The sequence below is a fragment of the Phyllostomus discolor genome, chromosome 5 (assembly GCF_004126475.2).
Source record: "Phyllostomus discolor isolate MPI-MPIP mPhyDis1 chromosome 5, mPhyDis1.pri.v3, whole genome shotgun sequence".
NCBI lineage: Eukaryota > Metazoa > Chordata > Mammalia > Chiroptera > Phyllostomidae > Phyllostomus > Phyllostomus discolor.
This window is the reverse complement of record NC_040907.2, coordinates 86,650,173-87,777,718: the sequence shown is the minus strand read 5'-3', so window position 1 is coordinate 87,777,718 and position 1,127,546 is coordinate 86,650,173. Positions and strand designations below refer to the sequence as shown.

General features: G+C 40.4%; 4 protein-coding genes, 2 long non-coding RNA genes and 7 pseudogenes across 8 annotated transcripts; 6 read left to right on the top strand and 7 right to left on the bottom strand.

Moving 5' to 3' along the window:
- The first annotated feature begins 110,876 nt into the window (after positions 1–110,876).
- NRN1 (neuritin 1) lies at positions 110,877–119,781 on the top strand. Its single transcript, XM_028512879.2, has 3 exons — positions 110,877–111,158; positions 115,375–115,519; positions 118,603–119,781. The coding sequence occupies exons 1-3, from the start codon at positions 111,104–111,106 to the stop codon at positions 118,829–118,831; spliced, it is 429 nt and encodes a 142-aa protein (XP_028368680.1). The 5' UTR covers positions 110,877–111,103; the 3' UTR covers positions 118,832–119,781.
- A 185,294-nt stretch (positions 119,782–305,075) lies between these two features.
- On the top strand, positions 305,076–305,980 carry LOC114496810 (annotated as a pseudogene).
- A 23,572-nt stretch (positions 305,981–329,552) lies between these two features.
- Positions 329,553–885,267, bottom strand: FARS2 (phenylalanyl-tRNA synthetase 2, mitochondrial). Of its 2 annotated transcripts, XM_028513542.2 has the most exons (8): positions 885,189–885,267; positions 840,044–840,130; positions 756,176–756,808; positions 723,029–723,188; positions 699,921–700,052; positions 559,059–559,219; positions 494,138–494,289; positions 329,574–329,870 (listed from the first exon to the last, which is right to left on the bottom strand). In XM_028513542.2, the coding sequence occupies exons 3-8, from the start codon at positions 756,785–756,787 to the stop codon at positions 329,732–329,734; spliced, it is 1,356 nt and encodes a 451-aa protein (XP_028369343.1). In that variant the 5' UTR covers positions 756,788–756,808; positions 840,044–840,130; positions 885,189–885,267; the 3' UTR covers positions 329,574–329,731. The 2 variants fall into 2 exon arrangements, with proteins under 2 accessions (XP_035882412.1, XP_028369343.1); XM_036026519.1 differs by lacking the exon at positions 494,138–494,289 and having other exon boundaries at positions 329,553–329,870.
- Positions 371,844–390,796, bottom strand: LOC118500738. Its single transcript, XR_004903324.1, has 3 exons — positions 390,555–390,796; positions 381,612–381,614; positions 371,844–371,855 (listed from the first exon to the last, which is right to left on the bottom strand). It is a non-coding gene; the product is annotated as an uncharacterized LOC118500738 (long non-coding RNA).
- On the bottom strand, positions 387,102–389,290 carry LOC118500739. Its single transcript, XR_004903325.1, has 2 exons — positions 388,999–389,290; positions 387,102–388,284 (listed from the first exon to the last, which is right to left on the bottom strand). It is a non-coding gene; the product is annotated as an uncharacterized LOC118500739 (long non-coding RNA).
- On the top strand, positions 726,473–728,006 carry LOC118500737 (annotated as a pseudogene).
- Positions 819,122–821,419, bottom strand: LOC114496809 (annotated as a pseudogene).
- Positions 885,268–885,709: 442 nt separating the features above from the next.
- On the top strand, positions 885,710–1,052,596 carry LYRM4 (LYR motif containing 4). Of its 2 annotated transcripts, XM_036026520.1 has the most exons (4): positions 885,710–886,097; positions 934,481–934,601; positions 964,118–964,189; positions 1,051,434–1,052,596. In XM_036026520.1, exons 1-4 carry the CDS (start codon positions 886,012–886,014, stop codon positions 1,051,500–1,051,502), a joined length of 348 nt encoding a protein of 115 aa, XP_035882413.1. In that variant the 5' UTR covers positions 885,710–886,011; the 3' UTR covers positions 1,051,503–1,052,596. The 2 variants fall into 2 exon arrangements, with proteins under 2 accessions (XP_035882413.1, XP_028369800.1); XM_028513999.2 differs by lacking the exon at positions 964,118–964,189.
- Positions 908,426–909,246, bottom strand: LOC114497981 (annotated as a pseudogene).
- Positions 1,052,597–1,066,635: 14,039 nt separating the features above from the next.
- On the bottom strand, positions 1,066,636–1,068,952 carry PPP1R3G (protein phosphatase 1 regulatory subunit 3G). Its single transcript, XM_028514145.2, has one exon. It carries the CDS (start codon positions 1,068,334–1,068,336, stop codon positions 1,067,272–1,067,274), a length of 1,065 nt encoding a protein of 354 aa, XP_028369946.1. The 5' UTR covers positions 1,068,337–1,068,952; the 3' UTR covers positions 1,066,636–1,067,271.
- Positions 1,068,953–1,080,718: 11,766 nt separating this feature from the next.
- LOC114496808 lies at positions 1,080,719–1,090,942 on the top strand (annotated as a pseudogene).
- LOC114498258 lies at positions 1,082,124–1,082,238 on the bottom strand (annotated as a pseudogene).
- A 7,763-nt stretch (positions 1,090,943–1,098,705) lies between the features above and the next one.
- Positions 1,098,706–1,098,852, top strand: LOC114498366 (annotated as a pseudogene).
- Positions 1,098,853–1,127,546: the final 28,694 nt, after the last annotated feature.

Here is a 1,127,546-nt window from a genome sequence, read left to right as displayed (position 1 = left end):
AAAAGGATTCTAGATTTGGATATTAAGGAAGCTTAAGATAGAGACAATAGTCCTCTAAATACGCAGTCACTCATAGCAGGACCTAATTTCATTAACTTTTATGATAATTTCCCTTTAACTCTGTTACAATTAGTTATTAATTATATATAAAGAGAAAGGAAAGACATGAAAAAGATGAGTAAAAAGCTATTTAGAAGTTAAATAATAAAGATACACTTTTTGATCATCTCTAATGGTCATCTACTCTTTAGACCAACAATGATGATCTCATTCCCTGTTAGTTGTTGGAAGGCAATATCATTTTAGTCTTATAAGGCTAATTCATTATCTACCCTTTGGTAAGTGTTCATCTCAAGAAGGTAGCCACTAGATACTAGGGCTTACAAGTGCAAAGTTACAATCCTTGATTTGCAAAATAAAGTATATTTCTTATTGAATCAGCTAAGCCAGGTTCAATAAACCATTTTAAAGCCATCCAAGTAGATTAGCTAATTCATATAATTCTTCTAACATCTGTGTTGTACACATCATCTATACAATGCTTTACATATAGTACATTCTAAATTTATATAACTTGAATTTGACTTTATCTTTTTTTTTAATTTATCTACATGGGAAAAGACCATTTAAACTTTCCTCTTTTATAATAAACTGAAAACATGTCTTTTTAGGTCTTACTATTTTTCTGTATTCCTCTCATGGACTTAATGAGAATGAAAACTTAAGGTCAACTTCTCACGACATCACAAAATGACCAAGCCCTGGATAGAAGACAAAAGTTGAAGACGCTCCGAGGTTCCAATAATAAATACGGAACAGAGACCCCACTGCAGCCCCAGACCAGGCAGATCAACCTGGGAGCTGACAGAAGCTACAGAGCCCCTCACTTGCCCAGAGCCCTTCCAAAGCCCTGGGGGATGGGTCTTGGCATTGTTTTCCCACTGTCATAAGCATTTCTGAAACTTTCAAAAGGAAGATATTTTAACCATAATCAGCTAAATTAGCAGTTTTCTCTGTCACATGTCCTTTTGTGTCAGGTAATATTAGAATACCTGCAGGCATTTTGAGAATCTAGATAGAAAGGATGAATTAAAGATAGATTCATTTTGTATTTACTTGCATACACTTATGTGGTTTATTGTATTGTATGTAGTGAAGTTATTGCTTGTTGCCTCGATGTAAGAACAGTTTCCAGGAATACTGCCATCTCTTACTCACAAAGGTGAAGAAAACAGAACTCAGCCCTGGCATAGATGTGACTTAAGTGCTCCTCACTAGAAATATGTGGGAGAAACTGGGTTTAAAATGTAGAGAGCTGGAAGCTACCCCATGTAACTTCATAAACTATGGATTCAGTTCCTATCAACACCAAGTCAAAGTGAAAGAGCTCTTCTGTCAGCTATACACTAAAAACTACAGCATGTATAATTCTAAACATGCCATATGTCTGTTTTTTATGGGAATGATGTAAAATAGAATTGTGAAAATTCTTGAGTTTATAGCACATAAGCAATTACATCAGCCTCTGTACTCACATGTTTTGTGCCTCCCAAAGTAACAGATCACTTCTTAGCAGATTTGATGCACCAAATCCTAATGAAGCCTGGTAGCTCCAGATGAAATAGCATAAAAATCCTTACTAGTGCAATGAAACAGGCTGAAGAAAGAAGTGTTGCAGTGAAAAACTGCTATATAAATTCATCAATAGGTCAAAGGTACACCATATAGTAATCTGACTACATGATTATACAACTAGGTATAACATTACAATAATTTTAAAATGCATTCAAATTGCTCTTACTACCAGATAAATTTTGAGATATTTTTAGAATTCCAGATCCTATTAAAATTCATAGGTGACTGGAAGGAAGAATCCTAATAGGAGCCAAAATGTAAACTAAAAGAAAGACTTGTAGAAACTTTTAAGTCAACAGAGTATTATGAAAGTCAGTGGCAGCTTCATTTGATGAATTGGTTGATAGCAATTTGTACTGTGATCTTTCCAAATGAACTGTTATAATAAAAATAATTTTATTAGACATCCTTTAGTATAAGACCATCTAATTTTGTAAATCAGGTATACCAAAAATTTTAACATAAAATAGAACACCAAAGGAATTTTAAAAGGTTTTCAGTAATAAAAGTCCAAATTTCAAAATATTCTGAGAACTTGAGTAGCCTATTACACAACTGGAAGTTTTGTTATTGTTTTATTAACTTTGTTGGAAAACAGTTTTCAGCAAAACATTATTTAGGTCAGATGGATTTGCAGACTTGGATAAACATATTAAAATCTCTCAAAAGTCACAAAGATTTCATAAAGTACAACAAGGATCTGTTCGTTTGGATTACAAAATTGAAATATGTGGAACAAATATAGTAAAAAAACAGATAAGAAAGAACATTGTTTTGAGGTGCTGTGAAAGTAGTTGTAGCTACTACATTTTTTACATAAAAGAGGCCTGGTCTTTACATGCTGTGAAATAGCATTCCTCAAATAGTAGAACTGCCATTGAAATTGTCAAGCCAATTGCTCATTTCGTTTACTTTTCATGACCACTGAAAAGATGTGAATAAGTAAAAACAAAGTGACTAATTTATCCAAAATATATCACAAGGAATCAATAGAAATAATGGGGAAATGTGTACAAAATTAAGTCATGAATTAAAACTACTGTTATTGTAGTCTGCAATATATGTGACAAATGTTGAATATCTGGATATTATTTTGTGTACATATTCTAATGTAATGTTCTATAAATGACCCTTAATATTTTTGCTAACTGAAACTCATCTGTAAATTAATTAAATAAACTTAAACAAGATCTTCATAATTATAATTTGCAGTTAAACAACACTTGTGATCTATCAACAATAAAGCTATAGTGAATGGTGAGAACAAAGGACTGCAGGGGATTTTTTTAATGTTAGTAAAGGACTTCACTTCTGATCATTGGAAGAGTGGTGCCAATGTAGTTCTTCATCCAGACCAAGTTTTGGAAACCAGCAGTTCAAAATGTTGAATACCAAGCAGTGCAGAACTGTGACACTTGAGAGAAGGGAAATGGCAAAAAAGAGCCCTGTTATCACTCCAAATTTCTGCCTGAAATTCCTTTTTAGGTTTTAGTGCAGGGAAGTTTAGCCCAAATAAAACACAACAGTCCTGCTGAGTTGAGGGTACAAAGACTCAAATTTAAGGCTGCTGAGATGTCAGAATTTTATGAACCGAGGTGTCAGATTGAAAGGAGCTGTAAAGAGATGAGGCTGCAGACATCAGCATGGGGATCCTCATGGGTCCTTGTTTGAAGAGTAAGGGAGCTGCATATGCACAGGCTTAGACTCCACAAAGTCAAAGAAAACAACCAGGTAAAGAATTACTGGGACCTGGAAACTACTGAGGTCAATTACCAGAGCTCTCCCAGCACTAAAAGATAGCTGAAAATAAACAGCCTTCAGTAGAGATACCAGAAAAGCAATGCCTTAGAAATAGGGCTAATCTAGTCCTGCAGTAAAGATTACCCTTGACTCCCCTTAACCTAACTTAAAAATTAGTTTTAGGAGATTGAAGTTGATACTCAAAGAAAACAGCTGCCTATAAGAACAAATACTAATACTCTATTAACTGAGACAATAAAATACAGAAACCAAAAAATATAGCTTCTATAAAAGTGTAGGAGCCATAATACAATTAAAATATACTAGACATTCAAGGGGGCAGGAAAATGTTACCCATAACCAGAAGAATAAGTCAATATAAACAAACACAGAATGACAGACATGATTATAAAAGTCAACAAATAAAAACAATACCATTATACCAGTTAATATAACTATGGGAAAGGAACTCTAGAAAAGCATACACCTAATAAGAGAACAAATAGGGAATCTTAATAGAGAATTTAAAAATATTTAAAAATAACTAAATGGAAATTCTAGAACAAAAAAAATCTATAATGACAAAGAAATAAAAATTAACTGTATTTGTTTGACAGTAAGTTAAATAATTGAAGAGAGGGCAATAGAAACTGTTCAAAAATAGTACACAAAGAAAAATGGCTACAGAATGAACAGACTTATTAATATATGAAACAATGTCAAATTGCCTAAAAGATATACAATTTGAGTACCAGAAAAAGAGCAAGGAGTCCAGGGAAGAGAGAATGCAGAAAATGTATTTGAAATAGTAATGATTTAAAATTTTAATATTTTTTTTTAAATGAGTCCCTGTGGGCTTTAAAGCTGCTCAAAAAATCTCAAGCAAGTTAAACTAAGAAACTCACACCAAGGCACATTATAGTCATCTAGCAAATACCCATGACAAAAAATAGAAATAAAAAGCAGTTAAGAACAGCCAATGAGAAAAGGCACATTAATACAAATGGATTTTTTAACACAACAAAGCAACAGTGAAAGGAACTTCCCCCAACCTGATAAAATTTACAATGAACCTAATACTTTATGGTAAAACACTGAACTCTCCCTTGCTGTGATTAGGAAAAATGTAAGTATATTCTCTCACACTACTTCTAATCAATATTGTAAATGCAGGTCCTATTCAAGGCAATAAGAGTAATAATACCAGACATAAGAATTAGAAAAAATCAGTAAAGATGCCTTTATTCACATAGGACATGACTTCTACCTACAAAATACCAAGGAATCTGTATCAAAAACTATTAGACCTAAAAAGTAAATTTAACAACATCATGGGATACAAGGTTATCTAAATACTAGCAGGAAAAAAATAGAAAATTAAATCTTTTAAAATTCTATTTACAGTCCCTTTTAAACTAGAAAGTAACTACAGATGCATTTAATAAAAATATTGCAAAACCCCTATACTAAAGCTATTATTGAGAAAATAAAGCTATTATACTAAATTTGAGACATTTGAGATATATACAATGTTTATGTTTTAAAGTCTCAATATTGTGATGTGAAATGTCAATTCTCCTCAAATTGATCTATAGATTCCATTTAATTCCAATAAAAATACCAGAGGGTATTATTGTAGAAATTGACAAACTGATTCTAAAATTTATATGACAATAGCCCTTGCTGGTGTGGCTCAGTTAGTTGGGCACCCTCCTACAAACCAAAAGGTCATTGGATCGATTCCCAGTCAGGGCACATGCCTGGGTTGCAGGTCCTGTCCCCAGTCCTGGGGAGTACCAAAGGCAACCAATTGGTGTTTCTCATTCACATTGCTGTTTTTGTCCCTCTCTCACTCCCTTCCCCTCTCTCTAAAATCAAAAATAAAATAAAATTTATACGACAATATAAAACACTTAAAATACCCCAAACAATCTTGAAGAAAAGAATAAAGTTGGAATATACATCTATAAAACTAGATTTTAAAACTTACTATATAACTACAATAAGCAAGATATTGGAATAAAGACAGTCATGTGGATGAATAGAAATAAGAGGATCCAGAAATAGATTCACATTTTACATGGCAAATTGATTTCTGACCAACCAAAGCAATTCAGTGAAGAAAGAAAATCTTTTCAGTAAATGGTGCTGGAACCACTGAATATACAAATCAGGGGGTGTGGTGGGGAGGAAGAATCTTCACTCATACCTATTGATACACACAAAATTAATGTAAAATGGATCATTCGTAGACCTAAATGGAAAAGATAAAACTATAAATCATCTAGAAAAAATAAAATATAAAAGAATATGTGGACATTTCTCTTAAATATGTGTGTGTGTATCCTATGAACCAGCAATTTCACTTTTAAGTATTTACCCAAGAGAAATTAAAAAATATATAAACATTAAACGAGTTGTACATGAATGTCAATAGCAGCCATCTTTACAACAGTATAAAAACTGGGGGAAAGGGACCAAGGAAAGGGAAGTGTCTACAACAGAAGTATAAATAAATTGTGATTAAATATTTATAAATAATATTCCTCAGCAAAAAAGGAACAAATTACAAATATATTCAATCACGTGGCTGAATCTTAAAATCATTTTGCTGAGCAAGAGAATCCAGACGGAGTACATGATGCCATTTAAGTGAAATTCTAGCATAAGCAAAGCTAATCTGTATTAATAGAAATCAGGAAAAGGATTGCTTCTTATGCATACAGGTGTAGGCAAGGATTGGCTTTAAAGGGGTTTGAAGGATTTGCTAAAATGAGGAAATATTTTACATCTTGATAGGGGTGAGGATTATGCAGGTATACAACAAGATCTGTCTAGAAAGTACCCATCCATACAATATGAAACAGAGACATTTATTGAAGAAGATACAAGAAGCACTGTAGACAAGACAATGACTCCACAGTCTCATTCAAAGTAGACACCCGGGGACCTCACGTAATTCACTGATCTTTGTTGATTGGATCCTGTATACATTCAGCATTCTCAGGTGTTCTGTTTGTTGCAGGCCTTTCAGAGCATGGGTCACTTTCAACTGATTCCTGATCATCTTTGGAGCATTTGTGCTATACTTTTATTGGTGCTACATTCATTGTATTGTCTCTGAAAGCCTTCTGAATCATCCAAATAGTTAATGTTCAAGCTTAATGCAAAATTTGATGCATATTTATTATTCTACTCAGTCATTTTGAATATGATGGCCACAGGGCACACATGTTCACTCAACAGTGTCTACCCACCCCCACTACTAGTTGAGTGAAGTCATCATTGTTCATGCATGTGCATTCCAGTCCACTGTCCTTGGCTGCCAGGTTACATCAATGTTGCACAAACCAGTCTTGTTATATTAATAATGGCTGGACTTTTTCTGGACAGACCTCATATGGTTTTCTCTGATCTCTGGTAGTTTACTAACAAGCACGCACGAACCAGTTATCTGCAAAACACTGAAAAACAACATTGTTGAGTAGGACAAAGCTGAAGAAATGGCTTACATATTTTTGAGCTAACCTGTCAAAAACAAACAAGACAAAAAGTTTATGTTTATTTTATACAATTTGGAAGAAAAGAATGAAAACCATTATGCAATATTCAATAAGAATAGCAGGTCTAACACAAATACAGTATTTTCTCCTGATCCAAATGTGCTAGGATAAAAGAATCTAGAATTAAAAATCAAGTTTCAAAGTTCTTGCCAAGATGGAGGCATAGGTAGAAATCCTTCACTTTCTCACACAACCAAAAGGAGGTGACAAGCAATCTAAAATCCATAAGCAACCAGAAATGCCAGAAAATCAAACTACATAGAACTCCAACATCCAAGGAATTAAAGAAATTGTCAACCAGAACAACTAGACCAGTGAGACAGGCAGACAGAAAGAACTTGCAGCAAGGTGGGGGACCCTGTAGGTGGGGTTGTCTGAATGGGAAACTGAGATGCAGAGCTGACTATGGACTATGGCAGGGGTTGCTGCAGTGGAAGAAACTCCCAGTCTCACACAAGAGTTCATTGGGAAGTGGGGCTAGAGCCAAGCAGGCCAGCCACATTGTTCCCTCTCTGGCCCCTCCCCATAGGAAGTGCCACAGCACAGCAAGGAGGGTTGCCCTGTCCTGGTGAATACCTAAGGCCCTACCCCCTTATAACATAACAGGTGCACCGAGACAAAGTAATAGGGCCCAAATGAAAGAACAGAGCAAAACTCCAGAAAGAGAGCTAAGTGATGAAAAGATGGCCAACCTATCTGATGGAGAATTTAAATCAGAATATTCACACAACTGATTGAGCTTGGTTGAAAAATGAAAGACCAAATGAACAATACCCAAAGTAAAATAAAGCAAAATATTCAAGGAACCAACACTGACAGGAAGGAAACCAGGACTGAAATCAATGATTTGTAACAAAAGGAAGAAATAAACACCCAACCAGAAGAGAATGAAAAAATAAGAATTCAAAAAAATGAAGAGAGGCTGAGGAACCTCTGGGACAAATTTAAATGTTCCAATACTCGAGTCATAGGAGTGGCAGAAGGAGAATGAGAGCAAGAAATTGAAAACTTATTGGAACAAATAATGAAGGAAAACTTCCCCAGTCTGACAAAGGAAATAGACTTCCAGGAAGTCCAGGAGCCCAGAGAGTCCCAAAGAAGTTGCACCCAAAGAGGAACACACCAAGGCACATCATCATTAAGTTACCCAAGATTAAAGATAAGGAGAGAATCTTAAAAGCAGCAAAAGGAAAGGAGACAGTTACCTACAAAGGAGTTCCCATTAGACTATCAGCTGATTTCTCAAAAGAAACCATGTAGGGGCTGGAAAGAAGTATTCGAAGTCATGAAAGGCAAGGACCTACATCCAAGATTAATCTATCCAGCGAAGTTTTCATTTAGAATGGAAGGGCAGCTAAAGTGCTTCCCAGATAAGGTCAAGTTAAAGGAGTTCATCATCACCAAGCCATTATTATATGGAATGTTAAAGGGACTTATCTAAGGAAAAGAAGACAAAAAATATGAACAGGGTTTATAGGAACAAGTATAAAGGACACATGGACAAAAACTAGGGGTGTGGAAATGGGAGGGAGGTGGGGAGCGTTGGGGGGTGGGCTGGGATGGGAGTAAAAGACAGAAAACTATATTTGAACAACAAAATAAAAAAAATTAAAAATGACAACAAACTCACAACTACCAACAAATGAACCTTAAAAAAAGAAAAACAATGAAAACAAAAGCTAAGCAAATGACTAGAACAGAAACAGAATCAGAGAAATGGACATCACATGGAGAGTGGGGAGGGGGAGGGAAGGAATAGGGGGTTAAGGTACAGAGAAGAACAAGCATAATTGGTAGGCATAAAATAGACAGAGAGAGGACAAAAATGGTATAGGAAACAGAGAATTTAAAGAACTTATATGTACAACCCATGGACAGGGGTTGGTTGGGGTAAAGCTAGAGGGTTGGAGGGTGCAGAGCAAAGGACGGATAAAGGGAGAAAATTTGGGAAAGCTTTAATAGCATAATCAATAAACTATACTTAAAAAATCAAGTTTCATCTCTTAGCAGGCCCTAATAATGTATCAGATGAAAATATTTAAAATATACCCAGAGGTGTCTGATTTCAGACCTTGTTGGAGAATGACTCAATTAGCTTCATAAGTGGCATACCTAAACAGAGGTCTCAGCAGGCACCAGAACCACCTGGGGCAAATTCCACTTCATGGGTAAGCCCTGGCACAGCACCTCATGCACTCCGATTGGTGTCAGTCCTCATTGTTGGCCAACCTGAGGGTCAACCCCACACACAGATGAGCCAACAGCAATCAAGACTCAACTACAACAGGAGGGATCACATAACTCACAGGGACACTCCTGGGCACCCAGCTCAGGAGACCAGGGATACTATACCACTGAGCCCCAAAGTACACCTATTATATAAAGCCACCCTACCAAGGGTGGGTGGGAGTAGATCTACCTAATACACAGACACAAGTATAGAGAGGCATCCAAAATAAGGTGACAAAGAAACATTCCCCAAATGAAGGAAAAGGAGAAATCTCCTGAAAAAGAACTAAATGAAATAGAGACAAACAATCAATCAGATACAGAGTTCAGAACAATAGAAATAAGGATGCTCAAAGACTTTAGGGATAGAATGGGTGAAATCAGTGAGAACATCAACAAAGAGATAGTAAGCATAAGAAATGACATAGAAACCATAAAAAACTAGTCAGAAATAAAGAATACAATATCTGAAATAAAGAAGACACTATAAGAAATCAATAGAAGATTAGATGAAACAGAGGATCAAATAAGCAATTTGGAATACAAGGTAACAGAAAATACCCAACTAAAGAAGAAAAAATAATTTTAATTAAGATAGTTTAAGTGACATTTGGGACAACACATTCATCATAGGGATACTAGAAGGAAAATATAGACAAAGCAAGGGATTGAGAACATATTTGAAGAAATAATGACTGAGAATGTTTCTCACTTGGTGAAGGAAAAAGGCACAGAAGTCCAAGAAGCATAGAAAGTCCCCCCAAAAAAATGAACCCAAAGAGGCCCACACCACATCATAATTAAAATGGCAAAGGTTAAGGATAAAGAGAGAATCTTAAAAGAAGCAAGAGAAAGAAAGTTATCTGCAAGGGAGCCCCCATAAGACTCTCAGCTGATTTCTCAACAAAAACCATTTTATGCCAGAAGGAACTGATAGAATATATCCAAAGTGATAAAAAAGCAAGGACATATAACCAAGACTACTTTACTCAGCAAAACTATCATTTGAAAATTGAGGAAGATGAGATAAGAGTGGCTGAGCAGTTGGAAGCTGAAACCACTTGCTCATGCCCCCAGCACAGATTTTCAGCCAATCTTCCAACAAGTGACCTGAACAATCAACAGAATCTCAGCTGATAGGAATTTTTGAAGCCAAGGAGTACAGAGGATGCTTTGCACCATACAGTAAGAGATTTTATAAGTTGAGAGAGAAATGTTCTGGATGAGGCATCTACAGCAGAGGAGAGATCAGGCAGAAAACACAACTTAGTGGCCCCCTCACCCCACACAGGGACCCCCAACCCTAATCAGGAAAGACTGGGAAGGATACATGGAGTCTGAGAGACTCAAGCTGCATACACACAGTGAGCAGCACATCCATACCTGCAGCACCAGTCAGGAGAGTTTCAGAGAGAAACTCTCTCCTAAAACTGTCAGAGGCACTGGCAGGCTTTGGACAGCCCTGACCGAGAAAGGCCTTTGCTTTCAGAGATGTGGAGTGTATGGAGAGCCAGTCCATGGCTCTGTGCTGCAGTGTGGGTGCCACAAAGAGACTTTTGAAATGGGAAGCCGAGGCAGGGCTGGGTGGGGACCCCATGCAAGTACAAAGTGGCTCTGCCAACTAAGAAACCAGAATGAAAGTGCAGTTTATTCCTACTGAGTTCAGCTGCACAGGAAGAACAAAAAGAGGCCCAGCAATGGGATTGTGTGGGATCCCATTCAGCATAGCTGGTGAGTATGGGACTGTGCAAAGCGGAAAGTTCAGGTCTGAGTCTCCTAAGAGAGTGGCAGGTTGGGACCTGGAGGGCCAGGAAACAGAGCATTTGAGAATCTTTGCAGCCAGCAAGTCCCCTCACAGGCAGGTGTTCCCACCCCCGACCTGGGGGATTGCAGGCTCTGCAGAACAGTGAGGCCAAGCTCAGGAGCTCCCTGCCAGGCACATATCCACAGGGAAAGAAAGTCTAAAAGGATATTTTCTGAACTTTTATCAGACATTACTAGCTGTGCTGGTTCCTTGAGCCTTGATTTGCTGAAACCAACAGAGCAGAAAGATTACAGACAGGCATAGCAAGGGGTGTTCCAGCCTCAGCTCTTATACAAAGCTTCCATCAGCACCAAACAAGAAACAGCTGGCCCTTTTACACATATTGGCCCCTCACAGGAAATAAACAATTAATTCATCAGAAACTGTACATTTTGGGAAATAATCTGGGATAGACTAAGATATGTGGTGGGGGAGTGGGGAAACACACTCACCATCTTCCCTGAAGACTGAAAAGCACCTCTGAGAGATGATCCAGAGATTCTACCTTCCCAATTGTACCAAAGGCCCCCTCTGGAGGCTGGTGGAGGTGGTAACTGCAGTGCTCTGGGACATTAGATGGACCATTCCTGGGCCTGTGCTGATGGAAAGCCATAAGGGCAGAACAGCAAAGACCAGCCAGGCTTGATGCAGACAGCCACAGACTGTGGATGACTTGTAGCCTCAAACAGGCTGCCTAGGGCTAGACTGGGACACCATCTGACATTACCAGGAGTGGATCCAGAAAGAGAAGACAAGTGGTAAATTCTAGACTTTAAATGAGACAAATTCCACCTCAGTTATTTCCATTATTTTTGTTATTTTTTTCTCCTTCATAGCTTTTTAACATTTTTTCTCTTTCTTCAACTTTGTTTCTATTATTTCACCATTTTTTATTTTAGTTTCATTTCAAATATGAAATTTTATTCCTCCCTTCTCTTACACCATTTTGCCTTTTATCTTCCTCTTTTTATTTTAAGTTTTATTTTTCCCTTTCTACACCATGTTTCTATTCCTCACTCTTACTATTTTTCTTCCTTCCAGCCTCTCAAAATCATTTTTCTTTCCATTGGTCATCTCACATTTTTTTTCTTTCATATAATATTCTTATTTTCTCTCCACCTATATTAATCTTGGCTCATTTGTCATTGATATGATACTTGTTGTTGCATTTCTACAATTTTATTCCTAAATATTTACTATTTTTTATTTCAAATCTCAAATTTTACTGTTCCCATCCCCTGTGTCATTTTGCCTTCCTCCTGCCCTTTCTTATTTTCATTTTAAATTATGTTTTTTCCCACTCTTAGCCTGGTTTTTATTATGAGTCTGATTACTTCTTCTCCCTCTATCCTCTCAAAATTATTTTTCTTCCCTTTAGACATCTTATAATCTTTTTTCTTTCCTTTTCCCCTCTTCTAATATTCTTATTGTCTTTCCACCTTAATAATCTTTGATCATTTGTCATTGAGATTGCTGTGGTGGTTGTTTATCTTCAATTTTGTTCCTATTTTTCACTATTTTTAAATTTTTAAACCTTATAGTATACTTTTCCTGTTTCTTACTCTATTTTTCCTTCTTCCTTCCCTTTTTTATTTACATTGTAAATTTTGTTTTCTTTCCTTCTTTGACTTGTTTCTATTCCCTACCCTCTAACCTCTCTAAATCATTTTTCTTTTTGTCATCTCATATTAGTTTTCCCTTTCTTATAATATTCTTATTCACTTTCCACCTTTATTACTATTTTCTCATTTATTATTGATATTGTGGTTGTGGTTGGTGGCATTTTTGCTGGTGTGGATTTTGTTTCCTAGGTTGTTTTGTTTTCTTCTGGCACTGCCTGTACAACAGCATACAAGTCATGGGGGGGAGGGGTGGTATGACTCTCAGTCAGTGAGCTGGAGGGAAGAATCCAACAAAGAATGACCCAATAACAACCAAAACTCAATTACAAGAGAGCCACATAAATGGCATAAAGGGCATCCAAAGAGCATCCAGCTCAGGAGATCAAGGAGACAGCAGTACAAGTCCCACAGTTCTCCTACCATAGAAGATCACCCCACAAAGACAATGAGTTGAAGCAGACCAATCCAATATGCTGAAACAAACAAAAAGGGCCACTTAAAATAGGGAGACAAAGAAAAAACCCAATTGAAAGGAAAGGAGAAATACCCAGAGGAAAAAAACTAAATGAAATTGAGGCAAACAATCTATCAGATATAGAGCACAAAATAATGGTTATAAGGATGCTCAAGGACCTCAGTGACAACTACAAAGAAATTTATGGGAACTACAAGAAACTTTGTGGGAACTACATCATCATGTAAAAAGACATAGAAACTATGAATAAAAGCCAGAAGGAAATGAATAATACAATACCTAAAATGAAGATATAATAGAAGGAATTAAAAGCAGGCTAGATGAAGCAGAAGATTAAATAGGCAAGTTGGAAGACATGGTAGAAAACAAACACCCAGTCAGAACAACAAAATGAAAAAAAAACCCTCAAAAAGAACAAAGACAATTTAAGGGAGCTGTAGGACAACATAAGACATAATAATATTTACACAATGGGAATACCGGAAGTAGAAGAAAAGGAGCAAGGGATAGAAAAATCTGTTCAAAAACTAATGTCATCCCCCCACCCAACAAGAATCTTACCTCTTTTCCACCCTTTCTAAAAAGTGGCTACTTGGGTGAAATATCACGGTTCACACTATACATATCCAAAGAATTTCCTATCTCTTCTGTATGGGTTGGTACTTTAAATACCATAGAATACATTCCCACTGTATTAAACCATTTTGCCTTCCTTCTCCAATTGAACACAAACAATGGGAAGACAAAGAAACAATTCCCAAATGAAAGGAAAGGAGGAAGCCTCAGAAAGAATACTAAATGAAATAGATGCAAGTCAACTATCAGATATTGAGTTCAAAGCAATGGTTATTAGGAAGCTCAATGAGCTCACAAAGAATTACCAAAAACTACAGGGAAACTACAATGAACTCACTGCAAACTATATCAACATGAAAAAGAAAATAGAGGAGTCTGGCCAAGATGGAGGTGTAGGTAGACAAACTGTGCCTCCTCACACAACCAAAAGAAGGACAAGAACAATTTAAAAACAAAAAACAACCAGAACTTACAGAAAACCGAACTGTATGGAAGTTTGACAATCAAGGAGTTAAAGAAGAAACACCCATCCAGACTGGTAGGAAGGGCAGAAACAGGCAGCCGGGCAGAGAGGACTCGCAGCAAGGCAGCAGCTGGCTGGCAAAGGCAGCAGCTGGTGGCCCCAGCAAGGCAGTGGCTCATGGAGCAGGCAGTTCCACATCCACATGCAGATAAACTTGGAGGAACAGCTGGGGAGTGAAACAGACCTCAAAACCTACGGTCCCAGTGCAAGGAAATAGAGCCTCAAACCACCAATTGAAAGCACCTGTGGGGGTTGAGGCAGAAGTGGCAGAAACTCCCAGCCTCACAGGACAGTTCATTTGAGAGACCCACAGGGTGTTAGAATGAACACAAGCCCACCCACCTGGAGAATCAGCACCAGAAGGGCCCACTTTGCTTGTGGGTAGCAGGGGAAGTGACTGAAATCCTGCAGAGAGCAAAGCAAGAACCATTGTTCCCTCTTGACCCCTCTCCCACATACAGCTTCACAAAGCAGTGACACAGGTTGCCCTGCCCTGGTGAACACCTAAGGCTCCACCCCTTATATTTAGTAGGCATGCAGAGACAAAAAAAAAATGACCCAAATGAAAGAACAGATCAAAGGTCCAGAAAAAATACAACTAAGCAACAAAGAGATAGCCAACCTATCACATGCACAGTTGAAAACACTGGTAATCAGGATGCTCAAAGGATTGGTTGAATTTGGTCACAAATTAGATGGAAAATATAAAGGCAATCCTAAATGAAATAAAGGAAAATGTACAGGGAACCAACAGTAACTGGAAGAAAACCGGAACTCAAATCAACGGTGTAGACCAGAAGTAAGAAATAAACATCCAACCAGAAAAGAATGAAGAAACAAGAATCCCCAAAAATGAGGAGAGGCTTAGGAACCTCCAGGACAACTTTAAATGTTCCAACGTCTGAATTATAGGGGTACTAGAAGGAGAAGAGGAAGAGCAACAAATTGAAAAGTTATTTGAACAAAAAATAAAGAAGAACTTCCCCAACCTGGCAAAGGAAATAGATTCTCAGGAAGTTCAGGAAGCTCAGAGAAACCCAGAGAACTTGGACCCAAGGAGGAACACACCAAGGCACATCATAATTACATTACCCAAGATTAAAAATAGAGAGAGAATCTTAGAAGCAGCAAGAGAAGAAAAGACAGTTACCTACAAATGAGTTCCCATAAGACTGTCAGCTGATTTCTCAAAAAAGACCTTACAGGTAATAAGCGGCTAGAAAGAAGTATTCCAAGTCATGAAAGACAAGGACATACATCCACAATTGCTCTATCCAGCAAAGCTTTCATTTAGAATGGAAGGGCAGATAAAGTGCTTCTCAGATAAGGTCAAGTTAAAGGAGTTCATCATCACCAAGTCCTTATTATATGAACTGTTAAAGGGATTTATCTAAGAAAAAAAAGATAAAAATTATCAACAGTAAAATGACAGCAAACTCACAATTATTAACAATCACACCTAAAACAAAAACAAGAGCAAACTAAGCAAACAACTAGAACAGGAATAGAACCACAGAAATGAAGATTACAGGGAGGGTTGTCAACAGGGGAGTGGGAGGGAGAGAGATGGGGAAAAGATACAGAGAATAAGCAGTATGAATGGTATGTAGAAAATAGACAGGGGAGGTTAAGAATAGTGTAGGAAATGTAGAAGCCGAAGAATTTATATGTATGACCCATGGACTTGAACTAAAGGTGGGGAATGTGTGTGGGAGGGGGTGTGCAGGGCACAAGGGAATAAAGGGGGGAAATGGGACAACTGTAATAGTATAATCAATAAAATGTATTTTAAAAAGAAGAGGAAGAAGCTCTCAGGAAAGACACATGTACAGACACTCAGGGAAGGACATTTAAAAACCCAGGAAGAAGACAATCATTTGCAAGCCAAAGCAAGGGGTCTCAGAAGGTATCAGCCCTGCCAACAACTTAACCTTGGACTTTTATCCTCCATAACTGGGAGGAAATAAATTTCTGTCATTTAAGCCACCCCATCTGTGCTACTTTATTAGGATAACCCCAGAAAACCAACACTGATATTAATTTATTCAGTAACATTTGTTAAGAAATAAAGTTTCTCCACTAAAAAAAAAGAAAATAAAATAGAAACTATCAACAAGGGCCAAGAGGAAATGAAGAATACAATTTCTGAATTGAAGAACACAGTAGAAGGAATCAAAAGCAGGCTAGATGAAGCAGAGAATAAGATCAGGGAACTGGAGGACAAGGTAGAAAGAAACACCCAGAAAGAGCAAGAAAAGGAAAAGAGACTCAAAAAGAGCAAAGGGGGGTTAAGAGAAGTGCAGGACAACATGAAATGTAATAATATCCATATAATAGGGATACCAAAAGGAGAGAAGAAGAGCAAGGGATAGAAAACCTGTTTGAAAAAGTAATGATGGAAAACTTCCCTAATTTAATGAGACAAAAATTCACACAAAACCAGGAAACACAGAGTCCCAATCAAGAGGAACCCAAAGAGACCCACTTCAAGACACATCATAATTAAAATGGCAAAATTCCAAGACAAACAGAGAATCCTAAAGGCAGCAAGGGAAAAACAAGAAGTAACATACAAGGGAGCCCCAACAAGACTAGCAGCTGACTTCTCAATGGAAATGTTCTAAGCCAGAAGGGAATGGCAAGATTTATTCCAAGTACCAGATTTATTCCAAGGACCAGAGGCCTGCAACCAAGACTACTTTACACAGCAAGGCTCTCAATTGAAATAGAAGGTCAAATAAGAAGCTTCCCAGACAAAAGAAGCCTCAAAGAATGTATCTCCTACAAACCAGCTGCACAAGAGATGCTAAAGGGTCTGCTCTAAGAACAAGAAGAAAAACAGCAACAGAGAGAGGAACACAGGAACAAAAAAATTCCAGTGAATAAGGACCTATAATATCATTAAACATAATGGATTAAGTGCCCCAATCAAAAGAAATAGAACAGCATAATGGATAAGAAAGCATGACCCACACATATGCTGCCCACAAGAGACCCACCTCAGAACAAAAGACCTACACAGACTAAAAGTGAAGGGCTAGAAACAAATATCCCAAGCAAATGGACAGAAAAGAAAAGCCAGGGTAGCAATACTCATACCAGACAAAATAGACTAAAAAAAAAAGAGCCATTAAAAGAGACCCAGAAGATCACTTCATAATACTCAAGGAAGAATCCACTAAAAAGACATAAACATTGTAGATATATATGCGCCCAACATAGGAGCACCCAAATACATAAAGAAAATCTTGGAGGACTTCAAGAAAGATATTGATAGCAACACAATAATAGTAGGGAATTTTAACACCCTATTGTCAAAAATGGATGGATCTTGCAAACAAAATATCAAAAAAGATATTGTGGCATTGAACAATGCCTTAAACAAATGGACTTAACTGATATATATAGAACTTTTCATCCCAAAGAAGCAAAATATACATTCTTTTCAAATGCACATGGAAAATTTTCAAAGATAGACCACATGATAGGACACAAATCAACCTTCAAAAAAATTTAAGAAAATTAAAATAATATCAAGCATTTTCTCTGACCACAACAGACTGGCATTAGAAACCAACCTCAGTGAAAAAAAAACCCAAAATATGCAAGCTCATGGAGATTGAATAGCATGCTATTAAACAATGAATGGGTCAAGAATGAGATAAGGAAGAAATCCAAAAGTTTCTGGAAACAAATGAAAATGAACTCACAACAGTCCAAAACTTATGGGACACAGTGAAGGCAGTCCTGAGAGGAAAGTTCATAGCAATACAGGCCTATCTAAAAAAGATAAAAACATTTCAAATAAACAACCTAACCTTATGCCTGTAAGAACTTGAGGAACAACAACAAAGACAGCCCAGAGCAAGTAGAAGGCAGAAAATAACCAAGATCAGAGCAGAATTAAATGACAAAAGCAAAATTCTAAGTATCAATAAATCCAGGAGTTGGTTCCTTGAAAAGATAAAACCAACAATCCTTTAAGCAGACTCATCAACAAAAAAAGAGAGACAACTCAAATAAGCACAATCAGAAATTAGAGGACAGATTACAACTGATACTTCAGAAATACAAAAGATTGTAAGAAATTACTGCAAAGAACTATATGCCAAGAAATTTGAAAACCTAGGTGAAATGGACACATTTCTAGAAAAATATAATCTTCCAAAACTGAATGAATAAGAAGCAAAAAATCTGAACAGACCAATAACAGCTGATGAAATTGAAGCAGTAATCAAAAAGCTTCCAACACACAAAAGCCCTGGACCAGATGGTTTCACAAGAAAATTTTACAAAGCATTTAAGGGAAAGCAAACCCCTATCCTTCACAGATTATTCCAAAAAATTCAAGAAGATGGAAGACTCCCAAACTCTTTTTATGATGCCAGCATCGTCCTAATCCCAAAACCAGACAAAGACATAACAAAGAAAGAAAACTTCAGGCCAATATCTCTGATGAACACAGACACTAAAATCCTCAACAAAATATTGGCAAACTGCATCCAGCAATGTATTAAAAAGATCATACACCATGACCAAGTGGGATTAATCCCAGGGATGCAAGGATGGTACAATATTTGCAAATCAATAAACATAATACATCACATAAACAAAAGCAAAGACAAAAATCACATGATCATATCCATAGATGCAGGAAAAGCATTTGATAAGGTACAGCACCCATTTATGATAAAAACACTCACCAAAGTGGGAATGGAGGGAACATTCCTCAACATAATAAAGGCCATATATAAGAGACCTACAGCCAACATCATACTCAATGGGAAAAAACTTAAAGCCTTCCCACTAAGGTCAGGAACAAGACAAGGATGCCCACTTCCACCACTCCTATTCAACATAGTACTGGAAGTCCTAGCCACAGCAATCAGACAAGAAAAATAAATAAAAGGCATCCAAACAGCAAAGGAGGAAGCAAAACTGTCATTGTCTGCAGATGACATGATCGTGTAAATAGAAAATCCTATAGACTCCACCAAAAAACTACTCAACCTAATATGTGAATTTGGCAAAACAGCAAGATACAAAGTTCATATTCAGAATCAAAAGCTTTTGTGTACACCAACAATGAAATATCAGAAACAAAAATCAAGAAAAAAATCTTATTTGATATAGCAACAAGAAAAATAAAGTACCTAGGAATAACCTAACCAAGAAGGTAGAAGACCTGTACTCAGAAAACGACACAACATTGAACAAAGAAATTAAGGAAAACACAAACAAATAGAAGCAGGTACCATGCTCATGGATTGGAAGAATTAACATAATCAAAATGTCCATACTACCCAAAGAAATTTATAGATTCCATGCAATCCCTATTAAAGTACCAATGCCATATTTAACAGATATAGAACAAACATTTCAGAAATTTATATGGAACCATAAATGACTCCAAATAGCCACAGCAAATTTGAGAAAGAAGAACAAAGTAGGAGGGACCACAGTACCTGACATCAAACAATATTACAAGGCCAAGGTAATCAAAACAGTCCGGTACTGGTATAAGAACAGACACAAAGACCAATGGAACAGAATAGAGAGCCCAGAAATAAACCTAAGTCTCTATGGTCAATTACTATTTGACAAAGGGGGAAGAAGCATAAAATAGAGTGAAAATAGACTCTTCAACAAATGGTGTTGGGAGAACTGGACAGCTGCTTTCAAAGAAATGAAACTCGATCACCAACTTACACCATACATACAAATAAATTCAAGGTAGATAAAAGGCTTAAACCTATGTTGTAACACCATAAAAGTCCTAGAGGAAAACATCAGCAAGAAAATCTCACACATTCCACACAGCAACATCTTCAATGATATCTCCCCTAAAGCAAGGGACACAAAGGAAAGAATAAACAAATGGGACCTAAAATTAAAAAGCTTCTGTGTGGCTAAAGAAAACAGCATTAAATTGAAAAGAGAACCAACTATATGGGAAAACATATTTGCCAATGATACCTCGGACAAGGGTTTGATCTCCAAAATATGTAAAGAACTCACACAACTCCACTCCAGGAAGACAAAAACCCAATTAAAAAATGGGCAAAATACTTGAACAGACGCTTCTCCAAGGAAGACATACAGAGGGCCCAGAGACATGTGAAAAGATGCTCAGCATCACTAGCCATCAGAGAGATGCAAATTAAAACTACAATGAGATATCATTTCATACCAGTCAGGATAGCCATCATAAACAAATCAACAAACAAGTGTTGGAGAGGACGTGGAGGAAAAGGAACCCTACTGCACTGTTGGTGGGAATTCAGATTGGTGCAGCCACTATGGAAAACAGTATGGAATTTCCTCAGGAAACTAAAAATGGAACTGACTTTTGAGCCAGCAATTCCACTGCTAGGATTATATCCTAAGAACCCTGAAACACCAATCCAAAAGAACCTATGCACACTAATGTTCATAGCAGCACAGTTTACAATAGCCAAATGCTGGAAGCAACCTAAGTGCCCACCAGTAAATAAGTGGATCAAAAAACTATGGTACACTTACACAATGGAATTATATGCAGCAGAAAGAAAGAAGGAGCTCCTACCCTTTGCAACATCATAGATGGAGCTGGAAAGCATTATGCTAAGTGAAACAAGCCAGGCAGTGAAAGACAAATACTATATGATCTCACCTTTAAAAGGAACCTAATCAACAAAACAAAAAAAACAAGCAAAATATAACTAAAGACACTGAAATGGGGGGAAGACTGACAGTGACCAGAGGGGAGAGAAGAAGGAATTTCAGGGGAGAATGGGAAGGGTTTACAGGAACAAATTTAAAGGACACATGGACAAAAGCTAGGGGGAGAGTGGTAATGGGAGGGAAGTAGGGAGGGTTGGGGGGTGGGCTGGAATGGGAGTAAAAGAGAGAAAACTGTACTTGAACAATGATTAAAATAAAATTTAAAAAAAAGAAATAGCTTCTAGTTTCAAGTTTGTTTTACAATTGTAAGAACAGAGCATAACTCATTGAATTCCTTAAGTAGAAAGAAACTCTAATGTACAAATGCTGCAATGAATTGTTTCATGTAAAAAGTACAGGGGAGTGAAGACATTTGTGTACTGAGTGGTACACACTGGCAGAAGATGGTTTTGTCAATATGAAAGAGAATATGAATGTAAACACACATTTTCTGTAAAATGTGCATTTCTCTCAGAATGAACACTAATAAACTCTTTGAACTGTAGAACTTCACACTGAAATGTGAATCCCTTGAAGAAAACAGGTTGAATTAAACATGTTGCACAGAGTTCAAAAAAAAAAAAAAAACTATGGTACACTTACACAATGGAATACTACACAGCAGAAAGAAAAAAAGGGGCTCCTATCCTTTGCAACAGCATGGATGGAACTGGAGAAAATTATGCTAAGTTAAATAAGCCAGGCAGTGAGGGACAAATACCATATGATCTCACCTTTAACTGGAACCTAATCAACAAAGGAAAAAAGGAAGCAAAATATAACCAGAGACATAGAAATTAAGAACAATTTGACAGTAACCAGAGGGGAGGTGGGAGGGGATAACAAGGGGAAGGATTTTCAGGAACTACTATGAGGGACACATGCACAAAACCTGGGGGGAGGAGGGAAGCAAGACGGGGATGTAGGTTTGGCTGGGGTTGGGGGAGTGGTTGAGGGGGGAAAAGTAACATCAGAAAACTTCCTTAACTTGGTGAGGAAAAAAGTCACACAAGTCCTGGAACACGGAGGGTCCCAAGCACAATGAGCCTAAAGAGGCTCACTCTAAGATGCATTACAATCAAAATGGCAAAATTTAAATATAATGAGAGACTCTTACAGGCAGCAAGGGAGAAACAACTAGTAGCATACAAGGGAGCTCCAATAAGGCTATTAGCTGATTTCTCAACAGAAACAGTACAAGCCAGGAGGGAATGACATAAAATATTCCAGGTAATGAAAAACAAGTAACTGCAACCAAGACTACTCTATCCAGCACGGCCTTCATTTAAAAATGGGAGGTGAAATAAAGAGCTTCCCAGACACACACCAAAAAAGGGCTAAAAGATACATCTCCACCAAACCAGCATTACAAGAGATGCTAAAGTGTCGGCTTTAAGAAGAAGAAGGTGGCGGGACACAGGTACAATGGAAAAAATGGCAGTGAATAAGTACCTAACAGTAATAACCTTAAATACAAATTGATTAAATGCTGCAATCAAAAGACATAAGGTAGGTGAATGGATAAAAAAACATGACCCACATATATGCTGCATAAAAAAGACCCACCTCGAAACAAAAGGTATCTACAGATTAAAAGTGAAGTGATAGGAAATATATTCCATGCAAATGGACATGGAAAAAAAGTTGGGTAGCAATACTTATATCAGACAAAATAGACTTCAAAACAAAAGCACTAACAAGAGGTAAAGAAGGTCACTACATAATACTTAAAGCAGTCCAACAAGAGTATATATCTGTTGTAAACACAGATTCACCCAAATAGAAGCATCTAAATATATCAAGAGAGACAGCAAATACAGTCATTGTAGGGGATTTTAACACCCCACTGTCAACAATGGGTAGATCTTCCAAACAAAAAAATCAACAAATATATTGTGGCATTGAACAACACTCTAAATCTAATTGAGTTACTTGATATTTACAGAACATTTCACCCCAAAGAAAGAAAATATATGTTCCTCTCAAATGCACATGGATCATTTTCAAAGACAGACCATGTGGTAGGACACAACACAAGCCTTAACAAATTCAAGAAAATTGAAATCATATCAAGCATCTTCTCTGATCACAATGGCTTGAAACTTGAAATGAAGCTCAAGAAAATAATTCAAACATTCAAATACATGGAGGCTGAAAATATGTTATTTAATAATGAATGGGTTAACAATGAGATCAAGGAAGAAATCAAAAAGTACCTAGAAACAAATGAAAATGAACACACAACAACCCAAAACCTATGGGAAACAGTGAAGATAGCCCTGAAAGGAAAGTTCATAGCAATACAGGCCTACCTAAAGAAGACAGAAAAATCTCAAATAAACAACCTTACCCTACTTCTACAAGAACTAGAGGAAAACAACAAACAAAGCCCAGAGTGAGTAGAAGGAAGGAAATAATCAAGATCAGAGGAGAATTAAATAACATAGAGACTAAAAAAATAATTCAGAGAATAAATGAATCCAGGAGTTGGTTCTTCAAAAAGATAAACAAAATTGAAAAACCTTTAACCAGGTTCATTAAAAGAGAGAGAGAGACAGAGAAGACCCCAATGAATAAAATCAGAAATGCAAGAGGAAAAGTAATAACCAATACCACAGAAATACAAAAGATTGTAAGAAGTTACTATGAACAAGTATATGCCAAGAAATTGGACAACCTGGGAAAAAAGTATACATTTCTAGAAACATACAACCTTCTAAAGTGAATCAGGAAGAAATAGAAAACCTAAATAGACCAATAACAACAAGTGAAATTGAAGCAGTAATCAAAAAATTACTGGCATATAAAATCCCTAGACTAGATGACTTCACAGGCAAATTTTACCAAACATTCAAAGAAGAGCTAACACCTATCCTTTTCAAACTATTCCAAAATATTCAAGAAGAGGGAAGACTCCCAAATCTTTGTTATGAGGCCAGTATTATCCTAATTCCAACCAGGCAAAGGCACAACAAAAAAAAACCACGAAAATTATAGACCAATATCTCTGATGAACACAGATGTCCTCAATAAAATATTAGCAAACCAGATCCAGCAATATATTAAAAAGTTCAATACACCATGATCAAGTGGGATTTATTTCACAGATGCAAGGATGGTACAATATTCACAGATCAATGAAGAGAATACACCACATAAACAAGATGAAGGACAAAAATCACATGATCATAACAATAGATGCTGAACAAGCATTTGATAAAATCCAACATCCCTTTATGACAAAAACGCTCAGCCAAGTGGAAATCGAGGGAGCACATTTCATCATAATGAAGGCCATATACAAAAAACCTACTGCCAACATAATTTTCAATGAGCTAAAACTAAAAGCATTTTCCTTAAGATCAGAAATAAGACTAGGGTGTTTGCTTTAACCACTCTTATTCAACACAGCACTGGAAGTTCTAGCCACAGCAATCAGACAAGAAGAAGACATCCAAACTGGAAAGGAGGAAGTAAAACTCTCATTATTTGCATATGACATGATAAAGTACACAGAAACCCCTACAGGTTTCACCAAAAAACCACTCAACCTAATAAGTGAACGTGGCAAAATAGCAGAATACAAAGTCAGTATTCAGAAATTGATGACATTTTTGTACACCAACAATGAACTATCAGAAAGAGAAACTAAGAAAAAAAATCCCATTTACCATAACAACAAAAAAATAATAAAGTACCTAGTAATAAATTGAATCAGGGAGTAAAAGACCTGTACTGGGAAAACTATAGAACACTGAAGAAAGAAAGTGAGGAAGATAAAAATAAATAGAAGCATATCATGTTCATGGATTGAAAGAATCAACATCATTAAAATATCCATACTAGCCAAAGCAATCTATAGATTTAATGCTATTCTTATTTAAATACTAATGGCATAGTCTAAAGATCTAGTACAAATACTCTAAAAATTTATGAAACCAAAAAAGACCCTGAATAGCTTCAGCAATCTTGAGAAAGAAGAACAAAGTTGGAGGAATCACAGTACCTAATATCAAACTATAATACAAGGCCACTGTAATCAAAACAGTCTCATACTGACATAAGAACAGACACATTGACCTATGGAACAGAATAGAGAGTCCAGAAATAAACTCATATCTCTGTGGTCAATAATATTTGACAAAGAAGGCATGAGCATACAATGGAGTGAAGATAGTCTCTTCAATAAATGGTGTTGGGAGAACTGGACTGGTACATACAAAAAAAAATGAAACTAGACCACCACTTTACACCATACATCAGAATAAGCTCAAAATGGATAAAAGACTTAAATATAAGTCATGATACCATAAAAATCCTAGCAGAAAACATAGGCAGTAAAATTTCAGCCATCTCACATAGCAATATATTTGCTGGTATATCACCTAAGGCAAGGGAAGTAAAGGAAAAGTAAACAAATGGTACTATATAAAATTAAAAAGCTTCTGCATGGCTAAAGAAACCATCATCAAAATGAAAAGGGAACCAACTGTATAGGAGAACATATTTACTAAAGATACATCTGACAAGATTTTAATCTCCAAAATATATAAAGAACTCATATGACTCAACACCAGGGAGACAAACAATCCAACTGAAAAATGGTCAAAGGACCTGAATAGAAACTTATCCAAGGAGGTCATACAGATGACCCATAGACACATGAAAATAAGCTCAGAATCACTAGCCATTAGAGAAATGAAAATTAAACCACAATGAGATATCACCTCACTCACACCTGTTAGAATAGCCATCATTAATAAATTTTTAAAAAGTGCTGTTGAGGATGTGGTAAAAAGGGAATCCCAGTACACTGTTGGGGGGGAATGCAGACTGGTGGAAAATGGCATAGAATTTCTGCAAAAAACTAAAAATGGAACTACGTTTTGAACCAGTGTTTCCACTGCTGGGAATATCCCTAAGAATACCAAAACACCAATTCAAAAGAATTTATGTACCCCTATGTTCATAGCAGCACTATTTATAATAACCAAGTGCTAGAAACAGCCTAAGTTTCCATAAATGAGTGGATAAAAAAAACTGTGATACATTTATACAATGGAATACTTTGCAGCAGAAAGAAAGAACTCCTACCTTTTTATGACAGTATGGATGGAACTGGAGACTATTATGCTAATCCACATAAGCCAGTTGGTAAAAGACAAATACTATATGGTCTTATTTATAAGAGGAATCTAATGAACAATATAAACTAATGAGCAAACTAGAACCAGAGGCATAACATTATGCAACAGACTGACAGTGGTAAGAGGGGAGGAGGGAGGCCAGAACTGTTCAAAAGAGGATGAAGGGATTAGTCAAAGAACATATATGAAGGACCCATGGGTATGGACAGTGGTGTGGGGATTGACTATGAAATTTGAAGATGGACTCTGTGGAGGGGAGCAAAGGGAAAACAATTGGGACAACTGGAACAGCATAAACAATAAAAAAATATTTAGTAAACCATGTTGTAAATAGATGTGCCATCATTCAGACTTTGTTGTTCAATTTATAGAGCACAAGCAGAGTAAATTTAGCATAATTCTTAAAGGCCCTAGGATTTTTGGAATAGTAAATTAGCATTGGCTTTGACTTAAAGTGACCAGCAGCATTGTTCCCTAATAGAAGAATAAGCCTGTCTTTTGAAACTTTAAAACAGGATATCAACTTCTCCTCTGAAGCTATGAAAGTCATAAAGAGTTCTGCTTCCAATAGAAGGCTGTTTTGTTATCTTATTAGTCATCTTAGCTAGATCTTCTGGATAACTGGCTACAGCTTCTACACCAACACTTGCTGCTTCACCTTGCACTTGTATGTAATAGAAATGACTTCTTTCCTTAAACCTCACAACCAACATTTTCTTGCTTCAGGCTTTTCTTCCGAGGCTTCCTTACCTCTCTTGGCCTTCATAGAATTAGGGCTTTGCTCTGAATTAAGCTTTGTCTTAAGGGAATGTGGTGGCTGCCTTGATCTTCTTTCCAAACCACTAAAACTTTCTGTCAACACTGTTAACCCTGAGGAGGTGGCAGCTGATCTGAGAGATACAAACAGTTTTCTTAAATGTTGTTACATAAATTGTGTGCATAGCTTCAAGGTCATGACTAGCTGTGCATTTGTGCATGACTAATGTTAAGCCATAACGTTTAAGCCATTAGTTTGGTTACATGTATTTTGTAAAGGTGTGTGATGTTCAATGCACGCAGTGTACACTGTATTTTTTTTTACCATGACCTGACCTCTGTGGATTAAGGCTGTTTCACTTTTTTATCATTCATGTGTTCACTGAATAGCACGTTTTAATTTAAGAACTTTTTCCTGTATTCATAGCTTGACTAACTGGCACAACAGGCCTAGCTTTGGGCCTGTCTCAGCTTTCAACATGTCTTTCTCACTAAGCTTAATTATTTTTTATTTTTTATTTGAAGTGAGAGATATGAGATTCTTATTTTCTCTTGAATACCTAGAGGTCATTGTAGAATTATTAACTGACCTAATTTCAGTATTTTGTATCTCAAGGAACAGGGAGGCCAGAGCAGAGGGAAAGAGATGGAGAAATGGCTGCTGGAGGAGCAGTCAGAACACACATGACATTTATTAAGTCTGTCATCTTAAAAGGTTGCATTCATGGTTCATCAAAACAATTAAAATGGTAACATCAAAGATTACCCACCACAAATCACAATAACAAATACAATGGTAGTGATGAAGTTTGAGATGTTGTGAGAATTAGCAAACTGTGATGCAAAGACATGAAGTGAGAACATGCTCACTTCATAATTGGAAATATGAACACACCAATAATTAGTAGATTGAATCAGTAATCAAAAACTTCCCAACAAAAATTTGAAGAACAAGCAGAGAAAGAAAATACTAAGAATCATTTTCCTTCACCATTGTCCTCTCTCTTTGTCACCATGCACATACACATTCACCTAACCTGGTGACAGTTTTGCTTTTAGACATGACTAATGTGAGGTGAAGGAATGATTCAGTGACTTGGGGGGACTCCCACTGGCATTCTATAGATCCCTGAATTAAAAAGAAAAGAAAACTCTCCTAAAAAGGACCAAAGGGAGTCAGGAAAGGTGAGTTGTAAAATGGGAGAGATGTTTCCCAGAAGAATGTAAAAGGGTAAAAGGAAATTCTATGACTCTATTCCATTAGGAAGTCACTGTAGAAAGACTGGGCTTTGTGAGAAGCATTGATCCATCATCTATAAGAAAGGGAGAATACAAAAAATTCTGGAAGGCATTTAACCTCCACATTATGACTATGAAGGGTCCTTCAAGACTTGATGGCATCTGGAAACTTGGGGAATTAAAGCACAATGATACTCTCATAGTTCCATCACTGTGATTTGAAACAAAATGACTAAGGGAAAATGTGGCAGTGGTCTTTAGAAGAGACACTGTTAACTTACCACAGGTAACTCTACCCTCACAGGAGGCAGTGTGTTTATCACTGTAAGATGATCACAATATTTCCTGCAACGTGTGGTGACTGCTCAGTAGAAAAGCTTCTAAGAAATAGTCCCAACACCCTTCTTGCTTTTATTACCCATGGAGTCCGCATCTGTCATTGCTGGGGCTTGAGACAGGACATCCACTCCAGCTACAATTCAAGAATCTAAATTGTAAATAGATTATAGGGATTGGCAAGAAATATGAAGTGGCATTAAGTGTGTTAGATAATGGCATGAGGCCAAGAAGAAAATGCAGAAAATAGTCTCATTCCTGCTTTATTGTTTCACACGGCATGTTCATGGTTTGAGGGAAAAAATGCTCAAATTGGAAGTAAAGATGTTTCTCTTTTCCTGGATTCCACCCAATGACAGGATGGTAGCATTCATTTTGAGTACTCCCAAGCAATGAACCTTGTGACCTGCTGCCTACCATACAAGCTCTTCACACACAGTGGGTGGTCATTTTGTCCTGGGAATTGTTTTACACATTTTTTAGGTGTAGAATAAAAGTCTCTACCCTCAAGGGTAGAAGTGACCTGTGTGCCCTAATGCAGCAAGAACTGGCTGTTTCTATCTTGTCATGGCCTCTCAAGAAGTCTCCATTCAGCCCCCTTTGCCTTTCTTGGCCAAAAAAGTATACTCTGATTTTATCCCTATTCTCTCCCCTCTAGCTGCCATGGGTTGAGACTTTTCCTCTTATAGGTTTACTAAAAGGAAATGCAACCATCTCAATCACCTGAACATTACATTTATTGTTTGTAACCAAGAAGACACTTGTTATCAAAAGCAAACTGGTCACCCAAGGGTCCAGCCTGTGATGGTATTGGTGGGTGGACAGATATAGTCACACTGCCTTCTTACAATAGCTGCACTGTTCTTAAGGGAACTCAGAGAATCATGTTCCCATGGTGAAAGAGCATACTAATCTGTGCTCACTTCTCTCAAAAACCCTAACAGTTTTTTTTCGATGGGGCCAGTTTTATGGTTTCCATAAAATTGGAAAGCTAGCACTCAAGATAACCTCTGGTCATTTATTCATTGGATGGTCCAAGCATAAGACATAAGTTTTCCTCCTATTACTAACAAGCTAGCAGGGGCTGAGAATAAAAACTATTTTCAGTTAGCCCAGAAGTCCCCATAGAGGTCATTGCTCTTCCCAAGTTTACCAGTGTCGTATCTACTGGGGGTAGGTAGAATCAGTTATACTAACATATTGTCCAGAGGCTGAGAGGGTCTGGAGCAGCACTGTCTAGTAGAAATGTAACTCACGCCACATATTTAATTGTAAAATTTCTAGTAGCCACTTTTTTTTTAGATTTTATTTATTTATTTTTAGAGAGGGAAGGGAAGGAGAAAGAGAGAGAGAGAGAAACATCAATGTGCGGTTGCTGGGGGTCATGGCCTGCAACCGAGGCATGTACCCTGACTGGTAATCGAACCTGTGACACTTTGGTTCACAGCCCACGCTCAATCCACTGAGCTACGCCAGCCAGGGCTCTAGTAGCCACTTTAAAAAGAAATAAATAGAAAGAGGTGAAAATAATTTTATTAGTATATCCTATTCAACCCAATTCAAAATATTGCTATTTCAACATGTAAGGCAACAGATTAGTTTTCTATTTTAGCTATAACAAATTATCACAAATTTAGTGATTTATTACAAGACATTTATTACCTAAAATCCAAAATGTGTCTCATTGGGCTAAATCAATGTGTTGAGGATGCTGTTTCTCTCTGGAGGCTCTAGGGGAGAATTTGTATTTTTGTTTTTTCCAGCTTCTAGAGTTTGCCCACATTCCTTGGCTTGTGGTTTTTCTTCCATGTCTGAAGCCAGCAACAGTTGGTTGAGTCTTAGTCACATTGCATTACTCTGATGCTGCCTCTTCTGCCTCTCTCTTCCACATTTAGTGACACTTGTAATGATATTAAGTTTACCCAGAGTAATCCAGGATATTTCTTTACTTATAGTCAGTTCATTGGCAACCTTAATTCCATCTTCAACTTTAATCTCTTTGCCATGTAACAGAACACATTCACGGGTTCTTGTGGGTAGAACATGGACATCTTGGGGGTGGTATCATTCTGCCTACCACTATCAATATAAAATTTACTAATGACGCCCTGGCTGGCGTAGCTCAGTGGATTGAGCATGGGCTGCAAACCAAAGTGTCGCAGGTTCGATTCCCAGTCAGGGCACATGCCTGGGTTGCGGGCCATGGCTCCCAGCAACCTCACACTGATGTTTCTCTCTCTCTCTCTTTCTCCCTCCCTTCCCTCTCTAAAAAATAAATAAATAAAATCTTTAAAAAAATTATTAGTGACACATTACTTCACAGTCTTGTTTTCATACTCTCTTCATAATCTTCAAAATTTGCTGTGTATTTTTCACTTAAAGCACATTTCAATTTTTGACTAGCCACATATCAAGTGTTTGATGGCCACATGCAGCTAGTGACTACTGAAATGGACAGCAGAGGTCTAAAGAAATGGTCCTCTATGTGAGCTGCACAATAAACTCATCTAGGAAGCTCCTTTAAAAATTCTGATTCATAACCCATACCCTGTTCCAAAGAAACCAGAATCTAGACATCAGTATTTTTTAAAGCGTCTGAGATGATTCCAATGTGTAGTCAAGATCAAGAACCTCTGCTGTGGGCAGGAGTAAACCTTGTTCTTCCTATGCTTTCAACACATTTCCCCAGTCCCTCTTTTTCTCAAGACCCAGAGCTATTCCCCTGGTGTCAAAGGCTTGGTGGTTGTGTCATCTTAGGCATTCAAACTGTCAGACATCAAATGAGTGTGTGTGTGTACATTCATGCATGTGTGTATCTAGGCATATAAATGTGTGTGCACTTAGCTTTTGGCATTGAAAATACAACACTCAATTTAACCTCTGAAGCTTTTTATTGACTCTCAGATCCAGTCACACATGTGTATTTGTTCACTTGATATTTACTGAATACCTGCTGTGTATCAGAAAGTATGCCAGTGTATTATAGCACCTCCTACCTATGGTTGATGGGAGAAGCTGTTTTGGAAGAACCATAAGGTAAAAATTTTCATCCCACTATGCCTGTTAGCTCTTCTGGGTACACAGAATGCACACACACACATACACACAAATATATATGTGTGTGCATACACACATAATTTTCATAACATGGCATCAGCACTGCTGAAGTTAGATCTGGGTAAGTCAATTCTATTCCTGAAAAAAAAAAAAGCCCTGGCTGAACTCATCCTCAAACAGAAACTATGAAACCTTAAGGATGATTCTGTCACTAAGTCCAAATGATGAAATTGTCTTTAATCCTTGAAACACCAAACTCCCCAGAAGTTTCCTGAAAACCTTCACCCTCAACTTGTTTGCCTCCTTTTCTGCTCCTCCTTTCTCTTCACTTCTGTATATTTCTGGGACTCCCCTCTTTCTTAGGAAGATGGTCCTACATGATCTTGGCCTGCCTGCCTTGACTCCCCTTTTTGTTGAAGGAGATTAGTCTTTTGTTCTATTTAGTCCTTTAACTGATTGCATGAGGCCCACCCAAATTATGGTAGTCAATCTGCTTTAATAACTACCAACTTAAATATTAATCTCATCTAAAAAACACCATCATAGAAGCATTCAGAATAATATTTGACCACATATCTTGGCACCATAGCCCAGCCCAGTTGACACATAAAGTTAACCATCACCAGCCTCTTTGAGTACCTAGAAAGCAAAGATTATGACTTTTCCTTCACTGAATCCCCATCTTGCTGCCCCACAAGGGCATGCCATGATCACCTACCCATGACAAGCCCTCAGCAAATAGGGGCTGAACTGAGTCCAACCAAAGTACACATATAGGCCCTGACGCTGTACAGTGCTGTCAGCACCTAACAAGCAATCATTCTGTCACCCAGACAAGATTTGTCCTTTGGAAGAACTTCTCTGGCCTTTGATTTGTTCTCCTCTTTTCTCATTGAACTTGCCTGGGCATAGTAAAATATGGGGGGAGGGACCCTTTCAAATAAAAGTACTTACATATGTTTAAAATCTTTAGGTGGCCTCAGGTCAAAACGGAGGCATAGGTAAACACAGCTAGCCTCCTTGCACAGCCTCAGCAAAAAAAATACAATTAGACCACAAAAAAGTGTCACCCAGAATCATCAAAAAGTCAAGCTATATGGAAGTCTGACAACAAAGGAATTAAAGAAACCACATTCATCCAGAAAGGTAGGAGGGGTGATGATGCAGAGATGCATGGAGAGGCACAGAGGAGACGTGGAGAGGCATGGAGAAGTGCAGAAAAGCACAGAGAGGCATGGAGATGTGGAGAGACATGGAGACATGGAACAAGTGGTCCCACACACATGTGGTAGATAAAAATCAGGAGGGATGCCTCAAGAGCAAGGGATCCCAGCCCCACACCAGACCACCCAACCCAGGATTCCAGCACCATAAATCCCCATAAATTCTGGCTGTAAAAACCAGTGGGGGTTGGGGCAGTGGAAGAATCTGCAGGATTCTCAGGAGTCTCCTTTTGAAGGGCCTACAGCAGACTTAGGAGTTACACAGACTCACTCTTTTTAGGCCTTGGCACCAGAGAAACAGCTGGAATGGCACTAGTGGCATATGGGGAGAGATTGAAGTGTCTGGCATCAGGGCAAGCACTGGGGGACAACTTCCTCCCAGACAAAATTCCAAGGCCAAGCAGAATCATTTTTCCTCCTCTGAGCCCTCTCCAATGCAGATTCACAGAGTGATGACATAGGCTGCCCAGCCCTGGCAATTACCTAAGGCTCTACTCCATCCAATTTACCAGTGCTTTTCTACAATAGGCCACCCTTCTAAGACAGGGAGTCAAAGGAGTTCTACCTAATACACAGAAACAAACACAAGAAAGCTGCCAAAACGAGGAGACAAAGAAATATGGCCCAAATGAAAAAACAGAACAAAACTCCAGAAAAAGAACTAAACAAAATGGAGATAAGCAGTCTATCAGATTGCGTATCTTCAAAACACTAGTTATTAGGATGCTCAAGAAACTCACACGGTACTTCAACAGCATAAAAAAGATGCAGGCAGAAATAAAGTTTACACTAAGTGAAATAAAGAAAAATTTACAAGGAATCACCAGTGGAGGCGATGAAGCTGAGAATCAAATAAATGATTTGGAACATAATGAAAAAAAAAAACATTCAATCAGAAAAGCAAGAAGAAAAAACAATCCAAAAAAGAAATGAGGATAGTATAAGCAGCCTCTGGAACATCATCAAATGTACCAACATCCAAATCATAGAGGTGCAGGGAGGAGAAGAGAAAAATTAAGAAATTGAAAACTTTTTTTAAAAAATAATGAAAGAAAACTTTGCTAATTTGGTGAAGGAAATAGACATACAAGTCTAGGAAGCATAGAGTCCCAGACAAGATGGACCCAAAGAGGACCACACCAAGACACATCATAATCAAAATGCTAAAAGTTAAAGATAAAGAGAGAACATTAAAAGCAGCAAGAGGAAAGTAGATTGTTACCTACAAAGGTGTTCCCATAAGACTGACAACTGATTTCTCAAAAGAAACTCTGCAGTCAAGAAGGAACTGGCAAGAAGTATTCAAAGTGATGAAAAGCAAGGACCTAGATTACTCTATCCAGCAAAGCTATCATTTAGAATGAAAGTGCTTCCCAGACAAGGTAAAACTAAAGGAGTTCATTATCACCAATCCACTATTATATGAAATGCTAAAGGTACTTATTTAAGAAAAAGAAGAAGATCAAAATTATGAACATTAAAATGGCAATAAATTCACAACTCTCAACAATTGAATCTAAAAAACCAACTAAGCAAGCAGGCAGAACGGGAACAGAATCATAGATATGGAGATCATTTGGAGGGTTATCAATTGAGGGGGGAGGGGAAGAATAGGGGAAAAGATGCAGGGATTAAGAAGTACAAATTTGTAGATACAAAATAAACAGAGAGATATTAAGAACAGTACAAAAATGCAGTAGCCAAAGAATTTATGTGCATGACCCATGGGCATGAACCAAGGGGAGATTTTTGGAGGGAATTAGGGGTACTGGGTGGAGGGGGCCAAAGGGGAGGAACTTGGGACAACTGTAATAGCATGATCAATAAAACATATCAAAAAATTAAAAATGATAAAAATTTAAATCTCCTTGATACTAATAAGAATGTCAAAACCACAACTTGAGAACATTGTAATGACCAAAATGCCCTTGGCCAAGTAACCCAAGAACATTAAATAGAGAGCTACTAAAATGGGGTCTGGCCCTGGCTGAGTTGCTCAGTTGGTTGGAGCTTCATCCTGTATACCAAAAAGTTGCAGATTCAAACCCCAGTCATGGCACATGGCTAGGTTGTGGATTCTATCCTCAGTCAGGGTGTATACAGGAAGCAACAGATCAATGTTTCTCTCTCACATCAATGTTTCTCTCTCTCTCTCTCTCCCTCCCTCTCTCCCTCCCTTCCTCCATTTTTCTCTCTCTAAAATCAGTAAGAATGACCTCACATGAGGATGAAATCTAAAGGATAAATAAGTAAAATATTAAATAAATAGATAAATAAAATAAAGTCAGATGTGCTAACATGGGAATTCCTACTGGGTTGTGTGCCCTCTCAGGTTCCTAGTACAACAGGCCAAGGCTCAGGAAGGTACACAAATGTACACACACAACTCACAAGATGTAGGTCTCATAACCAAGAATGGAATCAGAAAACAAGGGTCTCAGAGCACCATACTCTGAGATCCTTGGTGTTCAGGGTAGAGCTGAGTAAGCACTTGGCCTGCCTGCTAGCAAGCCCTGGGGGATTGTAGCCAGTGAGAGGCGGAAAAGAAAACACTGCCAGACTTCCCCATCCATGGAACGCCTTACTGGAAGAGATGGAGCTCTGAGAGATTCATTTCCTTTTTTCTCTTCACTAAGACCCCATATGGTTTTATAATAGCATTTTAAGCTAGCTGTTAAAGTGGGTAATGTAGTTTGGGAAAAAGCAAATAGGCCCAATTATAAGAATCAATATAATGTGTGAATGAGGAACAAAAGCCTCTATTAAATATGAAACAGGGCTTCAGTTCCAACCAGAACTAGGCCAACAAGGAAAGCAAAATCATCATGTGAGGTGGATATGACTGCAAGAGAGGAGAGTTTCTCTGAACTGAGTTTCTTTGTTCCTCCTGCTCGGTGGAAATGCCGAATCATGCTGAATTTCTACTGAACAAATTAGATAACCTGGGTAATCCCAGGCCCAGTCAGCACCTGCACAGAGCACACAACAGGCCCTTAATAAATACTTGTTGAATTAATTCAGGAACAAATGAATGAATAAATTAGTTGACAAATAGCTCTGCCCTCCCTTATCTATTTCACTTAAATCAGTACTTTCAAAGTGTGGTCCCCTGATCAGGGGCATCGGCTTCACCTGGGAACTTGTCCAAAAGAAAAGGCTCCCTCCCCAAAACTAACAGACCTACAGTATCAGTTCTCTGGGCCGGGGGCCCAGCAATCTGTGCTTTACCAAACCCTGCAGGTGGTTCTTATGTGTGAACTACCTGTTTGAGAACCTCTCCTCAGGTTTCAATGAGAAAACCTACCACTTAAGAACTATGCATTCTTGGCACTACAGGGGTAAAAAAGTGACTGTGACTTGCCCTCTGCCCTTGGGGAGTCTTTTTCTTCAAACCAGAGGCACTTTGCAGTTCAATTAGAAAACTTGATTACTCTTCCCTCCTATTGTCCCTTTAAAGAGGGTTCAAATCCAGTTGTGGACTGGGGCATTCCTGACCCCACATGAAATCTCCTGCATGTCTCATGATTTCTCCTGTCACACTTAGAGAACAAAAAGATTTTGGCCTATTTTAGTTCTAGAAATAGTCTTATTTCTGTAATACCTAGTTCAATGTCAAAATCACAAACACAGTTCTCTCTTTTCAGCTCTGTCTTGCTTCAAAGATGAAGCAAGCAAGGAAGAGGGTGGGAAGGTGTAGTCACCTTCTCCTTTACTTGCCAGCCAAGTTTTTCTATCATTTCTCCCCCAGTCACCAAGCTGCCTCTGTCCAAAGTAGGCATGGAGCGAGAAGAGAGGTAAGGAGTAAGAGTGGTCTTACTTGACTATGATGGAAGCTATCAGACACCCCATGGAAACCCTCCAAGTTCAACCTTCTATGTGTGAGCACTGCCTAACAACTTGGGACTTTTCACCCAGCCTCTGTTATCCATTAGTGTCCTTCCTATGGAGTCACCCTCACTGTTGCAGGCAATTCTCTTGGGTAGAAATGCACAACTGCCCCCAGGCTCGCATCATGAATCATACTGAGTCCCCAGGCAAAGCTTTCACCTTTGGACCACCATCTTTGAGAGTAATGTTCATGTTCAAACTACCTCTCTTTCTTCATTCCCTAGGTGGACAGGTGGAGTCCAGCACAGCCTTCCTCCTTCCGAGGTAGGAAAAGTCAGCAATCTCTGGGTCCTTCATACTCCAGAAGACAAAGGTCAGCTCTTTGCTCCTCTTGAATTTTTTCAGTATAGAAGTCTTTTTATTTTTTCACACTTATTATGCCATGAATTCACAGGGAATGGGTTCCAACAGCTCAGGCTCCTTTCCATTGTCTCACAAAATGTGCTTCTCTGGGTGGAGCAGGCTGACACTTCCTTCAATTGAACCCAGGTACGTTTCACTTTGGCATCCTTCCTTTTCTGATCATTTTCCTTCACACATTTCAGAAGCTATCTCAACTCTTAGGGGGCTTAATATGAACAATTTGTACATTAATTCTCTTGGCAAGAATCTTGCCCTTAACTTGTTTGTTTACAGCAATGCCCACCACATGCTGGGTGAAACTGTAGACTCTTCCAGTTTTGCCATGGTAACATTTGTAGGGTTTTCCTTTTTGAACAGTGCCCATTCCCTTGATATCTACTGTATCACCTTTCTTGCAGATTCGCATTATGTAGCCAAAGGAACAACTCCATGTTTTCTAAAGTGCCTAGAAAACATATAATGGGTACCTCTCCCCTTTCCCTTTGTGTTAGTCATTTTGGTGAATTACTGGAAGATGGCGGTTCTGGCAGAAAAGCTCTTTGTTCCTCTTGAAGCCCCTCTCATGTAGCTTGAGGGAAAGGAAATGCCACATCTTTCCAACAGTTCTCCCCAAAAGGTTTCTAACCTTTTTCCTAAATTCTTAATTTTCACTTACATAGCCTGGAAGGTGAGTGATGAGTAAACAGACACAAAACTTGTTTTCAGAAATCTGCTTGGACAAATCCACATGGATTTTTTTCATGCCTCACTTTGAAATATGTGCTTGATTGGCATCATGGCCTGTGGGATCTGAGAAATTGAGACTGTTCTATTTTGATATCCTTTTATACTACACATTTAAATAACTAATATTTATATGGTGCTTTTCAGTTAATAAAATGCACCCTGATGCAATAATATATGTAATGGCTTTGTTGAAACCAGTAAGGTATATAAGAAACAAAGAGATAGGTTTAGAGTTTAGAATTTTAAAAGAGAGAAAGATCACTTTCACTTGGGGTGATCAGGTGGCCATTAACAGCTACTCATAACAATGTAAGATTTGTTTATATTCAAAACTCACTTCCCAAACCTTTAACAAATAAGCTTTGAAGATAGCTCACTCAGACTGGTCACTGCTGTTGCACAACTTCCCAGCCCCACCCCTTGCCTCTCCCAACTTCACTGATAACCCTGTTTCCACCTTTTCACTTCTCTTTAATGCTTTTCAAAACTAAGAATTTACCCAAGGCCTTATTTGAGGCCCTCTTAAAATAGACACCAACTGTCTAAACCATCCATTTGGGCAATCTATACTGATAGTTAAGCTGTAGTCTCTTTTGACTATTTTTTTAAATTATTTATGCTATTATAGTTGTCCCAGTTTTTCCCACTTTGTTCCCCTCCCCAATCCCCCTTTCCCAAATCAATCCCCACACTGTTGTTCATGTCCATGGATCATGCATGTATGTTCTTTGACTAATCCCTTCACTTTCTTTCAACCAATCTTAAACTCACCCCTCCTCTCTTACAGCAGTCAGTCTGTTCCTTGTTTCCATGCCCTTAATTCTATTTTGGTCATTAGTTTATCTTGTTCATTAGATCCCAGTTATAAGTGAGTTCATATGGTATTTGTCTTTCATTGTCTGGCTTATTTGACTTAACATATATTCTCCAGGCCCATCCATGCTGTTGCAAAAGGTAAGAATTCCTTCCTTTTCACCACTGCATAGTATTCCATTGTGTAACTGTACTACAGCATTTTTATCCACTCATCAGGTGGACACTTGGGCTGTTTCCAAATCTTGGCTACTTGTTCATAATGCTGTTATGAACATAGGAATGCATATATTCTTTTGAATTGGTGTTTCAGGATTCTTTGACTATATGCCCAGGAGTGAAAGGAGTGGAATCACTGGGTCTATTTTTAATTTTTTTAGGAAACTCTATATTGTTTTCCAGGGTGGTTGTACAAGGGTCCCATTTTCTACACATGCTCACCAGCACTTGTTGCTTATTGATTTATTAATGATGTCCATTCTAGCAAATGTGAGGCAGTATCTCACTGTGGTTTTAATTAACATCTCTCTTACTGTTAGTGATGTTGAGCATATTTTCATATGTCTATGGGCCACCTGTATATATCCTCCTTGGAGAAGTGTCTATTCAGGGCCTTTGGCCATTTTTTAATTGGATTGTTTGTCTTCCTGGTGTTGAGTCATGTGAGTTCTTTATATATATATTTGCCTATGTTTTAATAGTGAAACAGTCTGAGTTTTTACCACCAAGAGTGCAGGAACTTGTCAGCAATGGAGTCATACCATGGTTCTCACCTGGGAGTTGACCGAGCCAAGCCTGAAGGCACTCTGCCACTCTAGCCTTCCTGACCTGGCCAAACCTCAGACCTAGTCAGATCCTACTCCTATGGAACAGACAACCCCTGAAGATTCAAATCTGTTCCCAAGACCTTCCCTTCTTCTTGAGCCTTTCCAGAGAGCATAGCTAATTGCCTGATATTAAGTTCAAGTGAAATTTCTGACTCAACAAGATTGAGGAGAACTAGTTTCTTCTTGACCTGGTTCTATGGACCCTGGAGTTCATCTGCACATCTACATATGAGGTGTCTTCCACATAAACCCATCACTAATGTGCCATGGTTGTGGTTTATTGTCAAGCAGACATTAGTAGAAACTAATGCAGAAGTTCTATACTTAACCAGAGGTTTCAAATATTGATAAAGCTTGCTGCTTACTGCCCAGGCCCTAGCCAGAAAACATTAAGTATTCACAAAAATACATAAAGCTAATTGATAAAGAACACTCTAGAGCTGAGCTCTGCATAAGGGGCCAGTAATGGAGCAGGTGAATAATTTTACTGCACAAATAACATTGCCTGCAATTATACAGGTGAGTCTCAGAGATATTATGGTTTTGTTCCTGACCACTGCAATAAAGTGAGTATCATGATAAAGCAAGTCACACAAATTTTTTGGATGTAATATTTTGAATGTAATTTCTTGTATATAACAGTTATGTTTACACTATGCCGTAGTTTATTAAGTATGTAACAGCATTATGTAAAAATGACACACTTTAGGTAAAAATATTTTATTGCTAAAGATGCTAACCATCATCTGAGCTTTCAGCAAGTCATACTCTTTTTGCTGATGGAATGTTTTGCCTGCAATTTGTTTTAAAAAAAAATGCAATCACTATGAAGCACAATAAACAAAGCACAATAAAGCAAAGTATCCTTGTCCCTGGTCAGTTAGCTCAGTTGATTGGAGCATCATTCCATACACCAAATGGTTGTGGGTTCAATTCCTGGTCAGGGTACATGCCTAGATTGCAGATTCGATCCCCAATCAGAGTGTATACAGAAGGCAATGTATCCATGTTTCTCTCTCACATAGATAATTCATTCTCTCTCTCTCCCTCTCTCCCCCTCCGACCCCATCCTCACTCTCTAAAATCAATAAAAACATATCTTTGGGTGAGTATTAAATAAATAAAAATAAAATAACTGGGTATGCTTGTATAGTTTATGTTCCCTATAATACTTATAAGTGGGTTGGCCACATGTTCTATCTTCCTCCTTTACCACCCATTCATTACTCCCCTATAAGTGTTTTGAATGCCTGGGATGTTCAACACTGACCTCTTAATTCCAAAAGTTTTAATACTTTCCTGGGATTTATGACCCTGAACCACACTTGCTCACCTCACTCCATGCTCAGAAGCTTTCTCCTCTCTTGCTGACTCTTCTCAAGCTTGTCTGATGCCCTTTCTTTCACTCCCACTGCCACCTAAAGACCATTTTCTCCAAATTCAGTTCTCAGCCATCTTCTCTTCCCATTACATCCTACCAGGGGTGTCCAACCCATTGGTGTCTCTGAGCCACACTGGAAAAAGTGTTGTTTTGGGCCACACAGTAAATACACAAACACTAATGAAAACTGATGACCAAAAAAAGGTTATAAGTAAATTTACAAATTTTTGTTGGGCTGCAATCATATCTATCCATAGCCACAGGTGGCCCATGGACCACAGGTTGGACACCCCTGCAGGGGACATCCCTTTCCAGGGCTATATCACCAACCCCATGTTCTCCCCTGAGGTCAAGTCCAAACTTTCTAAAGCCCTGATAGGTACTTATGTTTGAATGCTCTTTTGGCTGCCTGGCATATGCCCCCTGTTCCTACATTGGGAAACTTCCAAGACCTAATGAACTACAGTGGGACACAGAGGCTGCATCCCACTGTAAAGCTGAGAAAGCTACTCACTCTTCCAGCTGCACTTGCAGCTAGGTATGTCCATCTGGCCTATCTTAATTGAATGCACTTGCCTCTTGAATCAGGAGCTCATTGTGTAGGAAAGCAGAGGCTGAGAAGCCTGGGAGCACTGATGCCTGAAGCATTGTCCAAGAGGCTGAGGGAAGCAAAATCCAGTGTCAGCCCCTCTCAGTGGCCTTGGCTCAGAGGCAGTTCCAGGGCTGACCTCTTAGTTAGGGACACTATTCAGGGTGAGAACCTCTCAGCCTGGTTCTATAGATCTCCTAAAGCCTGCAGATTACCCAAGTTCCCTCTACAAAGTTCTTTTGCCACTTAAATTAGAATTGGTTTTGGTTTCTTTCAACTAAGAATCCTAACTGATACAGTTTCTTATCCATCATCTTGAATTCAACTTGTCTAAAATTGAATTCTATTTTTCCCCTAAAACCTGTTATTTATTGTAATTTTCTTTTTCTTTCCAATGACATCTCCCAGTCACCCAGACTGTAACTTCAGAGTTATCTTTTACTTTCCACACTGTTTTTTCCAAACTTCCATTCAATTATCAAGTGATGTTGATTTTTCTGTGATAATGCCTTTCTCATACATCTTTTCTTGTTTTTTGTAGGTCACACCCTTTGCTTCTAATTTAATCTAACTTTATCTGGTGTTATACTAATTCAGCCAACAGTAGTCAAACTGATCTCTCTAATTTCAAGTTTTCCACCTTTCATTTCCAGCTCCTGTCACTGAAAATGCCCATACTGTTTTGGTTGGATCAGTTCTGCTCAAAAACTTATGTAGGACTCCCTAATTGCAGAGTAAGTTCCAAAGAATTCAGTGTAACCCAAAGGCTAACTGACCCCCAACACTTGAGTTCTTCCTTTCACACATGCTGTCTCTGTTTTTGCGCCATATAAAAGCATATTAAGAACTTATTCTTTGGATATACACCCAAAAGAGGAATTGCTAGATCACATGGTAGTTCTATTCTTAATTCTTTGAGGAATCTCCATAATGTTTCTTATAGTGGCTGCACCAGTTTACCATCCCACCAACAGTGAACGAGGGTTTCCTTTTCTGCACACCAACTCCAACACGTATTTCTTGTCTTCTGCTAATAGCTATTCTAACAGGTATGATGTGATATCTCATTGTGGTTTTTATTTGCACTTCCTTAACAATTAGTGATGTTGAACACCTTTTCATGAATATATATATAATGCACACACTCACAAGGTCTGTTCATGAATACACACACACACAAGGTCTATTTGGGAAAAGTCCAACCATTGTTAATATAATAAGAACAGTTTGTTTGACATCAGTGTAATCTGGCAGCCAAAGAGAATGGACTGTAATGATCACGCCTGAAAATGATGACTTCACTGTACTAGTCAGTGGGGGTGGTAGACATCATTGAGTGAGCATGTGTACTATGTGGCCATTATATTCAAAATGACTGAGCAAGGAGAGCAACCAATCTGCATCAAATTCTGTGCTAAGCTTGAACATTGCTTCACAGAAACTGTTTAGATGATTCAGATGGCTGCAGTTAAGGGCAACTGGTGATTGGCAGCTTCATCACAACAATACACCCACTCATGCATCATGGTCTCAAGAGTTTTTTGATGAAACAGTGAATAACCCGGGTGACTCAACCCCACTACAGACCACATTTAATGCCCTGTGACTTCTGGTTTTTCCCAAAACTAAAATCACCTTTGAAAGGAAAGAGATTTGGGAGCATCAATGAGATTTAGGAAAATATAAGAAGACAGCTGATAGCAATTGGGAGAACTCTGTGAGATCCAAGGTGCCTACTCTGAAGAGGACTGAAGCATCATTGTCCTATATAAAATTTCTTGTATCTTGTATCTTCTTCAATAAATGTCTGTTTTTCATATTACATGGCTGGATACCTTTTAGACACATCTCATATGGTTATAGATAGAAGCTAGACTATTGGTGGTGAGAACCCAATAGAGTATGTAGATATAAAATTATAATGCTGTGTACTTGAAGTATATATAACATTATTAACTAATGGTACCTCAAAAGAAGAGCTAACTAGCCCTTCTTTGGGTGTCCCCAAATAAGTCAAACATTCTAAAGCATCAGTGACTCCATAGGACACATAGAAGTTCACATTGCACACCCTGAACAAACACGTTAGAAATCTGTATCAGATGTCTCTGTTTCCTCAGTCTTTTCTTGCGCGTGGACACACATACGCACAATCACTTAACTCTTGATTTTATTTCCCTCTCTGTGTCTGTTTGCTCACTCATAAAATGAAAATAATAATCTACCTCTCTAGGGTCATTGTGAAGATTAAAAAGGTAGATAGATGTGAAGCCCTTAGACTTGTGTCTTGCACTGCACACGTTTATTATTATTGACCATGAACTTCCCAGTTATGTGTGCCAAACTTCCTATCTTTGATGAAGCAAATCTGAGTTGGTTTCCTGTCCTCTTGCCATAAAAGATCTGATCATAAAAACCCACAAATGACCCCAAATAGCTGCTGCAATTTTGAGAAAGAAGAGTAAAGTAGGAGGGATCACAATACCTGACACTAAACTATACTACAAGGCCACTGTAATCAAAACAGCCTGGTACTGGCATAAAAACAGGCACATGGACCAATGGAACAGAACAGAGAGCCCAGAAATAAACCCAAGCCTCTATGGTCAATTAATATTTGACAAAGGGGACAACAACATAAAATGGAGTAAAAATAGCCTCTTCAACAAATGGTGTTGGGAGAACTGGACAGCTACATGCAAAAAAATGAAACTCGAGCACCAACTTACACCTTACACAAAAATAAATTTAAGGTGGATAAAAGACTTAAATATAAACCATGACACCATTAAAGTCCTAGAGAAGAATGTAGGTAGGAAAATCTCAGATATTTCATGCAGAAACTTTTTTTACTGACATGTCCCCTAGAGGAAGGGACATAAAGGAAAGAATAAACAAATGGGACCTCATCAAAATAAAAAGCTTCTGCACAGCTAAAGAAAATAGTATCGAAATAAAAAAGAGAACCAATTGTATGGGAAAACATATTTGCCAATGATACCTCAGACAAGGGTTTAATCTCCAAAATATATAAAGAACTTACATGACTCCACTCTAAGAAGACAAGCAACCCAATTTAAAAATGGGCAAAGGACTTGAACAGACACTTCTCCAAGGAGGACATACAGAGGATCCAGAGACAAATGAAAAGATGCTCAATATGGCTAGCTATCAGAGAGATGCAAATTAAAACCACAGTGAGATACCACTTTACACCAGTCAGAATGACCATTATAAACAAATCAACAAACAAGTGTTGGAGAGGTTGTGGAGAAAAGGGGGCCCTAGTGCACTGTTGGTGGGACTGCAGACTGGTACAACCACTATGGAAAACAGTATGGAACTTCCTCAGAAAACTAAAAATGGAACTGCTTTTTGTCCCAGCAAATCCACTGCTGGGCCTATATCCTAAAAACCCTAAAACACCAGTACAAAGGAGCCTATGCATCCCAATGTTCATAGCTGCACAATTTACAATAGCTAAGTGCTGGCAGCAACCTAGATGCCCACCAGTAAATGAATGGATCAAAAAACTATGGGACATTTACACAATGGAATTCTATGCAGCAGAAAGGAAGAAGGAGCTCCTGCCCTTTGCAACAGCATGGATGGAGCTGGAAAGCATTATGCTAAGCGAAATAAGCCAGGCAGTGAAAGACAAATACCATATGATCTCACCTTTAACAGGAACCTAAACAACAAAACAAAGAAACAAGCAAAATATAGTCTAAGACACTGAAGTAGAAGACAGGCTGACAGTGACCAGAGGGAAGAGAAGAGGGAATTTCAGAGGAGAATGGGAAGTATTTACAGGAACAAATTTAAAGGACACATGGACAAAAACTAGGAGGAGGATGGTAATGGGAGGGAAGTGGGGAGGGATGTGTGGACAAGCTGGAATGGGAGTAAAAGGGAGAAAACTGTACTTGAACAATGATTAAAATAAAATTTTTAAAAAGATCATAAAAACCATAAAAGACATAATCATATGAAATATGTTTTATTTTTCTCATTTTTATAGGGAGTTAGTGATCTCCCTATAAAAATAGTCTTTAGCCATCTAGTATATTCACATTGGGCCTTCAGTGCCATTTTAACCATGGGAAATTGGGAGATGTCTATTTTAGGGTTATCATAAATATTTTGCACCTTAGATTTTCTGCAACTTTCCCCAAAATAGCATAATTTTCCAAACATCTTGTTCATATGTCTTTTCTTAAATAATTTTAACTATGAAATATTTTAAAAACATAGAAAAATGCTAAAAATAACAGATATCGGGTTTATTCCTAAAATGCACAGTCTACTTTTCATGAATGGTATTTAACCCATCAGGAATTTGGTGGAGGTTTCTGTGAAGTAAGGGGTAAAGATATAATTGCACTTTTTCCACATAGATAATCCATTATAGCTTTATCTTTTGCAACAGCATGGATGGAACTGGAGAATGTTATGCTAAGTGAAACAAGCCAGTCAGTGAAAGACAAATACTATATGATCTCACCTATAAAAGGAATCTAATGAACAAAATAAACTAATGAATAAGATGGAACCAAAGTTATGGAAACATGGAACAGACTGAAAGTGACCAGAGGGGAGGAGGGATGGTGGAAAGAAAGGGAAGGGACTAGACAGAGAACGTGTAAGAATGACCCACAGAGTGGACAACAGGGTGGGGATTGACTGTGGGGGCAGAGGGTGGGATGGGTGGACAAGGGCAAAAGGGGAAAAATTGGGACAACTATAACAGAACAGCAATAAAAAATAATTCATATTTTCCACAATAATTTGCACTGCCATTCTTGTCATTTAAGTTAGCAGATATTTGTATGCTAGTTTCTAGGTTCTGTATTTTGATGTATTATTTGTTTATGCTATGCCAACCCCTTTTATTATTGTCCATTTTAATTATTGCATTCAATATATAAGGTATTTTTATCTATTTACCTCCCTTTTCATTTTTCAGCTTCTGTTGCTTCTGCTTTCACTTTTATTGCCCATGGCACTGCTTTCCAATTTTTTTTTGCTGTTCTTGTCCTTTTACTGTTTCATGAATTTTAGGATAATCATATGAGCTCCATAAAAAACCTTATGAGAATGGTATCATTGATGAGTGAGATTTTCATTGGAATTTCATTGAGTTTATGAATGGTTTGGGAAGAATTAAAACAATAACAATATTGTCATCTCATCCAAGAATGTGGTATTATTCAACATTTATTTACATCATCCTTTATGCCATATAGTAAAAATTTTAATTTTAGCCATGAAGGTGTTATATTTTTTTATACCTATATTCCTGATAACCTTACAGTTTGGGGTAATATTATAAATGTTATTTTTTAAAAAATTGCATTGTCAATCATTTGGTACTTCTGTTTAGGAATGTTATTGATTTCCATATATTACTCTCTATATAACAACTTTGCCAAATATTCCTAATACTTCCCACAGTTGACCTGTAGAGTTTCTCACATTTTTCCATATAGATGTTCTTGTCATCTGCAAAATAAATAACAGACTGTTTCTTCCTTTCCAACCCTTTTATGTCATATTGCATTGTCTAGCCATATTGCTCTGGTGAGGGCCTTCAGTCAATACTAAGTGACAGCATAAATTCATATCTTGTCATGGAACTAACTCTAATGTAACCTTCAAATGAAATTACCTTATATTCCTAGTCTATTAAAAGTTTTGTCTATTACTAGTTTATTAAAATGTTTTGTCTTTGATGGCTGTTGAATTTTAATGAATGTTTTTTTCTACATCTTTTGAGATAATTGTATAGTTTCTTCTTTTATCTGTTCATACGGTTTATTATCATTTATTATGATATATCATTAATGTTAGATTATTTGTCCCTTCCTTAATTGAAGTGTTAGTATTTTATTTAAAATACTTTCTTCCATATTGATGAATGAGAATTGCATATAATTTCCCTGTTCATAATGCCTTCGCCCAATTTTTGCAATAAGATTATATGAGCCTACGTTCTTTTTTATTCTCTGGAAAACATTATTAAGAATTATGTTTCTTAACATTTGATAGAAATAACTAATGGAATACTTTGCACTGGTGTATTTAGATGAACATATATTTTACTATCCATTCAACTTTTTAAATGTTATTTGTAATATATATATTTTTAAATTTTTTATTGTTGACATTATTAAAGATGTCCTCTATTTCTCCCTTCTCTCCCCCTCCACCCAGCCCGCAAGCATACCCCCACCTTTCACCACATTGTTGTCTGTGTCCAAGGGCTTTGCATGTATACATATGTTCTTTGGCTAATCTCTTCCACTCCCCTTTGAGATCTGTCAGTCTGTTCCATGAATCCATGCTTCTGGTTTTATTTTGTTCTTTCTTCAGTTTATTTTTTTCATTAGATTCCACATATGAGTGAGGACATAGTATTTGCCTTTCTCTGACTGGCTTATTTTACTTAGCATAATGTTCTCCAGGTCCACCCATAATTGTCACAAAGGGTAAAAGTTCCTTCTTTTTTACAACCATGTAGTATTCCATTGTGTAAATGTACCACAGCATATTTTTATCCTCTCATCTACTGATGGACATTTGAATTGTTTCCAGACCTTGGCTATTGTAAATAATGCTGTTATGAAGATAGGTGTGCATATATTCTTTCTGATAGTGTATTGGGATTCTTAGGATATATTCCCAGAAGTGGGATCACTGGGTCATAAGACAGTTCTATTTTTAACTTTATGAGAAAACTGCATACTGTCTTCCACCATGGCTGCACCAGTCTGCATACTCACCAACAGTGCACTATGGTGCCCTTTTTTCCACATCCTCACCAGCATTTGTTGTTTGTTGATTTATTGATGATAGCCATTCTGGAGGTGTGAGGTAATACCTCATTGTAAAAAGTCATCTATATGTCCTCTTTGGAGAAGTATCTATTCAGGTCCTTTGCCCATTATTTAATTGTATTGTCATCCTGATGTTAAAAGTCATAGGACTTAGACTTTGTGTGTCTCCTTAAGCAGGTTTTAGAGAACTATATTTTTGGGTACTGTCCATAAGTCTATATTGTCACTATAGTTAAAGCTCTTTTATTTCTAATGTCATTTTTGTGTCTTCACAAATCTTAAAACTTTGCATATTTTATTGAGTGTTTCTTTTTCCTTCAAAAAATAATACTCAGCACAGTTGGTTTTCTCTATGGTTAACTTTCTTTTTTAAAAAAATTTCTTCTCTTATCTTTATTATTTTATTTTTTGGATTTATTCTGTTCCCATTTTTCTAACTCCTTGAGTTGTATACATACCTTATAAATTTTTCTATTCTTTCTTTTTAAAATTATGTACATTTAAGAATATGATTTTTTCTTTACATACTACTTAATCTATAACCTCAAAGTTTTGATAGGTAGAGATTATATTGTCATGCACTTCTAAAGATTTTTAAACTTCCTTTCTGACTTCTATTTGGAAAAAAATCATTTAGAAGTGTGGTTTTTACTTTCTGAATGCATACAGTGGTTAGTATCTTTCTTTTACCAATTTCTAATTTTATTGCAATTAAGATGACAGAATATTGTTATCATCAAGTATCTGTATGATATCAATTTCTTAACATTTTAGGCTTATTTTATAGCTTATTAAATATTTGGTTTATTGTAAATGTTTCAAGTGTGCTTTGAAAGAATGTGAGTCCTCTAAATGTTGAATAAAAGTTTTCATGTATGCAATTCAGATCTTTCATACATTTATTCATTGTTTGTGTACTTCACCTGCCAGTTTTGTTTTAAGGATTTTATTTATTTATTTATTCTTAGAGAGAGGGGAAGAGAGGGAGAAAGAGAGAGAAAGAGAGAAACATCAACGTGTGGTTGCCTCTTGATCGCCCCCAACTGGGGACCTGGCCCGCAACCCAGGCATGTACCCTGTCTGGGAATCGAACCTTCAACCCTTTGGTTCACAGGCAGGTACTCAATTCACTAAGCCACACCAGCCAGGGCTTCATCTGCCAGTTTTTAAAAGAGAACATTAGAATATGATTATATTTTAAATTACTTATATCTTCCCACAACTATATAAATGCTTGCTTTATATATTTTGGTGGTACTTGCTAGTTGTATAAAAGTTCAGTATTATTCTGCTTTCTGGTAAATTGTTACTTTTGTCCTTAAATAACAGCTGTTTTATTACAAATAATATTTTTTTACCTGAAAATACACTATGTCTAATAATATTGCTTAATCAACTTTGTTTTGGTTAGCATTTTTGTGAGCTATTTTTCTACCGTTTATTCTTCAACACTTCTTTATCATCAAGATTTATGTGTGTGTATTTTATATATAATACATAACTGAATTTGTTTATATTTTCTTAATCTAAACTAAGAATATCTTGATTTAAGAGATGTTTTATTTTTTAGTTCCAAATTTTTGTAATTATTACTTAGTTTTAACTTATTTCCATTATCTGATTCTGTTTTGTACTTAAACATGCTTTTTTTGCTTATGTTCTCTTCTGTTCTGCCTTTTTATTATAAATTACATTTCTAATTCCCTATTTTCTCCCTCTACCAAGTTGAAAGTTATGTATTTTATTTTTAATACATTAGTGATTTCATTTTAAGTTTGTAATTGTTAAAAAAAGGAATGCTAGAATTAAGCTTTCTACCTTTTACTCAAACAGTGCAAAGATTTTAGAGCATCCTGACTCTGATTATGATTAGTCCATTCTGTTGTCTATAATATTGTTGCTTATAGTTTTAGTTTTACCTTTTTTTTTAGTTATGCTATTGTTGTTTTTGTTATTATTGCCATTGTGGTGGAAATGGTTTATAACCCCAAGTTTTCCAATTTTTTTATGCATCATCATTCTAATATATTACACCTAACTTGGGTATTCAACTTATTTTCATGAATTTGTTCATTTTGTAAGGATTTCTGGTTATAAATCTCTCAATTTTAGTCTTACAAATATATTCATTTTATTCACACCCTTGTTTGGTTCTTTCTTTGGCTACAGAGTTTTGAGTTAAATCTTATTTTCTCTTGGTCCTTTGAACTTATTATTCTATTGACTTTAGGCTTCTATTACTCTCCTTGAAAAGTTTGTTAGCATTCTGCTATTGTTTCTTATTCTTTGTTATTGTTGTTCAAGCACAGTTGTCTCTATTTTTCCCTCACAACTGCCCCCTCACCCCAGCCATCCCCACCTCCCACTGTCAATCCTACCCTCTTTTGGCTTTGTCCATGTGTCCTTCATACATGTTCTTGATAACCCTTCCCTCTTTTCCACCCATTTTCCCCTCCCACTTCCACTCTAGTAAGCATTACTAGCCATCAGAGAGGTATGAGTTAAAACCGCAATGAGATACCACTTCACACCAGTCAGAATGGCCACCATAAACAAATCAACAAAGCAACAAGTGCTGGCAAAGATGTGGGGAAAAGAGAACCCTAATACACTGCTGGTGGGAATGCAGACTGGTACAGCCACTGTGGAAAACAGTATGGAATTTCTTCAGAAAACTAAAAGTGGAACTGCTTTTTGACCCAGCAATTCCACTGCTGCATCTATACCCTAAAAATCCTGAAGCACCAATTCAAAAGAACCTATGCACCCCAGTGTTCATAGCAGCACAATTTACAATAGCCAAGTGCTGGAAGCAACCTAAATGCCCATCAGTAAATGAGTGGATCAAAAAACTGTGGTACATTTACACAATGGAATACCACACAGTAGAAAGAAAGAAAGAGCTCCTACCCTTTGGGAGAACATGGATGGATCTGGAGAGCATTATGCTAAGTGAAATAAGCCAGGTGGTATTGTTCTTTCGTAAGTAACTTTCTCTCTCAGATGGCTTTAAGATGTTCTCCTTGATTTTTGTACCATGCAGTTTTGCTACTGTCTTTATATGTAAAATACGTGGAATCATTTTTATTAATTCTGCACGAGACTCCAAATTTCTTCATTCTGAGGTTTCTTGTTCTTCAATTCTGGAAAAAATTTTACCATTATTATATGCCCCATTCTATTTATTCTTTTCTTCTAAAATTTCTGTTAGACACAGCATACCTTCTTATTTTATTCTCCATGTCTGTGAACTTTGGTTTTATGTACCTTTTTAATTTTTGTATCATTATGAGTAATTTTTTAAATACTATTCATTTTATTTTCTCTTCATAATTGTCATAATTGTTATTTAACATATACAAAGAGTTTTATATTACATGATTATATCTTTCAATTCTAGAACTAAAATTAGTACCTCTTCAAATCTACCTATTTTTCTCAGACTCTGGTTCTTTGCTTAGAACATCAGTTGCTTTTTCATGTCTTTCATTATTTTAAACAAACAGTAGTGCCTTTTAATGTGTGTTTTTGATTCACAGTTTCAGTTACTTGTGGCAAACTGTGGTCTGAAAATACAAATGGAAAATTCTACAAATAAACAACAATTCATAAGTTTTAAATTGCACACCATTCTGAGCTGTGTGATGAAATCTCACAGAGGCTCCCTCCCACCTGGGACATAGGTCATCCTTTTGTCCAGTGTATTCATCTTGTGTACACTACTTAGTAGCCTTCCAGTTATCAGATCAATTGTTGCAGTATTGCATTGTTTGTGTTTGAGTCACCTTATTTTGCCTAATATTGGCCTTAAATGCAAGAGTGGTGATGTTGGCAATTTTGAGAAGCAATAAAGTGAAGGTATTTATAGGAAAAGAACATAGTATATATAGGGTTTAGTACTATCCATGGTTTTAGGCATACTGGTGGATCTTGGAACATATCCCCTGTATTATATGGAGGAACTACTATTTAATTTGTGTTTCCCCTCAGATAATCTATTATCTTAGGTTTGGGTTGGGTTTTTTTTTTTTTGCTTTTCTTTTGTTTTGTTTTGAGAATTCTAAACTCACTGCTGATTCTTGCCCATGGTGAATAATTTTCTAATAAAGTTATTTTTATGTGGACTCAGATTAATTTGGACTTTCTTTTTCTGTTGGGTGCCTTGTTGATGCAGCCTTACAGAGTGATTTGGTTTTTTGCACTGACACAACCATAGGGGTATCAGCATACCAGAGTGAACTTTATACTAATATTTCTTGACTTGGCCAATGGTTCTGACCATACGAGTAATGAAATTTGAACCCCAAACTTGTGTGATGTTTAAACTTGGGTTTTAGAAATTTAATATGAGACCTAGTTTCTCTACTCAGAACTCATTTGATGCAAACAAGCTTTATTTTCCTATTCCGATTCACCATTTAATGGAGAACAGAGGCCTTCCAAAATTCTAGCATTGTGTCAGAGCTGCTCAGTTCCAAATGTCTGTCTCACACAGGTCCAAGTCTTCCTCTTTGTACCCATACAAGTAATGACACCTGTGCGGCTAGATTCACAAAAGCAGTACACATTCCCTACTTGCCCACTGGACATCACAAGCATCTGTTCATGTTGTTATCACCCAGAGTTTTTAGTTTCCTCTCTTTTCTTGCACTGGATTTTTTTTCCTTTTTAAGGTATTTAAAAGACTATTTGTTATATTTTTTACTCACTTCTTCTAGATATTTGTAGCAGAAAGGCTTCAGGTTGCCTTAGTTTATCATATACACAGAAACAGAAGTCCTCCATACATACATCTTCTTAGTATCAACTATTTCTAAAAATAATATCATGGGAAAATTGAAATTAACCCAGAAAAAAATCAATGATAACAAACTTATTACTCATAATGCCCTACCAATCTGTGCTTACTTTCAGTAAAATCACACAGATTTTTATTAGGAAGTAACAGTACATTCTACACTGGTGCCAAATTGATAAAGAGCTTTTAGGCTCCCAGTCATTTGAGACAAACTTACTAGACAAAGTTCCTACACTAGAAGTAAAATGAACAAAAATATCCTTAAGAAAAATTATTTCAACACTAGACATGAATTACTGGTAGAGTAAACCTCTACAAATCTTTTGTAGTAATTTCAATAAAGATACAGTAATGAGAAAGCATGACACGTCACCATGATGGGAGGTATTAGAGATGACTTCCAGTAATTTAGACATTTAAATTCTTGATTTTTAATGTTAAAATACATTCAGCAGGACCACATCTTTTTAAAAAAAATTCTTTAAGCATACACAAAAATAACAGATTTTTCGTAAGAAAAGTAAAACAAAGATAAAAAATATTATACTCCACCCTGTCAGACCATCTAAACTTGAGTTGAATGCTGAGAGAGCCTCAAAGTTATGAGAGGCCCCTTAGGTCAGGCCTGTGTGAAGCTTCTAAACAGCACTGTCAATAAAAATACAATTTGAGCTGTACATGCAAGTTTGAATGTTCCAGTACTCACATTAAAAGAAATAGCTGAAATTAACTTTAACAATATATTTTATTTAACTCAATAGTTCTAAAATATTAACATTTCAATATCTAACCAACAAAATAAGTATTAATGAGATCATTTACATTTCTTTTTTGTGCTAAGTCCTTGAATTACAGTCTGCATTTTATACTAATAGCACATCTCAATTCAGGCTAGCCACATTTCAATTGCTCATCGAGCTCATATGATTAATGGTTATCATATTGGACAGCACAATCTATATTCATTTATAGACATACATTTTTCTAAAAATATATTTTATGCAAGTGCTCTATCATTTTATTAGAATTAATTTTTAGAAATAAAATTTCTGGCAAAAGAGCATACAAATATTATATTTTAGCTTATTGTCAAACTGGCCTCCAGAAAAATGTGTGATTTAATCTTCCACAGCAATAACAGATGGTGTCATTTCTCTAGGACAATGCCCTTTGATTGGGAAACAAAAGCATTTGCAACAAAGTTATCAATGGAAAACAAAGTTGAATAGCCAGGATATATTATTTATATTTAAAAATTAGGTTTTTATTGATAAAATTAATACATTCACAATTCACTGAAAATATTAATAAAGAAGAAATCACTTATGATCCAAAAACCTAGGGATACTGGTTATTAATGTTTGGGTGTCTTCTCCAGATTTGTGTCTTCACTCTCACTTATATATAGATAAAACTGCTGTCATACTGTTAAAACACACAAAATTATAAACAGACACAAAGCACAGGTATGGAGACATTTTTAAAGTATAATCAAACACAATATATAATTCAATGTTTAAAAAATTAAAATCACAACAAAAGATACCATTTTATGATAAAGTGAAAGTTGCCAAAATGATTCATAAAGAGATTGAAACTAGCATAGATTAATAACATTGGAAATATGTCGGGAAAAAAAATATCTCCCCTGAAAGCTCCAGGCTTAGAATGTTTTACAAGTTAGTTTCTCAAACTCATAAGAAATGAAATTCTTAACCTGTATGAGCAATTTCTTAGAACCTAGAAAAGGAAGAAGGAGAGAATCCAAATCCAGGGACCCAAGAAACTATAAAAAAGTAAACTCTGTGGACTCTGTCATGAGTATACCCTCCTGTTGTACACTGATGTGTGTACTTATACAGATTACTCACAAAAACATCACAGATTTACTAAGTCATAATCCTATTTTATCTCTTAGGTTAAGAGGGTTTTTTACAAACATTTTTATTTTTATTGAATTTATTGAGATGATATTAGTTAATAAAAGTATATACGTTTCAGGTATACAATTCTAGATCATCTATACATTGTATTGTGCTCACCACCCCAAGTCAAGTCTCCTTCCATCACTATTTTTCCCCTTTTATCCTCTTCAAACTCTCCCTACCACCCTTTCCTATGAGTTTTTATTTGTTTGTTTGTTTTTATTTTGTTTTTCCTTAATCCCTTTGCCTTTCTTTCTGTAGCTGGGCTCTTGTTTTTTATATAAATCAGATATATACTTAGCCTTCAAAGAGATTCTACCTTTTATAAGTTAATATTGTGTCACAGGCACAATGAAGAAGAAAATTGTTAAATTGCTGTCAGTGAAGAATAAATTAGTTCAAATTTATACTTAGTCAAAAAAAATTTCTGTGGTTTCTCTCCCATGATAGTAGAAATTCAGTGGGTGATTCTTCTTTCTTATTTTTGAAAGTTCTGCTTATCTAGTTAAAATATTATTTCACCTTTCAAGGATGATTGATCAAATGAGTTTTTTCCATTTATTTCTCTTTTTAAAATCAAATTGTCTCAAAAAATTTCCTATGCATTATGTAATGATTCACTTTAGTTATATGACAATTGCCTAAAGAATGGATGTTTGTCTTCTTCCAAGATGTCATTTGTCTAATTTAAATATCATTTACACCTAGTGGGTAAAATATGGCATCAGAACTTCACTACACTAATAATCTTAATATGTCTAGCAGAAGAAATAATTCTATTTTACTTACTTAAAAGTTATTAATGATGCTAGGCAAAAATAAAGTATTTTGTAAAAGGCATATTGTTATAGGGGAAATACTGTTATTAATATTATCTACCCATCAAAAAAACCCTAACAGATTATATTGTTTTTACCTCAAAAAGCACTTTATAAAGTTAACATTCTATTTTGATAATTTAAAATGATTTTACCTTTCATACATATAATAAATGTTTAGTCTTTTATTGCTTCAATGTTATAATATATGCTCTTTGAAATCTAGAGATGAAAGTCATTCAGCTTTCATCTGAAAGTCATTCAGTATTTAAAGCATTATTTTTTACTGTTGTTCAAGTACAGTTGTCTTCATTTTCTTCTCACTACTCCCCCCACCATATTATTTTTTATTATGTTTTGGCATATAATGTTGGTATTAACACTTCTTCTAAAAATGTTCTCAGACATTAACATAAAGTTTCAAAATAAGAATGTGCATTGAAAAACTAAGAAGCTCTTTTTTCTTTGTTTTTGCCACCTAACTATAAATCTTGGAGATCATCCTATGCCAGTACACACAGATCTACTCATAGTTTTAATGATTGCTCAGCATTACTCCATAGCATGGACTGATCATTAATGAACACTTCTAGGTTTTCATGATTACAAATAATGCTGCAATGAACCAAAAAATGCATATATTTTACACATGTAGATATTTCTGCCAAAGAAGTTTCTAGAAGTAGAATGTTATCTCAAAGGACACATAAATTTTTGTTTCAATAGATACTGCCAAATGTTTTACCATAAGGCCAAAGATAAATAATATGAAAGCTTAGTAAAATACAAGCATTAACTTTGTTACTGAGCTAGCATATATATGCATATATATGTATATATATATATATTAAAAAGAGATGAAAGGGCAGAGAAATATTTGAATGAATAATGACCCAGAATTTTCTAAAACTAATGAGATACACTAAACCACAGATCCAAGGAAATCAGAGGGCACCAAGGAGGATGGAGATAGATGATTAGATATAGATATAGATATAGATATAGATAGATATAGATATAGGACCATACAAAAGAAAAAAAGGTAATGTAAAAATGAAAACTTAGGTTAAAAGAGCGTCCAAACTAGCTTTTGTTCTAAAGTTGACCTTCAAACTCTAGTGATTTTGTATCTCCATTTTGAGAGCTATGTGGATCATGGGGAAAAGGCAATAAACTCAGGGTCCCACCAAAGTAAGAATCAGTTAAAAATCTCTACATAAAGCTGAGAGCCTGAAGGGCCTAGAACTTCACTGTAAAGGTGAAGAAGAAATCAATCTTCACCTGGAAACTTTCTCTTCTTTACTCTTCTACTAAATAGAAAGCAAAATAATTGCCTTAAGAATTTGTAACAACTTGTCTTTGTTTAACCCTGGTTAAGAAGGAGTCTCTAGGGAAATTCAAAGACAACAGGGGGCACAAAAGCAAGGACATGAGAGGATATTTTAGCTTCTAATAGCCAAAACACACAATAAATACAGTCTAACTCCTAACAAGATAAACATAAAACTTTATATGAAAGGCTTATTTACCCAATTTACCTCTTACCTGATACATTATGCCCAGCTTTTGACAAAAATCTAAAAGGGCCCTGACTTGTGTGGTTCAGTGGGTTGGGCATTATCCTGAAAACCGAAAGGTCACCCGCCTGACTGCCACTCAGGGCACATGTCTGGGTTGTGGGCCAGGTCCCCATTTGGGGGCATGTGGGAGGCAACTGATCAATGTTTCTGTCCCTCTCTTTCTTCCACCTTTCCCCTCTCTCTAAAAATAAATAAATAAAATCTTTTTAAAAAAACTTATAAGGCATGCTAAAAGGTAAATAACAAAATCTGAAGAACAAAGCAAACATCAGAACCATAATGTCAGTGTGGTAGAAATTTTGAAATTATCAGACTGGGAATTTAAAATAAACTATGATTGATGTTCAGGGCTCTAATGGAAAAAATGGACACAAGAAAGAACAGATTGGCAAGGCAGATGGTAAATGGTAAACCAATAACACAAAGAGATGGAAACTCTAAGAAAGAATCCAAAGGAAATATTAGAAACAAACAAACAAATGAAAAACCTCTGTAAAAGATATGAAGAATGCTTTTGATAGGCTGATCTATAGACTGAAAACAACTGAGGAAAGAATCCATAAGTTTTAAGATATGTTAATTGAAACTTCCCAAACTAAAATGCAAAAAAGAAAAAGAAAGAAAGAAAGAATAGCATATCCAAGAACTGTGGGGCAATTACAAAAGGAATAACATACATGTCATGAAAGTATCAGGAAAACAAAGAGATAAAAGGATAGAGAAATATTTGAAGGAAAAATAGCCCAGAATTTTCTAAAACTAATGAGATACACTAAACCACAGATCCAAGAAAATCAGAGGGCACCAAGGAGTTTAAGTCCAAAAAAAATCAAAACATAGGCATATCATATTTAAACTGCAATAACCTAACACAAAGAGAAAATCTTGAAATAAGACAAACCCCACCCCCAAAAAACCGCCATATAAAGGAACAAGAATAAGATTTCATTATTTTCTGCAGAAACCATACAAATAAGAAAATAGTGGAGAAATGGGAAAAGAGGGATCATACTTCAACATAATAAGGGCCATGTATGACAAACTCAGAGCCAACATCACATTCAATGGGCAAAAACTGAAAGCATTACTCTTAACATCAGGAACAATGCAGAAATGTCCACTTTCACCACTCTTAGTCAACATAGTACCAGAAGTTCTAGCCACAGCAATCAGACAAGAAAAAAAAACAAGGCATCTGAACTGGAAAGGAGGAAGTAAAACTATCATTATTCACAGATGGCATGATATTGTATATAGAAAACCCAAAAGACTACACCCAAAATACTGCTAGCTCTAATAAATGAACTTGGCAAAGTAGCAGGATATAAAATTAATATTCAGAAATCAGTGGCATTTTCATACACCAATAATGAACTATCAAAAAGGGAAATTAATAAAACACCCCCATTTACTATTGCAATAAAAAAATAAGGTACCTAGTAATAAATTTAACCAAGGAGACAAAATAACTCTACTTGGAAAATTATAGGACATTAAAGAAAGAAACTGAAGAAGATATGAATACATTGAAATACATAGTGTGCTCATGGACAGGAAGAATTAACATCATTTACACAATGGAATACTATGCAGCTACAAAAAAGAAGGAAGTCCTACCTTTTGCAACAGCATAAATGGACCTGAAGATTATTATGCCAAGCAAAATAAGCCAGTCAGAGAAAGACAAATACCCTATGATCTTACTTATATGTGGAATCTAATGAATAAAACAAACTGACATGCAAAATAAAAACAGAGACATGGACAAAGGGAATAGACTGACAGCTGTCAGAGGGGTGGAAAGAGGGAGCATTGGATGAAAGAAGGTGAAGAGATTAGACAAAATATATATCCTATATTATATATATGTATAAAACATGTATATATATTAGGTTGCTATATAGACACAGTGTGGTAACAGGCAGAAGGAAAGGGGCATGGGAGTAGGTGGAGGTGAACCAAAGGGGTAGCAATGAGGATGGAAGCAGACTTTGCTTGGGGTGATAGGAGCACGATGCAGTGTGTGTGTGATGTTTTACTCAGTTGTAACTTGAAAATTTTATGGTTTTACAAACCAGTGTGACCACAATAAATTTAATTAAAAAGCACAAAATCAAGTAAACAACTTTATTTCAAATGTAACAATTAACTTATATAAATAGATAAAAAAATGTGCCCTCCCCTAAAAAAGAGTGGAGTAAAATATTTAAAGTTAAGAAAAAAAACACCAACCTAGGATTCTATATCTAGTAAACTTATTACTGAAAAGTGAAGAAAAAATAGAGTTTCTCAAACAAATAGACCCAATGGCTTCACCAGCTTTCCTGGCTTTTTTATGCTTTCTGAGTTTTGTTATGCTGCAGCTTTAACTGACCCCATACAAGTTTTTGCCTTGCTCCCTCCATCAATAATCTAGGGCTTATTGGTGCCACAACTCCATTGTCTGTTGTGAAGGAAGCCAGGAAACATTCCCACTTTCTGTGCTTAATTGGGAAACAGAGGAGAAGGAAAGTAGAGAATATCCCACATGAGGTTTGCTTAAGTCTCAAATTCTTGCAGAGTAAGCAAGCAAGCAAGCTAGCTTTTCAGCTCACACAGGTGGACTCGTTTGTCCCTGCGGCACACACACACAGCACCAATTCTCTCTCAGCTCTCTTCAGTGGCATTGCAGACCTTCCCTTAAATCTCATTTCCATTGCCCTCTGCCATTCTTGTTTAGCTGAAAAGTCTGTCTATGTCTGAACCCCTAAAGAAAATACTACTAAAATATCTATCACCTAACAACCAAATTGTAATGAATGGATCTTGTTTAGACCCTTACCTCTCCCTTCCAAGTAATTTTTTTATTTAAGAATGGAGTATTAAATGTTACCAAAAAATAAGGTTTATAGTGACATTGCAAATATAAGAAAGTTATGTTTTTAGAGACACATACTGAAATATGTAGGGATAAAATGGCATGATCAATGGGATTTGCTTGAAGATATTTCAGCAAAGAAAATAAAGTGATATAAGTAAGTGCAAAATTTTGACACTTGTTAAATCTGAGTGATATGTGTATGGAAGTTTATTCTATGACTCTCTTTTCATGTGTTTGAGAATTTTCACAATAATATTCTTTAATTGTATCCTTGCTGCTTCTTCAGGAACTGTCTCAATTTCCATTTAATCAGATGTTAAATAGATTCCAGAACAGGGCTTGCTCACCTAGTTCAATCTCCATTCATTTCCTAGTCTCCACCTATTACAAAAACAGCATTTCAGTAAATTCACTGGTACCTAAGTCTTTGCTCACGTTTCTTATTAAGAAAAGTTTATTGAATGGTAATTCCAGGGCCACAGTGACTGTTTCAGAAAATTAAAACCAGTTATGTTCCATGCAGTAATGGGCCAAGTGCCCTTTTCACATGGCCTTGCCAATACTGAGTTGTCTTTTTTTTTTTTTTTTTTTGAAACTTTTGTAAATGTGATGTGGAAAGATAAATAGATTTCACTTGGCCCAGGCAAGGGGAAAGAACATTCAAGGTGGCAGAAACAATCTCAGCAAAGGAGTAGAGGTGGGAAACTACCTGATTTCTTTAGTTCTATGTCATCAGAATTCACTCATTTACTACATATTTAAATGCCCAGAGCCTCTTTTTTTAAATGGATATTAAAGCTATTAGCTTTTAAAATATATTAGTAATATTGGTAGCTAGTTGAAGCTTTATTCTTGATAAAGTAAGAAGTGAAAAAAGCCATATTTCTTTTAAAAAGTTAGCTGTTCAATTACACCAATAGCTTCCAACATTTTTTTTAACCTTGCTAACACTTTCTGAAAGTTTCATGGTTTAAAGCCCCTTTCTTTTGCAGCATGGTTTAAAGCCCTTTCACTAATTCCTTTTAAAAGAAGAATTAAAAAGCAATTTCTTCAACAAAGACAGAGACACAGGCATTTCCAGTTGGGCTGAAATTCGGAAGACTGCAATAAGTAAATCCTATTCTCTAGAAGTCACAATGTTTACCCTGAGGAGAAAGGATATTTTCCTTTGGGAATCACTAGAGGTAAATTATCCCTGCGCTGCAAAGCCTCATTGCTCTGTCTTCCCTTTAAAAGCTGAATTCTAACACCCTCTTGGCTGTGTTTAACTCTCTGGTTGCTTTAACTTGCTAGTCAGCCAGCACATTTGAACATGAATGATTGTAAACTGGAATAGTGAGAAAGAACTACCAAGACAATGAGCACGGGAGAGAATATTCTTCCCACTGCAACAGTCTTATTACGATGTTTTCCAAGCGGCAGTTTGAAATGAACGAAATTCTTAGGGAAACCTAAGTAGGACCTCTGCCAGCCAGTCTCACCGCACTGCGCAGAGCCCGGCGCCCCGCGGGCGACACTGCAGCTTCTCATGGCCAGGAACCTCCTGCCCTGGCGCCTCTGCAAGCTGACCTTCAAGGTCCACTCTAGTTTGGGGCTTCTTGGTCAGGCACAACTGAAAATAATTTAGGTCAGCATTCTTTACTTCGGTATTTTAACAATCATAGCCGTTTTCAAGAAATTAGCATTCTTCTCCCTGGAGAAGAAAAAATGCAGTAATCCCTCCCCTGAAAAGCCAGAATCAAGAAGAACAATGTTGCTGAAAAGAAGAAAAGAAAAAGAAAAATCCCTGCTTTTTCTTACTCCACAGTGAATGGAGTAAGTATTATACAACAATGCAGTACATGCTTTGTATTTAAATGCTTTATCATCCATTTTTCATGTTCAAGCCATGTCTCCATACATAAGCAATCTCTCTTCCTTTGGTCAGGAGCAAAGATAAATTCTTAAAGGAAGGTTAAATATACGTATGTGTTCTGCATTGCTTCATGGTAGTATAGTTTGTTGTAATATAAGGCATATTTAATATCGATCTTATAGAATACATATAAATATATAAGAACAGCAATGCAGTGCCCTCTACTGGATTGAATTCAACTTGATTAACATCTCTCTTAACAATAGTTAATTTAACTTGACTTCAAGTGACTATCAACACCTTAATGTTAGGTGATTCTTTAGGTGAGCTGTTACCTCCCTGGCTCACGCTCACAACACGCAAAACGTCCTTGCACATGCTATTTGTCTTGATGCTTGCTTGCCTTGCTCCAATCCTTCATGCTCAAAAGGATTTTTCAAATTTATAAGTGCACTTGTGTTAGTATCTATGGTGTTTGGAGGACAGTACACAACAGAAAGTAAAGGGAAATTTGACTGACTGACTTGAGCAACCTAAACAAATAATGCAGACTCTGTAATTCCCAAACCAAAAATAAATTTTCTTCATAGTGGGCCATTTGAACTAATGAGATGTAATTTTAAGAACCAGAAATATATGGGTTCATGCACAATATCTATTTTCAAAAAGATGGACAAATCAAGAGATTATGCAAATTGCCAACTATTGGTTTAAAATTAACATTACATAGACAACTTAAATAATACAGAAATCATAATTATGAATAATTTGTTCTTAGCAGTACAGAGACACCATGGAAAAAACACATCTGATCCAAAAAATGCTGATAAAATTTCTTATGTAGATTCTTGAAAACTGGGAATAATGGATTTAGAGGTTCACGGGAAATAATTAAAATATTATAAAAATATTATAAAATATTATTCTTGTTTTAAAATAAGGATAGTTTCAAAACTGCACACACTACAATTTAGCACATATGCAACATTGAGGGACAGCTGGAAAGCAGAAAGATTCTTAAAATATTGGTGTTACAAGCCCTGGCTGGCGTAGCTTAGTGGATTGAGCACGGGCTGTGAACCAAAGCATTGCAGGTTTGATTCCCAGTCAGGGCACATGCCTGGGTTGCAGGCCACAGCCCTCAGCAACAGCACATTGATGTTTCTCTCTCTCTCTCTCTTTCTCCCTCCCTTCCCTCTCTAAAAATAAATAAATAAAATCTTTAAAAAGATTGGTGTTACCATTGCCTGTAAAAGCCTTGTTACTGTAACACTGAAAATGTCAATGTTTCTTTTTCCCAAGGGGACTTTTTCCTGACCTGGATCTCATCTCCTGGCTACCAAGTGCAAAGAACCTTCCACAGATTACCAGAAGCTGGACAGAGCTCATTATGGAAGTTCACAACCCAGGCAACAGTAAGCCAGCTGGAAAATCAGACACCCATGATGCGGGAAATTTAAAGAGAAGACGTCAGGCTGATTGCAATCTCATCCCAACCTCTGCTGCAAAGAAACATGGAAGAGAAATTTTCTAGTGCCTTTCAGCCATCCCTGTCAGTAGCATGGAGGAGAACCTTGTGGACTGGCCCCAAAGAAGAAGCATGGCTGCAGGTGAGGTTTTCCCCCTGCCCAGATTTCCCAGGAGGGCTCAGGGAGCTGTATGGGGTATTTGAGCTCTACAATTCAACCATCACATGGAAGTGTTGACTCTCCTAAGAAGCTAGCTCTCATCCAAGGTCAAAGATGGTGAGAAAAGCCCAGAAACTTCTCCCTAGGCAGTGGTTCTCACCCTACTGTAATTACAGGGACCCCCTGGTAAGCCTTTGGAAAATCTGGAGTCCATAGCTGCTTCTGGAGATACTGGTTCAGTGGGTCTGGAGGAAGGCCCCAAGAATCTGCATTTTAACAAGCAGCCAAGGTGACTCTAGTACATGTGGTCCTTGGACCATACTTAAGAAACACTGTCTGAGGATGTGAAGAAACATCTATTAGCCAAGTGCACTGACATCTAAAGTCCTCCTCTTTATGAGCATTCATGTTCTAATGAGATCCTCATGGAATAAAAACTTGCTTGTACTCATTTTTGTCCTTACATAAATAGTATTATAATAAATGTAGCTATTACTTCAACCATATGACAGTATACATGACAGTGTAAACACCCCTGAGATACTCTTTAGTCCCAGACTAGCCCCCTATCATGCTTTTTATTTTATGCACCAGCTGCAGAAATTGGTTTTTTGCTCCCTTCTTAATATTGTTTTCAGCTATTCTCTCTGACCAGAGTTTTCTCCCTGCAGCACTGCAGAGAAAGCAATCTTGTTGTCTCTTAAAAAGGACACAAGACAGAAGTTTTACTACATCAACAGTGAGGAAAAGACAAAGGGAAAATAAATATGGACATAGATCTGGAGAGATATCTCACAGTCTTACAGAAAAGTTACTCCCAAAATTTGGTGTTTCTTGTTAACAGTGGTTGACTCTAAACAACAATATTTATTTTATCCCTTTCCTCCTGTCTATTCTGTTTATTTATTTTTCCTTCTTTTGTTCTTCCTTCCTTCTTCTGTCTCTTCCTTGGACAAATGTGTAGAGTGCGCATGTGTTACACACCCTGAGCTTGATGGCACAATCTACACATAACTCAACAAATGCACCAAAGTGCTATGAAAGTACCAAGGAATGGACATTTCTAAGTGAGGCAGCACTGAGGGATAATATGAGAAAAGTCTCAAAGAAAGAATTGACTGAACAAATTGTGGGGGAAGTAAATTCCCTTCAGCAGAGATAACAACCCCATACAAAGTCACAGAGAAATCAACTACCTGAGAACCCAGTAGTTTAGTAGAGCTGGAAAACAGGGAAAGTCTTGTAAATTACAGTGCTGGAACTTGGACTAGAATGGTAGGTGGTGTCAATCATGAAAGGATCACAATAGTGAATGGGAGCTGATCTTATAAAACATGTACAAATTATCTAAAGAACAAAATTAACAAACAAGCAGAACAGAAACACCAGATTCATAGATACAAAGGACAGTTTGACATTGTCAGGTGGGACTAGGTGCAGGGGGCTGGGTGAAAAAGGTGAAGGGATTAAGAAATACAAACTGATTACTGTCAGTTTGTTCTTAATTTCAATGTCTCTGGTTATATTTTGCTTGCTTATTTCTTTTGTTGATTAGGTTCCACTTATAGGTGAGATCATATGATATTTGTCTTTTACCACCTGGCTTATTTCACTCAGCATAATGCTCACCAGGGCTCACCAGTATGAGGGGCTAATGGGGGTAAAAGGGAGGAGGATCATCAAGGAACATGTATAATGGACACATGGAAAAAGCCAAAGGCGGGTAGGATTTACTGTGGGAGGTGGGGATGTCTGGGGTTGGAGAGAGGTGTGGGGAGAAATGGAGACAACTGTATTTGAACAACAATAAAAAAAGTATTTAAAAAAGCAAAAGAAATACAAATTGGTAGTTACAGAATAGTCACAGAATGTAAAGTACAACATAGGAAATATGGTCGATTTATTGTAATAACTATATATGGTGCCAGGGGACTACTAGATTTATTGGAGGACCATTTTGTAAATTATAGAAATGGACAGCCCACCAGAGCCACAAAGAATAAATTTCTTTTTTGGGACTTCTGGCCAAGATGGAGGCATAGGTGGATGCACCATACCTCCACACACAACCAAGATTGGAACAACAATTTAGAGGCAGAATAACATCCAGAACTGACAGGAAATTTATATGAATGGAAGTCAGACAGCCAAGAAGTTGAAATAGACCCGTTTATCCAGACCACTAGGAGGGGCGGAGATGAGCAGCCAGGCGCAGGTCTCAGCCCTGAGAGTTGGGCGCATAAGGATTCCAGGGGCACTTAAGGTATCTGAAGCATGCAATATCGCAGCAGGTGGACCCTGAGTACACAAGCAGCAGCTGGCAGACCCAGAGAGGCGGCAATTGTGTAGCAGGGCAGAGTGCACAACCCAGGATCGCAGAGAAGGGACTCAGGTCCCAGGGAGAACAGAGCAACTGCTATTGTTCCCCCTCAACCCCGCCCCCACATACAACATCACAATCTAGCTACTGGAGTGCCCAGCCCTGGTGAACACCTAAGGCTCCTCCCCTCACCGTAACGGAGTGACCAGACAAAAAAGAAAAGAGAGAGATGGCTCAAACAGAAGAACAAATAAATGCCCCAGAATTTATTCTTTCAAGCAACCAAGAGATAGCCAACCTATCAGATGCACAGTTCAAAACACTGGTAATCAGGAAGCTCATAGAATTGGTTGATTTTGGTCACAAATTAGATGAAGAAATGCAGGTTACTATAAAAGAAATGAAGGAAAATGCATAGGGAGCCAATAGTGATGGGAAGGAAACTGGGAGCAAACAGAGTTGGGTGCATAAGGATTCCGGGGGCACTTAAGGCTCAAAACAATAGAGTGGGCCAGAAGGAAGAAAAAAAAACAACCAAACAGGAAAGAATGGAGAAATAAGAATTCAAAAAAAACGAGGAGAAGCTTAGGAAACTCCAGGACATCTTTAAACCTTCCAACATCTGAATTATAGGGGTACCAGAAGGGGAAGAGGAAGAGCAACAGATTGAAAACATATTTGAACAAATAATAAAAGAGAACTTCCCCATTCTGGCAAAGGAAATAGACTTCCAGGAAGTCCAGGAAGCTCAGAGAGTCCCAAAGAAGTTGGGCCCAAGAAGAAACATACCAAGGCACATCATAATTACATTAGCCAAGGTAAAAATGAAGGAGAGAATCCTAGAAGCAGCAAGAGATAAGGGGACAGTAACCTACAAAGGAGTTCCCATCAGACTGTCAGCTGATTTCTCAAAAGGGACCTTAAGGCAAGAAGGGGCTGGAAAGAAGTATTCCAAGTCATGAAAGGCAAGGACCTATATCCCAGATTACTCTATCCAGCAAAGCTTTCATTTAGAATGGAAGGGCAGAGAAAGTGCCTCCCAGACAAGGTCAAGTTATAGGAGTTCATCATCACCAAGCCCTTATTGTATAAAATGTTAAAGGGACTTATCTAAGAAAAGAAGATTTAAAAAAATGTATAGTAAAAGGACAGCAAACTCACAATTATTAACAACCACACCTAAAGCAAAACCAAAAGAAACTAAGCAAACAGCTAGAACAAGAACAGAACCACAGAAATGGAGATCACATGGAGGGTTAGCAACAGGGGAGTGGGAGGAGGAGACAGGGGGAAAAGGCACAGAGAATAAGTAGCATAGAATGTAGGTTGAAAATAGATAGGGGGAGGGTAAGAATAGTATGAGAAATGTAGAAGCTAAAGAACTTATAAGTATGACACATGGACATGAACTAAAGGGGGGGAATGTGGGTGGGAGAGGGTGTACATGTACAGGGTGGAGGGGAGTGAAGGGGGGAAATGGGACAACTGTAATAGCATAATCAATAAAATATATTAAATAAATAAATAAATAATAGAAATGTCTAGCCACTATGCTATATACCTGAAGCTAATATAAAATAATATGGAATGTCAATTGCAATTGAAAACAAAACTATTTCAGTGGATTGAGCGCGGGCTGGGAACCAAAGTGTCCCAGGTTCGATTCCCAGCCAGGGTACATTCCTGGGTTGCAGGCCATAACCCCCAGCAACCGCACATTGATGTTTCTCTCTCTCTCTATCTCCCTCCCTTCCCTCTCTGAAAATAAATAAATAAAATATTAAAAAAAAAAAAAAAAGAAAACAAAACTATGGGTTGTTTTTTTTTAAAAAAAAAAGGAAGTCAAAGGTGCCTTCAAAAGTAATATATCTCTTGAAAAAGAAAAGAGCCTCAAGACATTTAAACATTCTCTCACTTTAAAATCATGAAGCAAATGAAAAGTTAGGTTTAAAAAAATAAGGGATTTATTATTTCACTCTTTAGAAAAATGTACAAATGATGATATAATGCAAAGCTGGCAATTTTATAAATCTAATTTAAGGTCCAAACCAAAGTGGGCATAGGGAGGAAAAGGCAGGCCTAATAGTTATCATTCTGGGATAGCAGGCATGAGCCTAAGTCACAGGGGCAACCCCATGGAGACCACAGGGTGTTCTGACTGGGGTGATAAAGTACTCTGATTCATATCTTTCCTTGGTGAGAAAGTCTCCATCTCATGGGCTTCACCCACTTTAGCATCTAAATACCATTAGTAGAACTATCTGAGAGCAAAATCCAAAGGCATCATTGTTTTTAAGTTCCTTTCACAAAGAAAAGCTCCCCTAAGCACTTGCTTGATTTAAAGAACAGTAGCTTTTGAAAGGAAGAGTGGACTATTTCAATACTGTATTGTTGATACTGACCACAGTGTGACTTACTTAATCAATTTTTTAATCCTTTAATAATAAATAATAAGGAAGATTGAGTTACTACATGATCTTAAAGACACAAGGTCTATGATCTCCTAAGTAGAAAGAATTTCTTGAATGTTTTTGAAAAGGTTCTGCATTTTATATAATTAAAGTTTCTGCCATATACTGTCTTGGAGCTCTGATAGCACTCACCTAATATTATCAATACCACTGTGAGAACCAATGAGACAGTCAGTTCCTATATCAGCTGGCTGGGCCATAGGGGCTGTGAGCTATTCTTGGGCTGGAATAGTGCATAGGACCTTCCACCTGCCACATGAGCTCAGTCATTTTTCTACTTGTGAACAACAACAACAAAAAAACACACAAATTAAACAAGAATTTGGTATTGCTCTGGGATTTGGAATGAAATATTTTATCTGAGGGCTAAAGACTGTCAGCAGCAGACATTTTATGATGCTGTTTCCCTTGTGAAGCTCTTAATCCTTTTTACCAGTGAGGCCAGATGTATACTAAGTGAACCCCATTAACCAAATCCCACTCAGGGCCATGTCAATGATTCTGCTCTGGTAATGAGAAAATACAACCTCCTCTGGATTTCTTTACAAAGGTCGCTTCATCTTGTTCTGACAAATAATTTTTTTGCAGCCAATTATTACAGATACTCTAGAACTATGACTCACAAACTGAGGATCTTGTGAATTTGCATTTGATAGGTCTGGGGAGGGACCTCAGACTCTATATTTCCAACAAGCTTCCATGTAATGTCTCTCACTGCAGGCCCACAGACCACACTTTGTGTCCCAAGGGTCTAGAACATAGTGAGAAATTAAAACAGCAGCATTTCTAGATAGTTCATTGGTGACAGAGACATCAAGCCAGAAAAGTTATGTTGACTCATTCCGGAAACTGAGATATGTGGTTGTCTCTTTTTGCAACAGTGTCTCTTAGAAAGACATGTGAGTTACAGATCTTCACAATTTCTTACACAATTGTTCATGCAAATTTTATTTTGGATCCTCACCAAGGCTATTCATAAGCACACTGATAACAAAGGGGGTATCTTTAACATTGTACTTGCTCATATTCCACATGTTTGCCCCATGTCATGGGAGCCATCCTGCTTCCTCTTCATCATCCATTTCTCCCATTCCAACCTCCCACCTTCATCTGAATCAAGTACTTCACAGTCCTGTTTCCCAATCTTCCTCCCCATAAAATATTCTTCAAGAGGAAAATCTGACTAACTCATCCACATGTAAATAACAACAGTTTAATGAGGTGTCAACCTAAGCTGAAAGAATGACTGTCTGGTGGCAGAATTTAGAACATCTCTCAGAGGAGAGGAAACAGCATTTGAGAGCATTAAGGCCTTTCCAGAGTGAACTGGGGCTGACCTGAAAATCCATTTCACCATGCCTGAATCTACTTCTAGACCCTCCTGGGGCGTAGAATCTCTCACACCTACACCAATACAAGCTTCTATTCTCAGAGTGGTCCTAAGCTGGCCTTGGGCTACCATTGTCTATGCAGGCCCCAGGACACCTCAGGATTGGTTTTGTGATGCCTATTAGGTATTATATTCTTTAAATAAATTATCTAAATGAGAACTTTTAATCTCAAATTTATTTACTTATGTTTACAGAGTCAATGAGCAAAGTTAGAAAACCTTCTTAGTGAAATCTAACAGCTCTTGAATATCAGATTTTGCTATGACTAAAAGAAAAAAGCCCTCTATTTATTCTTCATCTTCAGATGCATTATTTTTTATCAAATGTCTGCAAATTGGGGGAAGCAGGGACAAATTACAAACCTGTTTCCTCACTTTCCTTTTCTCTCTGTGTCCTAAAGAGCACTCCCATGTCTTAACTCAGTGGAAAAGTACAATGTTTCCTGCATCACCTGGACCAGGTTTCTTCAGCTAAACCTCTGGCTCTGAGTCACTGGGGCCAAACTAAAAGTGCTCACTGCCATAGGTTACCCAATCTGTCTACCATGTCATTTATGAGGTAAGGAAAATATTGAATTAGGATACAAGAGGGCTATGAATCCAGATGTCCAGCCAATGGAAAGATCAGTAATGAGAAAACAGAACTGACCTCCTTCAGCAAAGCTAGAAAATGGCAGGGGAATGTAAGAAGCAGCTGCTTACTTTTGGCAGCTGCAGGGAAGGGCAATGTTATGGAATGTCAAAAAATGGCATATTTCATTGCAGCTTCACTAGTGCCCTTTAATGATTCAGGAGCAGAGCCATCTTTAATGACACTTGGCATGCTGTCTGGTTCAAAGACAAATAAAATGTTCTCATTTCATCAGCCTTTCCAGAGGAGAAATGGAAAAACTGGAGAGAAAGGGATAAAGGTCAAAATGTGTCCTTCTCATGTACCACTGGAATATCACTTTCTACTAAGGAGGACCACAGGCACACTTCTCTCTGCCAACTTCACCTATGAAACAATTTCCTATTTTGCTTTGATAATATCTACTAAGATATTTTTAGACCCAAATTTTATCACAGAATCTAAATACTCTAAAAATTGTGGATCATAATTTAAGGATATAATACCAAATTAGAGCTGTTATAATTTTCACAGCCAATAGCCCTAACTAAGGCTTTTCTAATTCAACAGTGAAAAAATTTCATTATCATCAATTATAACACATTCATTTTTAAAATGAGCTCTATCCTTAAAATCTCCTCACCAAGTCACTGAATGAGTTATATGAAGATCTTTTCTTGTAGTTTACCTCTGGGTAGATAACATGAATAAAGAGGAGGATCTAGTGAATGTTGTATTTGATCAAACCAAAGTAAACCAACTAATGAGTTTTGTTAGATAAGTCAATAATTTTATTATTGACCAGGTTCAATGAAAGCATCTGAAAGGTTCTTTAATTGACGACATTTATGTCATCATGATAGAAAATATAAAATGTGTTATGGGAAGTACATCATGATTTATGAACTAATTAATTTTCCCCAAACATGCTATGATTTTGAGAAACCTGGCTTATCAATATCAATTCTGAGGTGCATCATAAATAATTTGTCACATTTAATTATTAAAGTATTACTATAACCCATGGATGCTCTTGGATACAGAGAATGAGTTGTTCTTGGTAATGTTGTAAAATGTAAAGACTTCTCATTCTCTGTTCTAGACATTTTTATGATTAATGAGTAAACTATTTTTTGTAAATAAATTTTTTGTGTTAACTTAAAAAAAGTATTAGGTTTTTAAAATAATTTGCCTTTCATATTGGCCACATTTATAAATTGTCATGTGTGTATGTGTGTGTTAAAGCAGATTCAAGCTTATCCCTAGTATGCCATTACTCCCATTCATGTACCCTCGCATTGTTCGAGAGAGAAAGAGAAAGGTGATATTGAAGGAATAACTACTGAGTCAAAACTGAATGTAACCAATGGTAAGTAACCATTGTAAATGCCATCAATAATTATGTTAACAAAAGTAGATGATATGATAGTCCCAAGAATCTCATGTAGGAGCAGGTGGGGATAAACAGGACCACAGATCCAAGTGATATTAGCAACTGTATAGAAGGAAGCAGAGGGAGAGAATAGGGTGTTTGTCAGTCTTAGAATGGAAGAACTCCACCATTGCCAAGCCATTTACTTCAACCAAACTGAATTTCAAACATGAAGCCTGCAGAGAAGCTGTTATAGCATTACATATATAATGAAAAATTAAAACAATCATTCATACATACACATATACAGAAATCAGGGAATGTGTTCCCATGAGCCTTCCTAGAAATCCCCAGGAGAGTTGACCACAGTCAACCAAAATGATTTGAGAGACTTTATCATAAGATTGGAAGGAACACAGGCAACAGAGGAACATAAAAAAAAATTGATATGATTGGATTCAAACAGAAAAAATCAGAATGTGAGGAATTCTACAAAAGGACTTGTCAACAATAATTCCAGCCAAGATGGAGGCATAGGTAGAAACTCTTTGCTTCCTCACACACAACCAAAAGGAGGATAACGACCAATCTAACATCAATAAACAACAAAAAGTGCCAGAAAATCAAACTGCAAGGAACTCCGACATCCAAGGAATTAAAGAAAAAATCAACCAGAACAAACAGACTAGTAAAGTCTGAGCGGACCACCTGGGCTGACTCAGAAAAACCTCCACAACATGGCAGCCTTGGAGTCGGGGCTGGCTGCCTAGCTCAATGTGCTACATGGAACAGTCTGACTTAAGGGGAAAATTGAGACCCAGAGCTGACCGTGGGCTATGGCTGGGGGTACTGCAGTGGGAGAAACTCCCAGTCTCACTCAAGAGTTCTTTGAAAAGTGTGCCAGAGGTGAGCGGGCAAGCTACATTGTTCCCTCTCTGGCCCCTCATCCACAGACAGCGCCACAGGGCAGCAAAGAGGGTTGCCTTGGCTGCCTGAACACCTAAGGCCCCATGGCCTTACAGCTGAACAGGTGTGCCGAGACAAAGAAATATGGCCCAAATGAAAGAGCAGAACAAAGCCTCAGAAAGAGAGCTAAGCAAGGAGGAGATTGCCAACCTATCTGATGGAGAATTTAAAGCCCTGGTAATCAAACTGCTCACAGATCTGATTGAGTTTGATCGACAAATAAAAAAACAAATGAAGAATACCCAAAGTAAAATTAAGCAAAATATTCAGGGAACCAACAGTGACAAGAAGGAAACCAGGACTCAAATCAATGACTTGGAACTAAAGAAGGAAATAAACATCCATCCAAAAGAAAAGGAAGAAGCAAGAATTTTTAAAAAATGAAGAGAGGCTTAGGGACCTTTGGGACAACTTGAAATATTCCAATATCTGAGTTAAAGGGGTGCCAGAAGGAGAACAGCAGCAAGAAAATGAAAACTTATTTGAACAAATAATGAAGGAAAACTTCCCCTCTGGCAAAGGAAATAGACTTCCAGGAAGTCCAGGAAGCCCAAAGAGTCCCAAAGAAGTTGGACTCAAAGAAGTTGGACCCAAGAGGAACACACCAAGGCACACCATCATTAAGTTACCCAAGATTAAAGATAAGGGGAGAATCCTAAAAGAAGTCAGAGAAAAGGGGACCATTACCTACAAAGGAGTTCCCATTAGACTACCAGCTGATTTCTCAAAAGAAACCTTACAGGCAAGAAGGGGCTGGAAATAAGTATTCCAAGTCATGAAAGGTAAGGACGTATAACCAAGATGACTCTATCCAGCAAAGCTTTCATTTAGAATAGAAGGGCAGATAAAGTGCTTCCCACATAAGATCAAGTTAAAGCAGTTCATCATCACCAAGCCATTATTATATGAAATGTTAAAGGGACTTATCTAAGAAAAAGAAGATAAAAAATATGAACAGTAAAATGACAACCAACTCACGACTATCAACAAATGAACCTAAAAGAAAAGAAAAGCAATGAAAACAAAAACTAAGCAAAGAACTAGAACAGGAACAGAATCAGAGAAATGGACATCACATGGAGGGATTTCAGTTGGGAGGGGAAAGGGAGGGATAAGGGAAAAAAGATACAAGGGAGAAGCATAATTAGTAGGCATAAAATAGATGGGGAGAGATAAAAAATAGTATAGGAAACAGAGAACTCAGAGAACTTATATGTACAACCCATGGACATGAACTAAGGGGGGGGATGCTGGTGGATTGGGGGAGCAGGGTGGAGGGGGAATGAAGGGGGAAAAATTGGGAAAACCATAACAGCATAATAAATAAAAAACACTTATAAATAAATAAATAAATACATACATACATACATACATACATAAAGACTTGTCAACACAACAAACAAAGAAGTGGGTGGGGCAAACACATAGATTAAAGATATGTATGCAAAACCAAATAATTACAATATGTTGGAACTATTTATATCCCATTCAAACAAACTTTAAAAAGAATTTAAGGACAACGAGGAAATGTAAACACTGGATATTTAATGATATTAAGAGAATGGTGTTAATATTATTTAGGTGTGTCATAATGGCATTGTGGTTAAATAGCTTTTTTTAGAGTCCAGATCTTTTAGTAACATGTAATGAAACATTCCAATATCTGTGATATCTGGTAATTGCCCCAACACAACCTAGAGTTGGTGTGGATCATGCACGTGACATACGTGGACTGGGATTGTCTGTGGGATGATGACTGTTGGGGATGGGTGTGGGAACAGAAGCATTTATTCTAGGTTGCCTTTTGTTCTGTGTATGTTATGAATTTTTATAATAAAAGCTAAAACAAACAAAAATAGATACATTTATAAAATTCAATGGCAAACTCTCACCCACAAATAGCTACTTAAGTAATATAATGTGAGAGAAAGGCATCCTTCTTAAAAGCAACAAAAATGCATAAAATATTTAGAAATTAACTCAAGAAACATAAAAGAGCTACAGAGGAACAAAGAGAGTACCAAACTTGACTGAAAGACATGAAATAGCTTAATCAATAAGAAGACATTTTATGCTCTAAATGGAAAGGCGAAATTTCAAAATGTAAGTTTTCACAGATTAATCTATAAATGTAATGCAATTCCAATCAATCTTTTAACAAGATATTTTTAACTTGACCAATTAGTTATAACATTTACCCACAAAATAAAAGATTAAAATATAATGAGGATATTTTTTAAAGAATTAAGAGAGGATGTTTGCCTTACCAGTTAACAAACACATAGCAATACTGGAGAAATTAAAACAGTGCAGTGCTGTTCCGGCCCAGACAAATCAATCAGTGAAGCAGGATAGAGATTTGGGAAACAGACACAGGCATTTATAAGAATTTATTATAGGCCAAGAGTGCATTTAAATCAGTAGGAAAAGGAGGGATTATTCATTGTTGAAACAACTGGGTCTCCTATTGAAAAAGAAATAGTTAAATTCAATCATTACAAAATTAATTCCCAGTCATTATGTATATAAATGAAAAATTAAAACAATCAAGATGGAAAAAATATTAAAAAGTATTTCTATAATTTTAAAGAATGGAAGGCCTTTCTTATTGTGACACCCCAGCTCTGAGAGTGAGAAAGCTGTCTGTGGCACACTGAAGCCAGAGGAACTCCAGAAGGAACTGCTGGATCTTAAAAAACCAAGGTCCAAAAGGGTGTGTATAACTTTCTACCTTTTATGTAGACATTGGTATTTGTGTGTAATGAAATAAACTCTGAAAAACACATACAGCACTCATAATATTACAACCTGCCACCACTGGGCAGTATGAGAACTGATGTGAGGAGGGAGAGCACAGTAATGGGAAAATGATTTTTTTCACTCTACAATTTTGTTTTATTTTTTTAATTATGTTAATATTATTCATTTCAAAAGTTAGAGAAATAAATGTAATGAAAAGTTAAAATAGTTTTGTAATATTCTATAAGCAAACCAAATAGACAAATGACAAAGGAGAAAATGTTTGTCTTTTGGATGACAGAGTTCAATGCCTTAATATATATTGAAGCTATTTACTCTAAATAATGGAAAAATAAACACCTAAACAGAAACAAAATATATAAATAAACAATTTACTCCCCCAAAATGCTCAAAGCCTTAGAGAAATGCAAAGTCAACCAACAGTTGTTTAGCCTTTCAAGTCTGCAAGATTGGTAACACTTAAAGCCCGTGAAGATGTGAATAAAACAATACTTCACCCAGATGTTGGTGATGACATAAAATGGTGTGATCCACTCCCACTTGTCCTTAACCCCAGTATCTTTACTTAAGCTGCTCCTGCTAAGGTTGCTAATGACTCCCATGTCACTAAATTCAGGACCACTTTTCCGCATGTGTCCTTGCCACACCTTTCTGTCTTTGGTTTACAAAATACTGTAGTTCCATCCGTTTGTTCATTAAAAATGTATATATATATATTCCAGGAATTATGCTAAACTCTAGAGATAAAAGAGTGACTAAAACTACACTTGGTCCCTAACTGGAAGGAGCCATCTATAGTTTTTCTGCTCTCTCCCTTGTTTCTCTCAGCTTCTTTCATCTGCCTCCTTCTCCAGGCCCAAGCTTTCTCTCATTTAGTGTCTTCACCAGGGGCTCTACTGCCTTAATCTCCATATAGCACCAATGAAACCTAATACTCAAACCACTTCTCTGTACTCCAGACTGACAAATGTTCACTCAGACATTCCACAGGCACTGCAGATTGAACAGTCAAAATGGACTCATGGTTTTTCTGCCTCCCACAACATGATCCTCCAATAGTCCCTCACATAGCAAATGGAACTCTCTTTAGCCAACTGGATGCAAGAAACCTCCAAGAAATTCTCCACACCTGCCTGTTACTCAGACCCATGGCCAATTAAGAGGGTGTTTCTATTTCACCTTTAAATAGATCTTGAATCCATCCGCTTGCTCTCCACCACCACCCTGTTCTAAGGCACCATCACCTAACCTCCCTATAGAAAAAGCAGTAGTCTCGTTCATTCCTTCAAATGTATTCTTGTCCCTTTTTCATCCATTTTTCACACCACAGATTTGGAATGCAGATTTGATCCTCTCACTGCTCTGATTCCTCCAAGGGATTCTCAATGCTCTTAGGATAAAATTTAGGACTATTGCCAGGCTCTGCATTAGCTGGCCCCTGACTGCTTCAGTGGCCTCTCAAACTACTCTGCTTGGCAATGTTTAAAAGGCTGCGTTAGCTCTACATGTACTCACATGGCATGTGGAGACCTATGCATGCTCAGATACACACACACACACACACACACACACACACACACGATTTATACAGATGGTGTTTTATTTGTAAGGTATGCTTATGCAGGAGAAAAGTCAACTTTCTTCATTATATACTTTGTCTCTTGATTATGTAATACCCATGTACTGCTTTTTATCATCAAAACACCAAAACATTTAAGCCCATTTAAAAACTTATTTGGAGCTTATGAATTTTTGTAATGCTTCTGAGTTGTGGTTTTCTGGTTAATCCTGTCTGATTTTGCTGCTGACTTAAGGAAGAATGCAATGTTAGGTAAAGAAACATGACTGATAAGTACATACATATCCTCAGGGCACATGAGTAAGAAGGATGCTATGAACATGCTGTTTAATCAAATGAGAACTGTTATTTCAAAATCAAAAGTAGACAAAAATGATTATACAAGTGAAATTATCAATAATATTACTCATGGTAATAAAGCATGTTGAAAATTGATAAATCTACATGTAATTTTGCACATTTGATTTGTTTTTTTAACAGCACATATTCACTAGCTTGTTAATATTACTCATAAAATATCAATCTAGAAGCATCAAGCCTGTTTTTAGAAGTTCAATTTTTTTTTTCTTTTTTTAATATATTTTATTGATTATGCTATTACAGTTGTCCCATTTCCCCCTTCACTCCCCTCCACCCTGTACCCCCTCTCCCACCCACGTTCCCCCCCTTTAGTCCATGTCCATGTGTCATACTTATGAGTTCTTTAGCTTCTACTTTTCCCATACTATTCTTGCCCTCCCCCTATTTATTTTCAACCTACATTCTATGCTACTTATTCTCTATACCTTTTCCCCCTCTCTCCTCCTCCCACCCCTACTGCTAGCCCCCCATGTGCCCTCCATTTCTGTGGTTCTGTTCCTATTCTAGTTGTTTGCTTAGTTTCTTTCGGTTTTGCTTTAGGTGTGGTTGTTAATAATTGTGAGTTTGCTGTCCTTTTACTATACATGTCTTTTCTTTATCTTCTTTTCTTAGATAAGTCCCTTTAGCATTTCATAAAGTAAGGGCTTGGTGATGATGAACTCCTTTAATCTGATCTTATCTGAAAAGCACTTTATCTTCTCTTCCATTCTAAATGAGAGCTTTGCTGGATAGAGCAATCTGGGATGTAGGTCCTTGTCTTTCATGACTTGGAATATTTCTTTCCAGCCCCTTCTTGCCTGTAAAGTCTCTTTTGAAAAATCAGCTGACAGTCTGATGGGAACTCCTTTGTAGGTGACTGTCCCCTTATCTCTTGCTGCTTCTAGGATTCTCTCCTTCGTTTTTACCTTGGCTAAAGTAATTATGATGTGCCTTGGTGTGTTTCTTTTTGGGTCCAACTTCTTTGGGGCTCTCTGCGCTCCTTGGATTTCTTGGAAGACTGTTCCCTTTGCCAGTTTGGAGAAGTTCTCCTTTATTATTTGTTCAAATAACTTTTCCACTTGTTGGTCTTCCCCTTCTGGTACCCCTATAATTCGGATGTTGGAATGTTTAAAGGTGTCCTCGATGGTCTTAAGCTTTTCTTCAATTTTTTGAATTCTTATTTCATCATGCTTTCCTGCTTGGTTGATTCTATCTTCCTTCTGGTCCACTGTGTTGTTTTGAGACTCAGATTCCTCCCTTTCACTATTGGCTCTCCTCCGTATATCTTCCTGCATCCCTTTTATGGTAATCTGCATTTTTTCATGTAATTTGCATCCAAAATCAACCAGTTCTGTGAGCTTCCTGATCACCAGTGTTTTGAACTGTGCATCTGATAGATTGGCTATTTCTTAGTCACTCAAAAGGATGAGTCCTGGGGGACTCATTTGTTCTGCTGGAAACATATCTTCTGTCTTTCCCTGTCTCTCCTATTATTTTATTTATTTATTTATTCTTTCTCCGGTCTGGTCGCTCTTGTTATGGTAGGGGGCGGAGCCTTAGGTGTTCACTGGGGCTGGGCACCCCAGTCACTAGATTGTGACGTTATATGTGGGGGCGGGGGCGGGAGTGGGGACAGGAGGGATCAATGGCGACCGTTCCGTACTCTTGGAGCCAGACACTTCCCTGGGCTTCTGGGCCGTGAGCTCTGCCCTGGTCCACAATCGCTGCCCCACTGATTCCCCCAGCCGCTGCTTGCGTACTCAGGGATCACCGCTGCGCTCCCGAGCCCCGGATTGCTCTCGCACCAATTTTGCACCAAATTTCCCCCGACCTATGTGTGCCTGCGACCCGTGCCAGCCCCACGCCCGCTCGGCTAGTTGTCCCCTACCAGTCTGGATGTACGGGTCTACTTCAACTTCTTGGCTGTCCGACTTCCATTTAGATAAATCCTCTGACAGTTCTGATATTATGACTGCAAATCATTGTTGTAAATTATTGTTGTTCTGTTCTTGGTTGTGCAAGGAGATACGGTGCATCCACCTATTCCTCCATCTTGCTGGAAGTCCCCAGAAGTTCAATATTTTTTTAAAATTAGATAACCTGCATGTTCTTTGTAAAAGGGCACATTTTGAGATGTCTAAAAAGTTGATTCATTACTCACATGCTTATACAATTTACTTTATGAATTACACAAAATTTATAATACTATTTGCTTTACTTCCCTGAAGCATTGTGTGGGGATTCATCAAAATCCAGAAACACCTACAGCCAAGTGTGGTGCCCCAGAACAGCAGCCATCATGTGTACATGAGCCAGAGACTGGAAGAGGCTTGGAACTGCTGCTGGTCTAACACACAGAGATCAGAGCTGTACATGTGCCATCTTGGCCTTAGTACCCGTTCCATGCTGACTTCCAGAAAGCTGAAATTCTACAGCTCCTTTCCCTCCATCAAAATATGGTGAATAATGCCAACATTGCTACATCAAAATACTTGTTTTGAAGATCCTCAAAAAGAAGGCATGTCAGATAATTACCTGAAGAGAGATAGGAGGGCTGTGCCTAGAGAGGGACTTCTGAAGTGACCTCAGTTAGGAGCCTGGTGGTGGAGCAGCTCATTACAGGTATCAGGGGACAGGCTCCATAGATGTTTCATGGACTCAGATTCTACTTGTCCAACTTTATAAATACCTATAGTGATGACAATGATTGTCCTGATTATGTGTTACCATCAATCCTAAGCAACATGACTTCAGAGTTTAGGAAGGGCACAGAGCCATTTTTTTATCTGTCTACTAGTATTAAACAATAAGCTTATGAAATAAATGTGAATGTTAAGTATTATGTTTTCTCATCGCTGTCTATATTATTTCTCAGCTAACATTCTATTCTTCATGAAAAATGTCATAGGCAATTGTTTTGTTACCAACAGAATCTATTTTCCACCTCCTCTAACTGCTTATAATTCCTAAGAGAGAATGGCACAAGGAGAATATATTTGTTTTGTTTTTTACTTCTCTAGTTGTTGTTTTTTAAAATGAGGCCACTAAAGCAGTGAAGGTGGGGGATTTTGTTTGTTTGCTTGGGGGTTACTTATGCCCTGGATATTGGGTATTCTTTTGCCCTTCCTCTTACCTCTTCGACACACGTGTTGCTCGTATGAGCAGTTAGCCCTCTGTAGCTCTCTCAAATCTACTGATATGTGGACTCCAAGCAGCAGCACCCTGCTAACAAATGCAAATAAGGGAATCCCCAAATTTTGGATTCAGTCTTCAGACAGAACCATACTACACTTCATTTTTATCTTCCACAGTCTTCATTTCCTTGCCGGGGTCAGACCTCTTTTAGTGATCCCTGAACACTCCAAAATATTTTGGTAATTGGCACAGGCAGAGCATGAGCAGGTCGGAGGCAGCCCTTTGTAGTCCACTGCCTGGTACAGTGATGCTCCAGCCCCCTGCTCTGCTCAGGATCCACCCACAGAGTACTGTGAATGCCAGCAAGCTTCAGTCCCCACATCTTTAAGACAGTCTGTGGTGATGTCCATGTGGAGCCACATAAGATATCCAATCTCATTGTACAGGGACCCCTAAAAATCCAAATTCTGAACCTCTTCCACATTCCCTTATCTCTGATGGGCTCCCCTGAAACTAAAAGGCAAAAAGAATCTAAAATCAACACATCTTCCCAGAGGTATTCATGACAAAACCCAAAATAGAAATCTGTCCCTCTACTCCAGACTACTTTCAGTCTGGTTTGGGCCTTATGGAATACTGTTAGCCTCAGGGTTGCCACAGGTAATCCTGGAATATCTAGAAGAAGCACAAAGTCCAGGTATACATGATGGGATGCCATTCCGCTACTGGATCAAGTCACAACTTACTTCCCCTCTCACCTCTTTGGACATGACAATACAAAAAACTTATTCCCTGAAACTGCAGAAGATGGACAAAAGCATGCCTTTCCCCTAACTCCTACATGTTCTGTCCATCCAGCTCATTCATATCCTGATGAGAGCAGGACAACTTGGCAAAGGCCACTTGGAGGGTTTCCAGCTCAAAGGCACAGTGAAATGAACTATTACATGTTTTTAAAACAAGTACAGTGTGTCCTGACTGGGTAGCTCAGTTGGTTGGAGTGTCATCAGACATGCTAAAGTTGCGGTTTTGATTCCCGGTCAGGGCACATACAAGAGTCAACAACAAATGCATAGGTGGAACAATAAATCGATGTCTTGCTCTCTCTCTCTTCCATCTTCCTTCTCTCTGAAATCAATAATTTTTTTAAAAAATTTTGAATGTATAGTTTTGGCCACTCTATTTCCTGAGCAAAAGTTCATGAGTAATCTCATGAACTGCTACACTATGGTTCTGAAGAAGAAAAACAAGGTCATGTGCCAACCTGATATGTCTTATCTGCTGAAAAAGTTTCTTCATATGCAAAATAAAGAGGAGAATTAGAATAAATGGTCTTTGACATCATTTCCAGGACCAATCATATAGAAAGGTTCTGGGTGGAGATACCATGTGAGGTGACAGGACCCATTTCCAGAAACCTACTAGCCATCATGCAAACCAATCAAATCAACCTAGTTTATGCATTGACCCCAAGCTCTCTGTTCTCATATTTTGTAATATGTAACTTGTATTATTATATTTTGCTGTATGTTTCTAATACTAAGTTAACAGATATCCACGATTTCCAAATTGAAGCACTACAAAATCTTGATATTGTCAGAGGGAAAATATGCTCAGTTTAGTTTTGATATATTTGAATACAGTCTTTGCATATTACCAAAATGCTATAATGTAAACATTCTGGAAAACAGATCTAGTTTACCACAAATACATTAACCTGTACTTCTGTTAGTGATATAATTAGAACATTCTGGCACTCTGAACTTGTTCTTAAGACTACATTTTGTTAATATTTTCCTGAATCAAATGTCAAGAATTATTAAACATTCATAAGCTCATTTTGAACCTTTGCCTTGATAAGTCTAATAACCTTCCAATCTGAAATACAAAAACATGCCCCATGTTTTTCCAGATGCGAACAAAGTACAAAAAGCCAGGGCAGGGTAAAGGACCTGCCAAAGGTTACAATGGTCTGAACACTCACCTCAGGGCCTTCTAAGAAAAACTGCAGAAAGGCCTGGATTTTGTCCATATGTATGCATTGATTGAAGGCTCAGACATACAGTCCCAACATTCGTGGCCTCATAATTGACCAGATCCACAATAGTATTAATCTGTTTTTGTTTTAGGATAAGTATGGTCACAAAGGAGCCAAGCTTTTATATCTCTGTGTCAGTCAGTCATTAGCTTCAGCAGGTTGCTTGGCAGAGAATATGGGCATAACCTCCCAACATCTGTGGACAAGGGAGTCCTGTTAATGGAGGGGAAAGCTCCAGAAAAGGCTGCAGCTGTGCATGGTTAGCAGGCAACACAGGTTGGAGGCATACACTCAGTAAAGACAACATGGGCAGAGCATCAAAGTGTCTACTCCACAGATGAAGCCAATGACTACCTAGGTTGCTAGGGGAATAGAGGGATATCTGTCCCCAAGGCCAAATCAAACTGTACTCAGAACCAGGGGAGAGCCTGAACATTTCATAGTTTTAAATTTTTAGAGGAAATTTTTTGAATGTCAGAAGAGAGAATAATAACAATAAATTGTCACCCTTGGAAACTCTTAAACCCTTACATTGTTTTACTGATTCAGAGAACATATGTGCCTAACCTATGCTAAGCTAGACTTTGAAGCTATATAGATGTATAAGCCTTGCCCCTGCCCTTGAGTTGCCCACTGTCTAATGAGAAGACAGGTGTTTGAACAGATAATGATGGTTGAGTTACAGGATGTGTAATGGTAGAGACATAGGAGAACCTACAAAGAATTGCTGCCTCATTTTGTGTTACTCTGTTCCAAGTGCTAGAGATTGCCTGCAGATGTATATGCACTATCTCATTTAATTATCACAGCAACCCTATCAGATGAGCCTTTTTATCCTCCTAAAGCATATAAGGCAAATGGGGCCCAGAGAGATTAGGTAACTTGTCCAAGTTCACAGAGCTACTCTGACTTTTCTACCTCACGATGGACTCCCAAGCCCCTGCTTCTGACTACGCATGTGCTGTCATCACCTATTAAGTCAGGGAGAAGAAGCAGGAAAAGAATCCCTAGTCATTTGACCTACAAACCCCAAATTTGGGGAGTCAACTGGGAAGAGAAAACAGGATAATTTCTGAGATTGAGTACAGTGAAATCATGTGTTTTTTTTTTGCAGTCTTAGCAATTGGCATATTTTATGAGCAATCTCATGAACTGCTACACTATGGTTTTGAAGAAGAAAAATAAGGTCATGTGCCAACCTGATATGTTTTATCTGGTGAAGCAACATAAAATGCTTATGCACATTTTTCCCCTAAAATAAGAGAGATATATTATCACTGCTGCTATCAAAATGCCTGTGAATGCAGAAATGTTCATTATTTATATATCAATGTAAATGTATGTGGCAATTTACCATACATGCCACCTGCTGAACAAACAACTCCCTCCCCCAAAGAACTAAGAAGAGTACAATATAGAAGAATGCAACACAGTAAAAACATACTCTAGGCAAGTAGGAAGTAATTTGTGGTCTTTATCATCAAAAACCTTCATAGAACAGGTATTGTTTAAAGTACAGACAGATCTCATTTTACTGTGCTTCGGATTTTTGCGCTTCTCATAGATGTTGTGTTTTCTTACAAATTGAAGGAAAGACCCTCCACCAGCAAAAAGATTACAACTTGCTTTATCACAATACTCTCTTTACTGCAGTGGTCTGGTACCAAGCTTACAATATCTTTGAGATATTCCTGTCTCTACTCAATGATGAAGCTCTATACATTATATTTATAGGTTATGAATTTACCTGATCAGATCTATCCTTTTTATGTGCTTCAAGAAACCAATGAAACTGTGTTTCCAAATCAGCTCCTTGAGTATTAAAGTTGTAAAAAGGACAGTAATTTAGGAAATGGAGTTGAGAATTGGATAGAAAAGACAAAATGGGATATAAAAATCAACATAGAATTGGTCATGATTTAGAAAGCATTTGCATGAGAGGTTAGAAAAGAGCTGTTTGTCTTATAGAGATGTGTTCTGGATTGGGCAATGGATCAGAACAAGGTCAACATGGCCCTATGTAAGTAACCACAGATTGGGCACAGATTTTATCTGTGGGCACACATTCAATCACATGGTCTACACAAGCAAGTCACGAATGTGTGATGTGAATCATAAAAGCAAATGGGCCACAGTGTGGTTTGAGAAACACATCATCACTACTTCAGCAGGTTATTCCAATTAGCTATTATGATGATGGTGATAATGATGAGTCAAATTAGCTAATACTGGAAAGTTATTTTGAAGCTGATAGCACTATAGTAAATAATTAAATAGTATGAATGTATTATCAAAATACTCTCTGACAATATGGACAAACCATGACTATTTCAGGCAAACATGGCTATATCATCACTCTAACTACTTGTGAGCCATGTACCAAATGAGGAAATGACCATGTTATCAAGAAAAATTCATGAAACCTGACTCCCCTCTATTCCTCTTCTGCCTTCAAGGAAGTCAGTTACCCTCCAGGAAGTACAATAAATACAAGACTGCACTCGCAGAAACCCCTGGATTGTATCCAGAAATAGGTTTCAAAGAAATTTAAGGAGTGAGATTGTCTTTATTGCCTACTGCATTTCTTAACCAGTTTTACTGGCTTCAATGAAACTTTGAAGAAAAAAATAAGGATCTTTAAGATATGTGTGAGAACCAGAGCACAAAGGTCACATTTCACAAAGTTTCTGGCTCATTGCTTAGGGAAATACTAACTGATGAATGTGAGTCAAAGTTTATCCATCCAGTAACTCTGTTCACTCTTCAGCAGAACTCAGTATATTATTAAACTATAGGCCAGCATTTCTCAACCTTGCCACTATCAACATTTTGGGCTGGATACTACTTGTTGAGGAGCTGACATGTGAGCCGTAAGGTGCCTATTAGCATACTTGGCCTCTACCCACTAGATGCTATTAACACCTCCCCCCAGTTTTGACAACCAAAAATGTTTCCAAACATTTCCAAGTGTTCCTAGGGAACAAAAACATCCCCATTTGAGAGCCTCTGATATAGACCCTGACCCTTTTTACCATCCATCTGCTCCCAACTTGGCCCATGCCCTGAAACTCGACACTTGCTTGCATCTTTCAGCTGGAAGGAATCTCAGAAGAAACAAATCCTGTCTTTTACATGTTTGTTAAAGCATCTGTAACATTCTTGGCAGGTGGTCGCCCAGATTCTCCTGACTCTTCTAACATCAGGTGGCTCACTTCCCCATTAGAATTTAATGGTTAGCCCTGGCTGGCGTAGCTCAGTGGATTGAGCGTGGGCTGGGAACCAAAGTGTCCCAGGTTCGATTCCCAGCCAGGGTACATTCTTGGGTTGCAGGCCATAACCCCCAGCAACCGCACACTGATGTTTCTCTCTCCCTCTCTCTCTATCTCCCTCCCTTCCCTCTCTAAAAAATAAATAAATAAAATATTAAAAAAAGAATCTCTCCATTTAAAAAAAAAACCTTTAAAAAAAAAGAATTTAATGGTTAGACATTTTGAACATGAGAACATCCATTAATGCTGAGCTGAAATCAGCTTCCCTGTAATTCCTCCTTAACTTTACCCAAGGGAGCTCTATATAAGGTGTCTCCTCCTTCTTCTACCACATACTCTTCTAATATTTGGAGTCTTCTTTCTTCCAAGAGAAGCTTCTTATTTCCTTCCATAATACAGCACACCAGTTTTCAGCAATCTCATGAACTGCTAAGTCTCTCCCTGTCTCAACATCAAAATTACAATGGGAGTTGAGGGTAATAATGATGCTGGTGGTGGTGGTGGTGGTGATGTTAACTATCATTTATTTGTTACTTTGTGCTATATGCTTATTATCCATTACAGTACGATCCAATGTACTGAGCACACTAACTACACCAAAAGCTGGTGGATTAATTTACTAAAGTTTCATTTCTGCCATGTCACCTCCTACTTCATGGATCAAGCATGGCTCTCTACCACACAGTCTTCTCCAAGGCTTTCAGAGCTCTTCTTGAGCTGTCTCCACCTTTGGAAGCCAATATGATTTTCCACTTTTCCCCTCTAAGAGGCTCTAATGCAGACATTGGCCCGCAGTGTCTGAGTCATTATGGATGAAATGAGACATTCACACGGACTACTGAGTCCGGTGGAGGAAAAAGGACAGCATGGTTTTTCTCTCAAGGGGAACAAAAGCTGCAGCCCCCACCATGACAGGCCTTTATTGGGTTTCTCTGCCCATTACATGATGGTCCTCATTTACTGTGCACAGGTTCACTTTAGGTGGTTACCTTTTACAGAAAACAAAGGAGCCAATGCCACTAATCACATCACAGAAGAGGGATATTTGCAAATGAAAAGGCAAAAGTGGTTGAACCATTTACACTCCTCCTTGGAAGGTTTAGCATTGTTTTTAGGAAGTTGCTTTGCAGTAAATGTCCTCAATTCAGGGTGAGGGAGTTTTAGCAAAAAGCAAGACTCATAGCAGCCTAGGCACATTGCAGGCCTGATTCCCCACAGGAGAACCTATCAGTGGGTGTGGGTCCTGTGCATCTCCGAGTGGGAGCTGGCCCATGCCACTCAGAACGGTCTACTACAAGGCTCCAGTTGCATCTTCCCCTGTCTCCTTATATCCCACCACATACAAGTAAACCCACAACTACACACACCCTTATCCTCCCTTCCTTGGAATTCCCTCTTACAGCCTCTACACCCACCCAAATATTGTTCTCCTTCAAAGCCAGGTAAAAGTCTTCCTTAATTCACTTCACTTCTGAAAACTCACATTTTGGGGTAACTCTTTGAGCCAAGTATTGTGCTGCTCACTGAGATGCTGAACTCACAGCCAGGCTTCCAGATAACTTGTGACACAGACAAGTTTTAGTCATTAGTGGGGCTTGCCAGTCTACCTGCCTCCCACTTCCAGCACACTTGAGACAATTTAGTCTGGCAGGTTCAGGTTCTTTCCCTCCCTCTCCCGCTAAGGAGAGTTCTGCCTTTACCAGACTGGCTTTGGAGGCTTTATAAAGCAGAATTAAGAGAATGGATAGAGAAAAGAGAAGCCACATAGGCAAAAAGAGCTAAGAGAAGCAAGACAGACAAAGTAAAATGTTTGGGTTGAGTGTCAGGAAAGATAGAAGTGTTAGGTTTGAAAGGCAGCCACTGATCCCAGGAACACTTAGGGGAGAAAGGAAGTAGACTTCAGAAGAGTTCCACTGTAGGTTATAACTTAGATCACCTTTCATGTTTTTCTTAAGACATAAGAAATTTTTTAAATTACTTTTAGCTACTAGATTGCTTGTTTAGTTACTAGATTGCTTATTTGACCACAGCAGCATAAAAAAGCCTGAGCTAAACTGATCCTCAGTTTATATTTGAGTTATACTTATAATCTACACTGGGAGCAAATGGGAAAACTATTAATAATTATTCTGGAATAAAAAACATAAACCAGGACTGTGTTGAACAAACTAGGGTGTTCAGTCACCCTGGTTATAACCATCATGAAATGTGGCAAGTGAAGGGATGAGATGGGTCTAGAATATCATTGGGTCCGGAGGATGAGTATCTATTCCCATGAGTGCAGAGAAAAAGGCAAAAGCCTGGAGAAGAAAAGCCATTCCAACTACATGGGCCTATAGCCAACTATCTCTTTTCTGAGTTAAACAGCCTGTATCACCTGTTAAGAACTAAATTACATCCTGTCTCATGTTATTTGCTAAGTTTTTCTCATGCTCATAAAGAATTAAAAAATGAGAAATATCAATCTTTTATATCATCTAAAGAAGAAAAGAAAAAAAACATCATTCTTCTATATCTCTCATAATGTTTAGCAATGTGAGGTACCACAAAGAAGAAGGGGGAAGAGGGGAAGGGGAGAGTACAATAAATGCATGTTGTTTGAGCAATCTTATTCCCCTAGACTAGGGGGGTTGCACTCATGTTTTAATTATCTTGTAATGGCCTTTGAGCAAATGCTCAGTATTGGGCAATGGTGTAACGTCAATAGTTTCAGCCAAGCAGGCAAACATTTCTGTTTCTGATTAAAGGAGAGTAGAGGGAACTGGAGACTCATTTAGAAGGTTTCCCCAGTATCCCAGAATGTCACTTACGCATCCAACACATTTATTCACCTACATTGCCAAGTGGTGGTAAACACTATTTGTCTTCAGCTGTGTAAAAAGATAAATGCTCATTACACTCACCACCACTTTCCTGCCTCCACCCCCAATCTGCTGCTCCAACATTACACTAGATGGCTTCACTAACAAATTTCAAATGCTATTCTTTAACCACTGGGCAAAGTGCAAGAGAAATGGATGATATCACTCATTCAGTTAAACTCAACATGATGCAGAACTTAAGACAGCAGAGAATCCAACCTGTACCCACTGCCTTCACAGCTCACTTTGGACATAAGCAGCTTTCTGACAGAAGGCAGCATTCTGCTGCAAAATCACGTCTTTGGGCCCTCCAGAGTGCACCTTGGTGTCCAAAGTGAGTCTTTTGCTTTAAATGTCAACTTAACATGACTTCTTGCCTATGAGGACAAGAATGTTTTCCCACCTGCCTAACCTGAGGTGGCACTTTCACTGACTGGTCAGCACCACATGCAATTGTTTCTTGGGTACCCAGTTTCATGACATATTGTTTAAGACATATCTGTAGGACACAACCCATTGTTTTTTCCTGATAGCTGTTATTTATTTATTCATCTGTGCTGTGTTTAATAAAATAAAACTCAAGCATTATATTAAAGGAAGGAAGGAATAAAAGATGTTTCCTTATGACCAAGGTCAGGCTCAGACAGTGTCATGAACAATTCATTGGATCCACAGAATGACAGAAACTTGAACAAACTGCTGGACAAATTGTGTCAGTCCTGCCTTCTCTCCACTCAATTCCTCAAGGAACATAAGGGATTCCAATAGGCAGGTCCTATTTTCCAACACCAACACTATTAAGGAGTTCTACTTTAAGCCAAAACTGAAATATATACATTAATAAAACTACCTTCCTACTTTTTCATTAAAATGCAGTGATCACCATCATTTAATGGGGGCTATAAATGTCACCTCAACTTCAAGCTCCATTCAAGGCAGATTGAATCTGTCACAAGACTTTTGATACATTTTACCCTGGTTTTGTAGCAAAACAATAAACAATTAGATCAATGGGTATAGGAAGTTAAAGCTTAATAAAGTTCTAGGAGTCTAAGGAGTAGCCTGTTCTTTTATTTTGCTGCTAATAAATATTTTATTGTTATTAGGAGAACATGTAAGTGGAAACAGCAATTTCCTTTCTGTGATTTCTAGAAATAGTATTTATTTCTTCATGAACAGAAACAAGAATTTCCTTTTAGTTGTTTGCCCGTGAATAAAACCTCACTTAGATATACAACCAGTATGTTTCTAAAAGACTGGGTAAGAGATTATTTCACTTTAGCTTTAGTCATATATCTAAAGAAGTAAATATTAGATTTTGGGAAGCCTTTGCTAAGAAAGCATTGTTCTCATAGTTGAAGCTTTATGTAATTTACAGTTCCTCATGGTTTCATAATTTAGAGATCAGTTCATGGGGAACATATCTAAATCAATTTTCTAAGGCACATATAATTACTGAAATGCCTTGCTTCAAACAATGCTAGGAAACACCATATCTTGTAAAGATCAATTTCCTTGAGCTGGAGTTGAATACAAGCTTTATTTTTTTATGATTTAATCATGTTTGTGAAAATTCCACCAAAATGTATTATGTATTTGCCTGCTTTTTAAAACAAAATATGTGCATAAAGTACTGTCCATAGTTATTTGAAAAGCAGTCATGACTGATTCCAGATAGTTCCAGGGGAACTGACTAAAACCTGAAGAAGAAGCAAGAGACCAATTGAATTTCATACTTGAACACTAAAGTGGAAATCACTCAGACCACTCTTGGATTTGCCATACTCCATCTGATTAAAGTTTATAAAGTCTCTGGAGAGAAAGACATTTAGTCGGAATCCCAGATACTCAAACACCCACCCTCTGCCACACAAACTCACAAGGAAATATGCAGAGGACCACACAAAGACTACTCTGTTTATCATAATTAGGCAGAGGAGCACACACAAGCTCCATGTGGTCCAGACAGGTAAAGTTAAATAAGAGACCTTTGCTGGATGTAGGGAAAATCACTGTTGCACACACCTGAAGAGCAGGTGGTCTGTCTAAAGGGAGGAGCTATTACTCAACTCTAGCTCATTGAGCCAAGCAAGGTTGCAGGCTCCATTGTACTCAGCTCTCCTGACTTTGCAAGAGCAGCTAGGAATCTAGGTTTTTATGTGACTATGTAGAACACACAAAAGTTGTCTCAGATAAAATGTCAACACCTAGTAAAAGGCATTGGACCCAAGCTCTTACGTGGATACTACCTAATTCGGGTGAGTTAAACTGATGAGCTGAGTTAAGCTTTGTGAAAGTCCCTAAAAGTTCATCTAGTACCTCTGGTCCAAAACCTGGATTGGAAATCAATCCATCCAAATCAATCCTGTCAATTCAGTCTCCTAATGCCACAGGAATCCATCTACTTCTTTCAGATCCATGGCCACTCCTGTCCATTTTTACCTGACACCTCAATAGCTTCATATATGGACCCCTGCCTATCCCCCACCCTGCCCCACTCAATCCATATTCCACAGAGCTATCCACTGCTGTGCCCAGATCAGACCAGATCATGTCTCTACCCTCATGTGACATTGCCCTCCTTTAAAATCCTTTAATGGCTTCCCATGGCTCTTAAAACCAAATGCAGACCCCTTAAACTGCTCTGCAAGGCCCTGCCTGATCTGGCTTGGTCAAACTCATCTTGTACCACTGTCCCCTTCACCATACTATACCTTCACTCATCAAGCTCTTTCAGACTCTCACACATGAAAGCTCCTTCCCACCTCAAGTCTCTATAACAAGTTTTATTTTTCCTGGAAAAATAAACCTTTGTTCTTCCCTTGGCTCTTTATCCAGCTGACACTTTTTTGTCTCTGAGATCTCAACTTAAGTATCAACTCCATGGAGAAAATATCCATGATCACTGTAGTGGGTGGAATTGTGTCCCCCCAAAAGGATATGCTGAAGTCTCAACCCCAAATACCTATGAATATGACCTTATTTGGAAATTGGGCCTTTAAAGATGCTATCAAATTAAGTTGAGGTCATGGTGGATTAGGGTGTGCCCAAAATCCAATGTCTGCTGTCTTATAAGGAGAGGAATATTTGAAGACACAGACACATACAGAGAAAATACAACTACATGAAGACAGAGGCAAAAATTAGAGGCAACTGTAAGTGAAGAAATGTCAAGAATAGCCAGGAAACTAGAAGAAAGCAAGAAAATACTCTTCTCTAAAAAATTCAGAGAGAGCATGGCCCTGTAACATCTTCATTTGAGGCTTCTAGCCTCCAGAACCATGAGACAATAAATATGTTATAGCAGTAAACTGGTAAGCAGGAATGGAATACAATTACCCAATGGAAAGTAAGTTCCTCCTGTTAGTTCTTTTTCTCACACTTTGAGGAAGTGTGAGCCCCATCACAATTTGTAATTATTTATTGGTATGCTTACCTATGTCCCTCCCGCTAGACTATAAGAGGCATGAGGTCAGAAAGTAGGTACATTTTGCCCACTTCCACTTACATAGATAACTCCTGTCTTATAGAAGATGCTTACTCAAGGCTCATTTAGTTCTACACATGGCACTTTAATACTTCATACTCTTTTGAGCTCTTTATGTGTGGGGGGGTTAATCCTAAAACTAAATACTCCCAGGTTGCTTGTTGAAACCTACTAGTTCTTCTGTCCTCCCAGAATGGTGAAATTGTAGTGCTGAAAAGAATCTGAGAAATCACTTAGCTCACCACCATTGCCAGGCCCCACTGGTTTTTCAGATGCAAAAATGGTGCCTTCTGCACATGCTATCAGCTGTCAGTAGATTCCTGCTTCTGAGCAGCAGCCCTAGGTTGGCTGTAACTACCTCACTGAGAGTCCGAAGGTGGCTTTCCTTCACATGCAGAGGAAAGAATGTGGCTTGTGGCAGCCAGTCAGTGTTCAGCAGTATTTTTGTTTAATTAAAATAAAAGCAGCTTAAGCCTAGAAGTGTCCTACTCAGATAGCATCTGAGCAATACCATTCCCTCATTTAATGGAGTCTCAGTTGTATACACAATAAAGGTTGTAAGATTTACTGCTGTGAATTATCCAATAACCACTCCCAAAGAGTTCCCCAGATACTTTGGAACCCAGATACATAGGACCACCTCAAATGGGCCAGAAGCAAGCCCCTCAGATTTCCCTGCTCAAACACTCCCCCAGGGACAAGCTGAGTCTCTGGTGGCCCCAGGACCATCTTTGTACTCTTCTGATGCCTTCTGTTGACCTCTCGTCTACTTTACCCTGAATATGGGGCATCATTTCTCACAACAAAGCAGACATGAGCTATAAACTTTTTGTGAAGAAAATAATATAATAATGAAAGACAAGTATAATGCAGAAAACAATATACCACTGTGACCCAATCCACAACTATCCAAGGTTCTGGCTCAATCCAACCTGCCTTCACATGTCAGAGCAGCACCAGGCTTCTACCACTACAGGCTTCCCTATGCCTAAGAGGCTCAGCCCTATGGTTCTCTGGCCACAGGAAAGGCAGGAAGCCCTTCCTTCAGGTAACTCTAATGCTTACTTCATTTCCTGCTCCAAGACAGATTTCTCCCAGGAATTCCATTCCCTTCAGTGAAGCCCCACCCCACCCTCACCAGTGTCATCTGGCCCTGTGGATAGATAGTCTGCTAGGGCTGCCATTAAGAGTGCCACAAACTATGTGGCTTAAAAGACAGAGATTTATCATCTCAAAGTCCTGGGGCTGTAAATCTTAGACCAAGGACTTATAATGGTGTGTAGAGAGGGGTTCAGAGAAAAAGCCTCCACATTCTTGGCTTGGGGGATGGAGAAGTGGAGGACAGCCATTCAGAGTTACTTTGCATTATGATGGCAACTTGGCTAGCTTCATAGTTATGTTAAATAGCTATGTCTGCTGCTCAGGGCCAAGGAGATGAAGATGGGCAAGGCTTTTAACCTATAATATAGCTGGGGGCTTGCAGCATCTGTGGTGAGAACCTGGGGGCAGTTCCCCTGTATCATGGGGAGACACCTGCCTGGCCTGGGAATGGCAGCTGAATGAATGTAAGACACCAGAGGACTGGCAAAATGTGGCAGGTTGAGGAAAGAGTTGGAAATGGGGTTATGGTGGAGGCACCAGGTGAGGAGTTTAAAATAGGCATAGCAGCCAGTTGCTCTCTTAGCCGTGTGGGTTGAAAGGGTACATTTTGATTTAAGAGCTGGAGAACACAGCAACATGGATGACAATGATGCTGGGAATTGTGGAACCTGCCTAGCCAAGCATAGATTACTGGGAGAAGCCAGGAATGCTGAACTGAGACTGGGGGAATGTTAAATCACAGACTTCTGGGGTTTTTTCCCTGAAAGACAATATCTCTGACTGGCATATTCTGAAACTGGCCTGATTTGGCAAAAGGGAGGCATAAGTGTGTGTGTGTGTGTGTGTGTGTGTGTATGCTTGTGGGTATCTTAAAGGGAGCGGGACTTGACGGTAGAATTCCACCATTATTCTGAATCTGTGTAACTTTTTAATAAACAATTCCTTTCCTTTACACCAAACTCTGACATTCTTGGTGGCAGGCAATGGAGCCCACACATTTGTTTTAAAACTGCATAGACTGGGGTTCTATGACAGTCTCAGCTGCAATGTTTTTTTTCTTAGGGCTGTGAGGGAGAATCTGTTTCAAATACCACTGTTCTAGCTTCTGGTGGTTGCTGGCTATCTTTGGTAATCCGTGGTATATAGCTGCGCCAGTCCAATTCTGACTCCATTATTGTTGGTGGTCTTCAAATTAACTTCCTATTCTGCCAGCTCATCTCAGTGTCCAAATTTCCCCTTCTTATAAGGACACAGGTAATATTACATTATGGCCTACCTTGATGATCTCATTTTAACTTGATTACCTCTGTAAGGACCTTATATTTTTGTTTGGATATTGGATTAAAATATTTTATTAAGCCCCAGCTGATATAGCTCAGTGGATTGAGCATGGGCCTATGAACCAAAGGGTCACTGGTTCAATTCTCAGTAGGGGCACATGCCTGGGTTGTGGGCCAGGTCCCCAGTATGGGTCATGTGAGAAGCAACCACACATTGATGTTTCTCTCCCTCTCTTTCTCCCTCCCTTCCCCTCTCTCTAAAAATAAATAAATAAAATCTCTAAAAAATAAAATATTTTATTAAAAGTATTTTTGCTCATTTTTTTCTTTTTTTCTTTTTGTTCAAATACAGTTGTCTCCACTGTCCCCCCACCACCCTCTCCTGCCCCACCTACCCCCACCTCTCACCCTCATCCTAGGTCCCTTGGCTTTGTCCATGTGTCCTTTATACATGTTCCTTGACAACCCTTCCCTTTATTTCATTTGTTATCCCCTGCTCCCTCCCTTCTGGTTACTGTAAGTTCGTTCTTTATTTCAATGTGTCTGCTTATATTTTGCTTGCTTGTTTGTTTTGTTGATTAGGTTCCACTTATAGGTGAAATCATATGGTATTTGTCTTTCACTGACTGGTTTATTTCACTTAGCATAATGCTCTCCAGTTCCGTCCATGCTGTAGTGAAGGGTAGGAGCTCCTTCTTTCTTTCTGCTGTGTAGTATTCCATTATGTAAATGTACCATAGTTTTTTGATCCATTCATTTACTAACGGGCACTTAGGTTGCTTCCAGCACTTGGCTATTGTAAATTGTGCTGCTGTGAACATTGGAATGCATTGGTTCTTTTGAATTGGTGTTTCAGGATTCTTAGTAAGGACTCTATTTCCAAATAAGATCCCACTTTGAGGTTCTATGGTTAGGACTTCAACATGTCTTTTTTGATGGACACAATTCAGCCCATAATACCCTACAATCTCAACAAGACAATCACACCATAGTTTAACATCAATCTGTTTTTCAATGTCCGAGTTACTCATTTTGAAATAGTGCTTCATCAACCACCCAATCCAGATTTTACTGTTTCAAGCTCATTCAGATTTTTTAATCAACTGTCATTCAAACTACCTTATGGTCCAGATTCACCCATGGTTACACATTTTACACACACAAACACACATGCACTTACATGCACAATACATTGAGCAGTGACTGTGTTAATGTATTGAGGATTTGGGATGCTGCTTACCCCTCCCTTTGCCCAAGGTTCTGAACAGAATGCACACATAGACACAAGACTGATGGGAAACAGAAAAGATCATCAATCTGAACAAACACTCAGCACCTCATAGCAAACCTCTAACAGAAACTGTAGTGAAGAAGATGGCTTAATCTTGAGACCTAAGCAGCCCTCCCACTTCCTGCTCCAAATTTAGATCTTGGGATCAATGGGCCATGCCCACCTGCCTCTAGAGGGAGAGAGAGATAAGCAGGCTACAAAGTAGATTCCAAGTTCACATACATAGGACTTTGTTCAGAAGTGGATTATAGGCCAAATTCAGAAGCTTCTGGAAACACAATAAAAGGTCAAAGATCTCCCAACATAAGAACTGTGAATATCACAGTGATCTGACTCACTTGGGAGAATTGGCTGGAAAGAAAAAAACAGCTCAAGGAACTGAGTGGCAGAGAGAAAAAAGTGTTGCACTAATGCTCTATAAGTGAGCGGGGCTGAGAATCTCTGTGGTCTGAAAACTGAAACCTAGAAGACAGGTTTACTCTCTTCTCAATTCCATGACCCACAGTGAGCTTTTTAAATACAACACCATGCTTTCTCTTCTCAACTCTCATATAATAAATATTTTATACCTATTTTATACATAAGGTAAGTGAAGCCTAGAGAAGTAAGTAATCAGACTGTGTCTGTACAGCCACAGACACAGGTTTAGGGAGGAAACCAGAACTCACATCCCATGTCAGTCTGTCTGACTCCAAGCTGCAACCTGAAGTGTGATCATTTCCGTTCTGTGTTAATAAATAATTCATGATGATCAGGAATTTACTGGTTGTAATTGGTGAGGGTGGATTTACTGTTTCACCAGGGCTGGACAGATTGATTTCCGAAAGTTTATTACCAGGAGCCTCTTTATACCCACAAACAGAAATGAAGTCTATCCAAACAGTGTTCACTACATTGTCCTGGAGCCCAGCCTCAACCAGGACAGAGATGGTAGAGAAAGGACACACTCACAGAATGGCTGCGTGCTGCCAGCCAAGCTCACTTTCTAGTGCCTTCAAAAATAATTGATGGTACCGGTGTCCAGCCTGGCCTCCATATCAGGACTGTCTCAGTCTTGGAAAAGCCTATATTCTTTCAAAATTATAGTTAGAAAGATATATAGAATCAGTTAAACTTATTTTTTAAAAAATCACTTTCAAACCAGGAAAGATGACACACTGGAGGTTCTGTTGGGAAAAATGGCTGCTCTTTCCTGTGTGGCCACAGATCCTGATGGGCAGACAATGGTTTTACTCTCTGGTGACAAAGAGTCACTTTTAAACCTTCTTCCAGGCACAAAAAAATTATATAATCAAACTATATTCCATTGAAATAAAAAAGGGAGAGCCGCCACATTTACTAAATTCTCCCAAAACAGTTAATAAGATCATGCAGCTGGTAAAATAACTAGGAAAAATGAGTGTTGACACCTCAGGCTCTCATCTCTACAACTGAGGGGCTGCCTGCAATGTGTGGTCTCAGCAGCCTACAATGTGATGGTGTGAAACACTGAGTGGAGACAGCCACAGTGATGATTTACAAAGTTAAACACCAACTATGCACCAGAAAAATAGCTCAGGACATGGTAGACCAGAGAGTACCATAAAAATAAAGTAAACATGAAAAACTATAGTAAAAATAAAGTTTCATAACCTGACATTTCCTAAATATTTAAAAATGTGTTAAACAATTAATTGAAGGTTAAAAGATAGCCTCTATCTAATTCTAAATCTGTACAAAAGTAATGCAGTATACTTTTGAAACTCCACAAGTAGTGTTGACAACAAGATGTCTGAGAAGCTATGTAGATCAGAGTTTAAGAATTCACCCATTTGCCTTATTTTTAAAAAATCTTATTCCAAATTCTTTTGCTTTAAACCTTATTCCATATATACAAAATAAATAATTCTCATTTAATAAATGCTCACTTTATTACTGCAGTGCTTTCTTTTATTTTTTTAAGTCATCATTAAAAGATTATTCCATGAGTACAACAGTATTTCATGTCTGGAGAGTATAATCACTGAAGTCCAGCTCCATTGGCAGATCCATGGTCCACTAAGAAACTGCAGCCCCTGGTGAATATACCCTGTGAACCTATGCTTATTTTGTGACATGAATGTCACAACTTTCTTTGATCATCAAAATACATTGATTATTGATTTTGAAATGTAGGCATATATTTGTTTCTTCAATACAAGAAAGATTGGATGGGAGAGAAAATAATATCCCTAGCAACTCTGAGATCTCAAGCCAGATATCAAGCAATCTTGCAGCAAGAATTCACACTCCCTGTAATATCGAGGGACCCTCAAGTATACAATTTACTAGAAATGGCCAAGGGTTCATTTTGCCCCAACTGACTGGGAGAAACAACACAAATAAATTCAGAGTAAAGTCACTTTGAACACAACATCAAAGATTTCAAGCATAAAAAATTCAAGTATTAGAATAGGAAGATATGCTCAAACACACCCTATTTTTAGGTACAATGTGTACCTAGAATAAGTCACAAAACAAAATCCTGCCTCTGTGTGAACTGTATCCAGATTCAGATTGCTGTGTCCTCTTCATTGTTCAAACATGATCAGAATCATTGGGGAAAACCATCACACTGACATTTGACCAAGATGGAGGCGTAAGTAGAAACGCTTCACTTACTCGCACAACCAAGAGAAGGATAACAACCAATCTAAAAACAATAAACAACAGTAAGTGTCAGAAAATCAAACTGCATGGAACTCTGACAACCAAAAAGTTAAAGAAACATTCACTCAGATCAGTAGGAGGGGCTGAGACAGGAAACATGCAGCCAAGCAGAGAGGATGGGAGACAAGGTGACAGACCACGTGGGCAAGGCAGGGCTGGCTGAAAGGGAAACTAAAGACTCAAAGCTAGCTGTAAACTACTGTGGGGGTTGCCACAGTGAGAGAAACTCACATGAAAGTTCCTTTGAAAGTGGGGCTAGAGCAGAGCAAGCAGCTGGCACTTTTCCCTCTCTGGCCCCTCCCCCACAGAGAGTGCCACAACACAGTGAAGAGGGTTTCTCTGCCCTGAAGAATACCCAAGGCCCCATCCCCTTATAGCATAACAGGTGCACCAAGACAAAGAAATATGACCCAAATGGAAGAACAGATCAAAGCTCCAGAAAAAGAGCTAAGCTTCAAGAAGACAGCCAAAGTATCAGATGCAGAGTTCAAAACACTGGTAATCAGGATGCTCACATAACTGATAGAGGTTGGTTGAAAAATGAAGGAAGAAATGAAGGCTACTTAAAGTGAAATGAAGCAAAATACACAGGGAAGGAAACTGGGGCTCAAATTGATGATTTGAAACAACAGCAAGAAATAAATATCCAACTGGAACAGAATGAAGAAACAAGAACCCAAAAAAAAATTAGAAGAGGCTTAGGAAACTCTGGGACAAATTTAAATTCCCTAGTAGCAGAATTATAGGGGTGCCAGAAGGAAAAGAACAAGGGCAAGAAATTGAAAACTTATTTGAACAAATAATGAAAGAAAACATCCCCAGTCTGGCAAAGGAAATAGACTTCCAGGAAGTCCAGGAAGCCTGGAGTCCCAAAGAAGTTGGACCCAAAGAGGAACACAGCAAGGCACATCATCATTACGTTACCCAAAATTAAAGATACGGAGAGAATCTTAAACGCAGCAAGAGGAAAGGAGACAGTTACCTACAAAGGAGTTCCTATTAGACTATCAGCTGATTTCTCAAAAGAAACTTTACAGGCAAGAAGGGGCTGGAAAGAAGTATGTGAAGTCATGAAAAGCAAGGACCTACAACCTAGGTTACTCTATCCAGGAAAGCTATCATTCAGAATGGAAGGGCAGTTAAAGTGTTTCCCAGATAAGGTAAAGTTAAAGGAGTTCATCATCATCAAGCCCTTATTTTATGAAATGTTAAAGGGACTTATCTAAAAAATAGAAGATCAAAAACTATGAACAGTGAAATAACAAACTCACAAGTATCAACAAATGAACCTAAAAAAATGAAAACAAAAACTAATCAAACAACTAGAACAGAAACAAAATCACAGAAATGGACATTACATGGAGGGTTATCAGTGAGGAAGGGGTGAAGAAGAATGGGGGGGGAAGATACAGGGAATAAGAAGCATAATTGGTAGGCATAAAATAGATGGGTAGAGGTAAAGAATAGTATAGGAAACAGAGAATTAAAAGAACTTATATGTACAATCCATGGACATGAACTAAGGGGGGAATGCTGGAGGGCTGGGTGTGTATGATGAAGGGGGGATAAAAGAGGAAAAATCAGGAAAACTGTAATAGCATAATCAATAAAATGTACTTTAAAAATAAAATTATAGATATGGGAAAATATTTGAAATATATGTAGAAAACACAAAGTTTACATTGTAAATGCACTTGCCTTAGTGAAGAACCAGTCTACTAGACTTTCCTAGAAAACATAGTCAAGCAGTGAGGTCTCTCACCTCACATAATAAATTCCTTCTAACCTCCTTGAGCCTTCTGATTCCTCCCTCACTACTCTGCCAAGGCAGTTCTGGCATGTCCAACTCTATCCAATAGACTGGCATTGTGTGCAAGCTGCAGGGAACCATCCACTTAGCACATCAGCACTAGTTCTAGGACTCTGTGCTAAGACCTTAAATGCCTAGTCTTGGGAGTTCCCATGGCAGTCAATTTACTCCTTGCCACATTTATACTTCACTTTCATCTATCCACCACCTTCAAGATCCATTTTACCTACGCATTGACAGTTCACATTGATATATATTGCTAGGTCTTGTAATTCCTTGTGTGAGTGCACTCTTTGTCCTAGAGCAAGAACTATATTCCCCAATGAGGCTGTGCTACACCTTGACCCAAATTATTGTTCTGCAGGCAATGAGGCAAGGCAGGTTTAAATGTCAAGAATAATACACCTGCTTTGGATGAGGCTTTTGCAGTCTTTATGGTTTTTAAAGGGAAGCTGCTCTCTTCCTGCATGGGGAAGGAGGATGGATCTGCTGGCCTGGTGAGTTCAGAGTTAATTTCAGGTTAAATATTAGCAGGCTCATTTATCCAAATGTCTCATTTCAGGTGTCAGGGTACCACTCTTTCTCTATCAAGGTCCTAAATTTCACACAGGGACTGGTCAAGCCTATGCATTCATTATACTACCTTTGATACCCTTAAAATTAAATCTTGAGTTTCATTTTCAGCACAGTCTGAAATAAGGCTGTTGAATATAAGGGTCCTTATAAATATTCAACTACCAAATATGGGAGCCAGTAGCTGCATGTATCTAATAAGGACTTGAAATGCAGCTATTCTGAGCTAAGATATGCTAGAAGTATAAAATACATCCTGGATTTTGAAAATTTAGTATAAAAACTATAAAATAGCTTATTAATAAGTTTTTATATTTATTGCCTATTGAAATTATAATATTTTGGATATATTCAGTTAAATAAAATATATTATTAACATTAATTTCACTTTTTTAAAAAAATTGTGACTATAGAAAATGTAAAATTACACATGTGGTTCACATTATTTCCATGAGACAGCACTGCTTTCAATGCTGCCATGGTGGCTGTCAGGTTTCCATGTTGTGCTGCCTTGAGTTAAGGGTTGGCAAAGCAAAACTTACCAGTTTCTTTTCTGAAGGATTCTAAAACAGCATAAAAGTCAATTTCAATTTGCACAAATTGTGAACCTTCCTGTGTACAAAATTTAAAATATGATTTTGGAGTTTGTGGAATCCAGAATAGGATGAAGAATATGACAAGAGTCTAATTGTATTAAAAATCTATGAAACAACCTTACTGAAAGGAGTTGGGTGGGGGATGGGGAGGGATGCTCACCTAAGTGACTTTTAACTGAATGGGGGTCTGTCTGTAAGAATAACAGCAAACTACAGAAGAACAGGTTAACAGTGCCGAAACCACTATCCACATATACCAGAACTGAACAATTAAGAAAATAGATGGCGCCCTGGCTGGTGTGTCTCAGTGGATTGAGTGCCAGCCTGTGAACCAAAGAGTCACCTGGTCAATTCCCGTCAGGACACATGCCTGGGTTGTAGGCCAGGTCCCCAGTTGGGGACACACAAGAGGCAACCACACATTGCTTTTTCTCTCCCTGCTTTTCTCCCTCCCTTCCCCTCTCCAAAAATAAATAAATAAAAATCTTTTTAAAAAGGAAAATAGATAGCAGATGGTGGGAGTCAGGTTTCTCACTGTTGTAGTGGGAGGTTATAAATAAACATGCAAGGGGAGGGGGCTAGGAATGATCCATATAATAACGGATTAGAGTTAAAGATCTTTGTGTAAACTAATGTTTAATTTAATATAAATGTTACAGAACAGACCAGGGAACAGGGGTAGTGAATGATATACTATTGCCAAATGGACCCACCCTTGTGCTCCACGGGTCCCCCACCCAGTCGTAGGTTTATCTTGTCCACTGCCAGGGAAAGACATCTCTTAATGCCAGAGATTGGTGAAAAGGAAGGGGATTATTTATTTAAAGAGTTATACAAACTTAAGAGTAATGACTTAATGTCTTCATTGAGATCCCAAAGTCCTTTAGAATACCCACAAACTCACAGTCCTTCCTTCCCCCTCTGCCCAGTCTGGGATACCATATCTTAGAAAAAGAAATAGAAGTCCGTGGTTCTTCTCTGCCCAAGCAGTGTGGTCCGAAAAAGATGCTGCATGGCTGCCAGCACCAATCTTCCTCTGCCACACCATTTCTGACTTCTCCCACAATTGGCTACAGCTGCCAGCATTCCCATATTTTTCCAGCTTTACTGGGCTGCCATAGTAAGTCCGGGCAGGTGTGGCCCTGTGGTGTGGAGACAATCATCTCCAAGCTCTTACACAGGCTCTGTAACCAGGGGGAGTTGCTTCCCAGTTACATCATGGGTTGAAGTCACTCCCATCCCCCTGGCTCAAAGCATGGCCACAGCTGTTTAACATATCCATGAAACCAGTTAAAGGTTATAGATATGTTAAATGACTGTTCTAGAAGTTAGCTGCAAAACTGTTGCTGTTCAAAAACAACTCTCAATGGCCCTGCTCTGTGCCCCCCATCCCCCAGCTCAGACTTGTGAGGGTGAGGACATCCTATATATATTTTTTTTTCTAATATTTTCTGGACACTGAGTTCTGGATTCCATTACAAATCCCTATTTGCCCCCCCTCCGCCCTTGACTGCACCCTGTTACATAGACTCACATGGTTATATAGCAAAATATTTATAGATGTGTGCATATTCACATATGTTTAACATATATTTCCTTGTGAAATCAGATGAAAGGGCTTAGAAGCAATAACATCTCAGTAGCAACAAGCGCACCTACCACCCAGATCTTAACTACTAATACCATTCTCCAATAAAAAGAAACCAGAGCTCCTTGAAAAAATAGCTGATTCTAAGACTGGGGTGAAAAATACATAAGATGAGCCTGGAGCATTTATAGTAACATAAAGCATAAAGGTGCTCCAATAAAACAGAAAAGGCCCACAGTTCATTTCATTCTGAGGCTTCCTCTCTCAGCTGGTAGGCAGCCACCTTCTTGCTGGGTCCTTGTGTGACCTTTTTTGTGTGCATGTTCACAGGAAAAAGGGGCAAGCCCACTAGTGTCTCTTATTAAGATGCTAATACCATCATGAGAACCTCACCCTCTTAACCTCATCTAACCCCAAAGGTCACATATCAAAATACTATCACATTGGGGGTTAGTGCTTTGACATAGGAATTTGAGGGAAATTAATATTCTATCCGTTGTAGTTGTATTGATAGTAAGCCTTTGATACAATGTGATAAAATGACATTTTACCTCCATGGTCTTATTCCCAAAAGCTCATAACCACAGCCTAGTCATGAGGAAAACATAAGACAAATCCCAGTTGACAGATATCCAAAATACCTAACCAATACTCCTCAAAACTGTCAAGATCATAAAAAACAAGGAAAATCTGAAAAACAACCACAGCCATAAGGATCTTAGACAGATGTGACAACTAAATGAAATGTGGTATCTTAGATGGGATTCTGGAACACATGAAGTGAAAAAGCAAAGGAAATCTGAGTGAAGTATGAACGTTAGTAGTTGTAACAAATACATCATGTTTATTATATAAGATGTTAACAATAGCAGAAACTGGCTATGGGGAATATGGGAACTCTGTATTATTTTCACAGTTTTGCTGTAAATCTGTTCAAAATTAAAACTGTTATAAAAGTTTATTAAAATCAGACACTTCCAAAAAATCATCTACAATTTTCTTCTAGAATAATAACTGAAATTAAAAACTTAATGGATCAGTTTAAAAACAATATAGATAGAGATAAAGAGGGAGTTTATGAAGAAGGAAATATATAGAATAAGACATGGTAAAACAAAAAATAGAAAATATGAAAGAGAGGGTAAGACATACATAAGATACAGTGAGAAATGACTGATGGGTGGGTGAAGACAAGACCAGATTATCTTTTTTGTGTCAGAAAGTAAAAATTCTCAATGCATGATTGGGATACACTGAAAGGACACAAAAAAAATCAACTTGAAAGGGTTGTCCTTGGCTAAATAGGAGATAATTTGTCCATTAAAATAATAAAAAGGGACTCTAGCACATTAAACAAAATAGAAATTCATGAGTTCATACTGACATAAAGGAATGAAGGAAGGGAGGGAGGGAAGGAGGGAGGGAAAAAGGAAGGACAAAGAAGGAAAAAGAAAGCTAGCTCTTGCTTAGAGTAAATTTCAAATAACAAATTTAGAAGAAATATGGAAAATAGAGGTTCACCATTTGGCAACCACCATAAAGGTGGTTGATTCAGTCGTGAGTGATAAATGAATGCTAAGCCATTGTATGGTGGTATGATGAGGACTAGGAAGTTAGTGTAGTCTCATAATACTTCCCCACAAAATACCAAACAGTTACAAGGTGCGGTGGGTGGGACTGGATAAAAGGTGAAAAGATTAACCAAAGAAGTATATGCATAGCCCAGAGACACAAACAGTAGTGTGGTGAAGGCCAGGGGAGGGGGCTGTCTGGGTGGAGGTGGGCAAAGGTGAGAGGGATGGAGAAATCTGTAATAACAGCAAAAATTTTTTTAATTAAAAGATAAAAAGAAAGAAAGAGAAACCATATAGACACCAACAGGATCAGGTAATCCAGGTTCAGATCATTAGTGATGGAGCAGATCAACATGGTGTTACTCCTAATGAGATGCATAGAGGAGAACACAACTTCATTTCTGAAGCTGTGTTTAGTCGTGAAACATCATGATTGTAAGGCATGAGTTGAGTCATGAGAAAACATCAGACACACCAGAGTGCGGCCATCCCAAAATGAAAGGCCTGTGAATTTAAAACCCCCCAGGACATGAAAGATGTGAAGACACTGAGAGTTTTGAATGTTAAGCCAGTTTTGTTTGCATTCCTGGAATAAACCAAATATGCTTTCTCTTTTAGGAAATACCTCTTCATGTCTTCTTCCCAGTTTTATTTTGGGGTATGTTTGTGTGCGCACAAGCACATGCTTTAAAAAAATTGGTTTGAAGAGTTCTTTAGTTCTTGCTATCATTTTTTTTGTGACAGTTTGTAATGTGCTCTTTCATTGTCTTTAAGCTGTTACATTATGAACAAATGTCCTTTATTTATTATGGTCACATTATCAATTTTTTCCAGTTTATGCTTTTTTTAGATTTTATTTATTTATTTTTAGAGAGGGAAGGGAGGGAGAAAGAGAGAGAGAGAGAGAGAAACATCAATGTGCGGCCGCTGGGGGCCATGGCCCGCAACCTAGGCATGTGCCCTGACTGGGAATTGAACCTGCGACACTTTGGTTCACAGCCCACGCTCAATCCACTGAGCCATGCCAGCCAGGGCCAGTTTATGCTTTTTATGCTTAAAGTCTAGAAACATTTATCTATACATTTCACTAAGTATTTTAAAGCTTTGTTTTGGACAATTGAGTAAATTTTTTAAAGTAATTATTTTGAAATAAATTCAAACTTAAGGAAAAATTGCCAGAACAGTGCAAAGAACTCCTGTGCCCTTTCACCCAGAGATTCCCTAACTACAAACATTTTACTGTTTGTTCCATTGTTATCTATTTATTCCCATTATTGTTATTCCATTTCTGAACCTTTTGTGAGCAAGCTGTAGATATATCTCATTCCCCCAAACACTCCAGTGTGTTTGCTCCCCAAGCAAGGACATCCTCCTCTATAAACCAGCATACAACTCTCCAATCAAGAAATCAACACTGGTACAAACTAATGTCTAATACAGACCCCATTCAAATTTTGCTAACTGTCCCAACAATTTCTCCAGCCTTTTGGTTTAGGATCTTATCTGGGAATACAGGTTGCATTTAGTTGCCATGTCTGTTCTGACTATTCAGTGTGAGTAGGACCACATAAATATTCACTTTGTGATAAATCAATAAGCTGTGTATCTTTGCTTTGTACATTGTTCTCTGTGTATATTTCATAATAAAGTGTTAATTTTTAATCAAATATTTATTTTTAAATAGAAAGCTAATCACATTCATACATTTTCAAAGAGAGCACTTACTTCTGGAATTCAAATTTCTTCATTAAAATAAAGTTTATTTAGTCATCTATATATTTAAGGCCTGGAAGTTTCAACTAATTCTGAAGCAGTGATTAAAGAGTAAAAAATGCCCTGGCTGGCATAGCTCAGTGGATTGAGCGCGGGCTGGGAACCAAAGTGTCCCAGGTTCGATTCCCAGCCAGGGTACATTCCTGGGTTGCAGGCCATAACCCCCAGCAACCACACATTGATGTTTCTCTCTCTCTCTCTCCCTCTCTCTCTCCCTCTCTCTCTCTCTCTCTCTCTCTCTCTCTCTCTCTCTCTCCCTCTCCCTCCCTCCTGTCCCTCTCTAAAAATAAAATAAATAAAATTTTTAAAAAAAGAGTGAAAAATTACTTTACCAAGTAACAGATGTAAAGGGAGACCCAGGCCTCTCAATGTGGATATTTATTTGGACCTTTACCAACATAGCTCCACAAAGATTTCATCCCCATCCAAATTTCTATCATTGTTTAAATATGATGTACTTGTTATGATTCTAAATTTTAAAAAGCTATTATATACATTTACTTTCACATTCTAATGAAGGATTTTAGTTGAGGGAATAAAAAATGACAGACTGAATTTATGAAAGAGATGTATTGCTAGACAAATATATTCTAACATAGCAGTGGATTTTTTTTCTGACCAAGAAGACGGAAGTGAAATTTCCTACTGGCCCTGACAACTGCTCTTACAAATAATTTCAAAGGGATGTTTTTGGAGGTAGCAGTTTCTGAAAAGTCCACTTACTATGCACTGGTAGAGAGAGTTGGGGAGTCGACTGGCTCAATGCTTTTGCCCTGTTGCCAAAGCAAGAACGCAGGGCCTGGCACACACCAGGGGAGCACATGTATGTGGAACACAGGCATGCCCACTTGCTGAGACTGGGGCTGTGGCAATGTGAACTGAGAAAGGAAATTGGTGCCACCCTTCAAATTAGAAACAGTCTCTTTCTGGAAGTTTTAGGAATAGGAAGTTTGGCATATTTATATGCCTTAATTATGATGGCCTACTTTCAAGGGTACCTTTTGCTCAAGTTGACATGTGGACCCAAATAGCACTGGAACTGTATTTATTTCTTTAACTTTAAATGTAATTGCTTACCAAAAGGAAATATTCTCTTTGCAAGAAGTTGATGTATAGCAAGAGTTCTTACATAGGCTTTTCTCTTTTCTTTGGGCTGTTCATGCCCCACACCAAGCACAGTATTGTAGGAAAGCTCTGATTCACAAAATTTTGAAGGTGAAACCCACCTTGCAGATCACCTCATAGTCCTATTCCCTCCATTTCTCAGGTTATGGAACTTCAACCACCATGGGGACAAATCAAGGTCATTGCAATACTGATAACTCAGCGTCTACTACAGTGATCCCTCACCTATAGCGGGAGTTACGTTCTGGAGATTCCCGTGATAGATGAAAATACTTGAAGTAGTGGTGTTATATTAATTTTATTATTTATATATATTTAAGGCTTTATAAACCCTTCCCACACTCCTATAAACCTTTCCCACACTCTTATAAACACTTCATATGTTCTTAAACACTTTCTACACTCTCAAACCTACATAATTTTAACAACATATAAAATTCTATATGGGTACTCACCAGTGAAGCATATAGCGGTCCCTTGCTATATTGCGGTCCACTTTTTCGCCGCAATAAGTGGACCGCGATATAGCGAAGGACAAGGGACGACTGTACCTGAGTTTTTTCACTTTCGTTCACTGCTTTTCACCTCAAATATCTGGGGTGGATTTTTCAAATTAAAAGAAGGAAAGAAGAAACGTTCTTCAAGGCCACCTTCATGGATACTGCCCCCAGTGTTCCCAAATAGCGTACGTTAGCAACCATGGATTTCACTGGCCTATAATTATGGTACTAGAAAAAAACAACCTTACGTGGAGACCCCGCTGCAAAACGACTTGTAATTTTTTAAATAAGAATTTAAAAAAAAAAAAACACCATTAGAATCTGCTTTCAGTGATTCGCGCCAATATAATTCATGTACAGTACTAATTCTGCTCTCTCACACCTTTGCTTTCAAAACAACCTAGGCCGAGGAAGGAAAACTGGGACGCAAGAGAAGGAAAATCGAGGAAAAGGCCAGCAGGGGATCCAGGGCTGGAGATGTCCGGCAGCGCGGTGGAGAGACTACCAGGGAGCCAGCTTGAGGGCGCTCTGCTCACGCGCGAGGGTCCAGGGGCGGCTGCTCTCTGCACCCCGCTTCACTCTGCTTTATTTAGCCCTTTAGTGCTGCCTCCTCCCACACCCAACGCTGTGAGTTCGGGACGACTGGAGATGGGATGGGGGAGGCGAAGGGGATCCCAAGGCATTCCCAGAAAACAGCGTTTCGTAAGATCCAGGGTGAGTGACTGAGTGAGCCGGAGGAAGTCACGTACGTTAGGGTAAAAAAAAAAAAAAAAAAAAAAAAAAAAAAAACTTAAACCGCCCTGAGCCCGGGGTTTTGCACGAGTTGAGCCCGCACCACAGCTGCCCGCAGAAAAAGAGAAAGCTGGGCGGGCCCCTTGCCTGGGACCCTGAGGGGCGGGGCCGAGATGTGGGCGGTCCGTATCGCGACCCCGGACGAGGCCCCGCCCGTCGGATAAATCTCCCGCCTTGCTATTGGAGCGTGTCTGGGGCGGGTCTGAGGGACGCCCCCCTCTCGCCACCAATCCCAGCCCCGCCCCTGCCCGCCAGCGTTTTCAGCCTTTCCACGAGCCTCCCGACTGAGAGAAAGGAAACACCCGGGGCTACCACAGAGACCCCAGCGGCTGGAATGGCCAGCCCCACTGCAGCCCCACCCACCGGCACGGTGACGTCACGGGGTGGGGCTACGTGGCTCCACCCCCCAGGCCGGGACCCTGGGGCCCCACCTCCAGGTCTGCGGGACTTGAGGAATAGGTACCCTCTGACCACACACTCAACACCACACTGAGTGCTGCAGTCAGGACCTTTCGCTCCTCCTTAACCCCTTGCTCTCCAAAGCCTGTCCCACCCCCTTATTTTGCACTTTCTATCCTTTTCACTGTCTATGCATCTCCTAAGAAATAAACGAGGAGTGTGGTGACCCGGAGATGGGCGCGCAGGTTGTATACTGCCCGGAGAAATAAATTCGATTCGGTATCTCCTTAATCCATCTGTTTTCTACTGCTTATTTAATATCTTGATGTTTCCTAGTGTATTCTTAGAAGATTTTGGGGGGTCGCTTTTATTTTATTTTTTCTCTTAGCGACCTTAAAGTTGGCCGATGCATCCTTTAGCATTTCATTAAAGAAGCTAGGATTTAGGCTTCTTTTGATGCTGAAGGGAAGGAAACGAAAGCCTAACAAAGGCGTTTGGCGGTGGGGTGGGAAACAGCCCTGTTTGTTTTTCATTCTCAACTCAAGCTGTCTTGGAGAGCACCTAGCACGGAGCACAGACGCAGCTGCAGAAGCACTTCGTTGCAGAGTAGGCTGCGTCTACACAGGGTTTGTGCGTGAGCATCAAAAGACAGTGCAGGTGTGTGAAGCTCTGGGTGTGCGTGTGCGTACGTGATGTACGTGTGTGTGTACGTGTGCTTGCGCCCAACAACCCCAAGAGATGCATCAGAATCAGAAAGAAACCCGCATACTAAAGATTATTTCAGAAATATCCTGATGCTCTGAGAGTTAGTAAATCTCTAGTATCCATAATTGTTTTTGCTGAGGCGCCTTCCTTCGTGCTCTCCCCACCTCCAAAAACAGGTGTCGCTGTGTGTCTTGAAGCGGCCTCTCTTGGGTTCTGGCCTTCTGAGCTGGTGAAATTCACAGAGGGCAAGCAGTGTAGTTTCAGGGCCTGCACAGGTACAGACCAAACCCCCGAACTTGGGCGAGTGAGCTCGATCGTGTGTAGGATGTGAAGACAGACAGGGAAGGTGCTCCGCTAGGCTCCCGGGCGTGCGCGTGTATGTGCTTTAGTGTGTGCTCACGCGCTCCAGGCTGCGCCCAAGCTCAGCTGCTGGGTTGGAGAAAAAGAGAGTAGGCAAGTTCAGGGGGCAGGCTGAGATTCGGGGGCGCGGTGATTCGAATTAATGGAGCTGGTTTAGCTGCTTTTTCCTCTCTTGCTCCTTTAAACCTTAGGGTATCGTAGGGTGGGGGTTGGATTGGCTGTTGAGCTGGAGGAGGAGGGGGAGCAGGTTGAAACAACTGAGTGGGCGAGCCAGGACTCCCCGGTTCCAGGAGGGGAGGGGAAGGGAGCCCCCGTTCTGTGCTGGAAGGGGGCGGGGCTGGAGGTGCAGGGAACAGCAAGGAGGTGGGGGTGGCCGCAAGGGTGAGGGTCACCCCCAAGGCAAGATTTCGTTCGGATCGCACTTTAATTGGATATATCTGATTAATTCCAGCTTCTGATGACTATAAATGGCGATTCTCTACCAAGGTGTCTCTATTTAGAAAAAAAATCATTCCGTGTCATCCCCCACGTCAGGCCTGCTCGTGGGCGTGAGGCTGTACTTCCTCCGCCCCCTCCTAATGGAGTGAACCATTCCCAGCTCTTCCCCCTCTCTCCCTTAGTCAGTCTCTCTCTCTCTCTCTCTCTCTCTCTCTCTCTCTCTCTCTCCCTCTCTCCCTCTCCCTCTCCTTCCCTCTCTCCTCCCTCTGCCTCTGCTGTGCATAAAGTCTCCGTCGCTCCTGGAACTTGTTGGCAATGCCTATTTTTCAGCTTTCCCCCGCGTTCTCTAAACTAACTATTTAAAGGTCTGCGGTCGCAAATGGTTTGACTAAACGTAGGATGGGACTTAAGTTGAACGGCAGATATATTTCACTGATCCTCGCGGTGCAAATAGGTAAGTGGCCGCTCGGCCAGACTTGCTGCGGGCGGCAGGAGGCAGCCGGCGGGGTCGAGGCGCCGAGGGGTCCGACTGGCCCGCAGCCGCTGCAGGATGCGGAGAAGCCCGCAAACCCCCACGGGTGTGGGCATCGGTTCCTAAGGACTCGCGAGTCCCGGGTTGGTTTTTCTAAAGAGAGAGAGACCCCAAACATTATCCAGGAAATGTGAGCGGCCAGCCGATGCAAGAGGGGATTTTTCTCCCATTTTTTCCCCCGAAGCGCACGTCCATTTCTGCTTCCCTGTCTTGGTTAGCCCAGGTTTGGTGCGTTCTGGGGCAATGCATTGGCTACTGCAAGGTATTATTTTTGAAGGATCAAAAGGTGAATGCAGGGAAAAGATGGCTAGGCAGCTATAACTGGAAAGTTTATGTGCAGAAAGCAAAGATATTCCGGGGTTCAGACTGCTGCATTTAGAACTTTGTCATTCTCCCGCCACCCCACCCCCATGCCCTAACTGCAGCGTTTGCACCGGTCACCGCAGACCAGCTAGGGGGCAAATTGAGAATGACAGGGAACCCCAAAGTAGTAATTTAATGTGCTTATCACTGAGGAACTTGAATTCAGCCAGTTATATGTGGATATAACATTTGCCTGTTCCTTTTTACATGGGCATCTGTATTATATATATAGGAAAGGGTTAAGAAGTGTTTGCAATATGTTATGTTGGGGGTTTGTTATTTTTGTTTGTTTGGAGTTGATGACGGGTGTATGTAGTCCTGATTTTGTGTTAAGGAATGTTTAGTCCTAGTTATGCTGTCATTGGATTTTAAAAAGTTCACATTTTCCACCCAGAATGAAAAATTATGGAAGAGAGCACTAGAAAACCCCCTCCTCCCTTGTGGGTCAGAGTATCAATTAAGGTGGCCTAAAAGTGAAAGTGAAGCAGATTATTAATAGAAAGAACAAGAGAAAAATAGAAACTTCTCAAACGGGCTTTCTGGCAACAGAGGGGTTTGTTGCCTTTTATCATCTCAGGCTATAGCTTTCTTTGCAGACAAATCCTTGCAGTATGGTGGGGGGCGCGGTGGGGGGAGTTTTAGGGAATTGGTTTTGGTCAAGAGATAAAATGCATGGTATTTTTCCTCATGAGAAATGTGAAGGAAACAGGGTTTACAGTTATCTATACAATAAAATGTATTCTTTGCAGTGGGTTTTTATGCATTTGTCATAATTTTGAGGATCCGATTTTTTGCTTGGGCATTATACGGAGTTTAGAGTGTGGATGCAAGATGTGGGCATTCTCATTTAATTCTGAGAAATGATGTTTTGAATCTGGTTGCTTTCACTCTTTGACATTAGTTCAGAGAAATGCAATAAATAAAGAACATTTCTACTTGCAATAAATCCGTTAAATATTGCATATAGGTAAATATGTCATTTGCAATTAACCTGTAAATTTTTAGAGGGCAGGAGACAGCAGTTATTTTGATATTGGGGGTTTTAACTCAGAGGACGTTCTGGGCTGTGTTTTCCCGGTGGGACATACTCTTACTGGGGCCGGGAAGACAGCAATTGTGCATGCGGGATACGCTTGGAACACACTAACCTCAGTCCGAAAATGACCGTTTTTTGGCTGTGGAATTGAAAATGAACAAATTTGTTCCCAAATGTCTGCCCTTTCCTGCACCAGAGCCTCTCGATCTTTATTAATTCATGTCTGGGAGCTGTCCCAAATCATTGACATTTGGCAAGAAAAGTGGGGGGGGGGGGGGGGGGAGGAGGGCAGCGGAGGTGGAGAGGGTGATGAGCACAAGTGAAGACAGCTGGAGGAAGTTTGGAATGAATGAGAGGTCAAACGACTGAATGAACGGATGGAAATGACACAAGGTGCAGACACGGGAGAGGACATGGGAGGAGCCCGGGTCGCGTGCCCGAGCATCTCTGAAGTCGGGTCCAGGAACAGCTGCGAGGGTCGCGTGGACTGCGACCTGCACTGATGCATGAGCCTGCAAAATACGTCCGGAGCGCAAGCTCCCGGCCTCCACGACCGCCCGAGCCAACTAGAAACCGAGACAACTAGAGAGAAGGAGCCATAGTTGCAAAATAATAATTAATAATAATAATAATAATAAAGAAAGGAAAAGAAAAGAAAGAAAAATTTTCGCGATTTTCACTTCTTATTTTACACATGCACACACTCACACATGCGCGGTATGGAGGGTCTTCTCCAGCAGCGCCTGGAAAGATAACGTGACAGGAGAGCTTCCCGCCCCCAGCAATCCCCAGATCCCCTTTAAAAATGTTAATACATCTTAGGGGCTACTCTTTCGCCATCGAGTTTTGGGGGTGGAAGTAAGGGGTAAGAAGAGAAGGGAATCTGGGGGAATGGATGGACTATATTTTATTTCGTTTCTTCACTATAAAGTAGCATTTGTGGCATCCATTATAAAGGACAACGGGTAGGATTCGTTTCGTTGTAAACGCATTCCTATTAGAACGAACAGTCGTGTACCACTTGATATTGCAGTCGCACGGGCTTTTAATATTTCACGTGGGAGGGGGGGGGTGCTTGTCAAGGTTTACCTATAGCATGAGCCGAGGCTGAAGTTAACCTTAGTCCCTTCCCCAGAGCTTCCCGTTCCGGATTAGAAAGCGCAAGGACCGCCTTGCTCTTCCTGCAGCAATTGGTGAACGGTGCGTTCTGGGAGGCTGCTGCAGGTTTGGTCACCTTTCTCCTTGCCTGTGTCTAGCAGCGGTTGGGGAAGGGAGGACTCTGGGGTACGGTCCTTCCCGGGGACATCCACACACTAGCCTCGGTGGCGTGAACAGCGCCCAAGAAGGATCGGACGCTCAGGATCGTGGGCATTTTAGGCCAATTTCGACTCTGAGAAGATTTGCCCCTCCCCTTGCCCCAACTGCGAAGATCTGCGCTTCTTGCGCGTCCTCCTGGCGCCCGGAGTGTTTTTGGCCTTTTGCCAGTGAACGTTTATCCCGGTTCTTTGGCCTTGAAATGGAGAGAATGGCAACAGCAGCACATCCGCGGTCTGGAGCAAGTCTCCCTCTCTCTCCCAGGCCCCGAGCCACAGAGTTTGACCAACCAGAGGCTAACAGAGTGGACCTCAGTGCGGCCTGGGTCTCCTCTTCCTTCTGCATCACCACCACCTCCTCCCACTGCCCCAGCTGCTCTTCCCGTCCCACCTCTGGAAGCAGCCCTGAGCCTAGAGGCGGAGAGCCCCGGGCTCCAGCCACCTGGGCCCTCGACTGCAGGACTGACCCTAGAGAGGAAAGGTCCCACCCTGCTACTGGTGGGAGCGGTGGCCGGTTTTTCGGGGGGGGGGGGGCGGGTAAGTGTGTGTGGGGGAAGCTGAGCCGTGAAGGGAAGGAAGCAGGGCACCCGAGGTTCCAGGATTTGGCTTCCTTGGAGGTGACGCAGGGTCGCCGGTATAGACATATTCCTGACCCTGCCGGCTCTGATTGCCCTGGACCACCGCCAGCCCCTGCCCAGTCCCGATGCCTAGGCTGCTCTCTCTCCAGTGGAGCGGGAAAGGTGTGAGAAGAATCTCTTTCAAAGCAAAGACTGCACGGTAGGCAAACGGTTTCATAACGAACCAGTCCATCCTGGTGACTGCTGGTGGCTTGCAGAGACCTGACTAACTTACTCAGGCAGCAGTGTTTGCTGAGCACCCATGAAGGTCTTGGGCGCCGAGTCCAGGCTTTTTCACACAAGATTTGCATTAGATTGAGCTGCATGGCCTTATGCTTTGTTGCCTCCCTATCCCTTCCTCACACACTCTGCTGTGAGACCCCCTCTGTCACCTCAGAAGTGAAAGATTGCATTCTCAGAGCCCTGACCAGGCTTGCTAGGGAAGTGCTGGAAAAGAAGGAAGGAGTGAGTAGAAAGGGAAAAATAAAGGGGGGAAATGTAAGTGAGAAGAGTGGACAGTGGAAACAGAAAAGATATAGATTGAGATGCAGGAGGGAGCTGCAGGGCAGGAATGTACTCTACTGGGGCAACCCACACCCACTCAGACAGCGGCAATCTGCAGAAGATGGTAGTTGGGTATAGGTCGTTCATTCTGGGACCACATCTTTCATTCACCTTTAACTCTGGTTCACCCAAAGGCTGGATAGCACTCCATGCGGGGAAGCCACTAAGAGTTGGCAGGCGGATGCGCCCTGGGGCTGCAGGGTGGGATCCAGGCGTTGCTGACTGGTGTCCCCTCCTCCCTGCAGCATACCTGGTGCAGGCCGTGAGAGCAGCGGGCAAGTGCGATGCAGTCTTTAAGGGCTTTTCGGACTGTTTGCTCAAGCTGGGCGACAGTGTGGCCAACTACCCGCAGGGCCTGGACGACAAAACGAACATCAAGACCGTGTGCACGTAAGTGTCTTCTCTGATTTTCTAGGTACCTTTTCAGGGGGCGCTGTTGAGGTGAGAGATACATGCCACCAGGAATTGGAGCATTTTCACATTTTGGTTCCCACCCTCAGGCCTTGCCTGGGCCTATTCTGCCCAAGGGGACCCTACAGCCTGCAATGGGCAGAAGATTGTTCCCATCTGAGCCCAGTAAAACACAGAGGCACCGGGAACCCAGGGCGAGGAGCAGTGAAAGCTGCCGCCAACTTTCTCTGCTTGGAGCAGTCTACCTCGTTCTTTACTTCATTGTGAATGGCAGGCCTCTGCAGTACTCCCCAAAGAAGTTTGTTTTGGTTTGAGGAGTGTATTAGGTAATAAGCTTGCCTAAAAGAAAAGCTTCTCACATATTTTGTCAATTTCTCCTGATTAAAATTCCCCTCAAGTACACATCAAGAAAGTTGAAGGGCAAGCAAGGGAACACAAGTCCCTCTTCCTCTTTCCAGGAGAGGCTGAAAGAATATTGGGTTTCCTGACAATGACTTTGCCCAAGAAGAGAGTGTCTTGGCAAACTGACTGCTGAGTTTATAGTAATTTCCTAGGTTTAGGGTAGTTACCTTCCTTGCTTTTTCATTTTTCTTTCTTTATCTAAGCATACTTATTTCTTGGTCTACACAGGTAATCAAAGACCAGGGCAGCCAAGGGCCCAAGGAGGGCCATGAGAGTTCATGGCTAGGCCCAGCGACATTTTAGCTGATGCAGACCTTAGAAATACTCCTGTCCTTTGCAATAACACACACTTTATTTTTCAAAAACAGCTGTGACAATCCCCCCTCATAATGGCCCTTTCAATGAAGTCAAGGCAAGATGTCTTCCTTGTACCCCAGAGATTGAAGTGACCATTTGTTGTACCACCTTTTTATACTGTAAAGTCTTTCCTCTCTCTCTGATTCCTGGGGTTGGGGTGGGGTGTTTGTTTAAATTATGAATAAACAGGGGTCAACTTTGCCACACATTTTCCTAAATACTCAGGTATCCACCAGGAGCCACAGCAGCTAAGTAGCTGGTACCTTCCTATCAGGAAAGCAACAGAAGTTTGGGTCTGGCATGCATACTTACCTACTGTAATTCCAAATGTCTGATCATAGGTAAGAATGTATCTATAAAGCACAACAAAAGGTTAAACATAGATCAGATCCCAAATCCTCCATCATTTGCCACAACTTGGTTATTCCAAGTTATTTTAATTTTTTTTAGCAAAATGTGGGTTCTGACAAATGGAAATAAGGAGGGCCCCTCCCAGAGATCACAGGCCACAGGTGGGTTGAAGCTCCCATTGGGTTGGTGCGCTGGTTGCTCAACACACTGCTGAAGCCCACCTCTTTCCATTCCCACCTGGAAGTCTGTCCTTTTCCGCCATGCCTCTCTTCCAGGAGGGTCCTGTTTCCATCTGGGCGTGAAGAAGGAAAGGAAAAATTTAGACATCCTTGGGGAGGTGCAGTTATGCAGAGAGCTGCCCCTCTGCCTCTTAGGTTTCTCTAAAATCTTGCTATTTGTTTCCAATGGAGGACTCTAGAAGCCTTACACCCCTGGACCCCCAGTCCCCATAAATTAGAGACTCCGGAAGGTCATTAGAAAACAGCCAGAGCTTAACACAATCTAATAAGCATTTTAACTTTATTATTAGCCAGATGAGGTGGAAGTGGAAAGAAGGATAAATGAAACATAGTGCCTGCCTTCAACATGCTCACAGTTCAACCTAGTGAGAGGGAGAGATAGGAGACAATACAATCAAACTGCGTGGAGAGTGGTCACTGGTGACCTGGCGCTCAGGGCCCCGGGTGAGGTGGAAGCCAGCGGGAGTTACTGAGACACACCGATCGACCCAGCACCGAAAGGAGACAGCGCCCCAGGAATCGATCACGGGTTGGAATTATATTTAGTCCCAGGATCTATTTTAGGTTTTCAGAAGAAAGGGGGGGGGCAATAAAAAAAGGACAGGTTGGTTGAAGGTTGTGGGGGGCAGGACTAGTAGGTGAGTGGGTGGGGGAGGAAACTGCTGAGGGAGGCTCAGGGAAGAAGAGGTGGGAGGGAAGGATGGGGAACCGGGTGCCACAAGGGTTGGCATCTGTGGGTCCCTCGCCAGCCCTGGAGTCCTGGTCAGGGGGGCTGGGCCCTATCTCCCCACAGCTCTGGGGAGGAGTCCTCAGGGAGTCTCAGCCCACAACGAAGACTGGGGGCGGAGGGAGAAGAGGAGGGACCTTCCGCGCAGAGCCGGGAGCACAAAGGTTTGCAAAAAGCAGGTTTACAAAGCTAGCCCCAGGGGCTCAGACACTGCACTCCTGGACCCCGGAAGGGGCGAGACAAGCAGGAGCCTCCAGACCGAACCTGAGCTAGGAGACTGTGGAAAGCAAGGCTAGGAGCCATGGAGGACCGAAGCAAGCGAGGATGGGGAAGAAGTGAGGAACTGAACAGAGGAAAACCAAGGGGAGGAGAAAGGAGGAAGACAAAGACGGGAGGAGGAAAGAAAGGGAAAATAGGAGTACGGGAAACAAAAGGAAAGGAGGAGGGTGGGAGAGGGCGAAGGCGGGCTAGGAAGTACCGCGGCGCCAGGAGGGAAGGAGGCAGAAGGGGAGAGGGGGAGGAGAAAGTGAGAAGCCCAGTGGGGGGGGCCGCGCTCGGAGCAAGTAACCCATCTTGCAAGCTAAGAGGCATTAATGGGCGGCAGCTTGCAAGGCTTAGCACTGTTTTCCTAGCTTTCCCCGAGGAGGGCAAGCAATCTGTTTGCGCAGGCCGAGGTGCCAGCGCGGCGCAGCCGGTGCGGCCTGGATTCTGGCTGCTGGGTTCCCCGCCGGGCACACGGGGAGAAAAACCAGACAGGGAAGGGGGAGGCCCTCTCCTCCGACCGCAGTTTCCAGGGTGGGCTAGGGTCCGGAGAAGGCTGACCTCGCAGGACCCCGGGACCAGGGCAGTGGAGAGGAGGTAGGGAGGGGGCTCCTGCAAAGGTTAACGACGCTGCGAGGGCGGAGGCGCGCCCAGGCTGCAGGCCCAGGGTCCTCCCCCGCGCCCAAAGTGAATCTGCTTCTTCTGTTTGTTCTGTTCCTCGCCAGATACTGGGAGGATTTCCACAGCTGCACGGTCACAGCCCTTACGGATTGCCAGGAAGGGGCGAAAGATATATGGGATAAACTGAGAAAAGAATCCAAAAACCTCAACATCCAAGGCAGCTTATTCGAACTCTGCGGCAGCGGCAACGGGGCGGCGGGGTACCTGCTCCCGGCGCTCCCTGTGCTCCTGGCGTCTCTCTCGGCAGCTTTAGCAACCTGGCTTTCCTTCTGAGCGCGGGGCCGGCTCCCCCCGCGCGCCCACCCACACTCACTCCATGCTCCCGGAAATCGAGAGGAAGATTCATTCGTTCTTTGGGGACGTTGTGATTCTCTGTGATGCTGAAAACACTCATATAGGATTGTGGGAAATTCTGATTCTTTCTGATTTTGTTTGATCTCTTGTGTTTTTTATTTCCTAAATGTTACCAATCAGTGAGCAAGCAAGCACAGCCAAAATCGGACCTCAGCTTTAGTCCCTCTGCACATACAAATAAGAAAACGGCAAACCCACCCCATTTTTAAAATTTTTATTTTTTGGCAAAAGAATCTCAGGAACGGCCCTGGGCCACCTACTATACTAATCATGTTAATACATGAGAAATGACGGGCTCCTCCTAACAGAAAAGAGGAGAGGAGAAGGCCAGGGGAATGAAGTCAGGATAGACGTCCACAAGGGAAGCTATTGGTGAATAATTCACGCTCACTACTTTCTTCCACAGTATCTTGTTTTGATCATTACCGCTGCACATTTCTCCTCAAGAAAAGTAAAAGGACAGGTTGTTGGCTTTGTGTTTTAAGGACAGGAGGGAGAGAGGAAAAGCGTGGGGGAAATCTTGGGTTCTCTAACCCAAGATTAGGCTGGCAGAAGAAATGCCGCTAAAGTCACTGAGAGGCTCGGCTTTACCTGTTACAGATGCATCTTTCCAAGTCCACTGCCTTCCTTTTCCCTCCTCTCTTGTTTTAGCTGTTACACATACAGTAATACCCGAGTATCCAACGGTGTAGATCACAAGGGGGGATGTTAAATGTTACTCTAAAATATAGTTTAAACAGATTTTGACATAGAGAGCCTTGATTTTAAAAAAAGAGAGAGATGTAATTTAAAAAGTTTATTATAAATTAAATTCAGCAAAAAAGATTTGCTACAAAGTATAGAGAAGTATAAAATAAAAGTTATTGTTTGAAATGGGGGTGTCGTCTGTTTCCTGCCCCAAGCCTGCTTCTTGGCTGAGCTCTCAGAGGTACCTGAAGGGACACACGAAGCCAGATGATAAATTCACCTGTTCACTCGCCACTTGATAATCTATCATCCTCAGGCAGACCTTCCTCAACTAGGACACTGTCATTTCCATGACATTCTGTTTACTCAAAGAAGAGAAAGAGGAAGTTATTTTTAAAAATAACTAAAAAGCAGAGATCCTTTCTGGCTAAGATTTGAAGGAAGTGGGTGTGCGCTCAGCTGAGAAAGCATAGGCCGACCGAAGGCCAGTGGCGGCCCGCGGCCCCCGTTCCAGGCGGGTCGGAGCCCTAACCACGACTCGCCTCTTCCTCTGCGGTGGCCGGTGGCGTCTAGCGAAGGAACCGCCATTAAGGGCTAACAGAGAAGCCGAGCGGCTGTGGTCCCTGGCAGGGATCAGGTGAATCCTTTCATAATTAATAAGACAGCTCAGCCGAAATGGCAAGGAGACGGGGATTTATTGATCAGACCGTGGAGCTGCTTGCACCTCTCCTATTTATAGGCCCCGCATGGGCTCACGGAGAAGTAAACAATGGAGAGTAAAGGGGAGCGGAGGAAACGGCGTCCAGGCCTGCAGGACTGCAGCCGGCCGGGGGCGGGGGAACCGAATGTGTGTGTCTGGGCTCAGTGAAATCGAAATCTGATTTCCTGGAGAACGCGAGGATAGGAGGGAGCTGCGGGGGTCCCCCGCGTGGGGGTGGAGGCAGGCTGCCCCGAGTTCCCGGGCCGCCGGGTCTGCCGGCCGGCGCCCCGAGGGTGCGCGGGGCTCTGAAACGCAATGAGTAAACAACGCTAGTGTAACAGTTCATAAATCAAACCCGCTAGGTCACAGCCCAATCTGCGTTCCCCCCACGGACTGAATTCCAGCAACACATGCGCCCCTGCGCCCGGAGCGCTAAAGGCTGCACGGAGTCTTAGTGGCAGCGTACATCGCCGCGGCCAGCTCACGCACGCGCCGCGCCCGCCCCCCGCCCTCGCGCGTCGACCCCCGATCTCTCAGTCAGAACCCGAGGAGTCCTCACTACCTGCGCGGAGAGGTCCCGCACCCGGAACGCTAGTCGTTTGGATCGTTTCGTTTCAACGGTTATTTTCCGTCTAAGTATAAACAGGACTATTCTAACCCGAGCACAGTCCCTGGTATTCAAATGAAAATGTCTGCGCCTATTTTAAATACGAATCTATTTAATGAGGGAGGCGGAGAACGAACGAGGAGAAAGGGGGAGGCTCTTCATTTTTTTTTTTTTTTTTTTTTTTTTTTTTTTTTTTGCGGGATTGGCACGCCGCCTGCGCTCGCAGGCTTTCCGCAGACCCAGGGAGGGCCCGCGCGCGCAGAACCGGCCCCTCGCTCGACAAAAGAACACGCGCGCGCCGTTCTCCCCAGGCTCCTGGCGTGGGCGGGACGGGGAAGACTCCCGCGACACGCGGAGGATACCCCTTCCCTCTCTGCGCGGGATTCCCACCTAGAAATCAATCTCCTTCCACAACGGGGAGGAGGCGAGGCTGAGGGAGGGGCAGAGGCGAAGAGCGGCGGGGATTGGGAGCGCGGACTCAGCTGTTCTCCCCGCAGGGTTCTTCTCCGGGAACCCCGTCTTCCTGCGGCTCCAATGCGCTCCCAGGTCCTTCCACGCCCCCGCTCTGCCCAGTCCCAGATGGCCCGGGGGCGGGGGGGGGGGGGGGGTCGGCTTGAGAAAGCTTGGCGCAGTGTCTGGGGCTCCCTCGCCCTGTCCTAGCCCAGGGACCACGCTCGAGTGCACCTGGAGAAATCTCCAGGAATGCAGGGCGTCCAGACTCCGAAACGCAATTGAAGAACCTTTTTTTTCTTGTTGTGGTGATTGTTTAAATCATTATCGCGCCGTCTTCAGCTATAATTTACTGTTTAATCATGATGACATCTCCATATGTTAGCTGATGTTATTGTTTTTAAGCAGGCACGCGGTAAGCCCTGTTCTCAGTTCAGGGAAATATTAATCAGGCGAGCATGTCCCATCACTGAGATGGCGCAGGGTGGGGTGCGCATGGGTGTCAGGCACCAAGGAAATCATCTTACCTCTGCCCCATGTCCCCCACGTCGGAGCAGAATCTCCTGCTCTGCCTACCACCCACGCGGCTTTCCACGAGGCCCACTCCCTCCCCGCTTAGGACCGTTAGGGATTGGGGAAGAGCCCTACTCTTACTCCATCTTCTGCTCGAGTGGATTCGAGACAGAAATTCACTTGAATGTAATGTTTAGTTATCCTCCGAAATTCTCCAAGAGGCCAGCTCCAGAGTCCCAGGCTAAGCTGAAGAACTCCAGGTCCCTTGCGAGGGGCATTTACAGGGAAAGAGGAGACAGGGAATGATGGGGACACGGAAAATGGAGGGCGCAAAGAAAAGGGGGAAACAGACCCAGAAATAGAGTTAGTAGAGGGGAGAGAGGGGCCGACCATCCTGAAGACAGAAGGTGATGGGGAAACTTAGAGCTGCACATGATAGAGCTATGGGTGAGAGATGGAGGATGGACATAAAATGGACTTATTTTCATTCAGAACCTTCAGGGAAGCAAATGAGCACTAAGATCACCTTGTAGATTCTCTTTCTGTGCAACCAGAGATCCTTTCCCTCCAGCCTCAGTCTCCAGGGCAGGCCAGGGGAAATCAGATGGACAGGGCGCAGATGGAACCTTCCCTCTGTCTCCCTCCTGAAACTCCCTCAAGTCCCAGCAGAACTGCTTCTGGGGAGGCCTTCAACCGTTCTATCTCCCACTGCCCAGCGAGGGTGGTCCCAGAGGGGTCATTTTCTGGAAGAGTCTACCATGCCCTGTCCCCAGGGACCAAATGAAAGGTTCACTGTCCCATCGCTCCTTCCTCTCCAACACCTACCAAAGGAAACCAAAGCCTCGCTTCTCTTGCTCCCTTCCCCAGTGCAAAATTAGGGCTGCGGATGGAAGGCGGGGAGCAATATGGACACTGGCTGTGTGGTTTCTGCAAAACACTGGGTTCCCACCTTCCATCCATCATCCTGACTGAGGCGGTGGTCATGGAACTTTCTAATGCTGTAGTTTGTGTTTTAATTCCAGGAGAAGAACAGTGTCTTCCAGTGGCCCTTTCTGGATATTGGGGCCCAGCTCCAAACTTGAAGGACTGGAATAAAGCAACTGTGCTCAGTCCAGCTCAGGCAATCTCCCCATTTCAGCCCCACAGGAGGAGGAAGGTAACATTTCCATCCAGACACCACTTTTAGAGTGAGGACTGTGGGGCCAGATGACTTGGGCTACCAGGTGTATAACCATGGATGGGTTATTTAACCCCTGTATACCTCAGTTTCCTGCTCTGTGAAATGGGGTTAATCATACCTGCCTCATTGTGTTGTACTTGCATCAAATGAGATACCACAGATAAAGCACGTTCATACCACATACGTCTTACCTGATATTAGGTATTATTATTTTTTCTTCTTACCTCCATATGGGCTTCATAAGATGGCTCTCACTGAAATCTTCAGAATAACCTCTTCCAGGCTTTGGCCAGGTAGTTCAGTTGCTTAGAGCATCATAAGTTTCCAGTTCAGTTTGATCCTGGTCAGGGCACAACTAATGAATGCATAAATAAGTGGAACAATCCCCGTGTCTCTCTCTCTCTCTCTCTCTCATTTAAAAAAAAAAAAACCCTCTTCCAAACAACCTCAGTAGAGAGCCTCATTATGACCTTTAATACTTTGGGTCAGTTTTTCTGTATAGTCCAGCAGCTTAAATTCCTCTTGGGATAGGCTATACAGTGCTCCATGAATCTCAGGCCTTCTCAGAGGATGCTCTAGATAAGCTTTGAATTAAGTCAGGCTCTGGACAGTACCCAGACCCTGCCCCACCCCATCTGGCGCCAAAGCCTAGGCCAGAGCCCTGGCTTTCATTGACTGCCACCCCAACCTGGAATGACTGGGTTCTCCCAGCACTAATGGATTCCTCTGGGAGCTTCCTCCACAGTTGCTCTCACCCTCCCCACTTCTTGCCATTTATATTATATTCCTCTCCCAAATTAAAAAAGTATGAATTTATTGTAACCAGCAAAGCAATGCAATGATACATAGTGGAGGGGGGTATTAACCCACCCTGCACAAACTAGTTAATAGACTGAACTTGGTCCTTCCATACCCTTCCCATGCTCATAAAAACATATAGAGGGGGGAATTATTTTCATTTTTTCAAGATTACATATTTCCCTTTTACCAAGTCCTTCAAAACTAATAGCTAAACAAATAATTCCTTACTTGTAATAGTTACATAATATTTCTCAGATGGCCATACTACAATTTATTTAATTTTCCACCCATTGATGGACATTTAGGTTTTCCCAGGCTTGTTTGTTTGTTTTTGGTGTCCTACAAATATTGCTGTAATATATATTCCCACTTAAACAATGTTTTATACTAGTATTTTTATTTCTTCCCTAGAATAGATTCCTCAAAGTTGTACTGCTGGAAAGAAAAGTATGTGCGTGTGATTATTTTTAACATGTAGGTGCGCTTTCAAGTTGGAAAAAAATTCTTTCTGAATTTCTTTCCCAAAAATGAAATTTGGGAAGTTTCCTCCCCCCTCCCCCAGCCCCCGCCCGTGGTCCTGCTCCACATACTCTTCAACACTGTCTACTAACAGGTTTTTCTTTCTTTCGTCGTCGTCGTCGTCGTTGTTGTTGTTGTTATTATTATTATTATTTTGGCTTTGTCAAGCCAGTAGGTACTCTGGCGGCTTTCTGAAAGCCTAGCCTTTCTAGGCACGCACACTGTGTTCTCTGGGCCCTTCTCCAGCCGTGATCGCCACCAGAGCCGGTGGGGAGGTCGAGTTAGTTTGACTTCGGGTTCTCTTCCTGGAGCAGCGCTTGCTCTTCGGAGCCCGCAAGCATCGACTTTTATGCAAACGGTGTAATTAGTCCTGGAAAACCCTAACTTTTGCCTCAGAATCTAATCCATATGCCTCCCAGAATGGAGGGCGTGGGTGCTATGGGTCGCTGGGCTAATAATTGTGGTTGGGCGGAGATGGGGCTGAGCCGTGTGTCCCCCACCATTCTAGCCACTTCCATTAGAGTGCTTCCCTGGCCGCCGCAATGGCTGTGGGTCAGTCCCCAGGCTGCACCCCCGGCCTGCAGCAAAGGAAAAGAAAATCGAAACCTCCAAAGCAGGGCAACAGAAAAGGACAGCTGAACTTTTTTTTCCTCTCCTCATTAAGACCAAGAGGCTTCCGCAGCCGGACCGGCCTGGAGACACAGCCACAGGACTGAACCGTCTACGGGGATTCCGTGTGCAGACACGGTTACACGCTGTCTCTTTTGCCTCCCCACCTTTACTCTGCCTAACGTAAAGGGGGAAAAAGTTGCTTTTAGTGAGCACTTACTAAATGTTAGGCATCATTCTGAAGCTTTGTGAACATCTTTCCTATTTTCTGCACTCATTTCTGTAGGAGATTTTATTATCTCCACTTTACAGCTGAGAAATAAGTTTAGAGAGTCAGTAATTTGCGCCGGACCAGCAGGTTCGAGGCAAATTACAGAGCTGATATTTGAGCACTGATCTGTTTCAAGAATCTGTTTCATAACTTCTCTTTGCTTGATCTGTTACCATTGTGAGCCCAAAGAGAGAGAGCACAAGTTAAGAAAACAAAAACAGAAATGTTAGTCCTATGATAGGCAGGAAATAATGGACCTCATTGAGATGTCATGTCCTAATCCCTGGAACCTTGAATGTGTTAGTTGTATGGCAAAGGGGAATTTAGGCTGCAGATGGAATTAGGTTGTTCGTGGGCTGACCTTAAAACAGGGAAGAGTATCCTGATCTCTCTTGGGGGCCCAGTATAACCACAAGGGTCCTTAAAAGCAGAAGGAAAAAAAAGGTAGAAGAGGTCAGAGTGCGGGAATATGACAAGAGCTTCTTATTTGTTTCCTTTCCCTCCAGTAATTTAATAGACATGCAGTGAGTTCCTTGGTTCTGTCCCAGTCACTAGCCTGCTCCGATATGAAGGGTTCATTGTTACAGTGATAGATGGTTTGATGGTACATTCATGAAATGTATCACAAGATAGTTATTCTCTTGATAAATCACAACACCTAATATTAGCTACATACCTTATCACCTGGACAAATCATATGTTGGATTGATCGTTAATGGTGGTGGTATTTGCAACTTGCACATTACCCAGAACACAAAAGGGAATGGGTCTAATCTCCATGGAATACCTGGAATGAATCACTTGCTATGTGTATTGGAGGCAGGGAGAGAGGGAGGGAAGTGGATAAGAGAAACACAAGAAAAAGTCAAACCAGACCTACCACAGAGAGCCACTGCCTTCCATGAAAAGAAAAACTCCTCAATAGTCTAACCCTGGTAAAGAGGAGAAGGGAAAAAAGGACACACTTGTCCATTTGGGTTAATCAAGTCACAAATTGCTTTGTTTACATTGAGATACCACAGTATGAACCTGTTCTTGATTAAGAAAGAAGACTAAGCAAGCAAGCTAGTGGGTGATGGCAGACAGAGGTAATTAGCTTCAGCCTGACTGACAGCCCCAGTCTCCACTGATACAGGAGCCTGTGCTGCCTGGATCTTTCCTTCTCTTCAGAGGGGTCTGCTGAGCTTTGGGGAGTGACTGTGAAGAATGGCTCTGGGACCCTCATAGTTCTCTGGTTGCCTCCTCAAGCTTTCACCTGAAATATGTTGACTGTGTTTTCCCTTAGGCAGGAAAAGAAATCCCAAGTAAAGTGGTTCATTTAACTCTGGCCAAACACAAATTCTTCAAAACAGGCAACTTCAAAGGGCATGAAGAGCATCAAGGCAAGGGGGAGGCATATCTATCAAGGCTGAGCCAGCACAATGACAATCCAGCCTATGCCAGCCAGGCCTCTCAGAGGCTTTGTACTTATTTAGTGCAGGAGAGGGACCATGGGGCTTGTGTCATACACACCTATTGCCTTTCACAGAGCAGCCTTTTGGCAGTGGGTTTTCTCCTGTAGCCATTCTTATGCCCTCCTTTTTGCACTTTTTCCTTCTCTTCTGAACATAATAAGGGGGCAAACTTCATATCCTCAATTGTTTTGTTGATTGAATTTGTCATTCATATTTTTCTCTTTCTGAAGAGCCCTTAGCATTTTTACAGTTAAAAGAAGAAAAAATGGCTATACTTAAATTTTTATTTTCAGGAATTGCTATAAATTCAAATCCAAAATATATTTATTCACGTATACTGACTTATACCGCTATTCATAATTACATAGTCTCTAATTCATACATCCTCTAATTCCTTCACGTTTTCTCTAAGACACATAAAACACACACAGACTCAAACACCCATGCACACGTACTGCCCTTGGGGTCTTGACCTTATTCCTTCTGATTTTCTCTTGGATTTTGCCTCTTATCGACACAATTCTCTTTGCTATTTTGTGTTCATTCTTTAAATGTTCCTTCCCTTTCGCTTACATACAGATTTAAATCTCTTGTAGCCTTAAAGATAACCCCCTTTCTTTGCCTATCCTACTATCCCCTCACTGCTGACCTGTTTCTCCATCAAGCTCCTGGAAGGATGTCCAGCCCAAAGGAGACACATTAAACACTGGAGAACGTATGAAGTTTTCTCCTTCCCTTCTCTGCCACAGCCTTGGCACTGGAGGCCCAGGCTCTTCCCTACCAATTGCAGACACTCCGCTTTCATTGGCCTCCTCCTTTTACCCCATTTCTATTTTACCCTATACAAGTTATTTTATGTATTCTATTTTTAAATTTACCAAGACTCTATAATCACTGTTGGAAAATTAGCAACTGCAGGTAACTCAAAAGGAAAAAATTAAAATAGCCATAATTTCTTCAACCAGCAATATGCATTTTGGTCTTAGTATCTCTTATATCAATTCATTCCTTTCAGCCTGGATATGAATCATTGCTGAGTGATTCAGCCTTCCTGCATGGCACTGAAGACTCAACAAGATGTGATCCCATCTCATCTTGTCAGACTCCACCCACCCACAGCCCTCCACACCCAACTTATCTACTGCAGCCATATAGAATCCCTTGATCTTTCTTAAACTGACACATCCTCTTCCCCTATTTAACACCTTTACTCACTTAAGTTTTTCAGGCTAAAATACATGGGACTTCTAACCACTCACTTCCCTCTACCTGTGGAGATCCTGCTCTTTTTTCAAAACCTGTTCAGGCTCAATCTTTCCTGACTCCTTCTCTGACCCTCTGGTCATAATTATTGGGTTATGCCTCTCTTTGCCCTCATTGTTCCTAATTTTGTATTAGAATTAGCTGTCTGCTGATCTGTTTTGTCTTTAAATCACAAGTTTCTTGAGGTCAAGGACTATGTCCCATTAATTCTTGAATCTACCACAATGCTTAGCACTGTACCTGGCACAGATGTTTATGGAATAAAGAATATTATGCCTCACATACATGTAGTTGTATATTCTAATCAACTCTGTCTGGGCTCTTCCTGATAATACCCTCTCTCTCTCAGAAACTTCTCTCCAGCAGCCTGAGTTTTACCCCTAGGAGAGCAGAGACATAGAGTCACTGGATGCATGCTGTAGAGTACCTTCCAGTGCTTAGAAGCAAAGGAATAAATATACCCCTAGTGATGATTATAAAAGGGAATGAATGCATGATAGCTAAAACAAAATGGTGAAAAGAAAAGAAGCAACCCCCCTTATTATATCCTTTTCATGACTCTCAAAACACTCACTCAACATTTCATTAGCCTGTTATATTTTTCGTAAACTTCAGGGAAACCTGAAAGGCTTGTATCCCTCCCTTTATTCCCTCCTTCTTGTTCAAGGAACTCTTGGAATCAATAAATTTTCTGCTCCCTTTTTGAAGAAGAGAATTGTCCATTCCTCATCTTCACTCAGATTACGCACTTGTTACCTCATGCATACATAATGACTATGCATGAGGTAGCCAGCCTTCAAGTTGGCCTCCAACGGTTCTTGACTCCTGGTCTATATGCCTGTGAATAGTCACTTCACACAATGAACCTCAGCTGGCCCTGTATTACCAATACAATACAAATGAAATAATGATGTGTGACTTCCAAGGCTAGGTCATAAAAGGTATTGTAACCTTTTTCCTTTTTGGTCTCTTGGATTACTTTCTTTGGGGGAAGTCAGTTGCTATCCATGGAGACTCTTAAGGCTCTCTGTGGAAGAGCCAATGCAGAAAATGACTGTGTCCTCCTGCCAACAGACATGCTAGCCACAAGTGAGTCACCTTCAAAAGTAGAACCTCTCACCACAAATTGCAGGTGATACCTGACTGCAACTTCATGGAGCTCCTGAGTCAGGACTGAGATAGAATAGGAGAGAATGTTGACCACCTCATCAGGCAGAAAGGAACGTTGTTCTGATGGAGATATACAAATAAATAATAACCTATTCATAAAACCTAGGGCCAAGAAGGGAAGCTATAAGAATAATAATATCTCTACTAAGTTCTATTCACAGAACCTAAGGCCAAGAGAGGAGAGTGTGAGACCACAGACATCTTGTTTTCAACTTTTCCATGAAGAAGGTAGAGTAAAGCAGAACACCTGCTGAACAAAAATTAACTGAAAGCAGCCTGTCATATATCACCAGGTGCCACATAAAGACAAGAAACCTTTTCTCATAGACCCTAAAGGCTAACAGAAACTCAAACCCCAGCAGAACTGCAGAAACCCTATAAAACTTCTTTTCCTCTCACCTCAGTGTGTCTGTCTGGGTCTGACACCCAGAGTTTCTACCTTCTGCAGAGCTGCAATAAATCTTACTTTTATTATCAGCATCCCTGAACTAAACTCTTTTATTTCACTAGTCAAGAACCCAAGTGGGTCCAGTCCAGTTTGGTATCAGGATCATCCAGCCAAATTCCTTATCCACAGAAACCACCAAAGATAACAAATGATTGTTGTTATTGAAGGAGGACTTGTTATGCAGCAATAGAAAGCTAATAGGCATCTGGTATTTTGTTTTACTTTATTCTTCAGTGTCTGTTCATTTGTCCTTATGTCCACATGAATTTTGATACATTTTGTTTGTGAGACACAAATAAGAAATGACTTTATTTACTTCAAGGGGGAGTTTGAGTATCCCACTACTTTAAACTATGATTACCATGAATTGGTTTGGGACTATACCAATGTGTCCAAATGGGAAAATAGAAAATTGTCTAGGTATTTCAAACAAAAGACCCTTAACACAAAGGATTGGCTATAATGTGTTAGAAAAACTGGAAGAGTAAAAAGAAGTAATTTTGCCAACGATTAGTAGGAAGACACTGCAATGCTTAGGTCTGAAGGAGCAAAAGGGAAAACGGGGTTATCCAGAGCTATGACCTCTGCGACACTGAGGCTGCTGTTGTACAGCTAGAGACACCCCAGAAGCTGGAGGAGAAATGCCTGTTCAACTTTGCTCAACTTTACTCCCACCTTCCAGTCTCTTGCCAGAGCCTCCCATTGACAGAAACCAACAGGAACATTTAACCAAGAAGTCTGGAAAATGTAGTTTGCAAGCTTCCTGTCCTAGTAACAGAGAAAATTTGTAAGGCAACTGAGAACCTGAGAGCTAATCAATATTATTTGTTACTGGGAACAATAACAGAGATAATGCAAATAAAGATGCATACATTTGACAAGGCTCTACTCAAAAATAAAGTACCCAGCCTATGGTAGTGGTTTGTCATTAGAGTAAGTCAGAGAAATGCATGTGCTCCCACATTGATTTTTCAAGACATATTCCAGTAGTTGCAGGTTCAAAACTGTAACCTCTTTGAAAGGGCTGCTATACCCAAGCTCTTTTTATTAACTGTAGAAGAGAACATCTAATAAGAGCTAATACACTGAGCACATAGTATAAGCACTGTCCCAACTGCTTTTCCAGTGTTAACTCATTTACTACCCCCTCCCCTCCCATATCTTCATGAAGTTGGATCTACTGTGATCCATCTACAGGTGAGCAAACTCATTCCCAGAGGAATTATCACAAAAAATCAGAGGAGTCAGGTTTCCAACATGGTAGTCTGGTTTCATAGGCCATATGTTTAAACATGCCACTATATGACCCCCCTTGCTTTCATCACCTCACCTGAAAGACAGGAGCTACTTATTGCTGGTTGTGCTGATGCCCCAAATATTCAGATTAATAACATTCAAAGGAACAAGAGAAGAGATCTGTAAATGAATAAATAAAAAACTTGAGCTATGGGGGTGACTTTTGTGACTTGACTCAGTTTGTCCAAATATTGCCGTGACTATAGAGCAAGTCATTAATTCTTTTAGAATTAGAAAGACAATTATTGAATTTTGGGAGGCTCTTGTTCTGAGTTTTTCTGAAAGACCTTAGCAGTCTGGAAATATCCAACCCAAGCATGGAAGAGGGTTAATAACCAGTAGCCAGGGAGGGCCTATGAATGGGAGAACCATGAGCTGGGGAAGTGAGGAAAGTCCATGCAGAACACTAAACTTGGGGTGCTGTTATCTACCAGCCTATACTTATGCAAAAACCAGAAGCTAATATTTGAAAGAGCTTTCCTCAGTTTTTTCCATTTGATAGAGAGTCAGAGAGGAGGAAGAGATTGGTTCTTCAGAAATTGCATTCCAGAATCCATGATAACTTTAGTTTTTCATATAGTGGGGATTTATCTTGTTATTAAATAGCTGGTGAATTGTACCCTCTTGAAATAATCAGTGACATGCTCATCATACCTTGAAAGAGAGACTAGGTTAAATAGAGAGGAGACCCAGGGGTGAAATGTGTCATGTAATAGCACCCAACCCTTCTGCCAACTACCCTTATGTTATGAAGATGTTGCATCTTGGAGACCACATGCTGGTCCTACCTGTAAGGACCAATTTCTTTTAAAAGGATCAGAAAACAGCAGTGGAATGTATGGATTCCCAAACAATTTTAGGTGATAGACAGCAGGCCATGAGTCCAGCTGAGTCCAGTACCAGGAACACTGGTACTTCTGAATTAATGTAAATAATGAAAAGGCAGGCTCCACTTGACCCAGAAAGCTGCCACCAGGCCCTTTAGAGGATCCTTCGGTGTTGAACTGCACTGCACAAGTAGCCTCAATGAACCCAAATCCTGACCTCTAGGAAGGTCGTCTGAAGCAGACAATATTGAGATGGAAACTTACAAAGGATTACATAGCTGTGACTGTAATGTAAAAGACTAATGTTTCCATGTGGTTTATGGAAAAAAATCTTTATTTTATAGTCATCCCAATCAAGTTCCCCCTTGCCTCACAGCCAGAAGGGAAAAAAGGAGTAAATAAGGAAAAAGAAAAATGGCATATTATTTCGATAGCCATGTGCCTGTGTGTGGTTACAAATGGAGGCATGAAGAAAGAACAACTAATTTTTAAAAAAGGCTTTCTCAAAAAATAGATATACTATTTAAAAGACTATATGTTTCTCTCTTTTTTTTGCAAGTACAGAGCTGCTACACAAAACAACTACCTTTGCTGCTGCTGTGCACCCCAGCAGGAGCGAGCCATCTTCACTTGCTCAAAGGAAATGCAGGGTATAAACTCTTCCCTCCAAACATCTAACTCAGGGAGGTGGTGACTCCAGAGCTCACACTTACATACCCCAGAGTAGCCTTTTTTAGTTCTGTCTCTCTCCCTTTGGAGACTTTTTATAATACAGCTGTGAATATAAAAGAAAGAAGCTGGCACTGGGCTTGTGGGCTCCAAGAGCTCACGAATATGGAAAGTGGTATCTGAGTAGGTGCAACGTTATGAAATGGAGTGAAAAATACCAAGTCACAGATGCACAGCTGCTACAAAACACAAAAGCATGGAGAGGGGAGGATCCATCAGGGTTTGGATCTTCATTCACTATTTCTATAAAAGGTGTGTCTCCGCTTGATCCAACATCTGCCTTGTTCTCTGACCTCACTTCCTATCAGATCTTTCTCTGGGCCAGATGCTCCAAGCTTATCAGCTTTAATGTCTTCATACTCATAATTTCCTCTGCCTTTCCCCAAAATCTTTGCACAGGAAGTCTTTTTCCTGTCATTTAGTTTCAAATACAGTATCACTTCTTCAGAGACACCTTTTCTGACCTTCCACTGCAAAATGATAGCCACCTCCCTTGAAACCCTCCCAAGCAAACTATTACATGGCCTGTTGTGTTTTATTAATAGCACTTAACATTTGCACAATTTAATAAATTCCTGTCTAACACTGATGTATCCTTTAAGCTTTGATGCTCTGGGCAAAGCTGTGCCCGGAGCCTTGGGCATAAAGATAATCTCTGCAGTTTTTTCCCTCTTAAAGGTCCTGCACTTTGCCCCTAGGCCTCCCCTCTGCTCCTATCTCAGTATTTGTAGCTCTACAATTCAACATCCAGATTTTATATCCATCACTCAGCTCACAGCTTAGCTGCTCTTCTTTTTAACAAAAGGCAGGTCTCAGTATAACATGGAATGAATGACAAGTACTGAGCACTCCCTGGAGCAGGGGTCCCCAAACCTCTGGCCTCAGACCTGTACTGGTCCATGGCCTGTTAGGAAACAGACTTCGAGGAAGCTCATCTGAGCTATACCTGCCCCCACCACCATCTTCCATAAAACCAGTCCCTGGTGCCAAAAAGGTTGGGGAACACTGCTCTAGAGAATCAGGTGTGGCCTCCTGGGTAACTGCACCAGTAGTAATTGACTGACAGTGGTGGGCTGGCCTGGTCACTCCTGGGTGAGCTTGGTGTTAGGGGCACAGGTGAGTGTCACCACCATGAGGGTCAGATGACTGCATTCCAACCCCAATCAAAATCCCCAGAAATTGATGGATGATTGTAGTAAAATGGCCCAGACTATGCTAAGCCTAAATTTCCACAGGCCCATACCTATTGTCCAGCCATAATCCACACAGGCACAGAGAGTGTCAAGGAGAAGGCATTATTCATATATTAATAATCACTTTGTGGAAAATCATACTACCTTAGAAATAACACAGGTGATTATTATTTAACAAATATCATTACAATGAGGGATCTCTTTTTAATGCAATGTAACAAACTGCCACTTCCCTAAGTTAAATTAAACCCTGCCCCTGCAAGGTTGGCAGTGGAGGGATAATTTCTGTGTGAAGGAGACCTCATCTACCTGACTTCTGTCCCCAGAGATTCACTCCTCCTGTGAGGGTCTCCAGGAAGTGTTTCAGTCATAACCAGGATGGCCTGGGGTGGTGAGGGAAGCCATCTCCTCTTTGACAACTTGGCCCCGGGGGTGTTCTCAACCTTGGCTACACTTCATAATCCTGTGGGATGTTTTATTTGATTTTTCAGAATACAGATCAGCTTGGCCTAAGTCTTGTCTCAGTACTACTGAATCCATTGCTGGCTGTGGACTTAGCAAATGATTCTGGGCCAGAGCCAGGGCTGAAGCTGGTGAATGCTCAAATGTGGAAATACAGTCCTTTAACTCATTCCTTAGTTTCCATTAAACAACACGGACAAGAAAAGATCATTTTGAAAAGATGGTATGAAAGACCTGGGAAGAAGAAAATGAACACAGAGAGTCACATCCAACTAGGTGAGCAGGAGAACAATTTTCTGCTCTGGGGTCGGTCTCCTACAACACCACTTTGAACAGGCAGTGATTTAGACAGAAGCTCTGTTAAAGTTGAAATAAGAGAGAAGTTTCCATCATCAAATAAGTTTGGGATGTTCACTTCCTTGCTCCCAGTGTTGACGGTCACCATGCACACTGCATTTAGAAGTCTTCTAAAAGTCTTCACTCTAGAAATCCACTGGATTTGTTTAACACAGTTTCCTAAATGTATGCCACTGCTGAAACCCTGCAACCAAAGGAGATATGAAACACTTCTAGATTCAAAGCCCACAACCAAATCTCAGGGAGCAACTTGCTCACTTGTGCTGACCCAGCTGGCCCAGCTAAGAGTTTCTGTTGCCTAAGGAGACTCTTTCTATTTGGGCTGATCTTTCTCTTCTGAGAAAACCCATCCCCTAACACAGGGCCGCTCCACAGGCCACCATTTCAGAATTCAATAAAATAAAACTCAATTCTCTTCAGTAAATATGCACATACACTAACAATAAGGTCTTTGTCTTAAAATATAAAATATAAAATTAGTGCAGTTAATTGTTCATCTAGAAGAGCACAAACTAAGCCATATGAACTGCCTTCTTCATGGCCTGCCCTCATCTCACCAACCCGTGACTGCATGGGAAAGTGACTGAGGGTGGTCCAGATTCTTGGCAAAATGGAGCAAGACGCAAAGTTTCTCTAAGAAAATGCCTCTTAGTTCCCCTCTCCTCCCACCTAAGAGATGACTTGCCCCACTGGAAAGCAGCTTCTCCTCCTGTCCTCTTCCCAGAGGGAGCAGATGGAAAGAGGAAAATGAAATCCCTCATATAGGGCAGGGATTAGAGGAAGACAAAGTATGAACATAGAGGAAAAGAAGCTCCCTGAGACTACTGGGTGAGGGCAATGGGGGAGAAGAGGGTCTGTGTTTCCAGGGTCCCTAGTTGAAATCTGAATCACTTTCCCCAGAGATAAGTGATTCTCAGCCAGGGACAACTTTTCTCCCAGGACACATTTCACAATGTCTGGAATCATTTTTGACTGTCACATCTGGGGAAGGAGTGCTACTGAAATCTAGTGCACAGAGGCCAGTGATGCTGCTAAACATCCTACATTGCCCAGAACAGCCCACAATAAACAATGATCTAACTTAAAATGGCAACAGGGTCAAGGTAGAGAAACTCTGCCATAGACCAATGATGTCATTGGTAATTTGATAGGTAATTTGGTCATTTTGTTTATGGTGGCTTAAATAGGTTTTATAGGTTGACTATATCTTGCTAAAAGTGCCTGTACAAGATAGTGTATTTTAAGCTCCACTTGTGAAATAACAGCAATTACATGCTCACACAAAGTAGGTTCATATTTCTCATGAAGTAAAACCTTTTTAATTTGTTTAATTGTTGACTATTTGGCCCAACTAGGATATAAACTACTAGAAAGTTGCTTGATTTATAGTAGACAAGTGATATTTGCTGAATTAATGAATTCAGACAGTTGGGGACTACCTGTTTTTTTTTTTTATTAGCAAAGGACATCCCTGGCATGTTTCCACGCTTACAGCACCTGGCCAGGATCTCTGCATATAAAAGAGATCCAATACTGATTGCTGAGTGCATGAACAAATGAATGGGAAAACCGTACGTATTAATCTATCTCTGTGTCCTGCTATGAAAAGTGAAAAACCATTTGTGCTTTCTTAGAGGACATTTGCCAGCCCCTGGTGGGTTTGTTGCCCCGTGCTCCAGGCTCTCATTAGAACTTTCTCTCAGGGAGGCAGGAAGTGTGTCGACTGAGTGCTAGAGACACTGGTTCTTAGCAGAACTCCAAGCCCAAACTAAAAAAGTGATTACTTATCTCCCTTCCATACCACTTTCTAAGAATGTTTTGGCTTTCTGCCTTCAAAGGATAAATGCCTCATGTGGTATAAGTTAGTAATACAGGGAATCTGATGACTCAAACCTCTGAGTAGGCAAAAATTTTTTTTAAAAAAGAAAGAAAACAAAAGGCTTTGTAAAACATCCTCTTTCCTATTCTTTCTATGGATAACATGTTGATTTTTTAAATTTTATTTTTCAATTACAGTTGTCATTCAATATTATTTTATATTAGTTTCAGGTGTTCTGCATAGTGGTTAGACAATTATATAATTTACAAAGTTAATAATGTAAATTATAATGTAAGTACCCATCTGGCATCCTACATTGTTATTACAGTATTATTGACTATATTCCTCATGCTGTACTTTACATCCCCATGACTATTTTGTAGCTATCAATTTGTACTTCTTAATTTCTCCATCTTTTTCACCCAGCCCCTCATACCACCTCCCATTTGGCAGTTTTTTCTCTGCATTTATGAGTCTGTTTGTTTCATCTGTCTACTTGTTTTGCTCTTTAAATTTCACATATAAGTGAAATAATATAGCATTTGTCTTTCACTTTCTGCTAATTTCACTTAGTATTATTATACCCTCTAGCTCCATCCATGTGGTTGCAAATGATAAGGTTTCATTCTTTCTTATGTCTGAGTAACACTCCATTATATATATTACATGTACTACCACTTTTTGTCCACTCATTTACTGATGGGCACTTGGTGGCTTCCACATGTTGGCTATTGTAAATAATGCTGCAATAAACATAGAGATGAATATATGTTTCTGAATTAGTGTTTTGGGTTTCTTCAAATGTATACCCAGAAGTGGAACCACTGGGTCAGAAGGAAGTTCCATTTTAAATTTTTTGAGGAATGTCCATACTGTTTTCCACAGTGGCTGTATCAATTTGCATTCTCACCAACAGTTCATGAGGGTTTCCTCTTCTCCCTGCCAACACTTGTTGTTTGTTGATTTATTGATGTTAACCATTCTGACAGGTGCTAGATGATATCTCATTGTGGTTTTAATTTACATTTCTCTAGTGATTAGTTATGTTGATCATTTTTTTCATATGTCTATTGGCCATCTTTGTGTCCTCATTGGGAAAGTGTCTATTCAGTTCCTGTGCCCATTTTTAAGTTGGATTGTTTGTTTTTGGCATTGAGCTGTCTTTATACATTTTGCATATTAACCCTTTTTTGGATATATCATTGGAAAATATTTTCTCCCAATTAAACGAATACTCTTTTCATTTTGTTGATGATTGCTTTTGCTGTGCAAAAATTTTTAGTTTGATGTAGTTTCATTTGTTTATATTTTCTTTTCTTTCTCTTGCCTGGTGAGATATATTAGAAAAAAAGATTGCTAAGAAAAATGTCAAAGAGGTTACTACTTATGTTTTCTTCTTGAAAAGAAGAAATGTCAAAGAGGTTATTACTTATGTTTTCTTCTTAAAAAGAAGACCTTTATGGTCTCAGGTTTTATATTTAAGTCTTTGATCTATTTCAAGTTTATTCTTGTATATGGTGTAAGAATGTGGTCTAGTTTCACTGTTTTGGCATGTATCTGCCCCATTTTCCCAACACAGAACCGATTGTCTTTGCCCCATTTATGTCTGCTTATGTTTGCTTACTTTGTCATATATTAATTGACCATATAGGTGTGGGTTTATTTCTGGGCTCTCTATTCTGTTCCATTGATCTATGTGTCTGTTTTTATGCCAGTACCATGCTGGTCTGATTACTTTAACTTTGTAGTATAGTTTGATATCCAGTAGCATACTTCCAACTTTGTTCTTTCTCAGGATTGCTGTGGCTATTTGGGGTCTTTGTGGTTCAATATAAATCTTTGAGTTATTCTAGTTCAGTGAAGAACACCATTGGTATTTTGATAGGGATTGCATTGAATCTATAGCTTTAAGAAGTATGGACATTTTAATGATTTTTATTCTTTCTGCTATTAGCATGGTAAATGCTTCCATTTATTTGTATCTTCAATTTCTTTCTTCAATATATTATAATTTTCCTAGTACAGGTCTTTTATACCTTCTTGGTTAAATTTATTCATATGTATTTTTATACAATTGTAAATGGGATTGTTTTCTTAATTTCTCCTCCTGATAGTTTATTTTTGATGTATAAAAATGCAGCCAATTTCTGAATATTTCTTTTGTAATTTGCTACTTCACTGAATTGATTTTTCAATTCTAGTAGGGTTTTTTTTTTTTTTGGTGGATTCTAACATGTTGATTTTAAAGAGTTGTTAAGACTTTATAAACTTCCTTTCCAGAGTGCTGGATCAGTGTCAAGCATTATTATCATACCGTAGTTCCCCAACTCCTCTCCTGTGAGCAGTAATTCAGTCTTTTTTTTTCCTCCGTGATAAACCTTTGCACAATTAGCCAAGTCTCTAGTTAGGAATTATAGCTACCTTGGAAGTTCCTGCAAAGAAAAATACAACAGTTTTAGATGAGGACTAAAAACAAGAATGAAACCAGTTTTGTGAATTGTCCCAATAATGTTTCTCAAAGCATTTTCCCCCTAAGCTGTGATGCAACACAAGATCACGCAGTGCATCCAGTCGTCCTATCTCTTTTGTCTCCACTAATCTCAAATGCAACAAGTCTTTGAATAACGTCATGTCATTCAATGTCATTTTGCTTAATGCTGATGAGATGCTGTAGGAACATAACTCTTGTTTATTTCAAGTAGCTTTTGGTATTGGTTTTGTTATACAGCACAACATTTTGCTTAAGGTCACAGAGACTATTGATGTTAAGTGAGGACTTACTATAATTACACTCTCAAGGCACATTAGCTTTGTTAGTTGGAAGTGTCTTAATAATCTTTTTGTACATAAAATTAAGATTTTCCAAAGGAATCATTAATAATTCACTATTTTATTCTTGAAATAACATTTATTTATACATCAACTGACAATGGAATTTCAACATATAAAGCACACAAGAAGACTTTTCACCCTGAGTTACATCCAGAATGCTTATATCTGTATGACTATTTAGTTAGTGACAGGACAGCTACATGGTGTCTAATCTGTCCCACCTGTGTTTCAGGCTGATTACCTGTAATAATCTAGGTACTCACGTGCTTACTGACCATGCACAAGGACAAGGATGTCAGAAATGACATGAAAGTTGGTATTTAATTATTTGGCCTTCTGAAGGTCAAGACCAAAGCCAAGTAACAGATTTTGGTTAAGATGGAAATTGTAGCCAATTTTCGTGCATGTACAATGTGTCTATCAGAGGTGGATTTATTGTGAAGCTAAGAAAGTTTAAGCTGGGACCCTAGCTGGCAGCTCATTGAGAGACCCTTAGCAACAGGTTCACATGGTTTATTCCACTCCTCTCATGCCTGCTTCACATCCCCTCAGCCTGCCTTTTATTCCAGCCATACAGTGGCAATCACCTCTATGCAGGTGTGAGTGGGTAGCACTGCATATCTCTTTCTGGTCTCAGGCTTCTCTGAGTTCAAAGTGAGGGATGTTTTGGAGAACCCACCAGGTCCCTTCCCCAGTACTCTCACACATATATAGTCTGCAAGTGTGAGAAAATGAACTCTCTATGAGCGGAAGATGGAAAACTGGTGAATTAAATATTCCCCTCTACCCTTCCTTGGATGGAGAGTCCTGAGACACTTTCTATACAGTTTCTCAAAAGGTTCCAGCATCATTGAAATGCATTTGCCCTAAGGTGAGAAAATCAAGAACTCATTCTTGCAAAGATCCAGGAAGGGAGCAAAAAAATCAATCTAAAGAAAAATTTGATAGAAAGTCAAAGACATGGAGTCTTCATTCAGGAGCTCATATATTCATGTAACACGAGCTCCAGAAGAGAAGAAAGAAAATGGAAAATCACTGAAGACATAAGAGAAAAAAATTTCCCTAACTGAAGAAAAACCTTGATGGAAAGAACCTTGATTAAAGCCAGATTGAAAGAACCTTTCCAGTGAATTCTCCAAAGAGAAGAAAGCCGGTTACCTACAATAAAAAGAGAAACAAATTAGTATCACATTTTACATGTCAACACTATTGCTACAAGGGAACCTGGCAATATTTTCATCATGTTGCAGGTGAAGTCCTTTAATAGCTACCTTCCTTGTAGAACTGTCTTTCTGATTTTTCTTCCCTGATTGCTGTGGAGGTCTGGAGCCATGTTAGACTCTGCCTTCTACCCTCCCAGCTCTCTACACTAGTCCACCTCTCCTGGGGAGGCATTTCACTTTTTTCAGAGGTGGTTCTCAGCTTTCAACCTCGACTCAAATACACATTTTAGCTACCTAACCCGAGAGATGGTGAGTGCTGCACCATCCTCTCAGTTCTAACGTGTTTATTTGTTGCTCACCCTAAGGACTGGCCCTTGGCTCCTTCTTTCTCCTTTCATTTGTTCTCTCTGAACTTGGAATTTTTTCTGAATTGTTTCTTCTCTTATGGTGATCTGGGCTGTAGTTTTTCTGGTCACAGATGTTATCAATCTGTTTTATCTATTTTCTATTTTCCCCCAGAAATGTCTCAATAATTTTGGTCTTTTGATGATAGCTTCCTTTTGTGTTTTTCTTGGTTGTAAATTTGTGCATTTTAAAATGGACTTTTCTTTATTTATTTTAGACAAAGGGGAAGGGAAGGAGAAAGGGAGGGAGAGAAACATCCATGTGTGGTTGCCTCTCACATGCCCCCAACTGGGGACCTGGCCCACAACCCAGGCATGTGACCTGACTGGGAATTGAACTTGTGACCCTTTGGTTCACAAGCTGGTGCTCAATCCACTGAGCCACACCAGTCAGGGCAAATTTATGCTTTTTAAATGTAGCTTTTTTAATTCAATAGACTCCAGATTGGAGAGAAGGTGAAAAATTCAGTTAATTTTGTCATCTTAACACAGTATACTTTATATATATACACACACACAAATATATGCCTCTTATACTTTTAGTTGTTATATACATAGAAAATTACATTGTGAAATATATATTTTAAAAATCACACTGTATGAGTTATTTTGTATTCTCTTTTTTACTTGGCATTATATTTTAAACACCTCCCTTGACTTTTTCTCAAATGTAAAAATGAGACAACACCATGGGTAAATTTAGAATATGACCAGAAATGAAAACTAAAATTCAGGGTGTATTAATTAGTTAAACTGATAAATGGGACATATATTATTTTTTTCTTTAATGTCACATCTCAAAACACCTGGATATCACACAACCAAATATTGTTTAGATTATTGGTGTATTTCTTAACTCAGCTGTTTTAAAATCCACTTATTTCCATGTCCTAATGGCTGACTTGTATCAATTACATGAATTCAATGAAGGAAAACATATTCTTGGATATTTTTAGAATTCTATGGTTATACTTATAATATGAAGTGAAAATGAAAGGAAATTATATAAACAGTTCTGTTTAAAAATGTTCTTATGGGAAAATTAGGATGCAAATGTTATATAAAAATTCAGAAATGAAATGAAAGGCAAGTGAGAAAACTGTTCCTTTCCCTGGACACTTCTTTCTCCCTTTGGAAAAATAGGGAAAGTTTTTGATCTGGGCCCTCTCCGAAAAACTTAACAGAAGGAAAGTAAATATATACAACAAGGAAAAGCAGCTCACATTATAGTTGACTAAGGCAAAACAGAAAATTCAAAGAATAAAATAATGACATTGAGGTTCTGTGTAAAGCTCTGTGTGCAGGGTAATAATGTTCTTTGAGAGTTCACTAAAATACGAAGTTGTTCTCCAAGAAATGAGAATGCCTAAATCCCTTAAATATCAGAACTGTAATGCTAGAGACTTTATGAGCATAACTTTTTGGTTCACAGAGAAGCCCCCTCAAAGTTCTAAAGAAAATCTCTTTGAGACTCACTAACCTAAATCAAATGAACACTTTTGAGATATGTGAAATAATGAATCCCTAAACATGTTTACCTCCCTGGATATGATATCTTACTTTGCAGATGAGGTTAAGGAACTTGCAGCAGGAAGGATTTAGATTATGCAGGTGGACATTTCCCAGGTACAGTACAAGAGATGAGAGGGGGAAAGAAAGAGGGATTCAAAGCAGAAGAAGGACTCAACCCACCACTGCAGGCTTTAAAGATATAGAAAGTGGTCCATGAGCCAAGGAACACAGTGGCCTCTAGGAACTGGGAATGGCCCTCTGCTGACAGCCAGCAAAGAAACTAGCACCTAGTACAATCTCAAGGAACTGAATTCTGCCAACAATTTAAGTGAACAGGAAGTCGCTCCATGAGCCTCCAGAGAGCAAAGCAGTCTGTAAACACCTAACCCAGTGAGACCCTTTGGTCTTTTGACCTATAGAACTGGGAGATAAATTTCTGTTGTGTTTTGCTATGGAAGCAACAGAAAATGAATACAACCTTTATCAGATATTTTCTCCCAAGCAGGCCCAGATAAAATAAAATATTTGAAATTTGGAATTCTCCCATATAGATGCAAATGTTTTAAAGTAAAAGGCATCATTTAAAACTGGAAATTTCATCATAGGTCAATTGATGCTATTGCATCAATTCTAGGAGTCATGATTCAAAGGCAGAATTTGAGGGTGATGGTAGCCCTGTGTTTGCCTCTGACCAGGCCACAAACAAGAACTTCTTTCTGTTCACGGGGTCTTAGTAATCCTATGTTTGAATGTTCCCGCTTAGATGTCTCTGCATCAGGACTTCTGCACACACAGAGTTTATATTACAGTCCTTTTTTCATGGGAAGTCTAAATTTTTAAATGGGAGCTCTGCTGACAATAGAATCTGATTGGTCTGAAGCTTAGAAGCCTTCAGACTCCCTGAGGACCACTCAACATCTCAGGATGAAGGGTAGAACCATTTTATGCCTTTGAATGAAAGGAAGAACACAGATTCTAGAAAACATAATTTTATTTGTTTTTCATAACTGTTTACCTTTTCTTGTGTACCTGAGTGTTTTGCCTCACCCAAAGTAGGAGATATTAAATTACCTAACTTAAGTACTTGGTAATTGCATTTGTAAACATTCTGGTTAGCTATTCTGTTACACATCACCTGGTTAAACCAGACTTCTAAATTTAGTGTTTCAATTTTTAAAATCAATCTATGGTTAAATTATAGCCATGCTGTGTATGGAGGTCATATTCTGCATGCGCTGGTCAACTGAGCATTGTGGCAACTTGGATTTGCAATCATAGGCAAGTACACAATGAGAAGTTTGGTATGAACAAAATATTTCTGTGTCCTACCAAATTCACCATAGAAAATGAGTTTGGCTGACATCATTAGCTTCTTTCTTCCCACCTGCCTTCCTTATTCCTTTTTTCTTCCTTTTTTTAATCAAATATTTATTGAGTCCCAACTATGTTATATACTATGTTACTGCTTGAAATTCAATAATTAACAAAACATGTATGGATCCTGTCCTATGAGGCTTAGACTGAAGAGGTCAATCAGGATATTAAATAATAACACCAATATATATCAAGACACTAAAATGAAAGTGTTTAAGGAGAGTATATAATACAGACTGTTATGAACTGAACATCTGTGTCCCCCACGAGTTTGCATCTTAAAATTTTCACCACTAATGGGATGGTATTAGGAAGTCGGCCTTTGGGAGAGATTTAGTTCATGACTGGGATTAGTGCAATTATAAAAAGAAACCCAACCCTGGCTGATGTGGTGAATCAAAAGGTCATCGATTTGATTCCCTGTCAGGGCACATGCCTGGGTTGTAGGCCAGGTCCCCAGCTGGGGGCATGAGAGAGGCAACCCAATTGATGCTTCTCTCACACCTCAATGTTACTCTTCCTCCCCTCCCACTCTCTCTGAAAATAAATAAATAAAATATTTAAAAAATAAAATAAAAAGAAGCACAGAAAGATAATTGCTTCCTCTCAGTCATGTGAAGACCCAGTCAGTTGACATCTATAACTAGAAAGTGGGCTCTCACTGGAAAATAGTTTTGTCAGCTCCTGAATCACAGATTTCCAGCCTCCACAATAAATTTCTGTTATTTAAGCCACCCAGTCTGTTGTACTCTGCTATAGCAGCCTGAACTGACTAAGACAGGGGCCTGGGGTTTATCTGGAGGCACAGCGAAAGCTCCCTAAGGAAGTAATCTTAAGCTAGACTATGAAGGATGAATCAGACCAGCTAGGAGAGAACAGCTTGTGAGGGTCCTGAAGTGAGGACCATTTGAGGACCTACAACAGTCCTAGGTAACAGGAAGTGAGGGAAGAAATGGTTACAGTAAAGGCAAGGTGGTGAGTGAATAGGACCCAAGGCTATATTCTTTTTTATTAATTTTTCAAAATATATTTTATTGATTATGCTATTATAGTTGTCCCATTAAACTCCCTTTATTCCCCTCTGTCCTGTACATCCCCTCCTACCCTCACCCTCTCCTGTAGTTCATGTCCATGGGTCGTATACATAAGTTCTTTGGCTTCTATATTTCCTATACTATTTTTTAAGATTTTATTTATTCTTAAAGAGGTCAGGGAGGAAGATAGAGAGAGAGAGAAAAACATCAATGTTAAGTTGCTGGGGGTCATGGCCTGCAACCCAAGCATGTACCCTGACTGGGAATCCAACCTGCGACACTTTGGTTAGCAGCCCGCACTCAATCCACTGAGCTACGCCAGCCAGGGCTAACTATTCCTAACCTCCCCTGTCTATTTTGTGCCTACCATTAATGCTACTTATTCCCTGTGCCTTTTCCCACCATTCTCCCCCTCCCCTGCTAATAACCCTCCATGTGATCTCCATTTCTGTGATTCTGTTCCGATTCTAGTTGTTTGCTCAGGTTGTTTTGTTTTTAGGTTCAGTTGTGGATAGTTGTGAGTTTGTTGTCATTTTACTGTTCATAGTTTTGATCTTCTTCTTTTTCTTAGAGAAGTCCCTTTAGTATTTATATAATAAGGGCTTGGTGAAGATGAACTACTTTAATTTTACCTTATCTGAGAAGCACTTTATCTGCCTTTCCATTCTAAATGAAAGTTTTACTGGATAGAGCAAACTTGGATGTAGGCCCTTGCCATGAAATATTTCATGACTTAAAATATTTCTTTCCAGCCCCTTCTTGCATGCAAGGTTTCTTTTGAGAAATAAGCTGACAGTCTTATGGGAACTCCTTTGTAGGTAACTGTCTCCTTTTCTCTTGCTGCCTTTAAAATTCTCTCCTTATCTTTCACTTTGGGTAATGTAGTTCTCATGTGTCTTGGTGTGTGCTTCCTTGGGTCCATCTTCTTTGGGACTCTCTGAGCTTCCTGGACTTCCTAGAATTCTATTTCCTTTGGCAGATTGGGGAAGTTCTCCTTCATTATGTTTTCAAATGAGGTTTCCATTTCTTGCTCTTCCTCTTCTCCTTCTAGCATGCCTATGATTTGGATGTTGGAATGTTTAAAGTTGTCCCAGAAGTTCCTAAGCCTCTCCTCATTTTTTTTTGAATTCTTGTTTCTGCATTCTGTTCTGGTTGAATGTTTATTTCTTCCTAGTGCTCTGAACCATTCACTTGAGTCCTGGTTTCCTTCCCATCATGGTTGGTTCCTGTACATTTTCCATTATTTCACTCTTCATAGCTTTCACTTTTTCCTCCATTTTGCGACCATACTCAACCATTTCTGTGAGCATCCTGATTACCAGTGTTTTGAACTCTGCATCTGATAGGTAGGCTATCTCTTCATTGCTTCGTTGTATTTTTTTTCTGGAGCTTTGATCTGTTCCTTGATTTGGGACATTTTTTGTTTATTTGTTTCAGCATGCCTGTTACGCAGTAAGGGGTGGAGCCTTAGGTATTTGCCAAGATGGGACAACCCACCCCATAGCTGCCTTTTGGTGCTGTATGCAGGGGAGAGGCCTGAGAGAAATAGTGCCACTTGCTCAGCTCTCTACTGACTTTCAGTCACTTCCACAGCTACCCACAAGCAAATTGAGCCTTTCTGGTGCTGATTCCTGAGTTTGTGGTTTTGTGTACACTCTAGGACCCTGTGGGTCTCTTCAATGAACTCTCTTCTGAGACTGGGAGTTTCTCTGGCCTCCTCAAGCCCCGCAGGTTTTTTTCAGTCAGAGGTTTTGAGGCTTTATTTTCCCACTCTGGAACCCTGGGTTGTTCCAGCTGTGGTCTGTCTTACTGCCCAGTTGTTCCTCTCAGTTTATTTGCTCTCAAATGTGGGACCAGCCACTCTGCCAGCCACCACTTTGCCCAATCCACTGCCATTGCCTTGTCTGTCTTGGGTCTCCAGCCTTGGCCTTGCTGTGAATCCTCTCCAACTGGCTGCCCATCCCCTCCCCACTATTGGTTTGGATGAATGTTTCTTCTTTAACTCTGTGGTTGTCAGACTTCCACACAGTTGGATTTTCTGTCAGTTCTGGTTGTTTTTTGTTTTTCAATTAGTTGTTGTCCTTCTTTTGGTTGTGCAAGGAGGCACAGTGTGTCTACCTATGCATCCATCTTGGCTGGAGGTGTTCCCAAGTCTATATTTTTTACAGGCTATGTCAAAGACTTGAATTTTTATTTAAAGAAAAAAGCCAAAGGAAGCCTTTCCACATTATCCAGAGAGGAAATCATACATCATTGTTCCCCATTCCCACTGTAACTTAAAGAGAAACTTACACAATATCTGGAGCCCTTAATGTTTTGCAAATGAAGGAGGAGGATGTCCTCAGATTTCCTGCAGTAGGATCCAATTTAGGTGGCACCAGCCTTCTCTTCCAAATGGAGTAGTACATCTACAAAAAGCAAAGTGATGGTGCCTACATCACAAATCTGAGAAGCTTCTGCTGGCAGTTCAAGCCACTGTTGCCATTGAAAACCTGATGATGCCAGTGTCATATCCTCTAGGGATCGCTGACCAGAGAGCTGTGCTAAAGGTTGCTGCTGCTACTAGAGCCACTGCTATTGCTGGCTGCTTCACTCCTGGAAGGTTCACTAACTAGATCCAGGCAGCCTGCTGGGAGCTGTGACTTCTAGTGGCTACTGATCCTAGAGCTGACCACTAACTTCTCACAGAGACATCTTATGTTAACCTGCATACAATTGCTCTGTGTCACACAGGCTGTCCTCTGCACTATGTGGACATTACCATTTCTGGCAACAACAAGGAGGCTCATTAAGTGGGTCTGATGTGGTGGATGCTGGCCCAAAGTTCTGTGCATGTATGGCATCATCTCCCATGAACATGAATGAGAGGTCATGCCTGATCTCTACTTCTACAGAGATCCTGAAAAGTTTGTAAAGGAAAAGGAGGAATTTCAGGTGAATGGACTTTACTAGTCACTGAGTTCACTGCTGTTCAACTTGAGGTTGCAGACTGGTCTGAAGGCTCAGGTGACCTCTGAGCCCATTCGGCAGTTTCCTACTGAAGCCTGGAGTACTCAGACTGCCACTGAAGACTGGTTTGCAACCCACTGCTCAGCTCACTGAGTGTGTAAAAACAGCCACTGAGTGGTCCTAAAATGTTCTTCCACAAACTCTTAACATGGAAATAAGGTTGATGGAAAATAAACAGTTTTAAAAAAGAAAACCAGAAACAAACAAGCAAACAAAGACAGTAAAGAATTTCAAATAGAGAAAAAACAGCAATAATTTTTGAGTTTTCAGATTTTTCTGATTGCAGAAAGTTGATTAGGGCAGAACTGGGGAGGCAAAAATGGATTAGGAGAGAGATGGCAGCCTGTTGCAGTAGGAGAAAGTGCAGCATGAGAGGTGGGTAAAGGCCAAGACTCCCTTCCAGGTGTCTGGTCTGGGCATTGGATGGATGCTGAGGAAGAGAAGATGGGAGGCCAAGTCTGGACACAGTAACTTGGAGATATCCAAGTGGAAATGTTGACAGGGTCAATTGCATATGAGTCCCAAGGTCAGTGAAGATATATCTGAGGATCATAAGAAAAGAATATCAATTAAAGCCATCGGCACAGATGAAATCAACTAGAAAGTGTAAAGTGCTTCAAACTGACCTGTGGGAAAAATCATAATTTAAGGGCAGAGTAGAAAAGGATGTGTTCTTGCACAGGAGGCTGTGATGAAGCTGCCTGGAGGCAGGAGGAAAACTGAGATAGCATGGTGACTCAGAAGCCCAGGGCCAGGGTGTTCCCACAAGAGAGTGAGTAGTCTGTTAAGGACTTAGAGCTTAGAAGCTCTAGTGCTTCTAAGTATGAGATCGAGTGTTCAGTCAAATACTGCTAAAATGTCTCATTGGGATAACAACTTAAAAATGCTCATTAGTTCCATCGACCTGAAGGTCACTGGTGACCTTGGTAAGAATCATTTCTGTTCATGATGGAAAAGAAGTTAGATTAGAATGGTTCAGGGAAGGAATTAGAAGTGAGGAGATGGAGACATTGGATAAGAATATGTCCTTTATTGTATCTCCACAGTGCTAAATGCACAGTAGGTGCTAAGTAATAACTTATAAAAACAGCTGCATAAATAATATGTATAAGCCTATAAAATAGAAATAATCCTATAATAATATTTATGGGATTAATTAATGGAGTCCATAAATACTTATTAAATAGCTTCTGTGTGCCACACACTCTTCTAAGTGGTTGGGATACATTATTGAACAAAAGACATACAGTTCTTCTGACTGCCAGGGCGTTTGCATTCTAGAAGGATAGTTAGAGCAGCAGGCAGAAAGATAATAAACAATAAGTAAGTTATGGAGTATACTAGGAGGTGGTAAATTCTGTGCCATGAAAAGAAAGAATAGAGCAGGAAAAGGAATATTGAGCATACTGGAAGAGGAGGGTGGAGATTTCTGATAGCTCAGGATACATACCATCACAAAGATAATACTTGAGTAAATACTTCGAGGAAGTGAGGAAGCTAGTCTGGGGCTTCAATCAGGAAATCATCCAGGCAAAGCCTAGATGGAAGAGTGTGGGGCGGGGGGGGGCACAAGGCCAGTGTGGCCAAAGTGGTTGGATGGAGAGAGTGGGGATAAAGTCAGAGCAGCCCACCACAAAGGCCCCTGTAGCCATTGGTGGGACTCTGGCTTTTATTGGAGGGAAACGGAGAGCACTGTAAAGGGTTTGGACATGATACGATCTGACTTATGTTTTAAAAGTGTCGCTCTGGCTGCTGTATTGAGATGAGGTGAGAAGGAGGTAAACCTGTCTGCATCAAGCTGGTGGGAGGTTGTCACTGCCAGGCCTGGAGGTGGTACATCTCACTTTCCCTTACTTTCTGTTGGCTAGAACTCAAATGGCTGCACCTAACTGCCAGGGTGGATGGAGAATGTCATCTAGATATGTGCCTAGGAAGAAGAGAAAATGAATTCTGTGAACAGCTGGCCTGTCTCTACCACGAAAGGCCTACAGTTACTTGGGCATGAACTGATGATGGGAGGAAGCAGAGTGTTCAAAGTGGAAGTTTTGAGAAGTTGTCAGATTCTGGATGTATTTTCATGGTACGGTCAATAGAATTTCTTGAAAAACTGGATATGAGTTGTGAAAGAAAGAGGAGACTGCACTACTGAGCAACTGTAAAAATGGAATTGCCGTCACCTGAAGATAGGGAAGGTTGCAGGTGGAAAAGGTTTTAGAGGAGCTATGAGACCAGCTTTCCACATGTTGTTTGGAAGGTTCATTAGAGAACCAAGAGAGATGGTGAGATGGTGGTACACAAGTCTGGGATTTCAAGAGATCTGGGCTGGAGTTTAAAGTTGGGAGGATCCATCTATGGGTGGATTTAAAGTCAACAAAATGCCTAAACCAAGGAAAGGATCAAGGACTGAGTCCCAGTGTGCCATGATGTTAAGGAGTTAGAGAGAGGGAAGGAATCAGCAAAGGAGTCTCAGAAGGAGCAACAAGTGAAGTAAGAGGCAATCCTGAGGAATATGGAGGAGTCATGGGAGCCCCGAGAAAATAGCTCAAAAAGGAGGGCATAAAGAACTGCACCACATGCTGCTGGCAGATAAAGGAAGCTAAGTACTGGACTTATCCTTGTATAGAGAAGAAGGGGGTCAGCAAGAATAAAATGGAGGTAGAATGTGTTTAAGAAAAGGTGGGAGGAGAGGAATCAGATACAGCAAGTATACGTAAGCCTTTCAAGGAGTTTTTCTATAAATGGAAGCTAAGAAATTGGGTGGAAGTTGGAGAAGTGGGCTCAAGAAAAGCTATTTTTAGTGAGAAGTAATAAACAGATTTCTATGTTAGTGTTAATGATCCCACAGAGAAAGGAAAATAATAATGTAGCAAGAAAATTTCTAGAATAATGTTCTTGGGTTAGCCAGAGAAGATGCCATTTAGTGTTAAGTGGTGCGTAGGCTCTGATAAGCACATAGCTAAGGTAATCCAAGGTCATGGATAGAAAGGCAGGATGAGTGGGTGCAGATATATGCATAAATGTGGGGGCAATCATTACTTCAGAGAAACCATTACTTGTCTGGCCCGCACTATCACTATAGCTGTACCCTGGGGTAGGATAGAGTTGGAGGGCAGGAATTGGTATTATTGTTTTCCCACCTAGGAAGTCTTCTGAGACGGGCCCAGCGGTGTGTAATGGGGTAAGGGTGTAGGGTGGAGCACAGTCATGAAGGCTCTTATCTCCAAATTTCATTATAATATCGTTACCAGGGAGTGCATTAAAAGGTGCTTAGTGTTAAATTTAAATATTTGAAAAAGACCACAGAATGTGTGTATAACTTTGGCATTTATTTATTTTATGTTACAATTATTTAAGGTCTCAATCGCTGGAACTGGCTTAGGTCTCTCTCACTCTCTGGGAGGCCCCCATCTTAAAATGCTCACTTTATAGTTTTCAAAGCCATTGATGATCATTGCCTAGATTCATTATTTCAATGAGCTGCAAATTGGTGATTTTCTAATTCTATCATTCCTTCGCAATTAATTACTGATTGTGATCTTCTTATAAAGGAATTCATTTCCTCGTCAATTACTTCACTGCCCTAAAAGAATTAGAAAAGTAGGGTAAATGGTTCATTATTTTCCTTCATTTATCAATCTTCAGAATAGAGTTGGGGCCCCAGCATCTTCTAAAAGTAGTTGACCAATGAGCTATATTTTCTGTTTTGTTTCACTTTGTTTTGTTTCTGTTTCTGCTTCTGTTTCTGTTTCTTGGGGGAAGCAGATGGGATGGTACACTGTTTTGAACTCACAGATTTTTATATACTTGGCATGGTTCAATCCTTTTCAGTCACTATTCCTTTTTATTGAAATCTTCCCACCTCTAGCCAGTGGTAAATTCTCAGGCTGATGCCTGTGTCCTTTGACATGACCTCAGTGGTCCTTTGATGTTTGTTCCTTTTCTTTCTGTCTCAGTTTTTGCCTCAGACCTGGAAATGGCCACTTTCCTAAGAATCCCCTTGGTTCTTTTTAGTAATAAACAGTATTTAAACAGCATAATCTGAGCACTTATAGAGCCTTCCAATTTATTTCCTAGGTTCTGTTCACTCCTTCATAGTCCACCATAGGTAGTTTTGCCAGGTGCATCTTCCTGAAACCTGGACAGCACAGGTCCATCTTCTGTTAATGAACTTTTACTGCCTACAGGATACAAGCCATTCAGGGTTTCCTGGAACTCAAGGCCTCCTGCATAAAGCCCTGTTCTCGTCTCTCACCATGTCTTTACATGAACACTAGAATACAGCCAAGCAGCAAACTGGCTCCTGAGAATGTCATGCCCAGCCCCACCTCAGTGTCAGCATTAGGGCTGAGCCAGAAGGCAGGCAGGAGCATGAGTGCTTGGGCAGTCAGTGCCAAGGAGCCAGCGATCAAAGGTGCACAGTGTGCCTTCTGTTTCGGGTGCCAGCACTTGCCCTTCTCTGCTGTTTGCCAGCTGGGTGATTCCAATATGTCATCTCATCTCACCAGCTCCTCACTTATAAAAATAGGTGATACCACCAACCTGACAAGGTCCTTGTGAAAATTAAGACAGAAGACTCATGTAGGCTACCTAATCCAGGACATGCAAAAGACGATAAATAATTCTTACCTGCCCTTCCTTGGATCACATACCATCAGTTATATAATCAGATGGTCCAAAATCTAAAAATTCTGAGTTCTTCCTAAAGTGCTGCTGCTATTTTTACCTGTTCTTTCATAAAGGTTACAGCCTGGTCCTGTGGTGGGGGAGAGGACAACCCTGAGTCACTTCCTCCTCCCTGTGCTGGTCCTGCTGTGCCAAGTTGGATGGGCCCAGGCTGTTCCACGGAGAGCTGCCCGGGCCACGAGGACTCATGCTCACTGACATTCAAGAAGGTGTTTGTAAAACCACGGGCCTTGCGGGAGACTGGGCTGGCCTCCCACTTCCTGAATTGATCATGCATCTTCACTTCCCTGACATCCTCTTTCTGAAATTGATCAATGTTTCTCCCAAAGTGAGCAATGATTAGCAGGTTGTTGATAATAGAATTCAAGTCTGACATATTTGGACTTCAAACAAGTGATAAGACTCCATTTTTTAAAAGACAAGAACGAGTGTGTAGTTGTGATCTGCAACCTTGACTGTATATCAGAATGGCCTGAGGAGCTTAAAAATGCTGATGCCTGAGTCCCACCCCAGGGACTGATATAATTGGTCTGAAGGGTGGCCTGGGCATTGGGTATTTCATGAACTCCTCAGGTGACAGTGCAGTGAAAGGTGAAAACTGATAGAAGGTAAATGCTTAGGTAAATGCAGTTTATCTGCTCCCAAAGAGGTATCTCAACTGCTGGGGAGCCACAAAGTAAAGCTTGCCCTTGTCTGGCTTCCAGAATTCTCCAGTGTGCAGGTGATGCAGGAGATGAAAGGACTGGTCATGGAAGGCCTAGGGGCCATGCCAAGGAGCCATCCTTGCCAGAATCCTTATCAAAGGGTTTCAACATACCAGCAACTTGATCAGGTTTTCATGGTAGGAAATATTGTTTGCACTGGGGAGAATGAATGGGAGTGGATATGGTTGGAGGAGGCAGGAGACTACCCGGTCCCAGTGAGATGATGAGGGCCTTAAACAAGCCATGAGTGAGGCATGGAAAGCAAGAAGGAGGGGCTTCACCTTATCCTTTGGGTGCTGGCCCAGGACTCCTGGATGTTCTATGCAGAGGTCACTCTACCCATTGCCTCTTGGCTGTTGGTACTTTGTGCAGGCTTCAGTGTCTTCTCTGAGTTATCTCTTAGTGACAATAATGACCTACATTTATCATGCTTTTGCTTTGGGATAAGCATGTGGCTAATTTTGTCTTACTTGATCATTAACAAAACTGAGGATTATCAAGGTCAAGTGTCCTGCCTAAGGTCACATAACCAGTAAAAGTAGAGTTAGATAGATGTAAGTTTTTCACTTAAAAACTACCTCTGTCTTCCACTTCCTACCCAGTATGCTCAAATGCCCCTCCTCTTGGCTGAAGCCACCTTTTAAAAAAAATCATTGATTGATTTTAGAAAGAAAGGCAGTGGGGCTGGGGGAGAAAGTGACAGAAACAGCTCTGTTGTTCCACACATCGATGGATCCATCAGTTGACTCGTGTATGCCTCCCGACCAGGGATCAAACCTGCAACCTTGGAGTATCAGGACAATGATCCATCCAACAGAGTTACTGAGCCAGGGCTAAAGTCATTTCTTTCTGGATTAAGTCTCAGAACTTGCTGCACCCACAGGCTTCATCTGATGGTCCATCCTGGTTGTTCCTTGCCAGCCCAGACTTACAGTCTTGGTGGTCCTGCGAATAAGAGAATCCAACTTGTGGTTACATCAGCTAGATTGGCCAACCTCTTGAAATCTTCCTAATTTATATTATTTCAGTTTGCACTTACTCAAAACTAAAAAAGTCCCCTGTCCCTTAAGTTTTCCACATGCTGAAGTGCTGGAGCCCTATAATTTTTTTCTCTTTTTTTGAGAAAAAAATATAAAATAATGTTGGTAATGAACCTAACTGTTGTGAACAGTCATAAGTTCCTATGTAAGACTTTGAGAGCAGCTTCCCAACACACCTAGAGAAATCCAGAAGGCAGGGGCTTATACTTTAAGAACATCTATATCAACAGTGTTGGAAATGCCACCTGATATCATGGCCACAGTAATCAGAACCAACCCCTTCAGGTAATGTCTGTTGCAAACAGTGACCATTTACTGAATCTGTGTTAAGTATTTTGTGGCTAACATTTAGTGAGTACATTTTTTGCAGCAATACTTGGCTAAGCACTTTATATAGATTATCTCTCATTATGACATCCTTATTTTACAGTTGAGAAAACTGAGGCTCAGAGAGGTTAACTTGTAAAAGTTTCCAAGTTGGTGTTTAATCGAAACCTTATTTGAAACTAAATCTGTCTTCTGAATGTAATGCTTGCTTCTAGCAATTATATTATAGAGCCCTCAATAATAAAAAAATATAGGCTGATTTGTATGTTAGTGTACATTACACATTACATCTATTAACATTTTCTCTGAGCTTTGTTTTAAAAATGTGTATGCTGGAGTGGTTTTTCCTATATATTGTATTATAGTATTTCTTTTTTAAGATTTTATTTATTTATTTTTCTTCTTTTAAAATATATTTTATTGATTATGCTATTAAAGTTGTCCCAATTTTTCTCTCCTTTATTCCCCCTCAACCCTGTACCACCTTCCCACCATCATTCCTCCACCTTAGTTCATGTCCATGGGTTGTACATATAAGTTCTTTGGCTTCTCCATTTCCTATACTATTCTTAACCATCCCCTGTCTATTTTGTAGCTACCATTTATGCTTCATATTCCCTGTACCTTTTCCCCATTTCCTCCCCTGACCCCTCCCTACTGATAACCCTCCATGTGATCTCTATTCTATGAATCTGTTCCTGTTCTAGATGTTTTCTTAGGTTGTTTTTGTTTTTGTTTTTATTTTTTAGGTTCAGTTATTGATGGTTGTGAGTTTGTTGTTGTTTTATTGTTCATAGTTTTGATCTTTGTCTTTTTCTTAGAAAAGTCCCTTTAATATTTCATATAATAAGGGCTTGGTGATGATGAACTACTTTAACTTTACCTTATCTGAGAGGCACTTTTATCCACCCTTCCATTTTTAATAATACCTTTGCTGGATAGAATAATCTTGGATATAGGTCTTTGCCTTTCATCACTTTGAATACTTCTTTCGAGCCTCTTTTTGCCTGCAAGATTTCTTTTGAGAAATCAGCTGACAGTCTTATGGGAACTCCTTTGTAGGTAACTGTCTCCTTTTCTCTTGCTGCCTTTAAAATTCTCTCCTTATCTTTCACTTTGGGTAATGTAGTTCTCATGTGTCTTGGTGTGTGCTTCCTTGGGTCTATCTTCTTTGGGACTCTCTGAGCTTCCTGGACTTCCTAGAATTCTATTTCTTTTGGCAGATTGGGGAAGTTCTCCTTCATTATGTTTTCAAATGAGGTTTCCATTTCTTGCTCTTCCTCTTCTCCTTCTGGCACAGCTATGATTCGGATGTTGGAATGTTTAAAGTTGTCCCAGAAGTTCCTAAGCCTCTCCTCATTTTCTTTGAATTCTTGTTTCTGCATTCTGTTCTGGTTGAATGTTTATTTCTTCCTAGTGCTCTGAACCATTCATTTGAGTCCTGGTTTCCTTCCCATCATGGTTGGTTCCTGTACATTTTCCATTATTTCACTCTTCATAGCTTTCACTTTTTCCTCCATTTTGCGACCATACTCAACCATTTCTGTGAGCATCCTGATTACCAGTGTTTTGAACTCTGCATCTGATAGGTTGGCTATCTCTTCATTGCTTCATTGTATTTTTTTCTGGAGCTTTGATCTGTTCCTTGATTTGGGACATTTTTTTGTTTTTCGTTTCAGCATGCCTATTACACAGTAAGGGGTGGAACTTTAGGTATTTGCCAAGGCAGGGCAACCCATGTTGCTGAGTTGTGGTGCTGTGTGTGGGAGAGGGGCCTGAGAGGGAACAATGCCACTTGTTTAGCTCTTGGCCAGCTTTCAGTCACTTCCGTAGCTACCCACAAAGAAATTGGGTCCTTGTGGTGCTGATTAATGGGTGAGTAGTTTTGTGGACCCTGTGAGTCTCTCCAACAAACTCTCCTCTGATGCTGGGAGTTTCTCTGGCCTCCTCAAGCCCCACAGGTTTTTTCAGTCAGAGGTTTCAAGGCTTTATTTCTCTGCACTGGAATCCTGGGTTGCGTGGTCTGTCGAGCTCACCAGTTGTTCCTCCCAGATTATCCACATGTAAATGTGGGACCACCTGTTCCACCAGCTGCTGCCTTGCCCACTGCAGTCTACCAGCTACCACCTTGCTACAAGTCCTCTCTATCCTGGCTGCTCATCTCAGCCCCTCCTACCAGTCTGGATGAATGTTTTGTCTTTAACTCCTTGGTTGTTCGACTTCCATACAGTTCAATTATCTGGCAGTTCTGACTATTTTTTGTTTTTTAATATGTGCGAGGAGGCAAAGTGAATCTACCTATGCCTCCATCTTCATATTGTAGTATTCGAGTTAGCCATCTCATTTGTAAAATGACATCACTAGTATGTTTCAAATAGATTTGCAGTCAGTGATGGCTAAGCAAAGGAGTAATGGCTAGGGAACTGTTTCTTCTCAAGATCTTTGAGGACTGGCTGTGTTTCTCCTTGCCATGTGGTTCTCTAGGGATGTCAGCCATTTGAGCAGCCTGTAACCAGGAGCCCACTCAGACTCCCACTCCCTGGGTGGAATTAGTCAAGTGTTTTCTTCTCCAGGCCTCAGTTTCCTGCTCTAAAATGTAAGGAGTCTTGCAACTCCAACCTTCTGAGTTTTTCTCTGCTCAGCTGCTGGCAGTATATTAGCAACCCTCTAGAGTTCTCTGGCTCTATGATTTTACAGTGCCATTGTTGGATTTAATATTATCCTCTTCTTAAAATGGAAACTCATCCACCTCTTGCAGAATCTAGCCTATGGCATTTATTAATATCAACCTCTTGTGAAAAGGTTGATTCAATAAGATGTTTCTGAAAAAAATAAAATCACCAAAATTCAGATACGTCTATCCCTTGAAAAATAGGAAATCCAGTCACCTGACCACCAGTTTCCCTGAAAACCCAGGCAACTCGGAGGGACACCCAAGCACATTCATTTATGACCAAGGACATTCAGTCATTTAGTTCACCAAACAGCTTTGCTGGAGCCACTTGCTGGCAGTACCATTTGCTCTACAAAAGAGTGTAACCTTAGTTTCCCTAATTAAAAACTCATCAGCAGTGTGAAAGAGCTCTTTGGTGATTCCTTTGGAAAAGGTCAGAATTATTTGGTGGTATGGGAATTTCCTCTAACACAATTTGGAGATGGGAATTTTTGTGAGCTGGATGTTAGGGCAGGAGAGTTCCTCAACCAGACAGGGACCTGAGGGTAGGACCTACATGCAATTTTACCTGTCACAGGGTAAATACTCTTGTGCTTGTTGAATGAATGAGTAAATATATGAGTGGTTACAGTCCAGGATCCAAGAAGATTTAACTCACATTTCTTTTTAAGATTTTATTTATTTATTTTTAGAGAGGGAGAAGAGAAGGAAAAAGAGAGGGAGAGAAATAGCAATGTGTGGTTGTTTTTCACACACCCCCTACTGGGTACCTGACCCAAAACCCAGGCATGTGCCCTGACTAGGAACTGAATTAGTGACCCTTTGGTTCACAGCCTGCACTCAACCCACTAAGTTATACCAGACAGAGCTCAAATTTCTTAACTTTGTAATAATTACTGAATTTCCTTGAAGGCTATATATAATTGTCTCCTTTGTGTTACAAACATATTCTATATGTTTTATAGATTCTTCTTATACCAAAAGGGTGGGATGAGAATCATTGTTTATGGTTGTTAAGATTTTCCAGTTGGATTTATTATTAGAGTGTATGACTTTCTTTAGTATAAAATAATGTGTGAACAAAGCCAAGATGCTATATAGCAGGAAAATAAATGGCAGAAGAATTCTCCTCTTTCATTTAGGTAGGAACCAAGGAAGAGATTTTTCAAGTTTTATCACAAAGAAGATTCTTGTAAAAATTTCAGTGTGATATTCTATTGAGTTTATTTGAAAAAATATAAAACTCCAATAAATTTTAAAATATATAGTATCCATGTAAAACATTCCTTAATTATAAGTATCATTCTTCAGTTTAGGTAAATGAGTGTAGAAATGGGCCTACCAGGGTTCTTCAAGTTCTTGAACTAACATAACTATCTGGATGATTTTTTAAATGCTATGAGCATATTTTTACTGGCATCATAGTGGGCAGAAGCATGGTGTGGTGATGGCCACTTTTGGAAGTTTTAACTATGGGAAAGGGGATGATAGATTTTCTGCACTGTCTCTGTCAACCCAGCATCATCTCTGCCTACTTCTATGTTATTTTTTCATTGTTGGGGAAAAGGCTGCAATTTCTTTGCCATTGTGGTTCAGAGATAAAGTTTTCCAATAACAAATGGAAAGAAATAACTCTGTCAGGCACCTGAGATGATTTGCTGTAGTTCTAGGGAAGAGGGGTGGTCTCTCCAAGAACCAGGCACTGCAGCAGGCAACTGAAATTGCTGACATCAGCTGCTGTTGGCTTTGAGACACCTTCTTGAGAACCACGACTTCAGGGCTCCAGGCAGCTGGAATCTGGGTGGCAGTTTCCCTGTGGCCCCTGCTCCTCCTGACTTCCTGAAAGCAGACTTCCCAAGCTCTGCTCCGAAGCCAGCAGAAATTTCTTTGAAAATGTCTTTTCTTTTTCTGCTTGAAATATTTAGTGTCTACTTTTTCCTGAATGAATCCTATTAGGCCATTTCACCTTACTGGACATTTTAGGGGAAAGTGGGATTTTTAGGTTTGCATTGTCCAATCTTCCTTCCAGGTGACTCTGAGTCCCAGGGTTCTGAGTCTCGAAATGTGGGAGGTGTGGGTGGGGGAGCAGCTGTCCAGCCACAGGGGGATAACAGAGTCCCATCCAAGCAGGCCCAAAGCATGTGGTCCAAGGGAGTGTGGGAGAGCAGGAATGGGATCTGAGGGTTAGGTTGGCACCCAGGGGCAGGGCTGGCAGGTAGAGGCCAGGAAGTTCATCAGGAACAATGGATAGTTCTTTGTTGGAAACTACCAAAGATCTTTTCAGAGATCTCTGGGAGAAAGATCTTTTCAGAGTCTCTGGATGGGGAGGCTGACTGCAGAGGCTGTGGGGTCAGCTTCACAGACACATTTCTCTGGCCATTAGAGGGCAAGTATACCAAAGAAACAGACCCAAAAGCTGCATAAATATGTTGTCTTTAAGGACAGCATCATGTACAGGTTAAACTTGCTCTGACTGGACTAGAACCATGTCTTTTATATAATTAAAAATATTATACCTTAAAGATTTGTGGCAATTTGAATTATTTGTCCTTTCTTCACCCCTAGGTAGTAGTGCTAAACAGCCATATTCAGCCATGGCCTCATGGTGTTTGAAATGTACTTTCCTGAACCTTGATTTGTCCTGGCCATGTAACTTGCTTTTCAAGGAGATTGAGGGGTTGTTCGTTATGCAGTGAATCTGAGGCAATAGCTACCTAATACAGTTGCATACATCATGTCATATATACATTTTTTATGGAATAAAGACTTTTCAAAGATAATTTTGACCACATTCAATTCTCAAAGTCAATACTGACTTTAGACTGAAATTCACATATAAAATGTGAATTTCACTGAAAATCTCATATAAGATGAGATTCCATTCTACCTTGGAGTTGCATATCAATGGAATGACAATTCCATTTCAGTCTTGTTTCATAAGTAAAAGTCGTGCCATTTTATTGGAGTTTATGTTCTAGCTGACTTCTTTACACAATGAACAATGGGCTTACAATATATGTGGACAAAAATATCTGCATTTACTGATCCATAGAAGTCTGTTTTTTCTTCTTATTGGCATTCAAAACCTGTACTTTTAAAGGTAATTTCTAATTTTTTTCATCTTCCATTTTGCTTAGTGAAATTTACAAGGTAGATAACTATCTTTAAGGATGAGCAAACTGAAAAAAAAAAAAGGCAGGAACAAACTGAGAAATATACATGATCATTCATTTGGCACCATCTTCTAAAATTTCACACTTCAGAGATAAACAAAATTAGTGTAATTTGCTTTTTAAATTGCTTACTAGCATTGTAAGTAAGCCGATGCAGGAAGAAGGAAATTATGACTCTCAACAGTCTGTGACAAGGCAAGCCTTCAAGGGCTTTAGTGAACAGTGATGCTGACAGATGCCAAGCTTGCTGACCCCAGCACTGATGGCTCCTGGCAGGAGACCTGAACTGTCTGACCTTCAATCCCACCCCGAGTTCCTGTTGTTACAACTCCACGCCCTGGGTGGTCACGGAGCAGTATTTTAGTCACCAAAATTTTCCACTGGCTTTTTGCTACCCAAGTTGAATGTCAATGGCAGATTATCCTGGCAGTCATTTTTTAAGATAAAACTCTTTTCGTCCTGTCTGGTGTGGTTCAGTGGATTGAACACAGGCCCACGAACCAAAGGGTCACGGGTTCGATTTCTGGTTGGGGCACATGCCTGGGTTCCAGGTCAGGTCCCCAGTTGGGGGTGTGCCAGAGGCAACCAATCAATGTTTCTCTCTCTCTCCTTTCCTTGCCCTCTCTCTAAAAATAATTAAATAAATTTTTCTTTCCTTTCTTTCTGTGAAGTAGAGATTACAGCATATCGCAGTTGCTATGGTTACAGCCCCTTCCTTGAGTTTGGAGAGTCTCCCATGATAGTCAAGAGAACCCTATTTATGTGAGGCCCATACTCCACTCAACCTGGGTTGAGCAGTTTCCCCAGTTGGATTTTACTGTGTGGGTCAAGGACAAACAAGAGGTAGCTGTACATCGGCTTCCCTGGGTAATTCTGTGTCACCTGGCCCTGTTTGACTCCACTTGGTCCTGCTTCCCGTTTTCTCTCCAGCTCTTGTGTAGACAAAGCATCGTGTGGCTGAAGCCACAGGACAGCCTGAGTCTGAGTCCCTACCTCAGTCCTACCTATTCGTGGAGTTAATGTAGGCAGGTTACTTAATGAATTTGGACCTTAATCATTTCATCTGTAAAACAGAGGCAAGAATAGCACCCATCCTGTAAAACTGTTGTGAGAATTAAATCAGATAATCCTATAAAGTACCTAGCATAGTCCCTAGAATGCAGTACATTCTTAGTGAATGTTCCCTGCTGTCACATAAGTGACAGTTACTCTTAGGAAGGGAAGGTATATGAAGCTTTGAGCACAACAACATCAAAGCAGACAGTTCTCTTCTGCCATCTCCCTCTTAGATCAGCCCTCAGACACTCCGTTAAGATGGCCAGCTATTTGAGGATGTGCCACCTGGCATCTTGACCCCCTTCCCAGGGCCCAGTGGACACTTTCACACTCATTAGCACCAGCAGGTCACAGTGCCAAAGGCTCACCCTCTCTCAGCACCTGTGTAGTGGACAGAGGGGAACGCCAGCTGAGGTTCATGTGGTAATGACCCAGCTATTTGCTGGAGGCACAGAATGGTGAGGCAGACGGCATCTCAGGCTTCCAGGCTGGTTTTGATGTCTTATTTCAGCTCTGCTAAAGCTGCCCCACACTCCCCTAGGCTACTCTTTGTTATGGTTTGACACATATGTCTGTCATTATGTACATGCCACTTAAGGACACCATATGACAGGCAGGGCCATGTCACCCGTGAGCCAAGAAGTGACACTTTCTGCAGAATGCACCACTTGGAAAACACACATACAACTCGCCTTTCATTGCTTTGCTGTGTTCAGCACCTGCCTCTCCTTTCTGAGCTCCTGACTTTGGGGTTTGGAAGAGGTACATCTGCTCTACACTTGGCTCCAAAATGTGCTGTTTTGAGGCTTCCTGGTTCCTTTTAAAAAGCACTGAAAGAACACCAAGTCACATGATGAGTAGACAAATCTCTTCAAGCTTTATTTGTGGATTCTCACTGCATGAGCCCTGGTCAACTGGGAAAGACTGGCTTCAACCTTCTCTGACCCTGATCTTCACCTTTTCAAACTGAACTATAAGTTGTGTTTACTCGCTCCTTAATTCAGAGTGGCTTAGCAAGATATTGTGATAAATGTTAGGTCACAAAGTGCTGTTCTGCAGGGACTGACTGTCTGTTGGAGAGCACCAGGAAATGACTAGCTGTAATGTGACATAATAAATATCATGATAAAATAGTAGAATGGGAAAAGGGGAGAGCAGACCAGGAAGTACCTAATTCTTCCTACTGGTGGGGCGAACAGGGGAGGTTGAAAAAAGATTATGCAGGAACTGAGACGTGTAAGAAGGTTCTAGAAAGAATTCCCCATGTGGAGAAAAAAAATGGGCAGGGTGAGGATGGGAGAAAGAACATTTCAACATGAAAGAAAAACATATAAAAGTCTGGGGCCTGAGAGATCAGAACAGCAGACTCCAGAAGGTTCTCCAGAGTGACTGGAATGTAGGGCATGAAGAAGGAATGATATTTAAAAGGCTGGTAGAGCCAAACTAGTGAAACATTTTAAATACTACAGTGATTACTTAGGCAACTTTTGTGAATTATTCCTCTATACAGTATCCTCAAGACACACCTGGAAAACCAGTTAGTTGCCCCAATTTCATATGGCATCAGAGGGAAGAAAGAACAAGAAAAAATATCAAAAATATTCTCTCTTCAAGATTAACCTTTTTGTTGCCCTAGATGAAGGTAAAAAATAAATCAACCTAGGAATTCTTTTTGTAGATTAAATTCTCAATTGCTATTTTTATGGGAGGAAAAAGTGAAGTCAAAAAAGTAAAATGTCTTGCTCAAGTTAATGGTAGAACTTAGATGTGAACATAAGATATCTAATTTCCAGTCCCACCCAACAAATTCATTATTAAAATGTTACAAATAGAAGACAAGCCCAGTTAAGGAGTCTCATTTTATAGCTGAAGATGTTGAGATCCCTTTAGATAAATGAAAGTATAAAGTCTTAAAGTTGCCAATGATAGAGGCGAAACTTGAATTGAGAACTCCCTTTACAGTGTTTAGCAAATTAACTACACAAACTCCCCTACTCCTCATCCAGCAGGACAGCAGATCACATGCTCCTTGGAAGTGGTGGGTAGCACCATGTTAGTTTATAAGAAGAGTGTCATATAGAATCTTAGGTGGAAAGGAGGTTGTCCTGTAAGGATGGCTGCCCCCTGCGGAGGACTCCTTCCAAAGCATTCACTGGAGACCTGGATCTGAGAATGATATCTCTAGAGGGCATTTCCCAGCCTCCTGCCTGGAACTTAGCAGTTTTACATTTATCAAGCACCTGTGTGCCATATTTTTAGCTAGCCAGGGTTAAGGACTCCTCTAAGGAGATTCAAACTCCCAGAATCACCTCCTGGATCTCAAGTTGTCTGACGGGTATGTGTAAGTGGTTTGGAGGCATGAGGTTCTCGAACCTCCCCAGCTAGGTGCTGACAGACATTTTCCTTTGCTTTAGGTGACCCAGATTTCCTTTCTCCACTGCGATTGAATTTATATCTCTATTTCATCTAGTCCCTGTGTGAGTTTGGCTCTCTGCTTTGGTCTCTCAGCATTTTCCACAACGTGACTTTAGTACTGGAGGGGAATGTTTGCTTTCAGGGCATGTATAAGTGACACGGCAGGGCAATGCACCCCGATGCCCAGGGCTGCAGAAGCATTGCTCTGCAGTCCACAGTGGAACCAGTAGGAACCAATGTTAGCTGGCTCTCAAAGAGAAAAAAATGCGAGGGAAGAAAGGATTGAAAATGTGAAGGTGAAGAGAGTTGAGAGAAATATGTACAAAGGAGTAATAAATGGCATATACCAAATGTCACTGTCGGAAACATCAATCAATTCATGTATTATGTATTCTACAAACATGTATTCACAAACATTTACTGACAGCCTACTGCGTGCCAGCACTATGCTCACTGATATGACAAACTGAGCTAGAATTGGTGCCCCCCAATCTGAAACCCTGTAACTGAGGGGAAAGAGGATCCAAAAAGCCAAATCCTTCAAAATGCCAACCCTGAGGAAAACTGACTGGCCAAGCACCTCAGTCAACCTCTCCACACAGTGGCCCATCTGTCCCTTCCCTTTGGCTGTGGGTGCCTCCAGACACCTCACTCCCATCCCTACCAAGAGTGAGTGGGTCGTCTTCATGGACACCTCAAATAGGGAAGCAACCTCCAAAATTATGGCTTTTTAAAAGTATACTTTATTTTAGAATAATCTTAGTTTTTCAAAAAGTTGCAAAGATAGTACCCATAGTTTCTGTATATCTCTTGTCCAGTTCCCAGATGTTAGCACCTTACCATGTAACATCTTAAATTATTATCATGCTATATTGGTACATTATGAAGAACTCAACCCCAGACTTCATTTGGATTTGCCTTTCCCACTAACCAGGCCCTTCTGCTCTAGGACCTTCTCCAGGAAAACACCTTGCATTTACCATAATTTTGTTTTGAGGTCCATGCTCCCTTAGAGGAAATCACTGAAAGTGAACGAGGCCATTGCTAAGTGTTCAGAATTAGGACTAGTAATTGCAAAGGACTGGCCAACATTTCCCCTTTGTCTTGTGTCTATACACACAGCCTAGATAATTAGCAAACAACCATTTCTAAAAGAAGGTTTTAAGACTCTTTTTTTTTTTAATTTGCAAAATGCATGTCTACTCCTGGCTCCCATTTGCTCAGGAACAACAGTAACAAACTTACTGCACACACAGAGATTTCCCCAGGGCCAGAATTCCTGGAGTTCCATTAGTCTAGGTAAGCCTTGGAGGACAGGAAAGTGTTCATTGTCCCCCAAGGGGCATGGTGGAAGTTTCTGTCCTATAGCAAATGTGAGAAATGGGGCCTCCTAAACATTTACACCAAGGTTGTGGGGCTACAGATAAGGCAGATTCCCAGTTAAGAGCTCAACTCTACACTTCTAGAAAGTGTTAGCATTTGTGTAGCATCTCTTCACGAAGAGATTCTGAACTGGGATGGCCAGAAGCAAAGTTCTATGTTAAAATTCTGAGATGGACATATTTGGGGACCCCGATGTTGATGTGTCTAGGGGTCTGGGGCATCTGCCAGACCCATCCTTTGGGCAGACGGTAGGCAAGGGTGTGGGGTTGTCACTTCTCTTCTGATGAAATCTGCTTATGCCCATAAGATTGTGTTCTAGCTGACTCATTTTTTGCCATAAATTCTGCTTTTCCCTCCTTAACTAATATACAATCATACCTTGGTATTCATTAGTTTCAGAATTTGTCAAACTCTGTACTCATCACATCTTGACAAGAAAAAAAATGTGTTTCAGCACTTGCTAGAACTTGTATGAGTCACAACAACGCCTTGCAAGAGAAAATGCTTCACTGTTCAATACTCATCGGTTTGGGCACTGTCCTGAATTCTGGAAGCATTACCAATGAATACCAAGGTACCACTGTATTTGCCTATTTATTTAGCAGAGGAAAGGTTTTTGAAGGTGATAGTAGTGACATTGTCATCATATTATTGCTCAAGTATTCCACACAGAATATGTGCTTAGTAATACTTGTTACTTAATTGATAAGTGTCCAGGATAAATGAAAACAAACTTGAGAGAAGACCAAACTTAAAAGAGCACCTTTGGGGAAGCATTCTGTGTCTTGTTGGCTTGAGCTGGGCATGGAAAATGCAGAAGGCCAAGAAAAGAAGGTGAAGGAGGACATTCATTTCATGTGGATGTCGCTAGACACCCAGAGTCAGGGCACATCTCTTTTTTTCCTGCAACAAGCACTTTCCCCCGCATTGTTTCTGATTCATCAATTCTTTTCTAAGAAAAATATAATCTTTTCTTTAAAATTTTAACATCATTTTATCATATATTTTCTTGGAATATAAAAAGGTCATTTTCAGTTAAAAAATATTTCTATAAATAACTGAAAGTGCATCATGTAATTTTAACTACAACCCTTCAAATACTCTCTTTATATTTAATAAATGACCTGTGCTTTATTCTTGAAATGAATTATGCAATTATTTGTGAACAAATAAACTACGAAATTGTTTGCATTATGTTTTTGAACTACATGTATATACATTGAATCGTAACTATGTTATAAAGTAGAAAAATAGGTTTATTTATGTAATTTTTAGCTTTGTTTCCAAATTATATGAAGAAAGAGGGTTTTTCACCACAAATAATTCATTGCATGGTAAATACTAGATATCTATATAAATAAAGATTGTGTTTTTGTTTTGTCGGCTATTGTATCATATAAAAACAACTAGATATATTTTTACTAAGTATAGAGGGTATGTTTGGGATAACATGACTTAAAATATAAGCTTATGGCATTGACAAAATTCTACTTGAGCATCTAGGCAGCATAAACAGGTTAAGTTAGAGGACCCCAGGGTCACCAGTCAGAAATGACATCTTGTATGTATTAGGATGAACTGCACTGGAAAAATAGAAAAGCAATGATTTCAGCAATTAGCAAAAAAAATTAAAAATCTATAGAACAGAGTCACCCAGTTGCGAAAGTTAATTTGCAGTGGAGCTTTGCAGCAGAGCTATCTGTCACCTGGGTACCCAGGGCTGCTGTTAGGTGATCAGTAGTAGAAATTCATTTATTTCATGAATAATTCTTCTACAGATTCTAATGGAATCTAACTCTTGTGCCAATTTTCTGTGCAATAGGGTAAGCCCAGACAGACCCCAATAAAAGAAAAGCCAAAGTGAATAAGATTATCTTTTAGACATCTCCTGTTTAATATTTGTATTTGGGGTTCTTAGAGACACCTTGATGTATTGCAAAGAATTTTGATCAGACAACTACAACTTCAGACATAGTATAGATTCTCTTGAGGCAAATTTGCAGAATTAATATTATCTTTATGCTCCTCATTAATTCATTGTATTTCTCCATTAGTTTCTTATGCTTTCTGTGTAGCTAGTGGTTCACTGTGTAAAAATTGAATAATATTTGACAAATATACAAACAAAACCATACAGTGGCCAAATATCCAAAAGCAGCTTGATGTTTCAGCTCAGCAATAAACCAACTGCCAGAGTCATCAGTAGGCTCCTCTGATATTCACCAGCCACCACATGTATTCTCTGGATATGCACTCACATTATCACATGGTTCCATTAGAAATGCACATATTTACTTAATTTTTAAAAAACTTAGGTAAACTTTTTTTTATCATTTTTTATTGTTGTCCAAATGCAGTTGTCTCCATTTCCCCACCACAACTTCTCCCACCCCACCAACTCCCACCCTCAATCCTACCACCCTTTGGCTTTGTCCATAGGTCCTTTATACATGTTTCTTGATGACCCTTTCCCTTCTTTACCCTGTTATCTCCCTCCCCACCACCTCTGCTTACTGTCAGATTGTTCTTTATTTCAATGCCTCTGGTTATATTTTGCTTGCTTGTTTGTTTTGTTGATTAGGTTTCACTTATAGGTGAGATCACATGGTATTTGTCTTTCACTACCTGGCTTACTTCATTTAGCATAATGCTGTCATGAAGGGTAGGAGTTCCTTCTTTGTTTCTGCTGCATAGTATTCCATTGTGTAAATCTACCATAGTTTTTTGAGCCACTCATTTACTGATGGACACATAGGTTGCTTCCAGCATCTGGTTATTGTAAATTGTGCCATCCACACTATCATGAAGGGTAGGAGTTCTTTCTTTGTTTCTGCTGCATAGTATTCCATTATGTAAATCTACCATAGTTTTTTGAGCCACTCATTTACTGATGGACACATAGGTTGCTTCCAGCATCTGGCTATTGTAAATTGTGCTGCTATGAACATTGGGGTGCATAGGTTCTTTTGAATTAGTGTTTCAGGATTCTAAGGGCATAATCTAAGTAGTGGAATTGCTAGGTCAAAAGGCAGATCCATTTTAGTTTCCTGAGGAAATTCCATACTGTTTTCCACAGTGGCTGCACCAGTCTGCATTCCCACCAACAATGTACTAGGGTTCCCTTTTCTCCACGACCTCTCCAACACTTGTTGTTTGTTGATTTTGGTTATGATGGCCATTCTGACCAATGTGAAGTGATATCTCACTGGTTTTAATTTGCATCTCTCAGATGGCTAGTGATGCTGAGCATCCTTTCATATGTCTCTTGGCCCTCTGTATGTCGTTCTTAAAGAAGTGTCTGTTCAGGTCCTTTACGCATTTTTTAATTGGATTGTTTGTCTTCCTGGAATGGAGTTGTGTGAGTCTTTATATATTTTGGAGATCAGGCCATTGTCTGAGATATCATTTGCAAATATAGTTTCCCATATAGTTCTTTCCCTTTTCATTTTGCTGATGTTTTCTTTAGTTGTGCAGAAATTTTTTATTTTGGTGAAGTACCATTTGTTTATTCTTTCCTTTATGTCTCTTGGTCTAGGGGACATATTGGTGAAAATATTGCTGAATGTAATATCTGAGATTTTCTTATCTATGCTTTCCTGTAGGACTTTAATGGTATTGTGACTTATATTTAAGTCTTTTATCTATCTTGAGTTTATTTTTGTGTATGGTGTAAATTGGTAGTCGAGTTTCATTTTTTTTGCATATAGCTGTCCAGATCTCCCAGCACATTTGTTGAAGAGGCTATTTTTACTCCATTTTATGTTGCTGTCCCCTTTGTCAAATATTAATTGACCATAAATACTTGGGTTTATTTCTGGGCTCTCTATTCTGTTCCATTGGTCTATGTGTCTGTTCTTACGCCAGTACCAGACTATTTTGATTACCTTGGCCTTGTAATATAGTTTGATGTCAGGTATGGTGATCCCTCCTACTTTGTTCTTTTTTCTCAAATTTGCTGTGGCTATTTGGGGTTGTTTATGGCTCCATATACATTTTTGAAATGTTTGTTCTATATCTGTGAAATATGTCATCAGCACCTTAATAGGGATTTCATTGAATCCATAAATTGCTTTTGGTAGTATGGACATTTTGATTATGTTAATTCTTCCAACCCATGAGCATGGTACATTCTTCCATTTGTTTGTGTCTTCCTTGATTTCTTTCTTTAGCATTGTATAGTTTTCTGAGTACATCCTTGGTTAGATTTATTCCTAGGTACTCTATTTTTCTTGTTGCTACAGAAAATGAGATTTTTTTCTTGATATTTTGTTGGTGGTGTACAAAAATGCCTTTGATTTCTGAATATCAACTCTGTATCCTGCTGCTTTGCCAAATTCACTTATTAGGTCAAGTAGTTTTTTGGTGGAGTCTTTAGGGTTTTCTCTGTATACTATCATTTCATCTGCAGACAATGACAGTTTTACTTCCTCCTTTCCAATTTGTATGCCTTTTATTTCTTCTTCTTGTCTGAGCATTGTGGCTAGGACTTCTAATACTATGTTGAATAGAAGTGATGAAAGTACACATCCTTGTCTTGTTCCTGATCTTAGTGGGAAAGATTTTAGTTTTTGCTTATTGAGTATGATGCTGGCTGTAGGTTTTTCATATATGGACATTATTATATTTAGTTAATTTTAAATAAAAAGTACATTTCACATATTCCAACATTGCAAAATAAAAACCAAGCCATAAAAACTTTCCTTCTGCCCCTATAGTTCAGTTCCCCTCCCCAAAGACAACTTCAATTGCTTAGTCTCCTCCCAGAGATATATTATGCACGTGTAAGAAAATATATACATATATTTATATACAAATATGTATTACATATTATTTATTCATTTTGCTTAACAATATATCTTAAAGATCAATCTGTATCAGTACAAAAAGAAATCTCATTCTTCTTAACATTTGTATTCAATTCACCTATACAGATGTCCCATAATTTATTTAAATTCTTTTCTCTTGATAGATATTTAGGTTGTTTCCAACCTCTTGCTATTTTTAAGTATTTTTATTGATTATACTATTACAGTTTTCCCAATTTTTCCCCTTTATCCCCCCTCTGCCCTGCACTCCCCAACCCTCTAGCATTCCCCACCCTTAGTTCATGTCCATGGGTCATACATATAGGTTCTTTGAGTTCTCTGTTTCCTATATGATTTTTATCTCTCCCCATCTATTTTATGCCTACTAATTATGTTTCTTCTCCCCTGTATCTTTCCCCTTCATTCCTCCCTTCCCCGTTCTCACTGAAATGGACATGTAATGTCCATTTCTCTGATTCTGTTCCTGTTCTAATTCTTTTCTTAGTTTTTGCTTTTGTTGTTTTTTTTTTCTTTTAGGTTCATTTGTTGAGAGTCATGAGTTGATTGTCATTTTATTGTTCATATTTTTATCTTCTTTTTCTTAGATAAGTCCCTTTAACATTTCATATAATGATGGTTTGGTGATGATGATCTCCTTTAACTTGACCTTATCTGGGAAGCACTTTATCTGCCCTTCCATTCTAAATGAAAGCTTTGCTGGGTATATTAACCTTGGATATAGGTCCTTGCCTTTCATCACTTGGAATACTTCTTTCCAGCCCCTTCTTGCCTGCAAGGTTTCTTTTGAGAAATCAGCTGATAGTCTTATGGGAACTGTTGAGGACTGCTTTGCCTGGTCTCAGGAAGCTGTAACCCCCTGTGACTTAGGCTGAGTGAGAGACCTCTGGACCAGGAGTCACTAAGGAGACAAAACTTATTTCCCCGACATGAATGCTGCCTGTTCTGTGCCTGGCCTCCTAGATTTGATCAGTTAGCCAATGACGGGTAAGATTTCCCATGGAGGGAATTGCCTAAGATAGGCATGATCATGAGGAGGCCTCTGGAAAGAGACTCAGGGCTGTGGAAATGAAGGGGTAATGGACATCAACCCCTGCCCCCTCAGCTTTGTCAAAGCCTGAGTCCTTGGTCTAAGTTGTGAGAATTCCAAGTCTCCTGGCTGTCTTTATCTTCTCTGTTGACTCAGGCCTGCAAAAATAAGAGGGGCAGTGCAGCCCAGACCAGAGACAGTGGACCCCCAGGGTAATCAGGCCTGGGACATAGAATATGCAAGATCCTGTGAGATCTGTTTGCTGGAGGATGTTATTGATTTAGAATTTGAAGGCACAGACAGGAAACCAAAACTAGCCCTTTGAGCTGTTAGTCCTTTCAAATATTAAAACTCCAAACTCTGCCCAGAATCACAGTGGGGGTTCTGTCTGCACCTTTGAAAGTCATCTACTTCTTTTGATCTTTTCTGCCAGACTGTGAATCCACAAACTAAGTCTGTATTCTTAATAAAAATCTGCTTGAGAATGGAAATGAGGCGCTCCCCACTAGAGAGAGTGGCCGTTCTGTCCCTACTTCCCCACAGGACCTGGCTGTCTCTGTGTATGTTTTTTCTCGTGTTTCAACGAGCCATCCATAGTGTTCCACGATCACTGCAGGCTGGTGAGCACACGTCAAGGAACTCCTTTGTAGGTAACTGTCTCCTTTTCTCTTGCTGCTTTTAGGATTCTCTCCTTATCTTTAATCTAGGGGAACTTGATGATGATGTGCCTTCATGTGTTCCTTCTTCGATCCAACTTCTTTGGAATTCTTTGAGTTTCCTGGACTTCCTGGAAGTCTATTTCCTTCATCAGATTGGGGATGTTTTCTTTTGTTATTTGTTCAAATAAGTTTTCAATTTCTTGCTGTTGTTCTTCTCCTTCTGGCACCCCTATAATTTGGATATTGGAATGTTTCAGGTTGTCCCAGAGGTTCATAAGTCTCTCTTCACTTTTTTAAATTCTTGTTTCTTTATTCTGTTTCAGTTGAATGTTTATTTTTTCCTTTTGTCCCAAATCATTGCTTTGAGTCCAGGTTTCCTTCCTGTCACTGTTGGTTCCCTGAATACTTTGCTTTATTTCATTTTTGATATCTTTCATTTGTTTTTTCATTTTTCAATCAAGCTCAATCAGATCTGTGAGCATTTTGATTACCAGAGCTTTAAATTCTCCATCAGATAGGTTGGCTATCTCTTCATCACTTAGCTCTCTTTCTGAAATTTTGCTCTGTTTTTTCATTTAGGTCATATTTCTTTTTATCAGTGTACCTGTTAAGTTGTAAGAGTGTGGGACCTTAGGTATTCACTAAGGCAGGGCAACCCTCTTTGCTGCACTATAGCACTGCCTGTTGGGGAGGGGTCAGAGAGGAAACAATGCAGCTCACCTGGTCAGCTCTAGTCCACTTTTCAATAAACTCTCATGTGATACTGGGAGTTTCTCCCACCACAGCAACTTCCATAGTCCACAGTCAAGTCTGAGTCTCAGTTTCACCTTTAGCTAGCCCCGCCTGCATGGTCCGCCACCTCGTCACAGGTTCTTACTGGTCTGGTTGTTCTGGTTGACTTTTTCTTTTAATTTCTTGGCTGTCAGAGTTCCATGCAGTTTGATTTTCTGGCGCTTCTGGATATTTATTGATTTTAGATTGGTTGTTATCCTCCTTTTGGTTGTGCAAGGAAGTGGAGGGTTTCTACCTACACCTCCATCTTGGCCAGAACTCTATCCAACATCTTGCTGTTACAAGCAATGCTCTAATCATGAATAACCTTGCACATTGATAATTTTTCATATTTCCAATTATTTATATGGGATAAACTCCTAGAACTGGGAATTGCTGGCTCAAAGAGTTCATGTATTTGACTCTTGATAAATATTGGTAAATTACATTCATTTGGAGATTGTACAAATTTAAACTATAACCAGAGAGACATGGATCAATTTTAAAGGCTATATATATTCTAATAATTATTTTTTATTTTCTAAAAATAGGGTGGAAGAACAGATATCATGATTACTTTGGACTTCATAAATTCCATTGAGGCAGCCCTGCTGAATGCTGCACAGAAGCCAACCCAGATCTGCCACTAATTAGCAATATAACTTTGGACAAATCTAAGTTTCATGTGGGAATGGACACATAAGCGGGTTTCTGTGCCCTCTGGCTTTCAGTGGGGTTCAGCCATTTAGGAAGTTTATCTGATACTCAGGTGTCAGACCTATAGTGGTGGCCAAGAGCCAGAAGAAAACAGATCAGGCCAAGCATAGAAAGTAACTAAGTCCAGAGAGGCACCAGAAATAATAGAAAGAGCTAACATGTGTGATTCTTTCCATGAGCCAGGAACTGATCCAAGTACTTTTCATACATGAATTAATTTAATTCTTACAACAACACTAAAAGATAGGTACTATAATTAACCCCTTCTTATAGGTGATGAAACTGAGGCTAACAGGATTGCTCAAGTAGAGTGGCAGAGAAAATCTGACTTCAGAGTCTACCATTCTGAGAGGACCAGAGGGACCAAAGGATAAAAACAAACTATCTTAGGCCTGGAAAACATTTGACATGCCAGCTGCTTGGGTTGGGGCCCATCTCAGCACATGGGCAATTAGGAGGTGGGTGCCCATGGCAGGATGAAGCAAAGAGAGGGTAGATTAGCAGACAGATAGATTCAGACATGATAGACTCAGACACAGTCTTCTTTACAGGTTTACATGAACCTGATCTTCAACTTGCAGGCGAGGGGCCTGACCTTGTGGCCTGGAAATTTGTAGTGGTAAAACTCCTATTGTGCATGGAAGAAAACAGCACAAAGTTTCTGTATCTTGTTTCACTTGCCAGCTCTGAGAGGTCAAAAGCCAGAAGAACCACACATTATTTCCCCAGGCAGTGTTGTTGTTACTTAGATAGCTGCTCATGGAAAGACTACTTAAACACCCTGTCCTGCTAGCAACTGTGAAAATTAAGACCCATCTACTTCAGGCCTTTTACAGAATGTTTGCTAATAGGACAAACAATCCAAGATGTTCGAACCCTTTAACTGAAATGAGGAAAACTTAAACACTGTGGGCAAGGAAGAAGTGAGTAACCAAATTATTCTAGAATTGCTTCCTTTTCTAAAATACTATGAGAGCAAATATTTTACTAAACATTTGGTTATTACTACTACTGAATAAGCCAGTTTGTTTGTTTGTTTGTTTGTTTTAAATGAGTTGGTTTAATTCCAGGCAGTACAGAATTTGGGATAGAACAAAGACCGGAGAACACACTTTGACAGGATTCTGGGCTGCATTTACTCTGACCTCACAGCTATGGTTGAAATGGCAGAATAAGAACTAAAGAGAGGAGCCACTGCATCATGATGATGATGATGATGATGATGATTAATTTTTTACAAAGCTTATTCTTAGATGTGCAAGAGGTTCCAAGACAACACTTTGTCTAGCTATAGGTGGCAACAGATGTTATGAAAGGGAATCCAGATGTTAAACAAGAATGGAATTGAAGATCGCCAATGGCCCAGGTACAAGGAACAGCTCACTTTTTGCCAGATTCTTAATTCCACCTGTGGCCAGAGGACCCATCCCCATAGCCTTCACTTTTAGCTGTGAGGAATTCACAATATGCACCCCCAAACAATCAGCATTTTGATGTTTGCTCTACTGAGGGCATTAACTATAATGCCTTTTAAATAAGAGACCCTTGTTCCTTTCCTTATCTCCATCATCTCTAGCCCCATACTGTGGAAAACCCAAAGGGGTGAGAAAGGTGACCCAGAGTCAGACAATTCTGACCCTTCCAGTCTAAAGTGAAACCACAGGCTTTCCCATGCTCCAAAACCTTTATGCTGAGACCCTGCTATTGCTGAGGGAAAGGGAACTGAAATTAGATTTGAGATTGGAGGTTTAAACTAGATAAAGTTTTTGATAAGAGAACTTTTTAAGTAGTTATGGGGTCTTCCCAAATTCTCAATGTAGAGTAGGAAAGACAAACTTAGTTTGTCTTAATTGGTGAAGCAGTGTGGGGGAAATACATTCATGTTTTCAACTTTGTGAGCTCGGATTGCTCCATAAACTTATTGCTAGTGTGAGAACTGAAAAACAGAAAGAGATAAGGGTATCATGCAAGAGGAAGTGTGAACACCCAGAGAGACTGTGGTACCTTTAAGGGGTAGAAAGAAGCTCCATGGACTGAAACTTAGAGGCAGGATGTGAGGGTTGGGGCACATTAGCAATGGATGATGAGTGTTGATAACAGATCCTGAATGACTTTGAATGCTATAATTAGAAGCTGATAGCCTAAAGAAATGGAGCCCTGGCTGGGTGGTTCAGTTGGCTGGAACATCATCCCATACACCAAAAGGCTGCGGGTTTGATCCCTGGTTAGGAAACCTATGGGAGGCAGCCAATGATATTTCTCTCTCACATCAATGTTTCTCTTTCTCTCTCTCCATTCCTCTCTCTCTAAAATAAATAAACATATCCTCAGGTGAGGATTTTTTAAAAAGAAAGAAGCAGGAAGTTATAGAAGTATTTTTAATCTGGTAGAGTGGGGAAGCAAGATGAGACATGGATCAAAAGGAGGCTGTTGTATTAATCTAAGCAAAATATGATAATGAACTGGCCCAGGATTGTTGGCAATGAGAACAAAGAACATTGGAAAGACTTGAGATTTATGTAAGAAGCAGAATCAACAAGATACATATCGAATGGTTGGATGGTGGATAGTAGGCAAGGTGGAGTAGAGGGTTAAAAAGAGGATGATACCCAGGTTCTGCTTTACCTGATCATTAACCAATGGTAGCAGGTGGACCTTAAGTATTCTACCTCAAAGTAGACCCATAGCTGAACTTAGATCTTCTAACTATTGTCCAGCTCTTACAGTCCTCTACTACCCACATTCTAAGTGGAAAGCTTACACTCCAGCTAAGCAAAACAATTGTAGGGATGAATAAAAAGGTATTAATTAGCTAGTGCTAGAATGATGCTGAATAACAACCCCCCCTCCACCAGCCAATTTCAGTTTCTTAAAAAAGCATTCATTTACCTTCCTGGATCTGGAGCTGGCTGGCATAGCTCATGCAGGCTGGGATCCCTTGGGCATATTGTTTTCACTGGGTCTGGTTGGGGAGGCTCTGCTCCATACATGTTCATTCCAGGCTGAAGAGGCAGTAGTTACTCTGAGAAAGCACGCCTCACAGAGATGGCTGAAACAAGAGGACAAGCCCAACCACACAAGTGCTGTTCAAGCTTTTGATCACATCATGTCTGCTAACATTATATTGATTGAAGCAAATCCCAAGGCCAAGCCCAAAGTTAATGGTAGAGTAGGATACTGTAGCCATGAAGGTGAAGGTAGGATGGGAATGAATATTTCTGGACAATAATCTGATCTACCACAAGGATATAATGGAAGTATTTTATTTTATTTTCTTTCCTTTCTTTTTTTTGGGGGGGGGGGGTCCTATTTAACTCTACAGGGTATATCAGTATAACTTGCAGAGATAGATAGGGAAATGAATGTACTACCTCAAGCAAGATTGCTATGAGATGGAGCAATATTCAAACTCAATAGGGTATGGAAATTCCAATCCCACTGAAGATTCCCATTATTTTATAAGTTAGAGGTTGCAAGTCTTGCCCTAAAAGGGCTTATTATTTCTCTCCAGATATTATGTTCAAAATTTCAATAGCTGCCACCTGGTGAGCTGTGGTGCCTGATTTATGATAATGTAGACCAAATGGTTAAGCATGCAAACCACAGAGAGACCAGACATAAAACACATAATTTAGTCATTCATAAATTTTCTACCAGAGTATACCTTTTGATTCAAATAACAGCACAAATATGTAACCCCTTGCTGTGTATAAGTGATTTTGTATTCATATTCAACTGTTACTAATTGCTATTTAATATAACTCTGGTTTTAACTTCCAGACTTGTGGTTAGAAACCTTCTGAGATATATACATTATTTTCAGTGTTTATATCCAACACTGAGACTTTAGAAAAGTTTTCTCATAAAAACTCTTGCCAGTGACTTGCAATTTGCCATTGAATTTCCTTCAAATAATAACACTATTCCTTTCCTCCATTGCCTTAATGAAAACTTTTTACATGTGACTGCAAAGTGCCAATTCTCAAAAAAGTTCTCAGAACAATGTTTTAGTAAGGCTTTAGATGTATTGCTGACCTTTTAAAGTGGGTAAGACTTCAAATCAAAATTCAGTTTTCTGGCTTCTTGAGCTCTGCGGAGATCTGGCTACTCTGGGCCTGCCTTCACGGGTTCTGACAGCTGGCGGGGCTGAGCAGTGCTGCCCCCTGCAGGCTGGAACTGCACTCTCCAGTTGGGCCCCTCCATTTCTCCTTTTAGAGCTGGCTTGGCCCCGGGAAGACACTTAAGTTGTCATCCCTCCTTCCAAGAAGGGTACTCTCTTTGTGTGAATGATGGCCCCTCTCTAATTTTCCTCTGTGCGTAGCTTCCTCTCTGCTAAGAGAAGTGAAAATGATCTGTTACCCTGCCCTCTCTTCTGCAGTTTATCCCATATATCCTCTTGGGTGAGAAGGCTGCTCACCTGAGTCAGCATAAAAGCCTCTCCTGGCTGCTTTTTAATCAGAAAAATATCTCCTGGCCATCACCAGCCATTTTACCACCCACTGTCTTTTGTGACTTCTAAGTCTTAGTTGGAGTTGAGTTATTTTACATAGAATGCCCAAGTTTCTAAAGGTTATTCTCTACTCTAATGCCTCCAGTTTCCATTAAACAAGGTCTTAAATGCTGTGTTTTCTTTAGAAGACATTTAAAAAACCATATTATTTAAGAAAAATTATATAATGACTTTTTCACACCTATTTCACAAGCTTTTTCCCCTTCTGAAAATGTCCAAAGCATTCCCTATTGAATAAAACCTATGATCCCCCTTTGTGGCCCTTTGCAGTTTCTTCAAGCTACAAAAACTTTTAAGTCTTCTTTTAATTAATTTTCCAAAATGTTCCAATTCTCTGCCCAAGGGTTTCAAGGTGGATTCAAGAACAATGATAAATATAAGAGCAATGCACATCAACTGCTAACTAAATGTTCTATTAATTACAAAGTGAAAGCCCAAATCAATATAATTTTTAGGAAGAATAAAATAGATAGTGAAAGGTTAACATTTCTGCTGATAAATGGAGGCAACTGCTATTTTTCTGCATTGCCTGTAAAAGAACGCAATGTGTGGGTGGTCTCAGCCTGCCCATTCCTAGACCACTCAAGAGAGTCCCATGGGCAAACCAAAGAAAATTCCAGAAACCCACCAAATCACACAAACATGGAAACCCCTTGACTTCTCCCAGGCAAAGTCACAATTTAAGCAGAATAGACTTAATCTAGCTGTTTAGACATATCCTGTGATCCTGAAGAATCTATTTCTGGCTCTAGGCTTCATTATAAATGTCAGGACATGATATATAGTTATGGTTAAAAAGGCACTTTCATTAGAAGTCACTCTTCCCAGACACTTGCAGGCTCTTGAATAAATTACCCTTTGGGATGAATTTCTCCCCAGCATAAAGGTAAATTAGTATGGAAAGCATAACAATTCTAGGTTCTACTTTCCTTTTGGCAGGATGTAATACTACTGAACAGGAAATGAAGATTAACTTACATTAGAGTCTCAAGGGTACTCATTGCCAGAGTCAAGGTAGAGGTAGGATCGCCTGTTTGGCTGCTCTTGGTATTTGTAGTCTCACTGTCTATTTTATTGTTAGTGTGGTGCTGACTTAAAAAGAAGGGGGTGTCAAAGAGAAAGAAGAGAAAAAAGAGGGCCTGCCTCTGTTACCCTGGTATATGTAGATATACTGATCTCCCTTCATGAGGGCTGAGGTTGGGCAGCTAAGGTCAAAGGTTGTTTTCTGTAGGATCAGAGTGAAAGCAGTGTATTCTCTCCATATGGCTAGCAAGGGATGCTTAATTTTGAAGGGCTAGCTAAGCAAAAGACTTCTAGAGGAAAAGTCAAAGTTCAAATACCAACTCATGGAGGGGAGAGAAAATAATCAAGATTAGGAGTTTACTGGGGATGAAACTGGAATGAAACCTAGATTGGTAAGGTGCTGATTTGGTGGGAGGGGTGCCTTGGATGGTGCTGTCAGTTTACCAGGAGATATAGAGTTTGCTAATGATTTCTAGAAGGGTCAACTGAAATGAGAGGTATGAAAAAATTGGCCAGTGATTTCAGAGACCATTTCCATGAGCCTACCATGTGAGCTGAGAACTGCGAGTGCTTGGACATCGATGTCATTGATGGGACCTGAACATCTTGTCTGCCCCATGAGTTAAAACTCAGAGTGGATGTTTAGAACAGGTGGCCTTCTGCATAACTACCTAGTTATTGAACTGCTTTATATTTTTTGGGTTTTGGGTGGCAAACAATTAGTAACCATGACTGTCCCCTATAAACCATGATCAGTGCTTTGAATTAAGGTTTTTATTGAGAACTTGAACATTTGAACAATCTGGGGCTGTATCTTATTCCTCCCCACTGAGTGAGTATAGAGAGACGCGGTACAATATCTCTCTCAACATTACTCCAAGCAGCATGTGAAGGGCTTCTTACTGCCAAACGAGAAAAATGCCTCCTTTCACCCTGGAGGCTCTAATTTCTTTTATATTTTATCCTGCCTTCCCTGTATGTGTGGATAAATGATAAGTGCCTTTGACACTTTTGAATAGACTTGTGTTAGAAACGAATGTCTAAGGCTTTGAAAAACCACCCACTGAACAAGTAAAAGTTGTCTTTCTCACCCTGATAGAGAATTTCTAACCTTTTAATAAGATATCAAGGTAGAAAATAGGGTATACTTTGAGTCAACACACTAGTAATGAACAACTGAGGATTTTTCCTTGTCACCTTTACAACCCTCATAGACCTTTTGGATCCCCAAGCATTGTGTAAAAGTTGACTTATTGGATCTTTGCAATCCTTGCAAGTTATGGAAAAAGCAGCCCCAAATGAGCCTCTGCTCCTCCAGGGTCCAAACTACTGTTAGAAGTTCCTGTGGCTGAACTGAACTCAAGCAGTGATAACGGAGCACCTTGCCAAAGGAGCAAAGGAGGGGGTAACCAGGGCATATACTCCCATAATTACAGTAGAAATTCTCTTTAACATCGGGATCATTTGAGCCACATTCTTGTGAGAAACGGGGAAGCGATATTGTTGGAAACACTTGGGGTCTGCTTACTTTACTTTAAAAGCCAGTCTAGAACAATTAGGGTAGAAAATAATTTGTGATTCTTTCCTACAAGTAAGATGTATATTACTTTGAGCATCAAGTTGCTGACGATTTTAAAGCAATGGTGGCCTGCTCTGCTATGGTTATAATGTTCTGTCCCCACAAAATTCGTATGTTGATATTTTATTTATTTATTTATTAATATATTTTATTGATTATACTATTACAGTTGTCCCATTTCCCCCCCTTTATTCCCCTCTGCCCTGCACACACCCCCCCACCCACATTCCCCCACTTTAGTTCATGTCCATGAGTCATACATATAAGTTCTTTGGCTTCTACATTTCCTATACTGTTCTTGCCCTCCACCTATTGATTTTCTACCTACCGTCTATGCTACTTATTCACTGTACCTTCCCCTCCTCCCATTCCCCTGTTGCTAACCCTCCATGTGATCTCCATTTCTGTGGTTCTGTTCCTGCTGTAGTTGTTTGCTTAGTTTCCTTTTCTTTTTGCTTTAGCTGTGGTTGTTAATAACTGTGAGTTTGCTTTCATTTTACTGTTCATATTTTTATCTTCTTTTTCTTAGATAAATCCTTTTAACATTTCAGATAATAAGGACTTGGTGATGATGAACTCCTTTAATTTTACCTTATCTGAGAAGCACTTTATCTGCTCTTCCATTTTAAATGAAAGCTTTGCTGGATGGAGCAATCTTGGATGTAGGTCCTTGCCTTTCATTACTTTGAATACTTCTTTCCAGCCCCTTCTTGCCTGTAAGATCTCTTCTGAGAAATCAGCTGACAGTTGTATGGGAACTCCTTTGTAGGTAACTGTCTCCTTTTCTCTTGCTGCCTTTACGATTCTCTCCTTATCTTTCATCTTGGATAATTCTGATGTGCCTTCATTTGTTTCTCCTTGGGTCCAACTTCTGTGAGACTCTCTAAGCTTCCTGGACTTCCTGAAAGTCTACTTCCTTTGGCAGATTGGGGAAGTTCTCCTTTATTATTTGTTCATATAAGTTTTCAATTTGTTGCTCTTCCTCTTCTCCTTTTGGCACCCCTATAATTTAGATGTTGGAATAGTTAATGATGTCCTGGAGATTCCTAAGCCTCTCTTCATTTTTTTGAATTCTTGTTTCTTCATTCTTTTCTGGTCAAATGTTTCCTTCTTCTTTTTGGTCCACACTGTTGATTAGAGTCCCAGCTTCCTTCCCATCACTGTTGGTTCCCTGTACATTTTCCTCTATTTCACTTAACATTGCCTTCATTTTTTCATCTAATGTGTGACCAAATTCAACCAATCCTGTGAGCATCCTGATTACCAGTGATTTGAACTGTGCATCTGATAGGTTGGCTATCTCTTTGTCACTTAATTGTGTTTTTTCTGGAGCTTTGATCTGTTCTTTCATTTGGGACATTCTTTTTTGTCTCAGTGTGCCTGCTAGGTATAAGGGGCAGAGCTTTAGGTGTTCAACAGGGCAGGCAACCCACATGGCTGCTTTGTATGTGGCACTGTATGTGGGGAAGGGGTCTAAAGGAAACAATAGCGCTTGCTCCACTCTCTGCTGGATTTCAGTCACTTCCTCCACTTCCCACAAGCAAATTGGGCTCTTCTGGTGCTGATTCCTGGGTGGGTTGGCTTGTATACATTCTAGGACCCTGTGGGTCTCTCCAATGAATTCTCCTGTGAGGCTGGGAGTTTCTCCCACTGCCACAGCAACCCCCACAGGTGTTTTCAATTGATGGTTTGAGGATTTATTTCTCGGAACTGGGACCCCAGATAGTGGGGTCTGTCCCACTTCTCAGGTGTTCCTCCCAGTTTATCTGCATGTGAATGTGGGACCACCTGCTCCACTAGCCGCCACCTTACCCACCCCAGTCCTCCACTGCCACTTTGCCACAAGTCCTCTCCACCCAGCTGCCCATCTCCACCCCTCCTACCGGTCTGGATGGATATTTCTTCTTTAATTCCTTGGTTGTTGGACTTCCATACAGTTTGATTTTCTGTCAGTTCCAGTTGTTTTTTGTTTTTAAATTAGTGTTGTCCTTCTTTTGGTTATGCAGGGAGACACTGTGTGTCTACCTATGCCTCCATCTTGGCCAGAAGTCCATATGTTGAGATTCTAATTCCCAAAGATGATGGTATGAGGAGGTGGGGCCTTTGAGAGGCGCTTAGGTCAGGAGAGTAGAATCCTCATGAATGGAATTAGAGAGAGCCCTGTAATAGAAAGCTCCATAGAGACCCCCTAGTCCTTTTCTCCACAGGAGGATGCAAAGAGAAGCCTAAGACCCAGAAAAGACCTCTCATATGACCACACTGGCTCCTGATCTCAGACTCCTAACTTCTGTAATGGTGAGAAATAAATTTCTATTATTTATACCTAGTCTGTGGTATTTTATTATAGTAGCCCAAGTGGACTAAGACATGACCCTGTAGGATATTGTTGTTATTGGGTCATATTAATAATGGTATGTGTTCTCATAACTTTTTCTAGCCATTAGTCAGTACTCAAGCCATAAAATATAGCTCATTCAGGATCAAGGTCCTTTTAGCTACTACCACCCTCACCCCATGGCAAGTCTGATCCAAGTAGCACCAAAATCTCATGCTTTCAGACCAAAGGTGTTGACTTCTAGGACTGTTTTTCCCCTAACTCTTCCACCATAGAATGGCTGCTCCTGTCGTCCCTGTTTCCTCACTGGTCCACATACCAGGCTCATTGACCTGTAAACTCTGCTCAAGCTCCTGGAATACTTGAGCTCTCTGCCAATATGGAGTCAGATTGATTCTTGAAGACTGAGCTTATTCTCTGTCCTCAAGGCTTTCCTGCCCTTATCATTGCCCTATCACTCTAATTATCACTGAGGTTCCACTTTTCTGCTGCCTATGGAATGAATGTTTGATGAATATGAGCTACCCCAACTAGGCTTGGTCTTCTCAAGTGACTGAGCTCACACTTAGGACTGTCTGGGAAGAGGGCATGTGAGGACCCCAACATCCCCCATGGCAATGAGCCTAGAACTGACGATCTGGAGGGAATGGCCTATTCACAGCTTTTCTCTATCCCTCACCACATGGGAGGAGTTCAGGTCTTATTACAGGTTTCCTGATTAGCACTCTAGTTCCCTTGCTAGAATAGTCATGATGCCCTGACCAGCTCTAAAAGGCTCCTGGAGAACAGACCCTGCTTAAGTAAGACCTCAGAGAAAAAGAGCCCTGTACCTGCATTCAAGTTGTTTTTATTCTCTACCTTACTTCAAATAACATAGACACCAGAAAAGCCGAAGTCCTGAGTCTTAATTTTATTCAACAAACTTTTGCTGAGCCTGTATATGTCAGAATCTGCCCATCAATAGTACTTAAACATTGGATGGGTGGGGTATATCGTGAACTTGAGAAAATCACATAAATAGCTAATTGTCATATAAGTCCCATTAATATAATAAACTTGCCATGGGTCATAGGGATGGGAAAAAGACACCCTAATCGAGAGGACTATAAAAAACTTTTTTATATCATTTTGATTGAATGTTAAATATGAACAAATACAGTAGATAGAACTAGAAGTGAAGGAAGTAAAGTAACATGTAGGGCCACAAAAAAAGGCATGTGGGCACCAACAAGGTATCCTTAGGCCTGAAATCTTAGCCGGGTAAAGGGAGAGAACTGGTGAGAAACAAGGTTGGAAAAAAGACTAGAATTGAGAAGTGGAGAATTTTGTTAAGAGACATGGCCCTATGGCTATAAACCAGCCACCCGGTCCTTAGACCCAATGTCCATGGCCTAGGAGTGCCCATCTCCCTTAATAGTTAGAGGCCTAAATCCTGACTTGCAAACCATCTCAGGTTTATACTTTATCTCCCTTATTTATTCTTGATTTCCCTGCTACCTCATCTCCTGCGTTATACAAGAATAAGAGCTACATGCATTTTTACCTGCTCTCCCTGCAATGTTTTTGGACAGTTATATTTTAAAGCAATGAAAAATAATGGGGAAATGGGCTTATTTTACTTCAATTTATTCTATTGACAGCACCCTGTATTTCTTTGGGTAGATCCAAACTGCTGTCTGTTATCATGTTCTTTCTGCCTCAAGAACTTCCTTTAACATTTATTGTAGCTACTATCTTCTGGCAATGAAGTATTTCAGGTTTTGTTTGGTAGAAAAAGTGTTTTTATTGCATTTTTAAAAGATGTTTTCACTAGATATAGAATTCTGGTGTCATTTCATTGCCCCTGGCTTTCATTGTTTCTGTCAAGAAATCTGCTGTAATACTTATTCTCATTCCTCTATCATGTTTTTTCCCTCTATCTGCCCTTAAGATTTTCCCTTTATATTTTATTTTCAGTGGCTTGAATATAATATTCCTAAGTATGTGGGTGTTTCCTGAGATTTATGGACTTGTAGTTTGGTGTCTGTCACTGTTATTGCAAAAACATTGGTTATTATTCCCAATACTTTGAATGTTGGACCTCAGGATAAAATTTGCTTCTTTCTTTATTTATAATATTAGACTATCTCTGGCTCAAGCTGCTCTTGGTAATTTGCTACCTGACATAGTTTCAGTTTTGGCAAAGCCTCTAGTTTTAATCTGCATTGACCTGACCCTTCAAAAGAGAAGCAGATATATGCTAAGTAGCTAGACCTTTATTTTTCTGATGGTATAGGAACTATGTAAAATTTTTGGAAAGAACATCAACTTAACAACAGTAGTTTACAAGAATATTACTAAATGCAGAGAAAGAGGAATGGGCTAAAATTGGTAGAGGCTGAAAGCAGGGACAATAAGTACAGGGCTGGTGCAATGGTCTAGGTAAGAGAAAAATCACAGAGGAAAGGGCAATAGGCACCTCTGGGAGAGAAGCATTCTGGGGTTGCACTCCTAACAGAATTTTCTGAACTAGTCATGGCCTATTGTTATGGAGAATACTAATGGAAATACTGAGAAATATTGTGCCGTTGAGAAATGTAGAACATTCTGCATTTGATGAAGGTAAAGTGGGTTTCTAAATCACAGAATTTCTCAGAGCCTTTAATATGTTGATGTTCTCTGAAAATCTGTAAAAGGGGAACACAATATGCAGTGTTGCTAAATTTATTGACAAAAGAATACAAATACTGTTCTCATAATGCCTCCAATAACATCTCTTGCATTTCATGGAGCATCATTTTAGGAAATTTATCTCAACAAAACTGCAAACATTTGACTATAGTATTAAAGAGGTAGAGGGAAGGGTAAGGGAGAGAGAGGAAGGTGTTAATCACAATCCTGAAATTTTATCCTGAGTGATTAACTGATGGTGATGTCAAAACTGAGACAGCTACATAAGAGGAGTTAAAATCAGAAATTCACCTTGGGACCTGAAAACATAGATACTGAAAAGAATTATTCTTTGATATTTCCTACAGGAGTAATTCATCTGAGCATAAAAATTTCCAACTGACTTAATAAAAAAATAAACCTTATATCTCCTAAGATCATTAACTAGAGCAAAAATCTATCCACAAGTGGAGAGCTGGATTCCAAATACTTGGTTTAAGTCCCCTAAAATGCGCTTCCCCATGGGTGTCTCCATATCAGCCACCATCATGATAGCTTTGGGGAAGGACCCTGCTCACTCTGTAAAAAATCCCTCATTCAAATGAGTAAATATGATGTTCCATTAATACCCAATATCATGGCTGAGATAGAGCTGGAATTTTACTAAAAGCTTTGGCTTCACAAAATGAAAGAAATATAAGTAGTCAGAGGAACCTGATAATCTCTTCTATAAACTACTGCTTCCTCACCTTCCATTTGGGGCCTCCTGAGTTTCCCTTGCTTCTCCTGGGAAGGCCATCACTATCTCCTTCCCTCAAGAGCAGCCTGAAAGACAAGTCTGCCCCCATGCCGAAATCCAAGAATGTGATGTCCAATGTATAACAATGATGACACATGTTATAGGCACTCAGTAAATATTGTTGAATTAAACCAAATCTGACTTAGAGGGAAACAGAGTATCTTTTCCTACTACCAGAGGCTTGCCTTCTACATTCTGGTTTTCTGGACAAGGACCAGCCTTGTCTTCATGTGACTGACAGCATGACAATATATTGGGGTACAAAGCACAACAGAAATTACAAAACACAAGTACATATGCCTCAGCCTTTCTTGGGTGTGCCCAGTGATTACATGTTGGCAGAGGGTAGTTCTATTGTGTGACATGTCGACATACTTGAAGGACTTCAGCCTTGAAAAGAATCTGGTTGTAAACAAGTGAATGGTGTTGAGACAGAAGGGGTGCAAAGATGATTTGAGTGCTGCTGGCAATCTCTAATGTGCATTTGGGACAAAGTTTAATAGGGCCCAGGTACATTAATTAACTTGCCATTTCCTTTAGGTTTCTGCAGTCAAGTTTGTCATGTAACACAAAGGAGTACAAGTGGCATGTGACATCCCTGTTTAGAATGAGGTTTAAGAGAATGAGTCATCAAACAGTGGGGCCTTCTGTGACTGTGTGTGAATCTAAAATCCTGGGTAAGTAACACCTTAGAAGCAGTTGAGAACCACATCTTAAGTCATCTGGAATCCTTTGGAGTATGTCTTGGCCCTGTCCTTCAACCTAGAGCTGCTATCTGGAAGATCATGATTGAATCAAACCCTCAGAGAGTTTTTATGTGGTTGGAAAGGTGTTTGGGGTTTTTTTGTTGTTGTTTAAATTAGTTGTTAAACTTTAATTATCCAAAGAGTTTACACAAACATCTAGATTGCCAACTTTTCATGAAAAATCAAAAGCCATGGCCACTGAAGGCCTGCAATCCATTGTCAGCTAGATCTAAGTCATGGCTGCCGTGGGTAGATAGGCCTGGTGCTCTCCAGTCTACCATAGGCCCTCTCAGCCCACGGTGCTCATATAACTTCTGCCTGGTCCTGGAAAGCACCCAAGTGTGTGACCCCTGGCTTAGACAAGGGCCTATTGGGAGATGTGGGCTACACTAGTGAAATCCACCTGTAGCTTCAGCAGTTAATGGGGAATTCTGCAATGAGCTGGCTATTTCTAGGAATTACTCTCATGGTATTTTAGCAAACCATGTCAGATATACTCATGACTTTCTTATTAGAAAGTAAGCTTTTGCTCTGTTTACTTCTGATTGCCATCTAGGCAACTTCTACAGAAGGCAAACAGCATTTACATATGATTTCATTTAAGACAGCACCTCTGTACCAAGGCATGTGGTTGACCTGTGGTTGGCTTTAGTGTGGTTCCCAGGAATTTAGAAACACAATCTAATGACTCATTTTCAACCTCATCAGCAATGTGAATGAGGGTTGGTAAGGAGACAATGCCAGGCAGAACCACTGGGACCTTTAGGCTGGAGATCTGGGGGCCCCTTTCCCATGGGCTGGGTGAGACAGGGTCTGGGAGGCTGCAGAGAGGAACATGAGGAGTGAGCTCAGAAGTGGTAGGGAGGCAGGGGGAGAGGAGCAGGAAACAGCAAGAGACCTCAAGGGGAAAAGCACAGAAACAGTCTGAGAAGGACCCTTGGGGAAGTCCTTTTGCAATAATATCTCAACAGCAGAAGTTATGAACTGGCCATCCCAGAACTTGGCATACAAGTATGTCATAGCTGGCCTGTACATTGTTTTAAATTTGTGCAAGTAAGGATATTGTATAATTTTTTACCATCCAGTTTTCTAGTTTTTCTTGGGGGAAAAAGATGTTGCTGTACTAGGCAGGCATTCCCACATGGCAGAAAGCTGCTGCAGCTAGGCAGAGGCTACCCCCTTGCAAGGTGTCTGCTCTGTGACTCAACTCAATGCTGCCTGTACACAGTGCAGCGAATGAGGCCCAGCCCCTTCAGGTTACTCCCATTGCCCGGCAAGCAAGCATTTGGGTTGAGACCTCTCTGCTTTATACCATGGAAAAGTCAAAAAAGCACGGGACTGCAAGTCAAACCACCTGAATCTAGTCCTGGCCAAGCTGCCTACTCCTTGTAACCATGAGCATGGTACCTTGACAAACTCTTGCTTCTGTTTCAATGTCTGTACAATGAGGAGATTGTACAGAAAAATCTCTGAGGTCCTTTCCAGCTCTAACAAAGATTATCTGCACATCTGTATATAACCAGGAGGGAAAAAATATTTAAAACCCTAACTAATGCTAGCTGAACCTGCCTTCTAAGGTGAGCAAAGGGTTTAGCAGAGGGTGATGAATCTCAGTGCTCCTTTATTACCCTTGCAGAGACTGTGGGGGGAGGAAAAGGGGCACTCTGAAGTGTTGGGCCCATGTGATAAGTAAAGGGAGGTATGAAGCTGAGAAATGGCTTTATGTGAGTGGGGACGGAGTTGTGGGAAATCGAGAAAAGAGTTGAGATCCTCTGGCTGTCTGGGTCCTTCCTTGTAAAACATGCAATGTAGGAGCTGCTCTTATAGGCAGGAGCAGTTCCTAAATAGAACCAATTCAGGGGTGCAGGAGCAGGGGCCTAGATGGTGATGAGCCCCCTCCATCCTCCCTACCCCTCAATCCAGCAGAGTTTGGGAGGGCACAGGGCTCCCCCACAGGTGGCGTGGATTTGAGCCCAGTCATTGGCATTGCAGGAGTGGGGTCCTACCTGTGGTCTGGGATACCACCCACATGTCTGCTATGCTGAGCCTTCCATGGACTGACATTTCCGACTAAGATTGCTGATGGGGCACAGTTAGTAATCTCTCTTCTCAGATGCAGAAACAGAAAGCAGACAAATAGCCTTCTCCATCTGCTTGGGGGCATCTCGAAGCAGAGGAGACTGTCGGCACTGCCAGAGCGGTGGGCCAGTGGGGCACCTTCCTTCTCAGTGGGGCCTTGGAGCTGACCAGAGGCTAGAGGCATCCCACATCCTGCCCAGCAGCCTTCACAGAGCTGTTGAGCATGGCACAGGGCATTTGTCCTATGGGCGCAATGCTGGAAGTCCTGTATACAGCTTTCCTTCCTTCAAAACATGCCTCTTTAGAAAGATTGTTTAAAGGGAAGAGACTGGTTATGGGATGTGTGTGTATGTGTTCACTTTGTTGGTGTTTGTCCTATTTTTAGTTTCCTGCCACTCTTAGGCCCTAATTCCCAGGTGCAGGAATTGTGTCACATCCAGGCAAATTGTGAGTGTGCACTGAGGTGCAAGCAGGTGTGCTGCAGCTGCTGCAGAGGCGCTGGTTCCACAAGAGGTTTCATTGCTCCTCAGTGGGGCTAACTAAGGCCGAGCATCCCACAGCCCTGTGCCTCCCTGACCTGGTCTGTTTCCAAGCTCCATGACCTAGGAGGTCACAACACATTTGGAACAGCTATTTCTAAGCCACACAAAGGAAGAGAAAACTGTCTTATCTTAATCAGACTTGTTCAACACCTCTCTCTTGAGCAACCTAGTAGCTTCTGGGGAAAGCAGTGGATATGCGTAATGGTTATTTTTCATATTGAGCTTACATTCTTACACATTTTTTAAAAGATTTTATGTATTTATTTACATTTAGACAGACAGAAAGGGAGGGAGAAAGAGAGGGAGAGAAACATCCATGTGTGGTTGCTTCTCACATGCCCCAACCGGGGACCTGGCCCACAACCCAGGCATGTGCCCTGACTGGGAATTGAACCTGTGACCCTTTGGTTCACAGGCCAGCACTCAATCCACTGAACCACACCAGCCAGGGTCATTCTTACATATTTTAAATAACTAATTACACAATTCACCATTTGTTGCAGCTCCTACTGGTGATATAAGGAGGGTCTGGAATGCAAAAGAATATGAAAGGATGGCCTGATTTGGTGTGTTAGTGAAGGCTGCTCTTAGGAACTACCGTGTTTCATTAAATATGAGATGCCACCAGCTATAAGACACACCATTATTCTACGTGCTCTAAGAAAGAAAGATTATGCTTCCAATTAAATATGCCATAAAGCTTCTTATAACTTAGAATATTTATTTTTAATTTGATGTAGACTTTTATTACAAGTCATCTTGTGCATAACTGAGACAGAAAACATAAACAAAACAGGTTCTTACAGAATTCCTGAAATTTCTTAGTGTACCTCTTTCTAATCAGCTTCCAGTAAGAGCAGGTATCTCTGCCTTTCCTTACATTACCATTCCCTGTGCCAGTAAGAGCACTGGTGATGTAATATTTCTTAAAAGAATCTATAAAAGAACTAGAAGCTATTTTTACTGTGCATTTAAGCCAAATTTGCAATAAGGTAGAGCTAACGTATTTTTTACTCCTCCTTGAAGAATGTTGCTAAACAGATATGACCCACTCACACACCATGACCACTGTCTCCCAAGGGTTAAAAAGAGAGCCAAGCCACTAACTCCATCTGTAAGTCTTGATGCCAGCACTTGTGATGTGTGCACACACACAAGCAACAGACAACCATGTCTCACCTGCTGCCAACCAACAGCTAATGCACCCCAATTGGATACACCCCAATTTCAAAGATGTTAAATGCAGAATACAGGTTTTAAAAATAAATGAAGTGTGGTAGTTTCTTAGATGAAATCTTATGGACACACAAGAACTAGCTAAGCAAAGAAGGGAGTGAGGGAGGTGTCCTAAAGAGAGGGGGAACAGGTGTGAAGGCTCAGAAGTGGGAAAAGTGTGCACATTCCCAGAAATTAAAATGCTGGTGTGGCTGATGCCCAAGGCAGAGGAGAGGCAACAGGGATGAAGTTAACTAATAGGTAGGGCTTGTCCTTTCTTACACAAGTGTTTGAAAGTTGTGTTAGGGTTATGGAATTTCAACCTAAGAGAGCAATGAGAAGCCTTTGAAACATCTTCAGCAGAAAGTGAATGCAGGAGGGTGAGTGGGAGAGCATTAGAGGAACTATTTAAAAAGTATTTCTATTTAGAGTCAAGAGAATGGACTGGGTGGGGTCTGAGTGTACAGGAAAGATGAAGCATAGGCCATGACTATAGCCCATGAGAGAGTAAGGTGCCTTTGTGATTGGAGTCTGGGTGGATTCATGATCAACTGGATGCAAGGTGGTGAGAGAGAGGGAGGGGGGAGTCAAGAATGACTCCCAGGCAGCTTCCTGGGAGCAGACACACTCACAAACAGGACAGCAGGACCAGGTTTGGGTGTGGCAATAACACTAGTTATTTTTGGCCAAGTTGCATCTGAGGTACCTCTGAGACATCTAAGTGGAGACCTCAATGCAGGCAGTAGAATATGTGGGTCTAGGGCTTGTAGGCTCGACAGCAAGGCTGAAAGAGTGATTGTGAAAGTCATCAGAATATAGTTGGTAATTGGAGCAATGTGTGTGAATGTGATTGTCTATGGGGAAGATGGAAAGTGAGACATGAAAAGGCCCCAGGACTGCTCTTGAGAAACTGAAAACTCTGAAGTTGGATGGAGGAGGGTAAGCTGTCAAATGAGCCTGAAAGAAGCAGCCAGTGGAAGAAGAGAAACCAGGAGAGTGTATCACAGAAGCCACAGGACAAGCACTGGCTGGGATGTCACCTCCAATGTTTCCTTATGAATTTGGGCATCCATGTACCTCCCTGAAGGGTTGGCTTCCTTCATATTTCCACAGTTTCTTCAACATTTTCCTCCTTTATAAGGTTTTTTGCTCCTGACAAGCTCAATTTTATTTGCCTTACATAGACTATATACCTACTCATAACCTTTCCATTTGGGCAGCTTCAGCCTGGCTCTCAGCAAGCTCATCCAGCTAGATCTTGTCTATGAAACCACTGAGTGCTCCTGAGGAGAGAAAAAGGAGAGGAGGAAAAGATGGGAGAAATCAAAGGAGAAAAAGGAAGGTCATTGTTTATTGAATCCTTACTCTATACTGTTTCTTATGTTTGTTTAATCCTTGCAAAATGGTGAAAATGAGATTATTATCCCCATTTTAAAAGCTCAGAGGGGTTAAATAATTGGAGTAAAGCCACAGAGATAGTATCTTGTGCACACAGAGCCAAATCTCCAACTTATATCTATTTACTGGAAAAATAGCCTTCAAGGGGCAGTCCCTTGTATGAAGCTCACATGTGCTTGAGAATGCAAGCACATTATCTCTGAGGCAAAATGGCTACAGTAAAGGAGGAAGATTCCAGTATGAAAAAGAAATGGTAATAGTTGACAACAGAGGGCTAGACATGACCCTGATGAATGACCTCCATGAATACATTTGTTCCATTTTCCTTGTTTAATGATATTGGTGAATTAAAGTTTGGTAGAAATATCTGTGGTGTGATAGATTTACTGGTGGCAATTATAAATGTGAAGTCTCCTCCACTGGATTGACTTTAATGAGAAGACCATTTGGGGGAGTTTGTGGGGACAAGCCTATTTATTTCTCTGTCTCACTGCTTAGCACCTCTCACCTCACTAGGAAACTACAATCTAGTGAGTATGGCCCAGATTCCTTCAGAATAACTGTGGACTTTAAAATTCTTATAAGATGCCTCTTGGTAGGGCCTGGGCAAGGAGGGGCCTTTTGAGGGCACTGATGAGCTATGACCACCCATCTGGGTTACCCTGAGGAGGTGCTGCTTTGTGCTGAATAGTCTGGAAATTAACAAATAACATATGTTCTTAAAATTAACCTAAAGGTGCTAACTCTTGTCTCTCCAGCCTACCACACAGGGTGGCAAAGTGTGAGAGGAGACTGCTTGTGATCCATGTGGCTACCTCTGAGCAGAACAGGAAATAGCTTTGGCCTCTGTGCAGGGCAGATGGGAATGACAAGGTGGTTGCTTCACTGCATTGCTTGTTGCTGGATCATCACTACTGGTAGTATTGTCTTGACTCTCGAAGATGGCATCAGTGACTGGTAAGCCTAGTTCAAGTGGGCAAAGGTGCTGCCAATTTCCAAATCATAGGTTTATGCTGTGGCTCCTTGACACCACATGATTAAGAGGCTGAAATTGCAAACAGTGGCATATTCAAAGATTCTTGTGTCCATGTTCAACATAGGCTCTTTTGGATGAAACTTTCCGTGAGGGTGTAGAATAAAATAGAAGTGGGAATCACCTGAAAACTGTCCTGTATCTGCCTGGGAACACACATTTCAGGTGATTTTTCTTCTGCCCTTTTTTCATCCTTCTCCCTCCAACAAATCTAGGTGTAAACATCAAGAGTTGTGAGTGACCAAGAGAAGCTGACCCAGTCAGTGGAGTTAGAGCCAAAAAATCACAGTTGGGTTTCCCTTTAGCCACTTTGAAAATCTGAGGAGAGTGCTGAAGTATAGACTGGCTAAATCATTACTATACTGGCTTTCTCTTCCTGGGTGCACAATTATACTATACTTCCCAGACCTATGTGTTAGGTGAAACCAAAACACATGTTTTGCCAGTGGAAAATGAGCAGAAGTGATGTGTCCTGCCAGGCTGAGGCATTTGAGAGCAGGTATGCCTTCTCTGCCTCTCTCTGCATCGGCCCTTGTCTGCTGGGTGATGTCAGAGCTTCCATGAGGTCACATGTTGAAGATGGCTATGCCTCAGCATGAAAGGAGCTTGGCTGTCTGAATGACTGTGTGGAGCAGAACCCACTCACCACATTGAACTGTGACAAAAGCTAGCAAAACACTTTCATTGTGCCATATCACTGAGATATTGAAGTTAATCTGTTACAGCAGTCAGCATTACTTCCTCTAAGTGATACAGCTGCACAGCCCAGGGTCATGGGCTTTTCAGGAAGCCTCCTTCATCCTCTCCTCCTGAAGTCTTTAACAGTTTCACAAAGAGCAGGGTTGGTTTTTTGTCATTTGTTTTTTAGCTTTCAGTAAATTTGTCAGGGGCAAAGCATTTTGTCAAAATAATTATTATTGGTAAATCAACAACAAAGTCCAAACGAATATAGAAAGTTAATAGTTAATCATTCAAAAATGAAAAATTGAACATTCAGGGCCTGATGTGCCATCCAAATGAAATTATGGAGATTGTTTCAAATGGCCATCTAACATTTTAGAGGGAGAAAAGTGTTCTTTGTATTTTCTTCTGTGTTTTTCATTCTTAAACTGTCCGATACCCCTCATCAACTCTGGAATGTGTGTCCCATATGTCCTTTTCTGATGAAATGTCATGAGCTGAACTTCGACATTCAGCATGTCCCAAATTTGGCACCAAAAGATTTGGCCTTTGTTCACTGTAACACAGTTGTATTTTTCCTAAAGTCAGTTTTCCAACTGTCTTCCTCTGAGCCCAGAAAAATGCATTTTTCTCACTACTTCTACCCTGATTTTGAGTTTGCAGGCTTGAAAGTGATGTCATGGGAACAACAAAGGAATTAGAAATCAGAAGAGATAAAAATACACCACCAGTCTCCAATAATTTCTGTTCTGGTAGCTTTACTCAGTTTTTGCTCCTCTTCCTGAAATGTCTTCCTCGTTCTTCTCAGCCTTTTTAAACCTTGCTAATGCTTTAAGGTCCAGTTCATTAATTCCCTTATAAGACTTACAGAATTTCCCATATGGACCCTAAGAAGGTTAAAAGTTCAAGGAGCACAAAGAACACATTTGGTTTTACTCTTCATCATTCCCCAGTATCTAGCGCTGTACCTGACAATTGTCAGACACTTATAATATATATGCTGAGTGAATTGATGGCTTTCAATGAATGAATAAATTTTCAGTCCTTCACCCATCTCAAGTAACTGTAAGTCATGAAAAATAGTGGAAAGGAAGAGAGTTTCATTCTTCTCAAAGTACACATTGTACCACAGAATTTAGCAATTAATGCATTTCATGTTCATTTTGACAGTACACAAAATCAGCAGTATTTTTTTCTATGTCACTTTGGCCATACTTCTAACTCCAATGACTAATTTGAGGGAAATAATCACAAATAACAGTGTCCACCTTGGCTTCCACTCCAAAAAATAAAGTGGATCATCATATTCTTGCATTAATGAGCATTGAAGTATAAGCTCTTCATTTTCTTTCTCTTTTACTTTTTAAAATAGCAACATTTGTTGGTCTATATAACATTTTGATTACATGGCATCCTGTGTAACATGCTGGGTATGGCAGGTAGAAAAATGTCCCCTCCCCCAAAGATGTCCATGTCCTAATCCCCAGAACCTGTGAAGATGTTCTGTTACATGGCAAGGAGGCATTAAGGTTGCAGATGGTATTAAGGTTGCTAACCAGCTGGCTTTAAAATATAGGAAATTACCTTGGATTATTCAGGTGGTCCAATGCAATCACAAAGGCCTTTTAAATGTGGAAGAGGGAAGCAGAAGACTCAGTGTCATGGTGATGGCAGGTGAGAAGGGCTCAACTGACCATTTCTGGCTCTGGATGTGGAAGGAGCCACAAGCCGCAGAATGGGGGCACCCTCCATAGACTGTAAAAGAGAAGAAAATAGATCCTCTCCTAGAACCCCCAGAAGGGACGTAGCCCCACGAAACCTTCATCTTAGCCTGCTAAGACCCATGTTAGTGTTCTGACCCCCAGAACTGTAAGACTATAACTTCGTGCTGCTGTGTGCCACTCTGTTTGTGATCATTTGTTACAGCAGCCAACAGGAACCTCATAAAATAGACAACAGGGGTACAGTACCTTTTACAATTTATTTTGAAAAGATACCATAAAAGCATTTACTTTTCTAATTTTACTCATTTGTGATTTTTTTCTATAGCCATTCCTGATTGGAGAGCCCGCGGCTTAGGCTTTTTCAGGATTTAACACAGAATGATATCACATAAGAGAATGTGGCCAGTAAACAATGACAGGTTAAAAAGCAGATAACAAACATGTTCAATTACTCGGTGAAACTGAACTAAACTGGTATTTTTTGAGGAACTTTTGTGGCATAAAAGGAAAGTCCATGGCTCAAAATAAAATGATAATAATATAAACAGTGCCCTCCTGTCACCTCGTGGTTTGGAGTCACTCAGTCCCGGAGGAGGTGCCCATGTGTCTGTGGCCAGAGGGGCAGACTGAGGTGAAACGCCCTTGACAGGGCATCCCACTCGCTTCCAGCCCCTTGCCCATCCAGTCTGCAGCAGACCTGGTTATGGTACCTGCCTGACGGGTGTGAGTTTCTGCTCCTCTCCTCTGCTGTCTGCAGGGGCCATGTCTGTGAACAGAAAACCATCAGAAGATGGGTTGGCAGGAAGAGGGAAAAGAGGTGATGAGCCTGGGCTGTTTTAAAACTTTGGTAATCGGTGCCCAAATGGTCGAGAATAGGCATGCATTTTATATAATACTCACACATAACAGAGATTATTTTCTAGAGGGAAAAAGAATGATTAGCAAATTTAGAGTTTCAGGAAAATGCAAAAAAGTTTCATTTGTTTTTCCCAAGCATTGGTTTGTGAGCCCAGATTCCTCTTCTACAGCAAAAGCTAGATGCATTTCAGACACAGCTGTGGGCATCTACCTGCTCGTAACTTTAATGTGAGCTGCTACCCGGGTTTGTTGGAGGTTTCACTGAGTTAGTATTTGCAAAGTGTTCAAACGATGCCAGGCATGTGGTAAGCACTGTGTAGGTGTTCCTGATCATTATTGTTAAATCACAGTAAACACCTTCTTTAGAACACTGACACAAAAATAGAACATGGCTTTTTCCATCTCTTTCCATCTGTGCAATGACACACCACAGCTTAAGAAATGATTTGGTAGGTTGAAGTAGACTTTATGCAGCTTCCCAGCCTGAGAGAAGTGAGAGGTGCCAAGTCAGTTGCGTTCCTCATAGAAGTGGGACAGCACCAGTGTTAGAGGCAGTATGTGGTCCTCCGTCCAGAGAGCCTGACCGAGCAACCCAGCTCAGGCACTAGTGAAGTCACATTGGGAAGCCACGTGGCTATGGTGTGACCCTTCACGTGTCTGTTAGAACATTTCGCTCTGGCCCTGATAAATTGTTGACTGAATGAGTGAATGAGCTAAGTGAGTCACACACACACGCATACAGCCTCCATGTCCCATTTTCTAAAATAAAAAGAATGAGTGTTCTCCCTCCTGGGAACACGCCCACACCCTTCTTCCCTCTCAGGCATGCATCTTCTAAACTCTAATGGTCCCCATGAGACTTGCAGCCAAGGGAGCAACGAGCAGCAGCAGCTCGTCTGGGCTAACCCCCTGAGCCTGTCTCCAAGGCCCCCTTTTTCTGACTTTTCATCAGTGAGCCAAAGCAAGGCCACCAGGCTCTCCTGCTGCTTCTTCCATGCTAAGCCCTTCTTTGTTTCACTGTCCCCTGCTTTAATAAATGTGCTCTCAAAATCAAATAATAAAATAAAAAGAATAAGCTTCAATAATTCTGGAGTGCATTCCAGTACCTTATTATTTTTTTAAAGAATCAGTAATCTTTCAGAGAAAATATTATTTTAAAATAATAGAGTGATTTGTGTTTACCTAATGAGCAAAGCAAGGTGACTAGCACTGATTCTCCTCTCAAGTGTCTTTTCCTCAAGCTTTCAGACTTTAGAGGACACACATGGCCATAAGTGACATATTAGAGAAAGCAGTTCTATTTGAGGTCAGGCTCCCTGGGAACAGATTTGAGGTAAGGATTTGCATGTAGGAAGTATGTTGTGGAGTGGTCTCAGGTTCTATGCCCAAGGGGAGTAACTAGAACAGGATAGGAGAGAGGAGGAGCCACCCAGCCTTGCGATCATCACAAAGAGCTCAGACAATCCCTCTCTGTAGAGAAGAGCTCAGGTGGGGTCCTTCAAAGGAGTCCCAGCTTGAGGCAAGCAGGCCATGCCTAACACCTCCCTGCCCCCTGCCTCACAGTCATTGGATCTGGCTGCCTCTGAGAAGGAGGAGGCATGACCCTTAGGGAGGTGGCTCTCTTTGGTTGGGGATGGTTCCCAGAGCTGGACAAAGCCACCTACATCATAGGGGGTGATGAGAACCTCTGCCCTTGTGTTAGTTATCTCTTGCTGAGTAACAAATTACTACTCAATTAACATTTTAAAACAACAAACATTTATTATCTCCCATGGATCAGCAGCCAGGGCCTGGCTTAACTGGATCCTCTGGTCAGGCTCCCACAAGCTGCAGTCAGGACTGATTTGGTTGTGTTTTGCAGCCCCAGTGGGGAGTAACCCACTGCTGAGGACACTTGGGTTGGTGGCAAGCTCATTCCCCTCTGGCTGTGTGCCTGCCGCCTGGTTCTTTGCTGGCTGTTCCAGGGCCACTCTCAGGTCCTACAGGTCACCTATAGTTCCTAGAGATCATCTACTCTCCTTGCCACATGGGCTTTTCCAACAGAGCTGATGACCTCATGATGCCCACAGGAAAGTCTGTCACCTCAGAGGGCGCCCAGCGCCTCTTTCAAGGGCACTCGCCTGATTGCCACAGGCTCACCTTTTTGATTATTCCAAAATCAATTGATTTGGAATCCTAATTATATCTCAAAACTCTTTTACATTTGCTTTATTCTATGGGCTGGAAGCAAGTCATGGGGCCCATCCCCACTCCAGGGGAAGGGATTATATAAGGCATGAGCCTAGGGTGGGGAATCATGGGGGCCACCTTAAGGTCTGTCTGCCACCGTCCTGATGGGGAAATGTGGGTGGTGTGCTATACATCCACTATAATAACTCAGAATATAAAATTTGGTAAACAAGCTTCTCCCAGTGCCAAGTGGGTAAGCTGATCCATTTTGCAGGCATCTTGAACTTGTCAGTATAGCAGAGCAGTACCAAGGTCTCCATTGCAGCAGGGAAAATACTACCTATTTTGTGGCTATCAACAGGAAAGTTACGACTGAGAGGCCACACATGCCTGGTGACTAAAATTCATTGAGATTGAGAACGACATTCACTACAAGGGAGTCCTTAATCTCTCCAATCTGAATCTTCAGCTGAATGTCTGACTGCTCGTAAGCGGCTGTCTAGACTGCCAGGAAAAGTAGTGGCAAAGTTTGAGTGCCTATAGATGTCAATAGGAAGTGTTTCCTTTTCAAGTGAAAATGACTAGGGCGTGCTCAAAAAATCTACCCTGGACTATATAAATTCGCTTTTATTCTTAAAATGCATATGTAGGTTTCATTTAAAACTTCTGTTTCTTAATAGAAACAAAGTAGAGGGAAATATAAAAATTGATCTGAAGATGCAAGACAGACCCTGCAGGAACCCCAAATGACCAGTGAGAGTTATGGGCCCTGGCATTTTGGTGTGGAGCCATCCTAGCCATTGAGCCTGTGTGGCTGATTGACAGGCTGAAATAGAGAACATTGTTTCAAGCAGGAAGGGTACTATTTTCTTAATTCTTTACGTATCTCATTGTCAGTTAATGTTTCAAGGCAGGCACAAAACCTACTTACCTTTATTTCACAGAAGTGGAAACAGTCTTTGCCCTCGTGTGGTTGGGAGGCATACAAGGAGAGGCTGTGCCACATGGTGGGGTCCGTACTCTGAGGGAGAATGTGCAGGAACTACGGGGCAGAGAGGGGGCCCCTCACCTTGGGCAGGGAGGGCTTCCCAGTGAAGAGACTGAGCTGACACTGCGGGATGCATGATGGGAAAAGCAACAGCAAGGGAAGCCTGAGACTTCCACTCTGCAGTTTTGCCTGAGGCCAAACTACTTCAGCTCTTGTAGGTAGAGAAGCTACAAGCTGAAAATCGCTGTATGTTTTATGTGAAAGTATGGCTTTTGGCTAATTCAACTCACATACAGAGAGATGGGAACAGACTAGACAGACAGACAGACTGAAATTAGACATCTCAAAAGAAGCCCTGCTTAGGAACACAAGTTAGCTTCCTTCCTTTTGTTGAGGTAATTTTCCTAAACATGGTTTCTAACAAGTCAGGTTTCTTTGGTGAGTGGAAAATCAGGCCCAAGCCCTGTGAAGCTAAGGCTTACAGGGGTGTCCAACCCATGGCCTGCGAGTCTCATGCCACCCCGCATGGCTATGAATGTGGCCCAACACAAAATCATAACTGTACTTAAAATCTTTTTTTTTTTTGCTCATCAGTTTTCATTAGTGTTTCTGTATTTATTGTGTGGCCCAAGACAACTCTTCTTCCTGTGTGGCCCATTGACACCAAAAGTTTGGACACCCCTGGAGAGGTCCTTTTGCCCTCTCAATTAACTATCTTCATTCCCTCACCTGAAGACCTAGCTTCTCTTAGAGTTAAGACACATAATTCAGGCGACTGTATAATTTATGACCAGAATTGGGACATGTTAAAGAGTGATAGTGGCATGAATAGTAATTACTCCCGGACAACAGGCACAAGCTGCGGCCATCCTGGGAAGACTATCACATGGCCCATGGTGAACTCAGCCCACCTAACACCAGTCAGCTGCAGAGTGGGAACAGAACTTGCCCAGAATTTCCAGAAGCTCCCATCTCTGGGTCACAAAGCAGTGGGTGGGTGGGTGGGTGGGTGAGGGGTTCAGGGGTGGGGGAATATGCTTCATTCCTGTTTGAATTACCTCAGAGTGTCCCACCCTTTTGCCCAAGAAGAATATTGTTACTGAGCAGGACTTCCAACATGCAGTGTGTAAGGGATGTCTGTTCTCCTTTATATGGGAAAGAATGAGACAGGAGCAGATAACAAATATTAAGCTTGTTAAATGCCAAGATTTTAAGCAATTCAGGAATATTTATTTTTAGAAAGCTCACATGTATTTCCAAGAAAAAAAAAAAAAAAGACCTGCCCCACTCCAGAACTGAGGAAAGGTGATTTTATAGAGATGACTTTGTGGCTGCTGAACTCAGTCTGGAGGGAATTCGACTCAAGAACCCCCAAGTCTTGCAGTGAAATGAGTGAAAACTGACCAGTAGTGGATGAGCGTCATCCGTCTGCAGGGAACACACATTCTCACATGTGATTATAAAATGTGCGATTGAGGAGGCCCAGGAAACTTTTAAGCCCAACTGGAGGACCAAGGGATATCTGCTGCATGGAACGGAACTGATGAAACAGAAAGCTCAATTCAACAAGCATACCTGAAGAAGGACTGTCTCAGCAGAAGAAGATAGTTCACAGAGAGTGTAAAAAGGGAGCCAATGACTCTGCAGCTGGTGGGGCCCCTCCAGGAAGGCCCAGCACAGGGGCAGCCTGACTGTCAGGCTGGGATGTCATGGCCGCAAAGGTGGTTTTCTTTGTTAAGAGGCAAGGAAAGCCCCTTAGGTTGTGACATGGCTGGAGTAAAGAGAACCCCTAAAAGCATCCAGACCCCTTCTCAACAACCCACTGCCCTTTCCTCTAACTGTATATTTATCAAGACTTCTGAGTGACCTCACCGCGAGAGAGACATTCTCTAAGCCTATAAATAGACTAATTATTCATCAACAGTGCCCTGTTGGTGGACTTCCTCACCAACAGTTCTATCAGAATCTGGAATTATCCTAAAACATTAAGAAGATTAAAGATGACAATTTTAAGATCTAACATTTTGCATATAAAGTATCACAGAGAAATTCTCACATTAATTTAAATTAGTAGAATTCAGAGATAGTAGACAAACACTGAGAATGTAATGTTATTGGACTTAAAATGTATGGCATTCGATCAAATTTTCTAGTCCTTGGAGAACCAAGAGTAGGGTCTGGGTAATGCCCAACAAATGAGATACAGTTGACCAAGACAAGATTCATAATGCATCAACTCTTTGTGGTTCAAGAACTGACTCCCAGTTTAACAGGCATATAATTTCAGTGTACTGACTTTTTTAAGTTGAACAGACTCAAGAGGCCTTACTCACAGCAGCAAAAATTAGGTGGGGGGGGGGGAACACGTATAAGCCAAGATGATTTTCCATTGTTAAGAAGTGTATTATCTTTCCAGTGACTGGAACCTGAGTCCTGCCCTGTCAGCCTTGTGTGAAGCCGCTCTTTCTATTTTGGGACAATTTCATGCATTATTGCTTCTATCCCCCAGAGAGCTGCAAAGTTTAATCTCTCATCACGATGAGACTTTCATGTTTTTTTGCAACCAGTTCTTGTGTACCTCCTAAGTTGTTTCTTCTCTAAGTTCTAGCCTTTTCTAGATTCACTCCATTTCTCACTGTCTGTCTGTAAATGTGACTCTCAGTAAAGAATAAAGGACAACAGCTGATCTCTTGACTGGTCCAATTAAGGTAGTTTAAATTAACGTAATTAAGAACTGTCAAGTCAACTAAGAATTTCATCTACTTTGGGGTGTTACTGGGTTTTTTTGTTGGAATTCAGGGTTTTTATTCTGAGAAAATTGTAGATTTGCATGCAGTTGTAAGAAATAAGAGTTCCTGTGTAACCTTTACCTAGTTTCCTCCAGTGGCAATTTGTTGCAAACTATATAGCACAGCATCACAACCAGGATATGGACTGATACATTGATGAAAGATGCAGACTTTTCCTTCACCAGGAGGATCCCTCATTTGCCCTTTTATAGCCACACCTGCTTCCCTCCAGCCTCTGCCCTCTCCTTGATCCCTGGTAACCACCAATCTTTTCTCCACTTCAAGAATGTCATATAAATGAAATTATAGAGTAGCTAATCTTTGGGATTGTTTTTTTCTCACTCAGCATAGTTCATTGGAGATTTATCCAGGCTGCTGTGTGCATCAATATCTTGTTTTTATTGTTGAATACTGTTGCTGGTGTGGATATACCATAGTAGTTTAACTGTTCACTTATTGAAGGACATCTGGGTTAGTTCTCATTTGGGGCTATTAGTAATAAAACTGCTATAAACACTCATGTAGAGGTTTCTGTGTAAAGATAAGTCTAAATTTTCTAAGATAAATGCTTAGGAGTATAGATGCTGGGTTGTGTGGTCATTGTGTGTTTAATTTTCAAAGAAACTTCTGAGTTGTTTCCCAGAATCAACTGAGATTTTTTTAGATAATCTCAATTTTATTTTTTGATTTTTAATCACATTTATTGGGGTAACATTGGTTAGTAACATTATATAAGTTTCAGTTTTACAACCTTATAATACAATGTCTATGTATTACATTCTGTGCTCAGCACCTGAAGTCCAGTCTCCTACAGTCACCATGTATTTGACCCCTTTTAGCCCTTCACTCTCTCCCCACTCTCCTCTCCCTCACAGAATGGTAGCCACCATTCTGTGACTTTTTATGTTTGTTTTGTTGGTTGGTTGTTTGGTTGTTGGTTGGTTGCTTGCTTGCTTGCTTTTTGTTTTATATCCCACATGTAGGTGAACCCATTCAACCATTAAAAAAATGAAATACTACCATTTGTGATAACTTTTTATCAAGATCCATAGTCATTGGAAGGTGGGGGGTGGGTAGGGCAGGGGAGAGTAATGGCAGGGGGAATGGGGCAATTATAACTGAACAACACTAAAAGAAAAGAGAAAAAATCCATAGTCAAGCTGGTGTAACCAGTCTGAAACCATACATGCTTTATGTTTTTGTGTGTGCTTGTGTTTGTACATTTTTGTGTTTGCACAAAATAAATGCAAAATATAGTACTTATCACCCTTAAACATTATTTTGTAAGTTTTATCTTAATATTCCATGTCTTAAGATCTTTATATCTAATTTCTCTCATCTAACATATTGACTATCCTTCTTGACTTCATTTTATCAGTACATTTCATAATTATGTTTATTGAAACTTTCTTTGTCTAGAACTTGAGGAAAAAATTAAATAGAACAAAACCCTAAAGCATACCACTGGAGACAAATCTACAACTACAATACCAGCTGACCTAGACTTTTCTTCCTGTCTATAAGGATAATATCAGCAAAACTTCCAAAGGATTTGCGGAATTCAGATTCCAATGCATTTCACATTTCCATTCCTAACAATGTAAGCATTTCATTTTAAGAAAAAAAAATTAAAGTTTCTAGGTCACACTATTTCACTGTGAATACACTTTAGCTCTTACTGATAGACATTTTCTTTTCTCGGTTAATAGGGACTGAAGAATTTAGTAAAATAACTTTCAACATGATGACTTGTTCTTTTAACTAAAAGCTGCATTATTAATGGAACCTTAGGGCATCAAGATTTTGGAAACACGATGATGATGGTGATTGGTGGTGGCAGTGGTGGTGGTGGTGGTAATTATCACTAACAGAGTAGCATGCATCCTTGGTGCCAAACACTTCTGAGAACTATGATATTCTGTGTCATTGTTATAACTGTATCTGTTTTTCAAATAATTCTGTCAGTCATAAGGATTAGCAAATTCTGTGCTCTTTTCAGATACATGGTATAGCTGCCACACCCTATAACTTCAAGGCTTACTTGGGAATGTGTCCGAATTCTTAGTTGAAAAAATTAGGTACTATATAAGTGCCCATCGGTAAATTAATGGATCAAAAAACTATGGGACATTTACACAATGGAATTCTATGCAGCAGAAAGAAAGAAGGAGCTTCTACCCTTTGCAACAGCATGGATGGAGCTGGAAAGCATTATGCTAAGCAAAATAAGCCAGGCGGTGAAAGACAAATACCATATGATCTCACCTTTAACAGGAACCTAATCAACAAAACAAACAAGCAAGCAAAATATAACCAAAGACACTGAAATTGAGAACAGGCTGACGGTGATCAGAGGGGAGAGAGGAGGGAATTTCAGGGGAAAGAGTGAATGGTTTGCAGCAACAAGTATAAAGGACACAGGGACAATAACAGGAGGGGATGGAAACAGAGGAGTGAGTTGGGGAGGGCTGGGTGTTGGGCTGGGGTGGGGAGAAAAGGCAGAAAACTGTACTTGAACAACAACAACAAAAAAAGAAATTCCAAGTAGTTATGAGTAGTGTTAGATTGATGTTATGTGGGTTTGCTTTAATAAAAAAGTAGCTAAATTGATACTGTTAAAAAAATTAGGTACTATAAAAATCAAAGCCACAGACTTCCAGACAAGATAGAGGTATAGGTAGACATACTTTTCTTCCTTGCACAACCAAAAGAAGGACAACAGCCAATTAAAAAAAAATAATAACTAGAACTGCCAGAAAACCAAACTGCATGGAAGTCTGACAACCAAAGAGTTAAAGAAGAAATATTCATTCAGACTGGTAGCAGGGGTGGGGATGGGCAGCCAGGCAGAGAGCACCTATGGCAAGGCAGAAACTGGTGGACTTAGGCAGGTGGGGCAGTGACTGGTGGACTGGGATATCCCACTTTTGTGTGTGGATAAGCTGGGGAGTAACAACTGGGGAGTGAGGCAAATGTGCAACCAAGTGTGGGGAAATAAAGCCTCAGAGCCTCTGACTGTAAAAACCTGTGAAGGTTGCAGTGGCAGGAGTTGTCCCATTTTTTTCTCCCCTTTATGCTTCTCTGCCATGCACCACCCCTCCCACCAGGATTCCCCAACCTTAGTTCATGTCCATGGGTTGTACACATAAGTTCTTTCACTTCTCCATTTCCTGTACTATTTTTAATCTCCCCCTGTATATTTTATACCTACCAATTATGATTCTTATTCCCTGTGCCTTTTCCCCCATTCTTCTTCCCCCATCCCCTCCCCACTGATAACTCTCATGTGATCTCCATTTCTGTGATTCTGTTCCTGTTATAGTTGTTTGCTTAATTTGTTTTTGGTTTTAGGTTCCGGTGTTGGTAGTTGTGAGTTTGTTGTCATTTTACTGTTCATAATTTTGATCTTTTTTCTTAGAGAAGTCCCTTTAACATTTTATATATTAAAGACATGGTGATGATGAACTCCTTTAACTTTACCTAATCTGGGAAGCACTTTATCTGCCCTTCTATTCTAAATGAAAGTTTTGCTGGATAGAGTCATCTTGGATGTAGGTCCTTGCCTTTCATGACTTAGAATACTTCTTTCCACCCCCTTCTTGCCTGCAAGGTCTCTTTTGAGAAATCAGCTGCTAGTCTTATGGGAATTCCTTTGTAGGTAACTGTCTCCTTTTCTCTTGTTGCCTTTAAGATTCTCTCCTTATCTTTAATCTTGGGAATTAAAATTATGATGTGCCTTGGTGTGTGCTTCTTGCTGCCAATTTATTTGGGACTCGCTGAGCTTCCTGGACTTCCTGGAAGTCTATTTCCTTTGCTAGAATGGGGAAGTTCTCCTTTATTAGTTTTTCAAATAAATTTTCAATTTCTTGCTCTTCCTCTTCTCCTTCTGGCACCCCTATGGTTCAGATGTTGGAATGTTTAAAGTTGTCCTGGATGTTCCTAAGCCCCCTCCTCATTTTTTGAATTCTCATGTCTTCATTCTGTTTTGGTTGAATGTTTATTTCTTCCTTCTGGTCCAAAATGATGATTTGAGTTCCACTTCTCTTCCCTTCACTGTTGGTTCCCTGTATATTTTTTTTACTTCACTTTGCATAGCCTTCACTTTTTCCTCCATTTTGCAACCATACTCAACCATTTCTGTGAGCATCTTGATTACCAGTGTTTTGAGCTCTGCATCTGGTAAGTTGGCTGTCTCCTCATTGCTTAGTTCTATTTTTGAGCTTTGATCTGTTCTTTCATTTGGGCCATATTTCTTTATCTTGACATACCTGTTATGTAACAGGGGGCAGACCTTTAAGTATTCGCCAGGGTGAGGCAACTCACATCGCTGTGTTGTGGTGCTGTATGTGAAGGAGGGGTCTGAGAGGGAACAGTGCCTCAGTTCTGTGTTGCTTTACTCTCAACTGGCTTTCAGTCACTTCCACTGCTACCCACAATCAAATTGGGCCCTTCTGGTGCTGATTTCCAGGTAGGTGGTTTTGTGTACAGTTCCAGGACCCTATGGGTCTCTCCAATGAACTCTGCTGTGAGGCTGGAAGTTTCCTCCTGCTGACACAACCCCCACAGGTTTTTACAGTCAGAGGTTTTGAGCCTTTCTTTTCCTGCCCTGGAACACTGGGTTGCGTGGTCTGCCCCACTCCTCGGTTGCTCCTCCTGGTTTATCTGCACACTCATGGGGGACTGCCAGCCTCTGTCTTGCCCACTCAGCCCTCCAGCCGCCACTTCACCACACTTCTCTGCCCTAGCTGCCTGTCTCTGTCCTTCCTACAAATCTGGATGAATGTTTCTTCTTTAACTCCTTGGTGTCAGACTCCATACAGCTTGATTTTCTGGCATATCTAGTTGTTTTTTGTTTTTTAAATTGGTTGTTGTCTTCCTTTTGGTTGTGGGAGGGGACCAAGTGTATTTACCTATGCCTCCATCTTGGCCAGAAGTCTGATATTTAAAATGTTTTATTTATTTTATTATTTATTCATTTCTTTTTCTTCTGATTCTGTTAGTGATAAATGATACAACAAAGAAATATTCAGTTTGAAGAGATAATTATAAAGTGCCAAGAGAGAATAAGATATAATTTGATTCATAATGTTAAGTGAACAGGGGGAAACTGAAGCTACATCATACTTTGAAGATCCATAAAATCAACTGTAGTAATTTAATTGTTTCATTTATAAAAAAGCAAGAAAAGGTAATAGAAACTTTTGAATATAGAAAATCAGTTTGGCCTAAGAATTTTTTGGTACCAATTTAAGCAGCTATAGAGGTGAACACCTGTGCTATATCAGAAGAGAAAAGCAATAAAAAGCAATATTTTCTACTCACATGAAGGCATATAACCTTAGTTATAGACAAGAACTCATTCTGTCTCACACTATAATGATATTCCAGAATCAGATTGAAGAATCAGTTTCAAAATGGGATTTCTTGAAAAACAAATCAGGTTTTGAAGAAAGTCCTGGTTGAAACATTCATTTACTTTGTTAAATCTAAAAAGTATTGGGTTGCAGCTTTCTGGACTAAACCAATTATTACACAGGAAGCATTGCACTCTTTTTTGATATATAACCTCAAAGCAATTGAAGTCAGTAAGTTTGTTTGAGCATAACACTGAGATACTGAGGGAAGGGGAGACTCATGGCTGAGAGCCTAAATGCTGTTAAGATGACAAGGCTCTGCTAGGTGATTTACTATCCCACTGTGGAGCAGTTCCCAGTCATGTGTCTGTGGGTGAGGTCCACTTAGTATCTCTGAGACTCAGCTCACTAAAAAATGGCAAATAAGATAGCTACCTTGGAGTACATATGGAGGAAAGCTACTATTTCAGTGTCTTGTATAGTAAATAAAGTGCAAGTTTAAGTGTACAGTTCTGTGGACTAGTACACTCACATTGTTCTGCAACTGTCACCACCTTTCATCTCCAGACCTTTTTCATCTTCCCAAACTGAAACTCCACCTATTAAATGGTAACTTCTTATTCTCCCCTTCTCCCAGTTCCTGGCAACCACCATTCATTATACTTTCTGTCTCTATGAATTTAACTACTCTAGTTACTGCAGAAGAATGAAACTAAACAGTATTTGGTTTTGTGACTGCCTTATTTCATTTAAGGTAATGACCTGAAGGTTCACCCATGTTGTAGCATATGACAGGATTTCCTTCCTTTTTAAGGCTGAATAATATTCTGTTGTAAATATATACCATAGTTTGTTTACCCATTCATCTACTGTTGGAAAAGTTTTTGATTTTGATAAAGACCAGTTTATGTTTTTCTTCTATTACTTGTGGTTTTGGTGCCATATATAAGAAATCAGTGTGTTACCCCAATCATGAAGATTTACTTCTGAGTTTCCTTCTGAGTGTTTTACCCCTCACATTTAAGTCTATGATCCATTTCAAGTTAATTTTTACATATGGTATGGATATCCTGTTTTACTCGTACCATTTATTGGGGTAAAAAAAAAGCCCTATTCTTTCCCAACTGAATTGTCTTAACACCTTTGTCAAAGATTGTCTTAACATCTAAACGATAAATGTAAGATTTTACTTCTGGACTCTAGATTCTATTTTCATTTACTTATCTTTAAATGAGCAATATGATCTAGATAAACCCACAATTTCCTGCTCAGAATCACTTCTATGCTTATAAGAGTAGAGATTCTCAGATACTTTGCCTGGTGATTCTGATTCAGTAGGCACTGGCTAAGGCTGGAACCTGCCCTTCCTCCAATCTTCCCTGACTTGATTCACAGCAACACATTGCATCTGGTTGCTCAAACCAAAAACTATAAAGTAGCTGTGCTAGTTATTAAGCTATTATCTTCTTCCCAAACTCAGCCTTTTCTACTCTGCTCTGATGCTGGAACTGGGGCTGGGACTCCAAAAACCACATTTCCCCTTTGCAGCTGCTCTATTCTGTCCTGTCCTATTCCACCCATAGGAGGTGTAAGAAGGAGACTGAAAAGCTGAGGGTGAAGAAAGACTGCCCTCCCCACACACACCACTTGATTTCCTGAGGCTTCCTGACTACGTATAACAATTTTGTGAGCATCACAATTCCTTCCCATTACCATCCATTAAATCTAGGTTTTTGTTTTAAAAATATTTGCAGAAACAGCTTTATTTAACTCCCAACAAAGACACCAGCACCAGCCTGCCTACACCCTCTCCTCAGATATCTGAGTTCTAGGCCCAGAGCACACTCCTCTGAGCTCTGAGACACCAACGCAAAGCAAGCGGCACCTCCTCAGTTGGCTAAGTTTAGCTGCACAGACCTCCTCTTCTAAATGTCCAAGTTTTAATATTTTCAGTCTCTTCCCTTTGTTCTATGGACCTAAGTGTTGGCAGCTACTTTCTGTCATTGCTTCCTCTGTAACACTTTAGCATTTGCTTTGCATTCTTCAAGTTACCTATATATAACAATTAGTTAATAATTGTATATATTAAATGCTCTCATTTTGGACTTCCACTGCATGAAGGAGCAATTTACTTTGGAATTGCCTTTTGGGCAAGAAGCAGCCACAAAGCTATGGTCCCTAAGAAAAAGAAAGAAACAAAAGGAACTCCCTCATTTTCCCAGCTTTCTGCCTGTAGGTAAGTTTCACACTGTGACAGGAGAAGAGGAATCCAGGGGAGGTCAGTGCTCTCACTGAGTTGAGGAAACTGAAACACATGCTTCGAGATCCTGAAGCCACTGTAATTTGCAAAGGAGAGTACCAGAGGAGAGGAAGTTACACTGACAAAAAGCTCTATAAATCTTCATCATAGCCTCTTTAGTCTTTGGCTGTATACTAATCTGGGTATATATGGTGAAACTCCATAAGGCCAGGCCAAAAAATAAATAAATAACTGTCAGGAAATAAAGTAAACAGTTTTCAGGGCTGGGAGAGGTTTGAGTACAAACAGCCTGCATGGAGAGAACTAGTGAATGAATACCTGGGCCATTCCACAGAGACCCCAGAAGGGTCACACTTTAAGTTTTAAATTATCTCTAGATTAAATGCTATTCTAGATATACTCTAATAAAGTTTGAAAACAAACCTTGAAATGACCAAGCTGAATATCAAGTAACTCAACTGCTTGCCAAAACAAACTTCAGCACTCTTTTAAAAAAGAACACATTAAGAGAAAAAGTAGTCAATAGAAACCATGTTACTCTAGATTATCCAAGAAGCTGATATCAAAATGAAATTAAATGTGCAAGAATTTTATTAGGAAAAAATATCTGTGTGCAAGAAAATTGGGAAAGAGCCAGATAAGGCCAGTGAGGGTTGGGAAACTGTCAAAACAAAGTAAAATCTGACCTTGAGTGAAGGAAAGAGAGAGAAACTGAAAGCAAATGAACAAAGCCTGTGCGACTTGTGGGATAATATTGAGTGATCTAACATATGTATAACTGGAGTCCCAGAAGGAGGGGAGATAAAGGAGGGTCCAGAACAAATATCAAAAGTCAAGGAACATGTGTAAAGGACCCATGGACAAAGCCAAAGTGGGGAAGGATTGAGGGTGGGGGCTGGGAGTGGGTGGGGCAGGGGAAGGTGGTGGCAACAAAATGGAGACAACTGTACTTGAAGAACAATTAAGAAAACACCCCAATAAATTTAAAAATAAAAAAGAAACAATGGCTGAAATATTTATAAATTTGAGTAAACTACAAATCCACAGACCCAAGAACCACAATAAACTCCAATCTGGAAAACATAAAGAAAATCACACTGAAGCAGATTGGAATCAAATTTCTGAAAGAGAGTGAAAAAGAGATCATTTTAAATGCAGGCAAACAAAAAAGACATTTTATATACATACAGTAACAAAGATAAGAATTAAAACAGACTTTTTTGTCAGAGACCATGCAAATTAGAGGACAATGGAATGGCATCTTTAAAGTTCTGGAGAAAAATCTATCAAACTAAAATTTTATCTAAAGAAAATATACATTTTTAAAGACTGAATGAAGATTTCTCAGGCAAACAAGCAAATAGACTGAGAGACTGTCTGTCACCAGCAGACCTACACTGTAAGAAATGTTAGAGGAAGTTTCACTACAAGACAAGGGAGTTTTTCAGGGTGAAGGAATGATAGCAGATGGAAACTTGAACCTACACAAAGGAAGGAAGAGTACCAAAAATGGAAAATCTGGGTAAATATAAGAAATTACTTTTCTCATTCTTAAGTTTCTGTAAATTCTCTTTGTTCAAATATTTGGTGTGATTTCTGTCTCCTGATTGAGCTCTTACTGATACAGTAGCCTTATTTTCCTTCTCAAATCTGTCCCATCAGCCCAGAGGGCTCTGTGAACCACATCATATCACTCCCTTCTCACCACTTCCCATTATTCTTCATAATTTTGTTTGTTTGTTTGTTTGTTAACCCTCACCCGAGGATATGTTCATTGATTTTAGAGAAAGAGGAGTGGGGAGAGAGGGAGAGACATCAGTGTGAGAGAGAAACATCTATTGGATGCCTCCCACATGTGTGCCAAGCAGGATTCCAGCCCACAACCTAAGAATGAGTCCTGACCAGGGGACAGACTACAACCCTCTGGTACATGGGATGATGCTCCAATCAACTGAGCCACACAGCCAGGGCTTTCATTATTCTTTAAAAACTACAAAACAAATAGAAAACTATGTTTTGTGGACTGCCTACCACCCGCAAGCACTGCTTTTCTCTCAGCATTTTCCTTAAAATCCACTTCCTTACCATCTCTGATCTGACACCGGCAAGCTTCTCCAACTTCAGCTCCTGCCCTTGCCCACTTGCTGTCCTGTAAATCACACCAGCCTTCTGGGTTCCACAAACACACTAAGTTTGTTTTCACACTTGCTAGTCCTTCCCCCAAATGTTCTCCCTCACCCCCCGATATTTACATGGCTCACTCCTTCTTATCAATGGGATTGTTGTTTAAATGCCATGTCTTTTGGAAAGAGTGTCTCAACATCCTGGTCAAAATTAGCAGTCCCACCACCATTACCATCATTCAGTTTCTATCCTGTTACCCTGTTTAATTTTCTTTAAAACATTGTGATTGGAAATTAAATGATTTATTTTTCCATTAGATTTTTGGCTTGGGGTCTCTGGTTAGCTGCATATTGTCTTCCCAAATATGCCCACACTCTAATTCTTATAACCTGTGGATACATGGATGTGATTAAATTAAGGATCTTGAGATGATGATGTTATGCCAATTTACTTAGATGGGACCAATGTAATCACAAGGGTCTTTAAAAGAGGGAGGCAGTAGGATGGCACTCACAGGGGATGTGACCATGGAAGTAGAGGGACAGAAGAAGAGATGTGATGCTGGAAACAGAGTTAGAGTGATGTGTTTTGAAGTCAGAGGAAGGAACCATGACCAAAAATTGCAGGTGGCTCTAAAAGCAAGAAAAAACAAGAAAATGGATTCTCCCTGGAGCCTCCAGAAGAACCCAAATTATGCTTTAATTTTTGCCCAGTGAAACTGATTTTGAACCTCAGATCTCCAGAACTGTATGATAATAAATGTATTGTTTTGTACATTACATTGATGATAATTTGGTACAGCAGCAATAGGAATCTAATAAAGTGACCTACTTTAGAACATAAACTCCATGAAAGGGATCACATCATCTGTCTGTTACACCTTATTTCTAATATCATCAAATCAATCACATCAGCTCTCACTCTGGAATACATCCCAAATAGAACTTCTCAAGACCTCTGACACTAAGACCACAGTCTAAGCTACCAGTTTCTGTTACTGGGAGTATTGCAAGGTCTCTTCAACTGTCTTCTGTCTCTACTCTTAACCTGGATAGCCTGTAGTCCACAGAGCAGCCGGAGGAATCCTCTTTAAATGTAAGTCACACCACAGATCCCCGCTGAGAAGTCCAATGGCTTTTCTTCTCCAAGAAAATTCCAGAGTCATTACTGGGGCCTCAAGGCTGGACATCATCTGGTCTGGGATGCCTCTCTGATCTCACCCCCTGTTATTCTACATCTTCTTCCCCTAATAAGGCATTTCATGAATATTTGATGAATACATAGCAGAATGGAGTTCAGAGGAAATGGAAATCAATGAGGCTGATGGTAATCAGGTTAGGATATGTGGAGGTAAAGAAGTGAGAGGTAACAAATGTTTAATATGTGGATAAAGGAGAAGAGAACGGGGCATTTTAGGTCATGGAAATTACCTGAATAAAGGTGTAATTTCAAGGAAATCAATCCCAGCTTTGTGTGTTCCATTTGGCAGGTCAGTGATGGCCTTTGACTCTTCCCAATCTCCTTTAAGTTGTGGTTGTGCTTTTAAGCTGCAATAGCCCTACGACAACCACCCTACAAGATAGGTACACAGAGAGCTGTATGTAGTACATGTGCTATATCACAGTTTCAAACATTAAACTTATATTAATGTTATACTTTTCTATGTCAACACATATTAAAAATTTTTCTAACAACAGAACTAAATTGTTCTTTCTTGCTCAATAATATGATATTAAAGTTGGTTGTGTAGGTGTCTCCTCTTTCAGACTCCAAGAATGTTGTGTCATATTCATCTTGCTGTCTTCACAATATAGCAGAGTGCAGCATGCAGATGTGAACAGTTTTTGGTTAATGAATGAATAATACATGAATGCTGAGGTTCTGATCCAGTAGAGCCCCTATATTTTTTGCAGTAGTGTCATACAAAACACACTCAACACATATGCACTCAAGTTTAAAGTGTTCAACTATAAAGCATGTAGTATGACAGAGCATGGACAGGACTGAAAATGTGAGTGAGTTGTGTCTAGTGTCCCAGCACTGCTCCAGTAACCAATCAACAGCAACAAAAATAACATTTGTTAGTCAGGAATTGTGCTAAATGCCTTGTATATAATTTACCATATAGTCTACAATAATTTTATCGTAAGGAGGATAGTATTGTCAATCTCATCCTATAGACAAGAAAACAGAAGCTAAAAGAGGATTAGTGACTTAACAGTCACCCAGTTGGTAAGTAGTGCAAGCAGAATTTGAACCCAGGGCTGTGCTCAATATGGCTTCAGCTGACTCGGGTATGATTAGGTGTTCTAACCACATACCAATGAAAGTGTCTCTGTCTCAGGCTTCCACTCTGCTGAGTGCTGTGGGACACAGAGGGCATGCTGGTTAAAGTGTCGATTGCTAGGGCCCTCACCTAAAAATGTCGATTCAGAATCTCTGACATGGAGCCCAGGAATCTGCCATAAATATTTAGGGGCACATTATAGTTTGACAATCCCTGCATTGCTTAATGAATAGAGGGAAAGTTTTTTCTTTGTTATTCAGCTATACAGCTGGAAACAGCACCTTGTAGATGGGCATGAATTTATTTGACTTTGAAAAATCTAAAACCAGAAAGATCAATTTATGTCTGCATATCAGGCTCAGCTGAGCAGCTCTGCAGGAGGCAGTTTTAATTAACTGCATTACTATGGAGAAAGCCTGATAGTTAAGAAAAAAATTACCATGATGTCCTTTATCTATCTAGTGTTTACTACAAGACACTAAAAGAAATCTTGGTTTGCCCAACCTCCTCAAAGCAGAGGCTGGTGCTGGGGATGATGGTAAATGAATTTATCAGTTGAGGTCAGAACAAGTACAGCAATGGCATCAATTGGCATCAACAATTTACTTGGATGATCTAGGTCACTTAATCTCTCAGCCTCTCAGATTTCTCACCTGTAATATCTGAAGAGTGAAAGTGACATACTTAGTTGTTGGCACAATCATGCTTGTCATTACTATCTTGAGGAGTGTAACCTGTCTGAATCAGTCATGGTCCAGTTTCAGGACTAGAAAATTACTGCAGCTATTTTAAAGGAAAGAAAATATAATACATTGGAAGGGCTGGAAGAAATGGCCCCTGGAACTGTTGAGTTCAAGAACACACAACCACTGAGCTGAGATGCAGAGATCAGGAAGCTCTGCTGCCACCAGCAGGAAGCAGGGGACTGGACAGTGCTGAGTTAAGCCACCACAGCCTCTAGAAGGCTTTTCAACCCCCATAAAGACAAGGCTGGATGAGCTGCAGCAAATCCCTCCTTGTTATCCTGCTTGTTAGTGAAAGCTGCTGTGTAAGCAGAACAATGGCTCCCTTGTCATCTCTGCCTTTTAAAACTCTGGGGCCTTTGTCAATAATCACCAGCCTCCAAGGCAGCACCCAATGATCCCTGCCACCTGCTGTTCACATCCTGATGTAGCCCCTCCACCATGGTACCAGGCATGGTCTGTGTGACCAATGGAACACAGCAGAAGCGATCGTGTGTCACTCCCAAGACTGGGTGTTGTAAAAGATACCATGAATTCTATCATCATTTTACATTCTCTTGCTCTCTTTTTCTGTCAGATTTCCTGCTCTAGGGGAAACCAGTTGCCTTGTCTAGAGGACATTCACATGGCCCTGTGCTGAAGTCCATGTGGTGAGGAACTGAGTTCTCCCACCAACTGTGCGAGTGAGCACAGAAGCAACTCCTCCAGCTGCAGAGACAAGAGTCCCAGGGGACATCTAGGCTTCACAAGAAACCCTGAGCCAGAACAGCCCAGCTATACTGCCCCCAGACTGCTGCCCCTCTGAACTAGGAGAGAGAATAAATGTTTCCTATATTAGTGGATAAGCTTTAGAGTAATTTGCTACTTAGCCATAGTAGCTAACACAGCATCTACCTAGCAGGACTTCATTCATCTCCCAAGCCCTAGCTACAGGGAAGATGAAATTAGCCTATGGCCCTGCAGCCGTGCAGTGCAGAAAAACACACAAGGAAGGCAGCTGGATGCTGAAGGATTCAGTCCACACAACATGCCACACCATCCATCTGAGGATGCCGATGTGATAGTATTTGTGAGGAACAAGGGATCAGATAACCAACCTATTTCAGAGAACTTCCATCTTGCCAGAATCCATCTTTATTCACCTCTCACAAATCAAAGCCTCCTTTCATTATAATTATTGTCGTCCACCAACAATTGGCATCAACAATTTACACAGTGATTCTCCTCTCTTTGCCTCAAACACATAGAAAAAACAGAACTCTTGCCACATGGAACTTTTACTAAGAATATTTCATAATTCCCCATAAGTGGAACCCATCCCTCTAAAGGTTTATAGTAAAGTGCAAATACCACAGTGACAAAATAAACCTGTGCAAGTCACCAGGCTAGGGCGTGAAGCCACTTTGGCTATTGCTAGTAAGCTGATGAGCAAACCATCTGAGCCTCACCCAGCACCCCTGCCTGCCTCCTACCTGGTGGAAGAACAGCTAGAGGAAGTCTAGATTACTACCTTAAAGCAGGAGTTGTTTTCCTTGGTGGTTCTCAAAAATGCCTCAAGAAAAATGCCCTAAGTTTTACAAAAGTGAATGAATTGTCTTTGAGGGGCCCCACAGGAAGAAGTAACCTAGGTAGAAGCTAGTTGCAGCAACAGAGACCTTGAGCCTTTGTTTTTCAGACGCCATGAGGGCCAGCTAGCAGAGAAATGGTGTGCTGGGATAGTGATCACTGCTTTGGACACCCAGAAAGGGTCCATGTCACAGGGGTGTCCAACATTTTTGGTGTCTCTGGGCCACACTAGAAGAAGAGTAGTCTTGAGCCCACCATTAAACATCCAAACACTAACAAAAACTGATGAGCAGAAAAAATGTTTTAAGTAAATGTATGATTTTGTGTTGGGCCACATTCATAGCCATCCTGGGCCACAAATATTACCCCTGACAGAGGAAGCAAGGCAGGCAATTCTCACAGGGTGACTGCAAGGATGCAATCATTAATGCCTCTTCTCTGAGAAATTAGAATGAAGCTTAACCAGAAGGAACAGAGACCTTGACAATACCCCAGAGTAGATGCATGAGTGAGAGACCTGAAAACAACTGATTGGTTAAGGGGCTTTGTAGAGTTGGGCTGGGTGGCAAGAGCATTTAATTTTCACTTAGGAATCATATGATTTAATAAGGAGTATTGTGAGAGGGATTTTTTTTATACAGAAGTATTTTTTTTGAAAAGCAAAAAGTAATAAATATATTAATTTCCTAGCTCTCTAGCCATTTTTTTTAAAGCTAAAATTGTCTAACCCCAAAACACATTGAACACAGGTATGGGTTTGCCAAATGGTCCTTGCTCTCTGGCCCTAATCAGTGTTATCTAACTTTATATAATCACATACACCCCGACACTCTAACAACTCATTGTACTGAGAGCTTTAATTTCTGCACATCTGCTAGTGAACAGGAACTCTAAGATGTTGTGTCCTATGGCTTTGCCCACCAGTTCAATTTGTGGAGTGCTGCCCTCTTCAGGCAGTGGCAAGCTTTGGCAGGGGAGAATTGTACTGTACTTGGACCCCATTCTATTCTAAATCTGGTAGAATATGGAAAAATTATAATTACTAGCTCCCAAACAATATACTTAAAGCACAAATGAACATTATTGTACAACTTGAAAGTAGTGAATCTTTAATATCAATCAGACACCAACTATACCTAATCTGGTTGATTCTTTGTTCGATTTTGAAGTATATTGTAGAAGAGTGTTAGAAGACGGTATGTAAAAAGCAAGTGCGGGGTATTTATAATGGTTTGATCTCTGGGAAAGAAGCATCACTGATAGCATTGTTAGACTCTGAGAGAACAGGGACGTGTTAGATGCAAATACTGGGAACCATTATGCAGAGATGCCATTCAGGAGCAGTTTATTCATGGCCATGGAACAAACTGAGCACCCCTGACCCTTTTCAGAGGATTGAAATGTAAAACATCACTGAAATTAATAATTGTGCTTTAGAGGGGACTTCCAAGGATGGTCATCAAGGTGTCCACAACCAACAGACCAGGACATCTTTGTATTGGACCTCCTTTCCTTCCCCCTTCCCTTCCTTCCCCCCCTTCCCTTCCCTTCTTTGCCCCCCTCCTTAAATTTTAAACATTCACTTCTTTAAATACACACTCACAGATATAGACATGGACATACATGAAGACACAGACATACAAAAGACACACATATGTGCACATATACATGTAGTAAAGTGTTCTGCCCACCTCTGTTCCATTCCAGTCACAGAACTTATTTAATTGGTGAAAGTTTAGAAGCTGTTAAATGACAGAAAAGCATAGCTTGTGGGTCAGGATAGGGAAATCACATTGCAAACATGGCCCAGAACAAGGGCCACGTTCTGGCCCTTGTGTCTAAGGTGCAGTTCCTTCTTCTGTTTCCTGGCTCAAAGGAAACTGAATTGACATTCCTAAGATCTGCAAGCATCTGGAAGAGTGCTGGAGAGAACAGATCTTCGAGAAAGAGGCCTTAGAGACTAACACATCCAACTCTGTATCTTCCATTAACTCTTGTCTTCATGATGAAAGGAAAATCAATGTTTTTGGTCTTTGATGCACAAGTTCTTGCTGTGGTAGTTTTGACTAAGGGAAGGATGCTGCACACACACCCATTGACATAGATACACACATAGCTCAGTGCACAAACATGTTCATCATAGCCTATTTACAATGGCCAACAACAGTGAAAGAAGTAAGCAACCTGAGTAAAGTTAAAAAAATTTTTCAGTACAGTTATAGCTAAGAAAATCATGATGCTTATGAATTATTCATGTTATTTTAGGCTCTTTTGGTTCTAAGATTAGCTCAAACCCATGGGGAAGGAAAGTTATATTAAAATGTCACTGGGTGACAGGGGTGACATTACAAGTGAAGAACAGAAGCTGGGGTTTGGCCAGGCCTCCTGAGAACAGCAACTGGTCCAAGGCACTACTAGGGCTTTAGGGGGATGAGTCAAGGATCTTCACTGCACTAGTGTGTCACTCATTAGTTTCAGGTGCTCCCTGCTGCTCTGTTCCATTACCACCTTGCTTAACAAAACCAACCTCCTCATCCATCACCTGGAATCTCTTCTCCAGCTCAGAGCTTCTGCTTTTCTCCATAGTTTCAATTTATTTACACTATTCATAGTGTACTGGCTCCTTGTGACTTTATATTGTCATGACCCATCTTGATGCTGCTGCACTTTTCATTTAAAATTTAACTTCCATGGATTAATGGAAGATTTTATGTTTCTGTCTGATATTTCTAAGAGAAAAGGTGACCACTGAATAGCAGACTCTCCACTAGGGCTGAGCCTCTAGCTGCCAGGCCTTCTCACAGGAGCTGCTAAACCTATAGATTACCTACTTTGTGCTAGTTGTCTCCAGGGGAAGTGGGGTTATTATGTTAGAGAAGCATGGCTATGTAGGCTGCCTCTTCAAAAGAAACTATGGGTAAGCGGTTTTCCTGCTCAGAGACCCCCAGCGTGACCAGACTCTGTAGTTGACATTTCTGGTGTGAGCCTGATATAGTGCTTAGAGAGCACACAGATGCCCCCATGGTGTCTACAGTCACTGCCATGGCGAGCACACTAGTAGAATGTTCTGAGAGGGTAATTGGGCAATATATATCAAATAACTAAGTGTTTATAGACTCTCCTATAAATGTAGCATATAGATGCTACATCTAAGATTTTATACCAAAAGAAATTGGTCAGAGATGAACATAAACATCTACATGTAAGGACCTTCATCAGGGGATTATTTATATTAGAAAAAAGTACTCAAAAGGGTCATTAATTAAGCTATGCTATATACAGGGTGGGGCAAAAGTCGGTTTCTGGTTGTTTGTAGGGAAAATAATACCATAATTAATATATAATAATACAAGAATAAACTCTGTTTTGCATACTCACATACAGTTGTAAACCTATTTTGCCCCACCCTGTGCAGATGCAGTAAAATATTATACAGGTGTTAAAAATAATGGTGCAGGCAATAAGTAATACATAGGAGGGATTTTCAGGATGTGAACTGAGAAAAACAAATTTAAAATAGTATGATAAGAAATTTATCTGGTCTTTGTCTTGGCTAAAACCCTTGGAGTTTCCTCAGTGAGAGGTATGTTGTATTTTGTTGTTCACAGGAGCCCCTTTCTATCATAAACACACCTCAGTTTATGAGAAGAGGCTGGAGAGTAAGCTCTAGAAAACTTGAGTAAGACTCTGAATTGACAAACACATCCATGTGCTGGGAGACTGGTATGCCCCAACTCCACGGGGATACAAGCACCAGCACCCAGACTTCAGCCTGTGTACCTTTTCAGCTAGCTGTTCATTTGTATCCTTTATAATACACTGGTGAACATAAGCGCAGTGCCTTCCTGAACTCTGCAAGCCATTCTAACAAATTATCCAACCTACAGAAGGGGTCCTGGGAACCCCTGGTTTATAGCTGGTTGGTCAGAAGTGTGGGTGGCCTCCCTCAAGCCTTGCAGCTGGCATTTAAAGTGGGGGCAGTCCTGTGGGAATGAATCTTGAAACCTGTGGGGTCTGACACTAGCTCGGTAGATAGTGTCAAAGTTGTGTTGAATTGTAGGACACACAGACGGTGCTGGAGAATTGGTTGTTGGTATTGGAAAACATTCCCCAAACTATAACATTATGTAAACATGCCCTAATTTTATTTACACACACACACACACACACACACACACACACTCAAACAAAAAACTGGAGGTCTCTGCAACAAAAATTTAATTCTGGTTACTTCTAAAGGGAGTTTCTTTTATGAAGAGTTATTTTTACAACCATAAACAACTTACCTTTAAAATCAGTGTTTACATGGAGTTTGTGATAATGCTCATTTTGTAATGTTAAGTGAAAATGAGAATACAAAATTGAATGTTGTACATAGTTACAACTATCTTAAAAATATGGAGCTAAAAGACAGCAAACACATTTCAGGGTAAAGATGTCTATTGCTAGGTGGTGAGCCTACAGACGAATCTTTCTTCTTTATCCCTTGCTTCTCTAAAATGGGTGTATGCTAATTTTAAACTTTCTTTTTCTTTAATCATCACCTGAGGATATGTTTATTGATTTTAGAGAGGAGAAAGGGAGACAGAGAGAGAGAAGAGAAACATAAATGTGAGAGAGAAACACTGATCGGTTGCTTCCTATAGGCACCATGACCAGGGATTGAACCAGCAATTTAGGTATGTGCCCTGATCGGGAATCGAACCTGCATACTTTCAGTGTACGGGGTGATACTCCAACCAACTGAACCACCCAGCCAGGGCTAAACTTTTGTGTTTTTTTACTTAAGGATATACCCTGGTTTCTCTTCAGATCATATAAATCTTTTGCCTTTTTTAAAAGATTTTATTGATTTTTTTAGAGAGGGAAAGGAGGGAGAAAGAGAGAGAGAAAGAAACACCAATGTGCAGTTAGTTGCTGGGGGCCATGGCCTGCAACCTAGGCATGTGCCCTGACTGGGAATCGAACCTGAGATGCCTGGTTCGCAGCCTGCGCTCAATCCACTGAGCTATGACAGCCAGGGCAATCTTTTGCCTTTTAACTTAAGGAAACTTGAAGGTCAGAGAGATTAAAAGGTCTATCCAAGGCCACAGCTGTCAGTAGACCAGCTGGAACTAGAGGCCAGATAAGGGTACAGCAGACACAGTGATATGGTCCCCAGATCCCTTTCAGGAACAACTTATTCCCCCAGCTACTGGAAGTGCTACCACAAGAGACACCTCAAACATCAAAGTGCCTAAGGTGAACAGAGTCACCTTGCCCAAGGTCACATACCCATTCCAGGGTGCTCATACCCAGTGATGGAAGGTTTAAGGACCCCAGTTGGTGCAACTCTACAGGGCATTCCAACTCCTTAGAGGAGTCCTAGCACAGTTTGACGTCTTTCTCTGCCTAATTCTGTATCCTTCCTCTCCCTTCTATGGGTGTGTCTCCTCAGAGCTCTCCCAAATAACATCCTGCACAATAAGCTCCATCTCAGAGTCAGCTTTCCAGGGAACCCAACATGTGACAGTTGGTATCTGGAATAGCTGAAGAAATCAGACACTAAGATGAGGTAGTAGAAGTGGGTCACCTGCCACCAGACTGATAAAAGCCCCATCACTGGTAGCAGGTGGAGTCCAGGCACTCCTGGCACAAGATTGCTAGATTTTTCACCAGTGGTGAAACGAGGTGGCATATCAGTGGTAGGGAATACATTAACTGGTGGGGAATGAGACTCATCCCACACATGAGGAATACAAGGGAAGTCGTTGCTATAAGGACAGCAGAATCTGGTGGCTACTACTGAAGTTGATTGACCTCTAGAAAAGAATAAAAGCTGAGCGTGATTAATTAACAGTTAAAAGGTAGGTTTGAGAGTCAGAGGGCCTTCCTAAAAGTATATAAAGAGGTGTTTGTCTTTTGTGGTAGGAGGGTAGACAAGACTGAAGACAAGGCAAAGAACTTAATCTCCAGAGCAGTGGAGTTTCAGAGAAGGTCACTCTTCCTAACAAGGCAGGCCTGTGTGCCAAGGTCAGGGCCCTGGGTGGGCAAGAATTGGGCCTTGACACATGGGATGAAGACACCTGGGTTGATTCTGCTGAGAATCTTGAAAGTCTAGATTCTGCTGACCCTTCTGGGCCTATAGAAGTGGCCCTTCTCCCCTGGCCCCTTGCTTGAAGATGGTACAGAGACCCCTCCCCAATAAGACATGTGCTGCTCTAAGGCTCCGACCCACCCTCCCTTCTGGCTATAAGTCCTATAATCAGGGTTAAGTCACAACATCATCCAGCCAGGAATGTGATGGGCCTGGGAAGGAGGAAAGGGTCTATACCCCAAAGGAATGGGGCAGGACTCTGAGGGTGCTGGAGTGCAGTGGGGGGAACATGAGGATTGATAAAGGAAATGTTACTGGTCTGGGAGCACTCTCCTGGAATCCAGGTTGGAACATCCAGGCAAGGGCCCAGGAGATGGCACAAACATGTTACTAGAATGGTCTCTAGTAGTGGAGAAAGCAACAGACGCACCAAGTGAGGTAGAAATGCGTATGGTGGAAGAGAAGGTGAGACTGCTCAGAGGAAAGCACATGCTCAAGTGGGTACACTGTACTGAGGAAAACTCTGCAGAGGACTATGCTCCACAGGAAGTCCAGGGGAATCCCTGACCGTGAGCACTAAGGATCATGCTGGAGAACAGACTCCAGCAGTACTCAGGGCTCAGCGGTGGCCCTGAAGGAGGTGATGCCACAGAACTGGGCTCACAGTCAAGAAAGGGAATGAGAGGACTCCAAAAAAACAGTGGCCCCTTCTGGGCATGTCATTGTCAAAAGCCAGATAGGGGCAATTATCACAATGAGTATCGAGGTCAGAGGGGCAGCCAGGGAGCCTGACCTACAGGAAGTTAGGAAAATAGTTCAGAGAACATGGAGCCCTTAGAGGAGGCAAAATAGGGGAGCAGCCAATAAAGACAGTAGTCCATGTGTACAGGCAAAGAAATTAAGTATGAGGAAGCTGGAGGCTGAGGGCGATGACTCAATTTTGCTCAGTTTCTAGACCTGATCCCGATTTTGGACCCAGGGCCCACTGACTGAAGGAGAGCCTGGGTCCCCAAGAAGGAGAGAGAAAGGGAGGGAGGGGTGCAGGCAGACAGGCCAGCCCTGCAATACCATGGCAAGTATTCATGGTAATGATTTCTCAAGTCTTCCCCCCAGGGACCTGTGGTCTTTACTTGGATAACTGTGTACTGAAGAAAGGCAAATACCCAACCATTCTGAGGACTACTGGACAAAGGGTCCAAGTTGACACTCAAGCCATAAAGCAATGTCATGTCCACCTCCCACATTAGGACGGAAGGTTGCCAAGTAATAAATGGAGTCCCAGCTACAGCTGAGCTGACGGTGGGCTCACTCGGTCCACGGGGCCCCAATCCCACAATGGTCTTTTCCTGGTCCTTAAATGTCTCATTGGGATAGATGTACCTGAAAGTGAGAGCAGCACCCATACTTGGTCCCTGGCCTGTGAGTCAAGAGCCATCACAGTGCAGAAAGCCCTGTGGCACCTCTGAAATTCCTGCCCCTCCTCCAGCCGAGCAAGTAAAGAGGGGCTGGCAAACTCTTTATACAAAGGGCTGGGTAGTAAATATTTTAGGTTTTTCCAGCCAAGAAGCAATATCCTCAACTCCTTGAGCAACTGTTTTCCCCAAAATGCTAATAGTCTTTTTTACATTTGACACTTAAAAATGTAAAAGCCATTCTTAGTTCTCAGGCTGTGTAAAAAACAGACAGAAGGCTGGAGACACTATAGTATGGTCTCTGTCAAGTTCACTATTTTTAGAACAGGCCCACGTGGACTGTGAGATCCCTGGGGAGGCACAAGTGAAACACAATTTTCTTTCAGGTCAGATAGTATCTAGGACACTGGATTTGTAACAGTTATTGAAAATTTAAAAGGATGTAATATACTAATCAAGTAATAACTATAGAATAGGTTATACTAACAGACTCATAGAAAAATCATGTATTAAAAGCATTCTCATGTGTAAGTTGTAGATGTCAGCAGTTGCAGCTCCTGCCTGACCAAGGAAGGACCCCCTGACAACAAGAACTGGACAGATGTCAGCAATTCCTATCAAAACCAACAGAAACGCCACCAGCATGCCCTGCTCCTGGACGTCAGCAGCAACACTGGAGATGGAGCAATGGAACACAGAGAAGACACATGCAAGAGACACCAAGACCACCTGGGAGCAGAGCTGAGAAACTGTGTGTCACCAGAACTTCCTTAGCGCCACCCCCTCTCCCCTCAGTTCCCCTATTTAACCTAGCCAAGGTGCCTACCAGGGTGCTTGAGATGCTAAGCCAGTTTTGCAGGCATGAGCCTGCCTTCTTCTCAGGTTGTTGACTCCTGAATAAACCCCTTTCTTTCTCAACAGTGCCTGCCTCACAAGTTTGGCTTTCATGGTGGCAGACAGCTGGACCTGTGGGTCATTTCTGGGTTTCAGATTGTTGAATGTGGACACATCTAAAGTCTATTAACTGTTTTTTTCAAAACAATTTGTCCCCAGCAGAATAAACTTAGATAAAAATATTTAGCCTGGGGCCTATTTTCTCCATTGAGTTACATGCCAAGCTCTGTGTACAGGTGTGTGTTTTTTTCTCTGAGAAGGACGTGCATCACTTTCTTCACTGTGTTCAAAGACTTCGCAAGAACCTCTGGTGTGGTGGCGCCAGGCCTCACCTCAGCTCGGGCCCCTGTCTGGCTTCCCATCAGCAAAATGTCTCTGGGCAGCCACCAGCTTCAGAGGGCTTTGGGTGTCAGATGGATGCAGGGAAAAAGCTGCCCCAGTCGATACACTGAATAGTTCAATAACTCATTTTACTCCCGAGGCAGTAAATAAATAAATAAGAACCTGACTAGAAGTTGAAAACCATCCATGCTCAGTGCTTCTTGGAGGCCGAGTTGATGGGCTATAATAGATTCAGTCGGCACAGGACATAGGCAGACTGTCCCAGCAGCGTGCCCTCTGTTTCCTAGGTAACCGAACTTGAAATAAAATGATGGCTGGAATTGGGTACTAAATCAATTGGTTGGAGGTACAAATGTGGGGAAGGCAAACTTCGTGTAAGACCACAGACTGCAGGGTTCACATTTTACTACTATTTGGCTTGCATGTAACTACACACACTCACCTCCCACCCATCTTAACCATCCCCTTCCTCCCGCCACAGAGCCCTCCCCACCTCCTCAAAAAAGAAAATCACAGATTCTACTTGTGTGTTATAATCAATAGGATGCGTTTTTCCATGCTGTCTGTTAGGGAGGATGAGACAGAAAGAGCCAAAAGCAGATGTCAGGGGCAAAGTGCTTGTGTGTTACAAGCTGGAGCGCTGGGTTCTGCCTGAAACAGGGATTGAGGAGTTGCTGTACATCTGGGTGTGAGGAGACTGTCCCAGAGGTAAGAAAATTCCCAGGTACCCCAGTGGGTGAATCACCTATTCTTCACCTTTGCCTGGCTTCGCTCTCAGGGAATTCATTACACCCATTACTACTTGGGATAGATCAAGGATGAGACAGATACAAGGAAGACCCTTCCCCAGGCAGCTTGTACCACTCCTATACTAACACTTATCACACCACATTGTAACTGCCTGATAATTTCTCAGGGCTATTTATTCAGCTGTAGACTTAGTAAATGGCAACTCACAATGTGTTTGATAAATGAATTAATGACTGAATTTTAATGGATAATGATGAAAAATCCCTCAGTTTATGCAGAGTCCTGAGGTTTTTATTCTCTTGTCTCAGCCCCTTTCCACCCCTGAGTCTTCACTTCACAACTTACAAAGGAAGGGAGCACCTTCTCCCACTCCTGGGCCCAGAAGTCTCCAAGAAGAAAGCATTCTTCCCCAGCCTGACACATGATGGCATTCAGTAATGCTTGCCAGTTCAGCAACAATGATTATCATGCAAAATAAGCTGACATTATTCAAGAATCAGTTTGGGGCTTCCACCTTTTATATCATCAAATTAATAATTCAAAAAGCTTTCACTGAGTGTATCAGTGAAAATAGACAGGCATCAGCTCTTTCCCTAAAGAGCCAAATATTAAATATTTTCTGCTTTTTAGGTCATGTAGTCTCTGTCACAAAAATTCATTACTGTCACTGCAGCATAAAAGCAGCTGTATGTACATGCAATGGATGTAGCTGTATTCCAATAAAACTTTACTTACAAACACAAGGAGAGGGCCAGATTTGGCCCATAGCAGTAATTTGCCAACCCATAAGCTAAGCTAGGCTATGATCAAACACCACCAAAATTTCAGCACCCAAACGTACAGAAAGTTTATTTCCCTCTCACGGGTTTGTGGTGCAAAGCAGGGCTTTGCTCCACAAAGTTATGCTGCACCATCTGACACCACCACCTCTATGCAGGCTTTCAGTGTTCCCCACGGCAGGAGACCTGGGCCAGCAAGTCAAGCTCTGGCAAACAAATATCTTAGCCCAGAAGGGACACATGTCACTTTCACTTTCATGTCTTGGTCAAAAACTCATCACCTGGCCATGCCTGAGTTTGAGGATGTAAGAAATTGTAATCTGAAATTAGAGGAGAGCTGAATGTTAGCGAATCACAGTACTAACTACCACCATCTGTGGGAGACGAAAGCGACTGAAAGGAGGCCTCTGCCGGATGCTAGATGAGACAGATATGCCTGTGCAAGGTGCCAACGCAAGGCACTGTGAAAGCAAGCGTGTCAGCAGGCCCTTTAGCCACAAACCCTATAATCGAGTCTATGTGTGGTAAAAACCTAACACATGGCAAGGGTAGCAGGACGACAGCCAAGCAAAAGGTTCTCCCTGACCATCAGTGCCCCCAGCCTATTTCTGAAGGGAAAAGGAACAGAAGAGAAGAAAGCAAACAGCCTTCCAGCAGGCAAAAGTCACAATGTAAATTTTCAAAGCATTAAAATAATCACCTGGGAAACCATAGGCTACAAAGAACAGAACTTTAGCCCAAGCAAATTTTATACCATGTCAGCAATAGCTACCTACCAGAGAGCTCTCCTTTTGAACACCCCACTATAACTTTGGGAGGGAATCCTAGCCAAATTCATTTTCTAAATAGGGAAAAACCTGGAGTTTGAAAATCCTAGAGTGAGGCTGTCCGTGAAAGGGAAAGGAAAGAAGCAAGCACACAAGACACGTTGTGCCCTAATCCATCCCTGTGTTGGAGCCTTGGGAAGCACAAGGCCCTGCAGCCAGCCAGTGTGAAGACAGCTTAAGAGGCAGGCACAGCTCAGGGCTTAGTGGAATAGTTTACCCTGCTTAACAAAACAATCCATTCTGTCAGTTCCCAGGAATGCTTACCTTTTCCCCAGAGACTTCCAAGAATTAATTAATACTAAATGCTTGTCAGGCCCTTTGCCAATGGTAAGGATTTATTTAATCTGAAAGGTCAGAGTAAGCACCAAATAGAAGACTCTGGCTTTATTTGATAAATACTCCATCTGATGACAAACAAAAATGTCCTTGCCCCATGGAGAACACAAGGGAGAAAGGCCATCCCACTGAAAGAGGAAAAAAGTGCCATCTCCACACCACACACAATACAGGTTACACACTTGCAGGCACAGAGCCAGGCATTTAATATGTCCAATGTATGTTACAATGGTGTATGAACTGTTAGGTGTATAGTTAAAGACAAAAACCTTGTTGTTTCTTTTAAGAAACATCTTTGATACCTGCAACAAGCAACAACAGCATGTGGCTGTTTCTTGACATTACAGTGGAACAACTGACACACAGAATAATTCAAAGCTGTCTGTTGTCTAGAGGAGGCACAGAGGCAGAGGAGTGGCCTAACCTGGAGTTAGTCATGCTGCAAAGTCTGACAGAACAGTTCCTGGGGCTGCCCTTGTTTCTGACACCACCTGCAAGTTCAGGGGGTTTCCAAAACTACCCCCAGTTTGCATAGTTTGTGGGAAGGACTCCCAGAACTCCTGGAAGCTATTATACTCACGACTATTTTATTTATTTATTTATTACAGGGAAAGGATTAGAACCAGCCAAAGGAAGACACACAGAGGATTCCAAACACCAAACTTCTGTTGACCTGAGGGCTAATCATGCTCTCAGTATTGCTGTGTGACAACATGCATGGAGTATTGTCAACCAGGTAACCCACTCAGGCTTTTGAGTCCAGAATCACTGGGGCTTCACTACCTAGGTATGACTGACTGATTGGTTGGTTGCCTACATGGTTGAACTCAGTTGCATCTCCCCAATACTCTGCACCAGGAATTGGGCTTATATCATGGGCCAAAGAGCTCACCTTGAATTACCGCATTACTGCATAAACTTTCAGGTGGAGGGTATAGCTTACCATGAATAACAAAGACTCTCCTGTCACTCAGGGCATTCCCACGGTTTAGAGGTTATCTCCCAGAAGTCAGGGACAAAAGTCAGATCTCCCTTTGGGTAAGACCAAGTTCCTTACTACACAGGTACCAAAGTGGAGGAGGGGGAGAAGGAAACCCCCACAGCTTTGCCTGGAAAGTTTGCTGGGGGCAGAGCAATCTAAACAGCAGGGTCCAGAAGTTTGAGTGGAAAATGATGATGTCCCATGGGGTAAGTCAGTGGATATCTCCTGAGTCCTTTGTAGACTTCATAGTTTCCCAGAACATAATTTCAAAAACTAGAATCTCTTCTCCCCTCTTTTGTTCATTTGAGAATCTCACTTATCCACAGCTCAAGATCCTGTACAAGCTTCACCATTTTTGTGAAATGTGACCACTTCTAAAAAGTGTCTGCATCAGCAGGAAACTGTCATTTATTGCTAGTGGGAATGCAAAATATTGCAGCCACTTTGGAAGAGAGTTTGTCAGTTTCTTACAAAATTAAAAATACTCTTACCCTATGATCCAGCAGTTGTGCTCCTTGGTATATACCCAAAGGAAGTGAAAACTTATGTCTGCACAAATTGGGTTCATCAGTAGTAACAAATGTACCACTCTGGTGGGGGATGATAGTGTGCATGTGTGGCTCAGGGAGTATATAGGAATGCACCTTTGCTATAACCTAAAACTACTCTAAAAATAAAGTTTATTACCAAAAAAAAGCCTGCATATTCATTGACATTCCCTGCATCAAGAGGGAGGAACTTTATATTTCCTCCTGTTAAGTCTGGGTGGACTTGGACTCACCTGACATCCAGAGCTAGGTCAGAAAATTGGGTGCCACTTGAACTTGTTTTGCTGGGACACTCATCTTTAGAGCCTTAACAGTCCTGTGAGATTACTGACTACGTGAAAGCCACCATGCTATGTGAAACGTCAGGCCCCCAAGAGATGCCAACTGTGGGTGTCCCCAGCTGAGGTCCCAGCTGACAGCCAGCATCATTCACTGTACATTTGTAGGAGGGTGCAGCCAGAGGGTCCCCAAAAGAAGGATTTGTATGGGGTCCAGAACTCCAGGTGTCCAGGAAATATTAGAAAGATATATAGGATGTCCTCACCCTCCACCACAGGTGTGAGTTGGGGGAAGGGACACGTGGAGCAGGGCCATTCAGAGCTGTTTTTCATAGGAACTAACCTTTGCAGCTAACCTCTGGCATGGTCGTTTAAGACATCTCTAACCTTTAACTGGTTGCACAGATATGTTAAGTAGCTGTGGCCATGCTCTGAGCCAGGGGGAATGGAGGAACTTCCCCTCAAGATGTAACTGGGAGGCAACTCCCCCTAGTTACATCTTGGAGATGATTGGCTCCACGACGTGGGGCCGCCCCTGCGCAGACTCATGATGGAGCCAGTAAAGCTGGACCAGATATTTAAACCCAGACTCAGCAGCCATTGAAAAGAAGCACGCGGCTGCAGCCATATAAGGCGAACCACACACTTTTGGCATAGGAGGACCCCCTGCCCCCCCACAGCAACTATGAGAAGAATCATCACGCGGCTTTAGCAGAGAACCACCACACGGCTTTAGCTGGAGATCCCAGCAACACAGCTGATGTGCTGAGAACCAAGGGAGGCCTACCAGCTGAGCACGGATTACTGAGAAGAACCAGGAGCTGCCTGAGCCATGGACTTCTATTTCTTTCCCTGAGATATGGTAACCCAGACTGGGCAAAGAGGGGAAGGAAGGACTGTGTGTGTTTGTGGGTGTTTTAAGGAACTTTGGGATTTTGACAAAGACATTAAGTCATTGCTTTTAGTCTGTTTGCTGGGACAATCTTTTCTTTTTCACCAGTCTCTAACATGGAGAGCTATAATCCTCTGGCTTAGGGAAAGGTGAACCTAGTACAGGGGAACCCCAGGAGAAACGGGGGTCAATTCAGTAACATTGTGGGACCCTCTTCCCTGGTGGCCAATCGGGGAGGATAATGGGAGACCACATACACAGTAGCTTTAAAGTAAAACAACTACTTGTACATACTCAGTAAAAGCCCACCAGAACTAGCCAGGAAGGATCTGCCCTATAAGAATAGAGCCCCTCCAGCCCATGAGGTCAATCTCTGCTTGGAGTTGGCCTGCTCCCATGTTCTCTTCTATGAACTCTGGGTATTTGGTTCAATTCTTTGTCCTGATCACTAAGAACCTGGTTACCTGTGCCCACCTGTGACACATTGACTGCAGATGCCTCCAAGTGATTCAACTCCAGCTATGCAAGGTCCCTCCTTGGCATGGCTTCAGCCATGATGAAGCAGCAACAAGCAGTCCACTTAATGTTCTGTCCAAATTCCTGACCCACAGAGTTTATAAGCATAATAAAACAGTTGCTTCATGTTTAATTTTGGAGTGGTTTATCACACTGCAGTGGTAACTTAAGCATGACAGCTGCATGAGGTAGTGATTAGCAGAGCATTCCAGGGCCCACCATGTGACCCCACTACTCACCACCTTTGCACAACTGTGCAAGAGATTTCATCTCTTTGCTTCTTGATTTTCTCTTTTGTAAAATGTAGATGATATCAGTACTTATTTCATGAGGGTTACTGTGAGTATTCAGTGACTTTAAAAGCACTTAGAACACTACATGGCACCCAGTAAAACCCCCACACAGATCATTGTCAGCATCTCCATTCTGTAAGGCCTCCTCTGACCACACCCGCTCACAGAGGTCTCTCTTCTCTTCCATGCTCTCATCTGCTGCTCTTAATCTCTCCCTGTAGCTCACATTGTTTAAGAGTGTTTTCCCTCCCTGACTAGGTTGCTGCTATCTTCCAGGCAGGGACCAGCAGGCATTGAGCATCCCAACAGCACTGAGCACAGAGCTTTGCATCAAAAAGAAGCTCTGCAAGTAGCTGTTGAATAAGAAAAGAAAAATGCAGACAAGCAAATGCATGGCTCTTACTGTCTTACTGTCTCAGTGCTGCCAACAGCAACTGGGGACAGGTGCCATTGCTCCATCCTCATGCAGCGGGCCTGAGCCCATACCTCTTTCTGAAAATGCTCCTCTTCTACTGCCCATCTTGTTTACTCTCTGATGATCTAGGTCTTTGGAAGATTTTGGTTCAGTGAGTTAGTTCCTTTTACCCCAGTGGCAAAAGTACCAAAACCTTTTATTGTATTTCCTGATGAGCTGTTTGGACCAAGGAGTCCACACACATGGGAATTCCTGGTATTACCAAGTTGATGTGGGTGTGGGCAAATGGTCACTGACTTAGACTGCTGCTAATGTGAGGTGTCTACTCTGCACCAGGTACAGCTCTGGAGGTGAGAAAAATGCAGTGAACAAGACACAGAAAACCTGGTTGTGTGGAGCCTGCATGCTGGGTTGGGAGGTAGGAGATAAAGGCTGCAAACACAATACATTTTTTATATAAGTACAATATGTGGTATGTTAGAGGATGATATCAGGCTGTGGAGAAAAATTGAGCTGGGTAGGAAGATAGAAAATGTGTGGGAAGGGTTTGGGGGTACCTAGAAAATATTAAATTGGGCAGTCAAGGAAGGTCTCACTGAGAAGTTGACATTTAAGTGAAAACTTGAAGAAGGCAAGGAAGCAAGTCATGCCTCCCTCAAGGAGGGAGGGGGAGAGAGAGAAAGAGAGAGAGAGAGAGAGAGAGGAATTAGATTGAGTTCTAGAATGCTCTAGAAAGAAGCAGCAGCAAATGCATGGCCCCTAAGGCTGGAGTACCTTTAAGGAACAGCAAGGAAGCCTGTGGCTGCAGTGGAGTGAGCAAGAGGAAAAGAGAGCTAGGTAAGGGGACACAGATCACATAAGGAGTTACTGATCACAGGAAGGACTTCAAGTGGACCCTGTGGAGGAAGGAGCCTGTGAATGGTTGGGGCAGAGGAAACAGCATGATCCAACTCAGGTTTTCAAACAATTGTTCTAACTGTTTGATATATTGAGGTCAGACTTAAGGAAGAAAGGTCAGAAGGAGGAGATCTGTTAGAAAAATATTGCAATATTCTGAGGATGATTTGGACCAGGATCGAAGCAGTGGCAAAATTCTGGATATGTTATGAAGGTAGAGCCAACAGGATCTGCCAACATTTTGGATACTGGCTCAAGAAAAAGACAGAGAGCAAGGACAATCAGTCATTCTGAATCATGTGCAAGAAAAACGCAATGACATGAGAAAGTATTCAGAGTATATTTCTAAGAGATAAAGCATGGTATAAAACAGTGTGTTCAAATGACCCTATTTTTTGGAAAGGGAAATACACATGTATGTGTATAAATGCAATAGGTTTGGGGGATAGCAACTGAACTGTGAGCAGTGGTTGCCTCTGGAGTGGGATTACCAATAATTTTTATTTTCTTCTTTTATCTATTTTTAATTTCTACTCTTTCCAATATGAATACATATTGCTTTTTAACTAAGAAAAATAAAGCAAGTCATTTAAATCTGATCTCCCTCCCCATCCTCCTAACCCTGGGTCTGTCAAAACAGAGCCCTTGTCGAGGTCACTTCATGGATTTCTCTGTTTTCCCTGATGGTAATTGCTTAAGACAATAAAAATGGAGAAATCCTTGTTTTATTTCCCAGAAGGACTCAGGTAGAAGGGGTTCTGGGCCTCATGAATCAGAGTTACCAGATGCTTGGGAAAGTTTAGTGGCAAAATAAAGTACACTAATATTTGAATTTTAAATTTATATCAATTATTTAACACAAATAAAGTGTTGAGGATGGTATCAGGGATGACTGGGGACACCTGTTGGAAGCATGGCTCTACCTTGCAGTTGAGGATCTATTCCATGTTTTGTTAGGAGAGGCAACATGTGTGGAAAAATAAGGAAATAAATTGTGTAGTTCAGACTATTAGCAATACAGGTAGGTGGAGAATACATGGAACACTGTGTTGGAATATTCAGGGGTGGCTGCCTGGAGTCCTAAAGAAAGAAAAGGAAAAGATGAAAATAGGCACAGAAAACAGAACATTCCAGGTTAAATTAAACATTTGTTATTTCTACAGTTATTCAGTAAGTGACAGCTTCTCTAGAGAAACCCACTTAGGGAGGTTCAAGTCTTCTCTGCATGTGAGACCCTATTACTTCTGTCACCTGTTCACCAAATCTCTTTGCATGGAAATGTTCCTGTCTCCCTAGAATGAAACTGTTAGAGCTAGGATAATTTAACTAACCTTTTCTTCTTTTCAATGAATAGTTAAAACTGAAACCTTTAAATTATGTGCTTGATGATATTTATGTGTTTAAGAAATGAATTTCTTTAGCATGATAATTTTAACATCAGCAGTCCCACAGTTAATGACTAAATAAATGACTCCCACTTTTTGCTTTGGTAAATATTTCCTTCTCTATTATCCTTTATTCTCTTATGGGAGCCATAGGCTGCATCTTAAACTCAGCACTGAGAATTGTTTTGAGTTTATTTTATGCAATATTTAGTAGAAACTTTCTATAACATCCATTAGGGAAGATAAAGGATTTCTTTACATTTCTAGAATGTCTGTGTTCCTATGACAGTCATAAAATGAGCATTTGTACACTCTGGACCTGGGTTACCCAGGTTGTTAAATTGTGCAGATTTAGAAATAGGCACGAAGGCAATTCTCTGCCACTCTGTAAATAACCAACCTTTGTTGCTGCCTTCACTGTTGAAGGACAATCTCTGCTGCTGCAAGACTGGGAGACATGGCACTGTTTTAAGTCTGCACTGGCATATGTATCTGGGAGTCAGCAGGTAAACTGAGTCAGTGATCAGTGGCACGTGTGACACAAGCTCACAGGGCATCGAGTTTGAATGTTTTTCCCTCACTAGCAACAGAATCATCAGCAACCACAGCAGACAGAATCCATGGGGTGCCGAGCTGTGTGTCCACATACAGGAGGCATGTCGTTGTGTGCTCCTTAAGGGCACGCTCTGTGCCTCAGGCTCCAAGGTCGAGATGCCCATGGTTGAGAAGGTTGCAACATCCCCATTCCCCAACACTCACATTTTCTCTAGCTTCCTTCCCTCTTCTGGATTTTTATTCCAATATACATGTCACCATCTAACTAACTAAATATTTACTTATTGTATCCTGCGTAACATCTGCTCCCTCCTCTATAATGCAATCTCCATGACTACTTCAGTAGTTCATTTCCCCCAGTTACTAGTACAGGGTGTGACACTCAAAAATATTTTGTGAAGAATGAATGATTGTGCCCCCAGTGCCTATGAGAGCACCTAGACCCCAATAGGTATGCAAAAAATAGTTTCTGAATGCATGAGAGGACCCATGGGATTACACATTCTGTCATTAATCCTACATGCTTGGCATCATTATTCCCGTTTGACAGACAAGGAAACTGAGATGCAATGAGATTCAGCATCTTGCTCAGGGTCATATGAGTGGTTAACAGTGGAGAGAAGATGCAAACTTAATTCTATTTAGTGTCAAAGCTCTTTCAATCATGCTAGACTGAACAGGATGGTTTAACATGAAATTTGATATAGGTCCATTGAGAAAGCTTAGATTTATTGATATACATATGTACATTTAATTACAAATTATTAACACTAGTGGCTTAGAGACAAAAATCTAAGATCTGGCCCAAGTTCTCTCTTATAGTTACTCATGTATTCTCAGATAGCTTCTCAGATTATTACAGTCTTTTAAGCAAATATTTATTGAGTATCTATTATGTGTCACACACTGTTCTATGTGTTATATACATCGGGAAACAGAAAATCAACCTGTCCTCATGAAGTTTATAATTGTGCAGGGGAGAAATATAATAAGCTATAAATATGTACATTATATATTATGTCAGAGTGATAAGTACTATAGAGTGGGGAAAGCTGAGTAAGGTGGGGGAAGCCAAGAGTGCCTGGAAAGTACATGAGATACTGGACCAAACCTTGAAGGGCATGCAGGAATGAGCCAGGCAGAGGAAACAGCCAGGACAAAGGCCTAAGGCAGACAAGTTCCTGGCATGTCTGAGGACAGCAGGAGGCCAGTGTGGCTGCAATGATATGACTGAGGAGACAGTGGAGGGAGACAGAGCCAGGAATATGACAGGGCCAGATGCTGCAGGGAAGGACTTTCTGTGCCTTTATCCTGGGACAAATGGAATGCCACTGGAGGGTTTTGTGAAGAGCAGTGACATGATTAATGTTAGTCTTAAAAGGATACTCTGGTGACTGTTAAGAAAGACTTCAAGGGACAGTGATGATAGCAGGGAGGACTAGGCAGAAGGCTACGCAATAACCCAGACAAGAGAAGATGGTGGCTTGAAGTAGAGGGACAGCAGTGGAGGTGGAAAAAGTCATCCACCCTTTATTATCCAACATACCAATTATTTCTGCCTTTGTCCTTTAGCCATAACTGCTGCTTCCCTGTCTCTCTGTTTTAGCTTTTATTGAAAAGTACATAAATCTTAGGTGTACAGCTTAATAAATATTAATAAGATGAACATACTTACCACCTAGATGAGAATCTCGGAAGTGTCACTTGTGTCTCCCCCTAGTCAGCACTACAGAGACACTTTTGCATCTGGCTTGTTCTTTTTTCTCTCCTGGTAGCTACTGCTACTGCTACCAGGAGAAATCGACTCTTCCCAGCAGAAAGAGGTTTGAATGCCACCCCTCTCTGTCCAGCACTGTGGAGGACATCCCGGCAGAAGCCTATGTAACCTATACATAGACACTAAATGCTCCAGTTAGAGTTAAGTATCATCACAGCTCCCACTGAGATGAATCTGATCCCTCTGGGACAGTAGAAGCAGCCTCTCTCCCTTGCTCAAATAAAGCAGCCTCCCATTACCTGGATACCACAGAAAGTCCTCACCTGAAGGGGCCACTTACAAGATGGTGCTTGTCCTTCATAAGATCCATCCTCACCTCCCCTCATCACCTCCAGATCACTAACCAGGGTCAATTCTCAGCAGAGCCTCAGAGAGAGAAATGCAGGCCATATTCCAGGAGGAATACTTTAGTCACTAAAAAAAGTTGAGTGACCTTATCTGTAGCAGCAGAAACCACAGAAACACATATGGGAGTGAATCTAGAGAGTGTTAGGCCTGAGAGAGAAACACATAAGAGTGAACAGGGAAAAGATTATTGATATTCTCCTATGACTTAATGTCTTCATGGCAATCATGCCAGTTCTAATATGCTGGTTGGAGGTCCCCTGAAGCTTGGATACAATGGTGGCTTACAGTAAATAAGAAAAGGATATCATATTTGCCTTATCAGGGTACTGAGGAAGGGGTCTGAAGGAATCAGAAGTTCCAGAGAAGATTTACTATCCACGATCAGACACCTGACTGTTCCCTGGGAGACCTAGGGCCACAGTCTTATTAAGGAAACAATCAACTCGATGGTAAGGGGGGTCACCAGCATGATCAAGAATATCAATGGTGGTCATCTTCCATGGGAGTGAGCTCCCTAATATTAATAAAGGTAATGTATTGGGGAGTAGCAAAGGCCAGGTAGCAGCGTTAAACCACCAGAGACAAGGTAAAAATGATGACCACGGTGGGCAGAAAGGCCAGAGTGACAACCAGGGTCCTGTCCAAAGGTATCTGTGGCCAAGGCTAGTAGGCCATGCTGCTTCTAGGGGAACGATAGATGAGCAGCCAATAAGGGCATTCCTTGAGTTGGATCATCAGAAAAACATACTGAGGGCAGGTAAGCAGAGGTCTGATACCAGCTGTCAAAAGGAAAAATTATAATCCCTCCCCTGTTTCCCAGGTTTGAGCCAGGTCTCAGAACCAGTGATTGAGGGGAATGTAGGTCCTCTTGAGAAAAGACCCTACAATGTCACAAACCATTCCCCAAAGGGACCTGTGTGACTTTACACTAGGAAAAGGGGAATACTCACGTTTTTCAGATTATACAAAGTCTAAGCTGACACTGAGCACAGTAAAACCCCAAATGTCATGATGCCTGCTGGTTAGAATGATGATTATGGAGGACGGTGGGGTCAAAGGAGTGCTTACCAAGACTGGCCCAAAAGCGGTTCCGAGGGTCTGAAGACCCACACTGGTCATTCCCCTTTGTCCCAGGACACACAGAATGTAGAGAAGCTTACAGAATCCTCACATTGGTTTTCTTGACGTATGGAGTAATAACCAAGAAGACAAGAAAGAACAAGTGGTAACTCCAGAAAGTGCTCTCCCCAACATAGGACAGCAAATTGAGGTAGAATGGCTAAGATTGGTGCCTCTCTCAGGAACTTAATAACTGGAGGAAATGAAGGCCTCTATCATATCCTCGTTCAATTTATTATACAATTCCTGCAAAAATCAGATGGAGTTTCAGGAATTATGGCAGACTACCAAAACCTTATTCGAATAATGGTCCCAATTGTAGCTGCTGAAATTAGATGTAGCATCTTTATTGAAACAGGTCAAAACAGCCTTTGGTACTTGTGTTGTGGCTATCCACCTAGCAAATAAGTTCCCATCAAACTTTCTGAGGAAAGGCCTTGACCAGTGTGGCTCAGTAGGTTGAATGTCATTCAACTAAGCAAAATGTTGCTGGTTCAATTCCAGGTCAGGACACGTGTCTGTGTTGCAGGTTCCGTCCCTGGTCAGGACACATTCGAGAGGCAACTGATCAATGTTCCTCTCCCTGTCTTCCCCTCTCTCTAAAAATAAATAAATGAAATATTTTTTAAAAGGGGAAAACTTCCTCAGGAAAAATGATCAAAAGTAGTTCTGTTTTACACTGAAATGATAAAAGTACATATTCGCTGTCTTTTTCTCATGCTCCCTGTTATCCTGGCAATTCTAGAATATTATGCTGACTCATTATATTATTGACATTATGCTAGTTGGACACAGGAAACAGGAATGGCAAGTGCTTCGGGTGCTAAAGTAAAACACATATGTGTCAACAATGGAACATAGACTCTTTTAAAGTTTCAGTGCTTTGCTATATTGTGAAGGTTCTAAGAGTTCAGTGATCTGGGGCATACCTTCTAAAGTAAAAGTCTATCTCTGTTAAAGAAAAGTACATGATTTGGTAGGCCACCTTGGATCTTGGAGGCAGCATATACTGCATTTGAGATGGTTTCTTTGACCCTTTCTTGGGTGCCAGTTTTTTTTTCTTTTATCCTCACCAAGGATGTGTTTATTGACTTGAGAGAGAGAGAAAGAGAGAAACATTGATGTGAGAGAGAAACCTCATAGGTTGCCTCCCATACATGTGCCAACCGGGGATTAAACCCACAACCCTTTGGTGTACAGAACAATGCTCCAGCCAACTGAGCCACCTGGCCAGGACTTGGGTGCCAGTTTTGAGTGAAGCCCAAAATATAGGTGGGGGCTCTACAGAAACTCTAGGCTTCAATGCAAACCTATCTTGCAAACTGAGGACTATAATTCAGCAGATCCATTAGTCCTAGTAGAAAGGATCCATAGTAGAAACGGATACTTTGACAAGCCCTAATAGGAGATTCGTCGTGCAGAAATGCCTAGGACTCTGGAGCAAAGTCACAGGCACTCCATTTAAAGGACTATGTATTGTATAAGCACTCACTATTTACAAACTAGCTCCTGGTGTGATAATGGGTTAGTAGAGGTCAAGCTAAAAATGAACCATCAGGTAATTTATGTGACTGGAGTACTAATCATGACTGTCCAGCTTGACAGTCCACAGGGCACAGGGTGGCCCAGGTTTCCATGTCACCTCCCTCTGTTGCCCTGACACCTCTCTCACCTTATACCTATACCTATGAGCGGCAGGGGTAGGGGCCTCTGTGATTGAATGATGCAGGAGGAAAAACAGCTACTTTCTGATTTATGGATGAATTGGTTACACAACTATGAACTAACAATGACAACACACCAAAAAACTCAAACATCACCAGGTTACTAAGTTACTCTATCAGTTAAACAACCTAAATCAGCTCAGGTACTACTAATGGTGAGAGAAATCTAGAATGGGTGATAAAGACAGGAGAGGAGGAATATAATTATGGTCTCAGAAGCATATGCACTAATTGGTGCTTCAGCTTGAGATACATAATTTTAAAAGAGCAGAGGCTGCTAGCACCTTGAAGACTTAATAACCGAGTGGACCTAATGTAAGGCAGTGCAAGGGATGGACTGTAGGAAATGTTCTTGCTGCCCTCCATCCCTTTGACCCAGCTCTAATTTCAGCCACAGCTACTGTGGATGTTCCATGCAAAGTCACACTCGAGCTGATGCTTTCTGCCTCAGGGTCTTCTCAGAAGACCTTTGGGTTTACTTAGCCCATACACAAGACAGCCCGGAAGTGGAAAGGTATCACCACACCAAAGGCAATCTCAGCCACAGAAAACAGGAACCAGTGAATAAATACTCCCACTTCCCATCCCTCAGAAGGACAACACTGAAAGACACCGGTACACTTCTCAGAGGTCACCCTATTGCTTACAGTAGCAATCTCAGGAATCACCATTATTTTAGCATCTCATCCTTGCTCTCTTACTCCTGCCTCCCATTTAAGTGGCTGCTCCAAAACCTTTGCCTTAGGCTCTGCTTTCAGAACTTCCCAAAATAAAGCAATAGTTGGAGTTGCAAGAAGAGACTCTTTGTCACTCTGACCAGTGTGGCTCAATTGGTTGGGCATCATCCTGCAAAGTGGTCACTGGTTTGATCCCTATTCAGGGCAATGTCAAGGTTGCAGCCCATCCCCAGTTGGGGCACATGTGAGAACCACCAATAGATATTTCCCTCACACATGGAAGTTTCTCTCCTCTTTCTCCCTTCCCCTCTCTCTAGGAATAAATAAATAAAATGTTAAACAAAAGAGGAAGAGACTCTTTGTTAATACCTGATAGGAGCAAGGAAAGCAAGATTCCTACCCAAAGTCAGAGAGGAATCATCCAGAAGAGTAATTTGGATGTGGGTATGGCAGTGGGAGGGAAGGGAACTATTCTATCATTTCACACCCTACAAAGTGCCAGTTTGTTCAATAAGCCAGTATTATAGGTCTTTAGAGCTGACAACGTGAGGCATAGTATAAAAGCTTAGAAAGGCTTGGGGAGCCATCTGTCCTTTCTCCTGTGCTTTGACAAAGCTTTCATCATCTAGGTATGTATACACACGCACAACACACACACATCAGACTATAAGAAAAGAATTGCTAACGTCCACACAGGAAAACCTGACTTTTGGACCACAAAAATATCATCAGGGCATCACAAGTGAGAGATAGCCTAGTTACACACCAAAGACTCAGAAGAAAAAGCCTCTGTCATAAAAAATATCCTGATGAACCTAAAACATACATGGTAACTGCAGAAACACAGGACAGAATATGTCATTTTTGCATTTATAAAGTGAGGGAATTTGCAAATATTAATCCTTCTGCTGTGGTCACACTTCCGAGAACCACATATATCCTTGTGTGGCTTCAAGGGTTTGTCTGTGAAACATTGTTTGAAAATCTGCATTAGTCCATCCCCCTTCTTCTAGAGTGTCTCCACTTGATCCATCTCTAGCAGGCAGGACCCTCCACTTCACTAAATTATCTCAGAGTAGGAGACCAGTGCAGGATTCCCCATGAAGATGCTGCAGAGCTGCACCATTTTTATACAGACGAACATTGCTTCCCCCCACTGCAGCTGAATCCTCATTCTTCTTGTCCTAATCTCAGTGCAAACAGTAAAAAGTTGTCATTTAATAATATCTTTTTCCATATCTCAAGGTAGTTAATAGTTTTTGTATTGGATAGGGCCTATGATTAATGGGAATCAAAGGATGCTTGAGAATATATTAAGCAATTCTTATTTATAGTGAGTTGTTGATTAAATTTTTACCACCCTGAATAGATATATAGAAATAGGCTTCAGTAATTTTTTCTTGAGGGGCTGCTGGTCAAGATGGCGACATAGGCAGATATGGCTCACCTCTTCCCACAACCACATCAGAATTACAACTAAAGTCTAGAACAACCATCACTCAGGACATCAGAAATCAAGTTGAGCCCTGGCTGGTGTAGCTCAGCCTGGCTAGATTAAGTGCCAGCATGTGAACTGAAAGGTCACTGGTTTGATTGCCAGTCAGGGCACGTGCCTGAATTACAGACAAGATCCCCAGTTAGGGATGTGTAATAAATGTTTCTCTCCCTGTCCTTCTCCCTCACTTCCTCTCTCTCTAAAAATAGATAAATAAAAATCTTAAAAAAAAAAGAAATTCAATGAGTTTAATGGAAGTCTGACAATTACAGAATTGAAGAAACTACATCCACCAGACTGATAGAAGTACAGGCATGGCATTCAGAAGGGGCTGGCCCCACACCCACATGGATAAAAATTCGGGAGGGATATCAAAGGAGGGAGGAGCCTCAGACCTACACCAGGCCCCCCAGCCCAGGATTCTAAGAAGCCTGCCAAGATGCCAAGATGCCAAGATGCCAAGAAGCTAAGTCTCCACAACTTCTGGCTGTGAAAGTCAGTGGGGATTGAGTCAGTGGAGGAGGCTGCTGGAGCCCTAAGCAGTTCCTCTTGGGGAACCCACACACAGACTCACCTACTCAGACTTGCTCTCTCTAAGCTCCAGCACCAATGTGGTAGCTTGAAGGGTACCAGTGGTATACAGGGAGAGACTGAAGTATCCGGCATCATGATGAGCGAAGGCCATTGCCCCTTTGTTGAGCCTTCCCCCCATACAGCCAGTAGGCTAGTGCCATATCTGAGACTCCAACAACCTGGCTAACACTGTGTGACCTACCTTGAAGATCCACAGAAGAGGTTCTGCCCCCATCCAACTCACAGGCCCACCCAAGCTGCTTTCCCATAAAAATGACTGGTCTTGGTTCCTAAATCCTATCAAACAAGCATCAGCTGGCTTCAGTGAGCCCTAGTGGCAGCCAGATTAGAGTCTCAGCTTGGCTTCATCTGGATATCTCCAAACCCAGCACAAGTAGCAACCTTTTCAGATTGCTTCACAGCTCAGGCAGCATCCCCACGCAAAACACAGGTGAGGGCTGACCATGGCCTTCACCCCCTGGAAACCTCAGGGCCAACACACCAAGTGGGAAGCTACAGACCACATCAAAGTACAACCATCCTTACTCTGCACAGCTGACCCTCCACAGAGGGCAGAGGTTGGCAGACAGTGCTCATAGCCACTCGTTGCAGCCTACTGGACTGGGTAAATCCCTCCCATTGATTAGTCAACAGTAACAAAGGCTCAACTACAAGAGGAGGACATACTCAGCCCATGGAAAGGGCACACATCAAGTACCCAGCTTGGGTGATAGGGGAGGCTGTGTCACTGGACCCTACAGAACACCTAGTGTATTAGGCCACACTACAAAGACACGAAGTCATAGTAGCTCTACATAATACATAGAAACAAACATAGGGAGGCTGCCAAAACAAGGAGACAAAGAAATATGGCCCAAATGAAAGAACAGATAAAAGCTCCAGAAAAAGAACTGAACAAAATGGGGCTAAGCAATCTATCAGATGGAGAGTTCAAAACTCTGGTTATAAGAATGCTCAAGGAACTTAGTGAAGTCCTCAGCAGCATAAAAAAGACCCAGTCAAAAACAAAGGATGCACTAATTGAAATAAAGAACAATTTACAGGGAAGCAACAGTAGAGTGGGTGAGGCTGAGAATCAGCTCAATGATTTGGAACATAAGGAACCACAAACCAACCATGTAGAATAAGAAGAAAAAAGAATCCCCCAAAATGAGGATGGTGTAAATAGCTTCTGGGACAACTTCAAGAAGTCCAACATTTGCCTCACAGGGGTGCCAGGAGAAGAGAACGAGCAAGAAACTGGAAATCTATCTGAAAATATAGTGAAAGAAAACTTCCCTAATTTGGTGAAGGAAATAGACATGCAAGACAGGAAGCGCAGAGAGTCCCAATTATGATGGGTGCAAAGAGGCCCACTTCAAGACACATCATTTTTGAAAGGCCAAATGTTAAAGATAAAGAGAGACTCTTAAAAGCAAGAGAAAGGAAGTTAATTACCATACAGTTGCCAGATGGGAGGGGAAGAATGAGTGAAGAGGTGAGGGGATTAAGAAGTACAAATAGGTAGTTACAGAATAGCCATGGGGATGTAAAGTACAGTAGAGGACATGGAATAGCCAAAGAACTTATATGCATGACCCAGGGACATGAACAATGGTGGGGGGATTGCCTGAGGGAGTGGGGGGACACTTGGTGGAGGGGGGAAGGAGGAAAAATCAAGACTACTATAATAGCAAAATCAATAAAATATAATTCAAAAAATAATTTTTCTTCATGATATGGGTTGAATTGTGTACCCCCCACCACCCACAGGTATGTCAAGGGCTTAACCCTCAAGTCCCTCAGATGTAACTTTATTTGGGAAAAGGGTCACTGTAGATGTAATTAGTTAAGATGGTGTGCCCTAATCCAGTATGACCGCTGTCCTTATAAAATGATGCCCACATGGAGAGAAAACATACACACAGATAGGGCCATGTTAAGAAAAAGACAAATTGAAATTCTGCACCTGCAAGCCAAGGAACATAAAGGTTGTAGACAAACCACTAGAGCCAGAAGAAACAAGGAGTGAGTGATTCTCCTACATGCTTCAGAATGAGCAGAACCCTGCTAACAACTTCATTTTGGACTTCCAGCCTCCAGAACAGTGAGACAATAAATTTCTGTTGTTTAAAGCTACCCAGGATGTGGCACTTTGTTATAGCAGCCCCAGGAAACTAGACACTTATTTAAATGGTTTCTCTTTGATCAAGTATCTAACATGTATTGATCAGGATGAAAGTGTGTCTCCACATTTCACCATTTCCTCTGTTTTTGAGAGATTTTAGAAATTCCTGAATTAAGACAGGGTTTTCAGAAATAGTAACACAAGTTTCAATTTTGCATATATTTAATTATAATTAATAAATAGGTAGCACTTCTTCCAAAAAAGATCTAGCCTAAATCAATCTAGAATTTAAAGAGGTATTGAATTAAAACAACTTACTACCTCCACAGTCTGTAGTAGATACAAAATTTTCTCTAAGAATAGCAGAGCATTATTCTAAAATTAAAATAATCACTAAAGCTGGGTGACAGAATGTCTTTATGTGGGCCTCTACAGACCTAGTTATGCCAGATTTAATTAAGGAGTTTTATTTGCATCAATAAGTTATTATCCAAGGTAAAATAAAAGTTATTTGATTTGTTCACACTCGATTTTGTTTAGGTGTACAATTAGTGGTTTAAGTCTGTTGCAAAATAATTCAGCCAAGAAATCAATTTTAGCACCTACAAAAAGCCCAACCAGGCTATAATTACAATCTTCCAAATGCTAATTGCATACAATTTTGGATAGGAAATATACATATATATCATCCTACTGTTTACCACCAAAAAATTATACTTGCATAAAACACGGGAAAATTCTCTACTTTATTTACAAATAAAACCCTTGAAAGGCTGGGATGTCCCTTTTAAAGGCTAGCATTGTTCCATCTATAAATTATTTCTTTCTTTGGCTGTATATGCACCTTTTATTCTTCCTGTGAAGTCAGAGCTACAATGGGTTGAAGCCAAGAACTCATATTTGGAGGAAGCAGGTGCCAGAGATCAAAGCAGAAACTAGGACCTCAGAAGCAGAGCCTGGGTTTCTGGGGGCTTCTGCTTGTCTGTATTGTTCTCATCTATTAGGGAAAAGATCACAAGTTGGAGGATGAGCAACTGATGGAGTCATTGATGAAAAGATGCCCATTTCAAATAGTAAATTAGATATATGTTCCAGTCAAGCCATAAGGTAACCATACTTAATGAAGAAGAGTGAGAAATAAGACAACCTTCAACAGGTTGTTCTGAGAGCTTTACTGGCCCCTAGAGCAGAGCATTCTGCATCTAAAAATTATGGGCAAATCATTTGGAGAAACTTAAGAATGCAAAGGCAATACACATTTGAGTTGTATTTTGTTGTTTTGACACTTGTTATCAGCCAAACTACACTCACTATGACAACAGTATCCCCTGTTTGTAGAGCAGGCCACAATTTACACAGATCCAACATGTGTATCTCTCCCTGGGACATAGATTTGCAAGTGATTGTTACCACCATGCCCTTGTTGACGTTGAAGAGGAAACCAAGTGAACTGAAGAAGACACTGTGGATTGAAGGAGTTGGGTGATTCAGCCAAGACTTCACAGCTACTCTGATAATACATTTTGACATTATGCATATTTGACACTTGCATTTCACAAGCAATGATGAAAGGTACAACAAATGGAAATTCATTGTTTTATGTATTGTAAAGAATTGGTTTGTATATTATTTATAAACCACACAGTACCTTCTTGCCTGAGACTTTGGAGAGGAACTTTTTAATGTCTTGGCACATAAAGAATAGCTCTCCTGAGCACTGGGGCACTTGCCCATTCACACAGTCCATTATTTCTCTGGAGAAATGGATGTATGTTGTTTTGGGTCATCTTTACTCCTAATGACACATATGTCTCTCCCAGGTGCCCAGATTTGAAAGGGAAATGCAAGAATTGATTCAGAGAATGGAGATGGGGAAAAGGGTGGGAATTAGAAGAAATGGGAACAGGAGGATGTCAGCTTCTTGACACTGACCACTGACTGACACACTTGTGAGAATGTCACCTGGCTCTGGCACTGAGTCTGAGGGAAAATGATGACAAATGCAGTGGTGAGAAGTTAGGAAAGAATGCTCATGAAGAGCTGTTGAAGGAACTGAGAAGATTGAGCTGAAATAGAGAGGTCATGAGGAGATATCATACCTGCATTCTTGTAGGGGGAGGACCTGCTTAGAGAGACAAAAAATTTTTTGGTAGAATTAGAGGGCAGAGTGAGACCATTAGAAAAAAAAAAATACCAGGAATGGAAGTCCACCTCAATTTAAGAACAAGCATTTCAACAACTGTGGCAGACAAACAGTGGACAGGCTGTCCTGTTAAATTTTCCATCCATTATTGAAATTAGGCAAACCATGACAGGATACTTATCCAAAGGAGCACTGTTTGGTTCAATCAAATAACCCTGAGGTCTCTTCTAGCTCTAAATGCTGATGACTCTAAGAATAACATCTGCTTTTCTCCCTGGTTTCATTATTCCTTGGTGTTTGCTAGAGACCTCCCTACAGGACAGTAATCTTTTCTAACTTCTACGAACTCAGAGCCATTTAAAAATATTATTTCTCTGGGTGGTTCCTTCTTCTCTTGCTTCTTGACTCTGAATAGTAATGTCAAACCCTGGAGGAATCATGAAATGCTGACATAAAGTCTCTATTAATTGCTGATGTACTTCTTATCCTACTCAGTAGACTTTTCTGTCCTCTCGGTACCTCACAGTTTGTAGGCATTCAAAGAAGTTTTAATAGGTGAATAAATGAATGAGTGAATGAATACATGAGTTTGAATATTAGCGTAGCAGTTAATTATGAAAATAATATTTCAGGATTCAAACAGAAAAAAAGGGGGAGGGTAGAATCCAGAAAATCTTTTGAATACTTTAAAGCAGGTGTAAGTTAGAAATTAATTAGCACGTCTGGTCAAGATGACAGCATAGGTAAACACAGCTCACCTCCTCATACAACCACATCAAAATTACAACTAAAATATAGAGCAACAATCACTCAGAACCATCAAGTTGGATGGAAGTCTGACCACTATAGAATTAAAGAAACCACATACATCCAGACAGGTAGGAGGAGCAGAGATGGGGAACAGGCTGGTCACACAACTACATGTGGTGGATAAAAATTTGGGAGGGGTATCTCAGGAACAAGGAGTCCCAGCCCCACACTAGGATCCCCAATCCAGGGTCCCAGTGCCAGGAATGTAAGTCCCCATAACTACTGGCTGCAAAAATCAGTGGGGATTGAGTCAGTGGAAGAAACTTCTGGAGTTCCAAGCAGTTCCCCTTAAAAAATCCACACATAGACTTACTCAGACTCACTTCCTCTGAACTCCAGCACCAGGATAGCAGCTTGAAAGGCACTAGTGGCATACAGGAAGGAACTGAAGTGTCTGGCATCAAGGCAAGAGCTGGGGAACAGCTTTCGACCAGATAGAACAGCAGGCAGAGGTCATTGTACTTTTTCTGAGCACCCTCCCTCACAGAGTCACAGAGCTGGAAGGCCAATGCCATATTTGAGACTCCATCAACCTGGACCCTACAGGACACATAGTACATTAGGCCATACTAAGAAGACACAGAGTCAAAGCAGCTCTACATAATACATAGAAACAAACACTAGGAGGTTGCCAAAATGAGGAGACAAAGAAACACACCTAGCTGGTGTGGCTCAGTGGATTTAGCACCAGCTTGTGAACCAAAGGGTCACAGGCTCAATTCCCAGTTGGGGCACTTGCCTGCATTGCGGGCCAGGTCCCCAGTAGGGGGCACAGGAGAAGCAACCACACATTGATGTTTCTCTGTCTCTCTTTCTTCCTCCCTTCCCCTCTCTAAAAATAAATAAATAAAATCTTTTTTAAAACTCTAGAAAAAGAGCTAAATAACATAGTGATAAGCAATCAGATGCAAAGGTCAAAACACTGGTTATAAGGATGCTCAAGGAGCTTAGTGAGGACCTCAGCAGCATAAAAAAGATCCAGTCAGAAATGAAGTATACAGTTATTGAAATAGAGAACAATTTGCAGGAAACCAACAGTAGAGTGGATGAAGCCAAGAGTCAAATCAATGATTTGGAACATAAGGAAGCAAAAACAACCAATCAGAAAACAAGAAAAAAATGAGGATAGTGTTAAGCAGCTTCTGGGACAACTTCAAGAGATCCAACATTCATATCATAGGGGTACCAGAAGGAGAATAGAAGAGCAAGAAATTGAAAATCTATTTGAAAAATAATGAAAGAAAGCTCTAATTTGGTGAAGGAAGTAGACATGCAAGTCCAGGAAGCACAGAGAGTCCCAAACAAGATGGACGCAAGAGGCACACACCAAGACACATCACAATTAAAATGCCAAAGATTAAAGATACAGAGAAAAATTTTAAAGCAGTAAAAGAGAAGATGTTAATTACGTACAGGAAAGTTCCATAAGACTGTCAGCTCATTTCTCAAAAGAAACTTTGCAGGCTAGAAGGAATTGGTAAGAAATATTCAAAGTCATGAAAAGCAGGGACCTACAGCCAAGATTGCTCTACCCAGAAAAGCTATCATTTAGAATCAGAGGGCAGATAAAGAGCTTCCCAGACAAGAAAAATTAAAGGAGTTCATCCATCACCAAACCATTATTATATGAAATGTTAAAGGGACTCATTTAAGAAAAAGGAGATCAAAACTATGTATGAATAATAAATGGCAAATACATGTCTATAACAACTAAATCTAAAAAACAAACTAAGCAAAAAAGAATAGAAACAAAATCTTGGATACAGAGAGCATTTTAATGGTGGAGGAATGGGTGAAGAGGTGAGGGAATTAAGAAGTACAAATATGTAGTTACAGAATAGCCATAGGGATGTAAAGTACAGCATAGGAAATGGAGTAACCAAAGAATTTACATGCATGACCCGTGGACATAAACAATGGTGTGGGGATTGCCTGGGGGAGTGGTGGGTACTGGGTGGAGGGGGGCAAAAAAGGAAAAATTGGGACAGCTATAATAATATAATAAATGAAATATAATAAAAATTAAAAAGAAATTAGCAACAATTGTGATTTTTAAAAAATAATCTTAGCAAAATAGTAATATAACATTTTCTTTTAAAAATTTTATTGTATGAAATATATAACATACCATACTAAAAGATGAAACAGTAAACATATTTCCTTTCAAATCAAGGAAGATAGGATGCTTGCCATCAACATTTTCAATGAATAGTTTACTGAAGGTTCTAATTGTACAATAAGGCAAGAAAAAGGAATAAAAGGTATAAGAACAACAGAATAAAAAACAAAGTTGGCAAAATGTCTGGATATGATTGGCTAACCCAGAAAACCCATGTTAACCTGAATTAAGTAAGGTTGCTAGGTATAAAGTCAATATACAAAAATCAATTGCATATCTACACACCAGCAATTAATAGTAAAAATACAGAAATTGCAATTTATAAGGCAGCAAGAATATAAAGTACCTATGAATACATATTACAAAAGAATAAAAAAACTGGTAAATATTTTAAACTCTTCTGATAGAAATGTAAATGCTTATAACCATTTTGGAAATATAACACTGTCTAATAAGTTCAAACATACATATTCTATGACCTACCAATTCCACTCTCAGTAATTTACCTTAGATAAATACTTTTTCACATACGCCAACATATATGTACAGAAATATCACCTGAGTATTTAAAATATTAAAAAATAATACTTATCACCTAATCAGCAATTCTTATGTGCCAGACATTGTTCTTGGCATTCTGCATGTCTTGTCTATTTTAACCCTTCCAACAAATCCCATGAAATCAATTCCTCCACTTTACAGATGATAAAGCTGAAGTGTCAAAATTTTAAATAATTCAAATGGAGTGCCAGGGAACTTGAATCTAGGTAATCTGTTCCAGTCTCAACCATGATTGAACACTGTCTTGGTAAATGTTGATTTCATCAGTGCAAACATAAATTTAAAAATTCACTATTGGCCATGATTAAATCAAACAATAAAAATAGAGTAAAATAAAATTTAGAACCCCTAAAATGATCTCTTCTTAATTTGGCCTTGCTAAACCTGCTTTGTCTCTGCTGTCAGTGGCTAACCAGCATATTAACAAAAGTCTCCTACTCACCAAGTCCCTGTGAACTCGACAGGTTCACAGAGGCTGACAATTTCTTGTTCTGAGCACAGCTAGCTTCTCCTGGGCTCCAGTGCATGCTGAGTGAGCTGCTGCCTCCCATCTTCCATCCTCACAAGGCAGCTGTCTCCCCAAGTTGCCTACGGCATACCTGCTCTTCCCTGTGTTGGATAGTTCTCTTTAATTCCCCTGTTAAGTATTCAACCTGGGGTAAATGTAGGTGATTCACTTAAAACAAGAATGTAAATCAAATTGAGTTTTTTCCCACACCCTATATGTTAAATAATTGAGAACAAAACATACGTTGTGGGGTCAGAACAGGCTTCTCACTAAGAAAGCAGGCATATTGATGGAGCAGTATGTCTGAGAAAGACAGTCATCCGAGAGTTCACTGAGTACTTCTCACATGTTTAACGCAGCAGTCATCAAAAGAAAAGCAGACTGTGGCCCCTGACTGCAATGGCACCTGACAGAGTCAGGCAATGACATCAACTTTTCTCACAGAACAAAAGTAGATAATACAGGCTGAAGAGCTAGATCAAATATTCCCATAAACAGATGGGAAAAATGTAGGCCAGATGACAGAGTGTTGTTGGGTGATTCACACAAAACTGGTGGAACAAACATCCCCAGTGGGGCAGATTAATGAACAAATGTCAGCATATAGTGAGACCTCTTTTGGTTCACCCTCATCCTAGTCTTGTCTAACATTTTTATAAATGATTTGAATATAGAAAAGGGATAGTATTATTGATCAAATCTGTGCAATTGTAAAAGTAGAAGTGATGGTAAATACTTTGAATAATAGAATCAGTGTCCACAGAATCTGCTGTGTTGCTCCAATCTACAAGATAAGTCAGTAGTGTGACATGTCCAGATAGAAGGACGGGAGGCACTTGTCATATCTGGTGCTGTACTTACCACACCCATGGTAGTCCTTCTGGGGCAACACACTCAAACAAGAATTTTAAAATGGAACAGGTTTGAGGAACAGTGACCAGGATAATGTGGCTTGAAACCAGTGTAACTAAGGGGAGATATGCAACATGCATAGGAAATATAGCCTATGATTTCACTATACTCATTTCTGTACATTTAAAAAAAATATATGAGCCCTGGCTAGTGTGGCTCAGTGGATTGAGCACTGGCCTGTAAACCAAAGGGTTGCTGGTTTGATTCCCAGTCAGGGCACATGCCTGGGTTGCAAACCAGGTCGCCAGTTTGGGGTACATGAGAGGCAACCACACATTAATGTTTCTCTCCCTCTCTTTCTCCTTCCCTTCCCCTCTGTCTAAAAATAAATAAATAAAATATTTTTAAAAAATAGAATATGTATGAGACAAAATAATTCAATTTATTTCGTGCCATTTTACAGACGTAGACGTAAACAAAGCCAACTCATCTCTGTGTTCTGGATCTCATTTCATTTTTAACTTTCATGCTATCAATCTTCACCAACCTACTTAGCAAGCATATCAAATCTCTCTAGCTGATGATTATCTGTGTTCCTTAAAATGTTGCCATAAATATTTTTTATTGTTGTTCAAGTACAGTTGTCTCCATTTTCCTGCTACCACTCTCCTTGGACCCACCACATGTCACCCTCAATTGTACCCTCCTTTGGCCTTGTCCATGAGACCTTTATGCATGTTCCTTGATAACTCTTCGCCTCCCTCCTTCCATTATCCCCCTCCCCACACTCCTCTGGTTACTGTCAGTGTGTTCTTTATTTCAGTGTCTCTGGTTGTATTTTGCTGGCTTGTTTGTTTTGCTGATTAGGTTCCAAATATAGGTGAGATCATGTGGTATTTGTTTTTCATTGCCTGATTTATTTCACTTAGCATAATGCTCTGCAGTTCCAACCATGCTGTTTTAAAGGGTAGAAGCTCCTTTCTTTCTGCTGCATAGTATTCCATTGTGTAAATGTACCATAGTGTTTTGATCCACTCATTTACTGATGGGCACTTAGGTTGCTTCCAGCACTTGGCTGTTGTAAATTGTGCTGCTATATACAACCAGAATGGCAAATGGCATGACAACCAAGATAATTATCAAACTGGTAATAGTATTAATTATAAGCAATTATCTGTCACAAGACCACCAAGGGGGCATGTCCCTGGCCTTCCTGTATTCATTGTCCATTTGCCTTGTCAATCATTAGCACCTGAGTTATACTACAAAAACAGTACTCTAACTGGGATCTGACAGCAGAGAATAATCTGTGCAGAGTACTGGGTCATCTTTTCTGGTCTGACCCAACCTTCCCATAAGGGAATTACTCTACAATAGATTTTGTTATACTCTATGGAGTTGCCTGCTTCATTTTTGGGTCTGACGACACCTCATTGAGGTAGCCATTACTCCCACCAGATAACATTTCACAAGGCTGAACTAAGATGAGACAGATTTTGACTTTATAGTACAAGTTGTATAAAGAGAAACAAAAAAAAATGATTATTTAGTATCTATCCAGTGCCAGAAACTGTGTTTACTACTTCATATTGTCCCACCAACAATCAAGTATGTATTAATATCCCATTTCAATATTGTTCTGTTTATTTCTGAATAACAAGCCACTTGAAGAGCTTAGTAGCTAAAAATGACAATTTATTATTCTTATATCTCACCATTCTGTGGGGCAGGAATTAGCCAGGAGGAAGGACAGCTAGTCTCTGCTCCATGATGTCTGGGGCCTCGGCTGGAAGGTCTTGAATGGCTGGAGGCTGTCCAGGCATCTCTCTGCCCCTGCACCTGGCCTCCTCACACACAGGCTTCCCAATTACACAGCAGCATCAGCATAGGAGTTTCTCTCCTGTAGGGCTCAAGGATCCCAAAGAGTATGGCAGACACTGCACTCCTCTTCGGTCTAGACCTGGGCGCAGCAGTGCCTCACTTCGTCTGCACTCCACTGTTGGGACAGTCATAGGGCTGGCCCACATTTGGGGAGAGAAAACAGAAGGAACATTGAAAGGATCTGTAGCCATTTATAATTTATCACACAAGTGACCTAGTACAAGATGGTAGGAAGTGGCAGAGCCAGGACTCAAACCAGCTCTAACCAATTATCACTCATTCCCTCCATTCATCACCCTCAGGCCTTTGGGAGTAGTCTACACCCATGGGTTTAAGGGTGTCCTCCAAGACAACCTCTAACTGTATTTTTCATCCTCAGCCTTGGTTCTAAGCTCCAGACCTTTATCTCCAAATGGAAACAGAATATCTCCATTTGAATTCTGTGGCACCAACTTAGACTCAACAGGAACAGACATGAATTCTGAATGCATCTCAGGGTCTCTCTCCATCCCAAGAGAGGCAGAGTGGCAGCCCCTAGTGCCCACCCAGTCTTGCTGGCTCAGCACCTCCTGATGACTCTGTCCCAGCTCCTCCATCATTTTCTGTGTCTTGTGTCAGTCACCAAGTCTTGTGGACTCATGTGCACCACAGCCTGCAAAGCAGCTCAAGAGTCTGCCCACCTGCATCTCCATCCTCCCTCTTCCAGGTCCCCCAATGCTCCATGCCCCCCCCCCACCCAGCCATATTGCCCTGCTATACCTCCAACATCACCCAGCCTCTCCCTGCCTTCAAGTCTCTGCTCAGATACCATCTCCTCAGAGAGACCACCCCAGAAAAAACAGCAACTTCCATTAGCCCTTCCATCTCTGAACCTTGCTCTGTTCATCACCAGAGCAGGCATCATCACCTGAAATGGCAGTATCTACTTATTTGCTCGTGTATGACTGTCCCTCTCTCCACTTGAACAGTGTTGTCCCATGGAAATACGATGTGAGCCATTTGTGCAACTTTACATTTTATAGCAGCCACATGTTAAAAAGGCCAAGAAACAGGTGAAATTAATTTCAATAATATGCTTTAGCCCACAATATCCAAAATATTATCATTTCGACATGTAACAAATATAAAAAAGTGTTAACGAGATACTGCACATTTCCTGGTATCCAGTTTGGATTCTGGTGTGCATTTCATACCTCCAGCCCTTCCCGTCAAAGCCAGCCACACTGCAAGGGCTTCGCGGCCCCCTGAGCGGCTACATGTGGACAGCACAGTTCTTAAACATCACTGCACAGAGCAGTGGTTTTCTACTCCTCTTCACCTCTCTCTTCTCAGTGCTTGGGACAGAGTCTAGCATTTAACAAGTGTTTGCTGATCACATGTGTGCACGAATACAACAAATTAAATGCATCTTTTGCTTTTTTTTTTTTGACTCCCTGCCTCTCACCATTAATCCTGAGCTCCATAGTGGATTCCCCTTGGGGACATCTACAGGTCTTCAGTGTCATTAGGATAGGGACAGTGACATCCAACCTCATGCTTTTTAAGTGAGGAAACGGTGTCAGAGGCCTGTGTCTACCCTGACCACTGGCTCAGAGGGCCCACCTGCCCCCTGAGGGCCCATATGCCTGCTCGTCTGTCTGCTGTTTCTGGGACAGATTGGTGCCAGCCTGCTGCCCCAGCTCTTGCCCTTGGCTGACAGTTCCAATCCTCTCATCCCTGGGTGGCACATCTTGGTGTGGCACAGAGCTCTCTGCTGGTGTTGAGTTTCTCTTCTACTAATTATCTTTTGATAATAGCTTTATTGAGATACAATTCACACACCACACAACTGACCCCTCTAAAAAGCCCAGCTCAGTGGATTTTGCTGTATTTACATTTTTGCTACATTATGGGCAAACATTACCACAGTCCATTTTAAGTCATTTTCATCACTGTGAAAGAAACCCCATACCTTGTAGTTATCAGCCCCTGCTCCTCTCCCCTGAAGCCTTTGGTAATCAGTAATCTATTCTTGCTCTCTGTAGATTTCCCTCTTCTGGGCACATCGTATGAACGGAATTATACCATATGAGGTCTTTCGTGACCAGCTTCTTTCACATAGCAAAACTCGGCCAAAGTTATCTATCGCACTGTGTTTTGGATCAGTATTCCGTTCTGTTTTACTGCTGAACAGGACTCCAACGTATGGATATACTCATTCACCAGCTGATGGACATTTAGATTGTTTCACCTTTTGGCTATTTATGAATAATGTTGTATGAACAATCACATGCCATCCCCACTAATTCTTTCTGCATCTTGCTGCCAGGTTAACCTTTGGCCAATGTGAGAGAGCCTCCCGTCAGCTGTGGAAGGGACCATGACAGCTCTCAAGAGTGCCCTGCATTGGCACCGAGCTCACACACACCTGTACAGGCTGCTCCCTCTTACTTCTTGGGTATGCTGCAGTGACCCTTCTCACCTGTGAATGGTTATGATACTGGTTCCAGCCTCATAGTGTTCTTGAAAATATGTGCCTAACAGCTTAAACTAGGCCAGAACAAGGAAAGCACTCTGTGTATGTTAGTAATAATTTCTTCAGGAAAACACTTTGCTCTAGGGAGACATCTCTCCTGCCCGGATGCATGCCTGATTCATATCCTGCATCTTGATTCTCCACTTAACCAAGTTCTGGCTGTTTTTATTTGTTTCCTATTGCTGCTGTAACAAAGGACCACAGACTCAAATGTAAGTGGCTTAAAACAACACAAATGTATTATCTTACAAGTTTGGATGTCAGATGGGCAAACATTCCCATGTCAGATGATCCCACTGAGCTGAAATTGAGATGTAAGCAAGACTGTGTTTCTTACGGAAATTCTGGAGGGGAATTCATTCCCTTGCCTGTTGCAGCTGCCTGCATTTCTTGGCTCATGGCCCTTCCCCTATTTTCAAAGCAGCAACAGCTGCTGGAGTCTTTCTCTAATCGCATCAGTCTGACCCTCAGAGTCTTGTCACATCTCTGACTCTCTTGGCTGCCTCTGCCCTTATGATTTCATTGGGCCCACATGGAGAATCCATGATAACCTCTGCATCACAAGTCAGCTCATTAGAAACCTTAATTCCATCTTCAACCAAATATCCCCTTGCCATGTAACCTACATAGCCACAGTTCCGGGCCTCGGGGTATGGGTACCTCTGCGAGCATTATTCTGCCTACTGCACTGTTCTTTAATGTTCAGTTCTGAGCTCCCCTCTGCCATTTGAGTGTTCCCCAAATGACCCAGGCCTTTGGCTCCTTTGCTGAATGCCCATAAAATTTATCATTTATAAACCTTCATTTTACACATCTTTTTTTGTTTGTTTATTTTATTGCATTTTTCCATTACCATTTAGTCCCCTTATACCACCTCTCTCCCCCACAATCTCCACACTGTTGTCTATGTCCATGAGTCCTTTTTCCTTTTTGCTCAGTCCCTCTACCTTCTAACCTCCCGCTACCCTTAGCTGTCATCCTGCTCTGTATCTATGAGCCTGTCTTTTTTTTGTTGCTTATTAGTTCAGTTTGTTCATTAGATTCCACATATGAATGAAATCATGGTATTTGTCTTTCTCTGACTGGCTTATTTCACTTAGCATAATGCCCTGCAGATTCATCCACATCATCACAAAAGATAAAACTTTCTTCTTTTTTATGGCTGAGTAGAATTCCATTGTATAAATGTCCCATAGCTGTTTTATCCACTCAACCACTGATAGACACTTGGGCTGCTTCCATGTCTGATTTGTAAATTGTGATTTACAAATTGTAAATATCGCTGCAATGAACACAGGGGTGCCTATGTTCTTTCAAATTAGTGCTTTGGGTTCCTTCAGATAAATTCCCACAACTGGGACTGCTGGGTCAAAAGGAAGACCCATTTTTAATTTTTTGAGACATCTCCAGACTGCTTTCCACAGTGACTGCACCAGTCTACATTCCTGCCAACAGTACAAAAGGGTTCCCCTTTCTCTACATCCTCACCAGCACTTGTTGTTTGTTGATTTGTTGATGATAGCCATTCTGACAGGTGTGAGATGATATCTCATTGAGGTTTTAATTTGCATGTCTCTGATGATGTTGAGCATCTTTTTCTATGTCTATTGGCCATGTGTATGTCCTCTTTAGAGAAGTGTCTATTCAGGTCCTTTGCCCATTTTTTAATTGGGTGGGGTTTTTTCAGCATTGAGTTTTATAAATTTTTGTAAATTTTGGATATTAACCCCTTATCAGATGTATTAGCAAATATGTTCTCCCATTCTGTAGGTTGTCTTTTTATTGTGTTAATGATTTCTTTTTCTGTGCAAAAACTTTTTAGTTTGATGTAGTCCCATTTGTTTATTTTTCATTTGCTTCCCTTGCCTGGTGGTATTGGGAAAATTGGACAGATACGTACAGAAAAATGAAACTAGACCACCTTCATACACCACACACAAGGATAAATTCAAAAATTGATTAACGAGATTAAAGGCTTAAATGTTAGACCCAAAACCATAAAAATCATAGAAGAAAACATAGGCAGCAAAAGCTCAGACATTGCTCATAGCAATATTTTATCAGATATATCTCCCCAGGCAAGAGATCTATATCTTTTGAATCATCATGTTCTGTTTCCTAAGTGAAATGTAAAGTCAAGAAAAGGTGACCCATGACTCATCCCCTTGGGGGAGAGAACAAGGCAGAGCAGGAAACCTTGGGAAATTCCCTGAACATCTATGACTTTCATTTTTCTCTTTGTGAAGTGGGGTTTATCCATAACTATAGCCCTAGTCATTGTAAGAATCAAAACAAAGCCACATTACAACAAAAACAACTCAATTTAAAAAGTGTGCAAAGGACTTGAATAGACGTTTCTCCAAAGCATATATACAGATTAGCCAAAGAACAAAAATGCATATATGCATAGCCCATGGGCCCAGACAACAATGTGGTGAGAGTTGGGGTGGGGGGGTCTGTGTGGAGGCGGGCAAAAAGGGGGACTTGGGGAACATCTGTTTATAGTGTCAACAATTTTAAAAATGGCCCACAAGCCTGTGGAAACATGCCCAACATCACTAATAATTAGGAAAATGAAAATCAAAAACAATGGGATACCTCTTCACATCCATTAGGACAGCTATTATCAAAAGGCAGAAAATAACAAGTGTTGGTGAAGATGTGGAAAAACTGGCCCCTTGGGCACTGCTGGTGGGAATGTAAATAGTGCCACTGCTCTAAACAATGGTATGAGAGTTCTTCCAAAATTAAACATAAAATTACCATATGAGCTAGCAATCCCACTTCTGGGTAAACACCCTAAAGAAGTGAAAGCAGACACTTGAGCAGATATTTGCATACTGGTGTTCATAACAGCATTATTCACAATTGCCAAAAGGTGGAAGCAACCCAGATCTCCACTAACAGATGAATGGATAAACAAAATGTAGTCTATATAGTCAATGGACTATTAGTTAGTCTTAATAAGGAAGGAAATGCTGTAACATGTGGATGAATTCTGAGGACATTACACTAAGTGAAACAACCTAGTCACACAAAAAAACCCACAATTACTGTATGATTTTATATATGAGTTTCCTACAATAGTCAAGTTCATAGAAACAAACTAGAATAGTGGTTGCCAGGGGCCAGGGGAAGGGAGTTAGTGTTCACTGGGGACAGTCTCAGTTTGGGAACATGGGACATTTCTGTGGATGATGATGGTGATGGTTGCACAACAATGTGAATGTAGTTAATGTCAGAGTTGTACACTTACCAGTGAATGAGATGTTATGTATATTGCACAACAGAAATAAAGCAATGTAAGTAGAAGCTCTGTGTTAGCTATAACATTTACACAAATTTAAGGTGACATGATTCCTCATATTCCATTACCTCTCCCCCTCATCCACTCACCCATGCATGATCCTAATAAATAGTTGCTAAGGCAATGCAGTGAGTCCCCAAGGAAAGATATGCCCCTCTCCTCTTCCTTCCCTGCCCATTCTGCAGACCATCTTACCTGCAGATGTCTTTTCAACCATACCAGCTGAACACTTTTAATGCAACAAAACATGAGAAGTGTTAGAGAAAACAAGTTAAAAGAAAGGTGTGTGTTGTGCATTCACAGATTTGTGTTTATAATCTGGTGATGTCACTTTCAAAGTCTGCTAAAGCTGGTTCCGCCTGCTGTTTCTTTGGTGACCTGAATACATGTGTGCATTTCTCCATCAGCTTTAGAGGCAGTGCACAGGAGCTCTCTTGGTCCCCTACAGGCTTTCTGCAGGGAAGCTGGGAAACAATACACAGCACGTAGGCGAGGGAGCCCAAAATCCCCGCCTGCTGCTAGGGTGTGCAGAGAGCTGAGGGAAGCAATAAGACCTAATAACCTCACCAGTTCTCCTAATTGCTTTCTTCTCCTCACAAAGAACCACACCAGCAGCTCTGGTAGCCCTCAGGGAAATCTCTGCTTGTTATGAGGCCGGTGGGCAATCCTTTCATCACTGTGAAATGCTGGCAGTTTGTGTCAACAAATCCAATTTCAGTCAATCAATAGACAACCCACCTCCTGCTTCCTGGCTAGGTCCTCCCTGCCTGCAAAGCTGAGAGCGGCCTCCTTTCCTTCCCTGGCCCATGGGAGTCCTGCTACTAAGGATGCCTGGGCAGCAGGTCAAGCTGGGTGTGGCACAGAGCCATTGACAAGGACTGACCCACTGCAAAGGGTCATAGCCCACCAGAAAGAGACTGTGCTGTGGAGATGAGAAGTGCCAGTTTTGTGCAGACAGACCTGGGTACAAGTCTGCCACTTTGGGCTATATGACCTTCCCTCTTTGAACCCCAGGTTTCTTATTTGTAAAACAGGATGATAACAGAGCCTGCCTACTGGGCTGTTGGGAAAAATGTATAATGCACACTAAGTACTTAGCCACTCTCTGTCTGATTGTGAGTGAAAAGAGAGAGAGGCACTGCTGATCTGCCAAATCTTACCAGCCAAATCAGGCAACAAATGGGAGCTATTGTGGATTTTATAATCATCATTAGCATCATCATCATTACCATGATCAGCCTGAGGATTGTGTGGGAATCAAGTCAGGGCTCTGCTGATAGGACAGGAAGCAGCCTGTGTGGCTCTACCAATACTGGAGGAGAACCGTAGCCACTAATTCATGAAGGTTAACGAGGCAGAGATGCTCATTGGGTGTCATTGATGTTTGCAAAAAGAAATATCCAAACTGTAGTATCCTCATCAGAACCTGGCACCTGGCCTCAGGAAGGTCAGTCATTTGCAGGTAGACATACATAAGGAGGTTTGCTCTATTGTATGGCCAAATACCAAAGTGGAATAGAGTTCATCCTTAAACACTCCTGGTCCCAAGAATAGGGCACAAGCAGTTGAAAAGTGGCTCCCTGAGACTTCTGCATTTCTACTGGGAAACCAGAGAAAATAAGTCTTCCTCACAAAACAACCCTCTCGCTTGTAGGGGAGATCACAACTTCAAGGACCCTGTGCTGTCCCGCATTGGGGACTAGAAGTCCCTGCTGGAAAATAAAGAGTTAACACAATTTTATTTCTCACCCAGGTCATCACACCTAATAGAGGGGACACCACTCATTAGCATGTGGATTCCCCATGCTGGAGACAGCACTGGAACCCTCCAGAACTGGATGCAGAGGGACAACCTAACCAAGCAGTACAGCGTAGTATACAAGATCCAGGAGCTTCTGATGTGGGAAGGGCATATAAATATAACTAAATGAGGATGCAGACATTTCACTGGCAGGGAATGGTGACAAGTACCTTGGAGTGCATTTTGTGGCTGCTGTTGCTGTTTTGGTAAATTAGAAAGAGAAAGAGAGTACTGAGAGGTGAGGATCCCAGATGCAGATACCCTAATGTTTACTGACTTTCTACCCTGAGGGGTGCCCTGTGAAAGGCCCTTCCATGCCTATTACTTCATTTTATGTGTCACAATAACCATGCCGGGCAGGTATGTTCACCCCTTTTATCAAATGCAGATGCTGAAGCCCAGGTATAACCAGAAAGCTGGGGCCTGGCACAGAGCGGTGTCAGTAGTGACAGAATAGCAGACTTGCCCAGAATCACAGTCAGAAACAGATTCAGATGGAGATTTTAAAGGTCCAGGCCATTCCTTACCCCACCGGTTCTCTCCCTACCTGCTCACTCAGGGCAGGGGACTAGGAGAGCCTTTGTGGGTTTTGGTTCCTGGGAGAAAGTTCCAGATGGGGATGAAACAGATTTTTCTAGGGAACAGGCCCTTAAAAAGCAGCCAGACTTCTCCACAGAGCCCAGGGACACATCCCTCTGATCACTTAAAGTAGTCTCAGATATTTGGGAGGGAAATTCAAAGACTTTGAACCAAAGAGAGAGAGAGAAACCCAAAGCCAGTAAAATGTGAGTTATGTCTGCTATGAAACTGTGCTTTTCTTTCTTGTGGCAGGGGTTCTCAGAGTACCTGTTTCCTCTCTGAAATTCAGTTTATTTTGATGACAATGGAAAAAAAAAAAGAAAGTAAAGTAGGAAAGGTTGCCATGCATGTTTGGGAAACAGGGGACTGAGACTTGCAACTGTGATAGGAAGACTACTGCTCCTAGCAACTTCATTGCTCCACAGAAACCTACATAAAAATCTGAATTTCCCAGCAGACTTCTCCTTGAGCTCCAAACTAGCAAATGAAACTGCTTCCTGAAATCCCTACATGGGTGTCCCACAAGCTAATACAACCCCACACACCTAAAATCAAATGAATTGTTGGCCACTGCATCCACCCACACCCACCACAACAAAGGAGGAAGTCACCTACGTTCTCTACCCAGACTCACAAGATTCTAAGCCAGCCTGATTACAGTCTCTCTACTCCACTCATCAGTGGTTCTAGAGAGATTGCTCTACAACCCAAACTTGACAGAGGCTGCCCCTGCTTATCACCCTCCCTCTCCCACCAGCAATGAAGAATCTAGAGGCCAAACTCTGTAGCACGGAAGAAAACTCACAGGATCCCCAAAGATGAATGGGCTGTGCCTGTCAGGTAAATAAGCACTGCTGGGAAGGTTATTTTTGTGTCAACATGGCTAGGTCAGGTGTAGTAGTGTGCTAGGCTGCCATACAAAATACCACCGATAGAGTGTTTTAAACAGAACTTAATTTCTTTGAAATTGTAGAGGTTGGAAATTCAAGATTAAGGTGACAGCAGGGTTGATTCCTCCTGAAGCCTCTTTGGTTGACAGTCACCCTTTCACTGTCTGCACATGGTCAGCCCTCAGTGTTCCTGCACCCTGAGATCTCTCTGTGCGGCCTCATCTCCTCTATTTAGCAGAACACCAGTCAGACTGGATTAGGGCCCACCCTGACACACTTATTTTAACTTAATTACTTCTTTAAAGGCTTTTTGTCCAAATACAATCACATTCCAAGGTACTGGGGCTTTAGGACTTTAACACATGAATGGGGTGGGAACACAAATCAGTCCATAAATCCACAAAGTCCAATGTCTGCTCAAACTCTAATCTGCTGTTGCTGTGAAGGTATTTTTTAGATGTGATTAACATTTAAATCAGTAGACTTTGAGTAAAGCAGATTACCTTCCATACCTGGGTGGGCCTCGTCCAGTCACTTGAAGGCCTGAGGAGAACAGTCTGAGGTCTCCTGAGGAAGAGGGAATCCTGCCTCCAGATGCCTTCAGGCTCGAGCTGCAACCTCTCTCCTCTTCCCTGGGTTTGCAGACTTTAGAATTGCCAACCCCCCACGCCCACAGGAGCCAGCCTCATAAAACAAATCTCAATACACACACACCATACTGGTTCTGTCTCTCTGGAGAACCCTGATGAACACCACCACATAGCCGAAAAGATGACTGATAACAGTCATCTTCGGCTACATACATATGTATGTTTAGAAGTGGCAGCCCAGGACTACTGTAGTGTTCCATAATTATCAGGGGCCCAGGCTACTTCCATCTTGCTATCCCACAGTTCTTAGTGTGTCACCTCATGGTCCACCCAGGCTGCTTGACCTCCAGATATCCTGTCTCATTCCTGCCAGCAAAGAGAGCAAAAGAGACAAGGGGCACACCCCCTGAGCTTAGGAACACTTTCTGAAGTTGATTGAATATGAATACACTGTTAACCAGAACTTAGCTTATGACAAGGGATGTGGTCTTCATTCCAGAATACCTGTGCCTAGCTTTGTATAACAACAGAAAGGAGAAAGGGATATGGCACTGAACCACAATACAATATTCACCACAAGTACCAAGTGACGGGTGCCAACAAAGAATGAGTTATTTAGAAGTTAAGAGCAGAGAAATGGTGTGGGCAGGCAGAGAGGCCTCCATCATCTAATGGGAATGTGGACTAACTTTGAAGGAAGGGTTAATCTGCTCAAGCAGACGACCATCTCAGCACACTGCCCCAGGCTGAATGAATTTAAACACCACTGTGATAGCGGGGTGACAGTGGGCATTCGCAGTCCAGGATCTGGTTTTGGGAGGCCACGCTAGAAAGCAGGCTTGCTCTGCAACAGGCTGGCACCAACTGCCAGCCAAGGATGGCCACGCTCACAGGATAATGGGGCTCACTGCCAAGGGCATCGCGACCGCTCCAGCACCCCTAGGAGCCTTTCTGAAGCTGGGGGAAGGCGTGGACTTGCAGCAATCTCCTCAGGGCAAACCAGCCAATGGGCAGCCTCGCTGATGCTGTAATATTCAAGCTCAGCATTTCATTGGCCAGCTCTTTTTCCAGGCTCAAACTGTTTATTCATTTTTTTTTTTTAGGAATTGCAATTAGGTGTAAACAAAATACATAGGACAAGACTGAATGTCTGAGCCTAGATAGGGGGAGAACACTCCCTGCGAAGTGCAGTGTGGTCCTGAGACAGAGATGCTGACAGCTTCTGAAGCCTCACACAGGTCCGAAGGAGCCAGGGCTTTCCTGCCCAGACACCTGCTTAACTTCAGGGTCAGTACTGGGATTTCCCCCACTATTTATTTTTTGTCTTTATAGTTTTACAATTCGTGTTTCTTACTGTAGGGTTGCTTGGAGCCTTTAACACACCGAAGTGCACTCTGAAGCTCCACAAGGAATACGTCTGTAAGTAAGGAGCATTTCCCAGACCAGGATGGTTGCAGAACCTTTTCCTTCCAGAGCACAGCAAGGGTCCAGCAGTGTGTCCACAGAGCACACTCTAGAACCATACTCCTTTAAGGGACAGGTCACTACAGAATCCCCAGCGTCAATCCTGCTCCAAAGCCTCCTCACTTGACTGTTCTCTTCCCTTCACCCCTGCTGTGGGGTCCTCCCATATCAGGCTCTGGTTAGCTGGAGGGTTGTGACATACAAAGCAGGAGCAGCTGCCCCTGGTTGCCAGTGGCCCTGACTGGGAGGTGGTAGGTGGGGTTGAGAGATTCAGGGTTGAGGGAGCCTTGCTCTGCCTTCCATCCTCCCCTCTGCACCCAAGTTTGGATCCCAGGTGGTCAGAATCTCAACCAGCCAGCAATAACAGAGGCCCTGCTCAGCACCAGCATCCTTGGGTGCTAGAGACAGATTCCACCCTAGGCTGGGAGGACCAAGAGATAGACTAAGCAAGTCACTGCAATACAGTGTGCTGGGTATAGGAGTAGAAGTCATGCCAGATATGGTGATGACCAAAAAGAAGGACATACGATTACTTTGCCTTGGAGAAAAAGGTGGGAGGAGGTGAGGCACCAGGGAGAAAGGGAACAGGTGATGCTAAGGACAGAGGTCCGTGCTTGAGCTTGTCAAAGGAAACCCACACACAGTCCAGCAGCCTCGCAATTGTTCCCAACCCAGAGAACCAGGTCTGGAATCTGAGAATCAGGTTCCCATTTTCATGGGACAAGTGCCAGAAAAGCACTTGGAGGGTGCACTGAGAGTGGAATGAATGCCCTGTGCCTGTGCAGAAGGGCAGTGAGCCTAGACTGGTACATGCCCTGGGGGCCCCATTCCTGGTCTTCCTATTACAGCCCCCAAAAGCTGCTTGGTGCTGCAGAGGGGCTCTGGTCAGACAATGTCCACATGGTCAGAGGCCAGCAAGACCCTCAGCTTCCTGCAGGGTTAAGCACATTGCATGTTGATGGGTCAGGAGCAAAGGGTTGGTGGTGCAGTGGGTGTCCTTACAGCTGAAGTGGAAAAAAGGCTGGGGACAATTTGGAGCAGAATTAGGGAAAACAGGAGGAAGGGAGAAGACAGAGAGGATGGTTTGGGGCAGTGTTTGTGCGCTGGTGTTAGGAGCTCTGCCTTCCAGCCCCTGCAAACCTTCTGACTGCCTGTGTGATCTTGGCCTGTCATCACTGCTCTGGACCAGCTCCTGCACCTATAAAACGAGGGGGAGGGGAGCTGTAGTCTCTGAAGTTCCCTTCTCCTCAAGGGTCATAGCATCTCTTTTCTGGAAAGTCCCTTACCAACTGCAGCTCTCACCACTGTGAACAGGAATGGGCAGATGGCTGCAGATGACATGGTGGTGCTGATGGGGTGGAGTAGGGGTACTGGCATCCAGGGTGACGCAAAAAGTGGTGCAGCTCACAGCTGGCCTCCCTCTTCCTCTCCACCTCCTGCCTGTCAAACCTTCAGGACCCAGCCACTAATGTAAGTCTCCCAATCGCCCTGTAATGGTCCTGCAGCAGCTACCACAGGCTCCGCCTCCCTCTGCTGACAGTGTCTGTGAGTTCAGAGGGAAAATGAGCTCTCTGCTCTGAGGAAGGTGAAGTCAGGCTCCAGAGTCACCTTAGGACAGGGCCGAGCTGCAGCTTCCTCAGACTCGGGGCCTGTATGCTGCCAAGCTCACTTGTTTCTCTGCCCCACTGAATCCAAGTGGAAGCGCAAAGATCTCTCTCTGCTCCTCATCTGATGTGGTGTTCTCCTGCAGCTGTTTCAAACTGTACTTAGCTAAGAATCCCTTCTTTAAATGCAGTCTTATGTGGAAGTGTAAGCAACACGTTATTCAATAATTATTTCTTGAAATACATACGAGCAGTGTTGAGAACGGTGCACAATGGTGGCCCAGACAGACCTGCTCTTTACCTTCACAGCTTGGCTTAGTGAGTGAGGCTGACCATTAACGAATAAATACTTAATGAACTCTGGTGATCAATGCAATGAAAGGGAAGACTGCCTTTAGGTGGAGTTGTCAGGAAGGATTTCCTGGAAAGGAACACTCCTGCCTCTAGCTGGGATCTGTCAGTAAGAAAGCCAGGGACAGGGCCAGGTAGAGCCCTTCATGGCTGACTACACCCAGGAGGAGCAAGCAGCCCCCGTGTGCTAACAGGACAAGGAGAGACCCTGCCTGCCCTTCTTCACAGTGCAGATCCAGGTGATAGCTCCCACCAGGCCCTGGTGGCCTGCCCAAAACCAAGTGTAGTCTTAATATGGGGAAAATGTGAAATAAACAAATATAAATATATATATATAACATATATAAAATAATTTTATATATACAGTCTGGCACAAATAACACCCCTTTTTATTACAAAAATATAAGCATGTAATTCTGTAACATAACAATATTACACTCAAGCACACCATATGACATTTTAGGTGAAATGTTCAAGATAAAACTATAAATTGTTACACCCATGTTATTACCCTACCAACCACACTCAAGCAGGAATTACATCTGTCGGATGTGTGTGTGTTTGTATATACATGTGTGTGTGTGTGTGTGTGTATTCATATGTTATTAAGTAGCACTGCCTCAATTAGAAAAAAAAGAGAAAAGCAAAACCATTCCTCCTCCATGGAAACCAGCAAATAAAGAATGTATACACACTCATGTGAAGATGACCAACCCCACAAAAGAGCATTAATAAATTTAACAGAAGAAACATAACTAAGGAAACCAAGCTACTAGCATAATCAGAGCAGAAATGTTAAAATCCATATATTTAATGCCTTCAGAAAGAAAAGGGAAGGTATACATATATCTAGAGAAAAGGTGGTTAGGAATCAATAGCTGGCAATTATGAAAAGAACCAAGGAGAGATCTTAGAAATCACTCTGACTATAGTGTGGAGAATGAATTGCAAGAAGCAATATGCATAGGACAAGGTAAGAGATGATTGTGGCTCTGGCCAGGGTGGAGACAGTGCAGAGGAAGAAGAGTAGATTGACTTAAAATAGATTTTGATGAAGCATCTGGAGGGCTAATTTGCTACAGCTTGAATGTGAGGATGGAGAAGAGGGAGCACTCAGTGTATGGAGTGCTCAGAGACTGTAATCCCCTGCCCCTGAATAGACCCCAAAAAGCCCCTTCACCCTCTGTGTGCATCAAAATGAGGCAGCCAAGGCCATTGCACAAGCCTCAAACTGTGCCCGGGGAGGCTTTCTCTTCTCCTTGTCCTTAAGCCAGGGCCTGGAAAACTAAGGGAGAACTGAGTCCAGCACTGAGTGGGGCCACTAGGTTTGTCATCCTTGGTGCCCTCAGGGAGGGTCCTAGAGGCGGAGGGAGAGCAATGTGACTGTTGCAACTTGGGTGCCCCTGACAGCAGGCTCTGAGATGGAGTTTTCATGCAGAATGTTGATTAAGGAGTCAACACCTGTGTAAGGGAGGAGAAGGAAGGAGAAGCAGGCAGAGAAAGAAACTGAGCCAAACCCAGTGACAGCCTTGGTCAAGCCTGTGGTTCCTCTGGGTGGTTCCGTGTTGGTCTGAGATGATCAAACCTTTGTGTGCCCGTGTCCCTCAGTCATTAGATTTGGCAGCACACCCCACTGCCAGGACAGCAAGTTCTTACAGAGGCATCTGGGTGGCACTAGACAATGTTCACCACAGTGATTATGGCCACAGAAGCACCTGAAGTGGCTTGAGCTGCAGCCTTGTATGCACTTCACTATGCTTTGCATGTGCCTTCTCTGAGGTCATGGCTAAATATAGCTCCCAATTTGGGGAAAATCAGGAGTTCTGAGGCAAGGGGAAGCCTAGTTAGAGCCAAAGAGACCACCCATTGGGGTAGAAAGAAAAGGAACAGCTTTATACAGGGTCGACAGCAAGCTGGAATCTCCTCATCTGTGGCAGACTGTATACCTAAGCACAAATCTTGGGAAATCCATATTCTGCAATCCAGAGTCTATCAGCTCACTATAAAATATTCTGTTGAGAAAAGCAAATCTAACTCAATTGATAGAGACTGGTTTAAATTCTGCTTTCAGATGACCTGACTGGCAGTGGGCTGAGCCCCATCTCTCAGATGCTCTGAGGCCTGGACCATGGCCAGTGAGCTGTTATAGAACACCTTTGATTCCCACCTGCACTTGGGGATTCCCCATCGTACCAACGTTGGCCTCTGTGAAACTTTGGGATGTAAAAACTGAGGTAGGAGGCAAGTAATGATGTCCTGAAAACTCCTCTCAGATATTTGGTTCAACAGGGGTTTTTGAAATTCTGACTCTTCAATGTACCCACTGTTTCAGGTTGGCACCCCCAGAAGCTAAGCCTGAGATGAGGACTCATGTGAAAATGACTTATTGGGCAGTGTTCCTGGGATAGGAAGGAGGAAGCGGAGGGAAGGTACAAAGCCTTCACCATAGGCTTTGCACCTTCCCTCGGGTTATGGTGAAGCACTTCTCTGCTCATGGTGTCAGGATTGTCCACCTGGAAGGTCCAGAGAGCCCAGCCCCTCTGCCCACCTGTCATCAGTTAAAGGCCAGCTCAGAGGGATGACCATCTGCAGGTACTTCCTGCTCCCTGTGCACACAGGCAAAGCAACTTCCAGAGCATGAGGGCAGCCCTCTGACAAAGAGGGAGTCTAGTACTGTGAGTGAAGGCAAACTGGGAGCCAAGGGGCATGAAGATGCAAAGGGACCTGAGGTGATGGAGCAGAACACATGAACCATCAGCCAGGAGTAAGTGCCACAGTGACAGAGTCGGCTCCTCGACTCATTGTAATGAAGTTCTGTTGACACCTCAGACCAGGCCCCGAGGTTCATCACCTCCCAGAAACGGCTTCCTGAGGTTATGGCAGTGAACCTCAATGAGCTGTCAGTGGCTATAAGTACACCTGGAAAATGACTGCCTTTCAACATACTGTATTAATAGTAACAGCAGCAATAGTAAAATGTAGCAAGATTAGCTTGATGTTCACCACATCTGTTTTCTTTTCGGGGCATACATCAACGTGTTGTATTCCAGCTCCCTGGGATCAGGTTAGGTTCCAGTTCTCAACAATGAAGTCACTTCCAGGTCAAGGCAATGAAAGCAGGTTGGACTTTCCTTTAGAAAGGTTGCATTTTGAAGATGTGGTACCCCCAAATGGGAAGGTACCATCTTCAAGTCCTTGGGTCACAGGAGAGCCACTTGATCAGAATCATCAGTGTTGGACTCTGTGTTATTGCATAATAAACTTTTATTAAGCTACGGAGATTTTCAAGTTGTTAACAGTTATGTTGCTCTTTATGGTTAATAGTGATAACCACAGTAGCAACATTTTGTAGGTGGGGAAATTGAGGCTCAAATGTTTAAAAAGCTAGCAAGTGGCAGAGCTAGGATTCAAATTCTATTTTTTAATCCTGATCCTGTGCTCATTTTTAAGAAAAGCTTAATGTGAAGTGTTTGATGCTTAGTGTGAAATGGGGCAGAGAGGGAAAATATGAAAGCTCTGGGCCCCATGGGTGGGATTAGAGTGGGAAGGAAGGGTGCAGAAAAGGCTCCAAGTCAGAAGCCCATTTGGGCTCTCCAGTTTTGCTGAGGGCTTCCCCACCTGCTCATACATAGACTGTTCCCAAACAGTCTCACTGCAATAAGGGTGTTTCTTCATTGCATTATGCTCATTTGCTTCATATGATTCTAATGACTACTTGCTACTGAAGAGAAGAAATGAGATGATTCAGAGAAAACCCCAAATCCCCAAAGCTGTGCCCCTCAACTCCAAGCAGAGAACCTCTTGTTTAGTGTGAACATTTTAGTGGCCTTCTGTTCTGCCATCCACCCATTTCCTTATTCATATGATCTGGGTTTGTTCATTCTCTACCAATTTACTAAGTCCTTCACAGAAATCTAGGCAGTTTCCCTAGTTGGGGTGAGAATGTGGTGGAATGATTTCCCCTGCCACACAGTCAGCTTAGGCATGGGCATGGGAGGCAATTTTGGCCAATGGACCTAAGCAGGCAATCTGATTGAGGCTTCTGGGAAGGCTGTCCTTGAAAAAGAAAATAAAAGTAAGAATGTTTGCTTTGGACTTGGGGTCTGTGTACTGTTCCTGAAACCAAAGCAGTCATCTTGAGTCCAACAGGACAGCAGTCTATGAGAATAAGCCAAAACACTTAAGTATAGCAGATTAGAAACATGGAAATAACCTGGGTCTTTGAAACATTGGTGAGCTGGTGAATTAACCAACCCTGGAGCTATCTCTCTGAGCTCCTTATGTGAGATAACAAACTGATTAATTGGTGAAATCATGATGAATTAGTATTTCTATTACTTGCAGCCAAATGCATTCCAACTGATTCAACTGATATTGTGTTAGGTGCTCTATCAAGAAGAACACAGAACAGTGTTACTAACTCCCATGACCCTGGATTTAGTGGCTCAGAGGGCTTTCTAGGTAGATTATTGGCTTACATCCCCTACTCTGAACTCTTTCCCATTTCTCTTACTCAGGATTCCATTCACCTTAGCCTCTTCCTGGTATAACAAGTTTCCACTGAATTACCACACAACAAATCCTCAAGTTTCCCACCTGGTTGCCCAGCCATCCATTCTTATGGTTGCAAGCAGAAGATGTTGCAAACTGTGAGTCCTGACAATGCTTTGTAAAGAGATGATGAATGTTTCCATAGGTGAGTAATAGGAAGGAAAGGAAAAAATCATCTCATTTCTCTAACATTAATTAATTCACACAAGGTCACATTTTACATTATTTTAATTAATTTTCATTGAGTTCATATTCAAAATGGAAAAAAATGATTCATTAAAATAAGTCATGAGTACCCTAGGTATAACAGCATGGGGTATTTAAACAGGATAGAAAATTGGAAACCTTTTTATTTTGCTCTGATGTATGGTGGGGTTTCATGAACTCCTAACTTTTCTCAAACACACCCCCTTTGCAGATGACAGGAGGAGATAGACTTGAAGCCATTAACTCTTTTGGGAAGACTTTCCCAAGACCTCTTGCCCATTTCCCCCTCCCTAGCCAATGGTTAGGCCCCCATCCCTGTCAACACTCTAAAAACCTCTCTCTCACAGCCCCTACATTATCTTGACATTGTTCACTTTTTCATTTCTACCATAATATTGTGAGCATCTGGAGGGCAAAACTTTGTGTGATGTATTTCTTTGTCTTCTAGCAGAATACCTGACAGGCAGTAGCTGCTCAATAGAAGTTTATTGAATGAATGAAAGCCAAGAAAATTTTTTCTGGGTTTTATTTTAATTTAACAAAAGACAGACACGTTTATATTGCACTGTGTGATAGAACACTCAGAGGGCAAATCCTTTTACAGTGGTGTTAAAGGGCTGCAAGGCCTGCTGCACAGGACAAGGTGGCTGGTGGGACACAGCTGGTGGCTGGGCCATTCTCTAAATGTGGATTTAGGAGGAGTACCGGTCGTGTGCTCCTCACTTGGGAATATAGGATCAGAGAGTTAAAACATGGCACTTCCACATTAATCTGGGGCCATCAGAGGGACTTTTGTTCCATGTCGCAACAGTTCAGATTGTCTCCACACTAAGCAAAAGCATTTTCCCAGCTGAGCTGGCACTGATTCTCCAGATACCTGTTCTACTAACTCATCAGCCCTCTACCCTTCTCAATACACTCCCATCAGAGAGAATTTCACCCCGTGATTTCTTGGTGAGCATGTGGATGTGCTCAGTTGTTTAACGAGTCCAAATGGAGGAACAAACCCTCCTGGACTGCCCCTTTTGGTTCCTTCCTACCTGTCCACCAACCACCTCACTCACTGTCCCCCGCATTCCAGCTTCCTTGGAAGTGACCTTGCCTGACCCCACCTGCCAGATCAGAGTGAAATGAACAAGAGGAAAAAGCAATTGTCTTCTTATTTTTCAAAAGGAGACATGTAGAAGGGAAAGTCTGAGGCTAAATTTTACTTCCCTGTTGAAATTCGTAAATACTTACATGACTTGCTTTTAAGAAAACCCAGGATTCAGATCTCTAAATATAAACTCAAACACTATTCACATCACAAACTAATTCTCCTATTTTCAAAAGAATTGTCCTCTTTGAACTCCTACAAATCAATAAGAAGACAGGAGAGGGAAGATGGCAAGGGGATAGGAGGGAGCAGATTCCACTTACCCCTACACATGGGAGAAAAACCTAGCTGATCTATGGAGGAAAAGAGCAAACAGCCAACAGTACCCCAGCATATATGAAAATAAGAGGCCAAAAATTGTAGCAGACACTAAAAAACCAGATGGTAAGGAGAGTGCTTCAAGATAATAAGGTCCCAGGGACCAGCTCGGGAACCAGGGCGGCTGCAGCTCCAGGTCCAGCTCTCACCCCCAGGTCTGCTACAGAGTCCTTGGGAGAGAGCCAGGTCAACTGCTCCCTCCCTCTCTGGCCAATCAAGGTTTAAACAGCACTAGGAAAGACCTGGTTGCATGAAGTGGCAGAGAGAGGAAGGAGGACAGGGTGCCACACACAGGGGCTGTGGTCACCCACAGAGTCTATGGATGCTGGCTGGGGAGAGTTGAGAGTCTGGCAATGATGGGCACTGACCCCGATAGTCACTGGTCTGGCTGGGGAATTGGGCTGTATGGAGCGGCAGGCTTGAGTAGGAGGAATTTCTCAAAAAGAAAAACTATTTGGGGAATACTCCAGCAACAGCCGCTCAACCTCCTCTCCACCCAGGTGGGCAGCGATCCTGAAGTGGCTCAGAAGATGCACAGAAGGCCCTGCGCACCCCCATACCATTAGGAAGGGTGCAAGCCTGAGCCCGAGGGACCAAAGCAGCCTGGCTGAGTGAGCATGTGCTGCACCCCAGCCCGCAGCAGTAACCTCGGGGCAAAGAGCACTCTCAGGAAGACCTGAATCAGACACCCAAGGCACTGGCGAGAGTCATCAGGCTAGCTCCAGAGAGAGTGGGTGCAAGACTGGCTGAGTGCAGATCTGGAAGGGAGAAAAGCCATACCAATACCCCCTCAACCTGCTGTAGCCAGCAAGACCAGAAAAACCAGTTTCACCAGATTGAAACCAACAAGATGTCTTCTTTATGTCTTCTTCCTCTCCTGCTTTTTTTTTTAATACCCACAAGTGAAACCAAAAAAACCTGGAACTGTGAAAAGACCTGAGTTGGACCCAAAGCGGGGGCATCCCAACAGCTGAGACAGTGAGACAAAATCCACTTTGCTATTACAGAGAACCTGCAAGTTATTGCATATTTGTATTTTTTTTTCATTATTCTTACATCTTTTATTTTAATAGTATTTTTGTATTCCTCTTCTTTCTGTATAGTCTTGTTTGCTTGGCTGGTTATATTGTATCAATTGACAGGTTTCCCCTGTTCTCTCTTTCATAGTGTATTGCTAATTTACTGTCCTTCACGCCACTTGTGTTCCTTTAGCACACTACTCAAGGTCCTATACTCCCTATTCTTGTTATCCAGATCACATAGATTCTCATATTGTTACAGGGTGCAGCCAAGGGGGGGACCCCAAATGGGCATTTGAAATGGGGTCCAGAACTCAAGGTGTCCAGGAGATTTTAAGATGTCTTCACCCCTTCCCCCACAGGTGTGAGTTGGGGGAAGGGGCACACAGAGCAAGAACATGCAGGGCAGCTTTGTAGCTAAGCCATGGCATAGTCATTTAACATACCTATAGTTTTTGGCTGGTCACTTGGATATGCTAAATAGCTATGGCCATGCTCTGGGCCAGGGGGATGGAAAGGGACCCCCCCCCAAGGTATGACTAGGGGGCAGGTCCCCCGAGCTACTGTGCCTGCATGGGAGATCGGAGAAGATTGGCTCCATGACATGGGACCGCACCTGTCCAGACCCATGATGGCGACCAGAAAAGCTGGAAAGGACAGCAGATGGAGGGAAAATGTGGCCAAGTGTGGGAGGAGTCGGAAATGGGGCTACAGAGGAAGATTGGTGCACGGATTTAAACCAAGATGCGGCAGCCACTGGGGTGGTGGGGGGGAGAACCATGCAGCTGGATCAGTGGAGAGAGGACCACGTGCCTGTGCCAGAGTGAGGACTCCCACAGCTTTAGAAGGGGGAACCACCACCCAGTTTTAGCAGAGAATCACCACTCAGCTTTGGCAGAGTGGTGACCCGCCCCCCCCCCCGCCCCCCCCCACAGCTTTGTGGAGAGAAACATGTGGTTTTGGCTGAGTGGGGACTCCCATGGCCCTGGGAGAGAGGACCATGCGGCTGGAGCAGAGATCCCGGTGACTCAGCTGAGGGTGCCGGGAACCAAGGGAGGCCTACCAGCCTAGCACGGCTGAGCCATGGACTTCTATTTCCTTTCCTGAGATATGGGACTTAGGACTGGGCAAAAGGGGAAGGAAGGACTGTGTCTGTTTGTGGGTGTTTTAAGGGACTTTAGGATTTTTGATGAAGACATCAAAAGTAGTAGGTCACTACTTTAAGTTTTTATAGCATTAAATAAACATTTCCTTTCCTTTTCACGAATCTCTGGCATTGAGAGATATCTTTCCTAGAGACGGCAGACATAACGGACCTGGTGGTTTCTTTCAGTCATAGTATATCATCCCAGCCATCCCCCCCTTGTTTTTTTCTGTAACAATATCATTGTTGTTCTAATATTATTGTAACTAATAGCTGTTCCATACAATTGCAAATATCTCACAACACCCCTCCTGGATTTTAGCCCACTTCACAGTTTCCTGAACTCTGTACTGTAGTGGTTAACTCTATTCTTTCACACACTGCACCTATTTACTATCCTTTACTCTCACCTTACCTCAGAATCTGACCTCCCACAACCTCACTGCTTTCTAGATCTAACTCACAATTCTTCCCTCCCCAACAAGAGTCTTATCTTCTTTCAATCCTTTCTAAAAAGTGGCTAGTTGGGTGGAAGATCATGGTTAACACTATATATAACCAAAGGATCTCCTATCTCTTCTCTACCAGCTGCTACTGTAAATATCATAGAATACTCTATTGCTGTTTTAAACCATTTTGCCTTCCCCCTCCAAATGATCACAAAAAAGAGTAGATGAACACCAGGTTACCCCTGGAAGAGGAAACCCAACAACATAGGAACCACCAACAAATAACAACAGAAGAAGGTGAAGGAGGGAGTGGAAACCACACAAACCTCAATCCAGGAACTATCTGGAAATACAATTAAATAGTGGAGAAACTACCCAGTATAAACAACTGAACAAGAGCAAGAGAGAATCTTCAAAAGCTTGTACACATGGAAGAACCAGCTTCAACACAACCTGCCTTCACCAGCACAACAAAACACAAGAGGTGGTGGACAGAGTGGCCCTCAGTTAATCAGCTGCTGGGAAGGGCCCACCAAAGAAAGATCCAACAACAATCAAAACCCAAAGACAAAGACAGAGCCAACTTAAATGACAGTCTAAGACCACTGAGCTCGGGAGATCAAGGAGACTGCACCACTGAATCTCACAGGTATTCTACCACAGAAGTTCACACCATAAACCTAGGGAGCCAGAACAGAGCAATTTAAGAAGCTGAAGCTAACAAGAAGAGTCCCACAAACAATGGGAAGACAAAGAAACATTTCCCAAATGAAAGGAAAGGAGGAAGCTCAGGAAGAATGCTATATGAAATAGAGGCAACTCAACTATCAGATATTGAGTTCAAAGCAATGGTTATCAGGAAGCTCAATGAGCTGAGCTCACAATGAGCTACCAGAAACTACAGGGAAGCTACAATGAACTCACTGCAAACTATATCAACATGAAAAAAGAAATAGAAACTATCAACAAGGGCCAAGAGGAAATGAGGAACACAATTTCTGAACTGAAGAACACAGTAGAAGGAATCAAAAGCAGGATTGATGAAGCAGAAGATCAGATCAGTGAGCTAGAGGACCAAGTAGAAAAAAACATCCAGAAAGAGCAATAAAAGGAAAAGAGGCTCAGAAAGAATGAAGAGGGATTAAGAGAAATGCAAGACAATATGAAACATAATAATATCTGTATAATAGGGATACCAGAAGGAGAAGAAGAACTAGGGACAGAAAACTTATTTGAAAAAGTAATGATGCAAAACTTCCCTAATTGGATGAGAGAAAAAGTCACACAAATCCAGGAAACACAGAGAGTCCCAATCAAGAGGAACCCAAAGAGGGTTACTTCAAGACACATCATAATTAAAATGGCAAAATGCCAAGATAAAGAGAGAATCTTAAAGGCAGCAAGGGAGAAACAGGAAGTAACATACAAGGGAGCCCCAATAAAGTTAGCAGCTGACTTCTCAATGGAAATGCTCCAAGCCAGAAGAGAATGCCAAGAAATATTCCAAGTAATGAGAACCACAGGCCTGCAACCAAGACTACTGTACCCAGCAAGGCCCTCAATCAAGATAGAAGGCCAAATAAGAAGCTTCCCAGACAGAAGAAGTCTAAAAGAATACACCTCCACCAAACCAGCTCTGCAAGAGATGCTAAAAGGACTGATCTAAGGAAAAGAAGGAAAAGAGAGAGACAGAGAGGAACACAAGTATGAAAATGGCAATGAATAAGTACCTATTAATAATAACCTTAAATGTAAATGGATTAAATGCTCCAATCAAAAGACATAGAATAGCTGAATGGATAAGAAGGCATGACCCACGTATATGCTGCCTACAAGAGACCCACCTCAGGACAAAAGACCTACACAGACTGAAAGTGAAGGGCTGGAAACAAATTCTCCAAGCAAATGGACAGGGAAAAAAAGCAGGGGTAACAATACTCATATCAGACAAAATAGACGTCAAAGAAAGGGCCATAAAGAGAGACCCAGAAGGTCACTTCATAATACTCAAGGGAAGAATCCACCAACAAGACATAAACATTGTAAATACATATGCACCCAACATAGGAGCACCCAAATACATAAAGAAAATCTTAGAGGATTTCAAGAAAGATATTGACAGCAACACAATTATAGTAGGGGATTTTAACACCTGACTGTCAAAAATGGACAGATCTTCCAAACAAAAAAAAATATCAACAAAGATATTGTGGCATTGAACAATGCCCTAGATGAAATGGACTTAACTATTATATAGAGAGCCCTTCATCCCAAAGAAGCTAAATACACGTTCTTTTTAAATGCACATGGAACATTTTCAAAGATAGACCATGTGATAGGACACAAAACAAGCTTCAACAAATTCAAGAAAATTGAAATCATACCAAGCATTTTCTCTGACCACAAAGGACTGAAACTAGAAACCAACCCCAAAAGAAAAAACCCAAAACACTCAAAATCATGGAGATTCAATAGCATGCTATTAAACAATGAATGGGTCAAGAATGAAATTAGGGAAAAAATTAAAAAGTTTCTGGAAACAAATGAAAATGAACTCACAACAACCCAAAACTTGTGGGACACAGCTAAGGCAGTCCTGAGAGGGAAGTTAATAGAGATACAGCCCTACCTAAAAAAGATAGAAACATTTCAAATAAACAATTCAACCCTACACCTACAAGAACTCAAGGAACAATGGCAAAGACAGCCCAGAGCAAGTAGAAGGAAGGAAATAACCAAGACCAGAGGAGAATTAAATGACATAGAGACTAAAAACACAATTCCAAGGATCAATGAATACAGGAGCTGGTTTTTTGAAAAGATAAGCAAAATTGACAAACCTTTAAGCAGGCTCATCAAGAAAAAAAGAGAGAGGACCCAAATAGACACAATCAGAAATGAAAGAGGAGAGATTACAACTGACACCACAGAAATATAAAGGATTGTAAGAAATTACTATGAAGAACTGTATGCCAAGAAATTTGAAAACCTAGGTGAAATGGACAAATTTCTAGAAAAATATAATCTTCCAAAACTCAATAAAGAAGAAGCAGAAAGCCTGAACAGACCAATAACAGCAGATGAAATTGAAGCAGTAATCAAAAAACTCCCGACACACAAAAGCCCTGGACCAGATGGTTTCACAGGGGAATTCTACAAAGCATTTAAGAAAGAGCTAACCCCTATCCTTCACAGACTTTTCCAAAAAATCCAAAGTGATGGAAGACTTCCAAACTCTTTTTACGAAGCTAACATCATCCTAATCCCAAAACCAGATAACACAACAAAGAAGGAAAACTTCAGGCCAATATCACTGATGAATATAGATGCTAAAATCCTCAATAAAATATTGGCTAACCGCATCCAACAATACATTAAGAAGATCACACACCATGACCAAGTGGGATTCATCCCAGGGATGCAAGGATGGTTCAATATTTGCAAATCAGTAAATGTAATACCTCACATAAACAAAAGCAAAGACAAAAATCACATGATCATATCAATAGATGCAGAAAAAGCATTTTATAAGGTACAGCCCCCATTTATGATAAAAGCACTCAGCAAAGTGGGAACAGAGGGAGAATTCCTCAACATAATAAAGGCCACATATGAGAGACCTACAGCCAACATCACACTCAATGGGCAAAAACTAAAATCTTTTCCACTAAGATCAGGAACAAGACAAGGTTGTCCACTTTCACCACTTCTATTCAATATAGTATTGGAAGTTTTAGCCACAGTGATCAGAGAAGAAAAGGAAATAAAAGGCATCCAAATAGGAAAGGAGAAAACAAAACTGTTACTGTTTGCAGATGACATGATAGTGTACATAGAAAATTCTATAGACTTCACCAAACAACTGCTTGACTTAATAAATGTATTTGGTAAAACAGCAGGATACAAAGTCAATATCCAGGAATCAAAGGCATTTTTGTATACCAACAATGAATAAGCAGAAGCAGAAATCGAGGAAAAAATCCCATTTGATATAGCAAAAAGAAAAATAAAATACCTAGGATGAACCTAACCAAGGAGGTAAAAGACCTATACTCAGAAAACTACACAACACTGAAGAAAGAAATCGAGGAAGACACAAACAAATGGAAACATACACCATGTTCATGGATCAGAAGAATTAACATCATCGACATGTCCATACTACCCAAAGCAATTTACACATTCAATGCAATACCTATTAAAGTACCAATGGCATATTTCACAGACATAGAACAAACACTTCAAAAATTTATATAGAAGCATAAACGATCCCGAATAGCTGCTGCAATTTTGAAAAAGAAGAGCAAAGTAGGAGGGATCACAATACCTGATACCAAACTCTATTACAAGGCCACTGTAATCAAAACAGCCTGGTACTGGCATAAAAACAGGCACATGGACCATTGGAACAGAACAGAGACCAGAAATAAACCCAAGTCTCTACAGTCAATTAATATTTGACAAAGGAGGCAGCAACATAAAATGGAGTAAAAATAGCCTCTTCAACAAATGGTGTTGGGAGAACTGGACAGCTACATGCAAAAAAATGAAACTCGAGCACCAACTTACACCATACAGAAAAATAAATTCAAGGTGGATAGAAGATTTAAATATAAGCTGTGACACCATTAAAGTCCTAGAAGAGAACGTAGGCAGGAAAATCTCAGATATTTCACGCAGCAACATTTTCATTGATATGTCCCCTAGAGCAAGGGACATAAAGGAGAGAATAAACAAATGGGATCTCATAAAAATAAAAAGGTTCTGCATGGCTAAAGAGAACAGTATTAAAATAAAAAGAGAACCAACTGTGTGGGAAAACATATTTGCCAATGATACCTCAGACAAGGGTTTAATCTGAAAAATATACAAAGAACTTACATGACTTCACTCTGAGGAGACAAACAACCCAATTAAAAAATGGGCAAAGGACTTGAACAGACACTTCTCCAAGGAGGACATACAGAGGATCCAGAGACAAATGAAAAGATGCTCAATATGGCTTGCTATCAGAGAGATGCAAATTAAAACCACAGTGAGATACCACTTTACACCAGTCAGAATGACCATTATAAACAAATCAACAAACAATAAGTGTTGAAGAGGTTGTGGAGAAAAGGGGACCCTAGTGCACTGTTGGTGGGACTGCAGACTGGTACAACCACTATGGAAAACAGTATGGAACTTCCTCAGAAAACTAAAAATGGAACTGCTTTTTGACCCAGCAAATCCACTGCTGGGCCTATATCCTAAGAACCCTAAAACACCAGTACAAAGGAACCTATGCACCCCAATGTTCATAGCTGCACAATTTACAATAGCCAAGTGCTGGAAGCAACCTAGATGCCCATCAGTAAGTGAATGGATCAAAAAACTATGGGACATTTACACAATGGAATTCTATGCAGCAGAAAGGAAGAAGGAGCTCCTACCCTTTGCAACAGCTTGGATGGAGCTGGAAAGCATTATGCTAAGCGAAATAAGCCAGGCAGTGAAAGACAAATACCATATGATCTCACCTTTAACAGGAACCTAAACAACAAAACAAAGAAACAAGCAAAATATAGTCTAAGACACTGAAGTAGGAGACAGGCTGACAGTGACCAGAGGGAAGAGAAGAGGGAATTTCAGAGGAGAATGGGAAGTATTTACAGGAACAAATTTAAAGGACACATGGGCAAAAACAAGGGGGTTGGAAATGAGAGGAAAGTGGGGAGCACTGGCGGGATGGGCTGGGATGTAAAAGACAGAAAACTACTTGAATAACAATTAAAATTTTTAAAATGTTAAAAAAAAGAATAAGACAGATAAACAAATCGAAAGATAAATAAAATGTTTAAACAAGCATTTCCTTTCAAAGTTTATTTAAATGGCTGGTAACATAGAAAATCATGCTCAATTTTATCAGTTATGAAGCAAATGCAAATTAAAACCATAATCTAATACCAATAGATACTTATCAGCATGGCTAAATTTTTTTCTAAAAAAAAGAGAATAATAAGTGATATCAAGATTGTAGAGCTACTAAAACTCCCATACACTGCTAGTCAGAGAGGGAATTGGTATAACCACTCTAGAAATCTGTTTGGCAATATTTATAAAACTGAAATACACATAACCTCTGACTTAAAGCTTTCACTGTTAGGTATATACCCCAAAGAAATACATATGTATATCCACCAGTACACACACACTAGAAGGTGTATATCAGCACTATTTGTTGTAGAATTAATCTGGTTAGTATATAAAACATAATCAATGATAGGATGGAGACAAATAAACCGTCATGTATTCACACAATGAAATGTTCTACATCAATGAGAATAAATCCACACTACATGCAACAACAGAAGTGGCATTTACAGATACAATGTTAAGCAAAAAAGATAGACACTAAAGAGGATAAACTATATGAGTCCACTTAAATCAAGAAAAAACTGGCAAAATTAACTATGTCCTTACGAGTCAGGACAGTGGTTATTCTAAGGGGGTAACTATACTTAAAAATGTTTTTCTTAAAGTTTGGCTCAATTTCCAGAATTTCCATGCCACAGGCAACTTTCTAGAAACATATTTGCAATCTGGCATGAAATGTACCACCTATGTTCAATTAGAATGAGTAATTTCCCTCCCACCCTATCTTCACTATGACTAATTCTGTGAGAGTTTAGTGTGCGATTCTGTACACATGGCATTGGGGCATGTGTTTTGGGTATTATTCTCTAATTACACCATGCACTCCAATTGAGACCAAGGACAGGGACCACTGTACTTTCTCTTTCCCCTTCACACTACCCCTTTCTCAATGCCCAGCTGACCAGAGAATTCTTCAGAGGACAGAGTGCTGGGCTGCAGAAGATTATTCCTCTAGCTCAGTCATCAAACTCTGAAGCCTGTCCTTTAAAGGAGTATTTATTGTGACCCAGAATCACCTCAGTTCACCCCCATAACTCCCTAACCCATGCCCATTTTACAAAGGAGGAACTGGAAAACATCACCTGAAAGGCCACTTCCCTGGAATGACCAGCTGGCACCAGGACCCCATGGGCCTCCGTCACCACACCGTGCTGCCTGGTGTTTCCTAGAGAAGCCTTATTCTGTGATTATCATTTCCCGAATGGCTACCTCCCTTCTGCAAGTAACAGCCTGGACTGACTGCCATCAAGGGGAGATTCTGCTGTCATCTCCTCCATCCCAGGGCCTGGGGACAATCTATCAGGACTCATGACCTAGAGATTCTGCCTCTCCCACCCAGGTCTCAATGGGGCCCAGGACAGTATCATCAGACTCTGCACCTGCCTATTCTTTCTCTGCAAGAGAGAGAGGAGGCCCCAGAGCTCTGCCAGCTGCAAGATGCGCCTGTTCAGTAGCTGGGGAGACTGCTCTGCACACAGGTCCTACAGACGCTGTGAGGGCTGCCCTGTTTACAGGCAATGGCTGGCCACCCACATTTCCCCCAGGCAGCCCTATTGCCAGCCTCACATCACAGCCCGGCGGCGCAGAACTCTCTGCTATATTGATCATTCCAGCTTACCACTGCAGACAGAATGCTGTTCTGTAATATTCTGGGAAGGCACAGTGCTACCCGGTGATGTGATTACAGTTCAGCTTTGGAAAATGAGCTGTTGTTCTAAGCTCAGCCCAGCAGCATTTTTTCAACCCCAGGGGAAAATTCCCCAGGGCCTGCTGACCTCTCTCCCCAGTAAAGGCAGCCGTGTAGACAGTGTCTAAACTGGCACATCTTGGGTGAGAGTGTGGACATCCAGGATGTCTGTGTCCAGGGTCCCCAGACTCCATCCAGTCTTTGGCCAGCAACCACATCCTGTGCTTCATGCCTCCCTCCTCCTTAGGAGAAGAACTGCTGCATGATCCCAGTTTCACTTTGGTCAGGACCTTACAAGCCATCTGGTGCTCATTTTACCAATGAGGAGACAAGCCCAGTGAGGTTAAATGACTTGCACAAGGTCATGCAGCTGTGCAGGTGGAAGAGAAGGAAGAGAACCCAGGCCTCCTGATTTGATGACTCCTCACATTCCCAGATTGTTCTTTCAAATGAAGGGACTCTGCTAAGCCTTGAATGGCCCCAGTTTGCAGCTTTAGGAGTGTCCCCAGTTCATCTCTTTCAACTAGAAAGGGTGAAGAGATCTGTGAAGGGACCCAGCAGGGACAAGGACTGGAAAGGACAGCACAATTGGTGCTCATGTCACTTTTAAAAAAGCAGGTAGAAGCCCCGCCTGTGTTCGGGCAGCAGTGGGAAACAGTAGCAGCCTGAAGAGCTGTGCCAAAGTCAGCACTGGTTGCCCTCAGGTGTCAGGACATCCAGGGATCTTCCCAAAAGGGGCAGCACATGCTGGCTCCCCACGGCCACTGACACCAAGCAGTGAGGTTCACACCATTCCTGTGGCTCTGTTATCATTTGAGACGGCACCATGATCTCTCCTGGAGGCTCAGCATGGAGACACCTGAGGCAATAGAGGCAGGCATTGGGTCAGTGAGCAGCCACTGCGCAGACTCTGTGGCCACTTCTATTATTCAAAGATGTCCAGAGAAGGGTCACACACTGGCTGGGTGGCTGATCCTGAGCTGGCATCTGCTGCAATTCCTTTCTCTCTTCCCATCAGCACCAAGCAAGGCCCATAGCCCTCTTCCCTTCAGCTGCCCCCTTTGCTCTGTTTTCTAGAGTTTCTTTATCATGAAGGTCTCTTCTGGGCAAAATGTAGGTTTCTCTTGTACCACAATGTTAGGCTGGGTCTGAAACAAAAATAGAGCCATCCTGTCCTGGCTCCAGTGTGAGGCAGGAACAGAGGCACTCCGGGCATAGCCAAGAGGTCCAGTGTTCTCAGGCAAGTCTCGGTGGCTCCCTCACCGTCTTCCTGCCCCTCCCTCCAGGGCCCTTACCTGCCCCCTTGCAGCTCAGGGCCCTGGACTAGGTCTCTGCTTCTTCTCCTTGCCCTCCCTGCCCCATCCAAATTGTCCAGGCCTGTGTCCCACTCTCTCAGGACCTGTCTTCGAGGAGACTGGCTGGGGAATTGGCCTAATATACAAGGCTGTAATGGTGGTGGGTGATGTTTATAGTTTCCCCGTTCTCAGATAACTCCCCAAAGCGTACATCAAGGCACCATACCCCTAACGGGCTGCTGGCCTCGCTGGATCTTTGTTTCTACATCTGAAGCTCCAGGTCTTTTTACTCAAGAGCCATCAGGCCTCCTACAAGTTCACTGTGGTTGCTTTTTAAAAAAATGTTCTTGCCATAATACATTTGTGCTCTGGATTCAGATGGAATAGACCTGTGCCCGGCTGTGCCCTATCCTCACCACCTATGTGCTCATCCTTAGTGTCCTCATCTGTGTTATGGGGACAGGAGCAACGCCATCCTCGAGGTTGGTTTGAAGGATTGAGTGAGACCATACACAGGCCCTTGGCCCTGTGTTTTCCACAATGAATCTGACAAATACACCTTGTCATACACTTGGAAGCAGGGAGGGCCCGTTTCCAAGTGTATGAAACGGGCCTAGCACCTAAATCCTATGCGCACAAATGGAAGCCCAAGAAGCCTCCTGTCTAGACTCAGAGAAGATGTAGGCCATGTCAGTACAGGAACCGTGGAGACCACCCAGGGCTGCCTCCTCCGAATCCTCGTGTCTGACGTGCTGTGCTCCCCTCTGCTTGGTGGGTTTGCGAGAAGCAGAGTGAGGCCTTCTCGTCACACATGCAGTCCTGACTGCGTACCAGAATCCCAGAATAAAATCTCTGTGTCTGAAGCTCCTCGGAGTTTGCCCTGATGACTTAGCACAAAGGAGAAGATGTTAAGGCCCAGAAAGGCTAAGTGGTATACCTGGAGTCGCACAGCCTGTCCTCCCCACCCCCGTCTCCATGTTTGGGTGTGCTGTCCCTCTTCATGATTCAGGGCTCAGTCTAGATTGTCCTTGGCTTACTTACCCACAGATCCTAAAGAGGGGGCTCAGGGGCCTTGTTGTCCAGAAACCTCCAGGAGCAAGAAACCCCTCATGAGTCTTGCCCGACCTAGCCTCCACCTGCCTTCTCCTGAGTTGACAGCTTTCTCCTGGTCATGCTCTGCCCCTATTTTACACACATCTCCAGTTGTCCAGTGGCTATTTCTCTGCTCAGGCCAGAATGGGTTTTCTGTCAACAATGCTGGGTAGGCCTGGAATTAGGAAAGGTCCCCAGAGAGAGCCATGGGGAGAGCAGGTGGAACCAGGGACTCATGCACCCCTTGAGTGGCACACAGACCAGCAAGAGGCCCTCTAAACCACAGGCAGGATGAGCCCAAGAAGTCGCTTCTGCAGTGAGCAAACTGTGCCCTTCCCCTGCAGTCCCAGCGGCCTGGAACCACAGCCAGCTCCTCTCATCTGCCAGCTGCGTCTGCCGTGCTGACTTCACCCCCACTCCAGCTCTAGGGGTACAAGGGCAGGGCAGAGTGTTCTCGGCATCTGGCTGAATAGATACCATGGAGCACAACTCCTGAAGGAGCAGCTTCAGGTTGGGAGAAGAGTTCATGTTCGAAGGTACTTGAAGTTCACCGTCATTAAACCCAGTCTGGAGTGCTCACTCTCCTGTCCCAGTTCCAGGTGGGCAGCAAACCGTGAGAGGGTTTTCTTCTCAGGAGAAGCCTCAATAAGGAGGAGGTGTTTGGCCTGGCCTTTGACAATGTTGAGGGGATTTAAGGTCCAACTTCAGTTTTTAGGAAGCTAACACAAATACTTCAGGCCCGAATAAAGCAGGATATGTGTTGAGCTCAGAGGAATCCCCACAACAAACTGGGGAATTCAGTCACAATCTTCAAACAGGGGCTCAAAACACTCTGCCCAATATCCGTTCCAGCTCCAACGCCTCCAACCACAACAGTTCCCATCACAGCTCTGTGCCGGCTGCCCAGAATAGAGGACACCCTCACAAACCGGAGCTGCCGTTATTACCACAGTGCCTCCCGAGTCCCAGCAACCCTCTGCATGGGCACAGGAGGAACGGGGACAATGGCTGCTAAGCCAGCGGGAGGTCATGTGGGGCCCAGAGCCTCACTGCCATGCTCAGAGGACAGGGGTCTGACAGGTGCAAGTGGGAGGCCAGCCTAGGCCCCATCTGTGTGTCACTCAGCTGTATCTCAACGCTTGGAGACTGCAGGGTAAGGGGGGCCCTGAGGGGAGAGTCCCTCCTGCCTAGCTTGTCACCATGAGCCCTCAAAGCTCAGATACTTCACATCACCTGAGGGTCACTTCACCACCAAGCATCTGCAGCCCTGAGTCCTCTGTCCTCAGCCCTTACAGCTGCTATATTGTGCTTATTTCAGGTTTTTAATTTTTCTCTTTTTTCTTTCTCCCTCTGAGAGGCAAATGTTCTAAAGAAGATGTGATGCTGGAAGGAGGCATTAATTTCAATAGTCACTTAAAAGCAATTGCCTGGGAAATATCTCATTTTCCCATTAAATGCTGCAGAGCTGAAACCTCAGGTGATTCTCCTTCCTCCCTCTTCCGTCCCCTCCTCCTCTGTCTCCAGCCCCTTCCCCTCTGCAACAACTCATTCCAACCTGCATATTAGTTTCACTTCCTGGCCTAAAATTATGCCCTGGGTAGATGAATGATTCTGTTTGGCTAATAAATAGCCTGTAGACAGCAAATGCCTGACAGGCAACTTTCTCTGAAGAAACCACACCGGAGGGGCTTCCCTGACAGGCGAGGTATCTTCTTGGGAGCACAGAGCAGGTTGCTAATTGTGTTATAGTTTCTCGAACACTCCGTTCTGGGCAGGCACACTAGAGGGGCAGGCTGCCCTCTGAGGTCTTCCTCTGATAATGGGATGGGGCTAAGGTGAAGATAAAGCTCCCCCAAAAAACACACCTTTCCAGGCTCTTCTCTGGCAAGCGTGACCCAGCGGGTCGGAGCCTGATAGCCCAGGTTGGCTTGAAAAATTGATTGTGTGTCTTTCACTCCAGGTTGGGAGGGAAGCAGCTGCTTTCCTTCCTCCCCAGCTGAAGCCTGGGGCCTGTAGAACTGGAGGCAAGAAAAGGGCATTATTGGTCACCCCATCTCCCTCTGCCACCCTCACCAGTCTCCCCATTGCCCCTGACCCCTGCCCTGACCCCCACCCCGCACTTGTCTTCCTACAGTTCTCCTGATTCTGTTACTGCAGGGCCTCCCCCTCAGTTGTCATCTAATCTTCTTCATCAGATACCCACTGTATGCTGCACCCAGGGCTATTCACTTTTTCACTTCCAACTACTATTCCATTCCAATTATAATTATTAAAAATAACAGCTGACTACCACAGAGCCCTTTTGTAGGTGACAGACATCTGTGACTGTGTGTGGGTACCACCAGCCACAGGTTACAGAGGAAGAATGCTTAATGTCATGGCCATACTGTTCCCCTGGCCTTCAGGACTCAAGGAAATTCACCTCCAAGGGGGGTTCTGAGCCCTAGTGGTGGCAGGAAGGAGCTCTGGGGCATGAACCATGACCTTTTCCTGGTTTCTCACCTGCTGGCACCTGTGGCCACTTCACCCCAAATGATTAGAGACCAGGACCCTATAGCCACTGTGGAAAATACTGTGGAACACCCTCAAAAAAACTTAAATTGGAGCTACCATTTGATCCAGCAATCCCACTTCTGTGAAAACATTCAAAGGAAACAAAATCAGTATCTCAAAGAGCTGCCTGCTCTCCTATGTCCACTGTGGCGTTCTTCACAACAGCCATGGCGTAGAAATGACATAAGTGTCCTTCGAGGAAGGAATAGATAAAGAAAAGGTGATGTACACATATCATCAAATGTCATTCAGCCTTAAAAAAGAAGGAAATGCTGCCCTTTGCCACAACATGGATGAACCTGGAGGACATTATGCCAAGTGAAATAAGTCAGACACAGAAAGACAAATACCGTGTGGTACTTTTAGGTATGTGGAATCTAAATAGTCAAACTTATAGAAGCAGAGGGTAGAATGGTGGTTCAAAGGGTGGAGGGAGGGGGAAATTGGAAGATGTTGGCCAGAGGTACAAAGTTTCAGTTATGCAAGATGAGTAAGTTCTAGTCATGTAGTGTATGGCATGGTGACTGTAGTTAACAGTACTGTGCTGTACGATTTAAATTTGCTAAAAGGGTAGATCCTATGTTCTCACCACAAAAGAAGGAAGGAAGGGAAGGAGAGGAGAAGGAAGAAAGAAAGAAAATTAAGTAAGGTGATAGATTTGTTAGTTTAATTGCAGAGATTATTTCACAATGTATATATATATATGAAAATCTCAAGTTGTATACCTTGAATATATATAACTTTTATTTGTCAATTATACCTCAATAAAGCTGGGAAAGGGAGAGTGAGAGCAGGAGCCAGCAGCTTTGCATATCTCTTTCATGAGTCTCAGAACAAATCGATTCCATTTTAGGGGTGAGAAGCCGAGACTTGGTGAGGCTGAATCAAGTGGCAAAGTCACACAGCTTTAAGGTCTCTTCTCTGTCACTAGACAACAAATGGGCTTTATGGCATTGTTCTTCTGCATGCTGTTCCCTGAGGCCTCCTGAGCTGCTCTTCATGGGATTTGATGCAGCCAAGCTCTTGGGTCAGGTTTTGTACAAGTTCAAACTCAGAGAGTAAATGCTGTCATTCTCCCATTCACACACAGGATTATCCTAGCACTGGGGTGTCAAATGGTCAGAGAAAGGGCCATAGGGTCCTGGTCTACCTGGCCACATCTGAAGAAGGCCACATGTGAGGCCTGGACACTGTCCAGGGCTGGGCCACTGCACACAGAGTGTGGCTCAGTCAGCCAGCCTTGTTCCTGCAGCCACACGCACATGGGAAGGCAGCTTTTCATTCAGGAGCAGCCCCACAGCACAGAGGAGCCCCACAGCTGCCAGTCTGCCTGGGGCCAGATGAAGCCTCCAGGGCCCCCTGGCCCAGCTCTAGTCTTTCCTTCAGAGCAGAAATTCAAAGCACACTTAAGAAAATTCCATGAAAGCAATCATTTTTCTCCCTTAAGTTCCTGGAGTTGACTTCTGACAGGACGTTTGGAGGATTGACTTTTATAGTAAAATAATGTGTCTGGCAAAAAGTGACAGTGTCCTCCCTTCCTGCTGCCTGGCCCATGAGTGCCAACCTCAGTAGTGGGGTGGCAAGGCAGAGTGATCGTGCTCCATGATCTAAGGGATCCTAGGCACCTGTGACAGCCAGAGAAAGACACCATTTGGAGAACCCAGTCGTTTGCCTTCCATGGCCTTCTACTCCCAGCACTGCATGGTCTTGAGGTGGACAACACAGCAGCAGTGCCCTGTGGCCCACCTAGGCCCAGGTGGTATGCGGCCAAGCGTTGGAGTCGGAGAGCAACCAGGACAGACAGAAAGAGCTGGCTCTGCTGCTATGCTCCATGCAGTCTCAGGGGAAGATGCTCAGCCTCTCTACACCTCAGTCAGTTGGACACTTAGTTAACCACAATGATGGCAGTTCTGCTACTACCGATGACTGACATTTGCAGAACACTAACTGTGGACTGAGCTCTAGGCTGCGTGGTTCATATTCATTGTCCCATTCAGTCGACCTGAAACTCTCATGAGGTCAGTGTTATCACTACCCTCATTTTATAGATGAGAACCTCAAGACTCAAGAAGGCTAAGTAGGTTACCCAGAACCACTGCGCAAGGGTGCACAGAGTGTACGCAATGAGAAGCAGAAGTGTTGGGTAACCACTGTCCTCTCCTGCCTTTTCCACCTGCTCGCTCAGTTAGTGGTTGTTCTTTTAATAGAGTAAATGTGCCTGTTGTTTCAAAGACCGCTGGCCATTCCTATGCCCACAGCACATTTCATCTATATGTGTGCCATGAAGTATGATAGACATCTTTTCCTTTTCAAAATGAGGAAACAGGCATTGGAGGGTTTAGTCACACACAGCTAGGGAGTGGCAGGGAGTGGAAGGAAACCAGCACTTACCAGCACGTGCTGGATGCCTAGTGCTGCACTCGTTTCAGCTCCTTCTGTCACATGATCTGCCCAGGAGTTTTAGTAGGGGTTGGACTTCCATTGGCTTCCCATAACTAACCTCTAAAGAAGAGTCTGATTACTTAGCTTATTTTACAGGCAAGGAAACTGAGGCCTGGAGCATTTAATTAGACTCCAAAGCCTGTTAACAAGGAAGGAGAGGGTCCCTCTCTGTTTTTAAGGAATGTGTGACAACTCTGGTTCCTGCCTGAGGAGCAGGCAGACGTGAGCTCTGGGTCCATCCCACATACCCACCTCAGCCCACCCCAAATACCACAGACCAGCCAGGCACCGGTTGCCCAGTGAGGGAATTGACTCGAAAAAGGCCATCAGGACTTTTGTGGGTAACCAGAAGGATCTAAACGTAGGTGTTCATTACTCACCCTTCTCTCCCCCCACTTCCCATGCCCCAGTAACGCCCCCTACCCTGGTAGGGTCAAATGCTACTGAGATCAGGAAAACAGCTGCAGACCGTGAATCCTGATCTTTGGTGATGAAGGGGTTTCCTGAACTCTAAGACCAGTAGAAGCAATTTTCCTTTTACAGAAATGCACAGAGCTACTGAGAAGATGGGCATTGAATATGCCTAGATGGACCCAAAGGAGCAAACAAAACAACAGGTGACGATGGCGGCTGCCTGTGGTGGGCCGTCCTCACCAGCCCTGAGAGGACCACTTCCAGTATCAGTAAAATAAGTTAAGGCATGCACCCAACATGGGAGTGTTTATTGATTTATAACTTCTATAAATGTGCTACTGAACTAATGAAAGCCTCACAAAGCAGACACCAACGTTGATGTTTGAAGGGGATAATACAAACCCCTAAGTAGAATTTCTGCTGTTTTCTCCTGCATACCCAGCAGGTCCAGGTGTGGTCCTTCTGGGCTGGAGGCCACTGCCTTTAGCCCTGATGGAGAGCTCTCTGCGGGCCTGTTCTGGGGCCCCAGCTGCAAGAGGCCATTGAGTGAGGTGTTTGGGAGCACAGGCTTTGGGGTCCAACGCAAGTAGATTCTGAGTCCAGCTCCACGTCTGAAGAGCCATGTGGCCTAGGAAGTGACTTTCTTTCTCAGAAAAATGAGGAAGACCACCTTCCAGAGCAGAGCTGATGAGGAAATAGCATGGCATAGCATGTGCGTGGCTCATGGTGCGTGGCACTGGGGCGGCGGGTGAATGGCCTGGGTATCTGAAGGCCAGTCCTGAAGGTGGAGTCTAAATGGGGAGGCCTCATGACCAGCAAAAACGTGCCTAAGGTTCCCTGCTCTCAGTGACCATCACCCTGGGGAGCGGGCGTGCACTGCTGCAGGCAGAACTCCACAAACAGAAACACACTCTGAGAATTCAGATTAAATCCTGCTTTTGTCTTCTTCCCAGATTTACTCACCAATGCTTGTAAGTGCTTTATAAGCAACCTAGAAAGCAGAGTAAGGCCTCTTTACTCTCATAAAAACAATCCTGGAGCACCAGAAATTTATTTTTGGCCTGGAACAGCCCATGATTGTGACAACTGTCCTCTGCCGAGTCCAGGCAGACCCCTCCCCTGTGCCGGTCAGCATGACCCACACCACTCTCACAAGGCTACCACAGAGAGGGGACGGACACCTCCTAAGCCCCACACTGCAGGTCTGGGTGGGAACTGCAGGCGCTCTCTCTGCCAGGAGGCAGCGCCTCCTCCTGAGTCAGCAGCAGGCTCTCTGGTCACTGAGCTGTCAGAGCTATTCATCCTGGAGGGGACACATGCAGCCACTGCTGACCACCCTGCCTGCGCCACAGCAGCTGCGAGGCGCTCCTGTGGCCAGAGACACAGCACTTCGGGGAATGTCAGTCTAGGGCCAGGCAATCACAGGACTCTCCCCTGGAAGAACTGCTTTCATAGGGCCACCAAATTCAAGTCCATCTCAGCAGGGGAGGGAAGTGGAGTGCAAGGGTGGAATATGCAGAGGACTGGCCACAAGCGGAAAGGGCCGCGTCGCTTCTTCTCAGGCACGGGTCTCATCCGGCTCCAGCAGCCATGTTGATAGAGAGCCCAGCCCTCTAGGACATGTGTGGGGAGTGGGTAGGAGGGACTGGATCCCCCTAATTACCTGTGTTCCCCACCAGTTACCTTCAGTGCCATTGCCCTGCTTTTCCCTCAAAGTGGAAGTGCTCCTGGCACCCCTCACTGAGCACTTAGCACAAAGTTACCTAATCTTTCACTTTCCCCAGCCCAACTTGCTGGTCTCTGCTCCAGCCACTGTGAGGACAAGATGAATTCATTTGCTAAGGACAAGCATAAACCCCTGGTGGAAAACAAATGCAATGTACCACAGTAAATGGGAGCAGCTTAAAAAAAAAGCACACAGTCCTTTGGGGACCCTGTTGCCATAGGAACTGGCGTTACAGCTTGCCTCTGATAATTAATGGAGGGTTTTGCTATTACAGTATTCTTGAAACTTCGCTCTCCCTGTGCTGCACTGCAGAATGCAGCATCCTCTCCTCATTCATAAATATTTCATCACCACCGGCTGCTGCGTTTCATCACAGTGGAGAAGGCTTGGCCTAACCCAATCCCTGCCAAACTCCTGTTGTCCTGTCAGAGTGTACCTTCCACTTATCCTGCTTCCCTCTGCAGTCACCATTTACCTGTTCTGAAGTTCCTTACATTCCTTAACTCAGAAGGGTAGCTTTTACTTTGGCTTTCTTTTCAGATCCTGACACCTATTTCCTGTGCCTTGTCTTCTTTTCCTAAAGGTCAGGCTGGCCACCCGAGGTGAGAGCAGGGTCCAGCTCAGGGCCTAAGGTTCTTCATCTTCTGTTTGATGGAGTCCTGGGAAGCTTTCAGACTCTGGTTCTGCAATGTGCTTGCTGAGCTTCTGTCCCCTCATCAATATATGGAGACACTGCAGGGTTTCACAGAGAGGATGAAATGAGACCCAACACTGCAGAGCACCCAGCCCCTCTGGGCCCCAGGGTGTGCTCAGAGGTGGTCTGCTCCCGGCTGGTTAGTTCTCAGTTTTTCTGTTTTTAATCTAGATGATGTAACACCCATATCTTTTTTAACTTTAGAAAAAGAGCTATTCCTCTTGACTGCCCTGGCTTAGGAGCTGCTTCTGGACAGCATTTCGAACTCTGTCATTTCAGGGAGGGCCCTTCGCAGGAGCGCTGGACAGAGACAGCACCTCCCCATCCCCACAGACCAGAGCTGGGACTGTGCTGTCTAAAGGCGACAGGGAGGGGTCAGGAGCTGGAGGGAACAGCAGGACCTAGTCAGTGGCATTAGGCATCAGGTGCAGAAGTAGCCTCAGGCTCACCTCTCGCCTCTCCTGCGACTGTGTTAAGGCTCAGTTAATGAGCATTTGCTCAGGGCTCTGTGCGCCCGGCTCTAAGAACAGGCACTGCTGGTGGGGTGGACCCAGGCCCACTGCTTAGGTGTTAACATTGGGAGAGGATTCTGGAGGCTCAGAAGCTCAAGGGCTACTGGACACTGAACACTGTCCTGGAGGCGGTGGGAAATTCTTCATGGGCTCAGGCTTGTTTTCCTTCTGCCTTCCGCAAGAATATAAGTACTGCCCTGTCTCTCAACAGCATCTGGCACTTTGATAAGACAGTGTGCATCCTCCTGTATGGCTCCACAGCCAGCTCTCTCCGGGTCAGGGTGGCATCCCCTTGGCAAAGCCTTCCTCAGGCTACGGGGAGGTGGGAACAGGTACCTGTGAGGCTGCTCATTGCAGGTGGTCCCAAAGACCCATGCTCCCCAGGTCTGCTTTCCTCCATGCTGCCTTCACAGGGCATTTGGCCTGGGAAGATGCACATGGCCAACGCAGGGGCCAGAGCCCAGGGAGGTGGGGCTGAGGACAGGAAGACCCAGAGGGATCAAAACTGGGGAGATCAAATCCTGACATAAAGTCTCAGGAAAGAACTCAGAGGAAAAGACAGGAGACAAGGCCAAGAGGGTTAGAAATGGTGGGACTTGTGCCTGAAACAGTGAGTGGGAAGCAGAGAGCCAGGTGAGATTAAGCACAGAAGGGTCTGGCCAACAGCAGGTGGGACCAACAGGAGATGTTCCCCAGTGTGGGGCTGGCGTGGGTCACTCTGGGTAAATGTGTAAATGGGGGATAATCTCAGCAACTATGATTCCATTTCTCTCCTCGAAATCCTGCCCTAGTCATAGCTGCAGGCTGGCTGGGTGCTGCTGAGAACCAGAATGCCCTCCCCCAGGACCTTCAGTCAGCAGGCCAGTGGCCACTGCCAGAAATATTCTCCCCTCCCCCCAAGCTCCCCCTTAGGTTCAGGACTCTCTTTTACAGAACTTCCAGCCTTCCAGCCTTAACTGATGAGTGTAGGGACTAGAGTACAGTCTCGTTCTCCAACCCCGGGGACTTTTGCTGGAATCCTGGTCTGCTCTGATCCTGCCAGGCCCCACCTTCAATGGGAGCTCATCCCAGCCTCCAGGGACCAGACCCTCCACACCTAGGCCAGGTCCTGGGGGTAGAACTCTGCGGGGGCCCCACATGGCAGCAACTTTCTGCAGGTTCTCTCTTCTGACCTCCTGCTCTTAACAGTTCAGTGGCATTAAGAACATTCACATTGTCATTCAACTGTCACCTCCATTCAGCTCCACAACTTTTTCATCTTCCCAAACTGAAACTCTGGACCATTAAACACTAACTCCACATCCCCTCCCCAGCCCTCCATTCCCTAGCAACCACCACAGCACTTTCTGTCTATGAATTAGACCAGAGGTGTCAAACTCATTTTCCCCGGGGCCCACATCAGCCTTATGGTTGCCTTCAAAGGGCCGAATGTAATTTCAACTCCTTAGCAGTTAAGGAGTAGTTACATTCATACAGTCCTAAAACTATTTCGACCCTTTGCAGGCAACCGCAAGGCTGATGTGGCCCCCGGTGAAAATGAGGTTATACACCCCTGATTTAGACTATTCTAGGTACCTCAGATGAGTGGAATCATAAGTACTTATCCTTCGGTGACTGGCTTATGTCACTTGCATAATGCCTTCGAGATTCCTCCATGTTGCACCGTCTCTCAGAACTCCTTCCTTGTTAAGACTGGGTAAGACTCCATTGCACGTATAGAGCACATTTTGTTTATTCATTCATCCATCAGTGGATACTTGGGTTGCTTCCACCTTTCATCTGTTGGGAATAATGCAGTTATGCAGATGGGGGTATAAATATCTATTTGACTCCCTGTTTTCACTTATTTTGGATATATAGCCAGAAGTAAAATTGCTGGATCAGATGGTAATTCTATGCTTAATTTTTTTTGAGGAAACACCACAATGTTTTCCATGGTAGCTGAATCATTTTACATCCTCACCAATAGTTAACAAGTGTTCCAATTTTCTACATCCTTGCCAACACTTACTTTTTGTTTTTTTAAATAATAGTCATAGTAATGTGTGTGAAATCATATTTAATTGTGGTTTAGTTCACATTCCCCTAATGATTAGGAATGCTGAAGCATTTTGTATGTGTGGACTTACTAGATATTTGTATATCTTCTTTGGAAAAATAGATCTAAGTCCTTTGCCCATTTTTTAATCAGGATGTTTGCATTTCTGTTACTCAATTGCAGGAGCTCAGCCTCTTCTGGGGTCCTTAGTGGCAGGCACCCGTGCTCTCAATGAGCCCTGTGACCTTGAGCCACACGCCCTTGAGAGCCCTTTCTGAGTCCGGGCCCCACAGTCACATCTCCTCAGTCAGGCCCACTTCAGCCAGCCTTGTGGGACCATCTCAGGGCCTCTTTCTTGGCAGGCAGGAGTCAGAAGCAGAGGCAGCATTTGCAAGTTTGGTCTCACAGTGGCTCCGCTATGGCTGGATGTGTGACGTATTATTTCTGTGACCTTCCCCTTCCTGTTGGTGCCAGGGCCTTGCTGGCCTTGGGTCCTGGGAGCTGTCCACAGAGTTCCTCTATTGCCTTTTTCTTGGTCAGACCACAGCGCTCAGGGCCAAACATCTCATAATCATTATTCCAAAGACCGTGCACCACACGCACTTCAGGGAAGCTTCAGAGCAAGGAGAAAGGAAGTGTGTACTAGCATATTCTTCCCCTTCAATGTTACCTCTGTTATAAGGGTTTAAGTGCTCACCTTTCAGGCCCCACCATGTCTGGGGCTAAAGCATCTGCCAGGAGCTCAGGGAGCCCTGTGCTGGTCCCCGGAGGCCTCCCTGACAGACTTCAGCTCATGCTTGGCAGGTACACAGTGCGACTGGTTAGGCACCCATTATAATTTCTTCTGGGATCAGGTTTGGGTAGGAGAGAGCAGCTCAAGGGAAGGGTGAAGAACGCAGGGCTCAGAAAAGGGGTGCCTCCTCCTCTCCCTCATCCTGCACGATTGTTTCCAGGGCCGGCTCTGTGGGTAAGGCACAATGCTGTAGGCACAACCAGTAGCTGCCCCTGGCTCTCTGCCAGTGTGCAAGAGGTTTGGCATGCCCTGCCCATTACAGCCAAACCCAAGCCAGTGCCCTCCTACTGGAAGAGAAGCTGAGTGTGTGAGCAAGAGTGCCTGTGGCCACCAGCCAACTCCTAGTTCCCCTACACTTCCTGTGAGAGAAGACAAAAACCCATGTAGAAAAATCCACACCATAACCACAGACTCTGTCCCCAGCTCCTCAAAACTGCTTTGGGAGCCTGAGTTCTTGGAGAAACCATGTTCTTTGGGTCTGATATCTACACCTTTCCTGTGTCACTTGTGAACAAGGCTGTGTTATTTCTCAGGTCTGAACCAAACAAATAGGGGCCTCGTGGGTCTGTTTGGTGGCAGGGACCTAAAAGGGAGCGGTGCTCCCAGAGGCTGCAGGCTGACTCCCCATAGGTGTTAATTCCAGGCACAGCCCATCTAAATCCAAGAGCTGCACTCGTACAGCAAATGGGTCAAGCTCTGAGTTAGTCCCAGTCCTGCTCTGGCCCACGTCCTCTGAGAGGTCAGCAGGGGCCTGGGACGCTGCCCCAGCTCATGTGGAAGTGACAGCGCCTCTGGGAAGGAAGCCTATGCTGCTCCTCCTGCAAGGAGACCCTTGAAGTGTGGTGAAAAGACTTCTGGTTTGGAGTCCGTGACCTTCCATTCACAGCTCCCTGGTTTTCTTTCCTTAGACCTCAATTTCTTCTCCTCTGAGCTAGTGGACTGCCTGTAGTGCCTACCAACTCGGAGAGTTGTAAGGACAGATAGGGTGGGAACTTCTTAAAACTCTATAGACCTTTCTGGATAGGAGGGGTCACTGTTTGCTTGATCTGCTGCTGGCCCTTTGAGGGTGCAGAATGGTCAGGGTTCAATTGAGTACAAGTTGCAGAGAAGTGAATGCACAGAGCATTGGTAGTACAGGCCACCTGTGCCCATCTCTCAGGTCACAGTATGTCTTTGGGACGTGCCAGGGGCTTCCACAACAGCTCATCTTTATCTGTTAAATTTAAATTTATATATTTATTTTCTAATTTCTCAGAATTCCCTGGGATAGGAAGGTCATTTTGTGTGTGTGTGTGTGTGTGATTTTTTTTGGTGTTTCCTTTTGCAGAGGCCAATTAATAATAATAATAGTTATACCTAAAAAATAATAACCTGATTCTATGTTCGGACCCACTGTGCTACAATGCCTTGTGTAGCAGGGCCTAAGGAGCTGCCCAAGGCTGCTGCCTTAGGGAAGGAGCCTGCTGCAGAGAAAAGAGGGCCCTGAGGGGTCTGTCCCACATTGCCCTAACAGGCTGAAGTCCCCTTTGCTTCCTTCTGCCCTGTGCATCCTCTTGGCTCCTCCAGAAGGCACACAACAACAACAAGGCGCCTTTATCAACTGTCTCCTCCAACTCGGGGACTTAACAGTCTCAAGAAATCCGTTGGAAGAAACAGCCAGCTTCGCAATTCTGGCAACATTCTAGGACTTTTTTTCCCTTTCCCCATTTTAACTGTAAAAATTCGTCTCCGACGTTGCACACATGAATGAAATCAACAGTCTTATCAGATCCCAAGTCTGTCAGCTGATGTCTACCAGCCTCCTGGAGCCAGAAGCCTCTTAGCACACGTGTGACTGGAGCTGAAACCGGGCTGGGACGGCAGCGCAGGCAGCTTGGTTCTGGCACCCTCATCCCCAAACATTTGCTCTTTTAGAGAGCGGGAAGTCGCGGTGCCTCCGTTTCCTTCTACCTCAGTTCCATGGGCTTCCAGACATGAGCCAAACATCTCCCCGATGCACCTTGGTTTCCTTTCTGCAGGCACCAGGCACCAGCCTGTGGTAGTGGGTCAAGGGGCCAGCCTTGTTCCTCTTTTGCCAACACCCACGAGAGCCCAGGTCTCCTCAGGGTGGGACAAATTGGGGTACTGCAGAGAAGGCCCTGGTGCCTGAGTGGTTGGGCTGGCCCAGGGAGAGGGAGAAGGCAGCCATCCCTGGGGCGGCGTTCGTCCACCCAACCCTGGGCCGAGAGCTTTCAGAGCCTGGGTGCTTTGGGCAGCACGTCCTTGGGCAGCACCTTTGGCAGGACCAGTTTTGAGACTGCTAGACTCTGGACAGATCCCACATGCCTCTCTCCAATACATAACTGTTCCCACCTTATCGTGGATGGATTAACCCCAAACCTTATCCATTAGAAAAACATGTAAGTGTAACAGAATGTACGTGCCCTGAGAACAGGTTTGGGGTTAATCCATCCACGTATTCCCAGCTCTGGCACAGAAGGACCAATCATGATAAAGACAGTTCATGGACATCCGTCATATGTCAAGTACTTTATATACATCATCTTGTGGGTATTAATATATTTTTAAGTAGCTGAGTGGAAAAAGCTATAGAATTAAGGAAACTTCTTGAGGTAGCAAAAGCAGCAAAGTCCCTGAATATTTCCCCTTGCTCTCTTATTATGTTTGAAGACTAAATGCAATAAATGGGTAAAGGAATGAATGAGTGAATGGGTGATGACTGAATCTCTGTTTTCCCATTTATCATTAATCAATCTATGTGTCATTCTGTCTGAAGACAGGCAGAGAACATGACTAAAATGAGGGGTCCAGGTCTGTGTGACAAAGGAAGGGGCCCAGGTAAGAGTCAGGGTATACAAGTGAGGCTGGTGGGCTCAGACTCAGGGGCAGTAGAAGCAGGAGCCCCTCCTTCTCTCCTACAGCCTTCACACCTAAGCCCCCACGCTGCGAGGGTGCACAGCCAGGGTAGAGATGTTTTAGACTCTGCCCCATCCAGAAGGGTGCTGCAGGTCAAAAAGAGCTTGTTTGCATTTGGTCATGACTGTCCACCACCACCAAGCAGAGGAGATGGACTGCTGGTTCCAGCAGCATCTTCCTCTCTGCAGCATCTTTTCCCCAACAAGGTTACCCTTCATGGTGATCTAGATGTGAGATAACCTGCATCAGCTGAGGCAGAGGGTGAGAGGAGGAGTGAGGCCAGTGTGTCTGCCCACCCAGCCTCTCCAGTGGCCCCAATGAGCCCTGCACCCTCTCCCTCCCACCCAGGGGGAGGCATCTTGACATGCTGCCCACTGCTTGCTCCTTAAACAACCCTTCCCACCCTCTTCCTGGGTCTCAGCCTTCTCCTTGTCCCCAACCTTAGTGAGCACAGCCCTGAGGCTGCCTCTGAGAGCAAATGGGTATGTTTGTCACTGCCACTACTGCTGGCATCTCACATCACAGATGGACACACAGAGTGCCCAAAGGCACAGACCAGGAGCTCCCAGAGACAGTGCAGGAGAGCACATTCAGCCACAGTTATTGAGCTCTTACTGCACATCCAGCCCTGGGAAGCTCTGAGAGGGTTTGAGAAGTGGCGGGAGGAATGGACCAGACTGAGTCGCCTGATGAACCTATAAGCAACCAGCACCTATCTGCATTTGAAGAGTTCCAGGATTTGTTGTGGTCAGGTATGATAAGACATATAGACATGAAGGTGACTGTCGTGAGGAACAAACAGGAGGCATGGCACACACAGGGCCACCTGGGGAAGCACCGGGTCGGTCAGGAGGAGGAGGGCGTGAGGAGCTGTGGGCAAGAGCCTTCACTGAGTTTTCTGTGGGGAGGAGCAGGTGAGGCAGGGCACAAAGGCTTAGGGGTGGCCAGGCTGAAGAACTCCAGTGGCTCTGGGGCCAGGGGCTGTTTTGGTTGTCCAGCACCTGGTCCTGGGGTGGCTGCAGCAGGGAAACAATGGCCTGAAGTGTGAGAGCCCCATAGAGGAGGTGGTGGGGTGTGGGCTCTGGGTCATTTGAGTTTTATATGAAAGGTGAACTCAAAGTGGGGCTTGCTGTCCCTAGGAACTGGATCACCCTGGCAGGGATAGTCCTTCTAGGGCCAGCAAGGCCCCAAGATGTCAAAGCATCAGAAAATAAGCAATAAAAGACATAGTTAAGACAACCAACATCCTGAGGACCCACTGGGATAGCAGTCTGCCCTGGACATTGCACATCCACGAAAACAAGGTAATGTTTTAATCCAGAAAAGAAGTTATTCTGGATGTGGTTCATGTTTTAGAGTATAAACCCTATCCAGAAGAGTATGCATAAATAGAGTGTGCTTCTATGACCATCCATGGAGACAGCGCCTTTCATCACTCCCCTGCCATTTCAGGAAGCACATGAAGTGCCAGTGCTACGACAGACCCTATATGGCTAGTCCTACCCCAACTCACCTCTCCAACCACATATCTGGCATCTTCCTCTGTTCCAGTTCCTCCAACATACAAGGCTCTTCCCTGGCCCCTGGCCTTTGCACATGCCCAACCCTCTTCCTGCCTAGCGTTCCACCTTGCCTAGGCAACTCTTACTCTCACTCTTCAGCTCTCAGCCTAAAATCAGACCAGCTTTCCCTGCCCCACCCCCAACGCTGAACAAAGGTGTTTCACAGGGCCACTCTAGACTTCCCTCACATAATTTCTCCTTCATTGGTTCATGCCCCAATGTAGTGCTGATCTGTCTATAGGCTCATTGCCCTGCTCTGGTCCAGAGATCTGCCTGCTGACTCTATCTGTATTAGCAGTCTCGGTTCTCCAGCAGGAGTATAGACAGAGTAATAGAGATAGAAATCATAGAGATAGAAATAGAGACAGATAGAGAGATAGAGAGAGATAGAGACAGACATAGAGATATGGATGTATATATTAAAAATACAGCCCTGCCTGGTGTAGCTCAGTGGATTGAGCGCAGCCTGCGAACCAAAGGGTCGCTGGCTCAATTCCCAGTCAGGGCACATGCCTAGGTTGTGGGACAGGTCCCCAGTAGGGTGCACATGAGAGGCAACCACACATTGATATTTCCCTCCCTCTCTTTCTCCTTCCCTTCCCCTCTCTCTAAAAATAAATAAATAACATCTTTTAAAAAATACATATGGGGTGGGCAAAAGTAGGTTTACAGTTGTAATATAGCCAAATACTACAATAATTAATCAACAATAATACAAAACTAAACTTTTTCATGTACTCACAACTGCAAACTTGCTTTTGCCACCCCTGCATATTGTATATAAAATTGTATGTAATATGTATATATATTTGGTTCACAAAATTATAGAGGCTGAGAAATACCAAGGTCTGCAGCAGCAAGCTGAAGACCCAGGAGAACCGGTGATATGTGCCAGGATGAGGGCAAGAGAAAATCAATGTTAAGCTCCACCAGGCAGGCAGGCAGGTAGTTTTCTCTTACTCTGATTTGTTGGCCTGGTCAGGTCTTCAACTGATGGGATGAGACCCACCCACAGTAGGAAGAACAGTCTGCTTTACTCAGTCTACTGACTCAGATGTTAGCCTCATCTAGAAACACCCTCACAGACACATCTAGAGCTGTGTTTGATCGAGCATCCAGGCACCCTGTGGCCCAGTTGAGCTGCCCCCACATGTAAATGAACCGTAACACTATGCAAATGTCCCATAGACTCCTAGAGCTTAAAATTTCCCCCTCCCCACTGCCACCACCCACTCGTCACCTGAGCCAGAACTGGTTTGCTACACCCCTCACTCTCAGTCCACATCATGCCCTGCAGATTCCACCTCTGGAAACCTCCGCAGACCTGTTCCCACCTCTCACCCCCACTCACCTCCCTTACTTTGGACGCTGTCTCTTGCTGAGTCTCAGCCACTGCCTGTGTGACCTCAGGCCGCCAGCATTTCCCCCCTTCCATCTTATTTTCCACACTGCCAACTGTCTGTCCCTCTGAAACACTAGGCCCTTGCCTGAAATCTGTTGGCGGTCTCCTCCCAGGATAAAATTCTCACCCTGGGCCTGACGAGGAGACCCTGCCTGGTGGAGCTCTGTCTGACCTGCCCCTCCAGGCTCATTTCACTTCTCCACACACCCAGTGTCCATCACAGAAGCCACCTGGATTCTGAACACCTCTTCCCTTTTCTCATCTCCATCCTCACTTTCCTTCCTTTCCCTCTATTTCTCCTCCTTTCTAACTCCAGTCCCACCAAAATGCTTACCGTCATGTGAACTCACCACACACACACCCATGGCTGTTCCTTCTTCCTCTGCTTCATCCCCTTTCAAATGCTACCAGCCTCGTGGTATCACACAGATGTCATTACACGTACCTGTATACATTCAAAGGGCTCCATCCCAGGCCCTGTGTAAAGATGGCTCAGGAGGTTTCCCCATCCTGGATCTGACCTGTGGTATGGCTCACTCCTGGGTGGCAAACATTTTACAAGAGAAACAGCCTGTAGTTCCCCATGCCCAGTCAACTTCACAAGGCTCTGAGGGCAAAGGAAGGCTGGCAGTCAGTCCCATTCAGAGCTGATGTCATTATGAACCTCATAAGCAACACTATTCAGTTGCTGATTTGGTCACTCAACAAACATATTCTGACACAGTATTTCATGTCTAGCACTGTGCTGGACACTGAAGAGATGAAGGAAAATGACAGCTGATCTATAATTAGGGAATCAGGAAGCACCGCATGGAAATGCAACTAGCACAGAGGGGCATGGCCGTGCCTGTGGTTGTCTAGACGCAGGAAGTGCTAAGAAAAGGAGGGAGTAGGAGGAAGGAAGAGGGGAAAGAAGGCAGAGGAAGGGGAGGGGGAATAAGAAAGGGAATTCTTGGTATTTATTCAATGGAGCTAAAAACTTACATCCACACAAAAACTTGCACTCGGATGTTCAGAACAGTTTTATTCATAATCGCCAATACTTGGAAGCAGCCAAGATATCCTTCAGTAAGTGAAAGGATAAAGAAACTGTGATATATCCAGACAACAGACTATTATTCAGGACTAAAAAGAATGAACCATCAAACCAAGAAAAGACATAGAGGAGCCTTGAATGCATATCACCAAGTTAAGAAGCCAATCTGAAACAGACCGCTTACTGCATGATTCCAACACAGGACACTATGGAAAAGGCAAAACCGTAGAGGGAGTAAGAATATCAGTGGTTGCTGGGATTCAAGAGAAGGATAGGGGAGTAGGCAGAGCACAGAGCATTTGGGGCCGTGAAACTGCCCTATGTGATACTATGATGAATACACGTCATTATACATTTGTCCAAATGCACAGAACGTACAAGACCAAGAGTGAACCCTAATGTAAACTACAGACTGTGGACGATAATGTTGCCAATGTAGGTTCACCAGCTGTAACAAATGCTCCACTTTGGCTGCTGGGGTTGTTGATGGTGGGGGAGGCTGTGCAGCATGGAGGAGGGGTAAGTGGGATACCTCTGTAATTTCCCCTCAATTCTACTCTGAATCTAAAACTGCTCTAAAAAATGAAGTCTATTTTAAAAAGGAAGACGAAAAAAAGAAAAGGAGTGAGGGAGGAAGAGTTCTGAAGGGGGTTGACGTCCCATTTTTGAAATCCTTTTTCCCCTTTTTTGAAACACAATGACACTTACTAGCCACCAGCTTCTTAACCACCTCCTGGCCCCCAGTCACTGGGATGACAGCAGCCTGGGATTTGTGCCCTCTGACGCAGTCACCCTCTTGAAAGCATTGAGCTGCTCGCCGCCCCAAACTCTCTCATACGAACTGGGAAGGCCTCCTGAGCTCCCTGCTCCCTGTCCTGCTGGAGTTGCTCCCAGAGCCCGTGGGAAACCAGGTGGCCTCTTGGCCTCCTCGAGCAGGTGCCTGGGGCCTCCCTGTTCCTGTGTGCTCTGCAGACTTGTCTGAGTCTGCAGCATCCCACACGGATCAGCTTCCTCTGGGGTTCAGCTTTCCTCGCTCTCGCCCAACGAGCTCCCACCTCTCTTTTTCTCCTTTTGATTCTGCTCCTGCCTTGTCTCCTGGGAAGGGCCTTGTAGGTCTGAGCTCAGCCCAAAGCCTCCGGGTAGATCAGGACTTCAGGTGACAGAGCCGCCATGTCAGTGGCCTTGGAGGGACTGCGTGTGGGCAGGCTGGCTGACTTTTAATCTCCTTGGACTTGAATATTCAGAATTTAAATTTGATTCTCTATCAATGTGATTTTTATATTATTTTCCCTTTTTAAAGCTTTCCCCCTAAAGTCTAGGGTGTATGTGTATATGCTCAGCCCTATAAATCCTAAAATGACATTTTCCTTTCTACCAAGAATCTTACTGATTCTTCTTCATAAATCAAAAGTTAATCCAGATAGTAGTTCCCCTATTACTTCTTCTTTTTGCTTCTCATTTCATTGCTAATTCAAAATTTCTTTGAGCTGCCACCACCACTGCCACTGCCTCAGCTCAGTGCGGGCAGCAGCCGCTGGAGCCCCTGCGCAGCCAGCATGCCCAGGAGCCTGTTGTTGACACCTACATCCAGCCCTTGCCGAATATATCCCACTGTCCACACATCCAGCATGAGGGGCCCCCGGGTTCAAGGTAGGCACCATGACCGAGAAGTCTGCCACCACTGCAGGGACCCCCTGCAGGGCAAGTAGTGTGTGGAGAAGGAAGGCCGTGCTGCTGCCTGGAGCACTTGGACAAGCTCCACCCCGACTCCTGTGTGGGGAGCAGCACGCCCATCGGCACGGACTTGAAGGGAGTGGGCCTCTGCAGGCACGAGACCTGCCTCTGCTGGGCCAAGGCTTGGCACCCCATGGCAAACAGGACCTCTGTGCCCAACAAAACAAGACCCCATGCAGCAGTGTGAGGGGACTGAACCCCTGGCACTGAGACCACTTTACCTGCAGCAACTGCATGCTGAACATCGGGACTGGAAGCTTCTTCCCCCAAAGGGAGGACTTCTACTGCACGATTTGCCCTGAGGCCAATTTGCCAAGCGTTGAGTGAAGGGCAACAAGGCTGTCACGTCTGGAGGTCTCGCTTACCAGGATCAGCTCTGGCGTGCCCCGTGCTTTATGTGTGTTACACGCTCTAGGAAGCGGGCTGGGCAGCGTTTCACCGCTGTGGAGGACCCGTGTTACTGTGTGGATGGCTGCAAGAACTTCATCGCCAAGAAGTGAGCTGGATGCAAGAACCCCATTGCTAGGTTGGGCAAAGTCTCCAATGTGGTGGCCTATGAAAGACAATCCTGGCACGACTACTGCTTCCACTGCAAAAAAAACACTCCATGAGCCTGGCCAGCAAGCACTTTGTTTTCCATCAGGAGCAAGTGTTTTGCCCCAGCTGTGCAAAAAAAGCTGTGAGTTGACCGGGGCCCCTGTCCTGTAAATGGAGTTGTCTTGTTCTCCTGTCCTCACCCTCCGCCCTGCACCATCCAGAGGGAAAGAGCGGCCTTTCTCTTCTTCAAAGCTGGTCCTTCTGTCTTTTCTCCCATTTTACAGTACTCCTTAAGTAAGGGCACACAAAGATCATATTAGGATTTAACAAAAAGCAACTCCATAGAAAAACTAATTTTGAGATAGATTCAGTTAAAAAACAGATTGATTCTTCTGTATGCTTATTATGGAGCAGAAAAGTGCTAACCATTTAGCTGCTTAGTGATGCAAGCAAGAAGCTAAGAGATGAAGCCCCCACCGAGTGCCCTTTGTGACTCAGTTGGGACCCTCCATCATCACAGGACACACAAGCGTCACAGAGGCTGCTCCTACACGCTGCTCGCCCTGTTCCGCGAGCAGAAAGAGGACTTACCGAAGTGCCTGGTTTAACTTCCTCATCAAAACCTCCCTTCTGTTCTTTTGTGCTTTCGATTGACTACTATGAATTTCTAGAAACTTAACGTTTGAACCTAGCTCTGATTCTAAGCTGACCTTTTCCTCATACTAACATCTGAGTTCCTGTGTGCCGTGTTTTCTGAATGTTCCTACTTTCAGGCATGGAACTCGCAGATGATTTGGAAAGGGCAGCAGATCTGAGAGATCGAGCCTGTTGTAAAGGAACATCATCACCATGCATACTTCAGGAAGCTTAACAAAAATAACCCAGCTGCCATTTTTCTTTTTTAATTAATATTTTGAGGTTTTTAAAAAGATTTTATTTATTTATTATCAGAGAGAGGGGAAGGGAGGATGAAAGAGAGGGAGAGAATCATCAATGTGTGGTTGCTTCTCGTGTGCACCCTACTGGGGACCTGGCTCCCAACCCAGGCATGCGCCCTGACTGGGAATCCAAATGACAACACTTTGGTTTGCAGGCCGGCACTCAATCCACTGAGCCACACCAGCCAGGGCTTAATGAATAATATTTTGTTTTAATTAATAGCAACATAGCTTATGGGTTTGGAGACCTGTATGAAAATATTTTAGCCCCCTCAAACATTCCTACAAAAGTAAGCATAGGACTTCAGAAGGGTAGCTGAGCAGGTGTCAGGACGGTCCTGGACATGGATGTGATATTTCCAAAAAGTGGTGAGTCGAATCCCTTGTAACACAGTAGTTGTTTGCTCTTTGTCTCTGTGTTAAAGAGGCCCACCAACCTCCCTTCTCTCGTGATTCTTATGACCGTTCTTCAGGAGCTCCAGATGGGTCTCCAGGGAGTGGGGAGGCCACCATCGTCACAGGCAGAACTGGATCTCCATGTGTGCTTACCTGACAGGCAGAGTCACCTGCCTACTGTGTTCCAGTGGCACTGTCAGGTTCCACAGTAGAAGGAGATGAGGTCAGGGTGAACATGCAGTGACAATACATAGTGACACCCTCACAGCAGTGGTTAGAAAAGCTGATGCCTCGTCTCTGGTTTTGTCATTAGCTATTATCATCTAATGTTTCAGTGTGTCCTCACAGAAATAAAGCAACATACAAATTAAAAGATGTATTTGAAGAAACTGTGAAATATTTAAGATGTACACACTGTGTATAGAATAATTCAATGAAATATCCCACATCTGCCTCTTGACTAGAAAAATGAAACATCGCCCATACATTTGAAACTCTCGGGGTCCCAGCCCCACAAACAGGCACATACTACTGTAGAGTCAGGCCTCACACCACCATGCTTTTCTTCACTCTCCCACTGCCTGTGTGTGTGCCTCTCCAAGTCTATAATATTGTTTTTCGCATTTTGCATTTATGATAAATGAATCTTGATATATGTGCTATTGTACAACATGTTTTTCTTACTCCACATTGCATTTCTAAAATTCATGTGTGTTAATGTGTATAACACTGGCTCACGTGTTTCCACTGTCACACGGCACTCCCTCGTGTGACTGTATTGCAGTTCATGTAGCCAATGCTCTCTGATGAATGTTCTAAATGATTCCAGTTCTCTTGTAATCCAAAGAACGCTGCTACAAACATTCTAGGGCAGGTCTTTTCTTAATGTGGTGCATCAGCTCAACAGCTTTTCTGATGTTAAGCCATCTTTCGATTCCAGGGTTAAACCAACTTGGTTCTGATGTATTTTTACTTATAAATTTCTGGATTTGGTACGAAACACAAATGTCTGCAGTTGTAGGTGACAGGTGGCCACTCCCAGAGTCAGGAAAATCCTTGAAGGACCTTGTAATTCAGGGGTAGGCAGCAGAACCAATTCCTTTCTGACTGTTCCAGGCCCCAACCCAAACCTCCCACTGCTCTCCCCCTGCTCCAGCCCCTGCCGAGTGTGCACACTTACTGAACAGAGTAAGAGGCCCCAGCCCCACGGGAGGCCCTTCCCCTCCAGCCTGTCTGTGGCCAGGTGGCCTGCCTGCCTCTCCTCCAGTCCCTCAGCTGAGTCTCGGCATTTGCTGCTCAAACCAAAATCCACCAGCATCCATGCTCACTTCAGCCACCCATAGGGCAGCTGGAGAAAATGTCAGCTACACAAGCAGCAGCTGCCCTGCCTGTGGAGGGTGTTTGTACTGCAGAGCTCAGTTTGGGAAAGAGACACAGGCCCCGTCCAACTGAGTGATGATGGCACACTTGGATTTTTTCATGAGGATACAAGAATTTGCAAGGAGGATAATTAGGTAGAGTGCTATTTTGAGATATTAGAAGGGGCGGGGAGAGAGAGAGAGAGAGAGAGAGAGAGAGAGAGGTGGTCTCCCAGGATCTGCCTCTTTTACTGGTAAGGGTTTACACCAGAATGAGTAACACCCCTGGCTTTTTTATTTTGTAGGAAACCCAAAATACTTGGAGAAAGGGAAATCAAAGTACAGAAAACAAAAGAAATAGAAATGAAGAAAGAATCACATAGGCTTAAAAGAAATGCCCCTGCCACTTCCACCACCCTGCAAACCCAGGCATGCCTCTCAGGGAAGAGAGGCCCCAGAAAGGGAAGAGCCACAGGGGTGTCTAGCCCCATAGGCCCACAGGCAGCTGCATGGGGTTTCTCTGCCCTGGGGGTGAAGGGTAGCACTACATACCCTCATGGGCCTCTCAGCAGCAGCCTGGGTGTCTGGATGCCCAGGGCCAGGTGGAAACCCCCACCTCAGCCCATCAGCACTTTTTTAATTAACCCCAGAGGTAGGAAGGGAGGAGCCCTGGGAACAAGCCCGTCACACTTCCTACCCAGCCTGAGTGGAAGTGTTATAGAAAATGTGAAACTGTATGTTTTTCCAGATTCTGTCTGTGGGCTACAAGTTGCATTTGCCACAATCCATTAAGTGGGGAATTCTTTATTGTGTCTCATCGACGCAGAGTTGTAACCAAGGCTGGCACTGGCTGTGGCTGCAAGTGCCGAGGATGCCCTTCGGAAGGGCAGCAACATCCTGTCTTCCAGTCTTGTGACCTCCTTCCCAGTGACTGGCAGCGACCCATCTAGGGGTGCAGCTCTCAGGTTCTATGAGACTGGCTTTCAAGGCCGTGTAAAGCTGGTGGGGAAGAGGGAGGCGGAGGCTTCTGCGCTTTCTGTGAGGAGCCAGGAGCGACGTGTCCCAGGTTTGGAGACCCCCCACAACGACAAGCCTGGCAGCACTGGGTTCCACCGGACATGGGCATTTGAGCCCTTGCTCCCAGTGTCTTCTGGCCACCCTCGTCATCCTGCCCTGCCTCCTCACTTCTCACTGGGGCCTGGGGCACTTGCGTGGCAGGGACATTTGACACACCACAGGCTGTATGTAATTAAACACAATGGAACATGCTGGTGGTTCTGTTTTATTAAAGTAAAATGGAAACAAATTCACTTCAGAGAGAAGATCAAACCGTGAAGTCACACAGAAAAGAGAACAGGCCAGAAGGTTCTCTGCATTGTGCTTGGTGCTGGTTCCTCAGGCTAACAGTTAAATTGTCTTTTAAAGCCCTTTTCTTTTTTCCCCCTGTTTTGAACTAATTCTATCCAACCATCCAACACAGATTCAGAACTGTTAACCTGGAAAAGAGGGGAAATGGGAAGGTCGCCTTGGCAACTAGCACTCTGTGTGGCCAGTGCTGCTGCCTCTGGTGGAGCCCAGGGGGCTTCTGACTTGCCCTGTGGCCCAGCTCTGCATCACTGCGGGAGCCACCCAGGAAGGGAGAGAGGGTCATGCACACCCACCAGAGCACCGGCTATGCCTGGGTGACAAAGCCCCTGCTTCGTGGTCAATGTTTTTAAATTTGCCCTTTAAAAAAAGTTTATTAAATATATTGAGGTGACATTGGTTAGTAAAAGTATGCAGGTTTCAAGTGCACAGTTCTATAATGCATCATCTGCACACTACATTATGTGCTCTTTAGTCTTTGTTGCAAATCTGCCTTTTTCCCATTTTATCCTCAAGTCTCTTTAGATTTCCAGAAACGTTTTCTGAAATGAAATAGTACCCTTTGACCCAGAAATTCCCACCTGGGAATCTAACCAAATGAACTAATCTACAAGACAGAACGCACTGCATGCCTGAAGATGTTTACTGTGCCAATTTTTACACCAGAGACAAACAGACAACAACTTACATATGAATAGTAGGAGGATGATTATGTAACTTGTAGTATTTACAAGAAATATGTAATTATGCAGTCAATAAAATTACAACTAACACTATGTGGCAACAGAGAAAAACATATCTCACAGTCGTAAGTTTTAAAAGAATACATTATACATAGAGCAGGTGCAGAAATATGCACAGGACAGAGGACAAAGGGAATGCAGAAAATGATACTGGTTACTGGGTTAGATGAGGAGATCTAAGCATGACTTCCCACCTGCTTTTATAATTAATAAAGTAAATAATATTCTTAATTTCAAATATAAACCTAAATCATAATTATTTAGAAAGAACTTTTACCAGTTTTTGCTTAAAAAAAAAACAAGTAAACCTATTAGGTATGGGCTGAGTTAAGAAAGATTAAAAGCCGAGCTTTTACAAATTTGGAAAATGACCTCTTTTCACCAGAGCAGAAAACTGCTCTTCTTTCTAACCCCCATTTTATTTCTGTTTCTTTAGATAAAATGCTTACTTTTTTATTACTGATTTATATTATCTAACACTGTCTCCCTTGCACTCCTTGGATCTCTAGGTTACTGCTTTCCAGCCAACCCCCAGGGTCCTTGCTGTGTGGATGGATTGCGGCCCTGCGGTCCCCACTGCGCTCAGACCACAGACAGTGGGGCAGGTCCTGGAGGGGCGCTCCCGGAGCCGCCTCCGCTCTCCAGGTCCCCCAGACTGCCCGCGTGCGGAGGGGCTCAGGCCCAGCGCCTTGTTTTCACTACTTCTCCAATTTACTTGGAGTTGATAATTGCATAATAGCTATGTGCCTAAGGCATTTATACTTAGTTTTATAATTATATATATTTAAGTATCACTACAATAGAAATATTTTCATTCAATGCTGGGGGCGCATGAGAATTTTCTTTTTTAAAAAGGGCCAGTCCTCATTCAGTCTTCAACTATCTTCAAGTGAAAAGGACCCTGAGTCTAAGGAAGGGGAGTGACTAGTCTGCCCCCTGCGAGGGGTCCGGAAGGTGTTGAGACTAGAAACCGTTCGGGGCTCTGCTCTCTGGCGCACAGGGTTTGGATTTCCATCAGACTCCACCTCACGGATCTGCGGCTCAGTAATAGTTGCAGCTTCCCAGCACAGTCTGCATGGTGATGACCAGACCTCCCCTCCAAGCTCCAGGTTTCCGTATTGACTTACACACTTGACACCCCTCCTTAGACCTCTCAGACTGGACACGGCCCAAACAGACCTGCCCTGGCAGACCCCACAGAAAGTGGGGTGGGGGTCCTCAGGGAACTCTTAAAGCTTCAACGCATGGCTTCACCCTCTTTAGATTAAACAGTTTTGAAATGTGGACTTATTAAGCTGGTGACAGGGGAGGGGACAAGTCTGAATAAAGTCCTTGAGTACAGAGGAGGTGAGAGAGAGAGCACAGGTTCATTTGAGTGGACATGTGGACGACTGCCCGCAAAACAGGAGGTGAGGCAGGTGGGGGCTCACAGGGCGACGGGAGCACGAAGAAGCTGTCTTCAGGTGGCTTCCGCGTGCAAGGGAACTGAGGACTGAGGTCAGCTCCTGCGTGTGAGTAGGAGGAGGGAGGGTCTGCTGGAGGTTCATGGATGCAGGAGGTGTGATGTGACTGCCCGGGAGAGGGAGAGGCACGCTGACTGACGAGCGGTATGGGATGGTTTGGCAGCGCCGGGGGCCGCTGAGGTTTGTGGTCACACATTTGGAATGACACCTGTCGGCGCTGGTTGGCCTTTTCCTCCAGGAAGAAGGTTGTGTCTGCAGAGGAGGTGGACAGACACAGACAAACGGGGCTGGGGGGTGTTGCCAAACAAGCATACAGAAGACAGGGTGGGCGACCGGGTTACAGACATCTGTCAGAGACTGAGTAAAATGATAGGATTTGGGGTCTTCTCATCATAAGTTTATTTTGGTGTCATTTGACTAGTTACCATGTCCATAAGTGCTAGTTTTTTTACTTAGAAAAAAAGAGTCAAGTAGATGTTGGTCAAATCAAGAATGAAGTCCAAAGAAATACGTTTTGGAGGAACTGCAAGGCTACCCTCCACACCTGCCGGGTGCTGCTCCGGCCTCCCTCCTCCTGCGGTAGGGGCGTCGCCCCAGCCTGGGGACGGAGGAGCCCGCCCACGAGTCTCCAGGGCCTCTGAATGAATGGGTTTCTGTGTCAGAGCACGTCAAGCTCCCTAGGGCCTGGCTTCCTCTCACGGAGAGAAGGCGGCCCTCTGTAAGCCAAGGAGAGAGGCCCCGGAGGAAGCACCCGCCAGCACCGCGATCGAAACTCCCGGCCTCCAGGCCCTGAGACGCAGGCTCTGTGGTCGGAGCCTGGGTCTGCGGCACTCTGCCGCCACGGCCCTGGGAACTAGCAGACCACCACCCCGAGAAGGTGGACTGTCTTTCTAGAACATAGCTAAACTGTGTCAAACATTTCAAACTGTTTTATAAAATACCAGCTGAAATGTTTCAGCAACGTTTCTTCCGCGTGTTCACGTGTAGGTGAATTGTTGGTCTGTGTAGTCATAGGTGAGCATACGGTATTGGGTTTATTTCGTATGTATTTAGTCTTCCCTGGCTGAATTTTTTGTTGTCATTTATATTAACTTCCAAAAGAGCTTCTTCGTGTAAGTTAAGTTAAGGAGAGACTATTAAATAGTTCCACCAGATAAATAAAGGGTAAGTCAGGGAGGCCAGCTGAAGTTGAAAGTCAGCACGCCGAGGTCAAGTTTGCTCTATTCTGAGTGTTAGGACACATTGTGAAATGGGGCATAAAGGAGCTGTGCCCTAATTGTGAGCATGTGAATAAACTCTGGACTCAGTATTTTTTAAGTAAACAAACCAACCACTCTAAGGCACTGGAGAGTGGATGTGACAGGCAGCACTGGGAAGGGCACTGACTCTGTGGACCAGGCTTCTGCCCGGTTCTCACCTGGACAGTCCCCAGCTGGCTGCTGCATGGCTGGAGCCGAGGCAGAAAGCACAGCCAAAGGTTGGAGGGACACTGCCCAAATGGCGAGGAAATGAAGGAGAAATGCAAGGTGGGGGGAGCCAGGCAGGGGAACCCTAAAATCTCCATGTAAATCCCCCCAGGTCCATGACTGACCTCTGAACTGCACGTGCTGGACCGAGTCCAGAGAAGCTGGAAGGGGGAGGCAGTGGGGTGCTGAGGGAGGGACCATAATATCAGGTGCAGGAAATTTCAAAAGGCTGACCCTCTGACCACATATTCTATGTCCACAGTGCAATTGAACTGGAAAGCAATATGGTGAAACCCCCAAGTAGCTGTAACTGACATCACTGGGACAAGTGATGAACTTTGAACATGGGCTGAGGATTAGGCTGTAATATTGTATCAATGTAAATTTTTCAGATTGTGATCATTATACTGCAGTTATATAAAAGATTGTCCTTGTTCTCAGGAAATGTACGCTGAGGTACTTACAGGTAAATGGAGTGTATGAGAGAGGAAGAAAAGGGGAAAGGCGGAGAGAGAGTGTGCAAGAGGGAATAATAAAGCAAATAGATAAATGTGAAGAAGTGGTGAATCTGAGCAGAGCTCTACTGGAGTTCCAAGTACTATTTTTATAACTTTTCTCAAAGTTTAAAATTACATCAGAATGAAAATACTTTAAGAACCTAACTCTGGTCCTATCCATTTCCTTCTCGAATGGTCTGTATTAGAGATTCGAGGCAGCACTCTCCACAACGTGTCCTGTTTCCTCCCCACCACGGTGTGGAGAAGGGCTAGGCGGGAGCTGCACCCCAGCAGCAGGCAGGAGTGCTATCCCCAGCCTGGAGGGCAGACCTGGTCCCCTGCAGCCCCGGCCCCACTCCTGGGCTCCCTCTCACTGTTAGTTGGCTCCTAGGCAGCCAGGTCCTTGAGTTAATTGCAAAGTGAACACAGAAAGCCCGAGGCAAGGATTAGTGTCCTCTAGACAAATGGCCTGCTTCTGTTGTCTTATTGAAAGGGGAGAAACCTCTGGATGGGGAGAGTGAGAGAGGTGAATTGTGGGGGATGGGGTGATGGGTGTTGAGAAGAGGGTGAAGAGGGAAGGGAAAGGTTGCCTACACCAGGAGCCTTTTGAAGAGCAGCACTGACTGTGACCTGCTTCTGCCTCGCTGCCTCACAGGAGAAGTACATGAGTGTCAGCATTTCCCGCTTATCCACCACGTGCCTGGCTCTTTCTGCCTGGTCTCCTCTGCCCCAGGGGCTGGCATAGCTCCCTGCACTTGGCATCCTAAACCACCTTGCACCTGCTTCCCATGTGAGAGAAATTCCCCTGTGTGTGCAGCGGGCCTGACTCCCACCTGGAATGGAAACTGCCAGAGACTCATCAACCTACCCTGCAGCGCTGGGATAGATGGGAGCCCGCCTCCCTGAGTCAGACCCACGTGGCCGCAGGAGATCTAGGGGCTGGGCCCGCAGGGCAGGTGACTGCGTCTGTGAGGCTGTGGTGCGAGGTCTCAGGGTGAGGTGTGGCTGTGGCTGCCAGCACATCCAGCTATCCTGTGATGAATCTAGCACACTTTTCTCCCATTTTCTCAATGTTGTGCAACCATCACCACTGTCAAGCTGTAAAACTTTTTCATCACCTCAAACAGAAACCCCACAGCCATTAAACAATTACCTTCCACTCCTCACCTACCCCCACCCCTGGCAACAGCTAGCCTGCATCTATCTCTATCGGTTTGCCAGTTCTGGACACCTCATACAAATGGATCCCCCACTACAAGGTCTTTTGTGTCTGGCTGCTTTCACTTGTTACAGTGTTTTCAAGGTCCTTCCCTATTGTACCTCATACCAGAGCCGAATCATACTCCACTGTATGTATATGCCCCACTCTCTTTATCCATTCATCTGTTAATGGCCAGTTGGTTTGTTTCCAAATTTTGGCTATTGTGAATAGAGCTGTTGTAAATATTTGTGTATAAGTTTTTGTTTGAGTACCTATTTTCATTTCTTCTGGGTATACACCTGCAAATGGAATTACTAGGTCATATGCTAAGTCCATGTTTAACTTACTGAGGCAACCAGATTTTCTTCTCCAGCATCCTTTTTCAAAAAAAATATTGATTATGCTATTACATTTGTGCCATTTCCCCCACCTTTATTCCCCTCTGCCCTGCACACCCCCTCTCACCCATATTGCCACCCTTAGTTCATGTGCATGTGTTATACACATAAGTTCTTTGGCTTCTCCATTTCCCATACTATTCTTAACCTCCCCCTGACTATTTTGAATCTACCATTTATGCTTCTTATTCCCCGCACCTTTTCCCCTCTCTCCTCCTCTCCTCTTCATGCTGATAACCCTCCATGTGATCTCCATTTTTTTGTGATTCTGTTCCTGTTCTAGTTGTTTGCTTAGTTCATTTTCATTTTTATTTTTTTTGTTCAGTTGTTGATAGTTGTGAGTCAGTTGTCATTTTATTGTTCATGTTTTTTGTCTTCTTTTTCTTAGATAAGTCCCTTTAACATTTCACATAATAAGGGCTTGGTGATGATGTACTCCTTTAACTTGACCTTATCTGGGAAACACTTTATCTGCCCTTCCATTCTAAATGAAAGCTTTGTTGGATAGAGTCATCTTGGATGTAGGTCCTTGCCTTTCATGACTTGGAATACTTCTTTCCAGACCCTTCTTGCCTGTAAGATCTCTTTTGAGAAATCAGCTGATAGTCTTACGGGAACTCCTTTGTAGATAACTGTCTCCATTTCTCTTGCTGCTTTTAAGATTTTCTCCTTAACTTTAATCTTGGGTAATGTAATTATGATGTGCCTTAGTCTGTGCTTCCTTGGGTCCAACTTCTTTGGGACTCTCTGAGCTTCCTGGACTTCCTGGAAGTCTATTTCCTTTGGCAGATTGGGGAAGTTCTCCTTCATTATGTTTTCAAATAAGTTTTCCATTTATTACTCTTTTTCTTCTCCTCTGGCACCCTTATGATTCAGATGTTGGAACATTTTTTTTTTAATGAAGGGCCCTTCATTTTTTTTAAAGATTTTATTTATTTATTTTTAGAGAGAGAAGGAAGGGAGGGGGGAGAGAGAGAGAGAGAGAGGGAGAGAAACATCAATGTGTGGTTGCTGGGGGTTATGGCCTGCAACCCAGGCATGTACCCTGGCTGGGAATCGAACCTGGGACACTCTGGTTCCCAGCCCGTGCTCAATCTACTGAGCTATGCTAGCCAGGGCTAGATGTTGGAACATTTAAAGTTGTCCCAGAGGTTCCTGAGCTTCTCCTCATGTTTTTGAATTCTTGTTTCTTCATTCTTTTCTGGTTGAATGTTTATTTCTTCCTTTTGGTCCAAACCATTGATTCGAGTCCCTGTTTCTTTTCCTTCACTGTTGGTTCCCTGTATATTTTTCGTTTCATTTTGCATAGCCTTTACTTTTTCCTCTATTTTGCGGCCATACTCAGCCATTTCTGTGAGCATCCTGATCACCAGTGTTTTGAACTATGCATCTGATAGGTTGGCTATCTCTTAGTTGCTTAGTTGTATTTTTTCTGGAGCTTTGATCTGTTCTTTCATTTGGGCCATTTTTGGGGGGGGGTGTCTTAGTGTGCCTGTTATATAGTAAGGGGCAGAGCCTTAGGTGTTTGCTGGTGGGGGGCAACCCATGTCACTGCATTGTGACTCTGTATGTGGGAGAGGGGTCTGAGAGGGAACAATGCCACTTGCTTGGCTCTCAGCCGGCTTTCAGTCACTTCTTCCGCTTCCCACAAGCAAACTGGGCCCTCCTGGTGCTGATTCCTGAGTGGGTGGATTTGTGTACATTCTAGGACCCTGTGGGTCTCTCCAACCAACTCTCCTAGGAGGCTGGGAGTTTCTCCTGCCACCTCAATCTCCACAGGTATTTCAGTCAGAGGCTTTGAGGCTTTATTTCCCTACACTGGAACTCTGGGTTGCACAGTCTGTCTCGCTCCCCAGTTGTTCCTCCCGGTTTATCTGCATGTGAATGTGGGACTGCCCAGTCCCCCAGCTGCCACTTCCCCAGGTCTTATAGCGACTGCCTTGCTGCAAGTCCTCTCAGCCCACTGCCTGTCTCCACCCCTCCTACCAGTCTGTATGAATATTTCTTCTTTAACTCCTTGGTTGTCGGACTTATACACAGTTCAATTTTCTGTCAGTCTGGTTGTTTTTTGTTTTTAAATTTGTTGTTGTCCTTCTTTTGGTTGTGGGAGGCAGTACAGTGTGTCTACCTATGCCTCCATGTTGGCCAAAAGTCATTCCCCAGCACCCTTTGAATGTACTCTTTTCTGCCTTATGTAGTCAGAGTTTGTTTCTGTTGCTTGCAGCTAGGAACCCTGACCCATACCTCATTCCCACATAACTTGGGGAAAGCTGAGGCTCAAGGAGACTGAGAGGTTTGTCTAAGGCTCTGCTGGTAGGAGCTTGATCCTGGCAACCATCCCTTAGCAGCTGAGTGGCAGGACCCTGGGAGAGTGGGATTTCCTTTTCATCTCACTGCCTGCATGACACGGTGCGGTGGTTCCTCCATGAATTAGTGACGGGGGTCTAGGAGCTATTCTGAATATTTCACAAGGCTTAATGGAAAACTTCCACTTTCCCATAATGAGGCCACTCAGGCTATCTAAAACATCAAGTTTCTTTGCTTTTGGCAGGAATTAAATCAACCCACTGTGGTAATAAGGGTTATCTCCTGTTGATCAGAGACCTGGGCTGGCAGTTATGTATATCTTTGATTAATTTAAAAAAATGGGGAAAAGAATGAATTATTGCTTGATAAATGCAGTTGTTTAGTAGATGAAAATCTCTTGAAACATAGAGTCCTGGTGGGGGAGGGGGAATCACAGATGAGTTTCTTGGTGGAAGACAAAAAATATTCATGAGAGTGTTTGCCTGGCTTCTGCTTTCCTTGGCTGGGCACTGGACCCTGGGTCCGGTCTTGGCCCCGCCTCTGACAGCGCAGCTGCAGCCTCCTCCCGGTCACGAGGGTGACTTACTGTGGCGTCCTGTGGTCTGAACCACTGACCAGGGAGGAAGGCAGTGAGGAGCAGGAGAATCTGTTTCCTCTAGGTGGCTGCAGCATGCTTGGGCCTCCCCCAGGGCCTCAGCATGATCAGAGACAAGAGATGCTGCAAACAGAGAAAACCTGAGGACAGAGGTTGCCCAGTCCCTCTCTAGACCCTCATCCTGCTGTGGCCTCTGTCTGCTGGGAGGTGGGGGGTGACGGTGGGGCGCCACTCTCCCACCCAGTCAGTCCTCAGCCCATCTCTCCTTCCAGCCTCTCCTCTGTGTCAGCCCTCTCCACCCCCATGGCGTGTGCCACAGGGGATTCCTCCTCGCAGCTGTGGCCCTGTCACTGTTCTCTGCTGTCCATGCATCACCACCCTTCTTCTGAAACCTGGGTCCAGCCCTGAGAAGATGCACATGGCTCCAGAGGAGCCCAGCTGACCCTGCCTCCAGCCTTTGGGTCAGCCATAGCCGCCTTCTTGACATTTAGCTCAACAGAGTGACAAAGGGCTTTAGCATTTTGATTTTGGTGATAAACAGTGACCCCTGCAACAAATGTGGAGAGCCCCAGGGACTCAGAGTACTGGGTTCTGTGCCCAGTTCTGAACCAGTGCCTCCACCTGTCTGGGCACTGGACACATTCTTCACTGGGAGGCATATATGCCATCTGCCCACCCATGGGCTACCGACACAGACAAGTCAACACTTGTAAAGAGCTTAAAAATAACAGAATGAAAATACTAGGGAACGTGCTTTCTAGAGTCAGCTCCAGAGGGCAATCTTCCATGTCCTGAATACCAATGTCCTTGACTGGCTAATCCACAACCCCCTGCTGGCCACCCACCCTTTGGGACAACACTCTGGCAGAAAGGCTTGAGGGGTGACACAGGCAGAAGCCTCCTGGAGCTCTCTGGTGAGTGCTGCCGGCACACCCAGGCCGACTTCCACGGCCTCACCTGGCCTGCCCGTGAAGCACACTGTGTTCAGTGTGGGCTCCGAGTTGTAATTTAATTGTCCTCTGGCTGAGGACAAGTTTCCCTTCTCCCTGCCCTTCACCACACTCTACTGTTAAGGTCCTGCTCAGAGATGAGGCCGCAAAACAGGAGGAGAGATCTAGAGAAATCTAGAGCCAAGAGAAATGGGCGGTAGGCCCCCAAGGTCCTGGTCAGCAAGGAGCTGAACGATTGGGGGCGAGTCTGGGAGACATGGTTGGTGGCCTAAAAACAGTGATCTCCGCTCCCTTATTTATTTATTTTTTCTGGTAGAGAGCCTTTTTGCTACACCAGGGCTGGAAGTGCTAGGATAATTCTCCCTCTCCCCATTGCCCTGAAGCTGGTGTGTGGCCATGGGAACCAGTCCCAGACAAGGAGACTTGAAAGAAGGCTGAAAAATGTCTTCCTTATGATAAAAGAAAATTGTGGGGAGAAACTAATACCCTGACCACTCCTTCCTGATTTGGAGGTTGTGTGGAGATTTGCAAGTCAGTGCTTTTGCAGTCACATGCAGCCATGAGGAGAAGACATCATCCACAGACCACAAAAGGCAGCAGGGAAGAGGCTGGGGTCCCAGGAACAGGGTTTACTCCCGAGCCAGCCCTGTCTCCTCCACTTCTCTTGTTCTGAGGTAACCACTTAAGTCGGTCTAGATTGGGTGTTGTGCTACTTACACTTGAAATCATCCAGATGACACTGGAAGTCGTTTGACTTCTCTGAGCCCACCGATGCATCTCTAAAATGGGGCCGGTGGGCAGATGAAATTCCTCTGAGTTCAGACTTCAGGACACCTGTGTGTGTCACATTTTTTCCAGACGATTCCCAGAGCCTTCAGTTGGGATTGTGGCCTCTCTGAACCCACAACTAGACTTCCCCTCTCCCTTGCACTGTCTGCTTCCCAGGCTCCGTGCGGGCAGCTCTTGCACGTGCTGTGTCACTGTGTCCTCACAGGAGTTGACGTCCCAGCCTGCAGGTGTGGCTCAGTGAGGCTAAGAAGTGAGGGGTTCAGGGACCCTCACATTTGAACTTGCATCTGCCTGACTCCAAACCCCAGGTTCTCAATCCCTTTTTCAAACTGCCTGTGTTATCTTGGAAACTCGTTTCAGGCAACTCTATTACACAATATTTTCCAAGTCCTGAGGCCCACACACAGGAGTTGATAGACGATGCTGGCTTCAACAGCAGACACCACTGGGAGCCTGTTGGAGGGGCTGGCATGGGAAAGACCAGTCGCGGGGCCCAGGTCCAGCCCACAACAGCCCAGGGCGTGAGGCAGGGTGGTGGCGTGGTTTTGCTGTACTGGGCCAGAGAAGCGCAGTGAGCTGGTTCTCTCTGTGCTGTTAAAAGGCCCTGCTGCTGTGCCCAGCCTGGGCCTGGGGGTGATTAATGCACAGTGACAGGAGAATTGGCTGCTGCCCTCGCGGGCAGTGGTAATCTGCCAGGCACTGTTTCCCTCATCAAAGGTGGTGAGCAGGGGAGCAGGCTCACTGTCTTTCCCTCTGCTGGGACTCTGGCTTCATTCTCCTCATCCAGATCTGAATTAACCCAGGTCAGAGTGGCCCTCTCTCTGTGAGTGGGGTGGGGCAGGTGGATAGGAGAGGGAAAGAAAGAAAGAAGCACAGGGCAAATGAGGAAAGGGTTAGGTGCTACTTGGATACAGCAGGACTTCTTTGCTAGGCAGACGTGGGAAAGCAAAGACTGTGACTGGTTGTAGGGCCCAGTGAACCCCCCTCACAAATCCACACACGCCCACCTGCCAGCAGGGGCTGTCAGAGTCTTGCCCCTCCACTGCTCACTGAGGACAGATTCCTGGGGGATCCAGAAACTGGTCACCTGGAGTACAGAGAGGAACTCACTCTCCCTCTTGTCATGGGTGTCATGGGCAGTCCATGGCCCCCCTGTCTCTTGTGCCCTGCTGGCTTTGGGCACTGTGGTCAGCAGCTGGCAGAACCCACAGTCCTCGCCCTCTCTGAGTGGACAGGCCCTCCTTAGCTGGCTGGCACTCCTGAGGAGGTCAAGTGCAGCCCCTCCTGCCCTGGGGAGAGGCAGAAGGCTGCGAAGTTAACGTGGTAGAGGGGACATCAGAATGCTCCAGCTGAATAGGCAGCAAAAACAGCCTCCCTGTCACAGACGTAGGGCCAGATCTCCTCCAAGCCTTGTGCTGGGGCTCCCGCTGACTTCCCAGTGGCTGAAGGATCGAGGGTGGACTGGGCTGCATTTCGGAGGCGGTGCAACACATCTGCCGACGTCTCCATGTTAGCCCCGCTTCAGCAAAACACCATGTTTTATTTCTCTTGGGAAATACCCTAGGGATGGGATGGCTGGGTCACATGGTAAATGCATGTTGAACATTCCTTCTAACAGCGTTACTGGGATACACGAGCTCAAATACCACGAAGTTCACGCTTTCGAAGCACACAATTCAGTGGACTGCAGCACAGCATGCAGGCGAGCAACAGCCACCACGGTGTGTTCCAGAATATCCTCCCAGCACGGACTTTTAGGAAACAAGCACTAACTCACACGTACAACACATTGTACTAAAAACGAAGGGCATCCTGTGCCTCAGCTCATTTGATCCTCATCGCCCTCCTGGGAGAGTGACCGGTGTCCTCATTTTACCAATGGGAGGCTGAGTTGGGAATGGCTCAAGGTCACCCAGTTGTAAGCGACAGAACCACAGTTCACGTCTGATGCCTGAGGCGTCCAACACCAGCAGGGCCTTCGGCTCCTTCCAGGGTGGCTGGTTGTTGACCTGTCCAGTTCAGACCTGCAATATATGGAGTGAGGGTGCTGCTAGGCATAGTCAGGCCCTGGTTCAAGGGTGGGGGCTGGTGTGCTCACCTCACCCAGTGCAAGGAGGCTGGCGCTGGGCTGGGGGCCTGGGAGCAGGAGGGAGCACATCCTGTGGCCTGATTTCTCACCCAGGCCACACTTCGAACCTCCCCGAGGTGGGAGAGGGCTGTTCTGCTGAGCCAGGACGCCGGGACAGGGGCCCTACTTTCCTGTGGGATCACTGGGTGACTCTGTGGGTGGGTGGGGCCCACAGGACACAGGACGTGCTTTGTCAGAAACTCAGTGCCCCCACCTGGAGCAGGGAGCAGCGTGGCTTATGTCCACCATGCTGCCTGGCTCAAAAGAATTTGGGGACTTTGGAAATAAGCTGCACAAAAAACAGACTCCATCAGCAGTTAGTGGGGCCTCCTGCCTTTCCCCCTTCCTCCAGTGCCATGCCTTCCACTCCAGCCTGTCCCCACATGCTGCTCTCCAGGGCAAAGTGAGCAGTGCCCCAGCTCCGAGGACGCCACTGCAGGGGGAGAGTTGGGGTTGGCAGGGCCCCCTTGTGTCCCTACCTGTGTCCTTTGCTGGCCTGTGCATGCACTCTCGCTCCTCCAGAATCTTCCTGTCTCCCCTCCACCTGCACCACCCCCTGGGGAGAGCTGCACCCTGAGTGCTCTGTGCACTCAAAGACCACCTGTCCCCACAGTCCTCTGGACCACTCTCTGCCCATCTCTGCCGCAATCCCTGCTCCTCAGTGCTGAGCCGCTGTCTCCTCTGTGCAGCTGGAACGCTCACTGGGTTGTGAGATGCGGCACATGCAATTTTTCTTTTTTCTTGTGGTATCATTTACATACAGAGAAAAGCACACATCTTAAAGTATACAATTTGATGATGTTTTGACAAATGCATTCGTCCTTGTAACCCACACTCTTATCAAGATTTAAAACATCTCCATCAGCTAAAATTTCCCCGTGTGCCCCTTTCAGCCAGTCTCCTCCCAGGCCCAGGCTGCCTCTGGTCTGCTTTTTGCCACCAGAGATTAGTTTCATCTTCCCTGTAACTTCACACATGCATTTCCCTGATGAGTAGTAATGTTGAGCATCTTTCTTCTTATTGGTCATTTAGAAATCTTTTTTGTGAAGTGTTTATTCAAGTCTTTGTCCGTTTTTTCCCAAAAGTATTTAAAAAATTATTATTGATTGTAGGAATTCTTTGTATACTCTGGGTAGAAGTTGTCCATCAAACATATACCACAGATATTTTCACCACCTCATGGTTTGCCCATTCATTTTCTTAATGATGTCTCAAAGACTAGAAGTTTTAAGTCTTGAAAAGTTCAATTTATCACCCTTTTCTTTACTAGTTCTTCCTGTGTCCTAAGAAATCCTTGCCTACCCACCTTGCAAAGATAGTCCCTTGTTTTCTTCTTTAAGCCTTGTAATATGTTATTGGCTATTATGTTTAGGTCTCGGCTCCATCTTGAATTAACTTTTGTGCAGAGAGTGAAGTAGGGGTTTAGGGTCCTTTCTCCTCATCTTATATGGATATCCAATGGTTTCAGCACCATTTGCTGAAAAGATTTTCCTTTCTCCATTGAATTGCTTTGACACCTTAGTAATTTATTATTAATAATAAAGTATAGGTGACTGCAAATGATCCACTCTTGGTAAATTGGAAGCTGTTAAAAATAGATTTCAAAGTTTCCTTTATAATAACGTCGTGCTCACACCTTGCGTTTTGAAATCCTTCCTTGACTGGGAGAGAAGGAGCGGCACTGCCTCCCAACAAGCCACACTCTGCACGTAGCGGTGGGCGTGCTGGGCCCTGAACGAGAACTTCCTGCAGCCCATGGGGAGCATGGAGCAGGCGCCGGGATGTGCTGCTCTAGAGTTTGTCACCAACTTCCTCTCCAGCACAATCCTTGTAGCTTAACCAGTCTCAGGGGACTCCTTGGTGCCTGTGGTTTAATTCCTTGTGGCCTGGCCTCCCGTCTGCTGTTTTGATGTACGAGAAAGCCAAGCCCTCTTTAAAGCTTCCATCTGGGACAGACAGACAGACAGACACACACATGCTGGCGCTCATTCTGGGAGAGCAGGGTGCTGTGTATCCCCACTTTACATCTGAGGCTGCAGAGGACAGTGTGCCGTCCTGAGTTGTCCCTCATCTCCCATTAGTGGGGGACACAGGGCACAGTGGGGAGAACATGGGCTTTGGCCTTACAGAGAATGGCCCTAAATTCTAGCTCTGCACCCACTGACGCAAGACCCTGGGCTCACAGCCTTGACTCCCAAGTAAATATACGTATCTTGCTGTGTATAATGCGCACCCACATTTTTGGCCCAAACTTTCAGGGAAAAATCCTTCCTTTTAATTTTTTAATACAATTTTTATTTATTTATATTTAGACACTTGTTTTTATCATAAAGGAATTTCAGCATTTATTTTTGAACATATTATGGTACAAGAAATTTTACATAACAAATAACCATACAACACAAGAACAGAGACGAGGTCCAAGAGTCTGTCTCACCCTGTGGATAACAATACACTGCTCTTCCTTTCACTTCCTTGAATCGCTGGTAGAAACTGTTTTCGTTGCACGTTCAACAAAACCAGTCACCATATTCCAGGGTATTATTATGCACAAGGATATCATTATTGCTTTCTAGAGTTACATTTTTAATGTATAAGCATAAATAAAAGAGTTAAAAACATATATATACATAATGGAATTAGCACCACCCATGTATAATGTGCACCCTTATTTTCCCTCAAAAATTTGAGCAAAAGTGTGCGTTATACAGGGCAAAATACAGTAATGCAGTCAGCTTTCATAAGTTTTTGTGAGGCTAACGTGAGATGCTTGAGAGTTTTACACACGATTTTCTTCCTCGTTACTGAGCCATTCACATTCAGTCCCACTCAAGGCAGGAAAGGCGAGGATCACCACCTTCATTGTAGAGTGAAGGAAATAAACCTCAGGGATTCCAGATGGCTCATCAGTGGCAGAACCGGGTTGAGCCTTGGACCACACTCAGCCTCGGGCTTGGTCTAGGGCTCCACCGGCTGCTGCCCCACTTGCCTCCTGTGGACTTCCCTGGGTTGAGGAGTGGGGAAGAAAAGGGACCAGAGGAGGGCAGTCTGGCCTTTGAACAGGGCACTGGCAATCCTTTGTTTGTGTTGTTTGCTTTTTTTTTTTTTTTTTTGCTTTTAAAGCAATGAGGCATTTCTGGGTATAGGAGCCACACAGAAAACTCAGAACCAACACCATCTTGAGTAACTGAGGTCAGGACACACTTCTGGAACACGGATTACTCTTGCAAGGTCCTAGATTGTTCAGTTTTGAGTTAGAACCTGAAGCAGCAACAGTTGCAAGTGGAAATCTATTGACTACTTTGAGCATCAGATGGTAAAGAAGAGCTTCTGATGGCTGTGGTACAGAGCCCTCACAGCTGGTGTGAAGGGCCCACATCACACGCCTCTGCGCCTTGTTGGGAGGGTCCTGTGGTGTGTCTGTGGCTGCAGCTGCTGCCCTGGGGGCTGGAGCCCCTGCTGGTGATGTCTCTACCACCACGGTGGCCCATCGCCTCTGCCATGGTCCAGAATGAGTTCCTAGCCTTGACTATAGTAGGCCTAGTGTCTGGCCAAGTGTGTGAGGAGGAGCAGGAGACATCATTAGGAGTACAGGTTTGCTTTCCAGTTCCATCCATATGATCTCACCTTTAATGGGAACCTAATCAACAAAACAAACAAGCAAGCAAAATATAGCCAAAGACACTGAGATTGAGAACAGGCTGACAGTGACCAGAGGGGAGAGGGGAGAGGGGTGGGAATTTCAGGGGAATAGGGAAAGGTTTGCAGGAACAAGTATAAAGGACACATGGACAATAACAAGGGGTGGAGGGGCAGAAAGAGGAGGGAAGTGGGAAGGGCTGGGATGGGAGGGAAAGGCAGAAAATTGCACTTGAACAACAATTAAAATAAAAAAATAAGATCAGAAAATAAAATGACAGATTAAAGAAGAAAAAAAGAGCACAGGTTTGGAATCAAAAGGATTTCCTCTAGTTTTGACTTGGAAACATCTCCTTGAGCCGTAATGATGGCACCATCCCCGGGGCAGGTGGAGGATTCAGTGAGATGATGAATGTGAACTCTGCGAGGGCTGCCTTGGTCTGCCTTCTCCCGGCTCCATCTGCTGCTGGTAGAGCAGGGGCCTCCACTCTAAATAGCTGAGTGACTGTATGGGGCTGAGCCTGGGACACCGTGCGCGTCAGCGCCACCATCCCGCACTGGGCTTTGTTGCTCGTTGCAGATACTGACGTTTCACCAGCGTTGATCAAGACCCTCCACCAGCAAAACGGCTGCGATGCTCAGAAGGTGCAGATGATCGGTAGTAGTTTTTAGCAAAAGTATTTTTAAATCGAGGCATACACTTTGCTTTTTTAGACGTATGCTATTATACACTTATTAGACTACAGTATAGTATGAATGTAATTTTTATAGGCACTGGGAAAGCAAATATTCCTGTGAATTACTTTGTTGCTATATTCACTGTATTGTGGTCTGGAGCAGAACCAGAACCTGAAATATCTGTGAGGTCTGCCTGCATGTGACCCGTGGACGGCGAGAGAGTGGATGGCTCTGGCTAGCAGCTGCTAAGTGCAGAGCGATCGTGGTCAGTGTGGACGCTGGAGAACTCCTGGTGTAGGAACAGAGGACCCAAGTGCCCACTGAGGTGTCTGGGTGGGCAAAGCCTGCTGTGTGGGGACTTTGAGGTTGCCACATACTGAGTTCACTCACTGGTTCCGGGTGTTGAAGGGTGTGGTTTCCTTTTCATGTCTTGACTGCTGGACCACCATGGGCCAGTGGGGGGCCACACTGGCCAGTTCTAGGACTGACGAGCTGGAGGGCCAGCACAGGAGCCAGTATGACAGGGTCCATCGGCAGGAAGAGAGGTGGGCAGGGGGCAAGGACACCAATGGCTGTGAAGCCCACAAGGCCCCCCATACCACCCTTGAGGCTACATCTGGTCATAGAATTTATTGCCATGACATCAGAGTAGCCAGTGCCTGCTGACCTCGGTCTGTCTGGCATCGTGACTGGCCTGGTCAAGGGGGCAGGTAACACAAGTGCTGGAAGGATGCTTGGTCCTCAGCTCCAGGACGCAGCTGCAACCTCAGCCTGACCTGTCCTTACCTTACGAGTGAGCAGCCTCTTAGTGGGCCTGAGGCCGACAGACAGGGTGCCTCATTCAGAGTGGGGCTATGAAAAGAGCTCTGCACCCCCCACCCTCCCTCCCCCCACAGCCCCAGCTCTACAGTAATTAGCTGTGTCCTCAGTAAGTCATTTGTCCCTTCGCACTCCAGTGTGCTCGTGTACAGACAAGGAAGGAGGTGCGGCTGCTCTCTCGGACATGTTCCAGGTCTCACATTGCAAGCTCCTGCCTTTCCCCACCTGAATGATAATCAGGGCAGCCATCCCTTACTGCTGGCTCGTTAGGTCCTGGGTTCCCTGCCAAGCGTAGCACATGCGATGTCTCACTCTGTCCTCACGACCGGCCGCCGGGCCAGGCATTGTTCTTACTCCCACTCTACACAGAGGGGACCTCGTGTCCCGCGGGTCACGGTGACGCCGCTGCCATTAGTCACCATGCTCTACTGCAGGTGGGATTGGATGTTCTTAAACTGCAATGTGCTGATTATCTTGTGGATTAAATTACCTTTCTCATTTTTTTCCTTTTCCATTATTTATTCTCCTGTGGGAACAGCACAAAGAAGTCAAGAGCTGGATGTCCCCCAGGCTCCCTGGTCGGCCTGAGTGCCAGCAGCCACAGAGGACCAGGGGTGGGAGACATCTGTGCAAGCCCCCCAGCTAGAGTACGTATGGAAACAGGACAAAGGCCCAAAGGAGCAGAGTGAGGGGCAGACCGTATAGGCAGCCAATGTCCACTTAGATGGAAGTTCTAAATTTGGAGGAAGCAGCCAAGGATGAGGTCCGCCACCTCTTAGTTATGGTCCTGGTCAGATCCCGTGACTTTTGTAGGCTCAGTTATTTCATTTGTAAAATTTAGGTAACAGCTGATTCTACAGCATAGAGTGTTGAGAGGAAGGCTGGAGAAATCCCTCTGCGAACCCTCCTGAATGGCAGCCCTGCCCCTGGCCCTGGTGAGCAGGGCTTGGCACAAGTGTAGTATTTGATGAACATTAGCTGAGAGCAAACGTGGGCCATGGGGTGCTGCCGTGGTTTCTGGGTGCTACCCACCTAGCTCGTTTTGTTAGAGCCTATTAGTGCAAGTCTAAGTGGTCTTAGGGACAAAGGGGTCCCTGGAAATGCAGCCCATGCCTGGAACAGAACTGGTCTGCTGAGCCAGCAAATGCTGCAGAAGAAGAAATTACTAATCACATGTGCATTCCCACTCACACCCCCCACCCCCAACAATGGAGGAATTACGCCCAGTGGGCCCCAAACCCTGGGCAGCAGTTTGGATCCAGGCTTGGGGTACAGCTTCCTTAATTCCCTTGATAACTGAAGGGTAAAGTCCAAATGAACAACACCCTAAAATGACATTAACACTCATTCCTTCCCTTTGGAAGCAGCTCCCCCCTGCCCCCATGCTGCTGGCTGCTAATGGCCGCCCTCATCAAATATTCATCCCAGCACTCGCAGCCTCGTCAGCCTCCAGCACAGGCCAGGGATGGGATCTGATCATCAGAACTGGTCAGGAGTGAGGCGGGCAGACTACAAAGTGCCTGGGACAGAAAGGGGACACATCAAAGCTCCACACTCTTCCTTAAAGGTCGCCTGCAGATGCAGAGGCCTCCTTTTAGGAAACCAAACTCTCAGGGGGGTTCAGGAGCTGGCCTCTGTGTGTCGGCAGGCCCCTGGGGCAGCTGTCTGCGTCCTTTCCTCTCCAGTGGGGCAGAAGGCAGCTAAGCTCGAGCCCCAGGGCCAGAGGCCTGACTCCAAGTGCAGGTTTATGAAAAGCAAGTAAATACCTCACCCCACTCAGGGACGTGACTCCTTCACTTTTGAGGGCAGCCCTGGCATTTCATTAGTGCCCTGTTTGAAGCCTGCCCTTTGCAGAACAGAAAAGGAAGAGAAGGAAGAAAGGAACAGAAGCTGATTCAAAGAAGCTTCCAGAGTCTGTAGTTTCTGATACCCCTTTGTGAGGCTTCCCTCCTTACATGGGTTGGGGAGCCAGGCAAGCAAGAAATTGTGTCTGGTGTTTACATTTTAATGGAACCCAGGGACCAATTAACCACACTGGGCACCAATGGGCCAAGCATCTAAAAGGAAAGGAGGAAACTCTCACATTATTGCTCCCTTTTCATCCCGTTTCCAAAATAAAAGACAAATGCCGTGTCTACAGTTTCTAAAGAGCAATCCTTTATTTTCTCAAAGTCTCAAAACTGACCCTTTTATCAAAAGGTGAGCAATGCCCCAGTCCACCAACAATATCCTTCTTCTTCTTCTTCTTCTTCTTCTTTTTCTTCTTCAACAAATCCAAGAGAAGGGAGGGCCGTGGCCTGGGTGCCGCTTGCCATCAAAACCTGCCCTCGACAGCCAGCAGCTGCACAGCAGCCTCCTGCACAGCCTGGTGGATGCGCCTTACCTCCCTCTGGGACAGGGTCCGCTCCATGTGGCGGTAGGTGATGCGGTAGCAATGGCTGGTCTTGTGTGTCCTAAAGAGTAAAAGAGAAAGGCAGGTGAGTGAGGGACAGATGACTGCCACCTGCAGGAAAAGTACCACCGGCTCTGACTGGATCGCCCAACCCCAGTGGAGAACTGAGGACAAGCCCCAGGGACTGGCAACATGGCATGGCAGAGCCTTGACCCCTGCTAACAGTCTGCTTCTTTTACAGTCATCGGGGGAGGTGGTGGGTAGGGGATCATTGGCTCCCACTGCACCAGATGCATCCAAATCCGCTGGGAAGGAAGCTTGTTACAAATTTGATTTCCCGGACCAAGGCCTGGAGAGTAGGATGCAGCAGGTGGGAGGTGCCCCTGGGCTCCTGGGCTTTTCCAAGGCTCCCCGGGGGATTCTGACAAACAGAGAAGGCTAGGGCCCAACACCAGCACCCCTGAACCTTCCTCATGTCCTAGGAAATAACCATGTTTAGAAGGCACACTGCAGACTCCTTGAGGCCCAAGACTGGCCCCAGGGAGAGTGGCTGCCCCGAAAGCCGAGGCGATAACTCTTTCAGCAGTCCCATGGGCCGTGGGAGGCACACAGACAACTGTGCCGCACAGACCATGTATCATCTCTGTGCCATGCAGACAATCACCTTAATCCTCTGCTTTACCAGGAGGTGGTGAGTTGATTTTCATGAACAGCTGGGTGATTCTGGAACATTTTGACATGACAGCAGCAATGCCTTCTGTTTGCATAACAGTTGTTAAGAAACACTAGTGAGCAAGATCTCATCAGAAAGTACCTGGGGCCTCTCCCAGAGCTGCCTTCCTGGCTGTGTGGTTGGGGCCTGACCCTGCCCTTTCTGGGTGCTTTTGCTTCTGTTCTTCACAGCCACACACATTCCTCTTTTCCAGCCCAGCTGCAGGAGAGTCGGCCCAAGCCCTTCTCACTACAGATGGAGAACTGCAGCAAACGCAGTGGATCTGGGCAGATCCCACTGGATGACACCAGCCAGTTGTTAGCCTGACCATGTTCTCTCTGGCAGGTGAGGCACTGCTGGGTCTTCAGTAATGCCAGACCCTTGAACAAATGGGCTTCTGGAGGGTTCCCTCCTGGGCCCCTCCCATACCTGGAAGACCCACAGGTCCCTATTGTTGCCGCCCAGGGCCAGAACCTTTGCTTCCAGGACTGCTGATACTTCCTAGATTTGCTCTCAGAGGGGCTGCCTCTCCTCTCTCCTGCCTCTGTTTCAGTGCCAAACCCCTTGGCCGAGTAAAATTATACCAGATAAGTGAAGAGTTGCCTCCTGCCCAAGGTTCCCTAATTTGCTCCTTTACCTCCTCTTCCAGAGTTTGCTAGAATGAGGAGCCCAGGCCGTCAATGACCTAGTGACTGTGCGAAGTTGTGAACATGCTCTCCTGCAGGGGCGGGCACTGCCGCACCAAGCTGGCCACACAGAAGCTGTCAGGGGTTCGCAGCAGCCCAGAATTCTACTGCGGGCTCCTCCATTTCCAGGCCATGACACACCTGTTCTGAGTCTCAGTGTCTTCTCTGCTGACAGATAACAGCACATGCCCCATCAGCCTTTCCAAACTGTTGGAGACCTGTTTGGAACCTGACAGTACAAATTATAAAGTGCTATGTGAGTATGAGGTACCATTGCAGCAACTGTTGTATATTTTTTCATTAGTTCACTCTTAGATAAAAGAAGTTGGTAATATGGCCACTGTATGAGATGAGATTTCCAACCAAAGATGAAGGGGGAAAAATTACCTTCCTGTTTCTAGGTGTTTCAAAGAAGGCTTCTGAAAGGATTCTTGGGATTCTAACAGCTTTTACAAAACATTTTGATGAGTTGGGTGTAAATGAATCCATAAACATATGGATTAATTTTATACATTCAGAGAAGAGTATTGGCATAATATTTGGTGACAAATCAGTGGATTCAATTGAAAATCAACCAGGTTTGGCTTTTCTGAACCACTGAAAAGAGAGAAAGACTTTTTAAATTTGTTTTCTAGAAGTTTCTGTTTGTAGCATTCGTATGGTGGGATGTGCTCCTGTCCTTTGCTCGCTGCAGACCTGGAAGGAGTGGCACTGACAGCTGGTCATGGGGGGAGACCCACGCTGGCCCGTTCTGGAGCAGTGGTCCACCCACGAAGACCCCGGGGCCACGGAGTTGAGGCCCACGGTTTATCACTGATACAAAGATGCATTTCTCAAATGAAGGGAATCCCTCAGTGCCCGACCCCAGGTGTTTTGTGATTCTTTTATGTCATCCATGCAGCCTCTTTCAGTCCAAAAACTTCGATCTTTCATCTGCTGTGACCACACTGTCCCTTGATAACAGTGGCAGCAGCAGACGTCACGCAGCTTATTATGTATCAGGCACTGTTCTAAGCCCTTCACATGTGTTAACTCGTTGGGTAGATGGATTATGGTCCCTGTTATACAGATGAGGAAACTGAGGCACAGAGGGCAGGAGTAACCTGCCTAAGGTCGTGCAGCTCATAAGTGGCAGGGTTGGATTCGAAATGAGGCAATCTGGTGGGAAAGTAAAATGACACAGCCGCTGTGGGAAACAGTTTGGTGGTTCCTTAAAAAGTTACACATAGAGCTAGCATGTGACCTTGAGATTCCGCTCCTGGTGTACACCCAAAAACCTGAAAGCAGGAATTCAAGTGAACACCTGTACAAGAATTTTCATAGCGGCACTGTTCACAGCAGCACAAGGCGGACATGTCCGTCAGTGGATGCACAAACAAAACCGGCGCAACCACAGGACCGCTCTGGCGGGGAACGCCTGCAGTCACGGCGAGGAAGGAAGTGCCGGCACTGCTGCAGCGCGGGCAATGCGGGCGGGCCTCCCAATGTGTTGAGTGAAAGGAGCCAGTCAGAACACACCACACGGTGTGTGTGAGACTCCATTTATTTGAAATGTCCAGAATAGGGAAATTCACAGAAACCAAAAGGAAATTGTAGATTTTTAGGGGCTGGGGGAGGGGAGAGAATATAGAAAAACTGTTTAATGAGTATGGGGTTTTCTTCGGAGATGATGGAAATGCTTTGGAACCAGATAGCGGTGGTGACAGCACAATACTGTGAATTCACTAAGTTCCACTGAATTGTACACTTTAAAAATGGTTAATTTTACATTATGTGAACTTCATCTCACTTTAGAAAACCCCTAGGCAATTAGGTTTCAGAGCCCGACTACCAACTGTGACACTGGACCGCGCCACCACGCTCATCTCCTCCCTCCCTCCCTCAGCTCCGATCTCGTCCTTCCTCCCCAACCTCCCCTAGGAAGTGGCGAGGTTTGCCCACTACTGAGGACACAACTTCTTTTCATTGTTCTGTTCAGAAAGAGATGGACCGAGCCCTCTGGCTAATGGAGAGGGCACAGGCTAGAGATGAGGCTTAACTGGGGTACGCAGTGAGAAGCACCTGGAACAGGGCCATTCAATACAGTCTTTCCTGCCCACAGGGCCCTAAAAGGTAGCTGGGCAGCCCAGCAGCTGGCAGGATCGGAGAGGGCTCCTGTCCTCCCCCAGCACACCTGCCAGCCCTTGGGGGCCCAACCTTCAGGGCAAGAAACCTCCCCTGAAGGAGATAACAGCGTGACAATCAGGGGTTTTTAAAGGCAAATAAGTTTTTTAAAATGTATTTCACAGCTTCTATTCATAGGCAAAGTAAATGACAATACTCATACTGAGTATGAGAGGTCACATTTCATTATAATGAGTTTGAAGAGACAGTCTCCTTTTTTTCTGGTGTTAGAATTTCATTACTTTAGGATATTGGCTGAAACAAGTTGGTCACTGACAAAAGCTTGAATTTTTAAAAGAGATTTGAGTGTTTGAGCTTCCATGGCTTCAACTATCACTACTTCCTTTAGTCATTCAATAAACAGCAAGCTCCAGGCACTGAGCTGAACACCCAGAACCAGCCAGCTCACATGTGGGGCTAGAGCAGTGACCGCGCTCCCGGTCGGAGGCCTATCCCCCTCCCGGCAGTTAGGACAAGGTGTGGGCTTGTGCGGCTGCTTGCAGTGGGGTCAGCCAGGCACACTCCAACCTCACGTGCTCCTGAGGTGTGCTCTTTCAGCAAACGCCTTTTCCCTCTGGTGCTTCCCCACAAGCGCTTGTGTGGTGTTACTTGTCTAGCACAGTGCGGGGCACTGCAGAGGCCACAAAAGGGATTCGGCTCACCCTGCCCATGAGGAGCTTACCTCTAGTGAGGAGAAAAACAGGACAAGACAGCCGCTGTTCGCCTGTGAATAGCTGGGTACACTGCTCTGCCCACCCCCACCTCTTCTGCTGTCCTATCAGCTCTCATGAGGAGAGATTCAGCCTGGCTCGTGGAGGTGGATACTTGCTTTGGGCTTCTTCTGAAATCCACTTCCACTTGGATCCTGTTCCCTGTTTGAGTGTAATCGTCAATGTCCACCCGATTGCCACCCTGTGCATGCCCAGCTACTCACGCAGTGACGGACAGCAAGGGCCGGAGAGGCAGCCCATGTGGGCAGAGGGGAGAACTGGGATGGAGGGTGGGCACGGCAGCAGGTAGGGATTCTGTGCTTAATGCCTCCTCCTAGCAAAGCCTGAACTTTAGTCCTAAAGAAAAGGATGCTTAAGTGCTGCATATAGTCAAGTCTGGGTTAGTAAAGCATTGCCAACATTTTAGATGTTACATGGGATCCTGTTCTAGGTCTTTCCTATTCTCTTGAGCAATAATTTTCCTAAGTGATAAAATTAACAACTATCCAGAAATTGCTGCTCTCCAGTTCATAGTGTGCCAATGAGAGACTTTCTGAAGGGACTCAGGACTTTGGAAAGTTTCACTGGAAAGAAGGAGCAATGGGTCACAGTACAGGCAAGGGTTGGGATACTTCTATTATACGACCACTTGGTTCATCCTGGCAACACACAGGCTTTGAAGTAGAAATAAAACCTATCCAGGGGATGCGGCCAAAACCCAGCTCCTGCAACACGCACACTGGTCTGCTTTTCCATCTGTGGCAAGAGCAGCTACTTCATGTTCTTGGACGGTGCACTGGACACCTCCGGGAATAGACCATCTACACCCAGTAGCCACTGCCCATGCCACCTATGCACGCAGGGATTCCTCAATGGGAGAGGAAGTGCTATTGTGGGGTAGGACCCATTCTCAGAGCACTGAAGGTGGGATGCCCTGACTCACTCCTAAACTGTCTCCTGCTTGTAGGATGCAGCTCAGTACGAAGCCTCACAAGGCCAGTGTCCTGAGGGTAAGACCTGCGATGCTTTCACGGGTAGGGTTGCAGTCCAGCAAGGGGAACAAGGTGAAGGAAAAGGATGAGGGAGGGAACCACTTGCTCACAGCCAACTGGAAAATGCAGAAGGAGATGAGGCATGGTGGAGTGGAGGAGCCCCATGCTTTGCAGCTAGTGGGGCTGGGTTTGTTTTCTTTCTTTTTTAAAAAAAAATTCCATTAATTTTAATGAGAAAAATTATGATGCATTCCATCCCCACCTATGATACCCAATTTTCACACTGCTAACTAAAAAATGAGAACAAGTTATATAAACAACAGACAGCAATATTTTAAAGGACATGAATATCATTTATACGTTGAAATATAAAATAAAGATGAATAAATCACCAAATAAGAAAGAAGAGACTTGATAGGGGTGTTGGCGGGGGACTGCTGGGAAGGGACCATTTTTCTGGTGGACAAGCTCTCTATACTCGCTGATATTATGTTCTTGACCAACTTTTTAAACTTTTGGGGATACATGGTTATTATTTTGACTGAAATTAGACTTAGATGCAAGTTAAAACACTGAAAATTACTTTTAGAGTAAAATAAAGGCTAAACCTGCCAGTCCTTAGTAATGTATGGAAAGAGCACCCAGAGATGCTGGGGTCTGGGCTGAACTGCCTCCTCTGGCCCGTGCCCTCCACGCCACCCGGGCCGTCATGTAGCCCTGGGCGGTGATGAGAACACGGGCTTCCCAGGGCCTGTGCTGTTGAGTGAGGGATGTCCGTAGAATGCTCACATGGAACCTGGCCGCCCAGCACGGGTTCTCAATGCCTACCAGTCTGTCTCAAAATTTCTCCTTTTTACTCATGGGGCTTACAGAAAGAGGAATGACACTTTGGGGGAAGGGGCGCTTGTATTTCCTATGAGTTTCTTTTAACTTCCCCTAATGGGCCTGGCATCTGACCTGAGGCCAAGGCAGGACAAGTGTCCCTCCCAGGGAGCATGGACACAGCTTTGGCTGGGAAAGTGAACCGAGCAATGGAAGTCAGGGACAGTGATGGACTGGGCATCAGAACTGGGCATGATTTAAACAAGTGGCCTGGAAACTAAGCAAATCATTCACCCCATTGACCTTCCCTGTATTTGGAAAAAAAAAAAAAGAAAATGGAGGAGAGAATGAAATTCTGACATACCTAGGGTCCAATGACTCTATACCACTTTACATTTAATGCTAACGTAAGGAAATAACAGGCCTGGGAGGCAGGGACTTGGGTCTTTGTCCAAGCCGCAGCAATGTCTGTGTGACTTTGGGCTGGTCATTTAACCTCACCCATGGGAGGGCTGGACTAATGGGGCTCCAAGGCTCCTTCCAGCTCTAACACCCCAAACATCAGCTGAGAGGACAGAAATTCTAAAGTACACGCCCCTCTGCGGGAATGAGCCAGCCAGTCAGCCATCACTTGCAGAGCCTCCATGGATGACAGAGAAGAGAGCTGTGATCTGGGGGAATTTTCAGACAGCCTAAAGCACAGATACAAGATGCATCAGTGATAAAAGAGGGAAGTGAGTAGGGTTAATGCGGGTGGATTACAGCTTGGTGGGGCCCACGAAGGAAGCCATCCAGGAGAAGGCTTGTTCTCAGTTGTGACAGACACCCTGGACACCTTTTAGCTCCTATCCATCAAACTACCTTCATCCCCCATGGCTCTCCCCCAACCCTGGCAAACACATGTTCTCTGAAACTAAGAGGTTTGCCTTCTCATTCTCAGAATGGTCTGTCTTAGGACTGATGTGCCCTGGTGTTGGGGGGTGGGGTGGGGAGGGAATGCCCCCCCATTCACAGAGGGAACATCTGAGTTGCCGCTCACTGTGGCTGCTGTGGCTGCAATTTCTTCCCAGAGGGATTTCTGTTCCTTGGAGTCAGTCACAAGAAACTGAACCAGATGGCTCCCTGACAGTGCCTTGGGAAAGACAACTCCAGTCCAGGCCTTGATGAAGGGAGAGCCAGAGCTGTGGAAAAAGACACTTGCTGGGTGCAGCTCAACAATCTTGCTTTCAAAACTGCTCCCTGCACCAGGCCCAGCTCCCAGTTGCCAGAACACGGGCAACTTCAGAGCCCCTTGGAGACACACGCTTCACATCAAACCCTGGCGGAGTCCTCAGGGAAGTTTCAAAGCACCCTAGGTTCTATTCCCATCAACCCCAGTAACTTTTCCTGGTACTTCTGAGTTGGGGTCTCATGCCAAGCACCTCAGGAGGAAAGGGTTCACGCTCTTGCCTCCTGGAGACTGGGCCCGATGTTCCTGGTCTCTGCATGCACGTGTATATGAAGATAATGGCCCTGGGGAAATCTTCTAACAGGCTCTCTTATGGAGAGGCACTGGGTGCAGCCTCACCCGGCACTGCCCCTTCCCAACCAGGGTGCCGGGCCAGTTCTTGTCCTTTGATTCCCATTCTCATTCTAAGATACAGATAACGAACTCACAGGATTTCTGAAGGGACTGGATGAAAGAAGTGTTAAACATAGTGCAGGCTTACATTTAACAATTGGTACTATTATTTGTATACCTAAAGATTACAGAGCCCCTACTTTGGGCCACACAGAAAGACTTGAATGACCTTCAACAAATTACCTGAACTTCAACTTCCTCAACTGTAAAAATGGATTACCAGTATAATGCTATAACATGGGGAAAACTTGGAGACATTTTAAGTGAAATAGGCCAGATACAAAAGGTCAAACTCTACATAGTTCCACTTACACGAGGTTCCCAGGGCAGTCACAGCCATAGAGACAGCAGGTAGAAGGCAAGTAGCCAGGGGCTGGGGGAGGGGTCAGAGAGTCAGTGTGTAACGGGCACAGAGTGTCAGTGTGGGAAGGTGGAAAAGTCCTGGAGATGGAGGGTGGGGATGGTTGCCCCACAAAGTGAGGGTGCTAAATGCCTCTGAACTGTACACTTAAAATGGTTAAGATGGTAAATTTTGTTATGTATTAACAATAAAAAAATTTGAAGATAGTTGACCCAAAAAACCTAGTTAACTATTACTAGAGTTGAAAGTTGGGAACTCACATTTATAGTAAAAACAGACCAACACAAAAACAGCAACACCTGAACCCCATCAGGTCACCAACATGCGTGGGGCAGGGCTGCCGCAAGGAGGGAAGTGGCCAGTGCCCACCCTCCCCAGACAGCGTGTCTTCTTGGTTCATGACTTAGCAACTATGCTGACCTGCCGTTTGTGCGCCATTCTTAAAACCCCCTCGCTCATAATGCTATATAGCAGGGTCTGACCAAATTTGAAACATCCTTTTCAACTATTCTATCATCTTCCCAACCACCCTCTGACATTTCTAACAGACTTGAAGTATCATGTCTCATTTTGCACAGATTTTCAAAGCTCTGTGCTTTTCAGTTGTGTAAAAAATTTGGAAGACATTTTATCTTTCTCCCTGGCTTAGTGAACCAAGCCAAAGCCGACAGAGCTGATTCTCACGCTGTGCCGCCCGGCAGCACACTGACACTGTGGCAGAGCCGTCAGGCCACAGCAGAAGATTTGTAGTAGGCTAAGTGCTACATTTTCCAGCTCGGTCAATTGATCAGTAATTATTTATTCCGTGCTGAGGTAGACTTTGTGGGAGATGCAAAACAGGGATACGATTTGCTTGATCAATACATAAATATTCATGAAGCGGCCACTCTGTGCACAGCACAGTGGCAGTGTGAAGGGAGCACTATCCCAAAATAACACAAAGAAGGATTAGGGTAGATTACCACCTATATGGGGTTAAGGCACTCATGCAGGAGACAGCTAACAGGACAAAGCTACTAATGCTAAATATTAAACAGATTACAAAGACTGTAAATAACTTATCAGTCAAAAAAGACTGGTAAGGGAGATGAGAATAGTTCTAGATCTTAAAGCGTGAGCAGGATTTCGGCAGGTGAAGGGCATGTAGTGTATTTGAGCTGGCAAAGCGGCGTAAGTGGCACTGGTGGTGGGGGCTTTCATTGTAGTTTTTTTCCTCTTCCATGTCAACAAAGAGTTGCTGAGTGTATGTTCTATAAACAGTCCAGTGAAGGGCTGTCCACAGGATGTGTGATTGGCCGGATGTGTACAGTTACATCAGGAAGTCAGCTCTTGTCATGGTAAGTACAGGAGAGACCCCAACAGTCTCACCGATGTGCCAGTTGAACTGGGGCTGGGAGTATGAGACATAAATTTGGAACCTGGATAAGTGCTAAAGGGGGAAGGTCATTTCTGCACAGGCACAGGCAGATGCTGAGCACACATGGACAGGCTGAAGGACAGGTGAATAGTTCGGAGTGGCTGGTGTGGGTGTCTAAAGGATAGAATACAGAAATGGTGGGCAGAAGGCTGTGGGGTGGGGTGGGCTCACAGAGGAGGGCCTTACACACCTGGTTCTAAGAAGCCTCAACTGAAAATCCATCATTAAGCAATTACCTAAAACAAGAGTCTAGACACCGTCACTGCATCTAGAGGCTAGCCCTCAGTTAACTTTATATCTCATTCCTCCCAACATAACGGAGGGCTACAGAAATATTATGGTACTAATACTGGCACTAACAGCCGCCCAACCAAGAAGTCTGCTGTATCTGCCTTCAAATCCGTTACTCATGAGTAGAACTGCCCATGATGGTGTTATGTTGTACAGCTGCTATTTCTTTAGCGAGTCATGGATGGAATACACTAGTTACTTAAAGAAAGACTCAGTGTCTACTTAATTATGAAGAAAATACATATTATTAAAGAGAAATTTTATATTTCCAATGACATCATTATTTTGCAAATGCTTCTGAGGAGGAACTCTCTGGGTCTAATAGCACTATCCCTTGACGAATAGTGAGAGAGGGAAAGAGAGACAGAGACGGACAGACAAGTAGGAACTGGCGGGATGAGTTTCCTCGATCTCTAACATTCTAGGCTGGGATACTGCTGTGATATCTTGATTAAAGATTCACCACATAAGCAATATATTTTATGGAATCAATAAATCCACAATGAGGGACCCTAAAGATTTTCTGGTCCATGCTTGAGTTATTTCTACAAAGACTTATGTTGGATTACTTCTGGGTCCATTCCAGGCTGGGAAGGAGTTTCCTTTTACACTGAGTGTTTCCTGTGTTTCTCCTTGTTTCACGGCAGTCCTTCTCCCCTATGACAGCCCTTCAAACTCCTCAATTCACTACCAGCAACAAAACAACACGATGGCCTTTGCTGGGCACTCCCAAAACCACTGGTGGTCAGAGTAGGAAGGGACCTTGGAAGTAGCACATGTAATGTTTAAATATCGCTGCCTCTGAGATTAGACAGCCCTCTGTCCATCACACATTCCATTCATTCATTCATTCACTCAACAAACATATACCTGCTATGTATTCTGCTAGGTACTGAAAACCTAATGGTGGAAGAAAACAAAACAAAACAAGACAAAACAAAACAAAGCAAAACAACCTGAATTCATGAAGTTCACAGTCTAGCATAAGAGACAGGCATAAAAGAACTACAAGGTAAACTGCAATTATGCTAAAGAGTTTGAAGAAGTACAAGGAGCCATGAGGGTACACATAAGGGCAATTAACTTAGATGGGCAGGTCAGAGAAGGTTCCCCGTGAAGGTGTCAGTGAGCTGAGACCCACAGGGGGAAGGAATTAGTAACGTAAAAGTTGAGCGAGGTGGTGGGCAGAGTTCCTGGTGGAGGGAATGGCACGGTTCAAGGCCTGTGATCTGAGCTCAAATCCTAATTTTTCCTCCTCTGAGCTATATGATCTTGGTCAAGTTGCTCACCTTCTCTGAGTCTTCATTTCCTCATGTATAACATGGAGAAAACGATTCTGCATGCCATGCAGGTGAAGCCTTTGCAAGCTCATCCTAAGTTAGTTATTATAAACACCATCACTTGAGGGTTTCATGGTTGAAGGGGTGCCCATCCTGTGGCCTGAGGGCCGCATGAGGCCCAGGATGGTTATGAATGAGGCCCAACACATTTACTTAAAACCTATTTTTTGCTCATCAGTTTTTGTTAGTGTTCGTGTATTTAATGTGTAGCCCAAGACAACTCTTGTTCGTCCAGTGTGGACCAGAGATGCCACAATGTTGGACACCTCTGGTAGGTCTTTTTTTTAAACAACAGGTTCCCAATCTCTCTCCCATGTGACACCTTTCACATTTGTTCCCTCTAAGTTGCACAGTATATACAGCACAGCTGAAAGCAAAGCTGCTTTGGCAGAAGAGGGCATGAGGATCCCACCCACTGGCCTTGACTTCCTGCCCATGGCGCCCTTCCCCTAGCAGCTCCTCAGAATATCCAGGCCTCTGAAAAAGGCAATTTAAAAACCACCACAATAGAAAAAAGCAAAGCTCAGAGAAGCAATGGTTTTGTCTATATTCATCTCAGAATTTACAAATCCAAATGAAATTTCCTTCAAATATGGTTGGAGCTCATTTGGAGGAACACATTCATCTAACTAAAGGGAAATCCTTGCTCCCACAGAGTGTAAAGGCAGCAAGATGCAGCAGAAAGCAGGCAGACCGAGGAGATCGGAAACACAGAGTCTTGTCATAGAAATCCCCTTTATAAGGCAAGTGACTCAGGACAGGTCTGTTACTGCTCTGAGCCTCAGTGTTCCTGTTTTACAGAGGGAGTTATAATTGCTTCACAGTGTTATTGAGAATTAGAAGGTTTTCAAAGCACTTTGTAATTACAAATGACTATTTAAATTTATCATGATAAAGAGAGATTTTAATTGTGCAAATGGCCAAACAACATTTCAGGCTAAAATTGGTGAGGAAATGATCTAATTGAATAATATTCCATATTATTACAAGTGTTACAAGCACACATAGCATAAATTAATACAATGCACCTTCTGATGTGGCTTATTGTTGGTCTTTTAAGAAGTCTTAAAAAAATGAGGTCCAAACAGCATTTGAGAAGAAAATGTCACGCAGTGTTCAACTCAGAAGTTGCTGGAATGACTTACTACTTCATAGTCAGACCAGAGTTATGGCTTCTTCCTAATGGATTCACTTTGACCACTCAGAGAGGAACATGACTGATGACCTCTTCCCCTGAAGAGCTAACACGAGGGTCCTGGCTGGGAGGCTCAGCTGGTTAGAGCATTGCCCCAATATGCCAAGGCGATGGGTTCATTCCCTGGTCAGGGCACATATAAGAATCCATCAATGACTATGTAAATAAGAGGAACAACAAATTGATGTTTTTCTCCCTCACTGTATCCAAAATCAATTTAAAAAAAAGAGAGGGAGCTAACATAAGGAAATTGCATTGACAGAAACTTGTCCCAGAACCTTGTGCAACTTATATATGAAAACAACTTTTAAATTCCAAATATTGATAAAATTAAAGAAAGCTCTGGGCCTTGCCATCACACAGTCTTTGTATATACTTTGAAGATACTTTATGAAAACAGCAGTGCCAATAAGGAATTTTAACAGTTATTATAAAGGATGCAGCTTCCCGAGCATGGCACCCACACGATCTCACTGGTTATGCTCCACGTGGCGATCCTGAGAGGCAGACACTGCCACCTCCTTTGGCCGAGTCGGGAACAGACGCAGAAAGATGAAGTGGCTTAGTGAAGGCCACAGCTAGACTATGGCCTGGCTGGGACGCCACTCGCTCCCGTGGCATTAGACGCTGCTGGTCCTGTCCTAGGAGCGCTCTGATCAGCTTACAAAAGTCCACTGCAGCCACTATTGATTGCTTTTAAACAGGGATATCACAGTAAACAATTAGTATTTACCAACTAAATTGCGGATATTTTTAGAAATCATTTATCACAACAAAGGAAAAAAATAAATTCATTAGTAAAAATTACTTAGTAGATAAAGTATAGGAAGTATGAACAAAGTGAAGGTGAAAGGAGAAAGAAAAGATGCTTTAAAGGGAAGGCTTGTGCATTAAATGCTATGTACTTGACAGTACCTCATTTTATCCTCAGCATTAGGAGAACACAGGAAAAAAAAAGCCAGAATAATATAAGGTTGATGAAGACAAGGTTAGACCTGGAAAACAGAACACAGATCTGCAGGTTGTGAGCTGAACTAGTGGGGTCAGAAACATGACTTAGAACTTGCTACCCAAGCGGAAAGAAAGCCCGATGAATTCTATGGCTTGCATCGTTCTTAAGGGAAGCAGAACTTACCCAAATATAATATTTTAAAAGAAAATTCTCAGGTGAGACTTCATACAGGGAACTTTAGATTAATAATGGCTATGAATTATGGGTCACTTACAATGTCACTGAGGTGCTGAACTAAATCTATGTGCATATCTCATTTAATTCCCATTGGAATCCTGTCATAATGGGGTGTCCTTTATTTTGCAGGTGAGAACACCGTAGCTCAGAGAGGTTAAAAGTGACTTGCCAGGTCACTCAAGTGGCAAGTTCCAATTTAGGTATCCAACTGCCTCCAAAGCTATGCTTTTAATCCTGGGCTGGGGATGTTGTCTGCTATTAGTGGCCATATCACTCAACCATATCACTATGTCAAGGCAGCAGCAGGTTTAATAAGGCTGTTCCCCCAATGAAACCTGATGGAATAGCCCTGAAATGTACTTCCATGAGAAAGCAATTTTGTTAGGGGCCAGGGGGATGGGTAGGCGCAAGTACACAGCTCCTTTGCTAGTCTGGCTATCTTTTTTGCTTGGATAAATCTGTTGACCTCTAGTTCTCAATAAAACAGAAGTAATGCTATTTGATCTCAACTAGTTCCTCAGGTAGGAAAAAACTGAAGTCATGTGAGCAAAGCATTGTCAGCAACTTGGAAGAAAGTGCCAATAAGGTAAAAGTCAGATTCAATAAACCATTCAAATACTGTTGAGTTGCACTTGTCCATTTCGAAACTCAGTGAAAAATGTTCTCTTTTTGGCATTTTCCTACTTCATAACAAATATCAAGTTTATATTTCTGGTATACTAGAGAAAATAATCAACTTTCTGAAGTTAAATCCTGTTCAGTATAATGCTTCGGCAAAATTCAATAAGGCTGTCCATTAATTAATTGCAAAGGTAAACAAGATACCTCAGTCACTGGAGTGAGGGGCAATGTGACGCACTGTCATGCCTTGAAGAAACTATAGGTGTGGTCCAGCAGCTTCAGACTCCCTTACTTCATGCTAAATTTTTTACTGGGCAAAGGAATGGCTGCAGAATTGGGCATAGTGTGTGCTTTAGACAGACTGCTGGGACAGGTGATCAAAGAGTATGCCTGTCTCTCTCCCTACTACATCTGTCCCATGCATGACAATTAGCTCAGAACAAGACAGTAGTGAGAATGTTCCACAATGATGGCAGAATAAGATAAGCTGAAGATCCTACTGTTACATACACCCAGATGTGCTGACATACATGTAAGAACATGGGATTTAAGAATAAAAAGTAGATAGCTGAGTAGATAATATGAAAGCAAGGGGAAACCCCAGGTGAAAAAAAATAAAGAAAAAATTGCAACAGTGAGTGCCTCATGCTTTAGCTACCTAGAGTAAGAAGCAGCATCAGTTGCTGTAACCTAGGGTTTATTTTTTTAATGTTTACTTAAGAACAGAAGATAAAGGCTTTGGTCCACATGAAACAAGAACTTGGAACTGAGATTCCTGCATAAAAACAGTGTCCTAAAGGGCTGCATCCTCGATGTAACAGTAGACTAATATATATACATATCACAGAGAAGAGAAAAGGAATCTTATCTCTGCCTGATTCTGAGAACAAAGAAACAAAATCTACCCTGAGAATCAAAATCCCAGGTCTGTGTTGCAAGTGGATTTGGGTTCCAAATGTACAGCACCTCGGACCCTTAAGCTGAGATACCAATGTAAAATTGGTCCTGGAATTGTGCTGGCCCTAGGATACCTAGGATACCTGGCAGAAAAAAAAATTCAGAACAGCTTTGGAGAGAAGACTGGCCACATGGGATCATCCCAGGAAAGACACCATTGAGTAACCTCATGGTCAAAAATTACAGAACACATGAGGAAAGAATCCATTATATGCTAGAGTTATTAGATGTAAAACACAGACGAATTAATATGCCAAGAATTTCAGACACAATAATCATCTAAAAAGTGTCTCAAGTGATTAAATACTAATTTAAACATTTGAACATGTTTAAAATGCTTAAAGATATAACAGAACCATGTGAAATAATAATATAAAAAAAAGAACAGATGTGAAAAAGACCTGCATAAAAAGTACAGAAATAAAGATATAGTATAATTTGAAAATGAATGGAAGGGTGACACAACAGATCAGACACAGACGAATGGAGAATCAGTGAACTGGAAGGTAGATCCAAGGACTGTTTGGAATGCAGAGACAGCTGTACAGAAATGGGAAATACGAGAGGGTGAGAAACACAGGATACAGGAGGAGTACCAAAACAAGAATATAGAAGGAACTGAAAGATGCAGTATCTGAAAATGTAATTACTAAGAAATTTCCAGAATTAATGAAATCCTCAGACTCGGGAAAGCACAGTAAGTTCCAAATGAGATAAAAGGAAAAAAGTCTGCACTAGACACACTGCAGTCAAACTGCAGAACACCTAAGACAAATAGATGACCTTGAAAACAACTAGAAAGGAAAAATGGGTGTTCCTAGGTCTACTTAAAAAGTAAAGTCACCCTGAAGCTGCATTTTGCGATATTGATTTTAGGATGTTTATTAAGAAACGAAGGACTCAGGACCTCTGACCCTCCCCCGCTTTCCTACCCAAGATATTCAAACAGAGAAAAATCTGCTTCAGGAAGAACACAGGATGCTGCCTCAGCCTAGTCTGAATTAAGTACATAGTATATAGTAGTACAAGAGTGCTTCAGGCAGGCGCCTGTTGGCGGGATACCCACTGTGTCCCAGAGTTTCCAAGTTACCTAGGAGGATGGTCCTGCCGTGTGTGTGCTGCTTGTCCTCAGCTACCTGTGAACCACCTGCCCTCACTTCTGAAATCTAATACCACCCCCACCCATTTTTTCCTTCATCCCAAATGTCTTATGTACCAAATACTGACTCACTGTCTGGGAATTTTCATGAATTTATCATGTCCATATGAATTCCCCATGTGCATGTATTAAACTTTTATTTTAATATTGTTAAATAAAAATGTGTCCCTAGATTTACTTAAAAAGAAAAAAATAAACAAGAACATTAATATTACCTGAAAACTTAGTAGGTGCCAGTGCTAAGCACTGTACCCCTCCTACCACTCCCCCTGGTCTGTGAGCACCTCCAAGTGCATGACTGACAGCTAAGTGGGTCCTCCGTCAGCACCACCATGTGCTGGTTCAGTCAGATTGCTGGTTTTCATGAAAACTGTGGGGAAGTGGCTGGTGAGTCAGTCTGTGCAACACTGTGTTGCTCATACTTGATTGAAAATATATCCTGGTTGGTTTTGTTTTTTAAATCACTATTTGCACTTATCTCTGGCCATGGAAAAATTCAAAATAGAGCAGAGAGAAAAGACAGGTCTACTGTTCCTTTTCCACAGAGAGGACAAAGCCACAAAACTTATGGGCATGTTAACATGAGGAAGTCATGGGCGGCAGAAGAAAGACCTGGAGTACTGATGGCTCTGTGCTATAATTAATCACTTTTCAATGGAATTTTTTTACAAAAAACAAAACCTCATTTACCTTAGCTTCTAGGTATAGAGATATAGGTCTATTTCTGTGACAAAAACAGAAAGTCACAAAACACAGGCAAGTGTCCAAGGAGCAAAGCTGCAGAGGGACCTCATATCTTGTTGGCAAACACTGAGCAGAGCTCCATAGCTGGTATGGAGGTATAGGTATACATTCTGATTCCTCAAGAAAAGTGCCAGAGAGGGCACCTTTCCTCTTTATCAACTGAATAAACTGATGTTCACAGAAGGATCCTCTGTGGCCTTCTTTTTTAAGTGTTTGTGGAAGTGACTTTGATTCATGTCTTCATACAACGCATTCTCTCTCTCTCTCTTTCTCTCTCTTTCCCTCCTTTTGCCTCAATGCCCTCAAATCAAGATTGAAGGGACTTATAGGCACTGAGTTTCTACTGTGTTCTGGGTACTTTCATGAAGCTACCTTACATACTTCTCAAAACTCTCTCACATAGTGGTACTCCCATGGTAACAATGAGAAAACTGAGAACCACAGGGGTTGTGTGACTTGCCGAGCTCTCCTGCCCTGCTCTTGGGGGCAGAGACTGCAGGGACCTCTCCAGGACACCCCACTACCTACTTCCTAAGATGTGGCTGCGGGTGAGAGATGCGGGGAGCATAGGGTACGAGGAATATGTGGAGTGTCAGGAGGTTTGGGTTCCTGTGATGTTAGCCTACCTCCTAACCTCTTGGGGAATCGTGAGCAAGCACCCATCATCCCTTATGTGGACTAGATGGTGGCTAAGATATCTGGCTCCTCCATTCTGTGGGTCTCCAAATGCTTCCGTGTCAATCACAGGTAAAGACAGATGAAAAGCTGGGAGCCAGGGGGAAGCATGTTTCCAACTCACCATGGCACCCAGCGTCTGCTCTATTCCACCCTGGCTGTGATAATTGCTGATTACAAGCAGATCATGGGTGGGGAGATCTGGCTGTTTGCAGTGTCTGAAGACAGACTTTACTAGAGCTGTTCTGAGTAGGTAGCTACAAAGCTGCTAATTGAATTCGGCAAGTTGCTGAGTCACTGTCGGGTAAGATCAAGTTGCTGGCACAGATGATGAGACCCGTCCTGTCAGCAGCTGAGAACATGTTCTTTGTGATTAAAAAGAACAGGAATGTGCAAAGATGTGCCCTGGATTAACTTTCACAATTTAAGAGGAGTAATTAAAATCTAACAAACCACAATTAGAAAGCATCCACCACAACCTTATTTTGGCATTTGTCTTTTAATTAAATACGTCTCACAATTCAACTTTAACTCTACACAGATTTCTGATGGGGGCTGGGGAGAATCACAGAGCTGCCGGAGCCCTGATGTATTGGTTATGACACCTTCTTGGAGAAGGAGGTTAGAGAGAAGATGCTCAAGTGTTTCATATAAATCATTGATCTTTCCCTTTTTGAGATCTTTGCACATCACAGCAGAGCTGTTAAGTGAGGCTGGCCTTTCCCCAAACTACCTCTGGGCACAAAAGGGGTTCAGGAGCATCCTGCAAAGAGGAGCCAGGGAAGAGATGGTGGGAAGACTCCCCCCCCCCCCACCCCGTGTTGATAGGGTGATAGTCGGAGAAATGTACCATGATGCCATAAAAAAGAAATGTCTGATAGGGCGCTCTGGCATAAATGGGGAGGGAGAAGTAATTTTTCAATCGAAGAGATTCAGAGAGAGTCCCTTTTTGTGATACCAATGGCTTATCACAAATGAGCAGTAACTCAGTGCTTGGCAGGTCCAAGGTCTCCGCATGGAATCAGCGCCATGGAACAAGGAAGGGCTTCGGGAGGGAGGGTCCTGGGGGTGAAACTATTTTCGTGAGCACAGCCTGGGTGCCTCTCGGGGCCAGCTCAGGCTCCTGCCAGGCTCAGCCCTGGAGCCAGAAACAGGTGAAGGGGAAGCATCTATATAGCTGCCTAGCTCTTTGGAGTTGAGTGTGGGAGATATATTCTACTTTAGAAGTTTCAGAAGGACCATGATGGAATTAGATTTACTGACTCTCATTTAGAGGATTTCTCACTACAATGAATGCTGGTGAGGCAGAGTTGAAGTCAGTTTACATACTGGATCCCTAAGTTTGCTTTGCTCAATAGAAAAAGTTGCCGATTTCTTGTTTGAAACTGCTGCATTTTTATTATGTATCGACCATCAAGTGTCTAGGACAGCAGCACCTGATCCCCAGGCTGGGAGAAGCCATTGGCCCGGCAAACCTGAAAGCTCAGGTCTATTGGCCTGAGTCACTTCATCGGCCACTCTCGGCATACTGCCCTAGGCTGACATACCAAGGAGGCTGAACTTCTACAATTTCCTGAAACAGTTAAAATCACGGAAGGAGGGTACTTTATGAAGTTATGTTCCCAAATACCACGTATAAGACAGTCAATTTGTATCTAGAGTGCATGTCCAACATAGAAGCAACACTGTTTGTGGTATTAGGTATCCAGCCTGGCCTCTCAAAATCTGCCCAACATATCATTTTTATGAAGTTTACCCTAGCATGGAAAAATAAAGCAAAAAGTTCCAGGTTGAGTTAATAGGGTGTCTAGCAAAGGAGTATGCAAATGGTGAAGAAAGACTTATAAATCCAGTAAGAATGGGTTGACCAAGAGAAATGCTCAGAGATGAGTTGGAAAGCTGAAAGAGAGCCTCGTAACTGTCATCTTTTAAATATTCTTGCCTTCCTTCCCTGAAAGAAATAAGGAGTCACGAAGAAACCCCCTCGGTTTCCTGACACCGAATCTACCATGGCTCAGCACCCACACCGGTCCTTCCTCTCTCCACCCTGCCCTTCCCCAGCCATAGGCTGCCCCAGCACAAGGACTCACACTCCTCCGGGAGGACTGTAGCCGGGAGGACCATGGCCACCAGCAATGCTTTCTCTCTGTGTCTGCGACCCTCCTCTCTCTACGGCCTCCCACCCCTCTTTAGACAAGCCTAGGCCCAGTCTGTCTTAAAGAAACTAAAGAAACTCTCTCTCAACTGGGCCCCATCTGGTTATCATTTTATTTCTTGCTTGTCCTTTGCAGACAAACTTCTGAAAATGTCTACCTCCCTGCTCCATGCTCTCCCGCCCCATTCACTTTCTGGCCCACTGCAGTCTTGTCTGATCAAGAGGAAGGGTGTAAGTCCAGCCAACACTGTGCTTACCATGTGCAGGGCCGGTTCTGCATCCCAGGAGAAAGAAGGGCGACTGGCTACCAACTCGTAGGGGCCGCCGAGAGCACTCTTCATCTCCTTCCCTCCGAGTACCCTATCCCACCCAACCTCCCATTTCACTAATTCCCACTCATTCCTCAGGTTTCTGCTTGGTCTCTCATTAGCAACAATCACACCTTCCCAGCCTGGCAATAGCAGCACCTAGGTTATAGCTTTAAGATGAGGAGGATAAATCTCTTTATGGCCACTTTGCTTCATAAACTCTAAATATGCCAGAAGGAAGAAGTCTGCATGCTCGTAAAGAAGCTTGAAGAGAAAACACCTTTCACAGGGGCCTTCGGCTCACAATGCTTAGCACATGGTCTAAGGGCAAGGCAGAGCATGACAGTCTTCTCAAGGCTCTGAAAGAGCCCCAGTCTCCACAAGGAAACCAAGAGCAGGAGACGAGAGCAGAGGACCCTTGCTGGCCTCCACCCTCACCAATAGCTCTCTGTCCTGGCTCCCTGTGTCTGATCCTCCCTCCTCCACCAATTTCTCCCCATTACAGCCCTTGTGATCTTCTAAAAATACAAATCTCACAATGTCACACCCTGCTTACAGTGCTAAATTAGGCTGCCTCCGCCCTTGTGATAAAGTTGAAGAAGTCCCTGCAGGCCAGGCCCGGCTCACTTCTTTGCTCTTACCTGTCCCTTTGCTCTTGCAGTTGGGGTCACATAGCTTTCTTGTTTGGTTTCCCCTCAAGGTGTGCTCCCAGGCTACCGCCTGCTTCAGATGCTCCCACAGAGGAGGGATTAGTCTGAAGGGCAGATAAAGCAGGGCTTGGTCCCCTCGGGGCTCCCCAGTTTGCACCCGCCTTTGTTCTGAATGTATGTCCATTTACAAGGGAGGGAGCAGAGCTGATTTCAGGGAAGGTAAGTTAGGGAGCCCCACTGTGCCTATAAACTGAGCCATATCCTCTCATTGTATCTCATCAATAATAGAACTGTATTTTGAACTTCACCTGTCTGATTCCTATATCTACTCAATTACATCTGAACTCCCAGATGTACTGGGAATTACTACTTCACTCCCAGTGAAGAAGAGGGATGCCATTCATTGGTTCTTCTCCAGACACAAACACCATCTGTTACTGCTTCCAGGCCGACCACATGAAAGTTAACAAACGAAGTAGTCAGGATCCACAGTGTTGACCCACAGATGAATTTGTATTTGCTGAACGGGTGAATGAAAAGTATTCAATATTGGCAGGCAAAGCTGACCTAGCTTATTTCTGGGCTGCTGTTCCAGGCTCTGTCAGTGACTGGTAGTGTGTCTCGTAATAAGTTACTCAACCTCTCTGAGCTCGGTCATGTTCTTTAGACAAAATGACGTGTGGCATGCAAAGAACTCAGCCACTTGTCTGGCACACAGTAACAATCAAGGTTAGCTCTTTTTATGATCAGTTTTACCCTTGCCCTTGATTCCCGCCTGTGCCCACGATGGCTGGTGCAAGACCCCTGTCTGGCCCTCACCATTCCTGGTGAGGAAAAGGCTCCAGTTCTTACAGCACATTAGCCATGAAGGCTGTGACTCCGAAGCTCTGAAGATTAATTTCTCTTTCTGTTTTCTGCATTTAAGCTGGTTGTGCCCTTTGCTCTAAAAGTATCATCCTTTTTACTAGAAATGAGTCCTTGAGACACACTTATTTCTTCCTTTTGCTCAAAATAGGAGGCATTACCTTCCTTGGTCAACTATGGGGGAAAAAGCCTCCAGAATGTCAACAGTAACGGTCTGAGGGGCAGAAGGCCAAAGCTCTGGGAGGACAGACTCTTGCCCCCCACACTAGGAATGAGGATGGGAAGGCAGAAGGCAGGGTAGGCGGAAGGCAGGACAGGTGAGGGAGGCGGAGGAGTTTATTGGGGTGGGGATGGAGATGGCTTCGGGCCGATTTTGAATGAAACTACTTGTTAAAGCCATTTCAGATAAACTCTTGATCTTAAGAAATGGGCCAGAGTAAAGCACAGGATAGCAAAAGGAGAAATGAGCTTAGAAAGGGAGAAAATGGAGTCTTTAGATAAAGATTTTAAGGACAATCTATCTCTAAATTTGATAACTAAAAAAGAGTGGCATATTAGGAATCTAAAATGGGATAATAACTCCAACTATTTCAGTCGCCAATGAGGAAAATCATTCAGCAACAAAGTGAAAGCTGACAGGCGACTGCGGGCCAATCTGTCCTTTGGACTCTTGAGCCTCACTGCAGGGGGACACTGGTGGTGGCCTCTCTAGCACCCTTCCTCCGTCCCACACTGGTCCAGTCTCCAAGATGGCCCCCAACGATCCCTGCACGATCCCTGCAGCCTGCGCTCATCCCTGTGTGATTCCCTCCACCATCACACCAGAGTTGGCCCATGTGACTAAGAGGGTGGCAGCCACTACAGAGTGTCACTTTCATGCCCCACATCTAAACTGTAAGCAAATCCCATAGGCTCTAGCTTCAAAACGTACCCAGCCTTTGACCACTTCTCACCACCTCCTTTACTACAACCTAAATCACCACCCTCTTTTATCTGAATTACTGCAAAAGTCTAACTTGTCTCCTTGCTTCCACCCTTTCCCCTTTAGAATAGCCAAAATAATGCTGTCAAAACCTAATTCACATCATGTCACCTCTGCTGAGAATCTTCTAAAATCTGTCCATTTCATTCAGAATAAAAGCCAATGTGCTTTCAATGACCTACTAGACTCTGTGTGACCCAGGCCCCACCTGTTACTTGATTTAATCTCCTACAACTCTCATCACTCACACTGCTCTAACTGCTGTGGCCTATCTGGGTTGCTGCCCATTGTACCACCGATTCCTCAAACTGGGCACATGCTCCTGCCTTAGAATCTATCTCACTTCCTTGCTTTCTCCCCAGAGCACTTATCACAATCTAAAAACATTGCATATATTATTCATTTTATTATCTGTCTCACTAGAATATAAGCTGAATGTGGACAGTGCTTTCTCCTTCACTATGTTCACTGTTGTAGTCTCTGAGGCTGGTAAACAGCAAGGGATCAATACATACAGGCACACCTTGGAGACATAAAGTGAATCTTACAATAAAGAGAGTCTCACAGATTTTCGTTTCCTAGTGAGTATAAAAGTTATGTTTATATTATCTTGTAGTCTATTAAGTGTGAAATAGCATTACGTCTAAAACAATGTACATACCCTAATTTAAAAAATACGTTAGCCCTGACCGGTGTGGCTCTTGGTTGGCTGGGCACCATCCCACAAAGTGGAAGGTCAGTGGTTTCATTCCAGTCAGGGCGCATGCCTTGGCTGCAGGTTCAGTCCCCAGTTGGGGCGCTTACGAATGGCAACTGATGGATGTTCTGTTTCACAGCATTTCTCTCCCTCCCTTCCCCTCTCTCTAAAATTAAATAAATAAAATTTTTAAAAACATACTTTATTGCTAAAAAATGCTAACCATCATTTGGGCCTACTGGAAAAACGGTGCCAATAGACTTGCTCAACACATGGTTGCTACAAACCTTCAATTTATAAAAAATGCAGCATCTAGCAAACACAATGAAGTGAAGTGCAATAAAATAAGGTCTGCCTGTATTAGCAGGTATTGATATTGATTACAGTCATCCCTCGCTATATTGCAGTTCACTTATTGCGGCTTCACTGTATCACGGGTTCTTTTTTTTTTTTTTTAAGATTTTATTTATTTATTTTTAGAGAGGGAAGGGAAGGAGTGGGGGAGAGAGAGAGAGAGAGAGGGAGAGAGAGAAAGAGAGAGAGAGGGAGAGAGGAACATCAGTGTGCCATTGCTGGGGGCTGTGGCCTGCAACCCAGCATGTGCCCTAGCTGGGAATTGAACCTGTGACACTTTGGTTCACAGTTTGCGCTCAATCCACTGAGCTACGCCAGCCAGGGCGTATAGCGGTTCTTTTAAAAAATATATCTAATTCTGCACTGTGGGGTTTTCGCTATATTGCAGGATTTTGCGGTATATAGGTATTTATATAATACTTATGATTTTAATTATTTTGCCTAAAAATTTAAAACAATATAAAAATATTAAAAATGTTAACTCAAACATATTAAAAGAATATTAAATCAAAATCAAATACAGAATGTATTTCATCAGCGGATGAATACCATACTGTACACAATGGAAATGCAGTATGCCACTACTGCTTGCGCAAGTTTGCCAACAGGAGATTGTACACGGCACACTATTGGCTGATGGAATGGAAGGCGACCAACCACAGCACTGTGTTCTGTATCCTGGGTGCTGATTGGCTCAGTGACCATAGCATCAGTCTGTTTGCTCTCCCGCACTGCCCATATGTTCAACATCTCTCCTTGTCCACTTCACATTGATGACTGATCGCTGCGCATAGTGTTGCTCTGCAGTGTTGTGTTTTTGTGAAATTTTTGTAAAAGTCTGAATTGATTTCAAGCCCTACAATGCCACCCAAACGTTCTACACCTTCTAAGGCTTCTGGCAGTGAACCCAAGCGCCAGAGGAATATGCTTACCATCAAAGTAAAAGTGGAAATTCTCTACATGTTAAAGGAAGGCAAAAGCTACACAGCTGTAGGCTGCCATTACGGGATCAACGAATCTACTGTTTGCTACATAAAGAAAGACGAGATGAATATTAGGCCTATGGCGACAATGACTTTTAACAAGACTGCAAAGAGGGTGGTCACTTTCCGCAATAAGGTTATTGTGAGGATGGAGTCTGCATTGGCCCTGTGGATAAATGACTGCAGGAAGAAGAATATCTCGCTAGATACCAACACCATCCGGACGAAGGCCAAGAAACTTTATAATAGTTTTGCGGAAAGCACTGACCTTCATGACGGTGACGAGAATGAAGACGAGGACGATGACGTAGAAGCAGGACAGTCGAGTGCTACTCCCACCAGACCAACCCCATTCAGTGCCAGCAAGGGCTGGTTTGACAAATTTCAGAGGCACTTGGGACTCAAGAGCATTTCTCTGCATGGAGAAGTGCCTCTGTGGATAAAAAACAGCACCAGCAACTCCCCAGAACTATGTTCATCACTCGACGAAGACATCAGTTACACCCATGCCCTTAGCTGAAATAGAAGTTATGGCCCAGGGAGAAGATACTGCACCACCTGATGAAGCACCTGATGAAGTGGTGCCTTCAGAAGAGCTGTAATGCTCTTCTTGGCTGTGCAGCACACTCATCTCCTCGTCATCACCTTCATCGCCATCAGTACTGCACAGCTACATACTTCATGATCTTCACCCTTCAAGTTGCAGTATACTTCACCGGTGAGTACCCACATAGAATTTTATATGTTGTTAAAATTACGTAGGTTTAAGAGTGTAGAAAGTGTTTAAGAGCATATGAAGTGTTTCTAAGAGTGTGGGAAAAGTTAATAAGAGAGCGGGAAAGGTTTATAGGTGTGTGGGAAGATTTATAAAGCCTTAAAATATATATAAATAATAAAATAAATATAATGCCGCTACTTCTCGGATTTTCACCTATTGCAGGGGGTCTCTGGAATGTAATTCCTGAGATAGGGGAGGGATTACTGTACTACGAAATGACTGGCACTGTGTCAGGCACTGAGGGGACAAGGATGAGTGAGACCTGACCTTGCACTAAGGACACCTCCCCGCACTGGCTATTTGGCCAGCTTCCTCAGTCCAAGCCATCAGTGTTACCAGCCAAATCCAGCTGCCGCCCCGAGGCTGGGCCACTATTCACTGAAGCCCCAGGTCTGAGTAGGTGCTGTGTGCAAAGAACTCTGGTTTGAAAAAATTAACAGCAGTCTGTTACCCTCCTTGGCTGGGGGACTCTGAATAGCAGGAGCTCAATAACAAGGGGCACAAGAAAGCCACTGTTTGGATTATACAGCGTGAGCAAAAAAGCAGGTCTCCAGTTGTTTATGTGGAAAATAATACAATAATGAATAAGTAATAATACAAGAATAAACTGTGTGTTTCCTGGACTCACAACTGTAAACCTACTTTGCCCAACTGTGTACTCAATGTGTAAATCAATATACAGCAAGTGGACAAGAACCTGCCACTGTCAAACACATAAATTAGATACCATTGGTATGGAGGAGGAGTGTGTGTGTGCTCACGTGCCTCCTCTTCCGCGCACCATCTAAGGGCCACTGCCTTTGTTCTCAGGGTAGGCTCGGACTTCTAGAAGAAAGCCTGCTGGGGATGGTCTGGTCTCAGCAGTGTAAAAAGATAATTATTGGCTGGCTGCCTGGGAATGCAGGGTATCCAATAGATTACTTTAGTAATTAAAATAAGAAAGGAGTCATCAGGGCTGGAAGATATCTACTGTCTTTTTAATTGAAGGCTCTAAATAAGGGTCTGAATTGGAGAGGGTCCTCCTGATTAATCCATCTCATAATTAGAGGGCGCGCCAGTTGGAGGTTTGTCTCCTCATTACAGGCTTTTGGGGTTCCTTCCATTGCGAGCTTTCCCCAGTGTTCTCCTCTAACTCTGCACTGGGGTCAGAGGGCTCGCTTTGGTGTAAGAGGTAGCTGTAAAAGCCCATTGATTTATTTATTCTCTTATTTGTAGCAATGGACCTTCTGTACTTTCTTCAAACAGACCTTTTTATTCTATTGTCTTTGAGAAGAGGTAATAAAGACTCAATTAGAAGAGATTTACACAAACAGAAATTGGTATTTATCTATGTGGCATACCTGCTGAAAAGCAAAAAGGGCATTAAACCACAGGCTGCACAGTGAAATGTGTCTACTTGAGATCATCCACCACAAACATGAGCTCGCCCACTCTGAAAGGAACGGCTCAATCCTCCTGGCAGAAGAAAAAGGAGCAAAGAGGAGGCTGTGGGTGGGGACAGTTCCTACTTCTTCCCAAGAACCCTGGAAAACCACTCTATCACTTTGGATTTCCAGGAAATCTCTTTAGAAGCCATTTTTCCTGAGAATTTGGCACCATAAGAGCCAGAGAAGAGAACAGGGCTAGTAATAATTTTATTGCTGCTACAGTCCCAATTCAGAAACTGTTTTATTTTTTAATGGCTCTTTTCTAGGGTACCATTTTGTGGGTATATTTGTGGATGGATGTTAACTATGGCATGAATGTTATTGACTATGGCGTGGACACCATTACTTTTCCTAAAGAGTGCCAAATGCTACAGATAAAGTTCATGTTGTGGTTTGCCTGGGGAGAAGGACCAAGATGACATATCTATTTCCTTTGCCATGAACATTTAATTGCCAAATCCAAATAGATCTTGACTGGGGTATTTTTTTGATGATTGTTCATTATACCATATATATCTTATGCACTTTTCTACATGTGTATCATATTTGGCAATACAAATGTAAAGCAATTTAATGTCCTGCCTATCAAGAGCTCTCTGTGCCTATGGCCTAACAGTACTTCCTGTGCTAAAATCACAGGACTGCTTTGGAGCTCTGAGGGGTGTGCAGAAATCCTTGAGCACTTGCCCTGGGCCCTGGCCTTGATTCAGTGTGGTTCAAAGGCAGAGCAATTGTGGGCTTCCTACTGCCTCCCAGAAAAATGAGGGCCTTCCTGATGGGAATGGATGGAAACCATGGCAAGAGAGCACTGGCCGAGGAAGCAGGTAGAATGGGTGTGCATCCTGGCTCTATTACTTCCTACTCCTGTAGGCTGAGTAAGCTACCTAACCCCCAAAGCCTCTGTTTCCTCGTCTGGAAATAGATACTCTAATAGCACCAATCTCAGAGAACTGTTGTAATGGGTGAATTGCTAACATACTGATTCAGTCAGGATGGTGATGGCTGTGGGTAAAAGAATTCCCAACTGGAACAGGCTCAAATAATTCAGAAGTCTATTGGAACCCCTGCTTTGTTTAGAGTAGGGCAGGTGAGAGGCCTGTCCCACAGCAGGGGCTCTGGCTTGATTTCTCAGCCTTTCTCAGCTCTCCTCTCCTACATGTGCCAGCTTCACCCCCAGACTTGTGGCAACATGTCCAGACTTCTCATCCACACAGGAAAGCAGCCTCCTTGAGTTTGTCCCTTAAGAATGAAGAAATACTCCCAGAAGCCCACAGATATCTCACACTGACCCTTCTTAAATCACTAGTCTCCAGTGGATTATCATCCATCCCTCCACCAATCCCTGTCATGGGGGAAGTACCACGCACTGATTGGCTTAGAACTGGGTGGGAGAAATGAAGTGATCACCATTGGCTGAGATTGGCTAGGGGCCTCCCCAGAGCTGGGGTCATTGCCGCAGACTAGCAGGCTGCTATATAATCTGTAAGGGTAGAAAAATGTTAAGGAGAAATGTATAGTGAGTATCACACAAATGTAAACTGTTCCTAGCGTGCAACTAGGAACAGTTCTCAATGAATGAAAATGATTAGTGTAGTAGTTGTGTCAATAACTGACATTTATTAAATTCCTGTTGACAAAATAGTTTGTGTTTTACTTCCTTAAAGGAGATGGAAACCACTGACTGTAAACTCAGCATGCTTTCAGTGAATATGCTTCCTCAGCCTCCATGCAGCCACTCTTCCCACTCCTCCAAACCAGTGTCCCTACCAATAATGATCTCCCTTAAAAAGCCATCCTAATAAGAAAGCACATTCAGTGCAAGTGTAAGCCTTCAACAGCAGCTCTAGAAACATGGTTTGTTTTAAGCTAGGTTTGTTACTGATCAAATGCTACCATAAAACTTGTGTAAGGTTATTACAGCTCATGGCTTTCACTTTCTAATATTCCAGTTGTTTGTACAGCTACAAGGAGGCAACAAAACTAGCACTGATTAAGTGCTTCTGTAGATCAATACAAATACTGTAGCCTTTTGGCCACTGTAAGAGAGGTAATGTAGGATCTGGGTTGCATCTGTTGCCCCTCAGAGCTTATGATCAACATCCTTACCAGAGGGGTGGTCCCTGTGGCTTTCAGTCTCAGGACTGGGTGCACAAGAGGGTCTCCATGGTCTCCAATGTGACTGATCAGTTTAAAAGATTAAGTTACCATTTTAAGTCTGTCCCACTGAGGGAATTTTAGAGATGAGAAAAGTCGAAGTTTCAAAAGGGAGCATAAGTTGCCACTTAATAAGATACTGGACTCTCTAAAAGACTTTTCTCAAGGTTCTCAGCAGGGCTGAATCAGAGGAGAATTCTCAAATCTCAAATAACTAGACATAGCCTACATTGGTAATGTTACTGATCTGCTGGAATACATACACATTCCCAGCCCCACTCCCACACGAACACACACGCACCTGTAGGCAGCTCACTGGCTATCAGGCAGAAGCATAATTTCCCTTAGAGGCATTGCGAGCCCTTTTCTCAGCACAGCTGTGGACATCTGATTCTTTCCTTCCACATCAAAGTCTATGACTTTTTTTCTGCTTGAAGAAACCCTTATGAATAGGAAGTTTACCTATTTAGAATAATATTATCAGATTCCCTCTCCTTATTGTCAGTACACTCAAACAGAAAAGTTTTTCCTGCAGGCACTCAAAGAGCATGAGGCAAGTAAGGAAGGGCAAGTGGTGGTGGGGACTGTGGGAGGGTAAGGAAAAACGACCAGCCAATCGAACAAGCCAAGAAATGAAACAAAACAAAACAACAAAAGGAAAATTCTGCCAGATAAAAAGAGGAAATTTTGTACAGGCAAAAAAAAAAAAAAAAAAACACTCCAACTTTTCTAAAGGCTTTCCAGCAGTGAAGTTCAAGCTAATGCTGAGAGGTACCATATATAGTGGGAGAAAATAAAATACACCTCATAAAGACAGGCTACTAGGATTTTTGAGATTGTCATCCTGTCCCCATCCATTCTCATCCCTTAGACTGACTGACTTGGTTCTTTTGTAGAAACTATGTTTAGAATTGAAGAACAGGAAATCTGGGAAGAGTAGCAATACAGGAAGAAGGGACAAAATAGAATTAGGATGATGATTAAAAGCAACATTGCGGGAGGGTAAAAACCTGTATCCCAAATTGGACCTGCAGGGAATGAAGCACCAGCAAACTCCCCGCGAGCCCCACTGCAGGGAGCACCTTTGCAACAAACTGTAAGAGAAGATTTGGGAACAAGCAACCTGGAGTTTCACACAAACTCTGGGGAAAAAACCTGGCTCCAACATACTCATTAATCTTAGAATTGAATGAATAGGTCTGTCTTTCTCCAGGTCAAAGCTACACAGAAGCTTTCCATCTAAAGCAGAATTTAAAAAAATGGTGGCCAAGGCTGAGCTCAAACGCAGATCCCCAGCAAATATCCCAGGAGGCTGTTGGTGGTGGAGGCATCTATAACTACTGAGGTTGCTCAGTGGGGCCAGGCCAGAAAGCTATTCTATGGGTCTGGCTGTCAGTGGGCAGCCAGGGTGGCTGTAAACCAACAGCCTGAAGGTGAAGTGTGGGTGCATGAGGGAGTGAGGTCAGCTGGATGGTGTCAGTTAAAGCACAGTTCAGGAACCGAGTGCACCCCAGCGATCCTGGGGAAATGCCCCGCCCCCAGCTGCTGGCATTCTAATCTTATGCATATCATTGAAGAATCAACAGGAAACCCAGGGACAGAAGTAGAACCTGTAAAAGGGTGGGAGCGACTCAACGTCACAGCCCCCAAGCCCTGTCATTATAGTGTCCACATGCCACCAGCACACAGTGTGTGCCTGTAGGGATAGGCCAGTGTATGCAGACAGTTGGAAGCACAAAAGCTGAAAATGGGAATAGGGTCTTATTTGGGTAAACTCTTCCTCTTCAAACTAAAAGTGAACTTTTGTCATAAGAGAGGAATTAGTGCATGAAGGCTCTTGGGCGGCTTTTAAAGCTATGTGTAAAGGTTTGTGTGAAGGGGAAGGCAACTGCTTCCTGAGGAGCCCAGGGGCTCTGCTGTGGCACCCAGGGATGACCACGTTTCAGTGCGAGGGTTGGTAGCTAGTCTATTTTATTTTCAGTGAATCCAGCAGGTCGCTACACATATGCTGCCTCAGTGAGGCTCTTGGTAAGGAGAATGGGGCACTCCGGGCAGAGTGCACAGACACTGAATTTGTCCAAGGGAACCCGTGAATAAAATGCAACACATACCCGGGAGCACCAGGCACCAGTAGCACTGCTCTCCATGGGTTAGAGACTAAAGAGTTGTTTCCCCTCTGATTTCCCAGATCTTTGTCTATCTGCTTGCGGGGGAGGGGGTAAAAGGCAAGTCTCCAAGAGGGTTTCCCTGTCTCAGTTTAGTGTGGTGAGGCTGCTGTTTCTTATTACAGGTAAGCAGCAGGATCCTGGAGGGCAGCATCTGGAAATGTGGGTCCTTGTGGTCCCACAACAATCCTGGCAGCGGGGCAGGTTGTCGGTATCCTCGGTGTGGTTGCTTAAACCCAGCTGAAGCTTTTGCTTTTTCAAAAAAGCAAGTGGTAGGGAATAAAGGAGAAAGAAAGATTTAAAGAAATTTTTAATGCTTTGCCTCATACCAGAGCCACTAATTTTTAAGGGTATAGACCAACTACTTGGTACTTAACCTTTGTTAGAGGCAACCCTGGCACAGACTTCTGCTTCCACAGACTTATGGGAAAAACTGTAATGGCCTCCCAGGCCCCAGGTCTTTGGAAACCATCAAGGCAGGCCCCCATACCGTGAGTCTCCCCACAAATCGTAGTTCTCAGTTTTTTTTTTACCTTTAAGGAACAGCTTTAAATTTTCACATATGTATTTTATCACACCGTAGACAAAAAGGTTTCAAAGGGCCCTAGCCCACAACTTAGGGAGATCTCGAGACTTCTACTGCCACCACCAGAAACGCGTTCTCTACCCGCACACAGGGGCAGATGCTGGTGTATGTAGGGCCTGCCTGCTTCTCACTCGGGACTAAAATAATTTGGTGATTAATAGTGAGGACTCTGGGGTCCTTTAAACCTTACTTCAAGTCCTGGGCTTGCCATTTGACCTTAAGGAGTTAATTTTTCTAAGCCTCAATCGCCTGACCTGTAAAATGGGGTCAGTAACAGTGTCTTATACTGAGAGTTGTTGAGAGGATTAAATAAAATAATGCAGGTGATGCATTTAGCAGAGTGGCTGGGACATCAGAGGTCCCAAGGACAGAGAGACCCAGGTCTGGGTGCAGCTCCCTTGCCTGTGTTCTAAAACACTGTGCAAACACGTGATGGCACGGGGAGCCTCCTGCGTCGGCCCACCATCTGGATAGGGAACTCACCCCTGCCCTCCTGGGTCCAGCGCGAGGACTAGAGAAGACGACCCAGAAGGGAGGTCCTTTTTGACCAGTACTCTAGAATTCTGCTACAAGACATGAAATGATCAATTTTAGCCCAAGAAACACACGTCTGTCTTGTAGATGTTTCATACCGAGCAGGTCCCACCTCCTACACACAAGTTCTCAGGGACCCTGAGGGCCCAAGGCCCCGGTTCTTCCTCCTAAACAATGTTTAATTTACTCTAAATGTAAAAAGTAACTGTTTGGTTTGAAGTGTTGCCTCCAAGGGAGGGATCAAACAACAGGCCAGGCTCCCAATTTTGCCAAAGTTGGAAATGACTGAGTTGAAAGTTAGGATTCTTGTTGTCTTAATACGTACCACAACTTGCAAAGATCTCTTGGGCATTATGCTGAATGAAAAAAGGCAGTCTCAAAAGGTCACATACTGTATGACTCCATTTAAAATGACAAAATTACAGAGATGGAAAACAGATTAGTGGTTAGGAGAGGCCGGGGGGGTGGTGGTGGAAGGTGAGTGGGTGGTGCTAAGGCAGAGGACAGTGGCAGTCACACAGCCCACTGGCGCACACCCATAGCCTCATGCACACGCATGTGCACAGCCTATCTGCTGCTTTGCCTTTCAGGGAGTTACCATACAATTATCTATCATTCAAGCAACAGGCCAGTGGTAGCATCTTCAAAGCTGGAAATTTCTGAGCTGGAGATTATTTTGTTTTTGTTTTTGTTGTTGCTTTTTGTGGGTGGGATGGGGTGAGGCCACCTTTCCTGGTATCTAATACCAAGGCATTACAGTAGTTTAAAACCACACCAAACCAAAGCAGTGCAGAGACAGACACAACTCAATCCAACCCACCACCTGGCACATTAACATTCTGCCAATTTCACGGAGACCAGATTGTAAATGATCACGAATAGATCTGCAGATGGAAATACGTTTCAGCATCACACACACCATGGCCCCCTGCCTCGAGCTTTCCCGAAGGCTGATGTTCAAGACTGCACCAGGCACAACCGCACCTGCGGCTGTGGCCAGCATCTGTCCTGTCGGTGCCCAGGCTGTACTGGTGGTTAAATATTTTGAATATGAGTCCTAAGTCTTATAAGACTTCATTTTGTATTCTAGAGAATGAAAAATCAAAACAAATGCACAACTCTTTGATGAAAGTTTTACACTTTCAGGAGTCTTGAAACTTGCGAAATTTTTTTTTCTAAATGTAGGGTCTGTGATAAGTGTTTTTGAATTTACTGTGGGAAAGAAATCTGTGACTAGCTTCGTGACTTGTAACTAACTCTTCTTGCTGTTACCATATGGTGTTTCCTTTAATAAAAAACACTTTGCAGAAATAATGATAAAAATTACTTCAAGCTTTTATAAAAGTTAGATGTTTCTGGCAATAAAAACACTCCTTATAATTATGTGGATCACTTTGCATCTGGTAAACAGGAAGCACTCCACTGTCCTTTCACTTTACTTCTAAGTAAAAATAGTTGATGCACTGCACTGTCATTCATCCTTAGACAGTTCCTGAATATCCTGCTCATTGGCCTCTTTCTAATGCAGAAATATACATTCAAGGACCCGTTTTATTGATGTATCCTTTAGGATCCCATTTCCTTTGACTATTTGCAACAGAATGATACATTTTCTCTCTTCAGAGCTCTGAGCCACACTGTGCATCAGTTTTGATCAGTTCAGCTACATGCAACAACAACAAAAAAGCTGACCTGGCTTAAGCACATTAAAAAACTTGAGGTGTGCAGACCCAGGCAGCTGTCAATGACAGCACAGCATGAAGGATCTGGAGCCTTTCTTCTTTCTGTTCCACTGTCCTTAGCAAGCAGATGCTGTCTTCGTGTGACTTTCCTCAGGGTTGCGACATGGCTGCTCCATCTCCCAGTCTCACGTCAGCATTGCAGACAGACAGATGGAAGAAGGGTTGAATAGTAAAAGGCAAAAAGCCTTCAGGAAACCTCATCCAGAAATTTCTGCTTATTTTTCAGCCAGAACTGGGTTACACAGTCACTTTTAACCCATGGGTAAGAGAGTTATGGATGAGGATTAGGCCAGCTGACCAGTACTACCTGATACTCACACTATTGCACAAAGGGAGGAAGACCTTGCTTGCCTTCTCATAGGATCTTATTTCTGAATTGAATTCTACTTCTTGCTTCCCCCACTATCTCTTAGGATCCCTCTGAGTGGTTTTAAGTGCGTATAGATGAGGTTTGGGTTTGGGATGCTCCATTTTACCTTTATAAGAGTTAACTGTGTGATCTCCCTTTATGTAAGCTTGACTGTTGCTAATGTATGGAACATATGAAGTTTGATTTCATTTCCTTGCATTAATTCATAGGGCAAAGTAGAAGTAGAGACAGTTAAATCAATGTCCGTACCTAAAATAATCTAGTTTAGTGTGGAGGGACGGTATAGCCTCATGTACTAATGGAAACTGGAGGGATAGAAAAGAGATGAGTGAGATGCAATGCAAATTACTCTCATTGCATTCTACGTTACAGATGTGGAAGCAGTAAATTGGTTTGCTATGCATTCAACCATCAGTCTTGGGTAACTCTTCCCTCTGGATGGAAAAAGGAGTATTCTATACCTATGATGGTTTTAAATTTGTTAAGAGCTGAGTTCATGCTGGTCTATACTTGAGGTTCTGCAGCCATACCTACAATAAATAGCCAAGGATACATATGGTAAAAAGAAAGAAAAATCTCTTGACATTAAACTGGAAATATGTTTCTTGCTTTTGTTGCAAAACTAACATTATCAGTTGGGCTTTTTGCATTTTGCCATAATCTGCAAAATAACCAGGTGACATTTCTTGGAATAAGGCTGCTTCTGAAAGGTTGCTGACTTTATTGTGATGCTCATTTTAGAGGCAACAGTTGTGAGGAGGAGAAGAAACATTATCTATGGATGGCCAGGGTGTACTATGCTATGGATAGATACAATTATCTATCTATCTATTTATCTATCAATCCATCCTCTGTATTCACAGAGAGACACTCCAGGTTCTAATTATTTATCCTTATTTTGTGTCAATTTTGTGAGCATAACATAAATACCTACCACAAAGGGTTACTGTAAAAATTAAATGAGATCATTTGAAGGTCAGTATGTGGCATTTAAAGTATTATCTGGCCATATTAAGTTTTATATGTGTTCATTGCTGCAGTTATTTGTTGTAGCAGTTGTTGTTGTCATCATTATCATCACAACCACCTCCTGGATGTCCGTTTAAGGACAGGGATTCTGACCTGGAGGGGCGGGGTGGGGTCAAATTCCAGGTCACAGCCTGAAGGGATGAGACTGCACTGGCAGAGCTGGTGCTCTGCCTGATGCCCTTCTCGCTTAGATTTCAGTGCAAAGAAGATGAAAACCCAAGGTCTGCTTCCCGCTTCCAAGTACTTGGAAGTCCTAAAGACAGCTCTTTTTCCTGCCTGTCCTGCCTCCTCACATCTCCTGTCCTCCAGCGTAGGACCCTGACATCCGATTTGGGGGGTGAAAGAGGTGCCCTAGGCCTCTGAGACAGGCCTGTTGCTCCAGCCCTGCTTTCTAGAGTTCCAAGGGGAATGATGTCAGACTACATTTCCATGGCTCATAATGTTTTAATCTGCCACTGGAATTTGCTAAGAAGTGATGGCCAGTGTCCACAACAGATTTGATAATCCTAAATCCTTTAGCTATACCAGTTTAGCATTTTTTGAACCCCATAATTATTTCCAACAACAGCAACAAGTGATTATGATAGCTAGTATTTCTTGTGGACTTATTATGCACTTAGACATTCATATATCAATTCATTTAATTCTCAAAACTCTAATGAAGAGGCTATTGCAATCCCTATTCTACATATGTAGGCAAAGAAGCTCAGGAAAGTTACTGATTTCACATGGTTACATGGCAGAAAATAGGCTGGGACCAGGACCTGGGTCTCCCTGACTCCATGGCTGTAGGGCCCCATCAGTGTGTGGCAGCTGTGGGCGCTCTGGCTTGATTTCATCATACTGAGGAAAAATCACATTGGGAGTACAGTGTGGATGCCACTATTTTGACAAGTCAAGCTCCAGGCTACTATTCTCTAAATGTTCTTGGGCAAAGGTGGCTGTATTAAAAATCAGTGTAACTATTAAAATCAAGGCGTGGCAGTGGGGAAACGAGAAAATAAAGCAGATTATGACCCCACTTGGGTCTATGAAATGATTTCGGTGTTTTAGAAAGAGAACCAATGGGTATGATGGAAAGAAAAAAAACCATCTTTTTAGGGTAAAAGGAAGTCTGTTTTTTTAGGCCATGGTACTACAAAGGTTGAAGAAAATGCAGCCATGAGATTCCTTGGTAGAATCTGAAATGATGCAGGACACACCTCACCTAGATGGGGAAATGAACACCACGAGACTGACAGAGCTTCAGTTTCCTCTGCTGAAAACCAAATCCCATTTTCACTGGTAGGTATTTCATTCATCTTTGCTTTTTTAATTACACAGCAGAAAGTGCTACTGTAATTTCCTCTCCGTGTAATGACAGCATTATTCATCAAAACACTTTTAATTCTATACAACAATTGCTTCTCTGAAAAAATTTGATTTCAATCTCTTCAGAGGCAGAAGGGTATGAGTTTTTGACCCTAGGGTTAATTATCTCCAAGTAAGTTAAAATCACAGAGAACCTCATCCTGGGCAAAGGGAACCTGTGCAGGACCCTCCTACTACCTGTCTTACTGTTTGTGGTGGTGCGGGAGGTGAGGTGGGGGGGGCACCCCACACCCTCTGGAGTGCACCGTCTGTCCTGCTAGACTGAGCTCCTGGAGGGAAGGACAGGGCTTTGTCATTTCCAGCTCTATTTTTAAAGCCTAGTGCAGTATCTGGCACATAGGAAAAGCTTGATAAATGTTTGCAGAAGTGATTTGAATTAAAGGGAGAGTGAATGGAGGAATGAGCATTGAAATATTTCCAATTAAAAAACAAGTAAGTGAAGTGTATGAGAAAGTCCTATTTCTGGAGAACGGGAAAGGGAAGCAATGAAGAGACTCACTAGAGGCCATCAAGGGGCCAGTGGCGGGGCTCGCGGACGTGGCCGACCCATGGGAAGAATGTTGGATGTGCCCGGGGGACCAACCTCTTCGTCCCAGACGCACCATGGCACACCGACATCTGCTCTTCTCTAATTCACTCTTGATGGGCCCAATATCCACTTGTGCCTTTGTTTTATTTTAATTAGGAAGCATTTCTGAACACCACGTGTTTGGTCCAATACTGGACCTTTGGGAACTGGGCTGGAGGGGAGCACAGCCACCAAGACAAGAAGGATGATAACTAACATGTGCTGAGTGCCCACCATGTGCCAGGCACAACTGCACACACTTTTTTAAGCATTAACCCACTTACTCCTCATCTCGCTCCTCGGAGAGGGACATGGGGGGGGTCCCTGCCCTTCCAGGGGGCTTGCATGCATCTAAACCATGGCCTCCGAGAAGCACCTGTCTCATTACACTCACATCCTGTTACCAGAGTCATTTATTAACATGTCTGTCACTTGCAAGAATTTTTCATTCACTTTTGCATCCCCAATGCCTAGCGAGGTGGCTGGCACATGACAGGTGCTGAATGATGCCTGCTATATTATTGAAGTGACTTCTGATCCAGTGACGAAAGATGCACATTAAGAGGCAATGCAAAACCGTGTACAGAGAGCTCCAGAGGGCAGCGTGCAGGCAGGGGCTTGACGACTGAGACACACTGGTGCCTTGAGGATGGAGGGGCAGCTCTGGAATCCTGTCTCAGCGACACGCTTGGGTCAGCAAGACCCCATAGGAGGAGAGCAGGGCAAGGAGAGGCAGAGGGTGTGGGGGGACAGGCCTGACCTCCACCCAGAGGGTCTCATGGCACAGGCTACACGAGGGTCTGATATGGCCTGGGTGCAGTGCAGCCCAGACAAAATGTGATGTCATTGACCAATTAGGACGTTCAAAAGGGAAAGTTCCCAGCCATGGCTAACCAATGTTGAAGGACCGAGGGGCCCTATTTTTATGATTGTCCATTTTTTTTAAATGATTTTTTTTTCTCCTCACATGAGGGTATTTTTTTCTTTTCATTGCTTTTAGAGAGAGAGAAAGGGAGAGAGAGACACACATCGATGTGAGGAAGAAACATCAACTGGTTGTCTCCTGTACGCACCTGGGCCAGGGACTGTATGCACCAAGCCCAGGGGTCGAATCCACAACCTGGACATGTGCCCTGACTGGGAGTCAAATCCACAACCTTTCAGTTGTGGGATGACACTCCAACCAACTAAGCCACACTGGTCGGGGCGTATGATCTTCCTTTTTTAAAAAAGATTTTATTTACTTATTTTTAGAGATAGAGGAAGGGAAGAAAAAATGAAGGGAGAGAAACATCAATTCAAGAAAAAAACATCAAGTGGTTGCCTCTCCTACAAGCCCTGATGGGGGACCAAACCCACAACCCAGGCATGTGCTCTGACTGGGAATTGAACCAGCAACATTTAGGTTTGCAGAACAATGCCCAACCAACTGAGCAACACTGGTCAGGGCTTTTCTTCCATTTTTAATGCGAAAAACTATCCGAAAAGATGGACATCAAACAGTGTGCCCAAAACTGAAAGCCCCAGATTTCAGGTGACACTTCACTGCAAGGGGCAGTGAGCTCCAAGTACACAGGATGGCCCACTCCCGCACCCCCATGACACAGCACTGTCCACAAGCACTGCAAAGGGTAGGACAGAGTAAAAAACTGTTCATTAACAATCACACTTTTGTGTGTGAAATGCTCTGTGTGTGCAACATGTGCTTTCAAACCCAGGGGGCAGGAGCCCATGGAATGAGTGCAGAAGGGGGAGCACTGGGAGGATGGGGAGCGAGGGTGCTGAGGTCTAGGGTCACCTGCCTCGTGGGAGGCAGGCTACAGCCCAGCGGAGACAGAGGCGAGTTTTGTGGCTGGATGGGGAGAGTGGAGAACCATAAGGAAGAAGAGGAAGGCAAAGGAGTAGGGAGGAAAAAGGAAAAGGAGGGGGAATGAGGAAGGAAAGGAAAACAGGGAGTTATCTTCCTCTAGGTGGTGGTTCCTAGGGTTTGTCCATACAATGCAGTCTCATATCCCAGTTTCTTTATGCCTTAAAAAACCCAAAACCCAAACCAATCCCCAGATTCTCTTAAATGCCCAAGGTCTGTTACCTGCTCAGATCAGCTGGATTTCCCGAGAACCATCAGCTCATCTGGGTGGTGTGGCGTGCACACTCACATGCCCAGGTTCCAGTGTTTTCTTCAGACAGTGAGAGCAAAGTCTTGGGGCCTGTGCTTGCAAGGCCAGACTGCTCGGGTCTGTATTCGAGCTCTAGCACTTAGGAGCTGTGTGATGTGGGACAAGTTACTTAGCCTTGCTGTGCTTTAGTTTCCTCATCTTTAAACCAACTCATAGGCCTGAGAGAATTAATTGAATTAATCCATGTGAAGCTCTTAGAACATAATAAGCACGTAATAAAATTACTAATTCACAATGAGTAGGGGAGGTGGAATTACTACTAACAAGAGGACCATTTATTAAGAGTGAATAACTGAAAACTTAGCTCATGACCTCTGAAGGACTGCCAACTGTTGTGTAATCTGTCCTTTGTGAAAAATATTTTTGTCACCTACTACTCCCTATCTACCCATCCAGCTCTTTTCGAGTATGTAGCCGTCAACTCAGTCTTCCTCTTTGACACTTTCTCTCAGCCTTCCACCACACTGCATGGTTGGAAATCTTAATAAGCTTTTAACTGTTCCTTCTTGGGCTTGGAATCTGCTCCCTCTTCCGACCTCCTCACCATTCTAGTCTGAATCCCTCCTGGCCGTCTTCCCCCCCCCCCATTCCCATCCAGTCTCCTCTCCAGGAAGCTGGGTCGACCCCCAACCATGCTCTGTCTCTCATGAGAGGGGTGCTGTTATCTCGTCTACAGATGACAAGAGTGACGCTCAAGGAAGTTAGGTCTAAGGTCATGTGGTCTGTAAGAAGCAGAGCCAGCGTTTGCATTCAAGGATGTCTGACTCCAAAAGCACGGGTATTCCATGGTTTGTATAGATGGTGTATTGGCTGCTAAGCTGGGTGGACAGATGGCTGAATCAATGGGTAAACAGGTGAATAAATGAACAAATAACAAACAGTTTAATACTCAGAATGACCTGTCCCGCCATATGGACTGGCATATGTTTAAAATGGGTGGGCAGCCTTGACATGGCCCCTGCGGAGCAGGGGGTCTTAGCAAGGGGTTTGCTCCTTGAGGGACACCTGGCAATGTCTCGAGACAGTTCTGACTGACACAACTGGAAGGGGGGTGCACACTGCTCCTGACATCTAGTGGGGAGAGGCCAGGGATGCTGTAAACATCTTACAAAGCACAGGACAGCCTCCACAATAGAGAATTATTTGGCCCAAAATGTCAATAGTGATGAGGTTGAGAAACTCGCTTTACAATGAATTAGGTCAACCCCATGGTAAACAGGCAGTTTTATTGAGGGTAAGTGAGAGAATTCGGTGAACAGTTTTATATTTGAAAACCTGTGCTTCAAAAACAAGCAAACAGAAAACAAAAACAAAGCAGGAAAGCTTTGTGCTTCAATGAATGAAGGCACAGGCACCTGTGAATGAATGGTAAGCCTTCCCTCACAGGGAAAAAAAGAGAAAGCTGAGGACAGAAGCAGAACCCTGAATTCAGAGGAATACAAAGTATTGTGATGTATCATAAAAATTTCCAAAGAGCAAAAAAAATGAGCACATACTTCATCTTTGAAAAATACATACAGTGGGATCATGTTGCCTTTTCTGAACAACCTTCTCTGCTCTAAAACTGTGTGCCTACCTCTGCTTCCCTTCCCCTGTTTTCCTTGTCAACCCTGCTGCCATCTGCTCACCCCCATACCCTCTGCGAGGTGCGTGCCCACCCCCAGGGCAGACTCAGACAGAGACCCTCTGGCCAGGGTGGAGCTTCGACTTGACACAGCCTCAGGGAGCCTGGCCCAGTCAGTGGGCCCCCGTCGGGCACCACCAGAGGCTGGGGGTCTCTGGGTTCACCTCACCATTAGCAGAAGCTCATCATTTCAGTTATCCTGAGAGGAAGCCGAGTCAACATACACAAACCAACTCCAAATACCAGCTGCACAGGGCCTGGTTCTTTCCTGAAGCACGAAGATTGATTCTGCCCGGGACTAAATGCCTGCTTCACTGAAGTGCCCTTTTCCGTTAAGTTGTGAAAAATGGGAATAATAGCCCGCTGCAGTATGAGTGAGCACCACCGATGCTGAGAGCCACCGGGATTTACCGCCAGCTAGCTTGGTAGCTCCATGTCTTAACAGGCTGCAGGACGGGCCACTGCCCTAAGGGTGCTGGAGACAAAGGACATTTTCCCCTTTGCACCACCTTTCAAAGTTAATGAAGGGAGTGCCAATGAGCCCAGGCTGGGCTTTGGTTGTTTTCCCTTTAACACAGCAGGCTAGGAAACCCTACAACTCAGGGTCCCCAGATGGAGGGGCTGGGGCAGTGACGGAGACTGGAAAGTTTTACTGAAAAGCACAGCTCACACTGGGCAAGCCCCTGGTTACATCCTGAGGAAATCCAGCCAGTCACAGGAGGCTTACGCCTGGGCTGACATCTCTGGTGCTGCCAGCCCTGCCTCCGCTCCCTGGTAGTACAGGCAAGGTGCACACTGGGGCTTCCACTGCGGTTTAAGCCAATTTGCTGCTGGTTATAGCTATCCACACGGTGCAATGTGTTGTTCCTGTCACTTACTACAGGGGGAGAGTCATGTGAGTGTGCTTTCAGCTTTGCTACTGGCAAAAAACATTTTGAAGAAGGCATTGTTTCTAGATGAGTAGAATTATTATTCCCTATACTTCCTCGTCCCCTCCCTGACATGAATAGTGATTTCAGCTTTAGCAAACTTCACTTCAAAAATAGGCAAAGCAAAAGAAACAATAAAGCTCTAATGCTCTACAACCCATGATTCTCCTCCAAATGTCACAATGCGAAAGCACCCGAGACCTTTCTCAGCACATTAGCAGGCAATACAAGGCCATTCCCAGCTATTAGACTATTTTGAAATAAACTCAAATTACTGGGGAGCATGGTAGGCTCCACATAATTCCTCCATTTCAGTTTCTCATGAAACTGTATCCCTGTGATTGGGAACTCCTGCTACCATTCAAAATTAACAAAGGATGCAGACACTGTTGATGAAACATTAATGACCAATTTGTGAATGTTCTAGGACCCCCTTCGTTCACCACGGGCTCATCAATGCAGCATTCTCTGGTCTCTTACTTCATTCTTTCAATTATTTAGCATCCATTAACCCACAGTAATCTGAGCTCCAAGCAACCTTTCACCCACATTCCTCCCCCTCTAGGGATTTCATTCTTTTCATTCACCCTGTGATCCTTCTAACTGCAGTGGTCAGTCAACCTTTGCCTTAAGGCAGGAAGCTCAGTTAGAAATCATGCATGGCAATGACCACTAGATGACAGAAGCTAGAGGACCTTTTCTAGGCTGTCCCATTGCACTGGAGGGAAATGTACCTGAATATGAGATCCAGGGGTACCTCAGTCTGTGAATTCTTCAGACCCACTTTAACTGGGCTTCCTTAATTCAGCCACTTGGTAAATATTTTCTGAGCGCCTACAGTGTTCCCAGCATGATGTCAGTGGGCAGCAGAAGCATAAGCAGATAAAGAGCAACACGGTGTGGTCATAGCTGCAGTGGAGGACTGAGCTCCTTCTGATGACATAAACATGAGGCCGCCTTCCCGTAAGCGAAGTGCGGAGCCATGCAGGAAGGATGACTTGGGGGATATGGAAAGAACACCCCCCTCACTACCTATTACAGACTCAAATGTCCATGGGCAACCAAGACTGAGTCCAGAAGGTGCCCTGAGTGCGCTTTCTTCACAATGTCCTGACACCCACTGGGGTTGCATTTCTGGTCTTAAACAGAAAGCCCCTGACCTGGCCTCTCCTTCATTCTGGCCACTCGGCATCTCTGGAAAATGGTAACACAGTAAATGACACTGCTACTACTGAGAAAGTAGCAGTAGCAGATGGTATGAGATAGGTGCACACAAAATGTTCCAGGAGAGGGCGGGGCGGAGTTCTTGGCAGAGGAATGTTGTCTGACTGTTGTCATTTGAGCTGGCCATTGCATGATGATTCTTTCCAATAAAACTAATAAAGGTAATGACAACCCCTACTCTCACCTTAATAGCAACTACTACTGTTTACTGAGCAATTTTCTGAGTGCCAAGCACTTTACTCATGCTTTTTCTACTAGTAACAGCCCACTGAAAAAGGTGTTAACATCTCATTTAACAGATGGTAAAAGTGAGGCTCAAGGAGGCCAAGGTCAATGGCTGTTTTGCAATAGGGGTCCCTGAGGCACAGGAAGCTGGCTTCATGCTGCCGCCTTCATTTTTTCTACTTTTTACATATTTTTAAAAACAATTTCAGAAACATTAAAGGAGAAACCATTAACATGCTTACACTTTCCCAATCTTAATGCAAATGTTTTATGTGTTGACATGACAACATTTACAGTCCTTGCTCATATGCATCCACATGTTCGCACAGCTACGATGATTTTCTCTGTCCAGATTTAGCTTTCATTTCATCTAACTTTATTGTCTAAATACTTTCCCATGTGCTGTACTCTTCATAATTATCATCTTGATGGTGGGCTCAGGCCATCAAATATGCATGCCCCAAACAGGGACCTGCTGGCTCAGGAGAAAAGCTTGAAATTCCTCCCCCAAATCTTCACAGGAGAAAGCACAGCCCTAAGGGTGCACACATCCATTATATGTTCTGGAGAAGGGTTTCTGGAGTGTGGTTAACCCAGGCAAGGATCCAAAAGATGATTTTAAAAGGAACAAAAGATCAACATTTCCACCACTTGTGTTTCAACTGTAGGAGTGGAGGAAGAGGAAAGAACCTGGGGCAGGCGCCATGTGGGGCTCGGGGACGGGTGATGCACGTGCAGCCTTTCCAAGCCAGGTCTGCAGAGGCTGGTGTGCCCTACTGTGGCAGTCACCTCACGGCTCACACTCACCTACCTTCCTTTCAATGACGTTCCTAAAACAATGATGATGACAATGACGATATAATCATTATACAAGGTAACACTTTCACAGCACTTTACACATGCCAAGCACTATTCCAACAGCTTCACCTGCACCGACTCACTCAATCTTTATAAGTACATATTATTATTATTATTATTCCTGTTTTACAGATGTGGAAACCAAGGCAATGAAGACACACAGCTCCTCCCCACAGCTAGTGGCTAAGTGACCTGGGCAGCTAGGATGAAGAGGCCACACACTGGAACCATTTTATAACATCTGCCCCAAAACTCGTATCTTGTTTTCCTCCATGCTCAAAACTTTTCTACCTCCTATTTATTATCAAATTCAGTTCTAACTCCTTACCCATTTTTCTGCTCTAGGAGCCTCCTCTTCCTGTAGTGTCCATCTCCCACTTCTCCAAACCCTGGAAACAACTTTCTATGATGCCTCCTAACAACGGTGGCATTGAAGTCTCATGGAGGAAAGGAAAAGAGGATTGTAATTCACAGCACACAGCTAACGTAACTCCTCTTCTTATTAGTCTCTCTGCCTATTGTCCTTGAATTTCTACCCCAAAGCCCCCCCCACATTTTTCCCTTCCTTGGAGTTGAAGGTCATCCTATATTTCTGACTGAACCTCAAAGGTCTGGAAGGAGCAGTTTTGGAAGGGCATTCTTTTTGCTTCAGCTTCCTCCTAGGGTCTCTGAGTTTTTGAAGGAATAGTGTGTCGGTTGAGCATTTTTTCTCTTATGTACAGTTTGTTAGATATTGCTATTCTTGTGAGAATTAAAACAAACAGGTACATATTTCTATCATCTTTAGGCCCAGTCAGGCCCTATTTGTCACTAAACCTACCCTATCTCTTGAGCTAGCATGTAATCCAACCTGCAACACAAGAAACAACTCAGGGGCCATCTCTGATCCAACGCAGTGTTCTAAGAAGCCCCCTCTGAGCAGGGACAGGAAAACAGCCTGCCTCCTCCTGAACCCCACTCAGGGCTTTGACCACTTAGGACTTAACCCTAAGAGACTATGGCATGACCTGTACTTTTTACCTGGTATTACTCTCACTTGGAAAAATATCTTAAATTTTCTGTATGATCCTAAGCTTCTTAGAGGATGGCTTAACACTTTCCTTTCCTTTATATTCTCTGTAGTGCCTTGTGTAAAACCTGCCACTTCATAGATTTTCAGTAAATGTTTGATAAATGAATAAATGAGTTTTCCCAACAGGACCAATATGATTAATACATGAAGAATAAATTAACATAAAAATACCCACATTATAACTCTTAGTTCATATAATAAGGCAAAAAATAAAAAGGTGTATGAATTAGAAAGAAATAAAATTCTCTTATTGACAGATGACATGATTTGCCTACAGAGAAAATCCTAAAGAATCTATTAAAAATTGCTACTAAACTTAAAAAGGTAGAAAAAATACAAAGTCAATATTAAAAATCAATTATACTTCTATAAACTGGTGATGAACAATTTATATACATGAAAACTAATGTAATACAAATAGTACCATTTGCAATAGCATCAAAAACATGAAATAGTAGGAATAAGTCTTAGAAAATTAATGCCAGATATATATGCTGAAAAGTGAGAACATTGATAAAATAAGTTAAAGAAGATGTAATTAATGGTGAGAAATACTATAGTCATGATTGAAAGACTCAAAGTATTGATGTCAATTCTTCCCAGACTAATCTATATATTCAACACAGTTCTAATAAAAATCTGAGCAGAAATTTTTGTAGCAATAAACAAGCTGAATTTAAATTTTTATGGAAAAGCAAAGGAACACCCTAAACAACTATTTAAGTTGAAGAGCTCACACTACTTGATTTCAAGATTTATTATGAAGCAATAGCAACAAGCCAGTGTATTAAAGAAATGATATAGATAGATGTAATATGAAGATAGAAAACACACACTATGACATATGTGCCAACTGCTTTCTGAAACAGGTAAAAATGCAATTCTGTGGAGAAAGGACAGTCTGATATTCAACACAGTGCTAGAACAGTTGGATATCCTTAAGCAAAAAGATAAAAAGGAACCTCAATTTGCATCTCTCACCTGTTGCAAAAATTAACTCAAACTGAATTTAAGTGTAAAGCCTGAAACTACAAAACATCTAGAAGAAAATCTCTGTGATTTAGGATAAGGTAAAGATTTCTTAGATACAACACCAAACATACGATCCATAAAAAATGTGATAAATTGGACCCTAAAAACAAGGAAATGAGGGGGTGGGGGGTAGGAGGAGGAGTGCAAAGGGGGGAAATGGGGCATATCTGCAATAGTGTCAATAATAGAAAATAAAACTAAAAACTAAAGTAAATAAACCTATAAAAGATATGAACAAAGTTCAACAATACATATGGCAAATAAGCACATAAAAAGATATTAAATATCACTGGAAATTAGCAACATGGAAATTAAAAGCACAATAACTTATCACTACATCTATTAGACAAGCTAAAAAACAAATGAACAAACCAACAAACATAAAAAAACTGACAATACCAAGTGCTGGTGAGGATGTAGAGCAACTGAAACGATCATACATTGTAGGTGGGAATGTAACATGGCTCCGCCACTCTACAAAACAGCATGGAAGTTTCTTACGAATTTAACGTACATTTATCGACTTCCAGCCAAGAAGGAGGCATAGGTAGACACACTGTGCCTCCTTGCACAACCAAGATAGGGACAGCAACAATTTAGAAACAGAATAGCAACCAGAACTGACAGTAAATTGAACTGTATGGAAGTTGGACAACCAAGAAGTTAAAATAGACATGTTCATCCAGACCGGTAGCAGGGCTGGAATCGGGCAGCCAGGCGCAGGTCACAGTGCAGAGACCAGAGAGAGTTGGGACTGGGCGCATAAGGCATCCAGGGTGCACAAGACCACAGCAGGCAGACCCTGAGCGCAAAAGCAGCAGCTGGCAGACCTCGGCTGAGGGGTAGCAACCAGCAGACCCAGCGAGGTGGCCAGTGTGAAGCAAGGCACTGTGCGCAACCTAGGATCACAGTGCTGGGAAATAGAGCCTTGAGGCACTGAGAGAAAACACCTGTGGAGGTTGAGGCACAGGGAGAGAATCCCAGCCTCACAGGAGAGGTCCTTGGAAAGTCCCACAGTGTGCACAAGCCCACCCACATGGGAATTGGCACCAGAGGGATCCAGTTTGCTCGGGGGAAGCAGTGGAAGGGACTAAGGTTCCACGGTGAGCAGAGCAAGTGCCACTGTTCCCTCTAGGACCCCACCCCCACATACAGTGTCACAACCTAGCAACTGGGTTGCCCCACCCTGGTGAACACCTAAGGCTCCACCCCCATATGTAACAGGCGCAACAAAATTAAAAAAATGGCTCAAACGGAAGAACAAATCAAAGTGCCAGAGCCACTTTTAACTGACCAAGAGATAGCCAACCTATCAGATGCACAGTTCCAAGCACTGGTGATCAGGATGCTCATAGAACTGGTTGATTTTGGTCACAAATTAGATAAACAAATGAAGGCTATAGTAAGTGAAATGAAGAAAAATGCACAGAGAACCAATAGTGATGGAAAGAAGGCTGGATCTCACATCAATGGAGTGGACCAGAAGGAAGAAAAAAACATATAACCAGACAAGAATGAAGAAACAAGAATTCAAAAAACTGAGGAGAGGCTTAGGAACCTCCAGGACATCTTTAAACGATCCAATATCCGAATTATAGGGGTACCAGAAGGGGAAGAGGAAGAGCAACAAGTGGAAAACTTATTTGAACAAATAATAAAGGAGAACTTCCCCAATTTGGCAAAGGAAATAGACTTCCAGGAAATCCAGGAAGCTCAAGAGAGCCCCAAAGAAGTTGGACCCAAGAAGAAACACACCAAGGCACATCATAATTACATTAGCCAAGATTAAAATGAAGGAGAGAATTCTAGAAGCATCAAGAGATAAGGGGACAGTCACCTACAAAGGAGTTCCCATCAGACTGTCAGCTGATTTCTCAAAAGAGACCTTACAGGCAAGAAGGGGCTGGAAAGAAGTATTCCAAGTCATGAAAGGCAAGGACCTACATCCAAGACTGCTCTATCCAGCAAAGCTTTCATTGAGAATGTAAGGGCAGATAAAGTACTACTCAGATAAGGCCAAGTTAAAGGAGTTCATCATCACCAAGCCCTTATTTTATGAAATGTTAAAAGGACTTATCTAAGAAAAAGAAGAAAAACATGTATAGTAAAATGACAGCAAACTCACAATTATTAACAACCACACCTAAAACAAAAACAAAAACAAACTAAGCAAACAACTAGAACAGGAACAGAACCACAGAAAGGGAGATCACATGGAGGGTTAGCAACAGGGGAGTGGGAGGAGGAGAGAGGAGGAAAAGGTATGGAGAATAAGTAGCATAGACAACAGGTAGAAAATAGACTGGGGGAGGGCAAGAGTGGTAAGGGAAATGTAGAAGCTAAAGAACTTACGACACATGGACATGAACTAAAGGGGGAGAATGTGGGTGGGAGAGGGTGTGCAGGGTGGAGGGGAATGAAGGGGGAAATGGGACAACTGTAATAGCATAATCAATAAAATATATTAAAAAATACATTTACCATATGACCCAGCAGTCCCATTCTTGGATATTTACCCCAGTGAAATGAAAATGTGTTCACAGGAACACCTGCCTGTAAATGTTTAGAGCTGCTTTATTTATATTTGTCCCAAACTGAAACAACCCAAATATCCATCACCTGGGAAATAGATGAACAAACTCTGATTCATTGATACAATGGAATATTACTCAGCAATAAAAAAGGAAAAACTACTAATATACAACGACATGGATTAATCTCAAAGGCATCACACTAACTGAAATAGATCAAGTTCAAAAAGTTAAATATCATATGATCCCACTTATTTGGCAGTCTGGTGGAGGCAAAGTTATAGGATGCTGTAAGGCTGAGGGTGGGAGGTAAGGTCGGCCAGGAGAGTACACACAGAAATGGGGGTTTTCTGGCAGATGATCGGACTGTTCTATAACATGGCTGACAATGATTATATGACTGTATATGATTATGAAAACTAATAGAAATGTCCACAAAAGGTCGATTTTTACTGTATGTAAATATACCATACTTTAAAAATACAAAAAAATAAGGTAAAGAAAAGTTTAAGTTTGTTGGATACTTGAAAAACAAGACCACTTTCTGTCTGGCCTTGGTCTACCAGGTAATTTTAGAAAAACATGCTTTTTTTTTTTTTTTAAGTCACCTAAGCTGTACTTTAGCAGCATTTATGGAAAATACCCACAGGAATCCACAGAACTAGTCTCTTCTGTTTGTCTGCTGCACACACTGATAATTTTTCCACACGACTCTCGCTCTTATCTTCCCTTCAGCAGCCCCCAAAACTCCGCCCACAATCACCCCCATTTCTATCCATGGCGGCAGCTAGTGAAGCCACCCTGATCATGCCACTTGATGTGATTACTCCGCCTGTGAATTGCCACTGCACTGTGAGGCCTCCAGCATCCGCATTCTGCCTAATCAGCACCCACGGGCCTATCTCAAGGTCTGTGTTTACTAATGATATTACGATAATATTACTGCTCACTCACATTACTGAAGATCTACCTTGTGCCAAGTGCAGCACAGGCACTTTACATTGGGAGTTCCTCAATCCAACAAGGTGAGTAGGTGGTGTATATTCTACCTTGCAGAATTTATCTGAATAATATCTACCTGGTCTGTCACCTGGCAGAGCAGCACTCCAGGTGCGGACTGAGCTGTGCTCCTGCTGGACATAGTCTAGGGAGATTTCCTGACCCTCCTTCTCCATTAGGCTGTGGCCTCTGTCTCTCTCCCAACTCCTTTCCTTCTTGGCTCAGGCAATAGCCCAGGGACTCAGAGTTCGCCTTCCAAGACACTTCATGTGCTCAGGCAATCCTGAGACTCACAGCATGAAGACATTACTACACCATGCTCATGTATTTTTTTTTTTTCCTGAATGCCACAAAGGGAAGAAATGATGGCTATAGAAGGAGTTCCCATATCACTTACTGCAGGTCAACATTGTGTTTGCTCCTTGTCCCTGGTTATATGCCAGGTCCTGGCAGCTCCTTTTCATCACAGAATCCAGAATCAATCTGCAATTCTTGGACCTGGGGAGGGGCAGCAGTGGCTGCCACCTCAGGTCTCTAATAGCTGACAGGCCTGTGCCAACCTCTTCCTTAGGAAAAGGGTCCACCTGGTGGAAGCTACCTAATCTGGCAGATTCCAAACCCCTGTAAGAGAGAACTGAAATTGTGCAGTGTGGAGAAAAGTGCAGTGGAATTTAAAACACTGGCCTGGTGTGATCTCCCATGTAACCCTCAGGGACAACCCTTCCCTTTGCAGAGTCCACTCTTCCTCTGGCAGGTCCCTGCACAGTGGGCTGTGCAGCACGTGCTCCGTAGGGCGCTTCCGCTGACCTGAGGGAATGTGCCGGTGACCAGCAGGGACCCTCACAACCCAGACCACCTGCTGTAGATGCTTTCAAAAATCATTTCGAGTCACATTTTGGCCCAAGGCCTTTTTTCAAGAGGAAAGCCTAGAGCCTCCCAATTTTATTTTATTTCTTACTTCTTGTTCAAAGAACAATCACATACGATAAAAATATCTTCCTCAGGCAAGGAAAATTTAATTCAAACATTCTTAAGAATAGATTCAACAACTTTTTCCTCACAAACAAAATAAAAAACAAACTTGCTTCATTTTTTGTTTCCCCCAATTACATAAGGAAAGAAAAAAAGGAAACAGGGAGTATTTACATGAAATAGTTTTCACCTGCCCTGTAAACACGACTGAGAAACCTTCTAACAGCTACTTCATAGGCATTATCCTAACAACCTTCTGAGAGGGACGTTGTTGTTACGTCACATTACAGATAGACACTGAGACCTGGAGGGGTCAGTAACGTGTCTGAGGTCGCAGAGTTGTAGTGCACAAGGCAAAGACCTGAATCCACGCAGCCTCACCCCAAGGCCCATGTTCTTAACCTGGTGCATCAGTTGATGTTTGCATAGCTGTGGTCAGAATGAACTGAAGCTGCCTTTTGCAGCTTTGTGAAGAAATTAAAGAGGTGTTAGATTTCTTCTCCACTTTTACTTTCTTTTTATATTAAACCCAAGGTGCACACACTGGATCAGTCATGACCCATGGCTCCCAACACTATCAACTTTCATTTTGGCTCCATCCCCTTCAAGTCCTCACTGACTTTAAAATAAAACCTAGCTTCTTAAACTGGTCCAAAGGTCTAATCCAGTGTGGCCCTTGACTATCTTGCTGACCTACTCTCTCACCAGGTCCTGCTCACTCACTGTGCTTAGCAATCCAGTCTCTCTTTCCATTCCTTGAACATTCTTGTTTTAGAGCCTGAGCTACTGGCTCTAAAGTTTCAGCTTAAATGCTATCTTCTCCAACAGGCCTTTCATGACCATCCAACCTGAAACAGCCCCTCTGCCACACTGCCCTGCTTTATTTCGGTTTATGACTTGTCCTCCCCCTCTACAAGAAGAGTCTTGTGTAGGTCAAGCTGTGTATCTATGCAGCCTACTGTGAACCAGTGATAGCCATTGCTCTTGGCTGACCATACAATCCAGAACTTCTACTAAAGCCCACAGTAAGGTCTTTGTATTGAAGCCTGAGAGAGCATCCACATACAAGGGCACTGACTGTACAGTCATAATTGCTTTGCTTGGCTTTTCCAAAGAAGGCTCTTCTATTTTCAAAATCTCATGTTAGCATGTAAGTGCTTTCCTTCAGCCACAGGGAGCCTTTTCTTCAGACAAGTACAACTGAATCAGTAGGTGGGGGTGGGGAGGTAGGCGGCAAATTTCAGACCCTGACTATGACGTAAACAATGAGTTCTGCACACATTGGAAAAGCTCCATGTGTCATTGGAAATGCTCCTGTGGTCTTCCAGAGGAAGCCTGGGAGACATATATTGGTTTAGAAGAACCAAAGATTCAATGTTAACAGGAAGATTCGAGATAAAATTTCCCTGTTCTTGCAACACACTGAACTTAAATCTAATAAACCAGAATTTAATTAAAACATTTTATTTTCATATCCAAGAAAGGAACCACATTGCTGTGGGCTGAGAGTCAGATTTCACAGGCTGAGCAGGAATAGGCTCAACTTTCATTAACAGTTCAGTTAGGAGAGGAGACCTGGGGCCACAAACTGGGAGCGGTGTGGGGAGGAAAAGGCAAAGTAACATTGGTTCAAAAAGATAAAAGAGGTTTTGGTTAAAAGAAAAAATGCAGGCTGCATTCTGAATGGTCACCCTTGAACTTGATATTCTAAATGTGCCCCGTTGTACTCCCACATATCACAGCCTCTTTCACCTTGTTTATTGTTCAACAGTGGGATCCTCTGAAAACAGGGAAGTCACTAAATTTCTACCTGCAAAAATGTGGCCAACACTGGTGTCACAGGGAATCTTCAGAAGAAGGTACACAATAATGAGCACATGGTATTCACACACTCAGTATCTACTTAGTGAGCTCCTCCCATGGGCCAGGCTGGGGCAGGCGGGCTCTGAGGACCCAGTGGCAAACTACACAGACCTGTCTGGCTCCTGCCCTCAGGAAGTTTCCAGTCTAGCACAAATGAGTTGAGTGAATTATTCACAATTCATATAAAAATAGAATGTTCTCTTAATTATTGATACCTCATTTCCATCCCTTTGTAATATAAGGGAAATAAAATATGGTAGAGAGAGCACTGTTGCACTCTTCGGAGGCATCTGACTAGAGTGTTTAGGAAAGCAAGCCCTCTTGATGAATAATGGCTCTAGGCAATGTTCACCGATGGCAAAAACCACTAGGTAAAAAGCTGACCGAGGAACTGTATCACAGATATATTAAGCTGAAAACCCCCAAATCTACTGACTAGTCTTAAAAGAATAAAGAGAGAGACATAGGGAAGTACAGAACACCACCCATGGAGGAGTTTTGTCTCCCTCCCAAAATCAAATTTAAATCTGAACAAGCCTCTAGGTTCAATACCAGTTGTAGGAAATGCAGAGGACTGCAGAACTGCTGAATGACACCATAGGGATGCAACTGCAAAGTTTTAGAATGTGGGCAACTCCACAGGACAAACAACCCAACTTCTTTAACACCAAGAGTTACCGAAAAGAGGGGACAAGGAAACATAGTTTAAAAGGGACCTAAGTGTCGTATCAACCAAATGCAAACATGGGGCTTGTCTGGACAAGGATTCAATCAAAAGGTGAAAAAAGAAAGTATGAAACAAACAAGGAAAACAGGAAAATCTGCACTGACTGCATATTTGATAATTAAATAATTTTTTTTGGTTGTGATAAAAATATTGTGGTTATTTTTTGAAAAGTGCTTTGGTCAGTTATATGCAAATACATGAGTATTTATGGATGAAATGGGATTAGCTTCAAAAGAACAGGGGAGAAAATAAGTACATAAAATGATGTTCAACATTATTAGCATTATTATTATTCAGCAATAAAAAGAAATGAAGTATTAATACCTGCTACAACATGGGTAAACCTCGAAGGCATTAGGTTAAGTAAAAGAAGCCAGTCACAAAGCACCACATATTATATGGCTCCATGTACATAAAATGTCCAGAACAGGCAAATCTATAGAAATGAGAAGCAGATCAGTGGTTACCTAAGGCTGGAGTGGGGGGAGAGAGACGATATTGGGGGGTGACTGATGGCTAAGAGTTCTTGGGTTTCTTTTAGGGTAAAGCAAATATTCTAAAATTCATTGTGGTGAGAGGTACACAACTCTGTGACTATGCCAAAAGCAACTGAGACTGATATGTAGATTTCCGGCAAAGATGGAGGTGTAGGTAGATATACTTTGCCTCCTTGCACAACCAAAAGAAGGACAATGACAAATTTAAAAACAAAAAACAACCATAACTGACAGAAAGTCAAACTGTATGTAAGTTCAACAACCAAGGAGTTAAAGAAGAAACACTCATTACCACTGGTAGGAGGGGTGGAGAAAGGCAGTTTGGGGGGGGGTGGGCGGTGGAGGACCGGGTGATCCCACATTTGTGTGTACATAAACTGGGAGGAACAACTGGGTAATGAGACAGACCACGCAACCTAGGGTTCCAGCTCGGGGAAATAAAGCCTCAAAACCTGTAACTGAAAAAACCTGGGGGAATTACACAGGAAGAAACTCCCAGTCTCACAGGAGAGTTCATGGAGAGACCCATGGGGTCCGAGAATGTACACAAGCCACCCACCTGGGAATCAGCACCAGAAGGGCCCAATTTGCTTGTGGGTAGCAGGGGAAGTGACTGAAAGCAGGCCGAGAGCCAAGCAAGCAGCATTGGTCCCTCTTGGATGCCTCCTCCACATACAGCACCACAACCCAGTGATGCTGTGGCAAATACCTAAAGCTCTGCCTTATGTAACAGGCACAGAGATGAAAAAATATGGCCCAAACGAAAGAACAGATCAAAGCTCCAAAAACATAACTAAGTGATGAAGAGATAGCCAACCTATCAGATGTACAGTTCAAAACACTGGTAATCATGATGTTCTCAGAAATAGTTGAGTATGATAGCAAAATAGAAGAAAAAGTGAAGGCTATGAAAAGTGAAATAAAGGAAAATGTACAGGGAACCAACAGTGATGGGAAGGAAACTGGGACTCAAATCAACGATTAGGAGCAGAAGGAAGAAATAAACATTTAGCCAGAACAGAATGAACAAACAAGAATTCGACAAAATGAGGAGAGGATTAGGAACCTCCAGGGCAACTTTAAACATTTCAACATCCGAATCATAGGGGTGCCAAAAGAAGAAGTGAAAGAACAAATGGAAAACTTATTTGAAAACATAATGAAGGAGAACTTCCCCAATCTGCCAAAGGAAATAGACTTCCCGGAAGTCCAGGAAGCTCAGAGAGTCCCAAAGAAGTTGGGCCCAAGAGGAACACACCAAGGCACAACATAATTACACTACCCAAGATTAAAGATAAGGAGAGAATCTTAAAAGCAGCAAGAGAAAATGAGCGAGTTACCTACAAAGGAGTTCCCGTAAGACTATCAGCTGAATTTCTCAAAAGAAACTTTGTAGGCAAGAAGGGTCTGGAAAGAAGTATTCCAAATCATGAAAGGCAAGGACCTACATCCAAGATTGCTCTATCCAGCAAAGCTTTCATTTAGAATGGAAGGGCAGATAAAGTGCTTCTTAGATAAGGTCAAGTTAAAGGAGTTCATCATCACTAAGCCCTTGTTATATGAAATGTTAAAGGGACTTATCTAAGAAAAAGAAGATGATCAAACTATGAATAGTAAAATGACAACAAACTCACAACTAACAACAACTGAACTGAAAACAAAAACAAACTAAGCAAACAACTAGAACAGGAACAGAATCACAAAAATGGAGATCACATGGAGGATTGTCAGCGGAGAGAGGGGGAAGAATGGAGGAAAACATACAGGGAATGAGAAGCACACATGGTAGGTACAAAATACACGGGGTAGGTTAAGGATAGTACAGGAAATGGAGAAGGCAAAGAGCTTATATGTACGACCCACGGACATGAACTAAGAGGGGAGAATATGGCTGGGGGTGATGGGCAGAGTGGAATAAAGGGGAGAAAAAATGGGACAATTGTAACAGCTTATTCAGTAAAATATATTAAAAAATAAAAGCAATGAAATTGTGCACTTAAAAGCAAGAATCAGATGAGACTGGGCACACAGGACCAGAGTCATGGAAATAAACGGACACTGATGGAGGCAGGGAGGACAATGGGGGAAAGAAGGGGAACGTATACAGAGGACCCATGGAAAAGGACAATGGGGTGGGGATTGTCTTTGGGAGCCGAGGTTGGATGGGGTAGGGGAGAGAAACGGGTGGGAAAATAGGGAGAACTGTAACTGAAAATAAAAAATACACAATAAAAAAAGAAAAAAAACAAGAATCGTTGTTGGGAGGGAGTGGGTAAGGACATAGGTGAAATATAATAGACCACATGTTGAGGAAGGTTTTGAATGTATAGGTTCCACTGCCAGCCTCTCCAGGTCAATACCTGGCCCTGCCGATTACTAGCTATATGACTTTGGGCAAGATAATTACCTTCTTTTAGTCTTAGTTTCCTTAAATGGAAAATGGGAGTAATCTGTAGGTTTGTACAGACGAAATGAGGCTGACACACATAAAACATGTGCAACAGTGTCTGGCACATGTAAAACACTCAATAAACAGTAACTTTTACTATTTTCAACTACTTTTCTCATACCATTTCCTTTGGAAATATGTTTCTTCAGTATCTGCCTCAGAAATCAGTTATTGTGACTTTTCCTGATGTTTTGCTGCCTTTGTCCTTTTCAGTTGTTATGATTTTCCTCAACAAGGTATTATCCTTCAAAGATTTCATTTACTGTGTGACTTGGTTTGTTTTTGGTTTCAGGCTAAAGATGAGGAGCAGCAAAAAGAGATATAAAAAGTCTGACTGCAGCCATATCAATCAACTCTGCCAGAAGGCCTGACCCCTGACCCCCAAGGGCCACAAATACTGGAACAGCAGAGGCTAACCCCATAGACGACCCCTTCTGACCCCCTTCCTTCAGTGGTGCTTTGGAATCACACTGGTTCAGCGGTGGCAGCACTTCATTCACAGCCTGCCAGTGTCTCCTCTGGATTCCGCCTCAGTTCCACTCGTACCCCAACCAGGGCCTCCTAAATTAGCAAAGTGCTTTGGCTCTTTTTAATAACAAAGGCCCTGCATGAGCCTAAATCAGTAAAACTATGATAAATATTTTATAAATGGCACTCTGAAAGCACAGCTCGGACTAACACCACATACAATGGAATTTCTATGCTCACTTATGCTCACCACACAGAACTGCAGCATTTTTTCCATTCAAGTTTGCTCCAAAACAGATTTAAAAATTGTTTTTATTGTATTATACATATCAACTGCACAAGGCAATCAGCCAAGTAGAAATTTAAACATATGGACTAAATCTCCTGGCTTTGAAAAACATGGCAGAGCAAGACAGCGACATGCTCTCGTGCTCTGCTCTCTGGGACTGCCACCATGGACAGGTGTGTGCCATGCCTGGGTCACCTTCTTCCTGGGGGCCATCAGGTCAAGGAGCCACCCCCATCTTTGCAATGACCTGTTCAAATATGCAAAGGTTCTTGTGAAGCACCATCTTAAAGCAGTGCTACTTAGCATTCTCTCCACCCTGAGAAATGCTCCCTTGCATGTAGGACCTTCCCCACGGGCACACCCAGGACTGCCGAGACAGTCGGCAGAGCTGAGCGTGTGTGGCCGTGTGCATCTGACATGTTACCAGTGTGGGGGGGAGATCCCTGTGGTCCCTGAAAAGCAGATGTAAAGTAAATGTAGTAATCAGATTTGTTTTCCTAAGTGTCGATTTTTCCAGACTTCCATCCCATTTGTAAGGTAAGCAAACAGGACCTACAAAAGAATGACCACAAATAAATTTTATTTTACTGTTTTAATATCTAGACTTTATAAATTTTCGACATTTGCTAAAATGAATAGCATTCTTCCGATTCACTTGCATAATCTCCAGCTTCCTCTGACTTACTAACTGAAACAGAAATGTGTATTGAGTTATTTACTCAGATACAACATTGACTTGATGTTTTGTAAACGAAATGCTGCCACCTCTGAGAACACAATGTACTGTTCTCAGCTACAGTGTATGTCTTGCTTTCTTGTCAAAATGTGTCCATTCCCAGGTAAAGGTAAAAAGAACAAAGGTTAAAAAAAATCACAAGCAGACAGTTCTACTATAATGCCAAATTGCCATGAGCATTTAAGTTCTGTGGTCCTCACTAAAAGCCGGGACAAGACAGGGAGCAGGTTATACACCAAACGTGGCTCTTTCCCTTCCTTCCAGAAAGCTTATTGGAATGGAAGGATCACAATGGTGACGGTGAGAGTTTCATGGGTACGCTTGTCACGTGCTCCTTTTCAGGGAGAGGTACTGGAACACATTCAGGCATGTGAATCTGTGGCCTGAGCTTTGGGACCAAGATGCTCAGTCACAGTTCCCTTGGTGCTCACCTGACAGTGTGCCTGTCTGACCACAGCAGCTGCAGAGCCACAGCTGGGAGGAGTGCAGGCTCTCTCCAGCTCCCATCAACAGGACAGGACTGATGGCAGGTGCTGGGGGCAGGCAGGTGCTGCAGCAGAGACGTTATAGTCAGACATATGCTTCAGTTTGAACTGTGGTGCTGGCAGTTTCTAGCTGTGTGATTGGGATTGTGAATTCACATCTCTGGGCCTCCAAGTTCTCATGGGAACAATAGGACTCTTCTGGATTTCAAAGTTGTTGAGGAGATGGAAAGTGAAGAGCCAGTGCTCAAAGGGGCAGCAGCAAGGGCAGCAACAGAAGCCTGGGTTGAGGAGTAGAGGCCCACACAATCCCCAAGGGACCCCTTGGCAGCGGGACACCCAGCCCTGCTGTCCCCCTCTGGATGATGCCACCCCACGCTGTCACAGCAGACGAGGAGGCTTGCAAACAGCAGGACCCCACAGAGACTGACTTTATCTCAAGGGGTGACTCAGGCTGAAAGCACAGGTTGATCTGATTTGTGTGAATTAAGTGATTCAGAATTAAGTGATTCAGGTTTTAAACATAATTTTTTTTAAACCTAAGTTAATTACACAATTTGAACGCTGTGGAGCCCCTAACATCTCTTGCACTGTCAGGAAGGGCTGTCATAGTAAGCAAAGGAAGGAGGAGAAAAAGGGCCACCTACTTTCACTGTGCTGGACATTTTATTTCAATGCCTTTTTAATATTCAAAACAACCTTGTGAAGTAAAAAAGTTTCAATGTTTTTCTAATATTTATCACCTTTATTTTAAATGTTATTTAGTTGTAAGTTTAATTGTGTTCATAAACTATTTATGTCAGAAGAGTTGTAGAGACACAGAATTGCAAATCTAGTACACAGCTCCCATATATTTGCATACCCAGTCTCCTTATTAACATCTTACATTAGTCTAACTTACATTTGTCACAACTAGTGAACCAATACTGACACATCAATATTAACTAAAGTTCACACTTTAAAAAATTTTTTTAGATATATTTTATTAATTATGCTATTACAGTTGTCCCATTTCCCCCTTCACTCCCCTCCCCCCTGCACACCCCCTCCCACCCACATTCCCCCCCTTTAATTCATGTCCATGTGTCATAAGTTCTTTAGCTTCTACATTTCCCATACTATTCTTGCCCTCCCCCTGTCTATTTTCTACCTACCATCTATGCTACTTATTCTCTGTACCTTTTCCCCCTCTCTCCTCCTCCCACTCCCCTGTTGATAACCCTCCATGTGATCTCCATTTCTGTGGTTCTATTCCTGTTCTAGTTGTTTGCTTAGCTTGTTTTTGTTTTTGTTTTAGGTGTGGTTGTTAATAATTGTGAGTTTGCTGTCATTCTACTATACATGTTTTTTATCTTCTTTTTCTTAGATAAGTCCCTTTAACATTTCATATATTAAGGGCTTGGCGATGATGAGCTCCTTTAAGTTGACCTTATCTAAGAAGCACTTTATCTGCCCTTCCATTCTAAATGAAAGCTTTGCTGGATAGAGCAGTCTTGGATGTAGGTCTTTGCCTTCCATGACTTGGAATACTTCTTTCCAGCCCCTTCTTGCCTGTAAGGTCTCTTTTGAGAAATCAGCTGACAGTCTGATGGGAACTCCTTTGTAGGTGACTATCCCCTTATCTCTTGATGCTTCTAGGATTCTCTCCTTCATTTTAATCTTGGCTAATGTAATTATGATGTGTCTTGGTGTGTGCTTCCTTGGGTCTAACTTCTTTGGGACTCTCTGAGCTTCTTGGACTTCCTGGAAGTCAATTTCCTTTGCCAGATTGGGGAAGTTCTCCTTTATTTTTTGTTCAAATAAGTTTTCCACTTGTTGCTCTTCCTCTTCCCCTTCTGGTACCCCTATAATTCAGATGTTGGAATGTTTAAAGATGTCCTGGAGGTTCCTAAGCCTCTCCTCAGTTTTTTGAATTCTTATTTCTTCATTCTTTTCTGATTGTATGTTTTTTTCTTCCTTCTGGTCCACTACATTGATGTGAGACCCAGCTTTGTTTCCATCACTATTGGTTCTCTGTGCATTTTTCTTCATTTCACTTACTGTAGCCTTCATTTGTTTATCTAATTTGTGACCAAAATCAACCAGTTCTGTGAGCATCCTGATCACCAGTGCTTGGAACTGTGCATCTGATAGGTTGGCTATCTCTTGGTCAGTTAAAAGTGGCTCTGGCACTTTGATTTGTTCTTCTGTTTGAGCCATTTTTGTTAATCTTGTTGCACCTGTTACTTATGAGGGGCGGAGCCTTAGGTGTTCACCAGGGTGGGGCAACCCAGTTGCTGGGTTGGGACACTGTATATGGGGGCAGGGTCCAACAGGGAACAAAGGCGCTTGCTCCACTCTGTTGGATTTCAGTCCCCTTTGCCGCTTCCTACAAGCAAATGGGGCGTCTGGTGCTGGGTCCTGTGTGGGTGGGCTTGTATACTTTCTAGGACCCTGTGGGTCTCTCCAACAAACTCTCTTGTGAGGCTGGGAGTCTTTCCCGGAACCTCAACCTCCACAGGTGTTTTTAATGGGTGCTTTTAGGCTTTATTTCCAAGCGCTGGGGCCCTGGGTTGCGCGGTCTGTCTTGCTCCCCATTTTCGCCTGGTTTGTCTTCATGTGAATGTGTCCAAGGTCAGCCAGCAGCCTTGCATGCCTCACTGTATCTGCTTGTTGCTTCCCCATGCCTGGGGTCTGCCACCAGGGCCTGCTGGCTGCCGCCTGCTCCCTCTGCGCCCAGGTTTGCCAGCCACCACTTTTTCCTGCTTCAACCCCTCTCCACCGGCTGACTCTGCCCCTCTTACTGGTCTGGATGAATGGTTGTTGGGACTTGCATACAGTTTAATTTTCTGTCTGTTCTGGTTGTTTGTTTCTAAATTTTTGCTGTCCTTAATTTTGGTTATGCGAGGAGGCACAATGTATCTACCTACGCCTCCATCTTGGCCAGAAGTCTCTGAAGTCCGCATTTTATTTGAATTTCCTTCTTTTGGCCTGATGTCCTTTTTCTGTCCTGGGATCCCATCCAGGACCCCACATAACATTAGTTGTCATCTTTCTATAGGCTCCCCTAGGCTGTACCCACCTCTCAGGTTTTCCTTGTTTTTGATGACCTTGACTGTTTTGAGTAGTGCTGGTCAAGTATTTGGCATAATGTCCCTCAACTGGGATTTGTCTGAATCTCCCCGCCCGTTGTGATTAGACCAGGATTCTAGCTTTGGAAGGAGGACCACAGGGGTCAAGTGTCATTTTCATCACACTGTAGTATCCAGGGTGCATGCTACCGACATGACATGTCACGGCTGGTGCTGACCTTGACCAGCTGTCTGAGGTGCTGTCTGTCAGGCTTCTCCATGAGAGACTGCTGTTCCCCTCCACTCCCCACAGTACTCTGTGGAAGGAGGACACTATGCATTTTATTCGCCTATGGGGGTTGGGAGTTCTGCTCCTCCTTTCAAGGGTGAGGCATCTATCTATATTATTTGGAATTCTGCTTCATGGGAGATTTTCCTGTTCTTTTTCCATTAATTTGTGTATTCTTGTATTTTATTCAGTCTTTTATTTGTATTAATACAGGCTCATGAATATTTATTTAATACTTGAGGTTAAAATCCAACATTGCTTTATTTATTTTGTTTTTCAAACTGTTCCAACTGCGGCCTTTGGGAGCTCTTTCAGTTGGCTCCTGTGTCCCTTTGACACACCCCACCCCTCCCCAATGCGGTGGGTTTTTAGCACTTCCTTTTCTTCTGGCACTACAAGATCCTTTAGGCTCACCTTATAGATTTCCTGTCCAGTCCTACAGTCAGTCATTTCTCCACGGAGCGCTGGAGACTTACTTTTGAGTTCTGTTGGTCGGGACCAGGGCAGCCTTCAGTCTAGGGCTGTCTGTCCCCAGCACTGAGGTTTTCTCCTTCTGACCGCTGTCCCCAAGGTTTTTCTGCTGTGGCTGCTGGGAACACAAACTACTGCCCTGCATGACCTCAGAGATTGTTCTGCTTATTCCTTTCTGGTGGCTCTTTCCTCAGTCACTGGGATGTTCCCTCCACAGTGAGCTGACAACTGAGGGATCCTCACAGATCTCTGAGCTGGCTTTCTGGGCAGTACAGCCCTCTCAGACTCACCTTGTGAATTCCAGCTGCCTGAGTCTCTCAGATCCCTAATGTTGTCTCCTCAACTTGGAGACTCCTGGGCTCTGTTTGGTCCTGATCTTGTGTCATGGCCTAGGAACTTCTCCAGGCCACGGTGAGCTGGAGAACAGTAGGACTCACCCCATTGTTCCCCCCTCAGGGACTACCATCCTGTGTTATCTATGTTTGATGTCTGAACACCAGTTTCATACATCTTGTTTAGATTTCTAGTTGTCTAAGGTGGGAAGGTAAATTCAGTTCCTGTGATTCTACTCTTGGCCTGAGTAGAAGTTCTGAAATTCACTATATAGAGGGTCTCACTTAGAAATGTGACTGGATTTGCTGGATATAAATAGTACAAGTGAGTGACTCAGCTTTGACCACACAGCACATGGCTAAAATAATGGAGCAGGTTTAATCTGTCTGTACTACAATGAGGTTGCTGGAGGTATAAAATATAAATGGACTGAACTGGGAGGCTCTGAAAGCCCAGATGCCCTTCTGCATCTGCTGCAGGATGAGCAGAGCTGGCGCAGGGGGATGGCACCTCACCAGGTGCACGTACTCTTCTCAGGAGACAAGGCCTAGACCGGACAGCAGTGACATGAAAACAGCCCACATGTGTGATGTGCACACATCGAAGCAGCTTTAAAAACCCACAGGAGGATGATTGGCTTCACAGGATTTTCCCTTGTCCCAGGCAACCTGAGAAGTGCTGGTTAATATGAGTACTCACCAATAGTTTGAAAACTCACTCAGTTAACAAGGGCAAAATGTGGAAGATCATGGGTCAAAATGTCCCCCATGGGGCTTGCTTACTTAGCACCTTCCCTACATCTCAGCTATACCAGAGGGAGTCTAATACATACACACACACACACACACACACACACACACACACACCTCCTTACAGAACATATACAGGGACCCATAATTTTCTTCTAGGTCTCTCAATTTCATTTTCTTCAGGTCTTTGAGATCTTAGCCCCAAAACAGTGAGGCAGACTTTAAAGATCTGCAAACATTTTTAAAATCTAGGAACCTTGTATCAAAGAAAAAAAACACTTTCAGATATAAGAGCCTCAATCATTGTAAGGAATTTTCTTCATGCAGCTCATCATGCATATCAGTGTTCCCGGGATGGCAGATTCACCTGCAACACAGGACCATGAAAACATCTCCAAGCCAGTTACCGCCAGCACATTCTCCACCCTCCTTCAACTACGGTGGGTGGTGACGTCTGGGGTAGAAAAGCTACCAAGATGCAGTGACCTTCCCTGCTCTACTGGAAACCAAGTGCCAGGCCTTGTACGTGTCTGAGCATGGGGCACATGCATGGCATCTCTAGCCTCACTTCCATCTGTTCCACTACACACCTCCTACTACCCACACCATTCAGCCCATCCACAGCAAAAGGGCACTTAAAACCATGAAAACATGTATCCCCATCAAAAAGGAGGAGGCTCCTCATTAAAGAAGAGACTGTAAGAGACCATGAAATTGTTTGCTTCAGACATGGAGTTTCCTCAAGACTTGTTTATTGTGATATGTGGCAAGTTAGGAAGTAGCCTATTAAGGTAGATGGGACTAGCACCCTGGCTTTATTTATTTATTTTTAATATATTTTATTGATTATGCTATTACAGTTGTCCCATTTTCCCCTCGTCACTCACCTCCACCCTGCACACCCAGCTCCCACATACATTCCCCGCCTTTAGTTCATGTCCATAGGTTGTACATATAAATTATTTGGCTTCTACGTTTCCTATACTATTCTTACCCTTCCCCTGTCTATTTTCTACCTACCATCTATGCTACTTATTCTCTGTACCTTTTCCCCTTCTCTCCCCTTCCCACTCCCCTGTTGATAACCCTTCATGTGATCTCCATTTCTGTGCATCTATTCCTGTTCTAGTTGTTTGCTTAGTTTCTTTTTGTTTTAGGTGTCATTAATAATTGTGAGTTTGCTGTCATTTTACTATTCATATTTTTTATCTTATTTTTCTTAGATATGTAAATCCCTTTTACATTTCATGTAATAAGGGCTTGGTGATGATGAACTCCTTTAACATGACCTCATCTGGGAAGCACTTTATCTGCCCTTCCATTCTAAATGATAGCTTTGCTGGATAGAGTATTCTTGGATATAGGTCCTTGCCTTTCATGACTTGGAATACTTCTTTCCAGCCCCTTCTTGCCTACAAGGTTTCTTTTGAGAAATCAGCTGACAGTCTGATGGGAACTCCTTTGTAGGTAACTGTCTCCTTTTCTCTTGCTGCTTCTAGAATTCTCTCCTTCATTTTAATCTTGGATAATGTAATTATGATGTGCCTTGGTGTGTTCCTCCTTTGGTCCAAATTCTTTGGGAATCTCAGAGCTTCCTGGACTTCCTGGAAGTCAATTTCCTTTGCCAGATTGGGGAAGTTCTCCTTTATTATTTGTTCAAATAAGTTTTCCACCTCTTCCTCTTCTTCTTTTTTGGTACCCCTATAAATCAGATGTTGGAACGTTTAAAGATATCCTGGAAGTTCCTGAGCCTCTCCTCATTTTTTGAAATTCTTGTTTCTTCATTCTCTTCTGGTTGAATATTTCTTCCTTCTAGTCCAAACTGTTAATTTGAGTCCCAGTTTCCTTCCCATCATTATTGGTTCCCTATACATTTTCCTTTATTTCACTTAGTGTAGCCTTCATTTTTTTCATCTAACTTGAGACCAAATTCAACCAATTCTGTGAGCATCCTGATTACCAGTGTTTTGAACTGTACATCTGATAGGTTGGCTATCTTTTCATTGTTTAGTTGTATTTTTTCTGGAACTTTGATTTGTTCTTTCATTTGGGCCAGTTTTTTTTGTCTTGATGTACCTGCTATGTAGTTTGCAGCGGAGCCTTAGGTGTTCACCAGGGCAAGGTAACCTATGTTGCTGCATGTGGGAAAGGGGTCGGAGAGGGGACAATGGCACTTGCTCCACTCTCTGATGGCTTTCAGTCACTTCCTCCACTACCCACAATCAAGTTGTGCCCTTCTGGTGCTGATTCCCAGGTGGGTGGGTTTGTGTATGTTCTAGGACCCTGTGAGTCTCTCCAATGAACTCTCCTGTGAGACTGGGAGTTTCTCACTGTTGCCTCAACCCCCACAGGTGTTTGCAATTGGTGGTTTGAGGCTTTATTTCCCCTGTGCTGGAGCTCTGGGTTCCTCCGTCTGTCTCACTCCCCAGTTGTTCCTCCCAGTTTATCTTTGTGCGAATGTGGGACCACCTGCTCCACCAGCCACAGCCTTGCCAGGAGTCCTCTTCACGTGTCGTCTCCACCCCTCTTACCGGGCTGGATGAGTGTGACTTCTTTAACTCCTTGGTTGTTGGACTTCCATACAGTTTGATTTTCTGTCAGTGCTGGTTGTTTTTGTTTTTAAATTGTTGTCCTTCTTTTGGTTGTGCGAGGAGGCACAGTGTAGCTCCTTGGTTTTATAGTTCATTGTTATGCTCATCTTCAAAAGGCAAGTATGTGGGGGCACAAAAGGATGGAGAGGGGTTGTTATGAGCTTAGCTTCCATAGTTGCTTCTCCAGAAGGTTTGCATTCAGTGGACACTCAACAGACAGATCTCTGCTAAATTAAACTGAAGTACTTCCAGTGACTGGCCACCTCCCACCCCTTGACATACAAACACTTTTTACTCCTTCCCCTTCAGGATAGCCACCAGGGCCATAACTGCAAATTCCCACACCTGTAGGAGAAGCTGGAGCCAACTGACCATGTAGAGACCTGCTGATAAATGACCACAGCTGGCCAGTGACAGAGTCCCTTTGATTTCACATCCTGACAGAGAGTAAAATTAGAGAAAAAACAAAACAAAACAAAAAATCAGTCCAAATACAGACTCAGGCTTGAATCACAAGGAAATCCCAGATATTTGGGGTGAATATAAGAGATGAAAGTTTCTAGAAAAATATGATATTTTCTACAATGGCTGTTCCTTGCAAAGCCTGTCTGCCCAGGCATTTTGCCATCACATCAGACTGTTCACTGCTCTATGGACCAACCACAAACTCTAGTCCTATACATTTTCATTCTACTCACCACATCCCTTCCACCTGCCCTACTTGGTAAATTTTTGCTCATTTTTTAATGTTCAGTTCAAAGCTTGCCTTCCCCATGAAGCACATCCTAATATTCTGAAAATAAGGATTTAATAACCAATGCCTTTCTTCCCTTGCTCCCACAGTGCTGAAGGCACCCCTTAATTAGAGCAGTACCCCCTGCACCCCAACTACCTGTTCATTGTTTGCCTTCTGTTTTGGCATGTGAGGTACCTCAGGGCAGGGACTGTGCTTCCTGAGCCTCATGAAGTGCCTGGGACATGGCAGGACCCTGAGCTGTACACTGTGAGGCTGCACACGGGGAAGGAAGCACATAAGCTGCCCTATTCAAGGTGATGTGCTTCAGGGCTCTCCTAGGAGATTTACATACGCACTCAGCTCTGCCTTCCCTACCTTGGGCAGGAAAGGTACTATTATTCACGCTCTACTCTGAAGGAAAAATCTAGTGTTCGGAGAGGTTGAATGTCCAGCTGTCCAACACTGAGTAAAGTCCTGGACTAGACCTAAAGAGATGTAGGTTCCAGTCATGGCTGTTCTACAGAGTATTTTGGGAGACTTCAACAGCTGGGAAAATTATCTAAATTGTCTCTAATCCCACTGTAAACATCTATGCCTCCCCTAAGGCCATGTGCCCATATGTGATGAAGCTTGAACTAACACCAGGTTTTCTGATGCTTATAGGGTTGTTAGAGGTCCTGATGCCATTTCAAACCTCACTGCTGCATTCATTTCATTTTCAGATGCTGAATTTGTTTCTCAAATCCATGCACCACTGGAATAATGGCTGTTCCTCAAATGCCAACGAGAAGCTGCTTTTATGAGTGAAGCCGCAATGCCAGCCCTGCTTGGGGTGGGCCCATGCTGCTAACTGCAGACAGGGCCCACAGGAGACTACACGCACACAGTTGTTTCTTTTGGCAAATATGGCAACAAAGTGATGATATCAAGCAGGTCCTTAATAAAAAAAAGTGGGAAGAGTAACAAAAAGTAAGAACAAGCAAGTGCTTACAGGTCCTGGGCTGACTATGCCTTTTGTTAAAATGAAAACAAGCCACTTTAGTTCATCAAGGCAACTTGGAGAAGGTAAAGCTGTATCTGCTGTCTTTCTCTGCATGGCCGACTGAGATGAAAACAAGGGGAGCTTCGTAAATGGAGGAAAAGATCGCCATTGTCCAAACTGCATCAAAGTTGACAAAAGCTTTATCTAGCTGCTGTTCTGATCATTTCATCCAACACTTAGAAGACTTTAAGGATGGAGAAGTAGAACTAAAATTAACAGAAGAGCAGCAATGGGAGGAGTATGCCAAATGCATTTCTCTGTCATAACAGTGAGGAACAACAGAGAAAGTTAAAGGTGGCCAGCTATCAATAACTGGCTTGCTCAGTTTGGTAGCCAAAGCTCTCATTCAAAGGCAAGCTAAATAGTTTTCCTTGTTGGAAACCCAACAGTTGATGAAGCTTAGGTTTAAAAGCATCTCCTTTGGCTACTTTAGGGGTCAGGCAAGTAGCATGTGTTGGCAGCCATGCCCAGTGACCTGCAAGTCTCTAAGAAGTCAGCACCATCATTCTGAGACAGGGAGTGTATCTGAAGTCATGGGAACACCAATGGTCAAGGTTAATTCAAGCACTGTTGACCGTCAGCCTGCTATGTGCCAGGGGTATGATGGTGACCCAAACACAGACCTACCTCAGTCTTGGCCATCTGGTGGAAGGAAGGAGGAACACAAATATGTCATTGTTGAGTGGAGAAGACTAAGATAACAATTACGAACAAGAAATACATTGTAAAGTGTGGTTGAGGTTCAGAGCGGGAAGTGAGCACAAGAGACTGGGAAATAAGCAGTGGCACTCAGGATGGGCAATGAAGGACATGCAAGAGTTCAAGAAACTAAGAAGGGGAGATGCAGGGCAACAAGTACGAGCACAGGTGAGGGGTGCAATGCATGGAGTTTAAGAAATGAAAACATCCCAAATGGTTTGAGCAAAGACTACGTAAGTAGAGAAACACGTTGATGGTATTAGGGGCTGAATATTTGTGTCTCACCCCCAAATTCGTATGTTGAAACTATAATCTCCAACATGATGGCATTTGGAGGTGGAGCCTTTAGGAAGTAATTGGCTTTAAATGAGTACAGGAGGTAGAGCTCTCACAATAGGATTACTGCCCTTATAAGGGGACAAAGGGGCCAGAGCACTCATTCTCTGCCTTGTAAGGAAGCCAGGGAGAGGGCCCTTAGCGGAACCTGAGTATGCTGGGCATCACATTGTAGACTTCCAGCCTCCAGGACTGTGAGAAATAAATGTCTGTTGTTTAAGCCACGCAGACTGACTAAGAAGATGGGATCAAAAGGGTCTTGAGCACTTGGGTTTTAGTAGGGAGAGTGGAGAATCACTGTGCATTTCTTAGCAGGAAGGTTTTAGCCTCTGTCTCTAGGAGGATTAGTTGGATAGCAACGTTTAGGATGAACTAAGGTAAGAAGGTAGACAAACAGAAGCCGGGAATAGGAAAATAGAGGCCTGCTCTGGCTGGTATGGCTCAGTTGGTTAGAGTGTTGTCCCATACACCAAAAGGTTTGGGGTTCGATTCCCGTCAGGGCACATGCCTAGATTTTGAGTTGGATTCCCAGTTGGGGCACGTATGGGAGGCAACCAACTGATGTTTTTCTCTCATGTAGATGTTTCTCTGTCTTTCTAAAATCAATAAACATGTTTTTTAAAAAAAGAAAGTAGAGGCTTAAACAGAAGGGAATAAGAACTTGCCCTAGGTTGACAATCCAGGTGGAAGAAGAAACAGGTGGGGATGAAAATAAGCAGGGAAGGATGGGAGACAGGAAGGGGAGGGGGGGTTGGGGGGGCAATGCTGAGGCTGTGGCCTAGAGAAGGGTGAAGCCACTTAGATGAATAAGAAGTCACAAAAAGAATGGCAGTAAAAGATAGAAAATTGTACTGCAACAATTTAAATAAAATTTAAAAAATACCATAAAAGAAAGAAGTCACAGGATAAAAATGAGCCCCACTTTATCCATTTGAATCCCTGGCACAGGCAGATTGTCCAAGTCCATGTATCCAGAAAGCGGCTGGCGAGGTGGACCTGAGGTTCTGTAGAAGAGTCAGCTGTAGAAAGAGCCATCAGAAGAAGAGTGGGTAACCAGGAAATGGGGGAGCTTCACATTTAGGGGATGTTGGAGTAAGAGAAGTGGAAACTGGGACAGGCAGGGGAGCCAGCAGAGGGCTGCAGGGGTCTGGCCAGCACACCCACCCAGGGAGGAGAGGCTCTTACAAAAGAGGTCCCCTAAGAGGCAGGTCCATACTCTCCCCCAGGGGGAACCCCCAGGGAGTCCTTTGGTCTATGAACACTGCGATTATGTGAAAATAGGCGGGGGGAGTGGACAAGGAGCGCAGAAGAGGGTAAAAGCGTTTCCTAGTTTTAGTACTAGGAAACTAGGAAGACCTAGTACCTAGTGTACCTAGTACATTTCAGTACTAGGAAAAATGGAAGACCTTTGACACTTCAATTTTAAGTGGAGGCAAACACCTCACATTCTCACTACTCTCCAGGCCCAGTTACATCAATTCTTAACTTCTTGGGCCAGGCCAAGGTTTCTTGACATCCAAAGACCATTTTAAGGGTATCCGTCACATACCCGAACTGATACTACTTGGTGATTTTTAAAAAGTTGAAGAAGCAGTGGATAACAAAATGAAACCATTTTAAAACTGAACATTACTTTTAGCCACTATCAGCAAGAACTCTTTCAGCAAGGGATCTGCATGTGTCAGGGATGGCAAGCGGGCACCCGGATGGGGGTGGAGGTGGGGGTGGAGGCACGACACAGCCACAGGGCCTGGAGTCCTTGGTTGGTGCTGTGCACAGCATAGCTCTGCCACCCCTAAACTGTCCTCACCTGCATTCCTGCAATGTATGCTGGAGACAGCAATCAGACCCACGGGAGCCTTCCAGGAAGGGAAAAATGAGAAGGGCATCTGCCGCAGAAGCCTCAGAAGCATTAACTTTCACCCCCGCAGTTAGTGCTACTTTCCATTTCTACTAGAACAAAGATCCTAAAAAGCAATTACTGTCATTTAGCCAAAGGGCAAGTGTTCAGAGGCTTTGTTAGGTGGTAGTAGTAGGCACAGGGATCAGCCCTCACTGGAAACTCCCTCTGGAATCAGTCAGATCTGAAGTCCACAAGCAGAAAACACTCAACAGCTAAAAGGACAAATACAATGGACTTGGGAGGAAGAAAGCAGTCAGTGACTTCCTAATCTATTCTTTGTCTTTGTTTGCACAAAGTATTTCTTCACATTCTGTAGCAGCATTCAGACGTAGTTAGCAACTCTGACCTTTGATGCACAAGGAGGTGTGGCACCCGCTATCTCTGCGCTGGGCACCGGGAAGGCAGGGCCTGGCAGACCGCTGCTGCCACGGCTGCTGTGTTCAGCACTGGATCAGGGACAGAAGCATCTGGCCAACCCCCTCTACGGACTGCCAAGTGTGTAGCCTGGTGTTTGGGTGCAGTCCTTTCTTCTCACAGAAGCCCCTTCCTGTGGCCAGGTTGTGGTGCTGTCAGTAATGACCCCAGTGCATGCTTTCCATCCACAGTAGGTGTGAACGATCATTACTTAAGCAATGGACATCCTTTTGTGGCTTGGGTTTTGGGGGATAAATACAACAGAAAGTCACACGTACCCCACTGTGCAGAGGCACGCTCTGTGGCTTCAGCAGAATGCAAAGTGGGGTGTCTGCCAGCATGCTCCCGGAGCAGAGCTGCTCCTCATGTGAGCACCACACGGGCAGGCGCCCCCACACCGGCACTCCAGAGGGATCTGCTGGGGGCCCACTCCGCTTCTTCTCTGGTCACGTTAAGTTGAAACACGGATTTTCTAATATTTAATACTTTGGACTTAAAAAGTGGCAATTTCTGTTTTTCAAATATTTGTTTTATGGTTTATTTGGCCAGACTGTAAGTTGTACTAACTTTTGCGACTATGAGTGATGCTGCTACAGTTCCCATCACTTCTCCACCTTTATCACTTCTGAACCGAAAACACTATTTTTTTCCTTTTTTTCTGGAAAACTCAATAACCTTACAGCGATCACTGTGCTGTATGTTAACAATGATACTAATAATGACTAACAATAACACAAATAGCACATAAGTATACATGCAATTCTGTATATATTTATTCTTCACAACAAACCTGAGGTCAGTTCAGTTATTACTCCCATTTAAGGAGGACCATATTTAACAGGGTTCCATAACAAGACTAGAGTTGAATGGCTCCCCAGATGCAAATAAATTCAGGTTTTTCAATATTCATTATCATAGTTCTATTTGTATGTTTCTTTTTTGGCTGCTTTTGAAAAATCATCACTCTTGCAGATGAACAATCCAAAGTCACTTAGACACCTATTAACTATTATCATCTGCATGTTGATTTGAGTTCTAAGATTTACATATAATTGTTCCCTTTTTGGATTTCAATGAGCCATTTTATTTTACTTTTTAAAAATATCTATCTACAGATGGAGGCATAGGTGGACACACCGTACCTCCACGCACAACCAAGATTAGAACAACAACAATTTAGAGGCAGAAAAACACCCAGAACTGACAGAGAATTTATCTGAATGGAAGTCAGACAGCCAAGAAGTTGAAGTAGACCCGTTCTTCCAGACCAGTAGGAGGGGCGGAGAGGAGCAGCCAGGTGCAGGTCGAGGTGCTCGGAGAACAGGGAGAACTGGGCGCATAAGGCAACAGGGAGCGCGTAAGACATCTTGGGTACACAAGATTGCAGTGGGTGGACCCTGAGTACGCAAGTGGCAACTGGCGGACCCAGTGAGGTGGTGATTGTGGACCAGGGCAGAGCATGCAACCCAGGATCCCAGAGAAGTGACCGAGGTCCCAGGAGAATGGAGCTGCCGCCATTGTTCCCTCCCGCCCCCACATACAATGTCACAATCTAGCGACTGGGGTACCCAGCCCCAGTGAACACCTAAGGCTCTGCCCCTCACCGTAACAGGAGCAACCAGACCAAAAAAGAGAGAGAGAGAGAGAGATGTCTCAAACAGAAGAACAGATCAATGCCCCAGGACTCATCCTTTTGAGCGACCAAGAGATAGCCAATCAATCAGATGCACAGTTCGAAACACTGGTGATCAGGAAGCTCACAGAATTGGTTGATTTTGGGTGCAAGTTAGATGAAAAAATGCAGGTTACCATAAAAGAGATGAAGGAAGATGCATGGAGAACCAATAGTGATGGGAAGGAAACTGGGACTCAAAACAATAGAGTGGACCAGAAGGAAGAAAAAAAAAAACAACCAAACAGGAAAGAATGAAGAAATAAGAATTCAAAAAAATGAGAAGAAGCTTAGGAACCTCCAGGACATCTTTAAACATTCCAACATCTGAATTATAGGGGTACCAGAAGGGGAAGAGGAAAAGCAACAGATTGAACATGTATTTGAACAAATAATAAAGGAGAACTTCCCCATTCTGGCAAAGGAAATAGACTTCCAGGAAATCCAGGAAGCTCAGAGAGCCCCAAAGAAGTTGGACCCAAGAAGAAACACACCAAGGCACATCATAATTACATTAGCCAAGATTAAAACGAAGGAGAGAATCCTAGAAGCAACAAGAGATAAGGGGACAGTCACCTACAAAGGAGTTCCCATCAGACTGTCAGCTGATTTCTCAAAAGAGACCTTACAGGCAAGAAGGGGCTGGAAAGAAGTATTCCAAGTCATGAAAGACAAGGACCTATATCCCAGATTGCTCTATCCAGCAAAGCTTTCATTTAGAATGGAAGGGCAGATAAAGTGCTTCTCAGATAAGGTCAAGTTCAAGGAGTTCATCATCACCAAGCCATTATTTTATGAAATGTTAAAGGGACTTATCTAAGAAAAGAAGATTAAAAAAAACATGTATAGTAGAATGACAGCAAACTCACAATTATTAACAACCACACCTAAAGCAACACCAAAAGAAACTAAGCAAACAACTAGAAGAGGAACAGAACCACAGAAATGGAGATCACATGGAGGGTTAGCAACAGGGGAGTGGGAGGAGGAGAGAGGGGGAAAAGGTACAGAGAATAAGTAGCATAGATTGTAGGTTGAAAATAGACAGGGGGAGGACAAGAATAGTATGGGAAATGTAGAAGCTAAAGAACTTATAAGCATGGCACATGGACATGACTAAAGGGGGGGATATGGGTAGGAGAGGGTGTACAGGGTGGAGGAGAGTGAAAGGGGGAAATGGGACAACTGTAATAACATAATCAATAAAATATATTTTTAAAAAATAAAAAAATCTATCTATCTATCTATTTGAGAAAGGGGAAGGGAGGGAGAAAGAGGGAGAGAAACACTGATGTGAGAGAGAAATGCCAATTGGTTTCCTGTTAAACATGCCCTGACCAGGGACCAAAACTTCAACCTAGGCATGTGCCCTGACCAGGAATTGAACCGCCAACGCTTTGCTTTGTGGGACAACACCCAACCAACTGAGCCACATTGGTCAGGACCAACAAGACATTTTAAACCATGGGTCCAACCACTGATGAAAAGGCAAATTTAGCATATGTAAATATTAACATGTAAATGAGACAAAAATACATTTGCCGATAATCATACCCTTTTAATTGAATGTTGGCTGAGAAGTAACCAAGATCGTCCTTTAGCATGTGTTTGATATTAATACTGTTTCTTAATAAGTCACCATGACTTATCAAGAATATCTGACCAGTGTTAAAAAATTTTTTAAACTAATCATCCTCACCACTAAGAATTGTGTTTCTAAAGCCCACCAAACATAGGTGACACAGGATTGCCCAGGGAGGGAGACGGGTGGAAGGGGAGGGGAGGTGCTAAACTGCAGCAGATTCAGAGGCATATACCCAGAAAGCACCAAGAGTTTGGAGGATTCTGAAAGGGGAAGCCAGAAGCTGGAGCCTGCACAGCATGTCCTCACGGTGGCAGGGTCTCTCTGGGAGACTCAGGGATACTGGGTGGACTAGGCAGCAAGAGCTGATGAAAGACCCCTGTGCCCAGCTTTGCACAGAGGCAGAGGACCCGCCTGCCTTTCAGGGACTCCCAGGCTTGGACATGGAGCATATCAGAGATACTACCAGTGTGGTCAGGCTGAGAGCGCTCTTTCCATTTCGCCCAAGCTGATGTGTGAGCATGGTGGGCAGGGGTGGGGCAGGTGAGGTGCGGGTGGAGGGAGAAAGTAGTATGAGTCAGAGTAAACCAAATTTAGAGAAATAAGGCAGGTGCCATTTCTCACACCCAGAGTTGTGAGATAAAATGTATACCACTACAAACCTATCATTAAGAACCCAATAGGATAGTTGCAAAAATCTCAATTGAGCTTATACTTTACACTTCCTCTGAAATCATTAATTGCCTATAGACCCACTAATTGGCCCACCAGAGACCACAAGGGGTCCATAAACCTATCTTACAGAACAATATTCTCAATCTTAAGTCACAGGAGGGCAGGGATCTTCTGGTACCAATCAGATCATAAACACACAACAAAAATGTGTTGAACTGACCTGAACTGACCCGATGCTGTCTGATATAGTTAAGTTTATGCCTTCAGAATCATAACACATTATGAAAACCTCCCATTCCAGGGCTACACCAGAGGCTCACCATTCTCTGGAATCATAACATATAACCCGTAAGACTTGACAGTTATACATACATACTATCGACAATTGTGTGAATTACAGTAAATGAGAATTAAAAAAATAACTTGACCTATGTAACTTCTTTCTTGATGCCTGCTGCCTGCCTCCTCCTGTCCTTCTCTCCCTGCTACCTCACCGCCTTTAAGAAATTTTTGCCTGTTCAAGTTTTCAAGCTCGAGAAGACCTCACTTCACTTTGAAGCAGAAGGATTTCATAAATATCGAAAAGCCAATACCCATAAAACCAAACCAGTACATGTGAAAATTCTGCCCAAGTCCCTCTATGTGAAAGTTTCTGGTGTTCCCAAGGGGTGAGTGTAGAAACAGTGGTGCCCCAGGGGGCGCAGCAGGAGGAAGACCACCGGCCCCCCCTGAACAGCCAGGCCATTGGCCCCCGTCTCCCTGTGTCCACCAGCTCAGGCCTCCCAGCCTCAACTTCTAGCCCCCAATGTCTGGGGCATGGCAGGGCATAGAAAAGAAGAGAAAACCAAAAAAAATTCACCAAAAATCTTAATTAACTAAAATTCAAGTGAGCAGAAAGTCAAGCAAACTTTAATTTTATAATCTTATTTCACTTTTAGATAATGTTAGACTAAGCATTTGTTTTGAACATATAAAACAAAAACTTCCTAAATATGGCTTAGAGACAATCCAACTTTAGAAGTCCTATCAATTCTTTCTTGAGTTTTACAGTAAGAATTGACCCACAGGAATTCATTAAACTAGTGAATGGCCTTTCCACCAAGTTCTAGGAACATTCATAATCACAGCCCATTAGAAAAACATTTCAGCTACCAAAGAGAAACTGAAGCTAAATTTTATGTACTTAACTAAGGCAGAAAGTACACTTATCACTACAGCAAGATAAACAACAGGAACAGAAACTAAGAGGGCTTTCTGAATTAATTCTGATCAATAAAAATACTGAATTCATCAGAACCTATACCTCACAGAATATTCCAATCAGCTGAGGCTGATCAAACTAGCAGCCATTATTTCTGCAGGCAAGGCTGCCCCACCCAAAGTTTATTTATTTTGTTCAACACTAAAGAAAATGCCATTAAAAATCTGGTTGAGTATATAGTTTGCTAAAGGAATACTTTCTGGTATACCAGTTTAAAAGTATAAAGCACTATTTCCAAAAGAGAATCATGTTAGTGATTTTTTGTTGTTCAATTGCTTCTCCTGAATGAAACATTTAAAGAAGATACATACCACTGGCTTTCAAAAGTCCCCAATTTTTGGAAACGTTTTACAAGTTATATAAAAATTCTAATTTTGGGGGACTGTCAAGACAGCAGTGCAAAAACATAGAAATCAGTGAAAGGCTAGAGTGGATCATGGAACAGCAAATATGAATGTGGAGATGAGGTGAGAACACAGAGACACACACTGCTATGTTTTGTGTTTGACAAGTCCCCCATCTCTTTTCCAGCTACATTATTGCTCCCAAGATCTATTTTAATATTTACTGTACATGTTAATAAAAATAAGCAATGAAGAGGATTGTACTCAATCACAAGCCATGAGTAACCCATTAAAGCACAAAATAAACTACTAACAAAACATTCTTATTAGAACACACTGAGAATTTCAATTAGCCTTTCTATTTACTAATATTACCTTAAAGTTGGCAAAGTTAACTGTTCCCTACTTTTAATTTATTTTATTTAATGACTATTTCCATTATTTTTTTAGGGACAAAGTCAGTGGAAATGGAAAACAAAGGTACTGTCAGCACTGTAATGTCAGTTCTTGATATCAGCACTTAAAAAGCTGGGAGACTTTCTGTGCCAATCGCATTCTCACAAACACGGCGAATGTTCCTAAGACCCGCCAGACTTTCAGTAAGAAGTGTGGCTGGCATCAATCCCACAAAGTGACACAGTACAGGAAGGGCAAGGATCCTCTGTATGTGCAGGGACCTTGGCATCATCACAGGAAGTAGAGTGGCTACGGCAGGCAGGCAGCCCATTTTTTGCAAAAAGGCTAAAGCTGCAAAGACGACTGTGCTGAGGCTTGAATGCGTTGAGCGCAACAGCAGGTCTAAGAGAATGCTGGCCGTTAAGACATGCAAGCATTCTGAACTGAGAGGAGATAGGAAGGGCCAAATGATCCAGCTCTAAGCTTCATATTTTGTTTCACTATGTGACGATCAAGACTTAAAGATAAAAAACCAACCACCTATGGGAAAGAAGCTGCTATTCTGGTTTCTGGCATGTCACTGGAGTCCTCTAATCTGCACCTGTCCAAAACAGTTGCTGTGTGTGAAGTCCCCGGTCCCCAAAAGATCCCAGTAGGACGGCCGGGGCACAGGCTTCTAGATTAGTCATAGTTTGTAGTCATATCGAGATAACACAAATTTTTAATGGGCATGTTTCCCTAAGTGACCCGGGCCCCATACCCACAGGCTATGCAGACAGAGCCCCGCCATACAGAGAGCACAGTTCTGAGGGCAATGTACAGGCGGCCTCGAGGGAACAGTGACTTTCAGGGCGGCTCAGGCAGACGGCACTAATCCTGGGTCTTTGCAGAGAGAGGCACACACGGAGCTCTAACTCTCAAAGGGCCAGTAGGGGCAGAGCCCAGGTAATCCCCATGACTTAGCGCAGACCCTGCCTCCCAACACAGGGCCCACAGTGACTGCACACTCGTCACAGTCTGGCAGTCCATTTGTCTGCAGCCACCAAATCCCACTGATCCTCTGAGCCCCTGTGGTCAGCTTTGCAGACCCTGAATCTTACTTAATGTTCACGTGAAAAAGCAACTGCTGCTTGGCTGAGCCCATAGACATCTTGTTGAAAATTAACACCTTGCTCAAACAAAAGCATAACGAAAAGCACATATCCCTCTTATGAGGCAATCTGGGGAGAAAACAACATAGGCACGAGCAAGGTTCAGTGACAGGCGAGGGGTGTGGATGTCTGTGTGTCCGACGTCCTCATCTCATTAGGAAAGGTGGCCAAAAGGCCACACATATATATTTAATATATGTTGCCAAACTCAAGTGTTTTTCAAATATAAGAAGGGAGGACCCCCCCCAACAAAAAAACAAAAACTTGGCATTATCTTCTGGAGGGCAGGCCCCTTGTAGTATAGGCTTCCCCTGCTGGGTGAGTGTTCTAGGAGACCATCTGTGTCAGTGTACCAGCTGGCGTTGTTGTGAGAGGCATTTGGCTTCAGTGAATTTGTCTGAAGGCTCTTTCAATGCGTTTGCCCATTTCATGATGGGTGATTTACCAGTGCACCTGCTCCCATCACCCTGAGTGTTCAGCAGTTTTTGACCAAAAATGGCATGACCCCTGGCCCCACCCTCTGTATTCACCTGATCTAGCCACACGTGACTTTTTTTGTTTCCCTGGATGAAAAAAGTCCTCAAAGGGAAATGTTTTGCCAATGTGGGAGAGATGAAACAAAAATGGCAGAAGCACTAAAAGGCATCAAAATCGACAAATTCAAAAAGTGTTCTGAGCAGTGGAAAAAAGTCTCGATAGCTGTACTGCATCAAATGGAGAGTACTGTGAAGGTGACTGAAGTTTAAACATGTAACAATAAATACACAACTTTTTAAAATAAGTCCCATTTTTATGGGGGTCCCTGTGTATATGTCACCAACCACAAGTTAAATGAGTTAAAGCAGTGGGCACGATTAAAAGCAGATTACCACAGCTATTGCTACATACATTTAAAAAAAGTCCTCTTGGTTTGTAACCCTCAAAGTTAACAAAATGAAATCAAGCACATTCTTCCCATTATCTACTATATATTTTTATTGTTCAATTAAGAATTATACAAAATAGGAAACATGATAACATAGGAAGGGATCTTTATGCTGTTATCTGGGGTAGTCAAGTTTTAAAATTTATTAATCAGTAAAATGATTTAAATGTATAATTTAGTAAATGAATGTTTGGATCTTCATAACTTGTAGTCATGCAAGCATTAAAAAAACATGGATGTAGTGACTTCTGGTAATGGACTAAAAGCTCACTTTCTGTGAGAGCACAGAGAGCACTTGGGGGTCAGAGGTCAGTCTCACATTGTTGGAAAATGGCACTGGGAAGCTTTTGGGGGACCTGAAAGGTGGCTGTGAGTGTCACTTGGGTTCCAGTACAACAGTGGCTCTCAAACTCGGCTGTGCAATAGAATTGCTGGGGAGCTTTAAAAGATCTTGGAGCACAGCCTCACTCCAGGCCCGGAAACTGGGTGGTAGCAAGTTTTAAAGCTCTTCAGGTAATGTGCACGTGCTGCCAACTTGAGAACCAACGCTATGAGTGAGTGCTTTTCAAGTTCTAACCTGCACACAGGCCCCCTGCTCTTGTTGAAGATGCATATTCTGTCAGAGGAGGTTGGGGTGGGGCCCTGAGAGGCTGCATTTTAAGACCCCGCTTATGCTGCTGCTGCCAGCTCACGGATTAGTTCAATAGCAAAACTATAGATAATGGGAAACTACGCCAAATTTCCATGTGAGGGAATCAAAGCTGAGCTTCCCAAAGACAAACAAGCACTGCTGAGCATAAGCAGATTTAAAATGCAGTGGGAGATGAGTCGGGAAGCTACTGAAGGAGACAGAGTGGGGTTTGAGGAGTCTGAAGGAACCTTGGCGGCAGGCTCTCTGAGAAGTAACCCTGTCGTGGTCAATGCCACCCCACAAGGGGCCAGCTGTTGCTATGGGGGCACTTTAAAAAGCCCTAAGAGGATCTAAAAGATCATAGAAAACTATGTTCTACTTTGGTAGATGGTCCTTCCCAGCAGTGTGAGCAATGGATAGCAGAGCATGGGTGACAATGCTGTGCCTTTCCTTCTCCTCATGGAAACAACTTTGTTGCCCCTATCACCTCTCCTCTCCTTCTAGGTACTGGGGGGATTCCAGTGTCTGGAATCCCCTTTCCACTTGTAGTTGAAAGGACCCCATAACTGGCTGTGAGCACATGGGGTGGGCCAGGCCTGCACTTACCAGGGCTCACCCGTCCCTCCTGCCATCTGGCTGCCCAGTGACAACTAAGAGTGCAGAGCCCAGCTCCCATTGTAAGAATGATATTGGCAGTGCGCACCAACAGGTAGATGGGATCAGAAATACACTTTGTTGAGTTAAGAGGCAGAGATTTTCAGGTTATTTGTTACTGGCCCATCCCAATAGGCTGATCAAGTGCCTTCACCCACCGTGGCCAGTCCAAGAAACCTGGCAGAGGTATCTGAGGAGGCTCCTGGCCTGGTAAGTCTGCTGATGAATCGCCCCAATTCCATTCAGGATGAGGGATGTTGCTTAAAGACCCTTGTCTTAATGACTCACGTAACCTAAAGGACCACTGGGAAACTCCACAAGTCCCCTCATCTCAAAAAGGTTTCCCAAGCTCTTGAAGCTTCCTTAGTAAATAGGATATTTCTGAAATAAGTGTTTTTGGCCATTGCATTTTATCTTTCTTCCCTAGCTCCTCATATCATGGCTAGAGAGAATCTGACATTATTTGGCTTTCATCTCTGATCTCTATTTCAAGCCAGCCTTCCTCGAAGCCAGTTTTCCACAGAGTTTTAACTGAAGATCATGACACAAACCTATTGTGAAGAAGATTCAAATAATATTGGATATTTTTAATTAAAAAAACAAGAGTTGCTTTTAAGTTGAAGATTTAGCTTGATAATCTTTTCAGACTTCACACCAGACCAAAGACAGTTCAGAAGGCGCTAATGTCACTCAGCTAAACTTCACCCTGAAATGAGGTATTTGAAGCCTGCAAATGAATGTAAAACAGGTTTTGTGTGAATGCAGTATTAAAATGACCTGAAACTACTTCAAAGACAGCTTATCAATTTTAGTTGTATCTCATGACTTTGCTTTGTTTATTGAAAGCAACAGCTATTTCCCAAGTGAATAATGGGCACTGTCCCAGAAAGATATGTAAGATTTTAATTTTTTTCTTTGAGCATATTGGTATTTTCTTAATTTGACAAGGAATACATTACTTCAGTAAATAGGGGAAAATATACTAAAATACACTGGATAACATCTCAGAAAGTGCCCCCTGCTTTTTTTCGTTATTTCTGTGAGGCTGAAAAATTCATCTAGCCAAAGAGATTCATTCCCAAGAAATTCTAGTTGTTTTTGCTGCCATTTCTATTGCCTGACTGTCTATTAAGTAGCTGATAACTGTTCTCTAGGGCTGGGTGAATTTCTCTATCAACATGGGATGGTCAACTTATATTGGCTGCTTCTTGCAAACTGGGTCCTAATTAATAACTGTTTTCCATACTGGATTTTTAAAAATTATTATTTTATTAAGAAAACACACTCATAATAAAATTTTAAATTGTACAGAATGGAGTATGAACTAAATAGTAGAAGAGATCCCTAATTTCAGTCCCCTGTTGCAGAGATAACAATTATTAACAATTTCTTTTTTTATCTTTTTAGATACTTTCTATATACAAAAAGTCAATGTGTTTATAAAAACAGAAAATGGGTTAATAATTTATTGTTGTACACATTGGTTCTTTCAGTATATCTTGGACATCTTTTCTTATTAGGGTACATAATTGTCTACAATGACTGCTAGTATTCCACAGTATGAACACTCTATAATTTATGTAATCAGTCTTTCATTGAAGAATAGTTTTTGGCATGATATGGAACACTGCAATGGACATACTGGTACACACATCTCTGAATACCTGTATTGAGATATTTGTGGAATAAAAGAGTATGTATATTTTAAATTCTGATATATATCTTGAAACTCCCTTCCTGAAGAAGTGTACCAATCTGTACATCAACAAATAACACAGATGGATAGTATCTGTTATCTCATACATCTGAACATTAACACTGAGTATTATCAACTCGTAAAACCTTTGCCAGTCCAACAGCTGAAAAAGATAACTCGTAGTTACTAATTTGTATTCCTCTAATCATGAGAGCACTGAGCACCCTTTCCTATGTTTACTAGCAGCTGTTATTTCTCACTGATTAATAAAAGTTCTGTTACATAAAGAAAATTGGTCTTTTATAATGGCATGTAAATTCTTCCTCCCCACTCCCCTAATTTGTTAAATGTCCTAGATTCAATATTTTGGTCATTTTGTTGAGCCGAAGCCTTAAATTTTTATGTGGATAAATTCATCACTCTTTTCCTTTATGGCTTCTGAGTTTCCCATTAGGTTTACTTTTCCAAGAAGCGAAGAACTACTTCTAATTTAATCTCTCTAAACTGCTCAAAGTAGTCCGAGAGGCTAGCTCCATTAGTTACACATCGTATGACCGACCTTCCGCAAGTTACTCATTCTCCCAGAATTTCAATTTTCCCATCTGTAACACTGGGATAATAAAAGCCACCTCCAAGAATTGCTGTGAAGACAAATAAAATAATGTAGTTATGACTCAGTGCACAGCACATAGGAAGTGTTCAATAAATGGTAGCTTTTCTTCCTCTAGACTTCAGACATCATCATCACTTAACAGCTCCAGTGAATGAGAAATAGACCTGTGGTGAATGCACATTTCCTGGGAGGATGAGGTGGCCACTGCTCACAGGCCCAGGGACCGGCTGGCGGAGCCACTGCCACAAACGATTATGCTGTTTGTTTAACTTCCCATTGAGCAAGATCAATTCTCAGCTCAGTTCTTAGAGTACTTTGGGATCTAGAAATTTTTTATCATTTTGGGATCGGAGCTCAGGCCCAGGACAAATGCCAGAGAAAACTCCATGGGCACATAGCTTCTGGGTAAGCACAATGTTTTTACTTTAACTCTGAGAGAACAAAAAGAAGAAATTGCTCCAGAGCAAAGACCAGAATTGACACAAGAAAGTAACATCTATGTGCACCTCACTGAAGGCACATGCTGCACATCCAACAGTCACATCAGTCTCTGATCTGACTGTATTTATTATGGGTAAAGAGATCAAGAAAATAAAAAAGAAACATTTCTTCAGAGAACTTAACTATTTTAAAAACATGTTAGTTTAAAAGAGTATGGAGTCAGATCTTAATCAGTTTTTATATGAAGGAATCTACTTTTCCCATGCATTCTAATCATAGTATTATCACCGTTATTCAAGAAAAAAAGGTAGCCTGGATCTAAGGTGTTATGATAAAATTGTTTGGAGCAGCAGTAGCTCTTTTGGTTAAACTTCAATTTTTAAAAATACTCATATTGGTTATCCACTGTTAACTTAGCACTTGGGTCTACCATTCAGATACCAGGCCTAGCATGCCCTGACCTTGGCGTGTGCAAGAAAAACTCAAGGCGTAGTTGTATTCCCACAGATACATTTTCAGATGTGCTATGGCCAGAGCCCAAGTCATCCATCGCCTGTGGAAGTCTCCACATGGAGCGTGGCACAATCTTTTTCTCAAACATGGCAGCAATGACACATTCCTCCCTATATGCTCTTCCTCTGATGTGACCTTGACAATTCTACAGGATCTGTCAGGAGTAATGTCTGCTTGAGTGTAGGTGGTAGGATAATAATTGAGTAGAATAATTTATAGTTTTAATTTGAATAGTTCACCTAAAATCATATGGTATGCTTGAGTGTGATATTGTTATGTTACAGAATTACATGTTTATGATTTTTAATAAAAGATTTTATAATAAAAAGGGTGTTATTTGTGCTGCACCCTTTATTTGAGAGGTGTGGGCAATGTCCTCTCCCCTTGAGAATAGATGGGCTTTTGTATCAGTTCAAGTCACCGCCGCCATCCACTGGCACACTTGGGAGTGAGGATGGCTCACTCCACCCCCACCATCAAGCCACTCCCAGTCTTTGTGTCTTCCCAGACAGGGCCTCAACATCGCAGAACAAAGACAGAGATGATGAGTACAGCCAGTGCTTTATATCACAAAGTTTTGGGGGCAGTTTATTACAAAGAAATAGATAACTAGATTTTTACCTAGGTCTATTTGAAAACAGGGCATCTTGCAACTGCTAAGGATAAATGGTTCCCCAAAGCACTGCAAAACTTCCGCAGGAACAATGTGAACAGATTAGTCACCCTGCCCATTAATATCCTGTTAAACAGCCGCATGCTGGGAAGCAATCGTCCATCTCTTACTCTCTACGTAAAAGCAAAGGATGGATTCCTCATAAATCATCACCTGCTCAAATATTAGTGGCGAAGGAGAAAAATCTGGTGAGGGTTTTCCAAAAAGAAAATAAAATATTTAGATCATCTTGCTCTTCAGATGCCACATTTTTCTTTTTCATCAGCTCCAGCTGGCAATGTTTGACAGATGTCTCTGCGGCTGTTTAAACTGAAAACCATTTATCCTGAGAACATTAAAAATGAATGCCAGGCTGGATTTGCTATATACATAAAAGCAGACTAATAGAATGTTACAGTGTCCAAAGAGTGCAATAACTTATTTTTATTGTTAATATTTATTTTGTAAAACAGATGAAATACAAATTCTCTGATATAAGATCTAACAAAATTCTGGATGGGGACCAGAAAATATAGTATATTTTACTGAATTTACTGGGGTGACACTGGTTAACAAAATTATACGGGTTTCAGGTGTGCAATTTTACAACACATCATCTATACACTGTATTGTGTGTTCACCACCTCAAGTCAAGCTTCTGTCCAGAAAATACAGTGTTAATTAGAATACATAAGGATTCTTATTTCTGGTGGAAAACGCAGGGGAGGGTGGGATAAAGAGCTAGAAGATTACCAGGCCTGGTAATTGTGCTACTGACTTGGCTTTATGACATATTCTATTTCCAGACCAATGTACAGGGTATGAATGTAAAATAACCACACACATATCATATCTCACATGTTCACAAGGCATAATATATTAATGTACATATATCTTGTACAATGTCAGCATCTATTAAAGATTTTCTTGGGTCCATTATAAAAATAATTTACCATCCTTCTGCCTAATGTTGGTTAGCAGTAAATAGATGAAACTTTCTACATGTTAAGCATTAATTTTTTAAGCCTATTAGTTTCTACATGTATATTTTACTTTTTCTAAGTTTTCAAAAATTTCAGTATCAAGGTAAATTCTGAATATTACTTCCCAGTGCCTAGCTTAGGTTGTAGTGCAGAGTTATTGCTTAGCCAATAATTTCTAAAAGAAAAGAGGCCAAAAGTGTTTTCATCGCTTGCCACAGTATATACCAATGGTTAGTTATATTAAAAGCTTAAGTTGAGATGAATTTTAAACAGTATAAAAGGTTCATGGAGGCCTGGTTGGTGTGGCTCAGTGGATTGAGCACTGGACTGCAAACCAAAGGGTTGCCGGTTCGATACCCAGTCAGGGCACATACTGGGTTCTGGCCCAGGTCTCCAGTAGGGGGGTGCACGAGAGGCAACCACACATTGATGTTTCTCTCCCTCTCTTTCTCCCTCCCTTCCTCTCTCTAAAAAGAAATAAAATCTTTTAAAAAATATGTTCTTAAACAATAAAAGATTCATGGAAACATAGACTAGTTATCACCAACAAGATCAAGCCTGCCTGACTTCTGCAGACATCTGAGCACTCACCATGGCCCAGGCGCTATGCTTGGTGATGCAGAAGAAACAGATCAACATCCTCATCCATCACAGTCTTCCTTAGGTGTGCTTCCAGGTGCCGTATATTCAGCCCAGGTGTCATTTTCACCAGTTATATGGGAATCTTGAGGTGTCAGAAAGTGACTTAAATGTCTAACAAGTAGCATTATGGGAACTGTATTTTAAAGTTCTTCGTTCTAAATAATATTCTTTTAAAATTATAGTCTATTCTTCTGGTTAGGCTAAGGAGGGTTATTTTTTTTTTCACCTGAAAGTATGAGAAAATGATGTCAAGACTTTCAAATGGGGAGTAAAAGACCTACTCTGAGCCTCTTCTAGGCAGCCTTTGAGTGTGATCTCACTCTGATCCTGGACATGAACTATAGTCCTAAAATGCCATATAGTATGCTTGAGTGTGATATTATAATGTTACAGAATTATATGCTTATGATTTTGTAATAAGAAGGAGTATTATTTGTGCTGGACCTATACTGAGAGGTATGAGCTATGTCCTCTCCCCTTGCAAATAGATGGGCTTTTATATCTGTGTCAAGTTTTAAAAAATTAATGTTAATGTTTAAAAGTTTAATCTATTTACTGCCAACCAACATTAGGCAGAAGAATGGTAAATTATTTTTATAATGTACCCAAGAAAATATTTAATAGTTGCTAACATGAAAATACATGTATATTAATCTAAAGTAATTATGCATGTGAACATGCGAGATATATGTGTGTGGTTATTTTACATTCATACGTTGTATGTTGGTCCAGATATTTAGAATATATGAAGGGAAGCGGGAGAGCATTCTCCTTTTTTATGTCCAGTCCTTAACAGCCAAAACCTCAGATACTTTACTCACAACAGGTAGAATGTAAAATGCCTTCTCCAGTCCAGGGAGTCTAGCTTAAACTGCTCCCCAAATGAAGTTTCTCCTATTCTCTGTACAGCAGAGTCAGAGAGGCTAGCAGAAATGTCACCAAGGTCCATTATGTTTGGATTAAAGCTAGCTACCCCGTTAAAATAGTGACTTGCCCAATGCTGCCAAGAGGCCTGTTTACCTCCATTGTTACAACTGGAGCTTGTTTTAAGGGCTGGGCAGGACAGTTCTGAAGCCAGCCATTGGCTCTATTAACCCAAAGCAGTTCAATATTTCTGTCTGGGCACAAGAGGGAGAGGGGCACAAGAAACCAAGGGGGAAATCTCAGCTCCTGTACCTGGCTCATGAATAATGAATCTTTTTTGCAAAAGCAATTATACAGAGGAAGAAAAAAATCTTTCCCTGAAATGGCAGAAATTAAGAAACTATTGATTGGCTTTGTCCTCAAACAACAGGCCCACTTCGAGTCTGCTTTCAGCCTGCACTCCGGGTGGATCTGCCTCCGTCCTCGCTGTGAAGTGCCTTCTGGGCGAGCTGCTTCCACGCACATCACGTCTTTTGAGGTGAGCTTCTCCTCACTGTCATGAGCCTTCACAAATGCCATAGGGTTGTGGGTGAAGGACTGAGTGTCTTCAAGAAAACTATAAAAGGAAGTTGTTTGGCTTCACTGAATTTTTTTAAATTGCTATGGGAAAAGACTTACGTATTTTTCTCTAGCTGGTGGGCTGGCAATCTTAATGCCCTCAGAAGTTTAAATTGAGTACTAGGAGTCAAAGAACCCTGTCTTAATAGAGTCCTTTCAGATGTAATAGAAGTAGGCTCCTGTTAGCAAGGAAAACATCTCATGGTTTAGTTTAAATTGTCCTTTCAAAATCCACTCTACTTCTGTATTCAATGTATATCTCCTTTGGGTGATAGCTACTGCGACTTTTCAAGATGGTACTTGAGAGGGCAAAAGAAAAAATATTTCACTGACTAGAACTATTAGGCAGTGCTTGGAGGGGAAAAGTTAGCTTCTTGCTGTGGCTTCTCATTTAAATGGCTGGTTTAATCTAGGGTAAGGCTGATGGAAATGTCCCTCGGAAATACAGCATGTGGTAACACAAGAGGGCAGTAATAATAAAAACAAACCAACCACCTCAGTTGGCAAGAACTCTCAGAGAATGACATGCAAATTTAATTCTCTGGACACTAAGGGATTCATCAGAGTATGCCTTTGTTTCACTCTTGAAGGGGCTCTTGTTAAGCCATTTGTTTTTAGTACTAGTGCACAGTGCTTCCCTGGCATGTGATGGGTGTGTGGCCAGTGCTGGGTGAGGGGCCAGTGAATCAGTGGGTTTTAATAATAGAGCCAGCACATCAGGTGAGATCCTCTGATGGCCCAGCCTTTCACGTATGCTTCAGGTAATGATTCTAAACAGGAATATTCACTCTACAGAAGTGCAGGTAACAATGACGACATCATACCGTTTCTGTATTCAACTTTAAATATTTTATAAAGCTCTGAAAGGCAAACCAGGAAGATATTCAAGAAACTGCAACTCTAAGAGATGAAATAATGTGCCCTGCACCACACTGCTATTTTGTAGCAAGTTTCCTAGCTCCTAGGCTGAAGGTCTCCCCACTGTCCTATGAAATCCTTTCCCTGCCCTGAAGATATAAACATGGAATTCTGGAAATTAGGGACAACTTCCAGACTGACCTAGCACACTCAGGTCAGATGTAGGGTTTTTTGTTTGTTTGTTTGTTTTTTACTGAGAAATAATAAAACCTATTCCTTCCTCTCCCAGGAAAAGTCATCACCATTCACCTGGTGATTCAGTCCCAAACCTAAGACCTGTCCTTGTCTCCCTCATACCCCACCCACATCAGCGAGTCCCTATGTGCTCTTCTTTCAGCAGATCCTGAATCCACACCTACCCTCCCAGGCACCTCTCATCTGGATTGTTGAACCTGTTTCTCCTCCTCTCTGACAGTCCATTCTCTACTGAGAAGTAGGAAACCTGCTCATACTCCTTAAAACTTGTCATAATACTTAGAATAGTTCCTCTATTATGGCTCACATAGCCCTGCATTTCCAGGTCCCTGCCCACTTCTCTGAACTCATTTTCTCTCACAAACCTACCGAACTTGTTCTTGCCTCAGTGCCTTTGCATGCTCTGTTCCCTCTATCTCCCCCAGACTTCCTGTGGTTGCTCCTTCACTTTCCTGGTTTCTTAGTGGGGTTTTCCCTGACTCTCCTTAAAATGAGCTATCGCTTTCCACTTTACTCTCTATCTCTATACTTTATTCTTCACTTCAGGTATCACTACTTGAAATCACACTGCCAATGTACTTGTTTCTTGTTTAGTGTCTGTCCTTCCCAATAGCCCGGAAGCCCAATGAAGTCTCTGGGTATTGCCCACACCTGAATAGGACCTGGCACACAGTGGTGGTGAGTATCTGTTAAGTGCATGAGTGAAAGAGTAACATGCAATGGAGGGGGAGAAAAGCTGAATCTGGGTCACTAAGGATTAAATAGACATATCAGAGTCTGGCAGAATAAATTTTATGTGGGTCTAGTGTATAAAAAGATGGCACAATATATTAAGGGCCTTTTAGATACAGTCACACTTCCCATAGTAACCTCATGAAGGTGTATTCCACCACCCCTACCTTACATTTCTTTAGAATTTAAATTATTATACAACTACATCTTAAATATAAACAAGTAAATGGGCTTAGCACCGTGTCTAGCATATGTGAGTACTCAATATTCATTTATTACTGAGTTCAAAAAATATTTCTATCACTTGCCATCAAATTATTTTCCTTTTTCCATGCTTCTGCTAATACAAGTATATATTTTTACATTGTTGTAAACATATACAGGTATTAATTTGCTTTGTTTTCTTTTACAACACTTTTTGATGTTACATTTTAGTCTTTGTAATTTTTAATGGCCATGTAACATTCCACTGAGGTGATACTCCATAATTTGCAGACCCATTCTTCTCTTTGGGGGCATTTGGGTACTAAAAGCTCACTAAGAGCAAAAACGCCACCTAAACTGGGATCATCAGAGTGTCCTTTCAGTGGAACCGCAACCACATTCTGACCAGGGCAGAGTATGCACTGAGTAGCCTTCATTCCAACTTCTATTTGCATTAGTTTATTAGGGCAAACTCTGGGGTGTTGTTAGAAAACTTGAATAGCTTCATAAATTATTAATAAAAGAATGACTTCAACCACTGACCAAATGTAGCCAGCTTCAGGAAACAGCATGAATGAAGGGAGGGAGGAAGCCGGGGAGGAAGAGGAGAGGAGAAAATGACAGGTGTAAGCCACCTGAAAAGATTTCAATATAAAGGCAGAGTCAGAGCCCGAGTTACTTCTTTCGCCTCCTGAGAACAGTCAGCAGTTTGTTAGCAGGTGGACCAGCCAAAGTCAGAGTGGGGGAGAAAGGGCTTGTATATCTTGTGAATTTTCCCATCTTGCGTTGTTAAAATGCCTGGTAAGCTGCTATAACGGAGTGAACTTTTCTTCTTTTTCTGGTTTATGTAACTTCCCCTGCCCCGTACGTATACAAGTGAAATATTCATTGACAATGATTTAGGAAGTAAGGGAAAAAGTATAAGAAGAAAGTAAAAAATCACTGTAGTCCTATGATAACCATTGTTACCACTGTATTCATTCCACTCTTCCTTATGGAAGCATAGGTAAATGTTTATAAAATTAGAATTAAGCCCTGGCTGGCGTAGCTCAGTGGATTGCGCTCGTGCTGTGAACCAAAGTGTCACAGGTTCGATTCCCAGTCAGGGCACATGCCTGGGTTGCAGGCCATGACCCCCAGCAACCACACATCGATGTTTCTCTCTCTCTCTCTCCCTTCCTCCCCTCTCTAAAAATAAATAAATAAAGTCTTTTTAAAAATTAGAATTAGAGCATGTATTCTTCTCCTTACTCTTTAAAGCTATTGTTTTATTATGACCTGTTTTATTTCAATGTCCATAGCAATTCTTTTAAGAGTTATAAATATATGCAAAATAGTTCATTATTCAGATGAATAAAGCTTATTTTTTTTCTCAATGGGTATCATTTCAGTTGTTTCCAAATGTTCACTTTCATAAATAATAATGCATATGTCTTTAAACTCTTCTCAGATAAATCCCTTAGCACATATTTTTAAAAGTAGAACTACTGGATCAGGGCTATGGACACTTTTAAGTTGATTTACACAACCATTAGACTCTTGGAGCTTTTACACTCACAACAGCCTTGGATGAGAGCAGTTATACCACTACTTTCTCATCAAAGGAGATATTGTTGTTTTTACATTTTAAACTGTGGATGAAAAATGAAATCATTATTTTAAATTGCATTTCTTTAATTACTGGTTAGTGAACTGTTTTCTATTGAACTGCCCATTTTTCTATTAGAAAAAATTTTTTCATTGATTGTTTGAGCCACTATTAATATTACTTTGTAAGTGACAAAAATGATATACATTTTAAATGCAACTTTGCAAAAGAAAATGCATGGAACCAAGATTAGAAGGAAGTACAACAGACAGTAACCACAGTTATGGATTAGGTGGTGGATCTAGGAGTAACTGCTAAATTTTCTAGAGGAAAATAGATCATCTTCCATATAAGCTGCCTATGGTGAATGAAGGCAGGAATGACAGGACACATGTGTGTGAGCCAGAGAGTAGCTGTGTGGAAAAAGCATATTGCTTTTCTTTTTAAATTCTAGTTTATCATAATTTTCATCTAACACTTTCCCTCGTGTGGACACAAGAGAGGCCACACACTAAACCTGCTGGGCTCGGGGGAGGCCTGCACGGCAGCCTCACAAACTCGGAGCCTGAAAGCAACCACACAGGATGGTCTGAACAGAAAAATTCCTAACAAAAAGCAGGTATTGGTGGGTAGTCATGTTCTAGACCCTTGACTAAGGCTGATCTTTAAGTTAACTGAGCCTGGCTATTGTCTTTTTAAAAAATTTTTCCCTCTTTTTTTATTGTTGTTCAAGTACAATCGTCTTTTTGCATCTAAGAGAACATACCTTTGAAATGTCAGACTGATTCCCTTTTCCAGATCCCTCAGGGCACAACCACTGCACCAGAGAGGGAGACCACAGAACCTCTGATTGTTATCTTGTTCCCCTCATACCACCTTCCTGTGCTGTAATGTTAATTATTAACTATCCTGCACCCACGAATGTAGAAGAACTTATGCATCTCTCTGTTTTACTCTTTATCCAATCCTAGAGATTTCCCCACTTTGCTTTCTCCACCTCCCTAGTCTACCACCAATGAATTTCATGCAACCCTCCTTACACCTTCTCCTTTGATTGTAATGTATAAAATAAGGTGCACAACTGCCATTCTCTGGAGCATTTTCTCAATCTGTTGATATTTTGCTTCCTGACATCTGTTGTCAGTTTGGCTCAGATAAACTTCTAAAAAATCTTACAGGTTTGGCCCTGACAGGTGTGGCTCAGTTGGTTGGGTGTCATCCCACAAAGTGAAAGGTCTCTGGTTTGATTCAGTCAGGGCACATGACTGGGTTGTGGGTTTGGTCCTCAGTCAGGGTGCGTTCAAGAGGCAACAGATAGATGTTACTCTCTCTCATCAATCAATGTCTCTCCCCCTCCCTTCTCCTCTGTCTAAAATAAATAAAATCCTAAAAGAAAACCTCTTACAGATTTGGACATTTCTCATGCCCACATTAGGTGCACTCTATCGTTGACAGAGGTACCTGCCAGACATCCTTTTCTATCTGACCCTGTGGATAAACAACAATGGGTGATATCTGGACAAGCCGGAGGAACAGATGACTTTGCACAACCCCTGGTTACTTTTACTATCAGAGTTATGTCTTGTTTTCCTGGTTTTGCATCCCCCCCATTGGAAGGGCACAAGGCCATGGACTGAAATACAACTTTGCCTACATTTACGGGATGTCTAAGCAGAACGCAAGTGCTCTCACCACACAGTGGTTTCTAATGAACTCACAGAGCCTTGGAGCTACACTGAAATGGTGGCCACCAGAGTTTGTTGAAATCAGATTTTTCAACATGTAGCAGAAAGAAAAAATTGCTATTAATCCATATCTGAAATCACCTATTTTACATTGGGTTAGAGGACACATGTCAGCTTTAGAGGGAGAACAACTCTTTAGTTTGCAAAAACACTATAATGAATTTTCTTTTTTATAATGAAAAGTAAGCCCTTCAGGAATAGGAAAGTTGAAACAGAGGAAGCTAAATTGCTCTAAGTAGTTAAGTAAAAAGATATCACAGTAGGAGACTGTCATGAAGAAAACTGACTTGTGGGGGTATCCTTGGGTCAGTCCAAAGAGATGGCAGTTTTGGGAAGAACAGCACCCACGAGAAGCCAGGAGATGATAGAAGGTTTCCCCTAAAGAGACAGCTGCTTCATTCAACACAGAAGCAGACAGGAGATGACCAGTGAATGATTCATTCATTACAATGACAAATCACTGAGAAACTGTCACAACTGTGATACATAAACTCAGCATTAGTTTCCTCTCCATTTCCAACCCTTTTAAAAGTAATAACATTATATTAGTTTCAGGTATATAACACAATGATTCAATATTTATATATATTGCAAAATGATCACCACAGTAAGTCTAGTTAACAGTCACCATATATAGTTACAGAATCTTTTTGTGATGGGAACTTTTAAGATTTATTCTCTTAGTAACCTTCAAATATGCAAAACTACAGCATTATTAATTATAATCACCATGCTGTACATTACATCCTCATGACTTTTTAAAGTTATATTTATATGTTTATGTACATGTTTTGCTGATTTACATAATGTTTTCTCTTGTGAATCCACATAGAAGAGAGATCATATGGTATTTGACTTTCTCTGTCAGACTTATTTCACTTAGCATAATACCCTCTAGGTCCATATATGTTGTCACAAATGACAACATTTCCTTCTTTTATATGGCTAAATAATATTCCATTGTGTGTATGTGTTCTTATCACAATTTTTTTATCCAGTCATCCATTAATGTACACTTATGTTGCTTCCATATCTTGGCTACTATAAATATTGCTCCAAAGCACATGGGGGAGCATAATATATCTTTTCAAGTTAGTGTTTTGGTTCTCTTCAGATAAATATCCCCAAGTGGAATTTCTGGGTCCTAAGGTAGTTACCATTTTTAATTTTTTGAGAAACCTCCATTGTTTCCCAAAATTGTTGCACCAATTGTACATTCCCGCCAACAGTGCACAAGGGTCCCCCTTTTTCCACATTCTTGCCAACACGTTCTTTTCTTCTTGATAACAGCCATTATTACAGGTGTGAGGCGATATCTCATGGTTTTGATCTGCATATCCTAGATGATTAAAGATGCTGAACATCTTTTCATATGCCTGCTGGTCGTCTGTATGTCTTCTTTGGGAAAATGTCTACTCAGATCATCTGTCCATTTTTAAAATCAAATTGCTTGGGTTATTTTTGCTATTGAGTTGTATGAATTCTTTATATATTTTGGATATTAATCTCTTGTAAGATACATGATTTGCAAATATTTTATCCCATTCAGTAGACTGTCTTTTCATATTGTCGATGGCTTCCTTTGCTGTGCATAATCTTTTCAGTATGATGTAGTCTTATTTATTTTTGCTTTTATTGCTTTTGGTCTCAGATTAAAAAAATCATCACTAAGACCAATGGCAAGGAACTTACTGCTTATGTTTTCTTCTAGAAGTTTTATGGTTTCAAGTCTTATGTTCAAGTCTTTAATCCATTTTGAGTTATGGGTAATTTTTGTGTATGATGTAAGATGTTGGTCCAGTTTCATCCTTTTGCATGTGACTATTCTGTTTTCCAAACATTTATTGAAGAGACTGTACAATGAGGTCAACTGCATCCCTCAAAAATTATTTATCTGGAATTAAGAGGTTAATTACACTAGTGGCTTAGGGCACAGAATTTATAACATAGCTTGTAAGTAGAAGTGTGTTTTCTCTGTTGTGAACTTAGTGTCACTGAAGGCACCAAGTTGACCCTTGCTGGCCATTACTCTCTAAAGAATGAACTTCCACTGGGCTGGAAAAGCCTTCTCCTCAAAACATCAGTCTCAGATTTTCTATAACCCTCACTCCCTTTCCTCCTGAGTCTTCAAAGGATGGTGGCCTTCAAGAACTGAGGGAATTGTTCTTTAAAAGATGTACATCTGCTAGTCTATAACACTTTTTTTCCTGCTAAAAGTAATTTACCTAAACAAATATCTCCAGGAAATATGGGTGGGAAGATGTCAGAGGCTAGAAATGGAGGCACATTTTAGAGACTGTTACAGTGAAAAAAGAAATTAAACACACAGTTCTCAACTTTCATTCAATTGGTTTCAAAGTACATTTGTCAACTTCCCTCATGAAACTTCTCTGAGTCCCCTTTTCTACCACTGCTACCAGAGTCCTCCCTTCTGTGCAGCTTAACATCTTCAAGACGTGGACTCCTTGATCCCCCTCTTACTTCTCCTCTAGTTCTCCCTCTCTGTATTTCACATCCATCCATGTATTTGCAGTTTTCAACATCATCATCATCTGAATCCATACTCTCACTGTTGCCATCTGGATTAACAATTGCCTTACAGACTGACTGACTGACTGACTGACTCACTCACTCACTCACTCACTCATTCAACATGTCTCCTTGGTGCCAGGCATGAATATAATTCCTGCCCTCAGGAATTTTACATTCAAGTGAATGAAACAGACATATAAACAAACATTTCAAATAAGTGCAAGGCAAAACTAGAAGTGTTAGAAGCGTAAACACACTCTATTATACAAGCACATGCAGGAAGAAACAATGACTCGGGGCTTTGGCAATAGTCCCTTAGGTGCTCCTCGCTCCTTTCTGTTCTACTCACTGAAGCCAAGTTAATTTCTCAAAGCCCCATGGCCAGGCCACTGTCATTAACAGTGATTTACCCAGCACCTCTAGGGCTTCCTTTCACTCTGGTGACTTGAAGATTGAGGATTGATAGCTGCCTGTGTCTTTGTGCTACACTTCAATTATTACAAAATGTTTGGAACAGACCACATAAATGTTCTTTCTTCAGAAGTCTGGCTAACAGCATTTTATTATGTTGGCTCATTGCCAAGTTCTTAACGGACATTATGATGTGAAGGGGCAAGGCAAAGTAAGATGGGAAGAAAGAATTTGATGAAAAGGAGCTAGGAGAGGAGATGAAAGAAAGCTTAACACAAACATTACCTACCTACAGACCAGTCCTTTTTAATTATGGTTGCTTTGAATCTCAGAATTTCTGTCATGACCACATAAAAAGAAAGCCAGACACATGGTTTGATAAAGAATTTTTGATTCATACATTTACATAAAAATTAATCATTTTTGGTTATGCATTTAAAATGTTTTTAATTAAAAGAATAGCAGTTCATAAAACTAATGGTAAACAATCTTAGATGTGTGGACACTTTAAACACACACATGTCTCTGAATTTGAAATAGATGTTTAAAGAACTATTTTAGTCATTTTTAAAGTAAAGCAGTGCAAAATAATTCTTTCCAACATTGAAAACCATCTCTTGGTTGTTCCAGGAATGACTATACTCTGTGGTTTTCTCAAATGGAATTTTCTTTGTACTAGGTAAATATTGAAACAACATTTAAGTTGGCTCAAGTCTGTCTATATTGACTTCAGGAAGCAGCAAATATCATGGGACAATGCAAAAGTAAGGGAAGAAATCATGTAGTCATTCTCACCAAGGCAAGATGGGGCATACTTTCAAGATCGACTATAGCATTTTCCCTTGCTAATATAGGATAAAAGCAAAGACTAAGTTCTACTAAGTTTGTGAGCATTTAATAAATAAACAAAATGAGACTTTCACAATCAGAAACATGGCTCCATACAGAATTTTTAACTGCTTTGAGAATTTTCTATATAAAATCCTATTTGCAATCATAGTTTGAATATATAGTTATGGGGCACATGGTACACACACTACCTTAATGTGACACTGTAAATGTCCTCATGGCTAGCTCTGCTCTCTGCAGTGGTTTTATCAGCATGTTATTGAGAATTTAAGCAGATCTCAAATTAGGACACCAGAGACATGTGCAATAAAATATATTGTTAGTCTCATGATTTAAAAATGGAAGATTACATAAATGCATATTTCTAAATATGTATCCAGTCTCATATGTGTGATATTATTTGTATTTAATGAATGCAAAATCCAATTGAAGGCATAGAGCCTAATAGGAGAATGGAGGAGAGAAAAGAATAATTAAATCATCAATAATAGACAAGCACAGAAACCCCTCATTCATCTAATGCTCTTTCCATTCAAGTGAGTTTCCTTGATAACTGAAACTGACATCTTTAAGTACCATTAAGAAAATCTTCTTGCACACTTAAATGGACTGTGTAATATTAAATTTTTCTGTACCAACCTGGAGTCAGGTTGTTTTTACTGCTACTTTATTATTTTTGTATGAGCCCAACCAAATTCAATAGTAGTTATCTTTATTTTGATTTATATTTGAAATGCCTCCTTCATTCAATAAAAAAGTGAAATTTCCTTTGGGTGAGAGAAAAAGAATGATTTTTGCCATACTTTCAACATAACATATGCCACAATAATGACCAAGATGTTGCTCAATATGTAGAAGAGGTGATTAAGAAGACATATTCTGGGAACTGGAAAAAAAATGAAATTTAACTTCCCACTGGATATGTTAACTAAAGGAAAACATGAAAACAATGTACCCTCTGTAAGGTGTAGTGAATTAGTACAGGTTTATTTTATTTATATCGGAGCTTATCACTCCATTTTAGTGAAGATTAGCTCTTTGTTTAATGCTTTATAAGTTACTCTTTTAAAATGAAATACAAGAAACTTGGAAATTCAAATATGAAACAAAGATGTATTATATAATGACAATAATGTTCTTACTACACTTGCTCTATGATTATCCTAATTTAACAAGTCTTTTAACACTGTATTTGGTATATGTGGAATGGCTGGTAACATATTTCATGACCAAATAAAGGGTTATTGTAGACAATACAATGAAGTGGTATCAAAACACAGGCAGCCATTCCTCTCGAGTTTCTTCCTTTACAGAGACACATAGACTTGGGATGCACATTAACTAAATTCTCGTGCTGAGAGCACACATGCTATTACCAGCTACATACTACCCAGTACCTAATCTGCCTGCCAACCTACCTGCCTGCCTACCAACTTATATGTGTATGCAAATGTGCTACATTTTTATTTACTTAATAAGTGAACACATGCAGTCATATCAAGTATCTTTGTCACCAAGTATTTTATTGACTACCTGTGTTGTGCCAGGCACTGTGTTTTTTAATGTCTTTTCCCCTAACAAATGCACATCAGAAAACATTGTTTTCTAGTAACTGGAATCCCCCATCATAACTGGGAAACCTCATGTAAAGAGCACTGAAGATCAAAAGTGGTACAAAGAGACCTGGGCTCTGGCCTCAGCCCTGCCTCTACTTCGTGGGACTTTGGGCATTTCCCTCTGACTGGACTTTTTCAACTTTGTCTCAATTTTTTCATGTTTATAATGAAGACCTAGACCAGATAATCTCTTTTAAAAATCCCTTTGAGTATAAAATGCCACAGTTCCAAATAAGGAAGTATTTTATAATACTGGAAAGTGACAAAAATAGTACTTCTCCCAGAAGAACTTAATGATATTGATCTCATTTAGGCTATAGGCATTTCAACATGAAAATGCAAATACTGTGCCCTCTAACTCCTGTTTAAGAATCTGAGCCTAGGCAGAAAGAAATTAGGCGTTCACAGACTGGTGAGGAGAAAACAAATTTGAATGGCATAAATACTTTACATGCCATAAAATACAACTGTCAAGTCATCACTCCTTGTCTATAGGTACTGGGTAAGTGAAGGAGGAAAATGGAAACAAGATTTCCCAACGTCTAGTCTATCACATTGGTGTGTTTCCATATCATCCACGGGCCAACCGGCAGTTCAGTCAATTAGAACTTAATAACTGACCAACAGGTTTTTCTCTTAATATTCCTATCAAACATATCCTTAACAGGAAGTTAACTTTACGAGAATATCTACAAATGGAGAACGTTTGGGCTGTTACCTTTGTTAGGTTTAATGCAAAAAATGGTGTGAATCTATCGACATGCAGCAATTTCTCTGGTTTGTGACATCTGCTTTGCTATTTCTTTTTCCTTTTCTTTTTTTTCCCCAGAAAAGCAGTCCACTGACTGAAAATAGCCATTGTTAAACTGACAAAAAAAAAAAAAAAAAAGAAAAAAGAAAAAAAAAGACATATACTCAGGACAAATGGTTTCCAAGTCAGCATTGGAATATAACACATACATAAATCTTTGCTGCACCACTAAACATTGCTAAGCCTTACTTCACCATTTTTGTTAGTACTTGGTTGACTTAAAAATTGCATGATTAATTCATATAAATGATTTAAAAATAAAAATTAACAACAAAAAATATTAAAGGGTACCATAATCCTACCATCCAGAGATAAGCAGTTACCATCCTGTTGACTATCCGTCTAGTCTTCTGAAATGTATATACACTACATATCCATGTCCATATCCGGATGCTTCTTGATGTTTGGTGGGGTATGACCAGGTAAATGATTATAAATTGAAATTCTGTAAGTCGAATTTGCATTTAATACATCTAACCTACAAAACATCATTGTTTAGGCTAGCTGGTTTCTACTAAATGCATATCTTTTTCATACCATCACAAAGTAAAAAAAATCACTAAGTTAAATCAAAAGTTGGGGACCTGTCTGTGTAACACCCATCCCATACTGCAAATGTTCCGCAAGAGCTCAAGAGCTCAAGTTGGCACACATGCGTGTGTGCACCTGTATATTAAGGTACCCTGTTTGAGAACTCACTCTACATTTCCCATAAGCTTGAGTTTATCTGAAACAAGCAGTATCAGCATCACAGTGAAGCAGCTTCGTTTCTTGGAAAGTCCCCATGCTCCTTATATTTGCCCCTCACTTCCAAAGAGCTGGTACAAGTCCAACTAGTATAAGTTCAGCTGAATTCTCCTCAAATGCAGGGAGCATAGAATTCTTTACTGCCAATTCCCACTTTTAAAATAAAGCTATTGTAATTACATCCTTGCTGACACAGATCTCTTCTTCCTTGCCCAGACACCTGCACCGGGGTGAACAGGCCCAAATGTGTGTCCGAGGAAGGGCATGATGGGATGGAGGGCTGACTGAGACCTGATTACAGAAGGAGGCCAGCAGGTGCTGCAGGCAGTACCAGTTCATTTCTGATTCACAAATATGACTGAGTCCCCTGTTCCCAAATATGTGTCAGGCATTGTGCACAGGACAGGGGTTTTGCCCTCAAGGCACAAGCTGGTTTGAAACAGACACAGATGTGATTAGAATCAACATGGCAAGTACAGGCTTCTGTTTTCATTAGTTAGGTTTCCCCAACCTCCTTTAAGGTAGGGACCACATTTATTCAATTTTTTGCCTCTCCTGTTTAAGAAGCACAGTGTGGGGCACACAGAAGGTGCTGGGTCACTTGCTGGTAGGCTGACTCAATATTATGAGGCAATAGTAGAGGAGGTAAATTTCTTGCACAACTATCTTCCCCATAGGTCTGTAGCTATGCTAATTACATATACTTTCCCCCTAATAAGTGGCTAGGAATTCTGGGCATCATAGCAGAAAGGTCCAGAGGGTACATTTGCTATAGTGGCCCATCTCATCCCATTCTTATCACCACACAAAGGTATTTCTACTGCAAAGGAAAAATATGGTGTCAGCAAACTCCAGGGAAAGAACAGAAAGGAACATATTGTCAGTGGCAACCAAACCTTAGCTTCCGCCATGAACACCTGTGGCCTCATTCTGACAGGTCCAGTTGCAGCCTAGAGCTGGATTACACCAAGCAGTGACTCAATTATGATTAGACGTACGATTCCCCTCCCCACCCTTAAAAAAAAAGGTGCTATTTTTAAGGGTGGGGAAGGGAAGTAGGGGAAGGGAAAAGAAGGTACAGAGAGACTTTAATATATTTATTTCTTTGAATTCAAACACCCTAAGAACTAAATCTTCACTTTGATACCAGAATTCTGGAAAAATTAACCTGCCCCTGAAATTATGTAACCTATATAGATTACTTTTGATAAAACAGCTTGCCCATTAAAATCACAAACCATTTGCATGGCTAAAAGTTGTTTGATCACAATAGAAAAGGAGAGTTTTCAGAAGAATCTGGGCACAAAGGAAGCAACTGTCATGCAGTGGAAAGGACACTAGTGTGAGTCAAGAGCCTTGATTTTGGGAGCTACATCAGCCTGGGACTGAATGGCCAGGATATGACCAGGGTCAGTGAGGCTGGGCCACCTGTGCCAGATGGAGTCACAAGGTGGGCCTCTAGGCACGTGTGGGTGTGCCTACCCTGCTAGCTTTACACTTTGTACTCGGTGAAGGAGACTACACTACTGACCCCAGTGACCCTTCACTGGATTCCACATACTTCAATGCTATCTTCTTATTTTTGTCTTCCCACTGAAGAAGTTTGTTCTGTTTTCTAACCTTCATGTAGCCACTGACTGACTCCTGTGTCCATTCACCTTCTCTTGAGCTATTATAACAGTGCGTGTGTTTCTAAAGCAGATACATGATATTTTTATGGAAAAATAGGACAATGTTTTCCTGAAATCCTTGCTTCTCATGATGATCAGAATTTTGTTTCCTCTCCTGGCATGGCTCCTGTCTTCAGGAGAACCACCTACCTACAGTGAATATTAACTTCTGTTCTTAGACAAAAGCTGATGGCTCATAACACTTTACCTCAGTGCTGGTGTGATTTCTCCTACGGGTATCCCATTTTCATTCAGTAGAAATATATTTCAAAGGTTAAATGAACCTCTGGTTTGGTGATTTGAAGAAGTTCTTCTTTTATACTTTTTCCTAGAGCAAACATTCTTCCAGGCTGGAAGGCCCAGTTAGAAATAATGCCTTTAGCCCTATGATTTTGAGATGAAGGGGGTCATGAAAAAAGGGGGCCTAACAATTCAGAGAGAAATCTGTTTCTCTCACAATGACTCTGGGTTTAAGGGTTTTCTGTAAGGTTTCTGTAAGGGTTTACTGTAAATTCAGTAAGTTCCAAATCAAAACAGAGAATTGATCAGAGGTCCACTTTAACACTGAGCTCTCCTCTTGTTACACCACATTAGCCCAATGTCTGACTCACTCAGTAACCAAACACTTGGAGCTGCAAACCCGTCCAACTCTGGGGACAGGAAGAAGAAAGACAGAGTGGGAGTAGCTCTTACGTCATGTTCCGAAAGCTCAGTCGTGAGCCTCATTTTTCTTTCTGAGGAACTCATGGACATGAAACTTCCTCCTTCTCAGCTGCTGGCCAGGAATAGGCCCTAAATTAGTTAAATTTAACCATAATAAACATGCAGCAAATGAATTATATTTAACTATAACAGCTACCTCAGGGTTTGTCTCGAGACAAAATAATTTTAGCTTATGCCACCGTAAGTCCCCTAACTAAGGCAGAAAGTAATTACCTAAGGATTTACCATAATGAGTTCACTGACACCCATTATTTATTAGTGTGTGTGAACATTCAATTTTTTATATAGTCAGGTGTGGACTGCAGACTGCTGAATATTATTATGGTCTAGGGTGGGCACAATAAGGACACTAAAAATAAAAATTTCCAGGAAAATACAAATTAGTAAAGCCACCTGATTTCAGTCTTCACTAAGAATTGGTAATAACTGTGAAGAGCCCCAGCTGTAACTTTATATTGACAGTAGGACAGGGCCTGCTAAGAAAATGAACACTGTAAATCAGATGATAAGCTTTTTGAGAGAATAAGCTGCATGGAAACACTTAAAAAGTATGTTTGTTTTTAAAAAAGTGTCATGGGGCTTCAGTGCAGTGCATGCTAATGAGAAATCATGTTTATCTATCCATTAAAGCAGGATCTCACCCGGCAGCATTTGGTTAGGGGAACAGTTTGTATTTCTTAAAGTACGTACAAGTAATAACAACTTGTCCAAAATGCCACTCCTTGGCAAATATTTTGTTATTCTACATTTCGTTTATTCTGAATAATCTGCCCATTTAAAAATTCTCATTTGTCCATTTATCCCTTATGCATTTACTATGCATCAGTTGTGGGCCTACCATCAATGTGAAGGACAATGAGGCATGGCCTCTGCTCTCTAGAGAAGCTAAGAGTTGAGTAGGAGACATAGCTCTGTGAATAAATGGTTTTCTGCAGTATCGTATCTACAATGATTAGTGAGGTGCACTGTTTGTTCAATACAAATTAATTGGTCAGTATTGACTTATGTGATTCGAGTGCAGAAATTTAACTATGACTTGACAAATGAGCAAACTGCCTATGGCTGGTCCCAGCCACTGAATTCCTTGTTTGTTTACATGTGCATTTTGGGAATACTCACCCATGTTTAGGTGCATATATCATTAACATGCTACATTTAATTTATATTTTATATATGTACATATGTGTGTATATGCATAAATACATATGTATGTATTTCATCTGAAAGCTTCGTGTTTTTATATCTTGCCTCAGTCTATGAAGGATTTAAGGAGGCTTACAAAAGAAAGTACAAAATTAAAAACTGTTTGAATATGAGTAAAAATTAAGACTCCATGTTATCGACACCTTTCTTGAGCCAGACTCACTTCTGCTTACTCCTTCCCATTCCCCCAGCCCCTTCAAAGACCATAAGCAGTGTGGTAGGCATTAAAAAGATCTGAAGGTTGGGTTTAGAATGAAGTCAGAGTGTGCTTCAGCCAACTTGTCTCTCTTCTCCTTCACCAGTTTTGGAGTGGGGTGCAGTGTCCACCTCTGCTGTTTTACACTCTGCTTGACACTTCAGGAGCACATGATGGACAGGAGTGACTTGCATGGCAGGACTGGGCAACTCCTGAGTTGTAGTTGAAATACCATAAAGCAGCATCAAAACCTCTCTCCCAACACAGAACAATATGGGAAATGTAAGAGTAGAACCACTGAGCAAGCACACCGCACATAGCAAGATGCGAAGGCTTCTGCAAAAACCAGTTGAGCTTCAAACTTGGCCCTGAGCCTCTGTAAAAGGGAAAATGGTGACCAACATGATTCTCAAGATTAAATTCACCTGTATCTCGAGGCAAGCTAAGTTTCTCTTGGTAGTACAGTAGATTTTTAAGACATTTCTCACTAAAGGTTTTATAGAGTGGGTGCTGAGTGATATAATGGAGAAGCTCCTTAACAATTTTCCAATCGCACGTGCAATAACCTGTTCATTATGGCTGTTTCTTACAGGATCCAGTGATAGACGCTGAGGACATACCACTCCAGGACCTGTCAGCGAAGGCAATGGTGTGGGAGGACAGCGTAGCATGGTCTGCTTGGTGCTAGGAAATTACTCCCATTTATCCATCTGGGATTACTCTTTCTTAGGAGGACAGGAATTAACATTTGTTTGCTTTTTAGGTTCTGTGCTAGGTACATCCTATATTTATTATTAAAATATAAAGCTCTTAAAAACACTATGCAGTAGTATTACTACCCCATTTTACAAGTGAAAATATGCTGAAGTGCCAAGACACTAAGTAACTTGTTCAAGGTACACAGAATTAAGAGGTGAAACCAGAATTTAAACTTAGATATGTCTTCAAAGCCATACATTTTTGCTTCAGCTCTTTCTACATAAAAAATAACAGACTGACTTTTTTACATGAATCAAGCACTAACATGTGACAAAAAATAATTTATTTAGTTAAGTTTTAGAAATGATTTTCCCACTGGTTTCTCTGATTTTCTGACTGAAATGACTAATCAACCAGTTATTTCAGTATCATATACACATTTGGAAAATCCTAAAAGTGTGCTGGGTATCTACCAAGCTTTCTCAAAGGCAGTCCCATACTGGAACCCTTACAACATCATCCACATTATTTACACTAGCTGTTGCTATACAACAGTACAAGAGTGAAAGTCAATTAAACATTTCCTTATGTGGTTGCATGGGAAATACATGTAAAACAGAAAATAAAGCTCATGTTGTGTGTAAGTTGTCACCATTTATAAGTGAAGTTCAACATAACTGAAACTACTAAACCTCACATTATCCCTCAGGGGGAAAAGCCAAATTTGAAAACCTCTCATCTATTTTCAGACCTACTATTACTGTCAGTGTGCAGATACTTCTGAGGGAGTCAAGCTGAGGAACAGTAGAGAGAAACTCTCTCAGGCATTGAGAATGTGTTATGAAATAATAAAGCAGGAGATCACGAAAAGGCTTGGCAGCACAGGACACTTGCACATCACAGATATATTTCCTCATCAACAGCAGAAAGTGGCTCTCATGCTCTAACAGCTAGTCATCAGCAGCCAGAATATTTTGAGAAGAGATAGCATCTCTCTTCATCAAACCACTAAAGTGAGGGTGTATTTACCCACTGTAAACAGAGCCAAAGAGAAATGTAAACTAAACTGGGCCAACACCTTTACCTGTCTGTCCTGGGTCTCCATTTCCCCACCTCTACACAAATTGGGACAGATGACTCTAAAGGCTCATCTAGCTCCGACATCCAGTAAGATTTCTATGGGTTCAGTTGCTGGCTCTACAATGGCAGTGATTTTAAGAGGCTATCTTTAATGCCAAATGATACATCTTTTCTTTTTTTTTCCTCCCTAGATTTTGGTTTTGTTGGTGATGATCTTAATGACATTTTCATTATTTTGTTTCTTTGTCTATTTGTGTATCTCCAATGTCTAGCACTGCATATGCCTGGTACATGGCAAATCTGCATTGTGCACTAAATGCTAATTACATTTCTCTCTTTCCTTTTAACTGGCAATTCTCCTGGAGCTCCCAGCACCAGACAGGAGAAGACTCTGTACTGTTATTACATAATCTGGCTGGCTGTTCCCCTGTTTGGAAGAGTCACTCACAGGGCATCTAGGTGGTAGCTTTTTCAACTTAAAGCACATTCTGGATCCTCAGGGTTTACTGAGCACATTACTGTGCCTTGCTCTGTATTTTTTAAAAATATGGTGGCTTTTAGTTGTGTTCCTTTAAAGAACTAAATTTCAAAGTTAATTGAGAGAGTTACTGGATTCTTCTTTGTATAGCTCACCATTCCTATTACAGGTGTTGCATGTAGGAAGCACCCAGTACTTGGGGGTTAATTGAGTTCAGTGAACCAATAAACACCACAGCCTTTGTGACCACAGCACCCTAGACTTCCTGTGGCTATGGACTATCCTTTCTTCCTTTTGGATCTGACCATAGGGCCAGACATACCACCCCTTTTTGGGATACTTCAATGCCAATGTCTCTACACGTATAGCTACCACTTTTCCAAATCCCTCATAACCCTTTGGCACCTCACCAGCTCCTTCCATTCAGCAGAGTGGTACTGCCATAGAGCTGTCATCTGCTGCCAAGATGTCACCTAGTAACTGGCTGATGACTAGCTTTTCATTTACCCACTTGAGTTCTGCCAAAGTCTGTTTTGTTAAAGAATTAAAGGGGGCAATACTATATAGTTAAATCTCAAAGGAAATAGTTCAAAGACAAAGAAGTATAATTTCCATTATCTTTCCAAATGGTTAAATGTATTTCAGCCCCTGATGTTTCCAGAAACTGTGTCATGTATTTTTCTGTGATCCAGGTCACTAAAATGCCCTCCCTGACTACCTACCTGTTTCTGGCTCAGACACCTAATGTGAGGGGAAAATTAACACAATAGAAACATAAAGCTTACAGCCTTACCATTTAGCAGATGGAAATCACACACACCCATGCCTCTGTGTCTCCTTGACATTCTCATCTCAAATTCCCCAGGAGTGTGTGAGTATTACATTTCCAAGAAATTCTTTCCATGCTGAAGACAAGGTGCATCATGGCCCCAGCATGCCAGCCTGGTCATACTTTCCATGCATTCTCACAGCTGTGCCCCAGGGGCTCAAGCACCTTGGTGAACTGCCAGCCCTAGCTCGCCCCTAGAGAGGGCCTAAGGAGCCACAGTCCCGTATTCACCAACTACAGCTCCTCCATTCCTACATGTCAGCTGAGGTTCCAGATGTTCAGGCTGAGAGGGTCCTCCAGGTCAGCCATTAGTCAACAATTTGGCCTTCTGAGTCTTGGGGCAGGCACCCAGTTTTATGATGACTACACAGCTTCTGTTTAAACATATTCAATGATAAGGGACTTGCTCCTTCACAAAAAGCTCCCACTGTTAGAAAGCTCTTTCTGTGGAGCTGAAATCAACCTTTTATAATTTTCTCCATTGGTCTTAGTTCTGCCCCTTAAATAAGAAGTATTCTTCCTTTTCATCATCAGTGGTTTAAAACAATATTAATAAAACAAAATGCCAGCATCATCACATATGGAAGGATACAGAAAACTAGGTGAAAAGAAATAGCAGGATCAAACTGATAAAGAGAAGTGTCTTTGTAAAACCAGTTAAAGAATAGTGAAAATGACAACCTTCCAATCTCGTCTGCACCCACTGCCCTTAACTACTAGGGGGCAAACCCACAGGAATCTCCAGAGGTCACAGTTATAAAGTTCAACACGAGTGTAGTATGTGTGTACTCTGAGGAAGGTTCCATGTTAATGCTAAAGGTAGAGAGATGAGGTTCCCAACCTCAACATCTCATGTTCCAATAAGAGAAGACATGTCTAGAATTAACATAATACAATGTCCTCATATTCAAAGAACTTACAGTCATGGAATTATGGGTTACTCTATGAGTTTGAGATAATGCTTTTATGAACTAATTATTCGTTTAAAACAGAAGTGGAGGAACTCAAGGGATGTGGATATACCAGGGAAATCACTGGTGCAAGACCAAGGAGAAACAGGCAGACTCTTTGGGTCATAAAGCCATGTCCAAGGCTTGGGAGTCAGCTTTCTAGGTGGGAGGTGAAGCCCTTGGCTCCCCTAATGTGGCCTTCAGCACAAGGCTGGCTATCTTGAGGGCCAGGTCAGCTCAGAGGACAATTTCTATGTAGGACAGAATTGAGGGGGTTCATTTGACTCTCAGCCAATCAGACAGTCTTTGATTTCTAGCCTGTTCTCTGCTCTTCCAGTGCAAAAGAGGTCCTATTTTGAGCATTAAATTAGCATAGAGATGAAACCCATTTCATGGGACACATAGTGAACTGACACAAGAGACATTAAATTTTTTAATGAAAGTTTCCCTTTTTCTTTAAGAAACAAAGATTGCCATTTAATTTGTGTTTAGACTGCACTGCCCCTCCTGAGCTGTCAACAGCAGAGCAGTGCTGAGGAAGTCTGAAGGAGGCAGAGGAAGGCAGCAGCTATGGGGGGTGAGTGGAGCCGTGTACTGCGGGGACAGGCAAGTGCCTGCAGGGCATGGCGGTGGGCAGCATGTAGACATCCCATCCTCTGTGCCTCTGGTACACACACTGACAGGGCCCAGGAGCAAACCATAGCACTGAGTAATCTTTTCTTGAGATCTGCAGGGCAGGACCTGATCTACCTTCACTCCGTGTCTGCCTCTGGCCTTCCCTATAACATTTCAAAGACACCTCCATTGTTCTTTAGGACAGGGTTTCTTGTCATCTCTCTTCCCATGGGAAGAAAAACTCTGAGTAGCTGGACTAGGATGAACGACAAATTTGCCAGGCAGCTAGCCCCACGCCTTCATCCACACCAACTTCTGTCTTTTTAAAGGTTTTCTCACATCACTCCTCTTCACTTTTTTTAAGCTCTCAAATTCTCTCTACTTTTTCTTTAGTAGATTGCTTCTGATTTCTTCAGAAAACATTCTGAATCGTTAACAATACAAGACACTAAAGAAAGCTGTCTGGTGGTAGTCCCAAAGCCAATCCCTCGCAATGTCAATGTCAGGGCTTCTCAATTAAGGGAGCACAAAGTGGCTCTGAATAATACTGTGTCTTTACAGCAATAGATGCCATGCAAATGGACTTAGGAAGAATATTTTCTTGAAAGGTAAATCTCCTGAGTCCTCTGCTACATGGTGTAAGAGAGCTGAAAAAGAATGTTTTCATCTGTGTCAAGCTGGCTGAAGATAGTCCCTGTATCTGACAGCCATACAGTACCCCAGGGGAGGGGAAGTTGTTTTTAATGCAAAGGGAATAAATATTACTTATTATATATATGGGAGAAAACAAATCCACCCTCATATAATAGAAAATATCATTACTGTGGCTCATATTAATTCAGACATACAATAACCTACTTCATTGTTTGCAACAAAAACTGTTTCCTAAATGGAACTGCCAACAAGTGGAGGCAATAGAAGAGAACAGACTTCAGAAGCACCATTGTAGTACTGAAAGAACAGAATGTATTAAGTACTTATTATGTACTTAATATGTACAATGCCTGTGCCAGCCATTGTTCTAAAAGCTTTGTATGAATTAACTCTTTTAATCCTTACAATAACCCAATGAGATGGGTACTATTTGCTCGATTTTGTATAAAAGTGAACTGGGGCACAAAGAATTTATAACCTGCCCAAGGTCACACATGGCCAGTAAGTGGCAGGACCAGCATTCAAACCCAGGCAGTCAGACCTAAGGGTCTCTCCAATGAACTCTACACCCACTAATTGTATGTTACTAGCTTCTCTTGAAAGAACCTACAAAATGACTACTTAGCATCATTTTCTTAGATTATTATAATTTTAATTAATAACTGAAAGTAGAATTATGTATCTTTACACACATTTGAATTAATCTAGAGACACCTGTTCCTGAGTTAGTTCAAATGCTAAATGCCAGAGATGGAAGTGGCCACAGTAGGCAACACTTCCCTGTACGGCTTCATCCTAAGAAAGATCAGGGAGGCTCCTTTTAAACACAAGAGGGAACATGAAGCTTTAGAAGCTGACAGTGTGGGTAACTACTTCTACATTGATGTTTGAGGGAGTGTAACATACAGCAGAGAGGTGTTATGAGAATGATTGTCATATTTCATAAGTTACATTTTGCCATTCATAGAGAACTCCCTGCAAAACTAAAGTAATAACATGCATACAGAACAGCAGTAATAACATTGTAAACAATGCATTGTAAGAATGGGGAAATATAATAAATGAAAAGTAGAGTCTGTAATAAAAAAGCTGACAAAGAAGAAACAAAGATTGAAACAAAATTTGTGAATTTAAACGCATGTTGAGGCTGAAAAACCCATGGTAAGAAGTCAATAAAAAGTATAATGGCCTAGATCTATATTGGAGATAAGCCCAAGTAGAAATCTAAGCAAAACAAGAAGAAATATTTTTCCTTTTATTTTTCATTCAATATAAAATATCATTTTGCCTGGTTGAACATATCAACTTCTCAAGAGATTAGTTCAATATAGGTTTCCCAAAGAAGAAAGGAGGCTGGGATCTGTCAGCATGGTGAGCCACTCAGGAAGGATTTGTGCCTGAAGTCAAACCTCAGGCGGACAGTCGCACCCTCGGTCTCTAGCATGCGCCTCACACAGCTTGGCTTCTCTGCTTTGCCTCCTCCCTGCCTATCACACCATTTCAGTTGTTCCCCATTATCTTCAAATTTCCCTGACCTGACCTCCCCTTCATTTATCCTAGGGAAAGTCTATTTTCTACCCATCTCCTTCACAGAGTAAAGAGAAGTCACTCAGGTGGGAGCTCTATTAACTTCCAGTTGATGAATTGAGAAGCCAGTGTTATGTTCACCTAATTCTCTGTTTCTCTTCCTTTCCGAAGTCAACTCCCCAACTCCTTGAGCTCTGAGTCCCACACTGTCCTGTCCTTTCTCAGGAATACTGCACCACTGGGGATCCCTACTCTCTCGTTCTCTTACCTAGACTCTCCTTTTTTTTTCCTTTTCTTTTTTTTTTTACTGGATCCTTCTATTGACTTTTTTAAAAAATAAGTTTTATTTTGTAGACCTGCTTTAGGTTCACATAGAAATTGGGCAGAAGGTATAGAGGTTTCCTACACAGCTCCTCCCCTCATGCATGTATAGGCTTCTTCATTATCAATATCCTTCACTGGAGTGGCACATGAGTTATAAACGATAAACTTAAACTGATACCCCAAATCCATACTTTACATTCAGAGTCGTTCTTGGTGTTCTTCTGTTGACTTTTAAACACACTGAAGTTTACTGTAATTGCACAAAACCTCCCTCCACCTGCACATCCCCTCCAACTACCTTGTCTCTCTCTTTCCCTTGAGTTATCTCTACTCACTAGCTCCATTTCCTCCCCTCCCACTTTATTTCCTCAACCCTTCTAACCTTGCCTCATAAATGATGAACCTCCACATCATTTGGAGTGATCATTTCTCATGAAGTTCACCAATAATCCCTGTGTAACTAAATATAATGGCTCATTGTTAGTTATTAACAAAACCGTTATTCTTTTACTATGTTATAATATATTGGCTTGTATTATTATTATCTTGAACTCTCCATATCCCTTGACTCCAAAACCTCACTTCCCCTGACTCTCCCACATTCCATTCAGCTTTATTACCCTTTACCTGTCCACTAAATGAAGGAGTTCCTCAAGTTACCCAAAGTCCCTTGTTCTTCTCACTCCATAATCAATCTTGTCTGTACCCTCAGTTTCAAAAACATCTTAAATAATGATTATTCACATATTTATATTCCAGTCTCTATGTCTCCTGTATACTCCAGACTGTTTCAAACTGGCTGTGTAACATGTTTACCTGAGCATCTCAGGTAGACCTCAAGGTCAATGGGTTCAAACCTAAATCTCAACAAGGTACATCCTTTTTATCAACAAATGGCAACACAATCCATCCAGTTCTATAAGTCGGACACTTGGCGTCATCCCTTATAACTTCATATTCAATTAAGTAGCAAGTTCTGGAAATTTTATGTTTCATTAATCTTAAAATCCATCTACTTACCTCATTCCCTTAGCCATGACCTCAGTCCCAGTTTCCACCATCTCTGGTGCAGCCACTGCAATAAATGATGAACCTACACACCTACCCTCATGGCTCTACTCTCCCCATCCAATCCTTTCTCCACAGAGCATCCAGAGTAAATCTTTCTGAAAACCAAATGTAATCATTTAACATGTTTTGCTGAAAACATTTCGGGGGCTTCCTGCTGCTGCTGGATGAAGCAAGAGACCCTTATTAGGCCCATGAGGCCCATCACGGTCTGGCCTTACCCACCTCTTCAGCTTCATTACCACATTGCCCCGTTTGTCCAGCCACACTGATCCTCTTACTGGGTCCCTGATGTACCAGGTTGCTCCTGCTGGAGCCTTGCTTGTGCTCCTTGAGCTTTAAATGTTTTTCTCTCCCCCACATCACATTCAATCTTGATTCCCCTGTCTAGATGTTCGTAAAGCACAATGTTGATAACACTTATCCCAGCTGTCATTTCACATTTGTCTCTGTGATTATTTGATTAACATCAGTCTCTCCATGTAATCTAGATGATAAGCTCTTTGAGAGCATCAGCCATGTCTGTTTTTGCTTCCCGTTGAATCTACAGTGCCTGGCACATAGTAGACATTCAGTTAAATGAATGAATGAATGAAGGGAGTAACTAGATCATGAATCAGAGTGCAGGACTGGTGAATGGCATTCTCTTTCTAGAGTGGGGTAAACAGAGAAGGTGACTGCTTCATTCTGGGGCACAGAATTATGTCTGCCAGCAGAACCTTTTTCAGAAATGCCTCATTCTGAACACATTCCCCAACCTAAGAGAAAGGAAAGGGAAAGAGACAGAATAGAAAATCAAGAGGTTTAACCCACTTTAAAATGTACATGTCCTTGAGAAGGTTAATTCCATTAACTATCACATGAAATATCTGTGAAAACCTTGGGTCCAAGGGGTGTCAAACTCATTTTCACCGGGGGCTACATCAGCCTCACAGTTGCCTTCAAAGGGCCGAGTGTAATGTTAGGGCTGTATAAATGTAATGCTCCTTAACAGTTAAGCAAGAGTCTGGCGCTGCCACCAGGTAGAAACAAGGTGCCAAGCTGGATAAAATAAGGTAGAGGGCCAGATTTGGCCCATGGGCCTTGTGTTTGCCACCCGTGCTTGGGAGGATTTAGCAGGATTGAAACTGTGTCTTCAATGTACCTTGATACACACACACACACACACACACACACACACCTCACAGTTCCTTTGATACAGCTTTGTACTTGGTTCTTTATATGCCTGTCACCTTCAACCAGCCTATAAATTACTTGGAGGCCAGGATTGTGATTTTCTTTCCCTTGTATGAGGCATTACAGTGACTCTGGTGTCCAGCATAGCTCAGGCACTGATGAGTGTTTCTGATGAATGACTCAGAGATAGAAAAACACATGACTGAATACATATAAAGACAGGCATGAAAAAGAAAGCTGACTTTACAATTGTACAAATTGTGTAGATGGACCAAAAACCTTTATTTACTAAATAATTACATCACCCTGACAAGGGCAGGAGCACAGGCTGGGGATCTAAAGACAGTTTCCGCAGTTACCTAAACACCTCATTGTCACCTCACTAAACTCTGAACTCTTCAATGGATGGTGAGCCTTTGTGTGGAGTAAATGTGAGTTCTCTTCTCAACCCCCTTCATTTAGTTACCAAATGAATCAAAGTCTAGTGATAGTTCTCAAACTATGTAGCAGGGTTAGTCTTGGCTGGAGAAATTTTGTCTCTCTGGGTTTAACAATCTCAACAGTAAAATGACACAGTAGGACTATATGATATTCAAGATCTTTCTCTCAGCTCTAACCTGTGATGAATTCATAATTAACCATCTGCATAAGCAGAGAAAAGTTAGGGACAGTGAGGCCCTAAGCAATTGTACTAATCACACGCAGTAAGTCTCATCTGACTTAAAAAAAATCCTCTATATTGCTAATCAAACCAGCCATTGCATACAAAGATCATGGTAAAAGAACTACAGTCCAATGTGGGAAATCTGCAGAGTCTCCCAATATATTGTAAATCAATAGAAGGAACAACTACAAAATGGGTGGTCATCATGGCCAAGGAACCTGGCAGTTCAGGAGGCATTTGCTTAAAATAAAAGTGATCCAAATCTGAAATTGGATATGATCATATATAAAATAAATTTTTTATAATCAGTATCCATGAAAAGGATGATTAAGCAATTTGACATGAATTTAAAATTACTTAATAACTTGGTTTTATCTTGGGGGAAAATGCTTAATTTCTCCTAAAATTCATCTCCTTGAAAATTCCTGACGGAAATTCCAGTCGTATATTTTGCTAACAGTGAATCTACCCCATTCTGGAAAGATTTAGTTCTTTAATGGAAAGTTGTTGGCAAGTTCCTGCCAGTTTCCGCAATGTAAATGCCATAATGGCTATACCAACAATGTGCTGTGCCGTACACAGTTCTTACAGAAGCCTCAGAAGTGTACATTTGCAGAGCTCAATGCTTCCTCCCTTGAAGCGTCTACCTGACTTTTTGGTTTTAACTACTAGGGATGAAAATTATTGAAAAATGTGTTCTTGTTTCCAATCTCTTCAGAGTAATAACAACAATAAGTTGGCAACAGTACTAACCACCAATGTCATAGTCCTTACTATGAGCCAGTCACTGTCCAAAGTGCTTTTCTGTGCTAACTTGTACAATCTTCACCACAGCTCTGAGGAAGGCACTGTTTATTATTATTCCCCATCTCACGAATGTGAAAGTTGAGGCATACAGAAGTTAAATAACTTGCCCATGGAAACATATACAGTAAGTGGTAAAGCCAAGACTTGAACCTAGGTGGCCTGTCTGCAAGCCCACACTGAGGCACAACTTGAGTCTGTACCTTCATAAACTATTACCCATAGTGTAAACTTCTATTAAAAAACTCAGAGTTATAATTTTGAACATCAATTTTTGGAAATGACTTGTATTCCATTTCTGTATTCTCTGCTTTTAAAAACATTTAATGCAATTCAGGCTTCATGTAGCTGAGTGCACGCAAATCCCAGTGGAGCACTAACAATCCAAGGCTCTGTGAAGCCAGAACCTCATTTATAAGGGCAGAGGACTCCAGAACAACACAGGTGTAGGACCAGTTTTACTGCTGCTGCCTTCCTGCATCTCAACGGTGAAAACCTCTAGTCCCACAGTAAGCAGAATTCAGTGATCTTCTAACAGGAGGGCAAATACCTAAATGATTTCCCACATCTAATCTTCCATGCTATTTCCTCTTCTAACCTTGATTGGGCAATCTGATCAGTGCAGCAAAGTGAAAAAGATGTCTTCACTGCACCAAGTGATCCTTAATCTGTGTTCAGCCAGAGGAATTTAGCCTCTTAGCCCTCAGACAAAGGCTTCCACTTAAAAAGATACAGGGATCAGTCTTCTACACTGAGGGGAAATTGGTAGCTGAACAATAATAAATGCACTTTTTAAAAAAATTATATAGTCCACAAAAAAGAGAATTCGAAGATAATAATCGAAAAGAATTTTCAAGGTTTTTTACATGTTATATACTTTATATATTACTATATTTGTATTCATTTATAAATAATATAGGTACACATACAATACATATATATAATCTGCATACATGCATATATTAAATAATACATGAAATATATAATATTTTACTATCTGTATCTATGTAATATTAAAGAATGTGTCAAAAGCCAATCAGGTGACACTCACTGGATTATCAAGATGCAGACACCATGGTTGGCCATTTACAGGTTTATTTTTTTTTCACTCTCATGGGGACACACCACATGGATGCTTAAAACAGCTGTATCAGAGAACAAGGTTAAAGGGAGACACGGTCCAAACTGGTCCAGGGTTTGTTTAAAAGTGTCACTGCTCTGGAAGGTGGGCAAGAATTAGAATGAACGAAAAAGTAGGCCATGTACATAGCTCAAGCATACAGTTCACTGAGCTTATTTCCTCTTGTTCAGAAACCTCTCCAACAGCTGGGCTACCCGATTATAAGTGTGTGGCACATGGGAAGCTTGCAGATGGGGTCCAGGTTTCTACAGAAAAGGGCTTTCTACAGGTAAGGCTTTAGCACAGACGACATTTCCAGACTTGGCTATGTGAACGGAAGAACCCACAACAACATGACAACAGCAACGACAAAGGGACTGTCTTCTTTCCTGCCTCACATGTTATTTGGAGACAAAAGAAAAGTGTCCAAGAAAAATGCAGATACTGCTTTTCCTAGAATGTTGCTGATTCCCTCCCTAGGATTATACTCAATACACCTGTAGTTAAATCAAGTTTTCAGAGTGGTAACTCCCAGTTATTACAAAGATAGCTTACTTGTACCAAAACTATTTAAAGAACTCATATAAATTTTCTAAAATTTCTTAATTTATGAAGTTATGCATTTTGAAAAGCTAGTCCATAAATATTTAGGGACAGATAAGGGGAAAAGAAACAACCAGCTGATTTAAAGGTTTTAAAAATTAGCTTCTGCTGTAGTAGGCAAAATTATGGTCCCCCAAAGATGTCTACTACCTAATCCCTGAAACCTGTGAATGCATTACCTTATGTGACAACAGGGACTTCACAACCATGATTAAGTTAAGGATCTTGAGATGGGGGTTATTGGGTGGGTCCAATCTGACCACAAGGGTCCTAATAAGAAGGAGGCAGGAAGGTCAGAGTGAGAAGAGCAGCTGAGGTACAAGAGGCAGAAGCCGGAGGGATATGAAGAAGGGGCCCCAAGACAAGGATTGCCAGTGGCCTCCAGGAGCTGGAAAGGTAAAGGAATGGATTCTCCCCTAGAAGCTCCAGAAGGAACCAGCCCTGCTACCTTCACTGTAGCCCAGTGAAACTGATTTCTGACCTCTGTAAGGTAATAAATCTGTATTGTTTTAAGCCACTAAGTTTGTGTTATTACAGCAATAACAGTAAACTAAAATATCTATATTATAGTGAAAGGTGGATCCTGGACACAGAAATGAATGAAAACAAAATCAAATTAAAAAGAAGTATGACTCTGGTTGTAAGGAAAGAAGACTTTCTTAGATATACTGGAACTCAGACTCTACTGGATTTAAGAAAGACAAAATTTGGCTAGAAAGACACTGAGAGAAAAGCATATGATTAGAAGGAAAGATGCCAAAATATCTCAAGTGAAGTGGAGTAGGGGGCTTCCAACCTACTGAGTAGTACAGGGAATATGTAAATATCTCCTGCAAAGTCTTTTCAAAGGCTGGAATTCCACCCTCATAGTTTCAAGTCTTCAGTTCTCAAGACGTTTGTCTTGTGAATCTCCTTACAAAACCTTCAGTTAATCCTGAGGGGAAGGGCAGGACCCAAGCCCTAGGGACAACTAAGGCAGTCCAACCTATTACTCTCAAAGGATGTACCAGTCTGACAATATCTTTGAAGGATAAATATTTTAAACAGCAACTCCAGGAAAGCATTTTAAAATTCTGATTTAATCTCTCTGAAATGTTCAGCTAACACTGAAGAGGGGGACTGGGAAAGAGCTAGCTGACTCATGCTCTGCCAGGAGGAAACACATGGACAAGGCAGTGGGAAGGTGGAAGACAGTACATCAGGACCTGTCAGAGCTGGGTCATCCGCCCTCCTATGACCCAGCTTGGCTGGGGCAGTGCTGGCTTTCACAGTCAGCCTGCTTCGGCCTCCTGGACGGCCTGAGGGCCCTAATAGGACTCTGGTTCCATGGCCAAAAAGGCAGGGCAGGAGCTTCTGCCTCTGATGGGCATGGTTCATTCCACCAGTGATGTGGAGGCTATCAGAGAACCCAGGGGACCATCGATACTGTGCTTACATACAGCACCCATGTCAGGCAAACCCTGAGACTACCAAGAACTATCCAGATTTGCTGAGGGTTAATGTCCTGTGCACCAGGCAGGAAACATCTCAACAGTCATGAAATGCTAGTTAAAGCCAGAGCAGGGGAGATGCAACCTATCCTTTTCCCACTCTGTCCAAGCAGCTGCTGTGGATGAAAGGCATTCCATCTGGGCCCTGTATCCATGATGGCAGCTTTGCTCTGTTCACTGATGCACCCCCAGTGCCCAGAGGGGCATCTGACACACATTGCGTACTTTACTTTTGTGGAATGAGTAAATGAATTAATACAAGGAGGCTGGAGATGTGCTCATTTTATAATTACAATATGGCAAATTCCTAACTCAACTCATACTCTAACTCTTCCTGATTCCTGATATGAGATCTTTTCCTTCAGAGCCTCAGGAAGGAGCCTGTTTATTCCTCTGATATGCTGTTCTTCTCAGACTTCTGTTGCTGTCACTTAGTTCTCATGAATTTATTCTCCAAAACAAACTGTGAAAAGGCTAAGGGCCTGCCTTATCCATCTTTGTGTCCACTGCAGCCTGCCTAAAGCCTTCCGTGTAGTAAGTGTTCAATGAGTATCAGTATATTTGAATTGGTAAAGCACCTTTTCTCCCAAGTTTTTTTTTTTGAAGAGATAGGGTTTGAATGTAAAGGTCATCTGGATTACTCAGTAGATGATCATAGTAATTCAATATACTTTTAAAAAATTCTTAATTATTCTATGATAGGCAGAACTACTGCAAATGAAGAAGTGATCTTTCAGTAAGATCCAGATTTATCAAGAATCCAAGGTTTTGTTAGAAGTGAAAAACATTTTACAATCATCAATACAAAAAACTTGATATTAATAAAGATATATATGCATATATATAACTAGATTTGCTAATGAATAGACTTTATGTTTGAAGAAGAGTTAAAAATAAAGTGCATACTGCACTGAACAAATGACACATGGCATGATTTATAAATATACACATTTTGTCTCTCTCCCGCACACACACAAACCCCAAACTCTGCCTTTCAAGATACTGTCCTCTTGCCCTAGTCTGAGGTGCCCAAACAGGAACCTGAAGACCTTTGAGGCCATCACTTCCTTATAGACTGTGTACAGGGGGTGGGGTGTGTGTGGGGGGGGTGGCAAGCAGTCAGGAACGCACTGCATGTCTGCTCCTCAGGGAGACACTCTTAGTGCCCCTTCCCACCGAAGCCAGAAGGTTCTCTAAGCACATCAGCAACTCTTCAGACCTGTGTGTTTGCTGTGCCTCAATCTGGTTGCCCAGTAAGGGTCACAGATGCTAACAAGCACTGATCAAAAGTCTCAATCAATAGAATTCCCTACTCTTCTCTGCCAGATGGCAGTGACTAAAAAATAAAAGGCCTGAAGGGTAGCTGGGCAATTTTAACAGAGAAAAGTGGTCAGCTGCATGCCAATCTTTGATTTCTGCATGTGCCTTGAAAGTAAAAGGAAGGAGAAAAACTAACATTTACTAAGTTTCTAGGAAGATAAATACATTTTGTAATGGTACTGCAAGGTATTCCTTTCTAAAATTCAGGATTTTTGCTTTTATCAGAGTTACACTTGCATATATTTGAAGAGTCAAGTAATCCTCAGACTTATTGTGAAAGATAGCAGCCCCCAGCCCCAGTCGTGCCACAGTCGGTTCCCCAGAGGCAACCTTTTTTTCACTCCTCTAGTTGATTCCTTTGGCATTTATCACTGTATCTTTAAAGAAGATACTTTTATAGCTACTTCTTGAGAATTTTTTGTTTGTTTGTTTTCGGCATTACCTATGAACTCTCCATTGTAGAAGAAAAGCACTGAGCTCCCCTTTGTACCTCACTGCCCCGCACCACTGTTCTCTGATGCACTTGCACCACCATCTTCCCAGTGGAGCTATGCTGACATTGTCAGCTCACCACTCACTGGGGATGAGCTAACACTGTGATGTGTGAAGTCATAGACTACACAGACTACTACATAGACTGCTTTTCCTTTTTTGTGCAACGTTTTTTTCTCCCTTGCTGTAATAACTGTGCTGACTTTCCACCTGCGTTGTTTCTAATGTGTGCACTCCCACGCTCTTCTGTTGTGAGGGAAGAGGAAAGTGTGGTATGGTGGCTGCATGTGTGCAATGCCTGGCTTCAAATCTCAGTTTGGCACTTACTACTATGTAACTTTGGACAGATTATTTAAGCACCAAGTGCCTCAATTCCCTCACTTGTACAAGGAAAAATAATTACCTATCTAATAGGGCTACTGTTAGGATTTGTTAATGCATATATGCTCAGAATTATGTCTGACACATAGTGACTTCTCAGTATGTAGAAGTGGTGATGATTGTTATCAGGTATCCAATTGTTTTTATAGCAGAGCCTTCTGATCTGCTCCAGTCTAGGCGATTCCCCTCAGAAAGGCTACACCAGAGCTGGGGCTGGGGTGGCAGTTCTCCATCACCCCAGAGATGCCTTTGCCTGTCTCTTAGGTTGGATCTCCTGCTTGGAGTTCTTGTCTTGGCTAATCTCTCTTTTGGTGAACAGGTCCCTCTAGTAGTTTGAAAGTATCATACTTCTACCCTCAGGTTTGATAGACAGTATGATCGAACATTGGATTCTAGGGTGAAAATTATTTTGTTTAAGCTTTTGAAGGCATTGCTCTCTGGCTTCTAGAACTGCTGTAAGACATGATACCATTCGAAGTCCTGATTCACATTCTGTCTCTCAGCTTTTGGGATCTTCTCTTTTGTCTCCATCATTCTATCAGGCCCTGAGATTCTTGCTGTGGTTCTAGTTTTGGTACTCACACTGGGTACTAGTTGGTGAATCTGGTAAGTCCTTTCAATGTGGAAACATATTTCTTCTGGTTCTGGAAAATTTTCCTTCATTATTTCTTTGAGGAGTTTCTCTCTACTTTTCTTCTGTTTTCTCTTTCTGAAACTTCTTTGGATGTTAGACTTGCTACACTGTGCTCTAATCGTCTTGTGTTTTCTCCAAAATTATTTTTTCTTTTTAGGAGAACTCAACTTTAGTTTTCAACCCTTATAACTTTTACATTTCTGCTATCACATTTCTAATTTTCAAGAATACTTTTTGTTCTCTGAATATTCCATTTTTAATGAGTCTTTTCTTTGCATTTGTTACTAAATACAGTTTCCTTCCTTACTTCTCTGAGAATGTTTAAGGTAAGTTCTTTTATTCACATCTTCTCCCTTCACAGGGAGAAGGGAGAAGAGTAGTTCCTTTAAGCTGAGTTTATTGTTTTTGTTTTCTGCTGTGGTCCTACTTTGTAAATACTTGGTATTCTTGAATGTGTGTTTACATTTCAGAGTGAACTGCTGAAGTCCTGTGTGTTTGTGTGTGCTCAATGCACAAGCATGGGGAAGCCAAGGCTTACTGAATGTGGAGTTCATTGGCAAGTAATCTGTGTGCTCTGTTTCTCGGGGGAACCCCTGGTGTTAATATACAAGCTGTTTTCTCCTAGGATGGTAGGATCCCCAGAGTGGCTACTCCAGTCTCCTACTAGGCAATAGTAAGGGTGATAATCATAGTGGCCAAGGCCCAGGGAGGCAAGTGAAGAAGGTGGGACCTCTCAACATGAAGCTTGTAAAGGTACACTTCAGCCCCCAAACCTGAGATCCTGTGCTTTGTCCTCTCTAATCTTCAGACTTCTACCAAGATAAAGGCTTGTTAGTTATTGGACTCTTGCAGGTATGCAACACAGAATTGGGGAGAAAATCTGGAGTTCTGCTTCCCAGGCACACATTCTACTGTCTTTACCCACTCTCAAGGTGATGGGTCTACCAATTCCTGAATCTACGAAGGATACTGCAGTTTATGTTGAGTTGCTGCTTCACATTCTCCACTGCCACTTAGATCTTAGCTTTTTGGTATCTGCTTAAAGTAGTTTCTGCTTCTCTGCTTTTCAGCTTCCAAAATTATGTAGCTGATGTCTACTATCCCATTGACTCAGTACTTGGTTAACTTATGACTTAAAGAAAAAGCTTTACTGCTACTGTAATAGCCTTTTGAGAGATAACTGAGGTTAATGCTTCTGTTCAATTTGTCGTCTTTAATCACAAGTCTACTTTTCTTACTCCTTAGGTAAGGTAACTGAGGTACCAGGAAAGGGTAAGTAATTTGTTGAAGTTCACAAAACCAGTAAGAAATAAAATCAGAACTTGAACTTGGGTCTGCCTGACACCCCCGGGAGCCGTCGGCGAGAGACAGAGGTCTACTCTGAAGTCTGCACCAGGATAAAGACTATGAGACCCTGAAAATTCATGTGACACCCCAGTATCCTGCTGCTACCACATCTCTTCCACACCTTGTCCTGAATGCCCCCCACTCTTGCTCCAGGAATCCTGCCAAAAGCCCAGGCTTAGCTCTCTCATCTTTGTTTGAAAGAATTCCTAGCAGGGAAGGGAATGGTTCCAACAGTGGGGCCCTTGTCCAATAATAAGAATGTCAACTGCTACCTTTTTTAATGATCAAAATATTTCTGAGAAATCAAAGGCACCCCTTCTCAGAAAATGTCTGGGATTTTTTTAAACCAAAAAGGCAATGAGAGTGGCACTTTTAGGTCTTACTAACAGTCATTGCTTTCATCTCGTGTCAAACTTAGACCCCATGTGACAGATTTCACCTGTGGATCCCCATCAGGATCAAACCATCCTGTATAGCGAACAGTAAGACCACAGGCTCTAGAATCACACAGGCTGGAGTTCAATTCCCAGTTTTGTCACTTAGTACTTGTGTGGACTTTGGACAAGTTACATAAGTTCTCTAAATCTTGATTTTCTCATTTATAAAATGGTAATGGTTATAGCATTCACTTTATAAAGTTGCTATCAGTTCAAATGAGATACTGTATGTTAAGCATTCAGCATGAGAACTAGTGGTGCACATTTAATAAATGCTAGCTGATATTTTATTCTTGTTATTATCACATTCAATAAATATTTATGCACAATAAAAGAATTTGTAACTGTGTGGTGACAGATGGTAACTAGACTTATTGTGGTGATCATTTCACAGTATATACAAATATCAAATCATTTTTTGTACACCTGAAACTAATATCATGTTATATGTCAATTATGCCCCAATAAAATGTTACAAATTCACTTAAGATTTATGAAAACACCTATTATGTGCAGAGAGTTGTGTTATACTTTGTGGAGGATACAAAAATGAACAAAGAAAACCAGCTCTATCTTTAAACGATCTGTGGTGTCCAGGGTGGTGTTACTGTGACTAAATTACCCAGAGGCCAGCATGCACAGCTCCGGGCCTGCAGTGAGCCTTGGGGTCCACTAGAAGCTGGCCTTGTGTATTTTTAGGGTTGCTCCCAACCACTCAGATCTTCCAAACAATATATACCAGAGACAGAAACTTTGGTTATGTAAAAGTTTAAAAAAGTGAATGATGAAAACTACTTGAAAGATACTGGAGATAAATGATCTATTTATATTTTTAAGATGAAGACATAAATAGAAAAAAAACACAGCAAAGAAATGTTCTTTAAAATATATGTACAGTGTGGATGAGAGATATGTGCACAGAACAAACAGATGCTACCTATATACTTTTTCACACCAGCCATAACTCAGCAAGACTCACTGATTCAAGGAGATTAACCAACTACCAATGTCGTTAAAGAATTAACCCTCTGACAAACTAGGCCATGGTATGGTTTGGTGTTTTTAAAAAACATTTTGTAATAAGACTGTTGAACAGAATGAGCAGCCCCTAAACACCAGCCTTGATTGACTATTAACCCACAGATATGGTAAGTATATAGGACAGTGTTGTTTTATATAGCATTTACTCATTCAACAGTCACTGACTGAGAACCTGCTGAGCAAGAGGAATTGACTGGTCCCTGAGGTTACAGCACAAGCAATACAGACAAAGTTCTTGTTTCCATGGAGTGTGTGCTTGCTGGTAGACATGCTAATAAATAATATTTTTATAGATCTAAAAATGCTACAAAGAAAATAAAAATGGGTAGTGGGTTTGAACTATATACTTCAAATAAATGGAGTTGTGTTAAAGAAAAAAAAAAAAGAAATCCAGCCTTAGGATTTGAATTCTTTGGCGGGGGGAGGGAGAACAAGAGAGAGACAGACAAAGATGAAAAAAGAAAGTATCAGAAAGGAGATGGAGGAGTTCTGGTGGTCATGAAATAGAAATCAAGAAGGACACCCACCTAGAGATTCTGGGTCCAAAAGAGCCTCATTTCCTTCTCTCTCCCTTCAACCTGCTGTGAATGGGTCCCTGTGCACAGGAGAGGGAGGTGACCTCTAACTCCTGCTCCAGGCACACAGAGCACCCAGGTGGAGAGAGGGATACGCTGAGCCTGAACAGCTTGGTAGGACTGGCGTTCAGAAGCTCAGAGTAGCACACAGGCGACATGGATTTGGGGGATATCTCATATTCTTGCCGGCAAGTGAGAGCAGGGACCAAGAGTGCCACTTGGAAAGTCAGTCCTGCTTCTGAAGTTTCAGCGAGATTACGACATTAGTGAGTTGGTAAAAGAGGCTGGCCGGCTGCTCAGAGATGTTATGTTTTGCATTTAACTTGGAAAATCTACCTTGGGTCAGGGGATGTGACTTCAGCAAAAGGAATTTCTCTGAAAGTATCCTATGTCTCTCAGACTACTTATAAACCAAACAATAGTATATGTGTTTACAATGAGAAATATAACTTGTTGAGATCAGAAGGCAGTGTGCCTGGCACCTTACATACATTAATTCATTTAATTCTCACAGTACTATGAACATAACTGGAACTATTACCACCTCCATTTTGCATACCAGGAAATGAGGCACAGAAAAATAAAAATAACAGCAAGTAAGTGCTAAGTTGTAATATATCCCAGACAGTCTTGTTCCTCATGCTCTTAATCATTAGGTTATAAGTCAACTGCAGGAGTTGCAAAAAGAAGGAGAATCTAGAACAGGGGTGTCAAACTTATTTTCACTGGGGACCACATCAGCCTTGTGGTTTCCTTCAAAAGGCCAAATGTAATTTTAGGACTGTATAAATGTAACAACCCCTTAACTAGGGGCAAGGAGCTCAGTGCTGCCACCAGGTAAAAACAAGGTGCCAGGCCAGATAAAACAAGATGTAGGGCCAGATTTGGCCCGTGGGCCTTGTGCTTGCCACCTGTGATCTAAAAGGTTGTTTGGATCACAGGATGTGTGGTGATATCATTTGCTGGTAATTCTGAGGAAGTTAAAGCATATGTTTGTATTTTACCTGAATGTAATTCTACTCATTTCACCATCTGTCCCTTTCATAGGAGACATTGTGCTTTACTTTTAAACTATTTCTGTTCTATTGTATTCAAGGTGTGGTACCTGACACATTTCTGGATGAAGAAAGCAGTTATTTGAATAACTTTAACAGAATAAGTTACAAATCTTCCAAGATGTTATAGAAGTCAGACATGGTCAATCCATCACCAAAACTTTTTAGATTATTCTAGTCAACATTTATTCATGCCCAGGATGGGAAATGTGCTATATTTTTCCTAGTTTATTATGTTAATTCTACTTTATTTTGAGGACAAGGTGGATTATGTTAAATTCCAGTTTTAATTCCAAGTATTTCTTCTCATCTTCTTTGCCTTCCTTATGAACCAATGCAGTCAACAAATGTATTTTGATTATTTGCTATGTGCCAAATATTATGCTAAGAGTACAAAGATGAATAAGACGTTGGTCCCCACCAGGAAGGAAAGAAAAGAGGAGGCAAGAGAAGACAGGCCTAATGTTACCCTCCCTGCAGAGAATGGGATAAAAGTGAAAAACCTCCCTAGTCAAAGAATAGCCAGCAGTAGAGAACAACTGTGCCCTCACTAACTGGGTGAGGAACACAGCAAACATAACTAAAACAAAAATAAATCTGGGTCATTGTTTTCATTCTCCTGCTTCAAAATCTCACACTCATCAGCGGGAACAACAAGCAAAGGAGATATCCAGGGTTCAATATCTTCCTGTCCTAGGTATTCTATAATGAAAATATTTCTAAGAACCTCGGAAAACCATCATAGTTCTGGTAAACAGATTGATAATCCAAATACTACTTTGAAAAATCAAGGATTTTGAAATGAGGAAGCTCTTTTCTACAGTAAAGGAGCCACTGGAATCTCAGGCCATGAGACATGAACCACTGAAGGGATATGCTGGAGTGGATGCGGCGACTAGATCACCCCACTCCCTCACTTCACAGGTAGAAAGTTGGTTCTCAGAGATAAGTGATTTGTCCAAGGTCACACAACTACTTAGTGGCAGAGCCACTGCAGCCTAGATATGTTCTTTACTAATCTAATTATCATTGCCTTGATATGAGGGTCATCATTAGTCATACTCTGGAAACAGTGAAAGGTCACTGGAATAAAAACAGCATTAGAAAAAAAAAAAAAGGGACTTCCAGCCAGGATGGAGGCATAGGTAGACACACTGTGCCTCCTCCCACAACCGAAATTAAGGACAACAAAAATTTAGAAACAAAAAAGCAACCAGATCTGACAAAAAATTGAACTGTACGGAAGTCCAACAACCATTCATATAGACCAGTAAGAGGGGCGGAGTCAGCAGCCTGCAGAGAGGGGTTGCAGCAGGAAAAAGTGGTGGTTGGTGGTCCCAGGCATGCAGGCGGTGGCTGGCAGACCCTGGGCATGGGGTGGCAATGGGCAGACCCATTGAGGCACACAGGGTGTCTGGCTGACCACGGACACACATTCGTGCGCAGATAAACCAGGTGAAAACTGGGAGCAAGACAGACTGTGCAACCCAGGGACCCAGTGCGAGGAAATAAAGCCTAAAAGCACCGATTGAAAACACTTGTGGAGATTGAGGGGCTGGGAGAGACTCCCAGCCTCACAGGAGAGTTCGCTGGAGAGACCCACAGGGTCCTAGAATGTACACAAGCTCACCCAGCACCAGAAGGGCCCAATTTGCTTGTGGAAAGCGGCGGATGAGACTGAAATATGAGAGTGGAGCAAGCACCCTTGTTCCCTCTCTGACCCTGCCCCCACATACAGAGTCACAACCCAGAGACTATGTTGCCCTGCCCTGGTGAACACCTAAGGTTCCACCCCTCACTATGTAACAGGTACAACCAGACCACACCCCCTGCCCCTCAAAAAAAAAGGGCTCAAATGGAAGAACAGGTCAAAGTTCCAGAACCAATACATTTAAGCAACCAAGAGATAGCAAACCTATCAGATGCACAGTTCAAAGCACTGGTGATCAGGATGCTCACAGAATTGGTTGATTTTGGTCACAAATTAGATGAACAAATGAAGGCTACGCTAGGTGAAGGAAAATACATAGGGAACCAATAGTGATAGGAAGGAAACTGAGACTCAAATCAATGGAGTGGACCAGAAGAAAGAAAGAAACAAGCAAACAGAAAAGAATGAAGAAACAACAATTCAAACAAATGAGGAGAGGCTTAGGAACCTCTGGGAAAACCTTAAACGTTCCAACATCTGATTTATAGGGGAACCAGAAGAAGAAGAGGAAAAGCAACAAGTGGAAAACTTATTTGAACAAATAATGAAGGAAAACTTCCCCAATCTGCCAAAGGAAATAGACTTCCAGGAAGTCCAGGAAGCTCAGACAGTCCCAAAGAAGTTGGACCCAAGGAGGAACACACCAAGGTACATCATAATTACATTAGCCAAGATTAAAGATAAGGTGAGAATCTTAAAAGCAGCAAGACAAAAGGAGAGAGTTACCTACAAAGGAGTGCCTGTCAGACTGTCAGCTGATTTCTCAAAAGAAACCTTACAGGCAAGAAGGGGCTGGAAAGTAGTATTCCAAGTCATGAAAGGCAGATAATGTGCTTCTCAGATGAGGTCAAGTTAAAGGAGTTCATCATCACTAAGCCCTTATCATATGAAATGTTAAAGGGACTTATCTAAGAAAAAGAAGATAAAAAATATGAACAGCAAAAAGACAGCAAACTCACAGTTATTAACAACCACACCTAAAACAAAAACAAAAACAAAAGAAACTAAGCAAACAACTAGAATAGGAACAGAACCACAGAAATGGAGAACACATGGAGGTTTAACAACAGGAGAGCGGGAGGAGGAGAGAGGGGGCAAAGGTACAGAGAATAAGTAGCATAGATGGTAGGTAGAAAATAGACAGGGGGAGGGCAAGAATAGTATGGGAAATGTAGAAGCTAAAGAACTTATGACACATGGACATGAACTAAAGTGGGGGAATGTGGGTGGGAGGGGGTATACAGGATGGAGGGGAATGAAGGGGGACAATGGGACAACTGTAATAGCATAATCAATAAAACATATTTAAAAAATTTAAAAGGAAAGAAAAAGAAAAGAATGACATTAGACTTCTGGTCAAGATGGTGGAGTACGTAAATGCTCTGCTCGCCTCTTCCCAAAACTACATCAAAATTACAATGAAATAAAAAAACAGCCATCATTAAGAACCACGTGAAGACTAGCTTAACAGAATTCCTATAACTAAGTATATAAAGAAGAAGCCATGTGGAGACTGGTAGAAGGGGTGGCAATGTGGAATGGGCAGGTCCCAAACCCATGGTATAGCAGTTAAATAAACAAGAGGAGTATCTTGGCTTCAGAGGTTCCCCCTGAGGAGTAAGAGGTCCTAGCCCCACATCAGGGTCCCCCACAACATCTGACTGTGAAATCCAGTGGGAATTTTGTCTGAATGAGAAAAAGGGCTGCTAGAGACATAGGTGCTGAAGGTCTTAAAAAGCTTGCACACAGACTCATTCACTCATAAATTCAACTCACTCCAAGCTGCAGTACTGGGGCAGCTGATTGTAAAGCACCAAGGACACCTATGGGGAGTAACTGAATTGACTAGCTTTAGGGCAGCTCTCTCTCGGGGGGCGGGGGGGAGGAGGGGAAGTGCTGGCACACAGTGTTGTTCCTTTATTGAATCCTCCCTATACCCAGCAGGCAGGCACAGGCAGGCACCAGATCTGAGCCAACCATGAACTTGCCTAAGGGCAATCACCTTGCCCTAATGACTCCCTGAGACCCCACCCCACCCAGCTCACTAGCCATGCCGGAACCTTTTCCAGCAGCTTTTCCACACAAGTGGCCTTCTCACACTGCATACTTTCCTAAGATCCCTCCAAGAATCACAAACCCCAAACAAGCAGTGACTGGCCTCAGTGTGCTTTGTATCTCTTGCTAAGCCTGGCACTAGTGGCAGCAGTCTTAGTTGGCAGCCTAGCCTCTCCCAGGTACCTCCAATCTTAGTATAGGTAGCTAACAACTGAGATCACTCTATAACTCCTTCCAGGTGGCCCTGGGATGGACACAAGGAGCTACTTAACTTGTACCAGAGCTCCTCCTGAGGCCTGAGAACTAGCACACTTGGTGGCCAGCATCAGACTACATCAGAACACCACCTAACTAACTCCACAAATGACATACCCAAAGGGTTGACTCAGCAGGCATCAGAGTCCTGCTAAAGTGACTCCCATGCTGTGGGGTCACCCCTACACAACATATTGTCCACTGCAGAAACAATCATTGCTTACAGCTACTCAGCCTAAGGGTAAATACCACCTGATGACATGCTTACATCAATGAAGATTTAATTGCAATAGGAGGGTACATACAACCCATACAAGAGGCACTCCTAGAGGACCCAATTCATGTGACCCATGTGACCATAGAGACTGCACCACTGGGCCCCACAAAACACCTACTATATAAGAACATTCTGCCAAGCCAGGGAGATGTACCAGATCTACCTAATAAATAGAAACAAATGCAGTGAGGCAGCCAAAATGAGAAGACAAAGAAACATGTCCCAAATGAAAGAACAACAAAAAACTCTAAAAAAAGAATTAAACAAAATGGATACAAGCAATCTTCTAGAAGGGGAGTTCAAAACACTCGTTTACAAGGACATTTAATGAAATTAGAAGAACAACTGATGAACTAAGAACTTCAAAAAGAGATAGGAAACATAATAAATGGAGATAAACATAAGAACCAGTCAAAAATGAAGAATCCAATAACCCAAATAAAGAGTACATTACAGGGAATCAACAGTAGATTACATGAACTAGGAGATGTAATCAGCAAACTTAAGGACAAGGTAGCAAAAAACATCCAATCAGAACAGCAAAAAGAAAATGAACTCCAAAAATAACAAGGTTAGTTTAAGGGACCTCTGCAACAACATCAAGCCTACCAAAATTTCCATCATAGCAGTGCCAGAACAAAAGAGAGATCAAGGGATTGAAACACTATTTCAAGAAATAATGACTGAAAACTTGCCTAATTTGGTGAAGGAAATAAACATACAAGTCCAGGAAGCATAGAAAGTCCCAAACCAGATGAGCCCAAGGAAGCCACACCAAGACACATCATAGTTGAAATGCCAAAGTTTAAAGATAAAAAGCGAATCTTAACAGTATCAAGAGAAAAGCAGTAAATTACTTACAAGGGAGTTCCCATAAGACTGTCAGCTGATTTCTCAACAAAAACTTTGCAGACTAGGAGAGACTGGCACAAAATTTCCTAAACAATGAAAGGTGAGTATCTACAACCAAGATTACTCTAGCTATCTAAGCTATCATTTACGATTGAAGGAGAGATAAAGAGCTTCCCAGAAAACAAAAAAACAAAAGGACATCATTACACTAAACCAGTATTATAAAAATCTTAAAGACATTTCTTTAAGAAGATAAGATTGTCCTGACCAGTGTTGCTCAATTGGTTGGGTGTCATCCCAAAAAGTGAGGGGTCACTAGTTGGATTCCTGGCCAGGATGTATGCCCGGGTTGAAAGTTCAGTCCCCAGCAGGGACACGTACAAGAGACAATGGATCAATGTTTCTTTCTCATATCAATGTTTCTCCCCTCTCGTTCTCCCTCCCTTCCCTTCTGTCTAAAAATAAATAAATAGTAGAAAGGATTAAAAATGAATAAAACTATATGAAAGAAAGTATTCTCACTGACAGAAGCAAACACATATTAAAACAGTGGGTCAACCAACTATAAAGCTAGTACAAAGGTTACAAGGCAAAAGTAGGAAGATCATGTGTAATTACAACAATAAATTAAAGGATATACAAAAACACACTCACACAAACATAAACATGGATGGGATAAGTACAAATTGTGGTGATTTCATAATGTGTATGAACTTAAGTGATCATCAATGTAAAATACACTGCTATAAACATAGCTTGGTATATAGGAAGCATATGTTAACTACAAATCAAAAATCTATTGAGATATACAAGAAATGTAAAGGAATTCAAACACAATAATAAAAAGGCATCAGCATAAAAGAGAGCAAGAAAATAAAAAATGAACAGAGAAAAATCTACAAAAACAATAAAAAAACAATGAATAAAATGGTGATAACTACATCCCTATCAATAAGTACTTTAAATGTAAATGGACTAAATGCTCCAATGAAAAGACACAGGATGGGGGAAAGGATTAAAAAAAAAAAACAAGACCCATATACATGCTGCTTGCAAGAGACCCATTTCAGATCAAAAGACACACATAGGGTATGGAAAAAAATATTTCATACAAACAGCAATACAAAAAAATGGGGTAACAAAACTTATATCATACAAAATAGACTTTAAAACAAGGGCTATAACACAAGACAGAGAAGAGCATTTTATAACGATAAATGGATCAATCCAACAAGAGGACATAACTCTTGTAAACATCTATGCACCCAACTTAGGAGCACCTAAATATTTTGTGTTAAGCAAATACCAACAAACAGAAAGACACAGATGAACAGTAATAGACTATTAGTAGGGGATTTTAACACTTCATTGACATCAATGGATAGATCAGCCAGACAGGAAATCAAGAAAGAATAGTGGTCTTAAATGACACATTATATCAAATGGGTTTAATTGATATTTTTAATGACATTTCAACCCAAAGCAGCAAAATATACATTTTTTCAAGTACACATGGAATATTTTCAATGGGTAGAACACATATCAGGCCACAAAACAAGTTTCAGTAAATTAAGAAGATTGAAATAATATTGAGCATCTTTTCTTATCACAATGGTATGAAACTAGAAATCAGCTACAAGAAGAACACTGAAAAAACACAAACAATGGAGGCTAAATAACAGGCTACTAAATAATGAATGGGTTAACAATGAGGTTAAGACAAAAATCAAAAGATACCTTGAGGCAAATGAAAATAATATAATGTACCAAAACCTGCTGGACACAGCAAAGCAATTCTAAGAGCAAAATTTATAGCAATATAGGCTTACCTCAAGAAACGAGAAAAATCTCAACTAAGCAATCTAAACTTTTATACCTAAATGAACAAGAAAAGAAAAAGTCCAAAGTGATTTGAAGGAAGGAAACAATAAATAGAGTGAAAAGAAATAGTCTATAAAAATACTAAAGATTAGTGAAACCAAAAGCTGGTTTTAGAGAGGATAAACAAAATTCATAAACTTTTAACCAGACTCATGAAGAAAAAAGAAAGCCCAAAAAGAAAAATAAATAAAATCAGAAATGAAAAAAAGAGAATTATCAACCAATACCACAGAAATACAAAGGATCATAAGGAAACACTATAACCATTTATATTCCACCAATTGGACAACCTGGAAGAAATGGATAAATCCCTAAAAACATACATTATTCCAAGGCTGAACCAGGAAGAAACAAAAAATCTGAATGGACTAATACCTGCCAAGAAAATCAAATGGTAATAAAAAAAATCCCAACAAGCAAAATCCTTGAACCAGATGGTTTCAGAGGTAAATTTTACTAAACATTCAAAGAAGAATTAGCACCTATATTTCCAAACTATTCCAAAAAAACTGAAGAGGAGGGAAGGCTCCCAAACTCTATGAGACCAGTATTACCCTAAAACCAAAACCAGACAAATACACTATAAAAAATTAAAAGCTAATATTCCTGATTAACATAGATGCAAAAATCCTGAAGAAATTATAAGCAAACTGAATTCAGCAATACATTAAAAAGATCATACACCATGATCAAGTGGAATTTATTCCTGGGTGCAAGACTGATTCAATATCCACTAATCAATTAATGTGATACACCACATAAACACCATGAAAGATAGAAATCATATTAATAGATGCAGAAAAAACATTTGACCATATACAACATCCATTTATGATAAAAACTCTCAGCAAAGTGGGAACAGAGGGAACATAACACAATAAAGGCCATATATGAGGCCTGTCCAGAAAGTAGCCAGCCACATAATGTGAAAAATAGAAACACTTATTGAGGCAAATATAAGATACAAGAAACATTGTACACAGGAAAATGATGCCTCAGTCCCCTTCAAAGTAGGCACCTTGGGACTTCACACAGTTCTCCCAGTTGCCATCAACTGCCCTGCTGTATTTTTCTGAATCTCATTGAAGGTCTGAAATCTCTTCCCTTTCAAAGGTGATTTTAGTTTTGGGGAAAGCCAGAAGTCACGGGGTGCCAAATTTGGGTTGTAGGGGGATTGAGCTACCTGGGTGATTTGAGGTTTCACCAAAAACCTCTGCACGAGATGTGATGCATGAGTGGGTGTGTTGTGATGAAGCTGCCAATCACCAGTTGCCCATAGCTATGGCCTTCTGAATCATATTAATAGTTTCTGTTCAAGCTTAAAGCAAAATTTGATGCAGACTGGTTGCTCTACTCAGTCATTTTGAATGCCATTGCAACACAATATATATGCTCACTCAGTGGCATCACTGTCCCCACTGACTAGTACAGTGAAGTTGTTGTTGTTCCCACATGCACATTCCAGTCCACTCTCCTTGGCTGCCAGGTAACATCAATGTCATGCAAACCATTCTCATTATGTTAACAATGGTTGGACTTTTCCTGGACAGACCGTGTATGACAAATCCACAAATAACATCATACTCAATGATGAAAAGCTAAAAATTTTTTATTTAAGATCAGGAATAAGACAAGAATGTCCACTTTCATCACTTTTATTCAACATAGAATTAGATGTCTTAGCCACAGCAATCAGAGAAGAAAAAGAAATAAAAGACATTCAAATTGGAAAGGAAAAGTAAAACTGTCATTATTTGCAGACACACAATACTATATAGAGCCCTAAAACATCCACCAAAAACCTATTAGAATATATAAATTCAGTAAAATATCAGGATACAAATAAATATTCAGAAATCAGCTTCATTTTTATATACCAACAGCTATCAGAAAAATAAATTAAGGAAATAGTCCTATTCACAATTATAACAAAGAAGTAAAATACCTAGGAATAAGTTTAACCAAGAAGGTAAGGTGTGTACCTAGAAAACTGCAAGATTTTGAAGAAAGAAACTGTAGAAGATACTAATAAAAGGAAGGCTTTACTGTGCTTATGAATAGGAAGAATTAACATTGTTAAAAATGCCCATTCTACCCAAAGCAGTCTGCAGATTCAATACAATCTGTATCAAAATACCAATGACATTTTGCACAGAACAAGAACAAAAATAATCCTGAAATTTATATGGAACCACAAAAGATCCCAAATAGCCAAGCAATCTTGAGAAAGAAGAACAAATTTGGAGGTATCACACAACCTGAAATCAAACTATACTACAAGGCTATAGTAACCAAAACACCATGATACTGGTGTAAAAGCAAACACATAGATCAAAGGTACAGAATAGAGGACCCAGAAGTAAACACACACTATTATGGTCAATCTATGACAAAGGAAGCAAGAATATACAATGGAGCAAAGACAATCTCTTCAATAAATGGTGCTGGGGAAACTGGACACATATATTCAAAGGAATAAAATTAGATCACTTTCTTATACCATATACAAGGATAAACTCAAAATAGATAAATACTTAAATGTAAGACCCAAGAGCATAAAACTCCTAGAAGAAATCATAGTAGGTAAACCCTTTGACAATACCCTTAGCAATACTTTTTTGGATGTGTCTTCTCAGGCAAGGGAAACAAAAGAAAAAGATAAATAAATGAGACTACATCAGACAAAATATTTTTTGCACAGCAAAGAAGACCATCAACAAAACAAAAAGACAACCTACTGAGTAGGAGAACATATTCACCAAAGATATAACTGATAAGGGGTTAACATCCAAAATATATAAGTACCTCATACAACTTACCACCAAAAAGAACAAACAACTCAATTAAGAAAATGGGCATAGGACCTGAACAGACATTTCCCCAAAGAGGACACACAGATGGCCAATAGACATTTGAAAAGATGTTCAACATCACTAATCAGGAGGGAATTGCCAATTTAAGCCACAATATCACCTCACACCTGTCAGAATGGCTATCATCAATAAATCAACAAATAAATGTTGGTAAGATTGTGGAGAAAAGGAAACTCCCCCTCACCATTGGTGAGATTGTAATTTGGTGCAGCCATCATGAAAAATAGTATGGAGGCTCCTCAAAAAATTAAAAATAGAACTGCCATCTGATCCAGCAATTCCACTTCTGGGCACTTATCCAAAGAAATACAAAACACTAATTTGAATGAATATATGCACCCCTATGTTCATTGTAGCATTATTTACAATGTTATTGAAGCAACCTAAGTGTCTATCAGTAGGTGAGTGGATAAAAAGTAGTGGTATATATATACAGTAGACTACTACTTGGCCATAAAACGAGTGAAATCCTGACATTTGCAACAACATGGATGGACCTAGAGGGTATTATGTTAAGTGAAGTAAGTCAGACAGAGAAAGACAAGTGCTATATATGATTTCGCTTATATGTGGAATCTGAAAAACAAAATAAATGTACAAACAAAACAGAAACAAATTCACAGATACAGAGAACAGACTTGTGGTTGCCAGATGGGAGTGGGGTTAAGAGGACGGGTGAAAAATGGGGAAGGGATTAACACATACAAATTGCCAGTTATAACAAGTCACAGGGATGTAAGAGAAAAAAAGACTTGTGACTGAAGTGTTTTGTAAATATAACTAAAAATTTTGACTCTGAAACTTGGGAAAAAAGGAATGACATTAAAAAGTCATAATTAAGAGCAAAAAGAAACCCCCAAGAAAATCTTACCATTTTCATCTCGTGTTTCCCTACTGTTACCTCTCTGTTCTTAGTTCCGCCTTCCTATTCTAGTGGAAAACTCATCTTCCTCATCCCAATCTGCCAAACCATGAAAGAGTTACTTGTAAAAATACTAAGTAAAGCCTACAAACAAAATGGCCTTCCTTGCATCACCCTATTCTTGTACCTCCATTAAACCCTCACTCACAGAATGAAGTGTAAGACAACCAATCACCACAAGGCACTAAAAATGACAAAGCAGAAAAGCTTCTTTGTTGAAATGCATGATTTATCCTACAGCCTAAGGAAACATATGAGGCCTGTGCAATTAATTTTAATATTCTCACACATGTCAATTATTTGAAGCACCAGGTCAATTTAATGCAGCCACCTGTGCTAGACATCACAATTGCCAAGACAGCAGCACGATTTAATTGGACTAAATCCCTGCCCCTGCCCCATTAGGTGCTTTTCTTTATCTTGAAAGCTTCCACACACAACAGCTTTACTTTTGCTGCAGTTCACATTCATGGAGAGAATTTTGGAAGACAGTAAAGCAGGAAAATGACTACAGAGCACTGAACAAAAGGCTCTTCTGCTCTAGCCTTTTCCTTCATAAATGAACCTGTAAAGCCTGGCCTGAGTACAGAGGGAGGGGCCTGGCACTCTTCTTCGGTCCCTCAGGGTCTGTTAATCTGTTTATTTTTCTTCTGAGGTCATATTCAAATCAGCCACACAGCTCACTTTACTTTGCTTGTGACTCTAATTGAATAAATCTAAAATAACAACAGGCATACTGGCCCAGAGCCTTGGCCAAATTTTTCTTTAGATATTTGCAACACATTCTGGCTCTTTTAATTCCTCCTGCAAGCAGGTAGAGGTACTCTGGTGCAGTCCCCGATTTTATTTTATTTTTAAAATTTTTCAATCACAATTGACATTCAATATTGTATTAGCTTCAGGTATACAGCATAGTGGTTAGACATTTACATAACTTACAAAGTGATCCCCCAATAAGTCTAGTACCCACCTAGCACCATACACAATTACCACATTATTGACTATATAGGGTGGGGCAAAAGTAGGTTTACAATTGTGAGTACATGAAACACAAAGTTTATTCTTTAAACTTTTTTTTTTCCTTTTATTGATTCCAGAGAGAGGGGAAGGGAGGGAGAAAGAGAGGGAGAGAAACATTGATTGGTTGCCTCTTGTACATACCCCAACTGGGGACCAAACCTGAAACCCAGGCATGTGTGCCCTTACTGGGAATCAAACCTGTGATCTTTTGGTTTGTGGGATGATACCCAACCAACAGAGCCACACTGGCCAGAGCCAAAGTTTATTCTTGTATTATTACTTATTAATTATTATATTATTTTCCATAGGAACTGTAACCTATTTTTGTCCACCCTGTATTCCCTATGCTGCACTTTCCATCCCCAGGACTATTTTGTAACTGCCAAATCTTATTTCTTAATACCTTCGCCTTTTTCACCTAGCCTCCCAACACCCCTCCCATATGGCCACAATCACTTTGTTCTCTGCATCTATCAGTTTGTTTTGTTTATTTTCTCTCTCTCTCGAGTCCACATATAAGTGAAATCATATGGTATTTGTCTTTCTTGTCAGGCCTTAATATTACACCAGAGGCAGACTGACTGTCATTTACTGTTGTAAAGGTTGCTAATATTTACTGACAGGATAATTTAGGAACAATTTAAGTATCCTTGAAGGTGGGAAGATATCTTACCCAAGTCAGTTTTCAGTGCTAAGATTTTCTTTAAGGTACTATTCTGTGCTTAAATATCACTTCTTCTAAGAATCATAAAGTCTAAGTCAAGTATGGGAGTTTAGTTTATTTTCTAAGTTACATTAAGGTGAATCCTCAATGATCCTGAATTTGTAGCTATTCCCATTTGTAAACATATTCAAAGAACAACCAACATAATAAACCTGTCACTCATTGTAGCTTCTCTCAATCCTTTTTCAAAGGGAGAATTTAAAAAAAAAAACCCACATTATTACCTACTGGGAGTAGGAATGCAGGTTGAAGCCTTAGGAAGACTGTAAGAGAAGCAAGACATTTGTACTGAGTTTAAAACTGGTAGATCACACGCTGGATCTTGCAAGCTTTTCTCTGGGGAGAGTATAACCTCCCAAGAATGCTTTCAAGGGAGGCACGTGGCTAAGCATGCTGAGTGGCTTTTGAAGATCACAGGCATGGGAATGCTGACATTCTTTCAGTGATCTGAAGATAGGCTAAAAGGAACCAATACCATGATTGGCACCTCTCAAGGGAGCAGGCTCAAGGGTGCTTGTACTATGGCTAAATGAATATCCATTGTGGAGGGATCTTCTGTCATACAAAGCATGGTAAGCTTCTCTGTCTGAGCATTGCCCCACAACAGGTGGTCATCATCATAAATATTTCTGCTTCTTGGCAGGCAGGTGTTTTCATTATGTGTTCACTGTATATTCTTAAAGAGTTAGAAACTCTTTTTCAGGGGCTCAGTAAATGCCCCATCAAGCATTTTGGGTCAGGGACATCTTTTCTCCTTAACAGAGTGGTTTTTACCTTCTCAATAATCCCACCAGACACCTGAACCTAGTCTCTTGTGTTTTTCTTTCACTGTTAGAATTATTCCAAGTTTTTTATTCACTTTCCAAGCCACTGTGTCTGATCTTGGACTAATAAAGCCCATTTTCCACTACTGCTTAGGCTAGAGACTGTGTACCAGGAAGTTTATGCTAAAACCTGGCCCTCAACCCCGGGGAAATGGTGAGAAGGTGTAAGTGTAGTAGCCCAAACATCTCCGAGCTCAAGCTTAATGACAGTCAGCTGGTCGTCTTATCTTTGAATATTAAGGGCAGCATGTACCAAGCTACCTAATACCCTGCTGCCCCAAACATCTGGGAGCTGTTTACTGAGTAAGTGAACAGGCATGTCAATGTCACCTGTCAAGGTCACTGCCTGGAGCACACCTTCACACTTATTAAATACTCCATAGACCCACATTTCAGCTCCTATCTGAGATTTCTCCTTCTTGTATTTGTTTCTAATCATAGCTCAGAGTGAAACATGTGTAAGGTAATTAATTACTCCTTTGTGCACTGTGGTAGCTCATTGATTAGAAATCATTTTCAGAGGGAATGTTATAACAAGTAGTTGTGATCAAAGCTAGGTTATTATTTCAGTCTTTGTCTCATCCACATACATTGTGGAAACTCTTTTGTCTTCCTGAAAAAAAATTGTATTTGTGAAGATAGATCATAAGGGAGTTAAGAGTTTTTCTTAGAGTGGAGCTATTTATTTCCTTAATTATGTGTGTGTGTGTGTGTGTGTGTGTGTGTATAAATATATAAAATATTTCATTAAAAGGCTACTAATCAAACTTTTTCCTGAAGCTCAAGCTCCAAGCCCATAATCTGTCTGGGATAAAGCCATATTCATGTCAAGATGCTGTGCACTTCAGGGACAGACCCAACCAGGGACAACAACGAATACACTCATCAAGCCTGCTGGGTGCCAGAGTATCATGAGAACGTGGAGGGATCTTTGAACACATAAACTGGATTGCGGAAGATCTGATGCACCCAGTGAGTTTACTCACGGGTCTCATCTTTTTGTGCCTGTCCTACCAGCACATTGGACTTTGAACTGGTCAGCACCTAACGTAGCACAATGCATTTCAAATGTGTCCTCCAGTTGTTTGTTCACAGCTGTGCAAACGACTCTCCTCTACCCTGAAGAGCAGGCATCCAAGGTCTGTAACAGAAGCTGCAGTGAGGTACACAGGAGGAAGTTCTGTTTTTTTGTATTTTGTGTTTTATACATTTAAAAAATCTTTTTCCAGTCTTCCTCCTGAGGTGCAGGGATGCATTCCACACGCATGGACAAAGACAGGATATGCTATGATATCAATTCTCAACTACTGTTTTAAATGGGAAAAAATATCTTAAGATATTCCAAAAAGTTCTAACTTGAGAATTTTTTTCAGAATAACAGCTTTATCTTAGAGTAAAGCATCCATTGGTCCTTATTCCAAACTCCAAATGCTTAAACAATAGAAAAATTACTTTAAAAAAAGACATCGAAGATTTATATTATTCAGAAGAGCACTATGTATGGATTGTTTTCTACAGTAATGAACTTGTCCCCTCCAAATGATAAGCTACAGGTGTCTAAAATACATATATTATATCTAAAGTATAATGTGTATTATATATAATATATAAATATGCATTATATATATGTAATATAAATATGTATTATATATAATGTGTATTACACATATGTACATGTAATAGTAGCAGTAGCATAAGTTTGGTTAAGGGGAGCTTATTCATTCAGTGAATATTTATTAATTGTCCAATCATTATAGTTAGCCCTGAGGAAAATACATCAGTAAGACAAAATGCCTACTCTTGAGTGTATACTCTAGGGGGAAAGACGAAAATACTAAGTGCACTAAAATGTTAGTGGCTTTTTGATGATATATATACATATAGACATAGTGAACACCAAAGATGAACAGCTCTCCTTGGAAGACAGAGGTATCAAAAAAGGTTTCCTAAGGAAAGTGGTCCTTGAGTTGCATTGTGAAGGTTGCCTGGTGGCCTCCGTATTTGAACTCAGATATCTAGTAACCCAAGCTGGTTTGTGTGGTAACTCATAGATAACCATTTTGGATAAACAAGCATCTCCTATTTTAGTTCCCTGGGCTAAATAATCCTGAGTTTCGCATAAAGGAAATGCAGACTGGGAGTGTGCTGTCCTTAGTACTGCTGACATACAAAATATATGGAACATTTGGCATATAAAGATGCCTGTTAAACAGAATCAGTTGGTATATCCCCTCTCCATGATTGTGTGGTGACACATTACTACAAGAAGAGTACTAAGGGAGATGAATGGTGTTTTGAGAATGAGGACAATCTTCCTAAAAATAATTGTTCATTCTCCTCACAGTGCTCTTCCCAATATGAGAGAAGCTGGCCAGTCTCCAGCCTGTACGGGGAGCAGGGAAGTGGGGGCTCTGTCATGAACCTCTGCTGTTTGCTAGTTATGTGAGCAATCCAGGCCTTGTGTCTACTACACTGACCTGGAAAAATAAAATTCTGATGCTTCGACTGGGGAGGATGGCCAACTCCCAGATTTCATTTGCTTGTTCCACATGACATGAAGCAAAGTAGAGCTGCTGTGACTACTTTAAGTCCTGCCACAACCACTCAATAGCTACGTGACATAAGGCCAGTAAATTAGACTCCTTGAGCCTCAGCCCTACAGAACAGGTACTCAACAGCATGTGTGTTTGCGTACACATACACACACACCCATAAGAAGAAAGCGCACATGGAATTACAGGAAAAAAAGGCTTGAAATAAGACACCCTCATGAAAAAATTAAACACTATCTTACGAATATAACTTAGTCCAATAGTAAAACATATACTAGCAAAATGGAGCATGATTTTTTTCTTTACAGAATTATTTAGAAAACCACCAGATGAGTTCAGAGTTGATTATAGAGACAACTTACCTTAGGATAAGTGGCCCTTGGATACTATAGCTTTGCAGCAAGGGGAAGAAGGCTGGTGACCCTTCAAAGACCTCTGTGTTCTAGCCAGATGCCCAGGACTGAAGCAGCAGGCAGGCAGCACAGATATCCCAATGCAGGGGCCCTGATCACATTTTGAATGGTGAGTGACAGACTGGTTCTGAAGGAGGATGTTGCTCATCACTTAGTGAAATAGTGCAAGTATAACACGCCTTTTCAAGGCCCTAACCTTCAAGAACCACCACTGGCACTGTTCTCAGTGACCCATATGCAAATAAAGAACCAAATATTAATGAACTATAGAAGTGATCCCTGAAAGTATAGTCTTAAACATCAATGTGTGGTTGCTTCTTGAGTGCCCTCCACCAGGGACCTGGCCTGCAATCTGAGCCTGTGCCCTGACTGGGAGTCGAACCAGCGACCCTTTGGTCTACAGTACTGTGTTCAGTCCACTAGAAGAAGATGGGTCTAATTCTCCAATTCCCAACAAAATTCGATCTTTTCAGGTACCACAGAGTTTCCCAAAGGTCACTGATTCAATGTTCCTCTACTCAAGCAAGAACCTACTTCTCATTCCCCCCAAATATTCTGACTGTATCTGACATGATTCCCAGATGAGCTCAAATCTTCAGGAGTTTTTGAAGTGCACCATATAAACATTACAACCTTTTACATGCAAATTTCAAATAACACTGAGACCAACATGGCTTCGGGTTAAATAACTCCCACAACAGGACATGAAATACAAAGGTATAGTAACAGGCACTGGGAACACACTGACAAATAGAAGCCTGAAGAAATGCACATTAAAATTAAAATTCAATCACCTTGCTATAAAATATTTGGATGTACTTTTAAGAACTTCGTCTCATTTTAGGCTTATAATATTGCTTTTAAAGTAGGGTTATTAAACCACTTTTTAAATGATGAACCAGTGGCTCAAAGAGGCCTACTGACTTGTCCAAATTAGAGAAAGTATGGGGTTAGAATTTCTCTAAGATGCATAATTACATATGCATCTTAGAGAAATTTCTTAAGAAGTAGGCTTATCTTTTTATAATGTTATATTTCAATTATAGTTGACATTCAATATTATTTTAGTTTCAGGTATACAGCATAGCAGTTAGACATTTATATACCTTATGAAGTGATCACCCTGATAAATACAGCATCCATCTGACGCTGTACATAGCTATTACAATATTATTGACTACATCCCCTATGCTGTACTTTACATCTTCGCAACTATTTGTAGCTGCTAGTTTGTACTTCTTAATACCTTCACTTTTTTCCAACTGCTTCAACCATTCCTCCTCACCCCACCCTGCCCCAGGCAACCATCAGTCTGTTCTGTGTATCTGTGACATTCTTTCTACTTTGTTTATTTTCTTCTTTAGATTTCACATATAAATGAAATCATATGGTATTTGTCTTAAGAAGAACACTGCTTTTGTAGTGGACAGGCTATCTGAGTTGCCTGACAGTTATGAGTGCCACTAGGGCAGGCGGTAGAGTGCCTGCTGCCCTCACTGCCCCTGCAGAAGTCTCCATGCTCAGGCTACTCAACCCCATTGGCAGGCCTGTGATGACTAGACCAAGACTGGGTGCCGGTCATGCAACAATGAGTGACCTGCACTCTGCCCAACCGAGGCCCCCATGCTGGTGGTGACTCTGTGGACCAATTCAATCCTCTCTCCTGAGGAAGCAGGACATACCACAGACATAAAAAGTCTTTAGAAGCAAGTGGAGAAGGTACCATGATATGTCCATATACCATAATTGTTGAGCCCTGCACAGATGGTGCATAATAAAGGCATGAATGGGACAAGCTCCCTGGGTGCTAGCAAGGCACCTGATCCTGTGAGAGATCAGTTCTCAGTGAGGTCTGCTCTGAGAAGACTAGAGTGGTTTTATGTCTCCCCTGCCATCTTATACATCCTCTCAGGAAGCCTGTGGTTCCTGAACTAACTCTTCGTTGTAACCCAAAAGAGAAAGGCATGTGATAATTTTAGAGTCCTATATTAGAATATTGAATTGGAGAATGATCATGCAGCTCCATCTCCCTGTATATGGCACAGCAAACCCAGGCAGAAGTACTTCTGAAAGGGCTCTCCTTGAGCTCACTGCTCACTTTAGACATCACACTATGACTGACACTGAGAACTACCCATTAAGATTCCTAGAGGAAGCTGTTGTAGGATCAATGTTGAAGTCCTAACCCCTAGTACCTCAGAATTTGGCTGTAATTTGAGACAGGGTTTTTACAAAGGTAATTAAGTAAATAGGTCATATGGGTGGCCCCTAATTCAATATGACTGGTGTCCTTATAAGAGGAGGACATTGCAATATGCCCAGCGGAAAGACCACGTGACTAGACAGGGAGAAGATGGCCATCTGTAAACTAAGGAGAGAGGCCTCAGAAGAAATGAAACCTATTGATACTTTGATTTGAGACTTCCAGCCTCTAGAACCATGAGACAATAAAGTTCTGTTGTTTAAGCCACTCAGTCTGTGGTATTTATTATGGCAGTCCTACCAAACTAATACAGAAGCCTTCAAGTTGGGTTTCTATAAAGACATCAAAGAGACCTGCAAGAGATTAAAGCCATATGGTAGAGGCAATATAGTGATTTGGTGGAACATGTCCTGTGCTCAAACTGTTGGGGGTGAATTCTGGTTCTGTCACTTAGAGGTTGTGTCTCCTTGGAAAAACGCTTTACCTCAGGCACCTCAGGTCTCAAAGGGAGCTCGGAACTCTGAGGGTGAAATGAGGTCAGCGAATAAACACTCAATGTATGCTGGAGCCAAGTGAACAGTGCCCTCAGAAAGGTCCACTTTCATCCCACACAGTTAATCCAGATACCACCAGATGGAACTAGATGTGATACAGGGAGGATGGGATATTAGTATCTCAGTCCTCCAGGAACGGTCGAACAGCAGTGGCCTGACCTGGTCTTCTCATTCTGCTCTGGATCCCTCTCATTCCTCTTCCTCACGAGTTTGCCACACTCTTGGGAGCATCTCACACCACTGAGTGCTGGGGCGATGGCTGTGTGTGTCAAATGTCTTCCTGTGCACTTTTCCTGAAGCTCCCTCTGACAATGTGTATGAAGAATTTCCATAAAGAGGCTTTGATTCTAATCAGTATATTCTATGGAATTCTTGCTATCTGGTGCCTGGAATGGCTTTTCCTGTCTGCGAGGCATTCTGCTTACTACCTGAGCTCTTGGATATGAGAGGCTTGTACCAGTGCACAGGTGAGGAAGAAAAACTCACTGACTGAAGTAGACACTTAGGTTAACAAAGAAAGTGTCAAGTGCCAAAGTACTTAGTCACTAAAGAAAGAGGCTCTCAAAGGACAGCAACAGGACCCCACTGTACTTTCAGAAAGCCTCTGTCAGACTCCTGGGGCAAGCAGAGAAATATGTTCCTGCTGCATTGGTAGGTAAGGGAAACTTGTTTCAGAGGGCCAGGAACAAGCATGCCTTCCAGACCCAGTACAGCATAGGGGTAAGGGACTTGACTGTTGTCTATACTCTACCTTGTCCTCCCATCTTGACTTCCCTCTATATATCTGCTCAGCTCTCTTCTCTGTACACTGCTGTTCTTTGCCTCTCTGCTCCAGGCAAACAGAGATGTGAAAGGTACCTCTGTCAAAATAAAGACTAAATCTGCTTTGGCTGGTGTGGTTCAGTAGATTGAGTACCAGCCTGTGAACCACAGGGTCACCAGTTAGATTCCCAGTCAAGGCACATGCCTGGATGTGCAGGCCATTGCAGGCCAGGTCCCCAATAAAGGTCCTGCAAAAGGCAACCACACAATGATGTTTCTCTCCCTCTCTTTCTCCCTCCCTTCCCTTCTGTCTGAAAATAAAATAAATAAAATCTTTTTAAAAAACCTGAATCTCTGCCATTCCCAATTATAAATTCTCTTCGTGGGTCAACTGTCTGTCTGGGTCCAGTGAACTGGGACTGGGGTTCTGGGGAAGAAAGAGGAGATGTAGAAAGGAAGCCTCACCATACAAAACAGCTGCCATGGCCCACTGCTCTGCTCTGTATTGGGAGACAGGAGTGGTTCACAGAGAAGGAGAAATTGGAGAAATCACTGGGAGCCAAAAAGATACCCGCAAAGGTATCCACTATGTTATCCAGCCTTAGATGTAAAAGCTCAGAGTCCTAGAGTCAAAATCACTTTCAAATGGACTATACACTTCCTCACAGAGATTTTTATGTTTGGTTTTCCTTGTAAGTGTTGCCATTCTTTTAACTACATCCAGTGTTATGATTTCATATACGATTTTGAATTTTGGAATGCTGATTAGATATCTCCAAATAGAAATGCTGATTAAAAATTTTAAAAAAGGCAAATCTATCACATTTTTTAAAACTGAAAAAGAAATGCAATTGCTTTTTATAAATTAGTGAAACAATGCTATTTTAAAATGCATGTCTAATAGTTGATGTGTTTTGGGAATGATTTTACCATGAAAAAGATTTTTAAAACACCAGTACATGATAGGAAAATAGTGTCATCTCCTAAAAATCACTGATATTCCTTGTTTAGTAAACACTGACAACAGCCCTTTGGAATTCACTTACATCATCAAATCAACTATGCATTGAATTCCAAATCAGAATGCAAAGCACTCCCAGCCTAGTGCAGGATCCCTCTGGTATTTAGACTGTGGGCCTAAATCTAAACCTTGAGAAATAAAGGTGCAGGTCCTGTCCAGAATGGAAGTCTCATCAAATATTGTCCTGCAATCAGATGCGCAGGCTGCAAATTCCAATTCCATCATTTCTTACCACATGGCATCCTTCTCATTCCCTCTCCCACACTTTTCTACCAGCAACTGGTACAAGATGTTTTGTTTTAAAACCACCGAAAAGAAAATGCAGACAAAGCACTTGAAGAATAAGGAGAGGAATTAAAAAAATTGAGCATAGAATTACCAAATGACTCAGCAATTCTACTCTTGGGTACATATCCAAAAGAACTGAGAATAGGTACTCAAATAAATACTTTTATACACATGTTTATAGCAGGATTACTCAAGGAAGCCAAATGTCCACTGAGAGATGAATGGGTAAACAGATTGTATATATGCATACAATGGAAAATTATTAAGCCAATAAAGAATGAAGTGTTGATACATGCTAATATGTAAATGAACCTCAAAAACATTAAACTAAGTGAATGAAGCCAGACACAAAAGATCACATATTGTGTGATTCTATTTTATATGAAGTATTCAGAACAGGGAAACAGTATAGAGACAGTGTGCAGTATAGAAATAGTGTAGATGGGTGGTTGCTGGTGCTTTGGGGTGGGGTGGTGGATGGGAAGCAGTATGTAATGGGTATGGGGCTTGGGTGATGAAAACATTTGCCACTAGATAACCAGAGGGAGGTGGTGGTTGCACAATATTGTGAATGTACTGAATGCCATTGCATTACTCACTTGAAAATGGCTGAATTTGTCATGTGAATTTTACCTCATAAAAAAAATAAGGTTAGATCGTCTATGGGGACACCATTTAAATGGAGACCAATTTTAAGTAGACTTACATCCCTGAATTTGAGACACTCTAGGTTCAGAGGTAAAATGTAGTAGAGAAAGTAACACCTGTGGAGAGCATCTGCCATGGGTTATTTGGTTCCACGTTTCCACAGAATCAGCCCATGTGATATTTTAAGTAGATATAATCTCTTTATTTTTATTAAGGAGTGGAGCAGAGAATTGGTTTTAAAAACATAATCTAAAGGACCAACTGATAAACAGATATAAAGTTTCAAAATTATTAATATTAACTTTTTTTCACATTTCTTGATGATAAAGTATTAAAACCACCATCTAACTAAAATTATTAGCCACTCTTGGCAGCATACCAACAAATCATAATAGCTATTTTTCAGTTGTTTAAAAGTGTGTCAGAACAATTGAATATATTTTTAATTAAACAAATTTGCAATTATGAGTATAATTACTGCCTTGTCATTCTTACATTACAGCATGAGCTAGAAGAAAAAAAAATACCCTCCTTGTACTGCCAGCAGGAAACCTAAGTAAAAGTATTAGTTAAAATAGTTAGAGTACAATTATAATACGTAAATGAATAAATATGGTCTTGTGTTATAGGGTCCAATTTCAGGTCTGCACTTCATCCAGCCAGGGACTAGGCAAAGCTGCCCAAGGGGCAGGGCAGTACCCAAGACCCGAGTCCTGTAAAGGGAGGGTGTCAGGACTCCACACAAAGAGGGCACGGAGGTGTGGAGGAGCAGGCTTACCACTGTCTTGGGGTCTCCCAGTTCAAATCTCTAACATATCTGTATTTTGAGAAGCATTTAAAACAGATCTGCTTTGAAGGTTGAAGGGACCTTGAATTTTAGTTTTCCATTAACTATTAGTATGTTTCCATCTTTACTATCTACATTGATCTCCTTTACCTAAACTACACTAAGAATAGCTTCTATTCAGAATAGGCTTCTCAACAATTTGATCTGTTTAATATCAAACAGATATATTCCTGTATCAGATATGATATAACATTTGGGATTAATATTTAAATAAATTTTCTTGCAGTAGAAATCCTGAAATGAAGAAGTTCAATGTATAGGTATTCATCAGTTCAATCCAGGTTTTAAAAAATAACATTCTAAATATAATTAACTCTTCTCTGTTTTCCTTGCAATATGTTCCTCACACCTTCCTTTCCTGGCTTTCCTTCTCTCATTTTGGGGAGGCTATTTTTGGCTTGAGAGGCGAGTGGAGGTTAGGTCTAATTTCAAATATTGTGTGTACTTTGTTTTGTATTGCACTTCTATTCCTTAGGGGTGGATTCATTCTTTGGGAGAGGCAATTCCACACAGACCTAGATTCCCCTGCCATGCAAAACTAACAAGAATTATGTGCAACTTTAAGGAGTATTTTTTCCCCTGTGCCATTTGAAGAAATGCTGATCAAAGTATTGTTCAAATTCCCAAATCCATTCATATTATCAGGTCTTAACGTGCACTCCATATCCTTTTTTAAGTTAAACACAATGAATTTAATGAGGTTTATCTTAAGTGCTGGGAGGTGAACTGATCTCTAATTATCTGCTTCTCAGAGAAGGCCTAGAGATCTTTCAGCTGTCTTACTTCATCCTTTAACTGTACTATATAAGGAGAGAAAATAAAAAATAGATAAAAGACAGAAAAGTGAAAGTTCTCTATAGCACTATTCTGAATGAAAATTACTGGACACACAGCTATGAAGAGGCAGGTCTAGTTACCAGACTTAAGACATTTTGTTTGCTCACTAAAAGAGCAAACCTCTGTATAGATATCCATTGACTCAAGTATTCTCTATTTATTTGTTTGTAGAATAAATATAACTGAAGGCACAGCAGGGGGGAAATGTGAAGAAATATAATTACACAAAGCATTTTCCATCACTGAACTTAACATGAAGATTTCCTAGTGGCCAAATCTATGTGGCCTTGGTGTATCGCCTACTGCTGCTGTAACCTCCCTTCTGCAAGACAGCACCTTCCATGGCTTTCACCCCTGGCCTCTGCTTCTCCGCCTTGACCTCTGGGATCACCCTTCTGAGTTCCTCCCTCACATCCATCCCCTAAATCCTCCCTGGGGTTATTTCCTCTAACTCTTCTCTTGTGCTAGACACTTACTGAGCATCTCAGTCATGCCTGAGCTCCAACTGTCAGGTATACATCTCTCTCTCATGAGCTCCTGTCAACATTCTGTGTCCTACTTAAAACTCAAGGAGTCCGAAAGTAATCAAACAGTCCTCACCAAAGTATTGCTCCCCCTGCTTACTCCCTATCTCAAAGTCAACCACCATCCTCATAGCCACACAAATCAGGACCCTAGGACTTATACTCATTTCTTCATCTCCATGTTCTCCTCCCTCAAATGGGCCCAACTTTCCTATGGATTTTAACTCCCAAATATCTTTTCCACTGGTCAGCTTCTTCCCACAAGGCTCTTCCCTGTCACTGTGTCAGCTCAGACTCTCAACTCTTCTCAGAAACTCAGACCACCCAGATGTGCTTTTACATCTTTCTCTACCACCAACCTATTCCTGGCCAATACTTTCAAGACAGGTCATTGTTTACAAACTGAAAACAGCTAAATTAGCTCAATGGCTCCCAACATGTTCTACCAGGTAAGTCCACATTTTTATAAGGCAATAAAAGTCCTTTAAAATCTGACCCTTCCAAACTCTCCTGCTTCATTTCTTCCCCTTTTTTATGCTTCATATATATTGGTCACACTAAATTCCTCTTATGTCTCTATTGCCCTGTCTTTGTGCATGCTGTCCATTCTGTCTGGAATTTCGTGGTCCTTTCCATATCTGATTCCTAATTTCCGTATCTAACATCAGCTGATTCAGCTGTACCATGATCTGTAAAAGTTTTTCAGCATATAAGGCAAGGTAAGGTGTTAGGTACCCTTCTTTGAAATCATGGTCATGCATGTCTCATCTAAGACACTTTTCACATTGAACTGCAAATATATCTATGTGCACTGACTCACCAGACTGTAAGCTCCTTGAAGATGAGAGCTCATTTTTACAAACCATTTTTATAGCTCTTGACCAACTATCACAAATAGCATAGTGCCTCACCCATGATAAGTGTTCAATACATGTTCATTGGAATGAATGAGTCACAACTTGATATAGCATTAATTTTTTATTTTATTTTTCCCTAGCTAAGAGAAAAATAAACACTTAAAATTCATACTGAAAAGAAACATTAGGAGCCTGAGGACCAAGTCTCATCTCTATGGTGCTCAACAGTTTGCTGAAGTTGATCACTTCAGCCTGTTATCTTTTCCTCCGTGCCCACTTGCAGTGCCAAATGTGTGCAAGTAATTACATGTGTCTTTGAACTCATTTGGTCTCAAGTAATGGAAACCCACATCAAACCATCAGGAGTATTACACTCCTTTATGGAATCTGAGGACAACTGAGCTGTGTGAAGGGCAGGTTGCAGCTGGGCCTCAGAGTAGGGTGGAACCAGAGACTCAGCCACACCAGCATTTTTTTTCTATCTCACATCTCTGTTGCTGTTTCCTTCTCTTTCTCTCTTCCTCTCTCTCTCTCTGCTCACCACATTCTCCTCACTATAGGAAACATGGCCAGAGATGGATCATAGCTCTATCCCTCACACTTTAGGCTCTTTGATTTTTCCTCTAAACATCACACATTTGTCAGGCTGCACCATCCTATTGCTCTAAACAGGTGCAGTGGTTTGGAAACTCCATATCTGAGAGATCTGAAGCTTCTGTCTTTGTCATACAGACAGCTTTTTTCTTCCTCTCATGTTACCTTCTTTCAAACGTTTTCCTTGCTCATCTTGTGGAAAACAAATTATACAGAAACACATTATAGTTTGACTTCTTCAATTTCCATCCAATCCTGTGATTTCCTTTCTTCCAATCAGAAAACAGTTTCTTAGGTAGTAAGCTTGCTTGTGAACACATGTGAAATACACTTTGGAACTTTCAGAAATACATGAGAAGGTTTTCATGAGATAGATTGTGTGAGCTGGTGAGTGACGACATGCTCAGGATATTTAAATACAAGCTCCCTAATTCACTTCCTAGACTGCTTAACTGTCACAAGTGGCCCCCATCAAGTCAGGTTTCCCTTACCTGCACTATACTGCTTTGAGGTATCCTTCTCTTTATGTAAATCATATGGAACATTCCACCTTGCTCTTCCCTCACTAGAAACCTGATTAAATTTCCATCATGATAACACCTTCTCTGTCTTCAAACAACAGTGGAATAATTAGATCACTGTGAACCTATATACTATTGAAACAAAACAAAACAAAAAACCAAACAAGCACATTGAAGCTCCTGTAAAGAACTGTTGGTCTCCTGGATTTTATAACTTACCTGCCCTCCATACCCTGCCACCCACAGGACTTAGATGCAGCCTTGTTCTGGACTTCAAGCCCAATCCTGACTCTGGAGAAGAGACAACCAGGAGCCCTGGCAGCAGACCACCAGCACAGCTTCCAGCAATCCTGCTCATGGGTCTGCTGTGACACAAGGAAAGCAGCATCCACACCCCTCTGTGACTAAGCCTACATCAGTAACTGAATTGCTGCCCCTAAGCCCGGCTTCTCCGTGACTGCTTGTCCGCTCCCCAACACTCCTCCACTGTGCTGTGAGTGCTTGCCCTTCTACCAAAGTCCTTAATAGGATACCTTAGACCTTGGTTGCTGCTTGGACCATCTGTGCACACCACTGGTCCCTCCCCCTGGAGCTGACCTCTCATCTCATACGTTCCTGCCCCTGTCTTCTTTTGTACACCTACATTATGACCAAGGTAGGGAAAATAAGTAGCCTGAGAGACCGATTGGGTTGCTGCTGCATGGCACTGCCCAGCCTATGCACTGTGCAAGTTGTGGCTTTAGGCTGTGTGATGTTGGAGCCCAGAGGGATTGGTAGCAGAAAAGGGCTTATTTCTAGCTCAGAGGACACCAGCAAAGCAAGGCCCAAGTCTGCCATGGCCATCTCTGCTGTTCAGAAATTTTAATTTTTGAAGAGTGACACAAAGAAGTCTCACTTGTAGATCTGTAAGATCTACAAGTCACTGGCCCATTGCCTTACAAATCACTGGCCCATCTTTACAGATTCAACTCTAAAATCTATAATTAGGATAATGTTTGGTCACCCTATGTACAATTCTGAGGTTGAATAGTGGTTTTTATAAATCTTTTTTGGTTACTAGGACACATCATTAATTGTGATGGCCACTGCACATTCAAGGCTAAGATTCTGTGAGTGTAAAGAATAAGGTAGCTGACACAGGAACTGACAGTGGATGTGGGTGGCAGGAGGGCAGACTCTCATTGCTGGCTCTGGACATCAATTCAAAGTGGTAGCCAGTCAAAAGAAGTGACTCTATGAACTGGGTTAGCAAATTTAAAGACCCCAAACAATTTAAGGCCTTATTCATAATTGCCCAGACCCCAGTGGGACTGCCCCTCTCTATCCCATTTATGTTAGCAATTTGTTACTTATTTTCCCCTCACAGGTTACCTTTAGTATGCATTTTAATTTGCTTTAATATAATGAACACTGTTGGGTTTGGGACATGGAAACATCAGGGACACGAGTTACTCTTACCTTACATCTTGGAAAGATAGCATTCAATCTCTCCACTACAAACAAGTACAAAGGATGCCAAGACAAGACAGTATCCAAAGACCGCCTCCCCCCAACCCCCAAAAAAACACTAATGGAAAGATAAAGAGGAAAATGTGGTTTCACTGTGAATTTTCATGAGGGTGTGCTGTAACCCAGCAGCTCACTACAGGTGTGGCTCACTCAGTGCCTGACTCCTTTCCTGTCTAGCTATTGTCAAGCAGTCTCTCTGCTCCTTTCTGCTCTGGGCAGAGATGCTACTCCAAAGGACCCTGCCAGGTCAATGCTGAAGGCAATCCAGAGAGTCCTGCAGCAATTGGTGACATGCTGGGGGACAAGGTACAACGAAGTGCTGAGAAACTGAACTAATTGTGTTTTCATCTAACACTGATGGTAAATAAGGCTGCTCTGTGACAGCGGTAAAATGCAACCCTCGTGGACTGCTTAAAAAAGAAGGTAAGGAGAAACAAATATCCAGGCTAAAAATAGTTTTCTTAGAACTGCTTTCTGCACTGTCTGAACTATAACAATAAAAGTTCTTATAGTTTCAGCACCAGCACTGCAATAAAAATGAAGAAAGAGAAGCAGTCAGGAGAGCTCTAAAGCAGCCCAGCTGCCCTCTAGCCTTCTCCTCAGTAGTGCGTGCTATCAATTTCAAGGGGACATGACTTCTGGCAAGCCTCCCAAGATTAGCTGTGGTTGGCTTTTCATTGCTGACCAATCTTTAAGTTCAGATAACTGCACTTACTTGCCTCTGTCAAAAGAGGAACAAGACCAGGGAGTGATTTGCAAACCAGACATGTCATCCCACCTGCCACTGTCCATTGCACTTTCCCAATGCATAATCCAAAGAACAGCTGCATTGACTACACAGCTCTGCTGACCAGCATCTATGTCAAATGAAGAAGAATTTTTTTTTCTGATTATAATTTTACTCCTTAAGTTGCAGGAAGAACATGGATCATTTCAAAATGACAGTTTTATATAAAGTCTCATTCTGCATATAAAGTCTTATTCTGCATTTCCATTATTACCAGAACATCCCATTCATCTGTATTTTGTGTCAAATCTAAGACTCCCAGCTGTATGGAGGTTATTCTTTATTTTACTAAACAAGAGAGGATGATTGAGAAAGTTAATGCTTTTTACTCTAATAGCTAATTTTTTTTCCTGATTTCTGTGTAGTTTTCAGAGAATTTCACATATATAGGCACATGACATGTTTGCAGCTACTATTTAAGAATGCTATTAGTACTCTTGGTGGTATATGAAAAAACTGAGGCTCAGAAAGTCCCAATACCAGACATCTAAGATGTGAAAAGTCAACATTCCACTTGGGGCTTCTGACTCCAAATTCTGAGCTCTTTCCACTGGAATACATTGCCTCTGCTTCTTACATCATAAAACTACTTCCAGTCCTTGAATGAAGAAGGATCAACTTACCATCCACCAAGCATCATGTGGTAAGCCTCCTTCCACCAATATCAACATTGCGGGAAGATGGAAGCAAGCTACTATACCACAGTTCCGTCTAACTAGTTTCCATCAAGTGAAATAGACTAGGAAAGTTTACATGTAAATAAAGAATAAAACAGATGAATGAGCCAATAATTAGGGGCAGTTACATCGAGTTCTATACATGGAGTAGACTGGTGGGGTAAGAAGAAGACAATACTTGGGTATTTGTTCTGAAAAACTCCCCAGTGAATCTTTCTGGTTGAAAATACCCAGGCTGTGGCTTCCTGTTCTGGAAAGCAGGCTGGACTGTTTTATTAATGGTGCCTAACTAGATCAACAATGGGTTCTTGACCCAATAGTGGTCAACCTACAAACTGCCAGCCATTTCAGGAGGCCTGGTACAAGGGCTTTGCCCAAAGGGCATGATGTTTGTCAGTCAATTAGGTTAGTTCCTTCCAGAATTTGTACTGGGATCATGGAGAGGGCTGTCCAGAAAAGACTTGGGCCAGTGCAGAAAGAGGTAGAAATGTTCACATGGGATAAGCTGAGGGAAGGGAGTGGAGGATGCAGCCACCAACCAGGAGGAGCAAGGATAGGGACAAAGCCAGAAGCAAACAGATGTACAAGGTCTCTGGTCCTTAGACCTGCCTTGGCTCTGAATAGCTTTCCAGTGCTAATTCAGGTGTCTCCTTAAATAAATCCCCTTTTCTTAAAGTGATCACCATAAATGAATCTGTCCTGGCAAAAAAGAACTTAAAATCTCATAGTTCTTTTTATACAAACTCAAGTTTTCTACTAAAGAGATTTACTCACATTAATTAAAATCAGAATTAGGTGCATCCCATTCATAGTATCAGAAGGTTGTCAGACATAGAAGGCTTGTCATCCTGCCTCCATGGTAAATCTTCCCAGACCAATCAATGATCTCTTTCCTCTGAATCTACAGCCCTAGTCATGTGCCTCTTATTTTAAGTCAATGCAAGTTTACTGAGCATCAATTATGTGCAAGAAACTGTACAGGCCATTTATTAGGTTTAACCAACCTTATTGTTACCTTACACTTTTCGTTGCTCTTTTGGTTTTCCTGTGTTACTTGGCTCCATAAAACTGGGATCTTGCCTCAACATTCCCGTGGTACCAATAGCCCACTATTTCCTATAACAGAGAAACTCAAGAATCAATTGCTAAATATATTTATGGCATGCCTTTTTGCATAAAATTCAAGGAAATAAAAAAAAAGATAGTTCCTGAGTCAAAAGTTACTGAGTTCAGGTTAAAAAGAAAACAAAGAAATATCTACATAAACAGTAAACCTACAAACTTGTAAATTAAGGTCAGAAGTCTGTCCAAGATTTCTAGAAAAATTTAATCTCCCAAAACTGAATGAAAAAGCAGTAGAAAGCCTGAACAGACCAATAAAAGCTGATGAAATTGAAGCAGTAATAAAAAAACTCTGGACATGCAAAGGCCCTGGACTGGATGGTTTCACAGAATTTTACAAAACTTTTAAGAAAGAGCTAACCCCTATTCTTCTCAGACTATTCCAAAAAAAAATCCAAGAAGATGGAAGCCTCCAAAACTCTTTTTATGGAGCCAGCATCATCCTAATTCCAAAACCAGGTAAAGACACAACAAAGAAGGAAAACTACAGGTGCATATTGCTGATGAACATAGACACTAAAATCCTCAACAAAATATTGACAAACCGCATCCAGCAATACGTTAAAAAGATCATACACCATGATCAAGTAGGATTCATCCCAGGGATGCAAGGATGGTACAACATTTGCAAATCAATAAACATAATACATCACATAAGCAAAAGGAAACACAAAAATCACATGCTCATATCAAAGGCTGCGGAAAAAGCATTTGATAAGGTACAGCACCCATTTATGATAAAAACGCTCAGCAAAGTGGGAATGGAGGGAGCATTCCTCAACATAATAAGGGCCATATATGAGAAACCTACAGCCAACACCATACTCAATGGGCAAAAACTAAAAGCTTTCCCATTAAGATCAGGAACAAGACAAGGATGTCTGCTTGTGTGCTTTCACCACTTCTATTCAATATAGTATTGGATGTCCTAGCCACAGTAATCAGACAAGAAAAAAAAATAAAAGGCATCCAAGTTGGAAAGGAGGAAGTAAAACTGTCACTGTTTATAGATGAGATGATAGTATACATAGAAAACCCTATAGACTCCATCAAAAAACTACTTGATCTAAGAAGCAAATTTGGCAAAACAGCAGGGGTCAAAGTCAATATTTGGAAATCAAAGGCATTTTTATACACCAACAATGAAAGATCAGAATCAGAAATCAGGAAAAAATCCCATATGCTATAGCAACAAGAAAAATAAAATACCTAGGAATAAACCTAACCAAGGAGGTAAAAGACCTGTACTCAGAAAACTACACAACACTGAAGAAAGAAATTAAGGAAGACACAAATAAATAGAAGCATATACCGTGTTCATGGATTGGAAGAATCAATATCATCAAAATGCCCAAACTACCCAAAAAGCATTTATAGTTTCAGCACAATCCCCATTAAAATATCAATGACATATTTCACAGATACCAAATAAACATTTCAAAAATTTATATACAACTGTAAATGACCTTGAATAGCTGTGGCAATTTTGAGAACGAAGAACAAAGTAGGAGGGATCACAATAACTGATATCAAACTATATTACAAGGCCACTGTAATCAAAAGAATATGGAACTGGCATAAGAACAGACACACAGACCAAAGGAACAGAATAGAGAGCCCAGAAATAGACCCAAGTCTCTATGGTCAATTAATATTTGACAATGGGGGCAGAAGCATAAAATGGAATAAAAGTAGCTTCTTCAACAAATGGTGCTGGAAGATCTGGACAGCTACATGCAAAAAACTGAAACTTGAGTACTAACTTACACCATACACAAAAAGAAATTCAAGGTGGATAAAAGACTTAATTAAGTCACGACGCCACAAAAATCCTAGAGGAGAACATAGGCAGGAAAATCTCTGATAATTCATGCAGCAATATTTTCATTGATATGTCCCCTACAGCAAGGGACATAAAGTAAAGAATAAACAAATGGGACCTCATCAAAAATAAAAAGTTTCTGTACAGCAAAAGAAAACAGCATTAAAATGAAAATAGAATCAACCTTATGGGAAAACATATTTGCAAATGATACCTTGGACAAGGGTCTGATGTCCAAAATATATGAAGAACTCACAGGACTCCACTCTGGGAAGACAAACAATCTAATTAAAAAATGGGCAAAGGACTTAAATGAACAGTTCTCCAAGAAGGTCATACAGAGGGCCCAGAGACATGAAAAGGTGCTCAGCATCACTAGCCATCAGAGAGATGCAAATTAAAATCACAGTGAGATACCACTTCACGCCAGTGAGAATGGTCATCATAAACAAAGCAACAAACAACAAGTGTTGGAGAGGTTGTAGAGAAAAGGGAACCCTAGTGCAGTGCTGGTGGGAATGCAGACTGGTGCAGCCACTATGGAAAACAGTATGGAATTTCCTCAGAAAACTGAAAATGGATCTGCCTTTTGACCCAGCAATTCCACTGCTGGGATTATATCCTAAGAACCCTGAAATACCAATCCAAAAGAATCAATGTACTCCAATGTTCATAGCAGCACAATTTACAATAGCCAAGTGCTGGAAGCAGTTGGATCAAAAAACTGTGGTACATTTACACAATGGAATAGCACACAGAAGAAAGAAAGGAGCTCTTACCCTTTGGGAGAGCATGGATGGATCTGGAGAGAATTATGCTAAGTGAAATAAGCCAGGTGGTAAGAGAGAAATACCATATGATCTCACCTATAAGTGGAACCTAATCAACAAAACAAACAAGCAAGCAAAATACAACCAGAGACACTGAAATAAAGAACAAACTGACAATAATCAGAGAGGAGGGGGAAGAGGGATAATGGAGGATAACAGGGGAAGGGCATCAAGGAACATGTATAAAGGACACATGGACAAAGCCAAAGGAGGTAGGTTGGAGGGTGGGAGGCAGGGGTGGGGGGTTGGGGGTGAAAATGGAGAAAACTGTACTTGAACAACAACAAAAAAATAAAATAAAATAATAACTATATTGAAAAAAAAGAAGTTTGATGACAAGTGCATAATGCATGATTTCATTTAGATGAAACTTTAGAAAATGCAAACTAGTCTATAGTGATAAAAGGCAAATCAGCAAGTGTTTGGTATGGGGAGAGGGGAGAGGCAGGAGAGGAGCTGCAAAGGGGAAAAACAACTTTTGGAAATGATGATTGTTTATTCTCTTGACTGGGATGATAGTTTCCCAGGGGTATCTATATGAGAAAATTTATAAAACTGTGTACCTTAAATATGTGCACTTTACCATACTTCAGACCTCAATAAAGCTGTTTAAAGAATACAAGAAAAAAAGTAGTGTGTTCACTTGACTTATGAGGCTAACTAGACAAGGGCAGGCATATGACTAGAGTGGAACCTGTCCACAGGCTGGCCAGTGATCTTGCATCTAGTGAGAAACGTTGAGTTGGGCCCACTGGTTTGATTTGTCAAGAGTTAGAATTAAGCAAGAGACTCGCAGTTGACACTGAGAGGTGGAACATGATCGTCATTTAGAATTAGCAGCTAGGCAGGGTATTCTCAACTCTGCATGATAGGAAAGAGCAGAAACTATATGGTGGGAAGGTGGGGAGAAATAAAGTGGATGTGAGAAAGTAAAATGGAAAGAGAAGAATAAATTGGTAGACACACCACATAAAGAGGTAATGGAGATAGAGCAAGGTCAGGCCCTGCCTTAGTTCGTACTCTTATGAAGCCTAGTTGGTTTGCCCAGATTTTCCTGTGCTTCATCAAGTGTGTTCCTTGGAACTACAAGGACCCCCACTGAAACACCTCCCCCTTATGAAGTCCTTCTATCCCTTCTCCCTGCTGGTCATAGCATAAAAATAATGAAGAAATCTTTTTTAAAAGAAATTAAACATTTTCTGCTAAATGATAGCTCAGTGGTTCTCAACAGGGCAATTTTGCCTGTCAAAGGATATTTAGTAATGTCTGGAGACATTTTTGATTGTCATAGGGGGTGGGATTGGGTGTGTGCTACTAATATCTAGTGCACAGAGGCCAGAGATGCTAAATATCTTACAATGCACAGGACAGCCCCACAGCAAAGAATTACCTGGCCCAAAATAGTACAGAGGTTGAAAAGCCCTGCCCTAGAACCAGTGGAGTGATAATACAAAGCACATACCATCTTCAGTAGTCAAGGGTCAAATGTCATTTGATGCTCAAGTACGGAACAAGTCAAGATGGGGAAAACATTAAAATGTTGATTGTTAAGAGTGTTGAGATGATGGCTGATCTCTTTTTATTTTCAAAGTTTTGTGTGTTAAGTACTATTTGATATAGCAAAAACACATAAACACATTAAAAAAAAAAGAAAGAAAGAAGAAAAGGAAAGACTGGAAGTAGGGAGGGAGGAAGGAGGAGTCACCTGAACTGCCTCACCCACACCACATCATGAAGAGTTATGACCAGGCAATGTCCATGACTCACACCCACTCAGAAGAGGGCCAGCCACACTGAGAAAGTGACTTTCATGGTGAAGCCCCTCTTCTGAATTCTGTTAAAAATAAAGACAAATGTTCCAGTATACTTATAGGCATATTTTGGAGATACTGTGGGTGTGGTTTCAGGCTGCTGCAATAAAACGAATATTATAATAAAACAAGTCACACTATTTTTTTTGGTTTTCCAATGCTTATAAAGGTTATATTTACACTATACTATAGTCTGTTAAGTGTGCAATAGTAGTATTGCTAAAAAACCCAATGTATATACTTTAATTAAAACCACTTCATTGCTAAAAAACGGTAACTATAATCTGAGCTTTTAGAGAGTTGTAATCTTTTTTGCTGGAGGGTCTTACCTCCATGTAGATGAAAATGAAGTATCTGTAAAGCACAATAAGGTGAACCACAATAAAACAACATCTGCCTGTACTTTTGAAAAATTTTATAAAATATAATTGTGAGAAAGATCAAGTAGGGCTGAGGGGAGCCAAGACTCACCTCTGGTGTCCACAGGTCAGCGTGCTCACCTCTAGTGTCTCAGCCATAACCAGACCCTGACTAACAGTACATGGATTCAGGAAATGTGCACACAACTGTATGAAAAGAATGCAGCAAAGTCAGCAGCCCCAGGAACAAAGTGCAAAGAATTGCTTTGCAGACTTCTCCAGCCAGCCCCTGCTGCAGACACTTGGAACATTTTTCACTACCACCACTTTCTTGTGGTCAAATCAAATAGTACTTCTTTTAAAATCCATAATTCTAACTTTCAAAAAGTTCTGTCCTAAACTCAAAGCAAATCTGTGCTATTCAAGTTTACTTTATAGTCCATCTCCTCAAGTCAAAAGAGACTGGCTTGCTTCCCCAAATGAAGTATCAGCAGTTGAAGACAATGGCTAAGTTTTGTTTTTGCTCTTCTTTGCTCCTTTTTTTGCCCTAGCATAAGAAATATTTCAAGCAACTGTGCTTTATTACACAGTATATGCATATAGTACTATATTCCAAAGGTATCAAAGTATACACAGTAACCCCAGCTCTTTTCTCCAGAGGTAATTAATCTGCATTCTACTTTTTGTTGCATAAAATTTGGAAATACACGGACTCTTCTGCACATTAAGTGGCCTATAGATTACATGGCAAGTGTACTCTGGAAGAAGGTTCTGAATGATGAACTGGAAAAAAAATGTCAGCTTCCTCTAACCTGAACAACTATCTTCCTTCAGGGCACAAACTGTTATTTGAAATCAACAACAAAATAAAATGCCCATTAGTGTAACATTATAAAATTTGGTTCATATTCAACAGTTTATGTCTCTTTATAACATCTTGGGATCTGTTCTTGTCCAAAAAATAATACTTGTCTATTTCAGAGGGTGGCCTTTCACTCAGCACTAGCATTTCTCAGGTTTGGATGTTAAGTAAAGACAGGGTCAGAGTACTTTTGGATTATCTGATAATGTTTAATTGATGTGTTTAGATAATAAATAAAATTTAAAAATCTTGAGGTCAAGGTAGGCATTGATGAGTCAAGGTTAGGTGACATTTCACTGCCACCACGCAAATGAGAAGAGACCAGGAAAGTGCCAGGTGCTCAAGGAAGAATGAGCTTCTTTGGGAGAATTCCAGAATCTATGAGTGGGGGGGGTCTTTTAAAAAATTACATGTGTCTTCTTCCCCTTTAAGAGGGGTCAGCAAACTATGAGCCAAATCTAGCCTACCACTAGTTTTTACAACTAAAGCTTTATTGGAACACAGCCATGATCATTGGATTTTGCTTTTGCTATGGATGCTTTCAAAATGGCAGAGTTGAGTAGATGTGACAGACACTATGTGGCCCACAAAGAAAAAAGCTATTTACTATCTGTTCTTTAACAGCAGAAGTTTGTAACCCCTGCCCTAGATCCTTCCTGAGAATCATTACACATTATAATGAGCCACCATCACTTTATAATATGTTCTTTTCCTCAATGCTATAAGAGCAAGTTTTGTTTGTCCCTACTTTGTCAGTAACAAAAGTTTGGAAAATAGTGGTTTAAACAAGATTCTTCTCTCTCACCTAAAATCCAAGGCTGAACTGTCACAGAGACCCAGGCTCGACTCCACATAGCTCTCACTACCACGGTCACACTGCGGTCCAAAATGGTTGTCAGAGCACCAGCCAGTATGTTCACATCCAGGTCACCGCATTGAAAAAGGACAGCCTCAGCCCAACTTCTAAGGAAAGTTCTGGAAATGCCACTAAACACTTATAAACTATTGGCTAAACTTGCCACATAGATATACTAGCTGAAATGTGGACTTTTCTTTGGCTGGCAAATTGCTTAGATTAAAAAAATATACATCAAGATTATGTTGTTTTTAAAACATGAGATTGGATATTGAGGGGTAATTAGCAATCTCTGCCACAGGAACCTTACCTGAGTGATTAAGCTCTTCATTAATACAGGTACATTCTCTGGACAGGGTAATCATTTGGCATAGCTCTAAATAATATGCCTTAAGTCTTTGCTTAACATTTATTTAAGAGATGGTAAGATCAGTGACTGAGAAGCATATTTTGGCTGGTTGTTTTCAAACTTCCAATCAAAAGTATTGTTTCCTCCAGAAGGAATTGGACATATTCTCCTTTCACCAATCAGTAAGGGCTTGTGTGTATAGAAATGAGTTAACACAGTACTCCTATATAGTCCAGTGATTTTCTTTTCAGTGGACTGTCTGCTTGCCTGGCCTGTCCCTGGGTCCACAGGACCCTGATCCTACCCCACTCACCCTGCAGTCTCTCCAATTAACATGCCCATTCCACTCACCTCATCACTATATCCAGGGCAAAACATCACACAGTAACCTTTGGACTCTGATAACCTCCAACCCAAAACAGGATGCTTGTCTCGCTTTTAACAATGGTGATATAAGCCGTAGAAGTGGATCTAAGGCAATATCAGAAAGCAACAGCTTAAAAAATAAAAAATTAAGAGTGGATTCTGAATCCTTGATTCCAGAAGGTTATCTGCATATTAAACAAGGGAAACACCGCCAAGTCATGTGCTTTTGGCATGTCAGTTAATACTCAGCAGTAAGTCTTATTTCCCTACTTTTCCTCCTTTTCAAAAGTAATTATCCAGGCTTTCAGTATCAACATGTAAACTCCTGGAAACTTCTTTTTTCACACAAAAGTACAAGGCTGAATGGGTACTCTGTCAAGTCAGGAACGCAGGCCACCCTGCAAATTCATTCTATCTTCTCCAAAGTTAGGAGATAGACATCATCTGCAAGTTCCAAAATACATTTAAAAGCTGCCAAAAATAGCTGAAACCAAGTAGAAGCCAAATGGCAGAAAGCAGAGAAGAAACACAGAGCATCATATATCTGAACACATGTTCCCAAATACCAGCAAAAATATACTGCTCATCACTGAGGGTTATAATCTGAAGTGCAAAGGCCACATCACCAATAAGTACCGGAAGTGGAGTTAGCAAAGGTGAATCTTCTGTTTGTAACAAGGGTAGATTTGGGGTGGGAGGCAGACCTACACAAAAACTCAAAGAAATGAATGAGCCATATTTAAAGAAAAAGCTGGTTTCTTCACAGTGGGGAAAAAGAAAGCCTTACAATTGTGAAAACAACTAGGCCTGGATGTCTACGAGCCTCTCCGTGCCACATGAACCCTTAGACCACACCCCTCAACTCAGTGTGAACAGCTGGTTCAGAAGATCCAATGCATTCAAACATGAGTGAGAAAGGCAATCACGTGCAACTCACTGACATATCAATGAAAGAGAGTAAGGAATATGACAGAGAAGTTGTAGAAAAATGTGGCTAATGAATTATATGAAGTATCTAGTCAAATATTTTACAATGAAGTTTAAAAACCAAATGAAGCAATTTCTCAGTGAAGGAAAATCACAAAGCAGAAACAACTCAGAGAAAAGATAGCAAGAAAACAGGAACTGAAATGTTAGCTTCTAGAACTCACAAAAGGGGATAAACAAAGTAGCTGAAGATCGAAACAGAATGTGTGCAGGGAAATGCATCAAGAAGCAAAGTGGATAACACCTAGGATAATATTCAAAATAAAGCGGAAAACATTTAAAACAGAGTTTTAAAACACTGAGAGAAAATGATAGGTAGAAAAGTCAGACAAAGGAGAGCCTCCTCATGCATGACTGGAATCCCTCAGTCATGGATCAGTACAAACCCTTAAATATAATTCAAGAAAAACATTTCTAAAACCAAAGCAGAGTTAAACCTGATTAATCTCTCTCTCTCTCTCTCTCTCTCTCTCTCTCTCTCTCTCTCTCTCTCTCTCTCTCTCTCTCTCTCTCTCTCTCTCTCTCACACACACACACACACACACACACACACACACATATCAGGGAGAACAAATCAACACTGAAATGGGTCCTGATAAACTTATTAAATTTTATCTTAGGATCTAGTATAATTCTTGTTTGTGGTATATGCTTAATAAATTTTTCACCTAGAGACGCACAAAACAGCCTTACCTCTACACACCCCTCTTTCTGTCTCATCCCTTGCGATATGATATGTGACAAAATCACTTCTAAAAGAAATACTGAAAAACTCCAAGAACTTGAAAACATTCTGTTTCATACACTTTCTTTATTAAGGCAGGGAAAATTGAAAATGCATTTTAGAAAGATTTTCAGAAAGGACTGATACAAAAGCCTTTTCTGATAAGCTAACATTCACTGTAAATTGAGAAGATATTTTGTCTCATATGCATTGGGTTGCAGCAAAAGTTTATTGTATGTTTCTATATGCTACCTGTCACATAGAAAAAAAGATAAAATCTGAAAGTTTTTTACTTACTTTGGATGTTCAAACTTGTCTATAAGATCAACTTTTTCCACCAGGTCTCCTCCAATTGTTCGGACTAAGTCATAGAAATCATTTTCTGTGTAATTCTCAGGTGGCAACCAGAAGGAAATGTCATTTATCACTGCAGGGTATTTGCTAAGAGGCTAACAAACAAAACAAGAGAAGAAAATACAGATTGATTTGTGAGTTGGATAAGAATATTTAAATTCGCCCTGGCTGATGTAGCTCAGTAGATTGAGCATGGGCCTGTTAATCAAAGGGTTGCTGGTTCAATTCCCAGTCAGGGCACATGCCTGGGTTGTGGGCCAGGTCCCTAGTCGGGGACACATGAGGGGCAACCACACATTGATGTTTCTCTTTCTTTCTCCTTCCCTCCCCTTCTCTCTAAATGAATAAAATCTTAAAATATTTAAATTCTTCATGGAAAGTTATACTTGGCTAATTAGAAAATGCTAGAAAACACTATTTTAGCACTTGAATTTCCAGGAACAAAATGAACTTAAAAGATAAGTCAACATTCAAAATTTGCAAATTCTATTATGAATGTTAAAGATTCTTATCACATTCATGTGTTACATTACCATTTGTTATATCTATATCACTATCAATGTTCAGTTTGGTAGGAAGCAATTTGAATTTACCACATTCAGTTTTTTCCATTTTAATAGTAGAGAAAAGTTCACATTTAATTAACAAGCGATTCATTACCTTCTTGTGATACTTTCAGGAAGTCATCTTAATGAAGAAATAAAGGCTTGCCAAAATGGATATTTCAATTAATAATGTCATTATCTGTTAGTATTTCTAATTGTTAAAATAAAGAAATGGTCATTTAGGGAGTTATTTTTCAAAGTATGCCTCTAAGGTTGTGATAAACAATGCAGCGATTTCTTCCATTTTCCCCCCAATTTTTCCAGTTTATTAGAGTTTACTAGTTCATTATTATATTGGATAGACATTTAAAATTAAATAGTTTTAGAAGTTACTGCATTTGTTCACATGGTTAACACACATACACATACATATTTGAGCATACTTTGGGTCTATAAGTTACAAAAAATGTTTTATTAAATGTTTCATTAGATAACTATGAAGTCCTAGCAGGGGCGCCCAGCCTTTGGTGTCTCTGGGCCACACTGGAAGAAGAAGAGTTGTCTTGGGCCACACATTAAATACACAAACACTAATGAAAACTAATGAGCAAAAATAGATTTTAAGTATTTAAGTAAATTTACGAATTTGTATTGGGCCGTATTCATAGCCATCCTGGGCCACATGTGGCCCACAGGCCGCAGGTTGGACACCCCCGTGAGAGAATATCTGCTAAAGCAATAAATTTGTTAGAAGGGAAAATTTACAAATTTATTTACATCAAGCCTGATATCACTATAAACCCTTTGGTAAATCCCTGATCAGAAAATGTATAAAAGTTTTTTAAAATGCCAAAAACCTCTGAAAAACCAAAAACTCAAACATAAAGAATTATTCAACTTGAAATAGCAATGGAGTTGTCTAACAAAAGGCATCAGTTTAGAATATACATTTCAAATGAACGTAATTAAGTGACCATCCAGGTGCTCCTGACAAAATACCAGCACTTCTGAAACACATCCATTTTCTCTCTTAAGGTCAAGGCACTGTGATAAATATTCCATGGGTTAATGCAGCAACTGGAGATGATAGGAGTTTGGTAGTTATACAAGTTGCTTTTCCTTTGACAACACCCTTCTGTCACTCAATCGATACGGAAACTTAGAAAGACTAGGTAAAAGGTTGTCATTGCCAAGATTAGCATTAAATCTCCTCTCCACCTGATCAAGCTGAGGGGCCACGCTTGCTGAGACAAGAAATGAGATAAGATGACAGAAAAGGGAGCATCTGCATCAGCAACCCATCGACCTGACTAGAAAGCTGTCAGCCAGAATAGAGGCCCCCAAAACATTAAAAAATATGTATTACAGTACATACAGTTTTTGAAACCATGGAGTAAACCCTACACTATTATACTGCAAACCTAGTTCAAGCTAACAAATTATAACAAGTTTAAAGTAATGGCTTAAATAAAAGAATCAATCACTATACTAATTAGTATGTGTCAGATGTGGGTTACCACCTACACTACTAGGGACTATTGTTTTTTTAGAGGGGGACAATAAAATTTTGTTTTTAAAATAAGAGGATAACTACAGATCTATGGTTCCTAAAATGTAGGCTTTTGATGCTTAATTAAAGGTAGTGTTAAAAACTATCCAGTGATTTCCCATTGCTCTTAGGGTAAAGTCACCAGTTCTTAAAAGGTTGTACCTTTCTGTTACTCTCCAGGCTTGAAACAGCCCAGCTTATGTGGTTTCTTGAACACACACTATTTCCTGCCCTCCCTACCCAACTTCTGGTCTTCTGCTACAACCACTCACTTCTTATCCTCCCAGACCCCATTAGTCCCTTGTTATGTCACCTTATACTTCTTTCATTGTACTATGCATGACTGCAATTGTTTGTGTAGTTACTTATTTAATGCATGTCTTCCCAGTATGTTACAATTTTGAAGGTGGGATGTGTATCTTTCTTCATCTCAGAATCTCTATCATCTTGCATAACCCCTGTGACACTGTAGATATTGAGTAAGAGTGAACTGCAGAGCTGCCTTGTGTGAGCAATGGCTACATCACAATGAATCAACTCAGCCGTTCTTTCTTCTCTAACTGGACCAGCTAATGGACATACCAAGTAAATAAGGCATAGAGACTTGTCTCCACCCCTGGCTACCCTGTGATGAGGAAACAGTGACCAGGGAAAATGACAAAGAGGCAAAGAGGCTATAGGTAGACAGGCCAAGTGACCTGGTAGGGATTTAATATTCCCCAATTATAGAATTAGAATTTTAAAATTGGAAAATAATTGTCAACCTAAATAAACAGGTAGACTGAGGCAAGCTCAAATGACCAGAAATTGAGTTTATTCATGTATAGCCAGGGAATTGCAATTCATGAAACACATGCTGTAAAAAGCTGCAGGCAGGTCTGTTGAAGGTTTGGGGCGGGCTGTATTTATGGGCAAGTGTAAAGAGGGGGATGTCCAGCCAGCATCTAAGCAGTAAGTTCACTGGCTTGCAGATGGGGAGAGATTCTTCCTGGATTTTCAGTGGTAGGAGATCAGTCACGGTCTTCTGGAAATCAGGCATCTACTGGAAATCAGTCTCTCAGTTCTTGAGTTCTGAGGGTCCATGCATGAGGGTCTTCATTTCATATTCTCCAGTTCCATTTTAGATCAGAATCCTTTCACAGACCTCAAAGAGCAATTAATTGTTGCGCGTGGGTCACCGGCCAGCAGTGACCACGGAACGCTGTGGATGGCCCGCCGAAAAACACACGAGAAACAAGCACACATGCACAGAGACAAGCTAGTTTCTGTGGGGAAGTAGGGACGAAATGGCCACCCCCCCTAGTGGGGAGCGCCCTGATTTACTGTCCATACCTGCTTTTATTGGGCTTATTTTGCATAATAATTCAGGTAAAGTACAGTACTCATCAGGGGGAAGTAAGGAACTATAGAAAACAAGGAACTCTGCAGGTCTATTGAGTCCGGGTCAAAGAGCTGTAAGATTTTGAGGAACAAACTTCCTCCTTGGACCCCTCTCATTCAACTGAGAGCATTCTAAACAAAGAAGGTTTCACAGTAATTTACATGTTCTTTCTTAGGCCTGATCACCCAGGGAATCTGCCCTTTTCAGCACAGAGCTGCACCACCCTGTCATTGTTTCAGGCTTAGCACGGAACTAAGGCAATAAGGAGATTTTCTCCCAGACGATGAGAACTCAGGCTATGTCAAAGCCGAGGAGCGAGGGTCTGTCACCCTCTTTTGCTGCAGCCCCCCAAGTCCTTCTTTTGGGGGGCCTCCCAAAGTGATCGTGCCTGGCTTAGGTCATTCCCCCCATGGGGAATCTTACCCGTCTTTGGCTAACTGACCAAGCTTTTGGGGTTCAGTTATGAATAAAGCAGCAGAAGCAGCATTCCTGCCAGGGAGATAAGCTTTTGTCTCCTTGCTGGCTTACGGTTCCAAAGGCGTTCCTTTAGCCTTAGCCTAGGCGGGGGTTTCAGCTTCTGATACCAGTCAGGGCGGTTCCCAACAATTAATATTGTTTGTGTTTTCTCTTTTCCTTTCTTGATCTAGACGGAGGCATGTCTATTTTATTGTGTATGTGATGCATTGTTGAGTCAGCTCTGACTCCTGGTGACTCTATGAATGAGTGACGACCATAACGTCCTGCCCCCAACCACCCTGCTCACAGCTCCTACAGCCTCATGCCTATGGTTCTTTTATGGAGTCAGCCCATCTTGTATTTGGTCTTTCTCTTTTCCTGCTGCCTGTTATTCCCCCCCCCCCCCATTATTGTAGTATTAGCAAATAACCACCTACTGATGAGCTCTTTTAAGATCCTGTCTATAATCCTTATTTGTTTGTTTTTAGAGAACTGAAAAGGGGATCAAAAATTTTAACTGTAGGTATAGTAAAAACTTTCAAAGTCACAAATGAATATTATGACCTACTTAATAATAATAAATTTGATAACTTGGAGTAAATGGGTAATTTTGACTCAAGACAGAAAACAAACCAATGACTGTATCAAACTGAATCATCGGTCAAACTTACAAGAAAAGTGTTCAACTCAGATGATTCATAGCATCCCTTTAGCAAATATTTAAGGTAAAGGTAGTTGCTTTAGTAATATAAATTGTTTCATGAAAACATAAAAGGAGGAAAACCCAACTAATTTCATGAGGCTACTATATAAACTTTAAGCCAAAGCTAGACAAGCATAGAATAATTTATTTAAAAAATTGTAGACCAATTTCACCTTACAAACTACATGAAAAACCTAAATGTAACTTCAGCAAACACAATTCAATAGCCTATTAACAAAATATTACATAGTGACCAAGTAAGGTTTCTCCTTAAAATAATGGGAATGATTTAAAACCAAAACAACCTACTAACTGACAAACAGTATGAAAAAAACATATGATTTTTCATTGACAGGAAGTGTTTGATAAATATATTTATTATAATTTTTTTGGCAAAATATGAATAAAAAGGCAACATTCTTAACCTCACAAAGTATTTAGTAAAAATCTACAGCAAACATATTCAATGCTAAATATTTTTAGGAACATTCCCAATAAGGTTAACAGCAAGATAAGAAATCCACACTCATGCTTGCTCTGACTCATTACAAACCCTAACCAAGGTAACAGAGGAAAAGCTATGAACTAAATGAACTGGAATAAAACACGCAAAAGTTGTGATTCTAAATTTAAATCTTTTTTACTGTTTAATCTCTGCTTTCAGTTTTATCTGAAAATGGAGGTATTATTAGTATCTACCTCATGTAATAATTACTTTTTCATATATATATACACACACACATACACACATACAATGTGTAAGACTTAAAGTGAATGAAATGGAGATGCACATACCACAATGGCCAAAATTCAAAAGCATGTTGACTTTTTTAAAAATGTAAGTTTTAATGATATATGCAGTGTAATATTTATATAAAGTTACAAAACAGGATAACAATCATTTATCTATGTAAATTATATTAAAATAGGTGTCAGAAGGCTACATATACTAGACTTTAGAGCAATAATTACCTCTGGGGAAGGAGGAAAAAGCAGTCAAGAAGGGTATAGAAGAAATTTCAGCTTTATCTTTAAGATATAAAAGAGTTCAGGTTCAACTTTGATTTGTGCAGCTAAGGCACTGAGTGACTTCCGCATGTTGGTGGAGTTGTTGCGTTTGGGTAAAGGCGGGTGGTACTGTACACCCCAGAGAGTAAGGTCAGCCTAACTTACACTTTATTCTCTTTATGCTGATTGAGGGTAAACATCCTTGTAACTCTCCCTTCTTATTGGAGGATAGCAAAATATGCTACTTTGGGATAAGGATTATTTTGAACTAAAGACAACTGAGAAGCTGATATAAGAAAAGCTCTCATCCTTGCCATGATTTGCCTAAAAGCAGGACATAAATTTGCAAAAGTATCCCAACTCCCCTCTCCAACTACCAAGGACAGAGGTTAATCACTAGAGACAACTCTAAACTCTTATGAGCCCAGAGAGAGCACCAGAGGAATCTACATAAGCAACTTTACTAAATAGTTCTTATCTTCAATAAGTTTTATATATTTACCTTTCTACAATTTGCCTCCTCTATAGACTCAAACTACTTTTCCTTTGTCTTATCACTTCTTTAAAAATTTCTTGTTCTTTTTCTAAGTTGCTATATAAGCTCAAGTTCTAACCAAATGTTTGAGTTACTCATCTCTGGATACTCCTATGTGTAAGGAGTCACGTGTATAAAGCACATGTTAATAAACTTGTTTTTCTCTTAATCTATCTTGTTACAGAGCCCCAGCAGAGACCTAGTAGAGGGAAAAAGACTTTCCTCTCCTACATTATCCTTACATTTATTGTATTGTGACTACCTCTAATGGTCTTGGAACAATATTTTGTTTGGTTGGGCTGATCCTAGGGATCTATACATGTATTTCAGTTTGCCCATCTTTGCCTCTCCCCACTTATTGACTATCTCTCCCACTTATTGACACGTCCAACCCAAGAACTGTTTTCTCCCCTGTTGAGGGCTGGGGTAATCCTGGAGTTATGTGCTTCCCTGATCTCAGGCCTACCCCATGCCCCGCAAGTGCACTAAGAGCCCCTTTTAGGCTCATTTCTGTCACTGTGTCCTCCAGGGCCAGCACTGATGTCTAACTCATCCGTGTAGCCCAGCAGCAGCATAGTGCCTGGCTAAAAAACACTAGTTGAAATGCTGTTGAACTGACTACTATAGGGTCTGTGTCCACATTTTCCAAGTTTTCCAGGAAAGCTTGGATTTTTAAAAATAAATAATTATGTTTCTCAAAAGGACAAATCTCCATGTCGTCTAGGTCACATAAATTTGATTTTCAAAGATGTTATTCTTCCCCTTTCCTTTTCATTGAATCCGCTTTGTTCACTAAGTTTTGCTCCCATGTCCCTTTATTCTCGCCCGGTCTTCCCCTCCCTCACTTTGAAAGGCTCACACATCCCTTCAGACCCGTCTCCCAACTTGCAGGTAAGACAGGTGGCAATTTAAGTGCCAGAGTCCAGTTACTTAACAATGTCTTATTTAATTGGTTTTATTCTGTTCTTTTTCCAGATTATTTAGGTAGAAGAATAACTCATTTATTTAGGGTCTTCTAGCTTAAAAAAAAAGCATTTAAGGCTACAAAGTTTCCTTTACCTACCTCTTTAGTACCTCTTTACAAGCTTATTCTTTCCATAAATTTTCTTTACCATATTCTATTGGATTGAGCAATATTTTAAAATATTTTAATATTTTCCCTCTTCAGTTTAAAAAACTCTAAGTTATATTTCTATTCTTTAATACAGACACATTAGATAAATTTTCCTAAAGCCTAAATTTATTTAGAGTCTCTATTCAGCTCCTAAATAAGACAGGAATCTTAGTTTCATTTAACAGACACTATACCCAACAATTAAAGTTTTATCTTTTCTTTTTAAATATATTTTATTGATTATGCTATTACAGTTATCCCATTACTGCCCCTTCATTCCCCTCCACCCTGCACACCCTCTCCCTCCCACATTCCCCCACTTTAGTTCATGTCCATGGATCAGAAGTTCTTTAGCTTCTACATTTCCCATACTACTCTTAACCTCCCCCTGTCTATTTTCTACCTACCATCTATGCTACTTATTCTCTGTACCTTTTCCCCGTCTCTCCTCCTCCCACTCCCCTGTTGATAACCCTCCATGTGATCTCCATTTCTGTGGTTCTGTTCCTGTTCTAGTTCTTTGCTTAGTTTCTTTGTTTTTGTTTTAGGTGTGGTTGTTAATAATTGTGAGTTTGCTCTCATTTTACTGTATATGTCTTTTATCTTCTTTTTCTTAGATAAGTTCCTTTAACATTTCATATAATAAGGGCTTGGTGATGATGAACTCCTTTAACTTGACCTTATCTGAGAAGCACTTTATCTGCCCTTCCATTCTAAATGAAAGCTTTGCTGGATAGAGCAGTCTTGGATGTAGGTCCTTGCCTTTCATGACTTGGAATACTTCTTTCCAGCCCCTTCTTGCCTGCAAGGTCTCTTTTGAGAAATCAGCTGACAGTCTGATGGGAACTCCTTTGTAGGTTATCTTTTAAAAAGTACACACAAAATGATGTTATCTAAGGCAACAGTTAATTTTAAGTTAAAATTGTTTTCTAATTCTATGTTTCTTATTTTTATCCCACCTGTTTATTGGGAGACTATTCTTTATGGAAGGTCTACACAACTTGTACCGGCTTGTATAACAGCCTTTAAAGACAGAGGCAGCCTCTCCCTTGGGGACAGAGAGCAGATTTGTTTCTCCACCAGGATAATAAAGATCATGTCTTCCTCAGGGCTTTCTAACAACCTCTTTAAAAGACTGGTTAAAAAAACAAGCAAACTTACAAATGAACAAACAAAATACTGAAGTGTTCCTAAATTCCAGGGTTTTCAGCTCTGCTCTCAGTCCAGAGTGTGAGCCAGTGTTCACCAGAGCTGCTCCACATCACCCCTATGGGATCTGGGGGGTGAAGAGAACCATCGGAAACAGGAAACTCATGCTGCCTCTGTGTTGTGAGTAGTAAAGTCCTTTGTCTCTGACCTAGGAGTCTCATATCATTCTGCCAGCAGTCATGAATCTGTGGCAGGCCACCTTGTTAACTTGCAAGTATGATGAAATTTTAGACCTCTAACAGGTTCTGACACAGCCTTCCTTCTCAATTTTGTTCTTGCAGATGAATATCCTTTAATAGGTTTTTCAGTGACAGCACGTAGGAGGCAAACCTCTCTCATATTTATATGTCTGAAACCCTCACACAAATAATTTGGCAGGGCACAAAATTGTAGGTTTATAGTTGTCTGCCCCCAGCACTTTAAAAATATTTTTCTGCACCTATTAGTAATGATGGCAAGTCTGGTGCCAGTCACTGCTGTTTCCTCCTAGGGTACCTGTCTTTTCTTCCTAGCAGTTTTAAAGAGTGTTATCTTTATCTTTGAGGCGCTGTGCTTTGATTCTGATTATGCCAGGCCTGTGTTTATCATTCTTTATTGTGCTCAGTATTCAGAGTGTGCTTTCCATCAGAGGGGTCATGTGTTGGCCCAGTTCAGAAAAATTCCAGTCATTACTTCACTGCGATTCCTTTCACTGCAATAATATGTATTGCAAAGCCCCTTGATCCATCTTCCATTTTTCCTAACTGATCTGTTTTAGGTTTTTAATCTGTATGTATTTGTGCTGTATTCTGCATGAATTCTTCAGTAACAGCATCTTATTTACTAATTCTCCCTTTAACTGAGTCTAGTATCATCTGTTTTTTTCTTCATTTCAATAAATCTATTACTCATTTCTAAGATTTCTAAGTTTTCATATCTAATTACATTTCATTCTTGTCTTTGCCCCTTATTCAGAATTTCCCATTCTTGTTTTTTTTTTTTCTTTTAATGGCTATTATTCCTACATCAACATCTTTGAGGGCTTATAAACTTTTTAAATAGAATGGTTTTTAATTTTGCTTTAATCTTCAGTGAATTCAGATTCTGATTGTTGACTTAGTCGTCTGACACTAAGGCCAGAGTTCATCATGGGTTCTGGAATACGTGTATGCAGGCCCACCTGTGTGGGAGGGAACTGCTAATGTTGACTCACTAACCACCCCTCCTTGGTCAGAGTTTTTTGCAGTTCCTCTGCTTGTATTCATAACCCAAGAATCAAGTTGATAGTGTTGCCTGGGTTCCTGCCCGACGGTGATACTGATGATGAAGCAATAGAGGTGATTTATCTCACTTTCTGATAAAGATATCAAGTCTCTGTCACCCTCCTGCTCTCTTCCTAGGATCAAAGCTTCATAAACCTGAGGTCACAGCAGGCAGCAATTTGCAGCAGTTACAACCGCCTGCTTTCTAGAGCAGGGAAGCGCTGCCACCACTAATCCTGATTTTCAAGTAGAGCAAGTGCTCTGCCCCACACATTGTGTAGAGCCCTTTTAGTCCTGACACTCCACCAAGCTAAACCACTGGTTTCTTCTCCCTACTTTTGATTCTGGAGCCCACAGCATCTGTCTGCAGTCTCACTCTATGCTTTGTGTTTGTGTCTTGTCCACAGATATATATATCTTTTTTAGGGACAGAACATGAAGGCATGGTTCTGACTTTTTCATGTTCTCTCTTTAGATTTTTATCTATCACTGCTGTGTGTTTGGAACAGGTAAAGAACAGCTTACAAAGCAACACCAACTTGACTTTCCATATTTCCTTACATACTGGTTCTTAACTTTGTGGGGGAGGGGACACGGTCCTCTCTGAGAATACGATGAAAGATTCAAATCCTTGTTCCAGAAAAGTACATATTCTTACAAACACAAATTTTTACATAGAACTTCTAAGACTCACAAACTCAGTAAAAGTCATTCAAGGAGTCAGAATAAGGATCCCCACCTTTAACCCATATTCAAAATCATGTCATGAGTTCAAATACAGACAATTGAGATTACTGTAATAAGGGAGCTAAAAAATACCGAAATCATTCTTTACTAACATAGGATATATACATGTATGTTTGTATACTTTGCATCCATATTAGAAATGTATACTGGTGTCCTTATAAAAAAGGGAAATTTGGTCAGAGGAATGGTGGTGTGAGAGATCCCCTTGGTCTTGACCCCTGAAATTTCAATGAGTTGATCAGGTATAACTCAGCAAAGGATTCCCTGCTCAACACACTGGCATGCCTGAGAGATTAATGTATTAAAACATTTAAAGAAGGGCAAATGGGAACAAACGGAGGAAGTGAGAAAGGAGGAGGAGAGCTCGAACAGGCCACAGATGCAGCCCCATAGCCCGGAGTTCTCCGTGGGGTCAGCCTGGAGAGGAAGAAGCTGGTTGTAGCTGGTCCTTCCTTCAACTAGCCTGGGGCAGCAGAGTGTCTTGGTGGGCACTCCTGTAGGAAGAGAGAGGTGCAAACTGTGGCTGAGCCAGCTGAGAGGCCCAGGCAAGGACACAGAACAGGGGCTCTGCTACCACTGTTGGCTGTCGGGTGGCTGGTGTTCCAAACAAAGAAATGGGGCCACAGAGCCCTGATACCTTTTAGACTCCTAAAACTCACCTTGTGTAGCCCTTGGTATTGGGTTTTGGAGCACGTTATTGGAAAACCCCTGAACTATTGCGTCAGAATCACTATTTCCCTCTGTGACTGATCCCCAGCTGGTGCATGTGGCTGGGGACCCTGTGGAGATCTGAGCTTGCCATTACTGAGAGGGCAAAACAAACCCCACCCAAACATTACCGCTATATGTGACTATACTGACACTGACAACAGCTGCAGAGGTCAGGTTTGGGATTTCACAGTGCTTAAAACACTGTGGTTCAGCACCATCTACTGGATGATAGTAGCAAGACCTCTTCATAGAAATCTGCTAGTAAAGTACAATTAACACATAGATGCCTAGACCAAGAAGGATCCCATCCAATACCATGAACAACAAAGGGAGTGAGGCAGCTCAGTAAGATAATGAAAATCTCCAGAAAGCAAACAGAAACATATGGAAATATATGATATAAATGACAGAGAATTCAAAATTGCAGTTCTGAAAATACTCAATGAGATGTGAGAAAATATAGAGAGGAAATTTGATGTACCCAGAAAAAAAATTAATGAAGAAAACTTTAGCAAAGAGACTGAAACTTTAAAAAGAATTGAAGAGAAATTCTGGAGATAAAGCATACAATATATAGGAAATCAGGAATGAACTACTGAGCATAGGAAAAAGAGCTAACAAGATGGAGAAAAGAATTAGTGATATCAAAGATTGGAATCTAGAAATGATGCAGAGAGAAGAAGACAGAGGCCTGAGCATTAAAAAAAGAAAAAAATTAAAGACCTTTATGAGAACTGACTCCATCAGAAAAAGCAATATAAAAATTATAGGTATACTGGAAGAAGAGAGGGAGAAGGGAATGGAGAGTCCATTCAAACAAACAGTAGATAAGAACTTCCCAAACTTATGAAAATAACTAGATCTTTGAATCCAAGAAGCAAAGGGAACAACTAGTTACTTTAATCCAAGAAGCTCTCTCCAATGTGCATTGTATTAAAACTGTCAAAAAATTAATGAGAAAGAAAAAATTGTCAAAGCAGCCAGGAAAAAAAAAAAAGAAAATGATCTACAAAGGAAAGCCCATCAGGTTATCATCAGACTTCTCAGCAGAAACTCTACAAGCCAAAAGAGAATAGAACCAAATATTCAATGTACTGAAAGAGAGAAACTACCAGCCAAGAATAATATATCCTTTAAAATATGAAGGAGAAATAAATACCTTTCTAGACATACAGAAGCTTAGGGAATTTATCATTAGAAAATCTCCACTGCAGGGAATACTCAAGAGGTTATTCTACCTGAAACAAAGAGAAAAAGGTCAAAGCACTACAAGTAAAATCATAAAAAAATTTACAGCACAATCTGTGACAACAAAAACAGAAAAGGTGAAGGGGCAAAGGTTTGAACTGGCAAAGGAAGATCAAATTAGATGCACTCAAAAGAAAAAGAAAACTACTGTATATATGGAACTTTCTTTTTCATAATCCTAATAGTAACCACAGACACATACACACACACACACACACACACCCCCCAAAACTGAGACATATAGCTTAAAAAAGAGGAAACAGAGGCAAGAAGCATGGAATACCGCCAAACCAAATCAACAGACAGAAACACCAAGTAAAAGAACAAACGGAGGCAGAGAGCTACCAGAAAACAAAGGGTAAAATGGCTACAGGAAATCTTTATACATCTATAATCACCATAAATGTAAATTCACCAATAAGGAGGCACAGAGCAGCAGACTGGATCAAAAAACAAAACCCAACTATACACTGCCTTCAAGAGACACATCTAAGCTGAAAAGACAAAGGTATATTCAAAGTGAAAGGGTGGAACATGACCATCCAAACAACATCCACAGAAAAGCAGGTGTAGCCATACTTAGATCTGACAAAATAGATTTCAAGACAGCAAAGGTAACAAGAGACAAAGATGGACATTTTATAGTGATAAAGGAGACACTATACCAATAAGACATAATACTTCCTAATATATATTCACCCAATTAGGACGCACTGAAATATATAGAGCAATTACTCACAAAACTAAAGGGAGAAACAGGCTGAAACACAATCATTGTTGGGGACCTTAATACTCCACTGACAACTCTAGATAGATACAAACAGAAAATCAATAAAGAGATATCAACCTTAAATTACACATTAGACCAAATGGACATAAATCACATATACAGAGACTTTCATCAGATTATACCTTCTTTTCCAATGCATGTAAAACATTCAAGGATAGACCACATGCTGAAACCCAATACTAGCCTCAACAAATTCAAGAAGACTGAAATTATACCGAGCATATTCTCTGACCACAATGTCTTGAAATTACAAATCAACTGCAAAAAGGAAGTAAAGAAACCCACAAACATATGGAGGTTAAACAACGTACCACTAAAAAATGACTGGGTCAAAGAAAAAATAAATGGTGAGATCAAAAGATATACAGAAATAAATGAGAATGACTACACACCATATCAAAACTTTTGGGATGCAGTGAAGCAGTAATATATGGGAATTTTATGTTATTATGGGCCTATCTCAAGAAACAAGAGAAATCCCAAGTAAACAACCTAACTTTACATTTTAAAGCTCTAGGAAAAGAATAAAAGCAACCCAAAGTAAGTAGAAGAAATGAAATAATAAAAATTAGAGCAGAATTGAATGAAATAGAGAACAACAGGACTATATAAAAAATTAATACACCATAGATCTGGTTCTTTGAAAAGATTAATAAAATTGACAAACCCCTGGCTAGACTCACTAAGGAAAACAGAGAAAAGACCCATGTAAACAAAATCAGACATGAAAGAGCAGAAGTAGCACCGGCATCACGGAGATACAAAGGATCATACTAGAATACTAAGAAAGACTATATGCTACCAAGTTCAATAACCTAGAATAAACAGATAAGTTCCTAGAAATATATAACCTCCCTAAACTAAACCATGAAGAATTAAACAATCTAAAATAGACCCATCAGCAGTGAGGAAATTGAAGCAACCATCAGAAACCTCCCCAAAACTAAACGTCCAGGACCAGACAACTTCACCAGTGATTTCTACAAAACATTCAAATAAGATTTAAAACCTATCCTTCTCAAATTCTTCAAAAAATTGAAGAGGCAAAACTTCCTAACACATTTTATAAGGGCAATATAACTCTAATACCAAAATTTGGCAAGAATAACACATAAAATAGAAAACTACAGACCAATATTTCTGATAAATACATATGCAAAAATCCTAAACAAAATACTACCAAATCAAATACAATAATACATTAAAAAATACATCATGGTCAAGTGGGGTTTATTCCAGGAGCACAAGGATGATTCAACATATACAAATCAATCAATGCATTATACCACATTAACAAAAGAAAGAATAAAAGTCATATGCTCTTATCAATAGAGATGGGAAAGGCATCTGATGAGATTCAACACCCATTTATGATTAAAACCCTCAATAAAACAGGAATAGAATGAAAGTACCTCAACATAATAAAGTCCATATATGACAAACTCTCAGTCAATATTAACACTCAATGGTGAAAAACTGAAAGCTTTTCCTCTAAAATCAGGAACAAGACAAGGATGCCCACTTTCACCACTGTTATTCAGCAACTCCTAGCCAGAGCAATAAGGCGAGAGAAACAAATAAAAGTCATCCAAATTTGGGAGGAAGAAGTAAAAGTGTCACTCTTTGCACATGACATGATTCTGTACATAGAAAACCCTAAAGGCTCCACCAAAACTATTAGAAACAATAAAATACAGTAAAGTTGCAGGATACAAAATCAATGTACAAAAATCCACTGCTTCTCCTGTATACAACAAAACTTCTGAGAAAGTAAAAAAAAAATCCTTTTGCAATTGCAACCAAAGGAATAAAATACCTAGGAATAAACCTAGCAAAACATGTGAAAGACCTATCTACTGAAAACTACAAAGCATTATTAAAAGAGACTGAAAAAGGTATAATGAAATGGAAAGATATTCCATATTCATAAATTGGAAGAATCAACACAGTTAAAATGGCCATATTACCCAAAGCAATATATACAGATTTAATGCAATTCCCATCAAAATCCCAATGTCATTTTGTAAAGAAACAGAACCCCCCCCCAAAAAAAAATCATTAGATTTACATGAAACCACAAAAGACCCTGAAAAGCCAAAGCAATTCTGGGGGGGGGGCGGGGAGAATGAAACTAAAGGTTTCACACTACCTGACTTCAAATTATCCTACACAGCTATGATAATCAAAACAGCAAGGTTTTGGTAAGAAAACACGCACAGAGATCAATGGAACAGAATGGAGAGCCCAGATATAAGACCACGGGTACATGGACAGACAGTATTTGATAAAGGAGCCAGAAAAACACAATGGAGAAAAGAAAGTCTCTTCAATATATGGTGCTGGGAAACTTGGAAAGCCCCATGCAAAAGAATGAAACTAGATTACAGTTTGTCCCCATATACAAAAATTAATTCAAAATGAACCAAAAACCTAAATATAAGATCTGAAACAATAAATTACATAGAAGAAAACATAGGTACTAAACTTATGGACCTTGGTTGTGGAGAACATTTTATGAATTTGACCCCAAAGGCAAGGGAAGTAAAGGCAAAAATAAATAGATGAATGAGACTGTATCAAATTAAAAAGCTTCTGCACAGCAAAGGAAGCCCACAACAGAACAAAAAGGCAACTGACCAACCTTGCAAACAACAGCTCAAATGAAGGTTTAATACCTAAAATATATAAAGAACTCATAAAACTCAACATCGAACAAACAATCCAGTTGAAAAAATGGGCAAAGCATCTGAACAGACATTCTCCCAAGAAGACATACAAGCAGTGAACAGATATATAAAAAGATGTTCACCTTGACTAGCTATTAGGGAGATGTAAATTAAAACTACCATGAGATCCCACCTCACACCTGTGAGAATGGCTACTATCAATAAGACAAGTAATCACAGGTGTTGAAGTTGTGGAAAAATTGGAACCCTCATTCACTGCTGGCAGAAATGTAAACTGGTGCAGTCACTATGGAAAACAGGATGGAGGTTCCTCAAAAAATTAACAATAGAGTTACCATGCTACCCAGCAATCCCTCTCCTGGGTGTCTACCCAAAAAACGAATTCACAAAGATATATATACCCCTATGTTCATTGCAGCATTATTCACAGTGGCAAGGACATAAAGACAGCCAAAGTGCCCTCCCATAGAGGACTGGATAAAGAAGATGTGGTATATATGTACAATGGAATACTACTCAGACATGAGAAGAGATGAAATTCTGCCATTTGCAACAACATTGATGGACCTTGAGAATATTAAGCTAAGTGAAATGAGTCAGAAAAAGCTAAGAACCATGATTTCACTCATATGCAGGATATAAAACTGTAACTGGTGGACACAGACAGCAATGTGGTGGTTGTCTGAGAGAAGGGATTGGCGGGTGTGGGGAGGATGAAGGGGAGCCTATTATATGGTGATGGAAGATGGTTTGACTGTAGGTGGTGGGTATACAGTGCATTGTACAGATCTAGTATCACAGAAATGTACACTTGAGACCTAAATGATCCTATTAGCCAATGTCACCCCAATAAATTCAATGAAAAATTAATTTTTCAAGAGGGGATTTGGACACAGAAACATACACACAGGGAAGAAAGCCACATGAGGATGCTTCTACAAGAAAAGGAACACTGAGGACTGTCAGCAAACCACCAAAAAGAAATCAACCCTGCTGGCATCTTGATCATGGACTTCCAGCCTCCAGGACTGTGACAAGAGAGTCTATTCAGACCCCAGTCTGTAGTACCTTGTCAGGAAGGCTCCTAGAAACCAGCACAGCCCCTTTTGTTCCTTTCCTGTTGTGTGGGAGGAAGACAATGGGGAGTGGGCACCTGTGGCTACTCTTCTTATGACAGTTTGTATAAGTGACAAACTGTCTACATCTCAAGGAGGTTCACTGTATTTTTTTTTCTCTCTCTCTCTCTTTTTTTTTTCTGTTGTTCAGTTCACTGTATCTTTACCAGCCAAATCAGTCAGGCCTGGGCCACGGCCTTGTCTGGTATGTGCACATGCCTGAGGTACAGTCACTCACCTCACAGCTTCTTCATCTACAACATAGAGATACAGCCTACGTCAGCAAACTGCAGAGAAGATGACATGAAGTAACATTCACAAAGCACATACCATTTTCTAGCCAAAACACTGACTAGAGCAGTTAGACCAATACACAATTTCAGCAGTTGTCCATGACCCAGTTAGAAATCATAAACTTGCCAAAGTGACTGTGGGGAGGGGGGAGGGGGAGGGTGTCCAAAAAGTGAGATTTTGGTTTAACGATATTGTTGCATCCTAACTGGCCTCTTGTTCCAGGCTCACTCCCACCCTCCATATTTAAAATACAAATGTCTCCATGTACCTTCTAAGGTTAAAATCCTCAAAGACTCCCTTCTTATCCTTCTACTATAAAATCAGAATTCTTCACCGCCCCCCGTACCTATTCATAAATATTCAAGGAAGATAACCTTACACTGTTGGTTGGTAATGCAACCCAGTATAATAGTACTTTTATTCCAATAAAGTTTGTTTCTGTGTCAAAACCTTCCTCTTAAACGCTCTTCTCTTTTCTGACGTCACTGGGACAGGATAACAGAGCATCATCCTTCCTAACGCAGGGGTTTTTTTTCCTAGTCAAGTATTATTAAGTCATTCTCTGTTTTCCTCCTTCAGACAAAGCTATTTCATATATTTATACACATATATTTATATATTTATTGGGGGGAGTTAAAAATTATTTTGACAGTCACTGTAATAGAGTTCTGACATTGCCAAGGTGACTTTCATTCAGCTTTTAACCATAGCCAAGTTTAGGGGGATTTTTTTGCACCTCTGGGTATTGTTTCTCTTTCTAGATCAGAACACATGTCCCCTTGGTTTTTATTGTGATTATATTATTAACAGTTACTTTTCATGGGGTGCTAACTATGTGCCAGGACTGTGCTAGGCTCTTTATACATATCAGCTCACTAATGCACAGCAGGATGCTAAAATGAGATGGCCACTATTCCTTCTGTGGCCATAAGGAAACTGTGGGTTACAGCCCAAGGTCAAACAGCCAGTAAGTAGCAGAGCCAATATCAAATGCAGGGCCAGGCTGTGTTCTTAACCCCTATGCATTAAGGCCTCCCATTTAAAACTAAGAGCTCAAAGGAAATCAGTTTCTATCACCTTTTCCAGAAGCAGTCTATCAGCCTAATTAATAATTGTGTAAATAATATGAAATCTAACATTTATCCCTATGGTGCCTCCCATGACATTTCCTTTTCAAATAATTCACTTAGTTTTTAGATTAATTATCTTGATTTATAAGGCACTTCCAGTCAATTTACAGTCCATGTGATGGGTTTCTTATCTAAATTAACTTAAAAATCAGTTTTATCTATAAAAATAGTATGCTCAGTCAGTTACTTTGCTCTATATTCAAATGCTTGATGGCTCTTACTTTAATTGTACCCATCCATTTTATAAGAAAAAAAAAACTGCTTATCAGATTTGGCAGGCAGATTTGCATTTTGCAAAGTCAGGTTGTTCTAACTCATGATTCCATGCTGCCTTGATGTTAGATTTTCTCGTTGTTCCAATGTTTTAATTTTTATGTAATTTCACTGCATGCCAGGAGCACACAGTGTTGGTCAGAGGTGGGCATACTTTTGGTACTTCATTGGGAAACCACGAGAGACCCACCAAGTTCTAAGCATTCTTCTAAACTTTAAGGAAGTTTCCCATATTTGTTCTTAACTTTTGATAGAATTTCAGTTCTGTTCGAACTGAAAGGCACAGGAAACAAAGTATTTCCATAATAAAATCACATGGAACAATCATTTTGTCCACCTTGCACTGAATTACCTTTCTGTGTTTCTATACCATGGCTACCGCAACTATCTACTGAACTCCTTATGAGCAGAAACATAATTTCAAATATTTCTGAATCTTCTCAAATTTACTTTAGAGCTCTGGAACTCTTTATTTAAAACTAATCATATGCCACTACACATCACAACAACACAGCTGCACTCCGCAGGCGGTTAGGCAGAGTCGGCATGGAGAGCACCATCGCCTGCACCCCACATCCTCCATGGGGCCTTCGGGATTGGAGCAAGGGTTAAGGGCCCTGCCTGAATGTAATGGTTTTTAACTTAAGGAAAAAAGGTAAGCCTCAGTAATCTGTGTTCAAAAGAAATGTCTTCTGTGCCTCTAGTTAAAGAAGGCGTTGCATAGAGGGTGGTGGCCTGTAGCTCAGACCACAACCCCAGAGCACTAGCTGAGTGACACAGAATACCAATTCTAAAGATAAAAGAATAATTTTTCAGGGTGATATGATGTTCTAAGATTCATTGTGGAGATGGCTGTACAGATCTGTGAATACACTAAAGATTGCTGAATCACACGATATAAATGGATAAATTGTACAGTATGTGGATTATATCTCAATAAGTTATAAAAACAATAAATTAATAAATAAACTTACTGATGGAAGAAATAAGGTTCTTTAGAAATGGAACACTGCTATTTTCTATTGTCTCTATTTCGTCTTCAGAATTTACCAAAGGCTTCATCTCTTAAATTCATTTATTCAGATTAAATAATTTAGCCTTTTTAAACCATCATTACTTTTGTACTCTGGTTTTTCCTCTCAGACGTAAAATATTTGTAGAAGTTTGCTCAGTCATTTAAATCCTCCATGAAATTTATTGTCTGTATCTTCAAAGCCTTACACAATCCCTGTATTTCATGAGATTACATAATTTATGATAATTTTTCCAGTTAATCATATTTAATAGGAGACACAATTCCCTTACATATGTCTCAAATATGTGAAAGGCGGCCCTTGATTTAAAAATGCATAATGAGAAACTAGGTCTATTAACTCCCAACCAAAAATTTAACCCCCAAATAAAAGGTCCATGTTTAGAGCACGGACTCCATGAGCTGGCTTGTCATTTCTTTTCTCATTCTATGTCATTTTGCAATCTCTACAAGTCCCTCATTCTGTTTGGGACTATAAGTGCTGTGAGGTAAAACTGAGGGCCAGTTTGAGAAAGTAAATTAAACTTGCCTGACTATTCCAGTGTTCAGAAGAAAATGGGCAAGTCAAAAATTAACCTGAAGAACTTAAAACATCTGATTTCCAATGGTTTGTTCACAATTGTAACAAAAATGAAATGTTTGACCCTCACAGACAGGAAGCCTTTCTTCTTCACCCTACCCTCTTCACTCATACCCTTGTCTACTGATCCTTTTAGGCCAGATCCCTTATACCACATTTCAATATGTCTTCCTCACCCTGACAATGCCAAAGAATCAACACGGTTTCAGTTGCTTCTCAGCAAAAGACCCCACTGGACATAAATCCATCCTGTGACTTATGTCTAAAGTTTTGTTCTCCATCCTGTTTGATGACATTAGTGCCCAGGAGAGATGAGTTAGGCTAATCACTTCTGAAAACACTGATTTGATTTCTCTAGACTATAGTTCAATATCAACACCTGGCCATAGGGTAGACATGGGAAACAAGAAGCTAACTGTGACCACCTAAATTTTTAAGACAAAATATCATGGTTGTCTGAGCAAGGAGAGGGAGGATGGGATGAGTTGGGATGGAGAAGGAAACACAGGCGATGCAAAGTACTCATGATAGTCATCCTAGCTGGGTGGTGGCTTCATGGGAATCCGTTCTATTATGTTCATAACTGAAACACATTATTTTTCAAATACCAAAAATTAGATAAAAAGAAAAGTAAAGCAAAAAAGATAGCAATGTTTAGTCATTTACTTAGAAAAATTATGTAGTGGAGGGAAACACTGGCTCCAGTTTGTGCATGCACATTTTAAAAAGAAATTGTTTTTTCTTTATTTAAGATAAAATTCTACCTGTTAATATTAGATTGTATTGAGTTGGCCAAAAAGTCTGTTTAGTTTTTTCCATAAAAATAAGACATATTTTTTATTTTCATGAATAACTTTATTGATTTGGATATTTTCAGTATGTTGGCCATCTCCCGTGCGGTATGATGTTGATTGTTCTCAATATTGTCTTGATTTGATGACCATCAACTTCAACTGGTCTACCTGACTGTGGAGCATCTTCCAGCGAGAAACCTCCAGCACAAACCTTTGCAAACCACTTCTGACACATTCAATCAGTCACAGCACCTTCTCCATACACTGTACAAATCCTTTTTTTTTTTTACATTTCAGTTGCATTTTTATCTCTTGAAATAATAAAGCATAATATGCCAAAAAACTTGGCATATTTTCTTCCATCTTCAATACTGAAATTGCTACAAAAAATTGCCAATTTTGAAGTTTTTTTAAAAATGCACACTGATATGACAGCTATCACAATACAATCTAACAAAATTATTTCAGATGAAGTTAAGGACATCTATATGCTATTAGAGCCATCTTAGGGGAAAAACCATAGAAATTTTTTTGACAACCCAATATTTTAACAAACAAAACAGAGTTCTACTTCCTACATTAAAAAGAAATGTGAAGCATTTTCTTTTGCACTGAATCCAAATGAGTCCAACCAAGTCCACAACAAAGTTCACCGTGGGCAAATGTGATACCTTAATTAAAAGCAAATGAAATGTTGCCCTAGCTGGTGTGGCTCAGTGGATTAAATGTCGGCCTGCGAATCAAAGGGTTGCTGGTTCGATTCCCAGTCCAGGACACATGCCTGGGTTACAGGCTAGGTACCTAGTTAAGGGTGCGTGAGAGGCAACCACACATTGATGTTTTTCTCCCTCTCTTTCTCACTCCCTTCCCCTCTCTAAAAATAAATAAATAAAATCTTTAAAAAACAAAAAATATTATTAAAAAAATAAATAAAATGTGAATATAGGGTTCTGATGGAGAAATCCCCACTCTCCTGAAGCTAGCAGAACTTAAGTGTAATCAGAGCAGAGAATCAGACAGCCAGCATTCCCTAGATGCCTACGATGTATCTCACCACTTACTATGTGTCTTGCCTGTCCTGGTTGTTCTGGCTACTTAAACACCATTCCTGCAACCAAAGAGCTCACCGACTAGAAGGAAGAAGGCCACAAAAAGCAATACATACACAATGTGGTAAGAGGACTGGGGCCAAAGAAAGACCCCCTGTGGTGTGGGAGCAGCCACAGTCATCTTTGTAAATATTGCTAAAAGCCCAAATGAGGTCATTAGTTTACCTTCCCCTTCCCAGAGGAAAACACATCTTCCATCCATTAGGTGAAAGTCTCACTAAGATATCATTAAACCAATAAAACAGGAAGAATATAGGGAAAAGTTTTTGGCCATCTGTCTCATCAAAAGTCAAAACTGACAGGGAGAGAAAGGTGGTAACTGACTTCCTTCTGGAAAAGATGCTTCCATAATGGGGCAGAGGCAGCAGTTCCAGAATTCTGCTTCTAGTCATGGACAAACCGCCAGCTCTTGGGGCCCAAGTTTCCTCACCTGCCAAAGAAGGCCCTTTTAATACTTCACACACTGTTGTCTGATCAAAACTGCCCCACAGGATGTCATCGGGGGTACCTTGAAAAACCTGGCCATGTCAAGTACATCTGAGAAATGCTGGGTTTAACCAAGTTGGGGAAGGGGAACCTGATAAAGATTATCAGTGAGGTTTGCCCATACTAAATTGTCAAACAAAAGACGAAGTGCAACCTGATTTTTTGGTTCCGCTGGCTTCTGGAGCCATGCCACCCTGCCTCTTGGAGCCAGAAGAGAAGAGGCAGAGGCATCCGGTGAGCATGTCCACGCCCTCACTTTCAGGGTGCCTCAGTGTCGCCTTCACTCAGACCACACTTCCTGCCACTCCACATGACCCTGGGTTTCTTCCCAGTTTAAAATGTTAACTATTTAGAGGTAGGAAAACAAGCTTTTCAGAATTCCATCAAATAAACCTTAGGCAATGTTGCTGAGGCTATGAGCAAGCAAAATTTTATCACAGACGAGGTAACATTCCATGTTCAATATTGATTAATTTCCCTTACGCAAAGTAAATCAGAATGTTTTTATACACAGGATCAGCTATGAAACCAACCTTTGGGATTTCTTCTTCAAGAAGTACCATTTATGCTGGTTACCTGTACAGGACATAAGATTTTTCACTTGCTTTAGCCACCCTCACAGTGGCATGAGGCAGTGTTGTCTAGATTGTATAGGTGGGGAAATGGAAGAGCAGAAGCTGCTGTGCCCAAGGATGCCCAGGTAATGGGAGAGGTGGCGTGTGAACACAGGTGCATGTCACTCCCAAATCTCTAACTCACCCATTCTATCATACCACACCTGGTGAAGGGCCCCTCTTCCTCAAGGCCCCCTGAATATGGAGAGCCCACAATGGCTGTGCTGCCCTCCCTAAGTCTCTTAGAACCCCTCTATTCCTAGCCGTGGCCTGTCCCTAATGTCAGTAGACTCCTCTGTAAACAGAAAATATATCCTTACCTCACTGAATTATTATGAAGATTAAATGGGATAATATATATTAAAAACCCCTATAAGTTACAAAACACTATGTAAGGTAAGATATGATTAATTATCCCTTTCTTTTTGTGTTATAAGCTTTAAAAAACATTCATCAGATTAACAGGCACTGGTTACCACTCAGTGCCACCTATGACAGACACTGTTACCCCAGCCAGTCTTCAAATGAAGCCCATGGGGGAGGTCACTCAGCTGGTACGACTCAGCCCTGCCACTAGCTCATTTTTGTGACCAGGAACAGTTCCCCTGTGGCTCAGTTTCCCATCTGCAAAACGCTGCATCATGGTATTGCTGTGGGGATTTGTAAATACCTAAGTGTTTACTGCTTTATTTCTTGCTCCTACCTGGCTAAACCATAACTGAACTCACATCCAGCTGACTCTGCTGTCTCCACAAGCTGTGGCACTTACTGTGGTTCGTAATCTGGGAAGAGTTTACATATCTCTTTGTATTTTCTGATTTAAAATGTCTCCAGGGCCTTGTAATTCAGGTGACACATTTTCTCCCTCTTTATATGAAGTGCAGTGCCTGGCACACAATGGGAATGACCAACATTTGTTGAATTAAATTAGAAAACTTTGTGGCTCTTTTGTGTGATAACTGGTTTCACCAGACTTGGTCTGGCTGCAGGGATGTTTGTTCTCATGGCAGTGAAGCAGCAGTAGGGTGAGAAGGGCCCCCAGGAAAATGCTGAGAGATGACCAAAGCTACTGTGAAGAAGGGGAAATTGGGAGGTAGAGTTGAACCATCATTTTCCCTGGGGGTACAGACATCTGAGGATTAGGGGTAGAGCCCTTTTGGCAGAAGGGGTTGAAGGACTTAGAAACTGGACACATGTTAAGCTGAGGGCTTTTTTTAGACCTTCATTCTGGAGAACTAAACAGTCAAGTGTAGAGCTAGAGAGGAGGAAACAAGAACAGGATGCTCAAGGCTGAATGACCATAAAATCTCCCATTCCCTCTTAGACTAATGAGGCACTTTAACTGACATGTCAGTTACTAAGCTCCTGCCTCCCAGCTCCACGCCCACCTCCACGCACTCTGCTGCGTGAGGCTGAGCTGGCCTCTGCAAACCACATCTCTGCCCTGCCAGATCTCTCCCCTGGAGGGAGACTGCAGGTAGGAGGGCAGAGAAGAAATGGCTCCTCCCTGCAGGCTTCTTGCAGTGAGGGCCTCAGCAACACTGCTTCTGTACCCAGTAATGCCAGTTTGACCAGCAGCGGCTGAATCCACAGTGCAGTTTTTCTAACACCTGCAGAATCAGCCTCAATGTACCCTCCCCAGATGCCCCAACCCCCAGAGTGCCTCTTCTGAGCTCAGGGACACCTGCTCTTCCTCCTCTTCAGGGGTCCTGGTCTTAGCTTTGAGGGAACCCTCCACCATGCCTTTAAGTTTCATGAAATCCAACTTCTTCCTCTGTTTCTTAGCTTAAGAGGGGTAGCTGCATCCTGCAGTGATTCTATCCAAGAAATCTTAGTGTTTTCCTTTTCACTCCTTAGTTGCCTCCCTCAAAAAATAACATTTCTTAGATCAGATACTCATTACTTAAAAACAGACATACAAACAAAAAACTGGTATAGTTTCTGTATCCTGCATGGATCCTGACTGATATACATACCTAGGAAAAATGGGAGGAAGAGATTTACCAAGAGTCAGGTGGTCCCTACACCTGACATCATGCCAGAGTCTCATACCCACAGGAATAAGATCCAGAGTAACCAATTCACAACATAAATCTAAAAAAAGCAATGAAAAAAAAAAGGGTGTTGATAAGTTGCTCAGGGAAAAACAAAATTTTTTAAAGTACAGATCTGCTGATCATTTGGGGAAATTTCCAAAGATCCCACCCAATAAAGTAACACTCCAAGTACTGCACCCTAAAGTACCTCTATCCCTGCAAAGATATTAGACCTATGATCCTTCAAGTTTCTTCCCATTCCTTTATCAAATAAAATCCAGTGGTGTCAGAAGGTGAGACCCAAGCAAGGTGAGGGTTGGGGGAATGAGCATCAGGGGGTGGATCATGCTTCTAGGTTGATGGAACAAGGCTGGAGGGGGACATGCCACTCAAGCCAGCTACATGGCAATGACTCCCTTCCTGGGTCCTTAGCCAGGGATTCAGTCTGTGTGTGCCCACCCACCCGCTACCCTGAGGGACTGTCATTAATTGTGTTCAATAAATAGCAATGAGTCAGAAAACAGCCCCATACTCTCATCAGCATGGATTCTTCCACTGTCCTTCTGTCTGCAGTGCTCTCTTCTGCCCTGCAGTGTCATAGGAAATTCAGCCTTAGCCTGACTGAAATGGAATCAAACGTTTTTCTATAGGTTGTTTTTCAGTGACGTCATCCCCTAAAAACCTGAGGATTCAAATGGTTTGCAATGTTTCCCTGTTATCCTCACTTCACAAGTGATACGGACACCATCTTTGTTCCTACAGAAGGTGTAAAGAACCTTAATTTGACAAACCAGATAGGAGGTAGTTTCATCTTGGCAGAGGTTTCTGAGGTTCTGAATTTCACTCATTGAACTGTTTATTTTTTGGAAAGGGAAGCTGAAAAAGGTGGGGATAAGGGAAGAAGACTGGCTCCTCATTTCAGTTGGAGGATTGTATTTCTTCGTTGTATCTATTCTCTTACCTGTATCCCTGAATTATGCTGATAACTATGTTGCTGGGCATGAGTCCATGGGTTTGGAAAGGTGTTGGCAGAGGCTGAGGAGGGGAGGAGGAGCAGTTTCTGCATGGAGGTGCTATAATGGTGAACCTTCAAGAGAAATGACAGAAGAATGAACTGTAAAACCTTGAATTTCCCTTGAGCTGATACACTTGTTATGGGCTCACTGTCAGGCAGGATTCTGCCTGTGTTGTCTGCCCCTCCTCACTTGTTCTGTGTGCTGCTAATGAACCAGAGCCATGTCAGTGCTCAGGAAGGCTTTGGTTGGCTCACCCCTTCTCAGACTGTGTTAAGGAGATAAGGCAGGAAGAAGAGATGAGAGGAAGGAAAGGGCTAGATGGAGGACTTGACTGCTGAGGCAGAATAGAGACGAGCCCACAGTTGCCTTAAGAGGCTGTGAGCAGTAGCTCAGTGCTGGGCCAGCCTCAAGGATGGTCTCTCATACCATCATTACCTTCATGATGCCCATGTACCTGAAATGTCTGCCCTTCTGGGCTTCTCCCACTGTGGAGCCTGGTGCAGCAGGCAGGGAGTACTGGCTGGTGATGAAGAGGGAAGTGGGGGGAAACACAAAGCGGGATATGTCAGCATCAGAGACACTCTTATCGCCTGTTGATTGTGGATGGGTGAAATATGGGATCCCTTTGGGTGAATGGCAAATGCCCTCTCAGCTCTAAAGCAAAGACACTAGATAAATCCAGTAAACAGAGAGTCTGTGTGGCAGCTGAGTCTATTTTAGGGCTGGCAGGTTGGTGAATTTTCCACTGTTAGCTCTCACTACTGTTTTCAACTGTCTTAAAAAACTATATTACAAGTGATGGTAGAGGTCGGATCTTTTAAAGATTGGAGCCAATCAAAGCAAAAATAGCACATTTTAGAAAGGCTAGAGAAGTGATATAAAAATACAAATGTCTACAAAATGTATTGTCTGCAAACACTTTGGAATCAATGAACCCAACTTTGTGTTTCTTTTTTCTTCATTCTTTCAACAAATATTTTTGAACACTATGTACAAAGAAACACAAAAGGCAAACGAGACATCATGATTAGTAAAATATTCTTTTCCCTAATTTACAAGCTGATAGGGAGATAAGTATGGGCTAATTTAAATATGTAATTTAGAGACTTCCAGTCAAGATGGAGGTATAAGTAACCATGGCTCGCTTCCTTGCAAAATCACAGTGAAACTACAACTAGACTACACAACAAATTCATCCAAAATCATCAGAAAATCAAGCTGTATGGAAGTCCAAAACCCAAGGAATTAAAGAAGTCACATTCATCCAGATGCGTAGGAGGGGTGGAGTCACGGAGATGCACAGACAAGCGTGGAGACTCAGGACTGGAGGTCCCACAACCACATGTGGTAGATAAAAACTGGGAGGAATACTTCAGGCACAAGGGATCCCAGCCCCACACTAGACCATCCGCCCAGGATTCCAGTGCCAGGAACATAAGTCCCCATAACTTCTGGCTGTAAAAGCTGGTGGGGTTGGGGCAGTGGAAGAAACTGAGATTCTCAGGAGTCTCCTCTTAAAGGGCCCACAATGGACTTAGGACTTACACAGACTCACTCCCTCTGGGCTTCAGTAACGAGGCAGCAGCTGGGAGGGTACCAATGGCATATGGGGAGAAATTAAAGTGTCTAGCACCAAGGTGAGCGCAGGGGGACAGCTTTCTACGGGGCAAAACTCCAGAGGCCAGGCAGTGGCACTGCCCCCTTCCTGCACCCTCCCCCTCACAGAGCCACAGAACATGGGTTGCCTCTCTTTAGTGATTACATAAGGCTCCACCCTATTCAACTTACAGGTGTGTATTTCTATAATAGGCCACAATACTAAGACTGGGAATCAAAGTTATTGGACTTTATTTGGAACATAAGGAAGAAAAAAACATTCAATCAGAACAGCAAGAACAAAAAAGAATTAAAAAACAAAACAAAACAAAAAAATGAGGAGAGGCTAAGGAGTCTTTGGGAAAACTTCAAGTGTCCAAATATTTGAATCATAAGGGTGCCAAAAGAAGAAGAGAAAGAGCAAGAAATTGAAAACTTATTTGAAAAAATTATAAAAGAAACTCCCCTAACTTGGTGAAGGAAATAGACATACAGGGAAGTACAGAGAGTCCCAAACAAGATGGACCCAAGGAGGACCATACCAAGACATATCATAATCAAAATGCTAAAGGTTAATTATAAAGAGAGAATCTTACAAGCAGCAAGAGAAAAGAAGATAGTTACCTACAAAGGAGTTCCCGTAAGACTGTCAGCTGATTTCTCAAAAGAAACTTTGCAGGCTAGAAGGGACTGGCAAGAAGTATTCAAAGTGGTGAAAAGCAAGGACCTACAACCTAGCTCTGTCCAGCAAAGCTATCATTTAGAATGGAAGGGCAGATAATGTGCTCCCCAGACAAGGTCAAGTTAAAAGAGTTCATCATCACCAAGAAATTATTATATGAAATGTTAAAGGGACTTATTTAAGAAAAAGACCAAAACTATGAACATTAAAATGGCAATAAATTCAAAATTATCAATAATTGAATCTAAAAAACAAACTAAACAAACAAGCAGAACAAAAACAGAATCATAGATATAGAGATCATTTGGAGGCTTATCATTTGGGGAGGGAAGAGGGAGAATGGGGGAAAAGGTACAGGGAATAAGAAGCACAAATTGGTAGGTACAGAATAGATGGGGGAGGTTAAGAACAGTATAGGAAATGGAGAAGCCAAAGAACTTAAATGCATGACACATAGACATGTACTAAGAGGGGGCTTATCAGAGGGAATTGGGGGGGGGGTACCAGGTGGAGGATGGCAAAGGGGTAAAATTGGGACAACCATAATAGCATAATCAATAAAATATATTAAAATGCATAAATATTTAACTTAAATATCAATTAAATTAGTTCAATGAATGAAGGAAGGGATCACCTTAGCATAATGATTATACAATGTCATGAGTGGGATAGAGGAGGTCCTCGGAGCAAGAAAGTTGTCTTCAGCAAAGACACTGTATCAGCAAAATCTAAAAGATAATAGCTGAGGTTCCTTTAAGTTCCAAATGCTAAGAATAGATGAACTATGTCTGTTAGTATGCTGAATTTGAAACACATTCAGCATATCCAACTGGACATGGCTACTAGGCAACTGGGCTGCCTGTCAGGAGAAGAACGAGTGCTCACAAGCGCAGAAGGCAGGTCTCGTGTCTTTGTGGTCTTCCCCACAGTATCTAACAGAGTGACTACCCAGAGAAGTTCATGTAACTTACACAGACAACATAAGATTTCTTGTCATATTCAGTCAACTCTCTAATATAAAAAATTGATCACCTAGTCTAGGATCACTTGGTTCCTGGGTTAACCCCTTGCCTATTGCTGTTTGGCCTTAGGTCTTAGTGTGACTTTTAGATAACTAAATTTGATTTAAAGATGGCATTCTCCCCAACATCCAGGAAATTAATTTGTATTTGTGTTTAAAAGGACAAAGGGTCAAGGTTTTCTTTATCTGGGTTTCAATGGCATTAATACCAGAGTGTTGCCTCATACATTCCCAAACTTTAATAAATAAATGTAAGTGTAGATTTATTGTGAAAGTATAATGTTTCATTTGTACTTGTTTTCTCAGATCTACATATTTTTTTTTCATACATGGCTGATCTGGATAATTTAATGACCCCAGAATAAATTTTCAAAGCTGATCGTGATGACTGGTTACTACTTTCTCATGGCTAATCCAATTCTCCAGGAATTTCACTCTGCTTACAATGCATGAGGCAGTTGGTAAGAAATTTAAAATGAACAAGATATAGACTCTTCAAAAGGAGCTTAAAATTCAGTGAAAGAAAAAGGACTAGAAATGCTTATAACATGAGACTTTCTAGGCTATGTGCAAAAGTGAAGCAAAATCTTTTTTTTCCCCTTAAAAAAATCAAAATACTGACCAGTCTGGTCCAATTCACAAAGCTATACTTTCACTGACTAATATAAAATCTAAAGGGACAGGTACTACGTACAGGGGGTTTGGTGGTAAAAGAGGAATGTGTCTGCTGAGTTTAGTCCCCTCTCCTACCTAAATCCCTATCAGGGGATTTTATGCTGGGAGTATTTTCTCAGAGGTGGGGATAGAGCTGAATAAATACTAGTACTCCCACCCTGTTCTTCATCAACCTAGGCACATCTCCATGCCAGGTGATGTTAAGGTGCAATCTTCAGTAAGGGCTGCTCAGGTGGACACTGGCCATGACCAAATTATCTGTGGAGTATGGATTCTGGCCCAAGGGTTCTCAATCCAGCTGGCTGGGGGCCCCAGCTCGTAACCAATGGAATGTACACCTCTGCATATAGGGCCTGACATGGGTCCCTTCTGAGGGCTCCCAAGGGAACTAGGATGCGTATAGATCATTAGGAACCACTGCTCTAGTTTAATGCACTCTTCTCTTGCTCTGTAAAAGGACTCTGGTCACCCACACATCACTATTCACTCTTCCATTTGTATACACTGAGACCCAATTCAGTAGGTCTGTCAATTTTAAATGTTATCCAACATTTACTGAGCATTTATTATGTGCCAGTATTTACTAGGTACTAAGCTGAAGACCTTTCACACATTGTGACTTTTAATCTTCAAAAACAGCCTTAGGAAGTACATACCACTGGCTTCCTAGTTTATAGATGAAAAAACTGCAACTTACAGACATTAAGTGATTTACTCAAAGTCACACAGCTATTCAGAGTGGAGACAAGATGTGTACTCTGTGTGCTTGACATCAAAATTTGTGCTTTTAACCACTGAAGTACACCAGCTTATTTATATGTATGATACAGTCAGCTTTTAACGTGTGTTCTGCATCTTTGTACAAAAGACTATTTGATACCTATTTATCCATAAAAACAGAGAAAAACAAAATATATACTTGGAAATGACTTCCAAAAAAGATATATTTTAAGCATCTATGTTCCTAAAACATTTTGCTCATTATGTGTCTGGAACCTTAACAGGATGCCACTACCGCTCCCAGAGACAGCATGTCCAGTGCTTCACCTGACACTTTGGGAGTCACTGCAGTGCAACTGCTGCAGTCCAGCCCATCTGCAGAGGTGACCTCATTCAGCCTGTATATGAATCAAGCAGGCTCTGAAAAACACCACACTGCTGAGCAAAGCTACGGGCAAAGTTTTCAAAATAAAAGAGGGTTCTCATATTGTTCTAGGGAAGATCACTGCCAAAGAAACTAGTGTTCTGAGCTCATTCCTCTGATCAGCACATATTACCCTACAGCCACATGAACGTTAACGCTACTACTAATGAGAGCCAATATTTATGGAACTCCACGTGCCAGATACTGCCCTCTAGCTCTCTGTTGGTCCTCACACCACCCCCTTGGTAGAGATGAGAAGCCTGAGGCACAGAGAGGCTAAGCAACTTGCCCAGGATTATAGTTTTACACTATATTAAAACCATATCGTTTTAGTCAGTGAGCAGCACAGTTGGGGTAGAAACCAAGAAGCTGGCTCCAGTTCCTGGGCTTATTACCACCCCCTTCCCACCACTTTCCATGTATCAGTTACTGTGACGGGCACAGAGATTATAAAAATGAATAAGATACAGGTCTTCAGGAAATGGAGAAACACCCCAATGACAACAGAAATAGAATAGGAGGGCCAGTGTTCCATGTAAGTTTAAAGGGGCAACATGGTAAACACTAACCTAAAACTGTCAAAGAAACTACCAAGAAAGGTTCAATCTGATGGAGTACTAATTTCTGGAAACTGGTCCCCTAAGGTACTGGTCAGCCATGGCGATGATGTGAATATAGAGAAAGGCAGAAAGAAGAGGCAGGTGTGGCCCTTAAAATGCTGCCATGACTCAAGACCTGTGAGGGCCTTACTAGGCCACCACAGGGATCACAGTGTAGACAGCTGGGTTCCCACTAGGAATGACCTGTAAATGGACCTACAGAGCCTGGCATCTAGTGGGCAATCTGTGAATAACTGGTGATTACTGGGTATGAAGGACTCAAAGGAAACTGCCCTACAATGAGAACAGAGAACCTGTCTCCAGGCAGAACCAAGGGAACCCATTAGCTTAAAAAAATGGGTTTCCTTCCTCTTAGCAAGGGGAAAGGGCAGATGTCAGAGAAAAGCTAAAAGGTGGGAAAGATAGTAGGGGAGAGAGAAGGCAACACCCACAATCTCATAAGCAGAGATGTCCACAAGCTTCCTTTTAATGCAGAAATTGTGAAACCAACAACTCGTGAGTCAAATGTTGTGTTGTTTTGTATTTCTAAGTTATCTCATAAAAAGTAGAAGATGTGGCCACACAGGACTCAGACTTCTGTAAGACCACTACCATGGCCCCTACAGAAGAGGCAGGCAAGGCCCCATTGCCCAGAAGCCAGACCACTTCCCCAAGGCCTTTCCACTGGGCCTCTTCTTAACTACATTACATTTCCATGGAGACACATTTGAACTGGTGACCTAAAGTTCAAACACCAAGAATAGGAGGTTAATAAGACTGCTATGGGGAGAAAAATCAAGGCCATGCTTCATACAGTAAGAAGAAAACTTTATGAAGAGACCAGGCTGTGTTCTTAACTGGGGAATAAAAAGCCAGAGCGGACCACCAGCCATGAAGTGCCTCCAGCCTAATCTCTGCTCCTACCACCTCCAAACTCATAGTTTTACATGTCTATAAACCTGTTATCTCATAATTAAAATACAATACCTCATTTAACAATATGTATTAAAGATATACATGATCTTATTTAACAATGCTACAATATTAATATTATTGTCCCCCTTTCAAAAATGAGAATATGAAGCTCAGAGAAATAAGTAATTAACTCAAGATCATATAATTGAAATTTGAACACGGTCAGTCTGCCTCCAGAGCTCATGAACTTGAGGTAGGATGGGGCATTAGACCTAAAGAATGTTAATAGATGCTCTCTTTAACAGGGTTCCATGGTCAAATGAGTTTGGGAAATGCCAGCTTCAGGTTTCTTACTCAGAACCTTTAAAACACTAGAAGGTTTTGTGAATCTCCAAGTAAGGAAAACCATATCCCCAAATTTAGTTATAAAACCTTCTTTTTCAAGAACACAGCATGGAATAGGCTGTGGTGGGAAGGACAGGTTCTGGAGCCACATAAATGAAGTATCATAATTATGGGTTGAGCGATACAGATTTTCTAAAACCAGTCAAACTTACTTTTGAAAATAATGTTTTATTTATAGAAATCTTTTAGCTTATGATCTCACCTTTCCCTCATTAACCTGAAATCTCAATTAAGGTAAATCTTGTTGTTATGATTCTGTTAATCTCAAATTATATTAACTATCACCATAACACATCTGTGATAGGAAAATAATGAAAAATAATCTTACGTATATGAGATATTTTGACACTGTTTTAAATATTCTTCAATGTTACCTTGGTAAAACAGAAATCACTGCATTCCATTTTATTGATGAACAGAAAATGAGCCCACTCTTTCCACAGAAACACATCCTAAATTTCTGCCAAAAGGTACCATGCTGACTAAATACTATTTTCAGTATAATTTTTGTATTAAATGCATTTTGTTTTCTTATTTATCAGTCATTTTACGATTAGTCATGTAGCTTCCAGTTAGTCACACATTTTGATTAATCCCATTCCTCAGCCACAGTGGTTTACAGAGACTATATCATCACAGAACTTCTACATAATTTGGCTTAGTCATATTACGATTACTAGGACTTTAATACATTAAGGAGCCAATCCTGAATATCAATGGCCTTTAAAAAAGAAATATGAAAGGTTTTTATTTTTATTCTACAGAAAGTAAATATTTATTTTCCCCACAAAACTCGACTTTCTTTTTATATATAGTTATTCCTAAAGATCTCTAGCATCCTGTTTTGGTGTGAAAAAGAATATGGGAAGGAGGATATTACAATAATAAAAGTAATGTAGTTTTCTTCCCTCTGCTGCTTCTTGTCATTTAGTTTCCATGTAACCTAATTCTTATTCTGATCAGAGAAAAGGGAACTGAAAACCAGGATTTTATTAACACCATTGATATCTAGCCCCGCTCTGCACCCACTCCCTCCTCAGACATATGCATAAACAGTCCTCTTGCTTCTAATTATGCATTTTTCAGATGAGATTCCCTGGCTGTCCTCCATGAACATGATGAATAAAGTAGCTTTTGTTTTCAGAGATTTATTTCAAAGAACTTTTCATTATATGCTATATGGGGGCAGATACATGTCTATAAAAGGTTAAAAAAAATGCTGATAAAATAACCACCAAGGAAATGTGCCACTGACAAAACCCAAGGTGGTCTACACACACACACACACACACACACACACACACACACACAGGCTTCGAGTATATAAAATTCCTTGGCAGAAAGCAGTAAGCACTTGAACATATAGTTAGAAAATGGATGGCTGCCCGTTTGCTTGTTTTTATAGAGGGGGTTGGAAGGAGGGGGAGATAATGATGTTGCAAAAATTGCCCAATTATTTCCAAGAGTCTAGTGAATTCTGTTATTTCTGTCTTACAGCTTGAATGAATAGGTTTATGAAAGTAAAAGGAAGAGGAGAAAGCAAAATTCTGATAAGGGGGTGGCATCAACAGCCAAAGAGGGGAGAGCTGACCCTGCCTTCTCACCTAGACTGGCAGAACCGCAGGCCTGCTGGTGCCCTCATCTGCATACTCAAGGTGAGTGGGGGGAGGGAGGCTAACGAAGAGGAGAGACTTCACTTTTCCAAAACAGAAATAGAAATGGCTCTTGGAAAAATCCATCTTTCTGCTTTTTAATTCCACCACAAGTTGGCTGAAAAAGCCACTTAACCCTTAGGCAGCCGCAATAATTTCCTTGGGAAGTAAGTGCAAAGTGCCTCACATTTAGGAACACAAAAGAAAACCCACCCACCACAGGCTTCCCCAGTAAAAACAGCCACTTGCTTGTGCTGAGAACAGACGAGACTGCAGGGCTGTCCTGTGTACTCTGTAAGGGTATGAACCAGACTGTCTGCATTCAAAGCTAGTCTGCCAGGTACTGTCTGAGAATGTGGCTGGGAGCCTATTATGTGACCTTTCTGAGTCTCAGTTTCCTCATCTGTGTTATGGGGTTATTACACATATCTGCGTATGAGGTGTTTATGTAAAGTGTTTAGAACATTTCCTGAATGCAGGATATGAGGACCTGTTAAACAAACAAACAAATAAATAACTCTAGTTGTAAATATAGGACAGAGTGAATGAGCTGGTTTCTGCTACTGACCAATATTACTTAATCATAATTTAAATGGCATCCATGTTTCATTGGAAATTTAAGCTGCCAGACAAATGAAATACCTTGAAAGTAGAACTGTGTTCATTCATTTTACAAATGAGGAAACTGGGGCACCAGTTAAGCATGTACAACTCTTCTGCAGGTTCTGCCAAGTGCTTCACATCTGGATATCCCCACAGTAGGTGCTCTATAAACACTGGTAGCCAGGACTGAACTTCCTGTGGCCTGAGACCTAACTGGGAATGTATCTGAGATAAGAATATTCATCACTCTAATTCCATTCCTTTTAAGATTATAATTGCTAAGGAAGAACAGTGATACCTTTGGCATCCTGAACCACTTGGTTTTTACAATGACATTTTTTAAAGCATGAGAATTATGTATTGGGCATGGGAACGCTCATTCATTGGTAAGATGTGTGTTTAAAGAGTGTCACTGGTACAATGATGAATGACTGGGGGCTGGAAAACACCAGACATGACAGGGCCTTTATTACTTAAAGCCCATCAGGCCTTGGCCAAGCACTCCTTTAAAATGCCTAAAACATCTTTAAGTGCATTTCACTGGTTTCCCTGCTTGGAAAAAAACTCAAGCCAGCAAAACTAAACCAACATACTATATCACAGAATCAGCCAAGTTGAGCCCTCTTTTATCAGCAGGGATATCATCAGTTTCATTATTCTGTGTCTCTAACTTTTAACATAAAGGATTATCCTATTTTACTGAAAGACAGTGCAATTTTTTTTTAACTTTGGCAAAGGTCATTTTTTTTTTCAATAGATGAAATCTGATTAAGAGTTAGCCCAGTCATGGAGGTTCTACATCAGTATACACACACAAGCTTAGAGCTATCTGGTAGTGAAGGCTGGGCCACAAATTATCAGATTGAACCAAATGAAATTGATAATTGACTGTTTTGATCTGCCTCAAAAGTAATATCATATGTGCAGATTAAAACCACAATGAGATACCACTTCACACCAGTCAGAATGGCCATCATAAACAAAGCAACAAACAACAAGTGTGGGAGAGATTGTGGAGACAAGGGGTCCCTAGTGCACTGTTGGTGGGACTGCAGACTGGTACAACCACTATGGAAAGCAGTATGGAACTTCCTCAGAAAACTAAAAATGGATCTGCCTTTTGACCCTGCAATTCCACTGCTGGGACTATATCCTAAGAACACTGAAACACCAATACAAAAGAACCTTTGCACCCCGATGTTCATAGCAGCACAATTTACAATAGCTAGGTGCTGGAAGCAACCTAAGTGCCCATCAGTAAATGAATGGATCAAAAAACTACGGTACATTTACACAATGGAATTCTATGCAGCAGAAAGAAAGAAGGAGCTCCTACCCTTTGCAACAGCATGGATGGAGCTGGAAAGCATTATGCTAAGCAAAACAAGCCAGGCAGTGAAAGACAAATACCACATGATCTCACCTTTAACAGGAACCTAAACAACAAAACAAAGAAACAAGCAAAATATAACCAAAGACACTGAAATAGGGGACAGACTGACAGTGACCAGAGGGGAGAGAAGAGGGAATTTCAGGGGGGAATGGGTAGGGTTTACAGGAACAAATTTGGAGGACACATGGACAAAGACTAGGGGTAGGGGGTAGTGGGGGGGAAGAGGGGAGGGTTGGGTGGGTGGGCTGGAATGGGAGTAAGTGGGAGAAAACTGTACTTGAACAATGATTAAAATAAAAAAAATAAAAATAAACAAAATAAAATTTAAAATAAAGTAATATCATATGGTTCAACCTGATAGTTGTGAAAGTTAGAAAAAAATTTCTGAATTCTCTAATTCTCAGTTTCCTCATCTATAAAATAAGGATACTTGGTAGTTTTCTTTATGGCATTATCATAAAGGTTATAGAAAATATAAAAAGTACTTAGCATAAACACTTAAGCAGGTACAGCACATAAGTGCAGGTACAAGCACTTATTAAACACATAAGTGCTTAATAAAGATTGTTTATTATTCATAGTGATAACATTAGCATCTGGTTCCCATGCTGACTTACTGAAGTAAAGCTGTGACCCTGCTAAAAAGTACATGAAGAAATATGACTCCTTGAGAAGAAGCCACCCTGTCCCCCAAGTGCACAGGCAACACACCTAACCATTCCCTTCTTTTCCTTTCTCTCTCTTCAGCATTAGCAGCGGCAGCACTTTCACAAAGCAGCTGTCACCTGGAGGAGGTTCCGAGTGCAGAGCAAATAAGCACGTCCAACATCTCACACACACCTGGCCTGGAAACTGCCCGTGTGTGCTGCTGAGAAACGGCACCCTGTGGGACGCCGTTCAGCAACAAAACGGCTGCTTCTTCAGCAGCAGCACTAGCAGGCTGGACATTTTTTTAAACTGACCTTTTCCTTTTTTACAATAAGAATCTTAATATAAAGGCTTTCTGAAACCCACTGTTCTGCCACTATAGACTACCTTCCTTCCTCCTTGTTATCTATCTAGCTATCTATCTATCTAGCTATCTAGCTAGCTAGCTAGCTAGATAGCTAGCTATCTTAGTTTTGAATCCTTTTGTATTTCCAGTCAAGAGAACACTCACATGTTCTGAAAGTGTTTCTTGTGCATTGGTTGTCTCTCTCCAGCTACACCAAACACTCTCTAAGACAGAAGCAATCTCCATTACTGGGCACACATCAGGCTCTCAAAATATACAGGGTGACTAACTGATGCTGTAAATCCCTTTGTGAGAATGGCTCCTCTCCTCTGTCATTCTGCACATTTTTAGGCTACAGATCTTCAAAATAGCAACCACCTATGTTTTTGGCGTCCTATAAACTCTGCCAGGCTGCTGTGATTCCAAATACTTGACCTTTTTTTTAATTGAAAAGGAAATGAAGTCCACTGCCCTGACTTCTGCCACCCAATACACACAGGTTTCTTCATGGCCACTGCACATACAGTGACAGGCAGGCCAAGTCCTGTTAAGAGGTGTGTCTGACCACAATCCCACCAGTCCAGAGTTCCCTCCCCACCCAGATGGTGGATCGCTGCTGGGTGAGAGAAGTCATTGCCTGAGCTTCCAATGGTGGGTCAGGGTTTAGGGATGCTGTAACCTTGGCTGAGAACTTTCTCTTGGAAACTAGCACCAGAAGTGCTGAGGAAGAAGGAGCTAGGCAGCCACCAGAGGACACAACCACTATTAACTCTTATGTAAATGGAACGGAAGTGTTATCAGATTTCAGGAAACAGCAACTAAGATTAATGGATGCAGGAGGACACTTTGAAAGACATGATGGCAAATTTATTTTTTCTTCCAAAGCTACTGCTAGGTATTAGTATATCCTGCTTTCTGTATCAATCGTTAGCAAAGTCTCCATGGCCTTGCTTCCCTATGAATTTAGTATACAGTTTAGTGGAGTAAGTAAATATAATTCAATCCTTCAGAAAGTATTGTGAAGGGAAAAATAAGATAAAATCACATCAAGTACAGTGACATATTCCAGGCAAATCTCATATTTTTCCTGCTCTAGCCATGGATTTAGTCTTTTTATTGTAAAAGGAGCCCCACTTCCTTTTAGTGGAGAATGGTATTTAGAAACCAAGATCTGGGTTCCAGGTGTGCTCACTGCTACTGCTGTGTCACTGTTTCTAGGTCTTCAAAGTGGACAGAGTTAGGGAGGAGGGAATACACACGTGCACACACACATTTTACTTCCCATCTAAAAAAATCATGAGTTTATATCACTGCCTTGAATTCTAATCGAGCAACCAAGATTTGTTCTTGCCTTTCCTTTTCTCCTATCTATAACTCCTTTCTTCAATAGTGAGAAACCTGACTCCCAATATCCTCAGCATTATCTGCTCCTTTACTGAAGCTAGAATAAATAAACGATAAGTGACCCCATAGACTAGAGTTCAGTATTTTTAATAGTCTTTTTTGGGGGGGTAACTTACTTTCAGTGAAATGCACAAATCATAAATGTGCATTTTTTATGAGTTTTGATATATGTATACATTCTTAGAACCCACCTATCAAGATAAAGAACACTTCCAATCACCCCAGATAATACCAAAGTTGTCTAAGAATCATAGAGACATAGAAGGTACCTTGAAGAGGCGCCTGCTGCCAAACCTGAGAAAATGAGAGGATCGTTAAAAAAAAAAAAAAAGAAAAATGGTAATAGATTTTAACTCACTGAATAAAGTAAATAAACGAGGGAGAAAGGAAAGCACTTCTTACAGTAGAATGTTAATGATAAATATCAACTTCCGTTAATAATCACTAAAACCTGTGAGTGAATTCAGAGTATTGCCCAGTAAATAAATTACTTATTATTTACAAAGGGAAAAAGAGTAGCTTTCCGGTAGAGAAATTTGGCCTAGTGATAAAAGCTATCACCACTAACGTGGGGCAAACTGACATCATGCTCCTCCTGCAATATAATGTATTGAAAAGAAGAAAACATCACTCCTGTGGTATTAATGCAAAGCATGCACAATCCAAATCTAATCATGCGAAACCCACAGACAATTCAAATCGAAGCCTCTTCTAGAAGTTGTTTTTAATTTTCAAAGAATGTCAAAGTCAAGAAACATAAACAAAGGTTGAGAAATTATTCCAGATTAAAAGGACACCAAAGACATAACAACTAAGTGCACACATAAAATTGTATTGGATCCTGGATCAGGAAGAAAATAGCAATAAAGGACATAATTGAGAAGGCTGACAAAATCTGTGTACGAGCTATGGATTAGATGTTGACTCAACATGAAACTTCCTGACTTTATTAACTGTACTGTGATTATGTAAAAAATTTTTCAGAGATGTAGTTTAAAACCACAATAAGATATTAGCACACATCTTTCAGAATGGCTACCATCAATAAATCAACAAAAACAAGCGTTGGTGAGGATGTGAAGAAAGGGGAACCCTTTTGCACTGTTGGTGGGAATGTGGATTAGTGCAGTCCCTGTGGAAAGCAGTATGGAGTTACCTCAAAAAGTCAAAAATGAAACTACTTTTTGACCCAGTGATACTACTTCTGGAAATATATCTGAAGACACCCAAAGCACTAATTCAAAAGAACATATGCACCCCTTTGTTGACTGCAGTGTTATTTACAATATCCAAGATATGGAAGCAGCCCTAGTTTTGATCAGTAGATGAGTGGATAAAAAAAGCGGTGGTACATTTACACAATGGAATACTACTTGGCCATTAAAAAGAAGGAAATCTTAACTTTTGCAACAGTATAGATGGACCTGGAGAGCATTATTCTATGTGAAATAAACCAGTCTGAGAAAGATGATTTCACTCATATGTGGAATCTAATGAAAAAAATTAAATTAACAAACAAAAGAGAAATAGACTCAGAGAATAGACTGACAGCTGTCTGAAGGGAGGGGTGTTCTGGGGGTTGGGTAAAAATGGCTAAGGAGCCCTGGCTGGCATAGCTAAGTAGATTGAGCATGGGCTGGGAACCAAAGTGTCCCAGGTTCGATTCCCAGCCAGGGTACATGCCTGGGTTGCAGGCCATAACCCCCAGCAACCGCACATTGATGCCTCTCTCTCTCTCTCTCTCTCTCTCTCTCTCTCTCTCTCTCTCTCTCTCTCTCTCTCTCTCCCTCTCTCTCTCTCTCTCTCCCTCCCTTCCCTCTCTGAAAATAAATAAATAAAATCTTAAAAAAAGAAAGGTTAAGGAATTAAGCAAAAGAAAAAAATCTCATAGGCACAGACAATAGCTTAATGATTACCAGAGGGAAAGGGCATGGGGGGAGGCAGAAGAGGGTAAAGGGGTATAGATGGTGATGGAAGGAGACTGGACTTGGGGTGCTGAACACACAATACAGCACAGAGATGATGTACCATAGAACTGTATACCCAAAACCTATACAATGTTATTAACCAATGTCACTCCAATAAATTCAATAAAAAGAGAAAGAAAGAAATATATTTAAAAGATTTTTTAAATAATAAGTAAATAAGAAAATACATGCTAAAGCAGGGGTCCCCAATCCCTGGGCTGCAGACTAGTCACCTCCCCTACTCTGTGGAAAAACCATCTTCTATGAAACTGGTCCTTGGTGCCAAAAAGTTGGGGACCACTGTGCTAAAGCATTTAGGAGGAAAGGGCATGTGTGTACCACTTGATCTCAAATGTCTGGAGGGGCTGTATATATGTATACTTATATCACAGAAATACTATATGTAATACTCATTATATACCTTACAAAAGATACTATGTATATATTTGATACACATCATTCACAGATTCCATATTTGGTAATTTGCCTGCTCCTTAAAACATATTTGTAATCCCAAAGTCAATACTCTCAGCATTTTCGCAGTCATTTGAAGAACAGAGTAGCAAAGAATTTGAGTTGAGTTGCTTGACTCTCACATTCTCAACTGAGGCTGTACAAGGTGATGCTCTGCCTTCTTGTTTCAGATCTCCTATTGCAAACAAGTGTCCTTTCCAAAGTCTACTTAGTGCTACACTTTTCCTATCTTTGTGCTTTGTATATTGGTGATTTCAATGTTTAAAATGGTCCCTAAGCACAGTGCTAAAGTGCTATATAGTGTGCCTAAGTTCAAGAAGACTGTGATGAGCCTTATGGAGAAAATATGTATCTTAGATAAGCTTTGATTAGGCACAAGTTACAGTGCTGTTGGTCATGAGTTTGATGTTAATGGATCAAATATTAAACAAGGTGTCTTAAACAGAAATATGCCTAAAATAAGGTATGCACTGATTGGTTGATGAAAATGTAATCAGAGACTGTTAGGAACCTAATCCTGTATTTCTCCTAAGAGCTTCAGTTTAGTATTCAGCATTCAGGGTGAGTTTAGAGACCATACTACTCCAAATATGAGAATCAACTGTGTACACACACACACAACCCCGATCTGCATAAAGGGTATTTGAGTGTTCCTTTCACTGTTCTTTTACCTCTTCTGTAAGTTTTAATTTATATGAAAGTTAAAAATTACTAAAAAATCACAAGTATGAAACAAATAGACAAAAATTTAATACATGCACACAGCAAATAAACCAAATGTTATAAAGGTTTACGATATAAAAATGATGTGTCCCTCTTAACTTAGACCTCTAGCTACCTCCTCCCTGCAGTGCAACCACTGTTGAGAGCTTCTGGTATATTCCTCCAGGGGTTTTCTGTGAATACACAGACAGTCTATATTTTTCTTATTTTCTAAATCCAAGTGGGAGCATGCTATAGCTACTGTTTTTCAATTTACACAGAGCTACCTTATTCTTTTCACTGCAGTAAAACATTTCTTTTACAAGTGGTCCATAACTTATTTGACCAATCTCTCCTAGATACAGGTCTAGGTTATCCTTAATTTTTTATTATTACAAACATCATTGCTCCATACATTAGATCTACTTTTTTTAAGATACTCTCCTAGTGATTTTAATAAAGTAGCTGGGAGGCACATGCAATTAGCATATTCACCATTTAATCACAAATGCCACTATTGAAGTGTCCCTGGGAAAAGTCTGTCAGTCTTGACTGTGCAGCAAGCTGAATATGCTCCTCTTTTCACCATGCTTTTAGTTAGTAAGTACTTATATTCACAGATTACAGGAAATGCTATGCTTTTTCTAACTGAAAATGCTCTGCTTCCTTGATATCATTCATTAACCATTACTGAGTGCTGCCATGACCACTCAGTAATGGATACTGTGCCAGTATCACAAAGAAAACCAGCACTGAGCACTGAAGAGAAATGGAACAAAATTTGATCCACTGCACTTTAGAGTCTTCTAAGCCCAGAGGCAGGAAGAAAATAGGACCAACCACAATAGTACTTGAAAAGGGCTACAAAAAAGCCTAGTGTGGAACAGGCACTTAAATTTTGTCAAATGTTTGTGGAATAAACAAAGTGTTTAGAGGAAACACTAAAATAAAGGAGGGAGAGAAAGGGCGTAGGAATGGGAGGACTATGGAGCAGTCTGACAGTGGCCTTGCGGAGCACAGAGAAGAAAAACGAAAGCCCAGTATCAGGACAGGGCTGCAAATCCAGTGTCCTTGTGTCAGCTCCAGGACTCTACACTGCAAGGGTCTTCACTGTAACAGGGCAGTATCGAGATAACAGCGCCTATACGCCCTAGGGCTGAGACTAACATTACACACAAACTTACATATACACATGCACACTTATATGTGTGCATAGACAGACTTATAGACATGTGTGTATATACACAAACACATCTAGAAGAGAGAAAGTGCGGAGGGAGGGCTGGCTAAAGCACACTGCTTGGCCCAGGGTAAACATTCAATAAAAACAAGCTGTCATTTCCAGCAAGGAAAATGGGGAGACAGGCACCTTTTGGAAAGCAATGGAGCAGAGGCATGACTGTAACCCCAGTGAGAGCAGGGACGATGCCACAGTCACACACCAATGGCAAAGTCCAGAGTCTGGATCACAAAAGACTCAGTAAAATGTTATGAAATCTATGAACCAATAAATAATTAAATTCTGAGAGCAGAAGTTGTATGTGACTGTCAGAAAGAGGACATGAGGGAGGCAAGGGCAGGAGGCAGGCTAGGAATGGGCAATGAGTGAAGAAAAACCTCGGATATCATGCTAAGGAGTTCAAGATTCATTCTTTATGCAACAGGGAACTATTAAAAATGTTAAAATGAGATAGTAAGATCATGATATGAGGATAATGGCTGGAAATAGGAAGAGCACAGAGTTTCTGGAACCACTTAGGTTGTTATTATAACAATGGTTGTTAGAGGTTCTCACATGTTAAGCTACCTAAGCACCACTGGGAACATATTAAGAAGCAGATTTCTAGATCCCATCCCAAAGATTCTGACTGGATAGAACTAGGACAGACAGAAGTATTGAAAAAAAAATTCAGATGTGGAGAAGAAGGAAGATGAGAAATGTCGTGATAGATGGCCTTAGTTTTTCCCAGTGACAAAATGAGGTTATTTGTTCAAGGTTAGAGGTTGGGGAGGCTGTGGCACAAATCTAGAACTCCCAATGAGAAATCATACATTTGTAGAGGAGTCTGCCCTGCCATGCTAGTAAGCATGTTCAAGATGGAAACAACATGTGCAAACAGAAAAAAAGTGAATTTCGGGATCAACACAGGAAAAAGGCTTGCGTAGGTAAGCTGGCAGAAATAAAAGAGAGGGAACTGCGGGTGCTGGTGAGAGAAGAGGGGAAGTCATTAACCGTGGACGGGTCTGGACTTGATGGAGCAAGAAGTGAGGCGGTGCAGGCAGACTCGCAGACTGGCAAGAGACAGAGGGAGAAGAGAAGGCAGAAGAGAGGGCTTGATGGAAATGTGGGAGTTGGAGGGGCAGAACAGAGGACTGTGCTATGAGAGGGGACTTGCGGCAAAAGGACAATAGTTGGATGATCCAAGTGCACCTGTGAAATAAATGTGTGCAGTCAAGTGGAAATGCTTTTTGTCTAATTTATAGAAAACCAAGTAACTGTGGTACCTGGGCATTGCTCCTAGAATGATGGAGAGAAAAATCCAGCCACGTGTCAGAGCTACTAGGTGATGTAGGAAGGTGATCAGATGATAGCAAGAGGGGTGGGAAGACGCTGTTATAACCCGAGGGCTCCTGATTCAAAGTCATCCCAAAAATGCCAAACGTGGGGAATCTTAATCAAGGTCTCATGGTGTCTTCAATTTTGTTGCTTTAAAGGGCAGAACTCTTTAAGCACTACTGTGAGAACTGCTTTTGTATATGATTAACAATCTTTTCCATTAAATTATCTACTATTCTTAAAGCTATGTAAAGATCTAAATCATTTTTAAATGAAGGTATTACACCCCTATGTCACAAAAAAGGTGTGAATTAAGACCAAAATAAAATTGACAGGTGTTTATATTAGTGCAGACTCACCACCCATAGCTTCATATATCCTTTAGGCTCTCCTGTGATGATAATGAAACCAATTAGTCAATGAATACTGTTTGAGGTTCTACCTCATCTGTTCAGCGCCTAACTTCAATTTACATCCTAGTGATTGCATATTTGCCTTTGATATATGTGGTATGTGAAAGTAAGTAAAATGAATAAATATCCATTTAAGTGTAAAGTTACCATGTCTTCATGAGAAATCTGAAAATGAAACAGCCAGTGAATCTACTTATTTCTTCTGTATTAGGAAAATAAGGTTATCACAGGATGAGAGGATTAATGAGAGTTATTTCAGAGAGACATGGTAATGGAGGTGCCTCTTTCATAAGAATACATGCAGAAACAGATGGAAAATAGTTTACTCATTAGGCTTGATCTCTGTTGAAACTGGAAATGCATGCTGCAGTGACAGTGCGGCTGTCCTGCCGGATCCTGGGGACCTGTCAATAACCTTTCTTGTTCCACTTCTAGAATCTATTAAATAATCAGGTCTCCCCTGCAATTATGCTGAGGCTCCACACCCAGAGACTTCCTTTGAGGTTGAATTAGCCCATTAACAAAGTATGCTTTCCATTCTCTTTTTTTCTTTTAAAAAGGTTAAATGGCACAATACAATTTTCTGTGCAGCAGACGTGTAGCTAACAAGGTGATAATTGGGAAACTCTGAGAAGGAAAAAACCCTACAAAACTAGAAATCTGCAGTATCTGGGAAGAGGGCAACTGAATTACCTTTAGAAGATGCAAAGTTATGGTAATAAATGCTAACGATTCAAACTGAAGTCCATAAAAGTGAAGAAAGATTTTACGGCTTTCATCATTCCACTAGAACACAGAGGGCAGACCATAATCAGGATCGTCGAGGTTTTAAACAATAATGCAAGCCAACTTTCAATACCACCCTCTTTTCTCATGTCCTTACATTTCCAACAAAATAAACACATTAGGAAGATCTTCCAAATATTCCAAATGTGAATAGTATTTACCATAATATTTGATTCTAATTTTTTCCTTTCATTTTACAGTCTTTGATCAGAAAAAAAAATATTTTCTAACTAACTTACAGAATCATTCCAGAAGAAGGGATCTCCAAAAGCTTAAAATAACTGTGATCTCTCTCTGTCAATAATTTGACACTAGCCTTCAATGATGATTGGTATTTATGTAACAGTACTTCAGCAAGGTTCAAGAGTCTATAACATCTCCAAGGAGGCACATCAGCTAGTGCATCGAGCTAAGCAGGCACCACAGACTGTATGTCTGACTCTGAAGCCCCACTTTTACAGCCCCCCCCACCCCCGACTTCCATTCATGTAGTCCTCTTGTCTGAAAGAAGCTTCACCTGTATCTTATTTGTTGGCTGCTGCACTCTGCCCTTTTTAGAGCAATTACCAATACCAACACTGGTCCTTACTCACCACATCTCGCTTGGCAATGATATACACACCCCAGACTTAACCTGCCCTGGACCACCCTCTCAGAACTCAGCTTTGACTTGTCCCCCACAAGAAACACCCCTGTTCCAACTTCCAATTTCTACCTTGGCCTGAGATGTCCCTTAGGCACTGCACCGCCTGCAACCACACGCTCTACTGAGGACTTGCCTATGCCATCCAAAACAAAATAACATGACAACAAAGACAACAACAAAATGTAGAGTATGCAAAGGTTATATGGACGAACCTAAGTTTAAATTTTTCCGCTCATGTAAATTCTTCAAATCTGTTTTTTTACTGTTTCCCATTCATCCAGCCCAGAAAGCCAGAAACCTAGGAATTACTCTCCTTCTCACTTATCTTTACCTGAAGTGTTTAAGTATCCTGTTTGCCCAGGTCTGTATGTGTAGCTGCAGTCTGCATGTGTAGCAGCAGCACACCTTTAACTCTCAGAGGGAGCCACATTCAATTTAGATGGTAAACTATATGGTCACCGTACTTCTGCTAACACCAGGCTCCAAGGTCTTTCAATTTTTCGCCTAAAATGTCTTGATCCCAAACCCTATCTTTTAGTTTTGCTTGTTCTGCTTTCTTCCCCAGACACTACGTCAGACCTAGAATGGACTCCTAGCCTCATGGCCCCAACCCACCTTTTCTTATTACCTGCCTAAAACGGAAATTGGATCACAACATTTGTCATGTTGCTAATTGCCTTCCAGATAATATCCAAACTCTAGCCTTCGTATTCTACAATTTCCTCTTGCTACATTTGCCCCTCTGTCTCAGAACATTCCCCTATACACACCCTAAAAACAAAAGCAGAGATATGGCAGGGTCACGCCTCCAAGCCTGTGTCCTTGATTCTCTTTCCCCCCTTGATTGGCTTGTCTCCCACTCAGTACAGACTTCCATGGATCACCTTTATCAAAGCACTTATCCATATTATTATGTTCCCTCCACCAGTGTATGAGCTATCTGTGGGCAAGGAACTATACTCAGTCTGCATCCCCAGTGTCAGGCACAAGACCAGATGTTCACAGTTTTCTGAAAAAATAATTGATAATGTTCTTGTGTTTGGGATAAATCCTGTCACATGTCATACACATCATCTATGGTCTGAATGAACATCGGGTGAAAAGCTCCCTTTGTGGATTTCATGCAGCCCGAGACCATTTCCTCCCTGCTATGCTGACAACCCAACTTGGGTCAGAAGTACATATTAAAAGTGTGACAGAGACAGACTATGAAAAAATGTCACATAGAAAAAGACGGTAAGAGAAACAGAGACATGGAAGGACAGAGACGGACATGAGACAGAAGTAGAGAGGCTTATGTCCTTCACTGTTAGCACAATCAATCATAAGCCAACTAAAAAGAATTCTTCAATATCCAGTCCTTATAGACCACCAGTTATGCCACTGCAGGGACGGCAGCCAGTGCAAACGCCCAGGATGAAGAGCTATCCTTGTTTCTATACCTGCAGAAGGGAGCTGGAAGGAAGGGCCACACTGATGGAGAACTGCTCCTGAGGCTCCTTAATAAACCACAATTCTAAAGGAAATTATTTTAAAACATAAAGATTTGGGTCTCTTTCACTAATGCCATTCATATTACTACCTTCTTTTTATTCCTTTTGGTCGTAGAATTCAAAATCAGTTTTGAGGTATTTCTGCCACTTGGCAGGACTTTTCTGAGGGACAAGGGCCTAGGAACAGACATAATCTCTCTTCATAAGAGAGATTAACCTCTCTTCATATTATTTTCATAAGCAACTAAAAAACAAAAAACACTGGCAAAATTAGGTTAAAATGAATATCAGACATAGCAATGTAATCTGAGGTGTACAGCAGAGAAGATTTAAAGATCTTACTTACTTGCATAGCATGAAGTGACTATGAAATGACCCTGGAGAGTATCCAACTGGACTTACTTCACCCATGCAGAAATTTAGTGATATAATTGATAGGTTAAGTGGCCCAAGGCAAAATAGCTATGAGAACTAATGGTTCTAAGGCCTAAGGCTTCTAAATCATGGCTCAATCCTTTCCCAACACATCACAAATGATGATGGGGGCTGATATGACTGGTATGTAAACTGATTATATTAATAATTTGCGAAGACGGCAAGAAGCAACTCTTTCTCCTCTACTGTCTGAACTTCAGGAACCTTAACATATAAGACCTAAAGTGTATATAGCCTATCACACTAGGCTATACTTAAAAAAAATAGGTGTATATCTAGAAAATTAACAGAGAGATGATAAAAAATAGAGCAAAAAAAGGTGCATGCAAATAATACTAATGACCTTGTAGCCAGTAATGGCCTAAATGTATTGTACAAAGAGTTTTCAAACATGATGCTTGACAATTGTGATCTGTATTGTCAGAAATTTGTTGCTAACATCACAACAGTCAAATTTGCAAATAATTTACTTTTGAAAATATATTTTTAAAATCTCAAACAACCTTATTAAAAAATGAGCAAAGGACTTGCATAGGCATTTATCCAAGGAAATGTACAAGTGGCTAATAAGCACATGAAAATATTCTCAATATCACTAGCTATCAGAGAAATACAAATCAAAATCACCACCAGATACATCTTCATACCCACTAGGTTGGCTACTATTTAAAAAAGCAGAAAGTAAAAACTTTTGGGAAGAATGTATACATTGTTGGTGGGAATTTTAAATGGTGCAGCTACTGTGGAAAACAGAATGATGGTTCATCAAAAAGTTAAAATTAAATTTACAATATAATCCAGCAATTCTACTTTCTGGGTATATACCAAAAAGGACTGGAAACAGGGTCTTGAGAGATAGTTATACACTGATGTTCACAGCAGAATTATTCACAAAGGCCAAAATGTGGAAGGATCCCAAGTATCTACCAACAGATGAAGGGATAAACAAAAATATGTCACAAAAAGACATAATTATATAAGATACCTACAGTAATCAAATTCATAGAGACAGAGAATGAAGTGGTGGTTGCCAGGGGCTGTGGAATAAGGGGTTGAGAAATAGTTATTTCATGATTACCGAGTTTCAGCTTGGGATAATGAAAAAGCTCTGGAGATAAACGGTGGTGATGGTTGTATAATAATGTGAATGTACTTACTACTACCAAACTGTACACTTTAAAATGATTCAATGGTAAACTTTATGTTCTATGTATTTTCAAATTTAAAATATATATATATATACATTGTATATATCATATAATCATTTATATATATTACAGCTTATATATTATATAATAATTTATTATATGATATATACAATATGTTTTATATTTCTACATATATTCAAATCAGAGTGGAGTCAAAGTTATCACTTTAAGAAGATCAAATTGACTCATTTGCATAAAAGTATGCTTTGGTTGTGTGAGAGAAGGGTGGAGTTACTGACAGTTCAGAAGTCTGGGTACACCTGTCGAAATGGGCCATGCCAATCAATGTCAGGGCAGAGAAAAGGCTGACTGTGACACAGACAGATGCCATACAACTTGGCTTCTGGTGAACAAAGACTCATCTAAAAACCTAACTGTTCAGTAAATTAATGCCTCGTGGTCTCATCTTAACTTTCTTCATGATGCTGCTGAGTTCAAGCTTTGAATCACCTCTTCCTTTACAGCAAAAAGCCGCCTAAGGGGAAAAAAGCAATAGATAGAGTCTCTTGAACCAAATTCCCACTAACTTGGTGACTATATAATCAGGAGTTAGGCACTCTAAAATAGCAAAGAAAAAAAAAAGCCAGTTTTCAACTGGGCACCCTGGGGCCAAGTGGAGGCCATACAAGGCCAGTAGACCAGGAAAAGTGAGCAGGCTATTTATGATTTTAAAAATGGAGAAAAATGAGCACATGTTCAAAGTGAGTTTAGAAAACTAGATTTTTGAAACAGTGAAAAATTATAATATGCACAAACTCAGTCAATTACATCAAGGACCAGAAGACACTTCAGAAAAAATTTTAATATTATAGAATAGCTAAACACTTTAAAGTAACACAATAGAGATATTCAAATTGCTAAATAAAGAACAAATAACCATTTTAAAAATCAAAGAATTAGGAAACAAAATCAGGCAGAAACAAAAAAGAAGGTAGAGAAGAAAATAAACAGTGGTCTTAGAAAGAAGTAATAGTTATAAAGTTAAAAAAACTTGAATAAAACTATTAAGTTGGTAGAAAGTACTAAGAAACTGACTAGCACAGGAGCATAAAGAATAGTTAAGATACATGGCTGATAGTTATCAAGCTCCAGTACCTAAGAGTGGACCAAAAAAAAGATGGTGGATGGAATGGAGGACAACCACTATTCAAAGAGAGCTAATAAGGCACATTTTTCTACAGTATTGTCATAAATAAAGATAAATCTATGCCAAGATATATCATGGTAAAATTGGAGGGATTCAAATGTAAAAAGAAAGACATAAACAAGAGAAAGGCATCATTATCTGCAAAGAAATAACAATTCTGTTAACATCAGACTTCTCAAGAACAAAGGTCAGAAGTAGTATATTCAAAGTGCTTTGGGAGAATGACTGCCCTTCTAGAATTTTACACCCCACAAAATTATCATTCAAGAATGAAGGCAACATAAACACATTTTCAGATATATAAAAAAACATAGAGTTTACCACTTATAATCCCTCACATAAAAATATTCAAAGGATATATTTCATTGAGAAAAAATCAAATTGTGAAAAAAAAAGCTTAGGATAAAAAAAGGTGAACACAAAACTTGATAAAATGTTAGTAAATATGCTTAACTACTGACTAATTAAAAAGTTTTTTCAGTGTCAACATCATAAGAGAATATTACAAATATTACAAATAACTTTATGCCAATACATTAGAAAGTTAAATGAAATAGACAAATTCCTAGCAAAAATACAATTTATTAGAACTGACATAAAAAATAAAATCTGTATAGCTTAATAATTAGGAAAAACTTAATTTGTGGTTTAAAATTTCCCACAAAGAAAACTCCAGGGCCACAAGGTTTCAATGGTAAATTTGATTAAAAAGTCAAGGGAAAAAAGGAAAAAAGGTCAATCTTTAAAATATTCTTGCAGACGATAGAAAAAGGAAATACTGGCCCTGGCCAGCATGGCTTCAGTTGGTTGGAGTGTGGTCCCATATACCAAAAGGTTTCAGGTTCAATTCCTGGTTAGGGCACATACCCATGTTGTGGGTAGAATCCCTGGGTATATGGGAGGCAACCGATCAATGTTTCTCACATCTATGTTTCTCTCTTTCTCTCTCCCCTCTTCTCTCTCTAAAGTCAATAAACATATTGAGAAAAAATTAAAAAGAAAAAGGAAATACTTCCAAACTTAGTTTTATATAGATAGCATAATCTTAACATCAAATGCTGGTAAGAAAGACCATAAGAAACACAGAAGGTTACAGACCTATCTCACCCCTGAACACAGATTTAGAAATCCTGCATACCTGCAAATCAATTTTGGAAATATATTAAAAAGGTGTTGTATTTTAAACCAAGTTATGGTTATGCCAAAAACAATCACTATATGTCACTACATTAACAGAATAAAGCCAAAAATAATGAGATCACCTCAAAATATATGGAAGGGCCTGAAATTTTTTAAATCATTTATGATAAAAACTCTTTGCAAACTTAGCAAAGAAGAAAACATCCCTAATTTTTATAAAAGGCTTTACCCAAAAAAAAACCTTACAGCAACCACTTTAAGTAAATACTAATTTCAAAACTTTCAAGATCAGACATTTAATTAAGTTTTAATTTTACATTACCATAGTTCATTTAGTTCAGTCTCTCCAATTAGATTTACTCCAATAAGAATCAAAGAATCATTCATGGTAAAATAGCTTTTTCGAAGTTAGTATAAATTGCCTTTCGCGTTTAGATCTATAAACATCCTGGAATTCTCTGTTGAATAATTACAAATATAGGGTTACTTCATTTTTTCCATATGGATACTCAATTATCCCTCTGCCATTTGCACAAAAGGCTTTCCTCCTGCTTCCCTGTTCCAGAGTGCAGGTGTTATCATAAGTCTAGCATAACATAGAGGTGTTTCTGGGCTTCTTATTGCATCTATGGGCTTATATGTCATGTCTATCTTGTGTCAGTTCCACACTCTCACAGTTATTGTAATTTTTAAAAAGACATCAGGTGAAGCAAATCTTTTAACTTAGTTATTTTCGTATTCCTGGCCCTGTGTATTACCATGCAAATTTTAGAATCTGCTCATTAAATTTTTCATATAATTGCCCTAAATTTCTATTTTTTAACTATTCTGGCTATTTAAGATATATTTTGAAACAATCCTACAAATTGTTTTTGGATATATGCAAATAGCATTACAACAGTAAACATCAATTTGAACTCAGTTGTCACCTGTGGGGAGTAAAGCAGGAAGGAAAATGTTATCAGGGAGGCATAGGTTTGTCAACTACATTTCCTTTTTTTTAACTATGTATTCTTTTTTTTTAGACTTTATTTATTTTTAGAGAGAGGGGAAGGAAGGGAGAAAGAGAGGGAGAGAAACATTAACATGTGGTTGTCTCTCGTGTGCCTCCTACTGGGGACCTGGCCCACAACCCAGGCATGTGCCCTGACTAGGAATCAAACCAGCAACCCTTTGTCAGTTCACAGGCTGGCACTCAACCCACTGAGCCACACCAGCCAGGGCTGTCAACTGCCTTTCTAATGTTTCAGTCCTGAAAAGAATCTGTGGTAAAATCCTACCATATTTGTAGAGGTAGACAGTTAGCTGGAGGGCACACAGTCCTATTTATCAACAAATCAAGTCAAGGAATATAAGTATGTATGTTTAGAATATTTCATCATTTTTTAAATGAATAAAAATAAATATAAAATAGCTATATGGTAGGCCAACACAAACTAATGTGTAGTTCAAACTCTGCCAAATGGACTCTATGAGGGTCATCTATTTATGATTCACTATCCTTGGTAGTGAATTATAGTCAATAGTAGTAATTTATAAATCTCATGGGGAGGCTCTTTAGAAAATACATTCTTCCCTCTTATTGAAAGAAAACATCTGATTCATTACTCAGCTAAGTGACAGAAAGAATAATTAAGCTATCCAGTACATAAATTACTGCTTACTTTACCCATTCTTCATTTGCAAGATCCCAAGATTACACATACAAAATGAAAACGTAAATGTACCATTGGAAAAGCTGTGCAATGATGTCATCACAAAACAATTCTCATTTCTCTACCAAAACACAGTACAACTTTTAAGTCCTAACATTTCATGTGAGTCCAAATCCTCTTCTTATCCTGTGTGTAAAGGAGCAGTGCACACTTGTAATTGAAATAGTGAAGAGACTTGTTTTTCCTGTTGTCCAAGATGAGGTCCATTAAAGACACAGAACAACTACGCTTACCTGTGTTGACTAAGAATTCAGTAAGGTAAATTACTTTATTTAATTTGGTCACTAGAACATCAATATAAACCTTAGATTTTTCCATTTGCATTGGCTCTAATCAATATTTGTTATTTGACAACTTTGAGGATCTCATTTCCAGGGTGAGTGACCTTGAGGTTAGTGTTTCAGCCCTTTTCCCTCGGGCCAACATAGTTAACTTAGTTGGATGTGCCATGAGGACCCTGAGAAAACAATGCCCCATAGCCACATACTACTATCTATGAATTCCATCCATCTGTCCTGTGAAAATAGGCAGAGCCAGTTCTAGGCAAAAGGAGTATTTTACATTTGACTAGGGATCAAAGCATTAAACTAAAGGAAGCAAACTCTAATGGGTGGTTTCAAGCACTAGCCAGCAGAAGGCAAAAGATTTCAGGGTGGAATAGCTTTTCAAATAGTCCCATTATCCCATTTCATAAGTGGCTGTCTATTCATAAAAACAGTGCCATAGTAAGAGATAGTTGCCTACAGGGAGGGCTTAATTGAATACATCTGGCATCGCTGGTGGTGAAATAATGCAAAAGCATAGGTCTTATTTATGATAAGAACTTGGTATAAGTATCAGAAAACAGCAGGCTAACTTTGACTACCTTGAAAACGAGATATGAGGAAAGTCTGCTGAGGATTTCTGGAAAACTCTGCTCCATGTTTAAAAAGGAAACAAGGACACTTTTCTGCATTTGACTCTGTTGTAGGAGTGAGTGGTGCTTGATACCCTTGCTGCCATCTTTCAAGCCCGAGGGAAAAAATGCTCAAATTTTAGAGCCCTGGCATTATTGAAGGTTTCCTGGTATTTTGTTCTTATTTAAGCCATTTTGAGTTTGGTCTTTCTTGGTTGAAGCCAAAATACACCCCTATTGCTCTCTTGTAAGAAATACTTCCCATAGTCACATCTGGAAAAAACCCACTGAGCTGCCTGCCCATCACTGCTTAATTGACATATTCTTTCTTCGTATAGCAAGTCCTTCAAAACCATTTGCTTCTGGTCTTTATTCTGAAGATTTCCTTTTAAAACTATAACATTTTTCTCCACAGCTTTATGGAGGTATAATTGAGAAATCAAAATTGTATCTACTTTATGGGGTAAAACATGATGGTTTCATACAGGCATACATTATGAAATGATTATTAAAACTGTAACTTTCAACTTCATAATCCATCAACTATTAGTATCTGGTTTAGATGATTCTGCAGTTACTAATGTATCTCTTTGATTCTAGAGATAAAAATACCAAAACTTCTTCTAGTTAGATAGATGATTCCTAAAATATATTGCACATATTTTGTCAAATTTTATAGATGTTGGCAAGACCTAAGATTTAATGTATTGTCTATAAATAGAAAGTTCTTGTACATTTCCATAAGGTTAATAGCCAAGAAAATGTAATATGGGTATTGAATGTGTGTATATATAAAGGTCATATAACACATAATCTTTCCAATCTACACTACAAGAAAGCTATTAAAGGAGATGCTGAGGACCTCCTTATTTTTTTTAAAAGTTCCTTAAACAAAGAAGTTTGTGGTAGCAATTCTCTAAATATGTAAAAGTATCACAGAACCACTGCTTTCAGGAAAATAAAGAGCAGTCATAAAGTTGCAGCCCTCTGATGAGAGAAGCTCTAATATGAACATGGGGCTACAATCCACAGGACTCTAAACAGACTATGGGGTCAATGAAATATCCTGGTATCAGAAGGCGTGGTTGACATAACTCCATTGTTAGCAAAGCAAGCTGAGGATGGAACTGTGGGCACAAAGGATCAGGAAAATGATGTCTGCTGTTCTCAGAATCTTACATTTTGTAGTAGTTATGGTGATGGCAGTGATAGTAATAGCAGAGGTGGTGGCAAAAATATGAATAATAGTTAACATGGATGAAATGCTTACTATGTAATAGGCTCTGTTATGAACATTTTACATATAAGCACTATAATGATTCCCAATACAAACTTGTCCGTTCTCTTGCTTATTGCATCTCCTCATTTGGCAGTCAACAAAGATTATGGTGCACATATCAAAGGTTTTATGGTCAGCCATCTTCCCCACTTCTTCCTCTTCCTCTTTCTATTAGTTTTTTTTCTGGGATAAACATATCTTTTCCAGCAAAAGAAAAATACGTGTGAGACTTTTTTGTGTGAGATTGGAAAAATAAACATGGAAATGGTGAAAAAATGTGACATGCATTAATTTCTTGCAACACAAGAAAGTTGATGGGATTCTCATAGCTGAATTTATTTGGGAATAGAATGAGGAAACACTGCATAATCCTGCATTAAGTCTCTATCAGACAACGTTTATGATAATGAAAGCAAAACTAGATCTAGGAACTATTCCAAGTCATGGAGATTAGCAAGTAATCACAGGCTCAAGTCGTAATTCTGGAGAAACATGAAAGGACTTGAAGAATTAACTAGCAAAAAAGAATTTTAAATAAAGAAAATTTTGACCTTCACATGCATTGGTCAGTACCAGCAAAACTCTACTTTCACCTATATATAGCTCCATCATTGTACCTTCCTTTATTTTATAATTACCTCTTGATATATCTAAATTGGAAGGAATCAACCTGAAGTCAGGAATTGTGGATTTCATGTTACTGACTCCAGAAAAGTACATGGTCTAGGCAACAACCTGTAGTACTTCAATTTAGTAGTTTAATATTAGGAGCTCTCTGGAGTGGCTCCAAGCCTCAGTTTCATCATACTGTAAATGTGTTTACAGTACCTATCCCACTGGATTGTGACAAATGGAAGCTATAATATAGTCAAAGTACTTAGTTAAGTGACTTGGACACAGTACTCAACAAATGGCAAGTATTATAAGGTACAAAACAAATTAATGTATACATGTATGGTTCAGTGAACTATGGTTGCCAGAAGGCATAAATAATGAAAAATGGCCAACCCTGGTCTTAAGAAACTCCCAGTCCTCATAGAACACGGCACTCACTGTTGATGCAGAGTACGATAGGGAGAGCAAGAACAAACTCTGCCACAGTTTCCCCAGTGGGGGGATGACTAGGTTGATATAAGACCCTTTTATAGTTACTGACTACCAAATTCTGTGTGCATTCAGTCTTATCTTTCATCATCTCTAGTTCTATTTATTTCTAATTTAAATATTAATACTTTCTCTTCACAAATTACCTAAAGTACACAGACACATCTGTGACTTAGGCATAATGTTTGAAATGTGCATTTAAACAGAATGACTTCATTTCTACAGTCCCTTCACACTGACAAATAGTAAAGAATGAATGAATGAGTGAGCAAAAAAGAAATTAAGACAGGAAGAGCTTAGGCAGTTCATAAAATCAAAAGAATAATAGTATTGCAACTCTGAAATTTATGGTAACAAAACCTAGGACAAGAAGAAAAGACTGCTAAGATTAGTGCAAAATGTATCATAAATTATAGATTTATAGTGATAGTTACGTTAAACTGAAATTTACAGTGCAAAAGAGGAGAAAGTGGATTTAATCACCTGCTCAGACTATTTCATTTTATCATATCATTTGACAGCTAAGCTTTGATACATAATATGAGTCTGTCCATCATTATGTAGATTTGAAGTGTGGTCCATGCACCAACAGCATCAATATCACCAGGGAGTTTGTTAGAAATGCAGAATCTCAGGCCCCATATTGAGCATACTGAATCAGAATCCGAATTTTAACAAGATCTTCATGTGATTCATCAGTATATTAAAGTTTGAGGAGCATTAATATAGGTAGCTTGTTACCAGGAAGTCCATAAATTAGGTAATTTAAACTCAATGCCTTACTTTCTATAAATTATGTTTATCTTCAGATTTGTAAGCAAAATTTAAATCCTTTAGCTCTGAATAATCAACCTATAAATTTTATAAGCAGGATAAAACTTTAGGAAATGGTTCTTTGAATCCCTGAATAAAAAATACACTGTGCTACTTACACAGTGACCACTCAGCTACCATTTCCTCATTTGTAAAACAGAGAGAATAACAGTACCTAAACTCAGAGGGTTATTGAGAGGACCAAATTAAGACATGGAAAGCCCTTAGAATAATACTGAACATAGAGTTAGATTTACATGAGTGTTAATCACTAACTATGATTATTAGGATCTTGAATAGGGTTTGTTATGACAGGTTTGCATATCAACGCCCACCAATTCTCACCTATTTTTGTTGTAGTGAAAAGTATTTGAGATGTTATCCAGGATTAGAGAGAAAAATACTCCATGTCCACAAAAGAGAGAGCCATTAAAAACTCCTTCACTGAGAAGAAATTTAACAATCAACATTGCTGAATTACTTCATCAAGTGTGGACTGACTTTTTGAGCAACTATGGATACACACAGAATAAATAACTTTTAAGTAAAGTATGTGAATAAAATTTACAATATTGATTAATGAAAATTCTTCAGTAACAAGTATTACTCTGTATAGGACTAAATATTGAATTCATAATTCAGGATTGTATAAAGAACACTTAAAGAATGAACAAAAGTTAGATTATTGAGTATCCTACTGAAAGTACTGTAACAGTAAGTTTTACTTTAGGGGTGTTGCCACACTTACACACAGAGGCCCAGAACAAGCCTAGCAGGAGGAGCTGGAGTGGGGACAGAGATCTCTTGCACGGAACAAGACAATGTTCACATGTTAAAGCCACCAGCTTGCTCATCCACTTATATCAAGCACTGATCCAGGTTGGGTAAAGACAGCCACAAAAAACAAGCATTTAACTCAAAACATGCAAAATATGAAACCCAGAATTAAAACCACACTATAACTTGAGTTTCCTACTTATTAGACTTAAACAATAGTTTTCAAGGTATTCAGGAAATAATTGCAGAGATGAGGCTTCAGGGTGATGTAAGTCAGACTTGTTAGCACCTAGAAGAGTGCCATCACAGCCAGATGGATGGATTTATAAGAACACAGAGACTATGCAGAGGACGATGCCAGAGAAGGAGAGACCTAAAGCATAATCAGAGAGAGACTGAAGGAGAAGGGAGAAAGAAGAAAAATTTCTGCTTCCTGCCAGCCCCACACAATACAATTCCCAGATGGCTCCCAGAGTTTCCTGACCAGACAAGCCACAAGCTCTCAGCGGCCAGCAGACCTTTCCCCCAACGTTTCCTCTCATCCCCGCTAGGGAAGAGTCTTGCATAGTATTATAATCATGTAAAATCTTCTTCTTAAGACAGGCCAACAACATTAAGTGACCAAATGAGTCTCTTATTCTTTTCATATACATAACCATGATCACTCTACACAGTTAAAAATTGCCAACACTTGCCAACAATAATATCTGTAGCACTTATACCTAACAAAATCTGCTCTTTTATATCTGAACAGGCAAGCAATTTGCCATGAGGAACATGTAATATATGAAGGTATATGTGATAGGCTGAATTAGGGTCTCCCAAAGGTATCCATGTCCTAATCCCTGGAACCTATGAATATGTGACTTTACAGTCAAGAACAATTTCACAGATGTAATTAAGAGAAGATCTTGAGATGTGGAGATTATCTTGAATTATCTTGGTGGGCTTCATGTAATCACAAGGGTTCTTGTAAAAGGGAGACAGAAATTCAGAGAGAAGATGATGTGACCACAAAGGGAAGAGAAGAAGAAAGGCAATCCAGAACCATGAGCAAGGAACGAGGACAGCCCTAGAAGCTGACAAAGGCAAGGGAACAGATTCTTCCCTAGAGCCTCCCAAAGCACCCAGTCCCATTGACACCTTGACGTTAGCCCCGTCACATGGGTTTTGGATTTCTGAACTCTATAACTATAAAATAATAGACATGTTGTTTTAAGTTGCTAGGTTTGTGGTAATTTGTTATATCAGTAATAAAAAACTAACCAAAAATATAATTAATAGACACTAATTATACTAATTATAAGTGAATAATTAGGAAATAGCTCTCTCTGATCTACAAATTACAAAGTACTTTATAGACACATACTTTTTCAGCAGTCAAATGCTAACTGCCCTATCAGAAGTTCTTAAGTTTATTGCACAAAAGCAATAATGGAAATTACATAACAGTGCAAGTATATATACACTGATTTTCAACTTTGAAGGCAGAAAAAAATTTCTAATGCAAAAAACTCAGTCTATTTCTAGATATCTCTTTGTGTCCAGAGATAAAACAGTTGTGAGTACATTTAAAATTGGACTTGAGCCACTAACTTGTGGTAGCAACTGTGTTACTCATCTGTGCTTGCCCAGCACAGCGTAGGGCACACTGCTTGTACAATGCTGGTTGGGGTTCCATCAATGTTTGGCAATTAAATGAATGACTCAACAAATGAAAAACTAAAGAAGAAAAACTTAGATCCTTAGCCAGATTTTATTATTTATTATTTAGATGGAGATTTATTCCAAATTTACCTAGATCCTGGCAATAGATTAAAAATGAACAGCTTACTTGTTTTTTTAAAAAAATTGAATTTTTTCCCTTTTTTAAAATTGTTGTTCAAGTACAGTTGTCTCCACTCCCCCCTGCCACACTCCCTCACCCCAGCCATCCCTACCTCCCACCCTCAACCCTACCCACCTTTGGCTTTCTCCGTGTGACCGTTAGACATGTTCCTTGATGACTCTTCCTCCTTTTCCCTCCATTATCCTCTCCCACCTCCCCACCTGGTTACTGTCAAATTAGTGCTTAATTTCAGTGTCTCTGATTATATTTTGCTTGCTTGCTTGTTTTGTTGATTAGGTTCCACTTATAGGTGAGATCATATGGTATTTTTCTTTCACCACCTGGCTAATTTCACTCAGCATAATCTCCAGTTCCATCTATACTGTCACAAAGAGTAGGAATTATTTCTTTCTTTCTGCTGCATAGTATTCCATTGTATAAATGTACCATAGTTTTTTTGATCCATTCATTTACTAATGTGCACTTAGGTTGCTTCCAATACTTGGTTATTGTAAATTGTGCTGCTATGAACATTGGGGTACATGGGTTCTTTTGGACTAGTGTTTCAGGATTGTTAGGGTATTATCCCAGCAGTGGAATTGCCTGATCAAAAGTAGTTCCAAGAAAATAGAATTTTTTAAAGGCCATTAAAGATGAAACTAAAAAATTAAGTTAGTAACAGAAAGTTCCAGTTTTAAAACAAATCAGACAGAGAAAGACATATACCATAAGATTTCACTTCTATGTGGAATCTAAGAGACAAAAAGAAAAAAGAATAAACAAAGTAGAAACAGAAACAGATATGTAGAATAAGCTGATGGTTGCCAAAGAAGAGGGGGTGGGAGGGATGAGAATTTTTTAAAAGGCTATTTAAAATGAAATAAAAAGAAACAATGATAAGAGGCCCAGCTTTTGGTTAGGATGCAAAAGGTTGCAAAATAAAGAAATTCAGCCCCACTGTAACAATGAAAAAACAATACATTTAAAAATCTTATCTGGCCCTGGCTGGCATAGCTCAGTGGATTGAGCGCGGACTGCGAACCAGGCATCACAGGTTCGATTCCCAGTCACGGCACATGCCTACGTTGCAGGCCTTGGCCCCCAGCAACCGCACATTGATGTTTCTCTCTCTCTCTCTCTCTCTCCCTCTCTCTCTCTCTCTCTCTCTCTCTCTCTCTCTCTCTCTCTCTCTCTCTCTCTCTCTCTCTCTCCCCCCCCCTTCCCTCTCTAAAAATAAATAAATAAAATCTTTAAAAAAAATCTTATCTGTCATAAAAGATATTGAAGAGATCTGGACAGAAATCTAAATCAATGAAATTCCAGACAGATGAATTCTTCTAGGGTGAACAGACATTGATGGCTGCTTCTACCACGGGTGCCTGAGTAGTCAGAAGTTAGCCTGCTCTTGGTAAAGAAACTGCATTGGAATAAGAAAAATGAGTCAAATTTTTATTAGCCAGTCATCGGCTGGTGTGGCAGACTGGAAAATGGAGAAGCAGTTAGCCCTCACTGTCAGCCAATTCTCCTTCATAATATTTTTGCTTAGCAAGCACTCGTGTGGAAGAAGCTAGCAACTGGGCAGAAGGCAGAGAGAGCGCTTATAATCTCACATACATAGACCCCAAACTACTTCAGGGCCAGATCTCAGCATTCTGAGCAAATCAGATGTAAAATCCAGTTCCTGATTAGAAAGAAGAGATCTGGCTGAATCCCCTTAGTTGTCTGACAGCAGAAAGGGTAAGGCTTTCTGAGGGTAGGTATTATCTATTTCAGCTTCAGCATTCTTTTAAACACAATTTAAAAAGATAAGTGAAAAGCAGGAAAAATGTGACCCATAAGAAGAAAAAAGCATACAAGGGGAATAACAGATAACTAAATGGTTGGAACTAATAGATACAGACTTTAACTTATGAATATGTTAAAGAATTTAAGAAAAATGTACAAAAGGATTAAAAGGTGGAGAATCTCATCAGAATAATAAAAAGTCTTAGAGGAAAAGAAGTAGAAATTGTAGAACTGATAAGTACAATATCTAAAATGATTAATTCATTGGAGGGATTTAATGATTACCTGGACACAATAGAAAAGATTAGTAAACACAGAGATAAATCAATAAAAACTATCCAAAATAAAGCACAGAGAGAAAAAAACAATAATAAAAAACACACCCTGAGCATGAGTTCTATGGCGTAATTCCATATAGTCTGACATATATGAAGTTGCAGTCGAAAGGGAAAAAAAATGGAGTACAATTGTTGGAAGAAATAATAGATGAGAATTTTCAAAGGCAGTTGAAAGACAATCCAACAGAGTGAAACCCCAAGCAGGATAACAGACAGAAAACCATATAGGTCAAACTGCAGAAAACCAAAGTAAAAGGAGAAAGGCAGTGAAATGGTATCTTTAAGAAGCTGAAAAGAAAAAATAAAATATTAAAACTGGCAACCTAGACATCTATATACAAGGAAAATATTCCCAAAAAGGAAAGGTGAAACAAAGATATTTCCAGACAAACCAAAGCTGAAAATTTCATGTTACAATACCAAAAATATTAAAAGAAGTTGTTCAGATTTAAGGGAAATAATCACAGAGAAAAATCAAGATCAACAGAAAGGCATAATCAGTGTGGGGTACATATCAAGGGAAATATAAAACAATATACCATATTTTTCAGACTATAAGACACACATTTTCCCCAAAATTTGGGAGGAAAATGGGGGTGCATCTGATAGTCTGAATATAGCTTTACATTTACATTGGCGAAATAGTATGTTATTTATGTTATTAAATATTTTACCACATTTTTTGCTTAAAAATGTCTTTCCCTATTTTCCTCCTCTAAAACCTAGGTGCATCTTATGGCCCAAAAAATATGGGTAGGTTTAATTTCATTGAAAGACAATTGGCTGTATGAAGTAAATAGAGCAATATACTGTGGGATTATAATATATGGAGAAGTAAAATACGAAATAATACAAAAAACAGGAATAGTAAAAAGAATGACACTATTGTAAGGTGGCTGACTGTTTCCTGAAGCTGTGTAATAGTTACTGATAGTAAAATAAGATGAATTAATTATGCATATTATAATCTAGAATAACTACTTAAATACAAAATGTGAAACTAAATAGCAATAAGGGTGCTAAAATGGAATGTAAAAACAAACAAACAAAAAAGTCCAACAAAACTGCAATTTCCAAATAAAGAATAAAAGGGAGAAATGGGGAAAAAAATAAAAGAATAATAAATTAAGCCCAAGAATATCCCATGTAATTATATTAAATGTAAGATATATTTGACACTCAAATTAAAACTGAGTTTTAAAAAAAGACCCAACTCTATGCTGTTTACAAGAGACATACTTTTTTTTTTTTGAGATTTTATTTATTTATTTTTAGAGAGCAGGGAAGGGAAGGAGAAAGAGAGGGAGAGAAACATTAGTGTGTGGTTGCCTCTCATGCGGCCCCTATTGGGGGCCTGGCCTGTAATCCAGGCATGTGCCCTGACTGGGAATCGAACCTGTGACCCTTTGGTTCACAGGTTAGCACTCAATCCACTGAGCCACAGCAGCCAGGGCAAGAGATATATTTTTAATGTAAAGGTGCAGAGTGACAGTAAAAGACGAAAAAGATGCATTACGAACACTAATCATAAGAAAGGCAATGTCTGTACATTAGTATCCGAAAAACTAAACTTTAGAAGTATCATCAGTTATAAATATTGATATTTCATTACAATAAAATGCCCAAATAATTTTTTAAAAGCCCCAAATTGGTTCTCTGCTTACATTAATAAGCTTGATAAATCTTTTTTCTCCATACAATTTCTGAAGGCTTATAAACTCCCGTGGAGTGTTTATGGACCTTAATATGAAAGAAACCTCTTTTAGAATTCACATTATTTTAAAATTCAATAATTTTCTTTTCAAGTAGATGACCTCCTCAATTCTTAAAAACCATTTTTACTGTTATTTACTTGAGTCTTGCAAGTCACCTTACCTGAAATGTCACCTTCTGGCTGATGTCAGACACGCGGAACTGCTTCAGAAAGCGCTCGTCCTCGCTCCAGAAGAGGCGAATGTCAGGGATGTCGTAGAGGATCATGGCCAGTCTTTCCAACCCCAGGCCAAAGGCCCAGCCAATTCGATCTTGAGCACCAGCTACAATCAGGAAACAACAACAACAAAAGAAACACTGCTTTAAAATTCATGAAGAGTTCACAGGTATATACCACTTCTGAGAACTAACCAATAACACTGGTGAGTGCCTACTAGTGGCAAGGCACTGGGGAGGGGCTGTGGGGACATCCAAGATGATGCCCAATCTCAGATTGCTCCTGTTCCCCATATTCCTTACTTCACTCACTAAGGCACTTTAGAGTCTTACTGTCTCTAATACTGACTTTCATTTCTGATTAAACTGTAGGCTCTTTTAAGCCCTGGGTCCTGCTTCTGATATACGATTTTCCTGTAATCCTTGTTTGCCCTGATTCAAACATAACTATGCTCTGGTTCCAAATGATAGGCAGATGCATTCAAACCCTGCTACGGTAGACCATTGACATTCAGAAAATGTGTGTCAGGCCTTCAAGAACTGTGAATAACATTAAAACACAACTCTTACTCTTAGAAGAGCTACCTCAACAATACATTGAGAGCAAGCAAGCCAAGGTGAAATGTGTATCTAGTACCATTCACTACAAAGGTAAAGTATCTTGTTTAGATTATGGCAAGGCCATGAACACAACGGGTTTATTTCACTTATCCGAGGCAGAGTAATACAGAAGATAATACACTGTTGTATGTAGAAGGTGAGAGCAATTCACATTGCTAGAAAAGCTCCTGAAAAGAGCTCAAGAAAGGAACACAATTTCAAATGCACACTAAAGCAGCAGCAGGATCCTGGGTAGACAAGATGGCCTCAAGATTCCTACTCAGATGTGCGTGCCCTGTATAAATCCCTGCCTTTGAGTGTAGGTGCTACCTGTGAATGGAGTGGATTTCATTCCTGTGTTTATATTACTTTATATGAGTCCATCTTAGCAAACTACATTCTCCTGCTGACTAGGAGAAGTGAGCTGATGATATGAAGTGAGAGGCCATGTGGCTAGGACCTGAGGGAAGCCTCAAAAGGGGCTGAGCAAGGGGCTGAGCAAGGTCCTGGCAGTTGGCAAGGATATAGGAACCTCACTCACACAGTCATAAGGAAATGATTTCTCCCAACAGCCTGAGTGAGCTCAGAAGAGGACCTGGAGCTCCAGCTGAGAACACAGTCCTGCAGACACCTTTGTTTCAATCTGCTGAGACACTGAGAATGGGATCCATTTGATATCTGTGCCCAGACTCCTGATGCAAGGAGACTGTGACATAATAAATTTGTGTTGTTTTAAGCCACTAAACATAGATTAATTTGTTGCCCAGCAAAAGGATATCCAAAATGTGGAGAAAGGAAAAAGAAATTCCAGACTAAAGAAACCTCTTTGATAGTGAAGGTGTGGAGGTGCAGAAAAGAAGGTTTAGGAATTGACTCACAGAGAGAGCAAATTAATTAGTTTACTGTAAATTAATCATTCATAAATTGATCATTTATAAATAAAACAACAAAAACAAACATGATAATAGAAGCCATGGAGAAGTGTGAACCTCACTAAATGATTTATTTAAAAGATAAATGAATAAAAATACTAAATGAGATCACAAAAAGGAAGATTCAGAGACTGGCCCAGAGGTGGGAGGGAAGGTGTCTGAAAAAGAACTGAGTGGTTGGCTAAGTGCAGAGAGCACCTGTGTCCCTGAGTAAGAATGAATGTTCAAGTGAGGAGAAGGCAAGAGTATTTAACCACACAAACAACGGGCCACAAAAATGTATGCACAACTCCTGGCCAACTGATCAGCTGCCTGAGAGAACAGTTGAAGAGCAAAGCAAAATACTGTAAAGTTAATTTACACTGATGCACAAAAACCTTTAAAAAAAAGCTGGTGAATAACTAAAGACACAAAAATTGACAAAATAATGATATACTGTTTTTTATTTATTAATAAAGGTCTATAAAATGCTCACACTCATTATTCTTATGATTCTAGTCAGAAATTTATCCTGAGGAAATAATTCAACAGAGAAAGATAAATGAAAGAAGATGTTTGGAGCAGTATTACTTATAAGACCAAAAATATAAAAACAACCTAAGTGCTTCAAATTAGGGAATGTCTTAAAAAATCATAGTATATTTTAATGTAGATTAAGAATAAGTTATATGAATAAATGTTTATTAAATTTATTAATTATAAAAAGTATTTGAGAAAATGAACTATGATGCTATTTAATAGATACAAATGAAAATTGTACTGTAAAAAATAAAAACAAAATGTGATGTTCAACGATTATAATGAGTAATAGTTTTTTAAAAATTTAAAGCATTTCTTTTTGTAATTGTTAATCTTGTCAAATAAAAAAAGTAATAAAGCCTGGCTGGTGTAGCTCAGTGGATTGAGCGCGGGCTGAGAACCCAAGAGTCGTAGGTTCGGTTCCCAGTCAGGGCACATGCCTGGGTTGCAGGCCACAGCCCCCAGCAACCACACATTGATATTTCTCTCTCTCTCTTTCTCCCTCCCTTCCCTCTCTAAAAATTAATAAATAAAATCTTTTAAAAAAAGTAATAAAGACAGGTGGGAATGTTAATGCTGCTTTGTGAGTAAAGCTTTTTACATTATTATTATTATTATTATTATTAAGGAAATGATAAAATTATTAATTGGTATTAATAATAACAATTAAGGAAATAATAACTATTACTAATAGCTATTAATAATTATTATTATTTCCTTAATAATTATTATTTCCTTAATTATTACGTCTTTTAGATTTTAAAAATCTTTTAGATAAAACCAACCATTTATAGAGTCTAATATCTGTAACTGAATGAGTAGCAGATTTAGGGTATTTGACTTTTTTTAACATTTACCAACTTTTTATTATCTTAGTCCCTCATTCCCAGAACATTTTTCTAAAGCAGGAACAGGAATAACAAAGAGCCTTTGTTATTCTTTTAGGAAATAGATAAGAAAAAGAGGAACAATCTAATTTTTTAAATGGACAAATAATATTAAGACATTCACAGAAAATGAAAGAAAAATTATCCTTAAGCAAATGAAAAGCTTACTTAAGAAAAATGCAAGATAAAAATGTGCCAAGTTATCATTTTTTACTTACCAGATTGGAAAAATAAAAACATTTGGTGACATAACATTTGAGAGCAAAGCCAAGGAAAAACAAGCATTCATACATTGCTGGTAGGTTCATTTGTGGTTTTTAAGCTGTTCACCTACGGAGTACATCAGTAGGTATCAAAATTAAAAATGCATGTACCATCTTGTTACTTTAAGTACTAGAATGTATTCTACTTATGGGAAATTATGAATGTATAAGGCTATTTACTGAAGTATTGTTTATAACAGCAAAGACTGTAAGCAACCCAAATGTCCACCAACAGGGAATTGATTCAATAAACTATTCTCTGTCCATTCAATGGAATATTATTATTATAAAAATTTGTGACAGATTTCAAAAACTAAAAGCACCAGCTGTTTGTTTTGTTTTGTTTTTTTTTACATTTATATGCCTTTTTATATAAAGAGTGACAAATACTTCAGATCACAGAAATGTTGATAGACAAAATATAGTATTTTTGTATATTTTTAAGAGGTTATAAGAAGAAAAAATTATTCTTCTTTTGTCACACTGGTACCAAACTTTCAGGAAAATCACATGATTAGTAAAAATGGATCTGCCTGTCCCCCTTACAGTATGAATTGGTCTCTTTCTTTCTGTAAAAGCTAATATATTTCTAAGCATGCAAATATCATTCATTACCTGTGGAGGTTTCAAAAAAATACCCTTCAAATTCCTTAATATCCTTCCCCTTGAATCTCAGTGGGGGGAAAGTGAGACTTCTCAGGCTATGAGAAAAGACCATGCAACAAACACCTGGTTTCCTTGAAGTACTCTCCAGACACGCCTCTCAGGATTCTCCTTCCAGAACACTCTCTCTTGGAACCCAGCCACTGTGCTCTGAGAAGCTGTAGATGTCATGCTCTCTTGACCTAGAGAGGCCATGCAGGGCACTCCAATGGGCAGTCCCAAGTACAGCCAGCTCTTGAGCCACCTCAGCCTCAACAGCAGGCATCAAGTGAAGCAGGTTCAAGAGGGTGCCCAGCTGAGGCTCCAGGTGTTGCGGATGAGCAGCAAAGCATCTCATTGTGTCCTGTCTAAATCTGTGGCTCTTTATGCCCTTAAGTTTGGAGCCGTTTGTTATTCAGCAAAAGGTAACTAGAATATCACTCTTGTTAAATTATCTGGGCTTTACTTTTTATTACAAATATTCCCCACTATGTAAAATAAGGCTAAACTGTTGCTACAACTTCATATACTCAAAATATAAGAATGATGCAAATAAAGACTAAGCCGAGATTCCGACAGAAGAGTTCTGAAGTTGAAAGCCTAAAACAGGATGAACACACTATATCATAGCACCTCATATATACCATATTATCCATTATGTCATAATACTAAAGGCCATGCCACCCATATTTTGACCACATTGCTCATCCTACAAATAAAACTGTCCTAAGCCCAGGCTACCCAATATCCCTTTTCCAAACTATTACTTTTCATCTTATTTCTCCATCTTGGTGAATGGGGTCATCATTCATCTAGTTACTCAGTGAATTTGAACTCCAAAGGCTACGTCATTTCAAATAGAGACTTGTGAATTATATCTCAGAATTTCTTTCAAAACTTCCTTTCATTCTAGTTCCATTGCTACTGCACACTTGTGCCTCCAACAAACATCTCTCACCTGGGGCACTCCAAGAAACACCTAGTCACAGTCTGTCTCTGTCTCCCTATCCAGTCCATCTGTCATAGTGTCCCCCAATTTTTTTCTAAACCATAAATCTGGCCCTGACCAGGGGCCTCAAGTGGTTGGAGCATCGTCCAGTACACCAAAAAATTGTGGGTTCAATTCCTGGTCATGGCACATACCTAGTTTGTGGGTTTGATCCCCGGTTGGGCATGTACGAGAGGCAATCGATGCTTCTTGCTCACATCGATGTCTCTGTCTCTGTCTCTCTCTCCCCCCGCTTTCAATCTCTAAAGATATTCTCAGGTGAGGATTAAAAAGAAAAATACGTAAATCCTAACACTGTCACCAGTAAGTGTGTGTGAGAGTGGAACAGTGAATAATTCATCTCAAAGAACCATATTTGACACTTTGTTCTTATTTTACACTTACACATTTTCTAAAACATAAAAAAAGCAAAACTTAAAGTTGTTTCACAGATTCCCATCCACTCTAGCTGAACTTAAACACTCATGAAACCAGGAGATTAGGTGTGCAAGGTCCAGCTGGAAAAATGCTTCATTATAAGTTAAATACCAGCACCTTCAGCTATCACATGGTGTCAAATCAATCATAAGGATAAATGGAAACAGAGTATTCAGCTATAAGTTACAGATAGATTAGGAAGAACTGGTCTCTGGTGAAGAACTTTGAAAAATTCCAGTGCATCACAGGCTGGTAATTTTGTCACATATAAAATTATACACAAGACACTGCTCAACAACAGAATTCTTTTCAAGGGCAGATGGGCCATTTGTTAACATAGATCATATTTTGAGACACAAAACACATCTCAAAATATTTTAAAGGACTGAAATTTACAGGAACTGTCCTATGTCTAAAGTAAAAATAAATCAGAAATCCACAATATAAATGTACCTAAAAATCCTCCAAATAAAGATAAATTAAATAACATACTTTTAAATAACCCATGAGTCAGAGAAGAAATCACAAGAAAATTTTAAAACACAATAAATGAATAAAAATTAAGATACAACACATTAGTATGTACATCTAAAGCTGTGATTCAAAAGAAACTTACAGTATTAACTTTTTATACTAGAAAAAAGAAAGGTCTCAAAGATACTACCTTAAGGACCTAGAAAAAGAAAATTAAGAACAAACCAAGAAAAACAAAGGGGGAAAACAGCATTAAATAATAAGATAGAAAACAGAAAAACAATAGAAAAAAATTGATTAAAACAAAAACTGGATTTTTTAAAAGATCAACAAAACAGATAAACTTCTAACCAGACTAATAATAAAGGGAAAAAGATCAAGAGGAGACAAGACACAAATTACCAAAGTCAGGAATAAAAGATAGGGTCTCACTAAAGACAGATCCTAAAGACAAAAGAAGGATAATAACAAACTCCTATAAATAAACCTTATGATAAGCATATCAACAACTATTCAACAATCTACATGAAATGGAAAAATTCCTAAAAAATAACTACCAAAGATTATTAATAAATAGACAACCTATATTAATTAAAGATATTGAATATGTAGTTAAAAATCTTCCCACAAATAAAACTTGAGTCCCAGATGGCTTTACGAGTGAAATCAATCACAATGTTAAAAAAGCAATAGTACTAATTCTAAAAAACTCTTCCAGAAAGAAAAAAATATTATGAGGCTATGTAGGGTAAGTGGAGGCAGTCTGGCTTCCTTACCCAGGTGCCTGGGTAACTAAGGGAAACAGTGTTCCCCACAGCCTTGGAGGGGCCTGATAACTAGTGTTCTTATAGCCTTGAGACTGGGTCCCATAAACTGTTCCCATAACATGAGGTGGGCTCGCATGCACAGAATTATGTTATGTTACATAATTTCTGGCATCTTGCTGGCTTTGTTCCCCTCTAGTACTTAAACAGGTAGGGACTCCCTGCTGGGCAATGATGATGAGAGACACGCAATGGGACAGGTGCCATGATGGGTGCCACAGTGGGGAGAAAGGGCCATGACATGAGACATGCAGACAGACAGGCAGCTTGTGGCATGCATGGCTCACCCACCCGTGAATAAAAGCATGCCAGACATCCCAAGGACTTCGTGAATATTTTCCATCTGCACGAATACCATGAACCTGCCTGGCCTTAAAGGATCGCAACACAGGCGAACATTACTCTTATACCAAAGCCAGATAATGACATTACAAGGTAAGAAAACTTCAATATTTGCCATGAACACAAAAAAGCAAAACAGAGGCTTTCAGCCAAGATGGAGGTGTAGGCAGACACACTGTGCCTCCTCCCACAACCAAAAGAAGGACAGCGACAAATTTAAAAACAAACAAACAAAAAACTGACAGAAAATCAAACTGTATGGAGGTCCAACAACCAAGAAGTTAAAGAAGATATACTCATCCAGACTAGAAGGAGGGGCAGAGTTGGGCAGACAGGGCTGAGAGGGCTCGCGGCAAGGCAGTGGCTGGTGGACTAGGGTGTACAAGGCGGCAGCTGGTGGAACTAGCGAGGCAGCAGACTGTGGAATAGGCAGTCCCACATTGGCGCTCAGATAAACGAGGCGAAACTGGGTAGTGAGACGGACCTCACCATGCAGGATCCCAGCTCCAGGAAATAAAGTCTCAAACCATTGATCAAAAACACGTGTGGGGGTTGAAGCAGCAGCTGAAGAAACTCCCAGTCTCACACAAGAGTTCACTGGAGAGACCCACAGGGTCCTAGAATGTACACAAACCCACCCACCTGGGAATCAGCAACAGAAGGGCCCAACTTGCTTGTGGGAAGTGGGGGAAGTGACAGAAGTCTGGCAGAGAGTGAAGCAAGGGCCACTGTTCTCTCTCAGACCCCTGCCCCACATATAGCATCACAACACAGCGACACGGGTTACCCCACCAGGGTGAATACTCAAGGCTCCGCCCCTCACTACGTAACAGGCACATCAAGACAAAGCTCCAGAAATAATACAACTAAGTGATGAAGAGTTAGCCAACCTATCAGATGCACAGTTCAAACACTGGTAATCAGGATGCTCACAGAATTGGTTGGATTGGTGGCAAATTAGATGAAAAAAATGGAGGCTATGTTAAGTGAAATAAAGGAAAGTGTACAGGGAACCAATAGTGATGGGAAGGAAACTGGAACTCAAATCAATGGTGTAGACCAGAAGGAAGAATGAAACATCCAACCAGAAAAGAATGAAGAAACAAGAATTCAAAAAAAAAAAAAAATGAGGAGAGGCTTAGGAACCTCCAGGACAGCTTTAAACATTCCAACATCTGAATTAGAGGGGTACCAGAAGGGAAAGAGGAAGAACAACAAGTGGAAAGTTATTTGAACAAATAATAAAGGAGAACTTCCCCAATCTGGCAAAGGAAATAGACTTCCAGGAAGTCCAGGAAGCTCAAAGAGTCCCAAAGAAGTTAGACCCAAGGAAACACACACCAAGGCACATCATAATTACATTACCCAAGATTGAAGATAAGGAGAGAATCTTAGAAGCAGCAAGAGAAATGGAGGCAGTTACCTACAAAGGAGTTCCCATAAGAATATCAGCTGATTTCTCAAAAGAGACCTTGCAGGCAAGAAGGGGCTGGAAAGAAGTATTTGAAGTCATGAAAGGCAAGGACCTACATCCAAGATTGCTCTATCCAGCAAAGCTTTCATTTAGAAATGGAAGGGCAGATAAAGTGCTTCTCAGATAAGGTCAAGTTAAAGGAGTTCATCATCACCAAGCTCTTATTATATGAAATGTTAAAGGGGCTTATCTAAGAAAAAAGAAGATAAAAAATATGAACAGCAAAATGACAGCAGACTCACAATTATTAACAACCACACCTAAAACAAAAACAAAAACAAATTAAGCAAAGAACTAGAAAGGAACAGAACTACAGAAATGGAGATCACATGGAGGGTTATAAACAGGGGAGTGGGAGGAGGAGAGACGGGGAAAAGGTACAGAGAATAAGTAGCATAGATGGTAGGTAGAAAATAGACAGGGGGAGGGTAAGAATAGTAGGGGAAATGTAGAAGTCAAAGAACTTACATGTATGACACATGGGCATGAACTAAAGGGGGGGAATGTTGGTGGGAGAGGGTTGCAGGGTGGAGGGGAGTGAAGGGGGGAAAATGGGACAACTGTAATAGCATAATCAAGGAAATATATTTAAAAACAAAAACAAAAAAACCTTTAACAAAATATCAAAAAATTGAACCCAAAAATACAAGAGAAGACACTTTTTCATGACTGGATAAATCCCAGGAATGCAAAGTTTGCTCCACATGTGAAAATCAATCAACCTCATTTATTATATAAGCAGGTTATCAAAGAAAACACATAACCATCTCAGTAGATACAGAAAAAACAAGTGATGAAATTCAACATCCATGCATTATAAAAACTCAGCAAATGAGTAATGTAAAGAATTTCTCCAATGTAATAAGGTACAAAAAAAAAAAAAAAACCCAACAGCTAATGTCATGATGAATGCTGAAAGATTCATGTTTTGCCATCATGGTCAGGTGGAAGACAAGGATGTCCACTCTCATTATTTATTTCTATTTCTATTTCTATTTCTATTTCTATTTCTATTTCTATTTCTATTTCTAGTAACCTGAATTCCAAGCCTTTGAAAAAACAGAAAAGCAAAGGCAAAAACTAAAACAGATTAACAACAGATTGGTAAGGAAAAAGTGAAACTGTCTTTGTAGATGGCATGGTTGTTAATATAAAAATTCTTAACGAATACATTTCAAAGGTAATTAATATGTGAGTTTAGAAAATCACAATATACAAAAATCTATTGTATACTTGACTCAGGGGCCTCAGCCCTACCTGGCTGTCAGGAGAGACAGGCCCAACCAGGAGACTGGCTCTACTTAAGAAACCAATGCTAAGGTCAGTGAAGGGGCCATTCCATCATGCACCTGAAATCTTAGCCGCCTGTACAACAAAGCTCAATAACTACACTGTGATTAGGAACAGGGAGCAGCTGGACTCCAGCTTCCTGCCAGTTTACAATCTTTGATTGTCAAAATCGTTCTTACCAAAAAGTCTTCCTATGACAATCAATTGCCATGGAGGGTTGCAAGAAAGAATGTTGCATCTATTTGCTGAACTGTACCAAATTTTACCTTTGAAACACTTTGGCTTGGTCTCATGTAAAGTGGCTTCTTTTGAATTGCACCCCTGCATTGTGCAGTGTCCTCCTTGTCATGGGTGCTGATCACCACATGACATAATCTTCCCTATGAGGCTCCGGGAAATAAATTGAAATCAGATCTAAGAAAATGTCTAAGAAAGTGGGAACATAAAAAGTTTATCTCTCCCAAGAAAATGGACTTTTTTTTTATTTTAAGGATACTGTGAGTCACATAATTGATCATAATTCACTCCTTACTTTGAGCCCATGGAAGCTTACAGCCAACCATGCAGGTCACCTCTACAACTGTGCAAGTGTTCTGGGTACATTTCTCTGTGTGACTCCTGTCCCAGTTCTATTTCACCCTTATTTCCTCTTTGTCCTGATTATCTCAACTACTTATTTTATCCTCTGGTACATACTTTTATATCACACTTCAAATTCTTTATGAAAGAAAGTGAGCCATAAATAACTAGACGCTTAAAGATAGTGTCAGCCAAGGCAGGTCTAATTTTCAGGTCTTGGGCACTCCTCAGCTGTAATTTGTTGCTAGGTGCTCAAGAGCTGACAGGGCTTTTGGCTGTATTTTTTTCCCCAATCCAATACTAGAGTTCCAGTAAACTAGAGACTGCAAAGGAGAAAACTGACTGTGGAGAATTATCCTAAATTAAACAGAATATTCAGGATGGGTAGAGACTACATATTCTTATTAATGTAATTTTGTACTAAGCTGAGCATCCCATGCAGGAAAAGCTTTTGATGTTTCTTGTTATTGCTAAAAAATCTAAGATTAGCCTATGTAAAAAAGAAAACTAATGTGAGACAAGAGTCCAGGGATGGCAAAGCTTGAAATGAAGAGAAGAGGGGTATGGTGATGGTGGCAATAAAAAAGTGAACAGTAAGAAGTCATTAGTCTGAAAGTGGAGAAACTAAGTTGATTTTAGAGCCTAAAACCATCTAATTTCATGAGTTGTTTTCTGCAGTAATTGGCCCTCTAACTCTGCCTTAACAGCTGCAGAAAGAGAAGCACTAACTATGCATATAGCCTCTGCTCCACATCTCCAAAACAGAGACTCACTGGGCATGGAGCATCTGGGACTAAGAAGGCTAGACTGGGGATGGGATGCGGTGAGGAGCAAACAGCACTGGGGGAAGGACTGAAAATGGCTACTACTGCTCAACACCATACCTTGGAAGACACAGGATACCTGTGTTGTCTCTGAAAAGTAATAGGGGTGGGTTGGGGCAGGGGTGGAGACACTTTCCAAACCTCCATCCCAGCAGTCCTTAGAAAAATCACTGTGCCATAAAGGAAAGGTCACATCACCAAAGTGAGAAAGGGTTGAGAATGGGCAGTTATTGTTATGAAACAGCTCTATACATAAGCAAACAACTATTTAAATTGCACCAAGGCAAGTGAAGCCTGTATGCCTTCATATCAAATGTGTGTTGACCTTGAGCTATAGAGAAAAGGTTATATTACACAATCATACTTTTGTCTGGCAATAAAAGGTGAGAAATTTGGGGAAAATTTAAAAAAGTTCACATGCTGTCTTATGTTTAAGTGATTATTCTTCAACTTCCAAGAAAATGTAACTTCTCCGACAAATCTTACCTGAAAGTTGGAAAACATGAGGTGTTTAAATGAAGTCAGACTTAGCTTCCTATCAATTTAAAGAACCTGCTACAGTGAGGTCACTCCCAGTCTCCCACCTGAAGCCTGGAAAAGAGAGTTATTTCCCTACCTTCGATTATGATTTTTTTCCCAGCCCTCCTCACCTCCCTCCCGATTCCACCCCCTCCTTGTTATTGTCCTTGTGTCCTTTATACTTGTTCCTGCAAACCCTTCCTCTTTTCCCCTGAAATTCCCTCCCATCTCCCCTCTGGTCACTGTCAGCCTGTTCTCTATTTCAGTGTCCTTGGTTATATTTTGCTTCTTTGTTCATTTTGTTGAGTAGGTTCCTGTTAAAGGTGATATCATATGGTATTTGTCTTTCACTGCCTGGCTTATTTCACTTAGCATAATGCTTTCCAGCTTCATCCAAGCTGTTGCAAAGGGTAGGAGCTCCTTCTTTCTTTCTGCTGCATAGAATTCCATTGTGTAAATGTACCCTAGTTGTTTGATGCATTCATTTGCTGATGTGCACTTAGGTTGTTTCCAGCACTTAGCTATTGTAAATTGTGCTGCTATGAACATTGTGGTGCATAGGTTCTTTTGGATTGATGTTTCAAGGTTCTTAGGATATAATTTTAGTGGAATTGCTGGGTCAAAAGGCAGATCCATTTTCAGTTTTCTGAGAAAATTCCATACTGTTTCTGTAGTGGTTGTACCAGTTTGCAGTCCCAACAACAGTGCACTAGGGTTCCCTATTCTCCACAACCTCTCCAACACTTGTTGTTTGTTGCTTTGTTTATGATGGCCATTCTGACTGGTGTGAAGTGGTATCTCATTGTGGTTTTAATTTGCATCTCTCTGATAGCTAGTGATAGTGAATATCTTTTCATGTGTCTCAGGACCCTCTGTTGTCCTCCTTGGAGAAGTGTCTGTTCAAGTCCTTTGCCCATTTTTTAATTGGGTTGCTTGCCTTCATAGAATCGAGTCATGTGAGTTCTTTACATATTTTGAAGATCAAACCCTAGTCCAATTTATCATTGGCATATATGTTTTCTAATATGGTTGGTTCTCTTTTCATTTTAATACTGTTTTCTCTAGCCACGCAGAAGCTTTTTATTTTGATGATATCCCATTTGTTTATTCTTTCCTTTATGTCCCTTGCTCTAAGGGACATATTAGTGAAAATGTTGCTGCGTGAAATATCTGAGATTTTCCTACCTATGTTCTTTGGACTTTAATGGTGTCATGACTTATATTTAAATCTTTTATCCACCTTGAAATTACTTTTTGTGTATGGTGTAAGCTGGTGCTCAAGTTTCACTTTTATGCATGTAGCTGTCCAGCTCTTCCAACACCATTTATTGAAGAGGCTATTTTTACTCCATTTTATGTTGCTGCCCCCTTTGTCAAATATTAATTGACCATAGAGACTTGGGTTTATTTCTGGGCTCTCTGTTCTGTTCCATTGGTCCATGTGCCTGTTTTTATGCCAGTACCAGGCTGTTTTGATTACAGTGGCCTTGTAGTATAGTTTAGTGTCAGGTTTTGTGATCCCTCCTACTTTACTCTTCTTTCTCAAAATTGCAGCAGCTATTCGGGGTCATTTATGGTTCCATGTAAATTTTTGAAGTGTTTGTTCTATGTCTGTGAAATATGCCATTGGTACTTTAATAGGTATTGCATTGAATCTGTAAATTGCTTTGGGTAGTATGAACATGTTGATGATGTTAATTCTTCTGATCTGTGAAAATGGTATATGTTTCCATTTGTTTGTGTCTTCCTTGATTTCTTTCTTCAGCATTGTATAGTTTTCTGAGTACAGGTCTTTTACCTCCTTGGTTAGTTTTATTCCTAGGTATTTTATTTTTCTTGTTGCTATATCAAATGAGATTTTTTTCTTGATTTCTGCCTCTAATGCTTCATTGTTGGTATACAAAAGTGCCTTTCATTCCTGGATATTGACTTTGTATCCCGCTGTTCTGCCGAATTCATTTATTAGGTCAAGCAGGTTTTTGGCCGAGTCTATAGGATTTTCTATGTACACTATCATGTCATCTGCAAAGAGTGACAGTTTTGTTTTCTCCTTTCCTATTTGGATGCCTTTTATTTCCTTCTCTTGTCTGATAGCTGTGCCTAAAACTTACAATACTATTCTATTTGAATAGAAGTGGTGAAAGTGGACAACCTTATCTTGTTTCTGATCTTAGTGGAAAAGATTTTAGTTTTTGCCCATTGAGTGTGATGTTGGCTATAGGTCTCTCATATATGGCCTTTATTATGTTGAGGAATGCTGCCTTTACTCCCATTTTGCTGAATGTGTTTATCATAAACGGATACTGTACTTTACAAATGCTTTTTCTGCATCTATTGATATGATCATGTGATTTTTGTCTTTGCTTTTATTTATGTGATGTATTACATTTATTGATGTGGAAATATTGTATCATCCTTGCATCCCTGGGATGAATCCCACTTGGTCATGGTGTATGATCTTTTTAATGTATTGTTGGATGTGGTTTGCCAGTATTTTATTGAGGATTTTAGTGTCTATGTTCATCAGTGATATTGGCCTGAAGTTTTCTTTCTTTGTTGTGTCTTTATCTGGTTTTGGAATTAGGATGATGCTGGCTTCATAAAAAAAGTTTGGGAATCTTCCATCATTCTGGATTTTTTGGAATAGTCTGTGAAGGATAGGGGTTAGCTCATCCTTAAATGCTTTGTAGAATTCTCCTGTGGAACCATCCAGTCAAGGGGTTTTGTGTGTTGACAGTTTTTTTTATTACTGCTTCAATTTCATATGCTGTCATTGGTCTGTTCAGGCTCTCTGCTTCCTTTTATTGATTTTTGGAAGATTATATTTTTTCTAGCAATTTGTCCATTTCCCCTAGGTTTTCAAATTTCTTGGCATACAATTCTTCATATAATTTCTTACAATCCTTTGTATTTCTGTGGTATCAGTTGTAATCTCTCCTCTTTCATTTCTGATATATTTTTCTAGCAATTTGTCCATTTCCCCTAGGTTTTCAAATTTCTTGGCATACAGTTCTTCATAGTAATTTCTTACAATCCTTTGTATTTCTATGGTGTCAGTTGTAATCTCTCCTCTTTTATTTCTGATTGTGTTTATTTGGGTCCTCTCTCTTTTTTTCTTGTAGAACCTGCTTAAAGGTTTGTCAATTTTGTTTATCTTTTCAAAGAACCAGCTCCTAGATTCATTGATCCTTAGAATTGTGCTTTTAGTCTCTACGTCATTTAATTCTGCTCTGATCTTGGTTATTTCCTTCCTTCTACTTGCTCTGGACTGTCTTCATTGTTGTTCCTCAAGTTCTTGTAGGTGTAGGATTAGGTTGTTTATTTGAAATGTTTCTATCCTTTTTAGGCAGGCTGTATCACTATGTACTTCCCTCTCAGGACTGCCTTTGCTGTGTCCCATAAGTTTTGGGTTGTTGTGAGTTCATTTTCATTTGTTTCCAGAAACTTTTTGATTTCTTCCCTAATTTCATTCTTGATCCATTCATTGTTTAATAGCATGCTATTCAATCTCCATGATTTTGAGTGTTTGGGGTTTTTTTCCTTGGGGTTGGTTTCTAGTTTCAGTCCCTTGTGGTCAGAGAAAACGCTTGATATGATTTCAATTTTCTTGAATTTGTTGAGGCTTGTTTTGTGTCCTATCATGTGGTCTATCTTTGGAAATGTTCCATGTGCATTTAAAAAGAATGTGCATTTAGCTTCTTTGGAATGAAAGGTTCTATATATATCAGTTAAGTCCATTTCCTCTAGGGCACTGTTCAATGCCACAATATCTTTGTTGATATTTTGTTTGGAAGATTTGTCCATTTTTGACAGTGGGGTGTTAAAATCCCCTACTATAATTGTGTTGCTGTGAATATCTTTCTTGAAGTCCTCCAAGATTTTCTTTATGTATTTGTGTGTTCCTATGTTGGGTGCATATATATTTACAACATTTATGTCTTCTTGATAGATTCTTCCCTTGAGTATTATGAAGTGTCCTTCTGGGTCTCTCTTTATGGCCCTTTTTTTGAAGTCTATTTTATCTGATATGAGTATTGCTACCCTGGCTTTTTTTCCCCTGTCTGTTTGCTTGGAAAATTTGTTTCCAGCCCTTCACTTTCAGTCTGTGTAAGTCCTAACTACAACTTTTGATTGGTCATCAAATAGGTCATCACCTATTTAACTTTTTGGAGACTATGAGTAAAATCCTCACTTCAAAATGTTATTTTAAGCTTATGACATATAGAAGCCTAGACACGTCAATTTTTCAGAAGTAAAATACAATGTTTAATTTAATATTTGCTGTTATTGGAGCTATGGATGAGACTGTAAAGGTGTTAGAATATCAACAAATTGCTGTTCTGCTTTCCTAGCATCCTTAGAGTGCCACTTCCCAACATGCACTAAAGTTATAAAAGACAGAATATATTCTTGGCTCACTTACACAAAGGAAAGTAATTCCCAACAAACACTCCTATTTGTTTAGAGGTGGTAACATGAGATTGGAAAAAGAGAAATTAAAACTAAGGATAATAAAATAAAATGTAATTTCAGAGGGGCTCACTAAAAGAAAACAGACCAATACCCCTTATGAATGCAGATACAAAAATTCTCAACTAATTGTTAGCAAATCAAATTCAGTAGCACATTTAAAATATTATACACTATGACCAAGTAGGATGTATCCCAGAAATGCAAGGATGGTTGAAAATACAAAAAACAATCAAAGCACTACACTACATGAATGAATAAAAAAGCAAAACCAATCCTTGTCACCATCCAAATTGATGCAGTGAAAGTATGTGACAAAATGCAAAAGCATTTCATAATAAAAATATTTAGAAAAGTAGAAATAAAAATATTTAGAAAAGTAGAAAAGTAAGGGTATTTCCTCAATATACTGAAGGCTATATAGGAAAAACCCACAGTTAACATTATACTCAGTGGTAAAAGACTGAAAAGGTTTTTCTGTAAGATCAGGAGTAAGATCTACTTTTACCACTTCTATTTAACATAGCATGGGAAGTTCTGGTCAGAGAAATGATGCAAGAAAAATAAATAAATGATATCCAAGCCAGAAAGAAGTAAAATTACCACCATTGCAGATGATATGATCTTCTATGTAGAAAACATTAAAGTAGCCACAAACAGTTTTAACTACTAGAAAAATTAAGCAAAGTTGTATGATACAAATAAACATGCAAAAATCAGCTGCATTTCTACAGTAACAATAAAAAATGTAAGAAAACCATTCCACTTACAATAGAATAAAAATAAATAAATTACTTAGGAATTAATGTAACCAAGAAGGCAAAAGATCTGTAGACTGAAAACTATAAAACATTACTACAAAAACTAAAAATGACACCAATATATAGAATATATCCATGTTAATGGATTAGAACACAGTGTTAAAATGACCATGGTACCCAAAGAGATATACAGATTCAGTGGAATCCCTATCATAGTCCCAATTGCATTTTATGTTGACATAGGAAAATCCATCCTAAAATTAGTATCAAATTTCAAGGAACCCTCAAATAACCAAAACTATATTGAAAGTTGGGGGACTCACACTGCCCAATTTTAAAACTTACTACAAAGCCACAGTAATCAAAAGTGTAGTATTAGCATAAGTATAGACACATATAAAAATGAAATGGAATTGAAAACCGAGAAATAAACTCTTACATCAACGATCAACTAACTTCAGATAAAGGTGTACCAAGACCATTCACAGGAAAAAAAAAAGTCTCTCCCACAAATGGTGCTGGGAAAACAGGATGTCCACATGCAAAGAAAATAAAGTTGGACACTTATCTCAAAGCATGTACAAAATGATTCAAAGTAGATCAAAGGCCTAAATTTATGAGTTAATACTATAAAACTCTTACAAGAAAACTTAGAAGAATATCTTCATGACACCCAAAGTACAGTCAACAAAAGAAAAACCAGATAAATTTGACTTAATCAAAATGTAGAACTTTTGTACATCAAAGGCACTATCAAGCCAGTGAAAAGATACAACACCAAGTGCTGGTGAGGATGTTTATTTATTCCCATCAGCAATAAATAAACTCTCATTTATTGCTGATGGGAATGCAAAATAGTACAGCCACTTTGGAAGCCAGTTTGGTGGTTTCATATGAAACTAAACATACTGGCTTCTGGTCAAGATGGCAGCATAGGCAAACATGGCTTGCCTCTTTGCACAGCCACATCAAAATTACAACTAAAATATAGAACAACCATCACTCAGAAAGATCAGAAATCAAGCTGAACGGAAGTCTGACAGCTATAAAATCAAGTTAATGAAAGTCTGACAACTATGGAATTAAAGAAACCTTATCCATTCAGACTGATAGGAGGGGCATGAATGCAGAAAAGACAGATCCCACACCCACGTGGATAAAAATTCAGGAGAGATATCTTGGGAGTGAGGAGTCCCAGACCCACACCAGGCCCCCCAAGCCCAGGATTCCAGTGTCAGAAAGGTAAGTCCCCACAACTTCTGGCTGCAAAAACCAGTGGGGATTGAGTCATTGGAGGAGGCTGCTAGAACCCTAAATTGTTACTCTTGGGGAAGCCACTGTAGGGTAAGTGGAGGCAGTCTGGCTTCCTTACCCAGGTGCCTGGGTAACTAAGGGAAACAGTGTTCCCCACAGCCTTGGAGGGGCCTGATAACTAGTGTTCTTATAGCCTTGAGACTGGGTCCCATAAACTGTTCCCATAACATGAGGTGGGCTCGCATGCACAGAATTATGTTATGTTACATAATTTCTGGCATCTTGCTGGCTTTGTTCCCCTCTAGCACTTAAACAGGTAGGGACTCCCTGCTGGGGCAATGATGATGAGAGACACACAATGGGACAGGTGCCATGTTGGGTGCCACAGTGGGGAGAAAGGGCCATGACATGAGACATGCAGACAGACAGGCAGCTTGTGGCATGCGTGGCTCACCCACCCGTGAATAAAGGCATGCCAGACATCCCAAGGGCTCCATGAATATTTTCCCCTCTGTTCAAATACCATCAACCTGCCTGGCCTTGAACAATGGCAACACACTACACATGGACTGACCTACTCAGACTTGCCCCCCTCGGAGCTCCAGAACCAGGGTGGCACCTTGAAGGGCACCAGTAGCATACAGGGGAAAACTGAAGTGCCTGGTATCGGGGCGAGCAGAGGTCACTGTCTCTTTGCTGAGCCTTCTCCCCACACAGCCATGGATCTGGCAGGTTGGGTCCGTATTTGAGACACCATCAACCTGGGTAATACTGTTTGACCCATCTTAGAGATCCACAGAGGCTCTACCCCACCCAAATTACGCACCCACCCAAGCTGCTTTTCCATAAGAATGGCTAGTCTTGGCTCCTAAATCCTATGAAACAAGCAACAGTTGGCTTCAGTGACCCCTGTGCAGCTGGATTAGAGTCACAGTTTGGCTTCACCTGGGAATCTCCCAGCCAAGCACAAATAGCAGTCATCTCAGATTGCTTTCCAGCTCAGGCAGGGTACACTGAGCAAAACACAGGTGGGGACTGACCTTGGTCTGCACCACTCAGGAAATGACAGGGCCAAGGCACCCAGTGGACAGCCACAGACCATGTCAGAGTGCCATCACCCTACTGCTGCACAGCTGATCCTCCATGGAGGGCAGCAGTTGGTGGTCAGTGGTCATAGCAAATCCTTACAGCTGACTGGCCTGGGTAAATCCCTCCCACTGATCTGCCAACAGCAATCAAGGCTCAAGTACAAGAGAAGCATATACTCAGCCCACATAAAGGGCACACCTCGAGGACCCAGCTTCTGTGATAGGGGAGGCTATACCACTAGACCATACCAGACACTACATTAGGCCACACTACCAATGTACAGAGTCAAAGCAACTCTATCTAATACATAGAAACAAACACGGGGAGACTGCCAAAACAAGGAAACAAAAAAACATGGCCCAAATGAAAGAACAGATCAAAACTCCAGAAAAAGAGCTAAATAAAATAGAGATAAGCAACCTATCACATGCAGAGTTCAAAACAGTGTTTATAAGGATGCTCAAGGAACTTAGAGAAGACTTCAGCAGCATAAAAAAGACCCAGTCAGAAATAAAGGATACAGTAATTGAAATAAAGAACAATTTACATGGAAACAATAGTAGAATGGATGAAACCAAGAATCAAATCAATGATCTGGAACATAAGAATGCAAAAAATAACCAATCAGAACAACAGGAAGAAAAAAGAATCCAAAAAAAGAGGGTAGTATAAACTGCCTCTGGGACAACTTCAATCTGTCCAACATTCACATCATTGGGATGCCAGAAGAAGAAGAGGAAAAGCAAGAAATTGGAAATCTATCTGAAAAAATAGTGAAAGAAAACTTCCCTAATTTGGTGAAGGAAACAGACATACAAGTCCAGGAAGTCCAGAGAATCCAAATTATGATGGATGCAAAGAGGCACACTCTCAAGACACATCAAGACACAGCCTAAGATTTAAGATAAAAAGATAATCTTAAAAGCAGCCAGGAAAAGTAGTTAGTTACTAGATGGTTGTCAGATGGGATTGGGAAAGGAAGAATGGGTGAGAGGTGAGGGGATAAAGAAGTACAAATATGTAGTTGCAGAGGAGCCCTGTGGATGTAAAGTACAGTGTACGGAATGGAATAGCCAAAACACTTACACACATGACCCATGGACTTGAACAATGGTGGGGGGATTGCCTGAGGGAGTGGAGGATGCTAGGTGGAGAGGGGCAAAGGGGGAAAAACCAGGCAACAGTAATAGCATAATCAATAAAATATCATTAAAAAGTAAAAGTAGGAGACTTCTGGCCAAGATGAAGGCGTAGGTAGACACACTGTGCTTCCTCGCACAACCAAAATAAGGACAGCAACAATTTAGAAACAAAATAATAACCAGAACGGACAGAAGATTGAACTGTATTGAAGTCTGACAACCAAGAAGTTAAAATAGACACATTCATCCAGACCGGTAGGAAAAGTGGACTCAAGCAGCTGAGCAGAGAGGATTGAGGCACAAAAAGCTGTGGCACTGGGTGCATAAGGCATCCCAGGCATGCAAGACTGCAGCAGGTGGACCCTGTTTGAGCAGGTGGCGGCTGGTAGACCCTGGGCACAGGGTGGCAATGGGCAGACCCAGCGAGGTGGCAATTGTGAGGCAGGGCACTGCATGCAAGGCTGACTGGGCTGTCCCACATTTGTAAGCAGATAAACCAGGCAAAATTGGAGAGCAAGACAGACTGCACAGCCCAGGGTCCCAACTCAGGGAAATAGAGTCTTGGGGCACTGATTGAAAACACCTGTGGGGGTTGAGGTGCCGGGAGAGACTCCCAACCTCATAAGAGAGTTCGTTGCAGAGACCCACAGGGCCTCTGCACAGGGTGGCACAGGGCCACCAACACGGGAATTAGCACCAGGAAGGCCCAGTTTGCTTGGTGGAAGTGGTGGAAATGACTGAAATCCAGCAGAGAGTAGAGCAAATGCCATTTTTCCCTCTCAGACCCTGCCCCCACATACAGCATCACAGCACAGCAAATGGGTTGCCCTAGCCAGGTAAACAAACACCTAAGGCTCCACCCCTCATACGTAACAGGTGCATCAAGATAAAAAAAATGGCCCAAAGAAAAGAATAGATCAAAGCTCCAGAAATAATACAACTGAACAACGAAGAGATAGCGAACCTATCAGATGCACAGTTCAAAGCACTAGTGATCAGGATGCTCACAGAATTGGTTGAATTTGGTCGCAAACTAGATGAAAATATGAAAGCTACGCTAAGTGAAATCAAGGTAAATGCACAGGCAACCAATAGTGATGGGAAGGAAACTGGGACTCAAATCAATGATTAGGAGCAGAAGGAAGAAATAAACATTCAGCCAGAACAGAATGAAGAAATAAGAATTCAAAAATAAAAATGAGGAGAGGCTTAGGAACCTCCAGGACAGCTTTAAACATTCCAACATCTGAATTAGAGGGGTACCAGAAGGGGAAGAGGAAGAATAGCAAGTGGAAAAGTTATGTGAACAAATAATAAAGGAGAGCTTCCCCAATCTGGCAAAGGAAATAGATTTCCAGGAAGTCCAGGAAGCTCAGAGAGTCCCAAACAAGTTGGACCCAAGGAAACACACACCAAGGCACATCATAATTACATTACCCAAGATTGAAGATAAGGAGAGAATCTTAGAAGCAGCAAGAGAAATGGAGGCAGTTATCTACAAAGGAGTTCCCATAAGAATATCAGCTGATTTCTCAAAAGAGACCTTGCAGGCAAGAAGGGGCTGGAAAGAAGTATTTGAAGTCATGAAAGGCAAGGACCTACATCCAAGATTGCTCTATTCAGCAAAGCTTTCATTTAGAAATGGAAGGGCAGATAAAGTGCTTCTCAGATAAGGTCAAGTTAAAGGAGTTCATCATCACCAAGCCCTTATTATATGAAATGTTAAAGGAACTTATCTAAGAAAAAGAAGATAAAATGCATGTACAGTAAAATGAGAGCAAACTCACAATTATTAACCACACCTAAAACAAAAACAAAAACAAATTAAGCAAAGAACTAGAACAGGAACAGAACCACAGAAATGGAGATCACATGGAGGGTTAGCAACAGGGGAGTGGGAGGAGGAGAGATGGGGAAAAGGTACAGAGAATAAGTAGCATAGACGGTAGGTAGAAAATAGACAGGGGGAGGGCAAGAATAGTATGGGATATATAGAAGCTAAAGAACTTATATGTATGGACATGAACTAAAGGGGGGGGATGTGAGTGGGAGAGGGTGTGCAGGGTGGAGGGGAGTGAAGAGGGGAAAATGGGACAACTGTAATAGCATAATCAATAAACTATATTTAAAAAACAATGGGAAAATTCATGGACACAGAAAAATTATAGGTTACTAGGGCTGGAGAGAGAATGGGGAGTTACTGCTTAAGGAATCACAGTTCTCTGTTAAAGGTGATGAATATATTTTGGAAATAGTGGTAATGGTGGCACAACATTGTGAATGTTTAAGTGTGGTTAAAATGGCTTATTTCATATAACATATATTTTACCATGTAAAAATAAAGTTTCAAAGGGGCTAAACATTTACACAGTTTGAAGGAAATTTCTATGTTCCTCACTAAAATAAAATCTTTGTTTTTTTTTAAAGATTTTATTTATTTATTTAGAGAGAGAGGAAGGGAGGGAGAAAGAGAGGGAGAGAAACATCAATGTGTGGTGGCCTCTCACATGGCCTATACTGGGGACCTGCTCTGCAACCCAGGCATGTGCCCTGACTGGGAATCAAACTGGAGACCCTTTGGTTCACAGCCCAAGCTCAATCCACTGAGATATACCAGCCAGGGCAAAATCTTTGTTCTTATTACCAAATCCACCTCCAAAAACAATCATTATCTACTGATTGCTCCATTTTGCAGCCAATTATCTCAGTGGGCCTCAACTTTTCCCCCCATAAAATGAAAGAACAGCATTGATAGAGCACTTCAAGTTCCTTATAGCTTTTAATAATCTAGGATTTGGCTCAGTTTAGAATAGTTACCTAAGATTCCACCCTAAATAAACTGTAAATGAAATACAAACCACGACAAAATAATTTTAATATTTAACAGCATAACAAGAGATATCAACCTACTGCTCTCTCCTCTGGCCCCCTGGTTCTGCTGGACCCTTCAGATGTGCAGGAGGGACATTCAACTTCGCACCCTCTGCTTGGACAGGAATGTCCACTGGGGATGGTCTTTGCTATACCTGTTTCAGGTCTCTGTTCAAATGCCACAGTCTCCACGAGGCCTCCTCCAGCATCCACTTTACCACAGTAAACCTCTCACCCATCTAATGCTGCCAATTCCCTCACTCGGCCCTGCCTTCATCAAAGAATATCATCTTCTAAGATAATACAGGTTTCCATATTTATTTTATTATTTATTGTCAGACTCTGCTGCTAGCCTATCATTCATGAGGTTAGGATCTTTGGTGGTTTTCATCACTTGTATATCTCAAAAGGCTAAAGCAGTGTCTGGCATATAAGCAAATGCTCAGATACAGTATTTTTGAGAAAATGAGTGAATGGTATGAAAGGCAAGGTTTACAGATTTTTCCATTTTTTAATTTACTTGCTTTATTTAAATGAGTAGTATTAAGAAGAATTTCATACCTAAAATGAAGTTTTGAATATGGATAGTGACTCTTTAATTTTATATGTGTGAGAGACCTTTTCTCTCACATTATGAGGAGACACTTTAACTGGTGCTGTTAGAGATGGAAATTCTGAAAAGACACCTCAGAAAGGAGAGAACTGGAACACAACAAAGGAACAACAGGAAAGAATGATTACTCTACTCATTCTCTACCTTCATCACTGTTCACTGAGCTTATTCTGTACAGGACAACAGCAGGTACAGGGTCATGACCTCCTTGAGACCTAGGATCTTACTGTTTCTGCTTCCATATTCCCTCTATTTTATTTTCTTTCCCAGTAACTGAACTCTTGAACTGTAAACAGCCTTCTACATCCTGAGGTTTCCCCTCATAGGTTGTTTTGTAGCAAAGCCAGGGTCAAATTAGAACTATTAAAGCTTTATTACATATAAATTTTTAAAAAATTATATTAAGCAAGTTTTTCCTTCCTTGTTAGTAGGGGCTGATTTCTAGGAATTCTTTAATTTAATGAACTGACACTTTCCGAAAATAATTGCTACAAGTAGTGAAACAACCAAGCATTTAACATTCACGTATTATAGAACTTTACTAATTACAAGGCATTTTGTCTATATTATCTAGAGTTTGATTCTCACAATGATCTTACGGGGAATCTCAGACTGGTATTTTTATCTGTTTAAAAAATGAACACCATTTAGGCAAGATCACACAGATACTGGGGTTCAAGTCTATGTTTTTCTTTTTCATTGCAAGCATATATCCAGGAAATGCTCCCCCAGATTCAGGTTCAAACACTAATTTAGAGGGGGCTACATTCAAAGTATTTTATAACATTACAAAGTTTCACTTATGTCTGTTAGCTTTCTATTTTGTAATTGCCAATTGCCTGATCAACTTTATCATTGGTCTATGAAAGCCAGAAAAATGGCTTGCATAAGCAGGTAGTCAAATATGTCAGCAGACTTTTCTGAATGTGGGGTTTTATCGCTCCAAATACGCCTCTCAAACTGGAGTTGATACAGAGTGAACTGATGGGGCTTGTCTCTAGCAGTGGTATTGAACGAAAGCTTCTTATTTCCCTTGATCATTAGTTATGATGACAGCCACACAGGAAGGAAAGCCCTACAGTACCCCAGTGCAACAGTACACATCCAGACACAAACCAAGAAAGGCCAGCACGCATACACAAATTGTGATTTCTTCTCTGTTCGCCACTGACTCAGTCCTTGATCCCTTGCATTCCAGCTACAATTCTTGAACAGTTTCCTGAGAGACCTGCCACTAAATGATTGACTTTTCAAGCTGTGCCCAAAGATCGATCTCTCCTGCCTGAAAAATTTCTATTGTTGTATGTAATCTTGGCCCCACACATTTCTGTCAATAAGTCCTTCACATGATCCAAAGGCGGACCTTTCTTAAAGGAATCTCTCCTTGATAGAACAGACCGTGGATTACCGTATTTTTCAGACCATAAGACACACCTAGGTTTTAGAGGAGGAAAATAGGAAAAAAAATTTGAAGCAAAAAATGTGGTAAAATATTTAACAACATAAATAACAATATTTCACCAATGTAAATATAAACAGAACTCAACAGCAGCATTAACAATGATACTCCTCCCAAATTTGGGGGCAGGAGGAAATAAGTGCATCTTATAGTCTGAAAAATACGGTAGATTCTACAAATCATGAAAACAGTGGTGCTTAACACAGCCTGATTCTAGTCAACTTAAACAACCACCACAATCTCTTTAACACCTATCTTAAAAACCTTACCTTGGACCACCCCCTTTTCTTCTTGAGTCCTACATTTCAGTTTTCTGCAGTTTAGTAAGGACACAGCAGTCTCTGGTGCACACATTAATCAACAGTACATAAAGCAATTCCCAATGGTCCTGTCCACTGAGACTCTTATAGATGTCTCCAGTTTCCCTTAGGGATCTATGTCCTCAGAATTTGCATCCCTCTGCTTCTTGAGCTTTAATCTAGGTGTTGTGGACAGTGTTGGTTGCCTGTGCAGCAGTCATTCTGCCCTATTTGCAGTTTGGATAGCAGTGTGCCTATTCCAAGTGGAGGGGTCCATCCCCATTTTCTAATGACTGGTCTATGGGAAGGCATGGCCAATGAGATGCAAGAGGAAAATCTTCTAGGATGCTCAAGGGTGAGAGTTTCCTCTCAGATAAGGACACTTGGGAACTCTCTCCATCTTCCTTTGTGCATTAAATACTATCACACAAGAATATAATGCCTGGAGCTGTAGCAGCCAACATGTGACCAGGAAGTAACAAGCTGGCAGAAGAAAGCTAATGTGTGAAGGAGAGAGGGGGAGAGTTTAAATAGCCTGCCCTGCAACCTATACATTAGGATTTCTTCTTTTTTTAAATGAACCAAAAAAGTCTGTGCAACTCAAACCACTGCTATCTATGGCTTCTGCTTTCACTGCCACGTTTATAAATCCTGATATACTACAGAATAGGGAAAATATATAGTTCCAATTTAATGCATTAAAATTACTCTTATCTCCCTGGTCTTCTTAAAGCCTTCTCTCAGGACTCCAAACAAATGACACATATAAGCTTTTATGTGGGTCTCAAGTAGCCTTCTCTCCGGTCTAACAATCACGTATGATTGGGAGACGTGTATACTGAGGGTCTATGTCCTGATGGCACCAGACCTGGAAATTAGGATCTTACTAAGATTATGAACACCCTAAAATAACCATGAAAGTGGGTCAAGAATCATATGGGAAATTCCAGAAAAACTAAATCAAAGGATGCTATAGAGATTCATCCCAAAAGCATAGAAAGAAGCATATTAAAAGGTACTACAGACAGACAAGTGTGACTTCAACTCTTATCAGAGGAAGAAAATGACGCTGAAAAGACAGCCATATAACACACTTCAATTATTTCTTCAATAGGTCGAACAAATAGAAAGTTCAGTCATCAGATCTCCATGCAATAATGTAGATGTCTCCACATGCAGAGGTAATATTATGTCTGATAGAAATTAACACAGCTAGGCCTAGAAGTAAACTTCCTTAAGGAAGGCAACTAATGAGCATATGTCTCAGGCCACATGCACAAGAAATCAATGATGTCAACAAGTTAGAGGCATATGATGGTCACCGCAGGTCCCCAATCAACACTCAGAGTACAGGAACTCTAAACATCCAATGGAAACCACCCTACAGGAGAGAACAGCAGCACCCAGTGTCAGTATCTTGATCTCATAGGTTGAGAATTAGTAATGCTGGTTTTGGATTCACTCTTATAAGCTCCAAAAGGCTCACTTTACCTGAGCACACCAAAAGGTACAATCTACAGAAAAGAACACTCCATAACAAACATAGTATCTTATGTATGCATAACACAGTTATAAAATTCATGAAGTTTCATATCAATGACAGCTTAGGGTGGGGGCAAATTCGGGGATGGTGGGGTTGAGCAAAAAAAAGGACTTATGAACATGGACAACAGTTTGGTGATCGCTAAGGGGAGGGAGATATAAGAGGACTAAATGGCAATGGGAAAAAAAACCAAAAAGGATTAAATAAAAAAGATTAAAAGAATAAATCACTATTATAAGGATGAAAACTAAACCCTGTTTAGTTTTGTGGAACAGAAAGAAAAAAAAAGACAAGGCTCCATGATGCCATCCTTGAGTGGCTGTACTGAACATGGAAATGCCCACCTGGAGAATCCTTGTTACAGAAATGAAATGTCTATTATTCAGGCCACTCTTAATAAGATTTTCTATAGCTTGCAGTCAAAGTTTTTCTGGACAGCTATATAATCTTGGAAAAATTAGTTAAACTCTCTAAACTTTGGTTTTGTCATTTACAAAATGGAACTAATAATAATGATCTGACAGAATTGATGTGAGGATTAAATGAGATAATATTTTCTTATTCATGGGGAGTTGATAATTGTTTCTTCCAGCTCCTTCCTTCATCTAGTATTACTTATTTGGAAGAGTATACTGAATGGTTTTGCACAAATATAAGCCACAATGACTATCAGTTGAGTGAATTAAATGATTACCAGAATAAAGTAGTCAAGGGACCTTGCAAGATAAACTACTATAGTGGTTTTCCATGGAATTTTTATTAGCTGAGTAGACAGTGGAGAAGGAAGTTAACTGATAATCAAGGTACAGCTAGGAGAGAAAAGCTTTTGGAAAGTAGCTCTGGGCAGTAAACTAAGTCTTCCAAGGTGGCAGTATGTTCAAAAATAGCCACAAAGTCTAACCTTACCATTAATTCTTTCTTTACTTCTTACATTTAACTTGCCCATATGCCTGTGTGTTTTGGCCAATAAGAATAATAGCAAATATGATGCAAGCAGAAGTTTGAAAACTTTGTACTTTGGAACTTGTCCTCCTAGTGCAATTAGATCCCTACAGCCACAATGAACATGAGTCTGTGCAAGCTTTTTCATGACAGAAAACCAGTCTCCTAGCTGACAGGCAGTCAACACCAGACAAGTGCTTGCCAGCTGACCACAAATGCATTAATAAATCCTGCTGAGAACAGAAAAACTTTTTTCCAAAGCTCAAAGTGCCAACCAATATTGAGCTAAATGAATATTTGTCTTAAATCGAGTTTTGCAGTGGTGTGTTATGCAGCCAGAAATTTCTGACATGAGGGTTGTCTTGGGAACTCCTGGTATGGGGTAGATGGGTGCCACTTGCTCATGTCACTTTTTCATCATCTGAGTTCTAGAACCTGACCTAATCATGAAGAAACATTAGACAATGTCAAACTGAGGAACATTGTGTAAAGTAGTTGGTCAGGATTCTACAAAATGTCAATGTCTTACAAGAGCAAAAAAGGCTAAAGAGTTGCTTCAGATGAAAGGAAATGAAAGAGACATGGTGTCTAAATGCAATATGTAATCTCAACTGGATCCTATACTGGAGGGGAAAAATGATACAAGGGCATTACTGGGACAATGTGCAGCATTTAAATATTAACTACAGATTAGATACAAGTATTAATCCTCCTCTCCATATATAAGTCTGTCCCCATTTTCCTTGTTAGTTCAGTTTGTTCATTAGATTCTACATATGAGTGAAATCATATGGCATTTGTCTTTCTCTGGCTGGCTTATTTCACTTAGTATAATGTTCTCCACGTCCATCCATATTGTTGCGAAGAGTAAAATGAGCAAAGGATCTGAACAAAAACTTCTCCAAAGAGGACATACAAATGGCCAACAGACATATGAAAAGATGCTCAATGTCACTAACCATCAGAGAAATGCAAATTAAAACAACAATGAGATACCATCTCACATCTGTCAGAATGGCTATCATTAATAAATCAAAATACAGTAAGTGCTGGTGAGGATGTGAAGAAGGGGGAACTCTTTTGGTGGGAATGTAGATTGGTTCAGACAATGTGGAAAACAGTATGGAAATACCTCAAAAAATTAAAAATGGATCTGCCTTTTCACCCAGTAATCCCACTTCTGGGAATATACCCAAAGGAACCAAAAAAAAAGAAAAACTAATTTGAAAGAACATAAGCACTTCTTTGTTCATTGCAGTGTTATTTATAATCACCAAGATGTGGAAGCAGCCCAAATGTCCATCAATAGATGTGTGGATAAGATAACTGTGGCACAATGGAATACTACTCGGCTATAAAAAAGAAGAAAATATAGTGATTTCATAACTGCAAAAGGACTTGTCCACCTTTAGTCATTATATTCCAGGCAAGAGGAAGGAAGGAGTGGTTCTAGTGAGCATACTTTCATGTTGCCTTTACAGGGAAACAAAAACTATCCCAAAAACCTTAAACTTCACCTTATGTTTTTGCCCAGAACTATGTTGCCTGACTGCTCCCACTTGCAAGGAAAAGGACTGCCTGCTGTGTGGGTTTCTCAACTGTAGAGTGTTACATGTCAAAACAAAACAAAACAAAACAAAAAAACCCCAACAACAACAAAAAGAAAAAAAAATAGGGCTGGGAATTTCACTGGTTTAGTCTAACAACAACTAATAAGTACCAGATTTAAAACAGGAACGACATGTAGCTTCATAGTTCATGTTCTCAAGGCAAATGTCCTATAAATACATAATGTGACAGGTCCTGTGAGTGACAGAAACTAGGTCCTACAGAACCACAGAGAAAGGGAGGCCACTTTTAGGTAGACCTAAAGAGAATGTTTTAGATGAGTCAGGTGAATATGGTCTACATGACATGTACGGTTTAAAAAGGTAAAGATCTTCCAATAGGGGGAAAAGTAAAAGCAAACACATGGAGGCAGACAAATAAAATGAAGTTATGTTGACCAAACTGACAATACTACAGGGTAATTCAGATCTTTTGAAAATATAAAAGGAATAGTCATGCCTTCCTTACCATTATTAAGAGTTGAAAGCTAAATATATATATACTTGAATATAATGAGACAAGAAGTCACATTCCACCTCTTATATCTCCCTTTGACTAGCCCCTCAAAAACAGTATTTCTATCTTCCTTTTACCTCACATTTCAATATAATATCCTAGACCTCAAGAAAATTAAGTACTATTATGCAATACATTGAAAATAAAAGTTCTCATTCAGCAAAAGTTAGCTTTGCTGACAGTTTACTAGCTTTGAACACTTTCCATTTTTGAACTAGAAATTGCTTTTGTTTGATTATTTATTACATTTTATTTGTTTTTAATTGCTTAAATTGCATACAAAGTTTCAGTAGCAATATATTCCCCAAATTTGCAGGTGAGGCTTTAAAAAAAATGAAATCTTATTTTAAGTTCATTAAAGATGGCCATGATTTCAATAATCACTTTTAACTAAATGTGGATTCTTCATACACCCATTTTCATTAAGGTTAGTTATGCCCACAATAGGTATGTAAGGAAGCTGTCAAATGCTGTACAGAGTTGTTAGTGCTGGAATATGTTTTACAGTATTTACATCAAATGTATCTAAGTTTCCTTATTAACAAGAATTGTCAAAACAGGGCCACAGGCCAAAAATTAACTAGAATTGAGAAGTCTTTCAGGAGGAAAGGAGCAGAAATGGAAAGAGGGCCAGTAAATTCTCTGAGTCAAAATGAGAGGAGCACTGGGGCCTGAGCAGACATGCCTTTAGATGACAGGGTCAACACAGTCCCTCTGACAGAGACCACTGCCCCTCTGCTTCCACACAGCATGAAACTCAGACTTGCAGGGTCAGCTCCAATTCGAGTGAGGCCCTTGGGCCAGCAGCCCCTGGCTGCCAGAGGGAAAGCACCACAGCTATAGGGCTTGACTAAATAAGCACCTGAAAAGAATGTTTTCTTCCTTTCTGAGTGTGGACACCATCAAAAATCACTGATGTAACTTTTAAACATGTTAACCCATGGCTAAAATTCCCAAAGTATTATATTAAGTTAGATAAACTTATTTGTTTCTTTCTGTTACGAAACTTGCCACCTTGTAGCCTGAAAACGTGGTCTTTCATAACTCATTAGGAAAATTGTTTTCCAAAATAAAAGTTAATAGTGCTGTATTTCTTGTCTAAAATTTTTTTAACCTTGAAAGGTTAAAAATTTTTTTAACCTTTTAACCTTAAACTTAATTTAGAGTAAGTAATGCCACTGTCACTTAAATATATGAATAATAAAAGAAATGTCAGCTGGTCTAATGCCTTAATTCCCAAGTAATGACAATTAATGAAACACTCTCTACTAGTGGGAGTTGTGTTAACCAGTAGATAAAGGAGCCAGTGAGCCTTTTAAGATTTACTCATAACCAAATTGCATTTCCCTTCATCCTTACCCAAAATATAACTAAAAGATGACATTTAAGACAAATAAAAAATCAAACTGCATCCTACTTCTAAAAGAGAAGCAGCTACTTTTTACATCACTGAGAGCAGACAGACTCCAAATTTAAGGTTTTGTGCTGTATCTGTCGACCTGGAACACCAATCTCACTGGTCAATACACCAAATGTGGATAATATTATCACTGAGTATTGTTGGACAGATAGCAATTGGCTTGTTTCACTGCTGTGGAAACATTTTTTGAGTTTTCCAAAAAGAAGACAAATCAATAGGAATACCTTGTAAAGACTTCTCTTTTCCTCCTTGGTTTGCTCCAATAGTCTAAAATTTGTGGTCTTTACTGTTTTAGACCATCTACTTTAGCAACTACATATACCAAGAGAAACGGCATCCTTTAGTGTTAGTCCAGATATACAATTCAGTGGCCTATATAACCTCTTGGCTGAAGCCAAGTAAATCATTAAGATAGTAAAAAAAAAAAGCAAAAGTTAAATAGCTTGATCTAATCTATTCCTACATATTTGAAGGACAAATTAAGTAAAACTTTCCTGGCAGGACTTAGCCCACTAACAGAGTTATCTGCTATTAGAGGGCACAGCCCTCATGAAGCCAGAGTCTTCAGGGGTTTATCAGAAGCGTGGCGTCTGTGTTCATGGCATAATTCTTCAGAGCCTGAACCTCTCTGTTGTGTGCAGCTACTCATAACAAAACCTGAAAAAGCATGGATTATAGTCCTAAACCCACTGTTTGCTCACTCTGTAAGGAAATGTATACATGGCCGATAACATTACAAAATATCACCTACTGGTGATATTTCCCACCGTGAGAAAGCCAGGGGTGTAAATAGTTCAATTGTAACAACAATAAGCTTTTAATACAATGGCATGAAAAATACACTGGATGGATATTTTTTCTATAAACATATGACATATACCAATCCAGAAGTTTATAGTGCTAATAAAATGAAATAAAGTCAAAACAACCACTAGCAGGCCCATCCATCTGAAACCCAAGAAGTCAAAAGCAAGTCTGCCAGATGTCCTTCGACAGGTGAATGGCTGAATGAATTATGGGACATCCATACCATGAGAATACTAGCCCTAGCAACACAAAGGAATGGACTACTGATAGATGCAACAATCGGAATGAATCTACGGTGTATTAAGCTCAGTGAAAAACACCAATTTCAAAATGTTATATACTGTATGATTCCCTTTCTATAACATGTTGAAATTCCAAAATTTTAGGAATGGAGAACAGATTAAAGATTACTAGGAGTTAGGGACACACAGGGGTGAATACAGTTGTAAAACGACAGCATGAAGGACTGTTGTAGTGTTGAACTATTTTATGTCTTGACTTTGGTGGTGAATACATAATAAAATTGTATAGAACTAAATGAATTAGAGTAAAACTGGGGAATCTGCATAAGATCAATGGACTGTGTCAATGTCAATAACCTGGTGTGACATGGCACTGGTTTGGCAAAATGGCACTGTTGGGGATGCAGGATAAAGTACACACAAGACCTCTCTGTTCCTATAGCTGCATCTGAATCTAAAATTAGCCCAAAAAATTTCAATTCAAAACAAAAAAGCAACTGTAGCTCTACACATTTGTGAAGGGCCAAATCCTGTTCTCCACGTGGTAGGGTGGTAAAACCCTTCCTAACAAGATTGGCTAGACTTCTTAAAGTCAACAGATGGAGATCCTCCCCAGAACCCAGGACACTCACCCCACAGGGCACACGAGTGCACTAGTCTTTAACTTCTTTGCCATTTCAGTCTTTATCCAGTCTTCCCCTTCCCATTCAACCTATGTGGGTTACATTCAACTCATACTTCTATACCAAAACACATTAATGAATAGGCACTTTTTAATTTGATAAATAGTATTACTGGATCCCCAAATGAAGATATTTTCATGCCCTTTCTCCCCAATGTAAATCTGAGCTCTCTTGGGGAATGTGCTCTTGACTCACTTCTTTCCTTTTTCTAAACATTTCAGAACTTGACAGAAAAGGGGGGACAGGCAGGCAACAGACCCACTTTTGGGTCAGGGCAGTTTCTATGTACAGCGAGTTCTCTTGTGGGGTGGGGGGAGGGTTCTGCTTGGTGAGAAGAATGTAGAAGCTGAGTAGAGATAGATCTCTCAGTAAGCAGAAACCGGGTGTTCCTTTTCTAGAAATTCCCCAGGAGAATGTGCATGCAGAAGATGAAGAAGCCCTGGCTCTTGTTTATTCCACAAAGGCCTGTTCATTGGCCCTGCTCAGGGGCTCCCCACACGCGATCCTGAAATACCTCCTGCTCTTTGGTAGTGCACTGAGATCTCATGCTAGTGTCAGAAAGCTGCTGCTGACTGACAGGGGCTTGTTTTCTTCCTCAGGGGAAAACTGGGCTCTAAATAAGTTGCAGCCTTTTCCTATGCAGTTAGCTTAACCACCCTCTATTAATCTAAAGAACGGACAGGTTGAGAGCACTGACTCTGATTCAGACTATCCTAGCAGGGTAACCTTCAGCAAGTTATTGAACCTCTCTCTGACTTAACTTCCCTAGTATAAAGGGAGGACTATTAATAGTACCTACCTCATGGAGCCACTGTGAGGCTTAAATAAGTTGTTACAGGTAAAGGGCTCAGAAGAGGGCCTTGAACAAAGTAAAGGCTCCACAAAAGCTTATAACAACCATTATACAGTTCTAGGGAGATACAGACAGAAGGGAGAAATGAATATGCTTCAGTTTGAACTTGTGATTTGCCACTGAAGATTTTCTGTGAACAAATAGTTTATATATTAATAAATCATTGCATGTTTGCATAGGTATCATTATTACTTCAATAGAAGTGAGTGTGAAATAGGATATTTCCCTCCTGGTCAAGATGGTAGTATAAGTGAACATGGTTTTCACCACCTTATACAACATCAAAATTACAACTAAACTATAGAAAAAGTGGCTGCAGAGGTCCCCCAGAGGAGCAAGGGGTCCCAGCCCCACATCAGGCCCCCCAGCCCAGGGTTCCAGTGCCAAAGACTGAAGTTCCTATAACTTCTGCCTGTAAAAACCAGCAGGAATTGAGGGTGAAGGAGATAGAAACTTCTGGGGATTCTAAGCAGTTATTCTTAAAGGGCCCATACACAGACTTCCCAGACTCACTCTGAGCCCCAGCATGGGGGAACAGCTTGAAAGGCACCAGAAACATATGAGGGGAGGACCTGAATTGTCTGGCATCGGGGAGAAGGCTGGGGGGCAGCTTTCTCTCATTGTTCCTTTATTGAGCCTTCTCTTCACAGAACCATCAGGTGAGCACCATATCTGAGACTCCACTGACTCTGTAGGGTACCCCTACAGAGAGTACCCCTACAGGGGTACTGTTTACCCCACCCTAGTGATTACCCAAGATCCCATACTACCCAACTTTCAGGCCCAACCAACCTGTTTCTAGTGGCTTTTCCATACAAATGGCCTGGCTTGGTTTATGCTCAGATTTTCCTAAATGCTCTCAAGTAAGCAGTTTCTGGCCTCAGTGAGTTCCATACCTCTTGCTGAGTGGCCCAAGGCCTGGCACTAGCAGCAGCTTGGCCTTCTTTGGGCACCTCCAAACCTAGCATAAGTAGCAGCCACCAGCAGATCACTTTGTAGCTCATGCAAGGGGTCCTCAGACAGAACATAGGCAGTGGCTGATCTTGATCTACAACCTCCCCAGAGGCCCCAGAGACAGCATATCCAGTGGGCAGCTTCAGACTACATTGGGGCACTACCACCCAACCACCTCCATAAGTGATGCACCTAAGAGGTGGACTCAGCATGCAACAGAGCCTCGATAAAGTAAGTCCTACCCTGTGGAGTGAGCCCCTGCACAGCTGATGCTCCACCGTATTCAGAGGTTGGTGATCAGTGGTCACAGCCAGTCCTTGCAGCTGATTGGCCTGTGTAAATCCCACCCACTGATGTGCCAACAGCAATCAAGGCTCAACTACAAGACAGAAGGTATATTTCAGTCCACACAGAGGGCACATCTCGAGTACCCAGCTTGGGTGACAGGGGAGGCTGTGCCACTGGACCCTACAGAGCACCTACTATACTAGGACATTCTACCAAGCTTGGGAGATGTAGCAGCTCTACCTAATACATAGAAACAAGCACAGGGAGGCTGCCAAAATGAGGAGACAAAGAAACATGGCCCAAATGAAAGAACAGAACAAAACTCCAGAAAAGAACTTAACAAAATGGAGACAAACAATCTACTAAATACAGAGTTCAAAACACTGGTTAAAAGGATACTCAATGAACTTAGAACTTCGACAACATAAAAAGAGCCAGTCGGAAATGAAAGATATACTAATTGAAATAAGAATAACTTAGAGAATCAACAGTAGAGTGGATGAAGCTGAGAATCAAATCAGCAATATGCAATATAAGGAAACAAAAAACACCCAATCAGAACAATAGTAAGAGCCCTAGCTGGTGTGGCTCAGTGGACTGAGTGCTGGCCTATGAATCAAAGGGTTGCCAATTCCCAGGCAGGGCACATGCCTGGGTTGTGGACCAGGTCCCCAGTTGGGGGCATACAAGTGACAAACCACCCATTGATGTTTCTCTCCCTCTCTTTCTCCCTTACTTCCCCTCTGTCTGAAAATAAACAAATAAAATAAAAGAATCCTAAAAAAATGAGGACCGTGTAAGGAGCCTCTGAAACAACTTCAAGCATGCCAACTTTTGCATCATGGGGTCACCCAAACAAGGAGAAAAACGCAAGGAACTGAAAACCTATTTGAAAAAAATGACAGAAAACTTCCCTAAGTTGGTGAAGGAAAAAGACATGTAAGTCTAAGAATCACAGAGAGTCCCAAAAAAGAGGCCCACACCAAGACACATCATAATTAAAATGCCACCAGTTAAAGACAAAGATAGAATCTCAAAAGCAGCAAGAGAAAAGCAGTTAGTTTCCTAAGGGAGCTCCCATAAGACTGTTAGCTAATTTCTCAAAAGAAACTTTGCGAGCCAGAAGGGATTGGCAGGAAATATTAGAAATGATGAAAAGCAGGGCCAAGATTACTGTACCCAGCGAAGTTGTCATTTAGAATCAAAGGACAGAGAAAGAGTTTCCCAGGCAAGAAAAAGTTAAAGAAGTTCATCACCACCAAACCAGTATTACATGAAATGTTAGAATCTTCTTTAAGAAGATCAAAAATGTAAACAATAAAATGGCAATAAATACATATCTATTAACAATTCAATCTAAAAAAACAAAATAAACTAATAAGCAGAACAGAAACAGAATCATAGATATAGAGAACGTTTTGATGGTTGCCAAATGGCAGGGGAATCACTGGGGTGTACACCTGCAACTAACATAATAATATATGTCAACTGTAATTGAAAATAAAAAATAATTTAAAAAATGAATAAATAGAATATTTCCCCTTGTCAGTAATAATAGCTAAGGAAGCTAGATGATATATGTTATGAGACAGTGAGATGAATTTGTTCATCAACTCCCTCCATAGTATATAAGGAAAAGCTAAGAATTCACCATGTTCTTGGAGAAATAATCTCTTTGGAGAGTTACATTAGATGGCTGCCTTTCCCTCCAACCTTGTGAAGACAGGGTGTAACTCCTCCACCAAGAAAGTGGGGAGATTTAAACAAGTTGGCATGTGTCTTCTTGGATTTGAGAGGCCTGGGGACTATCCCTCCTCACTCAGACTTAAAAAATTCTAAAGGCTGAATCCTAAATGGAAAAGGCTGTAGTAGTGGGGCAGAAAAACAGGTCTGTGCTGAATAACAGGAGAATTGTGAGTTTTCTGCAGCCTGGATGGGTACTCATCAGAAAGCAGTTGGCTGTGATCCACCTTGAGAGGCTCCCATCTGTAAGTATTCCACAGTGGATGAGCTGACCTCACCAGAAAGTACCTGTAAGTAACACCACTGAATACAGAGACTCTGGGGTAAGACCCAACCATGAGATATGACATCACCCATTCCCGGGGCCATGAGAAAAAAGTTAGCATCTGGATATTGGTCACACCTAGAAGTTACCAATGCCAGATTCCAACTCCATCAGTGAAAGAAATCCTTTGCTGCCCCTTGCTTCATTTCTCTCCTCCCTACCCAACCCTCTGTACCCCTTGTTCCCTGCTCCACCATCACCACACTTTAGGCTTCCAAGACTGTTCCCCTTTCTCAGAGGAGATGATGCTTTGCCTCTAGATTGGACTGTACTTGAAAATGACCTGGAAAGCAATGGGATATGCTTGAAATTTCACTCTGGATGAAGAATGATTAGACAGAATTTGCTGAACGCAGTGGTGCGAAAAATAAAACTGTTAAAAGTTTACCTCTACTGAGTCCTGCTCATCGAACACATTGTTTTACTTTAGCCCTTCCTCTCCCTACCCTTATCCCAAAGGGCCTCATTCAGTTCTCCCTTTGTGCTTCCCACTGTCCCACACCTCCTCTTGCCTCCTCCTTATGCCTCTGTATAACAAATAAATACTTAAAATATTTAAATATTTTATTCCTGACCCAAATTAGAGTAGCACATAATATTAAACCAAGTAGAAATGATGGAGAATAGAAAAAGTCAATAGAAGAATAGGTTAAATGTGATCAATTTCTCCATTCTTACTCTTTTTTTCCCACTATTAAATCTTGCACAAAATTCATTTATTTAGTCAAGAAAACAGCTCACTCTTCCAAGGAAATCCAATGCATTTTTTTTGGTTATAGCTATGGAATAAAAGAGATAAAACAGATGGAGAGGAACTGAAAAGGACATTGGAATAGAGTTGGATAAAAATAAGATATTGGTTGGCAAAGCTTAAAACACAACTCCACAGGTCTAAGCACATGAAACTTCTATAAAATAATGTGTTAATCAGATGGACCAAATTGGTAGAGTTTATCTTAGAACAATGAAACAGATTGTCACTTTCATCAACAAACTTTGTCAGTGCACATCTAGGCCAGTAAGAATAATCTATGTGGGAGAAAATGCTATGTGAAAACCAAACCCTGCTTCATTCTCAGCCTCCTGGTAATGAACGCAAGTATGTGTCCCTACCTTCAATGCAGAGAGACTGGGGGTCATGTGACTGTGCTCTCGTTAACAGAATCTAAGCAGACAGAATGTGAGCCCCTCCCATGTCTGACTCCCAGAGACCCTCCAGCTCCCTCTCTTCACCATTGGCAGGGACCTTGTCAGCCACATGTTCCAGACATTATAACTGTGGGTGGAAGACTCCACACTGGTCTCTGTCCAACTGAGAAATAAACTTTCAACTGATTAAGCCACTGAGCTTGCAGGGAATTTCTCTGTTAGCACAGCATGGCCCTGCCTCTCCTGAATATTAACCAGCCCCAACATTTTGATTTGCTAGGGGAATCTGGACTTGCTTTAGACTAGAGTTACATAACCTCTGACTGGTACCAAACTCTTAGGATCAATACCATTTCTCCTATCTTAAGAAAATAATTTTGCTAACTCATTATAAACATTTCATATAAGCTCTGGGGGAGAAGACCTGTAAAGAGTAGGCCAGTTACAAAATGGTGTTTTCTTAATAATAATTAAGAAAGTCCAAAGTTTCAGTAAGCAAGAATTTGGCTAAAATATATTTTTAAAAATCCTTGAATATCTAAGGGACTAAGCACTAAAACACGATGCCCAGAGAGGCTGTGCAATCATGAATTTCAGAAGTCTCTACAGGTAAGACTAACAATCACCAGTCTCGCCTATACCAGACTTGTAGTCAGTTCTTTGCCTTGCTAGAGAGTCAGGTCTTGGTCAGAAGACTCAGAAAGCTTCTCCAGCTTTATAATTCTTTGGTCAAAAAGGCTTTTGTTACATGAAAAAAAAAATAAAGGAAACTCTGGGGTGCATTCATCCAAGAGCTACTGAGTGAGGACTACCCATGTGCGTGGCATCACACACCAACTATGGCAGAATGAGCACAGGAAGAGATCCTGCCTACACCTTCATAGACTCATAACCCAGTGGCTTTATAAAATATCCCCACATATTTCTGGTAGAACAAGATTAAAATCACATGTTGAACACTGCTTCTCAACTTCAGTGTCAACTGTTATTCCAAATATCAAATGTTATTAAATGCCAGTGAAAAAAAAATTTTCCCATTGCCTGTCATCACCAAAACCTTAGATAAAAGCTGAAAAGTTATCAGGATCTTCTTCAAGCCTCCAGGAACTGATTATTTTAAAATGTTTATTTTAAAAGTAAAAAAAGAAAGAGAGAGAGAAGCAAACAAAACAGAAAACCAAAAATAATCACGAAGGAAAAGAAAGGATTTCTAAGAACTCCTAGGAGTATGAAAACAAAACAAAACAAATACTTCTAAGAACCAGAGCTCACCTTCACGTGATTTTCTCAGGAAGAAAGCAGGTCTGTGGCTATCACTCTTGTTAAATAATACCTGTCAACAGAAAGCCTGCCCCGACTCCCTTGGGGGTAGCAGCCAAATCCATCATTCTAACCAATCAAAATCCAATAGGACATTCAGAATATTTTGATTAACTAACATACATATATGTCCATATTTTCTCATTTTCAATTTTAATAATTTTATCATAAATTTTAATCAATATTTTACTTCCTTTGGGGGCTATATTTCTTCCATGTGTTATCTATTCTTAGGAATGCCAAGGATAATTGAAAAATTTGGCTTCATCATTTTTCACTCATCAAACTAGCAAATAGTTTCAGTCTGGCAATAAAAAATGTTGGCAAGAAGGTGGACAAACAGGACATTCATACACTGCTGCCAGTAGACTTCAGTCATATCTGTGATGTCTTCTTTCGTGAGCCGGTGATATGAAAGGGCATCTATCATATATTATTCTCTATACTTTGTGGAATGCTTGAATATTCCTCAATAATTTTTTAAAATGTGTCTTGCAAGGGCAGGGACAGAACAGGTCACTTTCTCCATACACTGCCAAATACAAAGAAAGAACTGTGTAAGTTTTAGTCTAAGAAAGCAAGAGATACAAGTACTTTTCTAACTGGCAGCTTTGAACTGGAAGTTGTATTCCCAGCAAGATCCAGAACCAAGACAGGAAATCTGGGTATGTGATCACCAGTTGTAGTTATAGTCTCTTCTTAAATGCCTACATTCAGCCCTGACAAATCTAGAAATAAAAACACATTCTTCCAAAACAAAAACAAAAAGGGACTTCTAGCCAAGATGGAGGTGTGGGTAGGCACAGTGTGCCTCTTCGCACAACCAAAAGGACAACAAATTTAAAAATAAAAAACAACCAGAACTGACAGAAAATTGAACTGTATGGAAGTCTGACAACCAAGGAGCTAAAGAAGAAACATTCATACAGACTGGTAGGAGGGGCAGAGTTGAGCGGCCGGGCGAAGAGGACTTACAGCAAGGTTGTGGCTGAAGGATGGGTACTGCAATAACTCAGCTGGTGGACTCAGCGAGGCGGTGGACTGTGGACTAGGTGGTCCTAATTTTGCATGCAGATAAACTGGGAGGAACAACTCTGGAACGAGACAGACAGACTGCACAACCCAGGGTTCCAGAGCAGGGAAATAAATTCTCAAACCTCCGATTAAAAACACCTGTGAGGGTTGAGAAACTCCCAGCCTCACAGGAGAGTTTGTTGGAGAGACCCACAGGGTCCTAGAATGTTCGCAAGCCCACCCACCTGGGAATCAGCAACAGAAGCACCGAGTATGATTGTGGGTAGCAGGAGAAGTAACTGAAATGTAGCAGAGAGCCAAGCAAGCACCACTGTTCCCTCTTGGACCCCCCCTCCCCACATACAGTGTCACAAAGCAGCAACATGGGTTGCCCCACCCTGGTGAATACCCAAGGCTCCGCCCCTTACTATGTAACAGGCACACCAAGACAAAAAAACATAGCCCAAATGAAAGAACAGATCAAAGCTCCAGAAAAAATACAACTAAGCAACTAAGAGATAGCCAACCTGTCAGACGCACAGTTCAAAGCACTGGTGATCAGGATGCTCACAGAAATAGTTGAATATGGTAACAAATTAGAGGAAAAAATGAAGGCTATGAAAAATGAAATAAAGGAAAATGTACAGGGAACCATCAGCAAAGGGAAGGAAACTGGGGCTCAAATCAACAGTGTGGACCAGAAGGAAGAAACATTTAACTAGAAAAGAATGAAGAAACAAAAATTCAAAAAAACGAGGAGAGGCTGAGGAACCTCCAGGACAACCTTAAACATTCCAAAATCCAAATCATAGGGGTTCCAGAAGAACAGGAAGAGTAACAACTAGAAAACTAATTTGAACAAATAAATAATAAAGGAGAACTTCCCCATTCTGACAAAGGAAATAGACTTCCAGGAAGTCCAGGAAGCTCAGAGTGTCCGAAAGAAGTTGGACCCAAGGAAGCACACACTAAGGCAAATCATAATTACATTACCCAAGATTGAAGATAAGGAGAGAATCTTAAAAAAGCAGCAATACACAAGAAGACAGTACCTACAAAGGAGTTCCCATCAGACTATCAGCTGATTTCTCAAAAGAAACCTTGTAAGCAAGAAGGGGCTGGTCAGAAGTATTCAAAGTAACGAAAGGCAAGGACCTACAACCTAGATGACTCTATCCAGCAAAGTTATCATTTAGAATGGGAGGGCAGATAAAGTGCTTCTCAGGTAAGGTGAAGTTACAGGAGTTCATCATCACCAAGCCCTTATTATATGAAATGTTAAAAGAATTTATCTAAGAAAATGAAGAAGATCAAAAATACAAACAGTAAAATGACAACAAACTCACACTTATTTAACAACCACACCTAAAACAAAAACAAATTAAGCAAACAACTAGAGCAGGAACAGAACCACAGAAATGGAGATCATATGGAGGGTTGTCAGCAGGGGAGTGGGAAGAGGAGAGAGGGGGAAAAGGTACAGAGAATAAGTAGCATAAATGGTAGGTAGAAAATAAGGGGAGGTTAAGAATAGTATAGGAAATGTAGAAGCCAAAGAATTTATATATATGACCCATGGACAAGAACTAAAGGGGGGGAATGCAGGTGGGATAGGGTGCAGAGGGGGAAAAACGGGAGGAAGTGGGACAACTGTAATAGCATAATCAATAAAATATATATTTAAAAAAAAACCCAACAACCACTTTAACACAATGTATCATCTTTGAAATAAATTTATGATTCTCAGATCTTGCTCACTATAGGGTGGTGCAGGTCCTGTAACACATGTGTTTTTGGTCAAGTACTGCTGTCCACTTCCCCTAAAAACTGCTAATAGCCTGGCATTGTGGGGAATCAGCTATGACTCTTCCGCAGAGAGACCCCAATCTTAGTCATGCTATTTGATAGAAAGCAAAACGGAACTTTAAGGAAGTCACCTAAAGTTATGCTAACCTGCATATTTCTGAGCTTGAATTATCTCTTTGGATCTTCTTTGCCTATTAAAAGCAACACAAAGTTGTGAATAGACAAATCATCTACTTTTTCAACATAGCTCAACATTAAGACCACACCTGGATCCATGCAGTGAGACATAATGGAATAAACACTGTGAGGGTATCAACAACCAGAGGACTAAACTGGATAGCACAATAGGACCCTTATTTTATTTTATTATTTTTAAAAATTACATAGAAGGCTGGGATCAGAAAGTCAAATTTTCTTTAGGAGTAGACTGAAAACATAAAAAAGGATACTTGGAATACAGAGAAGCTCTTGTACTGGATATTTCTCTATCCTTGATCTTGTGGGAAGTTTTAGATGGATGGAGAAATTAACAGCATTAGAGTAGTTCTCCCTCATCCATGGGGCATACATTCCAACAACCCCAGTGGATGCCTGAAACTGTGGTACCAAACCATATATACATATACTATGTTTTTTTCCCTATACCTACATACCTATGATGAAGTTTAATTGATAAGTGTGGCACAGTAAAAGGTTAACAACTGATAATAAAATACAATTATCACCATATACTGTATAAAGTTATGGAAATATGGTCTCTCACAATATATTGTTATACTGTGCTCACCTTGTGATAATGTGAAACAATAAAATGCTTATGTGATGAGACGAAGTGAAGTGAATGAGATATTATTAAGTAAAATAAAGCTTACTTGAACACAAGCACTGTGATTGTGACAGTCCATGTGATAACTGAGAAAGCTACTAAGTAACTAGTGGGTAGGGAGCATATACAGAGTGGAAACACTGGACAAAGGGAAGATTCTCGTGCTGGGTGGGATGGAGCAAGATGGCGAGAGATTTCATCACACTACTCAGAAGGGTCCTCCATTTAAAACTTATGAATTACTTTTGGAATTTTTTATTTAATATTTTTTCATTTAATATTTTTGAACATTAATATTTTCGATGGTTCATCGAGCATAACTGAAACCATGGGCAGTGAAACCACAGAGAAAGAGAGTACTATGGTATTTTTGTTCAACACCCAAGCCTTGCCCAGCAAATAGTTTCTAAAGGCATGTTCAGCCAGTGAACATGGTTAAAGCTCTTCCATTAAGCCCTTTTTGACCTGCTTCTAGCTTATTTTACTTTTTCCTTTATCTCATTTCTTGCCTTCTGGACAAGCTTCTTAAAAGGGTAGTCTCCACTGTTTCCATTTCTTCAACTCCTATTTATTCCTCAGTACAATTAAGTTAACTGTAATCCAGCTTCGACCACACCATTCCATTAAGATTTCTTTCACAAACACTGATAAGAGGCCTCATCTGCCAAATCCCAACCTGTCTCATACAGCCAATTGTCTTTAGTCAGTTCTGGCTGATACAACAAATACCATAAATTAGGTTGTTTATAAACAACACAATTTATTTCTCACAGTTCTGGAAGCTGCAAAGTCCAAGGTCAAAGCACTGGCAAATTCAGTGCCTGGTGAAGGCTTGCTTCCTGCTTCACAGATTATCTTTTTATTTTATTTTTTTTTAATGTATCCGCACATAACAGTGGCAGGAAATTCTCTGGGGTTACTTTTATTAGAGCACTAATACCATTCATGAAGGCAGAGCCTTCAGGCTGTGTGTTAATCACTTCCCAAAGACCATACCTCCTAATACTATCATATTGGGAATTAGGATTTCAACATATACTTTTGGGGGGCTATAAGCATTTAGTCTGTAACAAAGATCTTATAGCAAATTTGCTACTTCTGACACTGAGGATAACATCCTTCTTTTTGAAGTGCTGAAGGGATATTCATCCCTTGCAGTGGATACTTTCTGAGGTTTTGCTTACACAAGTTATAGTTCATACACCCCATGTGAATGTGCTAGCAAACTTCTTGCTTATTTACAGCCTGGTAACCATGCAGTCATATCTTTTGGAAAAATGTTGCCATGATGCTTTTCATTTGATACAGAATTCTGTGTGTTGTACACTATATCATCTGTTATTATATCAATATTTTACAAGTAAAGGTTGATCTTAAAATAATCATTCTTATTTTGTATAAAAATCGTTCCTTAATAAATTGGAAGTATTGTACCAGTTCACACTAATCTGAGAGTCTTCTAAACACCCAGTAAAATTAAAAGCACTGATATCACAACTGTTACAAATTCTCAGATTTTATTAGGAATTAGTTTTGTTATTAATAATAACAAAGTTAGAAACTAATTTCAATAGGAATTATTAGTTATATAATTATTAAAATTATAAAATAATTATCAAAATATATATTTCCTGCATACCACACTGATATTATTAATATACTTTCAATATTAATTATAATAAATATTAGTGATATATTATAGAGTTAATTATGGCCATACAGCTGGTCTTTGAATAACATCATCTCATATAATACTGAGAAAGAAAATTAATTCCCAGCCAGCACCACTATCTGTGGAGGGCGCACGTTCTCCCTCGTCCGTGTGGGTTTTCTCTAGGTGCTGGGATCTCCTCCTGGAGCCAGAGATGTGCACATCAGGTGAACTGGCACGTCTACACTGTCCCAGTCTGAGTGAGGGTGGCTGGGCGTGTGGTGCACACTGTAACGGGTGTCCTGTGCAGGGTGGGCCTGCTTGCACCTGAGCTACTGGGATAGGTTCCAGCCACCTGCACCCCTGAACTGGAATAAGCAGGTTGAAAAATAATGACCTTACTTATTTTGGCTAATCTTTCTTAAATGTATGTGTAGTAAACATTTATTTCGATGTTTAATGTTAGAAGTGTTTTGGGTCTTTATTTAGAAGTTTGGTGATGTGTTGTGACAGAAATATGCTGTAGGAACTTAGCTCTTGTTTATATCAATGAACCTACTGTAAAACTGGTTTCATTGTATGTTGTTTCATTTGTAATTATAACAGGAATAATTAGTTATATAATTATTTTAAAAATATCAAATAATTGTCAAAACATATATTCTTGCATAATTCCAACACTGATATTACTATTAATAGAAACATACTTTTACTAATTATAATAAAATTAGTGATTTTTAATGAAATCTAATATAGCTATATAGCCAGTGTTTGAATGTCATTTCATATAATGTTGATAGGAAAAAAAATAATCCATTGCTAGTCATAGTTTCCTAGAACCTAATAATGATAGACTCACTGTGTATTTTTATATATTATGAAATTAGTTACAGTCATATCCATTCATATATTTTCCTCTGGCCTATCTTCAAATGTTGGCACTACTCAGGCAACCATTTTTGCAGTCTATGCTTGCCACTCTATATTTTCTGTAAGTAATTACCTTGAATCCCATAGTTTTATCCACCACCACATACTCTCAAATCTATTTCTCTAGCCCTGACCTCTTTCCAGAGCTTCAGATTCATATACCCAAACATCTTTTGAATGTACCAGGACAAAGTCACATTAACATTTCCAAAACTGAACTCATTGTTACCTTCCCCAATGTATATAGCCTACTTCTCCAAAACTCAGAATCACAGTCTGTGACACAACCACCCACCACCAGTCAGACAGCCAAGACAGCAACCAGAATCACCCTTGACCTTTTGTTCCAAGGCTCCAACTCCCAGTCTCCATAGTTATTGCCACTGCTCTTATGCAGCCCTCATTTTTGACCACTTAGATACTGAAACAGCCTTCAGGCCAATATCCCAGCCTCCATTCTACAGTCAAGCACACCATCAGCCACATCACCCACAGCTAACTAGAAATGTAAGCATGACCTGTGATTCCACTATTTAAAGACAAAGCTGCTTAGAGAACAGCGCCTAAGGCTCTTTACATTCTGGTTTCCACCACCCTCTCCAGCATCATCTTCTGCCACATCTCCTTTTAAAAGCTATGCCCTAGAACAGCCCCATCCAACAGACACATTACACAAGCCACATGTGATTTTAAACTTTCTAGTAGCCACACTAAAAAAGGAAAAAAAAAATGCCCTGGCTTGTGTTGCTCACTGACCTGAGCACTGGCCTGAGAACAAAGGGTGGCTGGTTCGATTTCCAGTCTGGGCACATGCCTGGGTTTCAAGACAGGTCCCCAGGAAGCGTGAGGGAGGCAACCACACATTGATGTTTCTTGCCTCTCTTTCTTCCCTTTCCCTCTCTCTAAAAATAAATAAAATCTTAAAAAAAAATAAAAAGGGAAAAATCAGGTGAAGTAAATTATGTTAACATATTTTACTTCAGCTAATATATCTAAAGTACTCATTTTGCCATGCAAGCAATATTTTAAAATGATATAGTTTACACTCCTATTTTGAACTAAGACTTTGAAAAACTTGGAATATATTTTACACTTAAAACAAATCTCAACTGGAACTAGCTACCTTTTAAGAGTGGAATAGCCACATATGGCTTGTGGCTAACATGTTGGACAGTACAGCTCTAGCACTACCAAATGCTTGATATAGCTCCCTATGTACCATGCTCTTTTATGTTTGAAACTTTTTCCAAACTTACTCATATTTTCAGATTCATATCAGACAGCCCTTCTTATCTCCCAAACTGTGACAAGTATAGGCTCATATTCCATGAACTGCTTGTGTATTCCACCGTCACAATACTTCCCAAAGCACATTGAACTCTTCTCTCTACATGTCTGTGTCCAATGCCAGACCACTAGTTCCTCCAAAGCAAAATTCCACCAGATCTACTCATTTTATATCTCAAGCACCTTGCAAAATACTTGTACATTGTAGCAGACAAATCTTCATTGAATTAAAAAAAGAATCAGAGTAGCATGTGCAGCACTGAAATCAGAGTTGTAAGTTTAAATTCTGAGTTCCTGAGTAAACATCTTTTATATGCTTAGTTAACAACAACAACAACAACAACAAAAGCGAAGATATATTGCAAACATACACAATCCTGGTTTTGGTTTTCTTTCATTGCAGAGTTTACTTATGAAAACATTATACCTATGTTATAGCTTGAGTAAAGAAATTTTCATTTTGAGATTATAAGAGATCTTAGATTTGTTCTAGTTATTTTACACATGAAGAAAAAATAGGTGAAAGAGTTTAAATGATTAATACAAATTTACACAACTAGCCGATGCTGAACTACCACCATAACCATGTTCCCAGGTCCCTGTAGTTTTCCATTATACCACTCTGTGTGGTGTGCCAATTATCCACAGTAAACAAATAAGATTTGTAATTAAAATGCATTCAAAATTAGACAAAAAATGTACAGGTGAAAATTTAGTTGTTTGTTATGTTGATGTCAATTCCTTTCAAGATGGCATGTCAGAGAATATACTACTCAACAAATATTCCTTGTGCTTCTCCTTCTGGTCATGCTACAGTTCCACAGGGCCATGTGACTAGATCTAGCCAATGAAACATGTGTGGAAGGGGCACATGTCACCACCAGAGCGTGCAACCTTCACGCCTCTCTCCTGGGAATCTAGAACCAGTGTCGACATGGCACTGTTGCAGGTTGGAAGGGGCCTGCTCTGCTGAGTTGCCAAATGGAGAGGCTGGCCCTGGGCAAGAACAGGAAATAAACTGGTTGTGCTAAGTCACAAAGATTTTCAGGTTGTTTTCCAGTGGCAGCAGCTCATTCTAAATTACCCTAAATAATAACCAACAGAAAACTAAAGTACATATCTAAGGAAATATATCTTGAAATTGAGTACTGTGGCAAATGTAATTAATATTACTCTAAATTACTAAATACAAGTCTACTTTAAAATATTTTCTGCTTTCATTTTAAAATGATGTAATAAGCTATACATTAAATTGCAGATGTTATCAGGTATAAAATCTTGTTAAAGACATAAAATCATCACTATAGGAAACACAGACAAAATCAAATGCTGAATCAGAATTTGAGTACCGATTTCTTTTCTAAAACTGGCAATATTCTCATGAAATGGCTTTACCAGTCTATGTCACTGAGTCTAGGACGTAGAGTTTTCCTTTTACATGGGACATTACTCCATGAGAAATGAGTAGAAACTGTCAACAGAAATTGACAAAATCATCATGGAACTTCAAGTGCCCTTCATTCATCTCCCATGAACAGTATTACTATATTGCCTATTTCTGAAACTACAAAAAAGTTTTTATTGTGACTGTGAGAAGTTACTTCTTTAAATTCTACCACCTGCAATTACTTCCCTATTTATACATATATCACACCATATCTTTAATTAAAAAATACAAGTGCCATTCTGGGGAGAATTAATGACTTTGTATCTCCTGACTGTACATATAGGCATGCCAGTATAAGACTGCATTGGAATGTTTGGCAAGAGTTAGTTAGCATCAATTTTAGAAAATATACTACTCTTCGCCAAGGCAAAGATGTTCACAGTAACAGGTATTTTGCAAACTGAAAGCATGTTTACCTTGTGTTTTAGCCAGAACAGTTTCAGCCAATTGTGGCATGAATTTCTTAATGTCTAAATTTTAAATTCATACTGAAAAACTTTTAGACGTTTAGAAGAGATTTTTATAAGTGCTTAGACTTTTAAATGCTGCCATGCTGTTCTAAATAAAGAGTTAAACTAGGTAGTTCCCAATTATTATTACGGAATAACTATGCAAGGGAAGACTACCCACATCTGAGATGATCGAGATTTTGGTCTTTTTAATCTTCCTCTAAAGTACATTTCCTTCCACTGGAAATGTGTACTTGGTTGGAAAGAATTTCATTATAATTCACACAGATTGCTTTAACTAGATGTTTGGCAGATTACGTGTGCTTCATTTAAGAGTTTGGCTGAATATTTGTAATTTGCAATACACAGAATTTTCTAAAAATCAAAACATACCTGGGACATTCCTAGATTCACTTTATCTTATATTTTCCCTATCTCTCATTTTTATTTTTAATTTTTGTTTGTCTTACTGTATTGTATGTCTTCCTATAAGCATCCTTACACCTTCTGTATAACTTGGGAGAACACAGAATGAAAAAAAGAGAGAAAATATCACATCTGACCCATCCATATTTTAGAAATCTAAAATGTACCTCATAAAGCCCTGACTGGTGAGGCTCTGTGGGTTGGGTGTTGTCCAATAAAACAAAAGGTTGCCAGTTTGATTCCTGGTCAGGGCACATGCCTGGATTACAGGTGTGTGCAAGAGGTAGCCAATCAATGTTTCTCCCACACATCAATGTTTCTCTCCCTCTCTTTCTCCCTCCCTCCCCTCTCTCTCTAGAAATAATTTTTTTTAATCTTTAAATTAAGTAAAATAAAATAAACCTCACAGAATCATTTCTTCTTGACTCTTGGAACTAGTAACAGTTTCTAAGCCTTCTCCATCCTCGGGACCTGCAAGGACCCTCACTGGAGGCTAAGTGACAACTTCAACAGCAGTAGGTCCTAAGGACTCAGTGTTCGTGTTTTATGGCGGAGCACAGCTGAAATAGACTAATACAACAAAATTGTCTAATAAATGGTAGTTACTGTAACAATCATTATTCTTATCATCCTAGTCAACCCATTGCCTCCCTAGACAGACAGAAGAGGCTCCTTCTGTCTGGGAGGGGAGGAGAAGTTCAAGAGTCAAAGTCAGAAGTGGAGATAGGGTTGAGGCAGCACCTGGAACAAAAAGACAGGTGAGTCCTGGATGTAATTTCAGAGTCTCATATAAACATATTACCAAGTTCTTTCCTAGCTAACTCTGCTTTATTCTTCAACCTTAGGCTAAATATTTCTTCAGGAGGCCTTCTAAGACCTTCTGGGATTAAGATGAACTCCCTTTCCAGTACTTCCACAAAGCTTTGTATTATCCTTGTTATATTCAACCATTCACTCAAAAATTATTTACTGAGCCCTTTCTATGTGCCAGGAACTACTCTAGGTAATATGAACACAAGAACATAATTCTGCTGCTTTTCTCAGAGTTCCAGTCTCAGTTAATGATCTCACCATTCACCCAGATGCCCCAAATCTGTGTTGGCTCTGTTCCCTCTCACCATCCTCACATTAAACGAGTCACTAAGCCTTGCTAATTTTGACCTCTGGATTCTCTTTGAATCCAGCTTCTCTCCACCCCAACAACCACAGCCTACCTAGCACAGCTATCTGTCTTCTCCTCTAGAACTATTCCCACAACCCCCAGTCCCCACTGTCTCCAACCCAACCTATACACCTACAGCTGGATCTCCTAGAATGAAAATCAGATCATGATGTTCTCCTGTCAAATATGTCCAGGGTTTCCCCAATGTGTCTGGTGATTTCCCTTGGTTCCCATATTTTCTTACACATACCTTGAATTTCTGCTATACTAAACTACTTGCGGTTCTCCACATATGTTCTACTCTTTAAAGCCTACCAATGACACCTAACATGGTTCCTGGCACCTACTACATGGTTAATATGTGTTGATTCAAAGAGTGAACAAATGAAGATATTCATATTTGTATGCTTACGAGGCCTTCTGCTTAAACTGTTCTTTGTCTCCATTTCTCAATGTCTTCATCACATTTGCATCCTAAATGCCTCTCACAGCATCTATAACCTAGAAGATGCTAAATAGTGTTTGCAGAATAAATAAAGGGACAAATGATTGCTGGAAAAATCATCTACCTTAGCTTAGTGGAATACAAGCAAGTAGCAAGCAATGGTTTTTTCTTTCATGAGGAATCCCAAAAGCCTTTGCTGGTTTCCTTCAGGAACATGAACTATGCAGGTCTTGAGAGGTAAAATCAGAATAACCTATTAGAGCAACTCTGGGAGGAGACAACCCCTTCTTTTTTCATTTTGCTTTTAATTCAGCAGATATTGATTGAGGTAGTATAAAGGTAGCACCACATAATGGAAACAGAATTGCCCTAGGAGTTGGAGGATCCGAAGTAAATTCTAGTACTGACTCTACCTCTAATTAGCTGTGTGACCTGGATCCAACTGTATCAGAAGCTGGTCCACCCCATGGACCTCCTATTTATGTAAGCAACTGAAATCCCTTTTTCTGCTTTAGTTGGTTTTCTGATGCTTGAAACGAGAAGTGCTGACTAATATCCCATTCGTATTGTCTCTTGCGGTTGCATTACTGTGTGGGTAAGCCAAAAAAATGCCATAGGTAAAGCATATTTAGATTATAGCAAAGCATTTGGCTCAAGTCTCTTAAGATATCCTCATAGAGGGCTCAATTGTTCACTTAGATGGATTTGAAATTTGTTGAACCAATATATGCAAAAACATTCTGATTAACAAATACGCACCCATGGAGAGAGGTCGTCTCTCATGTCATTTTACAAGCCCTGAACTGCCCCTGTTCTATTTAAGGTTCTCAGCAGGCACTTGGAGGAATGAGAGGCATCCTTAGCAGACTTCTAGGTCTCCCACAGCTGGAAGAAACAGTTCATCTAATAGATGTATGAGTCAAGATTCAATGCCCTGAAGAGGCCCAAGAGGATGAGTTTAATAAGGAAGACAGAGAAAAGAACCACTTAGGGCCACAGGCCTCTGAAATGACCCTTTCTGCAGTTTTTCCCCAAATACACATGGAAATATTACCTAGCCTAGGAAATGAGACTCTTCTGTTTTTCTTTTTGATTTTTAATGCTTGTAATTAAGTTTCTTGTATATTTCAGCACTTCCATTCTACTCTGTAGATGGGGTATTATTTCTTAATTGTACTGTTGCTACAGTTATTTGAGAAAGTTGCCCATTTATGATTAATTAGTTTTTTATATTTTAAGAGTCTTAAGGCCTTTGGGCATGTGCACCTGAAAATTAAAATTTATTAACCTTAACATAATAAAATCAAAATGGTTTTATGTAACTTCATGATTTATATTTATTTGGCAAGTTACTTAAATATAATTTACAGGGTATTTCTCACCAGCACAACTGCTCATTTTCACCTACAAAAAAATCTCAAGATTTCTTAAATCCTGCTCATGTAAAACATCCTCATCTCGGCATCTATTACAAGAATTCTTTCTTGTTATTGCTAGCCATGAATGAATAGCAGCTCTTTTTCACCTAGATAGTATTTTTTTTTAATTCAGTGAATTTCTGAAAGAACTTGAGGATGGTGGTAGGATTCAAGTACAAATCTCAGAACTCGTTCTACTACAATGTAGTCAAGCTCATTGCATTGTTTCACTATCCACATATTCATTTACTCATTCGGCAAACACTGATTAATGTGCTAGACTCTCTCTACAAGGCACAGGGATTACAGAGATAGGTGAGACATAGGCTCTGCATTCAAACAGCTCAAATTCCTCCTATTCATACTACCAGGTCCTGTATACACTGCTCTGGGGGTACTTTAGAAGGTTAAAGACTAGGAGGAAAGACAGGCTATGCTGTGTTAATAGAAAGGCTCAAAGAAAGTGCTCTCTGAAGTCTGAACAAGGAGAAACTGCTTTAGCTGCAAGGCTCTGAGAAGGGTTCATGGGAAAAAGCTGGACAGGATGGCACCATGCAGGGAGAAAACAAAGGGACCAAGTAAAACCACCCGGAAGTGATTACATATCACATCTGCCATGCCTGAAAACAGAACAATAATATGTCCATCTTTAGAGAACCACAGAATCACTGAATTAAAAAAAAATCAGATGAGACACAATCCAGCCTATCCTTTGCCTCCTGGTTACTGCCCCTCCTTATATCTATCTAGATGAAATCCCTGTGATCCCCCAAACCAACACCTGACAGGCCTCATAAAAAGCTAAAATTACTATTAACAACACCAGACAGAGCTCCACATTAAATAAGAAAACAAAACTGAGAGACTGTATTTTGAGTAAGAGGAAAATAAACCAGAAACTATGTGTATATATAAACACAAGGAGGAATATATATGTGTTATGTGTTCATATATATAGACATTGTATTGTGGATAATGCTCTTCCCAGTAACCTGTTTAAAAAAAAAAAACAGCACTGCAGCAGGTACCCACATAAAGAAACCACCCACTTTCCGAGAACAGTCCTGATGCTCTGCCTACCCTCCTTATGTCCCACTACTTTAGAGCTTCAGCATCAAGCTTGATATATTACCCTCCTGACATCCTTTCCTCACTCATCATCTACTCCCTGGGAAAGTCACTTAGATGTTTTAAGAACCCATTGTCCTATCCTTAAGAACCTACCTTCCATGGACCTATGCCCTTTGAGTCTTTCCCTCATTTTCTGAGCTCCATCTAAATTGTAAAACCCTGGACCAATTTTGTTCTGTCACAATCAGCTCATTTTGCCAATATGCTCACTGAAATTTCTTTGTGACATTTTCATCAGCTACATAATGTAAGCTAGAAACTGTTTATGAAATAAGAGAGGTCCAGCTGAAGCTGTGGGTTATCCTGGAATTCCATGCTAAGCAAGGCTTAAGTAGGTGGAACTGGGCAATGCTGGATATGTGGTATCTCGGAAAGAAAGTGTTGATAACAATGTGGTTGGGTGAAATGAAGTCTTGGTTATAGGGTTACCAATCCATACCAACGTCCATTTCTATTCCATAGGGCTACAATGGTTTTTGTTTGTTTGGTTGGGTTTTGTTTGTTTGTTTGTTTTTTACCCCTTATATCAGGGATTGGTATCTATGGCTGTTGGGCCAAATCTAGCCATACCCATTCACCTATGTATTGTCTGTGGTTGCTCTCACACTACAATGGCCAACTTGGTAGTGACAAAGACCAGTGGGAAACAAGTTCACGAAGCTGAAAATACTTACTATCTGGCCCTTTACAGAAAAGGCTTACTGATTCCTAGCTTATATTATCACTAAATACTGCCACTTGTTCCTCCAAATTACTTCTTAGTATAATAATGTCCCCTCATTTCCAATGATAGCACTACGATTCAAGTTCTCTTTGCTTCTTGGTTTGGGATGTCTTCCCTCTCCCAGTCATTCTGCACATTGCTGCCTGGCTGATCCTCTGATCACTTACTGAGTCTTCTCAAACCCTCCTAAGGACCTCTCTGCTTTTAATTGCCACCAAAGCCAATTTACTAAGCTTTCCATTCAGGGCTCCAAGTGGGATGTATGCCTCACTTCTGCCTCTGCCCCATTCAGTGGTGCTCACACACGCTGCGCTCTCCTCCCCTGAATCACAGGCTTCCCTTCCCATCTCTGCTCCCACTTCCTCCATGGGACCATCTTGTGGTTCAGATTCCCACTGGGCACTCCACATTCTGCCCTTTGTTCAATCCATACTTTCAAATACTCACTCACTCCCAGTTCATTTCTTGCTGAATTATCTGCTCACCTTATAGATTCCAATGGTGATAAAAATAAATTAGGACAAAGACTACAAGAGAGATTCTGCTGAGAGGAATTCATTTGGGGGGGTGATGGCTCTTAAATGTGATTTCCAAAATGATACCACATCTCAACATGTGGACCATCTAAACTCAAGGCAAAAAAGCTCCTATCTCCGTGTACACAGCCCTTATAGTTGATGTCACATATTTACGTGTTGTCAAGTATTTCACATTTTTGCCTTTTAGCTCTTCAAATAGTCTATTAAGTCTCCACTGGGATATGAAATATATATTGCAGTGTTAGATAATAAGTAGAGGAACTAAAAAATTACTGATTGTGAAATACGGACCCTGCTTTAATAAAACCTATTGATTCCTTTACTTCCCATATTGACATATAGAAAACCAGAACTCTTGATTACTTGCTTACCAGATAGTGTGAATTTGGGAGGAAAGAGGCCACTCCACCACTGGGCATAGTCTGGGCATGTCTGTCCAGTCTCAGACACCCATTTGGATGGTGAGGTCTCTAACAGGCTGAATGTTTATAAATATATTGTTCTGAGAACTACTGTATTTTCAACAAAATAACAAATGTTGTTGTAAAATTTCTAAGAAAGAAGGGCTACAAAAATTCCTCCCCTCTTTTGTGCTTCTCTGTTCTGCTGCTGTTTGGTCTTCCCTCCCTGTGCCATCATGATGGGGGAGTGCACCCTCAGAACCTGACCTACTATCACAGACATCACTGATGGCCAGGCTGGGCTACTGGAGAATGAACATAATTTTAAGAGTAAGCTCCAGTTATGATCTCTGCCTTTCTTGAAAGCTATTATCATATTCTATTAAAACCACAGAGAGGTCCCCATCTTCCACTCCAGCCCACCAATTACTCACCCTTGTCTAGGACCTTTCACTTCTAACTGTTTTTCAAACACAAAGTTCTAGAAATTAATAGCCAAAAGAAGGGATGAAATGAAATATGCTTCAAACTCATTTTTAGCCATTGTAGAAGTTAAAAGGAGCACAACATAAGCCTTAAAAAAGTTTCTTATTTATGAATTGGTACAGCATATGTAGGAAATAATCCCTCAAACCTCAAAAGGGTTTTGAACATAAACATTTCAGTTGTGTGTCCAGTTTGTAAGTCAGTGTTGTCGGTGTGACCATACACAACAGGAAAGCTAGTCAGGTATAGCACAGGTAAGTAACTGCTATTGCCAACCACAATGCTAATGTGTTAGGTGCCATCAATTTTTTACTGCCAAGTTTTGAAACCACTGTCTTTGAAAGTCTATGAGCACTGCATTCACAGAGAAGGTAGGTGGCGGAAAAAGGTTGGAGAGGTTAGGTGTCTGTGTGAATAAGTTTTTGAAGGATCTGAAACTCCAAACAGCAGTGCATGTGCACTCAAATGTGCAAAACTGGAAAAAAAAATAATCTTGGGTTGAAAAATCAAAGCCATTTATAGTTAGATACACATGCAGAAAAGAGGGGCAGTCTTTAAATATATAGTTAGCTTCTTAGCCTCTCTCTGTGGAAAGCTCTGAACTGTCAAAAGCAACACCAAAGATTTATTGTTGTAGTCATACTTCTCCTGCTATCTTTTTGTTCACAAACTTTCAGAGCAATTTTTCATCTAGCAGTTCTCACAAGTGCCTACATGATTAACCACTACAACAGAAGGCTTTTCTCACCTGTTGCCACATTTACTAGTTAAATCTGCTCTGAACCCCCCAAAGCAGATAATTTCTCAAGTCCAAAGTATCATTAGTAATGTTATCAATAAGTATTAGTAATTCTATCTGCTTATTTGGAAATGCTAGTTGTAGAATGACACATTAGAAATCTTCAGGCAGTGATGGGAGGTGCTAGAGACAAACACCTTAGGGGAGTGCTCAGAGAACTGTAAAGAGAAAATAGCTGTTAGGGCAGGTGGCACATTAAGGACTGGCTGGATTGGCTGGATTAGCTGGTCCTTAGCCGTACCCCAAGCCCATGCTCTCTACCTGACCATCTGGTTGCTGGCATTCATTAATCTTCAGTGTCTGGGTTCCGGTGTCAGTTCAGACTTGTGGTATGGTGCCCTCCTTCCTGCCAGCCTTGCATTTCCATCCACAGAGAAATTTCCAGTAGAGCAACTTCTAATTTCTTACTCTGCCCATTACCGAACCTTTGCAGAAGGAATGGGTCAGTCCATTGGTTCATATTTCTGGATGGGGTGGAGCTAAACTATTAAAAGACCTCAAACTATATGAATGTGCTTTTTTCCTATGCTTTCACCTCAATCAGATGAGAGACTGGGCCTGTTATGCCAACCCCACCATTCCCTTAGGTGGACTGGAGAGGAGGTGCAGAGGTGGTAGAAAGGAAGTGATAAAACCAGGTTGTCCAATCAGCTTAGAAAAAAATCAATTTGGCACTCTGTTTCCTCCATCTGCTTTGGCATCTTATTCTTAATTTGCTTTAAACTTAGGAGATTAAGAAATGATTCTTCTGGTTGCAATTGATAGCAATTAAACTTGAATTCACAAAAGCAAAAGGTTAATTTACTACAAAAAACATTCAGGTTACTGGTGGAAGCTAACGAGAACCTCAGAAAAACTCTACCCAGGAAACTAACATTATCCTGCCTCTCATTCTGCATATGCTTTCGTCTTCTCTCTGTCTGCTGATTCTCAAGTCCAAAGAACAAAACATATGGCCACTAAAGGCTTCCTGGTTTCACATATTATACCTTCAGGCACTGAAAAGAGACTATAAAATCTGTTGTCTTAAATCCAAAATTCCTGGGCAAAATGTGTTATTGCCCCAGCATGGGCAGGGGCACAATCCTGTCAACTATCTAGGATGGAGTGGAGCTGATCAATTATGGAAGAGGGTAGGGTGAAGCAAACTGCCTAAGCCACAGCTACACTGAGTGTCAGGCTGAGCTGGTGAAGGGACCCCTGATGGAACAAGTTTCTGAGACAGCAAACCCTTTACAACCTCTTCTAAACATTACAAATTCTGCCATGTTTCAATCCTAAAGATCCACCAAAGCTATTTAATAAATAAAATATCCATATAATTTATCATTCAAACCAAGTCAATTTTGAGAGTGAAAATAGCTATGACAAATAGTTAAGCTTATTTTTGAAATAATTACTTCTTGACAAACTAGTTTTCTTAAATTACACCAAAAAACACCTGTGTATATTAAAGCAAACCAGAAGAACTTCTTTCTGTTAATTTTATGAAACCTTAAAAGTAATGTAATCAATGATTGATCTTAGAAAATATTTATAAACTTTGATCAGTTTCATAATTGTACCTTTTCATCTCTAGTATTTTTATAAAAGTATATGCTTTCAATATGATCTCGGTGTCTTATTTTTTGGTCACTTAACTGCCTGCAACCTTCTTTGAAGTTAACTTTTGTGCAAGTTGAGATTGTTGGCACCTTCAATAGACTCTTTTAGAAGACCACCCTAATTTTGATTTTTGCAAAGACCCTCTGAGAATGGGTGGTATACTCAGATCATGTCCCACCAAATGGAAAATTGTCTTAGTTCTATTGTTAAATGGAGCATAAACATTTAAGCCTTAAAGCTTTCAAAAGAACTGTCTTTCTGCTTTGATTCAGAGTATACAAGTCTTTAACAACTATGTGAACAAGACCATGTTCTTCATATCAATTGTCTATGATTCTTTTTGCTAAAATTAATAATGCAATATTATAAACCATCTAAATGTCATTCCATGGTGCTACAACATAAAAATGTTTCCATTTAAATAGAGAAGTTACATCAAAAAATTATTTCCATAGTAGAAGCATTCTAAATCAGAATTACAGAATTTCAAAATTAAATTTTATGTACCATGGGGCCCTCATCACATGAATGTTTCAGTCTCTGTTTTTGTGAGAATATATTAAAATATCTTCTCATTTATAGGACTTATTTTTAATAATTGTAATTCTCTAAAAGCTTCAAATGCTGATGTTTTTGAATTGATCTGAATTGCTTTGATTAAATATTTCAAACTGATTTTTGGAAAAAAAATGCAGGCAGATGTAAAGGAATCATACTTTCAATAAGATTGTTGGATTCTTCTGGCCAAGATGGAGGCATAGGCTGATACACTTTGCCTCCTCACACAAGCAAAATAAGGACAACAACAATATAAAAACAAAAAATAACCAAAACCACCAGAAAATCGAACTGCATAGAGTCCGACAACCAAGGACTTAAAGAAGAAACATTCATCTGGACTGGTAGGAGGGGCAGAGACAGGCAGACAGGTGGAGAGGATGAGTGGCAAGGCAGCGACAGGCAGACCAGGCCAGGCAGCAGCTGGCAGAGCAGGCAGTCCACATTTGCATGCAGACAAACTGGGAGGAAAAACTGGGAAGCAAGACATACCAGGCAACCCAGGGTTCCACTGTGGGGAAATGAAGCCTCAAAACCTTTGACTGAAAAAATCTGTGGGGGTTGAGGCGGCAGAAGAATGTACTCTCTCCCAGAGTTACGGGAAAGTACACTGGAGAAACCCTCAGGGTCCTAGAATGTACACAAAACCACCTCTACACAGGAATCACCACCAGAAGGGCCCAATTTGCTTGTGGGTAGTGGGGGAAGTGAATGAAAGTTTGAAGAGAGCTGAGCAAGCGCCATTGTTCCCTCTTGGACCCCTCCCCCACACACAGTGTCACAAAGCAGCGACGTGGGTTGCCCCACCCTGGTGAACGCCTAAGGCTCTGCCCCTTACTACAAAACAGGCACACTAACATAAAAAACATAGCCCAAATGAAAGAACACATCAAAACTCCTGAAAAAATACAACTAAGCAACTAAAAGATAGCCAACCTATCAGATGCACAGTTCAAAACACTGGTAATCAGGATGTTCACAGAAATGGTTGATTATGGTCACAAAATAGAGGAAAAAATGAAGGCTATGGAAAGTGAAATAAAAGAAAATGTACAGGGAACCATCAGCAAAGGGAAGGAAACCGGGACTCAAATCAACGGTTTGGAGCAAAAGGAAGAAACAAACATTCAACCAGAACAGAATGAAGAAACAAGAATTCAAAAAAAAAAAAAATGAGGAGAGGCTTAGGAACCCCCAGGACAACCTTAAACATTCCAACATCCAAATCATAGAGGTGCCAGAAGGAGAAGAGGGAAGAGCAAGAAATCGAAAACTTACTTGAAAACATAATGAAGGAGAACTTTCCCAATCTGCCAAAGGAAACAGACTTCCAGGAAGTCCAGGAAGCTCAGAGAGTCCCAAAGAAGTTGGACCCAAGGAGGAACACACCAAGGCACATCATAATTACACTACCCAAGATTAAAGATGAGGAGACAATCTTAAAAAAGCAGCAATACACAAGAAGACAGTTACCTACAAAGAAGTTCCCATCAGACTATCAGCTGATTTTTCAAAAGAAACCTTGCAGGCAAGAAGGGGCTGGTCAGAAGTATTCAAAATAATGAAAGAAAGACAAGGACCTACATCCAAGATTGCTCTATTCAGCAAGGCTTTCATTTAGAATGGAAGGGCAGATAAAGTGCTTCCCAGATAACAAGTTAAAGGAGTTCATTATCACCAAACCCTTATTGTATGAAACGTTAAAGGGACTTATCTAAGAAAATGAAGAAGATCAAAAATACACACAGTAAAATGACAACAAACTCACAACTACCAATAGCCCAACCTAAAAAAAACAAAAAGAAAAACAAACTAAGCAAACAACTAGAACAGGAAGAGAATCACAGAAATGGAGATCACATGGAGGGTTATCAGTGGAGAGAGGGAGAGGAGAAGAATAGGAGAAAAGGTACAGGGAATAAGAAGCATAAATGGTAGGTACAAAATAGACAGGGGGAGGTTAAGAATAGACTGGGAAATGGAGAAGCCAAAAAACTTGTATGTACAACCCATGGACATGAAAGAAGGTGGGGGAATGATGGTAGGAAGGGGTGTACAGGGCAGAGGGGTATAAGGGGGAGAAAAAAATGGGACGATTCTAGCAGCACAATCAATAAAATATATTTTTTTAAAAAAGACTGTAAAATAGGGGAGATACAAATTAGTTTTCCAATGTCTGATACATTGCCAAAATTCTGTTGGTGAGAGGTAGCAAACAGCAAGTATTTTCTTGCCAAACTGAGGTAGGTTTTTTGTACTTCAGTTTCTTTGGAAAAATGTTATAGTGAGATATGTGTATATGTCTATATTTTTCATAATCAATTCCAAGTATATTTCTGCTTCACTTTTCTAAATTTAGTAATGAGCGTTGTTTTTATTACAACACTGTACTCCACAAAAATGTTAAGATATCATCGTTGCAAAACTAAATAATTAGTCTAAAACTGTTAAACTTTTGGATTAGATTTACAATCGCAAGTACAATAACATCAAATGTGTTTCCTTCAACAGAATGAACAAGGGGTATCCAACCTTTTGGCATCTCTAGGCCACAATGGAAGAAGAAGAGTTGTCTTGGGCCACACATTAAATATATTGTGACACGTAATCACAAAAAAATCTCGTAACATTTTAAATAAATTTATGATTTTGTATTGGGCTGCATTCATAGCCATCCTCTGCCACAGGTGGACCACAAGCTACAGGTTGGACACTCCTATGACCTACAGCAGGGGCGTCAAACTCATTTCACTGGGGGCCGCATCAGCCTCGAGGTTGCCTTCAAAGTACCGAATGTAATTTCAACTCCTTAACAGTTAAGGAGCAGTTACATTTATACAGTCCTAAAATTATTTTGGCCCTTTGAAGGCAACCGAGAGGCTGATATGGCCCCCCAGTGAAAATGAATTTGACACCCCTGACTAAAGCTTTCCTTTGGTCTCATCAATTGGATGAGAAAAAAAACTGAAAAGTTATTGGAATTAATTTAATTTTCTACTTGCAGTATCTGAGATTATACTGATATAAAACTGGCATTATCATAATTGTTTATAAAGTTCTCTTGCAAATGAAGTTAAGATATTAACAGCTGTAAGTACAATTTTTATGTGTGTTCAAGAAACCTGAACTCCAAAATGAGTAAAATTAACTTAGATCAACAGTTATTTGATCTAAATGAAAAGCCATTCTTCAAAAAACAATATATAAAAATGCTTCAAGTGTTAAACTCTCTTTTTTGGAATTTTTAAAGAGATGCCAATGCTTCTACAACATATTTATTTATTTTGGGTTTTCTTTCGGTCAGTGATATTGCTACAGCCCTCATGTGAATGGTCAATATTGACAGGTGATACATTCAATATCAACTTTCTTGAAAAATAGAAATCTGCTAATTCATTCTTTTCTTAAAAAGGGCAGGTTTTTTTGGGGGGAGGCATAATTGCTACTAAAGGATTTATTAAAAATTTCAGAAAACATCCCTGGCCAGGTCTCAGTTGGCTGATCCTGTACACCCAAAAAAAAAAGGCTGCAGGTTTAATTCCTAGTCAGGGCACATACCTAGGTTGCAGGTTTGATCTCCAGTCAGGGCACATACAGGAGGCAACTGATCAATATTTCTCTCCCATTGACATTTCTGTCTCTCTCTAATATCAATAAACTTATCCTTGGGTGAGGATTAAAACAATTAAAAATTTTTTAAAAATTACTAAGAAGTAAAATAAATGAACAGTTTTAGATTTATACTCTATACAATGTGCCAAACTCCTATAGCAAGTACTACTCTCTGTATCTACAGGTTTGACTGCAGAGCTACTTGCCACTTTCCTGCACATATTTCACCCCATGATTTGTTACAGTTCTCACCGTCCAAGCTGACTGAAGGTCAGTGGCACAGATGCCCTGGAAGCTATGGAATAGGCCCTGGTACAGCTGGCTGGTAGACCTCTGGGCTGGCAGAGGTAGCAGTATTTATACTTCTCTGGACTGGGAGGAGGTACCTGCTCCAGCCAGTAGTAACTCAGTGCCCTCTCTTCCTTTGAGAGTACCCTGCATGCCAATCTCAAAGGGTACTGTTGGATAGTTGGATAAACTGCAGCTGGAAAGGCTAGGGAAAAGACAGGAAGGTTATTGTTGGTCCAATTCAGATTTCACTGAGAACACTGTTCATTGCACACGTATCTCATACACTGCTAGAGGCCACCATGGTAGCCATAACTGGAAATACAAAGCAGAGGCTTACATCAAGCCCATTCTGGCTTATATTTATGCAACCAGTAATAATGATACTTTATTTTTAAAATGAGAAATCCATGACCATGTTAATTTGAAAGATATAAAGGCATAAACTGGGACTGTCCTGAACAAAATATGTGTGTAGGTCACCCCATCAGTTAACGACTCTCCTAAGAAAATGTAATTAACATGGCTAAAAATCACTGAGTGAGCACTTGCTATAAGGCATGTGCTAGGAGCTTTACTGGAATTACCTTTTCTAATACCCCCAGTCAGCATAGCTATGAAATGGGTCTTATCTGTTCAGCAGACTGACCTCCTTCAGTTTTCTTAGTACAAAGCTAAAGTACAAGGCATTACTCAAGTCTTTGAGGTTTTACACAAGATTCAGATAACTAACCTGCTGAGTGGCAGGATTCATTGATATCAAATACATGTGTTGGTTTGGTCTGCCTAACAACCCAAAACCCTTCTTTTGTTGACAGTAGCACTTTTCTTTGGGTGAAATAACTTTGTATATGTTAACCATTATGACCCTCCCTAGCACCCCCCAAAAAGAAAATGTGCAAGGCAAAACCAATCACATCCCTCTAAGGGATTTAGAGCTGAATGAAATATCACAAAAAGAAAAGGTGCTTTCTTTTAAGTCACTCCAGTGGCACCACCTTGGAGAGGCTGCCCTCGATCCCGGTGCTATGCTGGTCCCTATCCTTGATGGCTCACTGTCTGAGCCCTCACTAATTCTATGAATAAATTGCAGACCTGGTCAGTGTCCCTTTAATACATTCTAACCCACCTGCTTTCAATTTAAGTTAGCCAGACTTGGTTTCTGTGGCTTACAACCAAAGCACCCTGACTCCCTCAGAAGTGAAATCTGACTCCAGAGTCTATGTTCTTAACTGTAGTTGCATGGTATCTTCCTTAGCCACCTCCTGGTGCCGGACAGGCCTGCACTTGGCTCTGCTATGATGGCAATACAGTGTAATGAAACAGCACAGAGCTCTCCTTAGAAAGCCTCCACCTGAAGTACCCCGCTTTGCTCCATTCTTGGCTGGTGTGGCTAGGCTTGATTTCCCCTAGGTTGTCTGGGATAGATACTTTTTAATGTGTTATTTTCTTCCTCAAATCTTATTTAGTCTGCAGTCTGCTTCAACAAAATCACAAGCAGCTATAAGCAGCCTTAAGAAAAGCAATATTAATATGAATACTTTCTCAGCCTGTACATCAGCATCTTTCTCAAAGATGAAGAAAATGCAGTACTCAAGTGGCTGGAATTTCTCACTGTACCACACACACTTTCCAAAGTTGGAGAACATAAAGTTTCCTGGAGGAGAGAAGAGAGGGAAGGGGCAGCACAGCTGAATAACAGAACTGGATCACATACTCAACAGGCTTTTTAAAGGATGTCTAGTGGCCCTGGTTGGTGTGGCTCAGTGGATTGAGTGATTTTTACAGTTTTTATGATTACTTCACCCAGTTCAGGTTGAGTAAAACCATTTTTGTCTGAAATGGTTTTGCACCTGGCTGGTATAGCTCAATGGACTGAGCACGGGCCTGCGAACCAAAGAGCCACTGGTTTCATTCCCAGTGAGGGCACATGCCTGGGTTGCAGGCCAGGCCCCCAGTTGGGGGCACAAGAGAGGCAACCACAAATTGATGTTTCCCTCCCTCTTTTTCTCTTTCCCTTCCTCTCTCTAAAAATAAATAAATAAAGTCTAAAACAAAACAAAACATGATGTCAAGTGGCAACTGATACAAAGAATCATGTAAAAATTGTATCTTCATAAAACAACACATTTGTAAAGGATACTGCCCCTAGAACTGCTACCTCAGCTTGGTACAACTAGCACATCCTGCCAAAAACTCAGCTGCACCTTATGATCATTTATGCAGAGGGAGGAGAGAAGGCACTGAGAAAGGAACAATCACACTAAGAAAGCTGAAAACTCACAGAAAGTAAACAGGAAATACTGGTCATTGCTATACCCAAAGTTTAAGTAGTTAGTGGCTACTGTTTGAATCAGACAATTTTTAAAAATAAAACAGCAACATACAATCTCATGAAACATATTCAGGAACACAAAACCAGATAAATGGCTTTGTACCAGTTTGCTAGCACACAATGACATCACCAGGCCAAAGGGAACCAAACTGGGAGGAAATGATCCTGAAGTTTCAACTATAGCTAACACTGAAAACTCTATGGGAACCTCAAGGAAACTGTGAATTTTGTACATGCAAATTTTCTAAATACACAGACTTTAAGAGCTGCAACCACTAGTTATCAATCCATTTACTCACTCATCTTATGCATGAGCGTGTTGAGGCTAAGAGAGATTAAATGCTTGCTCCAAGGTCACAGATCCAATTAGTGGTAGATCTGAGATTAAAAATAGAGCCTTCTAATTCCATTCTCAACCACTCTTTATTTTTTACCATGTTGCCCTAGTCTCAGTCAGGTCTGAAGAATTCTCACGTGTAGTCTTCACCACATGAAGCTGTGACTGTATCTCCCTAACAACACCTCCAAGGATGTACAATACTGTCTGGCTTATTTCACCTTTTTCTAACCCAAGACACTTCATTCCAAAGACAGGTGTTTGCTCCAGCCTCTCAGGTTCCTTGGGGTTCACTATGGCCAGAACCTGGTTAGAGAACCAACAGTGGAAAGTTGGATGCAGCCATAATCAATGCATACATTTTTTTAAATCCTCACCTGAGGATATATTTATCAATTTTAGAGAGAAAGGAAGAGAGGGGGAGAGAGAAAGAGGGGCACAGAGATGAACAGACACTTCCCTTAAGCAATCTCAAGTCTAAGGAAGAAACACAAAAGTCAAAAGATCTCAATGCTTTTATCTTTATCAGAAGTAAAATTCCATCAGACTTGTCAACAGTTAACTTGGCTGATCTGATTTTCACCTTGGCATTTCTTTTCCCCTGCTGGCACCCTTGAGTAATGACTGAAAAATAAAGGTCAAAAGGCTGATGACAAGGACATAAGGAAAAAAATAAAGAGCCTAAAAACTCTATTACTGAACTAAACATGTCTTGTAAGATAATCTAGAAACAACTCTTTTCTTTTCAGAGAAGGTTGTATTCCCAATTTAGAACTCTAAAATATGAAAAAAAAAAAAATCACTTCCTATCCTTTAAGATTTGTCCTAAATCCCATTTAGTGAAACTACAAGTAGTATCAAATTGCCTAACTCAACCAATATTTAAGTCCTGAACACCTGTAGAGAGACTCCATACCCCCTGAAGTCCCCAGCACAGCAGCTAAAGCAGATGTGTTTGACAGAGATGTTATCACTCTTAAAACTAGCTCTAGAGCTGTATAATTAGCAACACAATTCTTAAATTATAACAGTTTGGGGAAAGGGGACTGAAAACTATTTGTTTGTTCTCAGTGAACTATGATGTAAAACACCAAATTGGTTTCAGATGCTGTAGCTCCTATTACAATGAAAGGTTAATGAATTGTTTACTTGGGGTAAAACAAAAATTAAGGAGTCACATTTTTAAAGCAGACATATTCTAAAACTCTACTTAGAATGAAACTGAGAGTAATAAAATTACCCACATTTATAGCTGTCAATCAAAATAACTTTGCGGAAAACATTTAAAATATATTGAGGAAACTGTAAGCAGTTTGAATAATATTATTGGCATTCATTCTCAGTGTTAACATCTTATATACCATGATAATAATTGATATAGGCTTCTTACTGAAGTTGTGAAATAGTGCTTGGTAAAATATTTTGATTTCTATTATTATGAAAAGAATAAAAAGTTCCTTTTACTCATTTTTTCTGACATTTAATCCATGACAGTCAATCATTTAAGATACTGTTTAGTTTGTTCTTCATCTCACACTGAGAATTTCACTCTTGATAGACTTGGCAAAAAGATCCACTCTTTAGACCTGCTCCAAACTCAGCAGAGCTGCAATGATGCTGACTGCTTGCGTCTGTCCCAACATTTTGATTTCCTCCTAGGCAGGCACTAGTTTCTCTAGGATTCTGGGGAAAAGTATTGTAAGGTCAAATTTTTCATCTCTAACATAAATCTGGCCATTTCAAATAACATTATCATTCTTATAATGAAAACTTATATAACAGTGATAATGACACTATCATTCTTATTAGTAGGAATTTGGAGCTTTTAAAATCTTCATATACAAGACTTCATTTAATTCTTGTATATGGGAGGTACCATCGTATAAGGAAGTTATTCTTAATTTCATATTTCCATTAAACTCTATTCACTCATGAAATTAGTTAGAGTTTATTCGCCCCTTGTTATGGGCTGAATTGTATGCTCCCATTCATATATTGAAGTCCTAACCTTCAGCACCTCAAATTTGGCTGTATATGGAGGTGGGGTCTTTAAAGAGATAATTAGGTAAACTGAGGTCATTGAAGTAGACCCAGATCCAATAGGACCAGTGTCCTGATAGGAAAGATGCAGACTCAGACAGGCACAGAGGGAACACTGTAAAGATGCAGGGCGAAGGTGACTAACTCTATAAGCCAAGGAGAGAGGCCTCAGAGAAAACCACCCCTGCACTTGGATTCCAGAACTCTGAGGAAATAAATTTGTTTTTTTTAGCCACCCAGTCTGTGGGACTTAGTTATGGCAGCCCTAGCAAACTAATACATCCCCTTATCTCCTGTAAGCTATACACAGACCTCTAGCTTTTAGGTAGAGCAAATTCACTAGCTTTCCCAAACTCTTCCTACTTTGCTGAAAAATATTCTGAATGCTAAACATCTCATAAGGTCTCACTTTTAACAATCTTAGACTTACTCCTATAATACCGGCACTCAAGTCATCTAACTAAAGTCATCTAAATGACAAATGATCCACTTGAGCAATATGCTGTGCTACACAGCAACCAGAAAAACATGCAATATATTAAAAAATTGAATATTGAGTGGAATTAACAACTCCCCCTCAAAAATGATAAGAAAAGAAATACACAGTTTTATGTGGTGTGGCCAAAGGAAAACAGCAGAGGAATCAGCTGCTAGAGGAGAGGGATCACAGTGGAAAATCAGGTCATAGAATTTGGGGGAGGGGAAAGTTCACTAATGATTTTAATGAAATGAGTTTTCTCCCCTATGTAGAAAGGAGTGTTATGAACTTAAATCAGGACAAGAAATGTTTTGCAAATTTAAGAATAAAACCTTTATTCTTGCAGGATGGTCATGATCTTGAGAGAAACACAGAGTCTTGGTTTTTGTTCTATATCACTGTACTAAATTAAGCAAGTAAACTAGTAACTAAAGGACATATTGTCAATGAAGAAAGCTAACTATTCTGGTAGCTTCTGAATATGCCAGGGGAAGTCCAGTGAATCAACTTTTTCCTTACACGTATTTTCCTATGGTTCCAATTGATATTTCATTAAACAAGACAACTCTTTTCTCTTTCTTTTCTCCCTTGCTGTATTTTTTATGCTATTTTGCCACCATATAGTATCTACTTAAAAGTAGACAGAAAATCAAAACATGAAATTATAGATGAAACATGAAAATGAGAAGAGACTTTAGAGGTCATCTCTGCCAACTGTTTATCTAAAAATCTACCAGTAATTCTTATGAGTTAAAAAGCTACTACAGAATAAGCATGAGACTGCTGGTTACAGATCTATCATTTATTCTTGCTAGCCCTGGTTCCTCCTCCTATAAGTGGCCAGTGGTTTTAGTACTGGATCAATCCTATGCTCAGCCTATCTCAGTATTAAGTTAAAACAAGTACCTAATTTTAGAACTCACTGATTAAAGTCAAAAGAATAAAACCTGAGTGTTTAAAAGGTTCTCATTCATTCATTCATTCATTCATTCATCAAGCACCTACTGAGTGTTTAAAATGTACCAGGCCCAGATCTAGGTGCCAAAGATGCAATAGTTAAAAGAAAGACATGTTCCTTGCCCTTGCAGAGCTTAAAGTCTAATTTGTATAACACAACAGTATAAGAGTTTTTACTGTTAGTAAAAGTAATATCAAAGTTAAGGGCTGGTTAGCTGCTCAGATAGGATCTAGCAATTCTGCAATATGTTAATAGGATCGCCAGTCTAGTCTGTGTAATCCTTCTCAGAGCTTTACTCTGAGCAACCAGTCAATTATTAGGGCTCATACACGAGTTGTAATATATTTAATGTTCATTGCTTAGGCATGAGAATTTAAATGAAATTTCTCTCAGATTCCAAACCTATGTAGGTTTCTGCGCTTGATTACTTCACCTGGGAAGATAATTAGTATGGATCAGGTAGACCATTAGCAACATAAAGAACCACCTCAGTATTGCTGGCTTGATTCTGAATAAAACTTAACAGATGATCTTCTGACCCAAGTAAAACAACAAATTTGGAATAATAACCCAAAGGCCTAAGGGTTTAGTTACATTAGTAACCCTTTACCCTGAATAGCATGCTTCCATTTCCTTTTCCTACCTCCAATTTTTTTTGCACCTTTTTGTGTTTCTGTTAGGCTAGACCCCAGAAGCATCAACAGAACAGAGGCAGTGTTCACATTTTCAATTCACTTTTAATTACGGAAAACATCAAAACCCCATGTACAATTTCTTCTGGTTCCACTAAGAACACAAAGACTTACCAAGAGAGAGAATAACAGAAAAATAATAAAGTTAGAGAATTATGACAATGCAGAAAAGGAAAGAAAAGATGAAACAGGCAAAAAAAATGATGACAAATTTACATCTTCCAGCTGGCATGCTGCCTTGGATCAAAAACTAAAAATGTGCCTTCTGATTTAAGGTGGCTACAATTTTTACTGTGCTTCACCCGAGTCACATTTTTAACCTCTCCAGTTTCTATAGCTGAAAAAAGATTTTATTATTTGAGAGGGTAGGGAATGAAGGTGATAAAAAAATAGGGAGAGAAAACAAGGTTCTCCACTCCTGCCATCCTTTGTCACCAGAATGCATAACCTCCCACAGGTAGTTATTTTAAGAAGTATATTCTACAGAAAAGAGCAATCACTCCTTAAATGGGCCAACATGTTCAATTGTTTAAAAGGGTCAAAAAGAAGGAAAAGATTAATCTGAACTATATTGGAAGCATGTAATATAGTTATTCTCCATTGCTGTTTCCTCACCTAGTTTTCTTTTTGACATTTTAGACCACTGGAATACCTTGAACATTTTAGCTTTAGGGGAAAAGGGGAGAAGGTGAAACAAAAAGAAAAATAACTTAACCTCCTAGTATAGACCACGTTTGAAATTTCATTCATCAAATGTGTGAACTTTGGCAGACAATAGGGCAAAGGAGACAATGAAAAGAAAGAAAGAATAAAATGTAAAAGGTACAGTGGAGGGGGACACTTGAAGTTGAAAGGACTGTAGTGGAGAGAAAAGGATTAGCAGGCATGAACCCAATTAATGGTTGCCCAATGGTTAGAGCAGCAGTCTCCAACCCTTTTGGCACCGGGACCAGTTCTTCCATGGGAGGCAAGGAGGGGGGCCAGGAGGAGAAGCCCAGGCAAGCTTCAGTTGCTCCCTGCTGCTCACCTCCTGCAGTGAAGAGGGGGTGGGGTGCAAGAGTTGGAGCTCAGGCAGGCTTCCCTGCAGCCCAGTTCCTAACAGGCCTCGGACCAGTCTGGGGTTTGGGGACCCCTGCACTAGAGGACCATCCTCCCAAACATGCAATAAGTCTCTATAGAGTGAACCAAACTACTTTGTTCATATTAGTAAAGGGACGACACAAAGGGGGTGAGCGCATGCCAAGGGCGCAGAAATACAGCAGAGGTGTCAGTGCGCGACGCTGCTGAGGGCCAAAGCAGGCAGTGTCCAGTGCCAGAAAACACCCACAGGGGTCCAGTCTTGGGGCCATGCAACCGCTGGCAGGCTTCCTGAACTTTCTGAGCCTTGTCTATAAAATTAAGAAGGGTTGGACTGAATGATCACCAAGGTTTCTTCTGTCTTTTAAAAAATCATGGTTCTAAAATCTAGAATTTTACTTTTTAAAACCAAATCTGATGCAAATAGTGTCACTAACTCCTGAAACTTTGAGTATCCCCAAAGCCATCCTCACAAAGGCAGCTTGATACCACAGATAAAGAATCAAGAAAAACAGAAAACAAGAACTAGAGAATAACAATCAATTCAAATGGGTATATGGGTATGGAAGTGCTACCACCAACAGCCCAAGATCAACTTCTCACACAACTTCCAATAATTACTGCCCATGCCTAGGCATTCCACTCTGTCATTGTTACAGACCACACCACGCACTGTATCTCCAAATTAAAATAGTATTTTCATCATGTAGAGACGTATGTCAGTAATACCATAGACAAATTAAAAGCAAATAATACCAAAATATTTGTATAACACTTTCTACTTTATAAAGTAATCCATCATTACATCTCTAGTGCTGCATAACAAAAATGTTAGTAATTTTTTAAAAATGAGAGATACTCATCCTAAGAGTTTTCTGTTCATTATTTCTTTTAATCCTGAAAAACAACCCCATGAATAAATATATTGTTGCCCACATTTTATAGATGAGGAAATTGTGTCTAAGAGACAGTGAGTGACCTACAAATTTGTAGAGCTAGTTAGCAATGCAGACCCACAAGTCCTGGCTTAAAGATCTGGTAGAGACATAAGGTTAACCACTGAGACTACGTATCCCCTTAAAGGTCTATCTAACACAGGTGTCACACTCTTACTTCATTTAAAAATGTCGTTCTTAAATGTTGTTCTATACCCAGGACATTACTAAGAGGTTTGATGATCCTTACTTTCAAGAATATTAAAATCTTACTGGAGAAATGAGGAACAAATGAAACAAATTAAAATAAAAAGCAACTTATCTAATAGTTAAATAGCAAGAGAATGACATGTACCTCATTTCTACATGACAAATATTGAGAATACACTTTTGTAGGGGAAAACAAACAAACAAACAAACAAAAAAGGAATATGTAGGTGGCTTTGTGAACCACTGAGGCTACGATGATAGGAAGATTAGGGGAAGACATGGTTCCTATTCCACAAAGACACACTTTTAAAGTTGAAACCCTTCAAGCAGTGGGGCCAGGACAGGAGCATGGTTTGCTGAATCTAATGCAATGCCTGCCACCTGGCTATAGTCACTAAGCAAATTATGTAAGTGAAAGGTTGTAGGAAGAAAAAACAAATTGGTTTAGCAATACAAAATTTATCGAGTTAGAATAAAGTATCTCTGTAGGCTATGTTAATTTAGGCTCCAATTATATAACACAAGCATTGAAATAATGAAATTACATAGCCCCAAATGCACTTAATAATCACCACAAAAGAAGCCACAGCAAAAGCACTAATAAAGTTAACATAAATAACCTGGGTCAATGCTGAGATAAAGAAAAGAGTAATGAGTTGCAAAAATAATATAGAACAATATCAGGAAGTACAGTCCTGTCCCTCTAAAATCTGTTAATTTTTTATTCCAACCACACCCTGACTTGCACAGTAAGGATGGAAAATCATACAGAAACTTCCTGTACTTTAGTTTTCAAACACACCTCTGTATATTGTTTTATCCTGAACAGAACACTCTAGAATGTCCTTTCTTTACCCTTGACATTGGGTAAACTCGCACTCGCCCAATGTCACTCCTCTGGAAGCTGTTTCTGGCATCCGCAGGCAGAACTGACCTGGTGCTCCTAGAAGCTGCTTCTGTGCTTTGCATTCTGTGCTTTGCAAGTGCATTTCCTGCTGCACTCAACACTGCCACATGGGGACCACTAGCCCCAGTGTCTACCTCTCTAATTGGGAGCTCCTAAACTGTAAGGTTCTTGACTTAGTCACTTTCATAGATCTACTGCCTAACATTGTGCCCACTGATAAATACTTGAATAGAAAATAAATCATAATTCACAGAAAATATGCCAAGTGCCATTTGACATTTACAGAACTAGTACAATGTTTAACAGATAGCAGATACTCAATAAACATTTGCTATCATTCTATTGCTCATAGAATTTAAAATCTGTGCTTAACACAAAGCTGTGAGGAAACACTCATTTAAATGAGACCAGCAGTAAATAGTAATATTGTATTAATGTTTGCATAATACATTTTACTTTTTCAGAGTCTATCCTTTGGCTCTCCTCTTCAACTAGGAAAGTCAAAATGTACTCTATCTTATCGAATCTTTACAACAACCTCATGAGAATTCTGCTGTTCTGACTGAAAACCACTATCCTACAAGTCCCTTTATGTGTACTTAATTTTGAGGTATTAAAAAATAATATTATTCTAATGACATGTGGAAAGTACAAAAGCAGTGAGTGTTAAAAGGAGTAGTGAGAAAGAATGCACGACCATGGTGGAAACAAAAATTAGGGAAAACTGTAAAATATGAATCAGGTAAGAAAATGATAGATGTTGCGTGTGTGTGGAACGAGGCAGATGACAGAAGAAACTCCAAGGGCCAACAAGGAATCGGGCAATGAGGAAAAGTACTGTGTTTATGCAATTCTCAGTAACTGGCAGGAGACAAGAGAAGTGATTAATGACATGGAAAAGGTTCTGAGTGGTGGCTAGCAAATGAGCTTCAATGGTGCATGGTTATTAACTCAACGTCACTCCAGAAAAAGGAAGGAAGATTGAGAACTTAAGGCCAAGTATGGTTCAAATGCTGCTAAAAAACATTACTGCAAGGCCTACTTAATTCTGCTCAGCAACAATTCCAGAAGCCTTATAGGTAAGGATTGTCATGTCCTGTGGAGACAGTGTAACAGATTTTCAGAGGAAATTTTTTACAAGATGACAAGCCAATTTTTAAAACAGACAAAAATAAGAATATACAGTTCACAAAAGAAGATAAAGCAAATGACAGTTAAAAACATAAATAGATGCTCAACATCACTACTTATCAGAATAATAAAAATTAAGAGCAATGAGACATCACTATACACCTACAGGAATCATTAAATTTAAAAGACTGACAATGTCAAACATTGCCAAAGACATGGGAGGCTAGAACTCTCATTGTATTAGTTATCTACTGCTGTCTAACTAATTATCTCAAAAACTTAGCAGCTTAAAACATCAAACATTGATTCCCTCACACAGTTTCTGGTGGCCAGGAATCCAAGCTGAGCTGTGTGGCTCTGACTGGATCTCCCATAAGGTTGCACTCAAGGTGTCTCCCAGGGCTGCAGTCGTCTGGAGGTGTAACCAGCTGAAACAGGTACCTCCAACCTCACTCACATAGCTGTCAGTAGGAGGTATTGGTTTCTCATTGGCTGTTGGCCAGAGGCCACAATTCTTCATCATATGGGTCTCTGCATAGGGCTGCTCACAACATGGCAGCTGGCTTCTCCTGAAGCGGTGATTCAAGAGAGTAAGCAAACAATCAGGATGAAAGTTGCACTGTATTTTATAACCTAAGCTTGGAAGTAACATACCAGCATTTCTGCTGTATTCGAATGATCATTTAAACTAACCCCGAGAAACATTATAGGAGAACCTCTGAAAGCAGGAATCACTTGGGTTCATCTTGTAGGCTGGCTACCAAGTCATACATTGTTGGTGGAAATACAAAACAGTAAACCACATAGGAAAGAATACATATTATGTACAGTTACCAAATGACCCTTCTTTCACTTGCAGTCTTAATTTACTCAAGAAAAAGGAACAAATGTATCCATACAGTATACGAGGGTTCACTGCAGCATTAGACATGATAGTCCCAAACTGGAAGCAATCCAAATGTCCACTATCAGAAAAATGAACAAAAAAATTTGAGGCTTCTGGCCAAGATGGAGGCATAGGTAGACACACTGTGCCTCTTCACACAAGCAAAAGAAGGACAACAACGATTTAAAAACAAAAAAGAACCAGAACTGACAGAAAATCAAACTGTATGGAAGTCCAACAACCAAGGAGTTAAAGAAGAAACATTCATCCAGACCAGTAGGGTCTGGATGACGGTAGAGTGGAGAGGACTCAGGGCAAGGGGTCGAATGGAGGACTGGGGCAGTCCCACATTCAAGTGCAGATAAACTGGGAGGAAAAACAGGAGCAAGACAGACCGTGCAACCCAGGGTTCCAACGCAGGGAAATAAAGCCTCAAGCCTCTGATTGAAAACACCTGTGGGGGTTGAGGCAGCAGCTGGAGAAACTCCCAGCCTCACACGAGAATTTGTCAGAGAGACCCACAGGGTCCTAGAACGTACACAAAACCACCCATCCAGGAATCAGCTCCAGAAGGGTCCAACTTGATTGTGGGTAGCAGGGGAAGTGACTGAAAACTGGCAGAGAGTGGAGCAAGCACCATTGATCCCTCTCGTACCCCTCCCCCACATACAGAGTCACAATGCAGTGATATGGGTTGCCCCACCACAGTGAACACCTAAGGTTCTTCCCCTTACTACAAAACAGGCAGCCAAGACCAAAAAAAATGGCCCAAATGAAAGAACAGATCAAAGCTCCAGAAAAAATGCAACTAAGCAACTAAGAGATAGCCAACCTATTGGATGCACAGATCAAACCACTGGTAATCAGGATGCTCACAGAATTGGTTGAATATGGTCACAAATTAGATGAAAAAATGAAGGATATGCTAAGTGAAATGAAAGGAAATGCACAGGGAACCAACAGTGATGGAAAAGAAACTGGGTCTCAAATTAATTGAGTGGACCAGAAGGAAGAAAAAAACATACAATCAGAAAAGAATGAAGAAACAAGAACTCAAAAAAATGAGGAGAGGCTTAGGAACCTCCAGGATAACTTTAAACATTCCAACATCTGAATTAGAGGGGTACCAGAAGGAGAAGAGGAAGAGTAACAAGTGGAAAACTTATTTGAACAAATAATAAAGAACTTCCCCAATCTGGCAAAGGAAATAGACTTCCAGGAAGCTCAGAGAATCCCAAAGAGGTTGGACCCAAGGAAGCACACACCAAGGCACATCATAATTAAGTTACTCAAGATTAAAGATAGAGAATCTTAGAAGCAGCAAGAGAAATGGAGACAGTTACCTACAAAGGAGTTCCCATAAGAATGTCAGCTGACTTCTCAAAGAGACCTTACAGACAAGAAGGGGCTGGAAAGAAATATTCCAAGTCATGAAAGGCAAGGACCTACATCCAAGATTGCTCTATCCAGGAAAGCTTTCATTTAGAATGGAAGGGCAGATAAAGTGCTTCTCAGATAAAGTCAAGTTAAAGGAGTTCATCATCACCAAGCCCTTATTATATGAAATGTTAAAGAGACTTATCTAAGAAAAAGAAGATAAAAGACATATACAGTAAAATGACATCAAACTCACAATTATTAACAACCACACCTAAAAGAACAACAAACTAAGGAAACAACTAGAACAGGAACAGAATCACAAAAATGGAGATCACATGGAGGGTTATCAGCAGAGAAGGGGGAGAGAGGGGGTAAAGGTACAGGGAATAAGAAGCATAAATGGTAGGTAGAAAATACACAGGGGGAGGTTAAGAATAGTATAGGAAATGTAGAAACCAAAGAACTTATATGTATGACACATGGACATGAACTAAAGTGGGGGGAGGTGCGTGGGGAAGGGTGTGGAGGGGAGTGAAGGGGGGGAATGGGACAACTTTAATAGCATAATCAATAAAATATATGAAAAATAAAAATAAAATAAATTTTAAAATTTGACATATATCCACTCTGTGGAATACTACTCAGCAATTACAAAGAATAAAATAATAAATTCAACATGACTGAATCTCAAACACTTTGTGAGAGAAAGTGCAGCATATGAGCCTATTTATATGAGATTCTAGGAAAGGCAAACTATTAGTGGCAGAAAGCATAAGGGTAGTTGCTTCAGGCTGGAGTAGGGAGAGAGGACAATGGCAAAGGGCCATGAGGAAGCTTTTTAGTGTGAGGGAACTTAGTATATCTTCACTGTGGTAGTTACATGACTATCTGTACTTACCAAAATTGACAAAACTGCACACTTAAAATGGTTAAGTTTTATTTTATGCAAATAATACCTTAATAAAAAATACTATCATTATATAGATGACATTGCTGTATGCTTCTCAACTCCAAAGAAAACAACGCAAATTCATTAAATGTACAAAACTTTTATAACCTATTTTTCTCAGTTGTAAGTTCAGTATACATAAAATGCAAAAACAATTTCACATGTTATTAAGAAAAAAACAGAAAATCAAATTTAAGAGACTAGTGAATGTTAGGCTTATCTGGAAATGAATGTAACTTACAAGAGGGAATGATAAAGTCCCTAACCAGAAGTAACAGCACCGTGAATGGCAAGAAGCCATATTACACAGGCTGAACTGACTGAATTTGTCAACTGCTTGGAGGTGAAGAAGAATGACAGGAGTTAGTCAAATATGACCATTGGGAGGATTATGATACCATTAAATTATCAAATACCACCTTCCCAGTGAGGCATCTGCTGACTGTGCTATTTTAAACTGAAATACCCTCACCTACTCCTCTAATCAGAACTCCTATGCTCCCCTGTTTATTTTTTACTACATCATTTTATGACCTTATGACACTGCACATTAGTAAATTACATTTAATTTACTCATTCCCTTTGTTGACTGTCTGCCCCCACCAGACCATGAGCTCCACAAGGTATTGTTCTGTTTTATTCACTGCTGTACAGTGCCTAGAAAAGTATCTGCTAGATAATAAGAACCCAATAACTATTTACTAAATGCACTGAATGAAAATATTAAAAGAACTAAGAAAACCATGTAAATAAACAAGTATGTACATATGTGTGAGGAAAGCAGGAAGAAATGATGGGTTTGATTTAGATAAAGTAGAATACGAGTTGTCTGACAGCTAAAGAAGAACTGCACTAAAAGGGTTAGCAATTTTCCTGAAAACAGTAGCTAAAGCTCTACAAAAACATACGTTTTCTAGGAGGCACCTCAAATTCCACAACTAAATTCTCATGCTCCATCAAACTTGTTCTCTTTCAACCAAGGGATCTATGGCAAACAAAAATCTAAAACATTTTCTTCAGCACTATATTTCACTGTGTTGCAAAAGTCTTCATCTCTCTGAATATGGACTGTGTATTGTCAGATATTATTACAGAGTAAATAATCTTGACAATGGCATTAATTTCACCACATGAGGTCAGTAGAAATATTTCGGCAGTGTACTGGTAGCCTTTAAACCTCCTAACTCTTTACTCCCTGATAGACAAGTAAACGCCTGGTATTTAATATACACACAATTAGTGAAAAGGTTCTCCACAAGGAAGTGAAACACAGACTGACTAATGACAGCCTTTTGAATATCATCACAAACGTATTGTTCTTGCAGATCAAACATTTCAACCAGTGTTTTTTCAAGGAAGTTGGGTGTATGTGTGGACTGGATTCAAAGGGAGAGTTAAAGAAAGGTCTGAGCCTACCACAAAAGCTAACAATTAATTCCAGGGCATAGGAAAAAAATACATTTTTCCCAGGACACAACTGACAGAGACATCTACTTCCTAGTGAAGAAGAAAGTCCTAAAGAAATCATCCTCAAGCATGATAAACAGTGCCTTGAGGAGAGACTATTCTCCAGAATAAGCACTACCCCAGGAAGCCCGATTCCATGCCCCACAATCATGGAACGACATGGAGTTTAATTTACTAATTCAGTGTTTATTGGGTCTTCTCAAGTGCCAGACAGCGCATGTGCCCTCATAGAGCTCAACTGATGTAAACCAGTGAAGGTGCTAAGGGGAGACTGATGATTCTAGGACTTAAAAAAATCATAGCCTGTCAATGACCAAAGAACTTTACAACAGTCTAATCAAACCACTCCTGGGTTTGAAAGTGTCTGTGTGTGCGTGTGTGTGTGTGTGTGTGTTTAAATTAACTTTACTGGAGCAACATTTATTAAATAACATCGTGTACATTTCAGGTGCACAACTTTAAGACACCTGTATTGTGTGCCCACCACCCAAAGTCTACTCTCCCTCCATCACCATAAATTTGACCCCCTTTACCCTCTTCATCCTCTCCACACCCAGGGGTGTAAATATTAAAGGAGATAACTGAAGTATATTTTTACCTGGGTACCTGGCACAGCGCTGCTGAGTGAGTGCTCAACACATGTTAGCAACTACAGTGCCAGTTGGTCCCATTACTATCCTGACTTTCTTTTATCCACTGGGTATTAGAGACTGATTCTCACAAACTCTGCTCCAGGATATAGGGCCATCGAGTCTCTGTGTTTAACTCATTTCATGAGCCAGCCTGTCAGTCTAGATTCTAGAAACCATACTTCCTAAAATTTGGCACCACTTAAGTGCCAGTCCCTAACTGCTCAAATACCCTGCATCTGTTGACTTAAATAAAGAGGTAAACTGAGGCAATCCCAAATGAATGAATTTATTTGGGAATAGCAGAGATATTGCCATTTGTGTCCTGCAAACCATAGCAAGCTACAGGCGAGTATCTGCTGAGGGTATGGAGTAGGCTGTATTTATGGACAGGTATTGTAATGATGGGAGAGCTCACTGAGAGTCAGTTAAAATAATAAACAAAAGGAGAGCAGCCTTGAAAATATCCTGAGCAGACAAAAGCAGTCCAGTCTGATCACACAGGCAAAGCTCAATCCAGCCCACTTTGCCAGAACTACCAGACCTTGGCTATCTCCTATTCATGCCTCTGGACAAGTTTTCTAAAGCTGAAATTAAACAATCTTTGACCAACCACCTATCAACCAAGAAAATTCAAACACTATCCAAATTTCTGCAAACTACACATTTACAAGAAATCAATCTATTAGTCCTTAAGTTTTATCTTCCTGCAGGCGTATTAGTGGGACTTCCCACTTCACACACTCTGGTACTACTTTAGATTGAAACATTTTCTGGCTCTCACCCATTCCCAGTCAGCACTGCTCCACCTCCACGCCCCAGGGAAGGTATACCACATGCCCCTGAGGCCAGGAATGGCTGATGGGGCCCTCAGTCCCACCAGCAGCCTGCTAACGGCGAAATGAGCCCATCTACGCGGCAAACACAAAGGCCCTGGCACACAAATAGGACTGACCTCTCAGAGGCAGAACAACAAAACACCTTGAAGTGTAAATTGAAAAACCACCAAAATGTCTTCTCTCTGTAAGCACTGTTATTTCAGCTGAGTACTGCAGTGTCTTTTTATATATACCTCACTTTGTAACTTCTTTGAAATAATCGATGGTATCCGTGGACAGAAATAAGCAACATCCAACCACCTGCATTTCTGTTAATGGTGGGGACCGACATCGGATTCTAACAGTAAGATGTATACAGCGTACACACACAAAACCCAGATGACTGAGTATGTAAATCATACAATTCCACTGATCAACAGTCCATTTGTGATTACTAAAATATTACCATTCTCAGCTGATAAAATTAGCATGAGAAGACCATGATCTCTCTTCAGCAAAGACAAAGGCAGATCACATTGCCTTTGAAAGGCAAAGGGTTGGCTCAGGGTGACCTGTCCACACATTCACATGATGTAAGTATGGCTGACAGCTGCCCACAGAGAAATGAAAGAAAGGAATGCCAACCTTAAGAAGCCCATGACCCCACAAACTGGCCTCCTGACATAACATTTGGTTCATTACAATATATGAAAGAAGTCTTGTTGCTCAGCAACAACAGATAATACACACCAGCACTGAAGGAGAAGCTAATCAATATAGTATTGGCTAGAACTCCTTCATAAGCAAAAGTAAAACAATAATTTACTCTGAAATTCTGATTGCAGAGTATGCCCCCCATGAGCTAACCTTTATCTCTACCCCCACTAAGCTGAACAAATATTTATCATGGATTTTTCATGAAATTACCACAGGGTGAGCACTAACCTACATCAAAATTTAAATTGAAAACAAGTCATAGAAATGACAGACAAGAATGCACCTGTTCTGAGTGGTAACACTGTTCAGGACTTAGAGGAGCACTGTTCTTTCACTGGGCAACTACTAAAACCAAAACCAAACATAATCTCATATTTCACTAATGTCATGCAAAAAAGGGTGATAATCCTTTCCTCCAAATATACATTTTAAAAAGTTAAGATTTGTTAGAATTAATGGTAACAGCAATGTAGGTGCCTCTATCTTATTAGCACTAACATTTACTGAGCATGGCCAGGCCCTGTGCTAACTACTTTATATTCATTAAATCTTTACTGCATCCTTGAGGGGTAATGCTATCATTTCCATTTTACAGTTTCATGAACAGAGGCTCAGAAAGAACAAATAACCAGTCTCAGTCCATCAGTCAGTCCATCAGACCAGGTAGTTGCCAAGTCAGGATTCCACCTCACTCCAGAGCAGGCCGCCTGACAGAACTTCCTGTGTGCTAGGAACACTGTGTATTTGTGCTGACCAATTCAGTAGCCATAGGTACATGGAATATGGCTATTGTGATTGATTAATTATATTTTCAATTTCAATGAATTTAAATTTACCAAGCCACATGCAGCTGGTGGCTACCATATTGGACTGGACGGAGCAGCTCTAGAGCAGTGGTCGCCGACCAACAGGCTGCAGGCAAAATCTGGCCAGGGCCTGTTCTTGTCTGACGAGGAGCTAAGAATGTGTTTTGTACTAATAAACGGTTTTTAGAAAAGCAGCAGCAAAAGAGATAGCCTATGGTCCACAAAGCCTAAAATGTGGCCCTTTACAGAAAAAGCCCCAGAGCTATCCTTTGAACATCTTTTTTTTTTTAAAGATTTTATTTATTTATTTTTAGAGAGGGAAGGGAGGGAGGGAGGGAGGGAGAGAGAGAGAAACATCAATGTGCGGTTGCTGGGGGTTCTGGCCTGCAACCCAGGAATGTACCCTGGCTGGGAATCAAACCTGGGACACTTTGGTTCCCAGCCCATGCTCAATCCACTGAGCTACGCCAGCCAGGGCTCCTCTGAACATCTTAACCACCACAATCACTGCCCCTGAGAGGAGATTTCAAGCCCAGTCTCCCAGTTTAAATCTTAACAGTGTGACAAGGACATTAAAATCATGTCATGGGAGCATTTTCCTATTTTTCATTATGATATTTAAGTCTAAGCAAAGGCAAAAGATGCTGACCAAGATATGCCCTAATCAAGTTAGGTACAGTTAGCCACCAAAATAACATTCCACAGTTACAATCTGCTTTTGCATTCATTGTTTCCTGTTCTATTTAAAACAGCCTCATGAGCAAGAATGCCCATTTTATAAAGGAGAAACCTGAAACAATGGGGCTCAATGCTACATCAAAGAAGTGGCAAGTCCAAGTCCACTGATTTATTTATGAAATGAGATTTCTGTGGAAGCTGAAAAAAAATAAAATTAAGAAGAAACAAATGGTACAAGGATGAGCACCCTATAAATCTGACTGATTCGGGCAGAATAGCTAAGGCCACAGGTTTTCTGTGCCTGTGGGAGAAACAGCCTCTATTCTTCCACCAAGTTAAGTAGATACAGAGGGAGAGGTGGGGACAGGACTCCTCCAGGACCTCCATCAGTTTCTGGAACATGAGCAGTCTCTGAAGGATAGGGTGGGTCCCAAAAATCAAGAAAACAGCTCCCAGGAGTCCCGGCCCCCTCAAAAGTATACCCAGTTTTGCCCCCTTCTACTTGCCCTCAGGTGGATACACACATTAAGAAGGATACCACTCTCATGGCAACAACTGAGAGCCTTTGGAAACTCACTGAGAAGCTAGTATACAATCTTCTCTAAACAGTTAGTATAGGTCTTCCCTCTGATAGTCGTCATACTCGCTGGGATTCCTGGGACCTGTGGAGCCTCTGGGATCTACAGTGTGTGGCAAGCTAACTTTTTTTGCCCTGGGCCCAGTGACTGTCCCCACATTTTCCTGTAGGTTACATTTAAGCCTTAGGTATTTTGCATCCTTTTCTTACGCTCTATGCTTACTGCATTGTCCAATGAGGTAGCCAATTTGGCTACATGTGGCTATTTCAATTTAAGCTAATTAAAACTAATATTAAAAATCTAATTCCTCAGTTGCATTTATGTGCAACTCAAGCTCAGTAGACACATGTGGTTAGTGGCTTCCAGAATGGGCAGCATACTGAACATTTCTGTCATCACCGAAAGTTTCATCAGACTGTGCTACAGTCTAAAACCTGATACTTACATGATTTTAATTACTATGTACAAATACATGAATTAGGAAGATCTTATTTTTCTTCTAACTTCTGACTGGTAACACACCAATGCCATATAACCATGACCAAATTATTTCTATTAGTTACTAATAAAATTCAGTACCATAAGTTCAACTCACTCGTGATTATTTTTGAATACTTTCTCCTACATGTTCTTCCCCTTGGCCCATTTACTAATGTGTTTGCCTGAAAGTTTTACTTGGTGATTTAAATTTCCCAATCTCCTTTCTCACCTGGGTTATTGTTGCCTTCATGGTTTGAATTAAACCTACTGAAATTCCTTATTACCACATAAACCATTAAAGGCTTAGAAATGCATGTGAGTATTCACCTTCTATCGAGTTAGCTCTTGGCTGTTTTGTCTAACAGCCTTCCTTGACTTACTCATCCTCTTCTTCACCTCTTAGGCCCACTTTATTGACCGGTTTTAAAACATATTCTAAATGTTCTCAATACAAGCTTTAAGTAATTACTGTGAAAATCATCTCAGTAGTGAATGTATTTGGGTTGTGCTAAAAGCAGAGCTAAGACAAAGACTTTGTCGCAGGTAGGTTCAGGAGAAGTTGATTCCAGAAAGATGCAAGGACGCAGGGAGAGGGGTAAAAAAGGAAAACTAAAGTAAAGGTATCTTACAAGGTTACCACTGTGAGCAGTGGGATCTCAAAAGCACCACACAGAAGATGTCTAAGAATTGTCAGCCTGGGGCATCTATCCACAAACTCCCACTCCCTTAGCTGAGGACTGCACTTCAAAAGCAGCTCTTGGACAGGGGACTTCAGAGCACCCATAGCTCCAGAGATGTCTATGGGTCAGGAGGTGGAAAGGTGGTACCAGGCAACAGAGGTGAGTCTGAGCTTGCATAATTCTTTCCACCCCAGCTATGGCTAAACCCAGAGTTGAGCAAGGAAGTGGTAAGGCAGAGCTCCTCACCACAAGGTAAGGCAGCCTTCTTTGCAAATGAGAATTAGCACTATTTCCCCTATTGTAATTTCTTAAAAGTGCCAACTGTTAAGTTCCCTTGCTGACCCTTCATCATCCTTTAGGACTCAGCCTGAGTGGTTTCTTTCTTGAAGTTTTTCCTGCTCTCCCCACCCCCAAATGAGCTGGGACTTTTTCTCTGTGCTCTTCCAGGATGCTGCAATGCTCCTCACAAGGACTTCTAAGTGCAAGTTGTACTGGTCTGTATTTCTCCACTAGACTTTGAACTCCCGCAGGGCAAAAACTACCCTTCACCTCTAGGAATCCTGCTCTGAGCACGCTGCCAGGAGCACCGGTACTCACACCTGTCTGTCCAGTGAAGGAATTAAGAAGAGGAAGAAATGAGCATACCCAGACATCCACTAGGAAGTACAGAGTTCAAATCTCTATTCATGTTTATGCTGCCCACTAACGAAGCACAAGATGAAGGGCCCAGTCCCCAAAAAGTGAAACAGACATTCATAGAGCTCAGCATTCCTCATGTTACTTAATTTAGGCCAGCATCAGCCCTGGTAAGTTAAACCATATTTCATCACTGCTTAGAAGATGCTGCATTATTATTACTTATTTGCCATTAGAAAAGAAAATAATACTGCCAAAAAACTGAAGGATGACAATGACTGTTAAGATAAATACTGACTTCAGATATACAAAAATGTATGTGAGTAGGAGACTCTTTACTTCCTAGAATTGTTAAAATGTGGTATTTATTTCCCATCTGATTCCAAAAAAACAAGTTGGCAATCCTATGAGATAAACATTATTATTCTCATTTTACCAATTAAAAAATCGAGAATTCTAAGGAAGACAATCCATGTTTCCTTGGCATTCCTCCCTCTCCATTTCATGAGGCTCAGTCCTCACTCTGGAAAGACCTTCACTGAAAAAAGCCTTTGATGAACTCATTGATGCCAAAAAGGAACTTGCAAGGACAGCCTTCCAGGAACATCCATGGACACTTACACTTTCTTCACTGGGAACAGAGAGAGAAGAAACCATGCTGAGGGCACATCTCCAAGTGGGAAACAAGCACCAGGAAGCAGCCGGGGAGTGTGTACTTATAAGCAGCGCTGTGTTTTCAACAGAGCCTGCCCTTCCAGTCCAGCCTCGGCATCCCTGTCAGAGTATGTACTAACATGGACACTGCACACTCCAAATTCCTAGGGAACAATGGTTGCATAAGCTGAAATAACCTGCAAGAAATTTAAAAGGAACTTCTTGAAAAGCTGTGAGTGGCTAAAGCAGGCAATAAATAGGACTGTGATTCTGAAAAACAGTGGAACTGGTGGTAGGAGATTATGTCATAGTTTAATTTTCTTTTGAAGAGTCAACCTAATGGGTACAGATCCTGGGCTACAGATGACCAATGGTTAGTGACCTTCCCTACTCCCCAAGCCTAAGAACAATGAACTCAGGGGACCCAAAGAAGAGAAAGAGGAAAATAAACTGTGGTAGTAATTAAAACTCCCACTCTCTGTCCAACTGACAGCTTGTAAAATGCTCCATGTCTTTTATTTTCCTTTCATAACACCACAGGCAGCCTTAACCAGCTAATAAACTGGTGACTGTGGCTAAAGGCTCTGTGACACTGCAGCACTTGCCCTCCCCCATGTGGACTCTCCCCTTCTCCCCAGCCTATTAGCAAGTAATCCTGGCACAGTGTCCACATTAACATGTGGCATGCCTGGGCAGGAACTCACGTAGCCCTCCCCTGGGCTTTGGAGGCAGGTGGTACCCATTCTAAACAGAGACGATGAAAAGACGCTCACACCAGAATATTTTTCTTTCCAGAGTGAAGAGAAGAGAATTGAAAGGGAGGTAAGTGTAAGACGTGTATAAAGGACTGACTGCCTTTTCCTGCTGTCAGTAAACACTATGCTGCAGGCTAACTGCAAAAGAGAATTTTTAAAGAATGCTTTCATTTTTAATTTTGCAAAATGGATTCAACCAAGAGACTATCACGTGTGTGCCCACACATAATGCTATTTTCATTTTTCAAGTCCTCTTCAGAGCCTGCAGAAGCCTACTTTACAGAGAATACCATTAAAACACTTTAAATTCACAATGCAGTTAAACCTGGAGAGTGGGATACCAATAAAGAAATAAAGAAGACACCTTTGGGATATATATTTTTTTTTTTAATAAAATATATGTATTTTATCCTGACCTAAGGACATTTTTTTCATGCTGAGGGAGAGAGAGAGAACTTTGGGATACACACAGAAATATATGTATTTAATTGTGACCTGAGGACATTTTTTTCATGGGGAGAGAGACAGCAACAGAAAGAGAAAGAAACATTGATCAGCTGCCTTCTCATACATGCCCCAACTGAAGATTGAACCTGCAACCTGGTGTGTGCCCTGACCAGAAATCAGATCCACATCTTTTCCGTAAACTGGATGACACTCCAACCAATTGAGCCACCCTGACCAGGGTGAAGAGAGCTTTGTTTGGTAACTTTGTTTTAAGTAATAGTGGTAACAAATGTTTTCCTTTCAGAGTGGAGATGGGGTGGCAAAGAGCCAGGAAGGAGATAGCAAAGGTCAGGAGTTTCTCTAGATTTTAAACAATTTCCCAAGATGTGTTTTGAAATAGTCATTTCTCTGTATCAAATAGTTTATCCAAAAGTTATATATCTCACCTTGCAATTAAATATTTTCACTGAATTCATTCAACTAGACATACCACTTAGTAATCTTTCAGGTCTAGGGCACCCCAGGTAAGGGAGGGATTATTCGATACAGCAATGCAGATGTGGTCTGTCAACTTAATGCTTCCCTTGAACTGCACGCTGTGCTTCTAAAATATCATCTACATTTTTCAACTGCCTTATCGTAAGTTAACTCATATTGAATTTGTGACAAATTATATCCTCCACTTCTCCCTACCCTGAAGTTGTACAATTAATTTTTTAAATCTAATTTAAAGACTTTATATTTATCTTTACTATTTTTCACCTTGTTATTTCTGGCATATCACTTCAGATTATCAAGGTTTTCTTGACACAAGATCAAGTCACTAATCACAGTAGCTGTCCCTCCCAGGCTTAGGTCAACTGCCAATTTGATTAGCGTGTCTTCATCCAAGTCATTGATAAAAGCAGTGCACAAGGTAAGTCTGAAGGCAGAGCTCTGCATAGCTCTTCTAGAAATATTCCTGCAGGTTAACATTAAACTGACAACTCACACTGTGGAAAGATCTGTCCAAGTAAATACAAATCTAAGTAAATGCATTATTCTACCCAGTCCACATTGCTCCATGGTACTTACAAGGACCTCTGGGGATATTTTATCAAATGCCTTGTGGATATCCAGATATACAATGTATTATGTGGTCTTCATCCGCTGTTAAGATCCATTTAGGTACTAAGCTCAGTGAAAGGACAGGAGGGAGGGAGGAGTTTTCAGCCAAGTCTTGGCAGCACTATGGCCCTCGCAACCAAGTCACAGCTGCCCAGGCACCCAGTCGCAAGGAAGCAGTTAATAACTATAACCTCCTTTTTACCCAGAACTTCAGCCTCTCTTCATCAAGGAATGTTAATCTAATGGTTTACAACTCCATTTACCAGAGGTTTATGTATTGCTGGACTAAAAACCTAACATTTCATTATCAGAAACAACAGATTATATGCAAGACCTGAAATTAATTTTTAAAAAGATCTGCCTCAAACAGTGACTGCATAAAATACAAGCCCTTGGCAATGCTTTTTTCACCATGTGCTTGAGATGCTATAACAAAAGCAGTACTAAACTGGATCACAGAAGATACATCCCTAGAGCTGTCAGTAGATGCTCTGTGTCCCTGGTCCAGTCATTTATCTTCTAGAATTGTAATCGCCTTATCTGTAGCTAGAGGGAGCTAGTTGCCCTAGGAGTCTCCCAGCTACAGGCCTTCTTCAATTTTACACAAACCACTATGGGCCCTTATTCAGCCTAGTCACTTTAGGTTTAGGAGCTAAGGCCTCAGGGGTGTGCATGTGCATGAATGTGGCATGTGCAGGTCATGAGTCTATGTCCCTGTGTATCTTGGATTGGTGTATGCTTGCTTACTGCTGTGGGGAGGTGGAGGAGCCACTCACACAGATCTGAGAGAACAAGCTACTGGTCCCTAATTCTCTCAATCATCCTTCCCTTCTCCTGTTCCTCAGGAGCAGAGGGCTGTACTGCAACAGGGTACCTCAAGATGGCTAGGTGATATCTTGACCTTGGACTGGTATACTCAGGTGTGGGCTGTGTAGGTTTTGACTTAACTGCTTTAAAGTTGTCAGCCTTTGAAATCAAGCTGTAAGGCAGTCCATACTGTTAGTTCAAACCAGAATGCTTTTTAAAAAATATCTTGGGATTTTATATATACTATATCACCTAAACTGGGTCATTGCACAGGGCTTTGGCAATTATTTCATTATGCAGAAATTTGAGCTATCATAGCATTTGTTATAACAGACTATAACTTTTGTAGACATATTATGGAAAAGTAGAAGTTGGGAATCAGAAAGGTGAACAAATTTAAAAGATAAACAACTACATATCAGAAATGGTTTTCTCCTGCTGAGAGACAAAACTAGATGAGTACCTAGAGACTTTCCTGTTCATGGGTTTTCAAGAAGAGACGGCCCAGCGGTGTGGCACGAAGAACACTAGAGGAAGGCAGAACGCAAGCCCCGGTTCAGACTCCTAAAGCCTGTTCCATGCCTTGCTGCCTCTCTCACTGTGTTATCCACTGGGACAGAAGATAACAGATTTTGAATAGTATGAGTAGATTATGTCAACAAAAAAGAGCAGAAAAACCCAACAAAATTTGTAAGCCACAAACTAAATACAGTTGCCCCAATGAGGACGTCTGACGAATGGATCACAAGTGGAAAGATGTGCATTCAGAGGAGCAAACACACCCCAGAAGCACAGACTTCCTTAGTGTGGGTACAAGGCTTGTCCAAATAAACCCAGGAAATGCAGATTCGCAGTTTAAGTATGACAGAATGCTGGAAAGCCACCATTTTACTATATGACAAATAATTTTAAGTACCTGAATATATTAAAATAAACATGAATATCCAATGGATATCCAATAATATCAATAATTTATATATTTTATAGTAAAGAAAAGACCAGAGACTTCTAAAAATATTTGCATGTGCAACGAGCATTTACTCACCCATGGTCCTAAGCACCCTCTCTGTGGCTGAGAATGGGGAACTCCTGAGAAGCATGGCCACACGGCCACCAACAGAAAATGATCAACCACTAGACATTCACAGTCACTCGGAACAGGTCACGAGACAGCCCAAACCTGCATCAATTCAGGTGATTAGGTGGAAAAGCTACTCCAGATGAACTAATTTACTTACCACCAAAACCAGACATTTTAGTGGTGATGGTTGTTGTTTTCTACTTGCAAGTTGGGAGTCCCCAGTCAACATGAGAGAACTATGGAGGTCTGAACACTTGCATTTGCCTAGGCTTCTGGGTATTTATTCTACTTGGCATTGGTAGCACAGGAAGAGATAACAGGTTCAGCCAGGGGCTAGGAAACAGAAGGCTCACATTCTACTCATGCTTCAGTTATTAATTATCAGAACACTTATCCACTCTATCCCTAAGCTAGCTGTTTCTTAAAATGGGAATAATGGTCCCTACCTATTCCCAAAATAGGCCAGGATCAGAAAGTAAGAAAATAATTTGTAAAAGTACCATTCAAGTGAAGCTATATTATAATCTAGAAAATTATTTCCATCTCTAACATCATCAAATTTTATTTACAATAGGAAAAAGCTACCAGTGGACGGACAGGTTAAATAGAACCTGCTCATAGTCTAATGAAATTATCTGAAGGTTCTGTTGCTGCCACAATGATCTGTGCTTTTGTAATTTGTTCCACACCCATTTTTTTCATGTTTTTCTTTTCATTTATTTTTTCCTTTCCTTTTTCTTTAATGTGGTATAACTGACAAACACAAATTGTACATATTTAAGGTGTACAGCATGATGTTTGATGCACATGCAAATCAAAAAATGGTCACCATAATTAAGCTAATTAACATCCATCATCTCACACAATTACTGTTTTCTTTTTGTGTGCATATGGTGAGAAGACTAAAGATTTACCTTCCTAGCCAATGTCAAGCATGCAATACAGTATTTTAACTATAGGCGTCATGCTATGCTGTAGATTCCCTAAGCTTACTCACTCATATCTGAAACTTTGTGCCCCTTGACCATCACCTTCCTGTTTTCCCCTCCCTTCAGCCCCTGGCAGCTGTCGTTCTACCCTCTGCTTCTATAAGTTTGACTATTTTAAATTCTACAAATAAGTGAAAATGGAATTTTTATATTTTCGTGTCTGGCCTATTTTACTTAACATGTCCTCAAGGTTCATTCATGTTGTTGCAAATGTCAGGATTTATTTCTTTTTAAAGCTGAATATCATTCCATTGTATAGATACATACCATGTTTTCTTTATCATTTGCTGGTGGACATTTAGGTTTCCATATCTGAGCCATTGTGACTAATGCTGCAGTGAACACAGGAGGACAGGGGGTCTCTCTGAGGTACTTCACATATACACCCAGAAGTAAGGTTGCTAGATCATAGGTAGTTTTATTTTTAGCTGTTTGAGGAACCACCATACTGTTTTTTCCATTGTGGCTGAACCAATTTATGTTCCCACCAACAATGTACACATACAAGGCTTTCTGTTCCTCTGCATCCTTGGCATTTTTTTCTTTAATAAAAGCCATTTCTGACAGATATAATTGTGGTTTGATTTGCATTTCCCTGATGGTTAGTGTTGTTGAGCATATACCTGATGGCCAAAAGAAGACATTGTGTGTCTTCTTTTAAGAAATGTCTATTCAGGTCCTTGGCCCATTTTAAAAACTGGGTTGTCTGTCTTCCTTGCCATTGAATTATGTGAGCTCCTTATGTACTTTGGACATTAACCCCTTACCAGGTATGTGACTTGCAAACATGTTCTCCAACTCAGCATGTTGCCTTTACATTTTACTGATTATTTCCTTTGCTGTGCAGAAGATTTTTATTTTGATATAGTCCCACTTGTCTATTTTTTCTTTTGTTGCCTGTGCTTTTGGTATCATATCCAAAAAAATCATTGCCAACACCAATGTCAATGAGCTTTTCCCCTATGTTTTCTTCTAATAGTTTTATGATTTTGGATCTTATGGTTAAGTTTGTAATCCATTTTGAGTTGATTTTTTTATATGGTGGCTCAAGAAGTATGCTTTAGGCGGGTACTGGAAATATTGGGGGGAGCACTTTGTAAAGTATATGGTTCCCTAACCACTGTGCTGTTCACCTGAAATTAATACAAAATAATATTGAATGTAAACTACAACTGAAAAAAAAATAAAGTAAAAGAAGCATGCAGTTACTTTAGTTTGGTATGAAAGATATTTTACGAATGAAGTATTTTCCTAAGATCATATTAATTCCTGGCAGACTGAAGATCTGGTTATTGGAAGGCTGACATGGTAAGCATAAATTTGGCAACAGTGGGATCCTGAGATTCCCGATTCATCCACAGCTACCATTTGTTTCTTGTTTGGTGCTCTAAAAAGTAGCGACATCAGCACTTATGGATGCAAGTTTCTAGGGGTATCTAACAGGGCAACATCTGTGCTGTGCGTTCAAAGCAGTAAGATGTTTGCTTGTGTTGATTATTTTCACTTATTACTATGTTAAAGACACTGAAGCCCACATCACAAACAGATCGTCTATGTGCCCGGTTAAAATGCAAGTAACAAAGATAATCTGCTTTAGTCTGCACATTTAAAAAACTGAGCCTTCTACCAAAATCACTGTAAACAATAGCAACAGAATAGTCCTAAAGAACACTGAGAGAAGAAAAACCATCTATGTATATATAATTCAGTGTTTTCTAAAGCTTTAGATGTCCTCTCATGAGTTAGAAGTGGGGAATTCTTAACTCACACATGCATGCAAGGTATATGAATTATAAAGCATGAAGCTTCACTTACACTAGTTTGTGATACTGCCCCCCCCGCATTATTTAAATACGGTGTTTTGTATGTAAATATGAACAACTCCAAAAATGACATCTAATACAGACACAAAGTAAGAACAGTACATACTGGTTAAACATAATCCCACATATAAACATATCTGTGGACTATAAGCATTACCTTTTTATGCTATAAACATACGTTTACAGACAGTTCATCTAAATATTAACACTGCTTTTCCTTGTGCACAAAATTTTGAATGTGACATGTACTGTGTTTGTGCTCCTCTTACTTAACAAAGTTGCATGTGTGTGTGTATTCTTATTTCTTCCACCCAAATAAAGAAGCAGACTGACATCACAAGGCTTCTTTTTTGCTTAGGCAGAATATTGAGCAAACAAATATTTATTCTGGGTTACTCAGCTGTGACACATAAGGGGATTCATGACATGCTATGCCTGGTGCCTGCTTAGCTTTTACAAGATAATTGCATTTTGGACCACCTCGAACATTGTATTAAATCGAGAGACCTGATTTTAAATTTTTAAAAACATGTGATGGCAGAATTTAATCAGTCATGCCTCCATAAAATTAAGGGAGATACAAATAAATGGGCAATAGAAAGGTGCAATAAAACCAGAATTAATCTAACTGTGATTAATTCAGAATCAGATTAAGACCAATAGTGCCAGCTGTATCAGATCCACTCTTTGGTGTTATTCCCTCCTGCTCCTTTTTGTTATCCCTTTCTTCCCCCTTCTCACTCCCCTTCACACTCACCCCTAGGGCACATTCCTTGGTGGATAAACCTGCAGGAGAGTTAATTGTCACATACATGGATTTAATCACATTGTCCATCACATTGGGGGCCCTGCCTTTAGCGATCCATGACTAATTGTTGTGGTAATTTTTCAATCATTAACAGCAGCGCATATGCTACAGACAAATCCCAAGGTGCCTAACTAAACCCTAGTGACAAGCAGCACAGGCACCAGAAGGGCCGGCACACGCCTTGCCCAGGCTCCCATCCCCAATCCTATTAGTCATGCATCATCATGAATATACATCCATTCCAAGGTTGTCAGGTTGAGATGAGGTTGGACAGGCTTTATAACACAGCTTTGTTTTCAATCTATTCTTTGAAAAAGGAAGAGGAAGAGGAAAGAAAAGGAAATTAAAACTCCACGTGGGACAACTAGCTGAGAGGCTATTTTAAATTCCACTTGTTTCTCATTCATTTTCAGGCAGGCTTCTGGGCTGAGGCAAGTGCCCTTTCTTTGAGTTTCAGCAGTATTAGCGATCTCCATGGCAACCACCAGTGCTCATCTGCTGCACCACACTGCAGCTTCCCTGGGCTCAATTCTCAAGTCGCCCTGGTGTCAGACGGGGCACGCCATGTGCACTGGTGGGACAGGACCTTGCCTTGGGGAATCCTCCAGCTGATTGAAGCCCTGCTCTAATCACCACATAATATGAGCGAACAAGATCACACAAAATACGATCTGCCTGCACGGATTCCAGGAATGCTATTTATTTTTCATTTTCTTTTTTTTAAGGGTCTTTGTTAGTTAAAAGCAAAGAGCCACTAGATCAACTACCTTACAAAAAGGATTAATTTTAAAATAGGTCATACAGTGTTTTGGGTATGTGATTTATTTAAAGCATACATCTCATATACCTTGCAAAAAAGGTACTACTCTGAGGAAATTAAAACTCCTGGGTTTTCTCTTTGGTTTGTCCTAAATGAAGAAATATCTGGGATATTGGTCAGAGTACGGAAAGCAAAAGAATTCCTGGATTATTACTGAAATTCTGACTCTTCTATGAAGTCTTGGGAAATTCCCTCTTATACCCAGTTTCCCTAAGATTAAAATAAGATCCACTTATTTTAGACACTTAGCACTGGATCACTGAACAAGGTCTCGGCAAGACTTAATTAATACGTGCAATTCATTTTTAGCTCCTCAGATGAGATTTTTGGTGCAGGATCCATTGTTACGAAGTGAGGGGCCGAGCGCCCTCTACTGATGCTTCTCAGTCAGTCTCTCAGTGTCTGAAACCCACCAAGATGTTCACTTACTGTTAACAAGTATTGTTATACTCTTGCTTAGAAGTCATTTACTGAAAAGAGCAGGAAGAAAGGTGCAAGGAAAGAGGAAGAGAAAACAGATAATAGACTAGGTGTTATAACAGAATATCTTTGCATGAAGACCATTCAAACATATCTAAGGTTATTTACAAAACAGTGAGAAAGGTCTCAGAAAATTCAGAATGCTTGATTGTGCATCATGAACAAACATTAAAAAGATTTTTTTTTAAAAAAGGAACCTCTTACGTTCTGCTCATGTTCTTCTAAGACAAGGAGGGGGAAAAGCAGGATTCAAATAGGATCTTATTGACTGGTCTTTTTTCTAGAAGACTTGGGTAAAAAAGAAAGCCCCCTTTATCTTAGAATTTTTTACATTCATTGCACTAGTTAGTTCCCAACTTCATTTCTGAGTTTAGTTTGAACAAACCCAGGCCCATCCTCCATAACAGAAGAAATTCACTTTTGAGTCTATATGCACTAGGTAATTATAACAAACAAAAAATTATACAGAGGAGAAAACAATTTGAACATCACTTATATTGTTTTCTCCATTATGTAAATGATAACCCTTAAACAACATTTAAACAACTCCAAATACAAGTTCAGCTTAGAGCTGAAATAGGACAGCATATTGAAGAAATTCTGCTTCCTTATTAACAATTAACTCATTTTGGGAAAGTGTTGGTAATAATAATAGTAATAATAACAAAATAATATATTAAAGTCAAACACTCATTGAACTTTACCTGCGTCAGAAACTTCTAACTGCTCTATGTGCAACATTCTTTAATTTTTATAACTCTTCAAGATCAGTATCAATATTATTCTCATTTTAAGTGGAGGTGAATGAGACAGAGAGAGAATAAGTATCTTGTGGAAGGTCACATTACTGACAAGTGAGAAAACCAGAATTCAAATCCAGGCCATCTAAATTCTAAACTCATCAAGTTAACCATTCATCTATGTTAACCATTAAGAACATTGAGTAGAATCAAATTCTGAAGGGACTGGACTCAAAAAAGCTGTCAATCATGGAATTTAGGTCCTGAAAGAAAACCATAATTATGAAAACTCTTACAATTTTCCTTCTCTAAACCCAAATCTTATATTTGTAGAAGCAAAGACCACATATTTATCCATCACCTTTAAGTTTTTCATGCGATATTATCAGTTCACCCTTGAAGTGACTGTCACTGAGAAACCCAGCTGCAATAAGAACATGAGGACCAATGTTCAGAATATGATACATGCCCTAATCCAGAGCTGGCAGATGGTCTGTGATTTGCCGCAGCAGCAATTAACAGGGAGCTCCTGGATTCTGACATAATGGAGTGGACAGAAGGGTTTTCTCAGGCCTGAGCAGTGGTCTAGGGAGAAAGACAAGAAATTATCCAGTGGCAGGATTAGCCACTTGTGACCTCATCATTGAGTCTTCTCAGCTGATACCAGGTGGACAAAGAGCAGAGGAGTCTGCAGTGAGCTTGGGGATCCGAGACAGGGGGAGGAGGAGTGGTTCTGCTGTGAGCTGGTGCAGCAGAGGGGTTGATGGAGCACAGTTCTGCACAGGAAGGAAGCACAGTGGGCTGGTGGGTAGCGATGGGGCAGGTGGGAAAACAACACAGGTGCAAGGTAGGCAGCTGACCATGGGGCTGCCACTGAATGCTCCCAAGAAACAGTTAGAGTGGAAGCGGCAATGTCTAAAGACAGTTCTGTCAAGACATTTGTGTAAGGGCTTATGTCACTCTCTGGTCCTTTTCAAGGACCCAAATCCCATGAGACTTAAAATAACTATAATCCAACAAATTGAGATTGTCAGAAAGACATACTTTCAAATTTTCCCTTTCACACAATAGCTGGAGATGGGGGTTATGGGATGTCAAGTCAAGTACAAATTCATACTTGTATCTATAGATAAACTTCCAGATACAGAAATCCTTAACTTTCATTATTCAAAAAGGAATATGAACTACACAAGTACATATCCCACACACTACCCTATAAGGACAAATCAAATTATCTTTTCATTCTTATCTCACTATTATTTTCCAATCAGTTTGAATAAGAACAGGGACTTGACTGCAGCATCCTTTCCTTGTGGAAAGTGTGAATACTTTGCTAATGGTTAGGACATAAAATGGTTTACAAATTATGCAGGGAATCTGGACAAAGATGACTTTGGTGCTACATATGTGCAATACTTCACAGCTTAGAGAAAAACTATTTTGCAATGCATTGCAAGATGAGAAATACCACTTAGAAAATCACTGGCTTTGATGTTGCTGACGCTAAGGGTTTTCCACGACACTGCAGCTCTTAAAAGAGTTTATCTTGATGTGTGTAACGTATCACCAGAAACCTTGCATTGAGACCATCACAGACTTTCTACAGAAGATGGAGCCCAGATCCCTCCCAGCCATGATGGCTGATGATTATAGGTTTTTACTACTGGCTTCCATCTCTCCATAAGGAAAATGGATGATAGACATACCAGTATGTATTCTAGTTTACAGAATTCTGAAGTAAATTACATTACTAGAAAACAAATGTTTTAAAAAATAGCTTATCATTCCCTTCTGATGCCTTTCTTAAGGCAATGAACACATAACAGTCAAAGGGTATATCTAGCCCTGGCTGGTGTGGCTCAGTGGATTGAGTGCCAGTCTGCACCGAAAGGTTACCAGTTCAATCCCCAGTCAGGGCACATGCCTGGGTTGCAGGCCAGGTCCCAGGTTGGGGCCTGAGAAAGGCAACTGAACAATGTTTCTCTCCTTCTCTTTCTCCCTCCCTTCTACTCTTTCTAAAAATAAGTGAATAAAAAAAGGGAAATATCTCAAGTCAGAGAGCTCTAAAATGGTAAAGGCATAAGGAATTTTAGAAATAATATCTTAGTGTAATCCCACTTGTTTTTCCAATTAGGACACAGAAAGTCTAAAGAAATATACTAAAACAATACTACTAACTACTAATAATATTATCATTTTCAAACTAACATTCATCAAAAGATAATTGTATGCCAAAATCTATCTTAAGTGTTTTCCATATATACTCTTCTTTAATTTTTTTAAGAACCCTAAGAGATAAACATTAGTAGTATTGTCCCCATTTTATCAAAAAAGGAAACTGAGGCATAATGAGGTTATATAATGTGTCTAAGCATATCCTGACAGCAAGGGCAGAGCAAAAATTAGGACCTAGCAATTTGCCATAGCCCACTCTTAAAACTATGAGATCGCACTTTTCCAAATAAACTGACCAAGTTCTTAGAGCTAAATTCACAGAATTAACTAAGGTAAGACTAACTATATATTTCAGGATTATCCCTGAAAAAAAAATGCCCATATTTTAAGACCTTCTCTATGCCAGGTATTAGAGGTACTGAGAGGATTAAGACACTACCCTCTGAAAGAGGAACTAAGATGAAAGCCATCCAAGGATGAGACAGTTCAGAAAAAGATGCAGACAGTTAAGTACCCACAGTATGGACACTAACTCCAAACTTTGAAGCACTCTCTAAAACACAGACAGAATCTTTGGAAGTCGGACTTCCCATGAGCATCTGGGACTCAAGAGCCACCACAGTTAAAAGCAACTCACCTGTGGACAATCATGGCACGTGCATGTAGGCAGGAAGAACAAAAAGCTGAAACCAATATTTATTTGATAGCTACTATCTTAAATACAATGAAGGTACTTTTTTCCTTCTGGTATTCTATCTCATTGGAAGAGCCCAGAACACCATGTGAATATTCAGAGCCTCCTAAAATAAAAGTACAGGGTTTTTCTCATGCTCATTATCTTACAATGAGAAAACCTAGCCATGACAAGGTTAAGTGATTTGCTAGATGTGTCTACAGGGGAAAGAGGAAGCTACTGAAAAAAGAACAGATAAACTAGATTGCTCAACCACACTCTATGTAAAGTGGGAAGAAATATGAGGTATAAAAAGTAAAGATGTTTATAACATACCACCCCACCTTCTTCTACCGAACACTTATAGATTACTGGTATGATTTCAGAATTAAAGCTGAGAGTACAGAGTTGACTAAGACACAGTTACTGCCTTTAAGAAGCTCAAAATCTAGTGGGGGAAATAGGAAAGAAAGTCAGAAATCACAGAAGTATGGAAATAGCACTGGAAGTGTACACAAAGCATTTTAGAAACACAGTTGACCCCTGAACAATGTGGGGGTTAGGGGCACTGACTCTTACGCATTCAAAAATCCATGCATAACTTTTGATTCCCTCCAAAAAAACATAATTACTAATAGTCTACTGTTGACCAGAGCCTTACCAATAACATAAACAGCTGATTAACACTGCTTTTTGTATTTTATGTGTATTATATCTATTATAATCTTCAAGTAAGCTATAGAAAATGTTATTAAGAAAATCATTAAGAGAAAATACATGCACTGTACTTTATGTACTTACTGAAAAAATCTGCATATAAGTGGACCCACATAGTTCGAACCCACAATGTTCAAGGGTCAACTGTACAAAGGAAGGTCCTGTGTTGGCATGCACTGGGAACAGGACTGGAAGTGGAGGGGGTCAAATAAAAGACCTGTGAAGACTTGGCAAATGAGGCATGAAAGGGAAGGGGGGCTGGGGTTAAATCTTCAAGGATGAGCAGAAATTAAAGGGGGAAAGGGGAAGGGGACTACGGGCAGAACGAATAGCACGTGTAAAGACAAGCAAAGAGAGAAGTAACAATCCGGGAGCTAGACATTATCTATCACCTCTGAAAGGACAGAACTACACAGGAGTGTGCGTAAGAAAGAAGCAGGTACATCCTGCCATGGGTTACTTACCACAGGGTTAATGAGACATGCTAAAAATAACGATCATATTGATTCATCTACAATGGAAGCATTATAAACGTGGGAAGAATATGGACAGGAGTCAATAATATATATTTTTTTAATATGGCTGTGAAGAGGTCTTTATGACATTTGGGTCAAAATTGAAAAAACAAATGCAAATGATGCTTACACTAAAAAACTTCCAATATGAGGAAAAGGCATCTCACGGTGCTTGTCAAATAATTTTCAACAAATGTGAAAGACTAAATAAAGGATGGGTTTTCACTGGAGCACTTATGCTGAAATGGCTATAGAAATTACCAATGAATTGAGAATTAGAGGTGCATCCACCTGTGCCAAGTTAATGGGAATAAAATACGTTAATGGGAAGACTCACCAGGGGTTTTTGAAAAGTCATACATAAGAACAGAAAATCAATTGGGGATGGAGTCTGAAGCTAGCCCAACAACCCTGCTAAAGATGCAAGGTGCTGAGCTGGTTTGGTTTGGGTTTGTGTCAATGAGCAAAATTATAAATGAGCTATAATCTGCAGATGAGACTGAAAGGTTATTCAGACTAAGTTAACTTTAAATGAATGACAGTTAACATTGAACTAATAGAACACTCTCCCTCCCCACAACAATCACCTTTCTAATTCTGTTTTCATAACTGTTCTCATTGCTCCCACTTTTTCAACTGTCAAAGGTTTAACCTGACATAGTCACTGAAGATTAACATATATTCAATTTCTATTCTAACAATGGAAAAAAGGTAAGTAAAATCCAGATCCCCCCTTTTTTGCTTTTAAATAAATAGATTTGAGAGATACTTAGGGCTATAATTGTCTTGTCAGAAGATATTCCAAAAATCTACTCCTTTCAAGAAGGCTATATTTAAAATACTACCAGGAAAAGAAAATCCACTCACTAAATTAAAAAGTTCCTTATCCTCATAGAAACTCAGTTCAGTCTTACCTACCTCCGTAGGCTAGAGCTCTCTATATCTAACCTACAGCCCTCATATAGCAACTTGCATGATTCTTCTATTTGTACCTTGACTCTGGAAAAGACATGTCATCTTTATAAACAGATAGCCATTTTATCATTTTTAGTTCATTCAGGATAAATAATTTAAACACACAATTAAATCACTGACTTCTCTTAAACAAAGTTGTGTTTTTTGTTTTCCTTTTTTTGTGTTATGTATTTTTTAAGATTTTATTTATTTATTTTTAGCCCTGGCTGGCATAGCTCAGTGGATTGAGCGCGGGCTGCGAACCAAAGTGTCGTAGGTTCGATTCCCAGCCAGGGCACATGCCTGGGTTGCAGGACATAACCCCCAGCAACACCACACATTGATGTTTCTTTCCCTCTCTCTCTCTCTCTCTCCTTCCCCCTCCCTCCCTCCCTTTCCTCTCTAAAAATAAATAAATAAAATCTTAAAAAAATAGTCTTTAACAAATACATTGCTTTCCAGTGTTTAACCCTTAAAAAAAAGAATTAAAAAAAATAAAAAAAAAGATTTTATGTATTTCTTTTTAAAGAGAGGGAGAGGAAGAAAGATGGGAGACAAACATCAATGTGTGGTTGCCTCTTGTGCACCCCCTGCCGGGGACCTGGCCCACAACCCAGGCATGTGCCCTAGACTGGGCATCAAACTGGTGACCCTTTGGTTCACAGGCCAGCACTCAATCCACTGAGCCATACCACTCAGGGCTGTGTGTTATTTTTTTTAATTTATGAAAGAAATAATTGTCTCTGACTTAGAGTTGCTTTGCATTTTGAAAACGTGTAAGCACTGTAAAAAGCTAAGAGGTGATGGTACTGCCACTGATTTCATAGTTACTTGAAAATAATACATACTATCCCAGTATTTTAAGACCATAAATTGAAGAAGAAAATAGATATCTAAGTAGGCTAAGAAAAAGTTAAGTAGTAGTAAAAAATCAATGACAATAAAATAATGTGGAGGGAGTGGTTAAACTAGAGAATAAACAAAGTGACAATGCAATCTGTTAGGTACAGCAAAGCCTGACAGAAGAGACTCTTTCTACCCCAATGCACTGCCAATAATAAGGAAGATCTGGGATAAGCTGGAAGACAGTCCAGGATGCCCAATAACTCTACCAGACTTCCCTGATGGACTGGAAGACATGGGCCTGAGAATCGGTCAAGGCCATCAGTAGTAGTCTGGGTGTGAGGGACTTGCACATATGGTGGAACCAGCTGCTGCCAACCCAGCTGCTCTGCTGAGTCAGAGCCCATTTCTCAAGCCTAGTAAGGTGCAGCATAAGAAACTATTTCTCTCTCATTCTAAATGAAATCCTTACTCTTTAATAGGGCTAACTTTTCTTTGCATTTCTCGGAACCAGCACATAGCAGGTGCTCAATAAAGGTTGCTGAATAAATTAATAAGTTGATTAATAAATTAAGGAATGAACAAATACACAATCACTAAAATTAGACTCCAAAAGACATATACAGCCTGGTTTACTATCACACGCCTTCACAGAAAATGGAAAACAGCTACCAGATGTGCCAGATGTGCATTCTTAAGGTCAGAGGCTGAATCTTGGATCACTCCACAGTGTTGGGCAGGAGTTCCCTGCACCTTACAAAACCACCTTTACCTCAATATGACTGCATTACCTTATTAAAACTTGATTAAAGAGTTTTCTATTACCTCACTTTAACAAGGGCTTTACTAATTTGGGGAGGGTAAAGAGTAAATCAGCAATATAAACCAAAAGAAAAATGAAAGCAATCCAATGTCAAAACATGCTGTTAAGGTCATGAAGAATCAGTAAAGCAGTTTTTGTACACAGAAGAAACAGAAAAAATAGCACATGTAATGTGCCTTAATCCAGCATTTTTTTTAGAAAACAAATCTGCTCATAAATAGCACATACCTCAACAACCATACTTTGCAAATGCTATTTATGTATTTATGCCACAGGCAAAAGAAATGAATCTACAGATAATCTGTATTATTAAAGTTTTATCACATCCATTATTGCTGTAAATTTTTCCTGTGATATTTTCAGCAGAGACATAATAACATAACCGTGCTCTTTTGTTTTTCCTTACAAAGGCAGGCAACAAAATAAATCCTCTAAACTCAAGAAAGGAATCCCTCTGTTAGTTTTCTTACCAATGACAGGAAAATCAGCTCAATACAATGGATGTAAGCAGGCCCACACCAACATACATAATATGAAGGTTCAGAAAACAGGGACAAAAAGGAAGCAGGTCCCAGGAATTTACAAAAGCTTCTAGAACCAACAAACAGGTTGGCAATGTAATAGAATACAAGAACAACATATAAAAACCAATCATATTTTATTTACTAACAATGAATAATCTGAAAACGAAATAAAAAACAATTCCATTCACAATATTATCAAGAAGAATAAAATACGTAAAAATAAATTTCATAAAATAAGTATAACACTGTATACCCAGTACTGTAAAAACACTGCTGAGAGAAGTTAAAGATGATCCAACCAGAGGCCCCAGCCTCCTGTTTTTGTAAACGTGCTGTTACTGGAGCATGGCCTCAGCTCACCGTCCACAGCACGTTCCCATTACAACAGCACAGGTAAGTACGACAGGGACTGAGTAGGCCACAAGAATAAAATATCTACTATCAAGCCCTTTCAGGAAAAGTCTGACAATCTCTTATCTAAACAAGTGGAGAGACATTCCATGTTAATCCAATACTGTTAAAATGGCAATTTCCCTCAAAATAATCTTCAAATTAAATGTAATTCCTATAGAAGTCCCAACAGAGTTTCGTTGTAAAATTGACAAGCTGATTCTAAAATTTATATTGAAATGCTGTACAAAGGAACTAGCACAGCCAAAACAATTTTGAAAAAAAGAATAAAGTTTGAGAACTCAAACTACTAAATTTCAAATATGCTATATAGCTACAATAATCAAGACTGTGGGGTACTGTATATATATTTTCAAAAGATATCAAGGCAATTTAATGAGGAAGAAATAGTGATCTCAACAAAAGTTCTGAGACAAATAGGTACCCACATCTAAAGAGACGAATTTAAAAACAATTCCTTATATCATCCACAAAATTTAAATCAAATGGATCACATACAAAGGCATGAAATAAAATAATAAATAAACCCTTAGGAGAAAATAAGAGATCTTCATGACTTGGGTAGTTGAAAAGGTTTTAGGCATGATACACAAAAGAAAATAAAATTTATAAGTTGGATTTCATCAAAATTAAAAACTATTTCACTTTAAAACACACCACTAAGAAAATAAAAAGACAAGCTACACACTAGGAGAAAATACATGTAAACTATCTATAATATATGAAAAAGATCTTACAGTTACAGTATCTAAAGAATTTTATAAACAATAACACAAACAACCCTATTAAAAATGTGCAAGACATCTGAATGAACGTTTCACCAGAGAGGAAATACAAATGGCTAATAAGCATACTAAAAGAGCTAAACATCATTATTCATGAGAAAAATATTAACTAAAACTATAATGAAATTCTCCTACACATCCACTGAAATAACTATTATCAAAAAGACAGACAATAAAGTATTGGTGAGGATGCAAAAAAAAAACTAAAACCCTCATAATGTTGCTGTTGGGGACGTAAAATTGTACAGTTACTTTGGAAAACAGTTTGGCAGTTTCTTCAAAAGTTAATCATAGCTTGCATAAAACCCAGCAATTTGACTCCTGGGTATCTACCAAAAGGAAGTGAAATTATGTGTCCACACAGAAACTTGTGAATGAAAGTTCATAGCAGCATTATTCATAATACCACCAAACTGAAAATAATATAAATACCCATCAACTGGTGAATGGATAAACAAAATGTACATAATACACAAACTACTGTGACATGCAAATAGTATGAACTGCAAAATATTTGGGCTGAGTGAAAGAAGTCACATACAAAGGACCATTTATATAAAATGTCTAGAAAAGACAAATCCATCTGTAGAGCCAGAAAGTGCAAGAGTGGTTGTCTGGGGCTAGGTGTGCAGAACTGATAACTGGCTGCCAATGGACACAAGAAAACTTTTTGTGATAATGGAAATGCTCTGAGAGTATATTGTAGTGATCTATATTTGCAAAATTAATAAATTTACTAAAAAATGCTTGAATTGCACATTATGGAGGATAACTTTTTGTTCTACAAATTATTCCTCAGTAATACTTTACAAAATATTAAGTCCCAAAGTAACTGTACAAGAGGAAAAAATGGTCACAAATATATGATCAGAAATTATGTTTTCAAAATTCTAAATAGGAACACTATAATCTATAAGACAATGTTCAACATCTAAAAGAAAATGATTTTCCCCATTAAAAAACAGGCAAAGGAACTGGACAGACACTTCTTCAAAAAGGTCATACAGATGGCCAACAGACATATGAAAAGATGTCACTAGTCATGAGAGAAATACAAATTAAAACAACGAGATACTATCTCACATCTATCAAAATGGCTATCATCAATAAATCAGCAAATAATAAGTGCTGGCCAGGATGTGGAGATAGGGGAACCCTTTTATACTGTTGGTGGGAATGCAGGTCAGTGCAGCCACTGTGAAAAGTGGTATGAAGACACCTCAGAAAATTAAAAATGAATCTGCCTTTTGACCCAGCAATCCTACTTCTGGGAACATATCTGAAGGAACTGAAAAAACTAATTCTAAAGAACAAAAGCACCCCTGTGTTCACTGCAGCATTATTTACAATCACCAAGACATGGAGACAGCCCAAATGTCCATCAATAGATGAGTACATAAAACAACTATGGGACATTTACACAATGGCATATAACTCAGCTGTAAAAAAAAGAAAATTTTACCCTTTGTGGCAGTTTAGATAGACCTGGAGAACATTATGCCAAGTGAAATAAGCCAGTCAGAGAAAGACAAATACCATATGATTTCACTCATATGTGGAATCTAATGACCAAACTGAACTAACAAGCAAAACACAGACAGACTCATAGGTAGAGACTGGGAGGACAGCTGAGAAGGGAGGGGAAGGGTGGAGGGATTGAGCAAACAGGAAAAAGAACTCATGGACATGGACAACAGTGTGGTGATTGGGATGGGGAGGGGGTATAAGGGAACTAAATAGTAATGGCAACAAATACAATAAACAAAAAGAAAATGATTTTCATAAAAATGTTATGAAATTATTAAACAAACAGGAAGACAGAGTAAATGACTTTCAGACATGCAAGGATTCAAGGAAATTGCTGCCAATGTATGCTTTCTCAGAAAGGCACTGGAGGATAAGGTTCATCAAAACAGTAAACACACACATACACACACAACCAAAGCTTGGTGTGATGTGTAAGGTAGATGGCACTCAGCATTCATATCCACTTCTATGTACCTTTCTTTATGGCAGGGGTTGTAAAGCTAAACCACTACACTTCCTGGTCTTCTTTGCAACTGGGTTCTTTAGGTAAATTAGGTTCCTCCAACTAGATACTCTCCAATAAGATCTAGAATATGGAATTGGAGGTCATCCTTCTGCAGCTTTGGCTTTCTCTGCTAGTCTGCATGGTAGTGGGACTACTGGGTTTTTCTCTAAGTGTTCAGTGTCTAACTGTCATCAGCTTCATGGGTATCAAAAGACACTGGCTTTAACAGGTTCTGATTCTTATACTACAGCTTCAGCAGAAGGTTCTTGAAGTGAGCAATCCCAGTGGTGGTCTCCCAACTCCTTCCAATCCTAATGTGCCAGAGGATGCAATGTCTTTGACAGGTCAGGGCAGCTGTGTGGTTCTGGGGCACTCCTAGAGGCCCAGCCTCAAGTCCACTCCTCCAGGCCTTCCAATAATTTGAAAGGCACCTAATCTCTATTTTAAATCCCTCTCTGTTTAAAATAGCTGGTATAGTTTTTATCTCCTCCCACTAAGTCCCAAAATAATATAATACACAGGGAACAGTATAATCCATACAAATGAGAGGTGAAGGCCATTTCCAAGAGTATGCCAAAGACAGAGAGCAAAATGACTGGCTAGATCAACTGTAAAAATCAACCTGCCCATGAGGCTCTGAGAGAGACATCTCTAAACGATGAAATGGAAGACAAACAGATATATATGAACATATAAAACTAGGCTGTGACAATTTGAAGAATATGGTTTTGAATTAGTAAAAAGTAACAAACAAAACAGGCCAAAAAAAGCTTTATAGGAGAGAAAAGTTAATCATAGTTTACTAAATATTTCACCTGTGGATAGACAGCATTTATAATAGATAGTCACATAACCTAATGCAGACTAATGACCTACCCCAAACTGTACTCTAACTGTACATAAGTTTGGGAGACAAGAAGGGCATCTCTTTTGATGTTAGGGTGAAGAGGAAATGGCTAAATCCTCATATTTTACGTTGCATAGTTCAAACAGAATGTTTTAATTGTAAAAAAATCAAGAAGAAGCAACACAAACAAGCATGTTACTAAAAGATATAGAGTAATTAATGTCCAAGAATCAGCTCTAAGAGTTGTCTCCCAGGAGAATGAGGTAGGAATATGGGGGAGAGGAGTCAAGCAAAGGCACGTCAGGGGGTTGCTGAGGTTTGTCCTAAACCTTGTAGAACTATTTGACTCCTTAAATTATGAGGTGAATAAACTTTAATGAAAAGAAGAATTTCTTAAAAAAAAATAAGGGATGAATAGGAAGTGGCATGGGTGCTCCCTATCATTTGGAGGCTGAGGCACTCTGGGTGCAGATGGATGCCCCTTTGCCCCAGGCACACCAGCGTGGGCAGCAAGCAATTGGGAGCTTTTCCCACTCTTGTCTAGAGAGCTGGGCAGGCCACTGTAATCCAGGAGCTCAAAAGAGGAGAAAACACAAATACTTTTTAAAATAAAATTATACAAGTTTCAGGTATACAACTCTACAGTATATCACCTGTATAGGAAAATACAAATAAAAGTGTAGCTAAAGTGACAGAAGAAGATCAGATACTAAAGCAACAGTTCAGCATAATGGGGGTCAAATAAAACAATCATATATTGGTTTTCAGAGATAAATAAAATACCTGAAATATGTCTGAGATAACCACTAACAACTGTCTTGACCTAAAACAGTTGCACAAATACCAACATTTTGAGACTTCCAGCCAAGATGGAGGTGTAGGTAGACACACTGTGCCTCCTCGAACAACCAAGATAGGGACAACAATTTCAAAACAGAATAACAACCAGAACTGGCAGAAAATTGGACTGTATGCAAGTCAGACAACAAAAGAGTTAAAATAGACACGTTCATCCAGACCTGTAGGAGGGGCAGAGTCGGGGAGTTGGATGGAGAGGAGTCACAGAACAAAGAGCGTTGGGACCAGCTGCACAAGACTGAGGCAGGCAGACCCCAGCTGCGCAAGCAGTGGCTGGCAGACCCCGGCCGAGAGGTGGCTGAGGGGTGGCCAGCAGGCCCAGGAAGGCTGAGATTGTAAAGCAAGGCACTGCACACAAGGCAGCTGGCTGACCAGGCACTCTTAGGGTCCCAGCACCGGGAAATAGAGTCTCGAGGCACTGACTGAAAACACCTGTGGGGGTTGAGGCACAGGGAGAGACTCCCAGCCTCACAGGAGAGGTCACTGGAAAGACCCATGGAGTGCACAAGCCCACCAACACAGGAATTAGCACCAGAAAGGCCCAGTTTGCTTGTGGGAAGCGGCGGAAGGGACTGAAGTCCAACGGAGGGCTGAACAAGTGCCATTGTTCCCTATCAGACCCCGCCCCCACATACAGTGTCACAACCCAGCAACTGGGTTGCCCGCCCTGGTGAACACCTAAGGCTCCGCACCTCAGTATATAACAGATGTGACAAGACAAAAAAAAAAAAAAGGATGGCTCAAACAGAAAAACAAATGAAAGCCTGAGAACCAATACTTTTAAGTAACCGAGAGGTAGCCAACCTATCAAATGCACAGTTCAAAGCACTGGTGATCAGGATGTTCACAGAACTGGTTGAATATGGTCACAAATTAGATAAAAAAATGAAGGCTACAATAAGTGAATTGAAGAAAAGGCACAGGGAACCAATAGTGATGGGAAGAAAGCTGGGTCTCACAACAATGGAGTGGACCAGAAGGAAGAAAAAAACATACAATCAGAAAAGAATGAAGAAATAAGAATTCAAAAAAATGAGAAAAGGCTTAGGAACCTCCAGGACAACTTTAAACGATCCAACATCCAAATTATAGGGGTACCAGAAGGAGAAGAGGAAGAGCAACAAGTGGAAAACTTATTCGAACAAATAATAAAGGAGAACTTCCCCAATCTGGCAAAGCAAATAGACTTCCAGGAAGTCCAGGAAGCTCAGAGAGTCCCAAAGAAGTTGGACCCAAGGAGGAACACACCAAGGCACATCATAATTACATTAGCCAAGGTAAAAATGAAGGAGAGAATCCTAGAAGCAGCAAGAGATAAGGAGACAGTAACCTACAAAGGAATTCCCATCAGACTGTCAGCTGATTTCTCAAAGAGACCTTACAGGTAAGAAGGGGCTGGAAAGAAGTATTCCAAGTCATGAAAGGCAAGGACCTACATCTAAGACTGCTCTATCCAGCAAAGCTTTCATTTAGAATGGAAGGGCAGATAAAGTGCTTCTCAGATAAGGTCAGTTCAAGGAGTTCATCATGACCAAGCCCTTATTATATGAAATGTTAAAGGGACTTTTCTAAGAGAAAAGATAAGAAAAAGAAGATAAAAATCATATATACTAAAATGACAGCAAACTCACAATTATTAACAACCACACCTAAAACAAAAACAGAAACAAACTAAGCAAACAACTAGAACAGGAACAGAACCACAGAAATGGAGATCACATGGAGGGTTAACAACAGGGGAGTAGGAGGTGGAGAGACAGGGAAAAGATACAGAGAATAAGTAGCATAGATGGTAGGTAGAAAATAGATAGGGGGAGGGCAAGAATAGTATGGGAAATGTAGAAGCTAAAGAACTTCTGATCCATGGACATGAACTAAAGTGGGGGAATGTGGGTGGGAGAGGGTGTGCAGGGTGGAGGGGAATGAAGGGGCAGTAATGGGATAACTGTAATAGCATAATCAATAAAATATATTTTAAAAAATACCAACATTTTGAGCTGAAGGTAAAATAGATGGTCTTAATTCAAATTTGCTTCTGAAGTATCCAAGAATCACGAGTTACAGAAATACGTAAAACTAACTTGTTTTTCTTGGAGGTAGTGGGGATATAAGAAACAGACCCATCCACTACTCTGCCAGTCCTATTTCCCTCCTTGCTGTCCACATGGACAACAGTTCCACCAGTTCTATTAAACAGGATGTGTAGTGAGTCAATGCAAAAGCTTACAGAGCAACACGTCCTGCTAAAAGATCCCATGTAGTCAAATCAATGTATTTCATTCTTTAATTTTTAACCTCAGACCTCTGAGACCAAAAGAATAATAAAAACTACCTTCAGCACCTCTGGTAAAAGTCATCTTTAGGGTACAGCTGTACCATTTATACAAGCATGGCTCCTCTCACCACAACAAATAAATTTGCACTTGCCTGACTGAAATTTCATTCTTACTACAATCAAATTGCTACCAGCATGTTGTGAACACTATAAATCTGCCCATGTTGATTCTTGAAATGAAAAATATCAAGGGAAATAAATAATCCTTTACTCCCTACCATTCGTAGGAATAAGAAACAACAGACATGTTGACTAGTGGGAAGAAACAATGAAACTGTCCTCACTGAGCAGGCTTCTGGGTGGAAGTGCCAGCCTCAGCATTATCCACGTGTAGTGGGTGGGTTACATAACTGTCCAGGGCTGATGGGCCTGGTCTCCACATGAAAAACAAAATCCTGACTTTTTTGCTACCAGTAACTCGTTATTATTAGCAGTTATTAGGGATAGACGGGAAATCCAGATCTTCTCCAGCTCTTTCTATTTGTGAATACACGTGCCAATTTAGACTACGGAGGGTCTGGCTGGCCAAGGAGCTGCAGAGTGCTCCCCTTCCTGGAGAGTGGTGCTCTGTAGCCCTGGGCAGGGAGCTGGCTTTGCCACCCAGGCTTCCTGCATTCCTAGCCATGGCAAGGAGTCAGGTGTTTTAGACACAGTGCAGCCAATTCTTGTCCAAACCCCTGCCCCAACAAGCCAAGGCTGCATTTCCAGCTGTGGACACCCTCATTCTAAATGATTACAAAGGACTAAACCTAGACAGACCCTGAAGAACAGAAGGCAGAGCCAGAAGGGAAGAGAGCCAAAAGCACTGGCAGCAGGAGCAGACGCATAAACTGTGCTCTGAAGCTTACCGTGGCCTGCACAGGAAGAGTGATGGGCAAAGGAGCCACGATGGCCATGGGGAAGCCACGCCAGAGTGATCCATGTCCCATCTCCACCTTACAACAGGGACATGGCTAATGGCAAAGCAAACACCTTCAGTGTCAGGAGGTTTTTCAGCAAAGCATAATTTGTATGACAGATCTGAGTGTGAAAGGTAGGAAACACTTCTAAATTAAGGCAGAGATCTGGAAGCTTTTTAAAATTATAATGCTCTTTTACAGCTCAATTTCTGATTTCTCAGCTACATACCCCAATTCTTAGCCCTGGCAGAGGGAATAACTCATGGGTTGTTTCTTCTTTGACTCAGTTTCCCTTTCAACTATTCAAGAATTGAATTCTACTTATTTCAGGTTATTAAATAGTCACTGAGCCAGGATCCAGGTGCTTCAGAGGTTAAAAAGTAAATACATAAAACAAACAAAGGCCTTGCTCTCAAGGAGCTCAGATCTACACTTAAAAAAAAAGATGCTCGAGTAATCATAAACAAAACATAAACTATGGTAAATATCACAGAAGAACATGTCAACGGTCTGCTCGACAATTTCTATGGATCTGGTTTGTGCCCGGCATTGTGTTAGGTGCAAAAGGTAAGATTGACAAAGGTTGGCCAGCCCTTCTCCTCAAGGTGTAGATGGAGAATTGGGGCTTCTGGGCATGTGGGAGGGGGAGGGTTACAGAGGGAGAAACACACCTGATCGAGGTGGTCAAGTGCCTAGTGAGAGGAGTCAAGCAGGCTATGACAGCACTGCCACTCTATAGCATACCTGACTGTGGGGGTGACATTGGCCAGCAGGGGTGGTGAGACCATGCTGTGAGCTGAGCAAACTGCACAGTGGCCTAGAGACAAGACAGCAGGCACCTTCAGTGCTAGGGGGACACTGAGTGCCCACCTGCCCACTGCCAAGGGCATGTGTAGGCAAAGGTGAGGAGGGTGGTTCGAAGTCTTGATGGAAGAATAGGTTTTTACTATGCCTTGCAGACAGTAAAGGCTCACTGAGTGTTTAGAGTCAGTCAATCTTAAATATTTTCTTTAACCTCTCTTCCTTTTACAGATGAGGAAACAAGGGCCAAGAGATGTCAAAGGATTCCCCTCAACTAACAGTCCAGCATGAAGCTGAATCAATTAGTTGGAAAACCACAACTATTAACCAGGTCACCTGACACTGAATATAAAGCTCTTTCCACTGTCCCACATTACGGCTGTTTTTTGGGGGGTGGAGGGTTTTTGTTTTTTTTTTTCATTTTTAGTACCCTATAATTAAGAGCAATGGCATTAGAAAGCAGCAGTTTAGAGATCTCCAAAGAATTTTATCTTGAAAATGTTAAGAATATCCATGACATAGAATATTAACGTAATAAAAACCAATTGGAAACAGAATGGGGGAAACATCCTGATTTCAGGTCAATGATATTAAAGCAACATTCTCTCTGCGCTTTTACATCACTGCTGCTTAGGATTTCTGAGATTGCCACCATTACTCTGCTTTGAAACTGCTCAGTAAACTACATCAGGCCTTACTTGACTAACATTCCCCCAATGTGGCCTTCCCCCACCTCCCTAGAGACTAACACATACCCAAGCTTCAAAAATCTTCCCTTGGCCCTAAAAATGTATATATTTTATAAGGCAACAAATAGAGGCTTGTGTCAGTTTTGAAGTGGCTTTTTGAAACATCCTACAAAGATTTAAAATCAAAAAGGTGCTTGATAACCATCTTCAGGGCAAGAAACGAATCACAACTGAGTGATAATCAAGAATGAAGGCCATTGAAGGGAAACTCACAATGATACTATTGTTCAAAAATAAGTATTTGTGATCATCAGCACTGCTAGATGCTGGCAGTCAGCTGTGAAAGACCAGCAAGGTCCTTGTCCTCATGGCACTTACAGGCTTGGGAGGGGGGCTAGAATCAGAAATACTGAACAAAGACACAGTCACCATGTGTTCATTGCAATGGTGATAAGTGCCCTGAGGAATGGTGCAGGTGCTAAACCAGCCTCTCACAGGTCCTCTGCTCGACCTGGGCAGTCCCAGCAGAAGGAAGGGTATGTGCGAGGCCTGAGTGGGAAGAAGACTGAAAGATCCATGTGCCAGAAATGCCAACTGCCAAGGGGCCTGGTGCCTCGAGAGAGGCAGTCAGGACTAGAGCTAGCAGAGGCACTATCTTGAAGAGCGTATCGACTGTGGGCTTTGGACTTTGCCCTCAGGGCACTGAGAATCCAAAAGGTATAAAGAGGTTATAATGACAAAGACTTATCCCTTAAAAAATAAGAGTTTATTTTTTCAGAACAGTACAAACAGCTTGAAATAAAAGAATATAAATTAAGACATAAAGACTTAGTTCAGCCCTGGCTGGCATAGCTCAGTGGATTGAGCGCGGGCTGCAAACCAAAGTGTTGCAAGTTCGATTCCCAGTCAGGCCACATGCCTGGGTTGCAGGCCACGGCCCCCAGCAACCGCACATTGAAGTTTCTCTCGCTCTCTCTTTCTCCCTCCCTTCCCTCTCTAAAAATAAATAAATAAATAAATTCTTTTTTAAAAAAAATGACTGTCAGTTCAGCCCTTAAGAGTGACAGCTGAAAAGCATGTCCATGGCTCCACGGAATGGAGGACATATTTAGTAACCTGAAATGGCACTCATAAAACAATTAGGCACACTTCTCTGAAGAAAAAAAAGGAACATGATGTTTCCAAAGACAACTAAAATTTAAAATTTGTTTAAAAAATCAAATATTAACTCCATTTCCAATTTGGTATATAAAGTCAATAGTAAAATATACTAAAGCTATCATTTTTTTTTTTAAAAAAAAGCATTCCCGCCCTGACTGGTGTGGCTCAGTGGGTTATGTGTCCTTCTGCAAACCAAAAGGTCACTGGTTCAATTCCCAGTCAGGGCACATGCCTGGCTTGTGGTCCAGGTCCCAAGCTGGTGGAATTCGAGAAGCAACCAATCAATGTTTCTTTCACACATGGGTGTTTCTCGCCCTCCCTCTCTCCCTCCCTTCCCCTCTCTAAAAAATAAATAAATAATTTTTTTAAAAAATCATTCCCCCTTATCAAACCTCCCTTGGCCATGGGTCTCTCCATCTTCTGAATTCACAGACATCGTGTAATGCCTCAGCATGTATATATAGCAGTGGACCATGTACTGCTTTGCTCACTCTCCTAGATAGTCATCTTATTCAACTTTTGTATGTAACACACTTGCCATGTGTCTATACCTAGAATGCCCATTAGGACTGTGAGTTCCTTAAGAAATTCCTATATAACTTTTGTACCATCAAGGCACCTGGCAATATGCCATTCACACAGGAGCTTGCAAGTGTAGACTCATCAAGGAAGCAATCAGTAAAAGACAGAAAACAGGGTTTGGAAATAATCTGTGGATTTGGGTTACAGAGATCTTTCAGAGTTAACTTCATTACATGTTAAACATATAAAGAGCAAATCAAATCCTACCACACTAATAAGAAAACACTAAGAGATGTAAAAAAGACTATTATGAAATTCAATTGTTTTAATGATACCCTGCTTCACAGATGAGGGAAGATGCAAAAAAAAAAAAATGGGTATGTTTTTACCTTGCAGGTACTGTAGACAGTATGTACGTCCCTTTTTCCTTTTAACATTAGGCATCTAAAGCCAAATCTATGTCTTCTTATAGCAACTGAGATAAATGTGCATTTCTTTCTTGCAAACTTAACCCAGCTCTATTTATTTTCCTAATTTTATTTTTCCTTTACCTTTTGCCCCTCGACTTTTGTTTCACCCAGGTATATCTATAACTATAGATGTCACTATCTCATAGCCTGTGTAGAACTGTGTTGTGATTAAACCTAAAAAAAATAAATAATTAAGCAAAGGATGCTTTAGTGCTCCATGATTTACTCTGCTGTGCAACCTTGAATAATAGAGTTTTTCAAACCAAAGCAGTTAACCCACAGTTAAGCTGATAATCAATCAGATCTACAAAGAATGGCTTCCCTATCTCCCAATAAAACATCTCGAGAGTGAGATGGTGAGGTACATTTCATGTGCCCTATCTTTGCTTTCTATAGAAGACTGTTCTACATGGCATGGGCCCAGACAGGACCCACGCCCACAGATAGATTCTCCCATGGGGAATCATGCCTGCATTGTACCTAGGCCACTGTGAGATTTGCTTTTTACTGTAACTCCCTCACCCTGAATTGAGGCAGCAAATGTTTACTGCATATCTTTAAAGTAACTTCCTGAAATCTATGCTAAACCTTCCAAGGATGTGTGTAACCAGTTCAACCACTTTTCACTTTGTATTTGCAAATATCCTTCTTCTGTGATATGATTAGCAGCATCTTCTCCTTTGTTTTCTGTAAAAGATAACTGCCTAAAGTAAACCTGTGCATAGTAAATGAGGACCATCATGTAATGTGCCCAGAAAAGCAATAGAAGCTTGTAAAGGCAAGTGTCAGGGTGCTCTCCTCTTAAGACAGTGGCCATGCCGTCCCTCTTCCTCCACAGGATTCAGTAGTCCATGTGAATTTGTCTCATCTCATCCACCATGCAGTGGACACTGCTTGCCAGTAATGGTGTCACTTTCCTGCTTCCCTTGGCTCTTCATATCACCCATTTTTTCTGTGGTTGGCTGTCAGCTCTACTTCCTTAGGTCTCCAGAATCCATTTCCTCCCTTGAATTTCGACTGCCACAGATATAATTCACTCTCGCAAAAGATGCCTCTCCCAGGCTATTGTATAATGCTCCTAGCCAATCTCACTGCTTCCCATCTCTGTCCCAATCTATCTTTCAGTACAGAACACATTCACCCATCTGCACATTTGATAAAAACCTACTGCATACCTACTGAAGATTAGGCATGTGAAGCACTGGTGACAAAGAAGTGGAACAACCTAATATCTCTTTAATAGCTCATGAATAGTAGGGAGGCAGAGCAATAAATAAACTACAGTACACTTTGACAAGCGAGTGCTATGAAGTCCTAATGCCCTGTCAGAAAACACTGAATACAGCATATGTGGCACATTCCAGAGCTCCTCAGAGCATGGAGTATCTACAGACAAGAGAGGGAGAGGAAACTAGAGGGGCAGGAAAAGGCCAGGTCTGAAAGGACCTATTACGCATGATGATCTAAACATGATTTCTGGATAGAACTTCCAGTGGTTCTCCATTCCCAAACCTTAATATGGCCTTCTGTGCCTCCTGATCTAGGCCCCAATCTACCTTTCCAATTCATTCTCAACTCCTAGCCCTGTGCCACACTCACCTCAACACCTTGTTCCTCAAAGACTCCAAGCAACTAGGCACTCAGCCTGACTCAAATCATTCCCCTGGGCACAGTACACCTCACTCCATCTCTGCCTGCTGAAAACCCTACTCAGCATGTCTTCAGTAATTTTTAATATTGCAACAACTACTGAGTATGAATTAAGTATGGCTCTTACCCTCAAAGAGGTTAGATTTTTGGAGAAGAAAAGGGTAAGTTGAGTAACTATCATATAGATTTCAGATGGATTCTATATATAGTAGAGTACAAAATAAAATATTAATCATGTAGAACACTACATAATTCTAAGAAAAATCTAGCAAGAATAGCTCATATTAGCTCCATACCACTGAGACAGATGTTGTCCATATCCCCAAATATAGGGTCAGGGCTCTAATGATGAAAAGCCTTAGCTAGCCATGTCTCCACAAATTGTAAAAGTAAGGACAAATGTGAGCTCAAAACCCAAAATTCTTGGGACAGTTCAAAAACCATCACACTGACTTACTTGACAATTAAATACTAAGCAGAACATGTTTCCTGAAGACAGGAATAATTGAATTTTCGTGAAACGTAATGCAATGTTCATTCATTCTGTGTAAACATACACAGATTGAGAGTAAGGCTGGATTAATTCCTTCAAAGCACACTAGATTTCCACAAACACAATGAAGCCGTCTATGGTAATAAAATCTTAGAAGTCAACACTTGAACACTTTTTCATTTATTTCTCTTTACCTGAAGTGGCAGGATAAAAATGAGATGAAAATATAAGACTTTTATATGTAAACTAATCCAAAAGTAACTTTTTCAGGAAATATACAGAAAGCTCAGAATTAAACTCTGTATGCTGGAGGTCTTCCCAGAAAGTACCCAGCCATGTAATATGGTGAAATAGAGCCATTTATTGAAGAAGATACAAGAAACACTGTACATAGGACAATGACACCTCAGTCCTCTTACAAAGTAGGCACTTTGGGACCTCACACAGATCTTTGTTAATTGTATCCTGTACATGTTCAACATTCTCAGCTGTTCTGCTTGTTGCAGGCCTTCCAGAATGTGAATTACTTTCAACAAATTCTCAACCATCTTTGAAGCATTTGTGTCACAGTTTTATTTGCACTGTACTCATTGCATCATCCCTGAAAGTCTTCTGAATCATCCAAATAGTTTCCATGGAAGAATGTTCAAGCCTAACACAAAATTTGATGCAGATTCATTGCTCTACTCATTCAGTCATTTTGAATTCAATGGCCACAAAGTACACATGCTCGCTCACTGGAACAGTGAAGTCATCATTGCTCACACATGCTCATTGCAGTCCACTCTCCTTGGCTGCCAGGTTACAGATGTTGCACAAACCATTCTTGTTATAAAGACAATGGATGGACTTTTTCTGGACAGACTTCCATAGGAATCAGCAGTGACCTAGAAAGCCCTAAAGCTTTTATAGCACCTCCAATCATATATAAAATACCATGTTGCTGTCAGTAGAGCAGAATTTTTCCCAAACCTTTCTTAAGGGGGAAGTTGCAGCAAACAAAGCAGACAATGAGGGGAGGATCTCGATCACTTTCATGGAGAATCATGGAAAGTTATTAAGACCACAGCACAGAAATAATGCAAGAGGTGGTTCAAGAATATCTATCTAGTAACTGCATGTAGGATAAACTGGAGACTCTGGGTGGAAGAAGACCAGCTAAGCAACAAATATTACAGAAGCCCCAGTGTGCTTTCTCTTGCTCTTGACCTTTGAACATGCTGTTCCTCTTGCCTAGAACAGAAGTAAGCATACTATAGTCAGCAGGCCAAATCCAGCCCCCACTGCCACTGTTTGTGCACAGTCTGCAGGCTCAGAATGAATTTTGCATGTTTAAATGATTGAGAAATGTCAAAAGAAAAAACTGTTTCATGACACATAAAAATTATATGAAATTTTCAGTGTCCATAAGCATAGTTTTATTGGAACACAGCCACAAGCATCTCATAGAAAAGGAAATAAAAATGTCTCTAAATCGCATAAAAAGAAAATACAATTAAAATAAAGAAAATATAAAATTTGTAAAAATAAGTAATAAGCAATTAATTGATAATAAAGGAAAATATAAAATAAAATAAATACCAATTTCATCTGTCAGATTAGCAAACACCCAAATGCTGGATCACACATTGGCAGCACATAAGCAAACAAGCTCTCTCACACATCACAGGTAGGAATGGTTTTCTACAAGGCCTACCTGATAGCCATGTCTATAAAAATTATGAACACATATAGTCTTTGACCTAGCAATTCCATTTCAAGAAAAAATTCCATGGAGACACTTGCATATAAAATGTGACATGTGTACATAGCTATACACTGAAACATGGTTTTTAATAGCAAAAGATTGTAAATAACAAAAAATGCCTGTCAACTCAGCACTGCTTAAATACATTATGGCTCATACACAGAATGGAAAATCCAGGCACTGTGAATTCAAATGAATATGCTCTTCAATACACAAAGAGCTCTAAAATTCACTGTAGGTGAAAAGAAAAAAAGATACAAAATAATATACTACATTTTTTAAGAAAGAAGAAAAAAAACATGAATTTCTATTAGCATTAAAAACTAAAAGGTTACAAAAAAAATACAAAAAACCCAGAAGCAAAAGCAGAGGATGGGAGGGTACACACACACCCCTACTCCCTCAAGTGAATGAGTTACCTAGAAAATAAATTTACTTGGCAAATAAACAGGCAGCCTTCTTCTACTCTGCCAATCCCTCACCCTCCCCAAAAAACCCCCTACTGGCTGCAATAATCCTAGTATCCCGCCCACGCTCCTCAACTGTGCAAACAACCCCCATCACACTCCAGGCCCCTCTGGATTGGCTACTTCCCCCACCCGCTCCCACACATACATACATACATACATACTACAGCAATCACATCAAAATTTTCTCTCAAACATTCCAGATCTTTTAGAAGTGTTATCTTTGAACATGCTTCCCCTCTGCATAAAAGGTCTTATATCTCCTCTTGGCAAAGACCTAAGCATTCTTCAAAATCAAGATAAAGTAACACATCTTCAGGGTAACGTACTATTGGGGATGTCTTTCCTGACTCCCAGAGATAGCTTTGGTTGCTGAATCTACCTGTTATCTGGTGTGATAACTTATGTTTCTGGGGCTCTATATGTGACTATATCCCTCATTAGGCCATAGTTACTTGAAGGCAGAATCTCTATGTTATTCATCTTCACTTGCCAAGCATCTAACTTTCAAAAAAATGCTACCTGCCTTCATCACCTTTTCCTCAATAAACATTTGATGAATATTTTGCCCTCTTGGGCAATCAGCAACTTCACCTAACAAGTTGCTCTTATCTCCATTAGGTCCTTAAGGCAGGTAGCATTCCTTAAGTCAGGAATTGTTCAGTGCCCCTCAAATCACAGCTGCATTTGTTTCTTTATCACATATACCTAAAACTGCTCCATTAAAAAACTCTAATTCCTCAAATGCAAAGTAAGGATATTAGATTAGATCAGTGGTTCTTAACCTTTTAAAGCCATAGAATCCTTTGAAAATCTAATAAAACTACAATTACTCTCCCTTGTTTGACTGCCTGCTCCCCCATCACCGCCCCAAATGGTCCTACACAAAGAGACGCAACAGTTGATGTGTAACTTTAGGAGGCCAGGAGTTAATAATATCTGAAATTATGTTCTACTTTAATGCTCTCTGAAAGATGGAAAGATTAAAATTAAGGGAGAAAGGATCAAAAAGGATCTTTTTGATCACTCACTGTGCGCCAGACACCACACTAAGCACATTATATGCATTAATTCATTTACTCTTCATCCCAACCAAAATAGGTGTATATTATTATTCTCACTTTATAGATTAGATACTGAGATTCAAAGACATTAAGTGATAAATGTATTTGTCGAGTGAAGGTATATCTTCCTGGCCTGAAGCTCCTGATATTTTTCTGTGGAAACATGTATACCTACTCCATGGTGATCAAGGAAATCAGTCAGCAGTAGCTAGTAAGTACCAGAATAGGCAAGTCCTAGGAGACACTGTCCCTTTCTGTTCCCTAGCTCTTCCATACTCCTACTATTCCAGGCAACACTGATGCAGAATGTAAGTGCAACTAATGAGGCACTCCCATGCCCAGACCCCTCAATGTCTAGCAGAGAAGTAATTAGCCATGGATAAGAAGAATGGCCATAATAAAATGAGTCAACCAAAAAGTCTCACACAGAAAGACAGGGAGCTATACAAAGACCATTTCAGGCTTGCTCAGTAGAAGCATATATGTCTGTGTGTCATGCAAGCAATGTAGAAGACTCATCAACCAGCTACTCTCCAAGCACACACTTGGACTCAGGGCCCAGAGAAAACCTGTCTAAGGAGAGCCAGAACAATGGTCTAGACCCAGGAGTATCCAACTTTTGGCATCTCTGGGTCATGCTGGAAGAAGATGAAGAGCTGTCTTGGGCTATTCATTAAACACACAAACACTAATGAAAACTGATGAGTAAAAACAAAGTTTTAAGTAAATTTACAACTATGTGTAAAGCTGCATCCATAGCCATCCTGAGCCACATGAGGTCCATGGGCCATGGGCTGGACACCCCGGAATTGAGCCATCTTCACCATGTGCATTTCATCCAGGAATGAATCCAGGTTTTGTAGGGCTTGAAGCCTATACAATCCAGAAGGGCTCTTTTTAAAGCAGAAAAAAAAAAGAGTAACTTCTTTTAACCTCGGAGATCTGCTCCCCTACTTTTAAAAATGCCTTCATAATGAGAAAGAAGTTATGGTAGTTATTTATGGTTCAGGCAACTGAAAGTAAAGAAGGTGGGGGAGGTGTAAAATTCATCTCTCATTCTCTGGAGGATGTACAGCGGTGAAGTAGACCCAAAGGTTCTGTGTATCAGTCATGTCTGGGAAAGCTGCAAGGAGAACTATCTGACTGCTATACATATGACATCATCATGCCAAGAACATGGGCCCTGTGCACACAAAGCCTCACTAATTCCTAAGATTAATTCCATTTGGGGTCCTTTACCTCCCTCCTACCAATGCTTCAGCTCCCACTCTCATCAGTTAGTCTACACTGCTCACCTGGACCCTTGTGTTTGAACTGGCACTTCTTCAACTTACTATCCCCATAATGTCACACCTCTCTCCTACTTAAAATCCTTCAATCATGTGCAATTACCAGGAGGATGAGACTTAAGGTCTTTTATTTTGCCTTCTAAACCCTTCCAGAGCTGACCACTACCAAAGAGGTTTCCAGCTTTCTCTACTTGATTCACAGGTCCCCTGGTTTCTCCAGCACTCCACACTAAGTGTTCTTCCCAGAACAAGGAGCACTGCATCCCACTCTATGTCTATTTGCACAAGCTACTCTCTGCCTGGAAAAGATCTCCTTTTCATCCTACCCCCATCATGTAACCTGCTCAATCTTAGTGGCTCAGTTCAAGCATTAAAACCTTACTGAAGCCTTGCCAGTCTCTCAAAGAACCATTTACTGCTTCAAGTGTAATCATGCCACCAAGGACACAGTAGATGACCTGTCAGTCTCTCCCACTGGACCGTAAGTCCCTCAAAGGCAGAAATAATCTCTGTATCTGCAGCTCCTCACATGGTGCCTGCCACATAATACTTAATAAATGTTTGTTGAAGGAATGGACAAAGAGAGTTAAGGCTGACTCTAATAAAATGGAAGTACTAAATAACAAATTTTGAGAGCTTTTTCTTCCTAATGCCTTCAAAGCCCGCAAACCCTCAATTGCCAGGGTTCCACAGACAAATAGCCTAAAGTAAATGTTCTAAATTCTGTATGTTAATATCAGCCGTCTCCCTTCATACTGAAGGCACTCATCAAGGTATAATTTTAAAACAATATCTTACTGTACTAAGTCATTACTTCCCCCAAATACACTTCAATTACCCTCCTAGTTTACTGTCAACCCCACAGCCAATGAACAAGCATTTCCCCAAGAGTCCTTCTTGGGACATACTACACAAAAAGAATTTTTTCATAAACAGTCTCTGATAAAATAAGTGTGGGAGATGTTGCTCACTCTATCCCTTGCACAGTCTTAGTTCTTCCTAGCTCAGAGAAGCTTTCCAATAAAGAGAGCAATAGAATTCCTTTCTATTTTCCACACTAAGCTGAATATCAAATCTTGTTTTCTGTGAAACACCTAATAATATCCAGTGTTCTGTGTTATGTGCTTTGAGAAATATCACACTTGACCCAACTCCTGAATTATGCCAATTAAAAAACACAATTTGAAAATCTGGCATAATTTTGCCTAATGACATGACTTCATTTCATCTGTGGACCTCACAGAATGGCCATTTCATGAAGACATTGCTTCCAGTCTAACATACAGAAACAGACCCTGAAAAAAATTGACACAAGAAAAATAACTTAACAGACTGTGTTTATCCCCACAGTATTATAAATAATTCCTGAACTTCTAAATTGCATTTTTGCAAGGGAGAAAATAAAATTGAGCCATTGAGGAGCATATCACTACCTGCTTGCAAAGCTGCAGTGATCTCATGAAGCACCAGTTTCACAGTTTAAATAAAATTCAATTATATGTGCATCTTTTTTTTTCTTTTTTAAGTCTCTGAGAGTTTCTTTAAGGAGGTGTGAGGAATCAACCTTGCTAACCAACCATATGCACCAAAGTCTTGCTGCTATGCAATTTTCCTTGTGGTGCTATAAAACAAAAAATGTCCCTGTGGGTTTTACGAATATTAAAAACCTTCACAACAACATGGATGGAACTGGAGAGCATTATGCTAAGTGAAATCAGCCAGGCAGTGAAAGACAAATACCATATGAGCTCACCTGTAAGTGGAACCTAATCAACAAAACAAACAAGTGAGCAAAATAGAACCAGAGACATGAAAACAAAGAACAAACTGACAGCGACTAGAAGGGAGGGGTGGGTAATGGGAGAAAGAAAGGGAAGGGTCAAGTCAAGGAACATGTATAAAGGACCCATTGACAAGGACAACACAGGGGCGGGGCAGGGGGGACAACTGACTATGGGAGGCGGGAGCTGGGTAGGGCAGGGGAGAGTAATGGGGGAAAATGGAGACAACTGTAATTGAAAATCAATATAAATAAATAAGTAATCAATCAATCTGTGGTTCAGAAGGCTGAATCATGGGATCTGAAAGCTAAAAGGAAATCTGGAGATTATATCATTTTAGTTTACAGATGAAGAACCTGAGACTGACCCTCCCCTCAAAGGACTCGGGGGCCTGACTATGGGCAGATGGTGACTCCAAGGCCCTTGTGCTTCCCACCACCTCTTCCTGTTAACTTGGGAACTGCAGCTGAGAGCAGAGAGGCCAAGGGCCGGCTTGGGAAACAAGAGGGGGTTTCCCCTCACATTTTACTATTTCAGTGAACCTGGAAAAAGAACAGCAAACATTGGGGTGAAGAAGAAGAGCTCCACCCACTCAGGTACCCATCGTTCATTTTATGATATGGATGATGAGTGCCCGTGATATGATAGGCATTGTTCTAGGAACTCAGAATATGACAGTAAGTGATCAAAACCAGAAAAATTCCTGCTCTTATGGAGATTCTAGTGATTCCAGAGTTATTTACCTGAGACTGACTGAAGTCAGACACCTGGAACTAGAACTTTAAAAAGTTTATGCTGAGAATGCATGCACACCTGCGTGCACACACAACATACCATAGCATTTCAAAAATACAATGCGGACAACTTTCTAGATGAGTCCCACTCCCAATCCCTGCCTGGCTTAGGGAAGTACTCACTACACAAACTAAAATACTGGGAATCTATTTCAAAGAGTTCTCTAGGAAGGGAGAAAAATAGAAAAAGTCAAGCTCTTTCCCTATCATCTTTTTCTCACTAAGCTAGAAAGAGAGGCAGTGAGGAAAAGTTTAAAAGAAATAAATGAATTCTGTGTAATGGTACTGAAGGAGAGAATTGTAAGCACACTGCGTGAGCCGTGGGTAAGATGAGAAAGAATGTGCAAGACAACCATAATGCACATTTTATCAGAGTTATTGTGTATGGACAAACCACTACAAAATCTCAGTGGTGTACAACAACCGAGTGTCTTTGGAGATGGGGCTCAGCTGGTCCAGACTGGGATGGGCTTCAGGCTCCAGGTTTGATGCAAGTCCACACCACATGCTTCTTACTGTTTTAGAACCAGCAGGCTATGCATGTTCATCTCATAACAAAGGTGGAAGCAAAAGAGGACAAAACCGCTGCCAAGTACATTTCAAGTCTCCGTTTATATCACATCTGCTAATACGCCATTAGCCAAAGTAGCCAGGTGGCCAAGCCAAAAAATCAACGCAGCAGAGCAGTATACTGCTCCCACAGTGGAAAGTGCTTCAAAGTAGCAGTCAAAGCACATGGATACAAAGTGGGGGAAAGAACTGGGAAAAATAATGTAGTTTAATGAAAGAAATGACCATTTGCACAATCCAAACTTGCCAAATATCCATGTTCTTCCTAATCCAAATCTCTTATCTGGAAACTTACAAACTACTCTAAGCTTCATGGTGCCAGAAAAAGAAAATACAAGCAGTAAAATCTTAGACATCTCTTGTAGCAATACTTTTGCCAGTTTATTTTCTAGGCCAAAAGAAAAAATAAACAAATGGGACTACATCAAACTAAAAAGCTTCTGCACAGCAAAAGAAAGCATCAACAAAATGAAAAGGGAACCCACTGTATGGGAGAATACGTTTGCAAATGATGCATGTCATAAGGGGTTAATTTCCAAAATCTATACAGAACTTATACAACCCAACACCAAGTAGACAAACAACCCAATTAAAAAATGGGCAAAGGACCTGAATAGACACTGCTCCAAAGAGGACATAATACACATGGCCAATAGACATATAAAAAGATGTTCGGTGTCAGTAATCATCAGAGAGATGCAAATTAAAACCACAATGAGATATCATCTCACACCTGCCAGAATGGCTACCATCCATAAGTCAACAAACAAGTGCTGGCAAGGCTGTGGAGAAAGGGGAACCCTAGTGCACTGTTGGTGGGAATGCAGACTGGTGCAGCCACTGTGGAAAGCAGTATGGAAATACCTCAAAAAATTAAAAATGAAACTTCCTTTAGACCCAGCAATTCCACTTCTGAGACTATATCCTAAGAATCCCAAAACACTGATTCAAAAGAATATACTCATCATATACACCCCTAAGATCATAGCAGCATTATTTAAAATAGCCAAGTGTTGGAAACAGCTCAAGTGCCCATCAGTAAATGAGTAGATAAAATAGTTGTGATACATTTACACAATGGAATGCTATGTGGCTGTGAAGAAGAAACTCTTACCTTTTGCAACAGCATGAACAGGCCTGGAGATTATCATGCTAAGTGAAATAAGCCAGTCAGTGAAAGAAAATACAGTATGATCTCACTTATATGTGGAATCTAATGAACAAAATAATCAAGAATAATATAGAAACAGAGACATAGATACATGGAACACACTGACAGCTGTCAGAGAGGAAGGGAGTGGGGAAGACTGGATGAAAGAAGGTAAAGAAATTAGCCAAAGAACATACAAGGTATCTCCAGAAAAAGTCCAGACATTGCTAATCCAATTAGAATGGTTTGTGCAATATCAATGTAATCTGGAGGCCAAGGAAAGCAGACTGGAATGTCCATGTGTGAACAATGACGACTTCCCTGTACTTAGTCAGTGGGGTGGTAGATGCCATTGAGTGAGCATGTGTTCTGTGTGGCCATCTCATTCAAAATGACTGAGCAAGTAGAGCAACAAATCTGCATCTAAAGTTGCACTAAGCTTGAACATTCCTCCATGGAAACTATTCAGATGATTCAGAAAGCAACAGTTATGGGCAACCGGTGATTAGTAGCTTCATCACAACAATGTGCCCACTCATGCATCACATCTCATGCAGAGTTGTTTTTTTTTTTGGCAAAACATCAAATCAGGTGACTCGGCACTCCTAGAGCACAGATTTGGTGCCCTGTGGCTAAAACTAAAATCACCTTTGAAAGGGAAGAGATTTCAGACAGATTCAGGAAAATATGCCAGGGCAGCTGAGGGCAACTAGAACTGGGTGAGGTCCCACCATTCCTACTTTGAAGAGGACTGAGGCTTCATTGTCCTGTGTACAGGGTTTCTTGTATCTTGTAATCTTCTTCAATAAATGTCTGTTTTCATATTACATGGCTGGATAGCTTCTGGACAGACCGTGTAGATGCATAAGCCACAGACACAGACAACAGTGTGGTGATGGCCAGAGGAAAGGGGAGACAAGGGCTGGGCAAGGTAGTCAAAAGGGGAGGATGGAAACATTTGTAATAATGTAAACCATAAGAAAAAGAAAAAAATTAACAGCTGGTTTGTGTTATCAGGGTTACTGTTTCATGAAAGGGGGACAAAGTAGGAAAAAAGAAAAACAGTTGAAAAACAGGAAAATTCAGTTCACATTGATGGGGGAATGATTGAGGAATTAAATGACAATTGCCTTATATTTGCCAAATATATAAGATCTCAGACATTGAAAATAATAAACAGAATACAATCTCTGCTTTCCAGAAGTTTCCTACATACAGAAATCTGTGAAAACATCAGAAATATATACACATAACATAACTTGAATCAAGCTACAAAAACACTTACTTTGATTGCAATAACAGAAATACTGAGCAGGGTTAGAAAGAACTGAAAATAATACCAGGAAACAAATCAAATTCTGTGCAAACAGTATACCTGGAGTCCCCAAGCAAGCCCCAAGCTACATTTCCTAGTCTAACAAATACCTCCTAGAACACACCTTCCCAATCCAGAGAAACTGTCACAGAGGGTAGGACCCACTCTGACAGAACATTAGGAGAGAAAGGGTAGATATTTGAAAGTCATTAAATATTTAGAATCCCCATGCTGAAAATATGAATGTTCTAGCAATAACATCAGAGACTTAAAAGTACCAGAATCAAGCATGACAAGCAGAAGGGCTATTGTTATGGAACTTGTGAACTTATACCTACTCATGTTCCCTGACAAAGTAACTTTTTTGAAGAATGATGTTATATAAAGAAACCTGAGCCCTGGCTGGTGTAGCTCAGTGGATTGAGTGCGGGCTGCGAACCAAAGTGTCCCAGGTTCGATTCCCAGTCAGGGTACATGCCTGGGTTGCAGGCCATGACCCCCAGCAACCGCACATTGATGTTTCTCTCTCTCTCTCTTTCTCTCTCCCTTCCCTCTCTAAAAATAAATAAATAAAATATTAAAAGAAAAAAGAAACCTAAAGCTACACAAATAAGAAACATATGTCTATTCCATTTATAAAAGAGTAACTTAGGGAGAAAGAAAAAGAAAGCCACAAACCTGGAAAATACAATTGCAGTGCGTGAACATGACAAATGGTTAACACACTACCATGGCCCCCATCTGTGGTCTTCACTTTCCGTGGTTTCAGTCACCCACAGTCAACCATGGTCCAAAAATACTAAATGGAAAATTCCGGAAATACACAATTTACCAGTTTTAAATTGAGCGTCATTCTGAGGAGTGTGATGAAATCTTCCATACGCCACTCCATCACACCAGGACGTGAATCACCCCTCGTCCGGCACGCTGTGCACACTCCCTGCCCCGTTGGTCACTGAGGGGCAGTCTCAGGTGCCAGATCCACTGGCAAGCTATCACAGCTTGCATTCAAGTGACCGTTATTTCACTTATAATCGCCCACAACACAAGAGGAGCCATTCTGGCAATTCAGATATGCAAAAAAAAAAAAAAAAAAAAAAAAGCCCAAAAGTGCTTTCTTCAAGTGCAAAGGGGAAGGTTCTTGACTTGATACGGCATTGTTTTACCTCACATCATCATCAGAAGGGTGAATACAGTGCAATAAGGTATTTTGAGAGAGAAACCACAATCACACAACATTTATTTCAGCATATTGTTACAATGGTCTATTTTATCATTAATTGTTGCTGTCAATCTCTTACTGTGCCTAACATATAAATTAAACCTCATCATAAGTACGTATGTATAGAAAAAGCACTTTACATATGCATACACACAAACAGGGTTCAGTACTAATCCGTGGTTACAGGCATCCACGAGGGATCCTGGAAGGTACCCCCCTATGTATAAGTGGGGACTGCTACATTCAAAATAAATGATGAGTTCCCACTAATCAATTAAAAAAGATAAACAGAAAAATAACCCCCACCTTAAAATGAACAAAAGAAAAACTGTTACATAAATATATAAAAATGTGTTCAACCTTAATAGCAATTAGGTAAAAGGAAATAAAACCAAAGTGAGATACTATTTTAAACTCATCAGATTGGCAAAATAAGTTGAACAAAGTAAAGTGTTGAAGATGTAGAGCATCAAGAACTTTCATGTAGGCTCGAGACAGTAGAAATTGGCCCAACTGCTTTGAAAAATAGTCTAGGGCTGTCCAATAAATCTAAACAGGCTTCAAAGTTAACTTGTTTTTAAAACTACATATTAAAACAATAATAAAAATCAAGGTAATATCACCAAATTCAGAATAGTGATTGCTCACAGGAGGGAGGAAAAGATGGAAGATACTAACAGGAAGGGTACACAGGGGACTTCATTTGCATTATGTCCTGTCTCTTAAGCTGGGTGGTGGGTAATGGATTGATAACTACAGTAACAGATTGGAAGATGATACATAGATAGACAGACAGACAGATAGACAAGTGGATAAAGTATAAGGATAAAGTATTTCAATGAGAAAAACTTAAGGAAACTAGTTTTTCTTTTTTTAATTAGAAAGATTTGAGCATGATAATGGCAAAGATTAAAGAGTAGATAGAAGAACAACAAAGTTGGAGGACTCACACTTCCCAATTTCAAAACTTACTACAAAGCTATGGGAATCTAAACAGCATGGCACTAAGCATGAGGACAGAAATATAGAACAGTGGAATAGAATCAAGAGTCCAGAAATAAACCCATACATTTATGGTTAATTGATTTTCAACAGGAGTGCCAAGATCATTCGATGGGGAAGAAATATTTTCTTCAACAAAAGTGCTGGGACAATAGGATGTGCACATGCAAAAGATTGAAAATGGACCTCTACCTCATCTCACATACACAAGTCACCACAAAATGGATCAAAGACTTAAATATAAGAGCTAAAATCACAAAATCCCTAGAAGAAAACAGGGATAAATCTTCTTGATCTCAGGTCTGACAATGGATTCTTAGATATGAGACCAAAAGCTAGTGCAAGAGAAACAAAAGAATGGAAAATTATACTATATCAAAATTAAAAATGTTCATGCTTCAAAGAACATTATAAACAAAATGAAAAGAAAACATACAGAATTGAATAAAATACTTACAAATCATACATATGATAAGGACCTAGTATCCAGAATACACAGGAACCTGTTAAAACAGAACTACAAAAAGATAAATAATCAAATTTAAAAAATAGGCAAAGGACTTGATCAAACATTTTTCCAAAGAAAATATAGGAATAGCTAACAAGTATATGAAAAGGTGTTTAACGTTATAAGTCATTCAGGAAATGAAAATTAAAACCACATTGAGGTACCACTCCACACCCCCTAGGATGGCTATAAAACAAAACAATACCACACAAAGCAAACAAACAAACAACCAAAAAAAAAAAAAAACTGGCAAGGCTATGGAGAAACTGAACCTTCATATACTGCAGGTTGGCCAGAAAAATGGCTTAGTTGTTGTGTAAGACAGTTTGGTACTTCCTCAAAACGTTAAATATAGTATTATCATATGACTCAGCAGTTCCACTCCTATATATCCAAAAGAACTTAAAAAAAAGGACTAAAAAAAGTGCATGTACAATCACGTTTACAGCAGCACTGTTCACAATAGCCAAAACATAGAAATAGCCTACATGTCCATCAATTGACGAACGGGTAGATAAATAGTGGTATATGCATGCAATGAAATATTATTCACCCATGTAAAGCACTGAAGTACTGATATATGCTAAGATGTGGATATACTTCCAAAACATTATGCCAAGCAAAAGAATTCAGAAACAAAAGGTCACATACTGTAGGAGTCCATTTATATGAAATCATAACAGATAAATCAACAGAGACAAAATACTCAATGTGGCTGCCAAGGGCTGGGGGAAAGAGAACAGAAAGAAACTGCTTAAAGGGTAAAATGTTTCCCTTGGGAATAATGGGAACACAAAAGACTAGGTAGAGGGAGTGATGGCACAACATTATAAATGTACTAGCACACCACTGAATTATTCACTTCAAAATGGTTAATTTGATGTTATATGAATTTCATCTCAATAAATAGTTAAACAAAAATTTCACAAAATCAATTTAAGAGAATATATGCAGCAAGAAAATAAGGATGAGGGATGCAGTCAGATTCTAAGGGAGTGTAGGCATAAAGTCTAGAGCCAGTGTTACCTAGTCTTGGCAAAGAGGAGAAACTGTGTGAAAATATAGGGAAATCCTATGTGGAGAAGAGAAAAATTGAGAGTTCACTTAAGGTGGCTGAGATGTTCTCAGTAAAATAGAAAGTGCACGTGTTAAGAACACAAAAGTATAGCATGAGGTGAGGCAATAAACAGAAAAGACATAGTTGATATCCTAGGACCCTTTCAAGTGCCATCAGGAAACAGACAAAGCTAAAACCTTCTGGAACATGTGCAACTACACTAGTAACCAGAGAAAGGGAAATTAACACAATACCACTACAACATTTTTTCCTCGTAGATGCAAAGAGAAAAGATACTACTAGTGATCAGTGTTGAGGGTGTGGGAAAAGAGGTACTTTCAAATATTGTGCGTTTTCCAGCGTGTATCTGGTAATACATACCATAAACCATGGAGGAGAAAAAGCCAGAATTCCAATTCAATAAACTTATGCCAGGTCAGTACTAGGCAAATGTGCAAGGACACATGTATAAAGATTGTTTGTCAACAACATTTCAATACAAAAATGCCAAAAAGACTCATTGACAATGGCTATGTGGCCATTAACAATGATGACTGAGATAGATATTTGGTAATATAAAAGACACGTCAAATTTCTTGTGAAAATGCATAATACTAAAAAATTCAAAGTGTAATTCTATTTTTATAAAAAATATTTTACATATATAATTAAGTATACCTAATAATTATACATATTCATATTTTTAAGTTTTACCTAAGTGACAACAGAATTACTTTTTCATACTTTAATCTTTCAATGATTGCAGTGTGCTTTTTTATCAGAAAAAAAATCTCGCCATTTTATCCATTTCGAAAAGGGAAAAGGGACAAAGGCTAAGTAAATATTTGAACTGACATCCCTCTTTTGACAGCTTGAAAATTAGTCACTAGTAGAAAATACAAGGTAAAACCTACACATGGGGCTAATGCATGTTTGTTTGCTTTTCTGAAAAAGCACTAAAAGGATCAACAGTGACTTAAAGGAAGAGAAGATAGTTAAGAGAATAAAGAAAAGGATGGGAAAAAGAAAAAGGGGAAGAGAGAAGAAGAAAGGAAAGGAGCCAGAGTTTGCCAGGTCTTAGGTGGTCTCAACTGGTTGTTTTACCTCAAGAATTCACAATGCTTAATACTGATTAATAAAGTCGATGGATTAAATGTGCAGTTGAGCCAATACACCCACACTTTTCTGGTACCACATAGTTATATCATATGATTATTCTTTCACCTGGAGTGTCTTCACAATCCGACCTGGAGTCAGACATAAGCCTAACTCTGATTACACCACAAGTCCCTGGACGAGTAGAAAAAAGAACTAACACAGCACTCTGAAAAGTAAACAGACAAATTGTGATTGAGAGTGAAAACTTGAAGAAGTAAAAACACAGGATGAATTGTACAGGATTTCTTGTTCATTTTCTCACATCCTTTTACCCCAAAGATGGATCCCAGGTGCAGAGCTGCACTACATCAATGAGAAACCTGTTTTTCTGCACACAGGTAAAGGGCTCTGTAAGTTGGAGTAGACAACTGCCCCCCAAAAAGATGCCCCAATTCTATATGCACAAGTATCAACCTAACCCCTGAGCTATACATGCAGAGTGCAGGCTCAAACCAGCACAGCAGACTGAGGAAATTAAACTGACATGTGTAATATTCATGCAAGTTTCAGACTAACCCTTGAAATACATATGTGAGGACAGATACAAATCAGCACGGCAAAGACTTACACTGAGATCTGAAATCTTTGCCCACAGGAAGCAAGTCAGAACCTAAGGCCTAAACCTCACCAGGTTGATTATCTAATAAAAGAAAGTATCAACAGTTACCACAGGATTAGATTAAGATACAGTGTACACAACTTACAATGGACAACTTCCAGCATACGATCTAAAACTAACAAAGAACAAGGGAAATGTGACCAATTCTTTTTTATTAAGATTTTATTTATTTATTTTTAGAGAGGGAAGGGAGGGAGATAGAGAGAGAAACATCAATGTGGAGTTGCTGGGGGTCATGGCCTTCAACCCAGGCATGCACCCTGACTGGGAATCGAACATGAGACACTTTGGTTCGCAGCACGCGCTCAATCTACTGACCTACGCCAGCCAGGGCGACCAATTCTTAATAGCAGTCTATCTTGAGATGACCCAGATATTGGAACTATCAGAGAGTTTAAAGTAACTATTGTAACTATGCCCCATGAGGTTAAAAAAAAATAACCACATGTTTGAGAAAAATGAAAATATAGAAATTGTTATCATAGAAATAGGAACAACAAAAAATAACCAAATATAATTTTTACAACTAAAAGAAATCTAAAATTAAATAAAATGTATTTGATGACCAAGGCAGCAAAGCAGAAAGGAGGAAAGAATCACTGAACATGAAGATGGGCCAAGAGAAATTATCCGATATGAATAACAGAGAAAAAAGATAGAAAAAAGTTGAGCCACATCTTGGAGTGTTTGGCATAAAATTTACAAATCCAGTATGGTTGTAATTTGAGTTCCAGAAGCACAGGAGGAAGAAACTGAAACAGAAAAGTTATCTAAAGAAGTAATGATGAGAAACTTACTAAACTGGTAAAAGACATAAATTTACAGATTCAAGCTCAGTGAACCCCAAAACAGATAAACTCAAAGAAAACCACATTAAACATGTCAAAAACAGACTGACAAAAACAAAGATAATGAAAAAATATAGAAAGTAGCTAGAGAAAGATAAGACATTACATACAGGAGAATAACAAATGAAATGATTATGAGTTTCTCTATAGGAATCATAGAGGCAGAAGACAATGCACCAATATCTCTAAATTGTTTAGAAAAAAGATTTACTGCCCTGGCTGGCATAGCTCAGTGGATTGAGTGCGGACTGCGAACCAAAGTGTCGCAGGTTTGATTCCCAGTCAGGCCACATACCTGGGTTGCAGGCCACAGCCCCCAGCAACCACACATTGATGTTTCTCTCTCTCCCTCTTTCTTCCTCCCTTCCCTCTCTAAAAATAAGTAAATAAAATCTTAAAAAAAAAAAGATTTACTGATCTAGAATTCTATACTCAATAAAAATATCCTTTATAATAAAAGGTAAATAAAGACATTCTAGGACAAAGGAACACTAAGAAACCACCAGCAGACATGTTCTATAAGAATGCTAAGTTTTCCACACTGAAAGAAAAAAACACCAAAAGGAAACATGAATCTTTAGGAATAAAGAAAGAACAAGAAAAATGGTAAATAACCAGATAAATATAAAAGAATAGTTTTCTCTTACGTTCTCTAAAACGCATATGACTATTTAAAGCAAAAAGTTTTAAAAGCCAATGGTGCAGTTCCCAATGTTCACAGAAATAATATATGTAACGTAAACAACATCAAGTAACCAAGGAGGGTGTAGGTAAGGCTAGAATGTGTATTTTAATATAAATACAGACTTCAAGAAGAAGAAAATTACCAGAGCTAAATATGGATATTTCACAGTGATAGTTGTGTTCAGGGCCAAACACAATTCAATTGCATTGATCTATTTGACATTTATAGACCATTCCACCCCTAGGTTTTCTTCTCAAGAGAAATGCAAACATATGTTCACACAAAGACTTTTATACAAATATTCCTAGCAGCTTAATTTGTAATATTTGTAATAGCCCAAAACTGAAAAACAACCTAAATGCGTGAATGGATAAACAAACTGGGGTATATTTATACAATGGAACAATACTCAAAACAAAAAGGAAAGATTTGATACATATAACATTGACAGATACACACAACAATATTAACATCTCAAAATCACTATGCTGAGGAAAATAAATGAAGTATAAAGAATATATACTGTATGATTCATTTATGTAAAACTAGAAAATCCAAAGTCATTTATAATGACAGTTAGATCAGCGATTGCCTGGAGACAGGGGTAGAGAGGTTAGAGAAAGTGTACAAGGGTACATTGGCTTGTGATGAAAGTGCTTATTAACTTGATTATGTGATGGTTTTGCAGGTATGTACATAAGTCAAAAATGGATCAAATTGTACACTTTCAATATGTCTAGTTTATTATACTTTAATTATACCCCAATATTAAGGAAAATAGTCTACCTATCCTAAGACAGAGTTTTGGAGGCATGGTCTGAGCACAGGTCATTCACAAGAATTATCCAAGATTTCTTTAAAATGAACATCTTGGTTCCCATCCCAGACCTACAGAAGCTGATGCTCTGTGAACAGACATTTTACATAACCTACGCAGGTGATTGATTACTAGACACACATCTGACCACCACTGTTTAAGATCCAGTTCAAATGCCACCTCCTCTATGATGCCTCCACTGATTTTACTGAGAGCGTTCCCTCTTCACATCTCCCAATACTCCATCTCAAGAATGGCACTTACACTACCATGCTTTAATTACAGTCTTACCTTCCCTACTACACTTGAGGTTTTATAGAGAGAAATCGCATTTATCGATTTTTGTTCCTTTTTTGTCTGGCACAGTGCCTCACACATACACAAGATGCTAAAAGTAAGAGAATGGCATGCCTGCTTTTAAGTAACACAAAGCTGGTACAGTCTGGATTCATGCCATCTAAAAGTTGACCAACATAGATCATTAACACTGAATCGTATAAATGTATCTAGAGGCTGTAGAGATTGGCTACCAAATAGAGGAATAGACTGGAGATAGATTTACACTTACAAAGGAAAGAAGCATTAGGTATGCCAACTGGGCATCCAAGCAAAGTTAAAGTACACAACCCTTTACAAACAGGAACCTAACTTATTTGGGGTGCACACTCCAAATATCCCTATCAACCATATTCCAACCTGAATGTAGCCAGGACATAGCTTGGTACTTCTTCAATTCGTCACTCCTCCCCTTCTGCCCACTGTCCTCTACTACAAATACCATATGGTGCTGTCATCATTCATTTTTATGCCTGTGTGTGCTGTGCTGTTTTCAAAGTCAAAGTCACTTATTTGCTTTTCTATAGCCTTAGAAGGAATTCAAAAAAAACTTGACAAACAAATGAACAAAATAACAATGGCTGTTCAAAACTCAGAAACTGTTATGTACATATTTACAAGTTTCCCCCCAAAAGAGTCAATTTTTAAATTTGAACGAAGAGGTAAGGAAGGTGATTCCACTTTTTAAGTTATTTTCCACTACAGAGCCTTTCCTACCTCTGCCCCTGGCCTATGTACAATCTTCTAAATTCCATAGAGGCTCAATAAATAAATTCCTTCCTGGCACAATCACGACCCATAATCACCCCTGGTGATGGTTTTAGATGTTCATGCTCCGCATGCTATCTGAACAGACGTTAGCAGCCTGAGTCAACCCAGTTGGAAATAAGTGTGCAATATTCAGGGAACACGACACCTTACTGTCCTCAAAAAAATCTCCTCAAAGAAAAAAAAAGCAATCACATTATGAAAACAGTCACCACCTACCTCATAATAATTAAGTCTAAGAGTCTGAAAGCAATGGTAAAGACACTGCAGCTTAAAGAATTAAAGTAAAATTCTATAAGCTATTGGGAAGAGCCTTATCTTATTTTGTACACCAAAACACATATATGCCATAATCAACTTAATTCTGCAACAAAGTGTTTTCATTGACTATTCAAATAGCAATCAAATCTCATGCACTCTAACACAGGAGATAAAACACATGGCAGCATTGCCCTTCTTCAGGGCAACAAATAATTACAGAACAGAGTCTTGTTTGTTGTTGTTTGTTTCATTTGGTTGCAGTTCTTCATTCTATGTGAGAATATATTTGAAATGAATTTCTAGCCCCTTGCTATTCAGGTAGCACTACATCGTAACTAACTGTGGTCCCAAAGACTTGGGCAAGTCACATTACCACTGTCTAGGTATTTGATCCCGACTGCCTTTCTCAGGCTCTGTAAAACAGGGATAATGACAGCTCTACCTCAGAGCCTTGTTATCAAGATTAAATAAAAGAAAGCACCTAAAGTAGTTAGTGGCATGCTGGCATATAGCACCTCTGTAAGAATTTTAAAGAAGGAGAATCTACAACCATCAACTTTATTGTTTCTTGGACGTTCTATTTAAAAAGGCAGGTGACGGGAGGGGAGAGGAGGGAAGAAAATATAGGAGAATTAAAGGAATGAATTGCACATAATCTCCTCTGGGCCATCGAAACTCAGAAATAAGAAAATAAGCTGCAATTACAAATACTGTTTGGGGTTAGTGACTTCCATGAACACAGTTCAAAGATTTAACTATGTATGTCAAAACACATTAGAGTCTGAGAACACAGAGTACAGCTTTGTCATAATAACTTCAAGTTCAAATATTTCAAGTTCACAGAAAATTTTTCTAAAATCATCTATTCTTCCTTTTCTTTAGTTTCTCTCTCTTACACAAGATATTTAATTTAAATTTTATGTGTATAATTTCCCAGCAACTTAAAGCATATCCTACCAACACTGTGAATCTCTCAAACATATTTTCATCTTAGATGTCTTCTTTTTTTTTTTCTGGTCACTTTGCCATTTCCTTCCAGAATACCTGACGTGCTGATCTAATTATAGAACAGCGATCTCATTAATGTGCACTAATGACTTGGAAACCTGTTTCAGATAACTATACTCAGCAAATTACTGTGTGAATAAACCTCATAAAAACCCATCAATGATACTGGACAATTACTAGGAAGCACAATTCCAAGTGACAACTAATATGTAAGACGCTCATCCCCTGATTTACTTTCTTAGCTCTGGCCCCTGACACCAAGCACTCCTGGGAGAACACCACCAAGGATTCCTTCAAACCTTTCGTCCATAAAACAAAACAGTCCCATTCATTTATTTTTGCTTTTACTTCCCTTGCCTTTGAAGTCAAATTCATCAAGTCCTCTCTAAGACCAACGTCCATAAGTAAGGTCCATACTAAACTTATGGACCTTATTGTTTCAGGTCTTATATTTAGGTCTTTGATCCAACAGATATATAACAAGATACTCCCCTTCACTAGCTATTGGGGAAATGCAAATCAAAACTACAATGAGATACCACCTCATACCTATAGATTGGCTATTGTCAACAAGAAAATTAATAACAAGAGTTGGAAAGACTGTAGAGAAAAAGGAACCCTCGTTCACTGCTGGTGGGAGTGTAAACCGGCACAGCCACTATGGAAAACAGTCTGGCGGTTCCTCAAAAAGTTAAGAATAGAGTTACCGTATGACCCAGCAACCCCCTTTCTGGGTATCGACCCCAAATTTTTAAAAACATTCATTCCTAAAGATTCAGAAATGGGCAAAGCAGATTTGCAGTTGTTTGTATGGAGAAACATATGATACAAAAATAAATAGTAATTCAAGAATAAACTCTGTTTCACTTACAGCTGTAAACCTTCTTTTGCCCACCCCTGTATATGCACCCCTATGTTCATTACAGTATTATTCACAGTGGCCAAGACATGGAAACAACCAAAAATTCCTTCAATAGAAGATTAAATAAAGAAGATGTGGTGTATACACACACACACACACACACACACACACACACACACAATGGAATATTATCCTAAGAAAAGATTGAAATGCTGCTGTTAGTGACAGCATGAGTGGACCTTGAGAAAATTATGTGAAATGAAATAAGTCAGACAGAAGAAGCCAAGAACCATATGATTTTCACTCATATGTGGGAAATAAAACTGAAAGCTACAAACAAACAAGTCAAAAAAACAACAAAATTCATAGACACAGACAATAGTATGGTGCTTACCAGAGGGAAAGTGGGGAGGAGGAGAAATAGTAAAGGGTAAGGGAGGTCAAATATGTGGTGACGAAAGGAGATTTGACTTTGGGTGGTGAGCATACAATGTACTACATAGATGATGTATTACAGAATCATACATTTGAAACCTATATAATTTTATTAACCAATGTCACCCCAATAGATTTAATTTAAAAAATAAAATAAGAATAAAATGAAAGCAAAAATAATAAATAAAATAAAAACAGAAGTATTTTAAGTTAGTTCCTATTCAAGAAGAGATTACTGTGTTTTTCGGACCATAAGATGCACCTAGGTTTTAGAGGAGGAAAATAGGAAAAAAATTTTTGAAGCAAAAAATGTGGTAAAATATTTAATAACATAAATAACATAATATTTCACCAATGTAAATGTAAAGCTACATATGGACTATAAGATGCACCCCTCCTTGCCTCCCAAATTTGGGGAAACGTGTATCTTATAGTCTGAAAAAATGTGATAAATCTTTCATAGTTGCTCCCAGTAGTTTTTGTTTTCTATTAAGACATGCACACATCTGTTAAGCTGATTTTTCATTTCTTAGCACTCCTAAGTTTCCTGTTCCCTCTAAAATCACTCAATCTAGAATCAGAGATACTGAGATGACTAAGATCAGAGCTAATATAGTTCCAATTGGTCAAATATAAATAATCTCTATGATAAGCACAACAACCACTGTTCACATATTTCCTATTAAGGGGACTCCCTGTTGATAAATACCTCTAATCATTTGAAAAAAAATTTTAAATTATCGATTAATTTTTACTGAACATTTACCATGTGCCAGACCCTGTGCTAAGCATGTTATATGTAGCACCTACATTATTCCTAATACTAAAACCTCGAGGGAGTGTTCCCATTTTAACTCCGGAAACATCAAGACTCTCAGAGGTTAAACAACTTGTCTGAAGACACACAGCTGTCAAGTGACAGAACTCAAGCTCAGGCCATAAAACTTTTACTCACAGGCCTTAATTTGCAACCTCTGTGGTCCCTCTTCTCTAATACAGATCAATGAGTATTTGAAAACTATCTCTAAGAAGCATTTGGCAGTTTGCTGGGCTTTCCCCAAAGCCTTCCTAGAAAAAATAGAGAGGAATCTGAGAGCTGATTAAGTCCAAGCTGTGCAGATGGAGGCTACCTAAGAGTAAGAAGGGAAGGCCAGGTCTCTCGTCTCCCAGTCCAAGTAACACAAACTCCCGCACTTTCACTACCACCTCATCTCCTCCGTCTCACCCCACCCTTATTCTCTAACCCCATGGCCTTATCTACAGTCTATGGATAATTCTTAGTCACCAAGGTGGACTACTCCTCTCCATTCACCTGCAGGAAGCCCTGTGACCAACCCTGAACCAGAGTCACTGCCCTCCAACACACAGAACAAATGTCCTTCTATAGGAGCTGGGTGGGAGACAAGGGGGAAAGTGCACTTGGAGAAAGGCATCACTTCCTGCTCCACTGCTCTGCTTACTGCTTGCTTGTGCTATGAGCCGCTACTCAAATGCACAATCTCAAATGACCTCCCACGGAGGATTTATACTCTGAAAAAATGTTAGAGATTCAGATAGTGACTTTTTAAATGTTTTGTTTATTTGTAATATAAAGACTCTTCTAAAGCATTTTAATTAGTGGTTGTTGACAAATGACTTATCACTCTGAAACATTCTTATATTTTTGATATCCAGGTATTTAGGCACTATTCCATCTTACAAAACTCCCTATCTGTACTGATTTTTAGATGACTTCAAATCATCAGAAGTATCATTAGAAGCAGAGCTTAAGATTGGCAAAGGTGAACAGGTAACAATAACTGCCAAATATAGAAGTGGGGATTAGTATACATTTAGATTAAAGAGATATTTTTGCAAGATTTCCAATAAATAAGTTAATTTACATATTTTTTTTTCCTAGTTGACTTAGGAGTTTGGGAGAGGTTCTATTTTTTTTTTTTAATTTAAGTATGAATGACTCTTTTTTAAAAAAGCCCAGAGCTCTGAACTTAAGTTTAGAAATAATCATTTTTAGTAAGCAATGGTCCTGCAGAGAAGAGCTGGAAAGATCTTTCTCAAGTACCTATAGATACAGATAAAAATTTATACAGAGACCCATCTTCTTACTTGTCTTCCATCAGGTGGCACTGCCAACATTGAGGGCCTCAAACAACTAAACATTATTGCCTAAGTATTCTCATATTGCATTTTATTCTATGTATGATATATCTGCAATATGAACGAAAAAGGATTATACATTGGCTTTGTTCTTAAATAGTTCAGAAGACAAATGACACTCATGTGACATGCACCAAAAATCAGTGGGGCAATTAAAAAGCAACACACCAACAAATACGAAACAGCAAAGTACAAATCCATTGACTAAGTGCTACCAAGAAAAATCTCCAAAACAAAGAACCATTACAAAATTAGGTGGGAAAGATTAAGTTCTTCCAGAGTTACTGTGTCAGAGATAAGTCTGGAGGGCACTAAGAGGAAAGATGGTGGGGTTAACCCTATAAAAAGATGCAAATGCATATGTAAATAAGTATGTAGATGAGGTTAAATGAGAGAAAATTGTTTTTTAAGAGAACCTGTAAATAAAAAGTTGGATTCTTTTCTACCTGAATTTACTAATTGTTGCTCCATCACTCCACAGCCAAGGACTTCTAGCCATTCTCCATGGAAGTTGATCTCCATCTCGAAGGAAGGGTGAGTGAATGGGAAGTAGCAGTCTACCCATCTAATGTCCAGATCTGCAAAGATGCCAAATAAAAAGTGTTAAAAGGCACTCTACCCTTTCTTGTAGTCAAATTTATCCTTCAGCTAATGACACCAGTTTCTACACTCTAAGTAAAATAAATAGCAAACAAATAAATTTGCAACATGAAGGCACAGTCAATAAACCTTAAAACTTGTAAAAAACTGGGTATGTCTTTTTCAATATGAAAAGCACTTTGTGCAGTTCCAGGACCCCCTAACACTGAATCAATCACCTGTTAAATCGCTGAAACTACCTGGCAAAAGAAAAACTAGATCAAGATCATGAAGAAGCAAGTAATTCTACTAGTTTCTTTAACTGAAAATGGCATCTTTTCAGAGTTAAAGAAAAAATATGTTATTATATTGTCCTTCAAACTTGCATATCAATAATATGACCAATTTAGGATAATCAACTTTCACGTCTTTAAATACATGTACATATTAATTTTTAAATTAAGTTTGTAAAAGCTAATAAAATATTAAAATAAGGTCAGCTAAATTTAAGTAAAACATGTAAAAGGCTGAAACTTCTCTTTCTACAATGATTGATAAACATACTTTTAAGGAAACAAAGTACATGCTAAATGCTAGGATGAATTTCTCAATAAGCAATCATTAAGTATGGTACTTGTAAACAATGATATTATTATTTAACAAAGGAAAAGACTAATGAACTCAAAACAAAGCCTGCAAAGTGCAGAGGTTACTAAACGCAGAGAACCCAGACAAGACGGTCAATTAGTAACTAGATGACCACTGTGAGGAGCACACAAAACAAAAGTGGGCACGGGGCAAATCACCATGGAAGAGACCCAATGGTCTCTACCCTACATTCCTTTCTCTCCATGAAACAATCTTTCTCCTCTTTGAGGCAACACTCCTGAACGTATTCATCCATGGTGACATGCCCTTTTGTGAATTTAAAATACTGTGTTTCTTCATCAAGAATATTTGCATTTTAAACCTAATGGGGATCAGAATGTGAAAAAAAATAGAAATAATACCAAAAATAGCTTCCATTTATTGAACACTTACTATGCCTCTATCATCTCATTTCACAGATAGGGAGAAAAACTATTAGAAAGACCAAGCGCCCTTCCTAAAGGCACAGCGGTAGCAGGTGACTAAGTTACACCCAGGTCAGCCTGACTCCAAAATTCCTACTCTTGACAATTAAAACATTTCCCTTCCCATCAAACAAGATATTTCAAGAATCCAAAATCAGGTGAGAATGAAATTATGAGACATGGAGACGTTTCCTATGCCCCAAATTATTTTGCAGAAGATAGATTTTCCTTCTGTTGTTCTATTTTAGTTGCATTTATTTTCCCATTTCCCTGTTGTCTAAGGCAAGTGAATAACTAATTTCTGTTTATAATAACAATATAATATTTCCTTTTTACCATGCATGTGGTATAATAGACAAATATTAAACTACACATTTAGTGTAGAATTTAATAAATGTTGACATATGTATACATTCATGAAACTGTCACAATACAACGAATATATTCATCACCCCCCAAAGTTTCCACATGCCCTTCCATAATCCTACCTACCTGCCCATGACCCCTCCCTCTCTCTTCTCCTCATCCTCATCACCCCCAGGCAACCACTGATCTCCTTTCTGTCACTATAGATGAGTGACATTTCCTCATCTATGAGTGATATTTCCTTATCTAGGCATTTCCTAGAATTTATAAAAGTGGAATCACACAGAATGTACTCTTTTTTCATCTGGCTTCTTTCATCCCACTTAATTAAGATTCACCTATATTGTTGTACATATCAACAGTTCATTCCTTTTCATTACTGAGTAGGTTTCGCCACTTTTTTCTAATTGGGAAAAAAAAGCCTGCCCTGTTGCAGGCCAATGGGAGAATGTCTGCAGGCCCCCTGAGTCACCCAGACTTTTCTACACAGATGGCCTAGGTGCAGAGCAATTGCTGATCCACCACTGTAGTCTGGGAAGAAAGTGTCTGTACACCTGTGTGACAGTCCACCTTTGGGACCAACAATCCCCTACCAATGTTCCTATTAAAAATCTCCAGAGACAATCCTGCTGGCAAACAGAAATGTGTGATGCACTGGGATATAGAACTGAGTGCAGAAGGACTGGCACACAACAATTTCCATCATTCTTTCTGGTAACTCTTGGCAGGTAAGTATAAATCATATTCTGGAGACAATTTATAAAAATGAGTTTTGTGTACATAGCTTTTTATACTTAGCTCAAATTTTACCAAAAGCAAGAGGAAGACTCAGGGTTTAACATGATGATTTCGTCATCACGTAATTCAACATCACCTAAGTGCCTGAAACATAGTTAGGTGAGCTCAACAAAAATTAATTTTCTTTATACATCCTTATTTTATTCCTTTGGACAGTCTAAATAAAATAGAATAGTTTATATAGCTTTATCTCACACTTGTAAAACCTTAAGTTTCCCCAGTCAAAGAAAAACAATTTGAGACTTTAATAAGCCCTCAAAATAATCACAAGTGTTGATTACAGTAGTTCTATTATCAGTGTCTATTAAGACCAAACTAAATCCCTACTGCATACTCTGCGGGAGGCTGAACCTCCCTAGAAACAGGACCCATCTGAGCAGCTGGTACATCAAAGCACCAGCACTGAAGTGAAAACTGATGTGACGATCTTGCCCCTGCTCCAGAAACCTTGTTTTACTGAAGGGCTTTTTCTTTACCACTTACAAAACTAGAAAAAATTGTAACTTTGGATTAAAATTTTTCAATATTGAATAAATTCTTAAGATAAATTTCCCAAGTGTTGGTTGCATGAACCCTTGCTCTTCTTTGGGTTAAGGCCTCTGCCACCACGGCCCTTGGTTTCTTCTTCTAGGATCCTACTGGGGGCTCACTTAGTAGCGGTGAAAGGTTCATTGTTCCACCCTGAAAAGTATACCCAGCAAAGCAGGAAAAGGCAGGGAAGTTTTTCAGAATACATGAAGATGGTTAATATTAATGGTTTGTGGAATAGAGCTCATTGATAATATCACAGAAAAAAAGAGAGAACACAGTTTGTCAAAGTTCTGTCTAAGAAAATTGAAAGTTTTTAACCCTTTTCACTTCCTCAGATCTTCTGCTAGAAGTTTCCATTTTAAATCTATATGACCCTGCAATGAATGTCAAATCCATGAACCATCTATTTTCTTTGTTCTACTACATTAAAGATATCTTCAGTTCTTAAATTCTGCTTTTTTCACATAAACAGGCAAAAGCCAAAATTCCATTTTTGGAAGCCTGTATATCCATTTCAAATATAAGTCATAATTATTTCTAAGCCAAGTATGTTAATGTGTAATTTTTGCCAAAGACCAATTCTTTTATACATTCTAACAATTTAAATTTCAGTTACACTGACACATTAACAGCAATTTTTTAAAAAAATCTCTGGTAATGGAATTATTTACTGAATATTTTTATATTACCCCCAAAATATACTTTCATCTTGTTTCCATCCTATAACCTCAATACAGTAAGAATAATTATGTCAGGTTAAAAAACATCTTGATATGCATCTTGTATTAAAAGATATGATACTGAATAATCAGCTCAAAACTCTATTGAGTATGGTTTATTTCACACACAAAGTATCAGGTGTCAGTAAAAAAAATCCACTAAAAATATGTATTTTGTGTCATACATTAACAGAGGGGATTTTTTAAAAACATATCCAACTATGGATTCACTATAAATTAGACTAACCTCTTTTTGAGGTAATAGAGGAAAAATTAAACACACATGTATTATATATAATCTAATAAAAAATAATGTCAAAGTGCTTTCTTTTGTTTTCTTGTTTGCTTGGACATAGAAATTTATTAAACCATATTCACAAATGAAGCTCAGAGCTTTGTAAAAATTGCCTTAGAACCCTGTGAGATTACAACCAAGAACCTAGAGCCAAGTAGAGGGAAAAGACCCTTAGAACAAACCAAACCTAGATTCACATCTCAGATTTCTACCTTTTTTTCCCTGAGCCCCTGTTGCCTCATTCCCCCACTGGGTACAATGACACCTATTCCACCCAGTAGTTCTGAGTAAAGACCCCACAGGAGCCTGCTTTTTCTCAGAGATCCTCTTCAGCATTTGAGGTCCTGTCTGCTTTTCCTCCCGGGTGAAGATGCTGAGTTTGTTCAAGAATGAGGAACGGCCACAAGAAGCATTTCCTCAGTTGGGACCTCAAAAATGATTAGTGAAAATTCCTTCAGGATAGCAATGTGAGCCCAAATTGAAGAGGTGCATAGGAACTCCACTTTGGCAGGATACTACCTGCCCCCACCTGCCACAGAAAATCAGAGGCCAGGAAAGGCAGCACGGCATCTTGTCCACTCCATGTACTAGCCTCTGGACTTCCTGACCCTTGACGAGACCAATCAGGGACATAATGCAGGGGTGTGTCTGAGTGTGTGTGTGTGGTGGGGGCTGCGGGAGTTGAGAGGGCTTTCCCCACCACTCCCTATGCACTGTTGCCATGCCTAAGCACTCTCACACATTATAAATATTAAACAGATGTCATTCCATCTGACCTCCAACTCACCTTCATGATAGGTCTTATATAAACATAATATAACATTTCATTTCCCTGACTCATTGACACATTGAGGGACCCTTCCTGTTTCCCATAACCCTTATATTTAAAGATGGGACTTTGCTATCAGAACCATCTCCCAGAGTTGTGAAAGGTTGATGGTCCAAACTATAGTATACACCCGTAATTTTAGATATTCTACCAAGGATACTCTCCACTGAAGCAGAAAGCTTTAAAAATTGACTATACAAATATACAATTAATCACTGCTGTTGTGCATCCAATTTTTAACAGGTTGTCCCTCCACTGGCACCAGAGAAATAGGTGAATGTGGCGCCTTGATCCCAGTACTGCTACTTGCGCTTTCTGCAAAAGGATACATGTCACTGTATAATGATAGGGCATCAGTGAGAAGCCTCACATCCCTATCTCTGTCCCACCCCTCTCCTCTTGGACCTTTATGGGTAAACTTCTAGAGTTTCCTTTTTATTGACAGATGTAAGCAAATGCAAACATGTAGCTCTGTTTTCTGTCCTTTCAGAGATACAGGGTAGCATACTCTGCATATTATTCTGCACCATGCTTTTATTCACTTAACAACATGTTCTAGAGGCCTCTTCAGCCAAATACATACAGCATCTCTTCATTCACGTTCTCACTCTTTCATGGTGTTCCATAACGTGGCTATGCCATGTTCACAGAAGAAGTCCTTACTGATATATATTTGGACTATATCCAAGTATTTTGCTATGAAAAATGACACTGCAACGAAGTAGTCTCATGGGTCAAAGAGTAAACGCTCTTACAATTTTAATAAACATTGCCAAGTTGTCTTCTATAGGAGTTGTAGAATTTTATACTTCCATCACAAAGGGAGCAAAGGCCACACAACTAATTGGTAAAAAAGTCAAACTAGAGCTCAGGTCCCAGGTGAAGATTCAGTGCTCTGCTGATAAAAGGCCACCCAGCTTCACCTCCACACACAGCTCCCCCTTATGCAGTAACTGAGCACCCATGGACAAGATTCCCAGATTCCTGCTGTCTTCTTCATCCTTGATGTCTTTCTGCATCTCTTGCCTCACCCCTAGCACAGGAAATGAGTGTCTTCTGGATGGAGTACCTGCACAGCTGGCAGTAATGAGGAAGAGGAGGAATATCATAGGCCTGAGACACCCACGTGGGGCTATGAACACTGATTCCATTTCCAAGGCCCACCTCACAAGTAGCACAAAGTCATTCACAACTAACAATTCATTCTCCACCCACAGCCTTACAAACCTGGCAATGTCACCACTGTGACTCTTTAGCACGCCATATATACCCTGCACATCCGCATAGCCACGTACCCTTGAGTCCAGTACTGCAGACTTCTAAGAGGAATGAAATCATTCCAACTACAAAGTTAATGCTAAATACCATATTTTCCCTCTCATAGCAGGAAAGAGGGTAATGGAATCTTCTTGTGTGGGACTTCCATAGCACACGGTAGATGTTAGCACTATTTCAGCCACAATGACTCCCTTTGCTAAGATACACACAAAGTAATTGGGAAAAAGAAAAGGCTAGCAAATTCTCTCGCCATTGGCAATATCGTAACTGATGCCACAATTTAGTCCTCTGATGTGTTAAAGCATTATTTCAGGCTATTGCCCTAGGACTCCCACACACAGGAATCTTTTTGATTAAGGCTTGGATCATAAGATATTATCATGTCTCCACCTCACAATGGGATTAGAAATGGAGTATAGCACAATTTAATAGTCCCTCATTAGAAATCTGGGTATGATGTCCAAGGCACTAAAATATGAAAAGCTGACAATAACAATGCATGATAATTATCACTGTTCCCATCTTACAGATTAAGGAACCATGGCTGAAATAGTTTAGGTATCTAATCTAAGTTTACCTAGCTAGTAAACATCAAGGTCAGAATTCAAAACCAGGTATGTCAGAAAACACAGCCCTAGGCTGCCCTCCACTGGAACAGACAATGAAAAGTAAAAGTCCCAGATGGCACTATCAGTCTTCCTGTTCTAACACATAACAATTCTGATAAAAAAGAGAAAAACAAAAAGGAATAATCTAAGTTCAAAGATTTAAGACAAATACCTCCACAGGCCCAAACAGAAGAGAAACACAAAACAGTGAGACAAGATAGGGCACAGGGTTGCTGGGCTCAAAGTCCAAAACCAGGAAGAGGAGCCAGGGGCTTGCTTGCCTTCCACAGGGCACCATACTGTTTGTTGGCTTTGGATCTGGAGGAGGTTAAAAGGCTGAAGTCATACACTGGGATGAAATAAAGCTCCATGGTGGTAAAAGAAGGATGGCAAAATTTGTCACCATCTCAGCCTGGGTTGTAGCTCTGAAAAACCATAGACTTAGAAATCCATGCCACAGGTATTGGACCTGCCCCAAATAAAAACTGGTCACTACATTTGCCAGATCCCTATAAAACCTTTGTTCTGGATTTCAAGCCTATCGAGCTGGGTGAAACCAACTGCAAATCCACAAAAGGGAGAAATAAGCAAAGGAAGGTAAGACAGGAGGGGAAAAAAACAGAGAAAGGGAGAAAAACAGACAAAAATCTTCTACCAAATATGACTCTGCAAACAAAGATTTCAAAATATATGAATAAATCTCATGCTAAGACAGCCAACGAAACCAACAATTGAACAGGAATTCACTCCAGATGAAATTAATTTTATAAAACCACCTGAGAATTTTAAAATAAGTATGCTTCAGATACCCTAAGAAATACGTGAAAGCACAAATCACTGATTTGTATAAAGAAGAATAGTAAGGCAATCCTTCTATAAACCAGATCTACACAAAGCATCTTTAGGGTTTTATCCATCTCCCAATCAAATTCTGCTTTGAGAAAAGGAACACTAGCTACTAGTTTCAAAGAATTCCTGTCACAAACATTAAGCAGTATCAGAAAAGAAGTCAAAGAAAGTGATGAGAGAGGGATAAGAAAAATAAAAAAAGAAATAAGTTAGAAAACAAAAGGAAGGGATGTAACGGAAAAATGGGGGAGGAAGTATCTAAAAGAAGGGCAGTCAGTATCAAATGAGGAGAGACTTCCATACATGGACAAGATGGAATAACAAACTAGTTTTACTCTTCCACATGAAAAACAAAAATTAAAATAAAAAAAAAGCAGGCAAAATACATGCAACACTGCCAGAGAAGACACCGTACTTTAGGTAACCAAGGTCACGGATCCCTGAGAAGTGTGCCCCTAACACTGCCCCAGGACGGAAGGAGAACACAAGAGCCAGAAGTCTCCCCAAGTTGGGGAGACAGAGCTGGGAGTCTAGACAGGGCAGACTGAAGGGATAGAAGACAGCTGCACAGAGTGAGAGCTCTGAAGATTTACAGAAGATAGCCTTTTAAAATTCAACTGAATACAATCAGTGCACATGTGATGAAGAAACTTCCTAAAACCAGGGAACACATCACAGAAAAGGATCAGAGGAAATAATGCTGAGTGTTCACAAGGACCAAGAACAGTGCCAATTCCCAAAAGCCAAGTGGAAAAACTCATAACTCACTGGTTATCAGTTACTGAAGGGTTTTACATCAGTTATGAGAAAAATTAACCTCAGTCTAAATAAAATACTACACTGGTCCTACCTGATACAGCTTTTAAGAGATTCAAAAGGATGAAAGTATTTCTAACCAACCCTAGAATAAAGTACATGAATATTATCTTAGGAATGCAAAAAATCTAATATATTACAAGGTAAAATTAACAATGCCTGGCATCCTATAGAAAATTATCAGGTATGCAAAGAAACAGAGAAAAATAAGTAGCAATTCACCAGGAAACAACACATGACAGAGCTCATGGAAAAATACATTAACATACACATAATAACGATATCTGATATATTCAAAAAGCTAAAGGAAAGACTGAAAATGTTAAGAAGAGCTATAAAAGATATAAAAAGATACTAATTGAAACAAATAAATGACATGAAAAACCCTAGATGGAATTTAGCAGGTTAGACATTACAGAAAACATGATTGTGAATCTGAAGATTTAGCAATGAAAACTATCCAAAGTGATTACTTTCATATTTACAAAAGGAAAAAAGTAACTGAAAGAAGTAAACAGAGACTAGTGAACTGTAGCAAAGTCTCAAATAGTCAAATATACATGTAATTGGAGTCTCTAAATGAAGGGAGTGACAGAAAAAATATCTGAAGAAATAATTTCCCAAAATTTCTCAAATTTGATGAAAAATATAAACCCATATATCCAAGAAGCTCAACCAAACCGAGGTGCAAGAAATCTGATAAAAACTACACTTATACAAGTCATAATCAAAATTGCTTAAAACCCATGACAAAGAAAATATTTCAAAAATAGTCAAAGAGTAGTGAAACATATGAATAGAAGAATAAAGGCAAATGCAAGGATGACAGCAGATTTCTCATGGGTACAATGCAAGTGAGAAGACAGAATATCTTTAAAGAACAGAAAGAAAAAAAAACTGTCAATATGGAATTACGTACTCAGCAAAAATATCTCAAAAATAAACACAAAACAAAGTCTTTTTTTTTTCAGATATGCCAAAGCTGAAAGAATTCACTGCTAAAAGACCTGTATTACAAGAAATATTAATGACAGTCCTTCAAGAAGGAGAAAAATAACATCAGTTGGAAACCTAGACCAAGAGCTGGAGATGATAATTACCTAGGTAAATATAAGACTTTTTTCTAATTGTGTCTCCTTAAGAGCTAATCAACTGTTAAATAAAAATAACCAAAATGTATTTAGCAGTTGATAACATATATAGAAATGAAATATATGACAACAATGAGCACAAAGGCCTGGAAGACAATATGAAAGTACACTGCTCTAAGGTTCTTATACAATATATGAGTAGTATATCACTTGAAGACAGATTATGACAACTTAAGATGTATACTATAAACAATAAAGCATTCATTACAGTAACACCAAAGAAAGTTACAGCTAATAAGCCAAAGTAGATAAAATTAAATAGTAAAAAAAAAATCCATAATGAATCCAAAGAAAGCAAAGTTAAGAAGAACAAAGAACAAATGTGACAAAAAGAAAATAAACAGCAAAATGATAATTTTAACCCAACCACATCAGTAATCACTTAAATGGAAATAATTCAATTAAAACAACCTAAAAAAGACAGAGTTGAAACACTTTAACTGATTTCAAGACTTACTAGAAAGCTACTGTAAGAAAGTATAATATTACATCAAGATAGACAAAAACTAGATGAATGGAACAGAATAGAGTCCAAAAACAGACCCAAACATATATGACTGATTGATTTTAGACAAAGGTACAAAGACAGTTAAATAGAAAAAGGATGGTCATTTTTAGAAATGGTGAGGGAACAACTTTTTTGTATGCAAAAAAACCTTAATCCATATTTCATACCATATATAAAAATTTTTTAATATACAAAAAGACCTAAATATAAAACTGAAAATTGTAAAACTTCTAGAAGAAAACAGAGTAGAAAAATATCACCTTCAATTAGGAAAGATTTCTCCAAAACTACATCAAAAACAAAATCCCTAACAGAAAAAAATGTTTAATTATACTTCATCAAAATTAACAACATATGTCCTTTGAGAGATCCTGTTAAGAGAATGAAAAGACAGGACACAGACTGGGAGAAAATATTTGCAAATCACATATCTGATAAAAGACATATCCAGAATATATAAAGAAATTTCAAAAATCAATAGGAAAACTGATTTTTTAAATGAGCAAAAATGTGGGCACTTCACCAAAGTAGTATATAGATGGCAAATAAGCACATGATGCTCGGCATCATTAGTTATTAAGGGCACGTAAGTCAAAATCACAACCAGATACCACTATACACCCAGTAGAAGAGCTAAAATTAAAATGACCAGCCACACAGTGCTGGCAAACATGGTGAGCAACTTCTGCTCTCACATACTGCTAGTATAAATGTAAAATGGATCAATCTCAAAATAATCATGCTGAGTGAAAAAAGGCCAGGCCAAAGAAGAATATATACTGTAGGATTCCATTTAAACATACCTAGAAAACACAAACTATAGTGACAGAAAGCTGATCACTGCTTTGTTAGTTTGGCAGGAAGACATGACAAAGGGGCACAAGGAAACTTTTGAGGGTAATAGATCTGTCCATTACCATGATTGTGGTGATTTCATATGTGTGCAAATGCCAAAACTTAAACTGTGTACTTTAAAATGTTTAACTTTTTAAAAAAATAAGCAAACATGCTCAGCCTAATAAGCACTTTTCTCAATTTGTTGGATTTTGTCATAGGGAAGTCAATTGTGGCCTCAGCAGAACAGTTAAAATCAACAGGAGCTGAGTCCAGCAGAAACAGAAAGGAACGTGTAACAAAGCACGGCTGAAAAGGAGAAGAGAGTGAGCTTCCAGAGAAGGAAGGGAAAGAAGGTTCAATAATGGCATTTGTTTGTTTTATTTGGGGATGATAAAGTTTAGAACGCATTTTAAATTAATAATTGAGGAAAATAATGGAAATGGAAATCAAGAAGAATGGGATCAAAGGCCAGATAAACACAAAGTTCACACCCAGTCACTTAAATTTCCTTAATAAAATGGACGAGCTTATCCTCCAACAGAGACCAAAGTGCTGAGGCTGTTCATAAACTGGAATGACTGAGAAAGGGTTTTGTACAGTGAACTGGCCAAAGATAAGAAACAAGATCGTACTGACCCTGGCCTGGCTAAGGTGGCAGATTACTGAATACAAAATCTGAGCAGACAGGAAAAAGCAGGAAAAGTAGATTTGGGTATCAAGTCAAGGTTAGGTCTTTCCAAGGTTAAGTGTTGAACAAATGAGTTTTTCAAGGTTAGGTGTTTAACAGCTGAGGTGGGTAAGTCAAGGGTTCAAAGGACTTAGAGTGATTGATAACAGAATTTAGATAACCTTGCCTCACTATCTAGCCCTTTATAAGGCTAGGGCTACAAGAGGCCAGAAGAGAAATGATGGAATGAATAGAGAAATTGAGTTTTCGATAAACCTAAGAAGAAAAGGAAATTCCTCTCTCTCATAAATCTTAATGTTTTCTGGGTTACCTGTCTCCAGCCACCTGAAACACTAATACAAGCAGAACAGTATGCAATAGGTACAGTTCCTGGCCCATTAACCGTCTTGATACAGTACCCCTAAATTTTTAAACTGTTCATACTCAACACCCAATAATTTTATTTTAACATAAAACTCCAACAATTTCAACTTATTTCTTTAAGCAGGAAACCTATCCGCTATACCTTTCCCAACAGCCATAAAATCATGGACTTCAGGGTTCTTAAATATATTCCAGTTAATTAATTCAACCATTGCTGCCTCAAGCTCTCTCCCAGGAGGTTTCCTTTTACCAACACCTTAGACCAGAGAGATCAACTCTGGAACATTATTTTCTCCACTCACCAGACAGTAAAGAAAAGTGGGTCTTACATCTCTCTTCTGATTCCTAAGGTGATCTCTTATTTCCACTGAGCACCTCTACAAGCAAGCCACTTCCTATCCCCATTTCACAGCTAGCGATCCCAAGGCTCAGAGACTGAGCATGTCAGCCAGCTTTTACCTGACAGTGTAGCCTGCTTACACTACATTCAAGACAGTGCACAGGGGCAGCTCAGCATTGCCTGAACACAACTACTGCTTCGCTGCTTCACTTTCTAGGTATTGTCAGAGAGACAAGCCTCTCCAAATCAGACAACACCAGAGAGCTCAAAAGATCTGATTTTAAAATTATTCAACATGCTGAATTTTTTTAATTTGTCAATTTTAGGAACAAAGTAGAACTGAAGACCATAAACCTTATTATTATTCTCAACCACTTTCACTTCATTTATGTTTTTTATAATTTTTTTATTTTTCAATGATAGTTGACATACAATATTAGTTTTAGGTGTACAATATAGTCATTAGAAATGTATATAACTTATGATGACTTTATTTACATTAACAGGGATTCAAAGATAGAGAAAAATATGAAATGATATGGAAAAACTCCTGACCGGAACAACATTCACAGTACACAGACCAGAAATGTTCTGGTTGAATAGGACCATATGGTCCCTGTGGAGGCTGGGGTGGCAAACAGGTTAATTTGGGGGATTCCACACGTCTGGAAGCAAGAGGGCTACAGCAGATTGGAGCAGAGGGAGAAGACAAGGACCTGCAATCAGGCCCCAAAAACCCTTAACCCTGAGGGCCAGAACTCTGGAGTTGAAACAGCCCATCAGAATTGCCCCTGGATAGGATGATGCAGTGTTAGGCCAAAATCCTGGGCCTTAATGTTCCTGCCACAACCAGTCTTTGGATGTGGGCAACCCTAGCAAGGGCACATCTTTAAGCAAGAAGGCTGCCCACAGGGGAGGCAAATCTCCAAGTGGCTGACAGCTGGAGGCCACCTGCATGCCCACCAGCAGAGTGCTTGGAAGGGACACTGGCAGGTGCATCTCAGTGACCACCACAAGCCTTTTTTGCCTTTTATTTTTTGGATTTTTGCCCATTTTTAAAAGGATTTTATTTATTTACTATTAGAGAGAGGGGAAGGGAGGGTGAAAGAGAGGGAGAGAAACATCAATGTGTGGTTGCCTCTTGCACACCCCCTGCCAGAGACCTGGCTTACAACCCAGGCGTGTGCCCCAACTGGAAATCGAACCAGCGACACTTTGGTTCACAGGCTGGCACTCACTCCACTGAGCTACACCAGCCAGACCTAGCCTTTTTTGCTTTTAAACAAATGGGAAGAGACACGACTTGCTCAGGGTAACATATCTAGTCAACAGCAAAGGATCATGATCCATTTCCCAGGCAGACTAGTTCATGTCAACTATGCTATGAGGCAAATGCTTTATAAAGAGAAATTCCAATGTTTAGTAAACAGACTGTGCCAAAAAAAAAAGGGGGACTGTAAAACCTGAATGACAGAAAGCAACACCAATATGTTAGGAATTCTAAATCCTCACCTTAGTTGCTCTGATAGAAATGATCTGCCAAGTATGGTACAAAATATACAAGAAACAATTTAGAAATGTTAAAAACGACAGCAGATTCTATCAGCATAAAAATAGTCTAAAGGTTATTGTATTTCTTTCTAATTCTAAACTGATAACCTTTCTCATAATAGCCTTAGGTTGCTGGTGCAATGATATGTTAGCAGAAAATTAAATAAACTGCTTTGGAGAGAAGGGAAAAAACACCTGAAACTGAAACAACTGTAATAACAACAAACTGCCACAAGGAAATAGCATGTTCTAATTTTTAATTTTGCTTTTCAAGAACAAGGTAATATAACACTAATAATTTTAAAAAGTGAAAAGCTTAGATAAACTTATAAAAACCAACAAAAGAGTTGTTGAATCATTCTGAGGCCTGCTGAAGCAGTTACTCAGTAACTAATTTAAAAAAGATTAAATTTGAAGTTTTTAAATGATCTCTGGCACCCAGAATGTAATTGAATATGATGAGGTAAATAGGGCTTTACCACAAACAAGTGATAGGGAGTCAGAGTAAGGGGAGAGTCAGAAGGCAACACCCAGGAAGAGGGTCAATTTTTTAACACCATGGTTTTCATAGGCTTCATAGTCTCAGAAATATTGTTAAAATGATTCATCAAAAGAGCTTACCTCTAACATGGGTTCAGGAGTCAGACTGTCTGAGCTGAAACTGCCTCAAACACTTCCCAGCTGTGTGATCTTTACCTGGAAACTTCGTTTCTCTATGTCCAGGTTCCCTCATCTACAAAATGGGGATTACAATAATACCTGCATCGTATGCCCTGGCTGGTGTAGCTCAGGTGGTTGGGCACTGTCTCACACACTGAAAGATCATTTCCCAGTCGGGGCATGTGCCCAGGCTGCGGGTTCCACACCCACACAGTCACGGTGCATGTGAGAGGCGCCTGATCAATGTTTCTCCCTCACACAGGAATTTCTCTCCTCCTCTTTCTCCCTCCCTCCCCCCCCTCTACAATCAATAAAAGAAAATCTTTTTAAATACTACATCATAGATAAAGGTCAAAGCAAAAAAATTTCTTGTAAATGTTTAGCACAAGTGTTTGGCACTGTTCATTGTTATCTCTATTATTGTCATCATCATTAAAAGAGTACTGTTCCTGGTATTATTAAGTATTATTAAGAGAGTATTGTACATGGAGAGTATTTGTACCTAGACAGATTTACCAAGGCATTTTTTTAAACTTTCATTTTATTTTATTTTATTTTAAAGATTTTATTTATTTATTTTTAGAGAGGGGAGGGAGAAAGAGAGAGAGAGAAACATCAATGTGCAGTTGCTGGGAGTCATGGCCTGCAACCCAGGCATGTACCCTGACTGGGAATCGAACCTGAGACACTTTGGTTCGCAGCATGAGCTCAATCCACTGAGCTATGCCAGCCAGGGCAACCAAGGCATTTTTAAAAACTAGCATGCTCCCCACAAAAAAAAAAAAAAAAAACCCTGAAATGACCCTCTGGAATGCATTAAGCAAGTACAAGGCACTTTTCTTCAGAGTAGAAGACACAACCCAACAGTCTTGAGGGAGCTGTTAACATTCAGTGTGGGTGATGGTGCTTCCGACACAGGGCTGGAGTGCAAGTGGGGAAAAGAGGTCAGATTCTGGGTGTACTTTGAAGCAAGATGGAGGAATAGGTGGACGCACCGTACCTCCTCGTACAACCAAGATTAGAAAACCAATAATTTACAACAATAATTTACTATCAGAATAACACCCAGATCCGGCAGAGGATTTATCTGAATGGAAGTCGGGCAGCCAAGAAGTTGAAGTAGACACGTTCATCCGGACTGGTAGGAGAAGACGAGCCGGGCAGGCGCGGGGCTGGCTCGGGTCGGCGGAGCGTGGAGGTCGGGGGAAGGTTTGGCGCGAACTCGGCGCAAAAGCCATCCGGGGGCGCAAGAAGGCAGCGGTGATCCCTGAGTACGCAAGCTGCGGCTGGCAGACCCAGAGGGGCAGCGATTGTGGACCAGGGCAGAACTCGCGGCCCAGAAGCCCAGACAAGGGTCTGAGTCCAGGGGAATGGAACTACCGCCATTGTTTTCTCCCGCCCCGCTCCCGCTCCCACCCGCCCCCACATATAACGTCACAATCTAGCGACCGGGTGCCCAGCCCCGGTGAGCACCTAAGGCTCCGCCCCCCACTGTAACAAGAGCAACCAGACCGGAAAAAAAAAAGGAGAAACAGGGGGGAAAAAAATACCATGTTTTCAACAGAGCAGATCAGTCCCCCAGGACTCATCCTTTTGAGCGACCAAGAATTAGCCAGTCTATCAGATGCGCAGTTCAAAACACTGGTGATCAGAAAGCTCACAGAACTGGTTGATTTTGGACGAAATTTAGATGAAAGAATGCAGATTACCATAAAACAGATGCAGGAAGACATGCGGAGGAGAGCCAATAGTGAAAGGAAGGAATATGAGTCTCAAAACAATACAGTGGACCAGAAGGAAGATAGAATCAACCAAGCAGGAAAGCATGATGAAATAAGAATTCAAAAAATTGAGGAAAAGATTAAGAGCATCCAAGACACCTTTAAATGTTCCAATATCCGAATTATAGGGGTACCAGAATCGGAAGGGGAAAAGCAACAGATTGAGCACGTATTTGAACAAATAATAAAGGAGAACTTCCCCAATCTGGCAAAGGGAACAGTCTTCCAAGAAATCCAAGAAGCTCAGAGAGCCCCAAAGAAGTTGGACCCAAGAAGAAACACACCAAGGCACATCATAATTACATTAGCCAAGGTAAAAACGAAGGAGAGAATCCTAGAAGCAGCAAGAGGTAAGGGGACAGTAACCTACAAAGGAGCTCCCATCAGGCTGTCAGCTGATTTCTCCAAAGAGACTTTACAGGCAAGAAGGGGCTGGAAAGAAATATTCCAAGTCATGAAAGACAAGGACCTACATCCCAGATTGTTCTATCCAGCAAAGCTCTCATTTAGAATGGAAGGGCAGATAAAGTGCTTCTCAGATAAGGTCAAGTTAAAGGAGTTCATCATCACCAAGCCCTTATTTTATGAAATGCTAAAGGGACTTATCTAAGAAAAGAAGATAAAGAAAAGACATGTATAGTAAAAGGACAGCAAACTCACAAATATTAACAACCACACCTAAAGCAAAACCAAAAGAAACTAAGTAAACAATTAGAACAGGAACAGAACCACAGAAATGGAGGGCACATGGAGGGTTAGCAGTAGGGGTGGGAGGAGGAGAGAGGGGGAAAAGGTATAGAGAATGAGTAGCATAGAATGTAGGTTGAAAATAGATAAGGGGAGGGCAAGAATAGTATGGGAAATGTAGAAACTAAAGAACTCATAAGTATGACACATGGGCATGAACTAAAGGGGGAAATGTGGGTGGGAGGGGGGTACAGGGTGGAGGGGAGAGAAGGGGGGAAATGGGACAAATGTAATAGCATAATCAATAAAATATATTTAAAAAAAAAAAAACATTCAGTGTGAAAACTATGAAAGCAAACCGCACCTGTTCTCTGTAATGCATATTCCTCACCCTTACAGTTCATAAAATGGGCCCTTGTTTGAGTCACCTTCCCACCCTGCTTAATATCTTCCCTGAGAAGCATCTTAGCAGATGTTACAAACATGCAGACACACTTGGGATAAGCTTACACACCTCCACCAACAATTGCTTCCTCAGCAATACACACAAAATGCACAGGGGGCTAAGCAAAGAGGCATGGGGACTAGGTAAAGATGCATCTTTAAGGGTTTTCAGGGTGTGTGGCTACTGTGTGAAAAGGGTTAAAAATGACCTCATGGCTGGAAAGAAAAAATAAAAGGCTCTGTTCACAGATAGAGTAGTCATTTGAACAATATAAGTATTCTCCGAACAGGTAGGTTTTTAACTTTAATGCCATTCCACAATAAAGGAAATTTGAAGATTTATAAAATAGCAACTCTGATCTATAATGAAATCCGAAACCAACAGTCTAAGCCAGTAGTATTTAAAAAATAAAGCAAACATTTACCTAAAGCAAAGAAGCTACAACTTCATTGTCATTTCAAGCCAAGATTGCTAATTCTTGGTTTTTTTATAAGGAAAACGGCTATCTGGAAACTTTCACCTCAATGTATGGTTTTAAAAGTTATTCAAACACAAATATTAAAAATAATAATACAAAGAAAAGTCCAGGACGATATTCAGAGAAACATCTATCCTCAAGGCCCCTATAATGTTTTTATATTCACCGTAGGGTGAATAGCACATTGTGTCCTTTTTAAAAACATTTGCTGATGCTTGGAGAGACTGTTAAGGCCATCATCAATACCAATTTGACTGCAGTGCCACAGTCCAATGTAAAGCTACATCTCACTTTGTCACACAAAATTAGAACAAATCAGCCACAACTACTGTTCTTTGGTTGTATTACCATTTCTTCATATGCTCCCTGCTTTTATCATAATTTTCCTTCCCTTCCTTGTTCCTTCATTCTTTCCATATTTATGCATTTGTTTACTATTTTCTTTTTAAAAGGCACCTTAGAAAGTTAGAAAACTGAGGCCTAAAGCACTAAATGACCTGTTCAAGATTTCACAGTAAATGCATGAAAGAGGATTTCAGTTTTTCTGATTCCATATTACTGTTCCTCAGTAGTCATGAGATTTCTCTGTTAACCATTTTTCTTCCTTTCTCCTCTTCCTTTCTTCATTCTTGAAAGCTTTCTGGCAGGAATGTCCAACCTGCAGCCTGCGGGCTGCATGCAGCCCAGGATGGCTGTGAATGCAGCCCAATACAAAGTAGTAAATTTACTTTAAAAATTATGAGATTCTTTTGTGATTATGTGTTACAATGTATTTAATGTGTGGCCAAAGACAACTCTTTTTCCAGTGTGGCCCAGAGACGCCCAAAGGTTGGACACCCCAGCTCTAGGGCTTTTGCTTGCTGTCAATGACAAAGTCGGCTCTGTTGTTTCCTACCCAAGAACCTTTTCTGGAGCACATGCCGGATACTGGAGGAGGCACCTCACCTATCTGTTCCCATAACACACTGTTTCTCTGTGACAGCACTTAAGGTTCATGTCTCCTTGAAGATAAGGATTACATCTAGTTTATTGACTACTGTGATGTCTTCAATGTGGTGGAAATCGAGCAGTGCTTCTTGCTCAGAAAAATAAAAGCCCACCTCCAAAAAGAACTCAGATGACCACAAAAAGGAACCTTCTCCAGGATTCAGCATGAGCTATAGAAACAGGTCCTGGTAAGAGAACTCTGAGCTGGCACTAGAAAACAAGTTAGAATTAGCCAGTGAAGGAGCTGGCAGTACTAAATGGAAGTGTGGTACAGGTTGGGTGGACAGGTACAAGGGGAACAGTGGGGCTGATGAAAAATAAAGAAATAGGAGAAAAAAATTACTAGTCATTAGAGAAAGTAGGCTACCTGTCTATTCAGGACCATTCAGTTATCTAACTATGAGGTAGTTTCTAAACCTCAAACACAGCAAATCATTTGATGACAGAAATGTGTGTAGCAAGACATAAATAAGGAGAGCTCTAGTGAGTCTCTCCATAGATCGACCATTAAAAAATTCGGATAAGCCTGAATCTCTTTGTAAAGCCACTAGAGACAGGATACTATCTCCCTAAAATACTAGAGATCCTTTCTACCAAAACCTGCTTCAAAAATGGCTTGAAAAAACAATCCATCTCCCTGCATTCCAAATTTAACTAGATTATATTACTTCTAAAAATATCATAATTCTTTTCTTTTATCATGAAAGTGAAGAAAAACTCAGTATAATAAAATGTTTACACCAATAATCTCTATCTGAAACCTTCTTCACCATTATATTACACTACTTTAGCATGAAATATTTCAAACCAAGAGACAGAAATAGAAAATAGCAAATATCTATGTACCCACTATCCAGTTTTATCAAATCATAACTGTTTTATATTTAACTTATCTGTTTCATATTTAATGTTTTTAATAAAATACTATGCACACACTTTAAGCCTGGTTTGTACCTCTTTCCTCATGCCACTCTCCATCTCCTAGAAAAGGGAACTAGAGTGAAGCTGATATACTCTTTTAAAAAACATATGTATAAAAAATATATAGGATTATTTAGTGTTTTTTTAAATATTATATTAACTATACATTTAATAATCTGTAAGTATAGATACTCTAACAAATCTTGCTAAAACAGAACATCAGAAACTTAGTAAATTATAAGAATCCTTTTAAATACACATTTGAGTTCCCAGGTAAGCAGGGGAATCTGGATGTGTGAAAAAACAAAGGTGAATCAAGAGTAAGTGAGTAATCACCCTGGCTGGTGTAGCTCAGTGGATTGAGCTTGGGCTGGGAACTGAAAGGTCACAAGTTCGATTCCCAGTCAGGGGACATGCCTGGGTTGCATGCCTGGTCCGAGTGGGGGCCACATGAGAAGCAACCACACTTTAATGTTTCTCTCCCTCTCTTTCTCCCTCCCTTCCCCTTCCTCTAAAAGCAGTAAATGAATAAAAATGTTTCTCTTTGACTCTAGTAATCTAGAAAAAAAAAGAGTAAGTGAGTACTCAAGCTCTAGCTGGGGGTGAGAGATGAGACTCCTATATAGGACCAGGACTTTGTACTCCATGTATTTTTCTATATCTTTGTCAATGCTTACAAATATTAGATTTTTTAAAAGATTTTATTTATTTATTTAGAGAGGGGGAAGGGAAGAAGAAAGAGAGGGAGGGAAACATCAATGTGTGGTTGCCCCTCATGTGTCCCCAACTGGGGACCTGGCCTGCAACCCAGGCACGTGCCCTGACAGGGAATTGAAACAGCAACCCTTCACTGCACAGGACCATGCTCAATCCACTGAGCTACACCAGCCAGGGCCAAATATTAGATTTTCAGAAATATTTCTATATATGAAAAGTGGCAAAGGATAGCTCATAGAGATTTTTATTTGCTTTCCCCCAATTATTAATGAGGGCGAGCATCTTTTCACATGTTCATTAGTCCTCTTAGTACATCATTTGTCACATTCATGTTCACCCATTTCTCTTAAGTTGATTTTAGCTTGTTTATTTGGAGTTTTTTTTATATATGCTGAATGTTTATTTGACATAACACTACACTCCCATTAAAATGGCTAAAATTAGCCCTGGCTGGTGTGGCTCAGTGGCCAGACCAAAAGGTCCCCGATTTGATTCCAGTCAGGATGCATGCCTGGCGTGCAGGCCAGGTACCCAGTTAGGGGTGCGTGAGAGGCAACCAACTGATGTTTCTCTCGCACATCAATGTTTCTCTCTCCCCTCTTTTGTCCCTCCTTTCCCCTCTCTCTAAAAAAATAGAAACTAAAAAAAAAAAGAGAGAGAGACTTTGGAGAATGTAGCAACTTCAGGAAAGGTGAATCAGAACAAATATGTAGAACTTGATGGACAAAATAAACTAACAAACAAAATAGAAATAGACACATAGCTGTCAGAGGAGAGGGGGTACAGGAGAGGGGGTAGATGGGAGAGGTGAAAAAGGTGAAGGAATTAAGCAAAAATAAAATGAAAAATAAAAAAATAAATGGCTAAAATTAAAATGATTGACTATATGTCAACTGTCGTGGGAGATGTAGAGCAACTGGAACCTTCATACACAACTAGAAGGAATGTAAAATTGCTAAACCACTTCAGAAAACAGTTAAGCAGCTACTCAGAAAGTTAAAATACATCCACTATATGATTTAGCAATTCCACTGAGAAATAAAAGCATAAATCCATACAAAAACTTGTGCACAAAATGTGTCTAGAAGCTCTACTTGCAATAGCAAAAGACTACAAATAATCCAAATGTCTATCAGTGGAAGGATGTATAAACAAAATATGGAATGGTATGCTTAGCAATAAAAAGGACTAAGTTATTGATATGTACTACAACATGCATGGATCTCCAAATAATTATGCTAGGTAAAATAAACCAGGCCAAAAAAAATCTGTACACATTACAGAATTCCATTTACATAAATCTAAAAGGTGAAAACTAACTAATAGTGACAGAAAGTCACTGGTTGGCTGGAGTGAGGAGATGCAGAGAAGGACAAGCAGGAGAAAATACCAAGGGACAGGAGGAAATTTTGGGGGGTGATGAACATGTTTATTATCTTGATTCTGCTGGTGGTTTCACAGGTGTATACCTAGGTCAAAACTAATAAAAGTATGTAAATATGTTCAGTTTATTGTATGTCAATTTAGCAGATTGTATACTTTAAGTATGTGTAGTTTATTTTTTGTCAATATACCTCAATAAAGATGTTGTTTTAAAAAGTTCACAAGGATAACAGCTTACTTAGCTTTTAAACATTTTTAAATCATAGATCACAATTAAGAAAAATCTCCCAACCTTCTCTTTACAGCTTTCTAAAAACAAAATATTATCTCAAGGAAGTTGGAAATAATTGGAAGGGGGTACAACACAAACAAAGATTTTCTTAGAGAAATAATCGAGGGCAAGTGACTAAAGTGAGAGTCCAGCTCTTAACAATATTGTTCTTCCAGGTAACTCACTGTTCATATTTTTATTATTGACAGTAGTAATCAATATATAATTATGTAAAATTTTCCACAGGACCCAATCACCTGGTTAAGAATCTTGCCCCACATGGATGGACCTAGAGGGTACTATGCTAAGTGAAATAAGTCAGTGAGAGAAAGACAAATACCATAAGATTTCACTCATATGTGGAGTCTAAAGAATAGAATAAACAAAATTAAAACAAATTCATACATACAGAGAACAGACTGATGGTAGCTAGAGGGGAGAGGTACTGGGGGACTGGGTGGAAAAGGTAAAGAAATTAAGAAGTACACATTGATAGTCACAAAATAGTCATGCAGATGTAAAGTACAGCATATGGAATGTCGTCAATAATATTGTAATAACTCTGTAAGGTGTCAGACAGATACTGAACTTACTGAGGTGATTACTTTGTAAGTTATATAACTGTCTAAACACTATGTTGTGCACCTGAAACTAATATAATATTGAGTGTTAGCTGTAATTGAAAAAAATTTAAGTTAAATAAATAAAATGAAACAAGAAAGAATCTTGCCCCATCATGCAAGTCCCAACACTCATCAATCTATACACTTCTTCACCATTGATGAATGACCTGATCTTAATCCATATCATTCTCATCACAGGATATCATCATTTTTCTTTCCATAATTAATTCTACTTTCATATCCTCCTACTCCTCACATGGAATGAACTAGGAAATCTATTAAGTTCTACATCACGATGGACCTGAACCATTAAGCTACAACTTAGGCCAAAAAATCTAGACACAACTAGCATCAGTGATTTCTGAATGATGGTTAGTAATGAATATTTAAGCCCTCAAAGACAGAGGCATTTGAGAACTTACCATCTCCAAACAGATGTGTCACAAGCCTGGTAAGTGTCTGCTTAAGGTCAAACTCGAGCAGCTTCACAGCCTCCATGGTGTGTGTTTCTTGTTTATGGGCAGAACGAGAACTTTGCTCAAAGAGCTGCAGGCTTTCTCCATCCTTTACACCGGCAAATAACTGTAAACCAAGAGGAATAATATAAATAAATAAAAATTGTATCCTGTCCGTCCATATCAAAAGACATAATGTGGGAATAAAATCCATTGTCTAATAGGCAATGAACATACTAAATTAACATTCATTTAGTACCAACTTCAAACAAAAGCACTATGCTACAGTGTTTAGGGAATGGACAGTGTTTAGGGAATTAAAAGATACTGTTCTGATCTCTGCTCATCTCTCCATTTTACTTTTGTGTTACTTATAGTCATTTCCTCACAAGAGACATTATCCTCAATGCTAGTGTGAATACCAGTGAATCAGGCTTTCCAACTCTAACAGTATATCCTTGACCATCCACAGTACTCTTAGAGTGTGTCCTGAAACTAGGTAGAAAGTATAGTCTAGGAATTAAATCCTGTAAAGTCCATAAAGGCAGGAAGTATGCTGGACTTTTCTAACCCTGTATCTCCAAAGCCCAGGACGGGGGCCACTTACTATCCAAGAAAAGCCCAGCAAGTGATATGGTAGCTAAGCCTCAGGTAATGCTCTGTGAAGTAGGAATAACAACACTAAATTCAGACACATTATAATAATCAAATAAAGTAATGCATGAAAAGAATAGAGTACCTGGCACATTGTAATGGCTAAATAAATTCTCCTCATTATCATCACAATCACAATTACTAACCACAGGTATTATTATTCATAAGCTGCTTTACTGCTAAAATAAAGTGTCCCCATCTTTAACAGCAGAGCAGGTCTTTACCTGCTAGGAGACTGACTCAAGAAGGAGAATGAACAAATGAATCTACCATTTTTCCCACCTGATGTCTCATGAAACATAAAAAAAAAAAACACTTTTTAATAAAATAATAAATTAGCTACTGTTTCTCATGAAATAAGAAAAACCTCATTTTAATAAAAAAACAAATTAGCTATTGTTTCTAGTAATATTAGGCTGGATAATTAGAATAAAATCTCCTCATAAATCTACTAAAAAACACAAAAATTCTTAAAAGCATTGAAGAAGTAACACAATGGGTGGGGGGAGCTCAACACAAAGTCAGACAAATACTGAGAATATGTGCCTATCCAGAGTATCAACTGAAAAACTGAACATTGGTTGTGACAACCTACCACAGCAAGCGAGGCCAAAGTAAAAGTCTGCAGTATCTGACCAAGTTGGGTGTCAGGTAGCCAGCCCTAAAGGACTTATGCTCAAAATAAAAATGAACACAAAAATAAAGCAGTTCTGGTAGACTCCTGCAGTCAGTGTCACATTGCCTGAGCACACAGAGACAGCCTCAGGCTGTGAAAATGAACTGAGGCAACTGCAGGCTAGTAGTTCCTCTAAGTGTCCAGCAAAATCAAACATACAATTTTCTGGGAGTCCACTTTTGCTTTCAGGAGTGATTACTCATCATGGCCAATATACAGGATCTGGGAGAAGTAACGCCTGCTTCAGTGGGTTTGTAGAGTAATAACATGGATGTAATAATTTATAGTTTTAATTTGAACATTTCACCTGAAATGTCACATGGTATGCTTGAGTGTAATATTGCTAAGTTAAAGAATTACATGCTTATGGTTTTGTAATTAAAAAGGGGTGTTATTTGTGCCAACCCTGTAGTTTTAGTAGATCAATCGGAAGCACTGGCATGTCTGTGTAAGTACAGAAAACATACCAAAAATATTAGGACAGGATGAGGATGATTGAAAGAACAAATTCAAAACACACCAATGTTTCCCAAGGAGCAGCACGTATTCCATTAAGATTTAAGGAGGCATAGAGTAAATACTTTATATTAACAATTCTGTATTAATTTGTGTACTAGAAAAATATCCCATATCAAACATATAATTAACATATAGTATAGCTTAAAAGAATGCTAACTAAAAGAAATCAGTCACTTCAAGACTGTTCTTAAAAAACTATTAAGATTTTAGACCACCAACTTATACCATACACAAAAATAAACTCAAGATGGATAAAAGATTTAAATATATGTCACAACACCATGAAAGTCCTAGAGGAGAACACAGGCAGGAAAATCTCAGATATCCCACACAGCAATATTTTCAACAATATGTCCCCTAGAGCAAGGGATATAAAGGAAAGAATAAACAAATGGGACTACATTAAATTAAAAAGCTCCTGCACAGCTAAAGAAAACATCAAAATGAAAAGTGAACTGACTGTATCAGAGGACATATTTGCCAATGATACATTGGACAAGGGTTTGATCTCCAAAATATATGAAGAACTCACATGAATCCACACCAGGAAGACAATCCAATTAAAAAATGGGCAAAGGACCATTCGGGTCCTTCAGACACTTCTCCAAGAAGGACATACAGAGGCCCAGGGACATATTAAAAGACAGTGAACATCACTAACCATCACAGAGATGCAAATTAAAACCACAATGAGATACCACTTCACACCAGTCAGAATGCCTATCATTAATAAATCAACAAACAACAAGTGGTGTAGAGGTTGTGGAGAAAAGGGAACCCTAATGCACTGTTGGTTGGAATGCAGACTGGTACAGCCACTGTGGAAAACAGTATAGAAATTCCTTACAAATCTAAAAATAGAACTGCTTTTAGACCTGGCAATTCCACTGCTGGGATTAACCCTAAGAATACTGAAACATCAATTTAAAAGAACATGTGCACCCCAATGTTCTCAGCAGCACAATTAACAATAGCCAAGTGATGGAAAGAGCTTAAATGCCCATCAGTAAATGAGTGGATCAAAAAACTGTGGTTCATTGCCACAATCGAGTACTATTCAGCAGAAAGAAAGAAGGAACTCCTACTCTTCATGATAGCATGGGTGGACCTGGAGAGCATTATGCTAGGTGAAGTAAGCCAGGCAGTGAAAGACAAATACCATATGATCTCACCTATAAGTAGAACCTAATTAACAAGACAAACAAGCAACCAAAACAGAACCAGAGACATGGAAATAAAGAACAAACTGACAGTAACTAGAGGGGAGTGGGGAGGGGAATAAGGAGGTAAGGAAGGGTAAGAGTTAAGTAAGGAACACCTATAAGGACCCATGGACAAGGACAATGGTGTGTGGGGAGGGGATTGAATGTGGGAGAGTGGGTGTGGGCAGGGCAGGGGAAGGCAATGAGGAAAAATGGGGACAACAGTAACTGAACAATAAAAAAATTAAAAATATACAAATAAATAGACATGCTACAGTAGAAACTTTAAGAAGAAACAAAAATAAATGAAAAAAATAACTATTAAGATCTAATAATATATGCAACACATCTTTATATCCAAAAAAATACCTGAAACATACACTAAAGACAAAAGTTTAGAAAACTCTGAAAGAAGAAAAAGCACTAATTCATTAGGCCATCTGCACAGTACAACACAGAGTAATAAGACCATAAAAACAAGTAAACTATTATGTCTAGAGAAAACATACATTAGAGCTGGGACATAAGCTCTAATGGGAGATCAACTAAGCCAACCCCAAATAAGGAAATGAAATCCAGAGAGGTGAAGATACAGAGAGGCTAAGATAACTTAGCATTTAGCAACCAAACTGGGACTGAAACACATTCCACCTTTGATTCCAGGGACCTTTAAGTGGCTGCCTCTCACTTAGCTTCATCTTTGAGAGACACCCACTGTTGATGAAATTAAATTAGATATCCATTCGTTGACTACAGTAGGCTGTGTCATTTGTTTTTCCACCAGCATTTCTATTTCTCTGACATTTTTTCAAGTGCCATTGCACAAACCCAAATGACCCAAATTCCACCCCTACTGCAACTGCTTACAGGAGCCAGGGCAAGTAGTTCACAGATGAGAAAAAGCAGGTGCAAGAAATCCATTCTACTCAGATTTAAAAATAAACATAGGCCTGAAGATGGCACTGCAAGGTAAATGGTTGTCCTCCGCCCCTGTGAAAATTGTGTTTTTTTAACAGGTGGTATTTATTATGCTATTTCCTGCTAGAATTCTTCATATTTCTGTATAAATGTCTCCTGCTACCATATCCAATAGTCAACCTAGTATTTGATACAGTGATGCTCCTCCTTTACCTTGGAATGTAAGTGACTGAACTATTTGTTGATACAAAGGGAAACCTCTGCCAACAAAAGATGCCACTTGCTGTTAGTGTAGCTTTGACCTTCCCATCTACCCTGATGGCTTCCTATTACATGTTGTTACAGACCTATGTGCTCCAGCTGGAAGCCATCATGAACAGCATCTTGCTCTTCTTTTGTGGTTCAGAGCTGCTGCTTGAGGTGCTCACCCTGGGCGCTTTCTCCAGTATGGACAGGATGTGAAGTACAAAAATTTCAGCCAGCAGCCCTAAGGAGCTAAGACCACACAGACTTCTGGTACTTTGCCCACCCCAGTGAGAAGTGGTGGTTCAAGTGGTCCTAGGGAAAGTTGCAGCTTTTCCTCAACACAGACACTCAGGCAACAAAGCAAGCATAAGACCACTGGGCGTCATCTTCTAAACAGGACCACCAACCTAAGAGACTCTTCCACACTCCAGTATAGGGAGGGGCACAGCTGTCCCCCTCCTGGCCATTCTCAGAACAATTCCCTGCTGATCTCAAGTTCCTCTCTTTGATCATCATGGCCAGAGCACCTCATATGAACTAGACAGGCTCCTTGTGCATCTGGCAGGACCTGAGCCACACTACCTGTATCCTGTAAGTGCTGTGCCACATCTGTCACACATTGAGCATGGAGAGCCTCAGGATGGTGTGCTTGAAGTGACACAGAAGCCTCTTATCCTTACTTTTCAGAAACTGAGCTCCAGAACTTTTCTGGTAGTTCATTGTGTTATTTTTCTATTCTCATCATGAAACAAACACTATTTTATAATAAATACCGTATTTTTGGACCATAAGATGCACCTAGATTTTAGAGTTGGAAAAAAAAATTTGGGTACTTGCGGCCAAGATGGAGGCATAGGTGGATACACTGTGCCTCTTCGCATGACCAAAATTAAGGACAACAAAAATTTAGAAACAAACAAACAAAAAAAACAACCAGAACAGTCAGAAAATTGAACTGTATGGAAGTCCTGACAACCATTTATCCAGACTGGTAAGAGAGACAGAGTCAGCGGCCAACAGAGAGAGGTTGAGACAGGAAAAAGTGGTGGCTGGCAGACCCAGGCATGCAGGGTGCAGGTGGTGGCTAGTAGATCCCGGTGGCAGACCCCGGGTGTGGGCACCGGCACTGGGAGGCAACGAGCAGACCCAGTAAGGCACTCAAGGTAACTGGCTGTCTGCAGTCACACATTCGCATGCAAATAAACCAGTTGAAAACCCGCCGTGGGACAGACCTCACAAACCAGGCCCCAGTGTCGGGAAATAAAGCCTAAAAGCACTGAATGAAAACACTTGTGGAGGTTGAGGTGCCGGAAGAGACTCCCAGCTTCACAGGAGAGTTCCTTAGAAAGACCCACAGGGTCCTAGCACATACATAAGCCCACCCAACTGGGAACCAGCACCACAAGGGCCCAATTTGCTTGTGGGAAGCAGCAGAGGGGACTGAAATCTGACAGAGTGGAGCAAGCACCATTGTTTCATCTCTGACCCTGCCCCCACATACAGTGTCACAACCCAGCAATGAGGGTTACCCCTCCCTGGTGAACACCTAAGGATCTGCCCCTCATTATGTAACAGGTGCGAACAGACCCCCCCCCCAAAAAAATGGCTCAAACAGAAGAAAAAATCAAAGCCACAGAGCCAATACTTTTAAGCAACCAAGAGATAGCCAGCCTATCAGATACAGAGTTCAAAGCACTGGTGATCAGGATGCTCACAGAATTGGTTGATTCTGGTCACAAATTAGATGAAAAAAATGAAGTCTATGCTAAGTGAAATGAAGAAAAATGCACAGGGAACCAATAGTGATGGGAAAAAAACTGGGTCTCACATCAATGGAGTAGACCAAAAGGAAGAAAAAAACATACAATCAGAAAAGAATGAAGAAACAAGAATTCAAAAAAATGAGGAGAGGCTTAGGAACCTCCAGGACATCTTTAAACATTCTAACATACAAATTATAGGGGTACCAGAAGGGGAAGAGGAAGAGCAACAAGTGGAAAAGCTATGTGAACAAATAATAAAGGAGAAATTCCCCAATCTGGCAAAGAAATAGACTTTCAGGAAGTCTGGGAAGCTCAGAAAGTCCCAAAGAGGTTGCACCCAAGGAGGAATACACCAAAGCACATCATAATTATAATACCCAAGATTAAAATGAAGGAGAGAATCCTAGAAGCAGCAAGAGATAAGGGAACGGTTACCTACAAAGGAGTTCCCATCAGACTGTCAGCTGATTTCTCAAAAAAGACCTTGAAGGCAAGAAGGGGCTGGAAAGAAGTATTCCAAGTCATGAAAGGCAAGGACCTACATCCAAGATTGCTCTATCCAGCAAAGCTTTCATTTAGAATGGAAGGGCAGATAAAGTGCTTCTCAGATAAGGTCAAGTTAAAGGAGTTCATCATCACCAAGCCCTTATTTTATGAAGTGTTAAAGGGACTTATCTAAGAAAAAGAAGATAAAAAATATAAACAGTAAAAGGACAGCAAACTCACAGTTATTAACAACCACACCTAAAACAAAAAGCAAACTAAGCAAACAACTAGAATAGGAACAGAACCACCGAAATGGAGATCACATGGAGGAATAGCAACAGGGGAGTGGGAAGAGGAGAGAGAGGAAAAAGGTACAGTGAATAAGTAGCATAAATGGTAGGGAGTAAATAGGCAGGGGGAGGTTAAGAATAGTATGGGAAAAGTACAAGCCAAAGAACTTATAAGTATGACACATGGACAAGAACTAAAGGTTGGAATGTGGGTGGGAGGGGGTGTGCAGGGTGGAGGGGAGTGAAGGGGGTAAAATGGGACAACTATAACAGCATAATCAATAAAATATATTTAAGAAAAACAAAAAACCCCTCAGTAATAGTACCAAACTGACATTTTGGTGTTGATGTGCTTTGTCTTAGAATGAAGCTATGCCTACAGTCATAAACTATTTCTGCAAACTGATATTTTTTAAATGTTTAATTTAGCTGTATGGCTCTATTAGAGAGGATCTAATTCAAGAGATTACCAGCTTTATTAGATGGAAATTTAAAAAAAAACACTAGTCTTGAAAAACAAGTAAAGAGAATTCTTTGGCCATAGGGAGCATGGAGCAGGGGGTGGGGAATGCTGTTGAGGAGACAGCAAGAGAACTCAGAAATGAAAACCTAAAGGTGCCCATAGGACACAAGAGAGTTGTCAAACAGCTTCTTTTGGAAGGGGAGGTGGAGAAAAAAGACAGGCTCATTTAAAATTTTTCAGAATGATTTCACTGCAGATTACATGATACAGATGGTCTCTTCATTTTTACTTACAAAATCATCAGCCAATTCCATATCACTCATAATGGCTTTGTTATGAATGGACTCCTACAGCAAACAAAAGAGGTTCCTAGTTCTGTGTTCTTCTGGGTGGGAAATGGAAGCAGAGTGCACTAGTGAACATGAACATAATGTTAAGCAGAAGAGACTTTTTAATTCCAAATTGCGTAACTCAAAAATGACAGGCCAGTATAAAAGCAGTGCCATCTAGAGGCAAAGAAGATAAAAAGCTTGTGTTACCCCTAGTGATGGTATACAATCTTTTCATCAAAAAACACTCTTTTCATTATTTATTCCTCATGAACCCATTTTTAAAAGATTTTTTTGTCTAACAAACTGTATTTACTAGATAATGATACTTTTTAAAAGACACATAAACCTGACAGCAGGGTTATACTGACATAAAATTCAAGTTGGTATTTCTTGTTGTCTACAGGCTTTCCCACCTCAACTGTATGATTTCTCAAAGAGATAAGAAGTAGGGGTTAGTACAAGACAATTCCGAAGACAATAAGAGAGACTGTTTAAATTGCTGATTCCACTCATGTTTCTGAATTATCAATAGACAAGTGCTCCTCTCACTGCCAAAGATCATTGAAAAGGCCACAGAAAGGCGGTCTGGAAATACAGACAAAAACAAATACAGGTTGGCAAAAAGCCAATACAAAAAGCCAATACATAAAGATTGGCTCACTAATTAGTACACATACTAGTGTAAGATGTCAATAATAGGGAAAACTGAGTGTGGGGTACACGAGAACTCTCTGCACTGTCTTTGCAATTTTTATGTAAACTTAGAACTATTCTAAAGTAAAGTGATAATCCAAAATTGAATATAGGGACCACATACTCTGCTGATTGAGGTCAGCATGGTAAAAAGAGACTAATGGCCAAACAGCAGCATTTGAAACTCTTACTGTAAAAGAAGACACAGTAGAAACTCTACTGTGATTTTTAACCAACTTAGGAGGAACAGGAAAGGTTTCTGTACAACAGGTGTGACCTCAAGCATAAGGAAGGTCATCACAGTGCCTTGACCACAGCAGATCCTCTATTCATTTCTTCTTAATCACTTAATTAATTTAAGACTGCCTCTCTAAGCATGTGCTGAGTCAAGAATCAAATCTCAGAGAAGAAAGTACTAGTTGTTCTCCTCAATTAACTTCAGAGACTATTCTAATCATCTATCTCACTCCTGAAAATGTCTATCCCACCTATACTACTTTCACTAGGGGCAAAATAAAATTGGTTCTTCCTTCTTCCTGAGAAAAGAGAAGTCATCAGGTAAGAGAGTCCCCAACTTCTAGCCTTTCATTCCTATTCATAAATGCATTTGCCTCTGCAGTCATGCTTCAATCCTTCATGCCCATCTTAGTTTAGAAACAACAACAACAACAAAAAAAAGGTATATCTTCCTCTCTAGTCAAGCTCAAGGCATTAGTAACCCTCTCCTAGTGACCTGAATACACCCAAACCCATCATTTTCTGTCTCCTCCGATGTTCTTATTTAGAAATCACTCAGGCCTCCTATACCTTTAATCTCTGACTCTTTCTCCTCAGTAAACATATTCAATTCTTCCCCTTAAACAGACAGTCTACAAAACAAATGAAACTCCCACTAATCCCATTTCATGCTGCAAACTACCCTCCCTCTTCTTCACAGTTAAGTTGGTCATTCTTCACAGCTTCCCCCTCCTTGCTTTCCTGTTGCTAATATTTGTATTCCTCAGGCTTCATTTTCAGCTTTGTACACTTCTAACTCTGCTTCCTCACCCTAGATGAAAGCAGCTAAACTCATGGCTGCAGCTACCATCTGTATGGATCAGAATCTCCACTTCCATCTTTAACAATGGGCCAGCACCCAGACACATATATGTACCTGCCTACTGGACATCTTCACTTGCAAATCCTTCACCTAAACATATCACAAACTCAACTAGCTCTCTTGACCCCTATCCCAAAACACATTTCTCCTTCTGGGATCCCTAGCCTTGGGAATAATACCGATAAAGAAAAGTAAGAGTTATTTTCAAATGCTTTTCCTTTTCCCTGTGCAGCTACCAAGGCCAGTAGATTCAACCTACTAAACACTCTCAAGTCCATCCTTTCCTATCTGTTATCCCTCCATTTCTCTGTCTTACCCTGCAGTGGTTTCTTGGATGATTATAAATAATCTTTAATTAGTTTCATCATCTCCATTCTTTCCCTACATTGCTCTATTCCATCAACTACTCTGCAAAATTCTTTTTCTAAAATGCCAATCTGACTGTATCACTCTTATGCATAAAAAACTTTTAAAGATTTCTCATTATTTTTAAAATAAAGCACAAATTCCATAAGGTTGCCTGGAAGACCCTTCATGAAGCAGTTTATACCCCTGTCTCTAACCATTTCCTATCACTCCCCCCCACCTCCAGCCCCTCCACAATACGCAGTCCAGGAATTCTTCACATTCCTTTGTATCTTCCTGCCTCCAACTCTGCTACTCCCACTATCTGGAACACAGCACACCTTCTCTGCCTGGATCACTTCTAATTTCTCTTTAAGATTCTTTAGTAAGCCTTCTATTATTACCTCCAGAAATAAAGGTTTCCTTCTGTGCCTTGGCCATAACCCTTTTATTATGCTGATTGTGTTGTATAGAGTTTCTAGTTTATCTGTCTCTCTCACTAGGTTCTAAACAAAAGGAACAACACTTAGGAACTTATTTTACAACAATTCTGTTTAGGATGAGGTTTCTAAGAACACATGGTATCTAAACACAAAGCAATCTATATCCAATTCAGTTCAAGCAAAACCTGCCACTAAGCAGATCACCTCTAACCCCCAGGGACAAGCTAGTCTTCTGGAGAATGACAGATAAAGCCTGTAACTCCAATGAATACAGCCTCATATATTTGGCAGACCCACTGTTTATTAATTCTTGGTTCACAGACAGAAAAATAAGTAAGAATCACTTATAAAAATAAGCATGCTCACATATCTAATCACATGAATTCCCAAGCCTTCATTTCCCCTGAATGCAACAAGCAAATTCAATTATGTTGTTTAAATCCAACTAAAGCATTTCAGCAAATATTAGGCATTCAAATCACTTCGGAGGAAGGATTGGATGTCTTATTGAGATGAATAGACAGACACATTAAAGGCAGAGCAGACTTATCCAAGTGTATTTCAGTGGCTAATTTCCACAGTTTTTAATTTCTTTAAACAACTGGCCCTAAGTGAGATTTTCTACTGTTCATCATTTGAGAAGGCTTGTGTTTGAAAGGGCCCAGTTAAATACAACTCTGTCCTAGGGTCTCCATGGGAAGTCTGTTCCTGTTTTAGCTAATTGATATTGAATCAGTTTTGCCATTCCCTGGATTTTTGTAACACACCACATGCCAATTAATCAAGTTACAGAGATTAGCACAGGGGAGGGAATGCATTAAAGCTCTGCACTGCGAAAGCAGACTTTATTTTGTCCTGCTGCTTGTCTTATTTCCTCTCCTTCACCTGAAACTTTGTGCCAGTGAAATAATGGGAAGAGATTTGTAACAGTCAATGTTATATGGTGAAAAATGCTACAAAAATACATTGGTGAGTGAAAGGCAATTTTTGCCACACAGCTGAACAAAATACTGACTATCAAGGATGCTGTACAGGACCAGAAGCTCAAGTCTCACACTGGACCTTCATTTGCAAATTCATACAGGTCCCGCTAGATGAGGGGTGTCAAACTCATTTTCACCGGGGACCACATCAGCCTTGCAATTGCCTTCAAAGGGCCAAATGTAATTTCAACTCCTTAACAGTTAAGGAGTATTACATTTATACAATCCTAAAATTATTTCAGCCCTTTGAAGGCAACCGCAAGGCTGATGTGGCCCCCGGTGAAAAGCTTGGCACCCCTGCACTAGACAATACCCCCCTTACTTAAGCCTCCATGACAGAAACCTCCCGTCCCATTGAATATAGCATAGAAGCTACTGAGCTCCTTGCTTAGTGACAAAAACCCATGTTCTCAAGAAGCCAGGATCAGAAGTACTCAGGACAGCTAGTTGGCACCCACATGACTCTCCATAGCCATTTATTTTCCTGGCAGGTCCAGCTACACTCAGCAGCAATGTCGGTGGAGTGTCAGTGATTTCTGCCTCCTCCCATGCCCCAAAGATACTACCAAAGGCTTCTGGGGATCTCCAAAATCTGGTCAGTTGTTGTGCCTGCTTTTATGAACTCTGATATATTGTGACAAGAATATTTTTCAGTACTTTTCTTCTCCTGGGGTTCTCCTATACAGGTATCAATGAGAGAAAGAAGTAGATTAATATTCTGCCAACATCTAGCCTATATAGAGAAAACATCAGAAACTTCCATTCATCAAAGCAAGGAAGTTACATGAAGCTGTACACAAACAAACTACATGAGAGATTCCCTGTCTGGATGAGTTCAGGAAAAAAGTAACAACGGCAAGAATAAAAAACACCTGTCCAAGTGTGAACTAGTTCTCATGACAATCATCATTTAAAGGAGAAAACTTTACCCATTCTGTTAACTTTAAAATTGTGATATCCTATTATCCTTTTCCTAGGCCATGATGACAGATAAAACAGAGAGAAAGGAACTGCATTTTTTTCTTCAGGTAGCTAAACAGCTAATTCATGGTGTGAGGGGATGAAATATAACAGTACTGAGACCCATCTAAATTCTATCGCCTACTCTAAAGGAAGATGACAGAGTCATATTACTAATCAACAGAAAAGCCAGAGTAGCTTTACAAACACAGATCAAATCTAAAAACAAAGACCCACAAGATATCTGACTCATGTTGATGACGCACAGGTAGATCTACACTAAACGGGAACAGGGCAAACATCTACTTTGGAGATAAATACAGGGTATGGGTAGAGGAGCTAACATTTGCTGAGCAGCTCCCAGTCACAAGGCATCAGGCTAGGTGCTTTAACCACAACTCAAGAGTTATCTCTGTTTTAATAAAGAAAACTGAGACTCCAAGTGGTTAAATAATTTATCTAAGGTCCTTAGAGTATGAAATTCAGAGCCACAGTTTGATTCTCTTCTCACCAGCTCACAAGATGGTGTCATTTCCAGAAAAAGCAGCACCACTACTGAAAACGTTTTCCATACACGGTACCAAGGCTCACAGATCAGCTCCAAGGGCCATCAACCCAAAGTTCAAGTCTTTTGTTCAATCCTGAAGGGCAAAAATATGCATAATTCCTTACTTTAATACTTTTATGTACAAATAAAAGCTACTTACTAGTTATTGGCTAAATGGATTACTAGAAATTTCTAAAACAAGGCATCCATAGGACAAAATTAAGGCGTTATTAGAATTGATGAGGAACTCTCAAAGTTCCACCATAAAGTCTGGCTGCCCAAGAGCAGTGTGATGGTTAATTGTATGTATCCACTTAACCAGTCCATGGGATGCTCAGATATTTGGTTACACATTATTTCTGGATGTGTCTGTGACGGTGCTCCCAGGTGAGGTTAATATTTGAATCAGTAGAGTGAGTAAAGCCGATTGCCCTCCCCAGTGTGAGTGGGCCTCATCCGACCCTTGAAGGCCTGAATAGAATAAAAAACTGAGTAAGAATGCTTCCCTCTGCCTTTTATTTGTTACTTTATTTTATATTACAGTTTATATTAATTTTATATTTTTATTCCCCTCAAGCTGGGACACCAGTCTTCATGCAGACTTGGATCCCTACTGAAATTTCACCACTGGCTCTCCTGCTTCTCAGGCCTTTGGTCTGGGCTTCTCAGCCTCGATAATCACACGAGCGACGTTACAATAAATCTCTTTTTCTAAACCATATGCAGGTGGACACACACATCTTACTTGTTCTGTTTCAGAAGAATCCTAACTAATACAAACAGACAATACCAAAAATCTCCTACTGCCCTAAACACAATTAAAAAGTTGGAATCTCTACAATTCACAAGAAAATTATCAGTCAATCTTCAGTGGTACCCTAAGTTGGCTGTAGATTTCAAATGTTGGCAGAGGCTTTTAACAATAAATCAATGTTGGTTGTATCATTATGAATGAATTTTTGTGGGTTACCTGATAAACACTATATAGTACAATATATATTTATACACGATAGAATCAACATTTAACAATTATATCTTACAATTGTATTTAAGACACTATAGTTCAAATAAGAATCATTTATACCACTATTGTCAAAGCGGAGAGTTAAATATTCTACATGGTCCTTACCCACAAACTTCCCTGAGAAATAATACATCATTGTATCACAGAGTATCACTAAAAAGCAGAAAGAGTTGGGACAACTGAGCTGAAGAGTTATTCACCTTATCTAAGTATCCACATGGTAAAAATATTGAGAAATATCCCCCTGGAGAAGGTAACCCAAACTTCCTTTGAAACAATTTGTCACTTATAATTCTCATGGTGAGAAAGTTATTCTTTCTGCTTGTCTAATGCAAATCCTTCTATGTTTTGGTTTAAGCCCGGGTCATAAACACTAAACAACACGTAGAACAAATCATCTAAACTTCCAACACACAACAGGCCTCCAAGAGTTACCTTTCAGCGTATGTGTGGTAAGATATACTCCCCACAAGATCCATGCCACCCAACTCTGAACCTCAATCCCGTGTCCAGGTAGCTCTGTGCCTATGAGATTTCTAAACACAGAAGAACTATTTCTATTTCTTGAACCGGAATGGTCACTGCTCAGGAATATTCCCTGCCTCCAGACAGAGGCTCTCAGACTTAGGCAGAAAATGTTCCCTTGGCTTTCCCAAACACATTCAATTCACCCTCCTGTTCTCAGACAGCCTCTGACTCTCTGATCCCAACCCTCAAATCACCCCAATAGCTGACATCTGGCCATTTCCAAGTTAGGCAGCATTCTCTGCCTTCTTACAGCTAGCTTAACCCTAAATTCTGCAGCTGTGTATGTAATCCACCCCCATAATCCCAGTTTAGTTCCCAGGTAATCCCAGAGAAGTATTATAAAGGAGAAGACAGAAGAAACAAAATTGCTAAGAGAATAAAGAACAATAGCTTTTCCAATTTACTACAGACTTAGGCTGGGAATTGTTGACATAGAGACTGAACTATCTTTTTTTTTTCTCCTTGACAATGACTTCTAATATAATCTAACACAAGAGCATATAATATTCCTTAAACCACATACAAAATCCTATGTGTGTAGTGGGGGGAGGGGAGCAAACCCCTCAGCAGATTCTCAAATGGTAAAAGAAAGAGGTTAGAAACCATTGCTATGATGAAATGTTATCAATCGTATACAACATTATAGAAAATCTCTATGGACCTGAAAAATATCATAGTGTTTAGATGACACTCAGTTTACAAAAACTCCATTTTATCTTTCAGATTCACTCACATTTGCAATTTACAATTTCACAGACAACTACCCCAGAATGAGTCCAGAGGATGACATTAGAGAGTAAATTCAAGGACAAAGGCTCAGAAAGAAGACACCAAATGTGCCTGTAAAGGTCACACTATCAGCAGAACAGCAGGAGTGCGATCCCTTACATCTAAGAGAAGACCCAGGCATCTAGCATACAATTCAACAGGATGTGCATACAACAGACTGCTAGCTGGTCCTAAGGCTCGCTAGTAAAGAAAGCTCCCTCTGACTACCATCATGCATGCACCTACCAATCTGAAAATGTAAAGTTTGCCACTCCATCCATACAAGTAGCTTTCAGTAATGTGCACCAGGCAAAGAAATGTGGTCTCCAGCAAGATGTTAAGTCTACTGTGAAACAGCATATTATTGTGAAAATATTTTTGCCACTTTCACATTTTACTTCAACTAGTACAAAAATATTGTTCCTGTGATTACATGGATTTTGTGCAACTTAATGAGGCCCTCTGGGCCTCCAACAGCAAATGTTGAATATAAATGGTAATAATTTTCCTGAGATCTTGGAGGAATGAGATATAGAGAATATCCATCTGTTTTTCTCTGGATGCTATATTGGTTCAGGAATGCAAGCTTTTACCCTTCAAAATATCCTCTATCCTCTATGTGTCCAATGTACAAAGAACCAATAACTAGAGAGCATCCATACTACCTAAATTATATTCAGAAATTTTAAATTAGAATCAAGAACAAGTGTTTCTGTCTTCCTAAATCTGACTTTTCCTGGCACCCCCTTTATTGGGTTAATAACAGCATATCTCCCTAAAGAATTACATATATTCAGGAAAGGGAGCAAGCTGATTGTGCCAGGTATCAATGCATTGCCTCTGCACCACAAATCAGTCCATTGACTGCTCTGTGAAAACCAAGTTGGGCTCTAAGTAATTTTCCTGTGGCATCTGACACAATGTTAAGCTCTGCCAGTAGAGGTCACTGGAGAGACATTAGACAAGGATTCTTGCTGCATGGTGCCCTACAATGCAAGCAGCAGCACTCAGTTCCCCAGGTGGTCCCACAGTAGCCAGTTGCTTCCCCAATTACCCCTCTTAGGCAGTTTCATAGAAGATGGCTTCCTGCAAGACTCCTCCCCCAAAACAGCTTTACTGAAACCTGGAGAGCAGATTTCCAGCAAATGCCACAGCGTGGGTATCCAGCAATTCCAGCAGCATTGACACCACTACCACCTGTGGCATTCAGTGAGCACTGGCTAGGAGCAGGGGGAGAGGCTCTTCCTTGGGAGCCCAGTGTCAGTAGCACAGCTGCTCCTTATATCTGCTTGTTCTGCACTCGCTAGAGTTCTCTTCTTACTAACCAATCCCTCAGTACCCCAATTCTCTGCATTATACTTAATAATTCTTCCCTGATAGGGTTACAATATGTTTTCTGTCTTATAACCCAGCCCTGACTGATGATGCAGCTTCTCCTCTGGAAGGCTGGAGCATGAGAAATAGTTGAGAATGCCCAACCAGAAAAGCTAATAGATGAACTATCACACAGTTAACAAGGTTAGCTGCCACCTTGTACAGAGTGGAAGTTGGCAGACTAGAACAAGGAAGACATCCAAATACCACATCTACCAACGGCTACTCTGGGCAGGACCCTGGGTCAGAGAGAGACAGGAGGCACAGAGAAGATCGAGTGACACCCTTAAGGAATTGACTAACCAGCCGGAGATACCATGCCAGATGTACACAGGCCAACAATTCAAGGTAGTACATCCTGAAATTCAGTGAGGGTTGTGAACAATAATGTTACTGGTCGGTGACAAGGTCTCAGATTAATAGGCTATTCATTTCTGCCTTGTTAAAAACAAGAAGTAACTATCTGCAAAAACCCTGTACCACCGAAAACAGAGACCAGCCTCTCTTTACATGGTTCTCCAAACCCTCCTTTGTCCTCAAATAATGGGGTATTACTCAAGTCCAATACATTGTGGACTCCTGGCTGTGACCAGTTGCCTCACTGTCAAGAGATACACTAAAGTAAACATTTAGGTAGAGAAAAAGAATTTTAAAAGTTAAAGCTGTTTCAATTTAAGGATGTCTTTAGCAAGAGGAGTCCCTCCTAAAAGGTTTTAAAGAAGAGATTAGGAAAACATGGTGACTATAATCTATCATGGCCAAATAAAAATGTCTTCAATAAAGCCTCTCTGCATGAGGCTATTAAGGAAACCCAATAACCACATGGTGAAAAATAAAACCCTGTCATTTACGGAAAGACAGGAAAGTGATTTGGGACAGAAAGCAGGAATAAAGAGGCTACCCTTGGCAAAACCACAAGAGTAACAGTGGGGGAGCTTGGAAAAAAGACCCTAAGAACAGGAGGGTTCTAATGAACCATCTGGAAAGTGGGAGAGAATATCAAAGGGAGCAAAAGGGAAATTTTCTAATGATAAATGAGAGTGGCTTTTAAATAAAGATGAATCACAAAAGATTTCAAAGGGGTTGTTCAAAATGAAAGATATCCACTCCACAAAGGGCTGAATCATTACAGGCAAGGAGCTTAAACCACACTCCTACAAGAAGAAATGGTGAATGACGACTACTTTTTTTAAAATAGGGTTGGAGGTAGGATAGAATATGAATGGGACACAAACATCTTGATGAAGTAGTATTTTAGCAATGTGTTGTGGTCAAGATTATATCAAAAGCTTATTTCTCTGCACACTCTCACTCACCTTTTCTATAAAAACATTCCCGTTGTTTCTGAGCAAAGAAAGGCTTATCAAGAATAATCTTAAATTCAGGAGGAAGAACTGCTTATGTATGTGAGCATGTAAGAGAAAGAACCTGGATAAAACTGGCCCAGAGGAAGTGATCAAAGGGGAATGAAGACACACTAAGGAAACAGACTACAGCCAGCAGGAAAGAATAAGCTACAGAGCCCTGGAGTGTATTCCCGGTAAACTTGCACAGAGCAGAGCTGGTGAAACAGGACAAGGCATCACCAGGGACAAATGAAACATATACCTTCTTTAAGCACTGGCCCAGGTATCTACTTTTTCATTAACATTTTAAAATCAGATTAAATAAGTGCATGATTTCTTTGGATTCCCTCTGGTGTGTCTGTCAAACATGAAATTTGCTATTCTTGACAAAATAAATGTCTCAGGAAGTGTTTTCTAAAAATTTAGTTTTGAAGCTACAGAACTATGGTTCTAAAATGTTTTAGTCTCAAAAATCTTTCTATGCTCCAAATAATCATTACATTTTTGAATCATTTGCAAACAATGATGATGCCAGGTACCATTCACCCACTTTATTACCTCAGAGGTGATTGCTGTCTCGACTTTGGTGTTTATCATTCCCATGTAATTTTTTCACCCCTACCTACACATGTATCTAACAAAAAAAATACTGTGCATGTGATTGTGATATCTGCACATGTATTTGTATATGTGGAGAAAGAAAAAGCTAGAACAAGTGAAACACAGAGAGAGAAAGAGAAAGCACGAGCAAGTACACAGGGAGAACATGTGTTGTTGGACATATTTTGAAATACCTAGAAAAAGATATCATTATTTACTGTTACTCTATTTTTCTCTCAATATTGTATTAAAACCTCATCCATGTTGACACAGGTACTTCTAGTTTATTTATGTTGAGTACTATAAAGTATTCAATGTACAGATGTACATAGTTCTTCTGAAATATTTTTTTAAAGAATGCCTGATCACTGAGCACACAATTTTTTGGAAATCGCCAAGTATACAAAGTTGTGACAACTATTAACACTCTACTAGAAGGGGGTAAGATTTCTAGAGAAAAGCCACTTGTTATTATCAAGATTGTTAATGTTTGCTAATCTAATGGGTCTGAAACAACATCCAGCCGTTCCTGTTCACCGATAAAGCTGGCCTTTATTTACTGGCTGACGGAATGTCTCTTCTATCAATTGGCTGTTATTGCTCTTGGTTCATTTTTCTTTCCTTAAAAAAATTACACAATAAATCATACCTAAAAAGTGTACGAGTATATCAAGGTTAAAGAATAATAAAAGTACATACATGTGTGCTCACCACCCATGAACATTTCAGAAAAGAGCACAGCAGCAGAAACCCTGCGGCCCCTTCATGCCCTGACCTGATCAACACAGCCCTGCTGCACCTCGTAGCAGGCGCACTGCTACGCTGCGAGTCATATGACTACACTGCGAGTCATTCCCTTGCTTTCCTTGACTTTTCCACATGTGCATTACAACCCCCGAATGATATAGTATTTTCCCATTTTTTAAATTTTACATAAATCCAACCACACAATGTAAGCTACTGTAACTTTCTTTCTTTGTCTAATAATACTTTCTATATTCACTCTTGTTGATGTATATAGTTTCGATTTACTCATTTTTACAGATATGAAACTCACTATTGTTTAAACATACCACAATTTGTTTATCTTTTCTACTCTTCGTAGAAACATGGGTTGTTCCAATTTTAGGCTAATACTGACAGCACTATAAACATTCTCATCTATCTGCTGATATCAGTACTGAAGAATCTATCCAAAAAGTATATAAGTACACGTGGGACTGGAATTCCAGGTGAGGGTTTTTACGTTCCTCAAGAGCATTCCCATGGCTCCACATATTGGCCAACACTTGGTATTGTCAGAACTTTTCCCTATTGTTTTTTTTTTTTCATACTGAGACCTTTTTTACTTAATCACCTTAATGTTCTGTTAGTTATAGGCAAAGCAAATGTCTCCACACAGCCTGCTGCTTGTCTTTTAACTTAGGCTTTTATTAGGCAGAAGTTTTACCTTCGGGTAGTCAACTTTAATAATTTGTTACATTAGGAATTTTTCTTGTTTAGGGATTCAGTTTAAAATATTATATTCTACTGCCAAGGTGATAATGATTATCTCTGTATTGTCTTCTTTAACTTTTAAAGAATTCCTTTTCACAAATGAATTATGAATCCATCCAGAACTGAATTTTGCATTTGGTATGAGATAGATTATCAATTTTCTTCTCTATAGGTAATTGTCTCAGCAATTCATGTAGACTACATTATCTCTACATTTATTTATTATCACTTCTACTTTATAATAGGATAATAAATTCCCAAATATGAGTAGAGCTGTTTCAGAGTTCTCTACCTGACTAACCTCACACTAATACTAAACCATCTTAATAACTAGAACATTATATTCCTGATGTCTGGGAAGACGTGTCCCCTTACACTGGTGCTCTTCAAAATTGTTCAGGCTGTGCATGAACTTGTCACCCTTCTTATGATTTTGAAGATCAGTCCTTCAACTTGTCCAAAATACCCAGTGGACATTTTTATTAGATGTGCACTTAAATTTGAATTTACAGATTGATTTTAGGCAAACTGCCATATTCATAATATTGTTTTCCTGCCTATGAATGTACAAATATGGTACAGCTCTCCTTTATTTCTTCTCCTTTTATATCTTTTAACAATATCTAATCATTTTATCTATAAATATCTCGAACATCTTCTGCAACAATTAGACTTCAAAGGTTTAGTTGATACTATGAATAAAATCTTTACTATATTTTCTAATTGGTTATTACTTGTGGTTAAGAAACATACCTGTATTTTCTTTGTAACCAACAACTTGGCTAAACTGTCCTATTAGTTCTAATAATCAACCTGGATATTCTATCCAATTTTCTAGGTAGATCATCAAGTCACCTACACATGAAGCAGCTTTATCTCATATTTTCCAATGCTTATAACTTCTATTTCTCTTTCTGGTTTACTGCATAAGCTGGCACTTCCCACACAATGATGAACACACAGTGATCACAAGTAATCCTAAAATGTTTATTTTGATAGAAATGTTTATCACGATTCACCACTAATTAAGATGTTGGTTGTGAGTGCTTGACAAAATAATTTTTAATGTTATGGAAGTTCCCTTCTATTTCCAGTTTGCTGAAAGTTTTTGTCATGAGTAATTAATGTCATCAAATGCTTTTTAATGTCTTAAAACATAAACATCATCAAATTACTTTTCTATGTCTACTGAGGTGATCACATGATTTTTCCCTTTGTATCACTTAATATGGCATAATATAATACATGTATAATAATAATGTGGTAGGCCACAATATATCAAATGAATTAAATTTCTGTGAATATTTAATAATTTTCTATCAGTACATTTTAAGACAACTGATGTTCATTAAAGATGAAGCTTCTAAAATTTATTATCTACTTTGTACTTGAACATGTCTAACCTCACAAATGAGCTTGACGGGTTTCTTTTTCTATTCTCTCACACAGACTGTACAAGTCTTTCGAGTTTGGTAAAAACTCAAATGTAAAATCATTGCAGGCTAATGGAAGAGAGGCTATTAATTCTAGATTTAATTGGTTTCAGCTTTCTATTACATGCAATGTATGCTCTTATACTTATCATTTCCTGCCTCCTGATTTTTTAAAATTGTTTATAGTTGTCTTCTTCAAGAAACCATGAATCATCTCATGAGTATCTGACATCTTCTTACATTCCTGGGCACAGTGCATATTTAGCATGGGTGTGTGGTTTTTTTGGATTGACTGATCCCAGTGTTTTCCTTCAGTCTTTTTCTTTAGCCCTTTATTGGGAAATTTTCAAATAGATGCAAAAATAGAAAGGATAATGATTCCTCATGTATTCAACATCCAAATTCAATAATTAAGAATTCATAACCAATCCTCTTACATTCATCTCCAAACCCTATCCCATATTATTCTGAAGAAAATCCCATACATCTGACCATTTCATCTATATGTATTTCAATATGTATCTCTCACAGAAAATGTCTTTATAAAAATATAATACCATTAGCATACCTTAATAATAAAAATAAGAAATAACCCCTTAAATTGAAATATTCAGTTAGTATTCAATTTCCAATGGTCTCTTTTTTTTCTATAAAGATGTTTTCTCTTGATGGGATCTACTACTATAGTGATTCTGTCCAAACGTTTGTTTTTCTTACAATTTATTTGAAGAAACAGAATTATTATCTTGTAGAGCAATGCTTCTCAAAGTGTCTGACAAAGGGACAGTTTTAGATTTCCAATCAGTCTAACACTGATGCACAGTCCTACTGCATAGAACTACTAAACACCCTGAATGCATGCAACCTACCCAGAGCATTTAAGAACACCTGAACCAGGTTACATTCTATTCAACAAAAGAAGTCCACTAATAATGTGCTTAAATATGCTGGCTTAAATATTTCTAAACACTAATCTTTGCTTACACATTTCTAAGTGCTTACTTTTGATTCTTCTATTTACTTCATTATGTATATCACCTGTTGGGTAGCATTGCTATATGCAGAATTTCCCACAGGCTGGATTTTGCCTAATACATTTCCATAGTGCAGTTTAACATGTTTCTTCGTCCTCTGTACTTCTATAAATTTGGTAGTGAAATCTAGATTTTGATCAGACTGATTCCAAATTTCTAGGCAAGAATTTACAGTTAGTATTGTATTCTTCTATCAGGAGACACATCAAGTCTGGCTACCCCTCTTTTTATGATGTTAACGGTCATCAATGAACACTTTATTACTAGCACTTAATGTCAAAGCCTCTAGTAAATCCGTATGTATAAAGTTTTTTCTCTGATAGACTGTAAGAAAGCTTTCTTCTTTCCAGGCCCATTGCTTTCCTTCACCTCAGTTTCTGACACAGTGCAGATCTCCAGCTGCCCGTTGTGAGTCCCCACCCATTTGTGAAGTTCTTAGGGAGATCTACAGACATGCCTTATAAATGCTGCCTGTGGTTTTGGCATTTGCTATTCCAGTTGTTCTATCTGTTTTATAAGACTTGGGATCATTAAAAACATACAACCCTTGTACTTTTTAGAACAATTCTGCTTGCTTTCAGCATCCCAAATTGAACAAAATTCATTGATTTTAAGAGTTTTTAAAAGTTGTTAAATAAATATATTTAAAACTAAACATACATACTCCAAGTACCTTTTTAACTATATCCCATCAATTTTTCTTTATTAATGTTAACTGTGATCATATAATTTAAATGGGGTCTACCAAGTTTCTACCTAAATAAACATTTTGAGAATAAAGATTAGGTCAGACCTAGAACAAACACTTTAGTTAGGACAAGGAATTAAAATAACACCAACCCTCTCTCCCCTGCACCTTCTTGGAACTGTAGCACTTGGGTCAATGGCAGGTTCTGTTACCAGGCAGGAGCCCCCTTTTCTCTGACTTCCCAGTGAGCTAAGGCAACCCCAGCTTAGGCTCTCCTGTTCCACCTTCTATGCTGAGCCCTTCCTTGTTTCACTGTCCCCAGCTTTAATAAACATACCCTCATAGTCACCTGGACTGGTGTGAAATCTTTCCCACATAAAGTCAAGAGTCCACACACTACAGGCTGGCCCTAGGCAGACCCACTCAGCACCGACCCGTCTGGTAACAGTCCCACTTACAAAGCAGCTCCATGAAAAGCAACAGAATACAGCAGAATGGGCAATGAACTCAGAAAACCCAAGTTAAGTTTTAGCTCTGCCACCAATGAGTCAGGTAACCTTAGGCAAGTCATTAAACCTTCCAGAACTTCAGATTCTTCATGGCTATAGTGGAAATCATCTATCTCACAAGTTGTTTATTAAGAGAAGTAAATGAAACAATGAACATGGAAATTATATTTTCTTAAAATATAACTATAGCTATATACATATATGAGTATGTATTTTCTTAACTATAAGGCAGAATATACAGTAACATCAGATTATATTAGCCATGCCCATTTCCCACTAACTCAGATGAAACACAAAACAAATATAGCACAAGATAAAAATTAATTCCCCATCTCTCTTCCTATTTTCCATGGTCTAAGGTATTCTTCACTGTTCCTCCATTAAAATGCTAGTGTGAGTCTTGCAGCTTCCTGCCACTGTCATAGCATGCAGGTTTACAATTAGTGCATTCGCCTTTTTCATATTTTTAATGAGGTAAGCTGAGCTAAGTACCTGCCCATTGCCATGACCAAGACATCATATTACTGGAATCACATCTCCTCTAGCACACTAATTATAGGTGACATTCTTTCACTTCGTCATATTTCCCAGATTTTTGTCTGTCTTCGTTCACTTCCTAATACATTTATATTCCTACTAATAGTTATTATTCCTAACTTAGGAAATAGTTACTGCAAGCAGTAAGAATGCTCATCTAAGGAGCTTTGAGATTAAGCTTGGATAGTACTCTTGTGTGAAAGTAATCTACCACTGTATTTGCAGAGGTTCACAGGAAAACTGCATGTCCTGAGGCAAACAGTTGTCTCCTACAACATGACATTTACTACAACAAAGTAATGGTCACTTATTAACCTAAGGATCCTATACTCTATACTATTCCTTTTCTTACTAAACAACCCATTTAGCTTGTGTGGCAAGAGGGAGTTTTATAATAATTATTCCTTCTGTTTCAATGAACATGTTTGGAAAAAGTGCTAGTGGAGTAAAGTAAAAATATTTCCTGTGCCTCATTTAATTCCATTTGTTTCCTAATTTAAAAAAGTAATCATTTAAAAATATATGAATAGAATATAGATCAAAGATGGTGGAGGAGTAAGTGGAAGCTACACTAACCTCCTCTCAGGCCCAAACTAAAATTACTAAATTGTAGAGAAATCATCCTGAATGACCACTAACTGAAAACTAACTGGAGAGAAGCATTACAACAATGGGCAGATCGAAGAAACTACTTCACCACAAGGTGACTCATAGGGAATGTAAAGGAGACATGAGAGGGCTGGCAGGGCTCCCACAGGAGGCAGCTGAAGATCCGGAGGGATATTTCAGCACCTGGAGGGGTACCCCTGAGAAGTGTGGGGTCTAAACCCTAGGCTGGGCTTCCTAACCCACAGCACCAGAGCCAGAAAAAGAACCCAGATTATATCCAACAGTGAAAGGCAGCAGGGCTTATCTCTGCCAGGGAGAAACAGCTGCAGACACAGAGAGCCTGGTAAGGCCAACACACAAAATTTCTTTTGCAGCCACACGTCCTAGGCTCCAGCAGAGGGAGGGGAGAGTGGATGAGAGATGCTTGAGGACAGCCTTGAGGTTGGTGGCTCTGGGGAAAAAAGTGAAGGAACAGCTGCAGGGTCCCTGTGCTGAGTCATTGCCTATACTTCAGAAGCCATCTTTATCCAGCAAAGCACTCCTGTCCAAGTGGCATCAGCCCGAAAGGAAACAATAGCCCCATTCACAGGAATTACTCTGCCCCACCCTTTGGTGCTAAAGCCAAGCCAGGCTGCTGATTACAGCTTAAAGCTGTACCATTGATTAGTTTAACAGTTAAGACAGAAAAATACAAAGAAGCAGCCAAAATGGAAAGACAAAAAAAAAAAGACCCCAAAAGAAATAACAAAAGAATTCTCCAGAAGAAGAACTAGATGAAATGGAGGCAAGAAATTTATCAACTGAGTGAAAAAAATCAATAGCAGATAGAGAGTTTAGAGTAATGATTATAAAAATACTCAGCAGCATGAAAAAATATATAGAAACCATAGAGAAGGACCAGTCAGAAAGAAAGAATGCAATATCTGGAATAAATAATACACAAGAAGGAATAAAAAGGCAGTTAGATGAAGCAGAAGATCAAATCAGTGAGCTGGAAGACAAGGTAGAAAAAAAACATGTAGGGAGAGCAGTAAAAAGAAAAAAGAATTTAAAAAATTAGGACAGCCAAGAAACATTTTGGATAACAGGAGGCATAACAATATCTGCATCATGGGAATACCAGAAGAAGAAGATAGAGAGCAAGGAATCAAGAACCTATCTGAAGAAATAATGACTGAAAACTTCCCTAATTTAGTGAAGGAAAAAGACACACAAATCCAGAAAGCTCAGAGAGTCCCAAACAAGTTGGACCCAAAGAGGGCTACCCAAGACACATCATAATTAAAATGACAAGGCTTAAAAACAAGGAGAGAATACTAAAAGCCACAAAAGAAAAGCAGGTAATTACATACAAGGAAGCACCAATTAGACTGTCATCTGATTACTCAAAGGAAACATTTCAGGCCAGAAGGAAGTGGCCTGAAATATTCAAGGTGATGAAAAGCAAGGACCTACACAACCAAGGCTACTTTACTCAGCAAGGCTATCATTTAAGATCAAAGGAAAAATAAGGAGCTTTCTAGATAAGAAAATGCTAAAGAGGTTTGTTAACAACAAAGCAGCACTGCAACAAATGTTAAAGGGTATGCTTTAAGAAGAAGAAAAAGAGAAATAAAAGAAGAAAAGAGTCTAACAATAAAATTTGACTAAGTACATATCTATCAATAATCATATTAAATACAAATGGCTTAAATGCTCCAACCAAAAGACATAGGGTAGCTGAATGGATAAGGAAACAAGACCCATACATATGCTGCCTCCAAAAGACCCATCTCAAATTGAAAGATAAACACACACTAAAAGTAAAAGGACAGAAAAATATATTTCATGCAAATGGAAAAGAAAAAAGCTGGGGTAGCAGTACTTATATCCAACAAAATTGACTTTAAAACCCAGGCTATAGTAAGAAGCAAAGCAGGCCACTACATAATGATAAAGTGAATGTTCCAACAAGAGGATATAACCCTAGTAAACATTTACACACCCAACATAGGAGCACCTAAATATGTGAAGTAAATCTTGATGGACACAAAGAAAGAGACTGATAAAAATACAGTCACAGCTGGGGACTTTAACACCCCATTGACGTCAATGAATAGATCTTCCAGACAGAAAATCAATAAGGAGACAATGGCCTTGAACGACACACTACATCAAATTGACTTAACTGATACCTTTAGAACATTTCAACCCAAAGCAACAGAATATATATACTTTTCAAGTGCACATGGAACGTTTTCTAGGATAAACCACATATCATGACACAAAACAAGTCTCAATAAATTTAAGAAGACTGAAATCATATCAAGCATCTTCTCTGACCATAATGCTATGAAACAAGAATTCAGTCACAAGAAGAATACTGAAAAACACACAAAGACATGGATGCTAAATAACATGTTACTATACAATGAATACTTCAACAAGATCAAGGAAGAAATCAAGACACCTTGAAACAAATGAAAATAGGTCTCCACAATCCAAAATCTGTGGGACACTGAGAAAGCAATCCTAAGAGGGAAATTCATAACATTCCAGTCCAATCTCAAAAAAACATAAATAAATAAAGCTCAAATAAACCATCTAACTTCACGCTAAAAAGGAACTTGAAAAAGAACAACAAAGAAAGCCCAAAGTGAGTCAAAGGAAGGACATAGTAAAGATCAGAGCAGAAATAAACAAAATGGAGTCTAAAAAAATGATACAAAAGATCAGTGAATCCAAGAGTTGGTACTTTGAAAAGATAAACAAGATTTACAAGGCTTTAACCAGACTCATCAAGAAAAAGAGAGCAAGGACGCAAATAAATAAAACCAGAAATAAAAGAAGAGAAATAACAACTGACTCCAAAGAAATACAAAGAATTCTAAGAACATATTATGAACAACCTGGATGAAATGGATAAATTCCTAGAAACATATCCTCTTCCAAACAAAATCAAGAAGAATCAGAGAATCTGAATAGACAGATCACACCTAGTGAAACTGAAGCTATAATCAAAAAACTCCCAACAAACAAAAGTCCTGGACCAGGTAGCTTCACAGATGAATTTTACCAAACATTCTGAGAACTAACACCTCTCCAACTCTATTTCATAAAATTCACAAGGAGGGAAGTCTCCCAAACTCATTTTACAAAGCCAGCATTATCCTAATTCCAAAACCAGATAAAGACACTACAAAAAAAGAAAATTATAGGCCAGTATCCCTGATGAACATAGATGCTAAAATTCTCAACAAAATATCAGCCAACCAAATACAGCAGTGCATCAGAAAGATTATACAGAATGATCAAGTGGGATTTATTCTGGGAATGCAAGATAGTTACGACATTCGCAGATCAATAAATGTGATTCATCACATAAACAAAATGAAGGATAAAAACCACATGATCGTGGGAAGGGGTGGGTGGGTGGGCTGGAATGGGAGTAAAAGGGAAAAAACTGTATTTGAACAATGATTAAAATAAAAAATAAAAAAACACATGATAATACATGCAGAAAATGCTTTTTGATAAAATTGAGCACCATTTATGTTAAAAACTCTCAGCAAAGTGGAATTAGAGGGAACATACCTAAACATAATAAAGGCCATACATGACAAACCCACTGCCAGCATCATGCACAATGGGCAAAAATTACAAATGTGCCCCTTAAGATCGGGAACAAGACAGAGATGTCTGCTTTCACATCTCTTATTCAACATAATGCTGGAAGTTCTAGCCATAGCAATCAGACAAGGAGAAGAAATAAAAGGCATCCAATTGGAAACGAGGAAGTAAAACTCATTATTTGCAGATGATGTGATACTGTACATAGAAAATCCCAAAGATTCTACCAAGAAACTACTACAACTGATAAATGAATTCAGTAAAGTAGCAGGACACAATTTTAATATTCAGAAATCAGTTGTTTTTAATTTTTTTTAAGGGAGGGAAGGGAGGGAGAAAGAGAGAGAGAAACATCAATGTGCGGTTGCTAGGGGTCATAGCCTGCAACCCAGGCATGTGCCCTGACTGGGAATTGAACCTGTGATGCTTTGGTTCACAGCCCGCGCTCAATCCACTGAGCTACGCCAGCCAGGGCATTTTTATATAACAATAACAAACAAACAGAAAGGGAAATTAATGTCATTCATAATTGCTACAAAAGGAATAAAATACCTAGGAATAAACCTAACCAGGATGTAAAAAAGACCTGTGTTGGGAAAATTATAAGACACCAAAGAAAGAAACAGAGTTCCAGCCAAGATGGAGGCACAGGTAAAAACCCTTCGCTTCCTCACACAACCAAAAGGAGGATAACAGCCAATCTAAAATCAATAAACAACCAGAAGCACCAGAAAATCAAACTGCATGGAACTCCGACAACGAAGGAATTAAAGAAAAAATCAATCAGAACAACCAGACTGGTAAGGCAGACCATTTGGGCTGACTCAGAAAAACCACTGCGAGGTGGCTAAGGGCAGGAGGGGGGGGGGGGGGGGGGGCCAGGGTGTGACAGCTGATCTCAGCAGAGCTGTGCAGGAGGGACTGACTTAAAGGGAAAACTAAGACTCAGAGTTGACTATGGGCTACAGCTGGGGTTGCCCCCGTGGGAGATGCTTCCAGTCTGACTCAAGAGTCTTGGACAGTGCACTAAAGACAGCAGATGAGCTGCATTGCTCCATCTCTGGCCCCTCCCCCACAGGCAGCACAGCAAAGAAGGTCACCCTATCTGGGTGAATACCTAAGGCCCCGCCCCTTTCAACCTATCAGGTGGACCAAGACAAAGAAATATGACCCAAATGAAGGAACAGAGCATAACCTCAGAACTAAGCAATGAGGAGATTACCAACCTATCTGATGGAGAATTTAAAGCCTTGGTAATCAAAATGCTCACAGGTCTGACTGAACTTGGTCAAAAAAATGAAAGATACCCAAAAGGAAATAAAGCAAAATATTCAGGGAACCAGCAGTGACAAGAAGGAAACCAGGATTCAAAGCAACAATTTGGAACAAAAGGAAGAAATAAACATCCAAATGGATCAGAATGGAGAAACAAGAATCCAAAAAAATGAAGAGAGGCTGAGGAATCTCTGGGACAACCTGAAATGTTCCTATATCCGAATTATAGGGGTGCCAGAAAGAGAAAAGCAACAGAAAAAAACTGAAAACTTATTTGAACAAATAATGAAGGAAAACTTCTCCAATCTGGTGAAGGAAATTGACTTCCAGGAAGTCCAGGAAACCCAGAGAGTCCCAAAGAAGTTGCACCCAAAGAGGAACACACCAAGGCACATCATCATCAAGTTACCCAAGATTAAAGACAAAGAGAAAATCCTAAAAGCAGCAAGAGATAAGGAGACAGTTACCTACAAAGGAGTTCCCATTAGACTATCAGCTGATTTCTCAAAAGAAACCTTACAGGCAAGAGGAGTCTGGAAAGAAGTATTTAAAGTCATGAAAGGCAAGGGCCTACATCCAAGATTACTCTATTCAGCAAAGCTATCATTTAGAATGGAAGGGCAGATAAAGTGCTTCCCAGATAAGGTCCAGTTAAAGCAGTTCATCATCGCCAAGCCCTTATTATATGAAATGTTAACAGGACTTATCTAGGAAAAAGAAGATCAAAACTATGAACAATAAAATGACAACAAACTCATAACTATTAACAAATGAACCTACAAGAAAAGAAAAACAATGAAAACAAAAACTAAGCAAACAACCACAACAGGAACAGAATTAGAGAAATGGACATCACACAGAGGGAGTTCAGTGGGGATGGGGAAGGGAGGAATAGGGGGCAAAAGGTATAGGGAAGAAGAAGCATAATTAGTAGGCATAAAATAGACAAGGAAAGATTAAAATGGTATAGGAAACAGAGGTCTCAATAAACTTACATGTACAACCCATGGACATGAACTAAGTGTGGGGCGGGGGATGCTGGAGGGTTGGGGGGCAGGATGGAGGGGGATAGAGGGAGAAAAATTGGGAAAACTGTAATAGCATAATCAATAAAAAATACTTAAAATTTAAAAAAAGAAAGAAACAAAAGAAGATACAAATAACTGGAAACACATACCATGTTCATGGACAGGAAGAATTAACATCATTAAAATATCCATAGTACCCAAAGAAATCTATAGATTCAATGCAATTCCTACCAAGATTCCAATGACTTATTTCACAGAACTAGAATGAATATTTCAAAAAGTTATATGGAACCAACAAAAGGCCCCACATAGCAACAGTGAACATGAAAAAGAACAACAAAGCTGGAAGGAATAACACTAATATTACATTATACTATAAGGTCACAGTAATCAAAACAGCATGGTACTGGCATTAAAAACAGACACATAGCTCAAATGAACAGAATAAATAGCCCAGAAGTAAACCCACACATTTATAGTCAATTAATATTTGACAGAGGAAGCAAGCAGATACAAGGAGCTAAAGGTAGTTTATTCAATAAATGATGTTGGGAAAATTGAACAGATACATAAAGAAAAATGAAACTAGATCGCCTTCTTAACACCACACACAAGAATAAATTCAAATGGATCAAAGACTTAAATGTTAGACACAAAACCATAAAAATCCTAAAAGAAAACACAAGCAGCAAAATCTCAGACATTGCTCGCAGCAATATTTTTTTCTGCTATATCTCCCCAGGCAAGGGAAACAAAAGAAAAAATAAACAATGAGACTACATCAAACTAAAAAGTGTTTACAACACAAAGGAAATCATCAACAAAATATACAACCCACAGAATGGGAGAGCATATTCACTGATACATCTGATAAGAGGTTAACATACAAAATTTATGAAGTACTTACAAAACTCAACACCAAAAACAAATAACAACACAAATGAAAAATGAGCAAAGGACCTGAATAAGACATTGCTCCAAAGAGGACATACGCATGGCCAACAGACATATGAAAAGATGCTCAATGTCACTAATCATCAGAGAAATGCAAATTAAAACCACAAAGAGATATCATTTCATACCTATCAAAATGGCTATCATCAACAAATCAACAAACAAGTGCTGTCAAAGGTGTGAACAAAGAGGAATGATTTTGCGCTGTTGGTGGGAACACAGACTAGTACAGCCACTGTGGAAAGCAGTGTGGGGAAACCTCAAAACATCAAAAATGGATCTGCCTTTTGACCCAGCAATCCCACTTCTGGGAATATATACAAAGGAACTCAAAACACTAATTCGAATGAACACAATATCCCTATGTACACTGCAGCATTATTTACAACTGCCAAGATATAGAAGCAACCTAACTGTCCATCAGTAGATGAGTAAAGAAAACAACTACAGGACATTAACACAATGGAATACTACTCAGCTGTAAAAAAAAAGAAGAAGAAAATTTTACCCTTTGTGACAATATAGATGGACCTGGAAACATTATCCTAAGTAAAATAAGCCAATCAGAGAAAGACAAATACATATGATTTCACTTATATTTGGAATCTAATGAACAAATGGAACTAACAAGAAAAATGGGGACAGACTCATAGATGGAGAATAGGATGACAGCTTAGATGGTAGGGGTGGTTGAACAAAAGGGAAAAAGGACCCATGGACATAGACAACAGTGTGGTGATTGCTGGGGGCTGGGGGTATAAGGGGACTAAATGGTAATTGAAAAAAAATGATAAAAAATCAAAAAATATATGAATAAAACACAAGTGGTATTGCAGATTTTTAGGAAATAGACTCAACTTTTAAGGATTTTCATAATTTGCCAAAAAAAAAAAAAGAGGAAAGGGGAAGGGAAGGGGAGGGGAGGGGAGGGGAGGGAAGGGAAAGAGGGAATGAGGGAGAGAGGGTGGAAGGGAGGGAAGGAGAATGAGGGAAAGAGAAAGAAAAGAGAAAATGAGATGCACACAATACTATTAGGATATGGGCTAACAGATTAAATGAGTTGTGTCTTTTGATAAAGACCACAAAACAGACTTCCTAGTCAAAAAGGCTCAGTGCATCGAAATACATACCTCAAGAACAGCAATAATTAAAGACATCTCACAAAGAAAAACATGTAAAGTGTCCACAAACATAAAATAGGGGAGGTTGAGGAAAGAGTTTGGGAACAAGAACACACTTTACAATTTAAACCAATAAATCATCAGTCCTCTCTGCTATAGGATAAGAAAGTCTAACAGCATGAACACATAATTAACTTCTACTCACAGACCTGAAATAAACTTATCAGAGGTTTCAGTGCTTTATGTTTAACTCCCTTGGATTGAGGGTAAATTTGAGCCACTGATTATTCATTCTTAAGAAGAAACCTAGAGAAAGGCAGATGAATATTAGAAGAATAAAGACAGACAAGAGAATACAAAGGCCTACCAACATCTGTAATTACTAACAAAGCAAATCAGTCTAAATATATTGAGTCTCGGCCTAAACAAAGAAAGGGTGTCATCAAGGATGAGTGATTCACAAATGCACAGAACAATGGTTCTGGTTTCACTGAGATAAACTTTAGTGACTGCAACACGAATATCCATGCCTTCAACAATGAAAAATGTCTCAAGACGCACCTCGTGCTTAGAGAAGAGCCGAACGCCCTCCAGCTGGTGGAAAACCGGGTAGTGCTGGGAGTCGATCTGGTCCCGTCGGTAAACATCACCCACCACCAGGAAGGCATCCAGCCCAGCGTGCAGCAGGTCCCACTGGTGTGCAGATGTATGTGCTCGGAGCATGTGAATCTGATTCAGGTAATAGTTGTCTCCTTTCTTCCGGCTTGGGTGGTCAGTTGGGATGAGCAGGCTATCAAAGTTCTGCCAAGTCGTGACCACCGGAGAAAAGTTGTCAAAGACTGAAAACAGGGGAGTCCCAAAGCGGCCCACGTATTGCTTGTAGAAGTGCTCCTTCACCCTCTCCTTGATCAGCCAAAGTGGGTGATACTGCTGGTTGTGCAGATTCCTGCCAACACAGGAGAGTACTTTCCGGGAGAGATTGCTATAGTCATCCTGAGGGTAGGATTGACCCAGCAGCTCCAACACACCACCTGGAGCTCCTCGGGCAGCAAACCCTGAAGCAGCAGGCCGTGAACCCAAGGCTGGATGCTGATGGCCTCTGGAGACACTACTGGCCTTCCTCACCGGGTAGACACACACATGGGCAACTCTCCTGAAAGCTGAAGAAACCATTGTAGATACTTCTTATGGATTCTGGAAAGAGCACAGATGCAAAACACAAGTTAAGGCTCACCCCATGGAAAGTAAATGTGACTTTCATGTCTCCCTCAAGTTTCCCACGTCCTACTGACATCTTTGTTCTCCCACCACCTTTCCCCACCACACACAGAATATCCACTTAAAAAAATCTGCCCTGGCTGGTGTAGTTCAGTGGATTGAGCACAGGCTATGAACCAAAGGGTTGCCAGTTCTATTCCCAGTAAGGGCACATGCCTGGATTGCAGGTTAGGTCCCCAGCGGGGGCCATGTGAGAAGCAACCACACACTGATGCTTCTCTCCCTCTCCTTCCCTTCCCCTCTTTCCAAAATAAATAAATAAATAAATAATTTTTTAAAAAGAAAGAAAATCTGCTGACAAAGGCTTAGTATTCACTCCCTCTCTTTCTCCTTCCCTCCCCCTCTTTCTAAAAATAAATAAATAAAATATTTTTTAAAATAAAAAGAAAGAAAATCTGCTGACAAAGGCTCTAAATCCACAGAATCTTGAGCGTCACTTTTATATTTCTAATCTCTAGCTGGACGTCCTTCCCTTGCCATTTAGATCCTTCGGTTTAAAGAAAATTTCCATTATCACGTCATGTCATGTTCCGACCCATTCATGCTAAACAAAGCTTTCTAAATGTGACAACTTCCTTTTATTTCGACTACATTTTATAACCAAAAAACTTCAAATGGATTATCTAATAGACAGAACTTAGCTGAATTCTGGCACATGATTACACACACACACACACACACACACACACACACACACACGTATATCTAAACTATCAATATATCAAAAGAGATGATACTTTACACAGCCATCCTGCACATGTCTGTCTTTCTTTCTCCCTCATAACTACAAAGTTCTACTTACCTTTGACAAAGCATGACTTTGGGATTATTTCACTATATTAAAAAATGGCATTAATATAATTTTTGACATTGAGATACCACTTTAAATGGTTATTTTTAGTTAATATTTTTAAAAATAAAATATCACACAATGCGATAGACTATACCAATGGATAGCTAAAATTATTTTTATAAATGCAAATCCTTTCTATCCTCACATCTGGTCATGTCAATTAAATGTAATACCATTGCAGCATCCCATCAACTATATTTTTGTTTTGTAAAAGAGCAAGTTTCTACTATGCACACACAATAAGCCAGGAGCAGAACTGAACTTCCTTGGGAAGGGATTCAGAGCAGCCAGAAGATAAGAGTATTGACCAGACCTTTTTTAAAAAATGCCTAGAATTTAATAAGAAGAGCACCATATTTCACATGTGAAAATCACCTCAGCAGTCATCTACTACAGGCCATTCATGTCACAGATGAGGTGACAAAGACCCAGCCAGATACAGCTGACAAACTCTAAGATACAGGGAGAGATAAACAACAATGAAGGATTCTGGACCACGTCACACAGTACTTGTTGCCCACTGTCACAAAGGTAAGTTTTAAATTGACTCAGGGATCTCAGTTATAAAAATCTGTATATGTCATATCCCTATGTCCATAAAAGTTTTACTATAAACTTAAGTCACCCAAATGTATCTTCTACAATTTGGAATTTTTACCTATTGGGCTATTTCAAAGCATACAATTATGTGGTTATTTTACTTCAAGGGTCTTACAATCATACCAAGAAAATACCTAACTTCATGATATGAAGATGCATTAGGAGAGAAGTATATTGCTCCAAGTGACGAACCAAGCACGTCTAATATGGACCTAGGCTTTACAGTTCACCTAATTCAAAAGTGGGACTGAGAATATCTAGCTCCATGTTATATTATCATACACGTGTGACTGATTATTACAAGCTTGTGCATAGCATCTTTGTCTGACACTGCCAGCATGTGAAAAGTTTTCAAAGATACCCAAGAACTCTCTGGATTTATTCATCTATGAAACTATTTTGTCAGAGTTCTTTTGAGAAATGTTTTTTGGCTCAGCTTCAATGGAAATGTGTCTTCCCATCTACAGTGCTCAATGCCTTGTCACTGCAGTAGATATGAATTTTAAATATGTATATGCCACCTTAGGCATCTTAGTGCAAAGTCAGACTGTTAGGTTGTTAACTACCCAACTCAGTGCCCCTGGCAAGACATTAGAAAGTATTTTTTACTTCCAAAGACAAATGCTATTATACAAAATTCAGAATTCTTCTGGAAAAGATGTTTCTGACGCACTATTTATACATTTCTGACTTCCCTTTCCTTCTCAGTTCCTAGCTCCTCACACATACAAATCCACTGCTTGGTTCTGTTCCCATAGAAGGGCCCCATCCTTACATCCCTTTTTTGCTCTCCTCACCTACCTTTTCACTGTTGAAGAAAGTTTCATTTTCTTGTCCTCATTTTCAGAATTTTTATCTATCCCCTCAGCTCCTGGTTGTATTTTCTCTTACAGTCATTTCCCTCCTCCCAAAACAATTGGGTTTTTTTCCTCTATTATAATCTTTTATAGAAGCGTTCCCACTCCCATCTGAAAAGTAAATTCCCTTCCTTTTGCCTTTGTCTGGTTTCTCTATTAGGAACTAAGTTCATCTGGAAATTACAAGAGACCCAAAAAGATAAGAACCAGCACTGACAGCCATTTTTCTATTGGTACAGTGGTCTTCCATGTCATCCTTTCAACTGCTAAGTATTATTCTTACTACTTGACAAAGAAAATAAGGCTCAAATAGATCTTGTAACTTGCAAAAACTCAAACACCTATCCATGGACAAAGTTCAAAACTCTGGGCAATTCAAGTACTTCTGAATGAAAACAGACCTAAGGCTGTTAAATTCAAATTACATCTCTTTAATCACCTATCTTAACTTACCTTATCTGAGCAATGTATTTTATACATCACTACATTTTTAAGTGCATAAAGTAATACATGAATGAATAAATCAATGAGTCTAAACACAATAGCTTAGATGGTGGAAATGAAATACCTTTTAACATAAGACCTGAAGAACAAACTTGCCCATGTCCTGCTTTTGTAAATAAAGCTGTCTTGGAACCCAGCAATGCCCACTTGTTCACACATTGTCTGTAGGGGCTTTTCTACTACCAAGTCAGAGCTGAATAGCTGCCACAGAGGCTGTATGACCCATACACCTAACATACTTAATATCTCGTCCTTCACAGAAAAAGTGTGCTGAGCCCTATTTTACCTTAACTCTAAAAAGTTCTTCTATACTACTAAGCATATCTTACTAGATACAAATGTATGCAGATTATAGAGCCACTAAAATAACAAAAGTACAAATGTGGATATTAAATGTGCTAAGACTGGTTCAATAATGACAGGAATCAATACAACAGATGTGTAAAGAACACACTTAGCAGAAATATCCATGACAATGTGACCCAAAGCTGGCCAGCTAAGCACTGTGTATTATTCTTAGACACATTAATTGACCTTTCTGACCCTCTAGTTTCTCATGTATAAAACACAGAAAATAATACCTACCTCATAGTACAAGGATTAAACTCTATCCTATTCATTATGCACTTAACTTATTGCCCAATTGAGGGATTTAATTTTTTATTTTACTTAATTTTAATTTAAACTGCTACATGTGACTAGGAACTACCATAGTGGACCAGGCAAATCTAGATTCTCATATATGATAAAACTGGGAATTCTATGCCCCAAACAATCAAAACTAATTCCTGAGATTATATCTTAACATACAAACTACATTCTAAAATAGTGTGTAGATTTCAGCTTTTATATAAATTAAAAGAGATATTCAATCTTCAGCATAATATATAAAAAAAGAAAGCTAAAAAGGCCCACTGAGGTCATTTACTCCATAGCTCATATTTTATATATAAAGAAACCAAGTCACAGAGTACCAATGTTCCTAAGGATGTGCAGCCTATTAATGATAGCCAAAGGTGACAATACAACCCAGGGGCCTGATTCCCAGGTAAATGTACTTTCTACCTAAAGTTAAGACCAGTTAGGGTTTCACATGTGAAATCTCAAAAAGTTTAATACATAGAAGCAAAAAAGTAGAAAAGGGGTTACCAAGGATGTGGAGATGGGGGAGAGGGAATTGAAAGATGTTGCTCAAAGGTACAAAGTTGCAGTCTGTACAATGACTAAGTCTAGATACCTAATGTACAGAATGAGGACTACAGTTAATAATATCACAATGAATACTGAAAACTTACTAAGAAAGTAGATTTCAGGTACTATCATTAGACATACAAAAACATGGTAACTATGTGAGGAGATGATATGTTAATTAGCTTGACTGTAGAAATCATTTCACTAGGTATGCTACATATCAAATCACTAAATTATATACTTTAAATAGATATAATTTTTATTTTAAAAATTAAGTTAAATTTAACTAATTAAAATAAAAAGATATCTGAAGCATCTTCTTATATGCTCATGGATTACAGTAGATTCTTTTGTTGTTCAAAAGCCACACTGAGAACACTATAAATGTTCTTCACTGCTATGAATCTACTACAGGGACTAGGACCAGTAAAACAATGAATAAATGTTTGTTGTGAGAATGAATAAATTTTCTAAATATTTAAACAGCCTTTCTTTTCAATCCCCCACAGTCTTGCGTGTAAAGGAGAAACTAAGCCGTGCATGAACTCTACTGGACTGGTGATTTCTCTAAAGTACAATTAGCTTACTGGAAAGGCCCATGAGGAGCAAACATTTCCAACACACAGTCACAGCCACACATAATACCAGGCACACTCCAGATGCAGTACTTAAAAACAGTCTCTACCAAGAAAAATTACACTTCATTCAGTCAACGGTTTACACATTTTGCACAAAATGATGGGGAAATAGCATACATCCATTAATTTTTACTCATAAAAGGGCAAGGCAAGAGGCAGCTCCCTAAGTTACTGACAGGAGTGTTATTGGTACAGCCTTTCTATAAAACAATTCAGCACTATCAAGAGACTTAAAACTGTTCATATCCTTTGACAGGGTAATTACCCTTCTAGGAATTTATTAACAGGAAATAATGTGAATGAAGATAGAAGTTAAACACAAGTAAGTTGCATTACAGTATGATTTGTAATAGAAAAAAATTACAAACAACATAAACATTTCTAACAAGGGAATGATTAAATTATAATAAAGCCATAAAATAAAATATTATGCACTCATAAAAATAATGGTTACAGGACCATACGGCCAAGAAGGAGACATAGGTAGATACTAGGCACACATTCCCTCCTCGCACAACAAAAACAAGGACAACAACAAATTTAAAAACAAAAAATAACCAGAATTGACAAAAAATGGAACTGTATGAAGTCTGACAACCAAGGAATTAAAGAAGAAATGAATGTTTCTTCATTCATTCAGACTGGTAGGAGGGGCGGAGACAGGCAGCTGGTGAAGAAAGGACTAGCAGCAACGCAGAGGCTAGAAGACCAGGCCAGCAATGCAGCAGCTGGCGGACTGTGAAAGGAGGTGGCTGGTGGAGCAAGCAGTACCACATTTGCATGCAGATAAATCCAGAGGAATAACTGGGCAGCAACTAAGACAGACCAAGCAACCCAGGGTTCAAATGCCAGAAAAGAGAGCCTCAAAACATCTAACTGAAAAAATCTGGGGAGTTGAAGTGGCAAGAAAAATGCCCAGCATCACAGAAGAGTTCGTTAGAGAGACACACAGGGTATACAAACCCAGCCATCCAGAAATCAGAACCAGAAGGGCCCAATTTCCTTCTGGGTAGCAGAGGAAATGGTTGAAAGTCAGGCAAGACATGACCTAGTGACACTGTTACCTCTCAGACCCTGCCCCACATACAGCACTACAACTCAGTGATGGGTTGTCCCATGCTGGCAAATACCAACTGATTTGGCCCTTATTACATAACAGGCACACAGAGACCAAAAAAAAAAAAAAAAAAAAATATATATATATATATATATATATGTTCCCAATGAAAGAACAAATCAAAGCTCCAGAAAAAATACAACTAAGCTATGAAGAGATAGCCAACCTATCAGATGCACAATTCAAAGCATTGGTAATCAGGATGCTCACAGAAATAGTTGAGTATAGTCGCAAAATACAGAAAAAAGTGAAGGCTGTGAAAAGTGAAATGAAGAGACATGTACACAGAACCAACCGTGACAGGAAGGAAAGCGGGAGTCAAATCAACGACTTGAAGCAGAAGGAAGAAATAAACATTCAACCACAAAAGAATGGAGAAGCAGGAATGCAAAAAAATGAGGGGAGGCTTAGGAAGTTCCAGGACAACTTTAAACACTCCAACATCTGAATCATAGGGGTGCCAGAAGGAGTAAAGGAAGTGCAAGTAACTGAAAACTTATCTGAACAAATAATGAAGGAGAACTTTCCTAATCTTGCAAAGGAAATAGACTTCTAGGAAGTCCAGGAAGCTCAGAGAATCCCAAAGAAGTTGGACCTAAGGAAGCACACACCAAGGCACTTCATAATTAAGTTACTCAAGATTAAAGATAAGGAGAGAATCTTAAAAGTAGCAAGAGAATAGGAGACCAACAAAGACAGTTACCAACAAAGGAGTTCCCATAAGACTATAGCTGATTTCTCAAAAGAAACCTTGCAGGCAAAAAGGGTCTAGAAAGAAATATTTGAAGTCATGAAAGTCAAGGACCTACATCCAAGATGACTCTATCCAGCAAAGCTATCATTTGGAATGGAAGGGCAGATAAAGTGCTTCCCAGATAAGGTCAAGTTAAAGGAGCTCATCATCACCAAGCCTTTATTATCCCTTATTATAAAAAATGTTAAAGGGATTCATCTAAGAAAAAGAAGATGATCAAAAATACAAACAGTAAATTGACAACAAACTCACAACTATCAACAACCGAACCTAAAAAATAAAAACACAAACTAAGCAAACAGCTAGAACAGTAACAGAATCACAGAAATGGAGATCACATGGAGGGTTACCAGTGGGGAGGGGGTAGGAGAATGGGGGAAAAGTTATAGAGAATTAGAAGCATAAATGGTTGGTGCAAAATAGATGGGGAGGTTAAGAATAGCAGAGAAAACAGAAGCCAAAGAATGCATATGTTTGATCCATGGACATGACACGTGGTAGGAGTGGAATGTTAGAGGTTGGGGACAGCGGTACAGGGAGGAGGGGGAAAAAAGGGAAATAAACTGGGACAACTATAATAGCATAATCAATGAAATATACCTAAAAAAGAAAAAGAAAATTAAAAATATGAACAGTAATATGACAACAAACTCACAACTATCACCAACTGAAACTAACAATAAAAACAAAAAGAAACTAAGCAAACAACTACAACAGGCATAGAATCACAGAAATGGAGCTCACATGGAGGGTTATCAGTGGCAAGGGAGAGTGGGGAGAATGGAGGAAAAGGTATAAGGAATAAGAAGCATAAATAGTAGGTACAAAATAGACAGGGGGAGGTTAAGAATAGTATGGGAAATGGAGAAGCCAAAGAACGTACATGTACCATCTATGGACATGAACTAAGGTGGGAGAATGTTGGTGTGATGGGGGTACAGGGTGGAGGGGAGTAAAGGGGACACAAAAGTGGGACAACTTAATAACATAATCAATAAAATTATTTCTAAAAAATTTGCTAGAGTGGCTCACACAGCTCAGGAAAATATTTTACTTAACTATATTACTAGTTTATTACAAAAAGATATAACTCAAGAACAGCTAGATAGAAGACATGCTTAGAGTAAGGTATCTGCGAAAGCACATGAAGCTTCTATACTCTCTCTGGAGATACCATCCTCCCAGCACTCCAGGTATTCACCAGCCAGGAAGCTCTCTGGTCCAGGTTCTGCTGGGTTTCATAACCTAGGCATGAAAGATGAAATCACTGGCCAACTGACCACATTCAATTTTCAATCCCACTATTCCTCCCCAGAGGTTTGGTTGGTTTCCCCTACAACCAGGTCTCATTGTCAGATTATTTAGGGGAAAGGCCAAAAAGCACCTCATTAACATAAACACAGGTGCGGTAGAAAAGGGCTTGTTATATGAATAAAAAAAGACACTCATTTCACTTCATGGCTCTGCAGTTATTTCAAGAACTGGAAAAAAACTAGATAGTATAATAAAAGATGCCCCTATAAGTTACAATTACAAAGGTGACAATTACAATTAAAAACTACAAGTTGTTTTACCATGCTTGTGCTAGAAACAACAAAGACCAAATATTTACTTCATAATATAAATCACATTATCACGTATACATAATGTCACCATCAACATCATCCCTACTCTCTTCATACTTGTCCAACTTTAATGTCATTTCTGCAATTCCCCCATCATTCAAGGAACATACAGAGGTACAACATTATCAAATTCAGTACTTATTCAACTTATTCACTACTCTGGCTGATCAACTTCCAACAGAAGAAGAGAAGTGTGATACAATCTTTTCATTAGTGACATGAAAACCTTCTGTCTTCTTTGCAGGTTCGCTTTCAACATCACTGTAGCCCTAAGTCAGTGCCAAGCATTTGTTGGTGTTGATTTACCATCCTCATTTCAAGCATTAGCAACTGCATTAATAGCTTTTTTTTCCTGAGTGCTGACTTTCCCAGCCTGTTTCACACAAAAGACAAACTTGATTCTACAGTTGGAAAAAGCACTCAGATGGGAAGAGAAAAGCAACAGACAGACAAAGACACAGAAAAACAGAGACAGATAGGCAGGCTCTTGAGGCAGGAAGCAGAGAAAAAGCGAACTATTCCCCAAACTTACAGGTGAAAATTAGTAGTGACCAAGGAGATACAGGCAGAGCACTGACAGTGTCTGCTAACAGGCGAGTCACTTAACCACTCTGCATGTGGGTTCCTCATCCTTAAATTGGGGAATACAACAGTTCCTACCTCAGAAGGGAAATGAGAGCATTAATGATTTAATATGTCTGCAGTATTTAAGAGTCAAAAAATGCTCATCTTTAATCTTTCTCTATTTTTTGGACCAACTAGCCTAGGAATCATTTTGCCCTTAATTGATATCTTTGCAAATCTTTCTAGGGCTTTCTCCTTTTTCCTAAATGCCATATTCTTCTTTTTCTCACCTATCCCTCCTTTCCCTCCCATTAAGAAAACTATCAGCTTGTTCTCTGTATCTGTGGGTCTGTTTCATTTATTCATTTGTTTTGGGTTTTTTTTAGATTCCACATATAATTGAAATCATTTGTTATTTGTATTTCTCTGTCTGACTTATTTCACTTAGCATGATACCCAATAGGTCCACCCATGTTGTCACATATGGAAAGATTTCATTCTTTTTATTGCCAAATATTCCATGTATATGGAATATACCTTTTTATCTATTTTTTATCTTCTTTATCCATTCATCTATCAATGGATACCTAGGTTGCTTCCATATCTTGGCTATTACAAGTAATACTACCATGAATATAGGGGTACACATGTTTTTTAATTAGTTTCTGTGTCCTTTGGATAAATACCCGGAAATGAAATTACTGGGTCAGATATAAATAGCATTTTTATATTATTTTTAAATATATTTTATTGACTATGCTATTACAGTTGTCCCCTTTTTCTCCCCTTTATTCTCCTCCTCCCTACACCCCACCTCCCACCTGCATTTCATGTCCATGGGTGGGTACATAAAAGTTCTCTGGCTTCACCATTTCCTATACTATTCTTAACTTCCCCCTATTTTGTACCTGCCATTTTTGCTTCTTATTCCCTGTACCTTTACCCCCATTCTCCTACCCCCTCCCCACTGATAACCCTCCAGGTGGTCTCCATTTCTATGATTCTGTTACTGTTCTAGTTGTTTGCTTCGTTTGTTTTGGTTAGGTTCAATTGTTGACAGTTATGGGTTTGTGGTCAATTTACTGTTTGTATTTTTTATCTTCTTCTTTTTCTTAGATGAATCCCTTTAACATTTTTTATAATAAGAGATAACAAAGGTTTGGTGATGATGAACTCCTTTAACTTGACCTTATCTGGGAAGCACTTTATCTGCCCTTCCATTCCAAATGATAGCTTTGCTGGATAGAGTCATCTTGGATGTAGGTCCTTGACTTTCATGACTTCAAATATTTCTTTCTAGACCCTTTTTGCCTGCAAGGTTTCTTTTGAGAAATCAGCTATAGTCTTATGGGAACTCCTTTGTTGGTAACTGTCTTTGTTGGTCTCCTATTCTCTTGCTACTTTTAAGATTCTCTCCTTATCTTTAATCTTGAGTAACTTAATTATGAAGTGCCTTGGTGTGTGCTTCCTTAGGTCCAACTTCTTTGGGATTCTCTGAGCTTCCTGGACTTCCTAGAAGTCTATTTCCTTTGCAAGATTAGGAAAGTTCTCCTTCATTATTTGTTCAGATAAGTTTTCAGTTACTTGCACTTCCTTTACTCCTTCTGGCACCCCTATGATTCAGATGTTGGAGTGTTTAAAGTTGTCCTGGAACTTCCTAAGCCTCCCCTCATTTTTTTGCATTCCTGCTTCTCCATTCTTTTGTGGTTGAATGTTTATTTCTTCCTTCTGCTTCAAGTCGTTGATTTGACTCCCGCTTTCCTTCCTGTCACGGTTGGTTCTGTGTACATGTCTCTTCATTTCACTTTTCACAGCCTTCACTTTTTTCTGTATTTTGCGACTATACTCAACTATTTCTGTGAGTATCCTGATTACCAATGCTTTGAATTGTGCATCTGATAGGTTGGCTATCTCTTCATAGCTTAGTTGTACTTTTTTCTGGAGCTTTGATCTGTTCTTTCATTTGAGACATACTTTTTTTGGTCTTCATGTAGTAAGGGGTGGAGCCTTAGGTATTTGCCAGGGCCAGGAAACCCCCATCTCTGTGTTGTGGTGCTGTATCTGGGGGAGGGGTCTGACAGGGAACAATGCCACTTGCTTAGCTCTCAGCTGGCTTTCAATTATTTCCCCTGCTACCCACAAGCAAATTGGGCCCTTCTGGTGCTGATTCCCAGGTGGGTGTGTTTGTGTATGTTCTATGACCCTATGGTTCTCTCTAATGGACTCTCCTGGGAACCTGGGAGTTTCTTCTGCCTCTGCAACCCTCACAGGATTTTACCGTCAGAGGTTTTGAGACTTTATTTTCCTGTACTGTAAACCTGGGTTGTATGGTCTGCCTTGCTGCCAGTTGTTCTTCCCAGTTATCCACATGGAAATATGGGATCGCCCAGTCTGCCAGCTGCCGCCTGGCCCACTGGGTCCTCCATGTACCACCTTGCCACTACCTCTCCACCCCCACAACCCATCTCTGCCCCTCCTCCCAGTCTGAATGATAATTTCTTCTTCAACTCCTTGGTTGTAGGACTTCCACAGAGTTCAACTTTCTGGCAGTATGGTTGTTTTTTGTTTTTAAATTTTTTGTTGTCCTTTTGGTTGTGCAAGGAGGCACAGTGCATCTACCTACGTCTGCATCTTCTAAATAGCATTTTTTAAGTTTAGTTCTCTCAGAAGGTATTAGAACCTGAGTAATCTATTAACTAAAGCAAGTATACAGTTTTGTTCGATTTTTCAGTATGTATACTTGTTCTTCAGAAGGCATAAAATTCCTTGGTCACCAGGCTCTATTACAGATGTCAAATTGTTGGGAAGGTAAATGTCAAAACACAGACTTTCATAAGAAATAGAAAACAACAAAATTCCACTTTTCTTCCAATACAGCTTATCATTAGTGAATTGTATTAAAGGTACAAAGTAGTAAAGAAGTGGTCAGAAAATATTTCTCTGGTTATCTCTGTTTTCTTATATGAATAATAATTCCTAAGTAAACTGCATGTACCTTTCAAACCTTAAAGTTTTCCCCCATTCTTTTCCAACTTTATCTATTGATACAATGTGCCTAAAACACCAACACAACCAAGAAGAGTTAGCCAGTGGTTAGCATCCTTAAAATCAGTTGGTGATTTCTCATTGGTCATCCTTAATGTTTCTAGAAACCTAGTCCCAGCATAATGCTATTTCATCTACAGTGCAAATCTTTTCTAGACTCAAGTTTTCAATGAATATTAGCAAATTAATCAATATGATTTTTAAACTAGCTTGTGATGAACAAAGCTCTTCATTGCAGGCTTCAGACACTTCACATGAGTGTCCAACCTCTTAGCATCTCTAGGCCCCACTGAAGAAAAAGAATTGTCTTGGGCCACACATTACATACACAAACACTAACAAAAACTGATGAACAAAAAAATGGTTTTAAGTAAATTTACGACTTTGGGTTAAGCTGCACTCAAAGCAATCCTGGGCAGCATGTGGCCTGAGGGCCAAGGTTTGCATACCCCTGCACCATGAAGCTTCTTAAATTTCTGCAGCCAATCTCTGAATATTTATACCTGTCTTTGACAGTTTCTTTATGGTATGTTCTACATATTTCACAACCAATAAATCACACTGTCAATTTTTCAGTGTCCAATCCTATTAATGTAGTCAATATCTGCACTTTTTACACTTCTCCAAGGAAGACATACAGAGGATACAGAGACATGTGAAAAGATGCTCAGTACCCCTAGCTATCAGAGAGATGGAAATTAAAACCACAATGAGATACCACTTCACACTGGTCAGAATGGCCATCATAAACAAAGCAACAAACAATGAGTATTGGAGAGGTTGTGGAGAAAAGGGAACCCTAGTGCACTGTTGGTAGAATTGCAGACTGGTACAACCACTATGGAAAACAGTATGGAATTTTCTCAGAAAACTAAAAATGGATCTGTCTTTTGACCCAGCAATTCCACTGCTCGGATTATATCCCAAGAACACTAAAACACCAATCCAAAAGAACCTATGCACCACAATGTTCATAGCAGCACAATTTACAATAGCCAAGTGTTAGAAGCAACCTCAGTGCCCATCAGTATATGAATGGATCAAAAAACTATGGGACATTTACACAATGGAATTCTATGCAGCAGAAAAAAAGGAGCCCCTACACTTTGCCACAGCTTGGATGGAGCTGGAAAGCACTATGCTAAGTGAAATAAGCCAGGTGATTCCTTAACACGAATACCAGAAGACAAAAGACAAATATTCCAAAAGACAAATACCATATGACCTCACCTTTAACAGGAACCTAATCAACAGAACAAACAAACAAGCAAAATATAACCGAAGACACTGAAATAGAGAACAGGCTGACCATGTCCAGAGGGGAGAGGGCAGAGAATTTCAGGGGAAAAGGGGAAGGGTTTACAGGAACAAGTATGAAGGACACATGGACAAAAACTGGGGGGGTGGGGAGCACTAGGGAGGTGGGCTGGGCTGGGAGTAAAAGACAGAAAATTGTACTTGAACAACAATTAAAATAAAATGTTTTAAAAATCCGTATTTTTTTGGCTATGTATGTTTTCCTAGTTGTCAGTAGTTCTTTTTTTTAATACTTTATTTATTTATTTTTACAGAGAGGGGAAGAGAGGGAGAATGAGAGGAAGAGAAACTGATGTACAAGAGAAACATCAATCAGTTCCTCTCACATACCCCTGACAGGGACCTGGCCTGCAACCCAGGCATGTGCCCTAACTAGAATCAAACCAGCAACTTTTGCGTATGCAGTAGAACACTCAACCCACTGAGTCACACCAATCAGGGCCTTATCACTAGTTCTTGGTCACTGCTGTCCCTATAACAATTCCACCTCTAGCCTTTCAGTTTCTTTAGGTTGTATACAGTGGAGCCCCCACATACATAAAATATTTCACAGATATACTCCACAATCAGGTTTATAATAATTCTATTATAGGTGCCACCGATAATAATAGATGCTTTCAGTTCTTTTTAAAATCTCAGGGCCCAAAGCAGGCCACCCCAAAATGTCCCACAATGGTGTATTGCTTACTTTGCATTAAAGTTACCTGACAAGCAGCTGGGACACAAGGGCACACAGACCCTCCCTTGTCTTCTGGATAGAAGGAAATAAATCTCCCTTGTGAATGGTGCCCCCTTGCTCCAAGGGGAAAAGATACTCTTACAGCTAGGTTAAGGAATCAGGATCAAAAAAACTTGTATAAACAAACTTTGTTACCTCTTTGCTAATTTATTACCCAAGCCCAAACTGTTTTGATTCCTCACTAATGAATACCCCAACCTTGCTCAGATTTCTTATTAATAAGCACTAACTTTTTTCTGCCCTGTTAATTGCAAATTTATTATTTCTTTGTTTAAAGGGTATAAAAAGTTGGCTGTTTCATCATTCCAGAGAGCATCATCTATGATTCTCCTGTACACATGTATTAAATTGGTTTTTCTCCTCTTAATCTGGTCTTATGTCAATTTTATTATTAGCCCAACTATAAGAACTTAAGAAAGCTAGAGGGGAAGAATTCTTTCCCTACTTAATAACAGTTATCCACAGAACTCTCTCTCTTTTTAACATTTCCAAAGTGCATTTGAATTCAGTTACACACAACATTAAGTCTAGGCTACTTTATAACCCAACCACAAACTAACTGCTCTGCCACTTCTTGGCTTCTGTCCCAGGACACACACCATGTTTCAGCTCTCTGACACTTGTGTATTGGGGAATAATCCCAGGATTTTGAGTCCTTCCATAAATAACACTTTCTTTAATTCTGATATATCCACTTAGGTATGTTAATAGGGGTATCAGAATTTTAATTACATGGCAGAACAGTAACAGAGTTCAATTAAAGTAGTTTCATTTCTCCTATCTCATAGGACATATCACACTGAACAGAAGGGAAATGCAATTTAATAAATTGGAGAAATAAAAATATCATGTTATGTTAGTAGAAGAAGCCTGTTCTGAATTCAGGAAAATCTGTGTCAGTATATTTATACATTTTAGAAAAAGTGAGAAGATTAGGCTAGAGAATATTTATATTACCTAAGCCAGTGAAGTTAGAGGAGCCAAGGACATAGGTGAAACTTGGTCAAATAGTACAAATGTCTTACAAATTAAAATAGAACACAAGTGCAGCCCCTGGTCCTGGTGACCCCAGCCAGAGTTCTTTTCAACTGACAGTAAGATTACAATAGAAAAGTCCACTTGCAAATAAAGTTAGTCATCAGAGACAAAGCCACACATTACCTGGCTAGCTCTACCTTGAAGAATAACTAGGGTGGAAGGTTGGTATTCTGGGAGGGATTTTGTGCAATACACAAAGAATAAAATTGCCAAGAGTGCAGAAGAATAGAAGATACTGTCTCTACAAATTCTGGAACTAACTAGGCACCAGGAAACTTATTTCTTGCTCTCTTGTTTGAAATCAACTTAAATAAGCTAGATGTTTAAAATAGAAATATTCATACTTTCATTCCAAATGAACCTAGTAGTAATTATCTGTGGACATGTACATCTCTCCCAGTAGAAAATAATTAATATAAAACCAAATGGACACTCTATTTTGAAATCATAAACTTTCAGCAACATGTAATGCCTGAGAGAACAGTTTAACACACAGTTGTACTAAGAGCATCCCATGCTCGTTCCTTGAGTTTTGTCCACTTAAACACAATTGTTATTTGTCACAGCACCTGGTGTATGTAATTACTAGAAATAATAGTAGACACTGATAACAGCCATGATTTTCTACCTTGAGTACTTTAGCAGTGAATAAATTATTTTCACTAAGAAATCACCAAGGTATGTTTTTCTGATTGATTCTGGAGCATGTAAGTGACAAAAAGAAAGCCCCCAAGGCAGGAACCTGCAGCTCCAGCACATGGGAGAGTCTATGGCTCAGAAATACCAGCAGCCCCTTAGCATTCACAAAAGTTCTTCTCTTGAATGGATAAATGTAAGTAAAGTTTACCTCAAATGACTATTTATCCATCATTGGTTTCAGCAATGTATTTAAGGCATGGCTTAAAGCCACCAGCAAGAAATTGGCATTGAACTTTGCCTGGGGCGCATGGCTTCCCCAAGCTGGCAAAGGCCCAGTGGCAGTATTAATGAGTATGCCATTTGTCAGGACAATTATGCAAGAACTTGGCAGCTGCACATAAAAGGCAAGTCTATCAAGACAGTGCCAGAGTATGCAAGCTCAGAGAGCCTGAGAAATCCCTTGATACTTCAATCTTCCTTTGTAATAGTTAACTGATATATAATATCTTTTATAAAAATTAAGTCTAAAGGGAAAAGAGGAGCAGGGAAAGCAATTCTAAACACAATCATTATTTGACTATACAATGCTATGTTCTCATTCAGAAGAAATGTCTTTTCACCACTATAATCCAGTTGAGAAATAACTACCATAACTATTTGTTGCTAAGAAACATCATATTTTTAAGAATGAATGATTTGAAAAATGTTCTGTCATACTAGAACCTTCTTAATTACCAAAAATAGAGGAATACTCAAGAGAAAGCTATCTTCTGATGGACACAAAAAATAAATGGAAAAATAAAACTTTTTAAAGTTTTTTAAAATTTTACAGATCATTATATCCAGTTGCAAGAGAAATCAGTTTTGCTGTCATAAGTCAAAAGGTTAAAATTTGTATTTAAAAAATGTATGAGAGAATTACTGCAGACCAAAGATACTCAAAAAATAATTTAAAGGTTGACTAACATGTCTAAAAATATCATATTTGGAATTACAGGTGGACTCCCAACCACACTTTCAATACTTTCACTTAAGAAAAGTATCATCAGTTAAAATTAAGTTTATGCTACCAGTATCTATTAGTATCAATGAATACTTCCCTAAAAATGCCAGGGAAAAAATTACTCTCAATGCACATAAAAGTAAAACACACACAGACACACACACATACAATTAAAATACCAAACTCATCCTGTATGCTTTTTAGCATCTCCTCAAAGTCAATTGAAACATCAAAACTGCTAACTTTAACTTAGATCAACCTACTAGTCATCATTTATTTTTGTTTTTAATTAAAGTATTTACTATAGTTCTACATGTTCCATATTTGCAGCCTAACAACCTAATTATCCCCTTTATCAAGCATTTAGAAATAATTGTATGATTGTACTAATATATATGTGCTTAAGAGTCTTAAAATAAAAAAATACTCAGCTAAAGAAAAAAATACTTTTACCCAAAAATAATATAGCAAGCAAGATGACTATGGCAAGTAAAATTACAACTGGTTTTAAATCAAATCACTAGAGTGCATATTAAAAACTACTTTAAGCAATTAAAAATATTATTTTATATAGAAGAAATAGCCTCTAGGTTAAAAATTATTTTCTCCTAAATGTTCTTAATAAACTTATTTTATCTAAGATTCTCCAAATAAAGTCACTGTGCAGAAAATCCTAGAGTCTTGGCTATAGTGGAGGAAAACAGTAAATTACAGTAACCAGTAAATTACAGTAACCAAGGGCTCTGATAGTCCTTAGTTACACAATTATTAAGTAAACGCTAAAAGCCTTAAACATTTCCCTACCTACAAATGGTGATATGACATTACCTCCTCCCTGCTGCCTTTTCTTTATTCTTCTTTTTATAGTGTCTTTCATAAAAACACTGTGAAAGACATAAACTAATCTGCTCAAAGTCATGTCCATTGCCTCAAAGTACTAAATGGCAGCATCAGGATTCAAGGCCAGGCCCTCTGACTCTTGCCTGAGTCCAATTTGCTACAGCCATTTCCACTACTTGCCCTGTGTTGATAAATACCAGCCTGCCATAAGTTCCTTGGAGATTTTTCAAACACATCATCCCACTGACATGATTCATAATTCCTAAAATATTTTATCCCTATGAAACCATATCTTATTTTCCCATACATTCCTAAGACAGAAGTGACCCATCTCCTCTTTCTTCTCAACTGTTTCCTATATATGCAAACTTCACTCATTGGTTAGGATGCTATAGTCAATCTACCAGATATTAAGCTACTTAAAGACAGGAACAATAATTTTGTCATTAAAAGGAAGGTTGTTCCATGTCAAAAGGAGTAAACCCCATTACAAACATATATGCTATATATTTCCACATTACTGTTTCACTGAGAAAAGATACCATTCACTAACTCACAGTGACATTTCCAATGCTCAAGCCTCTCCCCACAGAAAATCAAATCATAAAGTAGTTAAAAACCAAAGCACAGCACTGATGTTCACTTAACAAATCACTTATAAGAATGGAAATCAAACAATAATATTTCATTGTTAATTCAGACAAGGTTGTTATGTGCATGCCGAATCATATTCTTAACATATTGGCAAGATGGCAGAAGAGTGAAATTTAGGCCCAAAAATGAGGGTTCCATCAGCTCCCATCAGTCCCAATCATATTAAAATGCCCTTGTAAAAATTATAGCTCTGCATTTCTCTATAAGCTTTGTTAAATTCTAAGGGTTAGCTAATAAGTGAAAGCATTTCGTTGAAATTGCAAAATAAATAGAAAATGAAAATAACATCCACAGTCAATTCTCATTACTCATGGTAGTTATAATTTATAACATCTCTGAGAGCACTGAATTAGTAATACTAAACCATCACTCCTAAAGGAAATAGAGTTAGTTTTCCTGAGCCTCTGGCCACATTTTTATCAACTAATCAACTAATCAACACATAACCTTGTTTTATATGTGTTTCAGTGTAGACACTCTATTTAATATATAATGCTGATTCATTAACACTGAACTGGACACACAACCAACAGCACTATAACTCATGCCTGAATGAAGCTTATCTAAAATAGGTATTTTCTCCATAAGGCATATCACAGCCCTTTTGCATTTAGGAACACTAGTCGGCACTTCAGCACTACACTTGGGGGCCATTTTGAACAGCAAAATCACCAACAAAAAGCACAAAAATTTAAAACACGCGGCACCAAATAGATGGAAAAAAGACAATGTTTACAGTATGAGAGCTGTAACATGTCCTCAAATGAACTTGAAAGTCCCACAAGTATTGATTTTGAGGTTACAAATAAATTTGAGCAATTAAGTAAATTCTGTGAATAATAAGGATTGCCAAGAAACTGGTAACAGCAGAGGCCTCCCCAGAAGGGAACTGGATTGCTGGTAGACAGAGGTGGGACAGAAACTTATTTTTTCACCTTATAACTTTTTAATCTTTTTAATTTTGTAATGTGTGGGTGTGTGATTGAAAAATGTCATGACCTTTGCTCAGAGAAAACAACATTAAACATATTAATAATCTAAAAAAGTAGTATGAAGATTTGAGTTAAAACAGTAAAAAGACAAAAAATAAAATTAAGAATAAAGAATGATGAACAAATGACAGTAATACTGGCAAGAGAGATAGTAGTCCAGAAGCTACTATCAGAAAGAAATGGGAAAATAGTCCCAGGAGTCTCCAACTGACTGCTGAGAAGAGAGAACGGGAGTGGTGTGGGCTATTGGCATGCATTTCCAGGGGCCAGTGGAATTTCAAAGAGGAAGAAGAGACAATAGCTGGAAGTGGCAATAAGGAAGAAATGGGGCACTTCCTTCCATTCCAGCTCCAGAGAGCTTGGGAGAGAAATAGTCACCACTGATGGATTATCAGAAACAGTATCCTCAGGGTAAAGCCAGGTTTTAGTTAGAACAAAAATCTATGCCATGTTCAGAGAAGAAGCTTACTGATGGCAGACTGGCCTGTACCTGAGTCCTGGTACAGTGTCTTAATACTTCACATTCAAATTATAGTGGAAGTAAGAATGGGGTGATTGTTCCAATATTTTGAGCCTTCATGGTCTTGGCATCTATGGCATCCAGCTCCTCACTCTGCTGAACAGACGAGTGAATAAATGAATGAATGGCTGCCCATGAACTGGCTGACTGCGTGGAACTAAAGGTTAGGACACTAAGACTCACTCAGCTTTGCCAATTTATCTGCACTGAGAAAGGGGAGGAGCCAGTACCTGAGGTGAGGCTGCACCCAGCCACTGCCACCACCTTGCCTCTCAGAGAAGTGCACTGACCCTGGGGATCAGGGGCTTTGCCAGTACCCTGGCTTCATCATTCACGATGGACAGCAAGAAAAGGAACAGGAGAAGGGAAAGGGTGACGCTGTCTCACTGAGGCTCGTGGTGTACCTGCCCCACAGCATTATAAGCGGTGTGAATGCAGCTGCACTAGCTTTAGTGGTTGGGGGGGGGCGGGGGGCACGGGCTACGGCTACAGCTGATCTGAGCATTTAAGCAACACACCCACCCCCTGGCAGACTTTGGTGGCCAGTGTCCGAGCTGGTAACTGCAAATACATTCTCCCTCCCTATTTCTGCCTCCCCACTTCCAGTTTTCCCTTTTCTCACCAATTTCTCAGATTCCAGCTCTGGGGAAAGTACTTTAGAAAAATATAGGAAAAAAGAGCTAGCAGGAGTTTGCCACCTTAACTCTTGATACATCCTCTATCTGGGAGATCTTGGGGGGCTCCCTCCACCTGAATCAGCCTCTATTTTCTCTTTCCTGACATTGTGATGATAACTCCTGCTCTGCCCCTCCCAGCTTGCAAGGCCAAGTCAGATACTGGACTGAATGTTCTTTACTAAGCACTGCATACGTGTGCACAAGCACACACATACACACATGTGCACACAAGGTGCTGCTATTGCTACCAGAATTCTGATCCCTCCAGAGTCCCCACTGTTATGGACTGAATGTTTGTATGCCTCCAATTCACATATTACTGCTCTACTGTCCAAGGTGATGGATAAGGCATTGGGGCCTTTGGGCACTGACTCGGATTAGAGAAGGCCATTATGGTGGGGCCCTGTGAGGGGTTAGAGACCTTACAACATTCATGGCAGTGTTTGCTCCTCAGATCTGCCATGTGAAGATGTAACTAGAAAAGAAGCTGGCAGTTTGCAACTGGAAACAGAGCTCTCACCAGACACGGAATCTGCTGGCACCTTGATCTCAGACTTTCAGCCTCTAGAATTGGGAGAAATAAAATCGTTTATGAGCCACCCAGTGTATGGTGTTCTGTTATACCAGCCTGAGGGGACAAAGACCCCACAAAGGTGATGGAGTGGACAACAATAATATCTACAGTAAGATTTACTACCTGAGAACACATACAGTGTGCCTGACACTTCCCACAGGACACACAGGCCTCACAGTGATCCTATGAGGAACCATCACAAGCCTCATGTTACAGGTGAGGCTGCTGCTACTGGGAAACATAACTGACCTGCCTGAGTCACACAGATGCTGAATGGAGATGTTGGGATTTGGATGCAGGTTTGTCTAACACTGAAGCTGACATTCTTCTCGAGACATGACACCCTAATGCCTTCCTGGGTTGTTGCCAACACGTCCTACCCTGTGGTCCCTCCTATGACGCCCATACTGCTGAGGACCCCAGCCCAGGATTCTAGAGCTCTTCCACCCCAGGACCACCAGTGGCTGGCTGCGGCATGGGAGCTGATCACTCAGAAATGGAAGTCAGTGCCCCAAATTCCCACATGAGAAAAACCGTTACATTTGGTTGTTGAAATACAAACTTTCACACCACTTTCTTCAGAATAGCACCATACAAGATTTGATGTCTTGCTTAAAAAAAAAAAAATTACTTTTTATCCATTGAATCTCAGACAATTCCTTATCTTTTCTACCAACTCATGTTTCTTCACCTACAAAATGGAGAGAATGCTGTAGGCCACAGATGGGTGGGAAAACCTAGTGTAGCCACGTGAGTGAAGGAGACAAGTGTGTAGGAAACACTCAGCAAGTCTTGCCAATGACAGCAGCCATCCACGGAGACTCCAGCTCACTGCTGAAGACAACACCACTGCTTTCTCTGCAGGATTCTCCTACATTCCTCCCTGTCTCCACTCCTCATCAGGGCCTCAATATCTTCCTCTTTTATTAGAGCAATGATTTCCTACCTCATCTCTCCATTTTCAGGTGGAAAATGGTCTCTTTCTATTACTTTTCACTCTAGAACTTTCACTTCTATCCTAAGACTCACAGTCTAATCATAAAACATTCTGGCCATGGAGGTGACCTCTCTGCGTCCACCTTCACCCTTTCTTAACCTGGAGGACATATTAAAGGGCATCCATCTCTGAGGTTAAGTCTTGGGATTCAAAGTATTAGCTGTTCTAGTTTACATATTTGAGGTTCAATTCCCCTAGCTGTTAAATGAGGGCTAATTATTACACTGTCTTAATTAGGTTGTTAGGACAATAAATGAGATAATAAACTAGTAAAAAAAAATAAAAAATGAAAGTAGAAAGAAGTAAATTCAAAAATGGAAAATCACAAATATTTGGAGTTTCTCTACATTGAAGAAACTGAAAACAGACTCTCAAAAAAGGGAACAGCACAGAATTATTTAAAAGCAAAACATTCCCATGATGTTAAGCTCCCAATTCCCACCAAAGGACAGGGCTGTTAGGAGCATGATACAAAATGAAGATATTTTAGAAATAATTACACAGTAAGGAATGAGCTTTGCACATATGTTAATTTTTCCAGAAAATTTAAACTTACTATTTTAAATAACACTTAGAATCATTTCGTACATTGGTTTTCAAAGTGTGGTCCCAGGTCCAGCAACATCAACTTCAATAGAGAAGCTGTTAGAAATACACTCTTGGGCCCCACCCTTGACCCAAGAAATAGGACCTCTGGGGCAGGGGCAGCAGTCTGTGGCTGAGGGAGCCTTGAGGGGAATCCTGATGCCAGCAAGTGTGAGAAGCCCTGGTACAGACATACCTTGAGATGTTACTATACCATTAAATAGAGGCAACAGACCCAATTTCTCATGGATGATAGTCATCCTTTAGAAAAAGCTATTGTCATTCTGTGCAATCATATAGGTTTTTAGTGATTTTAAATTTTTTGCCTCTTTCTTTGATTTCAGTTGACCACCAGATCCCCTGCCACTATTACAATAAGAGTATTAAATCCTCCTCTCAAAATAGGTTTTCACTGTTATAAGCTCTTCTGGAAACAAAATAATTAATTAAGCTCATTAGAGTTGAATCTAAGTATCAATAAAGCTGGGTACAGACCTAAAGAATTAAGTGCCTGGTTTGAGTGCAGGAGGATTGAAATGGCCATTTTTTTTAACTTTTAGAGGTTTTTAATTCCCAGACCTGGGCTGTGTACCAGAAGGATGACATGGGTAGAAAACTATTCCCTAGAAAAGATGGAGATGTTAACATAATGAGATTTGGAAAATATCCATCACTTAGGCTAGAATATGTCTGTGACTGTTGTTATAATAATTCATTTTAGAACAAACAAACAAAGCGGAAAAGCTCAAAGTCTCGTTTCCCCATCTGCTTCAGGCTCTATTCTTTCAAGCACATTCAACATCAGAAAGGACTGCTCTCTCAATGGCTAGCTAAGAAAGCACTATATTTTGCCATGTATAATGTGCATCCTTATTTTTCCCTCAAAAATGTGGGCAAAAGAGGTGTGCATTACACATGGCAAAATACAAACTTAAAATGTAAAATGAAAGGGAACTTGAAGATAAGCTGGACCAACCACTGCATTTAAGAGAGGAGAAAACTGAGGACCAGACACCAGGCCAACTACAGACCAGGCCTTCTATTCTTCAGCCAGCAACCAGTGCTCTTTCCAGGACCCATGGTATCTGCCTTCACACGGAGAAAGCATAAGCACCAACATAGTAGCAAGCAAACACTTGAGCAAACTAAGCATTACATTATTTTATTTAATCATTTTAAACTTTAGATTTTAAAAATTCAATGCTAATCTTCTGAAAAAGGAGCTCTATTTTTTTAAGGTTTCCTCCTTCCCAGAAACCTATGTTACCCTCAAAGACCACCATGGCTGTTGTTGACCTACTATATAAATTGGGAAAGAAAAAAAAGTTGTTTTCAAATTTTCATTGTCAAATCTGTTAGGCAAAGTGTCATTGCATAGAGATTGAAAAAGTGAACTGCTTCTAAATGACTGAATAAAGCAAAACAAGAAACAGTGAGTATTGGAAACAGCTAAGCACTCAACTCGAAGGAGCCTGTGAAATACACATGGTATAATGAAGTAATAGAAGATGACAATTAAAACTATTTTTGACATGAAAGAGGTAAACAACTAAAAAATGATACAAATAAAATGGTACCCTCTTTATTTTGTATGTATATAGGCGTCTCTTATCCTAGAAAAACTACTGGAAAAACATATAAGGAATGGAATTAACTGCAGCTTTTTGGGTTATACCTTTTCCTCTGATTCTCCCACCCTGCTTTTATGCACTGAGCTTTTCTAACAGGGGAGGAGGAGAAATGTACTTTGTTAGGGAGGATCAGTTACCCCCTGTAAATATTTTGACCAAGTACTTCTGAAAAATTTTCATAAGCTATTAAAAGGAATACATCAGAAATGTGTTTTTTCCGGGTTGCTAAATTTCAGGTCTACTAACCAGGAGCTGTTTCATACTATTGTGAAAAGTTATGTTCTTGCATTCTAAAAACATTAATTTTATATCTCCCCATCCAGTTCTTTTGTTTGATCATATAGCATACTGTTCTCATAAAACTAAAGCATATATTTGGAAAGGAGAAAGAGTTTTCTTCAACCCTCTTAAAGCCCCTGGCTGGGTCTGAAAATTAAACTGATAAAACAGATTAACAGAAGAATAACATACTAATTTTAACAAAGTTTTACATGTACATGGAAGCCTTCATAAAAGAATGAAGAAGTTGCCACGGCAAGAAACTTTTATACCTTTTAGACAAACAAACAATAAATCTGTGAAGAATTGACAAAAAGGTTAGATCAAAATTCCCTATAACAGTGATAAGAATGTATTCCTCCTGGTTCAGAGACGATACCTTTCACGTAAGACATTTATCTCCTGCTTTAAGGGGAGAAGGGGGTTGAGGGTCGGGGGTATTCAGAGTGACCATGCTTGTCATAATAATAAGGATGTATTCCTTCAACTTAAGATTTTCAATATGCCAAGGTGCTGTACTTGGGGGCAGAGTGTCCTAAACCCCACCATATTCATGCAACCAATTGAACATCCAGCATTTGCACGAAGTGCCTCATATATCCCAGCTATAAAGGCAGGTCCTTGGAATACAAAGATGAATAACTAATAACCTACACACCTATACCTATAATCTCTCAGTCGGATAGAGACAGCTATGAGGAATTTATACAACAGTGAAACATGTATGATCTTGATGCCCTCTGAAACTTATTATCTTCCTTGGATAATGACCGACCATTTATATGCTCCTGAATCCAAATCATTTATAACCAGACTTGTCCTCACTTTTAGTATTTTCAGCACCTAGTAGTGAACTTCACATAAAGTAGTAGCTTAATAAGTAAATAAATGACTAAATGTAAAATATACAAAGGGATATAAGAAAACCTAGTTCTCCAAAAGAATTAGCTTTTAAAGTGACTTTTAAGTTAAACTTTTAAAAAATATTTTATTTATTTATTTTTTAGAGAGGGAGAAACATTGATGCATGATTGCCTCTTGCACGCCCCCCACCAGAGACCTGAAAAACAGTGGGAAAAACTCCCAGCTTCACAGGAGAGTTTGATGGAGAGACCACAGGGTCCTAGAACATACACAAACCCAACCACCTGAGGAATTAGCACCAGAAGAACCCAATTCACTTTTTGGTAGCAGAGGAAGTGACTGAAAGCTAGTCCAGTGCTGTGCAAGCAGCATTATTCCCTTTCAGACCCCTCCCCAAATACAGTGCCACAAGGCATCCACGCAAGTTGCCCCACCCTGACAAATACCTAAGGCTCTGCCCCTTACTAAGTAACAGGAACAACAAGACAAAAAAAATATGGCTCAAATGAAAGAACAGATCAAGCTCCAGAAAAAATACAACTAAGCTATGAAGAGATAGCCAACCTATCAGATGCACAGTTCAAAACACTGGTGATCAGGATGCTCACAGAATTGGTTGAACTTGGACACAAAATAGAGGAAAAGTGAAGGCTATCCAAAGTGAAATAAAGAAAAACAGACAAAGAAAAACAGTGAAGGGAAGGAAACTGGGACTCAAGTCAACAGTCTGGAGCAGGAGAAAGAAACAAATATTCAACCAGATCAGAATGAAGAAACAAGAATTCAAAAATACGAAGAGAGCCTTAGGAAACTCCGGGACAATTTTAAACATTCCAACATCCAAATCACAGGAGTGCCAGAAGAAGTAAAGGAAGAGCAGGAAATTGTAAACTTATTGGAAAAAGTAATGGAGAAGTTCCCCAATCTGGCAAAGGAAACAGACTTCTAGGAAGTCCAGGAAGCTCAGAGAGTTCCAAAGAAGTTGGACCCAAGGAAACACACACCAAAGCACATCATAATTACATTACTCAAGATTAAAGACAAGGAGAGAATCTTAAAAGTAGCAAGAAAAAAGGAGACAATTACCTACAAAGGAGTTCCCATAAAGCTATCAGCTGATTTCTCGAAAGAAACCTTGCAGGCAAGAAGGGGCTGGAAAGAAGAATTCCAAGTCATGAAAGGCAAGGACCTAAATCCAAGATGACTCTACCCAGCAAAGCTATCATTTAGAATGGAAGGGCAGATAAAGTGCTTCTCAGATAAGGTCAAGTTAAAAGAGTTCATCATCACCAAGCCCTTATTTTATGAAATTTAAAGAGACTTATCTAAGAAGAAGAAGAAGATCAAAAATATGAACAGTAAAATTACAACAAACTCACAATTATCAAAAACTGAACCTAAAACAAAAACAAAAACAAACTAAGCAAACTATGACAGGAACAGAATCACAGCAATGGAGATCACATAGAGGACGATCAACACGGAGGGAGAGGGGTAATGGGCGAAAAGGTACAGGAAATAAGAAGGACAAATGGTAAGTACAAAATAGACAGGGGGAGGTTAAGGATAGTACAGGAAACGGAGAAAGCAAAGAACTTATGTGTACAACCCATGGAATAAACTAAGCGGGGGAATGTAGGTGGGAGGGAGGTACAGGGTAGAGGGGAATAAAGGGGGAAACATGGGACGACTGTAAAGACATAATCAATACAATATACTTTTAAAAAAGAATCAATTTTCAGTAGAGAAAACTGAAAAACACTACCTCATCCAGGTGAGCAAAGTCAACATCTATAGTAATAAGCTGTATTGGTAATATGTGCCCATGATATAATGTATTCATGAAAATATTTACCACTGTCGGTGTTCTCCAAAAACATATCACCCTGGACTAGTCATAAGAAATAAAAGTGGTCTAGAATAAAAACTTTATATTGGGTTGGCCAAAAAGTTCGTTTGGTTTTTTCCATAAGATGGCTCTAGTAGTGCTTAGCTATCTTCAACTTTATTCGAAACAATTTTGTTAGATTGTATTGTGACAGCTGTCTTATCAGTATGCATTAAAGAAAGTCATTAAAGTTGGTGAATTTTTCTGTAGCCATTTTAATATTGAAGATGGAGAAAATATATAACATATTCAGCATATTATGCTTTATTATTTTAAGAAAGGTAAAAATGCAACTGAAACACACAAATAAAAGGGTTGTGTAGTGTGTGGAGAAGGTGCTGTGACTGACTGAACATGTCAAAAGTGGTCTGTTAAGTTTCTTGCTAGAGATTTCTTGCTGGATGATGCTCCACTATTGGGTAGACTAGTTGAACTTGATAGGGATCGAATCCAGACATTAACTGAGAACAATCAATGGTATACCAGAAGGGAGGCAGCCGACATACTCAAAATATCCAAATCAACAAAGTCACTGATGAAAATGCAAAATGTCTTTTATTTTATGGAAAAAACTAAGTGGAGTTTTTGGCCAGCCCAATATGGAGTATATACACATATACACAAAGACACACATGTACATACATATATATATTTCTAAAAACACAAGCGATCAAAGATTTAAATTTAATAAGATTAATAATTTTTACTACTTCATCAAAGATGTTTTCAACTGAAAACAATAATCTTGCTTGGATTTTCACTGCATTAAATGTATACATCAACTGAGGGAGAAGTGACATCCTCAGTATGTGGAGTCCTCCAATCTGTGAGCACAGTCTGTCTCTCCATTTACTTAGATCTTCTTTGATTTCCTTCATCACCATTTTATAATTGTCAGCCTATAGATCCTATACATGTTTTGTTAAATATATTCCTAAGTATTTCATTATCTTGAGAGTAATTAGTGTTTTTGATTTTGGTTCCCACATATTTGTTACTAGTATACAGAAAAGCAATAAATGTTTAGTTACCATCATATCCTGTGACCTTGCAGAACTCGTTTATTAGTTTTAGAAAGGTAGTTCATTTGGGTATATTCTTAGAATTTTCTGAGCAGAAAATTATATCATCTGCAAATAGAAATTCTTTTATTTCTTCCTTTCCAATCGACATGCCTTTGATTTCTTTTTCTTGCCATATTTCAATAGCTATAACTTCCAATTCAATGCCGAGTAAGTGTTAAAACCAGACACTGTTGCCAACTTTCCACTGTTAGAAAACACTGTTTCTTAGTATTAAACATGATGTTGACTAGAAAACTTTACAGATGCCCATTATCAAGTTGAGGAAGTCCCCCTCTATTCTTAGTTTGGTGAGAATTTTTTATCTTGAACAAGTATTGAATTTGGTCAAACACTTTTTCTATATTAGTTGATATGATCAACTAATAATATGATCACATATCAACTGACTACTGGTATGGTGGTGGATTACATTGGCTCTGAAATATTAAATTAAGGTGAATTTTAAAGGATAAATAGGACTTCACAGCTATCAATATAAAACCATTTGTGTTTATTTGCTTAATGTCTACTTATCCCTACTAAACTATCACCTCCATAGATTTATTTTGTTCAAAACCATATGCCCAATACCAAGCCTAATGCCTAGCACACAGTAAGCACTCAATGAACATTTGTGGAAAGAAATGAAGAATAGAACACACAAGTACACTGCCATGGCCAGTCTGCCAGGATAACAGAAGCAGAGATTTTGCTGGGGAGTGGCCAAAAGATAGGGCCCCTGCCTCACAGGGTATACATATATTAATTCAAGATTCTTCAATGGCCTAAACATAAAACTTTTAGAAGAAAATGTATAAGAATATTTTTGTCATTTGGAGTGGACAAAGGTTTCTTAGAGCATAAAAAGCAATAATCATGAAAATAATACTGACAATTTTTTTGAAAATTAAAATCGTCTGTTCTTCAAAAAAAAACCTTTTAAAAAATGAATAGGAAAGCAAAAGACTGATAGAAACATTTGCAAAACATGAATATAATAGCTGTTACATATAAAGAATCCCTACAATTTAATAATAGAAAGAGAAATATCCCAGTTAAAAAACAAACAAAAGATTTCAACGAATACCTCAGAGAAAATAAACAAATGGCTGATAAGCACATTAAAAAGTCCTTGACAGCATTAGTCAGCAGGGGAATAAAAATAAAGCCCAGTAAAATACCACCATTATCATTATTATTACACCAATAGAAAAACTAAAATTAAAGATAACACCAAATGTTAGCAAAGATGTACAACCAGAACTCTCAAACATTTTTTGGTGACAGTGAAAAATGGTATAACCACTTCAGAAAAAAAGAGTCTGGCAATGTTTTATAGAACTAAACATATATCTACCCTATGATCCGACAATTCCAATCCTAAATATTTCACCAAGAGAAAATGTCCACAAGAAGACTTGTATTAAAACATTCATTGTAACTTTATGTGTAACAGCCCCAAACCAGGAATAGCCCAAATGTCCCTCAGCAGAAAATGGGCAAACAAACAGCAGTACAGTCATACAAGGGAATACCATGATATAGACACACACACACCACTACCCACAACAGCATGGTGATGAGTGAAAGGCAGCAGTCACGAAAGAGTGTATATTGTATAATTCCCTTAATGTAAGGTGAAAGAATAAACAAACTACTCTACAGTGGAAAAAAATCAAAACAATGCCTTCTGGAAGATGGGAATGAAGTCTGATTTTTTAAAGCATGAGGGGACTTCTTGTACTAGCAGTAATGTTTTATATCTTGATAGGGAGTTTGAGTTACAAGGTATATACTTTTTTCAGAACTCAATGAATGGTATACTTAAAATCTGTACATTTCGCTGTATGTAAATTTTACCTAATAAAAAGACTTATATTAATTATATGCACTTAGGTAAAATGTGTAAACTACTTTGAAATCTACCCCTCTAAAAAAATTAGATTGGTAAGTGAATAGAGGAAAAAGCATGGCAACATGTTACTTGTAAGAATCCAGGTGGTAGTTACTTGGAGGGTCATTGTAAAAAGTTTTCAAACAGTATTTCATATATTTGAAAATTTTCATTGTAAAGGAATAAGCAAGAGAGAATAGTTTTGGATCACTTTTGAGTATAGATATTGCTCTGGCCAGCATGGCTCAGTTGGCTGGAAATGGTCCAGCAAAGGGAAAGGTCACTGGTTCGATTCCTGGTCAGTTCACATGCCTGGGTTGCAGGCCGGTCCCCAGTTGGGGCATGTGTGAGACAACCAACAGATGTTTCTCTCCCTCTCTTTCTCCCTCCCTTCCCCTTTCTCTAAAAGTAAACAAAATCTTTTCAAAAAGAGTATGGATGCTACCCAGCGTTTCCAGTTTTCAAATCCTAGGGCTCTATGGAAGTGGCTCAGGAAATGCTAGGGAGGTGAAAATTAGATAAGAAAGTGGGACACTGGCCCTAATCACACCACAGCAGCTCTACATTTATGAACTGGCATTTCAGAAAAAATTTTTAAAGACTCCAATGATGTGAACACACACACACACGGACAACCAATTGCTGGAGTTAATAAGGAATGTTATTCACCCAAGTACCAAGGGCCTCAATGATTAACAACATATTGATATAGTTCTCAGGAACGGTTGAGTAAAATATGCAGAGTGGTGCATCCTATGTATTCTCAGAGAAATAGAATACTTGAAAGGGCACTGAAGGTCAACTGGTTTAATATCCCGACTTTCCAGATGAGAAACTTGGGTCCAGCTAAGAAAGAGACAAGTCATCCCGGGCATCAGCGCAAGGTGGACTGGACCCAGGCTTGACAGATACCACCCACCCACTGCTCATTCCTCCTCTGCCACAATCCCCAACACCCCTGAAGAGTCTTTAGTGAGATTTTACGATTATGTTGGTGACAATGTATTTGAAAAATAAGGTCTGTGCTTTATATGACAAAATGCTCCAAAAACAGACAGTGTGTTTTGTTCATAGCTACCTGTGAAAGATTATGGCCTGTTTTCTGATTCTGACATTTATTTGAAATTCAGGTTCTATTGTATAACCTAAAATGAGCTGTGGAGATAATTAATATAAATGTAAAAGTCTCAGGGTGAAGTAAGAGAATGGGAAAAAAGGAACATGCTTAAAGTTCAAGCCACTTTCCTGTGCCACATTACAGCATTAAATTGTCTGCTGTTGTCAAACACAAAATTCAAACACTAAGCTGAAATTAGTCTCCTCTATAAATCTCTGTTACCTGTTCTGAACAAAGAGCATGTGGACCTCTTTTACACATGCGTGTCTGAGAAGCTGTGGGTAAACTCTATTAATGGAGCTCTGGAATTGACCTTTTGATATAGTCGAGATGCCTCTCTTAATTTAATCTATCTGAGGGGAGGTGACACTCTGTCAAACGTACTCTGGTGGGCTACCAGTTTTATAATCTATGCAGTCCTGGGTCTTTCTAATATCTTTTTTTAAATTGTTGTTCTAATTGTTGTCCCAATTTTCCTCTGTTGCTCTCCCCTGTCCCACCCACCTTCTAATACCTTTTAAATATTGAAATACCACCTTACCTTTAAGACTTTTCACCTTTATAGCACAGAAGAAAGAACATCTCTAAAAGCTGCTTATCTTTTTACTAACCCCTCCCGCAGAAGGTCTGGTGAAAGTAGGTCTGGTCAATGAATCATAAAATAACAATATCATTATTGTTTTTGAGTCATTAACTGAGCACTTTACATATATTATCTCATTTAGTCATTATTACAATTCAAAATTGATATTAGTTTATAGAAAAGGAAAATGAGGTTCCACACTTCCACAGCACAAAAAGTGGTAGTGGTAAGAATCAGAAGCCCAGATCTAACTCCAAAGCCCCGAGTTTTTCCACTGAATTGGATTGGTAATGGATAATTTTCAGTTTACCCAGACCAATATCACTCACTGTCATTGCACTGCTTCCAAAAGTTGAGCAGAGTGTATCATTTGGTGCAGCATGGCTTTTAATACAGACAGAGGCTTCTAGGAGATGCACTGCCCACCAGCTCTAACAATACACTGCCTTCTCCCTAACCACTGGCTCAACTGCCAATGCTTAGCTTTTCAGTTCAGCAGAACAGGGAAGTACCGTGTATTCAAGAGGACACCACAGGTTACTCAAGACATAGGAAGGAGGCTAGGCAGCTTACTCTGAGTGTGAAGAGGAGATTTGCTCTCTACCTCAGGTCACTCCTTCGAATCAGTTTGATCTGTTAGAAATCCTTGTTATTTCTTCTCTGGGCTTATGATGTCTCTATGCCCTTTACCACCTCTATTTCCAAGTCTCCCTTCACTTCAGCGAGAGCAGCAAATAGTACCCATGGGAAACCAGGTCCTTGCCCACAACAATAGCCAGTCTCTCTCCACAACCAGCAGCTGCTCAGGCCTTTCAGAATCATTTTAGACTTTGATAAACTTGCCCTGGAGGCCATTTGCTTTGAAGTCACCACACAAAACACAGTGGCTTCTGCAACGTTTGGTGAGCTGAAACCTACTCACCCACCTAGAAACAAAGAGCGACATCTCTGAAAAAGAGGCAGGGAAGGGTGGAGCAGTCACACTGATTGCAGCGAAGAAGGCAGAGGGCACTTCAGGAGAGAGCAATGCTCATTTGCGCATAAGGACCACATTTTAGTTTATCTGAGCTAACAAACTATTTCTTATTCTCTTAAAGAGACTAGGGAGGTGAATTTCATTTTGAAGCTCTTAAAGGGTAAACATAACACCACAGTCTTCAGAGGAGAAGAGTGAGAATTGTGGGGCAGACAAGACACGAAGGCCCTCCTCTCCCACAGAACAATCCCCAGACAGGTTCCATGTAACACTGCCTCTAGCAGAGGTCATTCCTTCCCTCTGTTGGTGACCTCGACTCTCTCTGCTTGCCTACTCCCCTCAGCGTCTGCAGAGTCAAATGGTCAATATATTTGTCATATTTTTGTATGGTTCTTATTTTCCATTTGTTTCTATTTCTCTAATTTGTCCTCTTTCCATTTTGTCATAAACTTACATCCTTGCTGTAAGCTGCCTTCAATTATTTGAGTTAAGAAAAAGGTAAAAAATAAATAATAAATCCCAGTTTCTAATCTGTACCTGGCTGGGGAAAAAAAAAGAGGTAAATACAATAAACTTGTCCAGATAATACCTAAGAAAGAATATTCATTTCTGTGTAAGGATCTGAATATCCCCAATAGAATCACATATCACATTGAAAAAGAATCTTGAGGTCCACAGGACCACTTAATCATCTTGCAGAAGAGGAAACAGACCCAGAAAAGATTCAACTTAACAAAGACCACAACACTGCTATGGGCACTCCACTGCTTCAGAGCATTACTTTCATACAATCAGCACTTTCAAACATTAAAAGGAGACATGTTCAAACCACTTTCTCTGAACCTAATTGAAACGTCCATGCATCAGCTGACAAAAGCAAAGTACTCAACAACTGCACCCGACATTTATTTGTATAATTATTTAAATACTGTGTCCACATGTACTTATATTAGTTACTAAAAATTAGTGTAACTGGAAGAACATAAGTGCTGATATTAATAATATGACTGAGACAAAGAAGGACGTGACTGAGTATATAAAAGTGATGACTCAGGGTCAATTACAGGACATAAGCTGATTGACTCCATGTGCAGAGGTAATAGGGAAAAGTAAAGCTATCCCAAATCCCAAGACTACAACATCTCAAGACTGATGATAAGTGGAAGAGGAAGTGATAAAAAATTTAAGAAGATCACAAAAATATTAAATAAAAACTAGCATCAGAAAGACATACTAGTAACTCAAACACAGAGCGAGTTCATGGGTTTGTTCACGGGTATATATTTTCTATTTATCAAGATGGGGTAGCTAATTCCTTAATTAAAAAAAAAAGAACAAGAAAAAAGCCAAACTCTACATCATGAGTTTCTGCTCTGCCCTTCCAAAACCATCATTGATTAGGCCTTACTTCTAATAGTATTAAAAATATATTTTACTGATTATAGACAGTTCTATTACTGACAAAAGCAAAATTTGAGCTTCAAAATTAATGCTTTGTAAAAATTACCTACATTTCAATTTAACATACTCTTAATGTTGTTTTTAAAATACATGTACATTGCAGGACAGATGAACATAAAATATAGATTCATTTTAGATCTCTGGGAATATATAAACCACACATTTAACTTCTGTATATTAAAGTCTTAAAACCCTTCTCAGGAATGCACTGTGAATAAAAGTGGATGGTAGTCTGTGGTGTGAGAAGAAAGACTAGAGTCCACAACTCTTGGGCAATATATATTTCACAGTTCTTTTCTAGGCTTCACTACCATGAGTAGACTGCATAGGCTATGAGACACCTACTCTGGCTACTCACAAGCTATTGTTAATTGCTCATGGATATTGGCATTAAATTCCAAGATCCATAAAGATACAGATAAATGAAGCACTTACAAATATTCTTCTACTCCACTTTTCACCCATGAAAAAATGTGGTCAAAAGCAATCCACATTTACCTTCAGTTACCTTTTAAAATAAAGTACATCCAAGGAAATTAGTTTTGAATTATAAGCAAAAATTCCTGAAGTAAAAAAGGCAGTAAACCAAACCACAAATAACCACCGCAACTGTTGGCCTTGCTTGTAAGCTCCTAACTACAAGACAGAAGCAAATGAGAAGTGAGAAGATGAAATTTTTCCTTCAAGAAAGGAGACATTAGATTACTGAGATCTGAAAGGTGGCCAGAGCATGACTATCTAGGATTGCCATTCAGCTTTAATGATGTTGTTAAATAAATAAAATAAAAACAGTAATATCACAGAGTCATAATAAGGCTAACAAGTATACAGTAAAAACTACATATTTTCAATGCCCTCTTCCTTATCTTTTAAGGAAAGGTGGCCTAAAAAGCTAGACTTTCCTACGTTTTCTTCCTAATTAACTATTTAGGCTTTATTCACATAGTCATACAAATTACCATATGTATTTTTTTTATCCTCACCCAAGGATTTGTTCGTTGATTTGAGAGAGAGAGGAAAGGAGAGAAAGAAACATTGATGTGAGAGAGAGAGACATGGATCAGTTGCCTCCTGTACGTGACCCAAATGGGAATCAAACCTGCAACCTGGGTATGTGCCCTGACCAGAATCAAACCTGTAACATTTTGTGTATGGGACAATGCTCCAAACAGCTGAGACACTCAACCAAGGTTATTTTTTCTTTTTAAATCCATCTCTTGCCCTGGCTGGTGTAGCTCAGAAGATTGATTGAGCATGGGCCTGCAAACCAACGGGTTGCCAGTTCAATTCCCAGCCAGGGCACATGCCTGGGTTGCAGGCCAGGTTCCTGGTGAGGGGTGCGTGAGAGGCAACCACACACTGATGTTTCTCTCCCTCTCTTTACCCTCTCTCTAAAAATAAATTAATAAAATCTTTTTAAAAAATCCATCTCTTGATCCCATCCCCCGCCTCCAGCTACTACCCTGTTAACCTCCACCTTTTCACCACAAAACACCTCCAAATGGTTATATTTTGGTGTCTCTAATTCCTTTTCCATCCTCTCCAACTCATTCCAATTAGGTGTTTCTTCTACCACAACAATAGCTTCTCTCTAGTTCACCCTAAAAGCATAGGTACTCCATAATATAGTTTGAAAAACATACTATACCAACAACTACATGAGTTTGAGAGAAGAACCGAAGTTCTAGATGAGAATGTAGCCCAACTAGCACCTTAATTTCATCCTTGAAAGATCCTGAAGAAAAATCCCACTTGAGCTGCAGCTAGCCTTCTCACCTATGGAAAATGTGAGACAACAAACAGGTGCTGAATTCAGGCACTAAGTTTGTTTATATTAATTATTGTGTAGCAACAGAGTGTGTGTTCAATAATTACTGTTTAGCAAATGGTTTCCTATTCATTTAGATGTTTTGAATAAAAGCTACAGGTACAACTGAAATTCCTGATTGTCTGACTAAAGGCTATTTTGCCACCAATTCATAAGATTTGATATGCTGAGAAATAAGAAAACAGAAAAAGGGCAAAAACCATTCAATCAAGTAGCATATACTAGTAAAAACCAAATTCCAACAGAAATCAAAAAGAGAATTAAGCACTCTTTAATTTTCCTTTTCTATTGCATTTTCAGTATACTCTAAATAAGTATACTCTAAATAAACAACTGTATTACATAAGTTACAAGCACTGATTTAAAAAAAATGAAACAAAGAAATCAGCATAGACAATTTTGCCATTCTGAAGACATGGTATGATTCTAAATAAGAAGAGAATCATCCCTAATACATTTTTAGAATTTTTAAAAATGAATAGTTTGCTTCTGTTCAAATAATTCTTTCACTATGGAAAACCTAAAATATTGTGCTGATGTTTGAAACAGAAATAAAATCCACCAAAAATAAAAATGAATTTTGGGGTACCAGTGAAGACACCCAAGGCAGAAAAATGAAAATAAAAGGTGGCACCACAACAGCCCCCTTATGGCATGGGAGCCCAACACTAACAGACAGCCAAAATCTACCCACTGTCTCCCAGGAAAAGCCGGCTTCCCTCACAGCTCTCACAGGACACAAAATCTCTCCACATGGCCACACAGCAGTCAAAGGGAGTGAAACTCATGCACATATGAAATTCAGTCCATAAAAACATTTCTCCACCCATTTGTGTATTCCCTCTCAGGCCTTGAAGCTCCTCCTCCACCAGCAACCAATTGATTTACAGCCACAGCAGCGACCCCCAGCCAGAAAGGAAGTGACTCAAAGGTGAGTTTAAACAAAACACAGCTCCTGAGAAAGGGCCCTATGCCCACGACAAGAGAAGCTTAAGGTAGCCCCTGACCTGAGACCCACTTCCATCTTTCTTTCAATGATATGGCTATGTTGTTTTCTAATATTAGGAAATGTGTGATAAAAATAATTTTTAAAAGATGAAATTCCTGACTTTGATTTTTAAGCAGAATGTTTTCAAACTGGGTTCAATTCTCCTCTGAAAAGTGAAAATTCCTATAAAGCATTTTGAGACCTCAGGAATAAAAACACATTGGCAGTAGGATTAACCTTTCACCAACAACAGCCCTTAGTTGGGATTTTATATTTGATCTAATAAAAATAATCACTGAGTTTGGAACACATCTAGGATGCACACATTCATCCACCTGGAACACATGTCATCACCCAAGTCGTGCAGCAAAGCCTGCTTCCTGGACAGTGGAGGTTTGTGACAGGAGCAAGGCCAGTGAAAAACAGCTTTAGGTGGCAAGTTTTACCAGGGCAAAATATTTTATCACAAAATGTGGCCCCCAAACTGACTCAATATGAATTATGGTTTATTGTGATGATTAAATGTAAAAGGTGCATAATTGGAGCTCATTAAGTATTGTTATTTATATTATTAGATATTATTACTCAGTAATCATGATTAAAAACATTATAGTTATATTTGATTGAGCTGGTTAGGAACATTTGACAGGTAAAATTAAATGATTTATTACTGAGATAAAGCCTTCTCGATAAAGTATAATAGTTCCTAAGAGATGACACATTGGCAGTAGAGTGTATCTTTCACTAGACAAGAAAAATATTGAAAGAGAAGTACCCTCATACCACTGGTCACAAAGTACTAGCTTTGGCCACAGTGGTATGTTTACTATCTTTTTTTCTTCTGGTCATTTTGGTATATCTTTAAAGTAATTTATTTAAAATTGTAATGGAAAAACTACTTTAGAAACTCCTTTCATTTCAACTCATTTTTATAATAGCAACACATGAAGCCCCAAAAGAATATATGTGGTATAACTGCATGTGTCATAATCATTGTTGATTTAAGAAAAAAACACATTCAGGGAAGAATAGCAAATAAGCACTTGCCAGGATCATTGTTAAGATAACATTTTTCAGATAATATAGCATATACAGGAAAGAGTAGCAAATCTGGGAACCACATCAGAAAATTGCAACAAGCATGTTCCAGAACACTGAGTACCAAAATACAAGGAGATTCCCACTCATTCATTCAACAAATAGGGCAGTGACACTAGGGATTCATTGCTAACGCAACCTACCCATGAAATACTGTGGCAAACTATAAACACGTCTCAAACACACAGAATGTAAGCAATACAGTGCTAAATACCAAAAAGAATACCACAAAGTGCCCTGGAACTCCAGTAAGTAGTATCTTGAGATAATCAGAGACAGCCCCATCAATAAGGTGAACTTCTGAGGCAAGATAAGGGGCTTGTGGATTGAGGTGGGTGGAAAGGAAAGGAGGCATTTTGGAGCATAAGGAAAGGCAAGCCACTGCTGCAGAAGCACCTATAGGGAACAGATCCTGCCAGTTCTAAATGGACTCTGCAGGACAACTGAAGAGTTATGCAAAAGGTCGCTAAGGAGAAAAGAAAGAAGACACATATCTGCATCCAGGTAAAAGTACAGAAAGGTGGGAAGTAAACAAATCCAGGAGCAAATTTGGTATGTGGTTTCAACTTTCTATTATGGAGGGGACATAATTCATGAACTAGAAAACAGCATACCAGGAAAGCAAACTAATCAGAAAGTTACATGCACAATTTCAAAATAAACTGCTGAATCTAATAATAAAATATAAGCTATTTTTATTTTATTCCATATAACCAATATACCCACTAAAACAATTATACACAAAATTTGGATTTTAGCCCTGGTTGGTATGGTTCAGTGGATTCAGTGCCAGCCTACAGACCACAGAGTCACCAGTTCAACTCCCAGTCTAGGGCACATGCCCTGGTTGCAGGTCACGTCCCCAGTAGGGGGCATGCAAGAGGCAACCACACACTGATGCTTCTCTCCCTTTCTCCCTCCCTCCCCCTCTCTAAAAATAAATGAATAAATAAAAATCTTTTTTTAAAAAAGCTGGATTTTACTCTGAGTTTCTCTTTTCCCATGTCACTAAGTTTCTACCTAAGAAAATAAAAAGGATAAAAATATAGAATTCTCAATTTAAATATCTGCTTTAGTTTTCAAGGCTATGCTTTTAAATAAGTTTTCCCTAAAATTTTAGTTGTTATATCAAAAATATAAACAGATATCAGTGATTCATTATCAAGGAAGTGTGACAATTTCCCTAAAACTTTTTTCATGGTAAAAAATAACCTATAATCTCTAAGTAAGTTGTAAAATCATTTCTAACATTTTTAAAAAAAATTTTTAGGACATTAGCCAATGTAAGAATGTAAAGCAGCAAGTAATGGAACATGACTAACAGAGAAGAAACCAAAGTATTATGGACCACAGTAAAACTGTCTATCTAGAAAGCTCAAATGAATCAACTGATAAATTACTAGGGCAAATAGTATAGTGATGGTTATAAATTTCAAATTTTTAAAAATTTGCCCTGACTGGCATGGCTAGGTTGGTTGAGGCATCATCCTGTATATCAAAAGGTCGAGGGTTCAATTCCCCATCAGGGTATATGCCTGGGTTGTGGGTTTGGCCCCCAGTCAGGATGCGTGGGAGGCTACCAATCAATATTTCCCTCACATCAACATTTCTGTTTCTTTCTCTCTCTCCCTTCCTCTCCTTCTGGAATCATAGATATATCCTTAGATGAGAACTAATAAAATTTTTTTTAATCAACAGTATTTTTCAATAACCAACAGGAAATAAAGTTATAATGAAAAACATATATATGAAGCAGTTTATTTGAAGTAAATTACAAAAATTTACTACCATGAAAGAAGGTCAGAATAAATAGAAAAAACTAACCTCACATAGGAAGATTGAACGGTATAAAATTCCAGCTCTACCCCAATTATTTTAATGTAATTCCCAATGGAAATTTCGATAGTGGTAGGAGGAAGGTTAGGAGAAGAATTTTAAAAATAATCCCCCAGTCCATTTGAAAAATTGAACACATTACAGAAGCTAGGAAATTTTTTTAAAATAATAACAAGAAACAATAATGAAAACTGACACAAGGGCTGTCACAGTAAATAGATTGAGATATTTTAAAACAATATAAATTTTCATAAACTAATGAAGAAATAAATGATATAGAAAGTGTTAAAATTTTTTTATATGTAGGAGAAAAATAAACTGATCTCCACTTCATGCCATGTGCCAAAATAGATCATACAGAGTTGTGTACAGTTGTTATATATTTTTAAAAAACAAAACTATCGGTAATTCTTTAACTGATTTTGGGTTAGGAATGACTGTTCTATAAAAGTATATGAAATAAATGAAAGATATATAAATTGGATCACATGAGAATTTAAGAGTATTGATGTTTACAAACATCAAAAATTTTGAAAGGTTATAGAAGAAACTGGGAATGGTTTCTGAAGTGAATGATGAAGTCGGTGACTATTACCTGAGCTCTGGGGCAAACTATCAGCTCTTTGAAATGCTGATGGCCTTTTCAATATCCTACACTATATAAATAGTTCTTTGCATCATTTTAAATAGAGATCTGGGAAACGCAAGCATACTTTTTTTTCAAGAAAAAAATCTGGGCTTTTGAAATTATTTGCTCAGAGAGATAGCACATGTGTGAAGAAATATGGTTTCTGTGGTTTTAGAAACACTTTGGTAAGAAAACTTCCAATTACATGGGTATTAAATAAAGTCTCTTGAGACTTTAAAAAAACATCAGACTGCCATGTCTTTGTTCTTTAAGAGAAAACGACTCTCATTTTACAACTCTAGAATGATGTTTTTAGAAGTAAGGTTTTTTTCCCTCTACTCTGAGGTCTTTAGTTGAAAAACCTTATCCTTTGGCTTGTTTTAATGCCAAAGGTGACAGTAACTGATAAATAAAAACAGAATAAGAAAACACAGATGAAAATAGTTCAAGTACATTTATGACTGTGATTTTTCATATTAAGTATTACAAGAGGTCTGTGCTGCATAGGTCCATGTTTCTCTGAGTTTGCATGGGAAAGACATTAAGCAAGTGGGGAAGCACCTCTGAGGTTCAGCACAATCGAAACAAAACTTGCCTGTCTCTACTATGTGAAAGGCAAAATACCTGCTGCAAAGGTATAAAAAAGAATGCGGTTAAATGCATTGGTATTCACTATCTACTATACTTATTATACAAACAAGTACTATCACTTACAATGTATAATATGACCAAATAAAATGAGATCTATGTTTGTATATCAAATGCTAAAATTTCTTCATTTTCTATTTTTCTAGGTATTTGATTTTCTTTGTTTACTGGTCACACAATTTCTCCAAAAACATAATTCTCCAGAAGTAATAGTGAAAAACTCATTCATGACATTTTTATACAATGAATCACCCACTATAATTTTGCCTCATCTAAATGCATTGCTAAAATATTAAAAATAATTTACATTATAATTACTACTGATGCTCAGTAACATGTTAATTTTCACCTAAGAATATGTGCTCAGGAGAAACAGAGTTTGAACCCAATTCTATCTGAATATCTGTGCATTTAATTAAATCAATTCTAGATTTCAATTGTTGATAAAAGTACAAGACACAAAGAGTTAAAACATACCTATTTATAGCTTTATGGATACAGTCCATCAAACTGGAAAGCTTCAACACTATCAGCTTTTTGAAATGCTGATGACCCTTTCAATATCCTACACCATATAAATAGTTTTTTGCATCATTTTAAATAGAGATCTGGGAAACACAAGCATACATTTTTATTTCAAGATATAAAGTGCACCTGCTGGTGAACTTTACATAGTTCCCTGTCACTCCATTTGTCATTCTCACTTCCCCCTCCAGCTTTCAGGAGAGCACTTGCTCCTCTTTCAGGCTTAAGTCATCACAAAGGATCAGATGGGGACAGATCTGAAATGGACAAATTTACAAAGAACATTCTTGCACATGGATTTGCATACACATACTAGCATTTTTAGGATACACTTCTGAAAGTTGAATTGCAGTCCTGACTGGTGTGGCTCAGTTGGTTGGGTGTCATAATGCAAAACAAACCATAGCAGTTCTATTCCCAGTCAGGGCACATACGTGGGTTGCAGGTTGGTCCCCTGGTCAGGTCACGTGCCGAGAGGCAACTGATTGTTGTTTCTCTCCCTCTCTTTCTCCCTCCCTTCCTCTGTCTCTAAAAGTAAATAAATAACATTTTAAAAAATAAAATTTTAAAAAGTTGAATTGCAATGTCAAATAATTTATGTATATTTTTAATTACAGAAATTCTATTTTCTTCCTTTTTATTGATTACATTGGGGTGACACTGGTTAACAAAATTATAAAGGTTTCAGGTGTACAATTCCACATCAGTTTTTAAATTTTAAATGCATTTTAAATTTGAATATATACGGCCAAGTGGGATCTCCCAAGCAGGGTGCAATGCACTAGCACTCCACCAACAAATCCCACCAACAATGTATGGGATCACACTCCTAGCACTCTGTAACACCACACATGATCAAGCCACTTTACTTCTCTTCTGCCAGACAGCTTTACTTTAAATAAAGTTATACTACATAATTTGTAAGAAGGCATTTTTACATCCTACTTTGTACAAAATACAGTTGCTTATTCTCCACAATATCAAACAGTTTAACCATATGAAGCCGAAGCATCAGGGTATCCTCAATATAGATGGATAGAAATACATTTATAAAAGAGCAAATGATGAATAGAACAGCCATAAAGTCCCACAAAGGTACAGAAAGAGTAGCAAATGTGAAAATGACTGGGAATGTATTCATGGAAAAGGTGAGGCTCCACCTAGGTACTCAATGATGAATGAAGTCTGGAGAGCCAGAAAGGAATGAGGGAGATACAACAGATGGTGTATATACAAACAAAATGAGCGAAACCTGAGTTCAAAGTTAAAACCCAGATACTTAATGTGATATGTTGCTGGTCTAACACCTGGCTAGGGATTGCTCAAAACACCAACAGGCCAGTCAGACAAGAGAAGCACAGACAACAAATAGCAGTTTCACAAGTAAGAGTTGCCAGAAAGCGTTTCTAAAAATCAATTATACCCAGAGACCAGCAATTCAGAAAGGCCCCCTCCTCTACTATAGGTGATTACATGTATCCTTTAAAAAAAGGCTCAGAACCCAGCCAGGCAGAACTTTTCTTACACATTTTCTAGATTCACTATAGGACTCCTGTGAAAGTAATTACTTAATTGTGGTGCTCAAAATAAGTAAATCAAAACACTACAGCTTTACCATCATGTTTGTTTTAATCCTTAGCCAAGGACATTTTCTTATTGCTTTTAGAGAGAAAGGAAGGGGGGGGGGGTGGAGAGAGAGACAGAGAGAGAGAAATATCACTGTGAGAAACATTTCATTGATCAGTTGCCTCTTGCACACACCCTGAATGGGGATTGAACCTGCAACCTTTTGGTTTGCTGGATGATGCTCCAACCAACTGAGCCACACGGGCGAGGGCATGCTTTATAATCTTGCTGATAACTGCAATTCAGTCATTTCAGGCCAGAAACAGCAACATACTCCAGCAAAAACAAGAGTTTTTTGGGGTTTTTTTTTTTTTGAGGAGGAGAGAGACACTTGGGTTCAAATTCTGACCCTGTCTTAACTACTCCCATTTAAACTCTTGAAACCAGAATTTCTTCATCTGCAAAAATCAAAATGGTTATAAATGCTACACAGAGGAAATGAGATTTATTTCACATATGTTTGTATATATACACACATGGTCTGTCCAAAAGGTAGTCTGCCATGTAATATGAAAAATAGAGTTTTTTGAAGAAAATAACAAGATACAAGAAACATCTTACATAGGACAATGACACCTCAATCCCCTTCAGAGTAGGCACTTTAGGACCTCACACTGTTCTTCCAATAGCCATCAGCTGCCCCACTGTATTTTCCTGAATCTCATTGATGGTCTGAAACCTCTCCCCTTTCAAAGGTGATTTTAGTTTTGGGAAAAGCTAGACGTCGCAGGACGCCAAATCTGGGCTAAAGTGAGGCTAAGTCACCTGGGTGATCTGATGTTTCTCAAAAAAACTCTGCATGAGACTTGATGCATGTGTGGGCTAACCACCAGTTGCCTATTGCTGGTGATTGATTGCCCATAGCTGTGAGGCCTTCTGAATCAGTTGAATAGTTTCCGTGGAAAAATGTTCAAGCTTAACGCAAAATCTGATGATCGTTGCTCTATGTGCTCAGTCATTTGAATGTGATGGCCACACAGTTCACATGCTCACTCAATGGCATCTACTGCTCCCACTGACTGGCACAGTGAAGTCCTCATTGTTCACACATGCAAACATTCCAGTCCACTGCCCGTGGCTGCCACATTACACTGATGTCATGCTAACCACTCTTGTTATATTTGCAATGGCTGGGTTTTTTCCAGACAGACCTCATACACACACATAAATATACATAAAAATGCCTTTATCATCCTTTCCTATTTATTTGAAGTAAAATAAAAAAATACAGTATCACTTAAATATTGATGGCTCCTAAGCACTTCTTTTAATTTTCTCTAATTTCACTAGCATAATTACATCAAAACAGAAAAAAACTACCTGGTGGAAAAAAATGCCTAGCCAATCCAAAATGCAGAATGGTACATTTTAGAAGTTACCAATACAAAAATAAAGTATTTTGGATTAAATTCAAGAAGTCATATAAGAATTAATATAACATTCTTGATTTTGGCAATCAACCTAAGAGCTGGGCAACTAAGAATTATTCACTTTGCTAAGTAAAAGCACATTTGTAATACTGCTCTTCTATGCTCCTTAGTACTGAGCCACTATATTTTTAATATCGCTCATCCCTTGTTGTGACTCTAATCATCTTTCCAAATATGAGCATTTCCCATACTCCCCCTTCACACATTATCATTAGCTGCTCGGGCACAATGTCATAGGCAATGTACTGATAAATGATGCTAAAACCATGTAACAATGCCCTTGTTTGCTTCATTTCCTCTGACTCTAAAACACCCTATGCCCAACATAACACAGGTGTGCACTTTACATGCATTAAAAGTAGGGTTCTCTCAGAGAGCATGGTTTAAATAAAGCAAATTGCATTAATCTGAGTAGCTCAGCTATTTTCAGTTTATCAATCACTAAAACCAGCCAGAAGCTGCTAGACTATCATCTTCAAAACTTCACATAAATAAATACGTAAGTTTCTTAACATTCCATGCTTTCAATTAGCCTTTCTATGTCTCTGCTCACTTCTTTTTTATAACTATATACTTCTTCCTATTGATTCTTGGCATTTCCTATTGGCAGGAAAACATTGCCAACCAAATATAATGTAATGCATTTATGCAGTGCTTTTAATTAAGTCATTTTGGAACCTCCTTAGCATTCCAATGAAGATGATATGGTACTATCTTCCTGAAGGGGAGAGCAGTTTAATTTTTCTTTGTCCTTCCAGTACCCAGCCCAGTGCTGGCTACACAGTAGGTGTTTGGTGTCTGTTACACATTACCAGAATGACACAGTCCTGGGTTTGAATCCCATCACCAGTACTTGCCAAACCTAACCTGGACCCTGAGCAAATCCTGTTACCTCTCAGGACATCAGTTTCCTGTCTGAAAAATGGGGATAAAGAATATCCATTTTACAAAGTTTCTATGAAGACTAAATAATACAGTATTTAAAGTCATTAGCAAAGTAATTCACACATAAGTGCTTAAGAAATTATAGATGATTTTCACCAAACCATGCATATATCTTCACACAAGTTATCTCTGAGATCATGAATTACATAAGTAATGTTGGACAATGGGTTCAGAGTAATACCTCCTTTAAGACCAGTGACTATAAAGGAGTGGGACTAAGCCCTACAAAGCAGCAAGTGTTCTCTGAAATGTGCTTTGATTATTTGGGAATATTACCCACACCTTGTCTCATGGCCCAGTTCTGTCATACTCCCTTTAGAGTTAACCCTACTCCGTTACCATGACCCAGGAACAACTAATGAGAGTCCTAGGCCAACTAATCTCCAGTTCTCCCTTATATATGTCCTTCCTTTAGGTATTCCCTACTGGGCCTATTATTCCAAAGAGAAATGAATGGCAGTAAACTTAACCTTCAGGGTCACTTTATCTGAAGAAAAATCCCAGCCACTAGGAGAACACTATTTTGTGAGCCCTTCTCCGTGGCAAGAAGGGCTCAAACAAGTACAACATGGAAGGCTGTACATGAGGGAAGCATGACATTTAAATACTCCAAGATTTGAAACATGGCTCTGGTTAATCTTTCATTACTAGTTTCTAAATATGAAGCACTTAAAACTACAAATCAATAGTCTAGTAAACACACCTTTAAAAAGGTGACATTAAAATTAAGAATACCATGATTCATTCAACTAAGCAAAATAAGAAAAAAAATTAAAATCTTTTATCAAAAGACCACCTATGAAAACTTCACAGTCCATAAGAAATAACAGTCCAAAAAATATTTGGGAGATTCTCAATCAACAAGTATTGATTTAATGTCTCCTATAATACTACTAACATTTGTACAGTCTTTTTAAAGTTACGAAGTATATTCAAAAGCTTGCATGTTCTTACTACCCAAATTTAACTACCTCATCTGAATAAATGAATAGATCTCCAGGAGAGCCTGGAGGCATAATCCAAAGGGGTCTATTAATGAACATGAAATTCCTTTAATGATACATTCCTGAATTTTCTAATCCATAATACCCCTGTATTGGTTACATAATAAAACGTCCATTTAAAAACTCCTAAACAGCCAGTGAAAGCCCTGGCTGGCATAGCTCAGTGGATTGAGTGCGGGCTGCGAACAAAAGCATCACAGGTTCAATTCCCAGCCAGGGCACATGCCTGGGTTGTAGGCCACAGCCCCCAGCAACCACACATTGATGTTTCTCTCTCTCTCTCTCTCTTTCTCCCTCCCTTCCTCTCTAAAAATAAATAAAATCTTAAAAACAAACCTCCTAAATAATGGGGTTCAGAGAGTATTCACTGGTGAATATACCCAGGTGCTGGGAGGGTGGCATGCCATGAGAGACTCAGCCACCCTGCCCGACCACCTCCCAAAACATCCCCCTGTGCAACTCTTCTGTTCAACTGTTCCTGAGTGGTATCCTTTATATATACATTGGTAATGTGAGAAGTAATGGTGACTAGCATCTAAAGGTGGGAGGAGTCTGGGGAACTAAGTCCTTTACCTGTAGGATGTGGGCTAATGCTGGATAGTTAGTGCAGAATTGAATTGAATTACAGGAAACCCAGTTGGTGTCAGAGAGTTGGAGAATCAGTTAGTAAGTATTTATTTGGTATCAAAAATGTTATGAGTGAAGCCCTAGCCAGGTTGCTCAGTTGGTTGGAGCATCATCCAGTACACCAAAAAGTTGTGGGTTCCATCCCCAGTCCAAGTGCATGGGAGAGGCAACCAATCAGTTTCTCTCTCACACTGATGTCTCCCTCTCTCTCTCTCTCTCTCAGATTAATAAATGCACCCTAGGGTGAGGATTAAAAAAAATTGTTGAGTAAAAAAACAACTCAAGGCACCTCAGCCACAACAGGACAATTATAGTCAATTAAGAGACACTGGTAAATTCATCCAAGATTTCACTCACATTCATAATTTTGACGATCACTCTAATTTTGGGAGAAATTGAATGAAGTAAAGCATGTGACTAATTTTGGAAATCAGTATGCTACAGAAACTTAAAAATATTGTACTAGGAAGTCTACTTCAAGTAACAAGAGAATTACATTCTTCCAACTTGCTTATGAGATGGTTGGCAGCCACTCATTTCTTAAAGAAACAATGTTCACTGGAGTGGTCGGAAATCTATCAGGCCACTGGGTACCTGAAACAGCACTAACCCCAGATTCTACCTACCCAAGAATCTAGCACACCAGAATCCACCTGCCACACAGAACAAGACCATTTTGAAAAGGAATGTTCTGACCTTGCGGCTGGGATGGTAGCACTAGAAACTCTCCCCTCCTCTAGCTTCTCAGACAGGGCACTCCCTCACATCAAGGCCCACAGCAGCTCATTTCACCATAGCTGTCCCCACAGCAAAAGTTGGCTGATGAAGGTTTGTTTATAAGATAATGTCTGGGAGCAGTAGTGGGGGACAGAAGAGCTCTGTAGCACCTAACTGGGTCCATCTGCAGTAATTAAAATTCCCTACTGTTGACATTCAGGTTCACAGAACAAAGTTCAAGCCTTGGAGCTGCAGTGGAAAAGGTAGTCCCAAAAAGAATGGTTTAGAAGTCATTCGTACTACAAAAGGATTTCAAACAACTTCGTGTGATTTTTTCTTTAAATCCTCACCCAAGGATATGCTTATTGATTTCAGAGAGAGAAACATCGATGTGAGAAAGAAACATCAATTGGTTGCCTCCTGTACCTACCCTGACAAGAGATCAAACCTACAGCCTAGGTACTTGCAACATTTTGGTGTACAGGATGACACTCCAACCAACTGAGCCACCTGGCATCACATCATACCTTGAAAGCCAAAAGAAATAAAATATGGAGCACCAAGACACCTAAAACACACTGTCATCAGTTACACTTCAAATTCACAAAGTTAACAATAAAAAGATATAGTATATTTCACAGGTGTGATGCACCAGAGGGACTGCGTTAGGAAATTGAGGCAGCCATTCCCCATGGTCCTATGGGAACTCTGAAGAAGAGAGCTAGGCCAGAACTTGACTCTTAACCAGTTAATTTTTTATAATATGGCATTGTCCATGAGCAGATACAAAGATCCTAATATAAAAATGAAACAGGGGTCCTCCTATCTTCATATCATTCATGCTCAAAACAAAAGGAACAGCAAGACCACACAACTATTCTCTTCTAGACCACAGTCGGGGTAATGGATGGGAGAAGGGAGACTGAGTTGTCTGCTCAGATTAAAATACTTTCCTACCTGACATCAAACTGTATTACAAGGCCACTGCAATCAAAACAGCCTGATACTGGCAATAAAAACAGGCACATGGACCAGTGGAACAGAATGGAGAGCTCAGAAATAAACCCAAGTTTCTACAGTCAATTAATATTTGACAAAGCAGGCAGCAGCATAATATGGAGTAAAAAATGCCTTCAACAAATGGTGCTGGGAAAGCTGGACAGCTACATGCATAAAAATGAAACTCAAGCACCAACTTACACCATACACAAAAGTAAATTCAAGGTGGATAAAAGATTTAAATATAAGCCGTGACACCATTAAAGTCCTAGAGGAGAACATAAGCAGAAAAATCTCAGATATTTCACACAGCAACATTTTTACTGATATGCCCTCTAGAGCCAGAAACATAAAGAACAGAATAAACAAATGGGATGTCCTCAAAATAAAAAGCTTCTGCATGGCTAAAGAAAATAGTATTAAAATGAAAAGAGAACCAACTGTGTGGGAAAACATATTTGCCAATGATAGATTGGACAAGGGTTTGATCTCCAAAATATATAAAGAACTCACACAACTCCGCTCTAAGAAAACAAACAACCCAATTAAAAAATGGGCAAAGGACTTGAACAAACACTTCTCCAAAAAGGACATACAGAAGATCCAAAGACACATGAAACAATGTTCAATATCGCTAGCTATCAGAGAAATGCAAATTAAAACCACAATGAGATACCACTTCACACTGGTCAGAATGGCCATCATAAACAAAGCAACAAACAACAAGTGTTGACAGGTTGTAGAGAAAAGAGAACCCTAGTGCACTGTTGGTGAGATTGCAGACTGGTGCGACCACTATGGAAAACAGTATGCAATTTTCTCAAAAAACTAAAAATGAAACTGCCTTTTGACCCAGCAATTCCACTGCTGGGATCATATCCTAAGAACCCTGAAACACCAATCCAACCTATGCACCCCAATGTTCATAGCAGCACAATTTACAATAGCCAAGTGCTGGAAGCAACCTCAGTGCCCATCAGTAAATGAATGAATCAAAAAGCTTTGGTACATTTACACAATGGAATTCTATGCAGCAGAAAGAAAGAAGGAGCCCCTACCCTTTGCCACAGCATGGATGGAACTAGAGAGCATTATGCTAAGTGAAATAAGCCAGGCAGTGAAAGACAAATACCATATGATCTCACCTTTAACAGGAACCTAATCAACAAAACAAACAAGCAAGCAAAATATAACCAAAGACACTGAAATTGAGAACAGGCTGACAGTGACCAGGCGGAGAGGGGAGGGGATTTCCACGGTAAGGGGTAAAGGGTTTGCAGGAACAATTATAAAGGACACATGGACAATAACGGGGATGCGGGGGGGGGGGGGGGGAAACAGAGGAGGGAGGTGGGGAGAGGTGGGGGGAAAGGCAGAAAACTGTACTTGAACAACAATGAAAAATTAAAAAATAAAAATAAAATAAAAAATCTAATTTCGGATTAAAAACTAAGATCCAGTTAGGCTAAGTTCCTGGAGTAAACATAAGAATTCAATGGCAGAACTTAGACTAAGTGGGAACAAGAAAAAGAGTGATAAGTTTACCTCTATCAATTTGATTTCTTCTCCTAACTCATATTCTACTTTTCCATAGAGTGTTTTGTATGTTCTTTTCTGCCATGACCTAATATTGCCAAAAAAATATAAAAGTTTGAAAGATTAAAAAAATACTTTCCTACATATTTTTTAAAAATCTTGCCCTGGCTGGCATAGCTCAGTGGATTGAGCATGGACTGCGAACCAAAGTGTCGCAGGTTCGATTCCCAGTCAGGGTACATGCCTGGGTTGCAGGCCATGACTCCCAGCACCTGCACATTGATGTTTCTCTCTCTCTCTCTCTGTCTCCCTCCCTTCCCTCTCTGAAAATGAATAAATAAAATCTTTAAAAAAAAAACCTCTTACAGGTAGACTCTTCCCAATTTCTTTTCTTACATTTTGGAGGAAGTCCCTTAATTCTGGCCTGTACTGAAATCTAGTATAAAGGGATGTCTGATTTAACATTAACAAATATAAATGATAAACATTTAGATGTTTTTAAATCTATTAAGTTCAGTATTTTAAGGTAATCTGCAAAAAGTAACATGAATTTCAAGGACTCTCCTACTATTTAAGAACAGGTCTATCCTATCCCATGCCTGATCTCTGAAGAGGATAAAATTTCACAAAATGCTACCAAATGTCAGCTGTATAAACCAGGAGTCAGTATGTTATTTCTTTTTTTTAATAGTATATTTTATTGTATTTTTCCATTCCCATTTATCCCCCTTATACCCTCTTCTTCCTTCATGCACCCCTTCCTCCCCATAATCACCACACTGTTGTCCATGTCCATGAGTCCTTTTTCACTTAATCCCTCCATCCTCCAACCCCTGCCCCCTCAGAACTATCACCCTGGTCTCTATCTATGAGTCTGTGTCTATTTTGCTTGTTACTTCAGTTTGTTCATTAGATTCCACATAGGAGAGAAATCATATGGTATTTGTCTTTCTCCAGCTGACTTATTTCACCTGGCCAGTGAAATAATGTTCTCCAGGTCCATCCATGCTGTTGCAGAGAGTAAAATGGTTTTGTCTTATGGCTGAGTAGTATTACATTGTGTAAATGTACAATAGTTGTTTTATCCACTCATCTACTGATGGACACTTGAGTTGCTTCCAAAACTTGTCTATTGTAAATAACAAAGCCCAGAATAATATCACTGCCCAGAGGGACCCAACACAAGGTGAAAGGCAGTGTGGGTGTAGCTGCCTGCTGCCCCTGACTTTCTATTTTCTCATGTGAGGCAGGTTGTAGCCTCGTCAGTCTCAGGATAAAGGGTCAAAAAGGAGAAAGGGAGGGAAAGGTCAGCTCAGCGCTGTGGCACACAGTGACACAAGATGTAACTGCAGACCCTCTGGGCCATCTTCTCAATCCACAGTGGACCTTTTCTGTGTGTGCTCTTCATCAACTCCCTTGACACACTACCTAGATTTTGGATTAAATAACAGAAAAAAATGTACATTAGTATGTTGCCTACTAAATAATACGCAATAAAGAAATGTTAGTTTCTTTCCTTTTTTTTTTTTTGGTCAGGGAGAGGAAATGATTGGTGAGCGTTACATCAGCTGACTTTTAGGCACAATTTCCTTAGAGAGAGTTAACTGATATACTGCTGGGGAACAAGGAATCAGGGCAAAGGCACAGCTGCATTTGTTTGTGAGCAGCCTGAGCTGACTGACCATTAATTATCATGACTATGTTTTTACAAACCTACTCTATATTTGATGGGTTTAATGCCTTAATACTGATTTTGGCTACAACAATAGTTAGCTGCACTAACTAGCTGAATTCATACAAGAGAATTCAGTTAGTTAAGAGGCTAATATGTAAGTTAATGCAAAGAGCCTATCAGTAGGTCAGTGATACCAAATGCTACCCCCTCAGAAAAAACAATCCTCAGCACAACTGTACTGTATGCTCCCCACACTCACTACTCCAAGCATCTGCTGACACTTGAACATGGAGACATTAATGATTACAGAACACTGTGGCTGTGAGTGAAGGCACACTGAAAGCTCCCATGTCATTGATACACTCCAGGCCCAGGTGTCTAATGGGAATGGAATGACCAGGCTGCTGTTGTCCTGGAACTCAAAGCTTTAACAAAGATGGTAGAGGAGTGGAAAAAAAGGAAGAACCTGGCTGTTTCCTCAGCAGTGCCAGGCCCAGCCAATCTTGTCCCTGCTGGAACCACTCACTCCCTGCTGGTCCTAGATAAGGACCTCCAGGAGGCTCTCAAAGCAGTCATTTGAACCCTGGGGACAGCCGCCATGTGGTCAAGGCTTCACCTGTAGAGCTGCTGGATGATCTTGTGCATGATGTTAATGATTTGACTGAAGAAAATAAAAAAGTGTTGCTCCTGAAATGTCAAGGTCCCTACTCTGGAATCCATACTGCCCAAAATAAATGTCCTTTCAGTCCTCAGCACAGTAACCTGGCTTTTCCTGGGGCTAAACATAAGCCCCAACATGACTGAGTTACACATCAGAGGGGATAGGGACAGAGTAAGCTCTCCAGTGAAGGTCACTTAAAGTAAATAATACCGTACTGAACGATCCTGGATCACCCTCCTTTGGAGTTTCTCCAGTTACATAAGGATAAGATAGGAGGTGACTGTCACGGGAAAAACAAACAAATAAAAAGTGTGTATATGATCTAAATTGTAAAAATATATAGGTAAATAGCCACACAAAAATGTTGTACCTGTGAATGTTCCCCAATAGTAGGTGAGAAGTCACCTCACCAGTTTCTCCCTGACATTGAGTGTTATTGAGTTCTTGTCAATTCTGCCAACTAATGGTTAACAATGTATGTTTATTCATTTGTTTTACTATTTGTAATATTTAAAATGTTTTCATATTTTTATTAAACCTTTGTAATTTTTCCCTTAAACTGGCAATTCTTGATTTTACTGCTAGAGTGACCATTGTTTTCGAACAATTTCATCCATCACATATATTGCATATATCAAAATTATTTGGCCAACTGCATGTCATCCTTTCTTATGATGTGTGATAAGAAAAATAATCATTTAATAAATTTATCACTAAGCAAAATTGTGGCACCTTCCTAAACAGTAGACAATTTTTTCATGGCTACACTGAAAATACATGCAAAATATTTCTGATACTTGTGTTTTAGAAACCTGTTGCTTGAGCTGGAGGAAGATTGTACGCCCTACAAGAAATGCTTGTTGCTCCTGCTCTTCAGCAACTGGGTGATCCCTACATCCCTGAGGCTTGGGAGTCAGACACAGCTGAAACCGGCCCCTGCACAGGGAGGCAGACAAAGCAGCAGAGACCATGGCAGTCTCTGCCTATTGCTGGACAGCAGAGAGGCAGCATTTAGCATACTCATTAGGTGTACTCATTTTGCTCCCTGATGGTAGCAAAAAATTAATAATGCATCACTTTGGCAATTTCCTTAGCTGCGTATTCAAGCTGGAAAAAGATCTGCCTCAAGTGCTATGACATGCAGTATTCAGCAATTTCTCTTCCCTTTGACAGAGGAAAAAAAATTTAAAACATCTACAAAAGCTGCCAACTTACAAAGGGATGAGATATCAAAAAGGATTAATATGCCATGTATCTATGGGGTAACCAAGCAAACAGAAATATTCTTTTTTAATCTAAAAAGACTAAGCAAAATTAAAAGGAACACTTACAAGTGAAAGCCATATTTGATAAAATGTCAAATTTCTTGAATTCTGCACCTGTGAGCTACATAGGAAGCACAAGGAACCAGATGTTTGCCAGCGCTTGCTAACAAACTCCTTCCTGCTGCAAGATAGCATGTCTCTCAACATGACAATCTAAGGAGGCAGGGAAGTGACAAAGGAAACATGTGGTCTGTTCTCCGTGGAAAGCCTATCTGACTCTCCTTCCACAGGACACTGTACTCTTAATGCACATCTTTCTAGAAGAGGGATTACATCTCAGGGGCTCAAGCCAAGCCCAGTAAGGCTAGATTTCATCATTTCATCACAGTATTACAATAAACAACTACAACTTCTCAAACACTTTCTGTACATAGTTAACTATATACCTGTTTTGGGTCCCTGAATGTGTGCTCTTAATACGTTGGTAAATGGAAATTCATTTCACAAAAATAATTCAAGGGCTCCTTTACTGACATGTTCAAAATACAAGAAACAGAAGAACTGAGAAAGGGAAGAGAAGATGGTTCAGAGGTGGTAGGATCCACAGTATCACATAAGAGCAGAAAGAAACTGTAACAAACACTTTGGTAAAAAATGACAGTCTCTTCCCTGCAATTATCCCTAAAAACAGCAGTGATTGGCAGGTAAGGGGGGAAAAAGGTAGAATCAATTATACATTAATTGGTGAAGACAATAAACCCCAGAAGAAAAATGCTAATCAGTTTCAAGCAGGAACTGTGTAAGTTCATTATCCTCACTCCTTTCTGTATATCTGTACAGCCCTGTACAATAGGGGCTGCTATCACTGCAGAACCAGAGTCAGCCGTGGGAAGTCCTTGGTGAGACCAGCTTCCTGCCAGCTATTTCCTCAGGCCCAGCAGTAACAAAACCTTCACCAGTCTGGTCATCCGGCTCTGTCTTCCCAGCTGGCTGACAGGAAACCCTAGTTACAATTCTGGATGACAGCTGTTCTCAATCCTACATATTCATAACATAAGAGTAACTCATAATGAAAAGTCTGTAAGAAAAGCATAACTCACTACTTGTGTAATTCTGGCTGTAGGGAAAGCTGTAGGAAAACTTTTGAGCATCTCATAAATCATGATGTAAACATAACCCTGTCTTTACAAGGCCAACCCTTGGTATCTCTATTGAGCCAAGAAGGGTAGCCCAGGATGCCATGAAAGACATGCAACATTATCCTGTCTGTTAGAATTCTGTCAGTTTAAATGACCCAGTGGGTTTTTAAAATACGTAATAGGACATAGAGAAAGAAAAACTGCCTTGAGAGAAAAAAACATTGCAGATTAGAAGGAAAACTTCTAGAATTTTCACATTTAATGACAAATTACATGCCATATTCTATCCTTGTGGTTATATCATTATACCTCCATAATAAATACTTTTAATTTCCCCCCTGAAAATACACAGATACTTTAATAAAAACAAAAACAAAAAAAGAAATCCCACCCAGAAACAAAATTATTGATGTCATAAGCTAATAAAAATAATAACATTGCAGTGGCTTCCAAGATAAAAGTTTTCAAATAAAACAGTAATTTCTGGTGGGTGTTAGAGAAGATGGAACCCATTGCCTATAAAATAGTAGAAATAATCCACAACAATCCAGACTTTGATTAATAACACAAGAGTTTAGTCAGATGAAGAGGAATACAGACATAAAAATCAAACTCCCATCATTATTATCTCTGGAAGCATTTTTGAAACTTTCCCCTTTGGACATAAGTTTTTCTCCTCAAAAATACCAGACCAAAGACAAAACAAAACAAAAAATGAAACAAAACAAAACAAACAGCAGACAGAGAACAATGAATCCTGTCTGCACAGACACCGAGAGGAACTCAGGGCCCAAGTCGCATCTCCAGGAGCCCCACGGGAGGAGAGCTTTCACCAGGACCACCCTGTCCCGCTCAGCGAGAAGAGCCCTCAGTGATCTGTAGCTTACTTCTCCGCCCCATCAAAACCAAATGAAACAATGATCAGAGAAAGAACACATGGTAAGACTTTAGCTCCTCAATTAAAGCATACAAAGCATCTAACTGTGTACAGTTACACAATGGTATATGATTAAAAAAGAAAACAAATATACTTGCTGCCTGGCAAAACCAGGACTGTTTCACAAGAACATGCTCTATGCTTCAGTCTCATCACCGGGTATAGCTACTGTTCAATGTGTTATGTAACCAACTTCCCTTGCATAGGCAAACATGCATTTGCTTTTATACATTACACTCTATACTTTTATAATAGCTCAATTTTTAAATACCCAATGTCACTGCAATCATTTTACAATTCTTTGAAACAATTTCAAAAACTGTATTACATTAAATGAAAAGAACATGTTATAATTTATTTCACCACTTTCCTACTGAAAATTTAGTAGGAAATGTGAAAATTTCACTTTATAGGTAGATTATATTTATTTGCATCATTATTTGGTGATTCGTCTTGCTCACCAGATTGCAAACCCTGTGTTTGTTTTTGGTCACTTATTCTCATTCCATAACAGTATTGGAACCGTACCAGGTAGACTATGGCATCTGGTGAATGAATGAGGAACCTATCCTTCAATTCTTGGCTCAAATCAGCCTCATCCACAGAATATTCCTGATACATGTGAGCTGTACAGAATGGTCTCTCTTCTGAAATTCCCCTGTAGGTCTACTTTTATAACTTCCTTGCAGGGGGAAAAAAATGCTATTTTCTGAGCACTGTTAGGTGCCGACCACTGTGCTGGTCATATTCAAGAGGAAACTCTAAGCAGAAAAGGGCTGCACCTCAGCCCAAAGGACATGCCAAAAACCTACCACAAAATTTTCAATCAAGGGTCCTTCCAGAGGAAGGAAGGACCCTTGATTGGCCTCTTCAGTGGCCTCACAAGGAGTCTGACTCTGGAAAAAGCTCAGTTCCCACTCTAAATGTCATCTCAGGTCTGAGAAAACATAAGTACACAGCACACTGCAGCTCAGGATATGCCATGGTGCCTGCTCACTGGGCAGGGAGATGTGAGCCAGCAGCTCAGGAGTGGTGCACTAGAGTTCTAAATAGCTGTGATTTTATCAAAGGGGGTGGGGGGAGGGGCGATAGCAGAACTTTGTGACATCACATGCAAAGCAGGGAAAAATGTAAAGGAGAAATCTGTGAATGTAAAGTCATTAGTCCATTCTGGAGAAAGGAGTAGGAAGTAAGATTCTGAGACTTTCTTGACTTGTGATCATACTGTACTTGTTCTCATAGGTACCTTCCCAAAATAAAGACATCATTGTGCTACCACCAACCCCTCAAATTGCAAGCCAGAAAGCAAGGTGTGAATTATCATTCATTCAACTCAACAAAGGCCTCTATTTTCTTCTATCTTAAATGATACTTTGAAAACTAATAAATTACTAAGATTTTTATTTCACATATGAAAACCAGAAAAAAACAGAAAGCTCAATACCATTGTTTATTTAAAAGTACTGTAAGACATTTACTTTCCTGAGAAGCCATGAGAAGATGAATCAAAGTATCCCAGCCAAAAACCAGCACCAAGACACCAGGCAGGTGAGACAAGCCAACCTGGAACTCCCAGCCCAGCCTAGCTGCCGTGTAAAATCAATGCATGAGTAAAGCCAACACTATGCGTAACAGGACTACCCAATCAAGCCACAGAATGATGGGAAATAATAAATTGTTTGAATTCTCCTAAAAGCAAAAGGCATTTACTTTCCTTCACACCATGTACTTTTAGTAGCTGTATTTTTTGTGACGTGATTCACAGCAGCTAAACAAGCATCTCATTATACTGCATTAATGATTACAGGGAAATGCTATAGCACTTCCTACAGTACATGTCTAATGACTTTCTAAAGATAAGTAAGACATTGTGTGTGATGGATTTAGGGAAAGGAGAGGAGAGAGAAGGAAAGGTGGTGACTGGAGGTCCAACATCCAACCAGATTTACTTAGGGTAACTTTCAAAAGTTAAGTCATTTATTTTACTTTTTTTAATTTTATTTTAATCATTGTTCAAGTACTAGTTAAGTCATTTATATGACAGATCTCTATATGGATGAAAAATTATTCTGGAGCATACACTAAACACAGATGACATCTACCTAATGGGGATGAAGTAGATATAACAAAACTTAGCACAAAATTTTGCCCTCTCTGCAATGCTCTCACCTCACCAACCTGGCACTGTCCTAACTTTGTCTCCTTCAAGGCACAGAGGCCAGGGATCCATTATGAGAGGGAAATATAAATACATATGAGACCATTGAACCTCAACACTCCCATACTCCCAGTCCACCTCTACTGTTTCCTTCCCTCTGCTCCTGTCCAAGTCCCACCCTAAAGGCGACTTTTACAAACTGCAAGAACACATCAAGCCCAATGCATGAATCCACATTTTTATACAAGATTTTAAACAAACATGAACACCATGAAAAATGCAAATCACATAGCTTACTGAAATTAACACTAATGTCAGGAGAATAATGGGACAATGGTCGTTTTGTACAAGCAACCCCAGAACAGGAGAAATCTATTACTTTTCCTCCCTTTGGGACCCAAGAGTAGGTCAGATCCTTTCTGTAAGATCACCTCTCACCCATAACTGACATTTCGGATACAGATGAGAGATGACTCCAATGGTAGCTTTCAGTTAAAAAAAAAAAAACAAAATTAACAAACTTCCTTTGACACCAAAAACTTGAACTCTTAAAAAGCACAATTTTCTTTCACCTCCTGGCTTATTTCACTTAGCATAATGCTCTCCAGATGATCTCACCTGTAAGTGGAACCTAATCAACAAAACAAACAAGCAAGTAAAATATAACCAGAGACTCTGAAATTAAGAACAAACTGACAGTAACCAGAGGGGAAGTGGGAGGGGATGGGGGGGGAGGGTTTTCAGGTACAAGTATAAAGGACACATGGACAAAACCAAAGTGGATAGGATCAAGGGTGGGAAGTGGGGATGGCTGAGGTCGGCAGGGAGTGGTAGGAGGAAAATGGAGAAAATTGTACTTAAACAACAATAAATATAAAATAAATAAAACACCGAAACATTTAAAACAAAAAAAAGGCACTATTTTCTCAAGTTTCAAGAGACCCAAATCAATTTCCCAACCTGTCCTATCCCTATAAAGAAGTTTTACTTTCTCTCACCCATTATTCCATCTATTAAAATGGCTCTTAACTTTAATATCTGTGCCAGTCTCTGTACTGCCTTAAGAGGTCAGAAGAAAGCAAAGAAGTAAGAGAAGGAAAGAGCAAAATGCTTTCCAGCCATAGCATAAAGCTGGCACTTGGCAGAGCTAAAAGCTTACAATACTCAGTTCAGGTAATAGCAGCAGTGGGTTAAACTGAAGGTCAGTCAACTGGTCAACTGCTTTCACTCTCCATTTGTGGATCTTTCCATCATCAATGCATCTGCAGCGGCCTTCCTCCAGCCTGCCTCTGGTTGTGCCGAGCTCTGGGATAAAAGCATGTCCAAATCTGCAACACCACAGAGGCCAACTTGCCTATTAGGGGGCCTACAAGACCCCATCCTTTGGGCTAAACGGAGTTCCATATACTCTTAGTAAGTCCAGCACTCTGAAAAGCTTCACTGTTTTTTCATGAATGCCAGGTAAATTTGTACTCAGGATCAGCTGTGCCTGTTTGTGCAGAGAAGACTTAAAGGACTGCAGACAAATTAAATCACAAGAGGCGCTTAAGAGTGGTACACTAAATACTTGGTTGTCTCATCTCTCATATGACTGAATTATCCATTTAAGAGACACAGTAAAATCAATTTCAAAAGGTCACCAAAAAACAGGGTACTAGAGGCCACAGTCTTGGGCCTAGGGAGGCCAGAGAGCATGAATGTTGAATGCACAAGCTTGGGACTCAAGCTCTGCCACTCACCAGGTCCGTGATGTCAACAAGCTATTTAACTTCCCTCAGTATTAATTCCCCAATCTGCTAAATGGTCATTTGTGGCTAAAATACATTGGCGTGGTATAGAAAGTCTCTGGACTATAGTAAATGCTACTGTTATTTGTTGGCGTTACTATCATCATTACACAATCTGCTCAAGGAAGGGATGGTCCTACATTCTCTAAAACAAATATACATTTGAACGATTCAAATTAATAATCCCCTCCCACAATCCATCATTAAAAGCAACTCAAAAAATAAGATATTAAATGCTTTCCCATTAAATTTTTTTCTTTATTTGTATAAGATCAACCTCCCTCCCCATGAACACAGAAGAAAAGAGGCAGAAGAGGAGAGGAGTAGAGAAATGCTCATGGAAAACAGTTCAGTTTCTGAAGTTTCACCAGGTGCAGGTGGAGGGGCTGGCCTCTCCTCTTACTTCCCATGGACTCCTGGCAATCCCATAAGCTCACCCTTCACTTATTTTGGTCATAATGCTTTGAATGCCATGGAGGTACCACAGAGTTTCTCAATTTAAACCCCATGGAAAGAACCCCACAGCAACTTGCACTCCATCCTCCACCAGACAAAGTCCTCTGAGCTGGCCAGGCCTTTCACATAAAGATGAGGGAAGCTGGACCCGCCTGAGGCTCCAGCACCATTGCTGGTACAGTAGGTGCATGGGGAGACTACAGGGCCACAGTGGAGGCCATGCTTGGGTGGTAGTCTTTGTCTCCAGGCCAGGTAGGGGATTTGCAATCACTTTGCTGTCCGGCTGGCCTTCCATCCTGACGTCTGGTCCTCATGCCAATGATCTTCTGTTACAGAACAAAGAAAAGATGGGAATGGCACTATGCCACAACTTGGGCTGATAGAGACCTTAGGCTGAGTCTGACAGGATGGGCAAAGACTGCAAGCTTGGTGGAATTAGTTGTAGGCAAGGACTTCATGGTGATGGTGTAACCCTCCAGAAGGGGTGCTTGTAGCCCTGAAGCCAAAAGGAGGTCATTCGTAATGTCCACACTTCAGGCCATTAAAGAGTCATGGTTCTCTTCTCACTTATAGCCCTTGCACAGGATTGACTCAGTCTGCCGACAGTCCTGGGACTGAGAGAGTGGCTATTTGTAAGGTTTCAGTTCCTTTTCAGGGCCCATGTTTATTCACAGGCCCTTCGTGATTTCCTCTAAAATGCCCTTCTCACTGGGATTGAGGATCAGGAATTTCTTAAGCAGGCTTTCACTCTGTATGGACATGAAGAAAGAAACATTATGCTGAATTTCTCTCCCTTAAAAGGCAGAGATAAAATGACCATCATAGAAAAAGGAAACTCCAAAGTTCCATAAATCCACCAAGGGGCCATCATAATTATGGCTGTGAAAGAGTTCCAGGGTATAATAAGGCAGGCACTGCCACAGAAGGTATTCAGTTTATTGCCAATAGTGAATTCATTCCTGAAGCCAGAGTCTGCAATACTGACATTAAGGTCAACATCAAAAAGTTCTCTGGCTTTGGGGCCCAGTGGACAATACCTTCTGGTGGCAGTACTACAGAACAGACACTATCTGGTAGAATTTTCCACAAGCCTCTTTCTGTCCTGCATGTAATGGAACATCTCTCCTCCACTACTGTACACTATGACCAGGGAGAGTGTTTCCTGGGTCTAGGTCATCTCAAATAGTATCACAATAATAGGTAATTCAAGGCCTCCATCTCTTTATACTTCAAGGAATAGTCTCTGGAAGCTGAAAAAGCTCTACTGACTCTTGTTAATTACCTTCACAGCCACCTTTGTCCCAGTCATAATGTGCCCAAACATCACTTTGGTAAGGCTGCCCTGGCGGATGCTCTTGAGGAGCCAGTAATTGTCAATATGGATCTCATCAGTAAAGATGGTCTTAAGGCCAGCACCATGGTCACCTGCTAACTACACTAACAACACTAATTTTTACAACATTATATGATAAAAAAATAAAGATGAAAAAATTAGGAAAAGAAATAGGAGAAAAGAAAAAAATAAGTCTAAAAATAAAATAGCAAAAAAACCCTCAAGTCACCCAAAAAATGAGAAAAATGAAAAAATAAAAAATAAGAACTAAAAATGATAAATAAAAATAAGAAATAAAAAAGAATAAGCACAAAATAAAAGATTTAAGTAAAAAAAGAAAATTTAAAATAGTAAAAAAGAAAAAAGTAGAGGAAAAAAATAACGAACAAAATACACAAAAAGCCCAACTGTAGTCAAAGTTCTTTAAGCTACCAAAAATCAGTTTCCTATATAACAGAACCAAAAACTCGAGACCCAGCCACAGATTCATCCTGGTGCTTGAAATCCCCATTCCTTATGAGATTATAGCAAGAAATACATCAATCACAGCTAGGGGATTATCCACAGTGGTTTTTCTCACTTTTTAGTTTCAAGAATCCTTTATTTTTTTTAAGAGTGAGGTAATACAAGGAAAGGCTTTTTATTTATGTGTGTAATAGCAAACCATATTTACCTTATTAAAACTTAAAACACAATGGGTGCTTCATTGGTCTTTTCATTTTTAATTTGAATAGCTGTAATAATTTTTGGCTTTTAAAGAGCTCATAATGTCTATACAATATAACCAATTCCTTTTCTTTTTAGCTCTATCTCAAAATGATGCCATAACTTAACCTGGTGGATAATACGATAACAAAAATGTTCTGTTGCATAAGACACAGTAAGATGGCTTTCATCAGATTTTCATTCATTTGCTGTTTTGCCCAGAGATTTTGGAGGAAATTCTTCTCTACCATGCACCAAAGAAGTCATTAGGTCCATATCAGTTATCTTTAAATATAGAGGTTGCATCTGTAGGTTAACAAAGCTACTCTTCCTTTTTTTCATCCAACAACAAGTCATCATACTGTGTCTGTAATGGGAGGGGGCATGGGTGCTAGGTGCTAGACATGGCACCAATAACTTAGGGGAAAAAAAATCCAGAAGTCCATTTATTTCTTATCAGTAGAAAATCTTTTTTCTTATCATAAGCAGAAAGTTTTTATTTCTTTAAAGAACAAATCATTTAAACCAAATCAAAGGCCTCAGCAGACATAAACCAAAGTAACAGTTTAAAGCATTAGATATTGAGGCACATGACATATAATAGCAGAAATGCTTCACTATCTTAAGCTTATAACAAACTTTGCTCCACTAACAGCTAAATTCTGCTAGCACTTGGGTGTGGTTGAAGGTCACAGTGCATCTGCAGAACTGAAGAACAGCTGTGTTCTACAAGTACTAAAGAATTTCAGACTATATTGGTAGGAATATATTTGATACTGAAGGGAGGGGGATGAGGGGAAGGTTAGTCCCCTCCTACAGGGCATTGGACAGCCCTGCAGAGATTCACAGCAGAAAAGCAGACTTCCCCTTGCTCATGCTCAGTGAATTCTCTCCAGTTGGCAATGCCTGCAGTTGTGAGTCCTCTGCATTGGTGCCCTGGTTCACTGGAAAAGGCATTCATCCATCAAGTTCATAGAAGTGGCCATCAACACTGCTGAACAGCATAAATAAAAGTTCACTTTGCCATCTACCTGATACTGGCCTTCCTATGTCACAGTGTCACTGGCTGCCTGCATGGCCTCATTCTTTTGAAGCTTTTTTCTCTGTCTTCAGGGTACAGCTTCTCCATTTCCAAAAACTGTTTCAGGACTGACTCATCCTCTAATTCCAGTTTGTCTTGATTATTAGCCACTGTGTGTATAAATCTGATGGCACCACAGGAGTTCCCAATGGTCTGCTCCATGAAGTACACTTTAAGACTGATTTTTTTTGTCTGTTCGGCTCAATCTGTTTTTTTCCTGAAGTTCTCTTGCTGGACCTCCTCCTGTAGCCCCACCACATCCATGAAGTGCCACTGGCCAGCAACCCCCACACAGGCCACCACTTCATTCAGTATCTGGGGTTAATATCCATCAGTTTTAGGTGTAGCTTCACAAACCACAGAAGAAACTACAACCCAGAGATGATGAAAAATCTCTTCCTCTCCTTATGTGGATCTAAGTTTCTGCTCCATATCATTATCCTTCTCCCTGAAAAACTTTTCAATATTCTTGCCAGGCTGATTGATACACTAGTGACAAATTCCCTCAATTTTTGTGGATCTGAGAAAGTCTTTATTTCTCCTTCACTTTTGAAGAATAATTTTGCCGAATACAAAATTCTAGGTTGTTGTTTTGTTTTGTTTTTCCTTGCTTACATGGTTTCTGAAGAAAAGTCTGATGTAATTCTTATCCTTGTGCCTTCATAGGTATGGTGTTTATTTCCTCTGGCTTTCTTCAAGTTTTTCTCTTTATCTTTGATTTCCTTCAGTTTTAATATCATATATCTATGTTTAGATGTTTTGCAACTTATCTGCAGAGTGTTACCTACCTGGATTTGTGGTTTGATGTCTGCCATCAAAATTCTCGGCCATTACTACTTCAAATATTTCTTTTCCTTTCTCTGTTTCTTCTCCTTTTAGTATTCCCATTACCTATATATGATATCTTTGTAATTGTCCTACAGTTCTTATTCTATTCTGGTTTTGTCACTCTCTTTTCCCTTTGCTTTTCAGTTTGGGAAGTTTCTATTGACATATTTGCAGGCTCACAAAATGTCTCCTTGGCGCAGTCCAGTTTACTGATAAGCCAAAAGGCATTCTTCACTCTGTTGCAGTTTATTTTTTTATTTCTAGCATTCAGTTTTGATTCTTTCCAGAGTTTCCATCCCTCTGCTTGAATCCATCTGTTTTTGTATTTTGTCCACCTTTGACACGAGAGCCCTTAGCCTAACTGTATTTTAATTGCCCAGTCTGGTAATTCAAAGATCCCTACCACATTTGATTCTAGTTCTGATGCTTCATTTGTCTCTTTAAATTGTGTTTTGCCACCCTGGTTGGTATGGCCCAGTGGACTGAGCACTGGCCTAGGAACCGGGGTGGGGAGGGGGGTGGACACCAGTTCTGTTCCCAGTAGAGGACCTGCCTGGGTTGCAGGCCAGGTCTCCAGTTGGGGGCGTGCAGGAGGTGACCAATCAATGTGTCTCTCACACATTTCTCTCCCTCTCTCTCTACCTTCCCTTATCTAAAAATCAATAAAAATATTTTTAATTGTGTTTTGCCTTTTAGCATACCCTGTAATTTTTTTTTGTTGTTGAAAGCCAGACATGATGTACTGTGTAAAGGGAACTTGAACAAGCCTTTAGTGTAAGGTTTTATGTTGATCTAATTATAAGTTAGGCTGTATTTACTGTTTGCTGTAGTTGTGGGTGTCAGAAGCTAAACTTTCCTCTAGTGTCCTTGTTTATATCCTCCCCGTTGCCTTTGGCTCTCCCTTTAACAGGGTCAGAGTCTTGCAGTTCTTTGAGCTGTACTCCCTTGTCATAATCCAGGAGCCTGATTAATATGGTGGTAAGATGTTAGGGGAGATGAAGCCCTCTACAGTGCTACAATTAGGTCCCAGTCTTTTAGTGAGCCTAGGCCCCTGGGCACCTGGACTGTGACTTTCACAGGTGTGTCTTAGCTTTCTTTTTCCTGGTTAGGTGAGACCAAACTCTAAAGGGAGTTTGAACTGGGTATTTCTCATCCCAAGTCAGTTAGATTCTGATAAAACCCAAGTCTGTTAAGCTTTGGTAAATTAAGCTAAGGGAAGGCTTCGTTAAGGAGAACAAAATGCTTTAGATATATTTTGAAATGTTTACTTTTCTCCTCCCACTGTCAGAAAAAGGAGAGGATTTTTCTGAGGCTCTAGAAGGACTACTGTAAGTAAAATTCATGAAAGCATAAAGCTCTTCCAACCCCTCCCCCCATACTGAGCCCTGGTTGTTTTAAATTCTCAAGCTTATGCACACCAAGCCTCCAGGAATTTACCTATTGCAACTTAACTATTCCTACCAATCCTGGTTGTGTATATAGGGGTAGGGGAAGAGGTTCTGCCTGACTTCTGCTTCTGGTAAACCGTGCTTCTTGGTACCTACTTCTCTCGCCATTTCATAGTGAAACAGTTTGCCCTGTGACCTCAGTTCTCTTATGTATCTAATAAGTGACTATCAGTTTGTTGGGCTTATTTTCTTATTGAGAAGACAGAAGTGTAAACTTCCGAGCTCTTTAAATGGTGTCCTGTTAAATACTTTGGTTTATTAATGTAATATTTTGATAGGTTCATAGTCCTATTTATAATGTGCTATCAAGTGTTTTTCTTATAGCATGCAATCTGAAAGAACTACTTAACACACAGGAAAAATACACTCAGCACATACAAATGTTTAGAGAAGTAGCTAATCTGTCCTACAGTGCCACCTACCATAGATAAATCTTGATTGTACCTCTACCTGTTTTGATTACAATGATCTTTTCTTTATAGGTAATTATTAAAACCAGATGTCAGCTGACACAAATATGGCTCCATTAGTCTGTTACAACTGCCAGTTAAGCGTCTGGATAGCCACCAGCACCCCTCTCCACAAGTAAGCTGTAACAAGATGACAAAGTAAGCACCAAACGTATATGCTGCTTTACTTCTCATTCACTACTCATTTGTTGATGCCATGCAAGCTGGCAGGAGGGAAATGACTTCATTTAAATAAAGCAGTCTCCTACATGATCTTTCATCATGGTCATTTACCTCCGAACACGCATTTATAACCAGCCAAGCACAAGTGTGTTCAGTATTCTGGTGCCCTCTGGTGCCCTCTGTTTCCCTCTCCTTCAAAATCACTCTAAGCTTTAGAAATAAAACAAATTCTTTTCAAGACAACACAAAGGACATCCCCTAAAAATGGAATTTATTTATGAAAAATTGTGTATTTACTCTTACATGTTTACCTTCATAGCACTCTTCATTTTCATGCAACATACCTATGGAGACTTTTTTTCACTGCTCAAAAGAGTTTTTCAACTCATCGATTTTGATGCCTTTTTTTATTTCACCTCTTCCACACTGATGAAACACTTCCCTTTGAGTACTTTTTTATCTGGAGAAACAAAAAAAAAGTCACTTTGGAAGAAAGCAGGTGAATAGGGAAGGTGGGGCATGGGCGTCATGCCTTTTCGGTCAAAAACTGAACGCTCAGCAGAGTGTGGGCAGGTGTGTTTATAAATCACACATCATGACACGGGTAAACACATTAAAAGCCTCCTCAAAAAAATTTCATTGAATCTGAATGCAGCCTCTCATAACAATGCCAGCTGGTACACTGATACAGATGGGTTCCTAGAACATTCACCTAGTGGCAGAAGCCTGTACTGCAAGGTACCTACTTCTACCTCCAGAAGATAATTCTGGTTTTGGGGGGGCCTCCCTCATATGTTGCAAACAGTAGATCTTAATGCTTTGGGAAATGCATATTGTTTTTGTTTTTAACTTATTTTTCCCTTTTTTAAATTGTTGTTCAATTACAACTTCCCCCCTTTTCCACCCATTACTCTCCCCTGCCCTACCCACCCCCAAACTCCCACATTCAATCCTCCCTCCACCCCGTTGGCTTTGTCCATGGTCCTTTATACAAGTTCCTTGACAACCCTTCCCCTTTTTGCCCCCATTACCCTCAACCCCCCTCCCCTCTGGTCACTGTCAGTTTGGTCTTTATTTCCATGTCTCTGGTTCTATTTTCTTCGCTTGTTTGGTTACTTAGGTTTGTTGCTGGTATGTCATTCTTTCTTTGAAAAATAGGGGAGAGATATTACTTCTCTGCAAATTATTATTTTTCAGATTATGAGTTGTTTTTTTTTCAGGTTGTATTTGATAATTTCTCTTTTGCTCCTTTAACTCACTATCAAATGAAATTCACATCTACCTCTATGATTTTTGGCTTCAAAACTTAACTCATTTACCTAGATAAATCTATAGTGAATTTCATTACATATAATTTGTGACTCTAGAATCACATTCATGTCCACAGACCAAAACATCACACCCAGGGTTTGATTTCACTAAGCAGGTGTAGAGTGCAAGGAAAGAGATGGGCAGCTATACACAAAAGTTACAATGGGGAATGGTAAGATAGGGCATAATGTAAAAGATTCTCCTTGTCTTACATTATCTAGCATCATGTGAGGGCAAGGGGGTCTTAATACTTACTAATGCTTAAATCCTTGTCCAAGATTAGATACTAGCCACATAGGCTGTTCCTTATTCCAAAAATATTATTCCTGAAATTCAAGTCATTTAAACAAACATGGAAACCTTATATTACAAAAGATTCATAAAGCACATTTTTCACATAGCCAAGAATTCATTATAAAATCATCATCAACCAATTATCTCCACCCAAAATTTTCCTGCTTCGTCCTTTAAGAGTTTTGTATGTTGGATTTTCTTAAAATAGAGTACAACTTTACTTTTGTTACATAGATTGTATTTCTTTCCCCAAAATCTCCAGATTGCTATATAAAATCTGCCTCGCAAATTCTCCAAAGACTTTTCAAATGAAAGTAATATAAACTCTCAATTCAATTAGATGAAAAGTAATGAAAACTGTATTTCCCCAACTACTCCTCCTTCTTGACAAAAGGGAGCTGAAGCTCTTCGGATGCCACTGAGCCACTGGCAAGCCACCAGCCACCAGGACTTCCATGGATCACAAGCATGGGAAGAAACCCCCTAGAGTAGATCTCTTATGCAAATGAGATATACAAGATGATTAATCCTTAGAGGGGAAAAAAACACGCAATTAAACTGAAGAGGAACAAGATACAAGCTCTACCTTAGGAGAAATCAGACTACAGGCAGTTCACCAAATAAGGTCACTGCTTACAAAGTACTGATGAACTTCCTCAGCTATTTCTTAGAAGACCATCAAGACTGGTGATCCTGCTGAAAAATAGAAACAACCCACCCCACCCCTACATCTTCCTTTCTGCCCTGCTTTCACCTACCTAGGTCAGCTGCTCACTCTCCTCCACCCCACACACTCCGCTGCATTCATCACAAGTTCTGTTAAATCCATCTCATCAGTATCTCAGGGATCGATCTATCTGTTTTCCTATGCACCTCTTCCCCCCTTCCATCATACCACCTTTATCTACCATGGCCCCTTAGCTGCTTTCACTGCTCCAATCTTAGCCTTCCAATCGATTTTCTCCCAAACCAGCAAGATCTTCCAAATTTACAGGTCTGATCAAGTCACTCTACTGGTTAAAAATCCTTCAGTGATTCCTCAGTACAAAAGTGTCTCTACAGACAAGACCCATGTTCCTCAGCATAATTAAAAGGCCTTCATAAATTGGCTTGGAGGTTCCCAAATTTTGCTACACCTTGACACCTCAGAAGGTTTACAATTCCCAATACCCCAGCACAATGCATTCCAATTCAGTCACAAAAAGCAAAGTATAATACTACCAGTAATTTAGGAAGTGACTGGGTAAACCAAACTAGCTGATGACAGTCTCTCTTTTTAGCAAAGCTAGAAAGGTCAAATCCTTCTCACAGCTGTCAGCAAACAGGCAATCTGGAACCTGAGTGAAGGACTTTGTGGCATATTCCAGCCAAGGGATTTGTCTGACATATCCCTCCCAGACAAGAGGAAGATGAACTTCCAACATGGGATTTATATCATCCTTTAATAAACCATTATCTGTGTAAATAGCACTGAGGTTTGTTTTTAGGGGAATAGTTGTTTGTATTTCACTGATAAATTTGCTTTGGACTCCCCCCACCTTCCAAATTTTCTCTGTCTCTCAGACTAACCTTCACACTTTCCCACCCAAAATCCTCAAATCTGAGTAAGAGGTCATGCTATGTACTCTCTGGCTACTTGTACTTGCCCTAAGCCAAGGTCTGCCTATGGACCTGATGGCAGGCCCCATTAAACACCAAGTTCTCTAACAGTTGGGACATGACCTCCCTGGTGACCACACATTTCCAACAGGAAGCACCAGTTGAAAGTTCAGAAGAAAGGGCCCATGTCTTCGCTGCTCCACACTGGTTGGTCTCCAGCACTTGCCACACTTGCACATATTAGGCATTCAATCTTTAATTTGAGTCCAGGTTAGACCTCTTAAAATGGATGAGTTGACACTGTGGTCTGAGACATGGGTCTTTAAGAAATAACAGCCCAGGGACTTCCGGCCAAGATGGAGGCACAGGTACTCTCACTGTGCCTCCTCAAGCAACCAAAACTAAGGACGACAAAAATTTACAAACAAAAAACAACCTGAACAGAGAAAAATGAACCGAATGGAAATCTGACTGCCATACATCCAGACTGGTAATGAAGGGCAGAGTCGGAGGCCTATGGAGAGGGGTCGAGGGGTCCAGGCAGGAAAAAGCAGTGGCTGGCAGACACAAGCTCAGGACGAAGACAGCAGTTGGTGGACCCCAGAAGCACAGAGGCAGCTGATGGACCAGTGGCAGACCCTGGGCGTGGGAGGCAACGAGCAGACCCAGTGCAGTGCGTAAGGTAGCTGGCTGTCCCCAGTCACACATTCGCATGCAAACTAAGCAAAAATGGGCAGCGACACAGACCAAACAACCCAGGGACCCAGTGCCGGGAAATAAAGCCAAAGGCACCGACTGAAAACACCTGTGGGAGTTGAGGCCGGGAGATTCTCTCAGCCTCACAGGAGGCTCCTTGGGGAAACCCACAGAATCAGAGAAAGTACACAAGCCCACAAGCCCACCCGCCAGAGAACCAGCACCAGAAAGGCCCAATTTGCTTGTGGGAAGTGGCAAAGTGGACTGAAGTCCAAGGGAGAGGGGAGCAGGCGCCATTGTTCCCTCTCGGACCCCGCCCCCACATACAACTTCACGACCCAGCTACTGAGGTGCCCCACCCTGGTGAACACCTAAGGATCTGCCCCTCATACATAACAAGCTCGACCAGACCAAAGGCAAAAATAAAATAAAAAGATGGCTCAAACAGAGTTAAAAGCCCCAGATCCAGTTTTTTTAAGCGACTGTGAGATAGCCAACCTATCAGATGCACAGTTCAAAGCACTGGTGATCAGGATGCTCACAGAATTGGTTGACTTTGCTCATAAATTAGATGAACAAATGCAGGCTATGATAAGAGAAATGAAGGAAAATGCACAGGGAACCAATAGTGATGGGAAAAAAACTGGGTTTCAAATCAATGGAAGGGACCAGAAAGAGGAAAGGAACAACCAAACAGAAAAGAATGAAGAAACAAGAATTCAAAAAAATGAGGAGAGGCTTAAGGACCTCCAGGACATCTTTAAACATTCCAACATCCGAATTATAGGGGTACCAGAAGGGAAAGAGGAAGAGCAACAAGTGGAAAAGTTATGTGAACAAATAATAAAGAACTTCCCCAATCTGGCAAGGGAAACAGACTTCCAGGAAGTCCAGGAAGCTCAGAGAGTCCCAAAGAGGTTAGATCCAAGAAGGAACACGGCAAGGCACATCATAATTACATTACCCAAGATTAAAATGAAGGAGAGAATTCTAGAAGCAGCAAGAGATAAGGGAACGGTTACCTACAAAGGAGTTCCCATAAGACTGTCAGCTGATTTCTCAAAAGAAACCTTGTAGACAAGAAGGGGCTGACAAGAAGTATTCCAAGTCATGAAAGGCAAGGACCTACATCCAAGATTGCTCTATCCAGCAAAGTTTTCATTTAGAATGGAAGGGGAGATAAAGTGCTTCTCAGATAAGGCCAAGTTAAAGGAGTTCATCATCACCAAGCCCTTATTATATGAAATGTTAAAGGGACTTATCTAAGAAAAGGAAGATAAAAAATATGAACAGTAAAAAAAGACATTAAACTCACAGTTAGTAACAACTATACCTAAAACAAAAGCAAACAACTAGAATAGGAACAGAACCACAGAAATGGAAATCACATGGAGGGTTAGCAACAGGGGAGTGGGAGGAGGAGAGAAGGGGAAAAGGTACAGAGAATAAGTAGTACAGATGGTAGGGAGAAAATAGACAGGGGGAGGGCAAAAATAGTATGGGAAATGTAGAAGCTAAAGAACTTATGACACATGGACATGAACTAAAGTGGGGGCATGTGGGTGAGAAGAAGTGGTCAGGGTGGAGAGGAATGAAGGGGGAAAAATGGGACAACTGTAATAGCATAATCAATAAAATATATTTAAAAAAAAAGAAAAGAAATAACAGCCCAAGCACACAATACAGTGTACAGATGATGTGCTAAGGAACTGTCACCTGCAACCTGTACAGTTTTGTTAACCAGTGTCACCCCAATAAACTCTACTAAAAGGAAAAAAAGAAGAAAAAATTTAACAAAAATAAATAAATAAATATTAGTGGGATAACCAGTAAAATCTGATTAAGATCTGTAGATTACATAATAAATACTGTATCAGTGTTAAAAAATTAAAAGAAGAAATAATAGCCTACAACAGGGGACAAGAAGAAAAAGCCCCACACTTCACAACACAGCCTGGGGATAACCCTACTTTTCAAAACCCTCCTATTTAAGCACATTTCCAGCAGCTACAGAAATGAGCTAAAGCTTTAAGCTTTGTTATTCCCTTGGTTCTTCCTGCTGTCTTACTCTAATATTCTGTACCACTGTCAACATACATTCTAAGTTGGCAATATTTTCCTCAAATGTCAAACAGTAAGTCCTCAGATAATAAAGACAATTCCCAGTCTACTTCCCAGAGCTGTTATGAAGCATAAGTGTGAAGGTATAAACAAAAAGTCTTCTGAAACATGCAAAAAAAAAACTACACAAAAGTAAGCTATGAGACTTATTATAGATTAATAGCAAACAGAGCCCAGTAGAATTTCGTACTGAAATTTTTATACTTTAATTTCTGAGGATAAATGAATGCTATGAATGAAACTGCCATCCTTTTAAATTCAAGGAGGATTCACAATGATTACAGCTTCATTCATAATCTAAACTGCTTCCAGAAGATGGTCCCAAGTTATTTGCTTATTTCTAAATTATCCACAAGTTCCAGGCATTGCACACATCTAAAAAGCTCATTAGAAGTCAAAGAGCTTTATGTACCTAAATTTGGATTGTAGATGAATATGTGTACTACATAAATCCCATAAACATTCAGAAGACTCTATGATGCATGGAAAGTATTTAAACTAACTTTTACCCCCAAACAAATCTACAGCGGGTAAATTCATGATGGGAAGCAGAATTTGCCACCATAAAAATATAACTTTTTGAGATATTATTTAAAGTTGATCATTTTTAAGAAATAAAAGACTCAGGAAGAACTTTTAATCTTCCTCTAACTGCCTAAAAGAATTTAGATAGAGGGCCTGCTCCAGAAAGGGAGCTATCATAAATAATTATCATAGGTAACTAAATTTTAATATGAACTAAGTCTGGCAGACAGAGTCCTAAGAAGTCAACCAGCAAAATCTCTCTTCTGTACATATAGATAATGATGAGAGTTTTATTAGGATCATGAATATGTCAAATACACACTCAACTCATACACCACAACTAACACTGAACATTCTTCCTTTGAAATTAAAAAAAATGTTTTTGTTCAAACTCAGAATAACATAAAGCTGTAACTGTATAGAATTGAATTTGATCCTGCACTATCTCTTAGCACTCAGTACAAATCTCTAGGCCTTTACTGCACTGGCCCCAGTCTCACTATTGCATCAAGGTTATAATCTCCAAAGATATTTCTATGCAGCTACAAGAGAGGAAATACTCAGGCATTTAACCAAAAAAAAAACCCAAAACACAAAAATCTCCAAATACACATCTCTTGAGGGCACGCGAGGATGAGAGTAGCAAAAAACAAAGCACCCCAAATTTCCCCAATACTAGATCAGGAAACCAGAGACCCAATGAGTTCTCCATTATCAGCCACTATCTGTGAGACCTTGGAGAAGACACTCTTAATGGGCTCAGCTTCTTCATCTGTCAAAAAAAAAATCCCATTAAATGATCTGGTAGGTAGCACGTATGAGTCAAGGGTCTTTTCTGGCATTACCTTTCCTGAATTTCTCAGCTGAGATTTCCTTTTTCTTTACCCCTGTGAAATCTGCTGCAGGTTCTACATGAGCATAAGAACTGTGGGATTCCGTTACTTCCTACAGGGCTTTGATAGAAGCCCTGGGACCACAAGGATAAAGTATGACTTTTCCTCATTCATTCATCCATCCAATCAGAAAACACAAAAGGACCACTTACATAACATAGAAAACAACGAGCTAAACACTTTGGGAGACAGGTCTAAAACTTTTTCATTTCATTTTTTTAGGATGGCTATCATCAATAAATCAACAAACAAGTGCTGGGGAGGATGTGGAGAAAGAGGAACTCTTGTACTGTTGGTGGAAATGCAGACTGGTGCAGCCACTGTGAAAAGCAGTACGGACATACCTCAGAAAATTAAAAATGAAACTGCCTTGTGACCCAGCAATTCCACTTCTGGAAATTTATCCAAAGAAATCCAAACACTACTTCAAAAGAACATACGCACCCCTATATTCATTGCAGCACTACTTATAATTGCCAAGATATGGAAGCAGCCCAAGTGTCCATCAGTAGATGAGTGGGAAAGACAACTATGGGACATTTACACAATGGAATACTATTCAGCTATAAAAAGGAATAAGAGTTAACCCTCTGCAACAGCATGGATGGACCAGAACACTATGCTAAGTGAAATAAGTCAGTCAGAGAAAGACAAATACTATATGATTTCACTCATATGTAGAATCTCATGAAGAAACTAAACTAACAAGCAAAATAGAGACAGACTTGATAGAGAGCAGGCTGGCAGCTCCGGGGTGGAGGGAGGTTAGGGGGTAGACAGATGAAACAAAATGGAAAAGGGACTCATGGACATGGACAACAGTGTGGTGATTGTGGGGGTGGGGGATGGAGGTAGAAGGGAGATAAATGGTAATGGGAAAATATAATAAAAATAAATTTTAAAAAAATTTATTCATTTTAAAAGGTACAGCCCCTACTATAAGGCACTTAATATTTACCATCCAATGGGCAATATAAAGAATTGAAGAAAACTGCAATGACAAAGATCTAGAATTGCTGATTAATCACAGTACTGTTTCCACTGAGCATATATGAGACCTCAAAATCCTTCTCAACACAAGCACTCCATTCGGCATCTGAAAGACTAGAGTTACTAGGTGAGGTTATTTTTGCTACAGAGGTTAGGCATGCTCCTAAGCAGATGCCCAAGTTTTTTCAATGCCTGCACCCTGCCTGTCCTATCAAACTCCTTCCTCATGCCCCTCCAAAGTATTAGGTATTCATGAGAAGTAGGGGTCACTAAGAACCACATCACAATGGCTGAATGGTTTTGTCAATTCACATTTACCAACTTTTTAAAAATTTCAAATTCCAGGGAAACAGAAAAACACAAGGCTTGCTTTTTTCCTTTTCTAGCACATTGCTGTATTAAACACTGAAATGGATGAATAGTATATTGGCATTAGTTAATATAGGATATTATTAGTATAATATCCTATAACAAAAATAATGCAAAGTATCATTAAGGCTTAAATCAATAGACATATGAACAAGCAAGTTTTGCAAACACACACACACCCCTCCTCCTCCCCTCATACTGTGAGAAGCTGAATCCCTAACCCTAGCTGGCCATCTGTGAAACAAATTACTCTGTGATAGCATTATAAATTGGTTCCACTCCTCTGGAAAGCAGTCTGGCAGTATGTTTTAGAAGCCATAAAATTATTCATACTCTTTGACTTACTAATGCCACACCTGGGACTCTATCATAAGAAACTAATTCAATATATGGAAATAGCTATATGCACAAAGATATGTTTCCCAGTATTATTTATAACTGTGAAAAGTTGGGAACAATGTACATGTCAATGACAGTTAAATAATTAATAGTAGAGTATCACAACAGAATCTTATGCAACCACTAAAATGGTAATGATGAAGATTATGGAGCAATAAGGTAAAATACAGATATAAAACAACAGGTACAACTATGTAGAAATCATTGAAGAAAAGTTTAAAACCAGGTAATCTTGGTTTTAGGATAGAGAATGGGGTGTTCTTCTCTTCCTATTACCTTTTTGTAATACAGTTGTAATGCTTCTATGAATAATCTTTTTCTATAAATAATCTCCTGTTTAAAAAATTAAGTGCAAGCCTTTGATCATAACGATAAACAGGAAAGGGACTACATCAGGCAGCACAGCCTGGCATCTGAGCCAGGGAAACAGGGGAACAGCAGCATTCTACATTGCATGGGGGGTGGGGGGGATGGGAGCCTGTGCACAGAACAGCTTCATGGAGAGCCACCTGGAGGTGCTGGATACTTGTCGATGATTGCCAGAAAAAAAAAAAAGAGCAGTGCCCATCTGCTAACCCCAGTCAATTCCTTCCTTTATGAGCATCCAGAGAATTCTCCCGACACACCATACATGCTGTCAGCTATCTGTTTAAGAGATTTATATGGGGTCACACAGGACTGTAAGATCCCTTAGTTAAAGTAAATAAGGTCAGATTTTCACATTTGTAACCATGAAAAATGTCTGGCCAAAAATGCAATAATCATAAAGATCGGGGGAAGAAAGCAGAAACCACTTTTCACTTCAGGTAAAGCAAGGAGTTTGGTACCACCGGTGTTGACACACACATGCGTAACTCAGAAACAGGAGTCAAAGTGAGGGCATTTCTGGCCTCTCCTGGGCTGCCTCAGGGATGAAGGATGCACAAGATGAGGAACAGTGTTCAATCCTGACAAACATTAATGATCAGATGGAAACGGATTGAAACTTCGGGCCACTTAACCCTACATGATGTATCAGCTCAGTAGCGACCCCAGGAACAGTCCCACAAACCGAGGTCTTAAAGGGCTCCTGCCCAGTTTTAAACAGCCGGCATTGAGGGAATCTTGCCCCTTCTCTGAACTGCTGCTCTTGTTTTCTCACCTTCATCCCTGTAGCCAAATCTCAATCCCTGTATGGCAAGAATCCCTGTATGGCAGTCTCAATAACCAAGTTCTGATCGCCCCTATTTCTGAATTTCTGCCCCAAGTACATGCCCAGGGGGCAATAGAGCAAAGAAATTCCAGAAACAGTTTCTGAAATCAGACAGCACTAACTTAAATTGCAAATTATGCTAACCTCTTCTCTGCTGACCTTAGGGAAATTACTTAATCTCTCTAATCCTCAATTGCCTTACCTATAAAATTTGAAACTATGTCATAAGATCTTTATAAGGTTTAAATGTAATAACAAATGTAAACCCTAAAATCTGATACCTTGTAATGTTTTAATAAAATTTGCTACACAGGCCCTATTGTTCCTCAGCTACTAGCATCGTGCCTGTCTCTCCTTCCTCCAAATCCTGTCCATGAAACATGAGCAGCCCAGCCCCACTCTCTATTGCTAACTCTCCTTATACTGACCACATACCTGTACTCAGCTTGCCTTCTGTAATCACCCCACTACCCAAACCAAGACACATTCATTTCTGAACCATGATCTGACTCCACTTCCCTACAATGTAACACCTTAGACAGAGGACACCCACAGCAATCCTTTCAAAAAGCTTGAGTATTCAGGCCATACTGCCTGGGTTCAAAGCCCTGCTTTCACTTGTTAGTTAATGTGACTTTGGTCAACCTCCTTAAACTCTCTGTGCCTCAATCTCCCCATCTGTAAAATGGAGATAATAATAGTGCCTACCTCATGAGATTATTGTGAGGATCTGTTACAGGGTGCATCCAAGAGGGGGGCCCCAAATAGGCATTTGAAATGCGGTCCAGAACTTAAGGTGTCCAGGAGATTTTAAGATGTCTCCATCCCCCACCCCAAGGGTGTGGGTTGGGGGAAGGGACAAATGAAGCAGGGCCATTGAGAGCTGTTTTGCATAGCAACAGCCTTGCAGCTAACCTCTGGGTTGGTCATTTAACATATATATATCCTTTGGCTGGTTGCATAGATATGTTAAGTAGCTGTGATCAGCTCTAAGACAGGGGAACAGAAGTAACTTCCCCACCCAGAAGTAACTTCCCCACCTAGATGTAACTGGGCGGGGGGCAGGTCCCCTGAGTTACAGCGCCTGCGTGGGAGCTCAGAGAGGATCACGGCCATTAGAGAGGGAGAACCATGCTGCTTTGAGAAGGAGGGCCATGCGCAGCCCAGAGGAGGAGAACCATGCTGCTTTAGAAAGGAGAACCATGTTGCTTTAGAGGAGAACCATGCTGCTTTAGGAAGGAGAAGTACGCGGACTTGACGGAGTGGAGATTCCTGCAGCCCTGAGAGAGGGAGAACCACGAGGCAGCCCTGAGGGAGAGAACCACACGTCTTTACCAGAGTGGAGACTCCCGCATCCCAGAGAGAGAGAACCACCGGCCTGGCAGAGTGGGGACCCCCGCAGCTTTAGAAGGGGGAACCACCACCTGGTTTTAGCAGAGATCCTGGTGACTCAGCCGAGGGTGCCGGGAACCCAGGGAGGTCTCCCAGTCGAGATCGAGTACTAACTGAGAAGAACCAGAAGACTGCCTAAGCCATGGACTTCTATTTCCTTTCCTGAGATACGGTACTCTGGGCTGGGCAAAGGGGGAAGGAAGGAAGGACTGTGTCTGTTTGTGGGTGTTTTAAGGGACTTTGGGATTTTGGTGAAGACATTAGGTCACTACTTTAAGTTTGTACAGCATTAAATAAACATTTCCTTTCCTTTTCACGAATCTCTGGCATTGAGAGACGTCTTTCCTCTGGCGGCGGACATAGCGGACCTGGGGGCCTTCTTTCAATAATAATATATCGTCCCAGGCCCCCCTTGTTGTGTTCTGTAACAGATCAAGTGTATTAATAAAGCTGAGAGCTGTGTCTAATCTAGCACATAGTAAACAGGTTCATTCACTCACTCATTCATTTGTTCATTCATTCAAATCCTCAACTGAGGATATGTTTGCTGATTTTAGAGAGAGAGGAAGTGGGGGGAGGGAGAGACAGAGAGAGTAAGACACTGATGTGAAAAAACCATCAATCTGTTGCCTCGCACACTCACCCCAACCAGGGATTGAACCTGCAAACTTTCAGTTGTATGGGATGATGCTTCAATCAACTAAGCCACCTGGCTAGGGCATGCAGGTCCTTTTATTTTAACTTTGAATCCCCATGAGAGCATTTAGGCCAGAACTAGTTGGTTAGCTACTCTATGCTATCCCCTATTATCAGAGAAGTCAAACATCTTTGCTACTCTGACAATAGGGGAGATTAAGTACAGGCTCTCTTGAAGAAAGCCTTGATAGTCCCAGTGTGGTCCACAGGCTGGCACTCATGTTACGTAAGAGCCCATCCATTAGAAATGGCATGGAATCAGGTGGAGGAACTGGCAGAACATCCTCTACAAAATAACAGGCTACGTCTTTAAAGAGAATTTGCTGGCACCTTGCTGCCTTTTTCATTTCAAACACATTAAAACTACACTAAAGCAACAGAAAATTAAGTGCCCCACTGCTATAACCCCTGACCTTTTCCTAGTGACATGTGTAACTAATCAGCCCCTGGAGGTCAACACCAAGGAATAAGTGGAAGAAGAAGAAGAAAACAGATGAGAGTAGAGACTACAAAAATCATACCAACTGATCTACAAGCCTCTTAAAACCCTTTCTGGGGAGCACAGCCTTCATTTTCTAAGACATCAGAAATGACCAGATGCCCTTGCCTTTTATCTCAGCAATCGGTTCCTTTCATCTAAGAGTGCTCCTGCTCTACCTCCCACCTCCACACACACCTGTCACCAAGGTAATTTACTAAGGGGAGAAACTGCACAAATGTGAAAAGAGAGCTACGTTCGTTCCCAGTCCAGTCCCCACAACCATCATGAAATTACCTGAATACGAACGCTGTGTCAAACCCAAATGTGCCTGTCCTTGAAAAAACCAAGGAGGATCAATGGCAGATGTCCCTAGGAGAATTTCCTCTACATCATTTTGAATCAGTAGCTATGTATGAATATAAATAGACATAACACTGTTACACTAAATATATTTATATGTGCACATACACACACGTATATATTTCTCTGCTCTGCCTGTATCCGAAAAGGTTTGGAGTGGGTAAGGAAGTCCTTGTCCTCAACTACTAGAGTAGCCCAATCATTTTCTGCCCTTAAGTGAGGTCTCTAAAAGATATACAGAGGGAAAACCACCATGAATCGTACCTCCTTTCTGCTTCAACTGTGGCACGTATGCCCTGCGTTTGGAAAGTTCACAATATGCTACTTTGCCCTTATGAAGGACGTTCATTAGTACCTGTTTTCCCTAACCAAAAGAAATCTAAAGAAAATAAATGTCAGGGGGATGTAATGTACAGCATAGGAATACAGTCAGTAACAGGGGTATAGTTTTCTGTGGTGACAGATGGTAACTAAACATTTCATAATGTATATAAATAATGAATCACTATGATGCACACCTGAATAGGTATAAACAGCATTCGGTATTTGAGATGGTATAGAGGCAGCACGTTCCCCAAGCAGTGAGTCCCACCTCCAAGCTCCTTTCCCAGGAACTGTACTCAGCATCTTTACACCAAGATACGTGACTTTGAACTGTGTCTGTGAGCATCTGTGCTTTATCTTGATTTATTTTATTCATCCATTAGCAAAAATGTGTCCTAAGATATCAAAAAAACCTAAGAGCACTCATAAGTGTTTATGTTATACTTAGCATAAAAATGAAAGTAATTAGGTGTATTTGGTATGATTTGATAGGTCACTTTGGTGTCTGGGAACACTTAAAACTTTTCCATATAAATAAATGGTAATTGCTTCTTTGCTTTACCCCATTTTGTCATAAAAAGATTTCATGGAACGCCCTACTTTCAGAAAACAAAATCAAGGGGGGAACTGCACTACAAACAAGGACAAGGTTTTAAAATTTTAACACTAATTTTAAAAACAAAACCATTTGTTTCCCCAAACTCCAAATCTCACCTCTAAACTCTGATGAACTTTAAGCCAAAAAATCTTAAAGCCACAGTCACACAGGGAGGACAATGCCAGATTCATCACTGTCTCTTTAAACAAACTCCCAAGGCCCAGAAGTGGGTAAGATAAATCATTCCTCTCCACAGTCCCCAACCTTTTTAGCACCAGGGACTAGTTTCATGGAAGACAATTTTTTCATGGACCAGCAGGTGGGGGACGGTTTCAGGATGATTCAAAGGCATTACATTCAACCTCACCTTCTGCTGTGCAGCCTGGTTCCAACTGGCGGGGACCAGTACTGTCTCAGGGCCCAGAGGTTGGGGGCGCCTGCTCCAAACCAAAGAACCCTCAGATTGACTCTGTGGTGTAATCAAAGATATAGCCAGATTTCATGAAGCAATGATCTGGTCAAATGTTTCAATACACAGAAGGCAAGCACTAGAGGTGGTGAGGGTATAAACAAGAAGCCTTCAGAAACCACAGAAACAGCATCTCAAATGTCATCAATCTTCACTTTATAAAATAAAACTGCCATTGAACCCAGCAACTGAGCTGGAGCTTGCACTGAAATCTAGGAGAGGAAATAGTTGCCCTTCCTGTATATCTCTGAATTCAAAGCTCTGCAAAGTAAATGAGATCTGTCCTCTACAGCAACCAGCACTAAATTATATGAATATTAGCATACTCCCTAATAATTTTTTCTATCAAATAAAACAGAAGAGATTCCCTTGGTACAGGAGGAATATATCCCACCAATGCCCCTAATAAAAACATGCTGAGAATAGACATTTCTGTGTCTTCTGAGATAGCAAAACTCTCAACAGCCCAAAGTACTCAAGAGAAACTAGAGCAATGATCCTATACCTTAACACCCTACAATCAGAATTATCTGTGAAGCTATTTAAAAATCCTAATAGCCAGGGCACGCACCAGATCAGTTACATCAGCGGGCCTCTGGCCTCACTATTCTTCAAGCTCCCCAAGTAGACTGCAGTATACATCCAAGTTGGTTCTCAACCACCAAATTAGAGTATATTTTAAGGACACCTTCCAGATCAGTGAGTTTATCTTAGCATAATCGTGGGCCCTTGACACGTTGGGACCAGAAGCCTTTGTCTAAAACTAATACCCAGCTATGTAAGTGTACTGTATAAGCCATTCACCCCAACCCTAGGAAAGGAGCTCAGACTTATGCACACCCAGAAACCCCTCTTTTAAGCAGGGTCAAGGTCCATCAATCTCTGTTTTGAAGGGTACCTCCCTGGAAGATGTAGGCAGCTCTAGAGACAGACTGTAACATGAATCGACACACAGGCCCAGCTGAGCCAGCATTGCCCAGAGACAGCACTATTCTCAGAATGCCAAAAGGCCACCTGATGACGCTTCTTTGAGAGAGAATGCACACCCTCTTAGCAAAATACTCACAGGGATTGAATAATAAAGTACATTTCTTAGCCGTTGTTCCTCTGTTGATAAAGCTGGAAAGTTTACTTTATTTGAATTTAAAAAAAAAAGTCCTCAATGTTTACTATTGATACCCTCAATTTAAATCTGCCTTTAGAAAGTTTTGCTTGCTTTTATTTAAAACTCCAGCAGGGTTAGGTAGGAAAGGTATTAAAAACTCCATAAGAAACAATCTGGATTTAATCAAAACAATTTAAAAGCAAAATTTTACCCAAGAAATTTAAATAAAAAGAAACTCAAACACATCGCACACATTTTTAAATATTTTAAATAACAGAATAGTTAAAAGCATAAATTTAGAAAAGCAGGAACAAACCATATATAAATATTCAAAAATTATTATCTTTCTACATAATATGGCAGTTTTAAAAGAGCACTCTTATACAAGGAAGGAAGGAAGGAAGCAAGCAAGCAAGCAAGCAAGCAAAAAGAAAAGAAGTAGGGATGGAGGGAAGAAAGCCAACTGCCAAATCTAAAGGTGTGTGATAACATGAACTCTGAAGGCAGACTACCTGGGTTTGAATCCAGGTTCCGACACTATATTAGACATAGTGCCCTTAATCGAGTCTTTGTGTCTCACCTTACCTGTATATCTAAGGTTCTGGGGTCAAATTATAGGGTTCCAATTCAGATTTGCACATGTTAACTATGTGAGCTCATTTAACCTCTCTGTACTTCTTTTCCTCCTATGTAACAATGAAATAAGAATTTCATTACCTCCTACCTGGGGAAATTGGAATCCTAGTGCACTGCTGATGGAAATGTACAATGGTGTAGTCACTGTAGAAAACAGTATGGCAGTTCCTAAAAATATTAAACATAGCATTACCATATGATCTAGCAATTCGACGTCTGGGTATACACCCAAAAGAACTGAAATCAGGAACTCAAGTATATCTATACTCCCCATGTTCATAGCAACATATGTATTACCAATTGCCAAAAGGGGAACACAACCAGTGTTCACTGACATATAAATGAATAAAATGTGGCACATTCATACAAAGGAATATTATTCAGCCCTAACAAAGGACAGAAATTCTGACACACGGTACAACATAGATGAAGCTTGAGGACATTATTCCAGTGAAATAAGCCAGTCTCAAAAGGACAAATACTGTATGATTCCACTCTCAGGAGGTACTCAGGGTAGTCAAATTCATACCGACAGAAAGTAAAATAGTGGTTGCCAGGGACTGAAAGGAGGAAGGAATGGGGAATTAGTGTTTAATGAGTACAAAGTTTTAGCTGGGGAAAATGAGAAAGTTCTGAAATGCATGGTGGTGATACTTTATACAACAAAGTGAATGTACTTAAGGTCAGTGAACTACACACTTAAACGTGGTTAAGAGTAATTTTTACGTATTTTACACTTTACCACAATGAAATAAAAATAAATAAGGAAGAACAGTCTCTACCTTCTAGAGTTGTTGTAAGGATTAAACATGTGATGTGTTTAGAGTGGCCAGTACAAAGTAAGATCTCCATTAACATTAGCTACTATCTTATTTTCCTGTCTTTATAACTCCCTTCTTTGTAGCATCTATTTCTAGAGCTATATACCTTCTGCAATGAGACAGGTCCAGCCCTGGGCTCCCTTCTAATATAAATGACAAAAATTCCACTGCAATAGAATAAAGATAAAGAAACCACCTAATTTCTGCAGTTTTCACACATAAAGCTGAAATGATTGCATTAAAACAGCAACAACAAACCTGGTTCTGGCTGGTGTGGCTCAATTGGTTGGAGCATCACTCAATAAACCCAAAGAAAATGGGTTCAATTCCCAGTCAGGGCACATGCCTAGGTTGCAGGTTCAGTCCCTGGTGAGAGCACATACAAGAGGCAACCAATCAATGTTTCTCTCCCGCTCTTCCTCACTCCCTTGACCTCTCTCTAAAATCAATGAGCATGTTTTTGGGTAAGGATTAAAAAACTAACACAAAAAAACTGATTTTATTGTCTTTATTTCCCAAATGATTTGTTAATAATTTTGCCTCAAAACATAGGTTCATAGGCTTATGCTATCATATAGGTCTGAAAGCGGGAGAAAATGAAGTCCCCCTGATATTCATAAATACTCTTCCACTTTTTATCACAACCAAGACTACTTAACTTCTTTGCTTGATCACTTAAAAAAAAAAAAAACCTTTTGTTTTAAAATTTCCAAGCATACACAAAAGTAGAGAGCTCAGCTAGCCTCGAGGTACCCAACTTAAAAACCAACTTTACCTTTCTGACTCTACCTAGTACTCTACCTTCCATACCCCCCAAAATTAAAATAAAGACACCACATTTACCACTGCAGTAATGTTCATCTCTAACAATCATCATGATCACTATTTTTCTTTACTTTTAGAAGTTCTTTTTTGACACCTTCTTACCTTCCTTTCATTTTTTCCTTTGAAACTATAAATAATTTCTATACCAACCTTGCCAAGATTGTGGTAAGGGTATAATAAACATGGAAGTACATAGCTTGTGTGTGGCATGCATTAGATTCCTGAGAAATATTAGTTCTCCATAGACCACCACCTCACCCTAGTCTCCAAGACAACAGACTCCCCCCACACCAACACATGCATACATCCTTCTCCACTCTTTGTCCCTTACTCCTCCCTTCCCTTCCTAAACTTTGGTCCTCGCTTCCCTTCTGCCTCGTCTCTTTCCTAAGCCCGAGATCCCAAACAGAAATGCCAAATCACAGATCTAATCACCTAGAAGACCCCAAATAAGTGAAAACATATAACACATTCATAGATGAGAAGAATTAACATAATTAAAATGCCCACACTACCCAAAGCAATCTGTAGATTCAATGCAATTCCTATCAAGATACCAATGACATATTTCACAGAACTAGAACAAATATTCCAAAAATTTATATGGAACCACAAAAGACCCTGAATAGCAACAGTGATCTTAAGAAAAAAGAACAAAGTTGGAGTAATCACCCTATCTAATCAAACTAGACTATAAGGCCATACTAATCAGAACAGCGTGGCACTGGCATAAAAACAGAGATATAAATCAACGGAACAACATAGAGAGCCCAGTAATAAACCCACACTTTTATACTCAATTAATATTTGACAAAGGAGGCAAAAACATACAATGGGCCAAAGACAGTCTATTCAATAAATGGTGATGAAAAAATTGAACAGATTATGTACAAAAAAAAAAAAAGAAGAAATTGGATCACTTTCTTACACTATACATGAGAATAAACTCAAAATGAATTAAAGACTTAAATGTAAGACTTGAAACCATAAAAATCCTGGAAGAAAACACAAGCAGTAAAATACTGAATGCTGCTCACTGCAATATTTTTTCTTGTATGTTTCCTTGGGCAAGGGGAAAAAAACAAATGGGACAACATTAAACTAAAAAGTTTTTGCACCACAAAGAAAACTATCAATAAAATGAAAAGACAACCTACTGAATGAAGATATTCATCAATGATACACCTGATATGGAGCTGATATACAAAATTTATTAAGAGCTCAGACAAGTGAACACCAAAAACACAAACTATCCAATTAAAAAATGGGCAGAGGACCTGAATAGATACTTCCCCAAAGAGGGCATACAGATAACCAATAGATGAATGAAAGGGTACTCTAATGTCACTAATCATCAGAGAAATGTAAATTAAAACCATAATGAAATACCACCTCATACTTGTCAGAATGACTATTATTCAGTAAATGAACAAACAATAACTGTTGGCAAAGATGTAGAGAAAAGAAAACTCTCATGCACTGTTGGTGGGAATAGAGTCTGGTGCAAATACTATGAAAAACAGTATGGAGGGTTCTCAAAAATTAAAAATGGAACTGCCTTATGACCCAACCAATTCCACTTCTGGGTATATATCCGAAGAAATTCAAAACACTACTTTGAATATATGCACCCCTATGTTCACTGCTGTGTCATTTACAATATCCAAATATATGGAAGCAGCCCGAGTGTCCATTAACAGACAAACTGGATTAAAAAAAAGTTGTGGTCCAAATATACAATGGAATAATACTCAGCCATAAAAAAGTAAATCTTACTATTTGCAACACATGGGTGAACCTCAAGGGTACTATGCTAAGTGAAATAAGTCAGACAGATAGACAAATACCATATGATTTCACTTATATGTGGAACCTAAAAAAAAAGCAAAAAAAAAAATAGCGAGAGCGAGAGAGAGAAACAGACTCATGGAGAACAGACCGATGGTTGACAGGGGATCTAGGGTACTGGATGAAAAAGGTAAAGGGATTAAGGAGTAAAATCGGTAGTTATAAAATAGTCCCAGGGACTATTTTAGTACAGTTACTATTTAGTACTATTAATGTACAGGATAGAGAATATACTCAAAAATATTATAATAACTTTATTAGGTACTAGGTGGGTACTGGAAACATTGGGAAGAACACTTCATCAAATATATGATTGTCTAATAACCATGCTGTACATCTGAAACTAGTATAAAATAATACCAAATATAAACTATAACTGAAAAATAGAATTTATAAAACTCAAACAGTTTTGTTGTTTGTTTGTCTTTTCCCCAAATTTAATAGCCTGTGGTGTTAGAATCAGTCCTTTCAGCCACTATCTGCTCAATTCTCTGGCACCTTTCCTTCAAGAGAGGTGCTTCAAGTGGTGCTGGATTTTGGAACAAAGACTAGATGTCCAACATATTCAAACGAAGCATCCTACTAAAACCGAATGATAAATGAAAGAATCAAGGTTAAGCAGCAGAAGTTCCAGCCAAGATGGAGGCGTAGGTGGACTCATTGTGCCTCCTCACACAACCAAAATTAAGGACAACAAAAATTTAGAAACAAAAAAACAAGCAGAACAGACAAAAAATTGAACTGTATGGAAGGAAGTCTGACGACCATGCATCCAGACTACTAAGAGGGGCCGAGTTGGCGGCCAGTGGAGAGGGGCAGAGGCAGGAAAAAGCGGTGGCTGGCAGACCCTGGAGCGCAAGGGCCAGGTGGCAGTTGGCAGTCCCCGGGTGCACAGGTGGTGGCTAGCAGACCCCGGTGGCAGACCCTGGGCACCGGGAGGCAACCAGCAGACCCAGTGAGGTGCACAGGCAGCTGGCTGCCCGAAGTCACACATTCGCATGCAGATAAACCAGTTGAAAACGGGAAGCAAGATAGAACACGCAACCCAGGGCCCCAGCACCAGGAAATAAAGCCAAAAGCAATGATTGAAAACACTTGTGGGGGTTGAGGTGCCGGGAGAGACTCCCAGCCACACAGGAGAGTTCCTTGGAGAGACCCACAGGGTCCTAGAACATATACAAGCCCACCCGCCAGGGAACCAGCACCAGAAGGGTCCAATTTGTTTGAGGGAAGCAGCAGAGGGGACTGAAGTCCTAGAGAGAGCCAAGCAAGTGCCATTGTCCCCTCTCTGACCCTGCCCCCACATGCAGCGTCACAACCCAGCGATGTGGGTTGCCCCACCCTGGTGAACACGTAAGGTTCCACCCTTCACTACTTAACAGGCATGACCAGTGACCAGACCAAAAAAAAAAGGGTTCAAACAGAAGAACAAATCAAAGCCACAGAGCTAATACTTTTAAGTGACTAAGAGAGCCAACCTATCAGATACACAGTTCAAAGTACTGGTGATCAGGATGCTCACAGAATTGGTTGATTTTGGTCGCAAATTATATGAAAACATGAAGGCTACACTAAGTGAAATGAAGAAAAATGCACAGGGAACCAACAGTGATGGGAAGGAAACTGGTCTCAAATCAATGGAGTGGACCAGAAGGAAGAAAACACATACAATCAGAAAAGAATGAAGAAATAAGAATTCAAAAAAATGAGGAGAGGCTTAGGAACCTCCAGGACATCTTTAAACATTCCAACATCTGAATTATAGGGGTACCTATAAGGGGAAGAGGAAAAACAACAAGTGGAAAAGTTATTTAAACAAGTAATAAAGGAAAACTTCCCCAATCTGGCAAAGGAAATGGACTTCCAGGAAGTCCAAGAAGCTCAAAGAGTCCCAAAGAAGTTGGACCCAAGGAGGAACACAGCAAGGCACATATCATCATTAAGTTACCCAAGATTAAAATTAAGGAGAGAATTCAAGAAGCAGCAAGAGATAAGGGGACAGTCACCTACAAAGGAGTTCCCATCAGACTGTCAGCTGATTTCTCAAAAGAGACCTTATAGGCAAGAAGAGGCTGGAAAGAAGTATTCCAAATCATGAAAGGCAAGGACCTACATCCAAGATTACTCTATCTAGCAAAGCTTTCATTTAGAATGGAAGGGCAGATAAAGTGTTTCTCAGATAAGGTCAAGTTAAAGAAGTCCATTATCATCAAGCCCTTATTATATGAAATGTTAAAGGGACTTTCTAAGAAAAAGAAGATAAAAAATATGAAGAGTAAAAAGACAGCAAACTCACAGTTAGTAAGAACCACACTAAAACAAAAGCAAACAAACAGAACAGGAACAGAACCATAGAAACAGAGATCACATGGAGGGTTAGCACCAAGGGAGTGGGAGGAGGAAGGGAGGAAAAAGGTACAGAGAATAAGTAGTATAGGTGGTAGGGAGAAAATAGACAGGGGGATGGCAAGAATAGTATGGGAAATGTAGAAGCTAAAGAACTTATGACACATGGACATAAACTAAAGGGGGGAATGTGGGTGGGAGGGGGTGTGTGGGGTGGAGGGGAATGAGGGGGAAATGGGACAACTATAATAGCATAATCAATAAAATATATTTTAAAAAAAGGTTAAGCAAAAAAAAAATTAAAAAAAAAAAAAGGTTAAGCAGCAGCTTCTTATGCTGGATAAAACCAAGTTCCTTGTATCAGATTATGTCAACAAGAGCAAACTTACCAAAATAATTAGGCACTTGGCAGGTAAAGAGTAATTACGCCCTTCCCTTGTGATAAATACACCACACCATGAAAGTTTCTACATTTACATCTGAAGTGTATAAAAATGAAACAGATGAAGGTGGAACTTATATATGGTATATGTTCTTAGGAGACATTTTGAAAGAAAGTTTCCACTTAAGACTAACACCTGCTTCCATTCAAGAACTGTTAAACCCACCCTGAGGGGATAAAGGGGATCACTACCAATTATGTTTGATCTCATCAAGTAATCATTGGTCATCAAACAACAGTATGTCAACCTAGAGCTTTTGTAGTACAAGTAGAAAAACTGAACTATATTCTCCATAAGTGCATTCTTTTGAATAACTGTATTATTTAATCTAGGCTGTCTTGCTTACAGACTTCAAAAGTTTAGAAATAAACATACTATGCATTTTAAGTTATCATAAAATAGACATCCATAATACTTTGATGATCTTTTCATCTATGGAATTTGCAACCCCAGTGGTAATTCAATGAGATACTGCATCTTATGTCAACAGAACTGGACAGTGTTCTACCTATCTAGAGAAATTTCTCTTTAAGAAAGCATAAGTTGTCAAATAATATTGCCTGGCCCCGCAACCCACAAATTTGCCGTAATAGTTGGTACAAAGCAGACAAATATGATTTACAAAGTCTCTTATCCTAAGATTTTTGTTGACCAGTCCAGATTCCTAAGTATGAAAATAACAGACCCAAAGTCAACTTTCCTGTCATTTTAAAAAATGTACCAGTAATATGCACTAAGCTACTTCCTAATTATTTTTTAAAAAATAATTTCATCTGTAAAACCACCATTTACTAGCAATCTTAAAAATCTTATAATTTTATAACTAGCTTCTAAAAAGTGCCCAAACATAACAGAATAGCATTACTTCTGTTTTGATATAAGAATTCAAACCAGCACCTGATTTAAGAATTCAAACCAGCACCTGATTATAGGAACTACACAGTAGGTACACCATTTCCAGGCTTTTTGGTAGTGGAAGTAACTACAGAATACTCAACCTTTTAAACATTAAAATTCAAAAGTAAATCCTTCTCCTTCGGCTTAAATCTGGAATGTGATGTGTATTATATATTGTGTCATTAAAATATTTTATTAAAATTTTCTTACATTTTTAAGAATAATTCAGTTAGCACTGTTAAAATAAAGGAACCATTGAAAGCCTCCCGGTTCAGGTGCATGTCAATTGTGAAGAAAATGTAGCCCGTGGGGGAAGCATACTCTTTACAACATTAATACTGAGAGTTAAACATCTCACCAGTTAACTTAAAATAAATGACTTAATGCTTTTGCCAACTTGATGAGATTTAAAATGATATTCATGTGAATGTCAATTGTCATTGTATGCTATCTATATAACTGTCAAAATTTATCCTTGTATATTTGAATATCTGTACGTATTAGTAAAAGTTACTTATTATAATATAAGGGAAGAGCAATGTTATTACGTATGAATACAATATAGATAATTTTAAGTATACAACCTTAAAATAGTAAGTAGCTTCAGATTCTGTGGAAAAACTCAAACATACTGGAGGCTTATTTAAGTCTGTAGTAACAGTCCATGAATCTATCTGAACTCCTCCTACAAGTAGCTCAAAAAACTATAAGTATATATGAGTTACCATAGTCTTCAAAATTTGACCCATTTGATGACTGAGGAAACAGACTCAGTAACTGTGCTGCTTAAAATCAGAGGCAGTGAAGTGATGGCACAGACTAACCAGTAGCTCTTTTCTCTCATTTGTGCATCAAAAAGCCAACAGAGCAGTATTTTTCTTTCTCTGTTTTAAAAGTATGTTCTTAAGCTCCATGAAGGAAAATGTAAGCTGTATAACAGGGACTTTTGTATGAGCCGTGCCCGGCCCCTCCCCAAAACCTGTGGTCTCATTTCTACTCACCCCTAACCTCTGCCTCCAGTGGAGTGAAAAGCTTTACATTTTATTAGCTCTTACACAGAACAGTGCCCCTTACTGTATACTGAAAACCACAGGCTATGACTATGTCTTAGAATGGCTGTCATCAACTTTTGTAGTGTCAGAAAACATAAGTGGTAAGAACTGAGAGCACAGGAGAGAAGGTCAACTGGGCCCTGAATAAGGTGACAATGAGGCATCAGAAGAAGTTGCTCCAAACTACTGACTAGGAACCAAAAGAAGACAGCAAAATCTCAGGACAGATGGTGGGACAAGATATGACAGACAATCACAGGGTTCAGCACAGATGGAAATGCAAGACTCGGAGAACAAAATCTTTGCCACCCAGTCAAAACTGTAACATTGCTGGTGAGCTCTGAAAAAGATCATTGTGGATCGAGTGACAACTCCTTGATAAATCTAAGGAGGGCTCTGGGAACCAGGCAGAATGGGTGGAAGAAAGATGACAAGAAACAGGTAGAAAAAATGAAAATGTCACAGGAGAACCAGACAGATACCCAGAACTGAGAAAGTGAATACTCTAATAAGCACAAGGCTCTGTGGTTTCATTTCTACTCACCCCTATCCTCTGCTTCAGTGGAGTGAACAGCTTTACGCTTTCCAAAAGTATGGCTACAAAGCACCTACTGAAAAGGGGACTGGCACCATAGGAGGCTGGGGTATGAGTGGTGCTCTTCATCTTAAAGAATCTGCCCCCCAACTTGTAATAATGGTATATTTTTTCTGGAATACTTTTCTACCTAACCATTCATACAAACAAAGTTATTCTGATACAGAATATAATTATGCTATACATTAGAGACATAATTATATATAACATAATATATACATAAATATATGTATAAGAATATAGTATATATAATTAGGCATACTCGTATGTTTACACTTAAACACACTCATACAACACACATACATATACTTGTTTTCTGTATACAGAGTAACAGAGGGTAGGACCATGGGTAGGGAAAATCACTTTATACTCTAAAGAGAAGTATTAACTGCTTAACACCTTTATGAAAAGCAGTATAAAATTACTATTAGTGAACAGAGTAAGTCAGATCATAATTCTATGAGTAGTTATGAACAAGGGGAAAAGTAGTAAGTAGTATGCACTCATTTAAAATAATCAATCTAATGTTCTCTTTAAAATTTAGCCTACAGGAATTATAGTATGTCTAGGAAATTATCAAGTGTCTGGAAATCAATTATTTAGTGGGAGAGGAAGAAAAAAACAGTTTATCCTGGGTAAGAAAAGATATAAAAGGGCAGAGCTATCATAGTATCTGAAATGCCATCATGCAAAAAAAAGGGATAGACATATTCCAAGCAGATGGATGACACCACAAATGGGAAGGAGAGAAAAAATGTAGTAACGATAGCTGCATACAATATTTAACAATCAGGGCAAAGAACTGGAGTAAAGAAGCCTTAGGAAGAGGAGCAGCACACTGAGACTGTTAGGAACGCAAGGGAACGCTGGATGTGGGAGGCCTCTATCCGGATGGCTGTGGGAACTGCTCACTGGGGTGCATCACTCACTGCTACCACACAGAGGCACTATCCCTACAAAAGCTACTAGAACATGGTCTAAGTGGTTCGCAACACGGAGAAAAATAGGAATTGCTTCCTACCTGCCCTACCAAACTGCTAACAGAGAGAACGACAAAAAAGCAGTCTTCCGTGAACAGAAAAAAAAAACTTACAATGTAGCCTTACATTCAAAGAATAACTATGAACATATACTAGGTACAAAGATTAGCCCTTGATGGTCCTCCATGCAATCCTGTAGACTAAAGAGTCTATCAAATGTAGTTAAGAACAGGATTTTGCTAATATAAATATAGCACACATTAAGAAAACTTTCAGAGGACTTAAAATATCTATTCTCTTCAAAAACCAAACCCTACCTTTTTCATTAACCCAAGCCTCACATTCTTGTGCCCAGTGTTTCTCCTCTCAAGAGTCTCTCTGGATAGTCCCTTCCTCTCTTCTTCCTGTTACAGGTTCCATCAGGCATCTCCTAGGCGCTGCTTCTGTTAACCTCTTTGATTCTTATACCTGATATTTCTCACCTCTGACTGCTTCCCCACCTTAAATAAATCACACTTCCCTCAACCTCTTTTCGTCTTCACCTCTTCAAACAGTGTTTTTTTCTCTGGCACACCACGTTTCTTGAAAACAGAATTGACATCTGCTGCCTGCCCTCCTTGTTCCCCCTTTTCCTCCTTGCTAACTGGTTTCTCAGGGCCTGCTGTATAGCAGGTGATCAATACATGCTAGAGTCAAGATTATTAAGAAAATGTTAGGTGTTACAATAAACAGAAGCAGGTATGCCAAGTGGAGAAGCTGATTTGGGGTGAGGGTAAAGAATGAGTTTATTTTAGACACAGTGTTTGAGGTGATGGCAGGATATACAGATGGACATGCAAAGCAATGCATGGAGGTCAGTCCACTTAGTGATGTCATACCTGAAAGAAGAAGGTCAAGTAGGGAGGCCCTAGGCAGAGAGACAGAGGCACTATGAGAAGCCACCAAGAAGCTGATGGTTCAACTCGTAGTATGACAGAAGTTTAAAAAGGTGAGCATTTCAAGAAGGCCAGGTGAAAACACTAGTCACAATATAAAATGCCACAGCTAAACAGAAGAGTCAAGACTGTAAATGAGATGAGGGATAATTTAATCAGCAGGAGGATACTAATGATCTTTGAAAAGCTGTATCAGTGATAAGATACTATGAATTATATGCAAAAGCCCCAAACAAAACATTAACGAGCAGAACTCAGAAACCACCAAGGGATTACCGTACCACGCCAGAGTGGGTGATGGGTGGTCAGCATTCATAGAATACAAGAATAAATCAAGGAAAGAAATGTAATCCTCTAATCTACCCTACAATCAAACGAGGAAAATCATATGACAAACCCTAACACTCATTCTTCATTAAAAAAACACTTAATAAAATAGAAATAGAAGACTGTTACCTTAATATGATCCCAATATATAGTCACCAAAACTCCAGAATCATGATTAATGAGAAACCATTAAAACATTCCATGAAAGACCAACTTCTAAATAGACAAATGGGTGTCAGCTGACAAAACATTGCCCAAAAAGGAATTTCAAATGCTCCTGAAAGTTATGAAAAGATGCTCAATCTCACTCAGAGAAATGCAAATTAAAATGACAATGAGATACTTTTTAATGTACAGATTGGGAAACAGCATATTGTTTGATATACTACTAAGAGGATCTAAGAAACAGGCATTGTTGGTAAAAAACTATGCAGGACAATTTGGCAATATCAGCATTTAAAACACATATATCCTTTAATTCAGCAATGTCATGTGTAGTAACTTAAACCTATAGATATACTTGTTTGTATGAAAAATGGTATATAAACAAGGATACTCCCTAAACAATGTGATGTCAGAGCCAAAGACAGGAAGCACATTTCTTTTAACTAGCTAAACGGATTAAGAACAAAGTAGTTCTGCATGTGTTCACGCAGGATATCTCCAAGACAGACTATTAAATGATAACAAGGTACTGATTACTGTGTATGCTGGCTAACATTTTAAACAATACATATGTAGCTTATGCATTTACACACAAATATAACAAAGTGTGTAAGACGTGGTAGAGCTGAGGGACAGAGACAGGAGAAAGGGTTAATTTTCATTTATCCCTTTTGAATTTTGTAAGATATGCATTACAACCTAGTGATTTTATGATCACTCGTGACATTCCCCTATCCCTCATTCCCTACATTCAAACTATAAAGCCTATGAATTCTTTTTCACCCTCTTTTTCACTCTCACCACAACCAACATAATTTAGAGACATTCTGTAACTTCTTCCAAGATAATTAAACAGCTTTTAACCACTTTCCATATAAATAATTACCTTCTCTGATTTACCTTAGCTATGCACCATGCCCAGACTTGCCCTTCTAAAGCACAACTTTACTAAGCTTCAAAGGGCCCAAATTCCACTTGACCTATGAAAGAACTCTCCACAGGCCCATGGCCGTTCTCTCCCTAGGACTACATCCCACACATCTGCTGAACTGAAATGTTCCCAAGGACTAGAACCACAGCTGTTGCCCCCACCCCAACCTATAACCCTGAACTCTGGTGGTCTCCCCATCAGTTTCACCCCATTTCATGTATGTTTCCCTTCCCCACATGTACCAGCTAAAATGGTTTGAGACCTTCAACACCCACTGCTTTACAGGCCACGCACATCAGGAAATTTTCCCTGATGTCCAATCAGAAGGTAACTGCACAACTGTGTGTATCTTTCAGGGCACCCTCACATGCTATGATGCTGTCTTCTAAGCACCTTTGCCCATGGTAAGCCACTCCCTTGGAGCTGCATCTCCTGTTCCATGCCTTAGGCTCCTGAGTGCAGTGATGTACCCATAGCCGACAAAGAGCAAGTCATTTGGTGAAGGTAACACTTCCCTTCAAATTCCCAAAATTCCTTTTGCTCAGTAAATGACTAAAAAGCCATCTTGAATCCATATCTTAGATGTGCTTATTTCTGCATAGTTGACTGGTGTTAACAATGATATACGGGTAAGTTGGAAGGTATTAAAAATATTAAATAACTGTTCCTGATTCTTTTTGCCTTTCTCAGTGGAGACTGGTAAAAAGCTTGGGATACCAAGCACATGACTACACATATTCAACAAAGTCAATTTTACCACCTGTCACTTACAAGTAATTTTCTAGAGTTATTGGTTTTTTTAATGAGAGAGATGACCTTTCTCAGGGTGAACATGTAAGGTTAGTGATAGCTAGGAGCAGTGACTAAATTGGATGGTTTCAGGTCCTTAACAAGAAGTGTCTACCATTTCCCAATATAAGGCAATTATGCATTTAGTTACATGAAGGTCCTTTTAAAAGAGGAAATCCCTGTAGACATTTAGAAATCAGTATTATACTGGTTTGGACAATGACTCTGGAATTACATGGAATGAAAAAATTCATCATCAGACTGATATAAACAGAAAGTAGAAGAGTGGTTACCAAGAGCCGCAGGGAGTGGAGAATGAAGAGTTATTGCTCAGTGGGTGCTGAGTTTGAGATAATGAAAAAGCTCCAGAGAATGAATAGTGATACTGGTAGTACAGCAAAGTAGATGTATTAATATCACTGAGCATACACTTAAAAACGGTTAAAATGGTAAATTTTATAAATATATTTTTCTAGAAAATGTTCTAGAAACTGATTTTAGTGAATTTTTCAACCATGGGTTTGATTCCCAGTGAGGTTACACACCTAGGTTCAATCCCTAGTCAGGGCGTGTAAAGGAAGCAATCAAGCAATGTTTCTCTCTCTCTCTCTCTCTCTTTCCTTCTCCCTCCCTCTCTAAGTCAATAAACATATCCTCGGGTGAGGACTAAAAAAAAATGAAACAACAAAGAAAGCAGTTACGTGACAAGTCTAATCCAATGGGGAATTTAAATAGTCCATATATTATCCTAGCTGTTCTCCTTCTCCCTCTAAATTATCTGCCTTTTTATCATTTCATTTCTTGAAGCACTAACTTCTGAATGGGCAGGTACATAAAGAGCAATTAATTTTGTTACTTCTTAGCAGAGAAAAACTGTGCTTAAGTGAGGTTTCTGAAATACTGTAAACTTTAGCTAGCTGTGTTCTTCCATGCCACTATTAACATGGGTAATCGAGATATGTTCATCATGAGTCGAGCAGTTTCTATTTAAAGGCAAGTGGTCATTATTTCTGCCAAAAGCAACACGTCACACAAACTTCAAACAGCAACTACTGACAACAAATTGGGTAGATCATCCTTTTCCCAGGAAACTGGAGTGGGCACCACTGTCCCTCAGTCACTGCCCCATAGACAGCTCACAGGTCAGGGACTGAAAACACCCCCAGCCTTCACAAAAGACAGGATTGAGGGGAAATTCCAAACAAAGAACTTCTTCAGTGCCTGTGCCGCTCAGAAACTCTGAATGCCTCTGCCCAGCAACTCACCCCATTTACACACCTTGCCAGCTACTGTCTTCTCATCTTCTTCACATAGCCTTTTCAACCCAAGCTGCTATCTAATAGCAGGTCTCTGGCTGTGGCATTACAGCTCATTTCCCCTTTCAAGGAGCTACACAAAGCAACTGCAGGATGCAACCCCAAGACCCCTGAACAGTGAGTGCTGAGGCAGGAGGGCCATGAGCTAGTGCTGGGGCCATTTGTCCTCTGGTACACACATGGCCTCAAAGTGTGACCTCCCCTAAAATTCCTGCCTTTAGAAAACAGATAAAAACCATTAAGGCAAGGGACCCAGTGTGCATTCACACACAGGCATTTTCCCTCTCTCCCCACACCCCACCCCACCCCACCCCCACACACGCACCATGCCTTCTTTCTCAAGTGATTTCTTTCTTCTAAGCTCCAAAGGCCCTTCTTTTGCCTCTGTAACTTGTTCCCTGAGTCCGTGCAGCCCAGCTGGCTCACTGCTTTTACCTCTGTGTCTTTCTAAACAAATTTCCTGCAGTACAGTTCTTGGCTCTGAATTCTTTTTTTTTTTTTCAGATTTTTATTTATTTATTTTTAGAGAGGGAAGGGAGGGAGATAGAGAGAGAGAGAGAAACATCAATGTGCAGTTGCTGGGGGTTATGGCCTGCAACCCAGGCATGTACCCTGGCTGGGAATCGAACCTGGGACACTTTGGTTCCCAGCCCGTGCTCAATCCACTGAGCTACGCCAGCCAGGGCTGAATTCTTTCTTCTTAGTCAAACTCAAGAACTGAGATTTAACACCACCACTAGCCAAAACCCTTACCCTTTTTAAAAACATTATTGCTGGGTCCCATGCCCAGAGTTTATGATTATAACTAGATATTGGTATTTTTCAAAGGTTCTTAGATATAACGAGAGGACCTGCTCCCAAATACGATGAATGTGAATGCTGTGAGGAAGGAGCATGGGGAGCACTGAAAGTGGCTGCTCACAAAACAAGCCCATCATAGGAACTTCAGAATATTTATTGTATCAAGAAAAATGTTCCCAAAGCCAAGAGACACACTAGGGCCAAGTAACCTTCACGAGTTATGCTGGCTCCACCCCCTCCACTCAGTCAGCATTGAAGACCATGTGACTCCCTAGCGAAGTCACACTTCACTAGGAAGATGCCTACATTCCAAGGTCCACACTGCAAGCTGTGAAAGAGAGTATAACAGGCTCCAACCAGCCCTAAGCAGGTGGAAAGGAGACAGTGAGGTGATGTCAGAGCTGGCAAGCATCTTCCTATGCTGGCCTGGCTTGGGAGCCATCCTGGGAGCCCACCCCAGGCAATGGTAGGGTACTGGCAGTGCAAGAAGCAGGAATGCCAGTGGCAGATAGAGGGCAAGCTCCGTGTAATAGAAATGGACCTGGGGAAGCCAGGCTGATTCCTGGGACAGCCTGGCAAGCAAGAGCCCCTGGGCCAAGCTCCTGCAGCAGGGCAAAGGCCACACAGTTCACTTTACCTACCTATGAAGTGGAAACCAAAGGCCCCACGGACCAAAGTGTCAGTTTTGCACAGTCCAGGCCTGAGGTGTCACTGAGGCCCATTGTGCAGTCCAGGACTGCTATGCCGCTGAGGCCCAGAGACCCAGCCAGGGCCGTAATGACACTCAAGGCTGCCCCACCAGTACCCTCAGGTGCTGGGACCTGCAGGGTTCTGGGTGGTGGAGACTTGTGGTGAGCTCATATCACAGGAAGCAGGAATACTTGCCACAAGGGAGGACAGTGGTATTCCTCCTACATCATATTTCCATTTAGTAAGTAATTTTTTTAAGCCAACAAAGGCAGAGATGAGGCTTATAAAAAAGACAGTGGAAGTGATGAAACTGAACCAGCAAATAAACTCAAATAGTAAAAAGTGGTAATGGGGGAAATCAGGCTGCTATATAATGAACATTTACCTGTCCAGGCTGAGACAAAGTTCATGCTGGCAAACCTGATCAACAAATCTAAGGAATAAAGAAGGGAAACTGAAAATCAGTGGAAGAACTATGCACAAGAAAGTGATGAGATCCTATAAAGGAAACAAGAAATAGCCTTCCAGTATGTGACACAAACTTCAGAGCTTAAAACAACACTTAAAGCTGCAATCTGATTTGAAGCAGCAGTTGGAGGCAGTGAAGAGGCAGTTTCACTGATAAAGGAGAAGCAGTACAGGGAATTGGAAACATTACAGGAGGAGCTAAAGCAAGCCTGAGCTAAGACAACTGCAAAGGCCCATGCCTGGTATCTCCAGGAAAAAACATTACTGGAGGAGCAACTGAATAAGCTAGCTGCAAGCATTTTGGGAAAGACAGAAAGGAGCTGAAAAGGAAGGCCCAGGCCTGGGAGGTGGTAGCAGAGAGGCATGCTCCTGAGTTGTACCACCTCCAAACAGAGAGCCAGGAGTTACAGAGTTGGTGCGGCAGTCCTAGCTGTGTGTGTGGAGGAATCTGCCTCCACCATCCCCACCCCAAGCCCTGGCAAGGCTGGTTAAAAATTTAGAAGCAACAGCTGCAGCAGGACCAGTTGTATATGGAGTGCTTATTTCCAGAGAGGTAAGGACTACAACAGGGTGCTCCATAGAACAGAACTTCTTCCCTAACCACTGAATCAATCCACAGTAATTTCTAAACTATCACTGATTCAATAAGGACTGGAGCAACTATTCTTAGCTGCTACATAAACCTGGTTAGCTTTGGGATCTCATTGCTACTGTAAAGCATCCATCATGACGTGTTAGTGTGAAGACTTAGGTGCTTTTTCTTAGCCAAACTGCTAGGTATTTGTGTAACCAGCTTCCCTTAATTAGTTTTTTATTTAATTAGCTCTTTTTAATAAACAAGATGCTCCTCAAACTTCCAGATAATCTAACACCATTTGCCAAACACTCATACATAAAACCAGGTTGAGAAAACCACCTTGAGAAAGAGAAAAGAAGAAAAAGTGATTTGTATGATTTATTTCATCTAGCTGAGTCAGATTTCTTTATAGAAAAAGGACCTTGAAGGCCAGCATCTCAGACTGACTTTATATAGTGCTTTCTGCTCTTCAAATGACCAATATCAGTTTATCCTCATTCCTTTCGACCAACTCAGAACATAACAGCAAAGTGTTTTTAAGCTTTTTTAAAAAAGTTTGTGCCACTGACCAGGTAGCTCCTTCTATACTTTGCTAATAACAGCAAGCTCAATCAAAGCTAGGCAGAATGACCTTTTGTGTGATGCAGCTTTCACAATTTCAGCTTTCATAAATGGAGAAGGGAATGTATATTCCATCAACTCTACTGAAATGTTTTCTGTGAAGTAATATGTCTAGAATTAACAAGATGGCTGAATACTTGTTGTAGAAAAGAATATCAAAAAAGTTTTTAAATATCTGGACGGCTTTTTAAAGAATCTTGCGCCATCTATTTCCTTAGCAACACCCTAAATCCTAAAATGCCATGATTACTTAATGTTAAATATAGTAAGTACCTTAGTTTTAGGTCCTCTATTATATTTTCTTTCTATATGTACATTTAATAGTGCATGTAATGCCTTTTGTAATTAATATGTGCCTTACATTTACATCTATTTAATAGAACTGGGAATAGTATTTTAAATTAGTATAGACTTTTAGGGTAGGTTTTTTTTTGCATTTATAACATACTGATGGTTAGACTAGTGATTTATTTGAATGCTGAAATATAGTACAGGAATATAGCTTCATATTTTAACATTGCTTTTATATGGAAATTGTCAGTAATAAAAAACTTCAAAATAATTTTTTGAATTCTGTTTTGATATGTAAAATGAATTCCTTTAAATTGCATTACAAAAAGGACTTTCCCTCAATGTGCTTTTAACTTCTAGCTTTAAATATGTAGTTTTTTTCAAACAAGCATTCTGTTAATAAGAAAATAAAAGCCTACTTAAACTAAGTAAATATATAAATAGAAATAAAAGTTCTCAGCTGTGTAACGTAAGGCCAGATTAGAGAACCAGTGGGCTAATGAAACCAAAAGGTGATTTCCACCTGTCAGCTAATGTGATCTGGGGACAACTACTGGGATACAAGTTCAGATGAAGAAAGGTCTGATCTCTGAGTCTGCTTAGACAGCTCAAATCCTGGTCTCTCTCCTACTTTGAAGCATGAGGGGAAGATGGCCTGTGAGAGAGGAAAGAGCTTGAGCTTACAGACAGACAAGAGTTCAAATCCCAGTTCCATTAACTAGCTGTGTATCCTTGGACCATTCACGAAAGTTCTTTCATCCTCAGTTGCCCCAGATGAAAAATGGCACTCATTATATTTCATCAGGGTTTTACTAATATTAATTTGAATGAGACATAAAACAGTACAGCTTCGGTTTCATACTATTTGTCAGCAGAGTCCTAGCTTGTGGGGTACCTAGAGTGGGGGTTCCAGATCCCAAACCCAAGATGAAGAACCTGGGACCTTGGGAGGTGAAATGATAAGTTATCCAAGACACAAAGCTAATTAAGTAGCAGAGCTGGGATTGGAACTCAGGTTTCCTGCCTCCCAAATTTCTGATCAGTATTGTTAAAGTGAGTGAATGGAAGCAAACCTCCAGTGACTTCTTAAAGCACATCATTCATTGGATGACCAGTTGTGGTAAAACTAAATTCTAGTGTGGGCTATTGAGGGGTCCTGGTTTGCCTGCATGACTACATTAACATAGCCTTGGAAGAGATGGAAGAATCAGTAAATGAACAACTGAAGAAAAAGTAAGGGGATCCATTTATCTCAGAAAAATTCAACACATTGTATGTACATTAGCACACAGAAGAGAAAGATGTGAAGACATCAAGAATACATTACTTTTTATACTTTGATATATTTATATGAAATTTTTTTGGTTTTTTTGTGATATAAATTTGTCCTAGTTCATAATAGTTGGTGACTTTCCACTGGAATGTAAGATAAATGCATAAATTGTGAATTTAATTGTAAAGAATACTTTCATATTTGTTTCATTTCCTTTCACTTCTATGTCAGTGTGCAGAATACAAAAACAATTTTGTTAAAAAACAAAATCTATTTCTCCCTACACAATTTTTAACTTGTTTCAAGTAATGTCATTTGATTTGATTGCTTTACTTATTCAACTAACTAAAATGATGATGTGATGATAATTAAAACATTTTAGATATGTCCTTCTTCAAATGCATATACATAAATAAATAAAACAACTAATACAGCAGGTATTGAAAAATGAGAGCTGGGTCAACTTCTGAGCAATCCAAATGAGCCACTGGCAAATAAAGAAAAGAAGTATCCTTTACATCTCTTCACATCTGAGACATATTCAATAAATTATTTTCCTAACTTTCACAGCTATAAATACAATCTCTATATTTTTCTGAAGCCAGTACCAAAGATCTCTCATAGCTGGTGGAGATCATAACTTACTTGTTAAACAAAATTGCCAGTAAAACCTAATTCCAAAAAAGATAGAACCAATGAATCTGAATGTCAAAACAAAGAAGAACAATTCAAGAGTCTTATGCTACTTCTAGAGAAGAATGAAATACTTAGCCTAGGGGCAATGAAGAAATCCAAATCCTAGAACAAATATACCCCTAGGGCTTTAGAATCCCATGGCCTTGGGTTCAAATGCTAGCTTCAACTTTTCAGTAAATCACACACTCTTTAAGTTTTAATCTGTTCATCTGTTAGATGGAAATAGTGCCATCTTTCTCAAATATTTCATAAAAACTAAAAGTGGGAATGTACATAAAGTACGTAGAACAAAATGAATTTCATTTCCTTTGCTCTGCCTGTATTTTGATTTCTGATCATGAAGTTTCTAATACATTGTCAGAAATATATTTCCTCAAATGTTTCCTCTTCATGAAGCAAACAACTCTCAAACAACCCAAGAAAAGATACTAGAGAGAGTGCCGTCAAGAGCAGTGTGGTGGCGTGAGCTGACCTCCAGGTCTCTCCCTGTGCAGTTACAAGTTGAATAGCTATAATCAACGGAATCCCTGCTCAACACATAAATCTGAAAGATCCACACATTGAGACATCTGAATGTGGGCATATCAGAGCAAGCCGGGGAGGCAGAACCAAGGAAAGACAGACACAAAAGCCCCAAGAAGTCCATCTCTTGACCACCTCAGTGGATGCAACAGGAGTGAAAGGCTGGTATACAACCCCCACTTGGCAAACTGAAGAGGCAGAGATAGCAATAAAACCAAGGTGGTCAGCACATATCGAGCCTGAGCCCGGGGTCAGTGACAGAAAAGCAATCCAAAAGGTTGCAGCATTTAACAGCCCACCAGCACCAGACAAATGATTCTGCAGACATGGGAAACTGCCCACCCAGTCCCCCTGTAGGCAATCCAGCAGCAGAATCCTCACTCTACAAACAGTGAAAGAGCTGGAAAAATAAAATTAAAAAAAAAAAAACTTTGCAGCCTAAGTGGTTTGTACTCATTATGCCAGAGGAAAGAACTGAACCCTGGAAACATGAACCCTTCCCTCCAGCCCACCCCCCCCACCTATCATAACTGAACGGACCCTGGTAGAGGGGGCTGGGTCAACTCCAACAGAGTGGCTCTGCTGGCAGCTTCTGACTACAGGAAGGCGGTACGGAGAGCACACATGCCAGAAAAACCATAGCCTTGCCACTTACAATCCATGGGAGTGGTGCCCCAAGACCAAAGCCACAAGGGATGCCCACCTCCTCAAGGAATATGGGGTGTTTTCCATGGCCAAGCCAGTATTGCCCCACAGAGACCCTAGAAGCCCCCACAAGTGCAGGTAAAAGAAAATTAAAAACTTGAGCTTCAGCACCACCTATTGGAAATAAAAGGAAAGACATCTATTATCAACCTGTTAAACAGTGAAGAATCAAATACTTAAAAAACACTTTATTTCCACAAATACCCAGGCAGAGAAATAATCCATCAAGCACAATAAATAAATAACCCAGGTAACAAGCAAATTCAAAAAGAAAATTTTAAAATCTTCAGAGAATAAACGTAAAGACATGGAAGACTGAGATTTAAATGACAGAGAATTTAAGACTGTGGTTTTAGGAAAAGTAAAAGAGATACAAGAAAACTCAGAAAACCAATCCAATGAACTCAGAAATAACATCAACGAACAAAATGAGTACTTCACCAAAGAGATTTAAACTTCCGAAAAACCAAACAGAAATTCTGAACCTAGAGATCCAAAAAATGAGATGAAGAATGAACCAGAGAACTTAGGAAACAGAGCAGACCAGATGGAGGAAAGAATTACTGACATCAAAGACTGACATCTAGAAAGGACTCGAGTGGAAGAACAGAGAGAATTGAGAGTAAAAAATAAAACATGAAAGAATATTAGAAGAACTATCTGATTCCTTTATTTTTCATTTTTTTTATTTATTTTTAGAGAGAGGGGAAGCAAGGGAGAAAAAAAGGGAGAGAAAAATCGAAGAATGAGAGAAACATCGATCACCTTCCTCTCTCACACTCCCAACCACGGACCTGGCCTGCAACCCAGACATGTGTGCCAGTCAAACTGGCAGCACACTTTTGGTCTTCAGGATGACACTTAACCCACTGAGCTACACCTTTCAGGGCACTATCTGACTCCTTTAGAAAAAGCAATATAAGCATAGTAGGTATACCAAAAAGAGAACAGAGAGCCAACTTGAACAAATAATCCATGAGAGATCCCAAAGCTATGGAAAGAACTGGATCCTCTAGTCCAGTAAGGTAACAGAACACCTAGTTTTCTCAATCCAAAACGCCTTCTCCAGACACATTATATTAAAACTGTCAAAAATTAATGTCAAAGAAAAATTCTCAAGGCAAACAGGGAAAAAAAAAACATGATAACCTATAAAGGAAACCCCATTAGGTTCTCATGGAATTTTTAAGTAGGAACCCTACAAGCTAGAAGAGAATGCAATCAAATATTCAAATTATTAAAAGAGAAAAATCACCAGCCAAGAATAATATACCCAGCATAGTTATCCTTTAAATATGAATGAGAAATGAAGGCTTTCCCAAACATACAGAAACTGAAGGAATTTACCACCACAATACCTGCATTACAAGAAATACTGAAAGGTGCTCTTCTACCTGAAACAGAAAAGGACACAAAACTGTCAGGTGACTTACAGACAGAAGCAGGAAATTATAATCCTATTCAGAACAGGATATTAAAAACTTAAGTACAACAAAGATTAAAGGATGTAAAAGCTTTAAAAAAAGAAGACAATAGCTACTTCAATCTGTAAATGAACACAGCATAATAAGGAATCACTGTGACAATGAAAACATAAAAGGGGGGAAGGCCTAAACACACACAGGTGAGGAGATACACAATGCAATCAAAAGATAAAAGACTACTGTATATACAAAACTTTCTTTTGCATATCCCTAATGGTAACTACAAAAAAAACAATCTAGAATGAGACACATAAAAAAATCAGAGGGGAAAAAATCATAGAATACCACGAAACTAAAATAACAGAAACACAAAGAAAAAGAAACAATGGAGATACAAAACAACTAGAAAACAAAAGATAAAATGGCTATAGGAAATACCCATGTACAAATAATCACCCTATAGGTATATGGACTGAATTCACCAAATAAAAGGCAGAGAGTAGCAGGATGAATCAAAAAATAAAACCCAACTATATGCTACCTTCAGGAGACACATCTCAGCTATAAAGACAGAGAGTCAAAGTAAAGGGGTGGAAAATGATACTCCAAGCAAATGACATCCAGAGAAAAGCAGATGTAGCCATACCTGTATCAAACAAAATAGATTTCAAGATAAAAAAAGGTAACAAGAGACAAACATGGAAATTTTATCATGATAAAGAGGAAAATACCTCATGACATAACACAATATATATGAACCCAACCTGAACACATCAAACTATATAAAGCAAAAACCAACAGCACTAAAGATAGAAACTGACAAAAACACAATGATAGTAGGGGACCTGAATACTCCATTGACAGCAATGGATGGGACATCTAAACAGAAAATTAATAAGGAAAAATATTGGCCTTACATGACACATTAGACCAAATGGACATGATTGATATTTACAGAGCTTTTCATCCCAGAACACTAGAATATACATTCCTCTTCAGGGTACATGGAACACTCTCAAAGATAGATTGTATGGTGGGGCACAAACTAGCAACAACAAATTTAAGATTGAAACCATACCAAGCATATTCTTCAACTACAATCCTTTAGAATTAGAAATCAACTGCAAAAAGAAAGCTGGAAAACTTCAAATATATAAAGATTAAACAACATGCTAAATAACAACTGGATCAAAGAAGAAATTTAAAAAGAGATCAAGCCCTGGCTGCTGTGGCTCAGTGGACTGAGTGCTGGCCTGCGAACCAAAAGCTCACCAGTTCCCTGTCTGGGTACATGCCTTGGTTGCAGGCCACGTCCCCAGTAGGAAGCACTCAAGGGGCAACCACACATTGATGTTTTTTTCTCCCTCTCTTTCTCCCTCCCTTCCCTTCTCTCTAAAAATGAATAAATCTTTTTAAAGAGAGAAATAAAAAATCCATGAAAGACAAATGAGAATAATAATACAATATGTCAAATTTGAAGGGATACCACAAAAGTCGTAAGAGGGAAGTTTATAGCATTATAGGTCTACCTTAAGAAACTAGAAATATCTCAAATAAACAATCTAACATTTTACCTTAAATAACTGGAAAAAGATGAAGCCCAAAGTCCACAGAAGGAAGGAAATAATAAAATTAGAGTAGAACTAAAAATAGAAAACAAATAACAACACAAAAATTAATGCCACAAAGAGCATATGTTTGAAAAAAATTAAAAAGGTGACAAAGATTTGTCTAGACTAAGAATAACAAAAAAAAGATACAAACAAAATCAGCAATGAAAGATGAAAAGTTACAACAGACACCACAAAAATGCAAAGGACTATACTAGAAAACTATGAAAGGCTTTCTACCACCAAGTTCAATAATCTAGAAAAAAATGGACAAGTTCTTAGAAATATATAACCTTCCTAGACTGAATCATGAAGAATCATAAAAGCTAAAGAGACTAATTAACAGTAAGGAAATTTAAACAGTAACATCAAAAACCTTCGAAAAGTAAAAGTCCAGGACCAAATGCCTTCACTAGTGAATTCTACCAAACATTCAGAAAGAATTAATATTTATCTTTCTCAAATTCTTCCAAAAAACTGAAGGCACAACACTTTCTAATGCATTTTATGAGGTCAACATTATCTTGATACCAAAATCTGGCAAAGACAACACACACACACAAAAATTACAGACTAATATCTCTGATGAATATAGATGCAAAAACCCTAAACTAAATACTAGCAAACTGAATACAATACATTAAAAAGATAACACATCATGGTCAAGAGGGGTTCATTCCAAGGGAACATGGATAGCTCAACTTAAGCAAATCAATAATGTCTCACACCAAAGTAGCATCAACAAAATAAAGAATAAAAGTCATACGATCTCACAACAGATTCAAAAAATCATTTGACAAAATACAACATTCATTTATGATTAAACCACTCAACTCAACAGTATAGAAGGAAACTATCTCAACATAATACAGGTCAGAAATGATAAATCCTCAACTCATATCACACTTGATAGTGAAAAGCTGAAAGCTTTTCCTCTAATACCAGAAACAAGACAAGAATGCTCACTATCACCACTGTTATTCAACACAGTAGTTGAATTCCTAGGAAGAGCAATCAGACAAGACAAAGAAATAAAAAACATCCAAAGTGGGAATAAAAAAGTAAAATTGTCACTTTTCTGAGAAGACAAGATTTTTTATATAGAAAACTCTAAAGATTCCATTTAAAAAAAACTATTAGAAAAAATAAACAAATACAGTAAAGCTGAAGGATAGAAAATCAACATAAAAAAATCTGTTGTATTCCTATATATTAACAATGAAATATCAGAAAAAAGGGATTTAAAAATCCATTTGCAACTGCAACAAAATCATAAAACTAGAAGACATTATTAAAAGAAACTGAAGATGACACAAAGAAATCGAAAGATATTCTGTGTTCATGGATTGGAAGACTCAATATAGCTGAAATGGCCATATTCCCTAAAATAATATTCAGGCTTAATGCAATCCCCTCAAAATACCAATGGCACTTTTCAAAGAAAAACAACAAAAAATTATCAAATTTGTATAGAATCACATAAGACCCCTAATAACCAAAGCAATCCTGGGGCCGGGGGGAGAACAAAGCCAGTGTATTAAAAAAAAAAAAAAAAAAAAACTCCTCTGTTTTCGAATTATACTACTAAGCTATAGTAATCAAAAGAGTATGGTATTGGCAGAAAAAATAGATGCACAGACCAATGGGACAGGGCTGACAACCCAGACATAAAAACACATTTATATGGGCAACTAATTTTCAATTAAGGAGCCAAAAATATACCATGAAGAAAGAAAAACTTCAATAAATGGTGTTGGGAACATTGGAAAGCCACATGAAAAAGAATGAAACTAAACTGCTATTTGATGCCATACACAAAAATTACCTCAAGATGGATTAAAGATTTGAATATAAGACCTAAAACAATAAAATATCTAAAAGAAAACACAGGACTAAACCTATGAACCTTGGTCTCAGACAGGATTTTATGAATTTGACCCAAAGGCAAGGAAAGTAAAATTAAAAAATGAATGAAACACATCAAAATAAAAAGTTTCTGCACAGCAAAATAAACTATTAATGAAGCAGAAAGGCAGCTAACTGAATGGGAGAAGATATTTGCAAATAATACCTCTGAGAAGAGCCTAATATCCAAAATACATAAAGAACTCATACAATTCAACAACATCAACAAAAAAAGGAAAATCAAAAGCAAGCCAATTATAAAATGAGCAGAGGACCTGAACACTTTTCCCAAGAAGACATACAAATGACCAACAGATATATGAAAAGATGCTCAACTTCACTAGCTATAAGGGAAATCAATATCATAACCACAATGAAATACTACCTCACACCTGTTAGGATAGCTAGTATAAGATGAGAAATAACAGCTGTTGGAGAGGATGTGGAGATAAAGAAACCCTCATATACTGCTGGAAATAATGTAAATTGATATAGCCACTTTGGAAAACAGTATGGAAGTTCCCCCCAAAATTAAGAATACAGCTACCATATGACCCTATAATCCCTCTTATGGTTATCTTACCCCTCAAAACTGAAAACATTTATTCATAAGGATATGAACATGGTCACTGCAACATTATACATGATAGCCAAAATGTGGAAACCACCTTTTTGTCCTTCAATAGATGACTGGATAAAGAAGTGTTACAAATATATAATGGAATACTACTTGGCCATAAGAACAGATGAAATACTGCCATCTGGGACAACATACATGGACTTTGAGAGTACTGTGCTAAGTAAATTAAGTCTAATGGAAAAGGACAAGGATCATATGACCTCATTTATACGTGGGATATAAAACAGAAAGCAACAAATGAGCAAAAAAACAGTCATAGACAGTCAACGGAAGAGTGGTTACCAGAAGGAAGTGGGGTAGGAGAGGATGAAGAGGGAAAAGGAGGTCAAACTTATGGTGAGAGAGGGAGGCTAGACTTGGGTGGTGAGTATACAATGCAATATACAGATGATTTATTATAGAATATCATACTTGAAACTTACATGTCATTAACCAATATTACACAAATGAACTTAATTAAAAAAAAAAAACAAGAAAAAGACACTAGGAAGGTATCTTTTGTATGGCAGTTTCGCCTTTGGAAGTGGGGGAACTAAAAAAAGAAGAGGGTAAGATATAGATTGAGATACAGATAATTTATTTCTGCTGAATACTGACTTCAAGTCCTATGCAACATTCCCAAGGTCTAAACCTTAAAACTACTACGAATATATTTAGGAAAAAGAGTAATGACAACAATGGTATAGGCTCTCTTACTGTTTCATGTATAATAAATTATAGTATCCTCTAAAATCTTGGGGCTATTATCATCTGACCAGGTCTCAATGGACGTACTGATCCGATTACTAAGCAGCAAACAAATCATGTTAAATTATGATACTCATATAGAAAATCTGTATCAAATACTTTCACCACTAAATGATATGGAAACTGAGATGTATAATCAATTTACAAACAAATGTCACTGATTAAAAGAAAAAAACCGCCAATTTTCCACCTGATTTATTTATATAACTTTTAACTGAGCAACTTGTGGATAGTTTCATACAACTGTGATGACCATAATAAGGTCTATGTGAAGCAGAGATATACAAAAAAATTAGACTCCTGTATACATCAACTTATTTTTCTCAATAGAAAAGATAGGTCTACAAAGATCCATTTACATGCTCTCATCTGAGACATCACAACCAGTGTCACTGAAACAATGATTTACCCATTCAAAGGCTTACTGAGTATTTGACACTAAGAATTGAACATACCCCTCAAGGAGCTCACAGATTACCAGGGAACCGGAGCGACAGATAGGTAAGTCCCCATCTAAAACTCAAGACCATATGGCTATCGGAGGGTGGTGGAGGAAGTCACCAACTCAACATGGGGAAAGAGCAGAAAAGATTTCATGGAAAGTGAATTTTCAGTGGTTGGTAGCTAACACCATGGGAGATTGTGTGCTTCTCTTTTCTTTTTTTCTTTTTTTTTTTAAAAGATTTTATTTATTTATTTTTAGAAAGAGAAGGGAGGGAGATAGAGAGAGAGACAGAGAAGCTTCAATGTGCGGTTGCTGGGGGTTATAGCCTGCAACCCAGGCATGTACCCTGGCTGGGAATCGAACCTGGGACACTTTGGTTCCCAGCCCGAGCTCCATCCACTGAGCTACGCCAGCCAGGGCGCGTGCTTCTCTTTTCAATTCTGCATTCAGTGGCTTTTCATTGGTACCCTGAAATTCAGTGGAAATACATCCACCATAGCCAAACAATACACCAAACAATACAAATCAGGCACACCTCCCATAAACATCTACCAGCATGCAAGTGATTTTTATGGCAAAGTTCTATGCACTGGAGACTACATGTGCAAAAGAGCAGAAGCATAAAAATTCAAAAAGAAGAAGTAGTTCAGGATGAGCGAGTGGAGTGTATAGAACAAATGAGGGAGTGGTAATGGATAGGGAAAATAAAAGGGAGATTGGGACCCTGATTTGCTGGGGCCTGTAATGTCTAGAACCTATATGTCACTGCCACAGTGAGTTAGGGTTAAAATGGGGGTCAGGGGAGAAGATGAGTCACCAAATTACAAAATACAGAGCTTGTAACATAAACTGCACTGACCTGAATATCCAAAACTACGGAGCTCTCAGATAAAGAAATAACTATACCTGAACTGAAGCCTTCAGAGCTGCTAGTCTTTGACAGAGACAAACTGCTTTGATCCAGAGATGAGTAAATACCAGGAAAAAAAATAACCCACAGAAAGTGCTGAATGAAAAAAAAATCTGAAATGTGAGCAAAACAGAGGAAAAAAATACTCACCAGAAAGAAGCTACCCTAAGAAACAAAGAAGTATTCATACAAATTGTTCTCCAAAATCTAAGGAATTAGAGATAAAGTAAAAACTGGGGGTGGGGGGGGGTCCTTTGGGAAGGTTAAAGATACAGAAAAGATCAAAAAGATTATAAGACAACAGAAGATAAATATTGAGTGGGTACAGCTCAAGACATAAAAGGGAATAATGAAACTAATACAAATGAGTATCATATTAGAGGTAACAAGATGTTAAATAAACATGAAAAAAAAACCCATCAGGACAGGGAGGACAGGTCTGAGAAGCCTTACAAAATGAAATGTAAAAATGACCAGAAAGAAGATGCTAGATATGTAAGACAAAACAGATCTATATTCTCATGTTGGTGCTCCTGAAGAACAAAACACAAACAGAAAAATGCTGAAAAACACCACACAAAAAAGATCTCTCCTAAAATTAAGGCATATTTGAATTTGCAAATCAAGAGCAGACCATGCTCCAAGATAAATTAAAATGTAACAATCAACACTATTAGCCTAATGAAGTTACTCAACTTGAGAGGAAAGGAACTCATCACACAGGCTCTGAAAGGCAGAAGAGTGGCTCAAAGTATGAACTCTGGAACCAGAATCCATGCTAGTAGGCAGAAAAAGCAAGTCACTTAAGGAGAGAGAAAAGTCAGGTTGGTATCAATTTTAAGTCTAGCCAAGGTTTCTTTTAGTAAAAGGTAAGCATATTCCCAAACATACAGGAACTCAAGGATATAACACTGATAAACACTTTCTGAACAACCTTAATAAAAAAAATCTAGCGCCCCCCCCGCCCAAAAAAACACTGGTCAAAATAAATATTCAAGAAATGGAAAAACTGTTAGAAAAGAACTGCTAATAAGCACTGAAACCATTCAAGAGCATGGCTAAAGAACTCACTGAAATTACAGGTAAGAGAACACAAAGTTAAAGACCTTGACAACATAAAATAAGACAAATCAATGAGTAGAACAGGGAGAAAAGATGGAAAGAAGTGCAAATGCATTTCTCTTTTTCATCTTTCAAAGGAACCATATATATCAGCTAAAATCAAAAGTCTGTCAAAAAAGTCATAATGACACAAAAAAAGTGTCCCATGATTGTTCTGAAGTTCAACAATCCCTTCAGTTCTGTAATTTCTTTCTTTGGCTACTTTCAAATAAAATTAAATATATTTTTGAAAAGTAAAAATATCATGTGTTATATGATACTATCTTTATAAAGGACTTTTAAACTATCCATCCATTCTTCCATTCATCTACATGAAAATTCATAGAGAAGTGTTTACAATGGGGATTATCAAATATTAACCACAGTTATCTCTAGATTATAAGACTTGAGTGGCTTAAATGTCCTGCTCCACTTTTCTAATATATTTTGTTTAAATAATGAACATGTATTATTTTTAGAAAAACTGTAAGTCAAGACATTAAACTGAAGTTTTAAATGAGGCAAAACTGACTAAATGACAAATACCAAAATGTATAATTTATTTTAAAAATGAGTGCAAGTTATTCATACCACTCTAGGACTATAATCAGTCCAAACACTCCAAAAGAGTAGAGAAAGAAGAGGTTTTATAAGGATTTCTTAAAAAAAAAAAAAAAAAAAAAAAAAGCTTTGGTGGAGTCTCTGGCCTTACTCCCTCCAACTAAGGGGAAAGGGTGCCAGCCTCTTTAGCTAAAGGGGCAGAAACTTCAAGGAATCCCCTTGAGAGAGAGCTAATGTGTACTCCATGCAGGAAGGGAGACCATGAATTTGCACCCAACTTGTATTAAGAAATGTTAGAAACCTGAAGGCGGGAGTGAGAAAAGTTAGACAGCAAGAGAAGGCTGCGTTAGACATGTCTCATGAGCCACAGGAAGACAGTAGCGGGGACAGCCAGCACTGAGTCACTGTAAGTTTTGCAATATGAACATCTAGAAGGTGAAATGACACCAACAATGAATGTTTCTTCAGTGGCAGGAACCTTAGAAGAACCAGGGACAAAGGGGAGCAGAGCAAGCCCAAGAAGAGTCACCTAACTCATGGAAGCCTAAGTTGGATGGACCCAGTAGGGGATCCTCTGAAGAATTCAGGAAAATACCCAACTAAACAATCAAACCTAGAATACTAAACCACCCCAGCTAATGCACAATCATTGTATCCCTTCACTCTCCTCTACTTACCCCACTCTTCAAACTTGGCAGGGGCCTAAACAGTAGAGAGCTAGCTCAGGAGAAAAGGATAAGTAGAGGAAAAGAAAAAAGCCACACACATTCCACCAACCCTTCGCATTGCAAGGTCCTTTGAAGGGGGAATGGGTGAGGAAATAAGTTCTCGTACAGAGTGTCTGACTTATGTTTCATAGATCACCTAAGTTCAACATATTGGTTACATATGAAATATCACTAAACCACAGACAGACAGACACAATAATGGGTGGCCACATGTACGTATGTCCACAATGTCTCTTCCTTATACTATAAATCACTTCTACCAATAAAAACACATCGACGACGCAGAGAAGGAAAATAACTAGAACTGAGACCTACACTCGTCTGAAGCAGTCCAATTAGAATGATATTAAAAAGCAGCAGACACAAAATCTAGGCTGGGTAAGGAGAGAAGACATGAGAGGGATATGGCACAATGAAAAGGGGAGAAAGCCCAATGGATTCTAGGTCCTGGTGGAGAGTAGCAGTATCAGAAAGAGTAAGGTGAAAGGTGGGTATAGCAAAGTAAAAGAAATGCTTAAATTGAGAGTATGGGAGAGGTTTAGTCAATAAAATGTGTTTAACTCCAAATCTCAGCCGGCCATGTACTATTTATTTATGTTTCCTCGTTCTATACCAGCAATTTTCAACTGGTGTGCTGCAAGATTTTTAAAAATATACAATACCTAACTATTTTAGTCCAGGGCACTGACTTCTTCTCCCTTAGACTATCAATGGAAAAAAAAAAATGACAACAGCCAACACAATGGTAGCCATCAAGTATGAACGAATCAAAATTACACCTATTTTTTGGTCAAATAAGCAAAAAATATAGTTTTGTTTATGCTACAGAATTCTAGTAATTACTTTGTGTATGTCATGAGATTAAAAAGGTTAAAAATCGCTGTTCATACGATTGTTACAAGCATTAGATAAGGAAACACATTAGCCCCAAACCTGGCATAAAATAAGCAAAGAGTAGTCCCTTCAGTGCAAACAGGAGCTAATGAGCTATGAGCCAGGAACGTCCAAGAGTATGAGCAGGAACACCGAGAGGTGAAGGGAAAAAACAACTGAGCTATTATAACAGAGCCATACACATTTTAAAATTCACATTACTTAGCTTCAAATACAAGAGTTCTGTAGCATGAAAGAAATCCAATTTTGAGAGGAAAGAAATAAGAAAACCAAGGAACATTAGTAAATAATGAAACTGCAGCACTAGTAATATATTACACTGAATTATTGACCAGTCATTTGGTAAATATTTATTGAATTTTATGCAAAGCACAATCAATCTAATAATTTATTTCAGCACCTATCTGCTAATAATGTTATATAGCACGTAGACAAATTTAGAGGCAGATCAGAGGTAAAATAGATGGATCGACTTCACTGATTGCTTGTAAATATTTACAAAGAGGGGTGGGAGCCAAGGATGACCCTCTTAGAAGAAGAACAAATGTCCACTGAGTGATGAGAGGACACGCCTCTGCCACACGCAGAGCATATGAATGTATTCTGCAACCTCAGAAGAGACTGAAACATAGCAGTTAACCTGGCAGAAATATCCTAGCATTACTATGATTTAACCAGGAGTCCATAACCTTCAGTCTGCAAATAAATTCTAACTTTGAAAAATTATCTAATCTCCATAAAATCAGACAAAGCTGTAACGTCTGCTGTGCAATTCAAAATTACTTAAAAACATTAGTGAGTCACAGTAGCTTTTGATCAATGCATATTTTTCCAATCACTAAACTACCTGCATATATTTGAAAAATAGGAGGACAAGCATATGACAGAAAGAGGAATTCACAAACCTTTTCTCTCAATGGCTCCTACAGTTGTTTAGCACACAGACTGGAAACCACTGTTCTACCTGATTGAGTTAATTGACAGGACCATGAATCTTTGAAAACTCATGTTCCTCAGCCTTAAACTGCAGAACCTGCAGTATAGCGGTCCTGGGGGAAAACTGATACTGCATTTGAAAAATGTTTGGAGAGATTCTAGCACAATAAAACCAAAGCAAAAGTTTTATCAAATTACTGATCAAATAGCAAATATTCAATGAATACATCTTTATGCATAGTAATGTTCATTCCCTCTAATCATATTCATTTAAGTATTTACACACTAATTATACTTTTTCAAGCACAGGACCAAAGAGAATGCAAAATAACCTAACCCTTGAACAACTAGGGCTTGAAAACAAATGCCTTCCCAGAGGTAAAACAGAGTACACTGTAGGAGGATGTTAAGTATTGAAAATAAGAATTCAATGAAAATTATTTGATTTCTTAAGGCTGCTTTCAGGTTTCATACCACCAACTCAAATATGGCATGATATAATCTGGATAATACAAACATGGAAACAAATAGTCCTCACTTCAAGTTCCTAATCTGCCATAAGAACTGGGGCCACTTCTTGAAATTCTCGAATCCTCAGGGTTTTGTTTTGTTTTGTTTTGTCTTTGGTAAAATTTGGGTAGGGTGCCTACCTCACTCAATTAGTATGAGAACCAAGTAAGAAAGTGTGTCAGATGTCCTTGCAATGCCTACCAATGGTTAGAAAATGTTTGGAAAGGAAGAGGACTCTAGGTATTGTCTGTGACCCTCAGGAAAATCTGGCACATGAAACTCAGGACTACATAACACTGACATGTGATCATTCTTCCTTCTCACGGGGGCAGACTGTTAACAGATTATTACTGTCTTAACCCAGGTAAGGCAGGGCTGCAGATCCTTCCCAAGGACAGGCTGCAAAGCTGCAACCAGTAAGACTAACGGAAAAAGTCTGCAATCTCCTGCTCTGAAATACCTGAATGCTTTATGTTCATATTAGTATTCAGAAGCTTTCTTTCAGAAGCCCAAACAATATAAAATTGTGATTAGATATAACTATGTGCCCACAGTTTCTCTACTGAGTAAAACAATAAAAGTTAGAGCCCCTCCCTCCTTCCCACACCTCAGGACAGCCAACTAGTCATGCAGAGAGATTCGACCCTAAAGCACAAAGAGCCCTTTTGTTGGATCACACTGGCACTGCCACCCCAAATCTCCTATTGTAGATGAAGCCACAGCAGATTAGAGACCCAGAGTCATCTAGACTATTAAACAATCAAAACTCACAAAACAATATACAAATGATGTGTTATAGAACTGTATTCCTGAAACCTATAATTTTATTAACCAATGTCACCCCAATAAATTCAATTAAAAAAAAACCTCTGGGCAGAGGGCTGCAAAGATATAGGGATCCTTAGGGAATAAAGGAGAAGTTAAGTCTTTGATGAGCTCCAGATTCTTGGTTCTTACAGTATCTATCTCTTTACAAACAAGGCAATCTAGTGTCTTGTCAGGAAAGGAAGGCCTCCCTAATTCTGGAAGATCCTAAGACACAAGGGTATACAGATTAACATTGTCATCACAAACTACTGTACCCAAGAGGATGACCATACGCCTCGGTTTCCCTAAGACAGTTCACGTGTGCCTGTGTCCCAGCATCATTACTTACTAGCACCCACTTTCAGTGATCTCAGTGTCTTGACTTAGGAAATAAATTATATAATCACCCAAATGGTAAACAACTTGCCTAAAATGATATAGAAAAGCTTGAGACAGCTGTGAAATGTAACCAAATTGATAACATCCTAGTCAAGTTTTCTCCCTTCCTATCACATACACACAACACTTACAATCATTTCAAAAATGTACAATAAATCTCCCCAGAAACAGTAAAACTATTACCAACAGTCTAGGGTTACAGCCTACCGAAACTAAAAAAACTTATTTAAAAGCATCCCCATTATAAGTCAGTAACTTGAGTCAATAATTCATACAGCCTCTCCTGAGACCAACTACTCTTTTAGAAAGAAAACAGATTCTAAATGCAATTTCAAATAACATGCCTAGTACCCAAGCACAATAACCTGCTAAAATGAGAATCATTTCCATGCTTCCAAGGATATCCAAAACACAAAATAAAAATGTTCACTACCAGGGGCTCTTCATGTCAAATTAGAAAAATAGTGCCAATAAAGCTTGTTTTAACACAGTGCAAAATTGTAGGAGAATAACTCCTAACACAGCAAAAATGCATCCAAAATACTTACCACTTTTCTAAACAAACTTCCAAGATGCTTGTGCAGTTAGTATTCTAAGGATTATGCTACTACCCATTACAAAGTCTAACCTGAAACCATAACCAGGAGGGAACAATATCACCTGAACATATAAAACAAACTCTGCTGTGGCTGAAATCTCATGTCACCTAAAATTGGTGGTAGTGGTAGAACAGGAAGATGGAAGACGCAGGAATCTAAGGATTTCAGTCTTCTTTCATTTAATCATCCAAGAAATGTTTACTCAACACCCACTAGGCACTACAGCTACAATAACAAACTAGTCCCTGCCCCCTTATGCTGGGAGAAACCAACATGAAACCATTAACTTACAGTGGTACAGGTATATAATTTTAAAATATAAAAAGTTAATGTAGCCCTGACCTGTGTGTCTCAGTTGGTTGGAGCATTGTTCCATAAACAAAAAGGTCACAGCTTTGATTCCCAGCCAGGACACATGCCTAGGTTGTGGGTTCAGTCCCCGGTAGGGGCACGTATGAGAGGCAACTGATGGGATGTTTCTCTGCTTCTCTCTCTCCCTCCCTTCTCCTCTCTCTAAAGTCAAGAACATGTCCTTGGATGAGGATTAAAAAAAAAAAGTTACAGTAAAGAATAAAATGCTACAAGAAAAAATAATAAAAAGGAAAGGTGTACTTTAAACTGAGGTTAGGGACCACCTTGCTGAAAATGGGTAAGGTAAGTAGTAAGTAGTAGAAATGAAGAATATGGAAGAAGCTCAATTATAAGAGAGAGGGATCCTCATGTACAAAAGTCCTAAAGTACAAAAAAAGAAACTTATCCTGTGTGTACACATAACCGATTTCTATAAAGAAAATACATGAGAAGATGGAGATGAGAAGATGAAAAACACTTCACTTCCTGGCACAACCAAAAGGATAACCACCAATTTAAAAAAAGAGACCAGGACTGCCAGAAAAACATTTGCATGGAAGTCCAACATGTATCCAGGCAGTGGCTGTCAGACTGCACGGGCAGTCCCACATTCACCACAGACAAGCCCAGAGGAACAACGGGGGAATGAGAGAGACTCTGAAACCCAGGGTATCAGCCAGGGATACTAAAGACTCAAAATCCCAGGCTGTAAAAAAATCTGTGGGGGCAGTAGCAGGAGAAACTCCAGCCTCACAGGAGAGTTTGTTGGAGAGACCCACAGGGTCCTAGAATGTACACAAACCAACCAACCCAGGAATCTGCACCAGAAGGGCCCATTTTGCTTGTGGGTAGCAGGGGAAGGGACTGAAAGTGGGGAGAGAACCAAGCAAACAGCACTGTTCCCTCTCCGGCCCCTCCCCCACATACATTGCCAAAATGCAGTAAATAGGGTAGTCCCATCCTGGCGAATACCTAAAGTTCCACCCCCTTACCACATTAATGGGTGCCCCCAGACAAAGAAATATGACCCAAATGAAAGAAAGAATCAAAACTCCAGAAAAAGAACTAAGTGATGAGGAGATAAGACAACTTACTAGGTGCATCAGGATGCTCACAGAAATGATTGAGCTTGGTCGCAAAATGAAGGGAGAAATGAAGTTTACACAAAGTAAAATAAAGGAAAATGTACAGGGAACCAACAGTGAAGGGAGGAAACTGGGACTCAAATCAACAATTCGTAACAAAAGGAAGAAATAAGCATCCAACCAGAACAGAACGAAGAAACAAGAATTCAAAAAAATGAGGAGAGCTTAGGAACTTCTGAGACAACTTACAATGCTCTAACATCCAAATCATAGGGATGCCAGAAGGAGAAGAGGAAGAACAAGAAATTGAAAGCTTATTTGAACAAATAATGAAGGAGAACTTCCCCAATCTGGCAAAGGAAATAAACTTCCAGGAAGTCCAGTAAGCTCAGAGTCCCAAAGAAACTGGACATAAGGAGGAGCACACCAAGACACAACATAATTAAGTTACCCGATATTAAAAGTAAGGAGAGAATCTTAAAACCAGCAAAGGGAGAGAGTTACCTACAAAGGAGTTCCCATAAGACGATCAGCTGATTTCTCAAATGAAACATTGCAGGCAAGAAGGGGCTGGAAAGAAGTATTTGAAGTTATGAAAGGCAAGGACCTACATCCATGAGTACTCTATCCAGCAAGCCTATTATTTAGAATGGAAGGGCAGATAAAGTGCTTCCCAGATAAGCTCAAGTTAAAGGAGTTCATCATCACCAAGCTCTTATTACATGAACTGTTAAAGGGATTTATCTAAGAAAATGAAGAAGATCAAAAATACGAACAGTAAAATGACAACAAACTCACAACTATCAACAACAGAACCTAAAAACACAAAAACTAAAACAAAAATGAACTAAGCAAACAACTATGACAGGAAAAGAATCACAGAAATAGAGACCACATGGAGGGTTATCATTGGGGAGGAGGAGGGGGAGAATGGGGGAATAGGAAGCATGACTGGTAGGCACAAAATAGAGGAAGGTTAAGAATAGTATAGGAAATGGAGAAGCCAAAGAACTTGTATGTACAACCCGCGGACATGGACTAAGACTGTGGGGGTGGGGGCCGGGCATGGTTAGGGGAACGCTGGAGGGAGGGGAGTGCAGGGAGGAGGGGGATAAAGGAAAGAAAAAACTGGGACAACTGGAATAGTATAATCAATAAAATATACTTCTAAAAAAAAAGAATGTAAAAAAAGAAAAAAAAACACACACAAAAATATCCCAAAGCTTCATAAGGAACATACAGAAAATGACCTTAAATTGGCAAGTGTACTAACGACTTTAGCAAGGCTGAAGCAATGAAACTCTATTTCTGCCACTATGTCAAGATGTACTGAGCTGCATGATAGCCCACATAATCATGGTTAAGACAGAAAGATATTCAATTTTTACTTAACATGAAGTCTGAAGGTACCCAGTTCCAGGGTTCATTCAGCAGATCACAGAAGTCAGGGCCTTCAGTTAGAATCTTCTGTTCTCTTGTCCTGTCTCTCAGGTTTTTTCCCTCAGGACACAAGATGGCTACCGAGCTTCAAGCATGAAAGTCATAAATACTTGGGCACAGGCACTTGTTTCCAGGTGCTCAGAGATTTGAAATAGATAACTATGCCCATACTTCAAAATGACAAGGAGGGAAGAAGGTGTGCTGCCTGGTGAGCTTCTACCTCATGGCCCGTTTTCCCTTTCCCCTGCACTCAGAATTCAATTCTAGGAATTTTCATAAAGATAATCCCCCCAATAAACATATCTTCAGTAAATGAAGCTAACTCTGTATTACTGCCTGCCAATATTACTGTAACCCATTTCATACAAGCCAGGCTATTACTACTCTTAAATATTATTAGTTAACTCAAGCTCACAAGTACACATACAGGACACAGGTTTGCCAAGCTGAATTGCCTCAGTTGTGTTCAACAAATACATTTTTATATTCAAGTTATAAAATACTAAATTATATCAAAGTATTCACCATAATGGTAAATAAAACATGAACTGTTTAGCTTCTGTTGGTAATAACATTCTCCAGTACAGTACTGCAATGGACTGAATGTTTATGTCCCCCCTAAAATTCATGTTAAAAACCAATGGTATGAGGAGACAGAGCTTTCGAGAAATGATCAGATCATGAGGCCTCAGAATGGGATTAGCGGTCTTGTAATAGAGGCCCCAGAAAGACCCCTTGCCCCTTACACCATGTGAGAACACCAAGAAAAGTAGAACTTCTGTGAACCAGGAAGTCCTCACCAGACACTGAATCTGCTGGCACCTGGATATTGTACTTCCCAGCCTCCGGAACTGTGAGAAATAAATTTCTGTTGTTATATGCTACCCAGTTTATGAAACTTTATTATAGTAGCCCAAAGACAAGTATCAAAGACTGTGAGATAACAGAAAATATACGCACACACGTTTCTGACACAGAGCTCCTAAAGCTTGTGTAATTTCCTAAGTGGTAATATCACTGGGAGCATCTCTTGTTCTAATAATTGTCTTTGACTCCGTTCCTAACACAAGGCTCCTAAACCCTTGTCAATTCCTATATAGTAAGAGCACCAGGAGGATGTTTTATTTTCATGAGGTGACTCTGGGCAGGCTCCTGGATGGGGGGCCTGGTCAACTGAAAGAACCATGATTAGAAGCTTGGAACTTTTAACTCAGCTCCCTAACTTCTCTAGTGAGGGAAGACGGGGCTGGAAACTAAGTTAATAACTGATCATGACTACATGAGGAAGCCTCCATAAAATCCCAATAGTATGGGGTTTGGAGAGGGTCCAGGAGGGTGACACATCCACACTGAGAAGACGATGCACCCAAAATCCACAGGGAAAGAAGCTTCTGTGCTTCCCAGACCGCATCCTATGGAACTCTTAATCTGGCTGTTCATGGCATCCTTTATCATATCCTTTAATAAACTGGTAAATGTGTTTCCCTGAATTCTGTCACCCACTCTTACAAATTAATCAAGCCTGAGGGGGTCATGGGAACTTCCAATTTGTAATCAAATCAAACAGCTGTGGGTAACCTGGGGATCTACTACATGCAACTGCCAACTGAACAAGGCAGTCTGGTGAAATCCGATGCTATCTCTGGGTAATGTCAGAATTGAGTTGAATTTTAAGACATCCAGCAGGTATTCCAGTGAATTGCTTGGTGTAAGGGGAAAAAAACTTAAGCATTTGGTGACCAGAAACAAAGGGCTCTGTGTGAATAATAAAGAAGAAACACAGAAAAGAAACACACAGTAAGGAATAACCGTAGGTTTTTCCTTAAAAAAGACAAGATTGTCCTTCCAAGAGATTGGTTAACTTCACAAAACTCAGTATTGTATATCTTGAGACGCTAACAAAGTGTTTTGCCAGTGATTAGCAAAACGCAGGCATTTTATTTCTAAACAAAGAGTCAACATTGAGAATCCTACATGTTTTCTGTAAACAACCAACTGATCTGGACAAACAAGATGGCAGCTATTACTCCCCCTTCAAAGAAGTCAATCAGTACTCCAAATGTACCTTCAGAAGAATTACTGAAATGATATGTTTGTGAAGTCCCCAACAAAGCTTCCAGGAGAGAAAATTAACTCAATAAATAATAGCTATCATTATCACGTGTAGAGCTACTCTGATGAACAAATCATTCTAAAATATCCAGACAATAGAAAAACATTATTCCTAAAATTTATTCCTCCTAACTAGTAAAAAGGAAAAAATGAAGGTAATCTGTAACAAAATATTTCCATGTACCACAGGGTAAAAGACTCCCCATGTTGGTGGGATTTTGTACTAAAAAAAGATGACAAAGAATTTGGAGGTTTTTTAACTTTTACTTACTGAATTTAGAGAGAGAGAGGTGGGGAGAGAGAAAGAGGAAGTAAGAGAGAAAGAAAAAACATCAATTTGCTATTTCACTTATTTATGCATTCATTGGTTGATTCTTGTATGTGCCCTGAACAGGGATCAATCTGGCAACCTTTATACTTGGGGATAACACTCCAATCTACTGATCCACCTAGCCAGGGTTAGAAGGCAAAGAATTAATTTTAAAAAGAAAGATCCTCTAGAAGTGAGTGACACTGGATACACTTTACCAAAAAATCAATTGTCAATCTTATTGTTGCTGCCCACAACTAAGGGAACCCTTAGCCTCCAATCAATTAAGCATTCTTTCTCAGAGAACAGCTTATCTTAAGATTTGAAGAGCTTTCACAGAAATCTGAGTGTCAGAAAATGCCCCCAAGAAGTAATGTCTCTCACACGTACAACCAGACAACCTAAAAAAAGGCACTAAGTCTTTTCAAAGAGATGTTATAGAAAAAATTATGTAAATTTATCTTAAAAGACTAAAGCCTAGCATAAAAATCAACATTTGAGAGTCTCTGGGTATTTATAATAGTTCCTATACAAACCAGTTAGCTTTAGAAGTAAGTGAGAATCCAACTAAATTAAAATTCAAGTATAACTAAAATTCACCCATTTTATTCAAGAAAAAATTAATAAACTTCCGATTCCCGAAGCTGGCACTGAAGACCTTCTATGCAAGTATAGCTTCATAGTTATATCACCTCCTGGGCCAATGTCTACCCTGTGCTGCTTCCTAGCTGTATAACTCCAGCTCAATAATCTAATCTCTCAGTTTTCCTTCCCTTAAATGAAGATAACAGCTTTCCCATCAGGTCTCCAAAGGACTCACTGAGGTCATATAAGAACTCAGCTGCTATCTACCAGGTGTATCTCACTATACTTACCCTCGTGACCATGCCTGCTCTAAATAAATCCTTCCTATGTTTCCCAGGCCAAGATTTTTCCCTAGACCTCACTCAGGCCCTCTCTTCTCTACCCTTTCAAGGGTAAACCTTTCTGCAGTAGCCACCCTACCACCACACCCACACATCCAAGTCCTGTAATTCCCTTCAAGGCCCAGCTCAAACCTAAACTTCTCAAGCTCTACATCAACACTACCTCTTCCATAAAGTCCCCTAATTCTCACAGATCACTGTTTCTCTACCCTGTCTTCATTCAATCCTCTGGGGATTTAAAAAATAAAAGTTCCAGAAGGTCGGGCCTCAGCCATGCTTTGTTGGTCTGAGGTGTGGACCAGAAATCAGCTATGAAGTGACTTCTTCATGCTCTGAAACCTCATAACACTTCACAAGTACGTCCCTTGCAAGACTTTGTACTTTCAACTGCATATTTTAATTACAAACAAAATGTATTTAAACTATAACTCTTGGAAAACGGGATCAGTATTTGATTTTATCCTCAAGTATCCACAAGAACAGTGACTTGAACTACCAGACTAGTCAACTATCATTGAATGGGGAGACAAAGAAAGAATTTTAATACTCATCAAAAATATAATTCAAAAATATGGTTTGAAGCAAAAGCCTACCAAAAAAAGCCTATCACCACCTGAAAAACTAATCGATATTTCAACAGCTCAGATGTTAAGTTCTGCCTGACACATGTGATATAGCCAATGTATAATATAAGGAGAAATGACATATCCCCAAAACAAGAAACATGATTAAAATAAAGCAGGTCCAGGGATAACCATGTCTTGGGTCTCCCCAGACATCCAACTGCTTAAAATTCCCTGAATTGATCATGCTCCCTTATGCCCCAGGCTTTAAATGCACACCACAATCTCTAACACACTACTGTACATTCTTCACCTGGGTCTTACTACTCATTGTGAAAATACCTTCTATGATGGAAAGCTTTCCCGTAGGTCAAAATCCTAGTTTAAGTCCTTGCTCTGCACTCCCTTAATGCTTGATAATACAGGGTCCAGCAGAAGTGAAGCTTGAGTGTGGTTGGGAGGGTATATGAATCTTACACAAGATAAACAGCAATTTGAACATTTCACCTGAAATGTCATATGGTGTGCTTGAGTGTCATATTGTTATGTTACAGAATTACATGCTTATGATTTTGTATTAAAAAAGGGGCATTATTTCATGGACCCTGTGTTATCCCTATTATAGCACCTATCAAAAATTAATTATTACTCCGCTTATCTAGGTCCCTATTGGTTTCTACAAGGAGAGGGAGACTCCCATCACTTGACTCAATCATCTTGTATAAAGAATGGCACTTAGGAAGGTTTCAATAAATGGTAAATGAATAAATGAATGAATGAATGAATAAGGAAAGAACTTTAGTTTGTTTGTCTGCAAAAATGAATGAGTTAATGTCCAAGGTCTCTTCCAGCTTCATATTCTACTAGAATAAAGAATCAATAAAATCAGATAACAATTATGTATAACAAAAACTTGGATCCATCTTTGGAGTTGAATAATATCTAAATCATAGTATAACAAGTTGCTGGTTTATACAAGATTTTCTTTATATATCATTTTAATATTTAAGCCTGAAGACAGCAAATTGTTGTTACATTTATTTTGCTTATTATGGTGAGAGAAATTTCTCTTCAAAAAACATTACATGTTCATTAGCAATCTTAATTTTAACACAGGGTAATACATTTTACATAGGTAGGGGAAAAAACTATAGATATTTCATAACTATGGGTAGGTGAATATTAAGAAAATATTTAGCCCTGGCTGGCATAGCTCAGTGGATTGAGCGCGGGCTGGGAACCAAAGTGTCCCAGGTTCGATTCCCAGCCAGGGTACATTCCTGGGTTGCAGGCCAGAACCCCCAGCAACTGCACATTGATGTTTCTCTCTCTCTCTCATTCTCTCTCTCTCTCTCTCTCTCTCCCCCTCCCTTCTCTCTCTAAAAATAAATAAATAAAATCTTTAAAAAAAAAAAAAAAAAGGAAAATATTTACATTTGAGGCCTAAACAAATGGGTTATTATCCAAGAGAATACTCAGCCCAGAATAAATGACTATTAAAAGTTATATGAGTAAGGTCCACCCAGCTTCTGGCCCAATTCCACTTTCAACCTTGGATAGAGCAATTATTACTGAAAATAGTCATCTCTACAATGAAGATGTATAAAAGAAGAGCCTGGCTTTAGAATTTAATCATTCTTATTAATCTTCCAAGGCAATGATATATAACATATGGTAAATTATTTACAATAAAATGAATGTTATTTTCTGTGAGGACTTAGCTTACAGTCAGCTGGGAAGCTATCACATTCCTAACCTTGTACAAACAGGTGATTAAGCTATCCAAACAAACTAAACTTTACATATTTGTTTGGGAAGTCTTATATGACTACAACAAAGTTAAAGTCACTTACATGCACTAATTTACACATTAATAATTAAATTGCTTGAGTTACACATAAACAATTATTGTATAATTATCCCAACTTCATTTCCTAGATGAAAGCAAAATAGAATACAATCCCCACTATTTTTAAACAAGGCAGAATAATTTTCATTTTTTTTTCTTTGATAATTTTTTCTATTTTTAACTTGCATCAACGTTGAAGTTTTCCCAGATGTTTCGTCTGTAATAACATGTGATTCCCTTGGTCTTAAAGCCTTAAAGTAATGCCAAAGGATAAACTCAAAATATTAAAAGCCTTTTCAACAAAGCATAAGGAAATACCTGCCCCATGACCTGATCAACCTGCAAGAGTGACAGAAGCTCGGCTACCCTGTAAAAAAACTTACTTTAAAACTCACTAATGGTAAGGGACAGAAAACTGTACTTGAACAATGATTAAAATAAAATTAGAAAAAAAAACACAACAAAAAATAAAAGAGAAAAAAACTCACTAATGTATGAGACCTTTAAAAAATCAGATGGGAAGCTTAAAAGGATTTCAGTAAAAGTATTTTCCCTTCCATGCCTTTTTTAAAATGCCACTGCATTCTAACGAGTAACATAACAAGTATACATAGAAAGTGTGGTAAGGTCAAAGAAGTATTTCGTCCCCTTAAATTCCTGAAAATTACGAAGTTGCTTTGATTTTGCAAGTGTCATTTCAAAACCACATGATCTTAAACAGAGGAACAAAACCATAATTCAGTGGTTGGATTAAAAGAGACGTAAGTGCAAATTTGTCTTACCTACAAACTTATCCCTTTCTGTATTTGGGGGCAGAAAACTGTGGCTCTTCCTAACATGGATTACATACAGGAAGATTCCAGACACAAGTGCTTTGCAAATACAGTTAACAAGAACTAAATCAGGCTTCCCTGCGCCCAGTCCTACGTTCAAGGACCAAAACGACCAACTTTATCCACCACTGTAACATGATAGTTCAGAAAACTTTACGTCTTCAGAAAACAGGCACGGGAGAAAAATCAGTCATGAAAAGCTTCAAGAGAAAACTTGCTCAGCGACAGAGGGCTTGAATCCCTGAAGTTTGCCCAATTATTCACCCACGCCTAAAGCCCAGACCACCCCATCTTTTGTACACATTAGATAACAAAACTCTAAACGGCTCATGACTGAAATGCAAAATCCCAAAAACTCAACATATACCCCATAAAGGGAAAAAAACCCATGGCAAAGTAACTCCATAGCACACCAGCCGCCCACGTCGCACCCCAAGCGACAGCCAGACCGGCACTCACCCACCGTTCGCACGGGAGGCCCAGACCTGGGGCTTTTAAAATCTGGAGCGCGGTAGGATCCCTTACTCTCCTGAGAAAGATTCTTATCCCCACCTCAGAGCTCCGTTTAGAGCGTACTGGGCGCTGCCATTTTGACAATAAAGCGGCCCTTGCCCAGAGGCCCCTTACCCAGTAGCCCTGAGCGGAGCCGGAGCGCCAAGGAACCACTGACCCGTAGACTCCGCGCCCCGACGCCGTGGTGCCCGTGTGCAGAGAGTTGCCCCCACTCAGGGTACACCGACAGAGAGCGACCTTAGCAAAAGGACCCCGGAAACCCCAAACGGCCTCTCAGGCAGCGCCGAGGGGACCTCAGCGGGTGGGGCAACTGCAGCCAGTGGAAGGGTGTCCGAAGGCAAGCATTCAGTTACCCGGACAACGGGGCCTCACGCCCAGCGGGGATGCCACGGGGTGCTGTGCTTAGAAACTCAAAGGTCTTCGCCGTGACGCGGTACGGTTCCGACGAAGGAATCCTTTGACCCGCTGCACGTCCTCAGTACTCCTGTGCTCAACTCTCTAACCTCCTCCTTTCCGGAGGAGCGTTGCGCGGTGCACAAGCAAGCCCCCAGGTCCCACGCCCATTGCCTAGCTCTGTCCCCTCTGGACCCCTACTGTTTCCCACCCTCAGCCCGTCCCCAGGCCTGCTACAATCCAGAGACTCCTTGGGAAAACGCGAGCGCGACCGCCTTCCTCGTGGGCGCCTCCCCCTTAGCTGCCCGAAGCCCGCCTGCGCCCGCCTGAGCCCGCCTCCCCAAGCCGCGAGCGAGGCGGGTCTCCGTCTGCAGCGGCCCGAGGCGCGGCGGCAGCTGACCCAGGCTGAGGCCTGACCTGCTAGCGAGAGGAAACTCTGCTACATTTTGTTTCGTTCGTGGTTTTGCATAGCCTGAAACTTTGTGATTGGGTTAATCGCGGGACCTCCGCGAAAAGGACCCATTTATTTATTTTTTTTTCCAAAATGGCAGCCTCCAGCCGCGCGCAAGTGTTAGATCTGTACCGGGCGATGCTGAGAGAGAGCAAGCATTTCAGCGCCTACAATTACAGGTGACCCGTCGGGCGGCGGGGGCCGGGAGGTCCGGGGTGCTGGCTGCCTGGGAATGTCTCCGAGTGCGGAGAGTCCATGTCTTACGCCTGCGATCTTGGATAAGTGGACTCCAGCGGGCGAGCGTGGTCCTCTGGAACTTCTCGGGGAAGGGCCGGGGACTTGCACTTCATTGTGGCAAAGATGAATGTTGTGCGCCCCCTCCCCAAGTTGGATACCGCGGTTTGAGCTCTGGTAGTGTGGTTATTGGTGTGTTTCTGCCATAGGAAGGATGGACGTGGAAGCTGCAAGCATTTAAGTTAGCACCAGTTCGTTGTATACGTAGAACTTCCTACAGAATTGGTAGAGTTGACAGAAGTGTCCAGTCAGTAGCACAGGTCCACAAGCTAAAGGCTCGGTTACTCTTCCCACTCCTTTAATTCCCTACATGTGTTAGCCATTCATTACATGTGTTGCAAGAATCAAATCCGTCTACTTGGGATAATTGGTGGAAGCAGGAGTGAGAGAATTGGAAGGAGGAGGCACAAGTAGCAATAAAGTTATAAAGGTCTCACGAAAACATTGGTGGAAGCAGGAGTGGGAGAATTGGAAGGAGGAGGCACAAGTAGCAATAAAGTTATAAAGGTCTCACGAAAACCTCAGGCTCTGAAACGTTTATCGTGGCCTCACCAGGTGGGGAGCCAGCTACTAGGATCTTAGCAGCAGGAAAATGACAGTGTAAACTCTTAGCATCCTTAATATAGCGCACAACTTCTCTTCCTGCCCCATTCTCCTATTTGCTGAGTCCCTTATTTTAATTTTTTACTCTCTGTATCGTTTGTGCACTTTGGAGTCTCAGCTTTACTTGTGGACTTTTTTCTCTGCATTCTTTCAGATTTGGTGTCTTCTATTAACAACCTGATTCTCTCTGCATTTAAAACATATTCCCAAAGCAAGAGTCTGATGAGACCAGCTCATTTCATTATACCAGGTCTCACTTTTGGTGATTAGCCAGCCTGTGGATTGGGTTTCCAATGAACAAGGCCTACCCTTAGAACAGACCTGGTTAAGTAGTGCCCCACTCCCTTCCGTATGAGCTCGCAGCCCCTTCGATGGGTAGACTACTACAACCTCAGCTGGCCAACAGAGCACTAAACCTCTCAAGCAGTGACTGTCTAATTTTTAGATACCTGCAAGGAAAAGGAACATATGTTAACATCTAAATCATACTGATGAGATTATATCCACCTGGTCAGTTAGTTAAGCATTTCATGGGAGTGCATGGTTTTATTTAATGACTTTGGCTTTGGAAGGTAATGTTTGTAAATAGTAGTAAAATTAACCAAGTAGCACCAAGAAGTTAACCAAGTTTGTTGAAGGAATCCACAAAATATGCACATTAACATTTGGAAATCAATAATTTTCACCAGTTTGAAAGAAGATATTGTGTCATTTAAATTTGCTGAGAATAAACAGGAACTGGGGATCAGCAGACAGGTCACACACTGGAAAGACAGCAGAGGGAAGATCTGGGAGCACATGGTAGAAAAGTCAAGTAGAAGCCCTCAGAATATAGAAACTTAGACAGGTCCCTCAACCTCAATGTTGTCATTTTCTTGCTTCTAAAATTAGCCTGATGTAGTAGATAGTCTCTAAGGACTCTTCCATTTCTAAAATTCCATTTGGAAATTACTTATGAGCCAGGTAGTGAAATAGACATTTAAGACCAGGTATTTCTAAAGTGAATAAATGCCAAGTCAACAGCAGTAAACTAGAGAAAGTCATTCAAGGCTGTACCTGGTAGGCAGAAAATTGAAAATGAGTTTCAGTGTGAACTACTATATAAGTCAATATACATTTAGAGAATAATTGTTCAAATTATACTTTCAGTAATGCTTTTGAGCTAAATTTATTATCCTCATATAAATATATTATCCAGAGGAATCTGGTAATCATTTTGTACTGTTTCCTGAACTCATGGACCTAAACCCTGAGATTCCCACTAATATTATCTCCTAAGATAAATTTTTTAAAAACCTTGTTATAAAATATACCCTTCTTTTGTATTAAGGCTATGTCTCATGACTTTCAAAGACAGCCCTTCACACCTGTCCTCTTCTATCTGGAATGGCTTTTAATCATCCTTGTCTTGAGTTTATCCCCTTCCTTTGAGATTCAGTTCATTCATGACCTTGGAACACAGGTTTCCCTGATTCTTCTCATTCCACATCTCCCAACACCATCTAAATGGGTTTTGTTTCTATGTATTCTTTTACTTCAGTGCTTTCAAAACAATCTGAAGAATTCTTTGTGCAGTGCCATAGCAGACCCTGAAGATAGAAAGATGAGAGTTTGGATTCAGCAAGGCACCTACCATCAATGGCTTTTTTTTTAACAAACCTCTGTGGAACACACTTATAGAAATCATTTTCACAAACTGTGGTAAGTGCTATGACAGGCATGCACAGATTATAGTATCAAGAATGCTTCCCAGAACATGACACTGGATCAAAGGCATGAAGTGGCACAGTATGCTCAGATAATGACAAACAATAGACTAATGCTAGAGAGTAAAGTATGACTCAAGGGGTAACAAAAAACAAGACTGAGATTGGAAAGGGTCACATTTTCAAGGGCCAAGAGGCCATGCTAAGGAACCTGGAATCTGTTCTTCAGTAACAGTCAATAAAGAGCTTTAAGTTGTAAAGTGACATGGCCACATTTGAACATTTGGTAGATCATTCCAGCAGCAATATGGAAGGTATTTTGAGGACTAAATACAAGGATACCAAATGGGAATTGGTTATGATTACAATAGTGCTAAGGAAAGATTAGGGCCCTGATGAGGGCAGGAATAGTGGAAGATGGAGAAAAAAGAAATATTTGATTAATTAGAAAGTGAAATTGTTAGGACTTGAATGATTGGATCCAGGAATAAAGAAGAGAATCCAAGGAGAGTCTAGGATGACATCCAGGTTACCAGTTAAGCTGAGGCACAGAGAGGTTCATGGTGAGTACAGAAGGATGTCATAGAGTGGTGAGCCTTAAATGAGTTAATTCTTGTCAGACAGTTAGAATTGTGCCCGACACCAAGTATGCAGTTTGGAATGTTATAAACAGAATTAAAATCTTACTAGGTGAAATTTCCAGGAACAGTATTTAGAGCAGTAGTTCTCAACCAGAAAAGTTTTATTTGACAATGCCTGGAGACATTTTTGATTGTCACAACTGGGGTAAGAGGATACTTCTGTCATCTAATAGTAGTGGCCAAGGATACTCCTAAGCACAGGACAGTCCTCACAACAAAGAATAATCTGACCCAAAATGTCAATCATGCCAAGATTAAGAAATCCCAGATTAAGATGAGAAGATTGGTTGACTTGGTATGCTGTTTTCAAAAACATCAAATTTTAAAGTGTTAGTCAAAGAAGAACCCCTCATGGAGTCCAAGAACAGACAATCTAAGAATGAGGTCCTCAGACTTCCTGGTCTTGTTACCAGCAATGTTGGCCCTTGATTCTTGAGTTTAGCAAAGAAGGAATTCAGAACCAAGAACTCTAGCACAAGAGGCAGTTTATTTAGCATGAAAGTGAAAGTACACTTGAAGAGAAGATTCTAGTGGGCTGCTCAGAGAGTTGCCTTGGCCTTTTAGAAAATCACAGATACAGAAGAAGTGAGCCAGCTGGGCTGTGTGGACTCAGGAAACAAGTTACAGAGGCAAAAGAAGGGCCTTTGGGGACAGGTTCAGGGGGTTAACTGGGGGCAAGCTGCCACTGCTTGCTGCTCCCCTGGTTGCAAGTCTTGTGTGGGCCCTTAGAGCTTACGAAAGAGAAAGCATAGATATACACCTGAAGAAAGAAGGCAGATGTGTGCTCTAGAGAGACAGTGTGAGCACTGGGCCCTTTGTCTTGAGGGTTTTTATCTGTTCTAAAGGCAGTAATTTTATGGGAGAATACTCATCAACTTTCTATGTGTATTCTTTAATATGCTGATTCATCAAAATGACCATATAGGGTCAGGATCTCTACTGATTCATCAGTGCTAGGGTAAGGGGTCACATGTGATTGCATCTGGTCCTGATGTCAGCCGTGATTTAGCTTAATCTGGGTCTGCTGCTTTTCTGGGCCTGGAGCTAAAACACAATTGAGGCTAGATGTCATCCCTAGTTTAACAAAAACTCTTTGTCTCTGTGGTCAATAGACCCAACGCTTTGTTCCTAAGATTATTTGATGCTGATCAGACCTTATGAGAGCCTGATTCTTAAGGGAATGAGTGGGTCATGCAAGGGAGAAAGAGGCAGGTGAATCAGGGTGCTGGATCAGGCCAGTTTAAATGAGCTGTCTCAGTTTCCCCATTCCACATGGCAAGGAATTCCTAATTTCTTACTATCCTATCTCAGTCTCAGGATTCTTTTACATTGTTGAATGTTACTGGGTGCCCCAAAAAGCTTTCTTTATGTGACATAGTTATCAATATTTATGACATTAGAAATAAAAACTAAAACTCTTACAAACACCTGTTTTTTAAATATAGTTTATTCATTATGCTGTTACAGTTGTCCCATGTTTTTCTCCTCTTTATTCCCCTCCACCTTGTACCCTACCTCCCACCATCAATCCCGCACCTTAATTCATGCCCATGAGTCATACATACAAGTTCTTTGGCTTCTCCATTTACCATGCTATTCTTAACCTCCCTTCGTCTATTTTGTACCTACCATTTATGCCTCTTATTCCCTGTACCTTTTCCCCCATTCTCACAACTCCCATCCCAGCTGATAACCCTCCATGTGATCGCTAGTTCTGTGATTCCGTTCCTGTTCTAGTTGTTTGCTTACTTTTTGTTTTTTGCTTTTTTAGGTTTGGTTGTTGATAGTTGTGAGTTTGTTGTCATTTTACTGTTCGTATTTTTGATATACACTTTTTCTTAGATGAGTCCCTTTAATATTTCATATTATAAGGGGTTGGTTATGATGAACTCCTTTAACTTGACCTTATCTGGGAAACACTTCATCTGCCCTTCCATTCTAAATGATAGCTTTGCTGGAGAGAGTCATCTTGTATGTAGGTCCTTGCTTTTCATGACTTTGAACTTCTTTCCAGCCCCTTCTTGCCTGCAAGGTTTCTTTTGAGAAATCAGATGATAGTCTTATGGGAACTCCTTTATAGGTAACTCTCTCCTTTTCTCTTGCTACTTTTAAAATTCTCTCCTTATCTTTAATCTTGAGTGATGTAATTATGATGTGCCTTGGTGTGTGCTTCCTTGGGACCACCTTCTCCAGGACTCTAAGCTTTCTGGACTTCCTGGAAGTCTATTTCCTTTGGCAGATTGGGGAAGTTCTTCATTATTTGTCCAAATAAGTTTTTAATTTCTTACCCTTCCTCTTCTCCTCCTGGCACCCCTATGATTTGGATGTTGGAATGTTTTAAGTTGTCCTGGATATTCCTAAGCCTCTCCTCATTTTTTTGCATTCTTGTTTCTTCATTTTGTTCTGGTTGAATGTTTATTTCTTCCTTCTGCTCCAAACCATTTATGTGAGTCCCAGTTTCCTTCCCTTCACTCTTAGTTCCCTGTACATTTTCCTTTATTTCACTTTTCACAGCCTTCCCTTTTTCCTCTATTTTTCAACCGTACTCAACCATTTCTGTGAACATCCTGATTACCAGCGTTTTTGAACTGTGCATCTTTTAGGTTGGCTATCTCTTCATCGCTTAGTTATATTTTTTCTGGAGCTTTGATTAGTTCTTTCATTTGGGCCATATTTTTTTTGTCTCATTGCACCTATTACATAGTAAGGTGCAGAGCCTTAGTTATTCACCAGGGAGGGGCAACCCAGGTCACTGTGTTATGTTACTCTATGTTGGGAAGGTGTCTAAGAGGGAACAATGTCACTTGCTCAGCTCTTGGCCAGCTTTCAGTCACTTCCTCCACTACCCACAAGCAAGTTGTGCCCTTCTGGTGCTGATTCCCAGGTAGGTGGGTTTGTGTACATTTTAGGACCCTGTGGGTCTCTCTAATGAACTCTCCCATGAGGCCAGGAGTTTCTCCCACTGCTACAACCCCCAGAGGTTTTTTTTTCAGTCAGAGGTTTTGAGGCTTTATTTCCCAGCACTGGAACCCTGGGTTACACTGTCTGTCTTGCTCCCCTGTTGTTCCTCCTGATTTACCTGCACACAAATGTGGGATTGCCCACTCAGCCAGCTGCTGTCTTTCCCATCCCCGTCCTCTGGCTGCCTCTTTGCCTCGAGTCCTCTCCACCCCAGCTGCCTATCTCCACCCCTCCTACCAGTCTGGATGAATATTTCTTTAACTCCTTGGTTGTGGAACTTCCATGCAGTTGAATTTTCTGGCAGGTCTGGTTATTTTTTGTTTTTAAGTTTGTTGTTGTCCTTCTTTTGGTTGTGTTTGGAGGCAAAGTGTATCTACCTATGCCTCCATCTTGGCCGGAAGTCCAGCTTAAAAAAAAAAAAAAAACAATTTTTAAATGAATTAATAAACCCATTGCTTATTAACATAAGTAACATTTTTATAAAGAATAATCATTTTTCTTCTTTCAAAAAACATCAATGACAAGAGTGGCATTGAAATTGTTTTAGTTCTCTAGTACTCATTTCCACATCAGTTTTTTATTTTTAATATGTTTTTAAAGATTTTATTTACTTACTTTTAGAGAGAGGGGAAGGGAGAAAGAAATAGAGAGGGAAACATCAATGTGTGGTTGCCTCTTGTATGGCCCCCTCCACTGGGGACCTGTCCTGTAACCCAGGCATGTGCTCTGGCTGGGAATCGAACCTGTGACCTTTCGGTTCTCAGGCTGGTGCTCAATCCACTGAGCCACACTATTCAGGGCTAATCTCTACATTAGTTTTAACTTTATACATCTCCTCTCATTTAGTAACTTAAAATCCTCAAATATGTTCTTCACTTTAATAAATGTAACTTCAAACTCCTCGCTGAGAAAGTCTTCACTTCATTCTGAAACTAAAACCTGCCTTAACGAGAAGTTATGGATGTGTTGAAATTCCCATCTTCACGTTCTTTTCCATCTTTTATACCTTGACTCAATTTAAGCTACATATCACCTGGGACAGCTATAGGTTGCTGAGCATAAAATGTTGCATTTTGTTCCCAGGTATTGTTAACAAGATGATTAGGCATTTCCCACTCCCACAACCAGTAAAAACTTCTCCCCCTTTTTAAGCCTTGAAATGCCTGCATATGTTATAAGGAATCAAAGAAGCCATAAAATTCTGTTATTGGCAGCCAAATAAGAGTTTTGCTCACCATAAAACGTTGAACAGATCGTACCTCTCCGTGAAAACTGCTTTTCTTTAACTTTGTTATTGCAGGCTATACAAGAACACAAAGAAGAAGAGGAATATAAGAGAAAAAGACTACTGTTAATTTTCTAAGTTCTTCTCAAATTGTGTCTTAAGTTTTTCTGAATTTACTCTACTGAGCTTATATATAGCCTGTGGCACTCTTAGAACTGCTGTCACCTGGTCCCTTCCTACCTAGTCCCACAGCAACTAGAAGCAATTTGTGTCAAAGGAAAACAGTTGCTCAGACTTTTGAAAGATGGATTATTCATTATCAGTAAATATGCTCAAAATTTCAAAAAATTGGTTACTAACTTGTCATATTGAAAAATAATGGTTTTGAAAAATAAGTAAAAAATGTAGAGTTAACTTAGAGAAGAAAACATTTAAGATATTCAGCATTGTAAATTTGTTGGGTGGAAATAACATTTTTTACCCTTGACAATAGAGGGAAGTGTTAAATAATTAGAGCCCTGGCCAAGTGGCTCAGTTGTTCGGAGTTTGGTTCCATGCACCAAAAGGTTGCAGATTTCATCCCCAGTCAGGGCACATACCTGGTTGCAGGTTCTATCCCCAGTCTGGGAGTCTATGAAAGGCAACCAGTCAATGTTTCCCTCTCGGAAAGATGTTTCTCTCTCTCTCCCGCTCTGCCTCCTTTTCTCTCTAAAATCAATGAGCATATCCTCAGGTGAGGATTTAAAGTAATAATAATTATTATTATTAAAGCAGTGTGTCTTTGCTGATTTATTGAGTTTATTTTCTCTGAATTTTCAATTTGCCCTTACTCTATTTATTTATATTTTACCTTGGTCCCTAAGGCATTTTAAAAACTTACAAGAATACATAAAATAAAATACAATAAAATGAAATAATTGTTATAATTAAAAAATAAGCCCTAACTGGTGTGGCTCAGTGGATTGAGTGCCAGCCTGCAAACTAAAGGGGCGCCGGTTCGATTCCCAGTCAGGGCACATGCCTGGGTTGCTGAAATGAGAGAATCAGAGCAAAGAGAAAATAAATGCAGCGAATATAAGAAAGTGGAGAGTAAAGTTACTACCAAATTCAGTTATAAGTATATTGGTCTTTCTTAAAGTATCTTTAAATTATTCCATGTTGCAGTAGGGTAACTATTTTCCTCTTAATGCACAGTGCACTTACAGAACATTCTATTTGAAAATTACTGTAATGAGCATCATAGAAAATTGACTGCCTCTTGATGACTCACGACAGTAGTCATACGCATGCTTTGTTATGTTAAGTCGTATCCTATTACTGCTCTTTTGTGAACCCCTTCCTGACCCTGAATCCTACTATCTGTCAGGAAAGGGGTCAAGTATTATATTTTTACATGTCTTAGCATTTATTTTATCAGTTAACTGATGCCTAGCCAATTTAGGAAAATTCTGACCTTCAGAAATCAAATTAAGTAATAAAACTGGATACATTTAATTACTAAATAAAACCAAGCTGTGAATGTCTAGATTTAGCAAGATTCAGCTAAATTAACCCAGTGGGTTCTCCTGGCTTTTGTCTGGGTTTGTAAATACAATGCCTTCTTTAGTTGGTCTCTACCACCCCTGCTTTAAGAAGCAGATTTAAAATTGTCAGTTTTGACTTAATAATGTATCATCATGACATCTTGATTATCTGTGTGGCTTCATAACCACTCTTTATTGGAATTGTATTTGAAAGTATAATAGTTTTTTAACTCAGATTTTTTTTTTTAAAAAGCTGCCCTGCCCTGGCTGGTGTGGCCCAGTGGATTGAGTGCTGGCCTGTGAACCAAAGGGTTGCCAGTTGGATTCCCAGTCAGGGCACAGGCCTGGGTTACAGACCAGTCCTCCGGGGTGTGGGGGGTGGGCAACCACACACTGATGTTTCTCTCCCTCTCTTTCTCCCTCCCTTCCCCTGTCTAAAAATAAATAAATAAAATCTTTTTAAATTTTTATTTTAAAAAAGCTCACAGAAATTATCTTTTATGACCAAGTCTCAGTGACGTCATGCTAAAACATCCTCCTTTTTCCCCCCTTATTTCTATTGTTTTCAGTATTATGAATGAGAATCATGAGAAAGATAATCATGATTTAGAAAGATCTCTGGCATTTTAATTAAGAAACCTTAGTTCAGGCCCTGGCCGGGGTGGCTCGGTTGATTAAAGCGTCATCCCATAAACTGAAAGGTCTTGTGTTGGATTCCTGGTCAGGGCACATACCCAGATTGTGGGTCTGGTCCCCAGTTTGGGCACGTTCAAGATGCAACCAATCAATGTTTCTCACATCGATGTTTTTCTCCCTTTCTCCCTCCCTCCCTTCACTCTCTAAAAATCAATAAGCATGTCCTCAGGTAAGGGTAAAAATAATAAAAATTTTTTTAAAGAAACCTTAGTTCAGATTTGAAGTTAACTAGCTACTGGCTCTGTAACCTAGGTATAAATCATTTACTCCCCGGTATGTCATCTATAGATTGACAATTCTAAAGTTACAGAACTTTCTGGTAGAATATTTGGCACACAGTAGATACTCCAAAATTACTTCTGTATTTCAGTTGATACAAGTAAATTAGTAGCTACATAGTTATCTAATACCAGTTAGTCCAACTGCCAAATTTTTTAAATTAGCGGTAGCTAGCAGTCATTTAACCAACTCAGTTAAACTTGTCAAACCACATTCTATGCCAAGTATTAGCAATCCAAAGAACACTATCACTGTAATATATATTTTTGATATGATGAGGTTGGTATCCGCTCTTATTGAGCACATTGTTGAGTACCTGCCATGTGCCAAACACTTCACTCCATGCTAGAAATACAGAGATAAGTAGAATATGACCTTTGCCCAAGAGGGGTTTCCAGTTCAGTGCATAAAGTAATACACTCACTGAGAAATACATAAATATCGAATAAATAAGTATTTTGTAACACTGTGGTGGCAATGTACTGACAGAATTGAACAGCACATTGTAGGAACAAATAGAAAGGGTAACAGATCTTACCCTGGAAGGGGATTGAGTCCAAGAAAGCAATGGTGGCTGGCCTGAGCTATAAAGAATCAGAGTTTTGCTACTGAAGGAAGGCAGAAGCAGAGGGAACAGATAAAAAAAAAAAAAAAACAGTAGTTGTTGTAGTTGTTGGGTATAAGGAACTGCCAGCAGTTTTGGTAGTTTGGTGTCTATGGTGACAGATAGTGGCAGAAGATAAGAGTACAGAGATGACAGAGAGCTTTGTATGCCATGCCAAGATGCTGGCACATGTTCCTAGGCAGTGCAGAGCCATTCAGGGTGCTCTAGCTTTTAGTTAGATCACCCCCCCCTCCAAAAAAAGAAAGACACTCAAGACTGGAGGCCAGTCAAGAGATAATTGCATTAGTTTAGTTCAGTCAAAAGATGATGAAGTCCTGACTGAAGTAATGGTGATAGTAATGGAGAACTAAATTGAGAAATAGAATTAGCTGGTCTTGGTGATCGATTGAATATGCTGGAGTAGAGAGAATGGCTCAAATTTAGCAGAATATAATTAGAAAGGGTGCAGGGGAGTGTTCCAAATGAAAAATCACATATCAGGGACAGTGCCAACTTAGTACAAAGACATTTTCTTTATTATTTTTTAAGATTTTATTTATTTATTTTTAGAGAGAGGCAAAGGGAGGGGAAAATAAAGGGAAAAAAAAACATCAATGTATGAGAGAAACCGATCTGTTGCCTCTTACACGTGGCCCAACCAGGGACTGAACCCACAACCAAGGCATGTGCCCTGACCTGACCAGGAATAAAACTGGTGACCTTTCACTTTGTGGGACAACGCCCAGCTAACTGAGCTACACAGGTCAGGGCCAAAGAAGACATTTTCTGTGAGCACCTCTGTGTGCAGTGATGTAGCCTCAGAAGAGCATCTGAACATTTCAGGCACAATTTTAGAGCACTCTTTGGCCCTAGGGGTTAATATAATCTGCAGTAGTCTTCATATGCTTATCTCACGTTTCTTTCTCTAGTTATGTACCTTTCTTATATTAATGTTAATTTGCTAGTTAGTGTTCATAAGTGTTCAGTTAATTGAACGTGTCTATTCTCAGAGTAATTGTTTTAATAGATGGCTGCAACCCCCATTAGTAGTCAGTAATGCATCTGTTCACCTTAGACGTATTCTTTTGTGCCTAGGGCAATTTTAAAAGTAGGTGTAGTATTTCTCCTTGACCTAGTTTATTTAAAATTACTCATCAATTCATTATAATTACAAATATTACTCTATAACACAATTATTCATTTAATGTCTTCACACATTTCTTTCTGCCTGCCCACATTTTGAGAATAAATATAAATATTTTCCCTATATAATTATCCCTTTTCAATTTTCATCCCTAAGAATGATATTGTTTTAACCAGAAATCATTTCTATGAGCAGAAGCATCTCTTATCTAAAATTCCCCTTTCCTGCTACTAAACACAAAGCTAAATTAATTGAGGAAATTATTCACTGCATCCAGACTGGCGTCAGAAAAAGCCATTGATCCTTTATCCTGGTTCACTTGTCTCATATTCATTCATTCGACATAGTCTCTATTGAGCACTCACTGTGTACTAGAGGTTAGCATTCTTCTCCTATCCTTATTAGACTAAGGATGGAAAGATCCCACCACCGCAGTAGACCGCTAAACTTGTGAAGATTTTGAAGTAATAAGCACAGCTTAAGTTGGCAATTTAATGCTTTAGCCTGAAACTTGAAACTCTAATGAAAGGAATTTCATGATGGGTATATGACTATATTAGAGCAGACTCTGGTCAGGCAGCCTTCTGGAAGGGATGTTGCTCACAGGCTCTGCCCACTCTAGGCCCCAGAATCCTGACTGCAGTGTTCGGTCTGGTTTAGGCAGGTCTCCTCCCCTGCCTCTGAAAGAGAGACTATAACAGTATACCTAAAGGTATATCCATAATCCCCAGGTTTCTGTGGGTGGTCCTTCCTCTTTTCCCTCTTTGTAATTTCCTTGTAATTTTATTACAATCCATGGGTTCTTTTTTTTTAATATATTTTATTGATTATGCTATCTATTTACAGTTGTCCTGATTTTCCCCCTTTGCCTTCCTCTGCCCAGCACCCCCCACTCCCTCATGCAGTACCCCCACCATTATTTATGTTCATGGGTCATGCATGTAAGTTCTTTAGCTACTCCATTTCCTATACTGTACTTTACATCCCCCTGGCTGTTCTGTAATTACTTATTTGTACTTCTTAATCCTCTCATCTCTTCACCCATGTCCCCCACACCCCTCCCAGACCACTGATACCCCTCTCCCAGGTAGTTGTTTCTGAGATCTCCTGCCAGTCCTCTCCATACCATGTTCTCACCATAAAGCTTCTAAAATGCAGGTAGCTGACTTACTAAACTGCGCACTGGGCTAAGTGTGGGTGATTTCTGTGGAGAAGTACAATTCGAAATCTTTGTATGGAACAGAGCCAATACTTGACCCCAAGACTTTGACATCACAATGTGTGTGCTCTCACCCAGCCACTCTGCTCCCCTTGCTTAAATGCATCAGAGACTCACCTTGGCCGGTGCAGCTCAATTGGTTGGAGCTTCATCCCATTCACCTAAAGGTTGCAGGTTCTGTTCCTGGTCAGGGCACAGACCTAGGTTGTAGGTTCAGTGACTGGTCAGGGAGCCTATGAGAGACAACCAAAGTCTGTCTGTCTCTCTTTCTCTCTCTTTCTTTCTCTCTCCCCTTGCCCCCACCCCTTCTTCTCTTTCTAAAAGCAGAGGGGAAAAAATGTCATCCTGTGAGGATTAGAAAAAATACATGAGAGGCTCTCCATGGCTTTTGAAATAAAATTCCTTCTTAGCTTCCATGCCATTGTTCTTGTTATGCCTCTTCTCTTCCCATCTATCTTTCACTTCAGCCAGATCAACCTCCCATTTTCCAATGGTGCCACATGGTTTTAGGCCTTCATGTGGTCACATATTAATTCCTTTGTCTGAAACACACTTTCCTCCCTTTATACAGCAAATTCCTAATTGTCTTTCAAAATTCAACTAATAAACCAACTCCACTAATCTGACTGGAGGCTCTATGAGGTCAAGAATGGTGTGTGTTTTTATACACCACGATCACCCTAGCACCAAGCCAGGCAAGAGTGGGTGCACCAGCATGGGGTAAATTTATGGATTATATTTATTGTGGCCCTTCCCTTGTTTTCCAGGTGCCCTGTGTATTGTCCTGCCATGTCAATTCTCCCATCACTCTTGCCCCTTTTTTACTAGATTGTCATCCCCAGTCAGTAGGCACCATGTTTGAACCAATTTTGTTCTGTCAGTGATAATACACTATAAAAGCATAAGAAATGTTGCATGAGTGAGTGCTCTGTATATTGGTAACCACTTATTAACAAGTGTAAGTGAAAAGCTTTTGGTATAATACCAGGGGTGACCATGTTTAGGGACTGTCTGGGCCCTAATTTTTCTTTCTTCCTTTTCACATATTTCTTTTACTGAAAAGAATTTTCAGATGTCAGAAGAAGTAGTGCATAAGGTAATGTAGAGAAAAATAAGCCTCTTTCCGTTAATTAATTAAAAATAAGCAAAATGCAAAAAACACTACTATTTTTATAACTGGTACTACTAACATGTACAATCATCTACTGGAAATAGTATTATTTCCATAGTAATTAACTTAATCCACAGTCACTTGAAAAACTTAATACATTTCAGGCATGTAATTACCCCAGGGGATTGTTTCCCTGCATCCTTCTAACCTTGGGGAATAGGAGGGAATACAATGTTTACTTTTACTGTGTCCTCCACATTTCTCTTTTTTCAGAATGGAGGAAAGAGTTATTACCTTTCAGTGTAGCCTGTTTTCGTTTTGTAGTTCCTTGGTATTTTCACTTGCCAGCCTGAAGACACGATTGTTCAGAATATTGGAACCTAAGAAAAAAGAATCTGGTTGATTTCTTTTCTGTTCCCTAAGTCTATAACACATACAAGAGAATGAGAACTGTGGACAGTGGAGGAGAAACCAGCATTCTGCATAGTCACACAGATCTCTGGTCCTGAATGTCTGCCTCAGTGTCCCAGTGACCAGGTGTCCCACAGTAGTCAAGTGTGGGCAGATCAGATAGACAGACAAACTAAGCCAAGTTTTCCCTTGAAGGGTTTGCTGGTCCCTACTATATTATGAGTATTTTAAGAATAGAAATCCTGTCATATTCATGTTTTTTAATCACCCACTGGCTTTATCTATAGTAGGGACAAGCAAGCCAGAAAATTTTTTAAGGAGAGAATTTGCATGTAATTGCTTTGTAATCTGTAATGCTCTTATAAATTAGGATAGTGGGAATATGGTTGGGAGTATTTGTGTTTGTTTTATTTGAAGTTAAATAACCTTATTTTATGACTTTGCTAAAGATGAAGGGCTCTATTAGAATCTCCAATATAGGTATCCCCTGCTTCTCGAAAGTTCACATTATGCCACTTTGCTGTTACTAAAGAACTACATTGGTACCTGTTTTCACTGGCCAGAGAAATTGAAGAGAATTTTCACTTTACAAAAAGAAAAGGGGGGAAGCAAAAATAGTGTTCAGCATTTGTGTTAGAACAGCCTTTAGAAAGGCAGTGTGGATCCTGAACAGTGGGAGTGGCACCTCCAGAGCTTTGAACTGTGTCTCTGAGCATCTGGGTTTTATCTCAATTAACTTTGTGCATCTGTTAGCAAGGTGTGTCCTAAGGTATCAGAAAACCCTGAAATCTTGTAAGGGTGTTACACTTAGGATAAAGCTGGATGTAATTAAGCATTTCAAACATGATAAATGAAATAAAGACCTTGAGCATACTTTGAACTTTGGGTCTGGGAATGCTCAAGATCTTTTCCCCATAAGTTTATAATAATTACTTATTTGCTTTATGACATTTCAGCTTATGAGAGGTTTCATAGGAATGCTCCACACTTGAATAGCAGGGGAAACCTGTATCCCAAGTCAGACCAGTGTCATACACCATTATTCTATAGTGTGTCCGTTGCCACCACCAATATAATGGCTGCCAGTTGTCTCCAGTGCCTATTTCCTCTCTTTGATCCTGTAGACAGTGACTTTTTGACAAAGACATTGATATATAACATATGCCTGTGAGCCATATTCAGTTGACAGATATTTATTGGGCTATATACCAGGCACTGTGCTAGGCCCTGATGTACAAATTTATCAGAGTTTCATTTATGGAGTTTTCCTTCTAGTAAGATTGTGTTACAACAAAAGTCTTCTAATACTTTTTATTACTAAATCCACTGGAGGTAGTGGTCTCACAGATACCTTTGTTATAATAAATTCTGCACTCTGCTGAGTCTAAATTACTTTCATTCCAGGCATCAAAAATATTGGAGAATTGGCTTCATTCAAATTGTGATGAAAACTATCATAATGTTAATAAAATCTGTCCTTGACACAGAGGCTGTTTACTGCTTTAGGGATATGTGTTCCACACTCACAAAGATCCCCCCGTGTTTGGGGGAGAGAGAAGAAAGGGAGGCTCTGGAGTAAATTAACATTGGTCACATGCTGTTTATGAACAACTATATATTATATACTTTAATATACAATACCTAATTTAAGATAAATCACTACGAAATAGGTATTAAGACTCCATTTAACAAATAACAGTAATAATAATAATCGCTTTTTTTTTTTTACTTTAGCATCTCCCATAGGCCAGATATGTTAGGACTTTTCCTTTCATTGGCTCATTTAATCATAAAAACTCTGTGAAGCAGGTACTTTTAATCTCCCCCATTTTGCAAATGAGGAAGCTACTGCTCTTGGAATTAAAGTAGCAAACCTAAAACCATGTAGCTGGTGTGGAGCAACGTTGACACCAAAGTCCTCCAACACCAGCACTTCCCCTCATATTCTGTGTTGACTGAAGGCAGGTAGCCCTCTCCGCCTCCACCTGCCTCCACAGGAAGATGCAGCTCTGTATCTTTGGGAGGGCTTTTGTACACAAGAAAGACTAGCAAGTTCTGGTGTCCTGTCATGTGTGTGCAAGTCAGCTGTTTATGAAAACCCCTCTATGGAGCCATTGCTGCATCACGTGGGATCTCCTATACTCCCTGCCCCTCAGCTGCAAAGTGCAGGTCAGAGTTTGGACTCAGCAGTTTTAATTCCCAGATCATTATTTTTGTTTTCCTGAAAGTTCTTCCTTTCCCTAGCCTTGCTCACATAGCTAAAGCCCACATTGAATACCACTACTGTGGGCATACAGTCATGGCTATGGAGGGGTAGAAGCTCCTGAATTCTTTCCCCAGGATGTCTTGACTTCGGAACTCATCTCCCCAGGTTGTTAATCCCTTTGTGTGTTCACCTTTTTTTTAAGACAGAGGAAAAAACAGGTAGTTAAAACTGTCATTTCACAGGTATATTTTAATAGATATTGCTCCCAACTGATATTTTGTTTTAGGTTTCATAAGCAAATATTTTGTATTGTGTATTTATATCCTAAGGCAATATTATCTCAAAGGGTTCAGTCTTATAAATTGGAAATAAATTATCTTGGATACTTGCCATTTTCCAAAATGTCAGCAGAGGAGCAAGATTGGTGTTAGTGAACAATAATATATCTGCAAAGTAGTAAGGGAAGAGAAAGGAAAGATGGGAAAAATATTCAGAAGATGAACAGAAAGCCTGGGAAAGGTCACTGTGTCCTAATAAAAGGTTTACAGCAGTAGAATACAGGTAAGGCTAGCTTTGACAGAGCTGAGTTGACTACCTAAAGGTGATTCAGAGGAATAGTTTTTCTAAATCCCAAATCTGATTGTGCCACTCTTGGAAGTCAGGCATTTAAAAGTAGCACGGTAGGGAAGGGGCAGAGGGAGGAGAGAAGAGTATGGGGGGAAAAATGGTGATGAAAGGAGACTTGACTTGGGATGGTGAACACGCAATACAGTGTATAGATGATGTGTTGTGGAATTGTGCACCTGAAGCCTGTATAATTTTGTTAACTACTATCACTGCAATAAATTTAATAAAAAAGAAAAAAATTGAAAATAGCACAAAGGGTTAACTAAGGGAAATTTTTCTTTTAGAAGCATTGTCAAGCAAATTTGAGTAGGTAGAATTGAAAAGAATAAATGCTGAATAAGAGTCCAATAAATATAACACATAGTCTGGGACTGTGAATAACTATTGTGAACAACTATGTCCAAGATATTATTAAGTTTACATATGAAATTTGTTAATTTGCTTGTAATTTAAGTATTCAAATAGATTAGTTTTCTGCTGCTAGAAATATTAAGAATTGACCCTGAGCCAAAATTTGCATTTATATTTTATTGTTCTTCAAAGATCTCTATTCACTTTGCTACTCTGAATTAAATTAGTTATTTGTTTATATAAGGACAGGGAAAAGAGCAAATCAATTTGACTGAATAAAATACAGATTATTCTCTTACTCAAATTCATGAATTTAGTATCTTATGCCTATATGAGTTTGGGTAATCAATAATGTCTTTTGACACACAAATCCTCAAATAAGGTAAATTTCTTTTTTAAATGAATATAGAATTGCCCTACAAAATTTGTCTAGAATGACAGTAACTTCTCTTTAACACTATCATTTTGCTTTATTGCAATTAAATTAAATTTTCTTGACCTGGCCTGAGAACCTTACTATCTTTTAGCACTATTGTTCCAAATTCTCAATTAATGAATAAGAAATTTTAGAACCCCATGCTTTCTCAAACCAACTGAAAACAAGCTACATTTAATTTTATTCTTAACCTATTTTAATGTTTTTAACCAGTGAATCAGGATTATGTATTTTTTTAAGTGAGAAAATCAGGAAAATAAGGATAGAAAAAGCAAAATGAGACCTGTAATGAGGTTAGCAAGCAAACTGAATACTTAGAAGACATGACCCTGGCCAGGTAGCTCAGTTGGTTCATCATAATACGCCAAGGTTGTAGAACAGCAAATTCTCATATTCTCTCTCTCTCTCTCTCTCTCTGTCTCTCTCACTCTGTCTCTGTCTCTCTCTCTCATTGATGATTCTGTCTTCTCCCCCTCTCTAAAATCAATCAATGAATTTTTTTTAAAAGAGAAGACATTTGGCACTAACAGCCTCAGGTCTAGGGTTGAGTTTCCCAGTAGTTTATGCAGAGAGAGGACATGACTAGTTGTATGAGTCACAGTATCCATAATATAAAAGCATCCAGTTGCTCAGAAGCACAACATGGTACTAAAACCCAAGGAAGTTCTTCTGTGGCTCTTTGTATGAAGGGCAATATCCTTGGCGTAAATACAACCAGTCTCAAAGTGCAATTTCTCCTGGAATCTCACAATGTTGTCTAAGACAATAACAAGCCAGGTGAATTAAGCAGTTCTACAAGAGACCAAGATTGCAGGTCCCTGGTGCAACCCACAAACAGGATTTAGAGAATTCAGAGGAATAGTCAGAAATCTTGCCTTTTAGTCAGTCCTCCATAAGTAGTACTTAATTTCACTCAAAGTTTTGATACATTTGAATAGACTAGATGTAAAGTTATGTTCCCAGATCAGATCTAGCCTGAGTAGAAGGCAAAAGCTTCACCCTTAGAGGTTAACATGGAAAGACTGACCCTTAAGGACCTTGGATCCACTCCAGTTTGAAGCTTTCCAGTTCTGTACCTTAGAGACTTTTTTAAAGGGGCTATTACGGCAGACTGTTTTAAACAAAATAACATTCAGATGAGACATTCAAATAAATTGCTTTTGAAATGAACCCCTGTGTAACTAAATCGGCTTATCTTCTAGGGTTAGTTTGAGCTATGAGCCACTTAACGTGTGCCAAAAATTAAGACTTTAGTTTCAGAAAATTTTATCTAAAGTTAACTTTTAAAATAATATTTTGAACTCAGAGACATTATCTATTAAGACCACTCTTATTTGTTAAAACCTCAATATCTGTATACTGGAAGTTGGCTTTCCTTCTGTACTGAGGGAGAAAGAGATTTTGACTACACTTCAAGTAGACATTCTTTTCAAGTAGATACTGTTTTGTTGACATAGTTGCCCTCAGAAAGGTGAAATTTAGTATTTACATAGTGATAATATTTTATACAAGCCAATAGATTTCATTTGTAAATAATATCAAAAGTACTGAGAACATTTCATATTACCAAAATTTTTCTGTGACAATAAGTTTCTGATTAATCTACTTTGTAAACACTTAACACAACCAGATTATTTTTCTGTCTAACATATTCAGAAGTAACTTCCCTCTACATACTTAATGTTGTTGCAGGAGTAGATCAATTGTGTTCAAATACCTTATATACCTAACATAGCAAATGTTGAAATATAATGTTAGTAATTGCTGATAGATGTAAATTATTTCCAGAACTAATAATAATTTGCTATAATGACTATTAAATGAATACTGAAGAAAAGATATAAACACGTAGTTAGTAAGTGAAAAATAAAAATATCTGAAATTGCTTGGTAGTTAAAAAATCAGTTACTTAACTGGACTTATCGGGGGGAATCACTTCATAAATTATTTAAATGTCTAGCCACTGTACTGTCCACCTGAAATTGCTATAGTATTGGCTGTCAACTGTGATTGAAAAAATAACAAATTAATGACTATCAGTTTAGTCTATTGATGTATATAATTCTTCCGGTGAAATTAATTGAATTTTTATTCCTGTTGCAATAGAAATCTTACATTTGCCATTGGGTCCCTGGTCATTATGGGAGTTTTTGTTCCCTTGTTTTCTAATGAAATAAAAGATTTCAGTTCAGCAGTAGTAACACAAGTACCTACTATGTTCAAAGTGTACTATGGTCTGTGGGGAAGTAAAGATGATCAGGGGCCAGGTTCTTGTCTTGGAAAGAGGAAGAACCTAGAAGACCTGTATATAAATTATAGCATACAAGACAGTACGAAGGGGATGAGCAGAAATGCTAGAAATAAAGTGCCATAGGAGCCTAGAGAGTGGAAGGTGGCCTGGGGGTGGGGCCATCATGGAGTGCTGGGGCCCAGGAGTTGGATGTGTTCATTGGTGAGGACTAAATTTTGCTTATGAGATATAATACTGAAAGCACATCTTCAGTGTTAAAATATTTTCTTTCTCCCCTAATCTAGCAATTAAATATTACCAGAGAATTATATCCCATGTTGAGATCTTCATATTAAAAAAAAAGTAGTTGATCTTTATTATTTCCTTCCTTTTACTCACTTAGTTCTTTCTTTATTGTTCTTTTTCAAGTACCTTTAAGTGTAAACTTGGATTGTTTACTTGAGCTTTTTCTTATTTCTTGAGACAGGCTTGTAATGCTATGAATTTTCCTCCTACAACTGCCTTTCCTGTGTCCCACAAATTTTGGGGTAGTTGTGCTCTCATTTTTCAGTTATCTCAAGGTATCTTTTGATTTCTTACTTGATCTCATGGTTTACCAATTCTTTCTTTAACAACATATTATTTAGCTTCCATGTCTTTGTATATTTTAAGCTTTCTTCCTGTGAGTGATTTAGTTTCATAGCATTGTGGGCAAAGATGCCTAATATGATTTCAGTCTTCTTAAATTTATTGAGATTTGGTTTTTGTCCTAATATGTGGTCTAGCCTAGAAAACATTTTATGTGCACTTCAAAATAACGTATATTCTGATGCTTTGAGGTGAAATGCTCTGAAAATATCAATTAAACCCTTTTACTCTAGTGTGTCACTTAAGACCACTCCTTGTTGATTTTTAGTCTGAAAGAGCCACCTATTTTAGTTAGTGGGGTTAAAATCCCCTATTATGACTGTATTTCTGTCAGTCTCTCCTTTTATGTTTATCAGGGTTTGCTTTACATATTTAGATGCTCCTATATGGGGTGCATAAATGTTTACTAGGATTATATACTCTTGTTGGGTTGTTCCCTTTATCATTATTTAGTATTCTTGTTTGTCTCTTACTATTTATAGCCTTGGATTTTTCTATTTTTAAGCATATTTTATTGATTATGCTGTTACAATTATCCCAGTTTTTTTTTTTTTCCCTTTGCTGCCATCTGCCCAGTATCCCCCGCTTCTCCAACAATCCCCTCCTGTAGTTCATGGGTCATGCATTTAAATTCTTCTGCTTCTTCCTTTCCTATACTGTTCTTAACATCTCCCTATTTTGTTTTCTACCAATTATGCTTCTCGGTCCCTGCACCATTTTCCCCTGTCTCCCCTCACCCCCACCTCCCAGCTGATAACCCTCCAAATGATCCTTATGCCTATGATTGTGTTCCTGTTCTGGTTGTTTGCTTAGTTTGTTTCTGTTTTTATTTTTTAGATTCAGTTGTTGATAGTTGTGAGTTTGTTGTCATTTTACTGTTCAGAGTTTTGATCTTCATTTTCTTAAATAAGTCCCTTTAACATTTCATGTAATAAGGGCTTGGTAATGATGAATTCCTTAGCTTTAACTTATCTGGGAAGCACTTTATCTGCCCTCCCATTCTAAATAATGGTTTTGCTGGATAGAGTAATCTTGGTTGTAGGTCCTTGCTTTTCATCTCTTTCAATATGTTTGGCCAGTCCATTCTTGCCTGCAAAGTTTCTTTTGAGAAATCAGCTGATAGTCTCACAGGAACTCCTTTGTAGGTAACTCTCTGCTTTTCTCTTGCTGCTGGGAAGATTCTCTTTATCTGTAACTTTTGGCATTTTAATGATGATGTGTCTTGGTGTGGTCCTCTTTAGGTCCAACTTTGTTGGGACTCTGTGCTTCCTGGACTTGCATATCTATTTCCTTTGCCAAATTAGGGAAGTTTCCTTTCATTATTTTTTCAAAAAGATTTCCAACTTTCTGCTCTTTCTCTCTTCCTTCTGGCACCTCTATGAGGCAAATGTTGGACCTCCTGAAGTTGTCCCAGAAGCTGCTTTTTCTACCCCTCATTTTTTTGTATTCCTTTTTCTTCATATTTTTCTGATTGGTTGTTTTGCTTTCTTATGTTCCAGTTCCTTGATTTGAGTTTTGGCTTCATCTACTCTACTGTTGTTTCCCTGTAAATTGTTCTTTATTTCAATAAATCCTTCATTTCTTTTTTTTTCCAGTTTTAAAGCAGTTCCTGTTTATTAACTGACCAGATTACAAAAATGACCATGGCAGGTATCTTAGTTCATCCTTCTAATAAGCTTGTTGATCTGGTCCTCCCTGTTACCAGCATCTCCACCTTCTACAAAATGGGTGGTCTTTTTCTTCATTCCACCTCATAGAGAAGATAATTTGAAGGGCCACAGGAAGTTGCTTGCTTCTTTGAAGCATTTTCCAACAGTGTAGATCTCATGAATCAGATCCTTCATGCAGATGATGCCATATTTACCAAGAGATTGAGCAATCAATGTGTTATCTGTCAGGACAATTCATTTTTTGTTGATTTTCCCATAACCACACTTGTAGATCAATTCATTTACTGACTTCAGGTTAGGGTACCCCCATGCAATATATGGTTCCACAATCCTCAGCATGTTAATCAAAGCCTTGTTGAGTTGACGAAGGTACCATTGAAGATCTGGCAAAGGAGCTACAGCACCTTTTGGACCTTTGGGCTCAAGCCATTGATACCTCTGATCCTGATGACAAATGCCAATTTGGGTTCTGCAAGTACATAGAAGTTGCCAGCTTTTCTTGCCATTCTAGCCATTCGAATCTCAGTTCTGTGCATCTGTTTATATTCCTTGTGATAGCACTTAGCTTTTCACAGATAAGCTTCCTCCTTGCCTTTTGAAGCATCTTTTGGGCAAACTTCTTTCTCAGGCACTTGATTTTCAGCTCTGCAAAATTCTTTCGCTTTTTCTTAAAGGTTTCTGGCACAGCAGGAACCTTCTTCTTCTTCTTCTCTCCTGCAGCCTCCATGGTCCCATCCAGAAAAAAAGAGTGAATCCTTCTTTTCTGACCAGATCTTTTTTATGCTACTAAGGTCCTCACTAAGTTCCTTGAGCATCCTTATAACCAGTGTTTTGAACTCTGCATATGATAGATTGCATATTTCCATCTCATTTAGTTCTTTTTCTGGATTTTTGATCTCTTCTTTCATTTGGGCCATGTTTCTTTGACTCTTCATTTTGGCAGTTTCCCTGTGTTTATTTCTATGTATTAGGTAGAGCTGACTCTGTATCTTGGTAGTGTGGCTTAGTATACTAGGTGTCTCTAGGGTCCAGTGGAACAGCTTCCCCTATCACCCAAGCCCGGACCTCAAGGTGTGCCCTTCATGTGGGCTGAGTACACCTTTCTCTTATACTTGAGCCTTTGTAGCTATTGGCAGATAAATGGGAAGGATTTCCCATGTAGGCCAGTCACCTGCATGGATTTGCTGTAACCACTGATCACCAACATTCACCCTCCATGGACGATCAGCTGTGCAGGGGTGGTGCTCCGAAGTAGTCTGTAGCTGTCCACTGGGTGCTCTGGCCCTGAGATTTCCTGGATGGTGCTGGCCAAGGTCAGCCCCCACTTGAGTTTTCCCCGGGGCCGCCCTTCCTGAGCTATAAGGCAATCTGAAAGGCTGCTGCTTGTGCTGGCCTTGGGAATTCCCAGGCAAAGCCAAGATGTGAAACTGATCTGGCTGGTGTTAATGCAGGGCCTAGAGCTCACTAAGGCTAACTGTTGCTTGTTTGAGAGGATTTAGGAAGTCTGAAGCAGGAGCCAAGACCAGTCATTCATGTGGGAAAGCAGCTTGGATAGGCCTGTAAGTTGTGCGGTGCAAAGTCTCGGGATCTCCAAGGCAGGTTAAACAATGTTAATCAGGTTGATGGAGTCTCAGATATGGCCACAGCCTCCTGGCTCCATGGCTCTGAGTGGGAAGGGCTCAGAAAAGGAACAATGGTCTCTGCTCACCCCAATGCCAGACACTTCGGCCTCTCCCACTATGCCAGTAGTGCCCTTCAAGCCTCTACCTTGGCTCTCAAGCCCAAAGAGAGTGAGTCTGAGTAGGTGAGTCTGTGTGTGGGTTCTTCAAGAAGAATTGCTTGGGGCTCCTATAGTCACTTCCACTGATTCAATCCCCACTGGTTTTTGCAGCCAGAATATGAGGGGACTTACCTTCCTAGCACTGGAACAATGGGCTGGGGAGCCTGGTATGGAGCTGGGCCTGCTCGCTCCTGAGATCCCTCCCAAATTTTTATCCACCACATGTGTGTGCAGGACCAGTCCATTCCACATCTGCACTCTTCCTACCAGTCTCAGATGTGGTTTCTTAAATTCCGTAGTTGTCAAACTTTCATTCAACCGATTTCTGATGGTTGTGTTGCGCGTGGGTCACCGGCCAGCAGTGACCACGGAACGCTGTGGATGGCTCGCCGAAAAACACGCGAGAAACAAACACATGCACAGAGACAAACTAGTTTCTGTGGGGAAGTAGGGACAAAATGGCCACCCCCCTAGTGGGGAGCGCCCTGATTTACTGTCCATACCTGCTTTTATTGGGCTCATTTTGCATAATAATTCAGGTAAAGTACAGTACTTATTAGGGGGAAGTAAGGAACTATAGAAAACAAGGAACTCTGCCAGTCTATTGAGTCGGGGTCAAAGAGCTGTAAGACTTTGAGGAACAAACTAACTTCCTCCTTGGACCCCTCTCATTCAACCGAGAGCATTCTAAACAAAGAAGGTTTCACAGTAATTTACATATCCTTTCTTAGGCCTGATCACCCGGGGAATCCACCCTTTTCAGCACAGAGCTGCACCACCCTGTCATTGTTTCAGGCTTAGCACGGGAACTAAGGCAATAAGGAGATTTTCTCCCAGACGATGAGAATTCAGGCTATGTCAAAGCCGAGGAGTGAGGGTCCATCACCCCCTTTTGCTGCAGCCCCCCAAATCCTTCTTTTGGGGGGCCTCCCAAAGTGATTGTGCCTGTCTTAGGTCGTTCCCCCCATGGGGAATCTTACCTGTCTTTGGCTAACCGACCAAGATTTTTGGGGTTCAGTTATGAATAAAGCAGCAGAGGCAGCATTCCTGCCAGGGAGATAAGCTTTTGTCTCCTTGCTGGCTTATGGTTCCAAGGGCGTTCCCTCAGCCCTAGCCCCAGGCGGGGGTTTCAGCTTCTGATACCAGTCAGGGCGGTTCCCAACAAGTTGTCATTTTGATTTGGTTGTTTGAGGAAGCCAGCCATGTCTACCTACGGCACCATCTTGACCAGAAGCTCCAGCCTTGGTTTTAAAGTCTGTTTTGTCATATGTAAGTATTGTTACCATACTCTTTTTTTCTTTCTATATGCATGAAATACCTTTTTCCATCCTTTTGCTTTTCCTTTGTGTGTATCTTTTGTTCTTAGGTGGGTCTCCTGGACACAGAAGGTGTATGAGTCTTGTTTTCTTATCCAGTCAGCTACCCTGTGTCTTTTGATTCAACTGTTTATAATCCATTTATATTTAAAGTCATTATTGATAGATATGTATTTATTGCTGTTTTATATTTAACTGTTTTCCTCTGTTGTTTTCTTTTTCTTTTTAAAGTAAGCCTTTTAATATCTGTTGCAATGCTTGTTTGGTTTTCAGAAACTCCTTTATGTCTTTCCTGTCTGGGAAGCTCTTTATTTCTCTTTCATCTTTAAATGATAGCCTTGCTGAGTAGAATAGCCTTGGTTGTAGGTTTTAGCTTTTCATCACCTTGAATATTTCAAACAAATCCCTTCTGGCCTGAAATGTTTCTGTTGAGAAATCAGGTGATAGTCTAATGGGAGCTCCCTTGTAGGTAACTCACTGCTTTTCTCTTGCAGCTTTTAAGAATTTTCTCCTTGTCTTTAACCTTTGCCATGTTAATTAGGATGTATCTTGGTGTGGGCCTCTTGGGGTCCATCTTATTTGGGACTCTCTGTACTTTCTGGACTTGTATGTCTTTGTCCTTCACCAGGTTAGGGAAGTTTTCAGTCATTTTTTCTTCATATAGGTTTTCTATATACCTTGCTTACCCCCTTCCTCTCTGGTATCCCCATAATGTGAATGTTATTACATGTATGTTTTCTGAAAAGTCCCTTAAACACTCCTCTTTTTTTTTTAATTCTTTTTTCTTTTTGCTGCTCCAGTTGGGTATTTTATTCTACCTTGTGTTCCAAATTGCTGATTCAGTCCACTACTTCATCCAACCTACTATTTGTTCCTCCAGTGTATTATTTATTTCAAATATTGCATTCTTTATTTTTTTTAAGATTTTATTTATTTTCAGAGAGAGGGAAAGGAAAGGAGAAAGATGGGGAGAGAAACATCAGTGTGTGGTTGCCTCTCATGCACCCCCTACTGGGGACCTGGCCTGCAACCCAGGCATGTGCCCTGACTGGGAATCAAACTGGAGACCCTTTGCTTCAAAGGTCGGCACACAGTCCACTGAGCCACACTAGCCAGGGCTGAGTTCTTTATTTCTGGCTGGTACTTCTATATGGTTTCTATGTCTTTTTTCATGCTGTTGAGTATCCTTATGATCATTATTTTATACTCTGTACCTGTTAAATTGCTTGCCTTCATTTTATTTAGCTCTTCTTCTGGAAAATTCTCATGTTCTTTCATTTGGGGCCTGTTTCTTGGTCTTCCCTTTTTTGGCTGCCTCTTTATGTTGTTTTCTATGTATTAGGTAGCTCTGCAATGACTCTGGTTCAAACCTATGTCAGACTACCTGTGACTGGCCCTGGGCAACCTGTTTGAAGCTACCAAGGATCCACAGCTTGTAGCTCCTTCTGCCGGGCCTGGGTGTGTGCAGAAAAAAACTACAAGCTGCATGCCAGAGCTGGCTTTTACCAGCACCTGGCCAGGGTGAGAGTGAGCCAAAGTCAAAGCTTCCAGAGATTCGCCATTTGCAGCCTTTCTGTTAGATTTAATCACTGAAAGTGCTTCCAGCTATAACCTTCAGCATTTGGGTTGAAGCTCCATAGTGTAGGGCTATTGCATTCCCTCAGGCTGATGCAGCATGGAAGGGAGTACTCTGCCCCAGAATGGTGGTTTCTACAGTATGGGGAATGACTGAGCACAGGGATCCTGGCAGCTAACCCTTCAGCTCTCTCCCGAGAGCTACCAACCCCAGACTCTCTTTATGTGGCTCTAATCTGTTCTGCTATCCCTCTGCGGGAGCCCAGGGTAAGTAGCTACCAACAAAATTTTGTGTGTTGGCCCTATAAGAGGTTCTCTGCATCTCTAGTCATCTCTCTCTAGCAGACAGAAAACACACTACTTTTCACAGTCAGATGTTTTTTGGGTTCCTTTCCTGGTTTGGGTGCTCTGGGCTGGGGAGCCTGGCTTAGGGTTTAGACCCCACACTTTTCAGGTCTCAGCCACTGAAGTAGCTCTCCAGAACTTCAGCTGCTGCCAGTAGGAGTCCAGCCAACCCTCTTGCACCTCCACACTTCCTACCAGCCTTACTGTGGCGATGTGGTTTCTTCCATAAGTCCTTAGTTATAAGACTTCTCTCCATCTGGTGTTCAGTTGGTTTTTCAGGATGATTTTTTAATAATTTAGTTGTAATTTCATTTCGGTTCAGGGAGGAGGTTAACATAGCTTCTACCTACTCCGCCACCATCTTGGATCTCTCCCTACACCTGGTTTTTAGGCAAAAAATAGCAGGGCAGAGAGCCCCTACTGCATCTACTATTTCTCAATTGCTCTCAGTTCAAAATACCAAATGCCAAAGTGGCATATTTGGGGGTAGTATATTCTGATCCCCTTTGTTACTATGATCTGACTTTGGACTTGGCTATGGGACCGGTATGGTAGGGGACCATTAACAAAAGGGTATGGAGAATACATTGAAGATCTATGCTATAACTAACGGGAGTTCATGTATCCAATAACAATTAACACATGTCTTAGGCTATTGCTAGAGGGTTAAAGGAGGTAAAAGTAAGAAGTTAAGTTGTGCCTCATGTGTAGTAAGTGTGTGCATCAGTTAGCTGTTGTTGTGAGAAGAGGGTTTGAGTTTGCTTACAATGCTCTGGAATTTGCCTTTAATGATGAGTAGAACTTCCTGTAGGAACTGTTGCCACCAGACCCAGGACCTGCACATTCAGCCTGCGGCCTCTGAGCAATGATAGAGCTGCGTGAGTAGAAGACCAGCATTTCCCAAAATGTAAAGGGTGTTATTTGGAGTGGACAGAGGTTCAGAATGAATTTAGGTGTCTAACTTTGTCTTCTCACATTTTAGGGTTTCTTCACTACCAGTATTATTTGTAATTCTTCCCAAGGGAATGCTAGTATTTTCACATTACACGTGCTGGTAAATGCTAGTCCCTGTGTCAAATTAAATTTTCACCTGCTTTAAGCTATTGAAAGCACAGCTAAGCATTTGGAAGGTCCTCCACACATCTGCCCAATCACCCATTTTCTGCAGGCCGTGTTGATCATACACATGAGACCTCCCTATTTCTACGAAACGTGTGTTTGCGAACAAATGCAGTAAGGAGAGCTTCCTGACTAAACCTCAGTGTATGCAACGTGGGCTAAGAGGATGGAGCTTCTCTTTTGTGTTAATTCATTTTGGTAAATACAATTTATCACACTTATGTGCCTTTTAACGCAAGGGGGACAACTTTAAAATTTCAGTAGATTGTTAAAGAAAAAGGAATTCTTTTAACTTAGCCTGCCCTACATTAAAATGATTGTTAAATACCTACTGTGAATGTGCCAGTTGTTGATCCTGAGAAGGGCTTTTTGGATGGTGGAATTACAAACAATACTGAGGCCAAATACCTTTTGCTCTGAGCATTTATGTATATACAAAAATCCACCTTGGATTTAGGCCAAGTAATAAAAGTTTCATGCAACTCAAAATGAAAGTGTATTGCAGATTTCTGATCCCTGAAGGTTTTTGTGCTGAAGTATGTGGTGATGAGTAAAGACCATTGTATTTTACCATGTTACACAGTTATTGTCATTATCCAAAGAGCAGCAGTTGCTGGGACCATGGACCTAAGTGGTTAGAAGAATATCAAATTTCAAAAGAAAAAAGGTAGTGAGATGTAGTGAAGAATTTAATTAGCAATTCAGTGCATTTCACTTCTGTTAAGCAAACCGATTTCTTGTCAATGAAATGATACTCAATTGCCTGTCTTTCCATGTCTTCTTACCAAGGTATGCTCTCAAATGTGCCACCAAGAGTGGTGTGGACAGCACTTTGAGAACCCTCTCTGCCCAAGAGAATTTCCAAGAGCTAGGCTGTTCAGTAAAGCAGGCAGTTTTGGCACAGGAGCTCTTTGTAGTGACCACAGACATGGAAGATTACAGGGACAGCCCGTGGCCAGTTCCTTCAGCTACTACAGTGTGCCTAAATGGGAGAGGTGTGGTGTGCTCGCAGGTGAAGATTCCTGTTGCCAGTCCTAGGGCAGAATGAGGAATGTTAGGTTGATATTATCACTCTTTCTTTAAAGGCTGCATTTTTTATTTGCCCCTACCACATATACAGTTGTTGTTGCTTTTGACAGATAAATGCAAAGTATTGTTCTAAGGTTAATTAGTATTAATGCGGCAAAGTAATATGGTAAACAGTAATGCAAATATTTGCTCAATTTTCTTGGGCTTTAAAGTCTTCAAGTTCTTTAATATAAAATTAAATCTAAACAACCAAACATTTAAATGATTCACAGAGATGTTATGGAAATAAGTTACATAATGCATGGAAATATTTTGACCCATTTGGAAAAAAGATGCAATAACAAGTTATTTGTATTTTAAATGGCCAAGCAAATGAACTTTTAAGGCAATACAGCACTAAGATCAAAATAACCATCCATTTATTATAGTGCCTGGTACTGCAAGCCCCGTCCTGCTTCTGACATCCCAGGAGATGCAGAGGTTAATTGCATTTTTAAATTCATAGAATTTTAGACTTCACAAGACTTTAGAGATGCCTCTTCTCCATGAAAGGCAAAATTAAAGCTCTCCTAAGGGGTAAAGGCCTACCAGATTTTGTCAGTAAATCCAGGGATGTGATTAATGTGTTCATTTGCATAAATTTACATGTTGGGTTCAGAATCCTTTAACTCCAAGTTAGCAAAGTAAAGTTAGCTAATGGGCTCCCTTCCCCTGGATGCAATCCAGTTGTCAGGGATTGAGTGAATGAGTCCCAGCCTGTCCTTTCCTGTCCTTTCAATGCCAGGATGGATACTCAAGGGAAGTGCTGCATTTTACTGGTAGTATTTTTTATATACTACTTTTCTTAGATAAGTGTCTTTAACATTTCATATAATAAGAGCGTGGTGATGATGAACTCCTTTAACTTGACCTTATCTGGGAAGCACTTTATCTGCCCTTCCATTTTAAATGATAGCTTTGCTGAATAGAGTAATCTTGGATATGGGTCCTTGTCTTTTATGACTTTGAACTTCTTCCCAGCCCCTTCTGGCCTGCAAGGTTTCTTTTGAAAAATCAGCTGATAGTCTTATGGGCACTCCTTTGTAGGTAACTGTCTCCTTTTCTCTTGCTGATTTTAAGATTCTCTCCTTATCTTTTAATTTTGAGTAATGTGATTATGACGTGACAAGGCTTCCTTGATGTGTGTGCTTCCTTGGGTCCAACTTTTTTGGGACTCTCTGAACTTCCTGGACTTCCTAGAAATCTATTTCCTTTGGCAGATTGGAGAAGTTCTTCTTCATTATTTTTTCAAATAAGTTTTCAATTTCTACCTTCTCCTTTTCTCCTTCTGGCACCCCTATAATTTGAATGTTGGAATGTTTAAAGTTGTCCCAGAGGTACCTAAGCCTCCCCTCATTTTTTTTGCATTCTTGTTTCTTCATTTTGTTCTGGTTGAATGTTTGTTTATTCCTTCTGCTCTAAATTGTTGATTTGAGTCCCAGTTTCCTTCCCGTCACTATTGGTTCCCTATACATTTTTCTTTATTTCACTTTTCATAGCCTTTACCTTTTCCTCTATTTTTCGACCATACTCAGCCAATTCTGTGAGCATCCTGATTACCACCAGTTTTTTAAACTGTGCATCTGATAGGTTGGCTATCTCTTCATCGCTTAGTTGTATTTTTTGTGGAACTTTGATCTGTTCTTTCATTTGGACCTTTTGTGTGTGTGTGTCTCGGCTCCCCTGTTAAGTAGTAAGGGGCAGAGCATTAGGTATTCACCAGGGCAGGGCAACCTAGGTTACTACTGCAGCCTTTTTTATTTACTTCCTGATTTATAGTTTTGTGGGTGAGTAAGATTGCTATATATCTGAAATATTTTTATGTAGACTTTTTCCTTCTGAATAACTTGGCAATACCTTCCTATTCACACATTTGAGGGAAGCAGAAGGAAAATTGATATGCATAATTTTTATGTGAATTATCCTTAAAAATAATGTTGATCACAAGCTAGGCCATTTACCTATGTCTCCTATCCTCTTTCCTTTGTTGCTCATTTATTTTTGATGGTTACTAATGGCAGGAGGAAAAAATAAAAGGTATTTTTTGGCTCTTTTTCAGCAGCACTAATATGAAATTTTAATGAAGAAATTTGAGTTTAATGACCAAGAGGAATTTCCATTGTTCATGCTTTATTTTCTCCCATAAATTGGAAATCCACAGTTAATTGAATATTCCATCATAGATAGTTACTCTCCATAAATTTTAAATCGTTTGAAGGTCATGTTTTATATTGACTAGTGAACACAATAATTTTAAACTAAAATTTTAAAAATTACATTCTTTTACCTAAATTTTAACCCTTGCTACATGATGAAAGCTTTGACTTGCTTTTTGTATACTAGGACAAGCTTATTTCTTATAAGTGGGAGGGGGAGGGGAAGTCAGAAAATTCCATCTGTGGACACATAGCCTTTATTATGTCACAGTGATACTTTTAATAGAAATATAACCAATCCATAAGAAAAGGCTGTGTGGATGTGAGGACAGTTAATTAGTTGAGTATGATCTTTGTTTTTCCCCTCACAAATGAAGGACGTGTTCATCTTCTAGTCTGGGAATATGTGAGGAGAGGACTGTGAATTTTAGCCATAGCCACCAACTCTCAGGCTCCAGCTTGCAGCATACTGCACTGTCTGAATACCGAAGCCTAAAACCAAATGAAAGAGAAGCCCAGATCTCACCATGGCGAGATCCCTATGCCCTACTGCAAAAGAACCAGATGGTGTTTTATATGTGGCCTTGACTTTGATAAATTGGTTTACACTTTGAAAAGTCTGACTGCAACAAAATGTCAGTGGTTATGAGGACAGATCCAAGTCCTAATTAGAGCCTTAATTTTGATGAATTATGGGTTAAAGACCTTAAATGTTTTTAAGCACCAAAAAGAAATCCTGGACAGAAATGCTCCTGAACTTTTCCTGTAGGGCATAAGGGGAGCATCTACTACAGGATACTTGCATCTTTCTTTCTGTTACTTTTTTAGTTGTGTGTGTTTTTTTCTGTACAAAGCTATTACATTTTTTTTAATCCCCTTAGAACCTTACCAAAAAACTGTAGTTATATAAGGTTGTTTTTGGGTCCTAATGTTTTGAATATACTTTTTCTTGTTTGTATATAATTTTTGTAAGTATTTAAGTAGATTAGTCCATTAATTTACCATCATTTCTTTGACTTTATTATTGGACATTTAGACTAGGACTTGACTCCTACAAAGGGGGGGCATATGTAGGGATAGCCTGAGTTCTGTGAACTGAGATTTTCAGAAGTTCCTTACCATGGGGGAAGAAATTCCTAGTGCTGCCACCTTTCAGCCCTGGAAAGCTTTTTCTTTCTCTTTGCCCTTATATTACACTCATCCATCAAAACTGCAACTGTGGATTTACTCAGACATCTCTTTTCCATAACTCCACCTAATAAACAGCTGGAGAAAAGTCACCCAGTTTGGCAAATTGGTATTACCATCCTGGATATTACCATCCTCAACTGACTCTTCTCATCGCTAGACAAGTGCTGGAGTCTGCTCATTCTCTCAGTCTCTGAAAATATTTGTTGTTTTATTTTTTTTTAATTTAAGTTAGTTTATTGTTCAGTTACAGTTGTCTGTATTTTCTCTCCACCCCTCCCCCCAACCATCTCACCTTTAACTGGAACATAATCAACAGAAGAAAAGGAAACAAAATATAACCGGAGTCATTGAAATACTCGTTTTAAACCCCTCTTTCCCAAACATCCAATCCTCTCACTCTTTGTTTTCCTCATAATGCACCCCAGAAGCTATAACATAAAAAAAACAAACTCAATTGTCTTAGCTGATTCCACTTTCTTTTAATTTTTAATTTTTGTACATATTTTAAATACCTTGCTTCCTATAATCTCTTGAGATGTTATTTTGCCATTCTAAAATGTTAGGAAATGTTCCTAATTAAAGTCTGCTTTTATTTCATCACTAATAAGGCTAAGTAGGTCACTAATTTTCATCTAAGTATGACTTTGACTACATTCCAAACATTTTATGTGTTATCATTTTCATTATTTTTAAAATATTTTCTTATTATGTAGTGAACTTTTTTCTTAGGCCCAATTATTATTTGAGTTTACTTTAAAAAAATAAGTTTTTTTCTTCATACATTTACTACATTGTAGTCAGTAAGTATATGCTGATGTTGTCCTTGCTAAAGTCACTAACGACATCCTGACTGCTAAATTCAACGGGGCTCTTTTCAACCTTTGTATTGTCCTTTCTAGGACTCGCACAGTCTTATCTGCTACTCTGCCTATAAAGTTTGCCGACTTGTCTCGTCTTTCCTGCCTCTGATCTTAAATATTGGTATTATTTTCTATGGCTCTGCCCAAGGCTAGCTTTTCTTTTCATTTTACGGCTTGCCTTGGAACAAACTCATCTATCCCCACAATTTTGCTTCACTCTTCCTTGTTAAGGATTTATAAGTTTATTACCAGCCTGCACCTTCTCACCTGAGAGACACATTCAAAACATTTCTGGTAGCCCACTGGACATACCTACTTTTGTTGTCTTATTGTTGTTTCAGAATAACCTGTCTGAAAAACTTTTAGAGCATTTTTTTTTTCAGTCTTCACCTGAGGATATGTTTATTGATTTTAGAGAGAAAGAGGAAGAGAGACATCAATTGAGAGAGAAACATCGATTGGTTGCTTCTCGTTTGATACCAACAGGGGATCAAACCTGCAACCTAGGTATGGTCTCTGACCAGGAATCTGAACTTTTGGTGTACAGGATGCTTCCACCAACTTAACCACCCGATCCAGGCTAGATCCTATTGTTTTTATCTACTAAAAAGTTCTTGAACCTTTTCTTCATTCCCATAACACTGCTTTCATTTAATTTCCTATCATATACCTCACTGGGCTATATATATTTACCTAAGTATGTATTTTTCCCTATCTTTTCTTACATATATTGAACCTTCTCTATTGTTCATATTCTTTATTGTGGTATGTTATTGATTTTATTATATCACTAGGAATTTAAAAATTATTAAGAAATAATTATAATAATTTAGAAAGCATAAACTTCAGTAGTCAAAAGAATTATTAACATGGCATATTTTATTGTAGTTTTCTGTACCTATATTTTCTGTGTTTGAGATCATACTAAATACAAAGTTATATCCTTAACTTAAAAATTCTTAACATTAGGCCCTGGCTGGCGTAGCTCAGCGGATTGAGCGCGGGCTGCGAACCAAAGTGTAGCAGGTTCGATTCCCAGCCAGGATACATGCCTGGGTTGCAGGCCATGGCCCCCAGCAACCATACACTGATGTTTCCCTCTCTCTCTATCTCCTCCCTTTCCTCTCTAAAAATAAATAAATAAAATTTTTTTTAAAATCTTAACATTAGAGAATAAAATTTAATTCAGACTCAGTACCTTTTACTAAAATAAATTCCAGAAAGAGCAAAGAATTAAACATAAAAAGATAAACCATAAAAGTTTTCAAGAATACATAGGTGAGTGTTTTTGTGATCTCACAGTACAGAAATCTTTTGTACATATGATGTATAACCCAGAAGCCATAACATAAAAATTGATATATGTGACTACATAAAAACTGAACATTTCTTCATGACAAAAATATTCATACCATAAACAATGTCAAATGACAAACTAGAGAGAATATTGCAACTCTTCACAAAGGGCTTGCTTCTTAAACACCTTCTTATTACTTAAGTCTTACAGAGAAGTCAAAAGGGCAAATTACTGAATTATGTATGAAAAGGTAAAGGATACAAACAGAAATACATGTGTCTTTAAATTTGTTAAAAGGTGATGAGTAGCAAAGATCAGAAAGTTTGACAGCACATTGTGTTGGCAAAGGTGTTGGGAAACAGGCACGCTTACAGATTGCTGGTGGAAGCATAGGTTGGTCCCTCTACGGAGAATTTTGGCAATATTTTATTAAACCTACAAACATACATATCCTTTTCTACCAACTTCATTTCTAGGAATTGATCCTACAGACACAATACTAGAGTAAATAAAGATATTGATTACCACATTGCTTGCAACAGTAAGATTGGAAACAACCCAAACATTAATAAAGGGCTGGCTAAATAATTTATAATTCTACCATACAGTGGAATACCATACAACCATTTTGAGTCAGTTTCATTTGTATTGATATGAAATGATCACTAAGATGCATTTTAATTGAAAAATTAAATGTGCACAGTATGTTTAGAATGCTACCACTTGTGAAGTTAAGATGTATGCAAAGAACATGTACATATGTACACAAAGAGCTCCTGTAATATGAATCTAATATCTTCATAAGAAACTGCCAGTGATCGTGTATCTAGAGAGAAGAACTAAAGAACGGGAATGGGTTGTGTGAGGGACAGGAAGAGAGGGAGACTGCTATTTCTCCTTACATCTCTGTATCTTTGGCTTTTGAACCTGTGACTTTAATTTTTTTAAACATCTATTTTAAAAACTGCACAATGTCATAATTTATGTAGCTACCTCTCTATTGTTGAACATTTAGGTTGTTTCTATTTTTAATGCTTATGGATAATTCTAAAATAACTATCTTCTGTATGTATCCCTGTACATATTTGAGATTATTTCTATAGGATCACCAATAGTAGAATTGCTAGGTAAAAAATTTTATGCTATTTTCCCAAAATAAGTACCAGTTCATACTCCCACCAATAGGATGTACACGCCCTTTGCTTTTTAAAAAGAATTCTGCTAATTTCATGGACAGAAAATTTTACCTTGTTTGAAAGTACATTTTCTTTGATTATGACTAAGGCTGAACATTTCATATATTAAGATTAGTGTATTTCAACCTTTTTCATCTCATAACACACATAAACCAATTACTAAAATTCTGTGGCACACCAAAAAACACACCTTTTGCCAATCTGACAGCCATTGTTGTGTTGGTTGTTGTCTTTTTTTTTTTTTTTTGGACAGTCTAAAGGGAAAGAGATCATTGCCCCTGGTTAAATAGTCAGGTGTTGCATGTTTTAAAAATTCTTGCAGCGTATCAGTTCAAAATTGCTGATCTAGCTCCATCTACTTCATTCTTTTTTAATTGAAAAGAGTAGTCCCTCTTTATGCTCACTTACAAGGTATTGTTTCATGCCTCTTACCCATTTGTTGTTTCTGGTTTTAGTGTCTTTCTACTAGATTTATATATGCTAAGGATATTAGTCTTTTGCCATATTTGCTTCTAACTGGGTTAGGTCTTTTGGGTAAGAATTAGCCAAAAGAATCAAGCTGGAGAAGAATACTCCATATATGGAGATGGAGGCCTAATGGACAGAGAGCAAACGAAGTCTTCTCAAATGGCTGGAGTGGGTGATTTGTGTGGGAGTGGTGCTTGATGGATTGGGATTGATAAATAGGAGCATACTGTTCTTGCGAATGTATTTTACCCTTATCCTGAGAATACTGGAAAACCATTAGGGAATTTCAAACATCTGCCCCAAAGCAGTTTTGGTCTCCACAGTGGGTTTCCTGAAAGTAACTTCACCTCCTCACTACACAGCCCTTCTCACTGGTCACTGTCCTCTTTTTTAAAACAAGCTCAATTGCTTCACTTGCTCTTACTGCTTATGTTGATAGCTCTTTCCCTCATAAAGAGCTCAGCCACTTAAGACATTCGTGGCTCTTGAACTATTTGTAGAAACACTTGAAGCAGTTTTTGAGAGATAAGGTAATTTTTTTAAGCTTTGTGATACCAGAGACAGTTTTTTAAATATTTTTAAATGTATAACAAGTTGGCTTATACCAAGTATTTATCAAAGATTGAATAGAGTTTATCGACCTCTGGAGGAAGCACATAGCCTAGAGTTGAAAATCAAAGACTCTGTGGTCAGCTGGGTTCAGAACCTAGCTCTACCATTGAACATGTGACTTGTCCTAAATATTTTAAATATCTCTGGCTAATAGTTTGTGAGGATTAAATGAAATAAGGTATATCCAGTACTTCACACAACACCCTTTACTTGCTACCTGTGCTGTAAGTCATAGATATTGTTATCACTTTGACTCTCAAAACAACACTACAAATGATTCAATTTTGAAAACAGAAATCTGAGGATATACTTACTCATATTTCATTCAGTATTATCTGGTTAAAGTTCTTTCTTTGTCCTTTCTTAAAGTACTTTTTCTCTGACCCTGGAGTTTAGGGTTTTATAAGTAAACATATTGGGATCATCCTCTGGTTGTTAAATCTCAGTGAGCCTTCTCAATTTTTTTATAATCACTTCTGGGACATTTTCTTCCATTATAATTTTAATTACCTATTCAGTTCAGTTTGTTCACATTTATTATTCATAGGCTATATATCTTTGCTTGTTCTGAAGGTTAATTTTTTAACATATTACTCATGAATTCATTTAATTTTTTTGTGTTTTAGATTTGATTTTCTACCTTGCACTCTATTATGATTTCTATAAAGCAGTGTTAATTTTTACTTCCTTCAGCTATATGCATAATTATTCTCTAGGATTGCAGTCTTTGTTTTGTGGGGATTTTTTCCTCCTCTTTTGTTTTTCTTAAATGGGCAAATATAACTCCTGTTTAATTTACTTTAAAAGTCAACCTATTGAATAATAATTGACATAAAATAAATGCATCCATTTTAGGTGTACCATTTAATATTTTGACAGACATATAGGCCTGTGAAACCACCACCCTAGTCAAGATAAGAACTGTTACATTATCCCCATTACATTAACTGTTACTTAGCCCCTTTGTGTCCACTTTGAATGGCTTCTGTTTCCTCTTACATCTCTTTATACGCAGACTTCATCCCCACTGAGGTCTGCAGTCAATAACCTTGTTGATCTCCACTATATCCCCAGCACCTCACATAGTGCTTACATAATAGGCATTCAAAACCTATTTCTTCAATAATGTCTCATGGCAAATTTTTTAATTGTTACCTTTCAGAGGTTATTTCGGTCTGTGCTACAAAACCTTTTCATTTTTTCAGTTTCTTATTCTTTGTTATGTTTTTCTTATTTATTATTGTCATTTGTCTTGAATGTCTTTTTTATATTGCCTGTGATATTTTGATAAGTTCATTTGTTCAGTAAATATTTTTTGAGCACCATCTCTGAACCAGGTACCTTAGATGCAATGGTAAACAAGAAAGATAAAATGTTCCTACTGTATGGAGCTTACATCCTAGCAAGAACTCTCATAACAAGGAAGATTTTCTCTCTCTTCCTCACTGTTATCTACCCGAAGTACTTCTGATCTTGAAATCATTCTTGAGCTTTCTCTCTGTTGGTGTTACTATCCATTTTATTATATACCACACATATACATACATACCATAATCCCAAGGCTGTGGCGTGAGAAATAAGAGCCTGAACCAAGATACAGACTGATGATTTGGGGAAGTGGAAGGTGACTCAGGGATGTAGAAGGCTGAATCAGTAAGATTGTGTGATTGAATGAATATAAGAAATTAAGGGAAAAGAAGGAATTTAGGATGAATCCCCAAATGTCTAACTTGGACAGTTGGTTGTATGAAGACACTCCTACCTAGTAGGAAGGGAATATTGACCACTGTGGGCAAGAGGAAAGGAAAATGGTGACTTCCATTTTGCAAGTGGTCAGTGGGAGAAGCTGTAGTGGATATAGTGGGTACCTTTTGTTGGCAAGTCCAAAAGGCAGTTGAATCATATGTATGTAGAACTCAGAAAGGAGGTGTGGGGGCGAGAAATATTTGTTATCCAGTGGCATGTAGTACGTGATAGTTGGGTGCAAATGCAATTACTGGAGGAGATTTTATTAAAAAGAAAAGAGATACATTACAGAGCCCTAGAGAATACAATGTATAATGCAGCATTATAATGTACAATGCAGCAGAATAAGATTAGCCCACAAAGAAAACTAAGAAGAAACAGTAGAACGAAAGAACAAGAAGAGAAACCGACCAGCTATGGAACTCTCCATTCAGTGAAGCAAATATATTTATAGATATTTAGGTAAAAGACTGCAAACGATGTCATCTAACTCATAATAAAAATTATTGACTTTAAGAGGTACTATTTTTACTAAAAATTACAACTTAAGTTGCCTAAAATTGGTGGCTTATGTATATACTGAGTATTGTCTGCCTGTTAAGGCTTGATGACATTTTGGCAGTTGACCTCAAAAAGTGAGCAGACAGCAGTGTCATGGAGACATACAACATGCCTGCATTAGGTAACATGGCCCCAAAGATGTATAAGAGTGAACAGAAGATCCAAAAGCAGCAGCAGATTCCAGAAACACATTGATACTGTCATCTTAGCACTGTGGAATCTAGAGGCATGGCAGAATTAAGCAGCTTCCTCTTCGTGCCTATAAAAGAAGCATTGTCTTCAGGGGCAAGGCATGAGTGAGTAATTGAGAGTACGTGGAAGGTATTTCCTTTCAAGCAATTGAAGGAGTTTGCCCCAAAGAGACCAACAGAAAGAGTTGCGTTGTTACTGAGATACTTGACTTGGGATTGGGGAAAGGAGGAAAAAGCACAGATGTTTCTACAGGATGGATAAGCAGAGAAAGCAACATTGGGGTGGTTGTGAAGGATGACGGAAATGAGGGGTAATACATCAACTGGTCTTCCAAGTGCACCTTTTGGATGTGAAAGCTAATGTGAGCTTCCACATGCCGAGGAGGCTGTGATTATTATCGCCTGTGTTTGGCCGACAGTGGTTCTGGGAGAAAGGGAAGTAGAACCTCATACTACAGAGCTTTCATTACCACCTGCTGTACTGCTTTGCAGCTGGAAAATTGGAATGATGAATCTCATAAAGTTTGATCCTTGCTGTGGTAAAAGGACAGCAAGTAGAAAGATCAGTGGACACTTGGAGGCACACAGGTGGACAAAGGCTGGGGTGGTGATGAAAAGCCAAATGGGAATCAACTGCACAAACAAGTGCCAAGAAACTGAAAGACTCAGGAGGAGAGGGAGAGCATTGATTTGTGTGAGAAGCATAGCCTTACTTTACTGGTCTGTGGATGCCGTCTGCTTGCTCACAGTTGGTACCTGTTGCTTTATGTGTTCATTTTTCATGTCTTGTTTCAAAGAGCATTTGACTCATAGTAAGATCATCCTAATGCAAGGCACTGTGTAGCAGCTGACATTTTCATTGCAGCATCTGCACATTTCTCTTTGAAATGTTCTTGCTCAGTGATGTACTCTAGAGGCTGATAGACAAAATGGTTTACTTCAGTAACAGTGAAAAAATTGCAAATGATAAAAATCAGGGTAGGAGCAAGATGGAAATAATAATTGGTGGTTGGCCCTTTCTTACAAAATTTGAAAATTCAGCTAGATTTATGACTACCTACACAAAATGATCATTTGAAATAAGAATTCATACAACTGAAAAATTGTTCATGAAATAGTTTTATCATTCTAAACCAATGCAATGCCTACTCTTTAGTAGACATTGCATGGGAAAAGGAAACTCCTTAGGTGTTAGATCTGGAGAAGGAAGAAGAGCAAGAAAGAGAGGAGGCAAGCAACTATTATATCATTCATGTCAAACCCACATCCAAAATTTAAACAACTTTTGATTGCTGTAGACACATTTAATTTGGAGATCTAGATTTATTCCTTTAGGTATGAACTTTGGAGATTTGGGGAGACAACAAGAATACACAGCAAAATATTTATATAAAATGCTGGACCTTGAGCTCAATTGATAATAAATTGTTGAGGGTTGTCGGCTATTATTTTATATCTTGCTATAGTTTAAATTTGTGTTTTTCTTATGAGTGAGGCTAGATATATTTTCATGTTTATAAGCTATTTGATTAAACTAACAATTCTCAGAAAATGATATATAGTCTTTTCTCACTCTTCTATTGGATTATTGATAGTTTTCTTATAATTTCTTTGAGCTCTTTACTGTTTTTACATTATTTTATTTTTTGGTAATTGACCTTTTTTTACCATCTCACATTATACTTAGCTGTATTGTGCAATATGTATCATCAGAGGTTTTGCAGTGAACCCAAATGATATTAAGTGTTAAGAGAATTAACATTTGTGATATGATTTTCTTCTTTTTTAAGATTTTATTTATTTAATTTTAGAGAGGGAAGGGAGGGAGAAAAAGAGGGAGACAAACATAAATGTGTGGTTGCCCCTCGCACGCCCTCTGCTAGGGACCTGGCCCGCAACCCAGGCATGTGCCCTGACTGAGAATCAACCAGCGACCTTTTGGTTCACAGGCCAGAACTCAATCCACTGAGCCATCCAACCAGGGCTGTGATATGATTTTCAAAAATATATATTTTCCTACTTACTGGTTTTACTGTCTGTGTATAATGTGGGTGTGTTATTGTTTTTGTTTTCAATTACAGTTTACATTCAATATTATATTACTTTCAGGTATATGGTATAATGGTTAGACATTATATAACTTACAAAGTGATCCCCTCTATTAGTCTGTTAACCACCTGGCACCATACATAGTTATTACAGTATTATTGACTATATTCCCTATGCTGTACTTTATATCCCCATGACTGTTTTGTAACTGCCAGTTTTTACTTATTAATCCCTTCCCTTTTTTCATCCAGCCCTCGAAACACCCTCCCATCTGTCTACCATCAGTCTATTCTGTGTAGGAGTTTATGTTTTGAGTGTTCATTTATTTTGTCTTTTAAATTCCACATATAAGTGAAATCATATGGCATTTGTCTTTCTGTCTGACTTACTTCACTTAGCATAATACCCTCTAGGTCCATCTATGTTGTTGCAAATGGTAAGATTTTATTCTTTTTTATGGTTGAGTAAATATTCCATTGAATATATGTGCCATGTCTTCTTTATCTGATCATCAGTTGATGGACACTTAGGTTGCTTCTATACCTTGGATATTATGTATGAAATGTCCTTTTTTGTCTCTATGATATAGCCTTCATTTTAAAGTCTGTTTTGTCTGATATAAGTATTGCTACCCAACATTTTTTGTTGCCATTTGCATAAAATAATCCTTTTTTATTCTTTTACTTTTAGTCTGCACACGTCTTTCCTCTGAAGTAGGTCTCTTATAGCTGTCTTTTTCCCCCCTAGATTCAGCCACCCTATGTCTTTTGATTGGTGCATTTAATCCATTTACATTTAAAGTAATTATCCATAGTTGCGTAGTTATTGCCATTTTGTTATTCATATTTTTATTTGTTTTTCTTCTTTTTCTTAAAGAGTTCCCTTTAACATTTCCTTTTTTTTTTTTTTTTAAGATTTTATTTATTTATTTTTAGAGAGGGAAGGGAAGGAGAGAGAGAGACAGAGACAGAGACATCGATGTGCAGTTGCTGGGGGTCATGGCCTGCAACCTAGGCATGTGCCCTGACTGGGAATCGAACCTGTGATGCCCGGTTCGCAGCCTGCACTCAATCCACTGAGCTACGCCAGCCAGGGCCAACATTTCTTATAATACTGATTTGGTGCTGATGAACTCTTTCTTAAGCTATTTTCTAATTCCCTTAAGCTTTGGAAGAACTTAGGTCTTTATATTGTAAGCCATACTCCCTTTTTTCTAGCTACTCTTGGCTACTCACTAGCTTTTAGAGAAATCCATTTAATAATGACTACTATTGCCAATTTAATTTTTCCAAACAGCCCATGCAGCATCCTGAATAAAGAATCAAACCAATGGATGATTCTCTGAGGTTAATTTCTATTATAAAATCAATCTTCATATTAAATAAAATATTCAATTTAAATTATGTTGTCCCCACTCTGTCCCCATCACCCCCCAAAAAGAAACTGTTTTGGAGTACTATGTGGGTATGAGGAAGACTGATTTTGTGTCTTATAAACAATCATTATGCTGTGCAAGAAAGTAAGCCAGAAATTGCTTTTACCTTGCTGTCTAAAATCTTTTTAGATTAGTAACTGTATGTGAAGAAAATTATGTGTAATATAAGTCTGTTAGTAAAGTCCTCCCATATGCCTTCATGAGTGAATGAGTCCCAGTTATAAAGCGTCTGCTAGTACAAGGATTCCATTTCCAGTTATTGTTGCCCTGAGAGAAGCTTATCTACAACTACTCCAGTTGGTTCATGTGGGATTAAGATGAAAGTCTTGGGTAGTGGTTTACTTCCTAAAAATGCAAGTTCCTAAACTGACTTCTACTTTATGGTTGTTAAAGTTACAAGATACCTTTTTAATCTTGCTTTTAAATGCAAATGGACCTGATATTTAAATGATTCATTTAAAGTTTATTTTTACTTTAGAAATGTTTATCTAAAACAAATAGGCCCTTACACATAACAGGTTTGCTGAGAAAAAGAACTGTCACCCAATTGAAAGAACAGATCAAAGCTCGAGAAAAAATACAACTAAGCGATGAAGAGATAGCCAACCTATCAGATGCAAAGTTCAAAACATTGGTGATCAAAATGCTCACAGAATTGGTTGAGTATGGTTGCAAAATAGAGGAAATAGTGAAGGCTATGAAAGGTGAAATAAAAATATACAGGCACTTCTAGCCAAGATGGAGGTGTACATAGACACACTGTACCTCCTCGTACAACCTAAAGAAGGACAACAATTTAGAAAGAAAAAACAACCAGTAAACAGAAAATTGAACTGTATTGAAGTCCAGCAACCAAGGAGTTAAAGTAGATACATTCATCCAGACCAGTAGGAGGGGCAGAGTACAGCGGTCAGGTGGAGAGAGGTCACACCAAAGTTGTGGCTGGCAGACCCCGGGAGCATAAGGCGGCAGCAGGCAGACCCAGCGAAGTATTGGATTATGGAGGGGCACAGTGCACAAGGTGGCTGGTGGATGGGGTGGTCCCACATTCACGCACAGATAAACCAGGTGAAACTGGGGAGGGAGACTGACCACACAACCCAGGGAAATAAAGCCTCAAAACACCAATGGAAAACACCTGTAGGGGTTGAAGTGCCAGGAAAAACACCCAGCCTCACAGGAGGGTTCAGTGGAGGAGACCCACAGGGTCCTAGAACATACACAAACCCACCCAAATGGGAATCAACACCAGAAGGGCCCAATTTGCTTGGAGGAAGTAGGGGAGGTGACCGAATCTGGCAGAGAGCAGAGCAAGCGTCATTTTTCCCTCTCGGACCCCTGCCCCACATACAGTGTCACAGCCCAACCACTGGGTTGCCCTGCCCTGTGAACACCTAAGGCTCCACCTCTCACTATGTAACAGGTGCATCAAGACAAAAAAAAATGGCCCAAATGAAAGAACAGATCAAAACTCCAGAAAAAATGCAACTAGACAATGAAGAAATAGCCAGCCTATCAGATGCACAGTTCAAAACACTGGTAATCAGGATGCTCACAGAATTGGTTGAATTTTGTCAGAAATTAGATGAAAAAATGAAGGCTATGCTAATTGAAATAAAGGAAAATGTACAGGGAACCAATAGTGATGGGAAGGAAACTGGGACTCAGATCAATGGAGTGGACCAGAAGGAAGAAAGAAACATTCAATCAGAAAAGAGTGAAGAAACAAGAATTTAAAAAAATGAAAAGAGGCTTAGGAACCTCCAGGACATCTTTAAATGTTCCAACATCTGAATTATAGGGGTACCAGAAGAAGAGGAAGAGCAACAAGTGGAAAAGTTATTTGAACAAATAATAAAGGAGAACTTCCCGAATCTGGCCAAGGAAACAGACTTCCAGGAAGTCCAGGAAGCTCAGAGAATCCCAAAGAAGTTGGACCCAGGGAGGAACACACCAAGGCACATCATAACTACATTACCCAAGATTAAAGATGAGGAGAGAACCTTAAAAGCAGCAAGAGAAAAAGAGACAGTTCCCTACAAAAGAGTGCCTATAAGACTGTCAGCTGATTTTTCAAAAGAGACTTTACAGGCAAAAAGGGGCTGGAAAGAAGTATTCCAAGTCATGAAAGGCAAAGACCTACATCCAAGATTACTCTATTCAGCAAAGCTTTCATTTAGAATGGAAGGGCAGATAAAGTGCTTCCCATATAAGGTCAAGTTAAAGGAGTTCATCATCACCAAGCCCTTATGATATGAAATGTTAAAGGGACTTATCTAGGAAAAAGAAGATAAAAAACATGTATAGTAAAATGACAGCAAACTCACAATTATTAACAACCACACCTAAACAAAAAGAAACTAAGCAAACAACTAGAACAGGAACAGAATCACAGAAATGGAGATCACATGGAGGGTTATCAACAGGGGAATGGGAGGAGGAGAGAGGGGGAAAAGGTACAGGGAATAAGTAGCATAAATGGTAGATAGAAAATAAGGGGAAGGTAAGAATAGTATGGGAAATGTAGAAGTCAAAGAACTTATAAGTGTGACCCATGGACATGAACCAAAGGGGAGAATGTGGGTGAGAGGGGGTGTGCAGGGTGGAGGGGAGTGAAGGGGGGAAATAGGACAGCTGTAATAGCATAATCAATAAAATATATTTAAAATATATATATACAGGGAACCAACAGTGGCAGAAAGGAAAATGGGAATCAAATCGACAATTTAGAGCAGAAGGAAGTAATAAACATTCAATCAGAACAGAATGATAAAGCAAAAATTCAAAAAGAAAACAGGCTTAGGAACCTCCAAGGCAATTTAAACATTCCAACATCCGAATCATAGGGGTGCCAGGAGAAGAAGAACAAGAAATTGAAAACTTATTTGAACAAAAATGGAAGGAGAACTTCCCTAATCTGGCAAAGGAAACAGACTTCCAGGAAGTCCAGGAATCTCAGAGAATCCCAAAGAAGTTGGACCCAAGGAGGAACACACCAAGCCACATCATAATTACATTACCCAAGATTAAAGATGAGGAGAGAATCTTAAAAGCAGCAAGAGAAAAAGAGACAGTTCCCTACAAAGGAGATCCCATAAAACTATCAGCTGATTTCTCCAAAGAAACCTTGCATGCAAGAAGGGGCTGGAAAGAAGTATTCCAAGTCATGGAAGGCAAGGGCCTAGATACATATAAGAGTACTCTATTCAGCAAAGCTATCATTTAGAATGGAAGTTAGATAAAGTGCTTCCCATATAAGGTGAAGTTAAAGGAGTTCATCATCACCAAGCCCTTTTCATATGAAATGTTAAAGGGACTTATCTATGAAAAGATCAAAACTATGAACAGTAAAATGACAACAGACTCACAATTATCAACAACTGAACCAGAAAACAAAAACAAAAAAGTAAAAACTAAGCAAATAGCTAGAAAAAGAGCAGAATCACAAATGGAGATCACAAGGAGGGATATTAGCCGGGATGAAAGGTGTGAGAATGAGATCAAGGTGCAGGAAATAAGCTTAAATGGTAGGTACAAAATAGACTGGGGGAAGTTAAGAATAGTATGGTAAATGGAGAAGCCAACGAACTTACATGTCTGACCCGTGAACATGAACTAAGAGGGGGCAGAATGCTGGTGGGAGGAGGGGTGCAGGGCAGAGGGGAATAAAGGAGATAAAAAATGGGACAACTTTAATATCATAATCAATAAAATATACTTTAAAATTGAATAAGGTTCCCTAGTAAGTTTTATCCTCCTCCCAATATCCACCTACCCCAGCTCCCTGGGGAATGATATTCTTCTCCTATTTCTTTGTCTCTATTTCTATTCTTCTGTTTCTAAACATTGCTAATAGTTTCACATGCATTATATAGCAGGTGTTCAAAGTTAAGAGCCAGGCAATCTGAGATGATGCAAAGACTAGTGGAAATTGTCTAATATGTTTGACTTGGGCTGCTTCTCCTTAGTGCCTTGTCTTTAATATGGTGCAGACAGGTGGGCCTGGGGATCAAGACCATGACTCTCAGAGTGTGGGAGTTTATCAGGTTAAGGACTCTTGACTCTTCTGTTATGGCTAATTATCCAGATCAACTACCCTCTAGGAATGCAATGCGGTTTGAAAGTGATGTGAGGAGAGGAAAATACTAACTGCAGTAGGGAATAGCAAGAAGAAGTGGAATAGTTTTCATTTATTGAGTCTTCTTTTTATACCAGATTCTGTGCCAGATTCCAGACATTCATTGTAAAGCTTAACACTCCCAGCATTCCTGGGAGGTAGACAGGATTGTGCCTATCTGACAGACAGAAAACCTGGGTTAAGAAGCTTGCCCAAGTTCACACAAGCAGTAGAAGCTAGAGCAAGAATTCAAATCCAAGCCTGTCTGATTTGAAAGCATTGTACTTGAACCTCTATTCTTGTACTGCATATAATTTATATGGGGGAGGAGGTGCTAGGCATGTGCATGTTTGTGCTCATGTGTGTACTTTTAAGCATTTTGGTGTAATCTCCACTCTGGACTGAGGTAGGATCCTGATGTGGATCCTAACATTAAGTTACACAAGAGGAAGAAATAGCCAAAATATGGGACAAGATTGAAGGGTTGCCCCAAGTCCAGCTTAGATAAGTGTCTTCATGCATGTGTATGTGGTGCATCATTTCCTTTCAGTTCTTGCTTTGTCTCTGTACGTTAAAGGTTCAATTAGCCATGTAAATGGAAGGAAACCAGATGTGAATAACTCTATAAAGAACAGCAATCTAAGGAACATTTCAGTAACAGTTTGCCATTTATATGTGACTCATTTGAGGTAGATTTATGTCCCTAAATATGTTTGCTTAGTCATCCCAGAATTGTAACAGATGGGCCTGTCCCAAGAGCAGATATCGAAGTGATTATCCATAGGAGAATATCAGACAATGACTCCTAAGGAAAAACTTTTAAATTCATTTAAAAGCATAACTTCAGAGATGCTGACACCTTTTCTCTTTCCCCCCCCACCCTGAATTTGTTTAGAACTTATGCTATCAGAAGGATAAGAGATGCCTTCAGAGAAAATAAGAATGTAAAAGATCCTGTAGAAATTCAGACTCTAGTGAATAAAGCCAAAAGAGACCTGGGAATGATTCGTCGACAGGTAAGACAGTTCAGTGATATACTGTTTCTCATTAAGAGCTTAAAGTTTTGACATATCCCCTTGATTAGACATCACTGCTTTTGGTATTTATGATTTACACAGAATCATAAAACTATCTTCCTTGTACTCATATAGACATAGAAAGATGACCTATTATATTTTTGAATTCAAGGAGAACATAAAGGAAAGTATCAGCTGTTCAGAATTTCCAGGGAATGCATTCTTTTGGAAGCTGGATTCTTATATGTAACTAAAAATTGATGCCTTAAATATGGGAAACTTCAAAAAAGGTTGTCCTTTTTTAACATATATTACACATTTATATATGGACATGTGTCAAAGAGTATACATGTATTCTACTTTTCTTAATATTGTAATATCGTAGTTCAAGATAAGATTGCCTGTTTCTTGAAGACATGGTTGTTGGTGATGAACCTAATTTTGTTGCCACATGGAAGGTATATCTGCAGGTCCAAGTGGTGTAAACTGCTGCTTTGGGATGGACTCCACAAAGGAGTCCTGAAAGGTGTTTCTGTTTTCATCTTGTAGAAGGGCCAGGGCTCACCTTGATTTGTGTGTGCCTTTCTATTGCTTTTGAGATAGAGCAAAGCATCTGCAACAGCACCATCTCTGGGTAGTGTGACATGTTCATCTTTGTGCAAAATTCATTGGAAAGCCAAAGGCTAAAGTCACTTGCTATCAATCGATTTTTTCACTCTCTAACAAAATTATGCTCTTCATTATTTTTCTTGGATTTAGCAACAATCACACCATAAGCTTCATTTCTGCTTCTATTCATTTTTCTCTCTTGTGGTAAATTTGTTTATAAAATGTGGAAGGGAAGCCCCTTACCATTTTTCTAATTTCTGCTTGTATTTTGGAAAGAACTTATTTGACATCATCAGAAGGTACCAGCTTGACTGATATTATATTGTATCATAATATATTAACATACAATCTTTATGCTTAACTCTAAACAGAATTCAAAAAAGAAGCAGTATTTAAAACTGTAGTTTTCATTTTATGTTAAAATTAAAGGTTTTATTTTATTGCTTACATAATGAAACAATCCCTTCTAGAGTAACATTTCAGAATCTGATTACCCTCCTTGAGTTCTGTAGTTACCTAGCAATAGAATAACTTTGCCACACTCAGACAAGCCTAGGAAATGATGTTTAACTGCGGGAATGAAAATATAATAGGGTAGCCATGAAAAGAAATTGATCTGCACATTTGCATATACTTTGATGGTGGCAGATAAATAAGAGTTGCATTTTGAAAATTCTAGAATTATTCCATTTTCCAGGCATTAGTGGTTGAATTTTATGGGATCCTTTAGCACTGGAACTTGGAAAAACAGCCAGCCTAACTCCTTATTTTTCGTAAACTCAGAAAGATTTAATTCTTTGGCACTTTCCTTTGTAAAAGTTGGCAAGCATCTCCAAAACAGGCTTGGTTTTATCTGTTAGTATAAAGTTACTCAAAGTAGAAAAGGCTTAGAAAAGGCTCCTGTAAGTAATCTGTTCCACCATTTCGGCTGTATCTTCATTTGAAGTGCTAAAACTACCCTCTCAAAAAAAAAAAAAAATGACTAGACTGGCTGTCATCAAACATCCCCAGTGAATGCACTAAAAGCAAACTCAAAACACTGGAGCCTCTGTGCCCTCACCAGCACAGCCCAACAAATGCCCAGGGCTTCCATGTTAACTAGCTGAGCAGCTGGGATTGATTATGAGACCTTGAAGACCCTGCCCAGAGAGTCCCTGACATTTTCATTCCAGAGAACTAGTTAGCCAGTTGTACGTCAACAACCAGGAGATTTGCGTTCACTTCCCTTTCACATCCAGACTGTTCCAGAACTCAAGAATAACATTTACCATAGTTAGCTTCTGAGATGTAGACTTCCAGAGCCACCTTACTCTAAGCTGGAATAAGTTGCCCTTGGTGAAAATGCCTTAAATAAAGTAGCATCTGTATTTTCTTCTCACTGACCACTCTGATAGCCTTCTAACTTGCCTCCCAAATTGCCTCCTCCCCAAATGTACTGTTCTTCATACTGATCTTCTTTATGAAGAAAACCAGAGCAGGTTACACCAATGGTCAAAACCCTACAAGAGCTTTGTAGCACCCTGACAATAAAATCTGAGGTCTTTATAATGTCCTCAAAGGCTCCATCGCTCTTGTCTCCCTCATGCTGTATCAGTACCTTCTTCATGTCCCTAGTACATCTGTAGCTTATTTCCATCTCAGAGTCTTTGTACTTTCTGCCTGGAATAATCTCATCAGACCTTCCAGTTGTCCGATTCCCCTTTTTACTCAGACTTTTACTCAGACTTCACCTATCACAGAGGGCTTCCCTGACCACACATCCAAAATAGCCTGCTTTCCTCTGGCATTCTATCCCCTTACTCTGCTTTAGTTTTCATTACAGCACTTATCAAACAGAAAATAACATTACTTTTCCCTTGTCTGTGTTCTCCTTTTCTGTGAGGACATGGATCTTACCTGTGATGGTCACTGCTATCTGATATGCAAGAGCATGGGCTCTGGAGCCAGTCTGCCTGTGTTCAAATCCTGACTCCACCTACTATGACCTTGAACCAGATACCTAGCCTCTCAGTGCCTCATACGAAGTGCAGATAATGGCAGGCCCAACTTCATGGGTTATAATGAGGATCAAATAAGCTAACATACGTAAAACCCTTAAAAGGATGCTGACACATATTAAATACTTGCTATTGTTATCCAGAGTATATAGAACAGCACCATAGAGTTGGTTCTTAATAATTATTTGTGGATTTAATGATTATATAAAGAGTTTGGCCCCCAGGATCACAGCCCACAGTCAAGAGGTCTATGCCAGCAAAATCATGATATCTTGCTGGCTACCCAAAACCTCTCTTTAGAAAAAAATGGACTTTGAAAGTGGAAATCCAATGAGGATCTTGAGACATTACCCGCATGAGTTATGCTGTCATATCAAGTCCCTCCTTCACTTTAGTACTCGGACCCAGAGACCATCCACCAGGATGCACATCCATCTCAGCGTCACTTTCCCACAGAAGAGAAAGCTGACAGCCTCCTTTTCAGCTGCCAGATAGGCACATCCATAAGGCAGCACTCAAACTGAAATCCTCCATCAGACTTTGTCCTCTCTCAATGCTGTCTCTACTCCCCTGCTTTCTAGTTAGTCTTTAAAATGTATCTTCTTCCTAATTCTTCAGTCACTTTAGTCAATTGTGATGCTGATGATAAAACTTGTAAGTGTGGTAAGATTTTGCATGTCTTAAAGAAGTCTCTGTGCAAATATTTTCTTCTTTCTGGGCGAGTAGAGAAACCAAAGTTCAGGAAAGCTGGATACCTTGTCCACAGCCACATGACCAGATCTGAGCTCAGGTCTTCTAATGCCTTAGAGCAAACTCAGAAGTTCAAGGATGTGAGCACCTGAGTAGACACTGAAGGATAAACATATTCCCCCAGTGTTATTCCAAAGACACGTAAGGACCACATCAACCTAGGTCCCTCTCATTAGAGTCATTCTTCCTTTACATCCTCAGTGCACAGAGATATTTAGTCTTCATTGTGGCAACCTGAAGGATTCTAGAGAAGCATCGGCATTTCTTATTACCGTTTCACACCACACCTAAGGATTGTTCTGCTTTGTAAAATGGCAGATTGATTTTCCCCATTAGGAGCAAGTCAGACTCCTTTTGCTCCTTCTTCATAATTATGACCCACTGAATAAAAGCCTGACATATACATGTTCTTTCTTTGACATTTTTGGACCAACTCTCTCCCTGAAAATTATAATTCAGTCTGGCAATCTCTAATTTCTTTCCAGCTACATGCATCATCTTATATCTATCTCAGAACTAGCAGAACATTCTTCTACCTTTCTATAAACCCCCATTGTTTCCATATAAAACGGTTCTATGAAGACAGATTGACCCCAGCAACTTGTAGGAGTTCTTCCTCTCTCCTGAAAGCAAGTTCTGGACTAGCGCCCACTAAACAAAGCTTTCCTATTTGCTTCCCAAGTGGGAGCACAAAAATTTGTGAAGCTTTTGTGTACATGCCTGATGGTGCCAGAAAGGATACACAGAAGCTGGGCTGTGTATATCTAGGGTTGGGCAAACAGCTCTCACAAAATCTAGGCAGCAGAGAAGTCCCTAATGACTTTCTACCTCAAATAATGAACAAGGCTCCTTTGGTATTTTATATCAGAAAAAGAAGCAAGAAAGTCAACAGGACTCTCCTTTCATCTTTGTTCTTTTTTTCATCTTGTCATTCTGAAGATACTTCTCCTAATTCCTATGTATAAAGCATTAATTAGAACAACTTTCAGTTAATCACTCCACTTGTTATAGCTCTGCAGTGTGCTGTGCCCCTTTGCACAGTAAGCAGCCATAGCTGCCTTGTTCTGTGTCAGCACGTCTGAGCACTGTAGCCTTGAGGCTCCAAGTGTCCTCTGACGCCTGCAGCTTCAGCAGCCTTCCCATGTGTAGTTCACAGAGATTTTGCGTACATCAAAGAGACCACATTTTCCAAGCATTTTGAAATGGAGTTGTAATCTTTGTTACATACCTAGTGTACTGGCCGCATGTCTGTGAGTGAGAGAAGAAACAGAAGACACTGCTGGAAATGGGAGCCTCTAGACAGCTAGCTATGGCAATGGGGTTGTTACCAGACCTATATTTCTATACTGTGATGAGATTTCCTTAAATGTGTGATTTAAGAGTTAAGATTGTAAGTTCAGGAATCTTCAGCTGATTTCTAAGTGTGTAGCAACTTTTTCTTCAAATCTGGTGAAAGTTAATATATCTGCAAAGTTGGAGTTTATTTATAGCTATGTGATGCTATCAGTGTTCATTAGCATGCATCCCAGGAAGGCAAAAATCTTCAGTTCTCCCAGGTTCTCATAATATACCAGCAAACCTGGATAACAGGAGTTGTTTATTTCTCTGTGGGTGCGTGTGTGTGTGTAAAAATGTTTTTAAGACACTTTTCATAGGAAGTCAGGGTAAAACCTTGATCTCTAGGAAAGAAACAACTATTCCTCATTGAGGGTTTCCCAACCACTGACTTACGTAGGCTCATGGATTTAGCACCAAATTTAGATCCAAATAATGTTTGATTACCCTGCCAGTGATGGGTTATACATGTATCAAGGTAAGGACTGAATCTAGGAAAACAGGGGTTATCTGTAACAGTCAAACCTCGGTTCTCGAACATCTCCCATCTCAAACAATTTGGTTCTGGACCAAGTTGTTGACAAAAAAAAAATATCTCAGTTTTTGGACAGAACTTTGGATCTTGACCGGACACCCTTTTGTGATGATACCTGTATAATCAGTCACCTGTAATTTGGTTTTTAAATAAATTGCTTCTCTAACAGCCTTCTGGAACAAATAAAGTTTTGAGAACTGAGGTTCTACTGTAATTGCTTGGAGATATAATGCATGTAATTGTACAGTGTGAAGATAAACTGGATGTTTTGTAATTCTGGAAGATGACATGGTTTTAGAGTCATACCAGTTTTGCCATAAGCTTTTCAGTGATAACACTTCTATACCACATTGGGTATTCTTAAGCTAATGGTTTGTTGTTGTTGTTCTTGTTCTTGTTGTTGTTTTAGTGAAGCAATTCAAATAGTGGGTGTAGCAACCCAGAATTATGAACCTGCAGTTGTAAGAAATTAGAACAGATATTATGTACAGCCATTAAAGATAGTAGGCAAGGGGTTGATATTTCAGGTAGCACACATCTTTGTTAACCTAATTGTGTGTATACGTGAGGTGAAGCGTTTTGAGCGTTTCTTGGTTTATACTTAATCATCATTTTTGTAGGTCCCTAGAAGCAAAATAACGTGCCTAATTTATTCACATTTTGGGTGGTAGTAGATAAATCTCTGAAACTTTAGTCTTTAAATGACTGTTCAAGAGAAATGTGCACCAGTAACTTTTTGAATGTGCCTGTTGAGAAATCAGAGGCTGGTGCACAATGACTGTCTACTCTCGTATCAGTAACTGCAGTGTCCACTCCAGTGCCCTTAGTACTGGTTAAAACTTGAGTTAGAAGTGGTATCTCACTCACAGTTCTCATCTTTTACAACAGCCTGTGAAGAGGTAAAAATGTTTTAGGGCCTCTTGGGGAAAAGTAATAGTATATTCCATCTTTCCTCATATATATTTTAGCTTAAGTACCATTTTGATTGTTTGGGGGAATCTCTAAAACTTACTTGGCAGCTATTTTCATAGAGTAAATGAAAGTCAGCCCCTACATTAGTAGCACTTAAATTGCATGAAGAGAATTATACACTATCCACAATAGCCAAGGTGGAAGCTACCCAGATTTCCACTGATAGATGAATCGATAAAGAAAATATCGTGTGTGTATACAGTGGAATATTATTCAGCCTTAAAAAAAAAAAAGGGAAGTTCTCACACATGCTACAGTGTGGATGGACTTTAAGGATGTTATGCTAATGCAAATAAGCCACTTACATTAGGTATCTAGAACAGTAAAATTCACACGGACAGAAAGTAGTGTGATGGTAGTCAGAGGCTGGGAGAAGTAAGGAAGGTGGAGTTAACAGGTACAGTTTCAGTTTTGCAGGTTGAAAGAGCTCTAGAGATTTGTTTTGAAACAATGTTAATTCACTTAGTACTAATACTATACACTCAAAAATGGTTAAGATGATAAATTTTATGGGTTTTTTTTTCACAACTACAAAAACAAAAATCTCTCCCTCTGTTGCCTGCCCCTCAAAAAGAATTAATTGCTTCAGACACTGGTATTTGAGTGTGGGAGGTTTAAGTCATTTGAAGCTTGAACAAGTGGATTTATATGTGTGAGTCTTAGTTTCTTATCAGTAAAATGTAAGGATCGCTATGATTTCTAAGGCTACTTGCAGTTCTAAGTTTCTATGGTTCAACATTTCACATAATTATCTGCCCCCTTCTTCTTTACTTGCAAAAACTTACTGATACATGTTAGAGTAAATTGTTCTATGCTCAGCTTTCCTTGACCATTTTTCACAAAGATCTTAACTCTGTAGTTTAGGCTGCAAAGGAGCAGAGTTGTAGCCAGCTATGTACAGAGTATGGCAAAAGTAGGGTTGTAGTTGTTCGTATGGAAAGTAATAGAATAATTAATAAATAATAATACAAGAATAAACTCTATGTTTCACAACTGTAAACCTACTTTTGCTACACCCTATATTTTGACTGTCATGAATTCCAGAAACTTGTCTTCATCCTAACCTTTCTGCTACAAGGAAAGTCAGAATATTGCTTTTATTAATGTTGCTGACACCTCTGCTGTGCACTTCCTTCCTTTCTGATAGGTGATTATATCACCAGTACTAGCACCTATCTCTGAGCAGAACATTTTCTTTCAAAGAAAATGAAATAGCAGTTGACAAGCAATAATGCATTAAGTAATAGGCAAGAGAAAGATTAAAACGCTTTCCTCAAGTCCCACCTTAATATTAATGATAGTGTCTTGCTAATTTGACTTCTTCCTGCTCCTTGACTGGCTTCTTCACACATTAAACACAATCTGCTCAATAAATCAAATGCACTATATATATTGCTATTCTGTACCCACAGTTTCTTCCCTAGATATTTATTCAGCACCCACTCTATGCCGTATAATTACGAATTGACCTTATAATATTTTGAAGGCAAAGTTGGCATGCAATTATGAGCCCCATCAGAACCTTGTAGAAATTCTTTCTCACTTTGACTCTTTGGAGACAAACTTCTTGTCTACATTCTAGATCCATCTATTATTCATTAATTTAATAGAATAGAAATATAGAGAGTTTAAAAGTGTATCCCAGTAGTACTTTGTGCTCTACCTATATAGATCAACTAAATTTATATCCAAGGGCCCTGATTGGCATGGCTCAGTTGGTTGGGCATCATCTCACAAAGCAAAAGGTCACCAGTTCAATTCCCTGTCAGGGCACATGCCTGGGTTGTGGGTCTGGTCCCTAGTCAGAGCATGTATGAGAGGCAACTGGTTCATGTTTCTCTCTCACATCAGTTTCTCTGTCTCCATTTCCCTCTGTCTAAAATAAGTAAATAAAATCTTTAAAAATGTTTTAAATTAAATTAAAGGGTTAATCTACATATTTAAAAATAATAAGGCAATCAAAAGCAAGGGAGATGTATGTACTCTGTCTTAGACTTTAATAAAAATCCTCAGGAAATCAACATTCTGAATTTATATACAGTGACCAGATTGCCCCCTAAGTGAACCCTATATCCTTTAATATATGAATTCTTTCAAAAGTAATGAAACATTCCTCAGACCCTATCAAAGTTTAAGAAAGCAGAGCAATAAGAAGGATTGTTTAGTTTTATAGCTTGGCCTACCTAAAACATTCATTTTTTTCAGTCTGTTCACTATATGGTTCCTCTGCAGCTATAAAAAGACTTCCTCATACAAGAATTTATCTAATTTCCTCCCTCTCTGCTTTTTCTATAAATTCTAGTAAATCCTCAAGTCTTGAACAATAATATTCCTATAATTAGCATTCTTGTAGAAGGAATGCCTCTCAGTTGAAGATTTCCCATTGAATTGATTTGATTCCTCCAAGGTTGATATGCACAAAATAAGATTCCACTTCACTTCTAGACAAAGCCTTTCTCACCACTGTATTTTTCATATCTAATAAATAGGTCTTTTGCATATTTCCATGTTCTGAAGAGCTCATGAAGAAGGCACTAGTAATGCTGTCCATAGAAAGCTTTTGCACGAGTTTCATTTGAGAATGCTTTAGCTGTTCGCTCTTGAATTCCTTGAGCTTTTTGTTGCTGAAGCATCAAAGTAGATATCAACTCTGGAGCAGAAAGTACATTAATCTCACAGGCAAGAGATGGAAGTTCTAATCTCACTTCTGACAGGAATTTACTGTGTGATCATGGGCAAATTGTTTATTTGCCTTATTTACCATATCTATAAAGAGATTATTTTGTTGATGAAGGTGATGGTGGTAGTGGGGGTGATGTGCTTATTGTCAGTGTCCTCTCTATGTACTGACAATCTGTACCAAACACTTTGAATGTGTTGTCTCAGTTTGTCCTGACAACAGCCTTATAAGAAACATACTACTGTCCTTGGGTTAGATGAGGAAATTTAGACTTGACAATAGTTTGAATAGGTTTGAATAGTTTTCTGAAGACACACAATTAGACGAATGATGAGCCCATATTCATTCTTACTGTTTAGCCAGTTCTTAGAAGAGGGATCTCACTCTGGGTGGCCTTATCTTGACAGAAAGTAAATGAGACTTTGGAGATGAGAGAAAGTGACAAGATTTTTATTTCTTTTTCTAATGATTCATTTAGAACTCTTATTAGAAACTAATAGTTTACCTTCTGTCATTTTATGAGTAGTTTATCCCAGGAACTGGTCTCCTTTATCATGTCTGAAAAAAAACATTTCACTCTCCCTGCCTTCAAAGAATACAAAGAATACAGAAAATACAAAGAATAAAAAAATACAAAAACCACCATCTGAAAATGTTAAAGTTCAGCCACCTCATTTAAGAAGTGTTTGCTCAGAATTTCCCCGTAGATCTGAAGGTTGCAGCTCCAATTGTGCTTTTTCTGACAAGCTGTTGCTGAAGTGCTCTTCAGTGGAAACTGTTTGATGCCTTACTGCTTGGCTCATCCTTTCACACAATCAAAGTTAATTCAAGTCAGGCTTGTGCTGAAGATCTCTCCCAAGATGACAAAGGAACAAACAATGTTATCTCTTCTAAGAAGGGCAATAGAAGGGGCACACCCTGTTCATGTTAATTTGTGTTTTCTGTACCCTATCCTCTGAGATGCAGGGAGATATTGACTGGCCCCCACCCAATGTCCAGTGTGTGTATATGAGAGCATATACTCATTTCCTGAACATTTGATATCTGCAGCTGGATATTTTCAAATTTGATGAGTTTCATCTGTGTATATACAGACTAGGATATACAAGCATATATAAGTAAAAGGATATTTTTATTGGTGCTATTGGAAAGATTTCTCCTAATTATATATACATGCGTCATCCTAAAAAACTGTTGTTGTTTTAATCAGAAACACAGTAAGAATAGTTGGTAAGAGAAGTTTTAAACAAGATACACCTAAATTTAAATTCTAACACAAGGATAGTAGGTCTCTATCCTTGGTTGGAATATTTAATCTCTCTTAAAACATTATCATCAATTTTTCTACCAAAGACAAAAGAATACCATTCTTAAGTTAATGTTAGTTTTGTACTTGCTGTGTTTTTAAAATAACAGAGCCAAATGATGTGTGTCAGAAATTTTATCTCTATCTGGTAATTAGGGCTGCCATTTTAGGGATTGGTCAATTATAAATAGTAAAAAAAAATTCTCTAAGATGTGGTACTATAATAATCTTAGCTTTATTAAATAATGCTAGTACATAATCAAATCAGTATTTTAAATATTTTCCTTTTTCTTCAAACGTCTCCATTTCATACAGTACTTTTCACCCATCTCACTTCCATAATGTACTGAAAATAGCACCAACCTCAAGGTCGTATGGATTCCACTTCAAAGTCTATTATAAATTAGTGATTGCATCTCCAGAAAGTCCATGGGTGCATCAGTTTCAAAAACCTCTAGTAGCGCAAGAATTTTTTTTTATGAATCTGCTGTATTTATAACAAATCTAAGTGTAACTGCCTTGTTGACATTGGACTGACTATGGGGGTTTTCAACAGGTTATTCCTGAATTTCACTGAATAAGTAAGTGTATTCAAGAACTGCCTGCACAAAGGGAGATTTGCTGTCAGAGCCCAATAAATACTCAATCACCATATGGTGGCTTTCCCAGGAGCCAGCAGAAGTGGGTGCTGCTCCTCACCCCCTCCTTGGCAGCTGGCAGGCAGTCCTCATATGCCGGGTCCTTCTGTAGGTAAGGAGAGGGCTGTGCCATGGCTCTTTAAGATCCCTTTCATGCCTGACATTTTCTGATTGTGAAAATAACTGAAAATGACCATTAGGTCCCAGAAACATACCTGTGAAGATTAGATTTTGACTAAGGGTGAGTTATGTCACTGACCTTCTCTATTTACTAAATTGACTTTAAAAAGAAAGCCCGATTGCCCAGCTCTCACAGGTACCATGTTTTGTTGAGCGTGGGGGAGTAACTGGGTTGCATAATGCTGAGTTATGTAATATTCGTCCTTCATAGTCAGCCTCAGCAGGGAATCAATTTGAGAAAAGCCTTTGGCAATTTTTCATAAAGCTTTTAACACTCAGTGATGGCAGGAATGTTACGTGGGTCATAGTGAGGAACAGAAGCTGCCCTTTTGTACAGGTGACAGATTTTAGATACCTCATTTACGAATGAGGTTTTGTTCAGTAGGACTCAACAAACCTGAGGAAGAATGGGATGGGGCAGGGGAGACCATAGAAAGAAAAATAAATAAATTCTCTTGCTTTGAACTGGGTTTTATCTTAACAGTGCCAAACTTGGTGTTTTGCATTTTTCAACAACTCTCAGCTGTTATTTAAAGTTTGCAGCGGTTTGCGGCTGTCTTTCTAGCTATAGTTTTCATGATATTAAAGTATTTTTCTTATGGAAATGTTTTTTAAACTGAGCTCATTTTCTCCTATAAGATGTTGACCACTTTAGGGAACCATTAGGGACAAGCTTTCTCCTACCTTTTTCTGTACCACGTGGAGCCTGTCCTATAGGCAGTCACACTTTATGCCCTGCCTTTGCAGCTTTGCAGTTGCTTTGTGACTGGCCACACCGGAGTCAGCTGGATTGCAGGATCCTTGATGTCTGGGCCTTCTGTGTCTCTTGGACCAGCATAGCACCTATACCCAGGGAACTCCTTTCTGCCTCAACCAGCTCCTGAGGGAAGGCCTCAATGCCCTCCTTTCACCTTCCTTGCCTCCTGAAATTTCATTGTCTTCTGGGCACCAAAACACTGAAGTGTGACTGCAGCATTGATTACATGGGTTTGCAGAGGCATGTTACGAGGCCATAATAGTCAAAACAACATGGTACCAGCATAAAAACAGACACATAGATCAATAGAACAGAATAGAGAACCCAGAAATAAACCCCTAAGCCTCTGACCTTTCAGAGGGACAGGATGGTTTTCTTGTTCACCATGGTATTTCCAATGCCTTATAGATGTAGTAAGCACCCCATTAATGCTTAATAAAGACAAGGTGATTTGGCAGAACAACACAGAAGAAAGAATTTTAAACTCAGAAACACTGGTTCTAGCCTCGGCTCTTGGCTAGACTCATGGCATAAGCCACAGCCTTTTTGATCTCCAGTGAGTCTTTTTCTTAAGAATTTTAAATTTTATTTTTCAAATACAGTTTGTATTCAATATTATTTTGTATTACTTTCAGGTGTACAGTATAATGGTTAGACAATCATCTTTACAAAGTGGTCCCCTTGAGATTTCAAGTACCCACCTGGCACTGTACATAGTTATTACAATATTATTTACTATATTCCCTGTGCTGTCCTTTCCATCCCCATGACTATTTTGTAACTACCAGTATGTACTTCTTAATCCCTTCTCCTTTTTCACTTGATTCCCTAACCTTCCTCCCCTCTGGCAACCATTAGTGTGATTTGTGTATCTATTTGTTCATTTCTATTTTGTCTGTTTATTTTGCTGTTTCGGTTCCACATATAAGTGAATAATATGGTATTTATCTTTCTCTGTCTGAATTATTTCTCTTAGCATAATACCCTTAGGTCCATTCCTGCTATCAGAAATGATAACATTTCATTCTTACTTATGGCCAAGTAATATTCTATTGCATGTAGGTACCACCTCTTCTTTATCCTTTCACCTATTGATAGACACTTAGATAGGTTCCATATCTTGGCTATTATAAATAGTGCTTCAGTGAACATAGAGGTGCATATAGTCTTTTGAATTAGTATTATCACTTTCTTAAGATATGTACCCAAAGCCCTGGCTGGCGTAGCTCAGTGGATTGAGCACGGGCTGGGAACCAAAGTGTCCCAGGTTCGATTCCCAGTTGGGGTACATGCCTGGGTTGCAGGCCATGACCCCAGCAACCACACATTGATGTTTCTCTCTCTCTCTCTCTCTATCTCCCTCCCTTCCCTCTCTAAAAATAAATAAATAAAATCTTTAAAAAAAAAGATATGTACCCAGAAATGGAATCACTGCGTCATAAGGTGTCATTTTTAAGTTGAGAACTTCATACCAATTGTCATCACAATTGCACAAACCTGCATTCCCACTGACATTGCTGGAAGGTTCCCTTTACATCCACAACAACATTTGGTCATTTATTGATGATGGCCATTCTGACAGGTGTGAAGTGAAATCTAATTGTTTTAATTTGCATCTCTGTGATTAGTGATGTTGAGCATCTTTTCACATGCCTATTGGCTATCTCGGTGTCCTCCTTAGAGAAGTGTCTATTCAGGTTCTCTGTCCATTTTTTAATTGGATTGTTTGGTTTCTTGGCGTTGAATTGTAGCATTCTTTATAGATTTGCATGTGAACCCCTTATGCAATGTGTCATTGGTGAATAGCTTTTTTCATTCAATGTGTCATTTTATTGATGGTTCCCTTTGCTATGCAAAGGAAAAAACTTTTTAGTTTGATGTAGTCCCATTTATTTATTTTTTCTTTTGTTTCCCTTTCCTGAGGAGATATATCATAAAAAATATTGCTAAGAGGAAATGTCAGCAATTTTACTATACCTATGTTTTCTTTTAGTAGTGTTATGTCTTGGAGTCTTACATTTAAGTCTAATCCATATTGAATTTATTCTTCTTTGTTCTAAAGCAGGTGGCCTAGTTTTATTTTTTTACATGTACCAGTCCAGTGTTCCCAACATTGTTTATTGAATGGACTGCTTTTACCCCATTATATGTTCTTGTCTCCTTTCTCATATATTAATTGGCTATAGAGGCTTATTTCTGGGCTTAATTCTGGGTTCTCTATTCTGTTCCACTGATCTGTGTGTCTGCTTTTGTGCCAGTACCATGTTGTTTTGACTACTATGGCCTTGTAACATAATTTGATATCAGAGAGTGTGATACCTCCAATTTTGTTCCTCTTTTTCAAGATTGCTGTGCCCATTGAGGGCTTTTGTTATTCCATATAAATTTTTGGATTATTTGTTCTACTTCTATAAAAAACGCTATTGGTATTTTGGTAAGAATTGTATTTTAATGAAATGAATTTTATAAAAAGTTTATTTAGATATGCTTTTGTATCCTTGAAAACTCCTTTCAACCAAGAGGCAATAAGTGCTCAAAGTCAAGGAGTTAGTCTCTGGGGAAGGAACCCACAGCCCTATGACTTCTAAATTCCTTGCTCTGGGTCCTCGGGTGCACACAGCGAGAAATGACGTGCAGTGACCCCCAGCCGTCAGAGCTCTTAGCCCTTTACTGCTGTGTGGGTATGAAAGACAGAGTACTCCCTCCACAGGCAGCAAACATTAGCTAAGGATGTGAGCCAGGAGGGCAGACCCAGAGCTGAGAAGAAGGTTGAAAAAAGTATTAAGCCTTACCAGTGAAATGACTCACTCAAAGAAAAGGAATACTCACAGTCCCTCACCCCCTCAGTTGATGGCCACTGTCAGGGATCTGAGGTTTTGGGCTAGACAGGGAAGAGCGTGTATGCCTGTGCACATACTTGTGCACCTAGGACCCCTTAAGCATACAGTACCAAGGTCTGCCTGATTGCTTGTACCCCTTCCTTGACAGTAAGACTTGTGCATTCTATATCATAGCTCCATATTTACCCATTTACTCACCTTGGACCCTTTAAATCATACATGAGTGAAGTTTTCCATTTTCTAAGCACTTTGTAATCTTTCAAAGAAAAACTAACCAATCTGAAAACAACTGCGATATTTTCCCAAGAAAATGAAATTTTTAATCTTTTTTAAATCCTCACCTGAGGATATGTTTATCGATTTTAGAGAGAGAAGAAAAGACAGAGGGAGAGAAGGAGTGACAGAGAGAGGGAGAGAGAGAAACATCGATGTGAGAGAGAAGCATCGATCGGTTGCCTCCTGTACAAATCTCAACCAGCAGTCGAACTCACAACCTAGCTATGTGTCCTGACCAGCGATTGAACCTGCAGTCCTTCAGTGTATAGGACAATGCTTTAATGTGAACATGTTTTCTGCCAATATGTTGTGGTAGACTTGGAATTTAGTTCAATTCAACTTTCTATTTTAAATTTTATTACTGGGGGACCAAAGCTACATGGCCTTTAATGGGATCTTCAAAGAGGACTTTTCATCTCATTCTGGTGGCGCTTTCAGCCTTGTGCACATTAAGAATCACCTGGGATGCTTTTATAAATCCCATGACCAGGCCACTCCAGACCAATGGAATTAGGGTTTCTGGGTAGGACTGAAGCATCAGTATTTTTTTTTAAGATTTTATTTATTTATTTTTTAGAGAGGGAAGGGAGGGAGAGAGAGAGAGGGGGAGAGAGAGAGAGAGAGAGGGAGAGGGAGAGAGGGAGAGAGAGAGGGGGAGAGAGAGGAGAGGAGAGAGAGGAGAGGAGAGAGAGAGGAGAGAGAGAGAGAAACATCAATGTGCGGTTGCTGGGGGTTATGGCCTGCAACCCAGTCATGTACCCTGGCTGGGAATCGAACCTGGGACACTATCAGTATTTTTAAAGATCCCCAGGTGATTATAACATGTCACTGAGGCTGAGAACCAGTGCTTTATACTAAACACCAGAGGGCCCCTGAGTGGGCATTCCCACCTGCCATCCTGAACAGAGTGCATGTTCTTCAGGAGGCTGGTCATGTGGGCAAGGTGTCTTTGATTTCTGTGATTACTGATCTCTGGGTCTCCTAATTAAACCTCTGTTCTTGGAATGATTTTTATTCTATTGTACTTCTACAGAGAATCAGATTCTACATACTTTCATATATTAAACAATGAAACTCTCATATTACAACTGAAAATCTCATTTGCTTACATCAAGAAAGATACAGTACGTGCTTTCAAGTTTATTGGGGTTTGGACTGGCACTGCAAGACAATGTCCTTGGCAGCAAAGTAGAATAACTAGGCCTAGTGTCAGATGCATGGCAGACATCTCAGGAGTGCAATTCTCATCTCAGGGAGTAATGCTTTAACATTGTTTTGGGGGTATTGTTTTTTGTTTTTGTTTTTGTCTTTTTGTTCACCTGAGGGTTTGCTACTCATATAAATTGTATTTCACCCATCCTACTCTTCAGTTGTCACATAAACCCTGGCAAAAAGAATACCTACAGTGTCCTGTGTCTTCATAGCAGTCATTTTCCCAAGTCAGATTACAAGTGCAGTAAAGTTATTCAGGAAGTCATACACTTACTCCTTTCAGGGCAAATATATGGAAAACAAAGGAGACTAATGTATCCATAAACCAAGAAAAATACTTCTAAAATGCGTTTAGCCATTCAAGAGAGTTGATAGGAATATGCTGTCACTTTGGTCTGTTTGTCCTGGACTGGTAGTACTCAATACCTACTCTTAGATCACCTTGGGAGCAGCCAGGAGACCAGGGCAATAGTTTTTGGGAGCTGGCCCAGTGACAAATATACATCACTGGGCCAAATGTTCTAACACTCAAAGGAACTGGCTATTAGGACTTAAATTGAGCCAGACTAATGCATCAAATTTTTCTCAAGCAGTTGTCTGGAAATCTAGTCTGATTTTTCTGAAGTCCAGAACCACTCAAGGCTCAGCCCACTGATGAAACTGAGACAGTTTCAGTCTAGCAGTCAGGTCCCTTCTTCCCTAGGAAAGGTCGATACTGCGTAGATTTTACTAGATCATGTGTTTCTCAACTTTCTAGAACTTTCAGTGTATGCCTTTTTTTCTTTAACATCTTTATTGAGATGTAATTATGCCACAAAAGTCACCCTGTAAAAGTGTACAACTTTTAGTATATTCCCAGAGTTCTTCAACTATAATCATTTTAGAACCTCCATCACCCAAAAAAGAAGCACCACACCATTAGCAGTGACCTCACTTACCCTTGATCTCCTCTCCCCTAGCCCTTGACAACCACCAAACAACTTTCTGTCTCTATGGATTTACTTGTTCTGGACATTTCATATAAATAGAATTTGTATTTGTGACTGGCTTTTTTCACTTACCATGACATTTGCTAGGTTCATCCATGTTATAGTACATACTGAGACTTCATCCTTTTTAACATCAAATAACATTTCATTGTATGAACATACCACATTTTATTTATCCATTAATTAGTTGATGAAAATTTGGGTTTCTTCCACTTTTTTGCTATTATGAATAATACTATGAACATTCATGTACAAATTTTTTGTGTGAGCATATATATTTTCATCTCTCATGGGCGTATACATACGAGTGGAATTGCTGGGTCATATGGTAACTCGATTTAACTTTTCTAGGGACTACCAGATTGTTTTCTAAAGTGGTTGCTCAATTGTACATTATCATCAGCAGTGTATAAAAGCTCTAATTTTGCCATACTATTGCAAACACCTATTATTATATGTTGTTTTGACTGTAGCCATAGCAGTATAAGGAAGTGGTACAGTATACATGTTTTGTACATAAAAACAACCAGATTTATATTGGAAGGCAAACTTTGACCTAATTGCTCTAAGGAAGATTAAGAGTTTTTAAAATTTTTACCTATTTTCTCCACATAAGCTTCAGACTGGTCCTTCTCTATATCTAAACTCCATTCTCTGTAGGATGAGAACCAGTTTAAGCCCTTGCTGATTACATAGTGCTTATAAGAGATGGATATGGTTTGGCAATGTGACTTGGGTAGCCAGGGATTGATTCAGGTGATCTGAAGCTCTGGATAAGAATCCCTTTCTTTCCTTGTTCTGTATGACCCTCCCTAATCATTGACTGAAAAGAAATAGCTTCCCAGATGGACAAGCATAATGTACTTGACCTTTCACAGTGTCTCATAAAGTTCTTTCACACAGTAGCTATTAGTTGACTTTTTTTTTAACTCTAGGTCCTTCCCTACAAAAATTCAACTGCCATTGCAAAAGCATAAACTTCATTATCACTAAGTCATTCAGGTTGTTTAATGTCCTTACTCTTCTTTATAGATCTAATATAGTTTATCCCTTGAAAAGTCATCTTTGGTCTTCTCTTTTCGTGCCAACTGTTGGCTTCTATGTCCATTAGATGTTTGCACTTGCGTGTTTTACCAACACTTGAAACCCATCATGACCAAAATTTAGTTATCTCTTTTCCTTCCTTTTAAAGCAGTTATTCTTCACAAATTCCCAATGCCTCCACTCTCTTAGTAACCCAGGCTCAAATCTACCCTATCCTCTATACATAGAGAACAGAGCCTTGATTGTTCATATCATCCATTCAGAATACATCTAAGACTCTTTTTAGGTCCTCCAAAATAGGGTACCTAGGAATATTAAAATATATTCTTTTTAGTTATTTTTTTCAATTACAGTTGACATACCATATTGTGTTAGTTTCAGGTGTATACCCCAGTGATTAGATATTATATTACTTACAAAGTTATCATCTGATAAATCATACCTATCTGATACCATACATAGTTATTAGAATATTATTGACTTCATTTTCATACATAGTTATTAGAATATTATTGACTTCATTCCCTATGTTGTACTTTAGATCCCATAACTATTCTGTAACAACCAATTTGTACTTCTTAATCCCTTCACCTTATTCACCCATTCACCAACCCCTCCTCCCATCTGGTAACCCTCACAACATTCTCTGTATCTATGAGTCTGTTTCTGTCCTGTTTGTGTATTTTGTTTTATAGATTCCATTGATGATAGATATGTATTCATTGCCATTTTATTCTTCATATTTTTCTCTGTTTTCTTCTCCTTCTTCTTCTTCCTCTTCCTCCTCTTCCTCTTCTTCTTCTCCCTCTTCTTCTTAAAGAAGACCCTCTAACATTTCATGCAATAGTGTGGTGTGGTGGGGATAAACTCTGTTAGCTTTTTCCTTTCTGGGAAGCTCTGTATATGTCCTTTGATTCTAAATGATAGCTTTGCTTGGAACAGTAATCTTGGTTTTATGTACTTGCTTTTCATCACTTTCAGTATTTCTTGCAAATTCCTTCTGGCCTACAAAGTTTCTGTTGAGAAATGTGCTGACAGTCTTATGGGATCTCCCTTATAGGTAACTAACTGCTTTTCTCTTGCTGCTTTTAAGATCCTCTTTGTCTTTAACCTTTTGCATTTTAAGGATGATGTGTCTTGGTGTGGACTTCCTTGAGTTCATCTTGTTTGAGACTCTGTGCTTCCTGGACTTGTATGTCTACTTCCTTCACTGGGTTAGGGAAGTTTTCTGTCATATTTTTAAAATAGTTTTCAATTTCTCTCTCTCTCCACTCCTTCCTGCACTCACATGATACAAATGTTGGTTTGCTTGAAGTTTTCCCAGAGGCTTCTTAAAATGTCCTAATTTCTTTTATTCTTTTTTTTTAACCTCCCTGCCTCATCCTGGGTAAATTCCCTTGCTGCCCAATTTCTATGTGAAATGGAGATTCCAATGGTTTAAGCCACTACTATTTTCTCTGTGCCTTCCTGAGAAAGTCTGACACATAGAGATTATTTTTGAGATAATTAGATAGATACATAATTGCTTAATAAGAGGTCTTCTAGTTGTCATGAGTTCGGGGCACTATGTTGATAAGTCACTTTGCTTTTATTTCTTCAAGAGCCACCTATTTATACATGGCTCTGGGGGCCTGAACAGCCAGGGCCCTGGGTCAGGAGACCCACCCTTCTGTCTAGGCTTAGCTTCCCCAGGTCTAGTGACCTTCTGCAAATGACAGTATTCATTTCCTCTCTTGTTAGAAGAGGCATTATATTTTATGTCTCTTTCAAGCTCTAAGACTCAGCAATCATAAATTGAAAATCTCAGCTCCCAGGGGGGTTTCCTTTTTTTAAGTATTTTTTATTGATTATGCTATTACAGTTTTCCCAATTTTTCCCCTTTACCCCCTTCCACCCTGCCCTTGCAACTCTCCAGCTTCCCCCCACCCTTAGTTCATGTCCATGGGTTATACATATAAGTTCTTTGAGTCCTCTGTTTCCTATACCATTTTTATCTTTCCCTATTTTATGCCTACTAATTATGCTTCTTCTTCCCTGTACCTTTTCCCTCCTATTTCTCCCTTCCCCCTCCCCACTGAACTCCCTTTGTGTGATGTCCATTTCTCTGATTCTGTTCCTGTTCTGGTTCTTTGCTTAGTTTTTGTTTTCATTGTTTCTCTTTTCTTTTAGGTTCATTTGTTAATAGTTGTGAGTTTGTTGTCATTTTATTGTTCATATTTTTTATCTTCTTTTTCTTAGGTAAGTCCCTATTATATGAAATGTTAAATTTCATTTCATATAATTATATGAAATGTTAAATTTCATATAATAAGGGCTTGGTGATGATGAACTGCTTTAACTTGAACTTATCTGGGAAGCACTTTATCTGCCCTTCCATTCTAAGTGAAAGCTTTGCTGAATAGAGTAATCTTGGATGTAGGCCCTTGCCTTTCATGACTTTAAATTTCTTTCCAGCCCATTCTTGCCTGTAAGGTCTCTTTTGAGAAATCGGCTGATAGCCTTATGGGAATTCCTTTGTAAGTAACTGTCTCCTTTTTTCTTGCTGCTTTTAGGATTTTCTTTTTGTCTTTAATCTTGGGTAACTTAATGATGATGTGCCTTGGTGCGTTCCTCTTTGGGTGCAACTTCTTTGGGACTCTCTGGGCTTCCTGGGCCTTCTGGAAGTCTATTTCCTTCACCAAATTTGGGAAGTTTTCCTTTATTATTTGTTCAAATAAGTTTTCAATTTCCTGCTGCTGTTCTTCTCCTTCTGGTACCCCTATAATTCAGATATTGGAACATTTCAGGTTGTCCCAGAGAATTGACAGCCTCTCTTCCTTTTTTTTTTTTTTTTTTTTTTTTGGATTCTTGTGTCTCCGTTCTAATTCAGTTGGATGTTTATTTCTTCCTTTTGTTCCAAATCGTTGCTTTGAGTCCTGGTTTCCTTCTTGTCACTGTGGGTTCCCTGAATATTTTGCTTTATTTTATTTTGGGTATCTTTCATTTGTTCTTTCATTTTTTTACCAAGCTCAATCAGTTCTGTGAGCATTTTGATTGCCAGGGCTTTAAATTCTCCATCAGATAGGTTGGCTATCTCCTCATTGCTTAGTTCTGAGATTTTGCTCTGTTCTTTCATTTGGGCCATATTTCTTTGTCTTGGTGCACCTGATAAGTTATAAGGGGCAGGGCCTTAGCTTTTCACCCAGGCAGGGCAATCTTCTTTGCTGTGGTGCCTGTGGGGGAGGGGCCAGAGAGGGAACAATGCAGCTGGACTGCTGTCTCTAGTGCACTGTCCAACAGACTCCCGAGTCAGACTGGAAGCATCTCCAATGGGGGCAACCCCAGCTGTAGCCCACAGTCAACTCTGAGTCTCAGTTTTCCCCTTAAGTCAGTCCCTCCCTCGCAGCTCTGCGGAACTCAGCAGTCAGTCCCGCCCCTCAGCCACCTCGCCACTGTTTTTCTGAGTTGGCCTGCGCGGTCCGCCCATCTGGTCCGGTTGTTCTGGTTGATTTTTTCTTTAATTCTTTGGTTGTTGGACTTCCATGCAATTTGATTTTCTGGCACTTCTGGTTGTTTATTGATTTTAGATTGGTTGTTTTCCTCCTTTTGCTTATGCGAGGAAGCAAAGGGTTTCTACCTACATCTCCATCTTAGCCAGAACTCCCCCTTTTATTCTTTTTGCTGTTCTGATTGGGTGCTTTTTGCTTCCTCCTATTCTAAATTAGTGTTTTGACTTTCAGCTTCATCTACTCTATTGTTGATTCCCTCTAAATTATTCTTCATTTTAGTTAGTGTATCCCTTATTTCTCACTGGTTCTTTTTTATGGTTTCCGTGTTCTTTTTTATGCTGTTGAAACTCTATTTCAGTTCATCTATTCTTCCCCTACATTCATTGAACATTCTTATAACCAGTGTTTTGAACTCTGCATCTAGTAGATTGCTTGTCTCCATTTTTTTTAGTTCCTTTTCTGGAGTTTTGTTGTGTTCTTTCATGCTTTTTTATCTCCTCATTTTGGCAGCTTTCGTGTGTTTGTTTCTATGTATTAGGTAGAGCTGTTACATCTCCTGTGTTTGGTAGAATGTCCTAATGTACTAGGTGTCCTGTAGAGTCCAGTGGTATAGCCTCTCCATTCACCTGAGGTGGCTACTGCAGGTGTACCCCCCTCCTATGTAGACTGCGTACACCCTCCTATTGTAATTGAGCCTTGATTGCTGTTGGCACATTAGTGAGAGGGATTTACCCCAAGGCCTATCAGCTGCAAGGACTGGCTGCAACCACCATGGAAGATCAGCTGTGCAGGGTCCTGACCCACACAGCTAGACTTACTTCAGCAGGGCTCTGGTGCATGCTAAGTCTGCCCCTTAAGTGTATTGCTTGTGGAGGTGGTTGGGTGGTGCTTTGAGGTAGTCTGAAGCCATCCATTGGGTGCACTGGCTCTGGAGCCTTCCAGGAGGTGCAGGCCAAGGTCAGCCACCATCTGTGTTCTGCCCAAGGCCTCCCGGCATGAGCTATAAAGCAGCCTACAGATGGCTGCTACTTATGCTGGGCTTGGTGCTCAGGAGAGGCCTAAATGTGAACTAAGGCCAGCCACTGCTAGTGCCAGGTCTGGGACTACTTAGCAATAGGTACAGGACACGCTGAGGCCAGATGCTGCTTGTTTGGGAGATTTTAGGAAAGTCTGAAGCATGAGCCAAGACAGGCCATTTGTATGGAAAAGCCACTGAAAACAGCTTGGGTGGGGATGCAAGTTATCGGGTCCTCAGGGAATCAACAGTGTAGAGCAAAGAGTGTAAGATAGGTTGATGGAATCTCAGATATGGCACCCACCTGCCAGTTCTGTGCGGGAAAGGCTGGGAAAGAAACAATGGCCTCTGCCAGCACTTCTGTCTGTGAGAAAGTTGCCTCTCCACCTCTCGCCCTTGATGCCAGACACTTCAGTTTCTCCCTGTATGTCCCTGGAGCCTTTCTAACTGCTGCCTCAGCACTGGAGCTCAGAGGGAGTGAGTCTGAGTAAGTTCATGCATGGGCCCTTTAAGAGGAACTGCCTGGGACTCCAGAAGCCCTTTGTTTCCCTTTACCACAATCCCTACTGGTTTTTACAGCCAGAAGTTATGGGGACTTCTTTTCCCAACACTGGAACCCTATGCTGGGAACCCTGGTGTGGGGCTGGGACCCCTGCTTTACAGAGACACCTCCACAGCAACCGAGATAGCTCTCCTAATTTTTATCTGCCAGATGGGACTGGCCTGTTCCACATTTCTGCCCCTCCTACCAGTCTCAATGTGGCTTCTTCTTTAAATCCTTAGTTGTAGGACTTCTGTTCTGTTAGATTTTAGGCAATTCTGAATGATAGTTGTCCTTTAGTTTAGCTCTGTTTTTGATGTGGTTGTGGGAGGAGGCCAGTACCACATTTGCAAAATACATTCTAATATACTACCCTAAAAACTGCCATTTTATTAAGGCTCTAGCTTGGTGTACACTCTTCATTTTTACTGCATAATCAGGTCCAACCAACTCAGGCACTTGGGCCGCCCTTTAGCCAAGTCAGTGTGTCATGCTCTTTGTCTCTTCTTAAATATTTTCCTTGTTTATCTTATCATGAGTTACTAGTAAACATTCTGGGTTTTTTTTCTGTAGCAATTTAGTTGATATTCTGTTAGATATTCCTGTTGAGTAGATGCTTATCTTTTAAAATAATCTTACTTTAATGTAAAGCACCCTTTGTTTCCTGGCAGCCTAATTTTCTTCAGCATTTATAGAGGTTAGATGTGTATTGATGAGCATTACTCTCTAACTGCCCGTGTCAAAGCACTGTGAGGGGCTCATCAATCTTGTGCCTTCTTAATTGACATCAATAATGTGTTTGCATTTATCAATATTTCCTAATTGTTAAGTTATAACACAGGAACTTCTGTAATAAATCATGCCCACAGGTATATTCAAACATTAGGGCTTAAGATTTCTATCAATATTTTGATGTATTATAAACTATTGTTATGAAGATTCTCCTATGAGAAAGGAGGAAATGTGCAGCAAGAGACAAAGAATTCAGTCAGTTTCACCATATGAAATTAAGTTAAAGAGTCAAATCATTCCAATGAAGATAAAAGAAAGGTATTTCCCAAGCCAGTGCAATCCATTCCCATAAAGTTCAGTGTCACCATCCAAACGAATGCTAGCGCTTCTCCCCTGAGAGTGATGTGCTGTGCCAAGGTTCTTCCTGAGAAGAAATTTGGATGGAAAGACAGTAAGGACTCCTATAAAGAAGGAACTGTTCTCAACTCATTTTTCAGAAAAGGAAACTGAGGTTTTGTGAGCTAAGTTACTTTCCCAGAGTCAGTCAGACTTTGCAAGGCTGGGACTCAAACCCAGGACTGTTGGAGTCCATGGCTAGATTCTTTGCCTTCTGGGGACAAACTTGACCAAACCCAAACAAGAGTGAGACCCAAGTGTCAAAGGACTGAATCCACATCATCTGTTAAGTAGTTGAAGGTTTTAGAACATTTTTGCTTTTTTTTTAAAGAGGTAAATGTGAAAGACCCAGGAGGTCTGTCCACCTATACCAGGAAGACCATCACATGCAGGAGGATTAGACATTGTCTTCTATGCATCCAGACAGTGAAAGTGGAGTCAGTCCTCTGACCTGGTGAGAAGCAGTGCCGTAGGGTAGGTAAGAGTGTGGATCCAGAAGCCACAGTTTTCCCAGCAAATCCCATCTCAGCCACTCACCATTCTACAGATTCAGACACTAACTTTAATTCTAGTAAGTAGGTGCAGACCTCAGAGATAATCCTGGTTCAATGTCAGACCACTGTAATAAAGCAAATCACATGAACTTTTTGATTTCACAGTACATGTAAATTTATCTTTACACCATACTGTAGTCTATAAAGTATGCAATAGCATAATGTATAAAAATGTGCACACCTTAATTTTAAAATACTCTATTGATAAAAATACTAATCTGAGCTTTAAGTGAGTCTTAATCTTTTTTCTGGTGGTGGGTCTTGTCTTGATGTTGATGAAAACGCAATAGCTATGAAGCACAGTGAAGTGAAGTGCAAGGTCTGCCTGTAGCTGTAAAACTATGAGATGCTTTCCCAGTATTTGTTGATAAGAAATATTTATGATAGCATCTCAGATATTCATTTCTCAGTAGAGTTGGAATCTTTTTATAGGCATAATCAGTTCCTACAGCTTCTCTTGTAATCCTCCGTACACAGTGACTGCTTCACCTCATAAGTGATAACTCACATGCTTATGCTTCATAACTAAAATGCTGGTAAAGGTCGGTTATGGCGGTTTTTATTGTAGAATGGCACTTAGGGTTTGAGTTTTTCCTAACCAGAGTTACATCAGTTCAGGTGTTCTAATTCAACTTATTTAAAATTAGGAAAACTGACTTTAAAATCTTAGATTGATGAATCCACAGCACTGATATACCTTTCTCATTTAAGAGTTTAGATTTTGACTCTTGGAACTCCAACTGAAAAACATCCCCACAGTGGGAATTGCAACCCAGACATTTTTTAATCTTTATTTTTCCTGGGATGGAACATAATGGCAGTGAATTCTCAGCATTCTTTACTGAGGAAAAGATTGGGCTTTTGAGCTCACTTAACAGCTGACCTTCCATCTTGCCTTTAAAACACAGGAACTTTAATTTACACTGTCTGCATCATTTCCTCCAAGTCTTCATTTTTGGACAACTGAGACATGCCACAGAGATTTCTAACTGCATTATGTCACAGGAAAGTCTGGCCCAAGAAAAAGCTTCCAAATATGTCAGAGGAAGATGACTGACCTAAAATAATGTTTTCTGGAATTAGATGTTTTTAATCACATGAGACATGGTCATGTATCATACCGTGCATGTGTATATGTATGTATATTTACATATCTATATTTCAGAGGAGATGATTTTAATTAAATAAATAACATTCTATTAAATTTTCTTTTTTTTGTTTAAGATTTTTTTTATTTATTTATTTTTAGAGAGGGAAGGGAGGGAGGGAGGGAGAGAGACAGACAGACAGACAGACAGACAGACATCAATGTGCGGTTGCTGGGGGTTTTGGCCTGCAACCCAGGAATGTACCCTGGCTGGGAATCGAACCTGGGACACTTTAGTTCCCAGCCCGCACTCAATCCACTGAGCTACGCCAGCCAGGGCTACATTCTATTAAATTTTCGATGTCAAAGCCCATTAGAGCCATCACATTCAGAATTCACTGCTCTTTGATATAGTTCAGATATGGTGCTACTAAAGAATACCAAATGAATTTTCTTCTAAGTGGATTTTTCCTAAGCAGAGTTACACCATGCTAAAATACATCTACATAGAAGGAGAGCATTTATAAGTCATAACTATTTAAAAGTGCTGAGCATTCTCAGTTTGAACCAAACTATTAACAAGTAGAGGAACTCAAGGAAATAATTACTTTGAGTCTCTTAAGGAATTTACTGTGATTCCTGTACTATCTGCTCTGGGTTCTTAGTGTAATACTTTATTATTCCAAAGTGATTCCAGGAAAATCCTATGAAAAATTAAATTGAGGAAGGGTGCAATCCCTCTGTGTGAAATTTGAAGTAGATTAGAAAGCAGAAGACTGAACTCAGTTCTGGTTCTGCCATTAAGTCTCTGAAGGACCTAAGAAAAATTATGTAAATTCTCTTTGCTTCTACCTACTAGGTGAAGACACCAATATCAGTCTACTTTTCTAGCCCAGGTAATGCATTCTTTGTGTCAGATCAACTTTCCTTATTTAAAAAATTATTGAACACAGTAGTACTCTACTGAAAATGCCTAGATTTGGGGGCTGCAGTGACATTTACATTGATCTCAGCTTCTTGTCTTTATGAGCAGTGCAGTAGAGACATCCTGCACCTGTGTCTTTGTGTAAGCTAAAGCCTAGAGGTAAAAGAGCTGAGTCAAGGGCATGGGCATTGAATATGTAGAGCAGCATTACCACATGGCCAGCAGTTTACTATCCCAGCGACTCTATCTTCACCCTCACTCTTCAGCCCTGAGAATATTAAATGTTTGCATCACTTATCAATCCAGTTCATAAATTGTGGTATTTCTTTAGTTATGGGTTGAGTTAAAGATAATTTACATATATTAGCCTTCTGTGTTTCTTCTTTTTTGAATTTTTTATTGTTTGTTTTTGTTTTAGGTTCAGTGGTTCATAGTTGTGAGTTTGTTGTCATTTTACTGTTCATAGTTTTGATCATCTCCTTTTTCTTAGATAAGTACCTTTAACACTTCATATAATAAGGGGTTGGTGATGATGAACTCCTTTAACTTGACCTTGTCTGGAAGCACTTTATCTGCCCTTCCATTCTAAGTGATAGTTTTGTTGGATAGAGCAATCTTGGATGTAGGTCCTTGCTTTTCATGACTTTGGATACTTCTTTCCAGCCCCTTCTTGCCTATAAGGTTTCTTTTGAGAAATCAGCTAATAGTCTTATGGGGACTCCTTTGTAGGTGACTGTCTCCTTTCGCTGCTTTTAAGATTTGTTCTTATCTTTAATCTTGGGTAACTTAATTATGATCTGTCTTGGTGTGTTTCTCCTTGGGTCCAACTTCTTTGGGACTCTCTGAGCTTCCTGGACTTGCATGTCTATATCCTTCACCAGATTGGGGAAGTTCTTCATTGTTTTTTTCAAATAATTTTTCATTTTTTGCTCTTCCTCTTCTCCTTCTGGCACTCCTATGATTCAGATGTTGGAACGTTTAAAGTTGTCCCAAAGATTCCTAAGCCTCCCCTCATTTTTTTGAATTCTTGTTTTCATTCTGTTCTGATCGAATGTTCATTTCTTCCTTCTGCTCCAAACCATTTATTTGACTCCAGTTTCTTTCCCTTCACTGTTGGTTCCCTGTATATTTTTTCTTTATTTCACTTTTCATAGCCTTCACTTCTTCCTCTATTTTGCAACCACACTCAACTATTTCTGTGAGCATCCTGATTACTAGTGTTTTGAACTCTGTATCTAATAGGTTGACTATCTCTTTGTCATTTACTTATTTTCTGGAGCTTTGATCTGTTCTTTCATTCGGGCCATATATCTTTGTCTCAGCGTACCTGTTTATGTTGTGTAAGGGGCAGAGCCTTAGGTAGTTGCCAGGCCAGGGCATTCCACTTTGCTGCATTGTGGCACTTTATTTGGGGGACGGCTCAGAGAGGGAACAATGCCAGTTGCTTGACTCTCGCCCCACTTTCAGCCACTTCCCCCGCTACCCATAAGCAGGGCCCTTTTGGGTGGTGATTCCTGGGTGGGTGGGCCCCTCTAATGGCCTCAGCTGTGAGTCTGGGAGTTTCTGCTGCTTCTGCAATCCCCACAGGGGATTTTTAGCCAGAGGTTTTGAGGCATTAGTTTCCCACACTGGAACCCTGGGTTCCCCAGTCTGTCTTGCTCCCTAGTTGATCTTCCCGGCTTATCCACACACAAATGTGGAATATCCTGGTCTGCCAGTCTCTGCCTCACCCATCTCAGTCTGCCAGCTACTACCTTGGTCCTCTCCACCCCAGCTGCCCATCTCTGCTCCTCCTGCCAGTCTGGATGAATGTTTCTTTAACTCCTTGGTTGTTGGACTTCCATACAGTTCGAGTTTCTGATAGTTCTGGGTTTTTGTTTTTAAATTGGTTGTTATCCTTCTTTTGGTTATGCGGCGAAGCAAAATATGTCTACCTATGTCTCCATCTTGGCCAGAAGTGTCCCAGGCACTCCTATTTCTTTTCCATATTTATTTATAGTCTCACTGTTTCTTGTCTTATTTATCACAAATATATTTTCCCCATTTGTCATTTATCTTTTGGCCTTGTTTACTATATTTTTTTCATATGGAATATTATAATTTTATATAATTACATTTTACTTTACTGCCTTTGAATTTTTCATCCAGCTAAATTCCTGCTCCAAGATTACCAAAATGTTCTTGTTTTTTCTTCTAGTGCTTTCATAAACACTTTTAGGTTTAATTTTTGATGTACTTAGAATTTATTTTGGTATAAGAATGGAGGTAGGGGTTCAGCCTAACTTTTTCAAAACTGATAACTAGTGGTCCAGTACCATTCATTGAATTGGTAGACATTTTTGTCTTAATCAAACTTACCAGGGCAGAAAATCTTCATTTTCCTCCTTTTTACCTCATAAAGAAACCACCATCAGTTTTACCAAAGTTATTTGTTCTGCTTTGCTCTTGGTGAACTCTTAACCTGTTTCCTCCTGTGGAACCCTACTAATCCTGCTTCCTTAGTCATCTGCTCTCCTAGACCCTCATACTCTCCCTCTCCACCAACTCCACTGAATTCTCCTTAGAGCACATTCACTTCTCCCACAGCCAGAAGTATTTCAGCTTCTTTGCTTCCAGGTCCATCTTCTGACCAGCTTCTTTTCCCTTTCATTTCTGCAGGGTCACTTGCAATCACGAGCTCCACTTCCATGCCACCTGTATCCCAGCTGTACTGAAACAGCTCTTGCTAAGGTAATAGGTTCCTGATTGCAGCTGACATGTGTGCCCTTATCCAGTTAGGCATCTCATCTAGATGCTCAGACTGGTCCCACTCCTAGAGAACCTCTGAGCTGTTGGTGTCTTACTCCTCACTCCTGCCTGCCCCTCCTGCCAGTCGTGTTCCTTTGCTGGCCACCCTCTTCTGTCCCTCTAAAACATAGGCATGCCTGCAGGTTTCATCAGCAGCCACTCTTCCTGAGATTATATCCACCACCATGACACATCTGTTCCCTTGATAGCTCTCAAGTCTGTCTCCAGTCATTCATCTCACCTGAGCACAGACAGGGAGACCAAATGAGCCTGTGTTTAGATCTCAGCCCTGCGACTTACCAGCCATGTGATCCTTAGGAAGCCACTTACTGTCTGTGTGTCAGCCTTCATGTAGGTCTGGTCTGTTCTCTTACTAGACCCTGGGTTTCTCATGGGCAGAAAGTGGATGGTACTGTTTTGTATTATGTTTTATATTATAAGTTTTGCCTTATTGAGGGCCTGCTTTGTCTCAGGTACTGTAATGTAGACTTTATATAGCTCATCTCTGACAAACTAGGTGTGTGTTTGTATTCACTTTTTATTTCAACTCAGAGATGCTTAAGGCCAAAACCCATCTCTCCCCAGTGTCTGTTGGTATGTGTCTAGACCCTTAGACTCTATCAGAAGGGGGCAGTCTTTGTCCTCCTGGGAAAATCCCCTTCCCAACCATTTTAAATGCCTTCTTTTTCCCTCCACCCAGCCACCTCTGGCTCAGTCAGCTTTCTATCCCTGCCTGCCTTACAGACATTCAGTCATTGTTTAGTCACACATACACACACACACACACACACACAGCTTTCCTCATTCCTTCACTCAGTCACTCAATCATTGAACAAGTATTTATCCTTTGTGCCACATTTCCACCCAGGCATTAGAAATTCAGTGGTGTTAAGACACAGACTCAGCTCTTAGAATGGGAAGTGAGGAGGGAGGGACAGTTTGACATAAGGTTTCCAGAAGCACTAGCCAAGGAGCAAGTAGGAGTTAGCCAAGTGAAGGCAAGGGCACTAGTGATGAGAAGCAGGGCTTATAGAGATAAGCTTCAAAGATAGGCAGGAGCCAGAGACCTGTGGGATCTTGCGCCCTGTACTTGAACTTTATCCTGAGGGAGGAACCCTTCAAGGTTTAACTGAAACTGTGACTTTCTTACTTTCACCTCCCTCTTTTCCTGCTGATCTCTGCACAGATCGTCCATTTACTTATTGCCCTCTGGAAGTACCGTAAGAGCAAAGACTTTTCTTTAACTCTAGAACCTAGAATAGTGCCTGACCCACAGTAGGTCCTCAGCAGGGTTCGATGGGTGAATGAATGAATGAGTTAATGCATTTTAGTATTTTAGAATGCAGGGTATATGATCAAAAAGGACTCCTTTTCCTTTAAAAAAGGCACAAAAATTATCCCATGGACTCAAGAGTTATTTATATCTTATTTATTTTCTTTGGAGAACCAGATCTATCTTCTAAAGACCAGATGGCTTAAATTAGTTTATTAAAATGTTAATAAGGTTGCTGTTTATAAAATATAAGCAATTCATTTTTGTTTTCATAGAATTTAGCAACTCCACAGAGTAATATCAAGCCTTAATAGAAGTGTGAACACCAGGTTGTTTACTATCTATTGCCTTTTAAAGAGAAAAAAAAAGTATAATTTTTTTCTTTTAAAGAAAGAGCTCTTTTGAAGAAGGGAAGAATATCTAGTTATAATTTTGAATCCATTTATTATGCAATTTTATGCCACTGACCATTTGTATCATGCTTTAGATTTTTGGAATTTGTTGATTTTAAATACACAGCACCTACAATGTGGACATATAAGAATACATACGGAAGACCATTTGTCTTCAATGCAGGCAAGTGTGAAGACAAGAAAATGGAATATGTTATCCTTAATCTCTTCCATAAAAGCTGTTGAGACAGAAGAAAAGAAAATAAGACATTTGATTCTTATTAATCTTAACAACTCAAGCAGGTCCTTAAATAAGATCCAGGCTTTCTTATTGAGTTGTCACATTCTTTTTTCCTGCCTATTTTGTGTATTTATAGTTGCACAGCCAAAAGATGAAAAATGACCACTTCTATACCACATACTTGATTTAGTGGATCTGAAGGCGGAAGAGAGGGGAGTAGAGAGAAATGAGGTCTGATGTGAAACTCCAAATAGGAAATTGTATAGGCTAAGCAGAATTACTCAGTAGTACGCTTATTTTCCAGAAATATTTTAACAGTTGGAATCTCTTAAAATTATGTTGATATACGTATGATCCCTTTGGATGGAAAACCTTTGCTTCACTAAATAATAGTCCCAATATAATCAGAACAAGAATAATAATAGTAGTAGTACCTACCATTTATCGTGTTTCTTATATGCCAGATATCATATAACCAGTTTTCACTGACTAAGATTAAAAAGGAATGATGCCTGCCACGCAAAGCTGCAGACTCCCACAGTTACATGTTTACGATTACTGCCCCAGCAGCAGATGGACAATGCTATACAGAGTGGAAAGCACAGGGAGCCTTTCCTTTATACATCATGGGAAAGGACAGGTATTACACAGCAGCATGTTTTATTTTCTCTTTCCTGTAGCCATTTACCCATATGCTCTGGATTAGCCAACAACAGACCTGACTCCTAAATGCCTTTCTGAATAAAGGCACATTAGGCGCACTAACACATAGTCTCCATGTGGGGAAGTGTTAACCATGGAGACTCCCCTTTAGGGGAGGAAAGGCAGACAGTAAGAGAAGCCTTTAATAATAAAATAATGTTTATGCCAGGTATTTGCACTTAGAATCTAAGATTTATGCTTTCATTATAGTCTCTACAACTGTATATGGCAACTACTAGATTATAAAAATAAAACAAACATGCAGACTCAATCTTTATACAATAAAAATCTCTAACACAAAGTATTCTCTGTTCTTATGTTATGGCTTCCTTGAAAATTGGTGCATTTCAGCTAGACGTAGAATGTCCACTGATTGTCAAACAAGTGAGGTTTCACTTGTTTGACAGTGTTGAAAGTGTTGTAATGAAAGTGTTACGTGCCTCAGAACCACCTCTTTGAAATATACATTCTCAGGCTGGTAGTTGCCAGTACCTGGGCTTCCTAGCTATAGCCATGGCTCTAAACCACTGAACAGACATGTCTAGCATACCTCTCAAGTATCTGCTGCCTTTTAACATCCAGGGGCCTTATGACCATGGATAATATTCTCATTTTAATGATCTATTTATTATTCTTACATATCCAACAATTGAAACTTTAAAATGGATCTTTGCTGAACATTTAGGCATTGAACAAAAGCTAAACTGTATTTCCTCAACCAATTTAAAAACCAGTCACTGGTCTAATATAGCTTCTTCCTTTCAACTTTACAAACACCTTAAAGAGTAGCTAAAAATTGAAAGTAGTCACTACAAAACCAATGACTACACTTATACTTCAGCCTAAAATACCAGCACTCTTCATTTAATTCAGGTATTCATTATGTCTACACAGCATCCTAGGGTTTCAGAAATGTCACATTAATTAATACCTAACTTACTTTTAATAGAAAAGAACAAGAATAACTGTGTTTTTCAGGACCTAGAGTAGATACTATCTGATTCCTGATCAGTACCCTAGTCACCAATCTGAGCTGCCTTTGTATGGGTAAAGGTTACCTTTTACATCAGTGCAACTTTCTGTGTGTGTTGCTCTGATCAATGGAAATGCCATTAGCGATAGGGAACAAAGAGGACCCATGTGAAGAAAGGAAATGTTCTCTTGAAGACACACCAAATCTAAGATGTCAGCATTATAGCTTCTAGTTAAGCCAGCAAACAGTTGAAAATGTAGACTTAGAGCTCAGAAGCCAACTAGGGCAGGAAACCCAAGTTTGGAAATCATCTGATAAGAGGTGAAACCTTGAGACTGGGCTGCATTACCTGGAGAGAGCAGGCAAAGAAAAGAGGCCACAAAGGGCACTCAAAGAGTTTTAAGGCACAATGTTAGCCTGTGTCCATTATTTATAGAGCCTCAGCAGAAAGCCTTCCAGGGAGAGGCAATCAAGGGGACATTTGTAATTCCAAGAGCAACTTCAATGGGAGAGAACAGAATGCACAGAACAAGCTAATAAGCCCAGAGGCAGAGGCGTGAAATGTGGAAGAGAAATTTGGTAGCAAAGAGTAGGAGAGAAGAGAACAACTGTTGGAGAATCTGGGAAATGGGTAGAAGGGTCTATCCAGGTTTTCTTGGCTTTTTTTAAGGATGTCAAGATTTCATTATGTTTTTTGACTAAGAGGAAGAAGAAATCATCAATAACACAATAAAGAATAGAAAAGACTTAATAGAGCAAGGTACATGAGCAACCAGGGGAAAGTGTGTTTTCTTAGAGGAATTTCAAATACTGTCCGAGAAGGGAAGGAGAATAGAATAGGTAAAAAAAGACATGTAGGGTAATTCTGAGGCAAAGAAGGAGAAATTGAAGAACCTCACATTTTCTTCCTCCTAATTTGTCGTCCATCTTCCAACCTAGTTTGTGTTTTGGTCTGTAAAAATCTTGTAATTATGTAATCAAATCTATTAACAAGTTTTTGTGCCTGTTTTTTGACATGAAAAATCATGCAGCCCTGGTTGATGTGGCTTAATGGATTGAGTGCTGGCTTGCGAACTGAAAGGTCGCTGGTTCTATTCCTGGTCAGGGCACATGCCTGGGTTGCAGGCCAGGCCCCCAGTTAGGGGCATTGAAGAGGCAACCAATGGATGTATCTCTCACATGTCAGATGTTTCTCTCCTTCTCTTTCTCCCTCTTTTCCCCTCTCTCTAAAAATAAATAAATAAATGAAATCTTTTTCAAGAAAAGGGAAAGAAAATTCATGCATTTTTACCTGGTCCCAGTTAAAATGTAAAAAGCAAAACTCTCCATATAAAGTTTGGGTTATGAGATAGATATGTATTTCTTGAGGAGAGAAAAGTGAAGAATTTGTTACTGTAGATTTAGAGAAAGTGATGAGAGTCCATTAAGAATGGGAACAAGGATAACCGTGCCACAGGGATGACAAAGTTAAAGGCTAATCAGCAAGACCAGTAAGTCCTGTTTTGCAATATTCAGGAGCAAATAGGGAGAGAGTTTGGTTGAGTCTTCCCCAGGCTGAGATTGGCAAGGAGAATATAGCAGAAGTCTGGTGAGGCAGGGTTACCCAGGCAAGCATCACTGCAGTGACCAGTCTCCAGGCCCAAGCTGGGAGGGACCAGTCAACTGGAAGACACATCAAAGAGGAAGAGCAGGCTGGGAAATGACAGACTGCCACAGACCTTCATTGAATTTCCCATAATGCTGGGAGCATTGTGAATGTATGTAATGCTACAGAACTGTACACTTAAAAACAGTTTCAATGATAAATTTTATGTATAATTAACAATAATTTTATTTTTTACATGTAAACATTTTAGAATAAATTGTTTAAATGATAGATTTTGTTATATGTGTTTTACCACAATAACAACAACAAAAAAAACAGATTAAACTCTAACATTCTTTGAGTTATTGAGGGGTGTTTGCTCCATTTTGGGGTTTTTTTGTTTGTTTGTTTGTTTGTTTGTAATTGTGTGTTTAATGTTCAGTGATAAGAAAATCAGTAATGTGATCTGTGAAACACCTTCTAGTCTTACAAGGACGTGTAACCATGCGTGCTGGTGTGTACACACCTGCAAATGTATACTTTATTTATCTATGAAACAGCAAATTTGAACAGCCAGTAAACCCCTTCCTTAAAAGGAAATCATTTTATTTTAACCATTTGTAACAGGAAAGTAAAAATCAGAGAAAACTCTTTCAACTCCACTCAATTTGTTCATTTCTTCTGGGTTTTTTTTCTGGGTTAGAAAAGATAATGTTAAAAGTTTTTCAAAATCATTATGTTCTCTGTAAATGTAAGGCACCAAAATGATGGGTAACACTGTCTTCCAGCCTCCCCACTGGAACGCATAATGCCCTTCCAGACAGGCGGAGCAAGACTGGGACAGGGTCAGCAGCCTCATCTTTTCTCCTATTTACAAAAAAAAAAAATTTTTTTTTTGAAAAGGTGTAATCTTTATTTGAAATAACACCTTTATTCACTTTGATAATCTTTTCTCTTTTCCCTGCTCTGTATTTTAGACTTCCGCTTACAGCCTGGGTCAGAGCTTCATCCTAGGCCAACCCTGGGAACAAGGCTGTGGTATGGTCACATCATGTTTGTGCAGCATAGGGACAGCCATTTTCCCCTTTGGGCTATAAAGTACGCATGATGGGCTAGGTAATCTAGGGCTTCCGTGTATCACCAAAAGTTACCTGATTCCCCAGCCTGGCCTGGGCTCACAGTCCCTTCCATAGCCTCTGCTCCTCTGTTCATCTTAGCCACATTGCCTGGATGACAGCAGTACATCTTTTTATTTTATGTTTTACTCAGCATTCCAGGGAAAGATGAGGGAAGTAGTTGTGGTGTGCACGTTAGCTAAGTCTTCACTTAGTTGAAGTATTATCCTCAGCAAGCCACAGCTCTTTTGTAAATGAGATTGCCAGAGATTGATAGGGGGTGCTAGTAGATCTCATAAATTCTTATTTTCTTTTTTAAATATATTTTATTGATTGTGCTATTACAGTTGTCCCATTTTCCCCCCTTCACTCCCCTCCACCCTTCATACCCCCTCCCACCCACATTCCCCCCCTTTAGTTCATGTCCATGTGTCATAAGTTCTTTTTTTTTTTTTAATATTTTTTTAAGATTTTTATTTATTTATTTTTTTTTTAGGGAGGGAAGGGAGGGAGATAGAGAGAGAGAGAAACATCAATGTGCGGTTGCTGGGGGTTATGGCCTGCAACCCACATAAGTTCTTTAGCTTCTACATTTCCCCTACTATTCTTACCCTCCCCCTGTCTATTCTACCTACCATCTATACTATTTATTCTCTGTACCTTTTCCCCCTCTCTCCTCCTCCCACTCCCCTGTTGCTAACCCTCTATGTGTTCTCCATTTCTATGCTTCTGTTCCTGTTCTAGTTGTCTGCTTAGTTTTTGTTTTAGGTGTGGTTGTTAATTACTGTGAGTTTGCTGTCATTTTATTGTATAAATTTTTTATCTTCTTTTTTCCTAGATAAGTCCCTTTAACATTTTATATAATAAGGGTTTGGTGATGATGAACTCCTTGAACTTGACCTTATCTGAGAAGCACTTTATCTGCCCTTCCATTCTAAGTGATAGCTTTGCTGGATAGAGCAATCTTGGATGTAGGTGCTTGCCTTTCATGACTTGGAATATTTCTTTCCAGCCCCTTCTTGCCTGTAAGGTCTCTTTTGAGAAATCAGCTGACAGTCTGATAGGAACTCCTTTGTAGGTAACTGTCTCCTTATCTTCTGCTGCTTCTAGGATTCTCTCCTTCATTTTACTCTTGGGTAATGTAATTATGATGTGCCTTGGTGTGTGCTTCCTTGGGTCCAACTTCTTTGGGACTCTCTGAGCTTCCTGGACTTCCTGGAAGTCTGTTTCCTTCACCAGATTGGGGGAGTTCTCCATTATGTTTTCAAATAAGTTTTCCATTTCTTGGTCTTCCTCTTCTTCTTCTGGCACCCCTATAATTTGGATGTTGGAACATTTAAAGATGTCTTGGATGTTTCTAAGCCTCTCCTCATTTTTTTAAATTCTTGTTTCTTCATTTTTTTCTGATTGGATGTTTCTTTCTTCCCTCTGGTCCACACCACTGATTTGAGTCCCAGTTTCCTTCCCATCACTATTGGTTCCCTGTACATTTTCCTTTATTTCACTTAGTGTAGCCTTCATTTTTTCACCTAATTTGTGTCTAAATTCAACCAATTCTGTGAGCATCCTGATTACCAGTGTTTTGAACTGTGCATCTGATAGGCTGGCTATTTCTTCATTGTCTAGTTGCATTTTTCCTGGAGCTTTGATCTGTTCTTTCATTTGGGCCATTTTTTTTTTGTCTTGATGTGCCTGTTACATAGTGAGGGGCAGAGCCTTAAGTGTTCACCAGGGCAGGGCAACCCACGTGGCTGTGTTGTGACGCTGTATATGGGGCAGGGGTCCGAGAGGGAACAATGGCACTTGCTGCACTCTCTGCTGGATTTCAGTTACTTCCCCTGCTTCCCCCAAGCAAATTGGGCCCTTCTAGTGCTGATTCCCAGGAGGGTGGGTTTGTGTACATTCTGGGACCCTGTGCGTCTCTCCAACAAACTCTCCTGTGAGGCTGGGAGTTTCTCCCCGCACCTCAACCCCCACAGGTGTTTTCAGTTGGTGTCTTGAGGCTTTATTTCCCCAAGCTGGGACCCTGGGTTGCATGGTCTGTCTCGCTCCCCAGTTTCGCCTCATTTATCTGCACACAAATATGGGACCGCCTGGTCTTCCAGCCGCCCTGCCACGAGCCCACTCCCTCCCAGCTGCCCAACTCTGCCCCTCCTACCAGTCTAGATGAATGTGTCTACTTTAACTCCTTGGCTGTCAGACTTCCATACAATTCGATTTTCTGTAAGTACTGGTTGCTTTTTGTTTTTAAATTGTCATTGTCCTTCTTTTGGTTGTGCAAGGACGTACAGTGTGTCTACATAAGCCTCCGTCTTGGCCGGAAGTCCAGATCTCATAAATTCTTAAATGACATTATGTTTTGGGATGTTTGGAGTGTCAGTGTGTGAGGGGGGGTGAGGAAGGGGAAGAGTTACCTGACAGTCCCTGTTTTCAAAAGCATGGAGTCCGTGTGGACACAAAGACAAGCTTTTGTGTATATCTGTGTACACGTATCCTAACTGAGGACGTGCTGGTGCCTTTGTTTTCAAGGGGACTAAGTACCTATTATCAATGGAGGCCCACAGAGCAGGATACAGAACCACAGAAAGCATTGGACAGGCAGAGTGCTAAAAAGTAAGATGTGAAAAGGTGACTCCAAAAGAAAGTTTGAATAGAATTTCTGAGCACAAATAATGTCTGTGACACTTTGGTGTCACAGGATTAGACATTGGATTGGATTACTGATGAATTGTCTCTATGTTAGTTAAAAAATGGTACTCTATGTCTGTTATGGACCAAATATTTGTGTGTCCCTCAAAACTCATACATGAAAACCCTAAGCCCTGGTGTGGTGATATTAGAAGGTGGGGTCTTTCGGAGGTAATTAGGATTAGTGAGATCAGGAGGGGAGAGCCCTCATGAATGAGATTAGTGCTCTTACAAGAGTCCAAGAGAGTTTGCTTCCTCTCTCTGCTAAATTAGCTTGCAGCTTGCTTTGAGGTTGGCTCAGTGTGGATTTTCCTGTTTCTGTCATTTTACAGGAACTACATAATCTCCTTTGTACATGATCTTTACAGAAAACAAACTTTTTTCTGATTTCCACATTTTTTTTATTTTACTGACAAGTTGGAGGATTAAATTTGTTCAGATTTTTTTCTTCTTGTTATTGAAGTGGTTAATATTAATGCTAAAAGTGATGTCATTGACTTCTCCCTTCTGGAATTTATCAGAGAAGGGAATTACTTGCTTTCAGCCATTAGGAAGATACGTTTGAGTCACTAATTGTGTGTGTCTGCTTTACTATATGTCTTACACCAGTTTTTTAAAAGAGAAGAAATTCTAAATCATTCACATTTACAAAGTGCTTTCATTTGGATTAAAAGTTGGCATTTAAATAAATTAAGTATTCAATAAAGAATGCAGGATATAGAGGGAGGCCAAGGTCAGCACTTAATCATGTTAATGGTTTATCACCTAGGACCTAGGACATCTGATTCTAGCAAATTCACAGGGATGCTCATCCTCAGCATCTCTTACTTCCAGCCTTACCGTTGGCATCGCTTTCCTCTTATTTGATCCAGGTTGTCTTTAACTCGGTCCCCATTATTACATATCTCCACAGTCCTGAATTCTGTAGGCAGCAGACAGCATTAGGGAAAGGGTCAGTTACACCATTGCACATAATTACTGCCACAGGAAGATGGGAGCCAGGGAAGAAAACAGGCTGTCTCTTTTTAGTTCTGCCTATGCTGGTGCTTTGGTTCAGGCTACAATGTAGAGAAACAGGAAGGACATGGAACAGGAAGCCAAGACAGGAAGGCTAAATGTTTGCCAGTCCCTTTTACAACATCACAGATTGCCAAAATATGAAGCCTATCTATATTTAAATGTCCATTTAAGAAACATTGGTATAAATGATTTTGTATTTTTTATTCCCATATACACACACTTCTGCAGAAAACGGTTTAGTTTTAGAAGCTTTATTTTTCAGAAGAGTTATGCTTAGGAATCTGAACAATGACTTTTAAGAGCCATATAAGAATGTCTATATCCAAGTGTTAGTCTTCAAATCATTCACCTTGAGGGCCTGCCTGTTAACTACAATAAACTTCCTTTTCAAAATCGCCCTCAGTTTTAGTTTCCTGTGCACATAAGAAAATTGAGTAGTATCTTGGCTCATTTCTTTATACTTGACTCAATCACTTTTAACTGTTTCTAAAAGGTAAATCTACCCTCAAAGGATGAAACTTTGCCAACACAGACAGTGTGCAAAAGAATATGAGTTATTCATTCAATAAATATTGAGTACCTCATATGTCACAACTGTTCTTCTGGACACCAGGGATATTAGATGAATAGACCATTTGAGTTCTTGCTATTAAGCTGCTGGCAGTCTTAGAGTAAGACAGAGATTCTCACAAACAATTAAATACATAGTGACATCATATGTGTGTATAGCGGGAGCCCCTGGGGAGGAGCGAGTGGCTTTCTGGAGTTTTTAAAACAAAAGACATCATCCCTGGAATGCATTATCTCCACAAATGACAGTCTTAAGGGAGGTGTGAGGTCTAGTATGCTTCTTGAAAACTATCTTCATTTCCTAATAATCACTTCTCATCTCTCCATTAATTTCATTTGACCTGACTTCTTTGCAATTATAGGAAAAGTCCCTGCCACAGTGTGATAATTTATTCTTGAGCCCCTCAAACTGTTTTGAAAAGGTAAGTTAGAGTATATGACTCTAGTCGAATTTTATATTTTTGCTAGTGAATGAAATAACCTGGTTTCATAAGGACATATGTGCTGTGGCTAGAAAGATAGAAGGAAAGACTTAAGTATTCCCTAAACCAGAGCAGTAGGAAAGAAACATGTCCCAGCAGGACCAACATGGGAGTTTGAGTCTGGTGCTAAATTAAACAAGGAACCTCCACTCAGATGATAATCCTATTGGCACCAGTGATCTTGTATATCACTGAATTGGCGATTTAAAATAAGTCATCCGAAAGAACAGGCAGTGTTTCCTGGTCAGGTAATGATTGTTCCTATCACTGCAACAGAAAACATCTTTCTGAGATCCTTAAGAATATGTCAACTATGCAGTTTAAGGAAAGAAGATACAATAACTAGCAGAAAAATGCTAAGTTGCGAAATTTCCAACATCATGTGTGATTTTTGCTGCTGCTAAAACGAACACTTCATAGTGGTCCAACCTGTCAAGAGCACAGCTGTCTTAAACACATGAAGAAATGAGAGATCTGGTAGTTCTCCTTCCGTTATGGATGATGCAGTTGTGGTATCACTTTTCTACATTTTCCCTTCATGCTGCTGTTCTCATGTTTCACACACATTTAAGACATTTACTCAGTAGGAGATCTTTGAGATATTTTCAAAGAGCCAACAACCCTAAGCAAAATCAGTACTTAGGAACTATTTCATTTAGATCATTAAAGAAGCATATTCCTGTGTTCAAAACTGCTCCTGTGTGATTATGTAATGAGCAACTTGGGAAAACAGGTTTCAGAATACCTCTCTGCCTCCACGCCAGCACAGATAAAATTCTATTTACCCACTTTTAGAAATCTGGCATTCATATTCACTAAAACTTTAAACCACTGTGAAATAGGTAATCAGCTGACATTATTCCTTTTTTCAACACGAAGATGGAAACTTCATTTTCAAAGGCACATTTGTCAGATCATAACATTAGCAAACTTTTGGTGCTTTAGCCCTCAACTACGAACAGCCAAGAAGTATTTATAAACCACACCACTTAACAGAGTGAAACCTATGAAAGCCTCATTCCCATTGGCTTCTGAGGAGTTGAAGAACAGACAGCAGACTATTGAATTGTCAATATGAAAACTTTGGATAGGGCTTAGAAACCAGCAGAGGCTAGCAGATAGTATCATTTATAGCATTAAAAAAGCCATTTCAGATATTTTCTTAGTATTCCACAGGCCCTGTTCCAACGATCTATCACTACCACCAGAACTTAACAGTGGAAAACAACCACCATTTTTATTATACTCACAGATGGATCAGGAATTCTGATGGTACACAGAGGGAATGGCTCATCTCTGATCCATAATGTAAGCCTCAATTGGGAATACTGCAGTGCTGGGGATAAGACAAGACACCACTACATGACCTTTTATGACCTAGCATGGAAGTCGCATGGCGTCACTTCTGCCATATTCTATTAGTCAAAGCAGTCACAGGCTCAGATTCCAGGGATGGGGACAAAGGACTCCCTCCTCCCCTAATTCTCAATGGTAGGAGTGTCACAAAATTTGTGGCCATATTGTAAAACATTCACAGCATAGGGAGTATAGTCAATAATATTGTAATAACTATATATGGTGTCAGGTAGGTATGACACTTGGCGGGAGGGATCATCACTTTGTAAGTTATATAAATATCTAATCACTGTGTTACATACCTGAAACTAATGCAACACTGTAGGTCAACTGTAACTGAAAAAATTTAAATGAAAATTTTTTGTAAATTGCAGGTCTCTTCTTAGTATTACAACAGCCCTGTTTCCTAGAGTCCTCAGAAAAACTATAATTATCTTACTATATTCTAATTATATTCTCTTGCATTTTTCCCCCAACAGTCATTTAAGAACAGCCTAGGAGCTTCACCTGCATTCTACTACTTAAATCACTAGGTCAGGCAGAAAAGAGAAGGGTGAAAAAACATAAGATATTCAACTGGGAGGAGCTGTAGCTTCCTGGAAAGCTTTCATACATTTTGAGGGATAGCTGTTAGTTCCAGCTGAAAATAGGAATGAAGTTATTGTATTTCCAGAATATCCTGGCAGCATATAAGTTTTTACTCCTAGATCTTCCATGGGGTCCAGGTTTATGCTATTATCTGTACACTGAATCAGAACCCCTCTCCAAAGGTCCAAAACTGAAAGCAAGGCAGTAGTTAAGATCACCATACACAGAAATCTCCACAATGGTGTCTGGAGTGCATCTCCATTAAATACTGCTTACCTTAATATTTTCAAAGCCTCTAGCCCAGAATCTCAATTCTCAGTAAGTGGAAGGCATTCTTCCCCCATCTGTAATTAGCATGTGAATTACACCATTTTAGTTCATTAATTATGTGTATGATGTCTTCGAGCCCAATTAGCTAAGAAGCAGAGCTTTAATAATTAGCTATAAAATTGAAGAAGTGTTGGCTTGTATTTTAAATTCTCAACTTGTATCAATTTTTATTTATTTTTAGAATTTAAGCTTGTCCTAAGCACATTACCTATTTAAAAGAGAGGGACGAAAATATATATTTATATATTCACTTCAGTTTAACATTTGGGACCTTAAAATTACCAACTATAACTATAACTGTAAAGACAGGATAAAAATTATAAGAAGACAGACAGAAGACTAAGAAATAATTTGAGAAAGCTAAAGCTTTATTTTCTTTTCTGTCCTCCTTGAACTAATCATTAACTAAGTTTATAAGTAACCCCCTCCTTCTGAGAAGAAATGTCCCAGTGATACCAAACAGGATGGAGCACATTGAATGATCTTCATTTTCATTTTTCAAATATGAAAAATTAAAAGTTGAAACATTTTCAAGTTTCAGGAACTTGAGTCTTTGTGAAAATTTCCCTGAGCAATATATGTCCCTTGGGTTCTGTTCATTATCGCCTCTGGACGAAGCGAGGCGTAGGGAGATGGATATGTTTGTCATTTTAACCACAATCACTGACTTGAAAGGTGATGCTCTCCTTAGTACAGTACTATGGTTGATGCCCTGGAGGTGTGAAATTATTGGCTTTTCTCTTAATGGAGGTGAAATCTTGATGATATTTAAATACTCTAGAGCTTTCGTTGCTCCCTCTACAGATGCATTGTTAAGATCTAAACACAGGGAGCTGCTAGTGAGAGACTCTTAATTTCTCCTTTACCCTAACTTACAAAAAAAAAGGAGAAGAAGCCAGGAATATTTCCAAAGATTATACTGTGGAAAATATCAGATCTGACAATAAAGAACTGAAGAGAGAAGGCAGCTTTCTCTAGTTTGCCTCTGGGATCACAGTTCTCACAGAACCTGGGGCTGAGGACCAGAGGTGACGTTAATGGTCACCAGGACCTTCCTGCTTGGATCCTAGTTTACCCCAGACCTTGGAATAAGCTATAGGCCCTTCAGTCTATAGCTTCCAGTATCACTTCACAGATCTCCTTATTCCACAGCAGTCAGTAATGCCAGGAATCTGCCCCTTGACTCTAAGATAACTTCCTATTGAACTCTAAAAGCAAGTTTTGAAAGGTGCTTCATTGCTATAAGATATACTTCTTTATCAGATTAATTTCCTTTTTTTATGAGCCCTACACCCAGAAAAATTGACCATGGAAGGTGACTATCCTCTAACAGACACTCAGTAAATAAGAAATTTGTAAATTAAAAAAAGCTTAAACTATGACATGATGTATTATTGATCACTGTTGTATTTATTAATTGCTCTCTTTAATAACAATTTAGTAGAATTTCAAACATGTTAATATAGTTATTGTTAATATAATATGAAAAGGTTGCAGTTTTAAACATTATGCTTAAAGTATGACATCTTTAATGCTGTTAGTTGTTCTTGTTCTAGGGCCGATTAGAACTCATGTTTCACTGACCCTACACATCTTGGGTACATGTCTGAAAGTACTGCTACAAGTTAAAACCTTGGGTCAGCTCAAGGAGTAGCTTTGAAGAAACTTTCAGACAGAAGGTTCCAGTTTCCTAAACCATACCCAAAGCATAGCTCATGTACAACATGGGTGAGTGTTGATATGTTTAATTGCTGTTTGGTATTAACAAATGTGTAATGGCACAAAGCACAAGAAATTTCATTACATATCTGGCAAATTCATATTGAAAGAAAGAAGGACAGATGGTTGAAAACAGCCATAAAGTAGTCTATTACATGTCAGCAAAAATCATTAGACAGTAGTTAAAGGGATGTTATTAATGGATCATATTCACTTGGGGAGTCATGTTTCTAGAATGCACATTAAAGGAAAGATACTTCTGGTATTTTTAATGTAATCAGGGCCAAAGACAAATATGTCTTCCTGTGTAATTGGAAAATAGATTTATTGACAGTAAAGAAGCTGCTGTGCAGCCTGGCTCTACATCATTGGGTAAGTTACTGTTTTTATTGTCTAACACCAAGGAGTAAAATACAGCTGTTGGGTACGAGCCCTGGAGGTCATTGAAATAATACGTTATTGTTTTGTTGTATATTCTGGAGATGGGGAAAGGGTGAAATTATTATTTCTGAAAATCATCAAGAGCCCATTTTTAAAAAGCCATGGACAACTAACCAATTTGTAAACTATGAACGAATAGCTTTAATTTCCCAAGTGCTTTAACATGTCCTTTGAGAATTAATGCAAACATCAGCATTTTTATTTTGCAAGCATGAGAATGATGTTGGTGTACGTCTGTGTGACAAAAACATTTTTGCAAGATGTTGGAGAGCCCTTTAGGCTAACTTGGTGTGATCTGCCCTCTGCAGAGCAGAACTTGCAGCCCTGCAGGTCCAAAATGTTACTATCATTTTCTCCTTAGGACCTCTTCCCACTGCCAAACAAGATCAGGAGCCACTGAATGGAGGTGTTCATGAAACTGGAGTCACAATCCGGGGCTTCCTTGCACACAGAGTGTTTGGGAATGCTCTTTTTCTCAGAGACTTTCTTTTTCTGAGCTTTCTAAAAATTGCTGCTTTTCAAGTAGTGCTCCCCACACAGAAGCAGCCCATGTTTCAGCATGCTTTCCCAACACACCAGAGTGCATGGGTTTGCAGCACGTTTTCACTTGTTGCCTATAAGATTGGCTGCCAATCTGTGGCTTCCAGGTAGGCCATAATCACATAGTTAGTATAACCATAGCCCATTTTGGACACTGGCAAGAGTTTCTTTATGCAGCCCAAGGTACTCATTTGTGTGGACTCAGGAGTGCCTTTTCTGAAAAACGAGACCTGGAGCGACCTGCAAATACAGACAGCAGTCCTGTCAACGTCCCTGCATGGCTGTGTGGGTGTCACTGTAGGTTTGTGGGCTCTGTTCCGATGGAGTGGTGATTTACAGTGTCTGTACTAGAAACTGATTACCTCTGAGTAGATTTCCCCCATTCATAACTGTTCCCTATCCCTTCAACCAAAAAATAATAATAATAAACAGTTTAAACATGCTATTTAAATCTGCCGTGTTTGATAAAAGCAGGGGGGGAATCTCAGCACCTACCGTGTGAGTGGCATAAAATCTACACTATTTCCTCTGAGTTTCCAGCACAGAAAGAGGTGCTTTGTCATCACTTTGTACTCTTAAAATGTTTATATAGTTGGTTAATAAGCATCAGCTATTGATTCTTATATTATGGCTGTAGAAAGTTTAAAGTTTTAGATTTATTCCTAGTTATCAAAATAAGGTAGGCTCTCTTTCAACATTCATTTTCACCCTCCCACCACTATCATCCATTTTTGACATTGTGTGTCTTTCTCAGGGAAGAGGTATAAACCTTGAGCTGGAGTAAGTCTTCAAGTGCTAGATGCCCAACGGCTTTAGTGCTTCATGCTTGTAAATGCAGGAACTGAAGGAATGGAAGACGCTTATGAAACAATGTTTTAGTGTTTTGCCTTACTAAGAGTTAGAAATAGATAGAATGTTGATGAATGATGAGAGATTTTGTTTGTATTGGGAGGTTGGGTCAAGATAAGTATTGCTTTTTTTATTATATGTATAATCCATAGTTATAATAATATTTCAGAGACAAAAAATTGTTCATAATCCTTCTATCATGAAATACTATTATTTTCATGTGTATCCTTCTAGAAGGTTACTTCTACAAATAGATATATATGAACATACATTTTTTCATTAATTGGAATCCTGCTAATCATTCATAACTTAATTTATGATCTCCTAGTTAAAACTAACATTTTTCAAGTCAGTAAAAACATGCATGCATTATCATTTTTAAGTACATGTAGAGGGTGCATAACCATCATCTGTTTGCCAGCCCCTATTTTTGGACCTTTAGATCACTACCAGCATTTGCTACTTTAAACAGTGCTCTAATGAACATCCTTATAATAAATCTTTGCTCACTTATGTAGCTGTTCACTTAGCATAGATTACTAGAAATAACCCTGATAGGTTAAAATATATACCCAACATAAGATTTTTACATGCCCATCAGGGAAGAGAGGGGACATGTTTGTTTTTAGTATTCTACTACTGTGATAACCCTGTGCTGTGAGATTAGATGAAACCATGTTCTTCATATAGCCATATTTCAAAGGAATAAAATGAGAAAAGCTGTTTTCTTTAATCCTAACCCTGGGACAGACTTACTAATTTTAGAAGAGTGGAAGAGAGGGAGAGAAACATCAGTGTGAGAGGGAAACACTGATTGGTCGCATCTCTCACATGCCTCAACTGGGATCAGAGCCACAACCCAGTTATGTCCCATGACTAGGAATTGAACCTGCAACCTTTCAGTTTATAGGACACTGCTCCAAACAATTGAGCCACACCAGCCAGGGCAAGGAAAGCTGTTTTATACCTAATTGCTTTTGGGGTGACAGACCATTTATGAATCTAAGCTTTGGATACTCCCCTTAAAAAAATGCCTGTATGTATTATATATATATAATGCGAAGGGGTTCATCAACTCTGAAACCTAATCAGTGGCCTTCAGTTAAGGCTTTAACTTAAACTTACACCTACTTCCTAGTTTTTTGTTTTTGTTTGTATATAATTACTATCAATTTTATACCACTTAAGAACAAAGTTTATTTTTTTCTGTTTAGGTCTAGTAAATATATTAATATCCCTTCATACAGTAAGTATATTTATATCCTTTCATATGTAGGCTATTTTATATAAGACTTTTATTTTTTATTGAAACTGAGAATGAAAGTAAACTTCCAAAAAGACTGCCACTACTACTCTAGGCTTAAATTTGGCAATGAATTACCGAAGATTTCTTTGAGCCATTTGGGCAAGACCCAATTTTAAATACATAGGATGTGATGTTCACATACTTCACTTTATCCCATCTGTTCATACATTTTTCCTCCTTACAGGAATTATCTAGTTGAATATCCTACTTGACCATGCTCATAATTTTTCTCTCAAAACATGCTCCACCTCCTTGTATCCAAACATCTGTTAATTGTACCACTCATGGTTGAAACTCTAGATTCAACTTGAATCTTCTCTTGTCTAATGTATTAATCAGGGTTCCCCACAGAAACAGAACCAATAGGAAAGGGGTGGGGGTGGGGGAGGAGGAGGGAAGAGAGAGAGATTGATTGAGATATTTGTTATAAGAATTGGATAACACAATAATGGAGGCTGGCAAGTACCAAGTTCTGCCCATGGTTTAGCTGCAGTCCAAGGCTGAAGGCCTGAAAACCAAGAGAGCCAGTGGTTCAATTCTAGCCCAAAGGCCAGCAGGGTCAAGACCCATGAAGAGCCTTTGTGTCAGTTCGAGTTCAAAGCAGGTAAAAAAAAGGGGGGGCTGATGTTCCTTTTAAGGTCATAGGCAAGAGGAATACTCTTCCTTAAGGGAGGGTAAGGCTTTTTGGTTTATCCAGTTCTTCAACTGAGTAGATGAAGCCCTCTCACATCATGGAAGGCAATCTGCTTTACTCAGTCTACCAATTTAAATAACATCATCCAAAAACACCTTAAAGGAACACCCAGAAAAATATTTGACCCAAAATCCGGACACCATGTGGCCCAATCAAGTAGACACATAAAATTAACCATCACACCCAACATTTCTACTTATTAATTTGGTCCCCATCTCCTGCCCATTCTTCCTGTCTGGTGCTTCTTTGTATCTCTCTTATTCTTTTCATCTCTAACTCTACCAGCTTAGTTCAGGATCTTGGTGTAACCGAAGATTATTGCAGTAATCTCTGAAGTGGTATTCTTGCTTTTTTTTCAAATGGTTCTCAAAAGCTTTGTGCCCCCAGTACCCATTTTACTATTTTCCCCTGTGAATCCTAGGTTCCGAGAGAATTTTGTTGATCGTGCTTGCTATTTTGCCATTTTTAGTAATCAGAAACATTTATAGTTGTCAATAATAATAAGTAGCATTTATTGAGTATTCACCATATTACCAGGCACTGTTCTGGCTTTAATATAATTTACATTATTTATATAGATTACCACTCTATAAAGCAGACACCATGCCATTCATACTTTATGATAAGGAAACTTAAGCTTAGGGGCTATATAAATAGCCCGATATAGCACAGCTAATAGTAGGGCAGAGGCAGGATTTCAGCCCAGGTACTATGAATGCAGAGCCTCTGGCCTGCACCCCACAGCTACGCTGATTCCAATTCAGTTCTGGAAATAATGTGAGGTCGTTTGTATGTCATCATCACAGGTTTGTAGGATTCCAACTAAAATCAAGAAGGTCAATAGTTGAATTCAGTTGTACCATGTTATTGTGGATCGGTATGTTATTTCCATTAGGCTTTTTGGAGAAGCAGTGGAAACTCTTGCTTTCAAATAAAGCAGATATGATGTTGGCCTTTACCTTGCCCCTTACTGAGATCCAGAACCTTTGGCAAGTAAAGGTTCTAGGTGAGAATCCTATACTCTTCTCCAACCTGCACTGTGTATATCACAACCAATGACCCTTCTCTTCTAAGGTTCTGCTTTATCACCATTGTTGAATCTCTTAAAGTTCAGCTCCTTCAGTTTGCCCAGTTGCTTATTGACATTACTCCCAGCCATGACCCAGGGCCATGGTGGTGTTTGTCTCTTTCCCTGAATATGCTCCTCCACAGCACCATGCTGGCCATTCCTTAAAACCTTACCTCTCTCAAAGCTACAGGGTATTCTGGATCTTGGAACTTTCTCACTTGAGTCATCTCTTCGTCCTCCAAACCTAGTAGAAGTCACACAACAAATGCAGAGTGCAAGGTGACAGGATGAAGCAGAACTGGGCCTTTTCCTGTGGGGCTTTCAGAATAGTGAGCAAAGAAGTTGATAAAAAGGCAAGCAAATAAATTGGCATATAATTATAATTACATGAATTGCAGCCCTAGACAGGAAGCGCTTTCAACATTGAAAAAAGGGTTTTAATTGACAGGAGAATGTATGATGTGTAGGTATGAAAATAGGTATGTATTTCATACACAGTTGATCCTCACTATTTGCAGAGTCCATATTTGTGAATTTACCTACCCAGCACTCACAGCACTTTCACCTGGTATAGTTATCTGCTTAGTTCCATTTATTTATTTATACTGACGTCTCAGTGAAATTCCCTAATTTAAAAGGGATACCTGCTAGAGGATGGTCTCATGCGCCCTGACAAGTTTTGCTCATGCCTTTTGCTGTTTGTGTCACTTGGTTCCTTATATTCTTATGAAAAACTCACCAACTTTATCTCTCCTTTGAATCCCAAAGTGATCAGATCTGACTGCTGTCATATAAGTGAAAGATGTGGTGGTCAAGCAAGAGAGAGCCAAAACGTAACTGATAAAACACCATGGTAATAACCCATGTCCCCTTCACCCTGTTAATACTGGCCACATTTGCTCCCGCTCGCTCATCTACACTCCCTCTTGCTCTCCTCCCTGTCTTTCTTTATGACTATCACTGTCACACTCACTGTATATTTTTTCCTGAACCATTTGAATGTAAGTTGCACACATGATGACATTTTACCCCTAAATTGTTCAGCATGTATCTCCTAAGAACAAGCACATTGTCCTACATATCCACAATACCAGTATTACATCCAACACAGTTATCAGTGATGCAATAATATCATCCATTGCTGTAAAGTAAAATCTCATACAAATTAATCCATACTACCCCTTCATACTCCTCTCTCTTCCTCCTCTCATTTCCACTCCAAACCCAGTGGCTGTCAGTTTCTTTTGTCTCCTTAAAGCTGGACCACCACCCCTGTCTGCCACCCCCTCCTGCCTTTAATCTTCTGTGACATTTCTGTTTTGTAGAGCCCAAGCCAATAGTCTTGGATAATGTCCTGCAATCTGTACTTGTCTCCTTGTCCTCATGCTTAGGTTCAGGTGAGGCATCTCTGGCAAGAATACTACATGATGAGGGATGTCAGGAGACACATGCTGTAAGTTTGTCCCATTATTGGGGGTGCTCAATTTGGTCATTTATGTGAGTTTTCCTTTTCTCCTTGTAATTAGTAAGTGATGTTTGAGACCTGTAAATGTCCTCTTCTGCAGCACCTTTCTGTCCAGGCTTTAGTATTTATTGGGGATGACCCTATTAGTACATGGGTGGTTGCAGAAGGGGTTTCTAACTGGCATTTTGTTAATATAAAGAAGAGCTTTCTCTTTTCTCCTCCCTTCTTCCTTCTTCTCTCCCTATTTTTTAGAGTATCGTCATAGACATACATTCTTTGTTATTCAAAGTGATGTCATCTGTTACCATCATTTTTCCTTTTGGTGCTCACATTGTCCCACAAGCCCTTGTACCCAGTTTCTGTGTCCCTTTGACTGGCCCCATTAGCATTTGAGTATTCCTTGCTTTCTGACACAAAGTGTTTTTCTTCTAATATGATAAAAGATATGATTATTATTTTCGATCCATAGTTATATTTTATCAGGAAAACCAACTATTTTTAAAAACAAATATAATACATTTTATTCACAGCTAAAAATAAAATACAGTATATTTCTTCAGACACTGCTTTCTGGATCAGAGCCCAGCTAGAAATAACCCAGATAGACAGGTACTTCCTATCAGTGAAGAGGAGGCCATTAAGAAATATCCGACTCAGCATTGTGTATGTGTGAAAATGCTCTTCCTAGAGAGTAGGAAAAGAAAAGTGAATTGTACTTACAATTCAGAACGTCAAAACATTATTAGACAGGTGTTTATATACTTTACATTGTGCACTCTGCACTGTGCTAAGTGCTATTATAGATATAAAAGGAGATAAAATTAGTTGAAAAACAGAAACAAGCCAATGCATAACAGTGTACTTAATATTGTTACAGGAGTAAATAGGGGGAGAGAATTCATCTGTGAAGGAACTTAAAGCAAAGATGAACTTTGAATTAACAGCTTTGTTTCTGTGTACTAGTGTAGGTATAGAACAAGACATTTTTTTCATGTTATTCCCTTTTGTGCATATATTATTCTTACAGTCAAAGACAAAATTAAGGTTTTTCTCATTAAAAATATTTGAATTGGTGGGGAAAGGGGTTCTATGCCAACTGCATAAAACACGTCAAGCCCTAGCACACGTTGGGTTTGGTAGTGAGAGTTGCATTAGAATTGATTTTTCAAATTAAAGATGGACTGTCAGAAGGTGGTGGTGAAAGTAGACATGGTTTAGAAAGATTAACCTAGTGGAGAAATAATTTGTACACATTAAAAAGTTGTCTTGCCTTGTTTATTTAAGAGTCACCCTATGGCTTTTCTTTTCCTTTTTTTTTCATGTCTTTATTTCATTAGTGGTTTTTGTTGTTGTTGTTGTTGTTGTTGTTTAGGTATATTTTATTGATTATGCTATTACAGTTGTCCCAATTTTTTCCCACTTGTCCCCCTCTGCCTAGTACCCCCCTTCCCTCCAGCAGTACCCCCCACCTTAGTTCAGATCCATGGGCCATGCATATAAGTTCTTTGGCTTCTCCATTTCCTATACTATTCTTAACCCTCCTTCCCCCGATCTATCCCATCTATTTTGTACCTACCAATTATGCTTCTTAACTCCCTGTACCTTCCCCTTTATTCTACCTCTTCCCCCTCCCTACTGATAACCCTCCAAATGATCTCCATTTCTGTGGTTCTGTTCCTGTTCTAGTTGTTTGCTTAGTTTGTGTTTGTTTTTGTTTTTGTTTTTAGATTCAGTTGTTGGTAGTTGTTACTTTGTTGTCATTTTAATGTTCACAGTTTTTATCTTCTTTTTCTTAGATAAGTCCCTTTAACATTTCATATCATAAGGGCTTGGTGATGATGAACTCCTTTAACTTGACCTTATCTGAGAAGCAATTTATCGGCCCTTCCATTCCAAATGAAAGCTTTGCTAAATAGAGCAATCTTGGTTGTAGGACCTTGCTTTTCATCACTTTGAAAACTTCTTGCCAGTCCCTTCTTACCTGCAAAGTTTCTTTAGATAAATCAGCTGATAGTCTTATGGGAACTCATTGTAGGTAACTTTCTGCTTTTAAGATTCTCTTTATTGTTAATCTTTTGACTTTTAATTACCATATTTTGCGGTGTATAATGCACACCCATATTTTTGGCCCAAACTTTCAGGAAAAAAATATTTCATTTAAAAGATTTTTTTGCATTTTTCTCACCACAATTTTATTATTTTTTAATATATTTTATTGATTATGCTATTACAGTTGTCCCATTTACCCCCTTTCACTCCCCTCCACCTTGCACACCCACCCACATTCCCTCCCTTTAGTTCATGTCCATGTGTCATACATATAAGTTCTTTGGCTTCTACATTTCCCATACTATTCTCAACCCCCCCCCCATCTATTTTCTACCTACCATCTATGCTACTTATTCTCTGTACCTTTTCCCCCTCTCTCCTCCTACCACTCCCCTGTTGCTAACCCTCCATGTGATCTCCATTTCTGTGGTTCTGTTCCTGTTCTAGTTGTTTGCTTAGTTTGTGTTTGTTTTTGTTTTAGGTGTAGTTGTTAATAATTATGAGTTTGCTGTCATTTTACTGTACATGTTTTTTATCTTCTTTTTCCTAGATAAGTCCCTTTCACATTTCATATAATAAGGGTTTGGTGATGATGAACTCCTTTAACTTGACCTTACCTGAGAAGCACTTTATCTGCCCTTCCATGCTAAATGAAAGCTTTGCTGAATAGAGCAATCTTGGATGTAGGTCCTTGCCTTTCATGATTTGGAGTACTTCTTTCCAGCCCCTTCTTGCCTATAAGGTCTCTTTTGAGAAATCAGTTGACAGTCCAATGGGAACTCCTTTGTAGGGAACTGTCTCCTTATCTCCTGCTGCTTCTAGGATTCTCTCCTTCATTTTTACCTTGGCTAATGTAATTATGATGTGTGTGGTGTATTCACCCTTGGGTCCAACTTCTTTGGGACTCTCTGAGCTTCCTGGACTTCCTGGAAGTCTGTTTCCTTGGCCAGAATGGGGAGGTTCTCCTTTATTATTTGTTCAAATAACTTTTCCACTTGTTGCTCTTCCTCTTCCCCTCTGGTACCCCTGGAAGATTTAAAGATGTCCTGAAGGTTCCTAAGCCTCTCCTCATTTTTTTTTATTCTTGTTTTTTCATTCTTTTCTGTTTGGTTGTTTCTTTCTTCTTTCTGATCCACTCCATTGGTATGAGTCCCAGTTTCCTTTCCATCACTATTGGTTCCCTGTACATTTTCCTTTATTTCACTTAACGTAGCCTTCATGTTTTCATGTAATTTGCAACCAATTTCAACCAATTCTGTGAGCATCCTGATTACCAGTGTTTTGAACTGTGCATCTGATAGGTTGGCTACCTCTTCATCACTTACTGTATTTTTTCTGGAGCTTTGATCTGTTCCTTTGTTTGGACCAATTTTTTTTTGTCTTGATGCGCCTGTTACATATGAGGGGCAGGAGGGTGGGTTTCTGTGCGTTCTAGGATCCTGTGGGTCCCTCCAACAAACTCTCTTGTGAGGCTGGAAATTTCTCCCACTGCCATCTCAATCCCCACAGGTGTTTTCAATTGGTGTTCTAAGGCTTAATTTCCCTATGCTGGGACCCTGGGTTGTGTATCCATCCTGTTCCCCAGTTTCACCTGGTTTATCTGCATGCTAATGTGGGACTGCACGGTCCACCGGACACCACTTTGCCCACCTGCTGCAGCCTTGTGTGCAGCGCCCCATTCCACAATCCCCTGCCTCACTGGGTCTGCCAGCCACCACTTTGATGCAAGCCCTCTCTGCCCCAGCTGCCCAACTCTGCCCCTCCTACCAGTCTGGATAAGTATGTCTTCTTTAACTCCTTGGTTGTCAGACTTCCATGCAATTCGGTTTTCTGTCAGTTCTGGTTGTTTTTTGTTTTTAAATTCTTGTCCTTCTTTTGGTTGTACGAGGAGATATAGTGTGTCTACCTATGCCTCCATCTTGGCCAGAAGTGTTTTAATTTGGTAATTCAATTTTCTATTTATTTATATTTAGAAACAAAAATGACTATCATATTCTAGGGTATTATTTTGCATACAATATTGTTATTGCTTTCTAGAGTTATGCTTTTAACTCATAATCATAAATAAAAGAATTAAAAACATATTAATATAGAATTAGGACTACCTGTGTATAATGTGTATCCTTTTTTTCCCCTCAAAAATTTGGGCAAAAACATACATATTATACATGGTTAAGTACAGATGATGTGTCTTGGTGTGGTCCTCTTTGGACCCAACTTGTTTGGGACTCTAATGCTTCCTCGATTTGTATGTCTACTTCCTTTGCCAAATCAGGCAAGTTTTCTTTCTTTATTTCACTTTCATTATCCTTCTTTCATTATTTCTTCACATAAGATTTCAATTTTTTCTCTTCCTCTTCTTCTAGCATCCCTATAATTTGGATGTTGTTACTTTTGGAAATGTCCAAGAGTCTTTTTATTCTCTCCTCATTTTTTTAATTCTTATATCTTCATTCTGTTCTGGTTGACTGTTTATTTCTTATTTAAGTTCCAAATCATTGATTCAAACCCCAGCTTCCTTCTCTTCACTGTTTGTTTCCTCTGGATTTTTCTTTATTTCACTTAATGTAGCCTTCATTACTTCCCTTATGCTTTTGCCATACTCAGTGAGTTGTCTGAGCATCCTTATCTCCAGTGTTCTGAACTCTGCATCTGATAGATTGGCAATCCATTTCATTTAGTTTTTTTTTTCTGGGGTTTTGTTCTGTCCTTTCACTTGGGCCATATTTCTTTGTCTCCTCAATTTGGCAGCCTCCCTATGTTTGTTTCCATGCATTAGGCAGAGTTGCCTTGACTCCCTGTCTTAGCACATCTGTTAAGTTGTTTGGGACAGAGCCAAAGGTGTTCACCAGGGCAGGGCAACCCACTTCACTGCTTTGTGGCCCTGTATCGGGGTGGGTGGGGACAGTCAGAGAAGGGATAGTGCTGCTGCCTAGCTGCTGGAGGCTTGCTTGGCACTCACCCCACTCCTGGTCACTTCTCCCACTTCTTGTATGAGACTGGCACCCCTCTAGTCATTGCCCTGGTGTTGGTTCCCAGAGTAAAACACCAGCCTGGGTGGGTTTACATACATTGTAAGTCTGTGCTGTCCCTTTAAACAACCTCTCCTTAAAGATGGGCAGTTTTTCCCACCATCCCAACCCCCACTGGTTTTTACAGCCAGAAGCTATGTCTTTATATTCCCAGCACTGAAACCCTGGGCTGCGCAGTCTGGCCCTGGGGCTGGGATTGTGTGTCCCCCAGGTAGCCTTCTTGATTTTTATCCACCACACTGGAATGTGGAACTGCCCATTCTTCTGGCAGCCATCCCACCACCACACTGTATCCTCTCTGCCCCTCCTACCTGTGTCTGGATGAATATGGCTTCTTTAAATCCTTGGTTGTCAGACTTCCGTACAGTTCAATTTTCTGGCAGTTCTGGGTGGGGGGGGTTTTTTTTGTTGTTGTTTTTTTTTGTTTTTTTTGAGGTTAGTTGTGATCCTTCTTACGGTTGTGCAAGGAACGAAGTGAAGCGTGTCTTTCTATGTCTCTATCCTAACCAGGGGTTGTTTTGGGGGGTTTTTAAAGATTTTATTTATTTACTTCTTAGAAAGGAAGGGAGAAAGAGAGGGACAGAAACATCAGTGTGAGAAAGAAGCATCAATCGGTTGCCTCTCAAACACACCCCAACCAGGACCAAACCCACAACCCAGACATGTGCCCTGACCAGGTACTGAACCAGCCACTTTTCACTTTGCAGGATAATGTCCAACCACCTGAGCCACACTGGTCAGGGCTCACACTATGGCTTTTAAAATCAAGCCTAACTGCTTCTAGTTTATTTAAAATACACTTTGATAGTTATTTGTTAAAGTTATTAGGATCTATCTTTTCAAGTAAGTTAAGGCATATCTGTGTATATCTATGGGCTCTGAAACATTTGTATTCATCTACCATTTCTGAAATTGCATTCCTCAAAAACTGCCTTCTGTGGCTTTACCCCAACCATTTTTTTTAAATTCCCACGAACACTTAAATGCCAGTGATCATATACATTGGTACCTCAGTACTTGTCATGAACTTGTTCTGAAACTTTGACTAGTGCCAAAAATCATGAGGACTGAGCAAATGACAAGTGACAGAGCATTTTCTCTTTTGGGGTGGCGTCATGACTCATACAAGTTCTAGCAACTGTGACGAGTCCTGAACAAGCGCCGAGTGCTGAAACATATTTTTTCTTGTCAAAACTGCAATGAGTGCAGTGTTTGACAAGTGCTGGAGCCAATGAGTACTGAGGTATGACTGCATCTACTTACGGCACCATCTTGAAGTAATCACTTCCCCAGGGTAAACAGTACTTCTTGTCAAATTCTAATGGTGCAGCATTTGAAAACAGGATGCTAAAGTAAGATCATTTTTGTGTATTAATCAGTTTTGGACTTACATACTGGGCAACTTTTAACCATGGATTTCACTTATTCCTCCGACTACACTCTCATTTATACACATGTAAGAATGGATAGTGACCTATATGTAAGAGGATGGCCCTTCCCCTTTTCCCTGTAAGGCTGTATTTCCAGCCACAGAGTTTTTTGGTTTAGTTGGATTTGGTTTGAATGTTTGTTTGTTTTTTGAGGGGGTGTTTGTTTGTCTGTTTTTGCCTCCCTTGAATATAACAAATTATACCCCCCCAAAATTATCACTTTCAAAATAAATTCAGCTTTTATTCACTCAAGTACAAAAGGCCCCAGTTTTCAATAATTTATTCATCTAAGTGGGCTTTTTAAAATGATTATTTCATTCTTCCTTATTCTAAGCTACTTGTCACTTTTCCTTCTTTGTCCAAACAAAAGCATATGTCACTCAAACCAGTAGTTTGCATTACCTGTGCTAAAGTCTCACTTAATAGTGGTGATGGTGCCATACCTCCCCAGAATAGGTTATTTATGGGGCAACAAAACTTGTTTTTCTCCCTTCTACTCGCAGACATCCTGGAACAAATAGGGCCAAATAGGAAGTGGTCTAGGCACAACAACGTTCTCTGTTCTGCTTCCTACCCCAAAATCAACAGAGGCGGTAAACCCCTTAAAAAAAAATGAATAATAGACTTCTGGTCAAGATGGCGGCATAGGTAGGCATACTGTGCCTCCTCGCACAACCAAAATAAGTACAGCAGCAATTTAGAAACAAGATAACAATCAGATCTGACAGAAGATTAAACTGTTTGGAAGTCAGACAACCAAGGAGTTAAAATATACACATCCATCCACACCAGTAGGAGGGGCAGAGTTGGGCAGCTGGGTGGAGAGGGTCTTGGCACAAAAAGTGATGGCACCAGACATGTAACGCATCCTGGGCACATAAGGCATCCCGAGCACAAGACCACAGTGGGAGGACCCTAGGCACACAGGCGGCTGGCAGACCCAGAGAGGTGGTGACTGTGAAGCAAGGCACTGCACGCAGGGTGCCTGGCTGTCCGGGCCACACTCACACACAGATAAACCAGGCAAAATTGGGCAGTGAAACAGACATCGCAACCCAGGGTCCCAGCACTGGTAAATAGAACCTCAGGACACTGATTGAAAACACCTGTAGGGGTTGAGGCACATGTAGAGACTCCCAGCCTCACAGGAGAGTGCATTGGAGAGACCCGTGGGGTCCTAGAATGTATACAAGCCCACCCACATGGGAATTAGCACCAGAAAGGCCCAGTTAGCTTGGGGGAAGCAGCAAAAGGGACTGAAATACAATGGAGAAAGAAGCAAGCACCATTGTTTCCTCTCAGACCCCGCCCCCACATACAAAATCACAACCTAACCACTGGGTTGCCCTGCCCTGGAGAACACCTAAGGCTCCGTCCCTCACTACGTACCAGGCATGACCAGATTTCAAAATAAAACAAAAATGGCTCAAACAGAAGAACAAATCAAAAAAGCCCCAGAGTCAATACTTTTAAGTGACCAAGAGATAGCCAGCCTATCAGATGCACAGTTCAAAGCACTGGTGATCAGGATGCTCACAGAATTGGTTGAATTTGGTTGCAAATTAGATGAAAAAATGAAGGCTACAATAAGAGAAATGAAGGAAAATACACAGGGAACCAATAATGATGGAAAGGAAACTGGGACTCAAATCAATGATTAGGAGCAGAAGGAAGAAATAAACATTCAGCCAGAACAGAAAGAAGAAATAAGAATTCAAAAATAAAAATGAGAGGCTTAGGAACCTCCAGGACAGCTTTAAACATTCCAACATCTGAATTACAGGGGTATCAGAAGGGGAAGAGGAAGAACAACAAGTGGAAAAGTTATGTGAACAAATAGTAAAGGAGAACTTCCCCAATCTGGCCAAGGAAATGGACTTCCAGGAAGCTCAGAGAATCCCAAAGAAGTTGGACCCAAGGAGAAATACACCAAGCACATCATAATTACATTAGCCAAGGTAAAAATGAAGGAGAGAATCCTAGAAGCAGCAGGAGATAAGGAGACAGTCACCTGCAAAGGAGTTCCCATCAGACTGTCAACTGATTTCTCAAAAGAGACCTTATAGGCAAGAAGGGGCTGGAAAGAAGTACTCCAAATCATGAAAGGCAAAGGCCTACATCCAAGATTGCTCTATTCAGCAAAGCTTTCATTTAGCATGGAAGGGCAGATAAAGTACTTCTCAGGTAAGGTCAAGTTAAAGGAGTTCATCATCACCAAGCCCTTACGATATGAAATGTTAAAGGGACTTATCTAAGAAAAACATAAAAAACATATCCAGTAAAATGACAGCAACCTCACAATTTAACAACCACATCTAAAACAAAAGCAAAAACAAACTAAACAAACAACTAGAGCAGGAACAGAACCACAGAAATGGAGATCACATGGAGGGTTAGCAACAGGGGAGTGGTAGGAGGAGAGAGGGGGAAAAGGTACAGAGAATAAGTAGCATAGATGGTAGGTAGAAAATAGATGGGGGAGGTTAAGAATATTATGGGAAATGTAGAAGCTGAAGAGCTTATGACACATGGACATGAACTAAAGGGAGGGAATGTGGATAGGTGTGCAGGGTGTAGGGGAGTGAGGGGAGAAATGGGACAACTATAATAGCATAATCAATAAAATACATTTTTAAAAAATGAAGAATAACTGTGTGGTATATACCTTAAATATTGGGCCAAAAATTACAACGTGGCTTTTTAAAGCCTCTGTCACTGTGTCAGCCCACCGTTTATATCACTATATGATTACATTGTATAACTTCTGTGCTTTTTAAATGAAACTTTTAAATATTTAATATGTTAAAAAAAGTTTTTCCACAGATGGCTTTCAACACCATGACAAATCTGTATAGTGATGGTTATTCTAGTGTAGTCCTTAAAAATTCTATTTTTTAATATATTACCAAAGTTGAGGTAAATACAAACAAAACAAACTATTCCTCAGGTAGCTGTTTCATAATACTTGATATCCTAACAAATGAGAATTTATTTTCTTCTAGGTTTTGTGTTATTTTTATTGAAACTTGAATTATATTATAATATTATAATGTTTTTACAAAAACTAAAATTGTCCACCTATCCTTTTAGTTTACTGGTTTTGTTAAACAATCTCAGCTTTTTCCATAATTCCTAATTTCATTTTAAATTTTCATTTAGTGAATTATAGAAATGTGAGGCTCAATCTCAGTAACATACTTCCTAGAAATAAACTAAAAGGAAATAAGCTAGTATTTGTTGCAAGTTTTTGGAAAAGTTTGTTGTGTTGTATCCAAAAATGAGTTTCCTGGAATTCCGTAATTGCATCCACTGATTACTTTAGTGTTGACAGAGAAACTATAGAAAAACAAATTGTAACAGCTGGATGTTAGTATAACTAATCTGTAAAAAGATGGCAAGGGTCCTTTAAAGATGCTCTTTATTTTCATATTACATTTCTTTGAAAAATAAACATGGACATATGTACACTTGTGCTCATGCTAAAGCTATTGCTAAATCATTATAATGGGTTGGAGTAATAAGTGATGATAATGGGAAATTAAGACAAGCTCATTGAAACTGGAAGTACCTCATAACTTTTACTCCATTTTCTCATCAAAAAAGTAAAAATATTTTTAACTAGATACTTACGAAGAGTTCAGCATTTCAGCATGCTCAGTTGAAAGATATAATACACAACAGTACTTCATTTAAACTTTTAAGCTAATTTTCTATTTTAAAAGGTTCTGTAGAGTATGCAATATCCTGTCTTTGTTTTTTAGTATTTTTTTTTAATTTCCTTTAGATTACTGGTCGTATGAATGTTCTGGATAGGAGAAAGGGCAAACTGAGAGGAGGAATTGATCAAAAGTGAATCTGTTTCTCAGGATTATTAAGTGATTATTTTTAATTATTTTTAATCAACAACTTAAAGTATAACAACTGAAAGTGGAATAAGTATTTATTTTCTATTAATAAAAATAAGTTTTGACCAAAAACAATAAATTCAGTTTTAAATGAAAAATATAATTATGTATTCCTTTAAAAACACTTATTTAGAAAACAGTATATATGTATATATACATATATAAACAGTGCAATATCATAATACTGCCAAAGGTATTCATCTGCTCAGAACCCACATCAATTCAAGAGAGCATTATCAGCATTCCCAAAGCCCCTTATACTTTGTTGCCATCACTGTGCCCCACCAAGGATTACCACTGTGTCGACTTCTCACACAGATTGGCATTCCTGGTTTTGCACTTTCTATAAATAGAATCTGGCTACTCTTACTCAATATTGTTTGAGATTTATCCATATAATTGCTTGCTAGTGTGGTTGGTTCTTCCTCAGGGCTGTATATTTTTTAATTGTGTTAATATACCTTAAAATTCATTTATCCCTTGCCGGGATCCAGCCTCAGCAGGGTCTCAGGATCCCTGAGGGATGCATGGCTAAGGCGAAGCAAATGAAGCGAGACACAAAGTGGGGTGCCGGAGGACAGCCAGGCTCTCTAGACCTGACTGACTCGTCGAGAAAAACCAATCTTTGTTTTTATAGGGGAGGTTATACAACATTCAATGCATAGTGTGATTATTAAAACAGAAACGGTTACCATAGAAATAATTTCGAAAAATACAGAAGGTTTTACAGATCAATCATGTTAAACAAAGAAATAACCAAAAAGTACAGGAGGTCCCACAGATCAACCATATTAAACAAAGGTTATTTTGACCAAGAGGGTCATTAATCAGATAGCCAACAAAGCTATATGGGCACAAACTTTCAGGTACCAATTAGTAACTAGGTGTCTATTAAGGTTCTAGGGATTGGTGTAAGTTAAAAGGGTGCAAGGGGTGATTTATAGGTTATATAGAAATTAGCTATTGTCCATTGAGGTTAGATTTGTCTAGGTTAGGTAACTGGGTTTTTGCCTACATTTTTTGATTTATACATCTTGAAGGGGCCATGTTTTGTGTTCGTTTCCATGTATTGAGATTATTATTTTCAATTAGAACTTTTGCATCTTTACGCTCCTGTCCAGGGTATGGGAGGGGTAGTGGCTCTTATAAATCTTAAGCTTTTGAGTGGTGACTCCTTAAGAAACATTCCTAGCAACAGCTTCCTTCAGCATCCTGGCAGTTGGTCTGCCCATAGTTTAATTTTGTCCTTAACTTCCCAGGTAGGGGAAGTAGGCAGCACTAGGGTTGCCAGGGGTCTCTATTCTGTGGTCAGCAAGTCATTTTGCGCAGAATCAAAGGCATTGTGCAGATTTTTTGTTATAACACACAGGTATCTAAAAATGTCACCACATATTGCTAGCAGGGACAGGCATACAGGGAGAGATGGACAGGAGATCCGGCCACAGTCGTCTCTGCTGTGCAGATGTGTCTCATCCGACCTGACTGTGTCAAAGGTCAGCTGTTGGTCGGCCTCCAACAATCCCTTCTGCTACTGATGGACCTTTGGATAGTTTCCAGTTTGGGGCTATTTATAACTGTGCCATTATGAACATTCTGGTATTTGACTTTCAGTAAATGGTTATTTTAGGAAGGGAATTGCTAAGTGATAGGTTTTGCATATGTTGAGCTTTTGGAAGATTCTACCAAGCAGTTTTCCAAAGTGGATGCATCACATTGCATTCCCATCAACAATATATTGTATATTGCAGTTGTCCCAATCCACTCCAATACTTGGTATTTTTTTTTCATTGTAACCATTTTAGTACATGTGGTGAATTTAATTTTTTTAATGATTCTTGAAGATGGGTACTTTTCATGTATTTGTATATGGAGGAGTAGATATTTCATGTTTGCAGACTAGAATACCCAATATTATAAAGTTGTTAGCATATAAATGTGTAGGTTTAATACAATCCCTGTCAAATTACTAGCAAGATGAGGGAGTGGTGGGAACAAAAACTAAGAAATTCATTAAAATATTAACATGGAAATACAAAGGACCAAGAATAGCCAAGGCATCCTTTAAAAAATGCTGAAACAATTCCATTACCATATATAAAACTTATTCTATAGCTCTGGCAGTTAAGATAGTGTGGCATTTGTGCAAGGCTAGGCTCACTGATCGATGAAACAGAGTAAAGTTTAGAAAGAGACTTGTATACAGTCACCTGATTTATGGCGAAGGCGACACCACAGTGCACTGGGAAAGGGATAGCCTTTTCAGTAAATTGTGTTCGGTCAGTTGCTATTCAGAGGGAAAAACATTTTGATCCCTTCCACATTTCATCCATAAAAATGGATTATAGATTTAAATGGGAAAGATTTTTGAAAATTAAGTTTTAGAGGAAAACATCCTCATTACCTTGAAGTAGGCAAAGATTTCTTAAATAGGACACACAATATGAACTGTAAAAGAAAAAATTAATACTTTACATTTAATATAATATCAACAGTATATTAAAATTATGTCAAGAGCACCCTTATTAAGAGGACAAAAAAGCAGAATGGGAGAAAATATCTGTGAAAAGATTCACATCCAGAATATATAAAGAACTCCTACAAATCCATTTTTTTAAAAGACTGAAATCAAAATTTGAAAATGGGTAAAAAGAATTTGAATACTCACTTCACAAAAGGTAACATTGAGATGGCCAGAGAATATATATGTTATTCACATATTCAAGTAGGACTTCCTCACTACTGACATTCTAAAATACTAGTATGCTTATGAAACATCAATGGACTGTGTGATTACATTAAAACACAGTGTCCTTTAAATATTACTGTTTTAGGCTCATGATGTTTTGATGCCATGGACATATAAACATGCAGAATCTAAAGGATACAACAGCAGGAAACACCAGATGGTTTCACACATACTTGTAACCCTAAAAATATTAGTTTTTCTATTACCATGAAATGTGAGCAAACAGATCTCCCCTGCAGCCTGCTCAAGCTGCCTCTCTCCCCTACACCCCGCTTCCTCTGCCCTCCCCCTCTTTCTCTCTCTCTCTGTCTCTCTGTCTCTCTCTCTCTCTCTCTCTCTCACACACACACACACACACACACACACACACACCTGATCTTTGAGCTGTGGATATCTCACCCCTACTGCACAGCCACATCAGGCTCACTGTTGCTGGTCACTAGTGTCATCTGTAGGGAAATAATGAAGAGACACATATAGTGGCAGGGATAGTTGAAATAAGGAGGAATGTTGTATATGGTCTGTTGGGATTTCTTTTTAAGATTTTATTTATTTTTAGAGAGAGGGGGAGGGAGGGAGAAAAAGATAGAGAGAAACATCAGGGTGTGGCTGCCTCTTGTTTGCCCCCTACTGGGGACTTGGCCCACAACCCAGGCATGTGCCCTGACTGGGGCTCAAACTGGCAACATTTCGGTTCACAGGCCAGCACTCAATGCACTGAGCCACACCAGCCAGGGCTAAATTTTTTAAGCTGAAAATTTAATGATTTGGTTTTTAGGTAACTGAAACAGATGTGAACTTGATACAAGACCAAATTAATTACTTGCTATAATACATACTCATTAATTAGAATCTCCTGGAGAGCTCTAAAAACTTGCTAATACCTAGTATCCAGGGTGCAGCCTAGACCCTGTGAGGTTTAAAAGCTCCCTGGGTATCTCTAATGTGCAGGCATGGTTAAGACCCCCTGCTTGCATTTGAGTCAGGGCACATTTAAAACAGAAATGCCTTGATTGCCCTAAGAGTAACCCTGTTAGACTGCATAATTTGTATTTTGGCTTGATTAGGAGGAAGGATGCTTATTCTTTTTACAATTCCTTTCCAAAGATTATGAGTCCTGGAAATGACTAACAGGAAGAGGTGAAGCTGTCTTTTCCAGAATATGCTCACAGTTTCTTTTTAAGATTTTTATTTATTTATTTTTAGAGAGAGGGGAAGGAAGGGAGAAAAAGAAGGAGAGAAACATCGATGTGTGAGAGAAATATCATCAGTCAGTTTCCTCCTGCGTACCCCCAAATGGGGACCTGGCCTGTAACCCAGGTGCCCTGACTGGTTTTGAACCAGAGACCTTTTTGGTTTGCAGGCCAGCACTCAAGCTACTGAGTCATACCAGCCAAGGCTGATTTTCTAAAGAGAAATATGTTCCTCCCTTTATAATTTCCCTATGAGCACTTTACTGAAGATAACATACACAAAGTGCTAGCTCAGTAGAGACTGTTGTTGCAAACAAGGAGGGCCTAGATGGTTAGCACATTGGGCTGCCCTCCCTCTTTCCTTCTTGTCAACCGTATTAGGCTGAGTAAGAGTTCATGAGTGTATTTCAAGTATGTCAATACTGTGAAAGCGAAAAGTTCTTCCAGGCCCTTCCAAATGTGAAACATGGTGGTCATGGTGGTTTTAATTTTTATTTTTTAAATGCTGTTGTGATTACAAATATATTGTAGTGAAAACACCTCACTAATTTTTATATAATTTATATAGTCTTTTGTACCTGCTTTTTAATGATTACTATCTTATTTACTTTCTTCTTTAGTAACCAAAAATAATTGATATACTGTATTTTAATGTTTTTATTATGCTGCTTTAATTGATTTTATAAATTATTGCAATGCTGGCCACTAAGATTATTTTATATTCATGTAATCTGTTTAAGATTGTTATGTGTTGGGGGGAAAAGGTAATATACAACAGTTTGAAGACAGTTCAATAGGGGAGTCTAAATAAAAGGAAATAAAGGAAAACTTTAAAAGTAAATCTTACCACTTATATATAAAAAATTCTCATATTTTGCATTCCTTCTGTTTCTTTACCCACCCCTTCTGCCATCCAAAGAGCAAACAGGAAATAAAATTTTAATGTACAACCCCTAAACCTGATTCTTATTCATTCAATAGATCAGAATATTATTATTTAATAAAAAGATCTAAGTTCATATGCCATTAACTATAATTGGGAATATTTTGTTTACTCCATAATTTAGCAACTTCTTCTACCCTTAGACACATTACATATATATTATCCCACTCACATTGTCAATACTTTGGTAGAGTGGACAGGACCAGTAGCATCATATTCTTTATTTGTCTAATGGGAAAAAGAGGGCTGAAGTCCAGAGAAGTTAGACTGTGACTTTCTGTATTGTAAGTAGCAGCATGCAACCATCACTGGAATTCTAGCCTTCTAATCTAAATCATTTGCTCCCCAAATGTTTTTGAAGCACTTTCATCTCTCTGTGTAAATTAAGGGCCAGTCACATGAGGCAGAGGAAGGAAAGGGAAAGAAAGTTTGTGCCAGTCAGAGACTCGATGCCGTCTTGTACCTCAGCTTGATTAGAACCACACCCTACAAAGTCAGTGCTCTGGCTGCCATTCTTCAGCTGAGAAAGTGGAGATTCAAAGAGGCTGGTAACCAGTCCAAGAGAGTAAAACCCAGGTCTGTCAGAAGCTGAAATTCCTGCAGTTTGCTGCTTCTGCAGAAGCGTAGAATTCGGTTGGGAAGGAAGGAAAATTATTACATATACACATGGATACACCCCTGAAATTAAAGTGTGATTTACTGTTGTGAGTTGCAAAAATAGCAATCACTAAAACTAAAGAAGTCCAGAGAAATAAAAGATCACTTCTGCATGGGTGCTCTGTTGAACTGCTTCTTTGAAAAATTCAGCCATCAAAGCTGAAGTTTAAAAAAGAGGGGACTTCAGGAGGAATAAAAATAGAAAAAAAAAAAGAAAGAAAAACATTCCAGGAAAAGACAGATGATGGCTTAAAATGAGAAAGCCATAGAGGAGGAGACTGAGGATGTTGGGAAACAGTAGGTGAGCAGAAGGAAAAGCAGATTCTAAGAACTTGCACACATGCTGAATAAGCATGGCTATATTGATGTATCATTCCCAGTGTCAAATATTAAGATAAATACTCTTCAGGTTAAAGAAAGTATCAAGCTTCATAGCAGAGTATGATTTGGGGTGAATATAAAGATGGGTATGAATTTTAAGGAAAACTCTTGAGCAAAATGTCAAGATGAGATGATCTAAGATCTAAGATATGTTCACCTGTCGACAGCTAAAAGATAGCTTCTCTTTAAGAGAGACCTTGAAATGGCTTTGCATAGTAGGCAATGAAAAACCACTCAAAGTGTTTTAGTTCAAAGGTTGTCCTCACCAAAGTCACCACTGACCTCTTGGTTGTAAATACAATGAATAAATTATAATAAAGTAATAAATATTTTCCATTCCTTTTCTTGCATTTTCTCTCTCTGCTTATGATAATGTGTTGACCTATTTCTCTGAAAAACTCTTTTGCCCTGTTTTTTTAAATACCCCCACATTTCCTGGCTCCCCTTTCACCAATACCCAATCCCCTGTGTTCCTTTGCTCATTCTCATCACAGCATTACTATAGTCTGTCCCTCCTCACCCCCACCCCCATTTCCTACCTTCATTCTCTCCTGACAACACAGTTATTGGCTTTCCTATTCAAGATTTCCCCTGGATGAGTATGACCGCTGCTGTCAGCCCTACCCTCTCCAACCTGGCACTTGCCTAGACACAAATCTAGTCCTGTCATTCACTCCTTGTTGAAAATCCTTACATGACTCCCGGTGCAGTGGCATTAGAACTTCTCAGGTCCTCATTTCCCATTGTGGTCCTGCTGGATGTTACATTCTGAACTTAACCTACACAATAAGTGTGCCAAGATCTTTCCACCCACATTTTGCTAATGTCATGGACCTTCAAAAAACTCCTGCTCAAACTGATGGGTATGTTGCCTCTAGAAATCTTTGTTTCTTCCAGATTTGATCCTTTTCTAATCTAGCAAAGGCAATGATCATTTAGACTTCTGCTTGGTGGGTATAACCTCAATCAAGAGCTGTAGGCCAGAAGAAAGGACCCTTATATAGACAATTTGTCTCACTCTGTGGTAGGTGCTTCGGAAAATATTGTTATCAGTGCTGGCTTGTGACATTATGTTCAGGGTAAATTTTCATTGCCAGTAGTACCTATCATAGGTTTTTCTGTTCATATTTGCATATGCTGCGTGAAATAATTTAAAATCTTGATTAGTTATTTTTATATCTATATAAACACGTATATACGAGGTCTGTCCAGAAGATATCCAGCCATGTAATATGAAAATTAGACTTTTTTGAAGAAGATAACAAGATTCAAGAATCATTGTACATAGGACAGTGACACCTCAGTCCCCTTCAAAGTAGGTACTTTGGGACCTCACACAGTTCTTCCAGTAGCCATCAGCTGCCCCATCATATTTTCCTGAATCTCATTGACAGTCTGACATCTCTTCCTTTTCAAAGGTGATTTTAGTTTTGGGAAAAGCCATAATTTGCAGGGCATCAAATCTGGGTTGTAGGGGGGCTAAGTCACCTGGGTGATTTGATGTTTTGCCAAAAAGCTCTGCATGAGACATAGTGCATGAGTGGGCACCTTGTTGTGATGAAACTGCCAATCTCCAATTGCCCACATCTTCAGCCTTCTGAATCAACCAAATAGTGTCCGTGGAGGAATGTTCAAGCTTAATGTAAAATTTAATGCAGATTCATTGCTCTACTTGCTCAGTCATTTTGAATGTGGTAGCCACACAGTACACATGCTCCCTCAGCAATATCTACCACCCCCACTGACTAGGACAGTGAACTCATCATTGTTCACACATGCGCATTCCAGTTCACTCTCCTTGGCTGCCCAGTTACATCGATGTAGAGCAAACTGTTTTCATTATATATATTAACAATGGCTGAACTTTTTCTGGACAGACTTTGTATGTATGTATATGTTAATATATGTATATACATACATAAATACACAATACATACACTTTTGTATACAAATGGTCCCTAATTTCTTATTGTTCAACTTAACGATTTTGCAACTTCATGATGGTGTGAAAGTGATACACGTTCAGTAAAAAGTATACAAGCGATCCTCTCTTCAAAGTCATTTCATTATAATGTTGATGAGAAAAAATTGATTCATAGCTGTGGCAACTGTGTGGAGCATGCACATTCTCCCCATATCTGCATGGATTTTCTTCAGGGACTCCAGTTTCCTCCCCCATCCCAGAAATGTGCACATGAGGTAAATGGGTGTCTCAGTTTTCACAGTCCTAGTGAGTGAGAGTGTGTGTGTGTGAGTATGCTCTGCAATTGTCCTGTTTAGGGTGGATCCCACCTTGTGCCCTGAGCTACCAGGATAGGAATTGTCCACCCTTGACTCTGAACTAGAATAAGTAGGGTGGGAAAGAATTACCTCATTTGTTTTTTTTAATATTTTTTATTAATTATACTATCACAGTTTTCCCAATTTTTCCTTCTCTATCCCCCTCCAGCCTGCCCTCCCAACTCTCCAGCATTCCCCCTCCTTAGTTCATGTCCATGGGTTGTACATATAAGGTCTTTGAGTCCTCGATTTCCCATACATTTTTTTATCTCTTCCCATCTACCTTATGCCTACTAACCATGCTTCTTCTTCCCTGTACCTTTCTCCCCCCACTATTCCTCCCCTCCCCACTGAAATCTTTCCATGTGATGTCCATTTCTCTGATTCTGTTTTTGTTCTGGTTGTTTGATTAGTTTTTGTTTTTGTTGTTTTCCTTTTCTTTTAAGTTCATTGGTTGATAGTTGTGAGTTTATAATTTTACTGTTCATATTTTTTATCTTCTTTTTCTTAGATAAGTCCCTTTAACATTTCATATAATAAGGGCTCGGTGATGATGAACTCTTTTAACTTGACCTTATCTGGGAAACACTTTATTGACCTTTCCATTCCAAATGATAGCTTTGATGGATAGAGTAATCTTGGGTGTAGGTCCTTGCCTTTCATGACTTGGAATACTTCTTTCCAGCCCCTTCTTGCCTGTAAGGTCTCTTTTGAGAAATCAGCTGATAGTCTAAATGGGAACTCCTTTCCCCTTGCTTCTTTTAGGATTCTCTCTTTATATTTAGTCTTGGGTAACTTAATGATGAGGTGCCTTGGTGCGTTCCTCTTTGGGTGCAACTTCTTTGGGACTCTCTGGGTTTTCTGGACTTCCTGGAAGTCAATTTCCTTCACCAGATTGGGGAAGTTTTCCTTTATTATTATTTTTTCAAATAAGTTTTCAATTTCTTGCTGTTGTTCTTCTCCTTCTGGCACCCCTATAACTCAGATATTGGAACATTTCACGTTGTCCCAGAGACTTGTAAGACTCTCTTTATTTTTGAATTCTTGTTTCTTCATTTTGTTCTGGATGGATGTTTATTTTTCCCTTTTGTTCCAAATCATTGCTTTGAGTCCTGGTTTTCTTCCTGTCACTGTTCGTTCCCTGAATATTTTGCTTTATTTCACTTTGAGTATCCTTCATTTGTGTTTTCATTTTTCAACCACACTCAGTCAGATCTGTGAGCATTTTGATTACCAGGGCTTTAAAATTCTCCATCAGATAGGTTGGTTATCTCCTCATCACTGAGTTCTCTTTCTGAGGTTTTGCTCTGTTCTTTCATTTGGGCATATTTCTTTGTCTTGGCACAGCTGATAGGTTGTAAGGGGGCAGGGCCTCATGTATTCACCTGGGCAGGGCTGCCCTCTTTGCTGCCCTTAGCACTGCTTGTGGGGGAGGGGCCAGAGAGGGAACAGAGTGGCTCACCTGCTTGGCTCTACCCTACTTTTCAATGGACTCTCTCATGTGAGACTGGGAGCTTCTCCTACCACCACAGGTGCTGTAGCCCACAGCCACCTGAGTCTCCTTAAGTCAGCCCCTCCTGCGCAGTCCACCCCCAAGATCCGCCTCATCGCATGTTTTTCTGAGTGGTCCAGCGCAGTCCACTGCCTTACTGGTCTGGTTGTTCTGGTGATTTTTTCTTTAATTCCTTTGTTGGAGTTCCATGCAGTTTGATTTTCTGTCGCATTTGGTTGTTTATTGATTTCAGAGTGGTCGTTATCCTCCTTTTGGTTGTGCGAGGAAGGGTCTCTACCTACAGCTCTGATTCCATCTTGGCCAGAACTCTGTCATTTGTTTTTATTCATCTTAAATTTGTATATGACTCACCTTTATTACGTATTTAATATTAGAAGTGTTTGGGGTCTTTATTTAGAAGTTTGGTGATGTTTTTGTGACTAAAAACATGCAATTGGAACTTAATTCTTGTTTATACCAATTGGCTTATGGTAAAATTGGTTTCGTTATATGTTGTTTCCTTTCAGCTCAGTTTCCAGGAACCTATTGATGATGTTAAGTGAGGACTTACTCTACTTTTAAGGTTTGAACTTTGATCTTTCCTGGGCTAGCAATATTGGTACTGTCCTCTCTTGTGATGGAGCCACAGCTCCCAGGTAGCCATGTGATCACGAGGATAAACAACTGATGCTCTTCAGCATATTCATAGTGTCAGTGATTTTGCCCAACTGTAAACTAATGTAAGTGATTTGATTACATTTAAGGTAGGCTAGACTGAGGTATGATGTTCAGAAGATCAGGTCTATTAAGTGCATTTTTGACTTACACTATTTTCTTTCTTTTTTTAAAGATTTTATTTATTTAATTTTTTAGAGAGGGAAGAGAGAGAGAAAGAGAGAGAGAGAGAGAGAGGGAAGCATCAATGTGCAATTGCTGGGGGTCATGGCCTGCAACCCAGGCATGTACCCTGACTGGGAATCGAACCTGCGACACTTTGGTTCACAGCCCGTGCTCAATCCACTGAGCTACACCAGCCATGGCTTGACTCACACTATTTTCAATTTATGGATTTATCAGGATCGTAAGTTGAGGAGCATCTGTACATACAAAACACACGCATGTGCATACATTCATACCTGTATGTACATACGTACCTGTATGTACATACATAAGCACACACATATATACAAACATATATAACATATAAAGCATATATATATATATATATATATATATATATGCTTTAGAGGGATGGTGACTATTCTTCCTTTTTCCTTCTCTCTGATTCTTGCCCACCAGCAGTGAGGCATGCTTTGTGTTGTTGCCACTATGGAGTTTAGTGCCAACCCTCTTCCCAAAGACCTGTGTCCTGTCTTCGTCAGACCTCATGGATGCAGCAGGACCTGCCAACTGCTGAAGCCGCCTCCCTGCCAGCTGGGTGCTCTCACTGCAGTCTTTGCCCACAGGCTTGCTTTAAATCCAACTCGTGTTACCCTGCTCTGCTCAGGAACTGTTAAAATTGAGAGATAGATTCAATTTTAAGCAAGAGAAAACTAAATCTGTCTTCTAAAGAAAAGCAGGAACAGCTTCCTTTGGCATTTCTTTAAATGGATTAATATGTTGATCTTAGAGGAATTGGGAGCCATCCTTCATGTTTTCATTATTAAGCCAGATGAAATGAAAGCCAACCTCATTGCTAACTGCCACCTCTGGGACCTTTGCTGTGTGGTTTCTATTTTAAAGAAACCTGTGGGATTTCTTCTTTAGTTAAAATATACTCTTGTAAATATAAATTTTCAGTGTTTTTTAAACTGTAGACACTATTTAGTTGCTTCCTATTTGCAGACCTCATACCAAGAACATTTTATAATATTAACTTGTGAATATCTAATTGTGAGAAATAGTTGCTGTGTATCTATCTTCACATATTAAAGAAATTGCAGCCTGAGCCTGGTAATAAAGTACTAATTACCAGAGTAATGCATCAGAGTCCTTAGCAGATACCTAAGTTCTTATTCATTTAAATGTTTGCTTTTAAGGAATAATTATTTGTCATAAAATAAAGTATAGGCATTAAATGGTACCTTTTGCAATACTAGGTTATTCTTGATGCTTTAGGGGGAAATGCTTTCCCATACTGCAGGCTTTCACTCAATATCTATTCATAAATGAGCAAATATCCATATGATTTTAAGAGAACAGAAGAATGATTTTCTCTGTTTTGCAAGGGTCACAAACTCTCAGCTTGCAGTTTTCTGCTATTTATCTGACTTTAAAGGGGAACATTCTGGAAGGTGGGCTTAGCATCACTTTACTCTTATTCGTAAGATAAAATTCAGAATATTAGAAGGGTTTTGTTTTTGTTTTTTTCCCCAAAAAGATGGAATTAGGCTGGAGTGGGAGGTTAGGGGAAGGTCTTGTAATATTACTTTGACATTTCATTTGCTGTGATTTGAAACCCTAAATGGTCTGCAAGAAACTACAGAGCTGCTTCTGGGAAGTCAGGACTGCCTAAGACTTCTCTCCCTTGGGGGGACTGGGATGGCTTCTGTTTATGTGAAACAGGGAATAAGAGGTTCAGGAGTTCGGGTTGCACAGAACAAATCTGGAATTGTGTTGAACAACACCTGGAGAAGTGAGGCAGCTCTCAGCAAAGATCCCAGCAGTTCGCCATCCTGCTTCACTGAGACTGAGAGTCTTTCAGGAGGTGATGGCAGCTCCTGGCATCCACCTTTGCTGCCCATCTTTGCTTGTCCACCCCTTCCCACTACCCTCCATCATTCTTTCTGCTACCATTGGGCTGGGTCACCCACTATTTCAAATTATATTTCCCTGATTCGGAACAGCTCTGGCCCAGTGGGCAGAGTTCCTGCACTCAGCCCCCAGAGACCTGGTCATTAGCAGGCACCTGTGTGGTCAAAGTATATCTCCCGGAGTATTCAGCTGCCCCAGCCCTTGCATACCACCCAGCAGAGAAAGGCAGTTGTAGACAGCTGCCTTTCGTCTTGTGTTTAGGCTGCATCCGTGGGCACAGTCTTCAGAGGTAGTAGTGTAGCTTTCTTGGCTTAGATTTGATAAGGTTTTTTCATTCTTTACTTTTGCCTTGTGTTTTGACAGATACTCTGAAAAATAGGTGATACAGTCCTATTGAAGAATTCACTGTGAAATTTACTAAGAATTCACTGTGAATGACCAGGGTTCTAAATCCATATACGCTGGAGAACTCAGTGTGAAATAAGAACTTCTGGTTTGTCCAGCCTGCCTCCAAAGATACCTCAAGACTTTTCTCTCTGCCCTTTTTCTTAGCCATAGAAATCAACCAATGTTTATGTCACAGGGTGCATGTGTGATACATTGGAATATACACAACCTGAGAGCTATAAGTAATCAAAGATCTTTGTTTTGCTTTGCTTAATGCTATAAAATTTCCCAAGTGCTCTTCTGTACATTATCATTTTAACCTTCAAAGTAGCTAAGAAAGGCTGTTGTCTACCTTTTGCTGCTAAGAAAACAGGCTTAACACTACACAACAAGGTATGGCAGAACCAATATTAGAATCCACTTTTCCAGTAGCTTCCACAACATCTTGATATAGAAGTGTAAAATCACTAAATTATATGTGTGTGCATGGCTAACCCCCTTAAACACATATACATACAGTTAAGACTCAGTTACTGAAAAGAGAGAATTTACCAGCCTCAGTAATTTCCATTCTGTATGTGTGGTCTTCGTAGCTGAGAAATTCTTAGCCTAGTAAAAATGGAGTCTGAAAATCTATCCTGTGTTTCTGATATTATTAGCCATCAGTCTACCATTAGGCAGTGTAGCAGGTTCAGTGGCTTTGTATAGAAAAGAAGCAGTGTTGCCACATCATTCTTTTTCATCCATTCATTCAACCAGCCATCCTGTTAGAGTGGCATTGTTTGTAAGAAGTCCCAATCCTGGGGTGAAGGGCCTGAAATCTGATGTCCTCATCTAGCATTAAGTATATAATTGGGTTAAGTCACGGTACACTTATGAATCTGATGTTTTTAATCTGTAAAGTGAGGTGTTGGGGCTTTATCTTCGGCTGTTTCATCTGTGTGCACATGATCTTAGGTCCTACACACTATTATCCATCTACTACATCATCCCCTTCATTACTGCCCTTCCCACCCATGTCAGAGCCTGGGGACTGGGGAAGGGGGTGTCACTGACATATTAAAAGTCTTCCTTATTTAGACTCAATTTGCGGGTGTTATATGGAATTCCCTCTGCTGTTATATTCCACTGAATTACATTTTTATGTTAACTTAATAAGCTAATATTTTATGAACTTGTAAGATTGAATGTAAGGAATGAAATCAATATTTCTGATAATTACTTGATGGGAGTGGAAAGGTTCAGTAGAAAGTCATTTAAAATTCCAGACTAATATTGATTAAAATTAGTGGCTTGAAGATTTTGAGTATCTTATTTATAAGGGAATTTTTTTTTATTCTGTAACTTAGGTAAAAATTGTGGCCTCAGCATTTATGATAACAGTTACTGTATTTAGGAAAGAACCAGTAATTTAGAATCACAGCATTCTGTGTATCCCTGTACAGGGTGTTTTCAGGTTTTATTGCTGCAGTCTATCATTTTTATCTGAGATGTTCTACTTCTAAGGGATAAGTTCTCTGTTTTCTCTTTTGGAAGTATTAGACTCTTCCTTTTGTACTTTTCTACATTCACAGACTATATGGTCAGTTCATTCAAATGTTCATGAATGGCTCTAGAAATATTAATTTCTTCCATCTGTTGAATACTATATAACAGTGGTTCCCAACTCTGGCCACCTATCAGAACGTTTTTGTTTTTTTTTTAAGACCACAGAAACAGTTTTGGTGAGCATCCCTAATGAAAATTACAGGTTCACCAAGGTTGGCAGATTATATTTCACTTCACATGTTTTTATGTTGTGGGGAAGGTGACACAAGTATTATTGATGATCACCCTCTTTTACAGAGAAGGAAATTGAGGCTCTCTGGTTAAATGAGTTGCCCAAGGTCACACCTTGTGGTAACACTTCGTCTACTTATTTTCCCAATGCCAGTCTCTCCACCAAACTTCTCCATCAGTAAATTGTGTTGTGACCTAGGATCTTAGTCATGTTTCAAATTATCAAAGGATCCCAGAAACAAAACAGAAAAACATAGTATGTTGGGACCATTGTGGGGCCACAGAGAGGCAGAGTTAGGTGAACATTCTCCTCACTTAAGGAACCTGAGAGCCCACAGATCTTAAGCATCCTGTACCACATATAGATGGTACATACATGATCGGGAGATAAATATAAATAAAATACTAAATACTTTTATTATATACTCTGCTCTTTATACTTTTCTCCACCCACCAGCAAGTTCATCACTATAGGGCAATGGGTAGAACGTTGGCCCAGCCACATTACATTAGTGACCTGGCCTGAACACCCTACCCAGCCATTAATAGAGTAGTAGACCGAAAGAGGAGGGCTTTCTCCAGAAGGACTCACTTAATGTTTAATTACCTGGGAATAGTTCCCATTAGCGTGTTAGTTTTAATTGGGTTATTAGGTAGTCATCCACTAAGGCAGTGAGGAAACAGGACCCTTGGAAGGGTGGGACTGTGGAAGGGAGGGTGCAGACACAAGGTGAGTAGCCAGGGGAGGGACAGGCAGCAGGACGCACAAGTTAGAGGAAGGACTCCTCCTCCACTCCTTTTACCCCCTCCATCCACACCTTCTGAAGGGACATTTTTACCAAAGAAGATAGAGTGGGGTTCACTTTTCTTAGAGTAGAAGGATGAAAAAATATTAAAAGCCAGTTCTGGTTCCTTGTTTAATCTAGTATGTCATGCCAGACACTGAAATAATACAGATGCACTGTCAGATTATAAACTGCATGTTTTCTGTAGATGTTTCCCCAAGTGTCCTAAGTTACAAGCGTGGTAACATGTTCCTAAGAAATGTTTTTGGCCTCACACACCTGCTGGCAATGTCCTGTTGATCACTGAAGCAACAGGGAAAAGCACAGAGCCAAGAGTCTGCCAGTGTTTACATGCATACTAACCATAGGCAAGTCATTGAATGTCTGTGGGTTATATAGTTTCTTCATCTATAAAATGAAATTGTGAGTGACTTACTTCTGAGGTCCTTCCTAATTCTCATTCTCAGTGATTCCAGTTACCAAGAACATTATAACCATCTTCCGTGCATTTATTAAGTCGGTGTGTCACCTTCCGTGTCTAGTGGGCAATGCTAACGTTGTTGGGAGTGCAGCAGTGAATCCCACAAGGAACTGCCTTCCTAGCACCCATGCTCAGCCAGAGAGATGAAATAGCAACCCAGGTGGTTTTCCCAGAAGCAAAGGTGAAAAATATCAGCTGACAAGGCCATAGAAAAATACACACATTTATTAAACCTCTCTGTATGCACCACAGACTGTTCTTGATACTTTATGTACATTTAATTTAATTATCAAAATAATCCTGTGGCATAGGTATTATTGTCATCTATATTGTCATTATAGAGAAGGGATCAAATGTTCAGAGAATAAATAATCTTCCTCTATTTGTGCTGCTAGCGTATTGGACCAAGATTTAGAAATAAGCCTTTCTGATTTCAAAGCCCATGCTTTTTCTTTTAGATCCCGTTGCCTCCTAATACTAGGATAATTAATAACAAGAGATGATATATGCCATTTTGGGCAAGATAAGCACTTTCTGTTAGAGGAGCCATTTGCTCAAGGACATGGAATTAGCATGTATGAGCTGAGGAGAGTATTTCCAACAAGGACCCTGGAGGGAGAAAGCAGTGAGCAGGCCACAGCCACTAAATATGCTCTGCCCTGTGGGCATCACCTGTGAAGGAGTGGCAGTGTACAGGGTTAAAAAGGTAGATGGGCTGGGGGAGATTTGAGAGTCCTTGAAAAGGCTTTTCGGAACTACTCAAGATTTGGGTAGGAAGTTAAATAAAGACATTTCACACCTAGCCTTGTCTTTTGAATGTTCCAATGGAGAGGGATGAGGGAGAGGAGTCAGCTGGACTGGTTGGGGGGCTACTGCAAGAATACAGTAATTAGCTGATTGTGGCTTAAATTTAAGATCAAAAACTGGGAAGGGAGTGAAGGAGACACAAAGAGAATGCTGTAGCACTGTCATAATCATCGCAAATCAAACCCAAGAGTAGGAGCAGACTGGAGAGATACAATAAGGACTCCAGTTTGAACCGGTGATGTACATGATTTCTTCAGCTGTGGTCCTAGAACTTGAGAAAAGTTTTCAGAGCCTGAATAGGTAGGAGTCATGCTGTTATAAAAGGGAAACCTGGGAGCTGAGGTGAAGTAAAAAGTGTTTGATGCTCTGCTGTGTACAAAGTACATGTACATTTAGTACTTTGTATGCTTTTTGCTATGGCCAGAAGAGAGACCACTAAGAAAGAGTAGTTATGCTTAGAGCTAACAATTAATATGGGCTTGTTATGTACCAGGCACTGTGCACAGGGTTTTACATACCTCAGTTCTCATTCTTAGGAGATAGGTATCATTATCTCCAATTTACATAGGAAGGAGCCAAAGCAAAGTGAAAGAATTTAACCAACTAGTAAATGGCAAAGCTGGGGTTTGAGACCCCATCTGATGGCCTCCAGGTCTGCAGTATTGATTAAACAGAAGGGAAAGAAGTGTTGTAATCTGTCAAAAGCAGACTTCAAAAAAGAAAAAACAGCAAGACATGCAGAAATGATTGATTCCTGTGTGTATTACTTTGTCATTAGTTTGCCTAGCATGTGCTGCTTCACCAACATTAACAGTCACCTGCCTGCCACAAAACTTGCATATTGAGCTTTTACTGATGTGCTAGGACTTAACGTACTCACAATAGAACAGATGGACTGTTGCACATTACTTGCCTTTCCATACCCCATATTGCTGTAGCCTGAAAAAAGGGTGAATGTCTGAAAGTCAGGAAGGACTCATGGAGGCAGAGGCATGTTGCTGTGCTCATCTGCTTCTGTGTTTGACATTGATCCTACAGCTCTTAGCATTGTTTTTAAGTGATGAATGTTTTATTTGTAGGAAATCATTGATGGGAATGACAAAGTACAGTGAGTGCACACATAGATTTTATTTTTTTTAAGATTTTATTTACTTATTTTTAGAGAGACAGGAAGGGAGGGGGAAAGACAGGGAGAGACACATCCACTGTGTGAGAGATACACTGACTGGATGCCTCTCATACGCCCCCAGTGGGGGACTTGGCCTGCAACCCAGGCACATGCCCTGACCAGGAATCAAACAGGCAACCTTTCAGTTTGCAGGCCAGCGTTCAGTCCACTGAACCATACCAGCCGGGGCTGATTTTAAATGGAATTGTGTGTCTTATTTTAATATTTCTAAGTATTTATATTTAATTTTAGGTGAACATTGGCTTCAAGCTTTGCATTATCTCCTAGTTTTATTATTCCAATCATAGCTCTGGGGGAAGGCTTATCTGAGAGCTTGTTCGGAGTTTCTGGCAGGGGAGTGAGGCTACCCGTTTACCTTTGACCAAAAACCGGGCCTCTCCTCTAGTTGGGAAGGTCATCCTCTTCGACCAAGCGTCCCTTCCGGAGGGACGCACGTGGATCTGTGAGGGAGGAAGAGGGCACCCGCCAAGTCAGCCAGATCAGCCTAATCAACCCTGGCGATCAATGTGATGACAGATGTCGCAGCCAGATCGCCCTCACATCCGGGAAGGCTTATTTGAAACTGACTATACACCCAACTTACTTTAATATAGAAGCAGCCCTATGATGACCCAATCTTCACAGTGTTTGAAAGACTTAAGGGCTACAATTTTTTCATAAGATGTACCAAGATTTTTTAATTATTTTTCCCAGAAACCTTAGTGTATCTCATAATCCTGGAATACTTAATGGCCAAGTAGATTGGGTAAATTGGCTGCTGAGGGGCAGTTACTTGAAAGTTTCTGGTTCTTTCTTCCCTGCCTCCACAAAGAACTCTTGGAGAATGTCTGGAGAAGCAATAAGGATGGATCAGTGATTTGAATTATGACTTTGAAACTCAACATGTAAGAGAGCTGTTGTGACTTGCTGTGTGACCTTGGTTAAACCACCTAATGTCTCCCTAGTCTCCATGTCACTGTCTGAGATAATGAGCCACACAGCAATCCTTGCTACCTATGTCTTCAGCACCTGAGAGAATTAATGAGCTGATGGCAGTAAAACACTTCAAGAGTCCTGGGGTGAAGGACCTCTCATAGGAAGGCTTACTGCTGTAGTAGTTCTCTGTTAGCATCCTTTCCCCCATGGCATGCTTTCTTTCAGTCCTCATTTTATTATCCAGATTCTATATATACCCGAAATGTTATTTTTTAAAAGACTTTATTTCACTTTAGAGAGAAGGGAAGGGAGGGAGAAGGAGAAGGAGAAAACCATCGATGTGTGAGAGAAACATGGATTGGTTTTTTTGCATGCCACCAATCAGGGACCTTGCCTACAACCTAGGCAGGTGTCCTGACAGGGAATCAAACCAGTGACCTTTCAGTCTGCACAACAATGCTCAACCCACTGAGCCACACCAGTCCAGGCCCAAATTATTATTTAATATCACCACATTGGCACCTATATTACTTATCTTTTTGAAAACCTGACTATATCACAGATTAATAAAGTTTCCCTGAGTTATTATGAGCACGCAGGTCAGTACATCCAACAGAAAGCTAAATTGGCTAAATATTACTCACCCAATTACTTATTTGAAATATGGTGTCATCCTACAACCCTGAAAATATAACAATTAATATGAAGTTTCAGTTTAAAGTGCAGTTTTATTTTATCAAACAAGTATTTCAAAAATGCATTTTGTTAAAGGAACTCTTCTAGATAATTAAGAAATGAAACTTGAGTTCTGAAAAACTCCAAAACCCATGTTTAATTTTATACATGGAAGTACATTATTAATGAGATAGTACATGGACACTTATAGGTTTAATTAGCAGATATTTCATTATGTCTTCCATGTAAATGGAAAATAATTTCAAATAAAAGGCTGTCATTTTTAGCAATTATTATTGGTATAGTTTTGGTAGAGTTGATTTCTTGGTTGTGTTAAAGTGATGTGTGTGCTTTTTTAAAAATATTTTATTGATTATGCTATTACAGTTGTCCCATTGTCTTCTCCCATTTATTCCCCCCCTCCCTGTACCCCACCTCCCACTAGCATTCCCACACATTAGTTCATGTCCATGGGTCATACATATAAGTTCTTTGGCTTCTCCACTTCCCATACTATTCTTAACTTCCCCCTACCTGTTTTGGCCTACCAGTTATGCTTCTTATTCCCTGTACTTCCCCTGTCACACCCCGTTCTCCCCTCTGCCCCTCCCAGCTCATAACCCTACGTGTGATCTCTATTTCTGTTAATCTGTTCCTGTTCTAATTGTTTGCTTAGTTTGTTATTGTTTTTCATTTATTTTTAGGTTCAGTTCATAGTTGTGAGTTTGTTGTCATTTAATGTTCGTATTTTTTATCTTCTTTTTCTTAGATAAGTCCCTTTAACTTTTCATATAATAAGGGCTTGGTGATGATGAATTCCTTTAACATGACCTTATCTGGGAAACACTGTATCTGCCCTTCCATTCTAAATGATAGCTTTGCTGGATAGAGTAATCTGGGATGTAGGTTCTTGTCCTTCATTACTTTGAATACTTCTCTCCAGCCCCTTCTTGCCTGCAAGGTTTCTTTTGAGAAAACAGCTGATAGCCTTATCAACTCTTCTGTAGGTAACTCTTCTTTCCTCTTGCTGCTTTTAAGAGTCTCTCCTTATCTTTAATCTTGGGTAATGTAATTATGATGTGCCTTGGTGTGTACTTCCTTGGGTCCAACTTCTTTGGGACTCTCTGAGCTTCCTGGACTTCCCGGAAGTCTATTTCCTTTGCCAGATTGGGGAAGTTCTTCTTCATTATGTTTTCAAATAAGTTTTCTATTTCTTAGTCTTCCTCTTCTCCTTCTGGTACCCCTATGATTCAGGAACATTTCAAGTTGTTCTGGAGGTACCTGAGTCTCTCCTCATTTTTTTTTATTCTTTTTTCTTCGTTATGTTCTGATTTAATGTTTATTTCTTCCATCTGCCCCAAACCATTGATTTGAATCCTGGTTTCTTTCCCATCACTGTTGCTTCCCTGTACATTTTCCATTATTTCACTTTTCATAGCCTTCACCTTTTCCTCTACTTTGCGACCATACTCAACCATTTCTGTGAGCATCCTGATTACCAGTGTTTTGAACTGTGCATCTGATAGTTTGGCTATCTCTTCATCACTTAGTTGTATTTTTTTCTGGAACTTTGATTTGTTCTTTCATTTGGGCCATATATTTTTGTCTCGATGTACCTTTACATAGTAAGAGACAGAGCCTTAGATATTCCCCAGGGCAGGGCAACCCACGTCACTGTGTTATGGCACTGTATGTGGGGGAGAGGTCCAAGAGGGAACAGAGCCACTTGCTCAGCTCTTGGCTGGCTTTCAATCACTTCCTCCACTACCCACAAGCAAATTGGGCCCTTCTGGTGCCAATTCCCAGGTGGGTGGGCTTATGTATGTTCTAGGACCCTGTGGGTCTCTCTAACAAACTCTCCTGTGAGACTGGGAGTTTCTCAACACCCACAGGTTTTTTTCAGTCAGAGGTTTTGAGGCTTTATTTCCCCATGCTGAAATCCTGGGTTGCTCTGTCTGTCTGGCTTCCTAGTTTTCCCTCCCAGTTTATACACATGCAAATGTGGGACCGACCACTCAGCCAGCCATCGCCTTGCCAAAAATCCTCTCTGCACTCCGGCTGCCCATCTCTGCCCTTCCTATCAGTCTGGATGAATGTTTCTTCTTTAACTCCTTGGTTGTTGGACTTCTATACAGTTCAATTTTCTGGCAGTTCTGGTTGGTTTTTGTTTTTAAATTTGTTATTGTCCTTCTTTGGGTTGTGCGAGGAGGCACAGTATATCTACCTACATCTCCATCTTGGCCAGAAGTCTGATGTGTGTCTCATGACCAGGTAGAGATTATTACCTGTTCAGTAATTTTAAAATTTTTTCTTTCATTAAAAATAACTTTCTTCATAATTAGTTTCTTTTTTATTACTCTATGTTTTGTGCTTGAGAACATTTAGAAGTCACAGAGACTTACTTGTTCAAGGACACAGTTCAAGTATATACACACACATCAGGACTAAAATCAGCATTCTAACTCTCAGGGCCCATTACAACACCCTGAAGTCATCCTCCTGTTAAACTACTAGTATCTGATAGCCTTGGACTTTTAAAGGCCTTTGCTTGTCCTTTATATTTTCAGTACATGCCTTTTCATTATAGTACAAGGCACAAAGAAGTGAATATCTTCTCTGAGCAAGTGACATTTAATCTGGGACCGGGCAATGAGCAGAAGTGAGTTAAGGGGAGAGTTGGGAGGGTCAGGTATTCTGGGAAGAGAGAAATCTGCTAAGTGCTAAGAGCTTGGCACCTTCCAGGACCTATTTGAAGACAGAGATTGTTAACTTTAGTCCGAGCATCACTGAAAAGCCCCTCATCCTAGCTTCCCCACTCCAAGCCACTCTGTCTTCCTCAGCTTCCTGCCACCTCAGCTTCCAACTAATTTACAAAAGAAGAGACACAGTCATCTCTTATCATTGCAGCTCATTAATGAGACCTGCAACTTCTGGGGCTCCCAGGACAATTTGGTTTAACAAACCTCCATACTGCTATTTCTTTGAAGAAATAAAAGAGGAAGGAGAGATGAGGCAGAAGGGCATAATTTACCCTGAGTTCACTGGTGCCTAACTGTACTTGCTAGCATGGAGAAGTTATGCACTGGACAGAGGTGAGTGAATGAGCCATACTTCTCCAGATTGAAATACTTCATGAATGTGAATTTTTGTATTGCTCCCCTCTTCAAAGATTAAAAGCAATCCAGTTATAAAAGTCATATGATCATTCTTAAATTTTATTAAGCAAATCCAAAGATTTTTTTTTTTTTTTGCCTAATCTGGGGCAGTATATTTTGTGGATACTGATAACCCTACAGTTTAAACTATAATTTCATATTGATCCGCAATTCTCAGGGAAAGGAGACACTCTTCTACTTGTGGTCACTGGCATTTTGGGTGAAATCCTGAAGTGATTGTCCACTGGTAGCCTAATGGGGTACCCATGCCCAAGTTCAGGTTAAAATGTTAGAACATTAGCTAAACTCTGACTACTCGTGTTTATTTCCTGGAATTAGTTTAAGTGGTTAAAGAAAAGAAAATCCTACTCATCCTTGTTTGGTTAAAGTAATAAAAGGAGTTCACATAGAACATAAATATATGTTTAAATTACTAAATCATGTCTTGACCAGTGTGACTCAGTTGGTTGGGCATCATCCTGCAAAGTGAAAGGTCACCAGTTCATTTTCCAGTCAGGGCACATGCCCCAGTTGAGGATTTGGTCTGTGGTCAAGGCACACACGAGGCAACTGATGGATGTTTCTCTCCCTTCCTTTCTTTCTCCCTCCCTTCCTCTCTCTCTAAAAATAAGTAAATAAAATTTTAATAAATTACTAAATTACAAACATCATAGCAAAGCTTACCTATCTCCCAGTTAGGACCATCATTAAAACATAAGCCTCAAACTTACTCTCAGTAATACCAATGGTTATGGTTTATTGTAGGCTACAGTGGTTCATCTCCCAGCCAAGTGAAGTCACTGCCTCTTGGAGGAGAAACAGTGTCAAGATCATTTATTTCATCATCTTCATACTGTCTTCTCATATGCTGTTCCATTTTTAAGTAATGGAGAGGCCATCTTGGCTGGTCTCTCTCTCTCTCTCCCTGCATATCCCTGACGTGAGAATGTGTTAGGACTACTTGGTATAACAAGTCCAGGGTTGGGTAATCCAGTGACCCATAGACCTCCTGGCTCCAGCTTGGGAATGTCCAACAGTTTAGGAAAAAAAAAAAAAATAAGGCAAGTGCCTGACCCATCTTTTTTAAGAGTGAGGAAACTTTTTCCTTTTTTTTTTATTTTGGGTTTTTATTATTTTCATTTTTTTTGTATTTTAAAGTATTTTTAATTGGTTATGCTATTACAGTTTTCCCAATTTCCCCCTCCTCTACCCACCCTCCTCCAGCCTGCCCTCCCAACTCTTCAGCATTCCCCCTCCTTAGTTCATGTCCATGGGTTGTACATATAAGTTCTTTGAGTCCTCTGTTTCCCATACCATTTTTATCTCTCCCCATCTATTTTATGCCTACTAATTATGCTTCTTCTTCCCTGTACCTTCCCCCACTATTCCTCCCTTCCCCCTCCCCACTGAAATCCTTCCCTGTGATGTCCATTTCTCTGATTCTGTTCCTGTTCTGGTTGTTTGCTTAGTTTTTGTTTTGATTCTTTTTCTTTTCTTTTAAGGTCATTGGTTGATAGTTATGAGTTTGTTGTCATTTTACTGTTCATAGTTTTGATCTTCTTTTTCTTAGATAAGTCCCTCTAACATTTCATATAATAAGGGCTCGGTGATGATGAACCCCTTTAACTTGACTTTATCTGGGAAGCACTTTATTTGCCCTTCCATTCTAAATGATAGCTTTGATGGATAGAGTAATCTTGGATGTAGGTTCTTGCTTTTCATCTCTTTGAATACTTCTTTCCAGCCCCTTCTTGCCTGCAAGGTTTCTTTTGAGAAATTTGCTAATAGCCTTATGGGAACTCCTTTGTAGGTAACTCTCTCCTTTCTTCTTGCTTCTTTTAGGATTCTCTCTTTATATTTAGTCTTGGGTAACTTAATGATGATGTGCCTTGGTGTGTTCCTCTTTGGGTCCAACTTCTTTGGGACTTTCCAGGCTTCCTGGACTTCCTGGAAGTCAATTTCCTTCACCAGATTGGTAAAGTTTTCCTTCATTATTTGTTCAAATAAGTTTTCAATTTCTTGCTGTTGTTCTTCTCCTTCTGGCACCCCTATAACTCAGATATTGGAACATTTCACATTGTCCCAGAGGCTTATAAGACTCTCTCCACTTTTTTTTGAATTCTTGTTTCTTCATTTTGTTCTGGATGGATGTTTATTTTTCCTTTTTGTTCCAAATCATTGCTTTGAGTCCTGGTTTTCTTCCTGTCATTTTTGGCTCCCTGAATATTTTGCTTTCTTTCTCTGTGGGTATCCTTCATTTGTTTTCTCATTTTCAACCAAGCTCAGTCAGATCTGTGAGCATTTTGATTACCAGGGCTTTAAATTCTCCATCAGATAGGTTGGCTATGTCATCATCATTTAGTTCTCTTTCTGAGGTTTTGCTCTGTTCTTTCATTTGGGCATATTTCTTTGTCTTGGCGCAGCTGATAGATTGTAAGGGGGCAGGGCCTTAGGTATTCACCTGGGCAGGGCAGCCCTCTTTGCTGCCTTGCAGCATTTCCTGTGAGGGAGGGGCGAGAGGGAACAGTGCAGCTTGCCTGCTAGGCTCCAGTGTACCTTTCAACAAATTCTGGTGTGAGACTGGAAGTTTCTCCTGCCACAGCAACCACAGTAGTCCACAGTCAGCTCTGAGTCTCAGTTTCGCCTTCAGTCAGCCCCGCCCATGTAGTGTTGCCGCAGTTTTTCTGAGTCAGCCTGCATGGTCTGCTGCCTTACCGGTTTGATGGTTATGGTTGATTTTTCCTTTAATTCCTTGATTGTTGGAGTTCCGTGCAGTTTGATTTTCTGGCACTTTTGGTTGTGTATTGATTTTAGATTGGTTGTTATCCTCCTTTTGGTCGTACAAGGAAGCCAAGGGTCTCTACCTGTGCCTCCACCTTGGGGGGAACTCCAGGAAAACTTTTTCAAAAGGCTCCAGCCAAACTCCCATCTAGTCAATTTGACCAGAGGTGTGTTTCATGCTTGTGAGCAAATAGTTCAGTGGTCAGGTAGACTGATACCTTCACAATTGGCTTAGAGCGGAGATTTTCAACCTTTTTCATCTCATGACACATTGAAGTAATTACTAAAATTCTGCAACATACCAAAAAATATACAGGGCATATAAAGTAATGCTTGCTTGAATGTGGTTGGTAGGGTAATAATAATATGGGTGTGATAATTTGTAGATTTAATTCAAACATTTCACCTAAAATGTCATATGGTGTGCTTGAGTGTGATATTAAGTTACAGAATTACATGCTTATGATTTTATAGTTAAAAAGGGGCATTATTTGTGCTGGGCCCTGTTTGGGTTTTTTTGTTTGTTTGTTTGCCAATCTAACAAAAAAATAGGTATAATTTTGATTAATTGACACCAGATAGCTGTTGTATTGGCTGTTGTCATTTTTTTATTTGACAGTCTAAGGGAAAAGTGATCAGTGTCCCTGACTAAATAAGGACATAAAAATTATTGCAGCACACCTGTTGAAAATCACTGGCTTAGATCAATGAGGGTTGGCAGGAGGGGACTAGAGAGAGACTGGGCTCCCCTAATGCTTACAGGAGGCTCACCCACTTGAGGGTTTGTTGTGAAGGAAGGAGACAAAGAAGGGGCAGCCAGGAATAGGTGGCCAATGGTCTCAGCCACAGCAAGTTCAGTGTGAGGGGCCCAGGAACCTGCATTTAACAAGTACTCCAGGGATTGCCTGGTGGTACTGGTGAAGTGAGCAGCGTTTGGGTTTGAATCCTGGTTCTCCTTTTACCAGCTCTGTAACCCTAGATAAATTATTATTATGTGTAACTTTTCTGCATTTTCTCAGTGATAAAAAGCGAGGATAAAGATATCTACATCAGAGGTGACATGAGATGTAAGATAATGCACAGGCCTGTTCTCCAACCCCAATAAGATCTGATCTCCATTAGGACAGGGTGTTAATAAGAGGCCCCTCAGCACTTTGCACAGTTCATTTACTCACAGTTTACTAGGGCTGACTGGGGTAAAATGCTCCTAAAATGCCACTAAGCTAGCAGCAGTGTAGGGGTGAATGGGACACCCCCGTGCCCAAGCAGCTCACAGTCTAATGAAGCAGGCAGTTGTAAATACACTGTACACAGTGAAAGCAGATTTGAATTATTTTCAGCAGTGAAGTGATAGTATCAAATGTATGAGCTAGAGGGATTGTGGTAATGAAAAGAAGTAACTGTAGAGTGTTAATAATGGAGCCAGATGTCCAGGTAAAAGATCTAATCCAAGCAAGAGATAATTTGAGGGCTGAGGAAAAGGAGTGACAGTGGGAGTGGGAAAGAATGGGTGAACTCCAGAGAGAATTTACAGATTGAATATGCTGGTAAAGGGCTCGGGAGATAAGTCTGGTCCAGAAATACAAATTTAACACTCACAGCATTAGTAATGAAGCTGTGGATATAAATAAAAGCACATTTAGTGAGTATTTTTCAAAGACATACTGGTGGCCTTCCTGGTGTTCTGTACTGTTCATATCAGTATGCATGACGGATGAAGAAATGAAACATTTATTCTTTTTTCCTTCTTGGCAGCCATCTCATAAGGATGAGGGTCATATTGCTTTCTCTTTAGATGAATCCTTTTTTTTTTTTTAACTTTGTGGGCAGAAGGGCCCTAACTAGTACAGAGAAAGACCATTCCCTTGACCCTTATCATCACAGTGATTAGAAGCGTCAGCTTTGGTGTCATACTCTGGGGTTTTAGGTCTGGCTCCCTCTTGGTCCTGGCTCCATCATACATCAGCTATGTAAAATAGAGCACATTTCTTAATCTTTATAAACGGCATTTTCTTCCCCTGCAAAATGAAAATAACATTATCTCCACTTATTACAAATGCATTTCCTCTCCTTTGTTCAAACAGAGAGACGAGAGGGGAGGCAAATATGAGGAGCAAGAAAAGCCTGCCTCGAGCTTCAACAAATATGACATATTAGTGACTAAAGCCAGAATACCAGCATCTTGTGTATTTGAAGTGGTAGGTTGGCCTTTACCACAGGGATTGCCTATGTCACAGTACTTTCTGTAGAAACCTGGGGATTGGCATTCTGCCTCTCAGACACATTCTCAGTGAGGGGTGGTTCCTGCTCTGGGGGCCACCCCATTGAGCCTAATCACACATTCAGTTTTTGCTAGCAGTATGACTCACACTTTTTTACTATGGCACATCAGAGCGCCACAGCGTGTCATACCTCAGAGGCCTCACAAGTCAATATGGCGGAGCCTTGGCTGAGGAACCACATGGAAGGGATTACAGAGGCTTGGCCAGAAAGGGCTCAACAGCCTTGGGAGCAAGCACCACACACCTGCTGATTCCAGACAGTTCCAGCTCAGTGTTTGGGGTGCTGAAGAGATTTGCCAGCTGGGGTCTCTGGAAAGGACAGGAAGAAAACCACCACGATTTAAAACCACGTATGAGAATTTCTTTTTTAATATACTTGACATACTTCTTACAAATAGGCCATTCCTTTTCCTTGTCTAAGCCGAGGCCAGCCCCTCTCTCCCCAGAGACTCAATGCAGTAGTGCTGAACAAAGCAGAGTGAGATGGAGGAAATCCAGGGAACGGCAGAGGCAGCTCAGGGGAGCCCTGGACAGCTTTGCCTTGAGGAATCCAGCTGTCAGACGTGTGCTTTTCCTTACACATTGGGGTAAGCCATTTCCCTGATGCGGTCACATCAGATCTCTCTCACCCTCTCTAAGCATTTCTTTTTCTAGGGTATGAAGTAGCTATTCTGGGAGAAAAGCAATTTGATGTCAGGGACTCCTTTGAGCCTTGGGAATTGGGGCTCAGAAGCTTGGAATTGGAGCTCAGCTGCTAGTAGAAAATACACTGTGAATGTTTTATTCAGTAATGCATCTATAACATTGAACAGAATCCAAATACATAAATCACTTATACAATAGCCATTAAGCTACCTCCCAGAATTTCAGACCCCAGGTGCCAGAATTGCTCCCAAAGTCCTCTATTGCCATCTGCTGGTGGAATGTTTTAAATGCTGTTAAATCCTACTCCTGTATTTTTGGTTCCCTTTTGCCTCTTCACAATCCTTGGGCACTTGGGTTTTTCTTGGGTAAAATTTGCCCCCACCAAAACTTAAATGGTTTGTGTTTTTGAGGATTGCTAAAGAGAACCATAGTATTCTTCAAAACTCTGTCAAAACAGAACAGGATTGACAGAGGTGACAAAGCCATTTTCATCTTGACTTTTAACCAGATCTTTGTACATAACTAGGCTCTCTGAGGTCAGGCCCCAGGCCAGCCTGCATCTCAGGGCCAAGAACTCAATACTCAGTTGGTCTTTAGAATGGGTCCTGTTATCACAGCTGTCTACCTCTCAAGTCTGTATATCACAGTCACCGATGTATTACATCAAAGCAGGAATTATCAGTATCAGCAATAAAACCTGCCCATAAATCAGCATGAGCTCACATGATTCACAGTAGAGAAACCTTCCCCTGGAGGTTGCCGTGAGTCACCAAAGCCTGATGGTAGTGGACATCTATATAAGAGATAGTTGAATAATTATTGGGTAACTTTTTGACATCAGTTCAAAATGGCCATTATACCCTGAATGACAGACGTGTGCCAACAAGGAACAGACTGTAATCCAAACTGAAGATATTCCATATGGCCTTGGAGCACTAACTGATGTCACCTTCTTAGGTGAGTTGTCAGCATCACCCGTGAGTCATTCTCAACTTGAAATGGCATCACTGCAGTCCCCCAGCTCTGAAACAATGCATGCAGCATCTCATCTCTGAAGTTTCACGAAAGGCTGGATGGAGAACATCCAAAATGCAGTCACTTGGTGATTCAGAGGTAGAGGAGTGCTGGCAGAACCTGGGAGGCTGTGTCTGTGATGTGGCCACAGCGCAGACGTTCTGTGAAGCGTCTTCTGCAGGCAGGCAGGCCAAGGGCCCCAGCTGGAGATGGCAGTGCTCTTTTTAGGCAAAGGGCTTCCCAAAAGTGAAATTAAGAGCAGAGTTTCCAGAGCATACTGGGCTTCTCAAATCGGGGCATGGCTGTAAACCCCAAAAAGATGTTGTCATTTAACATCATCTAATACAAAGTTTAAGTCATGGAGGGAATTCATGTTTCAAATGTAGAGGAAAAATTAAAAAGCAAGCCCTTAACTATAACCTACAGATAAGAATGTGGAATGGTAGAAATTAAAACTAAGAAATTTAACAAGAATTATAAGCCCAAGAACTTTACGTATTATCTATTTATTGCTGCACGATTAATCACCATCAAAATGGTGACTCAAAACAAGTCTTCATTTATTACCACTCCCAGCTGTGTGGACCAGGAATTGAGACTGGGTTTGTCTCCTGAAGAATGCTCCTGAGTGACAAGACCTCAGCCTCAAGAATGAAAAGCTTGGGGCTGGAATCAGTGCACACCCACTCACTTGGTCTGGTGGTTGATACTGGCTGTCATTTGGGGGCTGTCAGCTGGACAGAGCATGCATACAAGGCCTGGGCTTCCTCAGAACATGGTGGCTGGATTCCGAAAGCAAGAGTCCCAAAAGAGAAGGCCAGGCATAAGCCATATTGCCTTTATGACTTAGCCTTAGAAGCCATGCCATGTCACTTCCACTGTCGAGATGTATGGGTCAAGATAGTTACAGAACCTGCCCAGGGTTAAAGGAGAGAGAACTTAAATTCCTTCTCTCAGTGAAGAAGTGTCAAGTCATGCTGTAAATGCGCATGTGTGGTGGCAGGACTCTCTTTGGAAAATACTACCTGCAGTGCCTGTCTCATTCATCGTCCGTGACCCCTTGCCAACACATGTACAGCAACAGAGTGTGGCATGCAGTCGGCCCTCACTGGCCGTTAGACGCGGGTCTGTGATGGTAAATGGGTAGGTCAGTGGCTGGCTCTAGTTCTCACTCTCTCTTCAACTTGCAGTTGAACCTGAAATTAGTCTCTCTGGATAAGTTTCCTTTCCAGGAAAACAAAAAAACTGAGGTCTAAGTTAGTGATGATTCGCCCTTTTAAAATGCCCTGATACACATGCTTCAGTGGTAGTAGGGTTTGCTACAACAGTAATTCCAAATGAGGTGATGGTAAAAGTTTTGAAAAATCTGTCTCAAAAATTCCAGTTTTCCTCTCCACCTTTGAGAATCCTGAGTTAAACAATCCCTAAAATTCCTTCCAGCTCTGATCTGTGTGAGCATTAAGACCTTGGACATGTTCCTTGGACCCTTTAGTTTCTAGTTTCCTACTCTAAAATGAAAGACCTATTAAACTATCAGTTAAACTTTTTTCAGCTTTCAAATATTTGGTTTTAGTATTCATTTGGACATAATAAGATTCCTTCACGAACAATATTTCTGCTTTGCTACGTGGATACACAAGATAACAGAAGTCCTGCATTTACAAGTTCCTGACCAGCTTATGGTTATCTGAGGTGTTTTCCTTTCTGTGGGATGATGCAGTCATACAGTGATTTTTGTGGTAGGGACCTTGTAAATCATCAGACTCTCCATTTTACAGAAAAGCCAAGTGATTCGTCCAAGGCCGGAGGGTATACTGGTCAGGGTTCTCCAGAGAAGCAAACCAATTCGATAATTAGAGGATTTATTATGAGGAATTGCTTCACAAGATTATGGAGGCTCAGAAGTCCCACAGTCTATACATGCTGCAGACCCTAGAAAGCCAGTAGGGTGATTCAGTCTGCGTCCAAATGCCTGAGAAGCAAGGGAGTCAGTGATATAAATCCCAGTCCAAGGACAGGAGAAGAGGAGATGAGATATCCAAGCTCAAGCAATCAGGGAAAAGGAGATGGATTCTTCCTTCTCCTTCCGTTCTCTTCAGACATCATCAGTGGGGAGGGTAAGCTAATTGCTGAGTTTACCAGTTCAAATGCTACTCTCACCTGGGAGCACCATCACAGACACACCCAGGCACCATTTTTAATCTGGACATCCCTTGGCCCATGGAAACTGACACAAAGAATTAACCACCCCAGAAGGCAAGTAAGTGGCAAATCAGGCATCACCTAAGGAAGGCAGTGTGCTTTACTGTTCGTGTGATATCATCCATTTAGTAGAAAAGATGTAGCATGGGCATCTTAGATCACACCACCATCTCATCTCCACCATCTCCATCATTCGAGGAAGGGCCTGTTGCCTAGACGGTGTCATCTTTTTAATTCCACAGGTGTGACAAATGTTCACTTATCTTTATAAAAGTAAATCATGTTTTTCAAACATGAAAATTCTAGATTAAAAAATTAAAGACCAAACTAATTATAACCAAAAGTAATCATGATTACATGTGGAGGTTCTTGGTATGATATCTATGGAGAGCAGCAGTGTTGAATACATGTAGAACTAGATGTTTTAAATACAAGTCAACGGGCTTTTAATCTAGGTGGATTGGGGGTAGAAGGTGGCATAAGGATGACTGGACTGCTACATTACAGTGTAAGGAAAAGGAAAGGGTACACTTTGGGGTTAAATTTGTATTACATAGCAAAGTTTACCATCTTAACAATTTTTAAGTACACGTGTTACATTTTTAACAGTTTCCTAATGAGTAAATAAGAACGTAAGAAATGGCAAGGGAAGAAGTGCTAGGCCCCATGTTCGCAGGTACAGATCAAGATGAAGCACAAGGTAACCTTTCTAAGCCCAACTCTGTGCTCCACAAAAGTCCTCAGCTACAAGTTGAAAATACCTGTAAAACACCATGAAATACTTCTGCTTTGTAAAATAGTCAGAGCATACTTCATCTAAACCTACTGTAGGTCTCCTGCAATGCTAAAGCCCTATGTAGTTTGGTTGTACTCATATACTTGTAAATTTCTCTTCCTCCAAACATTTTTTAAGTTACCTGAAATTTTAGTTAAGCGTCAGTGGAAAAAACAAGTCTTATGTAATATTAAACATAAGTGTCAAAAAACAATAAAATGCTGCTGTTTGAAAACTGAACACTTACTGTTACATAATACTCTTCAGTCTCCTAATTCCAGTCTGTATTTTTGTAAATACAGTGTGACATGTCATGAATTGAACTTGCTATTCTGTTGCCCAACTTTGAAGTGTATTGTCGATCAAAGTCCTAATTATGATGCATTAGCTGTGTTTATAGAGCCGGGGTGATGAGACAGTTTGACCTTTCGCCCTGTTTCTCCTGGGTGTTGGGCTAGCAGCCTGGGTGAGTCACCAGCTCCTGCCATTCAGAACTGACTACTTGTCCTCGCCTCTGTCTTCCCATCTCTACAGGAGAGATTTAAGTGCCCATTTCCTAAGAATGTCAACAAGGATAACACCCAGTTACATGTATAGGGTGGGACAAAAGTAGGTTTACAGTTGTTTGAATGGAAAATAATACAATAATTAATAAAAAGTAACACAAGAATGAACTCTGTGCTTCGGGTACTCACAATTGTAAACCTACTTTTGCCCTACGCTGTACATTAGGTCTCCAGAACTTCTTCACCTTGTATGTCAAAGTTTGCATCCTTTGGTCAGTATCCCTCCCCTTCTCCCCACCTAGTCCTCTCTCTGTTACTATGAGATAAACTTTTTTTTAAACTCTACATGTAAGTGGCATCGTGCAGCATTTGTCTTTTGGGTCTGGCTTATTTCCCTTAGCATAATGTCCTCCAGGTTCATCTGTGTTTTCACAAATTGCAAGATTTCCTTCTTTTTAATGGCCAAATAATATTTAATCGTGTGTGTGTGTGTGTGTGTGTGTAACATTTTCTTCATTTGTTGACAGACACTTAAGTTGTTTTACTGTCTTGGCTATCATGAACAAATTCTGCAGTGAACGTGAGAGTACAGATAATCTCTTCTTTACTCTCTGATACTGATTTTGTGGGATTCCTGGATCATATATGGTGGTTCTATTTTTAAGTTGTTGAGGAACCGCCCAAGTGTTTTCCATAATGTCTATAACAATTTTTTTAAATTTTTTATTATAGAAAAATATGAACATACACAAAAGTAGACATAATAGAATAATGATTTCCATGTATCCATCACCCACCTTTCATAATTATTTACCCATGGCCAATGGTAAATATTATTTATATGACCTCCCATTTTATTTTGAGGAAATTTCTATTTTATAGGAAACTATTTTACTATATATTTGAAAAGGTAGATTCTTTTTAAAAGCATTGCTATGATAACATCATACTTAACAAAATAATATTTCTTTAATATCATAAGCATACAGTGTTTAAATTTTAAATCATATCACTAATGTAATTTTTTTGACTTTGTGTGTCTGTTTTAAATTAGGATCCAAATAAGTTCTAGAGGATATGCGTCTTATATTTCTTTTTTTTTAAGATTTTATTTATTTAGTTTTAGAGAGAGGGGAAGGAAAGGAGAAAGAGAGGGAGAGAAACATCAATGTGTGGGTGCCTCTCATGTACCCCCCACTGGGGACCTGGCTCACAACCCAGGCATGAGCCCTTGGAATCGAACCAGCGACCTTATGGTTCACAAGCCTGGGCTCAATCCACTGAGCTACACAAATCAGGTTAAATTTCTTTAAAATAAGTTTGCCCATAAATTTTTTCTCACTTTTTGTCCTTGTAATTCATTTGCTGAAGGAGTTTTTATGTCTGTATTTTGCTAGTTTCATCTTTGTTTTGTCCCTTATATAAAAATTAATAGTAGGATCTTAACCAACTGAATTGTTAAACTTGACCAGATGTTACACTCATCTGGGGAAACTCCTGACATGTGGAAACAGTTTGGTGATTCCTAAATAAGTTAAACGTGAAATTACCATAGGACCCAGCAATTCCACTTCAGAAGAAATGACACAAGTGTTCAAACAAAAACTTGTATGCAAAAGTACATAGCAGCAATATTCATAATAACTAAAAGGTAGAAGCAACTCAAATGTTTTTCAACTAAAGAGTGGACAAACAAAATAAGGTGTCTCCATGCAGTGGAATTCAGCCTTAAAATTAATGAAGTACTTGCCCTGGCTGGTGTGGCTCAGTGGACTAAGTGCTGGCCTGTGAACCAAAGGGTTGCTGGTTTGATTCCCAGTCAGGGCACGTGCCTGGGTTTTGAGCCAGGTCCCCAGTGGGAGCGCGTGGGAGAGGCAGCCACACATTGATGTTTCTCTCCCTCTCTTTCTCCCTCCCTTTCCCTCTCTAAAAATAAATAAAATATTTTTTTAAGTTAATGAAGCACTGATACATGCTACAACCTGGATGAGCCTTGAAAGCATTATACTAAGTGAAAGAAGTTTGACACAAAGGCCACATATTGTATGATTTCATTTATATGAAATATTTAGAGTAGGGAAATCCATAGAGACGGACAGCAGATTAGTGGTTGCCAGGGGTTGGAGGGATAAACCATGATGAGTGACTGCCTATGGGTATGATGTTTCCTTTTAGGGTGATGAAAAATTTCTGCAACTAGATAGTGGTAATGGTTGTACAACATTGTGGATGTCATTATTGCCGCTGGATTGTATGCTTTAAAGTGGTTTAAATGGTAAGTTTTGTTATGTGTGTTACCACAGTTTTTACCAATTCTGACATGTAATCCACACCTTTGACCAAGTAAATCGTAATCTCTCAAGTGTGTTTTAAGCACCAGAATATCCTAAAGCTCTCCAAGGGATGTCAATGTGCAGCCAAGGCTGGATTTCAAGCCTTGTTCAGAGGTGGTGGTAGTGGTGTGATATGTTTAAAATCATGCCTGTCTGTTCACTTGTTCTAGGGAATGACCATGTCTTTTTGACTCCTGTCAGACAGCAGATAATGTCAGAAATTGGCTGCCTAGAGTCATGCAAAATGTTACCTCTTCTTTTCAGAAATGAAATTTTGGAAAACCTGAAAATATAAAGATCATTTGTACTGACCTGATTTTTTTTTAATATGAGAGAAAAGAGCCTCTATTTCTAACTGCTATCTAGATGTGTCAAACAGTAGCATAGCCCAGGAAACAGCAGCGTTGGAGTGGGTGACCCCTCGGGCTCCCAGCACGTGTGCATGTGCACGCACCCAGCCAGAGCAGACTCAGGGTCTGTCCCGGTCACTGTTTGAGAAAATCTAGCGGCAAGAGGCCAAATAACCACTACTGACTCCTCAGGCAAGAAAGTGAACTTTCTCTTGTCATTTTTCTAATCCAGGGATGGCTTGTACAGCCCTCAGTCCCGTGAACCCTCAACAGTGCTTGCTCCCTACCTCAGGAAGAAAAATGCCATTTCCTTAATGAGACTCGCTTCCCGTGAGCTTGGATCAGACCACAGCTGTGGCTGGCTCTGCGGCTTTGGCAGAATTACAAATAGGTTAAAAGTAGGGGGGAGTTCTAGTTCTCCCTTCCTTCAGCCAACTTCCTTTCCTGGCAAAATCTGAATAAACTCAAAAACACTAGGCAAGTGGCTTGTTGCTCTCCATGGCGCTTTGCAAAGCTAAGTTCTTCATGTGATCCAAGAGGTGGACGGCTTGTCATTTTCTTGGCTCAGTGTTATTCAGTTAATCCTTAAACTTTCATTTCTGAAAGATGTGCTCCTGAAGTAGAATTACAAATTAAACTTGGAAACCACAGCTCCATCCTTCTCAGCCTTTTGTAGCCCAGCCTAAGTGACCAAAGGACTCTATTGTTTGAATAACATGCAGTTTCCATTTATAATATTAATTAGAAGGAGCAGTAGACACTTTTTCAGAAGAAATGTGTTGAAGAAGGTCATGCATTTTACTCTGACCCAAATTCCCCTCACCAACAGCCTTTCTAAATTCATCCCCAGCCTTGGAGCTGGCCTATTTCCTCGCTTTCATGCCCTGTCCTTTTATGTGCTTAACCCTACTAAAGTAGGAAAGCCTGGGGGGGGGTGTGTGTGTGTGTGTGTGTGTGTGTGTGTGTGTGTGTGTGTGTGTGTTAAGGGTTGTAGATTTTGGAGTCAGAAGACTTGGAGTGGAATACGTCAGCTCTGTAATTCAGTTACCAATTTCGAAAATGTAGACAGGTTACTAAATTTATCTGATTCTGTTTCCTCATCCGTAAGATGTATGTGAGTATTGAGTAGTTGTAAAAAAAAGTAAATGAAAAACTAAATAAAGCACCCAGGCCTGGCATGTGCCCAGTAAATGTTACTTTCCAAAATACGTATTGCTAAGAATGTGAAGCAAGTGATCCTCAAACTTAATCCCAGAGAGGCAGGAATAGGGTGCAAAAATGCCTTCTCTCTTCACTGTAGGGAAGCCACAGAGTTGGGAACAATTATGGAAACTTCCTTGGGGTTAAACCAGTTTAAAATTTAGGATCTGCTGGTAAATCATGATCTGTCAGGTGGGAGCCTGTGACTGGTTGAAGACAAAGGTATAAGTTAGGGATAAAATTATGAGACCAAAGCAAATAATGATAGTTCATCAATTATGATTTATATCTTATATTTTTCCCACTCAACCTTTATTTTTTAGGTAATTAAATATTTTTCTACAATGTTATTTTTAATAATTATATATTAAGAATATGCTCTAAATGAAAGCTTTGAGCAACTATGGAAGCTAATTTGAAAATCTAATAAAAACTAAATTAGTATGAGAAATGGAAAACTTTTAAATATTTTCTGTATCCAAGTCTTTGACCAGTATTTTTATTTTTATCTTTTTAATCCTCACCCCAGGATATATTTATTGATTGTAGAGAGTAAAACATTGATCAGTTGCCTCCCATACACACCCCAACTGGGAACCGACCCTGCAGCCTTTTGGTGCGCAGGCCGGCGCTCCAACAAACTGAGCCACCCGGCCTGGCCCTGACCAACTCTTTCAGTGCTTGTTGTCTTAAATATTTTGTGGACAAGTTTTCTTAATATTTTCTTTGAGGTACATGTATTGTATTTAGTTTGTTTACTGTATTATGCAAGTTTTCTCTGTCGTTACCTTTTTAAACATAATGGCTTTATTCAGTTTTGAAAGAGGAATATCAAAGTTCACCACTGTAATTGTATTTTTAGCAGTTTCTCCTTTCATTTCGAATAGTTTAGGTTTTATACACTTAGCTGCTGTCTTATTTAGTGCTTACAAGTTTGTGACTGCTGTATCTGCTGCATCACTTTTGTAAATGTTGCTCATTATTCAATTTTATGCTGTTAGACTCAATACTTCCTTGTCTAGTATTAATATAAACTGGTATTTTCCCCCAAAGTGTGCACAATGTATCTTAATCTATCTCTTGATTTTCAGTCTTTATCACTTTTGTTAGAATTTCGTTTTGTTGTCTATCGTAGTTCATTCGAATTTCATAAAATGGCTGATAGAGTTGATTTTATTCTTTCCATCTCATTCTGTTATTTATTAGTTTATTTTCTCTTCCTCCTTTCTTTATTTTTGGTGGTTTTATCAAATAGTTTCATTCTGTTCTCCGTCTTTTGTTAATTTGGGAATTCTATTTCTCTATCCCCTTGATGACTCCCTTCTGTAGCCTGATGTTCATAATTAGAATCATACTCTTTTTTATAATTATTTTTAAAAGGCCACCTGTTTTTCCCATCAAAACATTCTATTTCCCTACATATATAAACTTCATAAATGTGTTCCTTGCTTATTACTATTTGCTCCTGTTTGAGTCTCTCTAAGTGCTCTTACTGTGTACTGCTTGTTGTCCACCTCTCCCAGCAGCTTTATTTTGGAGGAGATACTTGGGTCAATATCCTTCTCTCTGACCCCTAGATTCCCTTAGGTGCACTGTCAGTTTTCTCTTCTCACTGGGGATAGGTCTGGTTGTTAGAGTGCCCTAAATGTCTGCAGTTTCGTAAGTGATGTAAGGGACGAGTTCCCCGCTCCCGAGGGGCCAGGGGGATAGCAGTGTCAGCTGCTGCCTGTCCTCCCACTCCTATGTTACCTTAGGCAGGCCCAGCCTCAGAAACAGGGAGCATCAGCCTTGCTCTTCAGCTCCTCTTTGACTAATAAAGCCCACTTACCGGAAGCCCATGTCGGCCACATTCCCAGGGTCCACAGACCTCCTCCAGTCGCACTCATCCCAGAAACCCCAGTGCTTCTCTACAGGCTCTGCAGGGCCCCCTAGAAGCTCGCATGAACTCTCCCTGCAACACCCTACTCCCCAGCCCAAGACCTCACTGCCAGCTGCTCTGCCTGTTGAGCAGCTTCGTATCTTTCTTAGAGTCACAGGAATTGGATTTGCTAGTGGAGGGAAAGCAAAGTACATTCAGCTCTTCAAGTTCCCAGAATCCCTTTCTCCAGCATTCTTAACACAGATCTCAAATTCATTTAGTTTTTATAATGAGAGCGAATTGAAATTTAGAATATAATCTACAAGAAAAGCATATCCCAAGTACTTAACCAGCTGAGACCTTTTAGGGCACCTCCCTCCCTCTCCATGCTCCCTTGGTGTCTCTTCGGTGCCTGATCTCTTTATCTGGGCCCTTTGGGGTTGCCTGGTACGGTCACTACTCTCTCACTTCAGTGTGGCCACTAAAGTAAGGATGGCCTGGAGCTATATTTTCACATTGTCTACAGTAAGATATGTTAAAGTTTTAAGAATTTCGTTTTCAACAAAAACCATAAAGTATGGTAGTCTGTGTAATGTGCCCCAGAGATGTTCACTTCCTAATCCCTAGAATCTGTAAATGTTACTTCTAAGAGGAAGGCAGAGAGAGACTTGACTACAGAAGGGGAGAAAGAGCTGTTACAACAGCAGAGGTTGGAGGGGTGTGTTTTGAAGGTGGAGGAAGTGGCCACAAACCATGGAGCAGAAGCAGCCAATAGAAGCTGGAGAAGACAACGAAGCAGAGCAGATTCTCCCCGAGAGCTCCAGAAGGCCCAGTCCTGCTGACACCTTGCCTTCAGCCCAGTGAAGCTGATTTTTGACTTGTGACCCCTGTAGCTGTAAGAGAATTTGTATTGTTTTAAGCCACCCAGTTTGTAGTGATTTGGTAATAGCAGCAATCAATACAAAAGGTAGTCCTTTGCAGAATCCATGAACTCAATTCCACTATTTCCAGCATCCCTAGACCCCAAGAAGGAATGGGGTAGACACACCACATGCATATACAGTGGCCCTTGATGTTCTGGGAGCGTGGCTGGTGGGTGGGCAGGGTTGAGGCTGTCACTGCCTCTAAACCCTTAGACCAAGTGCTGAGGTGTTGATAATCTCCACTCCACTGATGACCAAGAAGAGTCCTTTGTGGGGACTGAGCAGGTGTGTATGTGAGCTACACCTCAGAGGCTCTGGGGAGGCAAAGCCAAGTCTTTGAAGGAACACAAGTTACCTCAGAGAAGCCCTAGGCCTTGCCTCTCTGGGAGCATCCACTTACCCTGCTTGCCATTGAGATGGGGCCTCACTCAGCAATGTAAGTAAAAGGAAGATTGGTGAACTTGGTCATCCCCTCATAGCAGTTCACTTCCAAAGTGGCATAAGAATACCAGGAAGCGGGGGCAAAGAGAGGAAAACAAAGGACAGTAGGGAGAGGGCCCATAAGCCAAGGTTGTGGGGAGGGGAAGAGCATAACCTCCAAATCCACTTATTCGTGACAGTCAGTTCATTTAGAGTGGCCCCTGGAATCTTCAGAATGAATTTCTCTTCCTGAAAAGGAAAGGCTCTTTGTTATCTGCTGTGGATCAGCCGGGCAGCCTCGTAATTCTGACTTTGCCCAGGGGAGTGTGTTCAGCACTATTAAGTTTGACAGCTTAATTTAGCCTATAATGACTGGTGAGCCAAAGAAGAAACTTGTATCCACAAGGCCATGGGTGCCCTTATTTTGCAGTTCAGTGACTATGCAGTTGGCCACCCCCACGTTCAGCCAGGAGCAGGGGAAAGAGAGGCTTCCCGCTCCCATATATGAACATGATTCACACGCTCTTCTTGGAAACCCAGGGTGTGTTTCTACTCACAGAATATCTCGATGTGGACCGGCCTGTTTCAAGTGTTAAATAACCACATGGCCAACAGGACAATGCCAGTGGAGACAGTGTTGAAGCTGTAAACACAAACCTGTGATGGCTTTTTTAAATATCTTTTGACATATTTAGATGTACATGCTATACAATTCACCCATTTAAAGTGTATAATTCATTGGGTTTTATTCATTGGGTTTTAGTATATTCAGTCGTATACAGCCATCATCACAATCGATTTTAGAAGATTGTCAGTACCGAGAAAGAAACCCAGTATCCACTGGGAGTCACTGCACATTCTCTTCGACACACTCCCACCCCAGCCCTTGGCAGCCACTAACCGACTCCCTGTCTCTATGGTTTCCCCTATTCTGGATATTTCATATATAAGAAATCTTACAATATTTGGCCATATATGTCTGACTTCTTTCACTTAGCATGGTGTGTTCAGGGGTCATCCATGGTGTAGAATGTGTCAGTACTTCATTCCTTTGTATAGCTGAATAATATTCCGTTGTGTGGATCCATTGTATGAATAGACCACATTTTATTCATCATTCCTCAGGCGATGAGTTGCTTCCACCCTTTTGCTATCATGACTAGTGCTGCTGTGCAGGTTCTTGAATGCCTTTTTGGGTGGACACGTTTTCACTTCTCTTGAGCATATGCCTAGGAGTGTAACTGCTGCACAAAACCATTTTTGCACTGTGCTTTAGTTAATTTTTTATGCATTTACTTTGTCCATATCTGCCTGTTGTTTGCATTCTGCAAATAACTGGCCGTTTATAGCAGCTGCATTACTAATCTCCCTGTGGCTTTAGAGGTTTATATCCATTCTCCTGAGCACTATGAGTTGGTGCTGAGGCCCGACTGTGTCCAGGTCACTACCAAAGGGACAGGGACATGGAGAGCGTTTATCACTTCCTTCCACAGGAGAGGCAGCATGTGCTCTCACAGCACCAGGCATACCTTTATTATGTGTTAGAAGAGTTTAAAATATTTCTATCAAAAATAAATGAAATAATCTGGATATCTAGAGTTGGTGATAAACTCCTCGGTTTTTTTGTAATAGATTTACAAAGCTAAGTGATAATAACACATCACTCTAAGCCAGGGATGTCAAACTCATTCTCACTGGGGGCCACATCAGCCTCACAGTTGCCTTCAAAGGGCCAAATGTAATTTCAACTCCTTAACAGTTAAGAAGTATTACATTTATACAGTCCTAAAATTATTTCGGCCCTTTGAAGGCAACCTCAAGGCCGATGTGGCCCCTGGTGAAAATGAGTGTGACACCCCTGCTCTGAACAACTGTGCGGAAAGGAAAGAGGAACAGGTGAGGTCTTCTTTGCAAACTACCGTGCTCCAACTTGTCCCTGGCTATATCGTGCCCTCAAGAGTTAAATCCAAAGTCAGGCAGGGTTCCTTCCTCTGGATGAGAGAAGTGGGTCATCTTGTTTGAACTGAAAAGCAAATCAGACGTTGGTCCAAAGGAAAGCTACTTACAGCAGGTTAAGTTTGACACTCAACTGTCAAAATGAAAATCCAGAGCATAGCTTTTACCATTGAGATCATCATCAAAGCCTTCAAGTTTCACTCTTTGTAGAAAACAGGTGAGTACCTCTGATGTGAGAGTTTCTCTAGTTCACAAGTATAATTAGAATGTTTTATTCCTAAACAACATGAAGAATGCTCCTGAGAGGGGCTGCCTAAGGAAGGAGCTTTCCTCTTGCAGGCTCAGCTTTTTACTGGTGACCTCTCAGGTTACTGGGTGCTGCTCCTCTTCCACCAGGGCTTGCACAGAGATTTGCATTGTGCCTCCTTCTGGGATTCCTTCATTCATTCAGCAGAGATTCACTGAGTTACCATGCCAAGTACTAGGGGTGACTAATGGGAGTGTTTGCTGGGCTCAGGCCCAGCTGCTTAGATGCAAGGCTTCATGTTTAGGCTATAGTAGCAAGTGATTGGCTACTTTGTTGCTTTGAAGGGGGAGAAATGTAGCTCAGCCAGGTATAAAGATTCTTTAAGAGGGAGTAAAGATGGCGTAGTTCAGTGGATTGAGCGCAGGCTGTGAACCAAAGTGGATTGAGCACAGGCTGTGAACCAAAGTGTCGCAGGTTCAATTCCCAGTCAGGGTACATGCCTGGGTTGCAGGCCATGACCCCCGCCCCCCCCCCCCCCCGGCAACCACGCATTGACGTTTCTCTCTCCCTCTCTCTCCCTCTCTCTCCCTCCCCCTCTTCCTCTACTCTCTAAAAAATAAATAAATAAAAATCTTTTTTAAAAAAGGGAGTAAAGAAATCACAGAGGTTTCAGAGGTTTCTATGCCAGGAACGTGATCCATAAGGGATGATTGTAGCAGCTGTGTGGAACGGACTGATGGACTGAGGTGGGGTAAGGGCCCTTTCTCCTTACCATGGCTGTGCCAACCATGTCACAAGGTCACGAAAGTTGTCCGACAGATCTCATCTGACGAGGGCTGGCTTCCAGACTCTTAAAAGAATAGTTTCATTAAGGAATAGGATGGAAGCTAACTCCACACAGCTAGGTGCTAGCAACATGAAACAGACATAGCCCCTGACTTCAAGGAGCTCACAGCCTCATGTCAGAGACAAACACATAAACTACATAAAATATAAAGGCATGTGAGTGGTGTTGTGACAGACAGTACAGAAGGCTGTGAGGCCAGAGCAGTTTTCCCAAGCATGGTCTTACACCTCATCCCAGATCTATTAATGCATAATCTCTGGAGGTTGGCAAAGAGATTAAATCTCAGTACACGCCAAAGTTTGAGAGGCTCTGGCAAGGTGGGAGGCTGTGCGCCCACTTTGGAAGGAGCCAAGCAGGGATGTGGGTCAGGGAAAACTTCCTAGACAGAGAGAAACTCGATCTCAAGACCAAGTCAGGCTGTTTATTCTACATTAACTGGTATCTTTATGCTCTTGTGGTGGTTATTTAAAGTATATCCTCATTTTCCTGAATTGAAATAATTATCTTTTGGAGATTCCATCTATGAGAGACGTACATTTCTGAAATCATACTTTTAGCCCATTTGGATGTGTAAGTAAAGGATAAAAAAGATAAGAGTGGAAAAGAAAGGAAAAGAAGCATAAACTCATTAAAGTAATATATTTTCTAGGGTAAAGAAAATCTTTCCTCCAAAATTTTAAAAAGGGGGAGAGAGGGAAATAAATGAACCTTAACCTACCATTGATAATGTTTTCAGCTGAGCTCCTTAAAAAATGATACTGAGAGCAGATCTATTGAAATACACTGTTTAACATTTAGAATTGTAAAGACAATGTTGAACATGGGGAAATGTGTTGGTATTAGAATTTTAGATTAGCAATACCAAATAGTATGTGTACATAATATTTTGCCAACAGTAACTTTTAGTTTTTTTGTGTGTAAATGTGACAAAATTAGTATGCATAAATAAAAACAAAGTAGGTTTGGGGAGGTGGGGTTATGGTTCTTTGTTTGTTTGTTTATTTTAATAGTTTTTAAAAATCCACACTGTATTCACAGAATTAACTGAGATTTACAGGATGAGAATTTACAGATTTGCTTCAAGTCAGAATAAGAACTATGAACCCTGTGGTGACAGATGACACAGAGATGGTGGTGCCTGCTCTGCCTGCCTTATGAGGGTCCAGTTAGCCAATAAACTATGTAAATACTTTATAAACTTTAAAGTGTTGGTCAGATATTAATTATTTAATTATTACACAAGTATAAAATTGTCATGTTCTCTTTTTAAAATATATTTTATTGATTATGCTATTACCCTTGTCCCATTCCCCCCCTCTTTATTCCCCTCCACCCTGCACACCCCCTTCCACCCACATTCTGGCCCCACTTAGTTCATGTCCATGTGCCATACATATAAGTTCTTTGGCTTCTACATTTCCCATACTATTCTTAATCTCCCCCCATCTATTTTGTAACGACCCTATATGCTATTTATTCCCTATAACTTTTCCCCCATCCCGCCCCCGTCCCTGTTGATAACCCTCCATGTGATTGCCATTTCTATGATCCTGTTCCTGTTCTAGTTGTTTGCTTAGTTTGTTTTTGTTTTTAGGTTTGGTTGTTGATAGTTGTGAGTTTATTGTCATTTACTATTCATAGTTTTGATCTTCTTTTTCTTAGATAAGTCCCTTTAACATGTCATATAATAAGGGCTTTGTGATGATAAACTCCTTTAACTTAACCTTATCTGAGAAACACTTTATCTGCCCTTCCATTCTAAATGATAGCTTTGCTGGATAGAGTCATCTTGAATGGAGGTTCTTGCTTTTCATCTCTTTGAATACTTCTTCCCAGCCCCTTCTTGCCTACAAGGTTATTTTTGAGAAATCAGCTGATAGTCTTATGAGATCTCCTTTCTAGGTAACTCTGTCCCTTCCTCTTGCTGCTTTTAGGATTCTTTCCTTATCTTTAATCTTGGGTAATGTAATTATGATGTGCCTTGGTGTGTGCTTCCTTGGGTCCAACTTCTTTGGAACTCTTTGAGCTTCCCTCATTTCCTGGAAGTCTGTTTCCTTTGCCAGATTGGGCGAGTTCTCCATTATGTTTTCAAATACATTTTCCATTTCTTGGTCTTCCTCTTCTCCTTCCGGCACCCCTGTGATTCAGGTGTTGGAATGTCTAAAGTTGTCCCGGAGGTTCCTAAGCCTCTCGTCATTTTTTTGAATTCTTGTTTCTTTATTCTGTTCTGGTTGAATGCTTATTTTTTCCTTCTGGTCAAAACCATTGATTTGAGTCCCAGTTTCCTTCCCATCACTGTTGGTTCCCTGTACATTTTCCTTTATTTCACTTTCATAGCCTTCACTTTTTCCTCTGTTTTGCTACCATACTCAGCCATTTCTGTGAGTATCTTGATTACCAGTGTTTTGATCTGTGCATCTGATAGGTTGACTGTCTCTTCATCACTTAGTTGTATTTTTCTGGAGCTTTGATCTGTTCTTTCATTTGGGCCATATTTTTTTGTCTTGATGCGCCTTTTACATAGTAAGGGGCAGGGCAGGGCAACCTACGTCTCTGCCTCATGGCACTATATGTTGGGGAGGCGTCTGAGAGGGAACGGTGCCACTTGTTCAGCTCTCTGCTGGCTTTCAGTCACTTCCCCTGCTACCCACAAGCAAACTGGGCCCTTCTGGTGCCAATTCCTGGGTGGGTTTGTGTATCTACTAAGACTCTGTGGGTCTCTCCAGTGAACTCCCTTGGGAGGCTGGGAGTTTCTCCTTCCTCTGTAACCCCCACAGGTTTTTACAGCCAGAGGTTTTGAGGCTTTATTTCCCTGCTGTAGAACCCTGGGTTGCATGGTTTGTCTTTCTCCACAGTTGTTCCTTCTGGTTTATCTGCACATGAATGTGGCACCACCTTGCCACAAATCCTCTCTGCCCAGCTGCCCGTCTCCGCCCCTCCTACTGGTCTGGACAAATGTTTCTTTAACTCCTCGATTGTCGGACTTCCATGCACTTTGATTTTCTGTCAATTCTCATTTTTTGTTTTTAAATTTGTTCTTGTCCTTCTTTTGGTTGTGCAAGGAGTGTATCTGCCAATGCCTCCATCATGGCTGGAAGTCCAGATTGTCATGTTTTAATAAAAATGGCTTCAGTATGATTTCATTGAAGCACATGAAAGTGAAGTGTGGGTCAGTCGTGCTAGATTGCAGTTGCCCTAACAGAAGAGAACGGTCACAAGATCTTTTAAAAATCGTCCATGGCAAAAAGTTGGGGTCAGAAAGATTAATTTCCTTCCCCTTAGCAGTTAAAAATGAGGACATGTAGAGAAAAAGCACGTATCCAGGGAAAAGACATTACTTGTACATTGCATCTTCCACTGTGTCCTCAGGGTAGTTGCAGCAGCGGGGAGCTCCTCTCGCTGCCTCGCTCCTGTGAAAGCCAGGAGGGCACCAAAATGGGGTAGTGGAGGATGGTCCTGTACCAGGGTTTTTCTGGCCCCTGACCCACAGGTAGTCTGGCCTGTGCCCTGTGGCGCCTGCTGCTACAGCCTGCAGCGCTCCATGGCAAGTGAAAGCAGGACACAGGCAGGAGAGCCGAGGTGCCCTGGCCACCACTGCTTGCTGGCAGGGCGTCTCCAGTTTGTGATGCAGAGGCCTGGTTCTTTCTGTCAGGGAGTCAAGCTGCAGTTGACTTCTTGAATGCTGATCCCCTCCACAGGGTATTTAGAGGCTGTTTATTTCATCTGGAGCATCCACCTTGTGGCAAACTTCAAGCCTGTCCTGTTAGTTATGTGGTGGAGGACAGTAGTAAGCACAGTGGCTGCATGACAGAGGGTGTTGACTTTGGTGCTGCTTTTTGGGACATTAGAGCCCTTCTGGTATTGATTCTCCGTTTCCTGGGTGTTCTGTTGGAAGCTATGTTCCGTAATTGGGCTTCAAAGGACAGTGCTAAGGCTTTGTAAACTGATGGCAAATTCCCCATGTCCTGCAAGAGCCCAGGGATGGGAAAGCGGGCTAAGCAAGAGAGAAAGCTCCCCTGCCCTGTCCTTGACCCTGTGAGTGATGAGAAACACCAAGGAGTCGCCATACTGGGCTGACACCAAAAGAGAAGGCCCAGCCAACTGTCTCCTCAGACCCATGGTCTCCCTTCTGCCTTCCCTCTCCCCCTCATTCAGAATAACTTCCTGAAGCAAAATACAGACCATTCTGTTCAGCTGTCTTTACATCTCCCCTGCAGAATGCTAGAGATAAGTAATAAAATAGGAGATTTATGATTAGTAGCCTATCACTACAAACTCTGCATATCTTTTCAGTAATAGCCCAAACTGATTCTCCAAAGTCCCCACCCCAAAGGCATGCAGCTTCTGGTTTGTACTCTGGGAACTCTTTTCAGTGTTGAGTGTCACGCCTTTGTGCTACAACCTTGACTGTGGATCTGCTGTTTGCATTGCTCTCAAAATTGTGTATCTGTGACGATGACAGACATCTGCTGTAATACTGTCCTCACACCTGGAAGCCCACAGAGAGCACGTCAAGTCAAACAAAGTAGTGGGGTGACTGTTCGGTACTGCCTAACCACATACAACACTGCTGCCACTCGTCTTCTAATGAGGGAGACAAAGCAAAACCAAATGAAATACAGTCACTCCACACGTCTCCGGAAATGAAGGTGTCCTTGAGGGAAAAAATAGCACTAAGCAGCCCAATTATCCCAGAGAGTTTGTCACCAGTACTCCCCGGGCGGCTGATAAACAGAGAACTGGTTGGTCCCAGCACCAGCCCAGGAGTTTGCATCACCTCATGACTAATTATAGCGGTGTTGGGATTCTGGCCTTGCTGCAGGGGCTCAGTGCAGAGGCTGGACTCTTGACTGGCATCTGGCAGTTTGCCTCAGCTCTTGTTGTTACCACCCCCACAAAGTGTCAGGTTTCATTCTGACGTAATGTTTGGGTCCTGAGTCCTGCCCAGTTCCGAGAAGGGCTTGATGACTGAGTTGCAGTGTTGCTAACATCCAACACCATGTGTTTGTGCATCTGGGCACCTCATCTCTGGGAGCCCTCATTATACAATGCTTCGCAGCCGGCCCGAGGGGACTGGTGGCCAGCTCTGCACCCATCCCACGGCAGCGAGTGTGGTGACAGGACAGCCAGCACCTGCCCCTGTTTTATAACTGTCTGCCCTCCCTGAGCAGTGGTCTGGCCCAGCAGGCAGAAATCATCCACCTCTAAAGAACAGGTTGTAGAAGATAGGCAAACATAATGCCTGGCCTTCGTTAACAGTGTGGCATCTTAGAGCGGCATTCTAAAGTACAAAGACACTTCCCTCCCCCACTCTGGTCTTGTAGCTGTACCCAAAGTACACCTGGTGGGTAAACATCTACCTTGGGATTTTTTAAAAATATTCACCCACTACAAAAGAAAAAATAATTGATAATTTTAATTAATAATACTAATAATAAAGGCTCAGCCTGAATCCTCTTAGATGAAGTGCTTTTTGTCACTGAGGGTACCGACCAGGAGTGAGGCGGCGTTGATGTGGGTGACCCCACCTCCACCTCCCTCGTGAGAAAACCCTTGAGTGGGGCTGGGCCACCCGTGTTCTGACAGCTGACCCTGTGGTCCTGGGTCCGTTCCTTGTTAGGAACCACTGCCTTGCATGTGTGTCTCTCCAGAAAGGAAGTCTTGTTGGAATGGGAACCCCTGCCAGCTTCCCACAACTTCAGGCTCCTCTGAGGCCACAGTTCTCCGGGACCCATTAAAATAGGTTGATTTCCTTTACTCAAATAGCCTGGAGTACAAAAGAAAGAGGCCATCACATGATGGGGGTTTTTTTAATTGAACATCAAACATGCAGGAAATAATGGAATGGCCCAGAAATCCGACAACAGTGGAGAAGAGTTAGGGCGACCATATGATTGATCCTCCATACCAGGACCCTGGAGAGGGAAAGAAGTCTCTGTTAATAACGGGATGCTGGGACGGTAGGTGTAGCCCCCATGTGTGGTGCAGACACATTCTGGCATCTGCCTTCTCTCTTGCCTCTACTGGCAAGGATGAAACACATTGATTATTAACTGTCATGTGGGGTTTAAGGAAGAGATGAGAAGTTGTTCCTCACTCTGCCGGGAACATCATAGGAGAAATAAAAGGTCAGCTCACCGGTGCCCTCCCTTTTAGGAATATGCAGTATCAAAACTCAAGACTGGCAGAGTTGAATGGGGATGAAGTGTGTATGGGGAGAGGAAACTCTTGCATCCCTGGGTTCTCTGAACTGGCCTCCTCCTTCTCTGCTAACATGTTCAATTGGCTGAATTCCCAAAGATCTAGTTTTCACACCACAGGCATTCTTGTACAGCATAAAATGATGTCAAAGTTAAAAGTAGTAATATTATTACATAAATATTTTTTAAAACAACTTATGCTACTGGTATCAAGAAAGAAAAAGAGGCATGTGCATCAAGAGCTATTTTTAGAGGAAGACCATGTGACTTGTATTCATAAGCTTAGGGTTTAGAAAACCTCATGTTGATAAATGGAAAAGACTTGGGGGAAAGGGTATATGATTTTATGTATCCTTATTTCAATAGCTTCTTTCAAAGTTATTAGGGATAGCCCTGGCTGGTGTGGCTCAGTGGGTTGAGCACCAACCCAGGAACCATAAGGTCACCAATTCGATTCCCGATCAGGGTGCTTGTCTGGATTTCAGGCCAGGTCCCTGGTCAGGGGCGCGCAAAAGGCAACCAATTGATGTTTCTTTCTCTCTTGCATTGATGTTTCTCTCCTGTGTCAGTATCTCTCTCTCTCTTTCTCTCTCTCTCCCTCTCTCTCTCTCTCCCCCCCTTCCCCCCCCCTTCCCCTTCTCTCCCTTCCCCTCTCTCTAAAAATAAATAAATTAAATCTTTAAAAAATGAAAATTATTAGGGACATAAAGGATGATAAAACTGGTCTATTTGGAAAAAGTGTGTTATAGTGGGTAACCTGACTGTGGCAAGGCTGTGAGAGTGGCTCTCCACCCTGGAGAATTGCCATGTGGACAGACCAGGTACACGCATCCTGCTCACCTTCTGTGCAAGAGGCGGACAGGCAGCAGACAGCAGAACGGGTGGCCTGACAGGACACCAAAAGCTGAAATCCTGCCATCAAAGGCTCATTATACTGGTGGCTCAAATGATTTGGGGAGCTTTCCAAAGCTCCTGTCAAGTGTAGTTTTCTTAGGAAAGTGCAGTACCTTAAAAATATGTCTGTTCCAGGTGGGCAAAGAGGCATTCAATAAAGTGCATCGGATAAATAAAGTGCATCTTCTGGAAGGGCCAGAGTCACTCAACAACTTGTGGGACCATATTTATACTAAAGTGAGCATAAACACATTATGGAGCAGAACATACCAGTTACACAGCGATCCACAGGAGGCTTTAAAGATGTTCTAGTCACCAAAGCCTCTTCAAGCTAAGCCTTACCCCCCAGGAGTATGAGTTTGTTCATTAACTGTTTCTGCATGTAAGTAAGGTCTGGCTTCTAATTCTCCAATTCTGTTCATTTTTCTCTTCTTGAGCCAGTGCCACACTGTGTTAATTGTATCTCAAAAATGCTTTAATACCTTTCTTTTCAAAGTGTTCTTATTCTTGGCTTTGTATTCATTCAAATAAACATTAAAGTCATTTTCTCAAATGTCTCAAAGCATTTCTAAGTCTTACAGTTTTCTTCCTAAACATCACACACATTTCTTACTAAGTCTGTGTCTAGGTGTGTGGTGGTGGTGGTGGTGGTGGTTGTGACTGTCATCACTGCCTTTCCTCATATTTTCAGTGGGACCCACTGAGATGATGGCCTCGTGTTTGTGAAATGGAATAGCAAACCCATCTGAGCAATGTGGAGATTAAACACCATCCTTTCAGATGTGGAGATTAAACACCAAAAATGGAGTTAGTCTGTAAAAGCTTATAAATTGATGATGATAATGGTATCTCCCTGTAAAGTTGTGCAATTAAAAGAAGTAAATGCTTTTAATTGATTGATTAAATTAATTAAATGCTTAGAACAGTGCTTGGCATACAGTAAGTACTCTTTAAATGTTAACTGTTATTTTCATCATCATCATCATTATTTTGAGTAGTAGTAGTTTACTCATTACCATGCCATAAGCGAGATTTGGCACTGCTGCCCGTTGGACAAGGAGTCATCCCTGCCTGGTGGTTCCCCACCCTCAGAGAAGAAAGAGAGCAGGGACAGTCCACCCCTTAGCTTCACAAGCAGAGCCAGATGTCATCATCTCTCCCATAACTTTCAGCATATAGGGCCCCTCCTTCTCACACTAAACTGCTCTGACCAGCTAAAAACATTCTGGGCCCTTCCTAGGTGGGAAACTATGTCCTCAGAGCAGAGCTGATGAAAGAATGGACTCAAGTCCAGCTCACAAAGCTCAAGTTCAAAACTAGGTGGTGGTCTCAGACATCCCTGGCACCCTCTCTCCACAGTGTGGGTGGATTTACGATTACAAAATCTTAGAGTCTCACAGCTGAGGTGATGAGCCTTGGAGATCCTTGAGGTCAAGACCTGAGATCCTCTGGTATTCAACTTGACAGTAGATGGGCCATGCACATAAGTAACATTTAACGAGCTCTTACCACATGCCTGGCACTATTCTTATTTCATACCCCGACAGAATAAAGATATTTAATGTATTTGGGCCCTAGGAAGTATTTGGGGCGAATGGTACATTTTTTTCAAGTTTAATATCTCATTTGGTTCCCATAACAACCCAGTGAAGTAGGCAGGAAGTAGCAGAGGCCCTACTTCAGTGTTCCCACTGCCCCCTCCCCGCCTCCCCCGCCTCCCCCTCCTCCCCCGGCTATTGAGACCAGCTCCTCTGAGCCTAAGTCAGGTTGAGGTGTGTTGAACAGGAGACAGCACATTGCTTCAGATGAGTAAGCAGTGAAGACATTTCCCCAGTAGGTTGTTTGTCTAATGAGCCTCTGAGCTCATGTGTTTCTAGGCCATCCAGTCATACCATCTACTTGCAGTTGAGTGATCTGTGTGTTTTCCTAATGGACTCTAATGCCAAGTCCTAACGTTTATAGAAGTATGATCAGTTTTAATGATCAGTTTATGCATGGTAATAGTCTGATGTGGCTGTGTAAGTCAATTTCAGATTCTGGAGGGACTGTAAATTGAAGCTGTTAATTGAACTTCCTCACTTCCATTGACCAGCCAGTTCCCCTCACCTGCAGCTTGGAAGTGGCATGCTCTGTCATTAGCACCGCTGCATCCGTCCCCAGCTGGCCCCCTGATGTGTGCTGACACATTTTATAGCCCAAATAAATGCAACAGAACTGTTCCACAAACGTTTATTGCCTCATCTGTATCGTCCTTGTTGAGGTAACATTTTAATATTTCCCTCTTTGTGAGCTTAATATTTTTCCCTTGCCTCTTCTGTAATTGCTCTGGGTTAATCCTGTATACCCTTGGATTATAACTTTCAACCTCTAGCTGGGCTGAACTTAAATCATTTCATTTTGTTTAACAGTGAGTAAACTTTTTGTTACAGTAAATGGCCCTGTCGCTATTTTCATTGACTTGCCTTTATCATTTCCCTATTTCCACTAGGAACTCACCACAAAGCACTTCATGATCAGTTAGATCTAGGATTTTGAACTAGTGGACATAGAGCCCTGTGCCCAGAGATACCAGACTGGTATTTCTAGTTCTCAAGTACTAATGAGCACCTGGCATGGTCCTCACCTATGCTGTGAGGCAGCTGACTCTTTCTCCTATTCCCCGTCAGTCCCTGATACTCCTGCAAAGGAACTGAGACAGGCACATAAATGATGACAGTACAAGGCCAAACCAGTGTCACGTGGGTGGCACAAATATATATAGTGTTTCCAGGGAATCTTCAGCCACTGTCCCAAAGGGTGGATGGGCTTTTGCTCAGTGGATACTGAGTATTTCCTGGTGGAGCAAAGACATAGAAGCTACAAGAGGTGAGGTCTCATGGTGTCAGGGAGAAGTTCATGGCACATGGGAGGGTAGCAGCCATTAGAGGACTGTAAATATCAGACCAAGTGGCCTGGATAGATGAAAAGATACTAATTTTTATTCCCCCCTTAACATCACTAACATTGAGATCTTAATTCATTCTTCCCTTCTCTTCCCCATTTGCCATAGAAGTGTCACATCTTAATAGAATTTTAAAAATCTAATTCATACTTCAATCAACCTGGACTATAAATTTGAAGGTTTGTTTTGATTTAAAGTCTCCTAAACATGAGTTTTAGATCACCTCTTCATTTTCATTCTGCAACTTCCTTTGTAGCCTTTCATGGGGAACCGATTAGGACTGAGTCACCCATGTCACAGCTGCATTTCTTGCAAGAGAACACCTGCCCCCCCCAAAGGTTCCATCCCTATATTGGTGGACTTTGGGAAACACGCAGTATATTAAAACTATGTTAGTGGGGGTTTCTGTCAGGAGCACAGTTGAAGGGCCTCACAGCAGGAGAACCCTGTGTTCTTCTTACCCATCCATCGAGAAGGTGGCCATCAGCACTCACAGCATGCACAGTGGTTCCGTGGGAGGAGATGTGCTTGTACTGTGGCTGAACAAGCTGCCCAGCCTTCGCACAGTCCACCAAAGGCAGTGTCAGCTGGACAAACAAATGAACATTTTTGAAAGTGCTTTTGTAATATCTGTCAGGATCCATTAAAGTATTCAGACCTGTTCACCTAATATTTCCACTTCTAGAAAGCTTTTATAAGAAAAAACAGATGTGAATAAATTTTGTACTTTTATAAATAGTATAAAATGAGAATGAATAAATAAATTATGCTGTTTCTTTTTAATAGAATATTATGTAGTTATTAAAAATATTCTTTCAGCCCTGGCTGGTGTGGCTCAGTGGATTGAGTGCTGGCCTGCGAACCAAAGGGTCGCCAGTTAGATTCCCAGCCTAGGGCATATGCCTGGGTTGCAGGCCAGGTCCCCAGTAGGGGCGTGCGAGAAGCAACCACACGTTGATGTTTCTCTCCCTCTTTCTCTCTCTCTTCCTCTCTTTCTCTAGAAAGAAATAAATAAAATATTTTTTAAAAATAAATGAATAAAATTTTTTGAGATTGTGTGTTTGTATGCATACACACACATTTTAAAGGAAAGATGAATATTGGGCAGGCCCCAATTACATATATGGTTGATTACCTCAAATTTTAATAAATATGCTACTGTACCCTTTCATTGGAGTGTTCGTGATTACTACTACTGTGTGACAGTGACATGAAATTAATGCTATGAAGAAGTCAGCATTGTTAAGGGAATTGGTGGAGGGGCAGCCTTTTGGAAAAAGCACTAGACATATTCAAGTCTTTGATCCTCATGGATTGATTTCTCTGAGACTTCTTTCCTCAAACCAAAAAATTCAGGTAGTGATTCTTATGTCTACCCAGGTCGGTCTTGATCTTACTGTGGTTTGATTCCCCATTTCGTGTGTCACCCAAGTGATTCTCTGGTCTGCTCCACTCTGTACTCTGTCACCTCCTTAGTTCAAGCCAAAATCATCTCTCACCTGCACTCTTTTGAGGCTCTTGCCTTCACAATGAGATAAAGTAATCTCACCTTCTGTTTTTAGCATTTCAAAATTTTCCTCAGAATGAGTTAGCATCCATGACCTGACCCTAGCCTGCCTTTTACTCTCTCTTCTGTACCCCAGCCCGTCCACACTCACACAGCCCATGATGTCTCGGACATTCTCCATAAGCCCAGCGCATCATGTGCCCTCAGGCACAGCTGCCTGTGTAGGGGTCATTCCTGCTGTCTGGAATGTACTTCTCCCCCCTCCCCTGGCTCCCACTTCTCAGCCCACTGTACTCCTGAGGCCTTGCTTAAGATCCATCTCCTTATAAGTTTCTCTAGTCCTGCATGCTGCCCTCTTTGCTGGCACCTGGTAGGTCATAGTGAGGTTCTCTCACTCCCTGTCTGTCTCTGCTCCTCAATGAGGAGCTTCTGAGAGGAGGAATCACGTCTTCACACATCACCAGAGTGCAGTGTCTGGTACAGTAGGCTTTCACTGCTTGCTGCCCAAAGACAAGGGGCTGGGGCTGCCCTTCCGGCCTCCTGCAGGGTTTGCCGGATCTTTCACCCAACAAATATTTATTTTTTCTGCTGTAGGGAACCAACCTTTCACTGGTAGGAAGAACCTTGCCCTGTATCCCTATCTTCACTGCACAGCCATTGGCTCACCAGTACACTAGCTCAGCTCTGATGTGCAGGAATTGGCAAAGGCAAATCTGGTGACTACGCTTTTCCCACAGTGCAGTTCCCACCAGGGAACAGCCCTGTGATGGCAGACATTTGCGTTTAAATTTAAGTGTTAGAGATGCTCTTTCTGACTTTTCACTGCTAACGGAGTTCCATGGTTCTTGATCTGTGTCTTTTCTTTGCCTGCAGGTCCACATTGGCCAAATGTATGCAACTGACAAGCTTATCATTGAGAGTCAAGAGAAGCCCAAGACCTAAAGACCACCACCAGCCACCATCTGCAACCGTGGACCACCTTCCACATCCATTCTGTGCTTAGGGTGGGGGCTCCCAACAGACCATGAGCGTCCCCTTGCATCAACTTAAAACAATAACCTCCTGCTCAGCCTGCCCTGTAGAAACTGATAAATTGAGTGAGGTTTCCATTCTTCTACAGCCTTAGTGGGAAAAGGTGGCTGTCTTTCCTTGGTTCAAGTGTCAGAATGAAGAGCTGGTGCTCACTCAAATTAATGTCGTGTATTATTGTGTCTCCTCTCCACCGCGCCCCTCTTTAGTAGCTCATCACCACTTGTACAGAGCATCTCCACACTTTCTTAGTCCTTAACAATAAACAGAATTGTCTCCCTAAGCCTGCTACACCAGATAAAGCACTTTCCTTTCCTGCTGCTGTATGTCCTACAGAAGGCGATACAGGGACCAGGAGGGGAGGCTCCAACCCTGAGCTGAGTCCTCCCTTTGAAAGCAAGTCTAGGACAGAAGAGATTTGGGGGATGGCAGGAAAGAGGGCCGGGCTGAAGGGCAGAGGGTGCACCCTGCAATTGACACCTGGGCACAACACAACCACAAGGATGGCAAGTAGGTAGAAACACACCTATAGACAGGGAACTCCACACCCTGGCTGCTCAGAGAGCTCTGAGGATCCATACTTCCTGGGAGCAGAATCTCAAGGCCCACCTCAACCTTCTGAATCAGACCGGTCCCAGGTGCAGTGGAGGTAACTCCAATGCACCTAAAGTTCAAGAAGAGCTGCTATCAGCATTGCTTCCCAGTGCTGCCAAAGTTCACCTACTGAGTCAGAATCTCCTGGAGATTTTGAGAGGTTTAAAAAAGAAATTTCTCAGTGCTTCCCTCCCCTTGGATTCTGACTTAGTAAAGAGTGAAGCACAATAATTTAAATTTATATGTACATTTTTTAAAGCTCTCCTTGTGCTTTCAATGTTTAGTCAGCTCGGGAAACTCCGCTCTTTGAGTATGTTACAGGTAAAAGAAAATTGAATGGATTTGTCCTTGGAAATAACATCAGTTTAAAACATAGGAAGAAGGTATTAAATAACTTACTTCTGGAGATTTTATGAGGTACCCAGATGCTGTCTGAGTAATTTTTTGTTTGTTTCCTTTTGTAAACAGTACTAAGTGAATTCATTACTGATGGGTACAGGTTTGAGACGGGCTGATATAAATATTTACAGGCTCTAAAATAGGTGTGACAGTGTCACCAACATGCCACTGAACTGTCCCCTCCCCCCGCCATTTTAATTCATATGTGTGGAGCATGAGCCCTCTGGGGCTGTCTCATCTGTGGGTTGTAGATAATGTAACAGTGCATTCAAAACAGATTAAACATGTAGCCATTCTATGTAGCAATACAGCTTGTAACTTGAGAACGCTTTTGCCCATGGATAAAGTCTCATGCACCTGTGAGACTAAACAATTCTTAGTAGGTCCCGTAGTCCCAGGGCTACAGTGTGAGAATAAACATTCAGCAGACGGCCAGTGTCAGTAATGTGGGAAATGTTCTCTCCTCCTCCCACTGACTGCAGTGGGGTGAGAGCCTCCAACCCCATGTGTGGCTCTGAGCCACCTTCCATTCTGCGTCAGTAGAGTTTATGGCCATTCAGCAGCAACTGCACTCAACAGCAGTGCTTGCCTAACAGAGGTCACCTCTGATTTACACTTAAATAAAGGAGCTGCTGCTTGAAAACCCCTAAGTCCACCTATGAACCTCTTTCCTACAAGTCTTAAATTTCTAGCAGGCTAATGACTCCATGGAAGACGTTTTTCTCCAGATTTTAGTCACAGAGACAGTGGACCCAGAAAACCTGATTGTTCTGCAGGCCTTACACAGCGGGTGGCTTTTACATTAATTAAAGCACATGAATGGGCTTGAACATGCCCAAAGCCTTAATAAACAGACCTAATTTTTGTAACTCAAATAAGATTAACTGTGCATTTAGAATCTGTGGAAAGACATGAATGAGAATTCAATGACATAAAACATGGGTCTTGAACAGATGCAGGCAGGCTGTGCCTTATACAGAGTATTTCCCAATTCAGAGGACCCCAGGTTGGCTGTGGAGCCTTGAATAAAATGACATTTCCATGGGGACAGTCACTTGTGTTTCTATAGCAAAGCATGCCGCTTGCTTGACTAGGCCCCTACTGACAGACTCGGGGCGAGGGGATTGATGGTTAGCCTCACTGAAGTCTGGCATGTGCAGCTGTTCTTGGAATTTAGGCTGAGTCTAAAACCCACCTTCCAGTGTCAACATTTAGCAAATAGGAAATACCACTATAAGTTAACTTCTGAGACAAAAACAACTGGTGAAGTATGGCTGTTCCCTCAATCTTCAGAGATAACATTCTATACCTGGGAAACCTTAAATGGCCAAGTGCATGCCAGTGTTGTTCTGGTGGCTGTTCTCAGGGCTGTGAACTGAAATATCTTCGTGGATTGACAGACCTTGCTTTACATCTATTCTGCCCTGCCACCACACAGCAGTACCTCTAATCCCCTGCATGCACAGCTCACCCACCATCTCAAGTCCCCAAATACAACCAAAAGTGCATTCTGCCATCCGAGAGCAAAGGGGGCGGGCTGAGATGAAGTCCACAAAGATGACAAAATGTCAGAGCTGACATACTAAAGTTCACCTAGCCTAACACCCAAGCCTGCAGGTGTGAAAACAGATCTAAGCATCTCCAGATCATCTGCAAGTCCATGCTGTTTCCCTTACACCCCTTTCACTCATCTTTTATCGGTATTGACCGAGAGCCAGCTGGTTCAGGTGCCAGGGAGAGACCAGTGAATAAGACACAGCCTCTGCCTTCACAGAGCTTACAGTCCAGCCGGGGAATTAAATGAGGAAACAACAAGCCTAACATGTTACAAAGGGTGAAGTGCAGGTACTCTGGGAGCCGATGATGATGAGGCTCAGGGAAGGCCTCCCTGAAGAAGGAAGATTGAAGGAGAGAAATCAGTCTGCAGGGAGGGAAGAATGGAGCAGAACAGAGCAGACGAGGCAGAGCAACATCCTCCTGACTAGCAGCTTTACACTTCTGGGCTTCCCAGCCCTGGAAAGGCCCAGTTGCCTTTACATTCTACATGATACCCCACTGTCCGTCAAACCAGCTCTCCTATTTGCTCAAGCTGGCTTGAGTTAGTTTCTGTAGCTTAGAGTTTGGAACATGGACCAATGCTGTGTTTTTGTGGAACTATGGGGCCATGTTGAGGCCTGCAAGAAGTTAGTTCACATTTCTAGTAGGTAAGTTCCCCATGGAGAAGGGGACCCGGTTCCCGTCTCAGTCCCGTAGAGGTACATAACTGGAACTTGATGACAGGACCTAGGTGGGAGGAAAGGGCGCTTCAGCTCTTGCCAGATACTAAGAGGTCTCATGAGACCTCTTGAGAGACCAAGGAGGAAATGAGGAACCCAAGAAAAATCTCCTTTTTTGTGTGGATGAACTCCAGATATGCTGTCTTCCCTGTGTTCATACTTGTAGCAGTGTATGGTTAAGAGCAATGGGTCTGGGTCCAACTGTGCTGGGTTCACATCCAGGCTCAGTCTCTTTTTCCCTGGACACATTACTCAACCTCTCTGAGACTCAATTTCTTTAGCTACAAAATAGGAGTAATACCTATCTCTCAGAGTTGTGTTGGAGTCTCAAAGGGGGTGCCAATAAATAGCACCCAACCTCCTCCCAACCCAAGTATTGAAATAAGAAAAATGAGGGTCAGTAGAGACAGACATCATCTTTATAACTGGTGTAGGCTACTCGCAACACTGCCAAGTGTGAGATTCAGATGGGCTAAATAAGTCCATATGGCCAAGAAGACTTTATTCCAGGGAAGTGTGAGTCTGCAGAGTGTACACAGTGCCCAAGCTGTGGCCTCCCACTGTTGTGAAAGAAGTCCTACCCTCAGAACCTGTGATAGACGAACTCCCCCACCAATGGCTGCCCTGCCCCCCAGGTCACCGTGGGCCACAATGAGAAGAGGGACAAAATAACCACAAGTGTGTGAGAAATGCTTGTTAGCAACCAGGAGTGTAGACAAGGTGTCTCCTCACCCCCCAGCTGATAGTTGTTCAAATTGAATAAAATAGTCCAGGCAAGTAGTATCCCATGCTATGGGTATCTAACCAAATAAAAATCAGCCATTCTTCTAGCAAGAGAGTGACATAATTGACAAGGTTAGTACATGGGTTCTGCCCACTGCTGCACTCAGGGGGCATGTCTCAAGGAGATGCGAGGTGGAATGTGCGGATCTGTTACTCCTTTGCGGTCTCCACCACACCTCAGCGGGGATATGAAGATCTCTGAGTGCTGGCTGTGACTGCTGATTGCGCTGTTTCCAGTTTTTGACTATTACACACAATGCTGCTATAAACATTCTTGTACGTGTCTCTTGTACGTGCTTATAAGGACAGAGGACAGAGAGTGAAAGGTGTTTTGAAAGACAGGATAGCAGACAGAAGGACAATCAGCCTTGAAAGAGACTGACAAGGAGCAGCCTGGGGGGAGAAAGTAAGTCAGGCGAGGTCTGTCACAGAAGCCTAAGGTCACAAAGAATGAATGTTCAACGACACCAAACTATTCAACAACAGGGCTCCCCCAAAGTTTCGTGAGACAGGAAGGATTATCTTTCAAGGCAATGCAACGGATGTAAGTCGGTGAACATACACAGGTTGTATACATTATGTCAATGACATGTATACGTAACACATCCCATCATAGGAGAACCAGGAAATAAGTAGCATGTTCGTGTCCAGGCAATAAGAGCAGTTTGTGTCATTAGTACATTCGGGTCTAGTGTAATTTTTCCCCCAAATTGGAAGATGTATTTATTCTTTGTACATTCTGATGAAGTCAGACACCATTCATCCTCGGGATAGAATCAGTAGAAACCAGCTGGCAGAGGGAAAAGAAAGACAACTATAGATAATGGACACTTCACAAATAAATTGCTTTTGTGGTCACAACGGTCTAGTTAGGCCAGAAGGACTGCCCCCGTTTTGCAGATGTGAAACCACACGCTCACTAGGGAAAGGGACTTGCCTGAAATCACACAGCTGGCCAGAGCTCAGCTGCTGCCTGGTGCAGGCCCGGCTCGCCTCGCACCTGAGCAGGTTCCCACGTCCTGCCGCCTGCCTGGCAGCGCTGCGCACTCCCTCACTACATAGCACCCGGCAACACTTTGTACGCTTCTCAACTGTAGGTTTTCTTTAAAAAAAAACTGTTTAATTTTATTAAATTTTTTATTTTGAAATGGTTTGAAGCTCACAAGAAATCGTAGAAATAGCACTGAGAATTTCCATGTGTCCTTCCTATAGCTTTTCCCTGTCATGATATCTCACCTTAACCTTAGCAAATTGTCAAAACTAGGCAATTCATGTTGGCACAAGACCATTAACTCCGGATTTTCCAACCTAACAGCTTCAGAATCCTTGGTTCTGAAGGCCATCCTGTGTATTGTAGGAGTTCAGCAGCACCTCTGGCCTCTACCCACTGGATGCCACTGGTGTGACCACCAAAAATGTTCCCTGACTCAGTGATAGCTTCTAAAGCACCAAATTGCTTCACATTCTTTATTCATATTAGGACTTTGTGTTCAGCTTCTTTTCTTCTTCTTTTTTTTTTTTTTTTTTTTTGGTTTAACACATACAGAAAAATAATCATAAAACAGAGCAGAAAACACAAAGTTTTAAAAAACAAGTCCTCAGAATTGAAAAACACTTTCAAGCCACAAAGATAGAACTATCCTTTTTTTAATTGAACTTATTGGGGTGACATTGATTAATAAGATTATATAGGTTTCGGGTGTATAATTCAATGTATCATCTGTGTATCGAATTGGGTATTTACCACCCAAGTCAGGTCTCCCTCCATTGCCATTTACCCCCCTTTGCCCTCTTCCACCTACCCCCATGTTCCCCTTCCCTCTGGCGGTCACCGTGCTGTTGCCTGTGTCCATGAGTCTTCTTTCCTTTGTTTAACCCCTTCACACTCCTCAGCAAACATCTTCCCCTCTGACAGCGGTCCTTTTTTTAGGATTATGGAGAAACATGAGGCTGGGTTTTGACTACAGTAGTTCTCATTAAATAAACACTTCCAAAGCACACATTCATAGAAATGTGTTACTCATCCCAAGCTTCCCACTGGGCACATTTCTCAAGCAAATCTTAAAATGAAGGTTGATGAGGTTATTTTCTCACATTATTAAACAGAAGGAGCTGCGTTAATCACATAAAATATGCTATCTGAAACTGGCCCACTCCTGCTGGTGCTGTGCAGCTGAGCTGATAAAGGAGCCCTCGGCCCCATCTGGTTTCAGCTAAGGAGGGCAGACACAGTGCCAGCAAAAGCTGATGGTCATCTTCACTCCAGCTCTGATGACCACCCCCACCCCAGATGGGGCTGGGGGCTTCATCCCCCTCCTTTGGCAAGTCAGAACCCTCCACAGGCAGTGTCCCTGGAAATCTCAGGGTTGGGGACACACTCTGGTTAGGCTCCTTTGCATGTTCAGACCCTGGAGAAATGACTTGGACATTGCGGGGATATTACAGTGACAGTGGACCTTAACAAGATTGGTCTGTGGGCCAACACAAACTCCATCACCACTCCCAAGGAGCCATTGCCCGTTTAAGTGTGTCTCCCTGCCCTACAGTCCCAAACCCCTGCTCTCACATAATGGGTCATTTATCACACGTGTCCACCATTGCCTGTGATAGGACCTGTCAGGCACAGGTACACCTGTGCCTGAAGAGGATGTTGCTAAATCATTTTAGAACCCCTTGGCTGTAACAAATTTATCCAGATAGTAAAGACTCCATTTGTAAGGATCTTCTGAAGCAACTGGATGTGGCAGAGCCAAAAGCAAAGGTTTATACACTATAACTTCAGCCTCACAGCGGCCATCAGCACACTTCTGCCCAGGCCAGAGCCTGCACGGGGTGGAAGGGAACAGGCCCCAGCAAGCAGGCGGGTCATGCAGGGCAATGCCTTTACAGTCCATTGCGAAGATGTTGTTTTCTCTGCCAAAAAAAAAAAAAAAAAAGCTGGTCTTTCAGGGAATGTTGCACCAATACATAAATTCATTTTTAATGACTTTCTGGTAAATGGCAAAGTTCAAAATAACTCAGGATCTGGTAACAGAAGCAATCTCTAATTCAGATTTGGGCAAATAGTGGGCTAAGGTGAGGAACTCACAGACCTTTCTAAATACAATGCACTAAGGTTTTCTTTTCCTTTTTTTTTGCAAAAAGTATATTATGAATTTTATTTTTAAGCACTTGTCTGTAATTTAATATATATTTATACCTGCAATTATCCATTTAATATCAATTTATAGCTATCCAGAGACATTCAAACTCAATTAGATTTATAAACTCACAATTCTTTTTTTTGAAACATATTTATTGCTTATTCTTTTTTTCTAACTTTATTTTAATCATTGTTCAAGTACAGTCTCTGTCCTTTATTCCCATCCCAGCCCACCCAACCCTCCCTCCCCACCTCCCTCCCATTTCCACCCCCCCTAGTTTTTGTCCATGTGTCCTTTATACTTGTTCCTGTAAACCCTTCCAATTCTCCCCCGAAATTACCCGGAAATTCCCTCCCCTCTAAACTCACAATTCTAATGCAACAAATAAACCTCACTAATCTTGCGGCCTGCATAGTTGTGACATGGGTGGAGCACAGGCCTTGGGGTTTTCTAGCTGAAAAAGGTTAATATCAAAACACATGCCTGAAGTCTGCACCTAAAAACACGACTGTCCCTAAACAAACTTAAAGGAACATACAAACAGAACGCTCTGGACTATTTAAAAGGAGTTCTGAATATAAACTCACATTTTGTTTGTGAGTTTGTTCGATGCCTGAGGCATCGAAACCTCTTACGCTCTGGAGAGCAATACAAAACGACCCCTTTACGGACTATTGGCTTCCCATGGCCATAGACTTCCCTTCTGCTGGAAGGGATGCTTCCTTCCTCAGTACAGCATGAGTTAGCTATTTGCAGGAAAGCCTCTGCTGGACGTGCTTATGATTTTTTCAACTTGATGATTAAATGTTTCAAACTTAGTTCACAAAATTCACTTGCTTTCAATCTTTATTCAATTCAGATTTTCAGACTGAATTTCCCATTTCAGGATACATCAGGGTGCTATTGACTCAACTTGGGAAATGACTTCAGAGAACCAGTTTCAAAGGGTCAAAGCAATGCCAACAATATGAACAGGATGAGTAAATATAATAATGGAGAAATTATACTGGCCTAATATCTTTAAATATCTGTAAGTTACTCTAAAGTACCTTTGCTTTCCAGAGATGTTTGTAGCTTTTCCAGTTGAACCGGCTTTGGACACTTGACTTAAATTGATTTCTGTTCTCCTGTTAGATTCTCTAGGCAGGTCTCACTAGCACATCTTAAAAGTAAGCCCTTGATCTGTGCCATCTCAAAAAAAATCTACATTCAGCTGAAATGTTACTCCGTCTTTCCTTGCCAAAATTTGTCTGCTCACAGATGGCCAAGGTCAAAGGATTAAACTCCACAAAATGCAAATGTAAAGTCTACCAAAAAGATAGAGTTTAGATCCTAATGACCTTAAAGTACAGTTTTGAGCAGTCCAACTACCAGCCCCTGGAGCATTAAAGGACCATGTATTATGATAGTCTCCTAGTCAGTGAAGGGGAGTCATAGAGGAACAAGATTGCAGGTTATTGAGCAGAACGTATCTGCTTTGTAGTCCAGAGGAGAAACCTGGGTCAGTCTCTCCCACAGGACTTCCAGGCACAGGCTCACTTATCTAACCAGATGGCGAGGACTGCTCTGCAGGAGGAAAGGTGAAGCACTGGGCTGAACCCAGTTTGTCAGGTTCCACCCTGCACCCAGCCCCTGGCCGCTGTGGCTGCAAACAGCACATGCCTGTCCCCTGGAGATTGTCCAGGCCCTGGCATCATGGTGATTGGCTGGGCAAAGGCTAGACTGCAAAAAGCTCACTGTCAAGGTTGCTTTTTAAGTTACCACACGTCACAGTGCTTTCTTTTAACCTACAAACCTGTGTCCCATTGTGTGAACCAAAAAAATGCATGTCTGACTCTTTTCCATGATGCCACAAAAAAGCAAAACATCCAATTTCCCCACCCCCGAGAGTGTTCCTAAAGTCCTGACAAAGCACATATAACAGATCACAACGCTCCAAGTGGCTCCAAGCCACATGCTCCTAAAAAACACGACTGAGTCAAGGAATGAAAAAAATTTAGCATACTAAAATATGCAAAAACTTATGCTAGAAAGCATAAGTACGGGAAACTCGTGAAAAGATGTACAAAGAATCCAATATTAAAACTCCAAAACTAAAATGAGCAGAAGTGTGTCTGCTTCGCCATGAGCCGACATCTTGTGGGTGGGCTCATGAAGCAAGCATGCCCGGGGAAGCCCCAGCGTGGTCACCGCAGACGGAAGGGCAGAGCAGGTGAGGGTGTGGTCAGGTGGAGGCCCACTGCCCATCTGACAGAGGAAAGTTTCCCTGTCCCTAGGGCCAAGGTTCATGGTTCCTGCCTCACTACCTGGGTACTACAGGAAGGCTGCCAGGGCTGTGGCCCAGCTGCCCAGGGACAGAGATGCCTTGGCGTCCCCAGCACTCACTGGGCTCCCAGAATCCTGCATCCACTCCCTAGAGCAGGATTCTGGTCTCCCTAGTTAGGTCTTGGCACCAGTTAGCCACCTTGATTCCTAGACTTGGCAGTCCTGAGGGGAAACTTTTTTCCATGTGCCACCCAATCGAGCAGGGTTTGTGCCCTGATGTGCAGCAGAGCCAAACTCTGAACACCGAGTTTTGTGGTGTAGAAATAAAGCAGTTTATTGGCAGGACACCATGCCAAGAGGACATGGAGCTGGCACTCAAAATCCAGACTCTCAGATGGTTTTTAATCAAGGGTTTTCAAAGGCAGACATTGAGGATTAGGTGTTAGGGGTCAAAGGTGAAACTGATTAGTCAGTTCTTGTGTAAGCCTCCGTGGTTTTCCTTTGGTTAGTTCAGCTCCTGGCATCATCTTGTCTGTGCCTTCCTCAGAGTGGCCGCTGACCCAACTGGTTGAAGAACCAAGATTCAGCTAAGTATCTCATGATTGTGTATTAGTGACATTATCTTTAAAGCAAAAGGCAGAAACTAAATGTCTTGTGACTATTGTTAATGTTTAAGTTACCATTGTTTTGTGCTTAAATAGCTATGAGGGAGGACTCCAAAACCCCAGAATTATCTGCTAGAGCGGGCCCCTTGTAGTATAGGCTTTCCAGCCAGGTGAGTGTTCTAGGAGCCCATCTGTATCAGTGTACCAGCTGGCACTGTTGTGAGAGGCATCTGACTTCAGTGATTTTTTTTTGGAAAACTCTTTCAAAGCATTTGCTCATTTCAAGATGGGTGATTTACAAACATACCTGCCCACACCATGCTGAGTGTTCAGCCGTTTTTGACCAAACACTACATGACCCCATGCCCCACCCTATTCACATGGTCTCACCCCAGACGACTTTTTTTGTTTCTCCAGATGAAAAATGTCCTCAAAGGGAAAGTTTTGCCCATGTAGAGAGGTGAAACAAAAAATGGCAGAAGCACAAAAAAGTATCAAAATCAATGAGTTCAAAAACTGTTTTGAGCAGAGGAAAAAATGTCTTGATAAGTATATTGCATCGAATGAAGAGTACTTTGAAGGTGAATGAAGTTTAAACATGTCAGGGTAAATACACAATTGTTTATAAATGAATTCCTGGTTTTGGGGGGCTTCCCCTGGTACCTTTGTCTATTCTGTCAAGCAAAGTGTATTTTTAAACATTTCTTCTGGAACTCACTTTACAGGCAGGCAGGCCTTTAGATTATGACAAAAGTATTTTCTTAATCTTTGACCCTAAGCAACACGATAGCCAAAGCAATTGAAAACTGATACCTCCGCCTCTGGCCTCCACTATTCCATACCTGAACATGTTCAGTGTTAACGGTTGGTGCCACACAGATGGCCACATTCCCAGCCACTGCTTCAGAAACGCGTGAGGTAGGGACACACTTCATGCGCCGTCCCCAGACCACTTGCCCACAGGGAGAAACTGGGATCTCTCTGGCGGCGGCCAGGGTCGTCAAACAAGCTGAGAACTTGTTTCTGATCACTAGAGCTATGTTAAATGCTTAAGCTATTATGGTTTAAGCAGAATGACCCTCCTTTATTCAAGCTGAAGTAAATATTTCTGCAAACAACAACAACAGTAATTCACTGTATTGTGGGAATTTTGCTTTTGGGGTGAGTATGGGTGTTCTCATTCCATTCAGAGAACACACTCTTAAATATTTCCTTACTCTGGTCAGTATTACCACTTCCTTTAAAATTAACTTTTCACAAATAAATCCTATTTTAACTTCCTTACATTTCTTTACAAAATGTTTGCTATCAGTCTATAATGAAAGTTGGCACTTTGCTATAATCATGTGCGGGAAGACTGGGCTGTTCAAAATCTTCTACATAATTCTGAACCTTAAAAAAGCTGTTCTCCAAGATTTGGGGGAGAGCAAAGATAGATTTCCTTTCTTAACAGCTCTGTCTGACATTTGTTTTATTATAAAATAAGAACTTTTAAAATTAATGGTTTGATTTCCAAAATATACTTTTGGAAATCAAAAGTTTTTTATGAGAATAGGAAAGTTGCTGTGCATCAGTGTACCAGCTGGCATTGTGTACCTCCTAAAAACCCATTTCTCATCTATTTTATTCTAGATTTCATGAGTGACCATTTTAAAGGACACCACACAAGAGGATTTTATTTCTATTATTGTACTGGGATCCTCATTTTAAATAATTCAAATGCATTTTTACCATATAAACCAGCATTTCAATCTAAGTTATAGGCTATGTACGTTATCAATACTTTTCAATTAAAATGTATTCATAATACATAAGAAAAAATTCAAAGTATCATGGTGTTATTATTATGTAATAAAGCACTATTCAAAAAGAAATGGTATACCAGACGTATGAAAAGAATACTTGACTACTTTTGTATTTAGGAACAAAAAAATGAAGTAATTCTAGTAATTGCTTATTTGTTATAGTATTTGTAAGAATATGTGACCTCACCCTGGCTGGTGTGGCTCTGTGGATTGAGCACCAGACTGCAAAGCAAGTGGCGGCTGGTTCAATTCCCAGTCAGAGCACATGGCTGGGTTGGGGGCCAGGTCCCCAGTAGGGGGTGTGTGAGGAACACCTACACATTGATGTTTCTCTCCCTCTTTCTCCTTCCCTTCCCCTCTCTAAAAATAAATAAAATCTTACAAAAAACTATGTGAATTAAAATTTCATTATGTCATCTATGTAACCATTTTTTAATCTACTTTACTCCAACTATAAATAAAGCTTTAAATTTTTTCCATGATTAATTACTTTGAGACTACTGCAATCAAAAGGGATGTCTCTAAACCAAGGTCAAACTAAATATTTCTATAGCTTAAGATGCTCATTTTGAGGTAGCATCTCAAAAATATGTAGCAGTTTTTGTAGCTTGACGTTAATTCAGATGGATGCTACATTTCAGACACACTGATTTATTCTTAGATGTGTCCTAAAAAATACTAAATGGAACCACTTTAAAACAGAGCCAAAGTTGCCATGCCAGAGAAGCTGCCTTGCATGCATTATACCTCAAACCTGTGAAATATTGAAACAGGGCAAAAGAACCTTTGGACTGGGCCCAAAGCAACATTGTGCCCCAAAAAGCAGTTTGCAAAGATAACAAGAAAGCACTTATTATAACTATAAGACTGAAAATTAAAAACACTGTTTAAAATTAGCATCCCTATGTTATGTTTCTGCACCAGCAGAAATGCCTTCCTTCTATTGATGTAATTGTTTCTTTTACCCTTCTCATAAATACCCTTGTCTTTGTCTCCTGACCAGAGCACCGTTTGGGCTTCTGCCTGAATCAGTGCATCCCAAACAGCTGCTCCTCGATCTCAAGAAATGCTTATTGTCATTCACTTCGAAAGGCCTTTTTATTTTTAGGTTAACAGATGAAAGAAGGCAACAGGTCAATTCCCTTCCCCAGTACAGGAATAATTGTACATTGGTGTTGTAGTGTTTATTCTAACGAAGATTACTAAGAGTAATGTAAACCATTCTACCTTTACTCAAAGGAGGTATAGTTCAAGTGGCAAATTTTAGTGAAAGTTTAATTCCTTTCCCCGGCCAGTGTGGCTCAGTTGGTTGGAGCATCCTCCCAAAGACTGGAAGGTTGCAGGACCATTCCTCTGCATAAGAGAGACAACTGCAGGAGACTGTTCTGCATGGCGTGGGCTCAGCTCCCACTTGGAGATGCACAGGACCCACATCCATGAATAGGTTCTCCCATGGGGAATCAGGCTTGCAATGTGCCTAAGCCACTTTGAGTTTTGCTCTTGCTAAAAAAAAAAAAAAAAAAAAAAAAAACTCCCTCGCCCTGAATTGAGGACATTTGCTGCAAAGTAACTTCCTAAAATCCATGCTAAACCTTCCAAGGATGAGTGTAAACAGTTAAACCACTTTTGCCTTTTCATTTGCAAATATCCCTTTTCTGTGATGTGATTAGCAGCATTGACTCCTTTGTTTTCTGTAAAAGGTAAAAAGGTAACCACCTAAAGCAAACCTGTACATAGTAAATGGGGACCATCATGTAATGTGCCGAGAAACCCAATAAAGGCCGGTCACGGCAAGGGCCAAGGCTTTTGCTCCCCTTGAGGGAAAAGCCATGCTGTCCCTTTTCCTCCACCGGACTCGGTAGTCCGTGTGAATGTCTCATTTCATCTATAACGATGCAGACACTGAGGGCTGGTGTCTGCATCAAGACAACAGATTTGTTTCTCATATCCAAGTTTCCCTCTTCCACTCTCTCCCTCACTTCCTTCTGCTCTCTAAGCATGCCCTCAAGTAAGGATAAAAATAAAATAAAGTAAAATTAAAAAGTGTACCTGCCTTATTTGGTATAACTCTCACAATATAGTGTTTAAAAAATACTGCTTCTCTAGAGCAGGGATTGGCATGCTTTCCGTAAAGGTCCAGATAGTAAATATTCTAGGCCTTACCATATGGCCTCTGTTGCATCTACTCAACTCTGCTCTTGTAGCAGAAAAGCCATCATAAATACATGTAAATAAAGGCCCATGGCTATGTTCCAATAACACCTTATTTATGGACACTGAAATTTGAATCTCATATAATTCTCATGTGTCACAAAATAGTATTCTTTTGAATTTTTCCAAATGTTTAAAAATGTGAAAATCATTTTTTAGCTGTCAGGCCCTACAAGGACAGGCTTCAGGCTTAATTTGACCCACCCTTATTCAATAGTGAAACTGCCCCTCTCCCCTAAAGATCACTATTACAAATCAAATGCATTGTAGTAGTCATTGCAAGAAAACATGAAAACGAAAGAAAGACAAATTAATTACCAACAGATGACCAAGGTGTAAAAGAATGGAGCCCTCATCCAGGATGCCCATCTGTCCTGCTCATTCATGGCCACCCCATTTGGACATCCACAGCCATCAGCGGTGCATGAAGGGTGACCACATCCGGGTCCAGTCCTGCCACGTGTGGGGCACCCATCTGGGTAAGAGCATTTACTTGCTGGGGATGTTTCGCCATGCATCACATCACCACTACCTGCTGTGGCTCGGAGTGGGACAGAGGGCCAACTTTTCATTCTCTATCCACTGCGCTTGGGTCCAGCTTCAAAGACTGCTAATGGCCTGGAAGAACTCAGGCTCTGTGGTCTGCCTGCACAAAGGTGGCTGGAGATGAGCGCCCAGCTCCCGCGCGCGGCTAGCAGCCAAGGCCCACTGGATTACTCTGGCGTTTCGTTTCACTTATTTCATTGGGGGACAGAACCCTGCCACGAAACATATTAAAGAATATTTTTTGCCCAGTCTGGGAAATTTGGGCCTTTACAACAGACAGGAGGGATCGAAGTGAGGAAATTCAGTATTAGCACTGCTTAACTACTGTGAAACTGCAAACGTCATCAGCTGAGGAAGCTCCCCTACCTGTCAAGACCTCCCAGACCCCCAGGAACGGAATTATAAAGTGGAGCATAAGAGGTGTGCAAGTGGCTTTTACTTTTTTAAAGCGCATTTGTACAAAGGCACAAGTAAAGATCGTCAAGGCCGGACAAACGCCTCCCCGAGTCCCATTAAGAGCAAAGGACAGCGGTCCAAGGCCCCACCCGGTTTTCTCTGAGAAAGAACCCCGAGGGAAAGCTCCCGCGAACACCCACAGTCCAGCACCTTCCTTTGGGGAGATGTGGCGGGATGCTTCGTCTTTTCCCTGAGACCTGGGTGGTCTCCAGCAAGCTTCAAAGACTGAAACACGATGTTGACAGTTAAAAACACTTCCCAAGGTCTTAGAGCCTCGCTCAGGGGTCAAGAGCCTTTTTCTTGGAGAAAGCTACTGGTCAGAGTCTTGAGGATTTCTTTCCATTCTGATGCAGGGTTAGAAGTCAAGAGGCCAGTTACGAAGGCCTGAGGGACGAGAACAAGGGCCGGAGGTCGGGTGCTTTGCCGAGGCTCACCATGCCTGTTCGCAGAATCTGCCTGGGTGCGACTTTACGATTGAGTGGCTCCCTCCCTTCCTTCCACAATCCCTTCACTCAAGGTGGACGACGCTCAGCAAGGCATCCGGGCAAGTCACCTGGCGCACTCCCTTCCCACAGTCCCTGGAAGCGCGCTCGGACTGCTCAGAGAGCGTCGGCTGGGCGCGCGTAGCATAGCGTGTAGTTGGCCCCCGCGTTGTTGTCCCAGTACTCGCCTTGCGAGCAGCGGTAACAGACTGCAAAGTGGACGGCTACATCCGGCGCGCTCATCTCCTCCCCCTCCTTGGGCTGCAGACCCGGGGGCAGGCACAGAGAGAAATGGAAGCGCTCGGCGCGAGGCTCCTCCTCCGCACTCTCGGGTCTAGGTTCTCCCGCTGGCGCCTCCTGCAGCTGTGTCTCCTCTGGCTCCGGCTGCAGTTCCGCGGGCACGTCCAGGAAAGAGCGCCATTCCGTGAAAGTGTAGCGCACGGCCACGGTCCTCGGCCCGGGGCAGCCCAGCACTCGGCCGGAGCCCGTCACCTCCGAGCCCCAAGGCGCAGAGCAATGCACTCGCTCCAGGCACACGCGCTGCCGCCGGAGGCGCTCGGCCGCGGCTCCCGGCCCGGGAAGCTCGAAGAGAGGACGGAGCCGTGCAGGCGGCGCGGAAAGGGGCGCGGCAGCCGCGTTCAGAAGGCCAGGGAGCTGCTGCAAGTCCTCCGCGCTCATAGGGAAGCTGCGGAGACGAGAGAGCACGGCTGGTGGCACCTGAGGCTCCTCCGCCTCGCTGAAGTGCTTAATGCTGGCCAGGCTCAGCCCAAGCGCGTCCGCGAACTGCACCCGCTTCTTGCACTTGGCACAGCAGTCACCCGGGCTGTGCCGCGTGTCTTCGGCCCTCTCGCCTCCCTCTGCACCCAGCTCCAGGGCAAGCTGCTGTCGCTGCTGCAAGAACTTGGCTGCCTGCAAGATCGGGTCGGCGGGCAGCGAGAAGGAGCGCGCGCGGCGGCGGCGGCGGCATTCCAGCAGCTCCTCCTGCTCCCAGAGGTCAGCCTCCTCCTCGGGAGACCAGGGCTTGGCGTCCACGCTCCGGGACTCCTCTGTGTCACCGCTGTTCCTAACACCTTCCGTGGAAGGGATCACCGCGGAGGACACGTCCTGGGCTGGCGGGGGGTCTCCCAAGGGCGCAGGTCCCTGCGCCTCCAAAGTTAGCAGATGCGCCCCCTGGGGCTCCATGAAGCCTTCTGGCCTCCGGACCTATCTGGGTGGCGAACCCCTGGGCTCAAGACTTACGGACTCTTAACACCTTGAGTCTTTGGCCGCGTGCAACGCGCACCCGGGGCTCCTTATAAGAACGCAGTTTCACGTGGGAACCTCGGGGTTTTAGCGGCGGCCGCCTGGGCGGAGTGGGAGGAGGATGCGGGTCAAGGGCCGGCTCCCGGCCAGGTCACCTCTGGATTGAACCTGCGGGTGACCGGGGAGGACCTGGGGCGGGGCGGTCGAGGAACACCTGGAAGCGAGGCGGCGCGGGGCTGGAGCGCGCGGGCGGGGTTTCCAAACGCTCAAGCGGAAAGTGAGAGATGGCTTCTGGAAGTTGGGGAGCCCTGTCACCTCCCTCCCACCCCAGCAGGGCCCGCGGCAGTCCTGCCTCCGGAGCTCCTGGATGAACTCCCGCTCAGCTTTCGTTGACACAGGCATGAGCAGTCTTTCTTCGGCCGGTAATGTTAGTCCGCAGGCCCTGACCGGTTCGCCCGCGGAGGGCCGCAGAGCGAGCTCCTCCCGGCTGTCTGAGCGGCCCAGGAAGTCCGCGGGGCTGAGGCGCAACTGAGGAGAACCCACTTGTGGGGAAGCTGGGAGGCGGCCGGCCGCGCGGCCCGAGAGCGCGAGGTGTCTCCTTCTCGTCCTCTCCCTTCCTATAACTTTGGGGCTCTCCGGGCGCCAATCCCAGTCGGAATCCTGACCCTGCCGGGCATGCTCCCTTCCCGGCGCTTCCGAAAGCCGCTCCGCGTGCACCTGGGCCGAGTCTGGGGCGGGGAACCGTGCGGAGACGCGCCGGCCAGCGCAGGGGGCAGCGAGCCCAGAGCTGCCGGAGGCCATTCGCGCGGCGCCCGGGAGCACGTCCCCGCTCCTCCTCCGGTCCCGCCCGCCGCCCCTCCGCGGTCTGCGCGCACCGCCCCACCGCCGCAGGAAACCGGCGCCACCGGCCCCTGCGCCCTGTCCCCGGCGTCGGGGAGCTGGGGTCTGACGTGTGCTGGGACTGCGGGGTGGCCGCCCTGCTGCTCCGAGGTTGTGAGAGTCCCTCCCGGGCCCTCCGAGGGAATGCGGAGCCCGGGGATTGGGGGGACTTCAAAAATGTTTTTGCATTGTTTTGTTTCGTTTCGTTTCGTTTTCTTTTGTGTTAAGGCTAGTTTTCCTTTGATGTAAGTCAATGGCTCTCAAAATTGAGCGCGCAGGAGCATCCCCGGCGCGCTTGCGGAATGTTGCCGGGCCCACGCTAGCGCCCTGAGTCAGTAGGTCTGAAGCGGTGCCCTACAGGCTCTCTAACCAGGGCACACTGATGCAGGGCTCAGGAGACCAGTTGGGGGAACCACTAAAAAACCTATGTGCACGGTGTGCCGTTACTTGTATAAAACGCGGGAGAGACTAGAAACACATCCGCAATTTCACAAAAAATAAAAAGCAAATCCCGCCTACCCAGGTCATTTAACGGAGCCATAATAACCTTATAATGTGGCAGAATTTAAAGGGGCCATGGCTTTAGGGGTTTTAGACATTCGGATGTGGGAGCAGGTAAAAGAGGTAGTGAGGGGATAGGTAAGGATCATGTTAATGACTAATATTGATTGCCCAACGGTTAACGGTGCTGAGCCGCGCACCCCCCCCCCCCCCGGTTTTTATACCAACAAAAGTGGTGAGACCACTTCTATTCAACATAGTATTGCAAGTCCTAGCCACAGCAATCAGACAAGTAAAAGAAATAAAAGGCATCCACATTGGAAAGAAGTAAAACTGTCATTATTTACAAATGACGTCATACAATATATAGACAACCCTAATGGTACCCCCCCCAAAAATAAAAACTACTAGAACTGATAAATTAATTCATTAAAGTTGCAGGATACAGAGTAAACATTCATCCCTACTTGGTGTGGCTCAGTGGACCGAGTGCCAGCCTGCAAAACAAAGGGTCGCTGTTTGATTCCCAGTCAGGGCACATGCCTGGATTGCCAGTGGAGTCTCTGGTGGGGGGTGCAGAAGAGGCAACCACACATTGATTTTTCTCTCCCTCTCTTTCTCCCTCCCCACCCCTCTCTAAAAATAAATAAATAAATATTCGGAAGTCAGGTGCATTTTTATACATCAATAATGAACTATCGGAAAAAGAAATTAAGAAATCTATACCATTTATAATTGCATCAAAAATAAGAAAATAGCTTGGGATAAATTTAGCCAAGGAGGTAAAAGACCTGTACTCAGGAAATTGTAAGACACTGAAGAAAGAAATTGAAGAAGATGCAAATAAGTGGAAGCATATACCATCCTCATGGAAAGGTAGAATTAACATCATTAAAATGCCCACAACTACCCAAAGCAATGTATACATGTAATGCCATTCCTATCAAAACGATAAAGGCATTTTTCACAAAACTAGGAAAAAATAACCCTAAAAATTTATATGGAAACCACAAAAGATCCCAAATAGCCACAGCAATCATGAGGAAGAACAAGGTTGGAGGTGTCATGCTGCCTGACCTCAAACTATGGTACAAGACCATAGCAGTCAAAACAACATGGTCCTGGTGTAGAAATAGACACATACTGTAGATCAGTGGGACAGAATAGAGGGCCCAAAAGTAAACCCATGCCTATATGGTCAGTTAATATACGAGAAAGGAGGCAAGAACACACAATGAGGTAAAGACACTCTATTCAATAAATAATTTGGGGAAAATTGGATGGATACATGCAAAGAAAAAGAAACTAAACCACCTTCTTATACCATATATAAGAATAAACTCAAAATGGATTAAAGACTTAAATGTAAGTCTTAAAACTTGTAGAAGAAAACCTAGTCAGTAAACTCTGACACTGCTCTTAATTTTTTTCTGATATCTCTTCAGGCAAGGAAAACAACAAAAAGGTAAACAAATGGGGCTACATGAACTGAAAAAGTTTTGCACAGCAAAAGAAACCATCAACAAAATTCAAAGACACCCACTGAATGAAAGAAGACATTTGCCAATCATCTATTTGATAATGGGTTAGTACCCAAAATTTATAAAGAACTCATACAACTCCTCAGCATAAAAACAAATAATCCAATTTAAAAAATGAACAGAGGACCTGAATAGATATCTCCAAAGAGGACATACAGATGCCAGTGGATAAATGAAACATGCTCAACGTCACTAGTCATCAAAGGAACGCAGATGAAAACCACAATGAGCTATCACCTCGCACCTGTCAGAGTTTTCCTAAGAGCCCTGACTGATGTGGCTCAGTTGGTTGGGCATCGCCCCCAAAGGGACAGGTTGTGGGTTTGGTTTCCTGTCAGGACCCAGGCCTGGGACGTGGGGCAGTCCCGGGTGGGAGTGTGTGAGAAACAACCAATAATATTTCTCTCATACTTTGATGTTTCTCTCCCTCTTTTTCTCCCTCCCTTCACCTCTCTCTAAAATAATAAAATATAAAATAATAAAATAAAAAAAGAGTTTTCATAGTCCTCAATCTCTAAGTCCCTTCTCCTTCTTGGAGGCCAGTGGGTGAAGCTGAAAATTCCAACTCTAATCACTCGGTCTTCCTGGTGAGGAGCCTTATCTAGGGGCCCCACTCTAAATCACCTCATTAACATAAATAGGTGTGATCAAAATGGGCTCTTTATAAATAGCAAAATACACCCTGTCACTCAGGAAGTTGCAAGGGTCTCAGGAGTTTTTTGCCAAGACTGGAGACAAAGGCCAAATACATATTTTTATCATACGACAGCAGGATATGCTGGTCTAGAGCTCAGAAGGTCCCATGACTGAGCTTTCAGCAACGCTGTCATTTGGGGTCCTCTCCTTTGCCTCCTGAAAGGTGTGGAAGTGATGGAGGGTCTCTGACTCTCACCCCTCACTTCTGCTCTTGCACACCAGGTGGTGAAGTCAATGTCTCTCCCAGGCTTAGTGTTCCCTAAGCTTCCACCCAGAACAGGGTCCAGGTCTTCACTACTCTGGAGTCCAGATTACTGAAGTCGCTTGTTAAATAATGCAGCATGCAAAATAACTTTCTGAAATTTAGCCCGTATAGAACTGAATACATTAGTCCATAATGAACACATTTCAGTGGTGTGGACTATATGGGCTAAATTTCAAATATCATGTGTTCAGCTGGTAAAATATTTACTCCAGGCATTTGGAGGCTCTTTGCTTTACCATCAGCTCTGGTTATTATTGCTGCATAAAAAACCACCCTAGATGTAGTTGGTTTAACCACAGCATTTGTTTTGTGCATGAACCTGCAAGACAGGCAGGGCTCCCTTGGTTCAGCTTGATTCTTCTCCATTTGTGGACACTTGGAGGCTAGAGCTGGGATAGTTTGATGCCCAGGTCTGGGGTCTGGGCTGGGAAGCCCCAGACTGCTGGGGCTGGACCCACTGGTACTCCTTAGGCATCTTTCTGTGTGATCTCCAGCAGAGTGGCTTCAGAGCAGCCACACTTGTAACCTGCTTGCTTAGGGACTGAGAGACAGAGTAGCTGTATCACTTTTTATGGCCTGATATCAGAAGTTTCATTGTTTCTCCTGTTATATTCTGTTCCTAAGACCATAGGAACAGAATGAGTCACTAAGCCCAATATATTCAAAGGGAGAGAAATTGGATTCAACCTTTTGATGAATGTGTGTCCAAGAAACTGCAGGTGTGTTTAAAAAACATCATGTTATATAAAACAGAACAAATTAGAAAGGACCCAAGAGAGCTCAGCTAGTTAGTTTAAAGCTCAAATGTTTTAGACCTTCAAGCTGAGGCTCCAAGAGGAAAACTCAATTGCTCAGACTTTTCATTCAAGGCAAGAATTGAGCTGGAATAAAAATTCTCTTGATTCTTAATGTTTGAGACTGTGCCTCAGGAATAGGACCATTTTTCTGTACATGATATTATTCCTTCATTATTATTGATTTTGTTTTTTGATTGTTAAACTGGACAGTAAATAATAAGATGTATATAACATGAAACCATGAAGGGATCAGAACATGTCACCCAAAAATGTGGTACTTTGGCATTGTTTTGGTCCATCTGGGCTGAGGTAACAAAGAAAGCATGGACTGGGGGCTGTGGGGCTTATAAACAACATCCGCTCTTCACAGGTCCAGAGGCTGGGAGGTCCAGAGCAGGGCTCCAGCTGATTCGGTACCTGGTGAACACTGCTTCCCAGACAGTCGCCTTCTCCTGTGTCCTCACATGGTGGAAGGGGCAGAATTGCTCTCTGGGGTCTCTCTCTCTCTTTTTAAAGATTTTATTTATTTATTTTTATTTTTTATTTTTTAAAATATATTTTATTGATTAGGCTATTACAGTTGTCCCATTCCCCCCACTTTACTTCATGTCCATGGGTCGTACATATAAGTTCTCCCACTGCCCTCCCACTGCCAGGAAGAAGAGAACATTCTGATCACCTGAGACAGGAGTCAAGGCTGAGATGAGTCTGCACAAACACACCTGCTAAAATAACCCACGTATTTCCTACTCACTTTCCCACGAATCAGCACCTTCGGCCCAGACCCCTTTTTCCTTTGTCCATCACATCCCCACAACTTGTCTTTCTTTGTTGAAACGGTATGTGAGCTCTCAAACCTGTTTGAAGGTCTTCATTTCTTACACATGAACGCCTTTATTACAGGTAAAAATATTAACCTGAAATAAAATCTGTTTGTTTATTCTCCTGTTATTCTATCCTTTGTCATTTGAATTCTCAGGTCTGTTACAGAACCTAAGAGATCAGAGGAAAACCCATTCCTTCTCAATACCATATATAACATATTAGAGTATTTCGAAAATACTCAAAATTTTAAAATATTTTAAAAGAGCAAAAGCATTTTAGAAACATTTCCCCTACCTCTTCTTCAGCTTTTGGGAAGAGATTGGCTTGCTTAAATTAAAGTCTTAGTGATTTTTCAGGGACTTCAATTCAGCGATGGAAACTTCCAAGAAAAAATGCTTTACAACTTGAGTAGATCAAGTTCTGTAGCATCTTTGGCCACATTTATCAACACAACTGAAATATAGTAATGAAATAAAGTTTCAGTGAATTTGAGAAAACATAACCCTGCTTGCCTGATTCAATTTGCTTTCATATGTGTGCCTTCTAATAGAATCAAGGACCTTTAAGAGGTCTCAGTACAATCGACTTGCTGAAGTGCAGAAAACTAAGCCAGGAGGGACTCAAGTGACTGATTCAACCAAAGCCATTCAGCCACATAGGACTAAAACAATGTCTAGCACAGATGATATTACTGATCACCATGTGCTAAACACCACTTACAGCATCTCTTCACGCAGCCCGATGGGACAGTTGTTACTGTTAAACCCAGTATTAGGTCTTGGAGGCCTAGAGAGGGTAAATAAATGGCTCTAGTTACCCAGGGAGTAAACTTGCTGAGCCAGGTTTTGTACTTAAAAGCACCTGGCACATTCCACAGTCTGAGCCCCACAGCAGCCCTCTCTGGAAGCCCACTTATGACAAATCATGCTCGTTTTGTTTTGTTTTGTTTTGTTTTGTTTTTTTTAAGCTACCAAGTCAGCTCCTGGTTGGACAGCTCAGTTGGTTAGAACATTGTCCTGATACCACAAATTTGCAGCTTTGATCCTGGTTCAGGGCACATAAAAGAATCAACCAATAAATGCATAAATAAGTGGAACAACAAAAATGGATGCCTCTCTCTCTGTAAGATGAAAAATATTTTTAAAAACCCACCAAGTTGGAAAGGGTTGCCCCACCTTCTTACAATCAAAGGTATAAAGAGTTAATAAGAAAGCCTGGACTTCCGGCAAGATGGAGGAATAGGTGGACGTACCGTACCTCCTCCTACAACCAAGATTAGAAAACCAATAATTTACAACAATAATTTACTATCAGAATAACACCCAGATCCGGCAGAGGATTTATCTGAATGGAAGTCGGGCAGCCAAGAAGCTGAAGTAGACGCGTTCATCCGGACTGGTAGGAGAAGACGAGCCGGGCGGGCGCGGGGCTGGCTCGGGTCGGCAGCGCGCGGAGGTCGGGGGAAGGTTTGGCGCGAAATCGGCGCAAAAGCCATTCGTCGCGTAAGAAGGCAGCGGTGATCACTGAGTACGCGAGCTGTGGCTGGCAGACCCAGAGGGGTAGCGATTGTGGACCAGGGCAGAACTCGCGGCCCAGAAGCCCAGACAAGGGTCTGAGTCCAGGGGAACGGAACTACCGCCATTGCTTTCTCCCGCCCCGCTCCCGCTCCCGCCCCCGCCCCACCCCCACATATAACGTCACAATCTAGCAACCAGGGTCCCCAGCCCCGGTGAGCACCTAAGGCCCTGCCCCCCACCGTAACAAGAGCAACCAGACCGGAAAAAAAAAAGGAGAGACGGGGAAAAACAAAAAACCATGTTTTCAACAGAGCAGATCAGTCCCCCAGGACTCATCCTTTTGAGCGACCAAGAATTAGCCAATCTATCAGATGCGCAGTTCAAAACACTGGTGATCAGAAAGCTCATGGAACTGGTGGATTTTGGACGAAATTTAGATGAAAGAATGCAGATTACCATAAAACAGATGCAGGAAGACATGCGGAGGAGAGCCAATAGTGAAAGGAAGGAATCTGAGTCTCAAAACAATATAGTGGACCAGAAGGAAGATAGAATCAACCAAGCAGGAAAGCATGATGAAATAAGAATTCAAAAAATTGAGGAAAAGATTAAGAGCATCCAAGACACCTTTAAATGTTCCAATATCCGAATTATAGGGGTACCAGAATCGGAAGGGGAAAAGCAACAGATTGAGCACGTATTTGAACAAATAATAAAGGAGAACTTCCCCAATCTGGCAAAGGGAACAGTCTTCCAAGAAATCCAAGAAGCTCAGAGAGCCCCAAAGAAGTTGGACCCAAGAAGAAACACACCAAGGCACATCATAATTACATTAGCCAAGGTAAAAACGAAGGAGAGAATCCTAGAAGCAGCAAGAGGTAAGCGGACAGTAACCTACAAAGGAGTTCCTATCAGACTGTCAGCTGATTTCTCCAAAGAGACCTTACAGGCAAGAAGGGGCTGGAAAGAAATATTCCAAGCCATGAAAGACAAGGACCTACATCCCAGATTGCTCTATCCAGCAAAGCTCTCATTTAGAATGGAAGGGCAGATGAAGTGCTTCTCAGATAAGGTCAAGTTAAAGGAGTTCATCATCACCAAGCCCTTATTTTATGAAATGCTAAAGGGACTTATCTAAGAAAAGAAGATAAAGAAAAGAAATGTATAGTAAAAGGACAGCAAACTCACAAATATTGACAACCACACCCAAAGCAAAACCAAAAGAAACTAAGTAAACAACTAGAACAGGAACAGAACCACAGAAATGGAGGGCACATGGAGGGCTAGCAGCAGGGGGCTGGGAGGAGGAGAGAGGGGGAAAAGGTATAGAGAATAAGTAGCATAGAATGTAGGTTGAAAATAGATAGGGGGAGGGCAAGAATAGTACGGGAAATGTAGAAACTAAAGAACTCATAAGTATGACACATGGGCATGAACTAAAGGGGGAAATGTGGGTGGGAGGGGGGTACAGGGTGGAGGGGAGAGAAGGGGGGAAATGGGACAACTGTAATAGCATAATCAATAAAATATATTTAAAAAAAGAAAGCCTTAAGGATAGATTTATTTAATTTTTTCTCTATTTCATTGGCTTTTCTATTTTAATGACTTTTGCTTATGTTTCTGATCATCAGGATATTAACATGATTTGCTTAATATTTTCTCAGTGTAACTTTTAAGGTTCCTAGACCTGACTGGACTCAGACCCAGCTCAAATCTTGAAATTCACACAGCCATTAAAACCTTCCATTTTAAAGAGAGTACTAAGGGAAAGGGAGGGAGGGAGGGAGGAAAGGAAGGGGGGAAGGAAAGGAAGGGAGGTGGGAAGGAAAGGAAGGAGAACTAGAATCTAGTTGACTTCCTAACTATTAACATTTCAAGCTGTATATATTAGCTCTTTATTCTCACATAGTTTTTATAACAGCTTTAAGTCATTGCACTTATATTTAGTGATTTTTCTGACTTGATTTTGGTTAACTGTAAATATCAGTCATGATAACAAACATAAACAAATACGTAAAAACTTCAGTTCTTGATATATTTAAGACAATTCTAGTCTGGAAACAGGAATAAATCTTAGGTGTGCACGACTGATAACAACCTAATACCTCTGCATTTGCCAAGAGAGCCACTGGGAAAGGGGTCCTTGCCTTGCCTTTTCCACCTTCTTGTCCACAGGACGTACCCACTTCTTTTCTCTCTGTAAGACAGAACCAAAAGGTTAGGGAAATGACCATCTTTCTTTGAAGGGCAGAAGGAAGGTGAACAGAGCTGATGTTTCTCAATGCCAACGCCACTGGCATTTGGGCAAAAGAACTTGTGACCATCTGCTGCAAACATTCTAAGGTCTTTAATATCTATGAGCCCTATCTTCAAAATGCCACTAGCAGCCCCAGGAATTGTGACAACCCAAAAACCCATATTCCCTATTTCCAAACATGCCTGTTTGGGTGGTGATTTGACCCCTCCCTCATTGAGAACTATTGACAGTTTGTGAAATTTTAAAAAACACAACCTTGCATTAGGTGAAGGAATGTGCCCAAGCATCTGGCCCAAGTTTTAACTCCAAAGCCTGACTCTTTCTTCCCTGCCTGCTTTTCCTCTAGTCACAAGGGAGTTACTCTGAACTTTATGATTCTGAGTTTTCTCCTCATCAACTTCCTCTAAAAGAACAAAGCTGGTTGGTTTGCCCAGTGGGAAACAAACAAACAAACAAATAATAAAACAAAGGACAGAATATTTACATGAAAAACATTAATATATAAAAAACATGTATACCTGTCCATATATGACATTTTTGGAAATACACTGTAAACAAGGATCTGGGCAGTGGAACTAAGGGACTGGGGGTACAAGGCAGGAGGGAAACTTACTTCTCATTTAGATTTTTTTGTACTGTTTGAATTTTTTATTTTGTGCAAATAGCTTTCAATTTTATGAAATAGTAAAATTTAAAAAGCATTTATACATAAGCCTTATGTTATATAAATTTTACCATAATCTGAAAATGTTTAAAAAGCAATTATAGGATTCCACATCTAAAAAGTGGGGTCCATGCCCTGACTGATGTGGCTCAGTTGATTGGAGCATTGTCCCGAAAAATCAAAGGTCACATGTTCAATTCTGGATCAGGGCACACGCCTGGGTTGCAGGTTTAGTCCCCACTCAGGGCATGTGTGAGAGGCAACCAACTGATGTTTCTCTCTCTCCCTCTATTTAAACCTCCCTTCCCCTTTCTATAAATAAATAAATGAAATCTTTTAAAAATTTTTAAAAATTATGTATTTTTAGAGAGAGGGGAAAGGCGGGAGAAAGAGAGGGAGAGAAACACCCATGTATGAGAGATACATCAATCAGTTGCCTCTTGCACGCCCCTACCTGGGGGCCTGGCCTGCTACACATACATATGCCCTGACCAGGAATCGAACTGCTGTGGTGACCGTTTGGTTCACAGGCCAGCACTCAATCCACTAAGCCACACCAGTCAGAGCTAAATACAATCTTTTTTTTTAAAAAATGGGATTCATTACAATACTCAACTCCTCTCTCACTAGCTTCCTTTGGCAGCTTGGTCTTAGTTCCATGCCCATTCTTCCTTTCATTGTAGTGGCTTTGGAGTCCATCCTTTCCTTTTTCGTAGCACTGTCCCTCATCTCACATGACCCTCCTCCAGGCCCTTGGGGTAGCCTCAATGGAGGGATTTTACCCAGTCCCAGTTCTGACACCAACTGTGTACGTCTACCAACTATGGTCCAAACTCTTCCCCCTGAGATAATCTGACTCTAGACACTTTTCCACCCCCTCTCCTCTAGTTAGTAAGGCATTTTTTGCAAAGTTCTCCTCAGAGCCCCTGGGGCAGATGTGTGCTTTGACAGCAGGGCCCCAGGCCCTCTGCTCCAAGTGTAGCTGAGAAACTGCATTTTTATCTGCTTCACACATTGGAATTCCCCAACATTTTGTTTGAGCAAAGAACTCCACAGCAAAACAACATCACTATTATCATCACCATCATCATCATCATCACCATTGTTAATGTAAGAAAGATCCCAACCCATAGAGAATTTTTATAAGAGTTTATTTGAGCCAAACTGACAACACACTGGGAAGCAAGACCTCAAATGCTCTGGAGAATGGTTTTGCAGGGGTTTCCCCCCCACCCCCCACATTTGGAATTAAGGACAGAATGTAAAAAAGATTACATGGAGGCAGAAGAAAGCAAGGTTAGTTAACAAGATTATGTGCTTTCTTAGGGGTGGTTGCACCTCCCTCTAAAAAAGTGGATTACTCCAGCTTTTCAAAGGTGTTTTAATCTAGGTGGACAAGAATGATGCACAGAGCTTGCTTAAAACAAAGATAGTGGGCCTGGGGGGTGAATGGGCACCATGACCACCCAGTTAGGTGAAAGACCTAGGCAGGCCTAGGAGGAATGGCAAATCACCAGGCTAGATAATCCCACCTGTGGAAAGCTGCCTACAGGCTCCACCCAGGAAAAACAGACGAAGATCAGGGTCTGGGGTGGGCCTATCCAGCATAACAGGATGCAGCTTTAACTTGAGCCTGCACCCAGCAACCAGCTCTAGCCAATCAAACTCTGATACCTTTCGCAGGTTTTTGTGTTTAAAAAACCTGACCTAAAAACAACCAAGAGAGTCTCAACCTCCCTTGGTTGGTTCCACTTTCCCTCTTATTTCCCGCTTAGTAAACCCTGTTCTCCTTAACTCGCTGCATTCGTCCGGTTTCTTGAGCGACTCGGACCGAACATAAGGTATTTATGATTTATTACCACACCCCCTTTTCTCCCGCAATTCTCCCTTTTGGTCATAAGCCAATATGAAGAATGCATTAGTGACCGACCTTTCAATCAGGTAGTATGGTTTCATAGCACCAGGAAGGCTCATCCGAGGAACTCTCAGTATCACTGTTGCCTTGTTGAAATAGTGTCTTGTTGAAATCACTGTGTCCTCACATGGGGGTGGGGCGATACTGCAACTACAGTGTGTGAGTGGAAGCTGAGTTTTCCCAAGAAGAAAGGGCAAGTAAATGGGAGGCAAACAGGGTTTATGGCCTTTGTTGTGAATGAACACTCTGGTCATTTCTATCCTCTGAACTACTGCGCTTTGCCACCGGTCTTGTTTTTCTGCGTTTTGTACCTGGTTTAACAGTTAGGTAAGCCATAAAAAGAGTATTAAAGGTATCTTATACATGTTCAGTAATCATAAGCAGCTGGACTATAAAGAAAAACCCAAAGAACAAGAATAACTTATGATTAATAGCAATAGCTGATAGGTAAAGAAAATCAAACAAATGGTCTCCGAGTTCAGTACCAATCCGGGGGTCCACAGATGTCTTGACGTAGCTGTCTACCTCTGGTGTCAGTGGCTTCTCACCCTCGAGGAGTCTTCAGTGCCCACTGTCGATGGAGGTGAGTCTCAGAGACTGAAGTAGATGTCCATTCATGTTTAGGCACCTGATAAGGTCCCTTTCAGTGAGGTTGGAGAGTGTCTTTTATTTTGTCCTTTCCAATAAACAAAATATCTTGGTGGTAGTCAGTGGCCTCTAAGTCTTTGTCTACTGGGAGTTTACTGTGAAAGGAAGCAGTTACCAATTTGGCATTTTCTTGAAGTGACTTTATCAAACCTTGACAAGAGTGTAAGATGACTCCTTTCAGTAATACCAGTTCCTAAATTCCTTCATCTGTTTTAAGTCCAGCTTAAAAGCACTATGATGCATGAAGGAATGCAAAAAACTGAAAAATGGGGTTTGCCAGGGAGCCCCGAGGAACCAGGTGGCTGTCCTGAGTTTCCCGTAGTCCTGGCTATTCATTTAATAGCCATTTACAACCACTGTTTTACTCCAGCAGTGTGCATTAGGAGTTTTTTTAATCACTTATTTTATAATGCTTCCCATGCAATTTAACATGAAAACAAATCTTCTGAGGTGTTCCAGAAGCTCTCCTGGAACACTGAAAAGTTATTCCCACATATATTGAGATTTTTAACCCTTAAAACCTCAATTTCTATTGAAGATTAAGAAGTAAACTGCTAAAATTCTTTAGCATGGCAGATTTATAAAGACACTTTATAACCTCTAGAAACATAGGTGCTTTTATTATCAAATGCATTTCATAATTTTAAAAACACATGCATTCTCAACAAAAAAACAGAACATTTCATGAACAGATCCAAATTGATCCTTTCATTTCTTTGTAATAATAATCCAAAAGTAGGTAAACTTGGGTCGAGCAATTAATTATTATTATTTTTTGTAAACCCAGTTAAATTAAAGACATGTTTGTTTTACTTAAACCAATGAATTTAAACTAGTTTTTATTTACTAAGGATTATTTTTAGATCATGTAATCATGAAAAGGTTTTGAGTTAGTTTCTAATATCTGAGAATTTTTAGAATACTCAATCTCTATAAGGGCTTGCCTTTAAATAAATTAATTTTAATTTATTAAATTAATTTTAACAATACCGTGTAGAGATAAAAAATATCACATTTACAATATACATATACACACACACACAGATTTTTTAGCTATGAGAAAAATTCACTAGTTTATTAAACAACAGTTGGATTCAAATTTCATTTTGGCAGTTGGGAGATAGAATTTGTATCTGTCCCTGACGAGCCAACTTCCAAATGACCTCCTCCTTTTAAAATAAGGTCACCTGGGTTTTCTGTTTGTTCGTCCGTGTGCTTGCTTTTAAACATGGAATGCTTCATGAAGTTATGTGTCATCCTTGCGCAGGTCCATACTAATCCTCTCCGTGGTTTAGTATATGTTCCAATTTTAGTATATGTGCTGCTGAAGTGAGCAAAGGTCAGCTGTTTTTAATATACCTCAAAAGACTTAAGTTGCCACCTATACAACATCATAGGTGATCCACTTACCTAAAATTTTTGAAGCCTCTAGAGAATAATTAAATATGCTTTGCATGGCTTCCAGAATGTTCCTGTGACCCATTCTACTCACTTAGCCAGAGGCATGCCAGAAAGGTCCAGGGCCACAGTCCACAGCAGTACAGACAGTGTCCTATGGCACTGTGCCAGGCAGCTCCCAGGGGGCATCCCAGGGATCTCCACTCCTGGTAGTCACTCAGCAGAAAAAGAGAAAACCTTTTCTTCTACTCTCCTAGTTTCTGCAGCTGGGGCCCTAGAACTTAAGCTGTCAAAAGACAGAAAACTGGAGAAAAGAAAAGAGTTTATTTATACATGCACCACAACATTCACACAGGAGAAACTCAGTGATGAGTAGCTCAAAGGGATAATTGAACTTTGGGTTTTTATATCATTTTTACAAGGAAGATTACACCTTTGAAGAGGTAACAACACAAAAGAAAAGGGGGTTATACTCTGGGGAGGTTAACATATTGGGTAAACTAATGGGAGACAAGAGTTGTTTGGTAAGTTTTGTTATGTAGATTCCTTCAGCGCCGTCTCTGAGCCGGGAAGAGCCTAGAGGTCTCTCTAGTGACTAAGAATGTAGCAGTTGTCCTCTTCCTGGCAGGGAGGACAGAAGCCTTTACCAATGAAGTTTCATGTTGTGTGTTCAGCCAGGTAGGAGGAAGACAAAGAGCTTTTTTCTCTGTCTACAGTTTCTTAATTTTCTTCAGCTCCAAATAATCCTCATGCCAAAGAGGCATATTTCTAAGGTGGCATGTCTGATCCCCACCAGTGTTCTGTGGGATCCCCTCTGTGGGCTGGGCCCTTCTGCTGGGTAATGGTAGCTGTTACTTCTGTGATTGGGTCTCCTGTTGAACTCTAAAGAAGTCAACTGCTATGTTGTGAGACACTCTGGGGAGGCTTATGTGGAATGGAGCATTTTTTAAAATGGTAATCGTGTGAAATAGAATTTTTATCAGATTCTTGTGTTTGTAGGCACAAACTATAATACATCTTTTACAGATGATATATGAAAGACACTTGATCCAGGATTTCCGAAAGTTTTGTTCAAAAATGTAGGGAAAATGTATTATAGAAGCATTTCATATAGTTATTCAAAAATTGTATTTTCTATATTTTGTGATAGTTGGTGTAGGTTAGGTTTTAAAAATTTATATTTTGTTGCTATTTATTTTCTCATTCTAAATAAATATTTGTTTCCTTACTTATTTTTGACTTGAAATTTTATAATCCTTTTCCTTAAATCAGACTCGTACCCTACACAATTATATAAATTTCAGCCCCAAATAACTGGATCTACCTTTTTTTTTTATTGGTTCTGTTTTTATGTAAAATGTCATCCTTTTGTTTCTCATGGATTCCTGACATTAATTTGATTTTTAATATACATTTTATTCTGATTGTTGAGGTCTTTGGTGCCCCCATGTTTTTGTGCCTGAAGTGACTGTGTACTCACCCTGCCCGAGTCCTGACCTGCTCACTGGAGTCAGTGCACAGCAGCCCAAGGCGCATGTCCTTCCTCAGCAGCCTTTCCTGACTCCTTAGGTTAGGGTTCAGTTTAATGCGATTTTGTAAACTTTAAGATATACATATATATGCATATAAATTATATATATATACAATTTGCCTGTATGCATAAAACATCACTGAAAAGTTATCCAAAAATACTTTGTGGGAGGTAAATAGGAATGACAGGGCAAAGACTTGCCTCAGAGATTTGCCTTAGAAAATGTATTTTTAAATGTTTCCCTTGGGAAAACTTTCTAAGGTAAATATATATTTTTCCTTATTACAAAAAGCAATATTTGTTCATAGAGAAAAATTAGAAAATACAGATAAAGTAGGAAACAGAAAGTATAAACATTCTCATCATTCAGCAATAATTCTGTTAGTTTATATATCAGTGTTTATCTTTTTCTGTCTGCCTCATTTTCATTCCTGCAAACTCATAACATTTATTGGCTGCTTCTCTGCCACGCTTCTTACCATTGGTTCTGACTTGGTGGTTCTGACTTATTTCCAATCTCATCTCAATTAGTGTATCTGTGCTTAGAGAACAGAGACTAGGTCTAACTGGTCTTTGTAACTTCCCTGGAGTATGAGATAGGAGGCTTAGCCTCAACCAAAGACCCAGTGTAGAGAACCCCTGAGTTTAAACCCCAGCGCCACCGTTTCGGCAGGCTGCATGACCTCTCTGAGCTGCAGTCTCCTCATCCGTTAAACCGGGTCCGGTTAGTGCCTACCTAAGGAGCGAAGCCGTTCCGCCGAGCCCAGCACACGTGCATGCACAGTGATTGTTTTCTATTATTACCCATTAGCACCGTGCTTTCATGCATTAATCCAACACATAGTTATTGCTTGAGTACTGCCTGCTAGACAGTCTTCCTGATGCTGGAGACACAGCAGTCAACAAAACAGACACAAATTCCTGCCTCAGGGAGCTTATATTTTAGTGTCTGGGAGTGGGAAACAAACACTATACAAAAACAAGCAAATAAAAACATAAAATGTAAGCACACTTAATAATGATGCATGCTATGGGAAATACAAAGCCTTGCACATAGTAGGTACTCAGATGTGTTGATTGAGTCATTTTCTTTCTCCCTTTGTCCCCACTTTCTCTGTCCCAAGATCCCCTTTCCAATGTGATTAAATAATGTTTGCATCGCCTGAACTCTCAAGATGGGCTGTGGATCCGGGAGTTATGACTGCCAAGGGTAGCAGCGGGGAAGAACCAAGACCAGAGGTCATGTGGCATTTGTACCTATGACAGGGGAAACACCACAGGTGTTTTGACGTGAGTTTTCTTCCGGATGATCACACTGTTGTACTCTAAAGTTTGTTCTCTTTCGTGATCAATATCTCTGCTCTGTGAAGTCAGGACAGTAAACAGGCTCTGAGGTGCTCCGTGGGGGAGGGTTTGGGAGACGCTGACCTGACAGCCCTCGTGACCCCTGTGTGTGCGCCTGCAGTGTCTCCTGGCCGAGACTTTTCTGGCCGCTTCTGCAGGAACCTTGCACTGGGTTTGTCTTTTCTCTGCTCCTCCCTGGGCACTTTGACTGGGCATCTCAAAACCCATTAGAGCTGCAACTTGGACCTCAGGCAGTGTGTGGGCCATCAGGCACTAATGTAAGGCAAACGTATTTGTAAATAATCCAAAGACCAGTGCCCCAGGTAGAGTGTATGAGCCCAAGCCTTGCATAAATCAGAGTGTGAAGAACTGAGATGTTTATAAAAAAGAAAATAATAAAATGTAGACCATATCTAGCATTGTAAAAATGTAGGGTGTTTTTGTGAGAAGATGTTAAATATGTGGAAGTTAACTTATTACTGCAATATTCTCACATCCAAGCATAACATATTTTTAGTTTACACAAATTTTAAACCCTCATACTATATATTCATATTTAATAATTTTATTATTTTATTATTATGAGGGTTAAAACTTCTCAACACAGATTGTTTGCTACAAACTGGCATTGGATTTGTTTTAATGTTGCTTACTTTGTGTGTATCAATTAACTTTAAGTTAATTAAAATTTTAAAATTTTCCTTTTTTTCCAAATACAAATTTTCCACAAGAAGCATAAAACAAGTCCATGAACTGCTGTGTAGGGAGGTCAGCTTCCCAAGTAGTTCCCAGTGATTGGTCTCCTGCTCTTCGTGTGTTTCCTATAACCTGTGCACCTAGCAGGAGGCATGCAAGTGACTGTGTGGGACCTGAGGCCAGGTGGTGGAAGACACTACAGGCCCCTTTCTCTCTCCCACCCACTTGCGCTGGGGAAGCAGTCCCATGCGAGAGCACTCAGGCAGCCCTGGGGTGCACCCAGTGTCAGGTGGCCACTCATGTGCGCTGGCACAGAAGTGGGTCTAAGTCTTCAGATGATTGTAGGCTTCTTTTCTCTGACCACATGAGGAACAGATTCAGGACTATGCAACTAAGGCACTCCCGAGTTCCTAGCACTCGGAAACAGTAAAATATTAAATGTTTGTTATTATTTTATGCTACTAGATTTGAAGTAATTTTGTTACACAGCAATAGATCGTTAATGTGTTCTATGTGCAAAAATGTCTGTAAATGCGTAAGAAGTGTCTAGAGAGATGCACATGAGGAATGTTGTAAACTCAGAGGAAGAGGAGTGATAACAAGGAAATGAATACTGTATGTTTCAATTATGTAATTAAAAAGAATTTTTTCTAAATCAATACATAGCTTTTATTGCATCTTTAAAACATCACAAACAGACCTCCAGCCAAGATGGAGATGTAGGTACACACACTGTGCCTCCTCGCACAACCAAAATTAAGACAGCAACAATTTAGAAACAAAATAATAACCAGAACTGACAGAAAGTTGAACTGTATGGAAGTCCGACAACCGAGGAGTTAAAATAGACACATTCATCCAGACCCGTAGGAAAGGCGGAGTCAGGCAGCTGATGGAGAGGGGTCGAGGCACAAAAAGCGGTGGCACCGGGCACTCAAGGCACCCCAGGCACGCAAGACCTCAGTGGGCAGACCCTGGGCACATAGGCAGCAGCTGGCATACCCCAGGCTCAGGGTGGCAATGGGCAGGCCCAGTGAGGCAGCAATTGTGAAGCAAGGCACTGCCTGCAGGGCGGCTGGCTGACCTGGCAGTCCCAGGGTCCCAGTCCCAGGAAATAGAGCCTCAGCACACTGATTTGAAACACCTGTGGGGGTAGATGCAAAGGGAGAGACTCCCAGCCTCACAGGAGAGCTCACTGGAGAGACCTACGGGTTCCTAGAATGTGCACAAGCACACCCACACGGGAATTAGCATCAGAAGGTCTAATTGTTCTAAAATGTTCAGACACCTTGCTCTCCCTCGGGGATACAGTGGCTCCGTAAAGCCAGCCTCAGCCACCTCCCACTGCACTGAGAAGCTTCATGGTGCCAAGGCTCACGGGCCTCATGGGCCACCCCATCTGGATGTCATTCTAAGTGCCCTCCAGAAAAAAATATCACTTGCTGCCCAGCTTGCCCCACTCAAAAATCCTACTCAGGATGACTGTGTACTGAAGGGGAAATGCCTGCAGCATTTCCTTCTGTGACTGTTGAGAACAAAGACAAGGGGCAGAAGTGAACTCATGGGAGGCCGGTGTATGGGCGAGCAGTTCCAGAGTCCCGGCGGTAGACTGGCCACGCCTCCCTCTCCTGTGACCATGACCATGGGACATCCGCCCCATACGGGTCCTCCCAAGGCTTGGTTCTGTGAGACTTCCTCCTTCCCTTCTCCTGCTGGTTGGGCCAGGCTTTGTTTTGCCCCAGATTCAGTAGTTATGCCCACTGGAGATCATAGATTCTAAGACATGATGCTTCTGCTGTGTTGCAGTTATAGGAATCAACAGATGGAGCCAGGAACTCGCATACCACGTGCACAGAGACTCCCCTGGGACTAGGGAGGCGGCAGGTGAGGGTGGGGTTATTTTTTCCTATTTGTGTGTTTTTAGAATCATCCTTACACAGGGTGAGCTTTCAGTACAAGGAAAGATGAAGTGCAGATAGGCAGCCCAGCACAAGGCTTCCCTCCTTCCTGTTGTGGTTCCTCATCAATACCTCTGGCCACACTTACATCAGGCATTTCTTAAGAAGAAATGGCATACTGAATAAAACAGTGATGGGGAAGAAAAATGCAGAGAGATCATGAGATTAAAGAGAAATAATAATTACTAGGAAATTAAAATAATAGTATTTTAAACCAGGAGAATAAAGAAGCAAATTATCAGTATTAAACATCTTAGTTTTATACAAAAGTACTAGAGTTAATTTTACAAAAGTTGAGCAATACACACGTATGAGAAACTTCCATTTCCAGAGAATTTCAAATATTAGAACATCTGTAATTATGGTGTAAATATTTAGTATCTGAGTGTTGACTCTCTCATAGTATTCATTTCTCCAAGAGGTTTGTAATTTTGTGTGTAAACTCATCTTTTAAAAGTTTTATTTATTTTATTTTTAGAGAGCAGAAGGGAGAGAGAAAGAGAGGGAGAGAAACATCAATGTGTGGCTGCCTCTCACATGCCCCCTACTGGGGACCTAGGCTGCAACCCAGGCCTGTGCCCTGACTGGGAATCGAACCAGCGACCCTTTGGTTCACAGCCCATGCTCAATCCACTGAGCATACCAGGCAAGGCTGTAAACTCATTTTTGTGGGAGTTCTGTAAGCCCTGGGTAGGAAAAATGTTACTATAGTACAGAAAAATGTAAGATTTCCTTCTGCCCATGTCTCTGTGGGCTTCAGTGGTCATGGACCTGTTTTTGTGTTAATTTCTCAGGTTTCTGTTTCTGGGCCATGCGGATAGGTAGATCCAAATCCCATTTACCTCACCATCATATATGGCCCATATCTCTCACCTTCCCCATCCAGCAAAGCTCAAGACAGGGGACATGCCTCCTCAGCACTTTTAGCTGGTGGGCCATGGACCACAACTTTTACATTCCAAGGCTTGCCCTGACTGGCGTGACTCAGTGGATTGAGTGCTGGCCTGGGAGCTTAAAGTCTGCCAGTTCAATTCTTGGTCAGGGCACATGCCTGGTCCTCAATGTTTCTCTGTCCTTCCCTTTCCCTCTGTGTAAAAATAAATAAATAAAATATTTTAAAAAATAAAATAAATCCTGGAGCTGGCATGCAGCCCAAACTCTATTTCTGACACAAAAGGTTTATGTTTCATTCACTGAAACTTTGTTATGTGACTTAAAAAAGGGAGGGCAGCAATAGCAACTGCAGCTACAGCTGCAGGAGAAGACGGACAAGGGGAAAGCCGAGTGACGTCCATCTTCATCTGAAACTGTCACAGAAGGAAAAAAGAAAAAGTTTTCACTTTCTGAGTTACATAAGATAACAAAGGCATTAAATGCTAAACCAGAGGATGTTTGTGTTAAGTCACCGCTGTCCAAACTCAGGAGCTCAGCATGGTGAGATGCCCCTTGGCAGGGGGTGGGAAGGAACCCTAAGGAACAAGGTCCTTCTCCTGGATTATAAAAGTAGAAAAGGTGTCCGTGGGCATCCTGTCACTTCTAAGACATCATCAGAAAGGCAACTCAAAGCTGTGTTGATGAATATCCTTTGCACAGATTAAGGACAAAAACTTAGAAAAACCCTACCCAGAAACAATGCTAATTCATGTGATGCCAACAAGGTGTAACCAGACTCATTACCTTCAACATCTGTTGACAGCCTAGAGGCACGTCAAAAATCAGAACCTCTTCACCAAAGCCCTTCATTTATCTGAAAGGATACCCAGAGACATGTTGACATATGTCCTGGGAACAGAGCTGGGAAAAAAATACATATAGACCTCTCCTGTAACTGAGGCCAGTGTGGGCAATAGACAATTTGCAATCAATCAGAGCACCTTTCTTCAACATCTGATGACAGCCTAGAATCTTGTCAGAACCTAAATCTTCACAAGAGCTTCTTTTTATCTGAAAAGGGTTCTCAACTAAGCAAGACAGTAGATAAGAATTAGTCAAAGCTGGCTGCACAAACCAAAGGAAAGAGAAGAGGTGATGAAGGCCCTTCTGTTGCAGTGTCTGATACTCAGTCTAAAGACCGTTAAGAGTGGAAGAAGGGGTGGCGATCATGTTGAGGGGAGCAGAAACAAGGATGGTACATATTCTAATTCAAAACGGAGCCCACTCTGATTTCCAAGAAGAGCAAAAAGAGGCTTAGAAGTAAGTAATTTACCTGATTCTCATAATTTTATTTCTTTTTTTAAAAATAAGATTTTATTTAGAGAGAGAAGTAAGAGAGGGAAAGAAATATCAGTGTGTGAGAGATACATGATCAGTTGCCTCTCACCTACTCCCAGCTGGGATCCTGGCCCACAACCCAGGCATGAGCCCTGACCAGGAATGGAGTCAGGGACCTTTCAGTTCTCAGGCCAGAGTGCAATCCACTGAACCACCCAGCCAGGGCAATCCTACTTCTTTGTATGCCAGCAGAACAGACAAAAGAACAAGAAAATGAATCAACAGTATCCTCTGAGTTTGAAAACTTAAAACCATTATCAAGACACAAAACTCTATGAAGAAATTACACCTGAACCTGTAGAAAGTGATTTTACTAAACTGTGCTCACTTAACAGTCAGGAGTTGGCTTTGAGTGCTATTCCCACATCACCTCTGACTGTTCAATCACTGAAACTTTTGAGACTTCTGTTTCCATGGATACTTTGGGGAATTCTACCTTGGTTGAGAAGGATGAGAATAAACTGAACACAATAGAAGAGCCTGTTTTAAGTGAACACAGTGAAAAGAGCCCATTGTTTCCAGTGATAAAGAAGGACCCGTTGGACATAAAAGTTCAGAAATTCTTAAATTGTAGCCTAAGCAAGACAATGACATCACTAACAGAAATGAAAATATTACTGAATCAGCGTTGTCAGAACTACCAATGAGTACGTGTGAATCAGTGCAGGTGTCATCTGAATGATGTCCTGTCATGGAAAACATTTCCTGTATTATACCTAGTAATGAGATGGATCTACAACTGGATTTTGTATCTACATCTGTTTATATTGGTAAAATAAAAAAGAGCTCTAAATTTGTGTTACATTCATGCCAAACTATATTAAGATCCCATTTCAACAATAAATAATGATACTAATAATAAGTTATACAGAGGATGACTTGTGCAAAGGAAGAATGAAGAAGAAAATATATATACAAATAGCATTTCAGAGATAAACTAGATGATAGGAAGCTTTTGTTCCAAGACTGAAGATGTGATCAAAATAACTTTAATTCGACTCCCCAGATACCCATGTACAGAAATCACAGTTATATATTATGATAATGAATCTAATAATTAGGAAGCTACTGTAAGTAGTAAGAATACATAAGGCACAGAATTAATATATTGATAGTCCTAATTAGGAAGTTTGGTAAGTTATTATGGAATAATGTAACATTAGCAATTTAGCAGACGTCCAAATAAAGACCCATGATTCAAAAGGAAATAACAATTTCAGAAAATATACTGATATAGTTAAAGACCTGTGTAACAGAGCTGCTTGTCAAATTCTTTTTTTAACTGAGATGTAATTGAAATACAACATTACGCTAATTTCAGGTGTGCAACAGAATGATTTGATGTTTGTATATATAGCTGACCCTTGAGCAGTGTTGATTTGAACTGCATGGGTCCACATATGCATGGATTTTTTTTTCAGTAAATATACAGTTGGCCCTACATATCTCAGGTTTGCGTCTGTGAATTCAACCAACCATGGCTCAAAAACAGCATTTTCCATCTGTGGTAGGGAATTCTAAGATGCAGAGGGCCTACTATATGCATTATTCTGTGTCATTTTATATTAGGGACTTTGGCGTCCCTTGATTTTGGTGTCTGCCAGGAAGGGGGTCCTGGACACTGGCCTCCCAAACCCTCGTGTTGTTCAAAAGTCAACTCTATTGCATAATGATGCCCACAGCAAGCCCAGTAAACATGCATTCCCATACTAAGTTATAAAAAATTATTTTCCTTGCAATCAGGACTTTTAAGAAATTCTCTCTTAGCAATTTTTTAATAAGAGATTTTAAATGTTTGTTTTTGAGAGAGAGGAAGGCAAGGAGAAAGAGAAACATCGATGTGTTTGAGAAACATCAACTGGTTGCCTCTGGTTCGCTCCCCAATCAGGACCAGGCAGGCCTACAACCCAGATGTGTGCCCTGACCAAAATTCTAACTGGCGTCCCTTTGCTTTGCAGGAAGACACCCAACCAACAGAGCCACGCTACTCAGGGCTCTCTTAGCAACTTTCAAATACACAATACAATATTATTAACTATAGTCACCATGTGTGTACTAAATCCTCATGATTTATTTATTTTATAACTGGAAGTTTGTACCATTTGACCCCTTTTGCCTACCCCATCCTATGCCTCTGGAAACCACCAATCTGATCTTAATTTATGAGCTTGCTAGGTTTTGTTTTGTTTTGTTTTTTTAAGAATCTGCATAGTAAGTGTTATTATATAGTATTTGTTTATCTCTGTCTGACCTATTTCACTTAGCATAATGTCCTCAAGGTCTATCTATGTTGTCACATGTGGCAATATTTCATTCTCTTTTATGGCTAAATAGTATTCCTTTGTACGTATAATACACACACACACAGTATCTTCTTTATCCATCCATCTATGACATTTTATCCATTCATCTAGTGACACTTAGGTCATTTTCAGATCTTGGTTATTGTAATAATGCTGCAGTGAACATGGCATATATATATATTTTTCTGAAGTAGTGTTTTTGTTTTCTTTGAATAAGTACCCAGGGTGGAATTGCTGGATCATATGGTAATTCTATTTTTAATTTTTTGAGGAAGCTTCATGCTTTTTTCCACAGTGGCTGCACCAATGTGTTCCCATCAACAGTGCATAAGGGTTCTCTTTCCTTTATATCCTCACCCACCCTTATGTCTTATCTTTTGAAAATCGCTCTTCTAACAGGTATGAGATCATATGTTATTGTGGTTTTGATTTGTGTTTTCATGATTAGAGATTCAAGCTCCCATTTGTATGCCTGTTGACCATCTGTATGTCTTCTTTGGAAAAATTACTTAATGTCTTACTTAGTTTCTCTGCTCACTTTTTAATTGTTTACTTTTTTGCTATTAAAAATGGAAATTGTGTTTTTTCTCCAGCTTTAAAAAAATCAACTTTATACACTTTGTAAAGTATGTAATTGTCTAACCATTATGCTATACACCTGAAACTAATACATAATAATATTGCATGTAAACTGTAATTGAAAAATAAAAATAATCCACTTTGTGAGGTATAATTTACAGGGGATGTATATATATTTTATCCAGGATTAATCCAGCAGGGAAGGGACTGTAAGTCACATACCATACATTTCACCCATTTAAAATGTAAAATGCAGTGTTTTCTAGTGTATTCACAGACTTGTGCAACCATCATCACAGTTAGTTTTAGAATATTTTCATCACTTCAAAGTCAAAAACAAATGCTTCTCCTTTAGCTACTGTTAATGAGCACACACTTGATGTGTATAAGCCTAGCAAGTTACAAGATTGGGATACAAGTAATATTTCTATCTTTGTCTCATTTGTGTTATAAATAGAATAAACCCTCTTTATTTTAGAGTTATTCATTCTTGTACTTGAAAAAAGACAAAAATGCAATAAAATATTCAAATAATTGCAAAATTGTTCTCTCCAGGCAGTGGAAGCAGTTCAGCCAGAACTCAGTTGTTGACTGAAAGTCAGTTCTCACGTGAGAGACGGGCTGTTTGTTTGTTACTGTACATGAAATGTGGTTTATGGGTGTTGGCAAACAATGTAGAAAGTACACATTGTATCTTCTTGGTACAGGAGAATTGACAACTGCTTATAAATCATGTTTGGGATAAAGGAAACAAAAAGCTAAAGTCTGAGGAATAAGTTAACATCATGAAAATAGGTGGATTGAAGGATTAAGAATAAATTAAACATTAAGGAGTTAAAAGTAAAATAACACCAAACTAACACCAAAAAATAAAGACTTAATTTTGTTTTAAGTAATGAAAGTCAAAATTCAAGGCAAGGGAGACAGATGGACTATTGAGTGGAAGAAATATTCCATTTAGTAAAAACTGCAAAAAGTGTAAAATACCTGCAAATAACCTTAGCAAGAACTATACAGGCTCAAGTCTGTACATTGAAGAAAACTACAGTTCTACTGAGAGACACAAATGAAGATGTAAATAAATAAAAACACTTTGTCTTTGAGTTGGATGAGGTGATAGTAGAGATATAGTAACTCTTCCTAAGTGGATCCACAGTTGTGACCACTATAAAATAAAACTATTTTTGAGAATAATATATACTAAAATTCATATAAAAGTAGCCAGAGAAATTTTGAGGAATAAAAAGAATGAGGAAAGGGTTGCTCCAAACACATAGTAAAGTGTATTTTACAGATGTTTACTTAATGGATTGGTCCTACATGTGACCAAACAGACAGATCAAGAGAACCGAATAGAGAGCCTAGAACTAAATGCAAATTGCTATGAGAACTACATGATGAAGGTGGCATTTAAAGTCAGTGGAGAAAAGATGAATTGCTTACTAAATACTACTTGCAAAACTAGTAGTTGCATATCTGGGAAAAAATAAAACTGTTCCTCAATCCTAATTTTCAAAATAAGCTCCAGATAGATCACAAACTTTTAATGTAAAAACTGGAACCAAAAGTGACTAGAAGACAGCATAGAAGAGATAAAAATAAATAATCTTAGACTGGAAAAGACCTGACTTAAGCAAGAAACAAAAATCAAAAGTCTTATTTGAATTTACCTGCAAAGCATAAAAATTAACTTACCTGCATAAAAACCCTACATTTCTTCCTGTCAAAAATGATTAAAAAACTAAAAGAAAACACAGGGGAACAGTATTTCCAGCACCTATGACAGAAAGCATCCTCTTTGGAGGGCGATGTGACAGCATCCGTCATCATTCTCAGAGCAGCTAGCTTGGCCTTACAGTTCTACTTCTAGAACTTGGTCCCACTCTTATGGGGGTGTGTGTGGATACACGTTTCACTGAGGTATGTCTGTAATAGAAAGAGGTCAGAAATAACTGATGTGTTCTATAAAATACAATATAGTATGTACATCCATAATTCATGTTATTTGTGTGGCTCTTAAAACGTTAGGGTAGCTCTTTGCGTGCTGATATGAAATACTCTCCAAGATGTAGGGTTCAGAAGAGAACAAACAGGTCTGAACTGTGTGTGTACTAAGTTCCTGTTGGTTCAGTGAAAGTGGAGGCATCTGCTTCTACAGGGAATGTAAGATGCTAACATGGCTACCTCGGCAGACAGGGATTAGGGGACCAGAGGTCTTGCTTGCTTTTCATTGTATACTCTTTATTTATTTTCCACTTTCATCATATGCTTTTATTACTTTTCCAATTGAAAAGTTAATAAAAATTAAGGAAACAAAGCAGGAAATTTTTACCTTAAAGAAACATACAGGAAATTAAAGTAGAAAGATAACACGGAAAACAAACAACAGACATTTAAAAAAATCGATAAACTTGAGAAAAGGAGATACAGAGCTATAAAACCAAATATGACATTGATAAAACAGGGAACTAAGAAAAGGGTAGGGAAAACGTAACAGGTAGAGGCAGACAGCTAAGTCCTCTGTGGAGCCTCTGGGTTGGACATGTGTTCCCACGGAGTCCCCACCAAGGATGCCTGAAGTTGAGTGACACGCAGCCCAGGTGGGGCCCAGAAGCTGAAAAGCGCAATGAGAACAGAGGGGTCTGGGCGAGGCGCAGGACCTGTGTGTGGCAGTTCCGGGAGCTCCTCCAGGCCAACTCTCTCTGGCACCCAGCCTGTGGTTTGGAGATCGACGGGCGTGTAAATGAAGGGCTGTGTCCTCAGAGCACCCAGTTCCAACGGCGACAGTGGGCTTGGACAGTGTGTTGAGGGTGTGGGTCTGGACGGAGGGCTGGCAGCATCCAGGGAACAGCCTCTGTCACACTGTGCAGGGCCCGTTTTTAATAGTGATCCCATGTGACAAAGAGCAGTGGCCCCAGTGGCCTCAGGAGAGCTCCAAGCCTCTCCTCTCTCCGGAACAGAAGACCCCATTTGGACCCCTCATGTGGGTGGAACCCCTAAGAAGGGGACACTGGATCTTGGGTAATTGGAACAATAAAGGAGATGGACTGTATTTGGAACCTAATGTAGATGCATGAGTCATATAATAACTGAAGACAAATGAGGGTATCATCCAGAATGGGTGAACTTTAAGCTCTAAAGTTAGAGTCCCTTGGGTCTTTTCTAGTGGCCTCTTTGGTTCCTAGGTGGGGATGGTGGGTGAAGAAGGGAGGGGACAGAAGGAAAGAGATCCGGAAAGCCTTGAGCTCCCCCTTCAGGTTAAAGCACGCACCACACTTTTGTTAAAGGATACAGCAGCAGTACTCAATGTTCTGAGTCTAGGGAAGGGCTTGGATTCCATGACGTTGAAACTATTTTCATAACAATATTAAGACATTATTTGACCTTCCATGTTGTGGACATTTGCACAGCCCTTGAGTGCATGGCTTTTAACATTCTGTGTTACCAACGGGAGGTGTGCCTAAAGCACGTGTACTGCCAAGGTGTGCTGCTGCCTTGAGGAAAACCACTTGGGTTGTCGTTGAATTGTGAGTTAAACTCGCTGCTTTTTCCATGAAACATCATTTTTAAAAGAATGACTGATAGACATTCACATGATGGATGAACATTCACACTTGGGCACTTAGCAGGTGTTTTCCTGCAAATCATTGAAGTGAGTCTCTGACTTCAAAGAAAACAATGAGAAGAATGTGTTGTTAATTTTTAAATCTGAGCTTTGAAGAAAAAATTGTAATTTAAAAATATGTGAAGACTTTTCTCATGAGATCAGTAGTGAAACAAATGTAATTTTTGATAATAGATAACAAAAGGTAGGAACATTTGAAAGATCTGCATATATCAGTGAACTCATTTTCTAAACAACCAATGCATGATGCCACAGAGTCATGGTGGGTAAAAGACCCATGCAAAGTGCAAGATAAACCCGCTGTAATGTGACAGAGTCTGAGAAGTTGGTTGACAAGCTGTCAGATTCCACACTGTAACTACCTGAAAGAAACTATATCTAGTTGAGTGTGCTATCAAAGAAGAATGTCTACAGTCATCAGCCTGCTAAAAACATTCCTTCCTCCCCTGACTGCTGTGGCTCAGTTAGTTGGAGCACTGTCCTGCAAAGCAAACGATTGCTGGTTCAATTCCCAGTTGGGGTACATGCCTGGGGAGTGGCTTCAGTCTCTTGTTGGGGTGCATATGCTGATCAGTGTTTCTCTCCTTCTCTTTCTTCCTCCCTTCCCCTCTCTCTAAAAATAAGTAAAACCTTGAAAAAAAATGACTCCTTCCTTTCTCAAATGTATTTTGATGTGACGTTGGATTCTCTTCATAATCTTCAGCACGTATCACAGCTGATGGCATGTAGAAGTAGATATGGGAATCAATTGCCTTCCATTAAACTAGCCATTAAGAAGATGTGAAAGTTATGTAAATCATCACTACCTTTCTGACCAATTTTCTTTTGATTTGGAAAATATTGGGTTTTTCCATAAAAAGAAGAGTTTTTAAAAATTTAACTTCTAATGTTTTAAATCAACTAATAACTGAATAAATAAATAAATATTTTAGATTTTTTTGTTTAATTTCTATTATGGTAAATATCAATAGATATAGCCCATGTGAACAAAAGCTTCTTGGGCGGGGGCGGGGGCGGTCTTCAACAATAGTAGTTGTGATAACAATAAGGTCCTTGGACCAAAAACTTTAAGAACCACTGGTCTGGGAGTTAATACCAGTGGGTCTGCCTGTCAGGATGCACATAAGTTTCTGCTGTTCTAGGTTTTCCTTTAGTAGGTCTCCTTTAGCTCTGCTCTTCCAGCCCCCTTAACTGAAGCCACAATCTGAAACGCTGAGTAGATTCTGGCATGGTGGCCAGAGACCTACTTAGCTCAGGATCCTTTCTACCCACTTAAAAGATTTCTGCCTGAGTAAGGTAGGGTGGAGGGAGGCAAGGTGAAATACATTCAGTCCTGAGATGGCAGTTAGGCACATGAAACCCTTTTAATTCTGCCAAGGAGATTTGGGAGGGAGTTAAGAACTGGAGACAGCACAGAGGTCAGGTAGCATTTGATCCAAATCTTGAGAGCCATGTTGTATTTGGCCTGGCAATACAACACATACAGATCTGAAACAATCCTAGGCACACCGACTTCATCCTGGTGAAAGCATGTCAGTTCTTGTCTTCTTTTCTGCTCTTCTTTCCATCTCTCTCTCTCTTCCCATTACCAGGTATTATTCCTACAACTCCTTGGCATGCCTCAGAATAAAACTATTATCAGAAATGTTATTAGAAATACCCTGCATGATTTGAGGCTGAGAGTAAAGGCTTACAGTTTGATGTTAGCACAACCTCCTGTGAAAACATCATAGGACAGAACTCAGTTGGAATTTTGGCTTTACCTTTTCTTTATTCTGGGATCTTGAGCAAATTACTGAAACACTTTAAGCCTCCGTTTCCCCATCTGGAAAGTGGACACAGTACCACCAATGCCTCAGAACTGTTTAGACAACTATTATAAACATGTGGAAGCATAGTGCCCAGGACCAGTCATTCATGCAACGAGTACCAATTTCTGTCCTTGCTTTCCCACTTCCTCCCTCCAGCCCTGCAGAGACACTCGGACTAGGCTTCCAGTCAGGAAATGTGCCTTTTGAGAGGACAGAGCCATCATGGCTTTAGTTCCTGGGTGATGGCAGCAAGTCCACTAGACTTGACAACACCATGTGTGCCATATCATGCTTACCTGGCAGGGGAGATACCATGATCACAGAGGTGGTTTTCCCAGGGCGAGGCTTATCCACCACACTCTGGATGTGTTGACCCTTCCACTCCCCCAAATGTGGGAAGCTTGACTGAATGATTTGTGGTAGTGTGCAGGCAGTGGTGATGGGGGACCAGAATGTGTGCTGTATGTAAAGTACCATTTCAGTGATTTTCTGTTAGTGGCAAATCAGGGATTGCACAGGTGTTGCTACTAGAATGTGAGGCAGGATAACCAGCACATACAGGCCCTGGCTAAGGCACACGCTGAGAGCAGAGCAGGGCCATTCATCTGTTTTGCCCGCAATGGTTCCGGATTTTTTTATCATAATAGTTAGGCAGAAGGCACCCACTGAATACAGGGTCCTACCCTTGGGACTTCATGAAAACAACAAAGGGATTCACTGAGAATTGCTGAAATTCTTTCAGATAGAACATTAGCTACATGCAGTAAATATCTGTACAGTTAACCTGGAAACAATACTAAAATATTATAAATAATTTCCCAGGGATTCTGGTTTCAATGTCAAATTTCTTAATGGATGCTGCTTTATTATGTCAGAGCATTTAATACTATTTGTAGTAAGCTCTCTTCTCTGTGTAGATGACTGCTCCAAATTTAAGAACAGAATCCTCACCCCCATAGTATTCCAGAAACCTACTGCTTCTATTCCTACCAAAGGTCTGTTGCTACTTATTCCCTGGCCAGTGTCCTCTCCTTCCTGTCTTCTCACTCCTTCCCTCCCTCCCTCCCTTGCTATCTCTCTCTCCCCCACCCCCACCTCCACACCTTCTGTTCCTCTAGCTCTCTCTCCTCTTCCCTCTCCTTTGTATTAGTGGCCCTGGGGCTGAAGTCAGAGCCTTGACCCTATAGTCAGCCACTCTTATTCCCATAGTTCTGTGCCCTCTGGAACTATTAGTGAACTGGGGTAGAGGAAAGAATTTATCTAGCTCACTCTTGGGTAGGAAAAAGAACTTCCTGCTTTGGGGAAGGAGCTAAAAATGGACACTCATTCTATCAGAAACAGGGTCATCATGACATTTCCTGTTTAATACTACTTAAAAACTCCCTCACTCTCATCCTCCATGACTATATGTAAGCACCAAAGTATATAGAAATATCTTGCCTGTCTTTATACTATATATAATCATAAAATGAATTTCAGTTTGCATAGCTCCTTAAGATTAAGAGGCAGCAGCTGGCAGTATGGTCTCTTCAGAGTGACTGAGAGTGAGCCCTGACTGGCTCAGTGGGCTGGGCGACATCCCACAAAGTGAAAGGTCACCAATTAGATTCCCCATCAGGACTCATGCCTGGGTTGCAGGCCAGGTCTGCAGATGGGGGCTCACGAGAGGCAACTGATCATATATCTCTTGCACACTGATGTTTCCTCCTCTCTTTCTCCCTCCTTTCTCCTCTCTCTAAATTAAATAAATAAAATCTTTAAAAAAAGAAGTAGAATTATGAAAATCAGGTAAATTACTTCTAAGTCTCATCTCAGAAGAGAAGGAAGGAGGCTCACCCTCCCTCCCCCTTCTCTCTAAGAATAAATAAAATCTTTTAAAACAAACAAAAAGAAATGACCACAAGAGAGAAAGGAATAAAAAAGCATTGCTTTTTACTACGAGGAAACAGCTAGTGGGAGCATATAGAATCATGTGTGTATGCTTCCATACTCTCCTCCCTAGAAGTGAAGTAGATAAGAGTGAGGACAGAGAGAGGAAATGTGAAAAGAGTCTCCTGGGAAAACATAAGATACTTCTCTTTTTCATTTTAAAACAGTTACTTTTAAAAATTGTGGTAAAATGTATATAACATAAAATTTACCACTTGAACTATGCAAATGTATAGTCCCATGGCAGGAAGCACATTCACATTGCTGTGCAGCCGTCACCACCATCCACCTCCAGAATATTCTTCATCCTGCAAAACTGAGCATCCTAGAGTTAGGACACCATTACTTTAACATGTTCCAGCTTAATTCTAACAGTATACAAAATCCTCCTCCTATAAAGCCTCCTTACCACATCCCATCAATATAGTATCACAAAATTTCATTTTTATGCATATATGACCAAAAGCATAGACTAATAACTGTTTTTATACATTAGTCTCTTAAATCATGTAGAAAACAAAAAATGGACTTATGAACTAAAGTTTCAGTAATACTATTTTATAATTGTCCATATATTTATATTTACTTTTTCCAGATATCTTTATTTCCTGCACTGCTGTCTAGTGTCCTTACATTTCAACCTCTAGCATTTCTTGCAGAACAGGTCTAATAGTAGAAAAATCTCTCATCAATTTTTTTTATCTGAGAATGTCTTAATTTATCCCTCATTTTTGAATGACAGTTTTGTTGGGCATAGAATTCTTGTTTGACAGCTCTTTTTCCATCAGTGCCCTGAATATATCAACCAACTCCCTTCTGGCCTCCAAAGTTTCTAACAAAGTCTACTAGTCATCTTGTTGGTGATCCCTTGTATGTGATGAGTCACTTCCTTCTTGCTGTTTTCCAGATTCTCTCTTTGTGTTTGGCTCTTGATAGCTTGAATCTAATGTATCTTGGCATGGGTCTCTGAGTTTTTCTAGCTTGGATTCTATTGAGCTTCTTGGAAGTTTATTGTCATGATTTTTTAAATTAAATTTGGGGAGTTTTCAAATGTGGCTCAGTCGCTTGGGTATCATCCCACAAAGTGAAGGGTCACCCGTTTGATTCCCAGTCGGAGTACATGCCTGAGTTGCAGGTTCAATCCCCAGTCAGGGCACATACAAAAAGCAACTGATCGATATTTCTCTCTCACTTCAATGTTTCTCTGTCTCTCTTTAGAATAAAGATCTCTTCCCTTCTCTCCAAGAATAAATAAATAAAATATTTTAAAAAACATTATTTATTCAAATTATCTATCTTCTCCATCTCTCTCTCCTCCTTCTGGGACCCCCACAATGCATGTTATTCCACTTGACTCTGTCCCATTAGGTCCCTTAGGCTCTTTTCACTTTTCCTCAATCTTTTTTCTTTCTGTCCCTCAGACTCAAGAGTTTCATTTTCCGACCTTTAGGTTCACTGATTCTTTCTTTTGCCTACTCAAATCTAATTTTAAATCCCATTCATGAATTTTTCATTTCAGTTATTATAATTTTCAGCTCTAGAATTTTTTGTTTCCTTTTTATTTTCTATCTCTTTATTACTACTTCTATTTTGTTCATACATCATTTTCTTGACTTTATCTACAACTTGTTTTAGGTTTTCGAGCATCTTCAAGACAGTTGCTGTAAATTCTTTGTTTAGTAAGTGTGGTATCAGATCTTTCCCAGAGATCCTGCCAATTGACTTATTTTTTTTCCTTGGAGTGTGCCCTACTTCCCTGTTTCTTTATGTGCCTTGTGATTTTTGTTGTTGCTGAAAACTGGACATTTCAGTCTCATATATGTCAACTCTGGAACTCATATTTTTTCCACATACTGGCTTTTGTTTTTAAATTTTTAGTGTAGGGTATCTCTGTGCTGGAGATCAACCTGAAAAGTAAACTTAAGGCCTTCTCAGGTGTTTTCGGATTCTGCACCTTTTCCTGAGTAAGTACTATGACTCTCTAGATTCCTCTGTATATGGGGTTGCTTTTAAATGTTCTAGTGCTTAAATGTCTGCCTCCAAAAAGGGGCGGGGGGAGGAAAATATGAAGGGGAAAAAACAGGATTTAAAAACAAGTGTCAGCTCTTAAAATCCCCTGGAAGTTGCTTCAGCTGCAATAGGCAAGGTGTATCAATGACAGTAAAGAATGTAGCAATGCTGACTATCTCTGTGTCTGCATCTTTGCGATTAGAAGCAGTAGTCAGTAATTTAGAGAAGTAGGGTTATTTTTGTTTTTGTTTTTGTATCTATCTTGGCTCCTGTAAGCTGTGGGCAAGCTGTGCCCAGAACTTGTGCATATCTGCATGCCCTAGAGCTGGGCATCGGGGAATGCTACTATCCTGAGAGCTAAAATGGACCAAACTCCACCACAATTTACCACTTACTCAAGCCTTCTCCTATATATACATTGCAAGCTTCAATAGACTTCAGAATTCCAAAATTTTTAGAGACAGATTCTGCCAGTGCACTTGTGGACTATGAGGATACACGGATTCCTGGCGATCCTATTTGCCATTTTCACTGACACTAAATCTCAGAGTGCTTCTTAATGCACTGGAGGTCCATGGCTGTAAGGCCACTACCTCCACATTCTGGAAGTATGCCATTTCCCAGACATTTTGGGGGGAAAAAGATACAAGTTAGGTTTTTATTCAAAGAGACCATGTACTATTGTAATGAGCTGTTATTATTCCATGTTACAGATGAGGAAACTGAGGGTAAGGACCATCAGTCACTTAGCTATTAAGGTTCTATGGCTCTTAAGTGTCAGGTCCTATGAATGATAAAGCCTATGATCTCAGCTTTTGTTCTCTGTTGATAGGGGATGGTTTTGTGGGGACTCTCAGTCACAGCATGTCAGGCACATTAGTCAACCTGGATGAGAAGCTTGTGTCCCTGGGGGTTGGGTCCTGTAAGGGCAAGCCCTTCATTTCCAGTGCCTTTAGGCCTGGAGGGAGAGAGCATCCTCAAATTCTCAGCTTGAACAATGGTAGGGGCTCCATGTTGTCTTGGAGAGGAGGATGCAAGTTCTCACTCCAGCAGGATAACTGACCTTGGGTGATAAATGTCAGAGATAGAGTCTTGCGAAGTGCTGCTTATTTTTCAAAGGATTCCAAAAAAACTTTAGATAACTTCCAGTCAAGATGGAGGCATAGGTAGATACACTGTGCCTCCTCACACAACCCCCAAAAAAGGACAACAAATTTAAAAACAAAAAAACAACCAGACCTTCCAGAAAATCAAACTGTATGGAATTCTGACAACCAAGGAGTTCAATAAACATTCGTCCAGACTGGTAGCAGGGGTGGAGAAGGGCAGCTAGGGCAGAAAAGACCTGTGGCAAGGCAGAGGCTGGAGGACCAAGGCAAACAAGGTGGCAGCTGGTGGAGTGGGTGAGGCGGCAGCTGGTGGACCAGCAGTCCCACATTTGCATGCAGATAAACTGGGAGGAAAAATTGGGGAGTGAAACAGACTGTACAACCCAGGGTTCCAGTGCAGGGAAATAAAGCCTCAAAACCTCGGACTGAAAAAAAACCTGTAGGGGTTGCAGTAGTGGGGGAAACTCCCAGCCTCACAGGAGAGTTCACTGGAGAGAACCACAGGGTCCTAGAACATACACAAAACCACCCACCCAGGAATCAGCATCAGAAGAGCCCGATTTGCTTGTGGGTAGTGGAGGAAGTGACTGAAAGCTGGCTGAGAGTGGGGCAAACAGCATTGTTCCTTCTTGGACCCCTCCCCGACACACAGCACCACAACGTAGCGACATGGGTTGCCCTGCCCTGGCCAATACCTAAGGCTCTGCCCTTCACTACATAACAGGCACCCCCAGGACAAAAATATGTGGCCCAAATGGAAGAACAGATCAAAGCTCCAGAAAAAAATACAACTAAGCGATGAAGAGATAGCTAACCTATCAGATACAGAGTTCAAAACACTGGTAACCAGGATGCTCACAGAAATGGTTGAGTATGGTCACAAAATAGAGAAAAGAGTGAAGGCTATGAAAAGTGAAATAAAGGAAAATGTACAGGGAAACAACAGTGATGGGAGGGAAACTGAAGGAAGGAAGAAAAACAGTCAACCAGGACAGAATGAAAAAACAAAAATTCCAAAAAAATGAGGAGAACCCTGGCTGGTGTAGCTCAGTGGATTGAGCACCAGCCTTTGAACCAAAAGGTTGCTGGATCGATTCCCAGTCAGAGCACATGCCCAGGTTGTGCACTGGGTCCCCAGTGGGGGGCACACAAGAGGCAACCACACATTGATATTTCTCTCCCTCTCTTTTTCCTTCCCTTCCCCTCTCTCTAAAAACAAATAAATAAAATATTTTTTTAAAAATGAAGAGGCTTAGGAACCTCCAGGACAACTTTCAATATTCCACCATCTGAATCATATGAGTGTCAGAAGGAAAAGAGGAAGAGAAAGAAATTGAAAACTTATTTGAAAACATAATGAATGAAAATTTCCCCAGTCTGGCAAGGGAAATAGACTTCCAGGAAGTCCAGGAAACTCAGAGAGTCCCAAAGAAGTTGGACCCAAGGAGGAACACACCAAAACACATCATAATTACATTATCCAATATTAAAAATAAGGAAAGAATCTTAAAAGCAGCAAAAGAAAAGGAGACAGTTACCTACGAAGGAGTTCCCATAAGGCTATCAGCTGATTTCTCAAAAGAAACCTTACATGCAAGAAGGAGCTGGAAAGAAGTATTCAAATTCAGGAAAGGCAAGGACCTACATCCAAGATTGCTCTCTCCAGCAAAGCTATCATTTAGAATGGAAGGGCAGATAAAGTGCTTCTCAGATAAGGTCAAGTTAAAGGAGTTCATCATCACCAAGCCCTTATTATATGAAATGTTAAAGGGACTTATCTAAGAAAAAGAAGATCAAACCTATGAACAGTAAAATGACAACAAACTCACAGCTATCAACAACCAAACCTAAAAAAACAAAAACAAAAATAAATTAAGCAAACAACTAGAAAAGGAACAGGATCACAGAATGGCTATCACATGGAGGGTTATCAGCAAGGAGGGGGAGGAAGGTTGGGGGAAAAGTTACAGGGAATAAGTAGCATAAATGGTAGATATAAAAAAGACAGGAGGAGGTTAAGAATAGTATAAGAAATAGAGAAGCCAACAAATGTATATGTACAACCCATGGACATGAACTAAGAAGAGGGGGGATGCAGATGGGAGGGTGTGCAGGGCAGAGAACAATAAAGGGGGGTAAATGGGACAACTGTAATAGCATAATCAATAAAATATATTTAAAAACAAAGCAAAAATACTTTAGACAAATTGTTGAAATAAGTAGACAGATAGCTTCCCAAAAAGCACTTTGAAAAAACAACCATATTTTAGATAAATTTTGATTTAAGTCTCTTAAAAATCAGATAGCTAGCAAAGTTTATGAACAAGATGAACAGCAGTTTCTGCTATATTGTACTTCCAACATGCGTTGTTGCTGTCTATGTAATTGGAATATACACATATAGAACTTATTCCTAAACAGTTTCAAAGCAAATATTATTTTTATGTTCACATACATTTAAATTGGTGTTTGTTTTGGTTTTCTTTTGTGTTTTTTTTTTGTTTGGGGTTTTGTTTCACTGAAATATTAACAGTGGTTTGTTAATGTGTTTTCATAAGCCTTTTCAAATGCCCTCTTTTTTCAATAATTTTTTCAATTACAGTTTATAGTCCACATTATTTTGTATTAGTTTCAGCATAGTTTCAGGTGTACAGCATAGTGATTAGACAATCATATACTTTACAAAGTGGTCCCCATGATATTTTCACCACCCACCTGGCACCATACAGTTTTTACAGTAACATTGACTATATTTCCTATGCTGTACTTTACATACCCATGAGTACTTTACAACTACCAATCTATACTTCTTAGTATCTTTACCTTTTTAACCCAGTTCTCCAACCTCCTGCCCCTCTGGCTACCATTAGTCTGTTCTCTGTACCCATGACTCTGTTTCTGTTTTGTTTGTTCATTTATATTGTTCTTTATAGTCCAAATATAAATGAAATCACATGGTATTTGTTTTTCTCTGTCTGACCTATTTCACTTAGCATAATAATTTCTAGGTTCATCCAAGCTGTTGTAAATGGTAAGTTTCCGTTCTTTATGACCAAGTCATATTCTATTGTATATAGGCACCTCAGCTTTTTTATCCACTCATCTATTGAAGGGCACTTAGGTTGCTTCCATAGCTTGGCTGTTGTAAATAATACTACAATGAACATAGGGGTGCATATATTCTCTCCTGATACTTTTAAGATTATCTCCTTGTCTTCAACCTTTGGCATTTTAATTATGATGGGCCTTGGAGTGGGCCTCTTTGGATTCATCTTGCTTGGGACTCTCTGTACTTCCTGGGCTTGTATGTCTATTTCTTTTGCCAGGTTAGGAAAGGTTTCAGTCATTATTTCTTCAAATAGTTTTTCAATTCCTTGCTCTCTCTTCTCCTTCTGGTACCCCTATTGTGTGAATGTTTGAACACTTTATGTTGTCCCAAAAGTCCCTTAAACTGTCTTACTTCTAAATTTTTTTTTTTTTTTTTTTGCTGCTCTGATTGGGTGTTCTCTATTAACTTAGTTTCCAGATTGCTAATTCAACCTTCTGCTTTATTTAATCTACTGTTGATTCCCTCTCATGTAGTCTTTGTTTTCAAAGATCTTATTTATTATTGTTTAGAGAGGGGAAGGGAGGGAAAAAGAGAGGAGAGAAACATCAATGTGTGGTTGCCTCTTGCATGCCCCCTACTGGGGACCTGGCCTACAACCCAGGCATGCACTGTGATGGGAATCAAAACAGCAACCCTTTGATTCTCAGGCTGGCACTCAACCACTGAGCCACACTAGCCAGTGCCCTCTCTTGTATTCTTCACTGCAGCTATTTTATTCTTCGTTTCTGACAGGTTACTTTTTTATGTTTTTCATCTCTTTGTTGAAGTTCTTACTGAGATCATTGATCACTCTTATAACTAGTGTACTGAACTCTGCATCTGCTAGGTTGTGTGTTTCCATTTTGTTTAGCTTTTTTCTTTGAGTTTTATTTTGTTCTTTCACTTGGGACATGTTTCATTGATTCCTAATTTTGGCTGCCTTCCTGTATTTCTTTCCATGAATTAGGTGGAGCTGCTATAACTCCCGGTCTGGGTGGGGCAGGATCTTATGGAATCACCAGAGTGGGACAAACAGTGTGAACTAGCTTGATGGAGACTCAGATATGGGGCAAATATAGACTAAGTTGAGGGAGCTCAACAAAGTGACAATAGCTTCTGCCAACACTTTTGAATGAGAGAAAGCTGCACCCCCCGCCCCCAGCATTAATCCTGAGGCCAGACAGCACAGTATCTACCCATATGTCCCTGGTGCCTTTCAAGGTGCTGCCTCAGTGCTGGATTTTAGAGCTGGTGAGTCCAGTCTGTCAGTGAGCAAGTCCATGCATGGGCCCTTCAGAAGGGATCCTGCAGACTCTGTCAGCTTTCCATTTCACTCAGTTACAATGTCCTCTAGTTATCGCTGCCAGAAATTATGGAGACTTTTTTCCCCAGCACTGGATCCCTGGGAAGGGTAGCCCAGTGTGGGACTGGGACTCCTCCCTCCTCTGGGGAAATCTCTGCAGCTGAGATTTCTCCCAAATTTTAGCCACCACGATGTGGATGTGGGTCCAATCCAGTCTGTGTCTTTGCCTCTCCTACCAGTTTTAGCATGGCTTCTTCTGTATATCCGTAGTGATAAGATTTCTGCTTGGATAGACATCTGGAGGTTCTCAATGATTGTTGTTCTATAATTTAGTTGTAATTTTAATGTGGTCACAGGAGAAGGAGAGTATATTGTTTAACTACTCCCCCATCTTTTTAAAAAGATTTTCTTATTTATTTATTTATCTTTAGAGAGAGGGAAAGGGAAGGAAAAGTAGAGGGAAAGAAACATCAATGTGTGGTTGCCTCTCATGCACCGCCCACCAGCGACCTGGCCTGCAACCCAGGCATGTGCTCTGACTGGGAATCAAACTAGTGACTATTTTGGTTCACAGGCCTGAGCTCAATCTACTGAGCTGCACCAGCCAGGGCCACTATTCCCCCATCTTGACCAGAAACCTCTAACTGAAATTTCTACTTTCATATGTTTTCTTATCACTAGTTACTACCTTTTTATTGTAAGACCAGTTTAATGGTAATGAATTCTTTCAGCTTTTGCTTCTCTGGACAACTATCAGTCTCAATTCTCTATGATAACTTGCCAATTATTATTGGTTGAAAGTTTTTTCCTTTCAGCATTTTAACTATATTGTGCTACTCCCTTCTGGCCTGCAAAGATTCTGCTGAAAAATCAGCTGATCGTCTTATGCAGGTTCCCTTGTACATAACTAGTTGTTTTTTTTTTCTTGCTGCCTTTAAGATGGCCTCTTGATCTTTAACTTTTGACATTTTAATTATAATGTGTTTGGTGTGGATGTCTTTAGGTTCATCTTAAGAATCTCTGTGCTTCCTGGAGCTGAATATCTATTTCCTTCCCCATGTTAGAGATGTTTGCAATCATTATTTCTCAAATAAGTTTTCTACCGTTTTCTCTCTCATCTTTCTCTGAAATTCCTATGATGCTAATGTTATTCTACTTGATGTTGTCCCTTAGGCTCCTTAAGCTATCTTCACTTTTTATTTTTTAAGTATATTTTATTGATTATGCTATTACAGTTGTCCCATTTTTTTCTCCCCTTTATTCCTCTCTGCCCTGCACTGCCCCTCCCACCAGCATTGGTCCCCTCTTAGTTCATGTCCATGGATCATACATGTAAGTTCTTTGGCTTCTCCATTTCCCATGCTGTTCTTAACCTCCCTCTGTCTATTTTGTACCTACCATTTATGCTTCTTATTCCCTGGCCCTTCTGCCCCATTCTACACCTCCTTCTCCTTGCTGATAACCCTCCATGAAGTCTCCATTTCTGTGATTCTGTTCCTGTTTTAGTTATTTACTTAGTTTGTTTTTGTTTTAAGTTCAGTTGTTGATAGTTGTAAATTTGTTGTGATGTCTTCACTTTTTAAAAATCTTTTTATTTTTCCTGCTCTGTTTGGGTGATTTCCACTGCCCTGTATTCTAGGTCACTGATCCATTTTCTCCTTCATCTAGTCTGCTGTTGAACCCCTTAGTGTATTGTTCAATTCAGCTATTGTATTCCACAGGTTTATAGCTTATGTTTAATGCTTTGTTATATTTTCTCTTTGTTGAAGTTCTCATTATGTTCATTCATTCTTATGAGTTCAGTGAGCATCTTCATGACCATTACTTTGAACTTTGAACTCAGTAATCAAGCAGATTACTGAGGTTTTTGCCTTGTTGTTGTTGTTGTTGTAATTTGGAAACCATTTCCTGGCATTTTTCATAGCAATACACAACCAGCATGTTGAGTCGTAACCAGAGCACACCACTAAGATGGTGCAAGGATGAAGAGCATGGAAGGAGAGAAATGCATGATCTGTGCGAGTGCATGGGGTTCAGCTTTGGGGGTTATTTGCTGACTCAATGTCACCAGGATTTCTGCTCTGGAGGTAGAAACTCTTACTTCCTTCTTGCCCAGGAGAGAGGATAAACCAAGTTGTAGGGTAACAACAGTTTACAAAAATGTGTCCATAAAAAGGAAGAACTACTTTGTGTTTGTATTCAGATTGGGCAGGCTGCTAAAGTGTTCCATCCACCAGGACAATACACAAGCCAAGTTAGAAAATCAGAAGTAATTTTGGTCAACTCAGTGTAGGAGAGTTGAGTACCAAAAATCACTAGTCAGTCTTGGATTGGATCACAAATAAGACAGGCTAAATTCTCACTCTTGTTGAAGATAATCAGGGATGAGAAAGAAAAAGAAGAAACCATGGCCACCTTTCTAGAACAAGTCCAACAAGTAGAGGTCAGATCTAGGTTCTAGGGTGCACTTGGGGGGGGTCCTGAAGTGAGGTAGTAAGCTTCACCTTCTTGAAGTTTCACCCCCAACACTGGTAGTAGGGATGAAAAATTTTCCAGCTCTTTAGAAAAAATTCACAAGGACGTTGAGGTATGCTAAGCGCAACAGATCAGTACATGATGGCCATTGAAAAGAGCTTATTATTCACAGTTGCCAAGAGGAGAGGGTACATGCCATGCATTGGCGGGGGGGTTGGCACATCAAGAAGTGCCAGGGCTGATCAGAAGGCAGAGGGAGAGGAAGGAACTGTCAAAGAAAGCCTTTGTTGTGATTCCTGTGGGAATGAATAGGTGAGACAAGTCCAGGATAGGGGCACCAGTCCAGCAACACCTCCAGACTTCTCAGATTCTCTGGGTTGGAGATGTCTCCAACACTGGCTGTCCTAGCCTGGGCATTTAGTGGCCAAATGCCATTGTGAAGGCAAGGAATAATAAATGCAACTTTCTGTCATCTTGGTAGACACAAAGACCCTGGAGCAGGGTAGAATTAAGTCCTTAAGATAAAGTATCTTTCCTTCCTGGTTTTCAAAGAGGAACATTGCCAGAGCTCTCAAGGGAGTGTCTTCAGAGGTCTTAGAGGGAATCCTGATCAATTGGAAGGAGAAAAGACAGAAATGGGGTTTGAGCTGAGGCAAAGCACCTCTGCAGGGCACAATAAAAATGTTTCCTTTCCTGGAAGAGGATCACGAAGATCAAACATGGGAGGGATGCAAAACTGTCTACAAATGCCTTTGAACTTTTCTTCTTCCCCTCTCTTCCTGCCACCTCCCACCACCTTGTAGAGCACTTCCAGGTTCTAGGCATCTATTTTGTGCAGAACCTTTGTGCTAACATAATTATAGAATCCAGAAAAAATAAACTGATGGATAGAATAAAAAGATAGCAGAAAAGAGAGAAGGAAAGGAGGAAGAGGAGTCATGTGGTCTGAGCCTCAGATGGCTGAGGGTGTCAGAAGCAGGGTCTTTGGAAGCTGTGATAGAAACTTTTGGGGGTGAAGGGAGAGAGAGATGAAGAAATAGAACATTTTATAGATGTTTTACTGTGTTTTAAAAAATATTCTCTCTTGAAAGTTCTCTCAAGAGACTAAATACAGATTTGGACTACTTTCAACCCTACTTTTATATCAAGCTGTTACTCCTTGGAAGGTGATACCCTGCCAGGACTGGATTGTATTGGAGTCCTGTGTTTATATGGGTTACATTGTATTGAGCTGTGTGTTTTTATAAAATATAGTCAGCAATGATTCTGCCATTATCTGCTTTCTATAGAAAAGCAAAAAAAATATTTTTGGCTTTTATGTTTTAGAACAGAGAGAAGCCTGGGTATCACTCATAAGGAAAGTGGGTGCTCTGGTTTCATGTTCCTTCCCAAGTGTGCAAGTGCAGACCTTCTGATTCAGACAGATATCAAGCAGAGGGAAAGAGGGCCTCTCCTCCCCACACGCCAGGAAAAAGTCAAACATATTGGAGGAGAAGTAAACAGAGAACAACGGTCCTTTTGCCTAAGGGTTGCAGAATGACCAAAAGGGATTGTTTCGTGCCCTGGCCAGGGGCTTTAGTGGCTTGGAGCATCATCCCATACACCGAAAAAACAAAAACAGAAACAAATATGGTTGCGGGTTCAATCCCCAGTCAGGACACATACCTGGGTTGCAAGCTTGGTCCTTCATTGTGGGCTCACAATGTCTTGGCTCACTTTCTCTGCTTTGTTCCATGGGTTTCTTTTCACTCAACTGTCTTAACTGAGTGACTGTTCCAGTTTTAAAATGGAGCACAAAGTCTTTGTGTCACTTTCCTCAGCCAGAGAGATCTGGGCTTTTCTGTTTTGGACAGCAGTATTGTCATGCCAGATGTAACTTACTTCTGGCAAATGGGATGACTAATGATGAATTCAGGACAGCAGGCCATGCAGGAGACGTGCAAATGGAAAGGAAAATGTGCTGCGTGTGTAAATAGTTAAGCCTGCAGGGAAGCGCTTTCTGGCACCTCTGATGGAAAACTGCTGTTGAAAAAGACACCCCACCCCCTGCAGCAGTTTAAAGTCAAAAGAGTAGCTGCTTGTTACTTTTCATTTTTAATGCTGAGGGGATCAATTAGAGCCTTCAGATCTCATCCCCCAGGGCCCTGGTCTGAGCCTGCTGACTCAGGAGGGGCAGACAGCACTCCCTCCGGACAGCAACACTTCTTAATTGGTTTGAAAAATTGCAGCTGGATTCCAACAGCTGCTGCTCTGGGCTGGGTCAGGAGCCAGGAGGGATGGGAGAGCAGGATGACAGCTCAGCCCCAAGACTTCCAATCCCTGCTGGTGACTTCTCTGCATCACCTTTCTTTTCCTTCCCCCTTAAGTTTATTCCTGGGAGCTGCCTCCAACCCACCAAACATTCCTTAAAGCTTGATCACATGACATAACCTCATTATTGGTGATGCCATTTCAGGAGGCAGCATCTCCCCTCTGAGCCTGCCAGGCCTGGCAAGTCATTAGTGAGACAATTCCCCTTCCTGTGTCTCTGCCCCAAGCCCCAGCAGGCAGCCCTCTTCTATTTTTACCTTTGATTTAATGCTTGCCATCTTGTTTTCTCTTTAGCATTTGTCCTCTGTTCTTTAACTGCTCCCTTTCCTGCGTGAGAGTTCCTTGGCTCCTCAGGCACCTGAGGGAAGCAGGGCCACTTCTGGGGTGGAAGCGGCTGCCTGACTTACTGACTTATGGCTTGGAAAAGGAAGAGCTCTACTTGTTTTAGCCTTGGTTCATCATCTATAAGTGAAGAGGGCTAGATCAAATCAATTTGTTCTCAAATTTGTTGTGTTCTTTTAGCAGGCAAAAAATTTTATTCAGATGAAAAGTAGCAGGAAAGACATCCTACAGAGCCCTGCCCACTCGGCTCATGCCCCTGTTCCCAGCTGACACCTCTCCCCAGACCACAGCTCAGAAATCACCAGGCTGGATGCTCCCCAAGGCCCCCTTAAGCTCTAATAGTCTGGATCTTGTGACTTGCAGTTTTTAAGATGGGCCCTAGGAGAAGAAAGAGAATCTGCAGCACAGCAGTCTTGTCCTTCCAGGTTGTGCCTGGGCAGATGGATGGGGGACAAGAAAGAAGTAAACATTATCATTGCCAATGGCAACTGCTCTTGCATAGTGGCCCTGTAGCCTCACTTTACCTAAAAGCAAGTCGGGGAAAACAAAGGCGTGTTTCCAATCACCCCTGGCCTACCCAGGGAGAAGAGATCAAAGAGATCAGCTATATTGTGGTTTTTGCATTTTTTTTCCCAGTGGCAAGTTATTAAAAGGTTTTAAATATAGGCTCAGCATGATCTGATGGACCCAGCTAGAAGGTTTACATGTTTTAAAAACTCTAGCATTAAGTTGGAGAGTAGATTGAGAGGAAAGCCTGGAGGCAGGGAAAACTGCAAAACTTATTCACTAGTTTTATTAAGAAATGAGGTATCCAAGAATTAAAATCTTATGTCCCCACAAAACCTGGTACAAATTTATGAACAACAAGACTTCTGCTCAAGATGGCAACATAGGCAGACAGGCTCACCTCTTCTCACAATCACGTCAAAATTACAACTAAAATATAGAATGACCATCACTCAGAACCATCAGAAAATTAGTTGAATGGAAGTCTGACAATTATGGAATTAAAGAAACCACATCCATCCATACTGGTGGGAGGCATGCAGATGTGGAACGGGCTGGTCCCACACCAATGTGTGGTGGATAAAAATTCAGGAGGGATATCTCAGGAGTGAGGATTCCCAGTCCCATACCAGGCCCCCCAGTCTAGGGTTCCAATGCCAGGAAGGTAAGTGCCCACAACTTCTGGCTGCAAAAACCAGAAGGGATTGAGTTGGTGGAAGAAACTGCTGAAGCCCCAGGTAGTTCCTCTTAAAGAACCCACACATGGACTCATCTGCTCAGACTCACTCCCTCTGGATTCCAGCATGGGGGTGGCAGCCTGAAATGCACCTGTAGCATACAGGGAGAGGCTGAAGCATCAGGCATTGGGGTAAGCAGAACCATTGTCCCTTTTCTGAGCCTTCCTGCCACAGAGCCACAGAGCCAGCAAGCTGGTGCCATATCTGAGACTCCATCAACATGGCTAACACTGTTTGACCCTCCTTGGAGATCCACAGAGACTCCACTCCACCCAACTTACCACTTACTGGCCCACCCAAGCTGCTTTTTCCATATGAATGTTTGGTCTTGGATCATACTGCACAACTTGCTAAATCCTCTCAAACGAGAAAAAGCTGGCCTCAGTGAGCCTCAGGCTGGGCACTAGCAGCAGCCAGCCTAGATTCACAGCTTGGCTTTGCCTGGAAATCTCCAAGCCAAGCACAAGTAGCAGCCATCTCAGATTGCTTTATAGTTCAGGCAGGGTGCCCTGGGCAAAACACAACTTGAAGCTAACCTTGGCTTACAGCACCCAGGAAACCCCAGAGCCAGTGCACCCAGTGGATAGCTATATACCATGTTGGAGCACCACCACCCTGCCCCTGACACAGCGGATCCTCCACAGAGGGCAGAGGTTGGTGGTAAGTGGTCACAGCCAATCCTTGCAGCTGACTGCCCTGGGTAAGTCCCTCCCATTGATTTGCCAATAGCAACCAAGGCTCAAATGCAAGAGGAGGGTATACTCAGCCCAAAGAAGGGCACACCTTGAGTACCCAACTTGAGTACTGGAGGAGGCTGTGCCACTGGACCCTACAGGATACTGACTACATTAGGCCACACTACCAAGACAAAGAGTCATAGCATCTCTACCTAATATATGGAAACAAACACAGAGAAGCTGCCAAAATGAGGAGACATAGAAATATGGCCCAGGTGAAAGAACAGATCAAAACTCCAAAAAAGAGCTAAACAAAATAGAGATAAGCAATGTATCAGATGCAGAATTGAAACACTGGTTATAAGGAAGCTCAAGGAACTCAGTGAGGACTTCATCAGCATAAAAAAGATCCAGTCAGAAATGAAAGATACAGTAATTGAAATAAAGAACATTTTAAAGGGAAACAACAGCAGAAAGGATGAAACCAAGAATCAAATCAATGATTTGAAACATAAGGAAGAAAAAAACAACCAATCAGAACAGCAAGAAGAAAAAAGAATTTTAAAAAATGAGGATAGTGTAAGGAGCCTCTGGGATGACTTCAAGAGGTCCAACATTCACATCATGAGAAAGAGCAAGAAATTGAACATCTATTGGAAAAAATAATGAAAGAAAATTTTAATTTGGTGAAGGAAATAGACATGCAGGTCCAGGAAGCAGAGAGAGTCCTAAGCAACATGGATGCAAAGAGTCCCACTCCAAGACACATCATAATTAAAATGCCAAAGGTTAAAGATAAAGAGAAATTTTTAAAACAGTGAGAGAAGATGTTAAATTAGTTGCAGGAAAATTCCCATAAGACTTTCAGCTAATTTCTCAAAAGAAACTTTGCAGGTTAGAAGGGATTGGAAAGAAGTATTCAAAGTCATGAATAGCAAGGAACTACAGCCAGCATTGCTCTACCCAGCAAAGCTATCATTTAAAATTGGAGGGCAGATAGTTTCTCAGGTGAGAAAAAACTAAAAGAGTTCATCATCCAAACCATTATTATATGAAATGTTAAAGGGACTTATTTAAGAAAAGAAGAAGATAAAAACTATGAACAATAAAGTGGCAATAAACACATCTATCAACAATTGAATCTAAAAAACAAACAGCAAACAAGAACAGAGACAGAAGCATGGATACAGAGAGTGTTTTGATGGTTGCCAGATGGGAGGAGAGTATGGGAGAACAGACGAAGAGCTGAGGGGATTAAGAAGTAGAAATAGGTAGTTGCAGAATAGCCATGGGGGTGTAAAGTACAGCACAGGAAATGGAGAAGCCAAAGAACTTACATGCATGACCCAGGGACATGAACAATGTTGGGGGATTGCCTGAGGGAGTAGGGGGTGCTGAGTAGAGGGGGGCAAAGGGAGAAAAATAGGGAGAACTGTAATAGCATAATCAATAAAATGTGATTCTATAAAAGAGTATGCAGAGCAGCATGATTCATAGTAGCAAAAAGTTGGAAACAACTGTAATATCCATCAAGTGATGAACGAGTAATGAAAATGTGGGTTATCCATACAATGGAATATTATTCAGACATCAAAAGGAATTCAGCCAACAAAAAGAAAGTACCAATACTGATACATGCTACAAGATGCATGAACCTTGGAAACATTATGCTGAGTGAAAGAAACCAGTCACAAAAGAGCACATGTTAGATGACTCCACTATGTAAAATCCAGAACAGGCAAATCTATAAAGACACAAAGTAGGTTTTAGTGCTCCTCAGGGAGAGGTAAGGGGGGGGATGGGAAGTGACTGTTAACGGTGTGGTGAGAAAGGTGTTCTGTGATAAGTCTAACTGAAAGTAACCTCATAGGGTGATCTGATCATAAATTCCTAAATGAACAGGTCATGGTGGGTAGTCACCCATCAGGCCTATAACTTTTCTAGTAAAGGGTAATCTTTGTCTTAAGCAAGCCCTGCTATTGTTTTGTGTATCTAGGTTAACACACCTCTGAAATGCCTATTTTTCAGACCCCTCAGAAGCATAACCACACTCAAGGGAGCACATGATCTTGCTCACTATCCTGTATTCAATCATAGAGATTTCTGTAACCTTCCTTACATTTCCTCCTTAATTCCAAATGTATAAAAGAAACTGAAAACTGTCTGAGCTGCAGAGTGTAAGGAGGTGAGTCATGCATGAGTCCTGAGAGGGCCTGGGCAGTGCCACAGGCCAACAAGGTTTGCCCATAACCCCAACAGTCCAAAGTGCCTGCAAACAGCCCCTACTGCACCTCTACTTCTGCCTGGGCAGGAGGAGGTGGGGGAAGAGAACATCCAAGCAGGTGGAGGCTGCTGCATCTGCCCAACTATTGGGAAATGTCAGTTTGAAACACAGACTCACCACCATGTAGGGACCCGCATCCCGGGACATGTGAAAGTGGGAATGCTGCTGCTGTGGCCGTGGTTCTCATGTGGGGGTGACTTTGCCCTCAAGGAGACATCGGCAATGTCTGGAGATACTCTCTCGTTCTCACAGATTACGAGGTGGGAGGGGGGGTTGCTATTAGCACGTAGTGGGTAGAGGCCAGTGATGCAGCTAGACATCCTACAATGCACAGGAGAGCCACCCCCCGCCCCCACAACAAAGAATTATTCAGGTGCCTCAAATCTCAATAGTGCTGAGCCTGAGAAAGCCTGATTTATTGTAATGTTTCCTCTATAATTGCAAATCACTGTATATTCCTGGATTCCTGAAGCAGAAGTGAACTTTGAATAAATAAAATGGCTTAACTTTAGGACAATTTCATCAGTTGATTCTCTATATTAACTAGGAAAAAAGCCAGCAGTTGTTATAGCTTCTTGCTGCTTACAATATATACAATTTTTTCCACATTGGGCAGAGCCCAAATAACATTAAACAATTATGTAAAAAAAGATCAGTCACAAAATTTTTGTATTATATTGATCAATCAAAATAACCTTACATAAAAGATATATTTTGTCTCTTTGCTTATTGACAGTTGTGTTTCTTTTCCTACCGAAAAAGAATATATATACACACACAAATACATATACATATATGTATGCTTATGTTTGTATATATTTTCAAATCAGCTATAATTTGTAATTTGTAATTTGGTTGTACAAATGTAATTATTTATGAATTAGTTAGATAATATGTACCAGAAAATATTTATCAAGTGTTTAATATTTCATTCAAAAATTTTATATGCATTAATAAACCATGAGCTGTCTTGCAAGGTACTGTGACTTCTGTCTCATTGTGAGGGAAGCAAAGACAAAACAAGGACGGCATGAGTGGTTTTCTCAAAGCTACAAGAAGGGTCAAGTTCCAAATATTTGAATAGTTCTATCACTTAGGTCTTTGTATACAAAATAACTTAAACAATAATTACTTTTTAGTTTCAACAGCTAAACTTTTTATTTGCTCTGTATTTTAAAATTAAGTTTTATGGGGTTATAATTTACATATAGTAAAATTAAAATATACAGTTTGATGAGTGTTAGGAAACAAAATTCAATTGAGTACATGCAAATACCCTGTTGGCTTTATGCAACAACTCATGAATGGGGCAGCCTCCAGTCTAGCAGATAGAAAGGAGCTCCGAGGAGCTGTGCTAAGTGAGAGACTTTTACAGGCAGAAGGGAGCAGGAACAATGAAGTTCTACCAGGCAGGTTGGTGACTACAAGTTTATCTTCCTTCAGGGGATAGTAGGGTCTGTCAGAGAGGTGATCCATCAAGTGCTGATGAGAAGATTCCTGACTGACTGTTTCAAGATTCCATTTCTAGGAAAGCCAAAACTATAATTCAGTTAAGGCTGTTTGGTGATGGGGAGCTTAGCAAAAGCAACTCCACAGGCACTCAGATCAGCTCCTCCTCAAGTCTCTGTCCCTGGCTTACTTCTTTCATTCTCATCCTCACTTGGGTATAGCCATCTCCTAGCTGGGCTGCAGTCTTCCCCCCTTCACACCACACTTCACATTTCAAGTACTTTTTCTACAACACAGATCATGTCATGATGCCACTCCCATGCTAAGAACACTTCAGTGACAATGAACAGCTATCGAGACAAGGGCAGCTTTTTCACTTGGCAACAGGCCTTTCTCTGGCATTACAGTTGAGCCTCATCATTCACAGATTCCATATTAACCTCTTGGTCTACTCTGTAGGATGGATTTATAGCCCCCAAATCAATTTTCCCGGTGCTTGTGCAGTGATCCGCAGACATGTGCAGAGAGAGGCAAAATGTCACTCACCCAAATATGTGCATTCCCAGTGGAGGTCGACAAGGTGATGTCCTGCTTTTCATTTCAGCTCATGCTATAAACAAATGTCTTTTTCATGGTCTAATTAGTGACACATTTTTCATATTTTTGTACTTTTTGTTGATGATTTTTCTACTTAAAATGGCCTTGAAACATAGTGTTGAAGTGCTATCTAGTGTTCCTAAGGGCAAGAAAGCTGTGATGTACCTTATGGAGAAAATAGTTGCTAGATGACTTTCATGCAGGCATGAGCTACAGTGCTGTCAGCTGTGAGTTCAGTGTTAATCAATCAATAATACAGTTTATCCAGAAAAAGGAAGAGGAAATTCACAAATCTGTAGACGAAACAACTCCAGAAAGTGCTAGAGTAATATCTACAGCAGTCCCACCATACTTGAAGTTTCACTTTCTGCTGTTTCTGCCAATTCTGCTGCAACCAGGGTCTGAAAATATTAAATGGAAATTTTCAGAAATAAATATTCAATAAACAGTTCATAAGTGTTGAAATGTGCTGTTCCAAGTAGCGTAGTGAAGTCACGTGGCATCCACCCTGCCTGTCCCAGGATGTGACTGATCCCCATGTCCAGCTCATCCATGCTGTAGACAGTCCCTGCCTGTTGGTTCACGTAGAAGCTGTCTTGCTTATCAGATCAACTGTCACATTACCACAGGGTTTGTGTTCAAGTAACCCTTATTTTATTTTGTAATGGCCCCCAAAGCTCAAGAGACTTGATGCTGGCAATTTGGATATGCCAAGAGAGACCATAAAGTGCTTCCTTTAAGTGAAAAAGTGAAAATTCTCAAATTAATAAGGAAAGAAAAAAAGTCATATGCTGAGGTTGCTAAGATCTACAGTAAGAACCGATCTATCTGTGAGGTTGTGAAGAAGGGAAATAAATTCATACAATATTTTCTGTTGCACCTCAAACAGCAACAGGGTGATAACTGCTTACTTAAAATGAAGAAGGCATTAAATTTGCAGGTGGGAGACTTGAACCTGTTCTGATTGACAGCAATGGGTTGTACCAGAAAGCATTAAGTCTACAATGAAGACTTTAGCAAATGATTCCCTGAAATAAGAGACCACATTCACATAAATTTTAATAGCGTACATTGTTATAATTGTTCTTATTTGTATTAGCTATCAGTCTTAATCTCTTACTGTGCCCAATTTATAAATTAAACATCACAGCTATGTATGTATAGGAAAAAGACATAGTATAGACAAGGTTTGGTGTTATCTTCTGTTTCAGGCATCCACTGAGTGTCTTGGAACATGTCCTCCCATACACAGTGCATGATGAAGCTAAGGAAAAGATGGAAAAGCAGAACTTCTGGTCAAGATTGAGGCATAGGTAGACATGCTTTGCCTCCTTGCACAACCATAAAAAGGATCACAACTAATCTCAAAAAGAAAAAAAAAACCCACAGAACTGCCAGAAAACTGAACTGTATGGAAGCCTAACAACCAAGGATTTAAAGACACCATATTCATCCGATGGGTAGGAGGGACAGACACAGGGAGCTGGAGGTGGAGAGGATGCAGTGAGGTGGCGGCAATGGTGGCTGGTGGAATGGGCAGTGCAGGTGCAGGTGTGATGGGTAGATAAAAATCAGGAGAGATCCCTTGGGGGTGAGCAATCCCAGGCCCAGGCAAGACTTTGCAGTCCAGGGTTCCAGCCCTGGGAAAATAAAACCTCATAACTCTTAGTTGTAAAAACCAGTGGGGGTTGGGGTGGTGGAAGAAGCTGCTGGTCTCTCAGGAGGGTCTGTTTAAAGGGCACACATGGTCCTAAAATGTACACAAGCCCACCCACTCTGGGAGCCACCACCAGGGCATCAGCTAGAGGGGCACCAGTCACATACAGGAAGTAGGGGAAGTAACTGGAAATGGGGCAAGTGCCACACAGGCCTCCAGCATCCAGGCAGTGTCATCATCCCCTCACTGACCCCTCTCCCTGCAACAGAGACACAAAGCAGTGAAGTGGGTTGCCCCCCAAAACCGTGAATACCTAAGGCTCCACCTTACACAACTTAACAAGTGCACTAAGACAGGGAGCCAAAGCAGGTCCACCTAATACACAGAAACAAACACAGGGAGACTGCCAAATTGAGGAGACAAAGAAATATGGTCTAAATGAAAGAACAGAACAAAACCTCAGAAAAAGAACAAAACAAAATGGAGATAGCCAACCTATCAGATGCAGAGTTCAAAGCACTGGTGATAAGGATGCTCAGAGAACTCACTGAGTACAACAAAAGCATAAGGGAAGAAATGAAGGCTACACTAAGTGAAATAAAGAAAAATCCACAGGGAACCAACAGTAAACGGAAGGGAATCGGGGTTCAAATCAATGATTTGGAACACAAGGAAGAAATAAACATTCAACCAGAACAGAAAGAAAAAGCAGGAATTCAAAAAAATGAGGAGAGTATATCCTCATTGATATACTGAGACCTGAAGAAGACTCTGGGACATCTCCGAAAGTGCCAACATCCAAATCATAGGAACATCAGAAGCAGAAGAGGAAGAGCAAGAAATCAAAAACTTATTTGAAAAAATAATGAGGAAAAACTTCCCCAATCTGGTGAAGGAAATAGACATATAAGTCCAGGAAGCACAGAGAACCCCAAACAAGTAGGACCCGAAGAGGATCACACCAAGACGCATCATAATTAAAATACCAAAGGTTAAAGATAAAGAGAGAATCTTAAAAGCAGCAAGAGAAAAGCAGAGAGTTACCTACAAAGGAGTACCCATAAAACTATCAGCTGACTTCTCAAAAGAAACTTCACAGGCAAGAAGGGAATGGCAAGAAGTATTTAAAAAGATGAAAAGCAAGGACCTACAACCAAGATTACTTTATACAGCAAAGCTATCATTTAAAATTAAAGGCCAGATAAAGTACTTCCCAGACAAGATAAAGCTAAAGGAGTTCATCATCACCAAGTCATTATTATATGAAATATTAAAGACACTAATTTAAGAAAAAGATCAAAGCTATGAATAGTAAAATGACAACAAACTCACAACTATCAATAACCGAACCTAAAAAAACCCACAAAACCAAAAACAAACTGAGCAAACAACTAGAACAGGAACAGAATCCTAGAAATGGAAATCATTTGGAGGGTTAACAGCTGGCTATGGGAAGGGGAGAACAGGGGGAAAGGTACAGGGAATAAGAAGAGTAATTGGTAGGTACAAAATAGACAAGGGGATGATAAGAATAGTATAGGAAAGGGAGAAGCTAAAGAACTTATATGCACTACCCATGGACATGAACTAAGGGGCCTCTGCTAGAGGGAAGGGGGGTATGGGTGGAGGTGCAAAGGGGGAAAATTGGGACAACTGTAATAGCATAATCAATAAAATATACTTAAAAAAAGAAAAGACGAAAAAGCAGCTAAATTTGTAGATTCATGAGATGACAACTGATTTAGCAAGGCATAATGAGCAATATTTTGAGGAAAGGCAAAGAAATTTATGGCCAGGAAAATGTTAAACGCTTCTCAGCTACTGCTGACTGAGTCACACTTTTCAAGGAGTGATATAGCGTGGAAAGCATTATACTTGCAAGTAAGGCAGGCTGTGCAGATCAGGAGGCTGCAGAAGAACTTATAAGATACCTGCTAAGTGCTATACAGGAAAAGGGTTATGTGGAAGGGCATGTGTTCAGTGCTGTTGGCACTGGCTTCTTTTACAAGGACATTGGCAAATGAATCTATATAACAAAATGGGGTTTTGGTTGTACATACATATAGAAGGTGGCAAAAACCACACCTCAACATATTTCTTACATTGCACTTTTATTTTTTAAACTAGCATACCATGACATGTTTGATTGATTCTGTGTTTCTCTGTTCTGGGACCTGGCACAGAACCTGGCTCTTAGTGAGGAACAGCAAATATTTATTAGGGAAAAAAAGCATAAAGATTGATGATATCTATTCATTCTACCTAACTGAAGTTCCCTGGGTCATAAATTTTTAATAACTGGATAAAATAGTTTTAAATTAACATATTAAATTAATAGCTTGTTCTCTGAAATATTTTAAATAATTCCTCTTCCCCTTCTCTTTTTAATATGAGCTATATATAATAAAACTTTGCTGAGAAAAATAAACTTTAGCTTAGTCAAATGGAGTAATTAGAAACTTGGAACAAGTAGTCTGAGTTAGGAGGGTTTCTTTTTAAGATTTTATTTAATCTTAGAGAGGAGGAAGGGAGGGAGAAAGCGAGAGAGAAACATTGATGTGTGAGAGAGACATCCCGTTTGCCCCTCACACACCCCCAACTGGAGATCTGGTCCACAACCCAGGCATGTGCCTTGACTCAGAATCGAACCCGGGAGTCTTCAGTTAGCAGGCTGGCACTCAACCCACTGAGCCACACCAGCCAGAGCTGAATGAGGAGTTTTTGCTGTGCTTAGTATGAAGTTAGAATTTTATTTTATTTGTCTTTATTGTTGTTTGAGTACAGTTGTCTCCATTTTCTCTCCACCACTCTCCTCTGCTCCACCCATTCCCACCTCCCACCCTTAATCCTACCCCCTTTGACTTTGTCCATGTGTCCTTTATACATGTTCTTTGACTACCCTTCTCTTATTTTCTCCCATTACCCGTTTCCCCCTTCCCCTCTAGTAACTATCAGTTTGTTCTTTATTTCAATGTCTGGTTGTATTTTGCTGGCTTGTTTGTTTTGTTGACTAGGTTCCATTTATAGGTGAGATCATATAGTTTTTTGTCTTTCAGGGCCTGGCTTATTTCACTTAGCATAATGCTCTCCAGTTCCATCCATGCTGTCATGAAGGGTAGAAGCCCCTTTCTTTCTGCTGCATAGTATTCCATTGTGTAAATGTACCACCGTTTTTTGATGCACTCATTTACTCATGGGCACTTAGGTTGCTTCCAGCACTTGGCTATTGTAAATTGTGCTGCTATGAACATTGGGGTGCATAGGTTCTTCTGAATTGGTGTTTCAGGATTCTTAGGGTATAATCCCAGCAGTGGAATCAGTGAGACCTTAATTTACACATGTGTTAATTAGGCTCTTCCAGATTAGCTTAGGAGACAGGTACAAAACAGAAACAGCCCTTCCCAGGCTGTATGGGTCCTAAAAGAAAGGTTATTTATTCATAGACAGCTCTGGGTCCAGCCTTCTGACAGCAGCTCTGTAATTCAACAACCCGCTGTCTCCTGGAGATGAGTGTTTGCCACTCCTGGACCTGGGGCTGCTGTTACGGAAACTCCAGACAGTGATTGGTCATGCTTTGTCCACACCTTCACATCTATCACTCTTCTCTGCCCATCTTACACTTCTGCCTAGACTGGCAAGTGACGACAGTCTCTACAGGTCTCAAATTCAAATCCCCACAGAGCAAAGATCTGATGGCTTCACATAGTTATTCTTCCTGCTGGGAAGAGGTCTCACATCAGTCCACCTCCTAAAACAGAGGTCATCCTATAAATTAGCTGCTCTTGGGGCCAGCACATCCTTCTCGGGCTGGGAATGTGAGAAAGCATAGCCGCTTTCTCAGAAGACCTGTGGGTGTGGGATACACTCGAGTCAGACCACGGGGAGCTTCCCTCTGAGTGGACAGAGACAGACGCTGAAACCCGGAAAGAGGGAGATCATTTCAAGGAGGCTCCCTGAAGCACATCATCCCCTTCAATTTGTGCTTCGATTCGTTTTGCGATTTGACTATTTGGTTTGTTTCTTTTGACCTGGTCTGAATGTTTGGGTTAAGTCTGTCAGGATGAAGAATCATTTCATTTATGGGACATCTAAACATATTGCCATTATCTCTTTATCGCAATTGCTTACGGTTGAAAATCAAGGCTGTCTGACATCCCTGGAACGCTGAGTCAGTGGGCCCACAACACGGTCTCTTTTCCTTTGTGTTCTTTCTTTTAAATAAATGAGTTGCCACTTTAAAAATAACCATGTAACACTGCAATGGAAACTGGTATGGAGCTCACCAGAAGTTGCTGTTATCTTGAAGCTATTACTATTGTTTTGTTTTGTTTTAAAAGTTTGAAGCAAGGGAATATAAAAAGCAGTATTTATTCACTTGGTGTTTACTGAGGACACAGATGTCGTTCTAAGCCCTGGGAAGATAGCAGTGAACACGCCAGACATGTTTCCTGCTCTCATGGAACTCGGATAGAATGTATTCGATCCATCTGTTGTTTCACTTTTGTAGAACAATGAAGAGGAGGGAAAGAGGTAGAGTGAGATCAAAAGTAAGTCCTACAGTCAAGTATGAATGAGGGACCCTAAGCAGCCACGTTAGAACTTTGAGCATTTGAAAATAGCAATTTAATTAGAACTTCAAGCAAGCTGTGAGAATAATGCCATGATTATATTTTTAATAATTGATGGTCTTTTGCCCATTAAGTTTTCTTCCTTTTCCTTCTCCCTACTCTCATTTCCTCTGACTAAAAGGGAAAAATACCCTCAACAGATAATTAACAGTAGACATTTTAATTATCTGATTGATATTAGACTTCCACAAACCTAGTAATGTATAAGGAGACCGCAGGCCCCATGGCCCTGCGTGTTACCAGTGACCATCACGAAGGACTCATTATTCCTCAGCCAGCATCCACCTGAGCTCCTCACCCCAGGGCAGCGTGGAAGCCCCGTCCTACTTGCAGCTCTCATTGACTTTCTCTGCAGCAGATTCCTCAGTGTTCGCGAGGCAGCTCCTCCAAAGGAGGTCCATTAAAACCCCCGAGGCCCACGAATAAGGCACTTTTTCCGGCTGTCACTCTGAGCAGAGGGAGGGCACCGTGTTGGCAGTGGTCTCAGCAGCAGATTTCTAGAAAGCTTGTCACATATAACCTGACATCTACCACTTGTCCCTAGAACTGGCAATGGCCTAGATTCCTAGGGTCGGGGGGACCCTGTTACTCAGTGCGTCGAAGCCCAGGTCAGGCCAACAGAGGACAGCCCCATCATTTCCCAAATCAAAGGATACCAGCCCAAAATTCAAACCTTGGCATGTGCCTGAACAATTTCCACTCATATTTAACATCACTCTATTTTAAACAGGCTGTAAATTCACCCTCCGAGCTATTGCCTAACTCAGCCTCTGTGTCTGACACTTCGTGTACTCTGCTTCTGCAGCCAAAGTGTCTCCCCTTCCCTGGCCCCCTGACTATTTCTCCATGTAACTACTGGATGCGCCCCCTCCTCTCTCCCATCCCAACTGCTCCCGATTTAGGCTGCACTGGGGTCCACAACAATGAAGGTTAGCATTGGGAATGGAACCAGAGGGCAGTTTCACTTGAAGGGACACACAGACGTCTGAGACTTGGACCCGCGGGGCAACGAGCCAGCAGTCAGATTCACCTGGAGGCCACTCTTATGCTCAGTTGCCTGAGGAATAGTTCAGTCTCAAACACTTACTCACAGGCACTGAGTACCATGTCTGGACAGCTTCCTGCCTGCTCCAGTAGAAGGGTTGCTGGAATCTGTCTCAGGATAACACATATATTATGAAATAAATTAAAATATTTGCCACACTAGTAAATTTTATAAGACTGAATAGATATTCCCAAAAGTACATTATACTTTTATTGTGGTAATCTATTCTCATATTTTAAAAAAATAGTGTCCTGGGGTTGTAATATATAGCATGGTGACTAAGAAAATGAATCTTAAAAGTTTCCATCACGAGAAAAAAAAATTTTGTAGCTATGTATGGTGACAATGTTAACTAGGCTTATTGTGGTGATTATTTTGTAATGCACTCAAATATTGAATTATTATGTTGTATACCTGACACTAGTAAAATGTTACATATAATTAGATCTCAATACAAATAATGTCAATTATCATTAAAGTTTAGTAAGTGATTCTACAGCTTTCTGATACATGAAAGTAAAGCATTGGACAACTTAAAGCCCTCAGTCAGTAGCTACATTAAGTAAAGCAGGTGTTGCAAAGAGAAACAACAGTCCCAAAGTGGAGTCACCTGCCCCAAGGATAACAAACCAAGACTCAATTGCAGTTGCAGCCTCTCCCAGAAGTGTGACCTTAAATCAATCAGCCTGGACAGTCCTGGTTCACAGTAGTGAGGTAATCATCTTTTCCTTACAGAAAGGTGCTCTTGCCTAAAATAATCCTTTCTTTTCTTTTGCTAATAATTTTCCTGTCCCACAAAAACTTCAGTCTTACAAAATTCCCACCCAGTTTCTGCCCATAAAAACCTTCTACCTTGTACAGTTTCTCAGAGCACCTCACCGTTTACTGGATGACGCACTGCCCAATCCATGAATTGTTCAATAATGCCAACAAGATCTTGAAATTTACTTCATTAACACAGGTGAAGGGAGGCTTGCAGGTT

What these genes read in the sequence shown, in the direction of transcription:
- NRN1 (XM_028512879.2), top strand. Translation starts at nt 111,104, where the DNA reads ATGGGACTTAAGTTGAACGGCAGATATATTTCACTGATCCTCGCGGTG. An exon ending in GATCCTCGCGGTGCAAATAG is followed by an intron (nt 111,159 to 115,374) that starts GTAAGTGGCCGC and finishes TCCTCCCTGCAG; the next exon opens with CATACCTGGTGCAGGCCGTG. An exon ending in AACATCAAGACCGTGTGCAC is followed by an intron (nt 115,520 to 118,602) that starts GTAAGTGTCTTC and finishes GTTCCTCGCCAG; the next exon opens with ATACTGGGAGGATTTCCACA.
- FARS2 (XM_028513542.2), bottom strand. Translation starts at nt 756,787, where the DNA reads ATGGTTTCTTCAGCTTTCAGGAGAGTTGCCCATGTGTGTGTCTACCCG. An exon ending in GGCTCTTCTCTAAGCACGAG is followed by an intron (nt 723,189 to 756,175) that starts GTGCGTCTTGAG and finishes CTTGGTTTACAG; the next exon opens with TTATTTGCCGGTGTAAAGGA. An exon ending in GACAAGTTTGAACATCCAAA is followed by an intron (nt 329,871 to 494,137) that starts GTAAGTAAAAAA and finishes TTTACTCTTTAG; the next exon opens with GACACACAAGACCAGCCATT.
- LYRM4 (XM_036026520.1), top strand. Translation starts at nt 886,012, where the DNA reads ATGGCAGCCTCCAGCCGCGCGCAAGTGTTAGATCTGTACCGGGCGATG. An exon ending in TGGGAATGATTCGTCGACAG is followed by an intron (nt 934,602 to 964,117) that starts GTAAGACAGTTC and finishes TCATTTCTGCAG; the next exon opens with GGTCACTTGCAATCACGAGC. An exon ending in CTGAAACAGCTCTTGCTAAG is followed by an intron (nt 964,190 to 1,051,433) that starts GTAATAGGTTCC and finishes CTTTGCCTGCAG; the next exon opens with GTCCACATTGGCCAAATGTA.
- PPP1R3G (XM_028514145.2), bottom strand. Translation starts at nt 1,068,336, where the DNA reads ATGGAGCCCCAGGGGGCGCATCTGCTAACTTTGGAGGCGCAGGGACCT.